General features: G+C 43.9%; 1 protein-coding gene across 1 annotated transcript; it reads left to right on the forward strand.

The window, feature by feature from the left end:
- Positions 1–165,299: 165,299 nt before the first annotated feature.
- LOC146789395 (macrophage mannose receptor 1-like) lies at positions 165,300–907,701 on the forward strand. Its single transcript, XM_085631522.1, has 30 exons — positions 165,300–165,494; positions 208,707–209,105; positions 227,940–228,113; positions 232,369–232,527; positions 242,987–243,100; positions 252,989–253,132; positions 283,030–283,212; positions 290,939–291,096; positions 316,503–316,616; positions 342,453–342,568; positions 354,713–354,861; positions 377,391–377,587; positions 388,855–388,982; positions 392,757–392,844; positions 478,858–478,993; positions 549,013–549,054; positions 558,992–559,155; positions 566,729–566,796; positions 640,603–640,703; positions 652,737–652,879; positions 731,488–731,602; positions 744,234–744,403; positions 771,512–771,614; positions 787,740–787,972; positions 816,846–817,011; positions 828,372–828,521; positions 834,324–834,440; positions 883,024–883,215; positions 902,627–902,662; positions 906,691–907,701. The coding sequence occupies exons 1-30, from the start codon at positions 165,437–165,439 to the stop codon at positions 906,936–906,938; spliced, it is 4,365 nt and encodes a 1,454-aa protein (XP_085487648.1). The 5' UTR covers positions 165,300–165,436; the 3' UTR covers positions 906,939–907,701.
- Positions 907,702–1,153,433: the final 245,732 nt, after the last annotated feature.

Consider the following 1,153,433-nt stretch of genomic DNA (forward strand, 5'->3'; position numbering starts at 1 on the left):
ATTCAGCATACCTTTTGCACTTGAAAACATAGTTGTGCCCAACAATCTACACTGTAAGCGTCTTGAAGGGATCTCAGGAAGTAATGAAAAGATGTTTGTAGCTGAGGTAGTCAGTTGGTGGAATGAGATGTATGTAAAATGGTGGACAGGATGCTCTTTTTAAAAAAGTAGAGAATTGATTGGCTGTTTAAGAACATTGTGAATTAAAAAATAGGGTGCATGTTACTGTCTTTAAAAAGCAAGTTTCTTATTGGTTAGTAAAAAGTGTTTGAAAGGTACAGTAGAAAGGATAAGGTCATATTTTTCAAAGTCAACATCACCTGCTGTTTTCATTTGCAACATTGTATGGTGTACTTGAAAATATGGTGAATGTTTGACCTGTCAGTTAAGTGGAATGTTCCATGAACTGTTACTATGGAAACTGGCATTAAGCAGAATGGGTGTAGGGTTGAAACCTAACTGTGGACTTAAAATGCGAAATTGTTATTTATATATAAGTGAAAGTAAGATTTCCCAAGTCAGTAGTATCTTGAGTAGTGGTGTGTTTTAAAAAAATAGTGGTATATTTATTTGTAATATATTTTTGAACTCCCGTATGAATTCGCGGATCCATCGTGGTGGTGCATGGTGGAGTCATGACTTTAGAAAAATCTAGTTTGGGCACTTTCAGAAGTCAGTTGGTAAGGCTTAATATCTGTAACCAATAGAAATGTGTTTTACAAATGAAATAATATAGGAAACAATGTGAATTGTTACTCACATGTATTTGTGTGGAGAAAGAGAGCGAAACGTTGCCGTTACTGGTGTTGCCTTGCTGACAGCAGTGCATTATATTGATTGTGTGCAAAAGAAAATCCTTTAAGAGTTTGTGATATTTTAAATTCTACAAATCTATTTGGAAGGTGAGTTATAAATATGTCAGGTGTATTTTTACTTTTGAAATTATTCAAAAACTGTGTTGTTTGAAATATATTATTAAATGTAGAGATGTGTATTGTAGTTTGTTTCATTGTACTTAAATGTTGTTTAAAAAAGATTCTGTATAGTATTATGTGTATTTAGGATGATGGATTAGTGATTATAATAGTTTATTTTAGTGTCTGGATATGTATATTTGTAGTATACAGGATACTTTTTTTTGTTGGTTTAAATTTGCAGGTGCAGTCTGTCAAGTTATAAGGTGTGCATGGACTTCTGTCTCTAGTATGTTTCTAATTGTATATATATGTTCAAATGTCATACATTTTAAGGTGCATGATGTATAACAAAGAGCTGTTGTTACTTTTTATGTGGTAGGGTGAAGAGCGTGAGTACTTGTAGAATGCTGAACATGCAGCAGAAAAGTGTGTTTGAAAGATGCTCACATAAGTTATTACTAATTAGGCTTCTTTCTTCTAGTTTGTAGAAAGGTATTGTTGAGTGATGCCGCATAATTCTAGACTGAAAAGTGAAGATGCAGCACAAAAGTGTGGTTTCAAAGATGCTCATATAAGGTGTTATTAATTAGGTTTCTTTTTTCTAGTCTGTAGAAAGGTATAGTTGAATGATGCCACATAATTTTAGATAGAATGGTGACAATGCAGGACAAAAGTGTGCTTTGAAAGATGCTCAAATAAGGTGTTATTAATTAGACTTCTTTTTTTCTAGTCTGGACAAAGGTATAGTTGAATGATGCTGCATAATTTTAGATAGAAAGGTTAAGATGCAGCACAAAAGTGTGGTTTGAAAGATGCTCATATAAGTTGTTGTTAATTAGGCTTCTTTTTTCCGAGTCTGTAGAAAGGTATAGTTGAATGATGCCGCATAATTTTAGATAGAATGGTGAAGATGTAGCACAAAAGACCAAAAGTGATCCACCAGATGATACCCTTGCAGGCAAGGAATCACTCAGGGGCTAGTTATGTACTACCCCATCAGTCATGCGATCATGCAAGCTGTACCTATGCAGTCATATATTTGTTTTAGATATCGTGATGATTTGAAAACGTAGAGACGTATGTATGCGTGTTTTTGACAATATGGGGAGAATCACTGAGGAGCACTTGTGAACCTAGTCAGAGGTATGAGCAGGGCCACTGGAATTCTGCGACTGTTTGGCTGTACCAACTTTTGCACAAATATACATTTTCTGCATTAGCCGCATAATTCATCAACTGCATTCTAATCTGCAGATTTGAACAGAAAAAGCCTTGTTTCTAGCTGAAACATTTCAAACGTTAACAAAAATGCAGCGACAAGTCTTACAGTGTAGTGGAAGGCCCTTTACAAACCTAGAATGGTCACCTGTTACTTATTGCTAAATGTGGGTGTTAAATTGGTACTAATGGTGTGCAAGCCACTCATGGTTTCCTGTGCGCCTCTGTTGCCTCTTTCTGTATTTCTGTTGCTTCTTTGTGCACGTTTGTTTCTTTTTCTGCACTTGTCTTGTCTCATTTTGCAAATCTCTTGTACTTTATGTACCTCACTTGCATGTTTCTGTACCTCTATTGCCTCTTTCTGCATGTCTTTTGTCTCCTTCTGCACTTCAATTGCCTCTTTCTGTAACTCTTTTGCCTCTTTCTGCACCTCTCTTACCTCTTTCTGCACCTCAGTTGCTCAGTTCTGCACCCATTTTGTCTCTTTCTGCACCCCTGTTCCCTCTTTGTGGAACTCTCTTGCCTCTTTCTACACCTCTCTTCCCCCTTTCTGCACCATTCTTGCCTCTTTCTGTACCTCTGTTCCTTCTTTCTTCACCTGTTTCTGCACCCTTTGCGCCTCTTTCACCATCATTGTTGCTTCTTTCTGCAGTTCTGCTCCTCTTTCTGCACCCCTCCTGTCTCTTTCTGTAACCCTCTTGCCTCATTCTGCACTACTCCTACCACTTTATGCACTCCAGTTGCCTCTTTTTCCACCTCTGTTGGTTCTTTCTTTTGCTTTGTTCTGTATTTCACTTGCATTTTCTGTACCCCTCTTAAGTCTTTCTGCACCTATGTTGGTTCTTTCTGTACTTCTCTGTCTTCTTCCTGCTCCTCTATTCCAAATATATGCATCCATTTTCCCTTTTTCTGCACCCCTCTTCCCTCTTTCTGCACCTCTCTTGCCTCACTCTGCCCACCCTGTGTCCTTGCCTCTTTTGCCTGTTTCTGCAACTCTCTTGCCTCTCTGCAGTTATCTTGCCTCCTTCTGCACCTCTGTTGCTTCTTTCAGCACTTCCTGCCTCTTTCTGTACACCTGTTGCTTCATTGTGCAGTTTCCATGCTTCTTTCAGCACCTCTCTTACATCTCTTGTTTCTTTTTGCACCCCTGTTGTCTTTTTTTGTACTTGTCTTCCTTCTTTTATCTTCTATTGCAATTACCCAGTGACTGCCTTTGCACTCATTGAATCACCCAAGCACTACCCATAGAATTATGCAATTACTGAACAAGATATTTGAGATATTATGATGATTTGAAAACATAGAGATATGTATGTGTGGTTGTAAAAATATGGAGAGACTTATAGTTGTGTCCAACTCTCATGCACTTATAAAAACACACAAGTAGTTGTCATGCAGTCTTATAATGATGCAGGCACTAGATATGTAGTGCTGTAATCATTCAAACATTGGTGCTGCATTTCTTTTTTTGTGTTTTTGCATCCCTCTTCACTTGTTTTGCAGCTCAGGTGTAATTGTTACCATATTCCGAAAACCATATATGCATTTGTTTGTAGCTTTTAAATAGAAGGTGTTTCTTTAGAAATAGATAAGAATATTTGTATATAATTATTTTATTAATATTAAATTATTTTTAAAATAGTTTGTTCCCAGATATTCTTCATCATTATTAAGAAAGATTCACCATGACAAAAAAAGTGCAAAAGAAAAAAGAACAAAGAAAACAGTACCATTTAAAGAATAAACAAAAGCCGGAATTAGATAATCTACAACATGTGACAAAAAAGGAAAAGTCTTGTGGTAAGAGAACAAAATACTTTATTAAAAGACTTTTAAGGACTGTAAAGGATTTTGAAAATGCTGAAAATAGAAAGAATACTTGTAGAAAGAAGAAGAATGAAATGAAAAAAGGACGAATTAATGGAAATTCAGAAATATTCACGATATTAGAAAACGTATGTATAAAAGTAGAGTAGTATAACATTTATTGAAAGATTGCAAGAAATATAAAACAATCTGCATTTTATAAAAATGGACAAGAGATTGAAAATATAGTTGAAAAGGCTTTTCAATTGAAAAGAAGATTGTTTATATTAGTTCTGAAAAGAATGCAAACATTGGATAAACCAATGCATTCTATGAAGGACAAAAGGAAAAGGAAAAGAATAAATAACAGAGCTAACTTTTGTAAAAATAAATTGGGTGAATGGAAGCACAGTTGTAGTTTAGAACCTTTTTTTAACGAAGAGAGCTATTTTAAAAACAATACATTAGTTCACCCAGTTGATACCAGTGGTCGTGCCTATGAAGTTAAGAATGGTTGTGCAATTGAAAAATAAAAGATGGTTCCTAGAAATGTGGAAGAAGTGATAGCTGAAGAAGTTCAAGGGAGACATACACAAGCTCCAGTGTATACGTGGGATTGTAGTAGTATTTGTAGTATATGACAAGAGTCTATTGATATTTTACGAAGTTTCTTACGAGAGTATACTTAAAAAATTATTAAAATATTAAGATGTTGCAAGGACTAGATCCTTGTAAAGTGAGAAAAAATACTGGCTTGCAAGGTCATTCTCTGGCTTGTCTTTCTAAAAAGTGTGTCAAAGTGTTTTTCATAATTTCAGAATGTTAGAATTTAGAAAGAATTTTTCTCACTAAAGATTCCTGACAAATCATGTATTGCATTTGGATCAAATGAAATGTTTAATTAGAATATTATGATTGTATTTTTCTACGGGTCACCATGCTTGTGTGTTCCAATGTGTTTTGACTAAAGATATTGGACTGTAAGAACTGTGATTTTTTAATTTATTACTATTGTCTTTGTGTATATTAACTCATTGTTGTGAAGACTTTTTATGGATACATTTTTTAGAAAACAAAATAATTTTTAAGAAACAAATTTATGTAATGCATTACATTTCAGTGTGGGTAAATTGTATACATTAATGATCATTAGTGCCTGATAGTTTTTAAACCAAAGAGGAAATAGAGTGCCCATAGGGTGAATGTGTTTAGAATAAGTGTGCATGATATTTATTTCCAGGGATCCTTTTCTTTGCTTAATAGTTATATATATATATAAGTTCCCTGGAACTTTTTGGGCTATCTCTCTCTTGTTGCTTACTTAAGATAGCATTGAATGCAGAGTTTTTCCAAATTATCTACAAATGTTGAATGAAGAGATTGAACAAGTAAATACTATTGCAGCTGAAATTGCTAGAGCCAGTTCTCAACAAAGTCAAAGTTCTGCTCCACTGAGTCAAGCTCCACTAGGAGAACCAATTCTTGAAAATGAAGCAGCAATAGCTATGAGTGAAGTAGAAATGGCAATGCAACAAGCACAACAGGATATTATGGAGTTGGGAAACTTGGAAGAACAACTAAATATTGAACAGAAAGAAATATATCAGCAAATTACACAACAGATAGAGTATGGTCTTCTTAATGGAAAAAAAATAGAATGCAACTGCACATCATTTTAAACCTGTTCGAATGTATATCAGTAGTCAAGCTGGTATAGGAAAAAGTTAATTCAAGTTTTGACCAGTTATCTACAGAAAACCACTGAATCACATTTATCTTGTGTTGTAACCGCTCCAACTGGGTTATCAGCACACAGCAATAAAGGGATTACATTACATCGTTTACTGATGCTACCAGTTGAACATGAAAACAAGTTGGAATATCACAAGCTATCTGGGGAAGCTTGTTATGAAGTTTCAAGAGTACTAAAGAAAATGAAACTTCTGATCATTGATGAGGTGAGCATGGTCTAAAATGTAATGCTTGCCGTTGTACATTTAAGAATAGAGCAGATTTAAAAAACTGATTATGATGTTTTATTTGGAGGAAAACATGTAATTGTATTTGGCTACCTACTGCAACTTACTCCTGTAAAAGAGAAACCAGTTTTTAAATCACTTGTGCATGAACACACTAGGAAATCTTTGGGAAGTATTGGAAATGTCAACTTTTGGTCTCATTTTGAATATAAAGAGCTGATTAAGAATATGCGACAAGCAAGTGATGAACATTATGGAAGCATTCTTCAAGATATAAGAATTGGTGTTTTGACAAAACATGGTAAAGAAGCTTTACAAAGTCGCCTACTTACAAACTTGTTTCAAAATAAAAATGTTGATCCTGAAATAATGCACAAAAAAATTAAAGAAAAGAAATCTATAATTTGCCTAATGCCAACACTGCAAGAGGGTTATACATTCAATCAAGAACCTTTGAAGCTGGAAAAACAACAAATAATGAAAATGGAAGCCATTGATAAAATAGAACATGAAGGAATTACTATTATTCTGTCAGAAAAATTTAAATCAAAATTGGATTCTTTGGAAAAGAATATATCTAAGACTGCTGGTTTAAGAAAGAATTTATATGATTGTGAAAACTGTCGGGTAATTTTTCGTCGTAATTTGGATGTAGAAAAACGTTTAGTAAATGGAGCAATGGGAAAAGTTGTTGATTTTGTTAATTATCCAAACAGAGATGGAACTGAATTCTTGAAGATTAAATTTGCTCAGATTGAAGAGGTAAAACAGATTGGATGTTGTGTTGTTTGTTATTTGCTTGTTAAAGACTTGTATGTTCGTAGAAAACAGTTTCTTCTTTCTTTAGCATGTGCGGTGACCATTCAATAATCTCAAGGTTGAAGTGTAGACTAGGCCTGGGCTAAATTTCCATTCCGCTTGCGGAAATTGCGATAATTTGAAACTTTTGCGTTCCGCGGAGAGCGCGAAAATGTCAAAATTTCTGCATTCCGCAGCTTAGTGATAATTTGTTTCTTGCTCACGCTGTAAAATAATACATTCTCGCGCGCGCGCGATCGCCTTACCTGAATCCCCGCGTTCGCCAACACGTTTTCACGATCCGGTCGCGTTCTCCACGAGATGTTGGATTGTTGGTAGCCATTTGCGCTGTCTCGCGACAGTTCGCGCCCGCAGTAATGTAATTGGTCGCGCGATCACGTCTTTCTTCTCGCGATCATGCACCGCGAGAAGAGTGAAAACAAGATGGCCGCGCCCGCGAGCAACCGCATGGGTAAGTTGGCGAGCCGCGACCAGGCAAAAAATACCCTGAACAGGCAGGAAAAAAACTTCTGCATCTTCGCGATATTTCCGCTTGTTTGCGGAGATTTTTAACATTTTCGCGATAATTTGCGAAAGTCACTTTCGCAAATTCCGCCCACCCCTAGTGTAGACAGTGCTTTGGTAAACATTGGAAGCTCAGTTTTTAAAGAGGGTATGGCATATGTCGCATTGTCTTGAGTAAGAAAATTATCTGGATTGCATTTGATTGATTTTGATGAGAAAAAAGTTAGTGCAGATGCAAATTGTGTAAGAGAGTAGAATCGGTTTAGAAGACTTTATGCTCCTAACTTAGGTGAATATCCCATATATGAAAAGCGTGTAGTATGTCCAAAATGAAGATATGAGAAACACACTAGTGAGGTTGGAAAAAAGAAAACAATTCAAGAGAATGTTCAGGCTGCAAAGAAAATGAAAATGGACACTGTTGATGATATTGTAGGATACGAGTTAGAAAATAGTTCAGGTATCAACTGCTTTGCTAATGTAATTGTAAATGTTGTTTTTTTCTAGAAAATATTCATCATAAAATTAAGGAGAATCGAGAAAAAAGATTTTGTTCTTTGTTGCATTATATTTCTGAAAAATTGACAACTGATAAAACTAAAATCCATACTGCTTCTGGCATTCGGCATCTTTTAGATATATGTTCTGGCTCTTCACAATTTTCACTTAATGTACAACAAGATGCTCAAGAATTTCTTATGTTTATGCTTGCAGTATTGGAAGGCGAAGGAATACAAATTGAAAATCTGTTTGGACTTCGTTATAGATGGGATCATAAATGTGAAGCCTGTTCATTTTCTTCTACCACTGTAATAGACACTGAACGATTCATATATTTGACAATACCAGATTGCAAAACAGTGTCTTTTAACAAATTAGTAAAATCAGCTAATCAAGATATGAAATGTACTCACTGCAAATCTGAAATGTTGTCAACATTATTTATAGACAGATTTGGACAATATGTAATTTTAATGCTACAACATTGTAGAGAAGATAGAAGAAAATTGGAAACCAAAATTAAAACTTTTGTGGCATGTCAAGTGTCAATTTCAGGAAGAACTTTTACAGCAGTGGCTATTATTTACCATGATGGACCTAGTACAACTTCTGGACACTATACTGTGTATTTAAGATGCAATAAAGGTTGGACACATTGTAATGATGCCTGTTTGGAATTCAAATGTCATTTGCCTTACAAATTACCAAATTGATATCTGATATTTTTGATGCCAAAGTTTTGATAACATCATTCAGCCTATTGGGAAGATGTACACATGAATTAACTGTTTATTTTGGATATTTTCAATGTAAATGATTTCGGAAACATCATTCGGCCTATTGGGAAGATGTAGAGTATTATAAATGGGGTAACCCCTAGGACCACTGGACCCACGTGAACAATTTTACGTAAACAAACGGTCACAGTGGGAATCTGATTTCAAATTCACGTACGTAGAACCGACTTCAAATGCATTAAATAATTCAAACGTCACTGCAAAAACACAAATGATTTCTTGTGATTTAATTTGTATCACAGAATCGAAATTAATCAAAACATGAGAGTATGTGATTAATGAGCATTGATACACATTGGTGCTCAGAAAAGGGAAGGGAAGGGGCGAGTGCTCAAATACCCATCCACTTATAAAATCACCATGCAGTCTCCTTGTAGTCCTCTAATCATCCAGGCAGTACCCATGTACTCATGCAATGATCCAGGCACTAATCATGTATACAAGCAATCATCCAGACCTACAAACTCATGTAATTACCTGGGCATTAAGCATGCACTGTACAATCAACCAAGCAATACTCATGCACTTACAAAAACATCTAGGGACTACTCATGTACTTATGCATTAACCCAGGTACTACCCATGCACTGCTCCAATCACTCGTGCACTACCCCATGCAGTCCTCTAATCACCTAGACACTACCCATTCACTCCTTCAATTACCCAGCCACTACCCATGCACTCCAACAATCCCCCAGGCACTACCCATGCACTCCTCCAATCACCCAGGCACTACCCATGCATTCATGCAATCACCCAGGCACTACTGATACACTAATGCAATTATCCAGGTATTACCTATAAACTCATGCAATCACCCAAGCATTACCCATGCACTTACAAAATCACCCAGGCATTACAAAAGCACTTCTCCAAACACCCAGACACTACTCATCCAATCATGCAATCTCACAGCCATTACCCATGCACTTACAAAATCACCCAAGCAGTATTCATCCACTTAGAAAATCACCCAAGCATTACCAATGCACTTCTCCAATCAGCCAAGCACAACTCATCCACTCATGCAGTAACCCACACACTACTCATGCACTCCTCCAATCACCCATACACAACTCATATACTCATGCAATAACACAGACACTACTCATACACTATTCTAATCACCCATGCACTACTCATGCAATCCTCCAATCACCCAGCCAGTATCCCTGCACTCATTCAATCACTCCGCCACTACCCAAACTCATAAACTAACCACACAGTACCCTTGCACTTCTCCAATCACCCACACAGTGTCCTTGCTCTCATGCAATCACTCTGGTAATTTTTCCTTTTTTAACCAATAAATCTGATTCCGTAAGAACAGTTTGTTTTGTGGACATTTTTTTTATTTTTTTGTGTTTTTTTATTTTTTTGTGTTTTTTAATTTTTTTTAAACAGAACAAAATTTAAAACAGCAAATGAGCTGTTTAACAAAAAGAAAAGCACATTATAAAAAAAAAATGAACATTTATTTCCTTTGATGGCACTCTTCACAATGTCCATGCACTGCTCCACATTGCAGAGTTTGGTGTCGCACTTTTTACAGCTTATCGTCACTCCGAAAAAGTTCAGGGACAATATGGGGCCTTGGTGCTGGAGGAACTTACTAGGAAGACGTAGAAGGAGAATTTGTGTCCTATTGCGCCGCTTCATTCAGTTGTCCCCCCCTCTCCTCTCTAGCCAAGTGAACACGGTGCAGAGTCTCCAGGTGCTTCTTCATGCTGCTGGTTCCGCATGAATATTTTTTCTCAGACCCCCTTGATAAAATCCATTTGCAGATTTTGCAAGTTACCTTGCGGGCGTTTACTTTCTTCTCTCCCCCTGGCACTGAGAAAAAGGCCCACACAATGCTCTCCTACCTCTTTTTTACAGGTTAAACAATTTCTTTCTCCTCCATATCCAAGGGGCCGCTGTGTTGATGACTAGAAGCCATAGTGTACAAAGAAAATCAAAAAACACACAAAATTGGGAAAAAAAAGAGATTAACAAGAAGCAGGTCGTGTCACCAAGATAGCCAAATAATAAGAGGAACATCACAAGGATGGATCCTCCCTCTTCAAAGATGAAAATGATTTAAACCAATCAGATTTTTTCTTCTCCTGCTTACTCGAAGTCGCGAAGGGTGCGGGCACCCTACGCTTACGCATCGCGCACCCGTAAACCTTTGTGTACATAATTATAAACTATAAATAAATGTTTGTACAATATTTTAAAAAGGATATTAGTAAAAGTGTTTATTCCAATATGATATTCTAACTTTCAATAGTAATATTTCAAACTTTGAAAATACGTCGAAGTTGCGAACTTGGCGTGATCCCAGAAATATGTGCAGGGAGGGGTCGGGCAAAGTGAATAACTACATATGTGAAAGGCATTCTATGTGAGTATTGGAGTATATAAATGACTATATGTAAGAGTGAGTGATTGTGAGAGTGGCGGGATGGATGAGTGGGTGCTTGTATCAGTGATTGTACAAGAGAGTAAGTATGTGTTAGGATCTGAATGAATTGGTGAGGTGGTGTGTGTATAACTGTATAGGTCAGAACATGGGAGTGTGATTGATTCTTTGCATGACTGACTACCTGTGTGACTAACTCTATGGGTGAGTGGTGGTATGTAAGTGTCTGTATAGGTGCATGAGTGCATATGATAGTGCTCTATTGATGAGTGAATGCATGTATGAGTGACTGTATGGGTGAATGTGTGAATGCGTATGTAGACCTAGAAATCAGTGAGTGGGTATGTAGTAACTGTTATTGGTGTGTCTATGATTTTGAAAATGATAGTTTGTATTTTAGAGTGGGTGTATCAAAGGTTATATTAGGGTGTGAGGAGGTGCATCAGATTATCACATGGATGATGTCATCAGTGATGTCATTTGAGTTGTTATCAGTGATGTCACTGACCATGTCATGAATGATGTAATATGTGACGTCATCAGCAGTGCATTGCGGGGATGCGAGTTATAGTTAGCTCAACTAACTATAACGGTCGATTTGCTCTGGTTTTGCACGAGTGAAATGTCCAACTAACTATAACGTCCGTGAAACCTGTGGTTTTTTCAGTGAATTTCAAAGGTTTTTTTAAATGCTAATTTCTAACTATAACGACCCTGAAACCTTTGTTTTTTTCAGTGTAAATATATATATATATATATATATATATATATATATATCAAGCTCCTGGTTGACACACGCAGTTTAGAAGGCACTCGAGCAGCTGCGTAAGGCTCAACCTGTTCCTTAAATCACTGGTACGGGCAGCATCCGCCTGCAAGCAGAAATAAATGCAAATCACTTTTTTTGCCTGACGTTTCGTTTATTAACTTCTTCAGAGGCAGTACCATGATGAACACTCCCCCATCGCTTTTAATGTCTATTTCATCTGCCACGCCCAGATGGGCTGTCCGAATGGAACTGTGGTGATTGCTGGGAAATGGAGTGTCCGAAATTAATCCTCAGATGGAAGCACATTTCTTTAAGCTCTGGATGAGCCCCCACAAGCGTTACTGTCCTCAATCCAGCGCAGTTGCCCCATGATCAGGTAGGTAAATACCATCCACATGGCCCCCAATGTTCGCGGGGTGGTGCCCTTCCGACGGCCGTGTAGCCGCCAAAACATCAAGCTCCTGGTTGAGTCACGCAGTTTGGAAGGCACTCGAGCAGCTGCATAAGGCTCAACCTGTTCCTTAAATCACTGGTACGGGCAGCATCCGCCTGCAAGCAGAAATAAATGCAAATCACTTTTTTTGCCTGACGCGTTTCGTTTATTAACTTCTTCAGAGGCAGTACCATGATGAACACTCCCCCATTGCTTTTAATGTCTATTTCATCTGCCACGCCCAGATGGGCTGTCCGAATGGAACTGTGGTGATTGCTGGGAAATGGAGTGTCCGAAATTAATACTCAGATGGAAGCACATTTCTTTAAGCTCTGGATGAGCCCCCACAAGCGTTACTGTCCTCAATCCAGCGCAGTTGCCCCATGATCAGGTAGGTAAATACCATCCACATGGCCCCCAATGTTCGCAGGGTGGTGCCCTTCCGACGGCCGTGTAGCCGCCAAAACATCAAGCTCCTGGTTGACACACGCAGTATGGAAGGCACTCGAGCAGCTGCGTAAGGCTCAACCTGTTCCTTAAATCATTGGTATGGGCAGCATCCGCCTGCAAGCAGAAATAAATGCAAATCACTTTTTTTGCCTGACGCGTTTGTTTATTAACTTCTTCAGAGGCAGTACCATGATGAACACTCCCCCATCGCTTTTAATGTCTATTTCATCTGCCACGCCCAGATGGGCTGTCCGAATGGAACTGTGGTGATTGCTGGGAAATGGAGTGTCCGAAATTAATCCTCAGATGGAAGCACATTTCTTTAAGCTCTGGATGAGCCCCCACAAGCGTTACTGTCCTCAATCCAGCGCAGTTGCCCCATGATCAGGTAGGTAAATACCATCCACATGGCCTGCAATGTTCGCGGGGTGGTGCCCTTCCGACGGCCGTGTAGCCGCCAAAACATCAAGCTCCTGGTTGACACACGCAGTTTGGAAGGCACTCGAGCAGCTGCGTAAGGCTCAACCTGTTCCTTAAATCACTGGTACGAGCAGCATCCGCCTGCAAGCAGAAATAAATGCAAATCACTTTTTTTGCCTGACGCGTTTCGTTTATTAACTTCTTCAGAGGCAGTACCATGATGAACACTCCCCCATCACTTTTAATGTCTATTTCATCTGCTACGCCCAGATGGGCTGTCCGAATGGAACTGTGGTGATTGCTGGGAAATGGAGTGTCCGAAATTAATACTCAGATGGAAGCACATTTCTTTAAGCTCTGGATGAGCCCCCACAAGCGTTACTGTCCTCAATCCAGCGCAGTTGCCCCATGATCAGGTAGGTAAATACCATCCACATGGCCCCCAATGTTCGCAGGGTGGTGCCCTTCCGACGGCCGTGTAGCCGCCAAAACATCAAGCTCCTGGTTGACACACGCAGTTTGGAAGGCACTCGAGCAGCTGCGTAAGGCTCAACCTGTTCCTTAAATCATTGGTATGGGCAGCATCCGCCTGCAAGCAGAAATAAATGCAAATCACTTTTTTTGCCTGACGCGTTTCGTTTATTAACTTCTTCAGAGGCAGTACCATGATGAACACTCCCCCATCGCTTTTAATGTCTATTTCATCTGCCACGCCCAGATGGGCTGTCCGAATGGAACTGTGGTGATTTCTGGGAAATGGAGTGTCCGAAATTAATCCTCAGATGGAAGCACATTTCTTTAAGCTCTGGATGAGCCCCCACAAGCGTTACTGTCCTCAATCCAGCGCAGTTGCCCCATGATCAGGTAGGTAAATACCATCCACATGGCCCCCAATGTTCGCGGGGTGGTGCCCTTCCGACGGCCGTGTAGCCGCCAAAACATCAAGCTCCTGGTTGACACACGCAGTTTGGAAGGCACTCGAGCAGCTGCGTAAGGCTCAACCTGTTCCTTAAATCACTGGTACGAGCAGCATCCGCCTGCAAGCAGAAATAAATGCAAATCACTTTTTTTGCCTGACGCGTTTCGTTTATTAACTTCTTCAGAGGCAGTACCATGATGAACACTCCCCCATCGCTTTTAATGTCTATTTCATCTGCTACGCCCAGATGGGCTGTCCGAATGGAACTGTGGTGATTGCTGGGAAATGGAGTGTCCGAAATTAATCCTCAGATGGAAGCACATTTCTTTAAGCTCTGGATGAGCCCCCACAAGCGTTACTGTCCTCAATCCAGCGCAGTTGCCCCATGATCAGGTAGGTAAATACCATCCACATGGCCCCCAATGTTCGCGGGGTGGTGCCCTTCCGACGGCCGTGTAGCCGCCAAAACATCAAGCTCCTGGTTGACACACGCAGTTTGGAAGGCACTCGAGCAGCTGCGTAAGGCTCAACCTGTTCCTTAAATCACTGGTACGGGCAGCATCCGCCTGCAAGCAGAAATAAATGCAAATCACTTTTTTTGCCTGACGCGTTTCGTTTTATTAACTTCTTCAGAGGCAGTACCATGATGAACACTCCCCCATCGCTTTTAATGTCTATTTCATCTGCTACGCCCAGATGGGCTGTCCGAATGGAACTGTGGTGATTGCTGGGAAATGGAGTGTCCGAAATTAATCCTCAGATGGACGCACAGTTCTTTAAGCTCTGGATGAGCCCCCACAAGCGTTACTGTCCTCAATCCAGCGCAGTTGCCCCATGATCAGGTAGGTAAATACCATCCACATGGCCCCCAATGTTCGCGGGGTGGTGCCCTTCCGACGGCCGTGTAGCTGCCAAAACATCAAGCTCCTGGTTGACACACGCAGTTTGGAAGGCACTCGAGCAGCTGCGTAAGGCTCAACCTGTTCCTTAAATCACTGGTACGGGCAGCATCCGCCTGCAAGCAGAAATAAATGCAAATCACTTTTTTTGCCTGACGCGTTTCGTTTATTAACTTCTTCAGAGGCAGTACCAAGATGAACACTCCCCCATCGCTTTTAATGTCTATTTCATCTGCAACGCCCAGATGGGCTGTCCGAATGGAACTGTGGTGATTGCTGGGAAATGGAGTGTCCGAAATTAATCCTCAGATGGAAGCACATTTCTTTAAGCTCTGGATGAGCCCCCACAAGCGTTACTGTCCTCAATCCAGCGCAGTTGCCCCATGATCAGGTAGGTAAATACCATCCACATGGCCCCCAATGTTCGCGGGGTGGTGCCCTTCCGACGGCCGTGTAGCCGCCAAAACATCAAGCTCCTGGTTGACACACGCAGTTTGGAAGGCACTCGAGCAGCTGCGTAAGGCTCAACCTGTTCCTTAAATCACTGGTACGGGCAGCATCCGCCTGCAAGCAGAAATAAATGCAAATCACTTTTTTTGCCTGACGCGTTTCGTTTATTAACTTCTTCAGAGGCAGTACCATGATGAACACTCCCCCATCGCTTTTAATGTCTATTTCATCTGCCATGCCCAGATGGGCTGTCCGAATGGAACTGTGGTGATTGCTGGGAAATGGAGTGTCCGAAATTAATCCTCAGATGGACGGACATTTCTTTAAGCTCTGGATGAGCCCCCACAAGCGTTACTGTCCTCAATCCAGCGCAGTTGCCCCATGATCAGGTAGGTAAATACCATCCACATGGCCCCCAATGTTCGCGGGGTGGTGCCCTTCCGACGGCCGTGTAGCCGCCAAAACATCAAGCTCCTGGTTGACACACGCAGTTAGGAAGGCACTCGAGCAGCTGCGTAAGGCTCAACCTGTTCCTTAAATCACTGGTACGGGCAGCATCCGCCTGTAAGCAGAAATAAATGCAAATCACTTTTTTTGCCTGACGCGTTTCGTTTATTAACTTCTTCAGAGGCAGTACCATGATGAACACTCCCCCATCGCTTTTAATGTCTATTTCATCTGCCACGCCCAGATGGGCTGTCCGAATGGAACTGTGGTGATTGCTGGGAAATGGAGTGTCCGAAATTAATCCTCAGATGGAAGCACATTTCTTTAAGCTCTGGATGAGCCCCCACAAGCGTTACTGTCCTCAATCCAGCGCAGTTGCCCCATGATCAGGTAGGTAAATACCATCCACATGGCCCCCAATGTTCGCGGGGTGATGCCCTTCCGACAGCCGTGTAGCCGCCAAAACATCAAGCTCCTGGTTGACACACGCAGTTTGGAAGGCACTCGAGCAGCTGCGTAAGGCTCAACCTGTTCCTTAAATCACTGGTACGGGCAGCATCCGCCTGCAAGCAGAAATAAATGCAAATCACTTTTTTTGCCTGACGCGTTTCATTTATTAACTTCTTCAGAGGCAGTACCATGATGAACACTCCCCCATCGCTTTTAATGTCTATTACACCTGGTTGTCCAAAGTTCCAGCAGTTTGTCTCTGGAATATTTTAGAGGAGGCATAGCTACCCTACGACCCTGTATCACAGTTCACCTCGCTTACCTCGCTGCCAGCAGCGTCCTGGGGCGTCCTGGCGCGGACGGGCGCAGATGGGCTTGCCTTGTGCGCGCCTTCGGCGCGGACATGGCGCGCCCGCTGCGCGCGTCCGCTGCGCGCTCGCTATTGTCGCGTTTTTAAGTGTTTCGGTGGCAGACCACTAGAGTGCTGACCTTAAAGATGGTGCCCGTTCGTGTCTTTACCCCACCAACACCAGAAAAAGCTAAGCAGCCCTCTATGGCAGAGAAATGTTCAGATGTGTGTCTCGAACTCTCTGTTCCAAAGGATTTTCACATTCCATTCCACAGGTGAAGTCTAATAATGACAAAGTGTGTTAGTGCTTCAGATTTGTTCTAGCTGTTCTGGGGAACACATTTTGGCTCTCTACGACTTGTGTTTGCCATCGTTTTTTTTTCTTTCGTTTTTTTTTCCAGGGATTTATGTAGCGCAATCTTGACCCAAAGGTATCGGGTATCAGAGCGCTTTACATGAACACCAGTTGTGTTACATGAGGACACATTCATTTTTAGGTCGAGCCTAGCTGCAGCGAGCACGCTCTGCGACACTGCTGTGGTAGAGTATGAGAGAGAAGCCATGCTCACCCCCTCCCTTATTTTTCATTGGCTTGTGTCATTGTCTTTTGTAAATGCTGCCTTCAGTTTCGTTATTAGGCTGGATAGTCCCTCCTTAGTATGGACTTTTCTTCATTTGTACCCTCTCATGGCGACTGGCCCTTTTACTGCAGTTGTTACACAGGACCTGTTATTTAGTCTGTGAGCACTATTTACTTTAATGAGTTTCTCTTACTGCAGGCAGGATATGCACTGCTTCAGCTGAAACCGCTCGTGTTTTTTTTAAGCTTGACGGTCGCCCCATAACACGGGAGCCTGCTTTAAATCACTTTAACCCAGCATTATCTTGTGTCTGTTTCAACCCCCAACTAAAATGGATTTAGAAATGATTGGCGAATTAAGTAGAGTGAATTCCAGGTAGCACATACTCCTGTGCTAATGGGCTGTAGCTGACAACAGCACATCTGTGTCACATATCATCTGTACTACAGCCACCTGAGGAATTGTTTTGAAAAGCTTGTTTTATTAACAACAACATCAACAATACCACCAATGCCATCACCAATTCAACCCCGACCATCAATACCACCACCCCCACCAATACCATCACCACCAATACCACCACCAATACCAACACCAATAACACCACCACCAATACCACCACCACCAATACCACCACCAATACCACCATCAATACCACCATCAACAACACCAGTACCACCACCACAACAACCAATACCACCACCACCAACACCACCACCAATACCACCACCAATAATACCACCATACCCACCAATACCACCACCACCATCAATATCAGTACCAACACCAATACCACCACCAATACCACAACAATGCTACCACTGCCAATACCACCACCACCATCAATATCACTACCAATAACACCACCTCCACCACCACCAATATCACAACTACCAATACCATCCCCAACAACACCATCACCAATACCACCAACAGCACACTCCAATACCACCACCACCACCAATACCATCACCACCACCACCAATACCACTACAAATACCACCACCACCAATACCACCACCATCATCACCAACACCACCACTAATTCCACCACCAATACCATCACTTTTACAACCACCACCACCAATAGCACCATCACCACCAAACCACCACCAATATCACCAATACCACCACCAATATTACCAACACCAATACCACCACCACCAATACCACCACCATCAATACCACCACCAATACCACCACCAACAACAACACCACCACAACCAATACCACCACAAATAGCACCAATACCACCACCAACACCACCACAACTACCAATACAACTAACACCACCACCACCAATACCACTGCTACCACCACCCATACTACCACCACTGATACCACCACCACCAAACCACCACCACCAATCCCACTACCATCAATGCCATCACCACAACCTATACCACTGCAACCACCACCAATACTACCACTACCACCCCCACCACCACCATTTTCACTACCAATACCACCACCAATACCACCACCACCAATGCCACCACCACCAATACCACCATCATCAATACCACCACCACCAATACTGCCAACACAACCAATACCACCACAACTCAAACCCCCACCACCAATACCACCACAAGTACCACCACCAATACTAACACGATCAATTCCACCACCACCAATACCACCACCACCAATACCACCACCACCAATACCACCATCACCAATAATACCACCACCAATACCACCACTACCAATACTACCACTACCACCAATACCAATATGACCACCACCAATACCACCACCAATACCACCCATACCACCACCACTAATACCACCAGAACCACCAATACCACAACCACCAATATCACCACCACACCCAATACCAATACCATCACCAATACCACCAAAACCACCACCACCAATACCAAAACCAATACCAACACCACCACCACCACCAATCCTACCATCACCACCAATACCACCACTACCACCAATACCACCACCAAAGGCACCACCAATATCACCTCCAATACCATACACCAATATCACCACCACCAATACCACCACCACTACTACCACTAATACCCCCACCACTACCATCACCAATACAACCACCAAATCCACCACCACCTCCACCAATACCATCCCCACCAATACCAGCAATACCACCAGCACCAATACCACCACCAACACCAATACCACCACCAACGCCAGTACCAACAATACCACCATCAATACCAATACCACCACCAGCAATACCACCACCAATAGAATACCCCCAGTACCAATACCAATACCTCCACCAATACCACCACAAATACCACCACCAATACCACCACCACCAATACTACCACCAATGCCACCACCACCATTACCACCACCACCACTAATACCACCACCACCAGTATCAACACAACCAATCTCAATACTACCACCAATACCACCACCAATACCAGTAACACCATCACCAATATCCATATCACCAACAATACCAATACCACAACCACCAATACCACCAACAATACCACCACCACTAATACCAGTACCACCTCCACCAATACCAATAACATCACCACCAATAGCAATACCAATAGTAAAACCACCACTAACACAGCCAATACCACCGCCACCAATACCACAACCAACAATACCACCAATACCCATACAACCACCAATAAAACCATCACCACCAATATCACCACCAATACCACCACCACTGATACCCCACCACCACTACTGCCAGTGCCAATACCAATACCACCACTACCAATACCACCACCAATACCGCAAGCACCACTACCACTACCACCACCAATACCACCACCAATACCACTACCACCACCAATACCACCACCAACACCCCCAATCCCACCACCACCACCAAGACCACTACCAATACCACCACCACCAATACCACCACCACCAATATGACTACCAAAACCAATACCACCACAACTAAAACTACCACCACCACCAATGCCACCACCAGTACAACCAATGCCAGCACCACCAGTATCACCACCACCACCACCAATACCACCACCACCAATGCTACCACCACCAATCCAATACCACCACCACCAATACCACCACCACCAATTCCAATACCACCACCAATACCACAACCAATACCACCACTAATACACCACTACCAATACTACCACCAATACCACCACAGCCAATGCCAGTACCACCAATACCACCACCACCAATACCACCACTAACACTAATACCACCAGTACCACCACTACCACCAATATCACCACGACAACCAATACCACCACCACCACCAATACCAACACCAATACCACCACCACCACCAATACCACCATCACCACCAATACCACCACTATCACCAATATAACAACCAATACCACCACTATTACACCACCACCACCAATACCACCACCACTACCAATACCACCACCAATACCACTGATACCACCACCACAAATATCACCACCACCACCACTAATACCACCACCACCAATACCACCACCACCAATACCACCACCAATACTACCAATACGAATACCACCACCAATCCAACCACCACCAATACCACGATACCACCAATACCACCACCAATACCACCACCACCACCAATACCACTGACACCTCCAATACCAACACCAATATCACCACCAATATCACCACCAATACCACCACCACCATCACCAATATCAATACCACCACCAATAACAATACCACAATCACCAATACTGCCACCACCAATACTAATACCATCACAAATACCGCCACCACCAATACAACCATCACCACCAATACCACCAGGACCAATATCACCAATGCCACCATCACCAATACCACCACCACCACCAATATCACCAATACCCACAACACGTATACCAACAATACCACCACCACCAATACCGCCACCACCAATACTACCACCACCAATCCAGTACCACCACCACCAATACCACCAATACCATCACCACCAATTCCAATACCACCACCACAAATACCACAGCCAATACCACCACTACCAATACCACCACCACCACCAATACCACCATCACCACCAATACCACCACTATCACCAATATCACAGCCAATACCACCACTATTACACCACCACCACCAATACCACCACCACTACCAATACCACCACCACAAATATCACCACCACCAAAACCACCACCACTAATGCCACCACCACCAATACCACCACCACCACCAATACCACCACCACCAATACCACCACCACCACCAATGCTACCAATACGAATACCACCACCAATCCAACCACCACCAATACCACCACCAATACCACCACCACCACCAATACCACTGACACCTTCAATACCAACACCAATTGTACCACCAATATCACCACCAATACCACCACCACCACCAATACCATCATCACCAATATCAATACCACCACCAATAACAATACCACAATCACCAATACTGCCACCACCAATACTAATACCACCACCACTACCGCCATCACCAATACAATCATCACCACCAATACCACCAGGACCAATATCACCAATGCCACCACCACCAATACCACCACCACCACCAATATCACCAATACCCACAACACCTATACCAACACCACTACCAATGCCACCACCACCAATACTACCACCACCAATCCAGTACCACCACAGCCAATACCACCAACACCAATATCATCACCACCAATTCAAATACCACCCCCACAAATACCACCACCAATACCACCACTACCAATACCACCACCAATACCGCCGCAGCCAATGCCAGTACCACCACCGCCAATACCACCAACACCAATACCATTAACACCAATTCAAATACCACCACCACAAATACCACCACCAATACCACCACTACCAATACCACCACCAATACCGCCAATGCCAGTACCACCGCCACCAATACCACCAAAAATACCACCACCACCAATACCACCACTAATACCACCACCAATACCACCACCACCAATACCACCACTACAACCAATACTAAAACTACCACCACCACCAATACCACCAATACCATCATCACCACCAATACCACCAACAATAACACCACCACCAATACCACCACCAATAACAATCAATCAATCAATCATAGTATTTATAAAGTGCACTACATACCCGTGAGGGTCTCAAGGTGCTGGAGGGGGGGACGCTGCTACTGTTCGAAGAGCCAGATCTTGAGAAGTCTCCTGAACGTTAGGAGGTTTTCAGTCTGCCGCAGGTGGATGGGGAGGGTGTTCCATGTCTTGGCGGCAAGGTGGGAGAATGATCTGCCACCGGCGGTCACTCTTCGGATGCGGGGGACGGTGGCGAGGGTGCGGTCTGTGGAGTGGAGCTGGCGGGTGGGGGTGTAAAGACTAATTCCACCACCAATATAACCAATACCACCACCAATACCACCGCCATTAATACCACCAGCACCAATACCACCACCACCAATACCACCACCACCAATACCAATACAACCTCCAATCCCACCACCCCCAATATCACCACCAATACCACCATCACCACTACCACCAATACCACTGATACCACCAATACCACCACCACCACCACCAATACCACCAATACCACCATCACCAATATCATTACCACCACCAACAATAACAATACCACAACCACCAATACCAATACCGCCTACACCAATACCACCATCACCAATACCACCTCCACCAATACCAATACCACCACCACCACCAATACCAATACCCCCACCAATACCAGTACGGCCACCACCAATACCACAACTACTATACACCACCAGGACCAATACCACCAATGCCAGCACCACCAATACCACTACCACCACCAATACCACCAATACCCGCACCACCAATATCAACAATACCACCAATACCAATACTACCACCAATACCACCACCACCAATATCAGTACCACCAATACCACCACCACTAATACCAGTACCACCATCACCAATACCACCACCACCACCACAAATACCACCACCAATACCACCACCAATACCACACCACCAAAACCACCACCACCAATACCACCACCAATACCACCACCAACTCTAATACCACCACCAATACCGCCACCACCACCAAAACCACCACCAATACTACCCCCACCAATACCACTACCACCACCAATACCAATACCACCACCAATACCAATACCAATACCACCACCACCACCACCAATACCACCACCAAAAGAATACCACCACTACCACCAATACCACCAACACCAATACCACCAATACCATCACCAATACCGCCATTACCACTAATACCACCACCACCAATACCACCACCAATACTAATCTTAATACCACCACCCATACCAATACCACCATCACCAATATCAATACCACCACCAATACTGCCACCACCAATACCAGTATCACCTCCACCAATACCAATACCACCACCACCAATACCAATATCACCACCACCAATACCACCAATACCTGCACCACCAACAATTCTACCACCACTAATACCAATACCACCACCAATACCACCACCACCAATACCAATTCTAAGACCAGTACCACCATCACCAATACCAATACCGTCACCAATACCACCCCCAATATCAATACCACCACCACGAATACCAATACTGCCATCACCAATACCACCACCACCAATACCAGTACCACCTCCACCAATACCACCACCACCAGTACCAATACCAACACCACCAATACCAATACTGCCACCACCAATACCACCACAACCAATACCACCAATGCCACCACCACTAATACCACCCCCCCAATACCACCACCACCACCAATACCACCGCTGCCACCAATACCAATACCACCAATTCCAATACCACCGCCAATACCACCACCTCAGCACCTCTCACTCACTCGTAATAGCAGGGGCACTGTAGAGGACCATCCCTATCTCCCTCCATGCCTGCCATAATGCACAGCCTACCATGCACCAGGAGGTGAAGCCAGGGCCCTAGTACAGCTGGAGTGTTTTTTATTAGGCCAAAGATAGTAATGCCATTACACAATGCCACACTGCACACTCAAATCACGGAGAGGGCAGGAAATAGCCCCCCTCCCGCTCTTCCTCCTGAGCCACAACAGTGCAATCACAGAACAAAAAGTGTTGGAGCGCTTTGTTAGTGTTTATGGCTCGGATAATATGTAACTCTCACTTCACAACTTGTGTCTGTTTAATTTACAACACTTACACATTTTCTTCACTGCATTATTTATCACTACTTTGAAGACATCACAAGTCATTCTCTTCCTCTGATATTTACAATCAAACAAGGGGTCGAGAAGGCCATTTATTGAATGGCAATAGGTGTCGCATTTGCTAGAGTTTAAGCTATTAGTATTGTAAATGACATTGCCTTTTTTTTTTGTTTTAAAACCAAAAACATAAATAAAAGGCATTGTCATTTACAATGCCAATAGCACAAACCCTCGTGAATGCAAGACCTATTGCATTGCAAATGTTTCTTTTGTTAGGCACGGGGAGATTATGTGATTTGCTCAGAATCACAGGATGTTGCGCGTCCTTGCCGAGACTCCAAGCTGGTTCCCAAGATTTGAAGTTGACTGCCCTAGTCTTTAGGCCAACTCCTCTCCCCATAGTTTGTGCCCCACTGGTGCTTTGGGTGCAGGATCCCTTTACATCCTTTGTTAATATTACACACAAGTGGTGCATGATGTATCCTTTGGTAGCCGTAAGCCCACAATATGGTCTTAGCCTATTCTGCAATAGGGACTTAGTTTACCGTTTCTTCAGATTTTGAGAGGAGCCATGCTCACTTTGTGGATTATACCTCATCTAGGATTCACCCTTCTGTGGCATACTTTAGCTCACATTTTTTGCTTATAAATGGCTGAGGGACCATTTCTCCAAAGATATCATAAGATTATGTTCTTTTAGTCTTCTAAAAAAATGCCTTGCCATTCACTTCAAATGTATACCAATGTAGTTGGATTATGTGGGTCTGTCGGCCGCTCACGTTCCTAGATCAAGATCACTGGAGAACAAGTCGTGCTTAATGCACATCAGCATCCTTCAGCACTAACGTTGTCCCTTAAAACGAATCGAAACAATTCATTTTTAGAATCCAGATATCCTGCTGCGATTAAACTTAGATTCCTATCTGAAGGGTTAAAATGTGACCAGTAATATGCAATTCTTCGATTCTGCATCCCACGGATGGGTACTCTTCATGAAAAGACAAGAGTCGCTGCCGTTTGCTTTCACCTTTTTTTTCCTTATGATCCCCCTTGGTGAGTGCACCTTCAGCAGTTCAAAAATTATAAAAAAGGAGGCTGACGGTGCCTCACTCCCAACCCACAAATCTATTTCCCCTCTAGTTTGGCCCCATGATACACCAGGGCAGTCTGGTTCCAATGGCAGTTCAAGCAGGCGGGGTAGGGGTGTAAACAAGGCCAACACTGAGGACGATTCACACAGATGTGTGTTCAGGAATGGTGGACCCCAGGGATTGGACAGACCTCCCTGCCTCTGTCACAAAGGGAAAACACTGGCAGAACTGCCAATCAAGAGCTGAATGTGCTACTATTACAGGAAGTGCAGCACGTCGCTTTTACACTTTTTGAAAGTTGTCGAGAACACTGGGGGACTGTACTTATGGTGAACATAAGAACAGCTTTTGTCCAGAACTGCAAGCCTCCAAAGGGACACAAGACAACCCCATTGCGCTTTGTGTATGTGCATGCGGGTACTCTAAGCCTCTCAAATAAAGCACAAGAAATATTGTGCAAGTGTGTGGCATCCTCGAGTGGACATAAAGCTAGATCCCGCGCAATTGTGCCGTAGTATGCCCACATCCGCTTACCTTTGTGTGGCCTCTTTGCCCACCATGTAGAAACAATTGTTTATGCAATTTTAGTAGGCACACTACGGTTGTGTAGGTGCAAGTTATGGATTTCTAGAATGTATCCCTCCACTATTTTCTATAGGCCCACAATCATGAGGGGAGGTGTGGAATGCAAAAAAGCATGAATAAGAATGTGCCTGACCTTTTTGTCCCTGTGGTCTGACCTTGCTTTTAACTGAAGAGGATACAGCTGAGTCATCCCCCATTGTGCAAGGGAAAGCTCTGCCTCATATCCTCTGGTTTATTCCCTTTGTAGGAGCTCTCAGGGGAGTGGTGCGCAAGCTTCCTGTAATGTGAATGCTGAAATTTGTAAAAATGCGAGTGAACGTTAGTCATCAAAATACTCATTGAAACTCTGCTTTTCAGCAAAACCTCCTTAACACAGAATCCATCAATTAGCACAGAATCTGCCTCTTTCTTTCTGGCTCAGTCGGTTTAAGAGTTACACTTAAAATAAATCCTGGTGCTAATAACATTTTACTGAGACAAGTCAAGAAACATGGAGTCCTGACCGTCTAATGTGTTTTTAGAGCTGGTATCATCCAAGACCTTTTGATTTTATACTGAGAAGGAGTGTCTGCCAGCCCTCTTCATCCATTGGTCTGTAATTGTGTTCTTCTCATTTTTCTTCCTCCCACAACAGCATGGGGCAATAGGTCAGCCCACTTCAGCCACTGGCTAACTTCACTGCCCTTTCACAAAGAACACAAATTCACACAAAGCAGCTGCCTTCAATGTGAGGCACTACTATTGGAATGTGTCATTTTCTGCCACTTTTTGGGTCGAGCCTGGGTAGCGCATGCGCTACTCTGCAAGGCATGCTGTATTTGAGTATGGACTTGAAGCTCCACCCATCCACGCCCATATTTTTAATTGGCTTGTGTCATTGTCCTTTGTAAATGATGGCTTCTGATTACATAATAGGCTTGCTGGTCCCTTCTTATTACCACCTTGTCTTTATTTGTAACCTTCTATGAGGACTGGCCCTTTTACTTCTGTTGTTACACGGTATGTCTGTAAGCACTATTTTCTTTAATGAGTTTCTCCTACTGCAGGCACGACATGCTTTCCTGCCACATTCAGATCGCCATGCGCGCTTTCACATTCTAAGCAGCCCGGGACAATGGTGGCCGCTTCTTGGAAGTGAAATAGGTCGGCATTTACAAGAGTTTGAGCTATTGGCATTGTAAACGACAATGCCTTTTATTTATGTGTTCATTATCAAAACAGATAAATAAAAGGCATTGTCATTTACAATGCTAATAGCTTAAACTCTCGCAAATGCGAGACCTATTACATTGCAAATGCTTATTTTCGATTGATTACGGTTCGTCATCTCCCCGAACAAAAACGTTTTGCAACCATGGCAAAACAAAACAAGCAGATTCAAAATCCTGGCAGCTAACTCCGGAACTATTGTGCTTGGTAATGCTTATATTATAGGAGCTACTCAAATAATGAATTGTTCATGTACTATTCTTGGACACATAGAACAAGAAAGGCAGAGAAGGATCTTTGTCCACTTTACAATGACAGCAGCCTGCAGTACCACTAAAGAGAAAGTTGCTTATTAAAAGCAACATCCTTAGATGCAGGCAACTAATTGTAATCTAAAGATGCTGGTAAATGCGGGGTGCAAGGGTACAGCAAATGCCCACGTGTGGATGTTCGGTTTGAAACATTTGCTTATGGACAAGGACAGATGTTTTCTGAACCCATACTTATGTGGGACAGGTGGGAAAGAGTAACAGAGTTGATGGCTGGTTGCACCAGTACAGCTAGTGTGAAGCTCCTAGAACATTCGATTCTTGTAATAAACCGTATTTGTTGCACGAGTAACTGCTGCACTTTCCATGGCAATGTACAAGTCAAAAAAGGCAAAATCTACGATGACTGTTTTAATCTAGGTACCCCAATATAGATTGAGCGGTGCTGCTTAATGTGCCCTCAAAGTGCAATGTGTGCTAAGCAGTACACCTGATGTCCCATGTCATAGCTGCTGCCTTAAGTAACACGTGCAAGCTTACTCTGTGGAAGACCAGTGACACACTAGCAACAAATCTGCGAATCTGCATGTGTCCACGAATCTGCAGTCTCCTGAAGTCCAATGGCCTCATCTCAAGCAGCCTAGGTTTGGGTGTAGGGATTCCAGCGTGCTGGATTCTATGATTCCGGCCCAGCCCCTAAATCCAGCTGTTACAACATATTCAGTCTGGAACGGTTTATAACATGCCAACCCCATACTGCCAATTCTAAAATTACATGTGGATTTCTATTTCAGGCTAAATAACTGTCCCTTTTTCGATCCCATTTACGAACTGGTTTGAGCAAGGGCAGGAAGCCCTCCAACTATTGCCATGAAAAGGAGCAGTTGAGAAACAAATGAAGAGAAAGAAAAGTAACAGGGAAATTTCACATTACTAGTCCACAGCAGTACAGGCTGTACTGTTCCTATTGGAGCATGTTGAAGACTGATTTGCATATGGCTGGGTCGAAAATGAGGTGACATGGATTGCTAAATAACGATGGACTGGGACGCAGCCCGAGTAGTTGCCAATGGCAGATATTAATTCAAGCATTCCATCCATCACTTTTTTTGTAAACACCAGTGCACAGCAGAGAGCATTCTGACCAGAGATTTCCTTTCTTTCCATGGTACAGGATCAGACGGCAGAAAGGGAATTTGAACCTGATAGGAGAAACTGCTGGATGTGAAGTGCAGTCCAACCTATTAGGAAAGTAAGGGAAGGGAAAAATACAAGAACAATTGGAGACCAAATGGGTGCAAGGGTAGTTAGAAGAGTGGTGACTGAAGAAGGAGGAAGAGGCAAGCAGTGGGTAATGGAAAAGAAAGCAAAGAGACAGCATAAGGCATTTAGGTGAGGAGAAGTGAGAGATAAATGGTGAGTAGGAGACATTCTGAAATAGAAACATTTGAAAAGTGGTGAAACATGGTAGAAAGGCAGCAGCTTGGTGCCAGTCTGCAGTTCTCCCGACCTTGCCCCTACCGTTGCCGTCTGACGCCACACGCTGTGAAGTGGGGAGTGGAGCGTTAAGAGCTGCCAATTATAAAATGATGGCTTTTCTCTCTAGATGGTTGACTTATTATACACCGAAAAGGTTACATTACATTTTCCCACTCCTTTCAGAGCAATGTTTCAGATTCCAAACTCAAGAACAGGGACTTGGAACCATGTTTTCTTTCATTGTCGCCATCTACAGTGATTTTGGGCAGAAGTGTTTGAATTTATTAATCTATCGCTATCAGCACAAATTATGCCTTCGTTAAGATTGGTCCTATTTGGGACCTCATACGAGGTTTACCGTCTAAAAAAATGTCAGCAATGTTATGTTTCTATTGCCATAGCTGTAGCCAGACCTCTGATACTCCAGAACTGGAAATCACATAAGATATTATTAATACAACATTGGTATTAGAAGAGGGCCAGGACTTATACATAGGAAGAGGCATCTGCTAAACGGATAGGGGCCGTCCAGAGATTTAAAGCAATATCATCAGGGGGGCTTATTTATGAGCCCTTGTGTCACTTTTGCGCTGCAGGTGCGTCACTTTTTGTGACGTACCAGTGGCGTAAAAAATGCGCCTAGTTGCGTCATATTTACAAAGTGACGCATCTAGGTAGATGTGTCACTTTGTAAACCCCTACGCCACATTATACCTGCGCCAGGTATAATGTATGCAAGGGTGGCGTTTTGACGCAAGAAAGAGTCGTAGAAGTGACGCAGTGAAATCTATAAGATTTCACTGCGCCATTTCTTGGACGCTAATGCGTCAAAATCGCACGCCTGCCTCATGGCAGGCGTAAGTCTGACACAGGCACTAACAACATGGGACTTGCCCATGTGAAAGTACACATTGCTGGAGTTGCGTCACTTTTTTGACACACTCCAGCAATGCGTCACTTTTGTGCCTACAGATACGTCAAAAATACTGACGTATCTGTGACTCCTTGCGACATGATGCGTCATACTGTAAATATGACGCATCATTGGTGTCGCAGAGAGAGCGCAGTGAAAAGTGACACATCGCTGTTTTCACGCAGCGATGCGTCACTTTTCATAAATGAGGCACAGGGTTTTTTAATTCTGGCAGCAAATGGTTGATAAATGTTGTATTCAAATCTCCCTGTCTCTCGGAAGTGCTAAAAAGATAGATGGGATGGAAAGTCACATATAGAAGACGGCTAAAAAGAAATTGTTCTTCCCTATTTGACACGATGCACTTTTGTAGAAAACTCACCTATTTTTTATTTCTTTTTGCAAAATGCTCTTTTTCGATGAAAAACTGTATGATTACAGTCTTTTTGGTGTTATTATAATTGCTATTTTAGGGGGTATTATGATTTACGTAGCTGCTGTTTATGAATTTTTAGCATTTTTGCATTTTTTTCCTGTAAGTAATATTTTCCTACTTGTGTCATTATATTAGCGCTGCAATGTTTGCACAAAATATATTTTAACTGTTATTGTGGAGGCTTCTGATTGAAGAAATGTTGATTGTTACTGCTCCTTCATTATATGAATTTGTAATTTCGTCTTCATCTACTGAAATAGAAATTGCAAGAAAAAAAAGAAAGGCAAAAGCTTGAGAGTGAAAGTTTATGTTAGAAGATTTTTTCGTCATGTAGGCAAATCTTTGGTTCCTTTGAAAACCTCTGTCATAGGACAAAAACAATTACCTGAATTTTAGCTGTGTTTCATTGTATCTCATTTTCTGTATCTATAGCTCTATGCCAAATAACCATTAAATTAGCCATCAGACGTGCTACGGACATGTGTATATTTCACAAGCATCCACTATCATCTTCTCAATCCTGGATCATGAAAAACTTCTTATCATACCCCACCCACATAATAATCAATCCTTTATTTAAACTATTCCTTCTGATCACATTGTCACAGTTCCAACAACTAAAAACTAACAACAAGGACACGTTCCCCTATCTAGCCATGCGCCTCATCTGTGTTAAAGGAACACTAGCACACATCACTGCTTTGTATCCCTCTCATTTCAAAGCCTTGCTGCAACAAGGCACAGTCTATGAGGATTTCAGGATTATATTTCTAAAATCCCCACTAAACAAATCTCTCTGCAGTCAGAAGATCAGGAAAGCCACATTTGCATTTCAAATATCTCATTCCATCCCAAGCTGTTTCAATGTTCTGTCTGAGACCAACTCCTAGACTGCATGAAATCAAACACTTTTGTGAGTGAAAAAAAATAGAACTCTGTCCTTCAAAAGACAGATCTCCATCAGGGATTAATGATCCCAAGAAGCAACTAGTGAAGGTGCATCTGCACTCATCTTCCTGGATGGTTGTAGGTATGCTATCAGGTAAGGCGGTAGCATGGTAAACCAACAAACCTTCCCCAAGAGCTGGCAACGCTTCCAGGACAGCGGGGCTTTTGAAAGCCCTGCAGATGAAAGCAGACTCCTCCAGTGTAGTGCAGATTTATTTTGACAATCCCATGTTATTTTTTACATTTTAATCCCTCTTCAACCTATAGAGATCAAAAACTGAAGACTGTATAAATATTACACAGCTCAGTAGAGGACAGTGCTACTATTGTGCCACCAGGCCTGCCTCACAAACTGTTGGTGACTTTGCTCAACTATGAAGAGCCAATTAATCTATGGGGAATATTTAACTGCATGTCCATGAATGGAAGTTGTTGGTGGTCCTCTTTCTTGGCAAGCCCTGACTCAAGTCTGCTGGAAGCAGCAGGGAAAGTTCTCAGCAGATTTGAAACTAAATGAGGGTTTCAGTGAGCTGGCTAATGACACGCCTACTTCTTCCTTTACTACTAGAACATTGACGCAATGATGCTCAAACATTTGCCCTGGGTGGGGTTATTAAAACTCTGTTATGGTTAAGAACCTCTTCAGTATGGCGTGGACGCAAAACATATAATATATGACTGCAATTGTAAGAATTTGAAGAAAAACACAAAATCAAAAATAAATCTCCAACCAAATTTGCCAAAAAGGGAATTAATTTTTTTCTGGAGGGTGCACTCTCCTAGATGTGAAATCTTTTCCATACTTAGAGAATATGATAATTTCCCAAGTTGGCACAACAGCACAGCCCCATGTTGGGGAAATACTTTCACATGTAACTGGAACTTTGGGTTTAGCTCACGCAAAAAAAAAAAAAACATCAAAATCTCAAAAGAATATTCTGGAAAAACTGCTGCATCTCACACCTGGCTTTCCCAACATAGGGTTGGAGGGCAAAAAAGTATTCAGCCCTATAACTGATCAAGTGAAGAGGGGACCTATGAGATTTGCCTTAAACAGGACCACCAACCATTTGGTAAATACACAATGGGGAGAACAGATGGCAATATTGACTGAGCCCAGATTCCTTCAGGCAATCGGGTGAGAAGCAGAATACCTGGTCTCATAAGTGCTTTCAAATAAGAGACGCCTAGTAAGATCTCATACCATACAATTTGCTCATATAAATGTCAGTAAGAAATGGGGAATGATACTAATAGCAAGAACTCGCATCACGTCTGCAGTATTCCATCTAATAATATTTTCTGATTAGAATTGCACCCCAACCCACACCTAGGCTTTCTCATACTTTTAAAAAATAAAAGCCATTCTACTCTGGGAAGAGCTGACAGTCTAATGTTGAGTGGAAAATTAGTCCAACGGTAACAGGGCAAATCAGCCCAGTGTTTCGGGTGCAACAAAGGAAGTGAACATTTGAGGCACTTCAAGAAGCCAGGACAAACATTTTGAAAAAGGCTGGCAGATGATCAGAAAAATGTGTTCCAAAACCATGGGATCAACCTAACAGAGGCACAAAAAGTCTTCCTTCCACAGTTTCTCAGCTTCACAGAACACAATTACCTAACCTAAAGAAAGAAAGTTCCTCTAAAATGGCCCCCATTTCCATCATGCAGAAAAGGAAGAACTGAGTATGTCCACTTCCTGGGGTTATCAAGCTGAGAAGAAATCAAAATCAATCGTCAATCCCACGGGAGGGTTCAGGACTGTGACAGGAAAACTAGGACTTGGGGTAACCGGGTCATTAACCTTTGTGTAGACTTTTTAGATGATTCACATGGAGCTACAAATCTAAGGTCTGGTAGCATTGTGATTGGGGGTGTGAAGATTTGGACAGAAGTGCAGATGACAGGAAAGGCAAAAAGAAACCTAAGGCTGTCAACAAGAACAGCTATATGTTCAAACTGTTTCTGTGAGGTGTTTCTGTCATTCAACACACCGCATTTTACCTCACATGCAGGCTCTAGCTGTCTTTCTGTTAAACAGTGCTTTGCCATTATGCACGTCTGACATTAAACTGCATAAAAATAGGATGAGCAAATAATGAAATGAGGGTGGTACTGAGCCATATTTACAGACACATTTATCTTTCTAGGTAAAAGGCAGAGTTCTTCGAACCCTGTGTCTGTATATTGTTGGCATTGTACTCGACTCATACCTCTCCATGAACCGACAGGTCAACGCCATCACCTCCAGCTGCTTCAACACCCTCCGCATCCTCCGTAAGACGTTCAAATGGATCCCCCCCGAGTCAAGGAAGACAGTCACCCAAGCACTTATCACCAGCAGGCTGGACTATGGAAACACACTCTATGCCGGCATAAACAAGTCCCTACTCCTCAAACTCCAAACGATACATAAGACCGCTGCCAAACTCGTCCTCTACATCCCTCGGCACAAGCACATCAGCCAACACCTACGGAAGCTCCACTGGCTCCCTGTGGAGAAGAGAGTCACTTTGAAGATCCTCACCCACGCCTACAAATGCCTACACAACACCGGACCCAAATACCTCAATGACAGAGTCACCCTCCACGCACCCAAAAGAAACCACTGATGAGCCAACTTCGCCCTCGCCGAAACCCCTTGCATCCACAGAGCCAAAGCAGGAGGAAGATCCTTCTCCTACATTGTGGCCAAGACCTGGAACGAGCTCCCAACAGACATCAGACACGCTCCCTCCCTGAACACCTTCAGGAAGACTCTCAAGACCTAGCTCTTCGGCTGAACAGCACAGCGGACCCCCCTCCCCCCAGCACCTTGAGACCCTCACGGGTGAGTAGCGCGCTTACAATTCCCTGATTGATTGATTGATGCTATGTTATGTTAACAGAGATTTGTTTAGCACTGTGCTGTTCAGTGTGCATTTATGCTCTGGCCTTGAGGATTCCGCCACAGAGTGCAGTTTGTTTTGTGTTGGAGCTAGATCATCACTATTCTGGATGCAGTTATTATTATTTGTACACGTTTGGACAAGGAACTCTACCAATTTGAGGGTTTATCATCTGAAAGATTGGTATGTTCGTTGCCTGGCTTTAGGTATGTGTATGAGGCTACTTGATAGGGTCGACTGTATTCCTTTAAATCAGTATCACCATAGTATGTTGTTATTCCTGGTTATGGGCAGGTATATTGTTTTATGAAGAGTGTGCATGTGATGTATGTATGTGGCTTGTTTAGTGATTTCTGTTGGAGGCTGTAATTGTTTAATATGGGGTATTAGAGCAGAGCTGATTGAATGTGCAGAGAATTTTCTAATGTGTTATGCTAAGTGTTTTTTTTTACTTTTGCTGGGATGATACAGCTGTTGTGAACAGTATGACCGTCCTCGGAATCAGATAAAAATAAGTTTGTCAAATCCATGAGGCCTGCAATGGATCCTTCCATTTGTCCATACACTCAGTCATTTACACTAAGTCATTTACCACCTGCTATGCACTCAATCACTCATCGTTGCACTCATGCATCTACTGACGCACTCACTCATCCACAATACCACACACCCTTAATTACTAATCACTGAAGAGGCGCGTTCAGTTATCAGACAGACCTTTTAACTTTGCTGTCAGTCTGTGAGGAGAGTGAGTTCTTCCAGTAGTGTGCGACTGCATGCGGTCTCGCTCCCTTACCATTCTGATTTGCTATTTAGTAAAATAGCTACAGGGGATGTAGGCCCACTTTTTCAACGCAACACTTGTTGGGCTTAAACATTATCTTGTTGTGCCAAGTACCTCATATGCCATTTGGGTATACACATACAATACTTTTGTTAATGATTGACGTGTAACTTTTTTACACACTATTCAGACATAATTCCACATTTTAGGATACTATAGGAAGATTCAAAATGGAATTGCAAGCACCAATCATGAATGGGCTTACTACGCTAGAAAGAAAGATTGAAGCCATGTGAAGCAGAACACCAATGTAACCCCCTATAACCACGAGCGCTGGGAGTACATCTGCGGAACGGGGGACACTCTGATAGCCTCATGTCTTTTGCATCTGGCATGACATTGGAGACGCTTGGTCATTGCCCATCAAACAGCCTTAAGACAGAGCAATGTAAATTAAACACCAAATAAGCACCACAACTGATATGTGCTCACGATAGTTTGCAGATGTCTCTCCTTGCTAATATTATTAAGTAGAATATCAAATAGCGGCAGTTTGCCTGCAAATCATACATATCTTTAACCTGCTGGGATATCCCAAACAGAATTAAGTCAGGGCTTAGCTCTATGTTGACACCCATGGAGAGCGAGATAGTCTTACCAACTGCTGACCAGAATTCTTCAAGTTTTGAGCAAGTGGGAAACGTGCACGTCAATAGCATCACCACTGCCGCACCGTTTACACTTTGAATCAGCCCTTCCCTTTATCTTTCCCAGCTTTTTTGGGGGCCAGTAGATTCTATGCAAGGTAAAAAAGTGATTTGTCTTTAAAGCAGCAGGTTTAACCACCGAATAAAGTGTAGCACAAGATACTTGCCATAAATCTGCCAGCTTCACCTCCGTCAAGAGTCCATCCCATGTGCTATATGGTGTTTTCATTTCAGCCAATTCTGCTGCCAGTAGATGTTGATACCAAAGTGCCACCTCTTTTTTTCTTGCCGCTGTATCTTGAAGATCCAACTCCATTTGTTCTGAATCTGCATCCAGCCCATTTTGGCTCTTGAGCCAAGTATTGGCCTGATAGATTTTAAATCTGGAGATTGCCCCTTTCGTCTTGATGTATCAAAAGCTCCATGTTAACTTTTGTCCACCATCTACCAACTGACCCCACTGCCTAACCGCTCGCTGATTCAATGGTTTTGCCAAGCTATCAGATAGACATTCTGGGGTTCCTGGCGAGTCCCATATGGGGGAGAGCTTGCAGTAATAAGGTACGCCTAGGATCAATCTTATCTCATACCAAGTCCTTGCCACTGACTGGAGACATTTTAGTCTAACCTTTTTTAAAAATTTGGAGCCCCATATTTATAAGAAAAGCCGTCCTTGGGTAAGTCCACCAGCATGGATTTAAACATAACTCCTATTAGAATTTCATTGGGTCTTTGAAGAAGCATTCGATTGTTTTTTAGTTGGATCACCCAACAATAGAGCTGTAGGTCTGGGAGACCCAGACCCCCCAGAGCCGCTCTCTGTTTCAGCTTTTTCCATGAGAGGTGTATTCCTCTACTAGCCCATATAAAGTATGATATCTTCCATTGCAGTTTCAGAAGTGTTTTATTTTTTAAATGTAACCGTATATTATCGAAAAGAAAAGTAGGTTTAGGCAATATGGACATTTTCACCAGATTAATCCGGCCATAAATTGTAATTGGAAGATTCTGCCATCATTTAAATTACACATCTATCTTTTTTCCTACTCTTTCCAGATTTACTGCAACTATCTTCCCAAGGTCTTTAGCTATTTTAATCCCCAGTAATCTCAGTTCCTCAACGCAGTTTATTTCTCCTCCGTCTTGGTTTCAGATCATTACCTCTCTGTTCTCCTTGTTTTCTTCATGTCCTGCCAGTTTACCAAATTCCCTCACTTCAGCCATAAAATGTGGTAAGGTGGACACTACGTCTGAGGTGTAAACCATAAGGTCGTCAGCGTAGAGCGAAATCTTCCTTGCATATGCCCCACTTTTGAAAGGTTTAATCTCCTCATTTAGACTCAAACTTTGAGCAAAAGGCTCTATGTAAAGATTGAAATAAAATGGAGATAGAGGACAGCCCTTTATTGTCCCTCTCTCAATTCGCACTAGAGGAGAAAGGCTGTCATTAACCAGGACCCTCGCTATTGGATCTCTATAGATTGTGAAGATTGTGTCTATCATGTTCTTACTTAGACCAAAATGTTTTAATGTAATCTTTAAATACCTCCAATTAACGCGATCAAATACTTTTGCTGCATCCAGAGTGACAATCGTGAGGGGAGCATCCTGTGTTATAGCTAGATCTATAGAGCCTATCAAGGTGTAATTTAACTCATTCATATACCTCCCAGGAAGAAATCCCTTTTGATCTTGATGAATCAGCTGCCCCAACATCTTATTCAGCTGGCCACAAGAACACCAGAAAAGATCTTATAATCGCTGTTGAGTGAAGATTGAATACCTCAGTTTTAGCAGAGGGGCTGCTTTGGGAGGACCATGAATTCCCTGCGGTGCAGGGGGTCCCCAACTCTTCAGAGGGCCTCATTCAGCCAAAGGTCGATGAATATCTGTGAGATGCTGGAAACTCAGGGGCCTCTCATCATATTCTGCAGGGGGCCCAGTCATTTTGTGTTCCAAATTTCAGTTGAGGTTTGGTACACCCGTAGAATAGAATAATACTTAAGTACCGCATCAACCAAAGACTCACTTTCTCAGGAGCTTGAACTGATGGGACGGAGCCGACTCATTCTCACCTTTCCTTCAGACCATGGTCCAGCAACAGATTCTTGGCACCTCTTTCAGGTCCATTAAGCCAATGTCAAAATTAGTAGTGGAAGGACAAATATGTTTGTCTTTATCAACCACACGTATTTTCTACCCTACCTAAAGAGGCCATGTGGTGAGATGTTATGGTGCTCTACATAACTAATAAATATGGCTTCTGTTTTCTCTTTTTTACTAATTTGTACAGATAAATACAGATAGAAAACAATCTGCGTTCCTGTTTGTATTTATTTTTAAATATGGAAAAATTCTGAAAATAGAAAAAATGCTTCCTAGTGAAGCTTAAGTAATTCGAGCAGTTGACGTGTTTAAACTGTTCTACAACGCAAATGACTTCAGTTGACTGTATTGTACTGTAAATGGCTGTAACTCAGTAGACATTCAAAAATAATTACACATTTGTCAGTTAAATAAACGTCGAAAAATGCCCACTGCACCTTGATTTTTTACACTAAGCACATAATAAATACGGATATATACAGATAAAAGGAACTAAAATAAATATGGATAAATACAGACAGAAATGTGAAAAAAATACCATAAAACCGGAAGCCCTACTAATAAACTAATGAATGAGTATATGTAAATTGAACGGAGAAAAAACATTTTCCATCTTTCATGAAATGTGAAATGTTGCTAGTGTAAACAACCGATCTCATCCAACCTCAAAGTTAACAAGCTCACTTTCAACTAACCTCAACGTTAACAAAAAACTCTCTCTCATCTAATCTTAAAGTTAACAATCTCTCCCTTCATCCAATCCTTCCACTGATCACGTGACTCTTTCTTTCCAAGGCCCTCTCATGTCTTTCAGTGTCTGTCTGACCATCAGGGCGCTTTTTCGAGGATCACCGGGCAACAGAGAGCTATGGAAAGTGCTGAGCTAGGGAGAAAGTATTTTTTAACTCAGTGTTTGTAAAACAACGTTAGCAATGAGGTCACAGGTTGATGTTTTCTTTACATTCAGGGGGGCAGATTTACAAGGACTGGCGCATCCCTGCATATCAGCAGGGATGCGCCAGGTAAGATGCGTCACGCAAGTTTACCCTTGCGCCACCACAGATGTGCTGCATTTACAATGCGGCGCATTGTGGCGCAAGGATAAACAGATGCGTGACGCATCTGATGGCGTAAGGGCGGCGCATTGCTGGAGTCGTGTCGCAAGCACGACGCAACTCCAGCAATGCTCAGGGGCTGGCCATACCTAACATGCTGCGTCATGCCTTACGCCTGCTTCAATCAGGCGCAGGGTTTTGACGCAGCAGCGTCGGAAAAGTGACTCAGTGAAATCTTGTAGATTTCACTGCGTCAATTTTCCGAGGCTTTTTCCGACGGAACGCCCACCCTGCATACATTAAACCTGACGCAGGTTTAATGTAGCGCAGGGCTTTACAACGTGACGCATATCCCTAGCTGCGTCACGTTGTAAATAAGGCGCAACGTGGCGCATGGTTTACGCTGCCGCTGCGTCACAGAAGTGACGCAACGGCGACGTAAATGTGTCGCAAGGGGCTTGTAAATCTGCCCCAAAGTGGTTACGGGCTATCCAGAGGGAAAAGAAGTAGTCCGTAGAAGAAAGTGGTTCTAATGTTCTGTTTGTCCTAAAATGTTGTAAAAACGTAGCGATAGTGATAACATCCCCGAGGCAGATTTACAAGACCCTTGTGCCACTTTTGCGTCACTTTTAACATGGGAAATGTGACGCAAATGTGGCGGAAGGGGCTTGTAAATCTGCCCCCAGTGTGCTGAAGACAGATGAAAACGTCCGACAGTCTTTAGCACTAACTTAGGATATGTTGTACATTGATACATGAAGTGCTTGGCTTTAAATATGTGCTGTAGCTGGACGCCTTCTACAAAGCTTCACCTGACTGGCAGCCTTCAGCCACATTCACCGCCTCCTAAATTCTTCAGAGCAAAGAGAGCAGGAAGGTCCTGACACAGAGCATTTGCAGAATCCAGATAAGATAAAATAATATTCTGTAATAAATTAATCCTGTCAGAGCAAGGAAGCAGGGTCAGGAAGCGTATGTTTGGGTCATGTGGTGAGCTGGCAGTCAGTTACTAGCCTGGTGGTGGCAGCAGCATTCCCATTCCTGTTTTTTTTCTTGCAGAATTCTATCACTGACTGGCGCTCGCAGCCCCTGCCTTCGCTTTGCATCCTCTAGAGACCCCATAGTTAGTGGTGTGGCCTCAGAGGGCAGCCTGCCTGTTTACTGACCAGGACCATGACCTCTGCTCTGTTGAATGCTACACTTAACAATGGTACTATTTCCAGCATGATTAGTATGTATACATCTATGTATGTATGTATGTGTGTCTTTAAGTGCAGACAGTGAAAGTCATATTTAAAAATCGTTGTTCCTCAAATGAGCAAGGAAATCGATTCACATCAGTGATCTCGAATATTAAAATATATAACTGTCTTTAGATCATAATGGTAGGCGCATGTCATTACTATTAAGAGCACAGGTGCTGTCTTCAAGTAGTGAAACAGGAGCTTGGTAAAAAAAGAATATAAGGATCACATTTGCTCTATCTGCAATAATGAAGTTCAAGATTTTAATAGTTATCTTAGCCTTCTGTCCAGCTTTACAACTTAAGTGAAGAGGATTTTTATGTCCGATTTTCCAGAATTTCGGAATTTTATTTTACATATTTGTTCCACATTATAATTTTTAAAAAGGTCTATGCAGTGCAATGGTAATACCTCCAAATTACTACACTGTATGACACTCTCCTCTACTGTACTGTACGACACTCTACTAATTACACTCCACTACAGGACTGTACAATTTGACACAATTAAACTTTTTTTTAAACTCATTGAACTTCACACTAAAAACATAGGTTAAAGCATAGTTATAGTTAGGGTAACTTTTCTGTGCTATACAAACCAAAATTAAATTACATAATCATTTGAAATTCTAAAGCTGTAGTTATAACTTCCATTTAAAATGTATCCACCGCCTTCAAATTATTATAATTAGTGTACCTCCATAGACACTATTTTCAAACTAAAGGCATGCTATTTTGCAATTGGAGTGGTGTCTCTTTTGTATGGAGAAAAGGAACTGAGAACTTATAAGGAGTGAGGGTAGACACGCCATCAACAATCTCCAATGGCATTTTAGTGCACGCAATGCACATCCTTGAAGAATGTCTATATGTACTACTTACTGGCGTTCACCAATAGGTAGTTATAGCTAGGATGTAGTTTCCATAGGAAGAGCGTTTTTTTAATTTGCCAATAACTTTGATGTCATTTCACGAATCCTTGGGAAATTTTCAAAACTAGTTTGCCACTCACTTCAATTGCTGTCTTTAAGTTTTGAGGTGATCCCTCAAGCGGGGGCTGAGAAAAAAGGGAGGTTCCCAAAATGTGTTTTCCCCATGTTAATATCCGTAGGAACTTTAGACACGGCTACAGCCTGAACTGCTGAATGGAATTACATCAACTTTGGAAGAAAGAATGTGCCTTTTTGTGATTTGGTGTAAATCCGTTCAGTAACTGCAGAGTTTTTTTAAAAGAAATTGTCAATTGTAGATATAGGGACAAGGAGAATCCACGACCCCTCCTGATCTCGTGCTGAGATCTGATTGGCTACCAACACTTCAAACCAGGAAGTGTTGGCAGCCATCCTAGGCTCACCTTGAGCTGAGTCCAAGAAAAGACAAAAAAGGGGGTAGGGTAGAAATACCCTGACCCCCTAGGCCTCTTAGGGTGTCCTACAGGACCCCCCCAAAAAGGCATTTTCTGTCAAACATTCCTTGGGAATCGCAGATCCTGCTAAAAAAAGTAAAAAAATGAAGCACAGGCCCCCACACTTCATAAGTAATCAGCCCTGAGTGTGCCAGGTTCCAGGGGGTACTTTCATAATAAGGGAAGGGGGGGTCACATACCCCCCCCCCTCTGGGAGCTTATTAATGTCCCTGGGACCACCACTTTCCCGGGGCTTATTTACTTTAAAATTGGGGGCCTCTCGGACACCCCTGTCCCCCAGGGACCTCCACTTCCCCAGGGCCACATTGCTAAAAGAAATCTTGGGCTTCATGGACCCCTGTGCCCCAGGGGCCACCTCCTACAGAAGGCTCATTTTTTTTTTTAAAGTGGGATTCTGAGACCCACCCCCCCGGCCCCGGGGACCACCAGCTCCCTGGGGCCATAAACAATTTGTGGTAGGCTGGCCTAAGGGGACCACCACCTCCCCTTGGGCCAACTTCTTGGCCACCAACTACCCATGGCAGGCCCATCATCGAGAAAGGAGGGGTGCTACGTGGGCCCCTTCCCGGAGCCATAGTTGTCCCTGGAGACCACCACCCACCAGGGCCGGCTCCTGCTATGTCCTGGGGTGCCCACCCACGGGGCATAGCTGTTTGCTATGGCTTGGCAGGAGCTAATTGCTCTCGCCAAGCCACAGCAAACACTCCGCTTCCTGCAAGTGAGAGCATTAAAAATTCCCCTGCTTGCTTGAAGTGGAGCAAACAGAAGGAGCTGCATGTTTAGCAGCTCCCTATGTCTAAAAGCAATGCTGACTCCTGGAAAAGGGTCCTTCTGGGCCAAATACTCCTTCTGTTACCTCCAGTACGTTCCACACTGTGGGGTTGCTGAGAGGTCAATGGAGGTACCGTACCCTTTCTTCACCACTCTGAAAACTCACCTCCTGGCACACTACTGGCTGGGGGATGAAGACCTCTTGGAAGCTGAGGGTTAAGTTGTGCACCAGGAGGTGCGTTTGCAGAGTGGTGGAGAAAGAAGGTGGGCCTCCGATTACCTCTCAGCAATCTCGCTATGTGGGACTTACTGGCAGTAACAGGAGGGGTTCCTTGCCCCCAAGGACCCTCAGCATCCAGGGGACTTCATCCCCAACTTGTAGTGCCCCAAGAGGCACGAGCCTCCGTTGACCCCTCAGCAATCCCATTGTGTGGGACTTACTGGGGGTAATAGAAGGGTAAGTGGCCCCGAAAGACCCTCAAGAATCATGAGGACTTTTATCTCCCAACTAGTAGTGCCCCATGAGGCACGTTTGCAGAGTGGTGGTGAAAGGGAGCGTGGCTTCAGGAAACTTGCTGGGGCCGGCCATTTAAAAGAAAATGGGGTTTTATAAGTGGAGGGAGGCCATCTGTTCTCCCTCCCCAGGAGATTTCTGCTCCAGGGGCCCCATCCTATGGGGGCCTTTTTTTCAATAATGTTTTTTAGCTTATGGGGGCTATTTCGGCCTCATGGACACCATCCCATGGGGCTCGGCCTTTTTACTTTTTATGTACAGTAGGGGAGGGGGCTTATTTTGTACCCATGGATCCCATTCCCTAGGGCCTAGCCGCTTAAAATTGTTTATAATACTTTGAGTGGAGGAGGACCGTGTGGAAGCAGAGTGTCTGCTATGGCTTGGTGGAAGTGGTAAATCTCCAGCCAAACCAATGCTATGTCCCTAGGGTATGCATCCCAGGACACAGCAGGAGCAGGCCCTGTGGAGTGACGGTCCCCAGGGACAACTATGGCTCCGAGGGGAACCATGTGGCCTGCCCCGGGAAGGAGGCAGCCCCCGGGGCTGAGAGCGGCCTGGGTGGGGGGGCCGCATGGCCCCCTTCCATCTTTACAAAAAGAAGTTGCCCCAGGGGAAGTGGTGGTCCCCGGGCGGTTCCCTGAGGCATCCCCACCACAAATTGTTTATGGCCCCAGGTAGGTGATGGTCCCCGGGGGAGTGGGGTCTGAGAGGCACTCGCATTTGACTAAAATAAGCCCCATGGAGGTGGTGGTCCCCGGAGCCTAGGGGTTGTCGAGAGAACCTCCGTTTTAAAATAGATAAGCCCCGGAGAGGTGGTGGTCCCCCGGGCATTAATAAGCCCCAGGTGAGGGGGCGCGTGTGCCTCCTTCCCATATTATGAAAATGCCCTGGGACCTGGCTCACCCAGGGGACAATTATTAATAAAGCACTGGAGTATGCGCTTCTTTTAAAAAAGAATGTTGGCGGTATCCGCGGATACTTTGTGACTCCCGCAGTAATTCTTTATTTTAAAATGCTTTTTTGGCCCTGCAGGATCCAAGGTATTTCTAACCTGCCCCCTTTCCTTTTTTTAATTTTTTTTTCTGGGACTCAGCTCAAGCCGAGTCTCAAGATGGTTGCCAACACTTCCTCATTTAAAGTGTTGGCAGCCAAACAGATCTCAGCACAAGCTCAGGAGGGGTAGCAGATCCTCTGCGTCCCTATATACAATTGGAAATTTCTTTAAATAACCCTCATCGACTGAACGGATTTACACCAAATCACAAAAAGGCACTTCTGTGAACCAAAATGTACCTTTCTGCCACATTTGGTGTAATTCGTTCAGCAGTTAGGGCTGTAGCCGTTACTAAAGTTCCTATGGAAATTAACATGTAAAAAATGTATTCGGGACCCCCTTTATATTGGCCCGCTTGACAAATCACCCCAAAACTTTCATGATCGCAACCGAAGTGAGTGCCAAGCCTGTCTTTAATAAGTTAACAAGGATTCATCAAAGGACATCAAAGCGATTGGCAAAGGGAAAAATGTTCTTCCAATGGAAACTACATCCTAACTATAAATACATACTAGTGACCGACAGAAGGTAACACACACACGCACACACGCTCACACACACACACACACACACACGCACACACACATGCACCATGCCTATTTTTATGAGGACTGGCGATCGACAATAATAAAGGGTGTATTTACTATTCTAACTCAAGGAGTGCTTTGACACCTTGGTAGGTTATAAAACAGACCAAGACACATAAAATTAAGCTTTTCGGTTTTTGTTACACTCGCTCAAAAGTTCTTAAACACAGGGTCTGGAACTCTTAAGGGACCTACCAAATTTATGTAATTTCACAAAGTTTCTACAACTTTATGCGAAATTCCACATATATATCCAAAATGCAAATCCATCATTCCACACTATATTTTAATGTGTTCTCATGCCAGTTCTTTGGAGTGAGGATGCATTTAATTAATTGCTCTACAAACAACCACTGCTCGTGTTTTGTTGTTGTAGGGCATTCATGATAAATGTTTACCATCAAATGCACCATTTACTGTAAATATGTACCACGAATGAAACATAATTATACTAAGTGGTGCAATTATGAGAAGTTCGTGTAACCAGTATACTGCAACATTCTCCAAAATATGCAAACTGACCCTGCGTAATGTAGATTTTGAGCAGATCTAATCTGCATATCGCACTGGTTACACACATTTACCCTCTGGAACTCAATGCAATGTTGTTGGGATATTGCTGCCTATAGATTCTGACTAAAATATTGGGTCATAAATATTGTAATCTCGCCCAATGGAATAAATAATAGAAAATCTACACCTAGTCTAGTGACATTTTTGTAGAAGATACTAAGGTAACAATATTTATGTAAAATACTGAAAAGTTAGCACAACCAGGTTGATTGGGGAAAGCGATAGGAGCAAGCGACTTGGAACAAGTAGGATCCAATGGAGAAGATGGCCAAAAAACACAGGAGAAACAGGGCACAGCATGGCTGATACCTTCCATCTTAGGCCAATATTTACTCCAAGATCTGTTCCTTTTCCCTGTCACTCCCTCTTGGGCTGAGTTTGTTTTCTACTTCTGTGGCCAATGACGAATAGCACCGAAAATACTGGCAAAATGAATGATACGCACAATGGTTCTTGTCCTCCATCCATCAAACACACACATGCACATTTACATGTTCTTTAGGCATCTCCGAAACATCCCACACAAAGATAATGAAATCCAACCTTCCACGTATTCTTCAGAACTGGAGGAAAAAGATTTAGGAAACACTCAGTGGCAACTGCATTTTGGGAGGTGGAAAATCACCAAGCTTAGAGAAAAACCTGCAAGTGCTTCATTTCTAATATATTTTCGTTCCTCGATTTACTTGGTATTTCCTCTCAATTAGCATCTAACGATGCACACAAGTTCTTGCTTGTATTCTTCCGGACAATGTAATGGTTCTGCAAGAACACACCAGTGGGACAAGTGTGCTACATAATTGAAAATGGCAATACTCATACCATTACAGTTTTTAGCAAGTCACACTATTCATCCTGTTTTCCACCATAGGCCGTAACACTCAACTATGCAGCTTAGTATCCTTATTTACACATTTGCGTGGTCCTCAATAAAGAGGAATTTAACTTGAAATCTGAGATATTATGAGCTGCCATTATATGGAAATTTATCATATTTGTGATGACAAAAGCAATTCATGAAAATGAGTCGTATTTTGGAATAAAATAGCTATAACACTGATGCAAACTTTTAAGAACCATTATCGCCAAACCATATTTACTTTCTTTGCCTGTTTCATACCATGTTTTCCCAATAGTTACCACATAGGCCCTCATTACAAGGGATGGCATTCCACTCAGAGAATAGCCTCCAGGGGGAACACAGGCAGGATCGCAACCTGATTACTGTAGGACCAGTCTCCCCCAAGTCTAAGCTTGCCCTCCTACTGGCTCTCCTATTGACTTCATTAGTCAACTCTGAGCAATAGAAAAAGGCAGCAAGTTTCCAGGTCCCTTGGTTGTTTTCTATTAAAGGGTCAAAACCTACAATTGCTGGATTTTGATGCTGGAATAATGGCTCGATGGACAACTTTCACTTTCTAAATGGTTGCCAGATCATCATGTCAGTAGATACCCATTCAGTGATTTGCGTACACATGAGTGATCACAAAGCATTGATGCATACCCTTGTGAGAATGGAATGGAAGAACAGAAGAATGCTGCTTTGCCACCCTCTTTACATTGCAATCTTAATGACTCACTGTTGGAAATTACAATTTTTGCTTAGTGTTCCCTTAGATTTTTGCCTTGACTGTTTTTGGTAGCTGTAGAACTCTGTGCACTTTTCTCCTGCTAACCAGTGATAAAGTAAATGTTCTCTTCCTTACAACACGATGAAACTGACATACACCTGATTGGCATATTTAACATAATTATGAGTCCCTATTTAATGGTACAAAAGTGTACCCAGGACCTGTAAGGTATGTGTCACAAGTGGACTGCAGCACCCATTGTGCTATCCAGTACAGTGTCAGTGTAAACATGACTGTATGCAGTCCATCTGCAGCCTGATGTGCAATTTTAAACAGCAAATTTGACCTTTCATAAAAACCTCTTTTGAAAGCCCTAAATCTTCCTTTAAGTATTAATAACTCACTCCCAAGTTGTCCTCACCGCCCATAGGGCAGGGCCCATGGTATTTAAAAGCAGGACATGTAAGAGTTTAACAGTAAAAAAAGACCTTATAGTGAAAAGGCCCCAAAAGCTACTTCACTGTAGCAGGGTTAGTTGTTCCATACGAAAGCACAATGATACAATATTACATTGAATACTGTTATTTCAAGCTAGGAAACAGCTTCAAATGTCTTTCTTGGACTTTGAAAATTATTATTACCATACCAGTTCACTGGTGAAGTCAGATGTGAAGTAAATATTTGGAAAAGGTATTTTTCAAAAGGTACTTTCTCCCAGCCTAAAGCCGCCAGAAGCCCATTTGCATGAGCCAAACTGTAACTGAAGCACCGAATAGCCCGCGAGATAAGGTCTGAAGTTGTTCCCAGAGCAGAGACAAAGGCCTTGGGTGTTCTGTTCTTCTGACAGGATGACTATCTGGCTTTTACCAAGGAACTTGGTTAACTTCAAAGGGGTTTACCCTGTCAGAGACAAAGGTTAGCTCAAACAAAGCGAGGTAGGCACTAATCCCAATAGAAGAGGATCTGCCCCCACAACTGGTTAAGCGTGACCAAAGAGGAGGGGTTGCTCATTTTCTTGGCCACACCTCTCGGGCTGGCACACAGGCTCTGCACGAGGCGAGAAAGCCTTCCCCATCTTGGATTTAGGCAGGGATGGGCATCTTGGGATTGTTTGCAGAAGGGTACACATCAAGTGTTGAAAAAGCCAATAGGGATGCCCCTAGGGACCTTTAGTCTTTTGGTTAGGGAGGAGCCAAGAGTAACCAACACCCACAGGCTGATGCATGGCATAAATGTGCCACCCAAAGTAACCTCCTCAGAACACTTTCTGGGCCTGTGAAAGGACAGAAGAACACTGGACCTGTTGTCTGCAATCTGATAAAAGACAGTTGAGCGGACTGGACCTGGGAGGCAATGAATCTGGAAGAATGACCAGCTGGAAAGAGGACCCACCTGATGTACTACAAGAATGATGAAGGACTTTGTCAATAAGTAATCCAGAGGATTCTGATGGGTCTCTCCAGGGCTAGTGGCACTGCCCACTTATGCCCCCTTAGGACCAGTTAGGGAAAGACCTGGACTCAGTGCTCTTCAAAACACCCAGGAGGCTCTGGGGTCTGGGGCATGCAGGGAGGAGGGTGCTCTGCTGGCTGGCATTGGAGAGTGTTAGAAATGGGGGTCTCTAGTTGGCAGAGGTAGGTACCTTTGTCCAAATAGGGACCCTTGTTTCTAGTCAGGGTAAGGGGAATACACTCCAAAAATAATCCCAGCTCACCTCCTTGGTAGCTTCGCATGAGCATACAGGCTTATCTCAGAGGCAATGTGTAAAGCATTTGTGAACACATAGAGTAACCCAGTGAAAACACTACTAATGGACATGACACCAGTTCAGAAAAATAAGTAAACTTTATCTAAACCAAAACAAGACCAAACGACAAAAATCCACAATACAGTAATAAAAATATGACTTTTAAATGGTAGAAATAGTTCAGTTCAATGCAAGTTGTAAATGTGACACTTTTCTTACAAAGTACCTTAGATGTGTCACACAAAACAAACAAAATGGTCGCAGGGAAGGTGATTTGTCAGTTCCTTACACTCAAGGAAGGTGATGCATCAATTTCTTGCTCTGGGGAAGGTTATGCGTCGGTTCATTACTGCAGCGCAGTGGATTTGATGCATTGGTTCCTTACCGGAGAGGAGGTGATGCGTCGTTTTCTTACTGCGGCCCTCAACGATATGACAGTCTTGGCACCGTGATGCATCGATCCGGTGCAATGTGTGGTTCCGTACAGCCGCACAGCAGGCTTGCGTTGGGATTGGTGCGGTGATCTCAAACTTCGGAGATCGTTGAACCTGATGCTTCGCGCAGTGATTTCTCGAGCTACGGCAGGCGCTGCGATGGTTTATTCGGCGATGCGTCGGAAAACAGGTGCAGATGCGACACGCTTCTTCGATGTTGTGTCGATTTTCCAACTCCCAGCGACAAACAGTCTCTAGAGGTATTAAACAGCAGTAGGCACCTCTAAGCAACGGGTTGGAATTCCCAGCAAGGAAATTCAGGGGGGGGGGGGGTGGTGAAGCCTTTGTGTCCCTGAGACTTCAGAACAGGAGGCAAGCTCAGTTTCAAGCCCTTATAGATTTTTTCTTCAAGCAGATGACAAAGCAAACAGCAAAGTCCTTTTTCTCCTTTCCTTTGCAGCAAGCAGCCTAACCCCAGAAAGCAAATAGTACGGGGCAGTATTCCTCCTCAGCTTATCCGGCTCTCCTCCTTGGCAAAGGTTCTTCTTGATTTCACAGAAGAGATATTGAAGTCTGGGGTCTGGGCCCCACTTTTTGTACACCAAAATCCTTTGTTCTCTTTGTTGTCTGTACCCAGCCAAAACCAGTCCTGTGGGGTACTTTGCAAGTGCACAACAACTACCATTGTCAGTGTGAGCCCTGGCTCCAGACACACCACAAGGGGGCGGAGCCGTCATTGTGGAAGGCAGGCACAGCCCTATTCAGGTGAAGGTGCTACTCCTCCTACCACTCCAAATACAGACCAGGCGTATTCAGCCCAGCCCTGACTCATCAGACTTCTGGAGCCGCTGTCCCTCTCCAGCCCCGGTCATCCAAAAGCCAGACATGCAATACACAAACCTAGCAGAGGCACACTGGATGGTTAGGCAAGAACGTACCTACTTTCTAATAGTGGTATTTTCAAACACAGAATGTAAAAATCACCCTCACTAAAAGATGCACTTTAGCATTCGCAGTTCAGGCATACTAAACTTTACTTTTCTATCTTGTTCCTAGGGTCAGTTATGTTTATAAGATGTTATAAACAAACATCCCCATTCTGTCCTATGGGAACAGATAGCCTTGCAATAGTGAACAACAAAATTGACAGTATTTCACTATCAGGACATGCCACACACATCAGAGCATGTCCTACCTTTCCCACAAAATGCATTGGTGGGCTGCTCAGAACACCGCTTCACTTGCTGAGAAAACGCTGCTAAAACGCTGCTAATTTTTAACTGTTAATGCAAAAAAGGTACAAAGTTCCTCTAGTCGAAGAAAGAAAAAGGGGATTGGACTGTCATGTGTCAGGAAGGGGGAAACCCTTGTTAGAACTAGGGCTCTCACACACCCAGCAAGCTAGGTGTCATGCTTCATCATTTGAGCCTGCCCCTTTCCTAGACTATTTCTAGAGGATACCACCTTCAAGAAGGAATGGTCCCTAGTAGCGTGGAAATGTACTAGGGACTGGCTAGTTCTGATTATCAATACCGCGAGAAGATTGGCTGATGCCATCCTCGTGAGGATCCAAATTTCTGAAGGAGCACTCAAAACAGCCATACAGATCACGGCGTTCAAAACCAAACTCGCCGAGATCAATGCTGAAATCGCTGACAACAAAGACTACCTAATGAAACAAAAAATAACCAAATTACAGAAGGATATACAGAAATTTGATAAGGAGAAGGTTTATCCATACCTCAAAGCCGACTATACCTCTGATAGAACAAGCTACTCCTCTGATGACACCTCAGACAGGAGAGACTCTAGCGATAGTAACTCCAGCACTAACAGTTGGGGTAGTAATAACTCTAGGAAGAATCAACGGACCAACAGGTTCTACAATGGTCCCCCCTTCCATGGCCCCCCATGTTCCAAGGTCCACCACCACCACTACCATTCTGGCAATTTCCCCAATATCAACATTGCCCCCCTCAGTTCTTCAATGGTAACAACCAACCTTTTTTAGGCAGAGGCTGGGGCAGAAGAAGAGGGCGCAACAGAAGAGGCGCACAAAAACAGGTCCATTGGCAAGAACCACCGACCAGTGGCATGGACACCAGGAGCAGAACGAAGGACAAGAGGAACTAGTAGTGAATCTTTCACACAGGATCCTCACAGCCCCTGAAAAATCACTGCTACAAAAAGGATTAGGCTTTGTCCCCACCCCTAGGGTTGACAGGTTTAGGGATCATTGTGAGGTCCACAACCTGTTCCGCAAGATACGTCTCAAATCTTTTTTCCAGGACCTGCTGCAGATCGGCGCATACAAATTCTCCCTGCTTCCACGGACAGAGTAAATCTACAGTCACACACGCAATCACACATCATACGCTAGGGCCCATATCTCTAAATTCACACTATTACTCTATCCACACTGAATATAGGAGAGAAAACCTAAACCAATCTGCATCTACAATGAGGTCAATGCGACCTTAATGACATTGCCTTGAGTCATGATTTTGAACATGAGAAATACATTTGGAACACAATAAGTGACAAGGAATAAACACCCGACACTGGTATTCAAACAAATGCTTGTTTATCTAAAATTAATTCAAATGTAAAGTCAATCATTAGCAAAATCGTTATTCTCATAGTTACCTATTCTAGCTAAATGGGACAGGACAGGTCTCTCGGTAAAGTCTCTCGAGCCGCCGTCCTCAGCATAGGAAACGTCCAAACGCGATGAAAGAATGAACCAGCGAACGAACATGGACCCTCTCTAGTCTAACATACTTATAGGGCATGTTGCAAATAAAGGTAACAAACAAATGTTAGATATCCGTTGAGCCACTGAGCAGAGCGAGCAGGAAAGGAAGTCTTTTGGTTACATTTAGAAAACCTCTGCTTAGAAAAAAATCACAAAAATAAAAAGACGGAAGAAGGAAACTCGAGTTTGCAAATGTTTCTTTCGTAAATGCTCTTCCTTGATATCTTAGCAGAGCCACCGCAGCATTGTCATTGTTCATTGTGGCTTTATCCTTGTCCAAGGACAATTGGACTCGTTCCCGGAGCTGCTGTCCTCACGGAAAACTTTCTAACCAGGCAAAGACTGTGGTCAGGTGACTCTCGACCATGTTCAGCAAGGCCTCTCATCAAAATTCGATCACTCGAGTGCAGGCTGTAAATGGCAGCCATCTTGTTTAGGCCAAAACAGACCATCTTAATTAAAAGAAACACAAAACAACGTTACCACAGCATAATGATTTATTTATTTTATTTATTTATTTGCAGGTTTTTATAGCGCTAGAATCGACTCCAGCTGGAGTAACAGTGTTAATCCCCACTAATACCCTTATGTGTATGTAATTATCTAGCCTTCTACAACACAATAAAGCATTAGTACACGTTATTTTAAACGCACAAACACAAAACAAATAGCATTTGTGAATAAAACCGCACACTATAATTAAGCAACATATATGCATTCCCACGTGTAATTTTCTCTCACTAATAATGTTGGTTAGTCCGGACAAAACAAACTATTAATTAGTCGTTACAAATTAGTGTTTTAAAATCATAACATATAGACGAAACTGTAACTTAAAACTCGATAAATTTTCAACTGAAAACTCTGCTCCAGCAATCCCCCCTTTGGTGATATCTTATCACCACAAAACCACCCAAAAAAGGAAAATTTAGTCCCAATTTTTAGGAGAAATTGAAAATGTCTTTATGACACAACATTAAACACCAGATTCTCTCACATCATCCCTCCTTGACTCCAAGTACACACTCTCCCTCAATTCCTCTAATTCTATTTCTTGTGGGTCTCTCCTTGACCTCTTTTGTTTCTTTTCAGCATTGCTTCTAATTATTCTCTTTTTCCCTCCCCTGTTTTTACAACACAAACACCCCAATCTTAATATCAATAAAGCAACAATTATGCATGTCAAAGGAAATAATATCTTACCAATAATGGTACTACCTATCTTAGCAATAAAACTCTTAACAGCAACTATCTTATTAGCTATTTTAGTCCAGACACTTTCAGCTTCAAGTGGTACTAATTCTTCATGTAAATCAGTAATTTTCTTGATATAGACTTTTAGGTCTCTGCTTTCGTCAGGAATGTAAGTGCAACAATGTTGAACTTTCAGCATTCCACAAACTCCACCCTCTTTGGCCAAAAGAATATCAAGGGCAAGTCGATTTTGCATAGACATGGCACGTACGGCAATCATCTCCGTATTTACCAAAAGAAACCCTCCAGCGGTACTTGTCGATAAGCGATCCACCACTGTTGACAGTTTCCGAATCCCATATGCATTCAAAGAAATTCCCACTGCTGGAATTAAAGCACCAAAAATGTCACCCACTATCTCTGACCAAGTTTCTCTTTTAAAACGTGTTAGTAAATTAATGTGTTCTACATCTTCTATCCTATCTATATGGAACATCTTTGGAAAGACCAGGCCCACATAACATGTGCCATACCAATGGTCAGGCAACTTGTAATAAGCCTTGTTCCCACAAACATAATACACTCCTGTGAAAACTGGATCTTCACCACCTTTAAAACCCCATCCTGTTGCAATGAAATATGTATCATGACACTCACTAGTCCCAACAAAATATGTATCATATTGGGATTTCTTTCTAGTAATGCATAGCTTACCCTTCTGTGGTGCATCTAAAGCCAAAGTTGGACTGGCCCCATTCTTCAACTCCTTTCCCATCTCAATGTCCCAAATTGTCTCACTCACTTTATATTTCCCTGCCTTTTCATGCATGCTCCTTCTCCTTTCCTCTACCATGTTTAGGAAAACCTTCTCCTCTTCTTTCAGACTGCAAGTTAAATTGTTTCTAAAAATGTAATCTAAGGTTAATTCTTCTTTCTCAATAAAAATCTCACCAAAAATGTTAGCTTCTTTAGCTGGATTCAGCTTTTTATCCATAGGCAATTGCCCAAAAATGTTATCTTTGTTAGACATCTCATAATCTATTTTCCCTAACAAATAAAAAACACTACTTAGCACACTACATGAAATTCCATACGTAGCTGGTAAATGGTGATAAGTAACACCCTCTGAAACGGATGCAGGTAATTGCATACAAACGTAGCAATCCCTAACTTCCATTGTCTTTACGTATTCATACAACAACTTTGAAAAAACATTACTAGAAAAATCATTAATTGACCTATCTTTATGCACGTAAGTATTACTAATTCTAGTTGGAACTACTTTTTGTGAACTCTTCTCTACATTGGTCACATTTTCAGTATGTATTCCTAAAGCATCTATTGTAACTCTAAAAGTAACTAATAAAGCTAAAACACCCCATAATAGCATTAATAATCCAGTACAGCAGCAGCACATTTTACACCATCCTTTCAAAAAGGCACATCTACTTTTATTATTCTCTGTGTTAGCCATTTTACTACTTTGGCAGTGTCTTTTGACTTAGCCTCTTCTACTCCACTACTGAATTTTAGAACTCTAGATTATTTCACACAGCTAATCTCAGATTTTCTCTTTTCACTTTTCTCCAAGTGACTCCTTTAGTTCACTCAATTTGGATTTTCATCACCTTTCACTTCTTCTTCAGCAACATCAAATTGTATCAGATCATCAACAACATCCTGTGCATCCGACTCTTCTCCAATGTCAGTCAGAATAACTTTTAGAATTCCAACAGTTTTCTCCTCAACCACTTCTCGTACGGTCCCCTCTGGATTTCCTTGACTTTCTGCCTCTTCACCTTCAGACAGTGCCACATACGTCCATTCCGGTGACCTATACTTCTGGTTAGGTTTTCTGATTCTCTTGATCTCCTCTGGTTCTTTTGTAACCTTTTGTTTCTCACCTTTTGTTTGATTCTTACTTAACACCTCGTTCACTTGTTCAGCTTTCGATGAATTTGCTCGTGTCAGTCTATACCTCAGTCTCTTTATTCTGTTGGGCCAAAGATCTCCTCTTACAACCCTTTTTGGTCTCCCCTCCTTGTTATTTCTTTCTCCGATCCAAGTTCTCTTTCTCAGAACTCGACCTTCTGATTTTTCATTGGCATTCCCATCTGATTCTGACTCATTTGCCTCTTGTTCTTCAACAATTTTCTTTTGCTCCACAGTCTTTTCCACCACCGATTGAGATTTCCCTAATTCTGTCCCTCCTCGGGTCTCCGACACGCAATCTTCTTGCTGTCTATTTGTCCCTTCACCTAGCTTATCAGGAATGTTCCCTACACCTCCTCGGGGGTCTTCCGCAATCTGTCCCTCTCTATCTTCTACTGACCCTGCTTCTTCAGGTGTAATCTCAAGTGGATTTTCAACCTCTTCATCTGATTCAGGTGTAATCTCTGTGGAATTGCTCCTTTCTCTTCTACTGCTTGTTGGAACTTCAGGCACTCTTACAGAATCCGATCAATGTTTCTCTTGAAGCCTCTCTTGGAAAAGGGAAAGAATCACTCAACTCTCTTTCACCTTCACCCCTTTCAGGATTTCTCCCCCTTCTCACTGGTTCAGTTTCTGCATCATCACTGGAATCTGACTCTTCAAAAAACTCCTTACCAGTCCCATCCTTTGGATTCGGAACTCTCAGAGTATGACTCGCATGCACCAAATTTTTAACACCGGCACACTTCACTGCAGTTGTCGTAGTCAGAATGACTTGTCTCGGCCTTCCCCACCTTGGAACCAAGCAATTTCTTCTCCTGTGCACCTTAATCCTCACCCAGTCCCCTGGACTCAGATCATGAGCTTGCTTCTTCTCAAGTGTAGTAGCGTCTTCTCCAACCTGGTGAAACACAGAATGAACTGCGTCAGCCAGGCCTTTACAGTAATCCAAAATCATGTCATCAGTTATTGTCATCAACTTGTTGACAGGCACAAATGCATGTCTCATCGCACGTCCCATTAAGATCTCGTGCGGACTCAAACCTGTGGTTCTATCTGGAGTAGACCTAATAGTCATCAGCACTAGAGGCAAGACATCAGGCCATTTCATTCCAGTGGCTAAACACATCTTACCAATTCGGTTTTTTATTGTGCCATTCATCTGCTCCACGACTCCAGAAGCCTCTGGTCTGTATGCACAATGTAGCTTCTGCTGTATGCTCAATGCTTCACAAATTAAACCCATGAGCTCATTATAGAAGTGTCCACCTCTATCAGACTCAATGGTCACTGGGAACCCGTACCTAGGAATCAACTCCCTTAACAGTAATTTTGCAACTGTTATTCCATCATTTCTCCTAGTCGAATATGCCTCCACCCATCTTGAGAACAAACAGACTACCACTAGAACATACCTCAATTTGTTCACTTGGGGCATTTCAATGAAATCTATTTGCATTCTGGTAAAAGGACCTCCTTCTCTGCCTATTGTTCCTAGACTCACTGCTGTCTTTTTCCCAGTATTGAACTGCTGACAAATCAAACATCTCTGACAGATGCTCTCTGCAATCAACCTGAACTTTGCATTGTACCAGGTTTGCTTAAAAGACCTGATCATTGCATCCCTTCCCAAATGTCCCTGGCCATGATACATTCTCGCCATTGTCGACAGCATTGAGTTAGGCATGACTGGTCTACCATCTCTATAGATCCAAACATGATCTGTTTCTCTTGGGGCACAACCTGCCTTGATCCAATCTCTCATTTCCTCATCTCCTGCCTCATCCTGCAACTGTTTCACTTCATCCCACGTTTCTAGGACATTAGTAAACATCACAGAACAAAAAGACATTTCCCTTTCTCGTGCCCTATTAATTGAATGATTATTTTTAGCACAATACTGTGCTATGTCGTTGGCAAATCTATTACCGAGAGTAACAAAATCATCTCCTTGTCCATGAGCAGCACATTTCACAACTGCTAGCTCTTTAGGCAGCTGTATCGCCTCAAGCAATTTCCCAATCACTTCAGCATTCTTTATTGGAGTCCCACTCGACGTCAAGAAACCTCTCTGTAGCCAAAGCTGGCCAAAGTCATGAACGACTCCAAATCCATACTGACTATCAGTCATCACAGTCACTCTCAGATTTTTCCCAATCTTACAAGCTTTTGTCAATGCCACCAATTCAGCCACTTGAGCAGATCTCACTCCTTTCAAAGGCGAAGCTTCCATAACTTCTGAAACCTTGCACACTGCATATGCTGCACTCAGCACACCATCATCAGTTCTCAGACACGATCCATCCTCAAACAGCACATGATCACTCTCAGGCAACGGTAAATCTCTTATGTCTGGTCTTGGTTTTGTGCAGTAGTCAAGCACATCCAAACAATCATGATCAACATCATCTCCAACATTCACATTATCAGCATCTGGTAACAACGTTGCTGGATTCACATTCACACATCTCTCGAGAGTCACATTTGATGCACCCAGAATGCTTTTCTCATATTTAGTCAACCGACTATGTGACATGTACTGAGTTCTGCTTCTTGTCAAAAGAATTGCCACATCATGAGGTACGAACACCCTTACAGGATATCCCATTATTATGCCCTCACTCTGTTCCAAGCTTCTGCATGTAGCAGCTACCGCTTTCAGGCAACCTGGCAAACCCACAGCTACGGGGTCAAGTGTCGATGAGAAGTACGCAATCGGCCTTCTCAGTTGTCCGTGCTTCTGAATTAACACTGAAAGTGCACACCCATTTCTCTCACTGCAGTACAACTCAAACTCTTTCTCATAGTCTGGCATTCCCAAAGCAGGGGCTTCACACATTCTACTCTTCAACTCTTCAAATGCCGCCATTTGTTCTCCATCCAGTTCCAATGGGTCTCTCACCTCACTTTTGGTCAACTTAATCAGTGGCTTTGCTATCAGGGAGAAATTACTTATCCACTGACGACAATAACCCACCATCCCCAGAAACATCCTCACCTCTCTCTGGGTCATCGGGGCTCTCATCCCTCTGATAATTTTGATCCTGTCATGAGTCACCTTTCTCAGACCCTTTTCAATATTGTGTCCAAGATAATGCACCTCTTTCTTGCGAAATTGCAATTTGGCCGGAGATACCTTTAACCCTCCATCTGCCAGATGATTCAATAAAGCTATGGTATCTTCTTCTCAAGTTTCACGTGTCTTCGATGCCACAAGTAAGTCATCGATATACTGCACTAGCACTGAGCTTTCAGGCATGATCAAACTCTCCAATGACTTTTTCAGCAACTGATTGAATATCGACGGACTCTCTGTATACCCCTGTGGGATACGACACCATGCTAAAATACGCTGGCCAAACCGGAATGCAAAAATCGGCTGGCTGTCATGATGCAATGGAATTGAAAAGAAAGCATGACACAAATCAATCACTGTGTACCACTCAGCATCATGAGGAATCTGATACAAAATCACTGAAGGATTTGGCACAATGGGACAACATGCCACCACAATTTTGTTAACTTTTCTCAAATCTTGCACAATCCTGAACTTTCCATTAGGTTTCTTCAGCCCCATTATCGGTGAATTACACGGGCTACTCAGTAACTCTCTCAAAACCCCCTGTTGAATCATTTTGTCAATTATAGGGGTTATTCCCTCAATTATCTCTGGTGTCAGTCTGTACTGTGGGATATTAGGGTAAGTGATTCCCTCTTTCACTGAAATCTTCACTGGATCTACATTATTCATCAATCCCACATCTTCTCCAGTAAAATCCCAAACAGCATATGTACCAACAATCTCACTCTCTCTATTATCTAGAGTCATCCGGTACAAAACATCCTCATCTGGTGTCTCAAAAGCTATTCCATCCGGAGTACAAAAAATTGTACAATTCATCTTGCACAATAGGTCCCTACCTAACAAGTTCACTGGACTGGTGTCACAGACTACAAATCTGTGCATGTCTGAAAATTTCCCTATTCTTACCCTTACTGGTTCGGTAAGACGAGTCTTAATCTGTGTATTGGCTACACCAACTACTTGGATTGCTTCATCCGAGAGAGGAAGATTTCTAATATCTGCTGACCTGACAGTTGATCTCGTCGCTCCTGTGTCTACCAAAAAAGTAACACTCTCCCCATTTATTTTCCCATCCACAAATGGTCCTGCCTGGTCTATTTCTAGAGTTGCACCAAGTATGCACTCTTCCTCCTCTCTTCGGCACCGTCAATAGTTCCCTTCAGACTCACTCCCCTCATTCTTTAACCAGTACTGCTGTACCAGGTTAGAACGTCTTGGTTTGTTTACCTGCTCATCATTGTAGAATCCTGAGTCCTGGTTATACTTTTGGCACCCTCTATTCTGCGGCAAGGGCGGTTTTGGCTCTTGACTCTGCTGTCTGACAACCTTCTGCTGTTGCTGCTGTTGATTACACCCCTCGTTCTGCACCTGTTGATTTAAGGGTTTACTTTCATTACTCACTAATGGTGGATTGGTACACTCGGATCTCCAATGCCCCAATTGTCCACAGTTGTGACAAGGGAATTTCTTTTTAGCCTCCTCTAAATTTCCCTTTCCTTTTCCCGCATATCTGGGTCTAATTCCTGGATTATTTGTCTGTTCCATCAACTGTGCTTCTTGCCTTTCAGCAACTTTCACCTGTGCCCACATTGCTTTCTCTTTCAGCTTTCTCTGTTTTGCCTCAATCTCATCACTGAAGTACTTTGCATGTCTCAAGATTTCATCAATCTTTTTACTCTGCCAGTCAACTGTATGCTCACGTATTCTTTCACTGATTTCAGGTCTCAGGCCATATACAAACCTGTAAACAAAATGACTCAAATCCTTATCACCCAGGTGTTCATCTCCACTGAACTGTTTAAAAGCCAGTATCAGCCTTTCGTAAAAAGCATGAACTGATTCTTTTGCTTCCTGATGTGTTCGATCTATCTTAACCCAGTCTGTCTCTTTTGGGGGTACTTTATTTTTCAGGAACACAATTACCTGCTCATACTTTTTCATGACCTCTGGATCTGGTGCTCCTGTTTTCGGATCTCTTGGATACTCTTTAGCAGGCCAATCTACAACTATTTTACACTCAGCCCACAAGTCTGCTGGAACAATTATATCAAACAGACTATTCATGTCAATCCACAGCACTTTTGACAACTTCACAAACCTGTCTACCTGCCTATACCACTCGACGGGCTTTTCTCTCAGTCGAGGGAAATCATTCGTAAATGATAAAATATCCTGTCTAGTCCATGGGACATGTACATATCCTCCTCCAGGAATCTCTCTCATAGGATAAGCATCCACTGTTTTCTCTTTTTCTCTTACAGGAAAAGCTGAATAAGTCCTGTCCACTGAATCTTCCCTTTTCTTGTACCACCTATCCTTCCACTTTTCTACATCACCCCATTTTCGCAATAAGGCAATCATTTCCTTAATCTGTCCTGGTCTGCCAGCACCATTTAGATTTTCAATATCTCTGTCTGTAAAATCCACTCTGTAAGGTTTCTGCAAAACTTTCACCTTATCCATGTCAACTCCCTGTTCACTCGCTATTGCTCTTAACCTTTCATGTGTATTCTTAGCCCTCCAGGTGATGCTCTTACACATAAATAACAATTCTCCATCATGATGGTTTTTGAGTATATCTGTAGGAATTGTCCCTGCAATAAGCTCCTCCAATTCCATGCGCAACCTGGCTACATCAATTGCCTGTGAATCTTTATCCTTCTTTTGAAGAACTGTCAACCAATCATTCAGATCTTCAGCTGTTATTTCAGTAGACTTCTTCACTGCACCCACTTGTTCTGCCATCCTCTGTGGTTCCAAAATTGTTCCTCCCAAACAACCAGTATTCAATCCTGAATTAGGCTGCACATCTAATCCTCCACTACATGTGTCATGTCTCGACTGTCTTGAATCATTTCCTCCTGTTCTCACTTTTGATTCCTCCAAAGTACAAGTACCAACCAAACCATTCCCAACATAAGGAACTGTCAAATTATTTTCACCCATTCTTTGTTTATCAAAAATAGGCACAACCGGACCAATAGTTACAGGCACTGTAACTGCTTCAAGATTTTTCGTCAGCTCGCGAATTTTCTCAGTCAGCTCTGATGTGGTTCTGGCTAATTCTCTTGTTTTCTCTTCACTGACTCGATTCTCTCTCTCTCTCTCTCTCTCCCTTTTCGTGAAAGAGCTACTACTTTTCAAATCAGGTGTCACAACCTCAGTTTTAATAATTCGCAAAGTATCTCTTACAGGAGTAGAAACTGGCGTACTCTCTTCTGGTTCTGGTCTATACGGAGGTGGTCTCTTGTAAATCATGTCATCCAAGACCTCATCCTCATAATCAGTAACTCCGTACCTTCTCACTGCTGTATCAGGCACCTTTTCTGCACCTTTCCTCCCTTCCGCTTCATCAACAGTCCTCATAGGATATAATCCCTCTGACATACTAGCATCTCGCCATCTCCTCATTCGATCATGATGAGTTTCACGATCATATTTCCTCCCAAAAAAGGACCTATAATTGCCTCCACTCCTCTGCTTTTCTCGCTCATGCACCTCATCTTCCCATTCCACCAACGCCTCAAACTGTGTCGGCCTTGGTCTAGGCTCTAGACACATCATCTTCTCTCGTAAATTTCTCAACACGGCCAGATTAAATGAACCATGTTCCGGGAATGCTAAGACACCATCATTCTTAGTATACTTAGCCCAATTATCCAACCATATACAGGTATGATACCCATATTTCGCAACCATAAAGGATGCAGGAGTTCTCGTCGGAGGTAGCAATTCACCTTCTCTAGTTATTACATTTTTATCTTTGTCGAACCACTTCTTTATTTTACCGAACAAAGATTTTTTCTTCTTTTCCTCCGGTTGGTAATACATTTTAACGTTTACCAATATTCTCCATTCCCTTCCGTACAATTGCGGATCTTTGTCCAATAACAGCGCGACTCACACCAACGCACCAATCCTGGAGCGTCTACGTCACTCTGTACTCCTTCCAATCCCTGCGTGGCTCACACCAACGCACCAATCCTAGCGCGAGCACTATTCTGAGTCACTATCCAATCACAGCGCGGACTGAATGACGTCAGCAGTCGCTGCAGTCGCTTCTGCTCTGTCTCCTGTCACTCGTCTACCCCTCCTTTACAAAGCTTTTTTAGTAGACTTCGTTTCAGATTGATTCTACAAAATCTATTAGTTACAACATATAAACATCTCCATTGTCTGCTTCGCTAACCACAGAATAGTAAAGAAAATCTTTCTCACAAGAATCCCGCTTCTCTCTAGAACAGCGCTTACCTCTGCTCCACCACGGAATAATCACTTTTGTTGACACAGTAGTACATCCCTCTACTCTGCCCTTCTAACATGCATCCATTAACTGTTTCCTCTAGGACTGCTCCAAAGAGTCTTACAATCAATTAAATGCTCATACATTCACACACTTTCACACCAGAAAATGTATAACATGCACACAGAATCCTGCCTTTCCCGAGAACAGCAAACAATCTGTCCCACTACAGAATTATAACACACGTTAACCAAGCAGCTTACCTCTGCCCAGTCCTTCAAACAAGCTTAGAGAATACCTATTACTACTCCAGCGATAAGCTTTAACGGCAAACCTTACGGATCTCTGGGACTTAAGACCAGAGTTTCACAGATAACCTTCGCTACCATACACACTCCTTTTGTACCGAAAATATATCCCTAATAGTAACACACGACGATGTCACTGATTCCGAACCCAGACAATGTGACGCGCGACTTCAATTGTCACACGTTTTTCCCCCGCATACGTACAGGGCCAACAATCCCGTTTTTCCAGAGAGCAGCACTTACTTCCCTCTGCCCTACTACGGAACCGTCACCAGCTCCCAAGTTCCAGAAGCCGTACACACTACATAAAACTCAACACGACGACCTCAACATATAGTATTAGTACATATACCAACATTAATCAATAATCAATAAATCAAAGCCTATGTACAAGCAATCTAATCAGATCAAGACAATGATCATAACCATCATACTGCTACCAGGAAACTACTTCAGATCGGTGCATACAAATTCTCCCTGCTTCCACGGAGTAAATCTACAGTCACACACGCAATCACACATCATACGCTAGGGCCCATATCTCTAAATTCACACTATTACTCTATCCACACTGAATATAGGAGAGAAAACCTAAACCAATCTGCATCTACAATGAGGTCAATGCGACCTTAATGACATTGCCTTGAGTCATGATTTTGAACATGAGAAATACATTTGGAACTCAATAAGTGACAAGGAATAAACACCCGACACTGGTATTCAAACAAATGCTTGTTTATCTAAAATTAATTCAAATGTAAAGTCAATCATTAGCAAAATCGTTATTCTCATAGTTACCTATTCTAGCTAAATGGGACAGGACAGGTCTCTCGGTAAAGTCTCTCGAGCCGCCGTCCTCAGCATAGGAAACGTCCAAACGCGATGAAAGAATGAACCAGCGAACGAACATGGACCCTCTCTAGTCTAACATACTTATAGGGCATGTTGCAAATAAAGGTAACAAACAAATGTTAGATATCCGTTGAGCCACTGAGCAGAGCGAGCAGGAAAGGAAGTATTTTGGTTACATTTAGAAAACCTCTGCTTAGAAAAAAATCACAAAAATAAAAAGACGGAAGAAGGAAACTCGAGTTTGCAAATGTTTCTTTCGTAAATGCTCTTCCTTGATATCTTAGCAGAGCCACCGCAGCATTGTCATTGTTCATTGTGGCTTTATCCTTGTCCAAGGACAATTGGACTCGTTCCCGGAGCTGCTGTCCTCACGGAAAACTTTCTAACCAGGCAAAGACTGTGGTCAGGTGACTCTCGACCATGTTCAGCAAGGCCTCTCATCAAAATTCGATCACTCGAGTGCAGGCTGTAAATGGCAGCCATCTTGTTTAGGCCAAAACAGACCATCTTAATTAAAAGAAACACAAAACAACGTTACCACAGCATAATGATTAAACAGTGTTAATCCCCACTAATACCCTTATGTGTATGTAATTATCTAGCCTTCTACAACACAATAAAGCATTAGTACACGTTATTTTAAACGCACAAACACAAAACAAATAGCATTTGTGAATAAAACCGCACACTATTATTAAGCAACATATATGCATTCCCACGTGTAATTTTCTCTCATTAATAATGTTGGTTAGTCCGGACAAAACAAACTATTAATAGTCGTTACAAATTAGTGTTTTAAAATCATAACATATAGACGAAACTGGAGCTTAAAACTCGATAAATTTTCAACAGAAAACTCTGCTCCAGCAGACCAACCCCACAATGAAGAAAGCGACTCAGGATTGAGAAACCCCTCGACATTCACTCCACAGAATAACATGGTTCCTGTGGAGGTCCTCACTTTTGAAAAAGCAGTCGTGAAAGAGCTTAACTTACCCTGTAGGGAGGCACCTTTTCACAACTTGACCAGACAAGAAACCCTGCTACTGAAGAACCTCTCAGAGGATACCTCTATCACTATTAAACAGGCAGACAAGGGTGGAGCCATTGTGATTCAGTCCACCACTGATTATGAGACTGAATGCAGACGCCAACTCTCTAATGAGAGATATTACACCCCCATAGCGTCTGATCCAACTCCGCGCCTCAAAACTACCATTTCCACCTTGGTTCATGAAGCTGAATCCAATAGTTGGATCACCCATAAAGAAGCAGAGTTTCTTGTGACTCGTGACCCTAGGGTCCCCTTTTTCTATACCCTTCCTAAGATCCGCAAGGGGACGACCCCGGTCCCAGGACGACCGATTGTGTCTGGCATTGGCTCGCTTCTCGAACCTCTGTCTAAGTTTTGCGATCATTTCTTACAACCTTTGGTACGAGATACACCTTCATTTATCCAAGACACCACAGATGTCCTCAAAATCATTGATTGCTTCCCAGACACAGGTGTAGTTGACTATCTTGTCACCTTGGACGGAGAGGCCCTCTACACGAATATTCCCCAGAGGGCCACATTGGCGGTTATTGAGTCAACACTGCGGGCACTCAATTGGTCATCACCCACACCAGTCACATTCATTGTTGATTGTGCTACCTTGGCTTTGACTGAGAATTTCTTTGAATTCAACAGACAACTTTACCATCAAAGCCAAGGTACATCTATGGGGAGCACCTTTGCTCCTAGTGTAGCTTGTCTATACATGGCAGCCTTTGAACAGAACGTGATCGTTAATACCTCGAATCCTTTCCATGACAACATCATACTTTGGAAACGATTTATTGATGACATACTCATCTTCTGGCATGGTACACACACTGATTGTGTAGGTTTCATCAAATGGATTAATGAGCAAAACGAGTTCCTCAGATTTTCCCACACGATATCAGAACGCTCAGTACCATTTTTGGACCTGAACATCACACTATCAAATGGCACCCTTACCACCACACTATACAAACAACCCACCGACCGTAATAGTCTACTGCGTTATGATAGCCACCATCCCAAAACACTGAGGGATAATTTGTCCTTTGGGCAGTTCTTACGCATTAGACGTAATTGCACAAGGGTATCTGACTACAACACAGAGGCTAGGGTTTTATCAACTAACCTGACGGCCAGGGGCTATCCCACTAGACATGTCCGTAACTCTATGAAAAGGGCTAAGAATAACTCACGTGAGGCACTCCTTGAAACACGTACCAAACCTGCAACTGACATCTTGACCTGTGTTACCTCCTTTACACCTGATTCTACTAGGATTAGGAAGATCATTTTGAGAAACTGGAGTATTCTAGAGACGGGTAATCTCAACATACCTAAACCTAGGTTTGCCTATAAACGTACACAGTATATCAAGGACCTATTGGTCCACACTAGACCTAGATTGAATATGGCCAGTTCACAAAGGACAGTGTGGTTCTTGTGTGGTCTGTAATTTGACTGTCACTACCAAGGACATTACTTTCAAAAATGACTTCCACTGGACACCGACCAGACATACCAACTGTAACACCAAGAATTGCATCTACATGATCACATGCCCTTGTGACCTATTTTACATAGGCATGACTACCCGCATGGTTAAGACTAGGATAACGGAACACAGGAGCAACATACGTTGTCAGAGAGTAACAACTAAACTCTACACACACTTCAAAGAAATGCAACATCATACCGATGCTATCAGCTGGGTGGTTTTAGAAGCTCACCCACAGATCTCTCAGAATGCATTGTTCAGGCTAGAGCAGAGATGGGTCCTCAGGTTATCTTCACACCTGACTGGCCTGAATGATGATATGCCATGGTCTGCGATCACTGGATGAGATCCTCCCTGATGCTACTTGAGTCTTCTATTTAACTTTGTGTGATTGACATCTCACACAATCGTTCAGCCACGTCCTGTAGCCTATGCCCTTTACCACTCCCGTCTGCACGTTCCTGTGACTATTCTGTGCCTCCTAGTATTAGACTAGATTTTATATAGACCCCTCTGGTGTTTATGCCCCTCTGTACTGTATAGGCATCTTTATGTGCACCTTTCTGTTTTTTATTTCTAATTTTCATTTCATTTTTCATTCCTCCCCCCAGCGGACTAACGCCGTACTGGGTGTGTATATTTTTTTCACCCCCCCTATTGTTTGCACGGCCTTCCCGACCTAACATGGCCGCGTGTCTGTAACCTCCACTCCTGTCTCCCTGCGAGATACTCCCGGGTTGATGGCGATCCTCCACACCTCCCGGATGCTGTCAGTTTTACTTTCTCCCTGTTCTAATATGGCTACTCGGACCGCAACCCCTCCACCTATGGGGACCTGTTCCCGCAGTCACGTGGTGCTTCTTACTGTTCCCGGATGCTGGCAGTTTTATTTCTTGCCTGTTCCAACATGGCTACTCGGACCGCAACCCCTCCTCCAATGGGGACCGGCTCCCGCGGTCACGTGGTGCTCCTTACTGCTTCCAGCATCCTTATCAGGCTCACACCCGATGGCTCCTCTACCCATCCCAGGTCCAGCGGCAGGGGTAGGTTTAGGAGTATTTGCGTCAACCGACGCGGGTGAGTTGAGCACGCCCCCCCTTTCCTTACACACATCCAGACACCTACCGAGGTAAGTCTCCTTCCACGGAGGGGTTTTGGCGCCAATTCCACTTTTATGACACCATGGGCGCCACCGTCCTTGCACTGGCCCATCCACCGCCAGGGGTTACGGCGGTCACCGCACTGATTAGGAGGATTCCATGAGTTTGTGGAAACTACCCCTCCGACCATCTGGGCGGCGGCGCATCTGAGCCCCTGGTTATGAGGGTCACCACGGCTGCACACCACACCGCCCATGGTAGTGAATTGCGAGGTATTAGGCTGCCTTTACCTTCCTGATTCATTCTCACCCCCGTGGGGTCATGGCATGACCTCACTTTTTTCATTCCGCACGGGTCCCGGCTCCGCGTTTTTAACAAATTATTCTCCACCCTTTTCCCGGTTTTTACTTTAGGACCCACGTTGGAGTCCTTTTGCCCACCTGTCACTGCTGCAAGATTGCCTTGTTAGCAGCATAGGTGAGTTTTTCACCTGTTTTCTCTCCCTTGTCTCCACCCATTGCTCTGTCACTGTTTTCGCCCCCTTGTAATTGACCCTTCACCACCCACTTGGGCGTATGATACTATCAGTCTCTGTATGATTTGAGCCGATTTTACTTTGTGAGTGCATTTCACTATGTTGTATACTGTCATGTGTTTTTTCTTTTTCTTTTATTTCCTTAGGTTACTTCTAAGCACGTGTTAGGTATGTAGAATTTTCACACACCTTTGTTGTAGATAGTCCGTATCTTTGATCCTGAGGAAGTGCCGTGACCATTTCTTGGCTACCTAGGCACGAAACATGTAGATCTTCTTGAGCGTAGGGCATACATAACTAGCTACATAACCACTAGTGGCTATACCCACCTCAATTTCTATTGGTTTTAATTAGGCTGTTCACCATTCTAATAAATTTCACCCATTGACCAACAGTACCTATTTTAAATATTTTCACTACATCTACACACTCTAGGGCCCCTTACCCCCACAGCACCCTTCGGCAGGAACAAAAGATCCCCACCAAAGAGCCCCATTATTGGGAGCCCGTCAGGAATTGCAGCGCCGACCTGACGAGGGGCAGGCTCAAATGATGAAGCATGACACCTAGCTTGCTGGGTGTGTGAGAGCCCTAGTTCTAACAAGGGTTTCCCCCTTCCTGACACATGACAGTCCAATCCCCTTTTTCTTTCTTCGACTAGAGGAACTTGGTACCTTTTTTGCATTACTAGTTGTTAGGGTATGTACACTGGACCTCATTAAACTTACCCTCCTGTCCCCTATTTTGTTGACCAATTTTTAACTGTTGGCATTTTTAAAGCTTTTAATATTTACCTGTGTAATTGTGATTTGTACTTTGCACTCGGGACTGCTTCATCTCGCTCCCAGCGCCCCCTCACTTCTGCAATAGCACTTCTGGTCACTGCCGCGGTCTAGTACTTGGAATAGGCAGCTGCTGCACAGCTGGGCTGAGTGGTGGGTCGATGGAGTCCCTGGCCTTAAAACCCCAGCTGGAGGAAGTGTGCGGGAACAGAGGGCTGCGTCCATACTTGTGGTGGGCTGCTTAGAACGCCGCTTCGCTTGCTGAGAAAACACTGCTAAAATGCTGCTAATTTTTAACTGTTGGCATTTTTAAAGCTTTTAATATTTACCTGTGTAATTGTGATTTGTACTTTGCACTCGTGACTGCTTCATCTCGCTCCCAGCGCCCCCTCACTTCCGCAATAGAAGGAAGACCCATGCCAATGGTGCCAGGTCTAACAGAGGGTCTCAGTAATGTGGCCCCACTAGCAGGAGCACCAGGAGCCAGGCAGAGAAGAAGGCTGGTGCAAATAGCCAGTAAACCCTGTTCCTCACAGAATGCACCCTTTTAGAGGCCTGGAAGCCGGTTCACAATACTTCTGGTGGCTAAGGCTCACCACCAAGAGCAAAACTTGACCGGGATGGAAAAATCTAGAGATTTTACTCTTTTGACCTTAGGCCTTGTGGTGGGCGATGGCTCCGGGGTTAGTGCAACCTTATGGCTTTAAGGTGCTGGTGGAGCAGGCCAAAGCAACAAAAAGATACAGGCCCAGCACAATTAAAAAAAGGAGGCCCAGTGAAAGGTTCTCAGTACTTGAGAAAATCTCCCAGCACGAGTCCTCAGTACACAGCCGGGGAGCCTCCCCAGAGGAGCATCCCATAATGCCCTGCAAGGAATAAATAAGAATATTTGTTTAGCTCCATGGTACCTGTAGGACCACAAACTTGAAAGAAAACAATAGACCCCCAGTGACATAAATTTAGCCTTTTCACTTTTCCTCGTTGGACACTCCCTTAAACAATACCTGTTTCTTGTAACAGTATTATGTGACTATGTATGTTGGACAATTATTCTTATGTATATAAAGAGCATTGCGCAAAAACAGTCAATTCCTGTATTGTAAAGTAATGTCAATTGGTTGACTGTTTAAGTCTTCATTTTGGTTAAAAGTGTCATTTATGTGATTTTTCGTTATAGTGTCTGATAAATACACTGTGTGGGCTGGCTAAAAAAGATCAACAGCAACAAGTCTCAGTCTTGTGGAACATTTATTATTTATTTATACTGTTTTGTAATTGTCACATGTTTGCCAGTATATTTTGATATACATGTATGTCATGTATGCATCTAAGGTATAGAAGTGTGAGGAGACACTACTACCAGGAAATTGCATCATTGATCTGATTCAGTGGAGGTCCACATAAGTCAAAAGAAAAAGAATCGTTGCCATAATCCTCTTGGCTCAGTGTCACAAGAGTGGATAAAATTGTGGATATTGGGCACCCTTGAAGTGTACCTCTTTTATCCTTATTGGTTCAGAGTTCATTCTCCCTGTTTTTACTCTGGATATATGGCTTGCAAATAGTAAATGTGGGGAGCTATGAATTTCTGTATCAAATTCCCTGAATGTCAAGACACAAATAGATATTCCCAGTTTAAATAGCCAAAGCTTTTTCCATATTAAGTACTGCTACTAACTGTGCTGCAGTTTTCAATGAAATTGAAGAGGCACCTAATAGGTTGAATGGGACTTTCATCTTTCACCGGCTAGGCTAGTAATCTGCCTGTTTCTTCCGCTTCCCATGTTACCTAGCAATATCATTTCTATAATCACGCATGTCCAGTCTGGCTGCTCTTTCTCTATACCTGACCCTGGTGCTTTTTAAATCTTCACTCCTTTGTGTGTGATTTGCTGCTGCCATTTTTGTACTGTTTTATTTCATGTTCTAGTCTTTTTACAACTCTGTTCAGAGTGGATTTTGTTCCATAACATTTCTGTGTGCATATACCTCTGAGGAATGCCGCAAAGACATCCTGCTCTGTTTTATTTTTAACTATTTTCATTTATTTAAATTCTTACAAGTAACATTAGATATAGCAAAGTTAAACTGTTTTCACATTATCTACTGATTGCTCTTTTCGTACATATTATGTGGCGGTCACAATATATGGTAGATTATTATTTGGACTACACTTCTTTAAAAAAATATCAAGAACAGAACAAGCAAAAGATAGATGGTACCACAAATATGAAAAATCACAATATTTCTATTTGGTGGTGTCAGGTACTCTGGTCTCATAGATCAAATCTCACAGTTGTTCAATGCTGCTGGTTCATAACAGGGGTTGATACGTTCTTGCTAAATATACAGTAGGATTTGCTAATTGAGCATTGGTACTTGTAAGTTGGGGAGAGAAGGGGCTCAGAAGCCCAGCCACATGCTTTACCTATTTGTTATCAAGAACACTGTACCACTGCATTTTTTAAACATGCAGCTCCTAAAGGTGCTCTTTTTTTGTGTTATAACTTTTTATTAGCATTTCATAAATATGGTACAGTATATATATGAAAACATTGCATATCTCAAAATATGTTAAAGTAGAGAAAAAATAATTAATATAATTGTAAATATAAAAGCAAAGGTATCAAAATCCATAGAATAGCAGAAAAAAGAAGGAAATTAGGGGCAAAACATATTATATCAAATAAAGGAAATACAAACATCTTTAAGTATTAAATAGTGAATATAAAATATTAAAGCATTTGAAGTAGTGATCGTAATGATCTTGATAAGTCAGTAATGGTAAGCAGAATGTCATCTGCATAGAGATAAAGTTTAGATTCTTCCAACGGAAGAGGAATACCAACAAACAAGGGTGATTGGCGTATTGCAGCTGCCAAAGGTTCAATAGCCAATAAGAACAAAAGAGGCGACAAGGGGCAACCCTGGCGAGTTCATCTACGGATTGGGAATGGATCAGAAACTAAACCTCCACAGTTAACTGATGCAGTGGGTTGTTCATATAGCAATTGCTCCTTATTTATAAACTGGTCTCCTAATCCAAATTGTTTTAAAATTTTAAATGGGTATGTCCATTCTACTCGATCGAATGCCTTTTTGGCATCAAGCGATAATGCTATGGCATCTTCTTGAAGAACTTTAGCAGCGTGAAGAGTGTGAGTTAAAGAACGCAAATGATTTCGAGAGGAGCGTCCAGGTATAAATCCCACTTGAGTATGATGAATTAAGGAGGGAATAACTTTACGAAGGTGAGAGGCAAGAATACTGGCTAGGATTTTTATGTCACAATTGAGAAGTGATATAGGACGATAACTGCTACAGAGTAATGGATTTTTGCCTGGTTTAGGTATGATTGCAATTAAAGCTTTATAAGAAAGACTTCCTAGGGAAGATGTGTGTTCAGCTTCTTGGAATGTAGCATGTAAACAATCCACTACATTGTCGCCTGACCAACGATAAAATTCTGCAGGGAATCCATCCTCCCCCGGGGCTTTATGATATGGAAATTTGGCTATAGCTTGTGATATTTCCTCTTTACTGATTTCTGTATTTAAAAGTGCTCTGTCCTCTACAGAAAGGAGAGGTAAATCAATTTCTGCAAGAAAGGATGTCAATTTATCTTGGTCTATTTGGGTACCTGGGGTATAAAGGGATTTATAGTAAGAAGCAAATTCATTAACTATATCCTGAGGGCGAGTCAGCATGTTACCTGTAAGTGATTTTAAGGCTGGGATAGCCATAGCAACTTCTCTTTGTCGTAATTGTGCTGCTAAGAGTCTACCCGCCTTTTCTCCCTGTTCATAATGTCTCCCTTTCATTTTTTGTAGAGCATATTCTGTCTTGGAGGTGAAGAGACTGTTCAGTGCCATAAGGGCTTGTTCTAATGATTTACGATTTTGTAAATTGGGTTTTTTGGTATATAAACAGGTGAAGTGCTCAATATCTTGTTCTAATTCTTTCTGTCGAGTAGCATTTTTCTTATTGGCCTGAGCTGCATCCCGCATAAGTTGCACCCGGATGGTAGCTTTAGCAGCAGCCCATATAGTCCTACCAGAAGTCACAGAACCTTGATTTTAAGGAAAGATTGTGTTTTACCCTTATGCGTTTTGTGACGTTGAATATTCATCCTCCAAGGTTTGCAACCTGGTCTTGTCATCCCTGTTTGTAACTGTAATAAGACTGGAGAGTGATCAGATATTGATGCTTCCAAAATATGAGATTCCTGAACTGATTGGACTATACCTTGGGAGATTAAAAAGTAGTCCAACCGAGAAAGAGTTCCATGAGTTGGGGACGTAAAGGTGTATTCAGTGTCATCCGGGTGTGCTTGACGCCAGTGATCAACAAGGCTGTTATCATCAATTATGTCATTCATAAGGGCCCTGTCTGCAGCATTATGTTTATCAAGAGGGCCTGTCCTGTCAAGAATCGGATCTTATACCAAATTCCAATCACCCCCTATAAGGAATTGTGAAGCATCAATCTCTGACAACAAACGATTCAGATGTAAGAGAAAGGTTCTTTTGGAACCTGTCATAGACTGATCCCACACAGATATGAGTATCACCAATACGCAGTTTAGCAAAGACATAACGGCCATCTGGATCTACCCATGTTTCGGATACCATAACTGGAAGGGTTTTTCAAATGAGAACTGCCAAACCACATTTTCGAGTAGGACCTGAGTCTGAGGAACTGTCGCTATGGATACTGCTGCGGAAAAACTTTCCTACCCAGTCCCTACACAATTTTTTTGATCCAAGTTCATCAAGATGTGTCTCTTGAAGAAGAGCCACATCTACTTTTTTGGACAGGAGATATGAGAGAACTTTTTTCCTCTTAATATTATGCATCATTCCATGATATTGCACACAAGGCATGGGAAATAACCATATTTGCAGGAGTATTGGAAGTTTTGTTTAACGTTTGTAGACAGAATAAAATGAGCTATGGAGGAAAGGATTTCCAGTAACAAGTATAAAAATTGTTTTAAAATCTGCTTGTCAATAAGCAGAGATAATTTTTTGTGTAGAAAGAATAGGAGATACGTTCAAGTTACAATAAACTGGTGTACAGAGTACTACAAGATCAAAAACTTTAACCGCGGGTCTGGGTTCACAAGAAAACCGCTCCAGGCAGGGCCCCCACCAGGAGTACTAAGCAGAAACCAGGACCAATTATTATTGAAAATATTAGGATCTATAGAACCCAATTATACTTGATGGTGATCTGTGAAGGGAAGGACCAAGCTTTATAAAGCATGTACCTGGGCGTGTCTGGGAAATATAATAAAGAGATCTAGAAAATATTCCAAAGGGACATACTTGTCAATAATATAAACAAGAATATTTCATTCTAGATATATCATAAAGGATCAAGGGGCATATGTATCAACATCTCCATTTGCGATTCTCAAATAGCGATTTTTTGAGAATCGCTATTCGAGAATTGCAAAACGGGATGTATTAAAAAAATTGCACAACTTTTGCGATTTCTTAAATTTCCTTAATTGCGATTAGCAAATTGTGAAATCGCTATTAAGGAATACCTTCCCATTCATTCCTATGGGCCAGGAGTCCCATAGCAATGAATGGGAAGTCCTTCTCAATTTGCGATTCGCTATTTGCTAATCACAAATTGAGAATCATTTCAAAGGTGCAAGGGTGTCATGATGACACCCTGATGCACCCCTGAAATCAGCATCTGTGAACATATGGCGCACATACATGCCCTAAGGGCATGTATGTGCACCACATGGCACTTTGAAATATGTAAAAGAAATCGCAATTTACCACCAACTTGAAGTTGGTGGTAATTTGCGATTTCTTAAGGAGAAATCGCACAACTTGGGTGCGTGTTACATTGCATTTAAGAAATCGCTATTTGCGATTTCTTAAATGCTTACGCAAACTTAAGAAATCGCAAATTTAGCGATTCCTTAAGATTGCGAGGCTGAAATGCCTCATACATCTCCTTTCGTGATTTTGTATTCGCAAACGCTGTTTTTTTGCGATTCGCAACGGTTGCGAATACAAAATCCGTTGATACATATGCCCCTTAATAAATAATAGATTGTATTCATAACTATAAATATTATTTATCAGGCATAGTTGTCAAAAAGATTACCAGTAAAATAAATACAATTCAAATGACAGTTAGACTAGCAATTGAATAAATATGAGACAAGAAACAGTAAAGAGAGTATTATCCAATAAATACCAGCATTAATAAATAATGAAATGGCCAATGTAATAAACATTCATCCCAAGTGGAAGAATTAATATATGTATATAATAATTATTAAAATATATAAATTCAGACCTTAAGGTGTATAGAAGAAAAAGATAAACATCTTATGTTGAACATTGGCAACAATAATAAGGAAATAGAGAGAGAAATAGTGTAGATAATGTCCATCTGCTGAATATAAAGGTAGGATCTTTCTGTGAAATATGAACATTGGAGTCATGAACTAGAACAGTTATTAATTATAAAAAAATAAATACGCTACTATACTCCATCTTAAAATTAGTAATAGGTACGTAAAAAAGTAGATTATAAACAGATTATCATTAGAGTAAATACAAATATATCTATTGGAGATAGCACATAAAAGTCCTATGAGGTACAATAATGAATAATATATATAAAATACACTTTTATAAAAATTGGAAACAGCTTAAATAAGTTTCAAATCGAAGGCATACACAAATAGGTATTGGAAACCATTAACAATAATGAGTAAATAAATACAGAAAGAGCGCGGAAAATACTCATCTGGAATGTTGAGTATGCTTGTCTCCCTGTATAGCATAAACCTGGGAGTTTTAAGCTAAACCTTGTAATTAGCAAGAGAAGAGATACGTCGCCAAGGACTACTCTCCATCTGAAGCGGTCTTTAAAGGAGAGCGAGATTTGTCTCTTTGATGATCTCGATTAAAGTTAGATACTGTCTGCAAAGCTGAGTTTTTATCTTCTTAGGTGCCGTTCAATCTCTCAAGCTCTCTACCACGTTGACGAGCTTCACCTGTGATACGACGTCTACCATCTGGAAGGTGATGAGTAGATTGAGAACTTTGAGAAGTCTGAGGCGTAGACGTATGTTGAATATCCAGCATCATGTCATCCAAGAAGCGCAGTAGCTCGCCTGGATTGTAGATGTCTCTTGATTCTCCAATCTTAGTAACACGAAAACGGGCTGGATCAAACAAGCCGTATTTGATGTCCATTTTTCACAGCAAAGGCCTCATGGATAAAAATGCTTTTTGTCGTTCATTAGTTTCTCGGGAAAAATCAGCAGCCATACAAATTTCATGACCCTCATAACTATAAGAACCCTGCGTATGTGCCGCAGTCAGTAGTTGTCGAACCTGGTCATGTCGCAAAAAGCAAGCAATGAGGGGTCTTGGGTGGGAATTTAGATCCTTACACGGAGGGCCAAGACGATGTGCGCGTTGAATTTCAAGCATGGGTTCAAATCAAATACCAACCAATTTTGAAATAATTTCACACAAGAAGGCTCCAGTATTCTGACCTTCAATTTTCTCTGGAAAGCCAAAAAAACTTTGCTACGGAGAAATAATAATTCTTGATCTCTGCTTTGTAATGTGTCGAATTTATTTTCAAAAGCAGGCAAGCGTTGATACAGGCCTTCTGTTTTAGTATGAAATTGCACAATATCTGCTCTTCTTGATTTGGTTTCCAATGCAAGGGAAGAAATGTTAATGTCCATTTTTGTTAGGCAACTACTAATGGTTGAAATTTCCTGAAAGAGACGGTCCATAGTGTCACCTGATATTACCTTGGAAGTAATGCGAGGTTGAGCAGGTGGTGATGAGGCAGAGATCTTCGCAGACATATTACTTGATTGTTTTAATGCGTCAGCGAAAGGTAACTGCTTAGTAGGCTTGTTTTCGTTCTTGTTATTAGGCATTACCTCAGATACTTGAAGCAGTAAAGAAGAAGAATGAATCAAGCTTGCCAATAAGAATGAAGTGAATTTTAGTTATATAACTTGTTTTGACATAACATGAAACAAATAGATATTTGTTGGGTTTTGTTGTTTATTTCTAAAAATAACCCAGTGTATTGGCTCAGGCAGCTGATGTTGTGAGGTAACACAAACAAATTGAGAGGCGGCGATTATGCATTGATGAAGCAAGTTGTGCCAAAAGGTTTAAAATTACAAAGAAATTAGTTTTGCTCTTTTTTCCTACTCAAAGGCAGTTTACACAGAAATTCTAGCAGTCTGTATACTGTTGAAAGGAAGACATAAGGCTTTCATTTACCCCCAGAGACAAGTCGACAGGAATTAGAGCAAGTTTAGCTCAAAATACAGTCTCAGAGACAAATAGGTGACACATGAACCAGCAATTATTTAGAAATAAAATGTTGCAGTCCAGAGGTGCTGACCGCAGACACGACTCTGAGGTGATAAAATGTGTTTTGAAAGCGTCATTTATCAAGAGCAGTGCGTGTGGAAATGCCCAGCTTTACTCTGAAAATAACTTCATTGCCAAGGATTTTCATGTATAAACTTCCACCAGCAGTTGTTGACTGAAATAATGGTAGCGCGCTATAAGGGTGAGAGCGGGAAGAGCGCCTAGCTCATGAATCTTCACACGTCAATGCCACAAGCTCATCAGATAAGTGGGCGCGATGACAGCGCGAGGCCCGGGGCTTCAAAGGCTTCACAAGGCCCGATCTGCGCACTTTCTATCAGACATTCCACAGCTTGTAAAAGGGGTCAAGAAGAGGTCGTAGGGCTACGGAAACATATCCCAGGCATGGCCCCGACTTCAGCTTGCTCAGGAACTCTTCAGCGACAGTCCTGGAGAAGCTGTAAATAATGCTGTCTCCATATGGGTGCTGGCTCGGAGCGGAGCTCTTCAATTAGGCAGCCATCTTCTTATGTGGCCAGACCACGCCCCCTCCAGGTGCTCTTTAAATTTGTTCTTATGTCCGACTTTGTCTGTGTCTTCAGGCTTCCACTGTGTCATTTAAGCTCCTTGCCCCTTTGAGCAATTCCAGCATCTCCGCCCATCCTTGCATGAATTGCCTACCCCCTTACCCTTACAGTTGTCCAGCCTCAGTTTTGCTACTTCTATTTCGGCCCAGCGTTGTGTTTCTTTGACCCACTGAACCAACTTGGACTCTAGGAAATTTCCGGGATGTGGCTACTCCTCATTTCACCTGCAATATAGACAAATCAATGAATCTGTTGCCATCTTTCCTCTTAACTGGATGGGGAAAAACCCTAACAAGCAACAACTGGTGGACCAGCAGACCCAGTCTAACCATCGTCCTCTCGAATACCCCTATCACCTTTCTCCAATAATTTTCCACTATGGGTCACTACCATACTAGATTAAAGGAACTGGCTTTCTCCTCTCTGAATTTGGGGCATACACACCAATGCTAAACATTTTGGAGTATGATACACACTGTGTAGTATGTTACGTTACTGTAATTTAAGCCATTCATTCCTAGCTATTCAGGTGGGTTTTGCAGTGCATCAGTCTAGTCCTTGGCTGACAAATCTTGGCCAAGTCACACGTCCCCTTACTTCTTCACTCAGTTTTATTTTACTCTAGGTCCACCTGCAGTGCCTTGTATAACTGTGAGAGTATCCTGCTTCCATTGCCTAAAGTCATTAGGGCGTGTAAAGTGTGATATCTACTGGTCTCAGTTAACACTGCCGGACCCCATTTCAGTTGGACCCCATTTCACATGGACTCCATTTTACATGGATGATAGTAATATGTTCACCATAGTTCAGTAACTGGCCTGGGGGGGATCTTTGCTTCCATTAACTCAGTAATTGTCCTCAAAGTACAATCTTCATATAGGTCACCCACTGTGTGAATGTCATATTCATTCTAGAGCATAATCCTACCTATCTTTCACCCAGTCAGTGCTATCAGCTGTATGCTAGGCATAACGCACTGGTTGCTTCCACTTGAATAGCAATTTCTCTAAGCACTGTTTGATTTCCTTCATTAGTTTAGCGAGCAGCCTGCGCTCCTGTGCTTTCTCAGAGAGGATTAACGCCATGACTTGATGTACCGTCATACCATGCCATGCCCATTCTTTTTCAACTGGAGGTATGTCTGAAATCAACTTACCTGCCCATTAAAATTACACCTCCAAATGATATAATTAATATCTCTCCACTCCCAGACCTCCCTTATCTACTGGTATCTCTAATGTTCTGAGTGCAACTGTGTGTCTGCTCACATTCCATGTCAATATAACAGAGTCCTACTATTTAAAATATTTTAAGAGTATAACATGTAGCAGGTTAGTAGATTAATAAAGAGGTTGCTGTAGCATTACCATTTTTGTTAGGGCTATGCTCCCAATTGGGCCAATTGGTAGTTTAGTCAAACAACCCACACTACGCTGCAGCGATCTAATGTCTCTACCCACATAAATATACTCTTATGTTCGAGAGGACTTGTATGCCCCAGATATTTAAACGTGCATGATTCCCATTATAATTGCCCACATACACTAACCAAATAGTCGCACTCATCAGCTGTTCTAATTGGAAAAATACATGTTTTTCCAGGTTAGCTTTGCCAAATGCTGTCAGAATTTCTAAGGTATACTGGAATATCATCTGCATACAGTAAAAAAATATGCGTGGCCACTATATCAATTTCAAGGCATAACCCCACCTGCTAAAGTCTCACAGCTAGAGGCCCCACGACCAGAGCAAATAATGAGGGCGACAAGGGGCAACCCTGTCATGTGCCCCTTTCCACTCTCATTGTGTCTGACATGGTCCTCCCTGGTAATGCTACCCCCACGGTCCCCAATACTGGAATCTAGGTGTCCTGGGTGGGCTTCAGGCCACCCAGCATAACATCTATGTGGCTCCCCTGGTGCAGATTGTCAAAACCTAAGGTCTTGAAATAATCTCAAATGCTGATGACACTTAGCTAATCATCTCTATGAAACAAGATATTGAGAAAATTGTATGAAAGATATTGCTGCTTGGATGCCCAGGAACTGCCTTCAATTGAATAATGAGAAGACAGAGGGCTTGATGTTTGGAAATGCGCAACTTCCCTGGTCCTCTGAATGGTGGCCAACAGAACTGGGTATTGCCCCGAGGCCTAGTCAATCGCCAAACAACTTAGGGGTAGAAATTGACCATGAACTGTCAATAAAAATTCACGTAGCCTCAATTAGATGTTTTGCTACCATGCAAATGCTGAAGAAAAGTTTTCCTTGGCTTCCTGCCTCGGCCAGGAAAACACTGGTCGAGGCCCTTATTATCAGTCACCTGGATCACAGCAATGCCTTGCTTATGGCACCAAATGACACCCTTCTATCAAAACTGCAGATTGTACAAAATACTGCTGCCTGATTAGTTTATAGTCTCCAGCATGCTCTTCATCAACCCCTATTCTTAGGTCCCTCCACTGGCTTCCCATCAGAAAATGCATCTTATTCAAGGTGTGTTGTCTTGTCCACAAAGCCCTCGTAAAAATTCTCCTCAGTATTTGAAGGACAAACTGTGTCATTAGCATTCTTTACGCACTCTCAAACCTTGTGATAAGGCTTTGTTAGTCATTCCTAGGATTCGTGCCTCCAGATATGGTGGAAGACCTTTCTCTTACACGGCTCTGAGGGCATGGAGTCAACTACTTGTCCATCTATGTATCTGTGTGGATTTCACCCAGTTCAAGAGACTTTTAAAAACCTGGCTATTTTAATGAGTGTATGTTGTACTTAAATAGGTTGAGCGCTGAGATTCAACTTTGGGTGTAATTCGTTGCACTGTATAGATATAACATAACATAAAGAGGCTGAGCCCTGGGGGATTGGGGTCCCCGGGGCAAACATTGGCCCAGAGGGGGGGGGGGGCCATATGGCCCCCATTGATTTCTAGGCAGACCCTAGGGATGAGATCCCCGGGTATGAAATTAGCCCGGGGGACAGGACACACACAACCCACCTTACCTTGTAAAAATATAAAAACAAAGACCATGGGTTTCCGTTTTAATTACCCAGAGTATGCAAGTGGCCAAAATCCTCTGCAAGCTCCACTCATTTGGCCTGCCCCATTTTCCTTAGTAGTATGCAAAGCTCTTTCTGCCTTTTCCCTTGTTGATGGATAGTTTACAAAAAGGCCCCCATGCGCCTTTCTCACCAATTTTGGTGACGTGTTATTGATGAAAAGAAATACCAGGACATCTGCACCGAACAAACAAGCATTTACTTCATATAGTTAAGTCACAGTATGTCTGTTGGTGAAGACTCTCCTCTTTGTAGTCTCATCGTCTTCTATTGACGAGGATTCATGCTATGACAGATCTGTGGATGAAGACGCTGCACGAACAATCACATTGCCAAAATTACAAGCACACAAGGTCACTGGAGACATTACCTCGTGGTCCGATACACAGCGGTGGTGTAGAATATGCACTAGACATTTACCCAACAAGGTAGCACTTACTAATTAATCAGTAGAAAGTGTTCCAGTTGGGTAGACATTTCCGACAAAACTGTGGACTCTTCTTAGAAAAAATTAGATTCCTTTATGGCCCTGATGCTCATTTCTCAGAAATTAAACCTCAACTGGAAGCACTTACAAATATAAACATAGCAGGTTCCCCAGTTGAAACTTCACTTCTGTAAAGCAAAATTTTTCCTGAATTCCTGAGCTTCACAAAGGCAAAGCAAATGTCTTTCCTCGATATGAAATCCTTAATGGAGGTGAATTTATCACTGATCTTTTGGAACATAATATGATGTGTAGTGACTTCGATGACTGGTTTCTATCTTGTTGTCTCTTGGTGAGAGCACAATTGATGGTTTTCCCTTTTTAATGCACTAAGTATGCAAATGCCCAAAATCCATAGCACTACTCACACACACACTCACAAACAGACATAGAAACTCACACAACCACTCACAGACTCACACAGGCACTCATAGACCCATGCAGACACTCACATACCCATGCAGACACTCACATACCCACTCACTCAGGCCATCACAGACCCACTAACAGACACACACACAGCCATGGCCTGTGCAGGTAAGAGCAGTAGAGCCCGGTTCGGGAGATTTTGACGGACTATGATGAGCTAAAATTAGTTATTTTTTCAATTTTCGCTCGTCATCGTCTGTCAAAATCCCCCACTGGGACCCACTGCCCCACCACACGTACCTGCACAGGCCATGGTTGCCCACATAGGTACTCATACACCCACTCACACAGGCACTCACAGAACCACTTACAGACCCACACAGGCACTCACACACCCACTCACAGGCCCCTCACAGGCACTTTCATAGCCAATCACAGACACACTCACTAACATACTCACACACCCACAAACCACTCACACATCCAGTCACTGACCAATACAGCTACTCACACACCCACTCGCATACCTATAAAGACACTCACACATCTGCTGAAAGACCCATGCAGCCACTCATATACCCACTCACACACCCACCACCAAAACACTCACACACTCACTCACAGACCCAAACAACCACTCCTACACTCACCCAAAGACCTATACAGCTACTCACACACCCACTCACTGACTGATACACTCACTTACACACCCAATCTCAAAAGTGGCATGTTACAGTTAGGAAATAAAATAGATTTAAACCTAGATAAAAACAAAGGTTGCACAGTTGTTATAGTTAGGAAATAACATTAAAAACACATAGAAATTCAATGGAAGAAAAACAAAGATTACAGGGATGCTATCGTTAGGGAATACAATTAAAAAGACCTTAGATATTCACTGTAACAACCAAAGGTTACAGGGACATTATAGTTAGACTCAGTTTTCACTCATACAAAACCAGTGAAATTCAGCAGTTAGAGTTACCTGAGCTAACTGTAACTTATGCGCCTGCAATGCACTTTTTATGACCTCACATATTACATCTCCCATGACATGTTCAGTGACATCTCGAATGACATCACTGATGAAATCATACACAGAACCATTCACACACTCACTCACCATGCAGCCTCTCACATACCCACTCAAACACCCACAGAACCACTCACATACCCATCCACAGAGCCATACAATTACTCACACACTCACTCGCGTACCCATAGAGCCACTCACATACCCATATACTCACTCCCATTCACTCACCCATACAGCCTATCAACACTTCTATCACTTACCCATACAATCAATCACACAAACACGTCAATACCCATTCACACACCCATACAACCACTCACTAACCAAACACCCACTCCAACAGCCACTCACTCACCCATGCAGTCACTTGCACACCTAGTTGCTCATTCAAACAGCCATTTAGTCACCTATACAGCTACTCATACACCCACTCACTCATTCATACAGCCATTCACACAGCCACTCACTCACCCATAGAACCACTCACACACCTAGTTACAGACCCATAGAATTGCACAAACACCCACTCACACACCCTCACAACTATAACACAACCACTCACAGACCCATGCAGCCACTCATACACAGATACACACAGTCACTCACATAATATATGGTATAGGTAGCATCACTCATTAGTAGTACACAACGTATAGTAATTTAAGTTTATAGTAACTTAGTATGCATCTTTAAGTCTCAGAAACCTTTACAAAACACTAACAATCACTGGATGATGTCATGAGTGAAACCATTTGAGATGCCATCAGTGATGTCACTGACCATGTCATGAGTGATGCACTATGTGAGGTAATAGGCAGTGCATTGCAGGCATAGGTTATAGTTATCACAGGTAACTATAACTGCTGAATTTCACTGGTTTTGAATGAGTGAAATCTGAGCCTAACTATAACGTCCCAGTAACCTTTGTTTTTTTCAGTGAATTTCTACTTTTTCAATTCTATTTCCTAACTATAATGTTTCTGTAACCTTTGGTTTTGGAAGTGAATTTGTAAAGTATTTTTAATTTTATTTCTTAACTGTAAAAACTATTCTTTGACCCTGAGTGTGTGAGTGAGTATATGAGTGTCTCTGTGGGTGTATAAGTGGTAGGAGATGGGTGTGAGAGAGTATGATTGCTTCTGTAAGTGGGTGCATGATTTCTGACTGTCTGTGAGTGGGTTTACGTGTCTGAGTTTGCCTGTGAGTGGGTGCATGTGTGAATGGCTCTGTGAGTGGATGTGAGATTGTCTGAGCTGTTCTGTGTGTGGGTGCATGAGTGTCTGAGTTGGTTCTTGTTCATTTTATGCCTTATGTCTGCTCACTTCTGACCTTTATTTTGCCTCTTTCTGCCCGTTGCTGACCTCTATTCTGCTTCTTTCTGCTAGTTTCTCACCTTTATTTTGCCTCTCTCTGCTCTTTTCCCCAGGGACCGTGAGGGGAGGCTCAAGGCCCCTGCCATCCCTGCCAGCTCCTTGCCTCCTGCAGGAATCAGCAATGCTCTGACAGACAGGAAACTTCTAAACATGCTGCTCCCTGTCTGTGAGAGCAATCATTTCACCTATTTCCCAGACCGTTTACAGCGGGCAGGTAAACAGACGGAACCTCTGCTTCCAGCAAGTGAGAGAATTTTGTCAGCTTCTGCTTGCTGGAAGTGGAGTGCTTGTTCTGACTTGGTGGGATCTGTCAAAGCTTCCACCAAGTCACAGCAAAGATCTATGTCCCACAGATGGGCAAACCAGGACATAGCAGGTGCCGGCCCTTGGGGTGTTGGTGGTCCAGAGGGCCATTACTGGCTCCAGGAGAGGGGCTGTGCAGCCCCCTCCTTTCACTGTCATATAACTGCCTTGGGGGGTTGTCCCCGGTGCTAAACATGGCTCACCAAGGGGGTTTATGGCCTCCTTTAAAACAAGCATTGGCATAGCCAATAGGTCTGGCCTTTGGGGCCTTATCAGTGTTTAGACAGAGCCATTGGCTTTGCTAACGTTTTTAATATGTGTTGTAGAGCGTTGGGAATGTTGTGCAGAATGTTAGAGTTATGTTATTTTAAAAAAAGTGGTATAACCATTTTTGTCACCTTACATATAAAAAAATATTTTCAGCCGCAGAGACTCCCTCCGGACCTCTGGGTGGCAAGTTTTCTGAGCACTCTGTGCTCTACAGCTTTAGGTTTGGTTTCAGCTGCTTTAAAAGAGCAGGAAAGAAACGTTAGAGGCGCTGCATAGAGTTACTGCTAATGAAGCGAAATAGCATTTTTGTTTTTGGAGCACTGTCTGCATGTTAATCGAAATAAAAGGAACACGTGCAGCATTTAATATAACATCGCTCATGGGAGGAAGGGAGCCCAACTGAGCTTCGTATTAGAGCAGGATGTAGCATTTTCCGTAAGATTAGGAAGAGGGCAAAAAGTGATATTTTGTAATAAGAAAATGTGTAAACTGCGCTGGATGGGGTAAAGTGCAGCCTTCTTTGTGAGCCCAGGGTGCTCAACACCTTGAAGTTGGGTTTGAGCTGTTTTAAAAGAGCAGGAAAGAAAGATTAGCAGCATAGAGTTACTAATATGGAAGCATTGTGGTTTTGGAGCACTCCCTGCATGTTAATCAAAATCAAAGGAACGCGTGCACCGTTTAATATAACATCACTCTTGGGAGGAAGGGAGCTCAACTGAGCTTTGTGCTGGTATTTTGTAAAAAGAGAACGTGTAGAGTGCGCTGGATATGGCATGTGACTACATCTTGAGCTGGGCTGTGCTATTAATAAAGCTCTCCATTAGCCCAGAGAGCAGCCTTCTTTGTGATATTTCAAAATGGGCAAAAAATGATTATAAGCCCCAGAGACTCCCTCCGGAGCTCTGTGTGGCAATTTGTCTGAGCCCCATATGCTCCGCAGCTTTAAGTTTAGTTTCAGCCGTGTTTAGAGAGCAGGAAGGAAGGATTGGCGACCTTGTATGAAGTAACTGGTATGGAAGCAAAATAGCATTTTAGTGTTGGAGCACTCCCAGCATTATAAGTAAGATAAAATATTTGGTTAATATTTGTGCAAATTAAACTGTAAAGTATGCTTTCGTTACAGCTTAATGCAACTTGTAGGGTTTTATGTAAACTGGAAGGGCGGAAGATGGAGTGTTATATTTTAAAGCTATTGCATAGCTGTTGGAGATTTTAACATGCAATAAGAGCTGCTGTAATTTAGTGCCAGGAGATGATGCATTTCTAACGTTAAATATTGTAAATAACCATTACTTAACTGAGAAGAAGGAAAGGTGAGGGACCATTGTAGGAGTGCAGCAGAAATATAAAGGCAAGTTGTGTGCACTGTTGGAGGAAGGGAGCCCGATACAATTCCTAATCAGCGAACAGTGCAGCTTTTTCCTAATATGACAAAGTGTGGACAAAGTGGTAAATTGTAAAAAAAAAGGAGATAAAGTGCACTTGATGTGGCATGAGGGCCGTGGCTCCATCCAGAGCTCTGAATGCTATTAATAAAGCTATCTATTAGCAGAAAGGGCAGTCTTCTTTGTGATAGTAAAAAAATGTGTAAAAAAATCAATATAAACTCAAGAGACTCTCTCCGGAGCTCTATGTGGCAATTTCTTTGAGTTCCCTCTGGTCTACAGATTTAAGTTCTGTTTCAGTAATGTTTAGAGAGCAAGAAGGAAGGGTTAGTGACGCTCTATCAAGGTACTGCTATGCAAGCAAACTAGCATTTTAGTTCTGGAGCACTCCCTGCATGTAAATTAAAATAAAGGGAACGTGCACCATTTTTTATAACATCAAAAAGTACTATTCTAATGTTGTATTATAATGGGGAGATAAGAAAAAAAATGTGTTCTGGAAAGTAGCAGATACGCACATAAAAGTGAAACAAAAATTAAAATTACAAATATATTATAGTGCAGTGTAGGAGTTTAAACCCTGGGAGGAAGGGAGACCAACTGAGCTTGCCTTTTCTCTGCGAAAAGATCTTATCTTTTAGATTAACAGTCCCTGAAGTCTTGACAGTGAATGGGGCTTAAACAAAGTCAATTGCCCCAAATCACTATATGTTAGGGTGATGCCAAGACTTAAATAACAACTTAGGCATCATTGGAAGTGATTTGGCCACAATAACAGGATGTGTAGCAGAGGCAGTGATTCTAACCTGGTTTCCGGTGTTACAATTTGCAGCTGAGGTTGCATCTGCTCTCCAAAATGCCCCTTTATTGTTTAACATATGTGCATGCTGCCATTTATTATAGGTTTTTTGGACACATTGCAGAACGAAAACATTAGTGGTGGGGGCAAGCTGGGTTGCCAGTCGCTTTTAGAACACAAGCATTTGCAATGCAATACGTCTCGCATTTATGAGAGTTTAAGCTATTGGTATTGTAAATGACAATGCCTTTTATTTATGTTTTAAAAATAAAAGGCATTGTCATTTACAATGTCAAAAGCTCAAACTGGTGTAAATGCGAGACCTATCACATTGCAAATGCTTGTTTTGAAAGCAGATTAAAGCATACAGAGTTAAACATTAAATAATGGAGTCTTGCGTATTTATATTATGGGACACGAGGTTGCGTGTTCAGAATTATGAAATAAAAAACTGTTGATAATGAATTACACGTCTCCAGGTTGTTATGGATTATGAAGCAAGAGCATCTATTAAAAATCAGGAGAGGCGGCTGTGTGTGGCGGGTTGCGTGACAAAGGTTTTTATTATTGCGGGAAACCAGGATAATGGGACAGGCTCCTTGGCTTAACGAAACTTGTATTCCCCCATTCCCGGACCCAGTCAGGTGCTCTCAGCCCTGCCTGTGCTCAGTGCCGGAGGGCCCCCTCCCACCCGTGCCACGGGGGCTCTTGTAACCCCACCCCACAGGCTCTTTATTTACAAGTATGGAGCACGCTAGGTAAGTTAAATTGAAAGCCAGAATGCCGAAACCTCGGTGTTGCGGACCAGCAGAAGCCAAAAGGCGAATGGCCATGGGTGTTGCACAGCAGTGTGTATCAAGTATTCAGAATTGAGGAAAAGAAGTTTGAAGGTTAAGGTTTCAGAAGGAGGAAAGTTATGGATTACAAAACAAATTAAAAATCAAGGACCTTTAGCATCGTTGTTAGTTTCTACTCATTACACTTTGAAGTCTCTGCAGTGCTTGTGACAGCGGTTGTGTTGCACTGGTCCACACCTGAGCCGTATCGTGTCTCACATTGAATCTATGCCTTAGTTTGCAGAAAACACTGTTGCAGCCCTGTTTACTCGCTTGCCTTACGGTGTCAGCCATTTGGGTTTTTTTCTACAGAACTTCACATCCTGCATGTATAAGAGCTTTGTTAATGACTCCGTCAGACAAGTGGCTCCAAAAATGTCGACATGCAGTCACGAGCTAAACAAGCCCGGGAGTGGTGTGAGAGCGCTAAAAGGAATTATAAAAAAAAAAACAGGCCCACAAAGCATTTCCCTTGCAGGAGCGAGCCTTGGGCACCCTCTGTTTGAAAGTTAATTACAAACAGATGGTTTCACAGCTCTCTCCCGCAGGGGAATTGCCAACGTGCACCTGTTGCCATTGAAAGCTATGCAATGCGTGCACGTTTTTGGGCAAAAAAGGGAATAGATTTCAAGAGGTCTCCTCCTAAGTAGCGCATGCGCGCTGCATAGGCGAGACCTAATGAAGAAAGTTCCAAGAAGCTCATGGTCCCTGGGTCGTGGGGATCTGTGCAGCCCAATTGCTCCTTATTTTAGTGAGCCCTGGGGAGGTGGAGGTCCAGGTCCAGGTCCAAGAGGCCCCCTCAAGCATGTAATATGTATACCCAGGGAGGTGGTAATTCAGGGGGCTGGGGGATCTTCCCGGCCCCCCGCTTCCAAATGTAATTAGCCATGGAGAGGTGGTGGTCCCCGGGGCAATTTTAAGCCTTTGGATGGGGGCCTGTGTACCCCTCTACAGTTTTGTAATAATCCCTACATGCCCCCGGGACCTGGCCCAGCCGGGGGCTACAATTAATTGTTTTTTTATTTAATCATGTCGATATTTGCAAATGTGTCGTGAAAATTGCTGTGAATTAAAAAAAATACGTTTTAGCCATGGCGGGATTCCAGGGGAACCCCAAGACCAAGGTTTTGGGGTCAGGGTATTCCCACCCCACCCCCTTTTCTTTTTTTCCCCCTTTTTTTGTTAGACTGAGCTGAAGCCGAGTACCAAGATGGCTGCCAACACTTCCAGATTAAAATATTGGCAGCCAATCAGAGCTCTGCATTTCCTTGCGCAAGCTTGTTATTATTCGTTAATTCGCCGCGAGCACAGATGAACAAATTGGATTTCCTTAAATTTCTCAACAACTACAGAACAAATTTACACCAAATAATAAAAAGCATAATCTGTAGACCAAAAGCTAACTGTCTGCCAAACTTGGTGAAATTCTGTCCAGCGGTTTAGGATGTAGTCGTGTCTAAAGCTCCTATGGTAATTAGCATGGGAAACGCACTTTTTTTACGCTCCTTTTTCTAGGCCCCCACTTGGTGGAACACCCTGAAACTTTAAATGCACAATAAGAATCATCGGCACACTTATTTTTCAAGATTTTATGATTATTCATCAAATGGCACTAAAGAAATAGGCAAGTCAAAAAAAAAATTCCTATGGAATCTAGGCCTGGGTGGAGGAATTCAGCAGAGTTACAGAAAAACTTTGCCAAATTCCGTGAGCAGGCAGAGTATTGCTTGGCCACCCCTAGTGAATACTGAAAGCATTGTGGAAGGGGATAAGAATGGACATGTATAACAGCAAAATGACACCAAGCAGCATAGCAATAGACAGAGGAGGGCAGTGACTGAAGAGTAAAAGAAGCAGTGAACTGGAGCATGGTGAGAGTATAAGGGCAGTGATAGTGGCAGGAATCGAAAAACATGAGAAGGAGTGAGGGAGCACTGGTATTGATGAGGTGTGAGGAGGAATGGCTGAGCATTACTAGCAATTCCTCTATGTCTGGACAGTTCAGTCAGCCTCGGCTTTTAGGTGCCTTTGGCGTGGAGGTTCGAAAGCAGCTATCTGACTGCGCACAAGTGTAGCATCTACTTACATTCTGCAGCTACTGCTCACTGTAGCAGGGCTGGACTTCACCACTCACCTGCAGGTCTTCCTCGCCCATGATTTGAGCCGGTCCTGAGGAATGTTTCCAAACCCATTTCACCATCTTTTAACCAACAGTGCCTAGAAGGCAGCGGGGTCTCCATCCTGTCACAGGGCACATACAAAGAGCACTGAAAACTACCAAGACATCCAGAGAGTGCTTGGCAGATATCCCAAGTGCGGCACAGAGTCCTGAGGTCTAAAGGGGTGGGTAGATTTAAAGTGACACTTTGTCCGAGGATCGAGGGGTGGACAGATTTGGAGAGGTTGTCAGCCTCATGTGCATTGCCAACCTCGGAAGTACATGCAGCTTCGGATGGGTGGGCAGCCTGAATAAAGTGAGCAGCCTTAGTGGGGTGTGCAGTCTAAGGGGTGTAGGAAGCCTCAGATGGGTAACCCTATTTTGGAAGGATGAAGTCTGCACCTGGGCACATCTGCATCATGCCATGTTTCTTTCTACTCTAAGGGTTGGACCAGCCTCAGATGCATGGGTAGTTTAGTGGGTGTTTTTTTCTCAGTTCTGGGCAGTTTTAGCACCCTGGCAAGTCCATGAGCCAGGGCAGGAACCCTTCCTAGCCAGCTTTGTGGCTGTGTACTCTCCAACCCTGGGCAAAAGAGAGCGGTTGTTCAGCACCCCGGACTGTTGGTGTATGCTCATGCTGTTGCCAGCAGTCTGCGACGCCAAAATAATTTTTTTGCCTACATCTCCCAGAATGCCTCTAGCTGCCCATGTGTCTTACGATTGGTTTCACGGAATGGTTGCTGCTCTAAAAACATTGAAAGTTTCCTTGTTGCTTTTGGAGAAGGAGGTATCAGTTGGGACCCTGAAGGCACCTTCAGTTGCAAGTTTAGTGCAAGCAGGAACCATGGGTATGCCTGTGACTACTCCCCTCTACTCTACCCTCATTCGGCATCCCTGCAGTAATCACCTCCCATAATTAACTGGCAGGAATTGGGAGGTGGGACTGGGAAGAGTTTGATGGAAGTCTCAGGTTTCTGTATTGTTTTCAGCAGCGCAGAGTGTAAAGTTTGAGGCAGAGCTACTGTCCCCATCTCTAAACCCTAACCAGGGGGAGTGACCAAGCCTCAGACTGCAGCAGGCAACTGTTTGGGGGCACTGCACTCTGTGCTGAACTGCACCCGGAGCTGCTGCCTTCCTTTCACAATGCACAACATTGATATTTATTGTAGAGGTGAGCGCACATGGGTAAACTATGCTCTGCCCGTGGTTGGCGGATTTTTTGCAGAACTCAGTGCTCGAAGCAGAGCGCAGAGTGGCAAAACTCTGAAACTTTACTGGCGGAGCAGAGTTTACCACACACCCCTAATGAAAAAATGACCCTAACTCTAAGTACCTTCTGGCAACCGCCAGTAGGTAATATATATTAATAAATGAAAATAAAAGAGAGCTTCTTCTGCTTCTCGTTTCAGCAAGCCTGTGAACAAGATGTGAGAGACATCGAACCGCGCCAGGTGATTACACGATTTTCTGCGATGCCAAGGAGACTGAAAAGTGAAGTCCTGAGGGACGGCTTCCTGTCGAGTGACCTGCCAAGCTTTCGGGCCTTTGTTTAACATATATTCTACACAGCTGCCGTGCCGGGGGCGGGAGCACCACCTTTTTCAGGGGGCTGTGACTGGAACCTTCCTAAAGTCAATCAGAGCAAGAAGCCTCAAGTAAAGTGTTCTCCTGAAACATCATGGACCCTACCAAGGAACAAAAAAAGCTTTACTATAAGAAACGGTAACAGAAACCTACCAAGGGAAGAGTATATGCTCGAAGAGGGACTACAGGTCCCAAAATGCTTTGCAATAGACGATGTACTAAACCAAGCCCACTGTGGGTAATGAACTAATCAAATATGCAAATAAATTAAAATAATAGAGAGCTTCTTCTGCTTCCTGTTTCAGTAAGCCTGTGAAGAAGATGTGAGAGACACCGATACACGTCAGGTGATTACACGATTTTTCGCAATGCCAAGGAGACTGAAAAGTGAAGTCCTGAAGGACGGCTTCCTGCCGAGTGACCTGCCAAGCTTTCGGGCCTTTGTTTAACATAAATTCTACTTGGCTGCCCTGCCGGGGGCGGGAGCGCCCCCTTTTGAAGAGGGGCTGTGACTGGAACCTTCCTAAAGTCAATCAGCACAGGAAGCCTCAAGTAAATTGTTCTCCTGAAATATCACCGCTCCTGCCAAGGAAGAAAAAAGCTTTGTATATGGAAGGTGTTGGTGTATGTGTTCGTGCCCTATATATATATATATATATATATATATATATATATATATATATATATATATATATATATATATATTCTACTGGCGGTCGCCAGTAGATAGTTATAGTTAGGACCGTGTTTCCATAGGAAATCTGATAATTCTATTTCGAATAACTTTGGCGCCGGTTGACGAAGCCTCGCGAAATTTTCAAAACGAATGGGGCGCTCCGCTCAGCTCCTACCCTGAAAGTCTCGGGGTGATTCGTCAAGCGGGGGCCGAGAAAAAAGGGGGGTCCCAAAACACGTTTTCCCCATGCATTTTCCCATAGGACCTTTAGTCGAAGGTACAGCCTGAACGGCTGAACAGAACTACTTGAAATTTGGCAAAGGGGTAGTCCTCAGGTCAGGGAAGTGCCTTTTGCATATCTGGAGTCAATCTGTTCAGTATTTCCTGAGAAAATTGCATTTAAAAGCATATACATATCTATATGCGCGCACAGTGCGCGCACCGTGCACGCACCCTAACATGCGCGAGCGTAATTCTGATTGGTTGTTTGATGTCAGTCAACATTCGAATCGGTCGAAATCAGGAAGTGTCGGCCGCCATTTTGTCTGTCGCAGTGATAAGGAAAGGTGAAAAAAATGTGGAAAACGTGAAAAGGGGGCAGGGAAGAGAGTTTCTGACCCCCTAGCCTTAGTCAGGGGGTCACAGAAGGACCCCCAAAAGTGAAAAAAACATTTTATTTTTTTAAAAATAAAATCGCGGGGTGCGTGCACGGTGAAAAACCCTAAAAAGATATATATATATTAATAAATACATAACTTAGCATTTAAAAAACCGTACAAATTCACTTAAAAAACCATAGGTTTCCCACAGGTTACAGTTAGGTGGACATTTCACTCGTAAAAAACCAATGAAATTCCCCCGTTATAGTTAGTTCAGATAACTATAACTCGCGCGACCGCCACTCTATCACAAGGATGATGTCATCAGTGATGTCATCAGTGATGCCACTGACCATGTCATGAGTGATGTAATATGTGACGTCATGAGTAGTGGGGCGCACGAGTTATAGTTATCTGAACTAACTATAACGGGGGAATTTCATTGGTTTTTTATGAGTGAAATGTCCACCTAACTATACCCTGTGTGAAACCTATGGTTTTTTAAGTGAATATATATATATATATACATTTATTACCTACTGGCGGTCGTCATTAGGTAGTTATAGTTAGGACCTATTATCCATGGGGAAATCCGCAACATTCTATTTGGAATAACTTTGGCGCCGGGTGATAAATCTTCGCAAAATTTTCAAAACTCGTGGCCCACACCGGTCCGCTCACATCCTGAAAGTCTTGGGGTGATTTGTCAAGTGGGGGCCGAGAAAAAAGGGGGGTCCCAAAACGTGTTTTCCTCATGCAATTTTCGCAGCTACAGCCCGAACTGCTGAACGGAATTACAGCAAATTTGGCAGAAAGGTAGACCTTGTTTCAGAGTCATGCCTTTTACTTAAATGGTGTAAATCCGTTCAGTAATTCCTGAGAAAATCAAAATCACATATATATATCTGGGCGGAGCCTAACTACACATCTCACCGTGTGATCTGATTGGCTGTCAGCACTTCATCCAAGAAGTGTTGGCAGCCATCTTGGGACCAATATACATGATAGCACCTCATTAAAAAGCATTTCAGTTAATAAAATATTTTAAGACTTACATTATAAATCATTTGTTGCTGGTACCATACGCATTTTAGGAATTGTGGTGTGTTCTAAGGTGATTTTACCATGTGAAAAATCCTTCTGCTGGGATATCATGAATCATGTTTGAGAGAAAACTATTTTCTCATGCTGTTCCCACAGAGGTTTGGAAGGTGATCTATAAGCTAAAATGAGAGCATATTTTCTGTAAATTCACATTATCTTTCTCAGTCATGTGAGAATGAAGTCTGACATTCTCAGTAAAACATGTACATCCAACAAGGGCAGAGACTGTCAGTTGATTCCTTTGTGTTCTACTGAAGCTTCCCAGAGTGTTCTAAAGATCAACTAGATTACTTACAGACCTACTTATGACAAACGTATGGCACACCTGAAGCCATCTTGATTGGAATAAAGTGGTAACTCTTAAAACTTTTAATTTAAAACAGAACAAAATGAGGGGGTTCATTTTGCCATAGAAAGTATGTTTGGTGCTGCAGAAATAAAAATTAGGGCACATTTTGAGTGACTTCTCAAATCCTCTTCTATTTCATTAAAAAATTCTGACATGCAGACTGAAACATGCACTTTCAATACCAGCAGCAGACTTCTCTGGTGAGCAGTAACTTTACTACAGTGATCTAATGTGCAACTAGAGTGCTAACATTCTGAATTTTTGGCAAATGTGTGACACATCTGAATACCTTCTTGATGGAATCAAAGTAAAAAACTGAAAGTATTCCTACTGAAGGGATTGTAGTAAATGAGGAAATTAGGAAACTTCATAACAAATAAGTCTCCCAAGATAGCCACCAGAGACAAAAGAGCCCAAATGTAGCACAAATATCACCCAGATGTAGCCCAAGTATAGCCCAATGACAGAATGTCCCAGAGTGTTCTAAATAACAACTAGAGCGCTAACAGTCTTACTTATTACAAAAGTATGGCACACCTGAAGCCATTTTGATTGGAATAAAGTGGTAACAATTAAAACATTTAATTTGCAAAGGAACAAAATGAGGGGGTTCATTTTGCCATAGAAATTATGATTAGTGCTGCAGAAAAAAAAATTAGGGCCACATTTTGACTTCTCAAATCCTCTTCTATTTCATTAAAAAATTCTGACATGCAGACTGAAACATGCACTTTCAATACCAGCAGCAGACTTCTCTGGTGAGCAGTAGCTTTACTACAGTGATCTAATGTGCAACTAGAGTGCTAACATTCTGAATTTTTGGCAAATGTGTGACACATCTGAATACCTTCTTGATGGAATCAAAGTAAAAAACTGAAAGTATTCCTACTGAAGGGATTGTAGTAAATGAGGAAATTAGGAAACTTCATAACAAATAAGTCTCCCAAGATAGCCACCAGAGACAAAAGAGCCCAAATGTAGCACAAATATCACCCAGATGTAGCCCAAGTATAGCCCAATGACAGAATGTCCCAGAGTGTTCTAAATAACAACTAGAGCGCTAACAGTCTTACTTATTACAACAGTATGGCACACCTGAAGCCATTTTGATTGGAATAAAGTGGTAACAATTAAAACATTTAATTTGCAAAGGAACAAAATGAGGGGGTTCATTTTGCCATAGAAATTATGATTAGTGCTGCAGAAAAAACAATTAGGGCCACATTTTGACTTCTCAAATCCTCTTCTATTTCATTAAAAAAGTCTGACATGCAGACTGAAACATGCACTTTGAATACCAGCTGCAGACTTCCCTGGTGAGCAGTAGCTTTACTACAGTGATCTAATGAGTAACTAGAGTGCGAACATTCAGAATTTATGGCAAATGTGTGACACATCTGAATGCCATCTTGATGGAACCAAAGTAAACAAGCACTGAAAATGCAATAGGTCTCGCCCTCCTTTAAGTTAAAGCAATTCTGTTTGTAATTAGGTTGCATTTTAGCTTTGCTTTTATTAGTGTTTTTCAAACTTTCATGTACATAACATGCATATGTATGCATATATGTATATGTATGCATGCATTTATATTTGTATTTATATAGATATGCAGATTACATATATGTTTATATATGTATGTATATATATACACATACATATATATAAATGCATATGCATATATATGCATATATATGTGCATAGGTGTGCTTGTAGAAAGAGGTAGAGAGGTAGAGGTGTAGAGGTAGAGAGGTAGAGGAAAAGAGAGGTAGAGAGTAGTATCGAGAGAGGTAGAGAGAGGTAGAGAGGTAGAGAGTAGAGGATGAGTAATAAAGAGTAGAGAGTGAGTAGTAGAGAGTAGTAGAGAGAGTAGCAGAGAGTGCGTAGTAGAGAGTAGTAAAGTGAGTAGTAGAGAGTGAGTAGTAGAGAGTAGTAGAGAGTGAGTAGTACAGAGTAGTAGAGAGTGGGTAGTAGAGAGTGAGTAGTAGAGAGGAGTAGAGAGTAGTACAGAGTGAGTAGTAGAGTGAGTAGTAGAGAGTAGCAGAGAGTGAGTAGTAGAGAGTAGTAGAGAGTGAATAGTAGAGAGTGAGTAGCAGAGAGAGAGTAGTACAGAGTAGTACAGAGTGAGTAGTAGAGAGTAGTAGAGAGTGAGTAGTAGAGAGTGAGTGGTAGAGTGAGTAGTAGAGAGTAGTAGAGAGTAGTAGAGAGAGAGAGTAGTAGAGAGTGAGTAGTAGAGAGTGAGTAGTAGAGAGAGAGTAGTAGTGAGTAGTAGATTAGTAGAGAGTGAGTAGCAGAGAGTGAGTAGTAGAGGGACGTGGAGTAGTGGAGAGTGAGTAGTAGAGTAAGTAGTAGAGAGTAGTAGAGAGTGAGTAGTAGAGAGAGAGTAGTAGAGGGTAGTAGAGTAGTGGAGAGTGAGTAGTAGAGAGTTGTAGCGAGTGAGTCGTAGAGTGAGTAGTAAGAAGTAGTAGAGAGTGAGTAGTAGAGTGAATAGTAGAGAGTTGTAGAGAGCGAGTAGTAGAGAGCAAGTAGTAGAGAGTGTGTAGTAGAGAGTGAGTAGTAGAGAGTGAGTAGCAGAGAGAGAGTAGTAGAGTGAGTAGTAGAAAGTAGTAGAGAGTACTAGAGAGAGAGTAGTGGAGAGTGAGTAGTAGAGAGAGAGCAGTAGAGAGTGAGTAGTAGAGAGTAGAAAAGAGTGAGTAGTAGAGAGAGAGTAGTAGGGAGTAGTAGAGTAGTAGAGAGGAAGTAGTAGAGAGGAAGTAGTAGAGAGGGAGTAGTAGAGGGTAGTGGAGTATTGGAGAGTGAGTAGTGGAGAGTAGTAGAGAGTGAGTAGTAGAGTGAGTAGTAGGGAGTACTAGAGAGTGAGTAGTAGAGAGTGAGTAGTAGAGAGAGAGAGTAGTAGAGAGTGAGTAGTAGAGAGTAGTAGAGAGTGAGTAGTAGAGAGTGTGTAGTAGAGATAGAGTAGTAGGGAGTAGTAGAGTAGTAGAGAGTGAGTAGTAAAGTGTAGTAGAGTAATGGAGAGTGAGTAGTAGAGAGTAGTAGAGAGTGAGTAGTAGAGTGAGTAGTAGGGAGTAGAAGAAAGTGAGTAGTAGAAGGAGTAGAAGAGAGTAGTAGAGAGCGAGTAGTAGAGAGCAAGTAGTAGAGAGTGAGTAGTAGAGAGAGTAGTAGAGAGTAGTAGAGTAGTAGAGAGTGAGTAGTAGAGTGAGTAGTAGAGAGTAGTAGAGAGCGAGTAGTAGAGACTGAGTAGTGGAGAGTAAGTAGTAGAGAGTAGTAGAGAGTAGTAGAGAGTGAGTAGTAGAGAGTAGTAGAGAGTGAGTAGTAGAGAGAGAGTAGTAGAGAGTAGTAGAGTGAGTAGTAGAGAGTGAGTAGTAGGGAGAGAGTAGTAGAGAGTGAGTAGTAGAGTAGTAGAGAGTGAGTGGTAGTGAGTAGTAGAGAGAGTAGTAGAGAGTGAGTAGTAGAGAGAGTAGTAGAGTAGTAGAGAGTGAGTAGTAGAGAGGGAGTAGTAGAGAGAGAGTAGTAGAGAGTAGTAAAGAGTGAGTAGTGGAGAGAGTAGTAGAGAGTGAGTAGTAGAGAGAGTAGTAGAGAGTAGTAGAGTAGTAGAGAGTGAGCAGTAGAGTGAGTAGTAGAGAGTAGTAGAGAGCGAGTAGTAGAGACTGAGTAGTGGAGAGTGAGTAGAAGAGAGTAGTAGAGAGTAGTAGAGAGTGAGTAGTAGAGAGTAGTAGAGAGAGAGTAGTAGAGAAGAGTCGAGTGAGTAGTAGAGAGTGAGTAGTAGAGAGAGAGTAGTAGAGAGTGAGTAGTAGAGTAGTAGAGAGTGAGTGGTAGTGAGCAGTAGAGAGAGTAGTGGAGAGGGAGTAGGAGAGAGAGTAGTAGAGTAGTAGAGAGAGAGTAGTAGAGAGAGAGTAGTAGATAGTGAGTTGTAGAGAGTGGTAGAGTGAGTAGTAGAGAGGGAGTAGTAGAGAGAGAGTAGTAGAAAGTAGTAGAGAGTGTGTTGTAGAGTAGTAGAGAGTGAGTGGTAGAGAGTAGTAGAGAGTGAGTAGTAGAGAGTGAGTAGTAGAGAGTGAGGAGTAGAGAGTAGTTGCGAGTGAGTAGTAGAGAGTAAGTAGTAGAGAGAGAGTAGTAGAGAGTGAGTAGTAGAGAGTAGTAGAGTAGTAGAGAGTGAGTAGTGGAGAGTGAATAGTAGACAGTAGTAGAGAGTGAAAAGTAGAGAGTGAGTAGTAGAGAGAGAGTAGTAGTAGAGAGTGAGTAGTAGAGTAGTAGAGAGTAGTCAGTCAGTTTCAGTGTCAGTCAGTCATTGTCAGTCAGTCAGTCAGTGTCAGTCAATCAGTGTTAGTCAGTGTCAGTCAGTCAGTCAGTCAGTGTCAGTCAGTGAGTGTCAGTCAATCAGTGTCGGTCATTGTCAGTCAGTCAGTGTCAGTCAGTCAGTCAGTGTCAGTCAGTCAGTCAGTCAGTGTCAGTCAATCAGTGTCAGTCAGTGTCAGTCAGTCAGTCTGTGTCAGTCAATCAGTGTTAGTCAGTGTCAGTCAGTCAGTCAGTCAGTGTCAGTCAGTCAGTGTCAGTCAATCAGTGTCGGTCATTGTCAGTCAGTCAGTGTCAGTCAATCAGTGTCAGTCAGTGTCAATCTGTAAGTGTCAGTCAGTCAGTGTCAGTCAGTCAGTGTCAGCTAGAGCAGCTATGCTGACCTGGTTCTCTGGCTCTAAAGCAGCTCTGCTGACCTGGTTCTCTCCCTCTAAAGGAGCTCTGCTGACCTGGTTTCTAAGGCTCTACAGCAGGTCTGCTGACCTGGTTCTCTGGCTCTAAAGCACCTCTGCTGACCCGGTTCTATGGCTCTAAAGCAGTTCTTCTGACCTGGTTCTCTGGATCTAGAGCAGCTCTGCTGACCTGGTTCTCTGGCTCTAAAGCACCTCTTGCTGACCCGGTTCTATGGCTCTAAAGCAGTTCTTCTGACATGGTTCTCTGGATCTAGAGCAGCTCTGCTGACCTGGTTCTCTCCCTCTAGAGGAGCTCTGCTGACCTGGTTCTCTCCCTCTAAAGCAGCTCTACTGACCTGGTTTCTCTGGCTCTACAGCAGCTCTCCTGACCTGGTTCTCTGACTCTAGAGCAGCTCTGCTGACCTGGTTCTCTGGCTCAAAAGCAGCTCTGCTGACATGGTTGTATGGCTGTAAAGCAGCTCTACTGGTCTGGTTTCTCTAGCTCTACAGCAGCTCTTCTGACCTGGTTCTCTGGCTCTAGAGCAGCTCTGATGACCTGGTTCTATGGCTCTAAAGCAGCTCTGCTGACTTGGTTCTCTGGCTCTAAAGCAGCTCTGCTGACCTGGTTCTCTGGCTCTAAAGCAGCTCTGCTGACCTGGTTCTCTGGCTCTAAAGCAGCTCTTCTGGCCTGGTTCTCTGGCTCTAAAGCAGCTCTGCTCACCTGGTTCTCTCCCTCTAAAGCAGCTCTGCTGATCTGGTTTCTCTGCCTCTACAGCAGCTCTGCTGACCTGGTTCTCTGGCTCTAGAGCAGCTCTGCTGACCTATTTCTTAGGCTCTAGAACAGCTCTGCTGACCTGGTTCTCTGGCTCTACAACAGCTCTGCTCACCTGGTTCTCTGGCTCTAGAGCAGCTCTGCTGACCTGGTCCCTTGACTCTAAAGCAGCTCTGCTGACCTGGTTCTCTCCCTCTAAAGCAGCTCTGCTGACCTGGTCCCTTGACTCTAAAGCAGCTCTGCTGACCTGGTTCTCTCCCTCTAAAGCAGCTCTGCTGACCTGGTTCTCTCGCTCTAAAGCAGCTCTACTGACCTGGTTTCTCTGGCTCTACAGCAGCTCTGCTGACCTGGTTCTCTCACTCTAGAGCAGCTCTGATGACCTGGTTCTATGGTTCTAAAGCAGCTCTGAAGACCTGGTTCTCTGGCTCTAGAGCAGCTCTGCTGACCTGGTTCTCTCCCTCTAAATCAGCTCTGTTGCCCTGGTTATCTGCCTCTGGAGCAGCTCTGCTGACCTGGTTCTCTGGCTCTAAAGCAGCTCTGCTGACCTGGTTCTCTCCTTCTGAATCAACTCTGCTGCAGTGAGTAGTAGAGAGTGAGTAGTTGGGAGAGAGTAGTAGAGAGTGAGTAGTAGAGTAGTAGAGAGTGAGTGGTAGTGAGTAGTAGAGAGTGAGTAGTAGAGAGAGTAGTAGAGTAGTAGAGAGTGAGTAGTAGAGAGGGAGTAGTAGAGAGAGAGTAGTAGAGAGTAGTAGAGAGTGAGTAGTGGAGAGAGTAGTAGAGAGTGAGTAGTAGAGAGAGTAGTAGAGAGTAGTAGAGTAGTAGAGAGTGAGTAGTAGAGTGAGTAGTAGAGAGTAGTAGAGAGCGAGTAGTAGAGACTGAGTAGTGGAGAGTGAGTAGAAGAGAGTAGTAGAGAGTAGTAGAGAGTGAGTAGTAGAGAGTATAGTAGAGAGAGAGTAGTAGAGAAGAGTAGCGTGAGTAGTAGAGAGTGAGTATTAGAGAGAGAATAGTAGAGAGTGAGTAGTAGAGTAGTAGAGAGTGAGTGGTAGTGACTAGTAGAGAGAGTAGTAGAGAGTGAGTAGGAGAGAGAGTAGTAGAGTAGTAGAGAGTGAGTAGTAGAGAGAGAGTAGTAGAGAGTGAGTAGTAGAGAGTGGTAGAGTGAGTAGTAGAGAGGGAGTAGTAGAGAGAGAGTAGTAGAGAGTAGTAGAGAGTGAGTTGTAGAGTAGTAGAGAGTGAGTGGTAGAGAGTAGTAGAGAGTGAGTAGTAGAGAGTAGTAGAGAGTGAGGAGTAGAGAGTGAGGAGTAGAGAGTAGTTGTGAGTAAGTAGTAGAGAGTAAGTAGTAGAGAGACAGTAGTAGAGAGTGAGTAGTAGAGAGTGAGTAGTAGACAGTAGTAGAGAGTGAAAAGTAGAGAGTGAGTAGTAGAGAGAGAGTAGTAGTAGAGAGTGAGTAGTAGAGTAGTAGAGAGTAGTCAGTCAGTTTCAGTGTCAGTCAGTCATTGTCAGTCAGTCAGTCAGTGTCAGTCAATCAGTGTTAGTCAGTGTCAGTCAGTCAGTCAGTCAGTGTCAGTCAGTCAGTGTCAGTCAATCAGTGTCGGTCATTGTCAGTCAGTCAGTGTCAGTCAGTGTCAGTCAGTCAGTCAGTCAGTGTCAGTCAATCAGTGTCAGTCAGTGTCAGTCAGTCTGTGTCAGTCAATCAGTGTTAGTCAGTGTCAGTCAGTCAGTCAGTGTCAGTCAATCAGTGTCGGTCATTGTCAGTCAGTCAGTGTCAGTCAATCAGTGTCAGTCAGTGTCAATCTCTAAGTGTCAGTCAGTCAGTGTCAGTCAGTCAGTGTCAGCTGACCTGGTTCTCTGGCTCTAAAGCAGCTATGCTGACCTGGTTCTCTCCCTCTAAAGGAGCTCTGCTGACCTGGTTTCTAAGGCTCTACAGCAGGTCTGCTGACCTGGTTCTCTGGCTCTAGAGCAGCTCTGCTGACCTGGTTCTCTGGCTCTAAAGCACCTCTGCTGACCCGGTTCTATGGCTCTAAAGCAGTTCTTCTGACATGGTTCTCTGGATCTAGAGCAGCTCTGCTGACCTGGTTCTCTCCCTCTAGAGGAGCTCTGCTGACCTGGTTCTCTCCCTCTAAAGCAGCTCTACTGACCTGGTTTCTCTGGCTCTACAGCAGCTCTCCTGACCTGGTTCTCTGACTCTAGAGCAGCTCTGCTGACCTGGTTCTTAGGCTCTAGAGCAGCTCTGCTGACCTGGTTCTCTGGCTCAAAACCAGCTCTTCTGACATGGTTGTATGTCTGTAAAGCAGCTCTACTGACCTGGTTTCTCTGGCTCTACAGCAGGTCTTCTGACCTGGTTCTCTGGCTCTAGAGCAGCTCTGATGACCTGGTTCTATGGCTCTAAAGCAGCTCTGCTGACTTGGTTCTCTGGCTCTAGAGCAGCTCTGCTGACCTGGTTCTCTGGCTCTAAAGCAGCTCTTCTGGCCTGGTTCTCTGGCTCTAAAGCAGCTCTGCTCACCTGGTTCTCTCCCTCTAAAGCAGCTCTGCTGATCTGGTTTCTCTGCCTCTACAGCAAGTCTGCTGACCTGGTTCTCTGGCTCTAGAGCAGCTCTGCTGACCTATTTCTTAGGCTCTAGAACAGCTCTGCTGGCCTGGTTCTCTGGCTCTACAACAGCTCTGCTCACCTGGTTGTCTGGCTCTAAAGCAGCTCTGCTGACCTGGTCCCTTGACTCTAAAGCAGCTCTGCTGACCTGGTTCTCTCCCTCTAAAGCAGCTCTGCTGACCTGGTTCTCTCGCTCTAAAGCAGCTCCACTGACCTGGTTTCTCTGGCTCTACAGCAGCTCTGCTGACCTGGTTCTCTCGCTCTAGAGCAGCTCTGATGACCTGGTTCTATGGTTCTAAAGCAGCTCTGCTGACCTGGTTCTCTGGCTCTAGAGCAGCTCTGCTGACCTGGTTCTCTGGCTCTAAAGTAGCTCTGCTGACCTGGTTCTCTCCCTCTAAATCAGCTCTGTTGCCCTGGTTCTCTGCCTCTGGAGCAGCTCTGCTGACCTGGTTCTCTCCCTCTAAATCAGCTCTGTTGCCCTGGTTCTCTGCCTCTGGAGCAGCTCTGCTGACCTGGTTCTCTGGCTCTAAATCAGCTCTGCTGACCTGGTTCTCTCCTTCTGAATCAACTCTGCTGACCTGGTTCGCTGCCTCTAGAGCAGCTCTGCTGACCTGGTTCTCTGGCTCTAAAGCAGTTTTGCTGACCTGGTTCTATGACTCTAAAGCAGCTCTGCTGACCTGGTTCTCTGGCTCTTGAGCAGCTCTGCTGACCAGGTTCTCTGGCTCTAAAGCAGCTCTGCTGACCTGGTTCTCTCCCTCTAAAGCAGCTCTGCTGACCTGGTTCTCTCGCTCTAAAGCACCTCTACTGACCTGGTTTCTCTGGCTCTTCAGCAGCTCTGCTGACCTGGTTCTCTCGCTCTAGAGCAGCTCTGATGACCTGGTTCAATGGTTCTAAAGCAGCTCTGCTGACCTGGTTCTCTGGCTCTAGAGCAGCTCTGCTGACCTGGTTCTTTGGCTCTAAAGCAGCTCTGCTGACCTGGTTCTCTCCCTCGAAATCAGCTCTGTTGCCCTGGTTCTCTGCCTCTAGAGCAGCTCTGCTGACCTGGTTCTCTCCTTCTGAATCAACTCTGCTGACCTGGTTCGCTGCCTCTAGAGCAGCTCTGCTGACCTGGTTCTCTGGCTCTAAAGCAGCTCTGCTGACCTGGTTCACTGGCTCTAGAGCAGCTCTGCTGACCAGGTTCTCTGGCTCTAAAGCAGCTCTGCTGACCTGGTTCTCTCCCTCTAAAGAGCTATGCTGACCTGGTTCTCTGGCTCTAAAACAGTTCTGCTGACCTGGTTCTCTGCCTCTAGAGCAGCTCTGCTGACCTGCTTCTCTGCCTCTAGAGCAGCTCTGCTGACCTGCTTCTTAGGCTCTAGAACAGCTCTGCTGACCTGGTTCTCTGGCTCTACAACAGCTCTGCTCACCTAGTTCTCTGGCTCTACAGCAGCTCTGCTGACCTGGTTTCTCTGGCTCTACAGCACCTCTGCTGACCTGGTTCTCTGCACTCACGATGCACGCACCCGACTTCGCGAAAATATATTTAAAAATAATATAAGTATATTATAAGTACAAATATGCTATTTTTATGACTATCTTAGATAATCTCTTGCCCTAATATGTATATTAAAGACAAGTACATATCATTATGGAACATAATTTTTTTTTGCAGTCACTGATGACATCTCAAATGACATCACTGATGACATCATCCACGTGACAATCTGATACACCGCATCATACACTAGTATAACCTTTCATCACTCACTGTAAAATACAGAGTACCATATTTGAAACCACTGACACACCAATACCAGTTACTACATACCCACTCACTGATTCCTAAGTCTACACACACAACTACTCATTCAACAACAGAATCATTTATACATGCAGTCACTAATTAATAGAACACTATCAAATGCACTTATACACATATATAGACATTGACACATGAGCAGTCATCTTAGTCGTTTATGCAGTCATCCTACTCACTCATGAAAAAAAATAATCACACTGACATTTACTCACTTACACAATTATCCAACAGCACCTCATGTATTCAAACACATAGTAACTCATTGTTAATATGTTAAAATTCACCATTACAATTACACACTTATTCATATAGTTACTCTTACAATCACTGACTCTTACACATACTTATTTATATACACCAACTCTCATATACAATGCCTTTTATTTTTTTACTTTGTTGAAGATGTACAACTAAAACATATATTCGCTCACCAACACACAAATAAATACACTCAGTCACCCAAACAACTTTTTCCACATGCACTCTTAAACCTTTACACCTAGTCAATCAACCATTTACACATCTATGCATAGAGTAACACACACCTCATCCAACCACACACAAACTCAGTATCCCATACAAATACTCACCCAACTAATCAATAACTAATATACACACTCAAGTAGTTAGTGACCAACTGATGCAGCATGTTATGCAACAACAGAGACAGTGATGCACGCATTCACATAGTTTAGTTACTAATCCATGTATTAAGTGAGACACTTTTAATTGCTCACTTAAACAGACAGTCAGACAGCTACTAAATCCTCCATCCAGACAGTTATATATTCACTCAATCTTCAATACAGATGGGTATATATGTAATACATATTTACATTTCAAACTAAACTACATTCACTGCATGATGTCATCAGTGATGTCATCAGTGATGTCATTTGAGATGTCATCAGTGATGTCATCAGTGATGTCACTGACCATGTCATGAATGATGCAATATGTGACATCATCAGTAGTGCATTGCGGGCGCGCGAGTTATATTTAGCAGAACTAACTATAACGAAGGAATTTCTATGGTTGTGTACGAGTGAAATGGCCAGCTAACTATAACACCCCTGAAACTTATGGTTTTTTCTTAGAATTTCTAAGGTTTTTTTAAATGCCAATTTCTAACTATAACGTCTCTGAAACCTATGGTTTTTTCAGTGAATTTCAAAGCTTTTTTAAATGCTAATTTATAACTATAACGTCTCTGAAACCTATGGTATTTTTCAGTAAATATATATATATTTCTTTGGAGCCATTTGACTAATCTTTACAAAACATTAGAAAAATCGCATCCAGTTTATATTATTACTAGAACATCTATCACTTTTAGTATCCCTTGTAGATATAATCCACAACTGTGACCTGAAAGCGTGCAGGATGGTGTGAATTGCTTCCAGGAAAGGAAACAAAAGTGCTTTAGGTAGGAGTGGTTGTGGCTTCCTCCTGAAAGGATCACCTGGGTGATATGCCCACCAACTGAACAATCTTTAAAGGGACAGCTCCTGTCACAGACAGAGGATACTCATTCCTACACCTGCCCCTGCCATTGTCCAAGCAGCTAGAGTGGCACCTATCCTAATAAGGGGGTAAATCTGTCACGGAATTGATTTTGCAGGGGAATTTCCTCATTTCCATGAGTCCAGAGCACTGACCAAGGGAAGAAAGATTCTACCATGTTTGATTTTGGCAGAACAGGACACTGAGGGATTGCTAAGGACCAAATCCAGAGTAAATTACGTCAAAGTAGGTAAGGTTGGCCCTTGGAACTTTTTTTCTATTGTTTAGGGAGTCACTCCCAGACACAAGCTAGTGCCAGGCATAAGGTGGCACTCCTGGATACCTTCCTCAGAACACCACTGGACCTGTAGAATACACAAGAAGGACTGCATATACTGAACCCTGAGCTTCAGAAAGTGGACTGCATCTACTGTAGCCTATGGATAGAAACCCCATGGGCTGCAACTCCTCCCACTTCTACCCAGGATTGAAGAGTGGTCTCCAAGGGCTAGTTGGCTAGCCTTCTGTTGTGCTCCAGGAACGCAAAAGCAGCAGGAATCCCAAGACTCTGCTAAACCAAGCTGACCAGTTGCAACTGGATTTGCCCGGGACCCTACTGGTGGCTTATGGATGTCCGAGAGTTCCTTGAAGCTGGGCTAAAGAAGATTGGACTCACGCGCCATCAAGAATTGCAAAACTGGACACTTAGAAACGTTTTCCAATCTTTTTCTCAAAAGAAGCAGAGACTACTGGCGTTTGCCACCAAACGCAGCCAATGCCATCACATCGTCGGTCGGATTTAACTTGCTGGTCTGCCCTGGTGAAAGAACATTGACTTCCAGAAAAGTTTCTAAGCCTGAAGGTAAAATCTTCCCCAAGTAAAGGTGCCAAAAAATTCCAATTAATGAGGGACTTTCCTGCCAAAAGTCACCAGTTTCACTGGGATTTCGTCCAAATGCTTTCCAGCCTCATGGAGCCCATCTCAGCTATAGCCTTCTGCTGTGCCCTGCTGAGGATTTTTGACTTCCATTAGAGACTAAGAGGGTCAGTAGGATGGCGGGCAGACTCTGTCCACCCACCATCCTGTCATGGAATGGGACCGCCTGCCATTGGTGCGGGGGTCCCATTGGTGACATTAGGATGCGCCCGCCACACTGGCGGGCGCATCCTGCATTCCTGACATTGCGACAGGCAGTGCTGAGACCACCGCCCGCCGCAATGCCAAGAAGGCATGTCATGCACTTCCATGCACAACGTGGCAGGCACTGCGTGGTGCCTGCCATGTTGTGCATGGAACTGCAGGGGGTACCATAGGTACCCCCATGTGCACCCCCCACCCCCAGAATCCCTGGGGGCCCGCTACGTGCCCCCAATGGCAAAAACCACCTGCCTTTCGCCACGGGAAGGCACCATCCCGCCTGCATGCTAATATGGATCGCGGTGTCTACTAGACACCGCCACCATATTAACTGCTTTTCCGCCCGGTAGGCAATCGGGCGGATTGCCTACCGGCGGAAACTAGCTGATGGTCTTCCCGTCCGACTGGGTCCCCCCACCATGGTTGCGGATGGTCTTCCCGTCCGACGGGGTCCCCTCACCATGGTAATGTGGCGGGGGAATTCACATGCGGGCGGTGTTTTGCTGCGGGCGGATCGCCACCCCCATACGGGCAGTGGCGATCCGCCCGATATCTTAATGAGCCCATAAGTCAGAAAGCAGAAAATTCTTTACTGGACCAAATCTGTTTCAAGCATCAAACTCGTGCTCTATAGTGGTTGGCCTTAACTTTTGACTGTGACCCAGTCTAGCGTGATCAGACACCCACAGTTAGCACTTTCTGCTTTGAAGTGGCAGAAGCCTCTAAAGCATTGAAAAATCATATCTCCGGCTTGCTAAATCTGATTTTTGTCTTTTGGTGTCTATTTGTGCATTAATTGAAGTTGTCACTATTTTTAGGTCAAGTCTAGTGTTGCAGCGCATGTGCTGCGCGCTTTGCGAGGCATGCAGTATACACTATAGCGTGGACGCTTCGTGGAAGCTCGGCCCACTCTCCGCCCATCATTTTCATTGATTTGTGTCTTAAAGGCTGACTTCCGATTGGTTGTTGGCTTGTTAGTCCCTCCTTATGATGGACATGTCGTCATTTGTGTCCTTCCATGGCTATTAGCCCCTTTACTTGAGTGTTGCACAGGAACAATTTTCTTCCCGTGACTTCTCCCCCACCACCCCTTCCCGCAGTCTGTACATTTGTGGCTTCTCGCTCCCTGCTCCCCCACCCGCATCCTCGTTTTCAATGCAATAGGCCTTGCGTAAATGTGAGTCCTATTGCATTGAAAACGTTTGTTTAACAGCGACACCATCTGTAAGGCGCCTTGTGAGGATCAGGCAAAAAGAAGGGCTGGTGCATTAAGTGACACGCAGCATCTGTTTATCAAAGGGGCATGCGCTGTATTGCGAGTTCAGCGATGATGGGCAAAACGATACGCCAATCACAGTTTGTAACTGCTACCACCCATTTACAACACCATCGGATTGTAGGTATTGTCACACCTGAAGTTAGTATTTGTGAAGATCTAGTACCATTGGAGCACTTCATAGTGTTTAAAATCCAAGTCTAAAGATAAATTGGAGCCTACTCTCTTCCATGTTGTTGAATAGATCCTGCGAGCATCTGACAATAATAATCAGTCTCCCTTACTTGTCCTTCAGTAGCTGCTCTTCTTTCTTAGCAAAGAGATATTAGAAGCGTGTGACACACAGTATGAGCAATGTGCATATAAAGCTGTGGCGTGTACTTCAGTTGATTACCCATTTAGGAGCAATTTAATATATGTACTACAGAGCTTTGGACTAAACCCTTTCCCGCTGAAAGGCAATATTTCTCTCCATGTGTTCCCATACCTGGTGTGTTACGCAGTTTGGTGCTTACTGTCCCTCCAGGTTAAAGAACAGTAGATGTTTCAGCACCCAGAATGATGTGCTGCATAGCTAAATACACCTAAGGTCCCAAAGGCGAGACCGAATGCATTGCAAATGCTTGTTATAAATTTGTCTTCTATTTTTGTTGGCTGTGTTGTCTGCTTTTTAACTGTTTTATATATCAATACATTCTTTACCCATTTCTCCTAAGTTATGCCTGTCTGCTCTGTGCAGCAGGTATCAAGGGTTGTGCTCAGGTTTATATTAGTAATACCTAACTGGCCCTAGTAAGGAATAGTGCCTTTATTCCTTGAATAGGGCTACCAACCACTTCCACTAATAATCCACTTTCTAAATCTCGGTACTTGCTATGCCCTGATATTTATTGGTATAAATAGAGTCGTTTTCTTTTTGTTTTCCTCAGTAATCTTTCCCCTCTCGCCCCACTTACTGCAGCCTGTGCAGCTCTTCCATCTCGCATTCACCCCCTCTGCACCCTGCGTTGGTCCTGCCCCAATAGAGACAACCGCTTTGACCTTCCTATAGATGAGAAACGGGTTCCCAAGATTCACTGAAACAACAAGGGCAGTAGCAGACACGCTTGCCAAACACTAACAACAGGTAAAACAAAGGTGGCAGCGGTTTCCTCTCCGAAGAGGCAGATAATATGCAGCAGCAGTACACGGTTGTGTGGCAAATAAGCGTTCTCCACTGCTGTTTGGTGTTACCTTGTCTGTGTGTTCCTCCGCTTGCAACAATCTGTTCAAAATACAAATGCCAAAAAGATTAGCATTGCCAGCATGAATTTTATAACTGTTAAAAACTGCTGCTGTAGCCTTTCCATTTTGGCTGAGTGTGTGTGTGCTATAAATCTCAATTGTTTGGAATGGATTCTTGTTTAAAAACAATGGCAACCTCTTTCGAAATGTTTAATGACTGTCCCTATGACAAGTCTTTTTAGTTCCTTCTTGACAAGAATAACACAAATATACCCCACCCAATTCATATGACAAAGTCTTTTTAGTTCCTTTTGAACAAGAGTTACACCCAAATTACCCCACCCCAAATTTTGAGGAAAAACGGAACAGCTGCACAGGTTTTTACTGGAATTAAGTATCATGGGAAGCACACGTGGACACTTGAGTCAAGAGGGTACATGCCATTTGGTTTACAGAATTGCAGTGCAGAAAACAATTGGTTTAAAAGGTTCTGCTTTTCAATCTTTTTTTAAGCATCCAACTAGAAAAGACAACAAGACAAGAAAAATATTAAGCAGCTTGTTTCAGTAAATCCGTGGTCATGTTAGTCACTAGAGAGAAAAGATTCACAAGATGGTGCTATGGCTCAATTTCCATTTGTTGTGTTCTTTGTGAACTTATAGCAAGGTTTGGTTCCAACTAACTGGTCAATCTTTTTTCCCCAACATCCACTCTGTTATGCTTTGCCACCTGAACTATCTGGGGCATGAAATCAGCGACATGGGAATCACCCCCAAATCGGCGAATGTGGGGGCCATCATTTCAGTGCCTTCCCCGACATCCAAAGACGACGTTCGTTTGTTCCTGGGGCTGGCGGAGTTCTATAGCAAATTCATCAGAAAATTTACGACAAAGATGCACAACTTACGCCAACTGCTCAGGGAAAAGAACAATTTCACCTGGTCTGAGGAAACGGAAGCGGGGTTCTTAGCCATCAAACAGGACTTCTGCAAGGCAGTTCCCTTACATGGGTTTGACGGCGCTGCGTCCAGTATCCTCACCACGGACTCCAGCGTCAAAGGGCTGGGAGCATTCCTCCCCCAGAGGGCTTCCGATGGCACCGAGACCACGGTGGGGTTCGCATCACGATCCCTCAACCCCAGTGAAGAGAAGTACAGCGTAATTGAGAAGGAAATGCTAGCGGCCATCTGGGGGATGGAGAAATTTCGACAGTACCTGTTGGGGTCAAGATTCACACTCCGCACCGACCACAAGCCTCTGATCAAGGTCCTTACATCCAGGGGCAATGTAACAGCCATGCCACGCATCGCTAAAATGATATTGCGTCTGTTGGACTTTGTCTATGATGTGGAATACATCCAGGGCCCAAAGAACAGAGTGGTGGACTTCTTGAGCAGAGCGGCAGCCATGGAAGAACCCGTCACATCATCGGAGTGGGAAGAGTACAGTGTCGCCTTCATGACAGATCATGAACACACCATCAGTGCCCAAGACTGGACAGAAGGCTACACGCAAGACACAGAACTCTCCCAGATCAAGGGGTACGTCACGCGAGGCTGGCCGGAGAAGAGGCACATCTACAGCAACCTCAGAAAATACTCGGAAGTCCGCGAATAACTCTCCATTGGCGAGGATTCCATATTCCTGCTAAGGGGTGACTAAGTGGTGCCCCCGAAGGTGCTGTCTGACCGCATTCTTCACATCAACCACGAAGGCCACCTGGGCATCATAAAAGCCAAAAGGCGGATAAAACTGCTATACCGGTGGCCCGCCATGGACATCCAAGTGGAAACGTTTGTGAGGGACTGCATCCACTGTGCCAGAGCGGACAAAACCCTGGTCACCCTGAGGCCCCCCATGGGCGAATTCTCCACTCCCAACAACCCCTGGGAGGACTTGTCCATTGACATCGTAGGCCCGGTCCTAGACACCTGGGGCACACCCAAACACCTCAGTGTCGTTGTGGACCGCTATTCCAAGTGGCCAGAAGTTGAAATCTGCAACTCGGTAGATTCTGATGCCATCATCACTCTCCTCACCAACATTTTCTTGAGGGAGGGCATCCCCAAGTCTATCACCAGCGACAATGGACCCCAGTTCACATCGGCCAAATGGACAGCCTTCACCAACAGAAATGGAATCCGGACGAGGCACACCCCGGTCTACCACCCAGCGGGTAACGGCCAAGTGAAACACTTTAACCGGGTGATCATGGGCTCGATCCAAGCAGCCATTAGCGCCGGAAAAAACTGGGAGTCTGAAGTCAGACACACGGTATGGGCATACCAACTCAGACTATGTTCACTACAAAATCTGACTATTGTGATTGCACACCCCCAGTCAGGGATTTCACTGATAATTCCTTCTCTGTCATACACGTGATACATTCTTCGATGCGATCAACTAGCGGATAATGAAGGGCATTATAACACTCTCAAAACGTGTCATACACGTGATACACACGTGATACATTCTTGATACAGTCTTGATACATTCTTCGATGCGACCAACTAGCGGATAATGAAGGGCATTATAACACTCTCAGAACGGTCTGAAACCCCTTTTATTTTGAAAGAAACACGTAGTGTATTTACGCTATTTTTTAGACTGATGGGACACGACAACGGCTTTGATTTCCACAGAGTAACCATCTGTCACTAGCTCTGCACAGAAGCCCCCAATGTGTTCCCTTTATCATGAACCTTGTCTTTCAACACTGAAAACTTTATTGACTTTCAATGAAACATACGAGCGATTTTTTCATGAACGCATTTAGTTACCCCAATGTGAATAACACTACCGATCCCCACAAAAAACGGAGCTCAGATTCCGGCAGGAACCACACTCTATGATGACATAGACCATAACTTACACGACGCTCCTCCTTTATCAAGAAGCGTTTCGCCAGAAACACCATGACAACCAACCACATAACGAATAGATTGACAGTCACTCCCTAGACGCTACTACGTCTTCGAATAGCGTTCTAGTTGTTGACATAGTTACCTTAATACCTAATCACGCAACGTCGTGACATCATCTGTCTGCACCCAGGGACCACCCCCAATCAGAACGGTGCAGCACAAGAGATCGCATTTAAGCAGAACGTCTTTTCACTACCGCTATCCATTCCAGCGATAGACGGAGGAGGGGTAGGTTACTACGTCCCGGGCAAAGGAGCACGTGTGAGTATTTCCAGACCAATGAGGTGAGCCTAGACGCTCTATTTTAAAGTCCGATATAGATACCGATGACCATGACATTCCACTCTGTTTCCCCCTCTGTCAGTCTCTCCTTATGCCGACTCCACACTGCTGATGGAGCCCTAATCCCTACAACTTGAGGGTAGGCGTCAACTAGAAATCTAGTTTTTTCCTTTATTTATTACCTTTTCACGAATACGAGTATTTGTGTTTTCTTCACTAAAACAAATACACCACTGTAGAGATACTGCTCGTCTCTTGTTATAGCCACGATAATGACAGCAGCAGTTCCCACGGTGCAACTGGTGTTGTTTACCTCACACGAACAGCTGGACAAGTGAGGCACTCGAATACGACGACACTCTCACTGCACATTAACGGATTCGAGGCACATTGTTGTGATACTCCTCACAAACGAGTTCGTCACACGCGCATGTTATTTTATTTTTAGAAGCATGGCTTGCATTTAAACTATCTTGTGCTGCCTATACGGCGTTCTTGATATACAATGTACAAATGTTTACCTTGATGTTATCTTTTTTTGCATATTTTTCTCCCTCTCCCCTGTCCATGTGTGTGTCTCTCCATTTTTCCTCTACCATACCAGGTTGGGTTAAGGTTTCCAGAAAAGAAGGGAAAACCTATCAGCGCAAGGACGCTGTTCAACCTTACTACTGAGGTACAACAGGTTTACAGAACCACACTTTACAGAAACCTGTTCTTTTGATTATCCACTAACACTTTCACTCACTTTTTAATTGTTTTAGGTCCTGACGAAGCGCATTTGGGATCCCTTAAGGACCCACCCGTAAGCGCGAAACATGTTGACCACCCACCAGTAGGTTCCCCACTCACTTTCCTGAGAGCAGCAGTTACTTTCCAGAATCTGCCCTCTTTTATTTCTTTTTCTAAGAGTAGCTCCAGGATTATTAATTTTAACCTTTTGCCAGGTAGAGCCGTGAATAAAGTTCTTAAACTCTACCCAGCAATTTTTAATCGCACCACCCACTTTTCTTCCTATAGGCCCACACACACCCATGCACAACTGCGGCGTCTCCAACCAAAAGATCTCCGCCAAAGAGCCCTCTTGCGGGGCCCGTGGGGGACTGCAGCGCCACCCCCACGAGGAGCAACGCCCCATGATGAAGCAAGACACCCGAAAGGGTGTGTGAGGGCACTATATACAAAAGGAGAAATTCCCCACACCACATCGTGAGAGCACACACAACAATTTTTTCTTAGGAACAGTTACCCTCTCATAATATTTAAGTGATTCTGAGGGAGCACGGGTACTGGACCTATTCTCTAATTACGCTCCCGGTCCCCCCCTCTTTATGTGATAAGATTTAACGTACGGCAGCCAGCCGCGGGACCACTCTATCTCCATTTCCTCTTTCCTAACTATACACAGACAACTGTTCTTTTCCAAGCCACACCACCTAGGGAATCTCCAACATCCCCCTAACCAATACTTAACATGGACACCGTTGGCCTCAGCTTTGACGATGACACAATAGCTGAGATACTTCGGGCACCCTCACTATTAGGAGATGATGGCAGCGCAGCTACAGGTAGTAAAGCAGACGACTGGAAATCTCTACAATCACTTAGGAAACTACAAATCAAGACAGCCCTACACGGGCTAATGATGACAGAATATCTGAGAGCGAACGTAGCACCTAACGGTCTCTTAGTCACCTTACCCCCTAGGATTTTTCTAGAAGACCTGACATTCCGCACTGAATGGTCACAAATAGCATGGAAGTGCACACGAGACTGGCTCGTGCTAATAATCAACACGGCTAAACGTCTCTCAGATGAACTACTCATTCAGATCACTATAGCTGAGAATGGCTTAAAAACAGGCATCTCTATTTCTTCATTTAAGTCGAGACTTGCGGAAATTAATGAGGAAATGAATGAACACAAAGATTTCCTGACTCAACAAAAGATCACAAAACTTCAGAAAGATTTAAAACGGTTCAATAAAGAAAAGGTGTATCCTTATACAAAAGAAGATTATGTTTTCCAGAATCATGATACATCCTCGGATGAAGGAAGCAGCATCAGATCCAGTAGGACAGGATCATTCGGCAGTGATTCAAGTTATGAAGGGCAGCGGTACACACAGTACGCCAGAGGGGCTCCTCAACAGATACGCCCTCCCTTATTCCAGAATCCTCCACCACCACCCCATTTCACACACCCTTCTTTCCAACCGCCGAACTACCCGGGACAATGGATGGGCCCTCCACCCATGTGGCATGTACCTCCAACTCATCATCTTCTGCCTACACAATTCCAGCAATTCCCGAACCCACCTTTTCACAACAGAGGGAGGGGCAAAGGAAGAGGCAGAAGAAGAGGAAACTACAAGAAAGTACAGTGGCAAGATCAGGAACCGATGACACTACGGAGCCAAGCGAGAGGCCAGAGACCCTAGTGGTGAACCTCTCTTCCAGACCACTTACAGAGAAAGAAACTATGCTACTTGAAAAGGGTTTGGGATTTGTTCCCACACCCAAAGAAGACTCTTTCAGGTTACACCAAGAACTTCATCAGTTCTTCCGCAAAGTTAGACTCAAAGCTTTCTTTCAAGGAAAACCAGATAATCCTCCCACGGAGACGGGTTTGAAAAAACCTTCAAAATTCACCCCTACCACGGCCATGACACCTCACGAGGTCCTTACCTACGAACAAGCGGTCATAAAAGACATAGGAGCACTTAACAGGAAGCAACCATATGACAATTTGTCAAAAGAGGAAAGAACCATCCTTCGTACCATCACAGATGATCGGAAGATAATACTCAAACCAGCAGACAAGGGGGGTGCCATTGTCATCCAGGATCAAGATACTTATGACAGAGAATGCACCCGCCAGCTGAACAATACCACCTACTATGAAGTGATCACAGAAGATCCCACTCAACGTCTATCGACAAGGATCAAGAGCATGGTCAACGAGGCATCAGCTGAAGGCTGGATTTCGCAACAGGAAGCAAATTTCCTCACGACAGAAGAACCTCGGACTCCATACTTTTATACTCTCCCCAAGATCCACAAAGGGGTCACCCCCCCTCCCGGCCGTCCGATTGTCTCTGGTATCAACTCTGTGTTAGAACCACTGAGTAAGTTCTGCGACTTTTACCTGCGCCCCTTGGTGAGCCAGACACCTACCTACCTGAGAGATACTACAGAAGTCCTGAATCTCATTGATCACTTCCCTGACGCAGACCGAATAGACTTCCTTGTGACTATGGACGTTGAAGCGCTTTATACGAATATCCCGCAGGACGCCACATTGGAAGTACTGGAAGACACTCTCCGGACAATCGAACCATGGCCCTATATAACACCTATCTCCTTCATTTGCGACTGTGCTTCCCTGGCTCTCAAAGAGAACTTCTTCGCCTTTAAAACACAACTATTCCATCAGATACAAGGCACGAGCATGGGAAGCACTTTCGCGCCGAGTCTGGCTTGTCTTTACATGGCCCACTTTGAAGAGAGACACATTTTGGGAGATAACAACCCATTTAAGGAGCACATTCTTCTATGGCGTCGTTACATAGACGATGTTATCTTGTTCTGGCGAGGGAATGAAGACCAATGCATTGAATTCTGCGACTGGGTGAATACTTTGAACCCGTACTTGAAGTTCACCAGCACCAGGTCACGTCAAACCATCCCATTTTTGGACCTTCTCATCTCCCTGGAGAATGGGTGTCTTCACACTACCAATTATAGAAAACCAACGGATAGGAACAATCTCCTTATCTATGACAGTCACCACCCTAGGGCGCTCAGGAACAACCTTCCGGTTGGCCAATTTTTACGCCTCCGGAGGAATTGTGACACCACCAAGGAATTTGAAATACAGTCAGATCTCCTTAGAGGTAATCTGGAAAAACGTCACTACCCAAAGAACATTATTCGTCAGGCACACAAGAGAGCCAGAAACAGCACTAGGGCAGCTCTGCTTGAGACAAAAGAAAAACCTGTATTAGACACAATGACCTGTGTCACCACATTCACCCCAAGCTCGAACAGTGTTCAAAGAGCAATCAGAAGACATTGGCCAATACTAAACTCTGGTTCATTCGAACCAGGCCCACCACCCCTTTTCGCATTCAAGCGCACAATGAATCTGAAAGATCATCTAGTACATACAAGGCCGAAACCACTAACCACACACCAATCTACACTCTGGTCTTTACCACCTGTAGTAGGCCATTACCCCTGCGGCTCTTGTTCGAGCTGTGCGGAAACTACGGTTTCAAAGGAAATCGATTTGGGCCTCAGTACACCGTGGCGTCAAATAAGACACACCAATTGTAACACAACTAATTGTGTCTACACCATAGTCTGCCCATGTAACAAAAGGTATGTAGGAATGACCACTAGAGCAGTCAAGATCCGCATGGGGGAACATAAAAGTACCATCAGACGAGGCAAGACCAACACCAAACTGTTGACACACTTTGCAGAGGAAGGACACACAGCGAATAGTCTAAGATGGACCATCATTGTCTCCAATCCTCACTGGACAAAACAGACTTTGTTCAAACAGGAACAACGATGGGTCCATAGACTGAGATGCGACACAATTGGTCTGAACGATGAAATTCCATGGGTTGAGTTGACATAACATCTACATACCAACTCAGACTATGTTCACTACAAAATCTGACTATTGTGATTGCACACCCCCAGTCAGGGATTTCACTGATAATTCCTTCTCTGTCATACACGTGATACATTCTTCGATGCGATCAACTAGCGGATAATGAAGGGCATTATAACACTCTCAAAACGTGTCATACACGTGATACACACGTGATACATTCTTGATACAGTCTTGATACATTCTTCGATGCGACCAACTAGCGGATAATGAAGGGCATTATAACACTCTCAGAACGGTCTGAAACCCCTTTTATTTTGAAAGAAACACGTAGTGTATTTACGCTATTTTTTAGACTGATGGGACACGACAACGGCTTCGATTTCCACAGAGTAACCATCTGTCACTAGCTCTGCACAGAAGCCCCCAATGTGTTCCCTTTATCATGAACCTTGTCTTTCAACACTGAAAACTTTATTGACTTTCAATGAAACATACGAGCGATTTTTTCATGAACGCATTTAGTTACCCCAATGTGAATAACACTACCGATCCCCACAAAAAACGGAGCTCAGATTCCGGCAGGAACCACACTCTATGATGACATAGACCATAACTTACACGACGCTCCTCCTTTATCAAGAAGCGTTTCGCCAGAATCACCATGACAACCAACCACATAACGAATAGATTGACAGTCACTCCCTAGACGCTACTACGTCTTCGAATAGCGTTCTAGTTGTTGACATAGTTACCTTAATACCTAATCACGCAACGTCGTGACGTCATCTGTCTGCACCCAGGGACCACCCCCAATCAGAACGGTGCAGCACAAGAGATCGCATTTAAGCAGAACGTCTTTTCACTACCGCTATCCATTCCAGCGATAGACGGAGGAGGGGTAGGTTACTACGTCCCGGGCAAAGGAGCACGTGTGAGTATTTCCAGACCAATGAGGTGAGCCCAGACGCTCTATTTTAAAGTCCGATATAGATACCGATGACCATGACATTCCGCTCTGTTTCCCCCTCTGTCAGTCTCTCCTTATGCCGACTCCACACTGCTGATGGAGCCCTAATCCCTACAACTTGAGGGTAGGCGTCAACTAGAAATCTAGTTTTTTCCTTTATTTATTACCTTTTCACGAATACGAGTATTTGTGTTTGCTTCACTAAAACAAATACACCACTGTAGAGATACTGCTCGTCTCTTGTTATTGCCACGATAATGACAGCAGCAGTTCCCACGGTGCAACTGGTGTTGTTTACCTCACACGAACAGCTGGACAAGTGAGGCACTCGAATACGACGACACTCTCACTGCACATTAACGGATTCGAGGCACATTGTTGTGATACTCCTCACAAACGAGTTCGTCACACGCGCATGTTATTTTATTTTTAGAAGCATGGCTTGCATTTAAACTATCTTGTGCTGCCTATACGGCGTTCTTGATATACAATGTACAAATGTTTACCTTGATGTTATCTTTTTTTGCATATTTTTCTCCCTCTCCCCTGTCCATGTGTGTGTCTCTCCATTTTTCCTCTACCATACCAGGTTGGGTTAAGGTTTCCAGAAAAGAAGGGAAAACCTATCAGCGCAAGGACGCTGTTCAACCTTACTACTGAGGTACAACAGGTTTACAGAACCACACTTTACAGAAACCTGTTCTTTTGATTATCCACTAACACTTTCACTCACTTTTTAATTGTTTTAGGTCCTGACGAAGCGCATTTGGGATCCCTTAAGGACCCACCCGTAAGCGCGAAACATGTTGACCACCCACCAGTAGGTTCCCCACTCACTTTCCTGAGAGCAGCAGTTACTTTCCAGAATCTGCCCTCTTTTATTTCTTTTTCTAAGAGTAGCTCCAGGATTATTAATTTTAACCTTTTGCCAGGTAGAGCCGTGAATAAAGTTCTTAAACTCTACCCAGCAATTTTTAATCGCACCACCCACTTTTCTTCCTATAGGCCCACACACACCCATGCACAACTGCGGCGTCTCCAACCAAAAGATCTCCGCCAAAGAGCCCTCTTGCGGGGCCCGTGGGGGACTGCAGCGCCACCCCCACGAGGAGCAACGCCCCATGATGAAGCAAGACACCCGAAAGGGTGTGTGAGGGCACTATATACAAAAGGAGAAATTCCCCACACCACATCGTGAGAGCACACACAACAATTTTTTCTTAGGAACAGTTACCCTCTCATAATATTTAAGTGATTCTGAGGGAGCACGGGTACTAGACCTATTCTCTAATTACGCTCCCGGTCCCCCCCTCTTTATGTGATAAGACATACCGCATCACACCCACCTTGACAGGCAACAACCCATTTAAGTTCTTAAGAGGCAGAGAACCATTCACCAGAGACAACACAGCCTAGATGACCATGAGACTCCAAAGCAAATGGTCACCAGCCATTGTCCGCAGCAACATAGCGAAGGCACAAAGTATCTACAAAGCACATTATGACAAAAGAAACAATGTGCGTGACACCTCATTGGCAGAGGGCGAGTGGGTCTGAGTCAAAAAGGGACAATCAGGACTCAAAGGAGACAGCAAATTCAGTGAGCCCCTGTGGGTGGTAGAAGCATACTCCCGCTCTGCCTTATTAAGTGATGGCAAGGTCTGCTTCCAATCCAGAATGGTCAAGTGCAACAAGATCCTGCATTGGTGCATAGGCGACAGTGAGCTGGGAGAAAGCCCCAGTGTAGCGGGAGTGGTTTCACCCTCTGCAGACCACGTAAGTGAGACCGGACCAGCCAGCGCGGAAAGACAATCACCTGGAGAACCAACGCCATGTCCGCCCAGCCAGGACGCAGAGGAAGGGGGCATCCCGGGCGAGACACCCAACACCTTCCGGAGAGATCAGGAAGAAGGCACAAGTTCAGACGGACCCCGCGGAGGAAGAGAGCAGGGGACCGGAACACACACCCGCAAGGGCCGTGCGGTGAAGCTACCGAAACCTCAGTGGCTTTCAGTTGTAAACCTTTCTCTTTCCTTTTCTCCATTTTCTCTCTCTCTCTCTCTCTCTCTCTCTCTCTCTCTCTCTCTCTCTATCTCTCTCCCTCTCACTCTGTCTCACTCTACCTATCTCTCCCCCACACCTGTAGGCACACCTACTGTTTTGTCTGCTATTGTTAAGGGGGAAGATGTGTAGTGTGGCGGTCTAGCCCCCCGCAGTCATGTAACCCAGGGCCAAGGATCGCTATAGGTCGTGACGCTGGGGGCTAGCCACCGAGACCGGGGACACAGCGGGCAAGCAGACCGGCTCTCCCCTTCTTGTAGTGCATGTAATCTTCTGTCCAATAAAGTACTGATAACACGCCCCATAGTCTCTTCTTATCCTTCCGTGGGACCCAGCTTCACACCACCACAACTTGCTTTTAGCGTACGCAATATGAATTCTTCAGTTCATTCATTGGGTGCAAATATTAACGTAAGTAAGTTGTTCTCAGCCAGACCTCTGATTGGTGTGTTATGCCTGCTTGCATATGAATTTGTCACATCTCTAAAACATCCTCACTAGTTTGGCAAATGTAAAAATATAATCTTTGGTGGATTTATAATAATTGCTTGTCCTCACTACTTGGCCCCTCAGTGACAACACCAGCATTTTAAAAATAGAGATTTAAATAGTTCCCCCAATAAATCATCTAATATGTCACAAGGGGATATGTACAATGAAGTGGCTTAGCATGTTGTTAGCCTCCTTGGCTTGATGACGACACGCTCCACCACTTCTGAAACGCAAGGCTGCACCATATTTACAAGAATGTGGTGCAGCCTTGAGTTTCCCCCTGCGATGGCAGCTAACGCAGGCACCGTTGCACCATACTACAAGGGTGCCTGCATGCAGGGAAGGATTGTTTATATGTAGGAATGTCCCTTCCTGCACATAAACAATCCTAAAATGCCATTCTGTCACTTTCATGTGTGCTGCTTCATGCAGCACACATCAAAGTTACAAAATAGCATTTTTTTAAAGTTTGTTTATGTACAGGAAACAATACCTTTTTTGTTTTGTTTTATATAGCGCGAACTAGACCCGAGACATTGGGTATCAGAGCGCTTTACATAGCACCAGTTTCATTACAGAACGACACATTAATTTTAGTTAGTCACGGGGAGATTAAGTGATTTGCCCAGAATCACAGGATGTTGAGCGTTGTTGCTGAGACTCGAATCCAGTTCCCTAGATTCGAGGTCAACCGCTCAAGCCGTAAGGCTACATCCTCACCTTCCTGTACATAAACAAACAATGGTATATTGCTTTTTCCATGTGTACTGCACAAGTACATGGAAAAAAGCAAAAACGATGAGAAATAATGCGTTTCTCCTCGTTTCGCCAACCTAAGACCAGGGTTTTCCTGGTCTTAATTTTGCCGTTGCCTTCTATGTACGCCACCCTTGTACATAGGGGCAGCGTCAAATTACAATGGGTGTTGCAGTGGAGTGCCCACCCCAACACCCACTGCACGCTCCTTTCACGCTAACCATAGCATTACAGGGGGCCTTGTGTACAAGGCAGCGTTAAGCCATGTTAAGTGGCTTAATGCTGCCTTGTACATAAGGAAAAAAACTACAATTGGTTCTGTCGGGTATGGAAATTGCTTACGTAATCAAGGATGAGTCATCAACATTGTTTCAACAAAGCGTAACTAGGGTGGGTGTGCTGGAATAATAAAGCCACAATTTATGCAGAGTTGTAAATGTTTACTGTTTCTCTGAATTTTTCTTCATGTGGCTGTCAACATCTCAGTAAGAACAAGGTGATATTAAATAAAGTGAAGAAAGTGCGCAAGTGACATGAGTGAATTGGTGGCATTTACATATTGGTGATACACAGACATATATGTTATATACAATCTATACAAGAGAATGATTTTACAATGCGGCCAGTATGAAAATGAGTCTGGTGTCTCTGACAGTTTGCAAAATTGCTATGCAGTTTAAAGAAACAGAGGACCTGGTTGAACTGGACCATTGTGGAACGTCGGCTTTTGGACCCTGACGTATGAGTAACTTAAGGAAGCATCATGGCGGGTCTTCTTCAGGACAGGAGGGCAAGAAGACAGCCTGAAAAGACATTTTTAAATGTCAAGCTTGTTCCAGCTGGTAAGAACTAAACTGTTGCTGAGACATTGAAGTGTGGATAGCCTTTGTTTGCTGTAAATGAGTAGTGTGAGCTTGCTGAGAGTGTGTTAATGTGTTTGCGGACGAGGATGAGGTAGTGTGGTGGCTGGGAAATTATGGTACCATTTTTTATGTTCCTCATTGTTTGTCACGATTATAATCAATAAACTGTTTTGAACACACATACACAAATAGAATTGTATGACAATAACACCTTCGACTACTATGTCACAAAATACAGTTATTTTAGGGTAACAATTCTGTCCATTTGAAATTGAAATGTGTTGGTTAAAGTGGAGAAATAAAATAAAATCAGTAAAGTTTTACCATGTATACATCACACACAGTAAAATAATGCCTTTGTTCGTTTTGACTCAACTGAATCTTTCTTTTCCATCACAAGACACAACTAAGAGGCATTACACCTCATTTTTACTTCCCTATCTCCTTCTATATGTTGAAATACCTATATAGCTTAGTTCTTAAGGCAAACAAGCGTTTTTACCTATACATTTTACAAAATGCATATACATTGTAGCCTTCCTTTTCACATGTCCATGTCCCAACAAGAAATGGCTATTTTCACTTTACAAAATAATTTGGAGTCGGAGTACCCCTAAATCTCCACATTAAAGGAATTATCCCCGGCTTATCAAAAGATGTTGCTGGACATGTAGCGGTGTTTCTTTGAACACATAGTCAACGTTGCAAGGAAGAAAAATAGAAAACAAAAGGTGTCTATACTGCACTTTCTCAGTTGAACCACTCAAGTTTTCTTGGAGTTCGGGAACCCCTAGTTCTACTGTCACTAATTCCTACACTGGTTAAAATTCTAAACTTAGCAACAAGAATCTTCCCTAAACTTCCCTGGAACACTCATAGGCCCTCATTTACTGGGAATTGGCATAAAGCAGTAAAGTCTTCTTGCTGAGCTGCCCTATGCCAATGTGAAAGGGCAGGAAGGCACTATATTTATGAAATACGGTGCATTCCTGTCTTTTCCCCCTGAACAGGTGCACAATTCGCTGCCTAGCGTCAATGCAGGCACCCTTGCACCATGGTGCAAGGGTGTCTGCTTTGCATGTAGGATTGTTTTTGTGCAGGAAGGGACTCCATCCTGCACAAAAACAATCCAGAAAAGCATATACCTCTTTCTGTGTGTGCTGTAAAATGCAGCACACGTAACTGTTGCATGGTTAAAAACGTATAAGGTCCCAAAAGGCGAGACCTATTGGCTATGCCAATGCTTGTTTTGAATCTGGATCTAGATTGCCTGTCTTGTAACAACAATATTTTACCTGGAACTACTTGATTAACCAGCCTGTTCCCCAACTTTTGGAAAAACAGAATAACGGTAGCTTGGTGGAAATAAAATGTATTCATAAAGCACTTGAAATTCCAGCTTTAATTCATAACCACAAAGGAATCCCCTTCACAACTGGCATTCTTGTTACAACAGTGAAAATCAAAGCACTGCAGAAGAGAATTTCACTGTTCCATCTGGTGACAACAATCTTTTTTTCCATAATTCCCATCCAATATCCCTCGTCTCCCTTTCTATGTGTAGGCAACTCTGGTTAGACAGCAACCCCTGACTCTGTTGACTGAGAGACATGGGGGACTGGTAGACAGGAGAACGAAAGAGTGGTAATGAGAATGGCATAGTCACAAAAGTGAAGCTCATGTAGAAAGGAGGTGGATATAGAGATGGGGCAGAGGTATAGGCGAGATAGGAATAGATGCAACATAAAGAGAAAAAGATGAGATAATAAGAATGGAAGGTGCAAAGGAGGGAGAACAAAAGAGAAGGAGTTTGAGAAAGAGAAGAAGATGGCTATGTAATGTAGAGAGATTGTGTGATCTAGAGATAGGTAGAAAAAAATGTAGAACAATAGAATGAGGAGTGGATGGAGCAGAGAAAGCTGAGATAGAGTGTAGGTACATAGAGATGCAGGTGTAGAGAAAGAGATGGGGAGGGAGAGGGGTGAGATAACAGAGATGATATGAATTAGACAAAGCGGCATGAGCAAAATATGCAGGTGAAGCACAGAAAGAGAGATAGGGAGTGGTAAAGAGTTTATTTGTAGGTAAATGTAGTGAGAGATGCGAAGCAGACAGAAGGAAGTGTGTGAATTTAGTGAATCTTGTTGTAGAGAGGAATCGGGTATAATAAAGAAAAGAGGTAGAGAGAAAAAAATGAAATAGAGAAAGGGGCAATAGAGAGAAGTGGACAAAGTAAATATGCCGTTGAGGTAAAAAGTGTTTACAGGGAGTTCTACAAAGAGGCATCACGGGTAAAATAGGATGTGGGTGGAAGAGATATACGAAGATAGACAGAAAGGTATAGCGTGGTAAGGCAGTGATAGGTAGAGAAAGCCAAAAGTCAGAGGTAGCTGTCGGCAGGGAGAAAGAGAGAAGAGAAAGGTGATCAAGACAGAGAAAGGTCACTTTCCACGTCAGAAGGGGAGGGTGCTTTGCATTTGCCCACTTTGTCCTTGCCTTAAATCGCCTCTGCTTCCAACCGAACAGCATTATTACACACTAGTTATGCTAGTATTCAAAGCCTTTAAACAATCTATCTTTTGGCTACCTATCTCAAGTGTCAACAGCTTTGCTTTCTCGTGTAATCTTTGCTCGACTAACAGAAATATATTTGTCACACCTAAACCTTTCTGTGATGCTTCATCATTCTGCACATCCCTGCTTCTCGAGTCCTACCTCTGGCATATACTCCCACCTGAACCACGTCAACTTCCCCTCTTACCACGTAGAAAACTGCCTGAACGTCCTACCTACTAAAAATGGAGGTGGTATTAGCTAATCCTAATCCACTCTTCCTCATCCACCTCCATGATGATAAGTATTTGCCTTTTATGTTTAATGGAGCCTGCGATCTGTTTATCCTCTGAATTCACAAATCATCATGAATCTTACCAATTAAAATAAAATATATGTCTAACACCAGCCTGTTTTTGATTATCATCTGGGGTTCTGATGCGATTTACACCATTTCTTGTTGAATTGCTAATTTATTGCACAAATAAATAAATAAATAAGCAAGCAAACAAATAATTGCATACATATTTAAAAAAAAAGTAGCAGGCACAGAAACGCATAAATAAATAAATAGATAATTCAATAAATACATAAATACTGTACAAAGCTTGCTCCAGTGGAGATGACAGCCAGACTTTTGCTGATCGTGGTGAGCTGTTACATCCTGCTAGCTGTGTCCAGGGGATCGATATCAGCGGAACAGGAGATTATTGTGGCAGAATTCGAGCATGACATGAAATATCTCCTTATGGTAAAATGGCGGAGAATCCCTCGCAATTCTACAAACACTGAATAAAGTCTTCGCATCCATATTTTGTTATTTTTTAATATAAAACTTTGCCAACCTTGTCGACAGACTGTTCGTGAAGTTTTTGTCAGAGGGCCACTAGATCGATATGTCTTTTATATATGTGTGTTTCTTTTGGCAAAGGTGCATTTAGATTTCATTCTGCATTGATGGCTCATTCAATACAGGAAGAGGCACAGGACACTATGCTGGGAATCTCTGATGCCAAATGCCGTCATTTCTGTTTTTTTCGCTCGTTACTGCTAGTCTTTTAATTGCTCGTAAATAGGAAACTAAAGAGCTGCCAATTTTTTGTTGCATGTTCGAATGAAATTATATCATTTTTCCCTTCAATGATGTTGAAATATTTTCTTTCACTGGATTGTTCGTGGTTTGGCACATTTTTTAAATCTGGAGATAAATTGTGTTGATTAATTATGAGCAGGTGCGTATTTATCATAGTGTTTTGCACTCTTTCAACTTTTCTTGCATAATTCGATGTGTTCTTATTGTTTTTATTTCATAACATTTTTGGTTTTCTTCTTGATGCGTGACACCAACACGTGCTACTAAACAAATTGTAAAGTTTATTAACTTTGACTCCTGCATAGTACACGAAGACACTGGCGTAGATCGCACACGTGTGTGCATACATCGGAAGAGCACTGACCCCATAGATATACTTGCAAACACCCATGCACGCAGGCCAACAGACTAACGAGCACCCATACTGTCACCTTTGCCAAAAGAACACAGGCAGTAATTAATCTCAAAGTCCTGGGGCATAGGCAAGCCTTATGTCCCCGAAATGAACGTGCCTGGATGGTTCCCTGCATTATTGGTTACTAACAGCCCTGGGCAGTTATGAGCAATAGTGACCCAGTAAAGTAGCAAAACAGCCCCATACACTAATGATCATCATATTTGGCCCTAGCCAGTAATAGTTATCAAGGACCCCAGATAGTAAAGATCACAAAAGGCTCCTGGGGGCAACCAGCCTTGGTGTTCGTACATTATCCTCGGTTTCTATGCCGGAATCTATATTGATTTCATGTTAGAACTTGTGATGTGCGCTGCTGTATAGCGCTGTGATCCTCTAGGCAAGGTTCAAGCTTAGAAACACGGCCAATAATATAAATATATCCAGCAAGGTAATAAAAGAATGAATCACTGGCACCTGGAAGCTAATAATGTGTTTAATTACATCCTATTACAGGTACCATTCGTTTTTGGGTCTCTCCTACAGGCAGCTTTATCAGCAGCATTTACCATTACTCAACGCACACTACGCAACATACATGCGGCATACACACTGATACATATAAATAATGGGGCTTTTGGACAGCCTCTATCCGGCATTGGCTTCTCTGGTTCAGTCGGCCTAGGTACTGGCTAATGTAGTTGTCCATTACCATTGGTATCAGCCCACAGAATTTCGTGTTTGAAAATGTACTGAATAAAGTAGTTCACATACATTTTTTTTAGGTCGAGCCTAGGCAGCGCATGCTCTGCTCTGCAAGGCATGCTGTCTTTGAGTATGGACTTGAAGCCCCGCCCACTCTCTGCCCATATTTGTCATTGGCCTGTGTCATTGTCTTTCGTAAATGCTGGCTTCTGATTTGTTAATAGGCTTCTGGCTTCTGATTCGTTAATAGGCGTGTTAGTCCCTCCTTAGTTGTGCCATTTCTTCATTTGTAACCTCCCATGAGGACTGGGCCTTTTACGTCAGTAGTTCCACAGTAAGTCTTATTGATTCTGTAAGCACTATTTTGTTTGAGTTTCTCCTAGTGCAGGCACGACATGCTTTCCTGCAGCATTCTAGCAAACAACAGGGTTATACCCAATTGACCCTATATATACCTGGGTATGGAACAATTATATGCAAACAGAAAGTGGTATAAAGGAATAGATATGGAGTTTCTCCTAGTGCAGGCACGACATGCTTTCCTGCAGCATTCAGCGCACCATGCGTTTTCACTTTTCAAGCTGCCCGGGACAATGATGGCCGCTTCTTTGAAATGAAATAGGTCTTGCAGTTTAAAGAGTTTGAGCTATTGGCATTGTAAATGACAATGCCTTTTATTTATGTGTTAATTATCAAAACAGATAAATGAAGGGTGTTGTCATTTACAATGCCAATAGCTTAAACTCTCGCAAATGCGAGCCCTATTGCATTGCAAATGCTTTTTTTTTTCAGTTACATATAGCGCAAACTAGACCCGAAGGTATCAGAGTGCTTTACATGAGCACCAGTTGCGTTACAGACGGACACATTCATGTTTTTTTGTTAGGCACGGGGAGATAAAAGATTTGCACTGAATCAAAGGATGTTAAGCGTCCCTGCGAGACGCAAACCTGGTTCCCCAGCTTCGAGGTTGGCCGATCTAGCCGTTACACCACATCCTCTCCCCGAATGGGCATTCAATCAATTTCTCTTTGCTGATATGGTCTCTCTATCTGCTTACCGCACTTCCAATCAAGCATTGCTCCCTGGTGTTGCCCATCCACCCCCATTAGCAGGGGGGTCATCCTAGTCTGCCTCACCTTTTAACGTTTTTTTTTTTTTTTTAATGAGCCTGGCATCTGCAAAGTGCTAATGGGCCACCCACTACTTTTTTCACCTTATTTTTGTATTTTTACTGTTCTTAAATTGATGTTCTCTATGTGGAATCAATAAAGTAAACACATATTGACAAAGCCAATAGATCTGGCGTTGGCAGCTAGCATCTTGCCTGTGCCAATTCTTTTTTAAAATGTTTTTGTAAATCTTTATTACAAATGGAAAGAGAGGGAAATATAGATAGATAGATAGATAGCTAGATAGCTAGATAGCTAGATAGATAGATAGATAGATAGATAGATAGATAGATAGATAGATAGATAGATAGATAGATAGATAGATAGTGTACCATAAGCATGAATAATGGTCAGTGTTCTGTTTCTTAACCCCAAAAAAGGCACAGTTACCTGTTTAGTTCAAATGTGTCCAAGTTGAGAGACGAAATGTCGAGTCAAAATTTTCCATGCTGTAGAAAATGCTGGCCATTTCAAAATGCTGTTATCTATTAGATGTTTCATTTTTTGCAACTTCCATGTGCATTACAAATGAATAAAATATGCTAACTTTAACTTTCGAATATTGAATATATGTAATTGATTGCTTCCGATTTTTCCGTTCCAAGTACAAATCATGCATTTTAATTCTATCCATTCTTCATCCCTAGGTATGCATTGAAACGGACCCCGTGCGGGGTACCGCATTCCCACGGCCCCCTACCCCCAGAGAACGAGTTACTGAGAACAAGAAAACGCCTTCACTATGTTGCGCTCCTCGATACTGTTGCTCATCAAGTGAACGAGCGCTTCATCCTGAAAAGAATTTCATATTTATTTTAAAAAATCTGCTTAAAGCTGCTGACACAATTATTGAACGTCACGGAGTTGTATCGGACCAGACAGAGGGACAGGGAGGAGCAAGCAGATTAAAATGGTGGAGACAGTAGAAGGAACGAGAGGCTGGGGAGTTGAAGAGGGAGGCAGAGATTGAGCGCTGGGAAAGGATGGAGGGTTTGGAAATAGGGTTGGCACATTTCCCATAGACAAATATCGACCATCTGTTCACGTTTCAAGATTCTACAAAGGCAAGGGCCTGATTCTTAAGAAGACTTTTACATGGGTTTATTTTTAACAGGGTGTTTCTCTCTTTGTTTACTTTTTTAATTATCAGTCAGGGTCAGGGCCAGACTGGGAACATAAACCAGCCTGGGCAATTATGCCGGACCAGGGTGGGACTGGGGCGGCTGGTGGAAAACAATGCTGCTGCGCTTTTGTTACAGGGGATCAATTTTGCAGTACTGCTGCAAAACCTGCCCCCAGGAACAACAAGCATTGGAAATGCAATAGGTCTCGCATTTGCGAGAGTTTAAGCTATTGGCATTGTAAATAACAATGCCTTTTATTTATTTGTTTAAAAAAACAACACATGTGTGTATTTTAGTACAGTTTGGGGTCTGAGTGATGAGACATTGAAATGTTAAAGATTAGCCATTTAACCCCTTCCCCGCTCATGACGGAACTGCTCCGTCATGAGCCACGGTTGCCGTGTGCTCATGACGGAGCGGTTCCGTCATGCCACGACCGTTGGCGGCCGCTCCGCCCACGCGGCGCTGTTTCCCCGCCTGTGCGGCGGGACAACGCAACTGGGCGGAGTCATGACGGAACCGCTCCGTCATGAGCACAGCTCAACCGTGGCTCATGACGGAGTGGCTCCGTCATGAGCACAGCGCCACCGCGCTGCCCCCCCGCACCCCCAGCGATGCGGCGGAATTCCCGCCACAGCGAAAGGGTTAAAGGTCAAGTGCTGGACAAAACAAATGGAAGGTCAAAAGTGATTTGTAGCTCTAAGAGTGGAGGATGCAAATATGCATTTAGCATTTCCTCCTTTATGTATCACCTGCTTCTCCCTCATGTATAAAGGGCATCTTCTCTTCGTGAAATCTACATGTTTGTTATGCATATCAATTCTTCTTCACTTTAATGTAAATGAAGTGTGTGTCTTGTGCGCTTACAGGAAGTGCATTTCTGTAACTAAGATCTGATCTCTACTATTTATGTCTAGACCTTACTAATATATATTCCCCTGAAAACAAAGTGCTTTACCCCATGTATTTATCAAGCTGTGCTAAATAAACATACACTATGCTTAACCCAGCCATACACACAATATTTGAAATCCTCCTGTTTACAGCCTGTGTGTCGCTTTCTGCACAGTTATCCATGTTGTGTATTTTTTGCCGTGACTCTGACCCACCTCGTTCTCCAGCTTGTGGTGCAGGCTCTGCCAGTAGAGCGAGGGGATTCTCATGGCATACAGCCCCTGAGCATGCAGCACCATGAACTCGCTGAAGTCCATTTCCGGGATGCGAGAATTTTTACAAACTGACAAAGTACGAGGGTTTGTGTGCAAGAAGGGAAAGAGCTGGTGAGGCACACTCAGTGAAAACAGAAAAGCGACTACAAGTCATAGCAAACGAGAACATACTACTAGAACAAGCCAGTTAAATAAAATAATCTTTAAAAAAAAACACGAAGGCAATAAAAAAATGTATGCAGATGGATGCACAGAGGGCCACAGCAACATTGAAAAAAAGCACTGACGGTCCGAAAGACGATTGCTGCCGGGGCTTTGTGTGCTAAAAAGGGGGGGGGGGGGCTAATACCATTAAGCAGAGGCAGAATAAAAACAGGGCAGAAGCAGCCACGGGCCAAAAGCATGAAAACAGTAAGGTAAAAAAGTTCTCAGAAACAGGAAATAACCAAGGCAAGCGTAAGTACACTGTACTTTAACGGTGCTCCTGAGCCTTGGAAGGAAGTCAGCTATCGGCTGCGGGAACGAGACACGAGGCAGCAAAGAAGAGCAATGCTGGAATGGACAAACCGTAAGCAGGAGGTGGGAATATAGTGGTTTTACCGATTACAGCGGGTCTTGCAGACAACGCATGCACACTAATGCTCGACCTAAGAATGTAATCACAGACATGGTCACCCGTCACCTTGAAGGCAACAGCATCCTGGACCCCTCCCAGTCAGGATTCCGCAGCAACCACAGCACCGAGACCGCCCTCACCGCCGCCACAGGCGACATCAGGATCCTGCTAGACAACGGCGAGACGGCGGCCCTCATCCTCCTGGACCTCTCCACCGCCTTCGACACTGTCTGCCACCGCACACTACGCACGCGCCTCCACGACGCAGGAATCCGAGACAAGGCCCTGGACTGGACCACCTCCTTCCTCTCCGGCAGAACTCAGAGAGTCCGCCTCCCCCCGTTCCGGTCCGAAGCCTCCGAAATCATCTGCGGCGTCCCGCAGGTATCCTCCCTCAGCCCGACGCTGTTCAACGTCTACATGGCACAACTCGCAAGCATTGACCGACAGCACGAACTCAACATAATCTCCTACGCCGATGACACGCAGCTGATCCTCTCCCTCACCAAGGACCCCCTCACCGCCAAATCCAACCTCCACCAGGGAATGTAGGCTGTCGCCGACTGGATGAAGGAAAGCCAACTTAATCAGAACTCAGACAAGACGGAGATCCTCAACAGTCGACTCTCCTTCTGCGTACCCAACAGGAAACTCCGCTCCGCTGACCTTCAGGAGACGGCTCAAGACCTGGCTCTTCAACCAGTAGCAGCAGCACCCCCCCCCCCGCACCCCCGCACCCCCCTCGGCACCTTGAAACCCTTATGGGTAAGTAGTGTGCTTTACAAATTAACTGATTGATTGATTGGTAGTCTACTGATCCTTGCAGGCTGCCATCCATGTGATGGCCTCCAATTGATGTGAGTTCCAATTTGTGACCGACTTTGTTAATATTCATGAGGTTGGTCGATCACAAACCACTTGAACCAAAATTTTACACCTATCTATTAGTACATATGTCAGTTCTTAAAATATTTGACGGGTAGGAGAATACTGGCCGTAAACTGGAACAATTTTTTGTAACCAGTAAATAGTAAATCGGGGGCAGTATTATATACAGTGTGTCCAATGGGTACAATGGCATGTGCGCCTGCTTTGTGCACCCCAGGGACACAACGGTATAGCAGAAAGGACCACAGATGATTCAGAGGCCCCTTCTGTAATCCTGATGGCACTGATGCACATGTATCACCTGCTCTATAAGGAGAGGGAGTTCCCTCATTTGCATGGGGTCACATCTCTTATATGACTATATTGTAGACATGGGTGCAGAGGCAAACAGGCCATCATTGTTGTCTCTTGGTTGTACAGCTCTATGCAGGGGGAAGATGCCTCAGATGTATGGGCAGTTGGGGTAGGTAGAGTGCAGATGATCTTTAGTTTATGTTTACAGATTACCAGTAAGTATTCTGTTGTTCTCAGACAGATGAGGTATTTCTTAACAGTAGGCACAGATTAGCACATTATGAATTTATAAACAGGATTTACTACACATCTAAGGGTATTGCTTAATATAGACTTAGAGAAGATGACAGATGTCAATGATGCTGTGCAAGAGATGTGGAATTTTTTCATCTCACATGGGGATACACCAGAGTGATTGACTACTGGGTAAGAGTGTTTAACGATTTATCTCTTAAGGTAGAGGGAGCATTACATCTGTCCTAATTGCTAGCACTGCTGGAGTATGTGAAGAAGAGCCCAAAAACCCTGTGCGTATACACAGCAATGACAATGCTTCTGGCCCAAGGACAAACGGCTGTATGTTTTGGACCTGGTCACATCACTTCGACTAAGGACTGGCTGAGATTTCTGGTATACTGCAATGAACACGCAGACCTCTATATAACACTTATCTATCAGCTCATTTGAAAGATATAAGGACCCCCTGCATGTTTTCTTTCCTTGATAGGCAGAGGCATAAACTTATCTGTTCACAACACTGTTAAGACCTGGAACACTCTATCCCTCCACCTCAGACTATCTCCCATGCTATCTTAGTTCAGGAAGTACCTCCAGACCTGCCTCTTCCAACCACTCCAGCACTTAGATGGATCTGCTCCCCCCTACCCCCAGCGCTTTTTGAGACCCTCACTGGTGAGTAGTTGCGCTTTACCAACCCTGGATTGATTGATTGTTAAGTAACTAACAAGGTACCAGAACACACTGACGTTCATAATGGGCTTATGGGATGCTAACACATTTGGCAACACTGGGCTTACTACTCTTTAGTCATAATAAGTAGATCTCTGTTTTTCATGACTAGGGAAAGGGAAACTTCTAATGTTGACACTCTATTTGTTGTGCAAAATTATCCAGTTTGCTCTGATGGCTATATTGATGTACTAAAATAATGCCTTTTATATATCGTATGGAATATGTGGGACTACATTTATTTTGTTCATCGTTGTCTTTTTTTGTATTTAACCAAAGTAATTAACATTATACAGAAAGGTATGATTGTGATGTTCACTGCACCACAGGATTCATACTACACGTTACTAATGAACTGTGGTATGAGATCTTCACCATCACAGAGTATTTTCAGGACACACCTAATACATGTGAAGAAACAAAGCTAAACTAAACATTGAATTCCAAAATATAAAGAAAGCAAATACACAACTAAAAATTAATCAACACCTTCAATAAGAACGTGTTTTACAAACACAAAGGGTAAAAGTATAAGACAAATAACCTCTGACCTGCTAATTGCTATCACTGTTTCCCTAGCACCTTTGCTCTGTCCAAGCACACCTCCACAGAATGGGCAGACCACAGTGTCCGGCAGCCTAATAGAAGCCAAACAGGAGGTAGAAAATGTTATTTATAGAAACCAACAACTTGACCTATATCATTCCACTCGGGAAACATTTAGGTGACATTGAGTCTCACTTGAACATTCTGATAGGTTATCTATTTTGTCTGATCCACTAAAAAGAACGATTGGCACTGACTACCAGTTTTGCAAAGTTGGAAAACTAAGCACCTCTTGAAGTTAGCAAAGTTTCTCAAAGTTGCAAACTTTATCAGCGTGAAAAGATTCTTTCAAACTGTAGTTGCAGGGTAATTATTATTATTTATTTTTGTTAACTGTTAACTGTTTTTCTTGCAACAAGAATGCATCGGTGCATAGCATAGTACATTCAAAGTGGCATCAGCAAAACAAAGTATCAACATTGTCCCAATCCATAAATTGAACCGGGAGTCCACCGTCCAGCTGTCACTGGAAGACGACTCCCCCTCTAAATGGTACCTCAAGACCAGCATCAGCAATACAATGAAACGATCAACTGACATATTCAGACTGACACAATAGTGCTAGGTGGCCAGTGGGGAGGCTTCAGTAGCATCTATTAACTGGGAAATCAGTGTTTGTCTCTCCCTCCTCAGTTCCCCTGTAGGGGAAATGCAAATATCACCCCTGTATTTGTTCCACTTTCCCCATTTATGGTCCCATTTTCGGGGGCATCCCCATCCCTTGAATACTGTTTTTTCAGGGATCACTGCGCTATCCATGTCCTTCACCCAATCACTTAACAATGGGGTCGTGGCCGCCCCCCATTTCTGGACAATGTTGCGCTTACTGATAGTCCAACCCATCGAGGCCCACGCCTGCTCTGCCTGTGAGAGGTCAGTAGCCTCCCATATATTGAGGAGGCAGAGTTTGGGAGTGGGTGTCAGAGGTTTGTCACATGTTCTTGCAAGTTGGCGGGTAACTTTCCCCCAATAGTGCTGTATGTATGGGCAGTCCCAGAGTATATGTGTAAAGGTGCCTGTTTGATTATATTGTCGGAGGCAGAGCGGATCAGGCCTCCTACCCAACCCAAACAGTAGTTTGGCGTCAAAATATACACGGTGAAGGATTTTGAGTTGGACTAGTCGGAGTCGCATAGGGATCGCTACCTCTCTGGGAGATGCCAATGCATCTCTCCGCTCCTCGTTGTCGATATCCCCAGATCCGTCTCCCAACGCAACCGCAATTTCTGCATAGGGTCAGCCCTATTATTCACTAGTTTCTTATAGGTGAGGGAGATGGCTTTGCGGTCCATTGGGTCCAAGAGCAGTCGGTCCTCTAACGGGAAGGAGTCGGGTAGGAGGGTGCCCTTTTGTAGGGCAGTGGAAATGGTTGGCTAATTTGAAGGTAACGAAAAGTCTCCGAATGCGCAAGTTGGTATTTAGCCTGAAGGTCAGTGAATGTGGCCAATTTCCCCTTCACCCACATATCTCCACCGTGGAGATCCCGATTATGTCCCATTTGTCAAAGCCCGGGCAAGTGCTTAGGTGACCCAGTATATCAGGTTCCCAAAGAGGAGTCGCTTTAGTTAGACGGTTGTGCCACCCCAGCCTCCTCGTGACACCGTGCCACACCTCAACCGTACAAGCTGTGGGTCCGGTCAGCTGAAGTTTGCGATGATTAGTATACAGCGCCCTATTATAACCTCCCTTCCCCATGAGCCAATGGTCAGTGCGGAAATTGGGATCGTTGTGTGGACCAAACACCCATCTGTTGACAGCAGTCAATTGTGAAGCTTGGTAATAAAGCCGTATATCAGGCAACCCTATGCCCCAGTCATACCATCCCATGGTAAGTTTGTTTATAGCAATTCACGGTGGTCAGTCCTCCCACAGCAACCCCCTCACCACTCCTTCAATTTGAGAAAAGTATGAATCCGGGACAGGGTTAGGAGCATTTTGCAATGCGTAGAGGAAGCGAGATAGGGCAAGCATCTTAAACAGGAACGCACGTCTCAAGAGAGTGAGGGGAAGTGATCACCAATGTCTAACATCTGACTTTAGGCATTGGAGGGGTGCCAACAGATTCCGCTTAAAGTAAAGAGCAGCGTCGGGGATGACAAAGATGCCCAGGTATCTGAAACCTTGGATTGCAACCGGAATTTCATAGCCCCTCATAGCCCCGCGGACTTGATGAGGGCTTGCCCCAGAGCACATACATCTGGGATTTGGACCAGTTTATCCAATACCCCGAATGCGCACCAAAGATGTGAAAGATGTGCAATACCCTTCGCAGCGAGTGTGCCAGAGAGTCCAGATACAGCAATATATCATCTGCGTAAAGTGATATTCGGTCCTCATGGTCATTTGTCCATTTTAGTCCCCGTATACCCGGATCTCCCCTGATCTAACCGGCGAGTGGCTCCAAGAACATGGCGAAAAGGAGAGGGGACAACGGGCAACCCTGCTGCGTGCCTCGCCAAAGGGGGAAAGAGGCCGAACGATGGTTGTTCACGGTGACATGTGCAGTGGGTTGCGTGTAATAATAATAATAATACTAGATTTTATAAAGCGCGAACAGCTACCTCGCGAGGAGGTGTCCCGGCGCTAGAAGAACCATAGAAGACCTGGGGCGGAGATGGAAGACCTAGCGTGGCTGTGAGAAGAGCCAGGTCTTTAGCATCTTCTTAAAGCAGTGTTCAGATGGAGCCTGCTGGATTGCTTGAGGTAGAGAGTTCCACAGAACAGTGGCGTTTGCTGAAAAGGTGCGTCCGCCAAGGCGGGCCTTTTTTGCTCGTGGGACAGCCAGTAAGACACGGTCATTTGACCGTAGTGCCCGACTTTGGGAATATCTTGGGAGGCGTTTTTTTAGGTAAAGTGGGCAGGAGCCATGCAGGGATCTGAACGCAAGTGTCAGAGCTTTGAATTTTATCCGGTTGACCACAGGGAGCCAATGCAGGGTTCGAAGATGCGGAGAGACTGACTGCTTGAAAGGAATTCGCAGTAGCAGCCTCGAAGCCGCATTTTGAACTACCTGCAGTTTATGGGTTAGGAATTTTGGGAGGCCCAGGTAGAGGCCATTAGCATAGTCAAGCCGTGAGGTGACTGTTGCATGGACTACCAGTTTCCTACAGCTCTCTGGTAGAAGTTTAAGAAATTTTCGGAGGTTTCTTAGTTTACTCAGACAGCAGCCAACCACTTGTTGAATATGGGAAGTAAAAGACATTCTATTATCCCATCTCACTCCAAGGTTTTTTGCCGAGAGACTGGGCGAAGGGGGGGAGCCCATCTCCGTCGGCCACCATAGCTCTGGGGCGGGGGTGGGACCTTTACCGAAAAAGATAACTTCGGTTTTATTGGCATTTAGTTTTAACTTGTTGATATTCATCCAGTGAGCAATGTCCTGGAGACAGCCTTTAAAGTTTGCGAAGGATCCCTGTGTCATCTCAGAGTAAGGAAATACCAACTGGGTGTCGTCGGCGTAGGAAATTGCCTTAACACCCCAGTTGGCAATAAGCGTAAAAAGAGGGGCCAGATAGACATTAAACAAGAGAGGGCTCAGGGCCGAGCCCTGCGGGACTCCACAGTTGAGGGTTTTGGGTGTGGAAGAAAACGTCCCAAGTGCCACCTTCTGCGTTCTCTGAGATAGGTAAGAGTTTATCCACTTCAGCGCGTTGTCTTGAATGCCTATCTCTGCCAGTCGACTAAGTAGTCTAGCGTGGTCCACCGTATCGAAGGCGGCCGACAGATCCAGGAGTACCAGCATAGCTGAACGTCCCGCATCCATCGACCACCTCACTGACTCGGCTACCTCTAGGAGCGCTGTTTCTGTGCTGAAGCCGGGTCGAAAGCCAGATTGAGTTTCATGGAGAATGTTATTATTCTCCACGAATTTACTCAATTGGCGTTGTATCACTTTTTCCAGCATTTTACCCGGGGCGGCTAGCAGGGATATTGGGCGGAGATTCGTGAGGTCATCTGGGTCCCCGTTAGGTTTTTTCTTTAGGGGAAGAAGAGTGGCATGCTTCCAAACGTCGGGGAAGATTCCTGACGTAATGGAAGAATTCCAGATACTCTGAAGTGTGGGCGCTACAGAGTCCGCTATGGTGCTCCACAGTTTAGCAGGGCAGGGATCATCAGGGGAGCCGGATTTACAGCGGCTGAGTTCTTGCCTCACCTCGTTCAGAGAGGTCTGCGCGAACTGGGTGAGGGTTCCTCCTGACTCGCCATTATTCGCTGTGTCCTGTTTCACCGTACTTATTACTGGGCCAAAGGAGTCATATACTTTTTTAATTTTAAGATCGAAGTATTCTGAAATTTGCTCACAGAGTAATGGTGTGGGAACAACCTCTCTTTCAATGCATTGAGGTTTGAAGAAGGACTGCACTACTTTGAACACTTGTTTGCTGGACTGTTCTGCCTGTCTGATTGAGTCCGCATAGAAGCGCTTTTTATTCTTCCTAATGGCTTTGCGGAATTTTTTTAATGCTTCCTTATATCTTGTTTTTTCTTCTAAGCCATAGTTTACTCTCCAGAGTCTTTCCAGTTGTTTACAGGCCGCTTTCTCCTCTCTAAGTTCCTGCGTAAACCAGGGGGCTGAGGGGGATTCTCTTTTTGATAGGGCCCGAGAGGCTGGGGCAATAAGAGAGACCATCCCTCCTATCCACTCGTTGAGTAGTACGGCATCCAAATTGGGATTATTTGTCAAGAGGGGAGTGGATTGTGCCAAGACCGGGGACATAGACTCAGGGGTCAGTTTTTTCCATTGTCTTTTCATAAAGTAGCATTTGCTAGGTGCCTTGGTTTCACTACGAATGTTCAAAGTGAATGGGACAAGTGAATGATCTGACCATATCAAAGGGAGAGGTTTTTCGGGCCGCACATCTTTGATGTTCGCAAAGATGAGATCAATAGTATGGCCCCCAGTGTGTGTGGGGCCGTTATTGATCAGTCTAAGGCCGGCAGCGTCTAGCGTTGTGCGAAGCATCTCTGCAGTAGCGCAGTCTACTTTATCCATGTGGATATTAAAATCACCTACCACTAAGAAAAGGGGGTGGAGGAGCGAGCTCTGCACTATAGTGTCCAGTAGGGTAGTAAGAATAGGGTCTACACTAGCCGGGGGGCGATATATCACTAGTCCTGCTAGTGAGAGCTGAGGGCTCACTTGGAAGCAGAAGTGAAGACCTTCAATTCCTTGAATAGTCATGGCAGCCGAAGATGTCAGTACTAGATGCTCTTTGAAAATGATAGCTACGCCACCGCCTCTTTTTGTCCCAGGCCGGTTGGCAAGGCATATTTTAAATCCCGAAGGGATGGCAAGAGCGATAGAGGTCAGGTTGTCCTCTTTAATCCATGTTTCAGTAAGGAACAGGATATCCCAATCCTTCTCTTGTAGTAGAAGCCAGACCTCATCTGTATGTTTGACGAGGGATCTACAGTTTAATAGGCCCGCCCTGAGGTTAGTATGAGGAGGGGATTTAAGGTTGGGGGGTGTTGCAGGGGCAGCGTTATCAAACGTTATCCTGCAACTGCTACAAGTTTGGGCGGGGTCAAAGGTTGCTGGGTCTATAGAGTGAGGGCAGCAATTGGATGGTGGGTTAAGTGCCTTTAGATCCTCACCTGACCAAGATATCTGTCCACCATATGTTCCAATTTCGGCAGCATGTCTGGCCCCGGCCGCAGTCTGGTCGCGGACGGGCGCAGACGGGCTTGCCTTAGGCGCGCCTTCGGCGCGCAAACGGCGCGCCCGCTGCGCTCGTCCGCTGCGCGACCGGAAAAGGCACATATTAAATAGGAAATGGATGATAGGAAGGGGCGTGGCCTGATGTTGGTGGGCGTGGCCTCTGTGTCCCGGAGCTGGCGGCAACACAAACAATCAGGTAAGCCGCGGCAGCGTTGTCAGCTGCAGCGCGCTAATGCCAGGGGAGAATGAGGTAAAAACGTAATAAAACACAGTAAATACACTCAAATGTTAAAAGCACAAAGCTACTCTCCCGGCTTCCGCCTCAGGAGGTCTAAAGTTCTGGGACGCGCTAGCCAATCAGCGCGTTTTAAATGCCCAGCGTCGGAGGGGGCGTGGCCTGATGTTGGTGGGCGTGGCCTCTGTGTCCCGGAGCTGGCGGCAACACAAACAATCAGGTAAGCCTCGGCAGCGTTGTCAGCTGCAGCGCGCTAATGCCAGGGGAGAATGAGGTAAAAACGTAATAAAACACAGTAAATACACTCAAATGTTAAAAGCACAAAGCTAATCTCCCGGCTTCCGCCTCAGGAGGTCTAAAGTTCTGGGACGCGCTAGCCAATCAGCGCGTTTTAAATGCCCAGCGTCGGAGGGGGCGTGGCCTGATGTTGGTGGGCGTGGCCTCTGTGTCCCGGAGCTGGCGGCAACACAAACAATCAGGTAAGCCGCGGCAGCGTTGTCAGCTGCAGCGCGCTAATGCCAGGGGAGAATGAGGTAAAAACGTAATAAAACACAGTAAATACACTCAAATGTTAAAAGCACAGAGCTACTCTCCCGGCTTCCGCCTCAGGAGGTCTAAAGTTCTGGGACGCGCTAGCCAATCAGCGCGTTTTAAATGCCCAGCGTCGGAGGGGGCGTGGCCTGATGTTGGTGGGCGTGGCCTCTGTGTCCCGGAGCTGGCGGCAACACAAACAATCAGGTAAGCCGCGGCAGCGTTGTCAGCTGCAGCGCGCTAATGCCAGGGGAGAATGAGGTAAAAACGTAATAAAACACAGTAAATACACTCAAATGTTAAAAGCACAAAGCTACTCTCCCGGCTTCCGCCTCAGGAGGTCTAAAGTTCTGGGACGCGCTAGCCAATCAGCGCGTTTTAAATGCCCAGCGTCGGAGGGGGCGTGGCCTGATGTTGGTGGGCGTGGCCTCTGTGTCCCGGAGCTGGCGGCAACACAAACAATCAGGTAAGCCGCGGCAGCGTTGTCAGCTGCAGCGCGCTAATGCCAGGGGAGAATGAGGTAAAAACGTAATAAAACACAGTAAATACACTCAAATGTTAAAAGCACAAAGCTACTCTCCCGGCTTCCGCCTCAGGAGGTCTAAAGTTCTGGGACGCGCTAGCCAATCAGCGCGTTTTAAATGCCCAGCGTCGGAGGGGGCGTGGCCTGATGTTGGTGGGCGTGGCCTCTGTGTCCCAGAGCTGGCGGCAACACAAACAATCAGGTAAGCCGCGGCAGCGTTGTCAGCTGCAGCGCGCTAATGCCAGGGGAGAATGAGGTAAAAACGTAATAAAACACAGTAAATACACTCAAATGTTAAAAGCACAAAGCTACTCTCCCGGCTTCCGCCTCAGGAGGTCTAAAGTTCTGCCCAGAATCTAATCAGCTTGGGTCCGAACCCCATACGAGCCACTACGGCAAAGAGATAATCCCATTCGATGGTATTAAATGCCATAGTGGCATCTAGTGACTATAGAATTGTGTCCTCCTCTATGGTACTAAGCCGTCCCAATGCCCCATGCACACGTCGCAGGTTTCTAGCCGTATTTCTGCTTGGCATAAAGCCAGATTGGTCTGGATGAATCAAGTCAGTAATATAGGGAAGGAGGCGATTGGCCAGGAGCTTGGCGAGAATTTTAGCTTCCGCTGTAATTAAGGAAATAGGGCGATAGGATTTACAGTCTTCCGCCAGCTTGTCGGGCTTGTGGATGACTACAAAAGTGGCGGTGCGAATATCAGCCAGGAGGAGTCCCGACACATAGCATTCCTTATACAGGTTCAAAAGATGTGGTTCTAGCTTTGTCGCCATTGGTTTAAAAAGCTCAATGTGTAGTCTGTTGGGACCCATCGCTTTGCCGGAACGAACATCTTGTATGGTTTTTTGAATCTCTGCCACATTGATGTCCACTTCCAGGGCATCCTGATCTTTTGTGGGGATGCACACCACCTTTATGGTGGCTAGGAGTTCTGCCGACAGTGAGGCTTGGGAGGTCTGTGGGACCCTATACACTTCCTCAAAGTGAGACGCAAAGGCATCAGCAAATCCCCTGGGGGTCGGTTAAAAGCTCGCCGTCAGGGCCCGCTATCGCCCAAACCCACCACGCAGCCTGTTCCTTACGTTCCAGCCATGCCAGAAGTTTACCAGTGCACTCACCCTGCTCATAGATCAGATGACGGGTAGTGAGGGAGCGCATTGTGGCCTATTCCAGAAGGAGTTGGCGGTAATCCTGTCTTTTCATTTTTAAGATTGTGTTGGGTATTGGGGTCGGGGGCCTGGGAAATGGCCTCCTCCATGTTCAATATGTCACCTTCCAGTTCGACCACCCTCCTGGATCGCTCGGTCCTATGTCCCACCATCAGGGACAGTGCCCTGCCCTTAATGACTGCGCCGAATGCTCCCCAGAGTGTCACAGCCGACGCGACCATTCCACATTTTCGGCAAAATAATAGTCAGTATCGTGCTAAAAACTCTCCTTAATGTGGGGTATTTTTAGCACCCACGGTTAGATTATGATTGGGCCGGAACATCTGGTGCGGTGTATGCCAAAGACATCAAAATAGGGGACTGGTCGGATATCCCTCTGGCCAGACAGCACAAATCAGGGAAAGCGTGTATATATTGGGCCTGAGTGAACAAGTAATCAATGCGAGATTGGCTACCATGCGCCCCAGACTGAAATGTGTAATGCGTGTGTTGAGGGTGCAGCCACCGCCATATGTCAACCACCCCCAGGGCATTGGAGAATTCTTGAAGTTGCGAGCCTCATGCTGAGTCTGCTCGGGGTGAAATCGGTCACATGAGCCATCCATAGTCAAGTTGAAGTCACCCCCCATTATTAACACTCCCATGGGCAGGTCTAATAACAACCCCCCCACGTCGTGTAATGTCAGCCGTTGTAATCCTGGTGGGGCATACACCGAGACTACGTTAATTACACGTCCTTCCCATGTACCTGAGACTGCTGAGTACCTGCCCTGGGCGTCTGTCCAGGTGTTGTGAACTACATAGGGCAGCCTTTGCGAAGGAGGACCCCCACCCCCCTAGAACCCGTAGTAAATCCAAAATTTACTATCATTTGGTATTCTTTCCTATTTAGGGCCATACATGAGTTCCCGATGAGATGCGTCTCTTGGAGCAGTACAATGTCAAATGCCTATCTGTTGACATATTGTAAGACAATACCCCTCTTGATTTTGTCTCCCAGGCCATTGACGTTCCAAGTTGACACTCTAATCCCTGACCAGGCACCATAAGACCGTTTCAACTGGAAAATTACAGCAGCGGAAGGGCCTTCCCTTGGGGTGTCTCCTGAGTCCCCCCTTCTAACAAAACCCAAACCACCAAGTTGCCATAGATCGTGTCGAGAGACTTCGCCAGTTCAGAATACCTTGGGACCAAACATGTTACCAATATTCCAAGTATTACCATGCACCGATGCAAGAAACCAAAACAACCCCCAACTAGTCCAACCCCCACCAACCTGAATTCCCCACCCCGCCCTGCCTCCCTGCAAAACAGGACTAAAACCCCCTGCCACCCCTAACATGCAGAGTGCCTGTCACCCACCCTTAAGTAACTTTGGGAACGTGAACAACCTTATAAAACGCTCGTATTCTGCCCTGGCCAAAGCACCTCCCCTAAGGCAAAGCATAAGTAATCAAATATACTGGGCCTAAAAATCAAACATAGAGCATGAACCTTAAACAATCGCCTGACACAGTTGACTAGATTAGAAGAACAGCTGAATCCTCAAGCAAGTTCAAATGAAAAGCAATAAATTTGACATGACACAGAATTACCCGGTCGGGCTTTTAGGGCCAGGGGATTACCCAACGGTCCCCCTCCATTGAGCAGCGTTCAGAGTCACCCTGTGGGACCTTGAGAGTCTGAGTCAGAGTGTGGAGGGGAGCGTCTTTGCTGGCGCCAGTCTCGTGTTTCATCCGCAGTAGACGTGACTTGATGCGATTTCTTGCCAACAGTGCGCAAGCTGTTGAGCCAGTCCCACGCATCCTCCGGCCTAGTGAAAAACTACAGATTGCTGTTCGCTTCCACTCGAAGTTTCGCATGGTACAACGTAGCGTATTTGACCTCCTGATCGCGTAGGGCCCGTTTGCCTTTCAGGAAACTGCGACGCTGTCTCTGAACCCTCAGAGTAAAATCTGGAAAGAACATGACTTTGCTATTCTCATAGGACAGCGGGGGGGCCGCTCTCACGGTCTGCAGGATCACATCGCGGTCACGAAAATTGAACACTCAGGCCAGGAGTGGTCGGGGACACCCGGTTTCAGCCTACCCCCAGGCACACGATGAGCTCTTTCAATGGAAAAACATTTAGACATGCCTCGTGGCTGAAGGTGCTTGAGGGCTAGCTCCTCCACGAATAGATCAGCGGCTTGCCCCTCTGCGCGTTCCGGTACACCAAGAACGCGGACGTTGTTGCGCTGCATTCTGCCTTCATATTCATCCAGTTGGACAGCCATTGCTTCGTGAGAGGTGTGCAGTTCAGTCACCTGTCTTTTAAGAAGGGCGGCATCATTGACAAGTTCCGTGGTGGTGTTCTCCACTGTGCTCACACACTCCGCCATTTTCCTCATAACTTCCCGAATTAGAACCACCTCCGTTGCAACTGTGTCAATTCGGTTCTAGAGAGAGTTTGTACCATTATAATAGCCTCAAGGATGTCCTTGTTTGTGGGTTCAGAGGCATCGCCATGGGTCACGGCCTCCCTCCGCTCTTCTCCCTGCTGTTTCTGAATTTTTCCAGTTTGGCCTGCGCCGCTGTGTGGCCGCTTCGTCCCGTCGCCATGCTCTCTCCGTCCCAGTGGCCACGACACAGAACAGGGGTGCGACTGTTACTCACTGCCACCTGCAGTGGATCCTTTCATTCGCCCTGTCGGGTTTGGCCAGTGGCACCCCCGTCCACCAGTCAAGAACGTCACTGCTAGGCGCCCACAGCAGCACAGATGGCCCCACAATTTCCAGCTCAGCAAAACCTTTAAGCAACCTGATCAGTGGTAGTGTAACTTGGGCCGTCTAATACTTCCAATTTGCAGTTCTGCCGGTGTGCCCCCATTATCTGTTCCCAGAGCCGAGCCGAGCCTCACTAAATGGCGTTGTGGCAGGAGGGCCAGGCGCTCTAGCAGTCAGTAGAGCAAAGCTTGGATTGGGCCCTCCCGGTGTTCCTTCGTGCAGGCCACACTCTGCAAGCGCACTCTGTGGGCCACACTCAAGGGGGGGACAGCATTGGTCACCCACCAACTGGAACGGGCTCGATGTACCTCAGAGTTCAGCCGATCAGCCCCAGAGCGGCCGGCAGCACAGCCCGGCGCACATCTCCCCCAGCTTCCAATCTGCTCACTCTGCTGTGGCACCCCCTCTATTCAGGCAGTAGTCGCACCTTCAGTCTCCGGGACCTTCACACAGAAGCGGGGGGGTACGCAAGGCACAGGGCACCCCAGAGTCAAGGTCCACAGACCAGGAGCCCTCGATGCCAGATCCCCGGCCCAAGGAATCAAAATAGCGAATCATGGAGTTGGCCTCAGCCGATGCCAGGCACACAATCTGTGCTCCGTTTCACCAACCTGTCGAGCCACACCTCAAGGAGTCTGTAGGCTGCGTCAGCATTCCATTAGCAGGCTCCGCTTATCCACCAAATGCGGCTCCGACTAAGACCCAGGCCGCAGCCGCGGTGCTGCATGAGCTCCGTCCGCCGAGTAGCAACACTCGTCCACAGCGTAATCACAGCGGGCGGATCGCCACTGCACCCGGTCTCCGCGGTCCGCTCTCAAACTTCATCTGCCGCACGTACAGTACTTGCCAGCTTCAATCGTACCCTTGAAGAGGAAACTCGGCCAGGGCGAATGAAATAAAACAGATTATTCGGGAGTGGCGCGCCGGAGCTCAGCTACCGTGCGGCCATTCCCGTCAGCAGTTGGCCACACCCCCAGGGTAATTATTTCTTACATTTATATTTTTTGTGAGAACATTTTCCAAGAAAATAGAAGTTTTAGCTGCGTTTTGTTCCACAAAGACTTCTTCCCTAAGATTTTTTTCCTGCATTTTATTTTAAAATATCACAAACTTTGTGAACTTAACAAACTTGCAAATTAAAAAAGAAATCACAGGATTTCAGCATAAAACTTCTGGAACCTGGCATATTTTATATATAAAAGAATAACGATGTCTGTTTAAGGAGATGTTAAATGAAAGCCAACGGCCCCACTCAAATACAGTTAAGCTATTTCACATCAGATTGAATGCACCGTACACGCCATTGCCCACTTTGCATGCATCTAATGACTATCCACGCATATTGAATCGATTTTCTAAATAGGGAACGTGCTATTTGTCCTTATTTCATGAGTACACAAATGGGCTATTGTTTCATGTTTAGTTCTAGTGAAACTTCTGCAAAATCAGCACTTTATTTATAAGGTAAATTAGTAGATACAATGTGAGTTATAACACCAACATTAGCATAATATACCAATACCTTTACATTATATGTTTTCCATCAGGCCACCACGTCAGATGGCCTTTCACCATTAGGTTTCCAATAGTAACAAAATGTACACACCTAAATCACACTTAAGCTTAGCCAGTACGATAGATCCAAAAGTTAATGCACCTGCAGCAGCGATGTGTTCAACATTTAATCATCTCAGTATGCAGTACACGTGAATCTGGCTCAACTCGTCATCATTTACAAATCAATTCAGTTCGTACTAGTGGGCGAGAGAATAGTGATCCCTGTTGTGGGCACTAGGGGAGGGGCCAATGTCTGACCTGTAATGCCTGGCTGGTTAATTTGAGCACTTCCACAATTTGATTGCTGACCTTTTTCAACAGGAATGCTTCCGCTCATCAATGCAGCAAATTCTAGAATCATAGGGGCAGATTTATGAGCCCCTTGCGCCTCATGTACGCCGTCGTTGCGTCACTTTTGTGACGCAGCGGCGGCGCAAATCCTGCGCCATGCTGCGGGGTATTTACAACGTGACGCATCTGGGAGATGCGTCACGTTGTAAAGCCCTGCACCAGCAGTAGGCGTACCTGTGCAGGGGGGGGCGTTCCGTCGCAGGAACGCCTCCTAAAAGTGGCTGAGTGAAATCTACAAGATTTCACTCAGTCACTTTTGAGCCCATGCTGCGTCAAAACCCTGCGCCTGCTGGAAGCAGGCGTAAGGATTGACGCAGCATTGTAATGATAGGGCACCCCCGAGCCTTGCTGGAGCTGCGTCGCGCTAGCGACGCAACTCCAGCAATGCGCCGCCTTTCCGACAGGAGATGTGTCACGCATCTGCCCATCCGAGTGCCACGGTGCGCCGCATTGTAAATGCGGCGCATCAATGGTGGCGCACGAGTGGGCAGATGCGTCGCAACTCTTCTGGCGCATCTCTGCTGATTAGCAGAGATGCTCCAGACGTCCTAAATCTGCCGCTTAATGTCTAATTACAGGAACAAGGCATGTCAAAACGCTGACAGCGGAATGCTAATATTTGAGTTAGCAGTGCAAAAACCCTTTCATTCTGAGCAAACGTAATTGAGATTTGTTCATTCAAAAGGAATGGACAAACCTATCTTTTGAAGCAAGATGTAAGAATAGCTCTTTGAAAGGAAGTTGTTTGGGCGCAGGATGTCTATCAGCACCTTTCAAGTGCGGGGCGCACGCAGCGCCCCGCACACCTGCCGCGCAGTGGAGAACTCAGGCGCATGAGGACCGGCTATGGGCGCGCGCACTTCTGAGGCTGAGCCATCAATCATTTCCATGGCAGCATCGAGGTTTGACTTGCTGCGTGTTCTGTAGAAAATGGTGTCGCTCTTTCGCAACTGGGAGCAGGATATGTATCCCCCTAGCTGCCTTTCTATCAATGCAGAGATCTAACAAGCTTTGGGAGTCTCATGAATGTTTGGAAGGGAGGAGGGGAGGGACAGCAGAGAGAGTGGGGTGGAGGAGCGAGGGAAGAGAAACAGCAAAGAAAGCAAAACCAGCGCTGCCCTTCTGAAAGGGCACCACGCTGTAGAAACCTGAACCAGTCCACGGCCGACAGCTGCGAGGAGCAGGGCAGGCACAGACAGCAGTGCCCCCTGCTCTGAGGCCTGGCTCCTCTGTGAGGCGCCTGGAGCCCCGTGACTGATTGGGAGGGGGAGGGACAGCAGAGAAAGTGGAGCAAGGAAATACACAATAAAAACCAAACCAGCAAAGTACTGGTGAAATGATAGCAGTGCTGATAGATATTGTCCACAATTATTAACAAGCAACCAAGTGGGAGGCATGGCAGGGGAGGCAGCATTAAAACAACTGGGCTGTTAAGAGGAGGTGGGAGGAAGAATGCTATATTTAAATGTAAGAAGCTAGGGCACTGAAGCTGAACACAGACAAACACTAACAGAGGAGGAAACCAAGAAAGAAAAGAGTCCACCAGATAACAGATAAAGAACCAGAGTGGAATGAGACAGTACTTTGTCCCTGCTGCATGGGAGGAATGGAAGAGAGAAAGGAGGGACAAAGAGTCAGGACTGACCACTGGCAAGCAAGGACTTTTGAAGGACACTGACATAGACAAATGAAAACCTGGGGGATGGCTTTAACCCAATATAAGAAATTACAATAGGTCTTGAATACTCGACCTAAAAACGGACCCCACTGGTCCAAACCAGACCCCACCCTTCCTGCCCACCAGGAAAACACCCAGTGCCTGCTACCGCCCGTCCGGCCCTGGTCAGGGTTCATTACGCTAGCTGTAGAACATATTTTAAAGTATTGTCTTCTTACATTTACAGTTTCAAGTATGTATTTATTTGGGGAAAAATTGGCTGGGTGGCAACGCTATCAGGATTATGAGAATTAATGAGCTCCTGCTTTCAGATCAGCTCGGTAGTAGTGCTTTACCAATCAGCACAGGCCCTCCTCTTTAGGTCTCACCTACACAGCGCATGGCCAGGCAGTGAGACATATTGTTTACAATTCAGAGGACTTACAATAAACCCATAGCACACCATTAATTGTTTTCATTGTCACTCTCTTTTGCAATCTTTCTTTTACTTAGATGTGTACAGTTCACGCACATATGCAAACGGAGCTGCAGCTTGGGAGGGAAGTTTTGAAACAAAGAAGAGCTGCAAGTTTCATAGGGAGTGAGGAAAAGGGGGAGAGAAGGACGAGGGAGATAGGAGAGAAAGTGCTTGTGCACCTTAATACCAAACCCAAACGGCAACAGCAATAGGAAAATGTAACTTCCCATGAAATGCCATGTGCTTGAAGGGCAACTCATCGAATAAATGGCATGCCCCGAAAACTAGACGCTAGCCAATGTCTAAACAGTGTGATGGTGCGGGAAGTGCAGGGGGCCTAGGGGCTTGGAGGTTCACCCAGGGCGGCTGGGCCTTGTAAGCTGGAGCACTTCAATAAAGCATGACCACACGCTAGCTAGGGTCCGTGCCGTCAGGCACGAGTGCTGATGTCACACTTTATTTATACTCCCCGGTCTACGCCCAGCCCAGGGAGTTGAGGTGGCAACAAAGTATTGTAAGAGCTGGTTGGCTCACTACATCCCATCTAACCAAAATATGTTGAAATAACAAACTAAAACAAAGAAGACAACAGAACAAACTAAAATAATAAACTCAACAGTCTGAATGACTCAAGTCTCGAGAAACATTATACGGTTGACTTCAACACAAAAAGTTGCTCAGTCTCGAACTGGGCTGGGGATTGTCTCTGAGTTGGTAATGGTGCCCTCTTCTCAGGATGACACCCCCACCTTCCCTCGGACTCCCAGGGGCAGTCTCCTCCGAGTTACTGGATTCTTCTCCTTCCTAAGGGGGTCCCTCTGTCTCTGGCACTCCGACCTCATTCTCTCCCGTGGATGATCACCGGTCGCTCCCAGACTCTGTTTCCCTTGTCTTGTCCGTCACCAGGGCGGTCACCTTCTTAAACCACGACGCATATCTTGCAATCTGGCGTTCTCCTCTCTTACCGTGATCATCGATCCTTGTACCCGGACCACCTCCCATGGTTCTTTCTCGAACGGTGTACGGAACTTCCAGCCTGGATACCGATCTTTCACGACCACCTGACTTCCTCGGCATATATTACTGTGTCGGGCTCTCCTCCTCTGGCTGGCCTTGTCATTTGTCTGCCTGCGTTTGGCGTGTGCCCGGCCACTGTCCAGAACTTCCAGCACCCACTGCTTACTCGCAGGCACTACATCCCTCATGGCTCGCTGCATTAGTAAGTCACTCTGGGCACATCCAGTCGTGCAGTGGGGAGACCGCCGGTAGGCCCGTAGGAACCTGTGCAGGCACCCCTCGAGGTCTTCTTCCTGGTCCATGCCGATTCGAAGAGCCTTGTTCACAGTTTTCATGAACCTCTCCACGTCTCCGTTCGCTTGGGGCCATTGAGGTGTTATTTTCCTATGAAGGATATTGTTGAGGTCCATGTACTCTATGCACTCCTGCAAAGGGAGGCCCATTGTCAGTGCAGACCTCCTCGGGGATTCCCAGCAGTGCAAATGTTTTCTCCAGAATGGGTTTCAGCCCCTTGAACTATGTTGAGTTCACCACTTCCACGACAAGGAATTTTGAATAACTGTCTATCATGACTACTGTGTGCCTCCCGTCTGGGAAGCTCCCAAAGTCCATGCTGATATTGGCCCAAGGCGTGGGGCTGGGTGTTTCGGTGACCACTTGCATGGGGGGTTGCTCTGCTCCTGTTATCAGACACACATGGCAACCCCTTACTTTCTCCTCCACCATGCGATCGATGCCCGGGATTCACACCTTCGATCTGATGCGAGCCTTCATTTTCTCAATTCCCTGGTGTCCCCGGTGAAAAAGGACCACCGTTCGCTTCCACAGCTTGAATGGTATCAACATGCGCGCCCCCTTAGGATCACCCCTTTACTCAGCTCTTCGCAACATCTCCACAGTCCGAGCCACGCTTCTCGTTCCTCCTCTGTCAGCAAGCCGGATCCTTAAAGGAATGTCTTCCATTGATGATTGTGCAGTGTCTCCTTGACAGCCTGGAGGCAGGCATCTTCTCTGGTGGCCATCACAATATCTTCCACTGACAGGGCCCACGGACAGGCGGCATCAACGATCTGCTTGATGAATGACTCTCTTCCTTCGTCCACCTCCAGTGGGACCTCGGACAGATAGCCAAAGGATGCCTCGACAAGTAATCCGCCGGATTGTGTGCTCCGGGATGGTACACAACCTCAAATTTGTAGTGCTGGATTTGCACCACCCATCTCTCAATCCGTGGCGGCCCACTTCTAGCCGTCCCTCCAAACAGGGGTACCAGTGGTTTGTGGTCGGTAACCACTTTGAAACTGTGTCCACACAGATATATATCAAAATGCTGGCATGCCCAACGCATCGCAAGTGCCTCCCTTTCAATCTGGGCATACCGTGTTTCCACTGCGGTGAGGGCCTGACTGGCATATGCGATTGTCACCCACGCTTCACTTTGGTCTTGCTGCTGGAGCACTTTTCCTAGCCCTACCGGGCTAGCATCCACGACTAACTCCGTCGGCTGTCCCGGTTTGAAATACGCCCCTATTGCGCCCTGCAGTAGAGCCCCTTTGATTTCCATAAACGCTTGCACTTCTGCACTGGACCATTGCCACCTTGTATCTTTCTTGGTTAGAGCTCCAAGCGGCTCGGAGATCGTTGCCAAATATGGGATGAACCTGCCACAATAATTTGCCTTACCTAAGAAGCTACGCACCTCTGATTGGTTTTGGGGCATTGCCGCTGCTTGGATGGCCTCCACTTTGGCAGGATCCACTTGCAGTCCCTGAGTTGAGAACCTGTAGCCGAAGAACTCGACCTTGTTGGAGTAAAATTCACTTTTCTCTTTGTGCAATGTCAGCCCCTGATCCACAAACCTTTGCAAAGTTGCCAGCAGGCTTGTGTGGTGTTCTTCAAGAGTAGTGTAGAAAATCAGGATATCATCACTGACGTTTATGACACCCACCAGGCCTGACAAGGCTTTCCTGATTGCATCCTGGAAAACCTGCGCTGCCAACCACACCCCAAGACTGAGCCGTTTAAATCGTCGTAGCCACACGTGGGTGGAAAATGTGGTTATGTAATGGCTCTTTTCCTCCAGGACTAGTTGGTGATAGCCAGAGTTTAAGTCCACCTTGGAAAACCACTTAGCACCGTTAATGTCAGCGACTATCTCATCAATGGTGTGCGTGATATGACGTTCTCTCCTGATCGCTTTGTTTTGCAACCTCATGTCCACACATAGGCAAATTGCTCCCGGCTGTTTTGGTTTGGGCGCGATTACCAGCAGGGACACCCACGGGGTGGAACCTGATACCTTTTCGATCACTTCATCATGTTCCAGCTGGTCCTACTCCGCCTCCACTAAAGGTCTCAAGTGGAACAGCACCCTGCGATTCCTCAGGGCCACTGACTTAATCTTGTTGTCTATGTGGAGCTTGACCTTCACCCCTTTTAGGCAGCCCAATCCTCTGAACAGCTTTGGAAACTCCGCCATCACATTTTCAGCATGGGACTGATGAACTTGCTTGGCAAACATAATCAGTCCCAGATCTTCCATGGAGTCGCAGCCTAACAGGGAGCCCGCACTGTCCCGAGTGACATGGAATCATGTAGTTGCCGATCTGGTTCCATGAGTGACCACCACCTCGATCACTCCTTGGAGGGGGATGGGGACCCTTCCCCCGTAGGTGAAAATCTTGGCCTTCGTCTTGAGAAGTGGTGGCTTTGCCACGAGTTGCTCATATTGGGTGGTATCAAGAATATTGACGGATGCTCCTGTGTCGATAAGCGTCTTGATATTATTATCTCCAATACATAGCTGCCACATCGGTGGTGGTCTGTTCTTTGTGCTTGTTCTCCCGGTGTATGAAATCATGAACACGTTGTCCTCCTCGTCGTCCTCCGTGACGTTCATTCTTCTGCACATGCTCTCTACCTCAGCCGTGCGCACCACATACTTCCCAGTCCCTGGTTTCTTCTGCCTACCTCTGCCAGCCGATGATCTTGCTGTACTCATGCAAACCTTTGCGAAATGCCCGAATGTGTTGCATCTCAAACACTGTTTGCCTTGCGCTGGGCACTCCCTTGGTGGATGGCTCTCTAGTCCGCAATTTCCACACCCTTTCCTTCCAGAGTGGTCATTGGAACCGCTAGCGCCCTCTCTTCCACGTCCGCCACCTTTGCGGATTGCATCATCCTGCTTTTCCTTGATAGGGTTGGGATACAACGGCTGGGTGTGGCGGATCGTCTTGCCATTACAGATTCCATCTCTCCAGCTCTCGCATCGGCCAACTTATGCGCCCTTCCCAGCACCAGAATGTCATCAAGTGATATCCCCAGTTGATGCAGTATGAGTTTGCGTGGCTCCGACGACTTGCACCCCAGTATCAACTGCGCACGGATCTCAAACTGACGGTCGATTCCCACGCAGGAACTTGCTAGCTTCCGCAGACATGCAAAGAACATGTCAACTGACTCCTCTTCTTTCTGCTTTGCCTGACTCAGTTTAAAGTGTTCAAAGTCAGGGTTGACCTGAGGGTCGAAGTGCCGATCCAGCGCTCTGACGGCCTTTTTGTAGTCATTCCTGTCTCCAGTATCCGGAAGGTCTTGAAATAACTCATATAGGGGCATATCAACAAGGGCTTTATCTCTGCTTTTTTGGCTTTAAAAGCCAAAAAAGCAGAGATAAAACTAGCACCCTATCAACAACAGGGTGCTAACACGCAAATTTGCATGTTAGCACCCTTTTACTCTACGCTTCCCCTTGCATCTCTAATGAGATGCAAAGGGGGCGTTCCAGAGTAAAATAATAGGAGAAATGTCGCTAAGCGACATTTCTCCTATTATCAAGAATGTCGCTAACCCTGTTAGAGACAAAAAAAGCAGCGCTAACCGCGGTTAACGCTGCTTTTTTACGTCTGCTAATTTTCAGACTTAGCCATGATATCCTATGGAAGGAGGATATCATGGCTAAGTTTGCCTGTCGCTATCAACAAGGTAACGTGTGATTATCGCTGGGTTTCCAGCGATAATCTCACGTTAGCCTGTTAGCGTGTAGATTTTTATCGCTATTGAGATAAGCGTTGCTAATAGCACGCTATCTCAGCGATAAAAATTCACGCTAGCCGGCGATAATTATCCTCACGCTAAGAGCGCTGAGCGATAATTAACGCCGGTTGTTGTTGATATGCCCCATAATTCCTCTCCCCCATGTGCAACATGGTGGAGCGTTTCACTGCGCTGTCTGTTTATTGTGCTGCAATGAAGTAATTCTCCAACTGCCCCACCGTCAGCCTGCACTGACATTTTTTCTGTGTTCCCCAGGCCCCTGCCTGTTTGTCTGCACTGGTTCAGTGCTCCTGATTTTTCACTGTCTCCCTGTGCCTCTTCAGTGCTTTCTTCATGTCGTGGCCTGTGAGCAGGATGGGCACCTTCACTTGCACTGAATATTCTTCGTGGCCTGGGGCAGGGAGTGCTCCTCTGGCTTGCACTGGCCTCTTGTGCTTAGTTCTGCCCTCCCGTTGCTGCCTGCACACTCTCCTTGGGCATAGAGACACCCTTGATGCTCTCCCTCGTGCACCTCTTCACTGTAGCTGCAGGCCTCACGAACTCCCCCCTCCGCAGTGCTGGTGCTCTGCTCCTCATGGGGACATGTGACAGTCCTCTGCGGCCTGTAATGCCTCCCTGTGGCCTGCGTGCCTGACCTGAGCGGCAGCGCTCCCTCGAACTTTCCAGCCACACACCACGATGCGTACCACGTGCCCGCACCGCCTCACAGGGCCCACACGCGCCACCAGCACCTCACCGTACAGCCGGTATTGTCGCTTCGGCCCTGCGTCACTGCTCCCGTCTGGGCTGTGCGCTGCACCAGCGTGGCCCGCGGTTGATAGCACTGGATTCGCGGGGCCCGCCGTCTCCCATACACGTGCCGTCAATAACAATCTGCATTGCGTTGGCACGTGCGGGACGCTCACCCGCCTCATCGCCAATGTGATGGTGCGGGAGGTGCAGGGGGGCCCAGGGCTTGGGGGTTCACTAAGGGCAGCTGGGCCTTGTAATCTGGAACACTTCAATAAAGAACAACCACACTCTAGCTAGGGTCTGTGCCGTCAGCTACGAGCACTGACGTCACACCTTATTTATACGCCCCGGTCCGCGCCTGGCCCAGGGAGTTGAGATGGCAACAAAGCATTTGTAAGAGCCGGGTGGCTCACTACAAACAGGGCTGACATAAGTTCACACTCTTTTCCACTTGTTAATAAAATAATTTCTACAGAATGATGGTATAAGATCCTGTAGCGTAGCACAAGGGGGGGGGGGGAGGGAGTGGCAGCATGAGTTTTGGGGGTGCTGGTCTCCCCTTACCTAACTCCCCCCGCTGTTGTAATGTTGGTGAATGAGCACTCGGAACAAGTGTTATCTTTCCGCTATGTTTATTGGCACAACAGTGAGCAGTTACACCTAGGAGCGCCGGCCACCTCTATCTCCCCGCTCGCTGCCACGCACCCCTCTCGTCACGCTCCGCGCTTACTCCTGCGCGCGCATCCTGGCGTCAACCTGCGTACCCGCGTCACGTCACGTGACGCGCTAACAACTAGACCGCTACATATCTCCCCCTTTTACCGACCCAACAATAAGTCACTTACAGTTCGCAGTCCAGTTCAAAGTCTTGGAACCTGGAAGGCCTTACTACTTGTCTTCCGCTCCTGGTCACCTTACCGCTTGACCCTCGAGCCCCTTGGCTCTGTGTTTCCTCACGTTCTGTCCCTTCGGCCATCGCTCCCCCACTGTTCCGATTACCTCCCAGCCTGTCCATCTCTGCCACTGGGGTCTCACCCCCTTGCTCTCCTCCTTGCTCCTCTCCTGTACCTGCTTCTTCCCTTTCTTCACTTCCGCTCGCCTTATTCTCTCCGTCCGCGTCTCCCGTGCCTTCGCCTTCCGTCTCCCACTGTTCCCATCTCAATATTTTGTTGCACCGGGCCATGCGGTCTTGCGACCACACGTTCCCGTCGCTGAGCAGAGCCGCTCTGTCATACACTTCCTTGACCTGCATGGGCTTGCTGTACTTGCTGTCTCCTTTCCTTTGTAGGGTAGCCAACTTTACTCTCACCCATTCTCCTCTCACTAACCGAGTGTCCTTCACACTCCTCCTCTTGTTGTAGTTGTTGGTGTAGATGGCTTGAGCCCTCTCCATATTTGCTCTCACGACTGCCGGAGACCATTCACTGGTCACTACCTTCTCCTTCCAGATTCTGTTGTCGTGCGTGAAAGGTTCACGTCCTCTCAATATTTGGAACGGGCTGTACCCTGTGCTTGTGGGCGTTATCCTGTAGGCCCATACCATACTCTCCACCGCCTTCTTCCAGTCTTTGTTGCAGGTGATGGCTGCTTGAATGGCCCCCATCACCACTCTGTTAAATCGTTCCACCAGACCGTTACCTGCCGGATGGTATATGGCCGTGTGCTTTACCTCGATGCCGTTCCTCCCCATGAACTGTTTCCATTTTTCTGATGTGAATTGTGGCCCGTTGTCGCTTAAGATGGACTTGGGAATTCCCTCTCGGGTGAATGTTTCCGATAGGAACTCCAGGATGTTCTCCGTGTCCATCGTTTCGCTCACTTTTATCTCTGGCCACTTGGAATAACGGTCGATGAGGACACACACATATTTTTGTACGCTCTGGTCATCCAGCACCGGCCCTAAAATGTCTATGGACAACTCTTCCCATGGGTTGGCGGGCGTGTCGAATTTCCCCAGAGCCGGGCGTAATGGCCTCAACGTTTTGTCCGCCCCTTGGCATTGGGGGCACTCCCTGACATGTCTCTCTGCTCTCATGTCCATGCCTGGCCACCAGTAATTCTGTTTCGATCTAGCTTTGAGTTTCCCAATACCCAGGTGGCCTTCATGCAATAGGTCCAGTAGTTTGTTGATGAGATTCGTGGGGGGGATTACTCTGTCTCCCCGGTATATGAATATGCCCTCATCTCCCACGGTCAATTCTTCTCTCACTTCATAAAAAGGTTTGAGGTTGGGTTTCACCTTTTTCTTGTCAGGCCACCCTTGGGTGATGTGGGCTTTTATCTCCATCAGGTCCGCATCTTCGTCATACGCGGCTGTCCACTCCTGTCTGCTGATGATCTTCTCTTGATCCTCAATGAGAGCCACCATCTCTCCTCTGTCCGCGGGGTCTTCTTCTCCCGGCTCCATGGCCGCCGCTCGGCTCAGGTAGTCTGCCACTCGGTTCTTGTTTCCCGGGATGTACTCTACATCATATCTGTAGTCCAACAATTTTAGGGACATTTTCGATATCCTGGGTGTGGCGCTGGCGTGTCCACACGACGTCAGAACCTTCACTAACGGCTTGTGGTCCGTTTTGAGCAGGAATCGGGTACCCCATAGGAATTGCCGGAATCTCGTCATGGCCCACACTACCGCTAACATCTCCTTCTCAATGACGCTGTACTTGCCTTCTGTCTCCGTCAGTGCTCTGGAGGCGAAGCTTATCGTCTCCACTTCTCCACTTCCTCGGTCTTGCATGAGTACAGCGCCCAACCCCTTGTCGCTGGCGTCCGTGATGAGTATGGTGGCGCCTTGCGGGTCGTAACCCTTGAGAGGCATCGCTTCTAGGATCCCTTTTTTGATGACTTCAAATTCCGCTTGTGCTTCCGGTGTCCATTGGAACACCGTGCTTTCTCTGGTTAGCCTCCTCAAGTTATAGGTCTTGGATGCGAATTGTACCACGAATTTACTGTAGTACTCCGCCATCCCCAGGAAGGACCTGACCTCCTCCTTGTTCTTGGGGGCCGGAGCTTCAACGATGGCCTTCACGTTTTCCATCTTGGGGGTGACCCCTTGTTGCCCTATTTCGTGGCCTAAATAGGTCACCGATTGCATTCCCAACCGGCATTTCGACCATTCCGCCGTGAGACCTTTAGCTTCCAGCGTCCGTAACACCTTTTCCAGAGTCCGGTCATGGTCCCTCCTATCTCTGCCCATCACCAGTATATCGTCCTGGAAGTACTGCACGTCCTTGCAGTCTCTGAACAGCTGGTGCATCATCTTCTGGAAAACGGCCGCCGCCGAGGCCAGCCCGAACGGCATGCGACAGAATCTGTAGCACCCAAACGGGGTAATGAACGATGTGAGACTTTTGCTGTCCGGGTGTAGGGCTACCTGGTGGTAAGCCGATGTAAGGTCGATGGTGGAGTACCACTGGACTCCTCTGGTTCGTGCCAGCATCTCCTCTATCTTGGGAAGGGGAAATTTCTCCACCACTATGTTCTTATTGAGTTCTCTCAAGTCTACGCAAAGCCTGACCTTCCCGTTGGGTTTCATCACGACCACCAAAGGCGCCAACCATTCGGCACAGGTTATGGGTTCTATGATGCCCTTCTTCTCCAGGTCTTGGAGTTCCGTCTGGACAGCTTCCCTTACTGCAATGGGCACATTCCTTACTTTGTGTGCTACTGGTGTGGCTCCTTCCTTCAGCACTATTTTGTGTTGAAATTTCTCCATTTTTCCTACTGCACCCCCAAACACTCTCGGGTAGTTTTCCTTCCATCTGTCTGTGTCCAGCCATTCCACCTGGTCTGTGAGCAGGATCTGTTCCTTCCCCCCTGGGTCGAGTTTTATGCCCAGGTCGCCCTGGTCCAACCATCCCAGGACGGAGGGTCCTTTCTCGGCCACGTACAGCTTGCACCACGCCGTACGTCCTCTGAATTCGAACAACAGGCGTCGGTACCCTAGCATGGGGATGCGATCACCATTGTATGTTACCGGTCGTATGTCTAGTTTCTCCAGCCTAGGGCCCAACTTGGGTTGGAATTGTTCTACCCACACTGCACGCTGTACGATGGTGAATGGGGATCCGGTGTCTGCCACAACCGAGATGGTTATGCCGCCCACGGACATTTCCAGGACCGGTTTGGTTGATCTCTTGGCATCCACGCTCAGTACCTGATCATATATGCACAGTACGGTGACCACCTCCTCCTCCGTGGCGTCTTCCGGGTCTTCCGCGCTTTGGTCCATGTATTTCACCACTCCTTTCTGTTGTTTCTTCCGACACACCTTCTCGTAGTGGCCCATGATACCGCAGTGCATGCATTTGGCTCTGAAGGCCGGGCAACGTCTGTCGTGGGCTTCGTGGGACCAGCTTCCACACCTGTAGCACGTTTTCTTGCTCTCACCGTCCGCTTGTTTCCCTTGCCATCTGCTGGTTCCTTTGGTTGTGGGAGGCTTGGGTTTCTAGTCCCTGCGGTGATCACCCTCCTGTATCCTGTTCACCATGGTTGGGGCGCCTGTGTCTTTTCTGGTAGCCTCGGCGCACCTCTTCGAGAGTTCCGCCCTCTTCACAATAACCATTACTTCCTTGAGTGTGGTGTCCCCACTCGCCCACAGCTTGTCCTGCACGTTTGTACTGGTGGTGTGCATGATCACTTGATCTTTTATAAATTCGTCTTCCCACAGTGCGTACCTGCACGGGGCTGCTAGCTTCCTCAGTGCTGCTACGTATTCTTCGATGGATTCTCCCACCTTTTGTTTCCTTTGCTGGAAATTATATCTGTCTACCGAAACACAGACGGTGGGGCGGTATCGCTCATCCAGGTCCTCCACCGCGTGCGCATACACGTCATCGTCTGTGTCTTCTCTCTTCGTGGGCACTAGGCTCTTGTATATTCTCAGACCTTCAGGCCCTAGATTTAGTAGCAGGATGCGTTTTTTCCTCTGGGGTGTGAATTTCTCTTCGTTCTCGTCCTCCAAAACCCCTATGAAATTGTCTATGTATTCCTTCCAGTCCTCCCATTTCATCATTGGTTCACCGGGTTTCGTTAGGAATTGCACCGGTGCAATCGCATACCCTGCCGGGGTACTCATCTTTGCTTCCTTGGCGCTTGTTTCGGCGGTGACTTTACTCGGGGGGCTGCCTGGGGTGTTGTCGTTGTTTCTTGTGTGCTCGATCCTCTGGGGGCTCTTGTCACTGGGCCCCACTTCCTCCTCTTTGGTAGCCAGTGCAGCGCTTTCTGTGCTTGATTACGTGCGAGGGCAGCTCGTGTGCTTTTATTGGTTGAGAACGGCGTCGTCTCTGTGGCCTGTTTGTGGTTTGGTTACTGTACCGTGGCACTGCCACGCTCCTCGGGTGCTCTGTGCCTGGGGTCGATCTCCGCAGTTGGCTGGGTCGTATCTCGTGACTTCCCCCTTCCAGGCGGCCCGTGCGGTGTTTTGTTTGGGCTTGATGGCCTGGTAGCGTGTCTTCCTTCGACTCGTGGGGCCACGTGGAGTGTAGCCTTCTACTGCGCTTCCCCCCCGTCGGTCCGGTTTCCGTCCCGACCTCGTCGCCACTGTAATGTTGGTGAATGAGCACTCGGAACAAGTGTTATCTTTCCGCTATGTTTATTGGCACAACAGTGAGCAGTTACACCTAGGAGCGCCGGCCACCTCTATCTCCCCGCTCGCTGCCACGCACCCCTCTCGTCACGCTCCGCGCTTACTCCTGCGCGCGCATCCTGGCGTCAACCTGCGTACCCGCGTCACGTCACGTGACGCGCTAACAACTAGACCGCTACAGCTGTTCAATCGGCAACCAGGTGTTGTCAACGAAACAGAGTAATCTCACCAGAAACGCCCCCACTCTTTAACGCGGGGAGGCATGGGCAAGTTACGCCACTGATAAGATCCCCACCACGTATTGATAGTCCTATGAATATAAGTAAATACAGATGCAAAACTCTAAAAGAATCAATGCGGTAAAATGGGAAATATATTGAAATAAGACTAAATCCTGTGTGCGAAGCAGAGCTTGCCACTAGATGGTGCTTCAGACAACGGGAAATAATGTTTTCTTTGATTGTACCTGAGACTCTCCCTTTCATCATTGTATTTTAAAATACATGTAAGATGTATATTTTCAGATTTTGGTGCACAACATACATTATTCATTTGTGATATTGAACACTCACAAAGGTGTACATATTCTTAAAATTTGATTTTACAGCTACTAATTTCTAGCTTCAATGGTCACGTGGCAGGTGATTTTTTAATATAACTAAAGCATCTTGTGGCAGCACACGCTTGTTTAAAAAACAGGACATTTTCTATTGAAATTTCCACTAAGTGTGACCAGACATACAATTGTACAGATAGTTCTAAACTGATTACAAATGATAATGCGTGGAAATCAGCTTTCAATCAATATTTATCATTTGTGCATTACTAAGTAAAGTGCCTTTATTTGATTATATTAAAATCACATCTGACTTCGGAATTTTGCTTTTCTAACTGATAAATGTGTACAGTTAATTTACAGGTATTTACATTTTGTTATGTATTACAAAAAATTGCATCCTACAACCTTTCTATTCACACTCTCTGTACCCCAGCAAAATTGTTACATATTTCACTTTACTTTTCGTTCTACGACCGCAAATTGAGAGGAATTTGTACACACCAATCACCATGTTAAAAAATAAACAGCAATCTATTAGAATACATAGCCTGACATCTGTCCTCTGTCTTTGAAGCTCAGCAAATGTGACAAGTTAAATACAGAGTTTAAAGGAATGTATATTTATTGCTTGGACTTTCATGACCCACAGTTTGAAGAAACACTGCCCTAGAGCATTGTCTGATCTCTATGAAATGGCTACCCCGATTCACAAAGGGAAAGGTGTCTAAAGGGGATCCCTTACCATTTGGAAATCTATTATCACCCGGGCTTTGGAGTCAGGAACTAGTTCAATTGTTTGCAACTGGAATTCTAGATGTAAGCTATTGAGACATTCTGTTTCACAATTCAGAAGGGACACTCACAACACAATACACTCCTTCCAAATAGCAGGTAGATAAGCATCCAAAAATAAATTAATTACATTGGAAATCACTGTTTTGAGGTTGCAAGCACTCTGAGTTTGCGAATTGGAGTGTTTGCAGCTGCAAAAAAGGTTTATACATATAACATAGTATATCCTGACCAATTGGCTTTGCCAATGCTTGTTTTGTGGGAGGCCTTGCTCATTGGTTGAGAGACATACACACAAGGATGTGAAAACAGAATAGGTTTTAGCAAGGAGCCAGGTTTACAAAGTGGTTTGGGAACTGGTCAAGCCATAGGCAACAAAGTCTGCTTACTGCTAGGCCATTCTGGAAAAGAGTGGAACTCTGGCTTACCTTCAATATGGTACGCCACATTTCACTCTAAGTGAACTTCCTTAAAGGTGTTTTATATTCTGGAAGGTATCATCTAAGGTGGGACACATCTCTAGTCAGTTACAGACTTAACAAAGATAAAGCCACAAGAATAGTACTGAACTGCTGATTTTGCCATCATGTAAATTGACTAGGAGTTGGAATTTGAAGTTTGCACATTTGACTCACTTTAAAATAGGCAACCAAAATTGTCAAGACTGACAACAAAGGAAGAAGAATATTTGGGTGCAAAAGGTGAGCTGTGTTGCTACAGCTTAAGCCTGTGGTCAAGCCTACTCTAAGGCATGTGGCAGGATCTGAAAGCCTTATACACTAAAAAGATGAATTAACAAATGAAAAACAAATTGAACCATAAGATGCAAGAGTCCACGTAATCTAATGATGTACTTGCTATGGGAAGGAAGAGAGAACTGAGATGTGTTCATGGTTAGTCAATTTCCCCAAGGAAAAAGAACAGTACATGAGGTTATTTCTTTTAGCAAGAGATTCCTAGAGGTCACAATTAGTGTGACCCCTACCCACATTTTTCACAAACAGTCCAGTGCTTAACGGCCTAGTCCATAGAGCTTTGACCCACCCACCTGCCCCTAGGGCTCTATTTATCTTTCCTCCAGTAGCTCCATTGGTACAGCTGTACCTCGCGATACTCAGGATCGAGCCCGGGGTAGCGACAGAGTAGAGCGTTGCCTCACACCTTGAGTTGTTGCCAGGAGCGGTGGGTTTCCTTCCGATTTAATACGGGAGTTTGACACCTATGCCTGTAGTTTCACCATAAAGTATTACACAGGTATATGGTTGTATCGTTCCGATATTGTTTTTGTATTAATTTTTCACATTTTCATAGTGCAGTAGTTACAACTGGGTCCTGAAGAAAGCCATGATCAATGTAGGGTCAAGGTTGGCTGAAACATGTAGACCTTTTCACTAGCGCACTCGCACATTTATTCAGATCGCGCCCACACTGCTTTTTAACCTTTGACACCACGAGATACTTAATAAACTTCATGTTCTCCTGGTAGCCAATTTTATATGCACTTATTCTATACACTGCACCACGCACTCTCACCACACCTGTTAATGTTCCATCGATCTTAGGTGATCTAGTTCCGGATTACATCAAAACACCCGCGAGCTTCTCCTTTACACTAGCAAGGAGTTGTAGCTCCTTGGCTGCACCAGGTTGCAGCCAAGAGGAGATCCCAAATGATGACGCATGCCACTTCGGTTGGTGGTGGGATTCTGTCTTCTTAAATGAGACTTCCCTTTTTTGCATTCTCCTCTGGAGTTGTACTGTTTACTCGTCTGTATATATTTTCCTCTTAAGGACCTGCGTATTCTATGTTGTTGTTACAGCTGTCCTTCCCCCATCCCCTGGCCTGTTTCACTGAAAGGAGCCTGCCACTTCTCTCTTGTCCAGCAGTCTGCATTAACTGCCACTCATCGGAGCCTGGCCTGCCTTCCCATCCTAAATTGCCCTGTCTGTGCTGCCTCTCTCTTTGAGGTCAGTGCTAGATGGCATATCGAACCTGCACCACCTCTAAAAAAGAGTTGCCAACTCTCTACCATGCGTGTTGCTGTCTCATCCAAGTTTCTTAAGCCAGGACTATTTGTTCATGCCATATATAAATGCTGAATGCAAAAAGAACCATTAATGGACAAAATGTTGAACAATGTCAATCATTCACCCCAGTACAGAGTTCTGGGCATAAATCGATTGTTTGTTTGCTCCCCATGCCATATAAGTTTGAACCCAGCCATACGCAAATCAGTATTGGCCCTGCTCCCCATGGGAACAGTCAATCTCAAACTACCAGGCCCTCCCTGGACCAGAAACAAACATCCTGAGACCAGTTTCAGGGAGGACCTGGCCTGGCAGTTCGAAGTGGACTGTTCCCAAGAAGAGCAGGGTCCTGTCTGATTTGCATATGGCTGGGTCTAAACTGGAATGGCATGGTGAGCAAAAAAAGATGGATTTGGATCCACATCTCTGTGCAGGGGGGAATGTTTGACATTGTTTAGCATTCTGTCCATCAATTGTTCTTTTTGCACATATAAATGTTAAGGCATTGCATGTATAAATGTTAAAGTATAAGGTATTAGAGTTCCAATGTGGTAACACAAAATGCCAAAATAAGGAATAGTAAAATGTTAAGGTTTGTTAATTGCCTTGCAGTGCTACAAGAGTTCAGTAGAAGCCACAACTAACCTTCCAGAGAAAGTGCTGAAGTTTGTGGTAGTTATTCAAGACATGGGGAGAAGTGATAGCCTTTATATGCTCTATAAGATTTAGACTGGGGACCTTTCCGACAAAGAAATATGTAGTTCAGTGCAGAAGCAGTGGCGGCTCTTCTGCTAAGGCGGAGGAGCATTGCCCCACTGCTTCAGCTGCAAACTGAATACAAAAAATATATATATACATAACAGCGTTCATTATTATCATTGTATCTTTTGTATTCAGCTTGCAGCTGAAGCCAGACCAGTGGGGTTAGGCTCCCTGCGTCATAGGAGGAGGAGAAGCGGCAGCACCTATAGTGTGCATGCCGCATTGGCTGGCCGTCTTGTGTCAGCCAACGCGTCATACGCAATCTGCATTACAGCCTGGGCGAAGAACATGCCCAGCCTGCCAGCCCCTGCCTGAGGGCTGAACCATGGTGCTCCGACCACTAATAAGACTACTAAGGCAGCGTTGTGATTGGTCAGCTGATTTTGGGAGGCTGTGTGCTTCCTGCTAGGAAGACAGAGAAAGAAGAGGCGGAGGCCAGCGGTAAAGCGGTGTTTTTTATTTTTTAATTAGGCACCCCCTCCCTTGTCCACCCCCCCCCCCACACACACACACACATTACCGCCACCACCATCCCTGGTTGGTAGCAGCCACTACTATGCAGAAGGCACCAAAAGGGAATGATAAATGTAATTCTTGCATTGGTGGAAGATATACTGTTATGACTTTATGCTACTTTGCCATGTTTACCCGGGCTTGTAAAAGCGGACTACTGCTCTAATTTAGGATAAATGGCACTTAATGCTTTGACACTCTATTTCAGGGCAGACGAGCAATCAGTTGATAGTCCAGTGCCCTGCTATTAATTGATGGTTTGGCCGAAAGTTAAGGTCCAGGTGGTGTTATAAGTGGCTTAATATGTATATAATGGTGTTGTAAGCTGTTAATTACAATAGCTTTTTTCCAATTAGTTTTATACAAATTGTGTTTCTGTGCAATTTCAATCACTCTCGAGAATTGTACTTGGCGACGAGTGGTCATCTTTGTCATAGTGAGACTCAAGGGGGGCAATGGAATAGAAAGTACATATTTACAGAAAGGGTTGTAAAGAAACACTGCAACCTTCCAGCCGAAGCAGGGCTGTCATTTAATGTCAGGAAATGAACTAAGGTTGGGCTAGGGCAGTGGAGGGCAAGAAAAGGGGCAAACCAGGCTTGCCTGGTTGGATTGGTAAAGCGGGCACTCGGGCAATGGGCCGGTATTGGAGTTGCAGCTGTGGGCTGCTTTTTTGGCCAGTTTGGTGGGCGATTTAGGCTGTGACAGGGCTGTTGAGATGCCATCAGCCCCATGGCAGCCTGAGCGGCCTTTCCGGAGGCAGACAGGACTCTGTTACCTCCCTCTTATCAACGGGCGGAGGTGTCATTCCCAGTCTCTGGCCCATTAATGAATGCAGACTGAGCAGGGGCTGAGCAGAAGTGTCCTCACTTATATCCAGGTGCGGTTCACCAGTGTAAAATAACCAGTGCACAAAAAGTCCTGGCAACACATGCATTTTTTGTTTATCACAGTGAAGTTAAGAAAACATGCCTCCTTTAGAGCCCCCGCCCCCCACCCCTTTCCTTCTTTTGCTAATACTTAAAAATTGCGAAAAGGCGCAATCTTCAAATTTGGGCTGCTTTTTTTAGTGCCCGGGCCTATTTTTACTCCTAATCCAACCCTGGTCACCCCTATCTGCACGAAATGGCATCTTCCCGTGTTGCTGGTGCGGATAAAATACGTGTCCATTGTCTTTTGACCCCGGCCGGCTTCATGTCATTTGCCGTTTCCGTTTTTTAAGCACTGCGCGAGCTCAGCAAGTACGCTATCGGGTATCTATTCCCGCGGCCCTATAACAAAGACCTGCCAAAGGGATGCCCGAGCTATCTGCCGCCGTCCCCGCTTGTCCCTGACTTCCGAGGACAGCGTTTCCTCGTCCGTAAGATCAGCGCCGTAAGCACCGCTTGACTCGCGAATTCCTGTTGTTTGTCAACACCCCATGTGACAGGATATTTTCTTATCACCAAGAGGCCACATCTTCCCAAAGATTCCCATAAACCTTCAAAAGCGAGGCGAGGCGGGTGGCTGCAGAGGTGGTTTAGCTGGGACTCTTGAAGCCGGTCTCGTGAACATACGCTTCTGTATTTATGGGAACTCATTTATGAAACAGCTATCATGAAGGCCTTCCTGTTGGCGCTCTTCCTGTGCTTCCTGCAGCCTGCACTTCAGCTGGGTAAGTGCCACTGTCTTTCCCGAATTTTTTCCGCACCAGGAAAGGTGCTATTCCAAATTTACAGGCTCGCCGAAAAATGTGACCTTAATGTTAAAGTCTAAGCAGGTGAATGATGTCACAATGTGCCTCAACTCCCGAGCAGACGTCATTCTCAAAGGAACCTTCCAGAGTGACTCTTGGTGATTTTTAGTGATGGAGGACTGGAGAGGGAGGCCTCTTAGTTGCCTCAGATAGTTAGCAGGAGTGTTTATTTTTTCCCTACCATTATGTTTGTTTACCCGTGGAATGTAGTTTGATACTAACGCAGCTCTAATTGTAACATATTAATTTAGTGGTACTAGATTGCTATTTTCAGGTACTATCATGCACGAGTTGCTTATTTTGAGTTACATCTCGCCTTTGCAAAAATATGCATAAACTCTAGCCAAAAGGTCGCTGCTAATAGGGGTGGAAGATTGTCTTCTTGTGGCACGGAAGCGTATTTGTGGAAGACCCCGCGCCAATAAAAGATAATCAATATTAATTCTGAATACTTGCCTAGCCGAGATTATTGGGAAATTTCCAAAAATAGCAGGTTCGTGGACTAACAGGTTCCTCTTGTTTACCAGGAGATGGCGCTGTTGATTGTGATCTGTATAACACATGCCTACCACGAAGGAAAGAGAACAAGGGGGTGGGCAAAGGAGGGAGACAAAAAGGGAGGGGAGTGACTGGTTGGAGAGAGAGAGAGAAAATAACTTGGAAAAGTCAAGGATAGATGGGTAAAAAGGAAGAAAGAGATAGAACAAAAAACGGAGCGAGTGTGCCAGTAAGGCAGGCAAGGGGTTAGTTCAGGAATAGAAAGGATATGGCAGACAAAAAACAAGTTAGGAAATGAGAGGAGAGGGAGTTGAGAATGAGAGAATATAAAAGACAACTGCGAGAATGGCGACCCTTAGAACCGATTTAAGATTAATGTACACTGATTCATAAGGTTGAACAGATTATTCCTGAATGACACTAACTGGGTCCGTGACTCATTACATAACGCGTGTACAATAAAAAAAATACACGAGAATGCTTTGGAACGTGGTCATGTGAAGTAGTTAGAGCCCCTGCAGTGAAGAGCAGAGCAAAGGAGTCCGGGTTCCCAGGAGCAGTCACGTGTTTCCAAAGATACTGGACACGGGATCAACTGTTCCTGCGATGGACACATTTAAAGCATGGATTTCTTCTGCTGATCTGTTACTGGTTCAAAATGTGGAAACAGGTCAAAAGCAGAAATCTGTAACATAATAAATAGTATATAGATTGATGCCTCTAAGTTTCTATGAATTCATGTTAAAATATTGTAACCCCCCTGCAAGCCTCAGACCAGACTCTGTCAGCCGTCCCTTGACGCACAGATCCTGCGCTCTTAAGCAGAATTCACTGGCACCGAAGCCACTTTCACAGTCTAACAGATGCCACCAAGAAACAGTTTAGCTGGTGTGGGTGAATTCTTGGTCTCGGGAGTTGCAAAATTAAATATTACCCAATGCCACGGCTCTGATGTCAGTACTATAGCAGACAAAGTAGGATTATTGAGTGTGTTATCAGTGGAGGTGAGTGGCACAGTGTCTACCTGCACTGATTGTTTAGGGGAACAGTGACACATCTGCTGTTCCCTGTGCACTTCATGACACGCTGCTGGGACGTTGTCAGCAACATGGATGCCATCTGGAGCCATGTTATGCGAAGCTCGCCTTGGGTTTTCAGACAACAGCACCAGGCGCGCTGTAATTGATAGATTTACACTTCCTGTTAAAAGACCCCGGCATGCATAGCGCTAGTGGCAGTGGTGCAATGAAATTTGAGCCCCCCCCCCCCTGCAAAATACATGGTCCCCTCCTCCCCCCCTTCGAACTCATTCAGGATCTCTCAGGCCAGGGTACTGTGCAGAGGGGTTCCCTTGGAGCTCGACCCCCCCCCCCTCTGAACTGCGGGGGCTGGAGGAGGTGGGGGCTTTGTCACTCCACTGGCTGGTGGATAAAAAGTAAGACTGGCAGAAATGTACTCTTGTGACATTGGAGCCAGGTGACAGCTGTCTACTAAATGGCAATCTTTGAAAGTTTGACTTAAAGATGCAGAATAACACCAGATGAGCAGGTGACATGTATTGGTGTAAGGTGAGGGAGGCTTAGAACCGTTAGAGACTAACCCCCTCCGACAGCTTTAGTGCAGGTCCGTTTCATATGCTTTTATCTAAACAAGCATTGGCCAAGCCGAAAGATCTGGCTGTAATGTGGTAATACAGGCAAATTAGAGAATGCACAAGTGCCCACAGGTCATTTATCCATGTCTTTGCCAATGCTTGTTGGCGATGTGTGAAACATCATTTCTTTCTCTGGTTAAAAGTGTTGAAGTTCTGTTAAGATCCCAGTTTTCAAGGGAATGAAAACACGGGTTACCTTATCCAATTTGAGAGGGTTAGTGACTTGCTTTTGGTATTTCTTTATGAACTTCAGGGCTAGGATAGAACCCTTATTAGGGGTAAGAAGGACACAGTGCTGTAGTAGATTCTCCATTATGATGTGTTTGAGGAGGATTGTGAGCTACTGTATCTTGGAAACTCAATTCTCCAAGGACAATCTGATCACAGGAGGATGTGAGTGATCAGTGCTATTATCAAAGAAACTATCGAGAAAACTCTTTTTGCTGCCCAATGGCAGTTTATCATTTTCTGAATCTGTGTTACAGGAGTTTTCTTTGTAATCTCCACACCGAAAGGAGAAGGCATTTATTTAATTAATCTCTTTACATTTAAGAGACTCTTTGTGTACAAAGGCACTACCACACCTTTCTGCTGTACTACCAGGGTAGATAATGTTGTATCCTAGTGTACAATAGGGTTACGACGGGTGAGCAGAACCATGTTCCTGTAAGTGCAGTAGCATCATGGCCACAGTATGAATGAGTTAAGATATGAAAGTTGCATTAGAGACTTAAGGTATTCAGTTCAGGAGGGCACCTCTAAGTTGATGTGTTGGTCTTGGCTCTCTGGTTTGTGAGAAGGGAGAAACATCGTTTACATCGCATTCAGTACACCGCGATGCTGTTACATCGCGGTCGTTACAACGAACGCGATGTAACCACGCGATGCCATTACAACGCAAGTCTTTACATCGACTTGCGCTAGATGGCGTGCTAACATTACAAATAGTGTAGTTTACTATCCCAACACCTTCCCTACTGTTAAGTGGACTGGAGTTGGAATAGTAAATTACGCTTTTCTAATGTTAGCACGCCATCTAGCGCAAGTCGATGTAAAGACTTGCGTTGTAATGGCATAGCGTAGTAACATCGCAGTCGTAGTAACGACCGCGATGTAACTGCACGTGTTGTAATGACTCGCGTTGTTACGTCATACATCCGTGAGAAGGTGATTCACCTGAGATTTCTTGTTCACATTATCCTTTGTGTGTTGAGATGTCTAGCTGAGGAGATTGCAGTGATAGGAATACGATATGTTATGGGATCTATACTCACATAGTATCCAGGTAGGTAGTGTGTGTTGGAGATAGAGTTTGCAGAAGACTGCTCTGACCCATTAGGTGTGGTGTGCATGCTGGGCTCTTCGGATGGAGGTGTGTTTTGTGAGCTGTGATGGAGAGGCGGGAGGAGCGTGCTTGCAGAAGAGAGAGGGAGAGGGTGGTTTGCAGACTTGCATCGTCACATGCAGGTGATCCAAACTGCTTTTGATGCCTTGGAGTTTCTATTCGGGAGTGGATAAGGGATTTACTGTCTGGTCAGTAGTAAGGGGATGTAATGAAATATGAGATGCATACTTAAACCCCTCTGGTGTGAATCATTCCTATGAGAGTTGAGTCCTCTGCGTAGATTAAGTTTGTGTGTTGCATTGTTTGGTGCACTGCAGTTGGACCTGGAGTTTTGTTGACACAAGCAGCATCGAGAGGTAGATGTGGGTTCTTGAAGGACTGTGGGTTTGGCCCTTGATGCTATCATTATTCTCTCTGGTCTCACTCTATGAGTGTGGCTGAGAAATAGGAAATGGGGGTGTGGAGAAAAGGGAGCGTGTGGCACCATGCGCAGTCAAGATAGTAGATATGGTATCAGTGTCCATTTTTCTAGCCATTATATAAGCTTTTAGGGCCTTCAGAGTATCAATCGGGTGAAGATATGGAGGCGCAAATCTGAAGACTGGATATCCGCTGTCCCATTTTCATTCAGGGTGATGTGAAAGTTACATTTCTAGTTATGGTAATCTGAGATAATATTTTTTTTTCTGTAAGGGATTTTTGTGCTTCTGAGGCCAATAAGGAACAAAATAGTGCATCCTTCCAGGACGGTATGTCCGCCAGTAAAAAAGGAGTAGGTCAATTTTAATGAAGACGAGGCCCAGACAATGTCAGGTGCCACTATTAAAGGATCCTCGGTTGACAGTCAGGCCTCTGTGGCATTTGAGTACAGTTTTGCTTAGACCTGATTGTCTGATTTGACGTTACATGCATCCCAAGGGCTAATCTGAAGCTCTCTTTGTTTTAGGTTTGGTGATCACTATAGGATCATACAAAAATATGATGGCTTTTAAACTTGAAAAGCAAATTTAGTACAGAAAAGATGCAGTAATCAGCCTTGTGCTATCAGTCAGTACAGAGAGAAATGCTGTAGTAAGATGTCACTTTAGGTGTAATCAGACCAGTATCACCTTACATTTGGTTGACAGTGGACTGACGTGCAAAACAATGTTCATCAAAAGATCACTGGTGCAAGTTCGGCCTTTGTGCTGCATCAACAGGGATGCAGAGATACTTTTGATGTAGAAACTCATTTCAGAACACTCATCACCTGCGGCTCAGAAACTCATGCAGGTGCCAACCATCCTTTGTGCAAAGCCAGAAGGAGTGTGGTGCCATATTTAAATGCAAAATCCCTGTATGCAGGGGATCACACAGTAGTAAAATGTCTCAGTAAAAGTTGTACATAAACATGACATCGCATTTATCACATTGAGCTGCAAACTTATCATTGGTGCAAGTGTAATTGTAGAAAACCTTTAGGAAGGCAAAGCCATTTATATCATTAATTTCATTTATTTATAGAAAGTCTTGGCACAGGTCTTTCACACAATACAAATGTTAAACACATATTTGGGTATGCAATGTGAAAATAGTCGACTTTTTCTGTTACTCTTCTTTCAAGACCATTGATGATAGGTTTTAGAATTGGGTTACTGGTTGACTAGGGTATGCGCCCTAGTCAAGCAGCAACCGCAATCTTAGTCAGGGTAATGGGCAGGCAAACTCTGAATTAACCTGTGCTCACCCTCTGGTAGCTTGGCACAGAGCAGTCAGGCTTAACTTGGAGGCTGAGTGTAAAATATACTTGCAACACATCAAACAGTGAAACAATGAAACACCACACATAATGATCCAACACCAAGTTAGAGAAATAGATCTGACTTTAATAAATAAAACAAGACCAAAATGATAAAAATCCAGTAAGTAGAACTAAAGTTATTTAATTTCAACGGTTTTAAGTAAATTAGCGCCAAAAAGCACAAAGCTCTATTGGGGATATCTGGTCGTGCCAGACCGGGACAACGTCACAAATTCAGGGCGATGGAGCACAGGCCAGCTACAGGGACCCAGTTAGGTCGTCTGAATAGAGTATCTTAAAGCCTGGTTGTGCGGCGTTGTGTGGCTCCGCATAGAAGATGCGTCGCGCAGCAGAGGAAATGCCTTGGTTCCAAAATGAGGCGAGGCTGCGAGGCAAGGTCCTATCGCATTGAAGTCGGGGGTCTTGTCGACGGGGCTTGCGATGCAAAGTCCGTTGTCGAGGATGAGAATTGCAGCAGAGGCGATGCGCCGATGAGCAGTGTGGCTGCAAGGTGGAGTTTCTCCTTCGAGGCTGCTGTCGAACAGAGATGCAAGGAGTTTGTACCGGGACAAGCATTATGCAGCGGCGGTTCCAAAGGCGATGTGTCTGTCCCAAAATGGGGCGGCAGCGGCAATGTGAGTCTTTTGCGATGAGTTCAATCCACACAGAAGTGGCAATGTGACGGTTCTGCTCGGGGTTGCACTGCTCAGACAAGTAGATGCATTGGTTTTGCCTGGGGGTGCGTCCCTCAGCAGAGAAGATGTGACGGCAAGCACCTTAGGCCCAGTTCCAAAGGTTCAGGACCTGGATGGCACCACTTGGTAGGGTAGACTCACAGATAGCAGATTCCTGGTGATGGAAGCCTGTTTTGTCTCTGAGGCTTCAGAGCAGGAGGCCAGCCAACTAGGCATTGGAGTCACCCGGGGTTCTGGGGTCAAGAGGTGCAGGTACAGTCCCTCTCATCCAGCTAAAGGGAAGCAGGCAGCAGACCAGCACAGCAAAACAGTCTAGCAGAGTGCAGTTCAGAAGAGTAATTGTGATTTCAAAGACAGCAGACTTAAAGGTTTTTCCCTTTCCAATTGGAAATTACATGTATAAAATGTAATAAGGTATTCCCAATTTTATCATATGGGAGAGGTATGCCTTAAAGTAGTGGAAAACGAATTTGAGAGTTTTTCACTACCCGTACATGTAAAACGTAAAAGTACATGTCCTGCCTTTTAACTACATTGCATTCTGCCCTCTGGGTTGTCCAGGGCCTACCTTAGGGCTAACTTATATGTATAAAAAGGGAAGGTTTGGGTCTGGCAAAAGTTTTATTTTACCAGGTTGACATGGCAGTGTAAACTGCAAACACAGGTTCTGCAAAGGCAGGCCCAAGACATGGTACAGGGCTACTTATGATGGTGGCACAAGCAGAGCTGCAGGCCCATTAGTAGCATTTAATTTACAAGCCCTAGGCATATGTAGTGCACTTTACTGGGAATGTATAAGTAAATTAATTATGCCAGCTGGGTATGAGCCAATATTACCATGTTTAGAGGAGTAAACACAAATATTTTAGCACTGCTTAGCATTGATAAAGTGCACAGAGTCCTAGTACCAGCAAAAATAAGGTCAGAAAAGTGGAGGAGGCAGGCGAAAATGTTTTTGGGGGGAAGACCACCCTAGGGCTCTCAGATCTAACATGAGGCACCTGGTGATTTAATGGCATCTGGGAGGGTTTACTGTGCAAGCACAAATCACATCAAGGTGCAGGATCACTTTCTGCTGCAAATTCACTTTTGAATATAAAATCATCAATTTGATGCAAAAGCAGCATTATGGAATCTCATTTAGAAGCATAATCAGACCCAGGTGTTAAATCACGGTAATGCGTCAAATCACTTTCGGTTAAACATCAGCAGGAGTTTGGAAACTCTGTTCATGAGCACAGATCATATTCAGAAGAACAAACACATTTTAGTGCAAATTCCATTTAGGTGCAACATTGTCATTGGTGTGCAGCATTAAAAAGAGTGTGGAGAGACATCAGGAGGAAAAAGGCGACACTGACCCTGCACGGCTATAGGTAGCACTCTTTGAGCAGGTGACTAACACATCTAATCATCAGTAGCTAATGATGAAACTAAAATGCCGCTTGGCCTGATCCAAAATGTGGACAAACGAGAACGACACTTCCGTCAAGCAACAACAAAAAGGGGATCACCCAAAGTCACTCAATTGTCTTTTGTGATTGATGGCATGAGCTCTGGCAGACAGAAAAAGCTGTCTACAGACAGACCGACCTAAAAATGAATGGTAGGAGTTGGGCATTTCCCTTGTTGACATAGGTATTGTAATTTGTTGCAGTGCAACAGAGATTCTATTTTAATTCTGTCACAGGCCTATCATGCTAACCACTAAGCATTGCTGTCTCCTTGCATAGTTCAGACCTTAAGTGAAAACCAAATTGCCAAGCCTGATTTGATTTAAAGGCAGCTTTGGAATAAATTATAAAATTCAGCTCCATATCACGTGAAGTCAATGAACGCTGGCTTGCTTCCTTCTCAAGCTTCACCTGCCCTGGTGTGTACTGTACTGTCACAGCAGAAAAAAATCAAGGTAAGCTGGACACTGAATCAAGGAATTGTCTGCATACTGTGCATTGTCAGATGGTACCAAGATGAAATCCCCACGCTAACTGCCTCCCTCTATTCTCATCCGGCACTTGCTGCTCATTCGGATGGGTCAGGCCGTGCTGGCAAAGTCTCTCACAAGTCATACCCTCTCCCGCTGCTAATATGGGTAATCAATTCTACTGAGATCTGCTCGGGTCAAAGAGGATATGAGAACTGAAAAAGATGAGTGGATAAAGAGAGCTAGAGAGATAGAGAGGGAAAAGGAGCAGGGAGGGAAGGAGAGGGGGGCATAACAGATGAGGGACATGAGGGTGTAGAATTGGGGAGAAGAAGAGATGGGATAGAGGAAAATGTAATAGGGAAAGGTTGTTGTAAAAAGGATGGATGGGGCATGAAAGAGTAGTAGGTAGGTCAAGAGGAGCAGAGGATGGCATTCAGGAATGGACTAAGAGGTATGAAAGATTAAGGGCAGACAAGGGATAAGCAGTTAAACATAAATAGGGTGGAAAGAAAAGAGAATGGTAAATGAGAGGAGAGCAGAGGTGAAAGTTTAGAGTAGCAGGATGCTTAATGTTTTGAATTACAGTTACATGCCTTCATTATCCGTTATCGTTATCCGTGGAGAAGTCTTTGAAGGATCTTCAGGTTTGCTCTTTTCTTTTCTGTTAACCACTGTTTGTTGGTAGGACGCTGAGCAGGGAAGTAGGGATGACAAGTTAGTAGGTCCGCACCAAGAGTATGGGTGGATTACATTGAATTGCTTTTTTTGAGCTTGTATTGTGTGGAAGGATAAAGTCTTCCAAGAAGGTGATCGGTTATGTTGGATGGACGAGTTGGCAAGGAGATCTGATAATTAATCAGTGAAGTCCTTGTTATGTTATGAGTGCTTTTGTAGCATGCTTGTAATCCATCAGGGCATACAGGCGATTTGCAGGTGAGTAGGGGAGCCTCTGTTGCCTTACTCGACGAACCAGCTCTAAAGATTCTTGCATGATTCAAGTAGAGATTACAAAGCTCTGGTGTGTTGTGGGAGGTTATTCTATGCTTTAGGAGCAATGTACAAGAAGGAAATACATCCTGATTTACTTTTGTGTTTGCAAGGAACGCATGCTACTGAGAGTCTGGTTGAGTGGAGGTGTCTGGAATGTAGCTGTTTAGGTAGGCAGGACCTGTCCAGGGCCAGATAGGGAACCCAGATCAGCCCCGGCAGATTTTGCCAGAACAGACTCTTTACTGTGCGTAGCAAGTGTGGAAACCTGGCCACAAGAGAATCTTGGTGTTGGGGGTTCTCCCCCCGAAGAAAACTTGGGAATATATGGCAAAAAGTCTGCATTCTATAATACATTTTTTTGTTATATATTCAAGTTTATTAGCTTTTAAAGCATAGCAAATTATGACCTTACAGTGGCTGCATGAATCATCTGAACTCAGGGCCAGGAAAAGCCTGGAAGAAGGTACAACAATGATCCAGCACACTGATGCAGCTCACAGATTGATTTCAAGGCGAATGCCAAAGAATGCAAGCAAAATCACCATAAAGCACCCACAGGTAGGGGCCAGCACAACCTGAGACCAGAGACAAAGCCCCAGGAGAGGAATATTTCAATACAGGAGACCACCATTGAGAAAAAAACAATTGGCAGCCGAGCATGAGGTGCCACCTGCAAGGAAATAATCTTATTTCTGAGGAAAGTGGATTCACAAGGTAATTGAGTTATACAGTATGGTTAGGTCAAATGTCTTGTTTCATTACCCCAGAAAGATGAGCAAGAAAGGGGACAATTCACTGTTGAATAAGTGCTCTTTCCCATCAATTCACCAAAATTCCAGATGTAGCGAATGTGACATCACATATTCTTTGACCTTCATGGTATCACAGGAAGTGACATCATGTGACCCTTGACCTAGAATTCTTTACAGCAAGGCATGTCACTTGAACCTAACAATAGACATCACTGAAGTTTAATAATAACTGCATGATTGCTATAACAGCATAACACAGACAAATGTCTATTTTAGATATCGCCTATGTTATGCTGCTGATTGGATCTTGAAAGCTCTGAGGCATAATACTGGTCCTCAATTGTAGTGGGCAAGCAAAGCTAGTAAGCCAGTCTCCTACTAAGGGATTTTTCCCCGCAAGAAAAGTGTGAAAAGAATTGGGTGAAATAGTGCATTTTAAATCACAAATTTCACATACATTTGCTAAACTGCAATAGGTGCTGACAGGCCACTCATTCAATATTCAAACTCTTTCAAGGTGTGCCATACCAATAAAACTTGACATTCCCCAAGAGTGGGCCTCATTTAAAATTAAATGTGGCATGGGTGTCCCCGTATGTACAAAATTACCTCCTTTTTTTGCCAGGGCTAGACCTTTGTCATGGGTGCCCCCTTATGACAAAAACGACATAAAATATGCCAGTGCCATAATTTTTCATAGGTAACCCTTATGTCAAAACAACCTCAGTATATCAGGCCCATTGGTGCCCTTTATGCCAAGAATTACCCCATGTGCCAATCTTTTGTCACATGTCTCTGTCATGCCAAGAATTGCTGAAGTGCCAGTGACAGTATTTTACATAGGGTGTCTCTATAAGACAATAATTATTTTCAGTATGCCAGGCCAACACCAAACTCACAAACATCACAAGTATCACATCACATCACATCACAACACATTCTCGCTCATTCTCGCATTCCTGCCAAAGCATTTGGGTGGGATTTACTATCTGATGCAAATCAGGATAGTATCCCAAAGTAACTCAATGTTGTGCTTTGCACTGCTTTGCATAGCACCAGTTGGCGGTCCATGAGTAGTGAATGGGCATTCCCATGTAGCCATTCATGGGTTTTGACGCAAATCCCTTGCTACAAACATTGGTAGACAGCAATTTACACCAAAATCTTATGCCTCCTCCTTGAGGCAAATGTATCAAGGAGAAATCTTTCTTTACTCCTGATTTTTCTAAATGTGTATGTGTGCTGCACTGTACCTCACCCATATAAAGTGAGAAAAGCCTTAAGGCATAGTTTTTGTTCTGGAAGTGACTACTCCCAGTACAAAAGCTATGCTTCAGAGAACACACATGCTTACACATACAGACACACATGCTCACACATTCATGTGCCCTGTCTCACATAAACACACTCACGCATGCAAAAAATACACATATATAGTGTGCTCCCTTCTTTAATATATTAACAGTGAATATTATTCACTAATAGTTGAACGAAAAAGGGCAGAGAATAAGACATGCAGAGCTGCCCCTGTGTTCTTGACATTGATTTTGCCACCTCTGAGGCAGGGGCATTAAAGCAGTGACAAAGGGCCACAGGGGCAAACCAGGGGTCATAGCTGCGATCCCTGGTGCCCACTAAATGATGTCCATGCTCTTTCCTCTTTATCTTACAAGGGAGCCCTGCAAGCTTAGAAAAGAAGCAAAAGGAAAAAATGTAAAACCTCTTTCTAATCTTAGCTGCTGAGGCAACCTTTTTCCTCCTGCTGTGGCCACAAGTCCCCATCATTGCGATGAAATAAAATGTCCCTTGAGTGTGGAGATGAATGTAAAGTCTGTTAAGCGTGCTGTGAAATGCATCAGAGGCTGGGAAGAGCATTGTGATAGAGGTAGGCGAGTCAACAATTCAACAGGGAGAGAGCTGAGCCAATGGACTCGATTGGCTCTTAGAGCCCTAGCGCCCGCACACGAGCAAAGCCCAAAAAAGATGTTTGCTATGTAAATCATATAACAATCATCACGTAAAATATGATAAAGTCTCTTCAAAATTCAGAAAAGTGCATTTTCTTAACATGTGGAAGCTCTGACATTAACATGTTTATTAAAAGTGATAGTTTTAAACATGAGCCATTTGTGAACTAACAAGGCAAGACAGTAAACATGTAACGCCTGTAGTGGCCCAGATGATTATAAAGCCACGTATTTAGCTATTAAATTAAACACAAACAATTTTTGCGCAACTCGTATTCTGAACTCATATATGTAATAGTGCTTTCATATGTGATAATAAAGAAAATGAGTTTGGATTAAATTAAATATTTGCCTAAGATCACACCATTTAAGTGGGAAATTCGTGATTTAGCTAGGTTTTCTGGTTTTACTCTCCTTTGTATGTTAACACTTTGTTTTTAACTCTTGGTACATTTTTCTGCAATTTTTAAACAGCACAAACTTTACCCAACGGTATTGGAGCACTTCACATTTGCACCAGTTACCATACACAAAGTCATGTTGTTTGTATAGTGGCACAGGATATGAAGAGATTTGCCTTGTCTGCTCTGGTAATGAAGAACTCAATATGCAGTTTCATTTGGTCTGTGGTGATTCTTGAACAGTGGTTTTATGCATGGGGTGTTGCAGGGCTTATGAACACTTTCCTCCCCTCGACCTTGCCTGATTAACAGTGTACTGCTACAAAACCAGCCCCCACATTTAGAAAACTGGCCCTACCCCTCCGGCTACCTAGGAAAATGCTCAATGCCTGGTACAGCCAGTACAGCCCTGGACCTGTGCTGTGATGCGCTTTGCACTGTGTGTTTGTTGTTTAAATTGTGTTCATTTCTGTTTTGGGACCCACTGGAGTTCCCTCAGGTGTGGTGTGATTTTGGTGCAAAATGAGGTGTTGAGGATCAGTTCTGGACTGGTTGGAGTCTGTTCAGGTTTTTTTTGGTATTCCTGTGTACAGTGAATTAACATAGTCCAATTTGGTAATGAGGGCTTGAGTAAAATAATTCTGGTACTGTTCAGGAGCCGCTTGAAGATCTTATAAAGCACCCTCAGGGTGAAGAAGCAGGATGTGGCGACAGAGGTGGCCCAGAGAGCCATGCTAAGCTTGTTGTTCAGAATGATGCTGAGGTTTCTTGCTTGAGCACTGGGAATGGGTAAAGGTCCGAGATCTTTTGGTCCCCAGCAGAAGCCCAAAACTGAGTTCTACTTTCTAAAGATCACCACTTCAGTCTTGTCTGTGTTGGGTTTAAGGCAGCTGGACTTCATCCAGGTGGTCATTAAGCAGGTATTGTTTCTTGCTGTGGACTCTTATCCGAGAGAGATAGTATCATCTGCGTATCATGCACAAAGGTGAGCATATTGATGACCTGTGCCCAGATGATGTCAGCCAGTGCAGTCATGTAGGTTTTGGAGAGGGTCAGTTTGAGTAAGGATCCCTGGGGAACCTTGCATGTGAGCTTCCCTGCTTTTGACATGTACAGGGGAATGTGGACTCTCTGGTTCTTCTAGTGAGGAATGTGCATATCCATCTAAGGGTGTGTCCTCGGATGCCAGTCTTGAGCATTCTTTGATCAGGGTCAGGTGGAAGACTCTGTTGAAGGTCACCGAGAGGTCAAGCATGATGTGGGGCGTGCTTTCTCCCTATTTGAGGATCATCTGGATGCTGTTTGTTGCTGCAACAAGGGTGGTTTCGGTGCTGTAGTTTGGTAAGAAAACTGATTATGTGGCATCTGGAAACTGTTGTTTGGTGAGGTGGTCTGTGAGGTATCTGTTGATGGCTTTTTCCATGACGTGACTGGGTACAGTATGAAGGACATTGGCCAGTAGTTTTTAAGCTGGGCTAGATTTTCAGAGGGTTTTTAGAAGCTCATTGACCGCTGCATGATTTGTCATGCTTCTGGGAAGGTGGCTGTATCAATGTAGGTGCTGAAAATACAGGTGAGTGCCTTGCTGATTAGGGATAATCCTTTGTTGTAGAAATGGTGGGGGCAAAGGTCTGCTGGAGCCCGAAGTGTATGGTCCTTGTTGGACTTGGCCCTTTTTGAAGGGTCATCCCAGAACCTTTTGCCTTCCTCCTGTATTTTTTCTGACCTGTTGTTGGTGGTTTTATGACTCTGGGCACTTTACCACTGTTGATCAGTGCTAAAGTGCATATGCTCTCTTTTGTAAATTATGTTGTGGATTAATGTTTCCATGATCGGCTATTTGATTTACTTGTCAGACCCTAGTACAGTGCACTATGTGTGCCCAGGGCCTGTAAATCAAATGCTGCTGGTGAGCTCGCAGCACTGATTGTGCCACCCACAGAAGCAGCTTGTAAAATGGGACTCAGGCCTGCCATTACAGAGCCTGTGTGCAGTCTGGGACTGCCATGTCGACTTGGCAAGTGCACACACTTGCCAGTCCCTAAACCTTCTCTTTTCTACATATTAGTCACCCCTAAGGTAGGCCCAAGGTACCCCTGTGGGCAGGGTGCTTTGTATGTGAAAGGTAGGACATGCCCTGATGTGTGTGGCATGTCCTGATAGTGAAATACTGCCAATTTAGTTTTTAACTATTGCAAGGCTATCTGTTCCCATAGGTCAGAATGGGGAGTTGTTTATAACATCATATACACATAATTGACCCTGGGACAAGATAGGAAAATAAAGTCTAGTATGCCTGAATTCAGAATCTTAAGATGCATCTTTTAGTGAGGGTGATTTTTTCATTCTGTGTTTGAAAATACCACTTTTAGAAAGTAAGTATTTTCTTGCCTAACCATCCAGTGTGCCTCTGCTAGGTTTTTGTATTGCATATCTGGCTTTTGGATGACTGGGGCTGGAAAAGGGCAGCGGCTCCAGAAGTCTGATGAGTCAGGGCTGGGCTGAATAGGCCTGGTCTGCATTTGGAGTGATGGGAGGAGTAGCACCTTCACCTGAATAGGGCTGTGCCTGCCTTCCACAATGACGGCTCTGTCCCCCTGTGGTGTATCTGCAGCTAGGGCTCACACTGACAATGGGGGATGTTATGCACTTGCAAACTGCCCCACAGAACTGGTTTTGGCTGGGTACAGACACTCTCTGCCTTTAGAGAACAAAGGATTTTGGTGTATAAAAAGAGGGGCCCAGACCCCAGACATTTAGATCACTTCTGGGAAATCAAGAGGAACCTTTGCCAAGGAGAAAAGCCGGATAAGCTGAGGAGGAATACTGCCGCAGTGCTGTTTGCTGTCTGGTGTTGGCCTGCAGTGGCTGCTTGCTGCCAAGGAAAGGAGAAAAAGGACTTGCTGTTTGCTATGTCACCGGCTTAAAGAATAGATCTCCAAGGGCTTCAAACTGAGCTTGCCTCCTGTTCTGAAGTCTCAGGGACACAAAGACTTCCTCACCAGCTCCCCTGAATTTCATTGCTGGGAATTCCAACCTGCAAAGATGTGCCTGCTGCTGATTAGGGCCTCTAGACTGTTTGTCAGTGGGAGTTAGAAAATCGATGCAACATCGAAGAAGCATGTCGCATCCGCCGCGGCTCGAGAAATCGCTGCACGACACATCGGGTGCAATGATCTCCGAAGTCCAAGATCCCCACACCATCCCGACACAAGCCTGCTGTGAGGCTGCATGAAGCCACGCATCATACTGGATTGACGCATCGCATCGAGGCACCAAGACTGTCGCATCGTTTGGGGACACAGTAAGAAACAGATGCATCAACTCCTCACGCAGTAAGAAAATGACGCATCACCTCCTCTCCGGTAAGAAACCGATGCATCACCTCCCCTACGCTGCATTAAGGAATCGAAGCATCACCTCCCCTGAAGCAAGGAACTGATGCATCACCTTCCCTGTGTGTAAGGAGCCGATGCAGCACCTTCCCTGCGGCCATTTTGTTTGTTTTGCAAGACGCATCCCAGGTACTTTGTGAGAAAAGTGTTGCATTTACAACTTGCGTTGAACTGAGCTATTTCTACCATTTGAAAGCCGTACTTTTAACACTGTATTGTGGATTTTTGTTGTTTGGTCTTGTTTTGGTTTAGATAAAGATCACTTATTTTTTTAAACTGGTGTGGTGTCCATTTGTTGTGTTTTCACTGTGTTGCTGTATGTGTTCACAAATGCTTTACACACTGCCTCTGAGATAAGCCTGGCTGCTCGTGCGAAGCTATCAAGGGGGTGAGAAGGGGTTATTTTAGAAGTGTATCCCCCTTACCCTGACTAGAGGCAAGGGTCCCTATTTGGGCAAAGGTACTTACCTCTGCCAACTAGAGACCCCCATTTCTAACAGTCTTCATGTGGCTGTGGTTCTCTACGTGGTGACGGCTTCCTGTGTGGTCAGGGTATTTTCTGTATTCTCTATCTAAAGGCTGGAAGAGAAGTTACTGGGGTCAGTTGCAGGTCAAAGTTGTTGGATATGTTTGTGATTTTGTTTCAAAATCTGAAAGGTTGTTGCCTACATCATGAGCAGGGGTGATTCTGATGGTGATGGCCATGGATTTTGTGAAGTACTTGATGATGACAAAGACCTCCTTTATGCTGTTGGAGCCCTCTATGCATTCAGCTAGGGCATTTCTCTTGGTTTCTTAGATTTGCTTGTGGTAGCGTCTCAGAGGAGATGTAAGTGCTTTTGCCTGACTCCCCCTGGCTGGCCCATGATCTTTGTTCTACCTGTTTGCAGTGGTGCCTCTTGGCTGTACTGAGTTCTTCCATATACCAGTTGGCCTGCTTTCATGTGCTTGCTGGTTGATTTTGTTTTCATGGGGCCAGGGAGTCCGCACAGTCTTAAATCCAGTTGTTGAAGCTGTTGAAATCTTTGGTTAGGTCAGAAATGTATTTGGGTTGACATTTGTGCATGTTTGTTCTGCTTCTCCAATTGCAAGATTGCCGGCCATGCATGCTCATGTGTTGATGCATGAATTTTCATGCGATTGGCAAAAAAGCATTGGCAATGTCACTATATAAAACTTTTATAGAAAGAACTATTGACTTTGCCAATGCTATTGGGTTTCTAACAATGTCATTGATTAAATGTAATTTCTAGTGTTCTTTAAATTTGTCATCTTTACAGTCTGTCACTAACATTTTAAAACAGCACTTATGATGGGGGCGTGATGGTGGCACAACACTAAAGGCAGGAAACCTATGGGCACCGAAGGCATGCTCGCTGTCTAAGTAGACCGGTTGTTTTATAAATTTGGCTTTGAGATTAACCCTTGGGCTACCATTGCTCCCTTGAAGGGAAGATTCCCTCTCTGCTCGTACTCCCTCATTAACTCCAGGCATTTCCTCAGGAACCCATATGAACTGAATCCCATTTAAAGCACTAGGTGAAGGGGATGTTATTCACCCTTCCCTGGTATCGATGCAGACAGTATTAAAAAATAAAACTTCATAAAAGCAAGCAGCATCATTAATTTTGAACATTGCAGAACAGGTGAAGAGAACTGCAAATTAAATAAAACCCATCAAAGTCTATTTTTAGGATAATTAACTTAAGCCAAGCAAGTGAGTAACACGGAGCAAGTAATTTTGGACGTAGAGATGATGCATTCAGAGAAGTGGGGGAGCTGGTATGAAGAATATAAGGGAGGAGCTGTGCATACATTCTCTTGCGGGTGATAAGGATGACTGAAACACTCCAATTTCAACTGTATAGTATAACACTTAATTAGAATAAAAAAGAAAGCATTGACAAAGCCAATCTGTGTGTTTGAAATTGCCCTCTCTGAAGGGTCACCCCAAACCTTTTGCCTTCCCCCTTCTCCTTTTCAGACCTCATTTTTATTGGCTTTAGGACTCTGACCACTTCACCATTCCTATCCATTGCTAAAGGGCATGTGTTCTCTCCTCTAAACATGTTAATATTGGTATTTCCACAACTGGGATATTCAATTTATATGTAAGTTCCTAGTAAAGTGCACTACCTGTGCCCAGGGCTTGTTAATTAAACGCTGCTAGTGGGCCTCCAGCACTGATTGTGCCAACCACACAAGTAGCCTTTTAAACACATCTCAGGCCTGACAGTGCAGTTTCACTGCCACTTCAACTTTGCATTTAGAACTCTTTGTGAAGCCTTAAACTCCCCTTTTATTACATATACGTCACCCCTAAGATAGGCCACAGGTAGCCCATAGGGCAAGGTGCTGAGTAAGTTAAAGGTAGGACATGTACTTTTAAGTTTTGCATGTCCTGGTAGTGAAAAACACCTAAATATGTTTTTCACTGCTGTAAAGCCTACTCCTCTGTTAGGTTAACATTAAAACATGTTAAAGCTGCAATTCCTAATTTGAAAAGAGTAGCTGTTCATGGTTCATATCTTTGGAATGGTACTAATAACCCCTCTTTACTGGCAAAGTTGAATTTAACATTACTATTTTAGAAATGCCAATTTTAGAAATATGGCATTTTTCTGCCCTTATAGCTCTGTGTGCCTGCAGCTTGTCTCCACATGTTGGAAGGGTGATAGTTACACTTTGTGCATCCCCTCTGGACAGCGACAAACACAGGAAGGTTAGGTATGTCTGAATATTCATTTCCATTCTGATAATTTTTCCAGGGCAGGAAGGGAGATAAGGGTTGACAAACCTGAATAGACAGTGCCCTGTCACCACACAAAGGGATGATTCTCTCCTGGTGATAGTGTGGAGCCAATGCTGGGAAGAAAGAACCTTTATGCACTTCAAAGACCCTTCTTTGAAGGCCCCCCCCACTTCAAAACCACAACTGGGTATAAGTACTGGTCTCTTTCTGCACCAAATCAGACACTTCTGGACCTACAACTAAACTCTGTCAGAAGAATTGCTGTGTTGCATCAAGAACTGACACTCTGCTAGAATGCTGATCTGAAAAGCTTGCTTTTCTGCTGTGCTGCCCTGCTGCCTACTGCTCTCTGAACCTGCTGAGGAGACCTGGACCCTGCCTTGAAACTGAAATGATCTCCAAGGGCTTGTTGGCTTGCCTCCTGTTGCTTGAGACTCAGGGATATCAAAGTCTCTACCCCTGTAGCTGTGCCTGGTTCACTGGAAGTGGAGCCAGATACTTGCACCAGAGAAATTGACACATCTCCAGTCTGCGTTTAGCAAAACAGGTGAATCGGCCCTGTTGCGGGAGTAGGTACGGCACATTGCACTCGGAACTGCGGCATCGCGTCCAGAACCACCACTTCGGAGCCAGCTCATTACTGCTATTATGTGGAGAAGATAAACACATTTCCCCTCCAGCCTCCTCAGAACTGTCGCACTCAGAACCGGCACTACACTCAACGGACCTGATGCATCGCTGCCATTGCGTGATGAAAATCAATGCAGCACCTCGACTGCGGGCCAGACATCAACACATCGCTCATCTGCACCCTGCATCTCGCTGTTGTGACCAGGATTAAGGTACTCTGTTCACCGGGCCTGCATGGCTCATGTCCCTGGGCTGAACTCCATTGCGGTTCGCCTGAACTGTTGACTTTGCCCCGGTCTAGTGTGACCAGATAACCCCCCATTGCTTCCAAGTGCTAGAACACTTTTTATTCTTTAAAAATTAATTACTCAATTTTTACTCATTGAATATTTGTCATTTTGGTCTTGATTTATTTATAAAATATTGTATATTTTTATAAACCGGTGTGGAGTACTTTTGTAGTGTTTTCATGGTGTTACTGTGTGTGCGTATTGCACAAATACTTTACATGCTGCCTCTTTAGATAAGCCTGGCTGCTTTGTGCCAAGTTACCAGAGGGTGAGAACAGGTTATCTTTTAGTGTGTATCTAGCTTACCCTGACTAGAGTGGTGGTCTCTACTTGGGCAGGGTGCATACCTCAGCCAACTAGAGACCCCATTTCTAACAATGTGCTTTTTAATTGTGCAGGCACGTGTGGTATGATGGTAAACAGAGTGAGACAGCCCAATGTTGCATCTGATACAGGCATTCTTCGTGGATCCCCTATCACCACACTCCTGTTCAACATTTACCCCAGACCTCTTTCAAACATCATTAGGTGCTTAACATCACCTGCTACAATTATGCTAACATCCAAATTATCCCTGAGCTGTAAACCTAACGAATCTAGACCTCAGTGTACTTTTCCCCTGTCTCTGAGCATTGACTATTCGGTGCTGTGCATACACCTCAAACCTAGCTTGTTAAAATACTCAGTTCCTTACTTGTGAAACCACTGCTTTTTGCCACTATGAACTCACCCTACTGAACCCCTTCACTGAAGTGAGGGACCTGGAATGATATTTTCCTCTGACTTCAATCTTGTTCCATGAATTAACCAATTGACCAAATCCCCCTCCATTGGCGTGAGAACCCAGAGATAAATTTTTATGTACATTGGAACTCGCACAATGGGAACTGACCACCATCAACTTTGGCCTGCCTTGTCTAAACTATGCCTAAATAATGCACCTAGGAGCCTTTTTCTTCATTCTCTGCAGGCTCAGATCTACAATGTGGCCACCAGATGATAAGAACATATCTGCATGTGCAATACATTGCCACAGGCCACAGGAGCTCTTCCATAGGCTTCCCGTGCAATTTCTATTTCATTCAATGGTCTCTGCATCACCCACTCGTTCATCCGTGGCACTCGACTTTGGACTGGATCTTCTTACTACTCAAAATACATTCAGCCAAACAAGGACTCTCCGATCCAGACTGGCGTCACGTTTGACCAGTTCTTCATCCATTAAGTCTTAGGCTGTTGGCAGATAGTTCTATGTACACAGAACCAGGCTCTGGAACACACTCCCTGAAAGATCTGGAGTCCCCCCAACCACTTTGAGTTCAAAACAGCTTTAAAAACTGACTGCTCCTAAACATCCGTACCAGCAATTCAAGCTCAATCACAAGGCAACTATTCATGTAAATTTCAAACAAGGCGAAGACAGTATGTATCCTCAGGTACAGTGCCCTCTGCCTCTGCTATTCCATCTGAAGCATAAATAAAGTGCACAAGGAAGGAGATATGGAAATATTGCATAGTTTGTCACTGTATTGATCAGGCAGAGGGGGTCTGATTGATGGAATGAGGAAAAACAGGACTAGTAGGAATGAAGAATACTGGAAAGTCATTCAGACTTTCTGCTACATCTCTTATCCTTGTCTCAGTCACAACAGCCATGTCTTCTACAACAACTGCAAAAGCACCTTGTAATCTAAACATGCATATCAGGACAGCATAAACAAGTGAGGCAAGAATGGGAAGTCCAATACCAAACAGCTTTAGAACATATGCCCAAACACATGGAGATGACAAGCAGTTGTCTACCAAATTTCAGAAAGAGGGCAGGCTAAACTGTCAAGAGGAAAGCAACCAAAAACAAAAACGCACCTCCGAAGGCAAAAGGACACCCAAAAAGAAGCAGGCAAGGATAACTGGGAGCGCATTCACACATGAAATTATGAGCATCACAGACTCAACAACACGGCATTTTCTGGTAGATCGCAGGTCATCCTTGGTTTTATATCATTGTCTATTTACATTTGTGTTATTTTTTGATAATGGGTCTTTTACCTGTTGCAGAAAAGTACATTTTCACAAGCTACTGACTTGTAAGCTGGAACATTTTGACAGAATTTAACAATTTCAAATATTACCGATTAATAGCTTTTGTTGAAGACATTCCACTCACAAATCCCTTTTTATCCTATCCACTTTATGCCCCTGAGCCCACCCCAAGTAACAGACATCTACATTTCAGTGATTTTTCAGACTGGGAACACATATGCCAAATGATTTTCAATGCTGCAAAGAACCGACTTTGTGTGTGATTCATATATTTTTCCGTAGCACCACTTTACTCCCTTCTTATTACCCACTTAGTATTTTTTATTTCATGAGGAAATTCGTTTTTACACCAGGGCGTAAAATCTCAGAGAGTTAAAAAATATTCCACAATGGACCCTAACGCCGTACAAACGGACATAAAAACATCATTTTATTTTTAGCTGATTCCCCAACATGTTTACAAGATTAGTTAACTGTTAGCAAAGTCAGCTGTCTCCAGTAATGGTATCTCGAAGACGTTAGTAAAAATAGATGAAAATACATTTCCTTGTATTGTTTTTTCATTGAAGAATTGATTGGCTGCCAAATGTCTGATGGTCATTAGATGTTTGTTGGTTTCGACAAGCTGCAGCAAAAGACAAGAAAAGGAAGTCACAGGTTGGATGACCTATCTCTAGGTCAACCGCTTTCCTCTCTATTCAGAGAGGGTTATCTATTTCCGGGTTACGAATTACTGCATTGCAAAGCAGAACGCTAGCATTCTTTTGTACTTGGAGGTCTATAAAGTGGTTAGGATGAAATCTGAACAACAGTTCTCAAATTGTACTCACTTTGCAGAAATAACTGCATTCTAGGTGTGACTTTAACTATACATGCCCGCATTTTAGAAAAGGAAAGTGTGAGATTTAAAACAAAATAATCAGGAGAATGTATTTCCTCTAGTGACTTCTATTGAAGCAGAGGTAATTTCAGGAGGTAGGCAGTCAAAATAAAGCCATGAAGCTGTACAACTCAGGAGTCTCCTGTCTCAAAGTTTAAAGAGAGATAGTGTTGGGTGAAATGGTACCGAACTGCCCCTACACTGATAAGGAGCAGCCTTTTATTTTGGAGCATGGGCACATTTCTTTAGGGCCGGACTTGGAACCAAAAGCAGCGACAGTAAGAGTGTTTAAACCGCCCCCCGCTCAAAAAGTTTCAAATCAGCCTTGCTCCCTTTCTGTCCTTCAATACTGTTTCTTTCTTTAAAATGTCTCTGTCTCTCTCACTCACTCGCTCTCTCTCTTTCTTTCTCTTTTTGTCTGCTGTGCCTCCTGCCATAAATCCCTGGGTGCAGCCATCAACCTTAAAAAATCATGGCCTTGAATTTATCCAGCCTCTAGGGAAATGTCTAATTGAATAAATGGCCAATATATACCTCCATTTCTTATTTTAAAAGGGACTTACACAGCGAAGTAAATATTCCTAAAATGCTTCCCCTTAGGTCTGATGGGCTGCTTTTCAAAGACAGAATATCATATTTGGCAATATTTTGAAACTGAAAGAATTGAAAGAAATATCAGAGGGGCGAGAGGGTTGTTTCCCCTTTGACTTAGGTTGAAGCAAAGACAATTCTAGGCAGAAAACAACTTAAAGAAAGTCAATTTGGGCTTAAAGAAATCAAGGGGCATATGTACAAGCCACTATCGCCACCACAACGTCACCTATATTGACGTTGTGGTGGCGATAGGGGCCGCGCCTTATGTACAAGGCAGAGTTAAGCCACTTAACGTGGCTTAACGCTGCCTTGTACATAAGGCCCACTTTCACGCTATGCGTAGTGTGAAAGGGGTGGGTAGTGCGTGTTGCGGTGGGTGTTCCACCACAACACCCATTTATTATGACGCTGCCCCCTATGTGCAAGGGTGGCGTACATAGGAGGCAGCACCAAAATTCAGACCTGGTAAAAACTGGTCTTAAGATGCCGAAACGAGGAGAAATGCCTTATTTCTCCTCGTTTTTAATTTTTCCATGTGTGCTGTCTTGTGCAGCACACATGTAAAATGCAAAATGCCATGGTTCGTTTATGTGTAGGTAGGTGTCCCTTCCTGCACATAAATAAACTTTTTTTTAAATGCCATTTTGTAACTTTCATGTATGCTGCATGAAAGTGACAGGATGGCATTTCTAGGATTGTTTATGTGCAGAAAGTGACACCTTCCTACACATAAGCAATCCTCCCCTGCACGCAGACACACTTGCACTCTGGTGAAAGGGTGCCTGCATTGCCTCTAAGTTGCTAAACTTAGTGCCATCGCAGGGGGAAATGCAAGGCTGCACCACATTCTTGTAAATATGGTGCAGCCTTGCGTTTCAGGAGTGGCGGAGAGAGGCGTTAAACCAGGAAGGCTAACGCCTCTCTACTCCACTTCCTTGTACATATCCCCCTAAGAGTCTTCTGTCTGAATCGTGTCAGTTGGCATGCATGGAATATATTTTAGGAAAGTGTAGCTATCTGACATGCATGAGACATAAAAGTGACCATGAAAACCTCTAGGGGTGGGCGGAATTTGCGAAATCCACTTTCGCAAATTATCGCGAAAATGTTTAAAATTATCGCAAACAAGCGGAAATATCACGAAGATGCGGAATTTTTTTTCTGCATGGTTGCGGGTCGCCAACTTACCCATGTGGTTGCTCGCGGGCGCGGCCATCTTGTTTTGAGTTGTCTCGCGGTGCATGATCGCGAGAAGAAAGACGTGATCGCTCGACGCATGACGTCACTGCGGGCGCGAACTGTCGCGAGACAGCGCAAATGGCTAAAAACAATCCAACATCTCATGGAGAACGCGACCGGATCAAGAAAACTTGTCGGCGAACGCAGGGATTCAGGTAAGGCGATCGCGCGAGAATGTATTATTTTACAGCGCGAGCAAGAAACAAATTATCGCCAAGCTGCGGACAGCGGAAATTTTGACATTTTCGCGCTCTCCGCGGAATGCGAAAATGTCAAATTATCGCAATTTCCGCGAACGGAACGAAATTTTTGCCCAGGCCTAGTTTTAATTGTTTGCAATTATACATTCCGCAACGTTTTCTGAATCCGAGCAAGTGTTGCATCCTTGGAACTTATTTTATTTGCATCTGCACACTTTAAACCATAAACCGGCCCTTCTCCAAATAAAACAAAAAAAGCAGTTAATATTTAGGAAAAACAGTTACAGTTTATGTACAATTCTCATATTTTATTTTGCACAGAAAGTGAAATTTGATTTATGATGCAATATGAAAACAAATGCAGAAAAGACCCTTAGAAAACAACTTGATGAGCAAAAATTATTTTGGCTTCTGGTGCTTCAGAATAAACACAGAGATGCTTTTAGTATGAGTCTGGTATTTGTTAAACAGGCTTTGAATTGAAAGTCCCTAGATCTTTGTTTAAAGAGGCATATCCACTTGTGTCATATAGTGAGTTTTTTGGTGTGAATTTAATAGATCACAGATTTTGGTTTTTCATTTGTTGGGGTGTATTGTACTCATGTTTAGTTTGCGCCTGGATATAATCCTTAGTGGTTTTAACATTGGGTCAATAGAACGTGTACTGTAATAATGTGAAAAGTGAAGTGTTAGGGATATTTCAATGTAAACGTGAAGAAATTAACGTTGCAATTACATATGATTAGATAAAAATATTAACGTGTAGAATTCGTACATATAGATAACAAGCATTTACACAATTGATGTGCTCATGTAACGTGTTAACTTAGATGTGATCACTAATAATGTTCATTTTATATGTGTAATTCCAAGAGGCATTTTGCCATTTCTTATGTTGAATGATTTCTGTAGGCTTGTATTTTCCAGTGTAAGCTCTCACATTAAACTTGTTATTGGATTTCATGTGTATGTGGAATTTGTTCTTTCTCACATTTCTGTAGCAGGTTGAAGAATTAATCTATGTCAGCTAGAATAATGTATTTTTTTAGGAGTTAGGCTTAGGGGGGAGAGGATACATTGAGCGGTGATGTTGATAATAAAGGACTGCTGTATTTTCTCATCGGATGGAGCCTGGGAATCAAGGTCATTTGGCCAGGGCCTGGGAGCATCTCTGCCACGTGGATAGTTACCTACAAGGAGGTGGCTTGCTTGGATGGGGTGATGTTGAAATGCATTTTGGGATAGGTACAGACTAGATGCATTTAACCTACGAACCGCCAATGAAGGGGAATCAAGACGTTGGAGCCATCATTTTCTGTATCCTCATTCTGGAACTAGTTATCCTGTGCATGTTGCACCACCTTAATTTCACCCTTAGGTTTGACTTTGTATTAGTTCCAATGTACTTCTACACCCTCACCTTGAGGTGCTTATATGTCCAACTGTTCTTGGCTTTTCAATAAATTAAAAAAATCTATTTGGGAGTCTGTGAATCTTTGTAGTCATAGTTCATTGGAATTGGAATAACAGATTGGCTAACGATTTTCCTCCCCTCCACACTTTCATGCTGAGAAAAAGAGACATCAGCTTGGCGTTCCAGAGTAAAACTAGAATGTGGGACCCAACTCCATCAAATTTTGTCACTTGTGTTAAATTCTCTCATATCATCTCGATTCTGATGCATTCACCTTTATCTAAAAGTGTCATCTCAAGAAGACATTCCTTTTCAGGTTCAACTTTTAACTGGCATCCAATCCTGTTTGTCCATCATTCATCTGAAACTAAACATTATAAAGATAGATTTCCTCCTTAACTCTACATTTACAACTTGGCTCTGGTCAAGCATGACTTGATTTACTGAAATTACTAAACTGTAAACCCACAAATATTGAATGTACAAAATCTCGCAGAGTCATTCGACAAAGACCTGAACCTACAGGCCCATTTAAATGCTATACCAAAATGTGTTCAGCACCAGTTTAGACTTCTTAGAGGCATCAAACTCTTCATTCAGAAGCACATTTCAGAACTGTGGTCGCAGGACTTGACTATGGTAACGCAGTACTCACAGTAATACCCAAGTTCACCTGATTCAACTGAAAGCAAGCCCAAATGCTAACGCGAGACAGAACTCATCACTGAGGTGCTTATCTCGCTCAATTGATTTCCAAATGAGACCAGAAGCTTTTTTAAAGGGGCCCGCATTACCTATAAATACTTAAACCATGGCATACCGAAGTATCTGCCAAATAAACTCAGTCCTACCGGGGACAGCAACATTTCTAAGTAGAAACAAAGAATTATCTCTTACCCTTCTCTAGGAGTGCTCCCAGAATCTGGAAGTCCATAGTTATGCACAAATCCATCTTTTCAATCATTCAAGAAGAACATAAAGAAAGTGCTGATCCAAAATGATCTTCTAACTTAACTTTCATACTTAAGGGTTGTCCAACTCTTGAATGTATATAGCGTCAGTCGCGGCTTATGGATTATCAAAGTGGTGAGGCCTAAAAGCACTATTCAGCACTGTGCCTTGGGCCTAACTTGCCAATCCATGGCAGACTTTCACTTCACACACAAGCAGACATGCATACACTCATGGTTGCAGGCATGCACACAAAGACATTCCCACATACATACAGATGCACTCCCCAACACACAAACAGACACTCACAGTTTTAAATGCAAAGGCATACCTGAGAATGCCCACAATTTCTGACTCCCATCTGTCTGCAGCAGCCAGAGGCACATCAGCGAGCTTCCACTGAATAAGAAGCTGGAATAATGTTGCCAAAGTAGACCTTTTTTCTCTTTTCCACCTTCTGATAGGGCAAGAGGTTGTGTGAATGACAAGCCCTGAAGCTCCATTATCTGACATGCTGCACTACAGGATGCTAGTGCAGCATATCAGATATGTATTGTGCATACTGTGTGTATGTGCTGAGTAACAGCCCCACCTGACACATGTGCAAAACATCTAGCGGAGCCCTCTTCTGCTGAGACAGTAATATTACAACTTTTGCATACAAAGTAATGATCAATGAGATTTTTTGGCCTCCTGTTTTTATTGGAACGTTATACTTAGTTTTGCTGGTTTAGTGCCTCTGCACACCTTCTCACTGTTGTTTAGTGCAAGTGCTCCTACTGTAAACTGTGTTCATGGATTGGTGTTTCCATGTTTGGCTTATTTGATTTACTACTATGTCCCTGTATAGTGAACTGTGTGTGCCCAGGGACTGGTAATCAAATGCTGCTAGTGGCCTGCTAAACTGGGGTGGTATGGTGAGCAAAAGAATGATGGATTTAACCCAGATCTCTTGACTGGGGATGAATGATTTGATTTGGTCTGCATTTCGCCCATCAATTGTGTGTTTTTTGCTACTGGGCCTGCAGCCCTGATTGTGACCCCCACACAAGGAGCCTTTCAAAGGTGTCTCAGACCTGCAACTTGTGTCTACACACAGTTTGTTCTGCCATGTTGACCTGGCAAATGCCCACACTTGCCAGGTCCTAACCTTCCCTTTCCTTACATGTAAGCTACCCTTCAGGTAGGCCCAAGGTAACCCCCTGGGAAGGGTGCAGTGTACGTGAAAGGTACAACATGTCTTAGTGTGTGTGACATGTCCCGATATTGAAAATAAATACTGCTAATTTCATTTTTCACTATTGCAAGGCTATCTGTCCTATAAGCTAACATGGGAGTCGCTTTGTAACATCGTACAAGTATAGCTTTCCATTGGGACAAAATGGAGTTTAGGTTATCTGAATTCAGAACCTAATAATCTTTTTAATGACATGTTTTTTAAATTGTGTTTAAAAAAGCCACTTTTAGGAAGTAGGCATTTTCTTGTTTAACCATTCTGTGTGCCTCTGCTGGTTTGTGTATTGACTGTCTGGTTTTGGAGTGACAGGGACTGGGTATGTGCATTCATTGTAGACAGTCACAAGGGGGGTTGAGGTGTGTCCTGCCTTTCTTGGGTGACTCAAAGTTGGGCTAAATAGATCTGGTCTGCCTTTAACCAGTAAATAGGAGCTACAAAAGGCACTGAGGGCCTGGGTATCAGCCAGACGTGCCAGTGGGCAGTCTGGAGACCTTAGTGTGGTGGCAGAAGAGCCTATTCCTAGGGTGGATATGCTGTTTGGGGGCGGGGACCCTCCAGGCCAGGCAGCAGTGGTTTGTCCCCAGAGTAGCTGGAGGACAGTAGGGAAGTTAGGAGGCATCAAACAGAGCTTGAGAGGCTCAAGTTGGAATCACAGAAGATGGCTTTAGACCATGGGGGTAGTCTTAAGGAGCTGGAGATACAGGGTAAATCCAGCTCGGTTGGTGGCAGCAATTCCTCAGTCCATTCAGACGAAGGAGTACACATTCCTAAGAATGTAGGGAAGGAGTAGAAGAAGGGTGATGACATACATAGGTGGTTTCAGGGCTATGAGGCATCTCTCCACAGGAATGGGTTTTCTGAAAAGAATTCGGGAGCAGGATTGGGGCCTCATTTCTCAGAAGTGGGGAAGAACACCTTGTTGACTTTGGTTTAGGGGTTCAACCTCACCTACACTGACATGAAGGAGGCCCTTCTCACAAGGTCTGGTCTGACTCCTGAAAAGTACAGGAATCGATTTAGAACCTGTAGGAAAACTGATTCCCAGACATGGTTAGAATGTGTAGATTTGTTTTTTGCAGGTAACTGGTTGGTTGGGTGAAGGGCAGCAATGCCACATATTTTTAGAGACTGTACAATTTGATTGTATGGGAGCACTTGTCTAGTCTATGTTTTGCAGAGCTGCACCAGCACTTGATTGATAGTAAGCTGACTGACTCCAGAAAGCGAGCTATGGAGGCAGACTGCTGGGTGAATACCAGGGTCCACAAGAAGGTGTATGTGGGAGATTCTGCCAAAGGTGGGCAGGGTCCCCAGAAGAAAAGTGGGGGGGACAAAGGTAAAGGAAAGGAGTTCTCTAAAGGGCCACAAACTAGCACCCAGGGTAAGGATTCTCATCCCCCAGTTGATAATAAACCATGGGAAGTCTGCAGAGACAGATCCCACTAGTGCAGCACAGCCACCCACCGGTGGGCAGCCCAAGGTACTTGGCTAGTGTAGTGCTTGGGGAGGAGGGGTACCCAGAGGAGGGTGGGGATTCTTGTCTTACTAGGGGACAGTGAGATGGTCCCAGGAATCCAGGTGCCTGCAAATACTAAGAAGTACAGTGCCTGGGTGACCATCAATGGGAGAAGGGTGGAGGTTCTCAGAGATACTGGAGCCAGTGTGACCTCAGTCCAGTGTCACCTGGTTACTGAGGAGCAAGTAGTCCCTGGGGCATTCCACCAAGTAATTGCTATGGACAACTCAGAGTGCCAGTGTAATGTGGTGCAGATTCACTTTGAATGGGGGTGCATCAGGTCCCTTGAGGGTGGTTGTGAGCCCTACCATGCCTGTAGATTGTCTGCTAGGTAACGTCCTGGAGCAGTCCTTATGGAAGGATGTGGAGATGGGCTTGGACGTGGAAGGACTTGGAGATGCTTTGGGTTGCCAGAGTGGGCATATGTGACCATTCGGTCCATGGCAGCCAGTAAGGGTGATCAGAAGGACCTGGAGCCTGAAACAATGGCCCAGGTGCCTGCCAAGATAAAGGACAAGGGGCGTGGGAAACCCGCCACTGCAGTTCCCACATTCTGGGAGGAGGCTGACCTTGAGGGGGTTGACCTGGCACCTACAGGGGAGCAAGTGGCTGAACTGGGGTACCTATCTGAGGTGAATTATTGGCAGCAGGCAGCAAGATGGGGTTCCCATCAGTGTAGAATTGTGCAGGATGTAGAAGGAATGCCCTTCTCTAGATGATTTACAGCGGCAGGCTGCTAACCAGACAGCTGGTGATCAGTCTAGAAAACACTGGGTCTACTGGGAGAATGGACTCCTAGACAGCGAACCTAAGGTCGCTGAGCCTGGGGCAGCCCTTGTGCTGGTGGCACCCCAGTGCCTTAGGACCTTCCTACTGGGTCTGGCTCATGACCTGCCTTTGGCAGGACATTTGGGGCAGGCCAAGATCTTTGACAGGATTGTCACCCACTTCTTTTGTCCCCAAATGTGAAGGCAGTTGAATGCTTATTGTAGGTCTTGCCAAACCTGCCAGGCAAGTGGTAAGAGTGGGAAGAAGTGTAAGGCTCCTCTCAAGCCTTTCCTGGTTGTAGGCAAGCCTTTGGAGAGGGTGGGGATGGGCATTGTGTGGCCTCTGGGCCCTAAGACAGCCATGGGCAACAGGTACATCCTTGTCTTGGCAGACCATGCCACCCGGTACCCAGAGGCTATCTTTCTCAGGACACCGACGTTGCCAGTGGTGGGCCAGGCATTAATGGGGATATTTTCCTGTGTGGGGTTTCCCAGAGAGGTGGTATCTGAACGGGGTCAAAATTCATATCGCAGTATATGACATCCCTGTGGGAGGAGTGTGGTGTAACCTACAAGTTCACCATTTCTTACCACCCCTAAGGTAATGGATTGGTGGAGAGATTCACTCAAACCCTAAAAGACATTATCAAGGGTGTACCCGAAACCATGAGGCATAAGTGGGACGTCTTCTTACCATTCCTTCTCTTTGTATACAGGGAGGTACCAGAAAAGTCATTATGGTTCAGTCCCTTTGAACTTGTGTATGGGCACCCTGTGTGAGGACCTCTCAGTTTGGTGAAGGAAGGCCGGGAGACAGCTCCCAGAAAAACTCCCAGGATGAATCTAGCTCCATGCTGGCCTTCAGGAACCAAACTTCACACTTGAGGAAACTCGCTCAGGTGAACCTAGAAGCCAACCAGGGGGAAATGAAACACTGGTATGACCAGAATGTCACTCTGGTAGAGTTTCAGCCCAGCCAGAAAGTGTAAGTCATGGCCACAGTAGAGCCTTGCATTCTTCAGGAAAAGTGGACTGGGCCTTTTGAGGGGGTGGAGTGCAAAAGTGATGTCACCTATATGGTGAATTTGCAGACTCCCAAGAACCCTTTGAGAGTCCTCCATGTAAACCGCCTCCTACCTCACTTTGAGAGGTTTGAAGTAAGCATGTTCTTGGCAACAGAGGATGGGGTGGAAGAGGAGAGTGAACCTCTTCGAGTGAACCTCTTCGAGTGAACCTCTTCGAGTGAACCTCTTCGAGTGAACCTCTTCCTAATTTCCTGTCTACCAAGGAGCTTGAGTGCTCAGTAGAAGGTGTGAACCTATCCTCTACACTAACCCCATAGCAGCAGAGTGACTGTCGCAAGTTGTTGGGGCAGTTTGCCACCCTATTCTCCCTGACCCCCGGTGTCACCCATTGGTGTACCCATGATGTGGACACTGGGGACAGTCCCCCTGTGAAGCAAAAAATGTACAGACTGACTGACAGGGTCAAAGCCAGCATCAAAGAAGAGGTTAATCAGATGTTGGCGTCAGGGGTGAGATAGCCCTCCAGCAGTCCTTAAGCTGGCCCAGTGGTCTTGGTCCCAAAGGATGCTGCACCTGGTGCCACTCCTTAACTTCGGTTCTGTGTGGACTACCATGGGCTCAATGCCATCACCAGATCTGACGCACACTCCATCCCCAGAGCTGATGAGCTCAACACCAGAGTGGCACTACCAGTTCCGGGTTACACCCTTTGGGTTGAAGAATGCCCCTGTCACCTTTCAGAGGTTGGTCAACCAGGTGTTGGCTGGACTGGAGGATTTTAGTGTCGCCTACCTGGATGACATCACAGTGTTCAGTTCTAGCTGTGAAGATCACTTGCGCAACCTCTGGGAAGTGTTGAAGGCTCTGCAGAGTTCAGGCCCCACGATCAAGGCTAGTAAGTGCCAGATCAGGCAGGGGTCTGTGGTGTACTTGGGGCGGCAGGTAGGAAGCAGCCAGGTGGTACCCCGACAGCCTAATATCAACACCATTCTGTCTTGGGAGCCCCCCAAGACCCAGACAGAGGAGGGAGCCTCTTTAGGTCTCACCAGCTACTATAGGAGATTTGCCAAGGGCTATGGATGCATTGTTGCCCCCTTGATTGAGCTGACTTCCAGGAAACAGCCCAGGAAAAGTGATCTGAACTGATGCCTGCCAGACAGCTTTTGATGCCCTGAAGGCAGCCATGTGCACTCAGCTTATCTAAGAGATTCGTAGTGCAGACTGATGCTCCAGAGCATAGTGTGGAAGCGGTGCTCTCATAACTTAACAAAGAGGGCCTAGAACAGCCTGTAGTCTTCTTTAGCAGGAGACTACTCCCAGGGAACAGAGGGGGAGTGCCAAAGAGCGAGAAGCTTTTGCTGTGGTCTGGGCACTGAAGAAGCTAAGACCCTACCTGTTTGGGACTCACTTCCCAGTTCAGACAGACCACAGGCCCCTCAGCTGGTTGATGCAAATGAGGGGTGAAAACCCAAAACTGTTGAGGTGGTCCATCTCCCTACAGGGAACGGATTTTATGGTGGAACACCGCCCTGGCACAGAACACGCTAATGCAGATGGTCTGTCCAGGTTCTTCCGCCTTAGTGAAGAGAACTCCCAGGAGATTGGGTAGTTCTCCCTACTTTCAGCTGGAGGGGACATTTGTTAAACTTGGGATCTGTTAGCGTGTTTTCCCTGTCTTTTCGCTTTCTGAACTCCCTGGTTTGCTGGTTTAGTGTCTCTGCACACTTTCTCACTGCTGTTCAGTGTTAAAGTGCAAGTCCTCCTGTTGTAAATTGTTATTATGGATTGGTGTTTACATGATTGGCATATTTGATTTACTTGTAAACCCCTAGTAAAGAGCACTGAGTGTGCCAGGGCCTGTAAATCAAATGCTACTAGTGAGCCTGCAGCACTGATTGTGCCAACCACATGAGTAGCTTTGAAAAGCTAACTCAGACCTGCCTCTGCAGAGTCTGCGCACAGTTTGTAACTGCCAGTGCACGCACAATCTTCTCTTTTCTTACATATTAGTCACCCCCTAAGGTAGGCCCAAGGTACCACTGTGGGCAGGGTGCTGTGTATGTTAAAGGTAGGACATTTACTGGTGTGTGGGACATGTACTGGTAGTGAATTATAGTGAATTTCGTTTTTCACTATTGGAAGGGTAGCTGGCCCATTGGAAGGCATGGGAATGAATTTTTAACATCTTATAAATATAACTTCCCATTGGGATCAGATATAAAAAGGTAGAAAAATAAAGTTGAGAATGCCTGAACTCAGAATCTAAAGATGCATCTTTTAGTAAAGGTGATTTTTAAATTCTGTTTTAGAAGTTAGGTATTTTCTTGCTTAGCCATCCTGTGTGCCTCTGCTTGAATATGGATTGACTGTCTGGCTTTGGAGTGACAGGGGCTGGGGATGTGCAGTGGCTCCAGAGAGTCTGATGGGTCAGGGCTGTATGGACCTGGGCTGCATTTAGAGTAGTGGCAGGAGATTTCCTTGCACCTGAATGGGCCTGGTATGCCTTCCACAATGCTGTCTCCACCCCCTGCCGGGAAGCTGGGCCAGAGAGGATGCAACTGGTTTGGACTAAGCACAGACACTCTCTGCCTGAGAGGAGAAATGATTTTGGGGTATAAATATTGGGGCCAAGACCCCAGAACTTTAGAACTCTTTTGGAACCAGGAAGAATGCCATGAAGAAGAGCTGGAGAAGCTGTGAGAAGAGACTACCACTTTGCTGTGTGCTTTGCTGTGTTGGCCTGCAGTGGCTGCTTCTGTCTTGGGCAGTGAGAGGACTGAACTGAACTTTCAGGCCTCTGGACTGTGTGTTGTGTGCTGCAACAGAAAAAAAGCAACCCGACACCATCTACGACGCCACTGCCTACTCTGTGTCATGAGGGCACTGCAGAGGACACCGCCGCAATACCACATCGCAACCATGGTCTCACCGATGATGCCACCTGACACCACCACGAGCTGCTGCTTGCACCACAACCTGTGGGCATCGCACTTTGGACCACCTCGCTTCACACCATCGCCCTGGTATCCCCGATGGCACCGCTCCATGCCGACATAGATGCCGCTGCTTGCACTGTGGTTTGAGGGCACCACTCAGTTACACAATGCACCGTTCTCATCACACACCACAGCCTTGGCCTACCGACGCCGGCGCCATCGACTCCAGTTCATCAGCCAACGACAGTGCTCCAGCAATGACACTGCCACTGCTTGCATCATGACCTGCCAGCACCACGACGAGCACCGCAACCCTGGTCTCACAGACGCACTGGATGACCGTCACCGAGCCACTGCCTGCACGGTGACCTAAGGGCATCACACTCCGCTGCACTTCACACCGCAGTCCTGACACCTGCTGATGCCAGAGCTTCCGACTTCGACCGCAAGGAGTTGGGGCTCATCATTGTGAGGTCGCCGATGCCCTGCATTTCTAAAGGTACTGTTTTGCGGGTCTTTTCGACACTATAGCTGGCCTGCCACACCGCGGTCAGCCAGAACTGTTTGGATTTGTTGTCCATGATGCCGTGATAGCCCCAGATGGAGCTATCAACTTCAAGGAACTGTATTTAAATTCTATTTTGATTACTGAAGATTTCTAAGTACTGTATTGTGGATTTTTATCGGTTTGGTCTTGTTTTGAGTATATAAAAATATTGGATATTTATCTAAACTGGTGTGGTGTCCTTTTATAGTGCTTTCACAGTGTTACTCTTGGCTTTCCACACTGCCTCTAAGATAAGCCTGACTGCTCTTGCCAAGCTACCAAGGGGGTGAGCAGGGGTTATTTTAGGAGTGTAACTCCCTTATCCTAACTAGAAGGAAGGGTCCCTACTTGGACAAAGGTGCAACTAGAGATCCCCATTTCTAACACTGGACAAATTTATGGGACCAGAACCAACCTGCCAAGCCAATCTGCAGAGGGAGCATCGGTAGTGGTCCTGATTTTGCCACAGCTCCGGTTACGTTATTCTCTGCAGCAGCAAATTCGTTGTGCATCCGATCACATCCTACTCTCAGCAATTACAGCCGGCAAACTTACCACACTAAAGGAATCCCACTTTCAGAAAAGAGACTGTACCTGTAGGTAGATATCTTCACTGTACCCAATGGCAGTTAGCATCTGGCCGACTGCTTCCTGTTCGCAAACTCCGGACTTTTCCTGCTTGGAGCTTTTCCCACCTTCCCTTACGACTTCATCGAGACCTCGTCCTTTGGCAAACCATCATCAATGACCCTGTTTTCTGATCCAGCCTGCTGTCTTGCCCCACTGAGGACCCTACCTTCTCAGAAAAATTCCAAGTCAGAATGTAACTATTTAAGCTTGACCCACCTGGGTCTCATACCGGATCTACATTCCATTGCAGTCAGCCTTAACTCTTACCTTTGTCCCAGTCTCATGTGATCAGTGGCCTGTGTTTGGTTCTTTGTGCTTTTTTGGTGCTAATTTTATTTAAAACTTTAAAAATCATACTTCTGTTGCCCTGTTTTGTAAGTTTCGTGTCACTTTGTTCATTAAAATGGTCTCTATTTTTATAAACTGGAGTGGGATTTTTATTGTGTTGTATATGCAACTTTTAACTGAGTAATGATACCATTCGTTGTCTCTGATGGCAGCTGCAGCTTTGGTTGTGGGTTGCATTAGATGGCAGTGGGGCTAGGGTTCTTGGTGCTGGGTTGTGATCCAGGCACAGACAGAGGCAGGCGGGATTGCCTTTGGCACGCCAGCGCCGTGAGCACTGTGCGGTTGTGCTACAGTCTACATTAAGTGGTCTTTCAGTGGGCAGGACTGCCCTTTGTGAGAAAAACGGTGTGCAAAAAAGCCCGGGTGGGAAAACTCAGGCAGCAGTGGTGTCACTTGGTCGAAAGGCCACAACTGGATCAGACTGAAATAAACAGGAAATGGAGGCCACTTGTAAGTGGCAAGCTATATGTCCAGATACCTGGTAATGCGGTTGCGCTGCAGCCTGCATTAAGTAGGTCAGGGGTGGGCGGGGCTTCTGTTGGCAGGAAATGCAGCTAGTGGGAAAGCCCAGGCATGAAAACCCAGGTAGCAGTGGTGTCACTTGGTCAAAACTGGATCAGTCTGGATGCCACTGGCAAATGGCCAGCCGGGTGTCCAGGTGTCTACTCGGACACTGGGGTAAACTATCCAAAGAAACTGGACCAAGACCCTACAGGAACACCCAACCACACTGGAACCCTTGATGTTGACACCAAGCTCTTCAATAAATAGCTCACTGACTGCGCTAACCGCACTGCTCCCACCTAAACAAGACCTACAGAAACAACAAACAACATAGCTGGTACACAAAGGACTTCAGGGAATCGAAGCTCCTCTGCAAACAACTTGAGAGAAAATAGAGACTCGACCAAAACTCCTCCGCAAGATCCACATACAAAGCCACCCTCAACCTCTACCACCAACAACTATGAGATGCAAAGAAAAAGGCCCTAACTCTCAGACTCATAGCCAGCTCCAACGACAGCAAATAACTCTTCTCTATTGTCAAGGAGTTCTCCAATCCCGCCTTAGTCAACAACAACATCACCCCGTCCCAAGTACTCTGCAATGACCTCTCAAACTTCTTCGAAAAGAAGATTGTCAAGATCTACAACACATTCGCCCCACAGCATACGGATACAAACTCCCCTGACCAGCCAGACAACTCCTTCATTGCCAAATAGCAGCTAAGGAACTGGAAGCCCCTCTCAAACAAAAAACACTACCTTCCTGATGAATACCATCCACTCAGGAACCCCCACAGACCCATGCCCCCACTTCATATACAACCTTGGAAGAAACATCATCTCCCCCATGTGCACCGCTTGTTGTGCTTGAAAAATGCAAAAGTCATCACCCTATTGAAGATACTAACAGGGATCTCCAACACAGCAGCTACAGACCCATCTCGCATCTGCCTTTCCCAGTTAAAGTCATGGAGAAAGCCATCAATACCTAACTCACAGACCACCTAAAACTCCATCAACTCCTAGACAGCTTCCAATTAGGCTATTGCACCAACCACTGCACAGAAGCAGCACTCATTGTGGCCACTGATGACATAAGAAGCATCCTAGACCAAGAAGAAATGGCTGCACTTCTCCTCTACCTCTCCGCAGCTTTCAATAGTCACCCACAAGTTGCTTATCAAAAAACTTCAGCACTTGAGTATCTGCAGACTGACCCTCAAGTTGATATCCTCTTTCCTCAGGGACAGAACTCATCGAGTTAGACTTCCCCCTACACCTCGGAACCCTAGAACTAATCTGCAGGGTCTCTCAAGGATCGTTGCTCAGCCCAACATTCTTCAGCGTCTGCATGACACCTCTTGTGGACATCATCAGAGACTACGGCATCAATATAATATCCTATGTGACAACACACATGTCATTCTCTCCCTTACCGAATTAATCAGCACCACCAAAGCAAACTTTGCAAGCTATTTGAGTAATGTCGCTGCTTAGATGAAAAACAACTTCCTCCAGCTCACTAAACCGAAGTCCTTATGTTTGGCGACAACCATTCCCCCTGTTCTTCCCCTTGATGGCCTTCTGAACCTGCCCCCCCACTCACCCTTCTGGACCAAGCCAAGAAGCTCAGGATCATCCTGGACACCAAGTTATCCATCAGCAATGCTGTCTCCTCATCATGCTTACACATCCTGCGAATGCTACGCAAGATTTTCAAGTGGATCCTACTGAACACTAGATGAGCAGTCACCCAGGCTCTTATCATAACTAAACTTGATGCAGAAATGCCCTCTACATTGGAATCCCAGCCCATGTCCTATGTTGACATTAAACCACCAAGAACATTGCGACCAGATTCATCTTGAACATCCCACAAAATAACTGCATCTCTCCACACCTCAACAATCTCCATTGGCTTCCTGTCCAGGAAAGATGTAAGTTTAAGCTGCTTACCCATGCCTACAAAGCTCTCCACAACACTTGCCCAGCTTACCTCAACCACCACTTCAATGTCTACCAACCTATCAGACACCTTCAATCTGCGTCCCAGTTAAGAGCACACCTCCCTCACATCAAGAAGACCAGAAGCGGATGATTCTCTTTCTATTACCTTGCAGCAAAGACCAGGAACGACCTCCAGAAGCACATCAGTCCCTCCCTCATGGACTTCTGAAGACACCTTAAGATATGGCTCTTCCAGATGGGCATGATCTCCTCCTACACCTTCAACCCTTCCCTACTCTGCAGCTGGATACACTCAAGGGTGATTAGCCATGCTCTAAAAATCCTAATAACATAATATGGGATCAGTGGGAAGAGGGAGTAATTTTACTCTGTTCATGATTGTTGGACACAACTGTTATTGTCACACTAAAGTCCTAAATATCACTGCTCAGTACAGAATACTGTTGAGGGCAAATCTTCTTCCGTTCTAAAGAGTTGAAAGATGTGGTTAAAATCCACCCATGCAATTTACCTAAGATTTGTTCTCTGTTGGGAATATAACATGAGCACTTTTACAAGCTATCAATTGTACTTTCAAATTCATTGGTGCCTACCAATTTATCTTAATGTACCACAGTCTCCTATCAAGCTGCTGTAGTCTGTTCAAAATTCAGATCTCATCAGGATAGTGGCCAGTTTGAGGATATACAATCAAATTTCTATGTTTCAACGAATCCTTAGCTGGTTTCTGGCAACCGTGCCGGTTGGATCTAGAGCAGGCTTCTCCAACGAGTAGCTTGTGATCTAATGGTATCTCCCCAGCTATGTATAAGTCACTCCCCTGTGTCTGCAACCCTGTTGTGAAGTTCCTAGGAGTCCCTCAGGACCTGCACATTTTGGATGACCTAAACTGAGGGTTTTGTGTCCCTACCACTTCCAGACACTCCCACAGGATTTGTCAGCGGTTAAACCAGCTAGCTCTACAGTACCACTACCACCCCCATGTATTCTACAGTGATGTAGGTAGTCTCTGGCAACCACTGAACATGACAACCCTGATGCCTCAGGGATCGTGGAAAACAGGACAGTACATTTCACTCAGACACTTTTGCTTGCTTTTTCTCAGGAAATACACAGAATGGTGATTAGGACATTTTAATAAGAATGTATTGGTCCAGCGACAGCCTCGTGTAAAACATATGGGCTGCAACAATCAGGAGACAGAAACATACTAAAGAGATGGCTAGTATCAAATAGTGAATAGTAGATACATTTATATCATAGTGCTAATAAGATGAACGGAAGCAGTTCAGATAAATCAGTAGCACTTGCATATTCCTAAAATGCATGCCCTAAGTAATTTGCTAAAATGTACCAAGCCTAACCTGTATGTGTAGGTGTACGTATGGGCAGCCAAGAAAACCCTAGGAAAGAACCAGCACCTCACCTGATGGCTTAGAACGAAGGACCCCGTCTCAGCTTTGAGGATGACAACTCGCAAGGGATGTCGGACCGCTGCATGACAGAGATAAAACCAAAGGGGATGATGGACGGAGTGTTGAACATTGCAAGCACTCACCCCCGTCAACTGATCTGGGTTTAATCCATCATCATTCTTTAGCTCACTCCACCACCCCAGTTCAGAAATGGCTGTATGCAAATCAGTCTGACCCTGTGCCTCATGGGAACAGTCCAGCCCGAACTGCCAAGCCATGTCTTTCCTGGATGGGAAACAAGCATCTCTGGGCTCGGTTTCTGGCTAATCAGCCATCATCAGCCAGGCTAGCTTGAATCCAGTGGCAAAGTGAGCAAGGGACCCACGTATGGGCATACCCTGCCAACTTAGGGCGAACAAAGCAAAACCAAAGGGGATGATGGACGGTGTGTTGAACATTGCAATCACTCACCCCCAGTCAACTGATCTGGGTTTAATCCATCATCATTCTTTAGCTCAGTTCACCACACCAGTTCAAACATGGCCATGACAGAGATTCAGCATGCAGAATCCCAGTCTCAGCTTGGAAGGAATTCCCTTCTAATTTGTAGGGGGGAGTGAGGGTCTTTTATACAAAAGTGGTCACTCCAGGGTTTTTTCTAGAACCAATATGTTTTTAAAACAACCATGGATGTTTTGAAAACAATCATAAATGTTTTGAAAACAATCGCCGCTGCTTTTCGAAACAAGTGTGATCATGCACAGCTGGCTGTTGGCCAAGGATGAAAAAAAGTGGTGACCCTTATACAGAATAAATTTGCCATGCCTGGGGACTTGTTTATGGATGTCAGGTACAGGGATTCTGATAGAAGGCTAAAAGCCTGGTGTCGAAGAGACCGGAGCAAGCTATTAGGTACAAGGTCACCTATTAAGAATTGTTACAGATGTGTGGATGGGATAATGTATGTAGAATGAAGTAGACATAACAGGGCTATCCTTAAGGACATGACAGCCCAGCGTACTAAATTGGAAGCTATTCCTTGGTTGATTTAACCAAAGTGTATTCGAGAAAATGTGGGTATTTGCATAACTCAGAAGCTAATGTTTGAATAAATATAGATGAATTTTCAAAATATAGTTGAAGTTGATATTTAAGTGATACGTGATGTGGCATTGGGGAGACTTATCTCTATTATTGTTCACTTGGTGCCAGGGAAATTGCAGCTATGGTTGTGTTGGTATGTTGTTATGTTTTACCCGCATACCGGCATTCCACATTATAATACTGCTGGCAACTGTGTTTGATGAACTGAGATGGTTGCTAGTAATCTTGCATATGGTGACCACTAATGTAATCTTATTTGTGGTTATTATTACAACACTAATAATATTAGTGCCGTGGGAAGGTTTTCATTGAACATAAGTAGCTCTTACTACAGAAAAGGTTGAAGAAGCATGATCTAGAGTTCTATACATTGTTTGGAAAATGCTACATGGATTTACTCCAACGTGTTTGTCCAGATGTTTCACATTTGTTAAACCATAGAGAAGTTGATGAATACCAGTCGACCCTAAAGCTTTAGCTCCAGTGATGCCACACCGAGCTTGGTGGATAGCGACTGGCCATGGCCAGGACCATGGCATTGAACCTACTTCCAGCTTAGCTCTGTTCTATCGCAAGTTACTGTTGGTTTAGGAAAGAACTGACTCGATAACACCTTACTCTGGATTTACATCAAATGTACTATCCAACAGGAAGCTAAAAAGTCAAATATATGAGAGTGCCTAACGCAGATTTTGGAAAAAATAGGAACATTGTATAGATTCCAGCCTCCTTTAAGTGTATGGATCAATGTAAACTAATCCACAAAAGCAGGAGTTACGTTTTGTCTTCTAAAGTATAGTTATATATGTTTATTTGTAAATCATGTGCTTCTTTTATGGATGGATTACAATATTTGTATTTGTTTTGTATTACATGTTTGTAAATATTATCTAGAAACTGTTGAGAAATACACTTTAAACTCGTATGGTCAAGCAAAATACAGAAAAATAAACGAATGAAAAGCAACTGAGAATGTAAAAGTCATATTTTCCAGAAATCGAGATAATTTTCCTAGATGTTCTCTGTGATAGAAACTGTCATATTTGCACGTGTTTCGCACTCTAAAGGCTTTTGTGTTTCTTACCAGTTTTTACATACTGTCCAATATAAGGTAATTCACGTTATGACTCTTCTATAACAAAAAACATTCACTCTTCATCAACTTTCCATTGCTTGGGATCAATTGATTGTTCTCCTCTGCTATGTGTCCTAAATGTTGTTACTTACATAACAAAGGGAAAATGCAAAGAACAATTACGTATCAAAAATACCCCCAGAGACTTGGGTAGTGATTTTCTCTTGTATGCAGGGCTTAATTTGTACTCATAAATGTAGGACCTTCCAACAAGAAGTATTCAATGATTAAAGGGGACGGCTAGTCTAATCTGTGTCTTTCAAACCAAGAAATGTTATGTTATGCTTTTTTTGCTCTTGATTTTACCATGTATCTTCCACCTTTACATTCCACATCACGATTATTCCATGAAGAATCCAGAAATTCGATCTCAATACTGCTGCTCTTTCCAATGCTGATATTAATTGTTTCGTACAATGACTATCACTGAATTTTGAAATTGTGTGTGTCCCATTTAACAGTGGGAACTGGTAATGGTAAAGCCTGTGAAGCTAGAAAGTCAAATATATGAGAGTGCCTAACGCAGATTTTGGAAAAAATAGGAACATAGGGGCAGATTTATGAGCCCCTTGCGCCACTTTTGCGTCACTTTTAACATGGGAAAAGTGACGCAAAAGTGGCGCAAGGGGCTCATAAATCTGCCCCATAGTATAGATTCCAGCCTCCTTTAAGTGTATGGATCAATGTAAACTAATCCACAAAAGCAGGATTTACGTGTTGTCTCCTAAATATATGTTTATTTGTATATGTGTATACATATTTATATATGTAAGGTAAAATATGTTTCCACAACTCTCCACTCCTTTATTCACTTTGCTGCTTTACTGGTCTTCTCGCGCACTCCGTGACTCTGGAATATGTCATGATAGTTCCAGCTTTTGTATAACTCTTTTTGACAGACATTCTGTACTTTACACTACTAATTAATTGTATCCTGGGCAACATGGACTCTTGTTAACTTGTTATACCCATTCACTCTTTTATAAAAGACAATAAAATCTACTAAAAGGTAATGAAATTTTATTCAGGATCAAATAATCCTCTGCTCTGCATGTTTACCATTCCTTAATGTTCTTGGACGTTATTATTGTTTCTAAAAAAATGTTTACTGTTTTTTTTAAGGTACATTTTTCAATTGTAAATATGTGGGTGCATTTAAGGATTGCCTTGTACTAATTAGGATAGCACATGGCTTCTTGCTTTGTCTGGCCAATGGAGATTTCCGAAAGGACCCAAGCACACCTGTCCTGAATGCTGAATTTGTGTGATTTGTTCTTTCCCTTCATTTCATTGGCTGTTTCTGCCACATGCTGTTGTAAAGAGTCTTAAATAGGTCCGATTCCAAGCACCACATAATTATTGATCTGCAATGAAAAGTGCTCGGATGTTTGAACTTCTTTAAATAACCCAATGCCATGATGTAGGGCCAATTTGTACAACATTGTGTTTATTTTTTGTCATTCACCTTGTGTCTGCCAAGCACTGTGTGTTAAAAGCTGTGATTTGCGGCATCTGATCTCCAATCCTGCAACTGTTTTCACTCTTTGTTACCATCACTTTTAAGTTTACTAACTCATGACTTTATGGGTTTTTGTTGCAGATTCCAGCGCATTTCTTATTTATAATGAAGATCACAAGCGCTGTGCCCAGACTACCAGCACAACCTCAATGACAGCCGCCATCTGCAACCCAAAGAGCGAATCCCAACAGTTCCGGTGGATCTCAGAGCAACAGCTCATGAACATGGAGTCAAAGCTCTGCCTTGGGGTACCAGCAAAGAAAGACATGACTTTCGTGGGGTTGTTCCCATGTGATGCCACCAGTGACCTTCAAAAGTGGGAGTGCAAAAATGACACCCTCTTTGGAATTGAAGGCGAAAACTTGCACTTTAACTATGGAAATAAACAAACCAAGATCATAATATACAAGGGCTCCGGTACCTGGAGCCGATGGAAGGTCTATGGATCCAACGATGATCTGTGCTCTCGTGGTTATGAAGGTAATATTTTGGAAACATAGCCATAGATAACCAGCAGTCTATGTTATACTGTGAGGGATTGCTCCAATCTCCCGCTTCATGTGTTCACTCAGATTCACTACATTTACAATTGGCAAAACCAAACATACCTTTATTTAGACTTAGTACATCTCTGTTGAGAAACAACTCACAGAAAAGGTCTAATTTGGAAATTAACAATGGTGCTTAAAGTTTATTCAAGTTTTTTGTGGAGCAACTTTCTCTGTGAAGATTCTCATGGTGGTCAGTAAATGCCTGAGTCTGACTGAACAAAAAGATAGCCATATGGTTTGTTACAAATTTGAGTATCTAGTTGGCAATGGTTCGCACCTTTGTCTAAGTAGGGACCTTTCTTCCTAGAAAGGGAATACACTTCTAAAATAACTCCTGCTCACCACCTTGGTAGTTTGGCATGAGCAGCCAGGCTTATCTCAGAGACAGTGTGTAAAGCATTTGTGCATGCATACAGCAACACAGTGAAAACACTACAAATTGATACCACACCAATTTAGAAAAATAATCAAAACTTTAACTAAACCAAGAAGACGAAAAATGACAAAAATCCAACATACAATACTGTGAGAATAGTTATTTTGCAAGATAATGTTCAATTTGCAAGAATAGATGAAAAACACAGTTCTTCCAAGTCGGTAGCTCCACCCGGGGCTACCCCGATGCTGAAAATGACAGTCTAACGGTTCCAGCTGACCGTGTCGGTATCGGCCAGGTAAAGTGTTGACAGATTCATAGACAGTACCTTTCTCGTTGCGGCTGACCCCGTTGATATGAGTTGGTCAGGGCAACATTCACTGTTGCGATGTGAAGTGGAAGCGGTGCAGCGTGTGGTGCCCTCATGGCGCTGTGTATGAAGTGGCTCAATGATGGTCGTCCAACAGCGTTGGTGAGACCAAGGTGTACGTTGCATACATAATGAGGCAGTGCTCGATGCAATGCTGGCAGGTCGTGGTGCTTGAGTCGGAGCTGGTCGATGTTCAGGTCGGGCAGCGATGGTGTAGGCGATGTCCGGGTAGAGTGAAGCAAGGCGGTGCGTCGTGTGATGCCCACAGGATGCGGGGCAAGCAGCGGCTCGGTGACAGTCACTTAGTGGCGACAGTGAGACCAAAGATGCGGTGCGAAGTGCTGCGTTGCTTTCTGCTGTGCCTTCAGGACACAGAACCAGTGACAGACTCCATGACAGAGTCAGCTGCTCTTTTCTTCTGCAGCGACTGAAACCAGCAGTTCCAGAGATGGTGCCCAGAAGGATGGTGAAGTCTTTGCTGCTCCTGAGACTTCTTGACCAGTGAGCAAGCTCAACCTCAAACCCTTGGAGATACTTTGTCAAGAAAGATACACACACAGTTCCTCTCCTTGGCAGAAACAGCTGCTGCAGGCCAACCCCAAACTGCACACAGCAAAGGGGCAGGACTCCTCCTCCAGCTTCTTTCAGCTCTCCTCCTTGGCCGATGTTCCTCTTGAAGTCCAAAAGTGATCTAAAATTCAGGGGTCTGGGCCCCAATTTTAAACGCAAGTATTCCTTTGTTCTCTGGTGGCAGAGAAGCTCTTTGCCCAGCCAAAACCAATTCTGTCCTCTCTAGTGCAGCTACCTGGCAGGAGGTGGAGACATCATTGTCCAAGGAAGACCAGGCTCATTCAGGTGTGAATAAATCTCCTCCCCCTACTCTGAATGCAGCCGAGGTCTGTTTAGCCCAGCCCTGACTCACCCTGTAAATGCACACCTAACCCCTCCAATTGACTGTCTGAACAGAATGCACAACCCCAGCCCCTGTCCCTCCACAGCCAGAGAGTCAATACACAAACCTAGAAGAAGCACACTGAATGGCTAAGCAGGAAATACCTACCTTCTAAAAGTTGTATTTTCAACCCAGAAGGTAAAAATCATCCGTACTAAAAGATGCATCTTTAGATTCTGAGTTCAGGCATACTAAACTCTGTTTTCCTTTCTTGTTCCCATGGGCAGTTAGACTTCTAAGATGTTATAAGTAAACTCCCCATTCTATCCTATGGGACAGATAGTCTTTCAATTAGTGAAAAACTAAATTTGCAGTATTCCACTATCAGGACATACCACACACATCAGGGCATGTGTCAGATTGCGTGTCCAAGCCACTGGAGTCGACGATGGTCCCAATGCCCCTCCGCCACAACTGCCACCCGAAGAAAACTCAAGGTTACAGCTGAAACAGGGGGGAAAGGGGAAGTGGAAAAACAAAGAGAGACAGCCTTCGTGGAGAACTGAAGCTCACTCTAGACTCTTATTTGGGCGTCTTCTTACGTCACCTGTATGGGAAATAAAACTTGTTAGTTACCTACTTTCCCTTTGGGGAACATGCTCTGACTTCTACTACAAATATGTTTACCCAATGAATTCTAGGCTCTTGCTACTCTCTATGCGGGGGTTGACCTGCACTCGTGTAGTACCTGGATAGAATAACAGGGGGTGGAAAAAATTAATGTTATACACTCTTACTGTTACTGTATATTAACGTGTTGAATATGACCAAATATTTACCCCCTCAAGGCACTGTGACCGCCTTTTCAATAAACAGCTATTTTATCCATGAAAACTTTCAAAACAGGAAATGCAAACACCAGGTTACTTCAGCGCAACCACTATAAAGTCTTTGGTCAGCAGCAGATGAATTTCACGAGGAGACGAGCTTATAGAAATTAATAGGTGGATTCTCAATACCTTGTACTGGAAGTTCCTTCAACTCAAAAGCTTACCGCTGGGTCGTTTTCTTCAGAATACGTGAAAGGATTCAAGAGTTACCTCACAAAACAGCATCACTGGTCACCTTTTTGAATTAAGTTGATAATGTCAGTCAACTCGCTCCCTTGTTGCGCATGCGATAAGTAAACCACACTATTCTCTCTGTACACTAATCTCCAACAAGAATGACGCTACTCGCGTCCAAAATTGTGAAGAAAATAATTGCCTCAAGACCTGTGCGTTGAGGAGACACTTTCTCCGCGCACGGTTACAGGTGAAGTGCGCAGCTCCTTCGTGAAGCATGCGCATTGGACGCTCTGTCAGTCGCGAGTCCACAAACACTAGACCGTGAACCCAGAAGTGAATGCGTCTTGATGATGCCGACATTTTCTCTAGGGGAGGTTCTTATCAGCCTCACGCAATACTTTAATATTAGTCCTGCACTCGAATGTTGTCTGATCCAGCGAGGGTATTTTGCATTTTGCTTCCAACGTTGATTTCTTTTCTTCTTGGGATAAATTAAGGGCACAGTTGCTGCTGAGGTCTTGACAGCATGTCCTACCTTTCCCATACTCTGCGCCCTGCCCGCGGGGGTACCTTGGGCCTATCTTAGGGGTGACTCACATGTAAGAAAAGGGAAGGTTAGGGTCTGGCAAGTGGGTGCACTTACCAGGTCGACATGGCAGTACTAGACGTCATACAGGCACTGCTAAGGCAGGCCTGAAACCTGTTTGCAAGACTGCTGGTGTAGGTGGCACAACCTGTGCTGCAAGTCCACTAGCAGCATTTAGTTTACTGGCCCTAGACACACACAGTGCACTGTACTAGGGACTTATCAGTAATCCAAATAATCCAATTATGGAAACACTAATCCATGACAACAATTTACAGAGGGAGCACTTGCACGTTGGCACTGAACAGCAGTGGCAAAGTGCCCAAAACATCTAGACCAGCAAAAATCCCAGGAGGCAAAGCAAAAATACACGGGAAACCCACGCCAAGGATGCTGGTCTAACAAAGTCATTCAGTGTAGATTCTGCACAAATGAGCTAGGAAAATTAGGTGCCAAATTTGTTCTATTTATGGGTGGATCCTAGGTATTAATCACATTACCACTAAGCACACACAGTATACTTTGAAATTTATCAAGCTGTAGAAACAGGTTAGAGCATTTTTTTCCGAGAGTTTTCATGCATTGGTTGAACCCATAAATTAGTTTATTGACTTTGGCATGTAGCCCTGTAAATGCCAACATGACTCTCTTCACCCTACAGTGAGTATCCCTATTATGATTGACCCCAAATTACAGATCTAGAGCTTTTTGAATCCCCCCTTGGTGTGGCATATGACTGGAGAGACACTAAATTAGTCATCCCACTGCGTAATCTGATAGTGTAGGCCCTCTCTTCTCCTTTGCCCATGTCTTTGCTGGTGGACACATATTATAGATATAGGAGCACAATTTCTGAACCAAGGGTGATGCCTACTATTCTCCTTTTATAAATGAGGCATAGTGACTCACAGAAAATAAATGGGTGCTGTTCATATTTATTACCTTTTTGATTGAAAGGGGACATTATGTTCCTTGTTCTTCAATAATGGTTGTAAACATTGCATTGAAGAAAGATTATCTCAAGTTTCTGTCTGAGTGGAATGCTCACATACTCACACTAGGACACACACCTAGACATTATACTTGCCTGCTGTCATAAATGCTTCAGTCCCTGAAGTGTGCTGTGGGAGTGGGGCTAGGCCTTCTTTACTTAGAATCCCCTCTAAGGAGGAGGAAACACTGCCCCTAACTTGCTGGTTGAAACCTCAAACTGCATAGATGAACTGGCACATAAGAGAGTGACAACACATGTAAGAATGACATACTGTATACTGGGTCCTAATCCCCTGTTGAAACTTGCTTTTATACTTTTACCAGCTGAGTATTGACATTCCCGACTATCAGGTACCTTAAGGGATTCTGGACATGTTGGTATAACTTGATATACATGTGACTCAATAAAAAACGGTTGGAATCCTCGGTCAAACACAGGCCACCTACAAAGCATTGTTTCAGAAGATTGGCTGCAATCAGGGGTGGCAAACCCATGGTAATGGTGCAGATTAGACCATTCCATTTGGAGACATGATACACTGACATCTGAATGAGAAGCAGAATGTCTGGTGGCACATAGTGGGTGGGTCATGGTGAGCCATTGGGCGAGATTATCACCTCATGTGGAAAATTATCAAAATATAACAAATATAATTGGATGCCATCTGTTGTGATCAGGTATTGTACAATACATCTCAGACAAGCCAGTCTAGTGATGAATACAAAAGTTCAAATAAAACAATGTTATAGGTCAGAAAATAAGTGCAAACACTCAAAAGAAAACAGGCCACAGAAATGAACATTGATCACAACAACTACATGCTCAGAGTACTTCATGGTCAAAGAAAAAGGAGGCAAAAACAGCTTTGACAAATTCTGAAATTAAAAACAGCAAGCACATGTATGAAGGAAGATATTTTCAGAATGTTGCCATTGCATTAAATGCTCACCTTACTTCAGGATGGGATTGCATGAAATCAATAGATCATCATAATGTATGTTTCCATGTGCAAGTGGCCTAGAGTGCAGAAAAGTCTTGAGAGTTGTTGTGAAAAACAGATTTTCCATTTGATCTTAAGTACAGATCAACCATATTTTCAAAGAACTTGGTGGTGCTAGCTGCTTGTTTGAGAAAGACATGATGACATATGTATAATCAACACAACAACGTGGAAATTAGTTTGAAGTGATTAGAAGAAATATATTAATTATTATGTAAAAACAAGCCAACCCGTGTTTTGCGACCAGTGCATTGAATGTGTCACTTCATCAGGGCTTAATCCTAAATTCAAAATGAAAATGATGTTTCAGTACAAAAAATATATTTTTGAAGGTCATCTATTATCTTCATGAAGAAGCATTGGAATTTTTTAACCAATTATTGATTATCGATTTGCTTAACATATGTGATAAGATGGTAAACACCATCCCTACACATGATTAACAGGTATAAAGCCAAGTCTTCAGACATTTCTTACATCGCAACAGCTCTGTGATGGCTCGAAGGAAGGGTGGAAGATTATTCCAAAGACAGGAACCTTGAACTGTAAGAGATCTTCCCATGATGTGAATGAGATGAAACTTAGTTAGGCTGAGTACATTGGCATCAGAAGACCTCAGAAGGCATTTAGGATAATATTGAAAACATTTATACTGAAGGTAAAAATGCCCAACTTGGTGAATTTACATTATGCAATTTTGTATTTCTTTGCATATATTAATCCCATGCCAAAATAATCAATAATAATGCTATTTAAGGAGACAGAGGAGTTGAAATTGTATATTAATCCCTGATCCACATTGGTCTGTCCATTTTGAGGTATGGCTAGATGGTTTTAGCTGGCTGATAGACCTCTTGTGAACAATATCCACATGTGTAGGGCTTTGGAGTATTTTTCTCTCACTATCATGTAGTACAGGCTGATTGATTTATCTTTCCACCTACTTCTAAGTAGTATAAGATACTCAACAGATTATTTTACATCTCAAAACTACAATTAATAAGCTGACTTTTTGTTACATTCAATCTTTCAACGCACATGTGAATTAAAAACATAAAGCAACACTTTTTGACTTCAAAACGTGAAATGCAGATATTTTTATTGCATGTCAGCTGTCACAAGACAGAATGTGATCAACCTAAAAAAGGGCTTTAGGAAGTACATGTTTTGATTGGACAGAAGTTAGGAGCTTTCACAAAAAAGTGCTTGCCCTCCATGCAGCTGTGACCAGTTTGTTTATTTAATGTTATGAAAAGGGGACACCTTGTTGTAAATGCAAGTTTCCAAGTCAGAAACCTGAGGCAACTCAAAACATTGTTTGTAAAAAAATGTGCATCTATTATATATATCTGTGATATATATCTCAAATGCTCACAGCAAACCAAGTGTAGGGTGAATACCGTACAAATATTTTATTGATGATCAGCAAGATATTAAACACGTTATTCCATGTCATTGTTGTATTAGTACCATTGTACACATACAAATATCAGCAATCTAATTACTCAAACATCCCACCATTCATGTTCTCATGCTTTCGTCTCACCCATATAGTATAGCAATAAAGCATAATAATCTGTGCAATATTTGATTCTTCATTGCTTATATACAGTTTTTATAATGTTTGCAGGCATCTTGATTGTGCTTTTTCATAAAGATACGTAGAGTAAATACATTTATATTTTGAATCTCCTATTGGCTTGAATCTACACTCGTTTCAGCACAGAGTACCATCATCTGAAAAGCCACCTTCAAATTGGGGTAGTAAAGACCTGCAATTACACAACACATTAGAAAAAATAAAAAATGTAAATCCAGTATTTGTAAAGCATACATCTACCCGTGGGCATCCCGGCGGGAAGGTTAAGCGAGCTCTTGCCCAGAGTCACATGGTGCCGGGCTGACCTGCCGCCGGTGCCGGGGATCGAACCGTGATCCCCAGCGTCCGGCGTCAGTTGCCCTGGCTGCTGTGCCACACCTCTTCCCACAGAAAGAGCCTGCTGGACTTGGTCTTTTTGCGGGGTCATCCCTGAACTTTTTGCCTTCCTCCTAGCCTTTTTTCTGACCTGGTGTTTGTGGTTTTAGGACTCTGGGCACTTTAAAACTGATGTAAAGTGTGTGTGCTCTCTGTGGTAAACATGGTAAGATTGGTCTACACCTGTTTGGCGTATTTAATTTACCTGTCAGTCCCTTGTAAAGTGGTATTTCAGATACCCATGGCCAGTAAATTAAATGCTACCGGTGGGATTGCAGAGCTGATTGCGCCACCCACAAAAGTAGACTTTCAAACCTGTCTCAGGCCTCTGCCACTGCAGGGCCTGTGCGGGCAGTGTTACTGCCGCTGTGGCGTGGCACCTATAGTGTGTGCCACGTCTGTGACCCCCCTTTTACTGCATGTCAGTCACCCCTAAGGTAGGCCCTAGCTAGCCCTATGGGCAGGGTGCATTGTAGGTGAAAGTTAGGACATGTACCTTAAGTGCTTGACATATCCTGGTAGTGGCAAACAGCCATTTTGGTTTCTCACTGCTGTGAGGCTGCCCTCTCATAGGAATGCATTGGGGATTCCCTGATAAGTGTTTCAGTCGTAATTCCTGATATAAGGGGAGCAGTGTGGTCAGGTTTGGTATGTTTAGAATAGTAATAATAAATGCTGCGCAATGGTGTGCACAGATTTATTATCACTATTTTAGAAATGCCACTTTTAGAAGTTGGCATTTCTGTGTGCTATGTGTCAGCCTGCCTGATTTGTATTGCATGTCTGGCTCTGGAGTGACAGGGACTGGTGAGATGTGTGGCTCCTGGGAGGGCAGGGTGAGTCAGCACTTGGCTGAATAGGAGATCTGCATTTTTGAGTAGTGGGTGGAGTAGTTCCCTGACCCTGAATAGGTCTGTGCCTGACTAGGTGAATGCTGGCTCCACCCCTCTGCGGTGTGTCTGATGACCGAGCCCAATCTGACAAAGGAGGGTGAAAGCCTGGTAAACAGAGTGCTTCAACACCCCCAGAACCACTTGAGACTGGTTCCCCCAAGCCCTGTGCCAGGGCAGACAAAGAGAAATGCTGTGGAAGTACTGGGGCTGTGACCCCATGAAAGGGTGCTTTCTTATGATTTGGGACTTGCTGCTGCTGGGCCCTAGGAGGAACCGCCACGAGGGACTGCCTCCCTGCTGGAGAACCCTGTTGGCTTGCCCTGAATCCTTTCTGGGGGCTTAGCGCCTCGTGAGCGCTGCAGCGCTCTTCTTGATCCTCCCAGGACAGGAGAAACATTGGTGGCAGGCAGCCCTGGGCTGCGACGTTGTCACAGGGAATCCCAGCATGGGGATTCCCCCTCATGCTGCGGTAGGGGAGCCCACCCCACATGGATGCCAGCCTTGAGAAGTGGGAGCCTACCCCGTTGTTGTGTGCTCCTCCTAGTGGGAGCCTACCCCGCGTTTGTGCTTATTTAAAAGCAGGAGCCCACCCCGCATTGGCCCGGAGAAGAGCAGCGCCACACCGCGAATGCGACATGGAAGTCAGGCGCCCATGCCTGACTGTAGGTGGTGCCTGCTGCGGTGACAAAGCCTGAGCCTCACGGGCTCCATTTCCACGTTCCCCCACTTCGGAGGTGAAGAATGAGACCCGACCAGATTCCTTCCCTACAGAGGGAGGGTGAGCGGAAGAGGCGGCGCAGCGAGTTGGTGGCCTGCTCCCGACATCTCCTGCAGGCACCCTGGAGTGTCTGGAGAGAGGCCAGTCAAGGGACATTGTCGGTGCTTGCCCCGCAGCATCAGAGGCACCTAGAGAAGCCCTGTATGAGTGGGGCAGAGCTTGAAGTGTTGGTGGGTGCCGCGAAGGCACCAGGAGAAGCCCCGGTGAGTGGGACAGAGCGGAGCAGTATTGGCGCTCCCTGAGGCACTGTGGTGCCAGGGCTGATTTCATATCAGTCAATCAATCTTTATTTCGATCAATTAAGATCATAAAAGACACTTTACAATAAAAAAGGCCGATTTGTCTCCATAATTACATATGAATCTTAACATAACAAGTGCATATAAAAGTACAATCATATAAAAAAAGACCTTAAAAATTGCAATTAATATAACATCCTTTACAAATTCATTATACAGTTAGCATTTCTAAACATGGCTAGTGACAAATACACTAGAAACAAGATTTAATGTTTATCATGAATGAGGGTTGGATTATTGAGTTAGTAAGAAGAAATGCCACCTGGTAACATAAAAACAACCACTTACTATGTAATACCCACATACCCATTAATGCATCATTTAGTCCTTTACAAACACTGATTTGGGTATGCTATAGTGGTCATGCCATTTTCTGCCATTTTTCTTTTCCAGATTGACCATGACCAACTCAAAAATTTATTACACAGGGGATATTAGTGTCAGTCCACTGTGTTCTCAAGGCGAGAGCACTACTCCTCACACCCATGTTCTTACATAAGGGGCGCAATAATTTTTTACATGGAGCTTGGTATGCCGGACAAAAAAATACGATATGAGAGTAAGTTTCCTCGAGTTCCAGCCACAACTTGCACATGCTCTCATTGTCCCTATGCCACTTGCATGTAAATGCATTTAAGGGTAATGTGCCTACCCAGAATTTAAAGTATAGGCGTCTATACCTGGGTTTAGTGAAGGCATCCCAATATTGCTCATATTTGGGACAGTACTTAAATTCTAAAAATCTACCCGTCAGTGACGAGGGCTCTGAGGTAGTTATATTATTTCTTGTCACCATAGACGAATATAATCATTTCATCTCTTTCTTTGGGGGGAATTGCTGGCTCTCTGGCTCATCCCACAAGTGTCGCAGACCCATGCTAACCACCGTATTTTTTATGTTTAGCAGCCACTTGATCTTACTTGAGGTGTCTAAGACCCAAACATCTTTAAGAGCTGATGCATACTGATGCAACTCTGGTGTGGTTCATAGTCTCCACCAGTACGCTATTGGACGGAACTTAGCAACCTCTTCCAGTCTGCTGCAGCCTAGGTCATAAAAGACTGGTTTTAAAGGAGTGCTCTGGGGCAAGTCAATGACACTTCTCACAAATTTGTTTTGAGCTAGGACTAATGGCTTCATGTCACTAAAACCCCAGAGTTTGGCACCATAAGTAACAGAAGCTAATACTTTGGTGTTGTATATCTTAAGTAGAGGGTACATGGGTTGGGTATATGAGGTCCTAAATTCCTTCAGCAAAGCACCAGCTAGATGGCTATGCTTTAGGGACAAGGTGTTTATCTGGGGATTCCAGTTAAGTCTATTCACCAACGTGATCCCCAGATAATTAAAAACATCAGTCTGCTCCAATAATTCACTATTAAGAAACACCCTGCCCTTAATTGCTCTGTGCTTGTGCTAGACCATAAACTTTGTTTTATCGGCATTTATCACCAACCCACGATCTTTACAAAACTCCTCAAATCTTAATAAGGCCCTCTGCAAACCACTCTGGGTCTTAGAGATGATCAGAGTATCATCTGCAAACATGAGTATGGGAATTTTAACACCTGCGAGAGATGGTGCATCTGTGGGAAATGCAGAGAAATAGTCTACAACCCCATTAATAAATAATGAAAATAGGGTCAGCGCCAGGATGCACCCTTGACGCACCCCTTTAGATACAGGAAATGGGTCAGTTTTGTTACCCTGGGTGTTCCAGCGTACTTGGGCGAAGTTTCCTACATGTAGTTGCTCTACAACAAATAGCACTTCTGCAGGCATACCTGGATCTTTACATACCCTCCAAAGTTTACTCTGCGAAACCAGATCAAAGGCGGATATTAAATCCACAAAGGCTGCATAGATCGTACTGCCAGCCAGCACAACAACCCACCAATAGATCAGAACAAACCGAAATACATGGTCTATTGTACTAACATTTGTGCAAAATCCTGCCTGTAGTGGAGTTAATATATTTTTATCATCAATCTACTCTCGGATCCTATTAAGTACCATCCTTCCCATAATATTTTGAATGGCATCTATGAGACTGATAGTTTAATATTATTGCCTGGGCACGAATGGTCTCCTATTTTAAATATTGGCAGAATCTCTGCCCCCTTCTATGAGACTGGGATGGCTGCCCCACTAGCTATAGCATTCACTAACAGGAGTATGTATTGTTGCCAGATTACTTTGTCTTTCTTAAACAGATTGGCCAGTACGCCGTCGGGACCTGGTGCTTTGCCGTTAGCAACTAAACTCAGAGCTATTTCAATTTCCCTAATATCAAATACCGGTGCTGTGCCAGAAAAAGAGGTGGTATGGACATCCTTGGTTTCGCCCCCTGTCTCCAAACCAAATTGCGTTGCAAAGTGGGAAACCCACTTCTCTGGGCCTACGTGATTACGGGGCGCGGGAGCTTGCCCCCCTGTCCCCCATTTTACATGATGCCAGAAAGACTGAAAGTTACTAACCTTGCTCGCCTGGTAGAGATCTGCCCACCTCTGTTCATCCCAGTCCTTTTTTGCTTTGGTTAGCACAATTTTATATTCATGCCGGGTAAGCTTGACTGCAGTGTAGTCATTCTTCTTAATAGCAGCAGCCAATGATTTGTAGGCTACCCTACAGTCCTTATTTTACCAACTAGTGTCTTTACTTTTTCGCTTAATTGAACTACTAGCTGGTTTTAAAAAGAAGGTGCTTATTTTACTAAACAGACCCTCGTGCAGCTTTGTTATTCTTTCATCTATTTCACACTGTAGTGTGGTTTCAAGTAGCTCTACCAGGATCTCGGAGACTGCTGTCCTTATGTCAGTGAGTGTAGTTTCACTAGACAATACAGTGTCCCATTTTACCCTCCTCATACTGCTGCAAAGCTGAACTTCGCTAGTAGAGGGAAGCAAAGGTGGATTAGATGGCTGTAGAGTACCCTTAGTTTCCATTTTTAAAGAAAGAGGGTTATGATCACTTTCCGCTCGCTCCATGACCACCATGTCACAAAAATCGGACCAGTAAGTATGTAATCGATCCGACTTGCGCTCACCCCATTATTAAAGGTGTTGGCTCCATGCTTATCGGAGGGTGAGCGACCATTGACTGCTCTAAGCCCCCACTCCATACACAATGCCTTAAGTTGGAAGGCAGCCTCAGACCATCTCTTGGTGGGGGGAAACTCTAGGCAGGGGACACTGCGAAGTGCATCCTCTTCTTCTGTCAGTTTCGAGTCCTCTCTACTAAGAGGTTTGAAAGTGGTATTAAAGTCACCCACTATCACTATTTTGGGGGTACCTGTCACTCCACCCAGAAAATCTTCTAAGCAACTAACTGTACTTGAATGTCTTCCCCCAGTAAGACCCCTTGCGTAGATGTTTACAATCAGTATTTCTGTATTTCGGTTGGCCTGTAGGTGTATGGCCATAATGTCTGGACTATTGATATTTAGTATACTAATGTTCTGCTTTACCCAAATGGCTAATCCCCCCACAGGTCTGCACTTCAGCCCCTGAAGTGCCCGTTTAAAAAAGTTTTAAAAACCCAACCGATATAATGGTTTGGTTGACCACGTCTCCTGGAATTGGCAGATGTCATACTGCTCTATTAAATCCTGCCAGTCATGTGACTCTACCTTGGAATGTATACCCGCAATATTCCAGAAAATGTAAGATAAACATGCGGGGCACAATGGTACCAACAATTCTAAGGTACTAGATTGGTTGCATAGTGGATCGATCATTCACCCCTTGTCTGACTGGGTGGTTGGATACCCTACTAACCCTTTTTTATTTCCAGTACTGAGGTGTAAGTCTGACATTAGTCACTCACAACAATCCAACCCACTGAGGGGGGCAAATATGTTCTCAGTACTTACTCCTATACTGCCTGAGTTGTCTTGAGCACTGGGTTTCAGTCCATTCCTCCCCATGGGTCCACCAAATCCACCAGTTCCACTGCCCTGGCTGTCTTGTGGCTTAAAAAAGAATGCATAAGGCAGTGCTCTAATATCAGAGCTATCACGTGAGTTCCAACACAGTTGGTCTGTGAGAAAATATGGCATTTCCTGATTATTAAAATTTAAAATCACACAATCTCCCCTTAGGGTTTTATGAGTTGGTCCCAACCATTCCACTCTTCTAGTCATTATGATTTGGTTGCTCAGTCTGTCCCCCTGGATCCCGCAAATCCCTCTTATGTTTGCTTGATGGGTTAACCAGTGCAAAGATTTATTCATAAGTTGTGTGGTAGACTCCAACTGCCCCTACCTCAAAGGTGGGACATTTCCCAGAATCAATGTAAGTGGGGAAGAAGCCTCCAGTAGATACAATGACCGGCACATGATGTTGGACTGCTGTCAGCCGACACCTTGCTGTGGGGCTCCCGACTCTGTTCCCAACACCTTCGGTGGTTGGCCGAAATCGGTAGCCGTACCTGCTGCAGCAATTACTGGGGGCTCTTTCCCTGGGTTGGATTTGTGATTTCTGTTATCAAACTTGTTACCTCCCTTATTTCCATGGGTTGGCAATAGATCTGATGTATTCCGTAGTGACTTTGAACCCTCTGCATTTTGTATCCCTACCTGGGGCCCTCTAATTACCGCTGGTTCGGAACCCTCTGAGACTAGTACAGGACTGGGGTTTAGGTTTTTGCATTTACAATTACATTGACATGACCCTGGCCTTCCTATCAGGGACAATTGCTCCTCAATTGTTGTTAGTTTACTTAAGAGAGGATTAAGCAAAACGGTAACCAAAGTTTCTAGTCTTTTCCAATTATCTGTGTCACTATCGGGGCCCACTGTGATAAAGAGGTTACCAGTGGACTTGCTTGCAGGAAACGGTCCTTGATCATTTTCCGTCACTGTTGGTCCCGAAGTCCCTGATTTTATAATTGGTTGCTTAGACCTGGCTTTATACTTAAGTGAAGTGCGTCCCTGACTTCGTTTTGTGGGTGGCTCATTTATAACTACAATAGGCGGCCTTGACACACCATCTCTTCGAGTTTTTTTGGATCTTGTTGAAATCTCGCTACCTTCTAAATCACAACACACTGGCAGGGTGGAGGATACCAAAATTTCAGGGGTTTGCACAAAGCCGGCTAATTGTATAGAGGGTGTTTCTGATGATGAAGGTGGTAGTACATCACACCCCCGCAGGGGAGTGCCAGTTGTTTCCTCTATAGTTGTAGCATCTTGGCTACTCAGTACAGGCATGGGAACGGTCGAACCCCTTTCTCTGCCCTCTGCTATGCTTGGAGGAACAGCAGGCTGGTGTTCCAACGGGGAGGGCACAGGTGATTTGACCATACTTATACCTCCTAGCGAGGACTGTTTCTGGATAGCAAAGGTGTCCAGTGAGAGACGTTTTTCAGCTATCCGGATTTCTTTAGTTAGGACCGACTAGGCCCTTAAGAGAAAGGCGTCTAAGGTCCCCGCAATTCCTCCTCCCGGAGGTGCACAAGTTTCTTTTCTTTTGCCCATTGTCCCAAAAGCGTACCTTTGTGTTGAGGCTCCTTGTGCCTTGCTCAAAACATTGGAGGGTGTGCCCATCCCGACCTCCTCTGGGCTCTGGCGGGCACAGACGGGCCCGCCCTTGGCCCGGGCATGCCTGTGCGCGTCCCATGATGCGGGAGCCCGCCGGACATTAAAACGCACCTCCGGGCGTGGAAATGGCGTGATGTTGACCCCACTGTCACCTGGGGGTTGTGGTTTGCAGCAGCGAGCCGTGAGTCATTTCCCTCACGGCTGTGTTGATGAGTGTCCCGCGCTGCGGGAGCCCGCCTGTCGTTAAAACGCGCCACTGGGCGCAGATATGGCGTGCCGTTGACCTCACTGTCACCTGGGGGTTGTGGTATGCAGCAGCGAGCGGTGAGCCGTTTCCCTCACGGCTGTGTAGATGAGCATCATTTTTGGGCAATTTTGGTTCCCTAAGTCCCGGAGTGGGACCAGAGAGGCACGGTGGTGCCAGTGCTTGTTGGCTGTCTTAGCTGCGCCGTGAGAGTGCGGGCAGCGAGGGGGCATCTTTGATTAATGAGAGCAAGGAAGTAGTAAGATACACTCCCCCGCCCCAGTGCATTACACACTTTGGTTTTTCTGCTTTGGCAGCCAGAGGGCTACTTAGGCGGCCCTATAATTACAAGCCCTGACATTTGGGACAGAGGGAATTTTGAGCCCCAGTGAAAGGCCAGTTGGCCTGGGATCATTTTCCTGGTTGGTACCTGTGTGTACTAGGAGGGTGCAAGGCCCTATAGGATTGCATAATGTGTTTATGCTAAGGGTGATGTATGTACCTGGGGAGTGTTACTATGGTGCACTCCTAAATGTGATCTATGCTTAAGATGTTTATACATAATGTGTTGTATGCCTAATGCGATGCAGACATAATATGTTTATGTTGCTAGTGATAATGCTGAGTACAGTATCCTGCCAGTAGTTACTGGGTGTGTTTCATATTTGCTACTTGTGCTTTGTGATAGTTCTGAAAGCAGCTCGATTGGCTCTGTCATGTATATAATCCCCTGTAAATTGTTACCTGGTGCCACAGTGTATATGTGTGATTATGATTCTAATGTGTTTTGGATAATACAAAGGGTATTTTTTATATAACCTTGTGTGGAGTTCCTTTTGTAGTGTGCCTAGTGTGTCGCTGCTGTTGTGTGTGTGTTGCGCAAACGCTTTACACATTGCCTCTGGGATAAGCCTGACTGCTCGTGCCAAGCCACCAAGGGTGTGAGCAGGGGTTATCTTTAGTGTGTAACTCCCTTGCCCTGACTAGACTGGTGGTTTCTGCCTGGCTTTGGTGCTTGTCCTAGCGAACCAGAAATCCCATTTCTAACATTGGTGGCAGCGGTGGGATTTAAACCCACGCCTCAGAAGAGAACTGATTTTTATTACATGGAATCTCATAGATTACAATAGTAGGGAATGGTTTTGGAGCCAGTTACTCCCTTAGACAAACCGTGGGTAGAGAAGATGTATGGTGTTTAAATCCTTCTTAGACTGCTTAGGAAAGATCATATTTTGCTTTGCTAACTGTAATTAAATAAATCTATGTTTTAAATCTGCTAGTGGTTTGAATCTATGCACATTTCAGCACAGAGCACCTTCATCAGGAAAGCCAGCTTCAAATCAGAGTAGTAAAGTCCTGCAATTACGCAATGCATTCCAAAGAGCTCCAAATAGAACTGATTGATACACTTCAATAACTTAAACGGTAGGTTGTTAACCACTGGCCTCGCACCGCTGGCCTTACACTGGTCTATCCTATGTCATTCTTATGACTATATGCCTGATGATTGCCTAGTGGGAACAGTTATATTCATTACAGGAAGCCTCACTTGGTTATTGTGATAAGTCATTTATAACAGCAACAGGCCTGATTGGATCACTAGGAGAACTATATTTCTGTTGGCATAGATCGTATCTGTTTATTATGAAAAGAATGATAAACCCATTGGACCTGACATATTAATTCTGAAATGCTTATGCTAATATTAATAGGCAATTAAGAATTGATGTTATTTCTCAGTATTAAAGCCTACAGATAGGTATTTTGTTAAGTGAAATGCCACAGATTATTTTTGTAAGAATTATTTTGATTCTTGTTACTGCCTCAGACAAACCCTAAAGGGAGAAAATTTGCACTGTGATAATTTTTCTGGAACCTCTACTTAGCTGTCTGTCAGGATCTTGTAATAAAATAAATCAGTAAATAATACACACATCCATATACAAAAAGATATATTCAAACAGATATATAGAAGGCCTTTAATTTAGCTCTGTGCTGCCACTGGTCTGTATGAGAGTCATTTGCACCACACTTCCATCTATGATTGTGTGTATGGGGTAATGGTTCGGTCAGCATCAGTCATTGGCTCTCTTGCCAGTGCTTTATTTGTGAAATATTAGGTGTAGGTGCTCAAAGCGCTGTTCAGACACCTGTGGCTGGCATTATAAAATGTAAGAGCATGAATAGCAGGGGTGCACAATCCCAACTCCACCCCAGGCCTCTTTAATTCACTGCCAGTCATTCCCTGACAGGTTATCTCACTGTTAAAGGTGTCTGCTTTCTCCCTTGGTGACAGATTTTCTTTCTTTCTTTTCCTCCGTCTTTTCAGTGTGTTCGTTTTTCCCTCTGTTGGCCTTGGGAAATCTCTGATGTGGTGAAATAAGTGCTGGTCTCCAAAAATAAGTGCTGGTGCCCCCTACCGGCAACCACTGGCTCAAATTAAGCACTGTATCTTGCCCTATGAAGGATGGGATTTTCTGAACATTTGTGTAATTCCACCTGAAAATGAGTGCCCATCAGTGTCACAGCTGGTTGGCCAGTCCTTTCATTTTTAATATTCCCCTTTTATAGTTCCCCTTCCATTTCTTTGCTTCTTCTTTGTTTATCGTATTGTTGTTTAAGAGGAGTAAACAGCCCTCCAGGCAGTGCTAAACAGTTGCTTGCTTGCCACTTATTTCATCTGCAGTGCAACCCATCCCATGTAGCCATTTGCCCTGAAGCAGGAGAGCAGTTTGGTATACTGTTATTCCTGGTGTATCATTGGTTGACCATTCCAAAATGGCCAACACATTGGTTTTAAGTGTTTCAGCCATGATTGGACTTTAACACAACAATAGAGTATTTACAATACATTTGCAAGACATATCCATGCTGTAATGCATAGATTTGTTATTATACGCACATGTTACTGTGTTTGGATGGCAGCATGTATTATTTTTTCTACTTGTATTCTTTTAATTTAGCTTACATATGTTGCTGAGTTTGTGTCTGTTTTAATGCAGTTGTATGAGAGGGTGAATGCAAGAACCGGTCAGCAGTGCAAAGTAGGATGACTTACTGAGTGCCTAAAGTCATCAATGATACAAAAGGCACTTTCATTCACAAACCAGAGCTATTGGAATTGTCCCTGCTTGTTAAACACAACTATCTGCTATGCCAGTCTGACTTTAAAATGACTTTCTATTTGTCTTTCCTTTTTAAATATTGAAATGGTCTAATCCTAAAATGACTACAACCTTTTTTTTAATTCGTGTTTCTATCCTGGTACCAGTCTGTCCCTTTGTACAATCAGCCATACTCAATAGCTTTGTATTTCTCCCACAGTAAAACAATACATTTCTCAGGGCAATGTATATAGGCATGTCTTTTTTTTCCGAAAGTTTGAATGGTTTGCCTGGTTTCATGGGCTAACACTATTAATCAGCTTGTCAATGCTAGTTGAAATATTATGCACACCCATTGGTGTGCAGTTGTTTGTAACTTCAAAGGAATAATTTTTTGAATGATTAATAATATAATCACTTAGTTTATTGGTGGGATTTTATCCAAAATAATTTTTTGTACCTTCAGAGTAAGTAATGGGTATGAATTTAGATTAAAGAGCAATTCATTGCTTGTATTTTCCCATGGTTTACAGAAACCTTGCCATAAATTTGAAGATTTCTTTCATTTAATAAAAATTTGATTTTGAAATTCTACATTGCGTTTAGTTGTTTTCAATCTTTGTTTTAATAACGTTGTTTTTTTAGATTTATTTACGCTGCAAGGCAATTCCAACGGCAAACCCTGCGTTTTTCCTTTTAATTTTGATGGAAAATTATATGCTGACTGTACAACGGATGGAAGAGCTGATAACCGACTCTGGTGTGCAACCACAGCAGACTATACAAAAGACAGAATGTATGGATTTTGTCCATCAAAATGTAAGTACTTCTTAAAATAGTTAACATTTTGTTAGAATCCATAACATTTTATTTCTATATTACCAAGTAACGAATGACACATTCATGTCAAACCTCCTTTATTTGGACATAAAGGGTTATTTGTTTATGTATTAAATATAATTGTGCGAGATGGAACATAAAGTTTGAATGTCAATTTGGTATCATCACCGAGTGATCTGTAAAGTACAATTGACAACAAAGTGACAAATGGAGGCGAACTCTCAATAAGAACCATCCTTGCTCAAAGTAAAGCATGTTAAATGTTTTTATTTGTCGCATGACAGAGCAAATATCCACATTCCTCTAACACGTTTTCCACTCCCTACTGCTATTAGACTTCATTGGTGTAGCTAGACCTTTTGTTGCCTGTGGCGATGGGGCATTGGCTGCCCCATGATGGCCGCAGGTAAGAGCACGGAGGGCTGCAACAATCCCTGCATTGTCGTCCTGTGGTAGGAGCCGCCCCGGTAACCTGTGCTGCCCGTGGCAGACAGCCCTTCACCCCGCCCTTGCTACGCCACTGTTAGACTTCATGCTAATCCTTTCACCCCTAAAACCACTCATCACAGGCAAATATGGCATTCTTGTCATTATTAAATAAAATAGCTAGGCAGTTCAAGTGTCCTGGGTTTTCAGGAAGACTCACTGATTCATTCTAATAAGGGAGTTCCTAGTGTAGGTTGGAGTAGAGGCTATGTGTTCAAGCAGTTGTAGATTCCTCCATGGTGTGGTTTTGCTTTACTGCTGGTTCCCTGATTATTTGTCACCTTAGTTTCTTGCTGTGCCTGGCACCAGATATTGACACTACAGTGAGCTGGCTTGAAGGTTGTTGAAAAAGCTGAAACTTGGATGACCACAGGAACTGGCTCCTTCTCTTCTTTTTTGATGGAAGCCTCCTCAGATACTCGTCATCTACTTCTTAGGTATTTTCCCTCAGATCATGGTTCTCCTCTGCTTCCGTTTTCTGAAGTGCACCTTTGTCCTGCCATTTCCTTTAAGCCAAGTTGTGTTTAAGAAGTGAGGTCCAGTACCCTAAAGGAAGTCCAGCTGTCCACAAGGCCCTGCTGTCTCATTATGCTCTATGTGACATAACATCTTGCTCGTTTCCCAACACCGAAGATGAGAAAGAAAGCAAAAAAGATGAAAAGAAACAAGTGAATGAGCACCAAACCTCACCTGTGCCACTCTTTTTCCATTCCGATCAAAGGGGTTCTGTTTGTTTCTTGAAATTAGACACAATTCAAGCAATTAGACAACCTCATCTTTGAGTCATGACAATGGTTCTTTTACTGACAATCACTTGAAAAATGTATGCATCCCTGGGGTCTGCTGTTCTTCCAATGGAAAAAAATGAGGATGTATCCAGTCTTCCTCCAGGATGATAGCATCCACTCTAGTCGGAGACTAGACATATGAAAATTAGTTTTAGTCTTGGTTCTGCGCCAATTAAAACAGTTCAGCCCAAACTACCAGAGTGGCATGGTGAGAAAATTATGATGGACTGAAATATTGCCCCTAGGAGAAGTGGCTAAGATTAATTCTGCATTTCTTCCATCACTTTGTTGTTTGTTGAAGTAATTGCCCTGAGTGCCGTGGGTATGCCCAGACATGGATCTCATGCTCACTGTGTCAGAGGACGTAAGTTGTACCTTGCTGTTGAGTCTTAGAGTCCCTTTCGGTTTGCACCTTATCAGTTTCTTCACAAGAAACAGGGATATCACACTTGATACTGCTACATTCTACCCAAGAGTATACATTTTTCAATCATTTATGCAGGCCCAAAATGAATATTTATGTGAAAGTAGACTGGAACCACTCACTGCCATCCCCTTTGTGCAGCCTGAAATGTTAACAAGCTTGTATTATTGTTAAAGGAGTGAGAGGAGTGAGAGGAGAGGACTAGGTAAGGAACACCAGGAGTTCACCCCAGAAGATAGGTTGCAGGATCAGCACCAATTTGTTCCAACCTGCAGCTCAACCATCTGGCATATGTTTGTATCACCAGAAAACCCTAACTGTTCGAATATATATTGGATGCCATGAATGAAACGGTGTCCGATCACACCGGCATAGCTTAGAGAAGCAAAGAATATGGCTTTGGTAACGCAGAAAGACATTACCGTGCATGTGTACAAAGCTAAGATCCTACACTCATCTGCAGTTAGGAAGCACTTCAGTCACTGACAAATGTATCCGCCTCGGTAGTAGGTTAGTTGTGAAGCTCGTTCTGCCCCACAGGTTACATATATTTGTTGCAGGGTAGGGCTGGACACTACTGAGTGCTCAAGGTAAAGCCAAGAGATGAACTGTAGGCTTTAATTCACTTCAGGGAAAACCTAAATGGAGACCACTAGCCAGATTAACCCAGGTGGATGACATCCAAATCTTTTAACTCTCTAAAATGGCCGATAGACGTAATAAGATATAGCTGGAGAAAGGGTACCATGATATTAATGTTGGTAGAATTGCTAGTCCACAGGTAGGGGTACGTTGTTGTAGGGCATATAATGAGGTACTGGAGAACAGATTGTGGTAGAGGTAATCAAATATTGGTAGATGTACAATGGTATTGATAGGGGCAAAAGATACTAGGGTAGATAGGGTAGAGGTCCTAAGATATAGTCAAGGACAGGTACTGTGGCATAGGTTAGAGGTACTGCAGGAAAGTAGGATAGAAGAGCAATGAGATATATTGCAGGGGTACAGTTGAGTGTAGATTTGGTTAGAGGAATTTGGGTATTGGTAGGGTTAGAGGATCTTGGTAAAGAAAGTGAGCATCGATGAGGCGAAGGGGATGAGGGACCAACTTGGATATAGGAAAACAGATAAAGAGTGGAGTAGAGTAAACAGAGAATGGGTGTGGGAGTTCTGCGCCACAATCAAAAGACAAAGAGACTACACAAGGAGGAGAATTATGCAGGTATGTGGGTATCTCCCAGAAAGAGGATCTATGGGTTCCAAAACCACAAGACCTGGGCGTAGTCCACTGAGTTTTTGCTAGGAGGAACTCTGCGAAGTTACAAAAAAACTCTGTGAAGTTCCACGAGTGGTGGAGTGCAGTGCACACTGCAGTGTGTGCTGGTATTCCTACCGCTCGGGTAGAAATTCTACCCAAGTGGCAGCTCGTGCTCGCAAACTTACCATTAGCGATCGCCAGCTGGTAAAAAACTCCTCTGCACATCACGAAGCGGAGTTTTCTGCACTCCACGAGCTCTGCGGAGAGCACAGTTCAGAAAACTCCCCAACCTCCGCGAATGGAGCGAAGTTTACCGTCCAGGCCTAAAAAACACACAGGAACTGCACGGAACATTTCAACAGAAAGCCAGGTACTAGAAAGTATTTGACATCACTCACGCCCTGGTCACCAGCAGGCTTGACTACGGCAACGCACCCTATGCTAGAATAAACAAAAACCTCACCTGCAAGCTACAGAACATCCAAAACGCCGCCGCAAGACTGGTCCTCAACCTGCCAAGACACTGCCACATCTCCCAGCACCTGTGCACACTCCACTGGCTCCCCATCGAAGCTAGAGTCACCTTCAAGATGCTTACCCACACACACAAGGCCCTCCACGACACCGGACCATCATACCATAACCGTCGACTCAAATTCCACGCACCCCAAAGGACCCCACCATCAGCCCAGCTCTCCTACGCCATGGTCCCCCGCACCAGAAAGACCGGATCAAGAGCCCGCTCCTTCTCCTGCACAGCCAGAGCTTGGAATGACCTTCCGCTCCACCTCAGACAGACAACATCGCTCCCCTTCTTCGCAAGATACCTTAAAACCTGGCTCTTTGACAGACCCCCTCCTTGATGGACTGGAACCTGCGACACCCCCATCCCCCAGCGCCTTGAGACCCTTACGGGTGAGTAGTTGCACTTAACAAACACCTGATTGACTAACAAACACCTGATTGACATCATGTTAATTTAATAGATTTGGAAACACTGATGAAACAGAGCTGTAGAGAAAGACTACCAAGTCCTGTAAAATGTGTTGGAGTAAACTGATGGTGAGCAGATGTATAACCTATCGCCCATGCACTAGCAAGGTTGGACAGCATGGAACAACATCAATATGTAATGATAATCTTCTGATTACCAGCATTGATGCATAAACCACATGTTATCTATTACTTCATATCCTCTAACTTCTTCATTATTATTTCAATATATTTCAAGGTATATTATTTCACCGTAATAGACATTTTCTTGTCTATTTCCTATAGATAGCAGTGATGCCTGGAAGATGGATCCTTTGACCGGCGTGTTCTATCAGATAAACCCCCAGGCTGCAGTTGTGTGGTACCAAGCTAGGATGAGCTGCCAGCAGCAAAATGCAGACTTATTAAGTATCACAGAACTTCATGAGCAAACCTATATTGCGGGTAAGAGACCACAAAGCTAATAGTAGTTACACAAAGCGTTTTCTTTCATGTTTTGGTTGAAATCCTCAAACTGAAGTCATACATTTATAATTTTCATGAACATGAAATGTGCATGAATGGCCAAGAAGCATATCTAGTGAACATTAAGAACTATATCGATCATAGAGACTTCCATTGAACAACTTTCCAGCAGGACCCTAGGTGAAAGTGCCACACTATATATAGTGTGTGCTGCACTGAATGCTAGGATGCAAGTCTGCTGTTGTTACAAGTTACGCTAGGCATTTTAAAATTCAGTTCGAATACACATCTGTAGCTTTGTTGTAATTTATATTTGGAGACCGAATGGAAAATGCACAAATGTGTTTTTGTGCTACATGCACAAAAAGCACTTGAACTCAGAATGTGGTGGGCCAACAAAGTGGGGTGAAGGGTTGGAGTTGGGGATCACTAAATTTCTTGGGGTACACGGACAGCTATGGAGAGAGCCGAGCCAGGGATCTGGCTTGGCTCTAAAAGCCCAAGAACGAGCTGAGCCATCAAAAGATGTAAATCAGACAACAAATGTCATGAATAAATACAATACGTACTTCAAAATCAACATTTTTCAGTTTCTCAAATAAAATATACAATTATATCACTGAATTGAGTAACGTTTATTGAAAGTCATCTTTTTAAACATGAAACTGTCACGAATACCCCAGGCCCTGACAACGTTGCCACAAGTTACCCAAAATGTATAATTTTGTCATCTTTTCTATTTATATAACGTATATTATTATTAAATGTAAAGGAAAATTATTGTATATGAATCATTTAAAAGTAAGATTATTTTCAATAAATTCATTTTATCTGGTGTATAATTCATAAAACAAATAGGGATAAACTAAAGCCAATAATAAATATACAACAAAATCTAAAATGATATAGGACAACAGAAGCCAAAAGTCTGCCGCTTAATGAGCCATGCAGTAAAAAGGTTACTAGCTGCAAGAGCCACTATTTCAATTAGTACAAGAGTTAATCCGGCAGAGCAGGTTTCAAGTTTTGAACAACTGTGACTCTTAATAGGGGCAATACAAAGCTTTATGATGGAGTGAGGTATATGGACAAAAGAATACAAAATTGTGCCTCGTCTTTGGTAACACTGATGCAAATTGGGAAGAAGAATTGTCCCATTTTGAGGGGCAAGATACACCTCCTGAATTTAAGAGACAGAGGGCCTGAATCTCAAAAGTAAATTTATGTATGTTTAGGAATTCACAAACTCCGATTTAATAGTAAGTGTACGACTCCAGAGGCTCTGCAGTCACTGCATGTTGAGGCTCTGTAGCTGGAGTGGAGAACTCTGCACATAAAAAGATATGCATGTACTATCTTTTTTTATGTGAGGATTTCTCCACCCCAACTGCGGAGCCACCACAATCATAAGCTTGCTATCAAATTGGAGTTTGTGAATTCCTAAACAAATGTAAACTTACTTAAAATTGAACCTTTATATATTTCTGAATCAGTCCCAGGGTTTTATCAAAAATTGGGGTGAAATTGTCTAAATATAGCTTTAATGTAGGCTTACATTTACGAAGTAAGAATACCCCCATTTTCCACCCAAACATAGCACTTTTTTTGTAATTTTGAAGTGTGATGGGCCATTGGGGCTGAGGGGCCACGGCCCAAACCGTTCCCCTCTCAGAAACAGTGGCTGTCAGGCTGAGCAAAGGTTGACCTAACAGTCACTGTTCATTTTCATGCCAGCCAGCCAGCCAGGAGCTGGACATCTGCTAAATGCTCAGGCTCCTGGCTTCTTGAGCTGACCTTTGCTGGGCTGAGGATGTCACAGCTCCTGTGGGCGTAACCTCCCAAGCTCAGCAAAGTCCTTGATGCCCTCATCCTTGTGACGAGGGAAGCGTCGCTTATTGCCTCGCTCCTGGGCACCTAAGCCCTAAAGCTCCCAGGGTTGAGCGTCAGTCAGTTTCATTGTCACAGAGTGGGGTGGGGTCAGCAATCTCACTGACCCCATCCCACTGTGTGACGTCGTAGTCGACTGCTGCCTTCCCTCATTGGTTCACCTTAGGTCAGCCAATGAGAGAAGGCAGTAGTCCCAACCCTCTTGGGACCTCCGAGGCAGAGATGCAGGTAAGTGTGTTTTATTTTTTATACTGTTTGCTCTGTGCATGTATGAATGTTTGAAAATTTGGCAACGAGTGTTGTGAATGGATGTGTCTGCCTGTTTGTGCGCATGTGTGAATGCATGGCTGGGAGTATGTATGTGTGTATGTGTGTCTCGTCCACCCCCCTCCTAGAATTACCAGCCGCCACAGTGCGATGGAAACATTGGAGCTTATTTATAAGCCCCCTGCATCACCTGTGCGTCACTTTTTGTGACGCTCCGGTGGTGAAGGCATCTGCTCCATATTTACCAGGCAGCACTAAGTCACTTTTTTGCCTAATGGTGCCTTGTAAATATTGTTCCCTTTAACGCACTTTTCTGCATTAAAGGGGCATGCAATGGGTGTTGATGGGGAGTTCCCAGCAACATTCATGGCTTTTTGACACTGCCCCAGATTTATGAGAAATCTTAACTTTAATTCTAAATTGGGAATACGTATTACTAAATTGGAGAGGAATATGGATGGGTGAGTACACCCTTATGGAGGTAAAGAAGAGTTTATGGAGGGACATGCATATACAAACATCCACCCACAAAATAATAATCCCCTTGCTATACACAAACCGCACTTTACAAACTACTATGGACATAAAGGGTTCAAAACAGTTGTAAATGTACTCCAGCCCAGCCTGGGGGAAAATCCAATGCTAGCGATCGCCACTCATTGGCAACAAAATACTATGCATGCGGGGATCAGCCTTGCGGCGGCGTTGCCGCCATGGAAAGGCATGCAGATTTTGCAGTTAGGGGCCTGTTGCGGTCCCCCAGGGTGTTGGGGGGTTTGGGGGGGCACATTGGGGTACCCCCCTGCATTTGTATGCACAGTGTGCAGCCACAGCATTGTGGCGGGCAGTGCTTTGTGCACCGCCTGCCACAATGATGTGGATGGGGGATGCCACCATAGCGGGGGCATCCTAATTGCTGGTGCAGGACCGCCGCACCACTGGCGGCCGGTCCCAGCACCGCAAGGGTGGCGGACAGACGTAAGTCCGCCCGCCATCCTAATAGGCCCCTTAGTTTGATTGTGCTGCAACATTCTTTTTTTTAGCTCTACTTTAGTAATTCTTATTTTCAGCTAATTTAAATTTGTATTTTATATTAACATATTAGTTAAAAAATATATATATATATTAAATGTTATAATATTATTCCCAATGCATTACCATAGACATATCTCTGGCCTTGTGGCACACACATCCGTCTATGGGGCATATTCTCAAGGATTCATCGCCGATTTAGCTGCACTTTTTACGCCATGAAAGTGGCGATAGATTCACAAGCCTGTGCTAATAGCCGACATCATCACTTTACCTGCGATAGCTGCCACTAAAAACATCGCCAAGGCTGACAGCGACAACTAATGGTAATCATATGCAGAGTAGGCGTTCCCGCCCAAAAACTCACGATAACACCACTTCGCGATATTCTCAACGACCAGCCAGATCAACGATGTGGGCCAAAAACAGGTGATAAGGCATGTTAGCAGCAGGGACTTAAGTTAAGACCTGCTTTTTTCTGGTCGTAAGTAGGACGAAAACCTGCAGTAGAAAGGGAGCCCAGCCCAGAGCCACATCTGAAGACCAACAGAAGCCATGGCGCTACTAATCCTGCAGCTTGGAGACCCAAGAGGGCCACAACACCCAGCACCACCACCACCCCCAGGACCAACCCCACCCACAGGACAACCCCCCCTCAGACTACCATGAGGCAGCGTAGAACAAGACATTGGACCTTCCGAAAACGCACCAGCCTCAGAGACTTAAACCCAGAGGATGTCATTGCCACTACAGGCTCAAAAGGAGAACCATCCTCTGCATCCTGACCCACATTACCCACAGGCTGTTGGTACCAACACAGCGGACAACCAACATCCCTCCGCAGACAAAGCTGCTGGCTGTGCTGCAGTTGTTGGCCTCTGGTACCTTTCAACCAACAACTGGAAGAGTCGGAGGAGTCTCACAGCCAGCCCTATCAAAGTTCCTCACACCTGTCTTGGATGCCATCATCAGCTTGATACTCCAGCACCTTCACTTCCCCCACACTGCGCAGGAACAGCTGGAGACCAAGCAAGGCTTTTACGCCATAGCTGGCTTCCCACACATGTTGGGGGCAAATGACTGCACACATGTCCTACTTCTGCCCCCTGCTGACACTTATTACCACAACAGAAAGCAAACGCATTCCATCAATGTGCAGGCAATAGTGGACCACCGGGGACTGTCCACCAGTGTCGTCGCCAACTTCCCAGGCAGTGTGCATGATTCTCACATCTTCCGAAAGTCCATCATCAACCAGCAATTTCAGGATGGCACCTATGGAAATAAACTGCTCGTTGGTAAGTACCAATGGAAAACACCACACACCTCAACTCCACAATCATACAACTCACAACTGTGGGAATGCACACGTAACAAGATCACATAAAACATGCCAAACAACATGCACACCTACCAGACATGACAACACAAGTAACTGTGGTAACAGGGGCCAGACATGTAGACAAACCATCCAAAAAGGCATAGCCCCTCTGCCACACAATTGCAGAATGTGGGGAGAGGTGGGAACCAAGAATGTGCGAAGGAGGCAAGTGACCCATGAATAAGAATGTACACAATGCTAAGTGTGGCGGTGATGTGCAGGACAGTCTTGAGTATGCAGAGCACAGACATGTCCATGTGGACATATACTGCTGGTGTTTGTAGTGTTGTGGACAGTGGACGCAACCATGTTACCTCAGGCAGTGGGGAAGACCTTGGACATGTAGCTATGTTGCCCCCCTCTAAGAGTAAGTGTAGTGGGCTGGGACAGCATACATCAGCCCACCGTAGGAGTTTGAATAAATAGCCCAGGGCTCTGGATGTGGTTCACTTCCGGGATGGCCACCAAAGTAACTACTGCGTGTGTCTCTGTGTCCGCCATATCCTGACCATAGGCCTGCACACACGTGGCCGACCACCTTCAACCTACAAATCTACACTGGCGACAAGGTGGCTACGTCACACGCTACCCGGCGCACATCTTGTCATCGTCTGCATGGGTGTGTCTGCCAGGGCTGCACCCCTCACCCTGCCATGATGCCGCTGCCGTGACCGGTGGTGCCTGCGCAATCCTGTGCGCCTGCTGCACCCCAGCCCACTTGTCCCCAGACCTGTCCGGTGCCCAGTGGTGATTGCGTGCCCCTGTGCACCCAGGCCTCACTGCTCACCTTCCGCCACCGGCGTGTCTCCAAGAAGGCCCACCACGTGCAGGTGCAATCTTCAAGCACGAGGTCCGCGAGCTTGGTAGCCTCCTCAGCCAATTGCTGGCTTCCGCGCAACAGGCCCCCAGAGCACCCAGCAGCACCGCACCACGGAGTTCGGTGTGTGCTGACTGCTCCCTTCGGCCTACACTGCGGTCCAGCAGTCTCAGGCAAACCCATTCCAGTCTGGCCCAACCGGCCTACTGCATCATCGCAGGCTGCACACCCGCTGAGCTCTTCAGGTGGACCTACCTCAGTGCACCGAAAGTCATCGCCACGTGGCTGAAGTCCTGTGCCGAATGCAGTGCCTCCGGTGACAATACCTCTGTGCACCACAAGTCACCGTCCATCCTCCAGGCCAATGCACCATCGCAGGCTGCACACCCACTCAGCTCTTCTGGTGGGCCTACCTCAGTGCACACCAATTCATCGTCCCATGGGGCTACCCCACAAATCTGCCTCCAGCAGCCAACAGCATGTCCTCGGTAATGCCACTGGAGCCCTTCACAGTCACGGGCCACCCCTGTCCCAGGCAGGCCAATGGAAAGCCTGGGTGGAACGTCTGGAGATGTACTCCGAAGTGCACGACATCCCAGCGCCGCGGCGGCGGGCCACGCATAGGCGTCTGAGGAGTGTGAAGAAATGGCCCAGGGCTCTGGGCGTGGTTCAGTTCTGGGCTCACGGCGTGTTTCAGTTCCGGGCTAGCCACAAAAGTAACTATGGCGTGTGTCTCTGTTGTAGTATCGACGCCACCTGGCCCTTAATCGACAATGTTGCAATGTAGCATGCACCCAGAGGGCGTGCTCGTCCAAATGGATAAATAAAAGAGTGCAAGACCACTCGGAGTCTTGGCCCATACATGCCAACTGTTGTGTGTGTATCTTCATTGCCGCAGCATAAGCCAAAGGCCTAGCCTCAATCGCAGCGCAAGTTCATCCAGGCCTGAACACTACATCTGTGTCCGCCCCATCCTTACCATAGGCCTACACACACGTGACCGCCCACCTTCAATGGCCCACATTACAGTACTGTTGTCAGGCTTGCGGACATGCACAGACAGGCATGACAATGGTGTGCCGTAGGAGTGCAAGTGAATCAACCGCGCAGTGCACACAAGTAAATAGGCTCGGGGGAAGGAGGAGCAGCTGTGAGGCTACATAATACACATTGATCCCGCACATTTGCCAGAAGCAATACATGGCAAACATGAATCCCAAAGTCGCACACATCACACGCAAAAAAACCTGTAAGTCTGCCAACACAGCATACAGAACCATCAATTTACACTAATCTCACTTACCTCTCACAGGTGATCAAGGATATGCGCTCTGCCCGTGGATGATGACACGCCTCCGAGCCCTGAACACCCTGGCCCAGAGGCAGTATAATGTGGCCCACAAACGCACTAGGGACATTGTTGAGCGCATATTTGGCATGTTAAAGTCCTGTTTCAGGTGCCTGGACATCACAGGTGGAAGACTCCTGTACAGCCCAGAAATAGTATGCAAGATGATCATTGCATGTTGTGTATTGCACAACATATGTGTGCGCACCAATGCCCCATGGATCCAAGTGCCAGATGCACCGGACGAGGATGAGGAAGATGAGGCAGGTGGACCACACCCCAATGCGGCTGCAGCAGGAATAGCCCAAAGGAACACAATCATTAACAATTTCTTCGCATGAGCACGTCACATTGTGACTGTCCTTAGCAATCATGGAACAGTACAAAATGACAACATGAATAGCATGTGCAAATAAATTCATTGCAACACACATTCCCTGTGTGCATGTCAGTCCTTTGCATTAACACATCACTCTGACAAGTATAAGTGCAACATTAAGTGCTAACAGTCTCACGAATAGCAAATAGATGGTGGGTATGTCAACTCTGTACAGAGAGGCTGTTTAGGGTGTCACATATTTGAAATGCCATTTCAGGGTGTCAAAAGTAGTACGTAATCCCACTCATCAGCGTATCACATATGTACAAAAACATGACATGAAGGCTGTCATTGATGTCCAAAAAAAGACAACAGGGTGTCTTTTGGGGTCAAATATGACATTTTGGGTGTAATTTGGGGTTAAATATGAACCACCATGATGCAGAGATGCACCCTGTGACTCAAGTCCCACAACATGAGCAACATGGATGTAAGGGGGATGATAAGTAAATACAAAACGGTCTGCTATACCTATAATCTTTTGGCTGTTGCATCTAAGTCAATTTTTAAAAAGAAAAGAACCACTCTCTCTAGACCATGCATAAATCATGTTGCAAAACAAATAAAGATGTTTATCCTTTTTTTTAATTTTCAAATTAATTGGAAGTAACTTATCTTATAAGTGAGCAAATTAATATTGCAAAGACAATTTAACGAACAAAGGACAAAATGGTCCTACAAATCAATGATGCCCATGGAAAACCTAAGACATAAAATTGTTCAAACCTCTCATTCATACTCAATCACACCATAATCACCTATAAAACATACATCCTAAAGAGTAAAAAAATGAACAATTTAGAGGCCCAATGTGGTAGGCTAGTCTTATAAGGCGTAAATACACACAAATAGTAAATTGAACATAAATATTATACAATCAAAAATATCCGAATATGGAAAGAAAAATGGAAAAAACAAGGGATTGTTTTTTAAAGATTGTAAGGTCTTGATACATCTGTGTGAAGAACTATTCAGTTCAAGACGCCGGCGCGCGTTTCGGTGTGACACCCCCTTTCCTGGGGTAACACCTTCTTCAGGGCATGAAATTATTCAGATGTGATTTCCATGGGACCAATAAACACAGAGAAAATGTCCTCAGGTTCAGTAGGACAAGTTCAGAATTTCTTGCAGGGGACGTGAGTAGCAATAGAATGAGGCTCGTCCTCTAACGGAGTTAATGGATCTGGGGTCAGCGAGTAAGAAAGTATCTTTAGTGGGTGCTCCTAGACAGGTAAATTGGGATTCTGAGTTTGATATATAGAAGAAAAAACTTGACTCCGCTGCTTGGACAAGACGTAAAGACGACTTCGATATAGTGGGGTGGATGATGAGTGGTATGGAAATCCCTCGAGGTCATAGGAAAGTATCCCGACTCGATACTTTGAAACAAAATGCCACGTAGCTCGGATTGGGTATGTGGATTGGACAATCACGCGGGCTTACCGCGAATTCGTGGACACGTTTCTTGACAAGGTGAACACTCATCTAAACTCGCTCGGACAGCAACGGACTGTTGAAGGTGCTCCTCCCTCAAAGGGACTCTCTCCAAGGAAAGAGAAACGGGGGATGATGTCAGGGGTTGTTTATGCACGTGGATGTGTCAGTGTGTGACCTGCGCCTTTACAGATGTGGTCCACACTCAGTCACCTCAGTGTTGTGGCATGCACCATGTCATGATAATTGGACTGCAGCCATGCTAATCATCATGCAGTGTCACTTGCATTGTCAGTGTGGCTCATGGACCCACAGCTTTTCTGGGTTCAGCACATGTGCATGGGTTTTTTGTGAGATTAGTGATGTGTGGGCATGGCTCCCTCTGGGCACATTGTCGACGGGGACCTACTTGCTGTTTCTATGTGTGCTGTAGTATGCCAAGGAGATCAGATACATGATCCAGAGTCATTGTGGGTGTGCACTGTGCTATACTTAATTGTGCATGTGTGCCATTGTGCCCATCTCCCCCATACCCCCAGTCCCTGGTCGTTACTCACCCTGTTGCTTTTGAGTCAGGTCATGTTGATCAGTGTCCGATCCCCCATCTCCTGCCACTGTCTCCCCACTGATGACTGTGGACACCATTTCCTCCATCTCATCCAGATCCTGCTGTGGCGCTGGACTCCAACCTCCAGTCTGCATTGCTGCTTTCTGGTTGTTAGCGAGTTTCAGCTTGGTTTTGTGCTTCACATTATTCCAGCGCTTCTTGGCACTTCACTGCATTCACCTTGGCCACGATGGACTGCCATATTGCATTTTTAGTTGCCAATGACACAGTGGAGGTGATGAACAGTTGTTGATGGTGTTCTATCACCTCCGTAATCAGGCTCTTGTTTTCCTATGGACTGAATCGCGAGTTCCTCTTCTTCTTCTCCTTGCCCTTTTCCTTCCCCGAGGTCCCTGGCTGGTCCTCCGGGGGGTTGTGGGGTTCTGGTTGGCCTCTGTAGTTGCTCCAGCTTCCACCATGGTGCTTCTTAGTGTTTTTTTTTTGTTTTGTGTTTTCTGCAGCTTTATGGTGATTTTTCATGCCTAAGAGCAAGCCTGCTACTGCTCATCGCTGATATTTTTATCGCTATTGGGCCCATCGCCACTTTTTTCACGTTCGGGTTTCCTTTTTTATCGGCCTCCCAGTAATTTTAATGTGGACATTTGACGCGTTATCGGGAAACTATCGCCTGTTGCCGGCGTGTTAAGAATACGCCGTTAACACAGCGTTAGTTTCCCGGAATAGAATGCGTTATGTAAAATTGCGTTAACCTAGGTTGGCGATAATTATCGCCCATTCTTGAGAATATCCCCCAATGTGAGAAAAGTTACTAATAGTAACTTTTCATTTGTAAATCCTGTTCTACCTGACTCCACCCTCTGATTTGAGGGCAGAAAGAAAAGTAAGTCCATAGTAAATATACACCTAGAATTGGTGAATAGCAAAAAATTGTTTAGTTACAACTAGGTGCAATGGTAAGTTTACATATGAGTGCATCTACACTGTAAATGTACCTTTGTGAAGAGGGCTCAAAGATTTTCACTGCTAAATGCGCTTTGGGATCAGGTCAGAAACCTTACCTTATGTTCAGTCTAAACAACAGACAAAAAGCTCCCTAATTCAAATCAGCACCAGTCATACTTTTCCAAGAGAAGGCTGTAAGAGCAATTAGCATTGCTTTCTCTACCGCTGACTGTCATCTGTGCCCTTTAAACATGCATTTAAAAAATCTTTTTTTTTTACCAACGCATAGATTCATTCAAAGCCTTTTCAGATATATTGACACATAACCTTCTTTATATTGCTATTTTACTGATGTTGTTCTTTTCACATCCTTTATTTTCCAGGACTAACAACCAACTTCGATACCTCTATGTGGATAGGACTAAATAGCTTAAATTCCGCCAGTGGATGGCAGTGGAGTGGAGGAAGTCCATTCAGATACTTAAACTGGGCACCAGGTAGGAGTGATGTAACAATGGTAATAAATCCCCTCGGAGCTTTCACCTGCATTGAATTGTTTCCTTTTCTGAGCCATATTTTAATGTTTAATGACGTGTTCATGCTTTGCATGTGTAATTGTCAGCAGTTTTCCAGCAGTAAATATCTTGTAGTAATGGATAGTGTTTGCATTTATGAGATGTGAATAATATCAGTCATTTTAATTTAGATTTTGATGTAAGTTGTATATTGCATGTTCAGGTTAAATGTAGTGTTTGGCCGCATTTTGCCAAAATATGGCTATGTATCTTTCGATAAAAGCATTTACGAAGTTAAAGTTGGTTTCTTGCAGCTGAGGTTTGCGAAATGCTGAATCACATAGACAAATCGCTTTAGTGCAGAAACCACCATTTTACAAATTGAATTGAAATTGATGATGCTGATACCTTTCCAATTCCTGCTTAATTACATACGCTGGCTTCATAATACGAGAAATAAAAGAAGCAGAAGAATACAGTCAGTTACACATTAAATTGAGATTGTTTTTACGAAGTATATTTATCAAATGTTAAAATACAAACACATTTGTAACCTCAACGCCAGCTGATGTTTCAATTAATTATTGGATATTCCATCGAACCCACATGTTACCCATTTGATACACCCCTAAATAAAGCCCAGGCTTGGTGTATTTAACATGGTTAAAACCTGGGTGTGGGACGTGTAAATCAAAATAATATGTATGGTAGCTCAGTGGGTTCTTGCAAATCAATGTGAATATTACCATTAGAATGAGTAAAAGAACATGCATTTACACAATGTCACAAAACATTTGCAATTCACTGCTGTAAAGTAACATGCAGCACGTGCAGTTGTTATTATTGCAATGCAGCAACTGTATAGTGCATGTTCTGATGTTGGTGTGCCATTGCAGCCCTTTTGGAAGCCCTACGATGTATTTCTAAATGGCTGCATGGTTTACATCAGAGATTAGAGTCCTGCTTGAAAGAGGTATGAGTTTCTGGTAGGTAAGAGGGCTTTGATCAAATACTTTCAATGTTTCAACTGGTGCATGTGCCATCTTCCCAACATGTGTACACGTATGGTAGGAAGCGCATGGTAACACATTTCATTTATTTGACTTAAAGTCATTATCCCCCTATTTACATATTTGTTCTTTAGTGGTTTATACTTAGATGTTAGGTTGCAGATTCATGGTTGGTCTTCTTTCGTGGTCACTGCCAATGAGCCCACACTGATATCCAGCTACACGGCATATCTCTGTGGGGTCCGAGTGTGTGTGTCATCTTCAGTCTAACATCTCTTGATGGAGTAAATGTAGGATGCACTTATTTAGTTAGTGTTATATCTATTTATATTATTTGAGTGTTCAATTTTCATTTTAGTGATAGCCCGGTTTTAATGAATCATTTCGAATGACCTTATGATTGTCTTTTGTGGCAAAAGAATAGTGATTTCCTCGTGGCAAAAGGGCTGAATATCTTGGTCTACTATACCAATTAGTTGTCCAAATCCATAAACTTTTATACAATACTTTCAAAATTTCTTCAGCGAAAAAGATTTAATTTCAGCAATAGTCTACTCACAGAATAAGCGTCTGGATAAATAGGATAATTTAGTTCTGCATCACCATACCTCAAACATAGATATGGCATGCTGCGGTTTATCGCATTCTTGCCCCTTGCCCCTAGGCGATCATGTTGGCAATCATAAGGAAATTCAAAGTGATTCATTAATGATCCTGGACTGTTCAAGGAGTGAAAATTCAGCACGTGAAAAAAGTTTAATACACAAAAGGCTAATTATGATCAAAGAACCTCAGATGTTTAGCTTTTAACTATGCGAACAGGCAACATAGGGAATGAAGGCTTGCTTGCAGATGGAGCTCAACTGCGAACCAAAACTAAAGAAAAATATAATCATTGTGAATTGTGAAGAAATCATCTTGAAAGGCAATTGTAAGGCACATCGGTGGGTTTACTGATAGAATATCGAAGCCCAAAATATCCCCATACACAAATATCGAGACATAAATATCGATGTCAAAAATATCGACATCCTATAATTATAATGGTAAGTATAAAAATATCGAAAAAGTATTGGTGTAAAAAATATAGATATACAAAATATCGATTTTGTCATATATTTAAAAATAATGTTCAATATATTAAAGGATACAATTAACTTAGAAAAAATTATTTGGATTTTAACAAATATAAGAAATACTTTGAATTTAAAAAAATGTAAACATACATATATACAATGTAAAAAAAATATATATATTTTTTTAAACAGTTAATACGCTATTAATTTTAATTTATTTTAAAAAAAAATTAAATATATAAAAATGTACAAATAAATATATCCATATCTATATCACCTACTGGTGGTCGCCAGTATGTAGTTATAGTTAGGACCTATTATCCATAGGAAATCCGTAACATTCTTTTCCCAATAACTTTGGTGCCGGATGACGAATCTTCGCGAAATTTTCAAAACTGGTGGGGCACTCCGGTCAGCTCCTATCCTGAAAGCTTGGGGTGATTCGTCAAGCGGGAGCCGAGAAAAAAGGGGGTCCCAAAACGTGTTTTCTCCATGTTATTTGCAATAGGAAATTTTGGAACAGGCTACAGCCCGAACTGCTGAACGGAATTACACCAAATTTGGCATAAAGGTAGCCCTTGGCTCAGAAAGAGACCTTTTTCTTAAATGGTGTAAATCCGTTCAGTAGTTCCTGAGAAATTAAAAAAATAGAGGGCAAAAAATCAATTTCCCATAGGAATCTTTAGACACGGTTATAGCAAGAACTGCTGAACGGAGTTACACCAAATTTGGTAAAAAGGTACTGCTTGGCTCAGAAAGCGATCTTTTAAAAAATGGTGTAAATCTGTTCAGGAGTTTTTGAGAAATTAAGAAATAAAGATAGTGATATCTATGGCCGCGGGGGATCCGCGCACCCTCCCGATCATGAGCTTCATGCTAATTGGCTGTCAACACTCCAAACCAGGAAGTGTTTGCAGCCATCTTGTGCCTCGGTAGAATCGAGGCACAAGAAAACAGAAAAAAAGGCGCAAAACAAGAAAAGGGGGCAGGGTAGAAACACCCTGAGCCCCTAGGCCTGCTCAGGGGGACCCACAAGGACCCCTAGGGCCAAAAAAAGCACGGCTCACGGCCCCCCGCTGCCCCAGGGACCGCCACCCCCGGGGCTTTAAAAAAAAAAGACATATACCTGTGTGAGGGGGCTCAAGGCCCCCCCACACGCCCCGGGGACCGCCACCTCTCTGGGGCACTAATTATGTAAATTCGGGGGTCCGATACGGACCCCCGAGCCCTGGGGACCACCACCTCCAATGTATTTTGCCAATGTATTGGGAGAGGTACCGCGCGGCCCCCCTCCTGGAGCCTGTGATGGCCTTGAGGACCGCCACCCCCAAGGGCCGGCTCCTGCAGTGTCCCGAGGTGCTGACCCCCAGACACTGCAGTTTGCCTCGCAGCTCCTGCCCTGCCGTAGCAAACTGTGGTTTGGATTTTGGAAGAGAGAGCAGGAAACCTGCTCTCTCTTCCAAAATTCAAACCACATGGCTTTTCCACACGGGGAGCTGCATGTTAGCAGCTCCCCATGTGAAAAAGCAATGCCGGCTCCTGCAGGATGCGGGGAGCCGGCAGGGACTGTGGGGGAATTGGGGCTCCCCCCACAGTCCCCAACGAGGTGGCCAGGCCCCGGGGAATGGGGTCCCCCGGGGCCAGAAGTGTGGCCCCCCACCCCAATAATCATTTAAAAAAATTAATAATGCAAAGGCCGACCCCGGGGGATGGGTCCCCGGGGCCATAATTGACCTGTGGAGGGGGGCCACGCAGCCCCCGCCATAGTAAAAAAAAAAAACATGGCCATGCCCCGGGGGGATGGGGTCCCCGGGGCCCGGAATTAGCCACAGGAGGGGGGACCACATGGTCCCCTTCCCATTAATAAATGTTCTCTTTTTAAAAAATTGGGGGTCAGGCCCTGGGGGATGGGGTCCCCAGGGCCTAAAAAAAAATAAACGCGATTATGCATAGGCCCCGATCCCTCTAAGCAACACTCTACAAACGCGCCCTGTGGCGCGTTTTAAGTTGGGGAACTAATTCCCCGTCAATACTGGGGGTCCTTGGTGGAACAACTAGCCCACCAGGTACTTCCAGTAAGCGCCACAGGGCTGCATTGCAGAGAGGTGGTACAGGCCATGCCCCTTTTTACACCTCTCTGCAACGCAGCTCTGTGGCGTTACTGGAGGTACCTGGTGGGCTAGTTTGCCACCAGGGACACCCAGTATTGAAGGGGAATTAATTCCCCAACTTAAAACGTGCCACAGGGCACGTTTGCAGACTGTTGCTTGGAGGGGGCGGGGCCTGAGGTGACATGTGTGCAAACATGCCCTGTGGCGCGTTTTAGGTTGGGGAATTAATTCCCTTTCAATCCTGAGTGCCCCTGGGGGCCAACTAGCCCATCAGGCACCTCCAAAAAGCACCAGAGGCTTGCGTTGCAGAGAGGTGGTCCAAGCCACGCCCCTTTTTACACCTCTCAGCAACGCAGCTCTGTGGCCCTTACTGGTGGTACCTGGTGGCTTAGTTGGACCCCAGGAACACTGAGGATTCAAGGGGACTTTATCCCCCAAATTAAAATGCACCACGGGGCACGTTTGCACAGTGGTGAAGGGAGGGGGCGGGGCCTGAGGTGAAATGTGCGCAAACACGCCCTGTGGTGCATTTTAAGTTGGGGAATTAATTCCTCTTCAATGCTGAGGTCCTCTGGGGGCCAACTAGCCCACCAGGTACCTCCAATAAGCGCCACAGAGCTGCATTGCAGAGTGTTGAAAAAAGGGGCATGGCCTCTGAACACCTCTCTGCAATGCAGCTCCCTGGCGCATACTGGAGGTACCTGATGGGCTGGTTGGCCCCCAGGGACCCTCAGGATTGAAGAGGAATTAATTCCCCAACATGCCACAGGGTGTGTTTGCACACATGTCACCTCTGGCCCAGCCCCCTTCCTTCACCACTGTGCAAATGCGCCCTCTGGCGAGTTGTAAGTTGGGGAATTAACCATGTTGCGCTCATTGTGCAACTGCATTATGAAATGCACCAGTAACTTCAGCCGGGTGTGTGGCCTGTTGCGTCTCATTTTGTGTCCTCATCTGATTCTCATAGTTGCACCTCACTGTCATCTTGTGTGTGTCCACTGTCCCCTGCTTGCAGTTATTTCCAAAATTTAAAGATTCACGGCTAACTCGTAAAGGTCATTGGTCTCTTTTGGTGCGCAGCCTGCTGACGTTCAGGATATAGAATGGCGTAAGGCATTTTATGCTGGATCAGTTTCTTTTTCACTGCTGCAAATGCTTAGCACCCTTCTTGCACCGCAAGTTTAAAATCAGGGTATAGTGATACTTCACTGTCGTCGTTTTGAAGGTCTCCTTTTTCCCTCACTAGCTGAAGTGCCAGCCCCTGGTCTTGGAAGTTAAAAGTCTGGCAATGATGGAGTGTGGGGTACCCCTGATGGGAGTCAAGTTGCCATGGACCGGTGTGGTGTGCTATTTCCACCACAGACATTGATGAGAAATGTTAGCTGGCTAATAATGTAGACAGTCAATTTTTCACATATGTTTCCATTTTGTCAGTGGTAGCGGTTTCTGAAACACCCACGATACGAGGATTATTTCTTTGGAATTTGACCTCCAGATCCTAGTTTTTGCTTTTAATGAGTGCTAACACCTTTTTCATATTAAGCAGTTTTTCGTTGCCTCTATTCTGAGTATCTTCAATATATGATACACTTTGTTTCCGTTTCCATAAACTGCATGTCTTGCTCATCCAATCTTGAAGTTACGCTGTCTATTCGACAACAAAGAGCATTCATATTCTGGTCTATGGGCTCAAGGTTCTGCTGCATGCTTTGGAGCAGGGTTTTCAAGTCTGACAGCCTTTGTTTCCACCCCTTCCATTTCTTGCTCCTGGTCTAGTGGCTGCACACAGCAGACCCTCTTGGTCTCTAATGCAAGCTGCACCTGTTTGGGGTCATTTGTTTTCCCTCTGTCACCCAGCAAGGTTTAGTACAATGAGTTTGTGGTCATCGTAATACATTGATACCTTCACCAAGTCCCACAGCATCTCACTTGCTTTGAGTATTACTATGGAAGGTCTAGGTTAGCCCGTGCAGCCCCACAGGTTCCATCACATCAGGCAGCAGTGGTACAGCATTATGTATTGTGTCTGTTGCATTCAGTATCTTTCCACTTCAGAGACCTGCCACCCCAGGAGCATGAGCAGTCTCTTTTGTGCCTGGGTGATGCTAGCCTTGATGAGCATGCACTTCTTCCTTAGACGGTGTGCTCAGGGCTCCCTTGCCCCACTTGCGCCTCACCTTTATAGTTCCATCATCTCTATTGCTACTGGCCTTTTTTTATCTCTCTCTGATTTCTCACAGTTGAATTTGGTGCAGCCTGCTGTGCGCCATTGGGGGGGGAGGGGGGGGCTATGCTTTTGTCCTTTGTTAGCCCTGGCCTCCTTCACTCCAAACCTCACAGAATCCCAGCCCTTGATATCAGGCCCTTATGATAGAATGCAGCTACCCACCCTAGGAGGCCCGCACTGCGGTCTGTTCCTCCTCTGCACAGGCTGTGCCACTGCGCTGGCATCCCTGTGTGTTCAGATGGTGCTTATCCTTCCACCTCCCCTGTGCTGGGACTGGTCCCCACCAGGGTGCACTTCGAACCCAGTGGCATAACAAAACTTGAGGGGGTGCACCTGTAAGTTACATGAGGGGACCCCCCATACTCTAGACCGATTCAGGAGCTCTCAGGTCAGGGGCCCACCACCCGTGCACAGTGCCGGAGGGGCCCCCCAGGAGCACCGGGGCCCCTGCACCACAGGGGCTACATGCGCTATCATTACACCACTTGTCTGATTCCTCACCTCTTGGGAGTCGCACCACTACCCTTTCTGCACAAGGCTCTTCTCTTAGCATTTCTCTGCTCCTCCACATTGGCCTCCTGAGGCAGTTTCAGCACTGTTTCTGTCTCTACATCCCGTGGCAATTAGTCTGCATTCCTAGCCTTGGTATCGCACTGCTTATAAGGGCTTATCAGAGTTCCGACAACACAGCCAAGATTTTGTTTCGTGCTGGTCCATTCTAGCCACTGGCAGGCATGCACAGCTTTGGCAGTTTCAATGCTTTACCTGCGGCACACAGCTGGCTCCCTGCTTCCCAGTCACTAGTGTAGCTGGGTGTTGCTGATATCCACCCGCTTTTGCTGAGGTTTTCACAACGTATTATCCCCTGGTCAGAGAACCCCCCTCTGCTATGCAGCAATGTTGTTAACTGTCAAAGCATTCCCCATATTCCCTAATCCTTCGGTAAATAGCCTTTTCACTCTTTCATTACAGTTTATACATTAAGCAGAAAAGCAAAAATTACATCATGCCTTTTGAGGTCTTGCTACAGACAGCTATAGCTGGCAATGAGGAAAACAAACAAGTGACAGGTGCATTGCTTGAAATAGTCTCAGCCAATGGTAATTACTTGAGGCTTCATTCTAATAACTGCTCTTTTGCCCACATGCCACCATGCTTACACATAACACAAACAGACCTTACATCACACATAAAATACAATATAGAATATACAGAAACAGTTTTTGGGTCATCCCTGTTTAGCCAGTAGCTTCTATGGGCAAGCGTTCTTTGAGCAATGGCTTACTTGGTGGTCCTTTAATTTGTTTGACCAACCCATGGCATATCACGGATATATGCATTTTTGGTGTTAACCCTTTAATAGGTGATGGGGACAGAAATAAGACCCTCTATGGCTTTCATAACATATACAATTTAAGCAAATTCTTGAACTATTTCCTACATGTAGCTCTATAAGAAAAGCATGTAATTCCCTTGACTTCAATAGCAGCCTCCCTGGGCAGAAAACCCTTAAAACTCCCCTTGTTCTTAAGCAGACCTCAAAGACTCACCCAGTAGACATTCCTGTTGCTCTTCCGGCATGCATGCAGCTTTAAGCAGGCTTTTCAGCCTGGAAACCCTTTTCATTTTTGGGGAGAGGAGGTAGAGCATTGGAGGGGAAGAGCAGACTGGGATTTGCACCAACTAATGACACCTCTATGAGGCATGCATTAAACTGGAGTAACTTTTAAAAGCCTCCACATTTATCCATCTTTCCATGTGTGCTGCACTGTACAGCACACATACATTCTTGTCCCACATTTACCATTCTTGGAGCAAGGCATTTCCCCTCCTCCAAACTACCAATTGCAAGCTCAGGATTCCACATAAATACCTGTTTTACTTCGTGGTGCTAAATTGTGTTGACTGTGTGTTAGCTCAAATATTGCTCACATATTCTCAAAAGTCTAACAATCTTGTCACTTTTTCATGGACCCTACCTTGTAATTGGCTTCTAGGAGGCAGGAGGCAATAGGTTAACAACGAGAGCTGCCACCTATGTTTGCTTCCTAGCATTGAATTGTTCTGTATAGAGGCATAGCTGCCTAGAATGTCCTCCCCTCGTGATCCTTTAGTGTTATTTGTCTGAGGTTTTATCAAGGACCCACATAGTCTAAAACATACAGGCAAGCAATAAAATATTTTCTTTATCGGTTTTTAGTGATTTACCAATGTGTTTTCCTTATGCTCTGATAATTTTATCGGTGCAATATGCTTATTTTATAGCAACGTCACAGGGCAATCCCTGTTGCAACATTAATCAGCATATGTAGGAAACTGGGTTACCGGTTGAGAGGGTGAAACAGTATCCACAAGGCCTGTCAGGGTGAAGTCACAAGCAACCCCAAATTAAACTGTGTTTAACCCTCGGGTTATTTATGCAGCCCTTCAAACAGTGATAAAGTGAGAACACAACACAGGAAAAATGCCACATGATTTTTAAAAAAAAATAGAATCCAATTTAATGAATTCTTTGACACCAAGACGACACAATCCAATTTAAAGATGTAAGTGAAAATAATGCTTAAAAGCAGAAAGCACCAACTGTGGTTATCTGGTCGTGCCAGACTGTGACAAAGTCACAAGTTCAGGCAGACTGTGGTGGAGTGAAGTCCGGATACAGAGTTCAAGTTAGGCTCGCTGGACAATATACTTTAAATCCCTGTTCTGGAGTGTTGCAAGATCCTGAGTTGATGATGCATCGTGCAGCTGTAGTTCTGATGAAGTTGCGGTCTTAGAAGTGGGGTTTCATGTCAAAGATGTGGCATGCAGTAGTGGTCCTGATGAAGCTGTTGACTGGGCTTGTGATGCGAGGTCCTGTGTCGTCATTTAGGATGCTGTAGAGGAAGGCTTGCTATGTGTAGTCCTGTGGCAGAGATGCGTCACGCAACAACGGTTCTTCAGAGCTGTGATGCAAGGACCTACAACTGGGATGCATTGTGCAGCATGGTTCCAATGCATAATTGAAAGTTATCACTTATTAAATGTAATACGGTAACCCAATATTACTATGTTTTAAGGAGTGAGCACGCAAACTTTAGCACTAGTTAGCAGTGGTAAAGTGCACAGAGTCATAAGGCCAATAAAAATGATACCAGCAAAAAAATGGAGGAGGAAGGCATAACTTTTGGGAGAAGACCACCCAAAGGGTGACACGTCTCACACAACAAAAGCATCAAAGTAATAATTTCAATACATCAGTGGTTGTATCACAACGGCATAAGCTTTACACGTGCATTCCACCTCAGCTGTAGAAATAGTAAAAATGTTCTTTTAGGTTGAACAAAATAGGATAAAATGCAAGTATACGGTACAGCATGCTTGTCAATCAAAGGAGAATTTACAGATGTGCACCCTAGGTTTGAACAATTTTACTCATTCAACCCATACATTTTTCTTTTATTAAGGAAATCCTTCTGTTGAGCCTGCAACAACCTGTGTTGTCCTTAATCCTGGAAAAGGAGCAACATGGGAAAGTAAAGAGTGTTATCAGAAACTCGGATATATCTGCAAAAAAGGAAATGCCACAACTGCTGCAATTTTCCCTACAGGTAAATATGCAAAATATTTAAAAGATCAATGATTGTAGTGAGGATAAGGCTACACCTACAGACATTGCTAAGTTAGCATAAGTTGGACGATATTTTGCCGCTTTTGCTCACGTTACTACATGGCACATTCTGTGTAAACACTTTGCTTGCTCACTTTCACATGAGAACTGTCTGTATTTCATGTGTTCAGGTGAACACTGTGCTCCTCGTCTGCAGAGCATGTTCAAGGTAAAAAAATAATGAGCTCTGCTGAATTGCTTTGGTCAGTCTCATGTCCCTAGCCATAACATAGAACACAGCTGCAACCCTGGAAATCTGGTGATTTTAATATTGCTGTACACGCATGTTAACACATTTTGGAGAAAACGCTTTCCAGGATAGAAGAGCTGGGCTTGTCCGGAGAAGTAGATTCCTGCATCTGAACTCGGAGGTATGGGGTCCCCTGACAAAGCCTGGAGGTCTTGTATAATTATAATAAACTAGCTTCTTGCAAGGGGAGGGTGGCAAGGCACTGTAGTCCTGTTTCCACTATCATTATATTATGATTTCTCCTTTTGTTCTATATGGAATTGTAACTATGCTGATTTGTTTGACCTTATGCATTTTGCTGCTAGTTCTGGCTCGAGTATTGCATTATAGAGAACGTTAGTTAAAATAAACATTTTAAACTACACTTTGACTCTATTTACTCATGTTGTGGACAAGTATGAGAGTTTGAATGAAAGAGTGTTCTTGTTCCCACGTATCCTGAAAGAGGAGGGAGTAACATGTTCTAGGATGTCTAATCATTGGTAGATTTGCTGTAGTACGAATGAGACACTGTAGCTAGTCTGATAGGAGTTCTGGGTACCGAGGTGGGTATTTTGGTACACCACTACACACTGAGGTCCTGGTTTCCGGCGCATAGTTCTGCATATGTGTAGAATCCCTGCATCATGGCGCACCTAACGTTTGGTCTGGTTCTTAATTGCGAAACGCTTTAGTAGTAATTGTGCTTGTCCATGATACCCTCGCTTCTGTTTTCCAGTAAACAGCTGTGACGGCATAACCTACGTATATTGATGTGTTTATAGGTTGTTCTTCAAGCTTGACTCATAAAAAGGTTTGATAGTTCTTACTGAGTTACTTACCCATTGCACTGCCACGCTTTAAGTTGTTCAGCTTTTCCTCGTTATGGCCAAAGTGGATATTGCGGCACATAGCCGCGGGCGCTCCATCGTCATTTGACCGCTTTTGGAGTGCCCAACGCAGGTGTTACACTCATTTTTGTGGTTGGAGCTCATGGAGCTCACCCGTTTGAGGTTTCTCATTCTTTGGTTATGCTTCCTGCAGTGGATGGTGATGATGGCTTATTTCATAAGTACTCTCCTGCTGCTGACCCTATAGCGTATCGGCCATACACGACTTTGGAGGTTCCGATTTCAGCATGGCAACACCTCGTTTGGTTTAATGGTGCCCAACCCCACTCCGTGACTTTGGTCCGGTTATGCCCTTTGTCGGTTCTGGGGACCGCTTGGACTATTATGGCAGGGTACACACCACATCCATGTTTTCTAGCAGTCTCTGTAGACAAGTTGCGCATCTTACACACCTCCTTGATTGAGGTGCACAGGGCTCTAGTACTAGTACAATACGTATCATGCAATCTTCAGGTGGGAGTACCTGGGGTTGCAACGCAACCAGCTGGCACTGCTGGGTTAACTATTAGCCCAGTCATGGTTAATTTGGTTATGTGCAAGCGTCCACAGAATAAGGAAGATTTACCTTATTGGCTGCGGAGAAATTTGACCAGCTGGAGGCTGTAAATACAACTCCTGTGGAGAAACACAGGATTCTTACTATTAGTTTGCAGAAATACTTAATACCCGAAGTAACTGATTGTGAAAATTGGGGTAAAGTGTTTGTGGCGGTGTATTCAAAATGTTTTGGCACTCCTTCTATGACAGTACTTCCCTCCGTGATTAAGAGTGTTCAGGATGAACATGGACCGGAGGCGGCTGTGGAGTTAGGAATGAGGTTGGTCGGAGTGTTTGACATAGTTGCTGATCTAATCCTTGCAAATGTCAAGGGGGATGCAGTTAACTTTCAAGTGTCTAATGCTTTGCAATTGTCCGGGAGTAGGAGAAACCCCGCAAATTACTAAAAAGTATTGCTGAACCTTATAGGACCATTGGGCGCAATAGTTTAGGTGTTAAGCCTTTTGCGGGAAAACCTGCGCAACAGCAGATACAGACGGCTCAATCTGCTAGAGACAACCGTCCCAATTTCCCTAAAAATAATTGGAAAAATAAGAAACAGGGAAAGCAACAACAGACAAAGAGATCGCGTGCAGCATCACCGGTCCCTGAACTTTCTGAGCGCACTTATGATTTGCGCAACCGCGCTAGAATTAGGTCTCCTGACAGGTTTCAGGTTCCTGATCAGCGTTCTCCTCGTTCTTCATTGGCAACATCAGACTCACAAGCCAGTGGAGGGGAAAGCCAGGATCGCGGCAAAGGTCAAGGTGCCCCACAGGGATGAGAACAACCTCACCTGACTGAAGGCAAAGGGAAACAAGGCGATTTTCCTCATCAGCGCCCACTTTTTCAGAAAAAGAAAGTTGCCGCTTTGACAGCGAGATATGCCACAGACGGTGAGGACCAGGCTCCAGGACAGAACATGGGCAGTAACGCTGCTGGACAGCTCAGCGGAAGTTGCCATGGTGTGGCAAGCACTACGTCCATTCCTGGAAGCGACGGCAACTGAAACTTTCATCACAGTTGAAACAGCTTACACCCGAGTGGCTCCCCCTGACAGATTATATGACATAGTTCTTCTTATTGAAGCTGACATACAATGTGTAGTAATACAAGGGATTTTTGGGGAAAATCTGACTTCTTCTTATGACATCCTTTTGGCAGAAAAAGATTGGCCGCAACCTTTTGTTCAGGCCGGTCCGCGAGGAGAGGAGGTAATACTCCCCAGTTTTTCACACAACGTGTCCAAGGAGCAGGCTATGGCTTTTGCAGATGAGTGGGCTTTGGTGCTTGCACCAGCTGTATACCGAAATCAGGTGGGCTGGGATAAAGACTCTCCACTGCATGAAATACCGTTACGGTCCATGCCACAGCCACAACCCCAAAATCCTATAAGGCGGGAGGCTAAGGCTCCCGTAGCCGATATTCTTGATCAACTAGAGTATCAGGGAGTAATTGAGACATGTGTGTCACCAATAAATAACCCGCTATTTACAGTAGTTAAACCCGATGGGTCGTACCGCTTAGTTTTGGATTACCGACATTTGAACTCACATTGTCGGACTTGTGTGGTGCAGAATACCCATAGTTCAGGGTTAGTCAACAGTCTGGTTCGTAAAAAATATAAAACAACACGGGACATATGTGAGAAGTTGGCCTGATATATGCTGTACACTAGTTATAGTGGGCACCCTGTATCAGTCCAAACAATCCCTTATGGTGATAGGTTAAAGACAACCTTTATTGAAAGCTATCCTAGTGGTAGCTATGGAGAGCAGCCTTCAGGCTAAGTCTTGAAGCAGCTTGTTTTACCAATCTATAATCTGTTCAATGACCAAATGAAAGGACAACTACAACAGATATATATTTAAAATATATGTATTTAAGATAAAACACACCCCTCTAGTCTCTTTATGAGGCTGGAGTTCGAAGTACTTAAGTTACAAGTCAGTATTCAACAGTAAAAGCACAAATACACGTTTGGGCCCTAGGGGCGTACCAAACCATATACCTATAAAGTGGTATAAGAACCACAACTGAGCTAGACACAAGGCCTAGAGCCTGTAGAAGTGCTTGGACCACAAGGAACCACCCATGGTAGTGACACAGGGGACCCACGGGGGACGCGTGCAGTGTGAGAACACAGCTGCAAATCGCCGTTAACTTCTATGAGGAAAGTTGCGGTTGGAAATTAAGGGTTTAAGGACACTTAGAGGACGACTACAAGCAAACCCTTTTGGACTTCGAGGTGTCTAGGGCCAACACCCATGGGAGCACCGGAGTACTCGAGTTACCTCACCCAGGGAAGCCGGGTGCATAGGTATCAAATAGTGTCGGTCGAGACGTCGTTTTCAATGGAAGCTGGCAAAGAAGTGCTGCTGCCGTGAAAAGGAGAAGTGTCTGAAGAGATCCAAGCCTGGATCGATGATGGAAGGAACCTGAAAGCAGAGGGGACAGAGTCTGGGTCACTTACCAGTGATCAGGGGCACGATAGTCCAATGCCCACAGATGTTGGGTGCTTCAGGTGAGTTGACGGGTGTCTTGACTCTTCAGCCACGAGGTCCAGGAGGTGTCGACGATGACCAGGAGCTGGATTCAAGCTATACCAAGAAGACTGTCGAGTGCGGCGACCAGAATGGACCCAACAAGCCTTGGCAACGGCCAGTCAAGTGAAAATAGAAGAAAGACGTCCGTGCAGACCAGCAAGATCTGGGGGACTCACCCAGAGAGGGTAAGTCGGGGCACATCTGGAGCAACCAAGAAAGTCCAATCAGAAGAGGAGTTGCCTTCGTGGGGACCCACTAGCCAACGGGCTAGCGATCGAGCAGGAGCCTCGAGCAGTCGCACTGGAAACTGGCCCACGGGTTACTCATGGAGTGGAGGCCAGAGATCTTCGGTGCTGTAGATGCCCAAGGCGGGGGCTACTTGGAGCCCAAAGCACAATTTTGAGGAAGACCAGAAAGATGATGTACCAACAAAAGATCATGGTGTCCAGGGGTCACGGTTTCACATCACCCACGATAGCCACGGGCCTCAGCTTTGCTGTGAACTCAGGGTAGCCTTGGGAAAGTCTGGAAATCCACCTCTGGTGATGCAAAGACTTCGGCGTCCGGCGGGAGCTTCAGAGTTGCGGACCGGACAGTTGCTTCTTTGGTGCCTGCCAAGCAGGGGAGTCACTCCTTGACCCCAAGGGAGATTTCTTCAGTCTTCTAGTAGAGATAGAAAGTCGAAGGTCCAGGAAATATGTTGCAGAGTTTTGTCCAATGTAATCTAAAGTCTCAAGGACTGGGTTCCATACTTATACTAAGTTTGGCGGTTGGACATACTCTAGGGACCAACCTATGGGAGGGTTTGGAAAGAGGGGTGGTTACACCCATTATTTTGTCCAGTTTCACACCAGAGCAGGGGCAGGTAGCCCCTGCAACCGGTTTGAACTGGACTATGCACAGGGACACCAAGTGTGCCCCAGTGCAGGACTGCAAAACACCAGAGAGTGCTCCCACCCAGCCCCAATACACATCTGCATGTCTGGGGAGGTGGTTACACCTCCCTGGGACAGGAAACCTATTGTCCAGGCCTCCCCTGCCGGAGTTTCGGTCAGCAGCAGGAGGCCAGAACCGTGTCTGTGGCAGTGGCATCCATTTTGTGATGCCAGAGCTTTAGAAAGTCCTTACCGGGTAGACCAGTGTGAACATGTCTCTCCCTCTAGAAGGGTGGAATGCTACCCCCGCCGCCAGAACTGGCGGAGGGGTAGTATTCCAAAGCATTTGACACCAAACACGACATGTTTCCGTGCAGCCAGTCCAAAGTTAGCATTTACCGCAAGGTTATAATGCACTTCAGAGTATATGGTCCGGCTGCACCACAAACAGCATCAGAGGAGGTACTCCGAACGCTGCAGAGGGGCTCTGCTCATGCAGGGGCACCCTCTCACATAAAAAACAAGCACTCTGCCTTCAGGATTGTTAAGGCCTGCCATAGGAGTGACTTATAGGTTTTATATGTGTGTGCAAAGGTAGTGATATAGGTAGAATACCACAGCAAGGGGTGCAGGCACCACCTTACCCAGGCTTCAGTAGCAGACCTGTGGTGTCATTTTGGAGTGCTTCCCAGGGGTGGCATAATACATGCTTCAGCCCCTGATAGGTCTCTGAGGTACCTATGCCCTAGGTACATAGTATACCATATACTAGGGGCTAGTAAGGCACTCCAGAATCCAATTAGAGATGTACCTAATGTACATGGAAACCATTTTAGAGAGGAAGCAGCTAGGCTGGGGTCCTGATTAGCAGGGCCGCAGCCAGACTAAGGTCGAAAAACAGTGAAACACTAGCAATAAGTGGGGGTTCCCATGTGAAGCAGATCCTACTCTCCTACAACATATCCAACGGATTTTATACGCACAATCTATCTCCTGAAAGCAGTCAATGGACCACATTCACCGTGGGTGGAAAACAGAACATTTTTGCGTTTGGCCATGGGCTACAAGAATAACCCTGGTGTTTTCGCCGCCAGTGTGGTCTCTTTGTTAAACAGCATAGACGAAGACGCTTACTCGTACGTTGATGACTTTTATCTGACTGACAACGAGTTATGGCTGCATATTTGTCTCGTGGATCGCATCATAGTATTGTTTGCGGATCACGGTTACAAATTTAACTTTGCTAAATCACACATTGCAGATTACACTGTATTGTTAATGGGCTACGAGCTCAATAATGAAGGAAGAGGCTTAGTGCCTCACTTCTTGGAGAAGTGCGCACATTTGCGCCCTCCCACTACACTGAAAAAATTACAGTCTTTACTGGGTTTTTAAAATTTCGGTAGGTACATCCCCGATTATGCCCAGCGTATCAAGCACGTGTATGCCTTGATTCCACCCTCTTTTTCAAAGTCCTGCTGGCTTCCGGAACATTCCACTATACTGCAATCTTTGCAGTCAGATCTTATTGAGCCCAAATTCCTGCTGACTCGTGATAAGCATACTAACCTGGTGATAAGAATTGTCCCAGGACATGTGGGTTTCACGTACTTGAAGTTTAATGAAGGAGACACAGTGCCTATTGCTTACAAGTCACATTTGTACACTTCTGCAGAATTGAGATTTTCCAACATTGAAAAAGTTTTGACAGTAGTCCAGATGGCGATCCTAAAGGAACGTGCACTGGCACAAGGGAAACGGATTTTGGTTGTAACACCATGTCCCGCACTCGAAGCGGTGACAAAGGCAAGTTTTCCAAACTCAAAGGCATTTAATCCACGCTGGATCCAATGGGCCACATCGCTGACATCTCCGGATGTCACCTTTATTTTTGACTCGTCCTTGAGGACACAGGAGTTTTTACAGTATGAATTCATTCATCCTCCTCCTTTGTCAATGTGCCCACTTGAGCAGTACCAATGTATTATATACACTGGCGGTTCAGCGCAACTAGCTACCGGGTCTAAACATTCTTACTCGGCAGCCTGCACTATAGTGGCGGGTACCATAGTGCACGGAGAGTTCAAGTCCAATGTTGTCCATACACAGGCACTAGGTGACTGTACCGCCCAATTAGCCGAATTGTGCGCTTTGGTACTTGCTCTAGAGTTTGCAGATCCAAAAGTGACTACTCTAATTGTAAGCGATTCTTATTACTGTGTTCAATCTTTCAACAACAACTTATTCTTTTGGTCTCAAAATGAATATTGTGATTCGAAAGGCAGTGCAATTAAACATAAATGCCTTGGGTTTGAGTTGCAGATCTTAAAGAACGTCTGCCTCTCACACAAGTAATTCACATTCTTGCTCATCAGCGCATAGGTGTACACTCTGTTGGCAACAGTTTGGCGGCTGAAGCTGCCAAATCAGCAGTAGCCACATGTTCAGTTGCAGCAGTTACAAGATCCATGAATAAGATTAATAATTACATGTTGGCAGCAATAGCTGCTGCAGAGAAGGGTGATGATTACCCGCAGGGTTTCCCTTCCAAATACTCTTATCATTTATGTCCTGATAATGTTCCTTACGTGAGAATTAACGACGTTGGTGACAGGTTAATACCCAATGCGGACCGCAGGCCTGCACTGATAACAGCCGCACACGAAGGTATGGCCTCGGCGCATGCTGGAGTGTCTGCGACTGTTTCTATCTTGCAGCGGTGTTACTGGTGGCGCGGTTTATATAAACAAACCCGTAATTACGTGCTTTCTTGTGACATTTGTCAGCAGATTAAACCGTCAACGGCTACACGCCTACCACAAACACAGCTATGCATTTCTAATAAACCCTTCGGTTGTTTTTATTTAGATCACTGCGGTCTTTTTTCTTCTGATACTACCTATAAGTTCATCTTAGTTGCAGTTGATCCGTGTACACGCTTTCTTTGGGTTTGGACACAACGTAGTGCTGACGCCCGAACTGTCATCAGGGATTTGCGTGTCTTTGTGGGAATTTTTGCATGTGGCACTTTCCATTTGGACCAAGGTCCCGCGTTTGCCTCTAAGGCGTACAAGGATACCATGAGGTCTTTGGGGGTGCAAGTCAAATTTTTGTCTCCATACAGGCCTGAGGGCAATTCAGTTGTGGAACGAATGAACCGTGATTTAAAGCAATCCTTGACAGCTAGGGTCATAGGGACTGGCAGGAACTGGTTCACCCATTTGTATAGCGTACAACGTGCACTAAATAATCTCCCTAGAAGATCTCTGGGTGAGCGTACCCCATACGAAATGCTCTTCGGCATGAAGATGTTTGTGCCCGACCTTGATGGACCAGACATTGTGGCATCTGCCGCTTCCTTTGACCTAGATAATAATTGTGCCGTATTACAGAATCTACAAGAGACTTGAGACAGCCTTGCAAATGAACATTTGCCCTCACCCACTGATGCTGCACTGCAGATTCCGGTAGTCGGCTGGCTTTCAAGAATCGGAGACCTGGTTCGAGAGAAGGTGGAAAACAAGAAAGAGTTTGTCCCCTCTTATCGAGCACCGGTACCAGTGCATGGAGTGCAGGGTATTCGTTCAGTCATTTTACCACCACTTCCTGGTCGAAAAGGCAACCGATACATCTCAATTGACAATGTCAAGCTGCAACATCTGGCTGATCCTGAATAGCATCACGCCTGCGGTATCTACAACAGCAGTAACTAGGGATCCATGTTTAACCGCTTCTAACACTGTGCAGGATGACACCCCCATTGAGATGGAATCTGTTAACAATCCCTTGTTGTTACCGACTGCTTCAACGCCTAATGTGGAAACTGAATATTCATATCCCAATTGCATGTCATTTTCTGACGTACGACCTGAAGCCACTAATGAATCACGTTTTTCCTTTGACTCACGTTCCATTGCATCACAGGTCCCTTCAAAATGTTTTATTTTTGTTGCCTAGTTTAAACAAACTTACTTGATTCCACCTTGGACTTACATCTGGTTGGTGCTAATCGCAACTTTTTTGTTCATGTCCATTGGTTTTGTGACTTTCTTTTTCCTTTTGATCAATAGCCACTATCTTCCTGAACACTTTGCTGTTAAACTGATTGATGGCTCTGCACTCTTCTTCACACATCATGACTGCCTGGCCAGTCATCGAAGGCATTGTTTGGGATCCTGTAGATTTCCAAATCCATGGCCCTTCAGAGATAATTAATGTCCCTAATGTACTTCGTGTTTCTATGGGTGATGTCGTGAAACATAACATAAGATCTGATGATTGGGACGTACAGGCCGTGCAATCCTTGTTCGCTGATTTGAAATATTATGCTGCTTTTGATGCTAAAGATTTATATTTGAATACTGCAAATTACGCTGATTTGTTTTGTTTCCAACATTATGGTCATCATTATCTGCATAAAGCCAATACATTTAGGAATGTTTTTAATTATACAAAATGGGAACATTGCCCAGCTCCTTTGAAGGGCAGCTCTAATATGTTTTTGAAGCAATTCACCTATTGTACTGATTTTGACACGTCCAACCCTGGCTTGTTCTATTTTAAATTGAATGTCTCCTCTAATTCTAAGGTGATGCTCATCTATACTAAATTATTATATTCAAAATCCTTTATTGACGATTTATCAGTTGGGGCCTATGAGCTTTGGAAATCATCGATTGATCTTAAATCAGTCTGGGGTTCTAAATCGTGGCTGGTGCAAGGCACAGAGGCGTTGCACTTTGCCTGCCTGATTCCAACACAGATTTTATTTCTAAATGACTCAATTTATCAAACTACCTGTTTTGGTTTGGCAACTTCTAAACAAATGAATGCCCCTACTACACCTGCTCTGGCAGCTTATGGGAACTGGAGCGGTTTTACTAATTGTTCCCAGGACGAATTTCAATCACTTTTTAAAAATAACACCTTTAATCTGTCTAGTCTGGACCCCCCCAGGTTGGTTGGTTTGGCAGACTAGTTCAGATGCTTGTCAACTTTGTTTCCTCTCCAGGGCTTTTGGTTATACACAGGATAGGCCTGATCCTCATTTTTCTAACACACATTCAGTTACCACATATTTGGTAGGAAAACGTTGTCAAAACTGGTTGCAACACTCATCACTGGATTTGGTTAAACAACATTTGTCGTTATTATCAGGTGACATTGATTTGACCGACTTTATAAAGGGACCTGCAGGTCCAAGAGCAAAACGATTTATATATGCTACTTACAATGAAATCTGGAAACTATCCCAAATTGCAGGAGCTTCGTGTTTAAGGGCAATAGATCAGGCTAATCTTGAAAAAGTGCTTACTGTTGTTGATAATAGTATTAACACCCTTTCTTCTCGCATTTATACATTGGACAATATTGTTTCATCTGTTGCTGAAATTGTACAAGAGGATGTTTCTGTTTCGTATCATGGTCAGAATCAATTGCGTTCAGTAATTCAGTTTGCCTGGACTTTACAGACTCTTAAGATGAGTAAAGTTCCTTGGGATTACTTGAACGCGTCATCGTTATTTTTGCCATTTAACTTGACAACAAAACAACAGTTTATGGCTGAAACAGACTCTGCTGTCTGGCTCATAAATGGGCTAATAACTCTCCCATTTTCTTTATTTAAATTCACCTTGTGTATGAAACACTATCCACTGGGTCGTTATGAGCCATTGGGAAGTGCGTCCTTGCACGAAGTATGGTCTCTGCCTTTCACATACAGATGCCTTAGGGATGACAAAGAAGTATACCTTACAGGAGAATCATGTGAAAACAGAATAGGTCATTCCCTTGTCTGTAAAAATATTAAATTACACAGTGTTTGCAACCTTACGGCCCCAAATCTGGCATGTGTTTTAAGGGGCACACCCGTGCCGTCTATATCACCGACTTTCCCACTGCTTGCCAATGGTAGTTATTTGCTTTTAAATAATGAGGACTGCTGCGGCATGTTAGCATGCATCCTTTACATAGTAACTGTTTCACAGCGTGTAGTTTGCTGTAAAAATGTTTTTTTCCCACCCCCACACGGGAGACTCGATAACTCGATTTGGCCTTCCATTCCGACCTTGAAGGCAGATTTCAATAAGATGAGCAGAATAAAAGAGCATTGTCATCCCAAAAAGAAGTTTCTCTCACATCTGCCCATGAGACATTCGTCCTTCATGTGGCTAATACTCGTACAGAGGTCCAAACGCTTCTTAATGCTGACCTACCACTACATTTCGGTGCGATAATTCACACTATCTTCAATGCTTCTAACACTACTAGAATTGCCCACTTTTTTAAAGTTGTGGGCTCTGACCTTGTCAAACTATATTTGGTGTGATACCAGCTTTTACTCATTGTATTTTTTCCAGCGTCTTCGGCGGCTTCCCCTTATTACTTGCCTCAGCCGCTGGGGTCTTGCTGTTGATTTGCCTGCTACAAAATGGATGCACTTCCTGTGGCTCTGCACGGCAGACTCTGGCTGCAGATACTCCGTAACCGCATGCTTGAATGCTATGGTGCTTTGCCCTTAGCCACACTACGTGTGGCTTATGGATTATCTTTTCGAGCTGCCTATTTCACTTGCACACAACCTGTCTTCCATTGCTTGGATTGTCCCTTTCAGTGGGCATTGGATCTTTGCCTCTCCAATATGGCATTTCCTCCTCCTGATTTTGAGCTGCTGATGAGTCCCTTAGTGGCCCATGAGCAGGAATGTTTCGGTGCTGGGATTATGGCCTGCGCAGCTGCGCTGGGAGTTCTGGCTGAATGGGATATCTTTGCAGCAGCAGATGATTTACTACAACGCAGTTCCTTTGAAAATCAAGCAAGCTGTCTTCCAATGGTGCTGGAGGTGCCCGTAATTGAAGAACACATATGTTCATTCACTCTACTTAATTGGATGGCAACACTTTTTTCTGCTGAGAACAATGACTTCCTCTTGGAAGCTATTGCAACAGACTGTTAGTACACCCTGCTGTATTGAATCAGCCACAGTATCCAAGATGGATTTTTTAAATTTTATTTTTTATGTGTGCCTTTTTCGACACAACATTTTTTTTTCTCTCTCCCTTGCCTCGCTTTTTTTCTCTTTCCGAATATTCCTCGCAAATAAATGGTATCACTGATTCACATGCTATTGATTCTTGCTCAGACGTTTGAAAACTGTGTTCTCTTTAAGACCACTGTCCCATGGACTGAACAAGGGGAGGGTGTAGTGAGGATAAGGATACACCTACATACATTGCTAAGTTAGCATAAGTTGGACGCCATTTTGCTGCTTTTGCTCACGTTACTACATGGCACATTCCGGGTAAACACTTTGCTTGCTTGCTTTCACATGAGAACTGTCTGTATTTCATGTATTCAGTTGAACACTCTGCTCCTCTTCTGCACAGCGTGTTCAAGGTAAAAAAATAAGCTCTGTTGAATTGTTTTGGTCAGTCTCACGTCCCTAGCCATAACATAGAACACAGCTGCAACCCTGGAAATCTGGTGTTTTTAATATTGCTGTGCATGCATGTTAACACATTTTGGAGAAAACCCTTTCCAGGATAGAAGAGCTGAGCTTGTCCAAAGATGTAGATTCCTTCATCTGAACTCGGAGGTATGGGGTCGCCTGACAAAGCCTGGAGGTCTTCTATAATTATAATAAACTAGCTTCTAGCAAGGGGAGGGTGGCAAGGCGCTGTTGTCCTGTTTCCACTATCATGATAATATGATTTCTCCTTTTGCTCTATATGGAATTGTAGCTATGCTGATTTGTTTGATCTTATGCATTTTGCTGCTAGTACTGGCTCGTGTATTGCATTATAGAGTACATTAGTTAAAATAAACATTTTAAACTACACTTTACTCATGTTGTGGACAAGTACGAGAGTTTGAACGAAAGAGTGTTCTTGTTCCCACGTATCCTGAAAGAGGAGGAGTAACATGTTCTAGGATGCCTAATCATTGGTAGCTTCGCTGTAGTAATGAGAACGAATGAGACACTGTAGCTAGTCAGATAGGGGTTCTGGGTAGCGAGGTGGGTATTTTGGTACACCACTACACACTGAGGTCCTGGTTTCCTTCACATAGTTCTGCATATGTGCAGAATCCCTGCAACATGATGATAGGGCTTCTGTAGTCATGGTTAGGTCAGGGATCCCATTGAAAAGGCAGTTTTTGTTTTCTTTAGCGCATTGGCACCAGGCTCATGTGAGGGCCCCCTTGGAGAACTCCCATCAATAAAATAATATTTAAACCAATATTTTTATGCTGAAGCGGTGGACATTGGGTGCAGGATTCACAAATCTAGTGTAGGACATGTGAACCTTGTAAAACATAAATAAAAACAAGTTATGGTTTGCATTGCTGTTGTGCAAATTATTCACCATGCTCCTGAGCATGAAACTTAAATATTTCAGTGTTTTTTCCATTTTAATTGGTAATCATAGCTGCACTTTAACTGGGTTTTTTAAGCTGATATTTAATGATGTATAGCATCACTATAGTATGGTTAAGTCAGAGTTTTCGCTCAAAAATATTTTTTTTGTTTCGCTAATAACTTTGGTACCATCTTTCACATCTGCATGAAATGTTCTAAAAAATAAATTTAGAGAATTTAGTTTTGACCTTGCATGTTTTGTATGGATCTGTCTAGGGGTGGAAGGATCAAAAAAGCTGGTTATTATGGCTACTATACTATTTCCTTAATGAGAATTTCTTAACTTTTTATGACTATTCATTTAAAAGTATATGTCAACCATACCTCCATTTTAACTTTAGTTTTTTTAGGGAGTTCCTTTGTCTAAAAAACATTAATTTTAATATAAACACGTGTTTGATTTATACATTGACACTTTCCACCCTGCAGGCACTGTGTGGCTGATACATAACCTCTGCTATTGATAGGGTCTCCCCTGTAGCCCGCTGGCATGCTATTTAATTATTTTGTAAGTGCATTTTCACCCATTTATATGTCCTCGCACTGGAGATTACTTCACTATGCCCCTAGCACTTTTCCAGCCTCACTATATCCCATATTAGTAACTTGTCTACCCTGCTGTCCTTGTTTGACTCGTGTTATCACCCATATTATTCCTCTTTGTGCACCTGTGGTACAACTAGGATTTTCCTACTTGACTTTAAGCATGTGTATGTACTCTCAAGTAACTAGCAGCCTTATATGTTCCCCCTATAAACCTATATGTTCTGAAACAAACCTACATTGCATCAGTCGCGGCCGTCATTCATCGAGGGTGGCGGAGCGGGGCTGCAAGCCCTAGTGGGGAGGGGAAAGGGCATTGGAAAAAAAATATTTAAAAAACACTTACCTTATCGTAGTGTCCTTCGTCTCTGCTCTGTGGGACTTGAGCCAGGAACCAGAAAGCACGCTCAAGCTTCCCTGATCAATCACAGCACTGCAATGCAGCTTTGTGCTTGGTAAGCACCCAGGCTCCCCTGACCAATCACAATGCTGCAATGCAGTGTTGTGATTGGTCTGAGTGCTATGGTTCGGCACTCAGACAGGGACTGGGAGCCTGGGCATGTTCTCCATACAGGCTGTAATGCAGCCAACGTGGAGAAAATGCAAAGTGCAAATTAATGTTTGGCAGGCCCAGAGGGCCAGTCAAACATTCATGCGCACTTGGAGTAGGCAAACCAGTCTTCCCCCTTTTCCTCAGCATGATAACATAAATTGATAATAACCCCAAGTTATTATCATGTTATGTTTCCTTTCTTTTACTGCTCAAAGCAGTGGGACAACGCTCTTCCACCTCTGCATTGCATATGTCTGGTCTAGTGGCTTAGTGGAAAAATGCATCTATGCAGTAATCTGTGTGATTCCGGAGGGTCCATGTAGCCTCTCATGCTTCTGAGCTCTATAAAATGCATACCATTAAGATGGGTAGAAATACATTTCTGTAAACTCAGCACCAAGATAGCTTTCAGGGTGAACATGTGTTTCGCGGATGCATTTGATATGTCTGCTATTTGCTTTGAGAAAAAATGCCGCAAGAAATCGATTTATCTCTTAGAAGTAGTTTGTCTAACTAAATGAAACTAATACAGGAAGGGAGTTTACTTCCCTTGCCTTTTTTAAGCGGTACATACTCATTTTTACATAAAAAATAAAGATGACTGTCCTATTTTCTTTTTTATGTTGGTTCAAAAATTATGTATAAATAATTATTAAGCTGTGAGGTTGTTCCTTAAAGTAACTTAATGGTATTGATGTATTTTGTTTCTGATCATGTTCATGAAATGTATCCTATTGAGTGCATTAGCTTATGTGAATTGTTCATGAGTTTCCATGGTATGCCTTACCACACTTTTCCTCCACTTTGGGACACTCTTAAGAAGACACTTCACGTGTACTATCACCCTTTCCTCAAGCAATCAATAACAAGAGTTAGTTGTGGTTCTGTACTGTACTGTACAACAGGCCTTCTTGAATATATTTGATAATGTTTCTGTAAGTAACAGGGTGTAAATGCTGGATGGTAAGACGTTTTTCATTGCTATCAAATTCCTCAGTTCACCACTATATAACTGTGAGATATGATTGCTTTTCATTAATATTTGAGGCTTGCTAGACAATATGGTTATGGAAAGTTTGCTTGCATATCTCTCACACTTCACACTTTCTTAGTTTTTCAAGGATTTCTACTCTCCAGAAGGGTGTGGAGATGGTAGATATTCCTGTAGGCTGTGCACAACGAGGGACAAAACTCTAGTTATACCACATTTCAAATGCCAATGACAAATAGAAAATCCACAACTCTTCACATGTGAGCTCAAGGTTGAACTGTTTGCCCCGATTGTGACATGACCACATGTATATGTGGTCTTATATTGAATGATGTATGCTATAAATGGCAGGCAGATCAGATACTGTACCACATTGGACATGACAAATAAATTCCCTAAATACATGATCTCTTGTACATAATGGGTCTCAATTCCTCCAGAGTACACAATTAGGGGGTAGCTTCCTCATCTGCTCTGCAAGGGGACCTGAATTACAAATTGTGGGAACAGCCTGAGAGATACATGACTTTTTTTGAGGAGGGTATTGATGCCCTCCTAAAAGTATGCTTATTTAGGCATTCCAGTCCTCAAGAATTCAGGAGCAGGAATCCTTTTGTAGGCGGTGCTATTGGGGAGGGCAAGCAGATGGGGGGGCTCCTATCCGTTAATCTCAGTGAGCTGAAATGGTCCCACAGACAATGGGCCTCATTTATGGTCAAGCAAAAAAAAAGAAAAGAAAAGTAGTTAAGAGCTGGCCTTCCTAGCACAAAGAGTGTCATGCTATGGACAGTACCCACTACCTACATTTCAGCTCATCTGTCTGAGCAGATCAGGGTGGTAGCCTCTGCACCCCCTTTTTCGGTTGTGTGGGGAGGGGGTGTCTGAAATAGCTCATGCTCACTAAACATCATTTTTATTCAAGGTACAAAAAAGACACTGAATGCGATTGTGGGATTCCAAATTCAAGGCAGGCATTTGTCCAGCCTCTACTCAACATCTCCCTTGTTTTCTTCACACTGCATGGAGTCAGATTCATGGACAATGTGCCAATATGTCCCCTCAAGGAAAAACAACTGGGAGATTTGGTGGATCCAGGCCTGTGCTAGGAGAGACCTCCTTAGCCATTTAGAATAGGCCTGGGCAGTGAACTCCGCTCCCTTCGCGGAGTTTGCTGCACTCCCCACTCCACGGAGCTCGCAACGTGTAGAAAACTCTGCTTCGCATAGTGCAGCAGAGTTTTTTTCCTGCTCACGCTCGCAAACGGTAAGTTCGCGAACGCGAGCTGCTGCTCGGGTAAAATTTCTACCCGAGCGGCAGGAAGACTAGCGCGAACAGCAGTTCGCACTACATTCCGCCAGTTGCAGAGCTATGCCCAGGCTTAATTTTGAATCCCTGTTGTCTACGGTGCTTTTCAATTTCTTTGGTGGGCATATGACATATAGTCAGGCACCCCAGTGATCACTTCGCCAGGGAGAGAAAAGGCTGGCTAAGCCATGTGTGCCTAAGGTTAACCCCACATGTATTTTCTTCTCCTCTAGGGTAAGGGGGAGGAGGGGTGAGAGGAAATGGGTACAAACATATTAGGGACAAGGGTGGGTTAAACCTTTTTTGGCTGTCAGGTTGAGAGGAGTTAATTCCCCATTACACTTGAGTTATTTAACCAATTTCAAATCTCTTTCGATCTTTCTCTCTTAAGAGTTGGATGTTGAGGAACACCATGCAGTCACCCTTCCTGGAGGGCAAAGGCTGTTTTAGCTGCTAGAGGAAGGGGATGAGTCACCCCCTTTGCCGGCAGGATTTCTTCTTCCATTCAGGAGTGACTTAAGTCGACTCCTATGCCAGTGCTGTGCTCCCCCATTTGTTATCTCTTAGTGTTAACTTTGTGTCTAATGTTTCTCTCTTCTTCGGGTAATATGGGAAACAGTACACCAATAACACACCCAGGAAGAGGCAAAGTTGGTTGGCATGGGAAAGTCACTGCCTATGCTGAAGGGGTGTTAGCCCATTTATTGAACTGCTGGTGTTGCTTGGGGTCGCTCAACCAGAGCAGGAATTCTTTCAGATGAGATATTGTTGCAAGGAGGAGATTGAATGAATAATGCGTTAGAAAGAGCAGGGCTGCACTTTTCCACTCAGGTGGTGTCCAAAAAGAAAACCTCAGCACTTATATGTTTCCCAGGAAATGTTTCAGCGAAAGGAATTTGAATTGGATATGCTGGAGAAGGGCATCATTTCTAATTTCAGGATAAAGTTTGATAAATACTAAATCAAATTTAGGGGTTTCATAACAATATAACGGTGCCAAAAAAAATGGCAAAATACAAACTGCCATAGAGAAATTATTAATAGATGCATTAAATTCACTTTAGAACGATAAAGACAAAAAGGTCCTAGGCTCAATTGCATTATATGAAGGAAGCCAGAGCATCAAGGCAGGTTGAAGCAATTGGGAGAAATGCTGCAACATATTTTACATTCTTATTTTAAAACTTGGAAAAAGGACTTGATGGGGCACGCAATCATCACTGAGTCTAGCATTAGCCAAGACCTTTTGGTTTTACTAAAAGTTTATGTATAATATACTTACCCAAAAGGACCTTCAGCCACCTCTCTTCTTCCTTTGGTCTGTTCTTGTGTCATTCACATTTTACTTATATCCATTACAGTACACAGCATAGGGCAATAGGTCAGCCTACTTCAGCCACTGGTTAACATCAATTTGAGTAACTGCACATTGCTCTCTCACAATGAGCACATCTGCAAACAAGGTAGTTCTCTTCAGTGCCAGTGTTTTTTGTTGTTTTTACTTTATAATTACTTTAGTGTTGCCTTTGTGTTTGGAGACTGAGGGGAAACCAGCCTACATTCCATCTTTATCAGTTCCTGTCTCCTGTCAATGCTGTTGTAAATTCCATCCATCCATCCATCCATCTATCCATCTCAAAACAATTGGCTTTTTTAGGTCGGTGTTACTCAAGATCTTTGTATTTTACTACAAATATGTGTATTACACAGTCACTTACATGGGTTTTAGGTCACACTTCATCTATTTGTCTGTAGTTGTGTTGTTCACATCTTTCTCTAACCCACTCGAGCCCGCTTCAAGGGACAATGCATCAGCTCACTTCAGCGATTGGCTAACGTCAGTATCAGTTATGGCATGCTTCCCTTTCACAATTCTGCAAATATTTTCAGCATTGTAGTAGACCATACAGCTAATATTTCATCTTCAGAATTAACCCCTAATCGCGGAACCCCCCATCATTTGAATTGGCCAGTGCTAAAAGTGTTGTGCTAGCATGCAGGTATTCTTGTGTTAGCTTTCAGGCATTGTTGCATTTGAGAAAAAATGATTTCAGCTTCAGGGAACTATAGATGTTGGTTCTCCTATCTTCCTGAAAAACAAAGTTACCATTCTCATTGCTCAGACCTCTTTGCACTTGCAACTCCAAACAGAAAGCCAGATCTTGTACCAATTGCAGGTAAGTTACCTGGTGGACTAAGCCCTTTCTGCAGGTTCATCCCCAGATGTTTGGCCTTCACTCTTTTGTTGTTGCTAAATTTGTTTTTGTGGGCCTTTGGACTCGGTGCACTTTATCACTGCTAACCAGTGCTTAAGTGCTTGTGCTCGAATTGGCTTATACCCAATTTGCATATTTAATTCACTTGTGAGTCCAAAGTAAAGTTGTACAACCTATACCCAGGGCATGTAAGTTAAATGCTACTAGTGGGCCCAAAGCACTGCTTATGCCACCTGCTTAATTAGCACTGTAAACAGGTCTGCCATTGCAGTGTGTGTCTGTGCAGTTTTAAACTGCCATTTCGACCTCACAAAATAAACTTTTTGCCAAGCCCAAACTTTTCCTTTTAATACATATAAGTCACCTCTGGGCTTGGCCCTAAACAACCCACAAGCAAGGTGCAGTGTACTTAAAAAGTTGGACATGTACTTTTAAGTTTTACATGTTCTGGTAGTGAAAACATCACAATGCCATTTTTCACTTCTGCAAGGCCTACCTCTCCCATAGGATAACATTAGAGTTACCTTATATTTTATAAGTGTAATTTCCAAATAGGAACAGGTAACCAGTCCCATTTGTTGCTATTGAATTGTAATAGAAAATCCTAACTTATGGTGAAGTAGGATTTGAAATTACAATTTTGAAAAAGCATATTTCAGAAAGTTTAAAAGTTTCCTGCCTTGGTCATATGGTGCCAGCAGCCTGTCTCTGGGTCACATGACCGGGTGTTTGTGACAGTTGGACTTTGAGTATTCCTCCTAGACAGCCATACACAATGGGGCACATAGAGGTGCCAGGATAAACCCTCACTGGCAGGGTAACCTCACCTACACATAAAATGGCTATGTCCTGCTTCCACACTGTTAGAAATGGAGTCTGTAGTTGGCAGAGGTTTGCAAACTATCCAAGTTGAGATAACCACTCTAGTCAGGGTAAGTCAGATATGCACCCTAAATTAACCTGTGCTCACCCTCATGTAACTTGTCACAGAGCAGTTAGGCTTAACTTAGGAGGCAACGTGTAACGTATTTTTGAAACACTTAAATTACAGTAGATTAATGAAAACACCACAAAATAACTTCGCACAGGTTTAGAAAGATAGAAAATGTTTATCTGATTTAAACAATACCAAAACAGCAAAAAATGCAATAAGTATAAGTCGAGGTATGAATTTTTAAAGATTAAATGTGAAGACTGTGAAGTCACTAACGGTCAAAAGGTTACTTGAGGTTGCGAGGGACCAGTGCAATTCAAAGTTCAGGCTGACTGTGATGGCAAGCAGGTTGGCTACATAACCCAGATCAATTCAGCTTATGAAATACCTTGGATGGAGTTTTCTTTGGTGTCAAGAGTTCACTGCTTCATCATCGAGCCACACAGAGTGGGATCTGCGTCTTCATCGACTCTGTTGAAATTAATGGAAAGCAAAGTCATCGCGCAGCCTCTGTGTTACTGCTGAGCTGCGCAGGCTGTGAATTCTTCATTGCCAAGCAGACTTTGCGTAGGCGGACAATGCACCAGAAATTCTCACTCAGTCGAGGCAATGGGCCTATTTTAGCAGAAATCAACTGCAGAACCTACCTTTGAGGCCCAGGACCGGAGGAAGACCCTCAGGCAAGGGTAGGACTCCCAGATGGCAGTGTCAAGCAAAATGAGCAGGAAGTCTTTTGTGTCCCTGAGACTTCAGAAAAACAGAAGGCAAGCCAGCAAGCCCATGGAGTCCCTCCGGGTTCAAGAGAAATAGTTGCACTCCTTGTCCTCTGCAGGGTTGAGATCAGCAGGCAGCAGGGCAGCTCAGTAAAGCGGAGAAGCAATTCCTCAGAACAGTCCGTCACAGCAAGGTGGCAATCCTTTCAGCACAGCAGCCTTTACTCCAACATATTTCTTTCCAGGTTAACTAGTGCACTGATTTGGTGGGGCCATAGCCCTGGCACTTATACCCAAAAGTGACTTTGATGTAGGGGGTAATCCAAAAGATTCATCTGAAGTGCACAAGGACCCCTTTCAGCCCAGTCCTGTCTGCCAGAATACCTGTGGGTGGTAGTCAGCCCCTTTGTGGGAGGGCAGGACACATCCTATGCAGATGTGGGTATTAGCCACCTCTACCCTTCCTGCCTAGGAAGGTTATCAGTATACAGATGAATCCTCCGTCATACCAAGCCCTTCCTGTTTTGGGACTGTTTAGAGGGAATGCACAAATTGTAGCTGTCACCTAGCCCAGACGTGTATTGGAGACAGGCTGCAGGCACACAGAGCAAAGTTAATAGCACAGACATGTACACTTTTGAAAAGTGGTATTTCTAAAATGGTAGTGTAAAATCCAACTTTACCACTAATAAGGATTTATTACCACCAATCCAAAGATATTAAATGTGAAGTAACTACTCCTTTTCAATTGGGAATTACAGCTTAAAAGGTTTTTTAAGGACTCCCCCAATTTTAGTCTGTGGAAGGAGTGGGCCTAACAGCAGTGAAAAAATAATTTTGCTGTTTGTGACTGCCGGGACATATACAACTTAAAAGTATATGTCCTGCCTTTTAGCTACACAGAATCTGGCCCTTAGGGTCACTTTGGGCCTACCTTATGGGTCACTTATGTGCAATAAAAGGGGAGTTTAAGGCTTGGCAGGGGTTTTAAATGCCAAGTCGTAGTGGCAGTAAACTGCACACACAGTCCCTGCAATGGCAGGCCTGAGACAGGTTTGAAAGGCTACTCGTGTGGGTGGCACAAGCAGTGCTGCAGACCCACTGGTAGCATTTGGATTACAGGCACTGGGTATATTGTATACCACTTTACAAGGGACTTATAAGTAAACTAAATATGCCAATCAGTTATACACAAATGTAAACATGTTTTTGGGGAGAGGCAATTACACTTTAGCACTGGTTAGCAGTGATAATGAGCTCAGAGTCCTAAGGCCAAAAAAAAGATACAGCAACATTGGGAGGCAAAACATAAAATGTTGGGGGAAAGACCACCCTAAGGTTGACAGGTCTAACACATGCACCCCCAGCTGAAAGTGGGGAGAGCTACCCAACCTCTAGAGAGTTCTCATCAATAAGGTGGAAAAACCTGGACAGACCATCAGCATTGGCGTAGTTTACTCCTGATCTGTGTTCTGTCCTGAAGTTCATACCCTGTAGGGAAATGGATTCTTACCCTTCATTTGCATGAGCCACCTAAGGGGTCTGTGGTCTGTCTAAACCAGGAAGTGAGTGCTAAACAAGTATGGCCTCAACCTTTTCTGTACCCAGACCACAGCAAAGCTTCTCTTTCTATTGTGTTCCACCTCTGTTCCCTGGGGAGTAACCTCCTGGAGATGAAGGCTATAGGTTGGTCCAGACTTTCTTCATTGAGCCGTGAAAGTACTGCTCCTATACCATGCTCTGAGGCATCTGTCTGGACGATAAACTCCTGGGAGGAGTCAGGGGCCTTGAGCACAGGAGCTCTGTACATGGCTTGCTTCAGGTAGTCAAATGCTTTTTGGCATGCCTCTATCTAAATCACATTTCTAGGCTGCTTCTTCAAAGTCAACTCGGTCAAGGGGGCAACAATGGTGCCATAACCCTTGCCAAACCTCCTATAGTACCCAGTGAGGCCTAAGAATGCTCTGACGTCAGTCTGAGTTTTAGAGAACTGCCAGGCCATGATGGTTTCTATCTTGGCCTGAAGGAGGTGCACCTTCCCCCTGCACACCAAGTGTCCCAAGTACACCACAGACCTCTGCCCTATCTGGCACTTTCTGGCCTTGATAGTCAGCCCTGCCTGTTGACCGGCCTGAACACTTCCCGGAGGTGAAAGATGTGGTCCTCTCAAATGCTACTGAAGACAGCTACATCATCAAGGTAGGCAGCTGAGAAGGCCAACAAACCAGCAAGGACCTGGTTCCAAGCCTCTGTAAGATGGTAGGGGCGTTCTTTAATTTAAAAGGCATCACCCTAAACTGATAGTGGCCCTTTGGAGTGGAGAATGCTGACCTCTCCTTGGCTCCCTCTGTTAGGGTGATCTGCCAGTAGCCTGATGTAAGATCAAAGGTACTTAATACTGGGAAGCCCCTAACCTGTCAATGAGCTCATCCGCCCTAGAATCAACATCAGTCTTGGTCACAGAATTTAGTCCTCTGTAATCCACACAGAACCTCAGCTCAGGTGTGGTGCCCCGTGGGGCAGCTTTTGGCACTAGAATCACAGAACTGGACCAGGGGCTACTGGAGGGTTCTATCATCCCCAACTCCAGCATCTTAGAGACTTCGCCCTTGATGCTGGTACTCATGTTATCCAAAAATCTGCCAGATTTATTCTTGACAGAAAGATTGTCCCCTGTGTACTCATCCTGGGTACACAGGTGGGTAATTCCAGGAGTAAGGGAAAAAAGGGAGGAGTACTCTTCCAACACTTGGCGACAGTCCCTCTGCTGTTCAGGAGTCATAATGCGGGAAAGGATAATTCCTTCCACAGACCCATCCTTCTCCTTGGAGGCCAAGAGATCAGGGAGAGAATCCTCTTCCTCTTCTCCATCTATCACCAACAGCATGGTGAGCTCAGACCTCTCAAAGTGTGGTTTGAGGCGATTAATGTGAAGCTCCCTTAAGTACCACGTAAGTGGCCTCACTCTTCTTCTCAATTACCTCATAACTTAAGGCCCAGTCCAACGGTACTGAAGGGCACTGGACTCCACGGTTTCCATGATCTACACTTAATGCCCAGACTGTAACTCCACAGTGAAAGCATTTTGGTCATATCACCCCTTCATTACAGCCAGACTGGCTTCCAAATTGTCTGAAGCTTGCTTCCACAATTTAGCTTTTTGTCTGCGAAAGGCGAGCATGTAGCTCACTACATAATGGGGAACTTTTCTGGGAGCTTGCTCCCATCCTTCCTTCACCAAACTGAGAGGTCTATTGACGGGGTGACTGTACAGAAGCTCAAAGAAGCTAAAGCCCACTCCCTTCTCTGGTACCTCCATGTAGGAAAGCAGCAGATAGGGCAAGAGAACAGCCCACTTTTTCCTCAGGCCCTTAGCTAGACTACTGATAATGCCTTTCAGGGTCTTATTGAACCTATCAACAAGCCTATTGGTTTAGGCGTGGTATGATGTGGAGAAGTTGTAAGTAACCACACACTCTGTCCACATGGACTGCATATATGCAGACATGAAGTTAATTCCTCTGTCAGACACAACTTCATTGTGGAAAACCTCTCTGGTAAAAATCCAAATCACAGCCTTTGCCATAGCAGGTGCCCTGGTGGTTCTCAGAGGGATGGCCTCTGGGTACTGGGTGGCAAGATCCACTAGAACTAGGATGAACCGGTTGCCTTAAGTAGTCTGTTGATCTATAGGCCCAAAAATGTTGATGCCCACCCCTTCAAAGGGGGTGTTGGTGACCTGTAGTGAGTTCAAGGAGGCTTTTAGCTTTTTTCCTGTCTTACCACTAGCCTGGCATGCCACACAGGTCCAACAGTATGTATCTGAGAAAATGCCCTGATCTTGCACCAATAGAAATGTGGGCAAGCCTTGTAAAGGTCTTTTCTTGGCCCGAGTGACCTGCCTGGGGAATCTTGTGAGACAGCTCCAGTAGGAAGGTCCTGTAGCATTGGGGGACCACTAGGGCCCTTGATGTCTCATGCAATGGAGACTTAGGCTCACTGTAAAGGAGGCTGACCTCCCAGTAAGTGTGATAGCTCCCAGAAACATCACTTGATGCTTGGGCTTCGGCCTGGTGCTTCATACCCTCAAGGGTTGGGCACTCCCTCTGTGCTCTACAGAACTCCTCCCTGGTGGGCCTTCCTTACACATGCCAATCAGCAGGTGTAGGCAGGTTACCAAGGGGAGCAATATCCTCCTCAGTGGACTTCAGGGTGGCCACCGGAGGTGCCCTGATCATCTCACTGGAGGTACATTCAGGGGCTGGTTCCCCACGCTCTCTGCCTTTCTCCTTTTTAGCAGCTGTCTGGGCCATTATTCTAGGCTCCAGCCCTTTTTACTCCCGTCTCAGGCAGCTATGGACCTTGTTGTGGCACAGATCCACTCAGGTAACCTCAACATATCCACATGGGCCTTGAGCTTCACTTCTTTCCAGATAGTGTGCTCAAGGTCATTACCCAACAAACAGTTCACAGGCATGGCAGGGCTCACAGCAACTTTCAGAAGACCTGTTAACCCCACCCCCACTCAAAATGAACAAGGGCCACTGGATAGTGACCCTCCCTATTGTCAGCCACCTCAATGTGGCATTAGTAATCACCTCCTCTGGGGACACCAGCTGACTCCTTACCAGAGTCATGCTGGCACCCATGTCCGTCAGAGCCTCGACACCTTGCCCATTGTGGTGACCCAATGCCTATATGTAGTAGCAGTTGATGGCACATAGATCTTAGGAGCCATCTTCCAGTCACCCTGGGACATTAGGGTGACCCCACTAAGCTCCCCTCATTGACTGGGACAAACTCCTTCCGCAGCACAATGTTAGCCACATCTGGATTCTTACCTCCAGTGGGAGGATGTGCTCTTTTTGGACACTTGGGAGCCCCTTTGTAGTGTCAGTACTCATCAAACTCATAGACTTTGGGAGTTTTGGACTGCTGACTTTTGTCAGGGTAACTTTGCTTCTGGTGGCCAGACTGGGAATGAGAACCTGACCCTTTACCCTGTGAACCATTTTGGGGGCCTTTACAGAACTCCTTCTTTCTATCTCCCCCTTCTTTCCTCTGTTGGGAACCCTGACCATCCTTTTGGGAGTCTCCCCAGATACCTTTTTAGACACTCTGGTGCTGACCCAAAAGTCAATCTCCTCCGCAAACATCCTGGAGTCAGTCAGTTTGCTATCCACCAGGTGTTGGCGCTGCTCTGGAAAACAATTATCAACAATATGGTCCTTCAAAAATAAGTTGCACAACCCATCAACATCGTTATCCTTGCTGCCCCTCACCCAGCCCTTCAGTGCCTTACCAGCATAGTCCATGAAATCCACCCATGTCCGTGTAGAGAGTGACTAGCCTTGAGCCGTTGCATGTACTTTTCAGGTGCCAAACCAAACTTCCTGACTAAAATGTACTTCATAGCAGTATAGTTGGCCTGGTCCCCCACTTCTAATGTAAGGAGTGTATCCCTCCCCACTGGGAACATGTACCTCCAAAGACTAGACTACCCTCTCAGAACTCCTCTGGGACTCTTTTAAAGCCAGTTCATAGCCATTTGTTCACATCATCCCCCACATTATAACTGGGCACCATATCCTTTGGAATATGAATCTTGGGCTCCATTAAAGACTCTGCAGGTATGCTGCCTCCATAACTGTTGCTGGACCCTTTTTCCAGGGCTCTTACATCCAGCTCTCTGAGGCACAACTCATCAGAGAGTGTCTTCTCCTCCACAGCCAACCTTCTCTAAGCCAGGACCTGCTCTTTCTCCATCTTAGCAAGCTCAAACTTTAGCTGTCTCTCCTCCCTCCTGTCGTCAAGCTCCATTGGGGTCATGCTCCTGGATGAGGCAATGCTCCCTGACTTGGTGGGGCCCATTACTCTTGGCAAATTGTTGGCCTGCAGACAGTACCTGATCCACATCGGCATCCAGGATCAGCTCCTTATCCTCCTCAGGAATGTTCTGCTACTCATCCAGGTCATCACCCCCTTCGCCCTGGGTATCTGCCCAGGCCCTTACCACTTTCTGCAGGTGCACATTCTTGGCAAACTCCCTCATTGAGACATGAAATTACTTGCAAAAGACCATCATCCTAGCCATGGTATAAGCCTCTAACCTGGCCAGATGAAATTCTACAACTTCAGGTGCAGGCGTTGCTTCTGCAGATTGAGAAATGTTTTAGCAGAAAAAAATCAAATGGCCAATCAGGGAGAATTGAAAATTAAAAAAAGCCAGCTAGCAAAAGGCAGACACAACATGTGTCAATCAGGAGCAATAGGTTCGAATTGGTCTTAGGTATAGAGTTACAGTGAACACTGAATTACAAGACCTATCCACACCGCTGACCACCAATGTTAGAAAGGAGATCTCTAGTTGGCAGAGGTTTACACCCAGTCCAAGTAGGGACCGCCACTCCACTCAGGGTAAGTCAGATACACACCCTAAATTAGACGGTGCCCACCCTTTGGTAGCCTGGCACAGAGCAATCAGGTCTAACTTAAGAAGCAATGTGTAAAGTATTTGTGTAGTACTTCAATTACCTGTAACACCAGTTCTCCATCATGAGTATCTTAATTAAACTCATAAACATCTCTGCCTCCTTCCACATAGATCCATCGGAATAGTCGCAGGGACTTTGAGGTATATTTTTATTTTCGTCATCACAGTGTCAAAACTAACGGAGGAAGCAATCAGTACTTTGGTGCATGCTATGATTGGGATGGCTCTTGCCTGATTTATGTTGTTCACAGTGCAGTTTTTCATTTATATTATATTAATATAGGCACACAGGGAATCTTTTATTTCATTTTTTCATTATTTTAAAGTGGAGAAAATTGAAAATATTAGATCAAGGATACTTTGAGAGTTTCAACCCATATGACATTTTTGTGCTCTACTTTCATAATTTGCGGCGTTATTTCCCTAAAAGATAAAAATGAAACGAAGATGTTGCTTTTACATAGGCTTTCATTGTTTATGGTGTGAGAAGTGTATTTCTCTCTGTTACAAAATGTGTTATGGGATACCACACGTGCACTGACATATTCTAATGCTCATTAATTCAGTTAGGATACCCTGATGGAGACCTGGTGTTTCAGGAACGTAAAAGCGCTCACAGAGAGTAACTACATAAAACAAGCATTGGCAAATCCAATACGTCTTGCGTGGTCGTGCCAGTCTTTTGGCAAAACTTGTTTTTTTATGTTTTTATCAAAACTCCATAGTTTGGTAAGCTGCCTGACGTTTGTCAATCTAACAATAACATTGATTAAAGGCAAACCTGTTTCGTCTCCAAAAAGCAAACAATGTAATAGTACTCCCTGGTACAGAAGGGGATTACTTTTGTTGTATTTCCTTTTGGAGCATCTAAAGTTCTACATTTTTCTGACAGCAGAAGTGGGCAACACAAAGAGACAGATGCTACCCTATGGTTTCGAGCTATATCAGCAAAATATGCTTTCACTCAGAGATTTTGTAAGGTAATATGTGTCGTGAAGATGTAAAAAAAAAGCACACAGACCCCTTTCCCCCCTAACACAGAGCTAAAATTAGCGTTATGATACAGCCCCAAGTTTTCTCAGTTTTCTTTTTACCAACTTCTAATCGGTAATTCATTGGTTTACTCTTATAAGAAAGACTTGGTTTTAACTTAGCAGTGTTCATTATCTTGCCTGTATTACTTCTTCAACTGTCAATGCCTGAAGCCAGGGCACCGCCCTTAAAGTAAGTTTAGTAGCTATATATGGTTGGTGAGTGGATAAAGCACATGCAAGGGTTAAATCAGACTCCAGTACACCAATCGTCTGTGCAGTTGCAAAATATTTAGACAAAATGTGGATTAGCATAAGGCAAGCACTGAACATGTAACCTACCCAACTCTTTTGTATTTTATTACTTTTTAACTGATCTTATTTCCAATGATTAAGAATTGTACCAAACATGGAATTGTAGCGCATGACGGGTAATGCCAATAATTTTAACGGGATTGACCTTTGCTGATACAACTCCCGGTTTGAATTTTATTTATTTTTTATGCTCATTTAATCAATTTTAATGTATTAGTTAGTCAGATTGAACTCCTTCTGAATTTTTGTATTAAGTTTTCTGTCCTATTTGCACTCTAGGCACTGGCACTTTTGCGGTCTCTATCTAAAAACGGGGGGTAGGGTAGTCTCTACCATTCTGTAATATGGCCATCATTTTATTATATTTCTCTCACAGGCACTTTTGAGGACTTTTAAACCTTGGCGCTTCAGGAAAGTCATGTCTGCAAAATGAAAAAGCCTAGTCCTCAAGGATTGTCTTTTAAAAATTGATTGCTTAATATTTCTGTATTGTATTGTATGAATGTGATACTTTTATGGCTGTAATGGCCAAAATAAAGTTGTTGACTGACTGGCTTTCACTCAGAGATTTTGTAGGTTATTATGTGTGGGGAAGATGTAAAAAAAAGCACACAGACCCCTTTCCGCACTAACGCAGAGCTGAAAATGTCATTCTGACACAGCCCCAAGTTTTCTCAGTTTTCTTTTTTACCAACTTCTAATCGGTAATTCATTGGTTTACTGTTATAAGAAAGACTTGGTTTTAACTTAGCAATGTTCATTATCTTGCATGTATTACTTCTTCAACTGTCAATGCCTGAAGCCAGGGCACCGCCCTTAAAGTAAGTTTTGAAGTCAACCTTTATTTCTAAAGATGTTCCAAGGGTTGGCCTAGAGGGTATTTAGCTTGCCTGTGTGGGCGTTTAGTGGCTATATATGGTGGGAGAGTAGATAAAGCACATGCAAGGGGTTTTAGCCTCTCTAATTAGGTTTTTTCTTTTTTTACCTGCCAGTGTTTGCATATTCAAACAATAACATCAGTTTGTTTTTCAGGGTCAGCAATTCACACACACCCTCCTTCATTAACCTGAAGTTGAAGTATTCCTAACAGTAGTCTGGATAATATTTGGACAACAACCAAAAGCGTATTGTGTCCTTTGCCTGTGTAAATTGTTCTCTTCACAGAAAGAAACAGAAAAGTACTTAGGCTAACTTGAATTTTTCAATACTTTATGGTTTTATACATTTCAGTGAGTGATGTGCCCATCAAGTGCCCAGATGTGTGGTTGCCCTATGCTGGTCGCTGTTACAGGCTGTACAGGGATCCTAAACCCTGGGATGAAGCCCTGTCTGCCTGCCGGAAAGAAGGAGGCGATCTGGCAAGCGTCCGCCATGTTGAAGAGCACAGCTTTGTTGTTTCTCAGCTTGGCTACCGTGAGTTTTTACAAACATATAGACAATATTCATCAGGAGCGTCTTAAGGTTTTTTGGGGCACTGCACACAATATATTTTAGGGTGCGTGTTCCGATTTGTTTTAACCTTATTACCAATGTTCATCCTTTTAAGCACAACAGATGTCTCAGTTGATGTAAGTTGTTAACTAACCGAGCCATTTTTTCTGTATAGGTCTGCAGACAGGAGTAATGCACTGAAGATGGTGAAGTCAGGGAATGGATGATCAGGGCATAGGAATAAGAGGGCCTTAATTAATGCAGCATGAAGCTGGCCGGATACCTTAGACATAGACTAGAAGGGGGAGTTAGAGGTGGGTAGGAGTCTGATAAAGATAAGGAACAATCAGCTGAGGGAAATGTAAGGAGGAAGAGAAGCTTTCTAATAAGGAACATGATGGAGGTTTTTATATGATTTTACAAATATCATAAAATGGAAGGTCATGATGTACTGAAAACAGCTGAGGTTCTAATTCACATCTAGTGTGTTCACAAGCAGGAGCAGTGGCTCTCTTGTCTATGATGTGTCCCGATAGTTCAAGAACGGATCATACCTTGAAAGTCACTATTCTACGGACAACTCTATTGTAGGGAGTTGGTGAAGCATTCAAAGACCGTGCAAGATACAGCACAACCCAACAGGAGACACTTGCTATGGTAAATTATGCCCTGGCTGTGCTTTAAAACCAGGAGTGAGAAGCTGTCAACAATCACAGGTAATTGCCTGAGAACTGATTTAATGTCCCCTATCACCAGCTTTGATCCCGGACCATCCTCCATCATAAAGTTCAAAGCTACCTCAAAAGGAGTCCAGCTCCCTTAGGGGAAGGACACGTGGTGAATCATCCTGTTTTGTCCCTCGCACTTCTTTGACACCACCTTTGTCGTGGCCCAACTACTGCTTCCTTCCTAGCTTGCTCCTCTTCCCTTCTCTAAACGTGCTTCTCCCACTAATTCACACCTTCCTCCTCTATTCCGTTCCTCCCACAGTCTGCTCATTGGTGTTCCCCCCTTACACTCATTCCTTTGCTTCAATTCCAACAAACACTGTTAGGCTTATTTTGCCCCCTTCCGCTGCCCCACTGTTGGCTGCCATGTGTTCTACTCATAGCCTACTCATGCCCTTTCAAATCCTCCTTCCCCTGCTGCTACAATTTCTGTTTATTCCTCCTATCCATTCCCCTTTCTCTCTACTCATGTACAGTGGTTCTTTCTGGAATATATCGAAGCATCCAGAGAACCCCTTAATCACCTCTGTCATTCCCCTTCCTACAAGCCCAGGTCTCACCAAATCTTACTAGATCTTAACTTGCACTGAAGCTTGTCCGGCCTCTCTGCTTGCATCCAATATTCTTTTATGACTTACCTTCCTCTATTAGGGATTCTGCCATCTGCAGGCAGAAATATTCTGTCTCATGCTTCTCCAGCCCCCTTTACTTCATCCATTGCCTTTGAAAGTGGTTCCGCATTATTTTCTTCCCTTGACCTTGCCTTGCCCCCGGGTTTCCGTGTCACCAGTTTAGTTCTTGCGTATGTATATATCTTTTTTTTGCATCTGATGCCACTGTCTTCTTCATCTGCTTTTGATCCAATTGCTTCCCCATCTTCCCCTTCCCCTTTCGGTCCCCTTCCAATCTTGCTGTCTACTTTTCTTGTGCCACCCGCCACTTTGTATTCCCTCCAGGGGCCTTGGTCATGCTGCCACTCGTCTTCCCTTCTGAATCCTTCAGTGAGGATTTATCCAATATACCCATTTCCTCTGTCCCTGTGGGTACAGATCTCTACTGCCTATTTCGCTGCCCTGACCCTGCCTCCTTCAAGGATGCTTGTTTCCGGTCCAGGGAGGACCTGGCCTGGCAGTTCGGTCTGCACTGTTCCCATGGGGCACTGCGTCAAGACTGATTTGCATTGGCTGGGTCCAAACTGGGGTGGCGTAGTTGGCAAAAGAACTATGAATTTAACCCAGATCTTTTGACTGGGGGAGAATGTTTGCATTGTCAGAATTCCGTCCATTATTTGTTTGCTGTAAACACTTTTCGCCCTAAGTGGGATGGGTATGCCCACACGACAGTCCCTTGCTCACTGCGCCACTGGATTCAAGCTAGCCTGGCTTAAAAAAGGTGACATACCCTGAAATCGATCCCAGGATGCTTGTTTCCGGTCCAGGGAGGACCTGGCCTGGCAATTCGGTCTGGACTGTTCCCTTGGGGCACAGGGTCAAGACTGATTTTCATATGGCTGGGTCCAAACTGGGGTGGCGTAGTTGGCAAAAGAACGATTCCGTCCATCATTTGTTTGCTGTAACTACCTTCAATGCCTTTATCTCCATGACCAGTATCTATATTCTTTCCATTGTCCAGTCCCCTCAATGCCAACACAGGTCTGGTCATTGCAGTGGGTGACTTCATTTTGTGCATGACCTTGCTCCGATAACTCCCCCTACTTGGGCCATTGTGACCCTGCACATGTTCCCCCTTCACATGGCATTCATATTCCCCTCCTTCTTTCCTCGGTACCCTGATTGCACTTGCTCCCCACTAGCGGCTGCTACTTCATCTCTAACTGGTGGACTCTACCCCAGAACCAGCTTCCAACTCTGCAAATATGTGCTACTTATCAAATCAATATATCATTTTATCCAGCAGTTCTTGCCTCGTGTAATATGCAAAATCTCTGCCGGATTGTCAGACCTTGCTTTCGGGCCCAAAGGGAATGAAGATCTATAGAGAGACACAACAGTGGGGCTGGGGCCCTAGTATGGCTGTTAACTCTGCATAGTAGGCTAAGTACAACCCCTCCTACCCAGTGCATTTCTTTTTAGAAAGGAATGCGATATAACGCACTCAGAAACAAATGCTATAATATACAGGCACAAATCCACCGTCAAGGACCACAGTACCCACAATTTAAGGTCCACCCCCAGCCTCCTCTTAACTCTGGGTAAGGATCATGTGGCAGGTTACAGCACAGGCGCAGTGCTACATCTCTGTCTTACAAAGTTCATGTTCTCAGTTATATAGTTGCTAATTCCTATGTCGATCTCACCAATATGAGTCTTTCAGTCCTTTGCCAGCAATGATAGGGCCTGCACCAGGAGCCCAGTCTCATCTTCTTCTTCGTGGAGAATCATGTGCAGGCTGAGTGCAGAAGCACCCTTTCTCTAGTCTTGTATGTAGCAGCTGCAGGGCCACTATCTGGGGCTGGTTGTCAACAGGCCCTCTTAGTTCACAGTGGTTCCGTTGGAACATCTCAGGTGGCTGGGTGGTTCCAGTTCTACTCTTTATGGTGACACAGTGGCTTGGTCTGCTTTGGGGCACAATGGTCATAATCACAATGAGGCCGTATGCTCATGCATGCTGTATAATTGCAGCTGCATAGTCGGCTTAATGCACACATCAGGACAGTGTGAACACAATGGCCATGTTCAGGGTCACAGTGGCACAGCTCGCTCAGGCATACTTCAACATTGCCATGGTCCCGACTCTTGGGATCACAGAGGCACAGTGCACTTTTGGCAAGCTTCAGGTGACTGCCACAGCAGAGGGTACAACAGGTAAGAGAGACAATGCTTGAGTTCAGTACCATGTCAGTCCCTCCTGAACAGACAAGCTCACAGATCCAGCTTTCGCTGTGTCTTCTGCACCCTGGTAGCCAGCACCACCTGCCACAGTGGCTAACTCCTTCCCTCTTCTTCTCAAATACATCAGCTTCCAGGCACTTCAGTCCAAGGAGCCAGCTTTATCTTGTAGGTCAGTCTGCAGTCCCCTCACCTGCAAGACACTGGGTACTGTCAGGCAGACACCAGCTGTGTGTACTCTGCAGAGCACCCATTTCTTTGGTTAAAGAGAACTTGGAATTGGAACCAAAAGTGGTTCATGCGCTTTTACTTTTATACAGATAAAGCAGACCAGGATGTGTATTCCTGTCTGTACTCTTTCGACGTTTGTGTTGATTGATGCTCCTCACAGTAAGGGTATCTTCAAGTTGGTGCATCCACAATAGAGGCACAAAGAAGTGTGAGCATTCAGCTCAGGAGGAGAAAAAAAAGGCTGGCTTGACCTCCAGGACCATTCACACTCTGAAAAACAGATACTTAAATTCTACCCTTCACACTGACTGTCTTCTGAATGGCAATGCTCAGGAAGACCCATCAGCAGCTCCCGCAGCAAAATGACCTAATCGAATTTCTTAAGGGAAGCATGTCTCCTTTTTAGATCTCGCCTACGCAGCGCTGCATAGGTGGACCTTTAGCTGTCGCTCTGCTCTTTTTAGAAGCACATACTCGTGCTTGTGGCGGCATCCACCTTGCGGGAGCGCGCAGCGGCATGCACCTTGCGGGAGCGTGCAGCGGCACACCACAAGCACGATTATGAGCTTCTAAAAAAAACAGGCTGCGAGTGCACGCACGCATGCTCCACTCTCTGGGCATGGTGTCCTTGTTTGTTTAACCCACAACACTTTACCTCCCTGCTTCTCTTGTCTTTTTCTGCCGACCCTTATCTCTCCCTTTTCTTCTACTATGTATCTCTCTGCCTCTGTCCCTGTCCTCCCTCTCTTCTAGAGCATCTGTTCTCTGGCTTTTTGTTTCTATACCTCTGCATATGTTGCTCCCTCTTTCCGTATCCTGCCCTCAGTTTCCCTCCTAATCTCTCCATTCAATCACCCGTCTCCTTCTCTCCATAATAAGCCTCTGTCGCTTGCCTGACACTCTTTTTCGTTCCTTGTGGCACCACCCGTTCCCCCTCCATGTCTCTTTCCCTCACTGTCAGCGTCTGTCTACATATTGGACTATCAAGTGGGTGTATAAACCTTGCATGTTGTGTCAGTATGTCGACTCTGAGTGCCCGACACTGGGCAGATTCCAAAGTTCCCTGGAGCAAGTCTTGTAAAAACCTGTGCACGCAGAGATGGAGAGATTGCGTACATTGTGGTCCACACACCCCTTGTGCCCTGCTTGCTGTACAGAGTGATCCAATCCACACAGATACTGAATAGCCTTTGCTCTAACTAAGTAGCCTAAGCGAAGGTTCTTGGCATGGACATATTAGTTCAGAGAGTTTGTGAGTGTGTGTTATAAACTCGCAAATCTAAACTGAGTGTCTATAACACTGCGAGTTCCTCACACTCTCTGCACAACAGTGAATCCATTGACACGTGTGATGGAGACACACATGTTCTCCAATGAGCAATTCCAGACCCTTCTTGTCATTTGCTGACCCCTCCCCCCCATCCTCCCCCAGCTCTTGACCAGCAAATGAATGGCTAAGTTTATATGTAATCCCTAAAACAGACCATTCCACTGCAAAGTTCACCAACAGCTCTCTGGTACACAAGAAGAACTTAAATCGTCCAAACAGATTTGTAAAACACTTCAAAGAAAATTGAGAAAAAACGTACAATCCAAAAGGTCGGACTGAATAAAGATGAACTATACCACTGCTACACACTGCTTTAAAGGATGAAAGCTGGCTATTTTTATGAGTTCATTTCAAACTCAAAAAATCCCACCAAAAAAGTGTTCACAATTTATTTAAAAAATATGGTTTGTCCATGTTCTGGGGTTAATCATATTATACCCTCTCAAGAACTATGTAATTGTCGGATTTCTTTTACAAAACAATCACTAGTTTGGCTAACAACTTTTTGCAAATACACCTGACAAACAGACAGAGAATCTAACTTTCGATCCTGGACCTTAATTGCACGAGTGACGATTGATTAGATGGCCAGACTGGCCAGGATCCTTAACTTCTGCTTCTTCGTTGGATGTCTGTTCAGTACATCAACTAAAGAAAGTCATCAACACCTTTACTCCTTTTTTTGACTACTTTATGTATCCCCCCAATTTCCTCATTAATAGTACACCCTTACTGGAAAGCTGTTATAGCCACCCCGCTATTAAAAAATACCAATGATCGATCTCAACAATTTTGCCAACTTCCGTTCAATTTCCCTATTGCACATACATGCAAAGTACAAATTAACAGCAAGCATTGGCATAGCCAATAGGTCTCGCCTTTGGGACCTTATAAGTGTTTAGCCATGCAACAGTTGATGTTGTTGCACCAAGGATATTGTGCTGCATAACTAAATACTTATAAGATCCCAAAGGCGAGACCTATTGGCTATGCCAATGCTTATTCGTTTTTGTGTCCACCAGCTTCAGGAATACCAGCAATACACTTCCACTGGGAAAACAATCTTCCCACCATCTTGTGCATGCAAACGGGCAAGGGTCTTACAAATTTGAATCCCTAGGCCTCGATTATTCTTCTTTACTCATAAACATGATGTATACACCACACAGATAAAACACACATATGCGCAAACATTTAAAGGGAAGCTAGTACTAGAACCTCGCATATCATGTAGCAGATGAACTTTACACTAGTGGCCAAGCAAGCCTCTACTCCTGTGACACAGATTAAAGCTACTGATTCACAAAACACAAAATGCTGCCATTACCAAGCTACATACTAAAATCATGACAGGGACAGCAGCCTAATATCTAGCCAAGATCTCTCATGCCAAAGGACAGGCCTAGGCCTTCATGCAGATATAAAAAGCAAAAGCTAATGCAGCACACCCACAAATCTTGTCTGAGGTTCCAACAGAATGACAAGTAATAAGGACCTATCTTCATTTAGACGTAAGATAAACAATTTCAAAACATCAGAAAGGAGCATTAATGACAGTCCAAGATTCTACACAATAAGATGAAAGGTCCACTTGATGATTGAAGAGGATGTTCTTTTATTTCAATGAAAATTCAATGTCCAAGCTCGAGCACAGCCAACACGTGTTTCGTCAGTACTCATTAGTACTATAGACTTTCTCAAGGCTATAAATCAGAGGTGTAGAATACGGGTTCCAGAGTCAAATGTAAACAGGATATAATATAAAGTCAACGCAAAGTAGATGGCTATAGTCAGAAAAATATATTTGAAGAATCAAGGAATACCAAAGAATGCCACAGAGAGTACTCCGTCTCCCAAGTCGGCGTTTCGTCTATAGTACTAATGAGTGCTGACGAAACACGTGTTGGCTGTGGTGCTCGAGCTTGGACATTGAATTTTCATTGAAATAAAAGAACATCCTCTTTAATCATCAAGTGGACCTTTCATCTTATTGTGTAGAATCGTGGACTGTCATTAATGCTCCTTTCTGATGTTTTGAAATTGTTTATCTTAAGTCTAAATGAAGATAGGTCCTTATTACTTGTCATTCTGTTGGACCCTCAGACAAGATTTGTGGGTGTGCTGCATTAGCTTTTGCTTTTTATTTCTACAATTGGCAGATTGTTTCTATATCTGCCTAATAAGCACTCCTGGGTGGTGGGTGTTTTCTGCTAGCCAAGCACTCCGCTAGATACATAACTGTTCTCTATTTGACTGCTACACGCCGTTAACTTTTCCCTTATACTTATACTTCTACATTGATGTGCGGTTTCTTTCCCTTCTGGGAACACTACTACCCCTCTTTTTTGAACAATTTTGCCTTCATGCAGATGCTAGATTTGTGTGAGACTGCAGCCAAAATTGAAAACCGGGATACCAACTATTCACAGTTTAGCGCTCAGGGCAGGGGAAGAGTGAGGTACATGTCTGTTTCGTAATCACAGATATGCTACAGGTGAATATTCTTCATAACACATATGATACAGTCACATATACCAGCTTGCTAATGCAGATGTTGTATCAATTCACAGAGCCAACAGATGAGCTATGGCTTGGACTGAATGACCTTAAAATTCAAATGCTCTTTGAATGGAGTGACGGGGTTCCTGTAACATATACCAGGTGGCTGCGAGGAGAACCTTCCCACCACAACAACAGGCAAGAGGATTGTGTCTCAATGAGTGGAGAGGTAAATTACTCATCAAATAACTACATGATAGCCACGTGCTAGAAAGAAACAGTCCTTCGACGGTGGTCAGATCTGCCTGTTTCTAATTTTCTTCTGTCTGTAGGTTGCATGCTGCTATATAAAAAAGGAATCCATACAGATACATTGAACTATTGAAAATGCATTGCTTTCTCTGTTTACAACGCTACTATTGTTTATTTTTAATACATGGAAATAATTAGCATAATTGCCACCGACCTCAGGTTGGTAATTCTCGTTTGATAGTTCAGCTGTTTCTAGACCTTATGTCATCAACAGAACAGAAGCAGTTTTGAAAGAGGTGCTTGGTTTACATCCACATGTGGATCTTTCTACCTGCAGGCATTTGGTTTTGGAAGAATATGTGTACTTCCATTGAAAAAAGGACTTGCCCCTGAACTCTTTTTTACCTTGTGGGAAAGCTTATGCTCAATGTAGTTTCAAAACTATAACTGAGGCTGATCTGTCAATGATGAAATGCTACAGCAAAGGCATTCGACCTCACTAATTTATTGCCAAAAGGATATGTTAGAGCTAATTGGACGTTTAGAGTAGATTATTATTCCATTGTGCAAAGCCTGTAGACAGATGTTTTGTTACATGGAACCTCATGGGTTACCATAGTAGGGATGAGGGTTGGTGTTAGTCATCTCCTCTGACAAACCCTGGGGATAGAAGACTTGCAGTTTGAAAATCGTTGTTTGCTCCTTTTTGGAGGGGTTGTTTTGCCAACTGTAATTTTGTAGATATTTGTACATTTATGACATTAAGCCCGATGGCTGTCTTGTAGGCAAATTTTTCCTCAATACAGTGTGCTTAAGTTGGGAAGGATGGACAAAACAGTGATAAAGGCTGTAAGCCTGATTGAGTCCTTTGGAAAACGTATGTCAGGTGTTTTATGAAAAGGTACAATAACAGCACTAAGGCTGACTTATCTAAAGTTGTATAACTTCTTTATGGGTGAATTGTTATGCCATGGTGCGAAAACCTGTAGACAGATATTTTGGTACATGGGCAATCATAGATTATTGCTGTATGCAAGGGTTTTGATGTTTGTTACCGCTTCAAAAATGTACCATGAGCAGAAGGTTTTCATTGTGCTAGTCCTCCTAGAAGGATGGATATATTGTTTTGCCAACTGCATGTGTGTACATACCTGTAATTTTATCACAGTATCCCAGTTGGTACCATGTAGAAAAGCTTCTGCTCAATACAGTAGGACATAGATGGTTTTGCTGACCAATGAAAAAGACTAAAGATCTCATTAATTTGCCAAAGCTATGCCAGATCATAGACTGTAACAGCAAATCCAGTAGGCCTAACTTATATTTTAAGAAAAACACGTGTTAAAGGCAATAAGCATTTTAGGATGGGCTGGTATTATGCTGTGTTAAAGACTTCAGAGGGATATTTTGTTACATGGAGTCCCACAAATGACTGCATTAGTCAAGGGATTTAGTCTTGGTTACCCTCTCTGCCAAACCTTGGATGTGTAAAGTTTTCATTATGATAAACCTTGTAAGGCCTGCTAAGTGGCATTATACTTTGTTTTGATAATTGTCATTTTTTATATATTTGTAATTTTATGACTCTGTGTCTGCAGGTTGGCTTGTGGGAAAGTTTGTGTTCAATAGAATAGTCTTGGGAACAGTTATGGCTCTGGAAAACTCTTTGAACCACAGAAAGGACCGTCCCTAGTTGTGTCTAAGAGATGCCCAATTTAGTGGGGGCAAATCACAAAAATTGACGGACTGGCATCACACACCACCAGGTGTCATGCTTCATCATCTGCCAGTCCTCGCCCTCCAAAAACCGCGTTTGATGGAGGACGGGCATACACCTGGAGACAGGGATGCACTTCTAAACTAAGTGGGGGCCCAAACAAAAAAAGGAGTGAGTGAATTTAAAAACCATCATAGTATACCTGAACAATTTTTATTCTGTGGGGTTACTATGTGGGATTAAAATGTATAAGTGCGGTGAGTGGGGACCTTATCATCCCGTCGCCGCTGTGAATCAGTGATTGTTAATAGGGGGTCAACATGTTTCTGCCTGTATTGTCCACTTGGGTACGTGGCATTCGTCAGGACCTTAAATAATGGGCTCCAATCTTACCACTGGGGGCGTAGGCCTATAGCCAGCTGCCACCTGTTTAGAAAAACCTGTAAGAGAGAGGGGGTGAGACAAACATATAATATTCAAAATGGTTGTCATTCGGTAGACCTTGATGTGTCACAGTCATGCTCCATACTTACTGCTCTCTCCTAAAGTAAAAAAGGTGAAAAATTATGAGTGTCAGGCATCTGTGTTCACTCTGACATTCATGTGAATAAAATAGAAGTCTTACCCTATTGGAAAACCTATTTGCCCCATGGGAGGGGTAGGGGGGGGAAATCCTTGTGGCCACATTCTGGTGGGAGACGGCAGAGGATGAAGAAAGGGTTAAAAACCGGACTGGTTAAGAGGGTCTATCAAAGATACTGAAAATGCTAGCAGAAAATACCATCAGGGCGTGCTTGATCTACTAGAGTATCAACCTGTTGGAAGAGAAAATCAGAATAACGACTTACAGTTCAAGGCGTACTCCCCGCTAGAGAACCTAGTGCTGCATGCGTCCAGCCTCCTCCCCGGTGACATTAAATGTGATGCACAGCAAGCTTTTATACTGTTGGGTGGGGTCGTGGCATGCGATATGGGTTTCAGGTGAGCGTGGCGCACAGTAATGATGTTACATTTCCTGTGTCCTGAGCGAAGCATGCAGTAAGGACTGCACGTTGTCTGTTTGTTGCCTGACCCTCGTGGGGGTGTGTCAGCACATGGCACTGCTTGATGACACGCCGCTTCCTGTGTCCCGTCATTACCTCAGAGGATTGCCTGGGGTGGGGCGGGACCAGCTTTTGGTCCAATGAAATTGCCTGCCATAGTTTCTGGAGATACAAAGGGAGTGGTTTAACGTGTGGAGACACGTTATGTAGAAATATGAAGAACATATGCCCTGCTAATGATTATAAATTCATGGCGGGAGCAGTTTCGAGTATTTTCACAAAAGAAAGGAAGATAAAACACACCCAGGTTGTATACAATCAGGGTGACGGTGTGGTTAAATCCACAATTGGTGCACAAGTCGATTTTACAGCTAACGCATGATGGCTGATAAAGATGATTCTAGTTTTAGAAAGTAAGCGAGTAAGGGGGACTGCGTCTAGCTCTATTCACATCTATTACTGTGTCCATTGTTTGTGTTTTAATAATGGGTACTGTTAAAGTGTATGTTTAATGAGCGCTAAGGGAAGTTACTTCATTTGTAGCCATGGGATATCATCATTCAATCCTTTTTTCCATGTCCCAAGGCGAAACACCCAGCGCTGTTCTCTAACATGTAAGACATGTGAGAGGCAGCCATTGCGCTTCTGTACTACTTCCAGTACTGTCCATCTTAGATCTTTATCAGAGTGTTCTTTCTCAAGGAAGTGTTTTGTTAATTTGGTGTTATCTTTCTTCCTTCTGATAGTGCTCCGATGCTCACTGATTCTGATCTTTACACGCCTAGTAGTCATGCCAACATACATGAGTTGGCAAGGGCATTTGAGTAGGTACACTACGTTCTCTGTGTTACAGTTAGAGAAGTTCTTCTGAGTCCATGGTCGCTCAGTACTTATGTCCACTTCTTTTGTGGAGGCCGTAAATTGGCATGATACACAATCGCCACAGGGGTAATGTCCAGTTGGTCGTTGGTGGCCCCATAGTGTCAGTTGGTTGTCATCTGTAGTGGCTGGTGGTTTTGTATGGACTAGTTCATCCTTGATGTTCCTACTGCGTTTGTACGCAAAAAGTGGTTGGGTCCAGACTTTGTCGCTGGTGTTTAATATGCACCATTTCTTTTGAATAATGTTCTGAATTTTGTTGGACGCCGGGGTAAAGGTGGTGACACACACCATCCGGTTAGCCGGCTCCTTTGGCGTGTTTTCTAAAAGAGCTGCCCGGTTGTTATTTCGAGCTCTTTTTTTGGCATTCTTGACCAATTTTTGGGGGTAATTTCTTGCTCTGAGTTTCATTTCCAGGGTGTCTGCTTGTTCATGAAAGTCTAGAATTTCTGAACAGTTTCTGCGGATGCGCAGGAATTGCCCTACCGGGAGGTTTTGTCTTAGGGCTTTGGGATGGAAGCTTTCAAAAAGGAGAAGGCTGGTTTTGTCGGTTGCTTTGTTGTGAACTCTTGTGCGTAGGCCTTCTGAAGATAGGTTGATTTCAAGGTCCAGGAAAATTGCTCTTTCTTTGTCGATGGTATGTGTGAATCTCAAATGTGGGTCAATGCTGTTTACCCATTCCACGAATGATTGTGCTTCTTCATTGGTACCTTTCCAGACGATCAGAACGTTGTCGATGTAACTCTTCCACATTTTGATTTGATCCAGGTAGGGGTTGGTTTCCTTGAAGATGTGGTCCTCCTCAAATTGGTGTACGTAGAGGCATGCCAGGCTGGGAGCAAATGTGCTCCCCATTGAAGTACCTTTGATCTGGTGGTATATCACGTTCTTGAATTCAAAAAAGTTCTCACATAGTGCCAGTTCTGCGCATTCCATTATGAAGTGTTGTGGTGTGACATAGTTCCAATCCTGGTTTAGAATTATTTGCTCTACCACTTGTAAAGTTCGCTCCTGTGGTATACTGGTGTATAGCACTTCATTATCCATGGTGACCAGGGTATCTTCCATATGATTGATAGGCATGTCACGTAGGAGACAGAAAACATCCTTGGTGTCCCGTAGGTAGGTTCTTGAATTTTGGACAATAGGTCTCAGGAACCAGTCACAGAACTGGGATAAGGGTTCTAGTATGGAACCGATCCCTGAGACGATGGGTCTTCCTGGTGGTGGGACCCTGTTTTTATGTATCTTCGGCAGGGTATAGTACCTGGGCATCCTAGGGTTCTCATTAATGAGGAAGTCTGCTTCATGTTGTGTAATCCAGTTGTTGGCGGTGGCTTCTACCACAATGGACTTTATTTTGGTCATTAGGCGTCCAGTGGGGTCCGTCTGATAAACCTCATAGCTGGTTACGTCGGCTAATAGTCTCAGGCACTCTTGATCGTATGCGTTTGTGTCCAGGATCACTGTGGCCCACCTTTATCAGCTGGTTTAATCGTGATGTCTCTGTTGGTTTTGAGTTTTGACATCGCGGATTTCTCTTCCCGGCTTAGGTTTTGGAAGCCTTTTAGATTGTGAAAATCGATCTTTTCAATTCCTGCTAGTACTGCCTGTTCAAAAGCCAGAACCTGGCATGGGATGGATTGTATAGGTGGACAAAAGGTAGATTTATTTCTTAGATCAGTATGTCCATCGTCCTTCGGTTTGTTTATTTCAGTGTCTCCAAAGAAGGCCCTGAGTCTGGGAAAACTCTTCCCTACCATTTCACATATATGAAATTGTATTTCAGGTTTAGAAAGGCCCCAAAAGCTTGGTTGTTCACCATATAGACTCGCACAGCACAATTAGGAGTTCTTTAACAGTTCATTGTGTAGCATAGCAAGACTACAGTGTCTAGATATCCACGGGCCTTTGTACGTTTCATAAATTTTGGTCATATCATAGGTCATATGCAATGGGTATAATATTTGTGCCATTAAAATTTATGACAAAGTCAATAAAGCAACCATATTTATTATGAAAACATGTTAAATACAATAGGTTTATAAGGGTGCATTGTTATTAAACTGTGTATACACTATACACAATGCCATTCTAAAATGGTCGCCAGTGTCTATGTTTTTAATTTTTGCTTTAGTTTTTTACTGCAGATATATACCCAATTTGTTTATACACCATTTTTCTTTTCCTGCTTTAATTTCATGAATTTACGTTGCATGTGCTTGTATAGTGTTTTTCTCTGTTTCTTTGATTCTGAAGGAAGAGTGGGTGAATGCAAGAATAATGGATCCATATTTGGAAGGATGTCTGTGCATGTTTATTTGTGTGTCTAAACGTTTCAGTGAACCTCCATTGGGGAAACTCCACACAATGCTCTCCAAATCATCCATTTTCCTTCCAAGCAATGATCTTTGATAGTTTTGTAAGACACAGATACAAAATAAAGGAACAAATCTTGATTGTCTAATAACCAAGAAAGGCCTGATGGAAATGATACCTTTAGACTGGAGTAGACAGACTACCAAGTGATATGTTTCTACAGCCTGATTTCCAAAACGGTAACCAGCAATCAACCCAGGAGCCTAAAAATATGTCATAGTAATGTACATTATTGTCTCATCCCTAGCAGCTAAAGCCTGTTCAGCTCAACTCATTATTAACACATAACAGCAAAACCATGTCGGAAATTCTAAATGATCTTGCCGCTCAAAATCTAGGAAGGGTTTTTGCACCTCAGAACACATATGGGCCCAACTATCATCTACCAATAGCCTTTTATACTTTTGCTGGGGCTGCAGAGATGGCAAAAAATGTCTCTTTGAAGCAAAATCCACTTTCTTTGGAATCAAAATTGACGAAGCCAAATCATCCGGCAGACAACCAATCCTCCTCTGATGAAAAACCGCAAGGAAAATAGATAAGAATTCCCTTGGCTGTTCAAAGAGAGAATTCCTCCATCCATCTCAATCTCCAGCCTGGAACAAGACTACCAACTGCAAACTAGGTAATTTAGGGCTGATATTTAAACTTGCGATGTTTGCAAAGGGATCTTTCAGGGGGTTGCACGACAGACAGGTGAGGTGGGAACTAATTTGCTCACCTTTTTTATTGTCCCATTTAGTCATTGTTGGAATTTGGATTATTAAACTGTTGAACAGAGAGAGGCCACAGTCTTCATGCACAAAGCCTAGACTCAAGGATAAAAGGTGATGTGGTTTCTGGGAGGAATCCCTGGCTCATCTTTTGTAGCTCACCTTTTGTTGTAGCTAGACTCAAAAAGCAAGGCTTTCCTCTGGGAAGTGCAAATGATACACGTTTATTAACACCAAACAATGTAATTAAAAAGACAACAACAAGCAAACCAATTTAGTTGGAAAGAAAACTATTTAACGAATAAAATGTAACAAAAATAATAAAAATCAGATGTAGGGCTCAACAGAACTTGGCAAGCCATGAAACGGCTATGTCAAAGAAGAAACCAGTACCTCTGGCAGAATTTTTCTTAAAGAAAAAAGCAACAATTATGGTGCAGTATAACCTGCCTACAAAAGTAAAGCCACAGGGGAAAATGCCACAACAAGCGGTTAAGGAGCCACTGGGGGTTTCTGATGCACTAGGGGGTGAAGATGAGAACCCGGATTTGCTTCAGCCTGAACAACCAAGAGTGGCTTAGGACAACCCAGCTACCATGAGTATAAAGGGAATGGGAGAGCAGGGGAGGACTTGTCAGGTCGGGCTTACAGCACTAGAGAAAGTTGAGGAGAGCATGCTTAAAGGGGCTACAACCGCTTGGCCACAGCTGGGCCTCTCATATATCAGGTTCCACTAATGCGCAGAAATGTGGCAACCAGGAATGCAGAAACAATTCTAGGGGACGCTATGACGCTGAGACCTGTTCTTTTCACTGTCCAATCACACTGATGGGAATGAAAAAGATCTTGATCTGCTGGATCATTCATGTAGAAGAGGCTCTCATGAGAGTACCCTTAGTGATGAAAGCGCACCCCTGGAAAATAGTAAAACAAAAGGAGTGCCCCTGACCGTAAGAAGGAAAACACCCCAGGAGCTGCAATGAGATTATACAGGCACACCAGGCCTAGAAGAGACTAACTCCTCACACAGGATTTCGGGGGAACCAGGCCGGTCGGACACTTCCACTCTGGATATAATATACCAAAGCATCATGGCACTTCAGGATAAGACGCGCTCAGAAAGCAAGTCCACCTCGCAAATAGAAAGATACAGGCAGCAATTAGGAGAGTTGCAAAACCATGTACGGAATTCATAGAACGCATAACAGAAGTGGAAACAAGATTAAGCACCCTGGAGGATGAAGTGCAGAAGAGCAAGAAAGTGGCAGGATCTCTGGAAGCTCAGATGATGGATACCTAGTGAAAGTTGGAAGATTTAGAGAACAGGCTTAGAAGGAACAATTTGAGAGTACTGGGTATATCCGAGGGAGCAGAGGGAGGGGATCCACGGAGATTTATCATTGAACTATTCAAGGGGGCCTTTCCTGAGCTATCTGCATGGTCTTGGGAAACCGAAATACAAAGAGCCTGTAGATTTCCCTTTAAGCAAAAAACATGGCATACTAAAGAAGGTGGCAAGCCGAAGGCGTTCCTGTTTTTCTGTGATAATTTCCTGCTCTGCCAACTGATATTCGAGAAGGCACGGCCTGACCAGAAGTGTATATTTAATAATCTCACGTTCTTTGTACGTCTGGACTATTGTCACACTACGGTAGAATGAAGATGGTGACTGAGGCAGGTGATTCAACCCTTCCAAAAAAAGGAAGCTCAAGTCTTCTTACGGAGCCCGGCTACACTGAAGGTGACAATACAGGACAAAACTTATTTCTTCACATCAGAGATCAAGACCAAAGAATGGCTAGACTACTTGGAAGGAAGGGGGGGAGGAAATGGAGTAGGGGGTAGAGGCACAACTGGAGCTCTCAGAATATGGGAAAAAAATAATGCTTGATTAAAAGAAAACTAGTGGGGTACAATTTGCATGAATTTTGTTACTTAAATTTTTCTCTTGTATTTTAGAAATAGACCGTGGGCACTGATATCGCTGTTCACATTGGGGATGTTGGGAGATTTGTGTGGAGGGATGGGGAGGTCCGACGCCTTTCATCAACAATGGACCAGGATGGTCCGTATGCATTTTCTTGGGTGGTGGAGGTGGGGAGCATGGGGAAGGGGGAAGGAGGTGGCTGTGGTGGGAGTGGTGGGGGTGGAAGAGGGGGGGTGCATTTAGAATCCAACAGGCAGGAAACTACATTGCTTAATGATATGCTATCAGCTATTAGTTATCAGCTCTAAAAGGGGGAAGACTTCTGGCAAAAAGAGAAAGGTTGGTGGCAAGCCCAGATGGGAACGGGTGAGAGAACAAAGAGGATGCAAGTAAAAATAATTTTATAATATAGAATTTCCAAATGAGGTATGATAGAGTATCTATAGTTAAACACACAAGATGATGGACGGAATGTTGCACATTGGCAAAACATTCACCCCCAGTCACAGATCTGGGTTTAATCCATTCTTATTTTGCTCACCACGCCACCCCAGTTCAGACATGGCCATATGCAAATCAGTCTTGACCTTGTGCCTCATGGGAACAGTCCAGCCCGAACTGCCAAGCCATGTCTTCCCTGGACCGGAAACAAGCATCCTGGGACCGGTTTCGGGTTCATAACCCTCATCAGCCAGGCTATCTTGAATCCAGTGGCAAAGTGAGCAAGGGACCCACGTCTGGGCTTACCCTGCCAACTTAGGGCGAACAAAGCAAAACCAAAAGGGATGATGGACGAAGTGTTGAACATTGCATTGGAGGAGATGTTGACGATCTTTCGGAAAGCTCAGGAAGGGGAAACACCAGCATCATGGGGGGAAACCCATATAGTTGTATTAAAAAAAAGAACAAGCCCTCTTTAAAGCCCGGATCTTATAGATATATCTAATTAATTGCGACATTAAGATCTATTCCAAAATCTTAGCAATTGTGTTATATCCTACTTAATTGATTATCATTTTAGTCCAGCCCTGCTGCCACTAGCTGCTCAGCCAGAGCGTGAGATGGTCATAGAATGTTGGTGTGCCTGTGATGCATGGAATGCCTGGGTGTCTGAGTGGATGAGTGTTGGCAGTTGAAGATGGGCTGAGCAGCTAGGGAGGCTGCTCCTGGTGGGGCTGGTACCACTCTAGGCTGGCTGGAGTAGAGAGATGTAACCTGAACTGGAGACTGAATAAAGATGGCTTAAGAATACCTCCTGGCTCCAGGTGTCTTTCTACAGAGATCACAACATTTATTTTGGCGACGAGCGGACTTTGAACCCTAGAGACTCTTGGTGAACCACTGAAACAAAGGAACTATAAAGGAAATAAAGGAGAAACTAAGAGATCCTTAAAGCAACTACATCTACAAAGAAAGAATTCCCAGGAAAGCCAGCGCCAGCCCCACCAGTGTCCTTTCCATTGGACAGCCCACAGAGAAGTGTCATCAAAAGGACACTACAGCCTGGGAATACTACTAACACCTAAAGAACTACAGTGAGTTGGAGGAGTAGCTAAGCTACAGCCGCATCTGGTGTTCCAGCCACAACATTAGCCGCAAAAGGATTGCAGTGAGTTGGAGGAGTAGTCAAACTACAACTGAATATGGTGTTCCAGCCACAGAAAGAAGAAAAAGTCAATTTAATTGATGTAAAAACGGAAAGTGTGCAGTGGCTGTACACATGGTGTATATCTTGTTCAAAATGGTCTTTAATTGACAGTTGCAGCGATTTGGAAGGCCTCCAAAACCACAGTGACAGTTGCAGCGATTAAAGGGGGTTCCAAAACCACAGTGTCTCACTTCGTCTTACTTGGACCACAGTGACATTAAGGAAAATGGCATATATGGTGGTACACTGTTGGAGAATCACAAGTTTTGGGCTTAGCGGTCTTGTGGTATGCTCAATTCTGGTCACACAAGTAAGGGCTGTGTCAATGAATTGCGTCCAATTGTAGCACAGAGGGGCAATGTGTTATTTCTGACATGGATTTTAAACCAACCAAAGTGCTACGATGCAACAATTTGTTAAAAGGAAAAATGGTCTTGCCCCGGATTTGCCAATCTCTGGATGTCTACTCTTGAGGCGAGGTGCCTGCTTCATGTCTTTGGGGCACTTTTGGGTGTCTACTTGATGGCTCCTGTTTACTTTGGAGCAAGCACAAGTTTTTGCAGCGTATTGGAGTTGGTGCACAGTTTGGAAAACTACGGTGCCTACACACGTTCCTGCTGTTTACACGACGCTGCACTGGGAGGAACTTTGTCTACGTGTTATGCGGCAAGAAACAGAAGAAATGGCCGTAGTACACACTTTTCGGCAATTTCTGAGGTGAACCATTGTTATGTATTTGTCATTTATGGCAGCGCTTAACGGTTAGTCTAACTGCTCTATTGTAATTCAAATACTGGGCGCGAGTCGCAAACAGCGCGCGCAACCTCACCTGATGTTTCCTCATGGGATCCTGCATGACGCGATCTTCATCGTGGGATCCTCTGTGACGTTCGTTCTTCGTACAGTATGCTTTGAGCATATACGCACCGTGAGCCACTCTGCATCGACGTAAACAGCGTGCCGCCATTTTGTGGTTGGCGGCCGCTATTGTGTGTTGCCTTTTGGCAGTTCCTGTTTGCGGCAGACTTGCAGACTATGTGCCTTCGTTAGTGCCAACCACGATGTTAGCGTTTCTTTTCAATAAAGTTTTCTGCAAGTCGGCATGAGGGTCAGGGACTACGCGGTGTCTGCATGACTTTTACTTCTCCATCCTCCTTCATGGTGTCGAGTTTTTTGGGTAAATTGTACTCTGTAGACGCGTAAGGTTTGGAAAATTAACGAGACGTTTGGCGGCTTCCTGGCATGTTCAGAGTACAAAGGACAAGAGGTATGAGAAGCTATGCAAGACTGTATTCTGAGAAGACTATTTAGAGTTAGTGTGGAGTATTAATACTTACTTGTATTCAGGTATACAGTGATGTAACAAGTCATTATGTCGCCGTCTGGACAACCTCAGAGTGTAATCTTTTGTTTCACTGGACGTAATGGCTGATGTGTGATCTCATCTTGCCTGGACCAAGGTTTTTGCTTGTGTACTGGTCATGATTTCTGGTGGTGTACATTGTTTTTGTGTCCCCACAGTGGTGTGATGATTTGTGTGATTTAAGTAGGGGACCAGACCTTTCACAAATCGGGTGAGATATCGCTCACCGGCGTGGGGCACAGTGCACTACTGTTCTAGTAATGTAACATAAAAAAGTCGTGATGCCACAGGTGTATAGTTTGAGGATGGGTCTTCTATTTAACAGTGATTTTCCTGTGGGTGGTCGTCACGTTGTTCCCATACACGAGGGAAGGTTTTGGGTAACAGCTCCTTGACTAGTTATGTTTGTTATTCCCATATGGGGTACGTAACCTCCACGAGGGGGTCAAGAGCTCGTTTGTAACCTCTATAAGGGGTTTGTAGTACCTAGGTTAACCCTCACACTGGGTTGGGTTCTGGTTTAGTCTATAAATAGTTTGTACCTAGGTTAACCCTCACACTGGGTTGGGTTATGGTTTAGTCCATAAATAGTTGTGCACAGTACTAATGTACATCCCTTCACGGGAGTTGTTATGGGTGACGATCCATATACTTGTTTGTTTCCCTTTCTCTTGGGATTGTAGTTGTAGGGTATGCTATCTTTGGAGCAACTTTTAGTTATACATTGGGGCTTTGGTTGTGTGGGGTCTTTTACTCTTTGCGTTGTAGTGCATTACGTCATAGTGTTTAATGCAAAATGCTTCAAATGTATTTCTGGTAATGTTATTGTTGCTTCAAAATGTTTTATTCTTTTAGGGAGGGATGGGAGATATTGCTTATCAAATGTATTTATCTTATCCGTTCTTTCTGTGTTTAATGGTTCTTTGTACTGCGATGTTTTAATTTTTATGTTTGCATCTGTGGGACTTGTACCATTATTCATTTTGCTTGTGGATAGTTCTTCCTTGATGTTTTATTACTTGCATGTTTTGTTTTCGTTGAAGAAAAAGGGATAATGTTATATCCTACTTAATTGATTATCATTTTAGTCCAGCCCTGCTGCCACTAGCTGCTCAGCCAGAGCGTGAGATGGTCATAGAATGTTGGTGTGCCTGTGATGCATGGAATGCCTGGGTGTCTGAGTGGATGAGTGTTGGCAGTTGAAGATGGGCTGAGCAGCTAGGGAGGCTGCTCCTGGTGGGGCTGGTACCACTCTAGGCTGGCTGGAGTAGAGAGATGTAACCTGAACTGGAGACTGAATAAAGATGGCTTAAGAATACCTCCTGGCTCCAGGTGTCTTTCTACAGAGATCACAACAAATTGTTTTACCAAAAGTGATCACAAAATTAGTGTCTCCTAGGCAGCACAGTTTTATCCCTGGTTGGGGGACCACAAACCATATTTAAAAAGTGATCACGCTGTTTGACATTATAAGTAACATCAGGGGAGAAATGGCTAGACAGGCAGAGTATAAAGTATTCACGTATGCGGATGACATAGCAGTAGTGGCTATAAACCCACAACAAGCTCTGAGAGAGATCGAGGGGATAGCTAAATCATTTGGATCCTCATCAGGGTATAAGCTAAATCAGGAAAAAGCGCAAATAGTATGCAATAGCAATATTAGGCAGTTTGATTCCCGGGTAGTGAACGAAGCAATATATCTGGGAGTACATATCACCTCAGTGCTGGATGATTTAGTCGATTTAAATAGATCTTATATAGATCAAGATTTGAGAAGAATAAACCATTTGTATCTCTCGCTGCTGGGAAGAGGAAATGTGATTAAAATGATGGTTCTACCCAAATGAATATATCTATTCAGAGCCCTGCCCTTAGAAATTGATCGCAAATGACTATCGAAATTGGAAAGCATATGTTATAGATGTTTATAGGGGGTTTAAGAAGGTAAGAAGAGCTTCCAAGTATATGACGCTGCCTGAACATCAGGGGATGGGGAGTCGCTAATATAATCATGTACAATTGAGCATATGTGCTGCAAAATATGACCATTCTAATAACGGGAAATTTGCAAGAGCTTGGGCCAGCAGACTCAACCTTGGTTTATAAGCTCATGATGGAAGAGGAAGCCAAAGGACATTTTTGAACAATCTTGAACCCCATTACTATAAAAAACAAAATGTAAGGTTCTGATGGGTCATTTAGAGTATGGCGACAAGTAGGAAAAACATTAAACTGCCTAATTATAACTACTATACACCGCAGAGGGGGACTCTTAGCCTCCCAGGTATATTTCATGATCCAATAGTGAGTGATTGGGGGCAGAAAGGTATTTGATGGTTGGGGGACTTCATATCTAATAATATGGGGATGTCGTTTACTGAGCTACAGGAGAAATTTGGGATCCCCATGTGACAATTTTTTTAATATCTTCAGATTCTGGACTTTTCAAATAGGCATAAGAAGACTGTGGGAGTAATGACCCGGATACCTATCATTGAAGGAATGGGGAAAAGAGTTAGGATCTGTGTTATATATGAATTGTTAATGCAGCATCTCCCGGAATATCTAGACACACAGAACGCAACGTGGGAAAGGAGATTAGGAATGGAGGGAATGGTTTTGCAAGCGTCTTTGATAAAGTATTAGTAAAGGCTGGTCTCAAGAGCCAGCATTTTAAAACTGTATTTGATCTGTACTATATGCCAGGCAAGGTGTTTAAATGGGGAAAGAGACCTAAAGATCCTGAGATCTGTACCTGGAAATGGCAACATTTTTAGAAGAGGTAACTGGAGTCCGAATAACAATCAACCCCCATTTGGTACTACTAGGAGTAGTAGAGAACATGGCAGGAAACGGACTGGTAAAAAAGGAAGGCTATCTCTTATTTATTGCCATGGCAGTAATACGGTGGTGTATTGCTACAAGGTGGCTCAATCTGGAGCCCCCCAAGTTTTTAGCCATCTATACGCTAGAAACTAAGTTGTATGAATGTAAGGGTCGGATGGCACAAAAGAGGGGAGCCTGGATATGGAATGCAATCTCTCATTTGTTGAATCAGGGCGAAACATGAAAATTTACTTATGTAATACGCAAACTTACTCTTTTGTGCCCTGTGGTGCTGAGGACATATAAATTATATGAGTATCCTCTGACATCTTGTTTCTTTTTTCCTGGTCTCCCATGTATCTAGGCGTAGCACTAGCATTTTATATTAATCAATTGTCCAAATATATTTATTCTTCTATCTGCCTCCTAGTAGCTGCTGTTATCTTGTATGCATTTTAGCTATTTTGTATAGCTACTAATGATTTATGAAATCTCTTATGTAGTCTCTGGTAGAATAATTGTTATGATCCTGTTGCCGCTATTGTCCAGTATGGTCTGAAGTGTGATCTATTACCCCCTTTTAGAACATCGATTTTTGTATAATCCTTTAGATCTTATATGGAATGCTATGTAATTAATTTGTTGTTTAAAAAGTCATTATTGTGTCTGTTTGATGAGATAAGGAGGGAAACGTATGACTTTGTTGGATTTCTGATGTATACCCCCAAAAAATCAATAAAAAATAAATAAAACACTGGGAATGTAGAAAACAAATGTTACTCTGAGGGAGCCGGAAGGCTGGCACATACGTTCTCTTTGCAGCCTACTCATAATGGGCCACAACTGGGTTAATGTTGATGGTTTGGCCACTCAAGAAAACTTTTTGGAGGATAACACTTCAGAGAAAAGAAAAACAGCTGAGGCTGCATCATTCCTGCACTGACGTTTGCACCCTGTCTTGATTTTCCACAGATGAACTGTTGAAAAAGATCTGTACCCTCTGTAAAATTTGGTGACTTAAAAAGTTGACAAATGTACAGGGTCATCAGGCATAAATTCAAGGGGTCGAGTTACAGGAGTGCCTTCACTACTGAAGTTCATGTTTATGATAATTTCTAAATGGTTTTCGATTTCTTCAGGAGCACGAGTTCTCTTTGGCCACAGGAGAGGAGAGGTGTCGCAGGAGCAGGAAGGAGATATGTCCATTTGTAACTGGACCACAGATTTCTTCTTTCTAGGCACATTTTTGCGCCTCCACCTATAGCAGTAGTACATAGAGAGATTTCGTAGGGAAGGGTAGACCTGCATGGAATGAAATGAACCCCTATGTCCCAGCAGACTTGACGTCACGTAGGTTGAAGTCAAAGTGCTTGAGAGAAATTTCTCCCAGTCCTCCATCAAGCAGTTATGAGCTCTTCAATGTATCAAGGAAAAAGTCTAAATATCTTTCTTTGTTCCAATCAGCTCTTTTCTAGCATTAGGTAAAGCTGGGCAATTTAAAGAGTAAACATAGTCTGTAGATTTTCCCCTCATGTGTTTTTCAGAAACATGGCATGCGTTTCTGTTCGAGGTATCTACTTTAAGGCGAAATATTTCCCTTTGTTCCTGTCACTCCAAAAATCCATCGAATCCTTGTTCTCTTTTGTTCATTTTCACCTGCACTAATTCTGTAGCGAACCTGCTCAATTACTCCAACCAAGAATAAAAGAACATTCCTACCTGCTAGCTCCTGTCTACATTAACACCCATGTGCCCTTTGGAACAACTCTCTAGAGACAGTGCAGCAGCTCAAAAGTAAAGTTTGTAACATGGGCTATTCACATGCAGATGTGAGCTGGAAAGCAAGGGGGCTCAGTTACCCTTCTTCCTTATATCTATTTTGTTGTCTCTTTTTTGAGCTTACAAATGCTGACTCTCAATGTCACTGGGATAATTAGATGTGAATGAACAAAAAATTAGCGATTTATGTAGCTAACCTCTTGCTAAACACTAGGGACCAGATGTACGACCATTCAATTTATTGCATCGAATTGCAAATCGCAAAATTGAATGTACAACAGTGTCTCAGAAGCTGTTTTCGATTCCTAATGAGGTCGCAAATTGCATGCTTCATTAATATTCATGAGGCAGTCGCGATTTGCGACTCAATTGGGAATGGCTAGCATTCCCAGGGATGGTGGCCTGCTGGGGTCAGCAGACCACCATTCTTGGGACTGCTTTTTAAATAAAGCAGTTTCTTTTTTAAATGCAGCCCATTTACCTTAAAGGTAAACAGGATGCATTTAAAAAATAAAAATTAAACTTTTCAGTTTAATTTTTTAAGGGCAGGCAGTGGTCTCTGGGACCACTGCCTGCTCTTAAAAAATATTTTCGCACACACTCACAAAGGGGAAGGGGGCTTCTGGCGACCCCTTCCCATTTGCGAGTGGTTTACCACCTACTTCAAGTAGGTGGTAAACTGTGAGTGTTTGGCGGCCACAAATGCGGTCGCAAAACAATAGTACATTTCATTGACTCTCGCTATTATTGAGGTACGCCCCTTCCTAATAGCAAGATTTGCAAACGCTAGTTTGAGAGTCAGTGACTCGCAACATAGCGGAAAGAATTGAAGACACACCTCTTTAAAGACCACTGCTTCACAATTCATGAATAGCAGTCAAAACCTTTCCTACCACTCACATGTCTTTTGCCTTAAACAGCGCTCCACTGCCTTTTGGTTATTGAATTGCCACATACATGTTCCAAAACTCTGGAAATTCAATATCAATTTTAAAAAAATATGATACTGTGCACAGTCACTCAATAGTCACTCAATAATCAAAAGGAGAACCAAACAGTCCATACTAGGTAAAGTGTGCTGCCCCAAGACCTTATGGGGTCCTGGCGAATTCTCCTTCCTCATTGTAGTCCGTAGACTGGTTCTCTATTACATAACATGCAACAAACAGCAAAGTGATAGGAGGTATGCTCTAATTAATTTCAACTACTGTCGATCACTCTGGGTTGTATTCCTGTCCATCATTTTTAGGTCTCGCCTGACCCAGCGCATGCGCTGGTCTGGCGAGACTTTTTGTGAGGGCTCAAAAAAGTGCTACCACTGTAGCCTAGAGCTACAGTGCATGTGCGTGGGCGTGCGCGTCTCACTTTCGCTTTGATGTTTGATCGCGATTGCGATCACTTTCACTTTTGCGGCCGCTTTGATGTTCTCTGTGAGCCAGTTTTCTTTCTCCTGTTTATTACTTCTATGTAGTAATGGTGGCCCCCGTGCACCGCCATTACTACAGAGCAGTAATAAACAGAAGCAAGCATTGGCATAGCCAATAGGTCTCGCCTTTGGGACCTTATAAGTATTTAGTTATGCAACTGTTGCATGGCTAAACACTTATAAGGTCCCAAAAGCGAGACCTATTGGCTATGCCAATGCTTGTTTAACCATTTCACTACATTAGACAGGAATTTTCTGATCATCAATTGCAGCAATTTAGGACGCAAATGATTTTTACCTGGAAGTTGTCGCATCAACAAATGGACTAGCTTATTCAATATAATTTGCTAGTTGTTCTTTGGTCCACTAGCAGGATCAAAGTTTGACGCACGAGCCACAGATTTGTGTCATTTTCAACAGGCGTACACATGTAATTGGCCAGACTGTGTTTTTTATTTTTTTTAAGAGGGATGGACATTCCGACTATTGGAGCATCGCACTCTCATCCACATGCCAAGATGCACCTATCACTATGTAGAGGCCATTTTATATTGGACCTGTGCTGTCAAACGGGGGACTTTTAGCGGGAATTCATCACTGGCCCATATCCTTTTCTAGTGTTCTCCAGTAATGTTACCAGTATCCAGAGCTGGTTTCAGTGGGTCATTTAATTAGCAGCATGTCACCTTTTTATATGCAATATTTGTACTTACAACACTGATTTATTGACTGCTGATTTTTACTTTGCATTTCTGCTTGTTATTAAAAATTGCATCGATTGAGGATGCAGGGTTAACGTGCATTGAGCAATTGTTGCTCCTAAACTGCCTCTTTGGAATCCTTGCCATGATATTGTAATGAGTGCACAGTTTTAGGAATGACTCCCCCTGGTCACCTTGGCTTCAGTCTGCAGCTCTCTATTTTTAATGTAAGTTTTGTTACAGCAATTTCTCTGCTATATAGAATAATGGTTGATTCGCACTTGCACTATATCACAGTACAGATATTGTTCAAGGATGTAGGGTGTATATATATGTCATGATTGATTTATTTTTAAGACTCTTTAAGCTGTTTTATAAGCCTAGATTGCATAGATAGAACCCCACTCCCAAAGGCAGTAGGCAGTGTGCCCTACTGCATGAATTAGGGGTAAGGCCCCCATCATGATCCGACATAGTGCGTCAAATGATCCATGTGACCCTAGTGGCTCATTTTGAAAGGCCAGACCTGGGGGCATGCAAACTGCTGATCATCGCAGAACAATAAACACTATTGCCTAACCATAAACCTTAATGGCATATGCAGTGGAGGAAGTGGGAATTATCCTTTATGCAGAGGAATGTCCCCCCTTTCATTTTGATCCCCCCTTGCAAGTTGGACACTCTAGCTCAAATGATTCTTGTGGTGTAAACTTAGATGTGTGCTTTAAGTTGTTTGGCTGATAGCTTGAAGATACATTACTGTTGCTGTGCCTCTTTTAAGGTTCAGCTAGACTAATGCCACATTTAGATACCCTCTGACCTATGTTTTATATTTTTTGCTGAAACTGAGACAATGACACAATGAGAGGTGCTTTGGCCTAAGCAAGCAATACCAGATGGCCCCTAAGGAGGTTATGTTTCCAACAAAAATCTCATTCACTGATGTCCAGACAAGAATGTGTTTCCCAGAGTGCCGTGGGTAGAGGTTATACCACTGGAAATGCATTGCTGCCCCACCACTAAAGGAAGGAGGTCAGTCATGGGTTGGTTTACAATGCATCATTACTGATGAAATCTCAATGATTCCTTTTCTTTCTAATTAAGTGAAGGTAAACCTCTAAAGCAAACTCAGACAAAATATGTATTTGATTTATGCAGTATAACTGAAACATTTACTATTGGAGTCAATACAGGGACATACGATAATTGTATTTATTTCTGGAGAATTTCATAAAGTGCAATAATTAAGCACTCTGAGGTAGTTATTGTCTGGGTAAGAGTAAAAGAGTCTGAGATGAAGAACTGTCTTGAAGTGCCCTACACCTTTAATATTACCCAGACCTTTACAATTTGTGGTCTAATTCATTACGCCATTTATTAGGTGGTGTGTGTTTTTATCGTTCTTTAAAGATGCAAGAAGCATAAAAAAAATGCATTGTTTATGGTGATATGGCCCTGCTATTTTTTTCTATTGAAATGCAGAGGTCAATGCCTCTCTTTGAGGGTCACAAAAAGAGCACAAACATAAAACATTGAATAGACAAGTAGAATAACAGAGCTAACAGCCATTGGCAAAGCCTTCCCAAAAGATTAGAGCCTTCAAGACTAAGCTGACTCAGTCATCCTCTTTCAGCCCAAACAAATATCTTCTTCCTTGTTTAATGGATACATTAAGAGACATATTTACTAACAATATCATGCAGCGCAGCAAGTCACCTTGCTGAACTGAGTGATAAGGAAAGGGCAAGAATACACCGTACTTAACAATATGCAGCGCAATCCTGTCACTTCACAGCACTAGCGACCAAAGTGCTTCTTAGCGTCAATGTAGGTACCCTTGCACCCATAAACAATCCCCTGAGTCATATTGAGATATTCTCCTTGTTACGTCTCCCCTGGGAAGATGTTGCATTCTGACGCATTCCAAGGTCTACCAGTATTAGTATATCTGGGAATGCTTCAGAATCCATGGGTTGATGCATGGGAACACACACGCACCATCCAAGGCTCGCCTTCTCAGGGCAGAGTAATCTCAGGGACACTCAGGGCTTGATAAATCCTACTTAGGGTTTGCGTCATCCTTACACCCCATTGCATGGCTCAAGGGTGATGCGAAACCTTCTTAAATATGCCACTAAATCTAATGAGGGAAAGTACTGAGGATGAGTCCAATAATCCCCTGAACCCCTACCCCATTGACTAAATGGTAATAATGCACCACTTTCACCTGGATTTTGAATGCTCATCAAGGCCTCCCAAAGGGAGTTTCTAAGGAATGGGACGATGAAAATCTTTACATTTGACAATACAAGGCTATAAACCCATAATATTTCTGGACTTTGTGCGTTGCAGGGCTTTATTGGGGATTATATGCAGTGGGTTGGTGTCTCATAACATTTCTGAAACTAAACATGTATACATTGTAACATTACATACAAATTAGTTTTTATTGTCATGTTCTGAATGCTTCTAGTCAGAACAACACATTGACATCTCTCTGTCCATTGATTACCTCATGAGAAATTCCAAAGATTATGATTTATTAGACCTCCATTAATCTGACGCCTGCTTTTAATTTTGTTTGTGCAATGCAAAACAATCTATTGTATCACACATGTGAGGGATGTATGTTTAGAAAATTTACTGAGGTCTCTAACCTTTACTGAGACAAAAACTCATCAGCAAGACTGAATCATTACGTCTGACTTTAGCTAAGACATTTTGATTTTAATAAAATGATATATAATATTGTTAGACCTGACAACCTTACAGTGGTCTTCCCCAAACCATTTGCCTCACCTTTTTGCTGGTTTCTGTTTGGTGGCCATTGGATTCAGAGCACTTCAACACTGAAAACCAGTGCTAAGGTGCATGTGCTTCTCCCCTAAAACATGGTTTGATTGACTATCCACATTTGGCATATTTTATTTATCTCTAAATCCAAAGTAGAGTGCACTACATGTACCCATTACCTGTAAACTAAATGCTACTAGTGTGCCTGCAGCACTGATTGTGCCACCAACATAAGTAGCACTTCAAACATGTTAAAGGCCTGCCACTGGAGAGCTTGTGTGCAGTTTTACTGCCATGTCTACTTGGCATTCAAAATCCATTGCCAAGTCTTAAACTCCCTTTTTAGGTCTCGCCTTGGCAGTGCATGCGCTGCATGCACTGTCTCAGCGAGACCTAAAGTAATTTCTATGTTGGGGTAAACTTGATGTAATCTGTCTTTCCGCTTGCTATTGGCTTACTTGTGGTAGTGTTGTTGTTATCTCCCTTTCTGTTGGCTGTTGGTCATTTGCTAACTTCCTTGTACTCCCGATACAGCGGCTCCTAACTACAGTGTTAGTTCGCTCTGCTTGCACTTCTTTTAATTGAAGTGCAGTGTGCCATCTGTTTTTCAGCTGTAGCCTGGTAACTGAAGACTTTCACTTTCGTGTATACTGGTTTAATTTGACCGTTTTACAGCCCTGCTTTGTTGAACTGTTTTGCTTGAGCAAGTACTTGGAGATTAGGAGTTTCTGTCACAGGCCAGTGCCCCAAGCTCTCAGTTATCTGACGCATCTGCTGTTCCTCTGGCTGAGCACAGACTTTCAGTGAGTGTTTTTTTTACATTTGTCCGTGGCTGTTCAGCTTTAGCACCCGTCTGTACTGCTCCCATCCCCATCACTTCGTTATTGTTGTCTGAAAAGTAGAGCCACTGGATCCACGTTAAGGGAGTTGGAATTTCAAGTCCGTTTCATGTTAGTTTCCAGTTTGGTTTCAATTTAAGCTTTCAGTTTGGTATAACATTTTTGTCGTTCATAGTGCCACTTAAGAAGTGCTTCATTTTTTCATCTGCCGGACCGAACCTGTGAACTACAAGAAACTAAGCTACAAGTGAGCTAAGAGACCCATGCAGTGATCTGCATGGGTCTCTTAGCTCGTTAAATCGCGTTAAAAGTTCAGAGCACATTTACCAATCCTGGCTCAGGCGCTTTGGTGGCGGTGATGGGGCTATGAAATATTAATTTGGGTGATGTGAAGAGGCCACCTCTTTGGGTGTACAAAAAGAGGTCTGCGCATCATGTTTTCTTTGATATGTGGAGTGCAGAAATCATTCAATTAAGCATAATGCTCCAGAAAGTAAAAGCATTTTACGTGCTTCCACTCGTCAAACTAAAAGCAAACAAGCATTTAAAATGCAATATATCTCGCTTTTACGCAAGTTTAAGCTATTGGCATTGTAAATGACAATGCCTTTTATTTATGTTTTAAAAACCAAAACATAAATAAAAGGCATTGTCATTTACAATGCCAATATCTCAAACTTGCATAAATGCGAGACCTATTGCATTGTAAATGCTTGTTGTTACATGTAAGTAACCCCAAGGTAGCCAATAGGGCAGGGTACTGTGCAATTAGAAGGAAGAACATGTACTGTTAAGGTCTCCATGACCTGGTGGAGAGAAACACCCAAATTCATGTTTCACTACTATGAAGCCTACATTTCTCATAGGTTAAAATTGGGAATTTCTCATTACACTTATAAACTGTAATTCCCGATTGAGAAGGAGTATCTCTTTAGTGTTTCATATCTTTGGAATGGCAATGGTAAATCCTCTTTGTTGGTAATGTTGAACTTATCATTGCTATTTTAGAAATGCCACATTTAGAAAGATTTATTTTTAAACAGCGAAATGTTGGGATGTGTGAGTTAAGCTATATTTTAGGCAAACACTTTGACAACTAAAGTGATGATGGTGTCTTTATTCCACCATTCTTAGTTTAATAATTTTTATGAAAAAATTGATCAACATTTACGTCATGTCAAACATAGAAAAACATTCAATTAGGAAAATTCACGGAAACATAAAGCACAAAAGTACATTAACAATTACAAAAACAAAAAATGACAGTGCATGAGTGGTAAACAGTGACCAGTCCCAGTTTGAAAACAGGTGGCGGCAGATTTATTTACAGCATTTACTATACAGCCTGCCACATTTAGAAAGATGGCATTTCTGTGCTTTTCACTTTATGTGCCTGCAGCCTGTCTCCAATACACATCTGGGGTGGGTGACAGATGGACCTTGTGCATTCCCTCTAGACAGCCACACACAAAGGAAGGTTATAAGTGACTGAGTGGCCATCCATATCCTGGGCAGTAAGGGAGGGAGGAACTGACACCTGAATAGGCAGAGTCCTGTCCCCACACAAAGGACTGCATACCCCCATGTTGTGAATCGAGCCAGAGCTGGGAGGGGAACCTGTGTGCACTTCAAAGCCCCTCTTTGAAGTCACCTCCACTTTAAAGGCACAGCTGGTAATAAGTACTGGGTCTCTGACCCCCACTAAATCAGACACTACTGGACCTGCGAAGAAACTCTGCCAGGAGGAAGGACTGCTCTGCTGCTAAAAGAACTGCCCTTTGCTGGACTGCTAATCTAGAAGAACTGTGTTCATGCTGTGCTGACCTGCTGTATGCTGCCCTCTGCCCTGTTGAGAAAGGACTCTTGCTTGAATCCAGAGTGATCTCCAAGGGCATCATGGCTTGACTCCTGTTCTAAAACTCAGGGATATCAAAGTCTTACCCCTTGATCCTGTACCTGGTACAATGAAAGTGGATCCAGGTGCTACTCCAATGGAACTTATGCATCCTTTGCTGCATGAGGCAGAATCGCTGAATCGCCGCTGTTGCGGGAACAGAACCGGAGCATCAATTTGGAACCATGGCACCACCATCGGAACTAACGCATCAGAACCATTGCATTGCTGTAATAGAGAGAATCAACGCATCCCCTTAACTGCATGGAGAAACGCAGCGCATCGCACTCGGTACTTATGCATCTCTGAAAAGACACTTTGTCTTCCGAACGGGCACATACCATTGTTGCATGGAGAAAATAGATGCATCACCTCAACTGTGGGATCGACACCAACTTATCACTCAGCTGCACCCTGCATCTCACTGTTGCGACCAGGCAAATGGTACTTTTGTTCAGTGGGCCTTGCATGGCTCCATCGGGGTCAGCCTAAACAATTGAATTTGCCCAGGTCCAGCCCGACCAGATAACCCCAATTCACGCTTATTGCTTCGAAGCACAATTTTAACTTTTAATCTTTAAAAATGTATATCTTGACTTCTAATAATTGGATTTTTGTAATTTTGGTCCTGTTTTATTTTAAAATCATAATCTATTTTTCTAAACTGGTGTGTAGTCTTTTTGTACTGTCTTCACTATGGTACTGTTGAAAGTGTTGCACAAAAACTTTACACATTGAATCTTAAATAAGTCTGCCTGCACTGTGCCAAGCTACCAGAGGTTAAGCACAGGCTAATTTATGGTGTGTATCTGACTTACCCTGACTAGGATTGTTTCCTGCTTGGACAGGGTGCATACCTCTGCCAAGCAGAAACCCAATTTTTAGCAAATATACTTATAATGTTTTTTTGCCAGCAGTCTGTTGTTATGTCATTCACATTTTTCTTCTACAAACTACAGCATGCAGTTTGGGCCATAGATAGACCTAGTTCAGTTATTGGTTGCCTACATTATTGGCTACTTTCACAAGGATCACATTCACCCTCAGTGTAGCGCCATTCAAATACTAGGGACTACTACAGCAATTTGTTCTTTTTGATACTAAAAGAATTTGCTTACAGCCATTTTTATTTTACTATTGGCGAGTGCTCAACCTCAAATTATTATATCGATGAAGTGGAATGAAAAACATAAAGAACACAATTCCGTAAGATCATCACTTTATGCACACGATTTTGAATTATCCTTTATCCTCCTATTGGTGTACAGCACTCTGGTGCTCTCCAGATATGTGTGTGCTCTGTACATAAATATTAACATGTGCAAAATTTATGTATAACACATGTGTTAATGTGACTGTAATACTGTTCAAAGAGAGTTAGGGAGAATAGAGTTATGTTTGAAAGCAGTGCGATCTAGTTTTATTTTGTTAATTTCTTTTCTATATTTTGTAGGAAGGATTTTGGGGGGATAATATGTGTGAAAAGAAGCTCGGGTACATCTGCAAAAGAAAGCCATTGTCCCAAGAATCGGGGCAAGTGGACGCTACTGATCCAGGATGTGATAAGGTGGGTGCACTTATTTTTTCTACTACATCAATTTTGTATGTTTTGAAAACGTTTCAGTACATTATTTATCTTAAACTTTATATTGTATCATATAAACACTCTTAGTTTTGGTGTTAATACACTTAATAAAAAATGAAAACACATTAAGAGGTTAGGTCAGCATTTTCTTTTTAACATGGCTTTAAATAGAGCTTGGTTAACAAAGCCCTCCCAGAGTGTAATTAAATATAAAAGTATAGCTAAATCAGCTCCCTATCCACTGTTATGTTATGTTATGCTATGTTATGTAAATGCCATTTATAACGCACGTGGCTACTCAAAGAGTGTCCCGGTGCGAACCAGTGGGGAGTGAAAGAAGAACAGCTAGATGAAAAGAAGAGTCTTCACTCTTTTCCTGAAGAGTTTGGGGTCCGGAATACTGCAGAGATCCAGGGGAAGCAGATTCCACTGTAAATGCAAGAGATCTTCCTCCAATTCTTATGAAGCGAAAGCGCGGGACTTGAGCAAGAAGCTGTGTCGCTGAAGGCAGCTGTCTTGCGGGAATGTAAAACCTGAAGCGCTTTCTCATATAGGCCGGACCATGCCCGTACAAGGCTGAGTGAGCCAGGACAAGGGCTTTGAACTTGACTCTTTGTATCACAGGTTACCAATGGAGATCCCTTAAGTGTTGCCTTACGCTGGTTCTTATAGGGATAGTAAGAAGAGTCCTAGCTGCCTCATTCTGGACTACCTGCAGTCTATTCAAAAGGTAACCCAGAAGGCCTACATACAGGGCATTGGCATAGTCAATGCGTGAAAGAATCAATGCATGGGTAACCGTTTCCCTGGCTGACCTAGGGAGAAGTGGTAAAAATTTCCTCAGGGAGTTCAGTGTGTTGAAGTACTGCCCAGTAAGCATCTTTATCTAAGTGGAGAAGAGTAGCTTCTCGTCAAACCATATCCCTAGGTTTTTGGTAGGAAGACCCACGGAAGTAGGCCTGGGATATTCCGCCAGCCAGAGTGATTCCCAGAAAGGAGGAAAGCTCCCAAAAAGAAGAATCTCTGACTTATCCTCATTGCACTTTAATTGTGCAAAGAAAAGCCATTGGAAGACGGCGGTCAGACAAGTTTTGGCTAGGGAGATGGAGGAGTCGCCCTTCTTCCAAGTAAAAAGGAGCTGGGTGTCATCCGTGTATGCTATAATCTTAGCTCCAAGCTCCTCAGCCAACTGGACCAGGGGAGTGACATATATATTAACAAGCATTTACAATGCAATAGGTCTCGCAGTGACATTGTTTTGAGTAAATGTCCTTGTAAATGACATTAGTTTTTTTTTTCTTTTGTAAAACATAAATAAAAGGCATTTGAATTTGAAATGCTAATAGCTAAAAGTTTTGTAAATGCAAAATCTACTGCATCGCATTTACACGAGTGTGAGCTATTGGCATTGGAAATGGTAATTGCTTTTATTAATGTGATTTTTTTTTAACAACATAAATATAATGGATTTCTAATGCAATAGCATAAACTTATGTAAATGCGATATTTATTTTATTTCCAAGATGTTGAGAGCTATTTTCATTGTAATTACAATGCTTTAACTTTATGTGTTCATAAAACCTACAAGGTGTGCATTAATATGCACACCATGGTACACACAATACAATGGAATAGGTGTTGCAACTTGAGATGCACTAAGAGAGATGTATAGGCCTCAGTTCTCTGGCAGCAGGGGGGTTGTAATGCACAGAAAGGTGTATGTTAAGGTCTCAGTCTCTGGCAGCAGGGGTGAGATGCACTGAGAGTGGTGTGTAGACCTCAGTCTCTGGCAGTAGAGTGCTTGAGATGCACTAACAGAGCTGTATAGGCCACAGTTCTCTTGCAGCGGGGTGGAGGAGATGCACTGACAGCTGTGTATACCTCAGTTTCTGGCAGCAGGAGGTTGAGATGCACTGAGAGAGGTATGTAGACCTCACAGCATAGGGATGCCTGTACCTCTTCCTGCTCATGGACACCACAGCTCCACCCCCTTCCTCAGGCCTCAAACACACACACACACACACACGCCTACCCCCGGGGTTGGGGGCACTCACCTTTGACTTGGTTCTTGTACTCCGCCAGCACCCCACGCTCCTTCTGTAGCTTCCCGTGGAACGTCATCCTCAGCCCTTTAAACTCCCCTCCCTCCTCAAATGAAAAGTTCCTCTCTGGTCAATTTACCTTCCCGAGGGCTCCTCGGGCGTCGGGGTGCTCCTGCCCCCCCGTGGGAAGGTGCAGGGCAGTGGTGCCGAGTACAAGGGCAGTCCCAAAGGGTAGATGTGAAGAATCTGCTCCGGAGGAGGGCAGGCATAGCTCCCAGCAGCACCGACAGGCAGGGCGAGGGCTCGAAGGGGTCAATCACAAGATGCAGCAAACACTGCTAGCTTTCAGCATGAATGGGGTCAGGCACTAGGAGTGTGCGGGGGTGATGTAGGGTGTGAGGGGGTTGAGACACAGGGAGGGATGAAGGAAGGGGGAGACAGGATGGGCAGGGAGGATGCAGAGTGACACTGCGAGGGTGGTGAAATGAGAGTGGGGTGAGGCAGGGGTGTGAGGGTGGGGTGAGGCAGGGGAGGAGGTGATGCAGGGGTGAGAGATGCAATTGGAAGGAAGCGAGACTATGAGGGGAGAGTGGAGGGTGAGAGCATGCAGGGGGTGACAGGTGAGGGATGTGACTGAGGGTGAGGTGAGAGAGGGGGCGATGCAAGGCTGGGATGTATGACAGGGTGGGGTGAGACAGCTGGTGGGTGAGACAGAGGGTGAGTGACGGAGGAGTTGGAGTTGTGAGGTTGAGGGGGGGAGGCTGCACACGGTAAGGATGTGAGGCTGTAGAACTGCAGGGAGGGAGTGTCGGTGGGTGAGACGGTTCGTGGTGATGCAGGGGTGACACTGTGAGGGTGGGCTGAGAGAGGAAGAGAGCGTGAGAGGAGGATGGGAAGAGACGCCTCAGAGTGAAAGCCGAGTGAAAGCTGTCGTTTAATGCAGGGGGTGGGGCTGTGAGGGTGCGTGGTGACGGAGGGGTGGAGGTGATGGAGGGGTGAGGGTGCAAGATGATGGAGCGGAGGGACTGTGAGTATGCGAGGTGATCGAGGGATGACTGCGTGTGAGGTGAGAGAGAGAGAGACCACACTGCGAGGCTCAGGTTACGGTGAGGCGAGGGAGAGAGGCTGTGAGGGTGGACTGTGAACCCGTGCAGGGGTTCAAGGTGCGGTGGAGGAGGGGTGGGGGTATGCAGGGTTGGATAAAAGAGGTCAAACTAAGGGATCAGAAATAGGTTTTGGAGAAGATCTGGAGGGTGTCTTCAGTGTGCTGTAGACTGGGGAAGACGCAGAGGTGATGGAGACAGACTGAGGAGGGAGATGGTGTGGCGCTCAGATGCCCCAGTGAGAAGGTGCAAAGGGTGAGATTTTACAGGAGGTGAGATTTGCACGGGAAGGGGGATGCGAACACGGATTAAGCATTTCCCACGAGTCTTTTGCACAAAGCTGCGACGCCGATCCGACGGCAGTTTTTTTTTTGCATGAGCAAATGATGCCAGTGTTTTGTGTTCAAGCCTGGTGGGTTAAAATAATTAAACTTTCACATCCTATCCAAAAGAAAACGTAAGGTACTAGGCTGTCAAAAAGACGGAAAAGTAAATATTTGTCGCAACGCAAGTCATTGCTTTTTTAAGAACCTAAAACACTGCAATGTCTTGCTTCATTCTGTTTTTGAGAACTGAGGATTCAAATGGATTTGCATAATTTTTCTTCAAATTATAACATTATTATGGAGGCGGGATTATGGCCGGCGTGCTCAGGGTCATTGCTTTTTTAAGAACCTAAAACACTGCAATGTCTTGCTTCGTTCTGTTTTTGAGAACTGAGGATTCAAATGGATTTGCACAATTTTTCTTCAAATTATAACATTATTACGGAGGCGGGGTTATGGCCGGCGTGCTCAGGAAATGGCAGGCAGTGGCTGGACTTCTCAATCAATCAGGATTGTTATAAAGCGCGACTACTCAACCGTGAGGGTCTCAAGGCATCTAACCCTTTACTCCCTGCTCTGACCAAGAAATGTTGCAACCAGAGCCCGTGTGAATTCCTCCCCATTCATAAAACATCAATGGAGTGGGGGAGGAGACTGCCGAGACACCTTTCAGTAAAGTGTATTGAAAAGGCCAGTAACAGTGCTAAGAGTTTGTGGAAGTTGGTGTCAGAAGAAGCAAACGAGGATGCAAAAGAAAGCAAAAGAGTTAAATATTGTACCATATGACTTTTTCACCCCATGAACGGTTTTCAATAGGTGCTCTATTGTTATATTATTGACAACAAAAAATGATATTCACGCTCACCGACCACATCAGGCACACATGGAATACTAAAAACAAGGCAGTACAATAAACAAATGTAATTGCGTCCGGATTAAAGCCAGTGGCCCACGAGCCCCTGCTGGTGACAGTCTGGAAAGAAAACAGTAATGACACCGCACTACGTGGCTGCGCCGCGTCCCTGAATGTCAGACCCGGTTCTGTGAGAACAGGAGATCGTACATGAGGGTGACACGCACTAAGCAGGGCAGTCAGCCACGGGGTGGTGCGGGCTACGTTATTAGAAACAAAGATACCTTAAGGGCGCCGCCATTCCCACCACTCGACCCCACAGCTATAAAGGAATCTGCAAGAGCCGGAAGTGGCTCTTGAGCACCGTCTGCTTTTTCGACATGCACTTGGGACAGTGAGTCTTGCTCACCCTGCCTGCACGGGCCAGTAGGCTCTCTGATTGGTTGACAAGATCCACCAATTAGAGTGCTTATTTGGTACTTGCCAACCAATCAGAGAGCCGACTGGCGCGTGCAGCCAGCGTGAGCAAGACATGCCGTAGACTAGCTGTCTTATGGGCGTGTCGAAAAAAAGCCAAAGGGTGGTAACTAAAAACTCTGAGGAGCAATCAAAAGCCAGGGTTTTAAATAATCATTGACATTGCCCAATTACAAAGCATGGGCGGGAGCAAAAGTCCTTTTCCAAAAATCCCTCTACCCCAATAAATCTCTCGCTGCGCGATCAGTTCTGCGCACTGCAACGCTAGGCGCGAGACCTAAAAAGAAGGGGGCTCAAGGTAGACACTTGCGGCACTCCTGTGGTCACAATCTGAGAGTAGATAGAAAAAGGAGGGAGCCAGACTTGTTGTGTTCTGCCTTCTAGAAAAGACTTCAGCCATTTCCAGGCCAACCCTTATATTCCAATATCCGAAAGGCGGGCCAGAAGCAGGGAGTGCTGCACAGTGTCAAATGCCGCAGATAGGTCCAGCAAAATCAGAGCTGCTCTGCCGCCTGAAACTAGACATTCCTGAATGGCTTCCATGACTTCGACAAGAGCCATCTCGGTGCTGTACGTGGCTCTGAAGCCTGATTGCGATGGATGGAGCAGGCCGTGACCTTCGACATAGCTAGAAAGTTGTTTATTAACCACTTTTTCGCAGACTTTCACTGCGCCCGGAAGGAGAGAGATGGGGCAGTAGCTGACCGGAAGAGAAGGATCCAGAGAGGGTTTTCAAAAGTGGCAAACCTTTGGCCTGTTTCCAAGCAATGAGAACCATAGCTTCCAGGAGAGACAGGTTGATGAGTCTGTTAACTGAGGACAGCAGCCTGGCCGGGCAAGAGTCAGTCAGAGAGCCCGATTTCAGAGACTTGAGGGCCAGCAGAGAGTCTAGCTGGTCAAAAGGTAAAAAAGCCACCAATTAGGATGATGGTAGAGAAGTAACAGTTGGCCCCAACAGAGACAATGTCCTTGTGTCACAGTGAACTTGGATCTTATCTATAAAGAAGCTAGAGAGTTTCTCACATCATACAGCTGAAGAGGGAAATGCAATAGTCTCTGCTCTAGGGGAAAGAAGGGTTGAACAATGGAAAAGATTTCCTTGGAGTTATTTCTAGAGAGAGCACTGCGCTCTGCATAATAAAGGCTTTTTGCTTGGGTTATTGACGCATAGAATGCTTTTTGAGCTTTTCTGAGGGCCATCTTGGCCAACTGGCAGTAATCCTGTCTCCAAGAGCGTTTCAATTGTTTACACTGTTGCTTCTGGACTTTAAGCTCAGGGGAAAACCAAGGTTTCAAAGGAGAATCCCTGGAGTGCCTAAGGTGTGTTGTCGAAGACAGACGCTCAACCGCCAAATAAATATAGCTAGAGAGACTATCAAGAGCTCCCTCCAGGTCAATAAAGGGGACAGGCCGTGTCTCGGCCAAGGCGAGAATAGATGCCAACGGGATTGATTTTAATGGAATGTTTACCATGTGGTCCTTGACAGGACAGGCCAGGTGAGTGGTTACTTTCGATATGCCAGGAAAAATGAATCACAGAATGGTCAGACTAGGGCACTGGGGTGGGATATTTGATGACAATAGAAAAGTTAGTGCAAATCGGATCAAGAATATGCCGGCCGCAATGCGTAGGGGTGCCAACCCATTGTTTGAGCTGGGTAAGACTCGATGAGTCGAGAAACTCCTGTGTGTTCCCTGTCTCCAAGGAGTAGAAAGTGGGTAAAGGGTAATGCACACGGGATCATAAAATCGTCCAAAGCTTTCAGGAAGGTGCCTGCCGGGCCTTGAGGTCTGTAAACCAGTGTGCCCCCCAGTGAGAAATGGGGAGAGATGATAACACAGAAGTCCTGAGCTTCTCGCTTCCCCAACACCAGGGACACACGTGGGTGAAAGGTCCATTTGTCTCTGAACACCACTGCCACACCTCCGCCCCTACCACCTTTGCGGTCAGCATGCAAAATTTTGTAACCCCCAGGAATAGCCAGCTCAATCACTGGGTTAGAGAACTTTGTGAGCCAAGTCTCAGTTGTGAACAACAGATCGAGAGCCCAGTCAGAAAGAAGGCCAAAGATATCTTGAGAGTGTTTACAGAAAGAGCGGGCATTAATCAAGGCCGCCCTAATAGATTGCCCACACCGAATGTTGGTGGTGGGAGTACTAGGTGGAGGGGGGACAGCCTGCCCAGAGTGCAGGCGGAAGTTACAGCTTCTACAAACTGTAGACAGAATGTCTAAAACCTCCCGGCTGCCTGAGCTGTTGCACAGTTGAGGACGAAGCGAGAGCAGTTCATCACGACTGTAGGGCTGGGGAACAACTCAGAAATGGGAGTTAGACGGGCAGAAGAATGGGTTACTCTACAGACTCCTAGCTAAGCTGGTGGTTTTTGGGAAAATGTATGCTCCTTTGTTTGCGCCTACATAGTTCCTGTGTGACTTCATCATTTCCTAAATCTGATTGAGTTTAGAAAGCAAAGTCATTCATGGGATTGAGCCAATGTGACTCAAGGGTGACTTTAGAATTTCTTAAATCTCCTGGTGGCGTTTTGGGAAGGTGTACCTTCCTAGTGTTGCACCAAACCGCTCCTGGGCAACTTCATACACTTTAAAATCAGCTCGTCTCAGATTGCCTCTGTCCTACTATTCAGCATCTAACAGCCTGCTCTCGCTTTTTTATCAAGCAGCTGTACACCAGTTTGCCCAGCCACTTCGGCCTTTATTTTATCACACTACTTCCCTTCCCCTCCCACCTTCCTGGCTTCCTTACCTTCTACTCACCTCCCTCCTTGAAACATCCAAGCCCACTCTACTATACATTTACAGCCTCCCTTACATATCAGCTTCTACCACATGCTCATTATTTTCCTCCAACCTTCCTCTGCTATATCCTCCTTATCTCCAGGATCTAACATTATTGGCCCCTCCTTAACCCACCTGTCCACTTCATCCTGACCTACAACCTCTAATATGCATCCTGTGAGCACTCTGCCATCCTTCCTCCTCTGTGTTCTCACCATCTCACATCCTCTGGTACCCTTACTCTTCTTAAGTAGTCCTCCTGCTCTGCATCCTCCCCACGCCTTCTCCTTCAAAACTAGAGCATGCCATGTTATTTTCACAACCGGAGATCTCTCAGTTCCTCACAGTTCACTCAGACTTGTTAAAGACACAGAAGGATTTTCTTAAATTGAGTTCCCATTTTCAGCCTCCCAAATCAATGCACACACACACATTATTTTATCTATACATTTTATTATGTACTACCCACATGCAAAATACATGCCGCATTATAATCGCGAATATACTTCCTGCATTAGCACAAGCAAACATAAGGAAAGAGAACAATAAGAACAATCCAATAATTGTGCAGGTTTGTATTTGTATATCATAACGAAGACCCTGCTTACAAGTCTCTCATGATGAAAAGTGTTATCAGTCATGCATATTTTGCTACTCTGAGCATAGCCTTTGCTAAAGCGGACTATAGATTCCCATAAGCTGCCTACTGCTATCAAACAGTCAGAATGCACTTTGGATATGCTTCCTTGTGTGTCGAAGCTTCTCTCTTCTCATTTGCAGAATAATAAAGTAATTTTTACCAAATAACTCGAGGTGAAACAATGTGTAAACATTGGTCATACTTTTCATGACATGCATGAGGGTTTATATGAAAGGAAACATGATGAGGATTGTACATGTATAGGCACCTTTTCCTTTGTATTTATTTGCATCTGGAGATAAACATCATGGATATACACAATATGGTAACACACGAGGCTAAGGTCATGATGCACAAGAGACTGAACTTTATGGGTACATTATGCATGTTGAGCCAAATATGGCTAGGGGCTACTGAAAAAGTGAAAGTAGTCATATGTCTCAATAACTTACCTTTTCCCTTAAGCTCTTCAACTCTTCTGGCACCTCCCAAACTCTTACCCTCTATTACTCTACCTGTCACGTTAACCCAGCATACAATGATCATTTTTCACCCTCCCTCTTCTTCCTACCTTATCCTCTTCAGTTGATTCTCTCTTACCTAACACTGTATCATCTCACACCTTAAGAACACCACTCGTCCACTTCAGGGTCCTTCCACCCCTCACTTTAGACAATTAAAATTAGCACAATGCCAAGTTAGTACTAACATCAATTTCCACCTATAAGGCTTTTAAGCCCCCTTCCTAATCATCTTCTTCTTTCTGTAGCACACACACTACCAGAAATCAATTGAAACAAAAGGATAAAACACCCTACTTCATGCTTTCTCATACCCATTGCTACCGGTACCCGTCTCTCCACAACATGTTCCTATTGCTCTTGCTAACGCACCTTGACTTCTTTTACAGTCTGTGCATCTCCACATCCCCTCTCTGCCTGTATGTTAACTCATTCAAGTCTTTATTCAACGTCTTTGAAGAGGATGAGGAACACTTACCCAAACCCTCTTCTTCATTTTAAATTTCTTTTCTATCTATTAGCTTCTAACTGTCCCACATCCTTGTCATATCTCCACCATTATGCACACTTTCTACTAATGCACCTTGTTCCTCCTCTTCTCACTTGTCACCTGCAACCTCCATTCAACTTTCCCCTCACTTGACCATTCTCTTCCGACGATGGGATGGTTCCCGACTTCGGTTCTTGAAGGTTCTGGTCTGTCCAAGGTAATGGCGACCCTTTCCGGTAGCCACGGTGCTGCCGACAGTGTTTTGCCAGAGCAGACTGTTTGTCAGGATGGGGCTGGATGCTACAATCACGCCGCGCAGTTCGTTAGGACTGCATCGAGTTTGGGTTAAGCCCTCCCTCTGCAATTTATGGACAAGTATTTAGAGTTTTAGATTTCGTTCAAAGATGGCCGCCGAGTTTTCCTGACTAGCCCATTGCGTTTGAAGTCTCGCGGGATCACGAGACTTCGTCTCCTCACGAAGCGCGTCTTGCTGCGCACTTCAATTTAACCATAGTCGTGTGAGGGAGCATTAGTTCACGCTCCTCACAAAAGAACTCCTGGCACTAGGAAATTCATTTGTCTCCGCAGGACTGTTGTCAGCGGATGGAGACGCATCTCAGAGAGAATTGTAGACTTAAAGTCTGAGAGAGAAATAACCTTAGTCAGTTGGAGAATTGAACCAGAGTCGCGGAAGTAAGGAGAAGTGGTATCAGAGTTCCAGAGTAACTTCAGAATATCCAGGGTCTCTCGTCCTCCAGTAGGCTTACCGTTGAGTAAGGAGTCCGCCTGGATACCGACAGCAGATACGGTGAGAGTGTTCACTCAGTTATCTCAAGTAGCAGATTCAGAGAGACTGGTGTCCAGTTCATTCTCCATTCAGCAGAACTTTGCTTCGTCTCAAGCTCTGTCTTCCCTTACCGCCCTATGCGCTTTTCCTTGAACTTTCCCTTCCTCCTGTCTATCCTTCCCTGTCCCTTTTTGCGCGTTACCTTGAGAGCAAGGGAGACTTGAGACTTCACTGCAACCATCCTTCCAAGCAGCAAAGACTTGTAGTAGAAGAAAGAACTACAGGTTCTCAGAACTACGGTTACGAACATAGACTGGTAAGAAAGAGTAGAAGAGTAATGTTATGGTGGAATATTGAGGGAAGTAAGTGGAGAGTAACCCAGGGTTTTTCTGTGCATATACAGGTTATAGAAAGCCGTAACCAGAACAACATCGAACAATATAAAGAGAGGCAATACTCAAGCAAAAGATCTGGTAGGAGAAAAGCTCAGATAGAGAGAGAGAGAGAGCGAGTGAACAAGATCTGTTAAGTAGGTTAGAAAGGGTACTGAATGGCATTCTGTCTCCTTCTGTGCATTAGGTCTCCCAGAAATCCCGCTGAAGATTGAGGAGGGAGCCAGGCCAGCTCGAGTGTCTCTTTCTCTGTCCAACTCCCCTTTCCCCCTGCCTGGAGCAGCTGAATTAACGCAGTGAGCTCTGGGAGGAGGGCATTGGGAACTTATCTTCATTCTGCCTCCGTGGAGAGTTCCGTTTGGCCTTCTTGACACTGTTCCTTCTAGAAGGTGTCCCCAAGAGGAAAAACCCTGAAGGGAAATAACCTTTTACTGCACTCGGAGACTCCAGGAATGGAAAGGAGGTGGTAGAAGAAGGTCCAGGGAGAAGAGAGAAAATACCAGCAAGGAAAAATCAGACCGGAAGACAGGAAATTCCAAGCAAGAGTAAAGCACCAATAGAATCCAGACTAGAAACAGGAAGCGAAAATGGAATGAAGATACACCAGTCAAGAGCAAGATGTACCAACAGGAGCGTGAACACACCAGCAGGAGCAGGAAGTGTTGCAAGGACACACCAGCAGGAGCAGGAAGTGTTGCAACGCAGGGAGATTGAAGATTCAGCCCCTTATAAACCCATAGACAGGAAGTGAGCAGTCACCATCTTGGATAGGGAAGAAGTAGTGAAACAGTTAGGAAAGGTTGCCATCTTAGAATGGTTAAACAAAACCCTTCCCAAAGCCTTCTGGGAGTAAGACTGTGGAATCATTGGAAAAAGATAGGCACCAATATGGCTTCCATGCAGGAGAATAGATATCAGAATGTTCGTTATATGTGCCCAGCACTAGGCTAAATCCAAGTGTATTTCAGGTGGTCGCAGTCCCAAAACTGGAACCGCGACATGCCCTGGATATTGTAGGCACAGAAACGGGCCGCCACACAGATTTGCAGCATGCCCAAAATGGGAAAGGGGTTGCGGGTTGAAGCGCTGGTAAAGATGAGTGCAAAAACAACAATTGGTGTACAGAATGCAGAACAATGTCATACATTCACCCCAGTACAGAGATCTAAGCCTAAATCCATCGTTTTTTTGCTCACCATGCAAATCAGTCTCAACCCTGTGCCCAATGGGAACAGTCCAGCCCAAACTGCTAGGCCAGGTCCTCCCTGGACTGGAAACAAGCATCCAAGGACTGGTTTCAGGGTTTCACCCCTCTTCAGCCAGGATAGCTTGACTCCAGTGGCATGGAGAGCACGAGACCCACGTCTGGGCATACCCGTCCCACTCGGGGTGACAAATGCAAAAACAACAATTGATGGACAGAATGCAGAACAATGTCATACATTCACCCCAGTAGAAAGATCTGGGCCTAAATCCATCATTTTTTTGCTCACTGTTGGACTTGTCCCTTTTTGCAGGGTCACCCCTAAACTTTTTGCCTTTTTCTCTGACATGGTGTCGGTGCTTTTAGGCATCTGGGCACTTTAGCACTGTGGTCCAGTGTGAAGTGCATACTCTCTCTGTGTACATTTAGTAAGGTTGGCCTGCCTTCCCATAGGAATACATTGGGCATTCCCTGATAAAGTGTGTCAATGGTAATTCCTCGGATGGGAGGAGCAGTGTGGTCAAGTTAATTATGTATGGAATTGTAATAATAAATGCTGCGCAATGGTGTGTGCAGATTTATGATGACTGGCTGAGAAATGCCACTTTTAGAAGTTTGCATTTCTGTGTGCTATGTGTCTGCCTGCCTGATGTGAATTGCATGTCTGGCTTGTGTGTGACAGGGGCTGGGAGGTGTGTGTGGCTCCAGGAGGGGCAGGGTGAGTCAGCACTAGGCTGAATGGGAAATCTGTGCTGGGATTAGTGGGAGTAGTAATCCCCTGACTCTGAATAGGACTATGCCCATCCTGTACAATGCTGGCTCCGCCCCCTGTGGTGTGTCTGATCACCTAGCCCCCACCTGACAAAGGGAAGAAGAGCTTGGAAAACAAAGTGCTCAAATTCCCCCCTGAACCAGATTCTGCTGGCTCCCCAAGCCTTGTGCTGCCGCAGACAAAGGGAAAAGGTGTATAAATACTGGGGCTGTGACCCCATAAAAAAGGCCCTGTCCTGGTTTGTTCCTAAACCTCCGGGGGTGTGCTGCTGCTGGGGCCCAGGAGGAACCGCCATGAGGGCTTGCCTCCCTGGGCCCAGCATTGCCCCCTTGATCCCTAGGAACTTACTCTTTTTCAGGCAGGACTCTTGCCTCTAGTGCCTCGTGAGCACTATATTTCCATTGGAAGGAGAGGAGCGTGTGGGCTGTGCAGCGCTGAGCTGCAGCCCTTTGAGAGGGAATCCCCATCATAGGGATTCCCCCGTGATGCTGCTTTGGGGATATTCCGAGCGGGTGCCCACCCCGCAATTGAGTGTTTCTGAGCGGGAGCCCACCCCGCTTTATGGTTTCTTAAGACGATTATATTTGAGTTGCCCTAGGTTTTTGCAATTTCATCTGAACAGATACGAACAGGATCAATCTGGCAGAGAGGTTGACCAATGATTGCTCACTAACAGCTTTAAATGTAACTCTTCAATACAAAATATATTATCACATGCAGAAATTGGCATAAGTGCTAACCCGCATCAGTCTGACCCAAGGAACTTGTTTCAACCCTAATAACATTGACAGAACTGTGAAACATGGGTGAGATCATGGACTCATGGACTCAAGCCTATTGCTAGTACCCCAGGTAAATTAAGTCATGAAACGTACCTTCTACAACATTGCACTCTTAAATAGATTTTTCCCTTTCTGGAATTCCCTGGGAAGCTCAGGTAATCACCTCAATTTTTATGCCGCAACTTGACTATGCAAATGTCTTTTACCAGATGGTCTCACTCTTGGTGTTGTGTGACTACAAAGAATCCAGAATGGTGCAGCAAAACTACTACTATATTTTTACCTACATGACCACATCTCACAAGCCCTACAAGCGATGGGGATCACCTACAGTGCTTTCAATTGCAAAGGTATAGTAACAAAGAGGGGGATCAGGGGCACTTATAGGTCCAGCATACAAGCCACATATTACACGACATTGAAGGAAAGGTATGCAGTTCCTATATGAGGAGAAAAGGAGGATAGGGCGGTCAACACCCTCACCTTGATTTGGAAACGGTGTGTCTCCCAATTTGGGAAGTAGGGCCATCACACACCAGGTTGGGTGTCATGCTTCATCATAGGGCATGCTTCTCATCAGGCAGGTGCTGCAATGCCTGACGGGCACCCTATGAGGGGCTCTTTGTCGGAAATCTGTTTCCCAAGCTGTATAGGTGAAGTGCGGGTCTGGGGGCCTAATAGTGTAGATGTAGATACAGAGTAAGATGAGGTGTACTGTGAAGGTATAAAATGAGGCACAGAGGTACTCCAAAATGAAATTAATCTGTGAGCCCATTGGTCTCAATTAAAAACAGATAAGGTACTTCTGCTGGTATGTTGGTCAGAGGTGGCTAGATGTGAGTGGTCGACATTTTTCTCGCCTAACGTGTAGGAAATCACGTGGCGATTCTTCAGGACCAGAAATACTGCACTACCTACACAGTGGTTGGTTACTCAGGTGAGCCAAGCACTCCATAACCTAACAGTGAGGTACCTTTTATATATAGAGAATGGACCGACCTATATAGGTCATCATACCAGCGGCGACATCTCACCTTACTCTGTATCCTCATCTACACTATTAGGCCCCCATACCCGCACTTCCCCTATATGGTATGATACCCAACCATGGGTGTGAGGTCTCTACTTCCCAAATTTGGAGACACCCTATTTCCATCTCAGGGTGAGGGTGTTGATTGCCCTAGCCTCCTTTTCTCTTCAATTGTAAAGACCCATCTTTCATCCGAATAAAGCTCAACAGATATTCCCAGAGGAAAGCATTCTGTTCCAGGCTCACATTAAGACTAACCATACAGCACATAAGCAGGAATGTTTTGGTGGGACCCCCTTCACTGTACTTGTGGCTAAATTGTACAACCAGCTCTTAAGATATGACTCTTCCCAAAGCCATGCACAAGTTCTATACCTATATACTATGATTCCTAAGATGATCTGGACTACCTCAGTTTCCTGCTATAACTACACTATGCCACCTGAAGCCATCAGCAACCAGCTATTCTGTGACTAATCATGCTCAATGTAAATAGAACCATTGGCATAAAGTGTGCATTTCTTATGTTTTATAGGGAGCATTGTTGTTGACCTGGGTCACCCTTATTTTGAACACTATTCCAACTTCTACAAACTGCTTACAGACTTGAGTCAGCTCGCTAATATTTACAGATACACTGAAGAAATGTAGTTTAAAAACCTTTAGAATGTTGACTAAAAAATTGCAAGGAATGGATGAACTGTTGGAGAGAATACAAGGGTTGGACATTACAAAAAGTGGGGATAGCTCAGGGACAGAAGGAAAGGAGGAAGGAATGCAAAAGCTACTTTTGAGCAAATAAGGCACAGCACATACAACATTGCCTATGAAGCAGTATGAGATCACTATGATCACAGTTGTGATGTGTGGTTTACATGGCATTATAAGTCTGATTTGTCATGACAACAAAGTGCTTTCTTGTACATGGCTTTCATAAAAAATACATTTACACAAAGCAAAGCATTCTGGCAGCTGTTGTCAACTACTGTTATGTCACGTGAGCTGACAACCAAACTGGAACGACATTGTGGGGGCTATTACTTTGCTCCTCCCTGCAATGCAAGCACACAAGGAACGGAAGAAAGTGAAAAATAGATGCTGCAAGAACATCCTTTACTTATCTCCCAGTTGTTTTCAAATTTGACAGAAGAGGGTGGGGCAGGTGTTGGAGAGTTGTCTCAATCACTTTAGTCTGCATCCAAAACTTCTCCACAGATCCAAGAGAAGGAGGAGAGGATTAGTGGATGCTGCTACACCACTCACTACCAATTTCCTCAGAGACTAAAGAGTAGCAATTTAAAAGTTATCAAACTCAGCAGTATCTGTGCCACTCAGACAGTGTGCAGACAGAATATCGAGTTTAAAATGTCGGCATACACAAACACCGAGTTTTAAATAACGTGATACAGAGATATCGACAGGAAGAATATCGTAGTCAAGAATATCGATTTGCAGGTAAGAAATATCTTGGAAATATCCAAGTTGTTAATATCATTTGCAAAAATATAGTAGTTTAACATATCAATGTTTTAATTAGTGTTATGCATTTTAGTATGTATTTTAAAAGTATGTGATATATTTTTTTGTATATTAATTTGTTTTGTTTTTTAATGTCTGTGCTACATTTTTAGAAGTTATGAATATTAGCTAAATTAAATTTTGCGTTTTTAAGTTCTGTGGTGGGTTGTGGGTTTATAGGGGAATAGGGTGGGAAGTAATTTAATTATAATAAATGAATGAATATTTTTTATGTATTAGTATTTATTTAATTTAGATATTATAGTGTTAATTGTGGGAATTCATTTATTATTAATCATTTATTAATTGGTTGTTAATTATTTTTATTTAATTAATTGGCAATTATGTTAATTGTGTCATTTTTTAGGAGTGGGCTGTGGGTTTATAGGAGAATAGGGTGGGAAGTAATTTAATTATAATAAATACATTATGATTGTTTATGTATTAGTATTTATTTAATTTAGATTTTATAGAGGTAATTGTGGCAATTGATTTATCATTAATTAATTGCCTGTTAATTATCATTAATTATTTAATTGACAAGTATGTTAATTGTGTCTTTTTTTTAGGAGCGGGTTCTGGATTTATAGGGGAATAGGGTGGGAAGTAATTTAATTATAATACATGTTTTAATATTTTTTATTTATTAATATTTGTTTAATTTATATTTATAGTGTTAATTGGGGAGTTATTTTATTCTTAAATATGTATTAATTGGTTGTTATTATTAATTAATTAATGTGTCATTAATTATGTTAATTGTGTCATTTGTTTTAGGAGTGGGTGGTGGGGTTTATAGGAGAATAGGGTGGGAAGAAATGTATTTGTAATTAATTAATCATTGCTTGGTAATTAATGATAATTAATTAATTTAAATTAGTTATGGAAATTGTGTAATGACTTTTAGGTGTGCGTTGTGATGCTTAGTGGGGTAGAAAATAATTTATGATGAATTAATTAATAATTAGTTGAATATTAATATTAATTTATCAATTGATAAATATTTGTGGTAAGATTTTATTGTTATTTTGAGTAACGTTTGCGGAGTAAATTAATTTTTGTTTGTTTTAATGTTTTGTATTAATAATATTTGTTTAATTGATAATTAATTATGTTATTATGAAGGTACATTTAAAAAAAAAATATGGTGTTATAGGGTAGGAAATAAAAATATTACATGTATGTAATAATTAATGTTTTTGTTTATAAAAAAAATTCTATCCAAAAATACTTCTTTGTTTTTAAATTATTATTGAATTCTTTTAAATAATCTTTCTAGGTATTTGTTAGATCCTTTTAACATTCTAATCTGTTTTATCTTTTATATATGTTTTATTATTTTGTTTTTTTAAATATTTTGTGTTGTTGTTGTAATTTTTTTAGTTTTTATTTGGAAATGACTCTATTGGAAATTTTAATTTTTACCCCCCCCCCCGGCTATCCAACACTTTCCCTACTGTTGCACACACTGTAGTGGGAATAGTAATTTTACCCCTCCGCTATCCAACACTTTCCCTACTATTGCACTCACCGGAGTGGAAATAATAACTTTTACCTTTCCGCTATCCAACACTTTCCCTACTGTTGCACCCGCTGGAGAGGGAATAGTAATTTTTACCCATCCGCTATCCAGCACTTTTCCTACTGTTGCACCCACCGGAGTGGGAATAGTAATTTTTACCTCACCGCTATCCAACACTTTCCCTACTGTTGCACAAACCGGAGCGGGAATAGTAATTTTTACCCCTCCGCTATCCAACACTTTCCCTACTGTTGCACTTAATGGAGTGCAAAATGTAATTTGAAAGACTATTACATATTTTAATGTTTTAATTTATAATATAATGTTTTTTATTATATTATATTCTATAAGTGTATGTAAATATATATTTATTTGTAATTTTTTATATGTTTATAAAATACATTAAAATTAATAGTTTATTAATTGTTTTGAAGGAAATCGATAGATTTATATATATATATTACATTTTATATTTGTATGTTTAAAACATTTTTAAATTACATTTATGTTATCATATTTGTTAAAATGTATATTAAATCTAAATATTTTTAATTATATTATTATATATATGTAACATTAATTTTTATATAAATAAAAAAATCGATATTTTGTGCATCCATATTTTTCACATTGATATTTTTGTACTTGCAATTTTAAATATAGGATGTTGATATTTTTGACATCGATATTTTTGCATCGATATTTGTGTATGGGGATATTTTGGGCATCGATATTCTATCAGTGAACCCACTCAGACAGCACTATATAATGGATGATAGGGACCAAATCACTACTTTTTTTTCACGTACCAAGGTGCAACTCAAGTGCACAAAAATATATCTAAAATTTTAATCCTAGATTAAAACTGGGAAAGATACGTCTGAGGTATTTACTATACCCGGTAAATATCAATACTGCAAGCCGAAGTTTTAGGCAGGAGCAATAATTTACAGGAATTCAGTTTGCCTCATGAAAACGAAGAATTACATGTGGAATTTACTTCATATTTTCTCTCTGAAAATTTCAGGAAAAGTGTGAGAGTGCAAAAGTAAACAGTAAGGGGTCCATTAGGATGGCGGGCAGACTACAGTCCGCTCGCCACCCTAGCGGTGCGGGGACCGGCCATCAGTGGTGTGGCGGTCCTGCACCGGCGATTAGGATGCGACCGTGGCGGTCGCATCCTGCATATTCAACATTGTGGCGGGCGGTGCTGTAAGCAGCACCCACCACAATGCTGAAAATGCATATGGTGCATTGGCATGCACAACATTACAGGCACTGCACGATGCCTGCCACCTTGTGCATGCCAATGTAGGGGGTACCATGGGTAACCCCCAAGTGCAGCCCCCCCAACCCCCCAGGAGACCACAGTGGGCCCCCAGAGTGAAAAACGCATGCCTTTCCATGGTGGAGTCTCCGCCATGGAAAGGCATTTGACCGCACACATCATAATATGGATGGCGGTTCCTGCAAGGCACCGCCACCATATATAGGTCCTTTCTGCCCGGTAGGCAATCGTGACGATTGCCTACCGGCGGAAAAGCGGCGGACGCTCTTTCCATTCGCCGCGGTACCCACGCCATGCTAATGTGGTGGGGGTAAATTGCCATCCGGTGGGGTGTTTTGACGGGCGGATCGCCACCGCCGGTTGGGCGGTGGCAATCCACCTGCCATGCTAATGGGCCCCTAAATCTCATAATTCAAATCCCTGCATATGCAGGGGTTTAGGATTGTAAAAGACACTTATGAATATATAAAGTATAACATTAAGGGGCCGATTCCAATCCTGGAAAAAGGCTGTACAAATCGTTGTATGGAGCGTTTTTCCCGTACAACTCGTACCTGGTAAACTTTTCTTACACCCTAGGAAATATGATTCGTACAGAAAGCCTCTTTCCATACAAATCATACAAAAGACCATACAGCTAAAATAAACCAACGATTCTGATCCAGAACAGCTTGCACGCGACGTCTGTATGTATTTAAGCAGCGGTTTCCAGCCCAGCAAGTACGATTCGTCCCTACGGCACTCCGTACGGCTCTTTTCTTATGGGAGCCAAAAACAGCTGTAAAAGCAGAGTCCCCAGGGGTACGAGTCATACAGGCATACACCCCATGCGTTGTGTATGTACAGTGCATACCCCAACATCGTGTATGTACTGTGCGTACCCCCAACATCGCGTACCCCAACATCGCATACCCCAACATCGCATACCCCAACATCGTGTATGTATGCACCGTACATACGTGATGTTGGGGTACGCGATGTTGGGGCATGCGATGTTGGGGTACGCGATGTTGGGGTACGCGATGTTGGGGGTATGCACAGTACATACGCAATGTTAGGGGTACGCACAGTACATACGCAATGTTGGGGTACGCACCGTACATACACAACGCACGGGGGGTATGCCTGTATGACTTGTAACCCTGTACGACTCGCACCCCGGGAGCACCTTTTCCCGGGATACGAGTCGTACAAAGTTCGCTTCGTAGCGGGTAATGGCATTCCCCGTGTACGGGACGTTTTCCGTACAAATCGTAAATCGAAAGCCGGTCCGGATCGTACTGGTACGGTTGGACTGCATTTTTACAATTTGTACGGAAAAGTGTTCGGGTCCGTCTGGTACAACTTTTCCCGATCCGATTTGTAAGGATCGGGCCGATCCGTACAAATCGGATCGGGAAAAGTTGTATTTTTCCCGTACGAATCGTACTTCACGGGTCGGACGGGACTTGTACGATTTGTATGGAAAAATTTACCGATACGAGTCGGATGGGAAAAAAAATACAGGATCGGAATCGGCCCCAAAGGGTTAATTGTGCAGGTAGTCATAAAAAATGGCTGAAACACACACAAACTTCAACATTTGTAAATATTGGTTAACATTTTGCATGCCCATTGCCACTATAAACATAATGATTTTTTTTTTTTAACTGGAGTAATTGTTCTTCCAGAGTAAGAAGAATATACCAGTGGGCTATATAGGAAGGATCTTTTACGAAAGTAAATGTATAAACTGAAGTAAAAACATAAGGAGTAAGGGAATAGTGAAAGAAGACCAGATATATGTTTATTCATGTGTTTTGGCGGCACAGTGGTGGGAAAGGGGAATCACAATGCCAGGCATGTTTTTCTGTGCGGGAGAGGAGTGCACAGAAAGAGGAGGAACCATTCTCAAGAAGCCTTAAATTTCAAGGCAAGGTATTAAGAGTGGTAGAGTAGGGTAATAGGTATATTAATAAAGGGGTGTCAGACTTTTTCCCTAATTCCTGCAGATGCAGGGACAACCTAGCAATTTCAATATTCCTCTTTTCCCTTTGAGCTCTGCATTTCTTACAACATTTTGCCCCCTAATATTCCTCTCTTTCACCCCTCTCCCCTTCCCCTTGTGCTCCTTTCTCCTCCCATCTGCAACAACCTGTTAGGGATCAGATGCCTACTTGTGGATCATTGGGCGAGGATTGATGGAGAACTCCAGATAATGGCTTTTCTGGTCTTCCAGAGGTAGGGGCAACCCCTTTTAGTAGCCATGTTGCTGCCAGTGCAGGAAAAGTCAATGCAGGAAAGTGCCCTCTAGAAGGAGTCCCAACTGAGGAAAAAGCCCATGGGCAAAATATCTTCAGAAGTCAGTTGGAATCATGGGGGAAAAACACATGAAAAATAACTGGATGGCTTCAAACAGAAGGAGTAACAGGAAGAAGTGGAATGTCTTTAACGAAAACTAAAATGCTGGGACGGAATAACCCAACCAAAGCAGGAGCGATGAAACACTAGTGCAGAAAGCATGAACCATTGTGACGCAAGGAAGCAGCTGGACAGACTTCCTTATATTTGGCCAAAATACAGGAAATTATGGGGAACACATCTTCAATTGGGAAAGAGTAATTGAGAAGATGACTGAGGCTGTCATTTTGATTGTGATTTATTAGAACCCAGGATCCTTCCTAGGGAATCCTGGGAAGAAGAAGACCTAATGGAATGGGGGCGCCTTTGGCATCCTCCAACAGTGTTTCCACCCATGATGTAGACAGGGGCATGACAGCACCGGCGGGTCAGTCACAGCAATGTAAGGGATGGCAAGTGGCACAGCAACCCGCCCACATTCCTCTTCAGCCTCCAGCAGCACATCCCTCCAGCCCATCAAGATCATAGGCGTAGGGTTCAGGTGCAACACGCGTGGTGGAGCCGCACCCACTGTTGTTCTGTCCCACACTAAATACATTTCCCCGTGTTCTGTGTTAAAATTTTGTTAGCAAAAATGTTGCCTTGAAGAAATATTGTGTCCATAATTTTGTTTACAAAAATATTGTCCGTTGGTATACGCTTTTCTATTATTAACTCCCACAGTTTAATATTTTTGCATATTTGGGACCTTTTTTTTCTGTAGGTTAGTATTCTGGTACCATATCTTCCTTGGCTGCTCTTCATTCCCATCACACAACTCCACTTTCTTCCTTCCATGCAGCTTTCTTGTAGTGCTGCAGGGACGTGACGTTTTCATTTCTTTAAATTTGTCCTAGAAAGTGAAGGCGTCAATATTGAGGGCTACCTGGCTTTCAATACTGTGCAGTTTCTATAGCAAAAGGTTGTGCTTCAAGGGAGCCTTCATTATAGTCCTTCCTTTTTCCTTGTCATAGTAGCTAAGGTGCAACTATAATGACGGCTCCCTTGCCATGCAATCTTTACTTGACTGAAGCAAAGATAAGACTTTACCGAAGGCCAGAGAGCCATCAACATAGACAGCAGTTATTTGCCTGGCTTTAAAGTATTTACGTTGCATGCTTTAGCACATTAAGTAAAGCCCTATTAGCTTTGTGAATAATTTTCTAGAGATAGTGTGTGAGAAAATGGATTATTAGTTGGGGTGATTCACCATAGGTAAGAATGTCACTATCCTTTTTAGGTCCATTAAAGGTGTCAGTAATTTAAACCTGAACACAACCCCAGTAGCTTTGACACAGAGGGGTCAATTCCGATCTGGGTTGGAAAGCACTCTGACCGAGCCGGATCAGGAGTGTTTTCCGACCGAGCCGGAGTCCTGCAGTCCGACCGAGCGAGTACGATGCGGCCGTATGCTGCCAGACTCGGTTCGGTCGGACACTCATAGCAGTCAATGGGAGCCGGTCGTACGACGTGTACATGGACTCCCATTGACTGAATGGGTACGTCTCACGCAAGGGCACCCCCTACAGTGGGTACGTGTCGGTGCCATCTGCACCGTACATGCCTGTGTTGGGGGGACCCTTGGGTCTCCCCATGTGTCCGAGTCGTAGGGCTGCGGGTGACAGGGGGTCCGATGCAGACCCCCAAAGGCAACCACCCAGACGTTTTGCGAGCCGGACACTCTGGCTCACAAAGGCTGTCCGGCGCGTGCATCGTACTGGCTCGGTTGTAAATCGCATCCATTGCATGATACGGTTAGCTTCCGACCGAGATGTACGGAGCAGTTCGGACCCGGAAACGACTCGGTCGGGTGAATTTCACGTAGCTCGCATCGTACTTGCTCGCTCGTACAGCTGTACGAGTTGGCTGGAAAACACGCGTACGGCTCGTCGTTTTTCCGGCCGGATCGCGTTCGGTGCCCTTCCGACCCAGATCGGAATTGGCCCCAGAGTAGACAGGCTTTACTTAAGAAAATGTGTAAACCATTTTGAAGTACCAACACAGTAAAAAAAAAAGGGGTGTATACACCAAAGACAAATCCCACTTCAATTTTTGAAAATAGAGAATATTTTAATGAACAAAATGGCACCAGAATGGCAGAATCCAAGAAGGGGAACCAGAGATATACATTTTTAAAGCCATAAGGAAAAATAGCGCCAAAAGGTTCAAAGTGCCAACTACAGCAAATGCCAATACTTGACAGGGCAACATCAAAAGTTAGGACCAGCTGCGGAAGATTGCGTGCCGAACACAAGGGCTGTGTTCACTATGGGTAAAGAGCAGAACTCTACAGCAATAGGTTTCAGGAGGACAGAGTCTTGATGCGATTGTAGTCAAGGAAGAAAAAAGTTCAGGTTTCAGCATCGTGGCGGTTTTTGGCGTCGATCAGGTTCATGTTGACTGAGGCATGGAGGAAGCGTCCTCGGTATTGAAGGATTCAAATGTCGAGCAGAGAACGTAGTGAAAGCTATGGCAATGTCAGGCCCACTGAAAATGTACCCTTAGTAGATCTGCATGACAGGTGGGTGCTGGTCGCCTGTCAGTTCTCTAGGTAAAAAGTCTTGAAAAACCTTCGAAGTTGTAGGATTTAGTGTTAGGCAGGATGAGTACATTCTAATAACAGTAAAGGTTTCCAAGATTTCAAGAACAACCATTTGTCTTCAGGATTCACTCTAATCTTAACCAAGCATGTGCCTTAACAGCGCATATATGTGGTTAAGGAAGTCAGTGCCCTAGATGCAGAGCAGATGGGCAGGGAGAGGAACAGAAAGGATTGGGACAGGAAGGACCAGGATGCGGATTGGTAAGTAGGGCTGTGGCTGGGGTCGTTTTTAGGGTTGTCGCCTTGGGGGTGTCGATTAGTTTTTAGGGCTCTGGGCCAGTTTTAGTGCTCAGGGTGGGGGCCTGAAGTTGGGGCAGATATTACGGCTGAGGACTGGGTTTTAGGGCTCAGAGTGGGGGGTGTTGGTGTGTGATCTTTACCATAACATTTGTTAGAAAGGCATGCGTGGAAAAGACGCGGTTCTGTTAAGACCTTGTTGTTAAGGTATGCGTGGTTTAGGGAGTCGTTGTTCTGTCATACAACAGTTCTAACAGAAGCAACTTGCAAGGCCCAGGGCACATCCAGTAAAGACTAGTGAGCTGGGATCTTTCAGGAAAGTGGGCTTAGTTCAGATTTTGTGTCCCTGTAGCTTAACAGGAGATTGGCCAACAGACTCTTGGCGTCCACTTCTTTGTCCTGAGTACAAGTGGAAGCTGGTCCGCCGTTAGGGTTCTCCTCACATGTCACAACAGCAGGTGCAATGTTTCTTCTATCTTCCACAGGTCCAGTAATGTTCTGAAGAAGGTTCCCTGGGGGGCCACATTTATGAATGGCACTAGATTCTTGTGGATTGACTCCTGGCCCCTCCCTAACCCATAGGGAAAAATGACCCTGGGGTAACACTACCCACTTTTGTGCCCTACTGCAAATGACTCTAAGGTTCCTCTCTCCACCTAAATCCAACATGGCAGAACCTTTTCTCCCTTGTGTCGAGCTCCTATCTCCTATACCCACCCTAGAAGTCTGGATAGGGAAATAAGCAAATCCTTTCCTCTAGTCATTAGTCACTCGAAACTGGTCTAGGGGTAGCTCCTCTCCCATTGGGATTGGTGTCTGGCTAGCTACAAAGACAATAGAGGGGGTAGGCCCAGTTGTGAGCTACATCTGATTGTGGCAGGATAGGCCCCATTGAACCCCATTGAAGAGAATTAAGTTCCTGGGCACTGCAAAATGGTTGTCCTGTCAGAGGAACAGGACACCTCCACCCACACCCAAGCCCTTTGTCTTGGCTCTGGAAGCCAATCAAAAACGAATTAAGTAGCCATTCAGCACTTCAGTGACAGTTGGAAGCTTAGGCAAATAGGTTTCTAGAGGCTTAAGGCAGGCAAAATGTGACTTTTTAAAATGACCTTTTGTCAAATATTTATTACAAATCTGACTCTCCCGATGAAATGCATTTGTGATAAATATTTTAAAAAGTTAAAGAACTAACTTTTTATCGGATTCCCACCCCAATGCTTTCCTATGGAACAGTTATCCCTGCTTTAATGAAACTATCTTTTTAGGCCTTTTCACTGTAAGGACATGTTTTACTTTAAATGTTTACATGTCCTACCTTTAAATATCTTGCACTCTGCCTTATGGGCATTTAAGACCTACTTAAGGGTGATTTATTAATTTGAAATTAGGGTTTAGGTCTGTCAAAAGGGATTATTTTGACAGGTCTGATTTGCTGTTTAAATACGGCCATCTATGTTACTGGTGGCAGGCCTACAGTCAAGTTTTGCATTGCCACTTGGTGATGACACAATAGGTGCTAAAGCCCAATTGTGATATTTTGTACTATACACTAGGGATTATAAGGAAGCTAAATATGCCATTTAGGAGTATTGACAATTTTGACATCATTTAGGGGTCACAGCGTATGATGTCCCGTGGCTTGATCAGCAGTGCCCCAGTGAACAGAGCAAAAAAAAAACAGCAGTATTAATCTAAACAAATGAGGGTGACCATACAACAGGAATCATTTTCTTACAATGTGGTTTGTAAAGGCATAATAACTATAATGGTTTATAAAACTCTATGTTAATGCTTACTTTATGATTTATTATGTTACAATTGTAACCAAATGATCATACAATTAGCTAAGAAATGCCATATACATCTTAATGAAAATTATTGTTGCTTATTTTTTTATTTCTGTTGAAAATATTATGTTTTATTTAGCATTATTTAATATCTGTTTTTTTAGTTCCCTTGTCTTCAGTTTTTGAACTTGCACTCTCTAGAAAATTAGCACTATACCAACAATGCCTCCAGATCAGTAATGTGTCAAAATGTTTTACATTTGTTTAGGGCTGGAAACGATTTGGACTTTACTGTTACCTGGTGACTCAACAAGCAGAGACATTTCCAGAAGCCATTGCTAGATGTGATTCCCACAAGGCGTATTTGGTTACTGTTCAAAACAGGTATACTGTTAGAATATGATTATATGTGTACATTTAGCAATGTTTTACTTTCTGCCTTTCTCCTGTGCAATACGCAATTTGAATTAATCTATATCAAGACCATTGGCCTGGTTAAGATTTGGAAGGTAACTTTTTTTAAAGAAATCCTAAATGTGAAGAAGAATTCACTAGCAGCTTTTTCTGGATTCAGCACTCAGAGGATTTTTCCTTATCACCCAATCTAATTAAGACCCCTTTCCCTTCTCCAGTTTTTTTCCACCTACCACAATAAAAGCCTGAAAGTAAACATCATTCTACCCTTTCCTCTTCATGTTGATTCACATAAAGTCTGTAAGTACATATCATTCTCCTCTTACCTTTTAATGCCCAGTTACATAAACTCTGTTAGTAAACATTCTCCTCTTAACTCTCCTTATGCATTTGCATAGACTCTGTTAGTAAACATCAATCTAGTCTTACCTCTTCGTTTTCATTTACATAAACTCTGTAAGTAAATATCATTCTCCGCTTACATACAACTTCATATGTGTTCCCATAAACTCTGTGTGTAAACGTAATTCTTCTCTAACCTCTTCATGTCTGTTTACATAAACTCTGTAAGTAAATATCAGTTTCCCCTTACATCTTCATATGCATACACATGAAATCTGTGAGTAAACTTCATTCTTCTATAACCTCTTCATGTCCGTTTACATAAACTCTGTAAGTAAACATCATTCTCTTCTTACCTCTATATATGCATTTACGTAAATTCTGTAAGTAAACATAATTCTCTTCTTATCGTCATATGCATTTACATAAACTCCTTAAGTGAACATCATTCTCTTCTTACCTCTTCATGTTTACTTACATAAACTCCATAAGTACACATAATTAGCTACTCCCAGTCCCCCATGAATTTGAGAATTCCATGCGTTTTGACGGCTGGTACATCCGGTTTTCCACTGTATTCCCCATTGAATAGGGCTAATCGTTTAATTGCATGCTACTGGTGCTGGTTTCCTGAACTTTGAAAGCATATTTGCATGCAAATTTTCCCTCCTGGTGTACTATGCAACTCAGAATCAGGGCCTTAGTCTGCATCCAGGTGCTTAATGTCATAACCCTTTATGATTTTGTATCCAGAACTACCTAATACAATTTCTACTTATTTCTTTACCTGGGAACAATGAGGCTAAATTCCAAACTTATCATACATAGATTGTCTCAGGTTACAACAATCCACACTGATGTGGACTTTTAGATCTATATTATGGGTCAGAGATGTTGAGAAAGTTCACCTACTCCATATTGTTGATGTTTTCTTAAATATCCCTAAACACTGTGAGTTACTTAAAGTATGTGCAGTTTAAAAGTGAGTCTAAAATATGATTGTACATTTTTTTTTAATCACATGTACAATCCATAACAGCCTAAAAAGTGTTAATCCCATCCAGCTCTTCAGTAGTAAAAACTAGCAGTTGGTACAACCATATGCTATTGATGCATTTACAAAACTAGAATATCATCATCAGCCGCAATCGATTCGATAATACATTAGATGTACTACATTAGAGAAAATGTGATGGGTAATGAGATACATTTACAATACAATGTTCTCTTTACACCAGTTCCCTGGCTGATCTGACTTTGGCTTGGTTACTAATCACAAACTCCTTATTTGGAGGATTTACATGGGACATCACAAGTCTCATGCCACGACGGTACAGAGGTTATAATTTTTCTGCCTTTTTAAGGCTTCTACAACTTTATGATTGATTCAGTCAGAAAATGAGTCTGTTCTAGCCTCACTATTTGAGTTAGTTAACATTAGATTATGCAGAAATAGCCTACATGATTAATCCCTTTTAAACCTCTAAAGCTCCTTGTTAATTTGGGTTATTGTCGCTATGTTTAGCCAGATTACTAGTCCTGATGAGAACCACTGATTAATTATTGGGTTGAAACGTTGACAATGAATCCCTTAGTTTAGCGTAATTTCTACACGAACACCTGTTAACTTGTGCAACAGGCTGTATTTAACTCAAATGTTAGGAAACGGTTATTGTGCAGTGTTGTAATTGTCACAGTCTATATATATATATCCCCTTCACCAAATACATTATCGTCCGCACATCTAGTTTATACTGACCTATGTAAATGCAATAAACAATGAAGATATAAGTAACTTAAGAAAATCGAGGCATTTAGTGATTCTTTTACCCTACATTGATTAAATCAGAAATGTTCTAAATTGATCGAGTTACCATGGAACTAGTGTGTATGTCTTTCCGATTTAATGAATCAACAAACCCTCTGTCTTGTTTAAGGTTGTATGCTTCTCAGTCATTAGTAAATGATTAGGTTAGGTTAGGCTAGGTTAGGTTAGGTTGAGGTTTTAGAAAGAACAAATGTCCACCTGGACACAGTATTTTGGTGCTGAACTGCTGAAACCAAAAGCTCTGTCAACTATCAACAGGAAAGGGCAACAACCAGATTATAGAGACTAAGGAACGAGGCAGGTCTTTAGAGCCTTTCTAATCCTTTATACATTCAACTCTTGATGCAAGATGAGGAGGAAGGAATTTCATTTGACTACTACAGCCACAAAAGAGGCCCAGCCAGCTAAGGAGTGCCACTGAAACTTCCAGATATAGAGAAGAAGTTGGCCTTTAGAAGCTGGGTTGTATCAGACTAACAAATAGGGGAGGGACTGGGAACATAGACCACTTTGTGTCTCAGACACTTTGATTTGAATAAGATCTGCCAGCCAGCAAACCCTACTCAGGTTTCTCATTTACTTCATGGTCTGTCATGTGGATGGAGACTAGCCACCCAGTCATCAAGGAGGTGTGCCAGCTCCTGTACCTAGGTTCTCCCCAATCACTAGCCAAACTAGAGTAGGGTTGGCTGACAACTACGGAGACAGTAGTAAGACCCTTTCTCACCTGATATAATGTATACACACTCCTCTAGAAATAGGGAACATTTTAAAAGGCTTGAAGAATGCCCCTGGCCACAGTATGTCACATTGAAGGGCAGACATGTTGGCTCAATGAAAGAATGTTAGGGTCATTGTGCTCCTTTGCATCCATATATAATTAATTGTAATCTTTTAACCATACCTAAAGGGCCACCTAATAAAGGGACACTCCTGTGGTATACCTTAAGGTAATCTTGAATTTAATAGAATCCCTGTGTTATCTAAACATTAACGTATCTTAAGTAATCCCTCATAGCAGAGTTTGAGTCCACCCTGATAGGGTCATCATACCATGGTGAGACTTGGTGGCCAATGATGGAAAATTCCACATTACACGGGTGAAAACTCCTCATCTAACTATATTATGACATTTGGTCTCATCCAGCATTAGGTACTTTGGTTAGAAGAGGCAAATATAACAAACACATCCTGTATTACTGTTCGCTGTACATTTGTGGTACTCAGGGTCTTAGCAGGATTTTGCTTTAAACAGACTCTCACCAACACAATGGTGTGCTCTGTGGCTCTAGATGGAAGAAGAACAAAGAGATCAATAGACCGGAGCCCCAGAGGACACAGCAAGGTATAGTAACTTCACCTGAAATATGATTAACAGCCTTAATTATTTTTGATGGTTTGCTTACAGAAGAGGAAAATCAGCTCATTACTTGTCCTGTAGGCCCATGCGTCATTCCACGTTTAAAGTTAGCCTATTGTATGGTGACCACTTCCCTTCATTGCTCCAGTCCTGAACTTTTCACCTACAAATCATTGATTTCAGGTGTAGTACTCTGATTAGATCAATGCACGAAAAACAAGACTACAACACCCAGAATGCATTAGACTATCATTCAAGTTAAAGACAGGAAACAGGGTCCATGAAGAGGGGAGGGAGGTAGTCATCTAGCCAATTGCAATTAGTTGCATAAAATAGAGTTATGGAATGAAGATAGAAAACCAAAGTTAAATACTCAATATACTGGTGCCACTCTGGCTGATGATGGGAGTTGTTGAACTTCTGATTGCCCTGATGTATTTGTCTTAAAATGGCAGAGACTTTTAGACCTGTAATATATAGGATGGTCTTCCAGAAAATGTTATGCCTACTCCCCTCCTGTTTTCTGAAATTCTTTTTTGTTGGCTTTAGGACTCTGTGCTCTTTACAACTGCTGACGAGTGCTAAAGTGCTTGTGCATACTCCTTAACACATGTTTAAATTGGCCTAAACCAGATTGGTACATTTAATTTACTTATTGGCCCCTAGTAATGTGGTAGAACATGTACCCAGGGCCTGTATATTAATTAGTGCTAGTGAGCCTGCAACGCTTATTGTGCCACCAACTTAAGTAGCCTTGTAAAACATGTCTCAGGGCTGCCATTGTAACATGTGTGCAGTTTTAAACTGCCTATTCAACCTGGCAAAATATACCTCTTACCAGGACTAAAACTGCTTTTTTAATCCATATGTCAACCCTAACAGAAAGCTTTAATGGTAAAGTCTGATTTTAAGTCATAATTCTGAAAGTTGCACTTTTTTAAAGTTGGCTTTTTCTTGTTCTATCCGTTTGGTCCCTGGTCCCTGGAACAGTTGGCAGTTGGTCTTTGTGTATTCCTGCAAGACAGTGAGACAAAGGGGGTCTAGGTCTTGGTGGGATAGGCCATCCTAACTGGATGTGTGGAGTGGAGCTGTTTCCTGGCCTACTTACATTTTAAAGGAGCTGCCTCAGAATGCTCTCAAAGAACTCCACCCTAGCCTTTTGTCACCTCAAACCCCTTGGAGCCTGGGCAGGGAAGAAGGAAATCCCAGAACCATCTGTGGGGGAAACACTCTAGAAGTGTCTTACACTTCAAAGCTGGCACCAGGTATGAGCATTCCTGGCTCAGAGCAACTCTTCCTTCCCTCCTGGACCTGCCAAGGACACTCAGAGGGTTTGCCCTGTACTTCAGAGAACTGTCCTGCTGCTTGAGACCTGCTTTGTATTTCAGAGGACTGCCTTGCTGCTGGAGTTCTACCTTGAACTATCAGAGGACCGGCTTGCTGCTGATGGAATGCCTTGCTGCTTGAACACAGGGCTACCAGAGTGGCCCCAAGGGCCAGTTGGCTGGCCTCTTGCCCTGAGCTACAGGGACACAAAAAGTTCTATCTTCACCCTGCACCTGAACCCCGAGTGAAGTTAGTCTGCAAGTGAATAGTGTCCTCTATCTATTCCTGGATCCTTCGAAGTCGTGCTAAATGTACCCAAACAGCCTTAATCCAAAACTTGGGACTTAAAATATTTTCAGCTAAAAGGTTGCCTGGGAACCGGGAGGAGACCAGACCTACCTGCTCGCCAGTCCACCTAGCGTGCATTGCTGGATGGTCCGACTTCAAACTAGCTCCTGCTATGTTCTTCTCTGCAGCTGCAAATCTTGTTCAGCAGAAGGCGTATCCGGCCTCATGGAGCCCTCATCGGCTACAGCCTGCAGCTTCAACCCGCTGGAGATTTTTAACTTACAAAAAAGAAACTAAGTGCGAACACAAAAATCTTCACCCTGACTTTACCCAGTGGCTCCCCGACAACAACGCCTCCTCCTCAGACACCGCCAGCTACCTTTCCCCGCTGAACTTTACATTCTCAGACATTTGTCTTCAAACATTCTTCTATGAACAAAGGTAAGCAGGGACCAGGCCCAATCCACCTCATGCATCCAAACTGCGCTCCATCACGTTTTGCCATAATGTTGTACTTTGCCCCAGTTTCATGCAATTAAATGCCTTCGGTTGGTGTTTTAATCTTTTAGAAGCTACATTTTACGAAAAACTTTTAAAAAATTAACTTTAGTTCTACTGATAGGATTTTTGTTGTTTTAGTGTCAAATAATGTATTAAAATTGACTCTATTGTTCTGAATATCTGTGCGATTTTTTGTGCGGTGTTTTTACTTTATTAATGTTTAAGTGCTGCATAAATACCTTACACATTGCCTCTTTGTTAAGCCTGACTGCTTTTGTGCCAAGCTACCAGAGGATTAAGCACAGGTTAATTTAGTGACTTTTGCGGTTCACTGTGAATAGGACTGTGGTTGTTTCTTTAGAAGGGTTTACTACCCCTCAACAAAAAACTCAATTTCAAACAGAGAAATGGAAAGGGATCTGAAATGATAAAATATATGAGCTATTATGTGTATTGATCATAGCTTATGATCTAGCACACCTGCCATCTACACCATACAAAAATCAGATCATACATAGCAAGGTTTATGCTTCAAAAAGTGTTCATGAAAGCATCTATAAATATTAAAAATAGTTTGAGGTACATGCCAATATGCAATTTTAAATAGGTTATGTATGGCTTAGGTAGAGTTCCACCTTCATTTATATGAGTTTCTGAATCTCATAACTCGTTGTTATGACATAGCAATAGTTGATCACAAAACTCGTTACCCACTGAATCTATCTCATAAAGGCTTTCCTGGGCAGGCTGACAGGGCTATATGAGAGCTTGTCATTGAAGCTCTGCTATTTGCTATCAGGTGGACACTGTACTGCACGAATAAATAATGAATTGCCTCAAATGTGGTGGGAGTTGGTATTGGATACACAGATCGTCCTGAATGGTTTTTAAGTTTATTAAGAAAGTAGCAAGTGTTTACAGGAGTCTTCATCCCTTGTGAAACGTTGAGTCCTGAAGATGGTCTTGCGGATCTTGTTGGCCATATAAGACCGAAACGTCGACAACGCACTCTTATTTCCTTGAAAGATCTTTCATCATTGGACATTTCATCTATATTAATATTTGAAAGTTTGATCTAATGGACTGTTAGATGTTATCTGCGTTGTACTAAGTGAAAGTAGGGGGATTACACTCCCATTAACCCCTTGGGAAAATTAAGAGAAAGTTGTAGGGATTGTTTTGATGGTGTCATTGTTGCTATCTGTATATTTTGTATATAACTTGTGTCAAAACAATGTGAATGTTTTGTATAATGAACAAAATATAATGAGACAAATGAAGTAAAAACATTTGAAATTATCCATGACGATAACTTTTTTGTACAGCAAGTAAATTAATTGGATCATATTTGTGACCATAAGACATTGTTAAAGTAGATACAAATAATTCCTCAAAGGATATTTTGTAAGAAAACTTACTTTACTATCCTTGGGGATAATTTGGTTGCCCTATTTTGTTAGTTGACTGAAAGCAGAAACACAGCTGCAGGAGGGGGAAGGAAGGCAGGTAAGATGGTGGAGGTTGATTAAAAATGGCAGTTAAGGTTTTTTTTATTTTCTCAACCTTGAAATAGGGCTACATAACAGAGGCTATGTTATGTATGGCACTCCCATGTTTCCTCTGCCACTACATAGCAGTTGAAAGCAGGTACAAATGATTTTGGGGGACTTCTATAACATAAAATTATAGATGGGTCTTGGCCCTTTTTGCAGAGTTGACCCTGAATTTTTGGAATTTTTCCTCCTATTTTTTCGGACCTATTTGTGTTGGCTTTAGGAATGTGGGCACGTTACCACTGCTAACCAGTGCTAATGTTCATATGCTGTCTGTCTAAATTGTATTTGAGATTGGGTTATCCATGATTGGCATATTTTATTTACTACTAAGGCCCTAGTACCGTGCCCCAGGGGTGCCCAGGGCCTGTAAATCAAATGCTACTAGTGGGTCTGCAGCTCTGATTATGCCACCCACACGAATAACCCTGAAACATGTCTCAAACCTGCTACTGTAGTGTCTGGAGGTGCAGTTTTAAACTGCCATTTCGACTTGACAAGTGCACCCACTTGCCAGGCCCAAACCTTCCCTTTTTCTACATGTAGGTTACCCCTAAGGTAGGCTCATGGCAGCCCCATGGGCAGGGTACAATGTATTTAACCTCTTCAGTGCCCATGACGAATAGTCTCGTCATGGAGCACGGTTGCGCTGTGCCCATGACGTGACTATCTCGTCATGAACCCCACCCACTAGTGCAACGCCCGGCACAGGAGGGGGAAAGGGCGTTGCACTGAAGGGGTTAAAAGGTAGGATATGTACTGGTGGGCTTTACATGTCCTAATAATGAAATACTGCTAAGTTTGTGTTTCACTATAGCAAGACCTATCTCTGCTATAGGGTAACATAAGGATTGCCTTAAATGATCTTATAAGTGTAATTTCCCCTTGGGAGCAGATAGTGTTTTGGAGTTTGAGGTCTCTGGACTCACAATTTAAAAATACATCTTTTGGTGAAGCTTGATTTTATATTGCATGTTTGAAAATGCCACTTTTAGAAAGTGAACACAAGGAGATGATGAACAGAGCGCTGGAACTTTTTAGACACTCATCACAGTCACAGCTCTGGGTTGAATCCATCATCGTTCTTTAGCTCATTCGCCACCTCATTTCAGACCAGATATATGCAAATCAGTCATGGGAACAGTCCAGCCCAAACTGATAAGCCAGGTCTTCCCTGGACCGGAAACAAGCCTCCTAGGACTGGTTTTGGAGTACCACCCCTCATCAGCCAGGCAATCTTGGATCCAGTGGCAAAGTGAGCAAGGGACCCACATCTGGGCATACCCTGCCAACTTAGGGTGAACAAGGCAAACACAAGTGGGCATTTTCTTACTTACTCTCTCTGTGCTTCTGCCTGTCTGTAGAATACATATCTGGTTTGTCTGACAGTTGAGCTCTTGTGCATTCACTCTACACAGTCATAGAAATGGAGATGAGGTGTGCCTTGCATATCCTGATTATGTCTGGGTGGTGAACTCCACTCCGTTCGCAGAGTTTGTGGAGTTTTCTGCACTCCGCACTCCATGAACTCTGCGTAGCGCAGCGGAGTTTTTCTAACCGCTCACGGTCGTGAACGTTAAGTTTGCGAGTGCGAGCTGCCGCTCGGGTACAATTTCTACCCGAGTAGCAGGAAACCAGCGTGAACAGCAGTTCACACTGCACTCCGCCACTTGCGGATCTCCGTGGAGTTTTTTTGTCACTTCATGGAGTTCCGTGCAGCGAAACTCTGCGAGCTACACCCAGGCCTGATCCAGATGGGCCATCATCAGGTTCATGGGCCTTCCTGAGCTAGAGTGGTGGAAGGAGTTCTCAATGACACCTGAATAGTGCTGTGCCTGTCCTCACTTAAAGCAGTCTTCACCACCTATAGTGTGTCTTGAGCCAGGTCATGGAAAGGCAGAGTCGTGTGCACTACAAAGACTTTCCTTTGAAGCTTACCTACTTCAAAGGCAGAAAGAGGTATAAGTATTGGATTTCTGACACCCCAAAATCAGAACACTTCTGGACTGAGGACCTTCTGCCAGGAAGAAGAGCTGAATGCTGTAGGATGGACTGTCACTCTGTCTGTTGCTTTTTTCTGCCTGCCTGCTGTTTCTGTCCTGGAAGTGAAAGGACTGGACTTTGCTTTCTGCCTCCTGCCCCCAAGATTCTCCAAGGGCTTCTGTGTACTTGCCCCCGTAAGGAAGTCTCAGGGCCATCAAAGACTTCACCTGCCTCTGCCTTGGCTCGTCTGCTGAGAGGCCTGACTTGCTAACTGGTGCTAAATCCAGTTACAGGATCTGTTAAGGGTAACCTGGTGAGCTTAAGGAGAAAATCAATGCATTGACTCTCTGCATCTGTTTTTTCAATGCATCGCTGCAAAAGATAGACTCATCGCTGCTGCCTGCACTGAAGCATGGTTCCTGCTCGACACACCAACCACATCTTTCACCGCAGGCCCCAGCGGGCCATTGCAGTGCACCAGAAAATTCAATGCAGTGCGGGTCCTGAGAATCATGTCACTGAATTCCATGGCACCCGCTCTACCTGCTTTGCAGCAAAGGAATCAATGCAGCACCTGCATCGCCATTGTCACATTGACGCATCGCATCTGGATTTTAAACACATCGTCCCTCTAAGCTGATTCCTCATCGACATTGCACCACAGTAAGGAACCGAGGCCGCGTGTCTGGAAACCGATCCATCACTTCGCTTGCCAGTAAGGAACAGACGCAGCACCTCCCCTGCCAGTGAGGAACCAACACATTACCTCCCCTGCCTAGCAGTACGGTACCAGCGCATTATCTCTCCTGTGTAGTAAGAAACTGACCGCCTCCCCTATGTAGTAAGAAACTGATGCATTGCTTTGCTTTTCCGGCGCCTCACCTCTCTTGCACCTTGCACCTTCTTTGATTGTTGACACATCTAAGCTACTTTGCGCTAACACAGATGCATCCATTGATTTCTATGGACTAAATTTGCTTAATCTTTTAAAAGTTATATTTTGACTTGTGTTTGTTGGGTTAATGTTGTTTTGGTCTGGTTTTATTCATGTATATATTGGCTATTTTTCTAAACTGATGTGGACTCCTTTTGTAGTGTTTTCACTGCATTACTGTATGTGTGTACAAATACTTCACACATTGCCTCTGAGATAAGCCTGACTGCTCGTGCCATGCTACCGAGGGGGTGAGCAGGGGTTATTTTAGCTGTGTGACTCCCTTACCTTGACTAGAGTGAGGGTCCCTACTTGGACAGGGTGCAAACCACAGCCAACTAGAGACCCAATTTCTAACGATGGGTAAAAAAATGTGAGCTACAGGGATGTTGTTCACCTTGGAGTTTTGGGTGACAGTATAGAAAATTCAAAATTCACTCTTGTTGTATATTTGATGTCACTCAGAATCCATTGGTGAAAAACATTCCCGTAATTCACTGTTTCCTATAGATAATTCTATGTTACGTGTAGCTCTCAGCGAGAGTCACCAACGTGAAAGCCAGACTCTAAATATGGTAATTCACTGCTATGACATGGCAACATTTGTTAACAAAACCTGTTATTCCACTAAATAAATTTCAGGCTGCTTTGGCAGAGCTCTCATAGACCCTGCACAACAGCACTGGAAAGTAGGGAGCACAGCTTCTGTAACAGAGGCAGACGAGGGCACAGAGTATGGTGGGGGTGGGTGGCAGGAGACCATGTATGCTTTTTGGATCTTTTTACGTTTGGGACAAGGAGGTGAGAGCAATGTTATGTATGGCTTCCTCATTACTCCTCTGCACCTACATAGTAGTTGAAAGTAGAGGCAGATCATTGTGGGTGTATTGCATAATATATCATTGTAGATCAACAACAAGTGAGTTATGGGGATGTTTTTCACCTCCTGGTTCTGAATGACAGCATGGGCTACTCGAGCTTCACTCTTGTCACTCAGGACCATTTGGCAAAAAACATCCCCATAATTCACTGGTACCCATATATAATTCTATGTGTTATTGTTTGAGTACATACGATTTTTATTTCTTTCTCGTTGTACTACTTCAATAGCAATATGCAGTCGAGTAACAAGGAAATGGCGGGGTTTGAAGCAAAGTTGGAAAGCAGATTACTCTTAGGGCCAGTGGTTGCAAATGGGAGATCGGCCGGTTTGCAAGCGCAAAAAAGGGTCCTGGCATGTGCAAACGCAATTTTGCGAGTTACTGACTGGCAAAATAGCATGTGCGACTCTCGCTATTAGGAAGGGGTGTCCCTTCCTAATACCGAGTCTCAATGCAATGTACTATTGTTTTGCGACCGCATTTGCAGCGGGAAAACACTCGCAGTTTACCACCTACTTCAAGTAGTTTGTAAATCACTCGCAAACAGGAAGGGGTCCCCAGAGGACCCCTTCCCCTTTGTGAGTGTGTGCGAGAATATTTTTTAAGAGCAGGCAGTGGTCCCAGGGACCACTGCCTGCCCTTTAAAAATGAAACTGAAAAGTTAAATTTTTCTTTTTTCAAATGCATCCCGTTTTTCTTAAAGGAAAATGGGCTGCATTTAAAAAAAAAAGAACAGCTTTGTTAAAAAAGCAGGCACAGACATGGTTGTCTGCTGACCCCAGCAGGCCACCATCCCTGGGAGTGCTAGCCATTCCCAATGGGGTTGCAAATTGCGCTTGCCTCATAAATATTAATGAGTCATGCAATTTGCGACACCATTGGGAATCACAAACAGTGTCTGAGACACAGTTGTACATTCACTTTTTAAAGTCACAAATTGCGAGTCGCAATTCGATGCAATTTACGACTCGCGAAAGTGAATGGTCGTACATCTGGCCCCTATTTCCTGTTCTACACTCTCACCTTTGTGCTGTAAATTACCTTAAAGTAACACTGCAAAAAATGCATTTGGATTGCATTTTGTCTTCATTGGTTTACCTCCTGTGTTTTCTCTACAGATATGAACATGCATTTTTGACCAGCTTAATTGGACTGAGACCAGAGAAATATTTCTGGATCGGTTTAGCTGACATGAAGGAAAGGGGGACATTTGTCTGGACTAACAAAGAGGCTGTACAGTTTTCTCATTGGAATTCGGACATGCCAGGTACGGTATGATTGAAATGAAACAGCATGCATATCAAGAACCGGGAAAGCCAATAGGTCTTGCTATTTTATAAAGGAAATCGTTTATTTATTGAATTTCCAGTTTGTTTATAGGTCAGCGGGTAAAAGCGAGAAGGAGTCAACATCTGGGTGGATATGTGAGTACATGTATGAATGGATAAATACCTGACAATGTGTGGATAATTGATTTGCGAGTGAATACATGTATGGATGAATAAGTGAGCACAGGGATGAACGTTTGAATAAGTGCATGGGTGAATGGGTGAGAGCACAATGGATATGGACGAGTGATGGATGTAGATATATGAAGAAAGGGGATCAACATATAGCAAAATGTTATATAAAATAGTGATATGTCTTTGCCTTCTCTATAAATGTTCAATCCTACAGCCACAGGCTCAAGAAGTAAAAAGAAACATACAAATGTCTTTGTAACTTAATCTATAGTAAAGTGGGTCAGTCACATTCATAAATGAGAAAATATGATTGTTATTATAACTAGCAATATAGGATACCTAGAGCCATGGAGGGCACACTACTGGCTCCAGATATTTCAGTATTTTCCCAGGTACTGAGTAAACACTCTCCCCCCTCAAAATCTCCCATGGGAGGGAAGGACCTAACATTTGAATGCAGTGAATCAGTCATGGTGCATACACTGTGCTTGCTGTACACCGGAAGTATGTGTACTGTACCCCACTTTACCTGCCATCTTCAGAGTTATTGTACATGTTGCTGTGTCATCACAATGCTGTTACCGCCATCTTAGAAGAGGGAATTCCAGTTACAATTCAGTTCAGCTTGCTGTCCTGTTAAGAAAATTAGCACTCTACTTGAAACACAGTTTTTCCAAATGGTTCCAGGATCTCAGAGTTATAAGTTATCCGCTGTATAATGTACTTGTAGATACAATTTTTTACATTGACTACGGACTTCCACTGCACACTTATCAACCCACTTTCTAGTGTTTATCATAATTCATATAACATTGCTTCCTTAGTGTTCAAAGAATCCAAACGATTTACCGTGTCAGCAAATTTCACCAATTTTTTTACAAAGTTTATTTACTAAAAGCCCAATATAATTCTTGGCGTTAAGGATCCTCACCGCCAAGAATGTGGTTCGGCTGTCGCATGTAGATGCCGGTGGATCCTTGGGTTAATCAGGGCAGAGACAGAGCAGTCTCCGACGTGATTAACCCAAAGGTACCTAGGTAGTAAGGGCCGTCAGAGAAAAGACTACATGTCTGCCCATCCAATTTGGCTTGGCGGACATGTAGTCATTCTTTGCTGTTCCTTACCTCCAGGAAAAACCTGATGGTAAGGAACAATATCAACATTTTAATGCCCCCTCCAGCATGAGAAAAACCCGGTATAGTGAGGAAAGCATTACCTTTTTTTCTTTACAAAAAGCAAACCCCCAAGAAAAAAAGATAACTGTTTGTTTCGGGACTTTGTCTTTCCAATGCAACCCTGTAACAAACAATTAAAATGCATTGACAGCAACCGATTTGACAATGCCTTTATAAATGACTGCCTGCTAGACTGTAATTTTTTAATTTGGCGGATGGAGTAGTCACTGCCTAGTCGATGTAAAGTCCCCCCTCAGGCCAATGGTGACTACTCCAAAAATCAAATAGGGCCCTAAGTGCTCCCCTGTGTGCTTTTTAATGACTCTGTGCCCAAATGCCTTTCTGGGTAGGCCTTTCGTCAGAGTGTAGACTGAAGGAGAAAAAAGGGGGGGGGGAATGAAACTTAATTTCCCTATGCCATTTCCAGGACTCGGGATGCTTAGTCTCCTATTCTGAATACTTTAAAAAAGAAATATAATGGAACAGGGTAGGGATACCATGCTCTGTTAGCCCTTTTGGGCGGGTCCCAGAACCCACCCCCCCCACCCCTTTACAGGTTTAATAGTTTAAAAAATGTTTTATGCTGTGATATTGCAGTTCTCCAGTTCTCCAGTGGAATAGAGGCAATAAACACACCAAACACCAACACCATCACTTGGCAGAGAGTGGAGGTTCTGATTGACACAGTACCCAGCATGTCAAGCTCACCTTGCGTACTCAGAGCAGATAGTACCCAATACATTTCACCAGATTGTAGTAGAAGATAACCAGGTGAGCCTCTACCCTGTGGTTCTGATTTGCTTTGATTGGGGCATCTCAGGTATTCTTAAGGTAACTGTAAGCCCTGCCATGCAAGTGGACTTTTTGATAGGAAATGATCTAGTGCACACTGCCTGGAGGGAAGTGACACTTTGGTCATACCTGGAAATGTTGGGGTTGCTTGAGTGTGTCTGTGTGACCACCAGGTCCATGGCTGCCAAGGAGGGGAGTCAAGGAAGGCTGGAGCCTGGAAGAATGGCCCAGATAACTGCCAAGAAATGGAAGGGCAAGGGATGTGGGAAACCGGTCCCTGAAACTCCCATGGTGCAGCTGAATGGGGCACCAGCGGAGGCTGCCCCACAGACTACGGGGGAGGACATTACCTCCCTTGGAGGCCTGCCTGAACTTGCTGGATGATAAGTAGAGGGTGGGCCCACCAGTGAGGAGTTCAGTAACACCCAAAAAGAGTGCCCATAGTTTTAGCAGATAAGGCATCAGACTGTAGAACAGGCAGCTTGTGATACCTCTGGAGATCCCCTCATATACTGGGAAAATTACCTGAATGGTGAGCCCAAGCAAACTGTTCATGGGGCAACAGGCGTGTTGATGGTCCCCCAATGCTACAGCGCCTTTCTGGTTGGGCTGATAGGACATCTGTGGGTAGGATAAGACCTTTGCCAACCTTGTATTCCATTTTTCTCTGACCAACTCACTTCCATTCTCACAATTGCTTCGCATTAGAAGGAACTGCTCATTTAAGCAAGCCTATTTTAACCCTGGGCGAAGTGGGCGTAGTGGGGCTACGCGGAGCATCACGGAGTGGGGGCAAATCTACGCACATCCGCACACTCCGTGTAGCCCCACTACGTGCCACCCGCCTTCCTCCCGCCCACTTTTGAAATGCAGTGGGAATGATCCCAAACTTTAAAAAACAAGCTTAAAGTAATTTAAATAACTTAACTGAGCTGCGGCGTCCTGGAGCTCGCTCTTCCTTTTCTCTTGCCGACTTCTTCCTCACAAATACGCATGCGAGGGCGCCCGTGCAGGCAGGTGTGCGTAGCCTGCCTGCCCTTCGCCTACTTCGCGGATCGTGAAGTAGGCAAAACTACGCACACTCCGCGGCCGGAGCGTAGCACTGCGCCCAGGCTTAGCCTATTTTCGTGAAACCAACACTTTGGCTGTCAGATTAATTGCCAGGGGAATCCAGTGAAAATTAGTTCCCAAATCTATCAAGAGAGCATGGTACTTCCCACGAGACACTCTTCTCACACCCAAGACCAAAGACACCAACAACCGATTAGTGTGCGTGACAGCCTTTTCATCTGTCTCTAACCAAGTCAGAAAATGCATCTTGAAACACAGGCCAACATTTAATGCTGGGAACCTCAATCTCGACCGTCCTCTTTTTCCATTTCGTAAAAACAGAAAAATGGAAGACCACCTAGTCAGAGCCAGCCTTCCAATTAAAAAGACATCACAGACCCTCAATGACCTATGGGGGCACTCCCTTTGGTCGGACACTCCAAATGTGATAATTGAGTTGCCAGTCAATTCACAATTGAAAGCAAAGAATTCATATTTGGCAACACTAACATTGCTATTAAACATTTTTCCAATTGTAATACTGCAAATGTGGCCTATGCCATTTTTGGACAAACAATACAGAAAATAGGGATTTGAAGCTAGCTCTGTTGCAATGTACCGAATGCACCACTCATTGACCATTTCTCTGAAAAAGGACACACAGAAGATGACATTCAATGTCAAGTCATTACCGTGGTCAAACCACCACCCAGCGGTGCTGACATAAGTCAAATTCTCAACAAGGGGGAACTTAAATGGATTCTGCATACTAAAAGTCAATACACTGGCCTGAACCAAATGGAGGATTAGACCTCCCTGGTATGAACGGAATGTGTATGGCCTATAATTTAGGTCACCTCTAAGGCAGGCCCTAGGTAGCCCGTAGGACAGGGTGCATTGAAATTGAAAGGTTGGACATGTACTTTTAAGTCTTACATGTCCTGGTTGTGAAAAACATCTAAATTATTTTTCATTACTGTGAGGCCTACCTCTCCCATAGGATAACATTTGGTTGCCTTATTGCAAATTCTAACTTTTGATTGGGATCAGGAAAGCATTTCATGCTTGGTGTCTGAGAAATTGTAATAAAAATCCTCTTTAACGGTACAGTTAGATTTTAAGCTACAATTTAAGCTACAATTTAGAAAATGCCACTTTTAAAAAGTTGTCATTTTCCTTTCCTTTTTGGTGGCTAGAGCCTATTCTAGGTCACATGACTGGTTGTAGTGTTCAGTTGTACTTTGTTTATTAAACCCAGACAGCCACACAATTGAGGGATTAGGTGTGCCTAGATGGGCCATCAACTGTCAGGATGGTAGGGTGAAGCTGAACATAGCCCCACTTGCAAATGAATAGGCAGTGCCCTGCCTTCAAACAAAGGATATATCATCCCTTCATTGTTCATGCAGCCACCTTGGAGCCAGGGAGGGGAAGCAGGAAACTTCAAGCACTTCAAAGGGAACTCTCTAGAAACTTCTTCTACTTCAATGAAGGCGCCAGGAATAAAAAATCAGACCCTCAGACTCACTCCTCAGTTCACTTTCTGAACATGCAGATGGCTTCTCAGAGTACTGCCTACTGCTGTGGCCAGCTGTGTACTCCACAAGACTGCTTTGCTGTACCTGGAAGGATTGTGTAACAGCCTGGAGACTGCCTTGAAATCTCAAAGGCCTGCCCTGCTGCTTGAGCCCTGTTTCATCACTTGAATCTAGGACTACCAGTGTTCCAAGAGCTAGTTGGTAGGCCTCCTGATCAGAGCCTCAGGAACTCAAAAGGATCCAACCATCTTGAACCCAGGCCTGGACTGAGCCTAAGTGAGTTCTAAACCCCAAAGTGGTGCCCTTCTAGTCCTGGACCCTTCATTGTGATGGTAAAGGTGCCCAAATATCCAAAATCCTTATGTTTATGGCTAAAAACTGCTTTGAGAACCAAGAGATGACAGGGGTCAACCTGCTCGTCTGTCCCCCCCCCCCCCGGGTGAATTGCCGAATGACCTGACTTTGCAGCAGCTCTTGTTACGTTCTTGTCTGCAGTAGCAAATACTGTTCAGCGGTCTTACAGCAAAGGGGTCTCTGCCCTCCTGGAACTCTTGTCAGCTACATCTACCAGCTTTGTCCTGCTGGAGATTATCGACTGCCAAAAAAGAGGCTAAGTCTGAACGTAGAACTCTTCACTGCAACTTCGTCCAGCTGCTCCTTGAAGATGGCACTTCCTCCTCCAACACCACCTGTAACCTTAACCTGGTGAACCTTACCAACTCAGAACATTTTCTTCACTATTTTTTCTAAGCCCAAAGGTAAGTGCTGACCAAGCCTCAGTTTGATGTTAAAAAGGTTATCTCTACCAGTACGTATTTTTTTGTGGTAGGGGCTTGAAGTGTTCAGGCTGGGCTTCGATTATGTACAAAGTTGTATGTTAAAGGGGCTTGGCCTAGTAACAGCTAATGTGCATAGTGTAGCACTGGGATCTTCATCCACACTTTTGTTTAGGTGAACGAACAGTTGTAGGTAGGAGATTCTTACCATTCACAATGTTGATGTGTGTTTACTGGAGAGTGGTTACTTGCCATACAGCTATATTCAGGGAGACAACTGCATGTAGAAGAGGATCAGCATACTAGAACATGCTGTTAACAGTTATGAAATGCTCTTTAAATTATGCCTTTCTCTATGAACTAACCTCTTCACAGACAGACCAATATCCCACAAAAATACAAGCTACACCTTAGCCAAGTCACTTCAAGGAAGATCTTTACTCATGAAGAGACATCTTCGCCGAGGCACTAGTCCACCACAATATACATCGTCTACTGTTTTGCAAAGGCTGATTTACATATAATTTGCACTCTACACACATTTTACCATAGAAAGGCTAGTCCCCCACCAGACACAGCACCCCTTTTAAGTAAACATGTTTCTTTTACATAAAGCTTTCACTCTGAACTTCATCATGAGTACAACTGTTGCGTGCCACACACATCATTTATTATTTCCCCAAATCTCGTCTGCTTACAGTTTGTACCCACAACAGACCTATTTGCAGAGATGCCAGTCTTCCTCCAAAGAAATCATATAAGTGGGCAACCCTCTTGTACATTATATTTTAGCTTTGTTTTCTTTTTTCACAGACACTATACCATATTATCAATAGAATCTATTGTTTTTAATCTATGTAGGACCTGCTTTTAAGAACACTTTCTGCTCTTCCATATCTTTGAAGCATTAAATTAGCTTTACTCAATTTTGTTCTCCTATACTACATTTACTCTTAGCACACATTATTATATAGTACATAGTAGGCATTCAGCAATTTAACAGACATACCTACATACTATATAAAATAGAAATTGGTTCATATTTAATATCCAGTAATTACAATCAATAGCATTGCAGTACAATAAATATAGAATTATCTTGGCTCTCTGGTTTCCTCCTTCTTTTATGAATTGTGTAATCTTTTTTAGTCTGCAATCAACATGTTGTACACTGTACAATAGTGATGTACACAATGGCAAAATGATAACAAATGTATGCTTAGTAAAAGAAGCAAGCTTAATGTTGCCTTTGTCGACCTGCGTGCTGCCTTTGATTTAGTACCCAGAAGTAAACTATGGAGGGAGCTGCAAAGAATGGGCTTACCAGTGAGCTTATTGGATATTTTAATATGGTTACACTCGGATAACTATTCAGAGTTAGATGGGGCGCAGATCCAGCTATTGGACCCTTTTAGGATAGACCCGATGTGTTAGACAAGGTTGTGCCCTTGCACCGACCCTGTTCTCCCTGTTTCTTAACAGGGTAGTTGATCTTCTGGGCAGAGATGGGTGTGACTCACCAAAAGTGGGTGGTCGCTGGGTGCCCGCTTACTATTCACAGATGACACGCTGCTGATAACGAAATCCCCTCCAGGGTCCCCAACAGTTGAACGATTTTACCACCTTTTGTAGGGAGTAGGGACTTGGATTAAATAGTTAAAAAACAAAATGTATGGCTTTAAGCTGCACTCATCAAAAGAAATTAGGAGGCGTAAAATGTACATTGGTAATAGTCAAATAAAGCAAGTGTCTAGTTTTGATTATTTGGGTATACGACTATCAACTAACCTTAATTAACCTACCAAGCTGCTAATTAACCTACCAAGCTGCTAATATTGTTAATCCCAAAGTGGACCTTCACGAAGAGGGTTTTCCTGACCTTAGAGATTTATATTGTGACGGTATAAGGAGCAGCTATGTTTGGTTCTGAAATTTGGGGTTGTATGAACACCCGATTATTGCAAATAGTCGAACACAGGTTTTCAAGAACACTATTGGGTCTTCTGATGAGTACCCCACTGGTCCAAGTCTATCTTGATTTGTCCTAAAGGATACTAAGAGAAAAGGTTGAATTCAGAATCTTGATATATTGGCACAGGCTATGGTCTTCCCCAGCCTTTGAACCCTACTGGATGGGCCTACGAGAGCTCTTGGTGCTGGTAAAGGCCTCCAAAATCCCATAGTGGAAATTTGCGAAAAATCTCTTGGGAAACCTGGGATTGGAAATTTTTTGGCTAATACCAGATGATCTAAGCTCAGTCGCCAAAGCCGGTCTGAAAAGTACCTTTTAGGATATCATGACAGTCCAAAGGGTCACTGGATACACAGGTACTCAAACTGTGGAGCTTTTAGATTTTAAACCCCTCCTTGCTACGAGCCCACACTTGATGAAATAGTGTTGTCACTTGCATGCACACTGAATCTGCAGTTTAGATACATGTCGCTACCGACAAAGGTCTTTTGTAGCAAGTGGATGGATGTAACAGAAAAAGAAGACTTATGTCCAGCCTGTGTGGGAGCATCAGAGACGCTCATCCATATATTATTCTTCTGTCCAGCATATGCTTCACAAAGAGCTAAATGGATGGTGCCCATTTGTTGGTCTTTGGGAACTGGAGAGCATCTGAATGCTTTCAGAAACCTTAGCATGGACATGAAGAGAGAAACATTGTTTGCCATTTCTAACTTTGTTATGTCTGCTTGGACATGGCGTACCAAGTGTTTCCAAGCAATTCGTTAAATGATTATATTTTCATGTTAGAGGCGTGGTATTGTTTTTTACCCCACATTCGTCTTCTATCCCAGATGTAATTTTTGCAGGATTCTGATCCATTTACCTTACTTATAATACCTGTATATTTTGTACTCCCACCTGAATAGTCTGCTCAGTTTTTTAATGTTTTAACTTTTTAATAGATACATCTAGCCTCCCCTTATGTACAGATCATCATGTATCTGCTTGTTCATTGTAGAATATTAAAGACTGGGCTTGTACTTTGCACTTTGCAAAAATGGACTGAAAATGCTCCTTTTAATTTTTTTTTATATATGTACGTTATGTCTTCATTTTTATTTACTCTTGAACCCGAATCAGTTTGACCCATGTAGCAAGACAAAGTCTAGGTTTGCACTGGCACTTTACAATATCAGACTGATTTAACCTGAAACCTCTAAAGTGCTAGGCATGTTTGGTTTTATCATTGGACTGAACTGGAGAAAAGCTGTTCTTTAGTTTTAAATGTAAAGCATATTTGCACGTATTTATATGTGCTTTTTATTATCGTAACTTGCTTTATGATCCTGGTGATCAAAATAAAGCTTTTCAAACAAAAGTATACTTTGTAACAAATACCTGAAAAAGAAGCTGTAGTTCAATGAAGAGATGTGTCCCACATTCAAATCAGCACACTTCTGGAAACCAAAAGAAAAAGAGTTTATATCCCCATCACCTCCTCACCAGCCAGAGATGAACTCATGAGGGAAAGGTCATGCAAGGGATATATGTGTCTGTAGCCTTGAAACCGTCACCCAGTTACAAAGCAGCATTTAATTTCTTTTCCCTCGGAACAGTCACTATTGGCTGAACCTAATGTACCCTTTTTTCCGTATTTGACTAGATTCTCAGATCCACCATGAATTCACCACCTACAGGCTTCACTAAGTGATGGCTATATATTGAGCACCGTGGATCCATTTTGGTGTCAGCACAGCCCCCCATGTAAATTCACAATGGATCTGCGGAGCTCGCAAACACTCTCACAAACAGAACAACTGTAAGGGAAAGGGTGAGGTAGGTATTTTGTATCTGCTCCTATTCTCTTCCTTTCCCTTGAAAAATACCCGCCATACTGTGTCAACACATTCACTTGTCTGATTTCCAATATAAATGTGCACAATCTAACACCTCCTCCCTCATAGAACTTTTCACAAGGCAAGTTGCTATGGCAACTGATTTGAAATTCCTTACAACCAAGTTCCAGGTAAAAAGTTCAGAAGGTTTTGACTGCTCTGTAGGTATGTTTAACAATCTCATTGGAAGTCACCCTGTACACTTTAAACATATCATATTACAATCACTGTAACGGAAATTATTTTTCTCTCCCTATCAGAATACACGTATTCTGGTAGTAGGGTTTCATTACTGAACCTAATCACCCGCACTCAAACATTAGCCAACCACAACCTTTCCACTGATTTTTTCCTATTCTTTTCACTCTCTATGCTGTTTGGGAAAATTTCTCATTCTGCCACTGACCACTCAGGTGTCCAGTTGCTGCATACCAGCATCATAGGTAGAATGTGCATTGTGAGACACAGCTTTATCTTTTGGGCCAGAGAGAGTACAACAATTGTGGCATTGACAGATATCTTGGATGTCCCCAAGTGGACATAATGTAGATTGGCCACAGAGGTATGAAGTGGTATCAACTGTTATCTATGATTGAGAGCATTTAGGATTGTGACTAGAACTCATGATTGTGCACTGTGGTGCAATGATCTGCACACAATCACAGGGTTCAACTTGAAATCCAAATGAAGGAGACATTGGCACAATTGATGGCTCTCTTTCCTCACACTGCCTTTATATATTCCAACATGTGCCAAAGGTAGAAATGGCAATAGTCATTTCAGTTTTGTTTCAAGATTGAGAAATCTAGGACAAATGTCAATAAAACAATTTCAGCATTTCTCTGTGACAATAGGATGGGTTCCATTTACCACCACAAAATATCTGCTACAACATGCCAGGAGTGTAACGAAAGGATGAATCCATTTCACAGCAGAAGGGCAACTAGCTCTTTCCTAACATCGAGGAATATATCCAGTTCTTCCTATAAGTGTGCACAAGACACTATTAACACAAAGGCTCTTTTCAGAGCCACCCAATAAAATAATAAATAATATTTTTATACAAAACTTTTTTTAATGCATTTACTGGATTTGTGAAGCCATCACAATGCCTATTTCCAGCTCTATAACCATGATTCTACTATGGTATTTATTTATATATATATTCACTGAAAAAACCATAGGTTTCAGGGGCGTTATAGTTAGCTGGACTTTTCACTCGGTCAAAACCATTGAAATTCCCCCGTTATAGTTAGTTCAGCTAACTATAACTCACGCGCCCGCAATGCACTGCTGATGATGTCATATATTACATCACTCATGACATGGTCAGTGACATCACTCATGACATCACTGATGCCATCTCAAATGACATCAATGATGACATCACTGATGACATTATCCAGTGAATGTGTGTTTTTCTGAAAATTACATATGTTTTATATATGTATATCTCAAGGTCGATGGAAGAATAAATGGGTATACAAGTGTCTAAATGGATGATTTGTTTTTGAAAAATTGATTGTATAAGTGACTGATTAAGTGTATCTTAGTGAATACATGGCTTAGTGAGTAATGTTTAAATATGTAAATATCTGTATCAGTCTCTCACTTTGTGTATAAGTGGCTGCATGGGTTGGTGAGTAGCTACATGAGTGTCTATATAGGTTATTAGTTGGTTTTTTGAGTATCAGTATGAGTGTCTGAGTATCTGTATGGTTCGGTGGCAGGTATTACGTAGAGCATAGGTGCATGAATGAGTGACTCACTGTTTGCATGTGTTGAAGACAGCTTGTCTGCAGGACTGTATGGGTGGATGAGTGTGCATGGGTGTGTTAGTGAGTGAATGACTGTCTCAATAGTGACTTTATGAGTAACTACATATGTTTTAAACTAGTATATGTGACTATTGGTGTATATAAGTGAGTATATGTGAGAGTGAGAGATTGGAAGAGTTCCTGTTTGAATAAGTATGTGTTTCTATAAGTGATTGTTTAAAAGACTAAGTATGTGTAAGTTTCTGTAGTAGTAAGTGTGGTGGTGTGTATATAACTTTATATGCAAGTAAATGGAAGTTTGATTCTTTATTAGCATGAGTGACTATGTGTGTGAGTAACTCTATGGATGAGTGGCGTTGTGTAACAGGATGTATAGGTGTATGAGTACATATGATGAGTGAGTACATATATGAGTGACTGTATAGGACTGTTGGTGAATGAGTGGATGTGTATGTGGATCTTAGAATTACTGAATAGGTTGTTGTATCTGGTATTGGTATGTCCATTGTTTTGAAAATTTTAGTTTCTATTTTTGAATGTGTGTATCAAAGGTTATATTAGGGGGAGAGGAGGTCTGCCACTCTATCACAAGGATGATGTCATCAGTGATGTCATCAGTGATGTCATTTGAGATGTCATCAGTGATGTCATGAGTGATGTCACTGACCATGTCATGAGTGATGCAATATGTGACGTCATCAGCAGTGCATTGCGGGCGCGCAAGTTATAGTTAGCTGAACTAACTATAATGGGGGAATTTCAATGGTTTTGTACGAGTGAAAAGTCCAGCTAACTATAACGCCCCTGAAACCTATGGTTCTTTCAGTCAATTTCTAAGGTTTTTTAAATGCTAATTCCTAACTATAACGTGCCTGAAACCTATGGTTTTTTCAGTGAATTTCAAAGGTTTTTAAAATGTTAATTTCTAACTATGCCTACAGAGATAGGACATGTGAAGAAAGAAAAAAACCGCACAGAAAGAAAAAAAAGAAATGCAGAAAGAAGCAACAGAAGTCCTCAAAGACGAAGAAAAGTGCAGGAAGAAGGATAATGTGCAGAAAGAACAAACAGAAGAGCAGAAAGAAGCCTTGTTGCAAAATCATCCTGTACCCTCAACTTTTTCAGACAGATGCTGGTGGTAACTGAGTCTGACTAACCAGTCCTAGAGCCAGTGCTATGTTAAAAGACATTCAGAATACAGTGAAAACACCTACATACATGAGGGAACACTATGGTGCCGATTACGATCCGTTAAAAACCGCGTACGAACCGTCGGTCGGAGCGAATTCCCCGTCCGACTCGTACCCGGTCGTAAAACTTTACAAACATGGAATTACGATTCGCACGGAAACACCATTTCCGTACGAATCGTAAAAAACACCGACCGACGAAAATATACATACGAATGTGATCCGGGAATGCTGCGACGTGACGTCGGGACGCTTTCAGGCAGCGTTTCACGAACCAGGAATTACGATTCGAACCGACAGCAGTCCGGACGGCAATATTTTCACGGCACCCAAAAAGTGCCGCAAAAGCGAAGTACGGCGCGAATCGACCAGAGTAGGTGGCCCGGTACGCACCGTACCCCCCCAGCCCCCGTAGGCACGCGCCGACCCCCCCCCAGCCCCCGTAGGTACGTGCCGACCCCCCCCCCAGCCCCCGTAGGTACGCGCCGACCCCCCCCAGCCCCCGTAGGTACGCGCCGACCCCCCCTGTGTGTACACCCGTGTACGGTGCGTACCCCCCCGTGTACGTTCGAGTCGAACCCCCCCGTGTACGTTCGAGTCGAACCCCCCGTGTACGTTCGAGTCGAACCCCCCCGTGTACGTTCGAGTCGTACCCCCACCCGTGTATGTACGGTGCGTACCCCCCGTGTACGCTCGAGTCGAACCCCCCCGTGTACGTTCGAGTCGAACCCCCCCGTGTACGTTCGAGTCGAACCCCCCGTGTACGTTCGAGTCGAACCCCCCGTGTACGTTCGAGTCGAACCCCCCCATGTATGTTCGAGTCGTACCCCCACCCGTGTATGTACGGTGCGTACCTCCCCGTGTACGCTCGAGTCGAACCCCCCCGTGTACGTTCGAGTCGAACCCCCCCGTGTACGTTCGAGTCGAACCCCCCCGTGTACGTTCGAGTCGAACCCCCCCGTGTACGTTCGAGTCGTACCCCCACCCGTGTATGTACGGTGCGTACCCCCAGCGCTACGCGCTGGGGGTACGCACCGTACATACACGGGTGGGGGTACGACTCGAACGTACACGGGGGGGGTTCGACTCGAGCGTACATGGGGGGGTTCGACTTGAGCGTACACAGGGGGGTACGCACCGTACACGGGTGTACACACAGGGGGGGTCGGCGCGTACCTACGGGGGCTGGGGGGGGTCGGCGCGTACCTACGGGGGCTGGGGGGGGTCGGCGCGTACCTACGGGGGCTGGGGGGGGGGTCGGCGCGTACCTACGGGGGCTGGGGGGGTCGGCGCGTACCTACGGGGGCTGGGGGGGGGTCGGCGCGTGCCTACGGGGGCTGGGGGGGGTACGGCACGTACCGGGCACCTGTTTGGACGTCTCCATGGTTGTTATGGGAGTTCGGTGCGGATGGTCTTTTCACCATACGGTTGTACATTCGGACGCCCGGGATGGATCGTGATTCCCCGGTCGGACTTCACCTTTCACGTTTGTACGGTGAATCGTACGAGGACGTGTCGGACACATTTTCCGACCCGAGGACGTGTGGGGATATATTCCCAGTGCGGTTCGTATGGACTTTTTACCATGCGAATCGTGATTGCCAGTTCGTACGGCACTTGTACGATTCGTACGGTAAAAAGACCCGATACGAGTCGTACGGGGACATTTTTTACCGGATCGTGATCGGCACCTATGCGTTGGGGTCCCCCTGTGATTAGCATGACCTCCTCTGTAAGCCCCTAGTATATAATAGGGCAGGGGGATTAAAACTACCTCTTAAAACACGCCACAGGGCGTGTTTGCACACGTCACCTCAGGCCCCATCTCCTCCCTTCCCCACTGTGTAAACATGCCCTGTGGCTGTTTTAAGTTGGGAGATTAAGTCCCCTTGAATCCTGAGGATCTCAAGGGTCCAACTAGACCACTAGGTACCTTCAGTAAGCGCCACAGAGCTGCGTTGCAGAGATGTAAAAAGGGGCACGGCCTAGACCACCTCTCTGCAACGCAGCACAGTGGCGCTTACTGGAAGCACCTCGTGGGCTAGTTGGCCCCCAGGGTCCCTCAGGATTGAAGGGGAATTATTTCCCCAACTTAAAACGCGCCACAGGGCATGTTTGCACACGTTAACTCAGGCCCCGTCCCATCCCTTCACAACTGTGTAAACACGCCCTGTGGCCGTTTTTAGTTGGGAGATTAAGTTCATTTGAATCCTGAGGGTCCCTAGGGTCCAACTAGCCCACTAGGTACCTCCAGCAAGCGCCACAGAGCTGTGTTGCAGAAAGGTGTAAAAAGTGGCATGGCCTGGACCACCTCTCTGCAACGCAGCTCAGTGGTGCTTACTGGAAGCACCTGGTGGGCTAGTTAGCCCCCAGGGGCCCTCAGGATTGAAGGGGAATTATTTCCCCAACTTAGAACGCGCCACAGGGCATGTTTGCACACGTCACCTCAGGCCCCGTCCCCTCCCTTCCCCACTGTGTAAACACGCCCTGTGGCCGTTTTAAATTGGGAGATTAATTCCCCTTGAATCCTGAGGGTCCCTAGGGGCAAAATAGCCCACTAGGTACATTCAGTAAGTGCCATTGCAGAGAGGTGTGAAAAGGGGCACGGCCTGCACCACCTCTCTGTGGCGCTTACTGGAAGCACCTCGTGGGCTAGTTGGCCCCCAGGGTCCCTCAGGATTGAAGGGGAATTATTTCCCCAACTTAAAACGCGCCACAGGGCATGTTTGCACACGTTAACTCAGGCCCCGTCCCATCCCTTCACAACTGTGTAAACACGCCCTGTGGCCGTTTTTAGTTGGGAGATTAAGTTCATTTGAATCCTGAGGGTCCCTAGGGTCCAACTAGCCCACTAGGTACCTCCAGCAAGCGCCACAGAGCTGCATTGCATAGAGGTGTAAAAAGGGGCATGGCCTCAGAACACCTGTCTGCAACGCAGCTCCCTGGCGCATACTGGAGATACCTGTTGGGCTAGTTGGCCCTCAGGGACCCTCAGTATTGAAGGGGAATTAATTCCCCAACTTACAACTGGCCAGTGGGCGCGTTGCCCCCTCCTCAGGCCACTTATGGCCCCGGGGACCCCATCCCCCGGGGGCGGCCTTTGTTTTTTATTATTTTAAAAAAATATATATTTATAGAAACACCTAGGACATGCTGGACAAACCGTATGTACCTATCACCATGACGATTTGCTTGATATTCATTAAAAGGCGACTATGCATTCAATGCATCCACGTGGAATGTATTTACACCGCTAGTGAAGCTCTGACGTGTCTGACGCCCTACCGTGCCTAATCCCGGCGCCCCCGCCGGTGGGTACTCTCCAAGTAGACACCCTTGTCGTTTATTTATACAAACATGGGTAGCTATTGACGGGCACATTTAATACACACGCACACCAAGCCATTTAAAGGGGATTCAACAAAAATTCGACCAAACTATGCAAGAAACCCCCCTCACAGTTAATAAAACACACATCCACCGCCGGATGTGTAATACTTTTTATTTTACTCTCTGGAAAGGAGACGGACCTCACTTGAGAGTCACAGCATGCTTCTGGCTGGCATAGCATTGTCAGATGACTGTAACCTGTCCCTGCCACCTCCACCCTCCCTGTCCACATGCCATGCCCCTATCCCCTTCCTCCTGTCCTCCATGGTCCATTTTACTGCCACACCCTTCTGCCCTCCCTGGTCTGTTGTGCTGCAACTGCTCCTCCTGCCTGCCCCGCACGGTCTGTTGTGATGCCCCTTCCCCTGAACTCTCTTGTCTGTGCCCAGGTCCTGACCCTCCCTTCTATCCTCCATGGTCCTTTGTGCATGCCCCTGCACCCTTCTTCTTGCCCATCATAGCCATTGTGCTGCCACTAACCCTCCCGCTTGCCATGCATGGTCTTCTGTGCTGCCATGGCCCCTCCCACCTTCCCTGTGTGGTCAGCTAGCTGCTCCTGACCCCCTCCCACCTTCCCTCCATGGTCTTTGTGTATGCCATCATAGTCTCACTGTTGCTCTCCATGGTGTGTCTTGTTTCTAGTGCCCATCCTGCCTGACCTCCATGGTCATCTTGCTGCTCCTGCCCTGCCCCCTTGCCCCCAGTCCTCTGTTTCCATGTGCAGACCCCTATTCCCTCCCTCCTGGCTTGTCGGTTCCATTGTAAAGCCCCTGATCCGTCCCTCCTGCCCTTTATGGTCTGTTATGCTGCAGCTTTCTCTCCTGTCTGTCCATTATGGTCAGCTAGCTACCATTGCCTCTTTCCCCTCTGTTGTCTGTTGTCCATGTGCATGGTCCTGTCCTCTCCCTATTGCTTTCTATGGATTGTTGTGCTGCACTCCCGTCCCGCATGCCTTGTGTGGTGTATTGTGCTGCTGCAAACCCTGATGCCTGCCCTGTAGGGTCAGTTTGGTACACCTCTCAATGTCCCTCCTGTCCTCTGTTATCCGAGTCCATGTCCCTACCCCAATTCCTCCTGCCTACCATGATCCAATGTACCATACTTGCGAACATTTTGAACTTGGTAAGAGGGAGATTTTGAAATAAAACGGGGGTATTGATTTTCCCCTTTGAGTTACATTGAAAAAGAGAAGATTGTAGACAGGAAACAGATCAAGTAAAGCCCATTTGAGCTTAAAAACATTGGACGTTTCCTGGCTGAAGCGGGTCTGTTGGCATGTATGGTTGTATGACCACTGCCTCTTCCTTCTGCCCACAATGGTCTATTATATTGCCACAGCCTCTCTTGCCAGTCCTGTATTGTTGGTTTGTTGCCCCTGCCCCCCTTTCCACTGCCCTCCATAGTCTGTTGTGCTGCCACTGCCCTTCCTGCCTGCCTAGTGTGGTCAAATTGTTGCCTCTGCACTCTCCTACCTGCCTTCAATGTTCAGAGTCCGTGCCCCTGGCCTCTGCCTCTCAATAGTATCCCAATGAACAACTAGATTGCTAACATTCTATATTTATTACAAAAGTGTGGAATGCCTGATGTCATCTTGATGTAATCAAAACTGTAATGCCTAGAGCATTTCCTTTAGAAATTACATATATGAGAGGGTCTTATTTGCATCAAAATTATGGTTAGTGCTCTAAAAAACTAAAATGAGGACATATTTTCTGAGTTTTCAAATAGCGACAAAGAACTTTTAAATTATTTGTAATCTTAGTTTTTTTATCCAGTTGACCACTTGATTAAATGTTGCATCCAAGGGGAAAGGGTGTGGTGTTACTTCCAGAGCTGCAGACTTTGCAACTGGGGAACCAGGTTGGAGTTTCTGCTTCAGCTCAACATTCTGTGATTCTGGTCAAATCACTTAATCTCCCCACGTCTACAACCAAAATGAATTTGATCTTGTGTGATGTAACCAATGTTCATGTAAAGCAATCCAATACCTGACAAGTCTGCACTATATAAAACTGCAAATACACAAAAAATAAGTGTTTTGCACACTTCTGTCATTGGGCTACATTTGGGCTACATCTGGGTGATATTTGGGCTACATTTGGGCTCTTTTGTTTCTGGTGGCCATTTTAGGAGATTTATTTGTTATGAAGTTTCCTAATTTCCTCATTTACTGCAGTCTCCTCAGTAGGAAATGCTTTCAGTTTTTTACTTTGATTCCATCAAGAAGGTATTCAGATATGTCACACATTTGCCATAAAATCTGAATGTTAGCACTCTAGTTGCTCATTAGATTACTATAGTAAAGCTACTGCTCATCACGGAAGTCTGCTGCTAGTATTAGAAGTGCATGTTTCAGTCTGCATATCAGAATTTTTTAATGAAATAGAAGAGGATTTGAGAAGTCACTCAAAATGTGCCCTAATTTTTCTTTCTTCAGCACTAATCATAATTTCTATGGCAAAATGAACCCCCTCATTGTGTTCCTTTTTAAATTAAATGTTTTAAGTGTTACCAGTTTATTCCAATCAAGATGGCTTCAGGTGTGCCATACTTTTGTCATAAGTAAGACAGTAAGCGCTCTAGTTGTTCTTAAGAACACTCTGGGACATTCTGTCATTGGGCTATACTTGGGCTACATCTGGGTGATATTTGGGCTACATTTGGGCTCTTTTGTCTCTGGTGGCCATCTTGGGAGATTTATTTGTTATGAAGTTTCCTAATTTCCTCATTTACTGCAGTCTCCTCAGTAGGAAATACTTTCAGTTTTTTACTTTGATTCCATCAAGAAGGCATTCAGATGTGTCACATATTTTCTGCCCTTGTTGGATGTACATGTTTTACTGAGAATGTCAGACTTCATTCTTACATGACTGAGAAAGATAATGTGAATTTACAGAAAATATGCTCTCAGTTTAGCTTATAGATCACCTTCCAAACCTCTGTGGGAAAAGTATGAGAAAATATTTTTCTCTCAAACATGGTTCGTGATATCACAGCAGAAGGCTTTTTCACATGGTAAAATCACCTTAGAACACACCACAATTCCTAAAATGAGTATGGTACCATCAACAAATGATTTATAATGTAACTAAAGTCTTAGAACCTTCTATTAACTGCAATGCTATTTAATGAGGTGCTATCATGTATATTGGCCCAAGATGGCTGCCAACACTTCTTGGATGAAGTACTGACAGCTATTCAGATCTCACGATGAGATGTGTGGTTAGGCTCCGCCCAGATATGTATGTGATTTTACTTTTGATTTTCTCAGGAACTACTGAACAGATTGACACCATATATGCAAAAGGCACATGCCTGACCTGAGGACTACCTCTTTGCCAAATTTCAAGTAATTCTGTTCAGCCGTTCAGGCTGTACCTTGGACTAAAGGTCCCTATGGAAAATTGCATGGGGAAAACGCTTTTTGGGACCCCCTTTTTTCTCAGCCCCCGCTTGATGAATCCCCCCGAGACTTTCAGGGTAGGAGCGGAGCGGAGCGTCCCACCTATTTTGATAATTTCGCGAGGATTTGTCAACCGGCGCCGAAGTTATTCTAAATAGAATGTTGCGGATTTCCTATGGAAACACGGTCCTAACTATAACTATCTACTGGCGACCGCCAGTAGATAATATATACAAACACATGCTTTACTTACTGATGGTAGCTAGTAGGTATATATAGTTAGGACTTAGTTTCTATTAAAGAGCTGTTTTTCAGTTGCCTATAACTTTGGCGCTGGGTGATGAATCTTCACAAACCGTCACCCACAAATTTGATACTGACTTCAGCTTGTGCCTGGAAAGTTTCAGGGTATCCCATTAAACGGGCACCAAGAAAATGGGGTAATTCCAAAATGTGTTTTTCCAATGTTCATTCCCATTGCAGTTTTGAACATGACTACAGCCCAAACCGCAGAAAGGTAGATTTTTTCCGCAGATCATGCTTTTTGTGATTTGATGTAAATCAGTTCAGTAGTTTTAGAGATAATAACTGAAATCTAAATTTGTATTTATAGGGATGTGGATCCTCCGTGGATCTTTGTGCTGTATCTGATTGGCTACCAGCACTTCAAGCAGGAAGTGTTGGCAACCTTTTTGGGACTCAGGTTGAGCCGAGTCCCACAAAAAACATTTAAATTAAGAAAAATGGGACAGGGTAGGAATACCCTTACCTCCTAGATGTGGTGATGGGGTCCCAGAGGGACCACTGCTGGGGGTTAAAAATGTTGCTGCAAATTTGCAGGTGGGTCTATGGATTCTCAGCAAAATTGGAAAAAAACCAATAATGGCCTCCTGTGCTTGTTGTTAAATGAGCACCCGGGTGTACCAGGTTCCAGGGGCATGAGGAGTTAGAAAAAGGATGGGGGCGCACAGGGCCCCCCTCGTAGGGCTTATAAAAGCTCCGGGGACCACCACCTTCCTGGGTAACTGCTTTTAATGCATGCATGGGCTGTCTATGCAGCATCCCCGGCACCCTGGGCACCATCACCTCCCTAGGGAAAATCTCTAAAAGTAAATACAGGGGTAACAGTGTGCCCTCCCCAGCCCTTGGGACTACCAACAAAAAATGAATGCAGGGGGCCACATGGCCCCCACACAGCCCCAAGGACTGCCACCTTCCCTGGAAAATTCATTCAAATTAAGGGGTGGACGCATGGCCACTCCAAAGCCCCAGGTACCAACATCTTCCCAGTGCTTACTACTACAGTGGAGGGGGGCCACAAGGCCTCTTTCATGGAGCCATGGATGACTCTGAGGACCACCATCCAATAGGGCAGGCTCCTACTACCTTCCAAGGGACCTAACAAGGTGTCCCCCTCAGGTGGTAACTATTTGTTTTTGCTTGGTGGAAGCTGACAGCTCCCACCAAGCAAAATCAAACATAACTCAGTTTTCTGCAAGCCGGAGCTGTTGAACAGCTCCGGCATTCAGAAAGAGGAGTTATCATCTGTTTCCTTGTACGCAAATATGCGTGCATGGAAACAGATGAAAACATTGCTCCGGCAGAAAGTGAACTGCATTTCCAGCTGTCATTGACCATCTCATGAGTGATGTGATATGTGATGTCTTAAGCAGTGCATTGCAGGGGTATAAGTTATAGTTTGCTCAGCTAACTATAACTGCTGAATTTCTCTGGTTTCGAGTGAAATATGAACCTAACTATAACATCCGTAACCTTTGTTTTCCAATACTATACTAGATGCTGCGAGTAAAAGAACCCCTGAATTACATAGGGAAAAGGCCTTGTTTAATCCCTCAAAAACTAGTTTTAAGAAAAAAGATACAACACAAATGCATAGATTTATTACAACCTATAATCAAGAACATCAGAGAGTACAACAAGCTATGCAGAAACATTGGCATCTTTTGAGAGAAGACCCTGTAATTGGTCGACTGACACCAAAACTCCCTATGATAAGCTATAGAAAATCTAAATCTATGAGAGATTATCTAGTCAGGAGTGACTATGATACTAGGACCAGATCCCAAACTTGGCTTACCGGATATGATGGCTTCAGGAAATGCACTAAATGCATAGCCTGTAAGAACGGTAAGAATCGTATTATGATTGAAACCCCTTTAAAAAAGAAAATCAAAGTGCGAGGCAATTTCACATGTAAATCAGAGTTTGTTGTTTATGTGCTCACATGTCCCTGCAAAAAATTATATGTGGGTACTTCCACTGTGCCGGTACATAAGAGGATACTACAACATATCTGGGCAATTACAAACAAGGATCGTAGTTATCCCATTGCCAGGCACTTAGAGCAACATCACCAGGGTGATCCTCTAGAATTAAGATACAGCTGTATGGCGCAAGTTCCTAAGAGAAAAAGAGGAGGTGACAGAGAGAGAGATATACCCAAATTAGAGTCATGGTTTATTTTGGAATTGGACAATAAAGAACCTATGGGTTTTAATATGGATTAAGAACTTTACACCTGTCTTCTTTAAGGCTGTGAACTATTCTATTTCTCGTGTCCCTCTTACAAGGCCACTTGACATACTATATTCTGACACTTTTTACAATTTTTACTGTACATAGGAATGTTGACCTATGAAATATTCTGTAACTTAGCGTTAGTTGGAATTAGCCACTAGGCCTAGAATTATTATTTTTTTTATTTATGAAGTTATCCAAAAACTAACAGAGACATATCTTGGTTATGTTAGGTCTTTATATATATATTCTATCAGGAATAGTAGAGCATACTGTTTTCATATTCAAACACCTTTTTATATTATTTATTGCACTGAGCACATTTGGGTGGTGATTATAGGGGAATCAAGTATAGAATGTTATTAGGGACTTGCCCTTGTACATTATTCTATAATAGAATTTGAATAAGCTGATGGAGTGCGTAGCCTAAGCATTTTTTTGCCTGTCTTTTTATACAGAAATATGATATTTATTACATTCATGCTAATAAAAGGATGTATTATATAGGAAGTTCCTATATGTATTTTTTGATCTTATAATATTTATATATTTTTATAGCAGTCTTTTTTCTCTATAGGATTGAATGTAATTATTGTATTTGACCATCATAATTAGATAAGCAATTGTAAGCTGATCGCACTCACATTACTAATTTATTCAGGTTAGACACTGTGATGAAATCTTATTTATATATACACACATACACATATTGTTCTAAAATGTAAATAACCATGCTATCTACACCCTTGTCTATCTGCTAAGCTTGTGCCTATGCACAGATCAATGTATTGTAAGACTCTGGAATGCTTGTTTGATTTTGGTGACAATTGATGATTTTTTTTTATTGCACCAAGGAAGACAACAAGGATGTGTTGTAATGAGGACCGGAATGGCAGGTGGATTATGGGAGGTGGTAAACTGCGAACAGAAAGCCAAATCCATCTGCAAACGGTGGGGTACTGGTTTAACGTCTCCTCCAGTCCCAATAACAACAGTCCCTCCGAACTGCCCCTCTGACTGGGAACCAAAGAACAGCATTTCATGTTTTAAAGTAAGTATCCGGATAGGGGCCAATTACCTAGACATGGGTACACGCAGGGCATGTGCAATTTGCAAACCATATTATAGTATTGCTGGAACAGCCACAGGCAATGCTTTATACGTTACTTTGCAATGGGTATGCCTATAGTTTAAGCCACATAGCTCTGTTTAATTTCTGCTGCCTTTAATAGGATAGTAAATGATCTTTACTGTGATCTGATCCAGCTTGCCAAGAAGCTCTCCTTGTTCGAGAAAAATATTTGAAATGGGCCTCACTATCTGGTGCTGTCCTCAATATTATTAAGACGTCATTATGGATTCAGGTGCTTTACTTATTCTCAGCAAGGTCTGTGTAAGTGATTTCAAAAATTATGTGCTTCATCAGTGGCATGGTTTTCAAGGCAGGGGACTTACTTAGTTTCTCAATGAGCTTGTTTAGCAGGTAGCAAGAAAAGGTGGATGGTTCTGGCAGCTTAATTAGATGTATTGTTAAATGTGGGAGGGGTAATAATAATTTGTTTTATGGAGAGCAGTTATATCCAGCCACAGCAAAAGAGTAAGTTGAGGGATTTAGGAAGGGATGCAATTTAAACTCAAATATTCAAATTTGGATAGTATCATCTTGGTTATAACCAATTAGATCAGAGCACATATATCCAAACATGAATCTGCATATATTGTTGCCAGCTCTAATTGCACTTCAAAAGGAACCCTGGAGTGAAGAAAACTCCAGAAAAAGAACATGTATGTTCTCAGCCTAATTTTTGGTGGAAAATATGGGCCACCACTTGGAGAGCAGGACTCACTTCAGCCAGGGTTCAAGTCTGTGTTTAATGATGTTGGAGCTTTTTGTGTCACTGCAGCTCAGAACAGGGGATGAGCCAACTAGCCCTTGGAGTCACTCTGGTAGTCCTGGGATCAAGCAGCAAGGCGGGCATCAAGCAGCAGCGTAGACCTCTGAGGGTACAAGGCAGGCTTCAAGCAGCAGGGCAGTCCAGTAATAGCAGCAGGTCAGTCCTTTGAAGCACCAGGCAGGCCTCAGGCAATAGGGGTGTCCTCTGAAGAACAAGGCTGACCATTTGATGGTCCTCCACAGGTCCAGGAGTGAATTGATGAGTTAGTCTGAGCTTCCAATATTTACATCTGGTGCCAGGCTTTGAAGTGAGAGAACGTTCTAGGCCTTTGTACATCTTGTTCTAGATACTTGCCCCTTCCCATGCCCAGGCTCCAAGAGGTCTAGGGTGACAAAAGACTGGTGTCAAGTTATTTGTGAGTGTGCTGGAGGGAGCCCCTTTGAAATTTAATTGGGGCAGGAAACAGCTCTTAACAGGCTGGTGCATCCTACCAATACTTAGTCCCCCCTTGTCTTTCTGTCTGGGAGGAATACACAAAGGCCAGCCATCACATTTTCAAAGTCATCTGACCAAGGACACAGGCTGTAGTCACCAAGTGGTTAGGGCAAAAAAATTCTAACTTTCTAAAAAGTGGCAATTTCAGAATTGTAACTCTACCAATGAAGAGGATTTTAAATTTAAATTACAATTCTTTTGAGACCAAATATGACATTTCTACATATTCCCAATCAAAGGTTAGCACTTATTAAATGTAATAAGGTAATACAATGGTATCCTATTGGAAAGATAGGCCTTGCAGTAGTGAAAAACAAATGTAAGACTAAAACTACCAGGACATGTAAATCTTTAAAGTACATGTCCAATACACTGCACCCTGCCTTATGTCCTGTTTATGGCTTACCTTAGGGTTGACTTATATGTATTAAAAAGGAAGGTTTAGGCTTGGAAAAATGTTTATTTTATGACGTTGAATTGGCAGTTTAAAACTGCACACAGGCTGCAATGGCATACAGGAGACATGTTTTAAAGGGCTACTTCAGTGGGTGACACAATACATGCTGCAGGCCCACTAGTAGCATTTAATTTACAGGCCCTGGATTCATGTAGTACCACTTTATCAGGGCATTATAGGTAACCTAAATGTGTCAATTAGGTGTAAGCCAATTTTCCATGATTAAAGGAGTGAGCACAAGCCCTTTAACTCTGGTTAGCAGTGGTAAAGTTCAAAGAACCCTAAGGCTCACAAAAATTAATTTTCAGCAAACATGAGGAGAAAAAACAAAAGGTATGGTTGTGACCCTGCAGAGAGTGCCAAGTCCAGCACCCACCATCCTGGGACTGGTAGGTTGGACGGAGGGGGCAATTGCCTCCACATCCTGACTTTCTGTTCACGAATCCCAGGCATACTAAGGTCCTTTCTGTGAGAGTAACTCCCTCATCATCAATTTTGTTTAATAGGGCCGTTTTGGGGGAAGGTTAATCCGTCTACACAAAACACCCTCCAGTGTGTCGTGAATGCAATCCCAAGATGGTTAAAATACCTCACAGCCCCATGTATTGTGAAGGGCATATTCCCCTATCATGTGTCAACTAAGGCAGCTGGGGCTGTCACTTCTATTTACCGTTCATAATCAATGTGGAGTCCACTGTATATGATGGAGGTACTAAAACTGAAGTAGTCTATAGCTTCACGTGGGGTCATCAGTGCAACGGACCATGCAAAATCTTCAAAGGGCCTAAATCCCTCTCTCACTTACTTTTAAAGTCAGAGAAGGAGTCTGTTGTATTGATAATTAAAGTTCTATATTTGGTAAACACCTGGGCCTTCTAGGTAGTTGACACAGTGTACATTTTGCTTCTGAGAGAGAGACTTCTGCCAGGATTGTGATGTCAGGGGAGTAAGGCATGAAGACATGGAAGAGTTGCAAGAGTGCCAACAAAACTTGGGAGTACTGAAGGCCAAATTCAGCTTGTACAAGCAATCCCTGCTTGTACAAGCAATCCCTGGGAAAATTTTGCAATTGATCATAAGACCACATAACACCCAGCATCTAATGTTTTGTTCCAGCTGTCAAACACACCAAAGGTGATTAGAAGAATGCATGGGATTAGTCTAACTACTGATGATTGATCACTACTCCATTCCAACCAATCTTTTTTTGCCAACCATTCTACCTCAGATTAGACCCAGTTGTATGGAAATCAGCCTTAGTCCTTCTCTAATGGAAACAGTCCAGCCCAAACTGCTAAGATAGGTGCTTTCTGAACGGGAACAGACGCATTCCAAAACCAGTTTCAGACTATTTGGGCCTCTTCATTGGGGTGCAGCTTGGTTCCAGTAGTACAGTGAGCACTGGACCTACTTCTGTACATACCAGTGGCTACTTTGAGCATTGCATCACACCCACAAAAGGTGATGGGATGAATGATTGCAAATAGTTAAACCACTGGAAACCTATTGTTCTTTTCCCAACATGACACCTGGAAATAGACCCAGCCATATTCAAATCAGCCTTGGTCCTACTCCAATAGGAAGAGTCCAGCCCAACTGCCAAGCCAGCTCCCCTTCGAACCAGAACACAAGCAACCCAATACAAATGATGGCATATTTTGGGGTCTTCAGCCGGATGCAGCTTTTTTCCAGTGGTACAGTGAGCATTCGATCCAGATCCGGGCATATCCTTGGCCACTTAGGGCCTTAAATCAAACACAAACATTAACTTGGCATGGATCCTTGCATAAAGTCTAACTACTGAAAATCCCTTGGGAACATTCCCCGTATCCTGTTTTCGCACTCAAGGGAAGGGCATTAAGTGCCCAGAAGCTAAGGATTCTCCGGGGTCCAAACCCCTTGCACCATGCATTCTGTTGCACCTTCAATTCAAGACCGCAGGTCTCATCTTGAAATGATGCTGCAAAAGGAGAAAGTCTCTTCTTCAGGTATGCAGACTCACTGCACTGAGAATTTGTGCCCATCTCCCATCATGGGATTCGGGGTGGCACCATAGTGTCCTAATTCTCTGGTGACCTAAGGGACTAACAATAGGAGGTGAAGCCCAGTGGTCGGCCTCTGTTGCAGTCTCATTTCAGCATATTATTCTCCTGATTTCACCCTCACTTGTGTGGTTGGGTTTGGTTACTGTATTGTGCTGGTGAGTGCTGAGAAGGAGAGCACCACCCAGACAATCAATGGTGAGCCTAGGCATCATAAGAAGTTTAGGATACAGGCTTCCGCCGGTGTTTGAGTACATCCTAAGACTACTCGAAAGACCAAGAGGCACAAAAAGAAGCAGGGCACAGCAAAGCAACAGTCAGTGTTGTAGCATTCAAGGATGCTTTGCCTATGTCCTGTTAGGTGGTTGCACACAAAACCATAAGTGCACTGAATCCAGAAGTTAATGACCCCACCACCTACCTTGTCGGGACACTTCCTCAAGGAGCAGGACTTGCTCTCCAGTGCACCAGCTGAACTCACAGAAAATTTTGCTCCATACTGATTGCTATCTCTTAAGGGCAAAGTCCCCAGAAGCAGGCCCTGCTTGGGGGGTCGTGGATTCCTGAAGCTTTAGATCATGAACCACTTAAGATGCAAATTCCTTCACAATGCTGCAATGGGATCCTGTTGAACCAGTGAACATGTGCCACTATGCTGTCCTCAAACCTCAGTCCTTACCTCAAACTCATTCCTGGATGCTCTGAGGCCATATTTTAATGCACGAGAGACGCCAATCGAACTTCTGCTCAAAGTCATAATATGGCCCTGCCAACTTAGATGCAGCTCCCACTTTTCCTGTGAAGAAAAGGTTACATCTGTTGCATAAGCAATGTCCCACTTACATTGATTTCTAACATTGATTACCTTAGTAGAGGCAACTGAAACAGATTTTGTTAATAGAAAATATTTGAAGTGCACGGTCTTGACTGATGGTGGTTCATGGCACATAAGTAGAATGATTTCAACACACTATCTCTGGCTTTTTGTTCATATTGAGGTGCACAAAAATTAAAAAAAAGATCACTAAGTGAAAACAGGGCTAGACCTGGGGTCCATGCCCCTGTTGGAACTGATGATGCTTACAGTGCATCAAAGCAAACAAGCAGGAGTACAATGCCTAAAAAGGTACTTTAGAGAGCTGGTATCAGATTCAAAGTCTTGGTTGGATGGGGCTGAGGTGACAGGCTGTCCTTTAGAGTTGGAGCGTTTTTCTGTTACAGCATGTTAGAAATGGGGGTCTTTAGTTGGCAGGTTATTACCCTGTCCAAGTATGGACCTTCTTCCTAATCAGGATGAGGGGGATGCACTTCTAAAATACCCCTGCTCACCGCATTGGTAGCTTGGCATGAGCAGTCAGGTTTTTCTCAGAGGCAGTTTGTGAAGCATTTGCACATAACCAACAGTAATACAGTGACAACACTACAAAAGGACACCACACCAGTGTTAGAAAAAATAACCAATATTCAATCTGTGCAAAGAAGAACAAAAACAATAAAAAAATCCACTATACAGTTGTCAGAAATATCAATACTTACTTATTCAGTCTTTATTTCTACATATTGTCATAAAAGACAAATTTAAAAACACATTTCATCATCAGATATATAAAAAGAAATAAAAAACACAATATATCATCAAGCACATCCATTAGAGCTACACATTTAAGTTATACACAGAAAGCATACCACTGAAACCGAGAACCGCAGGATTTGAGTTCACTACATAATTAATATTCCTTCTCTCCCAATTAAAAAAATAAATATCTGTCTTCCATAAAAACATGCTAAAACTTTAGTAATAAAAATAAGAATACCACAATTATACTGGATAAGCTTTTGGCGACTGGAGAGCTTTCAGTTTCCCAGCTCTTATTATCCACATCCATTTGAAAAATTTAGCTATCGCTATCACCATTGTTTCCGAACAGTCAGTTTGAAATATTCTCAGTGCAGTAATCCCTGTCATGATACCCTTTTGAATGCAGACTGCTCTAATCCATTTATGACGGGGAGCCTTGTATTCTGGGCAGATAAACAAAACATGAGCTATGGATTCCGGGTGTGTTGTACAGAAAGGGCACATTTGGTCACTTTTACTAGATGCCCATTTACAGGTAACCTTATTCAATGGGAGGGTACCTACCCTAAACTGATGGAATAATTTCCTATCATGGAGCATAGTGATCAAATCCCAGTACAACTCATACCTAGGAGTGTGTTTCAGCTCAAAAAAAACCCTAGTATGCGATGGGGCAGTGTGTGACTGAAACTCCTCCTGGGATATGAATGACCAGTAGACCTCTTTTAACTGTTGTTTGTTTGGAAATAATGCCTCCTGAGGATTATCGCAAAGATCACCCAAACCTAGTGATTTAAGAAGAATTTTAACCTTTCTAAACCATAAAATTTTACCCCCAGTGTCCATATCACGTGTTTCCAGAAGTGCTAGCGCATAATGATGCAATTCTGGGGTCACCCACAGTCTTCTCCAGTAGGCAACTGGTCTAAATCTGCAGATATTTTCCAGACTCTGACAGCCCAGATCCATGCGCAGAGGTACAAGTGGTGTGGAAAGTGGAAGCCCTATTATACTGCAGAGAAATTTATTGTGTGCTTTTTGTAAACCTGCTATATTAGACGACCCCCACAGTTCCGCTCCATATAGCATGGAGGATCTTACTTTAGAGTCATAAATTCTTAATACTGGGGCTACGGGTTTAGTGGCTGACATCTTAAATTCTCTTAAAAGGGCACCAGATAGTTGTGCGTGCTTGGAGATTAGATGGGCCACATGCGGCTTCCACTGTAACCTAGAACCCAGTGTAATGCCCAGGTAGCTAAAGCTATCAGTCTGCTCTAATGGTTCCCCATTCATAGAGACTCTGCCCCTAATGTTCCTATACCTGTGCATAGTCATAAATTTGGTTTTAGAATCATTAACAGAGAGGCCGTAGTCATAACAGAATTTTTCAAAGCAATCTATTGCCTTCTGAAGCGCTTCCTGAGTCTTAGACAATAGGAGGGTATCGTCGGCAAACATTAACAGGGGGACGGGGATACCATTCTGTTTGGGTGGATCAGTAGTAGAGTCCCTAAAATAATCCGTGACTCTATTTATAAATAATGTAAATAATGTGGGTGCCAGCACGCACCCTTGCCGCACACCCCTTTCCTTTGGAAATCTGGCGGTCACCTGACTCTGGTTACCCCATCTGACCTGCGCATAGTTATTTTCATGTAGACTTATCAGAACCGCAAGCAGTTCTGGTGGGATACCCTGCTCGTGGAGCGCTCTCCACAGCCTATCTCTTGGGACTAGGTCGAATGCCGCCTTTAAATCAACAAAGGCTGCATAGAGTGTACCACCCCCCAGAACCACCCATTTCCAATACTAAAAAATAGTCTTAAAATACAGTTCCTTGAAGTCGATTGCTCTGTTTGGGCACTATGACAGCATCCTGAACAACAAGTTCAAATAGTTCTGGCTGACCGCGGCATAGTGGGCTAGCTACAGTGTTAGGAAGACCTGCAAAACAGTACCTTTTTGAAATGCAGGGCGTTGGGAACCTGATGGTGAGCTCTGAAGAGCCGCATCAGCAGGCATCGGTTCCGGAGGTCGGTGCAGGCGTCTTCATGCCCTTGAAGTCACACACATTGCATATCAAACACCTCACAGTTGAAGTCAGGAGCACTGGCCTCGGCGGCATCAGGGCTGTGGTGCGAAGTGTGGCGTGCAGTGCCCTCAAGGGTGGTACCTTGTGTTACTTATGAGCTGTACCCTGGAACCCCAGTGCAAGCAGCGGCGTAGATGTTGGCATGGATTGGCATCATCTGGGATTACCAAGGCGGCGGGGTAAAGCGAAGCGATGCAAAGTGTGGTGTCCACTGGTCACAGTGCAAGCTGCGGCTTGGTGGCGGTGTCAAATGGCTGCATTGGGGAGACCAGGGTTGCAGTTCAAAGTGTAGCGTTGCCCTCTGCGGTGCCTTCAGGACACGGAGCTGGCAGTGGCATCTGTGATGGCATAGGGATGCTTTTTCTGCTGTTGCAGCACAAAACACACAGTTCCCAGTGTTGGTAGCAGATGAACTTGAAGTCTTTGCTGTTCCTGAGACTTCTTGAACAGGGGGCAAGCTCTACCTCAAGCCCTTGGAGAAACTCAAACAAAGAAGTTGCAGAAAGTTCAGTCCAGTCCTTTCTCTGCCAAGACAGAAGCAGCCACTGCAGCCCAACACAGCAAGGCACACAGTAAAGTTCCTCCTCACAGTTTATCCAGCTCTTCTTCTTGGCAGGTTTCTGAGTCCAAAAGAGTTCTAAAGTTCTGGGGTCTGGGCCCCAATATTTATACCACTTTTCCCTATGTTCTCTTGTGGCAGAGAGTCTCTGTGCTTAGTCCAAACCAGTTCTGTTCTCTCTAGCCTAGCTACCTGGCACACGGTGGAGACAGCATTGTGTGAGGCAGACCAGGCCTATTCTGGTGCAAGGAAATTTCCTCCCACTACTCTAAATGCAGCCCAGGTCAATTCAACCCAGCCCTGACTCATCCAGGAAAGGCAGGACCCACCTCAACCACCCCCCCCCCCCGACTGGCTGTCTGAGGTGTATGCACAACCCCATCCCCATCCCCTTTCACTCCAAAGCCAGACAGTCAATTCACAACTCAGCAGAGACACACAGGATGGTAAAGTGAGAAAATGCCTTCTTTCTTAAGGTGGCATTTTCGAACACATAATTTAAAAGCCATATTTACTGAAATATGTGTTATTAAATTCTGAGTTCAGAAAGCCCAAATTCCATTTCTTTATCTTATCCCAATGGGAAGTTATACTTATATGTTACAAAGTATCTCCCATTCTATCCTATGGGACAGAAAGCCTTTCAATAGTGAAAAATGAAATACACTGTATTTCACTATCAGGACATGTTACACACACCAGTACATGTCCTCCCTTTCACATACACTGTACCCTGCCCATGGGGGACCTTGTGCCTACCTGAGAGGTGCCTTACATATAAGAAAAGGGAAGGTTTGGGGCCTGGCAAGTGGATGCACTTGCCAGGTTGACATGGCAGTCACAGCTGCTTGTGTGGGTAACACAACCAGCGCTGAAGACCCACTGGCAGCATTTGATTTACAGGCCCTTGGCACAGACAATGCACTGTACTAGGTAGTAAATCAAATACCCAATCATGGAAAGACCAATCCATAACACAATTTACAGTGGGATCACTTGCACCACTGATCAGAAGTGGGAAAGTGCACAGAGATACTAGACCAGCAAAAAATGTGTTAAAACCAGGAGGTCAGAAAGCAAAAAGACAGAGGGAAACACGCCAAAAGATGCCAGGTCCAACACAGCAGCTGTGAGATCAACACTGCACCAGCTGTTGCATATCCACACAGGCATCTTCACATAATTAAAATGTGAAAGCATGAAAACAAAGAGGCAGGTGTACTATGCCAAAAATGGTACATCCATAAGCTCATCAGCAATTTCTACATTCTTGGCCAGCTGTGTATATGCACAACGGCAAAACAACACATAATAAAAACTGAACTGTTTTTGACACTTAAAAATTATTGAAATGAATACCAAATTCAACGGTACTAATTTTACAGTCTTCAGAAGAATAACAGCTTTTGTTTGTCTGAAAGGATTCAAACTTATTCTTTGGAGGATAAATGAAAATGTGAGCAAAGGGTGCAAACCCCACATAATGATTTTACCAGGATTGGCACTTGCGGCCTGCAGCTTACACCGGATTCCTGCAACAAACACTTCAACATGCACACAAATGAACGTACACGTGTGCACACACAAAAACTGAGCTATTTAAGTGTTTATTAGGATTTTAATATGTGAAATTATGAAGTTTCTGACCTGTGCCTGGCGTATTACACATAGTTCTCTGCAGCAATTGTATGAACTACTCAAACTATATTGCCAGCAGTGTAATGCGGAGACTTTTTGCATACATGCAAATCCATGCAGCAGGTGCCCTCATTCTAAATCCTATTTTACCAGTTGATACAGGGGTGTAGCTACAATTGTTGCAGCAGGTTCAGTGGTACCCAGGCCAGCGAGCCCTCAAGAGCCCAATAAACCCTGATAATTTTTGAATTTTACTACCCCAGTAGCAGTCGAAGGGTCATTTCCCTTGCTTGAACCAGGGCCAATGGCATACTGGCTACATTGCTCAATTGATACACTTGGACAGCGGACATACCTCAAGAGGTAACTCGTTAGTTTGTTATAGGCCTGTGTGAAATGTTAACTATGCCAAAGTAATTGGCATAATTTTGGTAATTTCTCACAACAATATTTATGCACAATTACAGGGACTATACCATTATGCGACCTCACATAACGTCTGGGAGAAATGTTAATGTGAGATTTTTTAGCCGAATGTTCCATTTGGGCAATTTTTGAGTGCAAAACTACAAATATGAATGCAAACCACAGTTTTTTTGAATGCGAGTACCTTTAACATGGATGGTCAATAAACATTTCAAGCAACTTTTTTTTTCAAGCTGACCGTTCGGGTGATTTTTTAGCCCAAAACTACAAATCTGAACAGGATCAGCTGTGTTTTGAACGTGAGAAACCAGAAATCATCTCAAAATTAAATTTGAAATTAAATTTTCACCCGAACGGACCATTCAGCTAATGTTTTGAGTGTGAAACACATTTCACATAATCATTACATGAAATTATGTGAGTTGCGACCACCTTTGGTTTAATTCTAGTCCTATTCCAGAGTGAGTGGAAGCTGAAGGTCAAATGTTCAAATCTCATTGCCTTCAACTCCTGCGTTTATTCGAGTACACTGAGAAGTACCACTAAGGCGAATAATAATAAGACATCCACTATTTAAAATGCTATGGATTTTCAAGATTATTATAACAAATACACGGTAAAAATCAAGCACACTTGTCTCTGTATATGTGCAGTTAGTATTGTGAGTGAAATGAAGTGCGGCAAAAGTGTAATTTTTTTTACATGGATGTCACTTAAAGACCAGATTTTTCGTTAACCTATAAATATAAACTATCACAAAATACATGTTTAATGCTAGGCAATTGTAAAAGCTAAAAGTTCTAACTTCCATGCGGTAGCTCTGTTGTTAAAATCCCAAGCAGTTTGACAACTACTCAACATCAGAATGCTCTCTCAACACTTTTCTGCTTTGATGCTCCACTTTAGATCTTTGGCCATTTTCTTTCACTATATCCTAGTTTTCATCTTTCTACAAGCATTAAATATGGGAGCTGTGCTTACCTGTGTCCTGTTTTCCTTCTCATAACCATCGGTAAAATACGAGAAAGGACCTTTTTGCAGATTTTTTTTAAATAAATTATCCATAACCTCAATCATACAATAGAAATGTATCACGAACTGCAACATTGTAAATATGTTTTTTAATTGCCAGGTTTTTGCCAAAAAAGAAGGGGAAAGGAAGACTTGGACCGAAGCTTGGAATTTTTGCAAAGCAATAGGAGGAGATTTACTCACTATTCACTCTAGAGGCGAAGAAAGGAAAGTCAATGTACAGCTGCTGTAAGGCCCTTCACTCACCTTGATTGGTTTATTGCTGCCACTATTAAGCATGCCGCATTCATGTTTTCAAAACGTCTGTGATAATGCATTGTAATATACCATTAACCTCTTTGTTGTACTTAATTTTGTTGCACTCTAAGATAAGGCTCATAATGCAAAATCTAATTTGTAATTTACTTTTATTTCTTATGTAGCTTTTCAAAACAGGTAAGCCTAAAACACTAATTGACTTTGGATGACGTTCTTCAATACTGACGCGTGCCCCAAAGTCCCCAATACAGAGATTTTGGTTAATAGGTAATAACTCGCCAAATTAAATGGTACATATGAGAGGTACCCACATATACTGGTCTGTGCTGGGAGGTGAAGCAGTGTGCTCCCACCCCTTCCTGTTTGAAAAGGCTCCCTTGAGCCATTGAGCTGACAAGCTTGTGGAGATGCACCTGTGCGCCTGTGAGAGGTACTGAGACCTGAAAAGATTGTGGCAGCCTGCTCAGCAATCCCAAATAAAATTAGTTTTTATCTGTACTGACGACGGATGATATCCAGAAACACTTGTCTACAGATTTACAGCACTAACCTGCACCAACTTTGGTGGAATACTCCAGTGAAATTTGAAGTAAGCATGTACCATGAACTGCATTGACCAGAATGCTAAGGGGCGAACTGTGCTGGGAGGTGGAGTAGTGTTCTCCCACCCCTGCATGTTTGAAAAGGCTCCCTTGAGCCATTGAGCAGACCAGCTTGTGGAGATGCGCCTTTGAGAGGTACTGAGACCTAAAAAGATTGTGGCAGCCTGCTCAGCAATCCCAAATAAAATTATTTTTTTCTGTACTGATGACGGATTATATCCAGAAACACGTGTCTACAGATTTACAGCACTAACCTGCACCAACTTCGGTGGAATACTCCAGTGAAATTTGAAGTAAGCATGTACCATGAATTGCATGGACCAGAATGCTAAGGGGTGAACTGTGCTGGGAGGTGAAGCAGTGTGCTCCCACCCCTTCCTGAATAAAGTTTAGTATGCCTGAACTCAAAATGTTAAAATGCATCTTTTAGTGAGGGTGATTCTTACATTCTCTGCTTGAAAATACCACTTTTAGAAAGTAGGAATTTTCTTGTTTAACCATTCTGTGTGCCTCTGCCTGTTTGTGTAATGACTGATTTTGGAGTGACCGGGGGCTACGGAGGTGCATTCTCTCAGACAGCCACCGAGGGGGTGTTGATGTATGTCCTGCCTTTCCTGAATGAGTCAGGGCTGGGATGAATAGACCTGGGCTGGATTCAGAGTAGGGGGAGGAGTTCTCACTAGCACCTGAATAGTCCCAGTCAAAATTTAGAGTGGTGGGAGGAGGTTTCTCTTGCACCTGAATAGGGCCTGTCTGCCTTACTCAATCCTGTCTCCAGCTCCTGTCGGGCAGCTGCACCAGAGAGGACAGAACTTGTTTGAACTGGGCTCAGAGACCCTTGCACAAACAAACAAAGACATTTTGGGGTATAAGTATAAGACGTAAAACCCCTGAACTTTAGACTACTTCTGGAATCAAGAGGAACCTTTGCCAAGGAGAAGAGCTGGAGAAACTGCAGAGAAGTACTGCCCTTGCTGTGTTTCTTGGGTTGGCCGGCAGTTGCTGTTTTCTGCCAAGGAAAGGAGAAGGACTTTGCTGTGTGCTGTGTCCCTGCTTGAGAAAAGTCTCCAAGGGCATGAGTGGAGCTTGCCTCCTGTTTTGAAGTCTTGGGAACACAAAGACGTCACCCCAAGCTCCCCTGAACTTCCTTGCTGGGAGTTCTGACCCGCCAAGAGGTGCCTGTGACTGTCTTGGGCCTCTGGAGCTTGTTTCTGCTGTTGGGAGCTGGAAAAGCAATGCAACGCCATGGTGTGAGCAGAATCTCCCAGCATTGTTGCGCCGCTGCCGAAACCAACGCAGCGCATGTCCCTGCGGCAAAAATCGACGCATCAAGGGATCGCGGCTGAAAAGATCTCCACAGCGCCACTCCCTGCTGCCGCATCATTCGCCCGCTGCATCACGGATTTCTATGCATTGTCCCTGTGCGGCAAGTTTTTCCCAATGCATCACCTGCGGATTGGAGTCATCTCAGAATCGGCGCATCGCTTCCATCTACAGACTGGACCCGACGCATCGCTCCCCTGTGTACAGCGAAACTGTCGCATTGCATCCATGAGGGTCTCAGGAATGATGCATCTCTTTGTTTTTCAACGCTTCTCATCCATGCAGCTGTTTGGGTTGGTGAATTTTGTCGCAACAACAGGTACTTTGCAAGAAATCCCGCATCCATAGTTTTCTATGGACTCGGTTGCTAAAACCTTTTGAAAGACATTTTTTTTAATACTTGGATGTTGGATTTTTGTCATTTTGGTCTTGTTGAGTTTAGATAAAGATACTTTATTTTTCTAAACCAGTGTGGTGTCCATTTGTGGTGGCATCAACCTGTGTGCTCGTGCCAAGCTACCCAGGGGGTGACTAGGGGCTACCTAGAGTGTATATCCCCCTTTCCCTGATTAAAAGAAAGGGTCCCTATTTGGACAAAAGTATCTACCTCTGCCAACTAGCGACCCCCATTTCTAACACCCCAAATGCGTAGTAGGCATTCTCCCTATATTGGGGGCAAAACACTAATATTTGCCCCAAAGGGGTTTCAGAAAGATCACAGTGCCCTTTTTTGGGGGTGGGTACATGGCCTGTGTGTGGTGAGCTATCCCCACTCCTTTGTTTTATTTTTTTTCCCTGGTGTATTCAATCTGTGGTGTCTCATGGGCTTTCTATCCCCTGCCCTTTGAGAGGCAAACTGAGCAAAAATCACCCACTCTGCCCCACCTCTGCAGGACAGAAAGACCGCTGCTCTTTTTTGAGATGGGGGCATGGCTGTGTTCATCTCAGAAGCACCAACTCCTTTAAAAAAAAGTTTTAGCCCTTATGTCTGATGGGCTGTTTGACCCATCAGTTGTCCCCTCCGGGGGAGCTGGTTGGTGGAAATATCTCAATCTGCTCACCGGGGGGCAGAAAGACTGATGTGACCAAGGGAGAGGAGAGGCACTAGTCCATTGCCGGGGGGCAGTCACCCCTCACAAACGTATCCCCAGGGTCAAGTGCGCAGATCCACTAGGGAGAGACATCATTGTAAAGGGGATATTCTCCCCTTTACAATGATACTCCTCCCATGTAAATCAGTGCACTGGGGGGCTGGGATATGCCCCTGCGCACTATTGTAAGTGAAAGTGAAATGAGCAGATTGCATTCATTTTACTTTTACATTCAATGTAATGACATCTGTGAGTTGTGAGTGTTCATCATTAAACACTCAAAAACAGCCTCAGGCTCCTGGGGAAGCTTTTCTCCGGTAGCCTGCAGAGCGATTTAGCACCAGAGAGATTCCCTGCCCTTGGCATTTTAACATCACCTCCACGCCCATAGCACCAGATTGAGAGCACTATGGACTTGGAGGTCACATCCATAGCATTCATGAACCTAAAAACACTCATCAACAATTGCAGTGTTTAAAATTGGGCTCCTCCAGAGTTGGCAAATCCCACATTTTCCTAAAATTAATGGTGGGTTATGCTAGTTTGTGTTTATCAAATCTTGTGTTGGAATTTTGCAGGATCTGTTGTGGGATTGAACATGTTTCTTGACAAATAGACTAGGTCTGTGTATGTGTAAGTCCTCAGACATTTTATTAAGTTCTTTATTTTGGTTAAAATTTGCAGTGCAACAATGAACCCTGTTTAAATAACGTATTATTTTTTTCAAGGCCCCACACTCGTGACCATGACCCATTTTGGATTGGTCTTCGAATGTTGGATCCAGGGTCTGGATTTACCTGGACAGATGACACCCCCGTGAGTACACAATCTACAATTTTCTATTCATGATGCAAAATATGTTTGTGACTTTGAACTTCGCACTTTAATACATACAATACATTTCTTTCCTATTTTCCTCACATTGGGCCCGATTCACAAAAGTAATCTGAGACAAAATCCTAACATAAAGACAAACTTAAGTTTAACTAAGACAAAATCTTAATGACTAGGATTTCGTCTCAGTTAAACTTAAGTTTGTCTTAAGTTTAACTTAAGACCAAACTTAAGTTTAACTGAGACAAAATCCTAAATTTAGCACTCATAAATGCCTTCGGTGAAAACCGAAAGTCGTAAAGTTAGGTTCTTGTCTCAGATTACTTTTGTGAATCGGGCCCTCTGTTATTTGCACTATTCTTTTGGAAACAACGCTCATATGTGTCTAGGAGTTATCATTTAAGTAAAACAAGAGCATTTTGTTAGGCTGTATATGATGAAAACAATTATTTAAGGAAAATATATTGATTACATTATAATTCCATTACAGGAAACCGTTTTGGTCAAAAAAAGATCTTAGTTTTAAAAGTTACTGACACCCTTGGTAACAAAGTGGTACATATGCAGTAGAATTCACTGTTACGATCTAAGGGGTATAATATGGTAACTAGCAATGTTAAGTCTACATTTAAACAATTGCAATCACCTTTCAGAGACAAACATATTGGTATAATATGCCTTGTCCACCACTTTAACAGTTCACCTCATTTCATTTGTTGAGACCATGCCTGAGAACACACTTATCATATTGAATGATGAACAAATGTTACTCTTAAAACACATAAAAACAATTGTTCGTAAGCAGAGTCCTCTTTCCTTGATTATGAACCCTACACAGTCTGCTTTCCCAGATATGGCTGCCCTAAGATTGGGCATGCAATTAATCACCCAGGCTTTCTATTTAAATATTTTGAGAAGCCATGACCACTGGCCGGCTTTTGCACCCTTCACCCTCTCACATGGGTCACTGAGCCCCACATCATTAATACGATAGGTTTTGTTTAAAGTCATCACCAATCGAGTCTCAACCAGCCTCCTGACCCTTAGGTGCTCAGATACACACCCAATATGAAATCTGGGGGATCTACAGAGCTGCAGGGGTCTAATTTCTAACCCTCTGATACACGGACTAAGTTCAAAGCACCAGCATTGAATTAGAAAACCAGTTGGACTACAGACCTAACAGGAGCAATCCTACGCAGGAGTGTTTTCTGGTGACTATCAGTCATGTTAGAGGAGTTCAAGGACATATTGGCTACCCAGACAGTATTTTGTTAATGAATAACAAAGTCAAAGCGAGCACTAAGAAACAGGGACATGTCATTTAAAATGTTTATTTTAAAATCCTCAGTCTAGTGCATAAAACATGAATGGTTACCACATTGAATGCAAAAATAACAGCAGATAAACATGAAATGGTCAGTGAAAACAACATGAATGTGTTTAGCATTTTAGTGAGTTTTGTCATCCTAAACTACTAAAGCTTCTATAAGCTCTATGCTAAGCTTTAGCTAAAGCCCTTTAGCTTCTTTATCAGAGTTCTGTTGATGAATCAAAAATATATGATCTCACTGAACGATACTTTCTGCATGCCTTCTGGAATCAACTCTCCAACTGAGAGTAGCAGGCTTGGCAATCTGGTGTTACATCTGGCAATATTTCTTGCAAGAAGACCTCTCCTAATCAATGGTCAAATCCTAGAGTTTATGTACTGTTTGACCCTGATTTTATCTCATGTTCATTTCTGCCTAAGGCTCACCGACATTGTAGGTTTAAAATCTGACTACCTAATTACGATGTAGGCGGTCAAAGTTTACACTTGGCGGTCGACCCGACTGCCTTCCAACTGGCTTAAGGAGCCTGTCAGCCTGTCGGAGGCCAAACATAATCCCCTATGGAAAGCGTTTCCACCGAGGACATTATTTTGCTGGTTACAGACAAGCTTTTCATGTCGGGCTTTCTGACATGGAAAGCCTGTCGGAAAGTGACTTTGAGGGCCCATAGCAGGGCCCCCATGCCTCAGGGTCTTATGATTGGAGGCTGGGGGGCACCATGGTGCCCCCCTTTTAATCCCGGCACCGTGTGACAGGCACTGTGAGGTGCCTGCCACCCGGTGCCGGATTAGCAGAAACTCACATTTCTCCATGGGAGCTTGTGCTGCGGCCGGTTTCTGACCACAGCCCAAGCTTCCATAGAGAAATGTGAGCTTGCGACTGCACCATGTGTGATCATATCGTAATTGTGTGTTGGGAACGCCGACCGTTGTTCGGTCAGTCCCTGGTTCGCGTTGATGCCAGTCAGATGCAACTCCGACCGACATCATAATGAGCCCCTCAGACTACTACAAGACTAAACTGGCATGGCACAAAATACATCAGCATTCTCCACATGTAACATTAAGCCTCCATTTTTATCCTCAATACTCTTACATTGTAAGGGGCCATACTATAATGGGCATTTCTATGGGTGTGCTGTACGTCTAAATTCTACAGCTCAAAAAGATGTTCACTGGTTGGGTCGATCGGGGATGGTGTTAGCCTTAGTTTCATGGGGCGATGTGTTCCTAATATAACATATAAAAATTCATACAAAAATAGAGCCAATTAAGAAAGATCTGACTCATTAAGAAAGTCCTGGAGTGGAATTCAGGGGAAAAATATGAAGTTTTATTACAAAATTCTAAAAGGTACAATGCAGAAATAGTAAACAGCAGATGCAACAAATCTCAGTCAAATGCATAAAGTAATTGCCAAGAAGGCTCTCAGTAATAGGACAATGCAGAATAATAGGCAAAATCAGAAATAGACTAAGGGCGTGATTTAGATCTTGAGGATGGATTACACCGTCACAACCAAGACGAACATCCCACCTGCAGAAATATAAATCCCAGAGGATATAATGGGTTATATATTTTGGTGAAAGGGATGGCCATCACTGATGTGACAGAGTAACCTGTCCACCAAGATCTAAATCAGGCCATAAGTCCCAAATGTACAGCAAAATCAGTAAGGAATCGGACAGCATCCCTAGTAGCGTAGGAAGGTCTCTCGGAGTTCTAGCTCTCCCCAAATTCAACAGTTTATGTAGGAAATGTCCCAACACAAGAACATAAAAACTTCAGAATCATTGTGGTGTGAGCAAAGAAATACCTGATCAACAGCTCTACCAACTAAGCACCGACCCTTTACGTGAATATTGATTCAAACCCACTGACCTAATGTCATCCGGATATACCAGAACAAACTAGTTACGCTAACATGACTGGCTTGACTGCAGGCAGCGGAAATATACAATGAATGTGACATCCACTTTGGACAAGATAGTAGTGGGGCCTAGTTGAGGCCCAATTAGCATAAGTCAGGAAAATGCACTTTAACCGATCATATCAAAATCGTTTCAAAGTCAATAATATCATATCAGTGTACAAAGTGTACATGTGAAAATGTGAGTGTAGGTTACTTTTCAGCACACTATTAGTAATGTATATCCTTGCTTAATACATAAGTACTCCATCACACCATTAATATAAACAAAAAAGGATTCAGCTTACAGAGTGATCAGTCATGATGATATCCCCATTTCTGCCCATGTTCTAGGAACTTTCCACTTATTTTTATAGATGAAAAAAAGCTTACAGTAGGCAAGGAATGAAAACAGAATAACTACATTAAAACTGTCACAGTGTCTATGGCAATTCCCAGGTATTAGGCTTCATAGGTTTAATACCAACTGACACCACACGGTCTAAAGGTGGCCTCATACCCACTACCATGACATGTGGGAAAGGGAGAACCAAGAAGAAAAGGGAGTAGCACTTGCGGCAACAAAAGGTTGTACGTATCCAGGCGTGAACCTTTGCCGTAATGGCCAAAGGGGGACACATATGGAAGCAGCAAAATTGAAATGTATTAGATCCACAAAAGCCCTTTTTAGGTTTGCAACAAAAAGTGGGTATGAAGACCATTAGAGAGCTGCTCACTATATACAGAAGTAAACAGATCCCTAGTGTAAAATACAGAGCCTCCTCTGTGGGGACTGACAAACTGCAAATTGTTGCAGACACAGGAAAGTCTTTTTCTATATAGACTATTAGCAGTACCTTCCTCAACCTCCCATCACACTCTGGCATAATATATGGAGTAAAGATGGCACCAAACTCACCAAATATATGATAACAGACTGCCTTACTTTGGAATATGGAGCAAGAATACCATGGTTGGCTTATGTAAACAGTTTGTTAAAGGAGGTGGATGGGTAATTGAACATTGAGCATCCAGAGGGAGTGTTACAATTTATTAGGCAAGGTTTAAAACGGTTGTGATTGAGAAAAGGATGGCTGATAGGGATAATAGAGAGTGTTGTAAATTTACTGTGTCAATATACCTCTCAGGTCCCATACATCCAAGTGCCCAGATCTACCGTACTTGGGCGAGCTGAGAAGTCTAAAGTCTTTAGGGATGTTAAATAGCGCTGGTGCGCCTCTTTCAGCACTTATTCCTGCACTACTTGGGTGGGGGTGGTGTTGCAGGGTGGGGAGCTATTACATTTATCGCTAATTGTGGGATGTTAATGCTTGGTTGCAAAGGGGATGAGCGGGCCATTAATGCCACATGACTGCCCTCTTTTACCACCAGATGTGCGCGCACAAGCAGAGCGCAAGTACCCGGGCCAGGCAAAAATTGGGTTCAGGGTAGGGCCTCCAAGGAGCAGGGCACAATGAGGGATCAAGATCAAACTTTCCTCCTCCTCACCCTCTTCTTCACAGTGGCCTTGACCCATGACCCTCTCATCTTCCACCTTCCCCTCTTAGGCATTTGTTTCTTGCTCCTCCATGTTCCCTCCTGTCTGTCTTACATGCTTTGACGGCCCAGCTTTCATACAGACACAACTATTCAGCACACATTTTCTTGTTCCCTTTAAATACTTTTCTTTTGCTCTTCTGAGGTCTCAATTTCTCTCTGTACTTTTTTGATCTTCCACATCCTCACATTCTTTGCTACTTTTCTATATATTTAGTGTGCTCTACTAGAGTTTCCTTATTTTTATACCTTTACTTCTTTTTTCTCACCTTATCCTTTTATCTCTTCTCCCTTTAAATTCTCTGGTCTGTTCCATCCACTCCGGTTTCCTGTTCTCTCTTCCTGACATTCTCCTCTTTCACCAAGTCTTTTCAGTTCATAAACATATACAGGGTTATTTACTAATATTTTACACAAGCGCTTCTGCAAAATGACACAAAGCACTTATGTTGATTCACGCACCATTTTAAAAAGCTGCAGGTGCAGCAGAACATTGTGCTTCGTAACCCTTAGTAAAAAAAAAAAAAGAAAACTCACTTTATTTTGATTCTTGTTCTCTTTCCTACTCCTCCCCCTTTGCTTCCATACAGACTCCAGTATTCCCCCTCCCCCTCAGCCCCTCCTCCCCCTTTGCCTCCATGAAGACTTCAGCATTTCCCCTTTACAATCATCCCACACTACCGCTGCTTGATGTGGTTTATTTTGTGCCTGCTTTATTGGTAACCACACTGTGCCCTTACCTGAATCAGTGTCTATAGCAGCCCAAATTAAACCCAAACTCTACCCTCAGAAGAAGTAAAACAAGCATTGCCGGTGCCGATAAGTCTTATAAATGAAAGCACCTATAAGTCACTAGTGAGTTTAGGCATTCAATAAGTCATCATAGATGCACTCTAATACTCACTTGCACCCATTCACCTACTCATTCTTACATCCACCAATTTCCCCATCCGCAGTAAAATAATTACACAAGCTCTACAAGCAAAAATGCAAGATAAAGTGAAAGACTAAAAGTAGAAATAAGCATTTGCGATGCAATACCTCTCATATTTGCGAGAGTTTGAGCTATTGGCATTGTAAATGGCAATGCCTTTTATTTATTTGTTTTGAAAACCTGCAAGCGGTGTGTGAACACGCACTTTGTACTTCTAGTCCTTGCTTACCAGAAGCAAGGCTGGCAGTAAAAGAGGCACAGTTACTGCCAGCCTTGCTTCTTGTAAGCAACGACAATAAGTACAAAGTGCGTGTTTGCATACCGCTTGCAGGTTTTCAAAACACATAAATAAAAGGCATTGTCATTTACAAGGCCAATATCTCAAACTCTCACAAATGCGAGACCTATTGCATTGCAAATGCTTGTTCAGGCTTGAAGATGATCGGGAACACTGTTCAGTTCTTTAAATTTTTTGATTAGGACATGTAATCGCTACAGTATCCAGGAGTCTTTGCCACAGTACTTCTTTGCTTACAAATGTTCAAAGGAAAAAGTTTTTTTTCCTCTTTTGGCTTGCAGCAGCTGCTGGTAATGGAGATAGACATACGCATTGAAGCAGATCCTAGATGTTCATTGTACCCAGGGATGGCGACATCGCTTGTGTATCAATTCCAGTCAGATCAGGTGTTTCCAGCACTGCAACTGTTGATGACTCGAATGCGTAGATTTGTTTATCATACTCAGCATACTTCATGATTAATAGATGCATTGCTCAGCAAAAGGATTGGTGCAACTTCAGTGGCCGCAGAAGTTGCTTTACATTCATAGATGCCATAGAGGCACCTCCAGTGGCACTTCAAGCGCTGTCTCTTTCTATCAGTTTGCGTACCAGAAGACCTGTCTCCCTTGTGGAGCACTTATTTTCCTAAACGAAAGAGCCCAGTTTTCACTCAGTACCAATACTATTCAAAGCAAAAATAAAATTACAGGGTCTCACATAATTCTTTCAGTGGGATAAGTGAATTCTATGTTGTTGGTTGGACTGTTTTAATTATTTAGTAGAAGAAAAATCAAACTGCCTCAGCCAATGATCAAAAGGATTGTTGGGAAAATGCCAAACAAACTTAACAAGACACAAAATAATATAATATTCAGTCCGAAAACCATCTTAAAAACAATTAATATACCAGATCCAGAGGTTTTGAAACACTGTCATATGTCTCTGGTGTTTGATGAGTTGAAGATGATGGGTCTGATTCACAAAGATACGTTTTCACTTTTGTGTAAGTTTATGAGTGTTCACTATTCACAAAGGGAATTACAAGTAGTATGTTTTTTTGTACAGACACTCCGCACATAAAAATAGGACAGTCTTATCTTTTTATGTGCGGAGACTCCGTACTCATAAAGATATTATTCATTAATCCCTTTGTGAATAGCAAACAAGCGTAAACTTCTACAAAGTGTAACTTTCCCATGTGAATCAGGCCCAGCGTGCACAAAGTCTGAAAAATGGATAGGATACCTGGTCTGCAAGAGTTTTTGCATCTTTGTCGCAGAACAGGCTGTTTGTAGGTCAAATGTTTCTACTGCTGAGGTCAAAGGAACCACCTTTTGTATTAACACTGCAACAAGTTTATTCATTGATAGACGTGTCATCCTTAAGGGGGTCTTATCCCAGCCTTTTTGAATTTTAGCTCCTATTTTTGCCGATTCTTTTTGTTGGCCTTATGGCTTTTCGAATGTTACCACTGCTAAATTCCATGTGCTTCTTCCCTAAACATGGTGACATTGGCGTGTATCTGGTTGGCCTCTTTGATTTATAGTAAGTCTCTTGTAAAGTGGGACAACTTATGCCCAGGGCCTGTAAGTCAAGTCCTACTAGTGGGCCTGTAGCACTGATTGTGCCAGCCACATAAATAGCCTTTCAAACCTGTTACTGCAAGGCCTGTCCGTGCAGTTTAGTGCCACTTCAGCTTGGTATTGAAAACTACATGCCAACCATTAAAACCTCCTTTTATTACATATACGTCACCCCACAGGTAGGCCTTAAGTAACCTTAAGGGCAGGGTGCTATGTAAGTAAAATGTAGGACATATGTGTTTAATCTTTGCATGTCCTGGTAGTGAGAAACCAGATAATTCGTTTTTCAGTACTATGATGCCTACCCCTCTCATAGGCTAGCATTGGGAATTACTTAATACACTTATAAGCTGTAATTTCTGAGAGTATTAGTTGTTTCATGTTTCATATCTTTGGAATCGTAATGATAAATCTATCTCACTGGTGAAGTTAAATTTAACATTACTGTTTTAGAAATGCCACTTCTATGTACTGCTGGACAGCCTGGGATCGGTGACAAACCACACTTTGTGCATTCTCCTAGACAGCCATAACATAGAAAGGATAGGTGTGTCTGAGTACCCATCTACAAATTCTGATGGCCTTGCCTGGGCAGGATGGAAGGGAGGGGCTAAAACTTCACTTGAATAGGCAGTGTCCTGTCCCCACACAAAGGACTGATTACCCCCCACAGATAGCCTGGCAGACAGGACTGGGTGGAAAAGGATAATTGTGCACTTCAGAGAGCTACTTTGAAGCCACCTCAACATCAAAGGCACTTTGGGTATAAATATTATGTCTCTGAACCCTAAAATCAGACACTACTGGACTTGTAATGTAAGCTCTGACAGAAGGACTAAGATGGCCGCGGGGAAGGAGCTCTGGCCCGAGCTCCGAGGCTACAGGATCACTTAACAGTGTAAACCCCTGCTGCCCCCCCCACAGACCATGCCAAAGAGACAACCAGGACTCACCAGAGCAAGTCCAAGAAGATAATCCAGGAACCGGGTTGTGCATTCACTGCGGGAACGGCAGGGAACGTCGATCCGCACCTCACCATCTCCAGGGCTGAACCTGTGGCCTCAGAGGCGATCAGCGGATTACACAGCTGATGGTATCGGAGACTGCAGCGCATTAGACACTACGGAGGCAGCTGACTACAGGCTGACGCGAAGAGGTGCAACGCCGGAATTCGCCTGACTGAGTGCCTCGCCTGTTTGAGGCTTCCGTCCCTCTCTCTCTACAGCCTCGACTCAGAGGCATCACAGGTGAGTGGATGAGAGGCGGGGGAGAGGACACACTCACCTGATCCTGGGGGCAGCTAACACCATCGCTCTGCTGGCGGAAGGCACAGGACGAGAAAACTTTGGTGCCTGTCTAGAAGTAAAATCGGGTTGCCTGATACTAAGATGGCGGCCCCCGGGCACAATTATACCTAAAGAGTTGACCTCATTAACTAAGAGGTGCATCCACAACCTTGTAGCGTTAGCGTCTGCCTAATAACTGCACCTTCTCATGCCTATCCTGCAGCTGTGAACAATAAGAAGGATCCTACCACCTGTTTAGCTGAATACTCGGGTGTCTGACACTAAGATGGCGGCCCCCGGGCACAATTAACCCTAAAGAGTTGACCTCATTAACTAAGAGGTGCATCTTCAACCTTGCAGTGTAAGCCACTGCCCTGAAATGCACTTTCTCTTGCCTGTCCTGCAGCGGGGAAGAATAAGGATCCTACCGACTATTTTGCGGAATACTAGGGTGTCTGGCACAACGATGGCACCCCCCCCCCCGGGCACAACTAACACTAAAGCGATGACTTCAACATTAATAGGTGCATACACAACTCTGCAGCGTAAGCTTCAGCCCTCAATTGCACCTTCTCATGCCTATCCTGCAGCTTAGAAGAAAAAGAACCCAACCGCTAACATAATAAAAAGCCACAAATAGAATAGAAGACAATTGTGGGTGCCTGACCCTAAGATGGCGGCTCCTCGATCTTAATCAATACGGATGTGATGACCTCATTAGTGACGAGGTGCAGTTACAACATTGCAGCGGAAATGCCTGCCACCTAATGCACCCCCTCATGCACCTCATCATGCCGTTCCATGGATTCTAAAGGGAAATAAATAAATAAATAATTGCTTCAACACTAACGTCGTAGCAAAATCTACAAAAAAGATGAAGAAATAACATCCCAGCTCCACATTAATCCTGATAGACAAGAGAAGAGAGAGGCTCGGCCCCACACTAACTCCTGCGACAAGGGTACTGTCTACTACAGTATACTCACTGTCTGACAGTGGAGCAAAAAAAAGAACTGTGAGATTAGGCGCCAGGAAACAGGGATCACTCACTAGTGCAAATCCCAGCTGCCCCCCGCATGCCCTACACCTCTTCCTAGAGGCTACTGGCAAACAGCGCGAAGTGAATTCACGAAGACACCTCTCCTCAGGGACCCGCAGCACAACGAAGTGGTGGAACGACATGAAATTACCCTCTCACTGAGACCAGGGAATCTCTCACTGCTGTCCTGTTGTTGAGCAAGGCTTCGGTAAAGAGAAGGGGCGAAGTTCTAAAACATCAACTAAGCCTCCAAGAAAGAAGCTAGTCCCCGGCCCAGGAAATCGAATCCCTGCCTCCATCCTAGCTCTACCTCCCTAAGACCAGCAGATCGGAGAGAGATCTGGATGGTAATCCATCCACCTTTACAGAGACAAAATGACTCTGACCAATTTAACTGGCCTCTGCGCCTCTGCACCGAAGTGCCTGAAACCTCATGGCCTTAACTCTTTCGCCATCATATTCCCCCCAATCTCTCACTCAAAGTGAAAAGAAGTTTCAAACACAGGCTGATAAGACAGCACCCGGAAACACTATTTGCTGATATCTACCATTGCCCCTCCAAAGGCCAGAAGAAAATAGATCTCATTTTCCAGTCCCAGAGCCCTGTGAACTGGAACATCATTCTTAGAACCCAACTTCACGTAACAAAAACTACAGGCACCCTTCTCAGCAGCAAACTGATGTTCTCAATCCCAAACTGCCCCACGCGACACCTTTGCAACCATCTACAGCAATGGTCCAGTCCTGATCCAAGCCAACAACGACAACCTTGACTCTTTTGACTCCCTGTTCCCAATGCTACACAATGCCTTCACTCATTTACACTATTCCCACTCAAACAACTCCCTAGCCCCCAACCGACCAGCCCCCATGGAGAACTGTCAAAACAACCCAAGACACACTCCACCAATCTATCCCCCTCAGACGACTCCCTCGCCTCCTCCTCCACTTCCCCTGACCCGCACAATACACACTTCTCATCCATAACAAACCTGAGGTACGTCTCTGCTGAGACTCTACAATCCCTTATCGACCTCCATCGCTCCCCCTCTACACGAATCTACTACCCTCAAGAAACAAGTGTAACCATCGACCCGCAGACAATAGCTTTAACTTCTCTCCACCCACCAGCACCGCAGAAGCAGCTGCCTGATTCACGACGGTATTCTCCACACCAATTGCCCACAGCTATAACCAGAAACAACATAGGCAACATTAATACAGTGAGCCACACTACCACTGACAAGCCTCCCTCCCATGACTGCCCCATTCAGGACATCTTGAACCCAAACCCCCCTACCCACTCCCACAGGAATTTGACTCAGAGACTTGATATGTTAGAAAACCAACCAGAGACTGTGATACAGGAAATCCCCAAAATATTAGTGAACCTCACAACACCTCTGGAATCTACCCAACTCCCACACCCTACACCTATAGCCACCGACAATAAACACACAGGTCCTTCCAAGGTCCAATGACACAGCTGGAACACGACCCCCTTATTGAACCATTTGCAAAGACCGCACTTTCCTTGAGTGAAGCGATCGATCTCGCCAAATCCTATGACTCAACTTCATCTATCAACCTCCGCTCTGAGATCCAGGTTATCATGGGATTCGGGAGAGACCGTATCGCACCGAGAACGTCGAAGCCTCCAGCCCTCACTAATATCCCCCTGGCTCCCTTAACCAAGGAAAGTGACAATAAGGGGTTGATCAACTGCATGCTCATAAACTGTAGATCTGCCAACAAACATGCATCAGAACTGGCAGAAACCATCCTCATCCATGACATAGACATCATGTTCATCACAGAAACCTGGTTGAATGAATCCTCCTCCCCTATCATTGACATGCTTGTGCCCCCGGGGTTCTCAATCATCAACAAAGACAGAAAGAACCAGCGAGGCAGTGGGATTGCAATCATCCACAAGAGCAACATCTCGGTAACGGAAACAGACTCGTTCAAATATAACACATTCAAATATCTAACTGTCACCATCAAGGCGACTGACAACAAAGCGCTATACTGCCATCTACTTTACCATCCGCCAGGCAACACCACCTTATTTGGGGAACACCTGTCTGACCTGTTAACACACTGCTCACTCTTGGGCTCTAACAACATAATACTAGGCGACCTCAACCTACATTGGAATGATGATAATTCTCTGATCCAATCCATGAATGAGTTTCTACGCAACAACAATCTTATCCAACACTGCTCAGAGCAAACCCATAACAGAGGCTCCATCCTGGATGCCATTATAACTTACGAAGATATAGTCACTATTGACCACATACTGCCTGTTGACTGGTCAGACCACCACATCATTCTATTTCACATCAACCAAAAGATCCATTGCCCACCTCGCACTCAGAACTCCCCCCGATAGGGGAAAAATCTTAGACAGATTCCCCTTGCCGACCTGGAAGTTAGGATCCTTCCCACCCCCACTTACAACCTATCTACAACAGAACTGACCTCACACTACAACACAACAATGACCTCCATACTTGACCAAATGGTCTCCTTGAAACAGAAAAGGGTCAGGAACATCCCATCAAGATCCTGGTTCAACACAGACCTAAATTTGGAAAGAAGACAACTAAGAGCTGCAGAGACTGTGGCAGAACAACCCGTCCGAATTCCACCTTGATCAACTCAAAAAGGAACGCAGGAAATATAAAGAGCACATCAAGAAGGAAAAAACGACTTTCTTTTGTGGAGCAGTAGACAACGCCAAATATCGTCCCAAAGAACTCTTAAATCTCATCAGACAACAAACTTCCAAACCCCCCTCAACCTCAGTGCAGGCCTCCAAAGTCTTTGCCAATTTCTTTAACGATAAAATCACCAAGATTGAGCTCTCCCTGGACGACCACCTCCGTCCACCCAGAGAAAGCCCGCCACATGGCAAAGATGAAAGCATCCCACCCAGACACCCTGATCCCAACTGGAAGTCGTTCAACACCATCTTTGAAGCAGAAATCATCGAAATGATTACCAAATCCAATCCCTCGTCCCACATTGCGGACCCTATTCCTTCCCAACTGGCAAAAAAACTCAAACACACCCTAGCCCCGCTCTGGACCAAGATCCCTGACAACCAGAATCATGCCAGACTGTCTCAAAATGGGCCAAGTCACGCCACTACTAAAAAAAATGGGCTCTGACCCAAATGATCTCAATAACTTCAGGCCTGTATCCAATCTCCCATACTTAGCCAAAATCCTAGAAAGCTGTGTTCTCCACCAACTCACCTAGCACATAGACAGCAACACCCTGCTAGACCCTCATCAATCAGATTTCAGAAAAGGCTGCAGTATGGAGACAGCGATCCTGAATGTCATAGATGATGTCCACAAATCACTCGATACGGACCGATGCTGTCTGCTTATACTCCTGGACCTACCGGCTGCCTTTGACACAGTAGACCACGAATTGTTCATTAATGTACTCAGAGAAAGGGTTGGAGCGGAATAGGTGGTCTTACAGTGGTTTACCTCCTTTCTTCTGAACCGCTCCCAAAGAATAAAATTAAAAACTTCACGTTTGACATACTACCCATAAGTAGGGGCGTCCCCCAAGGATCAGTCCTCTCCCTATCATTATTCAACATCTACATGGAGCCCCTCACCACCATACTCAAGAAAGCCAACATCCCCTTTCACCTCTATGCAGACGATACACAGATCTACCTAGAAACCTCCTCCATTGGTGACATTCTGAGACTACATGACACTCTAAAAGAAGTCCAACACTGGCAATCCCTCAACCACCAATAACTAACCAAGACAAGACGGAAATCCTACTCATAACCAACAAAGAGCAGACCCCCTAAATCACAGAATGGCTAAAATCCATTGATGCTCTCAACTGGAACCTCATCCCTGCCGACTCCGTAAAGTCACTGGGAATCACTCTGGACCCAAACTTAGAAATGGTCAAACATATCAGGAACACCGCAAAGAGCGCTTTCCTCAACCTAAAACTACTCAACAAAATAAAACCCTTCATCCCTCCCACTGACCTCAAACAAGCAACACAATCCCTGGTTCATTCCAGATTGGACTACGGGAATGCAACCCTTACAGGCACGGCAAAATCTCACTTAGCTCCCCTCCGATCAACTCTAAATGCCGCAATCAGGATGGTCACAGGAATGAAGAGATACAAACACATTTCCCCCACTCTCAAGGAGCTAAAATGACTCCCAATCGAAATGCGTGCAAGCTTCAGAACTGCTTGTCTCACACACAAAGCTCTGCACATGAGCAAACCAGCCTACCTGGCCTCCAAACTCAACAAGGCTGGGCAGACAAGGAATCTCAGGCGTACTAGCACGCTACTTCTCATCCCTCCGAAAACTCGAAAACAAATAACTTTATCACGCTCCTCAACGAATGCACCCAAAATCTGGGATGCCATCCCAGTCTATATCAGGACCAAACCATCCTGCAAAAAATTTAAAAGCCAGCTCAAAGACCTCTACCTCAACAAATCTTTTCCGAAGAGATAGCTGCGGCCCAACACAGAATCTTGCCCATTGGAGAATATAGTCACGTCAATATGAAGACTTTTACACCACTTACCTCATGACTTGCGTCTTTGTTTCCCCTCCCGAAAAAAGATTCGGCACAAAGCAACTTGTTTACTATTGTTCTACCTCTGTATTCATATGCTACCTTTGTCCCCCTTCCATAAATCAGGACTTGTTCATGAATCAATGTGTTTACTATTGTGTTTATGTTGTTTCACTTTGGACTCGATTGCTACATGACAAAAGGTTGTAAAGCGCTCCGATACCTCCGGGTCTGGCCAGCGCTATATAAAACCCTTAAAATAAAAAATAAATAAATAAAAAGAAAGGACTCAAATGGACTGCTGATCTGGAAGGCATGCTTTTCTGTTTTCTGCCCTACTGCCTGCTGCTCTCTGACTCTGCTGAAGGAGAGCTGGACTCTGCTTTCACTTCAAGTGATTTCCAAGCACTGGTTGGCTTGCTCCCTGTTGCTTGATATCAAAGTCACTACCCCTGTTTCTGTGCCTGGCTCATGGGAAGTGGACCAGAAACTTGCAACATGGATTTCGATGCATCTCCTGTCTGTGTGTAGCAGAACCAGTGCGTGAACCTGGTTGTGGGAGTAAAATCGGCTCATCACCTGGGAACCAGCGCTTTGCATCCAGAGATCGTTGCATCGGACAACTTATCACCGCTGCTGCAGCTTGTTGAGATCGACGCATCCCCTTGGCTGTGTGGCAGAATCTGGTGCATTGCTCGACACCTCTCAACTTTTGCACCTCTCTTCGGTACTGACACATTGCCTTCACTGAGTCAAGAAGATCAGCGCATCCAGCACCTGCAAGCCTCGACATCTACGCATCTCGCTGTTTGTGACCAGGAAATGTACTGTGTTCACCAGGGCCTGCGTGGGTCCTGTAGCCAACTGGCGCTTAATCGCGGTTGGCCTAAACTTTGACATTGTACAAGCAAAACACTGTGTAATAACTAAATTAAGTACATAACTATTAAATCTGAGGCAATCCCAGTACAACTTACCCATTGGTGTCTCCTGTGATTTGAGCTACCTAAAATGTATGAAGAATTTGTGCTTTAAACTAAATTAAGAATGAGGAGTTAAATATTAGGAGTGCTGGGGTACAATTGTCATATTAAGTCTAGCACTGCGATCTGGTTAGATTAATCATGCACTAAAACCCAAGGTAGTGGGGTGTTCTGTTACCTTGATTGGCACCAAGACTTATGTTTCATATAACTTAAATTAGCACTACGTAGCCCACATTAACTCTTCTTTTCTGTACTGATGTGAGACCCCTTGCGCCACCACTACCCCCGCCTGTATTGTAAACTTTGACTTTGCCCTGGTCCAGCGCAACTGAAAATGACCATTTTACAGCTACCTGCTCCTAAGCACTTTACTACATTTATTTGTTTAAAAATTCATATCTTAACCTCTATGCTTATGGCCCCTGCCCTTGCCGGCCTGCCCTACATGTTCAGCTTCCTGCTCCAGCCAGTGCCTCCCGTCTCCCTGTTCTTTGTTCTCTGCGATATGCCTCCGCTCCTTGCTATGAACAGTGCATAGTTAATGAGCGGCTCTGACCACTCATTTGTTATTTACTTTTTCATTTAATTCATAATGTCTGATGGGGGCCAAGAAAAGGGGGGTCAAATAAAAGTATTTCTCCCATGTTAATTTCCATTCAGAATTTAGACACGACTACAGCATTAACTGCTGGACGGAATTACACAAAATTTGGCAGAAAGGTAGCTCTTGGTCCAGAACGAACCTTTTTTGTTATTTGGTGTAAATCCATTCAGAGGTTTTGGAGATATTAAATAAAATCAAAATTCGTATATCTTGAGGTGCAAACCCTCCCGATCTTGTGCAGAGATCTGATTGGCTGTCAACACTTCAAACAAGAAGTGTTGGCAGCCTTTTGGGACTCGGCTAAAAAACAGAAATAAAGAGAAAATGGGGCAGAATATAAAAAATGAAGCACAGGCTACTGTCTAGACTTCAGGTGGACCAGGTCCCGGAGGCACACTGGATTAAAAACAGGAGGAGGGTGCACAGGCTCCCCTCCTGAGGCTCTTTTACGCCCCGGTGGCCACCACCTCCCTAGGGCTTTTATATTATAATAGAGGGTGGCCCACAAACCCCACCATGGGCTCTTTTAAGTCCCAAGAACCACCACCTCCCCAAGCCTTTATTTTAAATTTTGTGGGGGTGTACAGACCCCGTTCCTGGGGCGGGGTCAAGCCCCATGGAATACCACCTCCCCTAGGCTAAATTAAAAGCAATGGGATGGCCACGTGGACACACCCGGCCATGGAGACCACGACCTCCCTGGGGTCGGTAACATGATTAGAACTGGGTGGGTTGACTTCACTGCCGCCCTCCAGGGCCATATATGGCCCTTGGCACCACTACACCCCAGATCCGGCTCCTGCTATGTCCTATGGTGCCTGGTAGAACTGGGGGTCTCTAATTGGCAGAGGTAGGTACCTTTGACCAAGTAGGGACCCTTGCTTCTAGTCAGGGAAGAGGGTACACTCCTGGATAACCGCTGCTCACCCCCTTGGTAGCTTGGAACGAGCAGACAGGCTTATATCAGAGGCAGTGTGTAAAGCATTTGTGAACACATACAGTAATACAGTGAAAATACTACAAATGGGCACCACACCAGTTTAGAAAAATAAGTACTCTTTACTAAACTTAACACAAGACCAAACAACAACAATCCACAATACCGTAATCAAAAATAAGAATTTAAAATGGTCGAAATAGCTTAGTTCAATGTAGATGGTAAATGCAACACTTTACGGCGATACGCTTCTCCGGTGATGCGGCACGCTTCGTCGGTGATGCGATGGCGAACAGCTGCGGCGGCGGCATGCTTCTTTGGCAATGTGACGGCGACTACTGCGTCTCCTCATTGTGTCGCACTTCCAGTGACACACAGTCTTCAGAGGGCACATAAAAACAGCAGGCACCTCACTGCAGGCAGAATTCCCAGCAAGGAAATTCAGGGGGAGCTGATGGTGAAGTCTTTGTGTCCCTGGGACTTCTTAACAGGAGGCAAGATCAAATCAAGCTCTTGGAGATCTTTCTCAAGATAGTCAAAGTACAAACAAAGTTCCATTTCTCCTTTCCTTGGCAATAAAATAACCACTGCAGGCCAACCCCAAATAGCACAGCACAAGGGCAGTCTCATCCTTCAGCTTTCTTGGTTCTTCTCCTTGGCAAATGGTTTGTCTTGATTCCCAGAAGTGATCTAAAGTTCTGGGGTCTGGGCCCCAATATTCATAATGCAAAATCCTTTGTCCTCTGAAGGCAGAGGGTGCCTATGCCCAGCCAAAACCAGTTCTGTCCTCCCTGATGCAGCTTCCTGGCAGGAGGTGGAGACAGCATTGTTGAATGCAGACCTGGCCCAGGTAGCTGAAAGGAAAACTCCTCCCCCTACTCTCTATTCTATGAAGGCTCAGGTCAGTGAAAGGAATTCTCCTCCCCCTACTCTCTATGCAATGCAGGTCCTATTCAGCCCAGCCCTGACCCATCAGACTGCTGGAGCCAAGACACTCTCCAGTCCCCTGTCACTCACAAACCAGACATTGAATACACAAACCTAGCAGAGGCATGCTGGATGGTTAGGCAAGAAAATACCTACTTTCTAAAAGTGGTATTTTCAAACACAGAATGTAAAAATCACCCACACTAAAAGATGTATTTTAACATTCTGAGTTCAGGCATACTAAACTTTATTTTCCTATCTTGTTCCTAGGGTCAGTTAGGATTATAAGATGTTATAATCAAACTGCCCATTCTGGCCTATGGGAACAGATAGCCTTGCAATAGTGTAAAAGGAAATTGGCTGTAATTCACTATCAGGACATGCCACACACACCAGGGCATGTCCTACCTTTTACATACAATGCACCCTAACTTGGGCCTACCTTAGGGGTGACTAATATGTAGAAAAGGAAAGGTTTAGGGACTGGCAAGTGGGTGCACTTGCCAAGTCAACATGGCAGTCCTAGACTGCACACAGGCTCTGCAATGGCAGGCCTGAGTCACATTTTACAGGCTGTTCTGTGGGTGGCACAATCAGTGCTACAAGCCCACCAGCAGCATTTGATTTACAGACCCCGGGGCACACATGGTGCACTATACTAGGGTCTGACAAGTAAATCAAATAAGCCAATCATAGAGTCACTAATCCATTACAACAATTCAACAATAGGGAGCACTTGCACGTTGGCACTGAATAGCAGTGGCAAAGTGCCCAAAGCATCTAGACCAGCAAAAACAGAGCAAAAACACAGGAGGTAACGGTAAAAAATGGAAGGTAGACCCACGCCAATGGTGCCAGGTCTAACACGTGTCCCCTCCAGCTGAAATGTGGGGAGAACTACTCACCCTCTTTGGAGTTCTCTTTACTAAGGCGGAAAAATCTGGACAGACCATCAGCATTGGCGCGTTCTGTACCAGGGCGGTTTTCCACCATGAAGTCCATCCCCTGTAGGGAAACGGACCACCTCAACAACTTTGGATTCTCACCCCTCATCTGCATCAACCATCTGAGGGGTCTGTGGTCTGTCTGAACCCGTAAGTGAGTCCCAAACAGGTATGGTCTCAACTTTTTCAGTGCCCAGACCACAGCAAATGCCTCACGCTCAACTGCACTCCATCTCTGTTCCCGTGGAGTAACCTCCTACTGATGAAGGCTACAGGTTGGTCTAGGCCCTCCTCATTCATCTGTGAAAGAACAGCCCCCACACCATGCTCTGAAGTGGCTGTCTGTACAACTCTTTAGAGAAGTTGGGCACCAGAAGCACAGGCGCGGTGCACATGGCAGTCTTCAGGGCATCAAAAGCTTTCTGACAGGTGTCAGTCCAGTTCACTTTCTTGGACTGCTTCCTGGAAGTCAGCTCTGTGAAGGGTGCAACAATGCTGCCATACCCCTTGACAAACCTCCTGTAGTATCCAGTGAGTCCTAAAAAGGCTCTCACCTCTGTCTGGGTCTTGGGGGGCTCCCAAGCCAGGATGGTATCAATCGGGGGCTGTAGGGGCGCCACCTGGCATCCCAAGTACACCACAGAACCTTGCCCGATCTGGCACTTACTCACCTTGATCATGATGCCAGTCCTCTGCAGCGCTATCAACACTTCCCAGAGGTGGTGAAGATGTTCTTCCCAACTGGCGCTGAACACTGCAATGTCATCCAGGTAGGCGGCACTGAAATCCCCCATTCCAGCCAACACCTGGTTGACCAACCTCTGAAAGGTGGCAGGGGCATTCTTCATCCCAAAGGGCATAACCCAGAATTGGTAGTGCCCATCTGGTGTGGAGGATGCTGATCTCTCTCTTGCCCCATCAGTTAAGGGGATCTGCCAGTACCCAGAGGTTAAGTCAAACGTGCTGAGGTACCGGGCAGCCCCTAACCAATCAATGTGCTCATCAGCTCTGGGGATGGGGTGCGTGTCAGTTCTGGTGACTGAATTGAGCCCTCTGTAGTCCACACAGAACCAGAGTTCTGGCATGGCACCCGGTGCGGCAGCCTTTGGGACCAAGACCACTGGGCTGTCCCAAGGACTGTTAGAGGACTCAATCACCCCTAACGCAAGCATCTTGGAGACCTCCTCCTTGATGCAAGGTCTCACCCTGTCAGTCACTCTGTAAGTTTTGTGCTTAACAGGAGGACTGTCCCCAGTGTCCACATCATGGACACACCAATCAGTGACACTGGGAGTCAGGGAGAACAGATCAGAAAATTGTCCCAACAATTGGCAAAAGTCATCCTGCTGCTCAGGGGTGAGGATGGAAGAGAGGTTTACACCATCCACTGACCCATCTTGCTCTGTTGCAGACAGGAGGTCAGGAAGAGGCTCAGTCTCCTCCTCCATTCCATCATCTGTCACTAGGAGCATGCCCACTTCGGACCTCTCTAAGTGGTGCTTCAAGCGGTTGACATGCAGGACCTGCAAAGGGTTCCTAGGAGACCGCAAGTCCACCAAGAAGGTGACATCATTCTTGCACTCCACCACCTCAAATGGTCCGGTTCACTTATCCTGGAGCGCACAAGGCTCCACGGAGGCCATGATCCACACTTTCTGACCAAGCTGAAGCTCAATTAAAGTGGCATTCTGATCGTACCACCGCTTCATCTCCTCCTGGCTGGCTTCCAGATTCGCCTGAGCGAGTTGCTGATACGCCAAGTTTGGTTTCTGAAGGCCAGCATGTTGCTATATATATCCTGGGGAGGTTTCCTGGGAGCTTTCTCCCAGCCTTCCTTTACCAAACTCAGAGGACCTCTTACAGGGTGACCTTACAGCAGTTCAAAGGGGCTGAATCCTAAGGACTTCTGTGGCACCTCTATGTAAGCAAAAATAAGGCATGGCAAGAGGACGTCCCACTTACACCTCATAGGTTCCTCGAGACCCATAATCATGCCTTTGAGGGTCTGGTTGAATCTCTCAATCAGCCCATTACCTTGGGGGTGGTAAGGAGTGGTGAACATGTAGGTTACACTACACTCCTGCCACAGGGACTTCATATACTTAGATATGAAGTTGGTACCACGGTCTGACACCACCTCTCTGGGGAACTCCACACGGGAGAAAATCCCCATCAATGCACGACCCACCACGGGGGTAGTCACAGACCGGAGAGGGATGGCTTCCGGGTACCGGGTGGCATGGTCCACCAAGACCAGAATGAACCTGTTGCCCATGGCTGTTTTGGGATCCAGAGGCCCCACAATCTCAAAGCCCACCCTTTCAAAGGGGTTGCTGACCACAGGGAAAGGCTGGAGAGGAGCCTTTTGCTTCTTCCCACTCTTACCACTTGCCTGACAAGTCTGACAGGTACTGCAATGAGTACCTGGACTCTTGCGCATTTAGAGCCAATAAAAGTGGGTGGCAAGCATTTCAAAGGTCTTGTCCTGTCCCAAATGTCCTGCTAACAGTACATCATGAGCCACACCCAGTAGGAAGGCTCTGAAGCACTAGGGTACCACCAGCACACGGGCTGAATCAGGCTCAACAACCTTAGGCTCGCTATACAGGAGACCATTCTCCCAGTAGCTCCAATGTGATCCAGACTGATCACCTGCTATCTGGTTTGCTGCCTGTTGCCGCAAATCCACAAGAAAACGGCACTTCCTCTGCTCCTCACAGAATTCTTTCCTGGAGGGTCCTACTTCCTGTTGCCAATGGGTCAACTCAGGTAGGTCCCCCAGTTCAGCTATCTGTTCCCCTGTAGGTTCCAGGGCTTCCCCATCAAGGTCTGCCTCCTCCTGGACCGTGGGAACTGTGGGGGCTAGTTACCCTCGTCCCCGGCCTCTTCTCTTTAAGGCCACTCAGGCAGACCCAACATCTCCAAATGAGCACTTCGCTCCACCTTAGCCCAAGGGGAGCTCTCCAAATCATTGCTCAACAGGCAGTCAACAGGCATGGCTGGCCTCACAGCTACATGAAGGGTACCTGAGACCCCCCCACTCAAAGGGAACCTAGGCCACCTTGCAGTGGCTCTCTGTGTTATCAGCAGCAACAACAGGGGACCACCTCACAGTCTCCTAAAGAGACTAGAGACATCTGTGTGGAACCCCACCCACCTTGGACATCCATCTCCTCTTCCAGGGCTATACTAGCCATTTGCCGTGGCGGTGCACCAGGGGGTGCTGCATTAGTTTTTATGGGACACTTAGGATCCCGAACGCAGTGGCCCATCTGAACACAATTATAACATTTCCTGGGCCCCTTTTGAACAGGCTTATCTGTTGGGCCCCTGGCTTCTTCTCAGGGGGAGGCTGGGAACCGTTCCCTCGGTTCCTTTGGCAATTTCTTTGGGGCCCTTTCTGGAACTCCCTGTGTTTACCCTTGTCCCCCCACTCTTTTGCTGGGGACCCTGCCCACCTTTGGCGGAGTCCCCCACATGACCCATTTAGACCCAGGTACTAACCCAGCGGTCTACCTCCTCAGCAAGCTTCCTAGGGTTAGTCAGCTTGCTAGCTATAAGGTGCTGGCGTAGCTCTGGAAAACAATTACTAGACAAGTGCTCCCACGCAATCAAGTCATAGAATGCTTCAAAATCATTAACTTTGCTACCCTTCATCCAACCATCGATTGCTCTGCAAAAAAATACACATATTCTACTCACGTGCTAGACTCCACCTTCGTAGAGTTCCTAAACCTTTGTCTATAAAACTCTGAGGTCAACCCATACCTGGTCATTAAAGCTTCCTTCAAGCGCATATGGGAATTCTGATCCTCAGAGGGCAAATCCAACGAGGTATCCCACCCATCACTGAGAAACCGCCCCCACAACCCTGCTCCCCAATACTTCCCAGGGATGCAGTGGCAGGTCATAGCTACCTCATAGGCTTTAAACCATTGCCCAATATCTTCATTCGTATGAAATGCCTTAATGTCATCTTTGGGGATGAATGCTCTTGTTTCCACAGGCACAGATGGTGTGCTGCCACCAGAGGGAGTAATTTCCAAACTCTTGGCTTTCAATTCCAACTCCCTCAACATCCTCTCATGCTCCAAATGCATTATCTTCTCTTCCAAGGCTAACTTCTTATGCTCTAACTCCATCTGCGATGCTCCAAATGCATTCTCTTCTCTTCCAAGGCTAACTTCTTATGCTCTAACTCCATCTGCCCACCCAGCTTGAGCTTATGCATCCTAACCCTCTCCCTATCCTCCAGCTCTCCAGGGGACAGGCCCTTTGAAGAAACACTGCTACCTGGCCTGGAAGGTACTTTATCCCCGGCCAGGCACAATGGCCCATCCAGCAGCCCATCTGTATTCTCTGCCTCATCCCTAGGCTCTTCAGGCTGTTCAGTAGCATTCCTAGATTTCAACCTGGCCCTCAGCGCCTTTTGGAACTCCTCCTTTTTAGTGATGCCTTTCACAGGGATTTGAAACCTTTTACAGAAGGTTTTAAGCTGTGGCACAGTGTAGGTATTCACCTTCTCCTCTTCAAATTGGAGATCCATAGATGAGCTAGATGCTACTTTGGTCATGGTGGCAAGAATTGGCAGTTCTTAGCAAAAATAGAAGTCCCAAGGAAACAATTCTACCAAAATGTATGTGGTCGCGTTATGGTCTGCACTCACTAGTAGTGTACACCAATCACGGTATATGAGTCACAAATGCAAGTCCAGAATCCTCACCGCTGACCACTAGTGTTAGACCTGGGAGTCCCTAATTGGCAGAGGTAGGTAGCTTTGACCAAGTATGGACCCTTGCTTCTAGTCAGGAAGGGGGTACACTCCTGGATAACCCCTGCTCACCCCCTTGGTAGCTTGGCACGAGCAGGCAGGCTTATCTCAGAGGCAGTGTGTAAAGCATTTGTGAACACATATAGTAATACAGTGAAGACACTACAAATGGACACCAGACCAGTTTAGAAAAATAAGTAATCTTTACTAGACTTAACACAAGACGAAATGACAAAAATCCACAATGCTGTAATCAAAAACAAGACTTTAGAATAGTAGAAATAGCTTAGTTCAATGTAGATGGTAAATGCGACACTTTACTCTTAAAGTACCTTGGATGCGTCACACAATACAAACAAAAGGGTCACAGGGAAGGCGATGTATCGGTTCCTTGCTTCAGGGGAGGTGATGCGTCGGTTCCTTACTGCATCGCAGGGGAGGTGAGGAGTCAGTTCCTTACTGGAGAGGAGGTGATGCGTAGGTTTCTTACTGCGCTGCGGTTACGATGCGACAAGATGGCGCCACAATGCGATGCAACGATCTGGTGAGATGCGACAAAATGGCATCTTTGATACGAGGCGACAACGTGGATGCGATGCGTGCACGCCCGACGGCCGTGCGGCGACTTGGTGAACTCTTGAGCCATGACAGGCCCTGCGACACGCTTCTCCGTTGATGCGACACGCTTCATCGGTGACGCGATGGTGAACAGCTGTGGCGGCGACACGCTTCTTCGGCAATGCGACGGCGACTGCTTCGGCGGCGACACGCTTCTCCTTGTTGCGTCGCGCTTCCAGCTCCCAGCGACACTCAGTCTCCAGAGGGCCCAAAACAACAGCAGGCACCTCACTGCAGGCAGAATTCCCAGCAAGGAAATTCAGAGGGAGATGGTGGTGAAGTCTTTTTGTCCCTGAGACTTCTTAACAAGATAGTAAAAGTACACACAAAGTTCCTTTTCTCCTTTCCTTGGCAATAAAGTAACCACTGCAGGCCAACCCCGAACAGCACAGAGGCAGTCTCCTCCTTCAGCATTCTAGGTTCTTCTCTTTGGCAAAGGGTTCGTCTTGATTCCCAGAAGTGATCTAAAGTTCTGGGGTTTGGGACCCAATATTAATGCTGCAAAATCCTTTGACCTCTGAAGGCAGAGGGTGCCTGTGCCCAGCCAAACCCAGTTCTGTCCTCCCTGGTGCAGCTGCCTGGCAGGAGGTGGAGACAGCATTGTTGAAAGCAGACCTGGCCCAGGTAGCTGAAAGGAAAACTCCTCCCCCTACTCTCTATTCTATGAAGGCTCAGGTCAGTGAAAGGAATTCTCCTCCCACTACTCTCTATGCAATGCAGGTCCTATTCAGCCCAGCCCTGACCCATCAGACTGCTGGAGCCAAGACACTCTCCAGTCCCCTGTCACTCACAAACCAGACATGGAATACGCAAACCTAGCAGAAGCATGCTGGATGGTTAGGCAAGAAAATACCACTTTCTGAAAGTGGTATTTTCAAACACAGAATGTAAAAATCGCCCACACTAATAGATGTATTTTAACATTCTGAGTTCAGGCATACTACATTTTATTTTCCATTCTTGTTCCTAGGGTCAGTTAGGATTATAAGATGTTATAATCAAACTGCTCATTCTGGCCTATGGGAACAGATAGCCTTGCAATAGTGTAAAACGAAAATGGCTTTAATTCACTATCAGGACATGCCACATACACCAGGGCATGTCCTACCTTTTACATACAATGCACCCTGCCAGACTGAAAAGAAAGCGGCACAATAAAGGTAAGCAATGAGCACAAAATGTTAAATAGAGGTGAGAAACGAGTAGAAAGAGGAAGAATAAAGGTCATCAAAGAGCAGAAAGAGGCAAAATAATGATCAGCAACTTGCAGAGAGGCATAATAAATGTAGGAAACAATCAGAAAGAGGCAGATTATAGGTATACAATGGGCAGAAGAGGCAGAATAAAGGTCAGAAACGAGAGGAAAGGGTCAGAGTAAAGGTTAGAAACAAGCAGAAAGAAGAATACAAAAGGTGAAAAACAAGCAGAAAGAGGCAGAATAAAGATCAGCAACGAGCAGAAAGCAGCAAACAAAAGGTGAGAAACTAGCAAAAAGAGGCAGAATTAAGGTCAGAAATGAGCAGCAAGAGGCAAAATAAAGGTGAGAAAACAGCAGAACAAAGCAAAATAAAGGTCAGCAACGAGCAGAAAGAGGCAAAATAAAGGTGTGAAACGAGCAGAAAGAGGTAAAATAAAGATGAGAAATGAGGAAAAGGTGGCAAAATAAAGGTCAGAAACCAGCAGCAAGAGGCAAAATGTAGGTGAGAAATGCACAGAAAGTGGCAAAATGTAGGTGAGAAATGCACAGAAAGAGGCAAAATAAAGGTCAGCAATGAGCTGAAAGGGGCAGAATAAATGCCAGAAATGAGCAGAAAGATGCAAAGTAGATGTCATAATCCAGCAGCAAAAGGCAAAATAGAGGTGATAAATGAGCAGAAAGAGGCAAAATAAAGGTCAGCAACAAGCAGAAATGGGTAAAACAGAGGGCAGAAAAATGAGCAGGAAAGGCAAAACAGAGGCCAGAAAAACGAGCAGAATAGACAAAACAGAGAAGAGGGCAAAATAGAGAGTCCTCAGTAGAGGAGCTAGCCTAAAAAAAAGCGATTTATAATCAGCAGATTAATACTCATCGAGATATCCCCACAAGAGATCTGCCCCACCTGGAGACAGAAAGTATATTGCAGGTTTCCCTTGGTAAAGAGGGAAGGAGAGTTTCACTTCTCACAGAGAAAAATAACCACTATGTACTGCCTGCTGATGAGGAAGATAAAAAATGGAGTTGGGTAGCAGGCGCTCTTAACACAAATAGGCTTAAAATACAGGAATTCTTCCTAGCAAGGGTCTTAGATTGATCTCTTGGAACGCAAGATCCGGCTTAAGCACCAATAAAAATAATCTCTTATTTTTGAAAGATCAGAGCGCGGACATAATATTTCTATGAGATACTTGGGTCACAAAGAACTGGTCCACTGAAGATTATATAGTGCTGAGCTGGCCTGCACTCCCTGTGAATAGAGGACTTGCTAAAGGAGGTATTACTATATTACTAGGAACAAGTCTTAGATGGTCATATAAAATAATCTTTCATGCCTCTAACTTAATTCAGGTGATTAAGCTAAATCTTAAGGACGTTCAAGATCATTCAAATTCTCCTCTGTTTGTAAATGCATACTTACCTCCTGATGCATCCTACTCTCATCTAATAAAATATCTATTTGCTTTTATCTCCACTACCTTGGGAACTGAAGATTGCAGGTTTCTAATGCTAGTTGGAGATTTGAATTCTAAGGTTTCTTCTCGTAGCATAAGGTTATTCACCAATGCCGCAAAAAAGGAAGCCTTAATCATCCCCCCTGCTCAGTTCCCAATTAACAACCGGACTGATAAAAGAGGAGCTGTATTACTTGAAGGCCTGAGAAGTTTGGATCTTATAATTGCCAATGGGAGGCTAGAAAATGATATACCAGCAAATTATACCCATAAGGCGCCTACTGGGAGAACCATTATAGATTACTCAATAGTTTCTGCAGATTTCTTCTGTAAACTCATAAGTATGGAAGTTTTGGAAAATGATATTAGCAACCACATGTTGATCTGCTCTAAATTTGAATCTACTTATTCTAATGTATGCTCCTGGAATTTTAAAGATAGCACAGGAGGGTTTAATGCAACAAATGGCAGAATCCTTTGGAATGCCACAGCTATCGCTAAACTAAAAGAGAATTTAACAGTTTTGATACAAGACCAGCAGCACTTAGTAATGGCTGAGTATCACTCTCCTCAATCCAACTTATTTGAAGCCTTTTCTCATAATACAGGTACTTTGGCTACATCATGTAAATCATCGCATCTTCGAGCTAACCGGAGATTGTATTTTGACCCATATAGCAGTGATGGACCTAACCCCCAAAGGCTGAATAGAAAGCTGATATCATTACAGAAAAACACATTGGGACACTTCTTGAAGATTAATGTTTCAAAAAGTAAATTTTTAATCATGAAATGTAACAGAAGTAGAAAACAATGTCACTTTAAATGGAAAATTGGTCAAGAAAAGTTGGAGGTGGTAGACTCCTTACTCTATTTCGGGAAATTAAAAGCAGGCAATACGAAGAATAAACTTCATATCGAACATAGTTCTTGTCAGAGGCATCTCATGCACATGGCCTGCGTATTTTTATAGTGCAATGGGTCGAAGGCATTTTTTTACATCTGCTCACTGTCTTTAAAACAAAAATCCCTCCGACTTTGCTTTCTGCTATTGAATCAATTCCTGTAAATGACTGGACTTTTATAGATATGATAGAAGGCCAGATCTTACGTAAATTATATCATTTTACCACTAATAGCTGCTATTAGATTGGAATTTGGCTTGATAAGCTCCTATTTCCAAGGTTTATCCAGGATTTTATGTTGGGAATATCAGTTAAAAAATAGTGAGTCATATACACGAAGAGGTTTCATGTGTCAAGAAATTTTTGGAGGTATAGTGGGTAAATATTCCCTTTCTCATGACTTTTCTTTGGCACTAAAAGGTTTCTGTGCACAGGAAGAGTCAATGATCACCCTCCCGCTTTTAGAATTTAAATCATTTTTAAAAACTACAAGTATAATAGAGATAGTACATTTTGCAATTTTGAAGAAAGGTTAAAGATAATAGCCAGGTCAAATTTACAGAGAATTCCTCAGAAATAATTATCTTGCAATCTAGAACATGGAATACGATAATGTCTTATGAACCTTTTGCCTCTAAATAACCTAACAGCAAACCGGTCTCATTGCATGAAAAATTGAAAAATCTGTAATTTTTGTGAGTTGGGCATTCTGAACCTGGATCATGTCTTATTTTCTGCCCAGCATTGGTTTTATGTCATCGTTGTTGGCTTCGTCCGATATTTTTACAAAACTGTATCAAAAATGAAGCTTCAGCCCAAAGAACGAAGCAGTTTGTGTAAAACGATTCAACTTTTTTAAGGAGTTTATGAACATATTTTAACTTCTTTTATATCCTTTTAAATGGGTTTTCCTTTTAGACACATGGCTCGCCTTCCAATTATGCTGTTAATCTCTGGTCCTTGATGTCTTTTAAGGCCAAAAGAGTGTCAGTACTCTTTCCTTTATTGATTGTATTTTGCACATGTTATGGCTGCTATTCAACTTTTCTTTGCACAATTGGGATATATATATTGTACTCCCACACTCCTGCTGCTAATTTAAACATGATTTTCTAAAGAAGCTGTTATACGTTGTTGTATGTTTTAGTAATTTTCATATGCAGTCACTGCTATTTAATGCATTGACAATATCCATCGATTTTATGTGAGGGAAAATCTAAGACCAGCCATGGAGGGTTTCGATATTTACCAATGGACTGAAAAATGAATTGACCTTATTTTTGTTACATTTATTATTTAATAACCTTATGTATATTTTATGTGGACCTCATTGGAGATCCAAATCTTTAATAAATATTGAATTGAATGGAATTGAAAGCCCTCAGACACTCACACACCCACTCATAGACCCACTCACATACTCACACACCCACTCACAGAGTTACTGAGAAAATCATGCATTCACTCACTTACTCACTGTTAAAGGTTAGTGGTTACATTTAGAAAATACAATTAAAAAACCCTTGAAAATTCACTTAAAAACAAAGGTTACAGGGATGTTAAAGTTAGGAAACAACATTAATGAACACCTTAGAAATTCACTGAGAAAACCAAAGGTTACAAGGGCGTTATACTTAGAAATTAGAATAAAAAAACTTTGTTTTTTCAGTGAATTTCAAAGGTTTTTTTAAAATCCATTACCTAGCTATAAAGTCCTTGTAACCTTTGGTTTTTTCAGTGCATCTCTATGGTTTTTCAAAATCTATTTCCTGACTACAACATCCCTTTAACATCCATTTAACCTTTTTTTCAATGAATTTCTAAGGTTTTGTTAAATTCTACTTCATAACTGTAATGTCCTTGTATTTTTTTTCTATAATTAGATATTGAACATTACATATGCATGGTGCACCACTTATTGTTGTATTTGTCATCTATTAATTAAAAAAGTACATTAATCATCTTATTTCATGAAGTCAACCTGAAACTCTGCATACAGTCTTATACATCGCAATGATCGCAATCATGTTGTGAAATCGCAAAACAAAAGCAGACATTCAATGCCCACCACCACATTCATAAATGTTAACTTAAAAATTCATTCTAACTATTACAACACACACACTACTAACTACATCACTGCTTAAAAAACATGTTTGTACACATCTTTTTCTGGTACATTTAAAAATAATTGTGTTTGAACCTTACTTCTCGTCTTCACAATACGCAGAGAGTAGCGATGACTCTGGTAGATGCAACAATCGAGCCTTTTTTAAGAAGTGTAAAACACATATGTACTCATTTTACAGTATTTTAGACACTAGGGGTTTATTACTGCACTGTTTAAAGTCATATTTTTATTGGTAGTTTGTACAAAAACAGTAGTTTAAACTGATTTTCCATGTCCCGAGTACTCTGATAATCCTGATGACATTGGTAACCGCAGTGATCGCACCTTTTTTGAGAATTGCAAAACACATATATGCACACATTTTATACTATTTTAGACACTAGGGGTTTATTAGCGCTCTGTTTAAAATCATAATTTTCTAGGGGGTTTGTATAGAAACCTTCTTTAATAACCAATTTTCCTTTTTTGTAATGATGCCGGGTGCTGCAATGATATCGGTACCCACGATCATGAATACGTTGCGAAATAGCAAAACAAAAGCAGACATTCAATAGCCACCACCACATACAAAACTTATAAGTGCAAAATAGATCATAACTAACACACTAAATATATCACCATCTAAAATTATCTATAATGGAATGTATAACTCCCTTGATATCTCTATAACACAGTGTATAACTCTTTCAGTGGAATCTCTGACTGCATGCATCGCTGTATCAGTAAGTCTCTCATTCACTGTACAAGTTTTTCAGTTCACCTATGACATAGTGCATCAGTCTATCAATAGTTCTGAAATGAACTGCGTGACTGTCTCAGTGCATCTATGAGTTGCATGAGTCTCTCAGTCAATCTGTGAGTAGATGCATGAGTGCCTTTGTAAGTATGTAACTGTCTGACTGGGTCTGTGAGTGGATACTTGAGTGGCTAAGTGCATGTGTCAGTGGGTGAGTGAGTGGGCCTGTGACTGAGTGCATGAGTCTCTCAGTGGGTCTGTGACTGGGAGCGTGAGTGACTCTGTGGTTCTGTGAGTGGATGTGTGAGTCTCTGAGTGCAACTATGAGTGGGTGCATGCGTCTCTGAGTGTATGAGTGACTGGGTGCATAATTCTCTGAGTGGATCTGTGAGTGGGTGTATGAGTGACTGTATGGGTGTGTGAGTGTCTGAGAGGGTCTGTGATGTGGGTGTATGAGTGTCTGAGTAGATCTTTGAGTGGGTGTACAAGTGTTTCAATGGGTCTGTGAGTGAGAGCATAAGTCTCTGAATGGGTGAGTGAATGGGTGCATACATGAGTGTCTCAGTGGATTTGTGATTGGAAGAGCAAGTGTCTAGGTGGGTCTGTAAGTGGATATATGAGTCTTTGAGTGAGTGGGTGCATATATATCTGAGTGAGTCTGTGAGTGGATGTGTGAGTCTCTAAGTGTATGAGTGAGTGACTGAGTGCATGACACTGACATGATCTGTGACTAAGTGTGTGAGTGTTTATATGGGTATGTCAGTAAGTATATAAGTATCTGAATGGATCAGTGAGTGGGTGTATGAGTATCTCACTGGGTTCGCAATGGGTGTGTGAGTGTCTCTGTGGGTCTGTGAGTACATATGTGTGTGTCAGTAGGTGGGTGCATAAATCTCTGACTGGGTCTGTACATGGGTGCGTGACTCTCTGAGTGAGTCTGTAAGTGAGTGTATGAGTATCTGAGTGGGTCTATAAATGGGTGCATGAGTGCCCATGTACATCTGTGAGTGGGGGTAACAGTCTCTAAGTGGGTATGAGACTGTGTACATGAGTCTATGAATGGAACTCTAAGTAGGTGCATGGGTCCCTGAGTGGGTCTGTACATGGGTGCATCACTCTCCAAGTGAGTCCATCAGTTGGTGCATGAGTACCTGAATGAATATGTGAGTGGGTGCATGAGTATCTGAGAGGGTATGTGACTGAATATATGAGTGTGCGTGGGTATGTAAATGGGTGTATGTGTGTGAGTTTGTGAGTGCATACATGAGTCTGTGACAGTGATCATGAAGTGTGTACAAATATAGAAATATTGTTTTTGTTCTATAATTCCACAAATATTCATGGTATCACCGCGATATTTGCAGCGTGCCCCCGATGGTACACGGGGGTGAGAGGGCACTGGCAGTCGTGGCTCCATCACGAATATCGTACGCAATATTAAAAAAAATAGTTTTGGACACGTAACATGTGTCATTAATACCCCCATTTCTCAAACATTGGGTCAGAGTATCTCCACCCTTACCCCTTATGTTAACTGTGACACAAATTTTCAGCCCCGGGAGCCATTCCCGGATGATAAAATTGTGGGCGCAACTTTGTATTCAGGTTGCAACCAGCCAATCAGAGCATCCCCCTGGTGCGCGATTTTGCAATTTACCTTGAACATGCAAAACCATCACTAAATACCCGCGACCAGAGATATCACCATAGTGTTCAGATTTAATTTCACAAAAGCTACTGAATGGATTTACACCAAATAACCGAAAGGCACTTCCTTGAACCAATATCTACCTTCATGCCAAATTTGGTGTAAGTATGTTCAGTGGTTTGGGCTATAGGTGTGGCTAAAGTTTCCTAGGGGAATTAACATTACCAATGCACCCTTATTTCGCACCCTTATTTCTTTGTCCCCACTGCACAAATCACCCCCAAACTTTCCATGACACACAGAACCTACCTTGACACTTTTTTGGTAAAATTTCATGAAGATTGTTCAAACGACGCCAAAGTTATTATTTTTTTTTTTTTGTCCTCATTTGCCTTACCCTCAGTATGGGAGATTCCAGCCACCTTACACAACTCGAAGGCGTAAGTTGTTATGTCTGTGGTAGAAATATCTCAAATTCTGAGAGACTATCGCTGACTCCATCTAGGTATATTCCAACCTACAGGACCTTAACGTAACTAGGCTAGACCCGGTCCAAGGAGTGTTTATGGCATAATCATAGGACCCGGAGGAATTTTTTTTTTTTTTTTTTTTTTTTTAAAACGGGATATTATCTCCACTTGATCAACAAATTCCAAAAAGCCACGTTACGTTTGCTACATGATCTATTAAGGTTCATTTTAGATGTTTCATATAAGGACGAGAGCCACCCAGAGTGTCTGTTTTCTCTACCCAATGCATACAAATTTGCCTTCTGGCCAATAAAATTGCATAGAAGAGGAAGGACCTTGCTTTGCCAGTGATAGTATCTTCCAGCCCAAAGATGACAAGTGGTAGAGTTATTGACAAGGATGCATTCAAGATGGAATTTAAAGTATGCTTCACTTCCTCCCAAAATTTAGCGATGTCCGGGCACTCCAGGAACATGTGAACATCACATGCTCCAATAAGGTTACATTTGTTGCACTTTTTTTCAGGGAGAAATTTAGACAGGTTCAACGGTGTTATATATGCCCGATGTGCTGAAAGTAGGTGATTTCGTCTTAACCATGATGGTTTGACAATTTTATGAAGAAGACCGAAGGAGTTTATCCACATCTCTTCGCATTGGAGGCCAGTCGCCTCCCCCCATAGCTCATCCGGGAGAAGAAACTCCCCATCAATTTCCTCCAGCAACTGCCAATACCATATAGCTACTTCTTTCCCTCCAAATGGTCGTTCCACTAACCGCTGCTCCAATATACTAACCTTCCCTAAATGAACATCTATACGACGTTGAGATCTCGCCCAGCTTTCCAGTTGGATATATTTGAATCTAGAGAGCCCAAGGCCAGCATACTCGTATAGCTCATCCCAAGCTATCAATAATCCTTCCTTAAAAAGCTGACCCCATCTCATAATACTGGCCTGTTCTATTACGGAAGACAGGCTATCTCTCAAACATAGTGGGAGACCAGGCGAGTCCCAAATTGGGGCGAAATTAGAATAATATGACAAACCCAATCTTTTTCTGATAATAAGCCAGGTATTGGTCCATGACTGTAAAATTTTTAGTTTGATTTTTTAAAAAAAATTCTGGCTCCCAGATTTAAACATGAATCCATCTGATGTTAAATTCGGCCCCGTTAGCATAGCTTTATACATTGACCCAGTAGGAGATTAGATGGCGTTTTTAGAAGCATCCTGGAATGTGACATCTGGAAGGCCCATGCATAGTACAGTAGGTCCGGCAAAGCAAGCCCACCCTTCTCTCTTCTTCTCCTCAACTTTTTCCATGCTATTCTGATGGGTTTATAGTTCCATTTGAAAGAGTTAATTTCTCGCTGACATTTTTCAATTGTTTTAATGTCAAATGCCATAGGGATAGCATTGAAAATGAATGTAAACTTCGGAAGGATACACATTTTGACCAAATTTACTCTGCCCATTATAGAAAGTGGCAAGTGAGTCCACGATTTTAGAAGACTTTTGCTCTCTGTGTATATTCTATCCAAGTTAGCTTGTCCAATGCTACCCACTTCTTGCGTAACTCTTATCCCAAGATAACGCATGGAGGTCGAGATGTTTACCCCCAGTTGTATATCTAATAGGTTCCATGCCATTATTTCGCTTTTACTCGAGTTGATATCATAGCCCGAGATATGACCAAACTCTTCTGCCCGCGTAATAACAACGCCAAAGTTATAGGCAAGTCAAAAAATACTTTTCCTACGGAATCTAGGTCCCAACTATAACTACCTACTGGCGACCACCAGAAGGTAATATATATATATATATATATATATATATATATATATATATATATATATATATATATATATATATTCACTGAAAAAACCATAGGTTTCACACATGTTATAGTTAGCTGGACATTTCACTCGTAAAAAACCATTGAAATTCCCCCATTATAGTTAGTGCAGGCAACTATAACTCACGCGACCGCAATCCTCTGCTGATGCTAATACTGTATTTAGACACTTATTTGCCCATGTCTTCTTCCATTAAATTATAGCTATACATATATTACAAATATTTTTTTTTCATAAAGACACATATGTCATCAGCAGAGGATTGCGGTCGCGTGAGTTATAGTTGCCTGCACTAACTATAACGGGGGAATTTCATTGGTTTTTTACGAGTGAAATGTCCAGCTAACTATAACATGTGTGAAACCTATGGTTTTTTCAGTGAATTTGCAAGGTTTTTTAAATGCTAATTCCTAACTATAACGTGTGTGAAACCTATGGTTTTTTCAGTGAATTTGTACGGTTTTTTAAATGCTAAGTTACTTTACGCCGTTCGTGGCGTGCGCGCCCACTTCACGCAGTTCGTTCCGTGCGCGCACGGTGCGCTTCGCGCACCATGCGCGCACAGTGAGCACGCGGTGCGCTTCGCGCACCGCGCGCCCACTTTACGCAGTTAGTGCCGTGCACGCATGGTGGGCATGCGGTGCGCTACGCGCACCACATGCCCACGTTAGGCTGCATGGGCCATGTACACACGATGTGCTTCGCGCACCGCCCGCACACGGAGGACATATTATGTGCTTCGTTTTGAAAGGTTATCTATTAAATGTTCTTGTGTGGTATATGCCATGCACAAAAGGTGCCCTTCAGGCAACTTTTGCACACTGGGTGGGGAAAGTGTGGATGGTTTATTTTTGTTATTTATTTTTATTACGGTAAGCGTAATCGGCGTTTTTTCAATAAAAAAAAAAATTAATTTTTTGGCCTTGTGGGTTCGTTTGGGACACCCTAACCATGGCTAGGTGGTTAGGAGCTGTCTAGCCTGCTCCTTTTCATGTTATCCAACATTGTTTTTCCTCCCCCCCTCAGAGTGCGAGAGAGAAAATGGCGGCCGACACTTCCTGGTTTCGACTGATTCGAATGTTTACTAAGATCTAACAGCCAATCAGAATCGCGCTCGCGCATGGCACCGTACGCGTACGGTAAGCTTACCGTAAGCGCACTGTAAGCGCACGTAAGCTGCCACAGATATATATATTGATTTAAATGCTATTTTCTCAGGAACTACTAAACAGATTTACACCAGACCTACAAAAGGCACTTCCTTGAACTGTAGACTACCTCTCTGCCAAATTTCAAGTAACTCTGTTCAGCCGTTCGGGCTGTAGCTGTGTCTAAAGGTCCTATGGAAAAATGCATGGGGAAAACGCGTTTTGGGACCCCCCTTTTTTCTCAGCCCCCGCTTGACGAATCCCCCCGAGACTTTCAGGGTAGGAGCGGAGCGTAGCGCCCCATTAGTTTTAAAAATTTCGCGAGGATTCGTCGACCGGCGCCAAAGTTATTCCAAATAGAATGTTGCGGATTTCCTATGGAAACATGGTCCTAACTATAACTATCTACTGGCGACCGCCAGTAGATAATATATATATATATATATATTCACTGAAAAAACCATAGGTTTCACACATGTTATAGTTAGCGGAAATTTTACTGATAAAAAACCAATGAAATTCCCCCGTTATAGTTAGTGCAGGCAACTATAACTCACGCGACCGCAATCCTCTGCTGATGCTAATACTGTATTTAGACACTTATTTGCCCATGTCTTCTTCCATACATTTTTAGCTATACATATATTACAAATATTTTTTTTTCATAAAGACACATATGTCATCAGCAGAAGATTGCGGTCGCGTGAGTTATAGTTGCCTGCACTAACTATAACGGGGGAATTTCATTGGTTTTTTATCAGTAAAATTTCCGCTAACTATAACATGTGTGAAACCTATGGTTTTTTCAGTGAATTTGCAAGGTTTTTTAAATGCTAATTCCTAACTCTAACGTGTGTGAAACCTATGGTTTTTTCAGTGAATTTGTACGGTTTTTTAAATGCTAAGTTACTTTACGCCATTCGTGGCGTGCGCGCCCACTTAACGCAGTTCGTTCCGTGCGCGCACAGTGAGCACGCGGTGCGCTTCGCGCACCGCGCGCCCACTTTACGCAGTTAGTGCCGTGCACGCACGGTGGGCACGGGGTGCGCTACGCACACCGCGTGCCCACGTTACGCTAGATGGGCCATGTACGCACGATGTGCTTCGCGCACCGTGCGCACATGGAGGACATATGATGCACTTCGTTTTGAAAGGTAATATTTTAATTTTTCGTATTTTTTATAAGCCATGCACAAATGGTGCCCTTCGGGCACCATTTGCACACGGGGTGGAGAGAGTGTGGATAATTTATTTTTTATTATTTTTTTTTTAAATATTTTAGTTTATCTCAGGTGTAATAAGCCATTCACAATTGGTGCCCTTCGGGCACCAATTGCACACGGGGTGGAGAGAGTGTGGATAATTATTATTTTTTTTTAAATTTTTTACCGTACGCGTACGGTAAGCGTAATCGGCGAAATTACCGAAAAAATAAAAATTCTGTTTTTGGCCTTGGGGGATCTTTGGGGACTCCCTCAACATGGCTATGTGTGTGGGAGCTGTCTAAACAGCCCCTTTACATGTTTTTGGGCTTTATATTTTAAAAATCACTCTCAGTGCGAGAGAGAAAATGGCGGCCGCCGCTTCCTGGTTTCGGCCGATTCGAATGTTTACTTAGATCTAAGAGCCAATCAGAATCGCGCTCGCGCACGCCACCGTACGCGTACGGTAAGCGTACCGTAAGCGCACCGTAAGCTGGCTCAGATATATATATTGATTTAAAGGCTATTTTCTCAGAATCTACTGAACAGATTTACACCAAACCTACAAAAGGCACTTCCTTGACCTGAGGACTACCTCTCTGCCAAATTTCTAGTAATTCTGTTCAGCCGTTCGGGCTGTAGCCCTGTCTAAAGGTCCTATGGAAAAATGCATGGGAAAAACGCGTTTTGGGACCCCCCTTTTATCTCAGCCCCCGCTTGACGAATCCCCCCGAGACTTTCAGGGTAGGAGCGGAGCGTAGCGCCCCACCTATTTTGAAAAATTCGCGAGGATTCGTCGACCGGCGCCAAAGTTATTCAAAATCGAATGTTGCGGATTTCCTATGGAAACGTGGTCCTAACTATAACTACCTACTGGCGACCGCCAGTAGGTAATATATATATATATATATATATATATATATATATATATATATATATATATATATATATATATTCACTGAAGAAACCATAGGTTTCAGGGGCGTTATAGTTAGCTGGACTTTTCACTCGTACAAAACCATTGAAATTCCCCCGTTATAGTTAGTTCAGCTAACTATAACTCGCGCGCCCGCAATTCACTGCTGATGACATCACATATTACATCAATCATGACATGGTCAGTGACATCACTGATGACATCACTGATGACATCTCAAATGACATTACTGATGACATCACTGATGACATCATCCAGTGAATGTGTGTTTTTCTGAAAATTACATATGTTTTATATATGCATATCTCAAGGTCGATGGAAGAATAAATGGGTGTATAAGTGTCTAAATGGATGATTTGTTTTTGAAAAACTTGATTGTATAACTGACTGATTAAGTGTATCTTAGTGAAAACATGGCTTAGTGAGTAATGTTTAAGTATGTAAATATCTGTATCAGTCTCTCACTTTGTGTATAAGTGGCTGCATGGGTTGGTGAGTAGCTACATGAGTGTCTATATAGGTTATTACTTGGTTTTTTGAGTATCAGTATGAGTGTCTGAGTGTCTGTATGTTTCGGTGGGGGGTATTACGTAGTGCATAGGTGCATGAATGAGTGACTCACTGTTTGTATGTGTTGAAGACAGCATGTGTGCAGGACTGAATGGGTGGATGAGTGTGTGCATGGGTATGTTAGTGAGTAAATGACTGTCTCAATAGTGTCTTTATGAGTAACGACATATGTTTTAAACTAGTATATGTGACTATTGGTGTATATAAGTGAGTATATGTGAGAGTGAGAGATTGGAAGAGTTCCTGTATGAATAAGTATGTGTTTCTGTAAGGGATTGTTTAAACGACTAAGTATGTGTAAGTTTCTGTAGAAGTAAGTGTGGTGGTGTGTGTATAACTGTATATGCAAGTAAATGGATGTCTGATTCTTTATTAGCATGAGTGACTATGTGTGTGAGTAACTCTATGGATGAGTGGCGTTGTGTAACAGGATGTATAGGTGTATGAGTACATATGATGAGTGAATATATAGGACTGTTGGTGAATGAGTGGATGTGTATGTGGATCTTAGAATTACAGAATAGGTTGTGGTAACTGGTATTGGTATGTCCATTATTTTGAAAATTTTAGTTTCTATTTTTGAATGTGTGTATCAAAGGTTATATTAGGGGAGAGGAGGTCTGCCACTCTATCACAAGGGTGATGTCATTTGAGATGTCATGAGTGATGTCATGAGTGATGTCACTGACCATGTCATGAGTGATGTAATATGTGACGTCATCAGCAGTGCATTGTGGGCGCGCGAGTTATAGTTAGCTAAACTAACTAGAACGGGGGAATTTCAATGGTTTTGTACGAGTGAAAGGTCCAGCTAACTATAACGCCCCTGAAACCTATGGTTTCTTCAGGGAATTTATAAGGTTTTTTAAATGCTAATTCTTAACTATAACGTGCCTGAAACCTATGTTTTTTTCAATGAATTTCAAAGGTTTTTTAAATGCTAATTTCTAACTATGCCTACAGAGATAGGACATGTGAAGAAAGAAGAAAAAATGTACAGAAAGAAAAAAAAGAAATGCAGAAAGAAGCAACAGAAGTCCTCAAAGACTAAGAAAAGTGCAGGAAGAAGGATAACTTGCAGAAAAAATAAACAGAGGAGCAGAAAGAAGCCTTGTTGCAAAATCATCCTGTACCCTCAACTTTTTCAGACGGATACTGGTGGTAACTGAGTCTGACTAACCAGTCCTAGAGCCAGTGCTATGTTAAAAGACACTCAGAATACAGTGAAAACACAGACATACACTAGGGAACACTATGCGTTGGGGTCCCCCTGTGATTAGCATGACCTCCTCTGTAAGCCCCTAGTATATAATAGGGCAGGGGATTAAAACTACCTCTTAAAACACGCCACAGGGTGTGTTTGCACACGTGACCTCAGGCCCGTCCCCTCCCTTCCCCACTGTGTAAACACGCCCTGTGGCTGTTTTATGTTGGGAGATTAAGTCCCCTTGAATCCTGAGGGTCCCTAGGGTCCAACTAAACCACTAGGTACCTCCAGTAAGTGCCACAGAGCTGCGTTGCAGAGAGATGTAAAAAGGGGCACTGCCTAGACCACCTCTCTGCAACGCAGCACAGTGGCACTTACTGGAAGCACCTGGTGGGCTAGTTGGCCCCCAGGGTCCCTCAGGATTGAAGGGGAATTATTTCCCCAACTTAAAACGCGCCACAGGGCGTGTTTGCAAATGTTAACTCAGGCCCCGTCCCCTCCCTTCACCACTGTGTAAACACGCCCTGTGGCCGTTTTTAGTTGGGAGATTAAGTTCATTTGAATCCTGAGGATCACTAGGGTTCAACTAGACCACTAGGTACCTCCAGTAAGCGCCACAGAGCTGCGTTGCAGAGAGGTGTAAAAAGTGGCACAGCCTGGACCACCTCTCTGCAACGCAGCTCAGTGGCGCTTACTGGAAGCACCTGGTGGGCTAGTTAGCCCCCAGGGGCCCTCAGTATTGAAGGGGAATTATTTCCCCAACTTAGAACGCGCCATAGGGCGTGTTTGCACACGTCACCTCAGGCCCCGTCCCCTCCCTTACCCACTGTGTAAACACGCCCCGTGGCCGTTTTAAGTTGGGAGATTAAGTCCCCTTGAATCCTGAGGGTCCCTAGGGGCAAAATAGCCCACTAGGTATGTCCAGTAAGTGCCATTGCAGAGAGGTGTGAAAAGGGGCACGGCCTGCACCACCTCTTTGCAACGCAGAGCAGTGGCGCTTACTGGAAGCACCTGGTGGGCTAGTTGGCCCCCAGGGTCCCTCAGGATTGAAGGGGAATTATTTCCCCAACTTAAAATGCACCACAGGGCGTGTTTGCACACGTTAACTCAGGCCCCGTCCCCTCCCTTCACCACTGTGTAAACACGCCCTGTGGCCATTTTTAGTTGGGAGATTAAGTTCATTTGAATCCTGAGGATCACTAGGGTCCAACTAGACCACTAGGTACCTCCAGTAAGCGCCACAGAGCTGCGTTGCAGAGAGGTGTAAAAAGTGGCACAGCCTGGACCACCTCTCTGCAACGCAGCTCAGTGGCGCTTACTGGAAGCACCTGGTGGGCTAGTTAGCCCCCAGGGGCCCTCAGGATTGGAGGGGAATTATTTCCCCAACTTAGAACGCGCCATAGGGCGTGTTTGCACACGTCACCTCAGGCCCCGTCCCCTCCCTTCCCCACTGTTTAAACACGCCCTGTGGCCGTTTTAAGTTGGGAGATTAAGTCCCCTTGAATCCTGAGGGTCCCTAGGGGCAAAATAGCCCACTAGGTACGTCCAGTAAGTGCCATTGCAGAGAGGTGTGAAAAGGGGCACGGCCTGCACCACCTCTCTGCAACGCAGGGCAGTGGCGCTTACTGGAAGCACCTAGTGGGCTAGTTGGCCCCCAGGGTCCCTCAGGATTGAAAGGGAATTATTTCCCCAACTTAAAACACGCCACAGGGCGTGTTTTCACATGTCACCTCAGGCCCCGTCCCCTCCATTCACCACTGTTTAAAAGCTCCCTGTGGCCGTTCTAAGTTGAGAGATTCAGTCCCCTTGAATCCTAAGGGTCCCTAGGGTCAAACTAGCCCACTAGGTACCTCCAGTAAGCGCCACAGAGCTGCGTTGCATAGAGGTGTAAAAAGGGGCGTGGCCTCAGAACACCTGTCTGCAGCGCAGCTCCCTGGCGCATACTGGAGATACCTGTTGGGCTAGTTGGCCCTCAGGGACCCTCAGTATTGAAGGGGAATTAATTCCCCAACTTACTACTGGCCAGGGGGTGCGTTTGCAGAGTGCTGCAAGGAGGGGACGTGGCACCCTAATTTTTTTTGTCGAAAAAATGAAATTTGGAAGGGGGCCGCGTGGCCCCCCTCCCAAGGCCTTAATCGGCCACGGGGACCCCAATTCCCGGGTCATGGCCTTTTTTTATTTTAATTCTTTAGGAGGGGGGCTGCGTTGCCCCCCTCTTCAGGCCACTTATGGCCCCGGGGACCCCATCCCGGCCGGCCTTTGTTTTTATTTTTGCCTAGAACATGCTGGACAAACCGTATGTACCTATCACCATGACGATTTGCATGATATTCATTAAAAGGCGACTATGCATACAATGAATCTACGTGGAATGTATTTACACCGCTAGTGAAGCTCTGACGTGTCTGACGCCCTACCGTGCCTAATCCCGGCGCCCCCGCCGGTGGGTACTCTCCAAGTAGACACCCTTGTTGTTTATTTATACCAACATGGGTAGCTATTGACGGGCACATTTAATACACACGCACACCAAGCCATTCAAAGGGGATTCGACAAAAATTCGACCAAACTATGCAAGAAACCCACCTTACGGTTAATAAAACACACATCCACCGCCGGATGTGTAATACTTTTTATTTTACTCTCTGGAAAGGAGACCAACCTCACTTGAGAGTCACAGCGTGCTCCTGGCAGAGCCCAATGCTGTGTTACACCCACCAGTGCCCCGTAGTGCCACACACCTCTGTGTTGTATTCCACCAGTTAGTGCGTATGCTATGACACTCTGTAGCCCATGTGCACTGTAACATCACCCCGTGAATATGTCATGCCACACTTGCCTTCGCATGGGTTATATTGCCCAATCTAACGTGCCTTCCTTGATGCCTATGTTATAACGCACAGCGCTATGCCATACATATTGCAATCTGGGATCCATATCTTTGTCACAGTGCATATGCAACGTTACACTTCCCAGCACATATTTTATATTACAACTTTAGAGACAAGTTAGGTTACACAACACTGCCCTGTGCATATTACACTCCAAGGCGCATATCGCATAGCACGCGCTAGTGCCTGTGCTATCTTGCGCTCTCCAATGAATCTGTCATTGCGCACAATGTATTGCATATTATATTTCACGCCCTGGTTCATCTTATATCTCACTTTTTGGTCCATAGTTTATACCATATACTATATCTAGTTTTCTTTTTCAATCGTGCTCTCAGGACTATGTTCTATATAACACTGCGTCCACCTACCCTTTTCACTGGCATTACATTTTGCGATGGGGGGTGGAGGGTCAGGGGGTGTTTCTGCCAAGTGAGCCCGGAGTCACAGTCACAAATGTCCTCTTCTTCCTGAATAAAAGTGAGATTATGCTGCATACTTGTTCATATTTTAAGTAGTTCGCACAGACACATTTTAAAAACAATAAACTTCCTAATACCCACCTTCTCTGAACAGTTAGCTTGCTGCCCCATCCACCTCCTCCCTATTCACTGTTGTCTGAATCCATGGACTACCCTCCTCCCTCCTGCCATGCATGGTCTGATGTGCAGCCACTGCCCTCCATTTAGCATGATGTACCAGTCCACTCCTCCTGCGCTCCACTGCCCAATTCTATGGCCCATCATTGACCTCCTGCTTAGCATCTGTGCTTAGCTTGCTGCCCCTATTCTCCTTCCCCCTGCCCTCCGATGTCTTTGTGCATGCCCCTGCTCCATCCTTTTTGCCCACCATGTTCCATGGACCTGCCACTCCTATCTACTCTGAGTGTTCTGTTGAGCTGCCACTCCCCTCCCACCTGCCTAGCATTGTCAGATGACTGTAACCTATCCCTGCCACCTCCACCCTGCCTGCCCACATGCCATGCCCCTATCCCCTTCCGCCTGTTCTCCATGGTCCATTTTACTGCCACACCCTTCTGCCCTCCCTGGTCTGTTGTGCTGCAACTGCTCCTCCTGCCTGCCCCGCACGGTCTGTTGTGAGGCCCCTTCCCCTGAACTTTCTTGTCTGTGCCCAGGTCCTGACCCTCCCTTCTATCCTTCATGGTCCTTTGTGCATGCCCCTGCACCCTCCGTCTTGCCCATCATAGCCATTGTGCTGCCACTAACCCTCCCGCATGCCATGCATGGTCTCCTGTGCTGCCATGGCCCCTCCCACCTTCCCTGTGTGGTCAGCTAGCTGCCCCTGACCCCCTTCCACCTTCCCTCCATGGTCTGTGTGTATTCCATCATAGTCTCACTGTTGCTCTCCATGATGTGCCTTGTTTCTAGTGCCCATCCTGCCTGACCTCCATGGTCATCTTGCTGCTCCTGCCCTGCCCCCTTGCCCCCAGCCCTCTGTTTCCATGTGCAGACCCCTATTCCCTCCCTCCTGGCTTGTCTGTTACATTGTAATGCCCCTGATCCGTCCCTCCTGCCCTTTATGGTCTGTTATGCTGCAGCTTTCTCTCCTGTCTGTCCATTATGGTCAGCTAGCTACCATTGCCTCTTTCCCCTCCGTTCTCTGTTGTCCATGTGCATGGTCCTGTCCCCTCCCTATTGCTTTCTATGGATTGTTGTGCTGCACTCCCGTCCCGCATGCCCTGTGTGGTGTATTGTGCTGCTGCAAACCCTGATGCCTGCCCTGTAGGGTCAGTTTGGTGCACCTCTCCATGTCCCTCCTGTCCTCTGTTATCCGAGTCCATGTCCCTACCCCAATTCCTCCTGCCTACCATGGTCCAATGTACCATACTTGCGAACATTTTGAACTTGGTAAGAGGGAGATTTTGTAAAAAAAACTGGGGTATTGATTTTCCCCTTTGAGTTACATTGAAAAAGAGGAGATTGTAGACAGGAGACAGATCAAATAAAGCCCATTTGAGCTTAAAAACATTGGACGTTTCCTGGCTGAAACGGGTCTGTTGGCATGTATGGTTGTACTACCACTGCCTCTTCCTTCTGCCCACAATGGTCTATTATATTGCCACAGCCTCTCTTGCCAGTCCTATATTGTTGGTTTGTTGCCCCTTCCCCCCTTTCCACTGCCCTCCATTGTCTGTTGTGCTGCCACTGCCCTTCCTGCCTGCCCAGTGTGGTCAAATTGTTGCCTCTGCACTCTCCTACCTGCCTTCAATTTTCAGAGTCCGTGCCCCTGGCCTCTGCCTCTCAACAGTATCCCAATGAACAACTAGATTGCTAACATTCTATATTTATTACAAAAGTGTGGAACGCCTGACGTCATCTTGATGTAATCAAAACTGTAATACCTAAAGCATTTCCTTTAGAAATTACATATATGAGAGGGTCTTATTTGCATCAAAATTATGGTTAGTGCTCTAAAAAACTAAAATGAGGACATATTTTCTGAGTTTTCAAATAGTGACAAAGAACTTTTAAATTATTTGTAATCTTTATGTTTTATTATCCAGTTGACCACTTGATTAAATGTTGCACTTAGGGGAGAGGATGTGGTGTTACTTCCAGAGCTGCAGACTTTGCAACTGGGGAACCAGGTTGGAGTTTCTGCTTCAGCTCAACATTCTGTGATTCTGGTCAAATCACTTAATCTCCCCATGTCTACAACCAAAATGAATTTGATCTTGTGTGATGTAACCAATGCTCATGTAAAGCACTCCAATACCTGACAAGTCTGCACTATATAAAACTGCAAATATACAAAAAATAAGTGTTTTGCACACTTCTGTCATTGGGCTACATGTGGGCTACATCTGGGTGATATTTGTGCTGCATTTGGGCTCTTTTGCCTCTGGTGGCCATCTTGGGAGATTTATTTGTTATGAAGTTTCCTAATTTCCTCATACTCAGGGACATGGAGAGGTGCACCAAACTGACCCTGCAGGGCAGGCATCAGGGTTTGCAGCAGCACAATACACCACACAGGGCATGCGGGACGGGAGTGCAGCACAACAATCCATAGAAAGCAAGAGGGAGGGGACAGGACCATGCACATGGACAACAGAGAACAGAGGGGCAAGAGGCAATGGTAGCTAGCTGACCATAATGGACAGACAGGAGAGAAAGCTGCAGCAGAACAGACCATAAAGGGCAGGAGGGACGGGTCAGGGGCATTACAATGGAACAGACAAGCCAGGAGGGAGGGAGTAGGGGTCTGCACATGTAAACAGAGGGCTGGGGGCAAGGGGGCAGGGCAGGAGCAGCAAGATAGCCATGGAGGTCAGGCAGGATGGGCATTAGAAGCAAGACACACCATGAAGAGCAACACTGAGACTGTGATGGCATACACACAGACCATGGAGGGAAGGTGGGAGGGAGTCAGGGGCAGCTAACTGACCACACAGGGGAGGTGGGAGGGGCCATGGCAGCACAGAAGACCATGCATGGCAAGTGGGAGGGTTAGTGGCAGCACAATGGCTATGATGGGCAAGAAGGAGGGTGCAGGGGCATGCACAAAGGACGATGGAGGATAGAAGGGAGGGTCAGGACCTGTGCACAGACAAGAAAGTTCAGGGGAAGGGGCCTCACAACAGATCGCACGGGGCAGGCAGGAGGAGCAGTTGCAGCACAACAGACCAGGGAGGGCAGAAGGGTGTGGCAGTACAATGGACCATGTAGGACAGGAGGAAGAGGATAGGGGCATGGCATGTGGATAGGCAGGGTGGAGGTGGCAGGGACAGGTTACAGTCATCTGACAATGCTAGGCAGGTGGGAGGGGAGTGGCAGCTCAACAGAACACTCAGAGTAGATAGGAGTGGCAGGTCCATGGAACATGGTGGGCAAAAAGGATGGAGCAGGGGCATGCACAAAGACATCGGAGGGCAGGGGGAAGGAGAATAGGGCCAGCAAGCTAAGCACAGAGTTTAAGCAGGAGGTCAATGATGGGGCATAGAATTGGGCAATGGAGGGCAGGAGGAGTGGACTGGTACATCATACTAAATTGAGGGCAGTGGCAGCACATCAGACCATGCATGGCAGGAGGGAGGAGGCTAGTCCATGGATTTACACAACAGAGGATAGGGAGGAGGGGGATGGGGCAGCAAGCTAACTGTTCAGAGAAGGCGGGTATTAGGAACTTTATTGTTTTTAAAACGTGTTTCTGTGCGAACTACTTAAAGTATGCAGCATAATCTCACTTTTATTCAGGAAGAAGAGGACGTTTGTGACTGTGACTCCGGGCTCACTTGGAAGAAACACCCCCTGACCCTCCACCCCCTATCGCAAAATGTAATGCCCGTGAAAAGGGTAGGTGAACACAGTGTTATATAGAACATAGTCCTGAGAGCACGATTGAAAATGAAAACTAGATATAGTGTATGGTATAAACTATGCACCAAAAAGTGTGATATAAGATGAACTGGGCGTGAAATATAATATGCAATACATTGTGCGCAATTACAGATTCATTGGAGAGCGCGAGATAGCACAGGCACTAGCGCGTGCTATGCGATATGCGCCTTGAAGTGTAATATGCACAGGGCAGTGTTGTGTAACCTAACTAGTCTCTAAAGTTGTAATATAAAATATGTGCTGGGGAGTGTAACGTTGCATATGCACTGTGACAAAGATATGGATCCCAGATTGTAATATGTATGGCATAGCACTGTGCGTTATAACATAGGCATCGAGGAAGGCACGTTAGATGGGGCAATATAACCCGTGCGAAGACAAGTTTGGCATGACATATTCACGGGGTGGTGTTACAGTGCACATGGGCTAGAGAGTGTCATAGCATATGCACTAGCTAGTGGAATACAACACAGAGGTGTGTAGCACTCAGCAGGCAATGGTGGGTGTAACACAGCATTGGGCTCTGCCAGGAGCGCGCTGTGACTCTCAAGTGATGTTCGTCCCCTTTCCAGAGAGTAAAATAAAAAGTATTACACATCCGGCAGTGGATGTGTGTTTTATTAACCGTGAGGGGGGTTTCTTGCATAGTTTTGGTCGAATTTTTGTCGAATCCCCTTTGAATGGCTTCGTGTGCATGTGTATTAAATGTGCCCGTCAATAGCTACCCATGTTTGTATATATAAACGACAAGGGTGTCTACCGGGATTAGGCACGGTAGGGCATCAGACATGTCAGAGCTTCACTAGTGGTGTAAATACATTCCACGTGGATTCATTGTATGCATAGTCGCCTTTTAATGAATATCACGCAAATCGTCATGGTGATAGGTACGTACGGTTTGTCCAGCATGTCCTAGGTGTGTCTATAAATATATATTTTTTAAAAATAATAAAAAACAGTGGCCGGCCCTGGGGATTGGGGCCAAAAAAATATAATTAGGAGACAGGCCCTGGGGGATGGGGTCATCAGGGCCAATAAATTAGAATAAGAAGGGGAACCACACAGCCCCCCTTCTTAAAAAATTAAAATAAATAAAAGACTGGCATCGTTCCGGAGGCCACGCCCCCTCCTTGCAGCACTCTGCAAACGAGCCCCCTGGCGAATTGTAAGTTGGGGAATTAATTCCTCTTCAATACTGAGGGTCCCTGAGGGCCAACTAGCCCAACAGGCATCTCCAGTATGCGCCAGGGAGCTGCGCTGCAGACAGGTGTTCTGAGGCCAAGCCCCTTTTTACACCTCTCTGCAACGCAGCTCTGTGGCGCTTACTGGAGGTACCTAGTGGTCTAGTTTGACCCTAGGGACCCTTAGGATTCAAGGGGACTTAATCTCTCAACTTAGAACAGCCACAGGGCGCGTTTACACAGTGGTGAAGGGAGGGGACGGGGCCTGAGGTGACGTGTGCAAACACGCACTATGGCACGTTTTAAATTGGGGATATAATTTCCCTTCAATACTGAGGGCCCCTGGGGGCTAACTAGCCCACCAAGTGCTTCCAGTAAGCGCCACTGAGCTGCATTGCAGAGAGGTGGTCCAGGCCGTGCCACTTTTTACACCTCTCTGCAACGCAGCTCTGTGGCACTTACTGGAGGTACCTAGTGGGCTAGTTGGACCCTAGGGACCCTCAGGATTCAAATGAACTTAATCTCCCAACTAAAAACGGACACAGGGCGTCTTTACACAGTGGTGAAGGGAGGGGACGGGGCCTGAGTTAACGTGTGCAAAAACGCCCTGTGGCCTGTTTCAAGAGGTAGTTTTTATCCCCCTGCCCTATTATATACTAGGGGCTTACAGAGGAGGTCATGCTAATCACAGGGGGACCCCAATGCATAATGTTCCCTAGTGTATGTAGGTGTTTTCACTGTATTCTAAGTGTCTTTTAACATAGCACTGGCTCTAGGACTGGTTAGTCAGACTCAGTTACCACCAGTATCCCTCTGAAAAAGTTGAGGGTACAGGATGATTTTGCAACAAGGCTTCTTTCTGCGCTTCTTTCTGTTCTTTCTGCACGTTATCCTTCTTCCTGCACTTTTCTTCGTCTTTGAGGACTTCTGTTGCTTCTTTCTGCACTTCTTTTTTTTCTTTCTGTGCATTTTTTCTTCTTTCTTCACATGTCCTATCTCTGTAGGCATAGCTAGAAATTAGCATTTAAAAAACCTTTGAAATTCACAGAATAAACCATAGGTTTCAGGCACGTTATAGTTAGGAATTAGCATTTAAAAAACCTCAGAAATTCACTGAAAAAACCATAGGTTTCAGGGGTGTTATAGTTAGCTGGACTTTTCACTTGTACAAAACCATTGAAATTCCCCCGTTATAGTTAGTTCAGCTAACTATAACTCGCGCGCCCGCAATGCACTGCTGATGACGTCACATATTACATCACTCATGACATGGTCAGTGACATCACTCATTACATCACTGATGACATGTCAAATGACATCATCCTTGTGATAGAGTGGCAGACCTCCTCTCACCCTAATATAACCTTTGATACACACATTCAAAAATAGAGACTAAAATTTTCAAAACAATGGACATACCAATACCAGTTACAACAACCTCTTCAGTAATTCTAAGATCAACATACACATCCACTCATTCACCAACAGTCCTATACTGTGGTAAATTTAAATTACCTAGACTTAATTTATGCGGTAAAATTCAATAAGAATAACTCAGTAAAAATAAGAGGCAGAATCCGTGGTATTTGAGGTTATAAGAGGGAATTTATTCCTTACAAAGGAATGATGGTTCGAACCAGGCAATCGAGTTCCGTCACCACGAAGGTTCAGGAAGGGATCAGCAATACATTATTGACAGGTTATCATATTTATAGAAAAATGCATTACAGTAAAGACATATGCAGAAGGCGTTACAGCTGAGAAGAGAGATAAGAATACACATACGTAATGAAAAAGGCGTTACAATAGGCGTGCATAAAGGCGTATACTAGAAACGTCATTATGAGGATGACACAAGTGGGTGGATCCATAAGAGAATCCTGCAAAGTCAGCAAAAATACATGGCAGAGATGCGCGCGCAGCCGCATGACGTGTGATTGACGTGTAACTAGAGGGTGAAGGGAACTTGACATTTAGCCCTACATGAGGAGACAGAAGTCTGGGATGTCAGGACAACCTAATCCCAAATCGTATCTAATATCTTGTGTTTAAGGAACTATATTATCTAGAAGGAAAGGTCTTTTCGGACAGAGCCTATTCTATACTGACTGCTAGTGCGTGTACAAGCGTCTAAGTGTCTACATGAGATGCGAGGGGGCATGGGCCTACCATAGTAACGAAAGTCATGAATTACTTGCACGGAGACAGTAAGGCCGGGCCCTTTGCTCTGCAGCTGAAGGGATGTTTACCTAAGCCACTAGACAGGAATGCATTTCTCGAGGAGCGGAGCAGATAACTTGAAGGCTGAATACAGTTTTGGCAGGCAACAGGCCGGGCTAGGCACCGTTAGCCGCGCAGGAAGTAAGACAAAGGTCATTGATACAGATGCAGGTCCAGGCTGGAGCATTCAGAGGCAGAAGGCAGGAAAAGGCTCGATGGCAGAATTCAGGGCCTAACTTGCCAGAGCTGAAAAACGTGAAAAGTATACCATATAAAGACGGTGGCAAGGCATACTTAGGAACGGAATATCTGACCCATTCATGGCAGATCTGAAAGAGGACATATTAACGTTGGACACAATTGTATTTGCGTCTTCATAGCTTGAAATGGAGGGAACATACATGTACTTGTAACATGTACATGGAGCCGTTGGGGTCTAGATAGGGGACACAATTGATCATAAAAATTCATATTTCCTCATTCCCTCCTTGTCCCCTACGGACCCTTCATGAAATATCGATCTTCAGGAATCCATCAATCTGTTCATGTAACATCATTTGCTCTTCTTTCTTCTTCCGGGATTTTGAATGAAAACTTGAACGTGGAATACACGATGTGGCACACAGGCCGCAAATCGCTGGTCCACATTGTAGACACAGGCAACAACTGAATACTATGAGAAGGCCAATACCTAGGAGGGATAGGACTTTCCATCCCCAGGCTGACAACACGCTCCAAAACCAACCGGACCATGTCCAGGTGCCTGGATTCTGATGTATCTGGTTTGCAATCTTGTGAAGACGAGTTATGGCCTTATATACGGATGGCGCGTTTTCTGGGATGAAAACACAGCAACTTGATCCGATGACCCTACAGGCTCCGCCCCTATCGGCTAGGATGATGTCAAGGACAAGACGATTTTGCAGAACAACAATCCGCATCGCAGACTGCTCCTCTGTTAAGTTGCCTAGGGCGGAGGTAGTTTCATTCACTACTGCTTCAAGGGTTCTGGTTAATCTACGTATCAGTTTACTATTTGAGACCACACCTATGTAAGGAAAGAGACCTTTATTGAAGTCTGTATATTGTTCCCATGCTGTTTCAGTGTAGTCAACAATCGGGATATCTCTCTGGGGTCTATGGTGTACTAGATTGGTATTTCTATGATAATCAGGAGGGGCTAGAAAAACAGGTGGCAGAAGGAATGCAATGTAACAGGTACCATCCCAATCTAGAGGTAGGCGTATATATGCGGTATGACCACATATGAAGTAGGAATGACGGGAAGCTCTAAATGTAGACTTGCCTTTATCACTGAATTCGATCATAGTAGTACATTTACTATGACCCAGGTGTACTGAACCATTCTTTCTTACACATAATTCACCTTTGACTGGAAATACTGACATAGCAGGCAAAACTAGTGCAGCTTCAGATTCAACATTCAGAATCATGAGGTTAAGTGTAAAATTACCTAATCCATATACTTCATTTTCTAGGTCAGTTCCTGTTCTTTTGGGAAGTCCCTCCTTGTTAGGGTAACAGGCTTTAAGCAAAACTAAGTTCAGGTTTCCCCATACCCAGTTGCTCTGGTAAACTACAGTGTTTGAATCTAAAGAGTTAATCAAACTAAACCATGCTCCACAGGAACCGTTGTGTGTGAACGGGTACGGAAAGAGAGGCAGAACTCCTTTGTATTTCTGATAGGGAGGGAGTCGGCCACATATCCAACAATTTGTAGCATTGCTGGTCTGATGAAAATGGTGTAACATACTAATGAATGTGTTGTTGCGCAGCGCAAATCTATAGGACAACTCATGTGGAGGTAATTCACTAAAAGAATGTTCGGCAGTAACATTGTAAACAGAATGAGCACGCTTGAAAATAGGATAGTACATGTGCAACAGTATACTTGCAGCAATAATAAAAAGACTTAGAAAAAACATAATCAACAATGTCACTATACAGTGACTATGAAGTGATTTACAATATGCATGTTTCTCGAGCTGTTTCTGTCTATTTCTCTCTCTAATTCGGTCTAGAGGATACATGTCAGAGACTTATTCAACCGATTCACCTTGGAGAGGACTTAAACAATCGAATTGTTTGACTTGCTAGACCTTAGTTTCAGTTTGTATTCCTGTGATTCGGTCTTTTCAACCAGGGGGAGTTTTGAATCAGTCTCTGGAAGGGGGCAGGGCTGAGAGTTCAAATCAGATGGTAGTCCATGAAATTTCTTGATATGGCTCGAGTGTAACCAACCCTTGCGACCCTCGACCTTCACTGCTGTCCTCGTGGTTAGAAGTACCAGCTTTGGCGTTTGCCAGCGAGGCTCCAACGGGCTCCTCCTGTCGAAGTTTCTTATGAAGACCAAGTCTCCAGGAACCACTTCATGGGGCTTCACCTCGGTGTTGTCGGGAAAGGCTGCAGCTACCTGTGAACGGCAAGATTGTAGTGCAGACATCAAGGAAGCAAGGTAATCTGTCAGCATATTACAATCAACATCAGTTATTTTACGAGGTATAGGCGTCCCCCACATATTTGGTGGCCTACCGAAGACCACCTCGTACGGGGATAGCCCTGTGCGAGAATGTGCTACCGTTCTCATGTAAAAGAGTGCAACTGGTAAGGCTACTATCCAGTCGACACCTTTCTCTCTACAGATTTTAGAAAGTCGTATTTTCAGGGTCTGATTATGACGTTCCACGAGACCCGCTGCCTCGGGATGTCGGACACAGTGAAATTTCCATTGATAGCCTAACAAGTGTGAAATGTGTTTCATTAGCTCGGATGAGAACGGCTGGCCATTATCTGAGTACACGATACGGGGCAAACCATACCGTGGGAAGAATTCACGAACTAACTGCTTGGCAGTAGTCGGGGCAGTGTAATCTGAGACGGGATATGCCTCTGTCCAACGGGAAAGAGCGCATACAACTACGAGGACATATTTGAATCCTCGACATCGTTCCATCTGGATATAATCCATCTGGAGGACTTCAAAAGGGTGATCGGGAGGTTGAAATCCACCCTGCTCTACAGGTACGCCTTTACATGGATTGAACTGACAACAAATCATACAAGTTCGGACTTTCTGTTTGGCTGCAGCTCGTAAGTGTTTGTTGAACCAAATGTGTTGAATACTGTCTAACATAGCTTTTTCTCCTAGATGTGCTGGACTATGTATTGTGTTAATGATAACTTGAACCATTGAGTCGGGGAGAAACCATATAGATTTTCCCTTCGTCATCCATCCCTGATCTGTTTGGATCCCTCCTAATTCAGTCCATTTCTTTATTTCCTCTGGTGTAGCATGTGTCTGTATGTCAGTTACATCAAGGGCGGGATCCCTAACTGTCATGCAGTGTGTCGGCGTCGGAACTATTGTCTTTGTCAAGTCAGTTGCATGAGTCCAATTCTGTGCTGTTTGCTTAGCTGTTCGGTCTGCTAGGTCGTTACCCTGGGAGATAATATCGGTGACTTTTGTATGGGCTTTGCACTTCATGATAGATATCGCAGTAGGGAGATGTATTGCATCTAATAGAGCTTGAATGAGGGGACCGTGTTGAATGTTGGCACCGTGAGAAGTCAAATAACCTCTCTCTCGCCAAAGGACTCCGAAGTCGTGTACAACTCCGAAAGCATAACGTGAATCTGTGTATATGTTAACTTTTCTATTCTTGGCTTGAATACAGGCTTGTGTCAGAGCAATGAGCTCTGCTGCTTGAGCTGATAATGTGTCAATACAATTTGTTTCAATGACTTCGGTGTCTGTCGTGACTGCATAAGCGGCCACTAACTCTCCTGTACTTGTTCTCATACATGAACCATCAACATAAAATGTCAGGTCTGGGTCTGGTAATGGGACGTCTGTCAAGTCTTGTCTGGGTTTTGTCGTAATAGTAATGACTTCGATGCAATCATGTGCCAGTGGGTCTGTTCCACTTAATGGCAAAAGTGTGGCAGGATTTAATGTACTACAACGTCTGATTTCTATGTGTGGCTGAAACAATGTTAGTTCGTAACCTGTCAGTCGTGCTATAGTCAAGTGTTGTGTTTGTGTCCGGTTCAAGAGAACCTCTACTGCATGTGGTACTTGTACTGTCAATTGATGTCCTAATACTATGGAATCGCTTAGTCTGATCGCTAAAGCTGTCGCTGCGACTGATTTCAGGCACGCAGGAAGAGCCTGAGCTACGGGATCTAATGTGCTAGAAAAGTAAGCACATGGCTTGTGTGATCCTGCTTGTTCCTGAGTGAGTACTGACAAAGCAGTACCTTCACGTTCCGTAACAAAGAGTGTAAAAGGCTTACTGTAACATGGTGTCGCTAAAACAGGTGCTTGGCATAAAGCTTTCTTTAAGTCTTCAAAAGCTTGTGTATGTTCTGAAGTCCAAGGGAGGACAGTCGATGTCGCTGCCTCCTGGGTTGTCAACTGAATGAGTGGTTTTGCTAGAAATGCATATTGGGGAATCCACTGCCTACAGTACGAAGTGAGGCCTATGAAGGCCCGTACCTCCTTTTGTGTCTTGGGTGGTGGCATGTTTACAATTAACTGGATGCGGTCAGGTGTGAGCTGTCTCCCCCCCTTGGACAGCAAGTGCCCTAGGTACACAACTTGCTGGGCACAGAATTACAGCTTCGAAGGGGACACCTTGTGCCCCTTGTCGGCCAGAAAATGTAAAACCGTCAGTGATGCTTTTTCACATTCGGGTTCGCTTCGGGCGGTGATCAGCAGATCATCGACATACTGAAGCAGTGCAGTGTTAACTGGCATGTGGATACTGTCAAGTTGTCTTTTCAGTGCTTGGCTGTAGATGCTAGGACTTTCTGTAAATCCTTGAGGTGCGCGTGCGAATTTAAAACTTCGTCCATTTAAACTAAATCCGAACAAATATTGGCTTTCCGGATCGATTGGGACGCTAAAGAAGGCGTTCTTGAGGTCAATCACAGTAAAGAACGTTGCTTCTGAATCAATGGCTGTCAGTAATGAAGAGATATCTGGGACCACGGGATATTGTGGTACAATGCATTTATTCAATTCGCGCAGATCAATAACTAATCGATATACTAGGGGTGCTTTTGGATCAGTTCGTTTAAGAATCGGAATGATCGGAGAATTACATACATTGGAGTCGGTTTCTACAACCACTCCTTGTGCAATGAGCTCGTCAATGATTTGCAGTAAAGCCACTACAGCATCTGGAGGTAACTTGTATTGTCGCATTCGTGGTAATACCACTCCTGCTTTGAGTGTGACTCGAAATGGTGTAATGTGCATACAACCTACATCAGTGGGGCCTTTTGCCCATAAATGTGCAGGTAGATTCTGTAACCGGTGATCCATGTCTCTTGACACGTAGTGACCTTTAAAGTCACGCAAAAATTGTCGTACTCCGTCCGGAGAACAACATATTATAGCTCCTAGAGCTTTCAATGTTTTTATACCTAACAAGTTTTCTGGGCATGATTTTGTAAGCAATAGATCTGTAGTCCGTGTCAATGGACCAACTGTAAATGCAAGCGGTTGCGATACTTCGTTAATAGTAGGCTTTCCTGAGAAACCAAGGGAAATATTTTGTGAGCCTGAGAGGGGTGCCCCTGGAACTTCGTCGTGACTTATAGTTGTTCTGCTTGCCCCTGTATCAAGTAGAAACTTTCTGTCTTTCCCTAATACTTGACTCTGTACATAAGGACCCTCTTGATCTACAGGAACCTCAATAAGGGGTAAGCCAACTTCCCTCTCTAGGCTATTTCATGTGTAGCGCTGATAATCTGGATAGTCATTTTGTGCATACTGGTACATCTGTTGTGTTGTGTTTTGTGTTGCGGCAATAGGCTGTGGCTGTGGTACCACTACGGTCTGTTGTGGAACCGGCATAGGCTGTACATGTTGAGGTGCTTGTTGTTGGATCTGGTCCTGTCTAGGCGGACGTGGTCTCTCCTTGGTCTTACCCGTAGAGATATTATGTTTCAGAACTGCACAATCGTTTATATAATGACCTGGCTGTTTACAATAGTTGCATGTCCCTTTAACGGGAACCGCTGAATTACTGGACTGTGTTGCACCCTTTTTATGACCGTCAGCTGGAACTGACTGAGCGACGAGCATTTTCATTTTCGTGTCTTTCATACGTCTTTGTTCGTGTTCTTGTTCTTCTCTAATTCTATTTTGGTGATACTGTAACATTTGTAACATTTGTGAAGGAGTGTTAGCTTGCCAAGTGCTCTCAACTTTCAATACTCTGTTTTTGACCTGTGGCAGGGAATTCTCGACTAGTTTTGTTACAAAAAGATGTGGATATGAATCGCTACTTGCTTTCAGGCCGCTATTAATACCAAAACATTTTTCAAATCGGGAATAAAAATCACTAGTGTCTTCATCGGGTTTCTGTTTACAAGCTGAGATTGCTCCCCAGTCTTCCTTTTTCGTAGTTAATAAACGTGGCAATACTTGTACTAATAATCCTGGTAATGCTTTAGTTTTGTCCCCAAGCCCTACGCCTGCAGTTCGGGCATTTTCTTCGTTTTCTAATACTGTCCAATCAATCTTTTGGTCTCCCACTTCCCACTCTTTTTCTTTGAGTTTCTCATAAATACCGGCAGGCAGTAATACTTTCAATATTTTCATAATGTCAGGATAGGTATAATCACCCATGAGTAACATGTCCTTTAGTTCACGGTGAAAACCTGCTGGATCTTTGTCATGGCTGGGCACTAATTTTTTCATTTCCAATAGTTCTATTTTAGTTATGGGCGTGTACACAAACACGCGTCTAAACGTATTATCATCATTTCTAACTGGGTGTACTTCGCGTAAGGGATTCTGTCTGTCTATGTAATACGTTTTTCTCTCCAGGGAAGGAGCTGGATCATGTTCTGGACACAAAAAGGCACTATATCTATGTCGGTATTCTAGAATTACTTTAATTAGATCGGTACCTAGACCTCTCCATTTATTCATGAGTAGTTCTATCAGTATATCAGGTAGGGGACCAGGATCGGAGTGTTGGCCTTTATATAATATAAGGAGATGTTGTATCATGTATATACTAGCTAAACGCTGTTCATCCGGGGTGAGATTCAGAAACGTGTGTGCTAGCGCATCATCACTGTATTTTTCAGAACTGTCAGCCCATTGTACTGCTGACCTGGCTAATTCTTGTTCATCCATAGAATCGAGCACATGGTACCCCCTTCGTTCTCGAAGTAATTTATCAGTAGCCTGGAATAAGTGTTCAGGGGTCCTTGGATTTGAGATAGCTGTTTGAAAAATTCTGTTACATTCTGGACGAATCGGACGTATTGTTTTATTAAAAGATCTTCCTTTTCCTACATAAGCTATCGTTTGTCTAGCTGGTAATTCTAATTGTCCTGTGTTCATTTCTGACTGTTCCTCCTCCTCTTCCTCTGATTCAGTTTTATCTGCTTCTAATCTTCTTTCATGTATTCGTTCTACTTCTTTTCTGATCTTTCGGCACATGACTTCTATATACTTCTGTTTATCATGTTTTCCGTCTGCTATATTCTGACCCCATCTGGTAAGTACTTGCATTTCCTCCGGATCTACCTCAGGCCTATCTCTGTTTCTGATCAAGCAGTTTATGAAAAAGCGTAACAATAATTTTTGCATGTCTACTTTCTGGTATTCCATGGCCTCGCCAATACTTTCAGGACCTTGCCCTGTTTGGACAAAGCGATATATTTTGTCTAGATGTTCAACCATTCCTGGTAATGTCATTAAATAGTTTGCAACTCGTCGTAAACGTACTGAAGATAGCAACATTCTATCGTGTTTACCTGGCACTGGATCATATCTACAATCTGTAAGAGGCTCATTTAATATATTGTCATTAGCTCTTTGAGGTGTACGTTGGTGTGCTAAATCCCTATAAGTTAATCTAGTTGCTGGCGGTGGCGTGGAAAAACCTCCTGTCGCACCTCCTGAGGTGCCAAGTCCAAAAGGATTTGTTGGGTGTAGGGTAGAGAGTGTGGGTGCAGGAAGGACTGTAGAAACAGATGGAATGTTTAGAACGTGAGGAGGAGTTTGTTGCTGCAGAGGTGGGGGCAGCTGATCTTGGTGTTGAGCGTCGTTAACAGGTGGTGTGCGTGGCTGCGCGCCATTAGCATATTCGGGGGCTGCATCATCTAAATAGGAAGAAAGGAAATGTCCTTCGCGGTCTTGGGATGTACTTTAATCGGCAGTAATGGAGGTGGCAGATCTTTTGGTACCTCCAGGGTGGCTTTAGGCAAACCCTCAGCCAGAAGGGGATACATACCATTCATAAGAGTGTTTCGTTGTCTGTCTACTTGTTCTGTTTTTACTCGGATACCTTCGTCAATTAATATGTTTTCTCGGGCTCTTTCTGAATCTTCCCTACTTTTCTCTTCCTTTCTGAGCGCTTTCTCTGTGCGCCTATGCGATTCTTTACGCCGTAATTCAATGGCATCTTTCTGTGACTGTCTGGCTTTCTTTTTCCATAATACTTCTTCTACTCTCATGATGCAATCTGCATCCCATGTTCCAGCAGCGGGCCATCTCTGACTCTCTGCTAAATCCTTGGTGTAGTCCACCCATAGATCAAGATATAATATGGCATCTAGGCCATGTTTATGGTACATAAAGTACCCCGGAGTGTCCCTAGGTGGAATGGGAACAGCTTCCTCGAGTATCCCTTTTCTAGATTTTATCTGTCTTAATTTTGAAAATAACGGCATCTTGAACCTTGCTACTTAATCTCGGTCTTGAACACAATAATTACAATAACCACAATAATGAAGATCGAACAATCACTCATACCACGACATTTAAAACATATCAAAATTTTTTTTAGAAACGAACAATAATAATTAGAATAAAACTAGTTAACTGCATAATACTAAATATACTGTATGTACTGCTAAACAGTACAGATACACTGCTAAAACAGTGCAGACCAGGTCTGTGTACCCAAACCCGTCTTGACCGGCACAAACTAATGTGCACGTCTAGATGCGTCCCCAGCAACGGTACTCACCGGGAAGCACGGAACGGAAGGCCTCGGAAGTCTGGACTGGACTAGACCAAACTGGACTGGACTGGACTCGTGACTTAGATACTTCGGAACTTCGTAATCTGGTGGGCCTCTGTATACCTCGGATCTTGCTCTCTCAGCTAGGCTCTGGTCGGGATTTCTCCGCACTCCTCACCGCCTCGTCTGGGTGTTGATCGCAGCCTCAGTCGCCCCCGTTGGCCTGAGGGAGATACTGGAAATCCTGCGGGTACGCGTAATTGTCCGTCCGGCTGTGGCAGGAGACCGGGTCTGCAACGCACCTCCGGCGCATGGGGTGTGAGAGGTGTCCCTGTTCGGGCGCCAATTATGTGGTAAATTTAAATTACCTAGACTTAATTTATGCGGTAAAATTCAATAAGAATAACTCAGTAAAAATAAGAGGCAGAATCCGTGGTATTTGAGGTTATAAGAGGGAATTTATTCCTTACAAAGGAATGATGGTTCGAACCAGGCAATCGAGTTCCGTCACCACGAAGGTTCAGGAAGGGATCAGCAATACATTATTGACAGGTTATCATATTTATAGAAAAATGCATTACAGTAAAGACATATGCAGAAGGCGTTACAGCTGAGAAGAGAGATAAGAATACACATACGTAATGAAAAAGGCGTTACAATAGGCGTGCATAAAGGCGTATACTAGAAACGTCATTATGAGGATGACACAAGTGGGTGGATCCATAAGAGAATCCTGCAAAGTCAGCAAAAATACATGGCAGAGATGCGCGCGCAGCCGCATGACGTGTGATTGACGTGTAACTAGAGGGTGAAGGGAACTTGACATTTAGCCCTACATGAGGAGACAGAAGTCTGGGATGTCAGGACAACCTAATCCCAAATCGTATCTAATATCTTGTGTTTAAGGAACTATATTATCTAGAAGGAAAGGTCTTTTCGGACAGAGCCTATTCTATACTGACTGCTAGTGCGTGTACAAGCGTCTAAGTGTCTACATGAGATGCGAGGGGGCATGGGCCTACCATAGTAACGAAAGTCATGAATTACTTGCACGGAGACAGTAAGGCCGGGCCCTTTGCTCTGCAGCTGAAGGGATGTTTACCTAAGCCACTAGACAGGAATGCATTTCTCGAGGAGCGGAGCAGATAACTTGAAGGCTGAATACAGTTTTGGCAGGCAACAGGCCGGGCTAGGCACCGTTAGCCGCGCAGGAAGTAAGACAAAGGTCATTGATACAGATGCAGGTCCAGGCTGGAGCATTCAGAGGCAGAAGGCAGGAAAAGGCTCGATGGCAGAATTCAGGGCCTAACTTGCCAGAGCTGAAAAACGTGAAAAGTATACCATATAAAGACGGTGGCAAGGCATACTTAGGAACGGAATATCTGACCCATTCATGGCAGATCTGAAAGAGGACATATTAACGTTGGACACAATTGTATTTGCGTCTTCATAGCTTGAAATGGAGGGAACATACATGTACTTGTAGCATGTACATGGAGCCGTTGGGGTCTAGATAGGGGACACAATTGATCATAAAAATTCATATTTCCTCAATACAGTCACTCATACATGTACTCACTCATCATATGTACTCATACACCTATACATCCTGTTACACAATGCCACTCATCCATAGAGTTACTCACACACATAGTCACTCATGCTAATAAAGAATCAAACATACATTTACTTGCATATACAGTTATACACACACCACCACACTTACTTCTACGGAAACTTACACATACTTAGTCTTTTAAACAATCACTTATAGAAACACATACTTATTCATACAGGAACTCTTTCAATCTCTCACTCTCACATATACTCACTTATATACACCAATAGTCACATATACTAGTTTAAAACATATGTAGTTACTCATAAAGACACTATTGAGACAGTCATTCACTCACTAACACACCCATACACACACTCATCCACCCATACAGTCCTGCACACATGCTGTCTTCAACACATACAAACAGTGAGTCACTCATTCATGCACCTATGCACTACGTAATACCCCCACCGAACCATGCAGACACTCAGACTGATACTCAAAAAACCAACTAATAACCTATATAGACACCCATGTAGCTACTCACCAACCCATGCAGCCACTTGTACACAAAGTGAGAGACTGATACAGATATTTACATATTTAAACATTACTCACTGAGCCATGAATTCACTATGATACACTTAATCAGTCAGTTACACAATCAATTTTTCAAAAACAAATCATCCATTTAGACACTTATATACCCATTTATTCTTCCATCGACCTTGAGATATACATATATAAAACATATTTAATTTTCAGAAAAACACACATTCACTGGATGATGTCATCAGTGATGTCATCAGTGATGTCATTTGAGATGTCATCAGTGATGTCATGAGTGATGTCACTGACCATGTCATGAGTGATGTAATATGTGACGTCATCAGCAGTGCATTGCGGGCGCGCGAGTTATAGTTAGCTGAACTAACTATAACGGGGGAATTTCAATGGTTTTGTACAAGTGAAAAGTCCAGCTAACTATAACACCCCTGAAACCTATGGTTTTTTCAGTGAATATATATATATATATTATCTACTGGCGGTCGCCAGTAGATAGTTATAGTTAGGATCGTGTTTCCATAGGAAATCTCAAAATTCTATTTTGAATAACTTTGGCGCCGGTTGACGAATTCTCGCGAAATTTTCAAAACAAATGGGGCGCTCCGCTCAGCTCCTACCCTGAAAGTCTCGGGGTGATTCGTCAAGCGGGGGCCGAGAAAAAAGGGGGGTCCCAAAACACGTTTTCCCCATGCATTTTTCCATAGGACCTTTAGTCAAAGGTTCAGCCCGAACGGCTGAACAGAATTCCTTGAAATTTGGCAGAGAGGTAGTCCTCAGGTCAGGGAAGTGCCTTTTGCAGGTCTGTTGTCAATCTGTTCAGTATTTCCTGAGAAAATAGCATTTAAATTAAAAGCATATAAATATCTGTACGCGTGGTGCCGTGCGCAAGCGTAATTCTGATTGGTTGTTAGATGTCAGTCAACATTCGAATCGGTCGAAATCAGGAAGTGTCGGCCGCCATTTTGTCTCTCACACTGAAAAGGAAAGGGGGAAAAAAGGTGGAAAACGTAAAAAAGGGGGCAGGGAAGAGAGTTCCTGAACCCCTAGTCACAAAAGGACCCCCCAGGGGGAAAAAAACATTTTATTTTTTTTAAAAATAATCGCGGGGTGCGAGCACCGTGCGCGCACGGTAAAAAAATTTCAAAAAATATATTAATAAATACATAACTTAGCATTTTAAAAAACGTACAAATTCACTTAAAAAACCATAGGTTTCACACACGTTATAGTTAGGAATTAGCATTTAAAAAACCTTGCTAATTCACTTTAAAAACCATAGGTTTCACACAGGTTATAGTTAGGTGGATATTTCACTTGTAAAAAACCAATGAAATTCCCCCGTTATAGTTAGTTCAGATAACTATAACTCGCGCGCCCGCAATCCACTGCTCATGACGTCACATATTACATCACTCATGACATGGTCAGTGGCATCACTCATGACATCACTGATGACATCATCCTTGTGATAGAGTGGCGGTCACGCGAGTTATAGTTATCTGAACTAACTATAACGGGGGAATTCCATTGGTTTTTTACGAGTGAAATATCCACCTAACTATAACCTGTGTGAAACCTATGGTTTTTTAAGTGAATATATATATATATATATATATATATATCTTCCCAAAGTTGCCCATGCAACAGAGACGCACTCCTCCAGCCGGTGATTTATCACAAACCTTTATTTTACAGGGACAGGCTTTTTCATTCCAATTATTTCTCCTTCTGCCTGACGCGTTTCAGAGCATTCATGCTCTTTCTTCAGAGGCTTTCTGACTGCATCCGATGTCTAAGGCTCCCACAGTTCCCTGCGTTTTCACCTTTTATTGGCCTCCGGTGTGCCTGCTTTAATGCATTTCATACTGATGCACGCCGGAACTTGTGGTTCAGCTCAAATTTACTTTTGACCTCTAATGGTTTGGTGCAGTTCAAAAACAATTCAAGGAACGATAAAAACGCGTCAGGCAGAAGGAGAAATAATTGGAATGAAAATGCCTGTTCCTGTAAAATAAAGGTTTGTGATAAATCACCGGCTGGAGGAGTGCGTCTCTGTTGCATGGGCAACTTTGGGAAGATTTAATACACGGCTGGCCCAGCCGTGAGAGAAACGCACCACCCTTCGGAATTGTAAAGGGCCCGATTTTCCTGAATTGTTTGGGGAAACCTGATCGGCGCAGCTGGTTTTTGAATTAAGGCACAGGACTTTTCTTTCTGAGGCCCACTGGAGGGCTTTTATCGTTCCTTGAATTGTTTTTGAACTGCACCAAACCATTAGAGGTCAAAAGTAAATTTGAGCTGAACCACAAGTTCCGGCGTGCATCAGTATGAAATGCATTAAAGCAGGCACACCGGAGGACAATAAAAGGTGAAAACGCAGGGAACTGTGGGAGCCTTAGACATCGGATGCAGTCAGAAAGCCTCTGAAGAAAAAGCATGAATGCTCTGAAACGCGTCAGGCAGAAGGAGAAATAATTGGAATGAAAATGCCTGTTCCTGTAAAATAAAGGTTTGTGATAAATCACCGGCTGGAGGAGTGCGTCTCTGTTGCATGGGCAACTTTGGGAAGATATATATATATATATATATATATATATATATATATATATATATATATATATATATATATATATATATATATATATATATATATATATATATATATATATATATATATAAATATATATATATATATATATAGATATAGATATATATATAAATATATATATATATATATATATATATATATATATACTCAGACACAAAGATCTCCATTTTACCGGGCCCCCGACCCTGCAGGGTGGCCTCTGCTGTCAGGAAGGGAGAATCCTGTTGCTGCATGTCCGTACGAAAAGAAATTGCAGAAGCCCAATTCCGACTTGCAAACATGTTGACCTTTATTCATCAAATGTGGTATCCAAAAACACTCTTTTAATCCTTACGCGTTTTGGCGAAATTGCCTTGGTCACAGGTGAGTGCATTTATATCCTTGTGGTCACATGGCCTGATACGACTTCCTCCAGGCCCCAGGGTGCACCAACATTTATATTCCCAGTTTGGGCTAAGATGCATTCTTTGATTTAATTTTGTTTAGTAGCAATTTAATCACACCAAAGTCAGAAATACTGCCATAGTTCATGGTGCATACTGTTCAATTTAAAAAAGCAAAGTGCATAATTCTGCTGCCACATAAACTTTCTTTACATGAGTTGCAGAATCTCCAGAGAGAGATATATATACATGCATACACTGAAAAAAACAAAGGTTTCAGGAACGTTATATTTAGGAAATAGAATTGAAATAAACGTAGAAATACACTGAAAAAAACAAAGGTCACAAGGACGTTACAGTCAGGCTCACATTTCACTTGTACAAGACCATAGAAATTCAGCTGTTATAGTTACCTGAGGTAACTATAGCGTATACCCCGCAATACACAGCTTATGACTTCACATATTACATCACTCATGAAATGGTCAGTGACATCATTGATGGCATCACTGATGACATTTCAAATGTTATCACTGATAAAATCATCCACAGAACCACTCACGCACCCACTCACAGCCCTATACCACCTGTTGGACCTGGCCCTTTTGGCCGGATCATCCCTAAACTTTTCGCCTTACTCCTGTCATTTTTCTGACCTGTTGTTGGCTTTTTTATATCTCTGGGCACTTTACCACTGCTGATCAGTGCTAAAGTGCATATGCTCTCCCTACTGTAAAATGTATATGTTGGTTGGATTCCATGATTGGCTTATTTGGTTTACTGTCAGACCCCAGTAAAGCGCACCAGGAGTGTCCAGGGCTTGTAAATACAAATGCTGCTGGTGGGCTTGCAGCACTGGTTGTGCCATCCACAGACGCGGCCTGGTAAAATGTATCTAGGGTCTGCCATTGCAGAACCTGCGTGTAGTCTGGTACTGTCATGCTGACTGGGCAAGTGCACCCACTTGCCAGTCCCTAAACCTTCCCTTAACTTCATATTAGTCACCCCTATGGTAGGCCCAAGGGCAGGGTGCATTGTAAGCATAAGGTAGGACAAGCCCTGATGTGTGTGGCATGTCCTAATAGTGTATTACAGCCATTTTCATTTTTCACTATTGCAAGGCTACCTGTTCCCATAGGCCAGAATGGGCTGTTAGAATTGTTACATCCTATAATCCTAACAGACCCAGGGAACATGGTAGAAATTCGAGTTTAGTATGCCTGAACTCAGAATAATAAAATACATCTTTTAGTAAAGTTCATTTTAATATTCTGTGTTTGCAAATACTGCTTTTAGAAAGTTGGTATTTGCTTGCCTAACCATTTCAGCCCGCCTCTGCTATGATGTGTATCTGCCTGTCTGGTTTGTGTGAGTGACAGGGCTGGGGAAACCCAGAGGGGCAGGGCTAGGTAGCCTGGTGGTAAATAGAGAGATTGACATCCTGATGGGTGGGAGGAGTGCACCTGGACTCTGAATAGGGCTGTGCTCTGCCACCACAATGCTGGCTCCACCTCCTGTGGAGCGGCTGATGTCTCTGCCCTGCACCCTGAATAGAAAGTCAGAGTCATATCAACAAAGTGCTCAGGAACGGGTTTAGACTGGGCAAAGGCCCCTCTACCCCAGAGAAACAAAGGAATTAGGGGTATAAGTATTGGGACCCTGCTCCCAAGAAATTAGATCCTGCTTGACAAGAACGACCTCTGCCTGAGGAGAAGGAACTGGGATGTCATCAGTGATGTCACTGACCATGTCATGAATTATGTAATATGTGACATCATCAGCAGTGGATTGCGGCGCGCGAGATGTAGTTAGTACAACTAACTTTATCGGAGGAATTTCAATGGTTTTGTGCGAGTGAAATGTCCAGCTAACTATAAGACCCCTAAAACCTATTGTTTTTTCAGTGAATTTCTAAGGTTTTTTAAATGCTAATTCCTAACTATATCAGGCCTGAAACCTATGGTTTTTTCAGTGAATTTCAAAGATTTTTTAAATGCTAATTCCTAACTATATCAGGCCTGAAACCTATGGTTTTTTCAGTGAATTTCAAAGGTTTTTTAAATGCTAATTCCTAACTATATCAGGTCTGAAACGTATGTTTTTTTCAGTGAATTTCAAAGGTTTTTTAAATGCTAATTCCTAACTATATCAGGCCTGAAACCTATGGTTTTTTCAGTGAATTTCAAAGATTTTTTAAATGCTAATTCCTAACTATATCAGGCCTGAAACCTATGGTTTTTTCAGTGAATTTCAAAGGTTTTTTAAATGCTAATTCCTAACTATATCAGGTCTGAAACGTATGTTTTTTTCAGTGAATTTCAAAGGTTTTGTAAATGGCAATTTTTAATGTATTAATTGTTATACTGATTTTTTTTATACTGATTTACTACATTGTTTAAACTGTTTATTTTTAGATATTTTTTTTTAATTGCATTATACATTACAATACAAAATATACTTTCTCAGAATGAATTACTTTAGTTTAAATACTTTGCAAATAGGCAATAGACTTTTAAGTACATTGGTTACAGTTGTTGCAATGGGCAACACAATTTCAAACACAAAGCAACATTGAGCTCAATGTGAATTTCTAGTCAAATGCAATTAGTTACTTTATGGATTACTTTTCTAACCACAGGACTGGATCCTAGATTCAGTCCTTGGACATCTCCTGTAAACAGCTGAGTAAAAGCGTTTTGGTTACAATAGTGATTTTTAAGGATTATTATTGCATTTTAAAAGTTGACACTTCGAAAAATTTCACATAGAATCACCAATGTTATCCTACGGCAGAAATTTCCCTTAGCAGGTAAGTAGTGTTATTGTTACTTTTCCTTATTCAGTGGTGGATCCTGGATCCAGCACTGGCCAATCTCCTGTAAACAGTTGAAAGAATGTGTTTAAGTCATACAGATGATTTTTTAGGAATATTTTTAGCTTGTGAAAATAGACACTTAGAAACCTTTCAGCTGAAAACCACACAATGGATTCCTATGGAAGGAAATACAAGTTACTGGTAAGTACGCTTAGAATTACTTTTCAGAGTCAGTGCTGGTCTAAAAGACGCAGCACTGGGTTCTCTCCTGATAACAGGTGAGTAAATCGGAATTCGTAGTTCGGCTGATTTTAGAGGAATATTTGTACGTTTCAAAAATGGACACTTAGAAACTTTTCTGGTGAAAACCACACAATGGATTCCTATAGAAGGAAATACAAGTTACTGGTAAGTACGCTTAGAATTACTTTTCAGAGTCAGTGCTGGGCTAAAAGATGCAGCACTGGGTTCTCTCCTGATAACAGGTGAGTAAATCGAATTCGTAGTTCGGCTGATTTTAGAAGAATATTTGTACAATGGTGAAGGAAGGGGGCGGGGCCTGAGGTGACGTGTGCAAACCCGCCCTGTGGCGCGTTTTAAGTTGGGGCATTAATTCCTCTTCAATCCTGCGGCCCCTGGGGGCCAACTAGCCCACCAGGTACCTCCAGTATGCACCAGGGAGCTGCGTTGGAGAGAGGTGTTCAGAGGCCACGCCCCTTTTTACAACACTCTGCAACGCAGCTCCGTGGCGCCTACTCGAGGTACCTGGTGGGCTAGTTGGCCCCTAGGGGACCTCTGGATTGAAGAGGAATTAATTCCCCAACTTAAAACGCGCCACAGGGCGTGTTTGCACACATATCACCTCAGGCCCCGCCCATTACCTTCACCACTGTGCAAACGCATCCCGTGGCATGTTTTAAGTTGGGGGATTAATTCCTCTTCAATCCTGCGGCCCCTGGGGGCCAACTAGCCCACCAGGTACCTCCAGTATGTGCCAGGGAGCTGCGTTGGAGAGAGGTGTTCAGAGGCCACGCCCCTTTTTACAACACTCTGCAACGCAGCTCCGTGGCGCCTACTCGAGGTACCTGGTGGGCTAGTTGGCCCCTAGGGGACCTCTGGATTGAAGAGGAATTAATTCCCCAACTTAAAACGCGCCACAGGGCGTGTTTGCACACATATCACCTCAGGCCCCGCCCATTACCTTCACCACTGTGCAAACGCATCCCGTGGCATGTTTTAAGTTGGGGGATTGAGTCCCCTTGAATCCTGAGGTCCTCTGGCGGCCAACTAGCCCACCAGGTACCTCCAGTATGTGCCAGGGAGCTGCGTCGCAGAGAGGTGTTCAGAGGCCACGCCCCTTTTTACAACACTCTGCAACGCAGCTCTGTGGCTCTTACCGAAGGTACCTGGTGGGCTAGTTGGCCCCTAGGGGACCTCTGGATTGAAGAAGGATGAATTCCCCAACTTAAAATGAGCCACAGGGCGTGTTTGCACAGTATCACCTCAGGCCCCACCCCCCCTACCTTCACCACTGTGCAAACGCGCCCCATGGCACGTTTTAAGTTGGGGGATTAAATCCCCTTAAGTCCTGAGGTCCCCTGGCGGCCAACTAGGCCATCAGGTACCTCCAGTAAGCGCCACGGAGCTGCATTGCAGAGAGGTGTAAAAAGGGGTGTGGCCTCATTACACCTCTCTGCAACGCAGCCCCCTGGCGCATACTGGAGGTTCCTGGTGGGCTAGTTGGCCCCCAGGGACCCCCAGTATTCAAGAGGAATTAGTTCCCCCTCTGCAAACGCGCCAGGGGGCGCGTTTACAGAGTGATGTAAGGAGAGGGCGTGGCCTCCGGCCCGACCCCGTTTTTTTTTCTTTTTTTTTTTAGAAGGGGCTGTGTAGCCCCCCTTCTTTTTCTATTTTTTTGGCCCTAGGGACCCCATCCCCCAGGGCCTGCCCCCAATTTTTTTTTATAAAAAAAAAATATATATTGGGAAGGGGGCCGCGTGGCCACCCTCCCGAGGCCATAATTTGCCCCGGGGACCCCATCCCCTGGGGCATGGGCCTTTTTTTAAAAATTTTCAAATTTTTTATGGAGGGGGGCTGCGTAGCCCCCCTCCTCTGGCCACTTTAAGGCCCCGGGGACCCCATCCCCTGGGACCGGCCTTTGTTTTTATTTTTTGTTTTTAATGTGGAGGGGGGCCGTGTGGCCCCCCTCACAGGCCACTTATGGCCCCGGGGACCCCATCCCCAGAGCCAGCCGGCTCCCCGCATCCTGTGGGAGCCGGCATTGCTTTTCCAGCATGTTAGCTGCTCCCCATGTGGAAAAGCAATCAGCTTTGCTTCATTGAAGAGAGAGCAGGTTTCCCTGCTCTCGCTTCAATGAAGCAAAGCAGTTTGCAATGACGGGGGGGAGCCGCGAGGCTCCCGCCTTGTCATTGCAAACTACAGTGTCCCGGGTGGGCACCCCGGGACACTGCAGGAGCTGGCCCTGGGGGGTGGCGGTCCCCAGGGCCTATACAAGGCTCCAGGAGGAGGGCTGCGTGGCCCCCCTCCCACATTGACAAGTTGCCCCGGGGGTCGGTCCCCGTGGCTGGGGGGGCCTGAGAGACCCCCACCCCAAAATATTTCAAGCTCCAGGGGGTGGTGGTCCCTGGGGCTGGGGGGTCTGAGAGCCCCCCACCCATGTTGAAGAAGCCCCGGGGGTGGCGGTCCCCAGGGCTGCAGGGGGGGCCGTGAGCCCCCCGCATATACTATCTTTGAGCCCCGGGGGGTGGCAGTCCCCGGGGCAGTGTGGGGGGGATTGGGACCCCCCACACTTTTTTTTAATTATGCCCCCGGGATTTGGCCCCCCAGGGGCAAATTAGCATATTCAGCACGGGGTGCGCAAATCTAACCGATTTAAAAAAAAAAAAATCTTTTTTTGGCCCTGGGGGACCCCCTGAGCAGGCCTAGGGGGTCAGGGTGTTTCTACCCTGCCCCCTTTTTGTGTTTTTCGCGTTTGTTTTTTAGGTTTCTCGTGCCTCGGTTCTACAAAGATTCGTCAATCGGCGCCAACGTTGTTCCAAATAGAATGTTGCAGATTTCCTATGGAAAATAGGTCCTAACTATATCTACCTACTGGCGAACGCCAGTAGGTAATATATATATACATATATATATTCACTTCAAAAACCATAGGTTTCACACATGTTATAGTTAGCTGGACATTTCACTCGTAAAAAACCAATGAAATTCCCCCGTTATAGTTAGTGCAGGCAACTATAACTCACGCGACCACAATCCTCTGCTGATGACGTCAGATATTACATCACTGATGACATATGTGTCTTTATGAAAAATAAATATTTGTAATATATGTATAGCTAAAGATTAATGGAAGAAGACATGGGTAAATAAGTGTCTAAATACAATGATGTAATATCTGACGTCATCAGCAGAGTATTGCGGTCGCGTGAGTTATAGTTGCCTGCACTAACTATAACGGGGGAATTTCATTGGTTTTTTACGAGTGAAATGTCCAGCTAACTATAACATGTGTGAAACCTATGGTTTTTTAAGTGAATTTGCAAGGTTTTTTAAATGCTAATTCGTAACTATAACGTGTGTGAAACCTATGGTTTTTTCAGTGAATATAGATATGTATATATATAGACACATTTTTTATATATATATATATATATATATATACACATATATATATACACACACACACACACACACATATATATATATATTATTCACTGAAAAAACCATAGGTTTCACACATGTTATAGTTAGCTGGACATTTTACTGATAAAAAACCAATGAAATTCCCCCGTTATAGTTACTGTAGGCAACTATAACTCACGCGACCGCAATCATCTGCTGATGCTAATACTGTATTTAGACACTTATTTGCCCATGTCTTCTTCCATTAAATTTTAGCTATACATATATTACAAATATTTTTTTTTCATAAAGACACATATGTCATCAGCAGAGGATTACGGTCGCGTGAGTTATAGTTGCCTACAGTAACTATAACGGGGGAATTTCATTGGTTTTTTATCAGTAAAATGTCCAGCTAACTATAACATGTGTGAAACCTATGGTTTTTTCAGTGAATTTGCAAGGTTTTTTAAATGCTAATTCCTAACTATAACGTGTGTGAAACCTATGGTTTTTTCAGTGAATTTGTACGGTTTTTTAAATGCTAAGTTACTTTACGCCATTTGTGGCGTGTGCGCCCACTTAACGCAGTTCGTTCCGTGCGCCCACGTTACGCTAGATGGGCCATGAACGCACGATGCGCTTCGCGCACCGTGCGCACATGGAGGACATATGATGAGCATCGTTGTGACAGGTAAAATATGTGTTTTGATTAAACAGTCAAAAGCCATGCACAAAAGGTACACTTCAGGCACCTTTTGCACACGGGGTGGGGAGAATGTGGATATTTTTTATTTTTTTATTATTTCTTACCGTACGCGTACGGTAAGCGTAATCGGCGAAATTTCCGAAAAAATTAAAATTGCCTTTTTTCACTTTGGGGGTCGTTGGGGACTCCCTCGACATGGCTAGGTGCTTGGGAGCTGTGTAAACAGCCCCTTTACATGTTTTTGCACTTGTTTTTTCATCCCCCTGTCAAAGTGCGAGAGAGAAAATGGCGGCCGCCGCTTCCTGGTTTCGACCGATTCGAATGTTTACTAAGATCTAAGGGCCAATCAGAATCGCGCTCGCGCACGCCACCGTACGCGTACGGTAAGCGCACCGTAAGCGCACCGTAAGCTGGCTCAGATATATATATTGATTTAAAGGCTATTTTCTCAGAATCTACTGAACAGATTTACACCAAACCTACAAAAGGCACTTCCTTGACCTGAGGACTACCTCTCTGCCAAATTTCAAGTAATTCTGTTCAGCCGTTCGGGCTGTAGCTGTGTCTAAAGGTCCTATGGAAAAATGCATGGGAAAAACGCGTTTTGGGACCCCCCTTTTATCTCAGCCCCCGCTTGACGAATCCCCCCGAGACTTACAGGGTAGGAGCGGAGCGTAGCGCCCCACCTATTTTGAAAAATTCGCGAGGATTCGTCAACCGGCGCCAAAGTTATTCAAAATAGAATGTTGCGGATTTCCTATGGAAACGTGGTCCTAACTATAACTACCTACTGGCGACCGCCAGTAGGTAATATATATATATATATATATATATATATATATATATATATATATATATATATATATATATATATATATCATGTGATCAAGGCCCTCCGGGGCTGAAACGCGTAATGGCTGCTTCACTTTTTGCTGAGGAACAATAAATAATTCATATCGCTGATTGAAGGACGAAAGTGGAGTTCAAGTTATATATATATATATATATATTCACTGAAAAAACCATAGGTTTCAGGGGCGTTATAGTTAGCTGGATATTTCCCTCATGGTCAGTGACATCACTGATGACATCACTGATGACATCTGAAATGACATCACTGATGACGTCATCCAGTGAGTGTGTGTTTCTGTAAATTTTAAATATGTTTAATATATATATAGGGAAAAACCTATGGAAGAATGAGTGGGTGTATAAGTGTGTGAATGGATGATTTAGTAGGTGCGTGACTGACTGTATAAGTGAGTCATTAAACGTATCTTACTGCAGACTAGTGACTAAACTGTGTGAATGTCTGTATCTGTCTGTCTGTTGGTGTATAAGCGGCTGCATGGTTTTGTGAATAGCTATATGAGTGTCTCTATGGGTTATTGATTGGTTGTCTGAGTATCTTTTTGGGTGCCTGAGTGTTTGTGTGGGTGGGGTGTGTGACTCTGTGCATACATGTGTGAGTGGGTGATTCTATGGGTGCATGGTTTTAAGAGTGCATCTGTGATGGACTGTATGGTTGGGTGAGTGTATGTATGGGTGTGTTAGTGATTGAATGTACATCTCAGTGGTACATGTGTGAGTAACTACATATGTGAAAGGCAGTATATATGTGTGTAAGAGTATATAAGTGGGTATATGTGAGAGTGTGTGATTGTGAGAGTGGCTGTATGGATGAGTGTGTGCTTGTATCAGTGATAGTATAAGAGCGTAAGAATGTGGTACTATTTTTATGAGTAAGTGAACTTGTGTGTGTATAACTGCATAGGTGAGTAAATGGGAGTGTGATTAATTATTTGCATGACTGACTAGGTGTGAGAGTACCTCTATGGATGATTGGTGGTGTGTGAGTGTCTATGTAGGTGTATAAATGCATTTGCTAGTCCTGTACTGAGTGACTGTAAGTAAGAGTGACTGTACAGGTGAGTGAGTGGATGTGTGTGTAGATCTAAGAGTCAATGAGTGGGTATGTAGTTATTGGTATTGGAGTATCTATGGTTTTGAGAATGGACGTCTGAAATTTTGATTGAGTATATCAAAGGGTGTGAGAAGATGCACTATATTTATCACATGGATGACGTCATCAGTGATGTCATCAGTGATGTCATTTCAGATGTCTTCAGTTATGTCATCAGTGATGTCACTGACCATGTCATGAGTGATGTAATATGTGACGTCATCAGCAGTGCATTGCGGGGTCGTGAGTTATAGTTAGCTGAACTAACTATAACGGGGGAATTTCTAGGGTTTTGTACGAGGGAAATGTCCAGCTAACTATAACGCCCCTGAAACCTATGTGTTTTCAGTGAATTTCTAAGGTTTTTTAAATGCCCAATTCCTAACTAAAACGCCTCTGAAACCTATGGTTTTTTCAGTGAATTTCAAAGGTTTTTTAAATGCTAATTCCTAACTATATCAGGCCTGAAACCTATGGTTTTTTCAGTGAATTACAAAGGTTTTGTAAATGACAATTTTGAATGTATTAATTGTTATACTGATTTTTTTTATACTGATTTACTACATTTTTTAAACTAATTATTTGTATTTATATTTTTTTTAATTACATTATAATTACATTATACATTACAATACAAAATATACTTTCTCAGAATGAATTACTTTAGTTTAAATACTTGGCAAATAGACTTTTAAGTACAGTAGTTACAGTTGTTGCAATGGGCAACACAATTTCAAACACAAAGCAACATTGAGCTCAATGTGAATTTCTAGTTACGTACAATTAGTAACTTTATGGTTTACTTTTCTAACCACAGGACTGGATCCTAGATTCAGTCCTTGGACATCTCCTGTAAACAGTTGAGTAAAAGCGCTTTGGTTACAGTAGTGATTTTTAAGGAATATTATTTTATTTTAAAAGTTGACAATTAGAAACTTTTTCCCATAGAATCACCAATGTAATCCTATGGCAGAAAATTCACTTAGCAGGTAAGTAGTGTTATCGTTACTTTTTCTTACTCAGTGGTGGATCCTGGATCCAGCACTGGCCAACCTCCTGTAAACAGTTGAAAGAATGTTTTTAAGTCATACAGACGATTTTTTAGGAATATTTTTAGTTTGTGAAAATAGACACTTTGAAACTTTTCTGGTGAAAACCACACAATGGATTCCTAAGGAAGGAAATACAAGTTACTGGTAAGTACGCTTAGTATTACTTTTCAGGGTCAGTGCTGGGCTAAAAGATGCAGCCCTGGGTTTTCTCCTGATAACAGGTGAGTAAATTGGAATTCGTAGTTCGGCTGATTTTAGAGGAATATTTGTACTTTTTAAAAATGGACACTGAAAATTTTCTGGTGAAAACCACACAATGGATTCCTATGGAAGGAAATACACGTTACTGGTAAGTACACTTAGAATTACTTTTCAGGGTCAGTGCTGGGCTAAAAGATGCAGCCCTGGGTTCTCTCTTGATAACAGGTGAGTAAATCGGAATTCGTAGTTCGGCTGATTTTAGAGGAATATTTGTACGTTTCAAAAATGGACACTTAGAAACTTTTCTGGTGAAAACCACACAATGGATTCCTATGGACGGATATACAAGTTACTGGTAAGTACGCTTAGAATTACTTTTCAGGGTCAGTGCTGGGCTAAAAGATGCAGCCCTGGGTTCTCTCCTGATAACAGGTGAGTAAATCGGAATTCGTAGTTCGGCTGATTTTAGAGGAATATTTGTAAAATGGTGAAGGAAGGGGGAGGGGCCTGAGGTGACCTGTGCAAACACGCCCTGTGGTGCGTTTTAAGTTGGGGAATTCATTCCTCTTCAATCCTGTGGTCCCCTGGGGGCCAACTTGCCCACCAGGTACCTCCAGTATGCGCCAGGGAGCTGCATTGCAGGGAGGTATTCAGAGGCCACGCCCCTTTTTACAACACTCTCCAACACAGCTCCGTGGCGCTTACTGGAGGTACCTGGTGAGCTAATTGGTCCCCTGGGACCCTCAGGATTGAAGAGGAATTAATTCCCCAACTTAAAACGTGCCACAGTGCGTGTTTGCACAGATCTCACCTCAGGCCCCGCCCCCTACCTTCACCACTGTGCAAATGCGCGCCGTGGGTTGTTTTAAGTTGGGGGATTAAGTCCCCTTGAATCCTGAGGTCCCCTGGCGGCCAACTAGCCCACCAGGTACCTCCAGTATGCGCCAGGGAGATGCGTTGCAGAGAGGTGTTCAGAGGTCACACCCCTTTTTACAACACTCTGCAACGCAGCTCTGTGGCGCTTAGTGGAGATACCTGATGGGCTAGTTGTCCCCTAGGGGACCTCTGGATTGAAGAGGAATGAATTGCCCAACTTAAAACGCGCCACAAGGCGTGTTTGCACAGTATCACCTCAGGCCCCGCCCCCTACCTTCACCACTGTGCAAATGCGCCCCGTGGCGCGTTTTAAGTTGGGAGATTAAGTCCCCTTGAATCCTGAGGTCCCCTGGCGGCCACCTAGCCCACCAGGTACCTCCAGTAAGCGCCAGGGAGCTGCATTGCAGAGAGGTGTAAAAAGGGGCGTGGCCTCATTACACCTCTGTGCAACGCAGCCCCCTGGCGCATACTGGAGGTTCCTGGTGGGCTAGTTGGCCCCCAGGGACCCCCAGTATTGAAGGGTAATTTGTTCCCCCTCTGCAAACGCGCCAGGGGGCGCGGTTGCAGAGTGGTGTAAGGAGGGGGAGTGGCCTCCGGCCCGATCCTTTTTTTTTTCCCCTCTGTTTTTTAGAAGGGGGGCTGTGTAGCCCCCATTGTTTTTCTTTTTTTGGGCCCTGGGGACCCCATCCCCCAGGGCCTGCCCCCAATTTTTATTTAAAAAAAGACGGGAAGGAGGCCGCGTGGTCCCCCTCCCCAGGCCATAATTTGCCCCGGGGACCCCACCCCCGGGGCATGGCCCTTTTTAAAAAAATTATTATTTTTTTAGCCCCCCTCCTGTGGCCACCTGTGGCCCCGGGCACCCCATCCCCCGGGCCGTTTTTTAATTTATTTAATTATTATTTTTTTTAGGAGGAGGGCCGCGTGGCTCCGCTCCTGTGGCCTCTTTTGGCCCCGGGGACCCCATCCCCTGGGGCTTGGCCTCCGTTGGGGGCTGTGGGGGGTCCCCAATCCCCCCACGGTCCCGCCGGCTCCCGGCGTCCTGCGGGAGCCGGCATTGCTTTTCCACATGGGGAGCAGCTAACATGCTGCTCCCCGTGTGGCAAAGCAATCGTCTTTGGTATTTGGAAGAGAGAGCAGGTTTCCTGCTCTCTCTTCCAAATACCAAAGCAGTTTGCTATGGCAGGATGGGAGCCGCGAGGCTCCCACCCTGCTATAGCAAACAACAGTGTCCCGGGGGTGGGCACCCCAGGACACTGCAGGAGCCGGCGCTGGGGGGTCCCCAGGGCCATCATTGGCTCCAGGAGGGGGACCGCGTGGACCCCTCCCATTAAGTTAAAGCCCCGGGGGGTGGTGGTCCCTAGGGCTTGGGGGTCCATAACGAACCCCCTACTTTAAATAATTAGTGCCCCAGGGAGGTGGTGGTCCCCGGGGCGTGTGAGGGGGCTCGAGCACCCCCACACAGGTATTTTATTTATTTATTAAGCCCCGGCGAGTGGCGGTCCCCGGGGCTGCGGGGGGGCCCATGAACCCCCCGCATATATTAAATTAAAGCCCCGGGGGTGGTGGTCCCCAGGGCTGGGGGGCCCCTCTGGTCCCCCCATTATAATAAAGAAATTGCCCCCGGGACTTGGCCCCCCCGGGGGCTAAATCAAAACGAAGCGCGGAATCCCGCGCTTCGTTTTTTTTTTTCATTAGCGGGATGCGCATCCCGCGATTTAAAAAATCCTTGTGGGACCCCCATAGGACCTTTGGTCGAAGGTACAGCCCGAACGGCTGAACAGAATTACCTGAAATTTAGCAAAGAGGTAGTCCTCAGGTTAGGCATGTGCCTTTTGCATATATGGAGTCAATCTGTTCAGTAGTTCCTGAGAAAATTCCATTTAAAAGTACATATATATCTAAAGGCGCGCACCGTGCGCGCACCGTGCGCCCACCCTAACGTGCGCGAGCGTAATTCTGATTGGTGGTTACATGTCAGTCAACGTTCGAATCGGTCAAAATCAGGAAGTGTCGGCCGCCATTTTGTTTGTTTTGGGTGCGACAGTGACAAAGAGAGGTGGCGAACGTGAAAAGGGGGCAGGGTAGAGAGTTCCTGACCCCCTAGCCTTTGTCAGGGGTCCCTGAAGGACCCCAAAGGGTGAAAAAAACATTTTTTTTTTTTTTTTTTTATCGCACGGTGAAAAACCTTAAAAAAAAAAATATAATAATACATACATAACTTAGCATTTAAAAAAACGTACAAATTCACTTAAAAACCATAGGTTTCACACATGTTATAGTTAGGAATTAGCATTTAAAAAACCTTGCAAATTCACTTAAAAAACCATGGGCCCGATTCACAGAACTAACTTAAGACAAAATCCTAAACTTACTACCATTTTGGTATTCACAGAAGGCACTTACTCATTTTGGTATTCACAGAAGGCACTTACTCATTTCGGTATTCACAGAAGTTAGGAGTCCTAACTTTAGGACTCCTAAATGCCTTCTGTGAATACCGAAAGTCTTAAAATTAGGATTTTTCGCAGTTTAGTAGTAGTATAGTTAGGACTCCTAACTTTAGGACTCCTAAATGCCTTCTGTGAATACCGAAATTCTTAAAATTAGGATTTTTCTCAATTTAGTAGTCCTAAATTTAGGACTCCTAAATGCCTTCTGTGACTACCGAAAGTCTTAAAATTAGGATTTTTCTCAGTTTAGTAGTAGTATAGTTAGGACTCCTAACTTTAGGACTCCTAAATGCCTTCTGTGAATACCGAAATTCTTAAAATTAGGATTTTTCTCAATTTAGTAGTCCTAAATCTAAACTTAGGACTACTAAATTAAGAAAACTCCTAATTTTAAGACTTTCGGTATTCACAGAAGGCATTTAGGAGTCCTAAAGTTAGGAGTCCTAATTATACTACTACTAAACTACGAAAAATCCTAATTTTAAGACTTTCGGTATTCACAGAAGGCATTTAGGGGTCCTAAAGTTAGGACTCCTAACTTCTGTGAATACCGAAATGAGTAAGTGCCTTCTGTGAATACCAAAATGAGTAAGTGCCTTCTGTGAATAACAAAATGGTAGTAAGTTTAGTATTTTGTCTTAAGTTAGTTCTGTGAATCGGGCCCCATAGGTTTCACACATGTTATAGTTAGGTGGACATTTCACTCGTAAAAAACCAATGAAATTCCCCCGTTATAGTTAGTTCAGATAACTATAACTCGCGCGACCGCCACTCTATCACAAGGATGATGTCATCAGTGATGTCATGAGTGATGCCACTGACCATGTCATGAGTGATGTAATATGTGACGTCATGAGTAGTGGATTGCGGGCGCGCGAGTTATAGTTATCTGAACTAACTATAACAGGGGAATTTCATTGGTTTTTTACGAGTGAAATGTCCACCTAACTATAACATGTGTGAAACCTATGGTTTTTTAAGTGAATATATATATATATATATATATATATATATATATAGATATATGGATAGATATAGATATATATATATATAGATATTTTTTTTTTTTAAGCAAAAGTCCTATTCCTTTAACTGCAGCCAAGAGGAATCATCACAGGTACGGACTAGATGAAGTATTTCGAAAGCAAATTCAAAGTTACAGGTTCACAGTTCCATAGTTTATTTAAATTGCACCCAAGTGGAACAGACAAGTGTTCAACCCAGACGCGTTTCGATCGCCAGAGCGGTCTTGATATTTATATATCTATATTTATATTTTGTAGTGGGCTGGCCCCACGTGTGCAGGATGACAAGTAGACGCTGTAGACGTGGCCAGGTAGGAGTAGATGAAGTTTTTTTAATCCCATCCTCCTCGCCATAAATGTAGTGGGCTGGCCCCACGTGTGCAGGATGACAAGTAGACGCTGTAGACGTGGCCAGGTAGGAGTAGATGATGTTTATTGAGATCTTAGGTGTAGAAGTAGTAAACCCAGAACAGGCCCCAGATCAGGCTCCACAATAGGCCCCAGATCAGGCTCCACAATAGGCCCCAGATCAGGCTCCACAATAGGCCCCACCAGGAGCAGCATCCTAGCTGCTCAGCCCATCTTCCCAACTGTCTCGAACCCACACAGGCATCCAAGCATTCCACCCACACTAACATTCTACACGGAACACTGACACTGGCTGAGCAGCTAGGTACAGAATGAAAGAGAACATATTAACATGACCTGAGGATACTACACATTTATATATCTATATTGATATTTATATATATATATATATATTATATATATTTATATATATATTTATATATATTTGATATATATTGATATAATTATATATGTATATATGTATATATATATGTAAAACGAAAGGTTGCCCTCTGAGGAAAGGCACACACCCGGGAAGTAAAGTCCTCCTTCGTGAGGACAGCAGCAAAGCCAGCCTCCACCTCCAACCAAGCGCCAAACATGTTTCGGACGTGAGTCCTTGATCACTGGCAATAGAGGACAGACAACAGCAAGTAGTGGGAAGTGCCTCTTATATGATAAAGTCCCGCCCCAGTGGGCGTTGAGGTCTCGCTTGTAGGCGTGTGCAGTGTTGCACCCTGGTTATCGTAGTCCCACTGTTAATATATCCATGTTGGTGCTCTTGGACGCCCTCCATTAAAACAATATTCACCCCAGTGGGTTAGGTAGAAGAAAAAGGCTGCCTCCTCTGCCAATAGCAAAGTCACTCACGTTTGGGTACAACCCGTTCCAGTTAGGTCTCTGAATCAGCAACCCTGGATCCGCTGTATGTGCGGCGGGGCCCTTCCGCGACCGAGCAGGCCGCTAAACATGTAGAACGAAAGGTTGCCCTCTGAGGAAAGGCACACACCCGGGAAGTAAAGTCCTCCTTCGTGAGGACAGCAGCAAAGCCAGCCTCCACCTCCAACCAAGCGCCAAACATGTTTCGGACGTGAGGCCTTGATCACTGGCAATAGAGGACAGACAACAGCAAGTAGTGGGAAGTGCCTCTTATTTGATAAAGTCCCGCCCCAGTGGGCGTTGAGGTCTCGCTTGTAGGCGTGTGCAGTGTTGCACCCTGGTTATCGTAGTCCCACTGTTAATATATCCATGTTGGTGCTCTTGGACGCCCTCCATTAAAACAATATTCACCCCAGTGGGTTAGGTAGAAGAAAAAGGCTGCCTCCTCTGCCAATAGCAAAGTCACTCACGTTTGGGTACAACCCGTTCCAGTCAGGTCTCTGAATCAGCAACCCTGGATCCGCTGTATGTGCGGCGGGGCCCTTCCGCGACCGAGCAGGCCGCTAAACATGTAGAACGAAAGGTTGCCCTCTGAGGAAAGGCACAAACCCGGGAAGTAAAGTCCTCCTTCGTGAGGACAGCAGCAAAGCCAGCCTCCACCTCCAACCAAGCGCCAAACATGTTTCGGACGTGAGTCCTTGATCACTGGCAATAGAGGACAGACAACAGCAAGTAGTGGGAAGTGCCTCTTAATTTGATAAAGTCCCGCCCCAGTGGGCGTTGAGGTCTCGCTTGTAGGCATGTGCAGTGTTGCACCCTGGTTATCATAGTCCCACTGTTAATATATCCATGTTGGTGCTCTTGGACGCCCTCCATTAAAACAATATTCACCCCAGTGGGTTAGGTAGAAGAAAAAGGCTGCCTCCTCTGCCAATAGTAAAGTCACTCACGTTTGGGTACAACCCGTTCCAGTCAGGTCTCTGAATCAGCAACCCTGGATCCGCTGTATGTGCGGCGGGGCCCTTCCGCGACCGAGCAGGCCGCTAAACATGTAGAACGAAAGGTTGCCCTCTGAGGAAAGGCACACACCCGGGAAGTAAAGTCCTCCTTCGTGAGGACAGCAGCAAAGCCAGCCTCCACCTCCAACCAAGCGCCAAACATGTTTCGGACGTGAGTCCTTGATCACTGGCAATAGAGGACAGACAACAGCAAGTAGTGGGAAGTGCCTCTTATATATATATATATATATTTATATATGATATGTATATGTGTGTGTGTGTATGTATGTGTGTGTATATATATAATATATACACACATATACATATTTAAGATTTAGTGTTGTGTAGGGGTTTTAAGGTTTAGTGTTGGGTAGGGGTTTTGGGTTGGGGAGGGGAGGGACTTAGGGTGGTAAAGGAGTTTAGGGTAGTAAAGGTATTTTAGGGTTTAGGGGTATATTGTGAGAAGGGTATTTTTATGGTTTAACGAAGGGTAGGGGTACAGGGTGGTAAGAGTATTTGTAGGGTTTGGGTGTTCAGCGTATTGAGTGGTAAGGGTATTTTTAGGGTTATGGGGCGGGTATTGATATTGGGTAGAAGGAAGATTTTAGGGTTTAGGGGTGGGTATTGGGTTTTAAGGGTAATTGAAAAAAGGGGTCTTGGAGCATTCCCCCGAAAAATATGCAGAAATATATATACACACTTAACTTATTAATACTTGTCTTTAAAAAAACTATTAATTTTGTGGTATAGGCATGCGATGTAAAAGTATATGCCTGGTAAAACATGCAAAGTAAAAATGCATAGAAAAGGCATGTGTTGTGTTTTACTGAGTTGTACTGACATACAACGCACACAATCATTCATAAACCCATTCACAGACCCATGCAAGTACTCACATAGAGCCACTCACATATCTACTCACTCATAGAGTCCCTCACACAACCACTCACTCACCCATACAGCCACTCACTCACCAATACAGTCACTCACACATCCAGTCATATAGATATAGAGACACTAACACACCCACTCGTATGCCCATACAGCCACTCACACACTAAGTCAGTCACCCATACAGCTACTCACACCTACTCACTTACCCATACAGTCACTCACACAGTCATTCACTTAGTTATACAGATGCTCACACATGTGATTACTCACCTATACAGTCACAGGCACACGCACACACCCATACAGCTACTCATATTTACTCACTCAACCACACAGTCACTCATACACCTACACACTCACCCATACATCACTTATGTACCTTTACACTCCCTCATACAGCCACTCATACACACATACGAGTACTCACACACTCACTCACTCACCCACACACCTATTTACATATACATTCACACATTCATACAAGCACTTACACACCTGCTCACTCGCCTGTACTGCCACTCACACAGCCACTCGCTCACGCATACCCCCACTGATACTCCCACTCACTCACCAATACTGTCACTCACATAGCCACCCACTTACGCACACACCTAATTAAACAACCGCACAGCCACTCAAACACCCATACAGGCACTCAGACCCTGCTCACACACAGATATACACAGTTACACATTAACTATATTAGAAATAGTATCATTAGTAGTACTCAAAGTATGCTATTTTAACTTTCGTTGTATATTGGTATATATGTTTAACACTGATAAACGTTTAGAAAACACTCGCTAGATGATGTCATCAGTGATGTCATTTGAGATGCCCTCAGTGATATCATCAGTGATATCACTGACCATGTCATGAGTGATGTCATATGTGAGGGCACAAGCAGTGCATTGCGGGGCTTAATTTACAGTTAGCTCAGGTTACTATAACTGCTGAATTTCTATGGTTTGTAAGAGAGAAATTTGAACCTAACTACAATGTCCCTGTGGCCTTTGTTTTTTTCTGTGAATTTATACGCTTTTTTATTCTATTACATAAATATAATGTCCCCGTAACATTTGTTTTTTCAGTGAATTTCTAAGTTTTTTTTAAATCCTTCTCTTTGCTATAATGTCCCTGTAACCTTTGCTTCCTGTCAGTGAATTTTGAAGGTTTTTTAAATTGTATTTCCTAACTGTAACCTGTAACCTTTCAGAGTGAGTGTGTGAGTGGCTGTATAGGTCAGTGAATGGGTATGTTAGTGGCTGTATAGGTCAGTGAGTGGTTGTGTGAGTGACTGTATGGGTCTGTGATAGGGTGTGTTTGAGGGTGTGTGAGTAGCTGTGTGGGTGTTTGAGTGGGTTTGTGAGTGGCTGTATGGGTCTGTGAGTGGGTTTGTGAGTGGCTGTATGGGTCTTTGAATGGGTATGTAAGTGACTGTATGGGTCTGTACAGTGGTGGAGAAAGGGGGATGGTCCTCTGACAAGCTCTTAGCAATCCCGCTGTGTGGGACTTACTGTGGTCACAGGAGGGGTTGTTCAAGAACCCTCAGCATCCAAGGGGACTACATCCCCCAAAGAGTAGTGTTCCAGGAGGTACTTTTGCAGAGTACTGGTCAAAGGGAGCAGGGCCTCCAACGAGTTCTCAGCAATCCTGCTGTGTGGGACTTACTGGTGGTAACAGGAGGCATTCTTGGCACCCAATGACCCTCATCATCCAAGGGGACTTCATCCCCCAATGAGTAGCGCATCAAGAGACACGTTTTCAGAGGGGTGGACAAAGTGGGTGCGGCCTCTGATAAGCTTTCAGCAATCCAGCTGTGTGGAACATACTGGTGACAACAGGAGAGTTCTCGCCCCCTAGGACCTTTCAGCATCCAAGGGGACTTCATCCCCCAATGAGCAGTATGCCAGGAGGTGCATATGCAGAGTGTTGAACAAAAGGGGTGGGGCCTCAATGATCTCTCAGCAATCCCGCAGTGTGAGACTTACTGGTAGTAACAGGATGGGCTCTTGGAACCCAAGGACCCTCAGAATCCAAGGGAACATCATCCCCCAATGAGCATTACACCAGGAGGAACATTTTCAGAGTGCTGGACAAAGGAGGTGGGGCCTCTGATGAGCGCTCAGCAACCCCACTGTGTGGGACATACTGGTGGGAACAGGAGGGGCTCTTGGCCCCAAATGACATTCAGTATCCAATGGGACTTCCCCTCCTGACAAGTAGTGTGCCAGGAGGCATGTTTGCAGGGTCATTGAGATAGTGGTTCGGGCCTCTGATGATCTCTCAGCAATCCTGCTGTGTTGAACTTACTTGTGGTAACCAGAGGGATTCTTGGCTTCCAAAGACCATCAGCATCCAAGGGGACTTCATCCCCCAATGAGTATTATGCCAGGAGGCACGTTTGCAGAGTGGTGGACAAAGGGGATGGGGCCTCGACAAGCTCTCAGCAATCCCGCAGTGTGGGACTTACTGGTTGCAACAGGAAGGGTTCTTGGCCCCAAAAGACCCTCAGCATCCAAGGGGACTTCATCCCATAATGAGTAGTGCACAAGGAGGCGCATTTGCAGAATGGTTGAGAAAGGGGCGGGCCTATGTTGATCTCTCTGCAATCCCACTCTGTAGGACTTAATGGCGGTAACAGGAGGGGTTCTTGTACCCCAAGGACCATAAGCATCCAAGTGGACTTCATCCCCCCAGCAAGCCTCAGGAGGGGGGCTACATGGCCACCCTCCAATAGATTAATGAATGCTAGGGGAAGTGTTGGTCCCTGAAGCTGCAAAGAGCCGCAGGAGGGGGATCCGCATGTTCCCCCTCCATATTTTAAAGCATGCACAGGAACGTGGCCCACCTGAAGGCGTAAGGAGTGATGCAGTACAGTAGGTATAGGCCTCAAAATACATTGCTGCAGTTGTGTTGTGCTTGCAACACAACTCCAGCAATACGTGACTTTTGGGCCAACAGATGCGTCAGAATTTCTGACGTATCTGTTAATCCTTGTACCATGGAGCAGTGTGCTGTAAATACAGTGCATCCATGGTGGCGCAAGGACATTTGACCCTGGCACAAGGAAACTGACGCATCTATGCAAATGCATCAGTTCCTTGCAAATCTGCCCCTTAGTCTTTATTGTGGAGTCACACTGGATTCAGAGAGGGAAATATATTGCTGATGCTGGCTTTCTTAAAATGTTTCAAGCCAACTATCAAAGGCTCATACAACCAATGGGGAAACTTGTTTGATTATTTAACAAAGAGATTGAGGTTCATATATCCTTGTTTGATCTCCCATGCTCCACCTCTCAGTTACATGACATGTGCAGATTTGACTATTGCTGGCCATTGTGATTTTATGTGCACAGGGACCATGACAACTCAGATAGAATGATGATGCCCTTGTGTATTGGTTCAGCAAGTACTCTTTGTGTGATGAAAAGCTTCCGACAAAATAAACTCACAGTAGGAAACGTATTACCTCTTTCAAATTAATTTTCCCTTACTGTGGAATTGATTGTGATCAATAGCCAATGATAGTTACAACAGAAGCATAATCTATATTTTGTCTTTCAAAACATAACTTAATTTCTCCTTGTTCCTACCACAGTTTGCTTATGAAAATTGGGGCTATGGAGAACCTAATAATCATCTTGGAATTGAACACTGCGCAGAGCATGGTCGATATACATGGAACGACAGGCACTGTGATTCTTATCAGAGTTGGGTGTGTCAGATTCGCAGAGGTATGTTATCAATAATTCTAACTTCTATGTTGTATCGTTATAAAATACCTACAAGGATATAGTTATTTCTAAAAAGGTGTTCTATAAATGCAACATTTATGAAAATGTAGTCATATATAGTGTTGACTATATTGTATGTAGCGAAGGAGGATCAGTGCCACAGACTAGTTCTCATCTAAAGCTGAGAGGAAGTATTTGTGCTTGCTTCCCACTTCCTCACTTTGAGCGCCCAGGAAAAAAAACATGCAAAAAGAACAAGTGATTAACAGAATGCTGAAGAATGTCAAATACTCACCCCCAGTAAAGAGATCAGGGCATAAATCCATTGTTCTATTGCTCAACATGCCATTTCAGTTGGACCGTGCCATGTGCAAATCAGCCCTTGACCATGCTATCCATGGAAACAGTGCAGCCATAACTGCCAGGCCAGGTCCTCCCTGGACTGGAAACAAGCATCCTATGACTGGTTTTGGGGTATCAGCCCTCCTCAGCTAGGTTAGCTTGACTCTGGTGGCACGGCGAAAATGAGACCCATGTCTGGGCATACCAGTTGCACTTAGGTAATTTTAGGAGGTAGGGGGCAGGAGGGAAACACACGCACAGTCACACATACATAAACACACTCACAGCTGTACATTCATACATGTACACACACACACATCCATTCACAACACTCATTACCAAATATTCATACATACATGCAAGCACGCATCACACATTAATTTGAAAAAAATCACACACACTCCTCATGGGAACAATCCAGCCAAATTGCAAGACTAGGTCCTTCCTTGATCAGAAACAAGCATCTGAGGACTGGATTTAGGGTATCACCCCTCATCAGTCATGATATCTTGACTCTGGAGGAATGACAGGAACAGGGCCCACGTCTGGGCATACCCATCCCATTTAGGACGACAAATGCAAAAAGAACAAGTGATGGACGGAATGCTGAACAATGTCAAACACTCTCCCCCAGTACAGCGATCTGGGCCTAAATCCATTATTTTTTCCTCACTACGCCATTCCAGTTTGGATCCAGCCATATGCAAATCAGTCTTGACCCTGCTCCCCATGGGAACAGTTCAGCCCGAACATTCTTCCGCATTCCGTCCATCAATTGTTCTTTTTGCATTTGTCCCCTCAAGTGGAATGGGGATGCCCAGGTATTGGTCCTGTGCTTGCCATGCCACTGGATTCTGGCTATCCTTGCTGATGAGGGGTGATACCTAAAAACTGATCCTAGGATGCTTGTTTCCATTCCAGGGAGGACCTGGCAGTTCAGGCGGCGCTGTTCTCATTGGGGGAGGGTCAAGACTAATTTGCATATAGCTGGGTCCAAACTGTAGTGTTGTGGTGAGCAACCTAAACAATGGATTTAGGCCCAGTTATCTGTGTTGGGGGTGAATGTTTGACATTATTCAGCATTCCCTCCATCAATTGTTGTTTTCGCAGGAAAATGTACAGGATTTACGAGAAGTAGATGTTATTACTGTTACATGTTCAAGAAATATCTACACTTTTTCGTATTGCTGCAGATTGGAAAAAACTCGCTGTCAAATGGTTATCTGAGAATTTTCCAACTCTGCTATAGTACAAGTGTAGTTTTAATGAGCCAGAGGTACCTTTGGCATACATTTTATCCTTGGGCAAACAACATTCCCAAGCACATTCAAATAAAATTTAAATTCCTGTGTTAATAATGTTATTTTCACTATGACTCTTTTTTTGAGAATTAAAATATTTATTAGAATTTTGTAACATTAGAATACAATTAGATGTCAGGAGCATCATAAAGCACAACAAGAGTCGCAACAATCATGAATCCCCATTTGGGATTAAGCATATATAACATTCTAACTGTCTACATTCTAAATTATTCCAAGCCATTTTAAGAACATTTCTGGAATGTTGAGAGCACTGTGCTGAGAAAGCAAATCTAGGAATTTTCAGCTAATTGTTGCAATAAATAAATCATTGTCCCTGACGCAGGTAGTCAAGTAGTCATACCAGATAGATGTAAAGGTGTACTAATCATCCCTAAGTCTGTATGTTATACTTTCTAGGCTTGCCTGGTTTGGTAGGTTAGTGATCCAGTCAGTTACACACAATATCCTGAGTGCCTTCCATTTCCAGAGGATAATTTGTTTATCAGTCCTAGACTATTTGATAGCTAGAGACTGCTGATTGGAGTTTGGGTTTTACACCTTTTTGGATTTATTTAGCATTGTGTTAAAGTTGAATGGAATTAGGCTGTTAACTCTTTTACTAAAAGAGATTCATAAATAACAGATTGTTATTCATGCCTTAGTATATGCAAAATTCCAAGAATATCAAAAGTTTATTTGTTATCAAAGATAGGGGCTATGCATTACATTGGTCCGGATGAGCAAGAAAAGTACCAAAAAATATCAACTCTATTCAACATAGTCAGAGCAGAAGTTATAGGAAAGGTTATCGACTGAAGCACATGATGTGAAATTGCATAGGTTTGCAGGTTGGTTTCCCTTCTTAAAGGCTTTTTTTCTTTGTCAATTGTAAATGTTGTTGCTAGAACTCAAGTGACCAAATTAATGAGATAGTAGATATTGAACAGTCTTGTCTTGTCCCTTCAAGTACAGTTATTTGATCTGTTATAAACATTTGGTGGATATTGTGCAAGTTCAGTATTGTTAAAGGGTGTGCAAAGCAACACAAAATGTGGAGCCCAAGTTACTCTCACAGATAATCCTAAAGAGGTACTCCTTATTAATGCTATCAAAAGATCTCGGGTGTCCAATTTGATTACTGGGCCTTCAGAGTATCTGTAAATGCCTAACTGTAGAATCTTATTTAGCTGCCTAATAGTATTGTAACCAAATCTTACATATATAAAACCTGTCTAGTTTTGTGAACTAGCTTACAAATGTGTGACACTAATGTCTCTGCCTGTATTTGGTGAGTTATTTATAGTCATCATGTATTAAGGAACTAATATTATCGACAACAACCCATGGGATCTTTACTGTCTTTAAGAATTAACAACTTGGTAGATTGTTTGAATAAAGCAGGAATGTGACACTTACAATTTTAGAATTATATAGAGTTGTTAACATAATGTTTAAAACATTTATCAGTGAGTCCATCAGGACGTTCTCCTTTTTATGAAGTTACCCATTCCAAGTTAAGCTGTAGGATAAACAGTTAAAAAGAAAAATGCATTAAAACTTCTGAGAGTATGGTAAAATAGAGCATCACTCCTCCTGAATTCTGTTGTAAGGGTGGTGTCGTCGTATCCCACCCTGGGTGTGGTTTATCGCCCCTTCAGTCCCCCTGATATATACACCTTCAGTTCTGTGTGGGTTAGGAGAGAAAATGACTTTTTATTGAATTGAAAGAAAAGAGACATACGCGTGGATAAGGGTTGAGTTGTAAAGTCTTCAAAATAAAGGATTGTCTCTAGGCATTTCTAGGTCTGGAGGGGTTCTCTCTATTCCGTTCGGTGGTCTTGTCTGTGAGGTGTTTCAGGACTGTTCCTTTTCTGAACACCGAGGTTCGTCTCCTCCGGATGGGGAAGCAAAAAAAGAAAAGAACAAAACAAAAATGTCAGGTCTCTCTCCTGTTCTCTAATGCAGTAGGGGTTAGTGCCACCATCACCTAAACCCTAAGTTGTGCAGTGCCTAAGTGGGGGGGGAATCGGTGTTTCAGTGCGCCGTGCCCCGTATACCTGCCCATCAACCCCAAAACAAAGAGGAGCCTGGCACTTGCCTGAGGCTGAGCCCACGACCCTCCGGGGTCATGGGAAGGGGAGTCACAGCCTCCACTTCCCCTGTAGGAGTACCGGACTCGAGGGCGCTGCTTCTAGAGCGGTTTTCCTCGTCGTTCTTCAGTTCCGGTCTGGGGTAGTCCCGCTGTCGTGGTGCTTCCTCCGCCTTCGTCTTCTCCTGTTCCGGCTTTCCTTCTCCGTCTTCTCTCTCGGTCTTCTCTCCCTTCACCTCCTTGCGCGCCTCCCGTAACGCGAAGATGGTGTTTTTAACCCCGCCTCCGGATCGCTCTGCTTCCGTCCTGTGGAATCTGACATAGGCATCTGGACCGTTCACTCCACTTCCTCTGTGGAGCGTCTTGTCTGCCATTTTGAGGGAGTCCGGGGAGTCTGTCCGTGATGGGTATTCATCACAGGTGGTTACATTGAAAATCAATAGAAATAGAAATATACTGATGCAAAGTAATCCAATGGTGTTTTCAGGACCATTGCACTAAAAGTGTCCACTAGAGAGGTGCCCATGTGTAGAATTAAGCCATGGGTCCATCCTGGTGGAAAAAATTACCTTTGCATGTATAAAAATGCGATGGGGTAAACAAATAGTCAAGCAGTATTGAAATCTGGTACAGGATAGCTGATATGTTTTTCAGGAACCCTCAGGGAATGCTGGACATCCACTTATAAAGATCTCATAGGCAGACCAAGTAACAAAGAAAAGCTGAATCACCAGAACATGCAGCTGGATTGAATTCGATTGTCTCACCCAGTCAAACGTTATAATTTCATACTTTGAAACATTTATATTTTTGAAAATTCTCCTGCAGAACAACATATATGGCTGCTTCTAGCAAAGATTGCAGTGAACATTTTTGGCATAGATTAAAAGCTTTGAATGAAACATTTTGTCTCTTGCAAGGTATATGGACATGATCTCCTGCCCTGAGTACCCAACTACAGGTATATCTGGTATCCTGAGCATTTATTTGGCCCTATCAACACACTAACCGAAGTTTGTGCCCAGAGGCCTAGGCCTCTCCCTGAATATATTAGGTCCTGGATCTGTCCTATGAGCATGTCTTTATTATGGGCAGAGGAATATTGTTTATGTCTTGGTTACAGCGATTAAAGTGGTAGTGGCTGCATACCGTGTTTTAGAAGGATCAATAATGTAATCAGACCTTTTCTTCTGTGTTACTGGAAGTGAGGACTATTGGTTCCATTTGTGTTCCACTATTATAAGTAAGCCCAGAATCTGGCTCTGGCAGCCTATGTGTATGTGAAGTGCTTGTGCATATGTAGTGTGTGTAACTCATGTATAGCGATAGATTGTGTGTGTTAGTGCTCCTGAGTACTAACGTCAGTAGGATCCATTTTCATGCCCCCATCTGACATAGCACAAGATGGAAGAAGAGGACTGTTCTCCGAGGAGAGGAATTATGTAGCCTGCTTTCCATTGGCTTCTGGAAGGAGATCCAGACACTGAAGTGAGGAGGATGGAGCCATGGATTCCTCTCGAAATTCAAGGAGGCCTCTTAATTAGGAAGGAGCTAAGTGCTTCGCAAGCACTGTAATTTAGTAGATGAGTGGAGGAAGTTTTTAGGTTGGCCTGCCCTAATGGTTGTCCATTATTACTCTGTGAGTTGGTTGAAGAATGCCATTAGCAGACACATCACGCCTCATTGTGCTAATGTTGTGGGTGCTCCAAGTTGGATACAGCCACCTGCTATGAGAAGGTTCACTCTACACACATGCTGTGTCTGGAGAGTGGTCTGAGAAGGACCCAAACCGTTCTGTAGTTTTTTTAGATCCCTATTCCCTGTCTAGAAGAGGTGTATAAAATTGAGACCCTAATCTCCCTTCTCTGTTCCAGTTACCAGTTCTTCATGACCATAGAAGAAAGTGCTCAGCAGAGTATTCAAAGGACAGCTATGAAACCAGGCCTGGTGCCTGACAGTCAGTCTCCCAGAGGAGAGGGGTCATCACCTAAAGTCTGCTCCTTCTGCAAGAGGAATTATGGTTCAGCCTGATGCACCTGGAAAGCTGCCTGAATGCTGAATAGAGAGGGAGTCCGTTTAGCCCTGCCGGGGGAGAGGTTGTCCAGCAGTAGAAGGGCCTAGTGTGTACCTGAAACTGAGGGATATCCAGAGAGATTTGACTGCCTGGGAGTGAGCTGGTAGGAGCCCATGTGACAGAGACTCTTCAACTTGATCTCTAGCTTTAGCCTTCTGGGTGCTGTCCCCGTGTTGTCTCTACGCACAGGCCTAACTTTGGAGTGTGAGGCGAGGCAAGTAGGGCATGAATGGGCTGCAGGAAAGCTAAAAACATGGATTCCCATATGGTCCAAGTCTCTGAGCGGACTATAATCACTTCAGTTTCAGGAGCAGTCTTATTTTATAATCATTTATTTTAATATTATTTTGATTTTGTTATCCTTACAATATAACCGCAAAACATCCCTATAACACAATTTAATCATTTATAGTCTAAGAAGAACATAGCCTCTTTTGTAAGGCTATCGGTCTCTTATTATTTAAATAGTGGGAGACCAAAGTGAACTGTTAAAATAAAAGAGATTTACACCACAATATGAACATGATTAAATTGTCACACAAACTCTGCAACAGTCTCAAGCTGGTCCTTATTCCATCTCATCAGATCAGCCCCTAACTATTATATTTGAAATACATATTAACCTTCCTCATGTTATATGTTCCCAGTCAAAGTGCTATCTTTAGGCCATTTTCGATAAGTGTGTAACAATAAATACACTGGATTTATTTCTAGGTATATAGTCCTTCTGAGATCTAGGCTCTTGATTCATTGCTGTGTGCCACCAGTGTTAGATCAGATCAGTGGGGTCTGGGAAACTCCATGTACTAAAGGCACTCCATGTACTAAAATTAGGAGTTGTCCATGAAGCAATAAAAATCATATACTGCTGCTAGCTAACTGAGCTACCAAGTACCTCCTCTATAAATTTTTAATTGCAGGCGGTAATGAGGTTGAACAGTCAAGGCATACTCCTGATGGTTAATTAACAGGTGGCTAGCAGACACTGGTATTTAAATATACATTCAAATAGCTCGCAACAATATGAGTGTCCAGCAGTCCTGTCATTATGAAGCAAAAAGCTTAAATACCAAGTAAATCAGTATTGTAGCTCTCTGTACAAAATATGTTGGTTAATGCATGTATCAACTTATTTATGCATACCACTACTAAGCTTGCAGGAGCTGGCTTAAAAATGAGAAGGACAGCCACAGAACAGTGTCTTACATTTGTTGGGAAATCAAATGAAGACTCTAAGCATTTGTCTTAGTGCTTGACATTCACACACACACAAGATAATCACCTGGCTCTGAGAACTGTTAACTCTTGTGTTTTTTGCATAGTCACATGAAAGGAAATTCATGGCACACAGTTTTCCTTCTGTGGTGCCTTCATTTGTAGTGGCACAAAGCACAGTGATGGAGAGCAGGGGCCACAGCAACAAATGCAGACTGAAGAGAGATCGACATGACTCAGGTGGTTCAGTTGACACAGGTGCAACAGGTAAAATTCGGTGTAGTGTACTGTGGATTACCAAGGAGTTGGGTAGGTAGCAGTTAGATCAAGCTAAGCATTGGCCTTGATAGGAAACCAAAGCCCAGGCCACACTTCAAGAGGAGCAAACAGGCTGCATGGGGAACACCAAGAGGGAAGCAGAGACTATGAGCAGGTAGATTTGCTTTAGTGGTAGTCCTGATGGTAGAATGATTTTCTCTAACCACTCTACTGGATGCACTGATCACAATGTTGTGTTAGCTGGGCAGTGGTTGCAGACATGTGGTCTTGATCATCTTTGCAGATAAAGCTTTTCATTTAACGTTTGTTTAGGTAATTGGGCGCTGTACTTTAGATGCATTTATATGTAAGGTAGATATTCTTCAACATGAACCGTCCTTTTACTGAATGCTAGTGTAAACTACGGAAGCTGCTATTGGTTAATTTTTTTGTTCCAAGGTTCTGCTGTCCCAGTGAGCTTTTCACATTTACAGCCTTTTGCACATATTTACATGTTTCCCATAGTGTGACCAAGTTCCTGTCCTACAGTGATGCTTTCTGGCAAAAATCTATCCCATAATATCTTTCATCACATATAACTAAAATGATGGATCCATTTTCCCTTGTGCTGTGCTTTCCAAATCTTTAAATTCCACCTTAAACTGACTCAGTTACTATCAGTAGTATCAGTAGCATCAAATTAATTTTAGGTCCAGGAGTTTCTTGCTGGCCCCAGAATCAAAGGAAGGACCTGATTTAGATGTTAGAGAGAATGATCCAGCCGTCAGTTTCTTGGAGGTCTTCCCACCCATTTACCTGGTGTTACTCCTGCCCTAATGAGATTCTGGCTGGCAATGGGACGGAAGACAGCCACGGTCCCACAGACTCTGCCAGGCTTTTGGTACCCGCCTGGCAGACCTTGGTGTGGTTTCCCCTGACTTTTTGCCTCTACCTCCTGTATTTTTGACACTGTGCTGGAATTAGTTTTTGTTGGTTTAGATGCTTTGGGCACTTTGCCACTGCTGATCAGTGCCAAAGTGCAAGTGCTCCCTGGCTAAATTGTTATTGTGATTGATTATCCATGATTGGCATATTTGTTTTACCAGTAGGTCCCTAGTAAAGTTCACTGAGTGTGCCAGGGCTGGTGATTCAAATGCTACTAGTGGGCCTGCAGCACTGATTGTGCCACCCACAGGAGTAGCCTTAAGATGGTGTCTCAGGCCTGACACTGCAGTGACTGTGCGCAGTTCGTTAACTGCCATGTTGACCTGGCCAGTTTACCCAGTGGCCAGGCCTTACCCTTTCCTTTTCTTACACATTGGACACCCCTATGGTAGGCCCAAGGTACCCCCCTGGGCAGGGTGCAGTTTCTGTGAAAGGTAGGACATGTACTAGTGTGGGTAACATGTCCTGATAGTGAAATACTGCCAATTTAATTTTTCACTATTGAAAGGCTATCTTGCCCATAGGACACAATGGGGAATGCTGTGTAACATGTTTACCTGCATATCTTCCCATGGGAGCAGGATAGACTTTTGGAATCTGGTATCCCTGAACTCAGAATTTAATAAAACTTATTTTAGGAAGGATGGTTTTTAAATTCAGTGTTTGAAAATAGCACTTTTAGAAAGCGGCTATTTTCTTGTTCAACCTTTCTGTGTGCCTCTGCCTGTTTGTGGATTGACTGTCTGGTCTGAGAGGCACAGGGGCTGGGGTTGCTCCAGGAGGCTGGGTGAGTCAGCACTAGGCTGAATAGACCTATCTGCTTTTGGAGTGATGGGAGGAGTAGCACCTAGGCCTGAATAGGGCTGTGCCTGCCTTCCCCAATGCTGGCTCCACCTCCTGCGGTGTGTCTGATGACCCTGGCCCACACTAACCAAGGAAGAAGTTGTGCACTGGCAGAGTGCAGCCAGAACTGGTTTTGACTGGGTCCAGGACCCCTCACGCATAGAGAACAAAGACTTTTGGGGTATAAATATGAGAGCTGAAACCCCTTAAAATTAGACTACTTCGTTATTGAGAGGAATCCCTGCCAAAGAAGATTAGCTGAAGAGACTGAGGAGAAGTACTGCCCTTACTGTGTGTCTGGGGTTGGCCTGCAGTTTTCTGGGGCCTGAGAAGAGCTGGCCTCCTGTTTCTGAAGTCCCATGCATAAAACGAACTTCACCCCCAGCTTCCCTGAACTTCCTTGCTGGAAGTTCCAGTCTGCCCAGGAGAGCCTGTAACTGTGTGCAAGGCCTTTTTGCTGTTGGGAGCTAGAAGCGCGACGCAACGAGAGATAAGCATGACGTTGCCGCAGCAGCCGTTGTCGCCTCATCAAGGAAGCGTGTCGCCTCTGCCGCTGTTTGCCGTTGCATCACCGAAGAAGCGTGCCGCCACACAGAGGGTTCTGTCACATCACCGGAGAAGCGTGTCGCAGGGCCGTCACATTGCTGAGGGAGCGCACTGCCACTGATCACCGCAGTAACACAGGAGAAGGGTATCGCCGTAACCGAAAACCACAGAGTTTACAGCACAGCCGTCGGGCGTGCACGCATCGCCTCTACATTGTCGCATTGCAACTAAGACGCCATTTTGACGCATCGCACCGGATCGTAGCAATGCATCGAGGTGCCATCTTGTCGCATCTGGACTGGAGCGTAGGAAGAATCGACGCATCGCCCTCTCTGCTTCCCTTTTGTTTGTTTTGTGTTACCCATCCCAGGTACTTTGAGACTGAGTGTCGCATTTGATTATCTACAAGTTTATTTTTGCAACAACCTTTTTAAAGACATTCTATTGAGTTTCTGTAAGTTGGATTTTTGTCATTTTGGTCTTGTTTAGTTATGATAAAGATATTTTATTTTTCTAAACTCGTGTGGTGTCCATTTGTGGTGTTTTCACTGTGTTACTGTGAATGTTGGTACAAATACTTTATGGGCTGCAGCATGCAGAGTAAGGAGTCCAGCCAGGGTTCCAGCCCTCCAGAATTGCTTCTGGCTACCTTCGAAGGGAATTCTGACTGAAATCCCTTCTATTTTGGACCTGTATAAAGGTAGGAAAAGGGGTTCAAACGTACCTTTTCCAGGGTGCAAGCGGCAATTTTGTCCTCTTCTGTTTGATCTATGGCCTTCAAGTCCTGCTGCACCTTGATCACGATGGACCAGCTACCCGTTTCGACGGAATGAAAGGTAGGGGTTAGTGGTGTGTACATGTATGCATTGCATGGTGTGTGTATTTTGGTGGTGTGCAAAGCAGTATGCACACAATATGCCTACTACACATATCCTTCATACACATATGTACACATAATAACCTATATGCATTAAATGTTTTTATTGTGTTTAATAAGCTCTATTGAACTAATAACCTTTACAAAGAGAAAGCCATGACCATAACATATTGAGTATAAGATAGCAAAAAGAAAAAGATAAGCAATAAAACAGAGAAGAAAGCTATTTACATTTTGACAATATGATAGGTAGGAAAAAGGAACAGAATACCAATCTGCAACTGAAGATCGATTATCATTACATGCTAATAGATAACAAAGAAACAATTAAAATACTTAAAAAACAATTCAATGGTGAAAGATAATGAAGAGGAAAAAGCAAAGAAAGTAACTATTTATGGAGTTTGAAAATGTTCAGAACGTTTACAAGACATGTGCATTGTTGCAATCTTATTTAAATAATAAGTTACTGGTGATCAATATAAATCTCTATTCACAAACGGTTTGTAAGAAGAGGCAAAAGCAATATCCAGTCTGTGGTAATAATAAACATTATACCTCCAAGACTTAACAGAAGGTTTAGATGAACATTTCCAATTTAGTGTAATTTGTTGAAAGCAGAGGCAAACATAAGGTCAAATAACCCCTTTTCTTGTAAAAATAACCCCAATGACTTTGCTAAACTACCTGTAAAAAGAATAACATTAGATAAAGGAATATGCAAATGAAAGACCATTGAGATGCAAGACCAGATATTCACACAAAAAGAAGCTACAGTAGGGCAGTTAAACAGGGGATGCAACAAATCAGCTAAGGGAAAATCACATGACAAGTAAGTCTTATTATTAGTGTGTGAGAAATTAGCTATGGATAAAGGAGTAAAATAGAATCTATGATATATCAATAAACATAGATTAAGTGATGAATGCAGACCTACAAATTTTTAAGCCCAGATCTTGTTGTAGAAATCAGTGCTCGATACACGACCCAAATACGCTTTCCAGGTAAGTTCCATTTTAGTTTTAGAACAGTCAGAACCTGGGGTGAAGGATGTTTATAAATCAGGGATGCTTTTAGAAGTAATATCAGTATTCTGGAATTCAAATCTTCTGTAGAAATGGATTCATTTGAAGGAACAATGTCTAAAATTATTCCCATAAGGATTGAGAATTTGTGCCAAAATGGGCAAGGACACTTAAAGGTAGCCCGAAATTGAGGGATAGAAAAAGGAATCATACCATCAAACATAACTTGGACCCAAACTATTACCCTTGGTCTCCAAGATTTCAAATAAAGAGGTCTATATTTAATGGTAATGAGACAATTATACCAAAGTGGAGATTGTAGGAAAGAAGCCCTGGAGATAATCTTAGGTTGACAATGAGTCCTTAACAATGAGCATGTATGTTTAAAAATCAGAATGGAAGTGACATTAGTCTTTGCGGTCACAGCAACAACTTCTTTTACAGTAAAAGGTGCAAGTAAGGAGCGTTCAATGGTAAAGCCATAAAGGTGTAAAAGGGAAGGGGGCTGTAAGAGGCCATTTAAAAGCGTGTCTAAGACAAAAGGCTTTATGATAAAGTCCAAAATCAGGAAAGTTCACTCCTTCATTAGATTTTGGTTTCCCAAGATGTGATAAGGTAATTCTAGATTTCATATCAGTCCATAAAAGTCAGTCCATGGAAAGAAGGGAGTCAATTTAAAAAAATAAATGGATGGAACATGAATTAGAATCATTGAAAAAATATACAACAGAATAGGAGTAATCATAATTTTAATAGAATCAAGACGTCTTCCCATGAGAGAAAAAGAGGGTTTCCTCACATTTGCATTGTATTCTTTCGGATACAGCAGCTGCTTTAAAGATCTTAGACAAGTGGCTTGAGAACCACTTTAACAACTCTAGAGGGGCATCTCTTTGGTTTAGTCTAAAACTTGCCTTTGATCTTGACCCCCATCTTTCTGAAACTTGGGCTTCTAATGGCATTAGGCCTATTCAGGACCTTTACTATAGTAATTGCAACCTGCTTTCTTTTGCAGTTCGTGCTACAAAATATGACCTCACTAATCTGGATTTTTATCATTTTTTGAAGATTAAGGTTAAACTCTCAAAGTTTCAGTTTTCTAAACACTAGTCTCAAATTAAACTTCTAACCATTTGACTATGAGCGGGGCATGTAGCTTCCCAAGTTTACAAATTTCTATCAAATCTGCAATCCCCACAATGTTTAACTGTTTTTGCCACATGGTCCAAACACATTGATGAAGTAGTTTATCAACAAATTTGTCTGAATGACTGGCTACTGACTGGTAATCTCTCCCTGTGCACCAAAATTGCTCTGGCTCTTATTCAATCAGACATTTGTTGCCTTAGACACCTGATTTGTTATATAAATTGAAGCCAAGGAATAATGATAGGTGCTGGAGTTGCGATCTGGAACCAGGCACGCACCAACAGATGTTCTTTGTGTGTTCACTATTATCTGAATATTGGGCCTCTATCCAGAGACACTTATCGAATATCTTTAATGTTCCTATAATCATATCTTTCCCTATGGTAATATTGGGTAGCTAAGCCTCAACAGCCCCTCTATACCTACATAATACTAACATGTCACTACTGGATTTACTCTTAACCATTGCAATTACAGTGATTCTCCCAGAATGGAAGTCCTTTCAACATCTTTCATTGCACACATGGTGGGCCTGGGTATCTTATCTTTGTAGCGCATATACATTGCACTCTGATCGACCCTCCACTCCACGTATTTCTAGCACAGTCTGGCATTCCCTAGTCAATTATGTTCATCTCTGCTCTCAGGACTCCGGAGCTTTTATTACTGATACATGTAACTTTTAATGTTTTTTCTCTTTCTTTTCTTCTTATTTATTTATTTATTTATTTATGAAGCAGATGTTCCAATGCCTCACCCCCCTTATCCCTCCCTATCTTTACCTTCCTTCCTGTTTTCCCTGTTTAGTAATTACGGTAATATTTGTGATACATGGTTTCTTTTGGATATTTTGGGATTATATACACTATAATTGTTTATGTACCGTTTTGGCATTTTAATATATGGATATGTTGTTGTTCTGTATAGGTATACCCTTTATCATGTCTTGTATTATTTGTTTTCTTCCTGCTGCCATCTGACTTTTGTTTTATATCTGTCTACTAATGACCTTTATTTTTTCCTCACATGTCCTGTTCTATTTAGCTTGTATCACTTAGTATATTTATGAACTTGTATATTCCTTTGGTTTAAAATTCCAATATTATTTTATTTTTTTATTTATTTTTGGAGTTTTATGTAGCGCTTACAAAACCCGGGGGTATCAGAGCTCTTTACAGCATACATGAATAGTAAACATAAACATTAGAGTACAATGAGAATCATCTAGAATACTAGAGGCCCAAAAGATCAAGGTCATTGGCCAGATGCACAGAGATGACGGTTGAGGAGAAATTCTTTTAGTTGTCTCTTGAAGATCATGAAGGAGGGATTAGTCCTCATTTGGGTATGGAGAGAGTTCCAGATTTTTGGGGCATTCCCAGAGAAAGAGCGGGATTGGGCTTTTTGTTTATGTTTTTTTGGGGGCATTAAGAGGAGCGAGTTGGAGCTTCTTAGGTTTCTTGATTGCCCTGCTTTTGTGAGTTTGGCAGTAAGCTAGTCTGGTTTGCCTGTGTGTAAGGCTTAATGGGTGAGACAGGAAGTTTTGAAGGTGCAGCCATTTTAGGGCCTGTAATGCAGGGGTGATGTGGTCTTATTTCTTGATACCTGTGACCATTCTTGCTGCTGCGTTTAGGGTAGCTCTCATGGGGGCTGTGTGTGTTTTAGCTGTCCCCGTTAGTGTGGCATTACCGTAGTCAAGTCTGGACAGAACTAGAGATTGGGTTGCAATTTTTAGGTCATTGGGGGCTATGAAAGGTTTGATTTTGTTGAGGAGTTTTAGGTTGTAGAGGGCACCTTTTGCTGTGGATTTGATGTGGGAGCTCATGTTGAAACTTGGATCTAGAGAGATCCCTAGTGATTTAGCTGAGTTTGCTGGAGTGAGTTTGCAGTTTAGGGTGTCAAGGTTGTTTATCCATTCTTGGATCTGAGGGGGTTGTTCGTGATTGGAGAAGACTTTCGGTTTTTCTTGGTTGAGTTTGAGGTGGTTGAGAGTTAGCCAATTTTCTACTTTTGAAAGAGTGGAGTTGAGACGGAGGATGTCATTGAGGGAGGAGATCTCGTGGTACAGCTGGGTGTCGTCAGCATAGAGGTGGTAGGCGATGCTTGCTTGTTTTAGAATGGTAGTGAGCGGTTCCATGTAAATGTTGAAGAGTGTGACTGAGCCTTGAGGGACACCTCAAGTTGAGGGGAAGGTGTCAGACATTGAGTTTTTGATTGTTATGAGTTGGGAGTGGTTATGTAGAAATGAGAACCATTTTAGGACATTGCCATCTGCTCCGACACGTTTTTGTAGTGCATCTAAGAGTAGTTTGTGATCAACTGTGTCAAAAGCAGCTGTTAGCTCGAGGAGGACAAGTAGGCAGCATCTGTTTGAGTCAAGGGAGTTGTGAATGTTGTTGGTAAGGCTCAGTATGGCGGTTTCTGTGCTGCATCCCTTCTTGAACCCGGATTGGTGTGAGTCAAGTAGGTTGTTAGATTCCAGGTGTTGGTTCAGTTGGGAGAGAACACATTTCTCCAGGATTTTGGCTAGGAAAGGAAGGTTGGTGATGGGCCTAACGTTTTTGAGGTCCTTCGGGTCAGCATCAGTTTTTTTTAGCAGGGGGGTGACTTGGTCTTGTTTGAGGCAGTCAGGCATCAGTCCGTTGATTAGGGAGCTGTTGATAATCTTTGTCCACAATGGGGTTAGGGTAAGGTTGAGGTTCTTAGCTAGGGAGGCGGGTAGAGGGTCTGCGTAGTGGTTGGAGGGTTTGGAGTTGGCAATCACATTGGAAATGTCCTCTTCGGAGAGAGGATTGAAGTCTTTCCACCGCTTGCGGGAGGATGGGGGACTAGGGTGAGGGGTGATTTTGGAGGTCGACAGAGGAGCGGTCTCGGCTTCCGGGAGCATGTTGTGAGCTGGGGATGGGTAAGGTTTCATTAAGGGTGAGGATTTTCCGTGTTGGGATCGAGGGTGGGGGTCTAGGGAGAGCTCGATATTGGAGATTAAAATTCTATGAAAACAAAAAAAAGAGGGTTCCAGGAGGAGAGGAGTTTTGAAATACGATCAAACCCTCCGTCATATTAATTCTTACCAAATCCGTTATGGAAGTATTAAACCAAATTCCTAAGTTTTTAATTTTAGAACTTTTCCATCAGAATCCAGTTGAATCAAAATGTTGCTTGAAACTAAATTTTGTGATGGGAAGAATTTCTGTTTTATCAGAACTGATTTTATAACCGTAAACTAGGGATACATTTTGTGCAATATAGGGGGAATAGAAGCTTAAGGGTTTGATTTAAAAAGTAAAATATCATCTGTGTAGGCAGACTACTTCAAATATTGGTCACCATAGAGAAAGCCAGAGATAGAAGTTTTATGAGGGATATTGGACAAAAAGGGTTCAAGAGATCAAATAAATAAAAGAGGAGATAAGGGGAAACCTTGACACACACCACGCCGGAATAGAAAGTATTGAGAGATATGTCCATTAATTAAGACAGAAGGCCTAGCCACCATATAAAGCAAAGAAATAAGGGAAATACATTAAGGACCAAAGCCATGCCAATGAAGAGCTTTAAATAAAAAAAGAGCAGTCCACTCTATAAAATGCTTTCTCCACATCAATAGACACTGCAACTAAAGAATAAGAAAGAGTGGAAGCCTTGTTTAATGCATCTAATAGTAAGAGAGAATTATCAGAGTTTAATCTGCTTTTAATGAAGCCACATTGTTCTGGAACTATTCGAGTGAACAAAAGAGGTTCAAGTCGTAAAGAAAACAATTTGGCATAGACTTTGTGATCGACATTTATAGGGTATATAGGGTGATAGTTCTTACACTGCATGGGATTACGACCTTCTCATGGATAAGGCATATTGTGGCTTCTTGGAAAGTGCCATCCACCTTACCAGTAATACAAAATTATTGAAAAAATATCAAGAGTTTCGGAAGTATTACGTTTAAAACATGTATGTATATTCCACCGTGAACCCATCCGACCCCGGAATTTTATCTTTTTTTAAGGAGACTTAAAGATCTAGATAGTTCCAGAATTGATAAATAATATTCTAGAGATGTGAAGTCAAGATTCTCCAGAGGAAGAGGGGAAACGTGACCAAGATAAGTATCAGTAAGAGAGACAGATGGAGGGGATTCCGAAGTATATAATTTTTTATAAAATTTCATGAACTCATCTAAGATGTCCTGATCTTTAAAAAGATGATTCCCTTCCAATTATTGAATGGATTCAATCAACACATGCTCTTTCTGGTAATTTGACAAAAGTGTGCCAACTTTATTCTGTCCTCCGTAATAACAAGCACTACTATGTAGGAGAATGGATGAGGCATTATCAGTAGGTATTTTATTGAAATCAAGCTATGAGTCAGATGAGGAAGTGTAAGATTGATGTTCTAGACATTTAATGTTAGCTAAGAGAACTTTATGTTGATTAAGGGACTGTTTCTTTTTTTTGGAAACAAAATCTATAATAAAACCACGGGCAGTAGCCTTGAAAGCATCCCATATCAATGTAGGGGACGCACTTTGATCCGCATTTAAGGAAAAAAGTCCTCAGCAAAGGAGATGAAAGAGGAAGAAAAAAACAGATCTTGCAAGAGAAAGTTATTAAACCTCATATAGGAGACCAGGGTTGCATCCGGAGCAAATCAAAATCAGCAAAAGCTGGGGCATTATCACAAACGGCAATAGGCTCAATTGCAAAGGAAATAAGATTTTGAGTAAAAGACTTAGAAAGAAAAATCTAATCCAACCTAGTAAGGGAGCCATGAGGCGGGGAGAAAAAAGAAAATCCTCTTACATCTGGGTTACATAATCTCCAGGCATCTACAAGATGTGTCTGAGTTATTGTACTATGGAATTGTTGATGAGTTTTGTGAGGGATAAAGCAAACTTTGAATTGTGGGTCAATAATTGGGTCAATGATCTGGTTGCAGTCACCTCATAGAATAAAAAATTCATTTTTATGTAGCATGCATTTTTTTGTAACATTATGCCAGAAGGAATATTCCGGTTGAGTCGGATCATAAACATTAAATAAGTCAGAGATATATTATTAATATGTAACTCAACTAACAGCCTTCTACCCTCTGAATCCCTGTCATGAGATACAACAGAACATTTAACCTTTTTATTAATTTAAAATAATTATGCCATTTTTCTTAGTGGACGGAGGAGACACTGAGATTGAACCAACCCAATTCCATTTGAGCTTCAAAGCCTCTGAGTCCGTCAAATGGGTTTCTTGCAAAATAATTCAATCTAGATTGTAGGAGGCTAAGCGAGATACAACTCTCTGCCTCTTAATAGGATTAACAAAACCTTTCACATTCCAAGATATAACTCTGAATGTGCAGAAATAGAACTAAATATGAAGCAATACGATCAACAATAATAAAAATAGGGGAATAAAATAGTGAAAAAAAGAGTGTATAGGAAAAAATACAGTAAAATAAGTGAGGAAAAAAGGAATAAAGGTGAAGAGCAGGAAAGAAAAAAGGAAATAGGCGAGGCAATAAGAAAGGACAGTACATGTCAAAAACTGACGACTGTGATACGTACTTTCAAAGGGGAACAAGTAAAAACAAGGGGGCATATTCTCTAGGAGCTATCGCCGAGTTACCGGCACTTTAGCGCAGCCAAAGTTGCGATAAATATACCGCCCCATTCACAAGCTGGTGCTAACAGCCGATACCACCAGTTTTCCGGCGATAGCATCCTCAAAAGACATCGTCACAGATGACACCGGCAACTATCGCTAATGAGATGCAGAGTAGGCGTTCCCGAGCAAAAAGCCATGACAACACCACTCCGCAACTTTCACAACGACTAGCCAGATCGGCGATGAGAACACAAAACATGCGATAAGGAGCATTAGCTGCAGGAAATTAACACCTGCTCTGACCTGGTGCAAAGCCAGACGACAACCTGCAGCATAAAGGGAGGCCAGCCCAGGGCCACACCTGAAGAACAACAGATGCCATGGAGCTACTCATCATGCAGCTCGGAGCCCCAACAGGGCAACAACAATCACCGCCACCACCCCCAGGACCGCCACCCCCACCCGGACCACCACAGAGGCAGCGCAGACAAATACAGCGGACCTTCAGGAAACGCACCAGCCTCACCTACTTAACACCAGAGTATGTCATTGCCCACTACAGGCTCAACAGGACAACCATCCTCCTCATCCTGAACATCATTGCCCACAGGCTGACAGTACCAACACAGCGGACAACCAACATCCCTCAGCAGACAAAGCTGCTGGCTGTGCTACATCTGTTGGCCTTTGGGACATTCCAACCAAAAATCGCCAGAGTCGGAGGAGTCTTACAGCCAGCCCTATCCAAGTTCCTCAAACCTTTTCTGGATGCCATCATCAGCCTGATACCCCATTACCTATACTTCCCCCACACTGCGCAGGAACAACTGGAGACCAAGCAAGGCTTCTATGCCATAGCTGGATTCCCACATGTGTTGGGGCAATTGACTGTACACATGTCGTACTTGTGCCCCCTGTTGACACTGCACACAATTACCGCAACAGAAAGCACACGCATTCCATTAATGTGCAGGCAATAGTGGACCACCGGGGACTCTTCACCAATGCCGTCGCCAACTACCCAGGCAGTTTGCATGATTCATACATCTTCCGACAGTCCATCATCAACCGGCGCTTCCAGGATGGTTACCTAGGGGAATGCAGTGCTCGTTGGTAACTACCAAATGAACATACCACACACCTCAACTCCACAATAATGCAACTCACAACTCTGGCAATGCACACATTACAAACCCACATACAACATGCCAAACAACATGCCCACCCACCAGACACGAGAGCACAACTTACTGTGGCAACCTGGGCTAGCCATGTATATGAGCCATCAACTGCATGGCACATCAGCCACACACCAGCAGAATGTGGAGGTAGGTGACAACCAGGCATGTGAGAAGGAGGCAAGTGATCCATGAATGAGAATGCACACATTGGCAAGTGTGGCGTGGATGTGCTGGACAGATTGCAGTATGCAGACCACAGACATATCCATTATCGACATATAATGCTGGTGTTGGTAGTGTTGTGGACAGTGGACGCAACCATGTCACCCCAGCCAGTTGGGAAGATCACAGAAATTTAGCTTGTTACGTTCCCCCTGTAAGTGTGTGCGGAATGGTCAACGTGTCTGCCAGGGCGGCACCTCTCACCCCGTCGCGAGGCCGATGACGTGTGCGGTGGTGCCTGCGATCCTGTGCGCCTACCACAGCCCGGGCTGCTGGTCCCTGAACCAGTCTCATCCGCCCCTGTGCATCCAGGCCTCACTGCTCACCTGTCGATACATGCGTGTCTCCAAGAGTGCCCACCACGTGCCTGTGCTAGCTCCAAGCCTGAGGCCCACAACCTTGGCAGCCTCCTCAGATCATCAAGGCCTCCACAAGCAAGACCCACAGTACTCCTTTCCCATTGACGCTCTCCACCTGCATGCACAGCGGACAAGTAGGTTACACATTTGGAACTGAATCTTGATTACACAATAGCAGAGTACATATTTAAGGCAGAGGTTAAAACTAGGGGTGGGCGGAATTTGCGAAATTCACTTTCGCAAACTATCGTGAAAATGTTAAAAATCTCCACAAACACGTGGAAATATCGCAAAGACGCGGACGTTTTTTCCCACCCGTTCGCGGTATTTTCTGCGTGATCGTGGCTCGCCAACTTACCCATGCAGTTGCTCACGGGCACGGCCGTCTTATTTTCACTTGTCCCGCCCGCCCGCTGAGGAAATATGAATTTTATGATCAGTTATGTCCCCTATCTTAGACCCCAACGGCTCCATGTACATGCTACAAGTACATGTATGTTCCCTCCAGTTCCAGTTATGAAGACGCAAATACATGTGCGTCCACCGTCAACATGTCCTCTTTCAGATCCGCCATGAATGAGTCGGATATTCCGTTCCTAAGTATGAAAGGCCACCGACTTTATGTGGTTCACTTTCCACGTTTTACAGTTCAGGCGAGTAGGCCCTGAATTCTGCCATCAAGCCTTTTCCTGCCTTCTGCCTCTGAAAGCTCCAGTCCGAGCCCGCATCTGTATCCATGAACTTTGTCCTACTCCCTGCGCGGCTAACGGTGCCTGATCCGGCCTGTTGCCTGCCAAAAACTGTATTTCACCTTCAAGATTATCTGCTCCGCTCCTCATCCAATGCATTCCTGTCTAGTAGTTTAGGTAAACATTCTTCCAGCTACCGAGCAAAGGGCCAGGCCTCACTGTCCTCATGCAAGTAATTCATAGCCCCTGTTACTATGGAGGATTCCTGCCCCCTCGCATCTCATGTAGACACTTAGACGCTTGTACACGCACTAACAGTCAGTATAGAATAGATTCCGTCCGAGAGACCTTTCCTTTTGGATAAAACAGTTCTTTAAACATAAGATATTAGATATGATTTGGGATTAGGTTGACATGACCCCCCAGACTTCTGTCTCCACATGTAGAGCTAAATGTCAAGTCCCCTTCACCCTCTAGTTGCACGTCAATCACACGTCATGCGGCTGCGCACGCATCTCTGCCAAGTATTTCTGCTGACATTGCAGGATTCTCTTATGGATCCACCCACCTGTGACATCATGTTTAATGACGTTTCTAGTCTACGCCTATGTTTACGCCTTTTTTTCATTACGTATGTGTATTATTATCTATATTATCAGCTGTTACGCCTCCTGCATCTGTCCTAATGTAATGCTTTTCATATAAATATCTTTACTTGTCAATAATGTATTGCCTTCCCTTCCTGAACCCTCGTGGTGATGGAATTTGATGCCTATGGTTCGAACCATAATTCCTTTGTAGAGGAATAAAGCCTTTCAGAACCTCTAATACCACGGATTCTGCCTCTTATTTTTACTGAGTTATTCTTACTAGACTTTACCGCATAAAAAATAGTACAGGTAATTAAATATTTACCACATAAATTGGCGCCCGAACAGGGACACTTTCTCATCTCACACGCCGGAGGTGCGTTGCAGGCCCGGTCCCCTGCCACAGCTGAACGGACAAAAACGCGTACCCGCAGGATTTCCTGTATCTCCCTCCGGCCAAGCGGGGGTGACTGAGGCTGCGATCAACACCCAGACGAGGCGGTGAGAAGTGCAAAGTATCCCGACCAGAGCCTAGCTGAGAGAGCAAGATCCGAGGTATACAGAGGCCCACCAGGTTCCGAAGTTTCCGAGTCGAGTCGAGTCCAGTCCGGTCCAGTCCAGTTCAGTTCCGAGGCCTTCCGTTCCGTGCTACCCGGTGAGTACCGTTGCCGGGGAGGCATTTAGACGTGCACATTAGGTTGTGCCGGTCAAGACGGGTTTGGGTACACAAATCCGGTCTGCACTGTTTCAGCAGTGTATCTGTACTGTTTAGCAGTATATCTAGTATGTCTTGTATATAAATCAGTATTATCTAGTGTTAGTATTATGTCAGTAACTAGTTTCCTATTAGTTATCATCGTTCGTTAACTGTTAAATGTTAAATGTTTTAATACGTTCTACATATTGAGGTGTGAATGATTGTTCATTATTGTGTTTATTGTATTAAGTGTGTTCAAGATTAAGTAATAAGGTCTAAAAATGCCGCTCTTTTCAAAATTAAGACAGATCAAAACCAGAAAAGGGGTACTCGAAGAAGCTGTTCCCATTCCACCTAGGGACACTCCAGGGTACTTTATGTATCATAAGCATGGCCTAGATGCCGTATTATTTCTTGATTTATGGGTGGACTACACCAAGGATTTACCAGAAAGTCAGAGGTGGCCCGCAGCTGGGACCTGGGATGCAGATTGCATCATGAGAGTAGAAGAAGAATTATGGAAAAAGAAAGCCAGACAGTCACAGAAAGATGCCATTGAATTATGGCGTAAAGAATCATATAGACGTACAGAAAAAGCGCTCAGACAGGAAGAGAAAAGTAGGGAGAATTCGAATAAAGCCCGAGAAAATATATTAATTGAGGAAGGTACCCGAGTAAAAGCAGAACAAGTAGACAGACAAAGAAACACCCTTATGAATGGTATGTATCCTCTTCTGGCCGAAGGGTTACCTCAGGCCACCCCGGAAATACCGAAAGACTTGACACCTCCATTACTCCCGATAAAAGCGCATCCCAAAACAGCAAAAGATGTTTTCCTTTCTTCCTATTTAGATGATGTAGCTCCTGAATATGCTAATGCTCCGCCACACACACCGCCTACCGATGGTGCTCAACGCCAAGATCATCCGTCTGTATCCCCGCAACAACAAACTCCTACGCACATTCCCACAGGTCCATCTGCTTCTACCGCTTTTTCTACATCTACAGTTTCTATCTTACATCCAACAAATCCTTTCGTGCCTAGCACCTCAGACGGTGCGACAGGAGGTACGACAGCAATTTTTGCCACGCCACCCCGAGGAAATAAATTATCCCTTAGAGATTTAGCATACGAACGTACACCCCAATTAGCAACTTCCGACATGTTTAAAGAGCATCTAGTGGATTGTAGATATGATCCTGTGCCCGGTAGACGGGACGGTATGCTGCTGTCATCACTACGTATACGACGAGCTTCAAGGTATTTAGCGACGCTACCAGGAATGGGGGCACATTTAGACAATATATATCACTTTGTCCAATCAGGGCGAGGCCCTGAAAGTATTGATGAAGCCATGGAATACCAGAAAGTGGATGTACAGAGACAACTGTTACGCTTCTTCATAAACTGTGTGATCAGAAACCAAGACAGGCCTGAGGTAGAGCAGAAGGAAATACAAGTACTTACCAAATGGGGTCAGAATATATCAGAAGGGAAACATGATAAACAGACATGTATAGTAGTTATGTGCCGAAAGATCCGCAAAGAAGTAGAACGAATACATAAAGAAAGATTAGAGGCAGACCAAACTGAATCAGAAGGAGAGGAGGAGGAAGAATCAGAAATGCCCACAGGACACTTAGAGACAATGGCTTATGTAGGTAAAGGAAGATCTTTTAATAATACCAGATGCTTTAATGATCCAATACGTCCGATACGTCCAGAATGCAACAGAAATTTTCAAGCCCCTATGTTAAATACAAGGTCTCCTGAACACCTATTCCAAGCTGCTGATAAATTACTCCGAGACCGAAGGGGGTACCATATGCTCGATTCCATGGATGAACAAGAATTAGCCAGGTCAGCAGTACAATGGGCTGACAGTCCCGGCAAATACAGTGATGATGCACTAGCACACACGTTTCTGAACCTTACCCCAGACGAACAGCGTTTAGCTGGTATATACATGATTCAACACCTCCTTATATTATATAAAAGCCAACACTCCGATCCTGGACCCCTACCTGACATATTGACAGAATTACTCACGAATAAATGGAGAGGGTCAGGTACTGATTTAATTAAAGAAATTCTAGAATTTCGAAACCAGTATATAGTTTTCGTATGCCCAGAACATGTTCCAGTTCCCACTATGGGAAGAAAAATGTATCACATAGATAGACAGAATTCCTTACGCGAAGTACACCCAATCAGAGGTGAAGATAATACCTTTAAACGCGTGTTTGTGTACACGCCTATAACTAAAATTGAATTATTAGAAATGAAGAAAGTAGTACCCAGCCATGACAAGGATCCAGCAGGTTTCCACCGTGAGATAAAAGACATGTTACTCATGGGAGAGTATACCTACCCCGACATTATGAAAATATTAAAAGTATTAATGCCTGCCGGTATTTACGAGAAACTCAAAGAAAAGGAATGGGAGGTGGGAGACCAAAAGATAGATTGGACAGCATTAGAAAACGAAGAAAAGGCCCGAGCTGCAGGATCAGGGCTTGGGGAAAAGACGACAGCACTACCAGGATTACTAGTGCAGGTACTGCCACGTTTATTAACTACGAAAAAGGAGGACTGGGGTGCAATCTCAGCCTGTAAACAAAAGCAAGATGAAGACACTAGTGATTTCTATTCCCGATTTGAAAAATGTTTTGGTATAAATAGTGGCATAAAAGCAAGTAGCGAGTCATATCCACATCTGTTTGTGACAAAATTAGTTGAAAATTCCCTACCGCAAGTTAAGAATAGAGTATTGAAATTCGAGAGTACCTGGCAAGGTAACACCCCGTCACAGATGTTACAGATGTTACAATATCACCACAATAGAATTAGAGAAGAACAAGAACATGAACAAAGACGTATGAAAGACACGAAAATGAAAATGCTTGTGGCTCAGTCAGTTCCAGCTGATGGTCATAAAAAGGGTGATTCCGCAGGTCCGGCGAAAGGGACATGCAACTATTGTAAACAACAAGGTCATTATATACACGATTGTGCAGTTCTGAAACATAATATCGCCACGGGTAAAACACAGGAAAGACCACGTCCACCAAGACAGGATCAGAACCAACCACAAATCCCTCAGCATGCACAATCTAGGCCAGCTCCGCAACAGGCAGCTCCACAACAGACCGTAGCCACATCACAGCAGCAACCTATTGCTGCCACACAAGCAACAACGCAACAGATGTACCAGTATGCACAAACTGATTATCCCGATTATCAGCGATACACATGAAATAGCCTAGAGAGGGAAGTTGGCTTACCCCTTATCGAGGTTCCTGTAGATCAAGAGGGACCTTATGTACATAGTGAACTATTAGGGGAAGACAGAAAGTTTTTACTTGATACAGGGGCAAGCAGAACAACTATACGACGCAGTGAAGTTCCAGGGGCACCCCTCTCAGGCTCACAGAATATTTCCCTTGGATTCTCAGGAAAGCCTATCATTAATGAAGTATCGCAACCCCTTCCACTTACGGTTGGTCCATTGACGCGAACTACAGATTTATTGCTTACTAAATCATGTCCAGAAAACTTGTTAGGTATAAAAACATTGAAAGCTCTAGGAGCTATAATATGTTGTTCTCCGGATGGAGTACGATTATTTTTACGTGACTTCAAAGGTCACTACGTGTCCAGAGACATGGATCACCGGCTGCAGAATTTACCTACACATTTATGGGCACAAGGCCCTACTGATGTTGGTTGCATGAACATTACACCATATCGAGTCACACTAAAAACAGGAGTGGTGCTACCACGAATGCGACAATACAAGTTACCACCAGATGCTGTTGTGGCTTTGCTGCAAATCATTGACGAGCTCATTGCACAAGGAGTGGTTGTGGAAACCGACTCCAATGTATGTAATTCCCCGATAATTCCGATTCTTAAAAGAACGGATCCAAAAGCACCACCAGTATATCGATTAGTTATTGATCTGCGCGAATTAAATAAATGTATTGTACCACAATACCCTGTGGTCCCAGATATCTCTTCATTATTAACAGCTATTGATTCAGAAGCAACGTTCTTTACTGTAATTGATCTCAAGAATGCTTTCTTTAGCGTCCCAATAGATCCGGAAAGTCAATATTTGTTCAGATTCAGTTTAAATGGACGAAGTTTTAAATTCACACGCGCACCTCAAGGATTCACAGAAAGCCCCAGCATCTATAGCCAAGCACTGAAACGAGAACTTGACAGTATCCACATGCCAGTTAACACTGCCCTGCTTCAATATGTTGATGATCTGCTGATCACCGCCCGAAGCGAACCTGAATGTGAAAAAGCATCACTGATGGTTTTACAGTTTCTAGCCAAAAAGGGGCACAAGGTGTCCCCTTCTAAGCTGCAATTCTGTGTCCAGCAAGTTGTTTACCTTGGGCACTTGCTGTCCAAGGAGGGAAGACAGCTTACACCTGATCGCATCCAGTTAATTGCTAACATGCCACCACCTAAGACACAAAAGGAGGTGCGGGCTTTTATAGGCCTCACTTCATACTGTAGGCAGTGGATCCCTCAATATGCATTTCTAGCAAAACCACTCATCCAGTTGACAACACAGGAGGCAGCCACATCGACTGTCCTCCCTTGGACTCAAGAACATACACAAACCTTTGAAAGCTTAAAGAAAGCTTTATGTCAAGCACCTGTTTTAGCAACACCATGTTACAGTAAACATTTTACACTCTTTGTTACAGAACGCGAAGGTACTGCCTTGTCAGTACTCACTCAGGAACAAGCAGGATCACACAAACCATGTGCTTATTTTTCTAGTACATTGGATCCCGTAGCTCAGGCTCTTCCTGCGTGCCTGAAATCAGTGGCAGCAACAGCTTTAGCAATCAGACAAAGCGATGCCATAGTATTAGGACATCAATTGACAGTACAAGTACCACAGGCAGTAGAGGTTCTCTTGAACCGCACACAAACACAACACTTGACTATAGCAAGACTCACCGGTTATGAATTAACATTGTTTCAGCCACACATAGAAATCAGACGTTGTAATACATTAAACCCTGCCACACTTTTGCCAGTAAACGAAACAGATCCATTAGCACATGATTGTATTGAAGTCATTACTATCACGACGAAACCCAGACAAGATTTGACAGATATCCCTTTATCAGATCCGGACCTAACATTGTATGTAGATGGTTCATGTATGAGAACAAGTACAGGAGAGTTAGTGGCCGCTTACGCAGTCACAACAGACACTGAAGTCATTGAAACCAATTGTATTAACACTCTGTCAGCTCAAGCAGCAGAGCTCATCGCTCTGACACAAGCCTGTATTCAAGCCAAAAATAAGAAAGTCAACATATACACAGATTCACGTTATGCATTCGGAGTCGTCCATGACTTCGGCGTACTGTGGCGAGAGAGAGGTTATTTAACTTCTCACGGTACCCACATCCAACACGGACCCCTCATTCAAGCTCTATTAGACGCGATTCATCTACCTACTGCAATATCGATTATGAAATGCAAGGCCCATACGAAAGTTACCGATATCATTTCCCAGGGTAACGACCTAGCTGACAGAACAGCTAAACAGACTTCTCAGAACCAGACTCATACAACTGACACGACAAAGACAATAGTTCCGACACCAACACATTGCATGACAGTTAAGGATCCCGCCCTTGATGTAATTGACATACAGACACATGCTACACCAGAAGAAATAAAGAGATGGACTGAATTAGGAGGGATCCAAACGGATCAAGGATGGATGACGAAGGGAAAATCTATATGGTTTCTTCCCGACTCCATGGTTCAAGTCATCATTAACACAATACATAGTCCAGCGCACCTAGGAGAAAAAGCTATGCTAGACAGCATTCAACACATTTGGTTCAACAAACACTTGCGAGCAGCAGCCAAACAGAAAGTACGTACTTGTATGATATGTTGTCAGTTTAATCCAGGTAAAAGCATTCCCGTAGAGCAGGGTGGATTTCAACCTCCCGATCACCCTTTTGAAGTCCTCCAGATGGATTATATCCAGATGGAACGATGTCGAGGATTCAAATATGTTCTCGTAATTGTCTGTGCTCTTTCCCGTTGGACAGAAGCCTACCCGGTTTCAGATTACACTGCCCCGACTACTGCCAAACAGCTAGTTCGAGAATTCTTCCCACGGTACGGTTTGCCTCGTATCGTGTACTCAGATAACGGCCAGCCGTTCTCATCCGAACTAATGAAACACGTTTCACTTCTGTTAGGTTATCAATGGAAATTCCACTGTGTCCGACATCCCGAGGCAGCAGGTCTCGTGGAACGTCATAATCAAACTCTGAAAATTAGATTGTCCAAAGTATGTAGAGAAAAAGGTGTCGATTGGATAGTAGCCTTACCAGTTGCGCTCTTTTACATGAGAATGGTAGCACATTCTCGAACAGGGCTATCCCCGTATGAGGTGATCTTCGGTAGACCACCAAATATGTGGGGGACGCCTATACCTCGTAAAATCACTGATGTTGACTGTAATATGCTGACAGATTACCTGGCTTCCTTGATGTCTGCACTACAATCTTGTCGTTCACAGGTAGCTGCAGCTTTTCCCGATAACACTGAGGTGAAGCCCCATGACGTGGTTCCAGGCGACCTGGTTCTTGTGAGGAATTTTGACCGGAAGACCCAGCTGGAGCCCAGGTGGCAGTCGCCCAAGCTCGTCTTGCTGACCACAAGGACAGCCGTGAAGATTGAGGGACGTAAAGGGTGGTTGCACTCGAGCCATATCAAAAAATTTTATGGACTACCGTCCGACGTGAACACTCAGCCCTGTATTCCCTCACAGACAGACTCAAAGCTCCCCTTGGTTGAAAGGACGGAGAAGGAACTCTATAAACTGAAACTAAGGTCTAGCAAGTCAGACAATTTGATTGTTTAAGTCCTCTCCAAGGTGAATCGGTTGAATTTGTCTCTGACATGTATCCTCTAGACCGAAATAGAGAGAGAAATAGACAGATACAGCTTAAAAAACATGCGTACTGTAAATCGCTTCGTAGTCACTGCATAGGGACATTATTCATTTTGTTTTTTCTAAGTCTTCTGATCATCATTTCTAGTGTATTGCTACATATGTATTACCCTATTTCTAAGCGTGCTTACAATGCTACTGCTGAGCATTCTTTTAGCGAACTACCTCCGCATGAGTTGTCTTATAGATTTGCGCTGCGCAACAACACATTTATTAGTATGCTACATCATTCCCATCAGACCAGCAATGCTACCAATTGTTGGATATGTGGCCGACTCCCTCCCTATCAGAACTATAAGGGAGTTTTGCCTCTCTTTCCGTATCCGTTCACACACAATGGCTCCTGTGGAGCATGGTTTAGTTTGATTAATTCCCTAGATTCAAATTCCGTAGTTTATCAAGACAGCTGGGTATGGGGAAACCTGAACCTAGTTTTGCTTAAAGTCTGCTACCCTAACAAGGAGGGACTTCCCGAAAGAACAGGAACTGATCTAGAAAATGAAGTATATGGATTAGGTAATTTTACACTTAACCTCATGATTCTGAATGTTGAATCCGAAGCTACACCAATCTTGCCCGCTATGTCAGTATTTCCAGTTAAAGGTGAATTATGTGTAAGAAAGAATGGTTCAATACACATGGGCCATAGTAAATGTACCACTGTACTAAAATTCAGTGATCAAGGCAAGTCTACATTCAGAGCTTCTCGTCATTCCTACTTCATTTGTGGCCAGACTGCATATATACGTTTACCTCTAGATTGGGATGGTACCTGTTACATAGCATTCCTTCTGCCACCTGTTTTCCTAGCCCCTCCTGACTATCACAGAAATACCCATTTAGTACACAATAGACCGCAGAGAGATCTCCCGATTGTCGATTACACTGAAACGGCATGGGAGCAATACACAGATTTCAATAAAGGTTTCTTTCCCTATATAGGTACAGTCACTAATAGTAAACTGATACGTAGATTAACTAGAACTCTTGAAGCAGTAGTGAATGAAACTACTTCCGCCTTAGGCAATTTAACAGAGGAGCAGTCTGCGATGCGGATTGTTGTGCTTCAAAATCGTCTTGTCCTTGACGTCATCCTGGCCGATAGGGGCGGAGCTTGTAGGGTCATCGGATCAAGTTGCTGTGTTTTCATACCAGAAAACTCGCCGTCAGTATATAAAGCCATAACTCGCCTTCATAAGATTATAAGCCAGATACACCAGAGTCCAGGCACCTGGACTTGGTCCGGTTGGTTCTGGAGCGTGTTGTCAGCCTGGGGATGGAGGATTCTATCCTTCCTAGGTATTGGCTTTCTCATACTATTCAGTTGCTGCTTATGTCTACAATGTGGGCCAGCGATTTGTGGTTTGTGTGCCACATCGTGTATTCCGCATCCAAGTTTTCATTCAAGATCCCGGAAGAAGAAAGAAGAACAAATGATGCTATATGAACAGATTGATGGATTGATGAAGATCAATATCTCCTGAGGGTCCGTAGGGGACAAGGAGGGAATGAGGAAATATGAATTTTATGATCAGTTATGTCCCCTATCTTAGACCCCAACGGCTCCATGTACATGCTACAAGTACATGTATGTTCCCTCCAGTTCCAGTTATGAAGACGCAAATACATGTGCGTCCACCGTCAACATGTCCTCTTTCAGATCCGCCATGAATGAGTCGGATATTCCGTTCCTAAGTATGAAAGGCCACCGACTTTATGTGGTTCACTTTCCACGTTTTACAGTTCAGGCGAGTAGGCCCTGAATTCTGCCATCAAGCCTTTTCCTGCCTTCTGCCTCTGAAAGCTCCAGTCCGAGCCCGCATCTGTATCCATGAACTTTGTCCTACTCCCTGCGCGGCTAACGGTGCCTGATCCGGCCTGTTGCCTGCCAAAAACTGTATTTCACCTTCAAGATTATCTGCTCCGCTCCTCATCCAATGCATTCCTGTCTAGTAGTTTAGGTAAACATTCTTCCAGCTACCGAGCAAAGGGCCAGGCCTCACTGTCCTCATGCAAGTAATTCATAGCCCCTGTTACTATGGAGGATTCCTGCCCCCTCGCATCTCATGTAGACACTTAGACGCTTGTACACGCACTAACAGTCAGTATAGAATAGATTCCGTCCGAGAGACCTTTCCTTTTGGATAAAACAGTTCTTTAAACATAAGATATTAGATATGATTTGGGATTAGGTTGACATGACCCCCCAGACTTCTGTCTCCACATGTAGAGCTAAATGTCAAGTCCCCTTCACCCTCTAGTTGCACGTCAATCACACGTCATGCGGCTGCACACGCATCTCTGCCAAGTATTTCTGCTGACATTGCAGGATTCTCTTATGGATCCACCCACCTGTGACATCATGTTTAATGACGTTTCTAGTCTACGCCTATGTTTACGCCTTTTTTTCATTACGTATGTGTATTATTATCTATATTATCAGCTGTTACGCCTCCTGCATCTGTCCTAATGTAATGCTTTTCATATAAATATCTTTACTTGTCAATAATGTATTGCCTTCCCTTCCTGAACCCTCGTGGTGATGGAATTTGATGCCTATGGTTCGAACCATAATTCCTTTGTAGAGGAATAAAGCCTTTCAGAACCTCTAATACCACGGATTCTGCCTCTTATTTTTACTGAGTTATTCTTACTAGACTTTACCGCATAAAAAATAGTACAGGTAATTAAATATTTACCACACCGCGTTCGATATGACGTGCCCGCGTCCTCACGCTCTCGCTCGCGGTGGAGAATGACGTGTTCGAGATCTCAATCATCTCATACTCTCGCGGTGCATGATCGCGAGAAGGAAGACGTGATCACGTGACGAATGACATGATCGCACGACGAATGACGTTAATGCGGGCACAAACTTTTGCGAGACAGCGCAAATGGCTACCAACAATCCAACATCTCGTGTAGAACGCGACTGGATCGGGAAAACTTGTCGGCGAACGCGGGGATTCAGGTAAGGCGATCGTGCGCAGACGAGAATGTATTTTTTTACAGCGCGAGCAAGAAAAAAAATTCCGGTAAGATGCAGATTATAGAAATTTTGACATTTTCGCGCTCTCAGCAGAACGCGAAAATGTCAAATTATCGCAATTTCCGCGAGCGGAACGGAATTTTCGCCCAGGCCTAGTTAAAACCCTATACTCCCTTCGATGTGGTGCCACCAACTCTGTGCATAGCATTCCAACCACACATGTCTGTGGGGCCTTGCGGACTTCTGCCTTAGGCCTACACACCTGTCCAGCAGGCCTCAGACAAATCCAATCCAGTCTGTCCCAGCCAGGACACGGCATTGTCCCAGGGTGCACATCCGCCCTGCTCTGGTGCGTCCACCTCCGTCAGCCAGGAATCTTCTCCACATGCCATTCCAGCGCTGTTTGTTGGAGATCCAGGAGGAGCTGGCTGCACAGCGGCTGCCTCACGCTGACCGCTGCCTCCGGCACACACTGCGGTCAAGGAGGACACACATTTGAAACTGACTCTTGTCTTGTTTTGTTAATTGCAGAGTTGATATCATTGTACAGGCCTCATCACAGACTGCATCCCCTTCCAGCTCTGTGCCACGTGAGTCATGGGCACTCTCCCGTTGGACTATGTTAGCGTCTGAGTCCATCGCCTGGGGGTTGTCTTCATCATGTAGCTGATACTGACATGGTGGGAAAAAGGAGACTGTAGCATTCATCTCCTCCATTATGCCTGTTTCTGTTTGCTTCTGCCCTCTGCATCATGCCCTGGATGGACACCTTCCACTGTCCCACATAACACTCCGCTACATTCTCCTTGGACATTAACGAGGACCTGCTTAGCTCTCATGGCCCTATCCCAGTGAACTACAAGTCACCGTCCCTTGCGGGTGTGCCTGTGCCGGCCGCAGTGCATCCGGGGCCACTAACTCTGTGCAGCTCAAGTCATGGACCCTTGCTGTTTGTACTTTGGACTTCTGATTGTCTGATCACTGTTGTAGTTGTTGCCAGCACCAACCAACTCCTGAGGGGTTGCTTACACTACCCAACACCCATCCAGCACAGGTGTCACTGGGCGTGTGACCCTGGCAATAAAAGGTGCTGGGCACACGTGCCCGTACCACAAAGTGTCTCAATGTGTCCGTGTGGTCATTATGTATGCATGAGGGCCCGGGCCATACCACATCACATTGTGCTGTGTACAGCGTGTGCAACCTTGTCACCTCAGGCAGTGGTGTAGACTTGGAACATGTAGCTGTGTCGGACCCCGCTGTGAGTGTAAGTGAGTGGACCGGCATATGGCAGTATGGCGTGAGGTGTGGTCTTTCGAAACTTGGCTCTGGGCATGGTTGAGTTTAGGCCTTGAGAAAGAGATAACTCATGCGTATGTCTCTGGTGTAGTGTCTGCGCCACCCGTCACACATTGTGCAATTTTGCTATGTAGCATGCCCATGGCGGGTGGCCTCGGCATGGGGTACATGAGGGTACATGAGGGTAAGCAAGCCTGCCCAGGCTCCGGAATCATACATGTCAACTATTGTGTGTGTCGCTATTACCACAGCATGAGCCAGAGGTCAACCCTCAACCATGTACTCTGCATCTGTGTCCACCCTGTCCTTACCGTAGGCCTACACACACGTGGCTGCACACCTTCAGCGCACAACATCACTGTGTTGTTGTCAGACTTGTAGACATGCGCAGACGGGCAAGACAAAGGTGTGCCGTAGGGGTGCAAGTTATGCAACCGTGCTGCTCACACTAGTGAATGGGCTCGGAGGAGGGAGGAGCAGCAGTGAGACTACGTACTACACATTGATGCCGCTCATTTGCAATAAGCAGTACATGTCATACAGGAATCAGAAAGTCACACATATCACACACCAATGAACCAGTGAGCCTGCCAACACATCATGCAGAACCAACTGTTGACTTATGTCTCTCTGCTCTGTCTCAGGTGACCAAGGATATGCACTCTGCGCTTGGATGATGACACCCCTCCGAGCCCCGAACACACAACCCCAGAGGCAGAACAATGCGGCCCGCAAACGCACCAGGGGCATCGTGAAACGCACATTTGGCGTGTTGAATTCATGTTTCAGGTGCCTGGACGTCACAGGTGGAAGGCTCCTGTACAGTCCAGACATCGTGTACAAGATGATCGTTGCATGTTGTGTGTTGCACAACATATGTGTACACAATAAGGCACCATAGATACCAGTTCCAGAGGCACCAGACGATGATGAGGATGAGGCAGGTGGACCACACCCCACTGCAGCCGCAGCAGGAATAGCCCGCAGGGACACCATCATTGCAAATTTCTTCAGATGATCATGTCACATTGTGACAATCATGGGAAAGTACAGAATAACCACAGCACAGCATGTGCAAATAAATGCATTCCAAAATTACATTCACTAAGTGCATCTCACTCGTCTGTACAGGCACATCACTCAGACAAGTGTGAGCGCGACATGTGTTGATAACAATTTTATGATGTGTTCATGGATGGTGAGTGTGTCACCTCTGTGGAGAGGGGCTGTTTGGGGTGCCACGTATTCGAACTGCCAGTCCTGTGTGTCACAGTTAGTAGGGTATCCCACTCTTTGGTATTTCACATGTGTCCAAGGTCATTACATTTTGGCTGCCATTTGTGACCTACAGGTGACAATGGGACTCCTTGTGGGGTCCGTTATGTATGACTGTGATGTGAAGAGTTGCATTAAGCTACTTTTGCGGTAGTTATCACACATTCTTGAGAATATCCCCCAAGAGGTGGTGACAGACAAATGAAGACGGCACAGCCAACAGGTGATAACGCACCACATTGGGAAGCCAACAAAAATGAACAGGAGACAGGTATATAAGATGTCCAGATGATCTGTAATGATATTAGGAAAAGAGGATACAGAAAAGACATCTTAATAAAGGGACAATCTTCAAATTACTACCTGTAAAGAAAGCAATATGAAAAGTAGATACAAATATCAGACTGTCACATAAGAGTCAGGTTATAAAGGAAGGACCAGCAGTATCCATAGAAGTTGTATAGTGTGAATAAACACATTTCCAGAGATCCACAGGTTCTTCAAATGTAGAGGTATGATTCTGAAAGGTAACCATAAACAAACATTGATGAAATAAGCCATAGCATGCACGCAAAGCAGGTCGAAGTTCAAGGAATTATTTCCGTTATTTAGCAGTTGCTGAGGAAACCGGTCCTATGATGCTTGGTTTCAGTCCAGGGAGGACCTGGCTTGGCAGTTCGGGATGGACTGTTCCCATGAGGCACAGGGTCAAGACTGATTTGCATAGGGCTGGGTTCAAACTGGAATGGCATAGTGAGCAAAAAAATAATGGCTTTAGGCCCAGATCTCTGTACTGGGTTGAATGTATGACATTGTTCTGCATTCTGTCCATCAACTGTTGTTTTTGCATTTGTCACCCCGAGTGGGACGGGTATGCTCAGACGTGAGTCCCGTGCTCTCCATGTCACTGGAATCAAGTTATCCAGGCTGAAGAGGGGTGAAACCCTGAAACCGGTCCTAGAATGCTTGGTTCCAGTCCAGGGAGGACCTGGCTTGGCAGTTGGGCTGGACTGTTCCCATGAGGCACAGGGTCAAGACTGATTTGCATATGACTGGGTTCAAAATGGAATGGCATGGTGAGCAAAAAAACGATGGATTTGGGCCCAGATCTCTGTACTGGGTTGAATGTATGACATTGTTCTGCATTCTGTCCATCAACTGTTGTTTTTGCATTTTTCACCCCGAGTGGGACGGGTATGCTCAGACGTGAGTCCCGTGCTCTCAATGCCACTGGAATCAATCTATCCTGGCTGAAGAGGGGTGACACCCCGAAACCGGTCCTAGGATGCTAGTTTCCGGTCTAGGGAGGACCTGGCTTGGCAGTTCGGGCAGGACTGTACCCATGAGGCACAGGGTCAAGACTGATTTGCATATGGCCATGTCTGAACTGGGGTGGCGTAGTGGACAAAAGAACGATGGATTTAACCCAGATCTCTTGACTGGGGGAGAATGTCTGCATTGTCAGCATTCCGTCCATCATTTGTTTGTTGTAACGCTTTTCGCCCTAAGTGGCATGGGTATTCCCAGACGTGGGACCCGTGCTCACTACGCCACTTGAGTCAAGCTATCCTGGCTGATGACGGCTGATAGCCAGAAACCGGTCCTAGGATGCTTGGCTCCAGTCCAGGGAGGACCTGGCTTGGAAGTTCCGGCTGGACTGTTCCCATGAGACACAGGGTCAAGACTGATTTGCATATGGCTGGGTTCAAACTGGAATGGCATGGTGAGCAAAAAAACGATGGATTTAGGCCCAGATCTCTATATTGGGTTGAATGTATGACATTGTTCTGCATTCTGACCATCAACTTTTGTTTTTGAGGAAACAATTTGGGACAAGAACAATTAAAAAAATAGGAGAATCACACCACAGGGCTTTGAAGGAGCAGATGAAGAAGACAGGCAGAGACCCAGTCTGTCAGCTCACTGGATATTTAAAGACACTGATGTTGGAAGGTCCAGAAATTTTGGAAGAAAAGAGGTGAAAAAGTCGCAGGGTCATATCCCTCAACACCTTATGGAAGACCATATAAACGAAGATTGTTGTGCCGGTTCCTGTTTTCAAGATCCTGAGCAGACATTTTTAGGAGCAGAACATCCTTCTCCAGAGATAACATTTTTGCAGACACATCGTGTAAATCACTGACATGCTGCTTGCTCCACCACGGTCACCCTAGAATCCAGTGATGACCATTTATTAACCAAAACTTGGAGACATGTATTCGTTTCATCAATAAATGGTCTCAAAGCCTATATTTCCTCCAAAACAGTGTCCAATGACACAGGTGAGACAGATTTAGGCGGAGGAGGGTCCTTCTTAAACCTTTTATTAGCGGAAGAGGGTGATTGCATTTTGGATGACACAATGGCCGAAGACGCTGAACGAGAAGAATTGTATTGAGCCATTCTGACAGAGTCTTTTATTTGAATATAATTTTTTTTTACTTCAGCCCATGTATTAAAAAAGACGTTCAATCCAGTGTGAGCATAGACAACCGGCGAAGTCTCCCAAAAAAGGCACTCCTCCCAGTGAAAGTAAGGCAGCCCAATGAAGTACTCTTTAAATATAAGCAGAGGGATCCAAAAAATACAGAGAAAAATCTCTGTGGCAATTGGGATGAGAAGGGAAAAGTTAGGAAATGAAAGACCTCAGTAAATGCCCAGAGCTGAAGAAAATTCCTCCAGTCATGAAGAGATTCAAAATGGCGGCCGGAAAGCAGTCACAAATGTCCCTCGACATTACCTGGAGCCACGAGTAAAGAAGAAGTGTTGACAGGCAGACTTACGCTTAAGGGATGATCTGCTACAAGTACATCCCAAATGCGAGAGTAGAGCGGATCGGAAACCACCAAAATGAAAGCAGCATTTCCCAGTGCAGCGCAGAGCTCTATAATTTCGCGGCCATCATGAAAGGTGCTGTGTGCGCATCATTATATGTATTAAATGTTAAAACTAAAATGTCGCTTACCTGTCTCACCACCACCACAGTCACCCCCATTAGTACTCCGCCACCAGGACACCTTCAGACCAAAGGGACTGTCCAAATAACCTAGGTGAAATGCACTTTATTTGTATTCTTTCCAATTTCAACAATCTAAGTTATCTTTTGAGGTGGACTTGGACTTGATGGGGGATTTCAGAAACTGTTAGGCTGAATTAATCCATATGTATTGATGGTTTTATGAATATCTTGAGAGTTAATGACCAGAAGTATGTTGACAGCACCAAGAAAACGTCTGGTTAAAGTGTGCTATATCGAGTAGTTCTAACATAATACATAACATGCAGGACAGCAACCACCAGGATCTAGGTCACCTTACAGGTGCCTGCAAAGCCAAACTTGCCAGACTGACTTACAGACATATTTAAATTTAGGTTCCAGCTCTCAATGATGTGTTCAGCATCTATTGTTAACTAGTCTTGTCAATTACAAAAGCCCCTCATATGAGCTAGAAAATTATAAATAGCTGGTTCTGAAGGACCACACATGTAGGATGACCCACCAGACTTCAACTGATTCTGTCATAGGCTGACATGAACTACTCAAGTTTGCAGTCTCCAGAAATTCATGCACACCTGGATAGAAGATGATAGAGAGGGAAGGAATAACTTTTTTAGGTGCTTTGAGCACTTATCTGCTATGGCGGTCAGGAACCCTGAAATATAGTGTCCCTAGATAGCCCAATATTTTTTAAACACTGGTACATATGTCTTTGGACAGTTCTTTAAGGACACAATGAGAACAAATTTGGGTACCACTGATTTTAACTTAGAAGCATGAGAGCAGTTTGTGTAGAAGTCCACAACGATAGAGAAAGTGCCATCTTGAACTGTGTGATTCACAGAATAAATTACAACAACATAGCTATCCTGAGCAATGAGATCTATGATAAAAAGGATATAACTGAAACTTGCATGCACAATAGTATGTCAAAGATTCAGAGTGTAATCAGCGGTGATGAGTAGAAATAAAGACAAGTAGAAAAGAAAAACAGATCAACAAAGTATAGTAAAATGTCAATAAAGTTCCACTGAAGTGAATGCACAAACACAAGCATAACAGTACTAGCACCAGATGAGGGTAATTCAAGCTACAGAGCCTCTGTCCTTGAACAATTCGGGAAGGAGCAGGGCAAGCTGAGACAGTCCAACAATTCACTACAGCTCAAGGAGTGTAACACCATCACTCTGCTGAGATGTCTCCATTTGGATAGAGAGCAGTCGCCAATCATCATCTGTCAACAGGCAATATTGGAAGATCATCTCCCACGGTTGTGCATGCTCGGACTGCATTATCCATTCTGTGCCTCCATTTTTAAAAGTGCCATTTAGACAATTCTTGACTCCATCCCTTAAGGATAGGGCCTTTGGAAGACTTCCAATTCATAGAGATTTGCTGGCGAGCTAGTATAAGCATCAAATCTGCAAATCTGCAAATCTGGTAGTGATAAGGATAGCCTTAGGTTTTGAAAAGAGTCCCAGTAGGCACAACGTTGGCAATTGACTGAGATTTCATTCTGTGGTAACATTAATAAAATGTAACGCTTTAGTCATCCAATCTCACAAATGTGATAAAAATTAGCCTCCTTGGCTAGACAGGTTAAAGCAAGTAGTACAGCACTAGTGTGCACAAATCATGTCTCACTGGCATTCAAACACTCTGGAAAATGGCTCTATCTGCAGAGTCATCCCCAAACTTTTTGGCTTCCTCCTTCCCTGTTTGCTGAATTCATTCTTGTTGGCATTAGAATACTGGGCACTTTATTACTGCTAACCAGTGCTAAAGTGCATATGCTCTGTTTTCAAAACATGGTAACATTGGCTTATTCATGATTGGCATATTTAATTTACTTATAAGTCTCTAGTGAAGTGCAATGTGTGTGCCCAGAACCTGTAAATTAAATGCTACTAGTGGGCCTGCAGCACTGATTGTTCCACCCACTTCAGTAGCCCTTTAAACATGGCTCATATCTGCCACTGCAAAGCCTTTGTGTGCAGTTTAAACTGCCATTTCGACCTGGCAAGGTAACCTATTAACAAGGCCCGAATGCTCCCTTCTATTACATATAAGTCACCCCTAAGCAGCCCTAGGGGCAGGTTGCAGTGAATTTACTTTTGAGTTTAAAATGTCCTCGTAGTGAAAAACTGCTAAATTTGTTTTTCAGTACTGTAAGGCCTACTTCTCACATAGGGTAACATTGGGATTGCCTTACAAACTATTTAAGTGTCATTTCTGTTTAGGAAAAGATATAGATTTGGAGCTTGGTGTCTCTGAGCTCACAATTTAAAATTACAACTTATAATGCAGTCAGATTTTAAGATGTAAGTCTGAAAATGCCACTTTTAGAAAGTTGCCTTTTCTTACTTTAACCAGTCTGTGCCTCTAACTCTCCCTGAATACATGTATGGGTTGGGTGACAGCTGGGCTTTACGAATTCCCTCTAGACAGTCACACAAAGGGAGCTGGGGTGTGACATTTGCATCCTGATGGCCGATTACCAAGTTGAGGGGGCTTCCTGGGGTAGAATGGGAGGGAGGAGCTGACACTTACACCTGAATAGGGCTGTGTCTGTCCCCATACAAAGAGCTGCATACGCCCCTGTTGTGAGTCTGAAGCCAAAGCAGGAAAGGTAGGGACCTTGTGATCTTCAAAGTCCTCTTTGAAGCCTCCCCCACTTCAAAGGCACATTTGAGCATAAGTACTGTACCCCTGACACCACCAAATCAACACCTTGCCGGAACCAAGGACATTCTGCCAGGAAGAAGAGCTGCTGTGCTGTAGCACGGACTGTCACTTAGCTAACTGCTATGCTGTATTGGCCTGATTTGCAAAAGATGAATTTGGAAAATCGTATCGGTACTGGGAGTGCAGCGAAATAATACAAAAGCTATGGGAGAAAGACCATTACTGTAAGTGCGACCCCGCCCATCACAGAAAGAGGAAGTGTGAGCCAAAAATATACAGATTGTCTCAGGAAAACTATTGAAGCCCAATGTTACCTTCCAGTAATTCGGCTGCTGCATGATAAATGTGCACTCCCAAATATCCAAAAGTATTTGATTCCCAACAAAGATCGCCCCCTATTTCAGGTTTTGCCTTCGTCACTGATGTGAGCAGTGGAAAAACATTGGACTTGTCTCAGTTCATGTGTAAGCCATAGTGGCGACCGAAGTCCTCCAACACCTTAAAGGCACCCTCCACATCCAAGTGTTTGCCTCAGAGGTATAATAGCAAGCCATCCTCATAAATGGAGACAAACAGGGAAAACCATAGACCTGTATTCCATGATAGTACTCACCTTGACGAAGCATAAGGAGTTGTCAATCAATCATAGCATTTGTAAAGTGCACTACTCACCCGTGTGGGGCTGTAGAAGCTGAGTCGGCTGTTGAGGTATGCTGGTCTGGTGTTGTGGAGTGCCTTGTGTGCGTTGGTGAGGAGCTTGAAGGTTATCCTCTTGTTGATGGGAAGCTAGTGCAGGTCTCTCAGGTGGGGTGTGATGTGGCTATGGCGAGGGATGTCGAGGATCAGGCGTGCAGAGGCATTCTGGATTCTTTGAAGCCATTTCAGGAGTTTGGCCGAGGCTCCTGCGTAGAGGGTGTTTCCGTAGTCCAACCTGCTGCTGATGAGGGCCTGGGTGACCGTTCTCGTTTCGGTGGGGATCCACTTGTAGATCTTGCGGAGCATGCAGAGGGTGTTGAAGCAGGAGGAAGAGATGGCGTTGACCTGCTTAGTCATGGAGAGGGTGGAGTCGAGGATGACCCCTAGGTTGCGTGTGTGGTCGGTGGGTGTTGGAGCGGTTCCCAGTGCGGTCGGCCACCAGGAGTCGTTCCAGGCTGAAGGGGTGGATCCGAGGATCCGAGGATGAGGACCTCCGTCTTGTCCGAGTTCATCTTCAGTCAGCTTCAGTCGGTTGTTCCTCATCCATTCGGCGACGGCCTTCATTCCTTCGTGGAGGTTGGTTTTGGTGGTGTGGGGGTCCTTGGTGAGGGAGAGGATCAGCTGGGTGTCATCGGCGTAGGAGATGATGTTGAGGTCATGTAGTCGGGCGACGTGGGCGAGCGGTGCCATGTAGATGTTGAACAGCGTTGGGCTGAGGGATGAGCCCTGGGGTACGCCACAGATGATCTCGGTGGCTTTGGAGCGGAAGGGGGGGAGGCGGACGCTCTGTGTTCTGCTGGAGAGGAAAGAGGAGGTCCAGTCCAGGGCCTTCTCTTGGATCCCGGTGTCGTGGAGGCGTGTTCGTAGTGTGCGGTGGCAGACCATGTCGAAGGCGGCTGACAGGTCCAGGAGGATGAGGGCTGCGGTTTCTCCGTTATCTAGCAGGGTACTGATGTCATCGGTGGCGGTGATGAGGGCAGTTTCGGTGCTGTGGTTGCTGCAGAACCCGGACTGGTATGGGTCCAGGATGCTGTTCTCCTCGAGGTAGCGGGTCAGTTGTTTGTTGACAGTCTTCTCGAATACCTTTGCCGGGAATGGGAGCAGTGAGATGGGCCGGAAGTTCTTGAGGTCCTTGGGGTCTGCCTTGGGTTTCTTGAGTAAGGCGTTGATCTCGGCGTGCTTCCAGCTCTCTGGGAAGATTGCTGTCTCAAAGGAGATGTTGATGGCTTTCCAGAGATGGGGTGCGATGGCGGTGCTGGCTTTGTTGAAGATGTGGTGTGGGCAAGGGTCTGACGGAGTGGATGGTGTTCATGATCTTGATGGTGTCGTCGTCATTAATGTTGGTCCAGGAGAGCAGGCGGTTGGTGCGGATGGTGGTCGTGGGGGCGGAGGTCACCGTGGTTGTCGTGGCGGTCGTGGCGTTGAAGCTGTCATGGATGTCTGCGATCTTGCGATGGAAGAAGGTGGCCAGCGAGTCGCACGGGTCTTGCGAAGGTGGGATGTCGTTGGTGTTGGAGCTGGGGTTGGAGAGTTCCTTCCCGATGTTGAAGAGCTCTTTGCTGTTGTGTGCATTGTTGTCTAGGCGGTCTTTGAAGGAGGCCCTTTTGGCTGATCTGATGAGGTGATGGTGTCTGCGGGTGGCGTTCTTGTGGGCTGCGTAGCTGTCCGGTGTTCGTTCACGGAGCCAGTCCTTCTCCAGCATTCAGCAGGTTTGCTTGAAGGCCTGGAGGTCTTCAGTAAACCAGCTGGCTTTCTTGCTGGTGTGACTGTTGGAGGGTTTCTTGAACGGGGCGAGGGTGTTGGCGCAGTCGTCGATCCACTGTCTGAGGTTGCGGGCGGCGGTGTTGGCGTCAGTGGGGTCAGTGGGTGGGCTCTGGGCGAGGGTGATGGTTAGCTGGTCTTCGGTGACTTTGCTCCATCAGCGGCGAGGCATCTGTTGAGTGCAGTGGTGCATGGTGGGAACAGAAGGCAAAGCAGGGCACTGAACTAGCAGGAGGGAGAAAAGGAAATTAGGCAAGCTACAATGAGACAGGTACGATCAAGCAGTGCAGCAGTAATGAAAACACCAGTACAACAGAAGCAGTACAGCAGCGTGGGGAGCGACCTGCCTGCGAGTAGTGGTTCTACAGACATCACAAATAGTACTGGTGAGAAAGGGCAACTTTGTCAATACCCCTCCCAATGTCACACTGATCCGCTATAACATTACCGGTCTTTATGCAGGCTGTCAGTGTAGTGTGGAGTAGCTGTGTACATTAAAGGAACCCAGAGCCCAGTACAATGCCACCACAGAGAGTCAAATGCCTTATAAATATCTGTTCAGATTGCGAAGGCCTTAAGGTAGTCACTCATGGGGGCATGTCTGACATTGGGTATTGTGCTGCACATGGGTACAAATCCTGACTGATCAGCATGGATAGAGCCGCCATAGGAGTCCATACTGCATCCCCTTGTCCTCGTCTTTTTTTAGGAGAGGGATAAGCAGGGCCGCGCTTATCATTTGCAGAAACCAAACTCGAAGACCTGGCCTCATTGTACAGTGCTTTCAGGTCTGGAGCCAGGTGGTCAACGTATTTTGCAGAGAATTCACCGGCAACCCATTCAATCTGGGTACCTTAATGCTAGCCAGTGCCTTAGTGGCGCCACTGACTTCTTGAAACATAATCTTCCCTCGCAGAGAGGACACCAACATCTGCGGATAGTCGTATAACCCCCACTGCAAAAACATAATCATGAAGAGCTTGGATCTCGACTTTCTCCCTCTACACATAAAGGTGTGTGTATTAAGCCAAGAAGGTTGTGTTAGTTTCAATTTGGGTGTAAACCAGGTGATCATCTGAATCATACAGCTGAAGTCTATGAAGACTCCTCCTTACTGTAGCAGCTAAACAAGCTAGCAACCTCCCAGCTTTATTGAGTTCACTGTGCACCTTAACATTATGAGCACAATGGTCCTATATCTTAAGCCGCTACACCATTTTCAACAGCTTTTTCCCTCTCAAGCCGAAGGATGCCCAGGGATACTAGATCAACAGTACTAGGCGAATCTATGTTATTATATGTTGACTTGTTTTTTCAGCGTGCAGTTGTGAGCGGACCCTTGCCATCATAGCAATACAATGGCCGCACACCATCACTTTGAATGCCTTCCATTTCTCTAGCAGAGAGAATGCTGTTCCCCTTTTCTCCCAACAATAGTTATGGATTGGGCCTCACACGGTAGCACTAAAAGCTCTTAAAAGCCGGGTCTTACAAGGCTGTGACATTGAGCATACAGGGTGGTATGCGCAATCTATCCATATCCTGCCTAAGCAAATGCCAGAGCGGGTTATGGTTGGAGTAAATTTTAGCAAGGTATTCTGTCTGCATTACTCTGTTGTATATCTTTGCAGTACATAAGAAATTATCCAGCCAAACAAAGACATCATGTATGACTGAAAAGTCAGAATCGTCACATGCTTTGGGATTATGAGCCCTCCAGGAGTTTATGAACTCCCAATCTTAAGACCATTTGTGAAAGAACTGGGCAGTCTTACAAACCAGGAAGGAGGGTAGAGGGGATGCAATCTGTCCAGTAGAATATCAGCTACACAATTGAAATTCTCTCCCAGTAACAGTGGGTAACATAATACAGTGGTTATAAGTAGTACTAGGGCCATTAGAAAGGTTAATTGATCAATATTTAGGGCATAGAAATTAATGAAAGCATTATATTTCCCATCAACTTTACCACATAGTACTCTGCACCAGCTGTCCGCATCAATGATTTCTATTTGAGGTAAACAATGGTGTTCCTGAAAGGACACAGATTAATACCCCCTAGCAAATCAAGAGTAACTACTAGCATAGATTCTCCCTCACCAGCACTTTTGCAGAGCTAAGCCCTCCACCTTAGTAAGGTGCATTTCCAGGAAGAAGGCAACCTGGGGCCTACACCATTTAATATATGTTTGCACCCTGTGTTTTTTACTCCGATAGTTAAGGCCTGGCACGTTCCATGTGATAACCGTATCAGCTGGAGCAATGCATGCCATAGTAAGTGGAACACAGCCCAATAGCATGGTCCCTGTGAAACCCCTGTCCTCTTCCCCCACCCAGTCACTTGATTGACAGAAAAATGTGTACACCTCATTGGTAAACACGTATAGAAATCAACAAAACAATTCAACAATTGTAACACATCCCAACTTCACTGACCCGGGACAGATATGCCGCAGTAATCATGCCTTCAGCAATGTCAGGGTGGATGGGTTACTTAAGGTTGAAGGGGGGAGAAACTTGAAATAGACAAAGTTAACACTCGCTCCCCAGAACCACTTTCCCAGGACTTATGAATAGCTCAAAGAATAACTTGGCCTCAAACACAAAAAGGCCTACTGTGATATTCTCAACCCTTTATCTCACGGTCCCGTAGAACATGGTCAGATAATGTAGTTAGCAGTTCAATGAGTGACTTTAGGCACAGAGGCTCTAGTGTCTCATCCTTGACCGCTCTCCAAATCCAAACCAGAACATATTCTCTAGAGGTCTCTCCACTCCCTCGTTGCTCAGCAGAGCGTCATAGCTTGGCAGCCGCTGCCAGGACCTGATCTTCACTGACTCTAGCCTGCTGTTGTAAGGACTGAGCCCCTCTACGCATCAGCAACCCTGGCTGCCTACAGTCCTTGTGTCCAGCGGAGTCCCTTGGCCATCCCAAGTGGCCCTGGGTGTTATAAATGTCAATCCAGTCCCAAGCATCAGCCAGGTCAGTAGAAAAGAGAGATTTGCCTTCCAGTTCAACTCTCAGGCTGGCCAGGAACGGGAAGGTAAAGGGGAGTTCCAATTCTTTCAGGATCATTCTTACTGCTGGACAGATAACTTTACGCTTCTGCATTGATTTCATAAAGTCAGGGAAGATAGAAACTTGCACATTCTCCACCAAAAGTTGCCAGCAACCCCCACCTGGCGCAACAAGAAGTCTTGGAAGTGCAGGAAACATGCCGCTGCTGGTCTCAGGGGTGCACCAGACCTAGGATGCCAAGTTGACACCCTGTGTGCTCTCTCTCTCTTTCTCTCTCTCTCTCTGTCTCTCACTGGTGTACAATTTAGGCAGGCCTTCCTGGGCAACCACATCCTGAAGCCAGTCCTATAGAAAAGTAAGCATAGAGTCTTCTTAGATATCTTCCAGTAACCCCACAACTCTAATGATATTGCACTGGGCCATGACTTCTTGATCTTCCACTCTGCTTTCCAGGACTAATGTGTTCAGTAATAGAAGCAATTATGAATGCATGGTCGTCCGTGAAAGGGGTCAAGTCCAAAACAGCAGTTTTCACCTTGTGCACCTAGTCAGAAATGTTCCTATAATCATCACGTAATAGACTCAGATCCACCTATAGGGAGTTGATTTTATCCTCTAGAGCTTCTCTGTTAAAACTAATAGCTGCCAAACTGGCATCCAGTTTATCACCAGGTGGGAGGACCGAGCTAGTATCCGCATATAAAGTAGATGGATTCAAAACAGCTCATTTAGGTGGGGGTCCCATAGGACAATACTCCTTATGCCTGTGTGTCTGCCCCATAATAGGAATAGTTTGGGGCATGACTGAACAGCCCGGGTCCTAGAAAGGTCCAACAGAGATAGGTGGGTAAGCTGCCAGGGTCCCTGTAGCCTCACAACAACACTCACACAAGGTCCCAGTAATGCAGGGGCAGGAAAAAACAGTTGCTTTGTGTTCCTGCAGTGAGGCAGTCACCAACATGTACAGCAATACTTCCCATTCACTCCACCATGGTCCTGGGTCCAGCACTGTCTGGCAAAGGTGGGGACATATGTGGGAATTAGTGTTGTAAAAGCAGTTCCACTGCCAATATGCAAACCCAAGGACAAAGACAAGTGCATGCAACAAGGATATCCCAAAATATGGTGCACCAGCGGGGGCACCCTAGTAGCTACTCAAATCCCACGGGTCATGGTTGTCCATGAAGCTTCCTTTAGGGCACGGGCGATACCGGCCTTCTTCTACTCAGGGGGTCAGCCCAGCATAGAGGATCCTGTACGGAGGATATATCCCCCGCACTGATCCTCATCCCATATCTCGGGCTACATGACAACTCTACAGGGGAGGGAGAAGCAAGTCTTCAGTGACACCTTAGCGAGATAGTGGTGCACAGCCGGGGGGGTGAGAGAGATGGTAGCCCCTAATGGAGCACAAGCAACCACAAAGTCTGTGGCCTCTTTCAAATCTTCACTGCTGTACCATCTCCAACATCTCAGCCATCCTCATACCGCAGCCTCAATCTTGTGCTCTGCAGCAAAGTAGCAGCTGTGCCCTTGGTGCGAAAGAGAGGAACAGCAGTGGGCTCCTCAGCTCTCCCCAGACTCTCATCCACCCAGGCCATTACAGGTCACCTCTTCCTTCCGGTCCAGTGCCTAGCCACAGAAGGCAGGTAGATTGCACCGGGGTGAACGAGGAGTGCTGGGCAAATACTCCTCACAGTATGACAGTTAGCTCTGCCCCCTCAAACTTTGGGGCACCACTGATATTATTTAACAGCCCTATCACCTCCTTAACAGTTCCATCATTTCCAGCTCCACCACTTTTACAGTTGTCCTCAATCTATCACTGGGCTCATTCTCCAATTTATCTTGCCAACTTATTTGCCATTAAGATACACTGTGGGCATTAAAATTCAAGATTCAAGCTAAAGTATTCTTTGAGGAATCTTGTAAAGACCAAGCAAATTAACTCCTATTAATTAATCTTGGTGACATGTCTCCAGTACCCCACTGTCAGATTCTAGACAGGTGTATCCAGCAGGCAACAACTTATTGAAAGCAACCAAGAGCAGAAACAAGATATTTTCTTCAGATTCTCGACCTCAGAAGATAATGCCCACGTTAGTCCTCAAGAATCATAGCCAGAATGCAACAAATGAATGCTTTTGTGCATCCAAGAATGTGATGCTTTAGAAGACCAGCCCACAACTGGACGGAAAGGTAGGAAGTTAAAGGAGGGGCACAACTCCAATGTACTACTTCACACTTTTCAGTCAAAACCATGTAGATGCTAATTTTTATACTGATGCAGTCTACAGTGATGTTTTGTCTTCCTCTATTTGTGATCTCATCTCTTTGATGTCCACTATGATCTTATACCAGCATTTGGCCATCTTTTAACTATGATATGGTATGTGGAGAAAGCTATGTGCAGCATTAAGGTGGATTTGGGTTGATAGTCTGACCCTTTGGTTACCATGATTGGAATGTATTTGGTGAGCTGAGACCAATTAAGGTTAGTGAGCATACTGGAATTTCCAGGAACCCCGTGTATCAGTTGTATGATGAAAAACTATTTGTAGTGATAATTCCATCGCCAAGCTGGTCATGGTGTGCCAGCTCCCAGCGGGCTCCCTGCCCACATTCCCATCAGGCAGGATTCTATGAACTTGCAGCATCTTGGCCAGCATTCCTTTCTCTTTCCCTGTCTGTCAGAATGGTGCACACTAGTAATCATGGGGCGAGTTCTCTCGCTTGTCAGTGTTTTCCTGTGCCACATGCAGAGGAAGTTGTGCTTCCATAGTGTTGTGAGTGCTTGGTTTGCTCTACTAGTCAGTTCTTCCTTATTATTATATTCATCATGAATTTACATAAGGAAGATTTATTGTTAGTTCTAAACATTTATTTGTAAACGTTTTGTTTTTGTTCCCTAATCCAAGATGGCCAAACCATCTGGAAACGTTGCCACTTCCTGTTTGGAACTATAAAAGGGGAGTCTATTTTTTGAGTCCTGTTGCATTGCAATTGTTTTTGTATCACTACTTAGTCACTGGATTCCTTGGACTCTCTGTGGTCTTCTCCAGTTCATATTGATTTTTCCCTCTCTTTGCCTTGCCACTTGGCCTGATCAGCTGGAAAGTGTTTCCTGGTCTCCAGTTTTTTCCAGTTCCTGCTGGATATATTTTTTGGAGCATTGCTAGACTTCCAGTTGCAGTCTGGCGTCTGGTACTTCCTCCTGAAGACAGAGAGTCCTTTGTTGTTTTATACAAGGCTTCTTGGCTCTGGGCCAGCTTGGCAGATGTAAAGTTTGATGGCAACCCAAGACACTAAAAGCCTTTTTGTATATCTACCAACTTAATTTTGCCTTCAAGCTTCACATCTATGCATTTAACAGATCCACTGTGGGCTTTGTTGTCAGAAATACCACAGGGAATGTTTTGGCTTGGGCTATGACTTTAGTTTCGGATGGTAGTCTAGTCCTGGACAATTTCCCAGCTTTCCGTGTGGAATTGAAAAAGAGGTTTGATTATCAAGATCATAAATTCTCTGCTCAGGAGGGAATTGTTTTGCTCAGTCAAGAGTCTATGGGCTATCACTCATATAGTTTCAAAGGTTTATGCAGGGAAATCAATTTGACTGACGGTACCCTTTTTAACCTTTTTCAGAAAGGGGGGTAAAAGAATTAACTAAAAGATGAACTCCCTAGAGATGCTGGACCAGCTTCCCTTCTAGAACTGATCCAAATAACCACCCAGATAGACACCCACCTTCAGGAAAGACATTTGTATTTGTATTTTGTACTTTTAGAACGCACTATCATCCCCAAAGGGATATCTCAGTGCTAGACATTATCATTTACCAGCTCCAATCAAGACCCTAAAGCGGATCCAAACAGGTCTTCAATTTCTTCAGAAAGACCAACAAATCTGACACAGCACGTAAAGTCTGAGAAAGCGTATTCCAGTGAGTTGATGTCAAAAAACTAATAGAGAGACCACTCATTCTACATTTCTTAATTCTTCTACAGGATATTAAAGCCTGATTGGCTGATCGAAGATACTGTATGGGTTTGTGAAAGTAACTCTGTTCTGTAGCATTGTTGGGCCTTCTCATAAAGTGCTTTGTGTGTATGCCACATTAGCTTGCATATAGCTCTTTTGCAACCTGAAAGCCAATTTGGTTAGTAAAGATAGGCGGAGGCTAAAGTCCGGTTGGTCCTTTTTGAAATAGGTGTTGCTGCCTTATTCTGAATAGTCTGGAACCATGTGAACAAATACTCTGTCATACCTACATACAGTGGATTCCCATAATACAACCTGCTCATAATGAAGGCTTGGACAATATTCCATCTCCATACCATTGGGATCCATCAAATTAGCTTACGTAACAGACTAAAACATATCTCACATACCCTAGTTACTTGGTCTTGCACAGAAAGGGCATCATCAATTAAAAAGCCCAAATTGTTAACCACTTTCTTAGAGCTTGGCGTGGGCCTAACAGCGTTGGCCAGCATAAATCATTCCAGATTTTTAAACACCCACAAACAGCAGAGTCTTTGTTTTGTCTGCATTGAGTTTTAAACAGTGAATTTACACCATCCTGCTACCTCTGAAAGGCGGTCAACCAAATTCCCCTTTGTCTTATTATACTTGTCATCAATAGAGATAATCAACTGAGTATCACCAGCATAAATAACAATCTCAAAACCTCTTTTTTCACAATACTTGCCAGCGGTTCCAAATAATTTATTTTTTATTTATTTTTCACATTTATAAAGCGCACTGTTACCCGGAGGTGTCCTGGCGCTGATTGCCAAAGTGTGAAGGCCGAGAGATTACTGTGTGAAGAGCCACGTCTTAAGCGCTCTCCTGAAAGACAGGAGGTCAGGGAGTTGTCTGAGGTTCAGTGGCAGTGCATTCCATGCCTTTGCTGCACCCAAGGAGAAGCTCCTACCTCCCCATCGAGCCTTCCTAACTCTGGGGACAACTACCAGGCTCTGCTCAGCTGACCTCAACAATCTCGTCGGTCTGTGCCATTGGAAAAGTTGGGTCATGCAATGGGGCCCTAAGCCATGCAAAGCTTTAAATGTAACGCACAGTGACTTGAAAGTAATTCTTTTGCGAACCGGTAGCCAATGTAGCTTCGCCAAATCCCGCGATACCGAGGCAAATTTGGGTGTGCCTGTAATCAGACGAGCTGCTGCATTTTGCAGAGTTTGGAGCCTATTGAGGAGCCCCTTTTGGGCATTCAGCAGTAGGCTGTTGCAGTAGTCCAGACGGGACAACACCAATCCTGTCACCACTGTCTTCTTGTGCTCGTTGGCAAGAAACGGCAGCACTTTCCGGATGGTTTTTAGAACGAAATGGGTAGCCGAGGTGAGTGCATTGATATGAGGCCTAACGGACAGTGAATCGTCCATTAGAACGCCCAGGTTTCTAACCTTCGATACCGGAGCTGGGGGGGGGGGGCATTTCCTCCGGCCACCAACGTGGAGACCAGAAGTTGTCTCTGGATCCAAAGAGTAGCACCTCAGTTTTAGCTGTATTTAATTTAAGGCAATTTTCCGCCATCCAGTTACTGACTTCCCGCATACAGCCTCTGAACCTTTCTGCCGTACTGTCTGTTTCCCCCGGTAGCAGTGATACCACTATCTGAGTGTCATCTGCGTACGATGTTAAATTGAAACCAAAGGATCTAATAATTGGTGCCAGGGTAGAGACATATACGTTGAAAAGAGTAGGGCTCAAGGAGGACCCCTGAGGGACTCCACAGGGGAGCACGAATGGGTCTGATTCAAAATCACCTAGTGCCACCTTCTGCGTCCTGCCGGAGAGGAAGGTGTGAAGGATTTTAAGTGCCTTTCCTTGAATCCCGCAAGCCCTTAGCCGGTCCACAAGTATCTTATGGTGGACCGTATCAAAGGCCGCTGACAAATCCAGCAGGATCAAGGCGGCTCTGCCCCCTGTATCCATCACAGTTCTTACATCTTCTGCAGATCTAATCAAAGCCGATTCAGTAAACATTAAGCAAAGTGGGTCTCGGGAGAGTAGTCCTCCACAGGCAAGCTTTTAGAACTAGACATAAAAGAATTAGCTGCACCAATCAAGACATATTACTCCAAAAAAGAATAAAACCACTGCAGTGTGGCTGAGTGTCAACCAATTTCTTGCAGCCATTGAAGTAGGTGTTGGTGAGACACTGTGTCAAAAGCTGTTGACAAGTCCAAAAGGGTTAATGCTGTTGATTTCCCTTGGGCCACTAATGATCTAACATTGTCTGTTACTGCTAGTAAAGTAGTTTCAGTACTATTCGTGCCCTAAATCCCTTTTGAGAAGGATCCAGTAAACTATTACTCTCCAAGCATTGGATTAATTGCACATTGACCAATCTTTCCAGTGTTTTGGCCAAGTAGGGTGTTATTGAAATGGGACGATAATCCCTTTGCCAAAGGCACCACTTCCAGGCTGCTGAAAACTCTGCCTCCTTCAAGGATTTATACAGGTGCTGTGTTACATATGGTGCAAGTATATGAGTTAGGAGAGGATAGATAAAGTGGGGACAAGGATCTAATGCAAACCCAGAACTCACCTTTCCATCATCCCCTCTGCCATTTCCACTGTCAATTCCGCAAATTTCCCTCAAATAGATGTGGCTTCTCAGTGTAATTTAGAATTCTTAAATAGCTCCTTCTTCATAGGTGGTTGAACTCCAAATGTTGAGTAAATGGTCATGATTTTAGCATTAAAGAGTGTGACCAATTTCTCATTAAAGGATGCAGATGCTTTGATTGTTTGGTTCAACACTCTTGGATGAGCCAATTCCTTTCCTATTTTAAACAATCCTCTAGATGAGCTGCAGTTTTCCACCAATCTTTTTACAAAATATTGCCTCTTGGCTTGTCTCAGTTGTTTATAGTTGGCGTTAAGTACATTAAAAAAAATCTTTCTATGCTCCAACCCTATAGTACTCCGCCACTTGCACTCAAGTGTTTTGCAATCCCTTATTATTGCCCTTAGCTATCCTGTATACCACTTTCCTTGTCGATATCTATTTGCAGAATTGAATTTTCTTACTGGAGTGTAAGCATCCAAGCATAAAGACATTTTTCAGCTCCGTAATTGCATGATCAATAGACCATTCCTCCCTTATAATTAGAGGATTGAAATATTGGTGAAAAGGTCAGGACTGACTTTGCTCCATACTCTCCTGCTAACAGGAGTGGGATTTGGATTATCCATCCTGTATCCAGCTTAGGCCTGGGCGGTGAACTTCGCTCTGTTCGTGGAGTCTGTGGAGTTTTCAGGACTCCGCACTCCACGGAGCTCACAGAGTGCAGAAAACTCCACTTCGCGATGTGCAGCGGAGTTTTTTCCCCAATCACGATCGCGAACAGAAAGTTCACGAGCGCGAGCTGCCACTCGGATCCAGTTTCTACCCGAGTGGCAGGAATACCAGCACAAAACTGCAGTTCGCACTGCACTCCGTCGCTCGCAGAACTTCGCTGAGTTTTTTTGTAACTTTGCGGAGTTCCGCGTAACAAAACTCTGCGAACTATGCCAAGGCGTGATCCAGCTAAACAAAAGGAGAATTGCACTGTGACGTAGTCTGACCACATATGGAATGACAAAAACAATACTGGTTTAAAACCACTAGTAAACCTTAATCTAAAATTTCATCTAAACCTTCTGATCTGAGGATAAACCAAGGAAGTGGGTTTCACTGAATGCCCTCTAAGTGAGTAAGAAAGGCCAAGGAAGAGGAAGCAAGGGTTGTGCTTGTATTCTGGTCAGAAAGGCTATCTTCTGAGTTCCTGCTCAGTTCACCCTGATTGCATTCCAGGTAAGTCAGAAAAATGAGGTGCTCACCCCTAGTGCAGGGTATAGATGTGAGTAATAATCATTCAACCCTGCCCTTTTCTCTAAAATCTTCCAGATTCATTCTTCTGCAAGGGGAATTGCTAATTTGGCCTGAGCATCTGTTGGTGCCAGTTCCTATCAAATGTGGAGCTTCTAATTCCTATATGGATATTAAGTGATCTTCAGACCTTCAAATTACAGTTTCTATGAAAGAATTTCCTGTGGGTGTTTAGGTTGTGGATGGAACTTTAATAGCTTGTGGCTCAATAACAGAAAAAACACAACACTTATCTTTCTAATGCTGGCCTTTTTGAAACCCTAACCTTCGATTTGATCTCCTCTGCTTGTTATCCTATTTTTTTAGGAATCAACTAGTCAGCTAGATACAATCTATCAACTGGTCTGCCAAAAACGTGTTCCTAGGTTCTGGGTTTTGAGTCTCACACTGTGCTACCAGTCAGTCTTCTGTTGAAACTTCTGAGAACCTTCATAGCAACTACTCATTCAATTGTACAGCTCTCTGAGATACCTGACATCTATCATGAATACCTTCACATATTTTACAGGAGCTTATCACCTGATCCAGATTGACTCAGGTGATGAATGGAAAATGGCATTTTAAATACCTATTAGGCACTGGTCTTGCATGCCCCTGATTATTTTCCAATGTTTTATTAATGCAATCTTCATGGGCCTGATTCTTCAGTCAGTAGTCATTTACTTGGATGACATTCTGTTTTTTTCTAACGACCCTGCAGAATATATGCATCATGTTAAACACATCCTGCAATGATTGAGAGTGAACAAATTTCTGGCCAAATCAGAAAAGTGTCTTTTTGAGAAAGATTTAGTAAAAGAGTCGGACCTTTTTAGGCCTTGCAAACTACTACAGTAAATTCATCAAGGGTTTCTCTATGCTTCCTCACTGTTCACAGTTCTGCTCAAAAAGAACAAGACTTTTCACTTCAGTAACAATGCCAAACTGCCATTTGAAAGGCTAAACGCTAAAGACTGAATTAATTTGAGCTCCCATTCTACAACAACCTGATTCCTCTAAATCCTTTATTCTTGAGACTGATGCTTCAGATCAAGCCATGAGAGCAGTCCTGATCTAACCAGGCCAAAAAGGAGAACAACACCCTATCACCTTCTTCTCAAGATCATTTTACCCAAAAGAAGGAAACGATTCATATTTTGGGGAAATAACTCCTACCTATTAAGGCAGTCTTTATTAAGTGGAGACATTTTTTACTTGCCGCCCAACATCAAGTGAACATTCAAACTGATCACAGAAATCTTCAAGCCCCCCAACAGGCTCAATGTTGGAAGAGCAGAGAAGCCAAATGGGTGTTCTTTTTTCAACAGTTTGCTTTTTTCTTTACCTGCATTCCCGCATCTGAAAATGTCATTGCATATTCACTAAAGAAAGGGGATAGAGAGAGATGCTATGTGTGTTAAGGACTTAGTTAGGCCGGGCTAAGTGTGGGGAATTTCTCCTTTAGATTTTAGTGCCCTCACACACCCTTTCAGGTGTCCTGCTTCATCATAGGGCGTTGCTCCTCGTGGGGGTGGCGCTGCAGTCCCCCACGGGCCCCGCAAGAGGGCTCTTTGTCGGAGTTCTTTTTTCGGAGACGCCGCAGTTGTGCATGTGGGTGTGTGGGTATGTCTATAAGGGATGTGAGTGGTGCGTTAAAATAGCTGGGTAGAAACCAAGACCTTTATTCGCGGCTCTATCCAGCATGAATTAAAAATGATCCTGGAGGTCCTCAAGAACAAATATAATGAGGGCAGATATAAAAATTATTCCGCAACTCTCAGGATGTGTGAGTGAATGGGGGTGTGAAAAATTAAAAAAAAATAAGGTCAACATGTTTCGCGCATATGAATAGGTCCTTAAGGGATCCGATTGCGCTTCGTCAGGACCAAAGAAAAATAAGTGGGTCAGAAAAGTAAATGAAAAAATGAAGGTTCCAGAGAAAGTAGGGTACTGTGAACCAAATTTACCTTTATCGTTAAGGGAATTGCGTCGTTGCGCTTATAGGTGCTCCTTCTTAAAGGGAAACCTAAACCCAACCTGAAAAAATACAAAGATGGACAAACACACATATATAAACAGACCAAGAAAATACAACATCTGTCATGTAGAAGTGCCAAGAAATGCCGTGAGTTCATTATACAGTGGCACGAGAAATGAACAAAATGCACATGCTTGTAAATTACACATGTAGGTTCTAGTGAAATTATTCACCCAAGAAATTGCTTAAGGAGAATCTAGCCGCTATCCACAGTGCACATATAAATTCGTCGAACTAATTAAATGTGCCCATGTGATGTGAAAAGACCGGAGTGCAGGTCTTTATTACAGCGGCGATTAGAACAATGAGAAAGAAACACCCGGTGTGCGTTCGGGTGTCGGTGGTATGTCATAAACATAATTAAGAAATATTTAAAAAGCTACTAAGGACGAAACAAACCTACCCTCCGAGTTGAAAGGGAAGGGATCCGTCAGCGGTTCGGATGAGGCGAGCAATGAAACTAAGGGGAATCAAAGAGTATTATCAGTCTACCTTGTCCAAGTCGTTTCCACGTCGAGCGTGTTGCCATGGTGGCGGAATACTCACAAGTGTTCAGTCGCCTGCAGGGTGGTAACCTACCCCTCCTCCGTAACACGCCGGAATGGTAGACCGGTGTTGGATATGGAGGGCTTATAAGTATTCTAAACAAACGTTAAAAAAGTGCACGGTCAATCGACTACGGAGAGTGACGGAATAACGTCGAGTGATGCTATAGGGTGACGAGCGGACGCTCTCCGCCGAGTAGTCATGGCGACGCGTTCCAATACGGAAGCGTCACGGAGCTGGAAGGTGACGTAGTGACGCTCTCTACTAGGTATCCATGACGACGTGGTCCATTACGGACGCGTCAAGAGGTGCCGTGGTTGGTTGGAAAAAGATGGGAGGGGCGTTGTCACGATGATCAATTAGATCGTTACAGCGTAAGGCGTAAGGGGGGGTGAGTACGAAGGTTGAACGAAGTGAAACCAGAATGTGGTAGCGCAGATAATATAGTGCGCGAAGGAGGTACGTTCATTCACTAAGAAACTTAGTAAACGAGAGAACGGCCAGAATGCATTGGCCAAATGTCAGGCAGCGATCAAACAGACGAAAGGAGTGACAGTAGTTGAGCAGCCGCAAAGTGTTAGACGTAATGCTAGTCAGGCAGATAGAGCAGAAGGAAAACTCACAATGTGATGGTACAGTATTGAGTCTCGTTACACGGTATTGGTCTCTAATGTATGTGCGTATCAAAAGGACCGTGCTACCGGAAAGCGTGTTCCTGATCAAGATGATCAGATTGCCAAGTCGGAACCTAGGTTAATTCAGCTCAGAATTCAGTCGGGGGTTCTCTGGGAATCATGTTAGTTCGGCCCACGGGATTTCATCATTTAAACCCGTTGAGTCACATCTCAGTTTATGGACCCACCGTTGTTCTTGTATAAACAAGGTCCGTTTATTCCAATGGGGATTGGAAACTATGATGGTCCATCGCAGACTTTCTGCTGGATGTCCAAATTCAGAAAAATGAGTTAGTAATTTGGTATTGGTCTTCTTGCGTCTTATGGTGCTTTTGTGTTCCCCTATGCGTATCTTGACTGCTCGTGTGGTCATTCCCACATACCTCTTGTTGCATGGGCAAACTATAGTGTAGACACAATTTGTAGTATTACAGTTCGTGTGTCTAGTTTGGCGCCAAGGTGTCATTAGACCTAGGTCGATTTCTCTCGAGATCGCAGTTTCTGCACATGTTGAGCAAGAGCCACAGGGATAGTGTCCCACTACAGGTGGTAGAGACCACAGTGTGGATTGGTGTGTGGGTTGTGGTTTTGGTCTTGTATGTACCAGATGGTCTTTTAAGTTCTGCGTACGTTTGAATGCAAACAAAGGTGGGGGACCAGGTTCGAAAGCTCCTGAGTTCAATATAGTCCAATGTCTTTTGATTGCCTTCTGGACATTGTTGGAGCCGGGGGTGAACGTGGTGACACAAGTGATTGTTTCCAAATCGGGTCTCTCTTTTATTTCCAAAAGGGCTGCTCTGGGGCTGTTTTTTGCTCTTTTGTGAGCTTGGCGAATAATGTTCTTAGGGTAGTGTCGAACCTCCAAGTTGCGCTCAAGTAGAGCTGATTGTGTCTCAAACTCCTTGGTAGTGTCACAATTCCTTCGTAAGCGTAAGAACTGGCCTACCGGGAGGTTGTTCCTTAGAGCACGGGGATGATGGCTATCATAGATCAGAAGATTGTTCCTGTCTGTAGGTTTCCTGTAGTTTGTAGTGTGCAGACAGCCGTTCTCCAGTGAAATAAGAAGGTCCAAGAAGGGGATGCTGTGTTGAGATCTCGTGCTGGTGAATTTCAAATATGGGTTCAGAGTGTTGACCCAATCACAGAAAGCGATGCATTGTTCTTCATTTCCTTGCCAAAACAAGATCACATCGTCGATGTAGCGACGCCAAAGGAGAATGTGTTTGTTGTAGGGGTTAGTTGCTCCTAAGATGTGCCTATCTTCGAAATGTGCCATGTAAAGGCATGCCAGGCTCGGCGCGAATGTGCTTCCCATGCTCGTACCTTGTATTTGGTGGAACAGTTGTGATTTGAAAGCGAAGAAATTCTCTTTCAGAGCTAGGGAAGCACAATCGCAGATAAATGTAATTGGTGTTTCGAAGGGCCATGGTTCAATGTTCCGGAGAGTGTTCTCCAGCACTTCCAAAGTGGCATCCTGTGGTATGTTGGTGTAAAGTGCTTCCACGTCCATGGTCACCAGGAAGTCAATCTTGTCCGCATCCGGGAAGAGTTCTATCAGATTTAAGACTTCGGTAGTGTCCCTCAGGTAGGTCGGAGTTTTGCTGACCAAAGGTCGTAGATAGAAATCGCAGAACTTACTCAGAGGTTCCAGTACAGAGTTAATTCCGGACACGATCGGCCGGCCAGGTGGGGGGGTGAGCCCCTTGTGGATTTTAGGTAGTGTGTAGAAGTATGGAGTACGGGGTTCCTCTGTGGTCAGGAAATTCCCTTCCTGTGGTGAAATCCAGCCTTCCGTTACTGCCTCATTGGTCATGCTCTTGATCTGGGTCTGAAGGCGTTTTGTTGGGTCCACCGTGATCAATTCGTAATACCTGGTGTTCGCCAATTGTCGGTCACATTCTCTGTCATATGCATCTTGGTCCTGAATAACAATGGCCCCGCCCTTGTCAGCTGGCTTGATTATTATATTGTGGTCTTCTGTCAGAGTTCGAAGAATTGTTCTTTCCTCTCTTGATAGGTTGTCATAGGATCGTTTAGGGTTCAGAGCTCCTATGTCTTTTAGGACAGCTTGTTCAAACGTCAGGATCTCATGTGGGGTCATTGCTGCTGTTGGAGTGAATTTGGAAGGTTTCTTCAAACCTGTCTCAGTAGGGGGGTTGTCAGGTTTTCCTTGAAAGAAGGCCTTCAGTCTGATTTTTCTGAAGAACTGTTGAAGTTCCTGATGTAACCGAAAGGGATCTTCTTTAGGTGTAGGGACAAATCCCAGGCCCTTTTCCAGTAGTGTGGTTTCTTTTGCTGTCAGTTGTCTGGATGAAAGATTAACAACTAGGGTCTCTGTCCTCTTGCTTGGCTCCGTAGTGTCATTGGTTCCTGATCTTGCCACTGTACCTTCTTGAAGCCTCCTCTCCTTCTTCCTCTTCCTTTGCCCCTGCCTCTGTTCTGAAAAGGGGGGTTCTGGTATTGTTGAAAATGAGGCGGTTGGAGATGATGAGTAGGAGGTACATGCCACATCGGAGGTGGTCCCATCCATTGGCCTGGGTAGGCTGGTGGTTGAAAGGATGAGTGAGAGAATGGTGGTGGGGGATTGTGGAATAACGGGGGGCGTGTTGGTTGTTGTATTCCTCTAGCATATGATGAATACTGTTGCCCTTCATAACTTGAGTCACTCCCCACAGATCCTGTCCTACTAGATCTGTTGCTACTCCCTTCATCGGATGTTGTTTCGTTGTTTGGGAATATGTAGTCTTCTTTGGTGTAGGGGTATACTTTCTCCTTATTGAATCTTTTCAAGTCTTTCTGTAACTTGGTGATCTTTTGTTTAGTCAGAAAGTCCTTATGTTCACTCATTTCTTCGTTAATTTCCGCTAATCTGGATTTAAATGAGGTAATGGAGATCCCTGTTTTTAAACCATTTTCAGCCATGGTAATTTGAATGAGGAGTTCGTCCGAGAGGCGTTTAGCTGTGTTAATTATTAAAACGAGCCAGTCTCGTGTGCATTTCCAAGCAATTTGTGACCATTCTGTGCGAAATGTCAAGTCTTCCAAGAAAATCCTTGGGGGTATAGTGACTAGGAGACCGTTGGGTGCGACATTGGCTCTCAGGTATTCGGTCATCATCAACCCGTGGAGAGCCGTCTTTATTTGTAGTTTTCTTAATGATTGTAAGGACTTCCAGTCGTCTGCTTTGCTGCCTGTCGCTGCACTGCCATCTTCTCCTAGGAGTGACGGTGCCCGAAGGATCTCTGCTATGGTTTCATCATCGAAACTCAGACCTGCGTTGTCCATAGTAGATGTTCGTTTGTGTTGAGAGAGTACTCTCAAAAACCCAGAATAAATAGAGGAAAAGAAGATAGGAAGGTCCCACGGCTAACTGCCGTTCATTAAATCATCAACAAGGAGAGGGGGGGACCGGGAGCGTAATTAGAAAATAGGTCCAGTACCCATGCTCCCTCAGAGTCACGTTTTAAATTAGAGAGGGTAGCTGTTCCTAAAGAAAGGGGATAGAGAGAGATGCTATGTGTGTTAAGGACTTAGTTAGGCCGGGCTAAGTGTGGGGAATTTCTCCTTTAGATTTTAGTGCCCTCACACACCCTTTCAGGTGTCCTGCTTCATCATAGGGCGTTGCTCCTCGTGGGGGTGGCGCTGCAGTCCCCCACGGGCCCCGCAAGAGGGCTCTTTGTCGGAGTTCTTTTTTCGGAGACGCCGCAGTTGTGCATGTGGGTGTGTGGGTATGTCTATAAGGGATGTGAGTGGTGCGTTAAAATAGCTGGGTAGAAACCAAGACCTTTATTCGCGGCTCTATCCAGCATGAATTAAAAATGATCCTGGAGGTCCTCAAGAACAAATATAATGAGGGCAGATATAAAAATTATTCCGCAACTCTCAGGATGTGTGAGTGAATGGGGGTGTGAAAAATTCAAAAAAAATAAGGTCAACATGTTTCGCGCATATGAATAGGTCCTTAAGGGATCCGATTGCGCTTCGTCAGGACCAAAGAAAAATAAGTGGGTCAGAAAAGTAAATGAAAAAATGAAGGTTCCAGAGAAAGTAGGGTACTGTGAACCAAATTTACCTTTATCGTTAAGGGAATTGCGTCGTTGCGCTTATAGGTGCTCCTTCTTAAAGGGAAACCTAAACCCAACCTGAAAAAATACAAAGATGGACAAACACACATATATAAACAGACCAAGAAAATACAACATCTGTCATGTAGAAGTGCCAAGAAATGCCGTGAGTTCATTATACAGTGGCACGAGAAATGAACAAAATGCACATGCTTGTAAATTACACATGTAGGTTCTAGTGAAATTATTCACCCAAGAAATTGCTTAAGGAGAATCTAGCCGCTATCCACAGTGCACATATAAATTCGTCGAACTAATTAAATGTGCCCATGTGATGTGAAAAGACCGGAGTGCAGGTCTTTATTACAGCGGCGATTAGAACAATGAGAAAGAAACACCCGGTGTGCGTTCGGGTGTCGGTGGTATGTCATAAACATAATTAAGAAATATTTAAAAAGCTACTAAGGACGAAACAAGCCTACCCTCCGAGTTGAAAGGGAAGGGATCCGTCAGCGGTTCGGATGAGGCGAGCAATGAAACTAAGGGGAATCAAAGAGTATTATCAGTCTACCTTGTCCAAGTCGTTTCCACGTCGAGCGTGTTGCCATGGTGGCGGAATACTCACAAGTGTTCAGTCGCCTGCAGGGTGGTAACCTACCCCTCCTCCGTAACACGCCGGAATGGTAGACCGGTGTTGGATATGGAGGGCTTATAAGTATTCTAAACAAACGTTAAAAAAGTGCACGGTCAATCGACTACGGAGAGTGACGGAATAACGTCGAGTGATGCTATAGGGTGACGAGCGGACGCTCTCCGCCGAGTAGTCATGGCGACGCGTTCCAATACGGAAGCGTCACGGAGCTGGAAGGTGACGTAGTGACGCTCTCTACTAGGTATCCATGACGACGTGGTCCATTACGGACGCGTCAAGAGGTGCCGTGGTTGGTTGGAAAAAGATGGGAGGGGCGTTGTCACGATGATCAATTAGATCGTTACAGCGTAAGGCGTAAGGGGGGGTGAGTACGAAGGTTGAACGAAGTGAAACCAGAATGTGGTAGCGCAGATAATATAGTGCGCGAAGGAGGTACGTTCATTCACTAAGAAACTTAGTAAACGAGAGAACGGCCAGAATGCATTGGCCAAATGTCAGGCAGCGATCAAACAGACGAAAGGAGTGACAGTAGTTGAGCAGCCGCAAAGTGTTAGACGTAATGCTAGTCAGGCAGATAGAGCAGAAGGAAAACTCACAATGTGATGGTACAGTATTGAGTCTCGTTACACGGTATTGGTCTCTAATGTATGTGCGTATCAAAAGGACCGTGCTACCGGAAAGCGTGTTCCTGATCAAGATGATCAGATTGCCAAGTCGGAACCTAGGTTAATTCAGCTCAGAATTCAGTCGGGGGTTCTCTGGGAATCATGTTAGTTCGGCCCACGGGATTTCATCATTTAAACCCGTTGAGTCACATCTCAGTTTATGGACCCACCGTTGTTCTTGTATAAACAAGGTCCGTTTATTCCAATGGGGATTGGAAACTATGATGGTCCATCGCAGACTTTCTGCTGGATGTCCAAATTCAGAAAAATGAGTTAGTAATTTGGTATTGGTCTTCTTGCGTCTTATGGTGCTTTTGTGTTCCCCTATGCGTATCTTGACTGCTCGTGTGGTCATTCCCACATACCTCTTGTTGCATGGGCAAACTATAGTGTAGACACAATTTGTAGTATTACAGTTCGTGTGTCTAGTTTGGCGCCAAGGTGTCATTAGACCTAGGTCGATTTCTCTCGAGATCGCAGTTTCTGCACATGTTGAGCAAGAGCCACAGGGATAGTGTCCCACTACAGGTGGTAGAGACCACAGTGTGGATTGGTGTGTGGGTTGTGGTTTTGGTCTTGTATGTACCAGATGGTCTTTTAAGTTCTGCGTACGTTTGAATGCAAACAAAGGTGGGGGACCAGGTTCGAAAGCTCCTGAGTTCAATATAGTCCAATGTCTTTTGATTGCCTTCTGGACATTGTTGGAGCCGGGGGTGAACGTGGTGACACAAGTGATTGTTTCCAAATCGGGTCTCTCTTTTATTTCCAAAAGGGCTGCTCTGGGGCTGTTTTTTGCTCTTTTGTGAGCTTGGCGAATAATGTTCTTAGGGTAGTGTCGAACCTCCAAGTTGCGCTCAAGTAGAGCTGATTGTGTCTCAAACTCCTTGGTAGTGTCACAATTCCTTCGTAAGCGTAAGAACTGGCCTACCGGGAGGTTGTTCCTTAGAGCACGGGGATGATGGCTATCATAGATCAGAAGATTGTTCCTGTCTGTAGGTTTCCTGTAGTTTGTAGTGTGCAGACAGCCGTTCTCCAGTGAAATAAGAAGGTCCAAGAAGGGGATGCTGTGTTGAGATCTCGTGCTGGTGAATTTCAAATATGGGTTCAGAGTGTTGACCCAATCACAGAAAGCGATGCATTGTTCTTCATTTCCTTGCCAAAACAAGATCACATCGTCGATGTAGCGACGCCAAAGGAGAATGTGTTTGTTGTAGGGGTTAGTTGCTCCTAAGATGTGCCTATCTTCGAAATGTGCCATGTAAAGGCATGCCAGGCTCGGCGCGAATGTGCTTCCCATGCTCGTACCTTGTATTTGGTGGAACAGTTGTGATTTGAAAGCGAAGAAATTCTCTTTCAGAGCTAGGGAAGCACAATCGCAGATAAATGTAATTGGTGTTTCGAAGGGCCATGGTTCAATGTTCCGGAGAGTGTTCTCCAGCACTTCCAAAGTGGCATCCTGTGGTATGTTGGTGTAAAGTGCTTCCACGTCCATGGTCACCAGGAAGTCAATCTTGTCCGCATCCGGGAAGAGTTCTATCAGATTTAAGACTTCGGTAGTGTCCCTCAGGTAGGTCGGAGTTTTGCTGACCAAAGGTCGTAGATAGAAATCGCAGAACTTACTCAGAGGTTCCAGTACAGAGTTAATTCCGGACACGATCGGCCGGCCAGGTGGGGGGGTGAGCCCCTTGTGGATTTTAGGTAGTGTGTAGAAGTATGGAGTACGGGGTTCCTCTGTGGTCAGGAAATTCCCTTCCTGTGGTGAAATCCAGCCTTCCGTTACTGCCTCATTGGTCATGCTCTTGATCTGGGTCTGAAGGCGTTTTGTTGGGTCCACCGTGATCAATTCGTAATACCTGGTGTTCGCCAATTGTCGGTCACATTCTCTGTCATATGCATCTTGGTCCTGAATAACAATGGCCCCGCCCTTGTCAGCTGGCTTGATTATTATATTGTGGTCTTCTGTCAGAGTTCGAAGAATTGTTCTTTCCTCTCTTGATAGGTTGTCATAGGATCGTTTAGGGTTCAGAGCTCCTATGTCTTTTAGGACAGCTTGTTCAAACGTCAGGATCTCATGTGGGGTCATTGCTGCTGTTGGAGTGAATTTGGAAGGTTTCTTCAAACCTGTCTCAGTAGGGGGGTTGTCAGGTTTTCCTTGAAAGAAGGCCTTCAGTCTGATTTTTCTGAAGAACTGTTGAAGTTCCTGATGTAACCGAAAGGGATCTTCTTTAGGTGTAGGGACAAATCCCAGGCCCTTTTCCAGTAGTGTGGTTTCTTTTGCTGTCAGTTGTCTGGATGAAAGATTAACAACTAGGGTCTCTGTCCTCTTGCTTGGCTCCGTAGTGTCATTGGTTCCTGATCTTGCCACTGTACCTTCTTGAAGCCTCCTCTCCTTCTTCCTCTTCCTTTGCCCCTGCCTCTGTTCTGAAAAGGGGGGTTCTGGTATTGTTGAAAATGAGGCGGTTGGAGATGATGAGTAGGAGGTACATGCCACATCGGAGGTGGTCCCATCCATTGGCCTGGGTAGGCTGGTGGTTGAAAGGATGAGTGAGAGAATGGTGGTGGGGGATTGTGGAATAACGGGGGGCGTGTTGGTTGTTGTATTCCTCTAGCATATGATGAATACTGTTGCCCTTCATAACTTGAGTCACTCCCCACAGATCCTGTCCTACTAGATCTGTTGCTACTCCCTTCATCGGATGTTGTTTCGTTGTTTGGGAATATGTAGTCTTCTTTGGTGTAGGGGTATACTTTCTCCTTATTGAATCTTTTCAAGTCTTTCTGTAACTTGGTGATCTTTTGTTTAGTCAGAAAGTCCTTATGTTCACTCATTTCTTCGTTAATTTCCGCTAATCTGGATTTAAATGAGGTAATGGAGATCCCTGTTTTTAAACCATTTTCAGCCATGGTAATTTGAATGAGGAGTTCGTCCGAGAGGCGTTTAGCTGTGTTAATTATTAAAACGAGCCAGTCTCGTGTGCATTTCCAAGCAATTTGTGACCATTCTGTGCGAAATGTCAAGTCTTCCAAGAAAATCCTTGGGGGTATAGTGACTAGGAGACCGTTGGGTGCGACATTGGCTCTCAGGTATTCGGTCATCATCAACCCGTGGAGAGCCGTCTTTATTTGTAGTTTTCTTAATGATTGTAAGGACTTCCAGTCGTCTGCTTTGCTGCCTGTCGCTGCACTGCCATCTTCTCCTAGGAGTGACGGTGCCCGAAGGATCTCTGCTATGGTTTCATCATCGAAACTCAGACCTGCGTTGTCCATAGTAGATGTTCGTTTGTGTTGAGAGAGTTGCGGAATAATTTTTATATCTGCCCTCATTATATTTGTTCTTGAGGACCTCCAGGATCATTTTTAATTCATGCTGGATAGAGCCGCGAATAAAGGTCTTGGTTTCTACCCAGCTATTTTAACGCACCACTCACATCCCTTATAGACATACCCACACACCCACATGCACAACTGCGGCGTCTCCGAAAAAAGAACTCCGACAAAGAGCCCTCTTGCGGGGCCCGTGGGGGACTGCAGCGCCACCCCCACGAGGAGCAACGCCCTATGATGAAGCAGGACACCTGAAAGGGTGTGTGAGGGCACTAAAATCTAAAGGAGAAATTCCCCACACTTAGCCCGGCCTAACTAAGTCCTTAACACACATAGCATCTCTCTCTACCCCCTTTCTTTAGGAACAGCTACCCTCTCTAATTTAAAACGTGACTCTGAGGGAGCATGGGTACTGGACCTATTTTCTAATTACGCTCCCGGTCCCCCCCTCTCCTTGTTGATGATTGCATATTCACTGTCTGGGCGATATTCTGTAACTCAGAACTTGAGGACAGTTGAGAAAATCATTGTCCATCAGGCCTTGATTTCTACAGCTATCTCTACAGTTTGTCAAGCAACCAAACAATTTGATCTCTCTAAAATAGAAAAAGCATTTTTTTCAATTTCAGATAAATAATACAATCAAAACAAAAAATATGCCAATCTGTGCCATGATTCACTGATCTCTGGACATTGAAGCAGAAGAGTCGCTGAAGATTTATTTTGAAGAAAATTCTGGTGGAACTTGTTCCTGTGCCATGGGAACCAAGCTATACCTGCCTGAAGAGCCCTAACTAAAGCAAAATCGGTCCTAGGTTGCTTGTGTTCTAGTTCAGGGGGACATGGCCTAGCAGTTCGGGTTGGACTGTCCCATGAGGAGCAGGGTCAAGACAGATTTGCATATGGTTGGCTCCATACTGAAGTGGCATGGAGTGCAAAAAAACAATGGATTAGGATGTGGCCCGAGCGATTGCCAGTGGCAGAGATTAATTCAAGCATTCCATCCATCATCTTGTTGTTTTTGCAAAATAAATACGAACCACACTGAAAAACAGGATTGTTGTTAACACTCGATATTCCCTCCAAACCCTGGGCGATCATTTTGACAGATTTCCTTGCAGATTTACCTCCATCTGAGAATTGTGCCACAATAATGGTGACTGTGGATTTTTTCACTAATATGGCTCATTTTTCTGCTTTACCCAAATTGCCACCAACTTCCAAAATGGCTATAACCTTTTACTCTGATATATTTCGTTTTCACTTTGAAAATCATTTCTAATCATGGCCATCAATAATTTTTAAGTGGGAACTATGGAATTAAATAGAATTCTTGAAGAATTCCTAAGGTGCTACATCTGTGCTACCCAAGACAACTGGAAATCTGTTACTTGCGGATGCGATCACCCACCATAATTGCATTCATACTTCTTCTAGTTTTTCTCCCTTCTTCGCCATAACAGGATCCCACCATCGAAGATTTCTGTACTTCTTGGAAATACAGGCGACCAGCTCCAACCTTTAAGTAAGGAGATAGGGTATAGCTGTCCTTCATCAATCTACTGTGTTCTATCTGTAGGTATACATTTGCTTCAACGTATTGTGGCCTCTTTGAAATTTTTATAGTCATTAGCCCTGTCACAGTAAGACGCAAACTTCGCATTTTCAGGAAGTTCCAACCTTCCTTTCATGTATCTCATTTAAAACCTTTTCTCTGACGTAAAGACCCTCAAGTTAGAAAGAGATAAGCCCCCATACATATTATTGGACAGCCAGAGAATGAGGTTCAAGAGATATATGATTCTCGATATTTTAATGGAAAGCTCCAGTATCTTATTGACTGGAAGTGATATAACCCGTGCGATCATTCATGGGAAGCAGCAAGTTCAAGTTTTTGCTCCTCTGTTATTGAAAAGATTCCAGATAATTTGCTTAATTTTTTCATAATGCTGGAGATCCTAAGAAGAGTCACAGTGTAAGGATAATTCTTTACCTAAGCCAGTCATGGTGGATTGGCTCCCTGTAGACTCCCCACCTATGTTGCCCAGCCCTGCAAGCGGGATTCTGGGGACTTGTGGCAGCTTGACCGACATTCTGTTGACGTGTGATAGGAATCATGAGGCGAGTTTTCTTGCTTGTCAGAATTTTCCAATGCAACATACAGAAGATGTTCTGCTGCCACAATGTTGTGGGTGCTTGGTTAGCACTACTCAGTTTTCCTTTCTTATGTTTATATTCATAATGAACTTGATTGAGGAAGATTTGTTAGTTGCTATTCCTGTATCATTGCTCACTCACTGGACTCTGGGGACTCTCCACCTTCTTCAATTCATGTTGTATTTACCCGCTGTTCTCCTTCCTGCGGAAAGATTTTTTCTGGTCTTCAGTCTTCAGTTTTTTTCTTCCTTCTCAATTTATTTTGTGGAGCACTGCTATTGTCATGTAGTTCCTACTATTCCATAGGATCTGCTCATTTGTGTGGACAAAATAAACTTGGGACTTGATGCCAAGACTGATTCTGGGCACCCCCACAGGATATGTTGGCCTATGGACCAGCTAGCTTGCAGTACCACCATAAGCCCCCCTAACCTACCAGGTAGCGAATGGTTTCTGGTAACCACCGAAAATGAAAACCCTGACCCCTCTGGGATCGTGAAATCAGTACAGATCCTTTCGCTCAGCCACTCATGTTTCTCAGAGAAATATCCAATACCCATGGGACGTTTTCAATACGTTTTATTGAACTAACGTTATTCTTGTATAAAATGCGTGTGCTGCAATGATTAATAGACAGAAGCGGAGAAATGAGATTACAAGCACCAAAAGCATGAATGCAAGATATAGTTCTACCACGGTGCTAAAACAGTGTATATACGCAGACATATAAACAAAAGGAAGTAATCAAATGCACTCCTACCATGCAAACCCTACTATTAGTGTACCTAGAGTATGTGTAGGTATAAAGCCAAGAAACCCCCAAGGAACGATCCAACCCCATTACCTGATGGGATAGAATGAAGGACCCTGTCTTGGTGATGAACTGGGCACCCCTCACGAGATGTCAGACCTCTGCACGGTAAAGTCACAGCATGCAGGGACCCTCGTTGTCAGCTGAAGTGACTCCTCTACTAATCTGTCAGGATGCTCATCTCTTATGATTAAAAGCAGTCTTGCTATGTGCATATAGATTAATGATGGTATGGATATGTAGATAGCCTTGTTGCCCTGTGGATGAATAGGGCGATGACATTTGTACATAGTGCGGAAAAAGACCGTTTACATGTTGTTAAGTGCATTGTGATAATGTTGTGCGAAGCTAGATGTGCATACAAGTTTTGTTTCAGAGAAACTAATCCAACATTGTTGTGCTTTCAAATATGTGGAAAAGGTCAAGGCTCACATTTTATTGTTAGGAAAATATAAGAAATAAGCTGCTTCACTGCATGGGCCTACCTTGGGAATATAACCCAAGTTCTGCATCTAGACAATCTCCAACAATAAGTGCTCTAGAATGTTGCCTTCATTGATGATGTTACCTGGAGTTTTGAAATTTATTTTGATGTAATTCACTGGATTTAAGATAAGTCGTTTGCATTCACATATACTGTTGACTTATATATGCTCAACATGACAAGCAAAGAGATGGAATGAAAGGATAAATAAACAACAGAATTTGAGTGCTAGGAATCCAAGCTATTTCAGATACATATGTGGATTATATTAATGGTTTTGAAAAAAGCTGATAACCCCTGACATTGGTGGAGGGAGGAAGTAGTTTCTGTCTGTGGATGTCCCATCGTTTTCTCCTACTGCCAAGAGCAAGAAAGCTGAGGAGGCAATGACATGTTGTACTGGAATGAGATATTCGATGCCTAGATCTGGTTTGGCCTGGTCACTGTACAAGATGCTATTGGTCCGGCGACGAGGACCATCAGATCTGACTCCACTGGGGCTAAGAAACTCCACCAGGTTTCTCCCAAGCCTCCGTGAATGTGCAGCAGGCTAAATTGAAAGTTCCACTCACTTCCATATATATGAGGACACAGGACCCAGAACCCCCATACATTGGATTAGATAATTAGTAGAACTATTTTACTGCAATGCCAGTACCTTAGAACAATAGAGGGATCTTAGGGATTATGTCACCAATGTGATGCATGTGTCACAAGAGCAAAAGGAAATGCAAGCATTCCATTATAGCAGAGAGCATTTATGGCCCCCAAGAGAGGTAATCCTAGGATTAGCAAGGCTGTCAACCTTTGTGAATTCCAGAGTTTCTGAAATTATTCAATCAGTCAAAATGTAGTCCGTTTACATGCACGAGTTGTGCCTGCAAATAAATATGGCAAATACTTTGTGTTACAGAGTTAAAAACAATCATTCTTTTAAGGGCTAACAAAATGTTATGTAATAATGAATTAACTTTTCTCTGTTTCTGCAGGAGAGACGTTGAAACCTGAACCAACAAATTCAGCAGCACCCGGTAAGATTTTTAATTTTTTTACTGTGTTTAGTCAATTAAATAAACATTTATTTTTTAAGGGACTTCTACTGTTAGAGAAAAAAAAATGTTTTATTCCCTGTTGTTTACTTCACCAATTATAAAAATCACAGAAACGTCATGATGCTGCACTTGGAGTATAAATCAATCCAAAATTATCCCCACACGTCTCTAACGTGTTCTTTGAAGAGGATACATGCCTCTACTTGCTATCTTGTCAAATATTATAAAATTCGATCACAGATAAGAAAAACCCTGTCAAAAAGTACAATTAAAATAACCAATTTCAAGCTAACCAATCAGCCAGTTTTACATATAAAAGAGAAGGAAAAGAAAAACATACACTTCCCCCAAAAATAAAGGTAAGATTCTTTAGCCACTGAGGGCTGCCCAAAATGTGGTGTATCTAAAACAGTATTACGAGTGGAAAATTAAAGATTTATTTATAAAAACAATATGATAATAAGTTTGAATTACCAAACGGTTTACTTTATGACTTTGCGTAGATTCATCACGTAATGCTCATTTTCATTAGCCTCATACGTGCACATCGTTTTACAAACATTCACTTATAAAAAAACACATTTTGGTGAGATTGCTAACCAGAGAATCTTGGTCCTTGGTATTGTACCACACTCATTTTCTACATCTGGGTACTATAAAACGAGGTGATTTTTAACACCCTACTTTTTTGACTCACCTTTCCTGAGAATGACCATCTCACTCCAATCATTACACACTCTTTCTCTAGTCTTGAACCTATCACCCTAAAATAATTGGTTTTAGCTATGTTAGTCTACTTAGCTCAAAGGAAGCAAAACAGGACTACAAAACCAAGAATGAATTAGGTGAAATCTGCATTGTCTGATTCAGCCAGAAATAAATCTCGTGGTTTAGATGGACTGCCAATGGAATATTAAATTTTTTTTGCCATCCTCACACCAAAATTGGTTGAAATATATAATGAGGTCTTCATCACAGGTTCACTTCCTAATTCCGTTCAAGAGTCCCTTTTGGTTCACATGCTTGAATCAGAAAAAGGTACTATCCAACTTTCATCATACAGTTATGTAGATATATTGAGCGCAGATTATAAAATCTTTGGAAAAGTGCTAGCGGAGCGATATGGGCAAATATTACCTACACTGGTTCATGAAGATCCTAATGGGTTTGTACCAGGTCGCAGCACATCCAACAGCATAAGACGATTTTTCCATGTAATGGATCAGGCCTCAACCCACTATCCGCTAACAGCATGCCTTATACTACATGTAGAAAAAGCCTTTGACTCCTTATAATGGGACTACCTGTTTGGGGTATTGAAGACCATAGGGCTAGGAAGGTGTATCTTAGATTATACAAAACTGCTATATACAAACACTACTTCAAAAGTATGCATGGGGAAGTTGATCACAAACTCGTTCTCGGTTGATCGTGGCACACAGCAGGGATGATCGCACTCACTCATCCTATTCACTCTCACTATGGAGCCCTTGGCACAGTGACTACAATTGAATGGGCAACGTTTTCATTTTGGCATCCCGTTGGATAATGCGATGCATGTAGTGTCCCTATATGCAAACAAGATGCTATTATACCTCTGTGATGTGTCAAACGATATAGCCCCTGTTGCAGAGGCTTTTCGTGATTTTGAGTGGGTGGCAGGGTTGCAAGTGAACAAAGAGAAATCATCTGTTTTCCCACTTAATCGCAATGCTTCACCGCAGATATTACAACTGGGTGGAGAGCCATTAACTTAGTCACCTGCTGACCATGCATTGGCGGCTCAGCAGCCATGTCTTTCGTTGCACAATGGTGCAGAGACTTGCAATGTTGGGGTGAAGCGGATAGTTCTGCACTACACTGGGAAGAAACCTGTAATATTTGCAAACTCCCAATTGCAACATCTTGGGACACCATGCCAATAGAATTCAAAGTACTTACAGCAGAAACCCCTGCTCAAAATGCATTATCCCCAGCTCAAAGTGCATCCTTTCCTGTTAAAAACGCTTTGTCTTTTGGTGAGTAGTCAGTTGCAGTCTCCCCCGTCCAACAAACCTCTCCTGTCTACTTAACTGCCTACTCATGTAAAATGCTTGTGCACTTCACTTTGATCTCCCCCTCAAGGTTAAAATCTTCTACATTTAAAAAAAATACTATTATTATGATGTTGGTGGTACCACCACCGACAGGCCTTCAGTGGCGGTCCCACTGACATACAGGATAGCGGTCTGAGCACCACATCACAATGCGGTCGGTTGGATCGCAGTGATCAGAGGAACAGACCTCCGCCTCCGAAAGGCTAAAGGAGCCCATAGGGATGGCAGTCCAACTGTAATCTCTACAGTGAAGCTGGCGCAGGCACCGCTGTAGGGGTTACAATGTCCATTTCCCCCAGCCTTTTCACAGTGGTCATACCACCATGGAAAGTAGGCTATAGGAAAGGGACTTTGGGGCCCCTATCAGGGCCCCCATCCTCGTGTGCCTCTACTATGTGGCCAGAGGGGCACGTGTGGTGCCCCCCAAACATCCGTGCATGGATGTTTACATATGTCTTTTACTACTGCGTCTTGTGCTCCAGCCCTTTTCTGGGCCGTAGCACAAGCCGCAATCGAAAACTGCATGTTTCAGACTGCCAACACGGCGGTTGTATCATAATATGATGGGTGGAACCGCCGACTACATGTTGGGCGGTCTCCATCCCGCAGTGATGGCGGTCTGACGCTTGTCCAAACGCCATCGTAATGTGGCCCTATGTGTCTAATCTTACTTACAAAACAGATATTGGGAACCTGGCTTAGCAAAATATAAGAGACTAAGGGCTAGATGTATCACCAGTTGATTTTGTGATTTTTTAGGACTCACAATTAGAACCTCGCAAAATCATGTGTGTCAGACACATTTAGCAATTCCCAGTGCGTCGGTTGTAAATGACCTGCTTCATCTATATTCATGAGGCTGGTCGCAATTTGCTACAATCACAGGGATGGTGGCATGCTGGGGTCAGCAGACCACTATGTCTGGTATTGCTTTTTTAATAAATCAATACTTTTTCGTAATGCAGCTCGTTTCCTTAAAGGAAAATGGGCTGTATTACAAAAATAAAAATGAAAAGATGTCTTTTCATTTTTTAAGAGTAGGCAGTGATCTGTGGGACCACTGCCTGCTATTAAAAAATGTTTTCACCCACGTGGCACATTCACAAAGGGGACGGAGTCCCTTGGGGAACATTCCTGTTTGCGAATGGGTTACCACCAACTTGAAGTTGGTAGTAACTGCAAATGTTTTCGACCGCATTCTCGGTTGCAAAACATTCCCTCATACCAGTCTGCGGCTCGCTATTAGGAAGGGATGCCCTTATCATGCTCCTTCCTAATAGCGACTCGCAAACCCTATTTTGCGAGTTGGTAATAGGTTACTGATTCACAAAATAGGGTCATTTGCGAGAGATAAAATGCTTCATACATCTGGCCCCAAAAATATTGGAGGCTCAATAAAATGAACCTCTTTACTTGTGGTTAAATACATTATATTTTATAGGAAGTAATGCTTATTGAATACGGTGTAATGCAAAATTGATTAGTTGAAAAACATAATAAAACATTTTGAACAGCCCAGAATGAATAAGTATACCACACCAAAGTTGAGGAGGACTGGGAACAGTATCCCTAGTGGCGAGGAGGAAGGTAGTTTCTCTACTTTCCCCTTACATATTACAATCACCTTGTCCTTCACCCCAATATAAGGAATACTTCATGAGAAAAATTCAACTACTCCTTCCTTGGTGGCATCCAAAATACCCATTATGTAAGCAGGTCTTGATGGGATGATGTGCTACTAATTTACTAAATAGTCAATTGTGGTAAACTGACATTAAACTTTGAACATCTAGTGACAATGCCTTTGTAGGGTATCTGATAGGCTTTATGTTGTACCTATTGTGTACACCAAAGTATTATTAAACAAAGCGATAAACTGGGCACAACCCCACCTGCAACTGAATCGGCTGTGATCTGCCTTCACACAAACGGCTTGTCATCATCACACTGTCACTACTTGCTTGGAGCCAGGGCAGGGGAGTCAGGAAATTCTAAGACTCCAAGGGAAACCTATAGAAACGTCTCCCAACTTCAAAGGAGGCACCAAATATAAAATTCTGGCCCTCGGATCCACTCTTCAGGTCACTTTCTGGACCTGTGGAAGGAATCTCAGAGGACTGTCTGCCTCTGTGACTTTCTGTGAACTCTGACAAGAACAAAGAAAGCACCAAAGGTGTTCCTTATGCTTAGGTAGAAAGATAATTAATGTAGACCAATGTGACATTTGGCACCATGATATAAAAAAATCACTTTCACCATAACACCATCCTTTTTAGGTCTCGCGCCTAGCGTTGCAGTGCGCAACACTGCTCGCTCAGCGAGAGACCTCCTGGAGGAGGTTTCAAAACGGACCTATGAATCACACTCGCTTGTGCGTGTGCTTTTCCTTTTGGCCCATACTATTGGCCTTTGCGTGTGTCTTTTTATGAAAGACAGCACGCAATTGGCCAAAGGAGGGCGCATTGTTCCACCCATGGCCTATTGGTGTCAGTTACCCGCACTGCTGTTATGTGGTTTCAATTATCGTGCCCAGACACGGGCGCGATAATAGAAACCACATGGCTCGCTGTGGCGCGCGCGCGTGCAGCGCTCGTTAATCCTTGCTCCCATCATTTTCACATGCTGTAATACTGGGCAAATCATTGAGCTTCCAAGGACTAACATATTTTCAGAGTCTATTAAAAAAAATCCAGTGTTATTCCTGCCTTCCATACTAGTGAAAACTACTGAAATAAAGTGCTTCCAAATGGCGCCTCATAAGGTGGCCAACAGAGGCTTCGAGGAAAGTCTCCAGCAGCATCCTATGTAACCTCCACATTCATTAAATACCACACCTGCTCCACCGGAAGCCACAAGGGGAAATGGACCAGAGAGTGCCTTGGATATGAGATGGGGGAAAGGAGAAATGCCGTGCAGCAAGAGGAAGCCCCCTTGTGGAGAAAGCATGAACATGGCTGCCGTGAGGCCAGAAAACTGAACATGGTAGACATCGGAGTGGAGGAGCTTATTCAAAATGGCTATGATCAGAGACCCGGTCTCTAACACCAGAGCCTAGCAAGGACCTGTGTAGAAATTGCTGGTAAGGAGCAAATGTTATTCTTCGCATGAGAGGGCGAATTGGCTCTAGAGTGAAGCGCCACGAAGCCTCTCCTCACAGCCCTGGCCCGGAGATATGCTAGTGAATGGGCAAGAAAAGGGAGTGAAGAGACAGTAATCAGTAGAACCACTTAGCGGGAGAAAAAAAAGCGCTTAACACCTCCTAAGACCCGACATGACGATGGTGCGGAGTGGTCTCAGCGCGAAGATGCACTGGATGTGAGCCCCACAGAGTGAGCAAGGAATAGATGCTGCATCATGGCTTTCCTTGAAATCTTTCCTCTCTCCGCCGATTTTCCTATCCCTTCTTTCTTTAGAAATATCTCCTCTGCATCTCATCAGATCCCTATCTTTTATGGTCTTCCTCCAACTGCCCCGTCCCAGCTCCATGTGGGTGCTTTTATGTGGACGTCTGCTTTCAATGCTGTAGTCCTGGCGTGCCACTGTTTGTATTTACAGTGTTAGTCAACGGCTGTCTAGCAAGGATGCGGGCATCCTTATGCAACCAGATCTTTGTGCCTCGCCACAAATCATACTGTCCTGTGCAGGCTGCTTGTTTCGAACGAATTATTCAGAACGGTGCATGGCACAGAAATCAGACACCGCTGTTACTCGCAGCACCTTTGTATATGGCAGCCACTGGGACCTCTGTAAGGGATGTGCGCCTGCAGTGTTGTGCTCAGTGTGCTGCGTGCACTTTAAATCTCCATTCTGTTGATTACCTAGATGTGCACACAAGCCTGCCTTAATAGATCTGCTTCTAACCCTTCAGTCCCAGGTTGCTCGTGGTAAACACTGGTAAAGACAAGGCTGTGAAATGTGTATTTGACTGCGTAGCAGTGCTTAATTTGAGCCGATGTTTTCCGGTGCTTGGCACTGGCACTTAATTGTGAGCACCAGCACTTATGACAGCTGCCACGTGGTGGCGCTGTTTGTGTGACGCAGAGATAAGCAGTACAAGCAGTACAAGCAGTACAACAGTTGTTTTATTAATTCATTATACATTAAAAACATTCAAATACTTGCCGCTCAAGCCATTCTTATACCTTTGGGGCCTCGAACAGTCTGAAATGTCACACTTGTAGCAGTATGAAGATTATTAGTTATGTAGGTAGGTGTTATGGCAGCATTGACGGCGGTGCAAGCTGCGGTGGCTTCCTGATGAGGGTTAGTGGTGTCTGTTAATACAGAGCAATTTTTTGAAGACAGGTACTGCTGCTGAGAAATAACCAAACAGTTCAACCGGTTTGCTTCCGGTGCGGGATAACTGTTTCTGCTGGAGGTTGGTCAAATTCACCTGTAATATGTAAGAAGTGAAAGATTAAAGTCCCTAATAGCAAAGGCAAAGCCAATAGATCTGGTTTTAATGTGTCACTGTATGCAAACATAGGCATTCACAAATGCACACAGACCTTTCGTGCCATGTTTCTGTGTAGCCTGAAGCACAACAAACTGGGGAAGTTTTTTAAAAAGTGACACAGGCACAGCAAGGCCAAAGAGATGCAGATTGTTCAGAGAACTACGCAAAAAGGTATGCATAATTGTGCATGCCTGTGTTTGAATGCGTTAACAGATTACATCCCAACGTATTTGCTTTGCCAATGCTTTTTTTAAATGTATTTTTGTGCCGGGTATTTTCTTTTTTTTTACTTGTTTTAGTTTGTTTTTTAACCATCAGCCAGAATCTCAACAGGTGAGTCATATATACATCAAATATTACTTTGTTACAATTAATTGTTACTGCATTGCATGTAGAGAATACATTTTTGGGATTTCGTCCTCCAGTCCTTGCCCCCCCCCTCCCACCGATACATTAGGTGTGGTCCACTTTGGTTGCTTCCTGTAAAGTATTTTTTACATTTATATGCGAACATATTTACACCAAACTAATGGCAGATTGTATTTTTACACTTTTAAAAAAACCTTTTACATATCTTGTAAAAAACAAATCAAAAGCTTCACAGCTTGCCATGTCCATCCCAGTTAGCTTTGCCAATGTTTTAATTATAATGCATTTTTCTACTTATATCATGTTAGTATAATTGCAATTGTTATCTTTTAATGAAACACTTTTTAATTTTTACTCCATTTGCGTTCAGTACCCCTTTCAGCCTTTTTGGTTTACAGTTAAGCTTCATATATTATTAAACAAATCATAACAGCCAGTGATTTGGTAACTCTGTGTGAGGCCAAAGAGAGAATCTGAAGGATTTTCCTTGTAGGTGGAGTGACCCAAACGTAGGCACACCCAGTTTGGGGTCTGCTAAGGAATGGCATGTGCTTCTTGTTTAGTACTGCACACGCTAGCAAAACAAGCATTGCCAAAGCCAATTGGTCTCGCCTTTGGGATCTTATAAGTGTTTAGGCATGCAACAGTTGATGTTGTTGCACCAAGGATATTGTGCTGGATAACTAAACACTTATAAGGTCCCAAAGGTGCGCTCAGTGGCTTCGCAGGTGGCACACGTAGACACCAAATGGCCATTTTTAACGAAATACTGCAATGTTTAAACAGGTTCGAAACTGAACTCTTTGTTTCACTACGAGCGGATGTAAAGCAATCCCGCTCCAGAAAACCAACTCCCACGCAACAGAGTTAAGAAGCATTTGCAATGCAATAGGTCTCGCAATGTCAAGATATTGAGCTATTGGCATTCTAAATGACAATGCCTTTTATTTATGTGTTTAACAAACCTGCAATAATAGAAGGCATTGTCATTTAAAATACCAATAGGTCAAAGTTTCTAAATGCGAGACCTATTGCATTATAAATGCTTGTTTAATCAGCACTTGCTTCAGGAATCATTCCTTTTTCACAGTATTGTCAAAGAACATCCATTGAGCCAATTCATAATCTTCATGCCTTTGAACGTATTTACGAAGTAGCATTGTTGCATTTAACAAACCATAATTAAAAGAACCAATCAGAGAAAATATTTTCATTGCTCCCAGGACCTCAGTTCCTGCTTCAGCCTTCATTAGCATCTTCATAAACTTAGAGGGCATCCTCAGTTGTAATCCTTAATCGCTAATGAACACAGAGACCCTGGAAGTCACTTCAGACACCCTTTGTTAAATTCTTGAGTAGATTAGCTGATGCTTGAGAGAATTGCTCAGTTGTGAAGATAACTTTATCCATCTGGCAGTAGGATAGGAAATGGTCAAGCATGGAATCAATTATATTTATACAGGTCTTATTCAATTTCAGAACATTTGTCTACCACAAAACATTGTAATACACCAGAGTATTAAAACCATTAATACAAAGCCTCTGTCTCTTGGCCATAAACCATATTGCATGATTAACTAAATGTGCGCCCCAGAATGTGATGCCTGCTGAGTGGTAACAGAAGGGCTCTGCTTACAGGAAATAGCTGGAGTCCATAAAACACTTGCGCGTGAGAGTGAAAACTCTGAACACCAGATTGCTAATCTAGATAAGGTAGCAGCCCTGGATGTTTCCAAGAACTGCGCACTTACAGAGGCTAAAACCCACTATGTGACCCTTCTAGAGCAGTTGTGTTTCTTCAACCTCAAACCTTACATGATTAGGACAAGTCCAGTTGTCACCTTGCATGGCTGGATTCCCACTCCGGTGCTACTCTACATACTCAACATGACAACCTTGATGCCTTCTTTACCTACTACTCCTCTACCAATGCAGCAGACCCCATCCGTCTGATGAGGTAGTCAGCTTGTTCCTGGCAGGGCTTTTCCCTGCTTGTTCCTGGCAAGTTTACCACATACCAGCTATGGTGGTCAAGAGGCGACGAGATGATATCAACTGTGTCAAAATAGCAGATCTACAGATTAATGTTTTTATGGTTTTCTTTCTCCAGGCAAACTCTATTCTCTTTTAAAATTTTGGAACCTTCACTTATTTGTGTGATTTAAGTCTCTCTGGAACTCTGAAAGGCTGGCTACAAATACAAGAGTTTTCGACAATAGTAACCGGTATGCAGCATTTTAGATCCCTTTTGTAATATATGACATGAGTAACATATCACTACAATTTCAAAATATTTTAAATAAGAAGTACTATAAAGCTTAGATAAATTAAAAGCTGAATTTAAATTACCCGACATAGCTTTTTTCAAATATTTGTAGATCAGAGACTACCTTAATAAATTATTGGTGAAGCAAAGGCAGACTATGACGAGGGAATGCAAATTATTGAATTATTTTTCCCAGCATACACTGTTAAATATAATTGAGCTTGGCAGTCTGTTAATGCCAAATTGGTCTGGAACCTGAATGTATAGAGAGAGAGACATCACTAATGTGTTTGAAAGAGGTACATTGAGGGATCATCTAATACAGACGTGGCCATCATCCGTGGCCTGAAACAGGCTTTGTTGATATCCAGTAATCCATTGCATTTGACATAATTTTGATGCTGGGCTGTAACTGTTTTCTCCACAGGTTTGAAAAAATATTGGGTGAGGAAGGTTGGTATTATATTTTTGTAGAATATGTAATTTTGTGTAAAATATATCATCTGAATATTTTATCATTACAAGCCTTATCTTTAAAAATAATGACCTGTATCCTGTAAAGATGTCTCGGTCCTATTCAGCAAACACAGATGTTATTAATGTAGGTCAGCGGCCATTTTATGTAAGATGTATCTGGCATGGTAGTTTGACTAAACGTCTCACATGTAACTTCTAAAATTATTTTTATGGAGAATGCATCCTCTAAATTAATGTCTTTTTATCTTTCAGAATATGTGATTCTCGATGATGGATGGATAGTATACAACGATTTTCATTACTATGTTAATACAGAAGAACTCCCAATGGAAAAAGCTAGAGAGTTTTGCAGGAAAAAGTTTGGAGACCTTGTTGTTATTGATGGTGAATCTGAGAGAAAGTTCTTATGGCGATATGTAAGAATTCATTAATCAATATAATCTATAATTGAATGGTGATAAAATGTGATGCCTTTAATCTAAAAAAGAAAATGAATGTACTAAAGAGGGGTCAATATCCCAATGGATCTGGTAACAGAGAAACATATGGTAGTAGTTTTACATGACAATATAGCCAATGCAGAATGTACTCAAAGTTAACATACATTACAGGATTTCACACAACCCTAGTTGCTACTATCAGGAAGATACTGTGCCAAGTTGACATGAGACTATGGAAAGCTACCTGTTCTGAGATTGTTTTAGAAAAGCTGACTAGAAATTTTAAGCTGGGAGAAGGTGGAAAAAGGGCAGTACTCAGGGTATGAGTAAGCAAGTTGAAGTTGAATCCATGAACTGTCTGACTCTGAGACATAGAAACAGTGGATGTGACAGCATACGAATGACATATGAAAGATGGAGCACATGGGGATGACTGATCTTAGCTGGTGACTCCCTCTGATGACACTGAGCCCAAGCTGAGCTACCACAGCCAGCCGAATATTGAGATTGCAATCTCAGGCCCATGTCTGGGTCCAGGATGCAGGCAATGCTGCCCTGCACTGATCTCTAATATCCTTTTTCCACTCAGACCCGAGTATGTTCTCCCAGGAAAGAAAGAGTGATAAAAGGTGTTAAGAAGGCAACATGATAAAAAGGCTGCAGGCTGCTGGTTGCAATATCATGTATGTTCATAGTGTGTTCCCATTAGTTGTTTACCAATAAGTGCCACAGGCTGTGACACCACAGTTTTCTTTTTACACATTTGATCAAGGTAAATACCATTTGAGCTGTGAACATGCAACATCGATCTAATGAACAGTAAAACTAAAGGGTCGAAATCAAAAGGGGAAAGCAGGGGGTTGGCAAACACGAGAAGAGAAAATGAAGACACTTTTTAAAAAAACTTGAGAGCTGTACTATAATAAGTAAATCAGTTGCAAGACAGATCTGACACTGCTTAGATAATAGGTATAAATTGTACTTGGGCACAGTGATTAATATGTAAAAAAAAGTGCCAGGGCTCGCGTTATGAGGGCACCGCAGCTTGCACTAGCCATTGCCCCTTCCAGCGCTGACAATAAAAGTACCAACACAACTACTAACCATCACAGTCCTACAAGTGTGACGATCAGACTATTCCTTGCCGCCAAAGCTATAAGAATAGTTTGGGCGGCAGGTATTAGTAATTTTTAATGTTTATTAAATTATTAAACAACTGTTGTTGTGCTCATATCTAAGAGAAGCAGCTCCACCATGTGGCAGACTGTCATAAGTGCTGGTGTTGACAATGTGGGGGCATATTCACAAGGAGTTCTGGTGGTGTTAACTCTTTTGCTCTATTTGCAAGGCGGCGTTTAGCCACTTAATGTGGCTTTATGCCGCATTGTAAATAAGGTCCCTATTCATGCAGTACTTATCGTGAAAGGGGCATGCAATTGGTGTTACAGTGGGCGTTCCGCCTCAGCACCCATTGCCTTTTGGGGCTGCTCCATATTTATAAGCCATGGAATACTTGGTCTTCAGCAGGCAAAACAAGAAGTAATGTTTTATTTCTCTTCACATTTTGCTCTTTCCACGTATGCTGCCTTCTGCAGCACACATAGATAGAGCAAATTGCCTGTAAAGATTGTTTATGTGCAGGAAAGTGTCCCTTCCTGCACATAAACAATTGCCCCTGCAGCGAAGGCATCCTAGCAAAATGGTGCTAGGGTGCCTGTGCTGGCGCTAGGCAGCTTTTTATGCGCCGGAGCAAGGGAAAACACAGGTGTGATGCTTTCTTGAAAATACGGTTCATCCCTTCATTTTGAAACTGTCGGAAAGTGGCGTTACAAATTTTGGCATAACACCACGCTCCAACAGTTTCTCAGAAATATGCCTCTAAGTGTCGGTGCTGCACACTGGAAACCACTGGCTCAAATTAGGCACTGCTTGTACAATGTTGATGAATAACATCACAAGAGTAGTTGTGTCTATCACAGGTGCCAGATGGTGCTCATTGCAGTTGGAGATCTGTGAAATTCTACTATTTGAGATATCACACATCCATTATTTGGCATTTTCAAATTTTCTCTAACTTTTTTATGGCTATGACCCACGTAATGAGGATTATACCTATGGGCCAAATTTTGTCAACAGATGTCCATTGCTGAGCTTTATTATGAGTGTATTTGATACTTGAGAAACATTCAGAATACATAATGCTTTTGATGCTCCTAAAGCTAAGAGGGAGAGTGAGGGAGAGTGAGGTAATGCTCATGTGGCTTCTGCTTAAGAGGCTAGATCTAAATCTAGATCCAGAACTCCATCTAAGAGAAAGTCTCTAGCAGAAGATTGAAAAGAAGTGCTCTCACCTACTCTTCTTCGCATCATAGGCACAAAAGACAAAACAAGAAATATTCCAGGACAAAAGAAGAAACAGATCCAGAGTCTGATATTTATTTAACAGTTTGCATTTAGTGCCCTCGTGATGAATGACAAATTTCACCCAAAGTGAGACCTCCGGATGAAATTCTGCCACCAGCAATTACAATTGACTCCAGGCTGGGAACAATCAGATCTGTAAATTTGAGAAAAATTCTTGGTCAAGAGACATCCATCCTCTCTTTGATGCTGCCTGTACTGTGGTCATCAGCACAGACCAACAATCGACCAATCGCTGTAGCAGCACGGGGGTGAGACAGTGCTCCCTACAAAAAGCACAAGCGTTTCCTGACTTTCCCACCCTCACCCTTTGGTCTCTATTGACCCTCTCACTGACATTTTCCACGTCTCAGGACAGCTGAAAAATGACACCGGTTTTATTCCGGGAATCAGGAGAAAAACATATGGTAAAGGGCTCTGTATCTTGGGTTCCATGCTATTATTCCCCGCTGTGTAAAGAAAGCATGGAAACAGTGGATTCTGGTGAGGGAATTCTGTCAGAATCGTGAATTTCACTTCTTCAGTATCCTCACACTAAAATCCTCAAAACACATAATGAAGCCCGTAGTGTAAAGCTAGCTGGAGAGCTATAGAGTGCTGAATAGAGAGTAAAGCGCTGAGACACACTACATGATGATTTACAATTACGTAGAAAATAAAGGGAGAAGCTGTTTCCCATCACATAAGCAGGTGCTATCCTCTCTCTACGAGAGGCATATCTAGTGGTCTGTTCTGAAGTGTATGAGGATGAGAGTAGTTCTGATGTGGATAAGGATGTTAATCTGGATCCCAAGTTCAAAGATTGAGAAGACCTGCCTCTTGCATATAATTTTTTGTATTTCTCATTTTCAAGTCTGTTGATGACTTTGCTATTGTATGGCATTGTCCACTTGAGAATAGCTTCATCTTAATTCTCCAGTTTCAATATAAGTACCAACATAAAGAGAAATTGGTTGTGTAGTTCCATATTACTGTAGTTACATGTAATTTGTTTTTGTTGAATAGAGAGCATTATCAGTTTTTCGTACTGACTTCAAAAAACCTTAGGATATTTTTGGAAAGGTGTTGGCTATAGCATTTTCCACAGCCCTTGAGTGTGCAAATAGATTACGCCACACATGGGAGCTGCTGTTGAGCATATCTTTATTCTCCAACATTAATTCATACACTTCCCATTATGTTACACTTCCCAAACCACACCCTAACACCTCCCCTGCATAGTACGTAGTTCCTATTCATAGTCCTCCCAGAACCACCAGGGTCCTTGCGTGAGTCGCACAAATATGCTACATGTCTCCCTTTGTTTTACAAAAAGTGGCAGGCATCAATTAAATCACATCTCCTTAATCAGTCTGCGAGGATCTCACACTTGTCTACCAGCTCATGTGATCTGGAGTTTTTGAGGTCCACCCTCATCAGGCAATGGAGGCACAGGTTCAGGCTCTGGAGCCGGAGCTGAAGGTGTGGTCGCTTCCGAGGTAGTTTCAGGAGCTGGCTAGTGATGAGGTAGGTGTTTGAAATGCAATGTGTCCCGAGTATTGGATTTCCCAAGACAACGTGCTGTCACCATGTGTCCCTTGTGCGCCACCACTTGTAAAGGATCGGTGGTGAATGGGGTGCCTGTCTTTCATATCTGTCTCTGCTTTACTAGTACCCAGTCTCCTTTGCCAAAGACTGTTTACTGGGCATGTCAGCGCTGATCAGCATATACTTTCATTTTACTCTGATGAGCAGCGTTGGTGTCACGAAGTTTGTCCATTGAAGTAGTTTGGTTCTGATTGCTCTACTGAACAACAAGGTAGCTGGACTCTCACCTGTTGTGGAGTGAGGAGTTGGCACATAGGCCAGGAGGGCCTGGCACATTGCTTGCCTCAAGCTGATTCCTTCCATGGATGCTTGTTGGATTACCCTTTTGAGTATGCCCATAAATCTTTCAACTACACCATTGGCTTGAGGCTAGAGGGGTCCACTCTTTTGGTGTTTCAAGTCAACTTGTGCAACAAACCCTTAAAACGATATACTGTTAAAGGTTGGACCATTATCTAGGTTGAGGATCCTGGGGATACCCCAGGTTACAAAGATGTCATCAAGCCGTTCTATAACCTTATCATGAGTTGTCAGTGACAGCGTCTCCAATAAGGGGAAACACAAATATTCGTTCATGACTACCATGAGATGCTGTCCGTCTCCCAGAAGTCCAAAGAAGTCAACTGCAATCCTCTCCCAAGCATGGGTAGGGAGGTCAGACATTGTCACTGGGTCCTGATTCACCTTGGGGGACGGGCAATTGCAGATGTAGAATGCTTTCAAATCCTTTTCTACTCACTCATCCAGTCAAGGGAACAACACTCTCTCAATGCTCTTTTGATGGCTACAATGCCATGGTGAACTCCAAAGACAAGGAGAGTAACCCTAGTCTGCCAAAAGGGACAGGATGGTATGCACAAACAATTGCAGCTCCCTTTTATGCACTTTAATTACATAGACCCCATTAAAAGCTCTTTGGGAACAAACTGGAAATCCGCTGAAGGTTTTTACAAAATGTGTGTAAATAATCTCTGTCACATTCTATAATTAAAATATTTATATATATTTGTTTCATTTTTAATTATTTACCATGGCATTTATATATGTTCTATGCATTTAAACAAACAATCAAGAATTAAAAAGACATGCTTGTTCTGCATCCAACTACAATCATTTATATTTTGCAATAATGCACAGAAGATTAAACAATCAACATTAAACTTTCAAAATTCACAGTGGTACATATTGCATTTAAAAATAAAGAAGAATCTGTCTTACTGGCGTTTCGGTGTACAACAAAATGGTTCACACTACCTTTTTCAGGACATGGTGTATGTATAGTATAAAGATTTTAAAAGACAGAGACATACATATCACTCTTCACATTTAGTTTAATCACTTTTTCCTTTACATTTTTGTAAAAAGTCTCTTAATCTAAACCACAGTGGTCTCCATTTAACCTCAAAATTGCATCCCTTTATTGCATTAGTGACAGCCTCCCCTCACTGTAATGTTGCCAGACATGTTTGGGGACCAACCTTACTATTGCTATTTTGCAAACTAGCCCCTTCCTGCAAAGAGGTATATCCCTCATATCTTTTTTTGGCATGTTTAGTTGAATAACTGTTGTGGATCTTCAGCGTCATATATAGTGCTCATTTGAGCTTATTGGTCCCACAAGTTCTTTGTACACGCTTGGTTATCTAATGTTGAATAAAACAGCCCTTTCTTATACATAAGTCCCCGATCACCCTCACTTAATTTCTTCAAGACCCGTCTAAATTAGCACTTACTTTATATGGCACGGTATGCTTTTATATTCTTCACTCCAGCGGTCCACATCTATTAACTCGTGGTCAGTGTTCTAGAACCATAAGAAGCTATTTTATGACCCATGATTAATCAAGGGTCCCATAGGTTCATTATCTATAATACTACTCTGCTTACCTGTATACATTATTTGTTTAAAAATTATGTTATCACCCTTCTTATCCAATTCTTTGTATCAAAGGGTGATATTAGCCACTGCTGACTCTGGTCCCAAAATGATCCATATGTAGTCTATACATTCAAAAGAGCATCTATTAACAGAGAACGTTTAAATATGCATCCCTGTCCGTTTCCCACCAGTGTTACTAATTTTCTATTTTATAGTCCCTGTGATTTCACATGGCACCCTGGTGCCTATCTCTGCCTCCTTCCTTCAACTATTTTTGCTGCGCGGGTACCAGCGGTCAAAAAGAACCACCACACGGTGGCGGAGATTGGCACCAGGGCGCCATGTTGCATTAGAACACAGTGGGAAGAGCAGCAAATTGAGTGCAGAGCAAATACTGGGGCATCTTGAATAAAAAATCTAAAAAGAAATCACAGGGGACTATACAATTGGATCAGGCACATGAATACTCACCCATCTGCAGCACCTTTGAGCCACAGAGCCTATTTTGTGAGAGGGGCGAGCTTTAAGTGCTGAACTGTAATGCTAGGACTTTGGGGCACATGCATCAAGATAATCATTTGCGATTACCAAATAGCAAATTTTAAGGATTCACTATTTGGTAATCGCAAATACCCATGCATGAAGGATTCGTTAATAATATAGCAAATCCTTAACATTCTCTAATAACGATTCACAAATTGCGAATCACTATTAGGGAATGCATGTCCATTCATTCCTATGGGCCTATAGGCCCATAGAAATGAATGGGAATGCATTCGCAAATTGCGATTACCAAATTAGTAATCGCAATTTGTGAATGCAAATCCAAGGGTGCCTGGGGGCTTAAGGCCCCCATGAGGCACCCCCTAAAAAAGAATGCACGTGTAGCAGTGTGCGCTACATAACGCATTGAAAAATGCATTTTTCTGTGCATTTATCAATGCATGCACAAATTACCATCAACTTGAAGTTGATGGTAATTAGCATTTCCTAAATGCCCAGTCGCATTTAGGAAATGCTACATGCATCTCAAATAGGGACTCGCAAATTGCAATTCTCAAATTGCATTCGCAATTTAGGTAATCGCAAAAAAATTGTGATTATCTATATTGCGAAAGCAAAAAGGTACATTCAGCGGAAAAGGCATTTTTCCAGTCGCAAACGGGCCTATTCTGTGAATCGGCCCTTTACAACCGGTAAAATGCTTGGTGCATGTGCCCCATTGACCATAAGGACGTATTACTTAAGGAGTTCTTCAGAGGGTTACAGTAGAATGGATCAGGATACAGCACACTCCTCTTAAACAGTTGTTTTTACTTGGGAAATTAAGCTGATTTACGCAATGTCTATCTCGATATGGGCTGACATCTTTAACAAAAGACTGTGATGGAGGAAGGAGTAATTGAACAATACCGGTAAGTAATGTTGTCTTCATTTTTATTCCATTGCAATTCCTTGTGGTATTGATTGCTATGTAGTTTTCCACGTTTAGTAGGCAGGTAAAAGCACTTTTGCCCTTTGGCATACAGTTAAATGCAAAAATACTAGAGTTAATAAATGCTATTAAATACACTGCTGTTGTAGAGAATATATCATGCTAATAACAATTTGAACAATGTTTTTTTACATATCAACCCAATTAAATAATTCATTTTGTTTCAGATAGCTAAGAAAACCAAGCTTAGTTCCTTTTACATCGGTTTGCTTTTGTCGCTTGATAAAGAATTCAGGTAAGGAAGTTAACACGTTTGCATGTTTAGCTTTAAGATCATGAAAGTATTTTGCAATTCGCCTGACTGCACCATTTGTCTAAAATGTACACTTTTTTTAAACAATGAGGCCCAGATTTTCAAACATTTCATGCAACACACAAGCAGGTGAAGTTACAGCACTGCATTGCGTGAAAGGGAGAGGGCAGAACAGAGCAATATGTTCAAAGAAATAATGCAGGGTGCCCTTGCGCTGCACTGGCACACTTTGGGGTGTTCTTGCCAACCCTTAAGAATACCTTCCTGCACAAAACTATCCTTTGAGACTTTTTCTCTTTGAAAGTATGGTGTACAGTGGAGTGGCATAAAGAGGCGCTGTGGTATATTGAAACAGCGTTCGTTAGAATATCGTAGAGTGGAGTGGGGTACAGTAGAATGGTGAAAAGTGTGTGGCATAGAATGACGTGGGGTGGGGTGTAATAGCGTACAGTGGAAGAGTGTAGAGTGGAGCCACGTAGAGTGGACGGAAGTACAGTGTAGTGGCATACAGTTAAAATAGCATAGATTAGAGTGGCATAGAGTACAATGGCATATAGTGAAGTTGCGTACACTGGAATGGAGTAGAGTGGAGTTGCGTAGAGTGGAGTTGCGTAGACTGGAGTGGTAAACAGTAGAATAGCATACAGTATAGGAGCATACAGTAAAAAAGCGTACAGTGGAGTAATGTAGAGTGTAGTGGCACACAGTCGAGTGTTGTACACTTTTATGCTTTACACCAGAGTGGCATACATTGGAAAAGCACACAGTGGATTGGAGTAGAGTTCTACGGTGTATAGTGGCAAGGTCATATCGAAAAAGAACTAAAAGGTGACGGACATAAATGGTAGCACCTCACTTTTATTTTTTATATAATACTGCCGCCTTATGAGGCTATTTGTGCACTAAAACTGCAGCACCCGTCACCTGATGGTGCCTCTATAAACAGATCAAACAATTTTTAAACAAATGGTGGTGCACTAAACATAAAGTAGAGAGTCCAAAATATTTCTCTTTTCTTTTTTTACTTTTATTTCATGGATGATAAATACACAACGACAGCCAACGCGTTTCGTTCCTGTATAGACAATTTAACGGCGAATAGGAGAGTGAAAAGGAACCGCTTATTAAGGTGACCGATCGATAATTCGTATTTACAAAGCTGAGCGACGATTGAGCATAAAGCAACTCCGTTAAGATTTGTAAGAGCAACTCAGCAGATTTTTATTATAAATCTGATGGTCTAATCTACAAAGGGCATTTCGTCATCTATGAAACAATGGTTTTTTATATTTAAATAACCATAGACCTACGTTTAAAGTTAAGCTGAATTCTTTATACATCTGGCATGAGAAAATATCAATCCTTCACTCTCGAATTTTATAGAAATTTCGAACTTGTCTTGCTATCAATTCAAGCCCTGAAGAAGTTCCGTTAAATTGTCTATACAGGAACGAAACGCGTTGGCTGTCGTTGTGTATTTATCATCTATGAAATAAAAGTCAAATAAAGAAAAGAGAAATATTTTGGACTCTCTACTTTATGTTTAGTGCACCTCCATTTGTTTAAATATAGTGGCAAGGTGTAGAGTGGAGAACCGTACAGTGGAGTGGCGTACAGTGTAGCGGGGTAGAGTGGAGCGGCATAGAGTTCAATTGTGTAGAATTGATTGGTGTAGTGAGAGTAGTTGCATATAGTGGAATAGTGTATACTGGAGTGGCATAGAGTGGAGATGATTACAGGAGAGTGGCATAGAGTGGAGGTGAATACAGTGGAGTGGTGTATAGTGGAGTTTTGTAGAGTGTAGTGGCATTCAGTAGAATAGTGTACACTGGAGCAAACGAAGAGCAGTGTGGCATAAAATGGAGGATGGTAGAGTGGATTAGCATACAGTGGAGTAGCATAGCGTGCAGTGGCATAGAGTGGAGCAGCATACAGTGGAGTGAATTACATTATAGTGGCATACAGGACTACAGCATAGAGTGGAGTGGCGTGGAGTGGAGTGGTGTAGAGTGGAATAGCGTATAGTGAAGTTGAATAAAGTGGAGTTGTGTACAGTGGAGTGGCATAGAGTGTGATAGAAAATGAGTCATTAGTTGTGTGGCCTGCACAAGTAATGAGTCTACCTTTGTCCTTCACTGGGAATCAAACACCCCATCCTAGCGCTTGACTCTCAAAGGGTAGCAAAGCGGAGCAGTCTAAGGCCAACTCAAGGGAGGTGGTCTGGGCTAGTAATCACCATTCAAAGATACATAATAATAACACTCAATCAATGATTATCCAGTCTGTGCTTTTTCTTTTGGAAAAGGAAAAAGTACATTTATTACATACACACACTACTCAATACTATGCAGCAATTTGCAAATATACACAAGCTGATGGAAACACTTTTGGATGACATTGCGTAATCACTCTTACCCCTCCTAAAGGGAGGTCTACATCCACAAACCCCATGTAAGAACATTCACTTGTATAACAATGCAAGAATGGAATATCACTTTGAATGAAAGCTCTTACTATTGGCAATAAAACATGCTTACTGGGCCTATGAGTGGTTGTCAGCGTCATTAAAGCATTCACAAGAAGAAATATCTAGGGGATCTGGGTTATTAGAATTACATTTAGCATGTAATAACTACATAACACCTAGCCCCTGAAGGCAACAAGTTACAATCAAAACATCTATGTAATTATAGTCCGTAACCACTAGAGGGTGTCTGCAGTGTAAACACTTTCATCAGAAATAAACATACTGGGCCCGATTCACAGAACTAACTTAAGACAAAATACTAAACTTACTACCATTTTGGTATTCACAGAAGGCACTTACTCATTTTGGTATTCACAGAAAGCACTTACTCATTTCGGTATTCACAGAAGTTAGGAGTCCTAACTTTAGGACTCCTAAATGCCTTCTGTGAATACCGAAAGTCTTAAAATTAGGATTTTTCTCAGTTTAGTAGTAGTATAGTTAGGACTCCTAACTTTAGGACTCCTAAATGCCTTCTGTGAATACCGAAAGTCTTAAAATTAGGATTTTTCTCAATTTAGTAGTCCTAAATTTAGGACTCCTAACTTTAGGACTCCTAAATGCCTTCTGTGAATACCGAAAGCCTTAAAATTAGGATTTTTCTCAGTTTAGTAGTAGTATAGTTAGGACTCCTAACTTTAGGACTCCTAAATGCCTTCTGTGAATACCGAAAGTCTTAAAATTAGGATTTTTCTCAATTTAGTAGTCCTAAATTTAGATTTAGGACTACTAAATTGAGAAAAATCCTAATTTTAAGACTTTCGGTATTCACAGAAGGCATTTAGGAGTCCTAAAGTTAGGAGTCCTAACTATTCTACTACTAAACTGAGAAAAATCCTAATTTTAAGACTTTCGGTATTCACAGAAGGCATTTAGGAGTCCTAAAGTTAGGACTCCTAACTTCTGTGAATACCGAAATGAGTAAGTGCCTTCTGTGAATACCAAAATGAGTAAGTGCCTTCTGTGAATACCAAAATGGTAGTAAGTTTAGGATTTTGTCTTAAGTTAGTTCTGTGAATCGGGCCCACAGCACTTTAAACATTGTCCCTAAAGGATTTCTTTTGTAAATTCACATATGTGAAATTACCACCTTTCACCCTTAGAGGGTGTCTCTTAACATGAAACCTCATATTGTACACTTTCAGGCCACAACTGGTTGCAGGCTTAATCATTGTCCAGAGAGGGTGCAGCCTTGCCAACTCTAAAACAAAAGTTCCAACTTGGAGAAAGATTAGCAAACACTTGGAACCCTTGAGGGGTTAACTTTCCAGAGTCCACCAAACTTAGGAGGGGGACTCTGGCACTTCCTTTGGGGCAGACTGTGCTGCTCCTGCAGCCCCCCTGCACTTTGACAAAATGTCAGTGGTGACACCTCTCCTGAGGTCATGACAAGTCGCAAGCGAGTGGTTTCCACTTTGTAAAACATGGGCAAAACTGACAAACCCGCCACTGCATAATGGGGTGCTCCTCACACTTCCTCATGAACAGCTGCTCTCCCGCTGAGCAGGGGAGAGTCATTTCGATTTCCTTTGTTTCCCTGTATTCTTTTTCTGCAGTCTGCGCTGCGCTGCGCTTTACTTTTCCTCTGGCTGCCCTGTACCACCCGGGCACCCTATGTGCCTTAAACATCATTGGAGAGCAGCTTGAGGAGCCCGCACTCAGCTGCTCATGCTGGTTCCCCACTCAGACAGGACACTCGCGTGCTGTAGTGGAAGCCAGCACTTCACTTTGGTCTACCCGCTGGAGCACATTGGGAGTGCGACTACATTCACCCCGCCTTGTGCTCGCCATCAGTGCCCAGGGATGGGAACCCAGGCCCTTTCTCAGCTTTGCGGGGCGCGCAATGGTGCTCCTTCATTCTCGATTCTTCATGGGCCCCGAGATAGGGTCCTAGGCCCCTTTCTCACATCGTAAATGGGCGCAACACTGCTCACTTGTACAGTTTCTTTTTAGGGCCCAAGGATGGGGTCCTGGGTCCCTTTCATGCAACACGAGGGGACACAATGGTGCTCCTTTGAACAGTTTCCATCTCGGGGCAGCCTCCGGTATCAGGCCTGCCTCAGAGGAAGAAATCAAGTACAGCAGCAGAGCCCCACACGCTTTGATGCTGAAAATAATTTAATGGTTGCCCAATAATTATCCAGGGCACATCTTGGGCCCCAGTGGGCCATTTTTTACGATTCTGGTCTCCTTTTGTTCCTGGTGGTAAGGCCTTGCCATCTGGACCCTTTCGTCAGGTCTCCTGGCCTCCAAGATTCAACACTTTGTATAGAGCAAGTTTGATTGGCTCCCTGCACCAGCTTGTCACATGGTTGCCTTTCTGGACAGTGCTCCCTCTTTGTGCAGAAGCCTAGTCTGTCCTGGCCCTGGGGTGTGTGCCACTGGTCCTGGAGTCAATCAGAGGCAGAGTCCTTGATCCATTGAGCAGTCAGTGGGTTCTTCCTTCCAATTGTCCATGGCACAAGTCTCCAGTCCCAGTGTTCTACAGAAAGGCACAACCAACAGAGAGCTCTTCTCCCTGTGCAAGACCTTTTAAAGGGGGGGTGGAAGCATGGCCGGACTAGCCAGCTGGGTTTGGCTTTCAGGAGTGGTGGTGAACATTACACAATCCTGTGGCAACTTGGAGTTGCTCTGGTTTTAGTGCGCAGCAACACGTCTGCACATGGGAGGCTGAATTTATAATTTTTGCCAGGGCTGTTTTAAATTCCCAGTCTGGCTCTGGGTGGGAGGTGCCAGCAGGGATGCTCCTCTGGTCTATCCTGAGCTGCCACATCACATCTCCACCCCTGTTTCAACTTTCCTGCACAGGCTTCTGGGATACTTCATGATGGCGTCACCGAGGAGTCACTTGCCACATGTGCTCTGAGGGTCTCAGCTTCCCCATGACATCACATCCAGGGCCTTCCCCAAGCAAATCTTCAAAGGACCCCCTCCTTTGGTCGGCTTCAGAGATCTGGGCTCCCTCCTTTGTGGAGTGGCCTGGGGCAGGCCCTTTTCCTGGCACAGAATGACAGCTGGATGATTGATGCAGAGCAATTGTGTCCAATCCCTTCCTCCTGGAGAGTTGTCCTAAGCACTGTCAAATGCTTTCTTTGATGGGTGAGGCCTTTGTTCCTGTAGATGGGGACAAAAGAAATTAACCCAGCCCAGCAGGGTCACAAAAGGCTCTGATACTGAGCTGAGTCAGAGAAATATGACATTCCTGGATGACCCAGAAGCTATGCAGTTATGCCGATGGACTTTACATAATTGTTCTTTTCATACAGGTTACAGTGTACATAGGTGCGACTCTGGAGTCTATAGGGCAAAGAGAACTGGAGCAGTGCCTTAAGGCAGCCTTTCTCATAGGAATATAATGGAGCGTCACTACATTCAAAGACAGTAAAGCACACTGACTTTCCCGACATGTGTACTCCCACATTATAAGGCCTATTCCAGGTCACTAACCAACTCTGCTTTGTCCCTTCTGCACAAGGCTGCCTGTGCTTAGGTCCTGGGCTGCGCACGACAGGACTCTCCTACGCACAGTCCTCTCACATGTGCATATGTGTGTGCACATGTGTGAGCACACCTGAGAGGGCTGTGAGTGTAACCAATCCAGTGCCCCTTACCCTGGCTTAGTTGCAGTGCCCTTATCTTAAAAGGTGGGCACTGTCGGTAAACACATTGCAGTCCATTTTACCATGCGTTTACCATGGGGGAGTCATAGGTTATGAGGCTGTTCCACAGTAAAAGGTCAAAAACTAGGTGATCAAGTAGAAAAAAATCCAGGCGGATAGATGGTCAGAACCACCTTCTCACAGAGTAGAATAGCGTACAGTGGAGTGGTGTAGAGTGCAATAACGTATAGCAGAGTGGAGTCGAGTTGATTGGTGTAGAGTAGAGTGGCATTTGGTGGAATAGTGTAGAGTGGGTGGCAAGAGTGCAGTTGCATACAGTGGAATGGAGTCGAGTGGAGTAGCATAGACTGGAATAACATACAGTGGAGTGGAGTGGCGTAGCCTGGAGTGGCATACAGTGGAAAGGTGTGTAGTGGAGTGGTATAGAATGGAGTGGCATAGAGTGGAGTGGTTTCGAATGGAGTGGGCTGGAGTGGCACACAGTGGAGTAGCGTATATGGGAGAGGCATAGAGTGGGATAGCATAGAGTTGTTACAGGGATTCTGCCTGGGACCATAAAACATAGGCAGATAGGGACTGAGTCACCATACCACCTCAGTTCCTATGAGCCAGAGTACAACTAGCTATAGTGCCTCCCTTGTCCTCCTAACCTTACCAAAGAAATAAGTGAATAGGCACCCCAGAACACAACCCTCTCAACCCTCTCAGGAATCATGGTAACAGGACGCACCCTTTCACTCTCTCACTCGTACTCATTCACAATAAGATAAACAAAAGGCTCAAATCAATTTCTGAATATTTATTCAAACTATTGTGGCCTAAAATGCAGTATTCGTGCCACAATTAGAAAACATATGCATATCAGAAACACTGTTAGCATGGCTATTGAACAATATACTATAAAAAGCCCTGTCATGGTATAAGCCAGGTTAGGCTAACAACCCTCTCCCCTTTCTAATAAAGCTAAATGATCGCAAAGATCTCTGGGATTAGTGGCGTATCCCGTAACTTAGCATACACAGATGGAAGTTCTACATCTCAGCTGATGCAGTGATCTTGTTTCAGAACTCTCACTCTCATAAACAGCAGCTGCGTTCTTGTGTTATGTCTAGGTGTTAGTGGCTGGCCAGGGAGAATAACAAGGGGCATTGTTGTCTGACCTTGTCTAGGATGTTCAGACTAAATCCCAGGAAAAGAATAGAATGCAAAAACATATCCAGGTTAAGTGTGGAAGTACAGTGTGGCACAAAGCAAGTATTTTCATATAGTAACGTGTGCAAATGGAAAGGCGGCCTACAACATGCACACTTAGGCTAACATAGGGAAAACTACAATGGGCCATGCAAGAAACACATGACAGAGTGGAATGTTGTACTGTGGAGTTGTATACAGTTGAGTGGCGCACAGTGCTATAGTGCACAATGGAGTGGCATAGAGTGTGGTGGTGTACAGTGGAGTGGCTTAGAGTGGAATATCATTGGAGTGGTGTAAGTGGAATAGTGTAGAGCAGATTGACACACAGTATTGAGGCGTACAATGTTGTGGGGGTAGAGTAGAGTGTCGTACTGTGTAGCGCTATACAGTGCATTAACATACAGTGAAGTGGTGTACAGTTCAGTGGCATAGAGTAGTGTGTGGTAGAATAGACTACGTGGAGTGGCGTAGAGCGGAGTGGCATAGAGTGGAGTGGCGTAGAATGTAATGGTGTAAAGTGGACTGGCATAGAGGGGAGTGAGATGCAGTATAGTGGCGTACAGTGGAAAGTGTAGAGTGAAGTGGCATAGAGTTGAGTAGCATACAGTGGAGTGGCATCCAGCAGACTAACATACACCATTGGGGGTTAGAGTAGAGTGGCATACAGTGGAGAGGCATAGAGTGGAATAGCATAGAGTGGAGTAGTTTACACTGTAGTAGCCTAGAGTTGAGTGGCGACCAGTGGAGTGAGATACAGGGTAGTGGTGTACAGTGGAACAGAATACATTGGAGTTGCTGGGCTGAAGTGGCATACAGAGGAGTGGCATAGAGTAGTGTAGAGTGAGCGTTGTATTGTTAAATACCAAACAGTAAAGTGGAGCATGGTGGAGTGTTGTGGGGTAGACTGTAGTGGTGTACAGTGTAATAGCGTACTGTGGAGTGGTGTAGAGTAGAGTGTTGGGAAGTGGCATACAGGAGCATAGCATAAAGTGTAGTGGCATAGAGAGCAAGTGGTGTAGAGTGGAGTGGCATACAGTGATATCGCATACACTTGAGTGATGTAGAGAGGAATAATGTTGAGTTTACTGGTATACAGTATAGTGATGTAGAGTGGAGTTTCATATAGTGGAGTAGCGTACAGTACAGTGGAACAGAGTCGTACAATGGGCTAGCCTAGAATGTAGTAGCGTAGAGTGTAGTGATGTAGAGTGGAGTAGCTCAGAGTCCAGTGGTTTACACTAAAGTGGTGTACAGTGGAGTGGCATAGAGTACAATAACGTAGACTCAAGCATCATAGAGTTGAGTTGAATACAGTGGAGTAGCATACAGTGGAGTAATGTAGAGTAAAGGAACATACAGTGGAGTAGTATAGACTGGGGTTCCATAAAAGTGAGTGGTGTAGAGTGCAATAGCATACAGTGGAGTGATGGTGAGTGGATTGGCATTGAGTGGAGGGTATGCACTGGAATAGCATACAGTGAAGTGGTGTACACTGAAATGGTGTACAGTGGAGTGGCATATAGTATAATAACTTACACTGTAATGTCATAGTTGAGTAGCATACAATGGAATAGCGTACAGTGGAGTAGAGTGGCATAGAAAGGAGTTGAGTATAGTGGAGTGGCGCACAATGGATTAACATGGAGTGGAGTGGCATATAGTGGAGTGACATAGAATGGACTCGCATAGAGTGTAATAGCATAGAGTATAGTGGCGTAGAGAGGACTGGCATAAAGTGGATATGCGTAGAGTTGATTGTGGTAATTGAAACAGATGTAGCTTGAAAGTGTGTGAATGGATTTTGATGTAATGTGTCATGAATATGCTTTAGGAGGTATAAAAGCTAGTTTTTGGTAGTATGTGTGAATATTGTAAGTAGTGTTAAAACTCTAAGTTTAAAAAAATGTAGGGGCATATTCTCAAGGATCTATCTCCGACTTATCGGCACTTTATCTCAGCCAAAGTCGCGATAAATTCATCGCCCCATTCACAAGCTGGTGCTAACAGCTGATACCACCAGTTTACCTGCGATAGCAGCCGCAAAAAATATCGCCACAGATGACCCCGGCAACTATCGCTGAAGAAGAGATGCAGAGTATGCATTCCCGAGCAAAAAGCTGCGACAACACCACGTCACAACATTCTCAATGACCAGCCAGATCTGCGATAAGATCACAAAACAGGCGATAAGGCGTGTTAGCAGTAGGCTTGGGCGGTAAATTCCGTTCCGCTCACGGAATTTGTGGAATTTGGGTAATTTTGCGTTCCACGGAGAACATGGAATTGCCAGAAATTTCGCGATCTGCGGCTTCACAGAATTTTTTGCTTGTTCGCGTTTTCAAAGTGCGTGTTCGTGAGATATTTCCCCCCGAGCACGCGAACATCATTCCTGAACAGGAAAAAAGCATCGCGAACGGGCGGAACAAGCAACTCCGTGTGTTTGCCCACCCCTAGTTAGCAGCAGGAATTTAACACCTGCTCTCACCTGGTGTAAAGTCGGACTACAACCTGCACCAGAAAAGGGAGCCCAGCCCAGAGACACACCTGAAGAACAACAGATGCCATGGAGCCAACAACCTGCAGCTCAGACCACCAAGAGGGCCACAACACCCACCGCCACCCCCCTGGACCACCCCACACCCCCCTCTGGGGCCCTACCCCAGGCACCCCCCACCTCCCCCAGACAAATGATTGCACATCAACGTCATGAAATCATGAACAAAATCATTTGCCTGATGCCGCAGAATCACAACAAATAACAGTCATGTGAGTACAGAAAAAGCAGAATCAATCATTCACCTTTGAAAGTCCAAATAAAATATCACAATCAAATTTGTCTCCAAACAACTATTTGGAAGAGTCATGGTGGTTCATCCCTGGACAATCTGTAAGTGACAGCCTGCAAGACAATATCCAAGATAAGAAGGTTTGTCAGGCACTCATCAAAGGACAGAGAGAGAGAGAAAGAGAGAGAGAGAGAGACTGAACAAGGAGCGCAAGGCCAATCGGGCCCTTGGCTCATACATGCCAACTGTTGTGTGTGTTTCGCAATTGGTGCCCCTAAATCTAAGGCCTGGCATCAATTTCAGCACCAAAGCCACATCACATTTCAGAAATGCAAGCAGTAGTCAGACTAAAATTAGGCATGAAAGCTCCTTTGTCTCAATACACAAGGTGGAAGGACATCCAAACCTCCTACCTTGGTCTTGAATGCGCCCGGCACCCCCTGAGTGAGATACCATACCAGACTCTGATGACTCCCACACCACGAACTGTGCAAATGAAAGACCAACGTGTCCACACCCCACACACACTTGTCCATGCTTGAGCTACACCTGCCTGGGATGCCCCTGACACATTGGTAAAAAACAACCCATACGTCCAAACGTTGAACACACATACAACTCATTGCTCCGAGCTGTGGCATATCGTCCACATATCGTCCACAGAGCTGCTGCAGGTCTAAGGAGTGCCGGTGGTATGAGGCCAGCGAATGTAATGGCAGGCAATCCTGGGCCACTGGCAGTTTTGTGAATCAGCTACCATCTGAGTTTCCGGCTTGCGTTCGTCACATGTGTTCAGCCCTGGTTCCACTGTCGATCATGCACATTTGAGTGGCCCATGGATGTCTGCCTATCCAACACAACAATAGCTGAACTGGATTATGACTTGTGTGTGCGCCCCCTGTTGGCCCACGAACAGGAGTGCAACTGGGATACCCGTGCATGGGATGCCTTGATCTGTGGCGTGTGTGCTGGCAGTAGTGGATGGGAGATTGCACAAGTCATTGTGTGCAGTGACCACATCGAGGCGCTCCCCTATTGGGCTGTGTTGCGGATTGGTGAAACTGCGTGGATGGAGCACATCTGTCCGGACCAGTTAATGGATTGGCTCTCCCTCGTGTTCCTTGAACTCTAGAAAGATTGTACTTCTGGAACTGATTGCCTATTAAGCTGCACTCGCATTTTCTGATGAGTAACTACCTTCATGCAGCCACAACTGATTGTCACCCAGAGCACAGGTCCCAACACCATGTTGCATCATGGAGGAATGGTCACATATCCCAGAACAACAGTGGAGATGTCTGCATTTGCCTGGACTCAGAATGCATGTGTGTGCACCTACGCGTGTTGTTACACACCTAAGCAAGGTGATGCAGTCCCATGGGCAGAGCTGCACAGCGTTGTTTGGCAATGTTCCTAAATCTGACATAGTGCTGGAGGGAGACTACACACATGGCAATGTAGCATGACATGTGACCTTGTTGCTCTCTTTCACCTGCTCTCTGTCAGCATAGCACACAGTCGGCGCAAGCCGGTGGTACAGCTCCATGCAGATCCCATGGGCTGGGAGTCGTGTCCCCTGACACGGGGCAATGAGCAGACGCCAAACATCACATGACTCGACAAGCAAGGCAAGGTGGGCTGAGACCATTGCCATCCGTAAGGATATGTGTTAATTTTTGCCTCCCCATTTCTTGCACCTCGACACGTTCCCATGCTCCCTGTTAGTGTCTTAGCATTTGTCTGCATGTTGTGGCCCATTCCTTGCCCGTACTGACATGCACATGCTAATAAAGTCTACGCAACCTCACCAGTGTACAACTGTGATGAGTGTTGATTAGTATGACAAATTGTGTGCCTCAATGAGCATTGTCCGTACACAGTGAGGGACAGACTGCCGCATGTACATTGGCGGTGAATCCCTATTGGCAGTTCCACCTCTATGAGCCAGACATTGTGTTTGGGATAGTTGCTGGTAGACCTGTGCTCTTATGTGTCTAGAGCAATGTGAGTATGGTGTCCAACTTCTTGCCATGTGGATCAATGTGATCCATCAAAACAGGCTGTGTCCACACTGATGTTTGTGAGTAGGTCATGCGAAGAGATGTTCTGTAGCCACATGCGATGGGGACACTACTTCAGGCGTGCTACCAATTTTGACATTTCTACACACAGCCCTAATTGATACATTGGGGGGTTGCGAGATTGTTGTTCATGTGCAATGAGGTCACAGCTAGTTCACCCCTTCACAGTCATCTAATTGGCCATGTGCGTCAGGGTCAAACATGCGCATTGATGACATTTACCAGGGTGTACCTTTTTGTGCAATCAATGTCCCTACATTCATCCATACTTTTATACGTGAGTGAACATAGATATGACACATCTGTGTGATTTGAAATGTTTTATTCACATTCTGGGGATTGTCGGAGCTGGAGCGGTACATGGCCAGTTCAATCCCACATAACACGGTTGCCCAGTGGTGGGCCAACCCGAGTCCTTGGGGTAATATGAAGTCAATCTAAAGAGGAAGAGTTCAGTCCGCAGCCGGATTGCTGTGTCATTGGTACCAGAGCAGATATGGCAGGCCATGTCAGGGTCCAGGTGAATGTCGCAGAGTGTTTCGGGGGACAGTGGAAGGTGTTGTTCCAGGGCATGATGCATAGGGCTGAACCAGGCAGGGACAGGCCATGTGGCAAGTACGGATGCTACTATCTCCTTCCTCACACAGTCATTACCCTACACATCTTACTCCTCTGAGATGTCCTCTGTGTCCGGTGTGTCAGGTGTGTGTGGTGGAGTTATGGCTGCATCACTGTGGGCCACTGACACATCAGGGTGCGAAGGTGATAGGGCTGCATCACTGTGTGCCAATGACACGTCAGGGGGCAGAGATGTGTGTGTCGAGGTTCCTGCAGCACTCATCCGGTACAGGCTTAGTGGCAGCAATGGCAAGATAAGGATATGCACGGTATGGAAGATCCCAGGTACGTCTCACTGGTGTTCAGCCGTGGCAGCCATACTTCCAGGCTGCATCGGCTCCATGGTCTCCATTGTCCTCCACATCTGTGCTAACATTGTGCTGTCATCGCTGGAGCCTGTCTGACTAGACAGTTCTTGTATCCGGGTAATGGCCCCAGCGAGGTCAGCCAAGGATTGTTGGTGAGCATGGTGCAGACAAGGGTGTCCGTTAGGGACTGTAAGTGGTACCTGATCGGACTCAGACACCCACATATGGCATTGAGTTTGGCTGCCATGAGGTCGAACCCCACCCACAGCTGTTCAGCCATCTTCTCCTGGCACCCTAACACACGGTGTTGGAATTCCATGTGTTGGTCGTGGGGGTCCTGTGAGCAAGCCATGGTGGTGTGTGCTTCCTGCTGTGTGGTCTGTGCAGGGTGTGGGGTCACCAAGATGCAGCTAGGTGGCCCTGCTCCCGGGGGTGGGGTGCGTAGGCTGTCCATGAGCCGTTGGAGGGTGTCTGGGCAAATGTGCAGGGTGTCCTCTTCATCATCACTGTAGAGATGTGTGGTCTGCTCTGCAGGGGGTGTTGATTGTCCCTATGCAATGTAATGGGGAGATGCAGGTTAACAGTGTATTCCATGTATGTTGACGCATTGTAGATGTTTACATTCAGACTGCATGGCACTGGCTATTTGAGGGGAGATAGTGGACATTTCGACTACATGACAGATGTGTGGTTGTACTCGTACATTATCATCTCACAGTGTCAGGCAATGCCAGATGTGATTGGCCAGTTTCTACGCACAAGCGGCACCAGTTGTGTCCTCTGTCCTGTGGTGTAAGGGTTTCACTTTGTACCACATTGTCGTCAATGTTGATGTACTGTGATTGCTATGTGTGTGTGCTGCATTGTTAGCGAGACGCCCCTGCAGCATTAATTTGGCTGCCCCTTATCCCTTTCAGTCGGTGTGCCTTTGACTTGTGTGCTTTTAGGGTGCTGGGATATTTGTGACTTGGGTCATTTATGCTCTTGGACAAATTTTGTACTCTTGTGCATTGTTTGTCTGCAGATGTTTTTTTGACGTCATGGGTTGTTGGTGCACATGGATGTGTCAGAGTGAGACCTGCTCCTTTACGGATGTGGTCCACACTCAGCCACCTCAATGTCGTCTCGTGCACCATGTCATGTATTGTGACTGCAGCCTGCTATCTGTCATGCAGTGTCACTTGCATTTTCAGTGTGGCTCACCATGCCGCTGCTTTTCTGGATTCAGCACATGTGCATGGGTGGGTTGTGGCATTGGTGATGTGGAGGGGGGGCCCATTTGTGCACATTGTGGACGGGGGCCTACTTGGTGTTTCTATGTGTGCTGCAATGTGCCAAGGGTATCAGGGACATGTTCCACACTCATTGTGGATGTGCAGTGTGCTGCACATGATTGTGCATGTGTACCATTGTGCCCATCTCCCTCCGTCCCCCCAGTCCCTGGTCATTACTCACCCTGTTGCTGTTGGGTCAGGTCATTTCGAGCTGTGTCCAGACCCCCAACTCCTGCCACCATCTCCACACTGATGACTGTGGCCACCATTTCCTCCAGCTCATCCAGCTCCTCCTGTGGCGCAGGACTCCCACCTCCAGTCGCCTCTGCTGCCTTCCTGTTGGCAGCGAGTTTCTCCTTGGTTTGGCTGTGCACTTCATGCCTACACTTGACCTCCTCCATTGACCTCCTCGACACTCCGACTGCATTCACGTTGGTGACGATGGACTTACATTTTTCCGTTTGTGTTGCCAATGACGCAGTGGAGGTGATGAACAGTTGTTGGTAGTGTTCTATCAGCTCCGTGACGATGATCCGGTCTTCCTGCGGACTGAACCCCGTCTTCCTCTTCCTCTTCTCGTTGCCCTTCCCCGAACACGGGGTTCCTGGCTGGTCCTCCGTGGGGCTTGTGGGGTTTGGGTTGTCCTCTGCACTCGGTCCGGGTGCATCCATGGTGATAAGCAGTTTGATTTGCTTTTATTCTTCTTTTAAAGTGCATGTTCCTGCTTGACGTGTGGGAATTGAAGGCCTGTTTCTGGTTGTTGCTGATTTTTGTATCGCTATTTGGGGCATCGCAACTTTTTTCACTTTGGTCCTTCGCATTTTTGCGGAGTCGCGTTGATTTTAGTGAGGTCATTTGACGCATTATCGTGGGACTATCGCATGGTGCCACTGGCTTGGGAATACAACGTTAACACAGAATTATTTTCCCGCGATAGAGTGCGATGTGAAGGGTTGCGTTAAGCTAATTTTGCAATTGTTATTACACGTTCTTGAGAATATCCCCGTAGTTACATGTAGATGAGAAGTCAGCATGTGATCGGCTAATGGCTGTGTTTACCAAAGGTAAAAGCAGCAATTAAGTTTCTAGCACAGTTTGGCTGCATTCTGCATTTTGCTACATTCTGGGTTACAATCTTAGGTAAAGGTAAGTACCAGTTTTATTGTTGTTCACTACCTATAAGCACATTAGAAAACTGGTAATAGGTAGGAGTAATTTATATATACATTTCTATATGTTCTTACAGCACTTTATGGAGAACTGCTCATTTAAAAAACAATGTGATGGCGCAGCAATTTGAAGGAATTACTACGGTGTTCAGTATCCATTTTGAGCATATTTAAATATGTTATAAAATAAAATGCACTATATAATACTATATTTGTAAAATGTAGTATATTACAGTGTATATTAAATACAAAAAATGTTTCAAATTTATTTTAAGTACAGAGCTACTTTCAAGGCAGTATTGAGGAACTCCATACATTTTGAAAAAAATATATTAAAACTTTTAAATATTTTTCCCTACCTAGTACATCTTTAACAAAGTATTAATAGGCATTGGAAAAAAATCAAGCTTAATATTTACCTGTACCTCAAGTTGTAACACAGAATGCAGACAATGTGTACCTAAAAACAACATGGCTGCCTTTAGTTTTTGTATAGATAGCCATTAGCCAATCGCATAATGACTTGTCGTTGCTATGTACCACTGTACTACAGCAAAATTCCGAAAAATATTGCAAAATATCACAAAAGTATTGCAACTACAGATGTCCTTAAGCTAAAAAGTCTTAGAACTTAAAAGATACTTATCCTACTTATCTGTAGCACCTAAAAGGAGCATCTACGCTAGGCCTGGGCTAAAATTTCGTTCCGGTCGCGGAAATTGCGATAATTTGACATTTTCGCGTTCCGCGGAAAGCGCGAAAATGTCAAAATTTCCGCATTCCGCAGTTTAGCGATAATTTGTTTTTTGCTCGCGCTGTAAAATAATAGATTCTCGTGCGCGCGATCGCCTTACCTGAATCCCCGTGTTCGCCGACAAGTTTTCCCAATCCGGTCGCGTTCTCCATGAGATGTTGGATTGTTGGTAGCCATTTTCGCTGTCTCGCGACAGTTCGCGCCCGCAGTGACGTCATGCGTCGCGTGATCACGTCTTTCTTCTCGCGATCATGCACCGCGAGACAACTGAAAACAAGATGGCCGCGCCCGCGAGCAACCACATGGGTAAGTTGGCGAGCCGCGACCATGCAGAAAATACCGCGAACGGGCGGGAAAAAAACTTTCGCATCTTCGCGATATTTCCACGTGTTTGCGGAGATTTTTAACATTTTTGCGATAATTTGCGAAAGTGAATTTCGCAAATTCCGCCCACCCCTAATCTACGCACCATAATGTGTAATCCTGCCAAATTTCATTCAAATCCGTCCAACAATTTTTTTGCTACACATGTGTACAAAGCCTATGGGAAATGCATTGGTACCCAAATGCGTTTTTTTTTGCATACTCCACCAATGTAGAACGAGGAATAGGTCTGCAAAGTTTCGTAAAGTTTCGCCAAACGGGTGAAAGTTTGTTAATGGTGAAAACTCAGAGGGATTCCTATCTCTGGGAACCCTAACTATAACTGCAGAGTGGCAACTGCCACTCTGTAAGGTATATGTATATATATATTCCACAAACAATCCAATAACGTGCGCTCTCAATACCAAAGAATCCACGAAATTAGCGGTGAAAGGGTGTTTATTCACAACGCGTTTCAACTTCAAAAAGTCTTGATCACGTGAATAATGGTGCTCGTGTATTGGATGGGCTCTGAACATAAACAAGGGACCATTTCTCGTCATGACAGGTAACAACGGCAGACATCTTAGACTGGTCTCAAACTTCACTTCAATGTAATATATAATGTAAGCAAAACATGATAGAGATGTGACCCATTTGACAACAAATTGACAAACAATAAAGGAAAGCATAATACATTGGTCAAATGCCAAAGATTAATGATCCCATCAGTTCGGCACAATTAAATAATAAGCACAGCAATGTTTATCTTAGTGCAGTGTGTGCGGACCTGCGTGTGAGGGATAGATGTACATACAGCTAACCCAGAGGAGTAACCCGGGCAGTCCCGGACACACTAGTTCACCAACGGTGTAATCATCAGTGTAATCACGACTATGAGGGATGTACGGGCAAGTGCCCCTAAATCACATGAGGCCTCAAAAGGCATGGGAAATTAGTCGTAGAAAAGAGATCCAGATACAGAGTATGTATTCCCATACGTGTTGAAAGACAGGTGGTGGTCCAAAATTCTCAAACGCCCATATTCGTAGTGCTAGTGGTGATGACTGTGATGGAAAAAGGTGGGGAAAAGGGTAGGATGCCCGTGCGAGGTGAGTGCCGGTGGTGGGGCCCCTTCCTTTCCTCCTGAAAATAAAATGAACAAAATATACAAATTATTAAAATTGATCCAAAAAACATGATCAAATACCTAAGGTACCTACAAAACATGCACCTGCATGTTGATGTAACAGAGATTCTAGTACATGTTCTTACAGGGAAGAAGAGGAGAGTAACGGAGATGACATCAGCATGACGAAATTCGAAAAAAGAGAAAAGGGACAGAAAAAAGAACAGGAAAAAGAGAATAAAGTAAAAAGAAGAGGAAAAGAGAAGAAACGGAGAAACAGAAAATCATGGAGAGATACAAAGGAACACCAGTAAATGGCTGTCACATAACCAATAATTACAACAATAACAACATCACGGAACAACTCAATGCAGTGCTATTATTCAATTAATCTCTTAGATGTATGGCCAATTCCTCGCCCCAGGATCCTTGGTCTGGAAATCTACAATGTATTTCGATTCCCTTTGTCTCAGCCTCAACACCCTGTCCCCTCCTCTCGGGTTACTCATGATTTGTTCCAAAATGAAATATCTAAGTAGGGTGGGATCTGAAAAATGATAATCTCTGTAGTGTCGTGCAACAGGATATTTTACGTCTGCATGTGTGATGGCCCTACTGTGTTCAAGAACCCTCTTCTTAGCCTGAAGTGTGGTACTGCCTATGTACCACATTTTGCATGGGCATTCGATGACATAGATGGCAAACATGGTACTGCATGTGAGAAACTGTTCTATTCTCTTCTCCCATTGTAGGAGATCGTGTTGATGAACGTGCATTGTTTGCACGCCTTACAGTGACCGCAGGGAAAAAATCCCTGAAGGCCATGTGCATGCCTCTCGGGATATGTGGTCACATCGCTGTGCACCAACATATCCCTGATGTTCCTTCCTTTCCTGTATGTGATGCTGGGTCGGTTACTAGTACCAATGATATTGTCATTCTTCAGAATGTTCCAGTTCTTGACTAAGATGTGTTTGATGTTGTCCGAGTTGGTATTAAAAGTCATAATGATACGTGTAGTGTCCTCATCCTCCTTCGTGGCCTGTGTGGGTTTGTCCAACAACGTGGAAAACCTGGAGATACCATTAGCCCTGTCTTTGGCTCTGTTGAGTACCCATTTAGGGTATCCCCTGTCTATGAAACGCTCAAACATCTCCTGACTCACAAGTAGATATGCTTCCTCTGAGTTGCAATTCCTCTTTGCTCTCATCAACTCGCCAAAGGGAATGCTCCATTTCAGGGTCTCAGGATGACTGCTGAGTGCTGAACAACCTTTACAATGCAACTATTACAACGCACTACACTTACAACAAAATTTTTACAACGCAACATCCACTACAACGCATTCCATTACATTGCATGACACTACAACGCATGTTTAAAAACTACCTTTACAACGCATTCCATTACATCGCATACTACCTTTACAACGCATACCATTACAACGCAATCCAACACTTACACTACTGTTGCACTACTGTTGCACCCCCTGGAGTTAGAATAGTAATTTTTACCCCTATACTATCCAATACTTACCTTAAATGCAATTTAATATTATGCGTTGCAATGGTATGCGTTGTAAAGGTAGTATGCGATGTAATGGAATGCGTTGTAAAGGTAGTTTTTAAAAATGCGTTGTAGTGTCATGCTATGTAATGGAATGCGTTGTAGTGGATGTTGCGCTGTAAAAAATGCGTTGTAAGTGCATGCGTTGTAAAAGTGTGCGTTGTAACGACATACATCCCTGCTGAGTGCATGGAGGATGCTATTGCCTGCAGTGGCCTTACGGAAAAGTGTGGTGCGTATCTGATTGTCAATGATGTCAATCTTGACATCCAGATATTCTGCCCCTGTGTTGCTGACATGCCCCGAACTATATTGTTGGGGTTGGTATTGAAACATTTGATAAATTCCAGAGCTTTGTCCCTGCTACCTTTCCATATAATGAAAAGATCATCGATGTACCGCATCCATGTGGTTACATGTTCGAGGTATTGTGCATACTTGGGTTTCGCTAGTGTAGTCTCCTCCCAACACCCCATGAAAAGGTTCGTGAAACTTGGGGCAAAACATGAACCCATCGCGGTACCTGTTGTTTGCCTGTACAGGGCCCCATCGCATAGAAAAATGTTGTTGGAGAGACAAAACTCGATCATCTCCAACAGCATCTTGCTGTGTTCCCTGAGTCTGAGAGGTCTTCTATTCAGGAAATGTTCGCAAGCATCCAACCCCTGTTTTGTGATCTATAATAGTATACAGTGATTGGACATCAAGTGTGATAAGGAACGACTCGTCATTCCATTGGATGTCTTGAATTTTCATGAGAAAATCCTTAGTGTCCTTTACATAACTGGGTAAGGTCATGACAAAATCCCTTAGGAAGTGGTCCACATACTTACAAATGTGTTCCGTCACACTCCCTCTGGATGACACAATGGGGCGCCCTGGGGGATCAATGGGGTTTTTGTGCAGTTTGGGGAGAAGATAAAGTACAGGAAGGACCGGATGGTCATTCTTCAGATATCTATACTCCTCCCATTCCAAAATCCCCTTGTCTTTCCATACTATGAGCTTATCCCGTAGATCAATGATACTCTGATTGTATATTTCTGTGGAAACAGAAATGTAGTTCTTGGCGTCCCCCAACTGTTTTTGTGCTTCAGCTACATATTTGTCTCTGTTCAGAATGACAATATTGCCACCCTTGTCTGCAGGACGTACCACTACATTAGTTTTATTGGCAAGGTCCTGGAGGGCCTGCCTTTGGTCATGAGACAGATTGTTGAATTTAAAGTTATTTTTCTTCGTTCTGAAAGTACACAAAGCTTTGGAGACACAATCGTGAAAAGTATCTATATTTTCATGTGGAAGAGAAGGGAGAAAAGTGGACTTGGGTTTAAAACCAGAAAGAGCACAGTCGTCAGTAGTAACCCCAAAATTTTCCAAAGTCTGGGTGTTGCTGATATAACAACTGTCACTATTGCGTAAGTTGGCAGAAATGTTGGTGAGCCCTCCGGTTTCATCTGTTCCCTCTTGTTCCAATTCTATCATGTTGATCAGGGTGTCCATATCACCTGTAGTAATCTCGTTCTGTTGTGTGTATGTGGGAGATTTCAACCTAGTGCTGCTGTTCAATCTTTTGAGAGCATGCCATTTTTTAAAATGTAACTTCCTGATGAACTTAAATAAGTCTATCCTGGCCTCTGGGTCCGAGCAATCAGAAGGAGAAATCTGGATTTTGAATATATATATATATATATATATATACAAATTCACTGAAAAAAACATAGGTTTCACACACGTTATAGTTAGGAATTAGCATTTAAAAAAACGTGCAAATTCACTTAAAAAACCATAGGTTTCACACATGTTATAGTTAGCTGGACATTTCACTCGTAAAATAACAATGAAATTCCCCCGTTATAGTTAGTAAAGGGAACTATAACTCACTCGACCGCAAACCAATGCTGATGACGTCAGATATTACATCACTGTATTTAGACACTTATTTACCCATTTTTCCTTCCTTTAACCTTTAGCTATACATATTTAATAAATATTTATTTTACAGAAAGACACATATGTCATCAGTGATGTAATATCTGACGTCATCAGCATTGGATTGCGGTCGCGTGAGTTATAGTTCCCTTTATGAGTGAAATGTCCAGCTAACTATAACATGTGTGAAACCTATGGTTTTTTAAGTGAATTTGCAAGGTTTTTTAAATGTTAATTCCTAACTATAACGTGTGTGAAACCTATGGTTTTTTCAGTAAATTTGTACGTTTTTTTTAAATGCTAAGTTATGTATTTATTATTTATTTAGTTTTTTAAGGTTTTTCACCGTGCGCGCAGCATGCGCGCATGGTGCGCACGCTGTGGGCTCGCGGTGCGCTTTGCGCACCGCTCGCCCACGTTACGCAGTTCGCGGAATTTTTCCATTTCTACCGTGCGCGCACTCCCCGATTTTTCAGAAAAAAAAATAAAGAAAATGTTGGCCCTTGGGGGTCCTTCTGGGACCCCCTGACAAAGGCTAGGGGGTCAGGAACTGTCCACCCTGCCCCCTTTTCACGTTCTCCACCTTTGTTTTTCACCCCTTCAGACTGCGAGAGACAAAATGGCGGCCGACACTTCCTGGTTTCGACCGATTCGAATGTTTACTAAGATCTAACAACCAATCAGAAGCGCGCTCGTGCACGGCAGGGTGCTCGCACCGTGCGCGCAAGGTGCGCGCCTATAGATATATATATGCTTTTAAATGCTATTTTCTCAGGAAATACTGAACAGATTTACACCAGACCTGCAAAAGGCACATCCCTGACCTGAGGACTACCTCTCTGCCAAATTTCAAGTAATTCTGTCCAGCCGTTCAGGCTGTAGCTTGGACTAAAGGTCCCTATGGGAAAATACATGGGGAAAACGCGTTTTGGGACCCCCTCTTTTTCTCAGACCCCGCTTGACGAATCCCCCCGAGACTTTCAGGGAAGAAGCGGAGCAGAGCGGAGCGCCCCACCTATTTTGAACATTTCGCGAGGATTCGTCAATCGACGCCAAAGTTATTCCAAATAGAATGTTGCGGATTTCCTATGGAAACCATAGGTTTCACACATGTTATAGTTAGCTGGACATTTCACTCGTAAAAAACCAATGAAATTCCCCCGTTATAGTTAGGAAAGGGAACTATAACTCACGCGACCGCAATCCAATGCTGATGACGTCAGATATTACATCACTGTATTTAGACACTTATTTACCCATTTTTCCTTCCTTTAACCTATAGCTATACATATTTAATAGATATTTATTTTACAGAAAGACACATATGTCATCAGTGATGTAATATCTGACGTCATCAGCATTGGATTGCGGTCGTGTGAGTTATAGTTCCCTTTACTAACTATAAAGGGGGAATTTCATTGTTTATTTTACGAGTGAAATGTCCAGCTAACTATAACATGTGTGAAACCTATGGTTTTTCAAGTGAATTTGCAAGGTTTTTTAAATGCTAATTCCTAACTATAACGTGTGTGAAACCTATGGTTTTTTCAGTGAATTTGTACGGTTTTTTAAATGCTAAGTTATGTATTTATTATTTATTTATTTTTTAAAGGTTTTTCACCGTGCGCGCAGCATGCGCACATGGTGCGCACGCTGTGGGCTCGCGGTGCGCTTTGCGCACCACTCGCCCACGTTACGCAGTTCGCGGAATTTTTCCGTTTCTACCGTGCGCGCACTCCCCAATTTTTCGGAAAAAAAATAATAAAAATGTTGGCCCTTGGGGGTCCTTCTGGGACCCCCTGACAAAGGCTAAGGGGTCAGGAACTGTCCACCCTGCCCCCTTTTCACGTTCTCCACCTTTGTTTTTCACCCCTTCAGACTGCGAGAGACAAAATGGCGGCCAACACTTCCTGGTTTCGACCGATTCGAATGTTTACTAAGATCTAACAACCAATCAGAAGCGCGCTCGTGCACGGCAGGGTGCTCGCACCGTGCGCGCACGGTGCGCGCCTATAGATATATATATGCTTTTAAATGATATTTTCTCAGGAAATACTGAACAGATTTACACCAGACCTGCAAATGGCACATCCCTGACCTGAGGACTACCTCTCTGCCAAATTTCAAGTAATTCTGTTCAGCCGTTCGGGCTGTAGCTTGGACTAAAGGTCCCTATGGAAAAATGCATGGGGAAAACGCGTTTTGGACCCCCCCTTTTTCTCAGCCCCCGCTTGACGAATCCCCCCGAGACTTTCAGGGAAGGAGCGGAGCGGAGCGCCCCACCTATTTTGAAAATTTCGCGAGGATTCGTCAATCGACGCCAAAGTTATTCCAAATAGAATGTTGCGGATTTCCTATGGAAACGCGATCCTAACTATAACTATCTACTGGCAACCGCCAGTAGATAATATATATATATATATATATTTACAGCTCCCAAAAACTCTCGTTGTTCGCACAGAGTTGAGCACTCACAGGAGGGGTTCTGTATCAATAATTAATTTGTTTCGGCAGAAATCCAAATAGCAGCGAGACAGACGCGTTTCAAATCAATCTTCATCAGTGTCTCAGCGGTTAGACCGCGCGCTTACATTTAAATATACATTACGTCATGTATTGCGCGACAGCGTGAGACATAATCAATTGACAGCCACTGAAACAGAAGATGGCTCAAATCCCGTTATTTACAGCATTCTTGGGGCGGCCATCTTGGAGTGATACATTCACTTATCATGTCCAAGCAACTTAAGTCTTATGCTCAAAGGAGCCATGATACAGTTAGCAGTCATGTGAAATATAATTCATTAAATCATACTGCATAATTAAATAAATCAACGAAACGCCATAGAAAGGTATATACCATATCATACAAAAACCGTATAACGCCATGTATTGGCCATAGCTCCCTGTACGTCAAAGGAGACAGGTGATGGACAAAAATAAAGAGAGAAAGAAACGGGAGAGAGAGGGTAGGAAACATGGGAGACACTGTACAGGAAAGACAAGGAAAATTGAGGAATGCAACAGTATAATAATATCAAGCATTGCATGTTGGGATTTCAAACTCGTTTCATGATTCATGCAACCATAGGATTCGAATAATCTCAAGTATAAAGACTGGTCAGCAAGAGACAGTGTGTAGTTCCCTGCCCTTATCTCCCCAGGTGTGCACTCAGTTCTTCCCCACTATTGAGACCGTGTGGGGCCTTTGTGTATAGGTCTATGATGTAACGGGATTCCAGTCTACGCAATCTTTGGACTCGGTCACCTCCCCTAATGTTTGCGGGTACTTGATCTAGACCGAAGTACTGTAGGAGATCCCGATTGCTCTGGTGCATAATGGCGAAATGCCTAGCTACAGGGTAATTTACATCATTCTTATTGATGGCACGTTGATGTTCCAAAATGCGCATTTTAACGCTATTGCTAGTGCTGCCAATGTATTTGAGCCCACACGGGCAGGTGAGACAGTACACTACATGGGTGGTTGAACAAGTGATGAATTTGTCTATACGCCTTGGTTGCCTAACCCCTGGAATGTTAAATGTGAGAACTCTTTTACAATTTTTACATGCTCTGCATTTCCCACAAGGGAAAAATCCATGCAGAGCTGTGAGAGTACCAGTAGGTTGTGGCAAAGGTGATAGATGGCTTTGTACCAGTTTATCACGGAGTGATCTTGATTTTCTAAAAGTGATCAATGGTTCTTTAGGGATGTCCTTACCGATGACTGTATCGGTTTTAAGGATGTGCCAGCTTTTTCTAACTATCCTCCTCAGTAGATTTGCGTCGTCTGAGAAAGTGGTTATGAGGCGAAATTTGCCCTCATGTTCAGCTGTATCCCTATTGGCTGCATGTTTGTATGTCAAAAGTTGTTGTCTGGGTATTTTTCTCACTTTATTAAGTATAGAGATCAGGTCTGTGTAATTGTACCCTCTAACTTGGAACCTTTTGATGCTTTGAATTGCTGCATATTCAAAGTCAGCTTCCCTGGAGCAATTCCGTTTTAGGCGAAGCAGCTCGCCATACGGGATACTACGGATCAATGTTGGTGGATGGTTACTGTGGGCATGCAAGATAGAGTTGCCCGCAGTCGGCTTCCTGTATAGCTCGGTCTCGAGAGCACCCTCTCTAGCGAACACCCTCAAATCTAAATAGTTCACCGCTAGGGAACTAATTTCAGATGTGAACCTGAGATTGAGTTGATTGTCATTAAGCTCAGATATAAAAGTCTCGGCCTCATCTGATGTCCCCCCCCATATCAAGAAGAGGTCATCTATGTACCTATACCAGGCTATCACATGGTTGGTCCATTTGCTCATATGGTCGCTAAGGGCGACCTGCTCCTCCCACCAGCCCACGAAAAGATTCGCATAACTGGGGGCGAAGCAGGTCCCCATGGCAGTCCCGGACAGTTGTCTGTACAGCTGTTCTTGAAATAGGAAGATATTATTAGACAAACAGAATTCAATAAATTCAAGGAGCATGGTATTGTGCTCTGAAAATTTCAAAGGTCTTTTCGCCAGGAAGTATGCTGCTGCCTCGAGACCTTGGCTATGTTCGATGCTTGTGTACAGGCTGGTGATATCCAAAGCAATTAGTTGATATGTAGGTTCCCAATTAATCTCCTTAATCTTCATAATGAAGTCGGTAGTGTCCTTAATATATGATTTCAACTGCAAAACCGATGGAAAAAGGAAGGAATCAATATATACAGACATGTTCTCAGTAAGGCTTCCTATCGAGGAAACAATGGGTCTTCCAGGCGGGTCATTAGTGTCTTTATGAATTTTTGGCAGCTGATAGAAGGTTGGTGTGATGGGGTCCAGGTTGCGTAGAAAAAGAAATTCGTTGGTTCCCAGCATGCCTCTTTTGCGCCATTTCTCTAGTAGATTATGATATTGTAGAATGCTTGTATTATACTGTGCAATGTTGGTTACTTCATAAACCTTCACATCATTCAATTGGCGGTAAGCCTCGCGACAGTACTGTTCTCTTGTCAATAATACGATGTTTCCTCCTTTGTCGGAGGGTTTGCACACTATTTGTGAATCCTGTGATAAAACTTTCAATATGGAACGTTGTTCTTCCGTGAGATTGTTAGCTCGATCTATTGTTCTGGAAGCTTTCATTCTAAATTTCACGAGGTCCTGCATTACCGCATCAGAGAATGCATCAATTGCATCAAATTGCATTTGCGGAATGAAAACTGAGGGGGGCTTGAAACTCGTAGCCGGTGTTGTTTGTTGTATACCCACCCTTATGGCTCTGGTTGCCACATCATCCGTCAGGGTACCAGCGGTTTCTTCCTCACTCCGTAGGGCCTCCAACATTTCTAGCATTTCTAGATCGCCAGTGGTCAATAGATCGGTTCCATGTGATTGTCCTTGTTGTTGTAATTGTCTGGCTTCTCTCACCGTAGGTTTTAATTTAAAGAATTTGTGAAGCTTCATTTTACGTGTGAATTTGAATAAATCAATACGTGTTTGCGTATATTCCATATGATTGTTAGGGCAAAAAGAAAGTCCCAATTTGAGGGCAGACTCTTCGGCATCCGTGAGTACTCTCGGTGTTAGGTTCACGATGGTTAAGTCATCGACATCGGTTACCATCTCCTACCTCTGTTGCTCCGTGGCCCTCGTGTCATTGTTTTGCCTCTTCCTCTTCCTCTTGCCCTTCCAGCCGCTCCTTCTGGTCGGTCTTCGTTTTCGGGCGGTTTGCTCTTGCCCCCTCTTAGCCAAGATTGGCGTATGAGGTTGAACTCCTGATGAAAAGGAGTCTTCGCGGAGACGCTAGAAGTAGTAGGTACTTCATCTCCAGAGAGTTCACTCTCCGTAATTTCAGATTCTGATGTTTCAATTCTAGTTGTCGATTCAGATGGTTGTTTCTTGTTTAATGCTCTCCGGGGTTCATCGAATTTCTTCGCGAAGGTTAAAATCCTCCCCTGTGAGTAATCACGTTCATCACGGGCAAACTTTTCTTGTTTCCGTTGTCTAATTGTAAGTTCGTACTTTTTAAGTCGTTTTTTCATTTCCTCCCTGAGGGTGTCCTGGGTGCTGACATCTGTATTGCTGGTGAGGTCCTTTTCGAGGGTAGCTATCTCCGCTAGAGCTTTGTTCCTATCGCTCCAAGCAAATTTCACCAGGATTGCCAGCATTCCTTTACACGATGTTGCTGTGTATTCCGCCCATTCCTCCAGGAGTTGTGGATCCGGATTCTCATAGGCGGGCACTGTATATATTCGTAATCCCCTCGGCACCCTATCTACATCCATGTAGTTCTGAAGCGAAGTCGCCTCCCACCATTTCCTGATCTCTCTCTCACAGAGTCTTTCAAGTTGATTGTACTGCATGCGTAAGGTGCTTCGAGTATTGGAACCACTTGATGTATCGTCGGTTCCACTGGCACCTCTATTAGTGGTTGTCTTGAAAATATCACGCGCTGCTTCATGTCGGTCTGCTTCATCAAACATGTTCGCTGCATCTGCCAAGGGCAGAGCGTACTCTTACCCTGTCGACACTACCCCTCCAAGCGCCTTATCCCGTATCAATGCGAGGCCAAGCACTCAACACAGAATTCACAATGGCGGCGTCAAGGCTTACCGGGTTTCGTTGTTATTCAAAACGATCCACGGACGCTGTTTACGACGTGGGCCAGGTTGAGTCTCTTACTCCAATGTCTTCGCGTTGTAGGGATGGTGCCCCGGAAAATATGAAGGCTCCCAAGGTTGCACCGGCTGCCGGTGCAACCTTGGGAGCCTTCATATATATATATATATATATATATCAAAGAAACTTCCCAAATTGTGCCGTCACGCACAACAACAGGAACGGACAACTTCAGTCGCCAATGCTGGAAAATAGTATTTATTAGTGGTAAATTTCGTGCCTAGTCCATGACGCGTTTCGAGCCACTCGGCCCTTGCTCACATGACTGCGTTACGTGCATAACAGTGCATTTAAATAGAAAACACCACCCAGCACCTGCAAACAATTAGATGGCATTGCAAAGGAAATGGAAAAAATACTATTGCGTGCTAACTCATAGTATATACATTTAAATATCATAGTCCCAACAAAATCATGGAAAACAATGTTATAACATCTCATGTTTAAACTGAAATTACCAGATACAACACTGCACAAAAATGATATGCTCAATGGTCATCTAATTAACGAAGAATGTACATAGTATAAATAGATTGAATCTGTCCATGGGTGTAAATCACCAAGGGGCTTCTATGCATGGTGTAAAGACAACAAAAGAAAAAGAAAAAATTATCATGTTGACAATGACTGGAAGTCTAAAATACTGGGTACAAATACCCAATTAACCAGCAAATAATGTGCCTCTACACAAAAAAACTGCTATATAAACAAAGTATAGTACATTTGGAATAGTCAGCAAAATAGATATACTGCGCATAGTTCATACTGGTAATACAATCCACGTGTGGGAAAGATATGTGCATGAGTGACATGCATAGTATGCCGTCATGATGCAGGTGCTCAGTGCTGAAGTGTAAAAAATGTGTGGAAAGTGCTGGTAATTAAAATTACAAGTTCTAAGTATCAGCCAAAGAGTCACCGACTCCAAAATGGAGAGGGACTGAAGGGTACTGAATCAAATTTACAGAATACATATCTAAGTCTGATAATTGACCACAGGGCTCCCCCTTAAAAACTAGGCCTGGGCGGTAAAATCCGTTCCGCTCGCGGAATTTGCAGAATTTGGGTAATTTCGCGTTCCGCGGAGAACGCAAAATTGACCAAAAATCTGCGTTCCGCGACTTCGCGAAATTTTTGGCTTGTTCGCGTTCTCAATATGCGTGTTCGCGAGATATTTCACCCCGAGCACGCAAACAGCGATCGCGAACAGGAAAAAAGTATCGCGAACAAGCAATTCCGCGTGTTCATGGAATTTCTGCGTGTTCGCGGAGGTTTTTTACCGTTTCGCGGAGATTTGCGAAACGCGATTACGCAAATTCCGCCCACCCCTATTAAAAACAACCCCAAAAGGTATTATAAGAAAACTGAAAATGAATGTGCGGCTGTATTGTGATATATAGACCATAACAGTTACAATATGGAAGATAGCTCAATTACAAGTCAACATCCCGATGTCATTGGGTATTAGGTCAGTGTAGGTGTTCTAGTGACAGGGTAACCACAGGCATAAGACACGGATAAAAAGATATCTATAAATCAGAGATATGTGTTATTAGCCATAAAGTATAGAGGCATAACGAATAACTGATTGTTTTACCTCGTGTGCTTAGCTAGAATAGTAATTATAGAAAGTGATGCATATCTTCACCTATATTGAGACCCTGGGGGTTCTTGGTATCAATCTCTATAATGTAGCGAGATTCTAATTGACGTAATTACTTTTCGCGATTACCTCCCCTTTTCTGGCTTGGTACAGAATCAAGGACACAATATTTAAGACAATTGAGATTGTTAGCATGTACCTTTTTAAAATGTCGGGCCACCGGATATGCGGGATCTGAATTGACGATAGCTCGCAAGTGCTGGAGAATGCGAGCATAAACCGGCAACTTAGTGCTGCCGATGTATCTCAGTCCATAGGTGCATTCTAACATGTATACCGCATATTCGGTTCGGCAAGTGTAGTGTCCTTTGATCGAATGACTTTCCGTAGAGAAAGCAGTGGTATAGCTGTTGGTGTTGATCCCAAATGTACAGGCGCGGCAAGAACTGCACTTGTAAAATCCCAATTTGGGAGATAACCAACTGCCTTTGGATGTTAATTCTGGACTAGATCTAACTAAGTCATTATGCATAGAATATGCTTTACGGAAAGTAATGGTGGGCCTGCTGGGAAGTACCTGCTTAAGGGTGGAATCTGTCAAAACAATAGGCCATTGTTTGTTGATAATGGTCTTAATTTCTTTGGCCTGTTTGCTATATGTGGTGATGAGCCTGCAAGAAACTTGGTTACACTGAGAATCATCAATAGGAATAGATGTAGTTGTGTTCATTAAATCTACATTGTTGCTTAGTAAAGATAGTCTGTTTTTACTGTTGGCCTTGTCTTTAGCAGATTGAAGTTTATGAGGGTTGTAACCTCTCTCTAAGAACCTCTGTGTGGCCTCATTTTGATGGCGAACCAACTCATTGGAGTCACTACATGCTCGGCGTATGCGTAGATATTCGCCGTAGGGGAGACTAGTGATGGTGTGGATTCGATGGAAACTATTCTCATGTAAGATGCCGTTGCCTGCTGAGGGTTTGCGATATAGACATGTCTCTATATGATTATTCTTAATGTACACTGTGACATCGAGAAAATTACAGACTGAGTCATCTATGTTGGCTGTGAAATGCAGATTAATGGTGTTCTTATTAATTCTGTTAACAAAATCCTCAGCTTCCTCATGTGTACCATGCCAAATGACAAAAATATCGTCAATGTAACGCCACCATCGGATGACATGTTTGCTCCACAATGCCCCATGTTCAGGCTGTAGGACATGCTCCTCCCACCAGCCCACGTGTAAACACGCGTAGCTGGGGGAGAAGCATGCCCCCATCGCTACTCCCTGTAGTTGTTGGAACAATATACCATCAAATGTAAATATATTGTTAAAAAGGCACCAACGGATCATAGAAATTAACATCTTATTGTGTGAATGGAATTCAATGGGTCTTTTGCTGAGAAAAAATTCAATGGCTTGAATTCCGTCTGTGTGCCGGATACTGGTGTAAAGTGAAGAAATGTCCAACGTTATAAAACAATATTCTGAAGACCAACTTTGATTATTCAATTTACACAAAAAGTCTTTGCTGTCACGTAAATATGTGGGCAGTTTGGTTACAAAATCCTGTAAATAATAATCGATATAACGAGAGGTATTGTCAAAAATGCTTTTGTTGGCAGAGATGATAGGTCTACCCTGTACAGGATTGGTACCTTTATGGACTTTAGGTATAAAGTAAATGGTTGGAAGAACAGGGTGTAAATTGTGAAGGAAATTAAATTCATCCTTGCTGATCAGATTGTCTCTTCTCCACATCGTAAGATCGTTTTTGTAATTTTTGCTGATTTTATTGAACTCAGTTGTATTTGTTCTGCGGTAGCATTCTTCATCATTCAAATGACGATAAGCTTCCAGTTTGTATTCCATCTTGCCCCACAGTACTATATTGCCACCTTTGTCGCTTTTGTTGATAATAATGTCATGATTGGTACTGAGTTTTTTCATCAGTTGAAAATATGCACGTGGTTGATGTTTGGAGTAAACTCCCTTGTTTTTGTGTTTGTTTCGTGTTACAGGTATTTTCTTTAGTTCTTCAATGATCCGATCGTGAAAAATATCAACCGCGTCTCGGGGCATGATAGGAACAAACATGGAGGTGGGTTTGAAAGGACTTTGACCAGGAAAGGAAAGATTAATACCTTCTATGTCAGTTAGTTCTTGTGTATCGATACTTCCAACATCATGGTCATCGGTGTTGGTACTCAGGGAGTGGAGAGTTTTCATCACTTCCAGATCGCCAGCCACTAGGTTCTCATACTGATTTGTGGCTAAGCTGGTTTGCTCATGACGTTGCGATGGTTTGAGAGTACTTATGGTTTTTTGCTTAGTACCTGGAACATTTATTTCTTTTTGTTTTTCTTTTTTTGATTTTTCTTTATTGGCATCGTTAGTATTAACTTGTTTTTTGATGGTATAATATTTAGTTAATTTGAGCTTTCAGATAAATTTGAAAACATCGACTCTTGTTTCGCTATAATTGAAGTTGCTTTCTGGACAGAAACTGAGCCCTAGAGCCAATAACTGTTTTTCTGCAGTATTGAGCTCAACGTCCGTTAAATTGCTGATGGTACGATCAGCTGATGTTAGCGTTGTTGCCATCTCTTTCTCTGCTGCCCCCTTCCTCTGCCTCTTGATGCATTTGCGCCTTTCTCTTCTGCTGCGATTTCTTTTCTGTTGGGTTGTGTAGTGGTGTTCCGATATCTCAGTGATTTTTTCCGGTCTTCTGCTAAAAAATCAATTTCCTCAGCATAAGTTAAATGGCCTAAATCTTCTCTGTTAATACAGGAGGAATCACCACTGATGTTCGAATCAGTATCGCTCAAATAGGTGCTGAGGTCAGACGTGGAGGCATTGGTATTGACTGTTGTAGCCTGTGCTGCATTGTCATTGGATTCTTTGCCGTTGTTTCTGGACTTTCTCAGATAGTCGAATTTGCGCGCAAACGTGAACACTTGTCCCAGTTCGTAATCTCGTTTATCGCGTGCAAATTTGAAAGCCTTTCTGTTTTTGATGATGGTCTCTTGTTTAGAGAGGCGAGTTTTCATTTCCTCGATGCCTTTGTCAATGGTGTCGTTGGTAGATGTGTTTCGAACTTTCATTAATTCAGAGTTCAGGCGTTCTATTTCCTTTAAATTTGCGTCGCGATCAATGCGGGCATATTTGATAAGTAAGCATACCAGACGCATAGAAGCCTCCAGATTATATACTGTTGAATTGCGATCTCTGCTGTCCACAGTGTAGACTAGTATTCAGTGTTCTTTTCCACTACCAAGAAGAATTTTGTCATTGTACTAAACCTATAACTCATCTAAAAAAGTTCTTCAGGCAAGTATACTAAAAGGATATTGTGTATATTTCAATAGACGTTGTAGTTAGCTGCCTAATGGATTCCGTAATTTAACAATCACCACTCGATTTGAATTGTGAGCTCTGCTGACCGCAGTGTAGGCCAGAGGCAGTGGTCATTAACACCTCACAGCCACGTGTCGTTGGATTTGGAAGCACGCAGTTTGTTGCACCTGATCGGAGGGAGTACACAGAAATCATCACAGACTTTAACTTCTGACATCCTCAATCATAGAATCAAGACCCCGTTTCACCGTTCGGACCTGCTGTACCACGGTGTAGTCCAGCGACTACACTCAACCAAGCCCAATAATCATGTGCAGCAGCTAGCTATGGAAGCACAGAGTGTGATGCACCTCAACGGAGGAAGTTCTGTGAAAACCAAGCAGCAGGTAATATTGGACATCGTCCATTGTGGGATCAAGACACCATTCCACTGTTGGGGCCTAGAGTTGGTTGTACCTGGTCGAAGGGAGTACCTTCATCTCCACTCTCAGATGCAGTTCTAACATCGTCCATTGTGGGATCAAGACACCGTTCCACTGTTGGGACCTAGAGTTGGTTGCACCTGGTCGAAGGCAGTACCTTCATCTCCACTCTCAGATGCAGTTCTAACATCGTCCATTGTGGGATCAAGACACCGTTCCACTGTTGGTACCTGTTGGACTACTGTGTTAGTAGTATGCAGAGCACTCCACAGTGCTGAGCCTCAGGCTGGACTCTGTGTGCCTGTGTTGTCGTAGCCAGCGTTGATCGCAGAAGCCTTCCCAGCTCACAGACCTCAACCCAGGAGCTTCCGCCGGCACGTGGTGGGCCCTCTTTCACATACGACAGTGTTGAAAGGTGAACGGTGGAGCATATGTGCTTCGCAGTGGCCATGACGGTTTCTGGGTACCAGCAGGCCTAGAGCATCATTCACGCAGCCACCTTCGCTCACCGCATCAGCCTCTTGGTGGTGTAAGCGACGCAGACCTGGCAGACACGTTCACCGTTCTGGAAGAGAACCACGCCCAGAGAAGCGTGCCTTTTATTCATACCCCTCCGCTAGCCTTGCATACGCCGAGCCAGCCCACTATGCTAAAGATTTGGGGGGGAGGGGGCACGTACGCGCTATGTTTTCATAATCTTCCCTACTGACTGTACTATCATGATTGCGTCCACTGTCCACTTCACTCAATAGACCATCAGTGTATGTTGACATGTACATGTCTGTGCTCTGCATACTCAAGTCTCTCCGGCACATACCCTCAACACTTTGCATTGTATTCTTTTATAATCGAGAATCACTTGCCACCTTCGCACATACTTTACTCCCTTCTCTCCCCGCATTCTGCATTGTGTGGCAGAGGTGCCATGTCATGTTTGGTTTGTGTACATGGCTAGCCACGGTTCTCACAGTAAGTAGTGTTGTTGTGTCTGCTAGGTGTACATGTTGTTTGTCATGTTGTATGTGATTATATGAGGTAGCGTGTTTATTCACGAGCAGTGGTTTCTCCCATTTACATATCGCTGTCTTAAAGAGGATACAGAAGTTCTCACAGTTGAAAAGTGCGACCACAATGGCAGTCATTCATTACTATGCAAGAATGTCCAACTGCACATTGCTTCTAAGCTTACAGCCCCCAATCTTGCATGCTTTCATAAAAGCACTCCAACTCCCACAATAAGACCAACATTCACATAGCTTTCTAACAGCAGTTATCTGGTTCTTAATAACATGGACTGCTACGGAATGTGAGCTGGCATATCAATCAATCAATCCATCATAGCATTTGTATAGCTGGCTACTCACCCGGAAGGGTCTCAAGGCGCTTGGGGGAAGGGGTCCGCTACTGCTCGAACAGCCAGGTCTTGAGTTGTCTCCTGAAGGCGAGGTGGTCCTGGGTCAGCCGGAGGTGGATGGGGAGGGAGTTCCATGTCTTGGCCGCCAGCTAGGAGAAGGATCTGCCTCCGGCGGTGGCTCTTCGGATGCGTGGTACGGTTGCGAGGGCGAGGCTGGTAGACCATAGCTGGCGGGTGGGCGTGTAGAAGGTCAGGCGGTCGATGAGGTACTTGGGGCCCAGGTCGTGGAGAGACTTGTGTGTGTGGGTGAGGAGCCTGAACGTGATCCTCTTGTCAACGGGGAGCCAGTGCAGGTCCCTCAGGTGGCTGGAGATGTGGCTGCGTCGGGGATGTCCAGAATGAGTCGGGCGGAGGCGTTCTGGATGCGTTGGAGTCTTTTCTGCAGCTTGGCTGTGGTTCCGGCGTAGAAGGGTGTTTCCGTAGTCCAGTCGGCTGGTGACGAGGGCCTGGGTGACCGTCTTCCTGGTTTCGGTCGGGATCCATCGGAAGATCTTGCGAAGCATGCGAAGGGTGTGAAAGCATGGTGAGGATACGGCGTTGACTTGTCTGGTCATCGAGAGGGAGGAGTCCAGGATGAAGCACAGGTTGCGTGCGTGGTCTGTTGGCTTGGGGGCGGTGCCCAGGGCTGGGGGCCACCAGGAGTCGTTCCAGGCAGAGGGTGATGGTCCCAGGATGAGGACTTCCGTCTTGTCTGAGTTCAGTTTCAGGCGGTTGTTCTTCATCCACTCGGCGACGTCTTTCATCCCTTCGTGTAGGCTGGTTCTGGCGGTGTCGGGGTCTCTGGTGAGGGAGAGGATCAGCTGGGTGTCGTCGGCGTAGGAGATGATGTTGAGGTTGTGTTGGCGTGCGATGGCGGCTAGAGGTCTCATGTAGACGTTGAAGAGGGTGGGGCTGAGTGATGATCCTTGCGGGACTCCACAGATGACTTTGGTGGCCTCGGATCGAAACGGGGGGAGGCAGACTCTCTGTGTTCTTCCGGCGAGGAATGAGATGATCCACTTTAGTGCCTTCTCTTGGATGCCGGTGTTGTCGAGGCGTTGGACTAGGGTGCAGTGGCAGACAGTGTTGAATGCTGCGGAGAGGTCCAGGAGGATGAGTGCCGCTGTTTCCCCGTTGTCGAGCAGGGCTCGTATGTCGTCGGTGGCTGCGATGAGGGCGGTCTCGGTGCTGTGGTTGGCTCTGAAACTGGACTGCGAGGGGTCGAGGGATCCGTTCGTCTCGAGGAAGGCGGCAAGCTGTTTCTTGACGATCTTCTCGATTATTTTGGCGGGAAAAGGGAGGAGCGAGATGGGCCGGAAGTTTTTGAGGTCGGTGGGGTCCGCTGTTGGTTTCTTCAGTAGGGCGCTGAGCTCTGCATGCTTCCTGCTCTCTGGGAAGGTGGCGGTGTTGAAGGAGGTGTTGATGATGTCCCGGAGTTGGGGTGCGATGGTGGAGTCAGCTTTGTTGAAGACGTGGTGGGGGCAGGGGTCGGTTGGAGAGCCGGAGTGGATGGTGTTCATCGTGCGGGCTGTGTCTTCGGTGGTCACCGTGGTCCAGGTGCAGAGGGTGGCGGTGGGGTTTGTTGGTTCGGTGGTTGGGTGCGTGGATGGTGCGCCGAAACTGTTGTGGATGTCGGCAATCTTGCGGTGGAAGAACGAGGCGAGGGAGTCGCAGAGATCTTGTGAGGGGGTGATGTCGTTGTTGCCGGTGCTGGGGTTGGAGAACTCCTTGACGATGCTGAAGAGTTCCTTCCTGTCGTGGGCGTTGTTGTCCAGTCGCTCCTTCAGTGATTTCTTCTTGGTGGTGCGGATGAGATGGTGGTGCTTGCGGGTGGCGTGTTTGAGGGCGGTCATGTTGTCAGTGGTCCGGTCGTGGAGCCAGGCTTTCTCGAGGGTGCGTCAGGTCTTCTTGGAGTCCTTGAGTTCGTCGGTGAACCAGGGGGCTTTCTTGCTTCTGGGTCTGCTGGGAGGGTTCTTCAATGGTGCGAGGTCATCGGCGCAGGCGGTCAGCCACTGCGTGAAGTTGTGGGCTGCTTCGTTGGCGTCTGATGTGTTGGCAGGTGGGTTCTGGCTGAGGAAGGTGGTGAGCTGGTTGGCGGTGATCTTGCTCCAGCTCCTGTGAGGAACCTGTTGCGGGTGGTGGTGGGTTGTGGTTTTTCTGAATCTTAAGTGGACGCAGCTGTGGTCGGTCCAGTGGAGTTCGGTGGAGTGGCTGAAGCTGATGTGCTTGCTGGATGAGAAGACGGGATCAAGCGTGTGGCCGGCGTAGTGGGTGGGGGTGTTGACCAGTTGCTTGAGGCGGAGGTTGGCGAGGTTGTCCAGCAGGGTGGCGGTGTTGTGGTCCTTGTTGTTCTCCAGGTGGAAGTTGAGGTCCCCTAGGAGGATGTAGTCGGCGGAGGGGAGGGCTTGTGGGCTGATGAAGTCCGTGATGTCTTCGCCGAATTGCGTGCGTGGTCCCGGGGGTCGGTAGATGAGGGTGCCTCTGAGGGTCATCTTTGGGTCGGTGTGAATCTGGAAGTGGAGGTGTTCGGCGAGGGTGTCGTCGGCGTCGGTCGTGATTCGGATGGTGTTCTTGTGGACGATGGCGATGCCTCCTCCGGTCTGGTTGACGCGGTCCCTCCTGATGATCTTGTATCCATCCGGGATGGCGATGGCGATGGCGATGTCGGGGGCTGAGGAGGCGTTCATCCATGTTTCAGTGAGGAAGGTGATGTCTGGTGATGTTGTGTCGAGGAGGTTCCAGAGTTCTACGGCGTGTCTGTGGACGGAGCGGGTGTTGAGCAGGATGCACTTGAGGTCGCTGATGGAGTTTGGCTTGGCGGGCGTGGTGCAGGTTCGGAGGCAGGAGAACTTGCAGGTTGTGCAGGTGAAGGGTCCGTGAATGCGTCTCAGGGTGGCTCGGCAGCAGGTGGGGTTTCGGCCGGCATTGAGTGCGTTGAGGGCCGCGGCATCATAGGTCTGTCGGGTTGACATGCATCGCTGGGGACCAGGGGTCCTGGCACTGGGCGCGGTCCAGGCGCGGACAGGCGCAGACGGGCTTGCCTTTGGCACGCCTTCGGCGCACAATCGGCGCGCCCGCTGCGCGTGACCGCTGTGCGTACGCACGGTCGCCATTTATGGTGAAGTGGGAGGGAGGGAGGAACAGCTGGGAGGCAGGAGCGGAAAGGGCACAAAACGAAAAGGGGACGTGGCCGCTTGGACACGGCGGGAAGCGGGGAGCGGGGCGGGCAGGTACAGGGGGCTGAATAACAAGCAACAAAGCCAATACAACAACGTTCAGGGGACAGCAGTGACAACAGTCAAAATGCAAAAAACAATTAGGAAACGAAACGGTTAAACACACACACGCAAAATACGGCGGAGGGGCAGGGAACAGCGAGGCAGGCACAACGAGGCTGCGGGCAGCAACGAGGTGAGGGGCACACACACAGCTGGTGGCCGTGCGGCGCGGGGGTGTCCTGAGAACAGGTCACACTCACCTGCGCCGCGCGGTCGCCATTTATGGCTAAGTGGGAGGGAGGGAGGAGCAGCTGGGAGGCGGGAGCGGGGAGGGCACAAAACGAAAAGGGAGCGTGGCCGCTTGGACGGTGGCGGGAAGCGGGGAGCGGGGCGGGCAGGCACAGGGGGGCTGAATAACAAGCAACAAAGCCAATACAACAACGTTCAGGAGACAGCAGTGACAACAGTCAAAAGGCAAAAAACACTTAGGTAACGAAACGGTTAAACACACACACGCAAAATACGGCGGAGGGGCAGGGAACAGCGAGGCAGGCACAACGAGGCTGCGGGCAGCAGCGAGGCGAGGGGCACACACACAGCTGGTGGCCGTGCAGCACGGGGGTGTCCTGAGAACAGCATACCGTATGTCCTTACTGTTTTAAACCGAGTAACTTCCTGTGGCAATGTCTATTCCCACCCACACAAAGTAACTCCCACAGCTCAACTTGGCCTTCAATACCTACTTTGAAAACAGATTTCATTAAACTGAGCAAACTGAAAGCGCTTTTGTTTCAAACAGAAGTGTCCCTCTTTTCTGCAAAAGAAATTTATCGACTGCAGATAGCACAAACTTCAAGTAAAATACAGTCCCTTTTAAATACAAACCTTCCATTACGCTTTGTGAATTGTTACACAATTTTCAAAACATCTCACACTCAAGGTCTGGCACATTTTTTTAACACTGTCTCCTCCAGCCTTGTCACAGGCTGTCAAACTGTTTTTGGTATAATACCTGACTTCATTCAATTGATCATCTCTGGAATAACAGGAACAGTGCCCATAATTGTCGCTCTGTTTGCGGCCATCCTACTACTATTTTTGCTTGTAAAAAATGGCTGCGCTCCCTGTGGTAACAATCATGTCTGACAGTATACGCCTCTACGCGAAGCTACATCAATACCGTGAAAAAATGGAACAACTTTTCGGCTGCCTGCCTCTATCTATTATCGGAGCCAGCTACAGTATGACATTTATTTACACATATGCAATCTGCGTGCAACCATCTTTTTATTGTAAAACGTGCCCATTCGACTGGCTAATGGATCTATGCCTTGCCAACATCCCAACAATCGCTCCCGATATCCAGCAGGTAATGGAGTATCTTGAAAACCATGAACTTGATTGTTCGGGCAGTGGAGCAATGGCGGATGCAACTCAAAAAGGTATCCTGGCGGAATGGGATTTCTGCGCAGCCGCCAAAGATCTCCTGCAACGTGCGACCTTTGACAACATCGCAGATTGCCTGACAATTCTCAAATTGCCGCTCCAACATTCGAGGAACATTACTGTCCCTTCGAGGATATGAATTGGATCGCTTCACTTTTATCACACGATGGCAACAATCGCCTCTTGGAACATTACGCATCTCAAGCCGCAGAAGAACTTCCGGACTTCAATCTCTAAGACTTGTAAGAAATTCACGCTATCCTTGAATTGATTTTTTCCCAACTTTTTTGACTTTTTCCCATAAAATTTTTTAATAGACTTCAATCGAGCTATTTTCATATAATAACTCTCTAAGTATACTCAGGCATTTGAACTCTGTTTTCATTATTGCCCCTTACGTCTCCAGCCTAACCAGGGATGGGTGATGTATGGCCTATGCAAATACGCTATTTACTTGCTAAATTAGCCTAAACCCGACATCCATTTTGAAACCATGTCTATTCTTTGTGCACATGTCTCTCTGCTTGCCTGTTATCCACGAAGCCCTTTCACACAAATTAGCTCATCCTCAGCCTCTGCTCACAAGCTGGTGATCAAGATCAAAAAACATGATATTGTTTAGGAACTAGTTGGCACAGTCTGGTATTCATTTCCTACCTTTATTTTTATTATAGAATTTGAATTTACTGATTCATGTCTAATAGCTGTTGTTTATGTCACATGGAACTGTAACATGTAATGTGCAATTCACTGATGCAGCAACTTAGGTTTGAATACAGCAGAAGCATTTGGAGTTTGCCTCAGGTCGATGCCTTTGCTCTTGCACAAGAATGTTTTTTTGAAAGGGCTGAAGACAATAATATATGGTTTGACGAGAAGGGTACCGAATGTGCTTCTGAGAAGCGCAATGTTTGTGTTCCTCCTCAAAGTTCCGATGTGAGTAGAACTATTACCAATTCTGACACGCACCAGATTGAATCTACTGTAGAAGAGATTGCTGACTGTTCTGCTGTTGATAATTTTGTGTTACAAAAAAGGAGTACCAGGGTACCTAAGAAGTTTGATGATTACATTTTGGAATATTTTTTGTTTTTGTTTTCTTACAGGATACATATGGTAATTGTATCCTACCTTTTTTTTCATCATGGAATTTAGAGTCATTCATGTCTAATAGGTATTGTTTATGTCACATGGAACTGGTAGCTCTTGGTTCAGAAAGCACGGTTTTTTAAATGGTGTAAATCCGTTAAGTAGTTTTTTGAGATATTTACAGATTTAGAGATATCAGTATTTGAGAATTGTGAGATCTGATTGGCTGAGGCGTTCCGAGCACGAGCTTGCCTGGGATTGCCTACCAACACTTCAAACTAGGACTCCGTTAATTAGAAGAGGTTAGGGTAGGAACAGTGTGACCTTCCTAGGGTGCTCAGAGGTGTCACAGGGAGTTGGAACGTAAAGAAACATTTTTATATGTTTTCGGCAGGATTCGCGTAGGGCCTAGAAATCACAGTGGGAAAATGAAAAAAAGAGCGCGGTGTGGAGTACTTCATTTAATTAAGCTACCATGTGGGCTAGTACCCAGGAGCAATGTTTAGTTATGATGCAGGGTATACTTCTGTGACGGGGACTGCTATTTCCTTGGAGAAAATATAATGATATGGGGGGGTTCACGTTTTCCCTGCCCCTCCGCTCCAAGGAGCAGCACGTTTTTGGAGATAAACATAAAATGTAAGTGTGGAGAGGTGAAGCTTCCGCACGCTGTCCCAGGGGTACTACTTCTTTCGACATTCATGAATTAAAATGCAGGGGTCTGTTGCGTATTGGCGGCCTCTGGGAGTACGATGTTCCCGGGCTTTAAATTGGATGGAGGCGCATTGTCCAATTTTTCTTAAGAAGCTTTGCATGGTGCTGGGTATGATTATGTCCGAGGGCCGGTTGAAACAATGAGCCATGGTGTCTACGCCATGGACATTGTAGTTTGCTGTGGCAAGACGGGATCTATGCAGAGTTGCAGCTCTGTCATAGCAAACTTTTGCTTCGCTTGATGGAAGCGAGAGGAGGGAATTTGCTCCCAATTTTATGAAGCGAAGTAGATTTGCTTTTGGGCAAAGGGAGTTTGCATGGAGCTGCTGGCTATGTTCAAAAGGAATACTGGGTAACATTAACGGAAGGCTGCAGGTCACAAGTTCACCAAATTTCATCCCAACAGTTTGTGCAACATTGAATGCCACGTGCAGGTCATAAGTTCACCATAGTTAATTCTAACAGTTTCTGGAACATTCAACAGTTCGTGCAGGTCAGAAGTTGACTATTTTTTTAAGTTACAACCATACCTTCCAAATGCAAATAGTAGGTGTGGTTGCGCTTCTCACGTGTGTGTAACATATAGGGATGAATTGGGGTGTAATATCGGGGGTATTGTACAAAGAAATGTACTTTTGCAGATTGAAGCTTGTGCGAAAAGCTCTGTGCTTTTAATGTGTCAGTGACTTTAAAACGGACATGCTTTATTAACTTCAGTGAGATGAAAAAAATTAAATGTTGTTTCCACACTTTGTGGATTGAATTGTGCACAGTTGTGAAGCACACGTGAATATAAGTTAAGGTATTGTGAAGCTTCCTGCTCGTGTTGTACCTGCGTATATCACAGGGGCGGCAGATCAAGAAACTGAGAATGACACGTCCGTTGAGCCCCCCCCCCCCCTTCGTCCCGGTCTCTAACGTATTTTGTCCCATGGTTTGTAAAAGGAAGGTAACAGTGGCCCATGTGCATTGACCGTCACTGGGCTGCTGGGGGCATCTGACTGGCTGATAAAGTCATCATTAAGGGTGGGCGCTTTGCTCCGCTCCGTCCACGGAGAGTGCGTAGTACTGCCCACTTCGCGCTGCGCAAAGTAGGCGTAGCAGGGGCAGACTACGCACACCCCGCGGCGGAGCAGAGTTGCCCGCCACCCGCCTCCCTCCCGCCCTCATTTTACAATTACTATAATCATTAGATAAAGAAAAAAATGCTTACCCGAGCTGCCGCGTCCCGGGGCTCCATCTGATATTTCCTGGATAGCTTCCTCCTCGCGAATGCGCATGCGCGGGCGCCTGCGCGTGCGCATTCGTGAGGAAGAAGCTATTCGGGAAACATCAAGATATCTACTTGTTTCCGGTCCAGGGAGGTTCTGGCTTGGCAGTTCCGGCTGGACTGTTCCCATGAGGCACAGGGTCAAGACTGATTTGCATATGGCCAGGTCTAAACTGGGGTGGCATGGTGAGCAAAAGAATGATGGATTTAACCCAGATCTCTTGACTGGGGGTGAATGTTTTGATTTGTTCTGCATTCCGTCCATCAATTGTGTGTCTTTTGCCTGCTTTTACAAATGGCATAAGCTATGTCATCCATCCAAGATGAGCATCCACAACCTGTTGAGGATGAGGAGGAAAACAGGCCACCTCGCAGAAATGAAAGTGATGTGTGGAAGCACTTTATATACCTTCTGGGGAAAAGACGTAATACAAAATATGTGCAGTGCAATATTTGTGGCAAGCAGTTATCCAGAGGTACTTCAAAGAAATATTCACATGGGACAAGTTCCATGTGGAAAGCACTTAAAAACAATTCATGAAAGGGTCTACAACCAGATGATGCAAGAAAAAGCAGGTGCAGCAGGACAGTCGACCTTTACAGCAGCCTTGGCAAAACCATCATCATCTGTCGTCATTACAATACCAGCTGCCTGTGAAGAATTGAGTGACAGGGCTATTCGCTATGCAAAATGCACATGCTTGTCACTGTTGAAATGTCTTCTGTGGGGGTATTCTTGGATACAGTGAAGAAGCATTGCTGTTAGTTTTTTGGCTGCCTTTGACTACATAATGCTTTTTAAAGACTGAAGCCAGTTGCTTCTTTGCATTTCCCCATCCTTATCCGTGGTACTACCCTGTTCACTTTTTGTTTAAAAAAACCCTGTTCTCTTTTTGTTAAAAAAATAAAAAAGAAGAAAATAATTTAAAAACTGTTAAAAACCCTTCTGTTAGAACCACCATCTAGTCAAACAAAAAGCTAACTATGTGCTTTTAATGTGTCACTGACTGAATAGCTGTGAGAGTTAGTGTGTCAGTGTGTGCATCAGTGTATGCATGGGTGTGTTATTGGATGCATTAGTGTTTTGCTGGGCGTGTTAGTGTCTGCTTTGGTGTAGGGCTGGCTATATCAGTGTCTGCATTAATGTATGTCCAGGTGTGTCAGTGTATGCATTAGAATTACTCTGGGTGTGTCACTGTATGCATTAGTATGTGTCTGGGTGTGTTACTGGATGCATTTGAGTTAGGTTAGGTTTGTAGGTGTCCATATTGGTGTGTGCCTGGGTATATCAAAGTCTGCTTTGGTGTATAACTGGGTGTGTCAGTGTAGGCATCAGTGTATGCCTGGGTGTCTTATTGGATGCATTAGTGTTTGGATTGGAGTTTCGGTGTCTGCACTGATGTATGCCTGGGTGTGTCAGCACTGGTAAGTCTCTGGTTGTCTCAGTGTTGGATTAGTGTGAGGTTCTGTGTGTGAGTACCTCTATCTGTGTGTAGCTGGGTATGTGAGTTGCTGTACTGAGGTGTGCTTAGGTGTGTTAGTAACTGTAGCAATCTGTGCTTGGGTGTGCATCCACAAAATCTAAAGTTATGCTGTAAAGGTAGGTATTAATATAAATAAGCATTTCATTTTCCTTTTTTACTGTTCTATTAAATTACATTCTATAAGCAAACCTCTAACTTCAAACGCATTCATTCATACTAGCATAATAAAATTAAGATACATTCAGTATAACAATTCCTCTTTCTCCTTTCCCGCTCACTGTATTTTAGTTAATATTCTCATTTAAGCACCCTTCTATTTTCCCTTCTACTATACTCTCTAGAAGATACACATTTTCTTTCACCTTACATACACTCACACTTTTTTCCTTAATATACTTTTATATATTACAAACTAGTAAAATGTGTTTACTGTTCTCTTAGTTTTGTTTCTATGTCTGGTAACATTGGTTTTCATACCAAAGATCCAGGCACAAATCCTTCAAACAAAAAAACATGCTTTCTGGACTAAGAGCTAGCTTTCTGCCAAATTTGGTATAATTCAATTCAGCAGTTTGGGCTGTAGTCTTGTTCAAAATCCCTATGAGAAATTGCATGAGGAAACGAGCTTTGGAAACCACCTCTTTTTCTCGGCCCCTGCTTGATGGATCAACCCAAAACTTTCAATACAGCAGCCGAACTGAGTGTCAAACTAGGTTTGAAAAGTTTGTGAGGATTTGTCAAACTGTGCCAAAGTCCTTGAAACCAATGTTTTTTCAGTGAATTTCTATGGTTTTTTAAATGCTAATTTCTAACTATAACATCCCTAAAACCTATGGTATTTTCAGTGAATTTCTAAGGTTTATTTGGATGAAAAATTCTAAATATAATGTCCCTGAAACCTATGTTTTTTTCAGCAAATTACATAAATACATACATACTTCTGTACTCGAAAAATAACTGTAAGAGTACTTTGTCATGACTCATAATTCAACCACGATTAAAACTTCACACTAATCAAGATATTAAACCATTCTAATGCTAAATGTTTCCAATGTTGTTTTTAAGTTTTTGTAATGTGAACCATAGTTTATTCATATGTCTAGTATTCAGAATCATAGCAAGTATTAGACGATTTCAGTCACGAGAAAGCAAATGAGACTCTTTGGCGGTTAACAGTTTTCAACCTCTGCCAATGTGTGCACATGTCATACAGTTAACAAGTGTGAGGATGCAAATGAGAAGCTTGAAACCGGTCCTAGGATGCTTGTTTCCAGTCCAGGGAGAACCAGGCTTGGCAGTTCGGGCTGGACTGTTCCCATGAGGCACAGGGTCAAGACTGATTTGCATTTGGCTAGGTTCAAACTGGAATGGGATGGTGAGCAAAAAAATGATGGATTTAGGCCCAGATCTCTGTACTGGGGTGAATGTATGACATTGTTCTGCATTCTGTCCATCAACTGTTGTTTTTGCATTTGTCACCCCGAGTGGTACGGGTATGCTCAGACGTGAGTCCCGTGCTCTCCATGCCACTGGAATCAAGCTATCCTGGCTGAAGAGGGGTGAAACCCCGAAACCAGTCCTAGGATGCTTGTTTTCAGTCCAGGGAGAACCAGGCTTGGCAGTTCGGGCTGGACTGTTCCCATGAGGCACAGGGTCAAGACTGATTTGCATATGGCTAGGTTCAAACTGGAATGGCATGGTGAGCAAAAAAACGATGGATTTAGGCCCAGATCTCTGTAGTGGGGTGAATGTATGACATTGTTTTGAATTCTGTCCATCAACTGTTGTTTTTGCATTTGTCACCCCAAGTGGGACGGGTATGCTCAGACGTGAGTCCCGTCCTCTCCATGCCACTGGAATCAAGCTATCCTGGCTGAAGGTGGGTGAAACCCCGAAACCGGTCCTAGGATGCTTGTTTCCAGTCCAGGGAGAACCAGGCTTGGCAGTTCAGGCTGGACTGTTCCCATGAGGCACAAGGTCAAGACTGATTTGCATATGGCTAGGTTCAAACTGGAATGGCATGGTGAGCAAAAAAACAATGGCTTTAGGCCCAGATCTCTGTACTGGTGTGAATGTATGATATTGTTCGGCATTCTGTCCCTCAACTGTTGTTTTTGCATTTGTAAAAGCAGAGCACCACTGGTTCAAAATCCTCCTTCTAGAGAGATGCAATATGTGAGGTCATAAGCTGATAATTGCGGGGGCGTGAGTTATAGTTAGCTCAGTTACCCAAAACTGCAGAAATTCACTGGTTTTGTGCAAGTGAAATCTGAGCCAAACTATTGCGCCCCTATAACCTTTGGTTTTTCCAGTGAATGTCTAATGTTTCCTTAAATTCTATTTCCTAACTATAACTTCCCTGTAACCTTTGATTTTTTCAGTGTATTTTTTAAGTTTTTTTAATTCTATTTCCTAGCTATAGTGTTACTGTAACCTTTGTTTTTTTAGGGAACTCGATGTTTAAAAAATCTTTTATTTCCCAACTGTAACCTGTAAACTTTGTGAGTGGGTGTGTGAGTGGCTGTATGGGTCAGTGAATGGGTATGTGAGTGCCTGTGTGGGTCTGTGAGTGGGTGTGTGAATGCCTTCGTGGGTCTGTGACTTGGTCTGTGAGTGGCATAATGGGTTGGTGAATGGGTGTGTAAGTAGCTGTGTGGGTCTGTGAGTGGGTGCATGAGTGCCTGTGTGGGTCAGTGTCTGTGGGTAATGCTATGTGCCATGAGTTTAAGAATTTCAGATAGTTATGAACTTTTGTGCTTCACTAAAGTGGAGCTTCAACTGGGGCACCTGCCATGTTTATATTTGTAAGTGCTTCCCGTAGAGGTTTAATTTCTGTGAAATGTGCACCTGGGCCAGACTGGAACCTAATTTTTTCCCAGCGAGTTCCCGGTTTTGCCAAAAACATCTACCCAACTGGAGTACTTTCATATGGTAATGAGTAAGTGCTTCCTCGTTGGGTAAATGACTCATTCAAATTCTGCACTACAGCTGTGTAAAGGACCATGAGGAAAAGTTTCCAGTGACCTTGTGTGCATGCAATTTCAGCAATGTGATTGTTCCTCGAGCATCTTCATCCACAAATCTGGGATCATTTGCCCCCGGCATTGTGGGTTTGGAGAGTGTACTATATCTTTGCAGGAACACATCGTGACTGAAAAGGACAAACAAATGTAACTGAGGTCTGCTTATGGAATGCAGTAGCATAGCATCAAACTACATTGCACATGTATATATTACACAGCCTAAAATAATAATTTGTTTTAAGAAACGCTTGCCACCACTATTTAATGTTCCCCTGCTCTAATTCTGTAAACAACAGTGTACCCAACTATATTCTATTCTTGTTGCAGACCCATAAAGGATGAAGGGCAGAGCCGCCCGCACACGAGACCATCATGATCCCAGCAGCGATCCCTATTTTTCCGATATAAATTGCTCAATGTCTGATTACAAGGCGCGTCATTTGAAGTTAATAGAATGATAACTACATTTACAACTTTCATCCCATGCACTTTCATTGAATAAGTCACTATATATGGCAGACATAAATGCCAATTGCTGCGGGCTTCTTTCCAAGAGTCCACACCCTTTCCCTCAAGAACAAAAGCAGACCGGGGGCAGACTTCTGACCAAAGGCCCTAATGGATTCTCAAGAAGGGGCGTTTAGTAAATCGATCATTTGGAGCTGAATACATGCATCACCCACACCCTTCTGTGATTTTAGGCAGGTGAAGTGAAAAGTCAAACATTCCTGGAATCAGCAGTTTCTTCATCTCGCTCGTCCCTCTTTAACCTCAGGGGTGCGATTAAACGCTGATTGCATTTGAAGGTAATAAACAGTGGGCAGTTTTTATTCTTTACACACCTCATTTTCAGGATTTTTGTTACTGTGAATTATCCAGATCTACACTGCATGAAGTGCCTAGATATTCTGTGTCTGAATTACCCAGATGTACGCTGTGTGCAGTGCCTAGATACGCTCTCTGTGAATTACCAGGCTCTACATTGCATGCAGTGCCAAGATATGCATTTGCATCTGCTCTGCCTGTAGGGCTTAGATGAGCCTTACTTGTAGTGCATAGCCACTGGCAAATGGTGTCTAGCTTTCCTCTGTATGTAGTGACTAATTGTTGTCAGAGTGGTTTGTCCATCTGCGCTTTACACGTTGTGGATAGATGTGATATTGGTTGGATATGCATGTAATGTCTAATTCTGCATCTAGTGCCTGGTTCTTCTTTGCATCTGTGTGCACTTATTAATAGGTCTAATCCTCATATAGTAGTACCTAGATTGGCTCTCCATTGAAACTGACAACATACTTTATTTAACTCAAGTTCTTAGCTCAGATTTGCACACGTAAATATCAGCTGTGTCGCTCATCCAAGCTTTAGCTATGACGGGGCAGTTCTGTGATACAGCGCTGCATTACTCAGGTTGCTATTCAGAAATCCACCACTACCTGACACAATGCTCTCTAGTTCATTAACTACAGACTACTAAACTCCCTGTTGCATGAAGTTCTCTGGCACGCGCAAGTCAGGGTCTGAAAAGGTGTACTGCTGTCACTGTGAACGTATCCTGCTGAGCATTTCTTCTTGCATGGTATGGGGTAGTCAATACAGCCTTGGCTGATTTGCAGCAGTGTGACCTTGAATATGTGTTTGCTCTGCGGTGCCTGGGTGGCAGATGGTGTCGGTACTTGTTGGCAGGCCCTGAAACGTTCCCCATTGTGAGGGTTTTCTAGCCCACGAGTGCCGTTTGCAGTCACTGAACCAGACTAAAATACAGAAATTAAGATACAGCTCATCCCACCTTCGAAGCCCAGCTGGTGTCCATGCAGCAGAGGGCCTTTGTTTGCTGGATTCCTGTAAATGCACTCAGCACACAGACCTGCACTGGCACTCTAAGACCCTTCTTCCAATACCGCTGAGGCGGTAGAGGATTGAGAGCCCTGGGTGCTCTTAGAAAGGGAAAGGACCAAAGGTGAAGCTCCACCTGCTCTTGTGTGGGGACAGTAGCCGTGGCTATCGGGAATTGTAGTGTAAATAGTCAGCTGCTGAGAGCTGACTAGGGGTGAGCGCCCGCGCCAGTAAACTTTCCTCCGCCGGTGGTTGGCAGAGTTTTTTCATAAACTCCACACTCCCAGTGGAGTGCAGAGTGGCAAATCTCTGCATACTCCGCTGGCGGAGCGGAGTTACCACCCAGGCCTACATGTGAGTACAGGCACATTCCAGGTTTATCAGTTGCTTTCTCCTGCCAATGCTATTGTAAGTTCCTTTGGAAGTGGCCTTTGTTTATCTGAGTGGTGCTTTTTTTCAGCATAACATATTGAGTTCCTGGACTCGGTTTCACCAATGGGTCTTTAAAAAGCTTTGTTCAGGAAGACCACCAAACTACATAGTGTTTCATTTGCAGCACATTTGTAATAATTTTATTTAAATGAAAGTGGTTGCAAATTTGGAATGTATTATCCAGCATTTTTTATTGTGAACCCTCTTTTCTTCCTTCTTTCAATCTTCTTTATTCCCTTCTTTCTTTCTTTCTTTCTAACCTTCATTCTTTTTTTGCTGTATTTTCTTCTTTCTTGCTGTCTATTTCCTTATTTCTACTTTTGTGTGTTCTCTCCTACTTCATGTTTTACCTCTTTTCTTCCTTCTTTTTTGCCTTTTTTACGTTCTTTCCTTCTTTGCTGCCTTCTCTCATTCATTGTTTCCTTCTCTTTCTCTTTGCCTCTTTCCTACTTCCTTTCTTACTTTTTACTGTTTCCTTTCATCTTTCCTAATTCTTTAATTTTCCTCTTTCTTTCTTTCTTTCTTTCTTTCTTTCTTTCTTTCTTTCTTTCTTTCTTTCTTTCTTTCTTTCTTTCTTTTTTATTTGCCTTTCTTTCCATCAGTCTTTTTGTCTTCTTTCTTGCTTCTTTTCTTTACTTTTTTCTTTCTTTTTTGCTTTATTTCCTTTTTTACTTCTTTCTTTGTTTTTTTCTTCTTTACTTCTTTCCTTCCTTCTTTCTTTCTTTCACTTAAGTCTTTTCTTTTTTATCTTCTTTCTTCTTTCCTTCTTTCTTTTTTACCTTAATTATTTTTTGCCATCTTTCCTTCTTTTTTACCTTCTTGTCTTCTTTCCTTCTTTCTATCTATCCTTCTTCTTGCTTTCCTTCACTCTGCCGTTCTTTCCATCTTTCTTTCTTTTTGCCTTCCTTCCTATTTCGTTTTCCATTCTTCCTATTGGCTTCCCTTTTCCTTTTCTTCCTTCCTTCCTTTTTTGACTTTTTTTGCCCTCCTTCCTTCTTTGTTTACCTGTCTTCCTTCCTTAATTTTTTCTCTTCCTTCCTTTTTTTGTTCCCCCTTTTCTTGCCTCTTTCTCAAAGGCAAGAGGCTGGCCACCTAGCTGTACAACATAGCAAAACAAAACATTGACAAAGCCAATAGATCCTCACATAGGCAAGACCTGTTGGCTTAGCTTGTTCAGATTTGCATATACCTGAATAGGAATGCTCCCAGAACATCAGCTGGCTTGTCTTCTTCGTGTTTACCTGACTGTGCCTGAACAATACAACAATCTTATTATGAGCTGCCTTGAACAATGTGTTTCAATCAGACAGCCATCTAGGAATTACATTTACCTGTCCGTAAATTGTAAAGTGAAGGCAAATGCTGGTATGTTTTTAAATGTTTGCTCAGAAAAAAAGAGATAATTCAATTGATTAATTATATTTATAAATTAAAAATATTTCACCAATATTGCACAAGTGCTAAAATTTTCGTTTGTGAAAAATAAAGTGAGACACACAGTGAAGGCAAATGTTGAAAATATGACATTAAGAGGTCTGGCCATGGTCTGGCTTGACAGCACAACTGGGGCCAGACAATAATGTGAGCATCACTAGAGAGGGGCTTTGGCTCAACCCACAAATTGGGACCCAGGAGGATATGTTATAATTGATCAGAAGTTGTGTGCTTCCATAAAAACATGCTTACCCTATGCACATTTGTGATCATTTTGTTTATCCAGCTGCCTGAGCTTGATCTTTCAGGGGCACTTACATGACACTGTAATGCTATTAGAGTGTCCTAGATAATTTTCTTTGTCTGGCAGCAGCACAAATGGAGCAGGGCAGTCATTAACCAACATGGGTGTTTAAGTCTGGCTTGATAGTGCAACGGTCACCTGATTTTTTTAACCTACAACAATATTATCCTACAGTTCATTGCTTCTACAGAAATGCCTATTCATTCCCAAGCGAATTACCTGTAAAGCTTTGCATTACCATACAACAGTACTTAAAAGCCAGACCTGTTGGCCTTGCCAATGCTTGTATGTTTTCCTTTTTGGAGCCTAATATAGCATGAAATCTAACCAAAAGTATAGGAGTGCTTTATATGAGTTACAAGGTTGGAAATGTACTCCTTGCAAGGGTTTCTAACTCGTCCGATGAGGCAGTAGCTCCACGATGTAATGTGTACGCGTGAAGAACATCTTTTTTTCTTTTTTGCATTTTGTGGAGCGGGAACTTGACACAGTTGCAGCACAGTGCTAGGCATGGGCACCAGATTACATTACAAAAGGTCAGATTTGTGTTTTTTCTGTATTTTATGGGAGCTTAAATGATTTGATTGAAAACAAGGAACTGGGAGTGTAACACTACCCAGTCCTGGAGGGTGAGGAGTTCCTTTTAAAGCATAGAAATAACAATGGGTGATACATCCTCCCAAGTTAACACTATTATTACCTAAAGAGTATCCTTCGTGATCTCATGACACTTAATCTGATGAGACAAAACGCCTGCCACACCTAAACACCACCCACTAGTGGTGGGGAAGGAATAATTCCTTTTTTTGATGTGTAACTTTCACATGCTCTACTAGTGTCATGCTTCATTATAGAGTTCACCCGACTCCTAAAGCTCAGGGTGGGCTTGACCGTGTAAAAACAACAGTTGATGGACAGAATGCAGAACAATGTCATTAATTCACCCCAGTACAGAGATCTGGTCCTAAATCCATCGTTTTTTTTGTTATTCCAGTTTGAACCCAGGCATATGCAAATCAGTCTTGATGCTGTGCCTCATGGGAACAGTCCAGCCCGAACTGGCAAGCCAGGTCCTCCCTGGACTGGAAACAAGCATCCTACGACCGGTTTCACCGTGTTCCAGGGAGCTCTTAGAAGTTAACTGACTAGGGGCATAACCAAAAGATAAAAACACATGCATGCAAGAGAGAACATTGGCTCTCAAGTGAACGCTCAAGGCTATGAGTAAAGCACACTGAGGGCACAAACGATGACAAAACACAGCATAATTTGTGTTATGAAAATCCCGCTCCTGAGTTTTGTTAGCTGATGTTGAATGCAACAGTATGGCATGAATTATGACATTCCTGCAGCTGTGAGCCGACGACGAGTTGCATGAAATTGGCATGGTCACATTACACAGTGGTTAGGTGACAGCATGAGAGCTGTGCATGTCTCTCAATGAGAAATGTGCATGCCACATAATGACTCACATTTAACGGCATGGCACTATATGTTCAGCGATGAAACAATAAATGACCTGAATTATATTTTTCATTACAGGTCGGACCAGAAATGGCAAGTATTATTACACTGCCTGGGCATGCTGTGAGGATATTGCATGCCACACAAAATAAAGAAATCACGCAATTATCCATGTCACTGGGGTAGTGTTACACATAAGATTGATCCCCGATAAAAAGCCCTGTGAGACCTGTGAGAGTAGTGCCAAAACATGTTGGCTGGTCAAGGGTCATAGGACCATAAAATCCTACATTCCCTTTCGATATTTTTTTTTTACTGTTCCCATCCACTCCACAAATAAAGGGATACCTTGGAGCGAATGAGGAATTTTTATCTTTTAGTTATGCCCCCTAGACTGTAGACTTCTAACAGCTTCCTGGAACAAGGTTGAGCCCTCCCTGACCTTCAGGATTTAGGGTGAACCTGATGATGAAGCATGACCAGAGAAACTGAGGAAGACTGTCCCTTGCGAAGTGCTGTTTGGGGGATTGGCCTGCAGTGGTTGCCTGACTGCCAAAGAAAGGAGAAAGGACTTTGTGCTACTTTCAAATCAACTTGTAAAAGGCTTGAGATAGAGCTTGCCTGCTTGCCTCCTGCTGAAGTCTCAGGGACAACAGACTTCACCAACCAGCTCCACAAGAGTTCTTTTGAAGTGTCTACTTTTGTGCTGGGCCTTCTGAGGGCCTGCGTTTCACAAGGAGCTGGAAGCGCGTCTCATGAAGAGGAAGTGTGTCGCTGCAGCAGCCGCTGTCTTTGCATCACTGCATCGCAGAAGCGCCTCGCATCACCGGAGAAGAGTGTCGTCGTCGCATCACCAGAGAAGCGTGTCGCAGGGCCTGTTGCGGCTCAGAAGAATCGTTGAGTCACCGCACAGCTGTCGGGCGTGCATGCATTGTGTCACATCAAGAAGAAGACGCCATCTTTGTTTCATTGCACTGGATCTTCATCGCATCACGGTGTTGCGGGTCACACTGCCACGGAAGCGCAGTAAGAAACTGACGCATCACCTCCCCATGCCACGAAGAACCGACGCATCCCCTACGCATCAGTAGGGACCCGACGCATCACCGTTCTTGCGTGTAAGGAACCGACGCATCACCTTCCCTGCAACCAAAGGTACATTGAATTCAAAGTGTCGCATTTACCCTCTCAATAGAACCAAGCTATTTCTACCATTTTAAGTACAGTATTGTGAATTTTTGTCATTTTTGGTCAGGTGATAAGTCTATATAAAGAATACTTATTTTTTTATATAAAACCTGTGTGGTGTCCATCTGTAGGTTTGTCACTGGATTACTGTATGTGTTCACAAATTCTTTACACACTGCCTCTGAGATAAGCCTGTCTGCTCGCGCCAAGCTACCAAGGGTGTGAGCAGGGGTTATTTTCGGAGTGTACCCCCTTACCCTGACTAGATGCAAGGGCACCTATTTGGTCAAAGGTACCTACCTCTGCCAACTAGAGACCCCCAAATCCAAATTGCCATACCTCAAGGACCGCGCGGTTTAACATTATATCCTTGCTGTCAAGAGAGCTGTTTATTTCTATAAACTATTTACCTGTCTGCACACACTGTAAGAAGAACAATTTAGTTTTCTTGTCTTTAAAACACGAGAACCATGTGTTCTGCACTTTAATTATTAATTAAGTTAATTTTACACTGGGCAAAGTTTACCCCAAAGTATAGCGTGAAAGACCAGCCATAGCCCCTCACCAATAAAGGCCATACGGTTGTAATACAATTACCACGCCTTCCTTCACCACACATGTCTTTACATTTCACAACGCATACCACTACCACACATTTACATTCATTCACATTACAAACATCTTCACCATGCATTCCACAACCACACATAGTTTTACCATGCTCACTGCCCCTGAAAAAATCTGTTAAGAGTGTAACACTGCCACCTACTGTTGAAAATGTATACATTAACTCTTAATACATTTTTTTATTCCATTTGTCATTTACACATTTGTTAGTAATTGAACATGTTTTATTGTTGGGGGGAGACCCCCCCAGCCCCTTTTTTTAATTATCTTCAAATGCGTGGTTTTGTCTTGTGATGTAAAGACTTGCATGCCAACAGTCTTTACAATCTAAAAAATGCCATGGAAAATGTACTACGAAGTAAAAACTTTGGAGTAAAGGCTCTTTCCCGACCATACTTCCTTTTGTAGGTCAAAAGCTGCATTTACAAATGACAATAATTACATGAGGGACAGCTTCCACTCTGCCTACCTATTCCAAATCTCTTATGGATGCATTGATTTGCTTGGTCCTCAATTTGAGTGATTCTTCCCGCATTGCAAACATACACTAACAGGGTCATCTCCTCAGATTGCTGTATTTGGGAGGGGAGAGGGAGCGACGGTTTGCATATATGAACAACCAAAGTAAATAAGCAGGAGGGAGGGCGAGGCAGCTGCAGCCCAAGGAAAGGGAGCAACCTTTAGCAGCTGTTTAGAACAAGTCTCAAACAAGCAAGGTTGGGGCACGGCACATAAAGTGGTTGTGCACCTTTCTGTTCTGAACATGGTGCCCAAAGTAACCAAAACAGAAACACGGTTCCCAAAGTAAATAAAAAGCAAGTCCTAAACAAGCCTGATGGGGGTGTGGCAAATAAAGTAGCTGCGCACCTTCTTAACATGGTGCCCAAAGAAACCAAAACACAATCACAGCTCCCAAAGTAAATAAAAAACAAGAGAGCATGGCAGCCATGAAGAAAGATCAAGCATGGCAAATGAATCAGCTGCAAACCTTTCATCAAGCTGGCACACTAAGTAAACATAACAAAACACAGACACTTAACACAAGCAGAGGAAGGCCAACAAAAAAAAGAGCACCCCAAAAGTATCCTAAATAACCTGAAGAGTAAGAGCACATGTAACAGGAGCAGTCCTCATGGGAGGATACAAAAGACCAAAATGAGGGACCACTAAGCGTATTCTGCAAACAAAAGCTGGCATTCACAAAGGACAGTAAGAAGTACCAATGAAAAATATGGGGGTGCTTTTAGTCCATATTTTATATACAGCATGTTTCAAAGAGACAGCACGCATGCGCTGCGTAGGCGAGACCTAAAAACGCATCTTGTGTGCCTGAAAGCAAATCCGTTTTCTTTCGGTAATGGTATTCCTAGGATATAGGGAGAAGAAATGATTTCCATGGGTCGGAATAATAGCTAGAAAAGTGTGTGCTCGAAAAGCTACAACAAGATGGGTATATAATCCATTATAACAGAATCACAAGATACACACACCTAAAACTGCCAAAGGGCATTACCCTATTTAGGACAAAATCCCTCACTCACCACGAAGGTGACATGCTTCATCATGGGGATTCTCCTCTCCAAGGATAACCTAGTTCCTTGGAGGGCTACAACCCTCTCAACTAGAGAGAGGAGCTCAGGGATGTTTTGAATACCAACTAGGATATCCTAAATCCTCAAGTGTAAGACAAAAGTATGAGTGAGGGCGCAGCGCAAAAGAAAATATAAGTGAAAAAGTGTTGAGTAAAACTGGATAAGGGTTGTACAGTTGAGCATTTATTCATGTACACCCTTTGCCAGGATTAAAACCAGAGCACCAGCGGTATGGATTTAGAACCGCTCCGGTGAGAGTGAACAAGGTGGTCAACATGTTTCAGCCATAATGCCCATGCATGGGTCAGGCTTTCATCAGGACCTCAAACAGGTGCTGCTGCAAACAATGTGATAACAAGTGCAACAAAAAAGGATACTAGGTATAATTCAGCAGTGTAACAACTCACTCCTCAGTACATCATTTGAAAGAAAGAGGAGTGTACCTAAAATACAAAGGAAACTAATTAAACCAAGAAAATGCTGATACATAAAAAACGGTGTAAACAAGTGACTCTATAAATAGAAAATATAGTAAATCTCTTACCCGCATATGCTGGGTATTCAATCCCACCTCAGCCTGGCAGCCGCTCAGGAAGTGGGCACCGCTCTATAAGGGAACGGTGTAAATAGTAATTAACATCATATATCCTACCTATGGCTATGGGTGAAATCTCACTCCTATAGAGAGTCATGGAGGCATATCTAAAACACTAAATTACAGAACTAAGGAGGCGCAGGGAACTCGTGAATGCAGAAAAGTCTCATTAATATCAGTAATATGACCACGCGTGATGTTCAGAATAAAAAACATAATTACTGTTAAAGCCCAGATAATCAAATATACCTTCTTGTGTCAAAATATTCGGTGCATAAGATGTACTGAGGAGTGAGTTGTTACACTGCTGAATTATACCTAGTATCCTTTTTTGTTGCACTTGTTATCACATTGTTCGCAGCAGCACCTGTTTGAGGTCCTGATGAAAGCCTAACCAACGCATGGGCATTATTGAAATTGAAATTGAAAGACTCTTATATAGCGTATGGCTACTTGAAAGCATCCCAGCGCTCAAAAAAGGTAACCCAGGGATAATGGAAAGACCATTAGCTAGTCTGAAGAAGACTCTATTTTCTCGGAAAGAGCCATGTTTTTAATTTCTGCCGAAACACAAGTAGACTGGGCTCTTGGCGAAAAACCAGAGGAAGAGAATTCCACAGTTTGGATGCATTTAGTGAAAAGAGACGGCCACCAGAACGGGATCTATTGATCCGAGGGACCACTGCCAAGTTCCAATCATTGGAGCGAAGATTTAGAGAAGACTTGTAGGGCGTTACCAAGTTTTCTAAAATGGGGGGGCTTTTCCCATGGAAGATTTTATGTGCCATACACAATGATTTAAAAAGGACCCGCTCTTTCACTGGAAGTAAGTGAAGGGTTTTTAATGCGGGTCTAGCTGATGTACGATGGCTAATGCCCATTAGAAGCCTTGCCGCCGAATTCTGGACGACTTGAAGTCGTTTAGTCGTGGAGGCCGGGGCTCCTAAATAGATGAAATTCCCATAGTCTATCCTAGATAAAATCAAAGATTGTATTAAGATTTTTTTAGCCTTTTCCGGCAATTGTGGGAGAAGTTTTCGCATGGATTTCAGAAGCCCAAAGCAGATAGCAGCAGTTTTTCTAGCCTGAGTTCTAAACGTTAGTTCAGCATCAAGCCAAAACTCAAGGCTTTTGATTTCCGGTTTAGGGATGGGGCCCGGGCCCATACAAGAAGGCCAGAAAGTCGCATTATCAAATCTAGCCTGTCGTCCCAACAACAGCAACTCTGTCTTTCCACCGTTCAGTCTGAGGTGGGACTGATCCATCCAGCTTGCAACAGCTTCTAAACAGTTTCACAACATCAGCGGGGAATGTGCAGTCTGATTCAGGGAAAACACCAGCTGGGTATCGTCAGCGTAACTCACCAACTGGACCCCAAAAGGAGCCACTATCTCCGCCAAGGGAGCCATATACACATTGAACAGTGTGGGGCTAAGGGAAGACCCCTGCGGCACCCCACACTGCAATGGAACCAGGCAGGAACAATGATCATCCTCAAAGACCCTAAAGAATCTGTCCCCAAGGAAGGATTCCAGCCACTTGAGAGCCTTACCCGTGATTCCCATGTTACTGAGACGGGAGATAAGAATATGATGGTTAACCGTGTCAAAGGCGGCGCTGAGGTCCAGGAGGATAATGGCCGTGCTGCCACCAGCGTCCAGAATCCTCCTGGCCTCCTCCACCACCCTCAACAAGGCCGTTTCCGTTCCCTGTCCTTTCCTAAACCCAGTTTGCGATGGATGAAGCAGATTATTTAGTTCCAAAGAGGAGGCTAATTGTATATTGACAAATTTCTCGGTCAATTTACTGATCCCCGGTAACAGGGAGATGGGGCAGTAGTTGGAAATGTCCCCTGGATCCAAACTGGGTTTCTTCAACAAGGCCCTGACCATCGCTATCTTCCACTCTCCATTGAAGCATTAACCACGTTCACAATCGATTTGCTAATAGTAGGCAAAGCTGCGTTTAAAATATTTATCGGGGCAGGATCGAGCGGGGAGCCACTCTTTATAGCATTCAACAAGGGGGGCAGAAGATCCTCCCTAAGAGGAGAGAAAGAGGAGAGCCTAGGATGTTCCAATTGATCCTGGGTGAAAGATGAAAATTGAAGGTCAATTGGAGATATTGGGGGAAGTGTATCGATGATCTTTTGACTTTTAGTGCTGAAGAAAATCGCCAGTTCTTCACATCGACTACCTGCTTCATCCGAAGCAGGCGGCGGGTCAGGAACTTTCATCAAAGACTTTACTATTCTAAATATCTCCCTGGGGGCATTAGCGGAGGACTCAATTTTACTAGCGAAAAAAACAGATTTAGTGGTGATCAGAGCAGTCCTATATTTCTTTAGAGCCGCTCTGTATCTCCTTTTCTTTTCACCACTAAACTCTTTCCTCCATTGCCTCTCTTCCCTTTTACACTCTTGTTTAAGAGCTCTTAACTCCCGATTAAACCAAGGATGTTTGGTGAGGCCTTTCTTAAGTGTTGTCATTTTTTTTGGCACCAGGCTATCCAAGGACCGTTCTATCCACTGGTTAAAATCCTTATTGGCTCTATCCGCGTCCGAGTGGACTGAGGGTTCAGTGTTCTTCAGAATGTTTACCCATTTAGAGAGCTCAAGCTTGGACCAATGCCTAGCCAGCCCTCTATGAGGAATTGGAGTTGGATTAGGCCGAAGCACCTTCCAACTAAAAGGAACTACCATATGGTCTGACCAGGGAACCGTGACAGGAACATCAATGGTAAGGCCGGGAATGTTACAGAAAATGGGGTCCAGGAGGTTGCCCTTCGAATGAGTGGGGTGTTGTACCTTTTGGCTTAGGTCATAACTCCCCAGATCTATTATAACTTCTGAGGCAGCAGAATCCGACGATTTATTAAAATGGAGATTAAGATCCCCCAGCACCATGAAATTAGAAACAGTAGTGGCTACATCCATTACTGTTTCGACCAAATTTTCCTGAAATTGCCCCAAAGGACCCGGAGGGCGATAAATCAGAAAACCTGAAAAAGAGGTAGCTGGAGAGATTGAAATGGCAAAATGTAGACTTTCACTATCCGAAATTGAGAGCTCGAATAGGCGACACGCTATATGATCCTTATAAATAATGGCGACCCCTCCCCCCGCCTTTACGGCTCTGTCCTTATGCTGAATCAAATACCCAGAGGGCAACAACTGGACGATATCAGGGTCTGAAGTAGGTCCCAACCAAGTTTCCGTAAGAAACAATATATCCAGAGTCTTGTCATGAAGTAGAAGGGAAATTTCGACAGCATGCTTTGGCAATGAGCAGCAATTCACTAATGCCATTTTCAAGTCCACTTCAAGTGGGCTTCTAATCTTATCACTCTCTGTAGCACCAAAGGCACAATAATTACACGTAGATTGGCCACAGGCTAAGTCTAACGAATGGTAACAGACCGAGGGTAAGACACCCTTTAATGATAATAGACACTGACGTGAATTGACAAGAGGCAACATGTTTACTGGGACAGAGGGTCCAAGTCCTAAGCCCAACCGTGCGCGAACGGGCGCAAACGGGCTTACCTCTGGCGCACCTCCGGCGCACATACGGCGCTCCCGCTGCGCTCGACCGCTGCGCGTATCCATGAATTGTTTAAGTAGGCTTCAGTCCTGGCCTCCGGAGCGCTAGAGCGCTGACTAAAATTGCGCTCAAAAACGGAACTTCCTTCCCCCCAAGATGGCGGCAATGTCGGACTCTACCGGCCAAGGACCCGCTCTAAAAGCGGTGAGTACAACGATTATAGTGCAAGAATGTGCAATTAGGGAGACAGCTCAAGCAAACAATGCCACAAGTTAAAAACAGGGCAAAATACTAATGAAGTCCAACACAAATAAGAAAACGAGGGAATGAGTTTAAAATACACCACAGCAAAAGCTATGCAATAGCAGCGCGCACAGGTAACAAACAGCGCTTCCAGCACCCGGGGGTACCTTGTTCAGGCTGACCCACCTGTACTTGAGATTTAAGTAGGCTGCAGTCCTGGCCGCCGGAGCGCTAGAGCGCTGACTAAAAGGGCGATCAAAAACGGAACTTCCTTCCCCCCAAGATGGCGGAAATGTCGGACTCTACCGGCCAAGGACCCGCTCTAAAAGCGGTGAGTACAACGATTATAGTGCAAGAATGCGCAATTGGGGAGACAGCTCAAGCACACAATGCCACAAGTTAAAAACAGGGCAAAATACTAATGAAGTCCAACACAAATAAGAAAACGAGGGAATGAGTTTAAAATACACCACAGCAAAAGCTATGCAATAGCAGCGCGCACAGGTAACAAACAGCGCTTCCAGCACCCGGGGGTACCTTGCTCAGCTGAAACATGTTGACCACCTTGTTCACTGTCACCGGAGCAGTTCTAAATCCATACCGCTGGTGCTCTGGTTTTAATCCTGGCAAAGGGTGTACATGAATAAATGCTCAACTGTACAACCCTTATCCAGTTTTACTCAACACTTTTTCACTTATATTTTCTTTTGCGCTGCGCCCTCACTCATACTTTGGTCTTACACTTGAGGATTTAGGATATCCTAGTTGGTATTCAAAACATCCCTGAGCTCCTCTCTCTAGTTGAGAGGGTTGTAGCCCTCCAAGGAACTAGGTTATCCTTAGAGAGGAGAATCCCCATGATGAAGCATGTCACCTTCGTGGTGAGTGAGGGATTTTGTCCTAAAAAGGGAAATGCTCTTTGACAGTTTTAGGTGTGTTTCTTGTGATTCTGTTATAATGGATTATATACCCATCTTGTTGTAGCTTTTTGAGCACACACTTTTCTAGCTATTATTCATACCCATGGATTTCGTACTGTTTTTTGGAGTTATGATTGGGGAATAAATCCATTGTGGTCTTTAAAATTCCCTAAGACCCCCGCATTTTCAATCTTGTTTTGTTTGGTAGAAGAAATGATTTGCCTGGAACCACACAATAATACCACTTTAAAAAAAAAACAATCTGTCTCAGTTCTAATATATATGGTTCATCACAAAACTTCCCTCCTATTGTGTATTTGTTTGTGTTTAACTGCCCAGTAGTTTCTATTCTGGCATTTTTCCTGCCAGGATTTTGGGCTTGTATTATCACCTGTTCGTAGGATTCATCTGTTTTTTCTTTCCTGTGATGGAATGTTAGACTAGCCATATATAATGAGTAGTATTTTTGTATGTACTACATGAATGTAATACAGTTTGATACTCTTTCAAGTTGTCAAACTCTTGACTATTTACATTTAAGCATTTTTCACACCTTGCTACATCAGGAGTGTTTTCTGTGATTAGTACCCACCTCATATTGTAATTTTAACATTAGTACATGTACAGGGTGGGTTGGTGCACTTTGGCAATCACCACTGCTGCAGTCTGTAATAGTAGAACCGCAGAATGTTGAGTGTATGCTGAGACTCAAACCTGTTTCGCAATTCCAAAGTCTGCCTCTCTGGCTATTAGGCCTCAGCTTCTTCCCAAATGCTGATTCAGTAGGAATCTACTTTCTTCATTATGTAAATTGACTGCATTGACTCCGTATTTGCCCTTGCATTGCTGGCGAAATGAGTGGAAACATATTAGTCAAACTCTAAACATGTGAATTACAGCACTAACTAAGACATGAGAAGTAATGAACATTGCACCGTTACATTGATGTTGCATGTTTAGTGGGATTAAAATGCAAAACAAGTAATGTGGGACAGGAGAGGGCAAGCAACAATGCGACAGTAGGGGGCAGTGATTATCAAGTAGACAAACAGAGGGAGTGGAACAGGACAGCCAACGGTGAGTAGTGAGTGGTAGACGAAGCCGCTGTCTCTGTTTTTGCCTAATTTGACAAAATGAAATCAGAATCCCCCCTGAGCCATTTGGAGAGACCGGCAAAATTAAACCAGCTGCGGTTGCTGACAGATGAAAAACAAAGAAATGAGAGGGACTAGGAAGCCTGCCAATGGTAAGTAATAAATGGGCTCAAAGCCCTTTTTTAGTTAAAAAAAAAAGAAATATAGATCTTGGTGACAGCGCTGGCACTATCTCAAACGGGACCTAAAAAAGTATGCAACTGATCCTGAGATCAGTGAGAGAGGGAACAGTGAGTATGGGAGGAGGGTCAGACATGTTGTTAAAAAGAAAAAAAATATTCTATAACTAATTTGTTGTCCTTTCACATAAAAAAATCATGCAAGTAAGATATATCTGGGAAATGCTTTGTTCTGCTAGGAAAGCTTAGTTAGTTAATGCAATCACTTCAGACTTCTGTGTGCGTAGCAGGAGAGTCAGTGATTTGAAATGCCCTGGGGAATAGAGACATTTATTTGTAATGCTATGAGGTTACAGTCTTTGACAGAAAGCACTGAATGTAGTCATGAGTTTAAACATTTTTCTGGGCTCAGTATAAAATAGTCTGCCACCAGTGCTTAATTTAGGATGGTGGTCGCAGGTAAAGCCCTACAGTACTCATTTTTGGGATCGGAGCATATTTTTCCACATCAGTCTTTGACCTAGAGCCGGCAAGAGAAAAAACACACAAAGAGGACATAAGATGAACGAGAAAGACAGAACAATTGTGACAAAAGGGAGTCTGCAGGGATGAAAAAGAACCCATTAGAGCGAGCTAAAGGGACAGGTATTATCTGGTGGTGGAATACAGAGGGGTGAAGGGAATCAGGGCTAAGTTGCATTGGTATTCAGCACCTGACCTTCGATAGCACCAGTCAGGGGCTTCTGAACAAAATAATGGGTCCTTGCACTTTTTCTCATACAACTTGAGCACTAGCTGCCACAGTTTATAAATTGTATTTCACATATTGTATAGGAGTAAGATAGTCTGCCAGATAATGTGCAAAAAGATTCAGTATTTAAATGCATACAATGTATCCAAAGGTTACATGATCAAAGTGGGTGGCGATAGCAGAGAAGAGTGATGAAAGGGGAGGATGAGGGTGATGGCAGAGGGCTGAGGAGTGAGTGCGATGATGTCCAGAATGAGATGATGACGGACGAGCATGAGGGTGATGACAGAGAAGGGGGAGGATTATTGAAGAGGAATGGGAGGGCAGGTTCATTGCCGCATGGGAGGTGGTGACATAACAGTGATGGCAAAGGAAGGTTATAATGTGAGGGTGGTGGAAGTGGATGAAAATATCAGAGAAGGGTGATGGCAGGGCAGTATAATGACAAGAGAGAGTGAGGTTTTGGGGGCTTTGAACTATGATAGACCGGGAAATATTAGTAAAATAAAAAGCACAAAATTGGTGAAAAAATGCAACTTCATGCCACAAAAACTCAATTTTGATGCCACAAAATCCTGGGGGGCCAGTATATTTAAATCTATGTGTTCTAACAACAGCTGTCCCAGGCCCTTAAAGTGATACTGCAATGTAAGCCATTTTGTGTATGTTAAGACTGTAGAAGAGCTTGCTTTTTCCACATTTCCCCATGCACTGGTAATAAAGCAGACTTGAGGGCCCAGCACATTCATATTTGCCACACACCTCAAGGTAAAAAAAATGTCTTCCATGGAAAGATTGGAGACAGTCATAGGTTGTGTACACTATCTGTCACCACCCACTAGCATTTCATTTGTATCTGCCTCATCATTAACAATACAAAGGCAAGACTTTCTTTGTAAATCTATAAATACATTTTGAAGCAAAGGTTGATAGCCCTGCAGAAGCTTGGAGGTTAGCATAAAACCTGTTTTGAGCCTACTCACTGCCATTGTGACAGTATTGTGTCACTCCATTGCTTTCCTTGAGAAAACACACAAATGCGAACCTTGGTGAGCAGTTCATAAGGCCATAGACATTGTAGGCATGACTGACAAGCATGCTACTCACTCACATTTCCCTTGTTTGATCCTCTCAAACCACCATTCCCAAGGGGGAATGCTCTAGTTTGCCATGGTTTTGTTAAACATTATTTTTGGGGGAGCTGCCAAATTCTCACCACACAAGAACATATCCAAGTGGTGGCAAATGAATTGTCAGTGGGGGCACCAAATATGGATGAGATCTCATCCAACCAATTTCCATAAAATGTTGGAGATTACATCTAAGGACTGTGAGAAAAGTGGTGTTATGTTAATTCTAGCATATTTATAAGTGTACCACCAACATTTCTCCGCTGTTCAGTCCTTTCGGTGTCTTGGTTTGTATATCTATCATGTATCTAGATTCAAACCTGCAGAGTTTCAACATTCTGTCCTTTAGCATCTGGGAGTTCATGGTCTATACAAAAGAACCTTAACAGATTTCTATTGCTTCCATGGTAGGATTCGAAGTGTCTTTCTACCAGGCATGTTATGTAATTGTTGGTTATGGCTCTTAGATGTTCTAGAATGCATACTTTCGTTGGGTGTTTGGTGCTGCTAATAAATTTTTACTGGCAGGGGCACACACAAGAGTAAACTACGAATATTGTATTACAGTTCATAAATTTCATCATTTTCTTTGGTTGAGTAAGTCCTGGAATTTCAAAGGTCAAAATGTTTTTGCTATTGGCACACACTTTGCATTTTCCACATGGAAAATAGCCCTTAAGTACTTTGAAGCCTGACTCTGGATTTGCTTCTGAGAGGTGGCTCTGTACCTGCTGATCTTTTATGGATCATGCTTTCCTTAAAGTGATTAATGGAGATTCTTGGAGGTCTGCCCTATAACCGAGTCTGATTTAAGGACCTGCCAGTTCTTCCGTAGTATCCATCTAAAGGAATTGGCATCACTCGAAAAGTTAGTGATCATCCTAAAATTGTTGTGAGTGTCTTTTTTCTTTGTGTTGTCTTTGAGAAGATCTAGTCTAGATTTTTCCTAGACCGTTTTCATGGTTTGATCAAGAATTTCTTTTTGATAGCCTCTGAATTCAAATCTCTTCATGCTTTCCCTTGCTGCGATCCGAAAATCTCATTGTTCGGAGCTGTTCCTCTTTATGTGCAACAGCTCACCTTAGGGAATGCTGTTCTTTAATTTACTCAGGTGGCTACATTGAGCATGTAACAGAGAGTTCCTTGCTGTGGGCTTTCTGAAGAGGGCTGTGCATATCATATTTTCAAAGGCAAACACTTGCATTTCTTGACAATTCACTGACACTGAAATCATCTCTCCTGAAAACCTGAGCTTGATCTCATTTTTGTTAAGTGCTGTTATGTAGTCAGTGGCTGATTGTTGCGACCCTCTCCATATTATAACTGGGTCATCTATATATCTGTTCCAGCTGACTATGTTATTGACTAATTCGTCATGGGTATCTGACCAGGCCCCCTGCTTCTCCCACCAGCCCGCAAACAAGTTTGTGTATATGGGGGCGAAGCAGGTACCCATGGCCGTTCCCTGTGTCTGTTTGTAGTTGGTCCTAAAATTCAGTCAGCATGACATTGAGTTCCATGTACTTCAGCGAGAGTTAAGAAATATCTGACGCCTTCGAGTCCATCTTTGTGTAATATACTAGTGTGTGTACAGGCTGGTAATGTCTAGCACAATCATCAGAAAGTCTGGTTCCCATGTTATACCTTCTATGTGTCTCACAAAGTCGTTGGTGTCTGTTATATAGGAGTTGAGTTGAGTTACAAATTTAAAAAGAAAATGGTCTATATATATGGACATGTGTTCTGGTAGGCTGAGAGATAATTGGGCATCCAGGGGATCAGTGTAATTTTCATGAATTTTGGGCAAATGATAAAAAAACTATTTTGACCTTTAATTAGATTAAATTGATGGAGTTCAAGTCAAATTTGCTACAGAATGAAAAGTCTACATTTTCCAGATAAAAGATGTGCTATAAAACAAAATTATTAAATCTACTTTTGAGGGGGTGTGAAAAGATAGAGAAGCCTTCTTTTGCCATTAGAAAAAAAGCTACAACATTACAACTGGTTACTTTTGAAGTATTTTAGGGTGGTTGGTTTTCCTGAAAACCAACTGGGGCACAAAATCAAAGAAGTATTTTAGGAACTGCAACCACCACAGGCTACATTCATGTTTTAAAATGAAAAGTTATGTCAAATAAAACATGGCAAAATAGCAGACATATATATAAATATATGTTAATACAATTATTACCTAAACTTAAAAAAAGTCTCTTAACCAAAGTGTCAGACCCGAAATATATCAGGGTGGTTGGCTTTCCTGAAAACTTACTGGGGCACAACATCAAAGAAGTCTTTTAGGAAATATACTACAATAAAGTAGACTTCCCTAAACCAAAAAGATTCTTTGTTCAGTTAGGAACTGCAACCACCACAGGATCCATTCATACTGTAAAATGAAAAGTTATGTCAAAATTAAAAATGTCCGCATAACAAATATATATATAAATATATGTTTATACAATGATTCTCCCAACTTACAAAAGTCTTTTAACCAAAGTGTCGGATCCTAAATGAAGATGATGGGCACAGCAGTCTTTTTAACTATTTACTCAGAGTAAAATATACCTCTGATATTGAGGAACTGAGGGGCTGAATCTGATGTGGTTTGGAAGTCCTCCTAATGGCATTTGCTTCGTCCGAATCAGATCAGTAACGTGTCTTTCTGACTGAACTGGAAAGCTTTCCGACTGACCAATTATGATGCGAGTTAGGCATTAGGAATATCCTAATCTGAACCCGATGGCATTGGGATTGACCAAGCCGTACGGAGCAGACTCTTACGTCTCTACGGGTAGCGTTTCCCAACAACCGATTACGATGCTGGATTCAGACAGCCTTTCCGAATCGTGCAGTCCGACTCAAATCAGCAGTCACAACCAGACTTTGGGGGCCCATACCAGGTCCCATGCACCCCAAGCCTTCCCAATCAGGCCTGTGGGGGTACCCATGGGTCCCCCCTTACCAGCCATGCACAGTGTGGCAGGCACCAGGGTGTGTCCACCACAGGGTGCCCGATTTTCCCAAGCCACCCCTTTCTTCAATTGGAGGCTATGCATTCGGTTGGAACATAGGCTCCCATTGAAGTCAATGGAACTCCAACTGAATCGTATCTGGAAGCATCCGGATGCATCGTAATCGGGCGGTTGGACTCTCCTGATCCCAGTCGGTTGGCAACCATTCCCAAACCGATTCAGTCTGAATGATTTCCGAACCACATAGGAATCGGCCCCAAAGATGTTATTACATCCAACAAGAAAGGTATGGACTTTAGGTGTTCTGCTGAAACTCTCCTCTCTCTGAAGCAAAGCCCTGACCTCGCCCAGGATGGGCCAGTAGGACTTTGCTATACTACATTCATGCTGATGCAGCTGCTGATTCCTCTTGCCCTCTTGAAAGTTACTACAAGATTCAATATCACAATGGACTTTCTGATTCAGTCTTTGGTACACCAAGTGTATTTGCCTTAGTAATTTGGAAATCCAAAAGTTTGGCAAAGTTTCAAAGCCCTAACCCCAAAATGTTCATTTTTTTCAAGAAACAATTGTCTATCTGTCAGACAAAACTGAAATTGTAGTTGCCGCAGTGGCAATGCTGGTTGAATACCTGATGTAGGTTGGTCCTGACAGGGCTCTAGAGCTCTTGTGGTTTTTGCCTGAAAAAGTCCCAAAACAGAAATGGAATTTGCCATTTTTTTCAGAGATGTTGAAGACGTTTAGGGGATGAATCTAAAATTCAATGTGATGCCATGAAACTGGAGGTCAGGTACTTTTCCCTGTAGGCCCCCATGGCTCTGAAGCTATGGAGCAAAAGTTTCCAAACTTTTTCCTTGTGCCAAAGCAGCCACAAATGTACAATTCTAAGCCCCAGTGGGCCATGCAGGGAGGGTGGGTGACACCTCAAGACTCTCTGGGTGCCAAGCAGAGGCCACCAGCAAAGTCCAGTAAAAGTTCCATTTTCCACTGGTTTGCTGTGAATTATAGGGAAAAGACCTCTTGTAGCTTTTCTGTGTCCCGGTATTCAACTATGCATTAAATTCACAAGCAGGGAGGAACACAATTGCTTATATTGTCACAGGAGGCTCAGAAACTATGCCGTGGGCTGTAAAGGGTAATGTTGATCTCTAAACTGAACACATTCAAGAAATGTACAAGAATGTGGTGGGCTGTCTGAGTAGGCAGTACTCTGACACTCACACATTGGAAATGGACAGAAAACAATTACATCTAGCATTCTGGGGATGGGGTGCTCCCCAGTGGGTCATGTTTCCAACGGACCAAAACTCCAAATGTTACAAGTTTGCAAGCAGATGGTACTTCCCAGTATTAAGGGGAGAGCCTTTCACAGTGAACTAGGCCAGAAACTTTCTTTATACACTGCCACATATTCCTATAGGTCTAAGAGAGCCCTGCAAGGTGATAATGGTTGGCCAGCATGGCAGCATAAGCATTGGTATTTGAAGTTGTGCAACATGTCAATCCAAAGTCCAATACAGTTCATACCAGACATGTTACTGCTTTCAATGATCAAGAGACAAATGCTTCACCACAACCCTCAATTGCTTCAGTTGACAGTCTGGCTCATCAAGTCTTAGAGTTTGGACACTGGAACATCCCCAAAGATTGCAGACAGATTCTTAAGCAGCAAAAGTAGCATTCACTATCAAAGCATGCAATATAAATGGAAATAGTTTCTTTTATTGGCAAGAAAAGAAAATCTGAAACTTTATAATTTGTTGCTGTGCGAGTTTCTGCCTAAACTCAAGAAATTAGCTAATTAAGGCCTCAGACTTCAATTAAAGAACACCTTGCAAAAACCTCAAGATTCCAGAGAACACTTGACAAGATGCTCTATTCTAAGAAAGTCTCATGGAGGATTTGATTATGTTTATTTGGGTCCTCTCCTCCGAAATCTAAAATGTTACAAGTTCATAGAATTTATTTTCAATATCTTTCATGGAAAACTGGGTGCTTACAAGCAAAACATCGGCTAGATGAAGTGAGATACAGGTTGTGTGTTGTAGTAACCATACTTGCTTTACTGGTTCCATATACAAGCAAGTAAAAATGTGGCAGTGGGCAGGAGTGCTTAGAAGCCTCTTTTTATAAGGTAAGCCTCAGTCCTTGATGTCACTTGATCAGTGACACACTGCACAAGCTAGAACATCTGGCAGGTGGAAGCCTCTGTCAGGGGAAGGGCTGTGGATCTTGTCAGCTGATTGGCTGACGTTCAGGTCATGCATACAGATGTGGACGGGCTATATGTGTTCTATAGATATTCTAGTTATAGGGAGTGTAATGGTACACTGGCATGATAACAGTACTGGAGCATGGCAGTTATAGGTGAGTAGGTCTTTCTTACCTTCATCATATACAGCTGCACACAGAGGTGTTAAGTCTGAGCCAAATCTGCTTAACAATCTTTCCAGCTTTTGGGTAAGTAGCAGGGCAGGTTCCAAAGTCCTAGTAGTGTAATTACTCCACTACTATTCAACCTCCAGTCTGATGTATTTCATGCTTATGAGTGTGCTCGGGTGGCATTGATGTAGTACAATAATTTTTAGGATGTCAACTAAAAGCTTGGTGCTGTGTGGTCCACAAGTGCTGAGTGCTGTTGTATGTCTTTTTTGTTGTCAGAGGGGTTGCTACATAGGGTGGTTGGGCTAGGGTTCTGATTGGCTACTTGGGCTAGGGTTTCCTATTGGACTTGGGAATTAGGGCTAATGCTTTGATTGGCTGTTAGGGCTAGAGCTGTGATTGGTTAATAGGTTCAGGTCTCTCATTGGCACTAGGGTTTAGGGTTAGGGTTCTGATTGTTTAGGGCAAGGGTTCCATTGGCAAATAGGGCAATTTTAATCATAGGGCTCAGGCCATCTCAGCCCAGGTGTTGAGGCTAATGGTGGAGAGGACAAGGGCAGTTTCCTGTTTTAGCTGGGTGGGGAGGATAAGGGCAGTTGACTGTTTGGGCCTGTTCGGGTTAGGCCAAGGGCCAGAGATGATGCACAATTTCACTTATGAGCTACCACCTTAAGCCCTCCACATCCACCAACATCCAAACACAAAATCAGCTACTGCATTCTACTCAGGCACCACAAACAAACCTCATACAGATTTCAATGTGTTTTGAACTACTACACAACCATTACAAAACCCCACAAACCACACTTACACACAATTCCACCCCAACTACAACACTATGACACCTGCATTCTCACACAAAAACCCAACTATGTCCTATACAACTAACACATTCACACATCACCAACACAACACAAAGCCACATTATACATAACTTTAATGCATCCAGACACGCACTCCCTGTTCAAACAAAACACCAGCTCTAGCCTCTACTTGCTCCTAACAGATCCCCTTTTATCATGGCAAAACCTATACTCAGCCTTCCAACACCTATCTTCTCTTTTTACCAATTACACAAAACCATACAATCCTTACTCGTCACTCCACCACATGCATTATCTATTCCAGTGATCACATTTAACACAAACACTCATAACTCTTGTCCTTCCCCTCTTACACACCACATACTCTTCTCCAAAACACATCACCGCTTCTCTACCATTCAAATACCACTCACCAGCAGTACTGAACATACAAATCTTTCACAGAAAATCACTACATCAATATGTCCTCTCACTACTCCACAAAAAAGAAAATACACAAATCTCAATATATTATATTCCTTAAATATATTAAACTATACTATTTAATCATGTATCTATATATTATTTTAGTCCTATTGTACATGAAAAAATGACATTTGCTCTCAAAAGCTTAACTTTGTCCTACCATTACTTGACACCAATGAATTTATCCTCTATCTTCAATCTCTCTCATCCCAAACCCTTTCTACTCCTATGATTGCCAAAATAACCCTTCCTAGAATCCTCCTTCCTCTACGCCTTCTGGCTCACCCCAAACATCAGTTTACTACTGTGATTTCCCAAACAACGCTACTAAATTCTCCCTCATGTTATCTCTCCTTCCTCCCTAATCCCTTTCTACAGGCTCTTCCCTCCTCCATCTCTCCTTTATTGATCCCAGATCTCAACTTACTATCATGATCTCCCAATTAACACTTCTGGTTTCCTTCTCTCTTCTATCCCTCCGTTACTTTATTCAATCCAACTAACAGAATCACATTTCCTATGCTCAAATAACTCATACCTCCCTATACTAACACTATACTCATATTTCCATATACTAATCCACCACTAATCCTTTTGAGTTCTGGACTTTGATGCCTCGTCAGGGGTAGTAAGCGCTATATAAATACAATTACAATTTAGCAGGGTAATGAATTCTGGGAGTTGTGTTCTGAGTCACTCCAGTTGCTCCAATTAAATTAACACACCTGAAAGCAATTGTTTGTATAATAAAAGACTAGGACTGAAGCATTGTTTCTTTGGTGACATTAATTAGTCTGTATGTATTTACAGTATGAGAGACTCTGCTATCCATGGTGGCTGACACATATACATTGGGAGTTGGTGCACTGTACTTTGAAATATATCCATGTATGTGGGCTATGTTATTGTTTTTATTTGATATGCCCCTGGAGGGAAGTGCCACTCCTAAATCAAATCACTCAAGGTTCCTCGACTTCAGCGTTAGATTGAATCTCATTCTTGTGCTACTAGGGTCTTGTGTGGCAGGTTACCATGTCACATTAATTGTATGATATTTAGGACACATTGCAATTTTGGACAAGGGGACAGATTGCTCCCTTCCTAAGTATAAATTATAACTGCTCTTTCCGGTACGTATGATGAAGTTCATATTCCTCAATTTAGAATGTGCTCATAGAACATAAATATATGTGCCAAAGGCAATATTTGAATGCAGTTAATGTGTACAGTTAGGTGTCGATTCCGATCCTGTAAAACCCAGGTACGAATCGTCGTACGGAGCGTTTACTCCGTACGACTCATACCCGGGAAAACACCTTACAAACCAGCAAGAACGATTCTTACAGAAAACCATTTCCGTACGAATCGTAAAAAACACCGTGCGACAAAAATGTACATACAAGTCTGATCTGGGACAGCGCGTACGCGACATTCGCACGGAGTCAGGCTGCTTTTCACGTACCAGCAAGTACGATTCGTACCGACAGCACTCCGGACGGCAATATTTTTACGGGACCCAAAAAGTGCCGGAAAAGCTAAGTACGCCGTGATGCGTGAGGAAAAGGGGGCCCGGTACGCGCCGTACCCCCATCCCTACACGTCCACGCAGTACCCCCAGTATGTACGCGCCATACCCCCAGCCCCCCGTATGTATGCGCCGTACCCCCAGCACATACCCCCAGCCCCCGTATGTACGCGCCGTACCCCCAGCCCCCCGTGTGTACGCGCCATACCCCCAGCACATACCCCCAGCCCCCCATATGTACGCGCCGTACCCCCAGCCCCCTGTATGTACTGGCCGTACCCCCAGCTGGGGGTACGTCGCGTACATGCGGGGGGCTGGGGGTACAGCGCGTACATATGGGGGCTGGTGGTACGTCACGTACATACGGGGGGCTGGGGGTACGGTGCGTACATACGGGGGGCTGGGGGTATGTCGCGTACATACGGGGGGTGTTCGGCGCGTATGGGGCACATGTTTAGACGTGTACATGAGTGCTATTGCGTTCGCTCCATACGGTGTTTTTACCATACGGTTGTACATTCGGACTGACGGGACGGATCGTACTTGCGCGGTCGGACTTCATTTTTACGAATTGTACGTAAAAATGTACGGGGACGTGTCGGGGACTTTTTCCGATCCGAGGACGTGTCGGGGAATTTTCCCAATGCAATTTGTATGTAGTTTTTCACATACAAATCGTACTTGCCAGTTTGTACGGGACTTGTACGATTCGTACGTAAAAAATACGGATACGATTCGTACAGGGAATATTTTTAACGGATCAGAATCGGCCCCAAAATGTAATAAAAATATATGGTTTACAATTATTAATACTGTAAATAGCTACAAGCTAATATTGTGATAAATGTGGTAATTGTGCCTTTGCAGTTAAAGTATTTTGTATTGAATATTCAGAATCAGAAAAAACTTTATAATAATTGACACCGATTGCAAGGGCCTTCTTAACCACTATGGTGTGCTGATGCAAAGCAGAGTCATGGAAAATTGGCAGGAAATTGTGGGAAGCTTATTCAGACACTGCATAGCCTGCTTCTGGTCCATCAGAAGAACGTCTTTATATGCTTTCTATCACATTTCAGGAGCAGGGATGCACACTCTTTTTGATGAAGCCACATGCCTGGTTTTTTGAGTCAATCAGTTTAGCGATTTTAAACTGCATGCACCGGCGTCTATCAAGTACAATGTTTCACTTGACGTGTCATAATGTAAATGTTATAGGATGTATCTTTCAAAAGAGACAGAGTGCCCTTATTGAAGAGATCTTTATTTTTAAGGTGGATGAATGGCAGTCCGGTGACCTACCAAGCATGGGCTGAGCGGGAGCCTAACTTTGCCAATAATGATGAAAACTGTGTGGTTATGTACAGAGAATTCGGTAAGTAAAACATCGTTGGATGTTATAATTTGGTAGTTTAGTTCCGTATGGTATGAGTAGATGTACCGATCTGATTCACAAATTTTGGGGTGTGATCCTGCTGTCCAGTATTTTCTAGAGTAAAATCTGCCTGAGAATCAGGCAAAAATGTTTATTTTCCATACTAAATGTGCGGTCATGGAAATGTCACCACACTGGGATACATTTCAACACCATAAATTAAGTTTACAATTCCAAAATGTGAGACATTCTGATTGTGGAACTTAAGTTATGATATATGTAAACTACTTGCTTTTTTATCTTACAAAATATTTTTATTGTGATAATAACGATAAGGTTTAACATTATAAACAGAATATCACAAATACATTTTACAAAATATTCAAGCAGTTTGATTATGATATATATTGTTCATTTAAAAGCAATTCGTCCCACCAGAATATTTCTTGTTTTCAGATCAGTATTTAAGATTAACATTGAAAAGAGAATCGATTAGAAATGATATATGTAAACATTGAAGAACAAATGAGGGCACCCGGTGGATGAAATTGTTGAGAGGGCACAATATGCATTAAATAAACATACTATATGATAAGTTTAGCTACAACTCGGCAAAATAGAGCCAAACATCATCAATCATCCTAGTATTCTATTATGTTCTGGAAGAACCCTTCACCAAGCAAGCACATGAAGAAAGATTCTCCTTTCATCTGCCCATGAAGGGTTTGCTATTTAACAACCAATCAATCAAAAGGCGTTATTTGATTATATATAATAATCATAAACATAGAGCAAAATGTACAAAAACACGTAGGTTGATTAAAAAAGCATAGACTGGCGACTTTTTAGAACTGATTTCAGAAAAGAACCCACTCCAAAACGAGCATCATACCCCTGAGGCTTCTGTAAAAAAAAATACAGATCTCGCCTACGTTGAGTAAAATTGTATTGTATCAGCAGAGTGTTGAATAATCGTTTAGAGTAAGCCGTATAAAGTTTACAAAAAAAGAGAAAGTACAGAATTGTTTATCAGAATGGCTGTTCAGGGGCATGTGCTAATAATACTGCTGTCATACTGTCCCAAAGGGAAACATATCTGTGAGCGAACTTACCCAGTCCTAAATCGAGTTTAAAGAGCTCTTTCCCAATGCCCTCCGAACTTCAGCAGGTAAGGCTGGATATTAAAGGTAGTTTGCACCATAACATATTGCCTAAAGGTGGATTTCATCAAATCCTCACTTTCCCTATCCATGAGCCCTTTTTCCCATAAACAATTGTTTTACCCTTACTCGGTCGAGTTTGCAAATTCTGGATTGGTTTCACGAAATAAGGATCTGCTCAAACTGCTCAACGCATCCATAACATATGAAAACCATGGCATGTATAAGCCTTTATCGCAAGTTTGTTACACTTAGCTGCAAAAAAGTTTGTGATTTGAAGCTGTTAGAACCGGGGACTCTGGTTGGCTGGGGTGTGTATCCTAGTCCAAGTAGGGACCGCCGCTTCCGACAGGGCAGCTTGGCGCAGAGCAGGAAGGCGTAACTTAAGAGGCAAGGTGTAAAGTATTTGTGCAACACACCCCCATCAGTGACACAGTAACAAAACTCACAAAAGGACACTACACCAGTACTTATACAAATATAGATATCTTTATCTAAAAATTATGCAAGATCTAACAATAGCAGGAATCCAATGTACACAATTAAACGTTTCCAATGAAATGTCTCTTGGGGACACTGTCACAGAAATGCGCTTGTGGGCTCATTGATTCCTCAGTCACTCCTAGTGGGTTAGAACCAGTCTCTAATATTGGCACAGACTGTCTTTCAGAGGACAGACCTTGAAGGCAACCAGTTCCTCAAATGCAATAAATGTAGACACTGTTCCCAGTCTTTGTAAGGTTGCCACACTTGGGCAAAACAGAACTTTACATTTAGACCAAGCAGTTCCTTACACGATGTTTCCCCCGCTCGTGTGGATAGACGTTTGTCCTAGGTGACCTTAAACACCCAGCGGCAGAGTAATTAGGCCCCCGCTGGTCCGATGTGCACAGTTACCCGCAGCCGGCTGGCAAGAATGCAGTTCTCCGGCGAGGTAGCTTTCTAAAAAGGGGCCAAATTGCAAGGGGCTTAGGTTTTTGAAAACAAGGCGTTGCGTGGGGCTGAATACAGAGATCCCCGGCAGACTCTTTCAATACTACCGCCCGCCCACAAGGTCTCCAGTCCTGTAATTCAATTATACCGTTGTCCCCAGCCCGCCCCGAGGCAGCGCTCCACACAGCAGTGTAGCGCTGACTCTTACCTGGGGGCGAAAGCGAGGCTGGCATCCGCCGGGGGCTTCTCTTGATTTCGGCACACCTGCCCTGTGATGAAGCTCCACAGGGCCCTCCCGGGAATGCACGCAGCTCTCCCCCTCGGTTCCTTTGGCTGCGATGATGCGTCCCAGTTGCTAGGCAACCCTCCGGCGCCTCCACCAATCCCAGCGCGGTTCCCATGACGTCACGGGGTTTCCCTCACCGCGCTACTTGGGGCTCCCGGGCCGGCTGCAGGGATTCTTGGGCCACAGTTACCTCGGTTGCAGTGTGGATGGGGCCCGGGCCCGCAGCGGTGATCTGGGGCACAAACAGCGTTTCGCCTCACAGCGCTTTACTGCCACAGGGCTTCCGCAGTTGCAGCACTCCGCAGCACAGTCAGGTCACGGGCGGTGATTACTGCAGGTGAAGGGTGTTTCCCGTGCACCCGCGCCGGCGATGATCTTGGCATACAGCACTTTCCTGCCACAGCGCTACCCAACACCTTCAAGCCCCGGGCGGCGGCGATGATTTTGCTAACCTGTGCTTTGCCTCACAGTGTTGCCCAGACACACACAGGTGCAGAACACGCGCCCTCCGCGCTGCAGCTGATCCATGGGGTGAATCTGGTCCACACAGCAGAGACAGGAGTGGGGTTAAGCGCAATGGGGTGCGCACAGCATGCATACACCGCCTTGATAGTTTAGAGTGTTCTTTTGGGCCCCAGAAACCAGGAAACCAGTCAATCTTCTTAGTAGAGACAGTCTGGAGATGTCTTGGTGTTATTTCCAGTTCTCCCTAGCAGGGCAGGATCAGCAGGCAGTAGGGCAGCTCAGCAAGCAGGAGCAGCAGTTTCTGGGAGCAGTCAGCCTCCTCACAAGTGGCAATCCTCCTGGTGCAGCAGTCCTCACTCCAGCAGAGATTGCTCCTAGTCCAGCAGTGTAACAGGGATGTGAGGCCAGGACCCTCCCTTATATACCCTACAGTCTAGTTACTAGAAGGGGGTAGAAGTCTCTGGAAGGGTCTGGGGGCAGGGGCTGCTGGAAGAGTCCAGGGAGTTCTGGGATGTTCCCTGCCTTCTCTGACCTGACTGTCACAGTGACGAAAGACAGGGCCGTTAAGGCTACAGTGGGCAGCCGGTCACAGCCCATTCCAGGGGAGAAGGTGTAAATCACCACCCCCACCTCCCAACCCAGGCAGGCTATCAGTATGCAGAGGGGAGGGGGAGTCTACAGTGCCCAGACAAAGGGTAGGCAGGAAAAGGTCCACTTTCTAAAAGTGGGATTTCTAAAGTAGTAGTGCCCAAACCCCATATATCATTGGAAAGGGTTCCCTGCCCCGAGTCCAACAAGACCAAACATGACAGACTTATTAGTCCCAGTCAGAAATTATCCCACAAGGGGGGTCCCAAAGGTTAACCTATGGAGGGTTAGGCCTCACTGCAGTAGCAGGGGCCTGTGGCAGGTATACCAATGTCACAAGGTTTTAGGGGAGAGCACCTGCACCTCAGCACTGTTTAACAGTGGTGAGGCGCCCAGAGTCCTAAGTCCAACAAAAAGGTATGGTAAACATGGGAGGCAAAAGGGCAAAAATGGAGGGGGAGACCACCCTAAGGCTGACAGGTCCAACAGAAGCTATATAGTCTACCAGTACTGATGGATAACGTTAGTAAGTAATTTCTACAGTGCCTAATAATGCTTGTATGTAATATAATTATAAGATAGCGAAACAGTCTCAACCAAAATGAATGTGTGACAAAAGGCTAAATAAAGGGAAGTGATAATGAGTTGGGAAGAAGACTATCACACATGTAAAATAGCTGAAAATGTAGTAAGTTGGGGTTGAAGTCTTCATGTGGGTTTGATTGATGCTTAGAAGCTGCCACCAAACATTGTGGGTATTTCTTTGCTTGTGACTTTTCTTTAGAATCTCTTTTGCCTATAATTAAACCATACCCCAGCCCTCTTTTCTTTTTTTTTTTTTTACTGAGCAGAAAAATAGAGAGAAATTCATTATATCACAGTAAATACACAATAAGTCTTAATGTTACGCACATAAATGACAAAGGGATCAATGAATAACGGCGGTCAAATCATCTTCCAAAATAAGAGGATAATAAAGTGCAGAGTGCCAATAGTACATTTCGATCATGTTAAAACATTAGCGAAAAGTGAGATGTCCTCTTCAATCGATTCGTACATAAATGACAAAGGGATCAATCAATAACAGCAGTCAAAACATCTCTGGCCTTCCCGAAAAAGAGGATAAAGTGCAATGTGCCAGCAGTACATTTTGATCATGTTGAAACATTAGTGTAAAGTGAGATGTCCTCTTCAATCAGCTAAGCTCATCCCTAGATTTCAGCATTAAATGATAATATAGTTTACTGCATCATAAATAAGGATCTAATTATATTATTTAAGTGCTAAATGCAATAAACTTCATGGTAAAACAATGAAGGGATAAACGAAGAGGATCAATTATGAAAAGATAAAGTGCACTGGTATCACAGTATATTATGCAACACTTTAAAACGTCAAAACACACAAGATGATGGACGGTATGTTGCACATTGGCAAAAATTCACCCCTCTTCCGGCAGGATAGATTGACTCCAGTGGCGTAGTGAGCACGGGACCCACGTCTGGGCATACCCTTCCCACATAGGGCGAACAGCAAAACACACAAGATGATGGACGGAATGTTGCGCATTGGCAAAACATTCACCCCAAGTCACAGATCTGGGTTTAATCCATCGTTATTTTGCTCACCACACCACCCCAGTTCAGACATGGCTATATTCAAATCAGTCTTGACCCTGTGCCTCATGGGAACAGTCCAGCCCGAACCGCCAAGCCATGTCTTCCCTGGACCGGAATCAAGCATCCTAGGACTGGTTTCGGGGTTTCACCCCACTTCAGCCAGGATAGCTTGACTCCAGTGGCGTAGTGAGCACGGGACCCACGTCTGGACATACCCTTCCCACATAGGGCGAACAGCAAAACACACAAGATGATGGACGGAATGTTGCGCATTGGCAAAACATTCACCCCCAGTCACAGACCTTGGTTTAATCCATTGTTATGTTGCTCACCACGCCACCCCAGTTCAGACATGGCCATAGGCAAATCAGTCTTGACTCTGTGCCTCATGGGAACAGTCCAGCCCGAACTGCCAAGCCATGTCTTCCCTGGACCGAAATCAAGCATCCTAGGACCGGTTTCGGGGTTTCACCCCTCTTCAGCCAGGATAGCTTGACTCCAGTGGCGTAGTGAGCACGGGACCCACGTCTGGGCATACCCTTCCCACATAGGGCGAACAGCAAAACACACAAGATGATGGACGGAATGTTGCAAATTGGCAAACCATTCACCCCCAGTCACAGATCTGGGTTTAATCCATCGTTATTTTGCTCACCACGCCACCCCAGTTCAGACATGGCCATATGCAAATCAGTCTTGACCCTGTGCCTCATGGGAACAGTCCAGGCCGAACTGCCAAGCCATGTCTTCCCTGGACCGGAATCAAGCATCCTAGGACCGGTTTCGGGGCTTCACCCCCTCTTCAGCCAGGATAGCTTGACTCCAGTGGCGTTGGACTCATGAGGGACACCTAGTAACGACTGGTTGAACTGCAGCTCTTATAGAATTATTTTGATATTGGATACTATAATATTCACCGCCCACTGCTAATCTTGTCCCATAATGTTTTGCAGGGCTTTGGTTGGGATTGTATTTTTGCCTATAACTGTGCTTGGGGTGGTCCTAAGAGGATGGGACCACCAATGAATCATTCAGCATGATATGCTCTTTGTGTTCAAGGCATCTGCTTGGTCCTCCCCCTAGGTTAGGGGGGACCCCAAAATCATCACTTCTCTTACTGCTTGCTAAATTTTTTATTTCGCTGTTTTGAACTCATCACATGCATTTTAGCATGTAAATACAGACATACTTGTTATTTTACCACAAGTATATGAGGTTTCTATTTAAATGTGAGTCCAACAGACCGACGTTGCGTGGACGTTTTTGAATTCTGTGTAGTTGTACTCCGCCAATTATGCCCACCCTTACAAAAAGTGCCACTGCGGGCTTTGGGTCGACTTGGCTCTGTAAGCCTTTACTAAGGGCGCCGAATATCAATTCCCAAAACTGAGCCAACAGTAGACAGGTGAAGAAAGTATGAAGCCAATCTCCACCACCTGATAGCTGGCACCTAAAACCTCTATCTTCCAATTGTGGGTACATTCTGTGGAGAACAGCCCTCTTCATATTACTCTCTAAATCTTTACTGACTGTATCATTACCCTAAGATGTCACTCCAAAGTAAATAAACTGAATATCCTTCTCAGTTTGGACCGCATAGGAAGGCAAGTATTGAACAAGGGAATGGTGGGTCACTTATCCGAACACATTCTTCAAAATTTTACACTAAATGAAAGCACTGCAGCGCCAAGGTTGCAGTGGTAATCTACTCTACCCAACTGACCAGTTTTGACATATTTCGAACTACTGGCCTGACACATGAAACAAGGATACCCAGAGTACCTGAGTCACACTCGTAGAGCAGGCTGATTAGCAGAGATATACAAATATCCAGTTCCCAAACACCTGAGCTTTTATAGTAATCTTGCTTGTGAACCAGTGACGTTGATCTCACAGATTTGGTTGAGGCTGAAGCAGTTGTCTACTACTGTGATGGCAACTGTAAGGAAATAAAAGTTCTGTCTCTCTGGTGTGACTTCACTGTAGGTGGAAATCATTTCTGTGCACTGTCTTTGGGCGGTAACATCACACCTATGGTAAAGCAAGTCTGCCTCACCCTAGTTTTCTGTTCATAAGATAGACCTGGAGTCCACATCTTTCCTAATTAGAGTTTACCTGACCTTAAAGTAAAACAGGGATTTGTTTTCGAGAAGTGAATCCTCGGAGCAGTTGGAAATGTTTTAAATACATTGGAATCAGGAATTCAGTACAGTATTCTGCCTAGTAACTCCAGTACACACACTTATTCCCTATTTCAAGATCTGTAATTTTTATTAGCAGAAATCCCATGTGAAGATTCTGGTGCCGATTACGATCCGGCAAAAACCGGGTACGAACCGTCGGACGGAGGCTTTTTTCCGTCCGACTCGTACCCGGTCGTAAAACTTTACAAACATGCAATCACGATTTGCACGGAAACACCATTTCCGTACGAGTCGTACAAAACACCGGCCGACGAAAAGATACATACAAATGGGATCCGGGGAAGGCGCCGACGTGACGTCGGGACGCTCTCAGGCCGCGTTTCACGAACCAGGAATTACGATTCGAACCGACAGCAGTCCGGACGGCAATATTTTTACGGCACCCAAAAAGTGCCAGAAATGCGAAGTACGGCGCGAAACGACCAGAGTAGGTGGCCCGGTAAGCGCCGTACCCCCCCCAGCCCCCGCATGTATGCGCCGTACCCCCCCAGCCCCTGCATGTACGCGCCGTACCCCCCCCGTGTATGTACACCCGAGTACGTGTCGAACCCCCCCGTGTATGTACACCCGAGTACGTGTCGAACCATACGTGTCGAACCCCCGTGTATGTACACCCGAGTACGTGTCGAACCCCCCCGTGTATGTACACCCGAGTACGTGTCGAACCGTACGTGTCGAACCCCCCCGTGTATGTACACCCGAGTACGTGTCGAACCCCCCGTGTATGTACACCCGAGTACGTGTCGAACCGTACGTGTCGAACCCCCCGTGTATGTACACCCGAGTACGTGTCGAACCCCCGTGTATGTACACCCGAGTACGTGTCGAACCGTACGTGTCGAACCCCCCCGTGTGTGTACACCCGAGTACGTGTCGAACCCCCCCGTGTATGTACACCCGAGTACGTGTCGAACCGTACGTGTCGAACCCCCCGTGTATGTACACCTGAGTACGTGTCGAACCCCCCCGTGTATGTACACCCGAGTACGTGTCGAACCGTACGTGTCGAACCCCCCGTGTATGTACACCCGAGTACGTACGCGCTGGGGGTACGCACCGTACATACACGGGTGGGGGTACGACTCGAACGTACTCGGGTGTACATACACGGTGGGTTCGACACGTACTCGGGTGTACAAACACGGGGGGGTTCGACACGTACGGTTCGACACGTACTCGGGTGTACATACACGGGGGGTACGGCGTGTACATGCGGGGGCTGGGGGGGGTACGGCGCGTACATGCGGGGGCTGGGGGGGTGTACGGCGCGTACCGGGCACCTGTTTGGACGTCTCCATGGTTGCTATTGGAGTTCGGTGCGGACGGTCTTTTAACCATACGGTTGTGAGATCGGACGCACGGGATGGATCGTGATTCCTCGGTCGGACTTGACTGTTCACGTTTGTACGGTAAATCGTCCGAGGACGTGTGGGGACTAATTCCCAAGGCGGTTCGTATGGACTTTTTACCATGCGAATCGTGATTGCCAGTTCGTACGGCACTTGTACGATTCGTACGGTAAGAAGACCGGACACGAGTCGTACGGGAATTTTTTTTACCGGATCGTAATTGGCACCTCTGTTTGGTCAAAATTCCATACAACCAAGATCTTTTCATGGAACTTCTCATTATTTTTAATGCAAATCCTTATAATGTCAATGGATGATAAGCCTCACCCCTTGGAACAAGAGAAGGGTGTAACTTTTCTCAGCACGTTGGTGAAACAACAATGACCTGAATGGAAGGCAATAAAAGCATGGACGCAATTTAGTGGTCACTAGGTGCCGCAACTATGACTGCTGGCTTGTCCTTTAGGACCCCTGGCACTGCCTTTGCCACCCCTAATGTGCACTGGTTACTTTCAACAACTCCAGCTGCAACTTGAGGCCTTCAACAGTCAACTTGGTAAAATCAGAAATTCTACAGCATTATGGCGTATACTCTTCTCAATAAAATTTAAAGAAATTTATAAAAATAATTTTTTTAGGCAAGATGTTTCAGAGTTGTATTATTGTGAACATATAGAGAAGATTTGTTTGAATAAAAACCTCACCTGTGTGCTGTAGTGATTGACAGTTTCTTACAAGTGGTGTTAATCAAAATGTATTACAATGCTAAGGAGTAGTTCATTTCAATATCATTGTTCACGTTGGTCTACACAAAGAAATACAAGTGGACAAAACCAATATCTATATTTTTTTGGGAATTGCACCTTTCTGTAATTTTCCAATATATTTTAGGCATAAGGTATATTCTAGGGAAACTACTAAATCATGAGGTTGAGTAATTTCTAATTTGTCTTCCCAGTGCTAGTTTGTGTTTCAGTGGCACTATATTTTCCTCTTCCAACAAACACATAATTTTGTGTGCAATATAAAAAATAGAAATGTGTATATATGTCTATTATGTCAGTACCCTATTTAGATTGTAGGTGGCATATAAAACTGGCATTTATCTATGTTAGTAGCTTGTGTTATTCTATACTTGTCCACTTAGGAGTCTCTTAACTTCAGTAGTGTCAGTTATGTGGTGTCATCGGGATTAAGGTAATTGATATCACTTCCTGGGAGGATGCAGTGTCATATCATTCATTCATTATTACCTTTATTCGGATATGCATTATCCATAAAAGTACAAACATTAATCATAATCACATACATAGTCCTGAAGTGTCATATCATATTATGTCACTTTCTGTTATGTCATTTCGTCAAAGGGAAGTCATGTAATGCCACTTTCACTTCCGCTGGCATTTTGTTGAATTGAGTCCCATGAATGAAAGCTGCATACTCACCCCAAACCCCCATTGCTTTGTGTAGGGTTTCTTCCTACTCTTCGAAGAACAAATGACAATTACAAGCAATGAACCTAATTGGGAAAGGCTCAAGTTACTTCACATAATTGCTCCTCTTCTACCACGTTTACTTCGCAATGATTAGTTTGGGGAATATCCATTTGTCCTTATTGGGAGTAAGCAGTTCTGTTAGCGCCTTGCCCAACATTGGAGCTCCTCTGTCTACTCCGACTCAATACATGGCTTCTCTTTCAAATACAAAGGCAATGGGAACAAAGGGGCTGAGGAGCTCTGACATGAAAACACAGGTCCTACATCATTTTGAAATTGTAGAAAATCACATGGGAGACTTAAGTGACCTAGAAGCAGCTATCATAGATTTTTGTCAAGGTTGCTCCGCTATAAGAGGCAGTGCAGTTTACTGCTTGGGCTCTCTGAGCTAAATAAATGCACCAATAGAAGCCCCTGCTATGTCTAATATGTTTTTAGCAGGTCAGTTGTGTGTAGAACTTTCCTGATTGCTGAGCTAAATATTGGAAACCTCTGCTCCTGTTTGCTTGAGTCCCTGTGGGCTGAAGCCAACAACCACTGTTGGGCCAGTATTACCCCTGGAAAAAGTAAGGGACTGTGCCTTGTGTTTTCCCCTAGTGGCTTCTTCTGAACAAAGTGTTCTAAGGTCTTCACGATTTAGAAGCACCAGGACCTATGAAGAGTTTACAAAATGTCAGAATCTACGATGGACGCATCTTAAGCTCAATGCCCTTTGTGTGCCTTTAGCCTACCTTGATTCGCCTGGTCTACAGAAGAACTGACAACGTATGCCTAAAACAATCTGATTTATTTGCATTATTATATGCCTTAAATCCCATTTTCAGATTTCACTCAGAAGTACAGATCTGTGACTAATATAATATGAGAATTCAGAAGCAGCGCAGTGAAGCGATGCTCAGCTGATCGCCTCACAGCATGCCCCTGATAGAGCTTTGTTCCATAAAAAGTGTAATTGTCACTTTATTCACAAAGTCTAACCCACCATTTCCGAGTGGCAGCAATGGCTAGTAACACCCTGATGTGTTGGGAGTTACTTTTCATGCAAATCCTGATTCAGCACATCTGGCACATTGTGTACACTAGTTAGGTCAGGTGTACAACTAGATAGGAGGTTAAGATATCTATTGATATCTGTGGTGTTCTCTCTTTCCACTCCCTTTTCATCAAAAACGAAGGCAGTCTTTTAGACCACAGTCAGCAAACTGCCAAGGCCAGAGTTTCTGTCAGAGTCCCTGCTTCTGCCCACCCGAGCTAAGGCAATCTTCTGCATTGCCTGATCATTTCTGATGAAAGTGCGTCTGCCAACACAGGGGAAGCACTTATGAAAGGTGAGCCTCCATTCTGCATTTTTATGTTTCTCAAAAACAAACCCTCAAAGCATGAGGTTGTTTCTGAGAAATACAAAATAACAAGCCTGAGCTCCCTACATATGCGACCATTATTGTTTTACCCATCTCTGTGGCCACCATGCCTCGATTAATGTACACAGAAAAGAAGAATCGGGGTCTGAAGGCGCATCCCGGAGAGAGTGGGTCTCTCAAATCATCGAAGGTGGCGGAGTGGGCGAGCAGTTATCAGCAATGAATGACCCCTTAAGCCCTCACACAGCAATGTTATTGTAACCACACAGCATCTTGTACTCAGTTATTTTTCATAAATCCACGGCAGTGCAAAATGTGGGGAGCTAAAATAAGATATATATATATATCAATGTCTTGAGCATCTAAGGCAAGAAAGTATTTGTAACTTATTACATGATATTACACAGCGCATCCATGAAGAACAAGAGGGTATTTGTATCCCTTTCCCTCAAAGTAAAGCTGAATTAAGAAAATATATATAATGCTAATTGAAAAAAATTTACCTATGCACAATAATTCATCAAAAGGCATCATGATCTATGGCACAATGTCAATGATTATATTGTTTGCAGGACTGTGGAATGATATCAATTGTGGCTATCCATATCCATCTATTTGTGAAAGGCACAACAGCTCTGTTAATTCAACATTCGCTCCAACAAGCCCTGCGCCTCTGGGCGGCTGCCCCTCCAGCTGGCTTTCACACAAGAAAAAGGTAAGCATGAACCACGCCCTTGTATTTTATAAATCCAAATGGCATGCGATTTCATGAAGCTCAGTGGCTACTTTAATGGACTATTTAAATGTAATGCTTCCTTATTTTGTTCTAATCTTCGCCATAAATGCTACAATGTATTTAAACTATACTGTGAATAAATCAATACTGTCGATTCAAAAACATCTTTGCACATTTACGTATTAAGGGAAATGTCGGCTAACATGGCGGTTGACTTTTCTGTCACAGAAAATGTAAGAAATTGGGTGTGGAAAGAAAGAACAGGAAACTACTACAAAGGCTGCACCTTGAGGGAATTCCCAATAGATTTGCATAGTATCACAATAGACGCACACTCATAAATCATAGCTTACTATACTTTTTGGTGGGATGTGCATTTGTTTTCCTTAGGGACGATGTAATAGTAGGTTTTAATCCCTTTCTTTTCCAATTTCTGTGTGTAGATAAGGGCTTATAATCAGGAAGAGTACCTCAGTGCAGGGAATTATGGCATGGCACTGAGATCGCTAACATGAAGTGTTGTGTTTTGGAAGACACTTAAACTATCTATCAAGGGTCGCATAGTCCAGTCCAAAATGGTGCTGCGGGCCAGCCGTTGATTTACCTCCTTATTAATTTCCCAATCGGGATACCCCTGAGCTGGTTTAAAGAACCCTTCCCTAAGACCGGATATGGGATGATAGCATGCATGAAGCGGCACTGCAAGTGCTGAAGCTCCTAGTTTCACTGGGTGTCCCTGGTGTCCCAGACTTTGAACTTTACTACTTGGCAGCCCCGATTCAGTGGGTCGCAAAATAGCCGAACTGACCTCCACTGGAGGAATCTGGGCTAATCAGACTGTAGCACAGCCAGGGTGTACCAGTGGCACTAATACTTGGAAACAAATAGGAGACACACTATCAATCCTGACAGCTCTATATAGCATTAATATAGTCGAAAAGGAGCTTAAAAACTTTGCACACACCACACTATGCAGCAACCGCCCCTCTGGTGGGCCACTAAACCGCACAGGGCTTTTTTTAAGCACACACAGAATGATGGATAGGTCCTCTGCAGGAATAGTTACAGTGGGTGACTGCTACAAAGCAATACAAGTGAATGCCATGATTGCTCTGATGGAAGGTTATGCTCTAACAGCCAGCCAACTCCTGACCTATGGGGAAGTCATTGATACCCGGTGACAAAAGTGGGGAATTAAACAATAGTACCCCCAAAATCATGAAGTGTAGCAGCTCCTATACAAGATAGAAAGTGGACGCAGATATTCTTTTGACAAATTAGGAAATGGATGCGGGTTGGTTGCAAGGATCGATGAAGCCCTACTAATGATGACCAAGACAGGATTAGGAAAACTGAGACAACCTGGGAAGATAATCAAGGGATACAAGGAATGTGTAAGAATGATTGAATATGAGCTCAAAACCACTAGGAATCCTAGAATTAAATATACCCAACTTAGTTACATTCACAAGACTTATAATACCCCAAAATAATAAATAAGATTATCGGCTCTGACAAAATGCCCTGGATGCGATTTCACAAATGCTGAATTTTATCACATAGTGTGGAGTTGTCACACTTTCACTCACTTCTGGAAGACTATTACAGAAGGTTTAACTCACCCCGAGAGTTGCTCACTGGGTCTATTTCCACACCCGAAGCAGAGGACATTACGAATCAAGTTGCTTGATTTGCCATTCGAGTAGCCTAAAGGAGAGAGATAACATTGATTCAATGACAATAAATGACTTGCTTAACATTTAAATTTGCACTTATTTCTGCAATTGTACACTTCGACTTGGCTGCCCATTTACCATGTTTGTAAGGTGGGTGTGAAAAGCTTTGCCCTTCCCACACTGTGTATTTGTCTTTTATGTCATACATTTTGCTCTGGTGCACTTTTACCATGGACTTACATAAACTAGGCCAAATAGTGTTTTCTAACCAGTTTTATTCTTTATGGGTAAAAAGTGCATGTTGTGAGAGGTTCATTAAAGGTCTCTCACTGCCTAATGATGCATATTGAAACTATTTAGGTCAATACATGGGTGAAGCATGATTTCAATTACACATGTTGCCCTACACGTATGTGAGGAAGAACAAAATAGTCATATGCAGAACTTAGTGAATCAGAGGAATAGCATGTCTCCAACATATTCAGAGCAAAAGAAGGATAAATAAAAGTGAAGTCAAAAGGATGACGTTTGACGCAATAATGTAACAACGCGATTAATGTAGATGAGGTTGTAATACGTTAATATTTATTGGGTTTAGGAATTTATTTTACTTTTCATTCTAATTATTTCATTGTGTACTTAAGGTTAGACCCACCTAGAGAGGTATGAAAGAGGTATGCAATTTGGGAAATATAATAGCCAGACCACATCTTCATCTTTCTTTAACACAACGCCTGAAATGTGAGTTTCTTTCCTAATCTGCAAAGAAAGTGTTCTGAGATGCTGTGTATGAGTTTAATATTGCTTTTAGATTAATAATAAGGGGGTCCACAAAATGTAAAAAAACACTTTGGCAATTTAGTAATAATAATAGCGTTTAGGTGAAATCTCCTAAAGACAAGAAATTACTAAGTTTGACTGATTATAGTGAACCATTTTAACATTTAACAGATCATATACACACATACTTGAATCCTTTTTATGACCACTTGCCCAGTTCAAGTTCAACTTTATTAATCTTTGGACACTTGTCTTTAAAACATACATTTTAAAACAGAGTAAAATTTTAATTCTATCTACCCATGACACTCCTCCTCCTTGCTTTTAAACCAGGCTAGTACTCATGTACACCGCCATTTAATACATAAAATCTCCACTCCCTAACGCTCAAGCACTAAAATAACTAACTTAACTTCTTGCATCACTAATTCAAGCATATTTTTAAAAATGTTGCCAGGGCGCATGAAACACCTAAAAATTCCATGTTCAACAAAAGTGCAAGTGCATCATTACAATGATTTATATCATGTCTTATAAAAGCGGTTGTAATATCAAATGGCGAAACCTATTAAAATGACAATGGTCAATAAACAGATAAAAATAAAAAAATTGAAATCTCAAACTGTTGCAAAGTCATCCTGTGCCCTGGGCACCCCCAACATTTTGCTGACTGGTACTGGTGGTAACTGACTCTGACTGTCCCTGGGCTCTGCCTAACCAGGCCCAGGACCATTCAGTGCTGAAATCACACTTAGAAAACAATGAAAACACCTACATACACTAGGGTACACTCTGGGTTAGGGTACCCCTATAATTGCCATGACCTCCCCTTTAAGGTCCTACTACATAATAGGGCAGGGGGATTCAAACTACCTTTAAGTCCCTAGTATATAATAGGGCATGGCAGATTGAAGGCCAGCAGCCTTTCTGCATTGGCATGTGTGCACTGCTGAAGCCTGGGGTCAGTTCAAAAACAGCCCTGTGTTGCAGGACTGCTTAAAAAAAACTCGACTTTGGTGTGTGATGCAATTAAAAGTTAATAGATTACAACATTGTGGCATATTATGAACCCCCAGGGTCTCCCTGAGGTGTCTCAGAGGTGGGGGGCAGATACTTATTAGGAGAACCCTTATAAAACAGGTTTTACATGCCATTGAGTTAGTGAAAGTGCACATTTCACTCCCCACATTGTAGTAAAGTGCTTTCCAAAATCGAATTCTGTACTAGGAGCACTGTGGAGTGAGGATCTGCAATATTTTGACATATTCATAACCCCTAAGGTCTCCCTTAAGTCTTCCGGGGGTGTGGGTGTCCTGTAGATTTAGGCAGGGTCCTTATAAAAGATGTTATATAAGCCCTGGTGTTGGAGAAATTGCCCAGTACATTTTCCCCATTGCAGATCCCCAGCCACATAGGTTAACATGGCGAGAAGTTATATAACTAACAGTAGGGATGTCATCAAATATCATTCAAGGATTTAGTAGAATGGCATTGATAAATCCAAGAGTATGTGATTGTTAAATTTATCCTAAAATCTGTAGACAAGAAGTTGTAAGACTTTCTTGTCTGTAAGCCAACATTCAGCCTTCTGGTGATCTGCCCTGATTGGCCAGAGTGAAGTGGATTAGCCAGGCTGCTTTGAGGAGGTGATAAGTAGCCCCTGGTATTAGAGAGCCATTCTGGGAGGAGAGGGTTCTGCTACAGAGGAATGTCAGAGCAGGGGGATGTGTTGTAAACCATGGTCTTCAAATTGAGGAGGGGACAGGGCCAAGAAGCCAATTCCACCACCACCCCTACCCTTTGAACCTAGCCAGATGACAGGATTAAGGAACAATTAGTAGATGCCAGGTGAAGGGAGAATATGGAGATAAGCCATCCTGAGCCAGCTCTTGCCTCTCTTCTGAAAAGTCTGCCATATTGAATTTGGGAGAAATGGTGCCCTCTAGGAGACTATAGTGCCACACTTTGGAGGATATGGGCATACTCCGGGGTGTTGCCCTGCACCTTATTGGACAGGAGTGCCTCCTGCTTGACCCATATAACTAGGAATAAGTATCTGAGAGGGGCAGAGCCTCTTAGATCTGCTGTTTGAAATAAGAAGAACAAGAAGGGTTCATGCTGAGAAGTTTGATTTGCAAAAATCAGGCCCTGCACTCTGAAGATTGTGCTTGCTGCACAATCTGGAACTACATCCCTGTAGACCTAACTTGCTTCAAAAGGACTAAAGATGGGATTCCCTGCAAGTTACAGGTTAACAGAGCTCAACTGGACAATCACCACCAAGAATCCACAGCCTGGAGTACTATCAGTGGATTTTGGGAAACAAAGTCCCAGACTTTCAAGGACCATCTTGGAGATTCCAGACCCTTGGAGTACGTTTTTGACACTGTGCGACCCTCTGAGGAAGTTCAGGAAGAAGTTCCATAAGATAGGAGAACTTTGTAGCAACTTTGAAAAAAAGCTCAAAGTGGACTGACTCAAGCCGGCCAGCCACGCCGGCAACCTTCAACTGCTGTCCAGGTTCGTCCCGCTTAAAAGCTCCAGAGGTCTGACTTCCAGAGTTTTACCAGCAGCTCGTAGGAGCCCAAGCCAGAGAACCCTCACTGCAGACGGCATGGTGAAGAGCAGTGAGAGACCCCTGGAGAAAAAGCTCCATACATTTGTCTGCGCTCAAACGTAGAGAAGGTGACCGGGACCAACAGCAAGAGTCAAGCCGCAGACCTTCAACCATGCACCAGCCTGGATCTCTGGTTCATCCTGTTGTAAAGCTTCAGAGGTCTGACTTTCATAAGTTTGACCGGGAGCTCGTAGCAAGGCGAGCCGGCGAACCCTCATCGAATCCAGACTGGATGAGAGCTTTGACGGATCCCGGGAAGAAAAGCTCTAGAAAAGTTTCTAAGTAAGAAAGCAAAAACTTTGATTTAGGCCTACAGCGAGGGGTAGCCGTGCAGAGCTCCATCATGGTCAGCCTAAAACTTTGACTTTGCCCCGGTCTATCGTGACCACATGTCTCAATAAGCGCAATAGTTTTCTAAGTGCTATATAATGCTACATCTTTCAAAATTTAATATCTCCAGTTCCTACATTGGATTTTGTTTCATTCTGGTGTAATTTTAAAGATAAAAATATTTTCTATTTTTATAAATTGATGTTGGATTTTTAATATGTGTTGTGTTTTAATTATTTACTGAATTGGTGTTTGTAAATGCTTTACATACCTGTCTCTGAAGTAAAGGCTGCCTGCTCACAGCCATGCTGTGAAGGGTTGAGCATGGGAATAATTTTCTGAGACCTATTCTGAGACCTACATTGTGTCAGTAGCCTTATTGCCAGAGGTAGATATATATTTACAACTACTAATAATCCACTTTCCAACGCAAACCAAATGGGCAATTGTTCTCTGCATCTAAAAAAGAAAAAAGTAAAATTTTTCAGCCCTTATATATCGGACATTTAAGGCTACCCGAATTTTTATTAGAACTAAGCATAATGGGGCATCAGGAAGTGCTGATAGGTACAGAAATGCCCTCCAATTTTCCCAATATTCTATCATATACTTTGCAGAGGGTCTATTCCCTACATACTCTATATCAGCCAGTCTGTACCCGCTTCTACAAGCCATTTTTATTTCTACTTTAGAAAGATGGGAGGCCTCCTTAATCTTTGATTCCATATTTAAGGCTCTTGCAATGGCTACTAGCGTTTTTGTAACTTTCACCGCCCACCTTAATTTACCCTTTCCTATTTCAGCAGAATGTAGGGCTGATACCCTCCGCACGTCTAAGACCCAAAGTGTGCCCTAAAATTGCAGGGTTGCTTTATAGCCTTATTGCCTGGCTCATTGCACATTTTGGGAGAGCTAACAATTTTTTTAAACACTTGCTCTCACATCTCTCCCAACTTCCCTTCATACTTAGGGACAATACCTCAGCCCGAGCTCTGTAGAGACATTGATTAGGGACCAAAGCATTATAGGCTGTCAAAAGGGGAGACCAGGAAGGGCCATCAAGGGTATTCTTAAAATGGATAAGGCCCCCTGTCATTGCTGCTGCCCTCGTCTCCACAGATTCTTTATGCAGGACCCAACTGAACTGTCTTGTAAATGTCATACCAAGATAGTTATAGGATGATACAACCTCAATCTTCTACTAACAGCCACTCATACTGCTTAACTTTTTTTCGCAAAGGGGATTATTTTAGTTTTTTCCAGATTCACCTTTAATTTATTACTCTCACAGTAATTATTACATTTGGTCAACTTCCTCTGCGGGCCTACTTGGGTCACGTCCAAAATTGGCAAATGATCTGTATAGAGTAGACCCAACACATGTTCTTCCCCTATTTTTGGAGCAAAGGACTCAGTCACCGCCAACTCCCCTGGCAGATCAGCAAGGAACAACTCAGCATGGGGGCCAGGACACAGCCCTGCCTTAACCCTTTTCCTAGAGGAATCTTCCCTGAAAGGGACCCATCCAAATTAAGCTCAACATGCGCTCAATTCCCTAAATGCAACTTCTGCAGAATTGCTAAGAAACATTGGGGAATACCCAGTTGCCTTATTTTAGCCCAGAGTATACTACGATCTACCAAATCAAAAACTGAGCTAAAATCAACCAAACAGCAGAATAAACTCCCAGTTGTTTCCTCCGCCTTCTTCCCCAAAGCCCACAAGCTGACGCAATGATCTATTGTTGAATGCCCAGGCTTAAAGCCCCCTGCTCCATAGGGACAATTCTGTTACCCCCAATTCAATTCTTTAAAGACCTAAGAATAACCTTAGAATAAAACTTTGCGCTTACATCCAGGTGACTTACCAAACGATAATTGCCTGGTTCATTCAGCACATCTTTTTTTATAAGCACAGTCCTGGGCACACGTGATGAGGGTAAGATAAAGGTATTAAAGTTCCTTTAGGATCAGAGATGCTGCGGTTGACACCAGTTTGATGTTCAAAGTCATTTAATGAAGTAGAAACAAAATAGAGTCAAACAACCAGCCGACAAGTGTTTCGTCACAAGGACATAGACCCGTGACTCTTCAGGGCTGTATGGCATTTGTAGATGAAGAGTAGAAGGTCCCACAGAGCCGGTGATAATTCCAACCCGGCCTGGGGTACGAGTAGAGCCTGGAGATGGGCTAAGGCGTGGAGTGTAGGCGGCACTCGGGTGAGTGATGAGCACGTATTAGGAGTGACGTTATGGGCCTGTAATGTTAGCACCAAAGTGTGGTCTCCAGGGACAGACTGGTCAAGGTCTGATGGATTGGTGTGGAATTGCCTGGGCAGATGTGCTGCGCAGTGTATGGAATACTAAGGGCCTAGGTACAGTGTAGGAGCGATCATCCAGTGTCTGGGGAAAGAACTAGATGGCTATGCAGTAGCAGGAAATTCAGAAGTCAGTGCGTTTCATTGAAATCGCCATCCTGTATGGTCGGCAAATGTTAAGGCGGGTGTGCCTGTCTGTTAAAGAGCGGAGGTGGTCATGGAACACTGTACCCGTGGCGTCTTTCTTGACCCACACACTTACGGGGGTTACTGGGTAACTACCCCGACCTGGAAGCACTGTACATACTCCGTACACAATCCACACAACACGTACTAGTCTGAGCGCCAATCTTCCTGATTACACTAAAAACCATACCCCTAGACTTCACATCTTTTTTTATTTATGAGTTCCAGCTGGGCGATGATGTACCAGCCTTGGTTATGGCTATAAAAACTTTTGAGAAAAACCCTGCCCACCACATTGGGTTTGACTTAATCGCAATTGGTGGCAGTTTATCTGGTCCTGCTGCGTTAGTTAACTTTAGAGAAATTATCAACTTGGTAATGGATTGACTAGAAAAGACTCCAAGGCTTCCTTCCCCAGATTTGGCCAGCACTCCCTCGCAGTTATCTCGCAGTTATCTCCCAGGTCTTATAAATATTTCTTAAATATTTCTTAAAATAGCTACCCAGTCAGTTTCTGACACCATACATCTTGCCCGGTGGGTCGCAATACTACATCCCTCCTGGATCAACTTCCAGAACTTCCTCATATCTTTTCCCTGTAATGCAAGGACCCAAATTGATGGGATGAAAGCCTGTTTCTTTCTCCTAACCAGGGCCTCATACTCTCCTTTCTAGGCCTCATTTGCATTTATGGGGCCGATGGACCACCTTGCCCTTCCTGCTTTCCTTAACTCCTTCCTAGCAACTACACACTCTTTATTGAAACACTGCTGGTTGGGAGGCTGGCAAGCTAGATCCTTTTTTACTTATTTATTACATAGGATTACTACTGGTCTTAATCAATTTACAACCTTAGCAATGGTTTTTGCATATCATACCATGATAGATTGACCTACGGCCCTATTAAGGTCCATCTCAATAATGTTTTGATACTGCATCAATTAGTCAATGTATTCTTCATCTATCCTCGTTGTAAGGCATTTTAGAAAGTCTACTTCCATTGGAATTACCTGCTTCTTTGATATTGGTGCTACCTATTCCTAACACCATTAACTTTAAACAGAGGTAAAAAAACTATGCCTGAACAAACATATAATCAATTGGGCACTGTTAGTTCCCCTGCAGAAACGTTTGAGCTGCTTGAACAAACCCTTTAAAGTGGCCATTTAGGCATACAAACCTTAACTCAAGGGGAAAATGTGCAATTTTCCTTTCAAACTTAGATTGAACACATTTGTTGAGGATACCATACCACTCAAAAATATCTAATACGCCGAAATCAACCTTCCCTGGATCAAGGCATAGATTAAAGTCCCCCAATTTCCCTCCTATAGATGTGTAAGATCGGTTGTTCTTATTGGTCTTATTAAGTTCCTCAGACCATGTACATTCCCCACCACCAAGCTTACGGGTGCAGTGACTCCCTAGCCTACCTGTCCCCCAGGAAAGGACAGTCTCCCTAACAACCCTTAGACATTCAAACCTATTTCATAGAAGGATCAGATCTGTCAAACTCTCTCTTTGCTGGGACAGAATAGTTACCTTGAGGGTACTGCGATTATACCCCACCATTTGGGTTGGGCGGACTTACATCCCCCCAATCACCAAAATGTGTTGTTCCTAATTTAAGCCAGCATGGTTTACTAACAACAGAAGCTCTCAGCGGGCGGTTCTACCTCGACTGCCTACACTATTCTTAGTCCTAATTTATTTATTTACCAAGTCTGCAAACACTCGAGAACTAAAATTGACTTTCGTTATCTCTCTACCTGCTTTGGACTGGATGAAGGCTATGTACTCAATATCTCTTGACATGACCTCCTCCAGTACCTTACAGAATAGGAATATAGTCTAGTCAAGATACTTGACCTATTTAGTTGCTTACATTTATTTTGTTCTTTCCCGATCCGAGTCACGTCCAAGCCTGCTGTTCTGATATAGACCACACCTCTGTTGCTCAGGCATCTTTGTTGGACCTCACTGTTTGCGGTTCCAGCACCACGCGCACTGGCATCTGAAAAGATCTCTTTCTGGTCGACCCAGCTGGTGTGTAAGCCAGTGCTTTTGGTGCCATGTAGATGTCATGTGAGTGGAGGTAGTACCAATCGTAGAGGTGGCAGTGGAGTAGCAGTACTCACATCTTGGTCAGTCTTGAAGGTTAGAAATGTAAAAGCCATAAAAAGCCATGACTCAAAACAGCTAGGTGCCCATCCTTTGGTGAGTATTTGGGGCCCTATTTAGAGCTTGGTGAAGAGGGTACTCCATCGGAAGAGCGACTGTGTACCCTGTTTGCCAAACTGAAATTCTGCCTGACTCTAAAATGAGCCTACACCATACACCTCTGACAGCTCGACTGAGTAAGAGCCGTTGGAATTTTGCCAAGTGTCCACCCTTCCTAATTAGAGGGGATGAATAAATGGCAAGATATCACTGTCCGTCACCATAAGGGCAGTGAAAACTGCCAGATGACCCCGTGCCATAGGAAAAAGCTCCCATGGTGAGGGGTCATGGCTATTTTTATTTTCAAAAACAAAATTCCACTTTGAGATTTTGTTTATAAAAATAAAAAAAAATGTTTAAAGTTTGATGTTTGGCTCCGTCATAGTGACATACACTTCTGTAAAACTTTCAATGCATTTACCGGAACCGCCATGACAGCAGTTCCTGAAAATGCAAGAGATAACCGCTGGGTCTAACATTCAATATACCAGCGCTTTCATAATTTCTTTTACAGAATTTAACATAATATTTATATATTATCCTTATCTTAGGAAAGCAAAAAAGCCTAAGATATCTGTGATAAATTGTACATAGGCCCACAGGGGCAGAATTGTTGATGATGTATCACTTATGTGGAGTAAGGATAATATATAACTATTATATTGAATTCCGTAAAAGAAATGATGAAAGTGTTGGTATATTGAATGTTAGCCCACTAGGGCGGAATCTGTTGAAAACATCAACAAATAATGTTGAAAATAATGACAATTGTATATGAATTAGACTGTCCAAAGAAAATGGTTTGGTATTTTTCTATAAATTATTGTGAGACAGTGAAAAGCCAAACAGCGCGATCATGTGAATGATGTTATATTACTGTTTTAAATGGAGTTATATTACCACTCCAAAATGGCTGCCAGTTTGCTGGGATCCTGATGTGGTGTAGTAGTCCTACCTTTATGTTTTTGTTATGTGATGTCAACACTTTATTTATACTTTGAAGCAACAAACATTCAATGACCCGTGACAAAGGAGCTATCGCTCCGAAACGCGTCGGGCGTTTTTGCCATGTAAACAAATAAAAATTATTCTTTATCCACGCTTATGGATCTGGGCTCGGTCTCCTTTGGTAAAAAAAAGTAAGACTTGGACTTTATATATATATGTATATATATATATTCACTGAAAAAACCATAGGTTTCACACACGTTATAGTTAGGAATTAGCATTTAAAAAACCTTGCAAATTCACTGAAAAAACCATAGGTTTCACACATGTTATAGTTAGTGGAAATTTTACTGATAAAAAACCAATGAAATTGCCCCGTTATAGTTAGCGCAGGCAACTATAACTCACGCGACCGCAATCCTCTGCTGATGCTAATACTGTATTTAGACACTTATTTGCCCATGTCTTCTTCCATACATTTTTAGCTATACATATATTACAAATATTTTTTTATCATAAAGACACATATGTCATCAGCAGAGGATTGCGGTCGCGTGAGTTATAGTTGCCTGCGCTAACTATAACGGGGCAATTTCATTGGTTTTTTATCAGTAAAATTTCCACTAACTATAACATGTGTGAAACCTATGGTTTTTTCAGTGAATTTGCAAGGTTTTTTAAATGCTAATTCCTAACTATAACGTGTGTGAAACCTATGGTTTTTTCAGTGAATTAGTACGGTTTTTTAAATGCTAAATTTTTTTCCCTTATAATAAGCCCTGTACATTTGGTGGCCTACGGCCACCAAAAGCACAGGGGGTGGGGTAAGTGTGGATAGTGTTTTTTTCCATTGTAATAAGCCCAGCACATTTGGTGGCCTTCGGCCACCAAAAGCACAGGGGGTGGGGTAAGTGTGGATAGTGTTTTTTTTATTTTTATTTTTTTACCGTACGCTTACCGTAAGCGTACGGTAAGCGTACCCCGCGAAATTGCCGAAAAAAAAATAAAACCGTTTTTGCACTTGGGGGATGTTTGGGGACTCCCTCAACATGACTATGTGGGAGGGAGTTGTCAAAACAGCCCCTTTACATGTTTTTGGGCTTCCGATTTTAAAAATCTCTCTCAGTGCGAGAGACAAAATGGCGGCCGCCGCTTCCTGGTTTCGGCCGATTCGAATGTTTACTAAGATCTAAGAGCCAATCAGAATCGCGCTCGCGCACGCCACCGTACGCTTACCGTAAGCGTACGGTAAGCGTACCGTAAGCTGGCTCAGATATATATATTGATTTAAAGGCTATTTTCTCAGAATCTACTGAACAGATTTACACCAAACCTCCAAAAGGCACTTCCTTGACCTAGGGACTACCTCTCTGCCAAATTTTGAGTAATTCTGTTCAGCCATTCGGGCTGTAGCTCGTTCTAAAGGTCCTATGGAAAAATGCATGGGAAAAACGCGTTTTGGGACCCCCCTTTTATCTCAGCCCCCGCTTGACGAATCCCCCCGAGACTTTCAGGGTAGGAGCGGAGCGTAGCGCCCCACCTATTTTGAGAAATTCGCGAGGATTCGTCGACCGGCGCCAAAGTTATTCAAAATAGAATGTTGAGGTTTTCCTATGGAAACGTGGTCCTAACTATAACTACCTACTGGCTATCGCCAGTAGGTAATATATATATATATATATATATATATATATATATATATATATATATATATATATATATATATTCACTGAAAAACACCATGGGTTTCACACACGTTATAGTTAGGAATTAGCATTTAAAAAAACCTTAGAAATTCAATGAAAAAACCAAAGGTTTCACACATGTTATAGTTAGCTGGACATTTCACTCGTAAAAAAACATTGAAATTCCCCCGTTATAGTTAGTTCAGCTAACTATAACTCGCGCGCCCGCAATGCACTACTGATGACGTCACATATTACATCACTCATGACATGGTCACTGACATCACTGATGACATCTCAAATGACATCACTGATGACATCATCCAGTGATTGTGTGTTTTTCTGAAAATTAAATATGTTTTATATTTATGTATATCTCAAGGTCAATGGAAGAATAAATGGGTATATAAGTGTCTAAATAGATGCTTTTTTTTAAAAAAAATTTTTGTGTAACTGACTGATTAAGTGTATCATAGTGAATACATGGCTTACTGAGTAATCTTTAAATATGAAAATATCTGTATCAGTTTCTTACTTTGTGTATAAGTGGCTGCTTGGGTTGGTGAGTAGCTACATGAGTGTCTATATAGGTTATTAGTTGGTTTTTTATCAGTATGAGTGTCTGAGTTTCTGTATGGTTCGGTGGGGGGTATTACTTAGTGCATAGGTACATGAATGAGTGACTCACTGTTTGTATGTGTTGAATACAGCATGTGTGCAGGACTGTATGGGTGGATGAGTGTGTGCATGGGTGTGTTAGTGAGTGAATGACTGTCTCTATAGTGTCTTTATGAGTAACTACATATGTTTTAAACTAGTATATGTGACTATTGGTGTATATAAGTGAGTATATGTGAGAGTGAGAGATTGGAAGAGTTCCTGTATGAATAAGTATGTGTTTCTATAAGTTATTGTTTAAAAGAGTAAGTATATGTAAGTTTCTATAGAAGTAAGTGTGGTGGTGTGTGTATAACTGTATATGCAAGTAAATGGATGTTTGATTCTTTATTAGCATGAGTGGCTATGTGTGTGAGTAACTCTATGGATGAGTGGCGTTGTGTAACAGGATGTATAGGTGTATAAATACATATGATGAGTGAGTACATGTATGAGTGACTGTAGAGGACTGTTGGTGAATGACTGTATGTGTATGTGGTTCTTAGAATTACTGATTAGGTTGTTGTAACTGATATTGATATGTTCATTATTTTGAACATTTTAGTTTCTATTTTTGAATGTGTGTTTCAATGGTTATATTAGGGGAAGAGGAGGTCTGCCACTCTATCACAAGGATGATGTCATCAGTGATGTCATCAGTGATGTCATTTGAGATGTCATCAGTGATGTCATGAGTGATGTCAGTGACCATGTCATGAGTGATGTAATATGTGACGTCATCAGTAGTGCATTGTGGGCGCGCGAGTTAGAGTTAGCTGAACTAACTATAACGGGGGAATTTCAATGGTTTTTTACGAGTGAAATGTCCAGCTAACTATAACATGTGTGAAACCTTTGGTTTTTTCATTGAATTTCTAAGGTTTTTTAAATGCTAATTCCTAACTATAACGTGTGTGAAACCCATGGTTTTTTCAGTGAATTTGCAAGGTTTTTTAAATGCTAATTCCTAACTATAACGTGAGTGAAACCCATGGTTTTTTCAGTGAATTTGCAAGGTTTTTTAAATGCTAATTTTTTTTTTTTTCTTTTTTTTTTTACATATTTTTATTTTAATTTTCTATCCTTTTTTAAAGACTATGGTTAAATTTAAAAAATTCTACAATATGTTTTTATTTTACCATTTTTTTAAAAATAAACAGGTAAAATTTATTAGTATTACATATTTTTTTTTTTTTCCTTTTTTTTTTTTTTAACGTGCGCGTACGGTAAGCGCACGTCTTGCTTTAATTACGTTAGATTTCTACGCTGTTTGCGTTCATTTACGCAATTTGCGTAGACGCACGTCACGCGCGCACAGCGCGTAACGCGTACGCTGCACGCGCACGTTACGCGGAAGTGAAGGGGCGTGCCTGTTTTGCGCATGCGCGCGTGCGCGTGTCTTTTTTACGCGCATGCGTACTTTTGCCGTAAGCGCACCGTAAGCGCACCGTAAGCGTACGGTGGGTCATGTGATCATGAAACACAACTTTTGATTGGTTGAAACTACTTTCAGTTCTAGAACTCTCCTACACCACACCCATTCCCCTCATTTCTGCTTGTGATCCCTTAGGAGAAGGAGCTGGGTTGTCTTTGTGATACGATGGCAGAACAGCAGAGCCCTTCTGAGAGTGAGGCTAGCAGCACTACCTTGAGGCAGAGAACGAGGAAACAAAAGACCTCTTTCATATGGGAGTATTTTTCTTTTCCAGAGGGCCAGCAAAAGGTAAATGCACCCTTAGTGACTTGTAAGCTGTGTAAGCGTGTACTTTCAAGAGGGAATCCCAACAAGAAGTATTCCTTCGGGAATCACACCATGTTGAGACACCTTAAGGATGTACACAGAAGGACACATGCTCGACATACTGAAGGTAACCCTTCAGTAAGTCAACCAAGCACATCCACAGCAGCTCAGCCTGGACCATCATCTGCAGGGCCGAGTCCTTCTTCTGCAGGTCAGGTGAGCCCTTCATCTGTGGTGGGAGCATCTCCTTTTTCTTCTCCTCAGGAAATTAACCCTCAGTATCTGAGGGTTGAAATACGGTGCGCCACTTGTCATGATCTAATTTGTTATAGGGAGACCAGTATTTCCCTAGTGAACAATAAAATAGATCAGCACATTTGTCGTACCGTCTAATATTCCCATTCTTTCTTTCCTCTGTCCCTGCATGAACACAACGGCTCTTTTAAGAGCCAACCTTACCTTTCATCTATTTTTTATATATGTTTTTAAAACTTTTTTTTGATTTTTTTTTTACCGTACGCGTACGGTACGCGTAATTATTTTTTTTTTTTAAAAAAAACACTAAAAATCAATTATCACATTACAAGGTCCTTGAGAGACTACAATGAAAAACTGAAAATGTGATTGTGGAGAAGTGGAAAAAAGGGACCATGATATTTTTGACTTACCATACCCACTCAAAAAAATATTTATTCATTTAAATTTTTTTTAACTGCTTTAAAAATGGTTCTAGTTTTCGAAAATTTTCTATCTCAATCTGAAAAAAAAGAAAAAAGTATTAATATTTAATAAAACATTTTATAATACAGTACACATATTTACATATTTTTCAAAAAAAAATTTGCCTTTTTTTGCTGTTTTCAGAATATATTGCATTTCACTATAAATTGTGAAAGCAATTGCATTCATCATTTAACAGCGGGCAAAAAAAAAATTAACAATCTCAAAGATTGTTTTAAAAAAGCCCACAATCTCTTTTTGCATAAACATAACGTTATAGAAATGCATAATATTCTTAAAAAATATCATCTAATATCAATACTTATTTCTTTAAAATACCGTCTGATATTTTTGTTTCAGAAGTATAATCACAAAAATATATCTCAAATAACTCCACAATACATCTGGTTCCATTTCCTTTAGGCCAAATAGTAATTTTAAAATTCTTTTTTGATTAAATTTCCAATGGTAATCCAATAAAAATCTAAAGTTTAAATTGTACAGATCTCACCGATTCTCTGTAACATTTTGGTTTCCGAAAGATTTATTAATAATTAAATAAGTCCACATTAGAATTGTTTACCTTTCCGCATGGCCATATAGTAATTTTAAAAATCTTTTTTGAATAAATTTCCAATGGCAATCCAATAACATTCCAAAATTTAAATTATGCAGATGTTACCGATTTTTTATAAATTTTTGGTTTTCCAAAGTTTCATTAAAAATTGAAAAAGTCCACATTACAATTGGTTACCTTTCCATTAGGCCAAATGGTAATTTGTAAAATCATTTTTTTTTTAAATTCCAATGGTAATCCAATAAAATGGTAAAATTGTTTTGTCCAGATGTTGCCAAATCTCTCTAAAATTTAGGTTTCAGGAAGATTAGATAGGAATTTGCTAAATCAAAAGGCAAACGTTGCTTAAAAATCAATTGGGAATCATTACACAGTGTCCAGCCTTTTTCACATTTAAGATAAACTGTGTAATGACCAGAAGTTACAGTAGGTCCATCATGGAAAATTATTGCAACTGTTACAAAAGTTTTTTCTGAAATTGATAATTGCTGTCCTGTAAACTTCTTTATTAAAGTATCTAATTTTGAACCATCAGCTTTACAGCGTTGCATCATTAAAATTACATACTGTCCGTATTCCTTTAAAATTAACGTTGAAAACATGTCAGATTGACACTCACTGCATTCCATGCTATGATTAGCATCTTTAACTAATTTAGCAAAAGTGACTGTTTTACTTTCTGGCAATGTTAAATAAATAAACCTTTCAGAATCAACATTAGAGCCACATATATTATAACAGTTTTCACAACTATATTCCCATTTATAAGAGAGACCAAATAAATTTTCAATGGGAACCCCTTCTTCTTCCAGTACCTGAAGAAAAAACATCAAGAATTCCTGTGCGTCTTGCTGTACATTTTGAGAAAACTGTGTTCGTCCTGAACATACATCTAAAAGTTTTCTAATTTCAGTAGCACTTTCTATTTGAGTTTTATCATTACTCAGCTTTTGAAAAAGGAGACTCAACTCAGAACAGAATCTTTTTCCCTGATTTACTATTATCTGCTCTTGCACACTTTCCAGATAAAATGCAACATTCAGCACTACATTAGCGTAGCAGTTGACACCAGAGCTATTTTCAAAATGACATCCTACAACCTGTTCTTCATTTTCCTTTTTCTTTTTGCTTGCAATTACATCACTCCTCTTTTTTTTCCTCCTCTCTACATCTTCATTACAGATATTCTCATTTCTCCTTTTACGAGAAACTACACGTTTCTCCAACACAGGATACTGACCTAAATGAGGAGCATAGCTTCTTCTTAATCTATTATACTCCTTTACACAATTTGCATCAGCACTAACTTTTGAGTCATCAAAGTCTATCATGAATAAACCTGATAATGTTTTCACTCGTGACAAAGCAACATATGCCATACCTTCTTTGAACACAGTTGAACCAATGTTCACAAATGCACAATCTACAGTCAATCCTTGAGACTTGTGAATAGTTACAGCATATGCTAGAGAAAACGGAAACTGCTTCCTACGTACATATAAGTCTTTCACAAGCATGAAACGAACTGAACAATGACAAATGTCTTTAACTTCTTCTATCTGATCAAATTTTATTTTTAAACATTCAATTCCATCTTTTTTCTGATAATTAATAAAACCCACAACTCTTCCCATAGCTCCATTAACTAAACCTTTTTCAACATCCAAATTTCTCCTTAAAAATACTCTACAGTTCATGCAAACATATAGATTTTTTCTAATCCAGCTGTTTTGGAAATGTTCTTCTCTAGTGAATCCAATTTATTTTTCAGTGTGCCTGTTAATGTGACAGTAATTCTTCCATCCTCAATTTTGTCCACTGCTTCCAATTTCCTGATATCTTCCTTTTCCAATTTCAAAAGCTCCTCATTGAATATTGAGCATTCACGTAGAGTTGGCATTAAGCAGATGACACTTTTCTTTTCTGCAATGTTCTTGTATATGTTCTCTGCAACTATTTCTTCCTTTGGAAATAAATTATGTAGCAGCCGACTCTGTAATGCTTTCGTGCCAGCTTCAGTGAGTAGTCCAATTCTGATATCTTTCAGAATACTTCCATATTCTTCATCGTTTGCTTGCCTCATATTAGTAGTAAGTTCCTTGTACTCAAAGAAGGACCAAATATTTGCATTACCGATGCTTCCCAATGACTTCTTTGTGTCTTCATGTGTCACAGTATTAAACACTGGTTGTCCTTTAACTGGAGTAAGTTGCAAAAGATCCCCAAAAACTATGACGTGTTTTCCTCCAAATAACACGTCATAGTCTGTCTTCAGAATTTGCTGCATTCTTAAATGCACAAAGGCAAGCATTAAGTTTGATACCATGCTCACCTCATCAATAATGAGAACTTGCATCTTCTTCAATACTCTTGAAACTTCCAAGCATGCTTCTCCAGTTAGCTTGTTGTATTGTATTTTGTTCTCATGCTCCACTGGTAACATTAGCAAACGATGTAAAGTGATTCCTTTTATGTTATATGCTGCTAACCCAGTTGGAGCAGTAACCACACAAGACAAAGTAGAATCCGTTTTTTGCTGTAGGTAGCTTCTGATGACTTTTATAAGGAAACTTTTTCCAGTTCCAGCTTGTCCGCTTACATACATCCTGATTGGATGAAATGATGTGCATGAGCACTCTTTTTTTTCATGTAGAAATCCGTGATCAATTTTGTTTCTGATCTCTTCATAAATTTGTTGCTGCTCTTCGTTCAGTTGTCTTTCCAAATTTTGTAAGTCTATAAATTCTTCTTGAGCTTGATTCATAGCCGTTTCCACTTCATTCATGGCTATTGATGCTTCATTTTCAACGATTGGTTGTCCTAGGGGATCTTGACTGAGTGTTCCTGAACTTTGGCTGTCCTGAGAACTGTCTCTAGCTATTTCTGCTGCAATTGTAGTTTCCTGTTCAATTTCTTCATTTAACATTTGCAGATAAGTTGAGAATGTACTGCATTGTATGCTGTCTTTGCAAGCATTAAAAGAATCTTCATAGCTTTGAAATTCTCCCAGTAGTTCATCCTCTGTACGCCATGGTTTAAACAGCTGTAAAAGAGCCAAGTAGTAAAATTCCTTTTTGTCAGTAGTGTCGCAACTCAGCTTCCTGTGATTTATCAAACTTCCTTTTGTTTGCTTCACCAAACATCCTTCCTCACCAATGACTTTATATTTTCCATTGTTGATGTCTTCTGTGGCTTTCCGTGAATAAATGTAGTTCTGCAGCACTTCATAGAGACACATGTTCTCCAGATGATGACTTCTCTTGGGATAATATGTGTCCAACATGTTTGATTTCAAAATATCTGTACTTTCTGGGTCATTCTCGGCCAAATATTCAATTTCTCCAACAGATTTCAGTACCCGATTTCTCATTGCTGCAAGGCCTAAACTTGCCCAAATTATTCTTCTTGATTTCGAGTAGAGACTTGCAGAAGATAACCTATCTGAACATTCGTAGGATCCAATTTCTCGATGCGATAACATCTTCAAACTGAAACTGTACAGCTTCTTACTGACAGTCTTCTCGTGAGAAATCTCTTCCCACATTTCCTTCAATTCTGTTTTTTCTGATTTCGTAATGTTAGACGTTACATATCGAGCAACAGCAATGGAATTGTCAGCTACATACTGTATATCCATGTTAGCAGTCCACATGGATAAAATGACTGGGTTGTAGTCATTTATATTTTTTGATTCTTCTTTTCTTTTAAGGTTGTAGGTATTCTTAGGTGATTTTCTTGTGATAGTATGTCTCACAGATGACATAAAACTGTTTACTCTTCCATTTGAAAGAACAGGTCTAGGAAATCCAAATCGACATGTAGTGTAGTATTTATCTTTGCTCTTGTATTTCCGTCGACAGTATTTTCCACACCGATGACTTTGGAAACGTAAAACTTGCTCCTTTAACTTTTTCTCTTCTGTGTTTTTTGGTATAGCACATGTTGCATATTCTTCAATGTAAGATAACACTGCTTCATCAGCATCTGTTCCAAACTTTGGGGCATCCTTGATCCACAACAGCATATGAATATGAGGAGCACCTCTTGCCTGGTACTCTTTTCTCCAAAAGAAATCCACTACTTCTCCTAGAGGTGGATTTTTTTTATTGCAGATGAACGACATCATAGCCTCAAATCTATGATTGAAATATCTGCAAACATTAACCGGATCCAATGAGCACAGTTCTCCTGCTGTCTTGTATTCGATGTTTTTAATGTTTGAATTTGCCTCTCGTAGAAAATCCAGTAAATCATCCCAAGCGTACTCAGCACAGCTTAGGGTAACGAACCATGTTGGTGTTCCTAAATTCCGTAACATGCATTTTAATTCACCATGGCGTCTGTACCAATATTCATTTGTCCCACGCTGACAAGCCATCAGATTGATCAGTTGTGTTTCCAAATGATCATCTCGGTGCTGCACTTTCTCCATAAAATCCTTAGCAGACACATTTTGTATATGTACTCCACTTTTTAAAATGTGATTTACTGCATAAGACAGTGCTTTCAAATAAAAGATGGAACAAATAAGGAATACTTTGTCAAAATCTGGGATCTTCAGCATATAGTCTTGTAGACCGATACTCAGAAGCTGGAATCTGTTCCGGACGTTCATCGTATCGTCCTCCTTTTCCTTTAGGAAACAGCTGGGGAAAACATCGAGCTTCCAAGCTCTCCTCCCATACACTCACGGGAGTTCCTGTTGCTTTCTTCATCTGAAACAGATCAATATTGTCTCCCATAACTTCTTTTGAATGAAGAGGATGTATGCTAAAATGTTCATAAATTTCTTCTTCCTTTGACTTGTCCACTTTTTCAATTTGTCCAGTTGGTGTTTCTGTGTCTTCTTGTAAATCTTCTTCTTCTTCTTCTTCTATATAAATTGATTCATACCATTCGTTATTCCTTTTCAAATACAAATTTGCTCTTTGTACTTTCCGTACATCTACCAGCTCCTGCCAAATCTTCTTATTCTTTGTAGGTACACCATTAACCAGAATAATTAATGGTTCAGTTTCCAAAGTATCCGCATCAATAGTTTCCATATTTTTTTTCAAATCCAAGGGCAAATACACCACTCTACCTTTTAAACCTCTCAGTAAATCTGAAGGAGGTAATTTACCAGTTTTGGGCTCCATACGTACTATGGTCTGGAACGGATGAACACATTGAATGAGTATAGACTCATATGTATTTAATTCAGAAAGTTCAGCAGGAATAGCATCCAATTCTAAATTATTATGTACAGCTCTGGTCGGCATTCTATTTTCTTCTAACTTATTATAACAGTATTTACAAATACGCTGAACTTCACCCAATTCAAAACAATTTTCAAGAAATATATATGTGGCAAAATCCTTCCACTTATAATTATCTTCATTTTCACTTTTTCTATAGAGATCAACATACCTGGTTTGTTTTCTATAATGAGTTCTGCGGCAACAAATACAAGTAATATTTGGTCTTTCATTAGAGATTTTTTCAAATTTTGTTATGTGATCATTAAATGTCTTACTTACAAATGGTTGTACATTCTCTTCCACTTCTTCCTCATTTACTGTGTCCTTTTCTGCACTGTTTTGTTCAGGACCAAAGTAACAAAACTGAATTTCATCAACAACCTTCTCTACATCTGATACTGACCCACGGAACAGAGCCCTATTCAATTCATCTAACTTTATTGCTGGACTTTTAGCAAAATACAACCATCTCACAAACTTTCTCATTTCAGTATGATGAACAGCCAGCATTCTAAAATGATGGAAAACACTAATACACACTTTTCTAGATAGACAAGCCAGAGAATGACCCTGCAAACCAGTATTCTCCCTCACTCTGCATGGATCTAGACTTTGAAGCACATTAATCTTCTGTTTTACACTTTTTTTACTATATTCTCTTAGAAACTCACGAAATTTATCAATAGATTCCTGACGCACAGTGCAAATACTACTACAATTCCAAGTGTACACTGGGGCTTTAGGACGTCTCCCCATAGCCTCATCCGCCATCACTTGTACCTCATCTCTTGGAACCATTATCTCCTTCTCCATTATGCACAATTTTTCACTTCGTAAGCACGACCTCTGGTGTCAACTGCATGCAGCAAACTATTACTTTGAAAATAGCTCTCTTCATTAAAAAAAGGTTCACTACTTGAACTATGCATCCATTTTCCTAAAAACACTTTACAAAAGTTTGTTCTGTTCACTACTCTTTTCCTTTTGCTTTGTGATTTCAGTACATTAACCATTTTATCTAATGTATGCATCCTATTCAAAATTAAAATGAATAGTTTCCTTTTTAATTCTAATGCCTTTGCTGCAATGGCTTCAATTTCTTTTTTTCTCTTATAAAACTTAGCCTTTTGCTTATATTTCTTCACATCCTTTATCAAATTGGTCATAACTCTTCTCTGAAACATTTTTCTACGTATCTCTTTAAACGCTGTTTTTCTGTTTAAGTTAATCTTTTTAGTTGCAGAAGGTATATTTGCATTAACTAAATGCTCAATTTTTTCCTCTCCTTTTCTATTGAAAACATTCTTTCCAGTACAGACATTTTGTACATTTTTCCTTTTTTTGAATATGTTCTTTAAAAAATCTTTTGTTTGCTTACCAGAAGATTTTTTCTTTTTCCCAACATGAGCATCTCCAACTAACTTAGGTCCTCCAGTTGTCTTCAAATATAGGTTTTTTTTGTGGTCTTTCTGTACTCTGGATTTTGTAGGCATCTTAAATTTTGTTCACTGCTCTTCAGCAATACCTGAAAAAAACTAAAAAAAAATTCCTTTATTTTATTTAAATATATTACTACATTTTTTATGTTCTTTAGAAATCTTAAAATACTATAAACCCCTTTCCTATAAATGAAAATCACAATAACACCTTCACAAATTAAATTTCTAAAAATAATTCCTGTGTGCACACAAAGTCATGCTTTGAAATTAGGCAGAAAACGAAATTTCTTTGCCAATTGCAAAGCATACTTTCTACTACTTTTTAGGCAAGTGAAAAGTACTTTTACAGACTGACACATTATGAATCCACTTTTCAGATTCTGATAAAAGCACATGTCCAAACAGCTTTTTCAGACCAGCACCATGTGTAACCTGGGTGACTGACTACACTCCAGCAAGGGCAACCAGCCTTAGTGATGCTGAATGTATTTCCATTACTGACTGAAACCTCAAACCCCACTCGCTTGTGAATACTGTGCATGATTCCACAGGGTAAGCAGCTGGGTGTGTGCTAAGTGTCTGCTTCTGCACCAAAAAATGGCTCCCCCTTTCCATCTAATGCAAATGTAAAATCACCAGAGCAATACGCAATAAATCTCTGCCTGTAATTCCTATTTGCACACAGAGTCATGTTTTCATATTAGTCACAAAACGAAATTTCTTTGCCAATTTGAAAGCACACTTACTACTCTTTTTTTTGGCAAGTGATAAACACTTTTACAGTCTGACACATTTTGAATCCACTTTTTAGATTCTTAAAAAAGCACATGTCCAAACTGCTTTTTCAGACCAGCACCATGTGTAACCTGGGTGACTGACTACACTCCAGCAAGGGCAACCAGCCTTAGTGATGCTGAATGTATTTGCATTACTGACTGAAACCTCAAACCCCACTTGCTTGTGAATACTGTGCATGATTCCACAGGGTAAGCAGCTGGGTGTGTGCTAAAAGTCTGCTTCTGCACAAAAAAATGGCTCCCCCTTTCCATCTAATGCAACTGTGAAATCACCAGAGCAATACGCAATAAATCTCTGCCTGTAATTCCTATATGCACACAGAGTCATGTTTTCATATTAGTCACAAAACGAAATTTCTTTGCCAATTTGAAAGCACACTTACTACTCTTTTTTTTGGCAAGTGATAAACACTTTTACAGACTGACACATTATGAATCCACTTTTTAGATTCTTAAAAAAGCACATGTCCAAACTGCTTTTTCAGACCAGCACCATGTGTAACCTGGGTAACTGACTACACTCCAGCAAGGGCAACCAGCCTTAGTGATGCTGAATGTATTTGCATTACTGACTGAAACCTCAAACCCCACTCGCTTGTGAATACTGTGCATGATTCCACAGGGTAAGCAGCTGGGTGTGTGCTAAGAGTCTGCTTCTGCACCAAAAAATGGCTCCCCCTTTCCATCTAATGCAACTGTGAAATCACCAGAGCAATACGCAATAAATCTCTGCCTGTAATTCCTATATGCACACAGAGTCATGTTTTCACATTAGTCACAAAACGAAATTTCTTTGCCATTTTGAAAGCACACTTACTACTCTTTTTTTTGGCAAGTGATAAACACTTTTACAGTCTGTCACATTTTGAATCCACTTTTCAGATTCTTAAAAAAGCACATGTCCAAACTGCTTTTTCAGACCAGCACCATGTGTAACCTGGGTAACTGACTACACTCCAGCAAGGGCAACCAGCCTTAGTAATGCTGAATGTATTTGCATTACTGACTGAAACCTCAAACCCCACTCGCTTGTGAATACTGTGCATGATTCCACAGGGTAAGCAGCTGGGTGTGTGCTAAGAGTCTGCTTCTGCACCAAAAAATGGCTCCCCCTTTCCATCTAATGCAACTGTGAAATCACCAGAGCAATACGCAATAAATCTCTGCCTGTAATTCCTATATGCACACAGAGTCATGTTTTCACATTAGTCACAAAACGAAATTTCTTTGCCATTTTGAAAGCACACTTACTACTCTTTTTTTTGGCAAGTGATAAACACTTTTACAGTCTGTCACATTTTGAATCCACTTTTCAGATTCTTAAAAAAGCACATGTCCAAACTGCTTTTTCAGACCAGCACCATGTGTAACCTGGGTAACTGACTACACTCCAGCAAGGGCAACCAGCCTTAGTGATGCTGAATGTATTTGCATTACTGACTGAAACCTCAAACCCCACTCGCTTGTGAATACTGTGCATGATTCCACAGGGTAAGCAGCTGGGTGTGTGCTAAGAGTCTGCTACTGCACCAAAAAATGGCTCCCCCTTTCCATCTAATGCAACTGTGAAATCACCAGAGCAATACGCAATAAATCTCTGCCAGTAATTCCTATATGCACACAGAGTCATGTTTTCACATTAGTCACAAAACGAAATTTCTTTGCCATTTTGAAAGCACACTTACTACTCTTTTTTTTGGCAAGTGATAAACACTTTTACAGTCTGTCACATTTTGAATCCACTTTTCAGATTCTTAAAAAAGCACATGTCCAAACTGCTTTTTCAGACCAGCACCATGTGTAACCTGGGTAACTGACTACACTCCAGCAAGGGCAACCAGCCTTAGTGATGCTGAATGTATTTGCATTACTGACTGAAACCTCAAACCCCACTCGCTTGTGAATACTGTGCATGATTCCACAGGGTAAGCAGCTGGGTGTGTGCTAAGAGTCTGCTTCTGCACCAAAAAATGGCTCCCCCTTTCCATCTAATGCAACTGTGAAATCACCAGAGCAATACGCAATAAATCTCTGCCTGTAATTCCTATATGCACACAGAGTCATGTTTTCACATTAGTCACAAAACGAAATTTCTTTGCCATTTTGAAAGCACACTTACTACTCTTTTTTTTGGCAAGTGATAAACACTTTTACAGTCTGTCACATTTTGAATCCACTTTTCAGATTCTTAAAAAAGCACATGTCCAAACTGCTTTTTCAGACCAGCACCATGTGTAACCTGGGTGACTGACTACACTCCAGCAAGGGCAACCAGCCTTAGTGATGCTGAATGTATTTGCATTACTGACTGAAACCTCAAACCCCACTCGCTTGTGAATACTGTGCATGATTCCACAGGGTAAGCAGCTGGGTGTGTGCTAAGAGTCTGCTTCTGCACCAAAAAATGGCTCCCCCTTTCCATCTAATGCAACTGTGAAATCACCAGAGCAATACGCAATAAATCTCTGCCTGTAATTCCTATTTGCACACAGAGTCATGTTTTCACATTAGTCACAAAACGAAATTTCTTTGCCAATTTGAAAGCACACTTACTACTCTTTTTTTTGGCAAGTGATAAACACTTTTACAGACTGACACATTATGAATCCACTTTTCAGATTCTTAAAAAAGCACATGTCCAAACTGCTTTTTCAGACCAGCACCATGTGTAACCTGAGTGACTGACTACACTCCAGCAAGGGCAACCAGCCTTAGTGATGCTGAATGTATTTGCATTACTGACTGAAACCTCAAACCCCACTCGCTTGTGAATACTGTGCATGATTCCACAGGGTAAGCAGCTGGGTGTGTGCTAAGAGTCTGCTTCTGCACCAAAAAATGGCTCCCCCTTTCTATCTAATGCAACTGTGAAATCACCAGAGCAATACGCAATAAATCTCTGCCAGTAATTCCTATATGCACACAGAGTCATGTTTTCACATTAGTCACAAAACGAAATTTCTTTGCCATTTTGAAAGCACACTTACTACTCTTTTTTTTGGCAAGTGATAAACACTTTTACAGTCTGTCACATTTTGAATCCACTTTTCAGATTCTTAAAAAAGCACATGTCCAAACTGCTTTTTCAGACCAGCACCATGTGTAACCTGTGTAACTGACTACACTCCAGCAAGGGCAACCAGCCTTAGTGATGCTGAATGTATTTGCATTACTGACTGAAACCTCAAACCCCACTCGCTTGTGAATACTGTGCATGATTCCACAGGGTAAGCAGCTGGGTGTGTGCTAAGAGTCTGCTTCTGCACCAAAAAATGGCTCCCCCTTTCCATCTAATGCAACTGTGAAATCACCAGAGCAATACGCAATAAATCTCTGCCAGTAATTCCTATATGCACACAGAGTCATGTTTTCACATTAGTCACAAAACGAAATTTCTTTGCCATTTTGAAAGCACTCTTACTACTCTTTTTTTTGGCAAGTGATAAACACTTTTACAGTCTGTCACATTTTGAATCCACTTTTCAGATTCTTAAAAAAGCACATGTCCAAACTGCTTTTTCAGACCAGCACCATGTGTAACCTGGGTAACTGACTACACTCCAGCAAGGGCAACCAGCCTTAGTGATGCTGAATGTATTTGCATTACTGACTGAAACCTCAAACTCCACTCGCTTGTGAATACTGTGCATGATTCCACAGGGTAAGCAGCTGGGTGTGTGCTAAGAGTCTGCTTCTGCACCAAAAAATGGCTCCCCCTTTCCATCTAATGCAACTGTGAAATCACCAGAGCAATACGCAATAAATCTCTGCCTGTAATTCCTATATGCACACAGAGTCATGTTTTCACATTAGTCACAAAACGAAATTTTTTTGCCATTTTGAAAGCACACTTACTACTCTTTTTTTTGGCAAGTGATAAACACTTTTACAGTCTGTCACATTTTGAATCCACTTTTCAGATTCTTAAAAAAGCACATGTCCAAACTGCTTTTTCAGACCAGCACCATGTGTAACCTGGGTGACTGACTACACTCCAGCAAGGGCAACCAGCCTTAGTGATGCTGAATGTATTTGCATTACTGACTGAAACCTCAAACCCCACTCGCTTGTGAATACTGTGCATGATTCCACAGGGTAAGCAGCTGGGTGTGTGCTAAGAGTCTGCTTCTGCACCAAAAAATGGCTCCCCCTTTCCATCTAATGCAACTGTGAAATCACCAGAGCAATACGCAATAAATCTCTGCATGTAATTCCTATTTGCACACAGAGTCATGTTTTCACATTAGTCACAAAACGAAATTTCTTTGCCAATTTGAAAGCACACTTACTACTCTTTTTTTTGGCAAGTGATAAACACTTTTACAGACTGACACATTATGAATCCACTTTTCAGATTCTTAAAAAAGCACATGTCCAAACTGCTTTTTCAGACCAGCACCATGTGTAACCTGGGTGACTGCCTACACTCCAGCAAGGGCAACCAGCCTTACTGATGCTGTATGTATTTGCATTACTGAGTCCAACCTCAAACCCTTAAAGTATTCTTTATTTTTACCAGTACACCTTAATTTATCGTGAAAACATAGTCCATATTATTTTACATGTTCCTCACATTTAAATTTCTCCCAAAACAGAAAATAATAAACACAACTTCAACAAAAGGAATTCCATTTCTATTATTCATTTCTTAATTTACCATATACATCCCCTCTCAAACTCTAAACTCACCTTTAAAATTAGTTAGCTGTGAAAGAAATGTGGCACTCAAACAGCAGATTATCAGAGCCAGGATCTCTGTTCTTTACACCTCTCTCCTCTCAGCAGAACCAGATAATGGCAAACTTTCCCTCTCTTTTTCCACACATATACATGTTAATTTCAAATCTCAGTGCTTCCCCCTTTTTTTCAAATGTAATCACACATTTCTATTGGTTGAAAACCAACCCTTTTCCAAAAGTACCCTTCCCCCAACTTGACTTCTGCCTAGTACCCTTCCCCCAACTTGACTTCTGCCTGCTACCATAGCAACAGCTCATGGAACACTGCTGTGTGGAGTTAGGTCAGAAGTTCACCAAACAATGTTTCAATTCCACAGAGCAAGAGTGCTTGACTTTTCAAAGCTAACAGCAAATCCATAGTACTGTTCTTTGGTAACACATTTTTCTGTACCAATACAAAACATGCTTCTATTAATTTACACATACAGCCTAGTTTTTATTCTAGAATGGTATGAAACAGCCAATCAGTTCTTTTTTTTATGAAAAAAATATGTATGCCTCCATTTCCAAACTGTCTTTCATTTCTTTTTACCATTCTACTGAATTACACCTCCTGAGTGCATCCAGTTCTCCTTTGAAGATGTTCACAGTGTGGATTGTAGGGCACAGCTTTGTCTTCTGGAGTGAAAAGTATGCAGAGAAAACAGATATGGTGAGAGACCTTGCTTTGCCAAATGTAGACATTAAATGGATTGGTCAGAGAGGGTTAAAGTGGCACCAATTGATGCCATTGGTGAAATCCTTCATGCAAATCCAACACCCTGACCTCATAATAGTGCACTGTGGTGGCAATGACCTAGGCACTTTGACTGGGGTAGGTCTGGAAATGCTTATGAAGGACACCTTTGCACAACTGTTTTCACTTTTCCCTAAAACTGCCTTTGTGTTTTCTAACATATGCCAAAGGCAAAAATGGAACTGGTCCAATCATTTCTGTCCGCAGATTGACAAAGCAAGAAAGCACGTCAACAAATCTGTTTCTGCTTTCCTCCGTGACTATGGTATGGGTTCCATTTACCACAACAACTTGCGTTACAACATGCAAGACATTTATAGAGGAGATGGTGTGCACTTCAATGATGAAGGGAACAGAGTCTTCCTCTTGAACCTTAGACTCTGCATCGGTACTTACTTGTAGGTACCACTAAAAAATCACTTCATAAACACAACGCTCTTTTTAGAGCCCCCTAATATCTAAACTCTTAAATCTGCATTTCATTTCTTTTATTTTATTTTTTTTCTACCGTACGCGTACGTTGAGCTTACCGTACGCGTACCCCGCAATTTTTTTTAAAATCAATAAATGTTTTCTTTGTACTTTTCTGTCCTTCTTTGACCCCCTTACAAATGTTAGGGGGTCTGTAACTCTCCTCCTTGCCCCCTTTTCAAGATATCACTCTTTTTTTTCTGAGTGAAACACACGAAATGGCGGCCGCCGCTTCCTGGTTTCGACCGATTCGAATGTTTACTAAGATCTAAGAGCCAATCAGAATCGCACTCGCGCACGCCACCGTACGCGTACGGTAAGCGCACCGTAAGCGCACCGTAAGCTGGCTCAGATATATATATTGATTTAAAGGCTATTTTCTCAGAATCTACTGAACAGATTTACACCAAACCTACAAAAGGCACTTCCTTGACCTGAGGACTACCTCTCTGCCAAATTTTTAGTAATTCTGTTCAGCCGTTCGGGCTGTAGCTGTGTCTAAAGGTCCTATGGAAAAATGCATGGGAAAAACGCGTTTTGGGACCCCCCTTTTATCTCAGCCCCCGCTTGACGAATCCCCCCGAAACTTTCAGGGTAGGAGCGGAGCGTAGCGCTCCACCTATTTTGAAATATTCGCGAGGATTCGTTGACCGGCGCCAAAGTTATTCAAAATAGAATGTTGCGGATTTCCTATGGAAACAGGGTCCTAACTATAACTACCTACTGGCGACCGCCAGTAGGTAATATATATATATATATATATATATATATATATATATATATATATATGGTTTTCCAAAGAAGTCGTTATCCAAAATTGCAGAATAACTCCCAGCGGCACACCAAAGGACGAGTTCAATAAAGATTTATTATCTCAAAAACAAAACAGTACGACGCGTTTCGGCGAAGCCTTTGTCAAGCAAATGACCTGTGCCCAATTCCCCATAGAAATAGGGGTTACGGTTTATAGACAGTGAAACAATACTACTACCAGAGTGAAGGCATTAGTGGGAAACAAACTAAGATTTTTGCACAAAATTTCTTCATAATCAAAGAGAAATAAATATGTAAATAATGCACAATCTAGGCTGCATACTTCTACAATTGCGGTCATTGCGATGATAGTATTTCCATTTATGCAGTGTTATTCGAGGCAACCCTTATAACGGAGACATATGGTTAGTCACATAATGGCTTTGAATTAGTTATATCGTGAGTGCAAAATTGCAGTTTCAATCATCTCATACTTATTACAATCCATTGTTGATAATCGTGTCTATAAATTCATTTTAGTCAAATCGATAACCACATGTTGCGCCTGAAAGCAAAGGGTGATGTACCCAGTGAATCGTATGTGTCGTAAAAAATTATTCAGGGAAGTACATATACTAGTTGCATAAATCGAAAGCGCAAAATATGTTTTCAAATCAAGGGTGATGTACCCTAAATTTAGAGAAATACACATACCAATTGTAGAAACATGAGTGCAAAATGTGTTTTCCAATCAATGGTGCTTTGGTGTGCCGCTGGGAGTTATCCTGCAATTTTGGATAACGACTTCTTTCGAAAACAATAATAGCGGTACTGTGTCCGCTGCTGGCACCGGCGTCGTTAGGAGGGTGAGCGGCTCTTCACAGTGACTTTCGTATACATATATATATATATATATATATATATACATATATATATATATAACAAAACTCCGTTTCGTGAACTGAAGATCTCTCCTTCAAGAAACCGAAGCAAACCCAAGGTGCGGTGAAATTAATTATTTATTTAAATATAATAGACACCACCGCTGCCATTACGCGTTTCAGCCCGTCACAGGCCTTGGTCACATGATGCGCAATACAACGGATTCACCTTTTAAATATGCTTGGAGTGAGTCACATGTGCAGGCGGGAACAAATCATGGACATAGAAGTTTCCGTAACATTTACATTGTCAGTTAATTTTCACCAAACAATGCCTATCACATCAAGCAATAGCTGTAAAATACATCGTTTTTACAATAAAAATACTGCATTTTGTCACAGATCCGCTAATTGCTGATTACTTCATTAAAACCATAAATAATTATAATTTAAATAATTTAAAAACACCCAAATGGCATGTTTTCTACAATGTTGTTTGCTTAATACGGCCCAAGTGGGCCCCGCCATGAAACCACCTATTGCAATAAAGTGACTGTGCAAATTAGTGCAAATTCGTGCAAGTATATACATCTGCTGTACAGATCCACGTCCGTGACACCTGATAACAAATAAATATACAATATACCAAATTTGTTAAAACATTTTTCCCAATCAATATTATCTCTAAAATAGTATGAACCCGTTGTGCAAAAAGAGTGTAAAAATAAATATTTCTCACATAAAAATTTGTAAAATTTGACGAGACAGAGACATAGCAGCATACTTTAGAGTTAATTTAAATAACATCCTGTTTTTCCCAAAAGAAGATGGATCTCCAAATTACAAGTGAGTATAAAAATCCTCACTTGCATTCAATCCTTTGGGGTTCTTACTGTCCAACTCTAAAATATATTTGGTTTCCAATCTCCTTAACAGGACCTCCCGGTTCCCACCCCTTCTTAGAATAGGGATTGAGTCTACCACCCAGTAGTTGAAAGCCTCCAACTTACTGGCATGGTGCTCCTTAAAATGACGCGCCACCGGGTAGGTCAAGTCCTTATTAGTTATTGCCCGCATATGCTGGAGTACCCGCTTGTGAACCTGCAGCTTGGTGCTGCCAACATAACGCAGGCCACAGGAGCACTCCAGCACATACACTGCAAAATCTGTTTTGCAGTTAAGGTATTTGGAGATTGGAACTGGTTCAGGAAGGAATGGGGTTGAATATTTCTTTGTGTTGACTCCATATCTGCATGCTTTACATACATTGCAGCGATAAAACCCTTTCCTTGCCACTAACCATGATTTAGATTGGGTCAATTCCGGGCTACTGCTCACGAGCACATTGCTCATTGAGCGTGCTTTTCGAAAAGCTATCTTAGGTTTCCTAGAAATTGAATTGCCCAATACTGGATCAGCCCGAACCAATGACCAATGGTTATTAATGACTTTACGTACCGCTTTATGCTGTGTACTAAAGGTCAAAATGATTTGTGTATCCTCAGTACTGATGACTGTTAGGTTCTTTGATGGGGCTGTTCTAGGTGTCTGTGCCATAGCTCTTGTGATATTGTTAACTTTTAACACAGCCTTGGAGAGTATGGATTCTGCATACCCTCTCTCCCTGAAGCGTTCCCTGCATTCATTTTGAGCTGTAAGGAAATCGACTTCTGTGCTGCAAATTCGACGCATCCTAAGCATCTCCCCAAAGGGAATACTGTTGATCAGATGTTGTGGATGGTGACTAAGTGCATGTAGCACCGTGTTACCCGCAGTATCTTTCCTGTGTAGTCTGGTCTGTAGTTGGTTATTACAAACAAATATTTCTACATCAAGGAAAAAGACCGATCTCTTGCTCATTTGATAAGTAAACTGCAGGTTTAAATCATTGCTGTTGATTGCTTCAAGAAATTGTTTGGCACTGCATTCATCCCCCCGCCATATCAAAAACAAGTCATCAATAAATCTATACCAACAAATGATATTTGACTCTATGACAGCGCGGTGTCCGGCCATGAGGACCATCTCCTCCCAGTAACCCATGTGCAAACATGCGTAACTGGGAGAAAAACATGCCCCCATGGCCACACCTCGCGTTTGCTGGTATACCTGATGCTGAAACAAAAAGAAATTGTTTTCCAAACACATGGCTATCATGGCAAGCAACATTTTGTTGTGGGAATACATTCCCATAGGTCTTCGATTAAGATAATATTCACAAGCCCTGACCCCATCCATGTTATGAATGCTTGTATAGAGGGATGTAACGTCCATGGAGATAAGCATCATCTCAGAATTCCATGGGACTTCGATCAATTTTCTCAAAAAGTCCCCAGTGTCTTGTATATAAGATGGAAGACCTTTCATGTGCTCCTGAAGAAAATAATCCACATATTTGGAAATATTTTCCAACAAACTGCCCCTGGCTGAGATGATAGGCCTGCCAGGGGGCTTGTCCATCCTTTTGTGGATTTTCGGTATGAAATAGATAACCGGTGAGACAGGATGGTCTACCTTGAGGAATTTGAATTCATCCATAGAAATCAAACCCGCAGATTTCCAGGCTAACAACTTGTTGTAGCAATCCTGTCGTGCTGCGTTCATCAATAGGGGCGTGCTCAATTTGTAGCAGTTACGATTGTTGAGATGGATAAGGGCTTCTTCCATGTACTGGTTCCTGGGCCAAAGCACCACATTTCCCCCTTTATCCGATTGCCGCACTATGATGTTGTCATTGACAAAACACAATATATATATATATATATATATATATATATATATATATATATATATATATATATATATTTGTGTTTTTTGTTTTTTGTGTTTTTATATATATATATATATATGTGTGTGTGTATATATATATATATATATATATATATATATATATATATATATAACCTACTGGCGGTCGCCAGTAGGTAGTTATAGTTAGGACCAAGTTTCCATAGGAAGAGCATTTTTTGTTTTGCTTATAACTTTGGCGTCGTTTGATGAATCTTCATGAAATTTTCAAAACTAATTCTTTGTTCATATCAGCTTATGTTGAAAGTTTGGGGGGATTTGTAAAGGGGGGCAGAGAAAAAAGGGGGGTCCCAAAACGTCTTTTCTCCATGCAATTTCCATAGGAAACTTTAGACAAGGCTACAGGTCAAACGGGTGAACGGTATTACTCCAAATTTGGCAGGGAGAAGGGTCTTTGTCTAGAAATCACGCTTTTGTTTATTTGGTGTAAATCCGTTCAGTAGTTTTGGAGAAATATCGAAATTTGCAGATATCGATATTTGGGAATTCTGCCATCTGATTGGCTGAGGCGTTACGAGCACGAGCTTGCTGCTTATTGGCTGCGAGCTGTTGCAACTAGGAAGTGTTGGCAGCCATTTTGTGATTCAGTTGAAACGAGTAAGGGGAAAAAGGGTGAAAAGAGTAGGAAACAGGAGGATAGGAGCACTGTAACCTCTGTGGGGGAGTGCGAAGCGAAGTAGTCACTCGTACCGGTCTGAAAGTGCGGTGTTGCTCAGAGTGACATGGTGCTGAGATGAGATGCTGCTACACTCGGGTATGAAACTGAGAGCCTAAACTGTGAGCTCATTGCTATAAAGTGATGTGCTCTGGTCTTTGTAGCATACCTGTACAAGTAGTGTTAGTAGGCGTTTATACCATACAGGGAGTGGGAAGAAAACTACTGACCGCTACCGTGCGTTTAATTATACTATATCGGAAGTGGGAAGTGAAGTACTCACGCCTACCAGTGTGAAGACTTGGGGATCAAACCGAGCTGATTGCTGTAAAGTGATGGGCTCTGGGTGCTGTAGCATGGCCGCTGTAGTATAACTGTGTAAGTTGTGTTAGTATGCATTTATACTAAACAGGGAGTGGGAAGCGAACTACTCACCCCTACTGGTATGAAGATTCGGGGAATTAACAGTGAGCTCATCGCTGTAAAGTGATGTGCTCTGTGCGCTGTAGCATACCTGTGGAAGTAGTGTTAGTTTGCATTTATACAAGACAGGGAGTGGGAAGCGAACTACTCACCTCTACCGGTCTCAAGACTTGTGGGTGAAACCATGAGCTCATTGCTGTAAAGTCATGTTCTCTGTGTAGTATTCCAATGTAAATCATAGTAGAATGTTAGTATGTAATTCTACTAGAATGTAAGTATGTAATGATAGAATGTAGCGCTGTCATGAGGGGAATCTTGGGGAGTTTGTACATGGTGCTGGAGAAGACGGTTGCCTTGCTGTCTGCTCCTGTTGGTGGCTGTTTAAGCTGTCTTCTTTTCCTGCAATAAATCTACTTTTCGGATCCACTGCTGTCTTCCTCTTCACTACATAAATTTGGCGATGAGCGAGAGAAGGTAAAAAGAAGGCAGCACTCACCTAAATTTTGAGCTTCCTTGCGTTCTGCTGAAGACCCGTTTTCTTTGTGAAGCTGTTTCTACTAATCCCAGGGTCGTCGGCTCATCGAACTATGTCATCCGACCTCTGATAGGATTTAAATTTTGGGATTTTGGACTTCCTCTGCCTCTTCACTACACTCTGGTCGCTGTAGAACACGTGTGCAAGTAGTGTTAGTATGCGTTTATACTAATTCTGTAGTTATGCAGTAACCAATGCATCATGGCCCTATGGAGCGCCACCTCCCAGGCGCAGCTCATACTATGTCCTGGGGTGTGCATCCGTGGGACATTTATGTTTGCTATTACAGGGCGGGAGCATGGCTTCCACCCTGTGGTAGCAAATCCTTGTTTGCTTTGTTGAAGCGAGAGGAGGAAAACCTCGTATCGCTTCAATAAAGCGGATCCGGATAATAAAAATTGAGAAAAAAGAAATGAAGCTGGGCCTCACCCATTCATTTAAATGAGCCACCTGGTGGGTAATGTTCAGGGGCCAATCCTATTATTATATTGCGGGGTCTCTGGAGCACTAGGGACCTTAATCTCACATGTAAATTAGGTGTGGGAGGGCACAGAGATGTTTCTCAGCCTAGGGGCTCGCCACCTCCTCGGGTATTGTTTAGTAATTGTTTGGGGGGCTTCGAGGCCAACTCAAGTCCAGGGATCGCCACCCTCCGGGACTTTACTTAAATATGCAGGGTGGGTGTCGCCAGTCCCTGAAGCCTCGGTGGCCCTAGGCAGTGCCTTATTGCTCTGTAATCATATGGGCAGTACTCATGGTGTTATAAAACGATACACTCATAGAACCCTTGCAGTTGTAGAATTACCTAGGCTTCATTTATGTAATAGTCCGTTGGTTTATATTTGGTAGGTGCACCGCAAAATTACAAATGCTTTCCCTCATAAGCTCCTATCAACTGCCGATTTTCACAATAAACTACAGACAAGTGTTGTCAGAGAAAGAAGACCCATACACTCACTTATTTATTGGTAAAAAAAAAAAACCTTTATTAAAACAACACAAATATATGGAAATGCAACTTTATTCGAACAAACAACAGTAAAACATGAAATAAGTGGGTGGGACTCCCCCGGAAGCAGCGTACAAAACCTGCAAGAGAAAAAGAAACATAAGTATGTGTGCCATGTCCAAGACAAAAAGAAAGGTAGTCAGAATGAAAGGAAGAAAGTGAGAATGGGACAGAGAGCGAGTGGGTGGAAGGGAGAAGGGGAGGGAGAGTCAAAAGAACAGAGGAAGGAGGAGACAGAGCGTCAGCCTACTGCACCCAGCCCCACTGTTCACCTCCAGTCACCCGTGTGTCTGGGACGCTGGGGTCCGCGAGAAAGAGTGCAGTCCAGCAAGTCTTTAAAATGAAACAGAGATATGAATGAGGCCAGAAATTACATTATTATCTATGGCAACATCGCTTGCCTGCACCTGTGCACCTAGGATGCTGCACCCCAGCCCCTTCCCCCGCACTGTGCTCAATTGTAGGTCCTGCGCACCGAGGCTTCACTGCTCACCTGCCACAACCGGTGTGTCCAACGACGTGCCGGTGCGAGCTCCAACTCCGGGGTGCCTCTCTCAGGGTGGCACAGCAGGTCTGCAGTCGGGGACGGTGTCTTGATACCACGATGGAAGGCATCAGAATGCCCAGGGCCTCATCACGGGCTGAGCATTCGCTCCGCCGATTTTGGTGCCACTAGCCCGGTGTCTGAAAAGTGGGAAATAATATAATGCTGGAAACGTCTTGAGGTAAATGAAGGTTTATTTCAAGGTTAATAGAGAACACCAGTTGAGTGCATCCTTCCTTCTTGAAGTACGATCTACCAACTGTTAGTGGTAATCGTGGTTCAAAGAAGAGTTGGAGTGCACGAGAATACACAAGGTTAAATAATAATATGTTATGCCAACGTTCACATACAAAGGAACAGAGTGCATGCTAGAAGCATTTTGTGCGCGTGCAATGCAGTGACGCAAGCGGTGTGCATGTACACTTATTAATCAGCTCACTACAGTGCCCCAAAAGCCAACGCAACGTGTCTGTAGGGCAGCGCTGCCCGCTGGCTCAGGCCTACAGTACGGTTCAGCAGGTCCTTAAAATGAGACAGAGATGTGACTGAATGAGGTCAGAGATCACATCATTATGCACGGCAACATCGCTTGTTCGCACCTGTGCACCCAGACTGATGCACCCCACCCCGACCGCCGCACCGCCCTCACTTGCAGCCCCTCTGCACCCAGGCCCCACTGCTCACCTGCTGTCATTGGTGTGTGTCCAAACACGACAGCCAGCAGGGTTCACAATTCAGATCTAGTTTTGATTGCCAGGATGGTGTACACCTCATGGATCCCTTTTTTTAACTGCGCATTGTGATATGCGAGGTGGATGCGGCCATATCTCCTTAAGCAGTGTGGAAGAATTGGGACATGTTGCGTCGTCGTTATCCTATTTATACGTACGCAAAGTGGGCTGAGCTTGCGTACACCAGGCCACCGTAGGGGTGTGAATAATTATTCCGGGGACCTGGGCGTTGTTCTGTTCCTGCCTGGGAAGGAAGTGTACTTATGTGTGTGTCCCTGTTGCAGTTTTGACGTCGCACAATCCGCAATTTACATTAATGTAGCATGTACCGGGAGGGCGGTAACTATCGCTAATGAGATGCTGTCCGAAAAGATTGAATGGACATCACTTGTCGTTGTCAAGCTTGTGGATATGCGCAGACACGCATGTCAATGGTGTGCGGTATTATTGAAAGTGTTGCTATCGCGAAGCACATACATGTGAATGTGCTCGGATGGAGGGAGGATCAGCAGTGAGGCTACGTCATACACAGTAATAACGCTCATTACAGTCAAGCAATGCATGTCAAACATGAATCTGAAAGTCTCACATATGATACACTACTATCCTGGCGAAGCCTGACAACAGAGCATACTGCAACACAAATCTAAACATTACTCTTTGCTGTTTGTCACATGAGATCTAGGATGTGCCCTCTGCCGATGGCTGATAATACCACTTTGAGCCACCAATACCCAGGCCGAAAGAATGCACAACAATGCGCACACACACACACACACACCAGGGGGCATCGTGTAACACACATTTGTTTTTTGATGTAACGTTTCAGATGCATGGCCATCACACGTGGAAGGCTACTGTACAGAGCATGAATATTGATCAAGATGATCATTGCATGTTGTGTGTACTATAAGATATGTGTACACAGCAAAAAACATTTCAAAAAAGCTCTCTAAGCAGAAGAGGTGTCTCTCATCAAACGCTGTAGAGAGAATGACTAAAATGGGTGGACTCCTCCAACTGTTACAATGGGAAATGTTATGAACCAATCAAATGCTTTTTTTTTAAGGGCACATGGCAACCGCGCACCGAGCGTGCAAGGAGGCCGCACCCAATGCGATTTTGAGAAAATATATTTACCATAACATAAGTTTATTACAATTACAAATATATAAATGTTTAAAATATTTTAGATTATCGCTTGCTCTCATATACACTTTAAACTTATTTAGATATAGTTTTGAGACATAAAAAAAAATGAGGTAATGGCGTACCCGGCGCGACACCATATGTCTATGATGTAACACAGGGCCTGGCAGCGTGCACTCGTCGCATAGGAAACGCGCAGCCGGCGCGACCCCATACATATATGACGTAGCGCACGGCTTGGTACCGCGCATCCGTCGCATACCAAACTAGCAGCTGGCGCGATCTTATACGTATATGATGTTAGGCGGGATGCGGTGCCACGAAGTGGTCGGATATGAAATGTGCATCCTTTACAAGTTTAGCAATATGGCGGATAGGATTCACGTGCTGATGCAGCTTGGTACACTACCGGTACGGGAGTCCAGTTTTCTCAAAAAAAAAAAATAGATATACATACTTTTTGGGGAAGATATAAAAAAATTACATAATGTTTAAAATTAAAAAATAAAGGATAACAAATTTCCAAAATATTACAAAAAAATTAGAAAAAATATAGGTTTTATAAATATTAAAATATGAGATTAACATTTAAAAAACCTTCAAAATTCACTGAAAAAAACATAGGTTTTACAGACATGGAGTTAGGAATTAGCATTTAAAAAACCTTAGAAAGTCAATAAAAAAACCATAGGTTTCAGGGACGTTATAGTTAGTTGGACATTTGACTCATATAAAACCAGAGAAATTCACCCGTTATAGTTAGTTGAGCTAACTATAACTCGCGCACCCACAATGCACTGTTGATGACGTCACATATTACATCACTCATCACATGATCAGTGCCATCACTGATGACATCACTAATGACATCTCAAATGACATCACTGATGATATCATCCACGTGATAATCTGATGCACATACTGATGCCCTAATATAAACTTTGATACACGCACTCTAAAATACAGACCACTATTTCTGAAACCATACACACAACAATGCCAGATACTACATACCACCCACTATTTCCTAAGTCTACACACACATCCAGTCACTTATACATGCAGTTACTCATCAATACAGTACTATAATATGCACTCATACACCTATACTTACAGTCACACTCTGCCACTCATCCATAGAGTTACTCACACACCTAGTCTGTCATACAAAAAATCAATCACATACCCATTTACTCATGTATACAGTTATACACACCAACTCCGTTATTTATACACACATACCACATCACTTATTTATGCAGATACTAACACATACTTACTGTCTTATACAATCACTGATACAAGCAGACACTCATTTATACACCCATTCTTCAAATAACTTGCTCTCACGTATGGTCATTTATATACTCCAACACTCACATAGACTGCCTTAAAACATATGCAGTTACTCACACATATACCACTGAGATATTCATTCACTCTCCAACACACCCATACACACTCTAACTCACCCATACAGCCCTTGCCAGAGGCACGTTTGAATCCATACAACCAGTGAATCACCCACTCAGACATCTATGCACAGAGTCACACAACACAGACACTCAGGCACCCATACAGATACTCAGACAACAAATCAATAACCCATATAGACACTCATGTAGCTACTCACCAATCCATGCAACCACTTATTCACCAACTGAGACACTAATACAGACTTTCACACAGTTTAGTCACTAACCCATGCATTCAGTAGCACATGTTCAATCACTCACTTATACAGTCAGTCACGCACCTACTAAATAATCCATTCAGGCACTTGTAAATCCACTCATTCTTCAATACACCTTGGCATAGATATATATGAAAAATATTTAAACTTTACAGACACACACATTCACTGGATGATGTCATCAGTGCTGTCATCAGTGATGTCATTTGAGATGTCATCAGTAATGTCATCAGTGATGTCACTGACCATGTCATCAGTGATGTAATGTGTGATGTCATCACCAGTGCATTGCGGGCGCGCGAGTTATAGTTAGCTCAACTAACTATAATGGGCACAGTTCTCTGGTTTTATATGAGTCAAATGTCCAACCAACTAAAACGTCCCAGAAACCTATGGTTTTTTCAGTAAATTTCTAAGGTTTTTTGAATGCTAATTCCTAACTATTATGTCTGTAAAACCTATGTTTTTTTCAGTGAATATATATATATATATATATATATATATATATATATTCACTGAAAAAAACATAGGTTTCACACACGTTATAGTTACGAATTAGCATTTAAAAAACCTTGCAAATTCACTTAAAAAACCATAGGTTTCACACATGTTATAGTTAGCTGGACATTTCACTCGTAAAAAACCAATGAAATTCCCCCGTTATAGTTAGTGCTGGCAACTATAACTCACGCGACCGCAATCCTCTGCTGATGACGTCAGATATTACATCACTGTATTTAGACACTTATTTACCCATGTCTTCTTCCATTAATCTTTTGCTATACATATATTACAAATATTTATTTTTCAGAAAGACACATATGTCATCAGTGATGTAATATCTGACATCATCAGCAGAGGATTGCGGTCGCGTGAGTTATACTTGCCAGCACTAACTATAACGGGGGAATTTCATTGTTTTTTTACGAGTGAAATGTCCAGCTAACTATAACATGACATGTGTGAAACCTATGGTTTTTTAAAGTGAATTTGCAAGGTTTTTTAAATGCTAATTCGTAACTATAACGTATGTGAAACCTATGGTTTTTTCAGTGAATTTCAAAGGTTTTTTAAATGCTAATTTATGTTTCTTTTTTTTTTTATGGAATTTTCAGCTTGCGCGAAATTCGCGATTTTTTTTCCGTTTCACCGTGCACGATTTTTCGAAAAAAAAATAAAATCTTTTTTTGGCCCTTGGGGGTCCTTCTGGGACCCCCTGACAAAGGCTAGGGGGTCAGGAACTGTCCACTCTGCCCCCTTTTCACGTTCTCCACCTTTGTTTTTCACCCCCTCAGACTGCGAGAGACAAAATGGCGGCCCACACTTCCTGGTTTCGACCGATTCTAATGTTTACCGACATCTAACAACCAATCAGAATTGCGCTCGCGCACGGCAGGGTGCGCACACCGTGTGCGCATGGTGCGCGCGTATAGATATTGATATGGTTTTAAATGCTATTTTCTCAGGAAATACTGAACAGATTTACACGAGACCTTCAAAAGGCACTTCCTTGACCTTATGGCTACCTCTCTGCCCAATTTCACGTAATTCTGTTCAGCCGTTCGGGCTGTACCTTCGATAAAGGTCCTATGGAAAAAAGCATGGGGAAAACGCGTTTTGGGACCCCCCCTTTTTCTCGGCCCCCGCTTGACGAATCACCCCAAGACTTTCAGGGTAGGAGCTGAACGGAGCGCCCCATTTGTTTTGAAAATTTCGCGAGAATCCGTCAACCGGCGCCAAAGTTATTCAAAATAGAATTTTGAGATTTCCTATGGAAAATAGGTTGTAACTATAACTATCTACTGGCGACCGCCAGAAGATAATATATATATATACATATATATATATATATATATATATATATATATATATATATATATATATATAGATATATATATAGATATATATATAGATATATATATATATATATTCACTTAAAAAACCATAGGTTTCACACATGTTATAGTTAGCTGGACATTTCACTCATGAAAAACCATTGAAATTCCCCCGTTATAGTTAGTGCAGGCAACTATAACTCACGCGACCGCAATCCTCTGCTGATGACGTCAGATATTACATCACTGTATTTAGACACTTATTTACCCATGTCTTCTTCCATTAATTTTTAGCTATACATATATTAAAAAAAAAAATTTTCAGAAGGACACATATGTCATCAGTGATGTAATATCTGACGTCATCAGCAGAGGATTGCGGTCGCGTGAGTTATAGTTGCCTGCACTAACTATAACGGGGGAATTTCAATGGTTTTTCACGAGTGAAATGTCCAGCTAACTATAACATGTGTGAAACCTATGGTTTTTTAAGTGAATTTGCAAGGTTTTTTAAATGCTAATTCCTAACTATAACGTGTGTGAAACCTATGTTTTTTTCAGTGAATTTGTACGTTTTTTTAAATGCTAAGTTATGTATTTTTTTTTTTTAAGGTTTTTCAGTCGTGCGCGCACCGTATGCGCACGGTGCGCTTCGCGCACCGTGCGCACGCTGTGGGCGCACGGTGCGCTTCGTGCACCGCGTGAGCACGTTACGCAGTATGCTGGAATTTTTCCGTTTCTACCGTACGCGCACGCTACGCGTACTCCGCAATTTTTCGTAAAAAAAATAAAAGATATTTTGGCCCTTGGGGGTCCTTCTGGGACCCCTGACAAAGGCTAGGGGGTCAGGAACTGTCCACCCTGCCCCCTTTTCACGTTCTCCACCTTTGTTTTTCACCCCCTCAGACTGCGAGAGACAAAATGGTGGCCGACACTTCCTGGTTTTGACCGATTCGAATGTTTACTAAGATCTAACAACCAATCAGAATCGCGCTCGCGCACGGCAGCGTGCGCGTACGGTAAGTTGTACCGTACGCGCACGGAGCGCGCCTATAGATATATATATTGATTTAAATGCTATTTTCTCAGGAACTACTGAACAGATTTACACCAGACCTTCAAAAGGCACATCCCTGACCTGAGGACTACCTCTCTGCCAAATGTCAAGTAATTCTGTTCAGCCGTTCGGGCTGTAGCTTGGACTAAACGTCCTATGGAAAAATGCATGGGGAAAACGCGTTTTGGGACCCCCCCTTTTTCTCAGCTCCCGCTTGACGAAGACTTTCAGGGAAGGAGCGGAGCGGAGCGCCCCACCTATTTTGATAATTTCGCGAGGATTCGTCAATCGGCGCCAAAGTTATTCCAAATAGAATGTTGCGGATTTCCTATGGAAACACGGTCCTAACTATAACTATCTACTGGCGACCGCCAGTAGATAATATATATATGTATATGTATGTATATATATATATGTATATATATATTCACTTAAAAAACCATAGGTTTCACACATGTTATAGTTAGCTGGGCATTTTCATCATGAAAAACCAATGAAATTCCCCCGTTATAGTTAGTGCAGGCAACTATAACTCACGCGACCGCAATCCGCTGCTGATGACGTCAGATATTCCATCACTGTATTTACACATTTATATACCCATGTCTTCTTCCTTTTTTTTTTAGCTATACATATATATATTTTTTTTTTTTCAGAAAGACACATATGTCATCAGTGATGTAATATCTGACGTCATCAGCAGCGGATTACGGTCGTGTGAGTTATAGTTGCCTGCACTAACTATAACGGGGGAATTTCATTGGTTTTTCATGATGAAAATGCCCAGCTAACTATAACATGTGTGAAACCTATGGTTTTTTAAGTGAATTTGCAAGGTTTTTTAAATGCTAATTCCTAACTATAACGTGTGTGAAACCTATGGTTTTTTCGGTGAATTTGTACGTTTTTTAAATGCTAAGTTACTTTAGGCCGTTCGTGCCGTGCGCGCACGGTGCGCTTCGCGCACGGTGCGCACGCAGTGCGCTTTGCGCACCGCGCGCCCACTTCACGCAGTTCGTTCCGTGCGCGCACGGTGAGCACGCGGTGCGCTTTGCGCACCTCGCGCCCACTTTACGCAGTTAGTGCCGTGCACGCACGGTGCACTTTGCGCACCGTGCACGCACGGTGGGCACGCAGTGCGCTACGCGCGCCCACGTTACGCTTAATGGGCCATGTACGCACGGTGCACTTCGCGCTCCGTCCGCACAAGGAGGACACATGATACGCTTTGTTGTTAAGGGTTATGGTATACTTTGTTACTTATGCAATAAGCAATTCACACATGCTGTGCTGCGCACAGCATGTGCACACGGGGGGGTTGATATTGCAATTTTATTTTAAAAGATATATACCGTGCGCGCACGCTGCGCGAACCTCGCGGAATTTTGTTCATTTCGATAGTGCGCGCACGCTTCGCGCACTCGGCGATTTTGCAAAAAAAATTTATTTTTTTTAATTGCCCTAGGGGGACCTCCTGGGACCCCTTGACCCCTGCTAGGGGGTCAGGAACTGTTCAGCTTGCCCCCTTTACATGTTTTTCTCCTTTATGTTTCAACACCCTCTCAGTGTGAGAGACAAAATGGCGACCGACACTTCCTGGTTTCGACCGATTCGAATGTTTACTAAGATGTAACAACCAATCAGAAGTGCGCTCGCGGACGGCCGAGTGCGCGCACTCTGCGCGCACGCTGCGCGCGTACAGATATATATATTGATTTAAATGCTTTTTTCTCAGAAAATACTGAACAGATTTACACCAAACCTGCAAAAGGCATCAAACGGACCTTATGGCTACGTCTCTGCCAAATTTCACGTAATTCTGTTCAGCCGTTCGGGCTGTAGCTGCGACTAAAGTCCCTATGGAAAAATCCATGGGGAAAACGTGTTTTGGGACCCCCCTTTTTTCTCGGCCCCCGCTTGACGAATCACCCCGAGACTTTCAGGGTAGGAGCGGAGCGGAGCGCCCCATTAGTTTTGAAAATTTCGCGAGGATTCGTCAATTAGCGCCAAAGTTATTCAAAATAGAATTTTGAGATTTCCTATGGAAACTCGGTCCTAACTATAACTATCTACTGGCGACCGCCAGTAGATAATATATATCATCAAGGTACATATATGGAGAGTAAAGTATGGTAAAACTCAGCTTAACCATAGAAATTTGCCTTCACAATATTTTTATCCTCGATATTTCCAGCACAATATTTTGTGCACATGAAATTTTTAATTCAATATTTTGTCCAAACACTGTGCAGCCCATGGAACCTGAACTGTCTTTCCCCCATGAAGAAAAGGTAAACAAATTGCTAGATGAGGAAAGAGCTTTATTAAAATTAGATGCAGTAACCAGCCCGGAGCTAGGCAGCCACCCAACCGACCGTTCTTGCATGAACATATGCCCACATTACAAACCACTCTGTTACATCACAGCCCCCAAAACATTCCAACTCAATGTACCCAGATGCAACAGATCTCACTTAATAACAATTTTTAAATGACTATTATACATAGCAGTTTTGATCAGATAAATATTTCCTGCTAATGTGGGATACCAGGGGAACTATGTACAAGTACAATGTAGTCTAAGTATGCTAGATAATTTCAGTAAAATGCACAGATCAGAATTAAATTACACATAGTCCCTCAACTTTCTAGGCAATATTTTTTGACGACAACTCATACACACATGATTTTGGTAATTTGATTTCACAAATGCATCATTCTTCTTGTCATCACACTTCCGTTCTCTTCCTGCATGATTCTCCTTTAAAAGACTACTTTCTCCATCCTTTACCACCATTCCCTTATGCTCCAGCCCATTACTGAAATGAGCAGACTCAACCTTCCCACACTTCACCACATTCCTCAAATTCAATTTTTTCCCGTCTTCTACCATAACAGAAAATGTCAAAACCTGCTGTACCTTTTTAGGTTCAGACCACTTAGACTTGTCCTCCCCAGGTTTTAGGAATTTCCTCACCCTTACCAAATCACCAACATCAAACTTAGAGGCACACTCCTTGGCATCCGCCATGGCTAACCCATATCTCTGCTGTTTCCTATGCACCACTGCTTTCATTTTTTCTTCATTTACCCTTGCCACCTTACACTTATTCATCCATGCCGGAACAGCAACAGCACATGCCTTCCTGCCCCTCAATAGCACAAAGGCTTTTCCTCAGTGGTATAATGTGGAGTAGTTCTTTAATTCCACACAAATTTTCTTATTTCCTCTTTCCAATCCAACCACTGCATAAAGACAATTGTACATTCTCTGCTACCACCCTATTAAATCTTTCAACCAACCCATTTTCTTGGGGATGATATACAGCCGTTCTCTTATATATAATACCACTTTGAGACAGACACTCATTACATTAATTTGCTACAAATTGTAGACGATTGTCCGATATCAATTCTTCTGGATATCCTTACCTTCTGAATACTTCTTTACAAAAATCGATCACAACCTTAGCTTTCACCTCCGCAACTAATCTAATTTCAGGCCATTTTGAACAATAGACCATTAGAACTATGGCAAACCTCTTCTCACTGCCCAACATCTCAAATGATCCACTAAAATCAATTCCAACCCTCTGCCATGCAAACTTCAGTAACTTCATGGCTATCACATGTAACCCTTCCACCGCATGAGATTTGTCACTGCAAGTACAAGCTAAACATCCTCTCAACCTTTTTCTCCACCTCACGATCTACTCCTGGCCACCAAAAATCAAGTCTCACTTTATGTTTCATGGCTGACATGCCCCCATGTCCTTTATGTAAAGCATCTAAAAGTTTCACACGTAAACTCTTGGGTACAATTAACTTCTCACCCCTTCTTAAAAGTCCATCAGTACAAGAAAACTCAGACCAGACATGCTTGTAATTCTTCAAGTCTTCCTCCGTGTCCCATTGCATATTCCAACAAACAGGCAATCGATTAATTAATGATATCCTGACAAGTCTCTTCCTTGTTGATCTCGATTTTCCGTTCTTGTTCTGAAATAGCTGTAAAACTCACATTCTTTATATCTGCAATCATACAGTCTTCCTCTCATCTCGTCACAACCCCCTTGCAATGGAAAACATGATTAAAAAAAATATACATTCACGTTCTTCACAACTGGCACATATTTTACTTTGAATGTATGTTCTTGTAACCTAAATAACCATTTTGCGATGTGTGGAGTGGCATTTCCTGTACCTTTAGTTCTAAAAGCATCAATCAACGGTGTGTGGTCCGTCCATAGTTGAAACTATGTGCTCCACACAAAATGTCTAAAGTGCTGAATTCCCCACCAACAGGCCTTTGTCTCTTTCTCAACAGTTGAGTAATTCAGTTCTGCACCCTTCAATGTTCTGGAAGCAAAACCAATTACTCTTTCATGCCCACTTCTCCCTCTTTGCATGAGCACTGCTTCCTATCCACACATGCTAGCATCAGTTGCAATAATGGATTGATCACGAGTGTCAAATGTGATAACGCCACTGCCTTATTTATATATTTTTTAATTTCACAAAATGCACTCTGACACTCTGTGGACCAAATGAAAGAATTCCCTTTCTTCATTATTTCTCTCATAGGATATCCCTTATCAGCATAATTACCAACAAATTGTGCGTAAAATTCTGCCAGTCCTAGAAATGATTGCAACTGGCCTTTGTCTAATAGATTTGGAGAATTCTCAATCACCTCTACTAGTTTTAATCTTGGCTTAATACTCTTCTTTTTTTTTTTTTACTTTCTTTATTGATTTTCAAGAAAGCAGTGCATCATGAATGCTTACAAAAAAACAGTGGGCACATTACTTGTATATTGATCTGACAGTGCTACGTTCCTGTGGATATATGACAGTATGATGCATTACAATATGTTGTCCATTCACAATCTTTTAAACAGCAAATATTGCAGTAGGGCATTTCAATATGACAGCGTAACTACATTCAATACTATATATTTAGTGCACAGTGCTAGTCAGGGCTATGCTGTGGCCTCGCTCTTCCAGTGTTTTGCAAATGTGAGAGTGTCATCGAGAGACAGCACCATAGCAAGGACACTATGCAGATGGAAATAGGGTTTAAGCGGTACCTGATACATAAGTATAACAGTCTGTCGGTGTATTGTGTTGGGGCAGCGTTAGTGCGCACTGGCCCTAGAGTCGGGACTCTGGTCATCGCGTGGATGCGCTAAAAGGTAGCTTGTCAGGGGTCCCCAAATGTCCCTGGGTCGCGATGTGTGTGGCAGTAGCTCTGCATAAGTAGATATTTGTTCCTGACAGATTACCAAATCATTGAGCAAATCTTTAAACTTGGGTGCCCTCCCCCTTCCCCACTGACAAGCCACACGTCTCTTAGCCATCAGTAATGTAATAGCAATGTATTTGCGGTGAGGTGCAGAAAATGGCTTGGTATAGCCTAACAGGGCTAGCAGCGGGGTGCGCTCTATATGAGTTGATGACATTAATTCCATGGCATCAAAGACTTGGTTCCAATAGTCATGTACTTCTGGGCACTCCCAAGCCAGATGTAGAAAGTCGGCCCCTGGGGCCTTGCATCTATCACATCTGTCAGATTCCCTTAGCTTATATTTATGCATTTTAACTGGGGTGTAATACAATCGATGGAGGAATTTGTAATGTGATATGCGTAATTTGCTGCTGGCAGAGATTTGCTCAGTTTGCGAGTAGCAATATTCCTATTGTTCAACTGACAACTCATAGCCCAGCTCCAAATCCCAATATGTGCGTGATAGAGTAGGTAGTTCCACCCTTTGCGTGTGTACTGTATGATATAATGTAGAAATGAGATACCTTGCATCCGTAGCTTTTAACATCAGTTGTAGGGGAGTAAGGACTGGGGGTTCTTTCGGAAAACTCCAGGGTAATAGAGCGGATCCCTTGTCGAAGTTGTATATCTAAAAATACATCTAAAGGAGACAGGGGAAGTCCCTGAAAAATGTGTTTGGATGTTCGGAATTGTCCCTTGTGGTAAATGTCCCCCCAGGTGTTAATGTGAGTCCGTTCCTTGAATTTATGGAATGCTGTTTCCTGGAGGAGAGGCATGTTTTGGTGATAAGTGAGTGGGAGTAGTGAGGAATAGAGCAGTAGTCTTTGCAGCATATTAACAATGCGATGCCACGCTTTTATTGTGCATGTGACAGTGGTTGGGGTTTTTTCCCTGGGGTCAGGTGTATCATAAAGTATGCCTTCTATAGGTATGGGGTCAGCTAGCCAGTGTTCTGCTGCTACTTGCGGCATATACCGTGGCTGATGTACCCAGTAGTAGGCGTAATGAGCCTGTGCCCTAATATAATACAATTCAAAGTCGGGCATGTAAAATCCCCCCGTGAATGCGGTCTGGTGAGTAGACTCCACTGCAGCCTGGGTTGCTTGCCTCCCCATACCAATCGTATAATTTCATACCTAAGTGTTTTTAAAAAAACCCTCCTGGATGAAACGGGATATTTAAAAAAAGGTAGAGTAATTGGGGAAGTATCACCATTTTAATTAAGGATGCTCTTCCCGCCATTAAAAGGGGCAAAGTAATCCATCGGGTAACATAGTCAGTGATGCGATTCAGGGCAGTACCATAATTAAGGCGTAGCAGTTCCTCCCTATTCCTAGTAATGCGAATGCCTAAGTAACGCTGATCTTCATCACACCACTCCAATGGGTAATCCAGAGGGAATCGAGTTGTGGCCGCCGTTAAAGGAAAAATGTACGATTTCCCCCAATTAATCTGAATTCCTGAAAGTTTCCCAAAGACAATAAACTCTCTGATAATGGGATTCAAGTTTTGCTGTGGGTCTCGGATATATAAGGTAATATCATCGGTATATAATGATATAAGGATCTGGCGCATGTTACAACGGAGTGCCTTATCTCGATGGTGTTGCGTCAATTTGGCCACAAAGGGTTCTATCGCTAGTGCAAAAGGTAAGGGGGATAAAGGACACCCCTGTCGGGTGCCTCTGGTGATCGAAAAGGCCTGCGAAATGCACCCATTTATAAGAACTTTAGCAGTTTGTAGGTGATACAAGAGCTGGATCCAAGACAGGAAGAGGGGTGGGAAGTCCATGTGCCGCATCACTCCGAAGATGTAGTCCCAGTCAATGGAATCAAATGCCTTGGTGGCAGCCAAAATAATCGCTGCCATGGGCAACTCAGGGGCTACGTTATTTGAGTACTGTGAATAGGGTTCTTAGATTATGTGAGGTAGCTCTCCCGGGTACGAAACCCGATTGTTCGGGGAGGACCAGCTTCTCCATTAGGAGCCTAAGGCGGTTTGCTATTAGTTTGGCCAGTATTTTAGCGTCGCAATTAAGAAGGGTTAATGGTCTGTATGAGTCGCACTGAAGGGGTGACTTCCCCGGCTTGAGAAGGGAGGTGATAAGCGCCTCCCTCATGGATGGTGGGAGTTTGCCACACTCCAATGATTCTGCATACATCTCTCGCAGGCTAGGGGCCATTAGATCTATATACATTTATATAGAATTCTATGGGTATGCCATCCATACCAGCAGCTTAACCCGATTGCATTTGCATGATGGCCTCTCTTACCTCATCTAACTCGAAGGGGGCACATAAGAATTCCCTCTGTGCGTCTCCCAGCCATCCCACTGCCACATCTCCCAGATAGCCCTCAAGATTTAACTCATCTTTCCTGTTTGTAGTGTAAAGCTGGGCATAGTGATTCATAAAAACATATAGTATATTTGCAGTGTCTCTGTAAACCATGTCGCCAGGCCTGGCCAGCTCCAACACATAATTGGAGAATTGAGGTTTCCGAATGGTGTCTGCCAATGCCTTACCCGGCCGTTCTCCCTCCCCATATCGGCGTGCATTCCAATATCTGCCCCTAAATCGCGCTTCCCGATCAGCAGTATCCATATAGTCTGTAAGTGTCTCCCGAAATGTATGCTGAGTACTGCCACCGGGATCTATGGCTAGCCACACCTCTAGTGCCCTAAGCTCTGTTTCCAATTTCTGCAGTGTATTAGTTATGTCCCTAAGTACCACTGAGCCTTTTGATATGCAGAATCCTCTAAGTGTAACTTTGAACTTTTCCCAAACTGTTTCCACACTATCCACCAAATCCTTATTTCTCCGAAAAAAGCATTGAATTTCATCCCTTAGTTCAGCCTGGAAGACCGCATCCAGTACGATGGGGGCTTGAAGTCTCCAACTGTTGCGGGGGGACCATAGTCTGAAGAGTTAAAGTGTGAGTTTAACTGGAGCATGGTCTGAATATGTTCTAGCCAAGTGTTGCACCGTGAATATAGCCGGTCCTAAACCCCGTGATAAAAAACAGTAGTCTAATCGTGCCCAAGATGCTGCTTGCGCAGTATAGTGTGTGCCTTCCATCTTATGGGGATGTATATGCCTCCAGGCGTCAATTAGTTGGTGGGTTATTAGAATATCCTGGATAACTGGGCATGCTTTAGTGTAATGATGGGAGGCTGGGTGGGACCTGCCTATAGTAGGATTACATGTGATATTGAAATCTCCCCCCCAGATTATATGATTGGAGCCTATTTCTGAAATCTTGTTCCAGAGCGAAGTATAGAAGTCGGGGGTGTCGACGTTAGGGCCATAGCAACATGCTAAAGTGACCGAGTCAGATCCTAGTCTCCCCCAGGCTAGGCAATACCTCCTGTGAGCATCCCAGGATGCACCTGCTAAAACAAAAGGAGTATGGCCATATCCCTGGCATAGGAAGAGTAAGAAGAAAATATTCTATGTTCAGCCCATCTGTGTGCAAAGTTGTTAACATGCTGGGGGTTAAAATGCATTTCTTGTAGCATAGCTATAGGAATTTGGTGTCTGTCGAGATACGCCAATATTTGGCGTTTTTTACGCATATCGCCTAGCTCTCTAATATTCCATGTGATAATATTTAGTTTCTCGGAGGCGCTGTCAGCCATGGGACCAGTTGCTTTTCGATAATAGGCCCTGTGCCCTTAGAGTAGGTTCTAGAGTAATAGCGTGATAATAGTACAATTCCATGCATTTTGTCAAATCTGTAAGAAGTGCCAACAAGAGTAACCCCATCCTTACCTCCCCCCCAACTGGAGCATCCCAAACATGCCAGCATTACAGTCCCCACCCCCAAAACAAACACCCAAAAAAACTAAGAACATGCTGCTTTCGTTCACAGCGGAGTTTAGTAAGGGGGAATACCCGTGAGGAGTAAACCCCTAGGTGTGCGCACGTGATCCCTCGCCTTTAGTGTGCCGAGATGTTAACACTGTCTGTCTCGGTAGAGGCTGAGGGTGCTCGAAATTGATAGTCCTTACATATGCTAGGGAAAAATTAAAAACCACATAGGAGACAACAACCAAAGGAAGAAAAAAAAAATCACTAGAGCACTTATCTGGTCTGTAGTGGTGAATATACAATAAAAATCGGAGTGTAGTACAGGTTATTTCCTGGAGTTCTCACATTACCACCAGTCCTATAGTCCTGTGTCTTCTGTGTGTTGTCCGTTCATCGTAGTTCTGATCTCTTTGGTGGGGATGGCGACCGCGACTCCATGCCTTGTCCGTCGCAGAATGCGTTGTTCCGTTTGAGGCGCTTCAGGAAGTCATCAACTTGTTGAGGCTTGGTAGAAAAGACTGCTTCCCCTGATGCGTGACCCTGAGGCGTGCTGGATACAGGAGGGCATAGTCTATTTGAGCTTGTCGCAACTTCTGTTTGATGGGCATAAATTTTCGTCTCTCCTCTTGTACCATCGCCGTGAAGTCAGGAGATACGGAGAACGTGACTCCTTCAAAATTCAGTTAGTGCTTTTCCCGTGCTATTGTCGGTGCAATATCCCGGTCTCTATAATTCAGGAGGTGCGCGATGATGGGGCGTGGGGTGCTTCCTGGTGGCGGGCGTGAGCCCAGGGAGCAGTGTGCTTGTTCAACTATAAATTGCTTGGAGAATGATTCCACACCCATAGTCGCTATTAGCATTTTCTCGATGTATTCTTCCATTTTCCCAGGGTTGGTGCTTTCTGGGACTCCTAGAACGCGTATGTTATTGTGCCTACTGCGTGCTTCCAGGTTCTCGTTCTTGGCTGCTAATATTTTTAAAAGCTTTTCCATTTGTGCCACTGTCGACTGAGTCTGCAAGGTTGCATCTTCTGTGTCTGAAATTCGCCGCTCTGTTTCTGTGAGGCGTTCTTCATGTCTGTCCATCTTATGGACTACGGCATCCATGCGCATCATCATGGCGTCCATCTTGTCGGCTATGGCCGCTATCCCTTGGCGGACCTCTGTAAGGATAGTTTTCATATCCTCTTCAGGTGAATTTGGAGCCTCTTGCGTTGAGCTGTGCATTTTCTCCTCTCCCATCGCGCCATGTCCCTCTTGGTGAAGTCTAGTGCTTTTTTTGTTTTTCGAAGGTCAGCCGCAGCTGCCGCGCATCTGGTTTGCCCATGAATGATCTGGATCACAGTGTTGCCGCTGCGCCGCACTCACAATTCCTGTGCGTAGCTCAGTATTGTGGCGGTGGTGGATTACCCAACTCTTATCTTCACTATAGGGCAGGGCAGAGGGAGTGCATCTCGTGTGTTTTCTTCTTGAGTCTCCCCACTGGGGTCTCCTCTTCAGTCAGTGACGCAGCACCCCAGCAGGGTGCGGTCTGACAAGACCTTCAGGATCGTAGTTGCCGCCGTGAAAACATGGAGTCTGTATGGCAGCAAGTGCAGGGTGTAGCAGCTGTTATTGCTCTCGGCTTTCACCCTGTGCAGCGAGGTAGCAAAGAGGTACTGCGCACCATGAAGGACCACCAGATGGGGATTAGCGGTGTGCCCGGGCCGGGGCCTCTGCCCGCTGCTCCATAGTAGCCCACGGTGGTGTCGCGAGGGTGATAAAGATGTGAATTACCCCCTCTCGCTAGTTTGTGGTGAAATCCCCCTTCTTGAGGTCCAGTATACTGTGTAGGAGAGGTCCCACCACCACTAAAGGCAGGTATGCCCAGTCGACATTGCCTCCTATCAGTGTTGCCGATACCACATGCAGCGCGCAGAGGCCTCAGGCGCGAACAATAGTTGCCAGTTGCCCTATGTGGCTCCACAGTGCCCGTGCTGTCAGGTAGCAAGCAACTCCGAGTCCCACCTGGCGCTAAGGCAGTCACATTTATTGTGTCAGGTCAGGGATTGTGCCTCCCTCCGTTCCTCCTTCACCTGAGGTTGCACTGCTTATCACTGCCACGATGTATCGGCTCGGAGCTCTACAGTGCAATCGTGCATGCGCGCCACTTTGAGCCATCAGCGTCTGGCGGGGTTCAGAGATCGGCGTACCAATTGCGATGAGGCCGCTAAAGTGGCGCTGTGTTGCAGAAAGTATTCTTGAGCACTAGCGCTGATAGGGGCAACGCCGCGGCAGTCTCACCGCCTGTCCTGAGGTCAGGTTACTCAGCGCCACCTTCGGGATAAGGCCCATGAACCACGTGAGCGCCGCAGTCTCACGTATTGCCACACGCCGTGCCACGGTTCCAGGCAGGATAGCTGGTGCTACGGTAGGAGTTTGTCGTGACCGCGACGGCGGCTCCATTTACTCCACAAAGTCCATTGTTTCACTGAAGGTGCCAAATGTTGACGTCTACCCGTGGCATGAGGTTAAAAAGCAGTAGGATATATCAGGCAGGATTAATTAGCGGATTAGCGAGCCGAGCTGCCGGAGCCTCACATCAGTGCGGGCATCTTGCTCGTGCACCACCTAGCGCCCCCTTGGCTTAATACCCTTGGCTGAAAGGTATGACCCAAGTATTCTACCTCTTCCAAAGCAAATTTGCATTACTCAATTCCACTGTTAAACCTGCATCATTAAACTTTCTCAACACTCAACACATCATGTTCACATTTGTTATGAACCCAGATCAAAACATCAACTTGAAAAAACCTAGTCTCTCAACAATTTGTGTATCACACGCTAAAAGACAGCAGAAGCAGACACCAAGACAAAAGGCATCCTGATAAAGCGATATGTTCCTTCCAGTGTAACAAATGAGGTTAAATGATACAAATAATTGTGCAATAGTACTTGGTGATAAGCACTGAATATGTCTATTGTTGAGAAATATTTTCCACTTGTTACTCCAGCCAATAATTTTTCCATCTTCGGTAAAGGATGGCGATCGACTCAGATGTTACTGTCTAAATCCACACACATTCTGATCTTCCCATTAGGTTTGCACACAATAACAATGGGACCCAACCAATCTGATGCTTTAATTGGTTCAACAATATGATCTTTACATAGTTTTTCCAATTCCACCCTCAATAGAGCTCTCAAAGCCAATGGCACACTTCTTACTTTATGTACAACGGGTGTTGCGTTCTCTTTCAGAATACTTGTATGTACAAATTTTTTTCCTAGTTCTTGACCGAAAACTCTAGGAAATTCACTTGCCCAAGTGGACACCTCATCACCAACTGTGGTTAACACCTGTTCAACACCATTGGGATCTAATTTTATTTCTAGTGCCCGCTGTTCCCTCCATCCTAATAACAATCTAATAATAACAATAATAATAATCTTTATTCAGCATTAGTCACAGCCATAAAAGAGGCAACATTAAAAAAGAAGAATAAAACATTAACAACAGATTCATATGTTAACAGCATGTTGCCTTAATGTGCAAAATTTGTGGATTAACCTTGTAAACATTAGTAATCTCCCTCCATTGAGTGAGGATACAAATACAGTAAAATACACAACCTATCATGATTTTTCACAAAAGAGACCCCACGGTTAAAATTAAGAACAAATTAATTTGTGCCAGGTTATCACATGAAATGTGAAAAATCACCAATCATCCTACATTTATTTTAGTCACCTCTGGAATATCTTGACTTTAGTGCAGCTCTTAAAGAGTTAACAACACTAAAAAGCGTACGAGCGCTAGGCAGGAGCTGCAGATACAGTAAAGCTACACAGGCATGCCTAAATCTAATTTAAAGCAATTTAAGAAACAGTCGCCTGGGATAAGTAAAATATGTACATAGAAGAACAAAATGTAGGGTATCCTGTGGAGACCGATTGTTGCAGCCACAGGGACCTCTGTCTTCTACATGTGCGACAAAGCCGGAAGGTGATGCCAGTAAACGCTAAAACAAGTTCAATCTCAAACGAGTAATTAAAAAACCTATCATGAACATTTGTTAAAATCGTGAAATAGGACTCCATGTCCAACACCGATTTCACTAAGAATACCCTCTTACCATGTGTTTCCTGAGCTCCTTTTCTTCCTTAGAGGCCATGGCATGTTTAAAAAATTGTTCTTTCACAATGTGCTTATCTTGTGATTTCACTGTATCATAAAGTATGAAGACATCTGCTCTGCCTAAAGCCGTAATGGTATCCTTAACATATTTTAGCCATGCGGTTTTTAATCTGTGATTGAGTTAAAGACAGTCCTCAATCACTCATCGATTAAACCCCACCTCATGGCTAGTCCAGATCTTCACCCAACATAGCAATGGTTTAACAGCTACGAACTCCAGTATATACTTCGTTTCTAGTTCCTCATGTACTCAATAAGAGGCCGTACCCTGGGGCACTTTTAGAATTCTCCTAAGATATTTATTTTCCGTGGTTTGAAGTTTGTTAGCCGCTGAATAACTCCATACCTCACTTCCATATAGCGCCTTAGAAATGCAGAAAGAATTGTACAACTTCAAGATTACCCTAGGTGACAACGTTCCTAGTCTGTGGGCATAATTTGCGATTGTTCCCATTGAATTTTTCATATCAAGTGTCTTCCCTTCATGCAAATGTTTAAAATTGAGTTTTTCATCACATAAAATGCCTAAATAAGAGAAGGCTGGAACCTTCACTAAGCTATGAGACGCTACTGTATGAGGACTGTGTCCAATGCCTGCTTACCGAATTCCATAATATACGATTTGGTCAAATTTGGTGACAGGTTCATTCAGCTCATGAAGGACACAAAGTCATCCAATAGTACCTGCAAGCCTCTTGGGGTACGTGCTAACAATACTGCATCATCTGCTTACAACAGGACTGGGACCTGTCTTTTGTCTATTCTGGGGGTATCATTTTGCAAAGCGATCAAAGACTCTTTCAGTCCATTGATATATAACGTAAATAAAAATGGGTCTAATATACGACCTTGTCTCACCCCTCTAGAACATTTAAAATTTTCAGTGATATTCCCATACTGGGTGTATCTGACTACAGCAGTGGTATTAAAATGTAAAGTCATTAAAACATTTATAATCGCAGGGTCAACCCCAAGGTCACCAAGCTAGGACCATAATTTGCAGCAGTTCACCCAGTCGAATGCTGGAGTGAGATCCAAATAAAACAAAAAAAGAGCTCCAGGCTTAGCTATTGTGTGTTTCTAGGTTAAAAGATAGAGGTTCGGCACTGAAATGTAGTTGACCTACCTATGCGAAACCCATATTGTACCTTTGAGATAATTCGATGAGCATCCGTCCAGTCTGTGAGCCTATTTAATAATACTCGACCTAGGACTTTAACAGTGGCATCAATGAGAGATATAGGGCGGTAACAGTGAGGGTTGTCCCTGTTCCCTTTCTTAAAGAAAGGAACAATGGTGGCCGTAGACCACGAGGGGGGCATTACTGTCCTCACTGCGGTGTTTAAAACCCTAGTTAAGACTGGGGCCCATACTTCTATATTTTCACGGAAGAGGTCAAGGGGAATCCCATCGAGACCAGGAGCCTTATTCCATGACAGACCTCAATGCCCAACCTCACCTCATCAAGTGTAAAGAAGATAGCTCCGGAGCCAGCAGGGGGGCTTGAGTCCATGCTGGCTTCCTCGCCATGCCCATGATTATAGACTCCCTCAAAGTGATCCTTCCATTGGTCTGGGCCATATTATGTGCTAGTTCTGGCTTATCTGGATCTGAACAACAGGGGTTGTTAATAATCCTCCAAAAAACGGTATAGAGTCCTTTTTTCGCATGCTTCTGTAGCAAGCGCTTCCGGCCCTTGATAGCCCCTTATTATTACTGCGACAAATTGCCACCCAGGCTCTGTTGCATGGGATCTGTTTCATGGGCTTCTTAAGTTGTCGCAAAGCCCGGGAGCACTCACTATCAAACCATTTCGGGGAGTCAGCATAAGCAGTGGCTACCGGCACTGTTAATAAACTGGCGACTGATTGTGCAATTTTGATGAATGCGTATATAATTTCTTCTCCTAAAGCAAATAGGTCTAAAATCTTCTGTTGTCTCAAACTAAAAAGCACGTGATTAAAAACAGTAATATCCAGCAGTGACCACCTCAGATGCCTTAACAAATAACGGTTCAACAACCGGAGGGTCTGAGGGAAAATGTTTAAGACCACACAGGGTTTGTTCCCCCAAAAACAGAGTAAGAAACAATGTGAAACCCTGGGGTTTGTAAAATGCTTGGAAAGTGTGAAAACTACTACATCAACATTAAATCAAAAAATGCAAAAAATCCGGAAGTGAAACACCACCTAAATAAGTAAATGGGCATATCCCTTTAAAGGATGAAATCCCTCACTCACCAAAGGTGACATGCTTCATCATTTGGGATTCTCCATCCCAGAGGAAAAACCTAGTTCCTCTGGGGGCTACAACTCCCTCACTGTGAGGGAGGAGCTCAGGGATGTTTTGATAATTAAGATGTTCGGATATACCAAATCCACAAATGTAGAGCTGATGGTATGAGTGAGAGCGCAGCGCAAAGAAAAAATTATTATAAGTGCAAGTGAGATTAAAACTAGCTCAACAACTTTATTAGTAATACGTGCTTGGCTAGAGTTAAAATAATAGTGCACCAGCAGTCAACGGATTTTTTAGACCATGGTGATGGTATAACTTGTCAACATGTTTCAGCCATGGAGCCTCTAAGAAGGCACGGCTTTCATCAGGACCTAAACAGCTACTGCGTGCAAATGAACCCAAGTAAAGGATACTATAGGCACACGTTCTTTCGATACGTTCATAAATGGTGTATAATACCTGAAAAAACCCCAAAAACAAAATATAAAAATAAGTGGCGTTTCACACAATCGTTCTTAAATTAAAGAAAGATCAGAGGAGAGTTCAACTTACCCATCAATACTGGGTAAGTCACCACACCTCTACCTGGCAACCGCTCAGGAAAGGAGCACCGCTCTATAAAAAATATAGGTTGATCAATAATTAGTGGGAAAAGTCTCCATCCTGGAGGGGGGATAATACCATTAGATTCTAAACTCTTCAGAAGAGCATCCCAAAGCTATAGGAAAAACAAAATTAGATGCCAGGAACTAAATAAATACAATAACTCTTTGACAAGAAAATGATACCCCAGCCATGGTTGATTGTCAGTCAACAGAGTGCCAGAAATAAAAACGTAGTGCTGGGAAAACCCCACACCGATAATAATGCCATGTACTCCGAAATACTGTGGCCAGGTCAAAAGATTCAAAAATCCAATAGAACACCTACTGTCTCGTAATACATCATGGTAAGTAAGAAGGGGCCAAACAAAGTGACTCGAATATAGTACAGAGTGTACTACAGGAAAACAAACTACGCTCCAGCAAAGTAACAGTCTGAAGACTAAACAAAGCCTACCTGTCCGTCAGTATGCCGGCGCTTCAGTGAGCCTGGAGCCGAGGTACCGGGACCCGGAAGTTCTTTCTTTAAAAAGGCAGCCCCGTGTGTTTTAGTGCCCAATCACAAACTCGGGCAGAGTAAAACGTCCCGCGTGGAACCAACTGACAAAAAGAGCATGCACGTCAAAGAACACTACTTTACAGGCATGCGATTGTGTTGGATATTAAAAGACAATATAAACCACTTCAAGGAAAAAGAGACAAAAACAAAATCAATAATTGTTGAAGAGCCCATGCCTTTATAGGTCGACCACAAAGAGGAATTAGGACAAATCTCACCCAAATCTAGGGTATATATTAGACTATAAGAATCTAGAAGAGTATTCAGTTCCTGTCCTTCTAGAGAGTGCTCCATGTGCAAAATGTCCCTACTTGTACATGTGGACCAATCTTGCGTATTCAATACCAAGTCTGTACATAGATGGCAATTAAAATCACCCTCTGAAATTAGATCTCCCTGCGGAAAACCTTCGCCCTGCGATGACTCAAGGCGACCATATAACTCTACCAGGTTTGAGGGCCCAATAGTCTTTCGTTTTGCATTATAAACATTAATTAGGGTGAACATAGTGATTTGCCAATCACTAATGGCAGCCCTTGTGCAGTGTTATAGTCCCAATTCAGATACTTCATGGACCCACAGGTCCTGAGATCTATAAAAATAATTCGACCGCGCCTTGAGCTACCCATTTTTTAGCCCTCTGCCGGACAGAAGAAGGTTTTATAACCCTCAAGGAAAAAATTATTCCATGTCTCCGGAAGGCAAATAATGTTATAAGATCCGATAAATTGGAGTCATCTGTTGTCCACAAATTTGGCAGCTAAGCCTGCCACATTCCTTGAAATTATAGTTACGTGTCCCCCCCCCACACTGGTAATATTTAGAAAGTTGCGTTTTAGGTCCCAACCTTTGGCTGCTAGCCCCACACAACACACATCCAAACTACTTGTAAGAGTACCATGCTGGCTTACATTTACACCCACCTGCAACCCTCTAGTTACCAATCTCTGGGATGGTGATTCCCTGGGCACAACAATGGCATTAATATTCCCCTCACAGTCATGCAGTCAGTCTGGGTCATTGAGGTCCCTCAGGGGCGCATATGCATTGAACATTGACTGTATTCCTCCAAGGGATAAGATGACTCCCTCCTGAATTAAGGGATAGTTACTGATTGTGGTGTTGTATGAGGGCCTATAAAAGAAGCCCAGACGTAGTGCCTTAATACCAGGTTCAAAATGGAGGGGCTCGGAGGTCTGGCGTAAAATATTACGTGCTAACTCAGGGAATCTGAATGTAACTATTACGCAATCACCCTCAAATTTCTTCCTCAACTGTCCTAAACACGCTACCCTCCTAGCCATCAGAATATGCCTGTGGTCAACTGTTTTAAATCTGGCATATTTACATAACCAATGTGTAACTTTGTTGATCAATTGAACAGATGATTCTTCCCTTTGAAATCAAAGACCTGGCATCCCGCCAAAACCACTGGTAGACCGGGGCTATTAGTGGTAGATAAACTATTTATGGCTCCTTCCCTGTGCTGTAACAAAGACTGCTGATGGATCGAGGCCAAACTACATGTCCGGCTGCTAGGGGGTCAGAGCCGGCTACCCAAATTCTCGTTTTCAATATTCGTGGCTCCTTTTCACCTTGGGTTAGAGGTGAGGGGCTGGTTGGCACTGGGTCCTTGGGTTAATGTAGACCAAGGCATTTTCAACTCTGCTTAGTGTATCTCAAGACTCCATTGCGATTGTAATAAGATCATTACAAAATTTAGTCAGAAAACCAGTCATTACTACAGTATTTTTTTGTTTTAAAGGATCCCAGAGCTCTTCTACACCACTACAATCAATATTTACAGTTCCTTCTCCTTTCTTGGCAGACTCTGTCTTTTTTTTCATTCATGATAACAATCTACCTTTTTCAATAACATACACCGTACATGCCGTGCGACTATCCTTAAACCCAACCACTGCCTGAAAACAACCAATGATGGGTAATTTGCCCCCACAATATCCTTCTGGTTAAATGTGGGTTTTACTCAGGCTCATACGGCCTACCTTTTCCCAAGTCTCCTTAGTAATCAATGTATACGGGGAACACAAATCAGCCCATATCCATACATCCATTCCACAAATATTCACTAGACATTTGAGGGTTGGTATTAATCATAAGATTTAGTTGAGTCTCTATTTACAGAACTCACACAGTCTTGTAACATCAAAACTTCTACCTTCTTCTCAGAGTCAGATGACTTTTCCTCACCTTGCTACCCCTTGCAATCTTGATGTATCGTGCTGACATTTGCCCTGTTTTTGTATCCACCTCCGCTTTTACATATTCTTGAAAAATGTCCAACTTTCCGACATTTATAACATTTCACTCTTATGGCAGAACAGTTGCTAGATGAAGCAATGTGTTTCACACTACCACATCTAGAACATGTTTTCCTATTACCTTCGTAATACTGCTTCTTCCCTTCCTTATTGGTCTTGCTTCTACTCCCAGATTCTTAATTTTGCACACTCTCTCTGGACTTTAATTCTTCCACATATTTAGACGTATTTTCAACCCGCTTAGCTACCATTACAGCTTTGTCTGATGATGGTTCCTTCATACCTAACAACTTCTCTTGTATTCTGGGATTATTTGTCCAATCAATCAACTGATCCCTTATAATTTCATCCTGCATATCTTTAAATTTGCACGAAATAGCTTTTTTTGATGAAATAGCTAAATTCTGCAACTCAGCAACATATTAGTCCACAAATTCATCCACACCCTGTGCAGGCAAGAAACATTTGTGTCCCTCTACTACCACACTAATCTGGCGACCAAAATAGTCCTCCAAAGCATTAATTATACACACATATTCATCAGCCGCATCCTCATCCATATCCAAATTATCTTCCCCAACAGCCTCGAAATTCCTCACACCTGGCAATGTGTTTAGTACCTTTCTACCCTCCTCCCCCAATGTATGTTTCAGCATAGCTACCTTCCTTTTTTGCTGTGAAACCGTCATCCCCTATTGCTTCCAAATATGTCTCAAATGCCTTATGCCAATCCTTGCAAGGCATCACCGGATTATCCGGTTTAGCTAAAAATGTAGGTGGTGGAGGGATGGACTGCAACATGACTATGCTCAACATTTGCGCAACACTGACAAATAATACAGTTCCTGCTCCTACTGACTTCACAAAATACACTAACAGAAGTACCCTAAATATACAAAGCTTGATAACACTATAACCTATCCACTGCCCCCATTCAGCTTACAGTGTAACCCTCCCCCCAAAAAATAACTAGGTAATAAAAATAAAGTTGTCACATTTGTCCCTGATGTATAACACAGAAAAAATAAATAACTAGCTAACAAAAATAAAGTTGTCACCCTTGTCCTCGATGTTCCATTCAGGATATTAAGAAAATTAATCATAAATCCACCTTCAGTCTGTAATCCTGTTTATAGATGGCTTCCGCAAGATGCTATGTTTTTCCTTGTGTCTGTGTCCACTTAGTCCTCTCTCACTTTCTACAGCACTGTAAACACGTAGCCCTCCTTCAATTTCACTCACGCTGTATGCCGTAGCCCTCCTTTTATTTCACACATGCTGTAAGCAAATTGCTGTCCTTCCCAAACGGCAGGCTCCCGATAAGCACGTTTTCATATTTAAAAATGCTCGCAGAATAAAGTCATCCGCCACTCTGCCCGCAGTTAGTAACTCCCCCGTAGCTTCAATTTCGCCAACACTGCCGGAGGAACACTCGGCTGCGCGTAGCACTACTTGGCAAACCCAAGCACTTCCACACACTTTTGACTGCACCACCGCTTCAGTTTCATCGGCACTGTTGGGGACACACACGGCCACACTATAGCTTAAATTCCACTAGCTCTGTTAAACAAGCACTCAGCCACACGTCAGCTTTTTAAACGGACCATGGCACCTCGCTGACCTCCGTAAACAAGATCCCTTGCACGTACTGTATGCCTGCAAGAAGAACACAACCTTGTGCACATCGACGCCGCAAACTTTCTCAATTGGCTCTGGTATTATGCTGATAATTAGACACGTCGTGAGATCTCATGAATCTGGCTGGTATAACAAATTCCTCTTATCCCATCCCCGTTGTCAATAAAACGTCCTTCCTCCACAAAGAAAAGGTACACAGATTGGTAGATGAGGAAAGAGCTTTATTAAGATTAGATGCAGTAACCAGCTCGGAGCCAAACAGCCACCCAACTGACCGTTCCTGCATGAACAGATGCCCTCATTCCAAACCACTCTGTTACATCACAGCCCCCATTACATTCTGACTCCATGTACCCAGATGCAACAGAATCCAGAAAATAAATCTTGCCACAGTGGGTGGACGTTTCGGTCACATCTTTATTAAACTTGCTCACAGGAGTTGTGTATTCCTGTAACAAAATTGGTTATTAGGATGAAAATCCTTCCAATGTAATAAGACCAAAATCTTGTCAGGCCCAACACACAAGCTCAATAAATAAACCTAGGCTCAACTCCTGGAAGCTATGGCACAGAGGAGGCCCACTTAACTGAAGGAAAATTGTGAAAAGTATTTACAAGTATCAAAACAATTAAAAAGTCAAAACCCAAACCAAGAAAAATCCTAGAACCAGTTTTCAAAAACAGGGAAAATGTTAATTAGAAAATTGACAAAAAATGATTTAAATCCAAAGAGGTACTCAGAATGTGAATTATTAGGGTAACAAGCCAAGAAAAAGCAAGACGCGCCTCAGAAGGTCTGTTTATGACTGACCGGGACCTAGGCACTATCTCAATCCAATGACAATGGAACATAGGTTTGATGCACCAAATGGATCATCAGGGCAAAAGATTTTAGCTTCTGTCTCATTCTTTGAAGTTAAAGGCAAAATCCTGAAGCTGGGTAAAGTTGATGATTGTATCTAGTAAAGTCCTCTCAAAGTCAGATAGCCAATGAGTGAGGTCTCACTGAAGCTGTTGCTTCAGCAGGAAAAGGTCCAAGTTGAAAAATTTAAATGTAACCTGTCGATGTCCTCTCACCAGTCTGGCACCTTTTGCTCCTTTCGCTTTAGCTCCTTTTGCCCGGTCAAGATTTCCACCTTTGGACTTAGGGCCCGATCTGAAGTTTGATGGAAGGTATCTCCATCAAAAAGGGACAGATAGCTCACCCACATTATTACAAGTGTTGTGCAATATAATGCACTTGGAATGAATCAGGTGAGATTCCTTTCACTTTTGTGACAGAGTAATCTGTCTGCCAGCTGCTTCATACCTGGATAGAGGATCGACTAATGTCGGGCTGCCCAAATTGAGGTGTCGCTTATACATGTCAAGCATGATATTTAAATTAGCTCCAACATGACAAAACAAATATAGAAGAACTTGAGAAAAGAAACAATTCACCACAATACAACAAACTTGTTAGATGCATGAGATTATATGCCTGAGGAAGTTTATTTTTAGTGAACAAAACACGTTGGCTGTTTGGAGACACCATTGGCTATTTGGTGACACTATCAAAGAAAAGAAAAGAAAGATTATCTATGGACTACATCTGACTATTTGGATTGGTATCTATTAAATATTGTTCAGGCTGAGCACCACATATACATATATTTCTGGACTAACCTGTCTGCCAAACTTTAAATCAGGCCATTATTCATTGGACCTCAAAATTATCCAGTGGGGAAGCCTGAAGCTGTATCCAATTAAGTCCCACAAAATCAGTCTACTTTATGGTTAGGTCTCACTGAAGCTCCAGAGGTATTAGAAGTCCAAACATTTTCTAAGCTTCAACTTTTCAGGCTTTCTGGATCAGTTCCTCCTGTCTCTTCTGAAGCTCTCGGACATCAGAAACAGCTTGTAGGACTCATGTCTCACTCCTATAGAGACTGTCAATAGGGTCCAATCAAGGCCCATTTGCAACTGGTGAGCTAGGCACTCCCTAGCCACTGGCAGTGACATTTTAAGGCATTTGCAAAGTGGGTCCTGGCCAAGGGCCCCATCCTTTCAAGGGGCCCCCATGAAGGAGACAGCTCTGTTCGGCAGAGAGTCTTGCTATGATGAATTTGAATAATTCTTAAACATAATGTTTTCAATACCGTTTTCCTTTAATTTATTTTTAATGCGGATGATGTTTGAGAGTCTATGTGCAGACATGCAGAGAAATGTTTTGTGTATGTTTCACGTCACATGTCACGTGTCACTATCCTTGAATATTAGATGTAAACACATTTAGAATTTGGGAGAGTTTGTCTGTTCACTGTCAGTGACCTGGCCAAATCGGGTATATAGGAGCTGAAATTGGATCATAAATTCAAAGCTGTTCCAAACACGGCCCCCCGAAATATGTTTGGCCCTAAAATCCTTAAGATGTCCCTGGCTAGGGGGTGGAGGTGACTACTGTACACTCTCTAGCCAATGGGAAATGTGTTTCCAAGGGTAAATTTTCTTCCATAAGCAGCACATCCTGTTTGCCTTACTGCAGACAATTTCAAAGTGGACTATGTTGAGCAAAGTGCAACATAGTAGAACCCTTTTGCCCTTGGAAGTGGCTGGTGTCTGAGCTGAGAGTGTTTCTAGTGAAATCTACAGACCCCTCTTCTTCCACAGAAAACTGATTCTTGGACAAGCTTCCTATCAAACTGCATTTGTACAAAATTGGCAAAGGTTGGCCCTGGAAACAAAGGCTTCTGTTTCCCAGGTATTTCTTCACATGTAACTGTGAAGGAGCAGGTCTTACCTTGGTCACTTTTGTTGGACTTGGCCCTTTTTCCCTGAATTTTTCGATTTTTTTCCCCCATGGTAGAGGAATGTATAGGCCATGTGTGGTGCGAGATGCAGTGATACATGCTGCACAATGGAGTGTGCAGAGTTATTTTCACCTTTGCAGAAGTGTTACTTTTAAAATGGACCTCATGACTGTGTGCTTGTGCCTGTCTGCCGAAGCTGGGTTGCCAGTCTAGCTGTTTGTTTCCCAGCAACCCCAGCTTTTGGAGGGAAGCCTGGCACTCAGGGTGCTCTACACCTTCCCCTAGACCAGTTAGGACCAGTTTCCCCAGGCACTTCTAAAAGCTTCTGGCACTGCCTGGTAGGTGGGAGGAGGGGTGTATATATAGGGGGCTGGGCCACCATGTGCTCAGACTGAGCGTGGACTTGAATGTGAGGGGACCTACTGCCATGAGGTACCGCTGCATGGGCCTGTGTGCTGGACCCTGTGCACACTGTAACCCCCCTGCTGTCCACAGGGCTAGTGAGAGCCCCGCTGCTGGAGTCAAGACTGTTGTACCAAGAGGAGTACCACGTTACAGATGATGACAGTTCCTAGGAATTGCGGCCCTGTTCTGATGAGTGCCCACTGACCGCTGATCTTGCCCAGTATTGCCTGCTGCTCTCCTACCGAGCCCCTCGTGAGCGCTATAACTGTGCCCTGCCTGATGGCTAGCGCCTGGAAAAGAAGAGCGCTGTATCTGTGTTGCCCAGGAGAAGAAAGGAGCACTAAACTGGAATTGTCAGCGTTTCCCTGCCTGCTATCGAGCGCTTGGGGAGGGCGGCGCTCTATACCGATTGCCCAGGAGAAGAGGAGCACTGACTGTCACCCCTGAAGCTGGTGGTGCTACCTCGTGCCTGTTGAGCGCTATACTTTATGACCCTAAGGAGGTGAGGAGCGTGGGCCCTGCATCGTGGGTTGCCTGGGAAAGCTGTGACTTAAAACAAACGGGAGCCTACACCGCATGTGTGGTCCATCACGGGTGCCCACCCTGCGTGTATGCGTACTAAACAACGGCGGGAGCCTACCCTGCGATTGTGGTCCCTCGCGGGTGCCTAACCCGCATTTGTGCGCTTATTTAGCCCAACGGGAGCCCACCCCGCGGGTTTGGATACTGCTAAGATTATGGGGAAACTAGCGGTAGCCCACCCCGCATATTGCCACCGAGAGAGGTAATCACCGCCGCGGCCCGAGTACAAAATCCCGCATCGGCGTTATTGGAACTAAGAGGGTGCCTACCCCGCACTTGCCGAATTTAGCGGGTGCCCACCACACGCTGTGCACTCTTATCGCGGGAGCCTACCCTGCATGTGAGCTGCCCAGAAGAGCAGGTGTATTTGAACTGAAGGCGGGAGCCCACCCCGCACTTCGAATCGAGCAAGATCACCGCCGCGGCAGGGAGCCACTGGGAGTCCTGTCTGGCCTACCCAGTGACGACAGGAGAACATCATCGGGGGTGGGGCCAGGACCTGGAAGCCAACCGAGGAGAAGAAGACGTCTAGAGGGGGCCCGGGTGAAGCTGAAGGAGGTGCTGTTGTCAGCAGGGCTCCCCGTGAGCGGAGGAGAGCCCTGCACGTGAGGAGAATCTGCCGGAGCCCTCCAGTGAAGGCGAGAACAGACCCGGGCTGCTGGTGAGTGGGGCACCATCTTCTGGTGGTGGTGGGGGAAGTGTCGGGGCACATTGCCGGTGCCCGCCCCCATTGCCAGTGGGTCAGGGGTCCTCAGCGGCGCCGCAAGTGCAGGCAGCTACAATGTTGGCATCTTTACTGACGGTAGAGCCCCAGCGGGGGGCTCCAACTTGTGGCCAGGGATTTCGACGCTCCCCAGCGGCACCGCCGAAACGGGTCGCTGCAACAGTGGGCAGTGTTGTACTTTTGGGCCATGGGGGGCCTCCAATCTGCCACTGTGCCAGTACTTGGTCGGGTCCAGACAAGGGCCTCCTACGTGGCCAGAAACGTGTGAGCCTTATTGGTGCACTGCAGCAACGTTGAGCAAAGCTTCCTGTTAGAGTCCCAGAGGGGGCTCCCCCAGTGCAGGATGATGACATGCTGTAGGCATATCGTGTGTTTATGCCTAATGTGATGCATACAGGATTGTTCAGCTTACCCATGTCCACACCTTTATGCCAACGAGGGTTGGGTGCCTACTGTTATGCTGTTGCACTACTGGTGAGGTCTTCATGCCGCATGTGTTTCGGCCCAATGTACTGCATGATGGGCTTTGTGCTTGTGAAAACGCCCAATGTCGTACCCTAATGCTTGACGGGTATAGATACTCTTCCCTGAGAATTGTTCCCGGTACTAAATCTATGCCTGAGAAATGTTACCTATATTATCCACATGCCTAGGAAATGTCACATGCATTGGTCATTTCAGGGTCCCAGGAGAGGGGCTCCCTAGGAGCGAGGCACCAGAGACTAATCTGCAGCAACTTTGGGCATTGAGTTTAAGTACTACCATGTACGCCCTGCTGAGGAAAGGTGATTGATGCCCATGAGGATGCCCAACGTCCGGGTATGATGTTCTAGGTTTTACCAGGGGTGTCCTGCTGTTACAATGCATAAGGTGATGTTTATGCTAATGTTATGCCTAAGGGACTGCTCCTGCGTTGATGCTAACGTGCTGATGCCTACGTCGGACTATGATGTTTTATGTTTTATGACCTATGACTAAATGTATTGATGCCTGGTTCCCCTTTTATGCCTCACATTTATTACTGGACTTCCATTTATCCTTTGTCCTTTTGCAATGTTTCTGGCAGCGGCCCGATTGGCCCTGCCATGTATATAATCCCCCTGTAAATGGTTACCTGGTGCCGGCTGGCACAGTTTTTCTGCACATGTGATTCCCTTCTAATATGTTTATTTTACAAAACACATACTTTTTTTTCACCTCAACTGGTGTGGTCTCCTTTTGTAGTGTGCCTTGTGTGTCGCCTGTGTGTGCTGCGTGAATGCTTTACACATTTCCTCCGGAGTTTGGCCCACCCGCTCTGCACCACACTACCCCGTGTCTAACATTGGTGTTCAGCGGTGGGATAGGACTTGTGTTTGTGCAGTACCACAGCGACAACGGGTTGCACTGCAAACTGAGCATTTAAAATAATCACAGGTTTTGGGGATTATTGTTTTTTTTCTTGATTGTGCCTTCCTCCTGAAAGTGGTAGTTTTGAATTGTGTTCCCCTGTTGCACTGTGGGTGGTGTGTCATGGTGTATCTCGTCAGGATGGGGTTAACCTACAATGAGGATGATTTTGGGGAGTACACGGAGCAGGTGGTGATGGACTTCTGTAGAGGGAGAGGGATACCCCCAGTAGGCAACATTCGCAGGAAGTTGTTCCTCTATGAGGCCCTCAGGAGGGGGGAACCCTTAGAGCCCTGTGGGGACCTTTCCGATTACCCCTCCGCATATTTCAAGGGTGGATTTGGTGGAGACCCGGAGGAGGACCTCGAATGCAAGGAGGACTCTGAGAGTGAGGGTGCCCAGTCCATAACCCTGGAGGGTGGTGATACTGACGAGGAGGGAGATGATGACAGGGCAGAGATGCCAGTAGCGAGGGAGGACACCATAGTCAGGGGGTCCCGTGCTGGGTCCAGTCCCGAGGGCACTGCCCCATCCCTTTACCTGTCCCCAGAAGAGTGGGTAGATAGGAGGGAAGAAAGGGAGCACCAGCTTGCATTGCAGAGGCTCAGAGTGGAGCTAGTGCAGCTGAGTGTGAAAGAGAAGAGGCTAGAGACCGAGAGGGTCCTAGCGCAGGAAATAATGGTGGCGGCAGAGAGGTCCTTCGCTAGAGAGAAACTAGCTCTGGAGGGTAGGGTGTCCCCTGAGAGTGGATTCAAGAGTCTGGACTCACCAGGGAGGGTGGGGTCCACTGGTGGCATCAGAAGTAATTCCAATGTAGGGAGTCCCACTCCCAGAGCCCAGGAGACGGTGCCTGATTCCCAGGAAGAGGGGGACAGGTTTGAGTTCAGGGGCAGGGGAAAACTGTCCCACCAGTCCTTGGGGGTAGTTTCCGGAGGTGTGTTGGACTGCATTGGAGGATTGGGTGGTGAGTAGCACAGTGAATGATTGGGAAGGGCTGTGCCATGAAGTTATCAAGGAGCACATGCTAAGGAATTGTTTCCCAAGGTTGCGTCACCACCTGTTACAGTGCGGGTTCTCTGACCCCAGGGAGCTTGCACGGGCGGCAGACCTTTGGGTGAGTGCCAGGGTGTCTGAGGAGGCATTGGGGAGTGATCCTGAAGGGAGTGGTGCAGGGATCTTCCAACCCAGTGAGGTGAGAGAGGTGGAGAATAGCCCAGCTAGGTCCCAGGGAAGTGAGAGGGTTGTAGGGCCTCACGTCCTATCTAGAGGAAGGAGTGAGACGGGAAGGTGTCCCGAGGTGCCCGAACCACAGTCTCAGGCCCTGGATAGTTCTATAAGGGAACACCAGGTAGGGAGCCTAGGCTGTCCTGATAGGCTGTCCAGTAAAGGGGATCCCCTAGTGCCAGGAGAACCAAGGGCATCTGTCATCAGAGCTCCAGAGGTTCTGGGGTCGGCTCAGTCACAGGATTTAGATCCTGGACTGGGATGCCAGGTTCAGGGGTTGCCTGAACGGGAGGGAGGGTCACTTGCAATCAAGGTCCCTAGCGGTTTGACTTCCAGGGGTACTTCTCCAGGTGGGAGGGTGCGGAACTCTGGAAGGGGGTGCAGAGGGAGGAAGTTCTCGCCTCTGGCACCAGCTCAGCCACAGGGCTTAGATCCTGAGTTGGGAGGCCAGGGACAGGTACTGCCTGACCTGGCGGGTGGGACATCTGTAACCAGGGTCGCCCCAGAATTGTCTTCCAGGGGTACTTCTCCAGTTGGGGGGGGGTGTGGAACTCTGGGAGGGGGTGCAGGGTGAGGGAGGACTCGCCCTTGACACCGGTGCAGCCTTAGGGTTTAGACCCTGGGTTGGTGGAGCAGTTGCAGGGTCACGGCCCTGGACTGGGGAGAGAGTGGTGGTCTGAGGGTGCCTCGCATTGGAGGAGGGTGAGGAACCCCAGAAGGAGAGGTAGGGGGAGGAGAGCCTCGCCCCTGACTTCCGGACAGCCTGAGGGTGCAGACCCCAGGTAGGAGGACCAGTGGCAGTTTGCAACTGTAAGGAGGAGAAGGAGAGTGGCCAACGGGTACTACGGGCCTGGGGCTACTGCCCCCCACTCTACAAGATCGCAAGGGCCAGAGACATATGGATGCCCTAGGGGCCAGTCCTGGCCGCAACCGACTAGGGAGCACCAGTGGGGTGGCTTAGTTGGTCAAGGGAGGTTTGAGTGAGGGAACCATCGGGTTCCAGAGTGGCGGAGAACCTGCGGATGCCCCTGCAGTTGCGGGCCTGCGTCCATGTTTTCTCGCCCCAAGCAGGGAAGTCCATCAAGGCATTGATTGGTCTACCCTGGCTTTTGGCTGGGAGGGGGTTCTGTTGGACTTGGCCCTTTTTCCCTGAATTTTTTGCTTTTTCTCCCCCATGGTAGAGGAATGTATAGGCCATGTGTGGTGCGAGATGCAGTGATACATGCTGCGCAATGGCGTGCGCAGAATTATTTTCACCGTTGCAGAAGGGTTCCTTTGAAATTGGACACCATGGCTGTGTGCTTGTGCCTGTCTGTCGAAGCTGGCGTTGCCAGTATAGCTGTTTGTTTCCCAGCAACCCCAGCTTTTGGAGGGAAGCCTGGCACCCAGGGTGCTCTACACCTTCCCCTAGACCAGTTAGGACCAGTTTCCCCAGACGCTTCTAGAAGCTTCTGGCACTGTCTGGTAGGTGGGAGGAGGGGTGTATATATAGGGGGGATGGGCCACCATATGTTCAGACTGAGCGTGGACTTGAATGTGAGGGGACCTACTGCCAGGAGGTACCGCTGCATGGGCCTGTGTGCTGGCCCCTGTGCCCACTTTAACCCCCCTGCTGTCCACAGGGCTAGTGAGAGCCCCGCTGCTGGAGTCAAGACTGCTGTACCAGGAGGAGTACGACGTTACAGAGGATGACAGTTCCTAGGAATTGTGGCCCTGTTCTGATGAGTGCCCACTGACCGCTGATCTTGCCAAGTAGTGCCTGCTGCTCTCCTACCGAGCCCCTCGTGAGCGCTGTAACTGTGCCCTGCCTGCTGGCTAGCGCCTGGAAAAGAAGAGCGCTGTATCTGTGTTGCCCATGAGAAGAAAGGAGCACTAAACTGGAATTGTCTGTGTTTCCCTGCCTGCTATCTAGCCCTAGGGGAGGGTGGCGCTCTATACCGATTGCCCAGGAGAAGAGGAGCACTGACTGTCACCCCTGAAGCTGGTGGTGCTGCCTCGCGCCTGTTGAGCACTATACTTCATGACCCTAAGGAGGTGAGGAGCGTGGGCCCTGCATCGTGGGTTGCCTGGGAGAGCTGTGTCTTAAAACAAACGGGAGCCTACACCGCATGTGTGGTCCTTCACAGGTGCCCACCACGCGTGTATGCGTACCAAAAAACGGCAGGAGCCTACCCCTCGAATGTGGTCCCTCGCGGGTGCCTACCCCTCGTTTGTGCACTTATTTAGCCCAACGGGAGCCCACCCCATGGGTTTGAACACTTCTAAGATTATGGAAAACTAGCGGGAGCACACCCCGCATATTGCCACCAAGAGAGGTAATCACCGCCGCGGCCTGAGTACAAAATTGCCGCATCGGCGTTATTGGAACTAAGAGGGGGCCTACCCCTCACTTTGCCGAATTTAGCGGGTGCCCACCCCGCGCTGTGCACCCTTATCGCGGGAGCCTACCCCGCATGTGAGCTGCCCAGAAGAGTGGGTGAATTTGAACAGGAGGCGGGAGCCCACACCGTACTTCAAATCGAGCAAGGTCACCGCCATGGCCAGGAGCCGCTGGGAGTCCTGTCCGGCCTCCCCAGTGATGACAGGAGAATGTTATCGGGGGCAGGGCCAGAACCAGGTAGTAACGGGTCCCAGGAGGGGCCCCGGGTGAAGCCGAGGGAGGTGCTGTCCTGTGTTCGGTAGGGCTCCCCGTGAGCGGAGGAGAGCCCTGCACGTGAGGAGAATCTGCCGGAGCCCTCTAGTGAAGGCGAGAACAGTCCTGGGCTGCTGGTGAGTGGGGCACCGTTTTCTGGTGATGGTGGGGGAAGTGTCGGGGCACATTGCCGGTGCCCACCCCCGTTGCCAGTGGGTCAGTGGTCCTCAGCGGCGCCGCAAGTGAGGGCCGCTGCAAAGTTGGCATCTTTACTGACGGTAGAGCCCCGGGAGGGGGGCTCCAACTTGTGGCCAGGGATTTCGACGCTCCCCAGCGGCACCGACGAAGCGGGCCGCTGCAACGGTGGGCACTTTTGTACTTTTGGGCCCAGGGGGGCTCCGAACCGCCACCGTGCCAGTACTTGGTCGGGTCCCGACGAGGGCCTCCTACGTGGCCAGAAACTTGTGGGCCTTATTGGTGCACTGCAGCAACGTTGAGCAAAGCTTCCTGTTAGAGTCCCAGAGGGGGCTCCCCCAGTGCAGGATGATGACATGCTGTAGGCATAACGTGTGTGTATGCCTAATGTGATGCATACAGTGTTGTTCAGCTGCCCCATGTTCACACCTTTATGCCAACGAGGGTTGGGTGCCTACTGTTATGCTGTTGCACTACTGGTGAGGTCTTCATGCCGCATGTGTTTCGGCCCAATGTACTGCATTATGGGCTTTGTGCATGTGAAAAAGCCCAATTTCGTACCCTAATGCTTGACGGGTATAGATACTCCTCCCTGAGAATTGTTCCCGGTACTAAATCTATGCCTGAGAAATGTTACCTATATTATCCACATGCGTAGGAAATGTCACCTGCATTGGTCATTTGAGGGTCCTGGGAGAGGGGCTCCCTAGGAGCCGAGGCGCCAGAGACTAATCTGCAGCAACTTTGGCCATTGAGTTTAGGTATTACAATGTGCGCCCTGCTGAGGAAAGGGGATTGATGCCCATGAGGATGCCCAGCGTCCGGGTATGATGTTCTAGGTGCTACCAGGGGTGTCCTGCTGTTACAATGCATAAGGTGATGTTTATGCTAATGTTATGCCTAAGGGGTTGCTCCTGCGTTGATGCTAACGTGCTGATGCCTACGTCGGACTATGATGTTTTATGTTTTATGACCTATGACTAAATGTATTGATGCCTGGTTCCCCTTTTATGCCTCACATTTATTACTGGACTTCCATTTATCCTTTGTCCTTTTGCGATGGTTGTGGCAGCGGCCCGATTGGCCCTGCCATGTATATAATCCCCCTGTAAATGGTTACCTGGTGCCGGCTGGCACAGTTTATCTGCACCTGTGATTCCCTTCTGATGTGTTTATTTTACAATACACATACTGTTTTTTCACCTCAACTGGTGTGATCTCCTTTTGTAGTGTGTCTTGTGTGTCGCCTGTGTAGCCCTAATTTTATGTTAAAAACAGAGCTTTGGACTATACCATTTCCCGCTGAAAGGCAATATTTCTCAAGTGTTCCCATACCTTGTGTGTCAAGCAGTTTGGTACTTTCTTTCCCTCCATGTTAAAGAACAGTAGATGTTTCAGCACCCAGGCTAATATGCTGCATAGCTAAATACATATAGGGTCCCAAAGGCGAGACCGATTGCATTGCAAATGCTTGTTTTAAATGAGGGAGCACAAGTCCTTTTGCACTGGTTAGCAGTGGTAAAGTCCTAAACCAACAAAAATGATACAGCGAAATACAAGGAGTGAGGCAAAACGTTTGGAGTAAGACCACTCTAAGGCTGACAGGTCTAACACCACTTGTAAATTCCCTCTCCAGGCTTAGAATCTTAATCCACTATCAAAATTTTAAGAACTGGCTTGGGTTTGTTCTCTTTCAAATACCATTTTCTGGCTGATCCTAAGGCATAGTTTTATGCAGGATGAAAGCTCCTACTGCTAATACCAATTATGCTGTTTCCAAAGCAGGAGTACCCAAAGCAAGCACACTATGAAGTGGACTATTGCCGTGCCTGGCTGTCATCAGTATTCCTGAAGAATAAATCAAGGACAGACAAATGTGCAGGCCCTGGAAACTTCTCCCCTTTTGAAAAACAAAAAATGTAGTACCACCGCTACCCCCCTGCCATCTACTAAAAGCAGCTCTCTGTTAGCAGAGACCTCACTGAATTTACAAGGGCAGCACTGTCTTCATCCTCACTCACTTCAATGTCTGGGTCGCTACACTCCATTCGCAGTCAATACATTTCCACTGTTTAGGGGAATCTGTATCCATCCATTATACTGTGCTATTCTAAGCCAGGAACCAATTCATCCTCCTTGCCCCAGTACTAAGATTCCCACCACACACAGAGTCTGACTACAATACCTGTGCTACACATCAACCGGACATAAAAGCACTCATGGCATATCAGTGCAATGTCTGGGTTTTACTTTACAGTGGAACTTATCATTAGAGAGGTCAATAGACAATTTACTCTCTTAACACAGAGAAAAGGGTTTGGTCATTCCAAAGTTTCAGAAAACCTGGTATGCTGCCACCACCGATTGACGCAACAAACACAGGGCATGTACAGTAGCTCCTTGTTTGCTTGAACAGGTTCAGGATGTCGCACAGGCATCTGAGAATACATAATAAGCATGATGCCAGCGTCAAACAAAAAGTTAATCTACCAGTTTCACATTCTGGTGAGCACTCAGGGCAGGGGTATACTTCTATTTTCCATTCAGGGGACATTTGTGTGCCAACAGCGACTCTACCTGTCATGGAGAGGTGAAAAGTCCTGCCCTGCCACTATAAACAGTGTTGCTATCATTACTGTCAGTCCTCTATAACCCCGTGTGATGGCAAAGGTCATTCTTGATAAAGACGGTGCATATGGGTTGCCCCTCTGGATCACAAACCTCACTTGAGCTGTCAATCCATGTTACTAAAATATCTTCAGTGCTCACACGATTGTTGTGTGAGCTGAGGCAGGAAAAAGGCTAGCACTTGCTGTGGTGTATTTAAGGCAAGACTGCATGCTTTCAAAAACCATTCAGGGGTCCTTTCTCCATCCCAATAGATAGTGAATCAAATACTTTTCTACCGCAAGCGAAAGCATTATGCTGTAAACCTAGTGCTGTTGACCTTGTGAATGAACTATATACTTTGTATGTTCCCTGCAGTTCTAATACTTATTTAGCCAGTGTTATAGGCAGCATAGAAACCACTTCCAAGGCCCTCATTATAGTAGACCAAAGTGGTGTTCCCTTAGAGAATACCAGTCTAACCCATTATAGCTTGCCTAGGTCTTGGGGGGTTGAATCTCCAGTATGGAATCTCCGAACTCAGTAGTTTCCTGGCAGAAACACTGAATTCAGACCATACACAGTTCCCTGGGTGCTGCAGTCAGCTACCACACCCGCCCTTTTCCCACCCTGCTTCTGCACAACAGGGGAGCTGTAAATAATGCACCCACCACTGCTTTCACCAGCTCCTCCACTGCCACTCACATCATGAACCGGGACCAGAAAAAGACCCCAGTCAATTTACCACATGCTCCAAGCGGATATTTAATCAAATTAATTTGTGTCCTGGTATTTTATTTCCCCAGAGTGGGAAAAAGCATAGCTATGTATCATGGGGAATATCCCCAGGTTTACATGACTGGATTTCGTCTGGAATCAGAAATTCTATCCCTTTTTATCCCACAACTAAATCCAGGTATCTAGTAATGAAGATCTGAGTGTTGTAAGTTCTTCTGAAGGTTCTTGAATGGTTTCTCTGAATAGTATAGCACACTCCAATCACTATTGAGGTTGCCTAGTCTACTTGGAAGTTCAGCTTTTGGGCCTTTTGTACCCTGGCTAACGTCTGCCAGAATTACCTAAAGTTCGATGATCCCTAAATTGGCTAAATCTGAGAGGGATTCTTCATTTGCCCCAGTTCATATTTTTAGAGGCAGCTACAGTGGTAAGTATCAAGTATACTACACAAGAAAAATAAGAGATAGGGAGACCAGCAGAGTGAAATGGCAATCAAACAGATTAAAAACAGCAAAAAAACAAGTCAATCTAGTAAAATCAATGCTGTGATGCAGATAAGGATTATATATAATGAACAAATGCAAGAATAATAAAAATCTCACTTTGTTTCTTCATTTAATTCTAAATTAATCCTAACTGGGTAGACATTCAATTTGAAGTATATAATGTTTTTTCACAATGAGTGAAAAGGAGCACTGTTAGGAAATAGTGGTATTCATTAAAAAATAAACTTATTGAACTCCCCTATCAATTGATTTCCACAGTGTTATAAAATATTTGGCAGTGATGAAAATGAAAGACGTCCATGGGAGTCTGCAAGACAAGAATGCATTAAACTTGGTGGAAACCTTGCAACCATAAACAGACAAGATACACAAGGTAAGGTATTCCAGAATTTATATTAAAATGTTTTTCATACCTCAAATTTTTGTCTTATCCCTTCCTTTGCCTACCACATCTTTCATTGGGTTGTAAATATCAGTCAGTAGGCAAAATGCAATAAACTGATTGAATATTTCAGGGCTGCAGTTGTAATTGTAACCACATGACAACCCCCATGCACTATTAACCTCCCCATTCACAGTTGTAACATTCGGTCAACCTTAACGTTGAAGAACCTAATTGGTGTCGAAAGGTTTTCTCAATCTCCACACAACCATACTTACAAGCAACTTAGTTTGCTCTGGTTACTGATAGCGTGGACTGGGTCCTAAAATTTCTAAATATATCTGCAATTTACCATCTTTTAGGGCGAAGCCCTGTTTTACCTTCTAAATCCTTCTTTCTTCATCTTCTCAGTGATGGACCTTGGAATGCTGTATTAGGAGTCAAGGAGCACAACTGACATCTCAATCTTAAATTTCATTAACAGTTTAGGTTCAGTCAATGATGAGAATTGCATTGTAGTTTCAAAGCTTTATTTCTCATTAAGAGATTAGTAAAGTTATTTCCTTTTGTTTTTCTCTTTATTTCAGTTAGTCCATAAATCAAATAGGTTTACAGAAATCTCATAAAAGAAAAGTGGTTAGAATAAAGCATCTATATACATTGCATGAATCGTGTTCCATAAAGGAATAAGTTCCCTATAGTATGGATCAGGATAAGACCTTTAGATTTCTAGAACTCAGGCCAAAGTTCTAATTCAAAGAAAACAGTGAAATCCAAGGAGCATAAAGCTTCAAAGCCAAATTAATGTAGCAGAACTCCTCATAAAAAGTTGTTCATAAGATTCAGCCGAAGCTCAATCAATCCTATTCGATCAGCATACAGTTGCAGTAGAAATCTGTCAAGTCAAATATCAAAGTAAGGCAGAGAGAGAAAACAGTTGCAGCAGTAGCCACAACCGTCAAGGGTCAGGGGCAACCCTTCAAAGAATCACACACCACTACCTAGGAACAAGCACTAATATAAAATTCAAGAACACACATCGAAAACATGGTGACAGGCTCCTTCCTTCATTGAGCAATAGGGTAGCCAAGTTCTTTGGTAAGCAGGTTCAGCTCCTCCGTTCTTACAGCCATACATGCGGCTTATACTTTTTTTTCACAAGGTTAGCTACAGACAATCTTGCATAGTTGGATTCTGGAAACATCAGTCTAGGTTCCCATAGGCCTTAAACACCAATCGACCTTCTACAACTCAACTTGTTTTACTGTGAGAATAATAAACTACTAGCTAAAAGGCAAAATCACTATTAAGTAATGCATTCTTCCTAATACCAATCAAAAATTATTGATTAAAAAGCCCAAGTGAGTCTATTCAAATGTTACATGAAACATAAGAAATTAGGAGGTTCCTGACATTCCAGAATAAAATGTTGCTTATAAAAGTTATACATTTGTTAAACTGGAATATTCTGCAGTTATGACAACATTTCTAAGCAGGTAATTTTTAAGGTCAAGCTTCTAAATCATGTTGTGCATATTTCAGCAATATTAAATTAATGTCTAGTTAAAGAACATTAGCTTCATAGCCTTTCTTTGGCCTGCACAGATAACTATGACTTCCTATTGTGAATCAGCATATTTCAAATGTGAGTCAGTTTAATGTTAAATGTTACATTCTTCATTGTACATTTAGCTTCCTAAATGAATACATTTTTTGTTTTAATGAATGGACTCTATTATTATTATACTTTTTACATCTCTACTGTGGAGTTTTGAACTGTAGTTCAGTTTTGCAAGACTACCATATGTTTTTTCACCAAGGCTGGTAACTTAGAAACGTAGGGGCCGATTCACAAAGGTCCTCCGCACTCGTGGCGGAGTGTCCACAGTCATGGCAGGGGGCCCACACTTGTGGCAGGGTCAGCAATGGTTAACTGCAGAACGGAGGTCACACCACAATTGCGGGGCCTCCACCACAAGTGTGGAGGATTTTTGTAAATTAGGCCAGTCATATGTTGTAAAACACTGTGCTTGGCTGTTTTGTTGATCGGTTTGCTTTTAATTGCAAGAACAAAACTAATTTCTTACTTTATTGACAAGTTGTCATGAAAAGCCTTATTTTTACAGACTACTTTGTCAAAAAACCTCAGATTATCTTGCACACTCACTGTTCCATACTTTCCTATGGAATAGTTTGTAATGCTTCCTGTCCTACCTCATGAAGGGCTGCCTCCTAAAGAGGGTTTGCAATGACTACTAGGCATAGCCTAGTCACACTGTATCACTTATATATAAGAGTTTTTATCACACACTTTTGCACAACAATGTGGCTTGTAGGTATTGGTGGGTTCTGCTCTAATCAAACCACAGGTTTAATTAAACCTCAGGTTTAATTAGAGCCGAATTCTGCAATACTCGCATCCTGTTGGTCAAAAGAAAAACCATATGCTGCATGCTTAAAGTTCTCAGAGTACCAGAGTTTCTCGAGCCCTCTGACTGAAATGTTTACAATGTATTTCTCAAGCTCATTATCTAATGGTAGTTTGTGAAGCATTGCATTCTTCTTTCAGGATTTCATAGCCCACATTGAGCTGAAAAACAGCAGACATAAAGAAATGCAAAATAAACACTCATTAAACATTGATCCTCTCCCCCTTTCACCTACACTGTACAGATTTAAACATTTCCTATGTAGAAATTAGATTTATAATGAAACTACCCTGTTTGTATTTTTCAAACATGGTTTGCAGAACCATATGCCGTACCTTCACCTACAATGTGTATACGGGTACAATAACTAAAATTGTTTTTTGTTCACATCTTGACCTTTCACATCCTCAAAATGGTTGGGAATGGTAGGTTGAGTAGCAAAGACAATACAAAGATCACTGTCCTGTTTTATGGCCTCCAATAAACTTGTCCCCTCAATTTACAGTCCCTCAGAAATCTTATACCACAAAATAATGACATTCCAATATGATGCATTGCAGTTTAGTCTTACATTTGTTCAGATCTAAAGATCAACTATCCCTTGTGCATGTTGTTTCAAAGCCATTGAAAAGAATTACCATCACTGCTAATCATGGTGTAGCTACATTTCCCACTGTGTTTTTCCAGAGTGTGCTCATGTTAGAACCCACTGTTTTTTCCAATCGCATAACCAGCTCTTGGTACAGTTCATCCACTTGGAGCTCACACCAAAGACATGGTGGTGTTTGATATGCCCACAAACTCATGACTTGTATAAATTCATGTTGTCCACACTAATTACTCACCCTTAATTTAAGTCCCTGGTCACGTAGCAAAGTAAAACAAGATTGGCTTTGCCTGGTACTGTAATATAATGAGGTCAATCCAGTAGTACTATTTTGTAATTGTTTATTTTTTCATTTTTATTATATGCTCTGCTTATTTGGTCCTTGCACAACAAAGACATTTTGTTTATTAATTTACCCATCATGGATGTTACCAATATTAATCTCGCCTCCTAATATGTTCCACTATTATTAAATGGCTCCATTGCACATCAGTGATGGTTATTTTCTGAATGCTACAACAGACTATTAAACTCTTCAAGCTCTCTTATGGGGTGGTTGGCAATAGGAAATGTTCTAGTTTCCTGCAGGAATGTTACATACATATTGAGGAAAATGCACAAGCTAAATTTCCATACTCTCCCTTCTTCGTGGATGTCCAATGTGCATCCTGACCTAGGAATTCTGTGAAGTAGGAAAAAGGAAGCTTGCAAATCAAGTCTTGGTATTTTTAGACCTGTTAAGGGTAAAGTGTCAGATACCCTGATTGCCTCATCTCTCAACTGACATTCACACCATATGTATCCTCCTCCAACTCAATTCACCATCCCCACCTTGTTAGAGAATAGTACTTCTGGAGAATATGCCTTTTGCTGTGCAGCTTGCCGGAGATAATTTTCTGCCTTCTGAAAGGAAGACTTCTCCTTGTGCGCAGATCAGGACTTTGTGACCCTTATAGACTATGACTTTTTGCACCTTGTCACAATCCCTTTGTAGCTCCTAAATGGCTAACTCACCTGACCACAGAGATCACAAACTGCACCACCTCACCTCACTACCAATTTGAGGCTAATGTGAGTTGTAGTATGCCACTGCATCTGAGGACTGTGGCTGCATCTGTGGCTGTGCCTGTATCCCTGAGGATCTAAGACAATATTGTGCCTGCTCTGACCCTGAGGCACACTCCTCTATTTTACAGCCACCAGAGAGACTTCAAATTTGTGCTTGCTTGAGTCCCATACCATCAAATGGACTGCATGCACTTTGGTGAATGATCATCCTACAACAGCAATAGTTTGCTAAGATACCTCTACATAACTTCCTGACTCATTTCCCAAAGAGCAGTGAGCCACCCACTATGCATAATCAGTTCACTTGAGAGAGATCCTTGACGCAACAACAAATGTCCATAGTGCCCCAGAAGTCCTTTCCAAGCACTCAGCTATGACAGAAAAATTGATCGTAGCATATGCTTTGAACATAAACTACTGTGAGGCTAAAGAAGAAACTTTTTATTGAGTTGTTACACCTTTTGATCGGAAGTATTTACTTTTAATCAAAGTCGTAATAGGAGATATTTTTTGTATGCCATTCTAGTGCTGTATCAGACTTTCTACACCATAGCCGGTGGTTAATTTGTGCAAGTCTTTTCTGGGGGCAAGATCTCCACAGATTTTAGGGCATAATGACTCTCTGACTGAGAGCACATTGGCACCCCTCCCATCTTAGCAACCTAAGCCTGGACTGGGCGGCCAGGGTCTTTCTTCAGTGGAGCTCCTTTGTCAAAAGTACAATACCAGTTAATATTCCTCTACTGCTAGCTGAGGTCCTTGAGAATTAGTAGTCTAAGGTGAGTTTGGTACTGTGCAAATCAGTCTCCAATTTGATAACTGACCAGTCTCTCTTTTTGTGACTGTGAATTCCCATCCCTCTGTTTACAAGAATGCACTTGTACCTCAAGCTATATCTACGCAAAAAGTGCTCCCGAAGTAACCTTTTAAATTTACATTCAAAATGTGTTTACAAATATTTTAGTAGATGAAAGAACCATACCGCTTTAATTATAAAGACTTTTGGAGTCAAAGCCATGAAGCAGAGTTATCTCAGAAACATTTCTCAATATTGCAATTTAAAACACAGTGGGTCCTAGTCACTAAAGTACAATTACATGTGTAAATTTACTCACACGCAAATCTGTTGCTACACTTAATAGTAACTTTAACCTTTTGTGCTAGTCACCATTTCCGAGTGTAAAGTTATTCCATAGTGTAGACTTACATGTCTCCACTCCTTCAATTCAGGGGGTGAAGCCTCTGACAACAGGATTTTTTAGTGCAAAGTTATTACTAGTAACGCAGTGACCCTATTCAATGAAATGGAGGTCTTGCTTTGGGAATGATTGGGGAAAATGTAAAAGGTTTATTCCCTTTTAAAAATATTAAAAATATCTTATATAAAATAATAATGTAAAATACTTTTTCAGGTTTATTTCTAATTTAGTACTAATAAAATAAAATGTAACAGGACATTAACTTAAAATGTCATTGCATATTTAATTTATTTTAAATTTGATTCATTAATAAGAAATATTTGTTAAAGAATAGTTTTGAAAATCCCCATATACTGTAAAATTATTCTTTTCATTTCATATACTTTACAAATGATGGAAAGTTATGTACATAAGTAATTTAAATTATTAGTTAATATGTTTTAATTGCAACTCATTTTATTTTTAAATGATAAAATATTATAATAATTAATTATATACAAATATAAAAAATTAAGCAGAAGATGTATATACATATTAACATGGTTTTCTATGGGAGCGTGTTGAAGTACCTAGAGTGGCCATGTGTGGAGTTGGGGTCATTAAAAAGCTAAAATGGAGTACATGTACAACTGTTGTGGAACTTTTTGGCTGTACTTTAGAAATATAGTTTGTGAATAGCAATGTGATTACTCTTTGGTGGATAAGTGCTTTTCTCTCTTTATATCTCTCTTTATCTGTACTAAGAGCCTCCTTACTACCACCTAAAAACTTCCCATTTAGGACTAAGTATTCTCCATTTTCCGGGCACTCCTCTGGATTTCACCTACATTTTCCACTAAAATGAATACCTACGTGTGAGAGCTAGAAAAGGTAGGATACGCGTAGGTCTCCGCAAGTAGGTTTGCAAATAGTGTTTTTTAATACATGAGTAGTACTATTATAGTACTATTAAACATTTTACAAGTGCAGTATGTTTTGATATGGATGTACATATACAAAGACAGATTGGGGACAGAAGCTACCACATATAGGCCTTCATGAAACTTCACAAAAAATGTACACAAACATAGTGCAGAACAACTTATATGTCGAATTGCTGCTGAGAGAAATTAATGCATGTCCTTAAATAGTACAGATCCATCCAATAATATAGCCTTATAGCCCGCCGTAGCGGGCTATACCGGCTATTAAAGGCCCGCTGCAGCGTTAGAGGCCTGAGACGAAGGCGAGGGACTTTAACAAAAGCAGCGGGACTTTAATAGTGGTATTGCTCTGCTCCGAAGGGCTATAAGGCTATTAGAACATTCTGCCACTAGAGGGCAGAATGTTCTAATAAATTAAACAAAGGCTTCTCGAAGCTCGAGGGGATTTAAATCGAGAGGCTTTTGTAAAACATTGGGATGTTGCTCTGCGGGCCTTTACCGGCCCGTAGAAGCATGGAGCACTCCATTGTCTACAATGGAGTGCTCCACATTCCAATGTTCTAATAAAAGATATATGTTTGTTTGCTATTCAGCAACAGTTATTATATCTATGTTTTGGTCTCTAGGCACCCAATATACATAATAATTTCTTCAGGATGATATAGCATTCAGTGGAGTGACATAGGCCCCCCCTGCAGCCCCTGTGGTGCGGGGGGTCCCAAGATCCACCTGACCTGAGAGCTCCTTATTAAGTCCAGAGGGGGGACCCTCCATGTACCTTGCATGGGGGGCCCCTCAAGTTTCGTTACTCCACATAGCATTTCCTGCTGACAAACACCCTACAACCAATTATTTGAGTCATTGTTGTCAATATTGAAGAAATGGCGGCCACCTCAAAATGGGAAAAAAATATTTTTTCATAATACTACTGCATGCTTCAGTTGTGTAGATAGTGCCTTACTGACCTTATGACCAAATCATACTAAAACCCTTCATTAAGCCTATAAGCATCTTAATTAATCAACCAACCAGTTACTGATCATGAATGAAAGTCCAGATAACAAGGTCAGCCTTCAAATCTGTCATAAACAGCTGCTTGAATCAGAGTTTCAGTATGTGAACAGGCAACCATCCCTCTTCTTAGGAGAGTGCACTTGTCCCTCTGTCTATCAGTGCTTGAGCATGTACCTGGCCCTCTTCTGGTTGTGAGAGCACACCAGTTCCTATATCTTCCTGTACATGACCATCTGTTTGCCTCTCCTCCTACTTGTAAATATGCACCTTTTGTTCTGTCTCTATGTATGCACCTATATTATGCATGGATTTTGTATCGTTCATGACTTGGCATTTCCACGACCTTTACGTACTGTTCAGAATACATTTGAAAAGACTCACACCAGTCTGTTGACAGATAATGTAATGACATTTGATGCATTTAAAGGGGGTAAGATCATGTTGTGGAGCTTGCATCTTCATTCCTTACAAGTTTTTAGTTGCAGCATTTGAATAGTCTAATGTAGGAGCAGCTGTGACCCATGACTTGCCCCTTGTGAACCATGTGCTTAGTGGTGGCAAAATAAATGCCAAGAATGCAGGATTAGCTAGCCGTTATGGGTATCAGGGTCCCTCTCCCTTTTTTAAACCCCTTTCTTTTATTTTACTAATAGTAAATATTATTGTGTGTTTATTATTAGTGGCATAAAAAAATAGAGCACTAGTACCTGGAATAGTACCTTTTCTTGAAGCTTAGGTAAGTTAAATAAAATTACCTTAAATGTATGTTGAATGCATATGTGCAGATGAGAGTGTGCTTCTGTAATAGAGCACACATGTAAGTGTGAGTGCATCTGAATGTATAAGAATCTGTGTGTGTGAAAGTGAGCGAGTTACAGGTAGTGAGTGAGAATGACTGATAGTGATTGTGTCAGTAAGTGAGTATGAGTGAGTCACAGTGAGTGAATGGGAGAAAGATTGCAAGTGAAATTGAGTGAGAATGATGAGAAAGGTTGAGAGTGTATTAGAGAGAGTGAGTGACAGTAATTGTAACTGTGAGTAAGAATGAATGAGTTACAGTGAGAATAATTGAGAACGAGTGAGTAAAATTAAGAATGAGTGTGAGTGAGTGAGTGAGAAATTAAGAGAAAGTGAGTTTGAGTGTCTATGAATGAGAATAAGTGTGACTGTGGGTGAGGATAAGTGAAACTGAATGATAAAGAGTGACACCAAATGTTAGTATAAGTGAGTGAGAAGGTATGAGTGAGTCAGAATAAGAGTGAGTGAGAATGAGTGAGTGAGAGAGAGTAGGAGTGATTGCAAGAGAGTGATGAAGAGTGAATGAGTACAATTAAGTGAGAATAAATGAGTTAGAATCAGTGTGACCTGGTAAAGATGAGTGTAAGTGAATGTAATGAGTGAGAGTAAGAATGTTACTTTAAGACTGTGAATCTGCTATTGGCCCTGGTATACTGAAGGTAATTCTTGATTTATAGCAGCACCTAAGGCTAAATGCTGGCTCTGTCACACTGAAAGCAATGTTTAGCATGACTGCATGACATTCACCTGTGAGAAAATACTGGCACCGGCATCCAATAGGTAATACTTGGCATATGGGGCACTGAAACAAAAATCTTGGCACTTGCATATTGTCGGTAATCCTTGGCATAGGGCAACCCATGGAAAAATGCTGGCACTGGCACATTTGGAGGTAATTCTTGATATAAGGGAAGAATACATGGGATAAGGTGAAGGGGTGGCAAGTTCAACCATGACAAAATGCCTACTCTAAGATACTAGAGGTAATTGTTGACAGGGTTCACCCTTGGTATATCGACAGCACTAATGGCAAAATACTGGCACTTGCATATTGTACATGATATTTGGCTTAATAGTTAACCCATATAATAAGGGGTGGGACACCCATTACAAAATGCTGAGTTTGTCACAATAGAAGTAATCTTTAACACATGCGTCACCCAGAGCACCTTTTCATAAGATGGAGTGAGGCTTCAATGGCTTTTCTCACCATTAAAGGACTTGAATATTTAAGAAGTGACATTTCAGAGAGTATGACCTTTGCCAATTTTATGTGAATATAATGCTTTAAATTGCACTATTTCACACCATTTTTTCAAAACTTTTAATGGGAAAACTTTTCTGAACCTTCCCTAAAAGGGGTCAGGCTGAGGCGCTTCCCATGCATGCTATGATTCTGGGCAAGTGTTATGGCCCACCACTTTCAAAGATAACAAGCCACTTTGCAAGAACAGAAAGTAACTGTCTTGATGAGCTCTGTTCACTTTCTGCAACTTCCACTGGGACCAGGACATTACACTTGAGATTTTATGAAAAAAATTAATTCAGCACTGCAATTCACACTCTTCTGATTAAATACCAAAATGAACTACAACTCAACGTATTTTTGCCTTGTTACAGTAATGTTATTACGTAAATATGATGGGTTTGAATTAAACTTTCACATCTGTGCTTTGAGTGAGTGACAGTGCCTTTAAAATGTCATAAATCCGAACGTAATAAGTATAAGAAGTAATTTAAGCCATTAACAAGTTCACATTCAACATGTGGGTATATTAATATATGGAGACCGCAGACCCGGTGATGGGGGGGCGATTAAAGCCTTACGAGTCTCTGCGGCAGGAACCGCTGATGCGGACATCTCGTGCCCGGAGGCACTCTATTTAAACCAGAATGGGATCCTGCTGTGCAGTTTGACCACAGACCCCGTGAGGGGGGAAGGACTCAAAGCCCCACGAGTCCCCTTGGCAGGAGCCGCTGACACCGACATCTCGCGCCCGGAGGGACAGTATTTAAATCAGAAGGGGGTCCAGCTGCGTGGGACGTGCCCGGGTGAAGACCAGGCAAAGAGTGGGCACATCTGTGCCTTCCCGTGCCCGGATAAGGGTGGGCTGGCCCCCCCCTTTCAGCCGAGGCAGCAAAAACATAAGGTGGGAACTCCTATCCGCAAAACTATTAACTATGGGGAAATGAGTAGGACCCAAAGTCACATGCCCTTTTGTCACCATTGACAGTATGCTGGAGAGAGTGGTTAATATTGTAACCAATTAAATCAAACTAAGGGAGTGCATATTATCTTTGGGATGTGAGGTGACACAGGCAGGATCCGGTAGTATTTCTGTGTTAGATGGTAGAGATTCCTTGCATACCGTGATTGATCCTCATCCTGTGCCCCCTATTAGTGATATTGAAGGCCATGGCGAGCATGGCCGCCCCCCCCCTGTAACTGTTGCAGCGAAACGCAAAATACGATCAGGAAAGCTCATTTGCACTGAAAGGAAGCAGCCACCACGCTCTGCCGCAGCACGAAGAGACTTAATCTCCTGGATATTGCCATCAATTAGCCCACAGCCCATAGCCAAACCCTCGAATAGTGACGCTACTCGATCCTCTCACGCCGAGACTGAAGCTACACCTGAGTCACTTGACATAGGGTAGTCTCTTATTGATGCAGTATGCTCCCGGGTTGGTGATTTAATAGACAAGAAACTAAATCCTCTGTTGGATCACCTAGAGACTCTAACGGACAGGCTCTGTAAAAGGGTGATGGCTCTCAATAATGATGCCACGGCAGGAGGGGGCAATCATTTGACAAGTATTTTAGCCCCAAACAGTCTAGTTAATGGGGATCAGTGTTTGCCAGATAGTCTTTCAACTGTATTTTCCTCTATTGGAGATACGCAATTGATTGATCGACAACCCTCGAATGCAGTGGTAGCACATAATCCCATAAGTAATGATTGCTCACATAACCTAGCTGGGGCTGGCACTTTTGCTCCCCCAAACCAAAACATATACCTAACTTTTATATCTAATCATCCCCAAGAATTTCCTGGTAAGCGTAATAGTGTTACCCGTCACCTCTCAAAAGGGACGAGCCTCAGAATCAATAAGGATGTGCTGAGCTTACCCCCAGCAGCCTGCCCTTATGTCCTGGTATTGGCGGGAGAGCCCCCACGTAAGGCACAGCAGAACGAATCCTGGGGAGAGCTGCACAACAAATGTGTTGACTGGTTATCTAAGAACAAACAGTCTAATATTTTGAATATGAATGAGATAATCATGGTACGGAGAAAGGAGTGGGTTGGCGGTTCAGCTAAAAACATTGAAGGGGATTGTAACGTAATAAACTTCCGCAGACCTTCTGTGGTAAGAGTGGCATTAATACAACAGTAGACCTCTGCCCTTTGACACACCAAATCTGGTCATTACCCCTAGGATAATTTTATAAGGCACCTCTGAGAGGTATTATGCCAGGACAACCTCCTTGAGCTCATCAGAACAATTATGCAGTGTTATCCAATATCGATGCCCCGGACTGACTGACGCCATTGATAGTCGGCGGGCCGATTCCTTACCTACATGCTAGTTGCATGCACCCCTGACGCATGATCAAACTGACTCAGAGGGGGCTTTGGCTTGTTATAACCAGGTCCTGAAAATACTTGTTTAGCTCACCCCAACCGAGGGGGCAGGGGATTTTTACCTATTTATAATGTTTTTTAAATCTCAGTGTATAGTTGTAGGAACCTATGGCGCAGAGGTTTGGGGTATTTCAAATTGCCATCTTGTCCAGTATGCAGAGAACAAGTTCTGCCGTAAACTCTTGGGCATCCCAATCTCTTTGCTCCAATCTGTGTGACACAGTGAACTAAAATTACATTACGTTGAAGATTATATTACTCTATTTTGGCTAGCTTTATGGAAAAATACGGCAGCGTCCCTCACCAGAGATATTATAGCAGATTGCCTTAAATGTGAGAAAGGTATGGACATTCCATGGTTAGATGAGGTGAGAACCAGTTTACCCAGGATTAGCCACGGACGTGTTTTTGATAACCCTAATGATTTAGACATTGTAAATAAAAGTGAGCTTCATGTGGCCCTATACAAGTGCTACCACGAGGATAGACTGGCCAAAGAGTCCAGTGAACCATGTGTGGCCTTGTTTTTGGACATTGAAAATGACCAACAACTGGCTGGCTATCTGATTAAACCTATGGAGGAAGAAATTAACATACACTATTTGTTTTATGGGCCTGGCAATAGAATGTGTTACAAAGTAGCCAATTTTAAAACTAAAGTGCTCCTATTGTTATCTTACTAGAAATCTCTTGTTTTTGGTATCTGGCTTTTTAGAATGCATTTAAGAGTCAACTTGTGTTTTGTGAGACTTCTTGAGATTTGTAATGTTTGCATAAACTAAACAATAAAAAAAGTACAAATGAAATGAAATATTGATGTTATAAGTAATATTACCAGTCTCTTAAATATTCCTATACTTGTTACGCTTATTGTTTTGTCGTTGTTAATATAGTATGATGAATTATTTTAATTGCATGTTTTGTATGCTTTATTTTTTAGATTTCCTTGTGTACCATTTAAATAAAATGCAAGTTAGCACCTGGATTGGCTTCAATGACATCAATGCAGAAACTAAATTTCTGTGGACTGACGGAAGTGGAGTCTATTACACAAACTGGGCGAAAGGTTTTCCGAATGCAAGATCATATTCCATTGGCGGAAGTACTGGAGTAGGAACAGAAATTAATTATTAAATACTGCTGCTATTCTAGGAGAACTGCTGATTCGCCTGCAGATTTAAACACTGAGGGCCTGATTTGACTTTGGTGGAAGGGTTACTCCATCAGAAACATGACGGATGTTCCGATCACCTAATTGCGAGTTCATTATATGCAGGTCCACTGGAATTATGCAGAAAGAGAGGGCCAAATTATGTGGCAGGGTTGAGTAAATTGTGCTGCAACACAAGCCAAATTGTGCAGCATAGTGTGGGACATTTCGCAATAGTGTTACATCATTATATTGTCATTTTTAACACGATATGGGCATTGGCTGTGCCTCATTAGTACCAATTTAACACCCAACTATAGCATTAAGCAACAGAAAGGTGACCAGTCTAGCTTTGCAAAGGGCCTTCCACTGTGCAGCACCACATGTTGCTGCATTTGTAGTAACTTTTGACATGTTTGAGCTAGAAACAAAAATAGTTTTTTGTTAAAATCTGCAGAATATGTGAGAGGTGATGGATTATGTGGCAAAGGCAGCAAATCTATAAATATGCAAAAATCGCCGCACAATCGCATAATTCTAGTGGCTCTGATTATAGGCTATGGCACGCGTAATTTGGCGGATGGTATATTAGACGTTTGTGACCCATTCACCAACGTCTGAATCAGGCCCTTTGATCAGAAAGCAAAAATAGTTTGTTCTTGGGTGATATTTTTTAAATGTCCACAAGCTGTTGGATGTCCTTGTGGAGTTTCCTGTGTCCCCATATTCTCTGATTAATGCATAATCTGTCCTAATAAATACCTGCCCTGCTCAACCTCATTATAGTATAATATGCAAAGTGAGACTCAACATGGAACTGGTGTACCAATGATAGGATGCTTTCATGTGACATTTTAAAGGTTTGGGTAAAGGGCAAAATCATTACCTGTGAATGTTATATTCCCACAAACCCTCTTTCAAAACATTGGTACGATGAACAATTGAGAAATATGATGACAGATTTGAAGAGCATTCTTTATCCACATTTGCATTTACATGTATGTTGTTACAGTTATGTATATTTCTTTCTGACCTGTAGAACCTAACAGTGGACAGAAAATAACTATCTGAATGCATCCTTACACTAGGCAAGGGGAACAAGGAAGGAGGCAGGGGCGATTCAGCTTAAACCTGATCGGCAATTTATGGCACAGAAATATCATGTCACTAACAGTGAAAATATTAATTAGCATACTAAGGCATCCAATCGTTAGCGGAGACACAAATAAATATGAATTTGAGAAGTCTACGGTGACATACAAACTTCATCATTGTGTAGAAGTGTTTTTTGCAAGGTACCAGGGAAGGTAAGCAATCATGTTCAACAGCAAACACCAGTTTCTGGCTCTGAAGTAGCCAAAGACCTCTTCTGAAGAATGAGGAAAGATTGGACTTTTGGTCAGACTACTTCACCCATTGGCTTCTTTTTTTCAGGTTGCTTTAGCTTTTGATTGAGACATTGTCAGTGGCCTTTTATATCAAGCAAGGGGAGTATTTCCGTCTGGGTATCTTGCAGTTATTCAATTGATATATTATTCTGCCTGCTATGGGTGCTTACCTTGCAGTGCATGAGGTGCATTGTTTTCAGAAGAAGTAGCAGTTTCCAATGGGTTATTTGATGAATATGGAAGCCTTTTTTAAATGAAATGTTCCCCATCAAAGCATCTCTTCCTGAGTGATAACCGTACAATTGCCTGCAGATTTATGTAAATGCGTATGGAATTGATCTCCAATAACTGCCAGGTGTTATTTTTCGAAACAGTATTTTTTTAACTAAGGAAAAGCTGTTTCAGCACTACAAAATAAATAATTGTATTGGAAAATAGGACATGAAATATTTGATATCCATATTTTCCTTGTACATCAGTCAAATCTTTTATTGCTATGTGGCTTTTTTTGCAATCAGTAAGGAACAATGCCTCTCCTTGCTTTGTTTTCTGTGCCTGATGCCATTTCTCTCTTTTCATTTGTGATAATTGTACATGGTGTAATTGAAGTACAGCACATGTATGGCATATCAGTAGAAATGGGAAGATAAAACATGACAATGGATTAAGTCAGGTGTGTGCTGTACATTTTTCTGAAGGACTTTGAATGTGATATATGCTGCATACTTATAGACAACACTTTTCTTAATCAGCAGTGGAAAGGATGTCTGAAATTATGCAGAATCTAAAACTATCCATTGAAAATTGTTAGGGCTCTTGTGATTTCCCAGGGTGGTCCACGTCAAAATATAAATGCATATTTAGCCTCTTCTGTGCCCATGACGAGATAGTCTCGTCATGGAGCACGGTTGCGCTGTGCCCATGACGAGACTATCTCGTCATGAACCCCACCCACTAATGCAACGCCCGGCACAGGAGGGGGAAAGGGCGTGGCACTGAAGGGGTTAGAGTTGCTTTTATTTGATTGGTATTGTGGTCGGATGATTCTACCAAATATCTGGCTACCTTGATACTTTCAGCACCAATCCTAGCACCACTGAATCATCTTCAGCCTTGGTTATAGAGGATCCATGCAAGTCATGTACAATATGATGACCAAAAGAATGGAGCAAAGCAAACCAGTTATGTGCACACATAGCACACCTTGTGTGCTGTTCAGCAGCCCTCACTTTCAAATGTGATCTTTCCATCACCATGTGGAGAAATTTTGATTCATTTAAATCATGAACTTTCTTTCACACTGTTTTGCTGCTTCTATTTTTCATGCAAAAAGAGATGTCCTCTTTTCTTGTCGATATCTAGACTTTTCAAGATTAATGCTTTAGGTCCCCAGGGCCAAAATTGGCCATGGGAAGGAGGGGCCATGCAGCCCCCTCCCTGTATAAATGAAAAATAAAAAATATAATAAAATAGCGTGTCGCCAGAACCTGCCTCCTTTCTCCACCACTCTGCAAATGCACCTCCTGGCACACTGCTGGTTGGGTTATGAAGTCCTCTTGGATCCAGAGGGTCCTTGACGGCCAACGTCCCCTCATGTTACCTCCATGAAGTTGCACAAAGCAGGATTGCTGAAAGGTTATCAGAGGCTACATCCCCTTTCTCCACCACTCTGAAAAGTTACCTCCTGGGGCACTGCTGGTTGGGGGTGAAGTTCCCTTTGTTCCAGAGGGTCATTGGGGGCCAACTACCCCTCCTGTTACCTCCAGTAAGTTCCATGGAGCATGATTGCTGTAAGGACTTTGGAGGCCATGCTCCCTTTCTCCACCACTTTGCAAACACAATTCCTGTTGCACTACAGCTGGGAGATGAAGTCCCCTTGGCTGCTGAGGGATCTTGGGGGCCAAGAAGCCCTCCTGTTACCTCCAGTAAGTTCCTTAAAGTGGGATTCCTGAGAGCTGGTCAGAGGCACAGCCCCCTTTCTCCACTATACTGCAAATTCGACTACTAGTTAAAAAGAAAAGAAATTCACTTAAAGAAACAAAGGTTACAGGGACGTTATAGTTAGGAAAAAGAATTTGAAAGACCTTAGAAATTCACTGGCAGAAAAACAAAAGTTAAAGGGACGTTATAGTTAGGAAATAGAATTTTTTTAAACTCAGAAATTCACTGAAAAAAACAAAGGTTACAGAGACATTATAGATAGGCTGAGATTTCACTGATACAAAACCAGTGAAATTCATCAGTAGTGAGTATGCAAATGGCTGTGTCGGTGAGTATGTCTCAGTGGTATATGGGTGAGTAACTGCATATCTGAAAGGAAGTATATGTGAATGTTGGAGTATATAAGTGACTATATGTGTGAGTGAGTGTGAGAGTGGATGTATCAGTGAGTGAGTGCTTGTGTCAGTAACTGTATCGGTGAGTGAGTATATGTTAGTTTCTGTATGAATAAGTGAGTTGGTGTTTGTATAACTGTGTAGGTGAGTTAGTGGCAGTGTGATTGAATCTATGAGTGGGTGAGTAGCTGTGTGAGTAGCTCTATGAGTATCTGACAGTGTATGAGTGGCTGTATGGGTGTTTGAGTAGAAATATCAGTGTCTGTATTAGTGAGTGAGTGGGTGTATGAGTGGCTATATGGGTGAGGGATGGATGCGTGTGTAGACCTATGAATGAGTGAGTGGGTATTAAAGTACTGTTATGGTGTGTCAATGGTTTCAAGAATAGTTGAGTGGCTACATCAGAGATTCTGATGATGATGTCATCAGTGATGTCACCAGTAATGTCATTTGAGATGTCATGAGTGATGTCATGAGTGATATCACTGACCATGTCACGAGGGATGTAATATGTTTGGTCATTAGCAGTGCATTGCAGGGGCATGAGTTATAGCTAGCTCAGTTAACTATAACTGCTGGATTTCTCTAGTTTTGTATGAGGGAAATGTCAGCCTAACTATAATGTCCCTGTAATCTTAGATTTTTTCAGTGAATTTCTAAAGTTTTTTTAAATTCTATTTCCTAACTATAAAGTCCCTATAACCTTTGGTTTTTCAGTGAATTTCTAAGGCTTCTCAAATGCTAAAATATTCCAGTTTCTTTCTATTTATTAATTATAATGTCTATTATTTGTAAGTGATCTTTGTTTAAGATTTTTGTACTTTCTTTCTATAATGGGATATTGTGTATTATTTTTATATAATACACCACAGATTTTTTGATTTCATATGTTTTTATCAGAAAATACATTAATAACTGGTTTTATTTTTAACAATTTTGAAGTCGGCACAGCATTGTTGCATTTACAGTGGAGATTCTGTCACCAGTAAATGTATTTCACCTACTGAAAAATACACTTAAAGACATTTTTTAAATAAAGTTTACCTCTAAATATGTAGTAGATATTCCTTTAACTTTTCTTTCCATGATCAATTTATAACAAAGCCACCTTCTTACAAAAAACATTTGTTAGCGACTACAGACGTCATAGCGGTGACGTCGTAGTCGCGAAGAGCGTGTGGGTTGTACGAAGTGTAAAACATATATATGGGGAAATCCCAGCCAAGCAACAGACAAAAACCCGTGAAATATATATATATAATACACATATTCTACAGTATATTTACCAGTAGAGCTTTATTAGTGTGCTTTTCAAACTCATATTTTACTAGGCCTGGGCGGTAAATTCCGTTCCGCTCGCGGAATTTGCGGAATTTCGGTAATTTCGCGTTCCGCGGATAACGCGAAATTGCCCAAAATGCTGCTTTCCGCGAATTCGCGAAATTTTTTCTTGGTCGCGTTCTCAAAATGCGTGTTCGCGAGATATTTCTCCCCGAGCATGCAAACAGCAACTGTGAACAGGAAAAAAGCATCGCGAACAAGCAATTCCGCGTGTTCGCGGAATTTCCGCATGTTCGCGGAGATTTTTTACCGTTTCGCGGAGATTTGCGTAACGCGATTACGCAAATTCCGCCCACCCCTATATTTTACTAGTGAGTTTCCTGATTAATCGCCTCCAAACACCGTTTCCGCGAAGAAAGAGGAAGTTGCGGATAGCATGCGTTTTTCAACAACTCTGAAACATATATGTAGAGCTACTGTGAACAAGTTTAGTATATCTATTTACTATTATATTATTGCAAGTTCTTTTCTCTTATATATTGCATTTCCGCTTCACCGCTGTAACCGCGACTATTTCGGTCACCGCGAATATCATGTGACCGGGAAAGCAAGGAACATCATTGGATAATATACTTTTCGGCAAAGTCAATAGGAAGCTCACATCCACTGCTCCTTCTTGAATCTTCCTTTATAGAGCTTCATTTTTAGCAGGTGGATTCATTTTGCAGTGGAAATGTTTTGCTTTTTTCAGAAATAGCAACACAGCGCGCAGATGGGGTCAACAGCAAGAACAGCTGAACCAGGATTTAGAGGAGGTGGACAGTGAAGATCTGGAAGAAGAGGAACCTCCAAAAAAGAGAGCTAGTTGCCATTTTTGTTATTATAAAAAACAAAACAAAAAATGTAAAACTTTACAAAAGCCTGAAAAAAGGTTCCTGTTGGAACAGCCTTTACAGTTAAAAAAAGATAAAGTATGTATATATGTTGGAATGAGTGTATGACTGGTGTATAGATAATTGAATGAGTGCACAACTGGTGAATGGATATTACAATGAGTGCAGTGGTGGTACCTGAGTAAATCTATGAGTGCATACGTAGTGCCTGAGGGATTGGATGAGTGCAAACGTAGTGATTTGATAATTGCATGTGTGCATGGGTAGAGTGTGGCTGAATAGATTACGGCATTTGTAGTGTCTGAGTGAATACAAGAGTGGATGGATGGGGACATGGATAATGTCTGAGTGAATGAATAAGTGCATGGATAGTGCCTGGGTGATTGGATGAGTACATGCATAGTACCTGAGTGAACAGATCAGTGCAAGGGTACTGCTTGAGTAAAATGGATGTGTCCATAGGTAGTGCCTGGGTCAATGAATGAGTGCGTGGGTAGTGCCTGGGTGAATGCATGAATGCATGAGTGAATGGATGAGGGCATGTGTAGTGCCTGGGTCATTAGCTGAGTGTTTGGATAGTGTATGATTGAATGGATGAATACGTGCATAGTGCCTGCATGATTGGATGAGTTGAAGGGTAGTGCCTGGGTGACTGGATATGTGCATGCGTAGTGCTTGGGTTAATGAATTAGTGCATGGATAATGCCAGAGTGAATGAATGAGTGCATAAATAGTGCCTGGATCATTCAATGAGTGTATGGGTAGTGCCTCAGTGAATGGATGAGCACATGCATAATTCATGAGTGAACAGATGAGTGCAATGGTAGTGCCTGGGTGATTGGAAGAATGTATGAGTAGTGTCTGGTTGATTGGGTGAGTGCATAAGTACTGCCTGGGTGATTGAATGAGTTAATGAGTAATGACTGGGTGAGTGGATGAGTGCATGGGTAATTCCTTGGTATATGAAGGAGTGCAAGGGTAGTGCCTGGGTGATTGGATGAGTGCATGGATAGTGCCTAGGTGATTGGGAGAGTGCATATATAGTGTCTGAGAGAATGGTTGAGTGCATAGGAACTGCTTGGGTGATTGGATGAGTGCATGATTAGTGCCTCAGTGAACATATGAGCACATGCATAGTGCCTGGGTGATTGGATATGTGTATGGTTAGTAGTGGGTGAATAGATGAGTGCATGGGTAGTGCATGATTTAATGGATCAGTGCAAGGGTACTGTCTGGGTAAATGAATGAGTGGAAGGGTAACACCTGAATGATTGGATGAGTGCAAAGTATTTATTTATTTATTTATTTAGTGTTTTATAGAGCACAAACATGACCCATTAGGGTATCAGAGCGCTTTACAGGGATATCACGTTGTATACAAGTATGGAATAGTCAAAGAAAACATAAGTATACAATGTTCAGATCATAATTCAGAGAAATCCAGCAATTATATTTGTGGGAGTACAAGGTCAGTACAAGATGGGTGGCAGCCAGTAAGTCCAAACTCTAGTGGCAACAAACATAAGCAAAGCCACTGAGCGGTGTGTGCACTGCATGATTTATGCCAGAAACTTGCCCATTAGGAAGGTTTTGGCTTCTTTTTAAAATATTGACAGATAGGGAATTCTTCTGATGAAAGACAGAAGCGAATTCCAGATTCTTGGTGCGGCCCCAGAGAAAGCATGGTGGCTGGAGCACGGAGTCTCTAGCAGAACTGGAGTTTCGGGCTCCTCCAGAAACCATGATTATCTGGGCAAAATATGCAGGGGATTTCATGTCTAGCGCTTTGTGGGTGATACATGCCAGTTTGAGTTGGATTCTGGCTTCAAGAGGAAGCAAGTTCAGCGCCTTCAGATGCAGTGAGATGTGGTTGAATTTGTTTGAGCTTGTTAAGAGTCTGGCGGTGGCATTGAGGCAAGCTTTTAGGGGGGCCGTGGAGATCTTGAGCAGGCCTGAAAGGCTTGAGCATCCGTATTCGATTCTGGAGATAACTAATGCCTGGACTGCCATTTTTAGGTCTGAGGCATCAAGGGAAGGTTTTAGTTTCCTCAGGTAGCTCAGGTGAAACCTGGCAGTTTTAGCCATCGAGTTGATGTGGTCTCACATATTCAGGTTTCTGTCTAGGATTATTCAGAGTGATTTGGCTGATTCCACTATGGTCGTTGTGTAGTTTAGTGCTGTGATCGACTCGGTCCATTCCCGGATGTCAGGGTTACTTTTAGGGGGGGGAGATTAGAAGGAATTCTGCTTTTCGTACATTTAGTTTGAGCTAGTTGCAGGCGAGCCATTGAACAGTCAGCTTTAGGGCCTCATTCAAAGATTAGATCTCCTCTAGAAATTAGATTTTGGGTATTGGCATACATGTGGAAGGAGATGGTGGCGGTACGTAGTAATTCAGCTAACGGTTCAAGTTAGAGATTGAAGAGGGTTGGGGAAAGAGTTGATCCTTGCGAGACTCCGATCGTTATTGGGGAAGGAGCAGGTAGATTACTGTTGACTAAGAATCTCTGGGTACAGCTTCAGAGGAAGGATCTAAACCATTCGAGAATGGTTCCCCTTACTCCCATCCTGAATTTAGTAGTTTCTCGTGGTTGACTGTGTCAAATGCCGAGGATAAGTCCAGTAGAATTAGGAGGCATGTTTTGCCTTGGTCAAGGGATTGAAGACCATCATCCACAATATGGAGATTAGTAGTTTCCGTGCTGTGCCCAGGCCTGAACCCAGTTGTGAATTTATCTAAGATTAACGTTGGTGATATGTTGGCTCAGTTGAAGTTGCACACATTTCTCCAGAGCTTTCGCTAGAAGTGGGATATTGGATATTGGTCTGGAAGTGTCTGCAATAGCCTGGATAATTGCATGAGTGCAAGGTTAGTGCATGAGTGATTAGGTGAGTGCATGGATAGTGCCTGGGGATTGGCTCAATGAATGCATAGTTATCTGTGTGATTGTGTGAGTGCATGGATGGTGCCTGGGTGATTAGATGAGTGCATGGGTACTGCCTGGGTGATTGAATGAGTGTATGACTAGTGCTTGAATACATGGATGAGTGCACGAATAATGTCTGGGTAAATGAATGGGTGAATGAATGACTGTAAGGGTGATGCTTGGGTGAATGTATGAGTGCAAGCATAGTACCCAAGTGAATGGATTAGTGCATGCATAATGGCTGGCTGAACAAATCCATGCATTGGTAGTGCCCAGGTGAATGGATGAGTGCATAGGTCATGCCTGAGTGAATGGATGAGTGCATGCGTAGTACCTGAGTGACAGATGAGTGCAAGGGTAGTTCCTGAGTGATTGGATGTGTCCATGGTTAGTGGCTGGGTGATTGGCTAAGTGAGTGGGTAGTGCCTGAGTGAATAGATGAGTGCATGGGTACTGGCTGAGGGATTTGATATATGCATGGTAAATGCTTGGGTGAATGCATGACTGCATGAGTGAATGGATGAGTGCAAGTGTAGTACCTGGGTCATTAGACAAGTGTTTGGATAGCGCCTGAGTCAATGGATGAACGCATGAATAGTGTCTGAGTGAATGGATGAGTGGAATGGTACTGTGTGGGGGATTGGATGTGTGCATGCATAGTGCCTGGGTGAATGGATGAGTGCATAGATAGTGCCAGAGTGAATGGATCAATGCATGGGTAGTGCCTGCATCATTTGATGAGTGTATGGGTAGTGCCTGAGTGAATGGATGACTGCATGCATACTGCTTGAGTGAATGGATGAGTACAAGGGCAATGCCTGGGTGATTGGAAGAATGTATGAGTAGTTCCTAGTTTATTGGATGAGTACATCAGTACTTTCTGAGTGAATGGATGAGTGCATGGATAATATCTGGGTGAATGAATGAGTGCATGAGTAGTGCCTGGGTGATTGGATGAGTGCAAGCATAGTGGCTGGGTGAATAGATGAGTGCAGTGGCACTGCTTGGGTGAATGGATGAGTAGAAGGGTAGTGCCTGGTTGAATCGTTACGTGCATGATTAGTATGTGGGTGAAGAGATAAGTGCATGGGTACTGTGCAAATTAATGGATCAGTGCAATGGTAGTACCTAAGTAAGTGAATGACTGGAATGGTATCGCCGGAGTGATTGGATGAGTGCAAGATCATCCCTTGGTAATTGTATTAGTGCAAGGTTAGTGGCTAGGTGATTGGGTGAGTGCATAGATAGTACCCGGGTGATTGGGTGAATGAATGCATAGTGCCTTCATGATTGGGTGAATACATTGCTAGAGCCCGGGTGATTATTATATGAGTGCATGGGTAGTGCTTCAATGAATGGATGAGTGCATGGATAGTGCCTGAGTGAATAGATGAGCGCAAGCGTAGTGCCTTAGTGAATGCATGAGTGCAAGGGTAGGGCCTGGGTGAATGGGTGAGTAGAAGGATAGTGTCAGGGTGAATGAAGGAGTGCATGGGTAGTGCCTCAGTGAATGGATGAGTGCAAGGGTAGTACCTGAGTGAATTGATAAGTGCATGGATAATGGCTGGGAGAATGAATTAGTGCATGTTACCCATGCCTGAGTGAATGGATGAGTGCATGGATAGTGCATTTGAGATTCTGTGAGTGCATAGATAGTGCCCGAGTAAATGGATGAGTGCATGGGTACTGCCTGGGTAATTGTATAACTGCATGGGTAGGGCCTGCTTGATTGTATGAGTGCATCAGTAGCGCACAGATGAGTAGATGTCTGCAAGGGTAGCGCCTGGGTGATTGGATGAGTGCAAGGGTAGATCCTGGGCCATTGGATGAGTGCAAAATTAGTGGGTTAGTGATTGGGTGAGTATACAGTCTGGGTGATTGGGTGAATGCATGAGTGCATGGGTACTGCCTGGGTGATTGGATGAGTCCATGAGTAGTGCCTGGGTAACTAAATGAGTGCATGAGCAGTGCCTTGGTAAATGGATGAGTGCATGCATAGTATTTGGGTGTTTGCATAGTGCATGGGTAGCAACTGGGTGATTGGATGAGTACCTGAGTAGTGGCTGGGAGATTAGATGAATTCAAATTCAGTACCTGAGTGATTGAATGACTGCTTACATGGTGGCTGGAAGATTGGACTAGTGCAACTGTTGTGCATGGGAGATGGGATGAGTACATAAGTAGTAACTCAATTGATCCATTACTAGATTAGTGATTTGACACACTTAATATATCTCAACCTCTACCACTGTGAAGAAATAAAAAATGATAAAAAATATATTAGAATTTTATTTCGAACATTTGGCAACCAAACAACATAACAATATGTTTTTGCCAAAACTTTCTTGCAACTTAGACAAATGTTTCTTCCTGTTTTTAGCATTCATACTTGCTCACTTTCAACAGTGCTTTGTATGAAGACTCATCATGAAACAGTAGGAAAAAACAATCAATGGATTGTAAAAAAATTATAATTTGCACAGTAGATCATTATAACTATGTCATACTGTTTACTTCACTCACTATTCTTAATGAAAACAACTATATGGTAAAATTGTTTCTGGTATTATTATACCTCTTACAAAATGTCCAGAAATTATGAAGCAGTCTTCATTTTTGCATTTCCTTTTGTAAACATCATCCTTGTTAGGCCAAATGATGTATAGACTATTCTTAGTCCATATATGAAAAACATAACTCATGGTACAATGTAGAAGTTGCTGTAGCGGAAATAAAATAGGACTTTTTTTGTTGTGAAGAGATTTTTCACATGCAACTTAAGGCTACTGGTATTATAGTACCTCCATTTACTCTTTATCTGTAGTAACACAACATGGTCCTCAAATATTTATAAATGCCTTTCCCATAGTTAAAAAGAGTCCTTCGTTTCTAACAGCTTATTATAGACAATACCCCCAAAAGGCTGAATAATGTCTCAGAAACACGTACTCCAAATATATATCAACACAATACCACATTTTCTTATCTTAGATTCTCCATAGAATTTCAGTTCTAGAAACAGCAGATATAAGTTTGCTAACTTTTTGGGTGGTCTTGATTTGCATGTTACTTGTATGTCATTGCACTCTGTCCAACCTGTTTGACATGTTAAATATATTGTGTAGTGCCCAGAGATTATATTAACATCTTCATGAAATATGATTGCTATAGTTGTGAAAGTTCTTGCTGAGATGGAAATGTGTGCAGCTTTAACGTTTGTAATTTCAGTTCATAATTTAGTACCATCCACGCTGCATCGTGGTAGCTAGACCTAAATTCACAATCTTCACAGTTCCATTTATAAGTTAAACCAAATAATTCATTGACATTCACATCTTCTTCATCTAAGAGTTCTAGCATTACCATTAGAAATTTTGAGAGAACACTATTGATCCAGTGTAGTCATCAGTGTGTTTTCTTATTCCAGTAGCAGAATGTATAATACTTCAATCACTTCTTAATTCTTCAAGTAAATTACACAGTTGTGAAGACATTCTTTTAGCTACCTTTTCTTTAATAGAATTTGAAAAATGAGGTAAATGATATAGTCCATTTAACACTACATGTGCATAACACTTCACTCCAGATTTTTTATCAAAGTGATAGCCTTGTATTTCCTCATTGTACTCCAGTTTTCTTTTCTTTCCTCCTTGTTGATTTTCTTTTTGTTCATCTTCCAGTTCAACTGTGATAGACTGTTTAGATGTTTTCCACTTTGGACACAGTATTGCTGTTTGAAATACAGGATACTGGCCTAAATGAGGTGCATATTTAGCTCTTAACCTAATATATTCTGTTACACAGCTCACATCAGCACTTACTTTCTTCTCATCAAAATCAATCAGAAATAAACCAGACAATTTTCTAATTCATGACAAAGCAACATATGGCATTCCTTCTTTGAATACTACTAACAAAATTAACAAGACCTGTATCTACACTAAAGCCTTCCAATTTATTAATAGTTACTGCATACACTAAAGACACTGGGAACTGCTTTCGCTGGACATACAAGTCTTTCACAAGTAGGAAAAGTACAACACACCTACCAAGCTGCTTAACTTCAGCAATATCATTAAATTTTATGGCTAAGTATTCCACATCATTTCTGTTTGGATAATTAACAAACTTCATATCGTTACCCATTGCACCATTCACTAGCCCTTCTTCAACATTTAAATTACGACGTAAGATTACATGACAATTTTTACAGCTACGCAACTTTTTTTCCAATCCTGCAGTTTTCAACACAGACTTTTCTAAACTATCCAATTTCGATTGTAGTTTTTCTATTAATAGTGCTGTAACTCCTTGTTGTTCCATTTTTTATCATTTGGTCTTATTTCGACTATCTCTTCTTTCTTCACTTGAAATAATTGTTTCTACACTCCTCAAGTGTTAGCATCAAAGAAACAATAGTCTTCTCTTCCTTAACAAAATTGTACATTACTTCAGCAGCTGGAATATTACTTGGAAACAAATTTTTGATGAGAAAAGTTTGTAAAACTGTCTTTTCCTATTTTGTGAGGACTCCTACTCTTATATCCTTTAGTATAAGCATAATGCATATCTGATGCTTGGCGCATATTTTGGATTAACTCTTTGCATTGAAAGTTTTCCCAAATGTTTACATTTCCAATACTTCCTAGTGAATTCCTTGTTTCATTATGTAGTAGTTTCTTGAATACAGGTTGTCCTTTTACGGGAGTTAGTTGTAGCAGGTCGCCAAAGACTATTAAGGTGCCGATTCCGATCCTGGAAAAACCGGTTACGAACCGTCGGTCGGAGCGTTTCCTCCGTCCGACTCGTACCCGGGAAAAAAACCCTACAAACTTGCAAGTACGATTCGTACGGAAACACCATTTCCGTACGAATCGGAAAAAACACCGACCGACTGTAAAAATACATACCAATGTGATCCGGGACAGCGCCGACGTGACGTTGGGACGCATTCAGGCTGCGTTTCACGAACCAGGAAGTACGATTCGTACCAACAGCAGTTTGGACGGCAATATTTTTACGGTACCCAAAAAGTGCCGGAAAAGCGAAGCACGTCGCGATGCGAGCGGAATTGTGGGCCCGGTACGCGCCGTACCCCCCCCATCCCCCGTAAGTACGCGCCGACCCCCCCACCCCAGCCCCCGTATGTACGCGCCGAACCCCCCACCAGCCCCCGTATGTACGCGCCGAACCCCCCACCAGCCCCTGTATGTACGCGCCGAACCCCCCACCAGCCGCGGACGGACGCACCGAACACCCCCCCAGGCCGCGGATGAACGCGCTGTACCCCCAGCCCCCCGTGTATGTACGGATCGTACCCCCACCCCACCCGTGTATGTATGGTGCGTACCCCCACCCGTGTATGTACGGTGTGTACTCCCACCCATGGATGTACGGAGCGTACCCCCACCCGTGTATGTACGGTGCGTACCCCCACCCGTATATGTACGGAGCGTACCCCCACCCGTGTATGTACGGTGCGTACCCCCACCCATGTATGTACGGTGCGTACCCCCACCCGTGTATGTACAGTGCGTACTCCCACCTGTGTATGTACGGTGCATACCCCCACCTGTGTATGTACGGAGCGTACCCCCACCCGTGTATGTACGGTGCGTACCCCCACCCGTGTATGTATGGAGCGTACCCCCACCCGTGTATGTACGGTGCGTACCCCCACCTGTGTATGTACAGTGCGGACCCCCAGCGTGTAGCGGTGGGGGTCCGCACCGTACATACACAGGTGGGGGTACGCTCCGTACATACACGGGTGGGGGTACGCTCTGTACATACACGGGTGGGGTGGGGGTACGCTCCGTACATACACGTGTGGGGGTATGCACCATACATACACGGGTGGGGGTACGCACCGTACATACACGGGTGGGGGTGCGCTCCGTACATAAATGGGTGGGGGTACGCTTCGTACATACACGGGTGGGGGTACGCACCGTACATACACGGGTGGGGGTATGCTCCGTACATACACGGATGGGGGTACGCTCTGTACATACACGGGTGGGGGTACACACCATACATACACGGGTGGGGGTACGCTCCGAACATACACGGGTGGGTGTACGCTCCTTACATACATGGGTGGGGGTATGCTCCGTACATACACGGGCGGGGGTACGCACCGTACATACATGGGTGGGGGTACGCACCAGACATACACGGGTGGGGGTACACTCCGTACATACACGGGTAGGGTGGGGGTACGCTCCATACATACACGGGTGGGGGTACGCACCGTACATACACGGGTGGGGGTACGCACCGTACATACACGGGTAGGGGTACGCACCGTACATACACGGGTGGGGGTACGCACCGTACATACACGGGTGGGGGTACGCTCTGTACATACACTGGTGGGGGTACGCTCCGTACATACACGGGTGGGAGTACACACCGTATATACACGGGTGGGGGTACGCACCGTACATACACGGGTGGGGTGGGGGTACGATCCGTACATACACGGGGGCTGGGGGTACAGCGCGTTCATCCGCGGCCTGGGGGGGTGTTCGGCGCGTCCGTCCGCGGCTGGTGGGGGGTTCGGCGCGTACATACAGGGGCTGGTGGGGGGTTCGGCGCGTACATACGGGGGCTGGTGGGGGGTTCGGCGCGTACATACGGGGTCTGGGGTGGGGGGTTCGGCGCGTACTTACGGGGGATGGGGGGTCGGCGTGTATGTGGGCACATGTCTCCATGCTTGCTATAGAGGTTCGCTCCGTACGGTGTTTTTTCCATACGGTTGTACTATCGGACGGACGGGACGGATCGTACTTGCGCGCTCGGACTTCAGTTTTCCGATTCGTCCGGAAAATCATCCGGGGACGTGTCGGACACTTTTTCCGACCCCAGGACGTGTTGGGGAATTTTCCCAATGCGATTCGTATGGACTTTTTCCCATACGATTCGTACTTGGCAGTTTGTACGGTACTTGTACGATTCGTACGGAAAAAAATCCGGATACAATTCGGACGAGGAAAATTTTTCCAGGATCGGAATCGGCCCCTAAGTGTTTTCCTCCAAAATTTACATCGTAGTCAGTTTTTAATATTTGCTGCATTCTTAAATGTATACAAGCTAGCATTAGGTTAGACACCATGCTCACTTCATCAATAATTAGTACCTTTCTTTTATTTAATACTCTTGCCACTTCATGACAAGCATCACCAGATAATTTGTTGTATTGTAATTTGTTGTCATGTTCATCAGGGAGCATTAACAATTGATGAAGGGTAAATCCTTTAACATTATGAGCAGCTAAGCCTGTTGGTGCAGTGACAACACACAACAAATTGGAATCTGTTCTGTTCTGTAGGTAACTTGTTAGTACTTTAATCAAGAAACTTTTTCCAGTTCCAGCTTGACCACTTATGTACAATAGAACTGGTTTATATGTAGAACATGCACACTTTTCATCCTCATGGAGAAACCCATGTTCTACTTTACTTTTTATCCCATCTCTCAACATTTGAAGATACACTGCAAACACAGAGCACTCAATGCTGTCTTTCACAGCGCTGAACATTCTCCAGGTAGCTCACTTTCAGTTCGCAATGGCTTAATAACAAGGCTAAATACAAAATCTCTCTTTTTTCTGAAGTTTAGCAACTTACATTTCGATGGTTGATTAAATTTCTTTTGTTATGTCTCATCAAACATCCTTTGTATCCAGTCACAGCAAATGTTCCTTCATCTATGTTTTTACTGACATTACTTCTGAAAGTATAATGTTGAAGTTTTTCATAAAGACACATGCTTTACAGATGATGACATCTTCACGGATAGTATGTATCCAGCATGTTACTCTTCAGAATATCTGTACTGTGCGGCTCAAATTTTGAAAGATATTGAATTTCAGGAAATGACTTCAGTACTCTGTTACGAGTCTTAACAAGCCCTAAACTCACCTATAGAACTCCTCTAGATTTAGAAAACAAACTAGCTGAGCTTAACCAGTCTACATATTCATAGGTGCCTATCTCTCTCTGAGAAATCCTTTTCAAACTAAAACTGTACAATTTCTTCGTAAGACTTTTCTGCTGAAATCTCCTCCCACATCTCTTTCATCTCAGTTTTCTCTGACTTTGATATATAAGATGTAGCATCCCGAGCAACAGCAATTGAGTTGTCTGTAACAAACTGTACATCCATGTATGCATTCGACATCTTCAGAATCACAGGGTTGTGGTAATTAATGTAATTGGAGGCCTCTGTTCCTCTTATGTTGTATGTATTTTTCAGTGATTTCCTCGTAAGTGTATGTCTGACTCAGTGGTGGCTTGCTGTGGGAGTGCTGTGGGGCAGGGAAGGGGGCGGTTGAGGGGTATTAGAGTCCCACATGCTACGGACAGGTGTAAGGTAAGTAATTAAATAAATAAAACAATTTACCTTACGCGCGCTGCATCGCCAACTATATATTACCTACTGGCGGTCGCCAGTAGGTAGTTATAGTTAGAACCTAGTTTCCATAGGAAAAGCATTTTTTGATTTGCTAATAACTTTGGTGTCGTTTGACGAATGTTCGTGAAATTCTCTAAAAAAGGTCTATCCAGGTCAGCTCCTATCCTTAAAGTTTGGGGGCTGAGAAAAAAGGGGGGGTCCTAAAAAGTGTTTTCTCCATGTTAATTTCCATAGGAAATTGTATTACAGGCTACAGCCCGAACTTCTGAACGGAATTACACCAAATTTGGCAAACAGGTAGTGCTTGATTCAGAAAGCAACTTTTTGTTTAAATGGTGTAAATCCGTTCAGTAGTTGCTGAGAAATTCAAAAAATAAAAGTAAGAAAATCAATTTCCCATAGGAAACTTTAGTAAAGGCTACAGCCTGAACTTCTGAACGGAATTACACCAAATTTGGCAAAAATGTTGTGCTTGATTCAGAAAGCAACTTTTTGTTGAAATGGTGTAAATCCATTCAGTAGTTGCTGAGAAATTAAAAAAATAAAAGTTTTGATATCTGGGGCAGCGGTGGTTTTGCGTACCCTCCCGACCACGCGCTTCACTGTGATTGCCTGCCATGACCACGAGCTTCACTGTGATTGGCTACCAACACTCCAAACCAGGAAGTGTTGGCAGCCATCTTGTGACTCGGTAGAACCGAGTCACAAGAAAACAGTCAAAAAAAATTAAAAAAGAAAAGGGGCAGGGTAGATATACCCTGACCCCCTAGGCCTGCTTAGGGGGTCCCACAAGGACCACCAGGCAATATTATTTTTTTAAACGTCAGCGTGCGCGCTGGCTGCACAAATCCAGAAAAATTCAAAAAAAATTTAAATGAGGTGGGGGCTCCCCCACTTCATTTAAATGAGCCCCCGGGTGGGCTAGGTACCGGGGGCAATCCTATAATTATATTGCGGGATTGCTTTGGGGCAAGGGGAGCTGTATGTTAGCAGCTCCTCTTGCCCAAAAGCAATGCCGGCTCCCACAGGAGGTGGGGAGACGGCTAGGACCGTGGGGGCTTTGGGGATCCCACCACAGTCCCCAACGAAGAGGCCAGGCCCCAGGGGATGGGGTCCCCAGGGCCAGAAGTGGACAAGGGAAGGGGGACCACGCGGCCTAATGATTAATAAATACATTCAAGAATTGGGCATGCCCCGGGGGATGGGGTCCTCGGGGCGTATATAAATGAATGGGAGTGGACTGTTTTGTTTTTTTAAAGTTTGGAGTGGCGATCCTAATGCGGCACTCAGTACGGCCCCCTAGTGTGAACCCGCTGGGTGTGTGGCTCTCAGCGCGCCCCACTAGTGTGAACGCGCTGGGTGAGCTGCTCTCAGCGCGGCCCCCTAGTGTGAACGCGCTGGGTGCGCAGCTCTCAGCGCGGCCCCCGAGTAATTCATAAGTCTTCAAAAGACGATTTACCTGTAAATTAGGCTTTTTGGTGATTTCACCTCTTCTTAGAGCCACTTCATCTCTACTCTGCCTATGACTGGAAGAATGAGCTCCCCCTGAAATTTTTATCAGCCTCCCCCGCAATTTGGCTCTAGTTGCGCCCCTGACTGGCATACGCCGGCTCTGCCCCCTCCGCTTACGCTTACAGAATTCTGTAGATTCTATCCGACTTATGTCAATGATCCAGCTGTGGGGCTGGAAATATCTTGCAGACAGGATTCTGAGCCTTTCCCGAGGCTTGGTTTGCAATCCTGACGCTCTGCCGGGGTTGCCACTGGTTGGCAGCCAATTAGAGCCAAACTCGTCCTCGGGGTTAGGCTCCGCCAACATATGTACTTATCCAATCACTCTGCCAATCCCCAAACCCTTATAAATTCACTATACACTCTCCTTGCAGTACTCTAATCATCCAGTCTCTACCCATGTACTCATAGAATGACCCAGACAAAGTTACATAACCGAGGTCTCCCCCACTGCCAGAGTTAATATGGTTGCGTGTGCAGTCAACAGCACAATGTAATGTGGTAGGGACCAGAGCCATCATCCATACATAAGGTAGTGGAACTGGCTATGGGCACATGCGCTCAGCCCCTTTTTATTACCAGGGTCACATGTCCAGTGACGTCTGTGCTGGATGTGTGTGGGGTGAGTGCAAGCCAGCCCTAAGGGAATGGTTGGTGCTGGCAACAACTACAATAGTGATAATCAGATCACACACAGAGATTCAATCATAAAGGGTCCATGACTTGTGGTGCACTAAGGTTGGGGTACCAGATCTTAAATCACACAGAAAAGATTGATAGTAAAGGTCCCTGACTTGTGGTGCACTGAGGTAGGGGCACCAGAGATGAGCGTGCTGATGTGAAGAAATTGTTGATGTCCCTTCGGGATATTCCTGCTGCATGAGTTTACATTGTTGCATCCAGTGTCTACAGCACGAAAGTAATTCATAAAGGGTCCATGAGTTGTGATGCACAGAGTAAGTGCCACCTGAAGAACTCAGCGTTTGGGCAGCCAGCGATGATGGCGTGTCCTTGCAGGACAGGATTGGATTGTATATGTGTGAGACCTGCTGACCACAGTGTAGGTCGGAGGCAGCGGTCAGCAAGGGCCTACAACTACGTGGTGTTGACTTGTGATGCAACAGTGGCAGTCAGCGTGTGCGCAGCCAGCGATGATACGTAGTTCGGGTGGGCCGCACTGGGAGTAATGTCTTTTGCTTAATTAATTCTGCGTCAATAAGGCCACGTGGCGGTGAGTTTGTGGTGCACTGAGTTAGTGGCATCAGAAGCATTCAGCGTGTGCACAGCCAGTGATGATGTGTGGTGCGGGGGCGGGCCACACTGTGAGCAATGTCTGTTGCCTACTGCACTGCGTCATCTGCAATCGGGACTCGATCTGAATTGTGAACCCTGGTGTCCGCAGTGTAGATGGAAGGCAGTAGTCAGCACAGACTTCGAGGAATGATTTTTGTCACTTCCTCTTGACAAAATCTGAGGACATAGAGTACAATTCTCTCTGCAATTAATAAATCAAGACTCAATGCAAATTGTGAGCTCTGCTGACCGCAGTGTAGGTTTATGGAACAAAAGATGAAATATGTATGGAATACATTGTCGAAATGTGTAGGTTTCAGGACATTATAGTTAGTTGCCTACTGGACTCTGAAATTAATGAACCAAGACTGAATTAGAATTGTGAGCCCTGCTGACCGTAGTGTAGGCTGGAGGCAGTGGTCAGCAAGGGCCCACAGGCACATGGCATAGAGTTGAGATGCACAGTCAGTGGCACATGAAGCACGCAGCATGTACACAGCCAGCGATGATGTGTGGTCCGGCCGGGCCACATTGGGAGCAATGTCTGTTGCCTACTGGACTCTGCAATTAATGAATCAAGACACAATTTTAATTGTGAACCCTGCTGACCACAGCGTAGGCTGGAGGCAGCGGTCAGCAAGGGCCCACAGCCATGTGACGTTGACTTGAGCTGTACAGATTGGGAGCATTTGGTCTTCTTAACTGATTATACTCTCTTATACAATTTACATTGGCACTAATCTTAAATTGTGAGCCTTGCTGAGCGCAGTGTAGGCCAGAGGCAGTGGCCAGCAAGGACCCACAGCCACGTGGCATTGACTTGAGCTACACAGAGTTAGTCGTACCTGAAGCACTCAGCGTGTGCGCAGCCAGCGATGATGCGTGGTTCGGGCAGGCCTCACTGGTTGCATGTCTGTTGCCTACTGGACTGCGTCACCTGCAATCATGACTCTATCTGAATTGTCAGCCCTGCTAACGGAAGTGTAGGCCGGAGGCAGCGGTCAGCAAGGGCCAACAGCCAAGTGACGTTCACTTGAGCTGCACATAGTTAGTGGTACCTGAATCACTCAGCGTGTGCGCAGCCAGCGATGATGCGTGGTCCGGGCGGGCCGCACTGGTAGTAATGTCTTTTGCCAAATGAATTCTGCCTTAATAAGGCTACGTGGTGATGACTTATAGTGCACTGGGTTAGTGGCATCTGATGCATTCAGGGTGTGCCCAGCCTGCGATGATGCGTGGTCCGGGAGGGCCGCACTGGTAGCAACGTCTTTTGTCTAATGAATTTTGCCTTAATAAGTCTATGTGGTGATGACTTGTGGTGCACTGAATAAGTGGCAACTGATGCACTCAGTGTGTGCGCAGCCTGCAATGATGCGTGGTCCAAGCGGGCCGCACTGGGAGCAATGTCCCTTGCCTACTGGACTGCGTCATCTGCAATCGCGACTCGACCTGAATTATGAGCTCTGCTGTCTGCATTGTGAAGGCAGTAGTCTGTACAGACATAACTGTGGTGCTGTGCCGCTGGGTTTGCAGGGGGCCTGTGTCGAGGAGGCCAGTAGTCACGGCGGCGGCCTTGTGGCAGATGCGTTGGCCTTCCCAGAAGTGAACCACGCCCAGAGCCACGGCCTATTTATTCACACTTCTAAGCTGTAGTGGCGTACATTGGACCAGCCCACTCCGCTTCCGGTTCCGTTTACAGGGGACGAAGAAACAGCTACATGACCGAGATCTTCCCCACTGCCTGAGGTAACATGTTTGCGTCCACTGTCCACAACAGTACAAACATCAGCAGTATATGTACACATGGAGAGGTCTGTGCTCTGCATAGTGAGGTCTGTCCATCACATTACCGCTACACTTGGCATTGTGTGCATTGTTATTGATGGGTGACTTGCCTCCTTCACACATACTTGGTTCCCACGTCTCCCAACATTCACCTATTGTGTGGCTGAGTGGCCATGTCATTTTAGGAAGGTCCGATGTTCTGTTCTGCCTCAGTAGTAGTAGGACGGGGGGTGGTCCGAGGGGGAGGTCATGGGGTGGTGGCAGTGGGTGTTGTGGCCTTCTTGGCTGTCGGAGATGCATGGTCAGTAGCTCTATGACATGTGTTGGTCTTCAGATGTGGTTCTGGGCTGGGCTCCCTTTCAGAGGAGGAATAGCAATCGTCCACAAGTCTACCCTCAAGGACTCCACACACTCAGACGACATCCTCAACACTGCCGAACACCTGCGCTTCCAGATCCACACCGACCCCAACACCACCCTCAGAGGTACACTCATCTACAGACCCCCCGGACCCCGGGCACAGTTCAGCGGCTCCATCGCCGACCTCGCCAGTACCCACGCTCTCGCCTCCACGGACTACATCCTCCTCGGGGACCTGAACTTCCACCTCGAGAACAACAACGACGCCAACTCCACCACCATGATCGACAACCTCGCCAACCTCGGCCTCAGACAACTCGTCAACGCGCCCACCCACGCCGCCGGTCACACGCTTGACCCCATCTTCTCCACAAACACCCACGTTGCCTTCAACCACACCACCGAACTCCACTGGACCCACCACCGCTGCATCCACTTCACCTTCAAGAAACCCACCACGCATCACCGCACCCAACAGCTGCTTCACCGCTGCTGGAGTAAAATCACCTAAGAGCAGCTGACCACCACCCTCACCCAGAAACCACCCACCACCCCCACCAACCTAGACACCACCGCCCGCAACCTCAGACAATGGATCAATGACTGCGCCCACACCCTCGCCCCACTCCAGAAACCCACCAACAGCCGCACCAGCAAGAAAGCCACCTGGTTCACCGAAGGACTCCAGACCTCCAAACGTGGATGCCGGAAACTGGAGAAGAAATGGCTCCACTAACGTATTCCGGCGAGCCACACAGCCCACAAGGACACCACCCGCAGACATCACCACCTCATCAGACTAGCAAAAAGATCTTCCTTCAAAACCCGAGTGAACAACAATGCACACGACAGCAAAGAACTCTTCAGCATCGTGAAAGAACTCTCCAACCCCAGCGCCAACGACATCCCACCCTCACAAGAACTGTGCGACTCACTGTCCACCTTCTTCCACCGCAAGATCACCAACATCCACGACAGCTTTAACACCACGATCGCCCCGACTACGCCAGACTCCACCTCCCCTGTGAACACCACCCGCATCAACCACCTGACCTCCTGGTCCAACATCAATGACGACGAGACACGCAAGATCATGAACTCCATCCACTCAGGATCACCGTCAGACCCCTGCCCACACCACTTATTCAACAAAGCAGACGCAACCATCTCACCCCAACTACGGAAGGTCATCAACATCTCCTTCGAGACAGCTACATTCCCGGAAAGCTGGAAGCACGCCGACATCAGCACCCTCCTCAAGAAGCCCAAGGCGGACCCCAAGGACCTCAAGAACTTCTGGCCCATCTCCCTGCTCCTGTTCCCGACGAAGGTCATCGAGAAAATCGTCAACATGCAACTGGCCCGCCAACTCGAGGACAACAACATCCTAGACCTGTCCCAGTCCGGATTCAGACGAAACCACAGCACCGAGACAGCCCTCATCACCGCCACAGACGACATCAGACGCCAACTAGACAACGGCGAAACATCAGCCCTTATCCTCCTGGACCTGTCAGCCGCCTTCAACACAGTCTGCCACCGCACACTAAAGACTCGCCTCCAAGAAGCCGGAATCCAAGAAAAGGCCCTCGACTGGTCCACGTCCTTCCTCTCCGGCATAATCCAGAGCGTCCGCCTCCCACCCTTCCGATCTGAAGCCAACGTCATCTGCAGCATACCCCAGGGCTCATCCCTCAGCCCGACGCTGTTCAACATCTACATGGTCCCCCTTGCACAAGTGGCCCGCCAGCACGACCTCAACATCATCTCCTATGCCGACGACACGCAGCTCATCCTCTCCCTCACCAAGGACCCACACACCTCCAAAACCAACCTCCATAAGGGAATGAAGGCCGTCGCCGAATGGATGAGAAGCAGCCGACTCAAGCTGAACTCGGACAAGACGGAGGTCCTCATCCTCGGACCGACCCCCTCAGCCTGGGACGATTCCTGGTGGCCAACCACCCTGGGAACAGCACCTACACCCACTGACCACGCACGCAACCTGGGATTCATCCTCGACTCCTCCCTCTCCATGTCGAAGCCGGTCAACGCCGTCTCTTCCTCCTGCTACAACACCCTCCGCATGCTGCGCAGGATCTACAAGTGGATCCCTACCAAAACGAGAAGAACGGTGACTCAGGCCCTCGTCAGCAGCAGACTGGACTACGGCAACGCACTCTATGCAGGAATCCCGGCCAAACACCTGCGATGACTGCAATGTATCAAAACGCCTCTGCCCGACTCATCCTCAACGTCCCACGCCGCAGCCACATCACCCCCACCTGAGATGAGAGACCTACACTGGCTCCCCATCGACAAGAGGATCACCTTCAAGCTCCTCACCCGCGCACACAAAGCACTCCTCAACACCAGACCAGCCTACCTTAACAGCAGACTCAGCTTCCACACCCCCACCTGCCAGCTCCACTCCACCAGCCTCGCCCTCGCCGCCGTCCCCCGCATCCAACGAATGACCTACGGCGGCAGATCCTTTTCCTTCCTCGCTGCCAAGACCTGCAACACTCTCCCTACCCACCTACGGCAGACCCAAGACCTGCTCACCTTCAGAAGACTCCTCAAGACCTGGCTCTTCGAGCAGTAGCGGCACCCCCTTCCCTCAGCACCATGAGACCCTCACGGGTATGTAGCGCGCTTTACAAGTACTTTGATTGATTGATTGATTGTAGGTAGTCATCCTGCTTTACACCAGTAAAAGGCAAATGTTAAATTCCTACTGCTAACGCGGCTTATCGCCGGTTTTTGGTTCGCATTGCAGATTTCGCTGGTTGTTGAAATTATCGGGAAGTGGTGTTTTCATGGTTTTTTTTGCACAGGAACGCTCATTCTGGATATCATTAGCGTTAGCGTTAGTTGTCGCTCACATTGGTGGCAATGTTTTTTTTGAGGAAGCTATCGCTGGAAAACTGGTGATATCAGCAGTTTTCACCAGGTTGAGAATGGGATGATAATTCTTTTGCTGTGGTAAAGTGCCGATAACTCAGCAATAAGTTCTTGAGAATACACCCCATCGTTTTTTTTTATTTTCTCGTCCGGATTCAATGAACATTATAATTCAAAATTAGCATTTAAAAAACCTTTGAAATTTACTGAAAAAAAACATAGGTTTCAGGCACGTTATAGTTAGAAATTACCATTAAAAAAACCTTTGAAATTCACTAATACAACAACAGACAAACTGATACAGACATTCACGCAGTTTAGTCACTAACTCATGCATTTAGTAAGACACGTTTAATCACTCACTTAAACAGTCAGTCACGCACCTACTAAATCCTCCATTCAGACACTTATACCCCCACTCATTCTTCAATACACCTTGGCATATATATAATACATATTTAAACTTTAAAGTAAAACACTGTCACAGGATGATGTCATCAGTGATGTAATTTGAGATGTCATTAGTGATGTCATCAGTGATGTCACTGACCATGTCATGAATGATGTAATATGTGACATCATCAGCAGTACATTGCGGGGGCGCGAGTTATAGTTAGCTGAACTAACTAGAACGGGGGAATTTCTCTGGTTTTGTACAAGTGAAATATCCAACTAACTATGACGTCCCTGAAACCTGTGTTTTTTTCAGTGAATATATATATATATATGTATGTATGTCCAAATCCGGTATTTGTAGAGTGCCAACTTCTCACCCCGAAGGGTCTCAAGGCACTGGGGACTGTCGGGGAGATTAAGGGAGCTATTGCCCAGAGTCACATGGTGCTGAGCTGAGCTGCCACTGGTGCCAGATTTCAAACAGTGAGCCCTGCAATCTAGAGTCAGCCGCCCTGGCCTCTATATATATGCCACTCATAAAAAGTACTAATAATGCACTTTTCCGCAGTGGTTATGATGTTTATTCATGTTGCCAAAGATAATGCCCAACTTCTGCACAGAAACAAACAGTGCACATCAATCAGTCAGTCATAAAAATGAACAGCAGAATATTGGGGGAGTGGACACTGTACAGAGGCCTCTGAATGAGACCTTGAGGTGTGTCGTATATGTTATCCTATGTGTGCTAAGCGGAGATTTCAATCTAGTACCGTGTTAAATTACACAGCATGTAATTGTGTGATATATGCTGAGGGGCTATATGGCTAACCCGTACATGTATGTCTTGCTCTGCTTTGTTTCTGAAGCTTGTTCTTTTGTTTAATAATAATAAGAATTTTATAAAAAAATTAACAGAAGAATATATTGAAATACTCAAAAACAAAAAAGTACATTGATAGATCCCCATAGTTAAAGAAAATCATGGAACTATAACCTTCATATACATCTTAATTATGAAGTGATTTCCTAATCCAATAGGAAAGTGATTTATATAAATTCAGTAATCATTATTAATATATCAGTGTCACTATAGTCAAATTAAATCTCGGAATTCATGAATTAATCACTGATAGCAATATCTGAGCTTTATCACCTATTAAATCCATAATATGTGATATAAACAACCTAATTAATTACACATGTAATGTATAAAAAAATCAAAAAGTTAAAAATCAATCCATGCAAATTAACTTATAATGTACAGTTTATATCATTTTCAACAATGTTTCTGGTCACCATCCATTCAACTCAACATTCCATAATTATGGAAGCCATGTATATTGCATAGATTTGTATCTTTAAATTCAAACACATTCAGAATTCATATTTTATAGCTGTTGCCTCAGTAGGCTTGATAATATCAATAGGTCAGACTGGGATCATAAAACAATCATAACTGTGTTTTTTTTTTTTTTTAATTAAAGAAACATGACTATTAAAATAAATGACATCTATATAAAAGAAAACACTAAGGCTCTGATAAATGATCTAATAACTTTATTTTTCTTTTCACAGGGTGATTGTGTATCCATACAAACAGGATTAAAAATAAATGCAGGAACTTGGATTGATGAAGAATGCCTAAATCTAAGAGGCTACATTTGTCAAATTAATAAACGTAGGTATACATTTTTTTATTTAACTAATATGGTACACCATACATACTTGGGAAGTGTAAAGGGTACACTGTATCACCCTATTACAATAATTTTGGAATAAACACTGTGGGCCTGATTCACAACGGTAATCTTACTTGTTTGTGTAAGTTCACGCTGTTACACTGTTCACAAAACTGCATTTTAATAGAAAGTTTACAATAGCGGAGACTCGGCAGGCAAGGCGAAGAACTGCACATAAAAAGATAAACCTCTCCCATCTTTTTATATGCATAGTTCTCCATCCTGCCAATGGAGACTATACAGTCCTAAACTTACTATTAAAATGCAGTTTTGTGAATAATGAAAAAGAATAAACTGACACAAATGTGTAAGTTTACCTTTGTATGTGTAAGTTTGCCTTTGTGAATCAGGCCCTGTGGGTTTTGACAGTGTTGTTTTGTGGAAGACCAAAGGCCATCAACTAAATTTCTTTAGAATGTTTTAGGGTATGCATAATGACAAATCTGAAAGAAGATCCCATATGACAAGGTACTTATTGATATGTATATGACCGGACTGGTTATACAGAATACAGGATGAATCTTTTTTTTATAATCAAAATATTTATTGATTTTATGCAACCCGGGTAAAAAAAACAGGCAACCGCACAGACCATATCAATATCCTAACAGCAGAAACACAAAATCAAAATACCATCATGCCATTCACCGACTAGGTTGTAGTATGACCACCACCTCCTCCAGATGCACCCGTGTTTACGGGGAAAACCCCGGGCCTTGTAGATGGGCTTCTCCACCTTAGCACACCAGTCATCATGGAGGACCACTGGGTGGTGTTGGAGGATTTCCAGTGACAGGCAATATCCTGCTTGCCAATCACAGTGCCTTGGCTGGCTAGAGTGCCCTTTCCTCAAAACCATCCCACATCCTCCAAAATGTAGGGGAACAGTCCACTGACCTCTCTTGGATTTCAGATAGGGTGGTAAAAATCAAGGACCAATACTGTGCAAGAACTGGGCAGGACCATACCATATAAAAGAAATCACTGTTATCATTTGCACACCTAGAATAGGAGGGGTGGGGAGAGCCCCCACCCTCCACAGCTGCTGCAGGGTAAAAATAGGAAATATGCAGATATTTAAGTTGAACCAGACATAAGTGTGAGGTAATAACCACCTCCCATGGAACCATCTTCGCCTCTCTCCACTCATTGTGAAATGCCATCTTAGCCGAATGGAATAGAAAGCACCTGGACTTCGAGTGAGTTTTATTCCGACAGTTCCTGCAACTTCAGCTGGTACACCATCAGTATATGACACAACTGCAGATATCTGTAAATTTGGGACTTTTGGAGCTTAAATTCCTCCCAGAGGGCTCGGTAGGTCTTCAATCTTAAACCTCCCAGACATCCACAAGGTGGGAGATCGCAATGAGGTCCCATCGCTCAAACCCATTCAGGTTGGAAATTTTGAGGATCCAGCTGCCCTGCCGCAAAGAAGTCATCTGTGTAAGCCAACAGTCCCAACGAATACAGCTGAGAGCACACCGCCATCATAAAGTAGCTGCCCTTGTGCTGTGTTGTTAGCCCAGAAGAGAAACTTCTAAGCACATTGTGTGATCGTCAGAAATGCCAAGCAGCCAGTCATTAATGATTTGATGTTGAGAAGTTCAATAGTACAAGCAAATGCCAACCATTCCCATCCCGCTGTCATAGGGCAATTAGGCACATTTAAAAAAGGCTATCTTTGTAGTCTTGTTTGACCAGAAGAAGGAACGTATAACCCCGCGAAGACTGGGAAATCAGATTGAGAAACAAAGAGGGGGAAGTTCCGCAGGGTCTTGGTAGTGCAATAAACTTGAAGATTGCAACGCGGCATAAGGCACTGAGCGGGAGGGCAAGCCACCTGACACGGTCCTGGCAATTTTAGTGCAGCAATGTTGTAAGGTTAAGGCTCCAGGTACGCTCAGGTTCCAAGAGATGACAAACCCCAAGAAAGGGAAAGCGCAGTCTACAGACAGAGAGACAGTCTTGCCAGTTGACAGACCCACAGTCACATTGTAAGTAGACCAGGGGCGATTTGGACCAGTTGACTATCAGCTCAGATGCGTCCCCAGAACGTTGGAGCAGTTGGGAGAGCCAGGGACTGTGTGACTGGCAGATAAATAACAATACATTGTCTGTGTTTGATGCAATCCGGTCTGCCTGGCAATCTGGCCATTGATCTGAGCATCACAGCGTACCCAGACTGCCAAGGAATCAATCACCAAGGTGAAAAACAAGGCCAGTGCCTGTGCAGTCCCAGAAGGGGGGTGACAGGATGCCATTGACTCTAACTGTGCTCAAGGGTGGGCATACATCACTCTGATAATTGACTGAAAGCAGGGTACAAATCCCATGTGGGAGAGGGCCCGGAGCAAATATCCCCAGTCCAAGGAGACAATCACCTTCTAAAAGTCCAGGAGCATGAGTCTGGCGATTCTCCAGAGTGATGCTGCACTCTGCGATGTCAGGCGCTGCAAAGAGAAATTATGCCACATTGATCCAGGTGGATAAGGGAGAACAGCATTGGTAAGAGGCGGTTAGCAAGAATTTTAGTGAAAATGTAAATTTCTGCATTGAGAAGTAAAATAGGATTATAGGTCGGACTAGCTATGGTGGGGGGGGGGGCGCTCCAGTTTGTGAAGGGTCACGATTGGGGCAAGATGGAGCTCGGGAGGGAAGTAATAACCCTTGTCCATGAACTCCAGGTGGAAGTTCAGAAGGGAAGAAAAGTGATAAGAATTTTTTGTAGTACTCGATCGGGAAACCATCCAGCATCGGCATCATGCCTCATTGCAAGCTTTCAATGGTGTTGGCCTATTCCTCCAGAGTCAGGGCTCAACAGGATATATTTCCTATTGGCAGAGAGACAAGGGCTGCTTTCATAACTCAACAGTCCAAGAGAAACTCTTATAGGATCATATGTCATTTGCTGCTTCAAACAAGTGAAGCTAATGTGTGCTGTAGTGGATGCTAAAGTATTATAATATTTCATAGGTTTCCTTCAAGAACCAATTGTAAAGCCTACAGATTTGTGTACAATATATTTGACAAATTGTGTTGTGGCAGGATACACTCATCTCCTGGCTTTCTGAGTTCTTCCCAGGCCTATCCCTCTAAGCTCCCTCCATTCAAGTTGTAGGGCAATTCCGAAGCTACAAGCTCAGCAACTAATTAGGTGAATGGCAACAATCCAGAGGAAGGATTGGGTGGAGGGAGCTGCACTGAAAACATGCTCCCACTCATCCTTTCTGTATGAGAACAAGATCAGATATTGGGATTCCTAATAAGCTAGGATCTCACATGGCACACTGCTAGTTTAGGGGATACCACCTAACTAGGCCAAGATTGTATCATACTGTACAGTTCTAGAAAGCAACTCACCCACATGGTCTGTGTCCCTTGCAGTGAAAGAAAACTATTCCTACTCTTCTTGACAAAGCCAAAGCCCTCTCTATGCATATGTTAAAGACTTGGTAACAGTAGGCGTCGCAAACAGAGGTCTGCCAAGCTAGACCTAAAAACGAATCTGAGTGCAGGGCAGAAGAATCAAGGGAGAATAGTGTCACCCGAGTGGAGACATGCGACAAAAAAGTTGGTGAATTATTTAACCACTGAATACAGTTATTTTTTGGGTAAAATATGAATTTTGATTATAGAAATATTAGTTGCAAGCTTTTTTGTGTTTATTCTTAAAGCTCCTGTATATGGGTTTATCGGAGTCAAGAGCATTCAAGTCGTAATGAAAAAGCCACTATTGTGCTGACAAATATCAAGATTTTCAATTACGTTCAAGTGATATTGGTATATCTAGGGTGAGTCCCCAAACGAGATTCACATGAACTTAATTCATTTTCTTCAACTAGCAGATATTTATACAGTGCAATCACGGAAGGAGGGGAATATGTCACACTAATGCAAATTAAAAAGTCACGCCTTGCTGGCTGTTCAGGTGACATGTGATTGACAAATCGCTTAGCAGTTGAGTCGGTCTAACGTTACCACAGTTGACAGTCATTGCGAGATCCCCAAAAATCCATAAGGTCCAGCACTTTCAGCCAAGCATTACAAAATAGAATCGGTCTTAATATTTTCCACTTTCGCCCCTTTTCTTCATTACTACCTACTGATCTCTGGGATCACCTCCTTAAGTTCTTGCTGCAAAACATGAAGCTTTCCTTTTCCTTACACCACCTCACTAAGTCCTTCAATAATACTCTCCTCTCCCCTGATTCTTGGGATATTTTACATACTTCCCAAAAAGTGGGGAGGCAACCTAGCAAGATTACAGTACTTAGTAACATTTCAATCATGCAACAAAAGTAATTGTTAGGTAATAAAATTAGTTCTATTTTTATTAGTTTCAGTGTTTAATACATTCGGTTTATACACTTTGATTCCATGCAAATAGTCCTATTTCTCAAAAAGACTACTTTATAACCTGTCTTATATTATATAAAATGTAATAGACAGTCTTCGTATCATCACTGTACTAGATGGCCAAAGTCATGTTATTAACAGTTTTCTACTGTAAGAGTGACAACTATAGACAGTAATTTCAACCATCAATTACTACTTAGCTAACAGTATAAGATGCTTTTTTCGGGGCAGTAAAGGTAAATAATATGCAGATCTAAGCACATAACTTAGAAATGATAGCTGAGTGAATGCACATGACTTCACTACAAATATATAATACAGAGTTCAGTGTAAAATGAAGCGAAATGAATAAAAAGGCCATAATACAATTAATAATCATATTCCATGTGGGTCACTGCAATATGTGATCAAGAACCAAGGAATGTTATAAACTTATTGGTTTGGAATTCTCATGTGAGAAGAAGTAGCTAAAATGATACTTTATTTGTAAATTTGTTTTGCTGTGGATAGATGTAGAGGCAACCTGGTTATAAAATGCAGTGTGATTTTTCACTGCCTTCTCCTACCCAATTAACATTTCAAAGCAAGTCGGTCACTATTAAAATATTGCTTCCTTTTTGATTATGACTCCCAAGAATAAACATGAATATCTTGTTATGTTGGGGTAACAATAATGATATATCAGTTATTATGATTATCATCATCGATGAGACTCTGCTCTTGCTTTCAAGACAGAAAGGATAAAAAACGTTTTTTTTACACTGTATTGAGTCTTCTACAGTCAGTGCTTAATTTGAGCCCGTGCTTTCGGGTGCTGAGCACCGGCACTTAATTGTCAACACCGGCACTTAAACAAATGGCGCCACCATGTGGCATACTTCCCTAAATTAGAGAACAGCACAACAGCATTTGTTTGTTGATTCAATATACATTAAAATTACTAATACCTGTGGCACAAGCCATTCTTATAGCTATGGGGGGGGCCTAGAATAGTCTGAATGGTCACACTGCTAAGTGTGTGTTGGATGGTAGCTGTGCTGATACTGTTATTGACAGCGTGATTAGGAGAAATGAGAGGTGCAAGCTGCAGTGGCTTCCTGACTAGAGCCCTGGCACTTATTATTTAACAAATTAAGCACTATCTACAGTGCGCATATCCCTACACTTAGTTATTAAAGGCTACTCTAAATTGGTCCAGCAGTCCCCTGAAATCATGTCCTTCACTGCATCCAGATGTGTGTTGATACCACATACAGATGTACACGGTGTATGTCAGAGCAAGTAATGTGTGTGTGTGCGTGTGCGCGTGTGTGTATGATAGTTGATTGTAGACACAGTAGAATCCATTTGGCATTTCCTTTTTAGAGAATAAAATGAAGGATGAACGTAGTCTGGCATACAAGCAATGTGTAGTGCTGAACACCGCCAATGCATACCTTATGCCTTATTGATAATTCAGAATCTAGGCAGTGATGCCCCACTGCTTCGCAGCAGTGACAGTGAAGTAAAGAAAACATAAAATGATTATAACTCATTTTATATTTCCTTCTGCTGCAGCTTTGCGTTTGGGGAGGGGCTGCTCCAATGACAAAGGAGCAGGGGAGGAGTAGTTTGCCCACTCCTAAGTGCACATGACTGTTTTGCTGGCCCGATTCATGCGCACTTCACATCTTCTCCATGCAGGCTTCATTACAGCCTGCTTGGAGAGCATACCCAGGCCCCCATTCCCTGGCTGATTGCCGAACCATGGCACTCAGAGCAATCACAACGCTGCATTGCAGCATTGTGATTGGCTATCGGGATGCTGGTAGCTGGGTGTTTCCTGCTGCTTCCGGCATCCTGATGCGAGATCGGAGTCAGGAAAAAGAGGACGGAGTAGAGGCGGCCATCACAGGTAAGTGTTTCTTTTTAAACTTTTTTTGTACCCACCCAACCCCCGCCACTGCTCCTGCCTCACCATTCAGATCCGGTAGCAGCCGCTACTGAATCTAGGGCGTGGGATTTTCTCTGAATAGCTGAGATTGTCTTTGCAATAGTTCTGCAGCGGCAGTCCCCCAATAGGGCAGAGGAGTGTCACCCCCCCCTGCTGTGAGTGCAGCAAAGGTGAAAAACAAAATGGAAATAAAAGGAATTACCATTTTATTTTTTATTGTTGCCAGCCCGAGCAGTGTTTGGGGGTTTACCCTGCGCAAGTCACTTTGGTTGGCTGTGTTGCGATGGCTAGCCTGACATGTACAGTGTAAACCTCTCCACCTAGCTGTCTCAGACAGCTGGGTGGAGAGCATACCCAGGCCCCCATTCCCTGGCTGATTGCCGAACCATGGCGCTCAGAGCAATCACAACGCTGCATTGCAGCATTGTGATTGGCTATCGGGATGCTGGTAGCTGGGTGTTTCCTGCTGCTTCCGGCATCCTGATGCGAGATCGGAGTCAGGAAAAAGAGGACGGAGTAGAGGCGGCCATCACAGGTAAGTGTTTCTTTTTAAACTTTTTTTGTACCCACCCAACCCCCGCCACTGCTCCTGCTTCACCATTCAGATCCGGTAGCAGCCGCTACTGAATCTAGGGCGTGGGATTTTCTCTGAATAGCTGAGATTGTCTTTGCAATAGTTCTGCAGCGGCAGTCCCCCAATAGGGCAGAGGAGTGTCACCCCCCCTGCTGTGAGTGCAGCAAAGGTGAAAAACAAAATGGAAATAAAAGGAATTACCATTTTATTTTTTATTGTTGCCAGCCCGAGCAGTGTTTGGGGGTTTACCCTGCGCAAGTCACTTTGGTTGGCTGTGTTGCGATGGCTAGCCTGACATGTACAGTGTAAACCTCTCCACCTAGCTGTCTCAGACAGCTGGGTGGAGAGCAGACACAGGCCTCCTGTGTGTGCTGGAGCATCAAGGCAGTCTGCTCCAGCCAATCCTGGCGCTGCTCTCATGCTGCTCATTTGCAGCATGAGAGTAACATCAGGTTTTGCAGAAGGGTTTGCCTGAGGCTCCACGAGGTGCAGTCGCACTGAGAAAGTAGAAGAAAGAAGAAAAAGACGGGGGAGACCGGAACAGGGGTAAGTACATTTTTAATTAAAAAAAAATCTTTTTGGCCCCCACTGGGTCTGTCTCTTGGTGTCCTCAACGCCACTCCAGTGTTGACGGTCATAGCCCGCCACTGATATTCTGCCCTTTTCTTCTGTTTTGTTTATTTCTCCCTCTTTTTGACTAGTGTTTTGGATTTTTATGACTACAGTCTCCCAGACGCATCGGTCTTTTCTTATGAAACTCGAAGATGAAGCCTGGCAAACCGGTCACAATAAAGTATGCAAAGGAGTAGAACCACCTGTAACTAGATCAACAACTGTGCCTCTAACTATAGCAGAGATCTCATATCTCATATACTTTTGCCTATGTGGCATCCATGCAGGGTGTTGGAGAAACGTCTCTGATCCAGGGTTTGTGTCAGTCAGTTTCTCAGACACTTAACGGGGTATCACCTGGGTCCAAGGCTTGCTGCTGGAAGCGCGGAGTATATGCCCTGAGAAAAGGAGCTTTCCTTTGATGTGGTGAGAGCAGCACTGGAGGTGTATGCGCAGAAGGATTCTGCTTACGGAAGAACATAATCCAACTGCCCGAATAAGGGAAGTAGACCAGAGGCATTCATAAACTAGTTCATTGAATGAATCCTGTGCTGTAAAGCTCCTGCAAAAGCCCATGATGAAGCCCTGTGTCCCTCATCATTGAGTATTTAACACTAGCTCTTCTAGTCTGGGCCTCATTATTGTCTCTGCCTCCTCCATGAGCTTAAGGAAATCTCTGAGCTTGTAGGTGTGGATGAAAGCTGCATATACCCAGAGCAGGGAGCCCTGCTGCTGTGGGGTTCAGCCATAGTGTAGGTGTACTGTGTAGATTCTGAAGTGTGACACACTGAAAAGACAAAGCTAAGGTTCCCGCTCTGCAAAGACTGTGCACTGGGCAGTGAAAGTATCCCCAATGATGTTTGCCCCCTTTAACAATACCACAGCTAAGGGATCTTGGAGTATGGCTGCCAGGGACTAATGTACATCCCCATGGCTCTCCTGCTTTACTGAAGCTGACCTCCTTTTCAAATGTATTGGCCTTTGCTTAGATTTGGAAAAGGACAGTTATTTGGTTCTGTGACCACTGCTACTGGAGCTCCCTCATCTCCCAACCATGACTGATCTGTCAGATTACATATTTCTGGAAGAAAATGGGGTCATATAAGCAAACAAGCAAAGAGGATGTGAGTAGGTCACCACAGCAGTTGGCCACCCCCCCCCACCCCTCCACAAAATGAGTGCTTTGCACAGTTATCAAGTTAAATGATGTCGCTGAGGCATGTAGTAGCTTAAGATTATTGATTTGCACAAACTGATCTTCTGCTTAGTTTCATGATAGCAATAAAGGTACAACTGACATAAGAATCTCAATGGCACACCACAGGGTCAGAGCCATAGATTGAAGTGAAACACTCAAACTGATGTGATGCTTTCTATTCGCAATGGTGCTTACCATGTTCCCAATACATAGCAGATGTATTCATCTAGCATTTTCTTGTGAGAAGAAGAAATTATTTTTCTTATTCAAGATAAAGCACTGGCTTGACAATCGATATTAAGAGTTATTTTGTGACTTATTGAGTTTTTAACACCACATCATCATACTCAGTAAACCTTGAACTGCTTGCTGCAATTTCCTCAGAGTAAAGTGTTAAAGGGGTATGTTGCTCAGTGGTTAATGGGATATTATGCTCAGTTTATGGATTGCATAATAGGTCTGCCCCAGGACATTCAAGGTGAATGGACCCAATCTTCACAATTCGGGCCCAGGAGCTTCTTTGTGTCCAGTGGCTTTTAAACCAGTTCCACCAGATGTTTATTGTGGTATCTCTGGAATAGTCACTTGCACAGCTTCTCATCTGCCTCTGAAAGCTGTAAAATATAGAGGACGATGAGTCGTATTTCAGAAACCTTTGAATATTCGGTTAGATGGAGCCCATCATAAAGTTCTTCAAAGTTAAATAAATGAAGGACAACTTATAATATTAAATTCAACAGGCGAATGTATAATAGCATCATTGCGTTAAAAAATGGAGTTCCCAAAACATTGATTTACCATGGTAATTCCCATTCAATGTTGCAATTTTGGCATGCAAACACAAGACTGACCTTTTCTGCAGAGTCTTTGGCTTAGTGACTTTTTGTGTTAAAGCTTTGTGACAATTGGTTACCGTGCATACATTATTAAATGCCTTAACTTAAAGGAGCCTCTGATTAGCAAGTATGTTCCCACCAAACGTCACACCATGTGGTGCCCCACATAGAAATATCCAAAATACTGTCAATAAACCCTAATGCTGTGAATGTAACAAGTCGATCCTACTGGTGGATTTTCTGAGTTCCTAAATGCAACTTACAGACGTAACATTTCACTGATCCTGAGAAACAGGATGTAACATTTGTGATGGCAAAGTGTTTTTGAGCACCTATGTGCTCAAAGTACTTTTGTGAAACCATGAAAGTTATGACTTGACTAGGAATTTCAGGATTTTCATACCCCCTGCTAGACATGTCAGCCTTAGGTTGGTCTTTCCCCAAACATTGTGCCTACTCCCCAACAGTTTGCCGAAATTCTTTTATGTTGGCTTTAGGACTCTGTGCATTGTGCCACTGTTAACCATTGCTAAAGTGCACATTCCTTAAAATATGGTGCAATTGGCCTGCACCTGGCTGGCTAATTTAATTTTCGTGTAAGTCCCTAGTAACATGGTACAACATGTACTGAGGGCCTGTAAATTAAATGCTACTAGTGGGCCTGCAGGACTGTGTGCAGTTTACTACTAATAACCAGTGCTAAAGTGCTTCTGTTCACTCATTTTAACATGATACATTTGGCTCACACCCAATTGGCATATTCAATTTACTTATAATTCCCTAGTAAACTGGTATTACTTGTACCCTTGGACTCTAAATTAAATGCTACCTGTGAGCCTGCAGCAGTATTTGTGCCACCCATTTAAATAGCCTTTTAAATTTAAAACGTCTTGCCTACCATTGCAGCCGGTGTGCGCTTGTAAACTGCCAATTCAACCTGTTAAAATAATCCCTTTGCAATCCTAAATCTCCCTTTTCAAATTATATGTCACCCCTCAGATAAGCCCTAATGGCTTATAGGTCAGGGTGCATGTAATTAAGAAGCTGGACACGTGCCTTTAAGTTTTACATGTCCTTGTAGTTAAAAACTCCTAAATTTGCTTTTTACTACGGTGAGGCCTTCCTCGCCCATGGGATAACATTTGGTTACCCTATTACATTTAAGAGGTGATAACCTCATACCAGCCACTGTTGCCGCACATTCAAGAAGGAGACTCCAACCCCCACATGCCCCAGCCCAGAGGAGAGCCACAACAAATGAAGCAAGCGCAGGAGCGCCTTTTAAAAGCCTGAGGCATCCCGCAGTGCAGGAGCCTCGTACCAGATGCTGTTGCCGCACATCCAAGGGGGGGAGTGGAGACTCCAACCCCCAGCTGTTCTGTCCCGGGGGAGGGCCACAACAAATGACACAGGCACAGGAGCACCTTTTAGAAACCTGAGGCGTCCTGCAGCATGGGAGCCTCATACCAGCCGCTGTTGCCACACATCGAGGGGGGAGTGAAGACTTCAACTCCCAGCTGTCCCGGAGGAGGGCCACAGCCAATGACATAGGCACAGGAGGTCCTTTTAGCAGCCTAAGGCATTCATCAGTGTGGGCCGTGCTCGGACGTGTCCACATAAAAGACCAGGCTAAGAAAGGGCCTGTCTGTGCCCGTCTGCGGCTGTCCCCAGCCAGGCCAGGCCCCCCCTCTTTTGCGTTTCCCACAGGACTCATTGGAAGAGATTTTTTCTAAAACAGGTGAAAATACATCCAACTCTCATCATGGTGAAGCAGTGGATTGAGGGAAGAATGAGGGGGGTTGTGCATGCCCCTCAGTGTCCCTTGACTCAATGTTAGAGAGAGTAGTGGGGATCATAACTAATTACATTGAACTAACACTTGATTATGGGGTCCCACTTTTTCGTTGGCACCAGGGGAAGCTGTAACTACTGTTGCCTTAACTGAGGGTGAATTGCCACCATCAAATGCTTCACCTCACACTATCAGGAGTAGAAACCTTACCATAAACACGAGCAACAAGCCCGCCTCACTTAGCTGTGCAAAAGTACTCTCATACCCCCCTCGATCGAAAAATACAGCAACCAGAAGGAAAAGAGCACCTAACAAACAGCTAGCTAATAAAAGAAAACAATTGCCTAGAGCTGCGTCCAGTAATAATCAATTGCTCACGTGGGCACAACCCATCCAGACAACCTCAACCCCAACCGGAACCACAGACTTCGCTTAGCATTAATACATCAAGAAATGCAAATCCAGGTGCTTTACAAGTGGATTCCTCTTCATGTGAAGTTTTGTGAAATAGATTCAGCAATATTCTGCATAAAAAGCTAAAACCACTGCTGGAGCAATTGACGGCCCTAAAGAGGAAATTAGATTCTGCCTGCTGCCCTCCTGTAATGCACGATGCTTACAAAGACACTGACTGTACTACCGCCTTAGCCCCCCATCGCATCCTATGCTTCACCTCTACCTTGCGGTACAGCCCTACAAAGAACCTCTAGCGCTGCCCAAACTGGTAATACCCTGAACACACACCTGAGATCCACCTCACTGACCTGATGTAACTTTACAAGAGACAGCAGACCAATAGCCTCTAACCCCTTGCAGAAGGTTCTGGTCTCTAACCTTACATGCATTGCTCTCAGAACAAGACATAGTGTTTATTCAGGTGTTTAATCATGTAGCAGCAATGCACGCCATGCAACCAAATCTCGAGAGGTTTTGTTAATCTAGTACACCCTGGATTTCCCCCCAGCAGCTTGCCCCTATGTGGTAGTCCTTGCTGGAGTACAACTATTGAGGGACCACCAAACAGATTTTAATTTTATTTACAGTAATGACATATTGATGGTCGGGAGGTTGGGATGGGTCAGTCGCCCCAAGAAAAATATTATAGGGGACTGTATTGTGGTTACCTTCCAAAGACTATCCCTCACATGCAATTTGTTAAGACAGCAGAAAGATAGCAGTGGCTTTGCCACTTACATTTGCTGCCTCCCTAGAGTATTTTTGTAAACCCACGATATCCTACACCCCCCCACATCTCACAATACAGAATATGTTTCTCATTCTAGAAGGTTTAGTTGGGCTGGACTGACTGAGATACACTCTCCCTGATAGGGCCGGTTCAGCTACCACTGAGTCAACCCCAGATTCAGCTCTAAAAAACATGATAGGTTCTAGTACAACTGGCAACTCTAAAGATAACACACTAAAAATACTGAGCTGGAACATTGCCAGGTTACAATCCAATCTTTCATGCCCGATTGGCTTACCTTTATTACCCAGTATATTATACAAATGGTTCAGGAGACCTGGTTAAGAAATGACGGACATATAAGTGGGTTTATATATCTGGGCTTTTTGGTCCTAACCACAGCATTTGACAGTGTAAACCTCTCAAAGCTGTGGTCTATTTTAATCTCCCTTGACCTGGAGAAAGCACTAGTGCACTTTTTGGTATACTTGCATAGAGGTATGAAAGCAAGAATAAGAATCAACACCAATGGGGAAGATATTGACATTCTGAGAGGCACGAGACAAACCTGTGTTTTAGCCCCACTTTTATTTACTTTATATATTAATGACCTTCACCCTTTTTTATTTACCACCACCCCTATGTCCCTAAGATCAAAGGTTCTTTTTTACCAGCACTGCTATATGCTGATGATGCCATAGTGATGGCCCTCACTCCAAAGGCGCTCTCTCTTTTAATGAGTGGCTTTGTAAAGTTTATGGCACCATTAGATCTGCAAACTAGTTTTAATAAATCCTTTATTACGTCTTATGTCCCAAAAAAACCACAACGTGTCATCTCTAAAAGTAGGTGACTCAAGTTTATATTGCACAGGCACTTTTTCTTATCTTGGCATGGTCTTTAGTGATAATGGCCCTTCGAAAGCACATATAACAAATAGTGAGAGTAAACCTTCCAAGGCCATGGGCTCCCTACACAGCTTACCTCGCCTTAGGAAGGGGCGAGCCCTTGTCCTCTTACTTCAGATCTACAAGTCACATTCCTCCCCTTCGCTACCTATGGGACTGAAGTTTGGGGAACTGAGAACTACTACCAAATCCAACTTGAGGATCACAGAATTTGTAGGAAGGTCCTGGGGGCACTGATTTCTATCTCTATTTATGTATGTCACAGTGAGCTGGGCATCCCCTATGTTGAGGCTTATATCAGTGTCCGCCTATTGCTTCTTTGGTTCGCAATTTGAAACAACATGGAGGGAACCCTCACAAAAGATATCATAAAAGATTGCCTCTCTTGTGACAAAGGTGAAAAGATCTCATGGTTAATGTATATTGAGTCTTGCATGCACAAGATAGGCTGTAACAATTGTTTGAGAATCCAGGGGGCCCTCACACCATTAACAAAAAACAGCTGCAGACCATTTGGTTGCACTTGCGGAGAGGCTAGAGAGGGAGTCTTGCAAATCCAGAGTGACAGCCTATCTGGGTATAAACCTGAAAGGGCATGTTCCACCCGAAAGATATTTGTCCAGTCCCATGGGTCACTGGGAGCACAGTCTGTTGTTCCATTTCAGGGAAGGTACAATCAAGTACCTGTCAAGTTTCCCACCAGGTTTTCAAGCAAATCTAGATACTCGCCCCTGCCCATGGCAGTTCAGGTCAAACAACATAACATTTTTTTATTTATCGAGTGAATTTTATTTACTGTACACCAAAAGTATTTTATTACCATTAATAAAGAGGCTACACATTACTGGTTTTAGAGAAGCTTATAATGTATTGCTCAAGCTCAATAACAAGGACAATTTTATTGTGTTGGACTGTTCTTTAAAATCGCAGTGCGTGCATGGCAATCAATGTATGTTTTAGAGTTTTAACAGCAGATTGATCTAGAGACATTTAGATTGTTCTATTTTGGAAGATAATGACTGACCTGAAAGAATTTGTCTGTTTTTAATTATTTAAGTATTTTTTATATGTGTACTTTTTATGGTTGCTCATGTAGACGAATAAAGATTTTTTAATTTAATTTAATTGAAGTGATAACATTTGTTTAAGTACAAGTAAAAAAGTCATGTTTGGTCTCCAAAGAAATCTAATTTAAAATTCTCTTTAATGGTAAAGTTGGATTTTAAGTCACAGTTCTGAAAATGCGTCTTTTAGAGAGTTGGCAATTTCTCATCCTAACCATTTTGTTCCTGCAGCCTGTGTCCTGGGTCACATGACTTTGATTAGCATGGCAACTGGCCTTTGTGTAATCCTCCCAGACACTGAGACAAAGGAGGACTAAATGTTGTCAGGGTGTATGGGGTGGTATCAGCCATAACTTTTGATTTTGTCTCAGTCTCCAGTTATTCGATGTCTATGGTTGACACTTTGATCTTTTAGGAGCTAGTTGTTACTAAAAACTCTGTTTCTACTGTCTTGAGTTTTGCCGTTTTCACATCAAATAATTTATTCAATTTTACTCTGTTGTTCTAAATTGGTGCTGATTTTTTATTGTGTGTGGTTTTCACTTTATAACTGCTTAAGTGCTGTATAAATACATTACACATTGCCTTGACGTTAAGCCTGACTACTTATGTGCCAAGCTAAAAGAGGGTTAAGCACTGGTTAATTTATTGACTTTTTGTGGTTCGCCCTGCAAGGGATTGTGGTTGTTGATTGAGGATGGAACACAAGTTTTTATGACTTTTAAAAATATATTTTCTCAATATGTTTTAATATGTGGAATTATCCTCTAATTTGCCATGGACTTGTGTTTGGTATAGGCCTGGACACAATTTAAAATGTCTGGTGAAATTACTGAATTTTGCATTATGTGTTAATTCTCCAAAATTTGCATTACCTAATTGTGTGTACTTTGTGCCCACAGGAGACTGTGCAGAAAGTGTCTCGCTGAGAGACATTTTTTGCTTAAACCAATCTCCTGCCAGAAACCTGTGTGACCTATTTACAAGCAGTGTCCCCTTATGGGAAAAAAGCCAAATAAGTTATAGTCAAACTGTATTTCATTCTAAAAGTATGATGTAGAGGATTTAGTGAAACTTAACAAAAATAAATTATACAGTTTCTCAGACCTCTAGCTGGATGCATTGTGAGACTCCTCAAAGTACACTCAGTCAGCAGTGTTCAATGTTAATTCTTGCAGACTTGCCAACACACACAGTGCCACCATGTGACACACAATATCCACTCCCATCACACAGTCACCTGGTGATTAGCCAATATCACATAGTGGCAGGGAAAAGGAGCTGAAAACGACTGTAAACAGAGGATTTTCATCTAGTTTTCGGAGGCTTTGAACTACTGACATCCATTAAGAAGTGTGAAAACACCCCAGCACATCGACAACAGCCTCTGCAAGCTTCTTTTTTTCTGAGGGGAGGGTTTTGGGTAGGGCGGGGGCATAAGTTCCTGGTAAGTGCTTCTCAGCACGAGGCTCCATGCTCCTGCCCCCTTCTCACACTGTATCATTATTTATTTAGTTGGGAGGTCTGTTCATGTGAAGGTCACTTTGTGCTTTGTTGGGATTTGTATTTATCGCCTAACTCTCCTACTGTCTCCTACTGCAGGTCCATCATTGTCTGATAATCCTACAACCATCCCACCCTCTAATTTTCTAAAATATGGAAACAGCAACTACAAAATTGCACGCACCCAGATGACGTGGGATGAAGCACGCAGGCAATGCAAGGCACAAGACTCTGAACTTGTCAGCATTTTAGATTCCTACACACAATCGTTTTTGGCAACGCAGATGTTGAAATATAAGCAGCCTGTATGGATTGGCCTCAACAGCAATGTGGTATGAACCTATATTTATGAAAACATTTGAATACTGTATAAAAATAATGGAGCTAACGCATAAAATATTTCTAACAGTTCACATCAGTATGGCAACAATTTATGAATTATGCATTGGCATGTTTAAGTGAATAGTTGCATTTTTTATTGTCAATAATTTACTCAACAGTCTGTTGTCCACCAAGGTCCTGTGTATGTATTGCAGGTGTTCCACTTACCAAATAATCAATGGATTTGCTTTGGTGTGGCAAACATCTCATTCTTTTTGGTTTGTGGTTGTGCTGGCCTCTGATTAGTGCCACTGTTACTTTCATTACACTAATATCTGCATGGTGCTTTGGTTTATTTTATGAATAGCTTTCTTATAAGTGTTTGCTTTTTTAAATGTTTAAGTGATTTAGATTATGTATAATCTATTTTTGGTTTTCCCTAGTGTCTTCCTTAGTGTCTTCTTCACTCACTATCTGTAGCTGTGCCTTACCTGATCTGTGTGTTCTGACTTTCAGATTTAAAACTCAGTTTTAAGACAAACATGGTCAAGCATGAATAAGTTACACTAGGTACAAGTAGATGTCTCTTGAACCCAAGAAAATAAAAAAAAAACGGAGAGAAATAAATCATGCATAGATAGAGGTCAGTGTGTCCCGACTTTCAAAGTTTTATGGGTTACTTACAAATCCTTTCTTACAAATTTTCCTTCACCGCACTGAACAAGTTACTTACCTTCGAAAAAGCTCTTTCTGGTAGATAATCTTTCTAACCATGGATAACAGACCTATTGAATATTCCCCAGGCATCAGACTGGATCAGCAAAATCTTTAGCACTACCTCTGCATGCTGCTAGGTGGCATAATGCAGCTTCTAGCCAGTGTTGTCCAGCACCTGAAGTAACAAATTGAGCCACAAATAAGCACCACCCATGTGCGCTGACACCAGTTCCTTTCTTTTCACACCACCAGACGCTGATCCAGAGCTTGGCCTCGTCTCTTCACCTGACTGTTTACTCAAACCTTTGCAGTTTCTACCAGCTTGCAAGGGAATGTCCCTCCCCAAAAACTACAGGACTTAAAACATGTCACAAACTAATACCTATGACAGAATGTTTTTGATGCTCGGGGTCAGACCATGACTCCAAGGCCTGAAGTAACTGCACCTTCATGCACCCGAAGACCACCCAGGACAGTAAAGCAAAGCTCTAGGTAGTTAAATATTGTAAAATTCCATGCCGTAACCGGTCAAAGTTGAAGGGAGCATCCAATTCCCTTTCTTCAAGCCATTCCCTCAGCAGATCATCTTCTCAATCAAAGACATCAAGTAAGTCAAATAAAAACATAAGAAGTACACTCTGCCTCACCACCCCCACTCTCAAGCTCCATAAAAGGTGTAAGCCTGGGGAATATTCAAAAGGATGAGGAATCTGCACTTTAGAAGTATGTATCAGAATCCCCCAACTATAAGCTTTTCTGGACATCTTCACCTTAGCAGGTCTTCCATCTACAGTCAGGTCTTCAGCCCCTTCATAATTGTGATGGCTGACCTTGTAGAGGTATTTATTTTTTAGTCTCTGGGTTTTCCCTCTGAGGTCACTGTTACGCTACTGGTCCATTTCTCTTTCTGTTATGTGCTGCATTTCCTATTCTGGAGTTGTGAGTGAGAGAAAGAAGCAGCAAGCCTTTTCTATGTCAAAAGGAGGCTAGACTTGTGCTCCTGTGGCAACCAGCTTTTCGCAAGTCTAAACATCAGCAAATCTTTCAAAGAGCTACACAGAGAGATAAAGTGCTGAGCATTCTCATTGCAGTTAACACTTTGTCTGCTCAGAGTCAAACCTTAAAATAAGGAATATGGCACTTCATCCATTGTGTTGCGTCAATGGTCATTTGATCCTACAATGGCTAGTTTATTAGAACATAAATTCAATAGTACTCTGAGAAAGTTTAACTAATTCCTTAATAACTGTCCCATCCTTTTCAGCACTAAACCACAGGTTCACACATCAATCCGTGCCAAGGTGGGGTTCAAACTCTTCAACACAGTCTGAAATGTATTAGCACATGGCTATCCCATAGGTATCTTAGGATAGTCCACTATTGGATAGTTACATGGCATTTATTGCAAACTTCAAAGAAATGTTCAACAGACATGATCTACTGTTTTGAGCACAAAAAAGAGGTTCTTTCGACATGCTGTCCTTCATAACCAAGCTATAAGTTATTGGTTGAAAAACCAACTGAGCACACTCCACGTCATTCCCCTTATTTCACAATAGACCAGGAAGAAGTAGAAGATGTACTGCTTCAAATGCCTAGACTGACCTCTTTTCACAATGTCAGTACCTTACCCAGACAGATTATTGCAGAATCCTGGAAAGACAGCAGGAAAAGAAGAAGAATCATAAATGTCTGACTCCCAGGACTGAGGCGAATGTAGAGGAACTAATGCAACTGGGTTCACACTATCTGAAATATACAGAAGCAGGGGGGAGATATAGGTCTCTGTCTACAGGGAAGAGGACCAAGATGTCAAGAACCAGATGAGGAACAAGGAAAGGGAAGGAGTAACTGTTCACAATGTATTACTTTTATATCAACATGGATTTATGTTTCCACCATACATTTTAAACGTTCTGTCATAAGAATATGCCAGAACTTTGTGCATGCAGTACATCAAATAAGATAATCATCTCTCAACATTTTCGGTGGTCTTATTTGAGCAATGACAGTATACAGCGTCATGTGAAGTGCATGTACACGCCAAATAAAACCACCACTCTACATCTGGATTACCACTCTACATCTGGATTGTTATAACCTCTGAAAACACCTTCTAAATTAAGGCATCACATATCCACTGTTTTATCCTATAATCTACCTCCTTCTGTATTTACATATTGGGTACACCATCAAATCTGGGAGGACATATTTACTGTTTATCGGGTGCATCCTCTTGAAGATCTCTCAGGTCACTCAGAGAAGTTTGGATTGAATTCATAAATAAGCAATTTACATTTTCTGCATGTTGTACTGTTCTGTTTTGTACTTATCCTTGATTTATCAACTTCACTTTCCTGTACAAATGTCTATATCATGAACATTATCTTACCATTTGGTCAGCATATTTGTTTCCAAGAGTGACTATATCCCTTCCAGCTTATGGGAAAAACACTTGACCACAGCAATTTCATTAGGCTTTTGTACTGCTTTTAACAAATCCAATACTTAAGCACCATTTTTAATCAAAGCTCCAGAAGATGTCTTAAAACCTCTTGGGGCCAGAGTTGGATGAAATTATGCACATCATGAGAGCCATACTGGATCTCTGTATAGATTGTTACATTCAAATTCCATGACATGCAACAAGCTCTTGTCAATAAAACTAACTCTACCACCTAACTGAAGTTACAATGAGCAGAGAAGATGCTTTGTTCTAATGTCTCTGAAATGGAACGTACTGCGTAGGCAGCTCTCAGTGCTCCATGTTGGTTTCTCAAACAATTTGTGGTCTTCGTTTTTGTGGATAATTCAGTCACCTTCAGACAATCATGTCATCTTCATCATCAAGTTCCCTGTTTTCACAATTCTGGTCTGAAACAGGAAGCAGTGTTGCTGGATTCAAAGTACTACACCTCTTAACCAAGATATTTTGAGCTACAAGTATCACCTGTTCTAATGAGTCAGCCAGCTTTGGCAAGATGCTTAGTCCTCATTCTAGTCAATGAAATGTTAACTCAGTGTGAGACATAAACATTAAACATTTAAATGCAAGACCTATTGCATATCAAATATGTTTTGGTTTTAGTAGGAGTGAAACCAGTGTGCACACTGTTTTCTTTTTTTGTCGTAAGCGCAGGCGTATTACATTCGAATGTTAGCCTTATTATTCAACCACCGGGCGGATAGCTCATGCACTAGAGACCCCGCGCAGTAGCTGAGAAGTCAGGCCAATCTATTTTATTATCCACCCATGGTACATGTTTTCCTCATTTACGGCCAAATCCTCTTCAGATGTAAAGTGAAAAGACCAGGATAAAAAAAATGTATCAACCCGACGAGGAGCCAATTCAGTTGAACGGCCGTCAGACTTGATTTTAAATCTGTTTATTCTCATTTCTATTTAATTTAGTTCAAAATATGTTAATGTATCAATTTATTCATGCTTTATGTTTATCCCTATTCCAATAATGAACATGTTTGTTTTCTCTCATGTAATGTCTGACCCGTCTACATATATTCCCAAAAATCCCAACAGACTCTATTCAGGCGGGATACTCCCTTTTTTTTATAAAGCGCTAAATGGGTTTATTTTAGGTATCTCCTACCCAAAATCTACTTTGTTTAAGTGTAAATCAGTGGGGAAAATCAATTCCACGTATATATATATATATATATATATATATATATATATATATATATATATATACATATATATATTTATTTATTTTTTATTTTTTGTTAATCTCCCTATCTACCACGTTTAAAATGTTGGCATGTATGCTGCGTATCTGTCACCATTACAGTGCCTCTCCTCCAAACTATCATTTAACCGTCATTCTGTTCTTATAGCTGCATACTAAGAACATTTATTTAAAATGCATATATATTGTTTGTGTTTCGCCTTTCGATTAGCAGCAGCACTTTCTCTTACACAACTACTCATCATTCTTGCCAGTGGCATTGAATATTTCAGTTCATGGACTTTAGATAAGAGGCGCTTTTTGTGGAGCATATATAGTTTATATGTTTTTTCCCTATAAAACAATGACAATGATTATGCAAATATGATTCAAAGAAATGTGTGGTGGGGGAGGGGGGCGTGGAATCAGGTTTTGGCCAATACTTTCAGAGTCTGGTGTTCACTCAGGCTGCAGTGACACACATCATGCACCTTCCTGAACTGAGGCAGAATGCCTAAAGCCTTTTTTATACTTTATTCTTTTCATAAAGCTTGCCTAGCCTTGGGATCCATACAGCCATACCAGTTATGGCATGTTATTGGATTGCACATTACATCCCTTTTCAATTCAAATAAGGCTGATACAGAATATAGCGTGTGAGTCACCGTTAAAACTGTAGGTTGCACCTACCATTATATTTTGGGTATTCCTAGTGTATGAGGGGTGGGGTCGCTGCTGTTCGTGACTACTTAGCTGTAGGCCCGCAGGTTTGGTGGTGGAAGCAGCAGGTCTACGCCTCAGGCTGGATGTCCTATCCTCATGCTCTTCCACTGCAACGTCCTCCTAGGGTGGTGTTAGACAGCGTTACCATTCATAGTTTTGTGGTCTTGCCAACCTTTACCATTGTCCCTTGTTTGGGCACGACAGCCCACAGGACACATCACATTGATGTGGTATCTGGAAATTACTTACTAGGAACTGTCTTGTATTACACTGGGTCACCTACTATGGCTTGTTTCTGCTCTTCTTACTTTACTGGGGTTAGCACTGTTTTTAGCCAGCTTCTGTTGCACGCAGTCTTTTTTCATTTTAACTTTTCTTAAATTGAAATTCCAAACACAGCTACACAAATAAACCACATTTCATAGCAAATTATGCAAGTGAGGGCCATACATTGACCTGTCGCCAACATCCGTTCTGGAGAATAAACAATGACTTTGCAAAACTCATGAAGCAGCCCAGTAACAATTCAGGGAGGCGTCATGGAATGAGCTAAATCAGATAGAAAGCAAGAAAAATCACAGTGAAATTGATACAGGGGAGGGCAGACAAAACAAGCATTTGTAATGTAATCGGTCTCAACTTTGGGGCCTAAGAATTTAGCCATGCACCAAACTGTCGCACTTTCATTTGTAAGGCTGCAACCCAATGCTAGAATACAATACTATTGTCTGTGAGAGCGGCTGACGCTCTTCAAGCAAGTTTGAGTCATATGTGGAGTGCATAATTGGTACTTTTTTGTCGCTTTATATAGCGAGAATATGACCTGCTGGCATTAAAGCGCTTGACATTACAAAAACATTTTCTACATGAAAGCATCCTTTTTTGTTTTTGTGGCATGCGTTACGCTGTTTATGTTTTAAAACCCAAAACATAAATAAAAGGCATTGTCATTTACAATGCATATAGCTCAAACTCACGTAAATGTGAGACCTATTGCATTGCCAATGCTTGTTAATTTGTCCCTTCATTTGCCGTTCAAAACTGCATGCTTGCTAATGGTTAATCCTTCCTCTTTGTCCCTCCTTTTTGTGCTTGGATTCTTCCAACAGAGTACCGCCCAATTACTGTTAATATTATGGTCCTGTGTTTATGTGTTGATATGAGGACTATTTTTTCTTTGATTCCTGCTTGGGTCACTGTTGTCCATCTTCGGTGGTTCAGCTTCGGAGCCCGTCACGTAATCTCCCAATCCCGTTCAAATGCCAAGATGAAATGTCAGGCACTTCAGGAGTTGTTTTTGAAATCGCCTCTTTTATTTTCTCTGACTTCATGGTGCGAGGATTTACCCCATGACTCTCTCGCCTTGCTTCTTACTGCTTTAGCGAGCCTTGGTCACCGGACCTTCAGCAGCCCAAACTTTCAGCACAGTTAAGGGCAAGACACAGTCGAGGGCAAGACACAGTAAAGGGCAAAGCTTGGGCAACTTGCGTTTTTTCTGACACTTGCTTATATAATGTGAACTCAAGTGACCCGAAGGTGCTGGAGATTTTTACATGAGTGCTTGTTAGATTACACAATGTCAGACGAATTTTTGGAAGCAATTTTATAGAGCGTGATCTCGACTGACCCAAAAGTACTGAAGCGCTTTACAAAAGCACCAGTTACATTACACAACGTCAGGTTAATTATTTTGTTTTTAGGTGCGCAGAGATTGACCCCTTTGCTGCTAGGCCTATTCGCCCCTGTGCTAAGCCTTTTTTTGGCTAGTTGGGGTAGTTTGAGCTTAGAGCCCCATACCTTTTTGTCCACATAAGGCATCCACGACACATTTGTGTCCTGAGGATTCCAACTGTACCAAGGGTTTGTGGATTCTTCTGAAGGCGACCAAGAAATTAGCGGAAATACAGCAAACTTTAGATTTTTGGGGGAAAAATGGGAAATAAGTGCTGCGGAAGAAAGCATCTGTTTTATTTCCTGCAAATGGTATCACTGAAGGGTTTGCAGTGCTAACATCCCCACCTTCCCAGCTTTCAGGAACAGGCAGACCTTTGTCAGAAATCCAAAATGCGCTTCACAGTTTTGGCATTTTACTAAGACATAGCCTATTTTTCCTATTTTTTGTGATTTCAACCTCCTTCAAGTTAGTGGTAGAAATGAGTATAAAACCAATAATGGTTCCCGGCAAGCTATAAATTTGTGAAACCTGGGAAAAAATCTGAATTCAGCAAGTCATCATTTGTGTAGATTCTTCAAGGTTTTCCTATAGAAAGCAACAGTTAAAATAAAAATAATGTTGAAATTGAGTTTAAAAAAACAGCCATTTGTGCATAGGTTTTCACCTGTAACTTCTTCTGAATATGGCAGTATGGCAGATTTTTTAAAGCAATATACTGTTACATCCACTGGAGCCTTCTGGTTGCCAGGATATATAGGGTTTATATGTTCGCCAAGAATCCGAGGTACCCAGAGCCAATAACTGAGCTGCACCTTCCAATGGTTTTACATTGTGTACCAAGTATAAAGCAATTCATTTAGTAAAAAATAAAGAGTGAAAAATAGGTATCAATGAAACCTATGTATTTCCGAAATTAGAACAATCTATGGAGTTTAAAAGCAGTGGTTATTTTCACATCTCTGAATTTGTGGGTACCCACACTAGCATATGAATTACAGAGTATTTTTCAAAATGACTTCTTTTTTACACACTGTCTTACATTTGGAAGGCAGAAATGCAGAGAAAGACAATTGGTAATAAGACTTGTTGTTCTATTATGTTTTTCTATAAGTTTCCCGATAAAAATGGTACCTCATTTGTGTGGGTAGGCCTAGTGCCTGCGACAGGAAAAGGCCTAAAATGCAGGGTGGACACATAACATTCTTCCACTGAAAACTGACTCTTTTTTTGCAATGTGCCTAGCAGTGGATTTTGGACCCTAGCCACCATCTAGGGAAGCATAGCAAACAAGTAAATTAGACACCCATGGGAATCCAGGATGGGGTGACTTGTGTGGCTCTCATCAGGCTCTGTTACCCAGAATCCCCTGCAAACCTCAAGATTTGGCTAATTTTCAGACGTTTCTGGGTTTGGTAGGTTTCCCTAGGTGCCGCTGAGCCTTTGACCAAAAACGCAGGTGACCCCCTTGCAAAACCAGTTCATTTGTGATTGATCATTTTGATGCCTCCACAATATGTTTTGGTAACTCCCCTGTCACGGGCACTTGGCCTACCAACACAAGTGAGAGGGCATTTTTAGCTGTAGACCTGGGAGAACACTGGGTGATACAAAATGTGTGGTTTCTTTCTGATTCTGAAAGAATATGGAACAGTAATGCAAGGAAAATGTGGGACTTTTGCCACATTTTGAGGTTTTCAGGGCATTGCGGATAAGAACATGTGTTGCGATCAATGAGAGCCACACCACCCTGTACTCCCATGGGTGTTTAGTTTCTGAAAATATATAGAGTTGGTAGATTTTTCATAGAGGCACCTTGGCAGAGAATGAGAGAAAAGACAAATATTACTGCATAACCATCTATTCTTCAAGTACACACACATACTGGTTGGATTTTGCAGGAGGGTGAGTAAAAGGTTCAACATATATATTTTATTAACAAGAGATTTCACAAAAACGAAATTCACTAATTGAATGGTTAAAACAATGAATCAATGACTCACAGCAAGTGAGCTGCAAAGCCGCAACAAGGCACCAACTGCTTTCCAGGCCATTCACACACCTTTCATACGTGATACACACAAGACCAATCACACTGCCTGCCGCGGGACCAGCACATTACAACATTCACAAAAAGAGACAATGTAAACCCTGGCAGAGAAAGACAGAAAAGACTATTAATGCACAACCATTTATACATCAAGTACACACTAACCCTGGGCGTAGCACTACGCTTCGCCCACGTAGTGTACGTAGCGCTGCCTGCTTCGCAACTTTCGAAGTAGGCGAAGCAGGCAGCGCTACACACACGCCAGGGCGAAGCGTAGCTGCCTGCCGCCCGCCACCCACCTCCCGCCCGCCCTCCTTTTAAATAATACCCAGCATGTGTTAAATAAATAAAATAAAGAGACTTACCTGAAGCGCAGCATCTCCGGGGCTCCCTCTTCCTCCTTTCCAACTTCTTGCAACAAATGCGCATGCGCGGACGCCCGCGCATGCGCATTTCTTGCGAGAAATGCGCATGCGCGGGCATTCGCGCATGCGCATTTGTCACAAGAAGTTGGAAAGGAGGAAGAGGGAGCCCCGGAGACGCCGCGCTTCAGGTAAGTCTCTTTACTTTATTTATTTAACACATGCTGGGTATTATTTAAAAGGAGGGTGGGTGGGAGGCGGGCGGCGTGTAGTGGGGCTACGCGAAGCGCGCGTGTGTGCGTAGATTTGGGCACACTACGTGCTGCTTCACGTAGCCCCACTATGCCCACTACGCCCACCCTTAGTACACACACGTACTGGCTAGATTTTGTACGAGGGTGAGTGATGGTTCAATATATAAAACTTCATTAACAAGAGATTTCACAAAAATGAAATCTACTGCTAATAATTGAAAGATCAACAAACTGAACCAGTGGTTCACAGCTAGTGAGCTGTAAGGCTTTATCAAGGCCCCAACTGTTTTACACTTTCATATGCCCACATGCCTGACACAACAACCACACCGGCTGACAGAGTGTGTGGACTGGCGTTTGACTAGTAGTGTGTGTAGTGACCAGCAGCAAGTCACTACTCACACACCGCTAGCCAAGCACTAATCCATGCACACCACCAGCCAAGCACCAGTCTACGCACCCCACCAGCTATGGCCCAGGACATGCACACCATCAGCCAAGCACCAGTCCGCACACATCACAAGCCAAGTGCCAGTCCATGCACACTGCCAGCCAAGCGCCAATACACACAAACCAGTGAAGCACCAATCCTCGCACAATGCCAGGCAAGCACCAATCTAAGCACATCGTCATCACTTTTTTTTACAAAAAACAACACAAACCAATTGTAAGTAGATAAAAAAACTACAAACACAAAAGCTCTAACTAAATATATCACACTAATGCCAATCGTGAAACTGAACACAAAATATAAAACAATACAGACCAGGCAGTTCACTCTTACACACACGGTTGCTCCCAAAAACATTTTTGTGTGTGCTACATTCCAACACCAGCAGGCAGACACAGAGCAGGTTTAGAAGGACACTCATGGCAGTGCATATGAGTCTCCTTACGAGCACCTCTTCACATATAGACTCTACATCTCCTGGGAAAGAGTATTTTGGCCAAGGGAAGAACGTGATCAGAAAGTGGCGATCTTTCAATCTAGCCACATCCTTCATCACTCCAACTCTAGGAACACTTGCCTGTTCCACTACTACAAGGCTGCCTATCACCGACTCCTGAAAATTAACAAATGTCATCTTTGACACTGGAGAACAATGCTTAAATACAAAAAAAGCATTAAAGGTCGCTAAGTGGAAAAGATGGATAGCCAACTTCTTATACCAAATGTAAGGCTTACGAAGACCAGTGTAAGGTTCCAACTTCTGATTTACTCTGTCAACACCACCCATGTGCCTATTATAGTCTAAAATGCACACAGGTTTGCAAACTTCAGCAACTTTACCCCAAAAAGTCACAGGTAAAGTATTTTCATCATGGATGGCAGTGAGCATATACACATCTCTCCTGTCAGCAATTTTCACAGCTAGAAGTTCATCACTAGGCCTTGGCAGTAAATTCTGTTCCGCCTGCTGAATTTGGGTAATTTCGCGTTCCACGGAGAATGTGGAATTGCCCAAAATTCTGCGTTCCGTGGCTTCGCTGAATTTTTTGCTTGTTCGCGTTCTCAAAATGCGTGTTCGCAAGATATTTCCCCCAAGCACGCGAACAGCGTTGGTGAACAGGAAAAAAGCATCGCGAACAAGCAATTCCACTTGTTCGCGGAATTTCTGCGTGTTCGCGATGTTTTTACCGTTTCGCGGAGCTTTGCTAGCGCGACTACGCATTCTGCCCACCCCTATAATCATCACTACGCTAAGCACTGCACTGTCACCTCTCAAGGTTTTTTTACAAACAAGTTATTCTGGGTAACCTCTATGGTAAGAACGGATTGTGCCACAAGCAACAGTGTCCATTTTGGCCAATTCCCTGAACAATTGCACACCAGTGTAGACTTTTTGGAGCAAGACCACTGACTCATTGTCAGTGAAATTGATCTGCCTCCCTCGCAGCTCCACCATTAAGTGAGTCCTTCCCCCGAGCCCCTGCACTCTCGAGTGTTGGTGTTCGAGGCCCTCCTCCACCCACAGGTTTCACCTGCACCTCATCCCTGGTGGTCCAGTGGACCTCTGTCTCCATTCTCTCGCTCTGCTTTTTCTCTCCTTTTTCACTCATTTTTTTCCCTCACTTCTATCTCCCCCCTTCACTCTCCTTCCGGGTCTTTCCTCCATTTTCTGTTGTTTTCCTCTCATTTCAAGCTCCCCCTTCACTCTCCTTCTGTGTCTTTCCTCCGTTTTTCACTTGTTTTTTACCTTCATCTCAATCTCCCCCTTTCACTCTCCTTCTGTGTCCTCTGTGTCTTTCCTCCACCCTTATTTTTGCACTTTTGCTGCCTTATTTGCACTTTTCTCTCTCTTTTTGCCTTTTTCCTTTTGCCTTTTTCAGCCCATTTTCCCCTGCCGCTGCTGCCCCCGTTGCCCTCCCCCCCAGCACGACCAGTGCGACCAGCCCAATTCAGCTCCCCTCCCCACTCCCGCATCCTAGCTGTCCAGCCCTTCCTGACCCCTATTTAATGGCGGCCACTGCGGGGACAGGCGAGCAAGAACACTAACTCATTGTCAGTGAAATTGCTCTCCCTCCCTCGCAGCTCCACCATTAAGTGAGGCCTTCCCCGAGCCCCTGCACTCACGAGTGTTGGTCTTTGAGGCCCTCCTCCACCCGCAGGTTTCACCTGCGCCTCATCCCTGGTGGTCCAGTGGACCTCTGTCTCCGTTCTCTCGCTCTGCTTTTTCTCTCCTTTTTTCACTCGTTTTTTTCCCTCACTTCTATCTCCCCCTTCATTCTCCTTCTGGGTCTTTCCTCTGTTTTCTTTCGTTTTCTCCTCATTTCAAGCTCCCCCCTTCACTCTCCTTCTGTGTCTTTCCTCCATTTTTCACTCGCTTTTTACCCTCATCTCAATCTCCCCCTTTCACTCTCCTTCTGTGTCCTCTGTGTCTTTCCTCTACTTTTTCTTGCACTTTTGCTGCCTTATTTGCACTTTTCTCTCTTTTCTCCTTTTTAGGTCTCGTGAGCCAAAGGCTCGAAGAGACATTTTATATCTGGGCTTTACAAAGTGCTGCCGTGGCCTAAAGCTACAGTGTATGTGCGCGGGCGCGCGCGCCGCGCTTACTTTCACTTTCGCGGCAGCACGGCCGCTTTGATCACGATCACTTTCAATTTCGCGGCCGCACGGCCACTTTGATGTGATGGCATGTGCTTTGTACGGCTCGTTATACAAACCTCACATTCCTTCCCTCCCCCAGCATTGTGTGGTCCTGTGTCAGCAGGATCCCTTACTCGCCTTCCCTCTGCTCTATTGTGTTGCAGCGTTATCTGATCCCTTAGTCATGCGCGGCCAGTGGGGGTGGATTTAGGAAGCTTGGTTACCTTTCAGGAAGAGCTCAAGCGACCCATAATCCCCCTTGCAGCATCCTTTGTAGAATCTTTGGTACTGCGCTGCGAGTTTAAGGGGTCCGAGGAGCTAAAACAAAGGCTCTGCTTATCGACTCCAAGGCCAGACTTTTTTAAGCCTTCACTGCAACTCAAGCTACGAATGCACAGAAGCCGAAGGGCTCATACTTCACAAGCAGACAGGCCCCTGAGTCGGAAACGCATCGTTTCCTCTCAGTTCCCACCCATCTCATCTCCAGATATTTTTACACAAGAATAAAGTCACTTTTGTTTAGCACTAGTGCTAGTAGGCCAGTTTACTCATTTGTAAAACATTCATTTTCTGAGGGAATCCGCATTAGCAATGTTTTTTTGGGTTGTTTTTTTGTATACCGCAAATACATACAACAAAAATTAAAACGAGAAAAAAACATGACCTCTTTTAAACTTGGCAGCCACGTGTTTGCTTTAAAATATTAAACATAATTAAATTTTTGCTATCACGTATCATTTTAATTTAACCTTATTTGTGCTTCTTAGCTGGAAGATTTACTTTTAACAATAAATGAAACCGTTTTTCGTTTTACTGCTTGTTTTTTTACAGCCGGGTGTGTGCATTTTAAACAAGTTCGGAAAGAGGAAGGCAATCCCTTAGCACTGGTGCCAATTTGCTCCAATCCATGCCTTAACTTGGAGAAATTCAGTTACATGTTTGAACTTTACACACCTCGCACGCTAAACACAGACTCTCCACACATCATTGTAGGGACCCTGCTTACAGATCAAAGCTAGGATAAAGAAAACTCATGTCCGGAAGATGCAGCTTTAATAACAAATTAACTGCATCGGCCAATGAAGCAGAATATTATTTTAGAGGCACATCTTTAGAAAACCATTACAAACCGGTCCATACACCGCTTGCGTTTCAGTGCGCAGTTCCTATTTTAAATAGTGCCTTTTAAAAAAAATTAAGGCGAGGTTGGGGTATTTAAGGAAAATGTACTGAGATTATATCTTGGCGATTTACTGCAAATATATGTTTCAAGGATATTGAAAGTAGAGATACAGTGCATGTGCGCCAAAAGCGGATTGCATGGCTAGCACGCGCACAATCACGTGCATCGTGCCGCCATGCAATCCGTTTGGGGAAGCGCTTCAGCCCACTGGCCACAGCCTCGGCATCATACTACTTCAAAGGGTCCGCTCCCCCGCCTGAAAGCTTTCTTATCTTTATGGGGCCATGTGTTTCAAACACATGGCCCCATAAAGACAATAAAGCTTTAACAACGGACGAAAGTGAAAGTGGACCGTGATGTTGCTGGTGTTGGTGGTGGGACGCAGCCTGTGACACTTCATGATCCTTTGGTGAATGGCGTCTGGCGCTGAGAGGGCGGCGGGGAGGCAGACGGCGCTGTTGCTTGCTGTTCAGCAAGCCCGTGACTTTGATCTCCGGCAGTGCTGGCTTCCGCTGTGCCTCCAAAGGGGGCACCCATTCAGGCCGCCACACACCCCTTTCTTGGACTAACTGAAATAGTTGGTGTTGCCCCGTCTTTTGCAACCCCCCGTTACTCACACACATAAATACATACCCTTGTGTATGTGTATGCGTGCGAGTGCATACATGGACACAAGCACGTGTGCAAATGCACCGCAAACATATACGCATCGCTATCACACATACACACTGTGACACACACTCCACACACTCTCTCTCTCTTTCAGCCTTTCAAAACCCATCAGAGTCTCCGGAGACAGATATTTCCTTCTCTTTTACACTCGAAGGGCTTGTTTACACGTGTTTTCGCTCTTTATCACTGTTCTCCCTCTTTCTCTTCCCCCTTCTCCCTCCCTCGTGTTTTTTCCACCCTCTTGCTGTGTCAAAGTATGATGCAGGCCCCAGCTGCAAACACCGGCTCAAATTAAGCTCTGGCTCTATACCAATAACACCTTCCGTTTAATTGCCATATGTAATTTCCTGAATTAGCGATTCCTGTGATAAAAATGTAAACCCGATGCACTGACACCCAGGCCCATGTTGACAGTCGCGCTCCTGTCCTGCACCCCATGTGCTCCAGCTGTGCGCGTGGCTGCTGAGGAAGCCATTGTTGGGGTCGGCTGCCAGGAAGCCTGCGCCAGCATCAGGGGCACATTGTTCGAGCCCGGAGCTCCTTCGGGCGACGGAATGAAAGAGACCCTTTAAACCTCTCTCAGGACACATCTGGAGTAAAGATCAAACACGGCATTGCCAGCAGCTGTTATCAGGAGTATATGTGGATTTGTATTTTAAACCACACTTGATGTATATAAAGTAAAGGATGCCTTTTTCGGAGATGAATTTCCACTAGCTATCATGGGAGTTATTGCATTTGAATGACAAAGTTCCTCATTGCCCGTTGAAAGAATAGTAAGTAAATTGAAGAATAAAAGCCTCTTTGCTCACAAGAAACAGACATCAATTATGTTCCATGATTCTGAAGTCTCAATGCGACAATCCCCCTGTCTAGGACAGGGCCTTGAGAATGAGAAGTGCATCTTTGGTTCAATACATGCTCGCTCCCTCTCTCACTCATATAGGCATTTATTCATTCATTCAATGTCTAACTCGCTCCAAAAGGACAGGCACTCACTCACCTACTCACTTTCTAGTGCACTCTTACTCACTGACTCGGTTTGCTCAACTGATCACTCGTTTACTCAATCAAACTGAAACTTCAGTTTTATTAAAAATCCCTAATTTTAAATGGTGTCTTCCAGTAAATCTCCTTGGCACACTAATGAATGATAGAAAGGATGGAGTGCAGACATGCAGCCACAAATCATGTCCTAATACACTAAGAAAGTGGGGGAGAGGGCCTCCACCAGAGAGACCGTGGCATAGGAGAGTAACTCTGACAGTAGTGCCACTCATGTGCGCTGGCAGGTGGGGGCAGCTTACTGGTACCTCATTAGGTAGGGGTCATGGCATGTTGTGGGCCCCATCATACCTTGATGGGCCAAAGTGCATCGGTCATCGGTGTCCTGCGGATAGCGCTGTATGTGTTTCTTTATGCTGCCCGCCAACTCACACAGCCTCTCAGCAGACAGACAGCAGCTGTTGTGGGGAGGTGATGGAGGCAAACGAGCACGAATTCCTCCCTTAGGCGAGGAAAAGGTTCACACTCTTCTTGGGGCAATATGACTTCTTCACCGAACAGGCAATCGCGGCAGTACTGATGTATATATCCTCCTCCTGCACGGCAGTTAGCAGTAGGTCAGCACGATAGGGACCCGTCTCAGCACCTACTTTTAACAAGCATTTGCAATGCATTAGGTCTCGCATTTACGCGAGTTTGAGTTATTGACATTGCAAATAACAATGCCTATTGGCATTGTCATTTACAATGCCAATAGCTTTAACTCGTGTAACTGCGAGACCTATTGCTTCTCAGCAGGGGTGTAAGCCTTTGAATGGAAGAGTACCAGCACTTTCAAATAGCAGGCAGGTACTCTGGGGGAGTGAGTGCCTGCACTTCTAGAATTCCATTGCATCAGTGCTTGAAATGGGCAGGTACTACCCGTACTGAGTACCTGCCATTCCTTCATTTGAAAGGGACAGTACCTGTATGTCTCAGCACTGCTGCAATGCATTTAATTGCACTTCTCAAAAGAAAGCAGCACTCTCAAGAGTCAGTCCCTGCACTTCTGTATCTCCACGTAAAACACTGCATTGCATGCACTTGTCAGGCCGTTCATTCATGCCATTCTGTGCCTGCTTTTCTGGTGGGACTATTCGTGTGTCGGTGTTTGTGTGTGTTTTTTACTGGTACTTACCTGGCGTGCATGATATTACTGCGTGTTAATCGCACTTATATAGCGCTTACTACTGACGAGACATCAATGCGCTTTTCGGTGAGGAGCACGCTACTCCGGAACCCAAAAAGTATTAATGACTGGGGATGTTGCTTGCGCAGATGCTAATGCACGCCCTCGCCCCCTCCCCCACCCCCCACAGAGAGGGCGGTGCATCTGTCTCGTCCCGACCACTCTCCTCAACGCCCGTTTGTTGCGCCTTAGGTTTTTCCTTCGAGAATGAGTCACCAAGTGCTGCGCTGGGACAGACAGATGCCTCCCTGTTGCTGTTATCCCAGGCTGGACATGCCCGCCACGGCCTGTAATTAGCTCCAGGCATGTCCAAACAGCCCCCCACAACACACACACACCATACTCCCCCCAAACGGAGCATTCCAAAATCCAAGCAACCCGTTTTACAGCTCACTGAAGCCATATACAACAACCTAGCGGCTAGCGGTGTTGGCTTTGGAACGAAGGAGTCAGGTTTAAATCCCGGCCTCGGCACAACACCCTGTGATTCTGGGCATATCTCGTAATCTCTGAATCCCTATACATCTATGTATCTAGCCTGCGTCTCCTGTAAATTGCTCCAGTGACCTCGGGCCAAGTTAACACTATAGAAAATTGAAATAAAGGTAAGAACGGACGTTCCTACTTTCTTCAACTTATCTTACAAAACTGGGACCGTTTCGGGGAAATAGGGACACTTCCAATTTTTTTTTTTTAAAGTAGTGTCTCTTTGAATGGTCTGTTATTGTGTTCAATTTTGATTCATATGGTGGAGACTGAAAACCGATCCGATATCCGCTGGCCGAGGGAGTTAATTTTCCGGCTCCAAACACACGTATTTACCCCTGTGCAATGGAGGTAATCGATTTAATCGTATGTTGATGATTTCCGTTGATCAAACTGTCAGCGCGTTCGTTTGGAAACATTCTTTTATTTCATATTTTAAAAACACCAATAAGCAGACTATTAAAGTTTGTCACTACATCTTCGTCTGACAATAAAAAAAAGCATATTAAAATGTATCACCAACACTCTCATTCATCCGCGCATGCCTTTTTCCCGGTGGCGTATATGTATAAACCACAGCTGAAATGACATTCAGTGTGTACAGCTGTGCTTTCTTAAATAACGAAATAATTTGTAAAAGGATATCGTAATTCTTCAACTTTCCATTAACAAGCATTTGCAATGCATTAGGTCTCGCATTTACGCGAGTTTGAGCTATTGACATTGCAAATAACAATGCCTATTGGCATTGTCATTTACAATGCCAATAGCTTTAACTCGTGTAACTGCGAGACCTATTGCATTGCAAATGCTTGTTCCTTTTGCAGCCTGTTTTATCCCGCCGCTGCGGCCCCCGCGGCCCTTCCCCCCCAGCACGACCAGTGCGACCAGCCCAATCCAGCTCCCCTCCCCACTCCCGCCTCGCAGCTGTCCAGCCCTCCCCAACCCAAACTTAATGGCGGCCACTGGCAAGCCCGTCTGCGCCTGTCCCCGACCCGACTGCGACCAGTGCCAGGAACCCTGGATCTCTGCACCGCCAATGCTACGACCCAGCGGCACTCGACGCTCTCAACCCAGGCTGCAACAACAACTGCAAGCTAGCATCACCAGCTGACACCCACGGACCCTTCAGCGGTCACTGCTGCCGGCCCACCTGCAGCACCGCCAAAACCATAGACCCACTGGACCCCAGCACCACATCCCTCCTGGAAAACCTCCACAACATTGGACTCCGCCAGATTGTGACCAAACCCACGCACTCAGCAGGACACACCCTCAACCCCCGCTTCACAACAGGAAACTCCATCACCTTCAGCCACACCACCAAACTCCCATGGACTGACCATCGATGTGTCCACTTTACCTTCAGAACACCCACCATCCACAGACACCAGCACCTGCTCCCACGAAGAAACTGGACCAGAATCACCGACGACCAGATAACCACATCACTCAGCAACTCCACCCCAACCATCACGGAAAACGACGACCCCAACACCGCAGCCCGAACCCTGCACAGATGGATCTCCGACAGAGCCAACACCATAGCCCCCCTCAAGAAAAACAACAACACCCACGCCAAGAAAGCTAGATGGTTCACCACCGAACTTCGAGAGTCCAGACGCACTTGCCGCTGCCTCGAAAAAGCCTGGAGGAACACCAAATCCACAGAAGCCCACAACAACTTCAAAGCTGCCACCAACGCCCACCACCAACTCATCAGAAAAACTAGCAAAAAAGCGATTGAAGACAGAATCTCCACTCATGCACACAACAGCAAAGAACTCTTCAACATCATCAAGGAGTTCGCCCAACCCTCCAGCGAGTCCACCGACATCCCTCCCTCACAAGACCTGTGCGACAAACTCAGCACCTTTTTCCACCACAAAATCAAGAGCATCTCCGACAACTTCGACGAAGACAACCAACACACTGAACCCTCACCAACCATCCCCGACACCCTGAAGTCAGCGATCGACAACTGGACAGCCCTCACCACCGAAGACACACTGAAGACGATGAAGTCAATCCACTCAGGGTCCCCACGGACCCCTGCCCCCACCACAATTTCAATGGAGTCACCCACACAATCGCACCCATGCTCTGCCACACCATCAACCGCTCTCTGGCAACCGCCTCGTTCCGCTACAATTGGAAACACGCTGAGATCAACTCCCTCCTGAAGAAACCCTCGGCGGACCCCACTGACCTCAAAAACTAAAGACCCATCTCCCTGCTCCCGTTCCCAGCAAAAGTCTTCGAGAAAGCCATCAACAGCCAACTCACCACATTCATAGAAGAGCACAACATCCTCGACTCCTCCCAATCTGGCTTCAGAAAAAAACACAGTATGGAAACCGCCCTCCTTGCCACAACAGACCACATCCGCACCTTACTGGACAAAGAAGAAACAGCAGTCCTCATCCTCCTCGACCGCTCTGCGGCGTTCGACACAGTCTCTCACCGCACCCTAATACGCAGACTCCACGGCGTAGGGATCCAAGACAAGGCCCTCGACTGGATCCGCTCCTTCCTCTCCGGTAGAACACAGCAGGTCAGACTCCCCCTTTCCTCTCAGACCCTACAGGGATCCTCCCTCAGCCCTATGCTCTTCAATGTCTACATGGCTCCGCTTGCCCCCATCGTCAAAACCTACGGACTCAACTTGTGTCATACGCAGACAACACCCAACTCATCCTCTCCCTATCCAACGAACCCAACACCGCCAGACACAACTTTCGAAAAGGCACGGAAGCCATCGCCAAATGGATGAAAAACAGCTGCCTACAACTAAACACCAACAAAATGGAAGTACTCATCATGGGCTTAAACCCCGACAACTGGAACGGCAGCTGGGGGCCCCCCACCCTCAGAAGCCCGCCCACCCCCATGGACCACGCACGCAACCTGGGAATCATCCTGGACTCAGAGCTCAAAATGGACCGCCAGATCAACTTGGTCTCGTCCTCCTGCTTCCACACCCTCCGCCTCCTACATAAGACCTTCAAATGGATCCCCTCGAACACATAAAGACCGTCACTCATGCCCTGGTTACCAGCAGGCTTGACTACAGCAACACACTCTATGCCGGAATAAACAAAAACCTCACCCACAAGCTACAGAACATCGAAAACACCGCGGCACGACTGGTCCTCAACCTGCCAAGACACTGCCACATCTCCCAGCACCTGCTCACACTCCACTGGATCCCCATCGAAGCTAGAGTCACCTTCAAGATGCTAACCCACCCTCAGAAGGCCCTCCACGACACCAGACCAGCATACCTGAACAGCCGACTCAAATTCCACGCACCCCAAAGGGCCCTACGATCAGCCCAGCTCTCCTACGCCATGGTCCCCCGCACCAGAAAGACCAGATTGGGAGGCCGCTCCTTCTCCTTCTACGCAGCCAGAGCCTGGAACGACCTTACGCTCCACCTCAGACAGACAACATCGCTCCCCATCTTCGCAAGAAACCTCAAAACCTGGCTCTTCGACAGACCCCCTCTTTGATGGACTGGAACTTGCGACCCCCCTTCACTCCCCAGCACCTTGAGACCCTTACGGGTGAGCAGTCATGCTTAACAAACAAATACCTGATTGATTGATTGATATAAATCGTGACCTTTGTTAAAAAGTCCTCTACCAAGTCCCCACACAATTTTCCTACTAACTCCGAAAGTGGATGGACAACCCGAGGGATCAATACTGATATCGCCACCTGTGTACACTCTGAAATTATAGACATATCCAGTCCTACTCTCAGACAACATATACATCTTGATTCAATGACATGCGGTCTTGCTAGGAATGTACTGCCAAAATAACAAACGGCCCTTGAACAGGATCAAAGACTTGTCCCCAGCTATTTCATTCCATGGAGCATAGATCTCTGAAAACCGATCTACAAAGTGATCAAGGACAGGCCGAGTCTTAAAAAGACTGTCACAATCAGGGTGATCTCGTAGCAAAGTTAAAGCATTAACACCAAATGCAGCATCCGAAGCGGAAGCAAATACCAATCATAACTCGTGATTACAGGAAATATAGCTGTTGCCATCAAGGGACTAGTAGACCTATATGAAGACAGCGACAGCTTCCTTATCATGCCCATCTAAAAAGTTAAACCTAAGACTTCTTCAACTCATCCAGATTTGTGGGAGTCCACCAGGCAGCTCTAGAGTGGGGCTTATGACTGGCACTGTTGTCCCTCAGATACTGTTCAACATTCAAATTAGTCTGCCCAACAAACTCATCCAGAAAATACATTGTCCATTAACAACTGAGAGAAATATATAGGCAAGAGGTTTTCAGTATTCCCTCTACACCCTGCAACACCAGTAAAGGCAGGTAATGCTGGCTGCCCCATGTTTGAAGAAACCCAGAGTTCAGCACTTCCAGTGGGAATCCTTGTAGCCCTAGGCTGCAATCCAGAAGCCTGTTGCTGCACTATTGGCACATCAGTGTCCTCCTCTAAAACAGGGACTTCATCTTTACTGAGAGTGGCTTCATCATTAGATGATTCCTTTCGGACTGAAAATTCACTGCCAGAATCTTTTGCTTCCTCCTGCGCCTCAGTTGCAGAGTCAGTCTCTGAATCATGGTCAGAGGAAGGCTTGAAAAGCATATCAACAACCGGCTGAGCTGTCATCCTGCAGCCTGCCATAACCCTTACTAGGAAAAGTAACTTTACAAACAAGTTAACATCAACCAACACTATGTAAAATAAGTAATAATGTGTGGCTTTATCACAAAGACCTATGTACTCAAAAACAATACCACACACTCGCCAGAGACAGCTGGACTCACCAGCACCTACTCTGCAGAGACACCGCAAAAAACAACGATATCCCACTTGAAAGATAAAACAAAAACAAATGACTCACAAGACAACACAATAAATATTGTACACAAATGCAAGGAGCTTTTCACACACAATAAAATAGAAGCTAAACATGCTGCTATTATTACACCATTTACAATAAACGCATTCATGAAGGGAAATGATACTCATTTAGAGTAAATGTTTTCTTACCAAACACATGCAACTACACAGACTGCAGATCTACCAGTGATGAAACCGCAAGCAGGAATAACAGCAAACGAAAACAAAAGCTTTGAACTAGAATAAAAAGGAGAAATAAAACATTACAATCACAAATGCAAATGCAAAGAAATAAAACAGTTAACATTATAAAACGCTATGTCACAACCCAATTGCCAGTCCACACACCCCACCAGCCAAGCTCAAATCCACACACTCTGCGATACGAACTCAAGACACACACAAAACCTAGTGGTTATCTGCCGCCCCAACCTTGGGCCTAAAAATATGGCCAATCTGCCAGATAGGGGACACAAAAACAGGCAAACGTAACTAATGACACATACCCCCCCATTGGGGCAACCCTTACCCAAGATGCCACCCCTAAACATAAATACACATGGGGGCAGAAAATGGTCAAAAGTAATTACAAAAAATATTATCCCCAATATGGGCAATCCTTGCCCAAGGGACCACCCCAAAACATAATATGAAGACATCCCTGGTGCTAGTGGGTTTCGGCCTCCCCTTCGGTGCAGATGGGCCCCCAACAACAGTCAATGTGCCCTCAAGGAGGACAGAAAATTGCCAAAAGTGATTTAAAAAAATATTATACCGTATAGGGGTGAGCCTTGCTTAAAGGACAGCCCCAAACATAATATGACAATATCCCTGGTGCTAATGAGTTTTCTGTGCCCCCTGGAGGAGCAGAAAATGGCTGATTCACTGTACCCAAATTTTGGAAGCAACCCTTGCCTGTGGGTTTTGGGCTCTAGCTCAGCTGGCACATTTGGAAACCTAGCAAACCTGCAAATGTTTTCAAAACAGACACCTAGGGTAATTAGGGGTGGGGTGACTTGTGTGGCTCTCACCAGGCTTTCTAACCCAGAAGCCCCTGGAAACCTTTAACTTTGACTAACAAAACACATTTTCAGCAAATATCTGTGATGGAAAGTTCTGGAATCTGCTGAGAGCCACAAATGTCCTATCACCTACAACTCCCACTATATCTCCCTATACAAATGATACCTCGCATGTGTGGGTAGGCTTAGTGCCCACACAGGAAAGCTCCAAAAATATAATGTGGAGACCAACATTTTCTGTTTTTTTGGCCTGGGATCGAAGGCCTTCCAGGGAAACCTACCAAATCCAGACATTACATAAAAGAGACTCACAGGGAGTCAAGAGTTGTGTGCCTCATGTGTGTCCCACAAAGCTGCTCTACCCACAATGCCCTACAAACCTCAAACTTTGCCTAAAAGTGTAAATTTTCCTTGCATTTCTGCGATTTAAATGTCCAAAATATGCAGGAATCCACAAAATGCCTACCATCCAGTGTTCCCACGCTTGTCCTGATAGAAATGCTACTTCACATGTGTGCCTGGGCATAGTACCTGCAACAGGCCTGCATCAAACCAAGGTCAATGGGAGTCTTGCACAGCAACTCTCATTGATCCTGGTTTGATTTGGGCCTGTCGGGGGCACCAGGCCCAGCCACACTAGTGGGGTAGAATTTGTTTCAGAATAAGTTGGAGAACACTGGTTGGTAGGAACTCAGTGGGCAATGGAGGTATCCAGAAGAATACATCACAGAAATGCAAGGAAAATTAGCAATTTAGTCAAAGTTTGATATTTGCGTGGCATTATGGGTAATTAAATGTCATGGGATCCTCGTGAGGTGCACCACCCTGAACATCCCGGATGTCTAGTATTCAGAAATGTCTGGGGTTGGTTAGCTTCCTTGTCTCGCCACCGAGCCAGATTTCAAATACTGGAGCTACCCTTATAGTCAATTTCTCCACATTGCATTCTTCCTCCGGGTTGTTCTTTTTGTTTCAACATTTTATTTTAAATTGTTTTAATGTGCTATTTCATATTGTCTTAGAGCTATTAATAAATGTCTGAAGCTTTTTTATTAAATAAGTGATAGGCGTTTTATAGAGATTAATGTATTGGCCATCATTTAAAACAAGTGATACTGTAACTCCTCTCGTTCTCGATATAGAATATTTATCTACTGTTGAACACTGCTAGTATTTATTTTAGTACCGAATCGCTGTGAGGGAGTGCAGTTAATGACGAGCCAGAAAACCCTGCACAATCTGGACTTGTATTCCTTTTTAATACAGCCCCAATGAATATAAAGTTTTATGATGATTTATTTTATTTTAATATTTCTTTTATTCCTTGTTTCTTTCTTGGAATACAAAATGTATTGTATTATTTCTTTCTATGTGCTTTTATGGCCATCCGGCCGAAACAAAGGTTTTTTGACTGACAATTTCTCCACATTGCATTTTGGGGCATTTGGTATCACGGATGCTAGGTCACAAGTGGGGTCAAATTTGTATTGGGGTAAGTGAGGGAAGGCAGGGTGGTAGACATTTTGTGAGTTTACAGAACAGAAATGCAGAGAAAATTTGCCATTCTAGTCAAAGTTTGAGATCTTCAGGGCATTGTGTGTAAGGAAATGTCATGGGATCCACTCAAGGCATGCTATCTTGGGCAGCTATAGGTTTTTAGCATTCAGAAATGCCTGGCTTTGGTAGGTTTCCCCAGGTGGCAGCTGACTCAAGGCCACAAAGTGCAGTCATTCAGCATAGAAGTAGGCCAATATTTGGACTTAGCCCAACTCTACTTCTCATATGCAAAAAAACCCATAAAAAAAATCTGCCTTTTTGCCATAAAAGTGGGGATGCCTTAGTCCCCATGGGAGTAGAAAGTATTTATTGCCCATTCTGGGTTTCTAGTATTAGCTTGATGCCAAAGAAGGTCACCCTGCTCTTTTGTTTGCTTTGGTGCCATGTTGAAATCCCTCGTGTCTAGTGACCTTCTGTCCCCTGGGGCAGATTTTGGGTAAACACTCTCAATCCACCCCGGGGAAGGCAGAAATACTGATGGACCTGTTTTGGGGTGGGAGCGCAATGTGACACCTAGGTGAGGTACCTCCACCTCCTGTTTATTTTGTGGGGGTATTTTTTCCCAGGTGTCTAGTTCCTTTCTGTCCCACCAGGGAACAGATTTTGGGTACACACCGTCAATTCACCCTCCTCTTTGGTGTCTAATGGACTTTCTGCCCCCCACCCCCAGAAGGGCAGATTGACATTTGAGAGCTCTTGCCTGCCCCTGGGGGGCAGAAAGACTTTTGGAGTCAAATTGGTGGTGGCAGTGGCCAATGTGTGGGTTGGCCACCCCCACACTGTAGCAATAAATAACTCCCTGGTTTCTAGTGGGTTTTCTGCCCCCTCCTCTTCCCCAGGGAGGCAGATTGGGGTTAAAGATTGCTTTATGCGCCAGGTCATTTGAAGGGTGAGGGCTATGCCTGATGGCTCGAGGGCCACCCCGAACCAGGGGCAGGTAGGAGGTAATTGCCATGAGGCAGAACACTTTTGAAATGGGGGAGCATCAACCCATTGCCAGTGAAGCTGGTTACCCCCTTCAAATACACTTCCTTGTGGTCGAGTGGGCTCTATGCCTCCACAGGAGGCAGAAAGACTGGTGGTGGTTATTTGGGAGTTGGGGGCTAGGCCTGATGTCTGGGTGGTCCACCCCACCTATTTGTGCACCAAAAAAATCCCTGGTGACTAGAGGGCTTTTTTCCCCGCTCACTGTGGCAAATTGGAGGTAACAACCTCCAATCTGCTCCCAAGGGGCAGAAAAACCTTTTGGCCTGGGGTAAGAGAAAGGGAGCACAAGCCCATTTCAAGGGGTGCACTCCCCTCTCCAAATTCACTCCCTTGTGGTCTGATTGGCTTTTGTTTGGAGGAAAACACCTCTTATCTGACCGCAATCGGGAAGGGGGTTTAAAGACTGCTGGGGGTTATTTGGAGGAGTGGTGTTTAGGCCCGATACCCGCTCAGATGTCCCTAACCAATTTGCCACCTAAACAAATTCCTGGTGTCTAATGGACTTTGGAATAGATTGAGGGCAACAACCACCAATCTGCCCACAGGGGCAGAAAGACTTTTGGAACTGGGAGAGGGGTGAAAATTGCACTCCCTACTTCAAATACACTCCCTGGTAGTCTAGTGGGCTTTCTGTCCTCCTCCAGATTGGCATATCAGAAGAAAACTCATCCTATCTGCCCCCAACAGTGTCAGAAAGACTGCTGGGGATATTAGAGGGCGTGGGGGCTAGTCCCAATGCCTTGGTGACCATTTCTGTACTTTACATAATCCATGGTGTCTAGTAGGCTTTCTACCACAGGAGCAGATTGAAGGTAAAAACCTCCAATGTGCCTCAGGGGAGGCAGACAGACTTTTGGGCCTGGGGGAAGGTGGAAGCAATCGGCTTAATTCACGCCAATCGTCATTTAAGAGAAAAATAAACAGCATTAGTTGCTGCGGAAGATCTTCCCAGGCTTCCAATACTTAACTGAATAAAAGGAAATCTCTCTGGTGTGAGGATTTCCTGCCTCTGGTGCCAAGTGTGCTAGGCCAGTGCTCAGATGCTGAGGATGGCTTCAGAACGTCCTTAGCATCCAAAAGGCAGGGTGCATTGTAATTAAAAGTTTGGACATGTACTTTTGAGTTTTAGAGATCTGTGTAGTCAAAAACTCCTTAATTATTTTTCACTACTGTGAGGCCAGTAGCTTCCATAGGATAACATTTGTTAGCCATATTAACTAAGTGTTAACTTTTGATTGGGAACATGTGAGTATTTTAAGTTTGGTGTCCTTCTTAATGGTAATGTCAGATTTTAAGTTACAATTTTGAAAGCGCCTATCCTAGGTTACATGCCCGGATGTAGTTAACAGCTAGACTTTGTTTATTCCTTCCAGCCAGTCACACGTTAGAGGGATTAGGTGTGCCTGGTTGGACCATCAACTGACAGGATGGGGGAGCTGAGCTGGGCACAGCCCCACTTGCCACTGAATAGGCAACGCCAGTATTCACACAAATGACTTCTCACCCCTGTATTGTTCATGTAGCCAGCTTAGAACCTGGGCAGGGGACCAAGGAAGCTTCAAGGACTTTAAAGGGAATTCTGTAGAAACGTCTCCTACTTCAGAGAAGGCACCAGGTGTAAACATAGGGCTCTCAGGCCCACTCTTCAGTTCACTTTCTGAACCTGTGGAAGAACTTCTGGCTGCTGTCGCCTGCTGCGTACTCCACAATACTACTTTGCTGCACCTGGGAGCACTGCTTTGCTGCCTGGAGCCTGGCGTGAGCCCTCGGAAGCCTGTACTGCTGCTTCATCACTGGAACCCAGGACCACCAGTGACTCCAAAGCAATGTTTACTGGCCTCCTGATGCCTTAGGACATACAAGGCTCCAACCATCTTAAACCCACACCCGGACCCAACCTGAGTGAGTCCTAAACCCCCAGAAGGTACCCCTCCAGTCCTCGACCCTAGGTTGTGGTGTTGAAGGTGCTTAGATAGCCAAAATCCAAAACTTGGGACTTAGAAATGTTTTGGCTAAAAACTGCTCTGAGAACCGAAAGAGGACCGGGATGAACCTGCTTCTCCATCCACCCAAGGGGTAACGCCAGTTGGCCTGACTTTGCAGCAGCTCCCACTATGTTCGTCTCTGCAGCAGCAAATCCTGTTCAGTAGTCCTCTGACAAAGAGGTATCCGGCATTTGCAACTCTCGTCAGCTAAACCCTGCAGCTTCGTCACACTGGAGATTTTCAACTTCCAAAAAAATGAAGGTGTCCGAACTTAGTTCTTCACTGAGACCTCATCTAGCAGCCCTGAGCCGATGACGCTCCCTCCTCAGACACCACCTGCAACCTTTCCCCGCTGAACTTTACCAGCTCAGAACATTTTCTTTGAAGTTTCTTCTAAGTCCTAAGGTAAGCACTAACCGGGCCCAATCCACTTCTTGTATCCAACTTGCGTTCCATCGTGGTCAGCCATATTTTGACCTGTGCTCACAAGATTAGAAGTCCGTGGTTATCATGTTGATCTTTTAGGTGCTCGTTTTTACCTTAAATTTGAAAAATGTATAACTCCAGTTCTACAGATTGGATTTGTGTTGTTTTGGTGTAAGCAGGGAAAATAAAATCTTTACATACAGGATTATATCCTTCCTTCAGCATTTTCTTATCAATCCCACTTACTCTGGAGCCATGGTCTCAATGAACCCTTAACTTGTTTTTTCATTTCCCTTCTCAGTCGCCATCCAAGCCCATGTATTGAATACCTCAAACTTTGTGGGTCTGATCATCGCTTCATATCGTACATGGCCAGCCTCCAGAAATCTAGATTTCTAGTGTTACAAGTTCCCTCTAAAGGAAATTGTACAGCTTTGTCATATGCAGTTTATATTCATGACATTCAGAAGTTCAGGTACATGTCTGGTACCCAATGCCCATCATCGTCTTGGATGCAGGCATCCCTTCTGCAGGTCATTCTGACCCTGTGCATTCTCTTTACTACTGTGGAATCTCCACACATAAAAAGACAGGACTGTCCTATCCTTTTATGTGCAGAGACTCCACAGTCAAATAGATACTACTTATAAAATACCTTAGTGAATAGCAACCAATCAATAACGTACACAACATTTGATGCTTACCTTTGGAAATTAAGCCCTATATTTGGACATGTAACTGTGTCAGGGTGTTAATTAGCTTTAATTGTAAAGTGATAACTTTAAGATGGCCAAAGGAAAATGATTTAATTAATGCCTAACATTCATTGCATTATTTGCAAAAATAAGGTAAGTTTCTTCTTTTGTCATTAAGCTTATCATCCCATCTCAAACGTTTTAGACCGATGATTACTACAAGTGGATTGACAACTGGAGGCTGAGATACACTAAATGGGCACCAGATGAACCAAGGCAGAAAAACGCGTGTGTATACCTGGATATTGATGGAAGTTGGAAGACATCATCTTGTGATAAGAAGTATTATTCTGTCTGTAAGCAGTCTGACGGTAAGGAGTCAACTTATACACATGTTAATGACTTATGGTGTAATTAGTTTAATTTGTTTTAACAGCTGTGTTAGCAGTCACTAATAGGTCTCTATCGCCTATCATTATGTGTTCCTAAATTCTCTCATCAGTCAGAAACAGTATTGGGTCTCTTGCTTGATTTGCACACTTGCATGCAAGGTTGCGACTTACTTAACAAACAAGACAATGAACAACATGGCTTTCTGGTCCACCTCATCAGTGGATCACCCTCCCCCAGGGATTACCCACCATTAAATCTGCTCAGAAAGTTATTTCTTTAGCACAGTCTCACAGAGTCCCCCATTATTGGTTCACCGGTATCTCACTGAGATTCCCTCTTTTTCTATGCCTACTCATTTGTGGAGAGTTCTCTCATGAGTGAAAGGGGGAACTGGTAACTCACAAGCAGTTTCTTCAAGTGCATTCCTAAATTAACTGTTTCTTGTGTGAATTATGACACCATGCTGCGCCAGTAACTTGTAAGCATTGCTCATCCTTTTCTCATGAGGACTCTGAAGCTGTGCCTTGGTGGTTCCTTTTCAGCCTTTCCCATGCCATTGAGTATGCTTCTTAGCTTTTCAAGATTGACGCAACCTAAACAATACTCACTAGAGCTGGTGAAAGTCCTTACTGTCATGTGGAAGCACATGCAATGCCAAACTATGGTTGTACCGCATTGTGTTCTTTGTTTCAGCAAGACCCATGCACTTTGCAAGGAGAAACTGTACGACTTTGCGCACTTCATCCATCCAAACACACACTCCAACTACACAGAAATATGGTGCCAGTGAGTGGCACAACTAATAATGCTTGATCAGTCTAGCTTCTAAACTAAGGGCAGCAACTTCAGAGGACAAACCTTATCTGATGTCACAACAGAACTAGGAGGCAAAATACCTGGTGAATGCTGACTCCTCAAACATCTGCGTAACATCCTTTCTCATGGGTAACAACTCTTTCATTAAAACCTTCCCTAGGCGCTAGCAAGGATCAGGAAATATTTCTCATACATGTCCAACTCCGGCATTAGGTGGCAGTGTACAAAGTTGACAACAGCTTCTCGCATCGCCACTGGAAGTGGCGCATTGCCTGCTTTAGGGTCCCAATCTTGCTGTTGATGCCAGATCTTGTTTTCTGTGATTCCAAGGATGCTGGATCAGAGCCCTTGAGATTTTCTCTTAGTTTCTTTCAATGATGTTCATGGCGTTTCTACTTATATTCTGGCATGTCTCCATACAAGACTTTGTGCTTCAAGCACTGTGGTACATTCCAACGTTTTTTTATTTTTATTTTTTATTTGAACTTGTAAGGCGCAACAGCTACCCAAAAAGGGTTTCCCGGCGCCAAGATACAGCAAGAAACATGTCAGGGACGAGAGCTAGGTAATCTAGTTATTGCTCGAATAACCAGGTCTTAACATTTCTTCGAAACCTGTCATAGTTTTCCTCTTTTCGAATGAAAGGAGGGAGTGCGTTCCAGAGGGATGGACCAAGGTAGGCAAACGATCTGCCTCCCATCCTTGCCAATTTAAATCTCGGGATACAAAAATTGGAGAGTGATTGTGAGCAAAGACTACGCTTGGGGATGTACGGCTGGGCCAAAGATAAAAGATAATTTGGTGCCGTACCAGCTTTGATTCTGAACATATAGGTCAGAGCTTTAAAGCGAATTCTGCTTTCCACCTTGAGCCAGTGGAGTTCCCTGCGGTGACTTGAAACACCGGAATTTTTCGGGATTTTACAAAGTAGTCGGACTGCGGCGTTCTGAACCAGTTGCAGTCGACTGATTACCGCTTTATTTGACCCGAGATACAGAATATTACCGTAGTCAAGCCGCGATGTAATGAGAGCATTGACTACAGTCTTCTGAGTGGAAGGGGGCAGCATCCAAATAATTTTCCTCAACCATTTGATAATGGTGAGGCAAAGACCCACAACTTTGTTGGCCTGTTTGCTCATGGAAAGGGTACTGTCCAAAATGAAACCAAGGTTGCGAACTTGCAACACTGGGGTAGGAAAAGTGGCCAACTGGTCAGGCCAGTGAGAGGGATTCCAAAGTTCTTGCCGTTTTCCTAAAAGAAGAACCTCTGTCTTGTCTCCATTTAGTTTTAAATGGTTTCTAGTCATCCAATTCAGGATGTTCTGTAAACCAAGTTTGAGGGGAGAAGAAGAAGATGGACTAGGTTAGGATAGGGAGAAAATAATTTGGGAGTCATCGGCGTAGGTCATAAGGGAGAGTCCGGATTTTTCAGCTAAGTCTGCTAGGGGTCTGAGATAAATATTAAAAAATAGAGGGCTCAGTATGGATCCCTGAGGCACGCCGTGCACATTATGAGAAAATAGCATTTTTATTGGTGCAACAAACAGGTTCTGCTGTCATTGAATTACTGTGCCTGAAGACATAGTGTATACATTGTTTAAAACTCAAACAATGACAACAAATAAACACGCAAAGACACAGCCAGTAGGTCTCGTATGTAAAATTGTGATCTATTGCGTTTGCCAATGGTTTTATGAATTGGCATCAGATAATGCTAGAATGACCGCCAGAGTATCATGATGCATGCATATGCATGCCGAAGCATAAACAGCCGTCCTGGAATGGGTTTTCTTTTAAAGAAAATTCATTCCAAGATGCGGATAATGCTGACGCATGCATATTGATGCAAGAAGTTGCATGTGTCATGATGCATGCGTGGCCTTGAACCCATTCCAAGATGGCCATGATGCATGCATGCACTGATGAATGCATGCACGTGTTGTGACATATGCGTGCAGATGAATCGTGATACATGCAGGTGCATACATTATGATGCGATGGCTGTAACTTTGCTATTTTTTAATTTGCCCTTTTAACATGTACAATGGCCATTTTAGAATGTTAGTTTAAAAGAAATAAAGTGCTCAGCAGTGTAAACAAATTGATGGACCCGGTAATAATTTGCTGCTGCCCCACCGTCATAAAAAATGTTGATATTCAAAAAATAATTTGGGAATTGGGAGCTGGGCAAAGTGGGCAAAGTGGGATGGAGAGCACTGGGGAGCGACAGAGCTGGGCGTGGAACATCAGAAAAATGGAGGAACAGGCGTTGGGCGGGCAAGGGCACTGGATGTCAGGTGGACAAGCTGTTAAGAGACCAAGGAAAGGCATGCACTCCAAAAGAGACAAAAAAAGCTGCCATGAAAGGATTCAACTCATCCAGTCAGAAATATGGGACCACAATGCTCCTGACTGGGATAAACAGAAGAAGAGGGAACCAAGTCATCACAGACCTGAGAGAGACAACAAAGCCAGTCATGATCAAGTGGGTGACTCAAAGGCCAAATTAAGTATATGTATGTATCAGAAGCAATATGTCAGCAGAAAACAAATACAACTGTCTGTAGCAAAGACTAGTAAAGATAAATAAATGCACCGTGATCATAGGAATGCTATCACTTCCAGTGCAGAAGACCCAATGGCTAGCGTGGGATGAGTCATTGTTCAATGCTCTCTGCTGAGTTGGGCGGAAGCAAAGTGTAGCAAATGTAAACAAACTAAAAGATGAATAGCTGTTAATCCCTTCTAGGCTTGTATATATGTAATTTTTCACATGCCTTTTTTGGTATGCCCATTCTATCTCAGGAATGAAAACAGATTTAAAAAAACATGCATAAAAATACTGACTGACCCAGGATTAACGTTATAGCCAATGTGAAAAGATTGTTGTCCAGAGTATTAAAAGATCTCTTATTATGATAGCAATATAATAATGTAAAATGGTATGGTGTTTATTATTACGCACTCTCTGGCATGATTTTAGCTTGCAAAGCAATTAGGTTTCTGAGCAAGTATTTGTCTAAATAAATAAATAAATAAACAGCCAAATTGACAGCAAAGCTAAGTTCACACTGTGACTATCAAGCCAGTTCGACAAGCATTGTGCCTCCTCTCCTTTGAACTCGGTGTGTGACCGGCTTAGCTAAAAAGAGCTTACTTAATGAAAGTTAAAAAAAATTCTAAGCTTTTATTTCCGTGTTCTCATATAGAAGTTTCCATACAGTACATGAAAATGATGGAATGAAGTGCTACCCAGAGCAATTGTAAGTGGTTTGGGCTCTTTGCAAGCGGTGCTCCCTTCATACTTTGTGTTAACAGCATACAAGAGTGCCTGCAGTTAGTGCCTCTCGGGGTGAACTCCATAGAGCATACCCCTGAGTGAACTCCAATTATTCACACTTGGGGGTACATTTCCAAGAAAGTCATACAGCGCAGTGCCGCTCAGGGTGTCGCCTTGCCGCGCAGTGCTGTGTGACAGGGAATGGGCAGGAGTATGCTGTATTTAAAAGAATACGGTGCATTCCTGACTTTGTCCCTGCGCTGGTGCCGTTTTGGCTGCTTAGCGCCAATGTAGGTGCCTGCACTGTAAGGAGAATTGTTTTTGTGCAGGAAGGGGCACCTTCCTGCACTAAAACAAAACCCTGAGGAATATTCCTCTTTCTATATGTGTTTCGGAATGCAGCACACATAGAAAGAGGAACTAACAAGGAGAAATAAAGATATTTCTCTGTGTTAACGCCGCCCCTGAGAAGTTGTTTCTTTTTTTGTGCATTCCGAGGTCTACCACTTTTGGTAAATCTGTGAATGCATCAAAATACATGGGAGTTATGTGGGAACACCCACCCACAGCAGAGTAATGCAACACAGCGATTTGCATTGTGTTGCGTTACTCCTGATTTATGAAGCCACTCAGGTCCACGCAAAGTGGACTTGCATGGCTTCATAAATCGCATTTTGGACTTGCGTCACTCGTGCACCACGTTGCGCGGTGAAAGACTGACACAACTCCCATCATAAATATGCCCAATGTCTGTTCAATTTTGTAATACATTGCACTTTTAAAAATAATAATTGTGGGTACCAACTTGCCTGATTGCAGCTAGTGCAGCACTCATAGAAGTATGTTATGTGTATGCTTAGTTTCATTCACTGCACCAAGTTCGGGGAACGTCTCACACATTGTACCATACTTTACACACAGCTAAGCTACAACCACCACCCTTTTCAAGCATGCTGTCTGTGAGAAATTGGGTTATTGGTTGAGGGGGTGTAAACCCTTCTCAAGCAATAACCACAATCCTTTTTCAGAGTAAGCCACAAAAGTTACTAAATGAACCGGTGCTTAACCCTCTGGTAGCTCCATACGAAAGCAGGCAGGTTCAACTTGAAGGCAATGTATAAAGTATTTATGCAGCACACACACAGTAATACAGTGAAAACAACACAATAAAAATCTCACTCCAACTTAGAGCAATAGAATAAAATGTAATAAATAAAATGAGACCAAAACAACAAAAATCCAATCAGTAGAACTGGAGGTATTGAATTTAAAAGGTTTAGATAAAAAGAGGGCCAAAAAGGCGCAAAGCGCCAACTAAGGTTATCAGGTCGTGCTGGCCCTGGACATATTCTGAAGTTTAGGCTGATCTTAATGGAGAGCACACAGGACACAGGGTCTGGCCCATGGAAAATTGTACCTGTGTCCTTGGTGCGAGGTCTACGTGTCATTGCTTTTTGAGGCTTCACATCATCCGGCGTCAGTTCCAATGATACTTGTTATACATGTCAGCCTTAGGGTGGTCTTCCCCCAAACAATTTAGCCTTCCTCCTCCATTTTTGCTGATCTTGTTTTTGCTGGCCTTATGACTCAGGGCACTTTGAAACTGTTAACCAGAGCTAAAGTGCAGGTGCTCACTCGTTACAAGATGATAACATTGGCTTATTCCCAACTGGGATATTTAATTTACTTATATGTCCCTAGTAAAGTGGTACTATGCATACCCAGGGTCTCTAAATTAAATGCTACTAGTAGGCCTGCAGGAATGATAGTGCCACCCACTTAAATAGCCCCTTAAAACATGTCTCAGGCCTGCTATTGCAGTCTGTGTGTGCAGTTTTAAACTGCCATTTTGACCTGGCAAAATAAACCTTTTGCTAGGCTCAAACATTTAGTTTTAATTAATATAGGTCAACGCTTGGGTAGGGCCTGGACAGCCAGAGGTTAGGGGCATTGTATTTAAAAAGTGGGACATGTCCTTTCAAGTTTTACATGTTCTGGTAGTGAAAAACTCTTAAATACATTTTTCACTTTTGCCAGGACTGCCTCTCCTATAGGATAGCAGTGATGTCACCTTATTACATATAATAACTTCCAAATGGGTGCAAGTAACCAGTTCATGTTTGTTGTCTTTGTAGTTGAAATGCAAAACCTTCTCTTATGATAAAGTCAGGTTTTAAATAACAATTTTGAAAATAGCACTTTTAGAAACTGAGTTTAGAAGAAAAAGGAGGGGTTGGGTCTTTATTTGGTCAGCAAGGCTAGGCCACTAAAAATTGAACAAACACCTAGATATGCCAATATTGATACTACTCTTCAGAGTTGATTAAGAGTCGAACAACTAAACAAATTGCTGAAGAGTAGTGTTAATATTGGCATATATCTGTGTTTGTTCAGTTTTTAGAAACTTGGTATGGAGTGGGTGGAGTTGGCAGCTGGGCTTTGTTTATTCCTCCTGGACAGCCACACACAGTAGCGAGCTTAGTGCCTGATTAGGCCATCACTGGCAGGATGAGAGGGCAGAGCTGGCCACAGCCCTACCTACACCTGAATGAGCTGTGTCCTGTCTTCACACAAAGGGCTGCATAACCCCTGCAGTTAGTCTGGAGCCACAGCAGGCAGAGGCCTGAAACCCAACACCAACTCTTCAGTACACTCTTGGACACGTGAATACTACAGAAGAAAGACTGTTCTGCTGTCAAAGTGATTCTCACTCTGTTGCCCTGCTACTCTGATGCTCTGCTGCCTTGCTGGCTGAAAAGGAAGATTGGACCCTGCACCCTTCACTCCAGCCTGACGTGTCTCCAAGGGTCAACCAACTGACCTTCTTTTCTGAGGTACAGGGACATAACACGCTCCAGATACTTCCTACAATTGCCCAGCTGACCTGCTGTTTGGACCTGCAGCTGGACCTGCCTAAGCCTTACTGGCCTCTGCTGAAGTGTGTTTCTGACTTTCACGTGGTGCCCCTAAGGCCCTGGAACCTTGGTGTGGCTCAGTTGAGTTCCTCTGAAGTTTTTGGGTTCTTTGTGAACATGAACAGGCCCATAATTAACAAGTACTCAAATACAACGTCCAGCGGTGCGGGCAAGAATCGGGCGCACAGGTGTATAACCCTGGTAACTGTATTTCCAATTGATTAGGATGCACTCCGCTCTCAGTGGTCCCACCGCCACTGGACCAAATTTTAAACACATTATAACCTTGATCCGAAAGGAGCGCTTTAATTCATAAAAAATCCCAAATCAATTACTCTTTATGTAGCTCAATTCACAAAAAGCCCATAGGCAGTTTTTTTATGTATCCAATTAATGCATTTTATATCACAATGTTCACTTCATAACTCCAGATCACACCATAATAATCAATGTCAGCCGACCCGTTTCGTCCATTAGGGACATCATCAGGGCTTAAAACATTATTATTCGCAATTAGTTTCTAACCGAATAACCCTCTTGTCAGCATCCGTCTGTCCCTTCAATTGTATGCGTGATCTTTCAGTTCCTCTGTTCAATTCAAAATTAAGTCCATCTGGTCAGTGCGATCCTTCCCGCCAAGTGGCAGAAACTAATTGCGAATAATAATGTTTTAAGCCCTGATGATGTACCTAATGGACGAAACGCATCGGCTGAATTGAGCTACATAAAGAGTAATTGACTTGGGAATTTTAATTAATAAAAACGCTCCTTTCGGATCAAGGTTATACCATAATTACCAAGACCTTGCCATTCACACCAGCCGCCAATCCGAAGTTCCTGCAAACCAACTCTTCCTGTTACAGCATCAACCACTGCAATGACTGCCAACATAAAGCTCCAGCCCCAACCATCTGTGATGCTGACAGGATCTTCATGCTACTGCAACGACCCTCCTCGATGCCCGCCCTCTCATCACACTACCTTTATGGACACCCATAATGCCCTCCCTGTTCCCTGGCCTCTTCCAAAACAAACTGAACTCTTGGTGCTGGACTGAGAAGGTAACACTTTCATTAGGACTAATCTGGTCCCTGTATCCAACACGCTCTCCATTGCGGTTGGTCTGAAACTGGGACTTTCTTCAAGTCTCACATGACCAGATAGATATGAGTGGTGTTTTAGGCTTTTTGGCACTATGTTCACTTAAATTAAAGTGCTTTATAAAAACTTTACATATTGCCCCAAGTTAAGCCTTAATGCTCCATGCCAAACTATGAGAGGTTTGAACACAGGTTAATTTGGGGTATACGTGTGACTTAATCCTGACGAGAATTGAAGTTGCTGTTTAAGAAGGGTTTCTCCCTCTCAATTAGTAACCCAATATCTTACAAAGCTGTGCAGCGAGGCTTTGCGATGCTCAGCATCGGTTGAGATGGAGCTTTCAGATGTGTGGTGAGGCTTTGCTGGGCTGTGCGTTGCATCCTTCCAGATTTAGTGGCACTTTCCTTTAGTCCAGGAGGAGCTCTCTCTCATGCCAGGACCTGAGGAAGCACTTCTTAGGTTAAAAATAACTCAATCCAGGAGAGGCCAGAAAGGCTCAGACAGGTCCAGTTGCAGGTCCAGACAGATTCAGTGCAGCAGGTCAGCTTGGAAGTTAAAGGGAGGCCTCTGGAGCTTGTTGTGCCCTGCAGCTCAGACAGGCGGTCAGCCACATGACCCTTGAAGTCATTCTGCCTGGGATAGAAGGAGCACATCCTTTTCAGACACTATGGCAGGCCTCAAGCAGTAGGACAGTCCCCTGGAAACAGGACAGTCCTTCTTCTGTAGTATTCGCAGGTGAAGGAGTGTACTGAAGAGTAAGTCTGAAGGACCAATATTTAGCTGGTGCCAGCTTTGAAGTGAGAGAAACCTCTAGACTTCCCCCCACATCTGTGTCTGGAATTTCCTTCCTTCCCCGGCCCGGTCACAAACTGTCTAGGGTGAGTGTGCTGAGGCAGCTCCTATGAGGTGTACGTGGGGCTGTGCAAAGCTCCGCCCCTCCCACCCTGACAGGATTGCCCATCCTGCCAACCTCAAGACCTCCTTTGTCTCACTGTCTGAGAGGAATAGACAAAGGCCCTCCCCCTCCTACACCTAGTCATGTGACCTAGGATACAGGTAGCAGGCACCAAATGGTTAGGACAAGAAAATCGTAACTTTCTAAAAGTGTCACCTTCAGAATTATGACTTTAAAATCTGACTTTACCATTAAAGGTGGTTTTAATTAGAAGGCATTTGAGTGCAAACATAACATGTCTACCTGGTCCCAATCAAATGTTATTGCTTATTAAATGTAATAAGGTAATCCAATGTTATCCAATTGGAGAGCTAGGGCTTACAGTAGTGAAAAACAAATGTGAGAGTTTTTCTCTACCAGGACGTGTTTCTATATTTTAAATACAATGCACCTTGCCCTATAGGCTGTTTATGGCCTATCCTATGGGTGACTTATATTTGTTAGAAAAGAAGGTATAGGCCTAGCAAAAGGTTTATTTTGACAGGTCGAAATGGCAGTATAAAACTCCACCCAGTCTTCAATGGCAAGACTGAGACATGTTTTAAAGGGCTACTTGAATGGGTAGCACAATAAGTGCTGCAGGGTCACTAGTAGCACTTTAATTTACATGTACATGTAGTACCAGTTTACTAGGGAATTATAAGTACATTGAATATGCTTGTTTGTGAGTCAATGTTACCATGTTAAAAGGAGGAACACAAGGACTTTAATACTGGTTAGCAGTGGTAAAGTGCACATAGTCCTAAGGCCAAGAAAAAAATCTTTCAGCAAACTAGAGGAGGAAAGGCAACACGTTTGGGGGAATACCACACTAAAGGTTGACAAGTTTAACATTCCCCATAAGGAGTCTAGGAATCCAATTAAAATCTGTTCGCTTCTGGGCCTCATCAAAGGTAGAGAGCACAAACCCTTCTCTTTATGTACTTCCCATCCCTTAGCCAAGCCATAACCTCACAGTACCAGCTGCATGCTGTTGGGGACTAGCAAGGTGTACTTCCAGTCCCACTGTTGCATCACTAAGAAACATTGGAGGGAGAACATCTCTACCAAAGAGAGAGAGCTTACCATGAGGAAACTATTATTAAGAACTCACCCCTGACTTAGCTGTATGAAGTGTGCTTGGAACAGGAGAATACAATCCATGCTGTGGGTGATTTCTTGCACCCAACCATTAAGGTGCCTCCATTCTTCCACCTATAGCCCCAGTAAATGAAGCACTAGGCAGACAAGGACTTTGGTGTGGACATTTCCCTCGTTCAGGTCCCAGACTACCTAATGCCACCTGTGGAACAGGGCATAGCAGTGTTGATCCTGTGGTAATAAAAGACACAACCAGTCCTGGAGTGTGGGAGTGTACAATAATCTTTTTCCTAGAAGTGTAGTTCCACAGTTGTGCTTGTGGAAAATTGTATTAATTGAAACAATTGTACTTTATGCAACAGGACCACCAATTTTAAGCTACTTATTATATCTGAAACGTTACATGGTGAAACTGGTATGTTTGCCCGTGATTGTATTAAGAAAGGCCGTCTCTACCTTATAACTAACCCACACTTGGTTTTTCTTTTCACTATGTTCATGCTTATAGTGAAAATTCAGCCAAGTGTAATGCAAAGTTCAAGTTCACTTCATATCATCTCTCCTCAAGTGAAACATCCTCAAATTGCAAACCTAAGAAAGCTACTAAGCTACACCAGGAACCAAGCTACACCTGACAGAAGATCCCAAATCAGGGTGAAAACCCATCTATGGTTACTTGTTTTTAGGTTCTTGGAGGACCTGGCAAGTCAGTTACTGGAGCAGGGTCAAGACTGATTTGCATATTGCTGGGTCCAAACTAAGGTGATGTGGTGGGCAAAAGAACAATGGTTTGAAATGCTACCCTGAGCAAATTATTGTGGTTATTCAAATTGCAACCATTCCTCCAATCACCTTTTGTGTGTTTAACATAAGAAAGTGTCCCAATATGGCTCAAGTTGGCTGCCAGCTTTTACTGTGGCTTTCCTGCCGCTTGCCCCTTTTCTGCTGCTGTTTAGGACAGAATTACAAATAGCAGTAAATATTATTTAAGACCACATTGCTTCTGTTTATTTTACCTTTTGGATATTCTTGGGTGTATATATGCAGAGTTTGAGGATTGACAGGGCTCAGCCTGTGGTATGCAAGGACAATATTCCTTGTATACCATAACAACGATGAATTAATGATTTGGAATTAAATACTGGGCATCCATGAACAATTTTCAATAGAAATGCTTTTTTGTCAACAGATGTTGCTCCAACTGAGCCTCCGCAGCATTCTGGAAATTGTCCAGAAACTCTTTCAAAATCTTGGGTTCCCTTCCGGGCTCACTGTTATTACTTTGAATCCTCCTCATCTAAAGGTTGGCCGCAGGCATCCCTGGAATGCTTAAAATTAGGTGAGTGATATTATATAACAATTAATACAGCTTGTGAATCTTCAAAGTTTGCAGCTTTGAAACAACAGTTATATAATGTTAAGTATTTATATAGCACACATCTGCCATTGATCTGGACTCGCCTTTCAGAACCTGTGGCTGTTCAAGTGGTTTTAGTCCCATTATTTTATGCTGGCTGGAGAGAGTTATGCAGCACATATTGTGGCTGTCTGTATGTGTGTTATTACATACCTTGAGAACCATGACATGGATTGGGATGATCATGTAAACATGCCAAAGATGCTGTACATGCTGCTGTGATAGTGGATGCAGGTAGTCATGAAGAACATGCTCTTGTAGATGTTGTGAGAGTTATATGAGGGAAATACTCAGAACAATGATTTTAAGAGCAGCACATTCCTATTTCAATTGTATTGTTGCTGTTTTGGTTTTGAAAGTTCTGGTGATTTGGCAAGGAGAGCTGTGCAGGGGAAATGCACTGGCTTTGACCAAGGAAGAAGGTGATGTGATTGAAATGTTGAGAATTGCATATTTTCAGGCAATGATGTTTGGTGATTAGGTGCAGACAGGGAAAAAAGATGATATGTTGAAGTGGTAGCTTTGCATGCAGTTCACTTGCTGTTGAAACAGTGCCTGCAGATTTAGTAGTTAACAAGTCCATGTGGCGTATGGGTGTACTGAAGGTGCACTGAAGGTGTACAGCTGAGAAATCATGTAGAAAGGAAGTCTCAGAATGGTGAATGTCATACAGGAAGATTGTCTAACCAGAGTAATAGCCAAACAGGAATTGTTTCATTAAAGGTCTAACGAAATGGTGTGGAGGGAAGGCATGACTGAGAGATAATTAGGTTGAGAATGGTCAGACCGGGGAGCGGTCTTGAAGTAAATTATCTAGAAATGGGCAGGTCTGGAAGAGAACAGCATCAAGATGAACTGGCTATGGCTATTTCAGATGAGATTTAAGTTTCGGATGATCTGGATCGGAATTGTGGAATTAAGAAAAGTTGCCTACTTAAGAGTTCATCTCAGACTGCAGCTCCAAGTTGGTGGCCATGATTGCTAGTTCGAAGTTACTGATAAGCTAATAACTAATGATGAGCAGGTCAGACTAGAGGCGATTAAAGGAGAAACACACACAGTGTAGGATACAGGCAAGTGAAAGTCAATGAAGTTGAGTTAGATAAGGGAAGTTAGACAAGGAATCTAGAGCAAAACAGACCGAGAGTGTTCTGAAAATGGATAAAAGGGCTGAAAAGTTCTGAAAGACAAAGGACGTCTGAAGGGGTCATCAACACTGGTTTAGGAAGGTTCATGAAACATTTTCAAGAAGTGTAACAAGCATATTCTATAAAGTGTAGACTTTAGTTAGAGATCTGAAAATCACAAGCCTTTCTTTCTCTAGCCTCAAAAAATCTAATGTGTGTTCAATAGTATATTTTAAGAGGTACTGGAAGCAGAATTTATTTCATGACATTTTAGTCATATAACATTGTGTGTGTGTATATGACATTGTGAAAGGTGACAGCATGCAAGTCAAATACAAAATTTACAAGATAGGAGATAATGCTAGGGCTAGGATCAATGTCAAAGCTGTTCAACATAGAGATACTTGGCCATCCGGTATTCCCTGGTCCAGATGATTTCCTCTGGTTTATTAAGTTGTGAACTACAGATGACTCCACTCTGTCACCTAAACAGGTGCCCATCCTGTGACCAAAGGTGAAGAGCTTGTCGACAAGAGATGACCTCCCATTTTCTTGGGTACCTTAAATTTAACTTTGGAGAACTGGCAAATAGCCCATACTGAATTTGCCAAGAGGTGGTATGCATTATATGTGCCTTGTGGCCACTTTCAAGGTAAAACTATTCCTTTAGGAATAAAGAATACCCCTGCTGTCCTTCTAAAGACTACTGAAGTAGGTACTGATATTACTGACTACTTGAGTATTACATAGATACAACTGTCTTAGGTCCACAGGAGGAACACCACGTGGTGTGGCTACTGCAACAATCATCTTAGTATCAAGGTCAGCAAGGGTTAGCTAGGATGGTACGGTGATTTCTTCTTGGTTACGAAGATGGAAGTGAGACAATATAATCCCTCAAAAAAAGATACCAGTTAACATGAATAAGGAACTACACAGAGGTCCGACAAGTGACAGCCTCATTGGATTTTATGTGAATTTTGTACAGGTTTATAAGAGTGTTGATGCTGGACACACGCCAAAGGAATAGACATTTGTATTTAACTGGCTTCACAGATACATATGCGAAAACCCATATCACAGTAATAGACCTCTTATTGTTCACTGACATTCCAAAATGTGGCAAGGATCTTTCAATTAAAAATTCCGTACCTCGAAGAATTCAAAGATTTAAAGGGGGCTGCAAATTACATGTCACAGGAAACTCTTCTTTTCATAGGCAATGCACAATAAACATTTATTTGTATCAGCACCATCATAGTCGAAGTCATGACAGGAATCTTAGTCCATACAAAGCCATATTTCACATTTTCCTCAAAGTCAAACACACCATCTTGGAAAAGATGCAGTCTCTAACAATCAATGCACCCAATATAGGACCCACCTTTATTCTACTGTTACTCTCTTCATGCAGCACCTCACAAGTCAAAGTTCCATGCCATCATTTTCTTTTCCAAAGACCTCCTGTCAAGTAGAGCTCACCATTTTAGGAATAAATATACATTTCATCTACAGAGAACCACAGCGGCTTTCTTCATAGGCTAACTCAGTCTTCATTAATCGTGTAGTCTGGGACATTTTTCTATCCCCCTTCAGAGAAGACATGTCTGAACATTTCCAGCACACATCATCTTAAGCCCAAACCAGTCAACATCTCTTTCTTAAAATTCACTCTCTACAATACATGCTCAGCCTGCAAACATGATTAGGATAAAGTGAAGTTTGCATTGGAATTAATAAGTGGGCTTCATGAATACCAATTTTAGCCCCCCCTACAATCATCACCTTAGATGATAGGGTACCCAGATGGTGTAATCTAGCGCTAGAACAGTAGGGCTGGGTGGGGTGGGGGAGGTGGGTTGGAGTGAGGGTCCACAGAGTTCTTCTGCTTGTCCCTGGCCTGTGCAGAAATCCTGGATTTGAGTTTCTTCTCCTTCGAACGCTTAGCTGTATTTTGCATTATCTAACCAAGCATGTTGTTCAGCTAAAAGTTATCCATCTGTCTCGGAACAGTAACCTCATATTTCAGGATTAAATATTCAGATTGTGTTAACGTTTCTTATCCATGGCAGAGCAAAAGACAATCATTAGTGATGTTAAAATGTGGGTGTATTGTCCAGATAGTAAACTAGCCTCACCAGATTGAAAACAGAAAAGTCTTGAATTTCACCGATTGTTGAATGGTCCTATTCACATACCACAACGTTAATACTGAAATGATATATAGGTAATCACAACCCTGGGCAGAACGTTACTTGATCACACTTCTCTTTACCAATCTTAAGGACCAATCACTCCCCCACCCAGCTGGTGATCTAAAACCTTATGAACTAAATAAGAGAATAAGTGTTCAATAATCTGTGAAAGGAAGTAGATCTAAAACCACCAATGTGGAGGTTTTGTTGCTGTAAAGCAAACCAGAATACCAAGCAGGCCACTCCAACATGGCCGCCTCCCTGGCATTCAGTAGTAAGCAAAGAGCATCCACTGCACCACAGAACATTTTGTAAAAACGAAACTCAGGTCCACAGATAAAAATGCAAATGTGACTCTCAGTTTGTTTTCAACACCTAATAAGTAACGTTTTGGAGAAGACACATCTTGGGATTCCAGTGAGTCGGATTACCATATGTAGATCACGTTTTTGTATAGCACACAATCTTAAATTTAAACCTTGTGAATTGCAAGCACTGTACTCATGCACATATTCCATGCTACAGTCCAATACATACACACATTAGGACACTGTGATCCCACTAATAGTACTACAACTGGCCATCTGCCTTCTTTACAAGAAATGTTAATTTCTCCTTATGTGTGTCGATCTTAGATTCATTTCTACCAAATCAGCATTAAAGGACCCTCTCCATAATTGAAAATCTAGAAAAGGCTAAATGGCACATCAGCACCGACTATTCAAGTGTCAAAATCAAAAACCCATTCACACATCAAGCACAGGTTAAAAGTAAAACTGGGAGGGATGTAGAACATCGCAAGATGCAAGGATCCTTGCTAGCCACTCCAAAATCTAAGGTAGGGTTCTCCAACCTTTAGTGAGCAATGAGCAACATTTGTGCGTGAAGAGATATAGTGAGCACCTCTGAATGGAACACATAGGTATACCTGTGTTCTTACAATGATTGCGGAGTTAATTATAACTAATCAACTAAATGTTAAGAAAGAGATCTGTAATTAAACAGTAATTTACAGCAATGTAGAGGAAATTGAGTTCAAAATGTGCATTGCAATGGCCCAATATAGGATAGTAAAACTAATAAAAGACATGAAGGGAACTAAAAGGCTATTTTACAGAGGGCTGGAAACCATTGTCACAGAACGTTTTGAGAAATGGTGTCCAAATTGAGATAAAGTTCGATCACTACTTTCTAGGAGGCTTTGGCGGTTCTCCTCCAACATGCTTTTCCTTATATTCTGTAATGCAGCGGCTAGAATGCTGCAGTTCTCCATAATTCACTAATCGGCTCACTATAAACGCTTACGCACAGTCCAAATGACAATGCCCAGTTAGCACACAAGCAGGTTTTAGTGAGGCCCCAGCTAATACACTGTGTAATACCTCAGAGTTTTCCATAATATCCTTTTTCACACTGGTAATATTCATAGTGCCTCCAGTATGCACACTGTTAAATGCCCATACTGCACCAATTAGCACAGTGAGTGATTTACAGCAGTCTCTAGTTTACTGGCTCTGCATGGCTAAGCAAATGGGCTGACCTGGAGTCAGATACTCTGTGGCACAGGATTGACAGGCAGGCTATGCACTCGGCTGTCCGGCGGCACACCAGTGGGCATACCGAGGCTCAAGGACAGAATCCACTGGCCCACATGAAAAAGGCACCGTGGTCAGACTTACCTTTTGGAGCAAGCAGGCAGAATATGGAGAGGCGCCTTCTCTTCATCCCTGCTCAGATGCAAGATGCATTGCTCTCACATGCTGTGCCGAACTCTGAGCTGTGTGGGGGAAATGCACACTCAAAGCTGCCGTTCATATGTCTAGCATTATTTGGGCTGAAGCCATGGTTTCTTAGGTCCCTCTAACCTTCTGCCACACTATTTCCTTGTGTTAATCAGAAAAGGATTCTCTTCCCCCCTTAAAAATAAATGCATATGCAGCGAAGCGCATGAAAAATAAATTCCAGAGAGAGATGGATTCTCTGGTGAGCAACATTTTCGGATGCTGAGCAACATGTTGCTCACGAGCTGCACATTGGGGATCACTGATCCAGGGGATGCTCAAATACCATTTGGATGGTTCACAATTTAAGGCTGAGATGAAAGAGTCAGTCATCACTTGCTTCTTGGCTGTCTCTCTAGTTCGAGGGCCGCAGCAACAAATATTGTGGAATCACCGCACTGTTGCACGTGCAACCCAAAAAATAGAAAGATTAAGCATCATTTACATCACGTCATTATCAATATCCTTTGGAGTTAGCTCAAATATCTCCTTACACAAAAACTTGAGTGTGAAGATTGATTTTTTACCTTGCAACCCATTTCTGAATAATTAGTCTTATGTCTTAGCATAAATAAGAACAGAAGAGAAATATTCATTTTAATTGTAATTATTGTTTTGCAGGTGGATCATTAGCATCTATAGAAGATCGATTTGAAAACACATTTATATGGCACCACCTTGAGGATCTGAAAGATAAAATGCCAAAAGTTTGGCTAGGAATGTACAAAAATCTGGATGGTAATATGGATGTTTTTCATTTTTTAACAAATAAGGTGTATACATTTTTATGTTTAAAGGTTATTTGCTATTTGGTTAAACATTATTTGAAGATAAAACACGAGAACTGTCAAAAAACTGTATTTCTATTTATTACCAGAACACCAGGGATGCTCAGTACAGAATTTAGACATAAACTCTCAATTCGTATATAAATGTGTATGTATTTATACATCTCGTGCAAATATCGAGATGATGACCCAAACATATTTTACACTATACATCCATATTATATCACAAGGTTCAGTATATATTTATTATAACACTTTCACTAGGCGTAAATCTAAATATCCCAGACCACATCCTGGTTAATTAAGTTGGCTGGATATTAAGTAACCCACAAGAGATTTCTTATTGTTATATACTTAAACGTGATTTTATCTACAAGCCCAAATAGGCAGAATTGCCGTAGTCCAGCCTGTGAGAGACAGACACGTTCATAATTTGTGTTGTTTGTTAAGGATTGAAAAGATAGATATTCCTTTTAAACACCCTGTTAAACATGGCTTTTCCAGCGGGTTTATCCCCAGACTTTTTGCTTGTTGGCCTTTTGTGGTTGGTTTTATGACTCTGGGCACTTTACTACTGCAGATCAGTGCTAAAGTGCATATGCTCTCTCATCCTCAATTGGAAGACTCAGATCCTTACTATGGACTGTATTCGGTCCTTCATAATGAGGCAAAAGTCGGTTTTAACCCCTGTGAGCAGGAATGTTTTTGCCCCATTAATGCGGGTCAGAAAGTATAGCCACAAAGCAATGCCTGCTGCTAGAGGAGAAGAATTTCAGTTTTACCTCCACTGAACTTTGTAATTCTTTTGCACCCATCCAGCATTTCACCTTAGTCACGCCGATGTGTAAAATTGCAGGACTCAAGCTAGGATCTCTATTAACCACCAATAGGATCTGCGTGTCAGCCGCACACATTAAGTCACTGGATACAATCAGCTGGCTTAATCAGTTGGTTGAATCATGTGGACTGACTGCCTAATGGTCACATTCTCATGGTATTTCATTTCATAGAGTACTGCCACAAAACTGAATGCTAAAATCTTTAGATTTTGAATATTATTAGAAATCTCATAAATTAGAATATAGGTACTCAAATAATCAACTATTTATCCTATGTATGTGTTAAATCCCATGTCCTACCTGGCTCTAGTGGCTTAGTGCGTCCACTGTAGGGGCCTGTGTTCAACCTCATGGTCACAGGTTCAATTCCCGACGTGTCCACTCAGGCTTTCACCCTTCTGAGGTCAATAAAATAAATACCATTGAGTTGGGTAACAATAAACATCTGTGATTCAGCGCCAAGATGCCCAAGGGTGAACATATGCTTTACAAATATGCATGTTATGTTATTTTTTAGGAATGTTTAAACTTGCAAACTATGGAAGTATTAATCAAATTATATATCAAAAAGGACTTCCATTAACTTCTATGTACAAAATGTTTAAGAAGCTTAGGAACAACACACTACACTGGCAGGTGAGTTTTCAAAACCTAGAGCTCAAGACCAATGGAAATGACCTGTTTATTGCCAATCTGACTATAGAGAGCTTGGAGGGCAAGCCTCACCCTGTTAACTTAGATATATCACTTATATAGAATCCCTTCTGTACCTTTTGATGTGAATCGACATACCTTGATGTGCTTGCTTGCAAACTTGTTATTTTATGTAAACAGGTGTTAAGAAACATAATACCACAAATCCCCTTGCAAGATACTCCTACGTCTTGTGGGAGATGGCTGCTCTGACAGAATCCATGAGGAAGCCCTTTCTGTAATATTTGACAGGATGCTTCTAAGCAAGCCATGGGTGCTGCTGTTTTATTAGAGTCCCTAGTAGGGATGAAGACAGACTTCTGTGCATAATGTTCAGGCACATTTGGTTAACGTGACATTTGAAGGCCATTGATTTTATGGGGAAGAAGAAAGGGAACTCTCCTGAAAGTTTCAAACAAATCAAAACAACTGCTGGAGTCTTGGGTTTAACTGTCCCTGTGAAACATTTCCACCACCACTATCACAAACCGGAATGGTAGAGCTGGCAATTTAACAGTCAAAGGTGCAACAGCAATAACTTTCTCAGCATCAGCTTTGTTCGTCATTCAGAGGTATGGGCTCAGATAGAGATAGTCTACATCTTCTTCCTCCTCTTTCTGCATCTCAAACACTCAAAACCTTCAAGATGCATTCTGCACATGAGACCCCAGTGGGAGGATTGCTGCTGACCATATTTCAGTTAGTCCTGCTGTTTGTAGTTTCTGGCTTTTACTTTTTAGGTCTCGCCTAGGCAGCGCTTTGGATGTCTCGTTGAGACATACACTATATACTATAGCGTGGAAGCTTTCTGGAAGCTCCGTCCACTCTCCGCCCATCTTTTTGATTGGCTTACATCCCAAATGCTGCCTTCTGATTGGTTTTAGGCTTGTTAGTCCCTTCTCCTGACGGCCATGTTGTCATTTGTATCCTTCCCTGGCTATTGGCCCCTTTACTCCAACACTATTTTCTGCCTTTTGTCCCCCCTCCCCTCTCCCGCACTTCTTCACTTTTCGCCCCCCATCACCTGCACTCCCATTTTAATGCACAACATCTCGCGTAAATGCGAGTCGTATTGCATTGCAAAATTCTTGTTTTAAAGTAGTGCAGTTTGTGACACTCTGTGAGCGGGAGCCCACCCCGCATTGTGGTCGAGCGGGAGCCCACCCCGCATCCTGTGTTCCTTGAGGCGGGAGCCCACCCCGCAGTTGTGCTCAGTTAAATGCGGAAGCCTACTCCGCACTTTGGAGCGGAGAAAGCAGCGCGACCCAGAAGTCAGGAGCCCATGCCAGATTGTAGGCGGGACCCGAATAGGAAGCGCAAAGACCGGAAGCTGGTGACAAACTTCCTGCTCACCGGTGCATATTGCTGTCACCGGTGCAGTGTATATGTGATGCGGCCCCTGGGATTTGTAGCAGCTCTCCCCTTGCGCTGAACAAATGTGGATTTGCTTCGAGCTTCAAGGCGCTATAACAGCTATAAATGCACTTAAGACCTCCCCTCATAGCGAACACCGTCTGTTAACATTTTTGTCGATGCTACGAAAACCAAGAGCCCAACTTGATCCATCCAATAAAGCAATAGATCTTTGTTAATGCCTCCCTGAAGCGTTATATCCTCAATAAATATGCCTGTACTGTAAATCAGAAGTAGGATTTCCCTCATGGATAAACATTCTAGAGTTTCCTCTTTCTCAGGCAGCTCCAGCCAAATAACACGCCCACCACCATCTGGTTTGAGGCTGGGCTTCCATGACGTCAGGTGTCAAAGTGTTGGCAGGTCTGTGTTTGCGGAAGTAGAGCTCTCTAAGCCTTGCCCTGGCGTCTTTCTTTCTCTCACACTGTGTGCAGCAGACATGCGGCGGCCTTGTCTGTCAGCCTCCTCCTGCCGCTACCCTGTGCAGACAGCCAGCGGTATATAGAAGGAGTCCCGTGCTGCTGCAGACAGACAAGACGACTCCACGCCTCAGAGAAAAATACCTTGTACAAAGAGTACACAAGTACACACAGTGCCAGCGATGACGGAAGTGCCTTCATGTTAGGAGGGGAAGCCAGGAGTCAATACCCCCCTCGGGATGAAATGTTGAATGTTCCTCTTCACTGAGTACCTAAAGGACCTGTTTCATTCTCTTTCAAGGAGCTTGTTTAGGGTCTGCGCTGACAAATGAAACATATCTTCACAGTTGGGCTGCAGACCCCCCATAAACACGGACCAGATACACAGAGCTGTCGGCAGGCCAATGTTACCTAAGAGCAACCTCTTGACTTTTCTGCTATATTATTTATCCTCTCACATTGCGGCCATCTTGGGTATTTGCCAATTTACAGAATTAAAATAGAAAAAAGTGTTTCCGATTTTGCAGTGGATCTTTTTGACACTTTGAATATTATTAACCCTACAGTCCATTTAGTCACTCCGTTATTGCATATAATACCAATAAATTTTAGTTTTACAACTTGGAATCCAAACATCTCTTCATTCAATGCTATTTGTAAGGAAGGCGGAGTCCTATTACCCACAGACTAAAATGTTCCCATTTTGGCAGTTCGAGGTGGGTAGGTGTGGCTGTGGGTCAGAAATGTGCTTTTGTCGAGCTCAGGGTGATTCTTTGATGATCTCCTCATTATTAAGATCCGTCAAGAGTTCAAGTTACCAAGCTCTCATGCCTCCTACTGTTTTCCTAGGTAAACATTGTGCATCTTATAAAAACAACTTTACACTTTAATAAGTTCTTATCTTATTATACTGTTTCATTATTTTAGTGCATCCGGTTTGCTTTTACTTCTCACAGCCATATAGTTTCTGTAAGTGTAGTAGACGCTGCAATCTTCCAGCTGTCAGGTAGAACCCAAATTCGTGTATAGCCCCCCTGCAGAGCTGAGAATGAATCAGCATAGTGTAGCAACAGCTTGCACATTAGAGACTTGAGGAGATTTGTAGAACCTCAACTATTTCACTGAAATATACTATTGGTCAGCTGCAATTTCCAAGTGTCCAATGCAGGAGTTCAGAGGCCATTTTATTAAACCCTAAATGCTGAGTAAGCGTAATTGCTGAGTGAAACTTGCTCTTTTCAACAGAGTGTTTTTCTGTTTTCAGACATTCATATACACCATTGAAACAGCTACACACATATACACAAGTATTTATTTTTTCTGTAAATCCTCTCCAAGTAAGGAAGGATCCATCAACTCCAATTCTGCGCATTTTAAATTACACCCGTCTTTCTGGATATGAGTTTCCTTGAAGCAAAACCCAGGCACGTCGAAGCATGCTGAGCGTCACCACTGGTTAGGCCATGTTCACGCTCTGCTAATTTTAGAGTGATAGGGCAACAGAGAACTCCTAGGAGAAGGCGTAGTTTGTCCCAGATCATGCACTAGACTCAATTATGCTCAACGGTCTGGATCATATCATGCCGTACCTTGGGGTTTTGGGCGTATCTTAGGGCTTCAAGGGACCAACGTTGTCAGCCTGGGGCCTTTTCCAAATAATAGCAGTAAAATGCCAGGGGACTGTCAGTGTGCCATTTTTAGGTCTCGCCTGAGCTAGCTCATGCGCTGCACGGAGAGACATTTTCTATACGGGTTTCCAAAGTGCTACCTATCGCTTGCATTCACGCGACCGTGCACGCGCGCAGCCGCCAATTACTGCTGCACGCGCACCACTCACGTGCTTACACCACAGCACGTCCCGTCCTCGTGATCGCGATCACTTTCTCTTTGATCGCGATCGCGATTACTTTCGCTTTCACGGGATCGCGGCCGTTACTTTTACGGCCGCGCGGCCAATGCTTGTTTTTTCTGTATATCAAAGCGGAGTGTGGTTTCGATTAAAGAGTAACTGCCAGATATTATTGAGACGTGACTGTATTATTCAGTACACGACCATGGAGATGCCTTTGTTTTACAGATGGCTCTTTGGCTCAATCATTTCGTGCTGTGTTTTATTTCCCCACACTTTACATATTAAACCCGTTCAAAGAAACGTAATATTTATTTTGACGGCAAAGGGGTTCCCTTCTTGACAAACACACAGTTTCTAAAACCTGGTATTGGCTTCACACTTTGTAATTTATAGTGATTTGGCACCATCTAGTGGCAAGCATCTGTAGTACATAGTTTTAGTAGGGTCCATTTACAAGCTCGTACAAAACCGATTCTGTCATCCATGCACATCCTGACCTACGATGGTTTGAGGGAAATAGGAAAAATCCTTTAATATGATGCGCCGCTGGCCTTCAAGGCAGCGCGCGGTACAACGGCACCAAACAAGCATCGGAAAGCAGAGTATATTTTACATTCAAGGTAGAATCATTGGTGTAGGTATAGAACGTGCACAGCCCTCCTTGGATTTGTGATAGTTTGGAGCAATTTAAACACGGCTATGTTAGCAGAGATTAATTTGTAGGCACATTCTGCTATGAGGCCAGGCAAAGAACTGCGCACAATGGCACAGTCAAGTCGGTTTGACTATCATATAGTAAATGCAGATAAACACAAAACATCCACGCACATTGACTAGAGGGCTCACACATGCAAATATGTAGACAGCACATTGTCCCTAAAGACATCCATCCACACACACATGAAAATAGATACAGCCACTACACACACACACACACAAACCAGCAGACAATCAGGCACCTATACTCATAGACCTACATACTCCCAGGGCACAAGTCCCAAAAAAAGAAGTGGGGGGACTTACCTAGTTAGGCAGTATGAAAGTGAAATCACGGCGCATGACAACATGGCACATGAACATCGCGTGACATCATGGCACATGACATCACGGCGCATGACCTCGAACGTGGCATCACAATAATTAACACCACAGAAAGTGGCATCACAAGAAGTGACATCAGATCTTAAGCCATCACATACATATTTAACAGGTTTATTATAAGTACATTTGAGCGCATTTCGAGTACACAGGGAAACCCTCCTGAATTAGGCAGAAGATTCATACTTCTGTAAGTTACACATAAAACAATGTTGCCTTTTGTCAGCATAAAGCTTCGTTTGGCCAAGGACTGAACAAACTAATTCTACTCAACCAGGCATAATTTTCCATATGCTGCACATTTCCATTTAGATGTGATTGCTTTAACTGCCAGCGCTCTCCGGAAGTGAGACCACTCTCCTATTGCAAAGTATTCGTACACAGCCTTACCCACCTGCATTATTTTCAGAGATTGGTGCTCATTTTTTGCCAACAGATCATGACCCAAAGCAAGAGAGAAAGACAGAAGGGTAAAAAGGAGAGAAACAAGAAAACAATTTTGAAGGCAGAAAAGGGGATGAAAAAACAACCTGCAAGATTAAGCAATTTTAGGGTAGTGAAAGAGATAGGTTATGGCAACCTTGGCATTCAGCAATACGACCCAAAGAAAAAGTTTCGGGCTCTGCATTTGTTTTTACAAGTTACACACTGCCCCCAAAAATGTCACCTCAACATTTAGCAGCAGACATCTCTCATGTTCTTATTATTGGTGTATCTATATATAAACAACCCTCACATTTACCAGTGCAACCTAACAACTCGCACTGGAATCAGTACCACCAGAATGCCCACACAAAGAATGGGCCATAAATTCCAAAGTAAGAAATATTAGCTCCACACCAAAATAAGTATAAGCTGCATAGTATTCAAGGATGAAATGGATATGGTGACAAAGGTAACTCACAAGAAAAAGGCACATGCAATTCCAGTCCCAGCTGGCACTTTCAAGAAAATATTGGACTTTCGAAGGAAATATGACATGTTTACATAGAAAACTACTTGATGTAGGAACAGCAAGAGACACCACAAACTATCGCCAGTAATCAGAATCTATACTAGACTAAGCTCGCCAATAAGACCTGTGCACATTTTAGACATGTTATACTGCCGACATGATGCACCAGAGATGGCCTACTTGACCTACTTGTTTAACATAAAACTGACCTGTGGGCTCACCTATTCACTGTAGCCTCATCCAGAAGGAGCCAGCCCTAAGTACGCATGCATGATCTTTTATTTCATGGATAGCATAATTCTGAATTACACTAGTCTCCAGGACCTAAGAACATCATAGCAACAAAGCTAACCTGTGTTATTGTGTTTTAATACAGTACATTGCAAACTTTGCAATATTGCTGCAGGAGGTAGGTGTGAGAAGAGCAAAAAACCAAACCACCTCTACCTAGGCAGGGTAACATCTTGGCAAAATTGAACACAGCTATATTTCCAGAGTTACAAAAATGCAACTTGACTTCCTTTCAAGGAAAACAGCTCTTCAACATTCAGTGATTGGAACTGGGAAATAAAGCACACAATTTCAAATGTTTGGAAACCATTTTTTGTTGTGGTGTGACAGATTTAGATACCTCTGCACAAAACTGAAATGTTTGGGTCATGAAGGAGCAAGCAAGATTACGCAAGGCAGTCCTTATTTGAAGTGAAAAGTGCACAGTTGCAGCATCTGCTTGCCAACCACGCTTAAACCTAATTTGCCAAGAATTAAAGACACAGCATTAACCTTTGTTGTAAAACAGGAGAAATAATTATATGTTCATCTAATTGCCGAAATGGTCGATGTGATAGCAGAAAACCTGGGATCAATCCTGGCTTCCCAGCTTGCCCAAATTCTGTGATCCTTGGCAAATCTCTCTTGTGTTTAATTTAATAGGCTGTAATGTTGTACCATGTATAATAAGAACGTAGGATGCAGGGAAAGGAGGAACCAAATAGGTTCACAGCCGGGAAGAGAAGATTGAGAAGATTGATTAAAGTTTGACTACAAGGTCCACCTGCCTGCCTCCTTGCCCTCATTGAGCTCTAAATAAGACTCTACTAATCAAATACTAACATAGCGACCAAATGTGTCGTTATGAATTGCATGTATGCGGAAGGTGAATGGAAGTTTCACAACTGAATGCAAACAAATAGGATACTAATGGGATCCTTGTGAGGTCCTGATGAACGCCAACTAGTCCAGTGAGGCATTGGTGTGATGGCAGGAACATGCTGACCCAGAGTTACAGAGGACATTAGTTTCCTTAGTGCATCCCCACCTATTATTAACTTTGTCAGGGTGCCCTTTGAAAATAAAATTAACCCTCAGGACACTCTAGACTATTTTAAATCTAGTATCCCACCCAATTACCAAAGAGCTTCCTTGGCATTAGGTAGCTGGACGAGGACTCTATGATGAAGCATGCCAATTGGAATTCCAATGGGTGAGATCCCTTTTATTACAACACAGCTACAGTGCATGTGCGCGGGCGCGCGCGCCGCGCTTGATCGCCATCGCTTTGATGTTTGATCGCGATCACTTTCACTTTTGCGGCCGCACTGCCGCTTTGATGTTCTCCATGAGCCAATGCTTGTTTTTTTCTGTTTATTACTTTTATGTAGTAATGGTGACACCAGTGCTTTAGCTTAAACATCTTAGGCTAAAGTCGGGTGCTGAGATTGCTTCAAAAGTAAAGACATAGACAATGCTTTACTTTTGAAGCAATCTCGGCACCCGACTTTAGCTTAAGATGTTTAAACTAAAGCACGGGTGCCGCCATTACTACAGAGCAGTAATAAACAGAAACAAGCATTGGCATAGCCAATAGGTCTCACTTTTGGGACCTTATAAAGTATTAAGTTATGCAACTGTTGCATGGCTAAACACTTATAAGGTCCCAAAGGCGAGACCTATTGGCTATGCCAATGCTTGTTAATAATGAATGCGTGAGTACATTCATATTAAGATAAAAAAATCACCAATTAATTTCTAAGCTCTTCGCTCCACAACTGCCAATCTGCCTGTCTACCCATCTTCCTATCTCTATGGCCGCCGGCCTTCTGCCGTTTATCCTATTTCCAGTATATAATACGGTACTTTGGGACATGTTGCTGCTCACAACAAGACATTAACTCTTTAAAATATATTGCTATGTGTTTTATGCTTTTATTGGCTTGGTAAATTGAGTCCGCGAGTTCATAGCTCCACGCCCATATTAGTTGCAAAGTGCTGGACAAGTTTGAATCCACAAGACAAAACGTTTTTCTGAGATAGTCAAATGGGTCAGGTCACATAACAGCCACTTTCTAGAGCACCTAGGGGGTGTACGCCCGCCACTCTAGCGGTAATGGGACCGCCCGCTTGCCATGCGCAGTCCCGCCACCCCAATTATGATGCAACCGCCACCTCGGCTGTCGCATCAGGCATTTTAACATTGCATAAAATACCATGTTGTGCATTGCCATGAATGGCAATGTAGGGGGGTACCATAGGTACCATACCCCCCAAGTGCAGCCCCCCACTCCCCTAGCCCCCCGGGGGTCCGCAACAGGCCCCCAAAGCAAATCCCCGCCAGCCTTTCCATGGCAGCATCGTCGCCATGGATAGGCCTTAAATGCCACACATCATAATATGGATGCCATTATATAGGTGCCCCAGCTCCGCCCAGCCGGCAATCGTAACGATTGCAGACTGGCGAAAAAGCGGCAGGCAGACTTTCCGTTTCCATTGTAATCTGGCGGTGGGTAAATCAGGTTACAATGGCGGGCGGATTGCCACCGCCGAGCCGGCGGTCGCGATCCACCCGTCATCGTAATCAGCCCCAAAGAATCTATAGAAGTGCATGCAAAGTCCTTAGAAAAGGTAAGTAACATCTAAAAACAACTTATTTTGCAGTGGCTTACTTTGGCATCAAAACAATATGAACCACACTTTTCAGCTGAAGATGAAATTTGACATTCAAGCTTTTAATGTGTACTGTGCTGCCCTACCTTTAACAGTCTTCTATAGAAAGGAGGCTTGCACATTTTTTCTGCCCAACCTCATCGGTCCTCTAAAAAAAAGAAGCTTTTACATTTTCTGCCCTACCTGTACCTGTCCTCTAAAGAAAGGAAGCTTACACAGTTTTTGACCTATCTGTACTGGTCCTCTATAGAAAGGAAGCTTGCACAGTTTCTGCCCTACCTCTACTGGTCCTCTATAGAAAGAAAGCATGTACTGTTTCTGCCCTCCCTGTACTAGTCCTCTGTAGAAAGAAAGCTTGCACTGTTTCTGCCCTACCTGTATCGGTCCTCTAAAGGAAGGAATATTTCACTCTCTCTGTTGCACTTTCACGCTCTCTGCCAGCCTCTGTCATATTGGTTTACTTCAGGTCTTCAAGCAAAGTTTCTTTTCTGTGCCCTTTAAAAAATGTCCTTCCCTCAAACTCATGCTCTCCTCCTCTTCTACCATTGTCTTCTGCATACACAGGGACTGCTTTATGCGACTGTTGCCTGCTCTCCCCTTCTTTCTCACACACTCTTGCTGCTCCTCTGTCTGGAGTTCATTCTCCACTTACTGCACATACTACCTATCCCTCTCTATCTTCCTTTTTGTCTATTATGTGCAGCTCTCACTCCTATCTGTTCACCATACCACATAATTACACTACACAAATACACTACACACCACACAATTCCAACCCACACAATTCCACAGCTAACAATTCCAGTTCAACCCACAAAAATCCACTCAAAATCACATGCATCCAGTCCACTCCAAAGCAAAACACATTGTTAAAAGGCATTGTCATTTACAATGCCAATAGCTCTATCTCTGACAAATGTGAGACCGATGCATAGCAAATGCTTGTTTCTTGATGAGGCCTTCACCCTTCCAAGTGCAGCATTTCCCTGACCCCCACACAAACCTCTTGAGGTGCATGAACATTTCACTCTAGGCTAAAGGATTATTCAAGCTTGCCACTACCTCAAAAAAAGGAATGTATGTTATGCCAGGTAATTCGTGGCCAGGAAGGGGTGAAAAGTCTACCTAATCCTATACCTAAATTTGTTAACATATTATATTTCTATAGAGCAACCTAGCTAAGAAGCAGCAACACTGTGTATGTTATCAAAAAGGTTGGTCTTGAAACATCTGGGCCTCCTGCCATCATGTTTCGTTTGTTTCTTCTTAGTCTCTTAATGTGTGCGCTTTAACTGACAATCTTCCAGCAGTGGAAACAATTTTCCGGTCTCTTTGATTTGGCTTGCTTTTCCTAAGTGAACATCCTCTCTATGGGGCCGATTCTGATTCCGGTCGGAATGTGCCGGCCGGATTCCTTTCCGACCGAGCCATTCCGATGGGCTCAGTCGGAAAGGAATCCGACTTGGATTTCCGGATGGCTGATGACAGGCTTGGTGAGCCCGTCCGCTGTCCGGAAATCCTTCAGTACTCCCCCGGCCACCTCTTTACGACCGAGGGAGTACGATGGCAGTGTCTCACTGCTTTCTCGTGGCAGTCTTTCCGGCACATAAAGGCGGAAACTGTCTTTGGGGGACCCCAGTAGGTCCCCATGGGTGTGAGGCCGCCATTTGGCTGCCTGGGGCCACCTATGGTGCCCCTGTGTAGATCGCTGCACCCGCACAGGGTGCAGGGATGGACTGCACCCCTCCATTGCACAATGCGGGCATGCATTGCACCCGGAATGCATGCTCCCATTGTGTGGGATACGATTGCGATTGAAGAGGGTTTGGTCGATTCGTACTTGCAGGGCCGTGACCGATGACAGTGGGTCGGTTGGTCAAGGTTCTTGACCAATGTCGGACGGACTCAGGTCCGTCTGACATCAGAATCGGGCCCAAAGTAGTAATGGGCATCTCCTCTTAGTCTTCTAGATGGGTACACTGATAGAATATCAATTTCCAATATATATCCCCTTACACAAATTTTGATGCAAAAATATTGATGTCAAAAATATCGACATCCTATATTTAAAATTGTAAGTACAAAAATATTGATGTACAAAATATCAATTTATTTATTTAAATAAAAATTGATATTAAATGTATTAAATAATAAAATGTCAAAACGAGGTACCTTAGCGAAGAATATCTTAATGTTAGAGGAGAAGAAAGAGCACTCATGACTAATATTTGTTGTGGTTACTAAATTACATGAGGGTATTTAGTAACCCAAAATACGTAAGGTGTTGCTTAGCGGTGTAGACCAAGGTCAGGATATGGAAGGTTTCGTCAGAGAGTCTGGCGAAACGTCCCATATCCTGACCTTGGTCTACGCCGCTAAGCGTTAGGATATTCTTCACTAAGGTACCTCATTTTGACATAACATTTTGTTGTGCAGACCACTTAAAAACATAACAGCCTTGAAGAAGTCCCGTTGGGGCGAAAGTCACCGCGTCGGCTATGAATTCCATGTTTTGTTTTTAAAAGAACTTTGAACAAAAGAATAAAAGAATGAAGGAAGGATATGTTTCTAGTAAACTGAAGTCCTATTTGATTCAATTGGGAGACGCTGTGTTGATGTTCAATTATTGACTCATGTATCATTGTATACTTTTGAAACCATACTTGATTATAGTAGTGTGCCGAGCCAGCCTGTTTCATATAAAAAATAATCATTAATTTATAATTTATTATAATTAAATTACTACCCACCCTAATCCCCTTTAAACCCACAACCTGCTATAGAACTTAAAAATGCAAAACTTAATTAAGATAAAATTAATAACTACTAAAAATGTAACACATATATTAAAAAACAAAACAAATTCTTGTACAAAAAAATAGATCACATACTTTTAAAAAACATACTAAAATACATAACACTATTTAAAACATAAATATTTTAAACAACTTTATTTTAGCAAATGTTATTAACAACTTCAATATTTCCAAAAATAGGTTTCTTACCTGCAAGTCGATATTCTTGACCACGATATTCTTCCTGTCCATATTTCTGTATCACGATATTTAAAACTCGATATTTGTGTATGTCGACATTTGAAACTCGATATTCTGTCTGTCCACCTTCTAGATTGGGAGACTGATGGGCTGGCATGGCTGCATCTACCAGTGGTCACAAATGCCTTCCTTCAGTGCTGGGAAACCTTTCTTGGGGACCTCATGCTCCTCATGCTCAATGATCTTTGGTTTCCACAGGAGAGTACTTGTCACACCGACACATCACTGAGGGAAGACTGGTCCAGGCAGTACCATAACCATATTTTGTTTGGACAAGTAGAGAGGAGTGGAATCAAAACTGCTTTGTATGAAGACACTAGTATTATGGGACTGAGCTTTAGACAAAGAAATTGGCCTGTCAGCAGCTTATCTGGTACAGAAAGAGAATATGGTGGCAGATCCTGTAAGAATGTTGTTTTATATGAACCTCGAGGGGAAATTCCTGTAGAAAGTAGCAGAATAGATATTTCAGTTCTGGGAGGTTTTAAAAAATTATCTTTTCACAGTGCAGACAAATAGGAAATGCTGGAATTCCTCTAATAGATGCTGTGTGACATGCCCTCACCACTCCACTGTTTCTTTCCTCCAGTTTCCCTTCAACTGAAAGATATTTTTACACAGATTTGTACTGCATGATCCAAGCATCTGTGATACCCCGACTAACTTCAGGTGAGCTGTGTGTACTGCTAATGGCTTCCCATGGAGAGAAATGTGTTGATAAAGAAGAAAGACTGATATTCCAAAATAATCTCCAAACTTTACCTTTTATGACTGCAAATTAAGGTTAGCTCTGCTTATGAACTACATACTCATTTGATAGAGGACCTGACCCTTCTAGATGATTATCCCCATGGCAGCTTTTAAAGCCAGTGGTCAATTTTTGCAGCCTTTTGCCACACCAATTATGTGGATCCTCTTCCATAAGATATAGTAAAAATTCATCAGTTTGTTCAGTTTGTGATCTCAGCCAAGAAAGGTCTGAATAAGCATATCTTGCTATCATTTCAATATCATGAATCATCGTTCAAATTGTATCAGAATTTCTACAGTGATTGCAAATTAGGTTTCCTCCAACTCCTTTCCAAGCCCCTTCCTGGGACCTTAATTTTGTGATTGGTACTTTGATTGGTCCTTGTCTTAACCCTATGCAGTCTTGTTCTTTGAAGTTCTTTATTTCAAATGTTGTCTCCCTGGAAGTCTTGACCTCAGGGAGCAAGCAATAATGATTTCAACCCTTTCCTCATCTGCATCTTTTACTGTTTTTTTAAATTTATATTTCTTAAAAAAAGGCTTTTGATTTAGGTCAAGGCTACATTCCTCTGAAAGTGGTTCCAGAATTCCATATTGCACAAATTCCGGTATTGCCTTCCTTATTGTCATCCTCATTTTTCCCAAGAGGGGGAAAGATTGTATTGGTTGGATCCTAGGATAGCTCTTAATCATTAAAAACCCAGGTCAGATTTTCGGGGGAGAGTACTGGAGAGAGCCACCAGAAACCAAACCATCTCCAGGTGAATTTCTTTCCCCAACATTGGTATAAACCTGATGAAAAATCGCAACCTGAGGGGTTTCATACCCTCTCAACTAAAGGAATGGCAACATGTCTACTTTCATGTGATTTGTTCTTAACAAAGTGCGTTGTCAAATCATTGCTTGGTCTTCTTGGCATTCACTTTCTAATGCAATCCTTCCATCGCCCAAAGTTGCCTTCCTAGAGAACCTTGCCAACATCGGACTGAAGTAACTGGTCTCCACCCCCACCCACACGGCGAAGCACACTCTTGACCCCATCTTCGCCAGAGGAAACAACATCTGCTTCAGCCACACCATGGAACCTCTCTGGATGGACCACCACTGCATCCACTTCTCCTTCTCTAAACCCACCGCACACAAGCCTATGCCATGCCTCCCACACAGAAACTGGAGCAGGATTAACGAAGAGCACCTCACCTCCGCCCTCAGCCACACTCAGCCCCTACTACGACAGACACCAACACTACAGCCAACAACCTCCACCAATGGATCGCCGACTGCGCCAACACACTCACCCCCCTCCATACCTTCACTAGGCCACACAACATGAACATAAACACCACGGACCTCCGAGAATCCAAGTGCTTGTGCCAACGATTAGAGAAAGCATGGAGAAAGAGCAAAACCCTGGAAACATGCACCGCCTACAGGGCCGCCACCTCAGCACAACACCAACTCATCAGATCTACAGAGAAACTTCATTCAGGGCAGAATCCTCTCCAAATCCCACAACTCTAAGGAACTCTTCACCATCATACAAGAATTCACCAGACTACACAGTGAAACCACCCACATCCCTCCCTCCCAGGACCTCTGCAGCAAACTCAGCTCCTTCTTACACCACAAGATCAGGACACTCTACGACACCTTCGACGACCAAGACCAAGGCACCAGCACAACACCATCCACCAGCTATGCCACCTAGCCGACCCTCCTCACCTGGACCCCTGTCACCACAGAAGACACCACAAAGACCATGAAGAGAATCCACTCCAGAACACCCATGGACCCCTGCCCTCTGTACATCTTCCACAGTGCCACCTCCACCATTGCACCTGAACTATGACTGACAATCAACTCCACCCTCAAAACAGACACGTTCTCCGATTAATATAAACGCGCCAAAGTCAAACCCCTACTTAAGAAGCCCTCCGCAGACCAGATGGGCCTCAAGAACAACAGGCTCTCTCCTACCCTTCACCGCGAACGTCATCGAGATAATCGTCAACACCCAGCTAATGCACTTAATAGAAACTAACAACATCCTTGACTTACCTCAATCTGGTTTCTGCAGCAACCATAGCACAGAGGCCGCCACTGATGACATCTGCACCCTCCTCGATCAAGGCCACACTGCAGACCTCATTTAACTAGACCTCTCAGCAGCTTTTGACACTGTCTTCTACCGCACACTAGCTGCCGGACTCCATGACGCTGGCATACAGGGAACTGCCTTAGACTGGATTCGCTCTTTCCTCTCTAGCAGAACACAAACAATAAGACTCCCGCCCTTTCTCACCAAACCCACAGAGTACCCCAAGGATCCTCCCCCAGCCCCACGCTCTTCAACATCTGCGTGGCCCCCTTGCAACCATCGTCAGAAAGCACAGACTCAGCATAGTATCATCCGCCAATGACACCCAGCTCATTTTCTCTCTCACCAAGGATCCCGACATCACCAAGCACAGTATCCAGGAAGGAATGAAGGACGTCACATCCTGGATGAGCAGCAGCTGCCTCAAGCTCAAGTCTGAGAAAAAGGAAGTCCTCATCCTTGGCTCTACTCCCTTTGCGTGGGATGACGCCTGGTGGCTCTCCACCCACGGAAACCCTCTGACCCCTACAGACCACTCCCGCAACCTTGGCATCATACTGAACTCCTCACTCACCATGAACAGACAGATCAATGCTGTGTCCTCCACATGCTTCAACACCCTCCGCATACTCTGCAAGGCCTTTCAAAAGGATCCCCCCGACTCCAGGATGACCGTTACCCACGCACTCATCACCAGCAGGCTAGACTACGGATACTCTCTCTACGCTGGAATCAACAAATCACTCCTTCACAAACTCCAGACCGTCCAGAATGCCGCAGCTAGACTCGTCCTCGGTATCCCATGACACAACCACATCACCCATCACCTCCACAACCTCCACTGGCTCCCCATCAAAAAGAGAGTTACCTCCAAGCTGCTCACACACACCTACAAGCCCTTCACAACACCGGACCCCAATACCTCAATGATAGAATCTCCATCCACACCCCCAAGAGAAACCTGAGCTCCACCGACCTAGCCCTCGCTGAAATCCCCCAGATCAACAGAGCCAGAACAGGGGGCAGATCCATCTCCTACATCAAGGCCAAGACCTGGAACGAACTCCCCCTCAGCATCAGACAAAGCCCTACACTGCAAGCCTTTAGAAAAGACCTCACAACTTGGCTTTTCGGATGACCTCAGAGCCGCCCGAACCCCCCACAGTGCTTTCATTCCCTCACGGATGAGTAGCACGCTCTCTAAATCCCTGATTGATTGATTGATTGATTGATTGATTGATTGATCTTTTCTGATCTAATCTGATGTAAGGTTATCCTTGTAGGAAAATTGAATATTATGTGGTATGGCTGGGTAACCTTACCATGTAATATTATCAGAATACCCAAAGAAGGCCCTTGGATTCACACTAGCAAATCCTTATCTTAATCCTGATAGTTTGGCAAAGAGCATTCAGGCTTACATAGAGGAACATGTGTCAAGCATTTCAGAGTAGCAACATGGATGATAACTAATTGACCAAACTCGAGAGAAATCTGAAACCTATTTATAAAAATAAGAGTGTATTTTCATCTTAATTTAGACAACAAAATGAATGGAATAGCATACATATAACCAGAGTTGTTAATTTTTAAAGCAATATTAAATCAGAACATAAAAAAATCAAAATAAGATAACATTGAGGTCAATGGAAGAACCACTAGTGACGGTCGGTCCCTTGCAGGACGCGTTGCGTTGTTCCCTTGCTGGGTAAAGGTGAGGCAGATCCCAGGACCGTCAGTTCGATTTTTCCTGGCCCATGGAGCCCTGGTACAGTGTTGCCCTGGCTGTCTGTGTTGCTGAACGGGAGCGGAGGGAGAGCTGTGTTTACCACTGAAACGATGCTGTGGGGGGAAAAGATGCAAAAAGACAACAGCGGAGAGGTTGCTGACATCGGGCACAGGTCAGTTGGAGTTCCCTCTTGATGCAGCATCAAGTACAGTGATTAGTTGCCGGACTACCTACCAACAAGCCTTGGAAGCAGTATGCACAGTAAAAAGGGTACTGGAACCTCACTGGTCCGAGGGCCTGAGGTAGTGGCCTGAGACTTCGGGACAAGTGAGACTATAACTCCAAAGCAAACAAGATGGACAAGCGCTGAAACTTTTCACAACCCCAGTCACAGATCTGGGTTGAATCCATCATCGTTCTTTAGCTCATTTCAACACCTCAGTTCAGACCCAGCTATATGCAAATCAGTCTTGACCCTGTGCCTCATGGGAACAGTCCAGCCCGAACTTCCAAGCCAGGTCTTCCTTGAACTGGAAACAAGCATCCTGGGACCGGTTCTAGGGCACCACCAATTATCAGCCAGGCTAGTTTAAATCCAGTGGCAAAGTGAGCAAGGGACCCACATCTGGGCATACCCTGCCAACTTAGGTAGAACAAAGCAAACCCAAGGAGATGAAGGACGGAGCGCTGAAACTTTTCAGATTCTCACCCCCAGTCACAGATCTGGGTTGAATCCATCATCGTTCTTTAGCTCACTTCACCACCTCAGTTCTGACCCAGGTATATTCAAATCAGTTTTGACCCTGTGCCTCATGGGAATAGTCTAGCCCGAACTGACAAGCCAGGTCTTCCTTGAACCGGAAACAAGCATCCTGGGACCGGTTTCGGGGTAACACCCCTCATCAGCCAGGCTAGCTTGAATCCAGTGGCAAAGTGAGCAACTCCCTCAATGCACTGTACCACCTGTACCACCTGGATTTGGGCGATACCACAGAGGGCCCGATGGCCAGCGATTCTGTGGATCCGGGGAGTGTTTTTACCTGCAGTCTGCAGTTGACTAGTGCTTCTGGCTTCCACAGGGGTCCCTTTCTTTGGTAGTGCTGCGTTTTAGCCAAGGACAAAGGTTGTTCACTCAGTTCCAAGTCTGTAGCCACAGGGACTGTGGGTTAAGTCCTGCTGTCGGCGACACAGGTCTCCTTTTGGTCCTTCCTTGATACAAGTTGTTCTGATCCGAGGTTCTGGTGTCGGGGGGGGGGGCCTTAAATCCTAGATTTATGAGGCTTAGGGTTGTGGAAGCTAGTAGCCAATGTGCAGCTAATCTGCCCCTGAGGTGACCACATCCGGGGGTGTAGGTCACCTTTGCTACCCAGAACCTCTATTCTGCCACTCCTAAAGATAGCAGAAATCAAATTGTGGTGTACAGTCCTTCCTGGCTGTTCACCTTGAAGTGTGGCTAGTCTGCATAGCTGATTTCCCACATGCCTGGGTGCAAATGTGCCTGGGGAGGGTTGTTTCCACCCCTAGGAGTCAGCCCTGATGCATATAAGAGGCAGTGCAGCCTTTGAAGTTCACCACCACGATGTGTCACTTCACTAGCTTGCTGAGGAGGAGGGAAGTGAGAGCTCCTTCCTGCACAAGCCTTTGTTCCTGACTCCTGGGAGTGATCACACTGAGAGGTCATAATACTGTCTTGGCTGCAGCAGGAATGGGATAGCACTGGTTGGTCTGCCAGAGCACAGAGAAGCTGGGGCAACCAGGTGGCAACCTCTAAGGTGCCACTTAGGTGCAGGTAATGTCACCCAGGGCACGAGAATGTTTTAAATGGTAAGATGGTACATTGTTTGATACCAAACATTACATATTTTAATGGTACCATAATGGAGCTACCAATCTCCAGAGTGTCCGGTTGGCAGCCCATGCTATCCTATGAACCTCTAACACTTATAGTAGTTTCCAATGGGGAACACCACTATAGGGACATATAGGCTTGCACTTTTATATACTGCACCCTGCCTCCTGGACTGAGGAGGCCTACCTTAGGATTGCTTTGCATATATTAAAGGTAATGCATTCATCTGTGTCACACATGGTAAGGGCACAGTCGAGTTCAAACAGTTTGCACTGCTCCTGGAGTCTGCAATAGCAGGCCTGCTGTCAGTAGTTTGCTTGGGTCAGTCAGGGTGGCACAAAACCATGCTGCAGCTCTGGGGACCGTTTACCACCTATGCCCTGGGTACCACTGGTATCATATACTAGGACTTAGAAGGGGGTAAAGTCTTTACCTATTTGGGATACCAAGTCGAACATAACAGTTTTGGGAGAGAGCACAGGCACTGGGGTCTGAGCAGTAGACTCCAGTGCACTATCCGAGTCATGACCATCAGTATTTGGAGCAAAAAGTGGGGGGTGACCATACAAAAGGGGCACTCTCCTACAACTGTCGGGTTAATAGTGGCTTATTTAAGGCAACATTCTTTCTGATGAATACACTAGCTCCCGCAGAATTTTTATGTCCTTCCAAACTCCCCTCTTGAGGATGAATAAGTCATTTTTTGTAATGTTTTAATTTGGCCCCATCCTCTGTGCAATTTTGGCTATGTGGAGCATGGGAAAACTTGATATCTAAGTAGCGTGGAATATTTTATGGATCAATTTTGTCAATCCCAGCAAATTCTTGCAGCACTGCTCCTGATGACAAGTGACATCTTCTTCCATTCACTAAACTCAGCGTCAACATTTTTCTGGTTCAGTCTTGGACATTGGATGAAACTTCATGTCATGAAACTGCAAGAGCTGTGATATCCATCAGAAAGAGCTTTATTGTTGCAAGGAACAAGTTCATCAAACTTATTTCCTTCTTACAATGTATCCTGTTTGTTTCTTCGCGGAGATAATTCATTGGGAGCCGCTTCGTTGTATCCCTGCTCTGCCCTATCTGTTGTTACCGTGGCTGTGGACTTCGTAGCCCAGGAGGCTTTGCGGGGCTGGTAATTGGCTGCACCTGAGCTGGAGTAAGGGCTATAAGACTCCTCGCCGCTCCCGCTGCGCGGGAGGCGATTTGTTGTATCCCTGCTCTGCCCTATCTGTTGTTACCGTGGCTGTGGACTTCGTAGCCCAGGAGGCTTTGCGGGGCTGGTAATTGGCTGCACCTGAGCTGGAGTAAGGGCTATAAGACTCCTCGCCGCTCCCGCTGCGCGGGACGCACGCGGGCGCATGCCGGGCGAAGCCCGGGCCAAGGGCGGGCCCGTTTGAGCCCGTTAGAGACTGGTAGTGGCTGGGCTGGGCCACCCCCTGCATTTTGGTGTACAGTGAGAGGGTCTCTTACGCAAGCCCGAACGGATGACCCAGGGTTGCTAGATTAGTAGGACGTCTACAACTGCAAATACGCTCTTCATTCCGCATTGTGTATCTAGCTTTGGGTAATCGCTTCCTCCTTCACTATGAATTTGCGGGATGGTAGAACCACCAAATGTCTTGTGGGAGGGAGCGTTGCGGGGACTTTGAACAACTTTATAGTAAGGGCAGCTTCCTTATTAGAGTGGGAAATAACTCTAACTGAGCGGCGGATGTCCCTGGATCCCCAAGGTAACAGAAGATCTTCCTTGGGTCCTCTAACGACTGCCAGAACTCCTGATAGACCACCCATTTTTAAGTCAGGAGTTAGTCACCAATCCTTGGGGGTCAGTTTACCTGTCTCGTTGCACTCTCCTCGACCTAAAGCAGTGGATGTCGCTGCTGTTTCCTGTTCCAATGTATGTACATTACCATCTAGGAATTCCGATTTATCCTCTGCTCAAACATTGTCTTCGAGGACAACGTCCCTAAAAAAGCCAGTGCCACCAAGTTCCCGTAAGGACCCTGTTGTTGTTAAAAGGAAACACGGGGGGAAACAACATTTAGGGAAAGCAGCCAAAATTCCTAGGTCTGCTAAAACTGTAGATTGATCAACTATGTTTTCCCTCTCTCCCCCGCAAGTTGACAGCTCTTATGTGACTACCAATGTTCCCGAACCCTTAACGTTGAGTGTTAATCTGCCAAGTGCCAATGAGGAGTACCTCTTAACAAAAATAAGGGAAATGCTAACTCTTTTGTTGAATCCTAATTTGGATAAATTGTAAAGATCGAGCAGAAACTCTTATTTTGCGATCAATGTGTTAAAGTTAAGACAGCACTTGGGGCTGCAAAATCAGTAGGTCTTCAAACTACCCCCGAGTTTCCCCTTGATCCAATCAATAGTATTCCTAGTGGAATCGTCTCCCCTAGTCCCCTTGCACCTTCTCCTTTTATTGTTTCGCCACTAATGAGCAACCTATTTGAGGGACCGAATTTCAGTCCTTTGGTCAATTTTGTACAAGGTGAGGGTATGGAACTTGCATACTCGTCAGGGGAATCAGCGTTGTTTATCCCTTGTTCTCCTCCCAAAATTGTGGATGACTGTCCAAGAAGGTCAATAAGAGATCAAGTCGATAGGCAATTACGGACAAGGGGGAATATCGCTCAAGCAAGTATGTCTAAAAGTTTGGGCCAAGCTAGCGAAAACAGAGAGTGGAGACTGTGTTGTGGCTAATTTTAATAACCCCGGAGTAGCTAGTATGATCCTAGATTACTTAAGCCAAAACACTGGGGGCTGCCTTCCGTCAAAAATAACTGTTTGCCCCCTAAGCTTCTTTTATCCTTCCTTTAGTAAATCGACGACAGGCTATAGAAGGCAGGGTGTTTATTCAAGAGCCAGTGGGGGGACACAGGCAGGACTTTTCGGGGTTCTAACCACAAACCGGTTTGCACCACTATCAGGGCTTGAAGACTGTGACTGACTTTCTCAGGAGGGGTTGGGAGCTGTGAAGCTAAAGCCGTCGACCATTATCCTGGGTGAACCTACCGACAATACAGCCGTTGATTATGTCAACTCCAGCGTTTCTTTGGCTGTTGAGAGAGTTGGTAGCCCAGGGTTAACTAGTTTATCTGAGCCTAACCCATTTAAAATATTCTCGTGGAATATAGCGGGTTTAAGTTCCAAAGTTGCCTCAGAGGATTGGTCATCCTTTATAGAAGAGGCTGATGTAGTAATCTTTCAAGAAACCTGGGCTAGGGAAATGTACTTTAGGCCAGGCTACTTGTCCTTTGGGAAATTAGCTATTCCAGCACCTAGAAATAAGGGCAGATCTATGGGAGGGCTCTTAATATGGGTGCGACAACGGGCTGATATTTCAGTAAAGGAGGTGGAAATAGAAGATCTGGATATTTTGGTTCTATCCATATCTGTAGGATCTGGTTTCAAGTGTATCCTAGTGAATGTCTATGCCAGAGGCCAGGTGGGCGGAAGAATTTCTTCGACAGTGGTTGCCCTTGATATTTTCCTGCAGTCTCTACAATATCCTGGGAACATTATTATTGCTGGAGACTTCAACTGCACCTACGAACCCCTTGGTTTTGCAGATGGGAATCTCACGTGTGATGAGGACTTAGCTTGGGGTATCCCGTCTTTGTCATTAGAACCCGTTAAAAACTGGTCAGCAGCCGCACTTCAGCTAAAGACACTTACAATGGAATATGGGCTCCGGGCAGCCAATGGTAGGTCTAAGTCAGACCCCCAGGGTATGCCTACGTATAATATGGGTACAAAACATAGCAGGATAGACTATTTTATTTTAAATGTTGAATTGTGGTCCAAATTGATAGATATGGAGGTACGAGTTAGGATTGAGAGTGATCACGATCCCCTTTTAGTACAGTTGGAAGTGCTCGCTAAAGAGAGAGTAGAAACTCAGAAAATTGGTGTTCCGTCCTCTATTTTGGTCACCAATAATTGTCAAAGAGTAAAGTGGGACCACATTGTAAATGATGAGGTAAGATGCTCTATGATAAGGCAAATTTTAGTAGATACCATTGCTGCTGTTACCCAGTTAAATCTAGATGTTACTGGAGTTAATGTTGATGGGATAATAGTGCAGCATATAGTAATGGTTAAGAAGCTGAGGTCCATTCTTTTTAAATCAGGCCCACACCCCAATTGTGCCAATAAAACAAAATATAAGTCGGCCAAGTGGTACAATGGGGATTGTAAGAGGGCATTCAGGGCTCTGTCTTGTGCAATCAGGGTGGGGCTAGTTCCAGAAATTAGGAGATGTCGAGCTGCATATAAGCAAACCCAATATTTAGCAAAGAGGATGTTTGATGAGGCACGTTGGAGGGATTTGTTGTCATCATGTAGGGATAAGAATTGGTGTAAATTTTGGCACTTAATTAAATGGGGAAGTGGCAGTGATAACCCTAATCCGGTAAATCATGTATCCCCAGAAGACTGGGTTGTCTTTTTTGAGATCCAGTTTGCCTGCACTAATTCGGAGATCCCGTTTTTTTTATTGTCCTATGCTAGAGTGGGGGCATTATCATTTTCCCATGCAGAGGTGGAGCATGTTCTGGAAGGCCTACCGGCCGGGAAAGCACCAGGTCCAGATGGAATTCCATCTGATATCTTTGAAATCGATCGTGCAAATTGGGAAAAAAATATACAAATATTGGCAAATGGTATTGCAGGAGGAGCCCCCATACCCGATTCATGGCGTGGGGCTGAAATCATCCCAATATATAAAAAGGGTGATCGGGCCTTGCCATCTAATTATAGGCCCATCTGTCTGATTGACACCACCCAGAAGCTGGTGGCTAAAATAGTACTAAATCGGGTATTAGGGTGGATAGATGATAATGACATATTATCAGAATACCAGGCTGGTTTCCGGAGCCATGTCAGCACCATTGATCAGGTATTCAGATTCATGATGCTGTATTGGAACACAGTAGTGCTGGGTGGCGGTGTTCTTTATGCAGCATTCGTGGACCTTAAATCTGCCTTTGATTTGGTTCCACGGAATAAGCTTTGGGAATCTTTGGAAAGGGCAGGGATGCCACTAGAAATATTATCATTCATTGTTAGGCTCCATGAAAATACCTCTGCCTGTGTGAGATGGGGAGGGCAAGGGGAGACTACCAATAGTTTTACAGTAGTTAAAGGAGTGCGTCAGGGGTGCGTGCTTGCTCCCACTCTTTTCTCCCTCTTTATTAACAATGTCGTCCCCTATTTCACTGATTACCCAACGGATGCCCCCACACTCGCTGGATCTAGAATACCGATATTAATGTTTGCGGACGATATTCTTTTATTGTCCAAAACTAAAAATGGCCTCCAACGTGCCCTGGATCGCTTCCAACTTTTTTGTAGTGATAATGAGTTGGAGGTTAATGTTGGGAAGACTAAATTTATGGTCCTTCATAAGAGGAAAAAAATTAGTACATCTCTTAGAATGAATAATGCCCCTATTGAACCAACAGATTTTTTTGCTTATTTAGGGGTGACCTTGGGACGGAGACTTAATTGGAACCACCAGTTGGATCTCTCGGTAATTAAACATAACCAATTAGCGGGAGCACTCCTGAAAGAACATAGATCCTATTTAAATAAACCTATAGCTCCAGTAATGAAGATGTATCATGGGAAGGTTAGAGCGTCAATACTCTATGGTGCGGAACTTTGGGGTTTTGAAAACCTGCAACCCCTGGTACTTGCCCAAAATAAGTTCCTTTGTTCCCTGACTGGCCTGCCTCAATCTACACCCCTAAAACCATTGCTGCAGGACCTAGGGAGTGTATCATTTGACGAGATAGCAGGTTTTAGACCACTGGCTTATTGGAGACGCTTGTGGACCACCCCAGAGCTAGCATCTTATGCTTTGGCTCTTAAACATCTTATAGGGGTGGACAAGTCTCGCCAAATCCCTTGGCTCTATAAAATTAGAGCTGTCCTTATGGCAATGAACCTCGGACAACTCTGGTTACACCCAGTAGGGAATCCCTTACCGTCGAAGATAGAGCTTAAGAGACGGTATGTTGAGATGTTCCAACTTAAATCTTACGCTCAGATCACTGGGGGCTCATTAACTGACTTCTTTATGGACCATAAGCTTGATTACTCTCTGGAACTCTATTGGGACATTATCATTGGAACTGGAGATAGGAAGTTGTATCATCAATTCAGAGTCGGATCCCTACCTTTAAAATCATTTATTAAAAAATGGGGTCAGAATTTGGGTTCAAATATGGATACTTCCTGTCATTGTTGCCCAGGGATCCCAGAGACTATCCCACATGCTCTTTTTGTTTGTCCTGCATATAGAGTTCCACATATGAAGTGGATCAAGCCCTTGTGTAAACAGATAGGTATAAGTTCTGCGCAAACAGCCCTGCGCATTTTTAAGTGCGACACAAAGGAAGTTATTGTAGTTGCAGTGGCGAAGTTTTGGTCTTCGTGTTGGGTCATAAGAAGAAAATTTCTTCAGACTTAAAAAAAAAAAAAATTTAACATTAGGATCTTATGGATTATTGATTTGTATTGTTTTTATTGTTATTACATTAGTCCAGGAATATTTAATATCTTTTTAACGTAACTTATTGAGGGTTTTTTTTTCTTTTTAATTGTATTCTATGATATAGTATTGTATATCTTGTCGATGTTGTGTCTTTTATGATTTTTTAATCGAATACAGACTAATGAAATGAAATGAATAGAAATACATCATTAGATACAATACTCATTATTTACTATGCTTTATACCATTGAATACCAAATACAACGTTCCATTATTTTACCATATGTGTTCATTTAACCTTTTCCTTTTCTAATCAAATGTATGTTTTTTTCTTGCTCTTACATTCAAATTAAACTGTGAAACACATACCAAATAATGTTGGGTTTTTGCATGTTACATGCCATTATATTTGTCCTATGATTTATTTCCATTAATTACACCCCCAGTTCTCATAAAAAGGCATTCTACACAACAAGCAAGCATTTAAGCAGATGTTTACAATAAATAAGTGTGATGTTACGCCAAAAATGGTAAGGCCAAGCTCCGAATTATTTTTATAGCAGGGGTGCGCCGTATTTACAAAAATATGGTGCACCCATGCGTTTCCCTTAGTGCTGGCGCTAAAAACACTGCCTAGCGCCTGCACAGGCACATTTGCGCCATGTTGCAAGGGTGCCGGCACTGCAGGGGCGATTGTTTATGTGCAGGAAGGAACACTTTCCTGCACATAAACAATCTTGAAAGGTGATTTGCTGTTTCTATGTGGGTTGCAGAATGCAGCACACATAAAAAGAGCAAAATATAAGGAGAAATTAATAATTTCTCCTCGTATCACCATTTTACGACCAGGTTTTACCTGACCTTAGTTTTTGGCGCTGCCCGTCCTTGAAAATATCGGGCAGTGTCAAAAAGCAAGAGGTGTTGCGGCAGAACGCCCACTGCAACACCATTTGCACGCCCCTTGCACGCTAAGTGAAGATTGAAAAGGGGCCATATTTACAAGCTGGCGTTAAGCCACTTTAAGGAGAAGGGGATATCGCCACCAGAATGTCACTAAAAGTGACGTCCAGGTGGCAATATCCCCTTGTAAATATTCCCCTTAGTTTTTAATTATATTTTTCACAATAGAGTTAGCGTCTCAAAAATTGAATTTTTACTTTCTCCTATGAAATAATGAAAACACAACCACATGCATCTAGAAGTTGGAATTAAAAAGGACCAGAGAGGACAAACAGAGAGATTTAAATAATGGTAAACTGATACCATCAATTATCTTTAGGAAGTAGACTGCAATAGAGTACCCGTACCCCTCCCCAAAGCAATCCTTCCCAGTAGCTTCTGTCATGGACATGCTAGGACGCACACCTCAAATAATGACCTTTTTCTCTGTATTGGGATGTGAAGTCCATCTTCCATCAGAGTCCTCATCTTTAAGAACTGTTTGTGAATTTGTTGATGAAATGCAGGTGTTCAGACACCTTTCCAAGGTTGTGCGAAATTTACATAATTTGATTTTATATAATTATGCGAAATTATGTTGTAATTATGTGAAATGCATATTCGTCATGTTGTGCTATATTTTAGCACAAAATGCACACTTGCATCAATTTTTGGCATGGGGTACCATTTAAATAAGACCACCACAAACAATAGCCATGGTCGGTCTGGTGTTCCCATGCATTTGTGGTCCATTTTTCCCTTTAATTACAATGAATTGTGCCTTTTATTACAGTGAATAGCCTGTAATTACGAAAAGGTGGCATAATAGTGGAATTTTGTGGAATAAGTGTAACACAAAATTCCCAAAATTACATGAATTATGGTGACATAAGTTAAATTTCACCCAGGACTACCTTTTTCCTACTTCTGCTCTAGACAATATCTCACCTATGTTCCGACAGTCACAGTTATACTAGAGACTCCTCTCAATGAGGGTTCCATGGTTTTAAACTAAGATTTGTTTCACTTATTTTCCAAGTTGAGCCTGTTAGGCAATGAATCTTTGTGGGAAATACCCACAGCTTACCCAAGAGAGACTTCATTCATGCTGGACATGCGTGCTTGCAGTTGGACCTGTGGTTCAGCGATCATCCTCTTTGTACCTCTTGAGTGACCACTAGTTGGCCTGTCCCCGCTGCGGGTATTGCTGCTGTTATTTCCTTGAAGGGGCCGTGCAGGTTTGTTGATGAAACAGTTAAGGAGATATCTATTTTGGCAAGATGACCAAGGTTCTAGGGCTCATGAAAAGGATATAAATATCTGACTAATAGGGCCGCCAATGCTTAAGCTGTACTAATGTCTGCCTTAATGCTCTGCAAATCCTTATCTACTTTTTTTTTTACCAAAGCCCAGATATTGAACATTTCATACTTTGGCTTGCACCTATGATTGGAATCCTTGAACTTGCCATGACATATATGGGAGAATCCAGTTTGCTACTTCCAACGAAGTCTTATTTTGAAGCAATTTTTCCTTCTGTCAGGACCTTACTTGCTTCTTTCTGCTAGTTGTTTTAAAGGAGGCGGATAACTTTGGGCATGTTTTTTATTTATGCTTCCTGTAATATCTAATGAAGAGCACTTCCATGTTGAATTTGTAAAAGGTAAGGGCTCTGTCCCAGAGGTTTTGATGCCACTTCATTATTTGGCTTCTTTCTCTGGTGGAACCATCAGGGAGGACATTGGATTCATCGAATGCCTGTGGGCAGCCACCACACAACTGAGTCTTTCCTAACCACTGAGTGTAAACAAATGAGAGCAGAGGCTGGGTCTTTGTACTTCTTATCCTGATGAGGAGTAATGTCCTGAAAGGAACTGTTAGCCCTATCAGCCTTAGGGTGGTCTTCCCCCCAAACATTTAGCCTGCCTGCCTCCAATTTTGCTGTATTAGTTTTTGTTGGCCTTAGGACTCCGCGCACTTTACCACTGCTAACCAGTGCAAAAGTACTTGTGCTAACTCCTCTAAACGTGTTTTGATTGACATACTCTTTATCGGCATATTTGATTTGCTTGTAAGTCCCTTGTGGAGTGGTATACCATATACCCTGGGCTTGTAAATTAAATGCTACCGGTGGGCTTGAGCCCTTATTGTACCACCCACCTAAGCAGCCCTTTAAACGTGCCCTAGGCCTGCCAGTGCAGCCTGAATGCACTGTTACACTGCCATGTTGACTTGGTATTTAAAACCCCTTGCAAATCTCCTTGTATTACATATATCTCGCCCATAAAGTTGGCCCTAGGTAGTCCATAGGGAAGGGTGCCATGTAATTAAAAGGTAAGGCATGTGCTTTTAAGTTTCACATATCCAGGTAGTAAAAAACTCCCTCGTTTTTCACTACTCTGAGACCTACCCCTTTCATAGGATAGCATTGTGTATTCCTTTTTACATTTAAGAAACTGTAATTCATAAATGAGAGGAGGTAGCTCTATCACGTTTAGTACCTATAGAATGGTAATGATAAATCCTATTTAATGACAATGTCAGATTTATTGTTACGATTTTGAAAATGTCACATTTAGAAAGCTAGGCATTTTCCTGCTCCTGGCCCTGGGTGCCTGCAGCCTGTCTCTGATTGCATGCCTGGGTTGGGTGACATCTGGGCTTTGTGTATTCCCTCTAGTCAGCCACATACAATGGGAGCTTAGGTGTGCCTTAATTGGCCATCACAGGAGGATCGGAGGGAGGAGCTGGGCAAGGCTTCACACTACACCTGAATATGCTGTGTCCTGTCTCCACACAAAGAACGGCATACCCCCTATAGTGAATCTGGAGCCAGTGCAGGAAGAGAGGACCTCTGTGCACTTCAAAGACCCTTTCCGGAAGTCTCCCCCACTTCAAAAGCACAACTGGGTATAAGTACTGGACCTTTGGCACCATCACTACAGTACACTTCTGGACCTGTGACCACTTTACTAGGAAGAAGAACTGCTGTGCTGAAGGACTACCACTCTGCTGACTGCTGCCCTGGAAAAACTGCTACCTCGCTGTGTTGCCCTGCTGCCTGCTGCTCTCTCTTGCCTGGGTGAGGAGCACTGGACCTACATCACTTGAACCTAGAGTGACTCTAAGGGCTAGCTGGGTGGCCGCCTGATCTGAAGTCTCAGGGACATAAAATACTTCCAACCACCCTAATCCTGTACCACCGGAAGTGGGCCTAATGTGCTTGTATCCTCTGCTGTAAGAGCAGAATCAACACATTGCCTCTCTTGCGGGAACAGGTCTGATGCATCGCCGTTGGAACCAGCACATCGCTTTCAGAACTGCTGCATCAGAATCAACGCGTCACCGCCACAGCGTGGAGAAAATCGACACATCACCTCTAATGCGTAGAGGAACCCAGCGCATTGCCTTTGGAATCACCACATCTAGGAACCAGTGCATCACCTTCGGAACTGATGTATTACTGCTTTTGCATGGAGAATATTGCTGCATCACCTCTACTGCATGGGAAAAATCGAAACATCCACTCCTCTGTGGGATCGACACTGACTCATTGCTCAGTTGCACCCTGCATCTTTGTCAATGCAACTAGTAATAAGGCACTTGTCTTCAGTAGTCCTCCCTGGGTCCCTGTATCCGGCCCATGAGTACTGTTGGCTTGAACTTCTGGCTTTGTCCAGGTCAGGGTCGACTAGATATCCTAAGTGAGCGCTTATTGCTTCTAAGGACTATTTTACAGTTTGTTCTTTTCAAATTAATATCTCATGTTCTACTGATTGGATTTTTGTCATTTTGATCTTATTTTTTTATTAAATTAAGAAATCTTTTTCTAACCTGGTGTGGCACATTTTTGTGTGGTGTTTTCACAGTTTTACTGTTTGAAGCATTGAACAAATACTTTACACATTGCCTATTGAGTTAAGCCGGACTGCTCTGTGCCAAGCTACCAGAGAGTGAGCACAGGTTAATTTAGGGTGTCTTTGTGCCTAACCTGACTATGATTGTGGTTACTGCTTGACCTGCTTTCACCCCAGTTAACCAGGATCTCACGTTCCAACAGGATATCAAATAATTGAAGGGGACGATGCACTTTTCTAAATATGGTGCAGATGGGTCATAGTCAGGGACAATTTTTAAGTTCTATGCTCAGCAGTGAAAATGAATCCTCGCTCCGCTGTCTCAAATTGCATATCCAGACAAATCCTGAGAGCCCTGCCCATCAGACCCCATTAGGATACGGTTGGCACCCGAAGGACAAGGATGCCTGAGGTGATTGGATTTGGGGGACAAATACTCATCATACGTGCCAGTGTCGACATTGGCAGTCTGTTAATTGGCCTTCTGCTCCTGTGTGATAATACAGGGATGTACACCGCATTCCCTGTACTACTAATCTGATTTGCTCTCCTGGCAGGGCTGTTAGGATACTCCATTAAGTAGTTGGCAGTCAATAGTCCCTGACCAATATTGTATGCCTGTATTGCATTCCTCATGTTCCTCCAGAATCACTTTGGGATGTAATGTATTCTTCTAACGTGCCTTGGAGCGAAGGTGGCCATCTTTCTTTCCCTGTGAAATCTGTCTCTCCCCATGTCCTTCACTCGATTTGTCCATGAAGGCTGTTGTTTCTTACTGACTTGGAGTTACTTTTCCTCCTTTCTTCTTGCTTCCTTTTCTTGTTTACATGTTTCTGTAACATAACTTCCCTGTAAATCTGGTGCAGATTTTCCAATCAAATTCAATGTACCATCTCAGGAGTAGGATTTGAAAGTCTTAATGTGAAGGTCAATGAGGAAGGCTTTGATGCTATACCCGACTTTGAGGAACCATGTGGTCTTGCTATTGACCAATTCTACTTTGAGGGTTTTGGCACGAAAGTGCTGGTTGGCTTGATCCAAGGTGCTAGACTCAATCCTGAATACTGCACAGGACCTGTGAAGGACATGCAGCTCTCAGAATTGTCCATAATTTGTAACACAGTTTGTATGAGGGACTTTCTCTGAAATATTTTGTTGGACACACTTTCAATGGGGTTCCAGCTTCCTTTCTTTCCCATCAATTTGAAAGAAGACATGCTCACCCTGACCCAGATTATACTGTTGTCTTCAGTTCCAAGCCACAACTTTCAGTGAGGAAAGCAATTTAGATTTCTCAGAATATGAGATAAGAGCAGAGCTCTAAAAGGACTCCCACATACTAACACATGAGATAATATTCCTATAAAAGGAGCTGCCAAAGAGAGGTATTAATGCAGGGCATGGAGCTATGGATAAAAGTGAGCTGAATGGAATTTAGAAAAGAGTCCCTTTGTTAGAATTCTGTTTAGAGATGTAATATGTCAAATTTTCTTTAGAGGGTTTCCAGCTTGTTGACAGAGAATGTTTAACTAACAACTGAATCTTTAACAGATCCATTGTTAGAGAATCACTGGTTAGCACCTGGAATAAAACACATCATTGCCTTCATTCCACAGATGCAGGAGGCCCTATCACAGAAGGGCAAAAGCCCCTGCAGCTAAATGAGAGATGTATAACTCTTTTCACTTCTTTTACTGGTTTGGTCTGCTTCCTAAGGAGCGAAATGTCTTCCACCGACAGCTATTGTTCTTTTGTATGCCAATTGGTTATTGTGTTCCTTGTGTGTATTGCCAGATTGTCATATACATTTGATCCATCCTTTATGGGGACCACAATTCCTTTCTATATATTTTTTCATCTATTTCCTATCTGTTCTTTTGGTCCTCCGATGGATCTTGCTCATCGCATTGAAGAGAGATGGAAATTAGGGTGGTTGCTCATTGGCCACCCAATGATTTACCAGAAATTCGTAAACAGTTTATAAATTAGTTATTAGATTTAGATACATAACCCTCAGGACCATACTGTAAAGATATAAGATGGCAAGAAGAAGTCCCAACCTCCGAAGGAGATTTAAATGAGTTAGGATCACACAGACCAACAACTCTGCTACCGCTATACAGTACATCAGTACCAAAACCTGATGTTCTGTAAACAAGCTAGGACTATCTTTGCTATACATTAGTTTCAGTTTCATAACCTTTATTTTGATCACCAGGATCACAAAAGACATTAACAACAATACACACAGCATTTCGAATAGGGGTGTGCACCCTGTAGCCATAGTGCTTGGCATATAGGCAAAACATTTTAAATTGGAGTTCGAAGGCTTTAAGGTGGAATTAAGATTAAGAAATTCAGAAAAAGCCATAAAACCACTGTGACACATATGTAAAACATTCATATTGTCTTAAACATTTTTAAATATCTTATCACATACAAAATATCATAAAAGTGAACAGTTAATTGGGAAATATAAAATATGCTACAGCCAATGGCCATAAATGGTTGGCAAGAAATCTTTCAAATATAAACCAGTGAATACAGCACTGAAATGGATGTAAAGTTCTATAACTGTGACCACAATTGTACCAGACAGAAATTTACATTAATCGTTGGTCATTGCTCTGCCAATATAACATTGTCCTAACCATAATGTATGCCAACTTGCTCTTTATGCTAACCACTAAGTTGAAGGGGTACGAGAATCTTTGTCATTTTTTCACGAATTGAACACATCCAACTTAGGAATTTAGCAGTTGCTATTACACACAGGTCATTTGTGTTGGTCAACAGTATTCTGATTGCAATGGTGCTACACCTGGTACCCATGTTTCTGAATAAAGGTTTTAACCATTTGTCCCGGGGGACCTTATAGGCCGGGCAGACAAATAGAATGTGTGAATAAGTCTCCTCAGAATCCACACACGACTGGCATTTGCTGTCATTTAAATTAAGCCATTTGCATATGAAGGTTTTCACTGGGAGTGTACCCACCCGGAATTGAAAATAGAGTCATCTGTCTCTAGGCTTGGACATAACATCCCAGAAAGCTTCACACTGAGGACAGGGCTGGAACCCTATGAATTTGCCTGTCAATGTAGCACTCTTAATGGCCCAGTACTATTCTTTACGACCATAGACCAGTAGAGCTGTTTCATTTCTTTTTCAGAGGGGAAGTGATGACCCACTGGGTCGTCCCATAAATGTCACAATCCCATGTTAACTAATGTGATTTTCACCTTTTGTAACCATTTAGTTTTACATTAGATGTCGGCTTCCCAGACATCTTTGAGGGTGGTAGCGTAGTGCGATAGCTCGGGAGTAGTCCATAATCTTCGCCAGAATGCTATAGGGTGAAACCTTGCTATCTCATCCAATCTATTACAGCCTAGGTCATTGTATAGGGGCTTGAGTGGAGTGTTTTGTGGTAGAACAGTGATGCCTCTCATAAATTTGTTTTGGGCTAGGACTAGTGGCGTCAAGTTGTCATAACCCCAGAGTTCAGCGCCATAAAGTACAGAAGCTAAGACTTTGGTGTTATAGATCTTCGAAACTGGACTTATAGGCTTGGTTAGTGAGGACGTATATTCTTTCAACAAGGCACCCTGCAAGCTGGTGATGTTTTAGGGCCATGGTTTCTATCTGGTGTTTCCAGTTAAGTGTATATCCAAGAGTGATTCCTAGATAATTAAAAACATCTGTTTGGTCAAGATATTCATTATTTAGGGATACCCTCCCCTTGATAGCCCGAAGTTTGTGGCTGACCATAAATTTGGTTTTACTTGTGTTTATCACAAGACCACGAGCATCACAGAATTCTTCATACCTTGTTAACACCCGCTGCAGGGCGCCCTGTGTTTTCGAGATGACAAGTGTGTCATCTGCGAACATGAGTATAGGTGTTTTAATAGCTGTGAGTGTAGGTGCATCGGTCAGGAAGGCAGTAAAATACTTAACGACCCCATTGATGAATAGTGAATATAGTGCTGGAGCCATAACACACCCTTGGCGGACCCCTTTGGATACAGGGAATCGATTTGTGGTATTACCCTCCGTGCCCCATGATACCTGAGCGAAGTTCTCCTCATGCAGCTTCACCACAACAGATATTAGTTTTAATGGCATCCCTAGGTCCTTGAGGACCCACCAAAGTTTGTTATGGGGGACCAGGTCAAATGCGGACTTTAAGTCCAAAATGCGGCACAAATGGTACCTCCCACTAGCACTACAACACGCCAGTATTTTAATAGGAAGCGGAAGACCTGATCAACCGTGCTCACATGGGAGCGGAATCCTGCCTGTAGAGGTGTCAATATATCGTTGTCAGCAATCCATTCCTGGATTCTGTTCAACACCATTCTTGCCATTATTTTCTGTATTGCATCAATAAGGCTTATTGGCCTGTAGTTGCTGGGGTTTGAGCAATCACCTTTTTTGTAAATTGGTAAGATCTCTGCGCCCCTCCAGAAATCAGGAATGGAAGCTCCACTGGCAATCGCGTTCGCAAACAGCAATATATACTCTTGCCAGATGACCCTGTCACATAAGAACAAATCTGCCGGGATACTGTCTGGGCCTGGGGCTCTTCCACTAGTAACTGCACCCAGCGCTATTTCAACCTCCCCTATGTCAACGTGCAATGCTACACCATATGGTGGAATTTGAAATAGTTCTTCAATTTCTACCTCTTCCTCTACAGCAAATTGCTTGGCAAAATAAGTAGTAGCAAGAAAACAGGCAATATTCAGCTTTTAGTATCTCAGTCATGCATCTCAATTAAGTCAATTACAAGTGCAGTGTAAAACTACACATTAAGCAGAGTAAAGGGAGTAAGAGTTCTTTAAGTACATAGGACAGGGCAACTAATTGAAGAGTCTAGAAATAACGGTCTCAAAGGGAGTTCAGCAGGCCATTTAAGAGTTATGGTTCAGCCAAGGAGTCAAAGGAAAGTCCGGTATTTAAGGGGTTCCTGCCATTGCATTTGCAGGGAAAGGTCTGCAAAGTTCTCTCAGCGTAAATATGGGATATGGTTAAAGTCTGCTAGCATCTCTCCTTTCAATGTAAGCAGACAACCAAGCCAGAGAGAGCCAGGGACATTATTGTATTATAGTTCATTAGTCCGGAGGTGACACCCACCGTCTCACACCATCATCCATGAGGTGATATTCCGCTCACAAGGTGCAAGATGGCAATAAACAGGAATTTTCCCACATAGAGCACGGGAATGACTGTCAGTCACAAGCACACAGGTTAGTCCACAAAAGGCTATTCTTTGCTGCAGATTCTCGTGTGCTACTTGCTATAGTTCAGTTCTCAAGGAAGCATCGATATTCTAATATACTATGTATCAATTCACCTAGCATCTTGTGTCAAAGTACAAGAATGCTACGTAAGCAAAGGCTGTAATGAAATATTTTTTTCGCAGGCATTATGACAAAACACAGACCTAGAAAATAATGTCAAGTTAATCGCATTTTAAATAAGCCTGGATGTTAAACTCCGCTCCGCCGGTGGAATTCACAGAGTTTTGGGCACTCCGCGCTCTGCTTCGAACGCTAAGTTTGGCAATAAACCTCTGTCTACCTCCGGCGGAGCAGAGTTTACCAGTGCCCACCCAAGAACGTGCTGTGCTCCCATCTGAAGCCGCTCCTGTTGCTTTCTTGTTTTTTTGAATATTATTTTTAATTGGCAGTGAAAGCAAAAGTGAAATGCTTACTGCCATTTAGTTTTAATTTCGGCAAGGCAGAAGATCGACCCTCACCTCCTCCTTGCAGGATCAGGGCTGCTAAGCGGCAGCAGATGTGCTGGCTCTGTGGTGACAGGCACAGCAGCAAGGAAGGACCGGAAGAGCAGACTGGAGCACACAGTATGAGAAGAGTACAGACTACAGCAGCGCCCCTGCTATGCCGGGCTTACACAGCGCGACCCTCAGAAGGGCAGCCGCAGCCCTCCTGAGGGTAGCTGTTCTTTGTCCTGCTGGCCGCAGATGCAGTCCGTGCAAGGAAGGCAGTGAGTGAGTTTTTTAAATTGTCTGTTCTGTTTTGCCCTGCTAGCTGCCTTGCTCCCCTGTTACCAATGGGCGAAAGCTGAGACGGGCAGCAGCACAGCCGGTGCATCAGCCAGGCAGGGCTTGCCTCTCGCTCTCTGGTGCCTACTCAGTGGTGACTTTCCCTGTCATGGAGAGATTACTTGGTCCCTTGTCTGCGTTGTCTCCCCGGCCAGAACATGCACACCATGTAATTTTTATCGGGACGACAATCATGCTGGGAGCCCAGTATGTTATTAGGTCTCGGCTAGCGAAGGCTGCGCTTGCGCAGTCTCGCTCGCGAGAGATAATGACTTGAAGAAGAGGGGCTTGAACCCGCCCCTCTTCTCCCCTGTTCCCCATTGGCTGGCCTCTTGAATGCTGGCCAGCCATTGGAGAAGAGGTCCGTCACTCCGAACAGGCCCCGTCCTTTTTGGATTCGGGGGCGTGTTTTTTTCAACAAATCTAATTATCTCCTCCAGCCAATGGCAAGATGAGAGAAAAGGAAAACACGCCCCCGAATTCGAAACCGCCACTGCGTTTCTCCGAGGCATTTCTGCTCTGCCTCGGAGAAAGGCAGTGGTGTGCTCGTCCTCTCTGCGTGCAACCCTGCTCACCTCTGGTGCGGTTCTAATTTATCTGCTGCACAAGTATGCGGTGGGATTGCCCCGTCCCTGCCTCCTCCTCCTCTGCCCACCCGGAAGAGAATTCTGGTAGCAGCACGTTGCCCCCTGTGCAGCTCCTGCGCCGCGCTCGCCCACGGCTGTTCTGCCGCCATATTGCCGAAACTGATCACTGCATCCCCAAGAAGCAGCAGCTGCCGGTGACCACACTTGCCCCCCTGGCTTGTGGTACTCTTGTATAGTATGCTCTCTTTCTCCCCTAAGTCTGTAGTACTCTGGTATGCTGGGCTCACTCTCCCCGTGCCTCACTCCCACAAACCTCTGGGCCCAGCGCTTGCTGCCCTCCCCTCCCCGTGCCCTCGCCGCCCCTCCCCGGGGAGCCCTCTTGCTGCAGCGCGTCTAATCTCGGTGTGAAATTGCCCTTATTGCGGCCACTGGTTTCCCTGTCATCCTCGCTGTTCCCTTAACTGCCGCGTCCAAGGGGAGGGGCCCGAGGGCAATGATGGCTCTGCGAGGTGGGTGGGTTTCGTGGAGGAGCCCCGGGTTGGGGCCCGGCTCACTCGCTCTCACTCATTCTCTGCCTTCACTCGCCCTTCGTTCTCACCCATTTTCCCTTCTCTCCCCCACATTCTTTCGCTTTCGTTCTCAGTCATAGTCACCCCTTACAATCTCGTTCAGCATTTAATCCCGTTCGCACTCGCTTACTGCTCTTTCCTGTCTCTCACTCAGTTCCTTCACTCTGGCTCTCTTCATTCGCTTCCGTCCTCGCTCTCACATACTCTAACTCCCCCCCCTCACGCAATCACTCACTCTCCTTCTCCCTCCCTTGAAGCATGTCATTATTATCTCTCCCCGTAGCACTCTTTCCTCTCTCTCTCTCTCTCTCACACACACACACAGTCTCTGTATTCAATATCCTTTTTTCGACACACGCGGACTTTCAACTCCATCACACACGTCGCCACTCCGTCTTCTTCTGTCCCTTCAGCCAGACTGTTTTACCCTCAGGCTCCCCGCCCTCTTTGCTCACCTCCATCTACGTAGCCATTTCTCGTGGTTGGGGGTTTTCTCATGGTTTGGGGGTTCTGGACTGATTGAGTCAGTTACCATGTGACACCCCTGCATTACTGAGGCTGCCGGGAGACCCCACCCGCAGCCACCGTGGACAGCAGAAGCCCTCTTCCATTCAGGGCTCAGTTTTAAGCAAACACACCTGCAGCCGATGCATGTGAATGGACCGGCGCCATTGTTAGAGCCCTGGAAGCCATAAAGTGCAAGGAGGCGCTATACCCCACCCCACCATGGATCAGCTGTGAAGCTGCAAATGACTATGGCAAACACAAACAGGGGCTCATTCCAAACCACTTCAAGCACTTCTGCCCCCGCCTGTGTCTACCTACACCCATGTCAGACGTGTGTTACAGGGCATCAAAGATATTTCTGCCCAGCTCTTATCCCTGTTGCTTGAGCCAATCTCTGCCTGCTCACAGCTGCAGGCACCCCCGTAGTGGATTGCCCCGTCCCTGCCTCCCCCTCCTCTGCCCCGGAAGAGAATTCTGGTAGCAGCACGTTGCCCCCTGTGCCGCTCCTGCGCCGCGCTCGCCCACGGCTGTTCTGCCGCCGTATTGCCGAAACTGATCACTGCGTCCCCAAGAAGCAGCAGCTGCCGGTGACCACACTTAGCTCCTGGATTTCCCCATATCTCGGCGTGTACTGGTGAGTTTCCTCCTTTATTTTATATTAAAATTACGAGGGAGCCTACCCCTTTTACTGCCGAAGCAACAGAATCACCGCCGCGGCCCACAGAAAGCCAGGCATCCTTGCCCGGGACATGTGCGGAGCCTGCGGTGTAGCAGGAAGTGTCTGCTCAAATGGGGCTCCCGTGCGTCACTCCTTACTTCTCTCGTTCTGTCTGTTACCCCTTTCTTCTCTCATTTCTTTCTTCACCCCTTCCATCACTCCGTTCTTCTCTCGTTCTTTCTTTCTATCCTTCAATTTCTCATTCCTTCCTTTATCCCTTCCATATATCATTCCTTCGTTTACTCCTTCCTTTACTCCTTCCTTCTCTCATTCCTTCTCTTATCTTCTTTCATTCCTTGTTTAACAGCCTAATGAATACGATTGACAGTTATTTCTCACCCAAAGAGTCCTTTGTGTATGTCTAATATTAATGGGGACATCCTGAGCAGAAGAAACAAGCATTTACAATGCAACGGTCTCGGCATTGTTAAAGTTAGAGCGATTGGCATTGCTCATGACAATGCCGTTTCTTTAAATGTTTTAAAAACAAAAACATAAACAAAAATAATGTCATGAGCAATGCCAATAGCTCTAACTTTACCAATGCCGAGACCATTGCATTGTAAATGCTTGTTTTTCTGTGTGTGACTGTCTATTCGCAATGCAAAGTTAATTGTAATTTAAATGTTCAGTGCCCTCTAGTGGCAAATTTTATAAACGGGACTAAGATTGTACAATCAGTTCACATTTAATGCTCATAGCATTAGCACATTTTTTAACTACGCAAGCTTGAGGAACTCTGTGAAATTCAGCCGAGTTTTTGGGCAACACCGCGGAATTCCACAGAGGGAAACTCTGCGAACTCTGCCCAGGGTTAATTTGAAATATTATAGCATAATTAATTAACAAGTATACATTTAAACTTAAGCAGGTGTAATTTCATTCATATAGTTGCCAAGCCAGTCAATGTCATTGATTGTCTTATAATAATGTTCAATAGCAAGCATAGTCTATTACTGCATTAGAAAACATACTTGTGTACCATATGTGCATACATTGTAAATAAAGTTTCATTTCAGGAAATTTGAGACTCTTTTCATATAAAGATCACGTCAGGAAAGTTCTAGCTTTCTAGCTATTAATATGACAGTTTTGCACCAAGTTTTCATTACTGAATTATCCATTACAAAGATAATAGTAAGGGATCTTTTTGTGACCATAACATATTTATATTCCTCAGATGAATCCTTTTACTTTGCTAATAAAGAGTTAGTAATGCATCACAGTTATCACTTTCATATGTAAATTCTCGACAAGATAGTGGTTCAGCACCCAATTTCAAAATTTGATAATGAGGCATAGCAAGACATATGTCTATTATGCATAATTTTCAGTTTGAAACAATATTCATGACTATTATCATTCCTTCAGTGTAACCTCATGGCGTGTGCTTCAAATGGTCTTCCATTTGAAGCAGACGCCATGCGGTTACACTGAAGGAGCAGATGTACTCCAAATTTTGACATTTGGCAAACAACTACTTCCGTTTATACTTTTAAAATTTGCCAGATTCAGATGGACAAATTATGCTAATGTATGAACTGAGCCCTGAAGAAGTCCCTGTCGGACGAAACACGTTGGCTACTGTTCGATGATGTGATTTTAAATTAAAAAGGTGAATAACGATTTACTGAAAGATGAAACTATCTTAATATGCGTTTGTTGTGACTTTACCATAATAGTCATGAATATTGTTTGAAAATTATGCACAATAGACATATGTCTTACTACACCTCATTGTCAAATTTTGAAATTAGATGCTGAACCACTATCTTGTCAGTTTATCTTGGAAATGAATTTCCATTCAGGATTGTAGAAGGGTTGCACTCCGGGTTTGGTGCAGCACTGTGATTAATTTTACCGTTTCAACATTGTGTTGGTGAGTGCAGGACGTCAGTGCCTTGACCTTTCATATTTTTTGTATGCTATCTCTAAATTCTTAATAATGCTCAGTTGATAAAAATTGTTTAGAACTTTACGAGAATGAAATATTTAGAAAATTAGACACACAATATATGGTTTTTCACTATTTTCTCATGATAATTGCCATTTTCCTACGGCGTGTGCAAGATGCACATTAATTTCATATCAGTTAATACTCTCATTATAAATTGATGTGTTGTGCAAAGAATGAGCAGTTTATAAGCTGCAATTCATTGTTGTTGCTGACCTACCTTATGTACCGCACCAGAATCCGGAGTGTTCGGTGCATGGCCTAATCTCCCACAGAATGGCCATCATTCAGCGAGTCATCTTTTGGTTTCCTGCAGGTAGGATCCCTTATTTATTTGGATCATGCTCTCAGCCCATCAGGTGAAGCAATAGAGAGAATCTAATCCAGGTGACCAATGAATTAAGATGCCTCTTAAGTACCTGTTTCACTTTGCCCCCTAGACAAGAACTCTTTCTCTGAACATCTTGTCTGGGAAGTATGGCCCACGGTGACAGATATTATTATTCGCCTGAGATTCCTTACCAGGAAACAGCTGGGACCAATCCTAACAACCTCCCATATACAAGCTACTCCAGCACTGTTATCAGTCATAGTAAACCGAGATATCAGAAGATGCAGGCCAATAAGATGATGGATGATGAATAGGCTCTGATGGTGAAAAAGCAAGGTGTGGTGTAGAGCCAACCTCAGAGCAGAAGATTACAGGGGTGCCTGATCTTAATTGACAGAGGGAAGGATAGTATGATGTTATGTTATGTTATGTTACTCCGCACTTTTTGAGCGCACGGCTACCCCGAAAGGGTGTCCCGGCGCTTTGGCAAGGTGACCCAGAGAAACACGAAACCAAAGGGAAAGACCTACTACCGTCACACTAGGTTACTTAGTATAAAGCAGAGTTTTCAACTCCTTTCTGAAAGCCAGAAGATTATTCGCCTTCCGAAGGGAAAGTGGAAGCTCGTTCCACAGGCAGGCTGTCACGTACTGGAAGGAGCGACCTCCCATCCGGACACGTTTGACCACAGGCACCTCCGTTTTAGCCAGGTCCGCCGACCTCAGCAGCCTCCGCGGCACATAGAAGACGATACGCTTCCTCAGATAGTGAGGGCCAATCGCATGAAGGGCTTTGAAAGCCAGAGTGAGGAGCTTGAATCTAATTCTCCCCAAAATTGGGAGCCAGTGCAGCCTAGCCAGAAGCGCAGAGGCACTAGCTCTCCTAGGCAACCCATAAATAGCTCTGGCCGCCGAGTTCTGGACAATCTGCAGTTTAGATAACAAATACTTAGGTAGGCCTGCAAAAAGAGCATTTGCATAATCCAGGCGGGAGCCCACAAGCGCCTGGACTACCTTCCTACGATACTGCAGTGAAAGTAGAGGAAGAAATTTCCTAAGCATCTTAAGGATGCTGAAACATTTCCCTGCTAATCCCAGGATGTGTGGACGAAAAGATAGAACATCGTCAAACACCACTCCGAGATTTTTTACCTGGGATGATGGCTTCTCTGGGGGGGACATGTCCTGGGGCCACCATGACTTCCAGCCCGGATCAGGGGCACAGCCGAAAAAGAGCAGCTCAGATTTGTCTGAGTTGCATTTCAGGCTGTGCCGCTGAAACCACGCAAAGACTGCACTCAGGCAGTCCTTGATTCTGCCGCCGCCAAAGGCCTCTCCCTTCCTGCAAGTGAACAAGAGCTGGGTATCATCAGCATATGAGATGACCCGGGCCCCGAACGCCTCCGCTACCTCCGCAAGAGGGGCCATGTATATGTTAAAGATGGTGGGGCTCAGGATAGAGCCCTGAGGCACCCCCACCTCCAGCGGAAGCATTTCGGCCGAGAACGGTGGGGCCCAGATCACCTGTCGGCGGTCGGCAAGAAAGGATTGAAACCAGTCCAACACCGTCCCTCGCAGACCAATCTCCCTAAGTCTTGAGAGAAGGCCTGCGTGTGGGACGGTGTCGAATGCCGCCGATAGGTCCAACATAACCAACATAGCCTTTCCCCCATGATCGAGCGTCTCCCTGATGGCGTCGGTGACCTCAACCAGAGCCGTCTCCGTGCTATAATTCGCACGAAAGCCGGACTGGGAGTCATGCAGCAGTTTGTTATTCTCAATAAAGGTGGTCAGAGTATGCTGAACATGTTTCTCCAACACCTTCGCCAGAGCAGGGAGGAGGGAGATTGGTCTGTAGTTAGCGCATTGCAGGGGGTCGAGCTGAGGCTTCTTAATCAGCGGCAGAATAAGTGCGTGTTTCCATTGGCGTGGAACCACCCCTGAGCTTAATGAGAGATTAAGCAGGGGGTTCAACAGACCGTTCACCGCCGGAGCCACCATGCCCAAGCATTTCGCCGGACAGACATCCAACGGCGAACCAGATTGCAGCCTAGATAGCAGCTCAAGCGATGTCTCACAGGACAACTGGGGAAAAGCAGACAATAAGGGCCCAGTTTCGGCCTGCAAGGGCGCTAAATAAGTCAACTTGTCCCCTGACACCACGTCCACTGATTGAGAATCCGCCGTTGGAAAAGTGGCCTGAATCTTTGTGATCTTAGTCACAAAAAAGTCAGCGAGCTGTTTGATCCATTCCTCCGAATGAGAATGGACCGGGGTCCCTACTGCCGGGTTGACAAACTCCTTCACAACCCTAAAGAGTTCCCTGCTCATATTATCCGCTTTATCAATTCTCTGCTCCAAGTAGTTCTTTTTGGCTGCGACAATCTGTTTATAATAGGATTTTATCGCACCTCGGTAGTTCATTCGCTCCACAGGATCGTACTTGCGCCGCCACTGCCTTTCCAACTTTTTGCAGTCTTGTCGCATTATACGTAGAGCGGACGAGAACCATGATAAGGATCGCATTGTGTTCTTACAACCACCCAACCCATGGATTAATTCTTACATATGCTTTAGCTCTGAAAGTCCCTTAACATTGCAGAAAATAACAAAAATGGACTACCATTAGATATATAACCCTGATACTTAAGCAGAATACATCTCAAAAGGATCGCTAGAATGAGAAAATAGTAAGTTGAAGTCTTGCACCAAGACAGGGTGGGGATAATATGCAAATGTATGCAGCCCTACAGGGTGGGAACGGAATGCAAAGTCTCGCATGTGGAATGAGGAGAGTGGAATACAAGCCTCTCACCATGAAAGGATGGGAAAACCCTAATGAAAGAGTAACAACAAGTTTCAAAATAAAAGTGGAAATTAACATAAATCTCCCAAGTAACTCGAGATTCGTCTAAAAAGGAAACAGTTTACAACAGTAATGACAGAAGAAAAAGATAAAGCACCAGGGCAGAAAGTAAAGGAGAATAATTAGTATGAAGACAGAGAAACATGACTTCAACAACAGGAAGTGACATTCCGCACAGAAGAAGAGTTGGGAAGCAATGATGAAGGCTTTTATAGTAAGATTGTTAAAATGGCTGCTATCACAGGGTATGTAATTGTGCTCAATCAGGTAGATGCCCATCTATATATCAGTAGATACGTCCTAACCCAGTCCAAGGCGACCACCCATTGAGAGTAAACTCATCCCTGTACACACAGCTGCCCTCATTGGGTCACAAGATGCCTGCCGCCTGTCTCCACACCCTGATCCTAGCCCTACAGAGGATGTCATGGCACAACAAGCCCAGAGTCGAGCAGGAAATTCGTCTTTCCTCATTTGTAGGCAGGGGCTCCCAAGCCCTCGGTGGGGTGGTGGTCAACAGCGGATGTGGCGAGAAAATGCTGTCACCTTGTTCTCCTTTTAGGAGATCATCTGCGGGCCCTCCCGGCCCCACACTCATGCTTGTGATGCAACCCAGCCCCAGAGCCACAGACTGTTTCTGTCTGTTCACTAAATGTGGGAGAGTGACAGATATTAACTAGGTACATCACGCTATACATGTTCTGATTGTGCTCACTTTAATTCCAGAAACCCTGAAAGAAAATTCTCATAAAATGAGCACGGTAGATTCAGATGTTTCTCACCGTGGTATGCCAAAATATAAGGATACAATATAACTGTATGTTTTTGTTTTCAAAATGAATTTAATCTCTGCCAGTGATGCTGTAAAACAGATGCAGCACAGGCAAGTGAGTATTCCAAACTGTCACAGATCAGACATTTTGAAAGTACGTGGGGCATATTATCAAGAACGGCATTAAAGTATCGCCCCTTTAGCGGCAGGAAACTGCCACTAAAGCGGCGATAATGGGCTTGATAATATGCCCTTGAGAATTTCAATAGAAGCCCATGTTCTGGTGTGAACATGGGCTTCTATTGGAATTCTCAAGGGCAGATTATCAAGCCCATTATCGCCGCTTTAGTGGCAGTTTCCTGCTCCCAAAGCGGCGATAATTTTAACGCCATTCTTGATAATATGCCCCGTGTTAATTCAGCACAAATATCGAGTCTAGAAGAGTAGAGAAACAAAGCAAATTCACACTATTTCAGATTTCTCATAACTAAAGGAGTCAATTTGAGGGTTCCAGACCCTCTGACTGGTTGGCTTGTAGACTGTACTGCAGAAAGATTTGTTTTATGTTATTAAAAATATTACATTTCTGTTCGGTTTACCTTATACATGACTGGTGAGCCCAAATATTTATTTCCCTGAGTTTTATTTATATTTTAGGCATAGCAGAAATACTTACAGAGCACAATGGATCTCACCTCAGCCAGTACTGAAATTGTACCTTCTCTGTCAGTCATTAACATTCATAAACACTGAATAGTTCCACAAACACAAGGATTCCTCAAACACTTTTAACAATGAGAGTAAACGTTTCAAAATAAATTAAAAGGAAATGCCTATGAAAGTGCAACATTTGATTTATTTTTTGTTTGAAAACTGAATTATAGAAGACATTACCATTTCTATAAAAAAAATGTAAAAACATCATGCAACAAGAACAATCTACAAAACTGTCAACTATTAGTTAATTCCCTAGTAGTTATCATATGTGCTGCTCTGTATAGTTTACTTGGCATTGGTAGGGTTCACTTGGCCTGGGAGCAATTTTATTTACGCAGAAGTAATCAGAGTAATTTTGGTAATTCCCCTTTCCTCTTTCATGCGGAATTACCAATTATAATGTATTTACTCCCCCTCGCGTATTTAATAGTAATTTGGGTGAAAACCCCTAATGTGAGGGCACATTTAGCGAGTGTGAGAGACTGCTCTCACTGCTGTTCATGTTCGGTTGCACTTAGCACAAGTTTCTTAGCGCAAAATGCAGGCTTGCATCTATTTAGGAAGCAAGGTAGCATTTTGCGCTAAGAAACTGATGCTAAATGCAGGGAGTAAATTGGAGGAAAATCCTACCCCAAGAGCACATTTAGTGAGCGTGAGCAACTGCTCGCACTGCTATTCATGTTCTGTTGCATATTGGATGAGAGGGGGCATTTTTGCTTTGTAAAAATTGTGCTTAATGCAGAATAATGCTTTTTGCCGAATTCTGCAAAATCTTGTGAGATTACTAGATAATTCCATGTGATTACACTACACTGAATTACACAAGTAATATCAACCCATAGTAGTCACACCTTGTTTAATGTCATGGTCACTTATAAAAATGGATAAACACTTCAATTTTAGTTACCAAAATTGCACCATTTACAAGTGTTGTCATAAGATCATTGAACACTGCAAATGGGTTTTGTACATCTTTATGTTCTTTATTGATTAAAAATTTCATATTTATTCTCTGTATTTAAAGAACTAATTTCGCAATGAGAGATGTAATTTATTTATCTGCATCTATATTATATGCATCTATATTAGGGAGCTCTAATAATAGCTCTGTAGTTATAATTCAGCCTCACATTCGTTGGGAAATTCTGGGGCATATTCTCAAGCCCCTATCATCACGGGAACGTCACTTTTTTTGACGTTCCCGTGGCGATAGGGCCAGCGCCCTATCCTCAAGGCAGCATTAACCCACTTAATGTGGCTTAAGCCACATTAAGTGGTTTAACGCTGCCCTGAGAATAGAGCCACTTTCACGCTAAACTTAGTGTGAAAGGGGGCGTGCAGTGGGTGTTGCGGTGGGCGTACCACCGCAACACCCATTGAATTTGATGCTGCCACCTATTATCAAGGGCGGCGATAATAGGTGGCAGCGCCGAATTTAAAACCAGAAAAATTCTGGTTCTAAGGTGGCAAAAAGAGGAGAAATGCTTAATTTCTCCTCTTTTTGGCTATTTCCATGTGTGCTGCCTTGTGCAGCACTCATGGAAACAGCAAAATGCCATGGTTTGTTTATGTACAGGAAGGTGTCCCTTCCTGTACATATACAAACCTTTTTTTAAAAATGCCGTTTCGTAACTTACATGTGTGCTGCATGAAGCAGCACACATGTAAGTTACTAAACGGCATTTTAGGTTGGTTTATATGCAGGAAGGGACACCTTTCGGTTCATAAACAAACCTCCCTGCTCGCAGACACCCTTGCACTCTAGTGCAAGGGTGTCTGCGTTGGCGTTAAGTCATGAGACTTAGAGCCATCAAAGGGGGAAACCCCAGGCTGCGCCACATTCTTGTGAATATGGTACAGCCTGGCGTTTCCGAAGTGGTGGTGAGTGGCGTTAAGCCAAGGAGGATAACGCCTCTCACTGCCACTTCCTCGTGAATATGCCCCATAGTTTTTTGTTGCTTAGAACTTTGATGCCATTTGAAAAGTCTGCACAACATTTTGTACACCCCTAGCAAAACTGGAAAAGGTTCGGAATGGCAACGGACGTACTGATCTATACATTGGAAATAAGTTAAAGGGCGGTGGCGAAAAAGTCACATTTTCTATTTTAAAAATTACACAAAAATCACTTCCCAGATTTACGGCAAATTTGGCATGGAAGTCGAACTATACACAGAGAGTGTGCTTGATGTGGTTTCGCATCCAGTTCACTTGCTGAGTAGTTTTTAAGATATTAGCATTTGGCAAATTTGTCACTACTCTACAGTATTTTTTAATCTTTAAATGATTTAATTTATCTTTACTAATCTTTGTTATATTTTTTGGGTAGTGATCAATGTGATAATTTCATATATTTCTCTGTAGCCTTGGTGATTATCTGTGGTTATACAACAGTTCTGTTGATCAGTGTGATAATTTCATACTTTCTGTGTATTGTAGGTGATTGGCTGTGGTTGGATAACAGTGCTGTTGATTATGTAAATTGGAAAGAAAACTCGGGTCAAGACAGTAGCCGGCAACAAGTATCCATAAGATCATCACAAGAATGCATTTCATTTAGTGCTGAAACTGGTGAATGGTTCAAGTCACACTGTTCTAATTACCACTATTATGTCTGTAAAAAGAGAAAAGGTAAGTAATATATCTCAGTTTAAAAAAACAAGCTCATGCTTGTGTACATCAGTTGTGTATACTGATTACAGTTTTGTGCTTTACAACTTGCAGATTTCTAAAAGATATATTTTTGGTTTCACAAAATATAATATTAAGAGAACATCTGATGAGTTTTTAAAAATGGTGAAAATGAATTGGTGTTCATCAGTCCGTGCACTGCATGAAATGTGTAACGCGCTCACTATCGAAAATCAGTGCAAATCGAACTAGAGTATGGTTTTATATAGCACCTTATTTTATCCTTATTTTGGGTAAACGAGTATGGATTTTATTCCAGGTCTATTTAACTTTAGTAAGGTTTTTATTGGACTCAGCTACTGATTAGTATCTATCACTGCCTTCTCTAGCTTAGATGTAACTGGGTGTGAGTATTTTTCGATGTGCTCTTTCTGATAAAGTTTGTAAATGTTACCAACATCTTTCTTGCACGGTCTTTATCTGAGGCAAACAAAGACGCAATGTAGGCATTTCTGCTCCATCAGAATCTCTTCTAGTGAGCTGTTCAGAAACTAAAAAAACCTTACTCTTATAATTGGAAATGTTATCAGTGAGTCCAACCTCATTTCTGAATACATTTAGCAAATTCGTAGTTACAGTCCCAGATAGAATGGACTCTATTTGACTTTGCATTTAGCTTTAAGTTTAAAATTACCAGCCATGAAGCGGCTGGGTCTGCTCATACACTTAGAGAGCAGACAGTAAAGTAGATGCCCAAGTCAATCAACTAAGAAATAGAAAAACCAATGTCTGAAAGACTGGTGATACGTTCTTGAATTTCAAATGACTGCACTTCCCTATGGGTCAGAAGGAACATTTTAATGATTACAACTGCATAGCATGAGATCCCCATAAGTTTTTGAATACTTTTCTGATACACTTCAACTTGGTTGTAGGATGGAACAACGCATGCCTCGACAACACATGCCTGCACCACGCGGTCTTAACCACAACCTCGTCTTTACCACGCACGCCTTTACCACACATGCCTTTACCACGCAATTAAATGGTAAAGACATGATGGGTAAAGGGACATGTGTGGTGAAGATCACTCCCCTGCCCCTCTGCACTGAGCCCTAAATTTTAGCCCTCCTGCAGTCTATTCCACCCGCCCCGGCAATATAAACTACCCGACCTCCTAGTCCCAAAAAACTACTCCAACCCGAGCCCCCCTCCCTGAGCCCTTAAACTAGCCCCCACCTCTCCCCTGCCCCAGTAAAACTGCCCTCTCGGTTTAGAAATTGCCCCTTTTCTGTCCCCTAACCCGAGCCCTAAAACTCAGCCCCCTAAAAAGGACTCTGACCCCAGCCTCCCTCCCTGAGCCCTAAAACCAGCCCACCCCCAAAAACCTACCTCCACGTCCCTCCTGCCCCATCCCAACTGCCCCCTCGGCCTGAAAATCGCCCCTGTCCTGTCCCCTGCCCTGAGCTCTAAAACTCCTGACCCCACCAGGCCTGAAAACTACCCAATGACCCCCAGCCCTGAAAACTACAAACTATCCCCGCCCCCTCAAATCTTCACTTACCTCACTCCGTCGTGTACTCTCCCGAAACTTCCTCTTCCTGCTTCTGCTAGCCACCCAGCAATTAGATCACGCATATGCCTTAACCATGCACATGCGTGCTTAAGGCATATGCGTGGTTAAGTCAAGCGTAGTTATGCTTGCAATGTAGGAATACGCATGGCTGAGGCCGTGGTGCTCCGATTGTTTCCCCTTCAACTTACTTCAGGCAAGATAGGATAAGACAAACTAGGTGGTTGTTAAATGCCAAAATGCACATCACCAAGTCAACTTAGCTTTACAGAGGCAGTAGGGAGGAAATCTCAGAAACGGAGCAAAGAAGCTTTACAACTAACTACAATAGAAATGACGCAAGACACTATATTAAAGGAACTTGTCATGATCAAGGTGTTAAATCGGTGAATTCGATGCCAACGTATGCCATAATATATATACACATCATAATGTTAATATTGGTAAATACGCTATCGATGTACACCATGATATATCAGAGTGGCCTGTGCAGGTACGAGTGGTGGGGCAATGTGGGGGGAATTCGACAAACGACGCAGAGGGAAAATTAAATAAATAATTAATCTACCATTGAAGCTGTCTGTTGAATCCCCACCCACCCTGTTCCACCGCTCTTACCTGCACTGGCTGCTCCTGTGATATATGTACACATAACAATGTCAATACCTGTAAATCCGATGTTGATGTATGCCATGACAAATGCACGCATAATAATGAGAATGTCAGTAAATGCGATATCAATGACCACTGTGTTATATGTGCAAGTATTAACAAACTTGTATCATTGCTGTCAGATTCATCCAAGACCTTCCCATCAACCCTGAGCCAGAGATACTTGGTCAGACAGGCCCTGTGACCCAAACCCAAGCCTACCAATTGATAGGCCACAGATGGGGTTACACCTAGCCCGAAGACAAACGTGCAAACAGAGAAAACCAAGATCGATCCCACAGATAGGCAGCTACACCACAAAAGGTCTGAGGAGATTGGCCCTAATAAAAAACATTCCCAAAATACCACAAAGTCAGATGCCACATGTAGTTTAAAAAACACTCAATCAACCAGAATACAGCACGCACATTACACGCAGTGATCACATGCTCCTTATTCTGGATGTCCGAAAACATAAACACTTTAAATTTCAAAGCTTTATTCGACAGCAAGTCATAAAAGCATGTGAACATCCTAACGCATACTATAAATACTACTAGATAAAAATCATTATTTTTAAAAACTCATTAAACCATGATGCTGTCGATGCAAAGTTAAAAATATCAACAACAATAAATTAAAACATTTCAGTTACAAACATGATTCTTAAAATTTATCATTATACATTATTCGGTGTCAGAGGTTCATTGATAGTTTCTAAAGGCTTTAAAGTGCGAAAGCGTATAATCCAAAACCCACCCTAAAAATTTTGCGACAGCAATTGCCATACAGGGTGTGCAGTCTGATTCAAGTATTCTTAAGGCCTCTTTACAACTACGTGTCCCCAGATTTATGCACACTGGTTTTAACCACTTACGACGAGGGCTAGTGTACAGAGGACATACGAACAGCAGATGACAAATATCCTCAATCAGATCTTTACAGCAGTGACACTTATTGTCCTGGGTAGGTGACCATTTATAGGTGAATGCTTTTACAGGGAGAGTCCCAATTCTAAACTGAAAATACAGTTTTCTATCGGAGACCCTTTCTATAATGTCCCAGTAGGCTTCACAAGATGGTATAGGTTTAATATCAAGAAAACGGTCAGTTAACTTAGCATTTGGACCAGAACTGTTGGCAGACATTAAAATCATATCCCAGTACATTTTTTTAATAGTTGACTTTGGTGGGAAGCTTGAGCCATTTGGGACATCCCATAGGTAGTCTAGTTCCAGCTTTGATAACAGGCTCCTGATTTCCTTGAGCCATAGGAGGGAATGGAAGCGATCTACCCTGATGATGTCCTTCAGGGCGGTAGCATAATGGGCTAATTCAGGGGTTGACATAATCCGTCTCCAATAAAGTAGGGGACATAGCCGTGCTATGTCCTCTATTTTTTTCCTGCCCAAGTCATATGCAAGCGGGATAGTCGGTGTACTTTGGGGAACCCCTGCTAAACAGCGTAAAAACTTGTTCTCTGCCAATCTTAGTTGTTGCAAGTTAGTAAAACCCCACAGTTCCGAACCATACAAATAGGCACTTATGACTTTCATGTTGTAAATTTCTAAGGCAGGGATAATAGGCTTGGTTAGAGAAAGTTTATGCTTAGAAATAATTGCACCCGCCAACAGATGGAACTTTAAAGCAGCCATATCAATATGATTTTTCCAGCTCATATTGCTCTGGAGAGATATTTCTAGGTACGTAAATGCCTCAACCTTTTCTAGTGGAATACCGGTAAAATTAATTGCACCTCTGAAAATTTTCCGTGGGTTCAGGGACATGAATTTAGTTTTGGAAGTATTTATCTCAAGTCCACGTGCTTCACAGAAATCTCCAAACGCATTTATTGCCTTCTGCAGCCCACTCGGTGTCCTGGAAACTATCAGCGTGTCGTCCGTAAACATGAAGACTGGCACGCGAGCCCCTGCTAATAATACCGGAGCATCCGTGGGGGAACTACTAAGATGGTCTACTATGCCGTTAATGAATATTGAAAAAAGCGTGGGTGCCAAAACGCACCCCTGTCGGACACCACGCTCGACAGGAAATGAGTCGGTCACCTCACCCTGGGCCCCCCACCTAATTCTTGCGTAGTTGTTCTCGTGCAGGCGGACGAGTAGCGTTAACAGTTCCGGCGCCATCCCTGCTTCAGCAAGAACCCTCCAAAGTTTGGAACGAGGGACTAGATCAAAGGCTGATTTCAGGTCTATAAAGACCGCATAAAGAGTCCCATTGGTCAAGGTCACGTTCCTCCAGTAAAGCGCAAGAAAATAAAAAACCTGGTCAACTGAGCTAGTGCAGGGTCGAAAACCAGCTTGATACGGGGACAAAATGTCATTTTCTTCTACCCAAGATTGCAGTTTGTTTTGCACTAAACGACCTATACGTTTTTGGGCTGAGTCTATTAGACTGATAGGTCTATAGTTGCTAGGTAGTGATTTGTCACCTTTTTTAAAAACCAGAATTATTTCCGCACCTTTCCATGAGGTGGGAATAGGCGCACCCATAGCCACAGAATTAGCCAACCATTGAAAATACTGACACCAGGATAGTCTGTCACTTAAAAACACGTCAGCTGGTATGCCATCCATACCTGGGGCTCTCCCCCCAGTCACGCAGTCTAGTGCCATATTGACGTCTTTGATTGAAAAGAGCTGCTTTTGGTAAAAGATGGTGGGGGGAAGTGTGTACTCTCCTTCAGATGGACTGCAGGCGTATTGTGGTCTAAAAAATTCTACCCATTGGTGTTTGGCAACATTGTTTTGTGGCGGTTGGGCAATCCCTCCTCTATCCCATTTAACTATGGCCCAAAATTGTTTCTAATCTTTAGCTACACAGGCATGTTTCAGATCACGCCACTGTTCCCCATCCCACTGTTTCTTGGCCACTTTCTGTGTGTGCCTATATGTCTCTCTGGCCTTTCTTACACCTGGAATATTTCCAGATCTAAGTCCGGCACTGAGGTTCTGGCGGGCTGCTTTGCAAGCTTTGTTGTACCATCCCGCCTCAGGTGTTTTTATTTTCTTAATCTTATCTGCTTTTATGGATTTCATAAAGAACCCTTGAAGTTTATTAAAGAAGTGGGTATGAGCCTCAAGCATAATTTGGGGAAAATTTTGATTGGCAGATTGAGCGTTTAGATTGACCACTTCGTCAATCACCCCTTTTTTAAGGTCCTCCAACTTCTCCAGGTTCTCAATAAATCTACCCCATTTAACGTGGCGCATATTATTCGATGCTACAATATCCAAGGTGGTTAGACCCCCTCCTAAGTTAAGTTCTCTAAACCCATTAAATGCTTTGAATTCCATGCAGAGAGGGTTGTGATCGCTTTCCACCCTGGATATTATGGTCATATCAATCAGCCTGTGCCATTCTCTAATATCCACCAGGATGTAATCTATTCGACTGGAAAACCTACCATTATCAAATGTTTTTACACCCTTGCGATCAGACGGGGTACGCCCATTAACTGCTCTGAGCCCTCTCTCTAAGCATAAAGCTTTTAGTTGGATGGCTACTGCTGACCATCTTTTAACTACGGGAAGTTCCAGCTGAGGGACGCCCCATTTACTATCCTCCTCAGCAGCAAGAAACTGGTCCTCAGGTCCAAGTGGCTCAACAGTGGTATTAACATCACCTCCCACAATGATGGACAACTGGGATGGGAGTGCTATGAACTGGAGGTCGAGAGCAGTAATTACATCAGATATATGTCCCCGGCCATCCCTCTTGCATAAATGTAAAAAATTGCTACTCCAAGACCAGATGCCCATGTGATGTTCACAGATAAGATGTCATTTGTTAGGGAGCTCTGTTGCTTAATTTTGCAACATAGAGATTGGCGGATCCAGATTATCAAACCCCCTGATGGTCGTCCTTTAGCTTTTTTGATAGCAGGTGATTGAAAGTTAAGGAACCCCAAACGATGTACTGGAACCAATGACCAGGATTCCTGAAAGAGGATGATATCAAACTGGTCAACAAAGCTACACCATTCAGGAGATGTTAACTTATTACTAATTCCAGCAAGGTTCCAAGAAAGAAAAGTCAACCCTGCCTCGACTGTTGGAAAGCAAGGGGGGTTTTGAGTTGTTAAAAAACTTTGGGTCTCACCCTCCATCTCAATCATATGCTCAGTATTGGTACATGAGCTACCTAGTGGCTCTATTATAAGTGTCTTGGATACTAGACTGGCACATTTATCTAAAGGGCTGGAGCATGTCAATTGGGCTAAATCGGTATTCTCAGGTTGACTCTCTGGGTGATTAGATGCTCCCCTCGTTTCAGGTTGGGGAATAAGAACAACATTCGATGGAATTAATCTCTGCGCTACAGGAGCACACAATCTATCAGGTTTTATCTTGGATCTTTTCCTCCAACCTATCACCCCTCTCAAGTCAGTCGCATTCATTCAGGTCAGACAAGACCCCAAACCTATTTTCCAGGCTAATACCCCAATTGCTGTTTAAATTACTCCTATCCCTGTTAGAGGCAGGATACCACTTAGATCTTAATCTCATCGGTTTCTTTTCACAGCCTCCCTTACAATAGAAATATTCCAGAGTTAGTGGAATTATAGCAGTATACCTACGTTGTGGAGGAAATATATTGGCCAAGACGTTGGGGAGTACACCTGCATTTGAGAAGTTAAGAACTATACAGTCGCCCACAAATTTTTTGGGATTATCCCCTAACCATGCTACTCTTCTTGCCATAATGATTTCCCCCGCTAGTTGTTGTTCACCCCAGGGAGACATCTTCATATTTTTTGACAACCAATGGAACGATTTATTAATCAAGGAAGAAGTAGATTCCACATTGCCAGGCAACAGGGTAGGTACGTTAGCTAAAACTAATACAAGTGGGGAAGTCTCAGCGATACATTGAAATGTATCTCTCTCTTGGAACGGAATAGCAAGTCTTGGTGGTGGAACTTCATTAACTACATTCTGGCCGTCCTTATCAACTATGGATTCAGTTAGGGGAGGGTTAACAATCACTATTTCTTCTGGCCCTACCCCACACCTAGGGTGCTCCACATTTGGTGCAAGTCTACTTGACACCAGGGTTGATATACTACCCACCTCATCCACTGACTTCTTTAGAAGAACACTCAGTCTTGTTACCTCTGCCGTGAGCTGGTCGATTTTAGTCACCAATGGTTTAATAATGCACTTAATCTTTGCGTCAACCATGCTAGCAATTTTTGTAGATAGCTCATCCTCGTTCTCTTTATCATTATGTGGCCCCTTTACCTCTTTCTTATCTAGGCTTTTAGATGCAGGGGTTGTCTTTTTCCTTCCTGCACATAACCCACCACTTTTGCCCTGGGCTTTTCTACATGCTCTGACAACTCTAGTCACGGGTAAGGGGACGGGAGACGGGGGTTTCTGTACTTCAATAACTGGAACTACTTCATCATCAATATTAGTTTGTAAATTAATAACGGAAGATGCACTTAGTTCGAAAATATCACTAGCTAGAGCTTCTACATCATCGACAACGCTACCAGTGACCTGTAATGGGGATTCCAGAGATGGATCTGACATAGAACCCATCGTAGGAGGAGTAGGAGAACAACTTAACCCTAATGATGCCCTTCTATCACTGTTAATTTTGCTTACAACCTGCACAAGATAATTGTCCATGGTGTTAGGCACAGAGGGAACCTTTTGCTTGGACATATCTCACGAAATCGAGTAGTTAAGACCACGCTATACTCGACACCGTTTGTGCCCACCCGTCAGTACCAAATAAAGTTTGAGCAGATACAATAGCTCACGTGTGGGTGGCGATAATACAACGCTATGTAACACATGTAAATAGCACTTGTGACCCAACAGTACCTTTATGTCCGTGTCCTTATCAATAACGGATCAGGCCGAGTATTTTAAGGGGGGGTAGCCCATCCCGTCCTCATACGTCCTCGGACGGCCTGCCCTTTGCCCGGGCTTTGCCCAGTGCTACCCGCGCGCTGTCCCGCGATGCGGGAGTTGTGCTCAAATTTCAAGCGCCTCTGGGCGCGAGCGTAGCGTCGCCTGTGTCCGCCCCCGAAGCAAGGGAGTCTGGGTAATGAGATTTCCTCCGCACGGCGGCCGCGACGCGTCAGCAAGCGGCGGCGGGAGGAAAAGTAGCCAAGGCGTCCACACAGAACAGTTGGTGAGTTCAATAAGGCCCCCAAGATGACCACAGTGTTAGGTCAGCGCCCCTCCAATTACCACCCAAAAACCCCACCCCGTCGTCGCTCACCTCGAGTTATGCAGAGAGGGGCGGGGGACAGGGTGGGGGGCAGCGTGGCGCTGGTGCAGTTAGGACAGCTGCTGAAGGTAGTTGCTGTAGTTGCTGAGAGGCTGAGAGACACCGGGCGTCGGGAGCAGGGATGCAGGGATGCCGGTACTGGTGGCGCCGATGGCGGCAAGATCTTAGTCGGAGCTTTTTTCTTTTTTTTTGCGGGGCTTTGCGAGGTTTTGCGGGTTTTTTTCTGGCTCCTCTAGCAGCTCTTTTAGCAGTCTTAGCTTACTGGCCGAAAAGAACGAGAGGGACGGCCGCGATCGGCTGCCGCTGCTACCACCGCGCGTCTGCTACGGAGGCCACGCCTGCTCCGGCCTTGTGAAATCACGGACTGGACGCTTTGGCCTGGAAGTCCCCGGGTTTGGTAGAACATATACACTAGCCCACATTGAGTCTTCACAAAGTCAAGAGCCACCTGTGCCCTTTGTCAGATGGCTTAGTTTATGGTTCATGGCTAAGCCTAGATTTATGTGCTCTAAAAGAATGAGTAATCAGTTTATTGTACTTAAGAACTATATAAAATGCCAGCCAAAACCTCTGTACATCGAGACAGACTTCAGACATGACTCTTTTGCTGCTCTCTTGGCCGCTGCATTTAATTAAATCAACTTGTTTCTATTTTGCCCACTGCCTCAAGGTAAATTCATTTCCAAGCAACAAAGGGAAAGGTCTCATTAGTAGAAGACGTGACATCAAGGATGGCCACAGAAGTACAGTTGATAATAAGCCACATCTTTTAATACGTGACACAACGGAAGTGTGACTGGCCACTGTCGAACAGGAGCTAGAGGAATAGCATGACTGGAGACAAGCTCATTTGTACCTCCGATAGCGCATGAAGGTAGAACCCAGAAGGATAATCCGTATTTGTTAGGTGTCCCAGAGAAATCCACTGTAATAATGAGAGGGGACTGAGGCATAGTTCTGGATCCATTACTGGATAGATCAGGGCGGCCTGATTTAAGGAGACACAAAGCTAGATGCCCAAGACCTCATTACTGATCACACAGTAGTAGAACACACGGCCCGCCTTCAGACCATAATCACACACGGCCCGCCTTTAGACAATCATCTCCGTGGGTAATGCCGATGGAGAAGAAATATATGTTTTGCCAAGGAGACTAAAGTGGACAAAAATTGACACAGCAGCCCTAACACGGTGGAAAAATAATTGGCCTGAAACTGCCGAAGATTTCACGACAGGTAATATTAATGAGAATTGGACTAAATTAATGGCTATGGTATACCAACTTCTGAAAGGTTAAAAACACCCTCCAGTCTCTATAGAAACGTCTTGTCGCCAATTTCATCCACAATGCGAAAATGTGGAGCAAAGTAAGAGGTCGCTCAGAACAGCCACACGGATCCATAAGCAAAATGGAAAATATGAAACATATCAAAACCAACTCCTAGCAAAGAAAATCCACAGGAAAAACGTGTGGGACAATAAAAGAAAACAACAAGACTCGGAGTGGCTACATGTCTTTTCCTTGCTAAATCCAAATAAACAGGCTGAGTTCTCGGCATACATTAACAAGCTCTCTGGTCATGGCCAAGACACAAAATCTTACATCTGCGCACAACCAAGAGCTCACTTCCATCACCGCTCTACCCAAAACTTCACTAGTAGCCGCAGAAGACAAATCCGGATCGGCAGTGGTAAGGAACGCATCAAATACGGAGATACCTCCAGAAGCCCTGGTCGTAGGGAAACGCGTGACGACAATTAAAAAAAATATTAGAAAGGATGGGGCACCAGGCCCTAACGGGTTACCAGGGCAATTGATTAAAGAAGACTGCGACTTCTGGAGTAGCACGCTCTACCAGCATTGTCTGGCAAATTCAACAATTCCAGAGACTTGGAAAGGATCTTTATTACAACCTATCCATAAAAAAGGCAATACCGGGGACCCCTCAAACTACAGGTTGATAGCCCTTTTAGACATTGAAGCTAAAGGTTATGCTAGTCTCCTTCTACAAGACCTGCAGAAGTGGGCTATTGTGGCGGAAACTACAAGGTTGGGGGATACCAGAGACTCTTTTAAAGTTAATAATTAGCCTTTATACTGGAACTTGGGTACGGGTGAAAACTTCAATGAATTCTGCTACTAAAAAGATCCAAACAGACCGTGGTCTAAAACAAGGTTGCGTATTGGCACCTTTGCTTTTTAACTTATACACAGCAGACCTTGCCAAAATAATCCTCAATGCAAATCTTCTATCTCTGAAAATCGGCTCAAACAGATTATTTTTAATACAATATGCAGACGATATGGTGCTATTAGATCACACAAAAGTAGGCATGCATAGACTATTGGATGCTTTAAATAAGAATGACCTAAGAGCAAATGCAAGAAAAACAGAGGTGATCATATTCGGAAAGTATGCCAACAAACTCGGACAACATTGGAGGTTGGGCAACTTGAAGATAACAACACTAACCAAATATAATTACTTAGGGGTCTGGCTGATGAGTAATGGGAAATCAACAGCTTACCTGGTTTCAGCCGAAACAAAGGCCAAGGTAGTGACGTTTGCCTTGTGCAAGCTTAATGCCAAATTAAATAGCCCGACAACGAAATCTATTAGAAGAGTTATAAGGGCCAAGCTGCTTCTCTCAATTACATATGGCCAGTTAGCATTCCCTGCTGCTTTTGTTAATAGTCTTGAACACATCAAATGTCGAGCCTACAAGCAAATTTTCCAGATCCCAGCACATACACGTAACATCTTGGTGCGACTGGAATTTGGGCTGAACAAGCAAAACTACGAACATTGGGCAACGTTCGTGCGGTATCACCGAGGGGTTTGTGCGGCCCCTCCGAATACTATGACGTCAATCCTGAAAATGATTTTTATGAAAGCCAACAATTCATTGAGCAATGGCCTGAAAACTGCCTGCACTGCATTACAGCTTGACATGACCAAATTGCAGGATCTGATCTATCAGCCTGGTACACTAAAATCTATATTAAAAAATCAAGTTAGAGCACTATCCATGGAAGAAGTCATGAAGGAGTTGAATAGTTCCAAAAGTAACATTGGGATACTTGTAAGCTCCTATGAAGATCAGCAATGGCAACCATACCTCAACGCTGCATTAAATAAGACAATTTTAAAGCAAATTTTAACAGCGAGGCTTATGGCCTTGTCTATAAAAGATGGATACACGGGAGGTTCAGCATTATGTACTTTCGTAAGGTCTCCAAGTACCTATACACTTTTGTATCTTTTCCAGGTAACAAGTAAACTTCTGAAAAGCATACGACACATATAACATGTAGAAAAATGTCTTCTTTATTGATTTTGAGTGAAGATTTCTTCCATGTCACATTTCATATTTTCATAGCTATGGCTATGAAAATATGAAATGTGACATGGAAGAAATCTTCACTCAAAATCAATAAAGAAGAATTTTTTTTACATGTTATATGTGTCGTATGCTTTATCAGAAGTTTACTTGTTACCTGGAAAAGATACAAAAGTGTATAGGTACTTGGAGACCTTACGAAAGTACATAGTGCTGAACCTCCCGTGTATCCATATGTTGTTGTAGGACTTTGTCCCACATCGATGAGAGTAAAGAGGGTAGTACTCTCTGGTTTCGTGCACTATCTGAGCTATTTACGTTAACCACTAACATTTGTTTGGTGCGGTTCTAATCAGCCTCCACCCTCCCCTTTTGTGTGTATATTGTCTATAAAAGATATCAACAGGCGCTGGAAATCCCTAGAGGCAATTACCACCTGCAGACTATGTCACCAGTATTCAGAATCCAGGGTCTGCATATGCCATTGCCTAACACATACGTCGCATTTTACTAAGACCATTGTTTTTAAAATATGGGACACGTAATTGCAAGGATGCCATGAAACTCTTGTTTAGCCTGGAGACACCGATGGAACTGGCTAGGTTAACTAAATTTGCACACAAATTTAAAGAACATTTAAGTAACGCACCTTGCACTTTAGAATTTTAAGCCTGCTCTTTGGGCACACCCAGTCGCACTTAGTCAAAATCTCTGTTCCAAAATAGGTCTTGGAATGCCTCTCTATGTTGAAATCTTATATGCATTTGCCTATTTTGTGAAGTTTCTGCCCAGGGGAAAAGTCCCCGGGTTAAAAAAAAAAGAGAGAGCCGGTGCCTACCCATCATGCACTTTTTATTCCCTGTACTTTTTATAAATTGATACATGGGTTTAGGTGTTTTTATAATCTATGCTCTGTATTTTTAGGATTTGTTTTACTGGATTTAGTATCAAATTTGTAGTAGTTAATGATGTCTATTGTAGAAAGTAAGTTTTGCGGATATTATATAGGAGACTCTTTGTAACAATTTTTGTTAATTGATACAATAATAAATATTCATTCATTCCTTCATTCAATAGTAGAACCATGGTGAGTACCACGCTCAACTAATAGGGATAACACATTTTTTTATAACTTTGAAGATGTTGAATAAGGTGATGGATACTACTATTATTCCTTACAGCAGGTCCAATCATTACCTAATTTGATTACAATTTGATGTAGACTTGCTAAGACCACCAGTATACCTCTAGAGTTTAAATGTGCAAGGATGTAGGACTGAATATTTCCCTTATGAAATATGCACAAGAATGAAGGATCAGTGTCCTCAGTGCGAACATTGAGGGTGGCCAGAAAGCATATGTGCAAGGTGAAGTAATGAGATACTCAGCTTTATTTAAATGCAAAGCTAAGAAAAAACAAATACAAGTAGAAACATAGATAGGTGATCTTACGCATGACTATAGCAACTCACTACAGGATGCATTAATAGGCAGCGGATAAGGAAAAAATCGTCATTTAAATTGTTTTAAACATCTAAGGCTGAATACACAGATGGTCACCTACAGCAAATACAGTATGAACAGCAAGAACAGCCTGTAGTCTATTAACATTAGAATTGAATTAAATGTAAAGCATAAACATGAGTCCAACTGTAAAAGAGGGTAATGGACAATTGCTCACCAACCAAATAGAAATCATGAACACCTTTAATAAACTCTGCAGTGATCTCTGTCCCTCTGAACAAAAAAACACTGAAATATTCCACTCACATAAGATAAAAAGCTACCTCCATAGGGAGAAATATATGAGAAAGAAACACAAAATTAAATAGATGAGATGGCATTAGGAAAGATGGAAAAGGGAGAATAGACTGCCTTCTTGAGTTCTATAAGACTAACAAACTAAAGATAATTTCCTTACTGCATGAGTTATATAAAGAGGCTCAGTAAAAGAGACAATAGCTTCTGAATTCAATAAAGAGGGAATTTCTGTGATCTTGAACAACAAGGACACATTGTTATGTAGCAGCTATTGACCATTAGTGCCTATAAATGCAGATATGAAGATCTTAGCTAAAGTTTTAGAGAAAAGATTTAAGAGGTATAATATTCAGTCTTCACAAATTGGGTTTTTTCACTTATTGACCCTCTAATGTCCATTTACAGACTTTATAGCATATAATATGGCAAGTGCAAAATGAGAAGAATGACACCATAGTCATGTCATTAGAAGTGAAAAATATTTTTGAGCATATGGAATGGAAGCAGTTTAATATTGAGGCAAAAATGGGCAGAGAAGTAGCGTTTTAAGGGAAGTAAAAGGGCTGTATACACATTTAGGGTCCGATTCCGATGTGGGCAGGAATGGCTCCGACTGTCGGTTGGAGCCCTGCTGCCTTGCTGTTTGGATTCCTTTCCCACCGAGCCATTCTGATGGGCTCGGTCGGCGAGGAATCCGACTAAGTTTTCTGGATGGCTTCCGATGGGTAAGAGAGCCCGTCAGGTATCTGGAAACCCTTCAGTACTCCCCGGCTGGCTCTTTCTGGACGAGGGAGTACGATGGCAGATTCTCACTGCCTTTTTGTGCCGGCCTTTCCGACACAGAAAGGCAGTGGGGAAACTGTCTTTGGGGGCCCCCAGCAGGGCCCCCATGGGTGCGAGGGTGGCCTAGGGGGCACCTGTGGTGCCCTCCTTTTGATCCCTGCACCCTGTGGCAGGCACCTTGGGGTGCCTCCCACGGGGTGCAGGGATGAACTGCACCTCTGCACGTAACGATGTGAGCATGCATTCCATTAGGAATGCATGCTCACATTGTTAAGTATAGGATTCGACGACAAGAGGAAGTTCAGTTCTAGTTCTTGTCCGATGTCGGACGGACTCTGGTCCGTCCGACATCGGAATCGGCCCGTAAGTGGTGATAGTCAGCTGCTGAGGTTTTATTTCATCACCCTTTAAAGTATTAAGGGGATCTAGATTAGGATTCCTGCTCTCCCACGTCTGTTTTTACTAGCCCTGGAACGCCTAACAGTGGTGACTAGACAATCCCCCTCGATAAAAAATGATACCAAAAACTGTAGGGGAACAAAAGGCACTGCTAAATGCAGTGATATAATGGTAACAATAAAAAAAACAGCAACATTGATTCCATGGCTTGACCTTCTATATTTTAGGAATTTTCAGGCAATAATGTTTACTAGAACAAATGTGAAGTGTTGCCATTGACAGCAGGCATGACCAGGAGCTCATTAGGTACTGCACTGCTTCAATAAAAAATAAATACATTGAAATATTTACAATATGGCCTGATGGACGGTTGGCAATATTAAGGCATATAATCTATGCCCACTCCTAGATATCATCACAAGAGATTTGGACAGATAGTCTGAACTGATATTTTCATTGTGTGCAAGGATCTAAATAAATAAAATGAGCATTGAACATAGACTCAATATTTTAGCAATGTGTCCACTCAAAATCCCTACAAAGTTACTGAAAACAATGGAAAATTCAATAAAATAATTTATGCAGGGCCTTCTAAGTTTAGGCTTAAAATATAAAATGCCAAATTCATACACCTCTACCAACAGAGGTGTGGCTCACTGGTTAGAGGTGGCAGATCCGTAAGCAGAGAATCGGCCAGGGACCAGGGTTCAATTCCCGACGCGGCAGGGTCGTGGACCAGGGTCAAAACGGACTCGATAATTCTCGCCTCGGTACCTACTCTAACCAGGAACACACTCGGCAACTCTGGGCATTAAGCTTGTCTCATCTCTACAACGGCCCCCCACAGACGCCGGGGATGCCTGGTTTCACCTTGGAGATACCCAGAAAGGGACCATCTCACAGGGATAGCCAGGACGGGTTCCCCAGCGGTCTATAGCGCCGGGACACTTCCGAGTAGCTGTGCGCTGTATAAATGAAAATAACATAACATAACATAACTCAGGAGGATTAAGGCTGCCGAATATAGAATGGTATTGGTTAGTGTTAGACCCGTCAGCCTTAGGGTGGTCTTCCCCAAACTTTTTGCTTTCCTCCTCCAATTTCTCTGATCTCGCTTTTGCTGGCCTTAGGACTCTGTGCACTTTACCACTGCTAACCAGTGCCAAAGTGCATGTGCTCACTTTTTAAAACATGGAGAAATTGGCTTATTTCCAATTAGCATATTTAATTTACTTGTAAGTCTGTAGTAAAGTGGTGCTACATGTGCCCAAGGCCTTTACATTAAATGGTACATGTGGGCCTGCATCCCTTTATTGTGTCACCCACTTGAGTAGCCTTGTAAACGTCTCAGTCCTACCAGCCTGTGTGCAGTTTCAAATGCCATTTCAGCTATCAAAATAAACCTTTTGCTAGGCCCAAACCTTCCTTTTCAAAACATATGTCACCCCTAGGGTAGGTCTGAACCAGCCTACAGGGCAGGGTGCAAGGTATTTAAAAAGTAGGACATGTCATTTTAACCCCTTCCATGCTCAAGACGAGCTCAGCTCGTCATGAGTCACAGTGGAGCTGTGTTTATGACAAGCTGAGCTCGTCATAACGGCCGCGGCCCGCCCATGCGCGATGAATTCCCCGCCTGTGCGGGAGAATTAATCAGTGGGCGGGGTCGTGACAAGCTCAGCTCGTCATGAGCACAGCTCCACTGTGAGTCATGACGAGCTGAGCTCGTCACAAGCACAGCGGCGCCGCGGACCCCCCGCACCGTGGGAGAATTACCCCCGCAGGGAAGGGGTTAAGATATGTATGCCCTGATAGTAAAGAACTCTTAAATTAATGTTTTACTATTGCAAGGCCTACTTCTTCCATAGGATAACATTGGGGTTACCTTATTACATTTAATAAGGATCATTTCCAAACGGGAACAGGTAAACACTTCATGTTTGGTGTCTTTTGAATGGTAATGGAAAATCCTCCTTTATGGTAAAAAAAACTGATTTTAGCTTACAATTTTGAAAATGCCACTTTGGCAAAAACAACAATTGATTGACAGAATTCAGAACAATGTCATACATTTTGCCTAAATCCATCGTTTTTTTGCTCACCATGCCATTCCAGTTTGGACCCAGCCGGTCCTAGGATGCTTGTTGCTGGTCCAGGGAGGACCTGGCTTGGCAGTTCGGGCTGGACTGTTCCCATGAGGCACAGGGTCAAGACTGATTTGAATATGGCCAGGTCTAAACTGGGTGGCATGGTGAGCAAAAGAATTATGGATTTAACCCAGATCTCTTGACTGGGGGTGAATGTTTTAATTTGTTCTGCATTCCGTCCATCAATTGTGTGTCTTTTACTTTTAGAAATTTGACATTTTCTTGCCGTATCCATTTAGTGCCTTTAGCCTGTCCCTGGGTGACACAACAAGGTGTAGTTGACAGTTGGGTTTTGTTTATTTTTCCGTAACAGCCACACACAATAGAGAGCTTAGGTGTGCCTGGATGGACCATCACTGGCAGGATGGGGCAGCGGAGTTGGGCACAGCCCTACCTACACTTGAATAGGTTGTGTCCTTCCTTCCCCACAAAGGACTTCATATCTGTGTAGTTAGTCTGGATCTAGGACAGGGAAGGCAGGATGTCTGAGGACTTCAATGGCAACTTCTAGAATCTTCTCTCACCTTTTAGTGGAAGGGTACCAGGTATAAATATCGGACTTCAGAGACCAACTCTTCAGTACACTTATGTTCCTGTTGATACTCTGTCAGGTAGGAGGAATGCTCTGCTGCTGAAAGGCCTGCCACTCTGCTATAATGCAGCCCTTCTGTGCTGCCCTGCTGCCTGGGTGAGAAGGACTGGACCTGCATCTGTAAAACCCAGGACCCCAAAGTCACTCTAAAGGCTATCTGGCTGGCCTTCTGACTTGAGCCTCAAGGACAGAAGTATCCAACAGCAATAAATCCAGCAACTCAACTCTGGTATCTGTGAGTCTACCCTGCCAAGTGATGCCACCCCACTCTTGGAAGTGGGCCTAAGGTGCTCTGCAGCTTCTGTGGATCCAGCAGAACTGTCACATCTCATCTGCTGTGCAACTCCGAGCAGAATCGACGCATCACTGCTGCTGCATAGGTGGGACACGTCACAAAGACCAGTGTTACCTTCACAGCCTGTGGCCTCCTGGGAACCACCTCTGAACAATGCATCCTCAGTGCAGGTCCTCACATCCCTTATCGATGGCAGCCTCAACGACAACACCCTAATCTGCATCGCAGTTTCGCAGCTCCTTGGAACCAACGCATTGCCTCGACTACACGGCATATCCTCAATGCCGAACTTGTCATCTCAAGAGCTTGCCGATGATCAGGACCTTTGCACTGCAGACTTGCCACATCTCAGAACCAACGCATCTTTGATGCGGATCAATGCAATGCTCTGCAAACCATTTTGGTTGGCCTGAACTTATGACTTTGTCATGGTCCGGCACAACCAGATATCCACAGTTGATGCTTTGTGCTGGCTAGTGTTATTTTCACTGAAATCTTTAAACCTGCATATCTCCGGTTCTACCAGTTGAATGTTTGACATTTTGCTTTTATTTAATCAAAAATTACTTCATTTGTCTAAGTTTATTGTGGGATCATTTGTGGTGTGTTTTCACTGTGTTACTGTTTGAAGTGTTGCACAAATACTTTACGCATTGCCCCTGAGTTAAGTCTGACTGCTCTGTGCCAAGCTGCTCTAGGATTGAGGTTATCTAACTCTGCCTAGTTACAAGATTTGAGCCAGGCCTCCATTGCAAAGAATTCCAATGCAACCTTATTCTCAAATGTAGGTATTTAACAATCATAACTTTGTGTTGAAGTCCTATTTTAAAACGTTACAGCTGAAATTGAGAGTTGTTTTCATAATTTAGAACTATGTCCCACGTTTTGTGCTGCTGCCTTTAGTTACATGAATGTATTTTACAAAAACAAGGTAACCCAAGCAATCTGGAGGGGCCTTGGGTGCGAGTATTTATAAAGGAACAGAGGTCACTCACAACATGGAATTATAACTGTAATTAATACAGAAATACAATGATGTCTATGTTCCTATATCCCGTGGTGTAGAAGTCCCTGTGGGTCTTCTATCCTTTGGGGGTTTCTGACAATCTGTCCAGCTAGAGTACTGATCAAAGCCGTCACTGCTTCCCGCTATTTGAGTTGCACTGCGAGCAGCCTTCTGAACTTCTGACCCTGCTCACTGTAGCGGTACCAGAGTCTATGAAGTGTGTACTCATTCAGCCTTGGAGCTGAAGAGAGTAGTAAGGTCCATTTTCACCTTTTCGCCTTGTTTGGATCTTACCAAGACTAAAACCTGCATGCTTTGCTGATCTTGAGACATTACCATAAACTGGTTTAGTGACAAATATTTTAAGGGTAAATATTGCGATTATGAAGTGTAAGTAAAGCATGCGGAAAGGGGTGGTTGAAGGGAATACAGAAAGATCTAGATTATGACTGTAATGAGTGACATGTCACGATGAAAAACATAAAACAGTAGCATTGCATGTTTAGCATTTATATTTCAAATCAAAGTCTCATAATTGCTATTGAAGAGTAGTATACTGCTGTTCGGATTAACCTTTTTATTTTTGTTCCTTCATAGTTCTTGATCCAACTACAAAGCCTTCCGTTCCTGAAGGTAGGGTTCATATTATAATTCAATTATTATAGTGCAGCATTTTATGCCCATTTTTAGGTTGAGCCTGGGCAGTTCATGCGCTGCTCTGTGAGGCATGCTGTATTCAGGTATGGACTTGAAGCTCCGCCCATTTTCTGCCCATCTTTTCAATTGGCTCCTGTTACTGTTGTTTCTAAATGGTTGCTTTTGGTTCATGATAGGCTTGGTGGTCCCTCCTAGTCTCGCCTTGTCTGCATTTGTAATCTCCCATGAGGACTGGACTTTTTGCTCATGTTGCTACAGGGTCTGTTTTATCTACAGTCTGGGAGCACTATTTTCTTTAATGATTTTCCCCTATTGCAGGCACAAAGTGCTTTCCTGCAAGCGTGTCCACTTTGCCTCCAAGTGCCGTGCTACGGTTTCAGTATTGCGGCCGCTTTTACATTTTTATGAACAATAGGGCCAACTTAACAAACATATGCTTTTTTTTTTGTAAAAGTGCCCCATACCGCTCTTTCACTTTAATGGGAACTGTGCACCTTTCTTTAGACAAGCTGGGTCTAAGCGCGGCATGGGGCGCTTATACAAAAAAAAATGTGTTTGTCAAGTTGACAAACAAATACTTTTTTTTTGTAAAAGTTCCCTATACACGGCTCGTCTAAAGAAAGGGGCGCAGCCGTCATTAAAGTGAAAGCACGACATGGGGTGCTTTTACAGACATTTGCAATGCGATAGGTCTCGCATTTGTGAGAGTTTAAGCTATTGGCATTGTAAATCACAATGCCTTTTGCTTATCTGTTTTAAAAACCAACACATAAATAAAAGACATTGTCATTTACAATGCCAATAGCTCAAACTCTCGCAAATGCGAGACCTATTGCATTGCAAATGCTTGTTTTCAATTGTCTGAACTTTCTTGTATAAATAGGCATGAAAAAAAAGCTATTTTGAGACAGCTGATTCGTACCAGCCTGTTTTATCAGTATTCTGGCATGCACAAGTTTAAAAACGGGAAAGTTTAATTCTCCGTCACTAAATATATCACTATAGGTATTTAACCAGCAAGTTGACAAAAAGCAACTCTCCACACCACATAATGAAATATTTTTAGCGCACGCTAAAATGGTGGTACATCTGGCCCAATGCCTTTTACCTATGTGTTGTTTTTAAAACAGAGGAAAACTCAAAATATTCCATAAATATGTATCATTGTGTGCTAAGCAGAGTACTAAGCTTTGCTGTTCAGTAAATTATAAGTTTTTCTCATTCAGTATGATTCTTCCACATCACGCACACTCAAAGGCTCTGCAGCATGGTTTGTACTGCACAGATGTCCTACACAGCAAGTGTTGCAGATGGTTGTATGTTACAATATCAAATATGAAAATATCAACTTGCAACAAAATCCAACTGTAAGAAATTAACATGCAAAATATCAGCAGGAGAATCATGCAGAGGGAAGTGTGGATTTACTATTCATATTTCACATCTACTTAGTTTCACAATTTTGGGCACATGGATATCATGCTGTCGATATTGTTGCTGGCTGATATTTAAAAGTCAATATTATGGTGCCACACTGTTGCTTACTGGCAAAAGCTCTGGAGAATGTCGCCAGGACTGAGAAAACTGGCGGCTTCTTGGAGATGATACACATGCATACTGTTGCATATTACATGCCATGCCACTTCCGCATAAAGGGCTGGATTCACCAAGATAAATCTACACACGAAAACGTACTCTTCTACTTTGTACCAAATGTTCTACTTTTGGCTATTCACCATTCCCAAGTGTAAATGTATTACAAAGTCAAGACTTACAAGTCTCCTCCCCCTGAAACAGGGAGTGGAGCCGAATTTGAGTCTAAAGTTACTTTTAATACGTTTTCACACGTAAACAGAAGTCTTCACAACCAGGACAGAGATCGCCCTATGGTAAAGTGTGAGGAAAGTTTTAAATGTTTATTAAACTTTAAATCAAAAAAACGAAAAATATTTTGTTAAATATTATGTTAAGTTAATGTTATATTTTAATTTGGCATGTAGAACAAATTAAAACAAGCATTTGCAATGCAATCGGTCTCGCGTTTATGAGAGTTTGAGCTATTGGCATTGTAAATGACGCAGGGCCAGATGTACAAAGGCCAAAATAGTGCCTCGCAAATTGCGGCCTGCTGGGCTCAGCAGACCACCATGTCTGGGACTGCTTTTAAATAAAACAGTTTTGTTTTTTAAAATGCAGCCCGTTTTCCTTATAAGAAAACGGGATGCATTTAAAAAAAAAAAAAGAGACGTTTTCGTCTGCGTTTGCAAAGGGGAAGGGGTCCCCTTCCCTTTTGCGACTTCATTACCACCCTCTTGAAGAGGGTGGTAATTTGCAAGTGTTTTTCGCCCGCAATTGCGGACACAAAACATTCTTATATAGGGTTGCGCTCGCTATTAGGAATAGAACGCCCCTTCCTCATAGCGACTCACAAATCCTATTTTGCGAGTCGCAAGAAATTGTGACTCGCAAAATGGGGTTTCTACATTACGTACATTACGTTCGCAAACCCATTTGCGCACGCAAAAATGGTGGTACATCTGGCCCAATGCCTTTTACCTATGTGTTGTTTTTAAAACAGAGAAATAAAAGGCATTGTCATTTACAATGCCAATAGCTTAAACTCTCACAAATGCAAGACCTATTGCATTGCTATACATATAAACAATGGTGTTAGTAGGGAGAGTGTCCTGCCTGCAACAGCATGCAGGACAACGCTATTTGAGAAAATAGGGCTCAGATGCTGTAATTAAAGCCTACAGAGCAACAACACACGCAACAGGGGGTGTCGCCGCCATGGGAGGTTACAAAATGAGGAAAGGCGGCACTAAGGAGTTACTACTGAGCCTTTTGACCAATGAACAGCCACAGTTTACAGTGGACAATGACACAAGTCAATGGAAAATGAGGGCGGAGTGGGCGGAGCTTCAAGTCCCCTCCTCAATGCAGCATGCCTCGCAGAGCAGTACATGCGCGGCCCAGGCTCAACCTAAAAAAGCTGCTGCACTATTAACTTGTTTTGAGTTAAATATCTAGTGAAGTTAAATATATTGAATTTCATTACATTTATTTTGTAGTATGTGTATAGGAATGGGCTTACTCTTTTGAGGGTAGGTGCATGCCACTCCCCAAAGCTCTCATTAGCCCTCCAAAACCCCTCCTTACTCCGTCCCAAACCCCTCACATTTTGTAGTAAGTATTTCCAATTGTTAATCCACTCCACCGTCACTCCCACATTTACTACTAAAATGTAAGTGAATATGTGCAGAGATCTCTGCAGTCAGAAAAGTGATCTCAGCATATAAAAGGTAGTAGAGGAGGAGACCTCTGCATATAGGTTAGGAGTACATTGATAGTACTATTGTGGTACACTCTAAACATACTATAGATTGCATTGTATGGCTAGGCCCCAAAATAATTGGCATATCAGCCACCTACATTTTCAGTCAAGATACTGTCAGTGCTAAGTATCCCATTTGCAGTGAGCTGGACAGGCAGGAGGCCATGAATGATGTTTCAGTCATCATGGAGAGTGAAATGAAAGAGCCAAGCCTACCTTAGTGGTGGTAAAGCATGTGTTACAATGGTCCCTTGTAAATCGTGGAACCTGAGTATCATCAGTCTACACAGATCCTTACTTTTTGACTTTTCTATAGATACCTCAGAAAAACACAAAGGTGATGGGTAGAATGCTTTCATAACGTTTTAGCCACTTGCAATCACTCCAGCAGGGAAAGTCCTACCTGAACTATCAAGCCAGTCCCACTCTGAATTGGAACACAAGCAAGCCCAGGCCTGTTTCAGCCTACTTTGCCCCTTTTCAGTAAGGAGGAGCCTCAGTCACGTGGCACAGTAAGAATGAGACCTATGTATAAACATACCCATTGCAGTTAGGGCATCACATTGAGAACCTCAATCTTCTGTCTTCTGTGCCATGCCCCTTATTATGTCATATGTATATCTAATGTTGTTTCTCTAAGTCAATGAAAGTTATCTTTTTTTTCCAGCAAAGAAAATTAAAGACGCTCCTGCACCTTCCCATGCCACAGCTGGAATTGTAGTTGCTGTGGTACTACTTATAATGGCAGGAACTTTCCTTGCAGTTTATTTCTTCTACAAACGGAAACCTAAACATCTGATATCAGACAATAATTTTGACAACACAATGTACTTTGACGGTGATGCTGGTCCAAGCACCAGTGATACAAAAGACCTTGTGAACAACATAGAACAGAATGAACATGCTATCATATAGTGTGACACTATTGTGGAATAATCTTGAACATGCTAAAGGATAATGATGACTGTGATCAAAATACACAACTGGCAGCAGAAGGTCAGGCATGGCATGTGACATGATTACCAATCTAATGCTGTGAGTGAGCTGGACTGCAAAGTAAAATGTATATGGCTTCAAACATATAGCATAAAAGTCCCTCCTGAAATGGGAAAGAAACTACATTTTGTAGAGGTGTAGTCTTTACAATTTAGTAACGTTTTGTGAGGAACTACATCTGTGAAATAGAAATGAAACCAAAAGCTTGCAGAGCTTTCAAAGTAAATGTGGAAGAAACACGTTTGTGCAAAAGTACTACAGCCACTATAACCATGAGAAAAAGGCATGTGATTCACAAATGGAAGTAGAAGTACCAATTACTTGTCTAAGTGTGAACTACTCATGAGCAATTGTCATCTTATTAATAAAAGGGCAGACATCTGCAAAGCCACAACATGTGTCTAGAACTTCCAGATATGTCTGGCTTTTATCTAATGCACAAATCCACCAGATGTGTGGCAGGGTAAACTATAATGTTATAAATGTCTCTTACATATGCTGGATGATCATAACGCATTGTGTGCATACTAATGCAAACTTCAGAAAATCTGCAAATGTACGGTGAGGGTTTCCAGTGAAATATCGAAGTTTCTTTTTTTTTACCCTTCACTGGCTAAATAATTTTCGATGTGAAGACTTCCCTTCCATTACAGTTCTGCAGAAATGGGAAGAGGAGTGTGAGAAAAAAATCTGCACATTTGTGGAATGCCCACAAAGCTATGAAAGTGTGAATGTTCACCCTATTTGCTTTGGCCACTCCCCTGCGTGCACAAACTTCCTCACCTCTATTCCATGTTATGTTATGTTGATTTGTATAGCGTACTACACACCGAGAGGGTATCCAGACACTTGGGCAGGTGTGTTGTCCCCAAGGTGCTTCTGCAAAGAGCCAGGACTTTAGCTTCTTGTGGAACCTTAAGAAGTGAGGAGGAGGCTCTCATATGCTGAGGTATGTTTTTCCATGTCTTGGATGTGATGTAGGAGAATGAGCGACATTGAGTTTTGCTTTTGTGGATGTGGGGAATATGTGCGCGTGAAAATGAGGCAGAAAGTAGGTGTCTGGTGGGTTAGTGAAAATGTAAGCGGCTGTTTAGGTATTCTGGTCCTGTGTTGTTTAGGGCTTTGTATGTGTGTATAAGAAATTTGAATTGATTGCGCTTGTGAATGGCGGGCCCATAAATCTTGAGGTGCAGGGTAATGTGGATGCAGTGTGGGAGGTCGAGTATGAGGCTTACAACGGTGTTCTGAATGGTCTGGAGTCTGTGTAGGAGTTGTGTGGCGATTCCAGCATAGAGAGTGTTGTCGTAATCCAGCCTGCTGGTGATGAATGCTTGTTTGACAGTGCATCTGGTGTTCTGAGACAACCATTTGAAGATCTTTCATAGCATGTGTAGGATGTGAAAGCAGGAGGTGCAGACTGCGTTGACTTGAGCCGTCATGTTGAGCTTGTCGTCTAGGATGTAACCTAGATTTCTTGCATGGTCTTTGGGTGTTGGTCCTAGCTCCAATGGCCACTAGGTGGAACCCCATGGGAAGGTCTTGTTGTCAAAGGCAAGTACTTCCGTCTTGTCATAGTTGAGCTGCAGGCAGTTGGTTAGCATCCAGTCTGCATGGTCATGAAGTTGGTTCTACGAGTGTTTGTCTTGTCCATCAGGTAGAGGATGAGCTGGGTCACATCAGCGTAGGTAATGACAGTAATCTCTTGTGATCGGATGATGTTGACAAGCGGTTTTATGTATATGTTGAAAAGAATGTGGTAGAGGGACAGTCCCTGTGGGACTCCGCATACCAATTTCTTGTCCTCTGATTTGAAGGGTGGCAGCCTGACCATTTGGATTTTTCCCGTGAACAAGGAATAGATCTATTTGAGAGCAGATCCTTGTATGCCAATCTTGTGGAGTGTTGAAGTCATGCTTGTTTGAACTACTATGCTTGTTGGGTTTGATGGGAGTTAGGGAGTTCATGATCCAGTTGTTGATGTCCTTGTCAAGGTTGTCTGTGGGGCTAGGTTGATCCGTGCTGAGGGCGCGTAGCCAGTCTGATTTTGCCCCAGCTGCAGCTTGGAATGCTGAACTTGGTAAGGGTTTTGACTTGAGGTATGTTGATTTGGAAGTGTATGATAGAGTGTTTGGTCCATGTGAGAGGTGTGGTGGAGATGTATTTGATGCTGCCACTTGTGATGAAGTTGTAGTCCAGTGTGTGTCCTAGTGCTTCTGTTGGTTCAGGGACAAGCTGGGTGAGTCCGATGTTGCTCAAGCTTTCGAGGAGTGATGTGGAGCTGGGGTTGTTCCAGTCCTCCATGTGAAAGTTTAGGTCGCAGAGCAGAATGTTGGCTCTGGAGTCGATGGTGAGCAAAGCGACAAAGTTATTAAGGAGGTTGGAAAAGGTGGGTCGTGATCCGGGTGGTCGCTAAGTGAGAGTTCTGTTCAGGGTGAAGTTTTCATCTAACGTAGAAGAACTTCTTCAGGCACAGGTGATATTTCTGCACATAAAGGTCTATGGATGCTGACTTAGTGAATTTTTATTTTACATGCGACGATTCAACTTATGAAAATGACCCACTAAAACTAAGGGGCTTTAATTCCAGGTATTTTCAAGAGTGATAATAGGCAAGCAGTACAACTGATGCCATACCACAAAGGGGTAAATTCTAAGACAGGTCACAAAATAGAAAGGCACATCTTCACTATTTTTCCTTTTAGTAAGGTGCACCTGTTGGAGAATTGCTTAGTTTGAGAACTTTATCCCAGCACTTCTGTGGATTATTTGAGAAATACAAAAAACGTATATAAATATCCCTAGTGTCAGCGTAGGTCTTTTTAGCTAGACCTGAGTGAAAAGATGGGCCTGAAATAGACTCAAGCACTTGGGAGAGGAGAAAAAGTTACTTTCAGGATTTTTATAACTCCGTTTGTTCAAGCATTGGGTACCGTAAGGCTGTTATGAGGCAAAGTATATGGCTAAGTTGAAATCTTTAAGTTAATGCCAATCAGAGATAGAATGCCTCAGTTTAGGTTTGTCAGAACACCTTGTTAAGATATTTTGTAGGAATCAAAAACATTTGAGCAGAATACGTTGTCAGCAGTGGTTCATATTGTTGCACTGTCATTGAATTGGGCCAAGGATTCACCAGGTCAAGCAAAATGAAACAGGAATCCTCTTAATGGTTTGTTGATTTCTCATCCAAAAATAACGCTCAGCTGAATGAAAGGGATCTCTCACACCCAGATAAATACAATACTGAGTGCCTTCTGACCCAACACAGAACTTAAGCCCTTGCTAACAAATATTTTTCCTGCCAGTTCCACATTCCCCAAAACCTCGATGGATAACAATGGGGCAGCTAAGCTCTCTTGTCACACTTCTTAAGAAATTTTAAAAAGCTCCAGATTTTACTGATTACTGATTTTTCTGAAGCTCTTTCTCCTGCTACACTAGATCAAAACAAATTCTGCAATCAGTCGAAGAAATGGAGGGGCATCAATCACTGTTCCTGGTTCCAACAGTGTGTTGCTGTTTCACCACATAACAACAGGAACTAACATCTAGAGATTTTCACATATTATCACCCTTCCTACAGGCTTCCTCGACGCAGGACACTCCCAGAAGAAGCCATTGTCATGTAAGATAGATCTCAAAGTGACAGTTCTTGCCAAATGAATGCATATTATAGGTGCCTGTCATGTAGGTTGTCTATTGGTACATTTGCTAGAACAGGGGTCTCCAACCTTTTCTGTAGTGAAACCTACTTCTGATCAGTGAAAATCATCATGAGCTAATGGAGGCTAAGCAACATCTGCATTGTTACCAGACACCCCCATGCCCAGCTTCACTGACTTTAAGCCTAATGTCTATAGAGCCAGATAGTATGGTTTGAATAAAATACTTTGAATAGGGGTACTGACAGGGCTTCCATGTGTGTCCATGAGAGTGTGGTTTTTGGGGAGCATGGACATGTGTATGTGTATGATTGGGAAATAGGTGTATGGGTGAGTGAGAGCCTATATCATATGTACTTGTGGCCCAAGACAAACCTTTTGCCATATTTTTCACCGTTACATGTATAACACAAACATACAACCATTTTTTTTCAAATGGGAGAAATTTAAGTGCAGAAAAATGTTTTGCCAAACTTTTCATAATATTGTGGAAATATGGATTTTTCTGGTCAGTTATGTCCCCTATCTTGGACCCCAACGGTTCTATGTGCATGTCACAAGTACATGTATGCTCCCTCCAGTTCCAGTAATAATGACGCAAACACATGTGCGTCCATCGTCAACATGTCCTCTGTCAGATCCGCCATAAATGGGCTGGATATTCCATTCCTAAATATGAAAGGCCACCGGCTTTATATGGTTCACTTATGCCATTTTACAGTTCAGGCAAGTAGGCCCTGATTCTGTCATCGAACTCCTTTTGCCTTCTGTCTCTGAAAGCTCCAGTTCAAGCCTGCATCCGTGATCATGAACTTTGTCTCATTCTCTGCGCGGCTCACGAAGCCTGACATCAGCCTATTCTCTGCCAAGAACTGTATTTCACCTTCGAATTATCTGCTTCCCCCTCAGCCGATGCATTCCTGCCTAGTAGCTTAAGTAAACATTCTTCCAGTTACCAAGCAAAAAGGCCCATCTTCTCTGTCCTCATGCAAGTAATTCATAGCCCTGTTACCATGGAATATTCCTACCCCCTCGCATTCAGTGTAGACACCTAGACGCTTGTACACGCACGCACAGTCAGTATAGAATAGATTCTGTCCGAGAGTCCTTCTTTTGTGGATAACATAGTTCTTTAAACATAGGATGTAGATATGATTTGGGATTAGGTTGACTTGACCCCCCAGACTTCTTGTCTCCACACGTAGAGCTAAATGTCAAGTCCTCGTCACCCCCTAGTTATACGTCAATTATACGTCAGACTGCTGCGCGCGCATCAATGCCAAGTATTATCTTATAGATCCACCTATGTATTACATCATAGCCAATCATGTTCCTTTTTACTCATTATTACACCCATTTTCGGCTACGCACACCAAAACGTCAATGTCCTTATCAACTGTTACGCCTACTGTATTCACTTCATTATGATGTATGTATTATAAAAGTTACTGCTTGTCAATAAAGTATGTACTTCACTTCCTGAACTCCCGTGGTGATGGAACTTGAAGCATCCGATTATAATCGCTTATTGGAATAAAGCCCATTCTGAAACTCTAATATCACGGATTCTGCCTCTCATTTCATTGAGCTATTTTATTATGTTCCTGTATCAAATTCAGTCCCGGTAAAGGAGAAATATTTACCACATGATGGCGCCCGAACAGGGACACTTTCTCATCTCACGCGCCGGCGGTGCGTTGCAGGCCCGGTCTCCTGCCACAGCTGGACGGACAATAACGCGTACCAGCAGGATTTCCTGTATCTCCCTCCGGTCAAGCGGGGGCGACTGAGACTGCAATCAACACCCAGACGAGGCGGTGAGAAGTGCGAAGTATCCCGACCAGAGCCTAGCTGAGAGAGCAAGATCCGAGGTATACAGAGACCCACCAGTCCGACGTCAAGCCCAGTGTCCGACGAATCGAGTTGAGTCCAGTCCAAATCCGAGTCAAGTTCAAGTTACTGAGGCCTTCCGTTTCCGAAGCTACCCGGTGAGTACCATTACTGGGGAGGCATTTTATGACGTGCACATAGGTTGTGCCGGTCAAGACGGGTTTGGGTACACAAATCCGGTCTGCACTGTTTTAGCAGTGTATCTGTACTGTTTAGCAGTATATCAAGTATTCCGAAGTGTCTAGTTATTGTCTAGTTATTGTCGAGAGTTAAGCTTGGTGATTAGTCATGCAGACGATCATCATTGTTGTTCCAGTTAAAGGTTTAATGTTAAATGTTTGAAATGTTTAAGTATATCGTGGTATGAATGACTGTTCATTATCGTGTTTATTGTATTAAGTCTGTTCAAATTCAAGTATCAGGTCAAAATCAAGTATAAGGTCAGTTCTCAATATGCCGCTCTTTTCGAAATTAAGACAGATCACTACCAGAAAAGGGGTTCTCGAAGAAGCCGTCCCTATCCCTCCTAGGGACACCCCAGGGCATTTTATGTATCATAAACATGGATTAGACGCCATATTATTTCTTGATCTATGGGTAGCCTATACCAAGGGATTACCAGAAAGTCAGAGGTGGCCCACAGCGGGGACCTGGGATGCAGAGTGCATCATGAAAGTCGAGGAAGAGTTATGGAAAAGGAAAGTCAGACAGTCACAGAAAGACGCCGTTGAATTATGGCGTAAAGAATCACATAGACGAACAGAAAAAGCACGTAGACAGGAAGAAAAGAGTAAAGAGAATTCCACTAAAGTTCGAGAAGATCTATTAATTGAGGAAGGTATCCGAGTAAAATCAGAACAAGTAGACAGACAAAGAAATACCCTTATGAATGGTATGTATCCCCTTCTGGCCGAAGGATTACCTAAGGCTACTCCGGAAACGCCAAAAGACTTGCCAACCCCATTGTTCCCAATAAAGGTACATCCTAAGGGGCATCCTAGAACCGCAGAAGATGTTTTTCTTTCCTCTTATTTAGATGACGCAGCTCCCGAGTATGCCAATTCCGCCCCACGTAGACCACCTACCAGGGAGGTTCAACGCCAAGATCCAGTACCCATATCTCTACGGCAACAAATCGAGTCACAAGTTTCGGCAAGCACATCTGTTTCTGTATCCGTTCCTACAGCTACTTCTATGGCTGTGTCCACACCTGTAGTTGCTGTGTCACGTTCAACGAATCCTTTTACACCCGACGCCCCAGATGGAGCCGCGGGAGGAGCTGCCAATGTCTTTTCTACACCACCCAGAATAAATAAGCTTACTTTTCAAGAGTCAGCGCATTCACGTACACCCAAACTCCTTAGTGCCCGTGCGCTTAAAGAACTTCTTATAGATTGTAGATATGACCCGGTGCCTGGAAAGGAGGACGAAATGACCCTAGCATCATTGCGTATCAGACGAGCCGCAGTGTATTTAGCAAAGTTACCAGGAATGACTGCGCATCTAGATAATCTATATCATTTTGTCCAAACAGGGCGAGATCCAGAATGTATTTACAGAGCTATGGAATACCAGAAAGTAGAGATACAGGGGGAACTGTTACGTTTCCTCATAAACTGTGTGATCAGAAATCAAGACCGACCGGGGGTAGACCCGGAAGCCATGAGAATTCTTACAAGATGGAGCCAGAATATATCAGAAGGGAGACATGATAAACAAAATTGTATAATAGCCATGTGCCGAAAGATCCGTAAAGAAATAGAACGCCTACACGAAGAGAGATTAGAGACAGACGAGTTCGAACAAAACGAGGAAGAAGGGCCAGGACTGCTCACAGGACAGTCAGACACCATAGCCTATGTAGGTAGAGGAAGATCTTGTAATAGGAATCAGACTAGATATCATACTGACTCAATGCATCCGACGTGTCCAGATAATAGCAGGAATTTTCAAATACCTATAATTAATATAAGGTCTAACGAGCATTCGTTCCAAACCGCCGACAAACTACTCCAAGAACGAAGGGGTTATCATTTCCTCGATTCTATGGATGAACAAGATTTAGCCAGGGCAGCTGTCCATTGGGTGGACAGTCCCGGAAAATATAGTGATGATACAGTAGTACGCGCATTTTTGAATCTTACTCCAGATGAACAAAGGTTAGCTGGGATTTATATGATTCAACAACTCATTATACTATATCGGAGTCAGCACTCGGACCCTGGTCCCTTGCCTGACATACTGACTGAATTACTTATGAATAAATGGAGAGGTCCAGGTACTGAATTAATTAAAGAAATTCTAGAATCAAGAAAGCAGTATATTCTTTTCGTGTGTTCAGAACATGTTCCATTGTCCGCCAAGGAAAGAACTACGTACCACATAGATAGACAGAATCCCTTACGAGAAGTGCACCCAATAAAGGGTGAGGACAATGAGTTTAAACGCGTATTTGTATATACGCCTATATCGAAAATAGAATTATTAGAAATGAAGAAAGTAGTACCCAGTCATGACAAGGACCCAGCGGGGTTTCACCGAGAAATTAAAGACATGTTACTCATGGGAGAGTATACCTACCCCGACATTATGACAATATTAAAGGTGTTGATGCCTGCTGGCATTTATGAGAAACTCAAAGAAAAAGAGTGGGAGGTAGGTGATCAAAAGATAGAATGGTCAGCATTAGAAGCAGAAGAAAGGGCCCGAGGTCCAGGTTCGGGGCTTGGGGACAAAACTAAGGCATTACCAGGACTACTAGTACAGGTACTGCCACGATTATTAACTACGAAAAAGGAAGATTGGGGTACAATTTCAGCCTGTAAACAGAAGCAAGATGAAGACACTAGTGATTACTATGCCCGTTTCGAAAAATGTTTTGGTATAAATAGTGGCATAAAAGCAAGTAGCGAATCATACCCACATCTGTTTGTAACAAAATTAGTAGAAAATGCTCTGCCTCCAGTAAAGAATAGAGTATTAAAATTCGAGAGTACCTGGCAAGGTAACACTCCAACACAAATGTTACAAATGTTACAGTACCACCACAATAGAATTAAAGAGGAACAAGAACATGAACACAGACGCATGAAAGACACAAAAATGAAAATGCTAGTTTCCCAGACAGTCCCAGCCGAAGGACATAAAAAGGGTATGACACATTCCGATTCAGCAGGACCTGTAAAAGGGACATGCAATTATTGTAAAAAGCCAGGCCATTACGTACACGATTGTCCAGTTCTAAAACATAATATCGCCATAGGTAAAACACAAGAAAGATCACGGCCACTAAGACAAGACCAGAATGAACAAGGAGCTATACAGCATGTCCAGGCAATGCCAGCCGCACAACAGCCAATACAGTTTGTACCAGCTGCACCCCCATTGCCTGTTGCTGCCACACAAACAACAACACGGCAAATGTATCAGACCGCACAGTATGAATATCCCGAGTATCAGCGTTACGCATGAACTAGCCTAGAGAGGGAAGTTGACCTACCCCTTATCGAGATTCCTGTGGATCAAGAAGGACCTTATGTACATAGTAAATTATTAGGTCAAGATAGAAAATTTTTACTCGATACAGGGTCAAGTCGGACAACTATAAAACGTAGTGAAGTTCCAGGGGCACCCCTCTCAGGCTCACAAAATATTTCCCTTGGTTTTTCAGGCAAACCTATTGTTAATGAAGTGTCACAGCCTCTGCCACTCACGATAGGACCTCTGACCCGAACTACAGATTTACTGCTTACTAAATCATGTCCAGAAAACCTATTAGGAATAAAAACGTTAAAAGCCCTAGGAGCTATAATATGTTGTTCTCCGGAAGGAGTAAGATTGTTTTTACGTGATTTTAAAGGTCACTATGTATCTAGAGACATGGATCCCCGATTACAGACTTTACCTACACGTCTATGGGCACAAGGCCCTACTGATGTTGGTTGCATGAATATTACACCATATCGAGTCACACTAAAGGCAGGAGTGGTGCTACCACGAATGCGACAATACAAGTTACCACCAGATGCTGTAGTGGCTTTACTACAAATCATTGACGAGCTCATTGCCCAAGGAGTAGTTGTGGAAACAGACTCCAATATATGTAATTCACCGATAATACCGATTCTTAAACGAACAGATCCGAAGGCCCCGCCAGTATATCGATTGGTTATTGACCTGCGCGAGTTAAACAAATGTATTGTGCCACAATTCCCTGTGGTCCCAGATATCTCGTCATTACTGACAGCTATTGATTCCGAAGCGACATTCTTCACTGTAATCGATCTCAAGAATGCCTTTTTCAGCGTCCCAATAGATCCGGAAAGCCAATATTTGTTCGGATTTAGTTTAAATGGACGTAGCTTTAAATTCTCACGCGCACCTCAAGGATTTACAGAAAGCCCCAGCATCTATAGCCAAGCATTGAAACGAGAACTTGACAGTATCCACATGCCAGTTAACACGGCTCTGTTTCAATACGTCGATGATCTGCTGATCACCGCAAGAAGCGAAGCTGAATGTGAAAAAGCGTCACTGACAGTTTTACAATTTCTAGCCGAAAAAGGACACAAGGTTTCCCCTTCTAAGCTGCAATTCTGTGTCCAGCGAGTTGTTTATCTTGGACACTCGCTGGACAAGGAGGGAAGGCAGCTTACACCCGACCGCATTCAGTTGATAGTTAACATGCCAACACCTAAGACACAAAAGGAGGTGCGGGCTTTCATAGGCCTCACTTCATATTGTAGACAGTGGATCCCACAATATGCATTCCTAGCAAAACCACTCATTCAGTTGACAACCCAGGAGGCAGCCACATCGACTATTCTCCCTTGGACTCAGGAACATACACAAGCTTTTGAAAGCCTAAAGAAAGCTTTATGTCAAGCACCAGTTTTAGCAACACCATGTTACAGAAAACAGTTTACACTCTTTGTTACAGAACGCGAAGGTACTGCCTTGTCAGTACTCACACAGGAACAAGCAGGAGCACACAAACCATGTGCTTATTTTTCTAGTACATTAGATCCAGTAGCTCAGGCTTTGCCTGCGTGCCTGAAATCAGTAGCAGCGACAGCTTTAGCAATCAGACAAAGCGATGCCATAGTGTTAGGACATCCATTGACAGTTCAAGTACCACACGCAGTAGAGGTTCTTGTAAATAGAACACAAACACAACACTTGACCGTAGCACGACTTACAGGGTATGAACTGACACTGTTTCAGCCGCATATAGAAATAAGACGCTGTAACACATTGAATCCTGCCACACTTTTGCCAGTAATCGGAACAGACCCACTAATCCATGACTGTATTGAAGTCATTACTGTAACGACAAAACCCAGACAAGACTTGACCGATGTTCCATTGTCAGAACCAGACTTGACATTTTATGTCGATGGTTCATGCATGAGAACAAGTACAGGAGAGTTAGTAGCCGCTTATGCAGTCACAACCGATACTGAAGTTATTGAAACTAATCGTATAAATACTTTGTCAGCTCAAGCCGCAGAGCTCATCGCTCTGACACAAGCCTGTATTCAAGCCACGAATAAAAAGGTCAACATATACACTGATTCACGTTATGCATTCGGAGTTGTACATGACTTCGGCGTGCTGTGGCGAGAGAGAGGTTATTTAACTTCCCACGGTGCCCACATTCAGCACGGACCCCTCATTCATGCATTATTAGATGCAATACATCTACCCACTGCAATATCAATTATGAAATGTAAAGCCCATACAAAAGTTACTGATACCATTTCCCAAGGCAATGATCTAGCCGACAGAACAGCTAAACTGACTGCTCAAATTCAAACCCCCGATATGACAAAGACAATAGTCCCGACACCGACACATAGTATGACAGTTAAAGATCCTACTCTTGACGTAATTGACATACAGACACATGCTACACCAGACGAAATAAAGAAATGGACTGAATTAGGAGGGATCCAAACGGACCAGGGATGGATGATGAAGGAAAGGTCTGTGTGGTTCCTCCCTGATTCAATGGTCCAAGTCGTAATCAACACTATACATAGTCCAGCACATCTAGGAGAAAAAGCTATGCTAGATAGCATTCAACACATTTGGTTTAATAAGCATTTACGAGCAGCAGCCAAACAAAAGGTCCGTACCTGTATGATCTGTTGCCAGTTCAACCCGGGAAAAAGTGTTCCCGTAGAACAGGGTGGATTTCAGCCTCCTGATCACCCTTTTGAAGTCCTACAGATGGATTATATCCAGATGGAACGATGTCGAGGATTCAAATATGTTCTCGTGGTTGTCTGCGCTCTGTCCCGTTGGACAGAGGCGTACCCAGTTTCAGATTACACTGCCCCGACTACTGCCAAACAGTTGGTTCGAGAATTCTTCCCACGATACGGTTTACCACGTGTTGTCTACTCAGATAACGGCCAGCCGTTCTCATCCGAATTAATGAAACACGTTTCACTTCTGTTAGGTTATCAGTGGAAATTCCACTGTGTCCGACATCCCGAGGCAGCAGGTCTCGTAGAAAGACATAACCAGACACTGAAAATAAGACTGTCCAAAATATGCAGAGAGAAAGGTGTCGACTGGATAGTAGCATTACCAGTTGCACTCTTTTACATGAGAATGGTAGCACACTCTAGAACAGGGCTATCCCCGTATGAGGTGATCTTCGGTAGACCACCGAATATGTGGGGGACGCCTATACCACGCAAAATAACTGATATTGACTGTAATATGCTGACAGATTACTTGGCTTCCTTGATGTCTGCACTACAATCTTCTCGTTCACAGGTAGCTGCAGCCTTTCCCGACAACACTGAGGCGAAACCCCATGACGTTGTTCCGGGTAATCTTGTCTTTGTGAGAAATTTCGACAGAAAAAATCAACTGGAGCCCAGGTGGAAAGCACCCAAGTTGGTCCTGTTGACCACAAGAACAGCCGTGAAGATCGAGGGCCGCAAGGGTTGGATTCATTCAAGTCACATAAAAAAATTTCATGGACTACCTTCAGATATAGACACTGTGCCCTGCACTCCCTCACAGACTGATTCAAAACTTCCTTTGGTGGAAAAAACGGAAAGCGAACTTTACAAACTAAAGCTTAGGCCCACCAAGTCGAGCAATTTGATTGTTTAAGTCCTCTCCAAGGTGAAGCGGTTGAATTGTCTCTGACATGTATCCCCTGGACCTAAGTAGAGGAAATACCGGAAAAATGTTGAAACGACAGGCGTATTGTAAATCACTGCGTAGCCACTGCATAGTGACATTATTAATCTTGTTTTTATTGAGTCTTTTAATAACTATTACAAGTATGTTGTTGCACATATATTACCCTATTTCTAGACATGTTTATAATGTTGCTGCTGAACATTCTTTTAGTGACTTACCTCCGCATGAATTGTCTTATAGACTTGCGCTGCGCAATAACACTTTCATTAGTATGTTACACCATTCCCATCAGACTAGTAACGCCACCAATTGTTGGGTGTGTGGCCGACTCCCTCCCTATCAGAATTATGAAGGAGTCCTGCCATTCTTTCCGCACCCATTTACACATAATGGCTCCTGTGGAGCATGGTTCAGTTTAATTAATTCCATAGACTCAGACACAGCAGTTTACCAAGACCATTGGATATGGGGAAACCTGAACCTAGTTTTACTCAAAGTCTGCTACCCTGACAAGGAGGGTCGCCCCAAAAGAACAGGAACTGATCTAGAAAATGAAGTATATGGATTAGGTAATTTTACACCTAATCTCATGATTCTAAATGTCGTATCCGAAGTTGAGCTAGTCTTACCCACCATGTCAGTATTCCCAGCAAAGGGTGAATTGTGTGTAAGAAAGGTTGGTTCTATACATATGGGCCATAGTAAATGCACTACTACAGTAGAATTCAGTGATCAAGGCAAATCTTCATTCAGAACTTCTCGCCACTCCTACTTTATATGTGGTCAGACTGCATATATGCGTCTACCTCTAGATTGGGATGGTACTTGCTACATAGCATTCCTTTTGCCACCTGTTTTCCTAGCTCCTCCTGATTATTACAGAAATATTCATTTAGTACACAATAGAGAACGGAGAGATCTCCCCATTATCGATTACACTGAGACGGCATGGGACAAGTATGTAGATTTCAATAAAGGCATCTTTCCCTATATAGGTACTGTTACTAATAGTAAGCTAATACGTAGATTAACTAGAACCCTTGAAGCAGTAGTGAATGAAACTATTTCCGCCTTAGGCAATTTAACAGAAGAACAGTCTGCTATGCGGATTGTTGTGCTTCAAAATCGTCTTGTCCTTGACGTCATCCTGGCTGATAGGGGCGGAGCTTGTAGGGTCATCGGATCAAGTTGCTGCGTATTCATACCAGAAAATTCGCCATCCGTATATAAAGCCATCACTCGCCTTCATAAGATAGTAAGCCAGATACACCAGAACCCAGGCACTTGGACTTGGTCCAGTTGGTTTTGGAATACGGTATCAGCCTGGGGATGGAGAGTTCTATCCTTCCTAAGTATAAGCCTTCTCATACTATTCAGTTGCTGTCTATGTCTGCAATGTGGACCAGCAATTTGTGGTCTGTGTGCCACATCGTGCATTCCACATCAAGATTTTCATTCAAGATCCCGGAAGAAGAAAGAAGAACAAATGATGCTATATGAACAGATAAATGGATTGATGAAGATTGATATCTCGTGAAGGGCAAGAAGGGGACAAGGAGGGAATGTGGAAATATGGATTTTTCTGGTCAGTTATGTCCCCTATCTTGGACCCCAACGGTTCTATGTGCATGTCACAAGTACATGTATGCTCCCTCCAGTTCCAGTAATAATGACGCAAACACATGTGCGTCCATCGTCAACATGTCCTCTGTCAGATCCGCCATAAATGGGCTGGATATTCCATTCCTAAATATGAAAGGCCACCGGCTTTATATGGTTCACTTATGCCATTTTACAGTTCAGGCAAGTAGGCCCTGATTCTGTCATCGAACTCCTTTTGCCTTCTGTCTCTGAAAGCTCCAGTTCAAGCCTGCATCCGTGATCATGAACTTTGTCTCATTCTCTGCGCGGCTCACGAAGCCTGACATCAGCCTATTCTCTGCCAAGAACTGTATTTCACCTTCGAATTATCTGCTTCCCCCTCAGCCGATGCATTCCTGCCTAGTAGCTTAAGTAAACATTCTTCCAGTTACCAAGCAAAAAGGCCCATCTTCTCTGTCCTCATGCAAGTAATTCATAGCCCTGTTACCATGGAATATTCCTACCCCCTCGCATTCAGTGTAGACACCTAGACGCTTGTACACGCACGCACAGTCAGTATAGAATAGATTCTGTCCGAGAGTCCTTCTTTTGTGGATAACATAGTTCTTTAAACATAGGATGTAGATATGATTTGGGATTAGGTTGACTTGACCCCCCAGACTTCTTGTCTCCACACGTAGAGCTAAATGTCAAGTCCTCGTCACCCCCTAGTTATACGTCAATTATACGTCAGACTGCTGCGCGCGCATCAATGCCAAGTATTATCTTATAGATCCACCTATGTATTACATCATAGCCAATCATGTTCCTTTTTACTCATTATTACACCCATTTTCGGCTACGCACACCAAAACGTCAATGTCCTTATCAACTGTTACGCCTACTGTATTCACTTCATTATGATGTATGTATTATAAAAGTTACTGCTTGTCAATAAAGTATGTACTTCACTTCCTGAACTCCCGTGGTGATGGAACTTGAAGCATCCGATTATAATCGCTTATTGGAATAAAGCCCATTCTGAAACTCTAATATCACGGATTCTGCCTCTCATTTCATTGAGCTATTTTATTATGTTCCTGTATCAAATTCAGTCCCGGTAAAGGAGAAATATTTACCACAATATGGAACATTTTTCTGCACTTTAAATTTCTCCCACTTAAAGTAAATTGCAGTTATATATATGGCATTCTGTCTACCAGCCACTGTGAGCAAAATGCCTGCTGTGTGTACTTTATGTTTATATGGAATCCATAACACTTACTATTTAAATATTCTCCTATTTCCAAGTGTCACATTTACAAACAGCACACATTATCCTCCCAGTGGCCTGAAGAAATGGTGCCATATTTATAACAGAAAAATACAGCCATGTGTTTAAATTGGATGAATTTAACATGAAGAACATGCTTCATTAAACATTGATATGATTGGCTTAATTGAAAGTGTAAAAAAAAAACATTAGGCTTAATGCTTCATAGAAATATTTTTCTTCAGTTTATATTTATCCCATTTAAAAAAAATGACTGCATTTTTTTTGGCACAGTGTCTCCTGGCTACTGGGAGCAAAAGACTTGCTGTTTGTAAATGTGACAGTTTGTAAAGAGAGAACATTTAATTGAAGAGTAAACTTAACCATTAAGGTGATTTTTCATTTTTCCCCCTTTTAAAAGCATTCAGAAACTTGATTGTGTACTCACACTCCAATATTGAGTAGACAAAGACTTTTATTTAAGTGGTACATACATGAGTGGTCAGTTCTACACCTCTGTGCCCCAGTCTGGCTCCTAAATCTGACTGAACACTGCTCATTATCAGGTCCTGCTATCTGCAGCCTGATAATGATAATGTAAACAAATAACAGCCTTCCCTTAAAAGGAAAATGTGATCCGGTACTCATTTAAAAATCAACTCAAGGCTGCGAGCTACTCTGAAGGTGGCTACGAGCTACTAGTAGATCCCGGGCGACTGGTTGGAGACACCTGTGCAAGATTATAGTTAGAAAAAAGAGATTTACAATTTTCCACATTTTCTGCTTACATTTCTTTACATTACGACACAATAAAGATTGAGGGCATTACGGAAGAGATAATAAAAAAAGTCAGAATTAAATTTAAAGGTTAATTTTCGCTGTGGACTCATTGTTCACAATGTACTCCCACATTCTTGAATTGCTGTGCCTCTGTCCATTGCTATACCTACTCATATCGTCATGTACTCAGCAAGAGCTGACTGCTGCTTTTGTCTTATCTCTTCTGGGTTTAGTGGCATATTTGTATGTCCTATGACTTTTCCTGGGCAATTGAACTGTCACTTCTGAGCATTTACAAAGTCCATCCGCCTCTTCGTTCCTTTTGTCATCCTGAATTTTCATCATCTTCAAACGGCATAAACGTTTGAAAAAGCCTGCAAACATTGAAACCCGGACATTCAACCGTTACAGGGTTGTATGGCACTCCTCAACCTTAGATATAGTCCCCATCTCCGATAGGCATTTGTTTTAAATCCCTGATTCCTCTTGGCTGTCTCCCAAGCTTATCCAGTGCTGAAGCTGCCACAACATTCCATTGACCCTTAGCAGAACCTAATGAAATGTTACTATCACATTGTTGTGTTTTATGTTCTGCCAAAGCCTTTGACAGTTACAAATATCCTCTGAATTGGTTGCTGTTTACAGACCACACAAGCCACCAAATCGTGACAAGAGAGTTTTAGTAGCTTTTGTTCCTGAAATAAATTGTGAATACCAGAAGGTGCAAAAACTACAGCAGTTAGTTGTTTCTACCATTAAAAGTTACAGGTTGTTGAATTATTCACCATTGGATTCCAGCCATTCGCTGTTTGTAGGACTCATCTTAGTTGGAGCCCTTTGGTGAAGGGTCATCTATATTGGTGGATCTAAGGTGTGTCTTGGTTTGTGGTTGGATCTCTACACCGGAATGCACAATACTGAGATTAATGGGCAAAACCTACTACTTGAAACTACTGAACCCCTCCTTATTTCTCCTCTGCAGGATAATTTCTCCACTCTGCCCTAACTTGACATCCTCTGCCACTGTCTTGGAAACACTTTAATTTGGTGGCAAGCTCTGCATTTGGTTCCTGGCCCAGTGCAGGCATTTTCTATTTTTGTGCAAGTTTGTGTACTGCAAGTCCTGTTTCTGTTCTAGAAGCGTGGTATAGAAAGAGGACTAGGGGCCTAGTAGAGTACCAGAAGGGGAACTATCTGCACTAGATTCACGAACCAAAAGCAGAAATGCATTTATCTTGGGCAGGGCAAATACGATGCTTCACAAAAATGATAGAAGAAAAGCAAGGGCTAGTGGAAGGAGGCAAACATGACATGGAACGGAGGTATAGGGCTAACCCCCAAAGGAAAAAACACCTGAAGAACGATTCACAAAATGAGCTATTGGCACATTCGACACATATTTGCTGCTAAAAAAGCAAATGAATATTTAGCGAGTAATAAACTAAATTCCATTATAAGTTTATTGATTTTTTGTTTGATACTGACAGTTGTGCACATTGGTGTTCATGTTTCTTTCTCTTTAAACCACACGTTTTCCTTATAACTATTAACTTTCACCTCAAAATTGAAGACGACTTCCAGTCTAGTATTCTAGCAAAATTAAGAAACATTTAACGTTTGAATTATACATGTGTTTTCTTACGCATTGTGTCAAAAACATGTTATGCTGTAACAGAATAAAAAAATGCGTGTTATTGTAAAAGAGTGACAAATAATAACTAAAACACATTGTTATTTTCTACACTGCCATGGATTTTTATTACAGTTGCCTTATAATTGTTTCCATATCTTTCTGACAGCAAAGAGTGCATCTCTTGCACGTTTCACATCTGGCCATTGTTCAATAATGCTAAAGATTTTGGGGGAATATTGGATTCTGATCATACAGTGGAACTTTTCATGAGCTAATCAATTTGAATTAATGTATATTGATTATGAACGTATCTTCGAGAAATCATGCCAAATTTAAATCATGTCTAAAGAAACGAAGACACTTTTGTTGTATAGTGTACATATTTTACTCAAAACTCTAAAGTACTTACCACTTAATGATTCATTTCAGTCCCTAAATAAACAGAACATACTCTGATTATTCGGTTTTCCATTCCCAGGAGGAAAATGTATTCTGCAAAGTTCTTGTTTAAATAGTCATAAAAGTGAGGCGTAATGCAGAAACATAGGGGCATATTTACTAGAGAGGTGGCAGAGTGTGGCGTTAGCATCCTTGGCTTAACGCCACGCTCCGCCACTTCTGAAACCCAGGCTGGCAGAATATTTACAACAATATGATGCAGCTCTGCATTCCCCCCTATGCTGGTGCTACGTTTAGCTGCCTAGCACCAACGAGGCACCCTTGCACCATAGTGCAAGGGTGTATGTGTTGAGGGGAAGATTGTTTATGTGCAGGAAGAACTCCCTTCCTGCAGCACACAGTAGTTGCAAAACATTATTTTTTTATTGATTATTTATGTGCAGGAAGGGAGACTTTCCTACACACAAACAATCAAAGGCCTTTTGCTGTTTCTATGTGTGCTGTACACAACGCAGCACATATGGAAACAGCAGAAACAAGGAGTAATTCAACATTTCGCCTGTTTAAGACCAGGTTTTCCCTGGTCTTATTTTGGCGCTGCCCCATATTTACACCGCCCTTGTAAATATGGGCGCAGCGTCAAAATCAATGGGTGTTGCGGTGGAATGCTCACAGCAACACCCATTGCCCTCCATATTTACAAGGCAGCGTTAAGCCACGTTAAGTGGCTTAACGTTGCCTTGTAAATAAGGTGAAGCACACATCGCCACAGGAACATCACTAAAAGTGCTGTTCCTGTGGCGATAGGGGCTTGTAAATATGCCCCGTAGTATGAAGCAATTACAATAGCTCATGTGTTGTTTTCTTAATGTGAGCCTCAGCATCTTCCCTTGCATACTTTGCTGCCGCCAAAACAAAATAAGCATTTGCAATGCAATAGGTGTTGCATTTGCAGAGTTAGAGCTATTAGCATTATAAATTCCAATGTATTTTATCTGTGTTTTGGTTTGAAGTGTAGTGTATGTATGAACAGAGAGACAGCAGCAGCACTGCATAGAGGTCTTGGAATGAGGATATAAAACTGGGACCAGAGAAGCTGCTGCAGCACTGTCTTGAGGACGTAGAATGAGGAATTATCGACAGGACCAGTGAAGCAGCTAGCAGCACTGTGTAGAGATATAAGAATGGGGAATTACTTCTGGGAAAAGAGACACAGCTGCAGCACTGTCTAGAGGATTTAGAATGAGGGATTACTGACCAGACCAGAGTAACAGCTAGCAGCACTGCGTAGAGGACTTAGAATGAGGGATTACCGAAGGGACCAGAGTAATAGCTAGCAGCACTGCCTAGAGGATTTAGATTGAGGAATTCCAACTGGGACCAGAGAAGCTGCTACAGCACTGTCTAGAAGCCTTAGAATGAGGAATTATCACTGGGAACAGAGAAGCAGCTGTAGTACTGTCTAAAGGACTAAGAATGAGGAATTACCACTGGGACCAGAGAAGCAGCTAGCAGCACTGGCTAGAAGGCTAAGAATGAGGAATTGCCGCTGGGAACAGAGATGCAGCTACTGCACTGCCTAGAGGACTAAGCATAGTAATTACCACTGGGAGCAGAGGAGAAGCTGCATCACTTCCTAGTGGACTAAGAATGAGGAATTACCACGGGTACTAGAGAAGCAACTTGCAGCACTGGCTAGAGAACTAGGAATGAGGAATCACCACTGGGAACAGAGACACAGCTGCAGCACTGCCTAGAGGACTGAGAATGAGGAATTACCACTGGGAACAGAGATGCAGCTGCAGCACTGCCTAGAGGCAGGTAAACACGAGCATTCGAGAAATCCCCTATGTTTTATTAGGAACACATGTTTTACATAAACTTTGCTGTGTTATTTACATTCCAAATATTTTGACCGTTCGACTTGGGTTTTAGCTTTTAGAGCCATGGCAGATCCTGTATTTGACTTTGGGGCTACTACTATGTCAATTTGTTAGCTTTCCCACTTCTAGAGCCACTACCTTAACTGCTGCAGCGAGTTGCCATAGAACAGTAGAACAGCAGCAGTGCATTTTAGCCGCTTAATGACTGGAAGGAAATGGAGTACTGGTAAAGTTAGACAGGGACGAATCAGGAAACCGCTAATGCAAAGCTGTGAAGTGCAGCAGCTAGATTCTTTGCAAGAGCACGTACAAACTTGCAACACCACATCCAATGAAAAACTGATAGCCTTTGTTTTAGCCAGTTGTGAGCAAAAATGAAATTCCTTGAGCCTCCAGCAATAGAACAACCGTGTATAACTTTTGAAGCCAATCCTATGATAAGAATTCACTCAAACAATCTATGGTTTTCATGCTTTCCACCACTTATGGCATTTGTTTCCTCCTTCTTTATTAGCTGTAGAAGCGGGGTTCCCAAAGACAGTCACTGAATGAGGGACACAAGACATCCCTTAATGCTAATGGAGGACTGTCTAGGGAAATTTGGGACGGGGATCACCTTGTCTCATAGCAACCGTTGTGACGGAGGGGTCGTGGGTTAGAGGCTATCGTACAAATTTGTCATATACTCGGTAGAGAGAGACTACTGGGTAGGAGAGTCATCCTAGGAAAGGACACCGTGGGAAACCATTTTAAGACGATGGTTGTATCATGATATGTGGAAGAAATGAGGGGAGACAAGATTGTAACAGAGACAGAAGGCCCTATGTGGTTGACAAATGTGGGGGTTTGATGGAAGGAGGACGTGACCGCGAGGAACAGGGATAGGGAAATGGGGAGACCAAGGGGATGGAAAAAACTCATGGGAGCAGTGTAAGAACATTGGTCTGACGGTTATAGGGAACGATTGTAGCATAGCTACAAAGTGTTATGTCTAGTACCTTTACTTCTAGCCCGCTGGCAGATTGGAAGAGAGGGGAGCAGAGCAGAGACAGCAGGATGGAGGGGCTCAGGAAGAGCTGTTCTCTGTGGGGACTGGAGCCAGTAGATCCCCATGGCAGCAGCGAGTCCGCAGAGCACCAGGCTGAGGGGAAGCGTGGCAAATCCAGCAACGGGCTAATGAGGACAGACCCGGTAGGGAAGATCCGCCGGCACCGGGCTAAGAAGGGGCCTCATGCATTTTATAAAAAGAGTTCTCCCAGACTATAGAAAAGCAATACAATCGTAAGGAAACCTGACTTGGCTGGTGCTTCTAAGCGAAAAACAGAAGTGACATATGAGCTGCGCGAACCAGTTAGGAGGCAGCAAAGAAGAGCGACACTCGACTCAACCTATGGTAAGTAGTAGGGTGGAGCAAAGTCCTTATATGGAATAAACCAGGTCTTTTAGACAATGCATTAGAAACCACTACTTTCACTAGAACAATATATAAATTACAGCAGTAACTTATTTATAATATTATTAAATATGGGTTTAAATCATGAGCGCACAAATAATGGCCATTAATATGTGCATTATAAATGTTTTGAGCAATTAACTTCACAACAGCAAATGAGTCATTTAGTGAAGGCTGGAGCGTGAAATGTAGACCTCCTTGTTTTTTACATTTTATGGTACTCGCTATAACAACAGCAAATAGGTTATAAGAGCCTCCTTATGAGGGCCCCATGTTATCCCAATAGGGCCTGGAAATTGAGTTACCGTCCTCATTGGGATTACAAGATGTGGTGGCTTACATAGAGACGCGGCTACTGAAAAAAGTTGAACTCTGTAGGTGAAGGGGTGGTTATCCAAAAATAGGTGGGGAAACATCAATTCCCACCTTTTGCTCCACAAAATCTCAAAATAGGGATTATTTCTGACATGCGGTTACCATGCCACCCATATCTGTTTCTCTGAAGGAAAATAGTGGCCAAAAGATATGAGTCGGAATCCCACCCCAGTAGGCAAACTGTCAAATATCTTAATTTGTCATTGAGCAAGTGGGTACATTTCCATATGCATAACAATCTGAGTGAGATTGTTTGATAAGCATATTTTGATCTGATCTCTAGCTCTTTATAATTGTAAAGTAGTTCCCATCAATAACTAGATGGTGTTTATATGATAAATGGTTATGTAAACAAAAATTAGTTCAGACTTTCACCAGAAAAATACATCAAAGGTATTTATGTTACTGGAATTGATATTGTGGAAGTTGAACAATTTAGACATAAATTAACCTTATAACAATGAAGAAATGTGTCTTAACATTAACTTGGAAAATATGTAATAAAATAGAAGTTAGAGAAAATTTACTTTTTTATTAAATGTGCAAAAGAGAAAATGCTGCTTATTCTGCAGAAAGCTGTAGTTTCTGTCATTTATTCATGGCTAGGCCTCAATATTTTTCTTATTTTTTCCTTTCCCTTTAATTAAAATATTGTATTTTAGAAAATGCGATTTAACATTAGAATTGAATTGCAGAACGTGTCACTTTCGAAAAATGTGTTGGTTGCAGCATAATATATTTCTTTCTGTCCTCACACCATATGATTTAATCGTATTTTAGATAGTTTTCATCTGCCACATGCTTATAATGAACAAATCTATTAAAGAAAAGAAAATGCCTGCTGTAGTTTTGAACCTCATGATCTAACTAGGACATGCCAGATATTAATGTTTCATTTCATAAAGCAAGTCCATTGTTCCACAATGGAACATTGAACAGCTAACAGAGTAGGCTTGCAAATTTTCTCATGAGAACCTTCCTAGATAAAACTTCAACCAATGTTTTAGAAACAGGTCAACATGAGCGTTTAATGTGGAAATCGAGAGGAGGAGACGTCAGACTATAGGAAGATCCCTTCACATTGGCTACAAATAACCTAACCTTCGGCATTTGTAACATGTGTTGTATTTGTTCTATATATGTACATGTTCCTAGTTAGAGAGTTAAGGCATTCTATGCACTTCTCCCCTGCCATGCACATTAGCACTTGGCTGTGCTACTCCTATTGTTGTAAGCTACTGCTAACAGTGATTCCTGTTTCCTGATTGTTTTCAGGAGACCCTTTCTCTATTTTGATCATAGCGGATGCTGTGATTATTTCCTTTTACCTGATTTAATGGTTTCTACTCCTACAATTTCCAGAACCGCTCTTTATGGGGAGTTTGACCTTTCATGGCTATTATTAGCTCGTTGCCCCAAAATGTCTTCCTCTTTTCCAAGAGAACTGTTTATGGGTTCTGTAAGATTAGGTCCTTTAAATTAAGATAGGGCATAATTTCTTTATGGAACACACTGTTATTTTTTAATGCTGATTCTAACTATATTTTTCTTGAATTTTCTGTAATCAAACTTATCTGACTAACTTGAATAAAAGAGACAAAAAATACAGACCAATCTCTTAGTGAGAAAATAAAGTTTTTCAAACTTAACCCAACCTCTCATCGTTGACTGTACATTAAAATAACGTAAATGATGGTTATGGAAATGTTTTTGGTTTGTGCTCCATTCTAATACGGTGGCAAAGATTTATCGAGCTAGAAAAGAAATTGGCGTGGAACTGGAGTTTCGATTTAGTACGTTCTAGGGTGGAGCAACTGTAAAAAGGTTTTCACAAATTTTCCGCGCTTGCAATATATAGGTGCTTGTCCGTATTAAAATAAGTGAACAATTGTGAAGCTACATCTTTTCAGAGTTCCATGATAAAAATTGTTTTTAAGACCATCCAATAAGTGGTGTAGGAAACCGAATTGTCACGTCAGAGGGGAGTGAGGCTGTACCCTTCATGTGAGCTATGGCTGAGCTCCCACAAAGGCAGAACAGTTTAACTCCTATTTTTTTAATCATTTTAATTTGCTGAAGCATTTTACATCCAAGAGCTTTTCATAAAGTTCCTATCACATTAATATCCGTATGTATGCCAACAAATCAGGGCTGCAGAATAGCAACTGATCAAGAAATACATTGATACATTCAGAATAAAAAGAGAAAAAGAAAAGGTGGGAAAAGAAAAGAAACCCTTTTCCAGTAAGAGCACCATATGAAGAACATGCGAATATCTATCTTCATTAGTTGTTAGCAAATTTGGGATTAGTGTCTTCTCCTGGTTTAACCCCCTCTATTCCTCCTGTCCCACACCCCCAGTGCAAATAGGGTATCACTTAAGTGCAGGGCCGGCTCTAGGGCAGTGCAACCGTTGCCACCGCACCGGGTGCTGACTTCACATGGGGGCGCCTGTTTGCTAGTTTATATTGAGCTTGGCCTCCAGCAATTTTCAGTCAACAATTAAAATATCAAGAAAACTCCGGTGATTAATGTTCTTCCTGGCGAAACCAGAGTTTTGTCTAGCAGAAGTTTTGACTCGTGGAAGTTTTGATTCATGGTAAGGTAGCGCAGAGGGTTAGTATGAGGGTTAGTATGCCTGCTGCAAAGAACATATACCATGCAGATCACAAAGTGAATGTAATGTAAACGGTTCAGTGGGTTACAGCTTTTGTCAGAGACTTCCTTTTGTCAGTTCCAGTTTACAGTGAGCTATTAACTGTCATCAAAGAACTGCGTGTAGACTTCAAGGTATAGATTAGAGTCTATTGATTTTTCCCCCAGACTTTCATTATTCTAATGTTGCAAAAAAGGTTCATTTGCATACAGATCAGTTCTTGTTATTAAAGAGAGCCCCAATCCATTCTGTTACATTTTAAATTCAGAGTTTGTGCTTCTCCAGACCAAGCACTCTTAAACTAAACTGCTTACCTGTATGGATGACATGAATCCACCCCTTGTTGTACTCTGTCTTATGTAACATTTCCTATACACTGATTTACACACTTATGATTGATTGTTTCTGTGTAATGTGTGTGTTATGTAAAGTGCTCTGGCACCCTTCGCTTTTATGAGTGACGCTATAAAATTAATTCAATGCAAATGCAGGGAGACTGTTAACCGCTTCGGTGCACATGACAAGCCCAGCTCGTCATGAGGCACAGTGGGGCAGTGCTCATGACGAGCTGGGCTCGTCATAACCGTCGCGGCCCGCCCACGCACGGTTGATTCCCTGCCTGTGCGGGAGAATCAATCAGTGGGCGGGGTTGTGACGAGCTCAGCTCGTCATGAGCACAGCTCCACTGTGCCTCATGACGAGCTGGGCTCGTCACGAGCACAGCGCCTCCGCCGCCACCCCCCTGCACCGCGGGGGAATTACCCCCACGTGGAAGGGGTTAAAGGGTGGTAGGGAGGGAAACCGTGGCGGAGATGGTCATTAGGGAGCACCAAAAACATTGTCACAGTGGGCGCAACCACTGCTTAAGTGACTCCTCACCATCCCACTATCCATGTTGTTCAAGACAGCCTACGATTCTACCTGTAATATGAAGCATCCTACTGAACGAATCATAGCTTAACCAGAGTTGTAATTTGAGTATTTATCCCTGTTTCTTTTTTAGTAGGTGTTTATGTGAAACACAAATCTTTCAGCACTTTGACGATCATACCTGACAATGTGTAATCATTGATAGATGACATGAATCAATATAAGAAGCCCACTCAAACAGTTTCAGTAGATTGTGTATTTTAACTATTCCAGTCTGTAAATAAGGAGGACAATCGCCTTACACTTGTGTTATGTCTATTTGGTGTTTCGAACACTACCACACAATTTATAAGAAGGTAGTCATAAAGAAAAAAAGTCAAATACAAATCCTGGATCCAGTCCAGAAAAGTCTTAGGGCTACAGGAGCTGCCTGCAAACCACTTCATTTTTCAAAACACAGTCATTCAACGTTTAGATAATCATCTCAAAACAAGGCATTTTAAGCTGTCTTTCGACCATGTCTCAAAGATCAGTAATCTCTTTGCCCTTCAATTTCTCAAAACGCCTTTTTTTGCCTCTGCTAGTGACATGGAATGCCACCTCTTGGCATGGAATGCAAGTAGAAAAAAATAATGTTATTTCTGCACCAAGGGAGATGTCAGCGTCAAGTATGATTTTCAGCTCGTCCCCAAATGCAGCCCGGTAGTGGGACATTAAGGGACAGTCCCTCAGATGTACACTTTCTCACTCCCCTGTTGAGAACATTACGAGCCAGGGCACAGGTTTGCCTTCTGCACCGTGACAAGAGGCTAAGGCCATTTGTGATTAATTTTTAAATACACAAAGTTTAAGCATCTTTTTCAAGAATGTTATTCCAAATATGTATCTAGGAATGTTATCTTTAGTCGGTTTTCTCATCACTGTGTGCAGGATCTGAGTGGATTCAATATATCCTCATTGTCTTCTAAGTAAGTCTTCATTGACGAACAAACGTGCAGTTCGTCTTTTGGTAATTTAAATCTTGCCCTATTCATGCAGCACATCCTGTTTGAGTGCCATAATCCCAATGTCTAATTGTATTCCAATCAAATCATTATCTGATAACCCATCTGGTAAAAGCAGAGACAAAGATAATTTATGTATGGGGGAGTCAGGAGAGGAGGGGGGTTGGATGCAGAAGAGGTCAATGCGGGAATGTGTTCCAAGTACACGAGGTGATGGTGTAATTTCTCTCCCCAGATTTAGAGGTCACCAATGAATGACTAACACATGGACTGTTACAAGGTCTTTCAGAATATGTCTTGCTAGAAATTGAGTTGGTGGTTGAATGGGGTGTAAACCTTAGTCAAACAACAACCATAATCCTAGTCAGGGTATGGGTCAGGCAAACCCTAAAAGAACCTTTGCTCACCCTCTGTTAGCTTGGCACAGAGCAATCAGGCTTAACTTAGAGACAGTGTGTGAAGTATTTGTGCAAAACTTGAAACGGTATAACAGTGAAAACACTAGACACAAAAAATACCACATCTAGTTAGGAAAATAGATCTGGCTTTAATAAATAAAATAAGACCAAAACAACAAAAATCTAATAAATAGAACTTGAGATATTGATTTTTAAAGGTTTTAAGTGCAAATTGTGCTAAGAAACCCCAAAGCAGTAAAATAGGTTATCTGGATGCGCCAGACCGTGACTAAGTCAACATTTTAGGTCAACCACGATGGAGGGCAGGCTTACTATAGTGTCCCATTTAGGCCCGCTCAACAATAGTACCTTAATCCAAGGATGCAGAGCGTTGCATGGATCCGGGTTGAAGATGTGCTGTACAGCAGAGGTGTTGAGCTGGTTCCAAGATGTGGCAAGACTGTAGTGTGAGGTCCTGATACGTTGAGGTTCATGTCGATGGAGCTTGCGATGGGAAGACCGGTGTCAAGGATGCGTTGTGAATTCGAGGCAATGTGGGATGTGAGGAGCTTGTGTTGAGACATTCGTAGCACAGAGACAGTTCCAAAGGAGATGCGTCGAGTTAGGTCCACATAGCAGAGGAGATGCATCGGTTCTGATCCACACAGTATAGGTGATGCATAGGTTCCAATCCCTGTTTATGCAGCGGTGCATTATTTTGGCAGGGTATGCATCGATTCTGCTCGAGCAAACACCTTGGCCCCACATCCAAGGGTCCAGTACTGGGGTGGCACCGCTTGGCAGGGCTGACTCACAGATGGCAAAGTCCAGGTGTAGAGTCAGGGTGGTGAAAAGTAATTTACATTCCAGAGACTTCAAATCAGGAGGCCAGCCAGAAAGCACACAGTGTCACTTAGAGGTCAGGTAATGCAGGTCCAGTCCTTCTTACCCAGGAGGGGGAACAGCAGGCAGCAGGGCAGCACAACAAGGCAGAGGTCCAACAAATCAGCAGTCCAGAAAAGTGGCAGTTCTTCAGCAGCACAGCAGTCCTTTTTTTCTGTCAGAATGGTCATTGGTCTAAAAGTGTACTGAAGTTATTGTGCCAGAGGTCCACTTCTTAGTTGGATCTTTGAACCTCTGGGTAATTATGGTAATACCTTCCCCTAATGAGGTGTACATTGCCTGTTTAAAATAGGTAATGTACACCTCATTAGGGGAAAGTATTACCATGTTTATTAAGTAAGAAGTTTCTCCCTTTTTTTAGGTTATGAATACCAATTGCACTGTATTTAAATGCTTAATTAACTGCATTGTCGACTTCGGCGGTGTCCAACAGTTTCTAATAATAATAATCATTAGGGTGATGCTCCTGTGCAAGTAAGTAGATTGTAAGCCAAAACGAACTTTTTGCTCCTTTTATATCGCTCCTCCCTCCTCTCCCTTTTCTCTCGAGTCGATTCCCCCCGGGAGACTAAGACTTTAATCCCATTCACTTCTCTCCTCCACCAGGGGCCTGATGCATCTTTTATTGTCCCTGGCTTAGTTTTTCCAGCGGGACATTCCTTTCAAATAGGCCTGCCTTTCCCATCTGCTGGCACTCCGTTACCAATTCATTCATGGCGTGCGAGCAGACTGAGCAGGTATGAGCACTCTGTTTACCCAGACGGGCCAGCTCGCGTGCCACTCATATACACCGGTTTGCTCCAGTTGTATTTAGTCACCATACGTACGTACTTGCCCGCAGTACCTCACAAATTATTGGGGGAAATTGAATAATTCATAATTTTATTTCTCTGTGTCTGTGGAGGGCTCGCATACCACTCGTGCAGACCTGTTTCTACATTTGAACTCAGTCACCACTTATACATCTTCCCTGTAGGACGGTGCTCCTTCCAAGCGCTGCTGAGTTGTATGTTTCAACCACCCTTTCATGCATCCCATCTCACCAGGAACCCGCTGAAGAACCTGGCATTTGTTATTTATTGATGGAAATTTGACAAATGTAAATTTCCCGTTGTCTTAGTTTGGTTTCCTTCCTTCCTGTAGTGGTGCCTTGGGATTGATTTGTTTCACCCTGACAAATTTAAATGAATGAGGCCCCTTCGGCCCCCTCCCCACCTCCACAGAACTGAGATATTCCCCAGCCTGCTGCGGTAAGAGCACCTTGACTTACATTTGGGTCAGTATTTTCCCAGGATCCATTCTAATTCCCATTAGTCTTTGGTACAGCACTGGCGCACTAATTGTCCTGTCTAATTTATTGTTTTAGATGTGTTTATTCTCTCCAGGGTACCTCAATAGGACCCATACCTTAGACTTGTCGTGTAGTTCCTATATTACCTACACAGGATCTGCGCGTTCCGGAAAACATAAACTGTGGGTTTGGTGGCAGACTGGTTCTGAGCACCCCCACCAGATATGTTAGCCTGTTTGCATTAGCTAGCTCACAGTGCCACTAGAATCACCTCTTATAGGGGAGAGAATAGTCTCTGACAACCTCAGAACATGATAACCCTGATCAGTCACTCTTGCTCACTTAGGGGCATATCAGCAACAACCGGCGATAATTATCGCTAAGCGCAATTAGCATTAGGATAATTATCGCCGGCTATCGCCGAATGTTATCACTGAGATAGCGTGCTATTAGCAACGCTTATCTCAAAAGCAATAAAATTCCAGGAGCAAGCTGCCAATTGTGCGATTATCGCTGAAAATACAGCGATAATCGCACAACGTTTGGCGATAGCTTGCTGATAGGGCAGGGCAGACTCATCCATGATATCCACCTTCCATTGGATATCATGGCTAAGTCAAACTAAAAGCAGGCGTAAGGAAAGTAGCGATAACCAAGGTTAGCGCTACTTCTCTTATCGCTATGCTTGTTAGCGTGCCCATTGATAATTGGAGGAATATTGGTTAGCGACATTTCTCCAGTTATTTTGAGCTGGAACGCCCACTTTACATCTCATTAGAAATGCAAAGGTGGGCTTTACGGGAAAGGGCGCTAAGGCAAGGATGCACGCGATAGAGTGACCTTGCTGATATAGCGATAAAATTATTGCCGCTTTTCAGCCAAAAACAGCCGCAAAAGTGGCGATCATTTTTTAGCGCCACCTTGTTGATATGCCCTTTAGTTTGTCTCAGAGATACACAGAATAAACAGTTTGGGCATTTCAATAAATATTTATTGAACAGTTGTTATTCTAGTGCTGAATAGATGAGCTGCAACAACCATTAGACAGTAGCAAAGATATATGGTTAGCAATATTACAAAAGTAAAGGGATGGTAGTTCTACCATCTTGCAGAAATCATGAATAAATACAAGTACATAGAATACATGATAAATAAGTGTGTACTCTATGATGGATCCCTAACTATATTTACCTAAATGTACCTAGCATCTGTGTAGGTACTATGCCAAGAATCCCTCTAGGATCTAGTCCACCCCATTACCTGAGAATCAGAGAATGTGGGACCCCGTCCTGGTCTCGAGTTGGACACCCCGCGAGGGATGTTAGACCACTGCTCGCTGGAGCGTCTGCATGCAGAAACCTCAGCGTCTCTGGTCAGTGTGTCAGCCGGGAAGTCATGGTCTTCTCTGTCTCTCTAGGCAAGACATGATGTATATATATCTATAGGTCTCCCTAGGGGTCCTACCTTGCTGTGTTACTTTGTCGTCCTAAAGGATGACGTCGGGCCTGAACTTTATACAGAGATATGATACAGGAGATGGTAATCCTGCTGTGAGTCCTGCTGTGCTTCCAAGAGGCCTCATGCATAATGTATGAGTATCGAACCAGGAAAAAAACCTGTGTTCTGAATGCAGTGTCGTATCTAGGTAAAAGGTCAGTGCCTAAGAACCGTTATGTATGTAATGTACGGAAGAATATAGGTGAATGGTTGTGATGTTACCTGCACCTATATAAGGTACTTATATGGAATATAACAGACTTTCCCATTGAGACCCCTCGAGAGGTTCTCTCCGAACTGGTGAGCAGCCTTTGCACTGAGGAGATTATTATATATCCTCTCTCACATCTGCATTCCATTTCATCATGGTAATTTTTCTTCGGGAAACCAATAATCCTGTTTAGGTTCCTATCATCCTTTTCTTTCTTCTTTTGAGATTGCATTTTGAGTACCAGTACTTTTTGTGCTTATAATTTGCCAAGATCAGCAGTTGCATGTACAGACCACGGATTATCTTTAATGTTTTGTGAATTATTGAATAGGGGGATCTAATCCGTTGTGTCTAAAAATCCCCTTAGACCCTTTATTGTTTTTTCTTCTTCTTAATTTTTCTTCCTTCTCAGCCCAACACATGGGTTGTGTTTCAGTGACAGTATCCCACAACAGATATCCGTAGCCCTCTGGAATTGAGTCAATGACTGACGCATAAACATCTGAATCTACAATCCCTGCCCGACCCCTCCACATAAGTGCCCCCCCTTATCCCCCTTCTGTCCATCCTTGCTTACAGCTGTGGTTGCATCTACAAATAATCCCACCCTTTTTTGTGTCTTCTCTTTATTCATAGGTATCCACGATTTCTCCAGGTACCTCTTCATTAATTGTCTCAACCTGTCTACTTGTACGTGCTTTATTCTGCACAACAGTTTCTTTTTATATTCCTTACAATTCCTTTAATTTTTTCATCCATTAGGCAGATTTCACCCAATGTTGTGTTATATATGTCCTGATGATGACCTTAAGCCTTGAAGGGAGAAACACCATTGACTTGCACAAGCATAAATTTTGGCTTTGAATTGTGACATGATTTTATATTTTGTCAAAACTGTACTAATTCATGCATAACTTCAGTTTAAATTCTGGTCCAATATACTGTAGCATTTTTTCTTTATATTTCTTCACTTGCTTCACTTGTGCCGTTTAAATGTTTTCACGAGCACAAAGTGTTCAGTATTTCACTTTAATACACAACCTTAAAAATGTGGTTGAAACAGCAATTTGATTTATGCAAATCTGATTTGGTTGCCCTTTTTTCTGACAATATTACTGCATTAAATTATGTTCTTGAGACTATTTTGTCATCATGTATATTATAATTAAGTTATCTCATTAAGCTTATCCCATTATCGGTTCCTGTTGAGACATTGGTATATGTTACCACCCTAAGGCTGTCAGCTCTAACACGCCTGTTCTACAAATTTGGAATGTTTGGCCTACCAGCTTTGTAAAGGATTGAATCAATAGTTAGATTCCAGTTCCTCTACCACTTTAGCAACTTTGTTTTCCAAAGGGAATGCAATATTCAAAAGGAAGTCAATAAAAGTTCAGTTTTCCCACTTACAGGGACATGTACAGATGTCACAACAAGCAGATATTCCTGTAGTTTCAGTTTTGCTAAAATAAAGTGATCAAGGTCATCATACCAGATACAAAGCACCAGGACATGAGTCGGGGGTACACGTGAATGGACGGTGTCCACCCACTTTTGCTCACAGGGTGAACGCCATCCACCCTTCCAAGAATTTAGGCCGCCTCGAATAATGTGCTGAACTCATCCTGGTGTAATTTCCAACCACCTGGACACATTCAGCAGCGCCTGCACGTTGCCTGCTTTCCATCTGCAACAAGCAACAATGTGCAGGTGGGATAGGATGGGGCTTTCTTATTTAAGACTCCTGCTGGGCCCATAAAGGCCGAATTTGTTAGAGTCTCTTGGCTAGGAGCAGTCAGGAGCCTCACCCCTGAGGCAAATAAAGCAGATGGGAAATGAAGGCTCACACCTTGTTAGCATTTCACACATACTTAATAGAGGCTGCATTTTACTTTGTTCAGTCCCTGTTCAAGAGATATGCATGCACTGTAAGAATATCAGATGTGTTGGTCTTTTCCTGGATTTACACAAAGAAAATTGCATTTACCTAGAACTTGCTTCCCCTGAGGAGGTGTTGACATAATTTAAGCACCACTATTTTTTCTTGTATAGCCCTACTCATTCCAATGCAGGGTGTCAGAGCACTTTACATCAACACATGCATATTACATGTACAATAAATTATATAAGTTTGTAAATTAATGTACAGGATATGGTACATAAAACTGGGGGATTGCTAGGTGTAGAAGTCACATATCATCTTCCATAGCTCACTGTGCTATCATCCTCACAATGCACTCAAACATACACATGATAGACATGATAAACATATATGTGAGGGCTTTAGATCTGATGTCACTTCTTGTGATGCCACTTCCTGTAAAGGTGTGGTTTGTAATGCCACTTTTTTATATGATGTTAATTCCTGAGATGGTATGTGCGCCGTGATGCCATGCGCGGTGATGCTGCATGCGGTTGTTCACTGTGATTTTGTACGCCGTGATGTCACTTGCATACTGCCTAACTAGGTTAGTCCCCCCACTTCTTTTTAGGTCTCGCCTAGGCAGCGCATACGCTGCCTCGTCAAGAGATGCTGTATACAGTATAGCGGGGGAAGCTCCGCCAACTTTCCACCTATCTTTTTCATTGGCAGAAATTCTAAATGCTGCAATCTGATTGGTTTTGGGCAACTCATCTTTCTTGGTACTGTCCCACCAGACAGCTACGGTCCACTGGAGCTCGTTTACTCGCTGTACCAAGAATTCTCAAAACTCACTGGGGTGGACGCAGTTTTTTTTACGGAGCGTCTAAATTGTGGAACACCCTTCCGTTCTCCCTCAGAAATGCTAGCTCCCTGACGATTTTCAGGAAGCAACTGAAAACTTGGCTCTTCCAGCATTAGGGCCAACGTATTCTTGTATCATTGTTATGTCCAGCGCCAAGACACCCCCGGGTATACGTGCGCTCTATAAATTTATGTAACATAACATAACATAACAATCCCGCCTCCTGATGGCCATGTCATCATTGTTGTCCTTCCACGTCTATCGGCCTTTTACTTTTAAAACAGTTTTGTTCCCCTGCCTCCCCCCGTTCCTTCCCGCAGTCCGTGACTTCTCGGACCACCACCACCCCTTCGCCCCCTCCCGTTCATGCCTTTTTTAATGCACGTACCTCCGTATACGAGTCCTATTGCATTTTAAATGCTTGTTTGTTGTGTGATTGGTGGGTGAATTAGCACTCCTTTTTCGTTGCAGTGCATGCGCTGTTTGTTTCTCTTGCATGCACGTGCAGGCACTAGCAGACGCTACTCAATTGTGAACATGAGTGCTGGGCGCTGTCTGCGGCCTCCTTTGAGCGAAGGGCTGTGTGTGACTTGGAATAGGGCTTTGCAAATGCTTCTTTTTAAAATAGTGGTAGCAGCAGTGAGCAGCACGGCGGTCTTTGAGGACAGAGCTGCATCCTAACGCCGATTGAGGAGGCAGCCACGACCGCTCCAGAGGAGTCCCCGGGAAGGTCGCCTGTCTAGCCGCACTGCTCTGTTCCCCGCACCCCATGCCCCATAGCAGACCATGGCTGCGAGGCCCTGCCTGCTGCTGCTGCTCTGGGCTTGAGGGCTTTGAGGACTGTGTGTGACATCCAACTCATGCACTGGACCACATCTCCTGCCGTTGTCGCTACTGCAACTTTGTATTTTGGCTTCGTACCTGCGGGGACCTATGAGACCAGCGCACACTACAAGCCCGGGGCCATCAGGCTGCTGTTTCAAATCATCAAGGCGTTCCTGTACATGGTGCAGCCCAACCTCTTCCCACAGGGTGAGTGTGATCGGAGGGCTGCGGTTTGTGATGGGACTTTAAATATAGTAACTGCTCCCTGCAGCACGAGCACCTCATCTGATGTTAATGCGCACTGCGTTCAATGCTTCACCACTGCAGGTGTGAACACATCGTATCTCAATACACGCAGCGTGTTAGCTATCCGACACTCACCACACACTGCCTGTCTCACCACAGCTGCATAGTAATTCACATCTCACCGCATACCGCCTGTCTAATCACAGCTGCTTAGTGCTGTATGTATCACCATTGCTGCATGTTCTACGAAGTACTGCATGTCACACCACAACACCATCGTATCACTAGTCACACAATGAGTATATGAACACACACTGCATACCTACCACAGATTGTCTCACCACACTGCATGTCTCAAACAGACTTGACTTTTTACTACACACAGTCATATTGCACACTTCATGTATCACCGCATCTTGGACTTGGGCTTCACATCAAGGGTCAGACCCCATACCCCTCCCTCCCCAACGGGGCCCTGCCTGGTGACCTGTGAAGGCCTCTCCTCACATTCCTCGTGTTTGTGTTTTTTGTAATATGCAGTTCACTGAGGTGATAGTCTGTGGCGTTATTGCGAATCCTATTTTTAATCCGGCTGCTCCACGCGAGGGCAGCGGAGAGCTCCTATAGAGTAGGCCTCGGGGTTTCAGCCTGCGGTGTAAACACGCGGGCTCCTCTGCCTGGGTGAAAGCCCATCGGCCACTGGCCTGGACCCGCTGGAAGCCAGTGCATCAGTTCCATTTCTGTGGGTGTATGCAAGCTGTATACCTGGCATTGGAGCGTACTTGGTGTTGTGTTGTTTGCGGGCACCGCCCACCCCAGAACACGTGCCCCGTTCAGCAGTAATAAGTCGACCCCATGTCAGTTTACAACTTACGATTTGTTGCTCCTGTCTTCATGTCTCCTTCTTGGAGTACTCACATTGGAGCTGTGGGTAGTTTAGTAATTTTAATTGGAGCAAGCAGGTGCAGGGCGGATGGGGAGGCGAGTGTATTGTGCACTTTTGTGACTGCCAATTTTTCTCAGTCCAGTGGCTTTGAATAAGTGGTGGGGATGGCTGGTACATTTGCACCAGTCTGTTAGGGTGCAGGTGGGAGCGCCTAGTGTACTCTTTTGTCCGTAGTGATGGTACGGGCTCTGGTGCTGGGCCTTGGCTAAGTAGGGTTCTTGAGAGGGTGTCTGTCAATGAGTTGTGTACATACAGGAAGATGTTCACGTCTTCAGAATTGACGAGACTATTTTGGTTGTTGTGTCTGGGGGTGCCCCCCTCCTTGCTAGTCGCTGCCTTACTCTGCAGACCGTGTGTATGTGGTGGTGTAGTTAGGTGTAGTGTACCTGAAAAATAGGCGCACATCACCAGTGGCCTGGAAACTGTGACACTTGGCACCTCCTCACACTGCTGCCAGAGTCCAACCTTTGCCACAGGTCTGTGTACACAGTAAACTCGCTCTGCAACAACTGCTCATTTGGAAAGCTGACACAGTATGTTTTTAAGGCATCTTGGACTAGCGACTAGGTCTCAGAATACCACCCCCATAGTTTGTGCGAAGCTGCTCTAAATTGATGGCATCTTTTTAGCAGATGCCTACCTCGGGGGGGCAGGGTGTCTTCTAATATACTACATTGCAATCCCATTACCTAAAGGCTAAAAGAAACAAGGTACTGCTTGTGGCCCAGTAGAGCTAACCGCAGCTATTTAGCATATTTTATCTGTAGAAAAAAATGTATGTTACATTAATGTTTAAATACTTTACCAAAGAAAGCACAGTAAAGCTTGCCGTTAAAATGAAAAAGTCTTCATAATACTAAAGCACTCAGGGGCATATCAGCAACAACCGGCGATAATTATCGCTAAGCGCACTTAGCGCTAGGATAATTATCGCCGGCTAGCGTGGATTTTTATCGCTGAGATAGCGTGCTATTAGCAAGGCTTATCTCAAAAGCGATAAAAATCCTAGCGCTAACTGCCTAACATGAGATTATCGCTGGAAAACCAGCGATAATCCCACGAAGTTTGGCGATAGCTTGCTGATAGGGCCTCACATACTTAGCCATGATATCCACCTTCCATAGGATATCATGGCTAAGTCATTTTCAAAGCAGGAGTAAGGAAAGTAGCGATAACAGAGGTTATCGCTACTTTTCTTGTCGCTATGCTGCTTTGCGTGAGGCTTGATAATAGGAGAAATGTCGCTTAGCTTAGACATTTCTCCCGTTATCCTGGGGAGGAACGCCCACTTTGCATCTCATTAGAGATACAAAGATGGGTGTGTGGAATTCAGGCGCTAAGGCAAGGTTTCACGCGATAGCGTGACTTTGCTGATATAGCGATACAATTATCGCCGCTTTTCGGCCGAAACCGGCCGCAAAAAGGGCGATAATTGTTTATCGCCGCCTTGTAGATATGCCCCCAAGTCATTTATTAAAAAGTACTATGTTTAACATACTGTATTATTACTATAATATGTTAATAAAACGAAAAATTCACAAAATACATTAATATGGCGAGAGGGATTGGCATGGCATGGCCAATGCTTGTTTTAGGACTTTAGGACTAATATTTCTGCCACGTTCCGTTTATACATTTCTGAAGTCCCACAGGCATCACACATAGCTCTGTGAACTCCAAGACTACATTACTTTACCCACCCAATAACGTCTCATTGCCTAAATTGTAAACACGTAGGTGCCAGGTCCCTTTTAAGGCGGCCACCCCAGCTTGCCAACACAACTATTAACCATCACACTCTCACAAGTGTGACAATTTGGGCAATTGCAGGCCATTCAAAGCCATAAGACCTGCGTGGGAGGCAGGTATATTGATTTTGAACTGATTTTGAATTAATAAACACGCTGTTGTTTTATCGCCTCAAAAGTAAGCAAACACCGTCCCCATGTGGTGAATTGTCATAGCTGTTGGTGTTGTAAATTAAGTACCGGTGCACTGCTTCTCGCATTCTTTTGGAGACACGTGTGTTTCTTATAAGCAGGGTTTATTTCTTTACCAGAAAGACAAGGCCTTTCGTCTTCTTTATATATTGTGTAATGTTGTTGACTGATATAGAATTATTATTGGTTTCAGGGTTGCAGCATGAAGGCGAGCTAAAGAATGTGCTAGAGATTTGCGGCCTACCACTCAACCCAGAAGACCCCAATGGGAGCCTGGAGTGGCCAGATAACGTTACTTAGGATATAGAGAAGGGAATAACAATGGATTACAGAAGATGGCCTCATCAATTGTAGTGTATTTATAGGCAGCGTTAGCTTATAGATCAGTTATTTCAAAGCCGTAGTCCAGACCGGCCAACTAAAACAAAAATATCACCGCGTGAGGGAGGGGGAGGGGTCTTGTGGCGAGAAGAACCAAAGAGCCACTTTTGCCCTTTTCGGGCTACAGAAAAGAACAATCATTTGCAATGCAAATTGCCTTCGTCTCGCATTTGAGAGAGTTAGAGGTATTTGAATTGTAAATGACGATGTTGTTTACCTACCCAAGCAATGAAAGAGGAAAGAATATGGAAACAGAAAGGATGCTAGAGAAAGGAGGAGAAAGAAACAGAGATGAACGAAACTGATGAAAGGCGAGAACTGGGTGAAAAGAAAATAGGGGGAGAATGGAAGCAGCACAATAAAGATAGAATGATGAAAAAGAGAAGTAAATTAAGCAAAAATGTCTAAAGATTAACGAAGTAAAGAAAGCAGGAAATGGAGACGAACAAATAAAAACAGGAGAAGAAAATAACAAATCAAAGCAGAGCGAAACAGAAAAAAACAAGGTGGATGAAATGGAGCAGAAAGGCGTGGATTGCCCATCCAGGTTTCTAATTTCAATGAAACCCCCCTCACAGATCAACCAAACATTTAATTTCTTAAGATTGTACAAGCTTTAGGGAAAGCAGCCAATGCACAAAATCAGCATAATAGAAAATTGTCTGAAACTGAAAGGCTTAAAATGTATTAAATTCCCCCTCCCTTTGTTTATTTATTACAATAACTGAGTCAGGTGTGCATCCACCATACGGTAGCACCAAAAAACAAACTGCAAACAGCCTGAGGTGCAATCTATTGAGTTTCATCATGCACATTAAGCCATGGAGGCTGGCGAGTCATGTCTTGGGTGATTGCATTTTAAATTCATGCAAATCACGATGTGGCATCGTTTCTGTGGCACACGTTCAAAACTAGAGCATTGTTAAAACTGCTAGGGTTGTTACTCCCTAGGGAGCCTTTCCCTTATTATGCTAGCTCAGTGGAGGGGTAGGGCAGAGAAAAGAATTAGTGAAGGGGAGTAGGAACGGGCAGAGAAAGTGAGAGTGAGAGATAGGTAGAGAGAGAGGTGCCTCGAGACTGAAACATACAGAGAGAGTAGGAGAGACACAGCTAAAAGACTGGCAAAGAAAGTAAAGTACAACATGACAGAAAGGGAGAAACAGGAGGAATAAAGATAAACAGAGATGAAAAAAGAATGGAAGTGAAGTAGAGGAAGAGACTGGCACTGAGATTAAGAGAGACCGATGCAAGGTCAGACTGAGATATGCATAGTATAAAAAGAAGTGGAAGGAGAGACAAGGGTAGAGAACTTTACAGACAGGTACAAAGAGATATGGAGAAATATTGGGAAAGCTGATGAATACAAAGAAGTCCATGTGTGTCTGATGTGGGCTTCTGGTTAAGGCAACCTCTTTAACTCACTCTGCTCTGGTGCTGCTAGTAGGCGGTGGTGCTGACAAACGCTTTTAAACAGGATGGTGGCAAATCATAATGTTGAAAATAAAGTGTTTAAATAAAAACATTTGAAACGTATTTTTTTTTAACACACATGCGACGATATTGCACGCTCACTGTGCTGTGTAATACACTCCACTGTCTCACATGGCTAGTTCTGGGCTACACAAATACAGTTAAAAAAATATGAGTGCTCCTATGCACTGTCAGCAGTGCTTAATTTGTACCGGTGCCTTCTGGTGCTTAGCACTGGCACGTATCTGACAGGACCGGGGCTATTGATTTTCCCCCCTGTGAGATGGGCCCGGTTATTATTGAAAATAAATGTATTAATGTAATTACCTGTCCTGAACTCCTTCCGTCCTGAACTTCTAATGCATGTCTGCCTGGCATGTCCAAAGGATCGCCTACCCGTGGCCAGGCATGATGACTGCATCACGTTAGTGTTGTCAGTAGTGCACGCCTGCATTTCAAAGGAGCATGTCACTCCCATTGGTTAATTATGGTTGAGGACGGGGCGGGCTAATGGGTGGCGCGCGTGAGCTGGGTTTAGGCAAGTCTGGGTCCTAACAATTCAGGTCCGTCTCAGACTGTATTGTTTGTGTCAAGTCAGCGCAGTGTAAACTACACGTGCGTGGTCAGGTAGAAATATAGAGGAGCCATTTGCCAGTACCAGTGGTCTGCTCCTGCCAGTACCACTGAAGCTGCAGGTCAAAGGTGAGACGACGAGTATTACTGTCATGGTGCTGCAGGGGGCCACTATGTAAAAGTGTACATCAGAAACACTGGAATCAAAGCACTACAGGTGCCTCGAGGAGCTGCCTGGCACCCACAGTGACAGTATACCCCTCGTTCCTCAAAGACCAGCCTCAAAGCACTATGTGCTCTGTGAGGCTTAATCTATGAAGTGACACCCATTGTACCTCTCACAGGCGGATCTATAGCAGACAGTTTAGCGAGAGTTTAGCGCCAGGGAGGGGGTTGTTCTAACAGGTAGTCACTCGTCAGTCTGGAACTTCAGTCCTCTCACAGACCCACCCGAACTGCACACTTTCCCGCCACAGGGCCGCCAGAGAGGTAAAGGCTGAGGGAGCTCTGTCAAAGTCGGAGCCCGAGGGGTAAAAGGGAGAACATGCCAGAGAGGTGTAAAATATAAGGGAAGGGGGAAGCTAGGAGATGAAGAGGGAAGACTATGGTGTGTGCAGTGCTGGGGCGGGCGGTGTAGGCAAGGGCTCTCTCTCTCTCTGTGAGGGGCTCCTGAATCCCGACAGACGCCTTCACTCTCGCTTCTTTCCAATCGGTCGAGGAGCCCAAAAAAGATGACGTGACCTCAGGAAGAGGCTTGAAGGAAGGTGGCGTGCCTTGTGGGAAAAGGCCTTCATGGGTAAAAAAAGGAACCTCTGTAGTAAAAGTACAGTCTCTGTGGAAGGAGACGCCTGTACGAGAATAGCACAATGATCTGAAAGTTTTGTATGGGTGTAAAAAAAGACAGTCTGTTGAAAATCCTGCAGGGCTGAGGACCGTGTGGTTATTGTCCCTCTGGTAAAAGATCTCCTGTGTTAAAAGTAAGGCATGTATAGTAAAAGGTGGCAATCATCAGTATGTTAAACTGTACCATAGCAGCCAAGTTTTCAGATTGCAATGTGTGACATTCCAATAGTGGTTTCAATGTACTTATGAGTGACATTAAACCGGCAAATGTGTGGCACTGAGAGTCACACTTTCTTGCTAATAAAACCATACAATGAAGTAAATGAAAAATGTTAAATATCAAACATTACAACCTTTTTAGCAATGATAAGCGCTAAATAGATCTTGAAACTGATGGAAACCTTTAAAATGGAAGGTTACTGACCTATTGCCCTTATTTTAAAATGACTTGCATATTCGCAATGCTTTTAGTTGCAGGCTGGGTTCTCGTAGCGCTACACATAGGTCACATTCCCCACTGCACCATGATTAAATTCTGTTTCTCTGTGATTACACACACACGCACATTCACATATTCACACACCCCTGATGCTTGGTAATTGGCAAGGCTGGATGTTGTGTTTGGCAGACTTGCTGTACTTTCTAGAAAGCGCATCATAGACAAAAAACTAAAAAGACAGTAATGAAGCATGTGCAATCCATCTTGACTAATTTATGTGTTTTACATAAATGCCAATGTGCGGTGTTCAGTTCCAGACTTCCTGGTGGGTGGACCTGGTATAGTGGGTGTGGCCTCCTGCAAACATTTGACCACCTGGACTTCATATTTTACAAATTAAGCACTGACTGTCAGTGACCAGGCCATAGAGGGCAGAAAAGAGCTGAAACTGGTTACATAAATTCAAAGCTGTTCCGAACAGGGCCCCCAAAATACGTTTGGCCTAGGGCCCCCAAAATCCTTAAACTGCCCCTGTTAAAGAGGGATATTTCAATTGAAGGAAAAATCTCCACCACACATGTTGCGAAGAGCTGCCATGTACTAGCAGCAAATCTGCAGCACTTCTGTTCATTGCCATTAACGTGAAGATGCTGTGTACTCTTGATTTTTTATTTATGGACATTGTTCGTTCTTTAGAAGTTTTCAGTTTGCATTATATTTGTAATTCACAAAATGCCCATTAACCCGTTCACCACATTTTGTCATGGCTTGCTACCCGAGTGCTTTGTTTTCATGGCTGATACCTTTAATCTAATTCGACACCCTGCGGTGGGGGCCGAGAGCTTGTGTAAGAAACAGGAGACAAAATATGACCGTTCAGAGTTGCCTACTGGGAAGCCAAGTTGGAGTCTCAGCGTTGGCAAAACACCTAATGATTCTTGGCAAATAAATTAATCTCCCCGTGCCTAAAAAAAATGAATGTAACTGGTGCTAATGTAAAAGCGCTCCAATACCTTTGGGTTTGCGCTACTTAAAACTTTGAAAAAAAAACAGGGGCGTGGGAGAAAACATGAAAGCCATTGAGCGGGGACTTGACAGCTACGCGGAGGAAAGAGCGATAGAGGGGAGGCAGAGACAGCTCACAAGGGAGGGAGCACAGAAGGAGGCGAGAAGAGAAACTATACTGACATCCATTATTAATAATAGAACGTGTCAGACAAAAATATGGCCAGTGTGCCCATTTAATTAGCTTCCTATTACCTTCTCTTCTACTACTTCTGCCTCGAGACACCTTACTTGGCAGTTGCGTGTCTCCCAGTTAGGATCCGGTGAAAGGATAGCCAAAGTGCACGTGGACAGCTGCAAAACCTAATTATACCCATGGGAAATCCATTCGATCAAGTCTAACTTCAGACTGAAAAATTCTCATTTCTGGGTATATCCTAGAAACCCGACTCGAGTGGAGTATGTCTCCCACGTCGCAGAACTTTCTTTTTCCGTGTTTTGTGTTCTTGCTACAGCGCTGCAAAGAAGGAAGGCACGCGTCCCGTGTGGTGTGTACAACACGACCAATGCACTGCCTGGATTGAACGGAATTACTGTGACGGGGTATATGGTGGGCAATGATGTTATTGAGCTGGCTTTCCTGCAATTAAAAGTCACATCAACAATTTCTCGGATGAGGGCTAGAAAACATAAGTGCAGTTTCTAGCATAGAGGGATAGCAGATCAGTGTCTCGCAGTTAGGAGAGGCATTTTAGTTGGGTCAGAGTAGCTGGCTGTTTGGGGTGGGCAACTGAAAGAGGTGGGATATGCAAAAGGCTTCTGTGAGAAGGGTATCTCTAGATAACAGTTTGAAAAGAATACCATTAATTCTCAATCAAAAGCTGTGTGGAAGGGCCGATAACAGTGAGGCGCAATCATTAAGTGTGTGTCAGTTTTCCTCACCTCCTGTTTGCTGCTGTGCCCTGTGGTCTGGTGTTTGCAGCATGACTGCTGGTAGAAAGCGAGGGAGGGGCACAACTGGCACTGGGAGAGTACCAGAGGGTGGGGGTAATGGTCGGCACCAACAGGCGGCCGCCACAGAGCCACTGGCAGGGATAAGAGCTGATTTGGAGGCAAAAGGCAGCGTGGCCAAGCAAGCTGGCAGTGCTGATTATTGAAACAAGCATTTGCAATGCAACCAGTCTCACTTTTGGGACCTTATAAGTATTTAGCCATGCTGCTCGTTATCCTGGGTGCTACAACATCTGCTGTTCTTTAACATGGAAGCTTCGACACTAATAGGCACATTATCGCACTGCTTTTAGGCTGATACAACTCTTTCAGCCATCTAGCCCTACATTTTAACACCTGTACCTTGCAAAAGGCAAAACTGTTTGGCAGATACCTTCAAGGTGGCAGAGGGCTTGTCACAGTTTAAGTTGTGTTGAATTCAGGGGCATAGGTATCATCACTGCAGCATGTGCAATGGCACTTGGGCCCAGGGGTAAGATGCGCCCACAGCACACTAAATAGGACAAACATTTACTAGCAAACCAGGGTATCTGAGGCATGTCTTCCTGTTTGCACTGGTCCCCAAGAACCTTTACAACACCGCACATTTCCAGGGGTGCAGTAATACAGAACCAAGTCACAGGAGGAATACAGCGCAGACTGGGGCACGTCTCCGCTTCCAGGCACTAAAATGGATGAAGAGGGTGATGGTTAACTGACAGAGATATAACAATTTTTACTTACAGAAACTATGAGTGGCGCGAGAAGCAATGTGTTTTCATTCAATGGCACATGCATGTATGCATTTGAGCAAGGTAATGCTCCGGTGAGCAGTGCTGTAGACGGAGTACGCCACCGTTCTAAAGTTCATAGCACTACTAAAGCTGGGATGCACAGCAGTGCTACATGGGGATGCCCCAAAATAGTAGGGGGTACACAACATGACCAGGATGCTTATCAGTGCAACCTCAGTAGTGCACGGCTGTGCTGAAAAAGTGTGTAGGCAAAAGACACACAATTGATGGACAGAATGCAGAACAAATCAAAACATTCACCCCCAGGCAAGAGATCTGGGTTAAATCCATCATTCTTTTTATCACCATGCCACCCCAGTTTAGAGACCTGGCCATATGCAAATCAGTCTTGACCCTGTGCCTCATAGGGACAGTCCACTCCGAAATGCCAAGCCAGGTCCTCCCTGGACTGGAAACAAGCATCCTAGGACCGGTTTCAGGAATTCACCCCGCTTCAGCTAGGATAGCTTGATTCCAGTGACACAGTGAGCCCGGGACCCACGTCTGGGCATTCCCTGCGCACTTAGAGCGAGAAAGCAAAAGACACACAATTGATGGACGGAATGCAGAACAAATCAAAACATTCATCCCCAGTCAAGAGATCTGGGTTAAATCCATCATTCTTTTGCTCACCATGCCAACCCAGTTTAGACCTGGCCATATTCAAATCAGTCTTGACCCTGTGCCTCATAGGAACAGTCCTCTCTGAACTGCCAAGCCAGGTCCTCCCTGGACTGGAAACAAGCATCCTAAGTGTAGAGCAGTTCTGTTGAGAATGACGCTGCTATATTGTAGTGTAAGACAGTGGCACAGGGTAGTGCACTACAGTGCTGCATCAGTGGTGGACACGGCGCTGCACTCGAGGTGTCCAGTGGTGCTAGAGCAGGATTGTATGCAGTACTACGAAGGGGGTATACTCCAGTACTACTGTATACCTCAGTGCTACAGTGAGGAGAAAGCGCAGCGCTACAATGAGAATGTAGGGTAGCTTGGCCATGCTGGGATGTGTGGTAGTTGTATGTCAGCCCTGAAGAACTACTAAGAAAGAAATTTCAAGCATGAAAATCAGCACACTTACCTCAAATTTGGACAACAGGATTTCAGTAAATCTACCAAAAGTAGTAACAAGAGTCTGCATGGGGGTGAGGGGGGCGTGACATAGGGAAGATGCACGGTGAGCGCTACAACAATCGTGCTCGGAAAAGTGCTGCCGATAGATCGGAATTGGTTGTAGAGAGTAATTGACACGTGGGAGTAAGCAGCGGCGTTCATGAAGAGCCAGTAAAACCCGTACACTCTGCCACAACAACTAACAGTGAACAAGCATTTGCAATAAAACATCTGTACAGTGTAACACTCAAAGTAAAGGGTCCAGTAACTACGGAAGGAAACAAATGACAACATGGCATAATAAAGCGGGATTAACAAGACTTATTATCAATCAGAAGCTAGAATTTACGAAGGACAAACACAAAAGCCAATGAAAAATATGGGCAGAGAGTGAGGGCAGCTTGTCTCCCATACTGGATTACTGCATGCCTCGCAGAGCAAGCAGCGCATGTGCGCTGCCACTAAAGCTCAACCTAATAAAAGGGGGTGGGGACTAAGTGAGTCAGAGCTGAAAACTAACTACATCAGCACATAAAGAGCATGAAAAGGTACAAAGTAATCATGGAGAAGAGCATTGGTATATACGGAACAGAGGAAGAACTACAGAAAACATAACAAGCTCCTATGTCCCACCCAGGTCTTGATTACCAGAAGACAATGAGGACTACTGCAGGGCTGTGAGGAATAGTGTAGCTGGGCGGCTCATTTACGGAACCAAATCCGGGATTGCTTGAGTCGAGTCGTCCAGAGTTGCTTATGGTGGTTACTCGAGGCTTGACTGTAGCCCACACACTTCTGCTTCTAGAACCTCTGTTGAAACTATCCCTACCATTGGCTCGTTAGAGCAATTCAGCATTCTATATGATATACCAATGTGAAGAGTGACATTGTAGAATAAACACTTAAAATGTGTAGCACCTGCGTTTATATTAATAGCATTAGAAAAAGGTAAACTAGGGAAAGCATCGATGAAAGTAACAAGGTTTCTGTCAAGTCGCAGCCTGTATAAACATATTGGGCATGCTAAAACTATGACTTTGCTTCTACTTTAGAGAACAATTATGCAGTTTAAAATAAACTACAAAGAATCACACAGCGACACTGGGGGTAGAAGGTTTTAAGCTGCTGAACATCTGAAGACTAAACTGGGACGAGAGAGAGCGGATTTACAGGAGCAGAGAGGGAGGACGTGCCAAACTATAAACCTAGCTCACAGGCCCTGGGCAGAGATTACAGGTGACGACAGGTCCATATTCTAGCGGGACTTGGACTAGGTCATTTTAAGGGCAGCACAATGCTATGCAATTAAGAGATTTAAGGTTGTTGGGATACCAGTGAGATGTCTCACAAATTGTGTCAATACCATGGAGAGCAGTTATAGTGAGGCATCGCCCTAAAAACCTGGTATTCACCGAAAGTGATCAAATTTGCAACCACCACGAGACACTCATTTTACTATTATAAGATGAAAATCAACTGTGCATTGTTCCACAGTACAGTGTAACTTGTGATTGCATTAAGAGCACAAAAAACAAATGTGCACCGCTCCCTTAGACGCTGACCATCAGCCAATTAGACTCAGTCACTGTACATCATTCTATGCACTAGTCAAAATCTGCCACTAAACACCGGAGTGGTTTGAAAAGCGGTCACAAAGCATCATTCACTATATGAGGACAGGAGCTGTGTCTCTAGCATATCTATCTGTGAGAGGCCTTGAAATCACAAACTGAGTGTCAGTATGCATCACTATTTGAGACTACAAGGGTGTATACTGTAGCTTTACTGATCTATGGGAGAGCAAGTGGCTGTCACCGTACTTCACTCCATGAAATGGCGAGACTCGCACTGTACATTCAAGAGACAAGGAGCCTGCAGCTGCACCGGATTGTAATGTCCAACCACAGCCTTGCGCTCTTAAGCTAATGGCACAGGGCCTCAACCTGCCCATGCACTTCTATCCTCTCCCATTACAGAGCGCAGGAGTCTTGGCAGGTCATGCACCGGCTGTCTACTGGCGTGAGGGTCTGTACTGGTCAAATGTTACCCCATGTAACAAGTGGACATCTTTCCACTTGCCTCTCCACAAGTAAATTCTTGCACCTGAAGATGTGTGTCAACCAGTGCCCGGGTCAAATTAGTGTCTGACCCACTTCCCTTCCTGAACTTCCATAACCCAGAATCTCACCAGAAGTAGGTGTTAGTCCCGTCGTCAAACATGTCTGACTCTCCTCTTTAAGCAGCTTGCTGCTCTGCAGGAGCAGCAGATCCATTCATCTGCCCGAGCGGCGAGTCACGGCCCCCGGTGGGAGCCTTGGGACCCTTTCTCATCCTGCAGGTTCACCACGGGGCCGTTGGAGGTAGGAAATGCAGCTATGCGTGTGCACCATCAGGCGCCACTGTTCTTCTAGCCGGCAACCCCACACAGCGCGACACTGCCAACAGGGTGACGTCATCCATCAGGAAAGGTTGATTAGCGTTGTTGTCAACTGGCATGAGGGGCGGGAGCTTCTTCAACTGAAAGAGGAGGGCACATCGCAGCACATCAGTCAATCACAGTACGATGCCTAGGAGGCGCACGATCGTCAGGGGCTGTAACCTTTTACACTTTAGAAACATGACGGCAGCTGAAACAATGCATGCGGGTGACGAGGCACGAGGGGTCCAGCGGCAAGAAGGCATCAGATTGCAGAGGGGGGGAATGGGAAGAAAGTATTCTGTGCCTGTGCTGTAAAGGGGCCAGTATCCATGGAAGGATACAAATGACTGACATGGCTGTTATGGGGAGGCCCTAACAAGCTTAACACCAATCGGAAGGCAGAATTTAGAACCTAAGCCAATGAAGAAGATGGGCCGGAGACTGGGCGGAGCTTCTACGAAGCTTCCACACTATAGTGTATACTGCATGCCTCGCAAAGCGATGGCAGCACATTCGCGCTGCAACGCTAGGCGAGACCTAAAAAGGCGGCACGCGTGAATAGGCCCACCAGCCGGAGGATGCATGCGCACAACTCCAGCAGAGACTACGCACCTAATGTGGAACCTTGAGGGAGCACAGACCCACAGCCCTGGTGTAGAGATTAGGTGGGTCTGTTGGAATGAGACCCGCAACCTGACAGAATAGCAGCGCCTTGGGCAGGACGTGGAGACTCGAAGCACTTCCGTCACGCAGAGAGAAGAGAACCCCGTCTGCGGTGCAGCACCGACTATACCTACAATGGGGTTGGAAGTTGAAAATCCCAACGGAGGGAGCTCTGATGAATCCACAAGCAGGGGCCGCAGCCAAAGGTAGGAGGGGCTGTACTTGAATGGGGAGGAGGGGCTATTGCACTATGAAGGAGTGTTGCAGCCAACCAAAGGAAACCATTAGTTAAATCACCACAAGGCAGAACTGTCACAGAAAGGAAGGACCAACACTGACAAACACCAATGAGAAGCCAGCATTTCTGATTGCCACATATAAAAACTAATGGCAAAAGGTGAATGTATGAAAAATCCACAGAGGAGAATACAGCAGGTCGAGGCTTGATCTAAAAAAAAAAGTTTGCTAAGTCTGGTGCAGATGTCCTGGGGTGTTGTTTTACCCCCTTAATGGACGTCAGCAGTTCAAAGCTGGGTGGCTGCGAGAAGGGAGCCAATTTCCTATGTCAGTGAATTAGCACCATGTGAATTGGCAAGGATGGTAGTCTCAAGCAGCAAATGTTAAAAATTTGAGTAGGATATCTGGGGGTGTGCCAATGCGCACAACTTCTAATCCTCAGATGGACGTCTGTCTCAGATAGGCTTAAATATATTTGGGTTGAAAACAATAGAATGGGGTACTTTCTCAAACAATTAAGGAGTGTAACTAATTCACAAGAAAATACATAACTGAATTATATAAAACTGAGACTGCGGTGAGGACTGACCACGGTTTGGTAATCTGTGAACAGGCATGTCTTTAATATTGCAACTCTAAAGACTCCAATGGTCCCAGAACAATACCATAAACAAGCAAGGGCATAGCCAATAGGTCTCGCTTTTGGGACCTTATAAGTGTTTTGCCATGCAACCCATTTTCCTGGGTGTAGTGGCATTGACAAAACATAAGATCATGAGCTAGAAAAAAGCCGCTGTCATACATCAGTAATTGGCATGAGATCGCATTGGTGGAATACGACTTGTTGTGTCAGGTTTAATGTCCACACTATCATTTTTATTCTAAATCAGTGAGAACAAAGCCACTTTTAAAAATTATTTCTCATGTATTGATAGCACTTCAAGGTTATTTCATCACCTGCCAATATATAGAGAAGCGTATGAATTTTTATTTTTATTTTTATTTTACAGCTTTTCCCTTAACAATCTGCTGCTTAATCTAGATTTGTTGCATCTTGTTCGGGTGTGGGAACTGGCCATACCACAGGTTCCTGAACTCACACACTAGACATCAGGTGCTTTCAGCTTATGTAGCGCCTCATTCAACAGCACTGTCACTACTCCATTCACAATAGTTTAGCATGTCCTATTATTGAGAAGTATCAATTTTACCTGCTAATTATAATGGTTAATAATTATAATTACAATTATTATTATTAGTCTCAGAAGCGGCCAGCCTTGCACGCTGGTGGGGAGGGGCGGGTTGATGGGTTGCGGGGCGGATTTGCGGGGGTGTTGCGGGGGGGATTGTGGGGATTTTTTTTTCAAAAATCACTTACCTTTCTTTCCGCCGGGTCCCGCGTCTTCTCGGCTCCTGCTCCTGCCCTCCTGCCTATAACAGAAACAGAAAGAGGGCAGCCAGGCTCCCTTCCCTAAGTCAATTACAAAGCTGCAAGCAGCATTGTGATTGGTCAGGACACCGCCCAGCCAGGGGCTAATGAGGTGGCCATGTTTTATCAGCCTGCATGTAGAAGGGCAGAGTGCGCATGGCTGGTTTGGGCAGCCCGAGAGGGCCGAACAAACAGTCTTTGCGCACTCATGAGCGAGCAAACCCCTCCTTACCTGCCCTGCTCAAAGAGCAGAGCAGCTCTGCCCACCCACAATGCACAAAGGAAACATAAAATGGTAATAACTAAAAGTTATTACCATTTTATGTTTTGGCTTTCTCCCACTGCGAGAAAGCAGTGGGGCTTTCTCACAGTGAAGCTCCTGCACCCTAGTGGAGGAGCCCTGCCTGGTTAGTCCCAAGCATTATTATTTATGGAACTATTTAATATTAAACGTATTGAATCAATATTTAAAAATATTTAAACAATAATGTTACAATAATATTTATTTATTCGCAATAATAATATAGGTTGTGGATGAACTAAAAAGAACATATTGAAAGACTAGAGTGGTTAGGTAGGGATCAAGGTGTTCTTAAAGAAGGTCTAGGGTGGGACCAGAGATGCATTAAGGAGAGATTAGAGAGGATGTTGGGAGGTATTAAAGAGGATCTAGGGAGGGACCAGAGAAACATTACAGACCGATTAGGGAGGGTGCAGGAAGGTATTTAAGAGAGTGTAGGGAGAGACCAGAAACATAATAAATATAGATTAATGAGGGTGCAGGGATGTATAGAAGAAGGTGTAGGGAGGGATCTGAGAACCATTCAAGTAAGATTAGGAAGGGTCCAGGAAGGTATTAAAGAGGGTCCAGGAAGGGACCATAGAAGCATTAAAGACAGATTAGGTGGGCTCTATAGAGGAATTAAAGGAGGGATAGGGAGGGTCCAGGGAGGTTTCGAAGAAGGGGTAGGGAGGGAAAAGAGAAGCATTACAAACTGACTAGGGATGGTTAAGGGAGGTATTGAAGAGAGTCTGGGGAGGGACCATTTAAGCCTTAAAGACAGATTAGGTGGCCTCTAGAGAGGCATTAAATGAAGGGATAGTAAGGGTCATGGAAGGTATTACAAAGGATTTTTGAATGGGGAGCGGGTATAAAACAAAGAGGAACAAAGAAGGGAGTAACAGGCAGGCACTGGAGAGATCAGGAGGGACCAATGCGGCTATATATATTATATGTTTTTTATCATATTTAATAATGCCCACCATTATGCCAAAGCATAAGGGGTGCCAGAACCACTATCATGAAAGAGAGCTTGAGCAGACAGCAGGACAACATGAAGAGGAGCGCGAAAGTGCACTTAGACGACAGGTAGGACATACAAACCTGTCAGTCCAGCTGGTTGTGGCTCTGACCCGGAGTTTGGGCCTATTCCACTGGTATCCAAGGATCAATTGGAGTCATGTTAATGATATCAGGCTGAGGGGTACAAATCCTACAAACAGGTCTAAACGTTGAGTGGGGGGGGGGGGCATCTGACTAAGTAAGGTACCAAGTCATATTAGCCATGTTTTTAGATTCTGAGAGGTGGGAAACGTATTGTGGGCGGATACCTGCACTTTAAAACCTACTGGTGGAGGAACCACCCAAGAGCAGTGAAAATTCCAGTGGCCAGAGACCTATTGGACTGGACAAGACACTGACAGGCCTTCCCAACACCAGTGTAATATACCATGGAGCCAGCACACCTTCAAAAAACCCTGACCCTGCAAAGCAGGTGGGTTCTCATACAAATCGAGCCATGATACATACGGGGACTATAAGAAAAGAAGGGATTCGATGATGGTGAGGGAGGAGTCCCATCCTCTTAAAAATTATATCAACTCCCACAAGGTGTTTCAGGGAAGCACCTACGCTTGAAGTCAAAGCGGGACAGACAAGCAGAAGTAGAAGGTGGCACTGAGATAAACACACAGACAGGAGGGAGCCGGTAGAAAAACAGGGGCATAGATAGCTAGAGGGACAGGATCAGGATAACATAGAAGGGCAGACCAGAGAGTGGAACAGGCAAAAATATGGCAGAGGGCCATAGAATGAACATGCCCTTGAAACAATAGCGCTTGTTAATAAGACTTTATGTCCAGATTAAAGAGTTTCAGCTTTTGTGAATTTATGAACCATGTTTTATGTAGGTTGTGTGCAGGAGAAACAGATTGCCCACAGTTAATACAAGCCTCCCACCCCAAAGTCATTCTCCAGCCCAGGTCAGCCTAGAGTATGGCATACCCACAGCTGCTGTGAAGGGAGCGGTGTTAGGAGGCGCTGAAGAGAGGTAGACGCAGCAGTAGAAATGGAAATGCGACACCACAGGCCCGGTTTCATGCCGAGAAGTGTCACTAATGTCATGGTAAAAGTATACAGAACCCGCAGAGAAGTGATGGCAGAAGATACCCTGACAACTTTCTGTGAAAAGGTGCATCTTTACAGGTTTGGGGGCGTGGCCTATCTGTAGGTTCCCGCAGTTTCCATGCGCACAGAGCACTCCTAGTCCTTGCTTTTGGTCTGGCAGTGGGTGTGGATGGCAAGCGGTTGTAGCTGTACTCTCCAGCTCTACCATTGGATGAGCAGAGGAGCAGAGCCTATACCGCTGGAGGTACCAGCACAGCCCTCAGCGCTACAGATTCCCTTGGAGACGGCGTCTCCCAGGACAGCGCTGCAGCACTCTGGCATACTCTTCTCTGCCTGAGGCACTGATGTGACACCACTCCTCCCTGGTGATTTACTTCAACAAACAGCACTAAAATAAAAATACCATCAGCTCAGCACAGAATCGCATCAGCTTAAGCGCAGCACTTCAACAAACACTGCTAAAATAAAAAATGGAGTCAGGTAAGCATGAAATCCCGCCAACGTAAGCACAGCTGTTTTACCACCCTTAAAACCCAACATTCCACAATCCCAAAGCATGACAAACTAAAGAAATAGTCTATCGAAAACAACATAAATGCTCACAGGAGAAAGAAGACATATTAAAGGGCCGGTCGCCATGGGTGGAATAAAAATACAAAAAGCGGGACAAATGGGATGGATTCACCACCCAAAGAAACCGGATTTTAAAAGGAACACAAAGGCACCAATGAAAAGCGAGGGGCATGGCCAAAGCCTTACAGTAGATACAGCATGTCTTGGTGACACAGCGCATGCGCTGCCCAGGCAACACCTACAAATATAGGGTTTGAGTATGTAAAACAAAACCTCAATTCTGCAGAGTCACATGTGGGTAGGGACTTTCCCTACCATGCAACTTTTCATTATGATATGGTATAGTTAATCCTACGCATCATAAACATACAATGATTTTCAATCCAGCATCCCCATTTCTGACCTTCCCACTCCACCCACCGGCCTGGTCTCCTTGAAATCTGAAGAATGAGACTTTGAATTGCAACACAATATAATCTATGTTTCTAATGGTAGAGATTAAGCTAATTATAAATAAGCCAATATATAATATAGGAGGTCAAGTAACAACATTTGAAGACAGAGGCTTGAACACTTTCAGAAACAATAGTCAGCCTCATACTAAGCTCAATTTGTTCATCGCACTTTACCATATGAACAACTTTTAGTGCTTTTAAATGATACCAGGGGTACTCACTAATAAAGGAAATCTGTCCTGAAATAAGATTTATAAGAACTCCTAGGGTATTTCTTTCCCTCAGTTGAGTCCTCTGGAGTGGCATTGTTCCTCCCCCAGTGTAAGAGGTCGCCAATGATGAAGCATGCCTTGATGCATTAAGGGTGAGACGACCTCTGAAATATTTTTTAATGACCCTATCCTCGTAAGTCTGAACTGTGAATTAACAGTGGTGACTGTAAAAATCTCGAGTATTTTTTTGTGTTGATACCTACCTCCATGCTCGCCCAGAAACATGAGCATGTATTGTGGATCTTTTGATGGTAATTGTTAGATCTGGGGGTCTCTAGTTGGCAGGGTAGGTTCCACTGTCCAAGTAGGGACCCTTGCTTCTAGTCAGGGAAAGGGGGATACACTATTAAGATAACCCCTGCTCACCCTCTAGGTAGCTTGGCCTGAGCAGTCTAGGCTATCAAAGGCAATGTGTAAAGTATTTGTACCAACACTCACAGCAACACAGTGAAAACACCACAGATTTACTCCACACCAGTTTTAGAAAAATAATGTATCTTTACTAAAAACTTCACAAGACCAAATACTACAGACAAACCAACATATACTTCAAAAGGTTACTTTAAAGATAGTTCAAGAGTTTGCAGAAAGTACTCCAGGATGTCAAAATCAGTGTCCTGCACAGTGCGACTCTCAATGCACAAAATGCGACACTCTCGTGCCCAACAGTACCTGTAGTTGCGATAAGGTTCCCAAAAGCTATAACAAGGAAGATGGCAAAGGCGATGCGATGCTCCTGAGATCCTGGGGAGGCTTTGCAGCAGCCCTGCTTCACGCAGCAGAGGTGGATGCGCCGGCTCCGATCTGTAGGGGGAGGATGTGATACCTTTGGCTTTCGTTGCGTAGGTTTCTTAGGGGGAAGCTTCACGCACAGGTTCGATGCGACACTCTTCGATGTGGTGTGATGCGTGGCGCAGCGTTGCCTTCCGGCGCCGCAACTCTCGATGCGCCACGGAACGGGACTCTGCGTCGACGCACGCAGCGATTGGAGACTTTTCACGCACCGGCAGTGGTGCGGCCCGCAAACTGGTTCTGCGACAACCCTCGCAATGGCAGGAAGCTTCACGCTTCAGGACGATGCTCGACGCACTCGGCGATGCGGAGACCCTGCGTGTTGCGATGGTGCCGCGATGAAATTTTCCTCGCACTCTCGTCTTGCGACACGCAATCGGATGATGCGTTGGGTACCAGTCACTCTTGTTCACGCTTCTGCTTCCCAGCTCCCAAACACAGCAAAACGACCTCCTGAGGCCCCAAGACTGGGCAAGCACTCCAAGGCAGGTCAGAACTCTCTCAGCAGAGTTCCAGGGGAGCTGGTGGTGAAGTCCTTTTGTTCCTGGGACTTCTTAACAGGGAGCCAGCTCTTCTCAGGCCCTTGGAGATCAGAATCAAAAGAAGGGGACACAGCAAAGTCCTTCCCCTCTCCTTGGCAGCAAAGCAAAACAGCAAGCAGGCAGTCTTCTCCTCTTCAGTTCTTTTCAGCTTTCTCCTTGGCAGAGGTTTCTTCTTAGTTCCAAAGTGATCTAAAGTTTTAGGTGTCTGGGGTCCTCTTCTTATACCCCTCCAAGTCTTTGTCTCTCTTTGTTCCAGTGGGGGGATTCCCCTGCTCAAACCGGTTCCTGGGTGTGCTCTGCTCTGGAGCACCTGGTTCCTTTCAGAGTGAGGGGCAGGGTCGTTAGACGCTCAGCAGGAGGTGGAGCCTTCTTTGTGCCAGCAGAGGCAGAGTCCTCAGCCTGGCCAGCAGGGGGTGGAGCCAGCTTTGTGTTTGGCAGGGACAGCCCTATTCAAACCCAGGGACTACTCCTCCCACCCATCTAAAGCAGATCTCCCTATTCACCCTGCTGCTGACTCATCCAGGCTCCTGGAGCCACCTGGCCCATCACATGACACCCTTCAGCCAACCAGCACACAGGCACACAGGAAGGTTAAACAGGAGAATAGCTACTTTCTAAAAAGTGCTATTCTCACACAGTGAATTTAAAAACCATCTTGCTAAAAAGATGTATAATTAAATTCTGAACACAGAGATACCAAACTTGGATTTTCTATCTTGCCCTTATGGGAAGATAGGCATGTAAACAGCCTTCCCCATTCTATCCTATGGGCAAGATAGCCTCTCAGCAGTGAAAAACGAAAATGGCTGTAATTCACTACCAGGGCATGTTACACACCTCAGTACATGCCCTACCTTTCAGATACACTGCACCCAGCCCAGGGGGGTACCTAGGGCCACCATAGGGATGCCTTACATGTATAGAAAGGGAAGGATAAGGCCTGGTCAGTGGATGCACTGGCCAGGTCGACATGGCAGTCCTGGACTGCACATAGGCACTGCAAGCAGGCCTAAGACATCATTTTAGCGCTACTCCTGTGGGTGGCACAATCAGTGCTGCAGCCCACTAGTAGCATTTGAATCACCAGCCCTGGCACACGCAGTGCACTTTACTAGGGGCTAACAGGTGAAACAAATATACCAATCATGGATAACCAATCAATACAACAATTTACCAAGGGAGCACTTGCACTTTGACACTGATCAGCAGTGGCAAAGTGCCCAAAGCATCTAAACCAGCAAAATCGAAATCCAGCATAGCATCAAAAATACAGGAGGTAGAGGCAAAAAGTCAGGGGTAACCACGCCAAAGATGCCAGGTCTAACAGTAATGATGAACCAACACCTCAGGTGGTTTATGGCAGCAGTGCATCCTCAGAGATTCCGAATGAGAATTGGCAATTTCTGATCATTAGATGGCTTTGTCGTTAGGGTCATTGTATTGTTTTGATCGTCTATTGATAGCACTCAACATTATTGCAGTTTCCCGTAGGCCAAACCTAATGTCCAATTGTCCCAGCCATGGCCTTAAAGTTAGGCATTTTTCATTTTTCATATTAGTCTCTTAAGGGAAGACTGCTTTGCGATAAAATTTTGATCTTGAAATTGATAATGGCCATGTTTATGTTTATAACTTTAGTGAGCAGCCTCGCTTGCTGGTGTTGCACAAATATTGACGATATCTGACTTGGGCCTTTTCACACCCGATCAGATGTTTAGCATTCAATGAGTTGGTTAAAGTTCATTTTCAGAAGCTGAAGGAGGAATGTGGTCAGAAAGGATAGTATGTTGTCTTTTTAATTTTTTTTATGGCACTCCAGAGATTTGAACATTCCTTCTCCTACTCATGTTCGCATGTTTTACTGGGTGCCTATCAATTTCAAGGTTCCAGTCTTTGATTGATCAAACTACTCTTTTACATCCTTCAATCCTTTTCCATGTTGGCCAGCCTACCACAAAATGAGGCAATGTCTGCCTGAGCGAGTGAACCTCCACTGTTGGATTGGATACTGTAGAATCCCCTGATCCGTAGGACAATTTACTGTCCATTAGCTATTTCAGTAGGGATTCTAGAGTGACGTCTATAATTGATGCTGCATATGAGTAGTGAGCTATTTATTTGGAACTCTTGGTCACAGCATAGAGTGGTGTTGAGGTGCAGAGTGGTGTTGAGTGGCATATTAATAATGCAATAGCTTTTCTAGGATACTAAATGCCATATGCCTCAAACACAGGTTCAGCCCACTATTCTTTGTGCAAAACAACGTAAATTGCAATACTGTCTCAGTCACTCAATTCACAATCACAATTCCCTTTGTTACTATTCTGTGAGTGCAATTTCGCTGTATGTGCCTGTGCTGGTAGAGTGCCAAGTCAAATTCCTATATACTACATGTGCTGCAGTTCTGGGGAAATATTGTCAAAGTAATCCTCAAACCCGAATTCTCTCTGAGGAGTTACATTTTGTCCCAAACTGAACCCATTGAATCTGAATGATGCACTGACTCTGAAAAGCAGTGGGTTGTTGCCAACTCTTTGTAGGTGGACAGGTAATCTGGAGATTGCCTCCAGTTTGATAAATATATTTGGTTCTAAACCTGCATGCACCCTGCTGCTGTCGATGCTTCCAGAACATGGAAGTGAGTGAGAACTGTTGTCACCTTGCCAGTAAGGACTGGAAAGCCTTAGCTAGCCCAAAAACCACTGAAATATTGACATTATGCCTGGCCCTCTATCTCTACTCCTCAGCAGGGACTAGATAGGGCTTTCCAATGAAATCACTCTAACAAGATGCAGGCGAATTGAGTGGTCACACAGCCTGATGTGCAGACAGTCTCCGTGTACCATTACTGGAATATTTCTCTTTCCTTTGAACTTGCTGTTGTTGTGGCGATCAGCATCCTGGTTAATTTGGCACCTAGCAGGAAGAAGACAGATCATTTTATTGTTTGGTATTTAAAACCATAACATTTTTGACATTGAAAACGATAATCACAAGCTTTATTCTTAAAATGAGATATAATAAACGCTTCATCTAAAATTAATTAATTGTGCAGAAATGGTCCAATAATTCTTCATAATATAAAAGTGTAAAGTGTATAGGGCTGGCTAGGGCAAGATTAATGCAAGCTTCATTCTTAAATTGAGACACAGTAAACACTTCATCTAAAAACTGATTCAGCGTGCAAAAGTGGTCCATTAGCTCTTTGTATTGGAAAAGCATAAAGTGCATTGTGCTGGCTTGGACGAACACGCTAAGCTTTGCTCCTGTTTTGCTTATCCTGTGATCCAGGTGACTCACTAAAGATATTTAAACTGCAAAATAATTAAAAAGGTACAGTGTTCCATGTGGGGGACCCCGACACTTAAATGTTGAACTTAAAATACAATGGAGATAAACTGCTAAAACCACAGTCTCCCATGAATTTAAAATTCTATGTAGATGGGGCATTCTTATTTACAACTTTATAGGCGTCCTTCGGGAACCTAAAAAATCTAGCGGTTAACTGAACGTGGGACCTACTTAGACATGTTATTGCATTTTGACCTTGCCTAATTCATAGGTGGCAAAATACTGGAGTTAACCAATAGTGCCTTAAATCCTTCAATTTGTTACAAACACAAACCACATGCAACAATGATTCGAGTTTGGAATTTCACAGCCTCTGTCCCTTTCAGTCATCCATAATTTATAGGCTTTAGGGGAATAATGCTGCATCTTAGCTTGATCAGATCTTTTGTCAGCTCAAGGCTTATAGGGACCGATAGAGGGAGATACTTAGGTTTGCGTGGGCCTTTGTTGATTGTTCCTGTTGATCATCATCAGAGGGCATACGCCTTGCATGTTTTGTAAGCTTATTAGCACATAATTTTGGTGGAAGTTTCAGATCAATGATTTCTTGAGTACCCCAGGCATTTCCATGCAAGCTTACTATTCTGCATACATGACCATATTAGCTCCCTCAGCAACCCAGGTAGGCAGCCTCAAGTTTGATATAATAATTTAAGAATCTTGTTTTCCCCAAGGTCACTTGGTTACTTATGTTGAATTCTATAAAATACAGAATTGGGAGAGCCTGTATAACTCTCTAGAGCCTAGACTGCTCCAACATACAACACAAACATAAGTATGGCTCTACCAGAATGGATCCAATAACCAAGTTAGAGGAACACTTATATTTTGTCACCTCAGTGGTGTCCTAGAAACCCTCAGTACTCAATTTCAAATGTTTCTATGATCAGAAACAAATGGTGGCATTGCTGGGCTGCAGAGGAGAAAGGAAGGCACCAACCAATACAATTGTTCTCTTGTCAAAAACATTTTACTTATTCCAATATGGTATGCATATTTACAAACTGTATAAAAACACAAAGTGATCTGCTGGAATATGGGTATCAAGGTAAACAATGTAACCGCAATGATGTACAAAGGACCATAATGGTCAGTGATAATAGTTTTTGGATGGGGCATATTGGGTTTGTCACTTTGTTTTCTAGAATAGCAAGCAGTATTTATTGTTTTAACTTGTAGCAGGTGTTTCATTAATGCTGGCATTAACTGTATGAGGATAGCAATGAGTTGTTTTTCTATATCATATTCCTCATCCAGTAGGCTTAAAAGGCACTTTGTTGGGTCTGTGAGTGTATGTGGTGGAGATGGTGGTTAAGAGTGAGTTGGTGAGCTGTGCTGTTTTTGTAAATTACAACATTAAGGATAACAGGGCGACCCCATGTCTCTCATAACCTGGGTATTGGTAATATAGAAAACAATTGGTTCTGTTGGGCGATACAATTGCTGTGATAAAAATATTCAGTACAAGAGAAAAGGTGTTTCACACTTCCTTTTACAGAATAAATGAAAAAAGGGATTTCAATACATTTTACATTCAATAGAGAACACACCAAGAAAACACAGGGAGATTTGATTTACTCTTATATTTTTCAAGAAGTATTGAATACTAAATGGTTGTCACAAATACAAGTAAATTGCGAAAATACAAAGGTGACTATTGTGAGAAGGTGACATGTGGTGACTCTAAAGTCAGAATCTCCTTGTATACAGATGGGTTCAATCCACACTCTGTAGTTCCTGTTCAACTCTGCAGGTAAGGGCTAAGTCTAAAGCCACTAAAAATACTGCTTTTCCAGTAATGCTACTAGTGGGCCTGCAGCACTGGTTGTGCCACCCACAAAAGTAGCCTTTCAAACCTTTCTCACACCTGCCATTGCAAGGCCTATATGTGCAGTTTACTGCCACTTTGACTTGGCATTTAAAACCACTTGCCAAGCCTTAAACTCCCCTTTTACTACACATCCGTCACCCCAAAGGTAGGCCCTAGGTAGCTCTAAGGGCAGGGTGCTGTGTAAGTAAAAGGTAGGACATGTACTTTTAAGTTTTACATGTCCTGGTGATGACAAACAGCCACATTTGTTTTTCACTACTATGAGGCCTACTCTTCTAATAGACTAGCATTGGGAATTCATTAATACACTTTTAAGCTGTAATTCCTGTTTAGAAAGGAGCAGCTGCAGCATGTTTCATATCTTTGGGATAGTAATGAGCAATCATCTTTAGTGGTAAAACATTGCTATTTCAGAAATGCCACTTTTAGAAAGTGGAAATTTCTCTGCTCTTAACTTAGCTCTGTAAGCCTGCAGCCTGTCTCCCATAAACATCTAGGGTGGGTGACAGCTACACTTAATGCATTCCCTCTAGACAACCACAAACACAGAAAGGGTGGTTGTGACAGAGAACTCATCTGCATTCATCTGCATTCTGATAGCTCTTCCTGGACAAGAAGGGGGAGCTGACACCTATACCTGAATAGCCAGTGTCCTGTTTCCCACAAAAAGGGCTGATTACCCCCACAAATAGCCTGGCAGACAGGGCTGGGATGAAAGGGGACATGTGAACTTCAAGGGCCTGCCTTGAAGTCACCCCCACTTGAAAGGACATGTGGGTATAAGTACTGGAGCTCTGAAAGAACTGTTTTTCTGATTTGCTGTGCTGCCCTGCTGCCCGCTGATCTCTGCCCTGCTGAGAACAAGGACTAGACCCATCTCACTTGAAGCCAGAATGACTCCAAGGGCTTGCTGGGTTGCCCCCTGTTCTGAAGTCAGCTTGGCCCCTGTTCTGAAGTCTCAGGGCCATCAATGACTTCCTTCAACTCTGCAACAGCCACTGGACTATGCCATCTGTGAGACCTGTTCTGCCAAGTAGTGCCAATCCAGTCCTTGGTCCTTGAAAGGTGATTTCTGTTGTTCAGAACCATCAAAATCAATGCTGTGACAACTTAGCGCTGATCCGAACTGATGTAGTGCCTGACGATTCTGTGCCAATTTGGGGACATCCCTGCGCAGTTCGATGATGACGTGGGACACAACTGCGATGTTAAATGATGACACAGCGCCTGCTTTGTAAGGTGTTTCATGCCGACGTGGGACCCAACTGCGAGGCTCGACGACGACGCATATACCCAACTGCATGAATTGGAACCTAAGCATTGAGTCTTCGATGAAGACGCTTGCTCTATCTAAGGTACTTTTTCAGCAGGACCTGCGTGAGCCCTGTAGTTGGCAGGCCCTCAATCATAGTTGACCTGAACTTTGGATGTACCTTGGTCTAGTGTGACCTCAAATAACCCCTAAGCCCTATTTGACTCTAAGCACTAGATTTTGATTTATCCTTTAAAAGTTCATAACTCTAGTTCTTCTTATTGGATCTTTGTCGTTTTGGACTAGTTTTATTCTGAAAATTATTCTCTATTTTTTAAAACCTGTCAGGAGAATTTTGTCCTATTTTTATTGTGTTACGGTGTGTGTTGCACACATTGCCTCTTTATATACGCCTGACTGCTCTATGCCAAGCTACCAGAGGGTGAGCACAGGTTATCTTTTAGTGTGTATATAGCTTACCCTGAGTAGGATTGTGGTGCCTACTTGGACAGGGTGTGTACCTCTGTCAACTAAAGACCCAGTTTCTAACACACCTTCTCTCATGTGCACATCTGAGAACAATACACCTACTTTTGTTATCGTTCACTTTGATTTTGATAATGTCATACTGTCTGGTGTCCATACCCCTCACTTGGTCCAGGCAAGATTTTTCTACTTTTCACAGCTTGATTCGGTTCTTGTCCCACCTAAGAAAATTTGATATTTTCTCTATTCCAAGAGACCTACAATAGCTACTGTCCAAAGCCATAATTTAAAATCTGTTGTGTAAAATATAACACTTTTAGCAAAATAAAACCTCTTATCTGGCTGACCCACTCCTCACAGTCTGAGATGGAAAAATATCTCTCAGGAAGAAAACAAAATTCTTATCTGGAAAGGCCAATAACTTAGACTTCCTAAATTCCTAAAGTGTAAAAGCAAATGTGCAAGATCAAATCTTCAAAGAGTTGTGTACTTAGAGAGTGGTCGGAGGACAGTCCACTTCCCATTCTGCAGAGGGCACTGGCCCTTTTTCTGTCTCAGTCTGTTTGCTTAATAGATAACTAATTATTGTAATAATATCTTTATGTGCATGATTACTTAAAACCTTTTCAACAGTAAAAACAGCAGTATCGAATTTCTCCACGTTAAAATAATCATGGTTAAAACCTTTACAACAGTAAAACAATAGTAGTCAAATTTTCCAAGTGAAAAGCCTTTGTTAAATAATGAGGTTTGCAGTTTGTTTTTGAAAAAACAAAGTCCTGATGGTTAGTTAGAATCAAAGAATCAGAGACGACAGGGCTAAAAGAACCAAGAATAATGGCAATGTGCACAGCCCACAATGTACAAATTGTTCTCCCTAAGCAGCTCATTCTGGGACAGCAGTATATGGAATGGGACTCCCCACAGCCCAAGTGGGTAATATGCAAAATTAGTAGCTGGTGAGAAGGCTCTCTTGGGTACTGGAGCAGTAGTGGTTGATGCTTAGTTGCCTGTTGTGAGAGCCCAGTTGGACAGCTAAGTACTGGTGTTTAGTATTTTTTCAGCTTTTTCCTTAAATTAAACAAGGCAGCAGGCTAACTGAACATCTATACCTTCGAAGCATGCTTTCACTGCCTGCCTGCATGTTCTTATCCCCTTGGTCTTTAGGGCGGGTTATAACAGAAGTCTGTGTTCCTTTTTTAGTCTCTCGCATATGCACAGTAAATATAGCACATCCTCTTTTGATTCGCCGCATGGTCGACAATTGGTTGATATCTGTGGTCGGTTCCATGGAGGCACATGGAACAGTGATGGAAGAATGCCCAGATGCAGATGAAGATTTTTTACCTTGTCGCTTTCGTGAAACCTGCACCTACGTAAGATTGAGGGTAGGCTTTAGAATAACTCTGTAAGACAAACCAACTGTGTGCCCTTTCTTTTAGTTCAGCTTTATCCTCCACTAGGGACACCATTTTTACAGTTTTATTTACAATTTGTTTGAAGCTTTTGTGGGGACCAGCAGCCTCCCAAAGATATTGTAGGCCCAGACGATCTATTGAGTCATGCAGATAGATCATGGCCGCGCTGTTTTTTTTAAACTTGAGTTTCTTCCAAAGATGCGCATTCAGAGTCCCAGGTTCCGCTCCCTTGATTTTGTGCCAGCATTGGCAAAGGCCCTTTTCGGTGCTCTTTGTTGCAGCTGCAGGGAAAATTCTAATCTTATTAGTGTCTGCAAAGTATATTTAGGTAGGTTGATTGTTAGTCTCATGGCCCTTGCTACCGTGCCATCCAGTGTGCCTGCGTCTCTTCCTCGTAGGCACTCGCTCCCACAGGTGTTGGTTGGAATGAGCTTCGCTTGAATCACCTGGAGCAAAGGCTTGAGGCTTGGGCTGGTTATTTTGCGTTTAATATTTTTTAATGCAACCACTGTTGCCTTACCTCTTCTTGCAATGGCTTCTTTTTGTGCGGAAAACGTACATTTACTATCCACGATAACGCCCAGGTATTTGTACTCTACGACAGTTTCAAGCAGGAATCCTCTCAGTTGACAGCGATGTCGGTGTGCATTCTTTTTTTAGTCTAACCGCATCACTTTATATTTATCTAGGCTTATGCGTAGTCCGTTGTCAACAGAAAAATTATGCGTGGTGAAGGCCAACTGGAGTGCGACTGATCAGTAAGAGATCGTCAGCGTAAAGTAAGTTTGAAAGCGTAAGTCCTTCCATTTTTGGGGTGTGGGAGTTGCATTTGCCCAACTCGATTGAAAGGTCTGACAAAAAAGAGATTGAACAAGGTCGGGGTCAGAACGCAGCCCTGTTTCATCCCCTTCATCATGGGTATCTTTCTGGATAGACGGTTGCTAGCTCCCAGCTTTATTTGGACCCAAGTATTGGTATGTGGGAGGATCAGCTGAGTCAGAAGAACAGATGGAATTTTTCTTTTGAGTAATTTGTTCCATAGTTTCTTCCTGTCAATGCTATCAAAGGCGGATGAATAATCAATGAAGCAAACAAAAAGTGGCAGGTTGGCATCTTTAACCGCGTCTATCAGAAGGGATAAGGTGAGTATATTTGTTGTGGTTCCTGTGAATTTGCAAAATCCCATTTGGTTGAGGGTGATTATTGTCGTTTCGGTCACCCTATCTGTGAGTTCTTCCAATAGAAGACCAGCATAGTATTTGGCATGATTGTCTATTAAGGTAACCAGCCTATAGTGTTTTTGCTTCATTCTTGTTGCCTTTCATATGAATTGGGGAAATGATTGACCCCTTCCAAGAATCTGGTATTCTTTCCACTTCAAAATCTGTTTAAAAAGTGGTAGTAATGCTGCCACCCAATAGTCCGGGTCTTGCTTGTACAAGATCAGGGGGATGCCGTTGGGACCCAGTGTCCTCTCTGCCCTGCCTTCCGCTATCCTGTTGGTAATCTGTTTGCTCGTGAATGCAAAACGGGAAATTACCAACGGTTTATCCGAATCAGATCAATTGCTCCCAGGCATGTATCCAGATCTCTGCTCTTTGTGCATAGTGTCAGCTGGTTATGTGTTAAAATGATGTCAGAGATCGTTGGCCAAGGCTTCTTCCGTCAAATGTGAATTAATTCCAGGTGCACTTGGTTTCTGTAGACTATTCACTGTGCACCAGAATCTTGTGCTGTTATTTGTTTTTGTGTCATGTTGAAGTTTGGCCCACAACGTATCTTCTGTTTCCCTTTGTGATTGCCAGATTGGGATTTTTAACATCCTTAGTTCATTTTGGGTGCCGTTATCTGGGCCTGTTCGACTGAGCCTCCGTATACTGATCTGTTTATTTCTTTCTTGAGATACCTTGGACACATTTTTTGCGTGATTGAAAGCTGATTACATTGCGTGCTCTGTGGCAAAAGAGGGATCTTCCGTTGAAGACTTACTCCTATTGTTGAGCGAGACTCTTACCTTATTGTGTGGGTTTGCTGATTTTTGTTGGCAAACTTTTCCCAGCAAGTTAGCATGTTTATATTAGTCTCTTTGTTATCTTCTCAAAGGTTTTTTTCTATGGCCAGGAAGATTTCAGGGTTGCATGTTTTGCATTTAATTCTTCTGCAGTTGACTGTAAACATTGAGCTCAGGTCCCCTACTGGCTGGGTTAGTGTTATGCCTTGTATATTCAATGTGGTCTCTTGTGGTAAGTTTTCTCAGGTCTGATGTTCCTATCCAAAAGTCTGCTATTTTGCTATTCAAAGGTAGAGTTACGAAAGTATGATCTATTGTTGCACTAGTTAATGCATTGTGGAAGGTCGCTGCTGGAGGGTGGTCCCCCGGGAAGCATCCATTTAATGCAAACAAGCTCAAATGTTCCAGGTCCTTTAAAAGGTCTTTTGCTAACCTGGTTTGTTTGCCCCATTTACAGACTTTTTGATGTGGGATGCTCCATGCCGAAATGTGCTCTTTCAATAGTTGGTCCCTATCTAAGGGCCCAGAAAGGTGCATGTTAAAGTCGCCTGTTGCAATCAGATTTGGGGTGGACTCCTCTAAAAGTATCCTCGTTATTTCGGATCCCAAAAGTTTTGCCCCAGTTTTTATGTCACATGGATGGAAGTATATGTTTAACAGTATTAATTGTTGGTTGTTATTGTCTCCTCCTAAGTCCATTTTGATTGCTTTTATGGCATTTGTTTGGTGCAGTTTTAGCGTCCAGTTCCTTAATTGTGTTTATGCTCTAGATTGAGGTGTAGATTATGAGACCTCCTTTTAGATGCGCGAATGTGGCGCTTCTAACACGCGGGAGATGGTATGTTTTGCAGCCTTGTAGATGGTACTGTTGGTCTAGCCAGGTCTCTTGTAAAAGGATGAGGTCAAAGTTTTAAAAATACAACAGGAGCTGCGTGTCCGTGATTTTATTTCCCAGGCCATTTATGTTCTGACTAATTAGTATATAATGTATAAAAGCAATCCTCCATGAACTTGATGCACAACGAAATGTATTTTCATTCTGGGAATAACAGGATTTACTTTCTAAAATCCAATTCATCCTATAACCTCATATTCCCTCAGATCTGGGCTGTCATCTCAAGTGCCATAAAATATTATTTTTAATTGCCATGTAAATATTTGCTAATCATAGCATTTCTCTGTGCTGTCTGCAGCTACAATCATGATCAGGCTGCATCTGATTTACATTTATAAAGGAATTTTATTGGCCGGCTGACAATGAAAGTGCCAGTAGTTCTCCTGCCCTCCTCCCTCCCAATAAAGAGTACACAAAATTTCCTTAAAAACTGTGAAAAAATGTTCTGGATTCTTTGCAAATAGTGTCTTCTACCTCAATGAATGAGAAGAAATCGGAAGCCAGTGGGCTTTGAAGGCAAGTCTTGCATCCCCACATGCGTTAATTTGTTCCAACAATGTGTCCATGCAGCTGCCTACTGTGCAGACTGGGTGTGTGCTTGTGTGCACAAATACCTCAAACACAGTTGGCCTAGACTAGACAGCAGTGCCGGTGGTTTGATCCCAGTAGATCAGGAGTAGTGTGAAATGCAAGGTAAAGTGAGTACCACTGCTGGTATGTGACAACACACACATAGAGTTTACTCCGGCCATCTCCCCACCTAGGCGAGTACTTTGTTTTAAGTGTTGCATTGGAAAGGACAAAAACCAGAGGAAGATTGTAAACAAACACACACAGAGTGCATATGAGGAGACTGTCACCGCCACAGGAAATTGGGAATCATGAAGTGAAGAGGTCACTGCAAAAGAGAGTTTGAGTCAAACTGTTATTCCTGTAGGCTTTAGAGTGGTCGTACCCCCAACATTTAGCCTCCCTCCTCCATAATTTTCTGATCTTGTTTTTGTTGGCCTTAAGACTCTGTGTACTTTACCACAGCTAACTAGTGCTAAAGTGCGTGTGCTCACTCTTTAAAACATGGTAACATTGTTTTCTCCCCCATTTTGCCTATTTAATTGACTTATAAGTCCCTAGTAAAGTGGTACTACACCTGTCATGGGCCTGTAAATGAAATGCTATTAATGGGCCTGCAACAATGACTGTGCCACTCTCTTGAGTAGCTCTTTAAACATTTGTAGGCCTGCCATTACAGTCTGTGGGTGCCATTTTGACTTGGAAAAATATGTCTTTTGCCAGATACAAATCTTCCTTTAAAATACACATAAGGCACCCCTAGGGTAGGCCCTAAACAGCCAACAGGGCAGGGTATATTGTATGTAAAAAGCAGGACATTTAATTTTAAGTTTTACATGTCCTGATAATGAAAAACTCTTACATTCATGTTTAGCTTTTGCAAAGGCCACCTCTGCCATAGGATAACATTGGAGATACCTTATTACATTTAATGAAGATAATTTCCAAAGGGACACAGTTAAACACTTCATGTTTGGTGTCTTTGAAATTGCAATGAGAAATCCTCTTTTATGGAAAAGTTGAATTGCAAATTACAATTTTGATAATGCACCTTGTAGAAAGTTGGCATATTCCTGTCCTAGCCATTTAGTGCCTGCAGCCTGACTCTGGGTCATATGACTAAGTGTAGTTGGAAGTTGGTTTTTAGGTATTCCTCCTCGACAGTCACACATGATAGAGAGCTTAGGTGTGCCTGGATGAACCATTACTGGCAGAATGGGAGTGTGGAGTTAGGTAGAGCCCTACTTACACCTGAAAAGGCTGTGTCCTGACTTCAAACAATGACTGCATACCCCCTGTAGTTAGTCTGGAGCCTGGGCATGGGAGGCAGGAAACCAGGGTACTTCAAAGGGAATCCTCTAGAAGTTTCTCCCAGTTTAAAGAAGGCACCAGGTATAAATACTGAACCCAACTTTTCAGTACACTTCTTGACTTGTGCTGCTAAACGGACTGCCACTCTGCTGGGCTGCTGATGTGAAGGACTGCTGCCCTGCTGTGGTGACCTGCTCTCCTCTCGCCCAGGTGAGAAGGACTGGACCTGCAACTTATACCCAGGACCACCAGAGTGACTCTAAGGGCTAGTCTCTTGTGTAACCCGCACCACAACTCTGCAACTGTGAGTCCTACCCTGCCAAGTTGTGCCAACCCAGTCCTAGACCCTTGGTAGTGGGCCCGAAGATGCTCGCAAGCCCATCTGTGAACCTGTGACTTTATCTCCGTCCGGGGCGACCAGATATCCACAGTTTGCGCTTTCTGCCTTTTGGTACTATTTCTATTGCCATTTTTAAACTTGCATATCTCTGGTTCTACTAATTTGATTATTGTCACTTTGGTCTTGTTTTATTTACTAAAAGTGACCTGTGTTTCCAATTTGGTGTGAGATTCTTCTTATGCTGTGTTTTCATGTTATTACTATTTGAAGTGTTGCACACATACTTCACATATTGCCTCTAAGTTAAGCCTGATTACTCTGTGCCAAACTACCATAGGGTTGAGCACGGGTTTATTTATGGTTTGCTTGTGACTTCACCCTGGAAAGGATTGTGGTTGCTGCTATAGCAGGGTTTCACCCCCTTCAACCAGTACCGCAACTTCTTCCAAAAACTGTAAAAGTAGGACCTACATTTAGAATGTATTTAAGGTGGTGTCTCGTGACCACTTTCTGTGTCTGAACAACATTAGAGGACTGGATCTCTGAGACTGTATGAGAGTGTATCTTGGCCACCTGGAGAAGCAGAATAAGGATTAACTTGGTGTGTCTGAACACTGACTGACTCTCCTAAGGGCCGGATAGCTGTTTCTCTAGATGACCCATATGAGTTTTTGTGAAAGGTAGCTGAGGTTTTCGAAGTGAGTCCTGGCATTCTTTTGTAGACCTGCTTTGGTGATCTGAGGTTAAATTAAGGATAGACAAAATAATCCTATATAAAGACCAACTGGGTGTGACTGAAGGAATGCTCGGAGTGTCAGGCATGCTGGATGTTTATAAGGGTTCACCATTGAGTTCAGATTTGATATACAGGGAGAGCAGTTAGGGATTTAATAGCTGAAAAAGGGCCCCTCTGAATGTGTAAGGGCCAAATTTTTTCTCAGAGGGCAGGCTGAGGACCGAATCAAGGGTCTCTTATTGCTGACCTTGGGTATCAAAGATTGGCCTGGAATGTTTGATAGGAGGCTGTGGATCAAAAGTGTCTAGGAGCCAGCTGCAAGTATGCACAAGCCGTTCATATGACAAATGTGGTAAAGGGAAAAAAGAAAGGTCACTCATTTTCATTAAAAGGATTTTTGAAAAAACTACTGAGATTCACAGGGCAAATAGACGATTATCTGAGCATTGAAACACATCAAAATATACACCCAGAACAACAGTGAATCAATGGAGTGAGGATACAACTCATTACAAATCAATAGGAATCACTGCGATTCAACATTCTATACAAAGTTCTTTTTTATCAAGATTGCAATTCTCAGAACTTTGTTGTGACGCAACAGCAACCATAATCATTCCACTGTGGCTTTACCGTAAACTTTCAGAAACATGACATCTCCAAGAGGAAAACTTCAATCACCTTATAATAACCTTACGGATTTTAGAATATAAAACCTCAGTGTATGATTAGATTAAAGGTTGTCTGTATTCATAATTAGCGTATGTCAATTGCAGATTTGGAACTAAATGTACGGGCAAAATCCAGAAATTAAGATGAACTGAATAGTAAAAAAGATCATCAGTACTTGGAAGGTACTACTAAGGATGTCTCGGATTAATAAAGAGTGGAATGGTATTCATTAATCACTTCGTACACACAGTTGTTTTTTGGTTTCGCCTGCACAGCGCTTGGGTTGTGCTTCAGAAATCTATTGCTTTTAATATACATTTTAAAGGGACTTACATCCCGCCTCCTCTCTTTCCTGGCTTCTCATTGGTTCCTGTGTGTGGCACTTACCTTTCCTCCATTTCTAATGGCTGTAGCATATGTTCCTGCATTTACCAATGTTTGTTCCTCGTCTGCTTCTCTTATCAGTTTCCCACCCCCAAAATACTGTTAATATCCACTTTGGTGGAACTATATTTTCATAAAGTTTTGCCTTTTACTCTTGCAGCATATTTATATAACAATTTATCACCCGGAGAGATTAAGTGATTTGCATAGAATCACAGGATGTTGCGCTGCACAGCCGAAACTCATACCGGGGTCAGCATCTCTGGCCACTGCGCCACATCCTCTCCACTCTTGTGTTATCTGTCATGGAGCTCTATCCTTCTGCCGGACGATTGATGAAAACAGCTCGTCATTCGTTACATAGGCGAAACCGGTGCATTACCTATTCTTGTTATCTTTTGTACAGATGAACAAAGGCAGACAGAACCCATGGATAAAAAACGTAGGGTCTAATTCATGACAACTGTCACATCACTGCGCCAAAACAGAGATGCAACAGTTTTCAGTGCAACCTCCTTGCGACATGATGGATGCGCCGTATTTAATGTACGGTGCTCAATGTCGCAAGGAGTTACAGATAAGTCAGTATTACTAAGGTATCTGTAGATGCAAAAGTGACGCATGGCTGGGGTGTGGCTGAAAACAGACACAACTCCAGCAATATGTCCTTTCACATGGGCCAAGCCCTATGTGAAAGGGCCTATGTCAGTATTACGTCTGCTGTGAGGCCGGGGTAAGGTTTTGATGCAGTGGCGCAGTGAAATCTGATAGATTTCACTGTGCCACTTCTACAAGCCTTTTTAAGGGGGAACGCCCACCCGGCATACATTATACCTAATGCAGGTATAATGTAGCGCAGGGCTTTACAAAGTGACGCATCTGCTTAGATGCATATAGATGCATCACTTTGTAAATAGGGCGCAACGTGGCGCATTTTGTACTCCACCAGTGTGGTACAAAAAGTGACGCACCTGCAGCGCAAGGGGCTTGTAAATAAACCCCTTAAAATAGAAGATGACAAGCAACATTGAAGGAAGTTCAGTAGTGAAGTACTCAACACCTTTTATGTGTTATAGTGTTCTCAGTTGTGGAGGACTTCTCCTCTTTACTCTTGAGGTTCTTGTCCGTGGTCCCAAACCTCATTTTTATTGCACTCCAGGGTTTAAATGAACTCAGTGCTTAATGCCGGTGCTTTCTGGTGCTTAGCGCCGGCACTTATTTATCAGGGCCGGGTCTACACCTGAGTGCCAACACACATCAATGACTGCACATCATGCGTCATAAAAATAGAATTGACTGTAGTGTTCACAATCTATTGAGTCCCAGGTGAAGAATGCTGCTGAGCCGATAATAAATCCATGCTAATTTGCTGGTGGGCAGGCCACTGATTGGGCTAGATTTGGTTCTAACAGGCTGTGGCAGCTGTGGCAGCGTGAGTAACCTTTTTAAAAAGTTCTACGCTGCGGCGCACACACACATGAGTCACGACGCACCAGCACTTGAGCACAATGTCAATGGCACCATTATTTGAAGCAGCCAGCGTGTTGTGCAGTCAGTGTACAGCAGCAGGCCTCTTCGTATTAAAGGCAGTAACCTGTAAGTAACCAAACCAATGCTGCTTTTACTTTAGTTTAGTGTCGTCGCTGCGGTGGTTGGTAAACTTGGTATGAACCGACTCCGAGTCTGAGGAGCAATCATGCCGCCTGCGCCGGGCACAGAGTGCAATCCCCCAGGTCAGAAGCCTGGAAGGGCAGGGCCTTAACCCCTTTCTGTCTGTATTCTTGTCTATCTATACTTTGACTTGCATTTGAAGTGTTGTTTTTCCGTGCCATGTTTCATCTCTTTTGGATATATTTCGGTATTTTAATACTTCTTCTCCCCAGTGGCCCTCTGGAGCTGTCATGTCACTGGTCATCTGTCTCTACCTGCTCTGCTTCACTGGCAGTCTATTCTCCTCCCAGGGTGGTCCCACAAAGTAAGCATCGAGCTCCGCCCTGCCATCCACACGGCTGGAGGGATGGTGAGACCATAGCACAGACTGGCCGCTCTGGCGTAGTGGTGCGCGTGGGCCCAGGAAGGGGAGAGTGTGTGCCGAAGCTGCAAGCAGGATTCATAGTGACCCTGGGCAAGTGGTCAGCAGGAAAACGGAGAAGAAGAACATGTGCTTTAGTTGCTTGATAAAAGTGCAGGGTGGGATAGGAAATCAGTAATATTGCCCTCCCATCAACGTCCCCAGTAAAGCAGTTCTGTTGTTTAACCACACGCTGCAGTGGCGCCCCCGGAATATGCAGGATACATCTTCCTCTGTCATCCTTTTTTCTGTCGCCCACAGAGGAAAAAAACCTAATACCCATAGACCTATTTGAAGTTCTTTACCTAACTTATAAAGTGTTGTTGTTACATGTGTTTTTTGTTTCTAAAACGTTTGGTTTTAGTTCAATTTTGCGTTTTCATGCAGTCAGTGCTAACAATGCCCTTGATTTACCTAGAGCACATTCTTGAGTATGTTTCTTTCTTGGGGCATATTCTGTCATCTTGAAGGGCTTGATAAAGAATATAGAATATTCAAACCTTCAATTTTTTATGTGACCTGGAAGCTTGTGTCCCCATATGACTGCATGGTACCGTTAAATCACAATTCCTGTTCCAGTCTTCTCTCTCTTGTTTAGCAAATTAATGTATTCTGGGAGTTGTAGGCAGTGCATGTGAACTAGATTTCCAACATATCCTGATAAACATGATCTGTTAATGGGGGGGGAGTTATATTCCTGTGAAATAACAGTGCTTAATTTGAACCGGGCACTTGCTTTTCCTCATTGGATATTGACAGAGTGGCTCCTGGTGAGAGCAAGCGAGGTGAAAAACACACAGACCAGAAAGGAGAAGTAAAATAAATATGTAAAGAGTAACAAAGGGAGAATACTGGTACCAACAACAGTGAGCTAAATAGGCAGGTAGTGTCTGGGAATAGATTAAAGAGGCCTGAGATGAATTCCGGACTACGCAGCCTTGGTATTCGGTGCATAGAAATTTAATAGCACCACTGGAGGCCTTTGGAGCACAGCTGTGGGTACTCTCACTCATTCCTTTTAAAAATTAAGCACAGGATAGAGTCACCTGATCGCCTTTGCCTGGGAGTCCTTCTAATGCTGTAGTCATATGGCCCAGATTGGCCTGGTGTTCTGACCCAGTTTATCATCAATTAAGTTGTGTTTTTTTTTTTCTAGTCCAGGATGTACTGCTTAAGAGTCTTTTTTGAACAGTGGGCCTGCTTCCTTGTAATGTCTGGAGTCAACTAAGAAGGACAAACAACTCTATTACTAAGCAGTTTACGCTACACAGATGAATGTGTGTAAAATATGCATTAACTATCCCTGTGTTATTACCAGAAAAATGCAGATCTTAGGTTCGCCAGCCTTGTTAAATTCTCTTTTCCATGTTGATAAATGTAGTTTTGACTATACGGTCACCTCATCTGTGTCAAAAATGGGGGCAGAGACAGAAAGTTGACCCTTCGCCCCTCCTGTGACAATTAACCCCTTGCATGCCCGCCCCTTTCCCCGCCCAGTGCCGCGCCTTCCATTAGCGGGCGGAGTTCATGACGAGCTGGACTCGTCATGGGCACAGCGCCACCGCAGCCCATGACGAGTCCAGCTCGTCATGGGCACTGAAGGGGTTAACTACTTCTGGATAGCCAGATATTGCTTCATGTGACTGATGGAACATGAGGAAAATATAGCCCTATGAAGCCTCATGGCTTCCTGACAGTCTATACTTTTCCTGTTAGTAGAAGTGTCATGGAACAATGTATTTATTATTGAAAAAGGTAGAGAAACGGTTCTTATGTTGGAAATAGAAGAGCTCCTTTCTAGTTTTTATTCACGCTCAGTTAAACATACTTAAGGGAAAAGAATGAGTAAAGGTGTTATCACTTTTTTCTCACTCCTTAGCTTGCATTCGCCTTGTCATTTTCCTCAAAATGTGTGATCTTTCGGCATTCCCTCTCCTACTATCTCACTTACATATTTCCTTTTTTGTGTATCAATTTATTGTTAAAATATCCCGTTGTATACACAGTTGTCTCTGAGACTGCTTCTTTTTGTTTCTAAACGCACACCTCATTCACCTCCTCTCTTTCCTACATCATCACGTTCACCGAACGTATGTCATGGTGTGACAATGTGTTTAACGATTCAAGCATAAGTTACATGCCTGAACTGTGACTGACAACCCTTCTGTGTGAAGATAGCTCAGTGAGATATGCTATACCTGTCGATATGGGTGCATATAGGTGTGTGTATAATCTGCAAGCGTCACACTTAGTCATTCATCCTTCTGACGTAGATCCACTGAATAGAAACACTTAGTATTTACAGTGCTTTAAAGTGACAAAGTCCACAGTTAGCAAGCACTATAAAACAAGTTATCACGTTTTATGGTTTTAATATTTAAACCAGTCATAACACTATATGAAGTGAATTGTCTAGGCGCAGATGTAATATTCAGAGCCAGAAGGTTCCCTTGCTGAAATTCAGTTCCGGTATTACATCTGACTTTCAGCCCTGCCAGTTTAGGATGTGGGTGGGGCCAATAGAGTAAGTGGGCGGAGCTGGCGGAAGTGGGTGTGGAATCCGACAAATATTTGAGCACCTGGACTTCATATTTTACAAATTAAGCACTGAATGAACTCATTTGTCACTGGCATCTCAGACACGATCTGCGCCATAACGACTTACTTCCCGCCGGAGCGTCACTTTTTTTCCCATTTAAATCGTGCAGCTTCAGTGCAAATTACCCATTGAGCCTGCATCACCAATATCACCAGCTCATTAGACGCAGCAGCATAAGATCTCTTGCGCTCAGCATTTAGGGCCATATTATCAAGATCAGCGTTAAAATTATCACCGTTTTAGCGGCAGGAAACTGACTCTAAGCCGGCGATAATGGGCTTGATAATATGCCCTTGAGAATTCTCATAGAAGCCCATGTTCACACCAGAACATGGACTTCTATTGGAATTCACAAGGGCATAGTATCAAGCCCATTATCGCCGCTTTAGCGGCAGTTTCCTGCCGCTAAAGCGGCGATAATTTTAACGCTGATCTTGATAATATGGCCCGTGATATCACCAGGCTGCCCCCCTAATTTCATCAGTTTGGTTTCCATTTACAACTCTCTTCAAAGTGCCGAACATTCATTATCACAGGAGACCAGCAACAGGAACACAGTCATATAAGCAGCGTAGTGTTTATTCGTTTATAGTGACCGAGCGCCATCCAGTGGAATTGTGTAGTATAATCACATGGGCTTCTCTTACATGAAAGCATATGAAGCATTAAAAACGTTTCTCAACATGGAAAAGTGCAGTGATCACCAAACTTCGTTCTGGCAAACACAAAGTGCAGATTAAATCACTGTGATTCGCACACTTTATGTGCAAACCTCCTAATTGTGTGTCAAGGCAATAACACTAAGTTATATTGCAGATCACTTTGCAGTGATCATCACACTCCAGCCTGATAATAAGCTCCTATAATTTAGCCCAAAGGCAGTGACAATAGTAATTTTTCAACAGATAGGGAAATAATGTACTAATGGAAGGAAACTAATTTCATTGCACAGAGTCACTGTTCAGTTCGTTTTAAGAAATCTTCCCTTCAAGTCGCAGGACCCATTTAATAAAACCTGTGCCATCAAGCAAAACCACATTTTCACTGTCTGTACAGGCCCAGGCAATGCACAGATTCCTGACACTTATGTAGAAGCTAGGAAAAGACTAGAAATTCAGAGGCAAAATTAGGTGAATTTGAGGCTAATCACCTTGCTGTGCTGCCCTGCGTCAAAGCGAAATGGCAGGAATGCACCGTATCTATTACATATAGTGCATTCCTGTCCTACCCCCTGCTGTGGCACCGTTTCAGCAGCCAGCGCCAACACAGGCACCCTTACACCATGGAAAATCCAAAAAACCTTCCTAGGAGGTTTTTTCCTCTTTCTATGTGTGCTGCATTATGAGGAAAGAGAAAAAAACAAGGAAAAATAAAGGTATTTCTCCTCGTTGCACCTCCCCTGGGAGGGCATAAGGTTTTGGCACATCTAAGGTTACACGTTATGTAAATCTGAGAATGCATCAACATTGGAACACCCACTGCAACACCCATGGAACACCTCGCTAGCACAGAGTAAGGCAACGCAGCGATTTGTGCTGCCTTGCCTTAATCCATATCTATGAGGCCATTCAAAGCCACACAAAGTGGCTTTGCATGATTTCATAAATTTGATTTGGTGGTTTGTGCCACTGTTGCAATACAAAAAGTAATGCAGCAGCGGTACTAGGGGCTCGCAAATATGTCCCATAGGTTTTAAAGCAGGTCAACATAGTTATGCAGAGACATCAATTTTACACTTATTGCACAAAAATCATGAAACAGTAGATCAATGTCATTGTGATATTTAATTTGTAACTTTTATGGATGTTTGTTTCATCCGAATAAAGGAGCAGATTTACAAGCCCCTTGCGCCACTTTTGCGTCACTTTTAACATGGGAAAAGTGACGCAAAAGTGGCGCAAGTGGCTTGTAAATCTTCCCCAAAGTCTTTTCAATTTGAATTTCAATTGATCGATTTATCACCAGACTATGTGAGTTAGTCATCAAATCTAAATTTGTGAATATAATGGAACAAAGTAACAAAGATTAATTCATTTTTCAAAGAAAAAACTAAAAGATGTAGGAAAGATTGTGGGCTGTATGCAATCCAATCTTGAAATAAGCAGTGGATACTGCAAAATAGTGAAAGAATAAGACTCCTTTATGAGGGAAATTAAAAAAAATTGATGCAATGAAAAGTGATGAAGTAAACATTGTAGAAAAGAAACAGAAACAGAACATATTGAAGTATTTCAAGAATCAAGATACAAGCAAAAGAACTTCACCAAAAGAACTAAAGACAATATGAAGAAATCTCACCTCAAACTGGCATATAAAGGGTGCTACAGATATGTCACAAGTGGCTGACTTCGAAGGATGTTTCATGAGGAATAAAGAATGTTGGAAATGTGGTTAAGAAAGGACATAGCAAGGTTGTGCCAGCATGGAAACAGACCTAAAGTGACTTGTGTGGAGTAGGCCTGGGTGGAACTCAATGAATTTCACTCTGCTGAATTCTGTGGAGTTACACAAAATACTGAGAGATTCCACGGGGGTTCCACAAACTGATGAAAAGGACATGACATGCTGTGATTTGGCACTGCTTTTGTGCTCCGTGCTGACAAATCTGCACGAACAGCAGCACACGGTGCGCAAGCAGATTGCCTTTTGTTTTGCTTGGTCCTGCCTAGCTTTCTCCTTACTGCTTTTGTTTCCCAACTTTTCCAATGCAACCCAATCCATCCCATCTGATCACCCACTTCCCAATCTTTTCTTGACTTATTTTTATTAGTGTCTGACTTTCCCTGTGTGTATTTTTGTTTCTGTGTGCTTTTTTGTACTTTGTTTTTGTTTTCCTTGTGTTTCTTTCCTGACGAGTACTTTCTGTCCTGCTGTTTCTCATTCTAGCCCGAATCATGGCAGCAGCAGCTTGTGGGCGATACAGGTGGGAAGGGGTACAACTTCGCCCCATGTTCAGCAAGGCAGAGGTGGTTGCACTTATCTTCTGGGTGCAGCACCATCTGGCCCACATGTTGGCATCAGGCCCGGTAAGAGTTACGTCCTGCAGCACCGTTGATTGCTCTGTGGGCAAGTGTGGCAATGTCTGCGCCGCAGCACCAGCATCCAGAGCATCCAGTAGCAGCTGACGCACTGGGTGGACAACCTGGAGAGGGAACAGAAACTGCTCAACCTACTGAGCATCGAGGTTGTGGGGCTTATGGGTAATATTTTTATTTTCTAAAAATTCTGATGTTATTCATTATCTGAATGATTTTCTAGAGCCTTCCCAATTAAGTTTTTGGACATTAAAAGAATATAGAGGACAGGCTACCTGGCAACTCTTTTGTACCATGTAGAGTTGAAAAGGTACATCTATAGAAATTTGGATGTATGTTCTTATTATTTATCTAGTATTTATTAAATGTATCTGTGGTTTGTACCTATTTTAAAAGTTGAATTTATGTTTTGTTTATTTATTTTTTCATCCATCTATTTGTAGTTTCTACTAAACTGTGACCTCTAACCATGTAAATTTGTGTGAGGGTGGAATTTTTGGGGTGTCAATTTATATTTATGGACTATAAAGTTATGTTCCCCAACTTGGCTACCTCAGCATAAGAAAACGAAGATCTAGATAATGGTGTGCCTCTTAACTGTCTTCCATTTGCACAAACTAATCCACTCAATTGTCCCTCTTTTCAATTGTTGGAAAAGAAAAGAGAGTGATGGTTTCAAGATTTCTTGAGGACTTCCTGGGACCTCCAAGGTTGTCAGAAACGTGTGGCCAACCTCTCCATCTTCGTCATTGGGTGTTAGGTGTCCTTTTTGCCAGTTTTAAGGGATTACAGTGATGGTCAACAGGACAGCAATGGAGATAGCTTGACCATCGCGTTCTCTGCCTTTTGTCGATTCAAAATGGCCACCGCCTTTTTATGACTTCTATTCCTTATAGGCTAATTTCTCAATTCATGGTGCCTATTATTGTCTTCCGTGTTGACGATTCTCCACTTCAAGCTCAAAGGGGTTTAGACAATATTTAAAACTGCTTTGCCTTCCTGTCTTGTATGGAAACAACCACAGTTGGTGGTTCTGCTGTCTACTGGTTTGGTAATCCTTCATGTGCACCTTTTTTGTGTTTTCAGGCCTTGCAGCCAGTTGTATGACAGAGGCATGCATGGCTAAACCATGCGTGCCTCTACCATGCAGCCTGAACCACGAATGCGTCTTAACCATGCATTCCTTTACCACGCATGCCATTACCACGCAATTTTGTGGTAAACGCATGAATGGTAAAGGGGTATGCGTGGGTAAGGTTACAACCCCCCTCCCTAAGCTACAAACCCCCCGCTCTGAGGTCCAAATACCCATCCCCCCACACCCCACACCCCACGCTGTCCATAACCCTTAACATACACTACCTTAACCTCCTCCCACCCCTGCGCTGTCCCTAAAACAACCCCAACCCCTTCTACTGCTCTTATGCTAAAACCTTAACCCCTATTTTAAAAAACTACCCAAGCTCTAAAAACTGCCCACCCTCCCATAAGCTCTAAAACCCCAAATACCCATTCCCCTCCCCCTGAGGCCTAAAACCCTGTCCCTTAATATACACTAGCCGACCCCCTCCCAAAACCCTCGCTGTCCCTGAAACTACCCCACCCCTTCCACTGCCCTTAGGCCTAATACCCTAAGTCCTAATTAAAAAAACTATCTGACCCTCCCCCAGCCCTGAACACTAACCAGACCCCACTCCCCAGCCCTGAAAACTACCCCTGATCCCCCAGCCTAGTGTGAAGTGTTTATTGTGGTATGAATTAATTTCTTACTTTACAGAATGTGCTGTACTCCTGAATTACTTACCTGAGCTGCTGGACCAATTTTGTTTCCCCTGCTTCCCCTGATAATTAATTCACACTGTTAGACTTGGCATCTTTTGGCATGTTTCCCTGTCTTTTTGCTTTCTGACCTCCTGGTTTTGACTCTGTTTTTGCTGGTTTAGTGTCTCTGCGCACTTTCTCACTGCTGTTCAGTGTTAAAGAGAATGGGCCCGATTCACAGAACTAACTTAAGACAAAATCCTAAACTTACTACCATTTTGGTATTCACAGAAGGCACTTACTCATTTTGGTATTCACAGAAGGCACTTACTCATTTCGGTATTCACAGAAGTTAAGAGTCCTAACTTTAGGACTCCTAAATGCCTTCTGTGATTATCGAAAGCCTTTAAATTAGGATTTTTCTCAGTTTAGTAGTAGTAAAGTTAGGAGTCCTAACTTTAGGACTCCTAAACTGAGATAAATCCTAATTTTAAGACTTTCGGTATTCACAGAAGGCATTTAGGAGTCCTAAAGTTAGGAGTCCTAACTTCTGTGAATACCGAAGTGAGCAAGTGTCTTCTGTGAATGCCAAAATGAGTAAGTGCCTTCTGTGAATACGAAAATGGTAGTAAGTTTAGGATTTTGTCTTAAGTTAGTTCTGTGAATCGGGCCCTGTTGTAATTTATGTTATGGATTGGTGTTTCCATGATTGGCATATTTAATATACTGGTGAGGCCCTAGTAAAGCGCACACAGAGTGCCAGGGCTGATAAATCAAATGCTGCTAGTGGGCTTGCAGCACTGGTTGTGCCATCCACAGAAGTAGCCCTGGAAAGGTAACTCAGACCTGCCACCACAGAGTCTGTGTGCAGTTTGTAACTGCCATGTCGACCTGGCAAGTGCACCCACTTGTCAGGCTCCAACCTTCCCTTTTACTACATGTCAGTCACCCCTAGGGTAGGCCCAAGGTACCCCTGTGGGCAGGGTGCTGTGCATTTTAGAGGTAGGACATGTACTGATGTGTGTGACATGTCATGGTGGTGAATTACAGTGTATTTTGTTTTTCACCCTTGCAAGGCTGTCTGTTCCCAGAGGACAGAATGGGGAGTTTGTTTATACCATCTTATAAACATAGCTACCCCTGGGAACAAGGTAGAAAAATAAAGTTTAGTATGTCTGGACTCAGAATGTTAAAATGCATCTTTTAGTGAAGATGATTTTTATATTCTGTGTTTCAAAATACCACTTTTAGAAAGTAGATTTTTTCTTGCTTAGCCATCCTGTGTGCCCCTGCTGGGGTTATGGATTGACTGTCTGGCTTTGGGATGACAGGGGTTGGAGAGGGGCAGTGGCTTCAGAGAGCCTGATGGGCTAAATGGACCTGGGCTGCATTTAGAGTAGTGGGAGGAGATTTCCTTGCACCTGAATGGGCCTGGTCTGCCTTGCACAATGCCGTCTCCACCCCCTGCCAGGAAGCTGCACCAGTGAGGACAGAACTGGTTTGGGCTGGGTACTGACACTCTCTGCCTTCAGAGAACAAAGGATTTGGTGGCATAAATATTGGGACCCAGACCCCAGAACTTTAGAACTCTTTTGGACCAAGAAGACTGCCAAGAAGAATAGCTGGAGAAGCTGTGAGGAGGAACTACCACTTTGCTGTGTGCTTTGTTGGGTTGGCCTACAGTGGCTGCTCCTGCCTTGGGCAGTGAAAGGACTGGACTTCACTTTCTACAAACTTCTTTATTGAGTTTCTCCAAGGGCTTGAGGTAGAGCTTGCCCCCTGTTCAAGAAGTCTCAGGAACAGCAAAGACTTCAAGCTCTTGTGTCATCAGCACTGGGGACTGTGTGGTTTGTGCTGCAACAGAAGGAAAGCAACCCAACGCCGTCTATGATGCCGCTGCCAACTCTGTGTTCTGAAGGCACCGCAGAGAGCACTGTCGCAACGCCGCACTGCAACCTTGGTCTCACCGACGACACCATCTGACACTGCCACTGAGCCGCTGCTTGCGCCGTGACCTATGGGCACCACACTTCACAACACCTCCTTGGTATCCCCGATGATGCCACTTCACGCCGACATCGATGCTGCTGCTTGCACCGTGGTTCAAGGGTACCACTCGTAAGTTACACGATGCACCGTCCTCATCCTACACCGCAGCCTTGGCCTACCGACGCCGGTGCCGTTGACTCCAGCTCGTCAGCCGACGATAGCGCTTCAGCAATGACGACGCCTCTGCTTGCACCATGACCTGCCAGCACCGTGACGAGCACTGCATCACTTCGCACCGCAGCCCTGGTCTCACAGATGCCGCTGGATGACCGTCACCGAGCCGCTGCCTGCACCGCCTGAGGGTACCGCACGCCACACCGCTGCACTTCGTACTGCAGCACCTGATGCCTGCTGATGCCGGCGCTCCTGACTTCAAACGTGAGGAGTTCAATCTGCAACACAGGTGACTTCCATAGCCCGACGACTCCTGCACTGACCTCCAGAACCGAGGCGCATGCTTTTGGAGCTCAACAAGAGGTTGCTGACGCCCTGCATTTCTAAAGGTACTGTTTTGCGGGTCTTCCCGACTGATGCTGCGGTCAGCCAAAACTGTTTGGATTTGTTGTTCACGACGCCGTGATAGCCCCAGATGGAGCTATCGACTTTAAGGAACTTTATTTCAAGACTATTTTGATGACTGAAGATTTCTAAGTATTGTTTGGATTTTTATTGTTTTTGGTCTTGTCTTAAGTATATAAAAATATTCGATATTTTTCTAAAGTGGTGTGGTGTCCTTTTTTAGTGCTTATACTGTGTCACTGTTGGTAATGTGCAAATGTTTTACACACTGCCTCTAAGATAAGCCTGACTGCTCGTGCCAAGCTCCCCAGGGGGTGAGCAGGGTTTATTTTAGGAGTGTAACTGCCTTATCCTGACTAGAAGGAAGGGTCCCTACTTGGACCAAGGTTCAGACCCTTGCCAACCAGAGACCCCCATTTCTAACACACACGTTCTGCAGTACAAACATGGTGGAGGGTGAGAGCATTAGGACATCTGGTGGGTAATCTGCATAGTCCTCTACTCTTGTCATGAAAGGTGCTTCAAGACCCATGGCACTGACCACAACCTCCCAAGGAAACTTTTTGGATCCTGCCCTATTGCTAAAACAAAGGCGTCAAGATGGGAAATTCCTAGGTGAGGCTGGAGACCAGAGGCTGCATCTTTCCAGCATGTCTCATCAGTCCTGGGAACTTAGACTGATGGAGCCTGTCCTCTGAACACAACAGGGCTCTCTTAGTCCCCCTAAAAGTTGTAAAAATGTACTTTTTTTTGACAGCCAGCACCAAAAACATACCATGAGCTGCCCACCAAAGCCACGGGTGAAGCGTGACGCTGTAGCGACTCGCGCTGCTTCTCTTGCTCTCGTGCAGGTGCTAGCAGTGAGTGGAGGAAGAGAAGGTAAAGTATTTTACTTTCCAAGTCATTTCTTCACCTTGGAATGCTGACTAAATGCATTACAGTGCCCCACTGAAGCCTCGAGTAACCTACCTGAGGAGGAATCATACACACAGCGCAACTCTCACAGTTATTGTCAACACTGCATGAACTATCTCAGCCCCTAACCTGCACCTCTCCTAAGCGAAAAAAGTCTCTGTCTGTGCACAGCATCCTCATCGAATTTTGAGTGGTCTACTTAAGGCTCAGATGTAAAACAGGCACTATTACTTTCTGACTGACTTAATCCTTAGAATAACAAGTTGAATCTTTGAGATTTGGTGACGCTTCACGTCAATAAACGCTTTAAAATTAAGGTGGCATGCTCAGTCTGTGAAAGATTCCCGGTGTGACGCAGTGTGAGCATTTACTGTAAGCCAAGCACGGCTTTGCAGCTGTTTTTACTGAACATTATCACAGATATATTGCACACCCTTGGCACAAAGATTTTCAATGGAATGCAACGAAGATTTATATCATCCATCTTGTGGGTTTCGTTTATTTCGCGAGAGGAACATTCTTTTGGATATAGTCACTTTTTCCTTGCCGCTTCCTTTATTTTCCCTTTCCAGTGACTGGATGGCAAAAAATGGAATTGGCAGAGAGCTCGGAATCTATGATTCTTCTATAATTGCCAAAAAGTGTCCTGCCCTCCTCAAATTCCAGTTGCTAATAATTTTTCTTAAAACAAAAATCTGCCTGAGGACTGCAAAGTAAATGATATGATAAAGTTCACAACTTCATTGGGTGCAAAACTCCAGTGGTAATCTTCCGGCGTCCAGGATTTTGTTCATGTGTACAATTTGTACTAAGGAGGAACAGCGCGCATAACCAGCCATAAAAGTGTGAAAATACGGGCCACATTTTCTGTGCAAGTCTCAGTGTTGTCAAAGCATCTTTCAATGAACGCCGTGGAGCCCAATAAGCAGAGGCAAAACTGGATTAAAGCAAATTATGGATCCTCCAAGGGTTTATGAAGGTAAAGCCTTCAGTTAAAATATACCGGAAGTAGCGGAAATGAAAGGTATTGACCATTCAACATATCTTTGCCACGACTGCAACTTGAAAAAAATTGTCGTGCTAATTATAACTGAAAAAATAATAGCCGCAAGGTCTACCAGATTTGATAGGAAACAAAGGGGATATGTACTAGGAAGTGGCAGAGTGTGTTGTTAGCCTCCTTTGCTTAACAACACGCTCCACCACTTCTGAAACGCGAGGCTGCACCATATTTACCAGAATGTGGTGCAGCCTTGCGTTTCCCCCTGCACAAGTCAGCACACGTGGAAAAAGCAAAAACGAGGAGAAATAATGCAATTATCCTCGATTTGCCAATTTAGGACCAGGATTTTCCTGGTTTTAATTTTGGCGCTACCTCCAATGTACGCCACCCTTGTACATAGGGGGCAGTGTCAAATACAATGGGTGTTGCGGTGGAACGCTCACCAAAACACCCACTGCACACCCCTTTCACGCTAACCATAGCGTGAAAGTGTGCCATATTATTTATTTATTTTTCACATTTATAGAGCGCACTGTTACCCAGAGGTGTCCTGGCGCTAGTTGAGTGAGCGTGTATAAGCAGGGGTTACTGTGTGAAAAGCCAGGTCTTCAGAGCTTTCCTAAATGAGGTCCAGTAGTTGTCTGAGATTTAGTGGTAACGCGTTCCATGCCTTTGCTGCTCCTAGAGAGAAGCTCCTGCCTCCCCAACTGGCTTTCCTAACTCTGGGGATGACTACCAGACCCTGCTCGGCTGATCTCAGAAGTCTTGTTGGTCTGTACCACTGAAAGAGTTGGGAGATACAGTGGGGGCCTAGGCCGTACAAAGCCTTGAAAGTCACGCAAAGGGATTTAAAAATAATTCTCTTGCGAACTGGTAGCCAATGTAGCTCAACCAGGTCCCGTGAAACAGAGGCAAATTTAGGTGTGCCTGTGATTAATCGGGCTGCAGCATTCTGCAGAATCTGGAGTTTGTTGAGGAGCCCCTGTTGGGCGTTCAGCAGAAGGCTGTTACAATAGTCCAGCCGGGACATCACCAGCCCTGTAACCACGGTCTTCTTATGCTCTTCTGCAAGGAACGGCAGGACTTTTCGAATAGTTTTTAGAACAAAGTGAGTTGCTGATGAGAGTGCATTAATTTGGGGCTTGAAGGACAAAGAGTTGTCCATAAGTACACCCAGGTTTTTAACCTTTGGGACCGGAGCTGGAGGAGTGCCCATTTCCTCAGGCCACCAGCGTGGGGACCAGAAATTATCATTGGACCCGAACAGCAGAACTTCGGTTTTTGTAGAATTTAATTTGAGGCAGTTATCTGCCATCCAGTTACTGACTTCCCGCATACAGCCTCTGAATCTATCAGCTGTACTGTCAGTTTCCCCTGGTAGCAGAGATACCACTATCTGAGTATCATCTGCGTAAGAAGTTAAGTTGAAGCCGAAAGATCTGATAACTGGTGCTAGGGTGGAGACATATATATTAAAAAGGGTGGGACTCAAGGAGGACCCCTGCGGGACTCCGCAGGGAAGCGTGAAAGGGTCTGATTCATAGTCCCCTAGTGCCACCTTCTGTGGAAATATGGATTTTTCTGATCAGTTATGTCCCCTATCTTGGACCCCAACGGTTTCATGTATGAATCACAAATACATGTATGTTCCCTCCAGTTCCAGTTATGAAGACGCAAACTCATGTGCGTCCACCGTCAACATGTCCTCTTTCAGATCCGCCATGAATAGGCTGGATATTCCATTCCTAAGTATGAAAGGCCACCGGCTTTATATGGTTCACTTATGCCATTTTACAGTCCAGGCAAGTAGGCCCTGATTCTGTCATCAAGCTTTTCTTGCTTTCTGCCTCTGAAGCTCCAGTCTGAGCCTGCATCTGTGACCATGAACTTTGTCTCATTCCCTGCGCGGCTCACGATGCCTGACATCAGCCTGTTGCCTGCCAAGAAACTGTATTTCACCTTCGAAATTATCTGCTCCGCTCCCTGCCCAATGCATTCCTGTCTAGTAGTTTAAGTAAACATTCTTCCAGCTACCGAGCAAAGGCCCGGCTTCTCTGTCTTTATGCAAGTAATTCATAGCCTTATTATTATGGAAGACTTCTGCCCTCGCATCTAGTGTAGACACTTAGACGCTTGTACACGCACTAACAGTCAGTATAGGCAGTATAGAATAAGATTCTACTCTAAGAGACCTCTCTTTTGGATAACATAGTTCTTTAAACATAGGATGTTAGATATGATTTGGGATTAGGTTGACTTGACCCTCCAGACATCTGTCGCCACATGTAGAGCTAAATGTCAAGTCCCCTTCACCCCCTAGTTGCACGTCAATCACACGTCATGCTGCTGCGCGCGCATTTCTGCCAAGTATTTCTGCTGACATTGCGAAATTCTTTCATGGAACCACCCTATTATGACATCACACTTAATGACGTTCTTTAGTTACACCCAGTTACGCCCACTTTTGCTACGTATGTATGTTTTATCTACACTATCAATTGTTACGCCTCCTGCATTTGCTTCACTGTAATGCCTATTGTATAAAAGTAATTACTTATCAATAAAGTGTGCTTCACTTCCTGAACCTCCGTGGTGATGGAACTTGGAGTCACCGATTCGAATCGTCCATTGGAATAAAGCCCATTCCGAACCTCTAATACCACGGATTCTGCCTCTTATTTATTGAGCTATTTTTATTATGTTTCTGTATCAAATTAAGTCCCGGTAATTAAATTATTTACCACATGAATGGCGCCCGAACAGGGACACTTTCTCATCTCACGCGCCGGCGGTGCGTTGCAGGCCCGGTCTCCTGCCACAGCTGGACGGACAACAACGCGTACCAGCAGGATTTCCTGTATCTCCCTCCGGTCAAGCGGGGGCGACTGAGGCTGCGATCAACACCCAGACGAGGCGGTGAGAAGTGCGAAGTATCCCGACCAGAGCCTAGCTGAGAGAGCAAGATCCGAGGTATACAGAGGCCCACCAAGTTCCGAAGTTCCGAAGTTCCGAAGTTCCGAGGTTTCCGATGTCCCGAAGTGTCCGAAGTTTTCGAGTATCGAGTCCAGTCCGGTCCAGTTCAGTTCAGTTCCGTTCCGAGGCCTTCCGTTCCGAGCTACCCGGTGAGTACCATTACTGGGGAGGCGTTCTGACGTGCACATAGGTTGTGCCGGTCAAGACGGGTTTGGGTACACAAATCCGGTCTGCACTGTTTTAGCAGTGTATCTGTACTGTTTAGCAGTATATCTAGTATATCAAGTATATAAATTCAGAATAATTCAGTTAATGCCGAGTATTATGTTTAGTGATTAAGTTTCCTTAGAATCGTCATCATCATTGTTGCTCATTTAAATGTTAAATGTTAAATGTGTTAATACGTCCTGCATATTGTGGTGTGAATGACTGTTCATCACTGTGTTTATTGTATTAAGTTTGTTCAAGATCAAGTATCAGACCAGTTCTCAATATGCCGCTCTTTTCGAAATTAAGACAGTTCACAACTAGAAAAGGGGTACTCGAAGAAGCTGTTCCTATTCCTCCTAGGGACACTCCAGGGTACTTCATGTATCATAAGCACGGCTTAGACGCTATACTATTTCTTGATTTGTGGGTAGACTACACCAAGGAATTACCAGAAAGTCAGAGGTGGCCCGCAGCTGGGACCTGGGATGCAGAGTGCATCATGAAAGTAGAGGAAGAGTTATGGAAAAGGAAAGCCAGACAGTCACAGAAAGACGCCGTTGAGTTATGGCGCAAAGAATCTCATAGACGTACAGAAAAAGCACTCCGACAGGAAGAGAAAAATAAAGAGAATTCAAATAAAGTCCGAGAAAATCTATTAATTGAAGAAGGTACACGAGTGAAATCAGAACAAGTAGACAGACAAAGAAATGCCCTTATGAAGGGTATGTATCCCCTTCTGGCCGAGGGATTACCTAAGGCTACTCCGGGGATACCAAAAGACTTGCCACCCCCATTATTTCCAATAAAAGTACATCCTAAGGGGCATCCTAGAACCGCAGAAGATGTTTTTCTTTCCTCATATTTAGATGACGCAGCTCCCGAGTATGCTAACCCCGCCCCACATAGACCGTCGGCCGGGGAGGTTCAACGCCAAGATCCTGTATCTGTATCTCTACAACAACAAATCCTGACACAAGTTCCGGCAAGCACATCTGTTTCCACATCTGTTCCTACAGCTACTTCTATAGCTGTGTCCACACCTATAGTTGCTGTATCGCGTTCTACGAATCCTTTCACGCCCGATACCCCAGACGGGGCTACCGGAGGTGCTACCAACATTTTTTCTACGCCACCCAGAATAAATAAACTTACTTTTCAAGAGTCAGCACATCCACGTACCCCCAAACTCATAAATTCCCGCACGCTTAAGGAACTTCTTGTAGATTGTAGATATGACCCTGTGCCCGGCAAAGAGGACGAAATGATCATGGCATCATTACGTATCAGACGAGCTGCGGTGTATTTAGGGAAGCTACCAGGAATGACTATGCATCTAGATAATATATATCATTTTGTCCAAACAGGGCGAGATTCTGAATGTATTAACAGAGCTATGGGATACCAGAAAGTGGAAATACAGGGGGAACTGTTACGTTTCCTCATAAATTGTGTGATCAGAAATCAAGACCGACCGGGGGTAGACCCGGAAACAATGGAAACTCTTACCAGATGGAGCCAGAATATATCAGAAGGGAGACATGATAGGCAAAAATGTATAATAGCCATGTGCAGAAAGATCCGTAAAGAAATAGAACGCCTACACGAAGAGAGATTAGCGGTAGACCAGTTTGAACAAAACGAGGAGGAGGAAGGATCAGGACTGTCCACAGGACAGTCAGAAACCATAGCCTATGTAGGTAGAGGAAGATCTTGTAATAGTACTAGATGTTTTACTGACCCGATACGTCCGATATGTCCAGATAATAACAGGAATTTCCAAACACCTATAATAAATATAAGGTCCCCCGAGCATTCGTTCCAAGCCGCTGACAAATTACTCCGAGAACGAAGGGGTTATCATTTACTCGATTCTATGGATGAACAAGAATTAGCCAGGTCAGCCGTTCATTGGGTTGACAGTCCCGGAAAATATGGTGATGATACAGTAGCACACACATTTTTGAACCTCACCCCAGATGAACAGCGTTTAGCTGGGATTTATATGATTCAACAACTTCTTATACTATATAAAAGCCAACATTCAGATCCTGGTCCCTTACCTGATATATTGACTGAATTACTCACGAATAGATGGAGAGGTTCAGGTACTAAGCTAATTAAAGAAATACTAGAATCAAGAAAGCAGTACATTCTTTTTGTATGCCCAGAACATGTCTCACAGCCCATCAAGGAAAGAACGATGTATTACATGGACAGACAGAATCCCTTACGAGAAGTACACCCAATAAAGGGCGAGGACAATCAGTTTAAACGTGTATTTGTATATACGCCCATATCGAAAATAGAATTGTTAGAAATGAAGAAAGTGGTACCCAGTCATGACAAAGACCCAGCGGGTTTCCACCGAGAAATTAAAGACATGTTACTCATGGGAGAGTATACCTATCCCGACATTATGACAATATTAAAGGTATTAATGCCTACTGGCATTTATGAAAAACTCAAGGAAAAAGAGTGGGAGGTGGGAGACCAAAAGATAGACTGGACAGCATTAGAAAATGAAGAAAAGGCCCGAGGTCCAGGTTCGGGGCTTGGGGACAAAACTAAAGCACTACCAGGTTTACTAGTACAGGTACTGCCGCGTTTATTAACTACGAAAAAGGAAGACTGGGGTGCAATCTCAGCCTGTAAACAAAAGCAAGATGAAGACACTAGTGATTTCTATGCCCGATTTGAAAAATGTTTTGGTATAAATAGTGGCATAAAAGCAAGTAGCGAATCATACCCACATCTGTTTGTGACAAAATTAGTTGAAAATTCCTTGCCCCAAGTGAAGAATAGAGTATTAAAATTCGAGAGTACCTGGCAAGGTAATACCCCATCACAAATGTTACAAATGTTACAGTACCATTACAATAGAATTAGAGAGGAACAAGAACATGAACAAAGACGCATGAAAGACACGAAAATGAAAATGCTAGTCTCTCAGACAGTTCCAGCTGAAGGACATAAAAAGGGTACGACACATTCCGGTGAGTCAGCAGGACCTGTAAAAGGGACATGCAACTATTGTAAACAGCCAGGACATTACATACACGATTGCCCAGTCCTGAAGCGTAATATCGCCACAGGTAAAACACAGGAAAGACCACGGCCACCTAGACAGGATCAGAATGAACAAGGAGCCCCGCAGCATGCACAGTCCATGCCAGCTCCACAACAGTCTATACAGTTTGTGCCAGCTGCACCAGCGCTGCCGGTTGCTGCCACACAAACCACGACACGACAGCTGTACCAGACCGCACAGTATGACTATCCTGATTATCAACGATATGCATGAACCAGCCTAGAGAGGGAAGTTGACTTACCCCTTATCGAGGTCCCTGTAGACCAAGAAGGACCTTATGTACATAGTGAATTATTAGGCCAAGATAGAAAATTTTTACTTGATACAGGGGCAAGTCGAACAACAATAAAACACAGTGAAGTTCCAGGGGCACCCCTCTCAGGCTCACAGAATATTTCCCTTGGTTTTTCAGGAAAACCTATTGTTAATGAAGTATCACAGCCTCTTCCACTTACGATAGGACCCTTGACCAGAACTACAGATTTATTGCTTACTAAATCATGTCCAGAAAACTTGTTAGGTATAAAAACACTGAAAGCTCTAGGAGCTATAATATGTTGTTCTCCGGAAGGAGTAAGATTGTTTTTACGTGATTTCAAAGGTCACTATGTGTCTCGAGACATGGATCCCCGACTGCAGACTTTACCTACACATTTATGGGCCCAAGGCCCTACTGATGTTGGTTGCATGAATATTACACCATATCGAGTTACACTAAGGGCAGGAGTGGTATTACTACGAATGCGACAATACAAGTTACCACCAGATGCTGTAGTGGCTTTACTACAAATCATTGACGAGCTCATTGCCCAAGGAGTGGTTGTGGAAACAGACTCCAATGTATGTAATTCCCCGATAATTCCGATTCTTAAACGAACAGATCCAAAGGCCCCGCCAGTATATCGATTGGTTATTGATCTGCGCGAATTGAACAAATGCATTGTGCCACAATTCCCTGTGGTCCCAGATATCTCGTCATTACTGACAGCTATTGATTCTGAAGCAACATTCTTTACTGTAATTGATCTCAAGAATGCCTTTTTCAGCGTCCCTATAGATCCGGAAAGCCAATACTTGTTCGGATTTAGTTTAAATGGACGTAGCTTTAAATTCACACGCGCACCTCAAGGATTTACAGAAAGCCCCAGCATCTATAGCCAAGCACTGAAACGAGAACTCGACAGTATCCACATGCCAGTAAACACTGCCCTGCTTCAATATGTCGATGATCTGCTGATCACCGCTAGAAGCGAACCTGAATGTGAGAAAGCATCACTGACAGTTTTACAATTTCTAGCCGAAAAGGGGCACAAGGTGTCCCCTTCTAAGCTGCAATTCTGTGTCCAGCGAGTTGTTTATCTTGGACACTCGCTGTCCAAGGAGGGAAGGCAGCTTACACCCGACCGCATTCAGTTAATAGCTAACATGCCAATACCCAAGACACAAAAGGAGGTGCGGGCTTTTATAGGCCTCACTTCATATTGTAGGCAGTGGATCCCTCAGTATGCATTTCTAGCAAAACCACTCATTCAATTGACAACACAGGAGGCAGCCACATCGACTGTTCTCCCTTGGACTCAGGAACATGCACAAGCTTTTGAAAACCTAAAGAAAGCCTTATGCCAAGCACCGGTTTTAGCAACACCATGTTACAATAAACAGTTTACACTCTTTGTTACAGAACGCGAAGGTACTGCCTTGTCAGTACTCACACAGGAACAGGCAGGATCCCACAAACCATGTGCTTATTTTTCTAGTACATTAGATCCCGTAGCTCAGGCTTTGCCTGCATGCCTGAAATCAGTGGCAGCAACAGCTTTAGCAATCAGACAAAGCGATGCCATAGTGTTAGGACATCCATTGACAGTTCAAGTACCACATGCAGTAGAGGTTCTTGTGAATCGAACGCAAACACAACATTTGACTATAGCGCGACTTACAGGGTATGAATTAACATTGTTTCAGCCACATATAGAAATCAGACGTTGTAACACATTGAATCCTGCCACACTTTTACCCGTAATCGGAACAGACCCACTAGCTCATGATTGTATTGATGTTATTACAATCACAACGAAACCCAGACAAGACTTGACAGATGTCCCATTGTCAGACCCAGACCTAACGTTGTATGTAGATGGTTCATGTATGAGAACAAGTACAGGAGAGTTAGTGGCCGCTTACGCAGTCACAACAGACACTGAAATCATTGAAACAAATTGTATAAATACCTTGTCCGCTCAGGCAGCAGAGCTCGTCGCTCTGACACAAGCCTGTATTCAAGCCACAAATAAAAGAGTCAACATATACACTGATTCACGTTATGCATTCGGAGTTGTACATGACTTCGGCGTGCTGTGGCGAGAGAGAGGTTATTTAACTTCTCACGGTGCCCACATTCAGCACGGACCCCTCATTCATGCCTTATTAGATGCAATACATCTACCCACTGCAATATCAATTATGAAATGTAAAGCTCATACGAAAGTTACTGATATCATTTCTCAAGGCAATGATCTAGCTGACAGAACAGCTAAACAGACTGCTCAAACTCAAACATCCGACATGACAAAGACAAAAGTCCCGACGCCAACACATTGTATGACGGTTAAGGATCCCACTCTTGATGTAATTGACATACAGACACATGCTACTCCAGACGAAATAAAGAAATGGACTGAGTTAGGAGGGATCCAAACGGATCAAGGATGGATGACGAAGGAAAAATCTGTGTGGTTCCTTCCTGATTCAATGGTCCAAGTCATTATTAACACTGTACATAGTCCAGCGCATCTAGGAGAAAAAGCTATGCTAGACAGCATTCAACACATTTGGTTCAACAAACATTTACGAGCAGCAGCCAAACAAAAAGTTCGTACCTGTATGATCTGTTGTCAGTTCAACCCAGGAAAAAGCATTCCCGTAGAACAGGGTGGATTTCAGCCTCCTGATCACCCTTTTGAAGTCCTCCAGATGGATTATATCCAGATGGAACGATGTCGAGGATTCAAATATGTTCTCGTAGTTGTCTGTGCTCTTTCCCGTTGGACAGAGGCATACCCGGTTTCAGATTACACTGCCCCGACTACTGCCAAACAGTTAGTTCGAGAATTCTTCCCACGATACGGTTTACCACGTGTTGTCTACTCAGATAACGGCCAGCCGTTCTCATCCGAACTAATGAAACACGTTTCACTTTTGTTAGGTTATCAGTGGAAGTTTCACTGTGTCCGACACCCCGAGGCAGCAGGTCTCGTGGAAAGACATAATCAGACCCTGAAAATTAGATTGTCCAAAATATGCAGAGAGAAAGGTGTCGACTGGGTAGTAGCGTTACCAGTTGCACTCTTTTACATGAGAATGGTAGCACACTCTCGAACAGGGCTATCCCCTTATGAGGTGATCTTCGGTAGACCACCAAATATGTGGGGGACGCCTATACCACGTAAAATAACTGATATTGACTGTAATATGCTGACAGATTACTTGGCTTCCTTGATGTCTGCACTACAATCTTGTCGTTCACAGGTAGCTGCAGCTTTTCCTGACAACACTGAGGTGAAACCCCATGACGTAGTTCCGGGGGACCTGGTCTTAGTGAGGAACTTTGATCGGAAGTCTCAGCTGGATCCTAGGTGGAGGTCGCCTCAGCTCGTATTGCTTACCACAAGGACAGCCGTGAAGATCGAAGGCAGGAAAGGCTGGGTACATTCAAGTCATATCAAGAAATTTCATGGACTACCATCGGATGTAAATACCACACCTCGTGTGTCTTCACCCATTGACTCAAAGCTTCCTTTGGTTGAAATGAGTAATCACGAACAATATAAACTAAAACTCAGGTCTAACCAGTCAGGCAATTTGATTGTTTAAGTCCTCTCCAAGGTGAAGCGGTTGAATTTGTCTCTGACATGTATCCCTTAGACCTGAATAGAGAAAAAACCCGAAAAATGTTGAAACGACATGCATACTGTAAATCACTGCGTAGTCATTGCACAGTGACGTTATTAATTTTGTTTTTCTTAAGTCTTTTAATAATTACTGCAAGTATATTGTTGCACATATATTATCCTATTTCTAGACATGTTTATAATGTTACTGCTGAACATTCTTTTAGTGAATTACCTCCGCATGAGTTGTCTTATAGATTTGCGCTGCGCAATAATACGTTTATTAGTATGTTACATCATTCCCATCAGGTTAGCAATGCTACAAATTGTTGGATATGTGGCCGACTCCCTCCCTATCAGAATTATAAAGGAATTCTACCTCTTTTTCCATACCCATTCACACACAACGGCTCCTGTGGAGCATGGTTTAGTTTAATTAATTCCCTAGATTAAAATTCTGCAGTTTATCAAGACAACTGGGTATGGGGAAATTTAAACTTAGTTTTACTTAAAGTCTGCTACCGTAACAAGGAGGGACTTCCCAAGAGAACAGGAACTGATCTAGAAAATGAAGTTTATGGATTAGGTAATTTTACGCCTAATCTTATGATCCTAAATGTCGAATCCGAAGCTACTCCAATTTTGCCCGCCATGTCAGTATTTCCAGTAAAAGGTGAATTATGTGTAAGAAAGAATGGTTCCATACATATGGGCCATAGTAGATGCACCACTGTAATAGAATTCAGTGATCAAGGCAAGTCGACATTTAGAGCTTCCCGCCATTCCTATTTTATATGTGGTCAGACGGCATATGTACGTTTGCCTCTAGATTGGGATGGTACCTGCTACATTGGATTCCTTTTGCCACCTGTTTTCCTAGCTCCTCCTGATTATCACAGAACTACTCATTTAGTACACAATAGAGAAAGGAGAGATCTCCCAATAGTCGATTACACTGAAACAGCATGGGAAAAATACACAGATTTCAATAAAGGTCTTTTTCCCTATATAGGTACCGTTACTAATAGTAAGCTGATACGTAGATTAACTAGAACCCTTGAAGCAGTAGTGAACGAAACTATTTCCGCCTTAGGCAATTTAACAGAAGAACAGTCTGCTATGCGGATTGTTGTGCTTCAAAATCGTCTTGTCCTTGACGTCATCCTGGCCGATAGGGGCGGAGCTTGTAGGGTCATCGGATCAAGTTGTTGCATTTTCATACCAGAAAATTCGCCATCTGTATATAAAGCCATAACTCGCCTTCATAAGATTGTAAGCCAGATACACCAGAATCCAGGCACCTGGACTTGGTCCGGTTGGTTTTGGAGTGTATTATCTACCTTTGGATGGAAGGTCCTATCCTTCCTAGGTATTGGCTTTCTCATACTATTCAGTTGCTGTCTATGCCTACAATGTGGACCAGCGATTTGTGGTCTGTGTGCCACATCGTGTATTCCATCACCAAGATTTCATTCGTCCCAGAAGAAAAAAGAAGAACAAATGATGCTATATGAACAGATCAATGGATTGATGAAAATTGATATCTCTTGACGGGCAAGTAGGGGACAAGGAGGGAATGTGGAAATATGGATTTTTCTGATCAGTTATGTCCCCTATCTTGGACCCCAACGGTTTCATGTATGAATCACAAATACATGTATGTTCCCTCCAGTTCCAGTTATGAAGACGCAAACTCATGTGCGTCCACCGTCAACATGTCCTCTTTCAGATCCGCCATGAATAGGCTGGATATTCCATTCCTAAGTATGAAAGGCCACCGGCTTTATATGGTTCACTTATGCCATTTTACAGTCCAGGCAAGTAGGCCCTGATTCTGTCATCAAGCTTTTCTTGCTTTCTGCCTCTGAAGCTCCAGTCTGAGCCTGCATCTGTGACCATGAACTTTGTCTCATTCCCTGCGCGGCTCACGATGCCTGACATCAGCCTGTTGCCTGCCAAGAAACTGTATTTCACCTTCGAAATTATCTGCTCCGCTCCCTGCCCAATGCATTCCTGTCTAGTAGTTTAAGTAAACATTCTTCCAGCTACCGAGCAAAGGCCCGGCTTCTCTGTCTTTATGCAAGTAATTCATAGCCTTATTATTATGGAAGACTTCTGCCCTCGCATCTAGTGTAGACACTTAGACGCTTGTACACGCACTAACAGTCAGTATAGGCAGTATAGAATAAGATTCTACTCTAAGAGACCTCTCTTTTGGATAACATAGTTCTTTAAACATAGGATGTTAGATATGATTTGGGATTAGGTTGACTTGACCCTCCAGACATCTGTCGCCACATGTAGAGCTAAATGTCAAGTCCCCTTCACCCCCTAGTTGCACGTCAATCACACGTCATGCTGCTGCGCGCGCATTTCTGCCAAGTATTTCTGCTGACATTGCGAAATTCTTTCATGGAACCACCCTATTATGACATCACACTTAATGACGTTCTTTAGTTACACCCAGTTACGCCCACTTTTGCTACGTATGTATGTTTTATCTACACTATCAATTGTTACGCCTCCTGCATTTGCTTCACTGTAATGCCTATTGTATAAAAGTAATTACTTATCAATAAAGTGTGCTTCACTTCCTGAACCTCCGTGGTGATGGAACTTGGAGTCACCGATTCGAATCGTCCATTGGAATAAAGCCCATTCCGAACCTCTAATACCACGGATTCTGCCTCTTATTTATTGAGCTATTTTTATTATGTTTCTGTATCAAATTAAGTCCCGGTAATTAAATTATTTACCACACTTCTGAGTCCTATCAGACAAGAAGGCGAGCAGGAGTTTTAGCGCCTTTCCCTGAATCCCAGTAGCCCTGAGTCGGTCCCCAAGTATCTTATGGTGGACCGTATCAAAGGCTGCGGACAGGTCCAACAGGATCAGGGCAGCTCTACCTCCTGCGTCCATCACTGTTCTCACATCTTCTGTTGCTTTAATCAGGGCGGATTCGGTACTATGCCCTGCCCTGAATCCATGTTGGGAACGGTCCAGGCCCTGGCCAGCCCCTAGAAAGGCGCTTAGCTGAGTGTTTAGGAGACCCTCCAGGATTTTCGTCGGAAGGGGTAGCCTAGCTATTGGCCGAAAGTTGTTCAGGTCCGTCACCGCTAGGTTCGGCTTCTTCAACAGAGGTAAGATGGAAGCTTGTTTCCAGCGTTAGGGGAATTCTCCTTTTTCCAACATGACATTGAACAGTGGGGTGAGCCCTGCGGCCACAGCCGAGGAGGCCAATTTGGCCACGCTGGCTGGGCATGGGTCATTGGGGGAGCCTGAATTTGTCCGTAGAGGTCTGCTCTCCACCTCTTCCTCCCTAATGGGGGAGAAGTTGAGAAGCTTCGGAAGATTAATGTCTGCCTCAGGGTTGATTACTGGAGCAACAGTCTTGACCCGCATGTCTAGAGGACGGAAGATGTTTTCTACCTTTTCTAGGAAGAAGTTCGCCAGCTCTTGGCATAGTTTGAGGCTAGGAGGTATCTCCACTGGTTTGATGACCGCCAGGGACGATACTGTGCGAAATAATTCCATAGCGGAATTACTGGCCTCCTTAATCCGATTCGTAAAGAACTCCTGTTTTGCCTCTCGAATTGCAGATTTATACCTTTTTATCTCTAAATAGAGAAGCTTTCTGTCCTCCTCTTTATAGTTTTTCCGCCAGATTCTTTCCTGCTTTTTACAAAGCAGTTTATGGTCCCTGATACGTTCAGAGAACCACGGCGCAGAGGGGCTAGATCGAGTGGAGTGAAACTTTTTAGGCGGGGCAAGATTGAGGCATGCTGCCTCCAGCCAGTTGGTATATGAGGTGGCTGCATCCTCCACGTTAACCATAGGGGGCCGCAGGGAGGTTTTAAGCAAGCTCTCTAGGGCCTCTCCATCTATATTTTTCCACCTCCTGATCGTTCTAGGCGGATTCATAACCTCACTAGGCCTGGAAGGCGGGGCAAGGCTGATTTCAAAATGCACTACCGCATGGTCGGACCAGGAGACCGGAAGAATTGCCGTAATTTCAAGGTTGGGAAGATTGGAAATGATCCCATCTAGAGTGTGCCCTGCCCTGTGGGTTGGGCCGGTAACCCTTTGGTTAAGCTCAACCCCACGCATCTGATCTAAGAAATTCCGCGTATCGGGATCTGAGTCACATTCCAAATGAAAGTTAAAATCTCCCAGCGCAGTAAATGTTTTTGTGCAGAGTGCTTCTTCTAGCAAGCAACTGAGTGCAGGGAGGAACGAGATTTTGGGTCCGGGGGGCCTATAAATTAGGCCACCCTTAAAAGATTGATGGTTGGAAAGGGTCAGGTTATATATGAGGGCTTCAAAATGGTCGGTGGTACCCGACTGGAATGAACCTCTGATGGAATTATGGTAAATTATAGCGAGACCTCCCCCCCTTTTATTTCCTCTGTTCTGAACAAAGCACTCGTACTCAGGGGGGGTAGCTTTGATGATATCCGGACCTGAGGCTGCATCTGTCCAGGTTTCTGTTACGAATGCTATCTGTGATTTGGATTCAACTATGAGGTCCGCTAGTTCTATACTGTGTCTCACCAGGGATCTAGCGTTAAGTAAAAGGCATTTAACTGCAGTGTGTTCTTTCCTTGTCCAGGGCACTGATGCGGCCGAACAGTGATTACTAGTATGCCAGTCAAACTTGGGAAGAGCTTGATTGCAATTGATGCAAAGCAGGGGGGGGGGGCGCTCATCCAGACGCATTTCCAATTTAACGCATCCTGAGCTCCCGCCTTTGTACCGAAGAGCCAGAAGGGTGTCACGGCTGTAGGCAAAGTGACTTGACGTTTTCCCTGACCTCGGACCATGTACAAGGCAGCGTTAAGCCACATTAAGTGGCTTAACGTTGCCTTGTACCTAAGGCGCAGCCCCTATCGCCACCACATCCTCCGTAAAAGTGACTTTGTGGTGGCGATAGGGGCTTGTACATATGCCCCCAAATCTTTATTCACAAAATAACAGCCCATGGGGATGAGCAGGAAAATACGCCTGTCACCTCCCAACTCCTACAACATTTTCATTTCAAAATGGTCATCTGCATTCCATGCTACTCTGGCATGAGAATGCAATGACATAGGGTGAGATTACAAGTTTGGTGGTGCCGGGTCCGCCCTGCCACCACACCAACAAACCCGTGGTCAGACCGTCCGCCAGATTATGAGTATTTCTCATTTCGTGTCTGGCAGGCTTTTCTTGTATGTTCACATGCCAGTGCTCTAAAAATGGGCCCTGCAATGGGAATGTCAAAAGCAGTTCCTGCACGGCATGGACAATAAAGACTTTACAGTCCATGCCGTGCAGGAACTGGGGTTCATTCACACAGGGGGGCACATGTTGTGCCCCTCTGCATGCACCCCAGGGCGCCATGGTTTTCATGGAGGTGGAACTGTCATCAATATCTCGTAATATGCTTGGCGGAACCCTGGTGGTCCCCCCCATGCATATTGCGGCCTCCTTACTGCCTCAACACCACAAGAGAATGGCAGGTCCCTGGCAGCTGCGGCGGGAAACTGGTGGTCCGATCACCCTAATTGTAATAGGACAGTCAGAAGAACACCACTGCCGTGCCCCCTCTAGTCTGACGGTCTCATAATAGAGCCCTAAGTAACATTTCAAACTATAACACTTCACCATCTAACTTACTCAACATGCCCCTTTTAAAAAATATTTAGGTAAGGCACATGCATCTTACACTACACAAACATTTCTTCTATTTACAAAACATAATCCTTAAATTAGCCCAATAATTTTATATTTCTGTTTGACTTCTGTACCAAATTATTCTCACTGCAAAAATCCGACTAACAATCTTCTGTAACCTCCTCCCTTCCTCTGGACTCACTAATAAGTGCGTTAGTGACTGACTTTTCACCATGAAAGTGTACTACAGGTACACTAGTGACCCCTTGCATTGGAGCCAACAGTGAGTCTTGAAAGTTACCAGTCCAAAGCTCTGACTCACTAGGAGTTAATGTAGGAGCATCATTTGGAACTTAACATTATAATGACATTTTATTGGGAGCAAACCAACTTTTGCATGCAGACTTTTCAGAATTTAAAGCAACACTTTGTTTGGAAATATCACTGAAATCGCAACCTTTCACAAACTCCATACTGAACATGTTTTCCTGACCAACTCCATACTGAACATGTTTTCCTGACCAGACCTAAGAGCTACAACAGATCCATTATTCCACCATCTGCTTTTATGTAGTAGCAGAGCACTATCTAATACTTTCTCAACCTGCACTGGTTTAGTGAATTCTGAAGCACCTTTGAAACCAATATGTGGTTCAACAGTGCACACCCAATCTCCTTCGAGAATAGTTTTGGGTTTGACTCTGTGCACTCTGTCATAATACTCCTTGCTTGAAACTGCCTTTTCACTCAGATTTTTATTTATATTTTCGATAACCTGACTGAACTTTTCAGTTTTACTGTCTGACTTTTCAAGGAGAGGTGTCATGAAAGCACTACCGCCTCTCTTTCTCTTTAAATAAAAAGGTGAAACTCCAGTTGCTGAATGTGGAGTCACATGATAACTCCATACCTTTTCATGAAGGCATTTACAGACATCTTACTTATTAGACAAAGCATTTTGGATACCTTCTTTTAAAAATCTGTTTGCCCTCTCAACTTGACCATTTGCCTTAGGGCAATAAGGAGATTGTCTAATTGCTTTGATTCCACATTTGCCCAGGTAATGCAACATCTTAGATGATACAAATTGCACTCCATTATCGGACATCAGTATTTTAGGAAAACCCTTGAACTGAAATTATAATCCAAAAATGTTATCACTTCATCCGTAGTGAGATTACTCACGGAAGCGTGATAAATCCATTAAGAAAAACTATCAATCAATGCAAATTAAAATCTTTTATTTTGACCCAAAACATTGCATGGTCCAGAAAAATCAAGAGAAAACTTTTCCCATGGTTTCTGTGGTCCCTCTAGAGGATTAGCTGGTTCACTAGTAACATTCAATGTTTCTCATATTTAACACAAATAGAACATATATCAATGAAACTTTCCACTGCAACATCCATGCCTGGCCACCCATAGTGTTGTTATAGCATTTGTTTTTGTATTGGAAACACCTGGATGTCCATGGTGCGCCAACCCAGTAAGCTTGTGTCTGAGTCCGACTGATGGCACAAACAAATAATTTCTTAACAACATTCCATTCTACTCACTCAGCTCACATGCTACTTGCACAAAACTCAGCAAAACTTGTTCGAAAGGTCTACTTGGTGGCCGCCTTCTCTTTAAAAATTGTTTCACCTTATTCATTTGTACATCCTCCTCACACATCTTCACCCAATCTGCATCTGTCACAACATTTACACATTTTTCCAAAACATCTACAACAGCCATGAGACACTCATGCTGTTCCAAAACCACTTCATCTTCCTTACACTTCTGTGGCAATCTGGACAAACAGCCAGCTGTCATGTTCCCGCCACCTGATATATGTTGAATTTCATAATTAAATTCTTGCAATCTCACAATAAGTCTGACAAAGCTTTGCCAGACCTGACACCATCCATCATTTAAACCAACGACTTAAAATCTGTGACAAGCACAAAAAAATTTCCCCATAACAAAATCTTAAATCTTTCAACATCCCAAACACACGCTAAAGCTTCTTTTTCTATGGTGCTGTGATGCAACTCTGCACTTCATAATGCACTTGAAATGGAAGAAACAGCACATTACTTTCCATCAACAACTTGAGTAAAAACAGCACCAACACCAATTAAACTTGCATCCACTGTCACATAAAACTTCCCCTTAGGATCAAACGTTTTGAGTGCAAGTGCCTGTGCAATCAAAGTTTGAATTTTTTCTAATGGCCCTTCAAGTTCATCAGACTAAACAAATTGCACACCTTTTCTCAAGAGTTTGCGCAATGGCTCCAAAAAAATTGCATAACCATGCACAAATCTTGCATAATATTCCCCAAGGCCTAAAAATGACCTCAGAGAATCTTTGCTGCAAAAGGCCTTTTCCCTAAAGTGTCGAGTTGACCAGTATCAACTGGACCTTGACTGGACCATGCTGTTGGCCTCACCTCACACCCAGTGAATCTCTAACTACATTCCCTGAGGTCCTGGGGGGCTTATAAGTGTATTCCTGTGGTTGTTTGGGCACCAGGAAAAAGTTTGGCAACTTTTGAAAACTTTAACTAGTGACCCGTAGGAGTTTTTGACTTCCAGACTTTCACTGGGACGAATCCATTTGGTGTATCCAACACGGGCTCCATCGGTGTTGGCCTAGAATTGCACCTTGGTCCCGGTCTACCATGACCATTGACTATCATTGGCCATGTACTTTTTCATGGCACTTTTCACACTTAAATCTTTACAAACTCGTCAATTTGCTTATTAAATTGTTCTTTTTATAAATTGGAGTGGGCTTTTTATTGTGTTGTGTTTTTGACTTTTTAACTGTTTTGGTACTTCTACATGCTTTACACATGTTTATTAAGTTAAGCCTGTCTGCTCTGTGACATATGTATGATGGGTTGAGCTCAGATTTAAATTGACCGAACCTAACAAATTAGTGACTTAAATAATAATAAGCCACTTTCACACGAATGCATATTGGAGAGAAATTGCTGAATGTGACAAACAGCATAGTTGAGTTCATGCTCATATTTAGAAACAGTATTCATGCATTCTAAAGGAATCATTTCTTAGAAGGTGAAATGATACACATCTGAGAGCATAAATTGAAAGAATAATACTTCTTGTGGTGAAGCCAAGGCAAAGTCCTATTGATGTAAATTTTAAAGAATTGCTTATACATGGCAAGCTGACAGTTGTGCTGTCAAGCCAGAACTAAAAATGGACGTTTATCTTACCTAGATAGGCTATTGTTAAGAAACATTTTGAATAGTCATGCACTAAAATTTGGTTTATGTTTACATTCATGGACATACCACTTTGAGGGTTACACAGATTCCCACACACACAAATTCATCAGTATGGTGTCTTTACCATACTGATGAATGGACTAACTGAAGACCACTTAAGATCCCCCAGGAGCTCTACAGATATGCTGAACATGACTTTGACAGTTTATAGCAAATGGGAGCATCACAAAACATGGGTAGTTGGAAGGACCTTTAGTAATCCACTAAGAGATCCTGTGTACACGCAAATTTTAAAGCTTGTATTGCAATGGTTTTAATTAACTATGCAAATAAACTATTACTTACTTACTGTGTACACTGAGAAAAGAAATACACTTGAAGACCTCTCCCTTCAAGCCCTGGCAAACTACCACATTATAAGGTGGTTGGATAAAATATTGATTTAAAAATATCGGGAGACAGCAATATCAGAAATTAAATATCATGACACACAAATATCATGATTCAGAGATATCATTGGCAAGAATATTGTTTTTTGAGGTAAACAAAATATTGTAAAAAAGATCAGTCTTTAATGTAGTGGTTAAAAATATAGTTTTTAATCATTTGAACGTGTTTTAATTGATATATAAATGTTGTGTTACTATTGTTTCTATAAATCTTGTTAATTGTTTTTCAATCAATCAATCAGGATTCTTGTAAAGTGTGACTACTCACCCATTATGGTGTCAAGGCACTGAAGGGCAGTGGGATCTGTGGTTTAGTTTAAGAACCAGGTCTTGAGGTCCTTTCTGAATTGAGGCAGTGATAGTGATTGCCTGAGATGTAGAGGCAGGGATTTCCAGGTCTTCACAGTGAGGTAGGAGAAGGATTTTCCTCCAGGCATGGTCTTGCAGATCTGTGGGATGGTGGCCAGGGCCAGTTGGGCAGAGCGGAGAGCTCTGGTGGGTTTGTAGAAGGAGAGGAAGTGGTTGAGGTATGCAGGTCTGGGGTTGTGGAGGGCTTAGTAGGCATGCGTGAGAAGCTTGAAGTCAATTATTTTGTTGAGCGGGAGCCAGTGGAGGTCTCTCAGGTGACCAGTGATTTGGCTGCGGTGGGGGATGTTCAGGATGAGTCTTGTGGAGGCGTTCTGGATGTTCTGCAGTTTCTTAAGGAGTTTTTGGGTGGTGCCATGTTAGAGTTTGTTGCCATAGTCAAGTCTGCTGCTGACGAGAGCGGGAGTGACCGTTTTCCTGGGCTCACTGGGGATCCACTTGAAAATCTTCTGAAGTAGGTAGAGAATGTGGAAGTAGAAGGACGAAACAGTGCTGATTTGGTTGTTCATTGAGAGCGAGGAGTCCAGGATGATGCAGAGGTTTCATGCGTGGTCTGTGGGTGTGGGTGTGGGGGGTTCCGAGTGCTGTGCACCACTAGGAGTCCTCCCCCTAGTCTAAGGAGGTGGAGTTTAGGATGAGGACTTCTGTCTTGCCTGAGTTGAGCTTGAGACGTCTGTCCTTCATCCAGGTTGCAACTTCCTTCATACCGTTGTGAAAGTTGCTCTTGGCGGCTGTGAGTTTGTCTGTGAGGAAGAGAATCAGCTGGGTGTCATTGGCACAGAGACAATGTTGAGTCTGTGGCTTCTGATGATGGTGATGGGCAGGCTATGTAGATGTTGAAGAGGGTGGGGCTCATGGAGGATCCCTGAGGCACTCTGCATCTGATCTCTGGGGGTTCTGAGTAGAGTGGTGGAAGTCTGACTCTTTGTATTAGGCTGGTTAGAAAGGCGCACATCCACTCTAGAGCTTTTTCATGGATTCCAGCGTCATGGAGTCTTGCTCAGTAAGGGCCTCATGTAGGTAAATAAATTTTACCGGTTCTTAAATACCGAGCCGTACCGAATCGGTAAATTAGAATCGGTAAGTTATATGTAGGTAAAAATTCGGTAACAGTTACCGATTCGGTAACAGTCGGTAAATACGAATCGGAATTCACCGAATCGGTAAATACCGAGGTGGTATTTACCGAATCGGTAAATACCGAATCGGTATGTACGGATTCGGTAAATCAAATCACATGACTTGACGAAACAGCCAATCCAGTGCAACGACAGCCCACCCAACCAGTAAGTGCCCACACCCAGGCAGGTGTACATCATTAGCCGAAGTGCCCACACCCAGGCAGGTGTACATAATCAGCTGACCCTGGAGAGGCTTGGAGTGCAGAGGAGAGGCAGGGAGCCGTTGCATGTGCGAGCGGGTAAACGAACAGCATGTCCAGCCAGAGAACACAGAAAGACGGAGGGGAAAGGAAGAGGAAGCTGAAATTTAGCCCCAAGGAACTCCAGGTGCTGGTGGAGGAGGTGGTGAAGCAGCACCAGAAGCTGTTTGGAAGGCAATCCCTGCAAGTGCCTGAGGCTGAAAAGCGCAACATATGGCTGGCCATCCAGGCGCAGGTCAATGCTGTGGGAGTGACCCACAGGGACATTGAGGTCCTCAAAAAGCGCTGGTATGACCTCAGGATTGTAACCAAGAGGAAGATGGGCGACATCCAGAAGGAGGCCAGCCAGACCGGAGGTGGAACCAACAGGGCACCTGCCCTCACCGAACTGGAGGAGCTGGTGGCGGCCACAATCGAGCAAGAGAGCGTCGTGGGTCTTGGGGACGCCGACAGCTCTGCCAGAGCCGCAACACACCAAGGTAAGACGAAAGCACAGCAATGTTGCCCCCCCTACCCCTATCCCACATCCCCCATTGTGAAACGAGAATCACACTGCAGTCCACACGTGTCAGTGCAGACAGGCAATGCATTCCGGGAGATGTAGTCAGGGCAACACTAACCATGACGTAAATGTTACAGGGCAACAAGGCATGTCACGCACTCGAGGCACAAGGAGACAGGGGACATATTGGAATGTGAAATGATTCATTGTGACGCTTGCAATGCAGCCCTTCGGGGACACTGAGCCAATGTTGTATTTCTGTCCACAGATGTGACATCATGCAGGACAGGGCATGCTGCAGGAGAGACGGCACACCGGCCACATAAATCACCTCTAGCCAGCACAAGTGCAGACCAGGGAGCAGGCCCACTGGCAGCCGCACCACCAACACAGCCAGCCTCGCCGCACACAGAGCCAGCATCACCTCACCGAGAGCCAGCATCACCACCACCAGAGCCAGCATCGCCACTCATGTTCGACTCACCGGCCACATCTCCGCTTGCAGGTGTGAGAATGAGGAGGCGTCCAGCAGCCAGGCTACGAGCCTTAGACACCTCGTCAGACGACAGCATGGGCCCAGAAGACCGCACCGGGCCCCAGGAAGGGAGCCATGCCACTGTGCCCCACACCTCACAGGCAGCACAGACGGAAGCAAGAGGGCGCCGCAGGTCGCGTGTCCAGAGTCCACCAGCACCCACTGACGGCCATGGTGTCTTCTTGGGGCTCGAGGGCCAAATGTTGAAGCAACAGCGCCTGCAATCAAAGGCAGTCATGTCAGTCCAGAGGCACATGCGGGTGATGAAGACAACATTAGTCAACATGGACACTAACATTAGCGGCATGGCTGCGGGCATTCGGGACATGTCCCAGTCAATCCAGCAGTTGTGCAGCAAATTAGATGCTGACATCGATGCACGGCGCCGGGAACGCCAGAGACGGGACACCACCAGCAGGGCACTCAACCGTCTGGCAACTGCGACTTCTCTGCTGTGCCGGCGCTCTGTGACGATGCAGGAGGGCCTAACACAGTGCTGCAGCGACCTGTCTCGGGGGATGGTGCAGGTGACAAGTGCACTAGGGGTGCTATTGACTAGTCAGGCGTCGACAACTGCTGCAGGGGATGCTGCGGAGAGCATCGACACCAGCAGCAGCATCACACCCCCCGTCCCAGAAGCACGCAGGAGCAGCAGGCGGCTTGGGGTTGGCTCTAGTGAGGATGCACAGGCCGTGCAATCCACCACTGCAGCGCGTATGCGCAAACACTGATGTGGCCCTGCTTAGCCACTTCCCATTGGGTGACGTAACCCTGGACATACTCCTTGTATAGATGGTATATTGCCAGATTGGCCTGTTCATGTGTTCATGGCGTGGTGCCACATTAAAACTACGTCAGGACTTCTCACAACTCGCTGTGTCCCCTTACTTACTCAGAAATAGTTGCATGTGATCACTGCCCGTCTCTCTCTCCCATCGATTGCAGTTGGCACTCTAGCTGCGTTGCCCTCTGGCTGGCCTGACTCATCCTCGTTGTCCTCAAAATATGTCAGTTCCACATCTGTACCTTTTTTCGTGGCAAGGTTGTGCAGCATTGCACAAGTGGCAATGATCTTGCAGCAGGTGATGGGTTTGTACTGGCGTGCGCCTCCGCTCTTGTGGAGGCAGCGGAACCTGCTCTTCAGTAGTCCAAACGTGCGCTCCACCACATTGCGTGTTGTTTTGTGTGCCACGTTGTATCGTCTCTCACTCTGGGTTGCTGGGTGTAGGTAGGGAGTGAGGATGAATGACCGGCATGCATATGCACTGTCGCCTGGATGAGTAAAAGGGAACCATCAGTAACAAGCCTCTATACACTATGATTTGCAGGTTTCAAGGGGCGGCACTGTTACTTACCTAGCAGGTATCCCTCTCCGAATTCTCCGGCACTCAGTCGTGTGTAGATCCCACTATTCTGGAAGATGTAAGAGTCGTGGGTGCTCCCCGGATACTTTGCAACTATATCTGTGATGATGTTCCCTGCATCACAGATCACCTGCACATTGATGGAGTGGGTGGACTTCCTGTTCCTGTAGATGTGCTCTGTATCAGCTGGAGGACAGATTGGGATGTGTGTACCATCAATACAGCCGATGACATGGGGGAACTGTGCCATGTGATAAAAGTCAGTTTTTGTTTTCTGCAGTGCAGCCTGTGTGTTCGGGAAGCTTATGTAGTGGTGCATTCTCTGCATCATGGCATCCAGGACCTTCCTGAAGAAACGTGACAGGCAACTCTGGGATACCCCACCCACCGCAGCTATCACCACCTGATAACTGCCGGATGCCAACAGATGTAGGCTGCAGAGCACCTGCACATGTGGGGGTATGGCGTGCGCCCTTCTTATTGGATGGTCCAGGAGTGGGTGTAGGTCCCTGATTAAGTCCATGATGGTTTCGGGGTCTAGCCTGTACCTCTCATGTATCTCTGCATCAGTCAGCTGGAATAGTGTGATGCGCTGTCTGTAGATTTGTTCCTCCCGTCGCCACACCCTCAGTCCTGCTGCCTGTAGACGTAGGCGCCTTGCAATGACGTACATTGCGGCCATGTTGTCCACGCTGTTGCATTTTGGGTTTGATTATATGCATTGTTGATGGTTACCACCTGCTTTCAATCCGTGTTAATTACCGACTCTTATTTACCGATTTTCCTGGATTTCTTAATTACCGAGTGCTCCTACATGTCATTTTAGATTTTACCACTTCATATTTACCACTTCATGTTTACCGATTCGTTAATTATGTCTTCGGTAAATATGAATCGGTATTTTAGAATTCGGTAAATATGATTCGGTATTTACCGCCTCATATTTACCGAAAAGTGGTTTTTGGACTCCTACATCTCACTTGTCTGAATACCGGTCGGTAACGGCATATTTACCGAAAATCGGCCGTTACCGACCGGTATTTGGCTACCTACATGAGGCCCAAAGTGTGGTGGGAGATAGTGTTGAACGCGGACGAGAGGTCCAGGAGGATGAGGACAGCAGTTTTGCCTCAGTCGAGGAGGGTGAGTGCGAAAACTGGGTGTCTCTAACTGGAAGAGGTAGGTACCTTTGTCCAAGTAGGAACCCTTGCTTCTAGTCAGGATTAAGTGGGATACACACTTTAGATAACCCCTGCTCACGCCCTTGGTAGCATGGCACGAGCAGACAGGCTTATCCCAAAAGCAATATGTAAAGTATTTGTACTCAAAACACACAGTAATACAGTGATAATACTACAAATGGACACCACACCAGTTTAGAAAAATAAAGTATCCTTACCTAAAATCAAGACCAAAATGACAAAAATCCAACATATTATGTAGTAAAATAGCACTTACAAACAGTTATTTTCAAAATAAAGTTTGTAGAAAACAAATAACTCCACCTGGGGCTATTATAATGTTGTAACAGCAATTAATCCAAAGTACGGTGTCGGCCACAAGGTGCGTAGTGTCAGGCACGGAGTCACATGGACCCTAAAACAAACAGGACATTCAGAAAATCAAGTTTATGATGATGCAGGGTATCGTGGAGGTGAGACGTCGGTGCCGAGGTTGAGGCCTGCTCCCTGGCTGCCATGGGGGAGGTGAGGCATCGTGTCCGCAAGGAGGCAACGTGTAGAGTCCAGGACAGAGGAAGTCGGTTGCATCGGCGGTGAGGCGTTGGTTCATGTGAGGCGATGCGAAGTCGGCGAGTTCATGGAGTCTCCTTTAGCGGTTATCAGTGCTGTGATAACAGGATGCAGGCGTTGGCGATGATGGAGTCGGTGCGAGCTCTGGCGTCGGGAAGGCCGATAACTGCAGGCGCCGGCAGGCATCAAAAGGGCGTCGAAGCTACGGGGCAAGCCGAGCAGTGCATTGTGCACTTCGCGAGCGGTGCCGCGGGCCTCAGAGGAGGTTGCGGCGTCACAGTGGTGTCGCCGACGGCATCTTAGATTGCTTTTCTTGCTTCTATTAGGTTTCTTTGAGCTCCCAACAGCAGGGCCAACCTCCAGATGCACAAACCTGGAACAGGCACTTCCTGGCAGGTCATAACTCCAAGCAATAGATTTCATGGGAGCTGCAGGTGAAGTCTTTGTGTCCCTGAGACTTCAGAACAGGAGGCCAGCATACACAGGCTTTTGGATATTCTTCTTCAAGCAGGTTTCTCAGCACAGTTCCAGTCTTTGTCCTTTCCTTGGTAGAAGCAGCATCTGCAGGCCAACCCCACACAGCACACAGCAAAAGGGGCAGTACTCCTCCTCCGTCCTCTGGAGTCCAGAAGTGATCTAAAGTTCTGGGAATTAATTATACCTCATTTTGTCTTTGTTCTTCTTTGTGCAAGGGTCTCTGAGCCCAGTCCAAACCAGTTCTGTCCTCACTGGTGCAGCAGTATAACCACAGGGGGTGGAGACAATATTGTACAAGAGAGAAAAGCCCTATTCAGGTTCAGGAAAACTCCTACAACTACTCTAAATGCAGCCAAAGTCTATTCAGTTCAGCTCAGCTCAGAGTCATCAGGGAAGGGCACGGAACACCTCAACCCCCCAGTGGCTGTCTACATTGAATGCACATGCCCAGCCACTGTCACTCCACAACCAGACGGTCAATCCACAACCAGGTAGAGGCACACAGAATGATTAAACAAGAAACCTACTTTCTAAAAGTGGCATTTTCAAACACACAATTTAAAAACCATCTTTACTAAAAGATGTGTTATTAAATTCTGAATTCAGAGAGTATAAACTTTATTCCTCTATCTTGTCTTAATGGGAAGTTATACTTGTAAGATGTTACAAAGTATCTCCCAAGCTCTCCTAATGGGACAGATAGCCTTTCTATAGTGTAAAACAAAATTGGAAGTATTTCACTATAAAGACATGTCACACACACCAGTACATGTCCTACCTTTCACATACACGGAACCCTGCACATAGGGGTACCTTGGGCCTACCTGAGTGGTGTCTTACATGTAAAAAAAAGGGAAGGTTAGGGCCTGGCAAGTGGGTGTACTGGCCAGAATGACATGGCAGTTTAAAACTGCACACAGACATTGCAGTGCAACGGATACCATTTCAGGGCTACTAATGTGGGTGGCACAATCAGTGCTGCAGGCCAACTAGTAGCATTTGATTTACATGCCCTGGCCCACTCACTGCACTTTACTAGGGACTTACCAGTAAATAAAGTTTGCCAATCAGGGAGAACCAATTGTAATAACAATTTATACAGGGAGCACTTGCACTTTTATACTGTCCAGCAGTGGCAAAGTGCCCAAAGCATCTAAGCCAGTAAAAACAAAATCTAGCACAGCATCAAAAATACAGGAGGTAGAACCCAAAGGTCAGGGGAAACCACGCCAAAGATGACAAGTCTAACAGTTTGGGTGTAGTCTGAGGTGGCGAAGAGAGCAATTTCGGTGCTGTGGTTGCTTCTAAGCCTGATTGGGTGATGTGCAGGATGTGGTTATGTTTCGATGAACTTGGAGAATTGGGCGTTGATGGCCTACTCGAGGATTTTGGCTGGGAAGGGGAGCAGAGGGAAAGGTCTGTAGTTCTTGAGGTCCATCGAGGCAGCATAGGGTTTCTTCGGTAGGTGGTTTGATATCTGTGTTTTTCCAGTCTTCAGTGAAGGTGGTGAACTTGATGATGAAGCAGTTTATGGTGCAGCAGAGTTTGGGGGTGATGGAGGTGCCGGTTCTGTTGAGGATGTGGTGAGGGCAGGGATCGGAGGGGGTTCTGGAGTGGATGCTCTTCATGATCCTGAGGGTGCCATCAGAGGTGAGGGGTGTGCCCAGTTGGGCAGGGTCTGATGGGGTCCGGAGCCATTGAGTGCGGTGGTTGCGGATGGGGTGGGTTGGACTTGAGTTACAGAGCTGTCGTAGATTTCCTTGACCTTGCAGTGGATGAACGTGGCGAGGTTGTCGCAGAGATCTTGAGAGGTGAGAATGTCTGTTGCCTTCGTGCTGGGTTTGGCAAAGTCTTTGCTTATGGTGAAGAGCTCTTTGCTGGTTTGTGTGTTGGAAGTAATGCATTGCTGTATGGTTGTTTTCTTTGTTGTTCTGATGGGCTGGTGGTGTGCGGTGATGGTGGTTTTGAAAGCAGCATGGTCTGCCAAGATCTCGCTCCTCCTCGATCTTCTCTTGAGCCATCTGCAAGTGTGCCTGGACTCTTGGAGGGTGGGGGAGAACTAGCTGGCTTTCTTGGAGGTCTGCTTGCCTGATGGTTCCCTCAGGGGAGCCAGTGTGCTGGCGCAGATGGAGATCCAATTGTGGAGGTTCCATGCTGAGGCATTGGTGTCTGTGAATGTCAGGGTGGGTTTTTCTGAGGGAGGTGGTGAGCTGGTCTTCAGTGACCTTGTTATAGCTTCTGCGAGGATAGCGGTGGGTGTGGTGGTGTACGGTGGGTTTGGTGAAGGAGAAGTGGATGCAGTGGTGGTCAGTTCAATGTGGCTTAGTGGGGTGGCTGACAGAGATTTTGTTTCTTTGCAGAGAAGATGGGGTAGAGCGTGCGCCCTGCTGAGTGGGTTGGAAAGGTGACAAGTTGTTTGAGTCCGATGGTGGCGCAGTTCACCAGTAAGGATGCGCTGTAGTAGTCATCAAATTTGTCCAGGTGGGAATTGAGTTTGCTGAGTAGGATATAGTCCATTGAGGCAAGAGCGTTGTGTGCAATAAAGTCAGCTATGGCTTCGTTGAAGGGGTCTGTAGACAGTGGTGCCATGGAGGGTGGTGATCGGGTTGGTCTGGATCTGGAAATGGAGGTGTTCCATGTCGAGTAAGTGGTCATCAGAGCTGGTAGTGAGGCGGAGGGTGTTTATGTGTATGATGGCGATGCCTCCTCCCGGCCAGTTGGCGTGGTCCTTGTGTGATGATTTTATAGCCATCCAGGATGGCGGTTGCTCTGTCCGGGACAGAGGTGGGGGTAATCCATTTTTCCCTGAAGGAGGAGATGTCGGGGGAGATGGAGTCAAGCAGGTACCAGACCTCCATGGCGTGTCTTTTGAGAGAGCCGTTGGTGGGTAGGATGCAGCTGAAGTGGTCGGATCCGGTTCTTGAGGGTCGTGTGGTTGGTGAGTCTGGTGTGCGGTGGCAGGAGAAGGCACGGTTGTGGCAGGTGAACTGGCCTTAGATGTCCTTCGATGATGCAAGGTGGCAGGTGGTGGAATGTCCAGGACTGAGTGCATGGAGGATGCAGGTGTCATACCGGTTGGGACAGCGGGAACCAGGGTCTGTGGCACTGGGTGTGGTCCAGGCTCGGACGGGCGCAGACGAGCTAGCCTGTGATGCGCCGCCTGTACGGACATGCAGTGGCAACATTAAGTAGTGTTGGGGAGGCGGGAGGGCTAGTCAGATGGGAGGCAGGAAACAGTGCTGGACGGGAGTGGGGCCGCAGGGAACGAGCAGCGGTGAGGGCGGGAAGGGGAAAGAGAGCTAGAGCAAACCAGAGTAACAGTAAAGAGCAGAATTGAAACTGGACAGCAGAAAGAGGCAGGAAAAAAGACAGAAAAAGGGAATAAAAGAAAAAGAAAATGAACAGCAGCAGACAAGGGGGCAGGCTGTAGGGAACGAGCAGCGGCAAGGGCGGGAATGGGAGTGGGAACAAGAGCAATTCAGAGTAAAGTAAAGAGCTGAATTTAAATTGGACAGCAAAAAAAGGCAGGAAAAAAGAGAGACAAAGGCAATAAAAGAAAGGAAAAAAGAAAAGAACCAAAAGCAGACAAAAACAAGAGCTCACTACAGGGCCACAAGGGATGAGGCACAGGCGGGATCCTGTGGGTGGAGGAGGCCTTCGAACTCAGGACCGGGCACTGGAGGGCAGACCACTACTAGGTGGAGCTGACCGCGGGGGGAGCAACGCACGCTGACATAATTTAGAATGTTTTGTAAAGTTTTTTAAAGTAATTCATAGTGTTGTAGCAGGTTGTTGGGTTTGTAGGTGGATAGGGTGGAAAGTTAATTAGGTAATAAATATCTGAGAATTATTTAATATATTTTATGTAATTATATGATAGGTATCTGTTATGTATTTATGTAATACTGATTTATTTTCATTACACGTTATTTGCAGGGTGTTAGGTTTGTAGGGGTATAGGGTGGAAAATAATTAACAATTACCAATTTATTATTAATTGTTAATGAATTATATAATTGATTTTTAATTTTTTTAGTTTACGGAAAACAAATTCACTTTACTTATATTTTAATTGTGGACTGTTACGTTTGAAGGGGTGTAAGGTGGAAAGTTAATTAAGTAATAATTAATTAAAAATGTATTATTAATTGTTGCTTAATAATTTACTGATATTTAACTATGGAAAGTATGGAATATTGATTTATTGTACTTTTTATTTAATTGTGGGATGCTAGCTTTGCAGGAATATAGTCTGGAAACGAATTAAATATTAATGAATTAACAAATAATTATTGTTTATTCATTAACAAGAATTATATATATATATATATATATATATATATATATATATTTATATATATATATATATCAAAAACGCAGGGTTGCCCAAAGAGGATGTCACACACCACAGGTTTCCACACAAAACATTGCAGGCGGCTTCATGGGAGAGAATGCAGCATGCAATTCAGGGCCATACGCGTTTCGGGCTTCCTCGAGCCCTTGATCACTGGCAGGTAATGAGGCAAAAAGCGGTACTTGAAGAACATAGCTTTATTGAATGTAGAGTCCCGCCCCAGTGGGCGTTACCTGGGGCATCATGGTCCTGGTAGTCCGTTGTCCTGTCCCCAAAGACTCAATAGTTCTCTTAACCAAGTGGCATACTCGCTTATGTCTCTGTAAAGCTCATCAAAGTGAAGGGCATGCCAACACCCCTCTCATGTTGCCTAATCTGTCCTGCGACGAAGGCACCTTTGGTCCACACGAGCGTTTCAATTCAGAAGCGCCCAGGAACGCCTGAGCAGCGTCGGGACATCCTCGCGGCCGGACGAGCCGCTTTAACATAAAAAACGCAGGGTTGCCCAAAGAGGATGTCACACACCACAGGTTTCCGCACAAAACATCGCAGGCGGCTTCATGGGAGAGAATGCAGCATGCGATTCAGGGCCATACGCGTTTCGGGCTTCCTCGAGCCCTTGATCACTGGAAGGTAATGAGGCAAAAAGCGGTACTTGAAGAACATAGCTTTATTGAATGTAGAGTCCCGCCCCAGTGGGCGTTACCTGGGGCATCATGGTCCTGGTAGTCCGTTGTCCTGTCCCCAAAGACTCAATAGTTCTCTTAACCAAGTGGCATACTCGCTTATGTCTCTGTAAAGCTCATCAAACTTTGCTTGAAACGCGTATGGCACGCCACATGGGGAGCTTGTGCTAGGCTGGGAACCGAACTGCCAGCGGTGGTTTGTGCTGCAACCCCTTCGTAAGAGGTATCTCCTTGAGGGCAACTTGCGTGTGAATACAAAAGCGGCTGGTCCGGCCGCGGAGATGCCCTACCGCTTCCAAGCGGGTCTTGCGTGCTTGAATTTACGTGCACGTGCATGAACGGAGGGGGCCTCAGCCGCTGGGATATATTGGCGAGGTTTCCAGCACAGTCTTCAAGACTTCTCAATCAAACGGGTTTGATATTTTAAAAACGAACTGAGGCAGAGAGTCCACATGGTGAGAAACTACAAGTCCTTTCGAACTACTGAGACCAGAATGCCGTGGTTGACGCCCATTGGGCGGGACTTATTAACTTTGAATAAATTCAGTTTGAGATCAATCTGCTTCATTTGTTGTGCAGCCACTGAGGAAGAGCAGACACTTTGCTTGAAACGCGTATGGCACGCCACATGGGGAGCTTGTGCTAGGCTGGGAACCGAACTGCCAGCGGTGGTTTGTGCTGCAACCCCTTCGTAAGAGGTATCTCCTTGAGGGCAACTTGCGTGTGAATACAAAAGCGGCTGGTCCGGCCGCGGAGATGCCCTACCGCTTCCAAGCGGGTCTTGCGTGCTTGAATTTACGTGCACGTGCATGAACGGAGGGGGCCTCAGCCGCTGGGATATATTGGCGAGGTTTCCAGCACAGTCTTCAAGACTTCTCACCCAAACGGGTTTGATATTTTAAAAATGAACTGAGGCAGAGAGTCCACATGGTGAGAAACTACAAGTCCTTTCGAACTACTGAGACCAGAATGCCGTGGTTGACGCCCATTGGGCGGGACTTATTAACTTTGAATAAATTCAGTTTGAGATCAATCTGCTTCATTTGTTGTGCAGCCACTGAGGAAGAGCAGACACTTTGCTTGAAACACGTATGGCACGCCACATGGGGAGCTTGTGCTAGGCTGGGAACCGAACTGCCAGCGGTGGTTTGTGCTGCAACCCCTTCGTAAGAGGCATCTCCTTGAGGGCAACTTGCGTGTGAATACAAAAGCGGCTGGTCCGGCCGCGGAGATGCCCTACCGCTTCCAAGCGGGTCTTGCGTGCTTGAATTCACGTGCACGTGCATGAACGGAGGGGGCCTCAGCCGCTGGGATATATTGGCGAGGTTTCCAGCACAGTCTTCAAGACTTCTCAATCAAACGGGTTTGATATTTTAAAAACGAACTGAGGCAGAGAGTCCACATGGTGAGAAACTACAAGTCCTTTCGAACTACTGAGACCAGAATGCCGTGGTTGACGCCCATTGGGCGGGACTTATTAACTTTGAATAAATTCAGTTTGAGATCAATCTGCTTCATTTGTTGTGCAGCCACTGAGGAAGAGCAGACACTTTGCTTGAAACGCGTATGGCACGCCACATGGGGAGCTTGTGCTAGGCTGGGAACCGAACTGCCAGCGGTGGTTTGTGCTGCAACCCCTTCGTAAGAGGCATCTCCTTGAGGGCAACTTGCGTGTGAATACAAAAGCGGCTGGTCCGGCCGCGGAGATGCCCTACCGCTTCCAAGCGGGTCTTGCGTGCTTGAATTCACGTGCACGTGCATGAACGGAGGGTGCCTCAGCCGCTGGGATATATTGGTGAGGTTTCCAGCACAGTCTTCAAGACTTCTCACCCAAACGGGTTTGATATTTTAAAAACGAACTGAGGCAGAGAGTCCACATGGTGAGAAACTACAAGTCCTTTCGAACTACTGAGACCAGAATGCCGTGGTTGACGCCCATTGGGCGGGACTTATTAACTTTGAATAAATTCAATTTGAGATCAATCTGCTTCATTTGTTGTGCAGCCACTGAGGAAGAGCAGACACTTTGCTTGAAACGTGTATGGCACGCCACATGGGGAGCTTGTGCTAGGCTGGGAACCGAACTGCCAGCGGTGGTTTGTGCTGCAACCCCTTCGTAAGAGGCATCTCCTTGAGGGCAACTTGCGTGTGAATACAAAAGCGGCTGGTCCGGCTGCGGAGATGCCCTACCGCTTCCAAGCGGGTCTTGCGTGCTTGAATTCACAGAAACGTGCATGAACGGAGGGGGCCTCAGCCGCTGGGATATATTGGCGAGGTTTCCAGCACAGTCTTCAAGACTTCTCACCCAAACGGGTTTGATATTTTAAAAACGAACTGAGGCAGAGAGTCCACATGGTGAGAAACTACAAGTCCTTTCGAACTACTGAGACCAGAATGCCGTGGTTGACGCCCATTGGGCGGGACTTATTAACTTTGAATAAATTCAGTTTGAGATCAATCTGCTTCATTTGTTGTGCAGCCACTGAGGAAGAGCAGACACTTTGCTTGAAACGCGTATGGCACGCCACATGGGGAGCTTGTGCTAGGCTGGGAACCGAACTGCCAGCGGTGGTTTGTGCTGCAACCCCTTCGTAAGAGGCATCTCCTTGAGGGCAACTTGCGTGTGAATACAAAAGCGGCTGGTCCGGCCGCGGAGATGCCCTACCGCTTCCAAGCGGGTCTTGCGTGCTTGAATTCACGTGCACGTGCATGAACGGAGGGGGCCTCAGCCGCTGGGATATATTGGCGAGGTTTCCAGCACAGTCTTCAAGACTTCTCACCCAAACGGGTTTGATATTTTAAAAACGAACTGAGGCAGAGAGTCCACATGGTGAGAAACTACAAGTCCTTTCGAACTACTGAGACCAGAATGCCGTGGTTGACGCCCATTGGGTGGGACTTATTAACTTTGAATAAATTCAGTTTGAGATCAATCTGCTTCATTTGTTGTGCAGCCACTGAGGAAGAGCAGACACTTTGCTTGAAACGCGTATGGCACGCCACATGGGGAGCTTGTGCTAGGCTGGGAACCGAACTGCCAGCGGTGGTTTGTGCTGCAACCCCTTCGTAAGAGGCATCTCCTTGAGGGCAACTTGCATGTGAATATATATATATATATATAATATTTATAAATGCAAAAACCTATATATGTATTTTCATGCTTATATAAGTATATATTAATATATGATTAATTATTACTGAAATATGTTTAATTTATATTATATTACATTTACATATTAAACATGTTTAACATTTACAACTTTAAACTCTATGTATATTAAAAAGCAATAGTTTTGTGTATTATTTGATGAAATTAATGTCAACGATAATTTTTTCCAATAATTTTTACTTACAACATGATGTATGGCACATCGTGCATGGATATGCAGGAGGTGCTGCATGGCATGTGCTGTGGCCCATTTCCTTGCCGGCAGCATGCCCCCGCTGTGGTAAAGAGTACTATCTGACTGCCAGAACGGCAAACAAATCGAAATGCGGCAGTTGGACTCCGTACGTTTATAAGGAGGTCTGCTGTCCACAGCAATAGTAGCCAGTGATCTAACAGTTGCGCCATCGTAACCCGCCCCTTATAGTTTTTGGCAGCGTTTCTCATGCTAATTTTGATTTTATGTTCGACCATTTGATAATTATTTCCAATTCTGTTATGGCTCTTGTAGCACGGCGGGGCCTGTGTCGCAGGTCACAGCAGCAGCGCGCAATAACGGACACAGGACCACCATTCACGCCTCGTGGCCGGAAGACCCAGAGCGGTCTTTGACCCCATTTATTTATACCCTCGGGACGAGCCTGCCCCGAGGGGTGTATGAATGCGTGAGTACTGCAACAATGTAAGAGAGAGCCCAGATGGCTCTCTACAGCTCTGGCATATTGATTCACCCGCAGATTTTTTTGGGTGGAATTTTTTACTTCAATTACCTTAATTAAATGAAACTTTAAGGTATCCGCTGTTGAGTGTTTGTTGCAATAGCAGTATTTTAGAAAGGCTGCATTTGGGCAAGTTTCTGATTTTGTAAGCCGAGTTTTAGATGAATCTGGGAACGCTACGTTGCTGCAAGAGTAGTTAGCTCGAAGGATAGTGCTGGCAGGAAATTAGCTTTAATTAACTTTTTTGATGGCATCAGCTGCCAAGCGTTTAGGTTTTACATTGATTGTACAGATTGCAAGAATAAGAGTAGCAGCATTATTTTTATGCAGGAAAATGTATATCTGCAAGAGTTGATAAAATTGAATAATCCAATTTCCTTGAACCATAAAAAACACTTTTTCAGCTTTATTCTTGTATTTCCCAAGCATCTTAATCTTGGTTTTTGATTTGTTTGCTATTAATTTGTTTTGTTTATTAAAGTTATGTAGATAATCTCAGACTCTCTGAACCTTTGCTTGATTCAGGATTACTAAATTGTCAGGGTGCTTCAGAATTTAAATCTTTGGTGATCCTATACTGGGTGGAAAGGTTATTCCTCTAGCTGATGCTGTTGTGATATCAGCTGTGTATAAGGAAGCTAACAATGGGTCTAGCACGCATTCCTAAGTCCATCGTTTGTTACAATGGGTTCTGTAAATTGGTTACCGGGGCCCGTTCGAACTCTGACTGAGGTATCTCTCTAGAGTGAAATAATTCCTGTCAGTGGTGGTAATGGTATATCCACATTTCTCAGTTTTGCCCACAGTATACTTCAATATACCTTGTTGAAGGCTGATGAGTAGTCTCCGAATTACTCAAATGAAGAGGGGCATGAATAATTGATAGATGTGTGCGCCATATAGGACAGTGCAAAGATGATAATGACCGCGGTGTAGTTGGGTTGAAAGTAGGATTGATAGAAAGGTAATATTTGTTTCTCAGGGGCCAAAATTCCAAAATCTTGAAAGATGATTCTGACATAGGCCTAATTACGAGTTTGGAGGTTGGGGAGCAGACCACCATGATGGAGGTCCGCTCCACACTGCAAGCCCAGTGGTTACACTGCCCGCCAGATTATAAGTATTCTCGTGTCTGGCGGGCTGTCTTTGACAGTCCCACAGTGGTGCCTTTGAAAATGGGCACCACAATGGGAACATCAAAAACAGTTCCTGCACACCCCCATGCTGTTCAGGAACTTGGGTGCATGCACACAGAGGGGCACATGTTGTGCCTCCATGCATTCATCCCATTGCCCATAAGCAACAGGGGGCCCTGTAGGGCCCCTTTTGGTTCAGGACCGTCAGCCTTTTCATGGACGAAAGACCTCCATGACACCGCTGGCGGTCCTGAAACTCGCAATAAGCATGGTGGTGCCGCAGCGGCACCACCAGCATATTATTGAGGCCCTAACCACCGCACCACTGCCAGGGAATGACGGTTCCCTGGCAGCTGTGGCGGTGCAATGGCGGTCCGACCATCTAACTCATAATAACTCATGGACTGCCGGCGCAGTGGTGGCTGGACTGCCAGACTCGCAATTAGGCCTGTAGGCTTTTTTCTTTACATCAAAAAGTGCTATGAGTCGGTAGTTGTCAGGGTTGAATAGATCCTTTCCAGGATTCAGATACACATGTCATTTAAAAAGAACGACAGAAAAGAGTGTGCCAACTGATTGCTGAATTATCAACTTCAGACATGTATACTGAACCAGAAATTTCCTATCGTCCTTGCACCTCATTTAACCTGCAGGACTGTAGGGCTTACCTGACCTGGTATTTGTTGATGTTCTCTTCCTGTTGTGTATTGTTGGGTGACTTAGTGGGAGTTAAGCCTTTGTTAAGTATTGTTAAGACATTGTTCTTGTTGGATTCATGCGAACAATATAGTATGTAGATGTGCTTTGTCCAAGCGTTAGGATCCACTTCATTCCCTGCTCGTCGAATCTTGGGTATGTCCAGGCCATTAATAAACTCCAAAAGCTTACTTTTATCCTTCGTTGCTTGAGCTTATAGAGGTATTTCTACTGTATGTTGTTATGATTCATTTTCTCTTCCCAGAGTAGTTTTTGATAATATTTTCTTGGTATTAGTGATATCCAGATCTGTAACTATGGGTGTAATGAGTTGAGTACTTGTGGCCAAATGTCTAAATATTGGAAAGGATCTTTGCGTTCCACTAATAGATACTTAGTTTCTCTTCAGTTCTACAACCCCTTTATGATGTTTTGGTTTATCGAGCTCCATTTTAATCTTTTCATGTTACTACTTACAGATTTTTGGCACACTACTAGGATCCTTTCTGCTTTTTTTGGAGTGATGTCATGACAGGATGTCATTGGGTAATGTTTTCATTGTAAGGAATAATTTGATATGAAGATCAGATTGAAAGTTACATGTTACTAGCAAATTTGTAGCCATTGGTCGTGGTTCTTCTGCTCTAGCGTGGAGTGCAAAAGCCCTCCCTCTATCACAGACCAAAGATCTCACATACACACATTATCCATACATCCGCTGGTGGGGCCCATCACACCAACATTCACTCACCATTAATCCGTGTGGGATGTGATTATCTTCCAAACGCTGGTATGAGAAGGAAATACCACTTTTACCCTAATGAGTGACAAAACTACACCACCTTCTGCTGCTCATTAGGCCCTATATTCCATCTTTGGTATTCTTCCCATAATTTAGGCGGTGGATCTGCTAGTTGCTGTTTAAATGATTATCTAATTCTCTTTTCCCTTTGCATTAATACATTTTCATAAATAAACAAACCAACTCATTTCTGGAATGAAACAAATCAATTCTTTATCTAATTAATGCAAGTAAATTAATTAGTTGTTCAAGCAGCTGACCATCATATTTACCTATTCTGGCTAATTATCGTCGTCTAAGTCAAATCCAGTTGTTTCGTCAATCTGTGCCCGTCAAATTTGAAAGTTCAGTTCATCAGGAAATTGGGCATCTGATCAGTCTGTCAAAGATTCAGGGAAACAGCTGTCCTGCAGTGTCACCGTCCTCTCCGTCAGCATAACATCAGGAAATTGGAAAACAACGTTATTACCTCTCTATTCTACCATAATTTATAGTAAAATCAATGTTAAAAGTATCAAAGTTTGGGCATCCGAGTTCGCTGATTGGACAATCAGGGATCATCCTTTTGGTTTCTCACGAAGGTGTCTTTTGGGTTATAACCCTTGTCAGTTCCGGTTCACACAACAGTCTTTGTTCAAAATATTTGAGTCGGTAGTTGTCAGGGTTGAATAGATCCTTTCCAGGATTCAGATACACATGTCATTTAAAAAGAACGGCAGAAAAGAGTGTGCCATCTGATTGCTCATTATCAACTTCAGACATGTATACTGAACCAGAAATTTCATATTGTCCTTGCACCTCATTTAACCTGCAGGGCTGTATGGCTTACCTGACCTGGTATTTGTTGATGTTCTGTTCCTGTTGTGTATTGTTGGGTGACTTAGTGGGAGTTAAGCCTCTGTTAAGTATTGTTAAGACATTGTTTTTGTTGCCGGTAGAGGTTCTTCTTGCCTGTGTGGTGAATATTTGGATGGTGGGGAGTGGAAATTGCCCCTATGGATAAGTTAAAAGTTCTTTCATGGAATATAAATGGTCTGCGTTCTAGTCCAAGAAAGTGGAAGATTATGCAGTACCTTCGCGATTTTGATGCTCAGGTACTCATACTACAAGAGACCCATCTCACAGAAAACGAAATTCTCTCTCTAGTTAAAAAAAACAGCTGGATCGATTTTTGTGTATCTACCACACAAAATTCCAATACTAGAGGGGTTGCGATCATTTTAAAAAAAACACTAAAAGAAAGGCTAGTCGATAAGCTTGCAGACTCGGGGGGCAGGTGGCTCATTGTCTCGGTAGTTATAGCTGGGGCCCCAGTTACGATAGTAGGCTATTACGGGCCTAACCAGGACGATCCATCAGCTCTAAGTTCTGTGTTTTCCCATCTCCTTCTTTATCCGGAACCGATCATTTTTGCTGGAGATTTTAATGTGGTCTTAGACCCTAATCTTGATAAATCTCCATCTAATAGACCTATACCTCCATCTAAAACTAGGGTTTTCCTACTTGATAAAATGAAGGAGTTTGGTTATGTGGACATATGGAGACTTAAATTTGGGCTAAAACAGGGCATCTCATTCCGTAACTTCAAATACCATCACCAGTCAAGGATAGACTTGGCCTTGGTCAGCCAGGAACTAATTAAATTGGTGCTAGATGTTTATTATCTTCCTTTCCATCTTTCTGACCATGCTGCTCTGTGTTTGGAATTGGTCGGAATGTCAAAAACCATAGTTAGAACATGGTTGTTTGACCGTTCACTCCTTAATGCTCCAGACAATATTTCCTTTTTAAAAACTGAAGCACATTGTTTTTTCGGTAATAATATCGGGACTGCTTCCTTAGGGTGCGTTTGGGATGCATTTAAGGCCTTTTTGCGTGGCCTAATTACTAACAAGGTCTCGTATAAAAGGAAGATCTATAGAGACACGATCACCTCGCTGGAAGCCGATATGGCTAGTGTGCAGGAGAACATCTTGCTACATCCTGCCGCTCAACCTGAAATTCAAAAAGACTGGCAAAACAAATTATTCACATTAAAAGGGGAACTGGCCTCAATTCTGAACCTACGAGTTCTCCAGAGATGGGAGGCCAGTAAGATGGCTCATTTTGAATACGGAGAGGGTGCAGGGAAGCTCCTGGCCTGGAAAGTAAAAACGGATCATCTCAGAAATAACATAGATCATATCATGGTTGAAGGAGTGGCTCTTTCGGCGGATAGGGATATTAGAAGTGCCTTTCGCGACTTTTTTAAGGACATTTACCATGAAGATAAGAATATTGAGGCGAGGCAAGTCGATGATTGGCTGAATGGAGTATCCCTCCCTTCTCATTCGTCCAACCAGAAAGCTACCTTAGATAGACCCATTACAAATGAAGAGGTTACTAGAGCTATCTTAGATGGCAAGAGGGGTAAAGCATCAGGTCCCGATGGTCTCCGTTCGGAAGTCTACCTGGCCCTAATACCAACAATAGTCCCTTTCTTAACCTTGTTGTTTAATCAGATTTTTCAGGAGGGGTTGTACCCTCCTGACTCTTGGAATGATGCTTCCATCACTCTGATATTGAAGCCTAGCAAACCAGCTGATAGCTGTGGTTCATATAGACCGATCTCCATCCTAAATTCGGACTATAAGCTCTTTACATCTGTCCTTGCCAGAAGGTTGGGGGAGGTGGCACCCTTTATTTTACATCAGGACCAACGAGGTTTTGTGAAGGGCCGCCAGCTCTTTGAGTTGACCTATGATTTATTAGGAGCCATCGATATGGCGACTGCGGACTCCTTGCCCCTAGCTGTTATCACGTTGGATGCCACCAAGGCCTTCAACAGGGTGAATTGGACATTCCTGTCGGGGGTCTTGGAGAAGTTCAATATTGGTGGGGGATTTCGTGGAGCGGTGAGTTTGCTGTATCGGAACCCCACAGCATCCCTGTTGGTTAAAGGTGAAATGTCAGACCCTTTTAACATCACTCGGGGTACCAGGCAGGGCTGCCCCCTCTCCCCTCTCCTATTTGACTTATACATAGAGCCCTTTGCCCAACGGCTGAGGGACAGTGTTAACATCAAGCCTTTTATTTATGGGGGATGGGAGAGGAAAGTAGCCCTGTACGCGGATGATATTCTTATTTTTTCTTCAGATTTGTGTATGGCACTCCCCGCGGTCATTGCACTGGCCCATGACTATGGGGAGATGTCTGGATATCAGATCAATGCATCCAAAACGGAGATGATGCTGTGGAATGAGGCTGAGCCAGTGGCGGGGGCCCGGGTAAGCCACTCTATGCGTTATCTCGGACTCACTATAGTTAAGGACATAGATAAAATCGTGTCACTGAAATTTGACATTGTGGCGAGAGACTGCAAAAAGCTTATGAGGTTTTGGTCTTTACTCCCTCTTTCCATTTTGGGTAGAGCTAACCTGGTTAAAATGTTTATCTTACCTAAAATCTCCTTTTTGTTCAATACTGTTCCGTTATATTTTGAACCTTATATTCTAACAAAGTTGCAAGGCCATATTAGTTTTTTTATTTGGTACGATCACATACCACGGATAGCATGGAAAAACATCAGGTGCCGTAGAGAAAAGGGGGGTCTGGCAGCACCTGATTTACAACTATATGCTTGGGCTTTTCAATTCTCCCATGCCAGGATGCTGCTTATGATGCCGACAAATGTGGGAATAGGTAGCATGTTTGCTGCGTTACTGAGAGGAGAGGGAGTAGACCAGCAGGGTTTTTTGCTTAAATTTGGGGATCCTAAGTTTAAAAAAAAAGTTAAGTTGAAGATTTTGTTGGGTTTCACAAAAACATGGGTCAAACTAAGAGGTGCCATAAAGGTGGGATATTTTGCAAATAGGTCGCCACTGTGGGACTCCCCGGGCAGGCCGGCGTGGCTCCTTGACAGTTTGGCAACACCCTTGAGAGAGGCTGGCCTGGAGGTTTGGGGCGATCTTTTTTCAGATGGCATCTTGTTATCTTGGGACCACCTATCAGCCAGAGTGGGGTTGGGTTTCTCCAAATTCAAATACATACAGATGGCGAGTTGGGCCCACACTCAGAGATCGCCTAGGGGTAGATTCCAATTGGGAGGAGATAGCAGAATATTGATCCTGATGATGGACAAACCTCCTGTATCTAAGGAGATCTCGTTCTGGTACAATTTCTTACTAACGGAGGTTGACGGGGAGTTTGTCTTACCCGAGACATTGTGGAGTTCCTCTTTTTCTGGAAAAGATCTTGAGAATATCTGGTACTCCTCCTTCAGGATTTTGTGGGACACAGTGAAGCCGGCGTGGTTGCGTAGGAACCATCTTTTTACGCTACATAGGGCGTATTACTCTCCACAGCAGTTATCGAAATTTTCCACTGACTCCACCGTGGCATGCCCTAAGTGCGGGCTGCTTGCAGCCTCGGACCTACATATGTTCTACGAATGTCCATTCCTGTTACCTTTTTGGGACTCTATCAGTACTTTGTTGACAACATCTCTGGGGTATCAAAATGCAGTTAACGCATTGCTTGTAATCTTCGGAACATCACTGGAAGTCCAAGGTCCTGTCAAAAAACTCCTGTTTTATTGTATCCTACTAGCAAGGAGAGAGATCTGTAGGAAATGGAAGGAACCACTGCCTCCCACCTTGTTAGAGTGGCGTATATCAGCCCACAAATGTCTAAAATCGACCTAGCAAGATCTGGCAACCCCGAAAAAAGAGACTTTTGGCATCTCTTAAATTGGGCCTAGGTGCTTTTTTTTTTTTTTTTCCCCCACTGTCCAATGATTAACGCTTCTTGGTCGGCTCCCCTCCCTAGATTTACCCGAAATCATGGCCTTCCCGATTCATAATGGGTATTTAATAGCAGCTACATTGCTCCTTCATGGTTAACATCTTGAAGCGCATTTGTTGGAGACTTTGAATTATACTGAGTGCCATTCCAGTCAGGGATGGCACTACCAGTTTACCTGTGACAGTATGGTTCATTTCCCTCTCCTAGTGCTCCTATGTGACCTTCCAAGGGCAAAATGAGGACACAAAGAAAAAAAAAGACATTGTTCTTGTTTCATGCGAACAATATACTGGCACATGCATCAACGTAGGCTTTTGCAATTCCTTAATTGCGATTATTAAGGAATCGCAATTAAGGAATTGCAAAAGCCTATGCATTCCTTAATTGCGACTCGCAAATTGCGGGTCGCAATTAAGGAATGCCGTCCCATTCATTCCTATGGGCCTCCAGGCCCATAGGAATGAACTGGAGATTGCATGAGCAATTTGCAAGTACCAGTAGGTACTCGCAAATTGGTCATGCAATTTCAAGGGTGCAAGGGTATCAAAATGACACCCTATTGTACTCTTGAAATTGATCTGTGCACATATGTGCCCCTAAGGGCATGTGTGTGCGCAACATGAAACTTTGAAAAATGCACAAAAGTGCATTTTTCAAAGTTTTTGCAAATTACCATGAAGTTCTACTTCATGGTAATTTGCTCCCCCTAATAGCGAAATTCGCTAATTTTTTCACTTTCATGCACTGCATTTAAGGAATCTCAATTTGAGATTCCTTAAATGCAATCGCTATTTAAGTAATCGCAATTTAGAGATCACTTAAATTGCGATTTTTGCATTTGGGATGATGCAACCCAAATGCAAAAATACCGGTCGCAAAGGGGCAGATTCTGAGAATCTGCCCGTTTGCGACCGGTTTTTGCTTTGATGCATGTGCCTGATAGTATGTAGATGTGCTTTGTCCAAGCGTTAGGATCCACTTCATTCCCTGCTCGTCGAATCTTGGGTATGTCCAGGCCATTAATAAACTCCAAAAGTTTACTTTGATCCTTCTGTTGCTTGAGCTTATAGAGGTCTTTCCACTGTATGTTGTTATGATTAATTTTCTCTTCCCAGAGTAGTTTTTGATAATATTTTCTTGGTATTAGTGATATCCAGATCTGTAACTATGGGTGTAATGAGTTGAGTACTTGTGGCCAAATGTCTAAATATTGGAAAGGATCTTCGCGTTCCACTAATAGATACTTAGTTTCTCTTTAGTTCTACAACCCCCTTTATGATGTTGTGGTTTATCGAGCTCTATTTTAATCTTTTCATTTTACTACTTACAGATTTTTGGCACACTACTAGGATCCTTTCTGCTTTTTTTGGAGTGATGTCATGGCAGGATGTCATTGGGTAATGTTTTCATTGTAAGGAATAATTTGATATGAAGATCAGATTGAAAGTTACATATTGCTAGCAAATTTGTAGCCATTGGTCGTGGTTCTTCTGCTCCAGCGTGGAGTGCAAAATCCCTCCCTCTATCACAGACCAAAGATCTCACATACACACATTATCCATACATTCGCTGGTGGGGCCCATAACACCAACATTCACTCACCATTAATCCGTGTGGGAGGCGATTATATTCCAAACGCTGGTATGAGAAGGAAATACCACTTTTACCCTAATGAGTGACAAAACTACACCACCTTCTGCTGCTCATTAGGCCCTATATTCTATCTTTGGTATTCCTCCCATAATTTAGGCAGTGGATCTGCTAGTTGCTGATTAAATGATTATCTAATTCTTTTTTCCCTTTGCATTAATACATTTTCATAAATAAACAAACCAACTCATTTCTGTAATGAAACAAATCAATTCTTTATCTAATTAATGCAAGTAAATTCATTAGTTGTTCAAGCAGCTGACCGTCATATTTACCTATTCTGGCTAATTATCGTCGTCTAAGTCAAATCCAGTTGTTTCGTCAATCTATGCCCGTCAAATTTGAAAGTTCAGTTCATCAGGAAATTGGGCATCCGATCAGTCTGTCAAAGATTCAGGGAAACAGCTGTCCTGCAGTGTCACCGTCCTCTCCGTCAGCATAACATCAAGAAATTGGAAAACGACGTTATTACCTCTCTATTCTACCATAATTTATAGTAAAATCAATGTTAAAAGTATCAAAGTTTGGGCATCCGAGTTCGCTGATTGGACAATCAGGGATCATCCTTTTGGTTTCTCACGAAGGTGTCTTTTGGGTTATAACCCTTGTCAGTTCCGGTTCACACAACAGTCTTTGTTCAAAATATTTGAGTCAGTAGTTGTCGGGGTTGAATAGATCCTTTCCAGGATTCAGATACACATGTCATTTAAAAAGAACGGCAGAATAGAGTGTGCCATCTGATTGCTCAATTATGAACTTCAGACATGTATACTGAACCAGAAATTTCATATCGTCCTTGCACCTCAATTAACCTGCAGGACTGTATGGCTTACCTGACCTGGTATTTGTTGATGTTCTCTTCCTGTTGTGTATTGTTGGGTGACTTAGTGGGAGTTAAGCCTTTGTTAAGTATTGTTAAGACATTGTTCTTGTTGGAATCATGCGAACAATATAGTATGTAGATGTGCTTTGTCCAAGCGTTAGGATCCACTTAATTCCCTGCTCGTCGAATCTTGGGTATGTCCAGGCCATTAATAAACTCCAAAAGTTTACTTTGATCCATCTGTTGCTTGAGCTTATAGAGGTCTATCCACTGTATGTTGTTATGATTAATTTTCTCTTCCCAGAGTAGTTTTTGAGAATATTTTCTTGGTATTAGTGATATCCAGATCTGTAACTATGGGTGTAATGAGTTGAGTACTTGTGGCCAAATGTCTAAATATTGGAAAGGATCTTCGCGTTCCACTAATAGATACTTAGTTTCTCTTTAGTTCTACAACCCCCTTTATGATGTTGTGGTTTATCGAGCTCCATTTTAATCTTTTCATTTTACTACTTACAGATTTTTGGCACACTACTAGGATCCTTTCTGCTTTTTTTGGAGTGATGTCATGGCAGGATGTCATTGGGTAATGTTTTCATTGTAAGGAATAATTTGATATGAAGATCAAATTGAAAGTTACATATTGCTAGCAAATTTGTAGCCATTGGTCGTGGTTCTTCTGCTCCAGCGTGGAGTGCAAAATCCCTCCCTCTATCACAGACCAAAGATCTCACATACACACATTATCCATACATCCGCTGGTGGGGCCCATAACACCAACATTCACTCACCATTAATCCATGTGGGAGGCGATTATCTTCCAAACGCTGGTATGAGAAGGAAATACCACTTTTACCCTAATGAGTGACAAAACTACACCACCTTCTGCTGCTCATTAGGCCCTATATTCTATCTTTGGTATTCCTCCCATAATTTAGGCAGTGGATCTGCTAGTTGCTGATTAAATGATTATCTAATTCTTTTTTCCCTTTGCATTAATACATTTTCATAAATAAACAAACCAACTCATTTCTGTAATGAAACAAATCAATTCTTTATCTAATTAATGCAAGTAAATTCATTAGTTGTTCAAGCAGCTGACCGTCATATTTACCTATTCTGGCTAATGATCGTCGTCTAAGTCAAATCCAGTTGTTTCGTCAATCTATGCCCGTCAAATTTGTAAGTTCAGTTCATCAGGAAATTGGGCATCCGATCAGTCTGTCAAAGATTCAGGTAAACAGCTGTCCTGCAGTGTCACCGTCCTCTCCGTCAGCATAACATCAGGAAATTGGAAAACAATGTTATTACCTCTCTATTCTACCATAATTTATAGTACAATCAATGTTAAAAGTATCAAAGTTTGGGCATCCGAGTTCGCTTATTGGACAATCAGGGATCATCCTTTTGGTTTCTCACAAAAGTGTCTTTTGGGTTATGACCCTTGTCAGTTCCGGTTCACACAACAGTCTTTGTTCAAGATATTTGGCTGATGTCCCAGACTGTCCTTGGAGGGTACATGTTCATCTGGGGTCAGGTCCAGGCCACAGTTGCTAGCGGTGACGCATGCGCACTTCACCCAGAAACTTGTGCAATGGTTTCATCGGATACAGAAGTCAGCCATTTTGTGGCCACTCCAAATGGTCAACTTAAGCAAAGAAACACAAAAACGTAATTAATACATAGAAATGGCTAATTAAATGTTATTCCCTCGCTAATACCCATATGTGTGTGTATTTATCTAGCAAAAGCAACAGTGCGGTTTATACTTACTAAATAAAGCACAAACCACAATTACATCACAAAAGCGACATATATCATGCAATATTCTAATTTTCTATCATTAATATGCGCACAGAATTTAGTTCATGTATTAATTAGGCCATGCAGGTGCAAATCCCACGTGTAATTCATATATTAGTAAGGTTGGTAAGTATTTTCCACATCACTCCAAGCCATTAGTTCGATTATAATTAATTAATTAATCTAATTAGTAAACACAACATGCAAAATGGGGTGGGTACACAAAAGTTTCTGTATTACCCGCTCCAGCAATCCCCCCATTGGTGATTTTATCACCATACCACCCAAAAATGTTGTTCTGTCTTATGGAATCTTTAGAATGTTTTCTTGCTCTTAATCATAATTCAGTTGCACCCAATTCTTCTCTTTTTGCTGTTTTATACATACTCTCCCTCCATTCTTCTAATGTTATCTCTTCCAAATCTCTATCTTGATCCTTGTCCTTTCTTTTTAATTTTTCTCTTTTTATTCTTTTCATATTTTTCTTATTTTTACAGCACATACAACCTAATCTAATCACTAATATTATGAAAATTACACATGTTAATGGAAATAATATTTTACCTATAAAGGTACTACCTATTTTTACTAAGAAATTTTTTATAGCAGCTATTTTCTTTCCAATCTTTTCCCAAACACCTTCAACCTCCAGCGGTGCAATTTCATCATGCAATTCAGTAATATTCTTAATATACATTTTCAGATCTTTGCTTTTGTCAGGAATGTAAGTACAACAATGTTGAACTTTCAGCATTCCACAGACTCCACCCTCTTTTGCCAATAATATATCAAGGGCAAGTCGATTTTGCATTACCATAGCGCGCATGGCAACCATTTCAGTGTTTACCAATAAAAATCCTCCAGCGGTGCCTATTGACAAGCGATCCACTACTGTTGATAATTTTCTAATTTTGTTTGCATTCAGAGTTATTCCCACTGCTGGTATCAATGCCTCGAAAATATCACCTACAATTTCTGCCCAAGATTCTCTCTTACTCCTCGCTAAATGATTACTTAAACTATGTACACCATCTTCTCTTCTATCCATATGAACATTTTTCGGAAAGACCAGGCCTACGTAACATGTGCCATACCCACGGTCTGGCAAACGATAATTTGCCCTGTTCCCACAAATAAAATATAATCCAGGAAAGACTGGATCTTTACCACCTTTAAATCCCCATCCACCCATGATTCGATATGTATCATGGCACTCACTATTACCTAGGAAATAATTATCATACACAGTTTGATTCCTTCTAATGCAAAAGTTCCCTTTCTGAGGCCAATCTAAAGCTATAGTTGGACTAGCTTCTCCTTTCAAATATTTTTCTTTCTCTATATCCCAGACTGTTTTCTCCACTTTCCCTTCTGCTGCCTTTCTTTGCATTTTCAATCTCCTTTCTTCAACCATGTCTAAAAATGTATTTTCCTCCTTCTTAAGACTGCATTTCAAATTGTTTCTAAAAATATACTCTAATGTTAGTTCTTTAGTTTCTAAGAAAAATTCACCTAATACCATAGCAGGTTTTACTTTGTTTAATTTATTATAAGAAGGCACTAGCGCAAAAATGTTATGTACATCTGAAAAATAATATTCTAATTTCCCTGTCTGATAAAATAAACTAGCTATTACACTACATGTTATTCCAGACATTGCCGGGAGGTGAAGATAAGTCACTCCTTCAGAAACAGATTCAGGTAACTGCATACATACGTAGCAGTCCCGTACGTCCATTGTCTTTACATATTCATACAATAATTTTGAAAACACATTATTAGAAAAATATGTTATTGACCTGTCTTTATGCAAATAATTATTATCTATTCTAGTTGGAACTACCTTTGGAATTTTCCCTATATTAGTTTTGTTTTCACTATATCCTTCTAATGTATCTATAGTGACCTTAAAAGTAATGACAAGAGCAAGAATGCTCCATAAAAGCATTAATAATCCTGTACAACAACAACACATTTTACACCATCTTTTCATGAATGTACATCTACCTTTGCAACTATCTATGTTAGCCATCTTTGTTAAAATGGACCGTGTCTTTTGACTTAGCCTCTTTCATTTCACAACTAGTTTTCTAACCTAAGGTTCTAACACCTATTTGGTTCTACCAGTCTCTATCTTTTGATTCAATATCTTGTTCTCTTCATCAATATTTTTCTTGATTTATTCAGTTTGGCATCTCATCATTCTTCACTTTCCTCTCGTCATTCAAATACAGACTTTCCTGAACTTCCGTTTCTTCTTCTCCACTTCTCCCTTTTCAGGCAGAGCTACATACGTCCATTCCGGTGACTTATACTTCTGGTTAGGTTTCCTTGTTCTTTTACTCTCTTTGTCTTCAGTTAATTCGTCTTCTTTTGATTTTTCTTGACCTGTCACTTCATTCACCTGTTCAGCTCTTGGTGAATTCCCTTGTGTCAGTCGATATCTCAGTTTCCTTATTTTATTGAGCCAAACATCATCTCTCGCAACTCTTTTTACTTTCCTCCCTTTGTCATTCTTTTCATTCCTACAAGCTCTCTTTCTTAGAACATGACCTTCAAGTATTTCATTTTCACTCTCTTCAGACTCTGTCTCAACTTGCTTTGTCTTTTCAACGACTTCTTCTTCCACCACTTGTTTTGTTTTCCCTACTTCTGTCCCTCCTCGAATCTCCGACACGCAATCTTCCTGCTGACTACTTGTCCCTTCACCTAACTGGATGTTGCAGTTCCCTACACCTCCTCGGTGGTCTTCCGCAGAAATCTGTCCCTCTCTCTCTGTACCTGTCCCTTGTTCGCTTAAATTTGTTATTTCAGGTGGAATTTCTCTCAGTCTCTCGTCTGGTACTTCCTTTTCACGAATTTCTCTTATTGTATCTTCAGCACTCTTTCCTTTTTTCTTTCTGTGTTCTTTTTTAGAACCCTGCGCTTCTTGCTCGTTTCCAGAATCGCTGGATTCAGAAATCTGCAATCTTCTTCTCAGAGAGCTACTTCTGGGGACCAAAGCAGGACTTTGTTCTGTTTCCCCCCTTTCAGAGTTTTCTCGTGTCTTTGACCCTTTGTCATCTGACTCAGTACTTGATTCTGATTCATCAAAATATTCTTTTCCTGTGCTGTCCACCGGATTCGGAATTCTCAATGTATGACTTGCATGGATCCAGTTTTTCAGTCCAGCACACTTCACAGCTGTGGTCATGGTCAGAATGACTTGTCGTGGTTTTCCCCACCTTGGAACCAAACAATTTCTTCTTCTGTGGACCTTTATCCTTACCCAGTCACCTGGGCTCAGATCATGGGCTGGCTTCTTTTCAAGTGGGGTGGCATCTGCTCCAACCTGATGAAACACAGAATGAACTGCGTCAGCCAGGCCTTTACAGTATTCCAACACCATGTCATCAGTTATAGTCATCAGCTTGTTGACTGGTATAAACACATGCCTCATAGCACGTCCCATGATTATTTCATGAGGACTCAATCTGTAGTTCTGTCTGGAATTGACCTAATTGTCATGAGTACCAGAGGCAAGACATCAGGCCATTTCATACCTGTGGCCAAACACATTTTCCCTATTCTATTTTTGATAGTACCATTCATCTGTTCAACCACACCAGAAGCCTCTGGTCGGTAGGCACAATGTAGTTTTTGTTGTACATTCAATGCTTCACAAATGAATCCTACAACCTCATTATGGAAATGTCCTCCTCGGTCTGACTCAATTGTCACTGGGAACCCGAACCTAGGGATGAACTCTCTCAGCAGTAGCTTGGCTACTGTCAACCCATCATTTCTTCTTGTTGGGAATGCTTCCACCCACCTAGAGAATAGGCAGACCACAACCAAAACATACCTCAGTCTGTTACAGGTAGGCATCTCAATGAAATCTACTTGCATTCTGGTGAAAGGTCCTCCTTCTCGACCTATCGTTCCCAGACTTGCTACTGTCTTCCTTCCCGGATTGTATTGTTGACATATTAGGCACCTTTGACAAAGACTTTCTGCTACAAGTCTGAATTTTGCATTGTACCAGGTCTGCTTAAATGACCTGACCATGGCATCTCTCCCTATATGTCCCTGGCCATGATACATCCGTGCCATGGTAGACATCATGCTATCAGGCATAACTGGTCTTCAATCTCGATAGACCCACACATGATCATGTTCCCTTGGGGCACATCCTGCATTTACCCACTGTCCCATTTCCTCATCTTCTTGCAACTGCCTTACTTCTTCCCAAGTCCCTACAATGTTAGTAAACATCAATGAGCAAGAAGACATTTCTCTTTCCTTAGCCCGATTGACCGAATTCTGATTTCGTGCACAATACTGTGCCATGTCATTGGCGTACCTGTTCCCGGTGGCGATATAATCACCACCTTGACTATGAGCAGCACATTTTACAACAACCAATTGTCTAGGCAGCTGTATCGCCTCAAGCAACTTTCCAAACACTTCTGCATTCTTAATAGGAGTTCCACTCGAAGTCAGGAAACCTCTTTGTTGCCATAGTTGGCCGAAGTCATGGACCAATCCAAAGCCATACTGGCTGTCAGTTATCACAGTCACTCTCACACTCTTCCCAATCTTGCACGCTCTAGTCAAAGCCACAAGTTCTGCTACTTGGACTGATTTTACTCCTTTCAGATAGGATGCTTCTATCACTGCTGCGACTGTGCATACTGCATACGCTGCATTCAGCACTCCGTCATCTGTTCTCAAACATGATCCATCAACGAACATCACAAAATCACTTTCTGGCAAAGGTACATCTTTTATATCGGGTCGAGGTTTTGTACAAAAAGCAAGTACATCCAAACAATCATGATCTACTTCATCTATTACTTCCACAATCTCAGCATCAGGCAACAAAGTTGCAGGATTCACATTCAAACATCTTGCAAGACTCACATTAGTTGCACCCAATATGACCTTCTCATATTTAGTCAGCCGACTGTGTGTCATATACTGAGTACGACTCCTTGTCAACAGAATCGCTACATCATGAGGTACAAACACTTTCAATGGATATCCCATCACAATCCCTTCACTCTGCTCCAAACTTCGACATGTTGCAGCCACCGCTTTCAAACATCCAGGTAAAGCTACAGCTACTGGATCAAGCATTGATGAAAAATATGCAATTGGTCTTCTCAGTTTTCCATGCTTCTGGATCAACACAGAAAGTGCACATCCATTTCTCTCACTGCAATACAACTCAAATTCTTTCTCAAAGTCAGGCATACCCAATGCAGGTGCTTCACACAAACCATCTCTCAATTTTCTGAATGCTGCCAATTCCTCCTTGTTTAATTCAATGGGATCTCTCACATCACTTCTTGTTAATCGCACCAAAGGTTTTGCGATCAAGGAAAAGTTGCTTATCCACTGACGACAGTATCCAACCATTCCCAGAAACATCCTCACTTCTCTTTGAGTCATAGGAGCTCTCATTCCTTTTATTTTTCTGATTCTGTCTATGGTTGTTTTCCTTAGTCCTTTCTCAATGTTATGTCCCAAATACTGCACTTCCTTCTTGCAAAACTGTAGTTTCGCTGGCGACACTTTAAGTCCTCCATCTGCTAAATGATTCAGCAAGGCTATTGTGTCTACCTCACAAGCTTCACGTGTTTTTGACGCCACCAAAAGGTCGTCAATGTATTAGACTAATACAGAGCTTTCAGGCATTTCTAAACTCTCCAAAGACTTCTTTAATAGCTGATTGAATATTGAGTGGCTTTCTGTATACCCCTGTGGGATTCGGCACCCAGCCAAAATACGCTCACCAAAACGAAATGCAAAAATTTGCTGACTGTCGTGGTGCAATGGAATACAAAAAAAAGCATGACACAGATCAATCACTGTATACCATTCTGCATCATGGGGAATCTGATATAAAATCACTGATGGATTTTGTACAATGGGACAACAGGATACCACAATTTTATTCACCTTTCTCAGATCTTGTGCTATCCTGAATATCCCATTAGGCTTTTTCAGTCCCATTATTGGGGAATTACATGGACTACTCATTATTTCTCTCAAAATTCCTTGCATGATCATTTTCTTTATTACAGGAGTTACACCTTCAATTATTTCAGGTGTCAACTTGTATTGCGAAACATTTGGATATGTTACTCCTTCCTTTACGGTTATTTTGATTGGAACTACATTTCTCATTAGCCCTACATCTTCTCCAGTGAAATCCCAAACTTCTGCTTTTACAGATTGTCTCAATTCTTTAGGTAATTCATCAGGGTTGAATACAGCATATGTTTCAGTAACTTCATTTTCTCTGTTAGCTATGGTCATTTTGTACAATACATCTTCATCTGGTGTTTCAAAAGCTATTCTATCCGGAGTACAGAATATAGTGCAATTCATTTTGCACAACAGGTCCCTACCTAATAAATTCACAGGACTGGTGTCACACACCACAAAGCGGTGCATTTCTAAAAATGTCCCTATGCTAACTTTCACTGGGTCTGTAAAATATGTTTTAATCTGTCTGTTGGACACACCAACTACTTGGATCGTTTCATCCGAGAGAGGAAGATTCTTAACATCAGCTGATCTAACAGTTGATCGAGTAGCACCAGTATCCACTAGGAAAGTAGTATTTTCATCATTAACCTTCCCATCTACAAAAGGTCCTGTCTGGTCTACTTCTAGAGTTGCGCCAAGTAAGCACTCTCCTTCCTCCCTTCGGCACCATCAATATCTCTTTTCTGAGTCGCTCTCATCGCGTTGCAGCCAATACTGCGAGACAGCGCTAGCGTGTGGCGGCTTATTTACCTGTTCTTCATTGTAGAATTCCGATTCACTACTATACTTCTGTGTGTTTCTGCTCTGTGGAAAAGGTGGTTTTGGCACCTGATTCTGTGGGGGAACAACTTGCTGCTGTTGCTGAAGTTGACCTCTCACCTCATGCTGCACCTGTGGGTTCAATGATGGATTTTCACTGTTAGTACTCGGGGGAAACTTACACTCGGATTTCCAATGCCCTATCCTGCCGCAATTATGACACGGAAATTTCTTTTTAGCTTCTTCAATATTCCCTTTATACTTCCCAGTATTAAACTTCGGCTTTGACCCTGCTTGTTCCACTAATTGTGCTTCTTGTCTCTCCGCTACCTTTACCTGTGCCCACATTGCCTTCTCTTTTAGCTTCCGCTGTTTTGCTTCAATTTCATCACTGAAGTATTTAGCATGTCTCAATACTTCATCTATTTTCTTGTTTTGCCAATCTACCATATGCTGTTTAATCATCTCACCAAAATCTGTATACAAAATGACTCAAATCCTTTTGACTCAGATTCTCATCTCCGCTAAACTGCTTAAAAGCTAGTATTAGCATCTCGTAATATGCATGTACTGACTCTTTACTTTCCTGGTGTGTTCGATCAATTTTTACCCAATCTGTCTCTTTAGGAGGCACTTTATTTTTCAAAAATACCATAACCTGCTCATATTTCTTCATTACCTCGGGGTCTGGAGCTCCTGTTTTAGGATCCCTAGGATATTCCTGGGTTGGCCAATTAATCATTAGTTTGCACTCTGTCCATAGATCTGCTGGTACAATTATGTCAAACAGACTATTCAAATCAATCCATAATACTTTAGACAATTTCACAAATCTGTCTACCTGCCTGTACCACTTGACGGGCTTCTCACACAGTTGAGGGAAATCATTCGTAAAAGACAAAATATCTTGTCTCGTCCATGGGACATGTACATATCCTCCTCCTGGAATCTCTCTCATAGGGCATTCTGTCACTACCTTCTCCTTTTCTCTTACAGGAAATGCTGAAAATGTCTTATCTGAGGCATCATCGCTTTTTCTATACCACCTGCTTCTCCATTTATCCACGTCTCCCCATTTTCTCAACAAAATGATTATGTCCTTAATTTGACCTATCCGTCCTGTGGTGTTCATATTCTCAATGTCCTTTTCAGTGAAATCTACTCGATATGGTTTCTGTAATGCTTTTACCTTTTCAATATCAATGCCCATCTCATTTGCTACTTCTTCTAACCTTTCATGTAAGTTTTTTGCTCTCCAGGTCACACTCTTGCACAAAAATAATAATTCTTCATCCTGATAGGTTTTCAATTTTTCTGTTGGGATAGTCCCTACTATTAATTCTTCCAATACCATTCATAACTTGGCTCCTTAACCATTCACTTAACTCTTCTGTCGATGGTCCTACTGGTTTTTCTATACTTCCGTGTCCAAAATCTTTTTGTGTTTCTGACACTGTCTCTATCATTGTCATACGTCTCTCTGCACATTTCTGATCTATAAATGGATTATTTGTAAAATTCGGTTCCATTACACTCATAGTCTGCCTCCATGGATTCTCATTCTGACTCACTCTTGGTTGTTCTACGGGTTTATTACTTCTGTAAGGGACTGTTAAACAATGCTCACTGTCCTTCTGTTTGTCAAAAATAGGCATTACTGGACCTATTGTTACTGGAACAGTTACCGCTTCTAGATTCTTAGTCAATTCTCTTATTTTCTCAGTTAATTCCAAGGTTGTTTTCGCTAATTCTACAGAATTTTCTCCATCTGTTTTTTCTTCCAACCTCTTTTCTACTTCCCTAGTAGTACTGTTTTTACTCAAACTTAGGGATTCTGGTTCCGATTTTATAATTTGCATCGTTTCTCTCATTGGGCCATTTGGAGTTAATATTTCTGGTTCCGCTCGATACGGTGGTGGATTTTTATAGAACATATCATCAAGAACATCATCCTCGGACTCATTCACTCCATACCCTCTCAACACCACATTATGCCTCTTTTCTACACACTTTCGTCCTTCATTCTCTCCAACAGTTCTTACAGGGAACACACCCTCAGCCATACTCGCATCCCGCCATCTTTTCATTCGATCATTATGCGTTTCATGTCCGTATGGTCTTCCAAACAGGTACCTATATCCTTTACCATTTCTTTATCTCTCTCGTTCATGCATTTCGTCTTCCCATTCCGTCAAAGCCTCAAACTGCGTCGGTCTAGGTCTTGGTTCTAGATTCATCATTTTCTCTCTCAAATTTCTCAAAACAGCCAAATTAAATGAACCATGCTCTGGAAAAGCTAATACTCCGTCTTCCTTGTATATCTCACCCAGTTATCTAACCAAATACAAGTATGATACCCATATTTCGTAATCATAACGGATGCAGGGGTTTTCGGTGGAGGAAGTAACTGGCCTTCCCTAGTCTTAACTGGTTTGACCTTCTTTTTTTTTTTTTTTTTTTTTTTGTAAAAACCTTTATTGACATTTCAACCAAAGACAAGTATGGGCCTACAACCCCCGGGGCCGGCCGCTAAGCAGTTGGATTAACAAAAAACAAATTTTAATCACAGGCAGCACCTCGGGGAGCAGAATCTCCATGCTAGTATACTCTTGGCCACTTAGCAGCCCAAGTAGGAAACCAGGATATAAAAGGTCTTCATTTTATAATAGAGAATGGAAGGATCAGGTGCCAAACAATTTCCCAGTAGCGAAAAATGGCGGGCAGAATAGTAAACGTCAACAATAAACAGCAATCTATCAAGTCAATGGCGCACAAACAGGAGGTTCAGGATGTGGAAGAATATCACGAGCCATTTGCGCCTGCAGTCCCCTGCCCTAAGACCCAGAAAGCACCACGGAAATTGAGGCACAAATGAAAAAGCAGCGATTGACAGCGAAGGAAACCTATCGTACTGACCCCAGAAAAGAAAGACAAAGAAAGATAAGAGAAGAGGAAAGAGGCCATAGAAACAAAGTAAAAAGAAAAACTAAAAAATCCCCTCCCCCAGCCCCCCACCCTGCACCTCTGCAGATGACTACGCCCCCCCCCCCCCAGCAGTGTGCCTGTCGCCCCAGAACCAGACCCGAAATATAGTAGAAACAGAGAAAAAGGAGAAAGAAAAGAAACCCCACCTAACGGGGGAGTGGAGAGAGTATTAATAAACTGGAGGAGGGCCTTCAAACATGCCCCCGGCTTCTCCCTCCCGCACAATGTGTTCCTCCCCAAAGCAGACAGTAATCAACAAAAAATTTTCCCATGTCAAAGAAAAATGGGGAGCGTCATGCACCTATTACACTATTAGTCATGCCGTGAGAGCACGCAACCCCTGTGCCCGCCCGCCTAGTAGATGACACCCTCTGAGGGATCAGTCTTATCCTTGGCCTCTCTTTGCGAATCCACCGATGCATACCCATCGACCCAGTGCCATGTCCAATGTTACAAGGAAAGGGAGCGTCCAAAAAGGAACCAGAAGCGACACGCACATGTAGAGTGGACGTCTCTGAATACCAACACAGTCATCATCGTGGAGGATCATCTTTCCCAGTACTGCCCCAGGACATGCCCTGCACACAAGGTCCAGGATGTAGGAATCAGCCAGAGCAGGCGAACATTGCTTGATTATTGCCTGGGTCGCCGGAGGCTGCGCGTGAGACAAAGCCACCACCTTCTGCTCAACTCTAAGACCTCCGGAACAGACCCAACCAACAGCCATCCGACCACACGTTGGCACATTGTCAGGAATTTCCAGCTGTCCCTTATTCACAGGGGCGGCCACAACACTGTCCTCCTGTGTGAAGTAAAACGAGTCCCTGGTTACCTGGGGACAGGCAGATAGCAACTGTTCCGACGCTGACGCAATACCATCAAGCTTTCTCCCCAGTACCCAGGCGCCGTGGACCAGGGTGGAACGAAGGGTACCGAGAGCTTCGAGAAGGTCACCGTACCCCAGAACAGCTCCTCGCGCCCGCTGTGCTATGCTCCTCTTAGCCACACACTCCCAATCTTGCTGCGACCCAGTGTACAGGATGATAGAATCCATCCTATCAAGATGGCCGCAGGGCAGTTCCACCCCAGATTGGGACCGGGAACCAGGCACAAGCGCATCAAGTTCCATGGTACTGCAAACAGGGTTCCGGGGGCAGGCAAAATATGTATCCGATGTATGGACACAGATAACAGTTATCCTCCCCCTGGACGAGCGCCCGCAAAAATCCGGGAGCAGCCCGCGAAGATCGGGACGAGTCACAGGCAGCGTCCGAGCAGCTCACCAGCGAGGGCTCAGGCAATCACCGAAGAATCTTGGGATTGTCACCTCGGGCATGCACTCGTTCCGCTACGTCCAGTGGTAGGAGTGTCCACGGCGGAATTCAGGCCAATATCCGCACCGCTCCGGTATTCCGACTCCACCCAGTCACCAATGGCCGCTGTTGTTGAACTGCCGCCCGGCCATGTTGTCCACTCGAGGTCCCGGTTTCAGGGTTGCACAGGCCGCAAACTTCAGGTGAACATTTCTCCGGCGGTACCGCCGCAAGAAACTTCAGAATCACGCGATCGGTTGCCGCTCTCAATCACCAACACGGGCATGTAGTGCAGGCTAAGGATCTCATGCAGGATATCTGTGCGGGATGCGGAGGTTCACGGAGCCGGGAGCCTACGCTGCCGTCCCGATCGCCATCTTGGCTCCTGGTTTGACCTTCTTAAACCACTTCTTGATTCTTCCTAACCATGTTTTTCTCTCTTTTTCTGGTGGATCGTAATACATTTTCTTGCCTTTCGCGTATCACTAGTCTCTCTTTACGTTTGTGCCGCTAGTCTATCCAATCACAGCACGACTCACACTAACGCACCAATTCAGAGCGTCTATGTCACTGTCACAATCCTCAAATCCCAGTGCGACTTACAATAACGCACCAATAAAGAGCGTCCACGTCACCCTGTATTTCTCCACTCCTAGCGCGGCGTACACTAACGCACCAATACGGAGCGTTTCACAGTTCTGACCGACTGTCCAATCCCAGCGCGGTCGATGTGATGTCAGCAGCCGCTGCGGCAGCACCTGCTCCTACTCCTGCTTCTGTCTACCCCTCCTTTACAAATCTGCTCAGTAAGTTTTTGTTTCATTTTCTACACTTCTGTTAGTAACAACATAGAAACATCTCCATTGTCCGTTTCGCTAACCAAAGAACAGCAAAAGACCTTTCTCATGAGAATTCCGTCTTTCCCGAGAGCAGCGCTTACCTCTGCCCTACTACAGAATACTTCTGTTGACAAAGTAGCACATCCCTCTACGTCAGCCTTCTATCAAGCATTAGCTAATTGTTTCTCTAGTATTTAAGACACATAGTCGGAGATCCAATGTTCCTAAGAAGGAAACCCAGAGTTTCGCAATTAACCTGAAGCCTTTACATTCACACTCGTTCACACAAGGAAAAATGTAGTACATTCACACAGAATCCTGTTGTTTCCGAGAACAGCGAACAGTCTGTTCTACTACAGAATTATGACATACATTAACAAAGCAGCGCTTACCTCTCCTTTGTCCTTCTAACAAGCTCAGAGAGTACCTATTACCTTTCCAGTGATAAGCATTATCCGAATGCCAGTTGGATCCCTGGTACCTAAGACCAGAATTTCACAGGCAACCGTCGCTTTCATACACTCTTCTCTCATACTATAAATGTCTCTAATGGCAACACACGATGATGCTATCGAATCGAACCCAGACAATGCGTTGTGCAACTTCAATTGTCACACGTTTCCCGTGTGTACCTACAGGGCAACAACAATTCCGTCTTTCCCGAGAGCAGTGCTTACCTCTGCCCTACTACGGAACCGTTACAAACTTCCCACTTCCTACATCCCAGAAGCCGTACCAACAACATTAAACTCGACGCAACTCAACATAGAGTGTTAGCACATAAATCAATACCAATCAATAATCAATAAGCTATATACAAGCAATAATCATCAAACCAAAACAATAGCAAACCATCATTCTGCTACCAGAAACACTGCTCCAGCATGGAGTGCAAAATCCCTCCCTCTATCACAGACCAAAGATCTCACATACACACATTATCCATACATTCGCTGGTGGGGCCCATAACACCAACATTCACTCACCATTAATCCGCGTGGGAGGCGATTATCTTCCAAACGCTGGTATGAGAAGGAAATACCACTTTTACCCTAATGAGTGGCAAAACTACACCACCTGCTGCTCATTAGGCCCTATATTCCATCTTTGGTATTCCTCCCATAATTTAGGCGGTGGATCTGCTAGTTGCTGTTTAAATGATTATCTAATTCTCTTTTCCCTTTGCATTAATACATTTTCATAAATAAACAAACCAACTCATTTCTGTAATGAAACAAATCAATTCTTTATCTAATTAATGCAAGTAAATTCATTAGTTGTTCAAGCAGCTGACCATCATATTTACCTATTCTGGCTAATTATCATCGTCTAAGTCAAATCCAGTTGTTTCGTCAATCTATGCCCGTCAAATTTGAAAGTTCAGTTCATCAGGAAATTGGACATCCGATCAGTCTGTCAAAGATTCAGGGAAACAGCTGTCCTGTAGTGTCACCGTCCTCTCCGTCAGCATAACATCAGGAAATTGGAAAACGACGTTACTACCTCTCTATTCTACCATAATGTATGGTAAAATCAATGTTAAAAGTATCAAAGTTTGGGCATCCGAGTTCGCTGATTGGACAATCGGGGATCATCCTTTTGGTTTCTCACGAAAGTGTCTTTTGGGTTATGACCCTTGTCAGTTCCGGTTCACACAACAGTCTTTGTACAAAATATTTGACTTTTGTCCCAGACTGTCCTTGGAGAGTACATGTTCATCTGGGGTCAGGTCCAGGCCACAGTTGCTAGCGGTGACGCATGCGCACTTCACCCAGAAACTTGTGCAATGGAGCCGGTTTCATCGGATACAGAAGTCAGCCATTTTGTGGCCACTCCAAATGGTCAACTTAAGCAAATAAACACAAAAAAGTAATTAATACATAGAAATGGCTAATTAAATCTTATTCCCTCGCTAATACCCATATGTGTGTGTATTTATCTAGCAAAAGCAACACTCAGTGCGATTTATACTTACTAAATAAAGCACAAATCACAATTACATCACAAAAGCGACATATATCATGCAATATTCTAATTGTCCATCATTAATATGCGCACAGAATTTAGTTCATGTATTAATTAGGCCATGCAGTTGCAAATCCCACGTGTAATTCATATATTAGTAAGGTTGGTAAGTATTTTCCACATCACTCCAAGCCATTAGTTCGATTATAATTAATTAATTAATCTAATTAGTAAAAACAACATGCAAAATGGGGTGGGTATACAAACTTTTCTGTATTACCCGCTCCAGCACTTCCACCTGACACATATGTCAGCTGATTTGTTAAGTGGTGACGAGAAAGATATACTAAAGTAGCCAACTTTCAACCTGGGGCTGATACAGGATAGGAACAAAGTTTTAACAGAGGAATTTCCACCTCAAGCTGTTATATCGTCAGAAGTGGAATCATCATAATAACTACTAAAAATCAAAGCATTCTCCTGTCTCCTCCAGTCTCCCCACTCTGAACAACATGATGAACAGAGAACTTTCTCATTAACACACAGTCCTTTCGTTTTCTTTTTATGTATGGAGACTCCACACTCGTAAAGATACTACTCGTAATTCTCTTTTTGAATAGCAAAAAATCGTAAACTTACACAAAAGTGTACATTTACCTTTGTGAATCAGGCCCAGCAGGTCGTGGTTAGGTTTTGTATATATCAGTGCTTTCTTTATCTATGGCTGACTAGATTACTCGGGTTGCTGAGTGACCCTAGGTCATGTGTAACACATTTAGTCAGACCTGGCTTCTAAGCCAGTAGTAGTTGAATTCTGGAACTTGTATTCTCATTGCAGGGATAAAACTAAATGTCCAACGACAGAAAGTAGTGATAAGTGATAGTGACACATCTGGAAGAATGAGCTTACCACAAGTTGCTTATGTTAAGTTTTTATAGTTCAAAATACCTGTTTGTATGACGATTTCCCATTAATCACAGTCTAGGCAATTACTCGGCATGATACTAAACATTTTCTTTACTGTGGTCCCGACAAAATAGCCTTTAAGTGGAAGTAAATACTGAAATGTAATAAAGAAGTCTCTGCCTGCATGCATGGGATGGGTCAGTTAGGAGGTGGGGACATCGGTCGGCTCACCCGATAATTGTGGGACCAGTGGGACACTGTCAGTCGATCCTGCCTGCACCTCTTCTCACATCAACTTTACTCTTGCTATTTAACAGTTTTGTGCCTCCCCACTGATTAACACTTGGCTTCCTCCATACTTTTTCTTATATCCACTGCACTCAGCCTTTAGCCTTCCTGTGCTGGCCTTAAAATGAGACTACACCTTTTTTGTCATACTTCATAAAATAAAAACGAATATTTGTCCGTTTCTTAGACCCAGACCTAGCCACTATTTTTACAAATGTCAGACCAATTTGCTCTGTCAGTGTGTGATTCAATTCTGTTAAGTAATTAAGTTACATATATGATTGCCTTGTTTTTTCCCGTTAATGGCTCTGTTTATACAGCTACCAACATAACTTCTTGTGTTGCTACCTTTTATATAGTTTTTAAGGGGAAATACATGTAAAACCACATGACAGACTCACAGTCATTCACTTAAAAGCTATCTCCTGGTATGAACCCGTATAATGAAAAATCTGCTGGCTTCCCTCCATTGAGTCTTTTTCTTCCTCGTCACAAAACGTACAGAATATGGGTATGTGATGATAATCATATTTGGGCCAGTTTCTAGGTTTGCCAAATTAACATAAGTATCTTCCCTTTGTCTGAAAATCCTAGTATCTACATAGTACCAGAACAGTAAAAGATCCAAACTGAACAGGAAGAAATGAGGACAGTTGTAGCATTGAAGAGTAGACTCAGTGTAATGAGGATTACTGGTAAACTATAAGGCATCACTACTTTGCCTATGTTCTTGTGGCATTAGGATATATCATGCAGTGGTGAGACTTTGACTGACAGCATTTGGCAGGTACCCATGAGACGTGAACTGCATGAGAAAGTATGTAATCAGTAACCCTAGAAGACCATGGTAAGCCCACTCTTTGGAGAACATTGTTATTTACAGGTCACACAGCACCAAATTACTAAAAAGCACAAACCAACAAATTTAGAAGCACAAAATACACTAGCAGGCATGTAGTCATACAGGGGGCATACTTACAGAGAGTTAAATCAATGCATTGTAGAGAGCAGACGTTTTGTGCAACAAAAACTATACCTTGGGGCATTTTCTCTTTGCATGTGCGCTGCAGAAGAAAAAGAGGGGAAATTAAAGGATTAATGACTGACTCAGGGAGGTGCAGGATTTTGGAGCAAATCCCTGTCTAAAATTCTTTGTAGATGGAGATTTGCTTCAAAACCCATGGGTGGTGCATGGGAACACCCAAGTACCAACCATGGAACACCCCCTTGGTACAAAGTGATGCAAGGCAGTGCATTGCACTGCTGTGTGTTACTTTAGGTTACAAACCAATGCTCATAGTGATTTGAAGTGGTTTATAAATCCCTGCGGAATAGTTTGCATTGGGTTGTGTTAAAATACGCAAACCCAGCGTGAGCTCTTTGTAAATCTGGTCCTCAGTCTTCAGGAGTGACTGTTGGAAATGGCCCTTTTTGCAGGGTTATCCCCAAACTTTTTACTTCTTCGTCCTATTTTTTCCTGAGCTGTCCTTGTTGGTTTAAGGACTCTGGGCACTTTACCACTGCTGATCAGTTTTAAAGTGCATATGATCTCTGGGAAAATTGTATTGTGGATTGGTGTTTCCATGATTGGTATATTTGATTTACTGGTAAGCCCCTAATAAAGTGCCCTTAGAGTGCCAGGGACTGTAAATCAAATGCTACTAGTGGGCTTGCAGCACTGATTGTGCCACCCACATGAGTAGCCCTGAAAAGGTAACTCAGAACTCCCACTGCACAGTCTGCGCGCAGTTTGTAACTGCCATGTCGACCTGGCAAGTCCACCCACTTGCCAGGCCCTAATCTTCCCTTTTCTTACATATTAGTCACCCCTAAGGTAGGCCCAAGGTACCTCTATGGGCAGGGTGCTGTGTATGTTAAAGGGAGGACATGTACTGGTATGTGTGACATATCCTGGTAGTGAATCATAGTGCATTTCGTTTTTCACTATGGAAAGGCTATCTTTCCCATAGGGTAGAATGGGAGTTTATTTATAACATCTCATAAATACAACTTGCCAGTGGGACAAGATAGGAAAGTAAAGTTTAGTATGCCTGAACTCGGAATATAAAGATGCATCTTTTAGTAAAGATGATTTTTATATTCTGTGTTTGAAAATACCACTTTTAGAAAGAAGGTATTTTCTTGCTTAGCCATTCTATGTGCCTCTGCTGGTTTGTGTATTGACTATCTGGCTTTGGAGTGACAGGGGCTGGGGAGGTGCATTCTCTTGGACAGGCACCGGGGGGTTGATGTGTGTCCTGCCTTTCCTGAATGAGTCAGGGCTGGCCTGAATGGCCCGGTCTGCATTTGGAATGGTGGGAGGAGATTTCCCTTGCACCTGAATAGGCCCTGTCTGTTTTGGACAATGCTGTCTCCACCTCAAGCTGGGAAGCTGGGCCAGAGAGGACAGAACTGGTTTTGCCTGAGCACAGACACTCTCTGCCTCCAGAGAACAAATTATTTTGTTGTATAAATATTGGGGCCCAGACCACAGAGATTCAGATTACTGCTGAGCTAATGAATCTGCCAGGAAGAAGGGCTGTAAAAGCTGTCAGGAGGAACTGCCACTTTGCTGCGTGCTCTGCTGTGTTGGCCTGCTGCTTGCTGCTTCTGTCTTGGGCAGGGAAAGGACTGGATTGTACTTCATCATCCTGCTGTTAGAGTTTTCTCCAAGGGCTTGAAGTAGAGCTTGCCTCAGGGATAGAAAAGACTTCAGAGAACTCTTTTGGAACCAAGAAGACTGCAAAGAAGAAGAGCTGGAGAAGCTGTGAGGAGGGATTACCACTTTGCTGTGTGCTTTGATGTGTTGGCCTGCAGTGGCTGCTTCTGTCGTGGGCCGTGAAAGGACTGGACTGAACTTTCTGCAACCTCCTTTTTGTGAGTTTCTCCAAGGGCTTGAGGTAGAGCTTGCTCCCTGTTCAAGACGTCTCAGGAACAGCAAAGACTTCAAGTTCATCTGATACCAGCACTGGGGACGGTGTATTTTATGCTACAACAGAAGAAAAAGCAACCCAATGCTATCAACGACGCCGCTGCTGACTCCATCTCCTGAAGAGGGCACCACCACACTTTGCACAGCAACCATGGTCTCACCGAGTCGCTGCTTGCATTGTGACCTGTGGGCACCGCTCTCCGCACCGCCTTGCTTCATGCCGCCCCGCTGGTATCACCAACAACGACACTCCACACCGACATCAATGCAACTGCTTGCTCCATGGTTTGAGGGCACCGCTCGTACGTTACATGAAGCACCACAGCGTTGGCCTACCGACTCTGACACCATTGACTCAGCCGACGACAGTGCTTCAGCAACGATGATGATGCTACTTGCACCGTGACCTGCCAGCATTGTGCCAAGCACCGCATCACTTTGCACCGCAGCCCTGGTCTCACCGCCGCCGCTGGACGGCCATCATTGAGCCGTTGCCTGCACCGCAACCTGAGGGTACCGCACGCCCCACCACTGCACTTCACACCACAGCCTGATGCCTGCCGATGCCGGTGCTCTACACTTCAACAGCGAGAAGTTCGATCTGCAATGTGTGTGACTTCAAGGGCCTGACGACTCCTGCATCGACCTCTGGAACCAACGCCTGTGGACGCTGGCCTTCGAGGCTCATCGAGAGGTCACCGACGACCTACATTTCTAAAGGTACTTTTTTGTGGGTCTTCCCGACACGTAGCTGGCCCGTGGCGCACCGGTCAGCCAGAACTGTTTAGATTTGTTGTTCATGATGCAGTGATAGCCCCAGACAGAGCTATTGACTTCAAGGAACTGTATTTCAAGTCTGTTTTCATTACTGAAGATTTCTGAGAACTGTATGGTGGATTTGTATCGTTTTTGGTCTTGTTTTGGATATATAAAAATATTAGATATTTGTCTAAACTGGTGTGGTGTCCTCTTGTAGTGTCGTCACTGTATTACTGTTGGTTATGTGAAAATGCTTTACACACTACCTCTAAAATAAGCCTGACTGCTCATGCCAAGCTACCAAGGGGGTGAGCAGGAGTTATTTTAGGAGTGTATCTTCCTTATCCTGACTGGAAGGAGGGTCCCTACTTGGATAAAGGTGCTAACCCTTGCCAACTAGAGACCCCCATTTCTAACAGTGACCATGCCCAATACTCTTTCCAAATGTACAGACAAAAAACTCATCAAAGAACAAATCCATCCTCCTAATCATGTAGATCCAGGAGTAAGCACTTCACAACTCTGATAAGACATGGGACACAGAATACATTATAACAATTATGTGGAGAAAAGGTTTGGCCACCAATCAGGCTACGTTTATGGTCAAACAACTTGTAAAGCAACATAATGACTATGAAGTAATCTACCTTAATTCTAGTGCACCCAGGTCAAGTTGCAGTATTAACAAATAAGAACTTGAAAAAGAGATCCTAGAAAAGGCAGCCCACAAATATATTCTATATATTTTTGGTTTGTTTCTTTTTCAGCAAGCAAGCAAAGGTAATATGTGTTTGTGTTGCTGAGAAGTACATCAATATGTAGGTTAGAGTGAGACGCAGCACAGTCTGTATGGAACATCGTTAAATAGTCATGGTTGACCACCTACAAGAGTTGGAGTATTAGGTCACTGCCCCACATGTGATCATGATCACTTCTGGTGAATGGTGATAGTGATTTCCTCTGTGAAGAGTAAAAACCACATGTGGTAAATATCCCTATTACAATTTACCACGTGGGATAAAAATTGCATACATATAGCAAAATCTAATCAGCTGACTGATGCAACAATTTTGAAAAGGAAAGATGCATAAAAATACACAGGATCACATGATATTGAAAAGAGAAATAAAATAAGAATGTCATGCAGCCACGTGAGGCAAACCTCAATGAAACGCATGCCCCTACAAGACCCGAGACAGTGGAAAACAATCATGGCTGCAACTCTCATTGGATTCTCACTTTTGTGTTCCTAAGCCTTTGCTGCTAAAGCATGCACTACAAAAAAATGCATGCAGCTTTGCTGCCCATGTCAGACACAAATGACACTCAAAGATGAAGGAGAATGGCCAGGATTGAAAGGAGACAGTTAAACCCTCTGAACCTCACCACAGCTGAAATGACAAACATACAGGCTGAACACCATTAGTGAACAAAAGTTGGGAGATACAGAGCTGTATTTTTTACACTTTTGTGTCAAATATCCAGGGTCAATGCTTAACTTTTACACCGGGAAGGAGCTGCCTACCCACAAAATGGAAACCCATCACCCAAAAAGGACATGGCTACTGGGTGAATAGGTCATCTGCCTTGATACGTTTTCTGAAACTTATTTAGAATGCAACCCGAGCTTTGGGATTTCTAGACCCTCCGGCAATGTCGACATAATCAATATACAAACACGAGTAAAAGAACACTGTGGTCTGTATCCCACAAACCACCTAAGCTTTCCATGAATATGGAGCATTCCGGGTGACTATCAGTCATAAGAGACTCTCAGGTGCACTTGTTAGCATTTTCTAAGCCTCCTTCATCATGAATGGCCAAACAATATACTTAACACTTAATACTTTTATGACTATGAAAATTAAAATGTCGCTCTAGTGCAAGCAATGTCTATAGTTGTTAATATATGCACAAACAGAATGGGGCTACAGTAGTAGTTAATAAATGGAATCTTACAAAAAGTTGCAATATTGCGACTGGATTTTCCCTTCTTTTGTTCTCCAACCCCTCCCTGAGTAGAAAAACTGAGATACTGTCCGGTATGCAGATGGCTATTGGTTCTCCCTCTCTCTGTGCTGAAGACCTAGTATGTCCTCAGACAATCCGATGAGTTTCATCTAGCAGTTTGATGTGAATCCCTTTGGCTTTCAAAAAGTAGAAGGTGTTTATAGATATCGTCCATGGGGCCACTCAGCTGTCTGCTCACTGGAAAAGATCTCTGGCTAACCTTTGTCTATAGGCTGCTTAAGGGCTTTATTACGATGAGACCTGTAAAGACTCCAACCACAGGTCGGCGTTTATCTGGGTTTCATCCCGGGTTTCACTTTTGACCGCCGCATTATGATGCAGGCGGTCGAAGTGAAACCGGCTGGTCATTCCGGCAATATTCCAACGGGCTCAAGGAGCTCATCGGCCAGTCGGAGGCCTGCCCGTAATCCCTATGGACTTCAAGGAACTGTATTTCAAGTCTATTACTCAAGATTTCTGAGAACCTTATGGTGGATTTTTATCGTTTTTGCATATATAAAAATATTGGATATTTTTCTAAACTGGTGTGGTGTCCTCTTGTAGTGTTGTCACTGTGTTACTGTTGGTTATGTGCAAATTCTTTACACACTGCCTCTAAGATAAGCCTGACTGCTTGTTCCAAGCTACCAAGGGGTGAGCAGGGGATATTTTAGGAGCGTAATTCCCTTTTCCTGACTAGAACAAAGGGTCCCTACTTGGATAAAGGTGCAAACCCTTGCCAACTAGAGACCTCCATTTCTAACAGTGACCATGCCCGAAACTCTTTCCAAACGTACAGACAGAAAATCTCATCCAAGAACAAATCCATCCTGCTAATCACATAGATCCAGGAGGAAGCACTTCACAAGTCAAAAACTCTGATAAGTCATGGGGTACAGAATACATTATAACAATTATCTTGAGAAACGTTTTGGCCACCAATCAAGCTACGTTTATGGTCAAACAATTTGTAAAGCAACATAATGACTATGATGTAATCTACCCTAATTCTAGTGCACCCAGGTCAAGTTGCAGTATTAACAAATAAGAACTTGAAAAAGATATCCTAGAAAAGGCAGCCCACAAATATATTCTATATATTTTTGGTTTGTTTCTTTTTAAGCAAGCAAGCAAAGGTAATATGTGTTTGTGTTGCTGAGAAGTACATCAATATGTAGGTTAGAGAGAGACGCAGCACAGTCTGCATGGAACATCATTACATAGTCATGGTTGACCACCTACAAGAGTTGGAGTATTAGGTCACTGCCACACATGTGATCATCATCACTTCTGGTAAATGGTGATAGTGATTTTCTCTGTGGAAAGTAAAAACCACATGTGGTAAATATCCCTATTACAATTTACCACGTGGGATAAAAATTGCACACATATAGCAAATTCTAACCGCCTGACTGATGCAACGATTTTGAAATGGAAAGATGCATAAAAATACACTGGATCACATGATATTAAAAAGAGAAATAAAATAAGAATGTCATGCAGCCACATGAGGCAAACCTCAATGAAACGCATGTCCCTACAAGACCCGAGACAGTGGAAAACAGTCATGGCTACAACTCTCATTGGATTCTCACTCTTGTGTTCCTAAGCCTTTGCTGCTAAAGAATGCACTACAATAAAATGCATGCAGCTTTGCAGCCCATGTCAGACACAAATGACACTCAAAGATGAAGGGGAATGCCCAGGATTGAAAGAAGGCAGTTAAACCCTCTGAACCTCACCACAGCTGAAATGACAAACATACAGGCTGAACACCATTAGTAAACATAGGTTGGGCGATACAGAGCTGTATTTTGTACACTTTTGTGTCAAATATCCAGGGTCAATGCTCAACTCTTACACTGGGAAGGAGCTGCCTACCCACAAAATGGAAACCCATCACCCATAAAGGACATGGCTACTGGGTGAGTAGGTCACCTGCCTTAATATGTTTTCTGAAACTTATTTAGAATGCAACCCGAGCTTTGGGATCTCTAGACCCTCTGGCAATGTCAACTTAATCAATATACAAACATGAGTAAGAGAACACTGTGGTCTTTATCCCACAACTCACCTAAGCTTTGCATGAATATGGAGCATTCCGGGTGACGATCAGTCATAAGAGACTCACAGGAGCACTTGTTAGCATTATCTAAGCCTCCTTTCATCATGAATAGCCACACAATATACTTAACACTTAATACTTTTATGACTATGAAAATTAAAATCTCATTCTAGTGCAAGCAATGTCTATAGTTGTTAGTATACAAACAAAGAGAATAGGGGATACAGTAGTAGTCAATAAATGGAATCTTACAAACAATTGCAATATTTCGACTGGACTTTCCCTTCTTTTGTTCTCCAACCACTCCCTGAGTAGAACAACTGAGTTACTGTCCAGTACGAAGGTGGCTATTGTTTCTCCCTCTCTCTGTGTCGAAGACCTAGGATGTCCTCAGACAAGCCGGTGAGTTTCATCTAGCAGTTTGATGTGAATCCCTTTGGCTTTCAAAAAGTAGAAGGTGTTTATAGATATCGTCCGTGGGGCCACTCAGCTGTCTGTTCACTGGAAAAGAAGATTCTTCTCTGGCTAACCTTTGTCTATATGCAGATTAAGGGCCTCATTACGATGATACCCGGAAAGCCTCCGACCACAGGTCGGCGGTTTTCTGGGTTTCTTCCCGGGTTTCACTTTTGACCGCGGCATTATGATGCAGGCGGTCGAAGTGAAACCGGCTGGTCATTCTGGCTGGATTCTGACGGGCTCGAGGAGCTCATCAGCCAGTCGGAGGCCTGCCCATAATCCCTATGGACGCCGTTTCTGCCCTACGGATTACGATGAAGGTATCCGACAGGCTTTCCATGACGGGCTTTCCAAAATGGAAAGCCTGTTAGAAAGTGACATTGGGGGCCCCTAGCAGGGCCCCCTTCATCCTGCGGCCTCTGGTTGGGGGTGCAGAGGTGGCACCTATGGTGCCTCCCTGTTAATCAATGCACCGTGTGGCAGGCACCCTGGGAGCTTGTGCTATGGCCAGTTTACAGCCACAGCACAAGCTCCCATAGAGAAATGGGAGTATGCAACCGCACCATGTGCGGTCGCATTGTTATGATGCAGTTGGGACCGCCGACCAGAGGTCAGTCGGCCCTGATTTCACAACAGTGTTGGGCGGATGTGGTCCACCTAACATCGTAATAAGGGCCTAAATATTTCCTTTTAGCGTATTGAATGTTATCACAATCAAAAATAATTATATGAGCCTTAAAGCACTTTCACCTACTTATGCTTCTGCGAGTTGTTGTTCACTATTTGAATTGCATGTATCAATGATCATTGAAGCGCTTGAAGCAAATGTTACACTATATGAAAACTGTTGTATATTTGCAAAAAAAAATTGACTAAATATCAAATGTCAAACAATACACGTCGGTATAGCAGCTATCAGATCCTTTTGAAACAACTATTTATGCAAGCCAAATCATCAATCTCTACAAATATAAAAAAATTCTAAATGCTGTACTTTTATAATTAAAAAAAGCAGACACTTAAATGCATGACTAAATTAAATGCAATGGGAAGTGACTAAATGAGAAAATTATGAAGATTACATCAGTCTCACCATGGCATCTAGTGGCAAAGCATGCAGGCATGTCCAATGGTAAAGTAACTGTAGTCTAGCAAACATCAACAGCTAAATATTCACTCTATACACGTACTTCAGGATAGTCTGTAAATTAAAAAAATGTAAGTATAAATGTACACTGAAATCTATACTTACTGTACAACAGAGAAAAGATAGGCAGTAATGGTATGTAGGCAGTCATGTAATGCTTGACAATGCCAATGGGGACAGTGAAAGCAAAAGGCACACAGATTATGGACGGAATGCAGAGTAAATCAAACATTCTTCCCCAGTCAATAGATCTGGGTTAAATCCATCGTTATTTTGCTCACCATGCCACCCCAGTTTAGACTCAGCCATTTGCAAACCAGTCTTGACCCTGTGCCTCATGGGAACAGTCAATACCGAACTGCCAAGCAAGGTCCTCCCTGGACTAGAAACAAGCATCCTGGAACCAGTTTTGGGGCATCATCCCTCATCAGCCCGGCTAGATTGAATCTAGTGGCACAGTGAGCCCGGGTCCCACGTCTGGGCATACCCGGAGCACTTAGGGCACGAAAGCAAAAGACACACAGATGATGGACGGAGTGCAGAGTAAATCAAACATTCTCCCCCAGTCAATAGACCTGGGTTAAATCCATTGTTCTTTTGCTCACCATGGCACCCCAGTTTAGACACAGCCAAATGCAAATCAATCTTGACCCTGTGCCTCATGGGAACAGTTTATACCAAACTGCCAAGCCAGGTCCGTCCTGGACCGAAAACAAGCATCCTGGGACCGGTTTCGGGGCATCATCCCTCATCAGCCAGGCTAGCTTGAATCCAGTGGCACAGTGAGGCATATATCTATGCATGTCCTCAATGACTATCTGATATCAATCTATCATAATACCATTCGAAAGTATACCCTGTTCAATGTTGCACATACTTTTAAGCATAGATGTTCATCATTTCAATTGAATAACAGAAATCTTGCATTACTGGTAACCATATAATTTGACTGCCATTGCTTCATTGGATGTGTCTGATGACAGCAGGGCTATACTAGCCTATAGAGTAATTTTGGAGTGCTAGAATGGCTGGTTTGACAGGTCAGTGTGTGGGCTGGGTTTTTGGATGCTGTACCGCAAATATTGCTTGCCGCATTCACTAATGCATGCAGTCTCCCATAACTTACAAAAAACCTATCCAGCATGTCTGTACATGTTCCAAATTACCAAGATTTGGAAATGTGGCCCATTTTGTCAGTTTGGTGAGTATTTTAGGTTCTGATGGCAGATGAGTGTGCAGTACCAATGTTTTCAGAATTGCATTCCGTTATGGCTTTTTTAAGCAAATAATATGTTAGTCATACTTTTCAAATTTGGATGCTGCATAACTGTTGTTTAGGGTTCCCTTCCTGCTACATCCTAACTGTTTGGAGCCAAGGTGCGGAAATGTGACAATATTACTTGTTCTGTAAAGCTCCTATACTGCACAATATGAGCCAAAAATAGGAATGGATTAAATTTCACTTATTTTTTGGTCATGATCACTGTTCACATACCTAATGGTTCCTGTGATCCACCACTCTCAACTCCACCGTCAGGTAGAAGTTAAGTGAAACCCCTTCTTATAGCCTAAAACTCTGTGGGGTGCTTTGCCACAATTCCTCTCGCCATGTGCTGTATGTAATTAAAGCATTTTTGACAGCTTCCATAGGTATGCTTTTTTTTTATAACCAAATTTATTTAAGTTTAATATTATGAAGCAGCATCCACCAATAACCAAGCAACATCATCACTTTTCGTGTCAGATCATAGCATTGAGTATTCACATTCCTAGTTAACTACATCATCATATCGTTAACCCATGATATGCCCACCACCCACCCCATATCTTATCGTGTTTTTTGAGGCAACCTCTTGCTTTGTGAATTCTCTTGATCTGGCATGCACACCAATCAACTCCTTTCCTCCACACTGCCAGAGAAGGCGGCTCTGGGCACTTCCAAGTTTGGGCAATGTCTCATTTGGCCACTAAGGTGGTCGCTCCTATGAAGGTGCTTTCTGATCATGGCCCCCCCAGCTTCCTCACGGAGAACCAGCAAGGCCATTCGCTGACCAAAGTCAATGTGGCGGCCCAACACCTCAGAAATCCTGTGTTCCACCCTGCTCCAAAAAAATGATAGGACCGGGCAGGACCAGACCATATGCAAGAAGTCAGCTGCAGGGTGGGAACACCTTACGCAGGTGGCCGGAACTACCAGGCCCATCCGCTACAATAATTGGGGGGTCAGATATGTCATATGCAGATAGTTGATTTGAACCATCTGAAGCCGGAAGGAAATTGCCAACTCTCTTGGGGCCAAGCATGTCTCTCTTTAGGCAACATCGCTCAACTCTCTTATCCAGCCCTCACACCTATGCCTCAGAAGGAAGAAGTGATCTGGCGCATTAATCATCACGGACCGATAGGTTACAGAGATAGCTCCCTTGCTCAATCTTCCCATCAATAGCTTGGCTTCAAGAGCATTGTATTTAGGGATCTGGGTACCAACTGAGTGGTGGACCTGCAAGGCATGATGCAGCTGAAGGTAACAAAAGATTTCTGTGTGGGAGAAGTAGTTTTGGTCTTGCAGCTCCTGAAAGGACATCAAAGCCCCCCTCTGCGACTGACTCCCAAGTAGATGATTCCTATCCTGTCCCATTAGGTGAACTTCTGAAGACTAAACACCTGCTGGAGCCAGGTACCCAGCTACAATGGTGTCATGTCAGTAGAACGACGATTACACAAGATAAATTACAGGGTACTCTCCAGCAAAGCTAGGTCAACCGGATACAGGAGGGAATAGCAGGGTATTTCGGATTACTATAAAGCAGACCAGGTCCCATGAGGTGTAGTTCAGGGCGTTGTGCGGGACCACTCTCCCCCCGTAAGCCACTTATTTATCAGGAACAGGTGCCCAGCAAGGTAATATCCATATATATTGGTCATGCCAAGGCCCACATCAAATTGGGACTTTTGTGCAGAGACAAAGGCCACCCAGTGTCCTCCCCCCGCCCAAAAGAAGTCAGTCATCTTCGAAGTCAGGGATCTAAACCACATCCTAGGGATTGGATGGGGCAAATTCACCAGAACATAGAGATCCCGAGGGAGACTCTCATTTTCGCAAATTCCTATGTAAAGGCAACGCAGGGGTTGAAAATTGAGAGACCAGGCCAGTTTTGGGTGACAAGAGACATGAATTCCCAGTTATTTGAAAGAATGTCACTGCACCAGTATCGTGGGGCATCAGAGCTGCCCAGCAGCATCTCCTGCAACTGCAACCAAGAGCGATCTACAGGCATTAATTCATAAGCCAGAGGGCTCAAGATTTGAGGGTCTCTGAGGAAGAGCAGGACATTGTAACCATAGAGGGCGATGTGGTCCTCAACACCTCCCTCCCATTGCCATTCCTGAACCTGAGCATCGCACCTTATCAAGCACGTCAGAGGCTCCATGGTGAGGGCAAAAAAATAAGGGGGACAGAGTGCACCCCTGATGAGAGCCTCTGTGAATCATGAAAGGCTGGGAAAGGACACTATTGACCCTGACCTTGGCAGTATTCAGGAGACACACAAGTTTACAGAAGGAGGAACCAAAGCCAGCCAATTGAAGCATGACCTCCAAAAATGGTCATGAAACTGTGCTGAATGCCTTCTAGAAACCAACAAGTAGGAGGGCTAGGGAGTGACCCAGGCGGCGTGATTGAGAGAGGGCCAGTTGCACCCTTCACATGCAATGTCGGGTACTTCTGCCTGGTATGAAATCAAACTGGTCCGGATGTATTAAGTAAGACAGTGTCCGGCTCAATCTAGTCATGAAGGATTTTAGGATCCTAGTCATTAAGGCTTTTGGGATCTTGATATCCACAGTAATAAGAGAATTCGGCTAGTAAGAGGGACAACTGTCTACAAGCTGGTCAGCCTTTAGTATAACTATGATAATGGCATTGCCTCGATCCAGGAGGTTAAGAGCTGCATTTCGCCAGTTCAGTGTATAGGGCCAACAGATAGGGTATCAGATGGGTGCAGTAGCACTTAAAGAGTTCAATGGGAAACCTGTCAGGGCCGGAAGTCTTGCCTGATTTGAGGTCAGTTATAGCCAAGCCTATCTCCTTCACTGTTAGAGACTAATCGAGTTCCTGAACCAAGAAGTCAGGAATTGAGGGCAGCGGGATATCCCGAATGATTAGGTTTTCAACATCATGAACAGGAAGGTCGGTAGCACCATTTATATGTTTTAGTAATGTGCCACAAAAACCTGCGCAATCACAGGCAGCTCCTCACAGAGGGCCCAGAGGAGTCTTTACTAGCCAGTACTATCCTGTTGGAGATATCTCGGATTGCCAGACAATAAAGTAGTTTGCCAGCCTTTTTCCGGATTCATATACCCACTGGGTTGATGCACTCCAACACTGCTTTGCCTCTTCCAAAGAGACCTGTTGCAGTCTAGATCATGCCAGTGACAGCTGGCGTTCTCGGCTGTGAGCTTGTCACTCCAAGGTAAGGATTTGGGCCTCCAGTTCCGCCACCTGTGCCAGCTGATACAGTTCTTTCCTCCGTACATACCCTTTGAGCAGGCCTCCTAAGGTAGGCTTGCTCACCATCCATAGGGCCCCAGCAGAGGACACTGAACCATGACTGATCTTAAAGGAGGCCTGAAGTTTCTCCTCAACGAAGTCAGCGCAGTTTTGACACATCAAGTGCCACACATTAAATCTCACATCCAATGGAGGGAGCCCGGTTGGGCCCCCCATTCTAGGAGGAGGGTTGCATGATCCGAAATACCTTGCGGAAGGATCAGGACAGACTGCAGTGACAGTAACCTACAAGCTGGGAGTGAAAACAGGTCAATTATGGATTCTGTTTAGTAAGTTGCGGACATCTGCATGTAGGACCGCTGTGTGGGATTCCACGAATGCCACGCAACACAGAGACCTATGGAGTCAGCCAAAGAAGCCAAGTGAGTGGAGCGTGCCATCCTACCTAGGCGGGGAACGTCGAATTTATCCTGCGTGGAGTCCGGAACTGTGTTAAAGTCCCCTCCTATCAAAGTCATCCCCGGTGGAAGGGCCACCACTAGAGATTGGAGCACTTGCAGGGTCGATTGTAGGAGCTGCTGGGTAACATAGCACAAGACAAAATTACATGCTTGGCTTCCAGGTGCCCTTCAATCCCAGCATATCTCTCCGTGGTCCTTGTGGGACCCAGACACCACCAAAGGAAAAGATCTATGTATGAGAATCACACCCCCTCTCGAAGCCCTAGAGAAGTTGGCATGAAAAATAAAATTGGTACGCCAGCACAGGGGTGCTTGAGCGAGGAGGGGTGGAGGGTGATCCATCACCCCCAATTCCACCAAGACTCCGGATTCTGCAGACACTGTTGTTCCGTTGCCCACTCCCAGGCCCGGTCAGGCATGTCAAAAAAGTAGGTCAATGAGCTAAAGATCACCTTAAGACGGATTGGGAAAAGAAGCATTTACTGGACCTTGACTGCAAGGAGTTTCTGCTTGACTTCCTCAAATGAGTGGTGACACTACTGTACTGCTCTGGTATAGTCTGGGAAGGTCAGGATTTTGGTATTGAGGTTTAACAGATTTAATTGATTCCGGGCTTCTTGGAGGATGACATCTCAATCTGGATGGTTGAGAATACGCACTAACACAGGGCGAGGCAGCATCTTAGTAACAGCATGATGCCTCCATTCCACCACAAAACAGCGAGACAGTTTATCCATCAGGACCCAGCTGCAGAACCAATCTTCTAGAAAGCTATCTGTCTGGGAAACCGAAAGGGCACAGGATCTCCTGGATCGGTTTTTGACGTTCTCCGCCCTTTTCTCAAAGATGGCCATCATGGATATCAGTTTAGAGACCTGTTGTTTGAGGTTCACTACCTCATACTCTGTTGTCAAAATCAGGGTTTCAATCTCCGTCACCTTCTTTGCCGCACTCTGCAGGTCTTGACACATGAGGGAGATATCGATGCTGATGCTGTCCTCTTTAGACTCCACTGCCACTCTAGAGTCCTGAATTGCTGTAAGGATGGCTGTCAAGTCTGTGGGGGGCTGGTGAGGCTTGGCAGAGGGGCACCCAGGCAGGCCCTCTATTATCAGGCCCTGAAGTGGTGTATTGGTCCATTTTGGTCTGGGTTGGTTTCGGCATAGGAAATTATTGCGTGCCATCTTCAGCTGCAAATTGACGGTTGATGTAGGGAGCAAAATTACGGTACAACAGCAACCTATAACCGAGGTAAGATCTGACCTGGGAAGCCATAACCATTGTTCACGAGCCAATGTCTGACCAGATGAAGCTTGTGGAAGAAGTTGTTAGAAGAGTCACATCTTCACCGACCTGCTTTCCCCAGTGCAGCATGAGCAGCTGGTGGTGGCAGTCCTGTGGCCCCTCTGGAAGGGGTGGGTCCCCTCCAGTGTAGGAGGATGAATTCAGTTAGATAAACGTTCAGGCACATAGGAGGGCCTCCTCCATCACTCTGCCAACACCCCAAATTCCAGTGTTCATCCAACATGAAGAGCCCAATTGACCACCCTTTCTAAGTGGCACACACTCTCCCTTCCCTGCAAACCAGTGCCAGAGCTGCCACTATCTCAAGCACAAGAGAAGTACCCCAGGGGATCCGGTCAGCAAATCAGTGGGGCAACGCAGGTCAGCCAACACACAGCTACTTCTCCTTTCGGTGCACCACAGCCGTCAGAGTACGGCACATTTCAGCTTGATCTCTAGTCTTTTGGGGTGTGGCAGTGCTTTTGTCTCCCCTTCACCACAGAAGGTAGCACATTACCATTGTGGCCCCAAGTTGCCCCCTCACATTATATTGAGCCACGGGGCCCATACAGCAGGCCATACGCAGATCCCTCCACTGCCCCAGGCAGTGCTGGTGTCCCACAGGAGTGGGCCTATGGCAGCACAAATCCAGGGCCCCAGAGAGCTGCCGGTGAGTCTTGCAAGCGCAGTTTCAGGTGGGTGAGGACCTCCCCGGTCGTTTGATATTGTGGGACAAAATCCTGCAATGGTTCCCAGGGAGCCCACAGTTCACCTCACCTGGGTCTTAAATCAGCTGCACTGTGGTCTCGATCATGGCCAATCCCAGAGATCTGGGATCCCTGACTGGGTCCCACGTCCATTGCGGTTCCAGCCACAGAGCTGGTGCTGTCTCCTCAAAGCACACGGTCTCATCACACTCCAGAGGCCACTTCTGTGCACAGGAGGACCCGTCCATCAATCTGGTTGGCACCACCAACCCAGAGCACATCTCCGAGGAACCTCTACTCCACTCAGAGGGAAGTTCTCGAGCAGCTCACAGGTGGCAGATCAGGTGCAAGGCGGCCACCATTTTGTTTGCTCACCGTCTCTCAGCCCGTCTCTGCAATGGTTCCCCTGCAGCTCCGATGTTGCCCCAAGAAGGACCGTGGAGTGTTCTTAAGGTACCATGGGAGTCCGAAATCCAGGATGGGGGTCTGTTTCCGATGCTGTCAGGCAGGATGAGGACAGATTGAAGTTGGGTGATGGGTGCTCCATTAAGGCTCGACCGCCATCTTGGTTTCCTTGGCCGCACCAAGGCATCCTTGGGTTTTCTACCAATAGTATTTAAAATGTTATGCTGCAAAAAATTTGCAGCTAAAATATCGACCACCACAATATTGTGAAGGTAAGTATGAATAAGCAATTACAGATTTCCAATTGCTTCCACATAAATGTATCTTGATATATATTTACTGGAAAAACTACACTTAAATGCTGATTTATAGTTCTGGGAAAAACACGCAAAGCCACAGAAATTCACCAGTTATTCTACACATCACACACACTGCACATTCTAACTAGGCTGTCAGCATTTAGTTTCAAACCTATAATAACTGATAAAACCCCACCGAAAGGGAAATAGCCCTCACCAGTGTAAACATATAAACACTGAAAAAACACCTGCATAACCACAAATTAAATGCCATTCAAAGAAAGGAAAAGGAGAGTGAAAGAGTAAAATTTTTTCTTCCTGAAGGGGCCAATACAATGTAACTTTGTTATACACGCTAGCAGCAAGAAAGACTGGGCCAACATTATTCTACTTGAGTGTTGTTTAGGGATGTCACTAAAATACTGCTTCTTCTTCGTTTTGTTTTTTTCTGTTTTGTGGTCTTTGGTCTAAAGTTGCAGGGTTTAGAAGCTTGTTTTAGGTCATCTTTAATTATTTTGTAAACTGTAGAGAATCGGGAAATATCAAAATCATGTTTGATATTTTGGCTGCATTTGATTCTTCCATTGATAGGTAAAATGGCTGGTTTCAGAAGAGTCGTTGCCAATCTGTGCCATCACAGATACCCACAGAGAATGGGTGAAAACCTTTGATATACCAGCCCCCAGTTTCTAGTGAGTCAGTTTTGATAGTAGGTGAATTGCCAACACTTCAGGCTTTAAACATTCAATGCAAGATAGAGTGACAAGTATATGTGAAAAGAGTGCTATCACCAAGCAAAAAGGTTCTTTGTAATTTCAACAAAGATTGGAGGGATATTGTTTGTATTTGCAGGGATTCAGCCACGTATATGAAAAAGTTGTGTGATGACCTGTCAAAATCGATACCTGAGCTGCAGTGCTTCCCATTAAGAGATCCTTGCCACTTGTTAGATGGTATGCTGAAATGATCTTCACAATCTTAATGTTAATGTAGAATGCAATTGACTTTTTAGTCCATTCTGGTGCACTGTTTTGTTATGCGCAAAGAAAGAGTCATCCTAACTGTGTCACATAGCTGATGGTTTTCAGCCAAAGGGGCTGTGAATTCTATATTATCCATGTGGCAACCGTTTCCAGACTGTTTGCTAGTGAGGATGCCAAAGGCAAGAAATGTAAGGATCTTTGGTCGCATATTGAAAGTGATGTGAAAAAGTACACTCTATTGCAATCTTAGATTTTTACAGGAAAACATAACTGCTGCAGTGGACATGTTAAAAAAACTAGAGTCTGAAAACACCCTTGTCTGCCAAGGGTTCAGCATAATTGATGTTGATGTGAAACATCTCCTTACGAGTGGGCAGGCAGACACCTTTAGTGACTTTGGCACTGCAACATGTTCCATGTTAAAGTGCATGCCACTTGGTAAACAAAGCAATGTTGAAGAGCAATTCAGGAACTTTTATTTTACAATGTATGAGAAATGGCTTGCAATAATTCATAGAATTTTCTCTGTAATTTCAAAAGTGCTGCTCCATTTTTTACCGCTTTAATAACTATGAGGGTATAAGCGCCCAGTTCAACGCAAATGTTGCAGAACCTGCCCAGAGAATCTCAATCTTCAAGTGCACCGGTTTTGGCATGGAAAGCTATGTCAGTGGCCAGAGTTAGCAAATTGTGAACTGGCTGTTTTGGCGTTGCCCATCTCAAGTGCCAATGTTGAGAGAGCCTTTTCACAGAAAAAAGTTTACATGGGACGGAAAAAGCGAGAGCACATGACCAAATACTCACTGAAGAAGTATTGTATGGTGAACTACAATAGGTTTGATTTGCAAAAATGTATTTGGACCTCATTTACACTGTATGTACACTACCATGCATTATCAGTATAGAAAGCAAGCAATAATAAAAGCAAAACGTTCCATAAATCTGGAAAAACACTGTTTCTGTTGTTTTTTTGGCAAAAAAATGTGTAATCACTGATAACCACTGTTTTTAAGGTATTGAAATCCCTTGAAAAGACTGAAAAAACCCCACCAGAATTTACCAAAATAGAAACTGAAAACAGGAAAGCCTAATTATAACTGACGCCACCTACAATATTTTATTTTTAGTTGTCAGTCTTTTGTACCCTGTGCCATTTGGAAATAGGTTTTTTGGCTTTCTGCATGGCTAGCAACCTGAATCATGGCCTGTGCTGTGTGTGCTGTGTGCAGCAATAATTGCTGATTTTCAGTGGTTTTGTGTGGTTCAACAAGATAAAAATGTACCCAAAACCTGTTTTTCATTGCCTCCAACTATGTGCAGTGGGGACTAGTCGCAGCCTATGATTCAGTTTCTACCATCGTAGTCGATACCAATGCTACAAAGGAAGGTTGGGGTTGATAGCATAGACCACCTAGAATGTGACAATTTAACTTATGTAGTGATGCCCCAGCATATTCTTCTATCAATTTAAATTACAAACACACCCTCGGCCAGTTACTAATTATAGGAAATTGCATTACTGGTTGAGAGGGGTTAAAGCCTACTCAAGGAGTAACCACAAACCCCAAATTAACATGTGCTCAACCTTCTGGTAGCTTAGCGCAAAGCAGTCAGGCTTTACTTAGACGCAATATGTAAAGTATTTATGCAATACCAAAGGGGATGACGGACAGAGTGCTTGAGCAAATGAATGAATGAATGATTTAAGTCTTATTGTGCGCAAAACTATGCCCAATGGGCGTCAAGGCGCCTAAGTCAAATAATCCAAATAATCCAGCTCGTCAATCGAAACAGCGAACTTTTATTAATACGCTTTGGTAAAGTACCAGGTTTTAAGTAAGGGTGGGCGTAGTTCGCGAAGTAGCACTTCGCGAAGCTACGCAAAGTGAAGTTCGCACTACGCGAGCTACGCGTAGCACTTCGCGAACTGTGAAGTAACATGTTCGCACTGTGCAAGATGTTGTTTTCAATGAGTGCACAGTGCGGACAAGCAACCGGCACTGTGCAATCATTGAAAATGGCATCTTGCACAGTGCGAGCTGTAGTTTTCTGCTGCTCGAGTAGATTTTTACTCGAGCTGCAGCTTTCTCAACGCGAACTGGTAGTTTCTCATCGCGAGCGGTCGCGAGCATACGCGACCCCTCGCAATGAGAAACCTGACCTTCTCGCGTTGGGAATCTCGCCGGGAGGTTTATTTTCCATGCTCGCGATCGCGAACAAGGAAAAAGTCTCGCCAGGATGTCATTTTGCTTGCTCGCGGTCGCCAACTTGACGTTGAGGACCGCGAGCAAGCAAAAAATGACCGCAGCACTACGCAACACTACGCTACGCGTGTTCGCACTGTGCTACGTGCAGTTCGCGTAGCGCGAAGTAGCGCGAACTTCGCAAACTACACGAGCGTAGCGTAGTGCTTCGCCCAGGCCTAGTTTTAAGGGCCTTTTTAAACAAATCCAAAGAGGGAAGAGTTTTAATCTCAATTGGGAGAGAGTTCCAAAGCTTAGGGGCAACCACGGAAAAAGCTCTCGCTCCCCATCTGGCTAATCTCGTGCGTGGGACTACCAATTGGAATAAACCAGCAGACCGAAGAGTTCTAGAAGGGCAATAGCGAGTAAGCAAGGATGCAAGTGCATTTTCGGTGTCAGCAACAAGAGCCCTGTAAGTAAGACATAGAATCTTAAAAGAGACTCTATGTTGGACAGGAAGCCAGTGAAGATCTCTCCTAGCGGTTGTAGCTGAAGATGCCAGAGGGAGGGCCAAAACAAAACATGCAGCAGCATTCTGCACAGTTTGCAGTCTATGGATCAGGCCTTTGTTAGATTCGGCATATAAGGAGTTACAGTAGTCAAGCCTGGAACCTACAAGAGCCACTGCGATCTGCTTCCGCGCCTGCAAAGAAAGATAGCTACGAATCCTATTTAGGATTCTAATAACACCACAACATGTGGCCACGGTCCTATTTGTTTGAAGCGTCATGGAGAGTGAGGTGTCAAAAACCACGCCGAGATTTCTGGCGGATAAGGAGGGAGTGGGGCAAATGCCAAGAGTAGTAGGCCACCACTCACTCGACCAGACGTCTAGATCTTTCCCAAAGACCAAGACCTCTGTCTTATCGCCATTTAACTTTAGGGAGTTGATAACCATCCAATCTGCAACATGCTGCATGCAGGACCTAAAGCCAATGGCGGATGTCTGGCAAGAGGAATGGGCCAGTGACACCATGATCTGAGTGTCATCTGCGTAGGACACCACCTCCATCCCCTGCGATCTTAATAGTCTAGCAAGGGGGGCCACATAGATGTTAAACAGGGTCGGACTAAGAGCCGACCCCTGTGGCACCCCGCATTGTAATGACTTGGCAGGGGAGAGGAAACTTCCAAGCTTTACTCGTTGTTCTCTATCAAGGAGAAAAGAATCGAGAAGATTCAAGGCCGGTCCGGTAACCCCTGCCTCACTGAGCCGAGAAGTTAAAATGGCGGGAGATAGGGTATCAAACGCGGCTGTGAGATCTAATAGGACCAGTATTGTAGTTTGGCCACTATCCACCTTACATCGGATGTTATCGACTACAACAGTGAGTGTGGATTCAGTGCTATGATGCTTTCTGAATCTGTGCTGTGTATTATCAAGATACTCACTGGTCTCAAGAAAGGTGGAGAGATGGGAGTTGAGGTGTGCCTCTAATATCTTTGCAGGAGCAGGAAGCAGAGAGATGGGTCTAACATTTTTAAGGAGACCAGGGTCCAAGGAAGGTTTCTTAAGGAGGGGCTTTACAATAGCCTTCTTCCATACTACTGGAAAAGAGCCCTGAACAATGGACTTATTCATGACTTCCAGCATAGGTGGCAGAATACTGTTTCTACACTCCTTCAAGGTTTTTAGGGGTATAGGATCCATAGGAGAGGAGGATTTAATCTTATCCAGTAGGAGGCTCAATCCTTCAAGAGATAATAAAGGAAATTCCCTCAATAGCTTGAGAGGCTCTTTACCCAGCGCGTCTAACTTGGCTACAGCAGCAGGAGTGTCCTTATCCAAGGACTTGCATTGGGCTTCAAGAGCTAGATGAATGTCCAGGATTTTATTGTGGAAGAAGTCCGAGATGTTATCACAGAGATCCTGGGAGCTCACTACAGGATCAGGAAGTTGGAGAGAGCATAGGGAATCAGCAATTTTAAAGAGCTCCCTAGATGACGTTAGGGAACCTGTAAGATTGGAAAAATACTCTTGCTTTTCCACTATGACTCTCTGTTTATAGTACCGCAAAGCGGACTTGTGAGCTACTCGATCTTCCGGATCCCAGGACTTCCTCCATCTTCTCTCACTACTTCTGCAGCCCTGCCTTAAGAGTCTAAGATGCTCGGAAAACCAGGGAGCAGTAGGTTTCTGACGGGCTACATATCGCAGGGAGGCGGGGGCAAGCTCTTCCGCAGCACTGGAAATGGAACACATAAGTTCATGTGCTGCGTCATTCGCAGTTTTCGAGGAGAAAGATTCAGAGAATTGGATATAGGGAGCAATAGTGTCATCAGTAATGTTTCTGTAATTTCTCCTAAGGGTAAATGAAGTGACAGTCTGATTAATTAAAGGCTGGGCAGGGAGGGCAAATTCAAGAGGTATTGCAAGATGATCTGTCCAGACTAGCGGCAAAGGTGAGCCCGTAGATAACCTGGAATCACTAGAGAAAACCCCGTCAAGGATATGACCAGCCTTATGTGTAGGGCTGCTCACCAGCTGAACAAGGTCACAGGCATCGAGTGACTCAGTTAGTGTTAGGGTATCCTTTGAGTTGACATCATCAAGATGAAAATTAAAGTCACCCAAGATGGAAAGAAAGGGTTTTCCGATGTAGGGTTCCAGGATTCTAAGAAGGTCTGAAGGAAAACTCGCCCTAGGGCCAGGAGGTCTGTAGATAAGTATTCCAGTAAAAGAAACGGATGGGGCACACAGGATACAAAAATAAAGTGCCTCAAAACTATCTCCAGGCAAAGACAGAGATTTAATAGAGCAAGAGAGAGAGGATTTAACAAGAACAGCAATTCCTCCGCCTCTGCGCAAGAGTCTATCCTGCCTATGAAGAGAATAGCCATCAGGGATGGCCAAAAGAAGATCGTGACCGGAGGTATCCGAAGCCCACGTCTCCGTAATAAAGACCCAATCTGGCTGTCTTTCTTCAACGAAATCATGGAAAGCGACATTATGCTTACTCAGCGATCGCGCATTAATTAAAAAGTCAGTTTTATGTGACGAAGCAGGGAGACATCCCGTGCGTGAGTGAGATCTAATAGAGCTTGAGACGGCTTAACAAAGAGAAGCCTTACATGAGACACATCGCTGGGAATACAAGCACTCATCAAGTAGAAGGCGATGAAAGCATTGTAGCACTGGGGGTCTAAGGGCCATGAGTTCCGCCAGAGAGTAGCGCCTAGGTAGCTCATGGAGTTGTAAAGAAGAGTCAGCTGAGTCCAGCCCGCCCTGCAGCACGTCCTCAGCGCGGACGGGCGCAGACGGGCTGAACTCAGGCGTAACTCCGGCGGAAGTCCGGCGATCCCGCTGCGCGATGACGCTGCGCGAAGGCGTGGCTGCCATTTATGTTGGTCGAGCCTCCTGAATGAGGACTAGACCGCAATGTGGCTCACCCCTCACTCAATATGGCCGCCAACGAGACAGTGGCGAGGGACCCGCGAATTGCGGTGTGTTCCAAATTACTGTGCGGGTGAGATGACAGCGTGCAGGTAAGCGGGCCAGCCGTATTTAAAAACAGGGAAAAGAATCAAACCTAAAAATAACTAAGGCGACAAAAACAAGGGATTTAAAATATGCGAGAGCAACAGAATAACAGCGCGCTGCACGCAGATACGCCGAGGCTGAATGTGAGTGTGATAGAATGCGGGTGGAATGCAAATAAGATACAGGTAGGATGCAGGTAGTGATTGTCACTGATTTTCGATGATAAGGGTAGCGAAGGCAGAACTGGTGAAAGTAGCCACAGTTATCACAGTTACCACAGTTGCCAGACCTTGATGCAATGGTCAGGGGGAACAGGGGCGGCGAGGGGGGACAGAGGTGAGAGAGGGACAGAAGGCACAGGAAACACGGTGGCGGTGGCTCCCAACCGAGTCGCAAGCATTTCACTCGGTGGCCACTGTGGTTACACTCTCTCTCTCCACGTTGCTTCAACACCCCTCAGACTCTGCCTGCGCTCCTTCCTCAAACCTTAGTGCCCTCCTTGGGGGAACCCCCTGCCACCGAACACTGCTCCTCTCCACCCTCACTGCTCTCTCAGCGGCCCCAAGATATGCTCAAATCAAACACTCACCCCCAGTCAACTGATCTGGGTTTAATCCATCATCATTCTTTAGCTCACTCCACCACCCCAGTTCAGACATGGCCATATGCAAATCAGTCTGACCCTGTGCCTCATGGGAACAGTCCAGCTCGAACTGCCAAGCCATGTCTTCCCTGAACCGGAAACAAGCATCCTGGGACCGGTTTCGGGTTCATAGCCCTCATCAGCCAGGCAATCTTGAATCCAGTAGCAAAGTGAGCAAGGGACCCAGATCTGGGTATGCCCAGTCAACTTAGGGCGAACAAAGCGATACCAAAGGTGATGACGGACGAAGCGCTTGAGCAAATCAAACACTCACCCCCAGTCAACTGATCTGGGTTTAATCCATCATCATTCTTTAGCTCACTCCACCACCCCAGTTCAGACATGGCCATATGCAAATCAGTCTGACCCTGTGCCTAAAAGGGAACAGTCCAGCCCGAACTGCCAAGCCATGTCTTCCCTGGACCGGAAACAAGCATCCTGGGACCGGTTTCGGGTTCATAATCCTCATCAGCCAGGCTATCTTGAATCCAGTGGCAAAGTGAGCATGGGACCCACGTCTGGGCATACCCTGCCAACTTAGGGCAAACAAAGCGATACCAAAGGGGATGACAGACGGAGCGCTTGAGAAAATCAAACACTCACCCCCAGTCAAATGATCTGGGTTTAATCCTTCATCATTCTTTAGCTGACTCCACCACCCCAGTTCAGACATGGCCATATGCAAATCAGTCTGACCCTGTGCCTAAAAGGGAACAGTCCAGCCTGAACTGCCAAGCCATGTCTTCCCTGGACCGGAAACAAGCATCCTGGGACCGGTTTCGGGTTCATAAACATCATCAGCCAGGCTATCTTGAATCCAGTTGCAAAGTGAGCAAGGGACCCACGTCTGGGCATACCCTGCCAACTTAGGGCCTCTTCAGCCAAGCTATCCTGGCTGAAAAGGGGTGAAAACACGAAACCGGTCCTAGGATGCTTGTTTCCAGTCCAGGGAGGACCTGGCCTGGCAGTTCGGGCTGGACTGTTCCCATGGGACACAGGGTCAAGACTGATTTGCATATGGCTGGGTCCAAACTGGAATGGCATGGTGAGCAAAAAACAATGGATTTAGGCCCAGATCTCTGTACTGGGGTGAATGTAAGACATTGTTCTGCATTCTGTCCATCAATAGCTCTTTTTGCATTTGTCACCCCAAGTGGGACGGGTAGGCTCAGACGTTAGTCCCGTGCTCTCAATGTCACTGGAATCAAGCTATCCTGGCTGAAGAGAGGTGAAACCCCGAAACCGGTCCTAGGATGCTTGTTTCCAGTCCAGGCAGGACCTGGCCTGGCAGTTTGGGCTGGACTGTTCCCATGGGGCACAGGGTGAAGACTGATTTGCATATGACTGGGTCCAAACTGGAATGGCATGCTGAGCAAAAAAACGATGGATTTAGGCCCAGATCTCTGTACTGGGGTGAATGTAAGACATTGTTCTGCATTCTGTCCATCAATAGCTCTTTTTGCATTAAAGTATTTATGCAGCACTTCAAACTGCAATAAAGTAAAAACACAGCACAAAAAAACACCACACTAATTTAGAACTATACAGAAAAACATTATAAAATATTTGACACCAAAACAACAAAAATTTAATAATAGAACCAGAGATATGCAACTTTGGTAAAAAATACTGCTTAAAAGCACATCTGGTTGTGCCAGCTGGACACAAAGTCACAAGTTCAGGCCGAATTCTTTGGAGCACAGGCCGAATACAGAAACCACGCCTGCTGAATAAAGTATCTTAAATCCTAGATGTAGAGTATTGAAAGATCCTTTGCCAAGGATGCTACACACAGCAGCAGTTCCAATGAGCTGTGGGGCTCCGATGCAAAGTCCTGTGTCGAGGATGTATGTGCAACGGTGGTCCAAGGAGCTTTGGGACTGTGATGCGGGCGCCTGCATCAAGGGCACATTGCGCAGTGGTGGTTCCAAGGAACTGTGGGGCTGAGATGCAAGGTCCTGCATTCGGAATGCATTGCCCAGCTATGGTTCAAAGGAGCTGCAGGGCTGCAATGCTAGGTCCTGCACTAAGGATGCATCACACAGAGGAGGTACAGAGGAGCTGTAGAGGTGCTGCATCAAGAATGTGTCGTGCAACGGTCCTGATGCAGAGTTGAGATGTGTCGCTCTGCGTTAGTTCTGCTGGGATCACAGTTGGTCTGGCAATGCACTATTAGGCCCACTTCCAAGAGTCCAGGACTGGGGTGGCACCAGTTGGGGGGGCATGACTCACAAAAGGAAGAGTTCAATTAAAATAGCAATGCCTCTAGAAGGATGTGGGGGAGCAAAGAAGGTGGGCAAAGTAATGGACTGACCCAGATGGAATGGGGTCACAACCTTTGTTAAGAATGATGCCCTGGTGCAAAGCACCACCTTGTCCAGAAAGGACATAAGATAAGGAGGCAAGCTGGATAACGCCTGCAATTCACTCACCTGTCGATAGCACTGACAGCCAGTAGAGAGCCAATGCAGCCCCCGGGTGCTACCCACTAATTTTTCCATCCCCACAAAACTTTATTGATGTAAAAAGAAAACATAGCAAGATGAGGAGAGTCAAAGAGAGCCAGAGAGAGAATCCCCACACCTCAATTCAATAGGTGAATGCACATTTGAACAAATCTACATGGTCAAATATGTAATGTTACCACTCAACACCTACACCTAAGCAATTTTAAATGTTTTACAAAATAAATATATACTAATAACACCTCCAAATTGGAGTGTTTAACATAAACACATATTCTGAGCCTAACCTTCATCCCAATTTACCCACTTGCCAAACACACAATCTTATTATGTTATCTGGTAAACCAAGTACATATTTTCACTTCCCAGTTGCTGGAATGTCATGTCTTTAAATGTGGCATATAGCATTAAGGGCAAGGCACATACTCACATGCTAGACATTGCATTTACACACTAAATGTAGGTGTATGATACATAATGTATGGCACGGACAATATATGAATGTATTACTGCTTTTAACCCCTTAACTGCTGGGGCTTGCTCAACCCCCCCTTCCCCACACACACACCTTGCGCAAAGCCCTTTTTTGGCTATTTGGGGGTAGTTCGTACTTAGGTCTTATTAACTTTTTGTCCACATGAGATATCAACACCAAATTTGAATCTTTTTTTTCCAACATCCTTGGCATTCTAAAGGTACCCAGGGTTGAATATTCCCCTGGAAGCGACCAAGAAAATAGCCAAAATATTACAACATTTTGAGTTTTGAAAAAAGTACTCTGGGTAAAAATGTTTGTGTTTCTTTTCATAAAAATTGCATCAAAGAACGGATTGGTCTGCTAAAGTCACCAAATCCGAGCAAGAAACATGCTGCACTGAATCAAAAAGCTTAATTTTTTTCAACAGTTTTGGCATCTTTCAAAGTGGTAGCCCTATTTTTTGTGATTTCAACCTACTTCCATTTTGCGGTGGAAGCCAGTGTGAAACACATGGGTGATCCAGGAAAGCTATATATTTCTGAAAAGTAGACAAAATTCCAAATTCAGTTAGGAGTCATATATGTAGATCCCTTAAGATTTTCTCAAAAAAACTAACTTTTTAAATAAAGAAATACTGAAAAAAAGTTGGAAAAAATGGCCATTTGTGACATTGTTTTCATCTGTAACTTTTTGTCATGAAGGTTGATGACGGCTGTCTTACAAAAGGAATGTACCATTACGTTCACTTGACCTTTTGGTTGTGGAATATGTAGTGTTTGTAGGTTCTCCATGGACCCAAGGTACCCAGATCCAACAACTGACCTGCACCACATGATGGTGTTTTTTGTGTACTGAGCATAGACCAATTCATATGGTGAGATATGTAGAGTGAAAAATAGTTATCAAGGCAACCTATGTGTTTCTGAAATGGGCACAAGATATGAAAGCTTAGGAGCAAAGTTATTTGTACATCTTTGAATTTATGGGTACCCATATGAGCATATGATTTAGAGGGTATTTTTCAAAATGTCTTCTTTCTACACACTGGCTTACATTTGGAAGGCACGAATGCAGCAAAATTCAATTGGTAATACAAAATATTCTACTATTCTATGCCAGCACATATCTTCTGAAAAAATGCCATGTCACTTGTATGGGTAGACCTAGTGGCTGCGACAGGAAGAAGCCCAAAACGCAACGTGGATACATCAAATATTTCTCTTCAAAACTGACCCGTTTTTGTCAAAGCGAGTAGCTGTGGATTTTGGACCCTAGCTCTGCCGGCATCTAGGGAAAACGAGGAAATGTCTAAATTTTTTAAAACTAGACAGGTAGGAAAATCCATGATAGTTTGACCTGCATGGCTCTCACCAGGTTGTTTTACCCAGAATCCCTTGCAAACCTCAAACTTTGACTAAATAAACACATTTTCATCACATTTCTGTGATGGAAAGTTATGGAATCTGTGGGGACCCACAAAACTTCCTTCCACTCAAAATTCCACTAAGTCTTCTGATAAAAATGGTACCTCATTTGTGTGGGTAGGCCTAGTGCCCGCAGCTAACAATGGCACAAATTGCAACATGGATACATCACATTTTTCCACTGATAACTGACACGTTTTATGCAAAGTGGGTAGCTGTGGATTTTGGGCCCTAACTAAAACTGACAAAGATGGGAGTTCAGGGTGGTGTGCCTTGCATGGATCCTATGATGATTGTTTTACCCACAATGCCATGCAAACCTCAACCTTTGCCTGAAATGATACATTTTTCTTACATTTTTGTGATGAAAACATTTGGAACCCACAGGAATCCATAAAAATTCCTTCCATTCTGCATTGCCCCACGTGTGCAGATACAAATATTGTGCTTCTTGTGTAGCTGGACCTAGTGCCCACAACAGGAACAGATCAAACCAAGGTCAATGGGAGTCAGCTAGGTTTATGTTATTCATTCTCTTTCATGTGTGTATTAACCCTTTCCATACTGAGGATGGCCTGGAGCCGTCCTCAGCCACAGTGGGCGTGTGCCAAGGATGGCTCCTGGCTGTCCTGACACTGTCGCGTGTTGGGAGCACTGTCACCCCCTACAGCCCATCCCACAACATGCCTCCATTGGGGGTGGCAGCGGCAGCCCTTCTGCTGCCACCCCTGACCCTTTCCGGCTATCAAACAGTGTAGGGGCTGTGCTGGAAGCCATTTGGAGGAGAAGGTAAGTTCTTCTCCAGGGTATTTTTTTTTTACAGGAGTACAGACACAGGCGTAAAGGTAAGAATTTTTTCTTTCTCTGTTGCCTGTCTATAGGGGATTCCTGGGCCACCATCGCAGGTGGGGCCGTGATCGGGAAGCAGGAACCCTAGACAACCAGGCCTTTTTCTTTGTTGGGGAGCAGCCCCTTGAGCAAGGGTCACGCCCCTTGCAGATATATAATGTATCCATGTTTCCCCACACTCTGGGGACTAGATTGGCTGTTTGTTTGGCCAATCTGCCTCCAGGGCGGTATCAACTAATTAGACACCAGGGAGGATGCTTATGGTAAAATGGAGGGAAATGACCTCTTGAACGAGGATTTTATTTTGTATTTCGCCCGCCCCCCTGGAGGGTAGATCAGCCGTTTTTAGGCTGATCTGCCCCAGGGTGGGGGGGGGGAAGCCCACTATACATCAGGGAATAATGTTTTGAAGGTTTGCTTCCCTTGAGGGGCAACATTTTTTTATTTCACCCCCCTGAGTGCAGATCAGCCATTTTTAGGCTGATCTGGCCTCTGGGGGGAGGAAGCTCACTAGAAACCAGGTATTATGTCTGGAAGGGGAGCGACCCCTTAGGCAAGGGTCACTCTCCTTGGGGCCTAAATTATTTTTCGCACTCCACCCTCCCTCTTGAGGGTATATTTTTTTGGTTTTTGGTCTTTTTTGAGTGCATTAGGCCTCAGAGTGAGCTGTAAAATTTGAGTCACCTAGTAATAAGGTTATGTTTGTAGTAGGGTATCTGCTTTTGGAGTAAGGTTTGCTTCCATCTAGTGGTGTCTTTTTTGCCTTGGTCATGCCTCCTTTCGGGGTGATATCAGTGTCTCTTGATTGATATTTTATTATCATTTTTATTTGTGTTTTAATTTTTGCTTTTTTAATTGTAGAGCCAATCGTTTCCTTTGTCGTGAGGGGAAACCTGTTTGCGGGTTCAGTTATGGCAGATCTGTAGTTTATGGAGTTGTGGTTGGTACGCAACTCATTTTGTTATCTTTTCATCTACTGTGTATCCTTGGCTTGTATGTATAATTTTTCCTGACTGCTGTACTAATGTTTGAATTGTTCGTTTTTTGTCTGATTGTCTTTCAAAGTAATGTATTGATTTTGCACATTCTATACTGCCATGCAATATGTGTAATATTTTTTTTGTGTTGTTTTCCTTTCCAGTGGGACTTCTTTGGTGCGTGTTGTGTTTGTGCATAGTAGGTGCAGTTGATCCTCCATCTTGCTGTCTCTGGCACATGAGTGGTATTATTTTTGAGTACATAGATCTGTGTGTGCTTTATACTGATTGACTTTTCCTTCCAGATTACTATAGGCCAGTAGTTTTACTTTCTGTTTGATAAAGCCACAGTTTGTTTGTTACTTATTTTAGACAGTGTTGAATATTGTTGATTTTTTTTGTGTTAGATTTATTAGCAAGGAATATGGCTGACCTCAGGTTGACCGCTCAGAAGATTGTTGCTTTGCTTTTCGAATCATCCTCTGACCATGGTTCTGAGACTGACTGTATCAGAGGCAGAGGATGAAGACCAAGATTTTGGCAGTGAATTTTCTGCCTGTGAGGAATCATCTGATGATGAAGTCAGTATCAGTGAGGAGGAAATGCCTCTTTGAAGGAGTACACTCATCTGCTGATAATGCAGCGAAAGGAATCTGGATTACAGCCTGGGGCAGAAAGGCTTCCCATTGGTAGTGCTGAACTCTGGGTTGCCCTGAACATGGTGCAGTCTGAGTTGCCTGACTCTAGTGGTGTCGCAGGGTGTAGTGCCTATACATTTCTTTCAGTTCTTTATGGACGATGTATTTTTGGATGAGATTGTTGACCAGACTATTTTGCATACTGAACAGTATTTGAGGGAGAACAGTGCCAGACTTAAGTCCCACTCCAGAGCTAGCCGTTGGACTCTCACAAATCCGAATGATATAAAGAAGTTATTGGGTTTAAATGTTTTGATGGGATTGATATGGAAGCCGTAGCTATCTTTATATTGGTCCACTAATCCCTGGATAGCAACTGCTCTATTTCCTGCAACCATGAGTCATGATCGGTATTTGCTTCTGCTTCGGATGCTGCATTTTGCTGATAATGCTTCAGCACTGCCACAGGAACACCCTGATTGTGACTGTTTCTTAAAGATTTGGCCTGTACTTGATCATATTATAGATTGCTTTTCAGAGATCTATGTTCAGGGAAAGAAAAAGCTGTGGATGAGTCTTCGGTCCTGTTCAAGGGCTGTTTGGTTTTTAGGCAGTACGTTCCTAGCAAGAGGGTATGTGACAGAATTGATATGTATATGCTGTCTGAGAGTAGTACTGGATATGTCTGTAATTTTAGTGTATACACTGATAGGAATTCTTCTATTGACCCTGATAGTTGTCCGTCCACTTTTGAAATCAGTTAGAAAATTGTGTGGGAATTTGGTAGGGGACTTTTTAACAAATGTTACCATTTATATGTATTGTATTGTTCTATATTTTTTCTTTACTTTCACGGTTGGTGGTATTTTGATGTATTTAGCTAGACCTGTTGTGTTTGTAGTCATAGTTGGCTTTTCATCTCCTTCAAATTGGTTTGTTTTTTCTTTTTTGTTAAAATGTGATGGTGGTGTGTGTAGCTGGCGCTTGGCTGGCGGCGTGTGGACTGCCACTTGGCTGGTGGTGTGTGGACTGGTGCTTGGCTGGCAATGTGTGTAGTGAATTGCCTGCTGGTCACATTGCCAGCCAAATGCCAGCCCACATACTCAGTATCTGCCAGGCAGTGTATTTGCTGTGTCAGTCCAATGGGTGAATGAAAGTGATGGGCCATTGTATGGTGCTGTTTGTTGATGTGAGTGTTGTAATGTGCTGGGCCCGCGGTTGGCGGTGTGAATGGTTTTGTGTGTGTCATGCATGAAAGGTGTGTGAATGGCCTGTAAAGAGGTTGAGGCCTTGTTGTGACTTTATGGCTCACAAGCTGTGAATCATTGGTTCAGTATTTTGAACTTTTAATTATCAGCAGTTGTTGTGTTTTGATTTAGATGCCCGTACATAGGTTCCCCTGAATCATGTCCTTATATAGGCACAATTTGCATTGCCCTTATTTAGGCATTGAATCCCAGTCCTTATTTAGGCATTAGCCATGCTCTCCAAATACAGGCATGGTCACCTCCATCCGTCCATCCCACGTCACAACGAGTTCTTAGAAACCAGACCCTTAAGCCGACGGGACTTTCCCTAGCTAGGATTATCGATTTCTCCAAGAACTTATCTATTATTCATGAACTACTATTCCTTAGGGGTTCATCCATGACGTTTTCCTCTGCCCGACTTTATGTCAATGCTAGCATTCCTAAGCACCTTCCCGGTATAAATATACCTTCCCTTACCATGGCAAACCACGGCAGGACTCAGCACGACTTGAATGCACGGTTCGCCACGGCAAGTTCGGAAGAGACCATAGCCCGGCCTGATGCACTGATCAGACGCTATCATCCTTGCTCGCAGAGAATCCAGCTTCCAGTGTTCTGACTCCCTTCGCTGGGAGTTAGTGTTTGAGACCCGGAAAGAGATTCCCACCTCTCTCATTCTAAGGTATGGAGCTGACTAGAACCTAGAGGGACTCTTGGCATACTAAATTTAGTATATACCATACTATAGAAAACAGCACCTACTTCTTACCTCGTACTACACTTAGGTTAGGTACACTGGGGTAGAACTATTTATAAGCATCAGACGAGTATTCACTTTTTAGCCCGTGTTATTTATGTATGTATATATGAATATATGTCGTAGCTAAAAGACAATGCTATTGCAGTATTATTTCTTCTTAATGCTTACTCTGTGCATATTATATTTTGCTTACTGTCTAATGATTGTAACAGCTCATATCTCTTACACAAGAAACAAGACTGTTCAATAAATCCTTTTATTGAAACGCCCCCTATATCTATTTCTGTGCAACTCTGGAGAAACTAAGCACGCACGATTGACTGGGTGAAACTGTTATCTATTGTTTCCACGATTCTGAGACGCGTTCCGATTCTAAGGGAAACAAAGTTGTCATGTTTATGCGGTTGTCAGAAACAAATCCCTTATTGTTCATTCGAGAAGTTTCTAGTGACCACTGAGTTAGCTGGCACACACAAGTAATTAAGTTTAATGTACTCGATAGGAGCATACTGACCTTAGTCCTATGAAAAAACTATAGTGTATATTATTCCAATGCGAAGAGCCTATACGGGAAATAGGAACTACACTACATGGCGCCCAACTAATGTAACGCTAGATACTGAAGTAACTTAGTCGTGCTTTTCTCAGAGACCCCTACTCATAATACTCCATAAGACGTCTGGAGTGGGTGGGGATAATATCCGCCATAGCTGAGTAGGACGAAAATCCTATGTATTAGCTGTTTGGTTTATTAAACGTTGAAGGATACAGTGTTCCAAAATATTGTGCACCTTATCTTTGTTTCCTTGAAACTTGTTCTACATTTTTTACTAAACAAAATGTCTGATACAGAGGCTGTGGCTGACCAAGTGGTAGCAACCTTTAATACTACAGGTTTAAATGAAACCGATGAGGGTGTTGTAAACATCCATCCAAATTTAAGGAGAGCCATCACTCTAAAACATATAAAACATGGCCTAACACCAAGAGGTGGTAGAGCAGTTTTTGTGATAGAGGCACATGACTATTTTTAGACAGAGGTATTCTATTCATGGATAGTATTCCCAGAATCAAATCCAGTAACAAAAATGTTTCATTTCTTCAAAGAAGATGAACCACCTGAGGAATATATTTCCTTCGAGGATGTTGAAATTCCACTCACATACCAGGATCATCAGCTCTGGTTTAAAGGCACCCTAAAACATTACAATCACATTACCAGGCTCGGTCCACTAGGTAGACCAGGAGCAACATGGCCGATTTTAGCCGGCTACACACCACATCCTGACATTGAAGCAATGTCAGACAATGAATTACTCACTCAACTCAAAGAGTTGATAAAAATTTACAAACAGTTAGTAAAATATGTCATGCGGACTTTAACAGTCCAACCACCAATAACCATTCCAAATCAAACCCCTCATCAGGGGAATACACTAAAAATTACTGCACAGATGTTACAAGCAGTCATGGGTAAAATGCCAGAAAACGTGAACAAATTCCATTCTGGATAGCTCAAAAAAGTACTCAAATCGAAGCAGTATTTCCTAATACTAGCCCTTATGAGAAATACAGAATCCTAACAATCGGTTTACCAATGGGGATCACACCACATCTGGAAGACTGCACCTCTTGGGGCACAGTCTTTGCTGCCATCCATACTAAAACACATGACGTTCCATGAATTGCGGTAATACCTGATGTCCTGAAACAAATTCAAAACGAATACGGGGCAGAGCCTGCTCTGAACTTATGTATGAAATGACTGAAAAACTTCGACCAGGTCTCAACAATAGTATTATCTATTATTAAAGGGGAGTCAGCATCAGTGGCGATCTGCCAGAAATTAAGGGAATTTGATGTAACAGAACATCAACATGAACTACCCAGAATAATAGAGAAATCATATGAAGAATTAGGCAGAGACAGTTTAGGTGGGAAACCAGTTAAACCACAACTGTCTGAGGGTCCTGAAAAGAGCTCAATTAAACACAATCCTACATCTTCTGAAAAGAAGTGGTAAAACAACAAACAACATTAAAAAGAGAAACATTCTCAATCCCGAGATAGGTCTCCTCAAAAGGAGCACGCTGAAAGGAGGTATAACCTCAGGAATAGGGATAATTTGAAAAAACCTGACAGGTATCAAGATACCGATACACGTCCCTCTCGTACCTTTCAGACATCTTCACAGACATCTGAAAGAAGAGGACGGTCAGATCACAATGAAGAACGCGTGAAGTCCAGAGACGATCAACACGTTCAGAAAAACAAACCAAAACCTCAATTCACTAAGAAAAAGGTAGCAGGTCTGAAGATCAGACATGCCGAGGATTCTGGGGACACAACTCAAGAACGGATAATGGCTCAGAAAATACTGTACAGTGTAGCAGAAGTAACAATAGCTCACCAGAACCTGAAGGAACTTCTGGAGACAGTGGACTTGAATGGATACATAACATTTGAAACTGTAGACACCAGGGTTAGTTCTCCACAAAAGTTATGACATACTTCTAGCAGAAAAAGACTGGCCACCAGAATTTGTCAGGGTGTGCCCACATGGCAAAGACATCATTATGCCAGCCTTCTCCAACCATATTCCTATACTTTTAAAATATACTTATGCCAGGAAATTGCCAGTAGCCCAGGCCCCAGCATTATACAAAAACATTTAGGATGGGATGAGGAATCACCTCACCATAAAATCCAATTAAAATGCCAACCTACTGCACAAAGGCAGTACCCAATTAAGCAAGAAGCCAAAAAACAGGGGGAGATCTTAAATCAACTTGGATACCAAGGGGTGATTGAAACATGCACCTCATCAATGAACAATCCTATTTTTTACTGTTTCCAAACCAGACAATACATATCGTCTAGTTTTGGATTACAGATACCTGCACACAGTACAGCATTAATGAATAACATCGTGCTTAAAAAATATAAAACCACATTTGACATTTCAAATGGTTTCTTTTGTCACAACATAGCACCTGAAAGTAGGTACTTGACAGCTTTCTCAATAATGGGGACCCAGCGCCACTTCTGTCGACTCCCACAAGGGTTCAAGAACAGCCCGGGGTTATTCTCAGCAAGAGTAACGGAGTTACTACAAATTTATGATGACGAGGTATTGCCATATGTCGATGATATCTATCTGACAGATGATGACCTGAATAGGCGCTTGAACAGGGTGAACACCGTTATACTGGGCTTTGCCTCTGAGGGCTATAAATTCAACTTTAAAAAATCTAGAATTGCCCATCTCAATGTCCTTTTCCTAGGATATGAGCTTTCAAGTGAAGGCAAAAGCCTGGCAGATACATTTCTAGAAAACTGCGTGCTGCTCCAACCTCCAAAAACGCTGACAAATTTACAGTCAATTCTAGGTTTACTGAATTTTGGAAGGACTTACATTCTAAATTATGCAGAAAGGGTTAAACCACTCTACGAATTATTCAAACCTGATTTCAAAATCAAAGATTGAAAACAGGAACACACAGAAATCCTGCGTTCACTTCAAGCTGATATGTTAGCAACAAATCACTTACAAACACGCGTAAATACACACATTTTAGTGATCCGAATAATTTCGGGTCAATGCGGATTCACCTACTTAACTTTTAATGAAGGTGAAAAAGTACATATTGCATACAAATCACATTTGTACACACAAGCGGAAATGCGATTCACTTCGACAGAAAAAATTCTGACAGCAGTTCAAATCGTTGTAGCAAAAGAAAGAGCTCTAGCTCAGGTGAAACGCATTATTTTCGTGACTCCAGTACCAGCCTTAGAGGCAGTTACAAAAGCGAGCATTCCGAATGGAAAAGCTTTACATCAAAGATGGATACAATGGGTTAATTCTCTTGCGGCAACAGATGTTTAATATGTTTTTGATCCTTATTTAAAAACACTAGCATTCCTGCAATGCGAACACAAATGTCCTCTGCCTATTGAGGTTCTCCCTCTTGATCAGTACGAATTCATGTTTTATACTGACGGATCAGCACAACCCACTATAGAAAGTAATCAAGCTTACAGTGCAGCCTGCGCGATTGTTAAAGGTCATATGCGCAATGGTAAATTCCGACCGATGGTCACCAAAACACAATCTCTAGGAGATAGTACAGCTCAGCGAGCTGAACTACAAGCATTCAAACTGGCACTTGAAAATACGGATCGCGAATTCCCCACACTTATAGTGTGCGATTCTTTCTACAGAATTGGCTTCAAAATGGTTTCAAAGATGCAAAAGGTGGCACAATCAAGCATAATACGCTTTGGGAACAAGTAGTTCAGTTGATGGCGTTCACGTTGCAGGGAATTCATTGGCTGACGAAGCCGCAAAGGGGGCTGTGCAAACGGCTTCCGTAGCTGCAATCACTCGTTCAAAAACGATAATAGACAGTGAGATATTGTTGGCTGTCAATGCTCCAAGCAAAGGCAGTGGTACAGCATTACCTAAAAGATTTCCACTCAAATACTCGTATATAATTGATGTGAACAACGTTACGTTTGCTCGAATCCCTGGAGTGGGGGATAGGGTAATTCCAAACATGGAACGCAGATTAGGACTAATCCTAGCAGCACTTGAAGGGATAGCCTCTGCCCATGCAGGTGTTTCCGCCACAGTATCGTTATTAAAACAGAGATATTGGTGGCCTGACATTAGGAAACAGACCAAGAAGTATGTTTTGGAATGTGAAATATGACAAAAGATGAAAGTCTCTACAGTGAAACGTCCTGCACAGACGCCCCTGTTAATTTCAGATAAACCATTAGCTTGTGTTTACCTGGATCACCGCGGTCCCTTGCAAAGAGATGGTAACTATAAATATATCATGGTCGCAGTAGATTCGTGCTCAAGGTTCCTATGGATGTGACCTCATCGCTCGGCTGACGCTCAAACTGTTATAAAAGATTTGCGAATCTTTATCGGTACATACGCAATAGGCACACTACACTCTGACCAGGGCCCTGTGTTTAGCCTGAGAGCTTACAAAGAAGCAATGGCCAGTTTGGGCGTTGCATTGCGGTACTCCTCTCCATTCCATCCTGAGGGAAATTCGGTTGTGGAATGGAAAAACCAGGGCATAAAGTGGTCTATAACAGGTAGGGTATTAGGTTCGGGTGATGGGTGGGTCAAACATCTTTATGGGGTCCAACGCTCATTAAACAATTTGCCAAGAAGTTTTCTAGGAGGGGTCACTCCATATGAGGTCCTATTTGGGACAAGAATGTGGGTTCCTGATCTCGAATGTAAAGGTACAGTGGTTGAAAATAAACCATTTGATATCAAAGATCGTTTGGCTGTTCTACAGGACTTAACTGAACTAAGATCGAAACAAAGCAACGTGTTCCTGAAGCCAACCACCACTGGAGTAAATCCAGCCGTCCCAGCAAGGCCTGATGGATCCCAAAGCTTGGGGATCTAGTCAGAGAGAAGATCGCGGACAAGAAGGAATTTGGGCCTTCTTACAGACAACCAGTACCTGTCCTAGCAATCCACGGATCAAGAACAGTACTTCTGCCGCCCCTTGCTGGTAAAAAGGAGAAAAGATTTGTGTCCATCGACCTCATCAAACCACACTATGTGGCTGATACTAAGCAGTAGGCCATGTGGACTCCGACCAAGTAGCAGACGCACTCCTCTAGCTACTATCCAAGAGGTTCAAGCTGAAAAACTCATCACCATGGAGAATTCAACAGCAAGAAATGAAGGACTAAGCAACAATGCTATGGAACTCATTCCTCTTGAAACCCAAATAACAGTTCTCCCAGATTCACTGGTCTACACCAACGTAGCAAGTGATGCACTGGTTCCAGCGAATTCAACAAATCCTGATGCAATTTTAACCATTGACAGAACTGCCTCTGGCTATTTCATTAACTTTGATACGTTTTCTGAGGATCCCAGCGAGCCTGAAACGACGCCAGCAAAAAGAACTTTTAAAGAACAAGCACAAGACTTTTTTCATCACGTGAAAAAGACTTATCTGGTTTCACCATGAATTGAACTATGGGCATGTTGATAGATGGAAGATATATTCATTTGGACACAGGAAGTAAAAATGTGAACTTACTTTTGAAACCACACAAATCATCCCATCGTGAAGAAAGAGACTTATCAGCAGTGAACATCACAGCCGTTCCTATTCAAGATGGTATAGTTTGGGACAAAACAGATTATGATATACTCGGTCCGTCTAAACTTTTGAAGATTCCACATTTATTTAAAATTTTATTAAGTGACTTTATTACCTCCAGTATCTATTCTGATGATTGGGACTTTGAGACTGTTAATAACATGATGTCTGATCTAGAAAGGTCTGCTGCATTCTCTAACCATGACTACTTAGAGGGTTCAACATGAACAGTTTTTTTGTTACAACCACTATGGTCATCATTTCTTGCATAAATCTGCAACACCTCGAAATATATTTATGTATAACCAATGGAAACATTGTCCTACACCACCAAGGGGTAGCTCAAAAACGTTTGAAATTAAATTTCCATATTTTTCAGGGTACAATACATCCAATCCAGCAACATTTTACTTTAAAAATGTGAACAAAATAGGAACGGAAAATATGTTAACCAATACGAAACAGATTTATTCTGCATCCTTTATTGCCCAACTGTCTAGACAGGGTTTAGACTTTTGGAATGACACAATTAACACAAAATCTGTCTGGGGTAAAAAAGATTGGCAAGTACAGGGGATAGAGACTTTGTTTAGGGCCTGCATCATCCCATAGCAGATAATGTTTTTGAATGACACTGTCCAACAAATGTCTTGCCTTGGGTTAGCCAAGATCAAAGGCATGAACACACCGTCCAAACCTACACCTGCAAGTAATAGCATTACACAGGGAGTGGTCGACGTACATACTATCATACAAAACAACAGATCAGATTCAGAATGGAAAAAATGGTTGCTCTGGCCCACAGACACAAACATCTGTCAAGAAAGATTCCTGAACAAGATACAAGGTTTAACAATCAATAGGCCAGACCCATGCTATGTTCAAAGACAGCATCCGGGGGTAGTAACAACATACAGTGTAGGAAAATTATGCCTTGATTGGCTACAGACATTTACATTAGAGGATGTGCAACAACACTTATCTTTACTTAAAGAAGACGCAGACCTTAGGGAATTCTTGCTAGGTCCACGAAAACCGTGCCAAAAACGTTTCATATATGCCGGCATCTATGCTGCTTATAATGAAATATGGAAGGTTATCCAAGCAGACGCTGCAGAAAGAATACGAGATATTGATCATATTAATTTAGAGAAATCTCTCGCTGTGGTCGACAATGGGTTAACGACTCTGTCATCTAGGATAAATTTATTGGGCAACATTGTATCCTCTGCTATAGACATCCTGGAACAAGATTTGGTCCTGCTGTGTCAAGGCCAGTCTCAATTACGTTCTATTCTGTCATTAAGCTGGACGCTACTAAACTTGCGTGCAGGTTATGTGCCTTGGCATTTTATCAACACGTCTTCTCTGTTTTCTGATTACAATCTCACTGATAAACAGATTGAATTGGCACAAAGGGGAGCAAAGTATACAGTGCTGAGCATTAAAAAACTGGAAAAATTGCAATTTACAGTAGCAGAAAAACCAGCTACAGAATGGATCATACATGGCAAAATAACTCTGCTTGTTACAACTTTCCATTTTCAGTATTGCCTTTAAACACATGCCAGTAGGCAAATATGAAAGGTTGGGTAAAGAATACATCAGGACATCCTGGGATTTACCTTACACACACAGATGTTGGAGTGGGGGGCGTGAAGTGTTTATTAGCGGTACACACTGTGAAAATGCACTGAGCGGTTCACTCATATGTCGGGATATTAGTCTACACGGGGCCTGTAGTAGTTCCACTGCAAATTTATCCTGCCACCAGCAAGGTTCACCAGCCGATGTGATTAATCCAACGTTTGGACAACTTTCAAATGGGAGTTACCTCATGTTGAATGATCAGAACTGTTGTGGCATGTTGCCAGGTATCCCATATCTAGTAACGGTTAGTTCCAGGGTCACTTGCAGTATTCAAGTATTGTTCCCCCAAATAGACACAGTCAGGGAGTCACCTTTATGGCCTTCACTGAACATCTCTTCTATACGAATTGATACTTTAAGCAGAATAAAAGCCATTCTTTTACAACAAACCGTGCCTTTGACCTTGTCCAAAGAAACCTATGATCTACAAGTCGCAAGGACTTTGGCTGAGATACAGACTCTGTGAAGGACAAATTGCCCTACACATTTCACAGAAATGTTGGGACGTATCTTATGTCTGATACGAGCGGTATTGTGCATGTATTTAAGACCGTATGTTTGGGAGTGTTAACACCTTTTCTTTTTTTTTTTTTTTATTCTTTTTATTAACATACATAAACATATTGGTCACTTCACAGGTTAACACCTTTTCAAGCAGTCCTCGGAATCATTCCAAACTTCATGCACTCGGTGTTTGGTGGTCTGCCGCTAATTCTAGCAATCGTCGCAGGAATCCTATTTTTATTCCTACTACTGCGCTATGGCAAGCCAAACCACCAGCGTCACTCCCAGCACCATGGAGAATGCTCTCCTGGAAAGGAAGTGTCGTGACTGCATAGTACAACTATTGGGTTTACCTCGTCTACAAGAACTAAATACCACATGGTTTCTGTCGTTCAGACCAATCTAGCAAGATTGCATCTTACCTGTTCTACACTGCCTGCTTTGCGGTGATGATTGCGTGGTAGACATCTGTCTAACACTCCCATCAGTCATGCCAACGGATATCAATACTCTGCTGGACCCAATAACGGCCCATGCTCTGTGTTGTCCCCAGAGGCTACCGATCCTGATGATGGCATTCATTGAGATCTCACAGACGCAACTTGCTACTGCTGAGGTACGAGATGGATCAACAGGCACACAGGTAACATCAGCAACGAGCACTGCTACTGACGATGCATCACATCTATGTGCAGTTAGTCTTCTAAACGAGGTAATCGACCTATCACCGACAACGGTAGACGACTTTTTGTCTACAGGATTAGAGGTTTTCATGTTTTCTCCAGCATCTTCAAATAACTTTGATTTGGCTCACAGTGTACCATGTAATCTATGAATTCAGCCTTCATTTTTTTCAAAACAAAAGACAAAATTTGGAACTTTCCTAAGATCGCACTTTTGTGAATATTGACTTTTTCTTTTATGGCTAAAAGTTCTGCTTACCGTAGAACTACTCATAGAGAACAGACTTCTTTGAAACACTTTCAGGGACACATTGTCACCTTTCTTCGCATTTTATGTAATCATGACATGAAATGGCTCTGAACTATTGTTTTCCTTTCTGTAAAACTGGACCATTTCATCATATGTATATATGTATGTTCATTCACTTAGCATTCACTGTAAATATATGCTCAGGATGAAACATTGCTTTAATATGTACAGCACCTTTGCATTTTATGTCTAGCAAAGTTTTTAACAAAGACTTCTTTCAGTATGCTTTTACAAATGTTTTTAGTGAACATGTGATTTAGTGAGCATGTTTAGCATTTAGCAATATCGATCATTCGTCAATGGAGTGGGTGTTGTGTTTCGATTTAGATGCCCGTACATAGGTTCCTCATAATCATGTCCATATATAGGCACAATTCGCATTGCCCTTATTTAGGCATAGAATCCCAGTCCTTATTTAGGCATTAGCCATGCTATCCAAATACAGGCATGGTCACCTACATCAGTCTATCCCACGTCACAACGAGTTCTTAGAAACCAAACTCTTAAGCCGACGGGACTTTCCCTAGCTAGGATTATTGATTTCTCCAAGAACGCATCTATTATGCATGAACTACTATTCCTTAGGGGTTCATCCATGACGTTTTCCTCTGCCTGACTTTACGTCAATGCTAGCATGCCTAAGCACCTTCCCGCTATAAATATACCTTCCCTTACCATGGCAAACCACGGCACGACTCAGCACGACTTGACTGCACAGTTCGCCACGGCAAGTCCGGAAGAGACCATATTCCGGCCTGACGCACTGACCAGATGCTGTAATCCCTGCTCGCTGAGAATTCAGCTTCCAGTGTTCTGACTCCCTCTCTCATTCTAAGGTATGGAGCTGACTAGAACCTAGAGGGACTCTTGGCATACTAAACTTAGTATATACCATATTATAGAAAACAGCACCTACTTCTTACCTCATACTACACTTAGGTTAGGTACACTGGGGTAGAACTATTTAGAAGCATCAGACGAGTATTCACTTTTTAGCCCGTGTTATTTATGTATGTATATATGAATATATGTCAGAGCTAAAAGACAATGCTATTGCAGTATTATTTCTTCTTACTGCTTACGCTGTGCGTATTATATTTTGCTTACTGTCTAATGATTGTAACAGCTCATATCTCTAACACGAGAAACAAGACTGTTCAATAAATCCTTTTATTGAAACGCCCATCTATCTATTTCTGTGTAACTCTGGGAGAAACTAAACATGCACGATTGACTGAGTGAAACTGTTATCTATTGTTTCCACGATTCTCAGACGCGTTCCGATTCTAAGGGAAACAAAGTTGTCATGTTTATGCGGTTGTCAGAAACGAATCCCTTCTTGTTCATTCGAGAAGTTTCTAATGACTTCTGAGTTAGCTGGCACACACAAGTAATTAAGTTTAACGTACTCGATAGGAGCATACTGATCATACTCCTATGCAAAAACTATAGTGTATATTATTCCAATGCGCAGAGCCTCTAAGGGAAATAAGAACTACATTACACAGTGTGTTTCATTTTTGTGAAAACTCTTGTTAAGAAAATTTACGTTTTGAACCTTTCACTCACCCTAGTGCCAGATCCAATCAGTTTGTGCATGTTCTTGAGGAGAAGATGGTTGTAAGGTAACATGTCTTTTCTGTCTTTCTCTGCCAGGGTGTACATTGTCTCTAGGGAAAAACTTTCCACTCTAGATATTTTTGTAAACTAGACACCATGGGGACCCCAGGGTGGATGGTGTGGATCCCTGAAAGTACTGGAATCAGCTGGAAGCCTCAAACATCCTGCCACCCAGAGTTCCCACATTTCTCCTGATAAAAACGGACTCCCATTGACCATGGTTTGATCTGTTCCTGTTGCGGGCAATATACCCAGCAAATGCAAGCAGGGCAGCATTTTTATTGGAATAAAAGGAAGATTGCTGGGTGGAATGAATTTTGTAGATTACTGCTGATTCCAGACGTTTACGTCACAGAAATGTAAGGACATTGTGCAATATTAGTCAAAGTTTGCGGTTTTGCAAGGGCTTCTGGGTAGGAAAACCTGGTGGGCACCACACAGGTCACCACCCCACCCTGGATTCTCCTATGTGTCTAGATTTTAAAAATGTGCAGGTTTGCAAGGCGCCGTCCGAGCTAGGGCACAATATTCAAAAAAGGTGAGATTTCAGTGGGAAAAGTGTCCATGTTGGGTTTTGGGCCTTTGCCTGTCATGAGAACTAGGCTTACCCACAGAAGTGAGGTGCTATTTTTTATCAGAAGACTTAGGGAAACTCTGGGTGGAAGGAGGTTTGTGGCTCCCTGCAGATTTCAGTACTTTTCCTCACAGAAATTTCAGGAAAATGTGTTTTTTAGTCAAAGCAAGAGGTGTGGAAGGGAAACAACCTGGTGAAAGCCACGCAATTCACCCCACCCTGGATTCCCCTAGGTGCCTAGTTCTAAAAAATATCCAGGTTTGATAGGTTTCCCTAGATGTCGGCTGAGCTAGAGCCCAAAATCCACAGCTAGGCACATTGCAAAAAAAGGGTAAAGTTTCAGTGGAAAAATGTAATGTGTCCATGTTGTGTTTTGGGGCCTTTCCTGTTGTGGGTACGAGCCCTACCCACACAAGTGAAGTACCATTTGTATCCGGAGACTTAGGGGGGACACAGCATGAAAGAACAGATGTTATTACCAATTGTATTTCTCTGCATTTGTGCCTTCCAAATGTTAGACAGTTTGTGAGAAAGAAGACATTTTGAGAAATGCCCTCTAATTCACATGCTGGTATTGGTAGCCACAAATTCGGAGACGTGTAAATTACCACTGCTTCTAAACTCCCTATCTTGTACCCTTTTTTGAAAATGCATAGGTTTTCTTCATACCTATTTTTCACTCTTTATATTTTACCATATGAGTTGCTCTATACCCGGTACACAATGAAATACCATTGCAAGGTGTATCTCACTTGGCTCTGGGTCCTTTGAGTTATTGGAAAACCCACAAACCCTAAATTTCCCTGCAATCAGAAGTGTCTAGCAGATGTAATGGTATATTGCTTTTGTAAATTAGCCATCGTGACAAGAAGTTAAAAATTGAAAATGTTGTCACAGTTTTTTATTTTTATAATCTATTATATTATTTTTTGAACAAGAAAACACCTATGAAAATTCAAACACAGTACATTACACTAATGATATGTCGTCACCATACTATGTCTTTGAATAATAGTATACTCTGCAGTCCATGATCCCATGAGGCCACGTACAATATATATAGAGTCAGTGGAATGGAGCATATTTATCTGACCCAACCATTTGCCCCAAACCTTGCGAAGTTTAGCCTGGCATCCTCTGGCTTCATACAGAGGTTTCTCTTGCTCCGCACACCAATCCACCCCTCTGCGCCACTTCGTTATACTAGGTGGGATAGGGTTTTTCCAGTTGGCAGTGAGGTCTCTTTTAGCTACCACCATGGCTGTGTTAAGGAATAGCTTATCAGCCCTTGAACCATCTAGCCCACCTGTGATCCCCGTTGTCACAGTTTTTTTACCACTAATTTTCAATATTTTTTTATTTCAACTTTTTTTGAGGATCTACACAAATGACCCATTGCTGAATTCAGAATTCACCAATGGTTTTACACCCGTTTTCACCACAAACTGGAATGAGATTGAGAGCACAAAAATAGGAAAAGTGGGCTATCACCCAGTAAAATGCCATAACAGTGTTAAAAAATGTGGTTTTCTGAATCAAGTCTAACTGTTCCTGAAATATGGGAAAATGGTGATTTAAGCACTGCAAACCTTGAGTTGATGCCATTAGCAGGAAAAAACAGACACTTACTTCTGCAGCAGCAGCACTCTAGTCTCATTTGGCCCACAAAAAATGTTTAGCTACATTTTGGCAAATGTCTAATTAGCCTCCAGGTGAGTCAACATACCCTGGGTACCTTGAGAATCCCCAGGATGTTGGGAAAAAAGGACACATATTTGACATGGATAGCCTATTTGAAAATAAAGTTATGGAAGTCTAAGCACAAACTATTCTAAATAGTCAAAAAAAGACTTAGCACTGGGGGGCGAAAAGGCCTAGCAGAGAAAGCGTTAAGAGAAATATGTATGTTTTCATAACAACGTTAATTTTAGTTAATTTTATCATCATACACACATTATATTTATGTATTATTGTATTGAGTTATAATGTAAAAAGATTTCCTGAAAATAGGTTAACTTGCATGTTGGACGTGGAATTAAAAAAGTGCAAAAAGTTGCTTACAGTCTTTTTCCATGAGTGGCTTGGAAATGTGTGGACATAATAAATAGTATATAAACCAACGAAGTCAGTGTAGTGTCAACAAGGCACTAACCATCCAAAAAGTCACGGGTCTCCAGAGTCAGAACCTACCCAATATGTTCCAGGGAGGAAAACAGACCTAAGGAGGTAATACAAGTTATGTATGAAAAGCCCTCACTCACCAACCTGGTTGGTGACATGCTTCATCATCGGGCCCCACCGGGTATGGCCGAATGCCATCCCAGTGTGCTGCAACGCCAGGTTACTGCGGAGCGGGATTGTGTGTCGTGACAGTGAATTTAAAATTCCCAATTGAGTCAAAAAAATAGTTTAATAGTTTTGCTAATTGGAAAATTAAAAAATAAAAAGGAGTGTGGGTCAAAAAATAACAGACCGGGTTCACTCCATGGCGGTCAACATGTTTCTGCCTTTATGTGTGATCGACAGGCTTTCATCAGGACCAGAGTGGGGGTGTGGGAGCCCCGGTGGTATGAACGCGCTAAGGTTCACCCTACCGTGGGCTGCTGTGTGAAATTTTTTTTATAAACACAGGTAAAAATCCGCCAAGAGATATGATGGTGGAGAGAAACGAGTTTACTCTATAATGAAAAAAGAGACATACATACACAAGACAAAACATAAAAGAATCGTAAATGTGCGTGGTCATTACATTATAAAGCGCCACAGTTACAGGCTCAAACATAGTGCATGGATGGGGGCTGTGCCAATAATCAGTACCTCAGGTGCATAATAGACGTGCTGTCCGTGCACCTAGAATTAGCCAGATACTGGTGTCAGGGAAGTAAAACAAGACTTCGCCTGAATAGCGTGACTAAAACTGTATAACGAAATGAACGTGGAGTCTCGATGCTGCGTGAGAGACTAGAACTAACGAGGGCCGGGAAACAAATGAACGCGGCCCGTGTAGCATTCCTGGGAGGTAGAAATGCCAAGGGGAGTAGAAAGATTCTTACTGTGAGGCAAGACCGTTCGTCGCCTCAGGGATCCCGGGGTGAAGGTGCGAGCAAATATGGCACACCCTGGAAGGGAAAAGAAAGGAAAAACGGCCACGGGCGGCTAGGTAACAAACACACAAGCCGAAAAGCACTGCAAACCTTACCATAAGGATACAGGAGGCCGAAGGTACACTTACGCCCTCGCTGCTCGGCACCCGATCGGAACCTGCAATGCCTCAAGCCACCGGGTCCAGGAAGTAAAGAGACCTGAAGCGAGGCACATATAAGCAAAGAGAGGAGGGCCTCGACGGGTCAGAGAGGGAAAGGAAGCCCATCAGTGATAGGGCAAAACCTCAAATGCTGTGCGGTGATTGGTTGAGCCACAGCCAATAGAATGTGTGGAAAGAAAGAGGCTCGTCCGCTGATTTCCATTGACAGATCGTCAATGAAAACTTTATGCGGTACCTAGAGAGTGATCATATTACACGCTGGACACATTAGGAACGTGTGCCTGGGTGGAGGAGCTCTAGATGCAGAATAAACAGACGGTTTATGCTGTGAAACAAAAGCTAAAAGGTTCACTCAGAGGAAAATGCCAATGTAAATACGGGAGACAAAGTGTGCAGGAAACGCTGCATGTCATGAACCCCCAATTGTCGGTCTTCGCTGGTCGGGTAATGGGGTACAGCACAAAGCGGTCCAGACAAGGACTATGTACTAGGTGGAAAAGTTGTAAAACCACACAAAGTGACCCTATAAGGTCCAGCCGAATTGGTGTAGAGGTCTCAGTTGGCTAGCGGTACCATATAGGCAAATGCAAACGTAAGTGCATGCTTACAGTATGTTGACCCAGGGTATATTATCGTTAAGACCCACGAGGTTGGTACCCAGACGGTACACCCATCTTTGTTCCTTCTCGAAAAGGATTTTTTGAGTGTTTCTGCGTGTTGTAATTTCTTCAATTACCGTCCAGTGCAGGTCATTTGTGGTATGGTTAGCAGACAGGAAATGTTCACTAAGTTTAGTAGTGACTCTTTTGCACCTAATGTTGCTCCGATGTTCGCAAATACGGAGTTTCACTTTCCTAGTGGTCATCCCTACATAGCGTAGACCACAAGGACAAGTGATAAGGTAGATGACATTAGGCGTGTTGCAGTTGGTGTGGCCATTTTGGGTCCAAACCTTGCCTGGTTCCAGATTAAGACTGGTAGTGTGAGAAGTCAGGTGGCATATACTGCAATCTGAGCAAGGAAAATGACCCGTGATCTTAGGAAGACCCCATGCTTCTGTGATGGATCTTTGAGCAGTGTTAGGTTGGGTGATGGGGCGTGTCTGTACTAGGCTGTTGCGCAGCCTCTGAGCTCGTTTGAAGGAGAACAAAGGTTTTTCCCATCTCCGGTTATTGCTGTTGATGATACGCCAATGTTTCATGACGACTTTCTTCATGGCATTGGACAGGGTGCTGTAAGTGGTGACGCATGTGAGTGGTATGGACATGACGTCTTTAACAGAGTCCTCCAGAAGGACTTCTCTGGGTTGGTTTCTGGCCCGTTTATAACTCCTGGAAAGGAGGGGGAGAGGATACCCTCTAGCTGTCATTTTAGAAGTAAGGTCACTGGACTGGGCCTTGAAATCTACCAGAGCGGTGCAATTCCGTCGAAGACGGAGGAATTGCCCGTAAGGCAGATTCTCCCTCAGTGCACGGGGGTGGAAGCTTGTAAACTCAAGAAGGTTATTTCTGGAGGTAGGCTTGTAGTGTGTCCTGGTGTGAAGGGATCCATGTTTCTTGGTGATCAGGACATCAAGGAATACGACTTCATGAAAGTCATAAGTGTACGTGAATCTCAAATTTGGATCTAAGGTGTTGACCCACTGAAAGAAAGTTTCAAGGGCGTTGGTATCACCGTGCCAAATGAGGAGCACGTCATCTATATAACGTCTCCATAGGCCTATGGAGGGTAGATGAGGATTGGTATCAGGGAGAATGAACTTCTGTTCGAAATCGTACACATATAATCCCGCTACACTCGGAGCAAAGGTACTCCCCATGGAAGTACCCGTGGATTGCAGATATAGGTGTCCCTGATATTCGAAAAAGTTCCTTTTCAGAGCCAGAGTGGCACATTGGATAATAAAGTTCTTAGAAGTCCTATACTCCCAAGGATAGGAATTGAGAGATTCCCCCAGGACCCGGATGGTCTCATCCTGGGGGATGCTGGTGTATAAGCTCTCAATATCCAGTGTGACCAAGATTGTGTTCTCTGAGCATTGAATACTGTTCAATAGTTTGAGCAGGTCCTTGGTATCTTTAAGATACGTCGATGATTGTTGGACCAGAGGCTTAAGGAAATGGTCGCAGAACCGCGATAATGGTTCCAGGAGGGAGCCAATCCCCGATACAATCGGGCGCCCAGGGGGAGGGAGACTGCCCTTGTGAATTTTGGGGAGTGTATAGAAATATGGAATGGTACCTTGGCTCTCAGTAAGGAATCGTGCTTCTGGTCTGGTGATGGTGCCTTCAGTGAGTGCTTCTTCGACTATCCTCTCGATCTGGATTTTAAGATCGTTAGAGGGGTCATTGGGAAGTGGTGTATAGTTCTTGCGGTCACTGAGGAGTCTACGGCACTCATGATCGTAATCAGCAGTATTCATTAGGACCACTTTACACAGCCTCCTTTTTTAGAGAGAGGCCAAAGGGGCAAAGGTCGGCGGAGAGGGCCCAACCAAAGGGTCCATTGGATACAAGACGACCCGGTGGGCAACCACACCCGGAGCAAACAACTACAGGATCAAGTGATCGCAGGCCCGAGCACCTCGACAGCCTAATTGTCAACTTATCTGACAAGATACTAACTACCCATGAGACGACAATATTGGAAAATGGATTGGGTTTTGTTCCGTCAGCCCGTCCCGACAAATTCCGCCTCCATTGTGAACTCTCGGCTTTCTTTAGAAAATTGAAATTGAAAGCCTTTTTTGAGGAACATTCTTCAGAGGTAGCAGACTCTGATGTAGGTGACACACCTCTACGACCCAAGTCAACGTTCATACCCCCCCCACACACTATACCAGTGGAGATTGTTACTTTTGAATGCGCTGTGTTTACTGAGATTGAGAACATGGACTTTCCCCCCACTTTCAGAAATCTCAAAGCCGATGAATTCAGAGCCATCAACTCTTTACGACAGGATCCGAATCTCACCATCAAACCGGCAGACAAGGGCGGAGCAGTGGTCCTAATGAATACTGCTGATTACGATCATGAGTGCCGTAGACTCCTCAGTGACCGCAAGAACTATACACCACTTCCCAATGACCCCTCTAACGATCTTAAAATCCAGATCGAGAGGATAGTCGAAGAAGCACTCACTGAAGGCACCATCACCAGACCAGAAGCACGATTCCTTACCGAGAGCCAAGGTACCATTCCATATTTCTATACACTCCCCAAAATTCACAAGGGCAGTCTCCCTCCCCCTGGGCGCCCGATTGTATCGGGATTGGCTCCCTCCTGGAACCATTATCGCGGTTCTGCGACCATTTCCTTAAGCCTCTGGTCCAACAATCATCGACGTATCTTAAAGATACCAAGGACCTGCTCAAACTATTGAACAGTATTCAATGCTCAGAGAACACAATCTTGGTCACACTGGATATTGAGAGCTTATACACCAGCATCCCCCAGGATGAGACCATCCGGGTCCTGGGGGAATCTCTCAATTCCCATCCTTGGGAGTATAGGACTTCTAAGAACTTTATTATCCAATGTGCCACTCTGGCTCTGAAAAGGAACTTTTTCGAATATCAGGGACACTTATATCTGCAATCCACGGGTACTTCCATGGGGAGTACCTTTGCTCCGAGTGTAGCGGGATTATATGTGTACGATTTCGAACAGAAGTTCATTCTCCCTGATACCAATCCTCATCTACCCTCCATAGGCCTATGGAGACGTTATATAGATGACGTGCTCCTCATTTGGCACGGTGATACCAACGCCCTTGAAACTTTCTTTCATTGGGTCAACACCTTAGATCCAAATTTGAGATTCACGTACACTTATGACTTTCATGAAGTCGTATTCCTTGATGTCCTGATCACCAAGAAACATGAATCCCTTCACACCAGGACACACTACAAGCCTACCTCCAGAAATAACCTTCTTGAGTTTACAAGCTTCCACCCCCGTGCACTGAGGGAGAATCTGCCTTACGGGCAATTCCTCCGTCTTCGACGGAATTGCACCGCTCTGGTAGATTTCAAGGCCCAGTCCAGTGACCTTACTTCTAAAATGACAGCTAGAGGGTATCCTCTCCCCCTCCTTTCCAGGAGTTATAAACGGGCCAGAAACCAACCCAGAGAAGTCCTTCTGGAGGACTCTGTTAAAGACGTCATGTCCATACCACTCACATGCGTCACCACTTACAGCACCCTGTCCAATGCCATGAAGAAAGTCGTCATGAAACATTGGCGTATCATCAACAGCAATAACCGGAGATGGGAAAAACCTTTGTTCTCCTTCAAACGAGCTCAGAGGCTGCGCAACAGCCTAGTACAGACACGCCCCATCACCCAACCTAACACTGCTCAAAGATCCATCACAGAAGCATGGGGTCTTCCTAAGATCACGGGTCATTTTCCTTGCTCAGATTGCAGTATATGCCACCTGACTTCTCACACTACCAGTCTTAATCTGGAACCAGGCAAGGTTTGGACCCAAAATGGCCACACCAACTGCAACACGCCTAATGTCATCTACCTTATCACTTGTCCTTGTGGTCTACGCTATGTAGGGATGACCACTAGGAAAGTGAAACTCCGTATTTGCGAACATCGGAGCAACATTAGGTGCAAAAGAGTCACTACTAAACTTAGTGAACATTTCCTGTCTGCTAACCATACCACAAATGACCTGCACTGGACGGTAATTGAAGAAATTACAACACGCAGAAACACTCAAAAAATCCTTTTCGAGAAGGAACAAAGATGGGTGTACCGTCTGGGTACCAACCTCGTGGGTCTTAACGATAATATACCCTGGGTCAACATACTGTAAGCATGCACTTACGTTTGCATTTGCCTATATGGTACCGCTAGCCAACTGAGACCTCTACACCAATTCGGCTGGACCTTATAGGGTCACTTTGTGTGGTTTTACAACTTTTCCACCTAGTACATAGTCCTTGTCTGGACCGCTTTGTGCTGTACCCCATTACCCGACCAGCGAAGACCGACAATTGGGGGTTCATGACATGCAGCGTTTCCTGCACACTTTGTCTCCCGTATTTACATTGGCATTTTCCTCTGAGTGAACCTTTTAGCTTTTGTTTCACAGCATAAACCGTCTGTTTATTCTGCATCTAGAGCTCCTCCACCCAGGCACACGTTCCTAATGTGTCCAGCGTGTAATATGATCACTCTCTAGGTACCGCATAAAGTTTTCATTGACAATCTGTCAATGGAAATCAGCGGACGAGCCTCTTTCTTTCCACACATTCTATTGGCTGTGGCTCAACCAATCACCGCACAGCATTTGAGGTTTTGCCCTATCACTGATGGGCTTCCTTTCCCTCTCTGACCCGTCGAGGCCCTCCTCTCTTTGCTTATATGTGCCTCGCTTCAGGTCTCTTTACTTCCTGGACCCGGTGGCTTGAGGCATTGCAGGTTCTGATCGGGTGCCGAGCAGCGAGGGCGTAAGTGTACCTTCGGCCTCCTGTATCCTTATGGTAAGGTTTGTAGTGCTTTTCGGCTTGTGTGTTTGTTACCTAGCCGCTCGTGGCCATTTTTCCTTTCTTTTCCCTTCCAGGGTGTGCCATATTTGCTCGCACCTTCACCCCGGGATCCCTGAGGCGACGAACGGTCTTGCCTCACAGTAAGAATCTTTCTACTCCCCTTGGCATTTCTACCTCCCAGGAATTCTACACGGGCCGCGTTCATTTGTTTCCCGGCCCTCGTTAGTTCTAGTCTCTCACGCAGCATCGAGACTCCACGTTCATTTCGTTATACAGTTTTAGTCACGCTATTCAGGCGAAGTCTTGTTTTACTTCCCTGACACCAGTATCTGGCTAATTCTAGGTGCACGGACAGCACGTCTATTATGCACCTGAGGTACTGATTATTGGCACAGCCCCCATCCATGCACTATGTTTGAGCCTGTAACTGTGGCGCTTTATAATGTAATGACCACGCACATTTACGATTCTTTTATGTTTTGTCTTGTGTATGTATGTCTCTTTTTTCATTATAGAGTAAACTCGTTTCTCTCCACCATCATATCTCTTGGCGGATTTTTACCTGTGTTTATAAAAAAAAATTCACACAGCAGCCCACGGTAGGGTGAACCTTAGCGCATTCATACCACCGGGGCTCCCACACCCCCACTCTGGTCCTGATGAAAGCCTGTCGATCACACATAAAGGCAGAAACATGTTGACCGCCATGGAGTGAACCCGGTCTGTTATTTTTTGACCCTCACTCCTTTTTATTTTTTAATTTTCCAATTAGCAAAACTATTAAACTATTTTTTTGACTCAATTGGGAATTTTAAATTCACTGTCACCACACACAATCCCGCTCCGCAGTAACCTGGCGTTGCAGCACACTGGGATGGCATTCGGCCATACCCGGTGGAGCCCGATGATGAAGCATGTCACCAACCAGGTTGGTGAGTGAGGGCTTTTCATACATAACTTGTATTACCTCCTTAGGTCTGTTTTCCTCCCTGGAACATATTGGGTAGGTTCTGACTCTGGAGACCCGTGCCTTTTTGGATGGTTAGTGCCTTGTTGACACTACACTGACTTCGTTGGTTTATATACTTTCCCTTGAGGGGACTAGTCGTGTTATTACCCTTCCTCTTCTGTTGTTACTTTGACATAATAAATAGTACAGACGTTCACATTATGACTTCACTACTGTTGACTGTTAGTTCTTTGGCCTTGTCCTCAACCTGGCCAGATGAACGACCCCTTGTAAGAGCCACTAAAGTGCCTGAGTGTCAACAGGGGTGGTGGTGACAGGTGACTTCATGTACAACAGTGTCCTCCTGCCTTTGGATCTGCCAGCTGCAGATGTTTTTGTGACTGACCGGGGAGAAGATGGTGCTTTGCCATGGAAAGAGGCAGCTAAATGAAACACTGCTACAAACAATGTCCTGAAGCCATCCTGCACCACCCCACAATGTAAAGAAGGGACACTCAGGTGACGCTCTAGAAGATCAATTTTTTGGCCTTCTGGATCTCATTCTGGGCTTTCATGAAATCATTCTGTGCCCCATAGAAGTTCAATAATCTGGCCCAGCTGATCCTCCTTCAAGATAGCCTCAGCCATCAGGTCTTTACTAATGGTGGTGACATTGGTGACTATGCCTTGACCCTCCCTCCATGCTGTAGGTCCATTCCTAACCCTTTCCAACCCATCCTGTGATACTGAGTGGGTAGATGCAGATGTAGAGGGTCCTATCTGCACAACAGATGTTATGGCTGTGTACGTCACTGGAGCCGGGACAGGTATGGTGACAGTTGTTGAGCGTTTGAGGCCACAGAGGTTTGTGGCAACGACTAATGTAATAAATGGGGCCAGGGCTCTGCTGTGTGTAGTAGACCTTTTTTCATTAGGGAGAGGGAGCTGACCACACATACATTTTGGACCAGGCTGCTCTGAAGAGCTTTCTCATCAGTAGGAAATGTTACTGTCTCTGAAGGTTTGTAGCCAATACAGTTGAGGTTCGTTACTTGGTGTTTATTGATTCACCTTGAATATAAACAAATTATACAGTGATAATTGATACCGATTTTAAGAAAAGTATTAACTCTAGAGCATTTGCACTTTATTCATATTTATAATTCCAATCTGATCATACATTTGCACCACATTTTGCAGTGGTAAACCTGCATCTAACCTACAACAGGTGTCCAATCCATGCTGAGCACAGTCTTTGACTGTGTGCTGTAGAGTTTGCTGCAGCCTGTGGTCTGTGACCAGGCCCTTTGTCCAGCCAAGTTACGCACCCAAATCCCACAGTGAGCAACCCCCACTGTGCACAAACCTTTTGCTCTCCCATTCGCTCTAATTATTTGATCTGCCTCTATCTTGGTCTCTGTCTCTCTCTCTCTCTGCCTCTCACAACCTCCATCTTTCTTACTTTAAAATCTTTGAGTAAGTTTCAAATTGTTCAGCAATTTTTCCCAAACAATGGAGAACAAATCCATTACTTAAAATAGTGACTCATGCAATCACATTTTGACTTATGGATCATATGTTTGTTATGGGTCTGTTGATTGAGATTTTCATCCCTCCGGTTCACCCCATCACTTCAACGGGGTCAGACACCTCTTATGCTGCCCTATTATTTACAGAGCGCTTCACCTGCCAATCACATTTGTAAAAGAAACCAAATGTGTTTGACAGGAGCCACACCTTTAAACAGCAGACAAATACAAAAATGTTAGCCCATCCAAGCCCACCTCACTGCTTTATTAAACAATTATATCTCAAAACGACTGCATGGATTTGCTTCAAATCAACAAAATCAGACATTCCGAGCAAAGTTCTACTTTCAAGTCATGTTTGTCCATTCTGAGGTTTTTACTCGTGGTGTAAGTATTCCCATAAACACTAACTTGCAGCTCCCCATGTCACCCCATTTACTTGTTCAGAATTCCACAAATTTTGCATGCTGGACCTCCCTAACAAAAGTTCTCAAATGTTATCGGGATCTATCCTTGGAGTCAAAAGTTATTGGCAAGTAAAAAAAAATCTTTATTTCAAAGGGAAGTCCATCTGAACCAAACTACACAGTGGCAACTACCAATGTATTTACATGTATTATGCAAATAAAACAAACATCTTAAATGAAATATACAATATTAGAAATCCATAAAGCAATAAAACACAACATAAATATAATATCATCAAATAAAAAAAAAATGAAATGCGGTCAACTGCTATAAAGGGGGTAGATTTACTATTCTAACTTCAGACTAACAAATATTGAGGGATATGCCTACAGTGGACAGGGTCAGATTTACTCTCTACATCCAGTCCCCAAATATTGAAGTAAAAGTGTATGGGGGCAAATTTACTATTCTGTCTTCAATCTGACAAATACTGGGAGAACTACACACATTGGGAAGGACAGGTGTTCCAGTCTAACAACCATAGATGTGCACACATTGGGGGAGAGTCAACCCCCAGATTAACAAACACTGGGGTAAGTGCATACAGTAGGGCGGCAGATGTACTGTTCTAGCTCCAGTCTAACAAACACTCTGAAAAGTACATAGATTAGGGGCCAGATTTACTGTTCAACCTCCAATGCAATAAATATTGGGTAAAGTGTATACATTGGGGGGTCCTATTTACAGTTATAACTCCAGCCTACTAAACATTGGGGTAAATTTATATTTGATGGCGGCACACTTGTAGGGGTCTTACTACTCTAACTATAGTGTAAAAAACATTGTAGAAATGCATATATATTGGACAGGGGAATATTAACTTTTCTAACTCCAGTCCAATAAGCATTGGGGAAACCCTCATCTAACAAACATTGGAGAAAATGTATATCTGGAGAGGGGGCAAACGTATATTCTTCCAAGTTTAACAAACATGGGAGGAATTTAATACATTGGGGTGGGAGGTCCTATTTAGTACTCTAACAACATTCTAACAAACATTGGAAAAGATGCAAACATTGCAGAGATTCAGGTACACTTCACCCAAAAAATATAAAAATAATTTTAAGTTATATCATACTTTTAAATAAAAAATGTAAAAGTCTTACATTTATAAAACATAAATACAATAATTTTTTTAAATCAAAAAATATATCAAAACTGTGACTTTTCAATGGAAGCCTGTGTACCCAATGTGAACACAGGCTCCCTTGCAAAAAGGGGAGGGTGGGGAAAAGCGTGCATCCTGTGGCCACACTGTGCATGCATGGAAAGGCGGACCTATGGGTACCTCCCGCGGGTGAAGTCCAATTCCCACAGCCGTTTTGTCTCATCAAAACCGAGTCGATACGGCTGTCAGAATTGGTCATTGTACTCGCTATTTCGGAAACCGTCCCCCTTGCGCTGCCCAAATTGGCTCAGAACGAGTTGGACTGCCTGAATCGCATTTGGAACCGATTCAGTCAGCCCAGGGGGCTTCCTCGCATTGTAGTTGGTCGTCCGGAAAGGTGGACGGTTTGGTTGGAAACATAGGCTCCAGAAAGGCAAAATAACATACAGGTACCAGAAAACAGTAGCTAGAACAAGTGCCCATCTCAGATTAACAGCACAAACTGCGTAGAGAATCTCAGGGATCAAGGGGAAAAGTACCACACACATCCATCATAGGAGTAGGGAGAGAATTCTTATCTAAAGACATAAATATTTCTCTCACATAAATATTTTCTCATATATTCATTTCTAGGTATATCCCATTAATTGCAAACCTTCTTCAAAATCATATAAATGAATCACATGCAATTCCCCCAAAGCTTTTTCGTCATAGTACTGTATTTTATGCATTCAAATAAAACCGCTTTTTCTCAACATTTCATGCTATGGCTTGAAATGTTCTTTTGCAATGCAAGGTCGTCTGATTTAACGGTAATGTGAAATGGACAGATCAAATATACCAGACAGAGTTAAGCAAAGATAGAGTCACATTACTTGTAAGAGAATGTTCCTTGCTTGGCAACACAGTGAGTGATGCTGCTTAATAAATCTGATGGATGAATGTGGTTTTTCTCATGAAAAATACTGACATTTAAAATGTGCGTGTGGGTGGGTATAACGATTCTTCATGTGAAATCTAACTCTTTTTTTAACTAAACTAATATTTTTGGTGAATGCCAGATGTTTGGAAAATATTGTAACAGAACAGAATGTATTTGCTTGGAAACCTGCTCAGTGTCTAGGCAGGCAGCCAGCCATAGAAAGAAAAGCCTTCTGACTACCCCAAATACCGGACAGGAAAAGGAAAGCATTACAGTGCAAACTGTGCAGCTGTGAGTAAGAGGGAACTGTCTCAGCATGCGCTGTTAGGGCAGGGAGGTTAATGGGACAGGAGTCAAGAGCTATTTATAGGACGCAAACGCTTTCTGCTGTTTTGAGTGAAGCAAGAGATGAAAGATCCTGAAAGCAATGGCAGGCGGCTGAGATTCGAGGGAAACCCACAGATGCGAGTCTGGGATATCTTAAACATCGATCCATGTGACGTGGATAAAAAGAAGTCATGTTGCTTTTGGATGTCACAAACTAATTGTTATTTACATACAATGAAACTGCAAGCATCTAGCAGGAAGTACTTTTTCTATCTAAATATAGACTAGAAATATCATGGGACCTTGATACAGTAGTCAAAATATCATTGACAAAAATATTGTCCGCCCTGTCTGGTACCTTAACCCAAATTACTACAGACATTGTAATATTATCGAGACTTGCTATTTTTCCAAATGTCCATTCCATTTCTTCATTATGTAATTCTCAATTAAAAATAAAGGAAAATCTGGCCAAACAAATTAAGTTACAATGACCATAGAAAAGGTCACTGCTCGACCCTGCTAGGGATGCACTATTGGCCATATTTATCATTTTTTCACACAACGCAACGCACCTTGCAGCACTGCGCTGAAGAGAAAGGGACAGGGCAGGGATTCGCCGTATCTATCAAGATATGGCGCTTTCCTGCCCTCTTCTTGCACTGGCGCACTTTTAGCTGCCTAGCGCCAAGGTAGGCACCTTTGATGCAAGGGTGCCTGCATTGCAGGCAGGATTGTTTCTGTGCAGGCAACTTACTGTACAAAAACAATCCTTTGAGGTTTTTTTCCCTTTCTATTTGTGATGCAGAATGCAGCACATGTAGAAAAAATTAAAAACGAGGAGAATACAGATATTTCTCCTTGTTATGCATCCCCTGGGAAGGCCTAGCATTTTGACGCATTCCCAAGTCTACCACTCATGATAAATCTGAGAATGCACCTCCCAGGTTAAGAGTAATGCAAGGCAGCGGCTTGCACTGCTTGCATTACTCCAAATTTACTAAGCCACACTGAGCCACGCAAGATGGGCTTGCGTGGCTTGGTAAATCTCATTTTAGGTTTTAAGTCACCCTGCATCCCCGTGCTTGGCGCAAGGGTGACACAAAAGCTTTGGTAAATTTGCCCTTTTATGTTAACATCAGCATCCCTTCTTTTCAGATTCTGAAAGGTTCTTGACCCCAGAAGATGGTACTGAGAAAGGCATCCTAGGTCTGGATAGAACTTGTGGAGTTTTGCTCCTTGAAATTCTGCGGAGTGCCAAAAAAACCTATGTGAGATTCTGTGGAATTACACAAGCTGCTTTTTTACTTGCCAGTAGCACGATCAGCACAACCGCGATGCAAAAGTAGCGTAAACGGCACCAAGCAGTCCACACAGGTGCAGCTATTTTGTTTTACCTGCTTTCCTCCTCTGTGGATGTGATGGGGTTGATTTTTCTATCCTATTTAAATCTTTACAACCCTCCCCCATCCCATTATTTCACCCCTCATTTACCTTTATTTTATTTGTGTGTGTCTTTGTGTTTGCATATTTTATGTTTTTGTCTTTTTTTTCATTTTCCGTGACTTTTGTGTACTTTTTTGTTTTTCCCTTTACTTCCTTAGTTCTTCCTTTCTTCTTCTATTAATTCCTTCCTTTTCCTATTTCTTCTTTTTTTTACCACCCAGCACCATGGAAGAGCAGGGCAAGACAGGGAGCAGCAGTCTCAGTGTGGCTGCTACCCACCTATCTTGCAGTCAATAGTGCCGCAAGTGGTGCAGTCCCACCCCATTTCCTGGGAGATAGAGGTGGCCACACTTGTTTTTTATGTGCAGCACCACCTCCCCTTCATGCTGACAGCAGATGGCAGGCATGGGAGCGGGTACGCCCTGTGGGACTGTCGGCTGCTGTGGGGGAGGGTACGCCGGTGTGTCCGTCTGAACACTGGGGTCCAGCGCACCCAACAGCAGTTGATGCACAACTGGGCCGATATCCTCGACAGGGAGCAGGATCTGCTTGACATGCTGGGCGTCGAGGTTGGGGGCTCGGTGAGTAATTATTTATTTGTAGTGTTATAATACTATTATTTTTCAAATAGCATGCTGCTCATACTCAGAGATAGGTTAGGTTTACGTTACTAATATTATGTGATCCAGTTTGAGTAGCCAGGTGCTTGGCGCTACCTAATTCTACTCGTTGGCGCTTCCTTGGTCTGATTATTTAAAAAGCCATGCATACTCCTCTGTCCAGTTAATAAGACAGTGGTAGTAGTAAAATCAGTGAGTTAGTGTTCTCTGTGTCTTCTTCATGTTGCTCGTACAGTCGCAAGCAATCTCCTAGTGATGTGTAGTATGCATTTATGGATTTAAAAAAAGGGAGACTGAGTTTGCTTATCAAAGGGAGTTAAGTATGAGATGAGAAGCAAAGATCATTCATTGCAATTCATTAGTAGTTCCAAATGTAGTGTAGATAATTTGGGATAGGGCTTAGATTTAGGAATAGGTCAATTCAATATCAATACTATAGTTGATCTGATTTAGAAAAGTACAATGTTACTGCATTTGCCTTTGCCGGTCAAAATATTTTTGGAGAGATTAACTGTACCACTAATCCATTTTTGTATCTACCTTATTTCTTACATCAGCAACCAAAGGCAAGAAGAGGGCTTTGGATACGAATCAGGGAGCCAGGGGTGCCACCACCAGTGCCGCGGCTGACGGATCTGCAGGCCCTCATAAGTCATCCTCGTAATATTATTATTATTTCCCTAACTTTTACCTCTTCCCATTTAGAATAATGTTTTATTTTTCATTACTGTGCCTGTCTCTTGTTTGTCCTTCTCCTCTTTGATCTATCTAAGGTTTGTGAAATTCTTGTTATTCCTGCATTATCCTAGTTTTTTTTATATTTTTCATGTTTCTGTAACTGACTTCCTGCAGTGTGTACTAGCCTGTAGCTTTCTTCTGCTTTGTTAGTAAGCTTTACCTCTCCCCTACTATATCTTGTGGACTGGTGCTGTAAGACTAAGAGAACAGATTTTAGGACGGGTACTCTACTATGAAGATTGCATACCAAAGTAAGCATGTTTGCTGAGAAGGCTTTCTTTTTTTTTCTCATGCTCAAGCAGTAAAACGAGAGTGTCCATGGTCATAGTGGATCCCAAAGTGTTATGTTGTATGTATTATCATTCATTTATACAGTAGTATACCAGCAATTCCAATGACAGTGCAGCATGGCTGGAAAGTAGTATGAGGATGGTCCCATTGCATTTGCCAACCAAGACCATTTGTCCTTCATTGACCAATATTCCACCCTTTGATTGTGCTTCAATGACTGAGAAGCATCATAGCTCTGCCTCTCCATTACGAAAAGCTTTTGGTTGGCTTGACTACCTGGTTTTACTAACATTGTCAACCAACTAAACGCCCAAATTGATATTCTTGATAGAAGATGCTGCTAATCGAACTGTAGTGATGTATTGCGGTTGTATTATGTTAAAAAATAATAATAAGGGGCGGCCTATCTGGCATCTATAATGCATAATTTTTTTTTCTAGTAACAGAGACCACCAGTGCCGGGGCCAGTGGCAGCAGACGCAGCAGCGGTTGGTGGGGGAGTCCTAGTGGCAGCAGGAACAGTCAAATTGGTCACATTGCTGGTTTTGTGACAATTACTATTATACTCACTGCAAGGGCATCGTGAACATCCTGGTTTAACAGGTACAGTGGGGGTTGGGTTCTTAATGGCCTCTTTTATCTGCAACTCTTGCAGACAGAAGTTCATAATGAATGTTAAAAATGATAGGTTGATGGAAAACGAAAAAGAAAATGGAAGGTTAAAAGAAAGGATGGGTGAAATGATATATGAGAGAAAGGATGCGTGGGTGGGTGAAATGATGCATAGGTGGGTGATAGGATACATCAGTGGGTGAAAGGATTAATGAAAGGGTATATGGGTGAAATGATGCCTGAGTGGGTGAAAGGATGCATGGGTGAGAGGATGCTTGGCTGGATTAAAGCATGGGTGAAAGGGTGGATGAGTGAAAGGATGCATGGGTGGGTAAATGGAAAGCTAGTGAAAGGATGGTTGAAAGGGTGGATAGGTGAATGGATAGATGGATGGATGGATGGATGGATTGGAATGGTCATAGACTGGATGAGAGAATGGAGAGCTTAAATGGTGGGTATCAAAGCATGAATAGAACAAAATGATGAATAGATAATTGATTCTAGAGAGGGGTATGTTCACCTACTTTGCTTGCTTGGTTTTGTCAAAGTTTGGTTTAAAGTGAGGGGGTATTTTAATGTCTGTCTACTCCCTTACCTCACTGTGTTTGTTAAGTGAGTATGATATGTATCCCACCCATCATCATTCATCACCTCCCTGCCCACGGCATTTCGCCACCCATGACCTGACTGCAGCATAGTTTAATTCAGCACTACAGTGTTGACTATGCAATGTGCATCTGCTTGAGTTAATGCGGCATTTGCAAAGTTGTCAATGCGTTACACACCGTAAACAAGCTGTGTTTACCTTCCTTCCCAGTGTCCACTCAGTCACTTCCTAGTACTTCACACCTTTTTTCTTTCCAAAGTTCTTTCCCAGCCTATCAACAAACATTGAAAAATCTATTTTTGGCATGTGCCACATTTTTCTGGCCAAGTGATTCATATATTTCATGGCTTCCATAACAGATTTACACCTGCTCCAAATTTTTCCTTTTGACATTAGGCAACTACAGTGAATGACTAAGCAAAAGCTGAGGCACATGATAATGATCAGTGACACCCCACTAGTCTATAGCAAAATGTCTTCCTACTAGGCCTTATTCCTCTAAGTTACCCTGCAGTAGAGTAAGTTAAGTTCCCTTTCCTTACAGACAAGTGGATGTATTTGTTGGAAATAATTTGTGGTGAAGGGCGAGGCCAGGAAGCAAAATAGAACTAGGTTTCTGATTTTGAGTCTTGCAGATGATATATTCTGTGACGAACGTGCTAAATACAATCTATATATCCTGTTCCTTTCCCTGAACTGCAGTGCATTGTTTTTTGTACAACCCGCATTAGAAAAATGGGTGTTTACAAACATCCATGGCACGTGTGCCAGGCACCATGTGGTGCCTGGAATGTGGGGTATGGATGTTAGTGGGGGCACCACAGGTTCCCCGCAGGCCTCCTAGCGAAAAGTGTGTTACCCACAGCCTTTCAATGGCAATCAGACTGCCATTGAAAGGGAAATCGTAATCCATACAGTGGTGCCTGAGCAGGCACTGCCCCATGATAGGTAGTACTTTCCGACCGCTGCCACAGAAAGGCAGCAGTCAGTCCCTCTGCCCCCTGCCTCTGACCGACGCATCATAATGCGGGAGTCAGATTGCATAGCTAGATGTCGGTCGGACTGCAACTGACAGGCTGTCGGTTGCCGTCTGACGAACATCATAATGAGGGCATTTGTGACACATTCCAAGGTGCATAGCAAAATGCTGTGAACTTTGCTTCGATGAAACATGATTTACTTTTTCTGAGGGAATCAACAGTTCTTTTTGCCTAACCTTTAATTGTGGAACCAAGCCAAACAAATGGGTGTAAATATCCTTGAGAATGTTGGAAAGATTGGCATGAGCAACCACACCATGATTCACACCACATAGGCATACGAGCATAGCCACATTCAAAATGTCAATATTTACCCATGAATTAATTTGTGCATTATAATCTTGTTTTACTGGTAAAGGGAGCAGTCAGACTTCTCAAAAATAAGGGTACATGTAGAACAATTTAGTCTGAGCTTATTAATTGACTAATTGACTCGATTGCAGACGTTATCAGGTCTAAATAAGTTCATTAGTCATTGGAAGGAAGTCAAAGATCTTTTTAAGGCCTGAAATGTCTTCACCCCTTTACCCTAATTTTGAATAGCTATCTGCTGTGTTTAATAGTGTGTAAAAACGGCTCATTTTAAAAGTATATTTTGATGTAGGTGTAATATCGTATTAATCTCTCATTTTAATGTTTTAAGAGGAAATCTTTAGGTAGTGTTAGAATTATACTGGAAATGTAAATGTCTAAGGTAGTCACGTTTGTAGATACCTTTCTGCTGTCCTTACTGAGTCAGACTTCTCAAAAACGAGAGTACATGCAGAACAATGTCTGCTGACCTCACTGTGTCAGTTGGGAAACAGCTCACAGTCAATATTATATCTAAATAAAACTAGAGTACAGAGGTACACTGGTCATTGAAAGGAAGCAGCTGGGTGTGTAATACAGGAAGACAGGAAATGGTGACAGAAGCACTTTCAGGACAGCGAAAGTACTTAGAAAACAAGTCATGTTTTAGGGCCCTAAACATTGTACAAGAAGCAAAAAATCAAAACATGCATCAGACGTTTTCAAATATCCGTCCTGATCATTACAAAGAGCCCAGTTCACGGTGCTGATTGCACAAATCTGACTTATGAGCACAAGTAGCATAATTTGTGAGTTTGCCTTTATGATTCACAAAACTTGAATGTGCACTTGGAAATTAATTTAATCATACAGTTTCTGCAGACACTTCAGACTCTGGCAGGGAAAATATGTACTGAGATCACTTCTCTTGATTGACCGCCTCGCCAATCGGCATTAAGCAGTTCTCAAGTTCTACTAGGTGATGAAACTACAAGTTTGGTGATGTGAGAGAAGCACTGATTAACAAAGGTTTTGTCAAGTCATAAAACACTATGGGGCAGATTTATCATAGTTTTGCGTCACCCTTGCACCATGCAATGCAACGAAAAGCGACACAAAACCAGAATCAGATTTACCAAGTGGCACAAAGCCACGCTGCGTGTCCTGCGTGTCTTGGTAAAGCTGGTAAAGCGCAAGAAAGTTCCTGCCATGCATCATATCACGCATCCTATGCATCCACCCATGCTTTCTGATGCATTCCCAGATGTACCAACACAGGTGCCCCTTACTGCATGAAAACAAACCTTGTCTACAACGCTGGCACCCTTGCACCACAGCAAGGGTGCCTGCATTGGCACAAGGCAGCACATTGTGCATCGGTGCCAAAAGAAGACAGGAATGCACAGTATCTTTATAGTTGTATTTGTATAGTGCTAACTACACCTGATGAGGTGTTGAAGCACTTTTTGGCGAGTAGTACACTACACGGGAACCCCAAAGGATTAGTGGTGGGTTAGTATAGGATAAAATGAGTTAATGTGAACAATAGGCAGGAAGGTTTGTCAGTTAGACTGGCCGTAGCGGGCACCGGGCATTTTTCCAGTGGGCTGCCAGGGTGGGGGCTGGTTTTGAGCCCCTAGGCGTCTGTTTTGTTACCGGGGGCTGGCAATTTCGGGCCCCGGTAACAGAATAGGCTGAAACAAGCCCTGGCAAACAGCTCGGCCGCACCCCCACCCTTCCCCCAGGGGGGCCGACCGAGCAGTTTGCAAAGGCTGGTTTCTGTTCCCAGTCCGGCCCTGTAGGTTGTATCTGCTGAAGAGGGCCTCTCAACATTGTAGGAAATGTCGTCAGCTTTGGTGAGCTTTATTGTTTGCAGGAATATAACAGCAAGTCCACCTTCTCTTTTGCCGTCATGATTTTGTGTGATAGTATGCTAGGCTGAGGAATGGCTTCATGCAAAACTGGAGCCATGTCATCTCCCAACCATGATTCAGTTATGAAGAGTAAGTCAGGTTGTGTGTCAGTCAGTAGGTTGTAGATGTGGTGCTTTTTTTAGAGGGTGATCAGTCATTTATTAGTAGGCAGTTTAGAGATTGTGTTTTAGCGGAGGTGTGCCTATAATTTCTAGATGAGTGTGCAGTATATTTTGAACTTGTAGCAGGTGTATCATTAGTGCTGGTATTAACTGAATGAGGGTAGCAATAGTGTTATTTTTTTATATCATATCCCTCATTCAGCAGGCTTAGAAGGCATTTTGTTGGGTCTGTGTGTCTAGGTGGTGGAGATGGTGGTTAAGTGTGAGATGGTGAGCTGTGTTGTTTTTGAAGAGTAGCCTTGTTGTGCAATAGACATGGAGATGCAATGTTGTGAAGAGTGGCATGTTGTTTATTTTGTTTGCATCTGTTTAGGGGAGAAGGTGTATTGGTTAGGGTTGGTGGTAGTGGTGGGGAAGGTGGGTCATGTTTTAAGACTCTAAAATGTGCACTGGATGAGAGGCGGGTGAATGAGAGTTGTTTTGTTGGCATATTTGTTGTTGGTGTTGGTGAAGATAGAAAATTTAGAAGTAAAGATGGTTGAGAATGTGTAGTATTTGTATAGTCCTGACGATAGGAGTGGGTGTATGTTTCTAATTTGTGATGGAATGTATTATAAAATTGTGTGTGTGAGATTTTGATGTGTTGGTGAATGTGTTATGTTTTGTTTCTGTGGAGTTCATAGAAGAGATATTGATATGGGACTTCTTACGTATCAACCCAGTAGAGTGGGGGAAACTTATTGCTGCCCTACTGAATGCTAGTTTCAGTGGGGCAACTTTTCCAGGCTCATGGAAGGGTGCCGAAGTTGTTCCCATTTTTAAAAAAGGGAGTCGGGTCGACCCCGCTAATTATCGCCCCATAAGTCTTTTAGACTCCTCACAGAAAGTGGCAGGCAAAGTGATCTTAGGTAGGATACTACAATGGATGGAGGAAAAAAGCATTCTCTCTGATTTCCAGGCTGGTTTTAGATCAGGTATGGGGACGATAGAGCAATCTTTTCGGCTTTTGATGCTCTATTGGAAAGTGGTTGTAATGAGCAAAGGCAGTCTGTATCTCGCTTTTATAGATTTGCGGACTGCCTTTGACCTGGTCCCGCGTAACCAACTTTGGGGTGTGCTGAATGATTTGGGCATTCCCCCATACCTTCTAAGCCTATTGATAAAGTTGCATGCCGGCAACTTTGCCCAGATCAGGTGGGGTAATCAGGGCCAAAAAACAAATCGAATACCTGTAAATAGAGGAGTACGCCAGGGGTGTGTTCTAGCCCCCACTCTGTTTTCCTTGTGTGTAAATGGAGTGGTGGAATTTTTATCGGAAGTTCCATCAGATGCACCATCCCTGGCCGGCAGAAAAATACCTACTCTTCTATTTGCAGATGATACCCTCCTGATCTCCAAGACCCCTGTAGGCCTGCAGAGCCTGTTATCTAGGTTCAAATCCTTTTGCGATGCAAGGGGGCTAGTTATCAATACTGGGAAAACTAAGTATTTAGTTCTCAATCCCCTGAAAAAGACAGTCAAACCACCAATTTTAGATGCTGTTCCTCTAGAGAGGGTTACTGAGTTTGACTATCTTGGCATCCGCCTCTGTGACTCGATGAGTTGGGAATGTCATTTACAAAAGATGTTGTTGACTCATAAAAGAGTCTTGGGTGTCCTTCTCAAGGAACAACGTGCCTCAACCCTAAAACCTATTGTAACAATTCTTGACATCTACAGGGCAAGGGGCGTTAATGCAGTTTTATATGGGGCAGAACTTTGGGGTACATATAAGGCGGACCAGCTAACTCGCTCGGAAAATAAGTTTCTGAAAGATTTAATGGGACTTCCTTATAGTACCCCAACCCTCCCACTGCTTTTGGATATGGGGTTAAGTTCAATTGGTGGTCAGGCTCGACTCCGCCCTCTCCTTCTATGGGCAAGAATCTGGAGAGTCCCAGAGTTGTCTTGCTTTGCGGAAGGCCTAACTGATGTGTTGGAGTCACCGGGCTGGTCTAAGATACAATGGTTGAGGGAAGTCAAGCGTCTTCACTTCAACATGGGCCTTGGTAATGCCTGGGTTAATAGAACTGCCCCCCCTAAACCTGTGCTAAAGAAATTATATTGGAATTGGGTAGCCGATAGCAGATCTGGTAACTCCAATTTGTGCAGGACCTCCCTGGACTTCCTACTAGTAAAAGATATGCCCCTTTGCGAACCCTACTTGGACATCATTATAAAGCGCAGTGATAGAGCATTGTACTTTCAATTCAGGATAGGCCTACTTCCTGTAGGGGAACTTACCTCTAGGTGGAAGGCCTCGGCTCAAACCATCCCTATGTGCCCATTTTGTGAGCATAAGATAGAGTCAATCCCACACTTGTTTTTTGAATGTCCGGCCTATGCTCTCCCCCACAGTAGGTGGTTAAAACCACTATGCAGAGAACTTGGGACAAGGCATTTTAAGGAGGCCTTACGTGTTCTAAAAAATGATCCCCACCCACTATTTGCTTGTGGTATAGCTAAGTTCCTGGGTTGGGCCTGGCGCATTATATCATCTAGGCGTTCCTATCTTGTTTAATTTGTTCTTAAATGATTTTATCTAATTTATTGGGGTCATTTGTAATATGAATTGCTTGTTAATGTACTGGCTCCTTTTATTCTCTTATTGTTCTGTACTAACTGTACTGCTTTTAAAGATATTGTTTATATCGAAATAAAGCCTATGATGATGATATAGTGATTTTCTGAGAAAGATTTTTATGTAAAGTACTGTTGGTGAGCGATAGTTGAATGGTAAATGGGTGGGGATGTGTTTTGGAAAAGAGTGCATGTGGTGTATGAGAGGGGATGGACAAGAGTTGTGAGTGTTTGTGTTAGAGTTGATCACAGGAAGAGTTAATGTGCGTGGTGGAGTGGAGTATAAGGATTGTTTGGTTGTGTGCCTTTGGAAGAGGGTGTTGGTGGATGATATGATGGATAGCTGAGTATAATTTTGGTTGTGACAGAAAGGGGTCTGTTATGAGCAAGTAGAGGGTAGAGCTGATGTTTTGTATGAACAGAGAGTGTGTGTCTGGATGGATTAGAGTTATGTATAATGTGGCTTTGTGTTGTGTTGGTGATGTGTGCATTTGTTAGTGGTATAGGACAGAGAGTTTTTTTGTGTGAGACTGATGGTTCCATTGTGTCGTAGTTGCGGTGGGCGGTTGTATAGGTATGGTTTGTGGAGTTTTGTAGTAGTTGTTGAAACACTGAAATGTGGATTGGATTTGTTTGTGGAAAGTGAGTAGTGTCAATTTGCTGAGAGTTTTACAAAGTTTGTGAATGTGGATGGCTTAAGCTGGTAATTAGTAAAAAGTGCACCATTTCTGGCCATAAGCCCGACCTGTCCCATACAGGAAACTGCCATTGCCATCTCCACCCTTAGCTTTGATGCTTGGGCTGAGAAGCCCTGAGCCCTAAGGTTTAATAGCACTAAGTCAGGTGCTCTTTGGCCAATGGGAGCCTAGCCCTAAATCCTAGAGCCAATGGGAGACCTTGCCCTATCAACCAATCACAACCCTAGCCCTATTAGCCAATCAAAACCCAAAACCTAAGCCCCAAGTCCAATAGAAAACCTAACACTAGAAACCAATCAGAACCCTAGCCAGAATAGTCAATCAGAACTCAAACTCTAATCCCTAGGTACAATAGAAACCCCTATCCCTAGCAACCAACAACAACCCTACCCCTAACACCTGATACCCTAAGCCTTAAGTCCATGTAGGAACCATAGTTCTCGCAACCAATCAGAGCACAAATGCAACAAGCAACTTATCTGAAGGACAAGTGACCATAAGCACAGGCCAGTGGCCAGGGGGGAGGGATATAGACAGGCTCCTATTTAACTTGGTACTTAAGGCCCAATATTAAAGCCACTAAAATACTGCTGATATGGGGAATTCCTGCCTTCTCCATTTAATGCATGCCAGCAAGTTGCCTTGCTGAATAGTGCTGCATCAAAAGTTGATAAATATGCCCCATAATAACTGAATTAGTGCTGATTTTTAGACCGTATTCAGTCTTAAGCCCGCAACCCATTCTGCCACTGCCACAGTACTCGTTGTGCAAGTCTGACTTACGTGCACAAGCAGGATAATTTGTGAGCGCTTGCCTTTGTGATGCACAGAGCTTGAATTTGTACTCGGAATTTAACTTTAAGCACACTGAGAATTATGCCAATATGCCAGAATTTTAAGGGTGAGTAAACTCTTTCACATGGTTGGTTTTGGGAGTTTCGAAGCAAAGTGTGGAACCTATTCTTAGCAGGTCAGAGCAACTTGTTAGCTATTGGGTCTAATGGAATACTGTGTATGTCACGGGAGAGCTGTGGAAAAGAATGTGTTTGAAGTGACAGTTGACCGAGACACTTGGGGCCTCATGTAGGTCGCCAAATACCGGTCGGTAACGGCCGATTTTCGGTAAATATGCCGTTACCGACCGGTATTTAGACAAGTGAGATATAGGAGTCCAAAAACAACATTTCGGTAAATATGAAGCGGTAAATACCGAATCATAATTACCAAATCCAAAAATACCGATTCATATTTACCGAATACATATTTACCGATTCGGTAAATATGAAGTGGTAAATATGAAGTGGTAAAACGGAAAATGACATGTAGGAACCATCGGTAATTAAGAAATCTATGAAAATCGGTAATTAAGAGTCGGTAATTAACACGGATTGAAAGCAGGTGGTAACCATCAACAGTGCATATAAGCAATCCCAAAATGCAACAGCGTGGACAACATGGCCGCTCTGTATGTCATTGCAAGGCGCCTACGTCTACAGGCAGCAGGTCTGAGGATATGGAGACGGGAGGAACAAATCTACAGACAGCGCATCACACTCTTCCAACTGACTGATGCAGAGATACATGAAAGGTACAGGCTACACCCCCAAACCATCATGGACCTGATAAGGGACCTGCACCCACTCCTGGACCAGCCAACTAGAAGGGCGCATGCCATACCACCACATGTGGAGGTGCTCTGCAGCCTACATCTACTGGCATCCGGCAGTTATCAGGTGATGATAGCTGCGGTGGGTGGTGTATCCCAGAGTTGCCTGTCCCGTTTCTTCAGGAAGTTCCTGGATGCCATGATGCAGAGAATGCACCACTACATCAGCTTCCCAAACACACAGGCTGAACTGCAGAAAACTAAAACTGACTTTTATCACATGGCACAGTTCCCCCATGTCATTGGCTGTATTGATGGCACACACATCCCAATCTGCCCACCAGCTGACACAGAGCACATCTACAGGAACAGAAAGTCCACCCACTCCATCAATGTGCAGGTGATCTGTGATGCAGGGAACATCATCACTGATATTGTGGCGAAGTTTCCTGGGAGCACCCACGACTCTTACATCTTCCAGAACAGTGGGATCTACACACGACTGAGTGCCGGAGAATTTGGAGAGGGATACCTGCTAGGTAAGTAACAGTGACGCCCCTTGAAACCTGCAAATCATAGTGTATCGAGGCATGTGACTGATGTTTCCCTTTTACTCACCTAGGCGACACTGCATATGCCTGCCGGTCCTTCATCCTCACTCCCTACCTACACCCATCAACCCAGAGTGAGAGACGATATAACGTGGCACACAAATCTACACGCAACGTGGTGGAGCGCACGTTTGGACTACTGAAAAGCAGGTTCCGCTGCCTCCACAAGAGCGGAGGCGCACGCCAGTACACACCCATCAACTGCTGCAAGATCATTGCCACTTGTGCAATGCTGCACAACCTTGCCACGAAGAAAGGTACAGATGTGGAACTAACACATTTTGAGGACAACGAGGATGAGTCAGGCCAGCCAGAGGGCAACGCAGCTAGAGTGCCAACTGCAATAGATGGGAGAGAGAGACGGGCAGAGATCACATGCAACTATTTCTGAGTAAGTAAGGGGACACAGCCAGTTGTGGTATGTAATGACGTAGTTTTAATGCGGCACTACGCCATGAACACAAGATCAAGCCAATCTGGCAACATAGCATATATACAAGGAGTAAGTCCAGGGTTACGTCACCCATTGGGAAGTGGCCACGCAGGGCTGCATCAATGTTTGCGCATACGCGCTGCAGTGTTGGATGGCACGGCTTGAGCATCCTCACTAGAGCCAACACCAAGCCGCCTGCTGCTCCTGCGTCCTTCTGGAACAGGGGGTGTGATGCTGCTCCTGCTGCTGGTGTCGATGCTCTCCGCAGCATCCCCTGCAGCAGTTGTCGCCGCCTGACTAGTTAATAGCACCTCTAGTGCACTTGTCACCTGCACCATCCCCCGAGACACGTCGCTGCAGCAGTGTGTCAGGCCCTCCTGCATCGACACAGAGCGCCGGCAGAGTAGAGAAGTGGCAGTTGCCAGACGGTTGAGTGCCCTGGTGGTAGTGTCCCTCCTCTGCCGTTCCCGGCGCCGTGCATCTATGTCAGCATCTAATTTGCTGCACAACTGCTGGATTGAGTGGGACATGTCCCGAATGCCCGCTGCCATAGCGCTGATGTTATTGTCCATGTTGACTAATGTAGATTTCATGACCCGCATGTGCCTCTGGACTGACATGACTGCCTTTGTTTGCAGGCGCTGTTGTTTTAACATTTGGCCCTCGAGCCCCGAGAAGACACCATGGCTGTCAATGGTTGCTGGTGGACTCTGGACACGCGACCTGCGGCGCCCTCTTGCTCCCGTCTGTGCTGCCTGTGAGGTGTAGGGCACAGTGGCATGGCTCCCATCCTGGGGCATGGTGATTTGTTCAGGGCCCCTGCTGTCGTCAGACGAGGTGTCTGAGGCTCGCAGCCTGGCTGCAGGACGCCTCCTCATTCTCACACCTGCAGGCGGTGATGTGGCCGGTGACTCAAACATGAGTGGCGATGCTGGCTCTGGGTGAGGTGATGCTGGCTCGGGGTGAGGTGATGCTGGCTCTGGGTGAGGTGATGCTGGCTCTGGGTGCGGTGATGCTGGCTCTGGGTGAGGCGAGGCTGCCTGTGTTGGTGGTGCGGCTGCCTGTGGCCCTGCTCCCTGGGCTGAACTTGTGCTGGCCAGAGGTGATCTTTGTGGCCGGTGTGCCCTCTCTCCTGCAGCATGACCTGTCCTGCGTGATGTCACATCTGTGGACAGAAATGCAACATCGGCTCAGTGTCCCCGAAGGGCTGCATTGCAAGCATCACAATAAATCATTTCACATTCCAAAATGTCCTCTGCCTCCTTGTGCCTCATGTGTGTGACATGCCTTGTTGCCCTGTGCCATTAACTTCATGGTTGGTGTTTCCCTGACTACATCTCCCAGAATGCATTGCCTGTCTGCACTAACACATGTGGACTGGAGTGGGATTCTCCTTTCACAATGGGGGATGTGGGATAGGGGTAGGGGGGGCTACATTGCTGTGCATTCATCTTACCTTGTTGGGTGGCGGCTCTGGCAGAGCTGTCAGCATCCCCAAGACCCACGACGCTCTCTTGCTCGATTGTGGCCCCCACCAGCTCCTCCAGTTCGGTGAGGGCAGGTGCCCTGTTGGTTCCACCTCCAGTCTGGCTGGCCTCCTTCTGGATGTCCCCCATCTTCCTCTTGGTTACAATCCTCAGGTCATACCAGCGCTTTCTGAGGACCTCTATGTCCCTGTGGGTCACTCCCACAGCATTGACCTGCGCCTGGATGGCCAGCCAAATGTTGCGCTTTTCAGCTTCAGGCACTTGCAGGGATTGCCTCCCAAACAGCTTCTGGTGCTGCTTCACCACCTCCTCCACCAGCACCTGGAGTTCCTTGGGGCTGAATTTCAGCTTCCTCCTCCTTTCCCCTCCATCTCTCTGTGTCCTCTGGCTGGACATGATGTTATTTTTGCTGCACGAACAGGCACTGGCTCCCTGCCTCTCCTCTGCACTCCAAGCCTCTCCAGGGTCTGTTAATTATGTGCACCTGCCTGGGTGTGGCCACTTCCTGGTTGGGTGGGGTGTGGTTGCACAGGATTGGCTATTTCCTCAAGTCATGTGATATTATTTACCGATTGGGTAAATACCGAATCGGTATTTTCCGATTCGGTAAATACCACCTCGGTATTTTCCGATTCGGTAAATACCACCTCGGTATTTTCCGATTCGGTAAATACCACCTCGGTATTTACCGAATCGGTGATTTCCGATTCTTGATTACCGAACGTTACCGATTCGGTAATTGTTACCGAATTTTTACCTACATATAACTTACCGATTCTTAAATACCGATTCGGTACGGCTCGGTATTTAAGAAGCGGTAATATTTATTTACCTACATGAGGCCCTTGGTGTGATGGATGAGATCTTCTCTAACAAATAAACTGGCGACATGAAACCATCCTCTGTATCCTGGTGAACTTCCTTTGTTGGATACCCTCAGATGTGCTTCTGTCAAGGGCAGTAATAAATCCATCTAAGGGTGGGGATGAGGACATAATAGCCCATAATCTGAGGGAGTTTCATGCATTGAGCTTCCTATGGGTAAAATTATTTTAAATATTTGTAAAAAGGATTTAAATTGCAAATGCATATGTGAAGTTCAATTCAGAATGCACAAGCATAAATGTGTAGGCATGGCAGCAACATGAAATTAAAAATCAGTTTGCTGAAGGTATCCAGATAATCTGCAACTGATGCACATTACTGGCAGAAGTCCTGACATATTTTGCGAAATCCATCGTAGTTGTAAATGTACACTAAACTCAAGAGTAAACCTATTGGAGTAAATGTCATGATACATTTTGTGGATTGGATTGCAAATTACTAGAATTCAATTAATTGAACCTACACGGATGAATAGCATCATTAATGTCGAGTGCCCTGGCCAAGTTAAGCCATTTTTGTCTAAAATACCCAGGATGTCTTAACCTATTCTTGGCAAAAGCAGAGAGTAGATTCCACTTGTTTCTTCTCCATAAGTTTAATTAGTAAAATGTTCCTGTTGGCTTACTTGCTGCATTTCCTCACCATTGTCCCCTATGTTCCTGTAGAGCATTGGAAAAAAAAGCAGTTTGGTAGGGGTTGGTGGGCTGTGTGGGACACATCCCACTGCCCTTGGAGGAGCCCAATAGATTTCCACCATGGGTGCAGTGCGATATACATGGTTCACATACTCAAATACCCCCTTTCTGCAAATATTAGAAGATCTCACAAAGAATCTTGAGTGTCTCATGAGAAAGCCACTCTGTATTGGACCAGGAGCATGTTGTTATAATTCTTTCTCATTCCACTCACATTTTCTGGGCTTGTATATGCAGAGGTGGTGGCTGGTCCATTGGAAACATGTGAAGTGCAGGTGCCGCCATGTAACTATGGTCATTAATATGATCCTACTAGGAAAACCTAGCATGCCTCTAAGGAAAGAATATACTAACAGACGCTTCATAAGAAACTTGTGCTTTTATGGTAAATTCAACCGCAATAAAGCTATTTGAATTGAATTGAAACTTGTGGAAAAATCAGTTTGTTTTAGCAGGAGTTGTGTGTTGTGAAAAATGTGAAATTTAGATAACCCTCATAATATTATCCTTGATTATTTATTTCTTTGTTCAATATTATACAAAAATTGATGCAATGACAGGTAAAAAAACCCAGCAGAATCGGTTTCCTCTAATCAGTATTTATGCTGATTTGATAGAAAACCTCAAATTATGTCTATTATATTAAATGATTGCATTTCTAGCTTCTGTTGCTCTTTGGCAGGAAACAATGTACTATATTTCAAACATTACTTAAAATATCAAAATTCACATATAATTCATTTTGCATGTGCAGTGTAGATTAGAAAATCAAAACTCTAAATATATTGAAAATATGTAATTAAGAATCAAATTTAATGAAAGAGTTCAATATTATTGAAAACTGTCTGTCTTTATCTCTTAGTAAGTATGAGTATCCTCATGACACTAATAAACCAGAATACGTATTGTATTGCTCTTTTAGTTGCAGTCTTTACTGAAAAAAGAACAATAAATACCATAATTGAAGGCACTGATTACAATTCCGGATTCTGCGATTACTGCCTTGAAGCCTGCCTCAAACTCCGCAAGAATGCGTTCTCACCACATACCTGGTAGCATTGACAACTCCTCTACTATCTGTGTTCTCGCATCTTTCCCCAGCTCAAGTAATGAATCTTGCCCAAACGAAATTGGGCTCACAATTTGACTCATGCCCCACTAAAATTATTCAGCAAGTCTCCGTATAGTTTCAGAGCAGCTTTCTATCAACTTCAATTAGATGTTTCTCATAGACTTCTTTCCCACCAAACGGAAACTGGCGTCAGTTCTGCCTCTTTTGAAATAGTCAAACCTAGACAGAGCTGACCCCAACAACTATCGACTCATCTCCTGCTTGCCATTCCCTGCCAAAATTGTGGAAAAAGCTATGAATGTGAAAATCACATCATTAATTGAGAATCAGGGCTGTCTTCACCACTCTCAGTACGGATTCAGAAGTCATCACATTACAGATTTCGCTCTTATTACTGCATCTTAACAAAGTAGGCAAGCCGTTGCTGCAGGAGGCAATCCGGCGTTGGTCATTTCAGACCTCTCGGCAGCATTTGACATGGTCAACCACAACATTCTCCTAGACCACTTTGCATCCATTGGGATTAAGGGGCTAGCTTTATCACTTTTGAAATATTTTCTCACAGACTGAGAACAATTTGTAGCCCTGTAAGATTTTAAGTCTCCCACTTTCACTCTACCCTGCAGCATCCCCCAGGGCTCATTGTTGAGCCATACCATCGATCATGAATACGTTAATCCCCTCGCCAATCTGAATCAGTCCTTTGGGTTCTCGGCAGTGTCCTATGCCGATGACACTCAAATCATCATATCTGTGGCCAGCGATCCCTCTGATTAAGCCACATGCTTTCAAAACTGTTTGCTTCACATAAATAAATGGATGTCATCACATTTCCTAAAGCTTAACTCCAGTAAAACTGAGATCCTACTATTTGGAAGGAATTCTTTCTTCTGTTCCCCTCAGTGGTGGCTGCAGAAACCTGGATCACCCCCTACATCAGTCAACAAGGGGAAAAACCTCAGTGTAGTCTTGGATAAAAATTCTCTTTTGAGGGCCATGTCAATGGCATCACATCTCCAACTTTCGACACTTTGAAACTTCTCAAGAAAATCTTTCCTTTCATTCCTTACGAATTGCAGAAAAATGTGATTTCAACCCAAGTACTTTCCAAGATTGACTACAGTAATGCTCTTTTTATTGACATCCAAAAAAGTTCCTTAACAAAATAAAACTCCTGCAGAATACTGCCGCCCACCTGCTTCTGGGCATCCCCAAACATCAACCAATATCTACATCACTTAATCTTCTTCATTGGCTTCCGGTTAAGAAGCGTATTGATTTCAAGGCGTTATGCATCACCTTTAAGGCATTACATGGCATAGGCCCGGAGTACCTTAGACAAAGCTTCCAATGGCACACTCATTCAAGACCTTTTCATTCTGCCTCAACTCACAATATTATAGTCTGAAAGTTCAAAAAGGCCAGCTGAGGTGGTATAGTCTTTGTCCTGGCTGCCACCAGACTCTGGAATTCTCTCCAGATGGAACTGAAAAGACAAACAGATCTACTTGCCTTCAGGAAAGCTCTTAAAACTTGGTTGTTTATTCATTACTATCACTCCTTCCTGGTCAGTAAACTCACCTCCTCAAAACTAGCCCCTAGACACCCATGGGTAAGAGTGCGCTTTACCAATCTTATTTTCAATTCATCTAATTTCACTGATGGCTATGCAGTTTAAGCACTGCAGTAAATGGAGTAGATTTCCAGTGCAACAGTAGTTGCCACATCTGTTTAGTTTAGGGGTAGCCTCGTGTATTTGGAATCTCAATTGTATACCTTTCTTAAAAATTCCTGAAAATGAACTGCCACAAGAGAGTTGGTGCTAGCGTTACGATACTGATTTCTCCTAGCCTCTGCACTTTACGACAATCATCCTTATGGGGTACTGAGCAACAAAGGATGTCCCCAGTGTCCCCAAAATAAAAAGCACCAAGATTCATCAACCCCATGCCAATGTTTCTGTCCAACAATCATTTTCAGAATGTCTTGCTTTTACTCAATATCATGTAAGCATGTTGCAAACATCTCAGCATAATCATCCATTAGAGCAAATCTAAAACTATATCCTGGCATCCTCACTCAAGGTCAGCCTAAAATAAGAAGCTATAAATAAAAAAGAGAGCAGGAGCTGTCTGTAGGAAACAGCATACACAGATGTAAGCTGCTAGTTCAATCGCACAGCAGATTACTCAGTCAGCTCTTCAGAAGAGTTTTGCTCAGGGCTTACTAAATGTCACTACAGATAATACTGTGCACACCTTAGGTCACACATTTGATATGGCTTGGGTCACATATGGTCTTTTAAATACATTGTTATCTTGATGTTGATCTAGACCTCTCATTGTCATTTTCTTTCATTTATTTTTAGTTTAAAATCCCTGGGATTTGCCCATGATTCCAAAGTGTAAAGTTCTATCATGCTAGTAGAATATGATGTCCTGTGCTGATCTTGCTGAAAGTCATACTTTGTTAGGTGTTGTATCCGTTGTATTTCTCCCCTAAGGAATAATAAGGCTTTTTTGCTCTTTGATCGATTAGGCATGTGTGTGTAGCACTTTCTATTCCAATTAAACAAGTACTCATGAAGCCAAGGTGCTGATTTGGTTTGCTCACTCAGTAAAAATCCAAATGTGGTGAAGCAGAACTTTCCTGTCAGAGTCTTTAAGTCTTATATAATACACTTTAATAGAAGGCTTTTCATTTTTATAATAGTAAGTTAAGGGATTGTCAAAAGTAATTACTTTTTGGAAAAAAAAAAAAAAAATACCAGCAAAAGTTATTTTCTCTAATGAGTAAAGAATTGACAGATCATCCACCTCATCATACACTAGTCATACCTTCACAAGCTTTGCGTGACTCAACAATGTTTACTTCTAGGGAAATATATTGCTTTTTTGGGAGGAAATGTGTTCTTTTTTTCTTTAAGGAGAGCCTAAACATTTCCTAAACAGTGTGTACTGCCCTGATCTGTTGCCTTTGCCAAAAAGAACCATATTAGATTTTGGGAGCTACTGTAGTAGCTGCAGAGCAGTTCAATAGCCCGCCAAGTCTGCAAATGCAGACCTTGGCTGGGAAAAAATGCATTGCGATCACCACTCTTGATTGACCACCTTAAAAATGGGTAATCAGCCATTCCCAAGCTCTAGATGAGTGATGAAACTATAAGTTTGGTGATGTGAGAGAACCACTGATTTACAGAGGTTTTCCCAAGTCACAAAATAATAAATCACTGTATTAGTGCTGATTTTCAGACCTTTTTCAGCCTTAAGCCCACAACACATTCCGACACTGCTTGGTCATGGTTTTAAAAGTACCATACCCTCCTGTCTTGGCCCTTGTGAAACATGTAGTCACTGAGTCTGGATATTGCTCCGCACCAGGTCAAGACAGCTTTAGTCTTTGGAATGTTGAAGAATGAAGACAGAGACTCATTTGAGTGATCAATCACTCTTCTTCTCTCTCACATGCTGGAGTAAAGCTCCAGAGGGATTTGTGACTGAACAACTGATTGATTTTTTAGAAGCATCAGGACATTATCAGGAACATCTTTCCAGTTTTTGTTCCCATCATAGTACTGAGACTTTTTGGTTGTTCTTGATGATTTGAGAACAAGGGCACATTCAGGTGATGTCATCTCTTGATAACTTATGATCTGTCAGTGGCATATGCCACGGTCAATCAGTCCTTGCTCTTAAATCATGTGAAGGCAGTTAGAATTATTGCCTCTGGTTTGGTCTGGTTAGGATTCCCTTTTGTGATTGCTCCCATGCCCAGATGTGAGAAAATGGGGCTCTGTTGCAGTAATCCCCCACACTTTTTGCCTGGCTTTTGATGCAACTTTGACTGGAGAGTACTGGGTCCCTGCTGTCCAGGTTCCAAGTACCAGTGTTCTTTCACTAAAAACATATCCGCAATAGGTACTTCTGTACCCCCTGTAAGTCCCTAGTAAGTGGTGCACTAGGTACCTAGGGCCTGGAGGCTGACGAGGGAGGGTTTCCGGGGGCCCTCACTTGGACCATACTTCTTCCCCTGCAGCTGGCAAGTGAAAAGATGACCAAGTAGGCATGGCACTCGGCCTGGGTGCCATGCCAGCGAGCACTGCCTAAGATATAGGTAAGTCACCCCTCTTGCAGGCCTTACCAGCCCTAAGGCAGAGTGCACTATATCCCAAGTGTGGGCATGTCTGCATGAGCAGATATGCCCTCACAGTATTAGGGCCTATTCCCTAATACTGTATGTGCCAGGGAAGCCATAGAGAGTACATGGGCTGGGAACTTGACCACTTGAGTTCCACAACACCATGATGGCTTCACTGAACCCAGGAGTGTCTGGTACCAACCAGCTCCTTGTAATAAATCCACACTGCTGCCAGAGTGAGATGTATTAAAACATGTAATGAGAGAGCACCTCAGAGGTGCTCCCTGAAAACCTACTGACTCTGGTGTGGGCATTGACTGACTTTAAGCAGCCTGCCACACACAAACATGTTTCTAGACCACTGGGTGAAGAGCCTCTGCTCTCTGTGACCAGAAACAATGCACATCCTGGACAGAGGTGTCAAATCTCCTCCCCCAGGATGGCCTAGTACTCGAAGAGGGATGCTTCAAAGGCCTGCTGCCTTTGTAATGCAACACCCAGCCTCTGCTGCTATCAGAAGATGGCAGCCCCTGGTTTAAACCCCCACTTAGGATGGGAAACCGGCGGGAAACCTTAGAAGAATGTGCCAACTCCACCCCTAAGGTGGGGGAGGGGAAGTGAAGCATATCTTTCAATCCCCTCCATCATGAAGGTGAGGGAACCCCTCCAATCAGGGTTAGGTCTATGTCTCCCTCTCACAGGAGGGTGGCATAATACAGGGTATAGTGATCCCAGGTAAGGTGCCCATTGGCCCTACCTGCTACTCCCATAAAACACCCCTTAATCTAGTATTCAGGTGGCTCTACCAGACCTGGAAAGGAGATTAGACGGACCAAAAGAAGAAGACAGAATACAACCACTGACAAACCAGGAACCGAGCCGCAGCAGGAAACACTCGGCAAAAACCCTTGCCACCTATCACACGTTCAACCACTGAGCCTGCCATCTTCCAGAAACTCTGCACATCCTCCAAGAAACCCAGGAGACCTTTCAACCTTCACCAATGTGCCAAGAACCTCCCTTCAGACTAGAGTCTCTAGCCCCCGGCATCCAACGGTACCAGAACCGCAGTGGTGAGGACCGACCCTTGTGTCGATGCAACTCAGTGCTACCAAAGAACTCCATGATTGCAGTGGTAGAGGACCAGCACTTGTGTCCATGCAACTCTACCCAGTTAAAAAAACACCTTATAGCAGGACGGCCGCCACAGCCTCGAGGGATCCTCTTGGCCCCACGACCTGAGTTGTGCCCAGCCCTGTGCCCAGGAGCTCATACACTCCTGCATGTGGTCCTGTCAGCCTCCACCAGTCCCTCGTGCACTGCCTGCCTGACCACAACCTCTCCTTGACGGTCAGACGGCGGCAGAACTTCTCCATCCGATCGACAGCAGCAGGCAGCCGGTGACCGCGATGGTACCCTTGTTGGCGGTCTGGTTAAACATGACCCGCTTCATTCCCCTCACCGGACTACGAGGGTAAATCTCATTGCCTGTAACGATTGCCTCTGCATAGATACTGAATCCTGCACCTCTTGGGTGCCCCCAGTGCCCCATAACCAACATTGCCCAGTGTTGGCCTGAGGCACCTGAAGACTGAATGGAACTATAAGTGGTATCCATACCTCTTACACCGCCCAATTGATATCCTCCTTTGGATAATATTGAACTGCTCTGAAATTTTTACTGTCAAACTTCTGAATCCTGAAAAGATTTTTTTTTGTGAGAATCATACTTACAGTGACGCAAAGACCTTGTTCTTAAAATAAAATATTAACAAAGTGTAAATCTCTTAAATTGGTCTGGATCTTCATCTTATATCATGTGACCATTATTGATCACTGTTGTACAATAAATATCTTAAACCATTAGGCTTACGGCTGCTCATCCATGCTACCACAAACAAACACTTTGGGTTTTTGAGCTAGAAGATCCCCATTTCTCATCTCAGAAGCAGATGTGTGTTGCTTTGAGTCAAGGGATATTACTGGGGAAAATCAGTGCAAACACCCACACCCACACGGAGCAGTTCTGTCATGAGCCACGGTGGGCATGTGCTCATGACGGAGCCGCTCCGTTATGGCACCCACCCATGGGGGAAGCGCTGGCGCTCCCCCCATCGGCGGCCCATCTAGCCCCCACAAACAAGGATGGCAGCACAAGAGTTTCCGCTGAACCCCCGAACCCCCCTTGGGAAACCGATGACGTCAGCACGCACAGCGCGCACTGTCATCATCAGAAGGTCCCAGACGCTCTGGAAGCCATTTGCTTCCAGGCGTCGGACCGAACAAGGTCGGTTTCCTTATTCCTGGGGTGGTTTGCTGCATGCATCAAGGCATCGGGGGAGAGGAAAGAGTTTTTCCTCTACCCTGATGTCCCTTTGCAGGGCATTTCTGCTTCACGATCGCGCATCACGTCGCGATCATGCAGCAGAAATGCCCCCGCTAGGCACCAGGGATTAATTTTATTTAAATGAAAGCAAAGGGGAGCATATTTTTGGGATGTTTTTTCTACCCCCCAGGGGGCAGATCAGCCCGTTTATTTGGCCTTTCTGCCGGGAGGGGCAGAAAACCCCACTATTCACCAGGGATTTAAACAGGGATATAATAATTTACATGGAAGCGACCCCTTGGGCAAGGGTCGCTCCCAAAGGGGGATCAAATGTGTGCATGTTTTTTTTGCCCCCCCCTCCCCCCGTGGTAGATCGGCTTGATTTTTGCCCTTCTTGCCGGGTGGCAGAAAACCCCACAAGGCACAAGGGATGGTATTTATTTTTAAATGGAAGTGACCCATTGGACAAGGGTTGCTTCCAAAGGGGGTCATGTTTTGTGCATGTTTTTTCTGCCCCCCCCCCCCCCGGGGGCAGATCCACCCATTTTTCGGCCTTTCTGCCCCCCAGCCCACTAGGCACCAGGGATTGCGTTTTTGAAGTGTGTAGAAGCGACCCCTTGGGCAAGGTTTGCTTCCAAAGGAGGTCATGTTTTGTAGATGTTTTTTCTGCCCAACCCCCTGGGGGCAGTCGGCTCTTTTTTTGCCTTGCTGCCCCCGGGAATGGGGGGGGGAGAAAACCCCACTAGACACCAGGGATTTTCTTTTATATGTAATGGGAGCGACCCCTTGGCCAAGGGTCGCTTCCAAAGGGGTTAAATAAATTATGTTGATGTATTTTCTGCCCTCCCTGGGGACAGTTCTGCCCCTTTTTTTGGCCTTTCTGCCCTAGGTGGGAGGGAAAGGTAGAAAACCCTACTAGGCACCAGGGATCTATTATTTTGCAAGGGGGGCAAATTTCTGTCTGCCGTTTTCTACCCCACCTGGGGGACAGATTGGCCTGGCAGAAAACCCCACCTAATCCCCATTTTTCTCAGCCCTATTTGAAGGCCCATCTGGCAAATTGTCTATTTGGGTAGTGTCATAGTGTGTTATAATTGTAATTGATTAAGTTTTTTGTGAAATGTAATTGTAATTTTTTATTTCTCCGTTTTATTCTAGTTCAAGGCTTTTGCTCTTTAAATTGTTCCAGGTTGCGGTTTCGTTACTGGTGGTTCTACAGTTTGTGTAGTTGCATGTGTTTGGTAGGATAATTTTTTTTGTACTATTTACTCTAAATGAGTTTAATTTCCCTCCATGAATGTGTTTTTTGCAAATGGTGTAATAATAGCAGTATGATTGGCTTCTGTTTTTTGAGTGTCAAAATCTTTTAGCATTAGTGCTCGATGTGTACTTTGTTGTCTTATGAGTAATTGGCTTTGTTTTTTCTTTCTAGTGGGATATCGTTGCTTTTTGCTGTGTCTCTGCAGAGTAGGTGCTGGTGAGTGTAGCTATCTTTGGCAAGAGAGTTATATTGTTTTTGAGTATATAGATCTTTGTGCTAAAGCCACACTTTGTTTATTACTTATTTTGCACAGTGTTGGCTGTTATGACTTGTTTGTGCAGTCTACTTTCTTAGTAAGGATAATGGCTAGCTGCAGGATTACTGCTCAGCAGGTAGTTGGTATGCTTTTTGAGTCTTCCTCTGAGCATGGTTCAGAGATTTACTCTGCATCTGAGGCAGAGGAGGGAGTAGAAGATTCGGGCAGTGAGTTTTCTGTCCATGAGGAATCATCGGATGATTAAGCCACTCTCAGTGCGGATGAAGCTACTCTTGGTGCGGATGAAGTGCCTGTTTTAGAGGAGGTCATTGATGTGCCAATAGTGCAGCAAGAGGCATCTGGGATGCAGCCTGGGGCTACAACTCTTCCCATTGGAAGTGCTGACCTCTGGGTTGCCCCAGGCATGGTGCAGCCGGCATTGCCAGACCTTACTGGTGTTCCAGGGTGTAGAGTGAATACTGAAAACCTTTTGCCGATAATTTTTTTCAGTTGTTTATGGACGATGTATTTTTGGCAGAGATTGTTGAGCAGACTAATTTCTATGCAGAACAGTGTTTGTGGGACAACAGTGCCAGCCTTAGGCCCCTGCTGAAGAGCTACGCAGTGGACTCCCACAAATCTGGAAGAGATGAAGAAGTTACTGGGTTTAACTTTTTTGATGGGCTTGCTAAGGAAGCCATCAATGTCTTCATATTGGTCTACTAGTCCCTTGACGGCAACGGCTATATTTCCGGCAGTCATGAGTCGTGATAGGTATTTGTTTCTGCTTCAGATGCTGCATTTTGTCGATAGTGGTTCAACATTGACACAAGATCACCCTGATTGTGAGCGTCTTTTTAAGATTCGGCCTTTCATTGATCACTTTGTAGATCGATTTTCTGAGATCTATGCTCCAGGGAAAGAAATAGCAGTGGATGAGTCTTTGGTCTTGTTCAAGGGCCGCTTGGTTTTTAGGCAATACATTCCTAGTAAGAGGGCACTCTGTGGAATTAAGATGTTTATGCTGTGTGACAGTAGGACTGGTTATGTCTCTAATTTCAGGGTGTACAACGGTAAGGATTCCAGGATTTACCCCCTGGTTGTCCGTCCACTTTTGGAGTGACTGAGAAAATTATGTGGGAACTTGGTAGAGGATGTTTTAACAAAGGTCACCCTTTATATGTAGATAACTTCTACACTGGTGTGCAGTTGTTCAGGGAATTGGCCAAAGTGGACACTGTTGCTTGTAGCACAATCCGCTCTAACCATAAAGGTTTCCCAAAATAACTTATTTGTCAAAAGCTTGTGCGGGGACAGTGCAGTGTGTTGCGAGGAACTTCTAGCTGTGTAGTTTTCAGACAGGAGAGATGTCTACATGCGGACTACCATCCATGATGAAAGCACTTCACCTGTGACTGTTTGGGGTCAGATTGCTGAACTGGAAGAGGTGTGGCGCAGCGGCCAGGGCGACTGACACTGGACGCTGGAGATCACGGTTCGATCCCTGGCTCCGGCAGCAGGGGTCCGCCCAGCACCATGCGACTCTGGGCAATAGCTCGCTTAATCTTCCCAACCGCCCCCAGCGCCGAGATACCCCTTTGGGGGTGATTTGTGCGCTATACAAGTACTGGATTTACATTTTGGTTTTTTTACTGCGCAAACCTGTGTGCATTTTAGACTATAATAGGCACATGGGTGGCGTTGATAGAATAGATCAGAGGTTGGCACCTTACACTGCTCTTCATAAGGCTTACATTTGGTATAAGAAGTTGACTATTCATTTTTTCCACTTGGCAACCTTTAATGCTTTTGTTGTATTCATGGATTGTTGTCCTGAGTCAAAGATGACTTTTGCTAAGTTTTAGGAGTCTGTAATAGGTAGCGTTGTTGTAATGGAACAGGCAAGTGTTCCTAGAGTTGGAGTAGTGGAGGATGTGGCTAGATTAAAAGATCATCACTTTTCTGATCACATTCCTCCCACACCCTCAAAAGACTTTCCCAGTAGGAGATGTAGAGTCTCTTGGAGAAGAGGTACGCAGAAGGAGACTCATATGTACTGCCCCGAGTGTCCTTCTAACCCTGCACTGTGTGTGCCTGCTTGTTGTAGAATGTACCACACGCAAAATAATTTTTGGGAGCATCCATGAGTGGTAAAGTGAACTGCCTGGTCTCTATTGTCTTATATTTTTTGTTCAGTTTCAAGGTTGGGATTTGTGCCATGTATTTAGTTTCAGATTGTGTGTTAGTAGATTTGTATCTATTTGCAATTTGTTTGTGTTTTATTTTTTGTATAAAGAAATCCTAAATGTGATGGCGGTGTGTGTAGGCTGGCGCTTGGCTGGTGGTGTGCGTGGGCTGGCGATTGGCTGGCGGTGTGTGTGGACTAGCGTTTGCCTGGCGGTGTGCGTGGACTGGCGCTTGGCTGGCGGTGTGTGTGGAGTGTGCATGGACTGGCGCTTGGCTGGCAGTGTGCATGGATTGGCACTTGGCTGACAGTGTGTGTGGACTGGTGCTTGGATGCTTCTGTGCGTGGACTGGCGTTTGGCTGGCGGTGTATGTGGACTAGCGCTTGGCTTGCGGTGTGCGTGGGCTGGCATTTGGCTGGCAGTGTATGAGTAGTGACTTGCTGCTGGTCATTACACACTCTGCTAGTCAAACGCCACTGCAGACACTATGTCAACCACCAGCCGGTGTGATTGCTGTGTCAGTCATGCGGGCAAATGAAAGTGATGGGCCCTTGAATGGCGCTGTCTGTTGATGAGAATATTGTAATGTAATGGGCCCGCGGCTGGCGGTGTGTATGGTCTTGTGTGTTATGTACGAAAGGTGTGTGAATGGCCTGTAAAGAGGTTGGTGCCTTGCTGTGGCTTTACAGCTCACGAGCTGTGAGTTATTGGCACAGGTTTTTAACCTTTTAAATATTAACAGTGCATTTCCTTTTTATGAAATCTCTTGTTCATAGAATTTTACGCTCTAAACCTTCACTCACCCTCGTGCCAAATCCAACCAGTATGTGTGAGTACTTAAGGAATTGTTCATTTTGAAGGCATATTTGTCTTTTCTGTCTCTTTCTGCCAGGGTGTACATTGTCTCCACAATGTCTGTGAATGTGAGTGCTGTAATGTGCTGGGGCCGCAGCTGGTGGTGTGAAAGTGTGTGTCAACTATGAAAGGTGTGTGAATGGCCTGTAAAGAGGTTGGTGCCTTGCCCTGGCTTTACAGCTCACGAGCTGTGAGTCAGTGGTTCAGGTTTTTAATCTTTTAGTTATTAGCAGTGCATTTCCTTTATGTGAAACCACTTGTTAATAAAATATACATTTTGAACCTTTCACTCACCCTCATGCCAAATCCAACCAGTATGTGTGTGTACTTGAGGAACAGGTGGATAGGCAGTCATATTTGTCTCATTTGTCTTTCTGTGCTAAGGTGTAGTCTGCCTCCTGGGAAAATGTACCAACTTTAGATGTTTCTGTAAAGCAAAAAAAAAAGTGGGGAGTGCTGGGTGGTGTGACTCTCATGGATCCCAACAAGCTTTTTTCCTCCGCTATGCAAACCTCAAAATGTGACTATAGTCACTCACTATAGTCACTCAGGGCCCGATTCACAGAACAAACTTAAGACAAAATCCTAAACTTACTACCATTTTGGTATTCACAGAATGCACTTACTACTTTGGTATTCACAGAATGCGCTTACTACTTATGGCATTCACAGAATAAACTTACTACTTTTGCTATTTACAGAATGGATTTACGACTACTAACTTTACGTCCGCACTCGGGCCAGAATTTCCGCCTCCGAAGCGGAAGTTCCGCACCCGGAGCGGAAAGTCGACTTGCGGGTCGGAAGTTCTGATGTCGGTCCGGAAACTCCGCTTTCGGGCCAGAAAGTCCGCTCTCGGGCCAGAAGCTCAGATTTGGGGCCAGACTACATTAACTGTGGCCACTGATCATTTGAGCCAAGGGTAAACACCTGACCAAGTCCCTACCATCCCCCACCATGCATCAGCTGACACACTCCAGCCAATCCTAGCTCTGCAGCATGTATAACTGAAGAGCAGACACACACAAACCCTTTCAACATGTCACTGAATGTGTTTGTTGCACTGCCCCTTGCCATGCGGCAAAACTACTTGAGGAGCAGGAGAGCAGAGAGGATCTTCAGACAGAGGATCAACCTATTTGGAATTTCCAGCCAAGATGTAAGGGCCAGGTACCGTTTCCCTCTAGAAGTCATCTTGGATATGGTATGTGAGTGGGAGCAGGAACTTGACTCTGTGTTCTGCTGCTCACATGCAATCCCAGCATATCTCAAGATCCTTTCTGCGCTCCATTTCTTTGCCACTGGGTCTTTCCAAAGGGTCTCCAGTGACCATGTGGGCATATCCCAGGCGAGCTAGTCGCGGTGCCTGCATCAGGTACTGAGATGCATCACTGCAAGATCCCACAACCACATACAGATGCCACATACACTCACCCTGAGACAAAGGGCAGCATGAGATTTCTATCTCATTGCACAATTCCCAAGTGTGCTGGGTGCAATTGATTGTACCCATGTGGCCCTTCAGCCACCCCGCCACATTGCACACATCTTCTGCAACAGACTCCGATGGCGTTCCATCAACGTGCAAGCTGTCTGTGATGCCAGTGGGAGGTTCATTAATGTGCATGCGGTGTTCCCAGGCAGTACCCATGACAGCTTAATATTCCGCATGTCACCTCTTGTCCGGCGGATGGCTGCGGGAGAATTTGGCAACATGTGGCTACTGGGTAAGTACCAAGCGTTAGAAATTAGGTAAATGTGTTGTTGACATGTCTGAATGCCCCTAACATTAACCATTGTACAATAAGAATCATAAAGCTGCATACATTGCCCAACAGATACTGCATGTAATACAGTATAGATCATGTCCTGTGCAATTCAAAGAGGGAGATGTAACCAACTGCCCTTTCTCCACTCCTCAGGTGATGCTGGGTATGCACTCACCCCACATCTCCTCACCCCTTACAGGAGTGCAAACACTGTACCACAGCGTAGGTACAATAGGGCACACATACAGACTCGAGCCATCATAGAGCGCACTTTTGGTCTGTTGAAGTCGCGATTGATATGTCTCGACCGTACAGGGGATGTGCTGCTGTACTCCCTAGAAGTCGTGTGCAAGATCATATTAGCCTGTTACACATACCGCTGGAACCTCGGCTAGCTCTGAATCTGGGAAACCAGGCCATTGCACATAACCGAGGTCAGGGCATGCAAGTCCATTAGCAGCTCGTTGCCACGTTTTTCACATGAGCAACCTGTAGTGGAATGGACAAAATGTGGTATGCTGTCTGTTGCCAATGATGAAACTTGGATATACACGACTGTGTCAATAAATTCCTTCCTGAGACAACTTTGCAAGCCACACTAACTGCATGTAAATCACAGCTGTTGACAGAAGTCAAAAGGTTGAGCGTGCTTCAGCTCATGTGCACATGTCAGCGATCAGTGTAGTGGATGTCCCTAAAGAATCTATTGACACAGATGGAAAATGATACATGTTCTGAGAGACCTAGCCGGAACGCATGAGGATGGGTCACTTAATCAGAAAAGGCCATAACCATAGCATTGCCGGGCCTGTGCCCTCAACAGATGTGACTCCCCCACAAATGATGCGCCCACAACGTGAGTGATGTCATGGGTGAATCAGACACCACGTGTCTATGATATATCCACACTGCTCCACCCCAATGTTACGTAACACATCACACAACTCTGGTAATGAGCACCCACTATGGACTAGATGTACCATAATGCAAAGTAGGAGAAACTGAAACAGGGGTTTGAAGTTGTGTCAGCCCCCCCACCCCATCCGTGCAGAAATGTCATTAAATGGTCTCTTCCCCCTTTTGTTACATATTTATAATTCTCACATGCACTGTCATTTCATTTTTATCCACAACAGAACAGCAGGATGGCAGTGGATTTGATTCCTGATTGTGGATGGATCAGGATGAATACAAAATGGCTGCCAACTATTTCCTGTGATGTATTTCCTACCTCCCACTCCCTGTAAAACATATCCTGTATGAAATAATGTGTTCCAGGTCATTTTCGGAGTTTACGGCCCGAAAGCGGAAGTCCCGATCACGGAGTGTAATGCGCATGTGCGGACCCTCCGCTCCGGAACCGGAAACTGCGCTTACGGGCCGTAAACTCCGAAAATCACCCGGAACACATTATTTCATACAGGAAATGTTTTACAGGAAGTAGGAGGCAGGAAATACATCACAGGGAATAGTTGGCAGCCATTTTGTGTTCATTCTGAGTCATGCTCTATCAGAGATCAGATCCTCTGACATCCTGCTGCTCTCATCATTCTTATTTTCCCCATAATGGCTGAGGGTTATGAAGAGAAGGCACCCCCTTTCACTGAAAGGGAGTTAGACATCTTGGCTGAGGGGGTGCTGGCCAAATATCCTCAGCTATATGGCGACCCTGAACACCAGCTGAGCAATGCAGCCCGGGCAGGCTGTGGGCCAACATCGGTGAGCGCTGCAGTGCAGTGGGAGTCCACACCAGGAGTGCGAGGGCGGGAGGACCTAAAACGGTGGTCCCGGCACAAGGCTGAGGAGCTGGTGGGCCAGTCTTTCCAGCACCATGTGCATCGTCCTTGCCTCTCCCCACTGTACAGGAGGGTCCTGCGAGCAGCTTGGCCGACCCTCCATGCTCGGCTGGAGGAGCATGAGCAGCAGGGACATGGTAAGTGCATCATATGCAAAATGTGTCTGGGAGTATGATGTGAGTGAAACAGTGCTGTACCATTGTGTGTCTCATGCCTCCATTCACAGATTCCGTGTCCATGCAGCAGTCACCAAGATTAAAAAGGCACACTGTGGCATATGGACTGTACAGAGCAGAGTGCATTTTGGGTTTTGTAGTTTCGTCATGACAACTGGCTAAATGAGCCACAATTGTGCATTCATATTGAAATCTGCTCTTCCCGCACCACTACAATTGGAACTAGGAAATCATAACTGATGTGTGCATTGGATGAGCAATGGTACAGACACTGTCCAGTGTGCGCATGGCAGGCCAAAGGGTATTAGATGCTGTGACTTGCATTGCATTTGTAGAGTTTGGGTTCCAATTGAGACAAATCATCATGTGCCATGGAGTCAAGACAGATTTTGACATCCTTGCATCACTCTTAAGCCCTTCTAAATTTGCAAGGTGTGTCCACTGACAGACATCACACCCTCAGTGGCCTGTATGACATTTCACATGTACAGGTAGCTGTCACAACAACCCCCCACTGTTCAGCGGTATACTGCACTACCTTATCAGTCACCAAAGCCAATATGTGCCACTGGATTGTCAGATCATGTCTGGGGACAGCAAAAGGGTAGACTCACAATGTAGCTAAAGAAATCGCCCAGACTCTCTGTGGATGTGAGACCCACATTTGCCACTTGTCTTGTCCCATACAATGCTACAAAGCAGATGACACTTGTCCAGACGTTAAATAGCTGCGACTCCCTATCAATGGCCAAAATCCAAGACTCTTCATGTTCTCCATTGGTGGACTGCTTTTGGAACCTGCATATGTAGCAGTGGCAGGACACACAGATCACCAGAATGCCAGGTTGAGGGTTGGCCAATACAGTTGTGTAAGCCACAAACATCCACGTGAGATGTCCATGTCAGACTCAATCCAGTAAATGACAGTGAACATACACGTAATGTGAGCTCATAGACACTGACAACTATAGAGTGTGATCAGAGGAAAATAAAGTCTGACCTTGGCTCATCTATGTATGTGTCTCGTCCTGCATGACCCAACCATAACATTAGGATTTTGCTTACATTTCAGCAGGCACAGCTGGCGAAATGGAAGGGCAGCAGGACCAGGTCCGGAGCGCGAGGCAACCAGTGCGGCGGCGGCTACACCCTCTTTCCACCAGCGAGGAATAGGAGGATAAGGAGGGACCCTCAACATCAAGAGGCAAGGGGATTGCGCCAACCCGGACTGACAAGGGACACCCTGATGCTGGTGCTACATCCCGGGTGGAGGCTGCGGACATTGAAGGGGGGGTGAACACGACACCTCGGCCCGTGATGTGGTAGAGAGCTACTCTCCCCAAGACTCTTCACCTGTGGGCCCTGAAGAGGTGTCCTCGGAGCAGGCCAACACACAATCTGGGCCTGCCATCAGGCCCTCCCTACCGCTAGAGTCCCCCATTCCATTGGGGGCTCCAGCTGCATCCCCTGCAACCAGTCCCCCTCATCATAGGTGCCAGCTCGACAACATCATTGGCTCCGGACCTGAGGCACCACATCCCTCCTGTCCCCCCAGGCCCCTCCCGGTGTTGTTCTTCCTGTGGCTGTGCCAGTGGACTTGATGTGGATGTGTGAGGATCAGCCAGACATGCTACAAGTGTGTATGGAGGTACGCATGATGCGAGAGGACATTCTCCGAGCTCTGGCCACCCTCACCACCAGCATCAATTCAATGGCCACAGCCATGTCATCTCTTGTCTCCCAAATCCCTTCCCATACCACCGTCAATGTCTCCCCCTGTCCGTTGACCCACACTGTTTCCCCCCGTACTCCTCGTGTGTCACGAACACAAGTGGTGCCTGTTCCTGTTCCCGCCAGCCGTGTGCCTGCATCGGACTCAGAGGATCTGGACATTGTGGTCCTAGAGGATGACCAGAAGGACACTTGACTTTTGATGGAGACGTTGTCGTGAACTATTATTTCCATTTCCCCTTGTAAATAGACTGTTTTCTCTGACGCTCCCTGACGTGTTATATTTTTTTTGCCCCACCCCAATCCAGGTTCCCTTCTCCCTCTGCATCAAGATCATCATTTGTTTTCCTTTCCCCCTTCCAAACGGACAGGTGTTCTTCTGTACCTTCATAAATTTCAATGAGGAATTCTAATTACTTCAACTTGTTTGACTTCATTTTGAATGTCTGGTTCAGAATATGGACACATATTTGGTGAGTCATCTGCTATGCACATAATGGCTTGTTGCAATGATGGGTTACACTTGTAACTGTGTCACACACACACATACCTTCTCACATCTCTAGGTCACCTACATCGTTACACAGGACATGATACACAACAGAATCTTTTTTTTTGTAGGTCTTTATTTGTTCAACACACATTTACGTGGTTAAATCGTCTTGGGGTTCCTGTCACTGGCGATCGTGCTTGCGACATCGCAATTTGGGGGTGATGACAGCTCGGAGGGGTCAGGTCTGGCTCGTCACCTATGTGGAGGTGGGTATTGTCCTTGGGCCTGTCCAGGGTCATCTACATGTGCTGGGGCAGATGGTGTATGCACATTGGATGTTTGTGCCTGGACAAGGGCTGGTTGTGCACGTGGTGGGAGTGCCTGTACAGGGGTTGGTGTTGGTTGTGCAGGTGGTGGCAGTGCCTGTACAGAGGTTGTTAGTGGTTGTGCAGGTGGTGGCAGTGCCTGTACAGGGGTTGGTGGTGGTTGTGCAGGTGGTGGCAGTGCCTGTACAGGGGTTGGTGGCGGTTGTGCAGGTGGTGGCAGTGCCTGTACAGGTGTTGGTGGTGGTTGTGCAGGTGGTGGCAGTGCCTGTACAGGGATTGGTGGTGGTTGTGCAGGTGGTGGGAGTGCCTGTACAGGGGTTGGTGGTGGGAGTGCCAGTTCAGCCTGCTGGTGTGGATGTGTACCTTTGCTCTGTTGCTGTGCAGTTGGTGGTACAGGTGTGGGGATGTGCTGTCCTGTGGGCAGATATGATGGCTCCCCTCCCTGCGTTGACCGTGAAGGGAGACTTTGGATCGCTTTCAACATGCCCTCCATCATCTTCATGGCCAAGGCATGGTGTCTTGCACTCTCTTCCCTTTGGATGGATATCATGTCTCGCATATTTCTGGACATGTCCTGTCAAGTCCTATCCGTCCTGTCCACCACCTGAGGGAAGTGGATCATGTCCTGCAGGGCCTCCGACATGTCAGACAGGGTAGCCCCTATGACACAAATGTCCTGCCTCACATCAGTCTGCTGTTGGAAGAAGTCCTGCTCCCACTGGCCATCATAGCCAGGTGCAGGCCCTCTCTGCAGCTGTCTGCCATGGATGGGACGAGCAGGTCCAACAGCAGGGGAGGGGGTGGCAGGTGGGAGCCTGTGGGCAGGAGAATGGTGCCCAGGGGATACCGGCACCACAACAGGGCTGGTACTTCCCCCAGATGGTGGAGAGGATGGTAGGAATGCACTGTCTAGGGAAGAACGGGTAGGGGAACCACCATGTTGGTCCTGGACATGAGGGTAGTGAGGGAGTGATGTCTGTGTTGTGATGCGTGGGAGCTGTGGCTGGTTTGCTCGATGCTGGGGACAGGCCATACTTTGCTTGGGAGGAGGCTGACGAACGTTGCTTGGCAGAGGATGTGATGCCCTGACCTATTTTGCCAATCTGGCATGATAGCTCTCATTGGCATCTGTATCGTCATCAGACATGTTGTCCTCATCATCCACCAAGTCAACGTCCTCAGGAAATTCATCCTCCTCCTCTTGAGCAGTACTTGCTGCCGACATCACTGCTTGGAGGATCAGGGGATTCTCCCCTCTGATTCCCCGTCGGCCTGCACTGGTCATAGGCCTGTCATCCTCAGCATCCCCTTGAACAGAGGTTGCAACCGTATTAGGGATTGACCTGGTATAACATGTGGTGCAACACAAGGGTTTGTATTAACTGTACTTTGCATCAACAGATGAGGATCATGTGACCTGTGTAGGGTACCACCACAAATGACAGCTCACACCATAGCACTGAGGTGTTACACAGAGATGTACATGATACAAGCAAACTCACCAGCTCCAGCCACAACTTTCTGTCCCTTGGTGTTCCCCCCTAGTGTCACCTGCTGGACCTGTCTCCTCATAGCTTTTGTAGACATAGCTGTCCCTGATCCAGCAGCTGTAGAGGGAAGTGGCAACATTCTCAATGATCTGCATCGCTAATTCCCAGACAGGCACATGACACTCCTGATTTGTATTTCACTTTGTAAACAACAACTGCTGATTACATGCAGAGGGGAATCTGGATCTCTGTCATGGCTTAGGAATCTAAGCTAGTGACACACCTCATGCCAGAATTACCTGAAGGACAGGTGCGCGATGGTTTCACTGCTGCAGTCAGGCTGTCATGCAGTCCCCGGGATGGTGTCCGCTGCTGTGGTGTCATCCTGTCAGCAGCTGTGATGAGACATACAGGTCTATATTTTTTAACAACAGATGGTAGCTCTGAGCCAACATGTCATTCTCAATGACCATTTGTGGGTAATCCAGGACAATGTGCAGCATATTTACCTCATGAACTTTACATGCGGGCACCTGCTCACATGCAGCAGTTGCCAGCCGTTACCTCCACACCGCACTGACATCAATAAGATGACACTTCAACAGACACACCTCATGCCAGAATTACCTGAAGGACAGGTGCGCGAGGGTTTCACTGCTGCAGCCAGGCTGTCATGCAGTCCCCGGGATGGTGTCCGCTGCTGTGGTGTCATCCTGTCAGCAGCTGTGATGAGACATACAGGTCTATATTTTTTAACAACAGATGGTAGCTCTGAGCCAACATGTCATTCTCAATGACCATTTGTGGGTAATCCAGGAAAATGTGCAGCATGTTTACCTCATGAACTTTACATGTGGGCACCTGCTCACATGCAGCAGTTGCCAGCCGTTACCTCCACACAGTACTGACATCAATAAGATGACACTTCAACAGACACACCTCACGCCAGAATTACCTGAAGGATAGGTGCGCGAGGGTTTCACTGCTGCAGCGAGGCTGTCATGCAGTCCCCGGGATGGTGTCCGCTGCTGTGGTGTCATCCTGTCAGCAGCTGTGATGAGACATACAGGTCTATATTTTTTAACAACAGATGGTAGCTCTGAGCCAACATGTCATTCTCAATGACCATTTGTGGGTAATCCAGGAAAATGTGCAGCATGTTTACCTCATGAACTTTACATGTGGGCACCTGCTCACATGCAGCAGTTGCCAGCCGTTACCTCCACACAGTACTGACATCAATAAGATGACACTTCAACAGACACACCTCATGCCAGAATTACCTGAAGGATAGGTGCGCGAGGGTTTCACTGCTGCAGCGAGGCTGTCATGCAGTCCCCGGGATGGTGTCTGCTGCTGTGGTGTCATCCTGTCAGCAGCTGTGATGAGACATACAGGTCTATATTTTTTAACAACAGATGGTAGCCAACATGTCATTCTCAATGACCATTTGTGGGTAATCCAGGACAATGTGCAGCATATTTACCTCATGAACTTTACATGTGGGCACCTGCTCACATGCAGCAGTTGCAAGCCGTTACCTCCACACAGCACTGACATCAATAAGATGACACATCACCAGACACACTTGCATGAGAAGGTTACTGATAGGAAGGGATAAATGACCCGGAATCCTCCGCATTACACTGCTTTCACCTTTGCCATTAAGACTTACATATTTCCAGAGTCTAATGTTGTCTGTTGACAAGTCAGAAAGGGGTTCATGTGTGAGATGTGCAATAGTCAGGGACATGATGTTGCTCATTTGTGCTTCCCTACGCATGAAGTCACACAGCTCATTTTTGAATGAGAGAACACAGATTTCTTATGTCCATCCTTTGAGTGTCCTCTCTTTGCATACTCTATTTCCAATATCATGGTACTACTTAGCTGAGGACGATTGGTGTCTTGTACAGCAGACATCCAAACCTCATATGTCAAACACTCACCTATACATGTGAATACGGTAGGAGAGGAAGCAAGCAGAATGTAGCATTTGGTTATGCTCACACATTGCGGAAAGGCTGAGAAGCTTTGATGCCTTCCGCCTGCACTGGATTCGAGTGTTGCTCCTCAGCCAAGTAATTTTGCAGGTGTAACTGCATGAAGATTCACCTTAGCAGCCCCTACATCCATCTCAAAGGTACACTACTGGCATCAGTGTTGGCCTCAGCCATGCTTTTTTCATCATGGTTTTTCCGGTCATTGAATTGCAAGCCGGTTGTGTTCTGGTCACTTCATATGACTCATTGTACTATTGTATGTCCATTCTGCACTCACTTGGCATACATTTTGTGTCATCCTTTCATTAGCCACCAGGGTCTGATCGTGCATGTGTTCTAATTCCATATGTGAGCATATTGTGATGCAGGACAACAGTGTTGTACAACACATACAACATACGGTGAAGGTGAAAGGCACATTTAATGAGCATTCAGCCTGATTTATTCTTGGGTTTACTTCCCTTGGCCCAGCATCGGAACAGTGTATGGGCCCTGAACAAATGTCACAGCCAACCTTGTAGCAGAGGTCAGTGTGTGTCTTAGATTATGGGAGGACCTCGTTGTTCCTACAATGATAAGTGTGTTTTGCTACTTTACATTTCTACAGCCACATGTGATGCACTAGATTTCTGGTACGAAGGATAAGCACAAGCAGTTGTGTGCACCAGCGTTGCTGAAGTGTGTCACACTTAATATCCTGATTGCTCCCACATATAACTTCAAATGGGCCCACTACCTAGATGCAACCTATATCACAATGACATGCCTACGGATCATGATGTGAGGTCCACTACTGTGTTTTGTTGATGGACAACACAAAAGCCAGCCAATGTAAGTGGTACATGACCAGCTGTGTGGACTGGGCATTTGATCTATATTGGAAACATTCAAAGTTGGACAGTGTATGCATTGTCAATACTACTGACCCTGGTATCTCACTTCTTGTTCATCATTGCCATATTTGTGCAAATTAGATTTATTGATTAGGTCTACAGACACCATTACAACATAGTGGGGACACCCTTTTGACTAGTTGTGGCACTCGATTACAGGATTGGATTCCCAGGACTGGGGCTGTTGCTGAAAAACGTGTCATGTTCCACAATTACAAAGGTATGATGAGCCAAGAAATTTAATATTTTGTCTTTCGCTGTTCACAATTATCATTTGCTAAAGGTGGATGACCATTGACAGGCACATGCCTCAAAGTAAAAAATAGCGATTCCTTATTTACGATTTTTAAGGAATGGCAAATAAAGACTCGCAAAACGCGATGCAGCCAAAAAATTGCGATAAAATAAAGAATCGCTAAAAATCGCTACTATATTAGCGATTCCGGCAATTGCGAACTCGCTATTAGCGATTTCGTTATTTGCGAAATCGCAATTACCGAAGTCGCATATTGATGCATCTTGATGACATCAGAATCAGGAAGTGAGCAGCTCCAGCCTCATTTTCAGTGCACAGTCTCAGGGAAAGGAGGGAGCTGGCTCTGGGAGCTGAACAGAAGTGGGACAGAGACATTTGAAACACTTGGAATATCAACTAAATGGAAGCCTCACAAACAGCAAGGAGAGCCAAACAGGCAGGAAGCGGAAAATAAAGTTTTCTGAAAAAGAAATTGACACCCTCATTGAGGGAATAGTCCACAGCCATGATAAGCTGTTTGAAAAATTATCCTTAAAAGTGGCAGAGCAGGAGAAAATAAAAATATGGCTCCGGATCCAAAACAGGGTCAATGCCATTGGGGTGACACACCGCACCATCGAAGAACTGAAAAAACGATGGTATGACTTGCGCAGTCGGGCTAAGGTGCGCATTGCTGACCGGCTCAAGGAGGCAATGAAGACAGGAGGGGGAACACCGACAGACACTAGGAACACTCCCATGGAGGACTTGGTAGAATCCACCATCCAGCCTGAAGCTGTTGTTGTTGTGACACAGCTAGACACGTCAGGAGCAGCAAACACATCTGAAGATAAGATGAATGCATGTTACCATTGTCCTAAATTATAAAGGTAGAACATGACCTCAGTACAGCACAAGTGCACACTTTGAACATCCAGTACACAATGTATTCATAAAGGGAGGTGCATTATGGGAGATGTAGTCAGGTCAAACAGTTACAATGACAAACACACAAATCTGAGATAAACAACTCTAAATAGTGTACTATATTATCAATTTAATAACAAAGCAAAAAATATATTACTGTGACATGACATCACAGACATTAATGCAGTTTTGCACTGTTTAACCTCACAGATGCACAACGTTTAGAAGCTGAGGATAGTGATTCCCAGGACATGCAGGACACCAGCGCAGTTGAACATATGGACACACCCATGTTGCCAAAAAATCCATCACGTGCCCCAAACTCACACAGGGCAACTGTCCCATCACTGGTCACCATGGATTCTGATGATGAGGTTGATGCAACACCAGATGCCAGCCATGGCCAGGCCACTTCCATCCCAACACCACAAACACAGGTCCACAGAAGCAATTTCAGAGTCCGGCGTAGAAGAGGAAGATCACTCAGAACACAGCAGAAGGAGCAACCAAATGATGTCTGGGGTGGTCTTGAGGGACAGATGCTCCGTATGCAGCGCCTGCAGACCAAGAACACACATGCAGTACAGTTACAAATTGGTAAGATGGCAAGCAACATTGCAGTACTGTCCGATAGTGTGCAGCAACTGACCAAGGTCATGCAGGACGGACATGTATCCCAGAAAAGACACCATCGTGAACTAATGCAGCACCTCAAAATGTTTGCAAAGTCAAACAATAGGCTGGCCACAACAACTGCACTGCTGGCACGTAGGTCTGTGACCATGCAAACAGAAATGTGCCATTGGAGCTGGGATGTGGCTAAAGCACTGGACCAGGTGACCAATGCAGTGGAATCGATTAATGCTTCCACAATTGCGGCCAACATTTCCACGCCGGAAGAGGGTAGTGAGGGTGCCTCAAGCATAAGTAGTTTGACAATGCTAGTCGCCACTGCAGGAAGACGCAACACACGCAGCAGTACCCCCTCCGCTTCCAACATTAGGGATGACGATGCTGGCTCTGACAGGCGTCTGGGTGTTCGGACTGCCATGTACAATTACATTCCAATATGGTGACGTAACCATTGTTATAATGTGACATTTTACTGACTTACAAGTAATTTTTCATTTCCAAACCACTTATGTCCATTACTCATGTCATTATTATTTAATTAAAGATTACTTT

Source organism: Triturus cristatus, chromosome 10, assembly GCF_964204655.1.
Source record: "Triturus cristatus chromosome 10, aTriCri1.1, whole genome shotgun sequence".
Classification (NCBI taxonomy): domain Eukaryota; kingdom Metazoa; phylum Chordata; class Amphibia; order Caudata; family Salamandridae; genus Triturus; species Triturus cristatus.

What these genes read in the sequence shown, in the direction of transcription:
- LOC146789395 (XM_085631522.1), top strand. Translation starts at nt 165,437, where the DNA reads ATGAAGGCCTTCCTGTTGGCGCTCTTCCTGTGCTTCCTGCAGCCTGCA. An exon ending in ACAGCATTTCATGTTTTAAA is followed by an intron (nt 377,588 to 388,854) that starts GTAAGTATCCGG and finishes TTTAATTGCCAG; the next exon opens with GTTTTTGCCAAAAAAGAAGG. An exon ending in AACAAATTCAGCAGCACCCG is followed by an intron (nt 549,055 to 558,991) that starts GTAAGATTTTTA and finishes TTTATCTTTCAG; the next exon opens with AATATGTGATTCTCGATGAT.